The sequence below is a fragment of the Vanessa tameamea genome, chromosome 7 (genome assembly GCF_037043105.1).
Source record: "Vanessa tameamea isolate UH-Manoa-2023 chromosome 7, ilVanTame1 primary haplotype, whole genome shotgun sequence".
Classification (NCBI taxonomy): Eukaryota; Metazoa; Arthropoda; class Insecta; order Lepidoptera; family Nymphalidae; genus Vanessa; species Vanessa tameamea.
The window spans coordinates 3,161,470-4,314,902 of record NC_087315.1 but is presented as its reverse complement, the minus strand read 5'-3'; the positions used below and the strand labels follow the sequence as shown (position 1 = coordinate 4,314,902).

Genomic DNA, 1,153,433 nt, shown 5'->3' with positions numbered 1-1,153,433 from the left:
GTTGATTTCACTTTCGAATTCGATAAAAATATTCATATCTCTTGTATTTTTAAGTCGATTTCGGAAAAGGAGGTTATCAATTCGATCGTTTTTTTTTTTTTTAATCTGTTGATTATTTCGATTGATTGTAAATTGATATTAATGAATACTATTTTAATAGGTCTTAATACTTTACGTTTTCCCATGCCAATTACGAAAAATAATTCTACAATGGAAAAGATAGCTATATTTCTCTAAACGAAGATTTTTTTAATTTGAACAGTGCGGTAAGAAGTGTGTTTTATATGTAATATATAAAATAATGATAAATAAACCATTAAGAACCAAAATATCAACTTTAATAAACAAAGCAAAACCAATTTAAAGTTTTTTTTTCTCAAATAAAACTGAACACTCCTACACTAAAACTTTAAAAATAACATTTAAATATTAACCATACCCAAGCAATTAATATTTAAAATCCAATGCATTCAAATTATTTAAGTTACTTTTTATTTTTATATTACAATAAATTATATTATTAATCTCTGCATCAATAACATTATATACATAAACGTTGAGTCATTCTTATTTTTTTCCTAATGATGTTTTATAGGTATTTTTTAGGTTGCCCTGATGCTATGATCGCATATTCCCGGTGCAGTAGGTCTCATGTGGCAATAATACTCGTCATAGAGGTTCACGATATACGGAATGGTTAACGAATTGAGAAATAGCTACTTCCACATTCATGATGATGAAACGTTTAGGTGGCCAGATGCATGAAATGCCTGAGCCTCACCCTGGATGTTTACTAAGGCTAACCTTGGGGAAACGAGGAAAGATGTTCGACATCTCTATGCCGATGTGATCGATAGCCGGGACGTCCGTTTGATTACACAGACTGTCAATGTGCGGGGCTATCACGCGATGTCCTACAAGGTAGCCTTTCCACAGCCCTGACGCGTGGTACTTAAAAAATAGGGCATAATCCCTGGGGCCGTGGATATATTAGGTGGAGGTCTCGTGCGATATATTTATGCATGATGGCTAGGTACTAGCGAGGAGTGCGTTATGCAATGTATCAACACAATCCCACATCCGAAGATAACCATTGAAGTAGTTTTGATGTACCATAGAATTCGGCTATCGGCTGGGCCCGGCTACCTTTCTGATGGTTTCCAGTCTAGTCTAAAATATTATAAAATATCGGCTTTAATATCTATGAAGTTGTAATTTACTTATTATATATAGGTACATATTTATTATATAATTTTGTATATACTTAATTATAACCTTTTGACATTATCTCAATCAGATACGATTTTATTTCCTCGTTTTATTTCCGAGCTGTTAGTATTAAAAAAAAAAAATCCGCATTTCCTGATTTCCATAGAGCATTTACAATTAAAATTGAAAAAAAGGTTGACTAACATGTTGTAATGGAACTTCTAAAATATTATGCAAAGTTTTTAAATGTACTTATTTAAAAATGAATATATAATACCTACTTCGGTTTCGTAAAATATAATTAAATGTGATATGGCACAGCGTATCTAAAACAATAATTATAAAATGTAAGGAGGATCTCCGTAATCATATAATATCAATGAAAGCCTTAGTTCAGCATCAGAAAATCTTGATTTTCTTTTTCAAAATCGCCATGCTACAGTATAGAATTTAATGTACCATAGGCTATCGGTCCAGTATGTAACCTTAGCAGTTAACATAATGTGTCTTAAATACAATTAAATTATTTTTTATTAACAACATTAAGGAATACTCCACGAATTTTATCTATATATCTATCTTTATAATTTATAGAGTAGTAAACCTTATTTACTTATGTTTTATTTGATATTATATTTGTATTCAGTAATAGGGTCAAATGATTTACAACTTCAAAAAATATATATATTATGTGATATCGAATTTTATGTTTTTAATTATTATTACGATGACCTAAACGAAAGGGAATATATATTCCAACCAATTTCATATGTAGAAACAACTTAGCAACTTACCGACGACGACTTACGACTATTTAAATGTAAACGGCAACGTGAGTAAGATATATAAATTAACTCACTAGTATAGCTACAATCGAAGATTAAAAAGCCTCAGATTATTTATATACTTAAAGTGCATTATTCAAAATTCGAATCTTAATTAAATTATCTGTTATTATCTTATATTATTTAATCAATCATTCCAAATCCAAAACTCCGCACAAATCCGCACCGCTGGTAAACTGACAATGCGATTATATTTCACCGCAATAATTGTGTACGTGTTATCAAATGTCCAATTTTTTTACTATTATTAATATTAGACCTATAAATATTATGACGATGTTACCGCTTTAATTGATTTCCTTCGAAATGACAAAAAGGAATTATAATATTAATAATGAAGTTTAATGCACGCGTAATTGTGACAAATTTATTTTACTTGCTCAGTTTTGCCGTATTGGCGCGTTTTGAAAAAAAATATGGATGTATGACGGGTATGATGGGTGGGGTGATAGGTATTTTTATGATGCGAACAACACACACACACAAACACAACACAAAAACACGAGGGAGTTGCTCTGCATCGCCAATTAAGTATCGAGTTGCTCGAAATAGACAACTTCAAACATTATCTTATTTAACAATATTTGTTCCGCAAATATAAATTATGAATGTTTAAATTTGAGACGAAGTGATATAGTAGTATACAAATAAGAAATACATTTAAAACGTAATAATAATAATAATAATTTTATTTTTATATAGATATAATCAATTTATAATAACAATAAAATTATTTATTTAAAAATATTTTTAGAAAAAATAGTAACTTTTGACAGTCGTACACGCCTTTAAACCTATTTTTTTTTATGATAATGTGTTAATTGAAGTTGCTTTCAACTTTCATTCATATTTTTAATATTTTGTACTGAACAACAAACATTACGCCAAGCTCTTACAAAGTTAAAGTAAATTCCTATTCGCTTATTATTTCCGATACATTGTAACCGAACATAAAATTCTTACGCCCTAAGACTTCTGTATTTTTACTGTGTGGCCGTCATATTTTGACAGACAGACGTTTTTTAATCTCGATATGGAAATTAAAGAAAATATTGACTTTCATAATATTTATATATCATTGTCGTTATAGTGTGCCTTGATCTTTAGGTTCCGTATGTCTGACGCACGTTTAAGCAAATACAGTTTTCAAGTTAACAAAAACATATCGTTTATCCTGTTATTGTATTGTTAGTAGATATTTAAATGTTTCGTTGACCAATGTTTATGATTTTGTATGCTCTCTTATGTGTTAATGTGTATGAATAAATTCTGTTTAGTCCCTTTTTCCGGTTACATACTTTAGAATTGATAGATGAGAACAGTTTTGAAAATCGAACGCCTACACCTTTTTTGAGGTTTTTTTTTAAAAGTAAATAACTACTTACCCTTACATGCACACACTACACACTGATACACTTGCACTTTTACATATGTAGGTATAAATATAAACACATCCTACAGAATTACAATATTCAAAGCCAAAAGTAGTAAATCGGTAGTACGCTGGTACAAAGTAATACATATTGTCCACTATTTGTGAGATTTCAATTAATTACAAGTATGAGTCGAGTTGGCCCAGTTAGACGTAAATATTAATCAATGATTGCGGGTACAAACTCATGCAAGAACCACTGTAATTTCAATTTGTGTTTATAAATCTCATAATTGGCGATCAAGAAAAACATCGTGAGGAAACTTTCGTGCGTCGGATGGAAATTACCTACTGTCACCTTTCCATTCTTTTGGTTCACAAGTATTTGAATTTAAAAAAAATTCAATGATATAGGTTTTTTTAGTATTATAGAGAATTCTACTTGGTGGTAGGGTTTTATGCAAACCCATCTGAGTAGGTAACACCAACTAATCATTATTCTACTGCTAAGCAGCCATACTTTGTATTGTTGCGTCCAGATTCGAGAGCTGAGTGTGCCAGAATAACTACAGGCACAAGGGACATAACATCTCAGTTCGCGAGGTTGTTACTTTTTACATCACCATTGTGTACGGGCAGTGGTGAACACTTACCATCATTTAAACGTCCACCTACATATACCATTTAAAAAAATCAGAAGATAAAACTATAGTACCCATATTTTATCACCAAGAGGAAAACTAATATTTGTCCGTTCGTTTCGACATACGTAGAACTTTCATAATAATGAGAACTTATAGTTTAAAGGTCAAAGTTGTTGACATAGAATAAGTAATTTAGTTAACGTCGAAAAGATCGTGACTCATATTCTCTCCAAGTAAGATTCTCCAAAAGTATAATAAATACACTTTCATTGTGGGTATTCTGAAATGGAAAAGGATACAAGAAATTGTAATATATTTAAGTAATTTCAATTTTTTTTTTATTTAAAATATGTATGCCGACTCCCACCCCCACAGAGATCGGCGATATAGATATATATGATGAGTGTATGGTATCTATGGTACCCAGACGGGCTTGCACAAAGCCCTACCACCAAACACCTCCGCATTTTTTTATTACGAAACTTTAACTGAGAAATAAACGCTTTATATTAAAATGATATTCGTCCTTCACGACTCTATTACGTTATTAAATTTGAAATAGTGTTTATAATGTATGCCAAATGCCAATTTATTTGATCTCACAGCAGTATCGTCAACAAATAAAAAAGAATGCAGAAGCATATATAAATTATTAATGTCTCTAGAAATAATCTGAGAAATATTAACATCTTTGTCTTAAATATAAAAAAAAACAACATAGTTGACATTAAATCTAAAAATGAAATATACTACATAAACGGTCAATGGTCAGTTCATATATTTGTCATGCTCAGAAAAATTATTATAACAAGTGGGGAACATTTTAACATCCTAGTATTACTGTAAATGGTAGAACTCTGTGTGGGCTAGTATAAGATATTTTTACACATACCTAAGAGTATTGTAAATATTGGACAACATCACATATTTTACTCAGATCCCAATGTAAGTATCTGAAGCACTTGTGTTATGGAAAATCAGAAGTAACTCTCTACCACGGTAAACCACGGTGGTCGTCGTATGCTATAGAAAATTTAAAAAATCTTAGGTTATGGTCGTTTCAATGCAAAATTTCATCGCTTGAATAGTTAAAGCACAACAAATAAACAAACTCACTTTCGCATTTACATATATTTTTAATTTTAATTGTGCGAATACTTGGATATTACGGCATCAACGAGAAAAATAAAAAAAAAAATGTATGAAACTGAGCACAGAGGGAGTTAATATATATAATCATCTAGTAACATATTTAAATATCGAATTATTATTAGTTAGTTATAGTTCAGTAACCTTCATTTAAATTTACGAACTCGAGAAAATTCAGAAGTAAAGTTGCGTGTTATTCTTTATTTGAATCTTAAAACATCGAGGACACTTTTATAGTTAATGATAAAATTTATGATGTGATGTAATTTGATACTCTCATTCATAAATAAACAATCGAATATTTTGAAATTCGATACAGCAGTCTTAAATAATCAAATTTTTTAATTTTTAAAAAGTTCTTTAAAAAAATTTAATAGACATTAACCGGTAAGCTGATTATTCAACCGCAAAATTGCAATGTTTAATTGTTCTCATTTGAAGGGTGAGTCAGTGTAACCACAGGTATAAGGGTCATATTAATATCTCGACTATATCGGGATCAGTTAATATTTCTAACAGTTTCGATGTTTATCGCCGGTGGTGATCACGTACTATCGTGACCATTTGACGGTGTGACCAAAAATTTTTAACAGAAAAAAATATTGTGAAATATATGTGGTACGATTTTACGATTATATAATTAAAACATATTCTCACATTTCCTAAAATACTCGTGTAATAACTATTTAATTTATTCTCTTTCTTAATTTTATGGCTGTTTAGATTTATCTCATTATAAAACAAATTTTACAAAAACAACCTTGTCATTTATATATTATGGAACTATTTAAAGGACTCTTCTCAAATAATAAATTAAATCACGTAAATCAAATTCACTAAATGTCATTTTATCCATTTAATTACTTTATTTCCGTACTAATTATATCTAGATTTTAGCCTTGATGTTAATGTTTTAATGTCTTCACGTTCTTAACCAGTTTGTAGAATTAAAAGATTGCGTGTCCACGAGGTAACGATAGGACGTATAAACGCAAAAGTGCAGCTCATTGAAATGTTGGAGATATCAAACCTCCATAGTTAAACTTGTTAAATAAATGACTGGCTGAAATTATAACACGACGATTTAAAAAGAAAGCCATTCCTATTTAAACTAAAGTCTGCTTCCAATTCTTATGGTATCATGGTAGTTATTTCTGCGAGCTCCCTGCGTTATTATCAACTCATAGCTTACTCTACAGCTAAACAAGAATACTTTTATTATTGTGTGAGTGAATTAGTATAATTACAAGCATTAGGGAATCACTTAGACCCTTATGTATGTAGACATTGAAAGTTTAAACAATGGTTTGTACTGCTTGCCTCACGGCAACTTGCCTAACGGCTCTTCGTTGGTCCTTAGACAACGAAGGCTTGTTTAAGGTGACTTTGTACTATCAGTTGGCTCAGCTGCTCGCATGTATACCAGAAAAGAACCATCCGAAATTAATGAAGTTTTTACTCGTTTGAAATAAATTTAGTACACCATATATAAAAGTAAAGTTCATAATATTTATCCTACAAGAAAATCGACATAAACTCCACGCTGTTTTATCTCTTATAAGATCTTATTCGAACTTGTACCGAGTAAACAACATTTGTTACCTATTTTTGTAACGATATGATTCCGTGTATCACAGCAATTACAGAATTCAATTCGTTTTAATAGATTTAAATGTAAATAAATAAACTATGTTAATAATATTATTTTTATTATTATAATTATACAGAATATGCCAATGTTTATAATATGAACGAAATACAACAGCATACTTAATACAGCGTATCTACTACGTCATATTGTTTTATGCCTGTTGTTGTCATATGACTGTTGTAGTATTTAATCGTAAAACAGACAAACGCCTGTTAAGGTTTTTCAATATAACAGATATAACACACAGGATGATGTCACATATCATGACATTTTAAACACTTTTGAGAATGATATCTTATTAGCCGAGAGATGTTTACGCTAAAATTATAGATAATAACACGAATAAGAACAAATAATACCAAAAATGTAAGGATATGATCATCCTTCTGTGTCGTATTTGAATTATAATTCACATGTTAATTCACATATAGTATTCATATTAATGATTGTATTTATTTATTTATTTTTAACTGTAAAGCAGATGAGCAATTGATATATAAAATTATGGTGGTCACAGCCCTTAGACTCTGTAAGGAATATTAACAACTAGTTTTTGAACGCGGCTTCATTCGCGTTTTGGGGTTGGTTGTCAGATATTATTCACACGATAACTTTATAAAGTATAGCTTATGTGTTATTCTGATGTTTAAGCTATATTTTTGTAAAGTTTCATTAAAATTCAATCAGTGGTTTTTGTGTGAAAGAGTTACAGACATCCATACATACAAACTTTCGTTTATATAATATTAGTAAGGACTTAAAACACACCCTTAGTAGTTCCTTGTGCTGATCAAACGAGAACCATACAAACTGTAGCCGTTGGGGGTTCGAATATTTTACAAATGTACGGAACATCCCCAAAGAAGCTCGCACAAAACTGTGTTGTCACTCTATTTTTAAAAATATCCATAAAAGCTTTGCTTAAATAAAAAAAAATGAAATAAAGTAAAATGTAACATAAAAATTATAATTGAAAATACCTAGAACGGGTGTCATTGCAGCCACAATTTATTATTAAAAAAAAACTTTATATATATTTTATAAGACAACTCGATAAATTCTATCTCTGATATAAAGTTTATCGATTTTAAGATATCGATGCATCGATTTACGATGTCGTACGTTGCTAATTAGTGATGTAGCTCTGTTAGTAACATAATTACTTGTAATTTATGAACACTTTATATTTCATTACTATGCATATTGAAAACATTACCGTACCCTTCAACTCTGTTATATGTAAATAAAATTGATTGCTAAAGTAAGTGTTAAGTCATTATATAAAACAAATGTTTTATAAAAAAATAAAGGCTTATATGTTATTTTAGAGTTTTAGAATTTTATTGTCAATAGCGGTATCGAGTATTATTTACTCGTGTAGGACAAGATATTCACCCCACTTTCAATTATTTTCTTGATTCGAATTAATAAATAATATACAGATAATAAATAATATAAATATTATAATACAGCTTGAAACAAAGTAACCGAACTTTAAAGACGTACACATTACAAATACCTAATATATTTCACCGAACACTTATTAAGAGGAAAATGAGAGAAACGCGTTTAAATAAATTATTTAATAAACTCATAAACATACTAAAGATACGAACAGTCACCTATTTAAATTAATTTCTAGCTCAGCTTGAGATGCAGATCGCGGTGTATCTTGGTTAATGTCGGTAATTACTCTTCGGAGTGATTTCTGACCATATCGAACGGTTGAAGCGAGCTGCGTTGAATACATGAAACACTTTTAAGATGGCCGGCAGCTAAGAGTTATATCTCTGTCTTCTGAGCCTACAAAGGATGACTATCACAGCGGTTTTAGTACCACTGATTTCACCTTAAGGTGCAGTTAAGGTACAGTACTACAGTAAGGTAAGGTATGTAGTAAAAATAACGCTGCTAACATTATCCATTAAACTATAGATTGCGAAGCCCTTATTAGAAACACTTTTAATATTTTATTAGGCTTTACTATTAAGTTGTAATGTTTTAGCTGTAAAAACTATTGTAGAACTACTTAAAAAATATAACTTTTATTATATTTGATGTCGGGACCGGTACATTATTTTTGTAATTCTAGATATTCCGAATAACGAGAATAAACTCCCAACTCGTTTAACATACACATAAACAAATATTATCTTCAAATAGACTAGGCTAGTGAACATTTTATTATAATTTTATGTCCTCTACTCCAATCATTGCCTGGAAGATCAGCAATATCTATTATCAATAAAACAGCTTTTTATATGCTTATATTTCAATTTAATCGCTTTAACATTCGATTGTAAAAATGTAATTACGGATTGCTTTATTAGTACCCATAAATAAATTAACGCACAAATGAGTTTTTTTTATTAAATAAACTCTTGTGCGTTCTTGAAATTTATTATAAAACAAATAAAATATGCAGAAAGCATGTCTAATGAGTTTCCAAAAAAAGGGTAATAAATAAAAAAAAAATAGGAATAATATAGTACTATCGGATCCAATTTGGAACAATTTTTTTTTTTTTCAATATAATAGATATAAGTATAATGTATTAGTAGTAGGATTAAATATTAAAACATATTTTTTCAAATGTAGAAAATAAATCAATTACTAACTTAATTTCCATACATAAACACAAATAATATAATTTAATAGAGTTGTATTGATACGCAATTTCATTCATATAAATAAATAATTGATAGTTAATTACATAATTTTAATACACTTGGAAACCTGTAATATTCTCCTCAATATTTATTAATTAATATATATTTAAATCAGCCGTATATAAACGTAAGTATGATATATTGACGTAAACGATATACTTACACGTCTAATACTGATTTATTTTTTTAATTATGAATATTTAAATTAAATATAAGCTTTATGACGTAATATAGCATATTCTATCATATGATTACATATATATTTTTGTTATATTAGTATTTCTAAGATTATGTCCGAAAAACGACGACAGCTGGATCTGTTGACGATCAATTATACGTTGAGATAAAATATATTTTAACTTGTTCTTTAAAAGGAGTTAAATTTTTGTCAATTATTTGTATATAAATTATATTTTATATTTATCTACTTTTTTTGCTGCACGGAAAGCTGTGGATCCTGATCTCTGGTCATATTGGAGTGCCGTTCATTAACCCATAAATAGTATACTAGTACTTATATTTACGCACACTTACGAATAAGAACATCATCGGCGTAGTTCACTAATCTCTATATAGACTTTGTTTTTTTAATAAATAAATGATACTGATAAAATTTCATTATATATGTTTTTTTTATCAATTTAACGTATGAAAACAGATAGCAATGAGGTATGTTCAATAAATACTGGCGTTATATCAACACATCGTTATATTTTCTTAAGATGCCAAAACAAATCCTTAATAAATCCTATATACGTATAATTATTGGATTGAAAACCATTCCAGTAGCCTGCCTTGAAGAGGTTAGTTTGATATTTAAAATCAATTATTATTTTGAATATATTAATTAGAATATAATTTATTGATAAAGTTCCCGACCTTTTGTAGTACGCTTTGATCGTAGATTTGTTCTTTTGTTTTTAAAATATTTACTTCAAATCAAATATTATATATATTTTTGGCCTCGTAATTGCAGCCCGTGAGTAACAGATCAGAATGTAAAGAAAATAATAGTCATGTGTTATCCTCCTTTATTTATATATAATTCAAGAAGGACCATTAGAAGTAACATTTTATTATTAAACTTCACAATATATTGTTTAAAAATACACCAATAAAGTTCATAGATTTTCAACCCTATATTAGTTTCAGCCGACCATTATGATAAAGCATATTCACGGTTGCCTTCCCTCTTATCCTTGCCGAAAACACTGGAAGTTAAAACCCTACGAACAGTGAAATTAATTTGCGAAAAAGAAAGTTGTAATCGACGATTAATGTAACAATATTTCTCTTAACAAAAACAGACGTTACGTAATCAAAATACCGGGTTCTTCTCTGTGGAATCTAGCTTCCGAATCGGTGGTAACATTTAATATAATTCTGTAAACTGACGAAACCAAAGTGCTTGTAGAAGCCTACTTGAATAAAGTATATTTATATATCTTATAAGAACTTAGGTTTCCTCTTATTTTTTCTTTACCAATAATATTCGAAGCCGAGATCCTATGACCATTCACAAAGCTAACAGCAGAACATCTAAAAAACCCAGTATCTAAAAATCAACTCTCAAATCTCTTTAAAAGCTTTGAAATTATTTTATTGGTCGTAATTGACTCATTAGTCTCGCTGCTTTTTTTATTAAACCATCTCTGAAGTTATTGCAAATCAACTTATGAAAACGTAGGTATATCAAGATTATTATTTTAGATATTTTTAATTTTTAATGTTTATTGTTTTTATTGGAATAACCATACCTCACACGTTTCAATGAAACCTTGACACTAAAAACTAAATAATACTTCTTGAATAGCTGTGCAGAATACCATCGCCCTAGTTAAAACACTTTTCGATTAAACAATTTTTTTACATATTATTAACATTAAGACCCTAACAATATACAAATAAAAATTAAAAATAATTACTGTACAAATCATGACCGCTTGGAATAGTAGCAAGAATGCTAGCAGCATTTCCCCGTTGAATGACATAGTTGAATTTTTGAGTCTTATGTGAGTCTTATTTCACCAGTACAGGCAACAAGGCGAGTTATTCCTTTTAATCTAAATGTTTCAATTGCAAATACAAAGACATATAGAGAAAGAGACGAATATTTGGATGGCTTGTTTATTTAAATCTCAGTTTATAAAATAGATAGTGAAGCAACAAAAGCAAGCACAAATTTCCTGTATTACGAAAATTCTGTTAATACGTCAACAGTGCTGTACGTCAATTATTTAAATATTGTTCCTTAGTTGTTTCGCGCGCTCCACCTGTCTTCCGTTTTGGAGCATTCAATATTTAAATGCCTAAATGAAGCAACTACTAAACCGATATCTAACACTTACACTTAAATGTATTAGCATGTTTCGGAAAAGGTTGTAGTATATAAAAGCAGATCTCCACCTCTATCAGGATAAGCCATTTGTTTATTCATTTCTTTAGAATTTACAATAACACAATATAGAAATTATGAGGAATAAAGGCAGTGCGTCGCAGACGTGGTAGCGCTTGACGTTGGCTACTCCACAATAATGGCGGCGTTCGACATTCCCGCCAGCCATCGATAATATGACGCTTCACCAGACAGACTAGCTGTCAAATCCTATATCTTGTAATGTAAAAGATGTCCATGGGATTAACAGTTTCACCCGCTTTGAATTGAAACTATGAAACTATTGGACAAATGTGAGTTACATTCTCTTGTTAAAAATCATAAAAATGAGGCCGTTAAATATGATGCACATAGACTGACTCACCGATGTCAAACATATATTCGTACCACAACAACATTGTTTTACTTTCTTTATTATTTTATATACTTCATTATTTTATTAGAACTATAATGTATATACATAAATCTTTTGAATGACATTACAATTAGTACGTACTCATTCTATAGGTACGAGCGCCTGAACTAGGGCGAGCCTGTGTCTCAGACGCTAGTCACTTCCGATGACGTTATACAAATAATACACATTGACATGGTAATATGTAGTACATCCTAATATTAGAAAAGTAGTCGATTGTCGGTACTAGTGAGTTGATAACAAGAGAGTTGTATTTTTTTTTCATCTACCGCAGCAAATGCGAACTTCTACAAAGAAAACAATTCTTTACAAATTAAATATAAATCTAGGTTTCATGTAACTTATTATTAATTTAACAAAACTAAAAAGCAATAAATATATATATATATATATATATATATATATATATATATTTAATTATTACTTTATTATTATTTATATATTTTACTTTAAGAAATGAAAATGACAAGACTATTGCTGTAAAACGAAACAACAAATAGTAAATACGTATTAACTAAGTATAAAAATAAACTGATTTACTGAATAAATAAATGATTTTATAATAACTGATAAAACAACCGAGGTAATTACAACTTAGTAAATTATAATTAATGTCAATGGTAACGGTGACAGTAGGCGAAAATGTGAAGGTCATTTGATCATAAGTTCAGTGTGACGGATTTCCATCCTTCAAGCTTATTGTACACCAGTAGAGCATAATATTCCTCAGTATTTTTTCCCTCTTAGACGTGATGGAAATGATCTTTAAGTTATAAGCATGACTTCGGTTTCGGTTTAAAGACATTTATTTCTCATAAAGAACACAAAAGTTCACTTATAATAAGAAATTACAATAATTGTGCTTGAGGGTACATTTAAAAGTCTGCCTTATGAATTCAATTATATACAGTACAATTATATACAGTAAAATAAAATGTTGCGGGTAGTTATGTTACACAAACATGTTTAGGTAGGGGTTACATTAACTTATAAATTATTTTGCACATATTCCATTACACGTTTTTTGAATATAGGAATTACAGATTAGATTCTCCTATGTAATATTTTCGTACCTTTTTTTTATAACTACGTCACTGTCTCAAAAATGCCTGTAACCCTCGAGATTTTGAAAGTTTACGAAATTAAGGTTCGATTTACCGTATTATTACATATAATTTATTTTTTACTACGTATTTTGATAAAACCTTATTAAAGTTGATATACTGTATTGCAATGTAATGCTATATAGCGCTGTAAATTCAGTGGATGCTTAACGAAGTAGAGGACTACTCGAAATTCGAATCAATTAATCAATGTTTGCGGTTATAAAATATCCATGAGATTTTAAATCATAACTTGATTCTTTCGAATTCGCTTACGGGGAAGTCACTTATTTATTTTTTCATAATATCCTCGCTTTATTTAATAAACTACTCGATTCGGCCTCGTACGGGAATATTAAGGTTAACGATTAAAGGTTTTTGAATCAAATACACATTTCTGCAATTAACTGTCAATGTCGCATTTTTTTTTTATTGACAGTTTGACCGAAGGTCTGACGTGATGAATCATCTGCGCCCATAGATATAGACATTGTAAATTATATTTTGCCACACATAGACACAAGACATTGAATCATTTGTATCTATTTTATTTTTTATTATTTAAAATAGGAAGGTGGCCTGGCGAATTTTAAATAGCTACCAATACCATCACCCCCACTATATACTTTGTCTCTGTGAGAATTATGAATCCCTTACATCCTAATGCGCTACCAAACTAAGGAAATAAGATGTTATATCAATTCAATTCAATTCAATTCATTTATTTATTTGCAAGAATATGGTACACAATACAGGTGTTCATTAATATAAATTCTCATATTCTACCGATTTATCGGTGTGCACAATATTAAACATGCAATAAATAATAATTTATATAACATAAACAAAAGCAAGACTACCATAAATTCAATCACATTAACATAAAATAAAATAATAAAATAAAATTAAGGAATAAAGAATTTAGATTACGAAAATAAGGATTACATAATAATACAAACAGTTTCAATATTTTCATCAATTTTTGTCACATAAATATTCATTAACGTTATAGTACAATTTATTTAAAAGCAAATCAAATACCTTTTTTTTAAACATAGTAAATGGTAAATCCTTTAAGTGGTCGGGAATATTGTTATATATGCGTATCGCCATACAGTATATATTTTTTTATCCCTTGTGCCTGTTAGACTGGCTCACTCACAGTTCAAACTAGAAAAAAACAATATCAATTATTGATGTTTGCCAGTAGAATAAATTATGACTGAGGGATAACTCATCATCTTAAATTATATATGTTAAATGTATTCATATTTTTTAATATAAAATGCATAGACATGGTTTCACTCTTTAAATTTTTCTGTCATACTCTGATGGACGCCAATACGACAATAGTATAAATATCAGCAGTGTGATCCTATAAACAATCATTTCGTATTTCTCTCTTGAAATTTTGACAACCGACTTACGATGATACGCCATTTTGATACAGGTATCGTATACATTTTATTATTATTATTAGTCAATGTCGCATATCATATTCTGACACTTGATGTTTGTTTTCTGGGGTGAGTTTCGACTCTCTTCTTATAGAATGCCTCCACTGGTGACGAACCACTTGCCTTACTTTTTTTTTTTCATTCATGGAGACCAACAGAAGATTTCAACTTGCATTTCGAACGACTCCAAAATCCTGTCGATGGCGCCTCAAGCAATTAGGGTAAAATTATTAAGTTTTATTATATTGATTTGCATATAATTTTGCATTAACACTTTTTTGTGATAGGTATATAAGTGTGTCTAGTTTTAAGAAAAATAAGCAAATTACGTAAATGTATTGAATTGTTTTGATTTAAGGCAGAGTGCACACGTCATTCGCAGTTCCTTGCGTTAATTAAAGATTTATATTATGTGGTCTAAGATACGGTATGAGAAATATATGTTCTTATTTTTTATTTGATTATTGATAAACAGCAAATGGTTTGCCTAGTTCAAATCATGAGTTTATATTGTTAAATAATATTAGCTATTTTGTCAATTTCACCAATAAAAATCAAGTATTAGTAGAGTAAATACACGAGATATTTGAAAACTTTGGCTGCCTGCTTTCTTTATAAAACTATAAAGTATGCCGGGAACAAACAGATAAAAAAGGAAATAAAGTGAATTAGGATATACATTTAAGTTTATAAAACAAAGAAGTAATAAAAAAATGAAAAGGAACGAAATCAACTTTTTTTCTACATAATACATAATCAGCCTGTAAATTTCCCACTGCTGGGCTAAGGCCTCCTCTCCCGTTGAGGAGAAGGTATGGAGCATATTCCACCACGCTGCTCCAATGCGGGTTGGTGGAATACACATGTGGCAGAATTTCGTTGAAATTAGACACATGCAGGTTTCCTCACGATGTTTTTTTCTAGGTTTACATATATTTTTTCAATTTATTTTTGAATATATTGGTAGTATTTTATTAATGTGAAAATATATCAAATAACATATATATATTTCTTATTCCGTATCTCGGACTATAAGAAAGAATTTGTGTAGCTACAATTATAAACAATTTTGGTGTTTGACGCATGTACGTAGATAAATACGAAAATATTTGCATACTTTTATGCAAATATTTTGGTAAAGAAGTATCTTATTATAAAAATGTGTGAATTTCTTCATGTTAGAATCTACTTAAGAGCTTGTGATAGATTTTACATTTGTTTTAATACTGTAAAATTACAATTGAAAAATACTTTTAAAGCCTGTTTGAATAAAGAATATTTTCGTTTTCATTTTTATCGATTGGCTAATTTGTTAAATTGCTGCTTATTATTTATTTAATTATAAAATAGCAACATTTTTGACGTCACATAAATCAAACATCTGTAAAGTTACTCTGTAATAACTGGAAACTAAACGCAGAATACGATCGTGAAATGTCAAACATCTACACCAATATTATTAATGCGAAAGTTACTCTGTCTATCTATCTGTCTGTTACATTCAAGCCACTGAACCGATTTGAATAAAATTTGGGTGGCTTCGTATCAAATTTCAACAAAATCGGTTAATGTTTAGTCAGGTTAAACTTCAAGGAGCACATAGGCTTCTATTTTATACCTAAAACAAAACGACCAACCCCTAAAGCACTAGTTGACTTTATATACGACACTGACAATAATACCTTATAACAACATTTAAAGGATACATTGATCAAAACAGCGTATCTTTTTTAGACGCTGTTCAATATTTCATAAACAAGATACAAAGTCAGTCAAATAATATTAGCATGGCAATGGCACTATCAGATGTGTAATTGACAGTATTTATAATTTATTATTGAGATTGCATCTAAGATGTTGTTTTCAAATTGTAATTATACTGTCACTCAGATTGCTTATATTAATACAAGATACTCTTTAGTAGTAGAATAACTGGTAAGTCTACAACGTCATAAATGCAGTTAAAATTAATAATAGCATTCGTATTTAATATCAAATGAACAACTTACATGAATTACGAAAATAATATAAATTATTTATGTAATAAATTCATTTAAGTCATGACATTTATTTAATATTCAAACAATTATCGATATATTTCTTTCAAAAATTCAAATATATTTATAAAAAATGCAAGTGGTAATATTAATTGAATTTCTAATTACATATGCGTAAGAAATTTATAACTAACAATATACGGACATAGAGTAAGTCTGAACTTTTATTTGTATAACTTGAAAATTATTAATGATTACAATACACATTTGAATGTTATTTATTTACAGCTTCGATATACAAATTAAAAAAAAGATAGATTTGTCCTTAAGAAAAAAACAACTTTTTTTTGCAGCATTCATTTGAGTAACTTCGGCAGCAAATCGTTTATAATTTAGAAGAACAAATTCTTCTTATTATACTCAACATACATATGCTAAGTATAATAAACAATTAAATATAAAATATATTTTTGCATAACAATTTTAATACCGATGTCAAAAGTGTACACTTTAGTAATATTTTGAAAAGAATATTCATATCTAATTTAAAAAAAAAATTAAAAAGTCAAATTATATTTAAATATTTATAAACGGCTAATTTAAAGACAGTGCAAGCAAGTTGGACGTATTTAGATACGAATACCATGCAGAAACATCTCGTTTTCCTTGCCTCGATTGGCACCTGACCTTCGAGGTATATATAGCCTTTTAAGTAAAAAAATAATCATTAAAATCGAAATATTAAAATAATCACCATAATCGGATACCCCCAAAAATCCAGTCGAATTTATAACCCCTCTTTCGATACAGACGGTGAAATTGTTCTTTTTATCTGACAAGCTATTTCAACATAACATATAGAATCGTTGTATATCGATTCGACCTTGAAACTTGACTCCTAATTAGAATTATAAAATCAGCTTCACTGTGCCAAAGAACATTACAATGATGATGATAATGACGTACTCCTTACCGAACGAAAACGAACAATCGGACACGGGTATACGAGAAATTAAAGTGTAATACTGCTAACTCACAAATTCCTGATTGTTCCTGAGAATTTATTGACGCAGAACTCTAATAACTCTTTAGTTACCCGACTCAGTACCTCAGAATCAGCATCGTAATGAACTGGTCACTAGACCAACGAAATAGTCAATGTATATTACTGAACATATATGGTATATCTTGAGATATTAATTAATTCTCAATTTTGGAAACCATAATATTATAACACACAAACATCAAACATACAACTAACACACACATTTACATACACACCCACCCACACAACCACCCCCCCCCCACACACACACACACGCGCACGCACGCACACACACACACACACACACCCACACGCACGCACACACACACACACACACACATGCACGCACACACACATTCATTCTCCTTATCCTTCATTGTTTTTATTTCATAATGTATAATTTGCTTAAGTTCTCATATGTATAATATAGCTTTAAGAAGTAAATAATGGAAGAGCACACTGGTTCGTTGTGGCACAGGCTTTTGCTTATCACAAGAACCTGGAACTCATTTTTTATGTATAAGCCATATTATTATATTATATTATTATATATAAATCAGGAGTACAGAAAAGGATCACCGCATTTTTAAACCAGTATATTATACGCGTAGAGAATTTAATTTGAATCCACTGTCATATATATCAGACTAAAATATATCTCATTGTGAAAATTTAACATAACATAATGACTAAATATTTTTCTACAAAACGTGACTGAACACGTGCTACCATCAATTTTGTTTACTCACCGCTACATAGTATGCCATATCTAATTGATTTCATTAGACTCTGAGACAATTTTACATAAGTTTTAAAATGCCATTCACAACTAGTAATATTTGGTTATTCCACCTGCTTTAAATATTTTATTCATAAAATATACATGACTTATTAATTTATTTATATTTGATACAAATCAATGAAGAATAAAAATCAAATAAATAATGACTCTACGTCTCTACTAGCTAACGTTAGGAGAGCAATTGAAATATAAAAGGGAGGATCATTTATAAAAAAATGTTTTGTTTTAATATTAACATTTAATCTCTTATAAACAAAGTATTATATTACAAAACATAATGCTATTTTTGATTAAAAAAAATATCTGATTTATGTCATGCTCTACAATAATAAGTCAAAAGTCGTTTCAAATGACAAGTTAACGTATAGAGAGAATACAAGTATTATTTTTATATAAAAAAACAAGTTTTAGGCATGATTTTCGTTTGTGTGGACTTGGAATGTATTGATTCTGCAATTTCATAACATTAATCGTAGGAACTCTTGCATTTCCCTAAATAAAAAAATATCTTAATATTTTAATAACATTGAGAAGCATGTAATTTATTTATTATTACTTAATACACACATTCATAGATATATTGAGTAACCGCATAAAGTTTGTGAGTGTGTGGGTTTTAACGTAGCCGTAATGATAATAATGTTCATAACAACAAATTCTTCAACCGACTACTTAACTTTATTTGTATATATTACACGTACTGGAGATTCACCTTTAAATGTCTTATTATATATAAATCCTTTATGTACTCACATAGATAATTATATAATCATTTTTAAAGATCACGTAACACTATGACATATAACCAAGAAAACTTATCGTTAATTTATTGCCTGGGAAATAAAATATACGATTCAATAACATTTAGCCGTAATATTACATAAGTAAAAGATCTTCTTATATATTCAAATATATAAATAATAAATTCTTCAAACGTCATAACATTTTTGTAACAATTAAAAATGTTTACACGTGATTAAAAAATACTACAAATACACATTCTACAATGCATATTGAATAAGTATTATGTAAAAAAAAAAACAATTATTAATTGATACTGCAGTAAGATTCTACTTACAAAATAATATGTCACGTCGATTATTACTAATCTTTGTATCCATCATTGATTTATTCAATTTATTTGCCCAGACATTATCACGAAGGCTATATGTATTTACGTAGAGGCGTCAATTGCAAATAAAATCGCGTTTGTTAAGAATTTTATGAACGCCTCTTCATTATTATAACTTACTTTAAAAACGCTCTGCACACATTGTAAATTTATTTATACAGCCTATAACGATGAACATAATTAAGCCTCGATTACAGAAGTTGTATTAAATCAGTAAATAATCAACTGAAAACATTGAAATTAACCGGAAAGTAAATACGATTCTTATGTTCGATTGAACTGTCTAAATAAATAAAAAAATGTGTTATTAATGGTGCAAAAATTAAGGCTAGGCGTTGCACGTTCAATAAACCGCGATTGTTATTATCGACTTATTAAATTTTGACGTTTAATTAATGTGATTATTGGAAATAAAACGTAATAACTAACAGCGATATTGCTTTAAGCCAACAGGATTTATACTCGACTTTTTGCATACACAACTACATTGTCATTTTAAATATTTTACGTAAAACGTTTTTTTTAAATGTGATATATATATTTTACACTTTATATTTTATGTTATAATTTTATACTTAAAATTTCTATGATCGTAATTTAATTGTGGGTATATAATAATATATTATTGTACCTGTACATACACGAGTATTGATATTACTCAAAACCTAGATTGGTTAGACGAAATCTCATATAGAGAAAACTTTGGCTTGTAACTCAACTTCTATTGATGTCCTTAAGAACATGATTGGTATACAAAACAATAATGTAATTTAAAGTAATGAAACGTAACTGCTTTTAAAATTACCGAAGCTGGGTCAAGGCCTCTCTCTGTTTATCTTGAAGATAAAGTATGGAACTAATCCCATCACACTGCTCCTTGGGTTGATTTCATCCTATACGAGCATATTTCCTCACGATTTTATAGCGAGAATAACATATATTATAGATATAAATTAAACTCATGAAAACTTCATGACTCTCTGCCATAAATGTCCATTAAGAATCACCGTCTTACCGTCGACATAAAATGCATACAACAGTAACACTTTAATTAGTTGTTTAGACGTTCACTGGTTGCGTAAATTGCACTTAGTCATATTTGCCAACAAAAATATTTAAACAATATAATTCGAAGTAAAGGATGAAAAATAGAATCTCATTTGCGTTTCTGTTTTGACGCAGGAGTTGGCCCATATTTGTTTAAGCGGAAAACACGCAATACTTTTACTTTGAAACGTAAGTAATAAACAGTGTGTTTGTTTACTTTGACATACGTGTGTTAGATTAAAGAAAAGAGACAATAACAAAACGTAACGTGGCATACGTCGTATTCATTATCTAAAGTATCCTTAGAGCATGTTTCTACAGAAAACATTGACTTTAAAATTTTTATAGTTTTGTTTTATACCAGCCGTCCACACGGCTTTAGCTGCGTGGATGTTAATGACAGTTAACAAATATAATCTATGTTAGTCCTTGAGGTTCAAGCTTGTTTTGCAACAAATTTCACCAAAGTTAGTTCAATGGTGTTCAGACAGACAGAGTTATTATTTATAGTATTAGTATAGATTCATAGATATCTGCATACGAGTGTATGTCATTGAACTTTTCCTAAACGGCGTGTTCAATTTTAATAACTTTTTGGTATTTTTGACCGGAGTCGATGGTTTGGATTGGACTTAGTACACAACGATCTCGTTCCGAGTTACTTTTAACAAAAACAAATATAACTCTTCTTTCACTTGTACGAAGATAGGACGCGCATCTTGTATTATATATCTGTCGCAGACGTTATTTTTTTTTGCTTTATCTGATCCTTAAAAGATTTACACTGTCTTTAGTACCCTTGTGTGAAATAGATGGAGCGGCGGCGACTGGAGTAGCGTCGGTCATAGGTTGACAGCCGTCAGAGAAAAATAAATGAATTATCAAAAATATAAATGGATAATGAACGATTTTACGAACGAAGAGTAAAATATTATGTGAATTTTCTACGACGTCGTATCCATCTAATTACTAATCTGATAACGAGGACCTTATTTACCTTCGTTATTTCGACAATTGTTTTTTTAATGTAAAATTTCTTACACAATCACTCTTTAATAAAAAAGATTGACTAGTTAGAGAGTTTATAAATAAACATCTATATATATATAGATCTATTATATAAATAAGAGTTGTTTATAAAGTTAAAGTTTCCTTTGAGGAGGACACGTTAACGTAAAATAAGAATATATTAAACCTACGCTACACTTAAATAATACAAAACAATAAACACAAAACAGGTTATTTATGTATTTTAATATTAATTTCATTCTGTTTTTGAAGACGAATAAAACCTTATTGACAGTTTAACTTACATTCAAGTTTCATATTCTTTTTTTAAAGAATGGAAAGTTTATGTATATTTTAAATATCGGTTAAACAAATGATCATAGAAAATTAAAAATAGAGTTAAATTACTTTACCATACTGAGCTCAATTTACGGAAATATAAGCTAATAATATAAATAGATAAATTAACTATTCGTTTACTTCAAGGCCATTCCCAAGAGTGACTAGGTAACTGCATAGGACACATGATTAGTGCACAAGTGTTTACGCAAACAAAGATTCAATCTATATTCCGTCACGCTCGTTATCCGTAGGGAGAGCTGAAAATTACAACTGAAAATTGCTTTATAAAGAGCATTTATATGCTTCGTTTCAATGAATATTTAACAGATTAACAATTTACTGTGTGTGTAATTATAAAACGTTTAAAAATGTATTTAGCAATTTTCTACACAAGTTTTTCACGAAATCTTTAAGAATGAATAAAATTTAATGATTTTCTATTTGACAAATACCGAAACCAAAAAAAATACTATTTTAATTTGTGTATGTCTGTCAAAAGGGTTAATCTTCAAAACGGGTAAAAATCATAAACGTAGATAGTTGCATTATTATATTGCAAGGCATCATTTATTCAAAATGTCAATATATATTCTAGGTCTATCAAAAGTTATATCAACATACCTAAATATTACATACATTTTTGTTTATCGCAATTAGGTGAGGTTAGTCTGGAAGTCCGACATTTTGAAGTTAGAAGCATGAAATTGTATTTTTTGGGATACTGATTAAAAATTAGTAGATACGTATTTAAGCGTTTCTGGATATTTTACGCCCAAGGGGAGAAATAGGGGTTGACATTTCGTATACATAATTAAGCTTTTTTTGATATTCTACCTCTGAGGGGTTGAAATAAGAAATGAAAGTTGTTATGAGAGTCAATAATTTTTTAAGTTTAAACAATGAAACTTAATTTTGTGACACTGATTAAAAATAAGTAATTACGTAGTTAAGCGTTTTTCGATATTCTACCTGTGAGGGGCTTAATAGGGGTTGACATTTCTTATATAGGTTAGTCGGGAAGTCCGTCATTTTTGAAGTTAGTAGCACGAAACTTTATTTATGGGCTACTGATTAAAAATGAGTAGATACGTATTTAAGCGTTTCTTGATATTCTACCTCTGAAGGGGTTAAATAAGGGTTAAAAGTTTTTATGGAAGTCCGTCATATTTTAAATTAAAAACATGAACCTTTTTTTTGGTATACCGATAAAAAATGAGTAGATACGTATTTAAGTGTTTCTTGACATTTTACGCCTAAAGGGAAAAAGTAGGGGTTAACTTTTGGAAACAGGTTAGTCTGGAAGTCCGTCATTTTGAAGTTAGAAGCAGTACCCCTAGTACGAGTTTCAATACTTCATGCGTTAATAACGTAACGACTTCTCGAAAACGTTTACGAAGTATTTGTATTCGGTAGTATGAGTTTGACATTACACGTTTGCGATAAAACCATGATAACCGTCGAGCTACTCGAAATAGACTACACCACAATTTATATTTCCATCTCACTTATACGCGCAAAAAAAGGTGAGAAAAATATATTCGGCCATATTTATTGTATTTGACATTTGTCGCAAAGTTTTGTCTCTAAAATTTTGAAGGTTATATTATCTTATTTTACAATGTTTATTTTATTAAAAGAAATAAAAACTGTGAATGTATTAATTTGTACGTGTTTTAGTAATGGTGAAAAAAGAAGAAATTACATTGAAACATGATTGGCTTAAAGATTAATTTATCGGAGTTTGAAATTATTATAAAATTCATCAAGAGGTATGTAAACATAAATTTATTAGTATGCTTAATATACAATACGATCCGTTTTAATTGTAAGGACCGTAAATTTATAATAGAGATTAGAAACGTTTTAAAAACTTATAAACAGTTTATATTGTTTTTAATATAGAGGAATTTGAGTTAAACTGTAACTAACCTAACCTACAAGTATTGTAAATTTAATTTCCTTACAATTTTACGTCGATATACTTATACATATTTAAATTGTTCTAATTTGTTTATAAAGTTTAATTTGAAACTAAGTGACTTACTTCGTGTTTAATTGCGATGTGTCTTGTGTGTTAATTTAGGAAATTATGTAGAAATGTAGATTGCAGTTCAATGCATGGTCACTTGTTTTTTGGATGTTGTCTGCACCAAATCATCTTTAATAGCGTATCTGCTCCAAATAAAGGATTGGCACACTGATAGCCTGAAAAATATATATGTTTTATTTCAAAATGATTACACTAAAGAATAATAGTTAATTAATAATACTATCCATGATCCCCATCATATCTTCAAAGCATTCTCAGCTGCCATAAACCAATGAATATAAAAAAAAGTAAAGTATTTTTATTGTTTTTGAAAATAAGTACTCATTTAAACAATAAACATATCACAATGATATCTTTTGTTTTAATATTTAGTTCTCTGATATAAGAAAATTAATGACACTATGATAGTAAAATTTAATTCTTTTACACAATTATCATTTATTTTCAATGTAATTAAATAACGTGTTAGGATGCCATTTAAAAATAAATTTTAAATTTAGACTCACCTTGTGTTTGTATCATATTTGTAAATATATTTAAAATAAATTAATATTTATTATTCATTTCTTTTTCACATGTTAACACAAATACTTATTAACTTTTTTCTAAGGCAATTCTCAAGAATATGTGTTCGTTTAAAATACGGCTAATTAAAGATAAATTTCACCGCAGAATTCAAATTTGTTGCTTTTTATTGTTATAAAAGGCTACCATAACGGCTGTAGCTAGTCTTCAAACATAAACAGCATAATAATGTTTCACTTGCTCTCACCTAAATAAATCAAGTGAGTTCAAACTCGATAAGAAATTAACGAAAACGTCAATTTACATTTTACATGCGTAAATCTGTCAAAAGTGTTACTCGTACTACCAAAATGTATTCATTACATGTTTGATATATGTAGGCTGATGAACTAATGGGCCACCTGATGGTAAGTAGTCACCGCCCATAGATAATGTGCTGTACGAAATATTAAACATTCCTTATATAGCCAATGCTAACCAACCTTAGGAACTAAGATGTTAGATCCCTTGTGCCTGTAGTTACACTGGCTCAGTCAGCCTTCATACTGGACCACAACAATACTGAATAATGCTGTTTGGCAGTAGAATATCTGATGAGTGAGTGGTACCTATCCAGAAATACTTACACAAAGCCCAACCGACCGAAAATAAATATAAGTGTGCCATCTACTCTAGTCATTTATATTATAAATATTTCGAGTATGTTTCCAAACACATTAGAATTTTTGGTACAATTATGATTCTTTTCTACAAAACAAAAAGTGATCAAGTAACAAGAAATTGGTATTTTAAAAGAATAAGCATACATATAAAAAGAAATAAACACTTTAAACGATACCGTAACTTTAATGACAATGACTAAAGCAAAATATTTAATACTGGAAAATATACTTACGGGAGTAAATGCCATTCTTTCCAACTACGTCACATGAAATTCAATACCAAACAAAGAAAGACTAAGATCTTCCAAGAAATGAATGATTGAATTCAAAGGAAAAAAATGTAACCCACATTTTGTGTAATTTAAAATTGTAAATTCAGGTCATTTTTGTAAATTATACAACAAAAGATCACGAATAATTTGACCTTTTTCGTGCGGAAGTTATTTTTTCTTACTTTACGATCAATTTCTGCCTGAATGTAACCGTTATTGAGTATCGGAATATCAAATGAGGGTCTTGTCATGTTATACGTTAAAATTTGTAACTTCATTACCTCGCATTTATAAAATGTGTGTGAAGTTGTCATCCCACGTGTAACATACGCATTACGGAATGTATTCATTGCAATCGACCTAATTTCCGTTATATGACATATATATGAAAACAAAATGGAGTATAGATAATTACCATTTTTTTATCATTTAGGCTAGCGGACAAGCAAATGAGCCTCCTCGTTCCATAGACATTGGAGCTGAAATATTAACCATTCCTTATATTGTCAATGCGCAACCAACCTCGGGAACTAAGATGTTATCCTCAAATATTATTCCGTCAAACAGCAATATTTAATATTGTTGTGTTACGGTTTGAAGGGTGAGTGAGCTAGTGTTACTACAGGCACAGGGGACATAATAAATCAGTTCGCAAGGTTGGTGGCACATTGGTAATACGAAAATTGATTCTATCTTTACCAATGGCTATTGATAGTACACTAACCAAAAAAAATAGTACCTCCATTGCATTCCTCAATGATTAGTATGGTATGTTTTCTTATGGTAATCTCCTTTGGGTTATAGCTCTTTATATAGAAGATAATTAGAGACAAAAAAAAGTAAGACAAAAATATAAATCACCAGTCGCATGCTTGTGACGTTGAAGCGATATAAAATAATGTTTTGGAGATAGTTAAAAATGGTACTCCGATATATTTTCTCTCAAGTTTGAACTAATTATATGTTAGCTTTAAATATGAGTATATATAGCTACAACTGAGAATATCTAGTATGGGTATTAAAGTATCATAGAACATACTAGTTCATGTGCGTTGTAATTTGGTACGCTTATGTCCTTCCGTAGTCCGTCGAGTCTGGCACGATTTTGATTAATGGAATCAATTATAATTTGAAAAAAATGTGCTTTGTATGTTTATATAAATACTTTTTGTGTACTACGCAATATGGATGAGGTGATTTGGTAGATTTATTAAGAAGTAATAAAAAATACCTTCAAAAATATAATGGCTATATTTTGGTTATATTAATTTATTGAGTATCTTGAAACTTGGCTCATTTTCTCAACAACAATAAAATGCGATGTATTTCGAAATACATGTACATACCTTTCTTATAGTAACATAAATGATACACAGGTAAGTTTTTGTTTTGTGATTTCATTTATTATGTTATTTCATGTTAAGGGTATTCAATGGTGAATCAAAGTCAATTGTAAATATACTATGAAAAAACAAAATCTAAAATGAAAACTTTTGTTATTAGTCAGCTTAAATTAATTAACGTCACATGATTGTATGTGGTATTCGCGTGTAGTCGAAATCCACCACTTATAAAACTTTTCATTTTCTTGATAGGCTGAAAGCTTTTGTGCAAGCCCGCTTGGTACGTACGTCGTACCACACACTCATAACATATTCTACCGTGAAACAACGAGCCATGAGCCAAAGAAACTACAGACACAAGGGACATAACACCTTAGCTATAATGGTTAATAGGGTTTCTTTGTGGGGATGATTGCTACTTACCACCAAGTGACCCATTTACTCGGCCAACAATATATTATATAAAACAAAAAAATATCCAATCTATCGCACAGCTGAAATGTATCATTTCATTATATTATAAATATACTAAAAAATATACTTCAATTATATATTACAATATAGATTTTCTATAGTCTATCATTTAGGAGTAAGGAGCTATTGTCCGGATATATAATAACTTAGGAGATAATATTGTCGAAGGTTGTATATAATAAATAAGGAAAATCAAACCCTAGGATATGTCACGGTCTACCCACATAGTATGAAATTTTATTACTCTAAGGTTATCAGCGGTGACAACCCTGAACTCATCTCGATAATAATAGACAAAGCACACGGTTTTACGTGTCATAAATATGAATTTTATTTTTTAATTATACAATTCTTATTAAAGTATATGTACTATACTTATTAAAACATTTACACAGTATTTATTATACGCGTTAATTTTTTTTTTTTTAATAATTTTGAGCAAAAAGTTACTTTTCATTAAAACAATTCAAAGAGTAATTTTAGAACATTCGAACATATATCAGATACGAGTACTATCTCAATCATAATGAAGTCTTGAATAAAACAACTTAATGTTAAGACGGCTTTTAGCTTAAGCAGCAGGCACAGATACGCGGACGGCTAAATGGGCCACCAAATGGTAAGTGATTGCCACTACTAATAGATATTGGCGCCAGTGAAAAAATAACCATTCCTTACATCAACAATGTTCCACTGACCTTGGGAACTGAGATGTTATATCCTTCTGGTTTATAGCAACGTAGGCTTACTCACTCATCATTCAAAATCGTAAAACAAAGAAACTAAGTATTGCTGTTTGACGGTAGAAAATATGATTAATCAGTGAAACCCAGACGGGCTTGCACAAAGCCTTACAACCAAGAGTTATAGGCTACTTAATACGTTTAATATTTTGACATTATTATTTATAAAGATATAAATATATGAATTACTCCACTCAGATCGTTTTTATTTCACCAATAAAAGAAATATTTTTACTTTTGTATGAAGATTAAAAAAGCAAACTTTTTTTTAAAATGCCAAAGCACTGGCACTAATATCACACCTTCTAATATCAATGGGCCTTAGGATCTAAGACGCCATGCTCTAGCTTAAGTTTTAAACCTTGGCTCCGGTATGAAGGCTATTGGATGGATGATATATATAAGAATTGAATATTATGACTGGCTCGTTAGCTAGCTTTATCACTGTATCTTGCATCTTAAGAGGTTTTTCTTTGGCAGTCTCGAGCGAGTAATGAGCATTACTATCCCACGTCTCGATAATCACATAAAGATCGAGCATATCGGATTGCCTTAACATCGTATAATTAAACGAGGGAGAGAGAATGCACATTTAGGTCACTGGAGTATTTCCTGAGCAGTATACTAGTCCCCATTGATAGTGAATTAATAGACGCTGTGATCGGAGTATGCTACGAGATCTAGAAAATTACTTGCATATTTGTTTTGAAGTTAAGGCAGTAAATTAATGATTACATTAACTCATTGAGTAAAAAACGTAACACAACATAAGTGTGAACGCTGAGTTTAAACGAAAAATTAGATGAATTATCCTTTAATTAGTAACTGCCTTACAAAAATGTGAGTGTTTAGTGGAACACTGATTCTCTCTTTCTACCGTTATTGATTTATCATTCGAAAGAAAAAGACAGCAACTAAACTATATTTATAAGAAAAGGCGTTAGAGCATGAATAAATCGTTAGTATTGCAAAAGAACACTCAATTTAAACAATTAGAATGACCTTTTTAAGCGAAAGTCATACGAAATGTATTAAACTTTATCGTTTTTAATTCTCTCCTTAATAAACTTTAATGTATTGCTATCTGCAATTTATCTGAGCGACTGATTTATTAATTCCGCAAATATGGAATACGAGAAGGCGTTCAATAGCTGTAATTGTTTGGAAACTCTGATATACACATATCATAAAAATGTCAATGCGGCTGTGCTTGGCTTTGGCTCTGTCGAAGATCACGATTCCTGATTACATCATGTAACATACATTTTCATTTTTTATTAACCGACTTACGAGTCACAACAGACTTATATACAGTGCGGTGAGGAAGCTCACGGGAAAAATTGTTTTGTCTCTATCAAGTTACATGTGTTCTATCGTATAAAGCTGATTAGATCTGTGTTATTTTATATGTATTTTTATCATCTGTGCAAGGAGAAAGGTAGGTAGAATTTTCTCTTTGTATGACGAAAATAAGAATTGAATTTTTTTATAAAATTCGAACAATTCTTTTAAAAATTATACATGTACCAAGTACAGATAAAAATTTACAAGAAAGTTAATATAAAAACTCCTTTGTAATAAAACTTGTATAGTTGCATAGTGATTTGTGTTTAAGAGATAAATATATTTTTGATAAATAAATATAAATATATTCTTTTGCTATACAAAGTTTATTGTTTAGGATTAATAGTAATTATACATTAAATAATGGACGATGATCAATATAATTTCAAACGCCATTTAACAAGTAATTTTGAATCCTAAAGTCCACGAGTATCATATATGTGAATGTGTTATTTTCTTTTAGTCTACTTGTATCTGTGTACATTGTTGACAATCTCGTTAGTCCTGGGTTCAAAGCTCAGCTCGGGCCGATGAAAAGTTATTCGGTTTTTGGAGTCGATAAAATCTAAAGACAACTCGTAAAATCATGGTCCTACGCCTGAACTCTTTCCGGTCGAGTTGGATTCGACATTTGCCATTGGATTATGAGAATGAGAGAATAGAGGGTGCACCTGTGATGCACTGTAATATGTCCGGTATATTTGGCTGGTTGCCCTTGAGATAGGTTACCGGTTACCGTGGCTCAAGTCGGCATCATGTGTGTACGTAACCACTAAAGGATAAAGAGGTAATAATAATTATGAATCTCTTGTGTATTTTGCAATATGATTAATAGTTGGAATTACATTCGATGGTCAAATAATATATTTATATATTATTGTATTCAACTTAAAATATTGGTCAAATCTTACTAATATTATAAATGCTAGTTTGCATTGGAGTGGAAATCATTGGCTTGTTACTGAAACTTGCCACAACGACTGAACTGTTCTAAATGAAGTTTTCCATAGAGATTTACTTGATGGTAGGGCTTTGTGCAAGCCCGTCTGTGTAGGTACCACCCACTCATCAGATTTTCTACCGCCAAACACCAGTGCTCAGTATTGTTGTGTTCCGGTTTGATGGGTGAGTGAGCCAGTGTAACTACAGGCACAAGGGACATAACATCTTAGTTCCCGAGGTTGGTGGCGCATTGGTGATGTAAGGAATGGTTAATATTTCGTACAGCGCCATTGTCTATGGACGGTAGTGACCACTTACCATCAGGTGACCTATTTGCTCGTCCGTCTACCGATATCATAAAAAAAAAACAAGTGTAAAATAAAAACTAAATACAGGTTAAAAAAAATATCCACACAACAATAGGAAATCGGTTGATTATAATCTTGAAATTGAAATCATAATAATATTAAAGCATGCTTTTCCTACTTCGTGCTACTTCTTTTACATATTTTTTTTATAAAGTAAATACAACTTAATATATGCTTTGATTTGATTTGATTTGATTGATTTTAGTCTACTCTTCACTACTACCTTCTATACGACGCATAGATTTTAACGATCTTGTATTAATTAAATTCATAGAACTATTATCATTTTTATAACGTATTCAGCTCACTGATACCTGCCTATTCCTTGTCACCACACAGCGACGACCGTGTTCGCCTTTAGTCTACTCGTCTGGGCAAGTATAGCAAGGGGTAGCCCTTACGACCTTAACGCGTGGGACTATATTTTTATTTGCCATTTACATCTTATGAACGTTTCGCTTAATACGCGCCCATTTACGGCAACAAAGAATAGTCAGCACATATTGGTTGAATGACAATTTATCTAGAACCATTAAGGAAATTTATATTTAATTAAATGATACACTTTAATTTAAATGAACTCTTAAATAAAATAAATAGACGTTATCGAAATGCATCCACATTTGTTAGTGTTCTAGCAGAATTACCAGCTTCGAGGAAATTTTCCACTAAATATGCTTTGAACATAGCTGTTACTAAAGTAAAATATATTATAAAAATATATATATAAACATCTACGGTCTTACTTATAAGCGATGTTTAGTGAGTGTTTTATTGAACACTGATTTCTCTTTCAATGGTCATTGATTTGACTTTTGAAAGAAGATATAAATTTTGTACATTTATTTAGGTATAATAACAGTATGAGTATGACAACTTAATTTAAATATCGTTTGACCTTCTGAAGGATACTACTCAAAAACGTAAACATATAATAAAAATAATACATTCCACACAAAGGTTCTAAGCTATTCAGTTTATTAACAGTTCAATAACCATTACTAATTTGAATAAATGTTTCAAGTCGAGTAATTATGTTTTTTGACATGGAACATTAAAGTTTGATATAAAATGTAAGATTTCAATTTTATGAGGTCTTTTGAGGTATTAAATCTGGCACGTGTGGTACTTTGTTTATATTAAGCTGAGGTTACATTGATAGATTTGACAAATACTATTTAAGCTTCTTGCTTAGTTTCTTGGCTATTTTGTATGGCTGTACATCAAGTCGTCTAGGCATTGAATGTCAGGTTATTTTTTTATAAAGAAATTATTATTTTTATTAAGCATTGAACACTATTGAAATGAACTTTCTTATTTAATATAGAACCATTTAGGATTCTTTTGACACACGTATTTAATACTATATATTGTTTAAAGTATGGTAATCAACTGTATAGTTTAAATTTTATTTATAAAGTAAATTGATTATTATTATTATAACACTTACTTAAAGATAGGTGAAAGTAAAAAAATATACACTGTTTTGAAAAGAAAATACACTGATCTAAAAAAATAATTAATCAGAGTAAGAAAATGATGACGATTTTATATAAATTATATAAACGGAATCAATATTTTTATTTGGTATTTGGGATCATCAAATAATAAAACTACGAAATACAAATAAAATTAGCGCAAACGTAATATACAATATCATTTATTTATAGATATAGATAACTCATTTTCATATATATATAGATAACTCACAGAAACTTATTCTATGTATAACTATATTAATATAATAAAGATGTATTTGTTTGTATGTAGAGAAAAATCACTGGAACTAATTAATAAAAAAATCAATTAAAAAAAAATACCCCATTCCTGAGTGTTGTGTGATATAAATTATATTTATCATTATCGTATAATTTCGTTTATTAATAAATTATGTATTTATTCCACCGATTTCTATCCTTCATTGACATTATATTATAGAAATATACTATAACATATCGTAAAATGCCTTGTCATGCTGAAATATTTTTTTCTGCGATTCGTGCTTGTTTTTTAACAGAACAAGCAGCTTCCAAGGCAAAATAAATAATTGGACATAATAGCTAATAAATAAAGAAGGCCTAGTAAATAAAACGCGTAGATCTTATACGAAGGTCACAGGTTTAAATCCGTGCTACTACTAGTTTTATCAAGTGTCTATTTATTTGTGTTCATAATGTAGTGTACACTGTGTGAAGAAATTAAACGTCGTGGGATACGACGAGTCAATTGAATGAAAAAATACACAATCTTCAAAAAATACGGTCGAAATGGTCGCGACATTTTTAATAAAGGTTCTCTGACGAGTATTTTTTATTACGTTTTTAATTGCTTCGTTGATAAAGTGGCTAGATAAGGACACAGATGCAGCGATTCTGGGTTTTTCTATCAAAAAATTCTCAATAGCAGACCGGGTCCTGGCAGGATTTTATTCCACTGCACTGCTTCAATGTGGATTGGAGGACGGATTTGAACAGTTGTCAAATGAATTAATTGAATAAAGAAAGACTTTCATACGTTAAGCTGTTGATTGCATGGAGCGGTTGATCGCGCCTTGCTGTATTATACTTTTAAAAATATACTAAATTCCTGTTAAAATTTTGTATATAGTGACGTTGAAATCACTCTAAGCTATGCTTATACGAATAGTAAAGTCAAATTATACAGCATAAAATTAGTCTTCTAAAGGTCTATCAAAAATTAATATTCAAATCGGACCAATGCGTCCTAATTCCATTTTTTAAATGTAAATATTTATTTATTTATTCTATATTACTCAGTAAACATTAAGGCCTGTAATGTTGCTACATTAAATGTATGAATTTTCCTGATTCGTTAACTTGCTAATTTAACGGGAATTCCACTTTTTGATAATTTTATACGTATTTTATAAATATATATAAATATAGATGTAGGTATAGGTAAGTTATAATTTATATAATGACGCATACATACATATAGTTTTTGACTAATTCAACCGATTTAAAAGAAGTCATGATAATAAATTTTATTGGATTTCTTAGTGTATATCTGACGCACATTAGAATAAATAAATGAAGAAAAAAAAAAAGTTGCTCTAATCACGCTTACGCCAATAGAGTCAATCAATTGAATCGAAAGTGATTTTAAACATCGGGACAGACTAAAAACTAATCGAAGCAACGCAAATGGATCGAAAAATAATTTCAAGTTTAGTAAGTACATTCTTACATAAAAACTTGAATGAACAACAAATCAGCTAAAATTTTAAGTCTAAACTTACTATGCAGACAAAGTTGCTGGAACACAAAATTCCATTAAAAAAAACCTTTTCGTCCATGTGTTTAAACAATTAATTATACTTAAGATCATTCTTTAAATAAAGCCGTGACTTATATAAAAAATGTTACGAAAGTAAGTCATCGCATAAACTAACAGCCATTTCGGCGTTCCTTTTATCATAAAACACACCGTTGTAGGTCAAATCAATCACGCGGTAAAATCTCACTTGTAAATAAAAGCATTCGAAAGCTCGCCGGTCGCTGACCTCATTGTGGTTTTAATATAATCATACTCGTTACTCATTACACTGCGAATTTGGCTCACCGAGTTTCCTGTATGGGTAAAATTCATTGCAAAGTATCGATGTGGTATTCCGTACAATAAGGCGACCTCATTTCGGTTCGGACGAAACATTGGTGAAACATTTGGAATTAGGAGCAAGTAACTCGTATGACAAATACTTTAAAAACAAAATTATGTATTTACAAAGTTGAACAACGTTTAAAAAAAGAATATCTTTAATCATTAACGGTTATTATGAATTAATCTTTTTTTTTTTTAACTTTAAATAAAGTTACTGCACATAAATTATAAAATTGATATTAAAACGATAAATATTTTTGCAGTAGGATTTCATACATTTGTTGCTTGTTCAAATGAACAGATGACAAGACAGTATTTTGTTTTGATATTATATATTTTAACAAATTTAAAGTATATTTTTTTTACCTATAAATTTATAAATTTTTATTAAAAGAATCTGCTTGACATTTCCTGGTATTTTTATTCGATTTAACACTAAGCAGATTTTTAAAGTAATATGGTAATTATTTTCTTCTCCTTACGTTTTTCCTCTATTTTCAATCTAGTAAATTTCCCATCACAAAAAATTTCGCATTGAAAAAATATCCGCTCAATGTTCAAACACGATAATTGCTAAGTCGAGGCAAAAGGCATGAACAGCACTATAAGCGCTGTCACTCAGAGAAAGTATTGTTATTATAATTCGCCATTCATACGTCATTTGTATATTACATGTTGATACAAGCGAAAGTATTTCTGCGAAATAATGAATGAACATTGCTTATCTAGAGCTGATAATCTCGCTTTCAACTGTCATCAGATATATGAAAGTGATCCTGATATATTGACAGTAATTATAAAGTTTGGCGTTATTTGCATATACAATTTATGATGATTGATAAATATCTTACTTTCTGCGGTTGCAACAATGTAGAAAAGCCAGCTCGTCATATGCTTAATAAGCACTGACAAAGGTCATTGACACTACCGTACTCTAAATTTCAATCTGCTACTGAGAATGACTTTAAAAACTCAATTATTTTATATTGGCCCTAGGGCTCGAGTCTAGAACATCGAGCAGCCTTTTAAGCTAGTTAGTAAACCAAAGACATTGCAATTAATTTTTTTAAAACTATTTTTCGATTAAGTTTAATATTAATTAATATAATATTTAGAGACTAAATCTTTAAGTGTATATAAAAGTTACGACCAAATTGATGGTCTATCAACGTACAGATAATATATAAATAAAAAATTAAGGTTGAGAAGAGACTTTCGTTTCTTAGTAACGTATACTAAATAAATATTTTACGAAAAATTGATTTTTAATTAGAAGGCGCTTCACAACCACGCACAAATTTAATCTTTCAGATTATCCAAACAACCCATCAAAATGTCTTTCCCTTAACATATCAAGACATCATTCAAAAATAAACTCAATCAATACAATGGAAAGATACGCTAAAGACACAACACATCTGTAAAGATTAGTTTATTCAAAGAAAACAACAAAGTATGAGTGATTTACATGTAAGCACTAAAATTAGTACAAAACAGTAACTGTTATTTCTTGTCGTTTTTGCTTTTGTTAATTTTACCTTATATTAACACGAGTCTTGTAATATAACGATTCAAAAATGCCTGTACTCTTAAGAGGCTACTTGAATAAAGTTTGTTTTGATTTGATAACCTTCTGAAATATTATATTAAAAATACTTCAAATTACAACCATAATCGATTGATTAGTATTGAATCACATGAAAACACTTACATTTACTCGTGTAATTTAACAAACCGTTCGGACTTCGTACGGGAAAAATAGATTATTTTGTAACCGATACAAGATGTATATAAAAAAAAAAACTGAAAATTACGGATTTGAACGGTCAATCTTCGGTTAAGATTCATATATCCTACCCAGTAGGTTGTTTTATGTTTCTTTTAAGATGTGACCTACGGATTTAGTGCCACCAGATTATAAATGATCACGATCGCCCATAAATATTATCAAAGTAAGAATATAAACTGTCCCTTACATAACAGTCGCTGAAATACCCACTTGAAAATTCAGATGTTGTCTTTATGCTTGGAGTAACACTGGGTCACTAGACCTTCAAACCAGAACATAAAAATAAATAACTGTTGCTGGTAGACGGAGAAAAGCCGAGATGGCCCCGTGGTTAGAACTCATGCATCTTAATCGATAATTGCGGGTTCAAACCCAGGCAAGCAATCTCTGAATTGTGCTTGTGCTTAATTTATGTTTATAATTCATCTCTTGCTCGGCGGTGAAAGAAAACATCATGAGGAAATCTTCATGTGTTTTAATTCAACGAAATTCTGCCACATGAGTATCCACCAACCTGCATTGGAGCAGCGTGGTGGAATATTCTATTACCCTTCTTCCCAAACGGAGAGGAGGCTTAGCCCAGCAGTGGGAAATTTACAGGCTGTTACAGTGTGTGCTGGTAGACGGTAATTGATGTGAGGAGTGGCTGATACCTATTTAGACTTGCAAAAATACCTTCCCCTTAATGTATATAACACATAAATTATGTACATAATATAACACAGGACTAAAACGCACTAAAACTAATTTTTCTTAACCTTTATGAATGGCTGTATTCAAATCGCTTTTTAATGTTGTCATAATAAGGCGATAAATATTATTTAATATCAAATTACAGAAACGTAAAATAATTTTATTGGGGCTCGTATCTTATTTACAACAGTTTAAAAATGTAATTCTGCGAAATTAAAAAGTTCCAAAGCAAGTTCACGGAGAGCAAATGTATTCCTCGTCATAAAAGAAAATATTGGTTTATGCATTAGCATCCGTCGTGATTGTCATTGTTTTTGTATGTCTATTGCTTATTTGACTACTAACGATACGTTTTGATTTTAAAAGTACTATCTCCGTATTTATTTATTCGATAAATTAAGGTTTTTTTTTTAATAAATAAACTAAAACTGAGAAGCGAATATGCGCGAGTATATATAAGACACTATATAATGTAGCCAATTAAAAAATTAAAAAAAAAAGATTTGGCAATTAATTTAAATTCAAATTATTTTTAAGCCCTTAATCAGCTACGTTGCTAATGATTAATAATTTAAAAAAAATAATACAACATAATAAAATTATTAAAACAACGAAAAACGTTGAAACTAGTTAAGATAAGATTCAATAAAATCGGTGACTACCGCGATTTTTATAATTAATCCTATTTATCTTCGAAACGAAATCATAATAACAGATGCTAGGTTTCTAAAAATCGCTTCTAATTATAAATGATGTGTCCATTTTAATCGGAGACAATATATCTCGATTTTATTTTCGCCAAGACTGATTAATAAATTCATTTGTTAACCTCGATCTTGAGACGGTGTGGCGACAGTGAGCATTTTAATTCTGCGAATCGAAGTCGAGAAATACTGGATTTGATCTTCGCGCTATTATATTTCAATAAAAAAAAAATGTTCAACGTTTACACAAAAGTAAACGTGTATTTGTTAATGATGACAGTAAGTTTAAGGACCTTTGAATATTAAGTCATTTTGACATTTAAAAATAAATCACGATCTAAAATACATTTAGGTATAAAATTTACCTTCAAATGATAGTTTACTTTAAATTTACGATTAATGAACAGGTTTATTTCTAGTAAATATTTATATTAAAGTTTATTCAAACTAAAAAAATGAATACTTCAAATTCGACAGGCTTTCAAGAGAAGACTAGACTTCCTATATCTTTAGTCTATAATTATATAGTTATATACACAATATACAAGTGTTTGAATATATAAACAGAGTTAAAATACAAATTTACTAAGTTGCTGATAAAATAAATTCACTGTGTAAGTATATACATCGAATCAGAATATAAAAAAAAAATTCAAACATTTTATTTGAATTACGTTTTCTAAAATAGCAATATATAAGAAAAAGAACTAGAGAAATATGTAAATAAATATAATTCAATTTATTAACGTAAATTACTTTCAATTAATCAATTTATGTGATAAATAATATATTAATCTCATACTGTCACGCTTGTTACTGCTTTTTATTTTTTAATATAGTTTTAATCACTTAATTTACATGTCAAATATTACATATTTATGTTACTTCGATTTATTTACATTTGTTAAAATTGCGGATGTGTTAAATCATACTTGTTTTTACATAATTAACGAGTTACTGGCTATATAACGGTTGTTTCACTAACGTCTCGTTCAATATAGAAACAAAAATATTTAAAATTATTGTAGAACGTGAAGATTTACTAAAGTAGGCTTCGACAAAATTGAACTCCGGGTATATGTTACTCATTATATACATAAATTTAAATACCTTTATCAGAATTAAGGGAATGAAAAGATTCGAAGGCTTTTAGACCGTTTCAAAAAAAAAATTGAATAATTGCATTGTGAATAAAATTATCACTTAAAAAAAATTAAAACCAGCCAAGTGCGAGTAGGACTCGTGCACAAAGGGTTCTGTTCTGTATTCTCTATAAAAACGATAAAAAAGAGCATGTGGGTTATATATACCCCCTTTTATATTTGTTTTTTAGTATTCGTTGTTATAGTGGCATGAGAAATACATCACCTGTGAAACTTTGTTAGCCGAGATGGCCCAGTGGTTAGGACGCGTGCATCTTAGCCGATGATTTCGGGTTCAAACCCAGGCAGGCACCACTGAATTTTCATGTGCTTAATTTGTGTTTATAATTCATCTCGTGCTCGGCGGTGAAGGAAAACATCATGAGGAAACCTGCATGTGTCTAATTTCAACGAAATTCTGCCACATGTGTATTCCACCAACCCGCATTGGAGCAGCGTGGTGGAATATGCTCCATACCTTCTCCTCAAAGGGAGAGGAGGCCTTAGCCCAGCAGTGGGAAATTTACAGGCTGCTTATGTGAAAATTTCAAGTGGCTGAATATCACGGTCAATGACATACAGCCTGGCGACAGACGGACAAGCGAACGGGTGAAAAAAAAAAATGGGTGAAAATTATAGAATAAATTTGGCGAATGTCAAGCGTAGCTTCACACACACTAAGATAATAAAGATGGCCTGTTTTTTTAGTTCTTTTATAATGCGAAACTCTATCTAGACATAAATATTCTAAGCTGCTCTGTCGGTAGTTTTTGACAATCAATAAGTAAAAGTGATGCTTCTATATTGACTTAAGATTTTTGACCGAAATAATTTGTGCCCTCATGGCACAAATAAAAGCCAAAAAAAAAGAAGATTTTTGACTTTGACGTCTATCAATTGGAATGTTCTTTTGCCATAATTGTATTATTTTATAATCATTAATGCTAGTCGGTAGAAATAATCAATTTGAATAGAGTCGATGATTTCTGATTATAAAGTTGTATTCGAGATGTGCTAAATATACATTATTATATTTATAATAAAAAATAATATAAATATAACTACTTACAAATTGATACCAGGATACAATTGATATTAAATTAAAGGTTACACACGAAAAAAAAATGTTAACTATGTAACAGATATTTTTTATTTTTTGTTGTCTTTATTATTAATGAAGCTGTGATGTTCTTAAGTTTTAAGTCAAACACCTTTGTATTAATGTATTCCCTTTCAACTTTGAGTGAATCAGTATAATTTTTATAGGAACAAAAGCGGGACATCTTAGAATAGTTAGTTGATAGTACATTAATAATGTTAAGAACGGATTTGACATTTGTAGACAGAGATTTCCACTTACGATCAAGTCCCAACCTTGGAAGCTATGATGTAAAGTCCCTTGAGCCTGTAGTTATACCGGGTTACTCAACCTTCAAACCATTATACAACTGAAATTAACTAGAAACTATCTACTGTATAAGTATAACAGTATATAGTAAATATTTATGTAATTGCAAGCATTGATAGATTAATAATGTTAAAAAAAATATCAACCAACAAAAAATGACACTTTCATCCAAGTTTGATTTCGTTTATTTTTTAAATGTTACAGATAATCATACAACTAATATATAAACAGAATAATAGAATCCTCTTATGTTATCGCTATTTATCGAAAAATATTGTAATTAAACTTCGGTAAGCAATTTTGTTTTCAATTAATCTCGGGCTTAACTGTGTAGTGACTATAATATTGTAACGAAACTTGCATTAACTATCTGATATGTATCAACGCGGAGTGGAGCAGTGTTCTCGATTAAGTTTCGAACCAAAAAATCAAAATCAAAATATTCTTTATTCAAGTACGCTCATAAAAGCACTTTTGAATTGTCATGGTATAATAAAGTTACCACCAGTTAGGAATGTCGATTTTAACGAGAATAGCCGGCAAGGAAATCAGTAGTTAGTCGTTTTAACTATTCTAGTTACAGTTATGTCCTACCTAGAAATCAATAAATACAAAGTCAACGCTTTTTTATCTTTCAAATAATCTTGTATTGAGTAATATGCCTTATTTATCAATATATTTTGACATGAGCTTTAAATTTTTGAATAGGCCATGTTAAAAATAACTATGGAATCTTATTAAAGAAACGAATACTTTACCACTGGAAGGACACCTACAAACCAAAGAACTTTGTTCAGTAGTGAGATATTTAAATATGTTTACATTACTAACTATACAATACTATATTATAGGTATATATACATACAGAACCATTTACTATATAAAACAATAAAACCAGTTGGTTACATATATATAAACAAAACTGAAACAGCGTTAATCGATTTTTCTTACAATATTTAGAAAAGACTTTAGCAGGATGTAATGTGTTGTTCGTGCGCAAACAATATGTATATAAAATCAAATACAACGTGCCTCGATGAGAACTGGCCGTGAATATGTGATTATCTATTTAATTTTTAATTTGCGTACATTAAGTAATATTAAATAAAGAGCCGATACGGCTCAGTGAATGGTTCACGTTGATTTTTAACCTTTGATCGCGGAATCAAATCTTGGAAGCACTATTGAGTATCGTTTATTTTGGGTACATTGGATCGGTAAAAATCATCGTTATACGGGTATATCGGATTGAATTCACGTGTCATCTCTCAATCTATCAACCCTCTTGGTTATTTCATCTCTTGTTTTTAGGAGGAGACGATGAATTTGCTGAGCACTGAAACAATTACGAGCTGTTGATTTTAGTATTATTAAACGTTGAAGAGCATTAGCGTTCACTCGTGATTGATACCAAGTAAATATTCACAACGAGACTTTATTTTATAGAAACACTTTTCGTAATCAAATCTCCTGATTACAATTATATAAGATATAAACAAAAATTTAGACTTTATTTTATTAAAAAAACTATACTTTCTTATTCATTGGTAAATATTTAGTGTCTGAAAGATTAATATTATTGCATACATGGTTATTTTATTTCGTAAATAAATTTAATTAAAATGTTTTTATCTTCAAGAAGTGTACATAATACTAATATTTGCAATATTGGCATATGGCATATTTAATATGTACCATTTAAATGAACCAGTCGTCTTGTTATAATGTATTGTAAACATGTACGAGAACATAAAATTCACACCTGTCACGTCAATGGTCTAAGTATAAAGCGAGTGAAATTGCGAAGTACAGGTACTTATATAATAATAGTATGTACAAAATGTTTCTCCTAATTTATCACTGATATATATTTAAAGTAAGCCGAATACAGGTAGTTGGGTTCACGTCTTATTCGTAATTTACATAATTCCAAGCGTACATAATTTATATTGTTAATATTTTACATTGAATTCGTTTTATGTGAGATTATATGGGTACATCATATCTATACAAATATTATAAATATGAAAATTTGTTTATTTGAAAGCACCCTTATCGGGATATATCATGCCTATAGCATATCCCAACAGATTAGAGCTGAGATAGGCTGTAGACTGCAAATATCACGCTACGACCCACGAGGTCGGAGGACTAACACTTAATGCAGATATTACAATACAAATTACCATTTGTTTAATTTTTAGTACAGATTTTTTGTTATGTATACAACGGTTTATCTTGTCTCGATATATTTCTAATGATTGGATGTCTGATTGAAATATATTATAGACTACAATCATCTGATAACATAATTAAAGAATATTAATATAATAAATAAATTATTGGGAATTGACGAAAAGTTACATATCAAATTAAAGATGCGTTTAAATGACCTGCTTTAAAATATTTTCTTTAACGCTTCAACATTTTTGTTTCGTTTTATCATTTACTGATTGACGAACAAAAACTAATCGTTCGTCAATTGTAACGCGCCGGTTGTAATTGATTTTGGAATATACGAGTATATCATGAAAAAACTTAGCGATTTATAAAAATATAAATTTTCAAAATTCGATCTTGGTCGAATCGATTGAACGAGTCAAATATATATTCTCATCAAACTTTGAAATTTGCGTATAATTGAAAAAAAAATGAAACATTTTAATACTTTATTTTTAATATAGAAATAAAATAAGATAATTAATTATTTTATGCAAACACAATTATTTAACGCTATTTATAAAATATGAAGCGTATCTTTAAAGGGCTACCTCGAAGCGTGATTATGTCTTTCGTGCCTGTAATTACGTTAGGTTGCTCACGTTTCTACAATAAATTGCATTGTTTATTGCTTACAGTATATATAAATACTTACATGAAGTTCAGTGTCTTCAACAAACGTTAAGCTTAATAACCGCTTTATGCGCTCGCGTTAATAATTATACGAAAATGATGCATCGTTAGCAATACACACGGAAAAAGTATATAGTATGTTTATACTATAAACTAAAATAATATATACATTATTTTTTTTTACATTAGCAACCTGTAAATTTCCTACTGCCGGGCTGAGGCCTCCTCTCCCTTCGAGGAGAAGGTTTGGAGCACATTCCACCACGCTGCTCCAATGCGGGTTGGTGGAATACACACGTGGCAGAATTTCGTTGAAATTAGACACATGCAGGTTTCCTCACGATGTTTTCCTTCACCGCCGAGCACGAGATGAATTATAAACACAAATTATGAAATTCAGTAGTGCTTGCCTGGGTTTGAAACCGATATCATCGGTTGAGATGCACGCGTTCTAACCACTGGGCCATCTCGGCTCTCTATATAATGTAGTATATAATATAGTTTATAGTAGAGCTATAGATTTATATCAGGTACGGTTGTAGTAGAATAATAAATCAATTAAATATTATAATATCGAATAATATACCGAAATAAATAACGTTACTTTTATCGTTAAAAATATATATTAAATATTATATATTAAGAAACGAAGAACATCGTTATTAAGTTATAACTAACTAATTAGCTTTTAACGGAAACATCCATAAGAACTCTTTAGAAAATTAAAGCAACAATAAAACGATAAAAAAATAATTTAAACATTAAAATGTCCAAAATGTGTGATATCTTTATTATAATACGTTTAAATTACGAAGAACGCTAAGAAATATTAACTTCAATCTGATACATTGATCATTTCCTGATGCAAGTCATGCACTTAAACCACCTGTTTTGACATTTTAAATTATTACCAGTGTAAGAATATAATATATTATGTATCAATGATAAATACTTATATTATACACTTGATAAAATATTAGTTTCCAATTGAAGTGAAAACTAAGACTTAGTCGGTAAAATACATATATTTAAATGTAACTTTTGTTCCTACGTGACGAAACTAAAGGCATTAATCATTATCAAACGAAATAAATGCGTTTAAATACGAATTTAATAGTGAAATTTTACTTGGTGGCAGGGCTTTTTATAAGCCAGTTTGGGTAGGTACCACCCACTTATCACATATTCTAGCGTCAAACAGCATTTAGTTTTGTTTTTTTTATATGATAGTTCGCAAACGAGCAGGAACCACCGCCCATGGACATCTGAAATACCGGGGGGCTTGCAGATGCGTTGCCGGCCTTTAAGGAAGGAGTACGATCTTTTCTTAGTCGTATCGCTTCGGAAAAACCGCCAGCGAAAGCTGGTTGCACAGAGAGTTAGTATTGTTGTTTTTCGATTCGAAGGGTGCGTGAGCCAGTGTAACTACGGACACAAAAGGCAAAGGCACATCTAAGCTCCCAAGGTTGGTTTCGCATGATTTGCTATGTAAAGAATGGATAATATCTCTCTCCTACAGCGCCAATCTCTATGAGCGCTGGTGACCACTTACCAATAGCTGTTACTTATATTATAAAAAAAAATTGTTTGAAAAGGCTTTCGGTATAAAACATAACATAAATTTATTCACGTAATAAATATGAATAACGGTAATTTATTTATTAAAAAAAAAATTTTATGTAAATGTATTTATTAACATATTCGCATGAAACCTGATTGTTGTATTTCACCTTCTGGTAGTGTTTATAAATTTTCTAATTGAAATTAAGACACTTCTGTTTTTTTATATCTGTTAAAATACATTTTTCGAACCGAGTGCAGGTGTTCAAATCTACAGACAAGTATTAAATATATAATTGAGATATTTATTATATTTTTTTTTTATTTCTTAACATGACATCAAATGTCATATAAATGTTATGACGATCGATATATTGTTTAATTAAAGTTGATTTCAAACGCTATATAAGATTTAAATAATGGAAAATCATTAAATTTTAAAATAGCATAGTAGCGGTTTCGCTACAAAGGTACAGTTTGGTTAAATATAATTAGTAACTTCTTAATTACTTATATCATAGTTTTGTATGCAAAGAGCAAAATAAGTGCAAGACATCCCACACCATACGAGCGTGACGACGTACTTACTTTCGACCCAGATATAAGTACCTACTGATTAACCTATTTGAGAATAATTATTTATTTATTCATTTTATAGTATAAAATGGGCAAATTGGTCTTCTGATAGTAAGTGATCGTGATATTCTACCGCCAAACAACGGTACTCAGTATTGTTGTGTTTCGGTTTGAAGTGTGAGTGAGCCAGTGTAACTACAGGCTCAAGGTACATAACATCTTAGTTCCCAAGGTTGGTAGCGCATTGGTGATGTAAGGAATAGTTAATATATCTTACAGCGCCATTGTCCATGGGCAGTGGTGACCACTTACCATCAGGTGGCTCATATGCTCGTCCACCAAACGTATAGTTTAGTAGACGAGGATATGGGTCTAAAAAAATTCAAAATAAATTAGAAACGTAAATTAAGCACATGAAAATTCAGTTCCTGCCCGGGTTACACTCAAAAATATATATCGGTTAAGATTCATATGTTTTAACCACTGGACCATCTTGGCTCTATGCTTATTTCGTAGCAACTATAATACATTAGTTTTTATTTTTTATTTCATTAGTTTAAGAGTATTCCATCTCGAAATTCTAGACAACTCTTAAGTCTAAGAGCCTTATTTAGTACGACTGTAGTATTTGTAAGTAAGATCTTTCACTGAGCTGAAATTTGCACACACTTTTGGTACCTGTAACAATACAAGTTTAATTTCAATTATTTAATTATCGTCCTTGAATGATATAAAAGGTAAATTAAAAAAAATGTTTGTTTCGATTTTCAAAATGTTTAAATACCTGAAGATGAGTCATTCATTTGTTTCATAGGCTAAGGGCATTGTATCTCAAGTGAGTTAATATATAAGTAAGAAATTAATAACTATTACTGGTTTGTTTGATAATATAATGAGGCAATTTATTTAAAGGTCACGAAACAGGCTTCGATATTTCGAGTTAAATCGACCATAGTTTTATTGAACTTCAGAATCTTTCAACGAGTATAAGATTATCGTTTTCCATAATAACCTACAATCGTATAGAATTTAACATCTTAACGCCGGTCATTTAAAATTTAAATTTTTTAACACATGATTTAGGTTTATTAAAACATAAATTTATAATATTAGAAATGAGCATATTAACTATGTCAATATTGCAAATATTAATAAAGGCCCAACGCCTAACTATATAAAAAAAACATACTAATCATAAATAATCAGAAGAAATCAAACATTGAAAAAAAAAAAAAAATATATATATTGAAGTTATATCCAAATTTAATCAAAGAAGTATCTTTTTTTTGCTTATACATGGAATCAAATAAGAAAAATGCGAGCAAGTAATTAAATCAATCGTTTTATTAATCCAAAAAAAACCTGTTACATTATACATAATTTACTTAGAATTAAAAAAAAAAAGTATAAACATTTCGTTGATGAAATTTTGTATAAATCCATTACATATCATATAAAATAAAAGATATTAATATGCAAATTAATAAAGAACGAGCAAAAATCAACCTCAGGTGGTAAACCGGATCAGTTGGCAACAGACACGATGTCTCTGAAGTTACGTACCTAACTTTGTGTTTAAAATTTTATATTTTCTTTACTTTTGTTCTTTCGATCGATCTAGTTTATATTAATTAAGAGTTCACATTTAAAAAAAATTTACATCTTCATAATTTTCAACGTGCCTTAAAGTTATGTTTAAGTTTACATTTTAACATCAATATATTTCCCCGTCAATGTAATAGTTTACATACCTATGCCCATCTTCCCTTATATTGCTAAAGCTATAAAATTAAGTAGCCTTTGACTCTTAAATGGTCGTGTTATTCTTTCCTTGTTTTTAGCCGCCTATAATTTTACTTAAAGACCACTTCCGTTTCGACCAAAATCTGTCAACATATTTCCACCTTTGGCTCGGACGTATCACAAGAACCCGATTTCATTGACAACCACCGGCTGCCGAATAATGAGTTTTAAATTATTACTGCAGATAAAAAGTGGCTGGACGACGTCCGTTTAACCTTTATTGATTTCGTAACTGAAGACACTCTGCGAACTATACTTGAAGACTTACTTGCTTTGTATACATTTTTCACAGTTGACATCGTATAATATTGATGAAACGTTTGTTTTCAGGGTAGATTATTTCTTGTTGGTAGGATATTTTAAGGGTTCGATGGTGATGCAGCGGCGATGAGCAATAGTGGCGGGTGGCGGCGTCGCGGCGTCTCCATGATAACGCGGTGCTATTTAAGCGCGCGCGTGGCCATTAAGTGACACAGATTGCTATAGACCGGAGAGCGCGCGGCACACTGTGCAGCGGACCACCGGCGAATATTAAATTTGACGTTTCGTAAATATAAGTGGGAACTTTTGTTACGAATCGCAAACATAAATCGTGTTTTCAATTTCAGTTAAAAAGTGTAGTGAAAAATTAATTTAAGATGATTACCCTAGTGTTTGTTTTGGGAGGTCTCCTTGCAGTGACAGAGGGCTGTGGAGCTGGCAAGCAGATATTAAGTGAGTTTTTAATTTTAATTACTTTCTCCATACTATAATTTTAGGTTTTAATATAATATACAATAAAATACAATAATATACTCCATATATGAGAATTTTGAAAATTATTTTTAATTATATATTAAACTTTAAATCGATTTTGAAAGAGTCATCTCTTTCAAAATCCACAGTGACATCTCTTATATAGTTATCATGATTAATTAAATCAATATTACTTGATTTTTGACGTTGAAGATCAAGAACACTGAGGATAGCGACGCGCGAATATATTGCCCATTTAAATGCTGATTTCTTTTAATTATTCATTAATTCACCTTTGCAAAGAAATTTCGATGACTGCATCAATCTTTTTGTATATTATTGTATTCATTAAATAATATTTCATACATCTAGATGAATATTTACAATATTTATTCCTTGTTTAAGGATCAGGAGGATTGACGGCATATGAACAGCAGAGTATTGTTGATGCGCATAATCGCCTCCGACAATCTGTGGCTTTAGGACAAGTTTCAAGTCAACCTCCAGCGGCCAATATGATGGAAATGGTACGTTATAAACACAAATGTCACTATTAAATATTTAAAAGACGATAAATTAAACAATAAAATGATTTTATTAATAAAAACTTAAAAGCCTCATGTTTAAAAATACAATACCGTTTTTAAATAATATAACGAGATTTGAAGCCGGTTTTTCGAAATAAATTATGCATTGAAGTACGTAAAGATTATACCAATCGGAATTATTATTGTATACATTTATATTTGTTCAATAATATCATATAAAAAATAAATTCACCAATTGATTAAGACGTATCAAAATAAAGGTTTTACCTTTTTTTAAGTTATATATAACAGTTGAATTAACTCGAGATAAAAAAATATAATATATTAATATTATGAAACACAAAATAAAAAAAGACCATTTCTTAATGGTTATTTTTTAACAAGAGTGTAAGTTTATAAAAAATATGTGAAAATATTTGCCATGTAATTTCGTAATTTATATGTTCTAAGCAATGTAATAATTTTTACGAGTTATTTCTTGTGATCTCGGTCAGGTGTAGGCCATTTTTTATGCATAATATTATGCTTAAGCATTTATAACACCACGTGCACCGATACCCAAGTATGTTAATGTGTCCACTGCACGAGATCGAACGGTCGAACGGACCAAGGGATCAATTTACATGAAAATAACGGGATATTTATCAAAAGGGAATATCTTGTAACAGTTTTTTTTTTCATATGTAGGTTCTCAAAACAGTTATATTGCGAATTTACGCAAGAAAATCCCTTCTGTCATTATTTGTACCTTGATTTATTTGACATTTGAACTTTCGAAAACGGTATATATATGTGAAAGTGATCGCAAAATCGAAAGCGAAGGTACGAACGTAACTTCAGATGACATTGACCTCGCGAAGGTTCAGCGTCCCGGAGGTTTTGCATATAATGATATCTTGTTTACCATTCCTACTTACCGTGCGATATTAATTTTGATATTCATATAAATTTGCGTACGATTTTAGGTGTGGGATGACGAATTGGCAGCAACTGCTCAACGTTGGGCTGACCAATGTACTACTGCACACGATCGTGCGTCTCAGCGCGATGTTGGTCGTTTTCCCGTGGGACAAAACTTGGCAGCGACATGGACTACTCGTCCCCCATCTGATCAATCTGATTCCGTACCAGACTTCATGAAACAAATTAATGCTTGGTTCGATGAAGTTCATATCTTCGGATTTAAGCCCATTAATGGTGGACATGGAACGGGCCATTATTCACAGGTAAATTTTGAAAAATTAATAAATATTCTTACTGAAAATTATAATTTTCATCAGATTTATTAGCAAATAGAACAAAAAAACTAAAAGTCTATTAATTTTCTAGTTGGTATGGGGTGAGACGTCTCATGTCGGTTGCGGTTACACTTTCTACTACGATCCTTCCCGAGGCTACACCAAGCTGTACGTTTGTAATTATGGCCCTGGTGGAAATGTCATCGGTTCAAATCCCTATGAAAAGGGTAGTCCATCTTGCAGCGCCCACGGGCTTTCTGACTCTACAAAATACTCTGGTCTTTGTTGTAAGTATTACTTAACTCTCCACAGCTAATCAGAACCGTAAAAATGATTTAATAATTGTTCAATAACATTTTTTTTTCTTTTACAGCCACAAGTTACACCACAAGCGATCAAACAGTGGACAATACCAACAGTTTTATATCGAACGTCATTCCTGACAGCACAGTGGGAGCACCAGGCTACAATTATCAGTTCTACAAGCAGTTCAACAACCAATACCAGTACCAGTATCAGCAGCCGCAGAGATACTACAATGCGGAAACATCGAACTTCAGGCCACTCATCAGTATATTTAAAACGGCTTCAAATTTATTTGCTAAACCAAAATCATCAAACTTCCGAATTGGCAACGTATACGTATAAGTCGTTACGCTCGCGTGATATTTCATAACAGTATTTTATCACTATTTTGATAGAGTGACTTGACTGATTATTCGAATCTGTTTGCGCAGAATTCGGAACAAAGACTATATTCCTTGGTTTTACAAGGAGCTTTAGAACCCTTAAACAATGTGTAAATGAACTTTGTATAGATTGAAGGTCTGATAGTTTTTTCCATAGAACTTGTGCTGTCGTGATTGACCTTCTTGTATTAAACTTAGCGTGAAGTATGTTGTTATTTAGATAATTTATATTTAATAATAAAGATTTCCATATTAATTCATTTTTTATTCATTTTTAAATAGTCATGATTACATTATATTTATTTTTATACAATATATTATTATTTAATTGTTTCGTTTTAAAATTCATCATTAAATACTCGTTATATATATACTCAAAAAACGATTAATATATATATATCAATATTAATCGTTTTTTGAGTACATAATTATTTATTTAATTATTATTTTTATCAAAAATTTATATCGAAGTATTCTTACTATCATAACCATTATAAAGTAATAATATAATATATAATAGTAATAATATAACAGTATAAATATGCAAGACATACGTCACTTAAAAATTTCACGCATTAATTTTTTGTCAGTAACTATTTATAAGAATTATAATAACTTTATGGTCGTCAATATTAATGGCCAGGGTTTGATCTGGTAACACTCACTAAAAAATCTTTCTTCACTCGTACGAAGTCGGGACGGACAGATAGTCTTACATTATAACAATAAAAATGAATGTACTATCCGTTGTTATCGTTATTTTGCACAACGAACAAATCACTTTTATCGAATATTTATGTTAGTGTGTATTTATGGAGTTTTCTTTTTTTTCTTCGATTGTATTTTATACGCCAAGTATTCACATACCGAGTTAAGGTTGGAAAGGAATGGCTCGTGGCATTTTGTTTGCTTTCGCATAAATTGTGCAAATAAATAAACAAAATAGTCGAAGCAAATGTTTTACGACGAAACAAGGATGAACAGTGTTTGCAAAATAAGTATTTAAGTAAATATATTCAGTGCATTGTATTAAAATGCACGTCAGAACGTTTACTTAAAGTTACGATGCTTACAATTTATACAATACATCTTGAAGCCATGGCTACTTACCCATAAACGTGTACTATTTCACAAAACGACATTTAGTATTACTTACTTTTATATAAACTTTGAATCATGCCATAGACTTGTATAGTAAACATTTGGATCGCTGTTAAAGGTAGCGAGTTTAAAAACCAAGGAAGTCTAGTACTTATTTTTGAAAAGTACCTGCCCTTAAATCTTCCCTGGATTGATATAAAAATTATACAACGGTTGCTTACTTAATTACATACGGTAATTATTGAAAATTTATAAAATTTCAATCGTTGCACAATCGCGAATCAATAATTCATATTTGTATATCTTAAAACAAATATTAAAAGTAAATATGAAATAGAATAATTCGATTATCGCCTTGACTACTGAGGACCTTGACCTCCTCGTGTCCTCTCAGCACAAGAACAAATAATTACATACAAAATTTCGAACAAACACAACCGAATGTGTCAAAGTCAATGTCTTCCAAATCACACGTATTATAATTTATAGAAAAGCCTTAAAGGCATTGTAAACAACATAAATTTAATTATCAATTAGTTAGATGATCAGATAGTAACGCCTTGAAGGCTTGTATTGTTGTTTTGTTAAGCAATAATGATAGAATTATGAAAATTAATTGATCTTCTAGTCGTTTTGATCAGGAAAATTTTTGGATTATTGAATATATTAAATCAAATTACTACTTTATTTAGTAAGCGGTCACCTTTGCCCATAAATACATTGTTACCTAACATATGTATAAGTAAATATCATATTTTATAATATGTCTTGTATGTTCCTTATATTTTGTTAACCGTTTTAACCCTTAATGCAAGAAAGAGATAGCATAATTTCAGTTTAACACATCAGTTTATTTAATATTGTGTACGACAGATTTAGGACGTTAAATAAAATCAATATGAACTTTTTTAAAAGCTTTTATCTCACTTGCAATGTATGTATATATGTATGTGCGGGTGGAATCTTGCTACTCAATTTTGAAGCAGATATCTTTAACCGATTTGGCTGAAATTTTGTATACACGTTAAGTTTGGATGACAATACATGATAAGCTGCTTGACGTCATTATAAGTCCATTATGATGGAACATTCGAGATGGCAGAATAGTTATTTTTTATGCACTTCTACAATATAGGTATCAAATGATAGGGCTTCTTGAGAGTAAATCGAAAAATAATGTGACGTCATTCTAATTCCAATATGGTGGAACATTCGAGATGGCAGAATAGTTATTTTTTTATGAACTTATGTAATATGGGTGTCAAATGAAAGAGGTTGTCAAGAATAAATTTAAAAATATTCTGACATCACTCTTAATCCAATATAGCATCCGTCCGTATAGATTTCGGTAAAGACGGTGTTCACCTTATTCAGCCCAAGTCTGTGCAGTTTCAAGCAATATATAGTCACGTCACCGTGGAACGAAGAATGCTGCCACTTATATTATGTTGGGCTTGCACAGTACACAAAATGAAGGGTAGTACTGTCGATCATGCCGTTGTTTATTAAGGCAAGAAGCTCTTTGCTTCTTGTCAAGCATACATGACCTTAAGTAGGATAAAATCATTAGAAGGTATTGTTAGTGAAGATTTAGACTGTTCGAAATTAACCGGCAAACGACCTTGCAACAATGATGCGTTGAATGAGATGAATAGACTCAGAAACCTAGACAGTCATAACTAAAAAGTAAAAAATAAATTCAAAGTAAAAATTTTTTTTTTTTTAGTAAGCTTTTATTTAAATGGTCTGAAAAGAAGAAAATAAAATTTTACAAGGTTATTCCGCGACAAGCTTTTATGATTAAAGAAATTGTGTATAATGAGGTTATAAATTGATAGTTAAAATTTTAAAGGAAAATTTTAAATTCTTCTTTTCAGAGCATTTAAATAAAACCTTTTTTTTAAAAGTATTTTAACTTCGAATTTATTTAAGCATGCTCTCATAGGCTTTCAAAACGTCATTCCATATAATTATGAGTGATTTAAATGATATCGGTTCAGTATTTTTAACCGAGAAACGTCGAGAAAGTTGTCAAGTAATATCTTATTTAAAACTCATATATAAAATAATCTAGGACACATAATATATATTGTATCCTGACATTTATAATATACAGTGTGTCAGATAAATATGTATCTCATATAATATATTATGTAAAAGTTTCTGGGTTCATAATAATATAATAAATATATATTTGTACAAATTATAATAGTCACCCGATGTAAAAACAATAAAAACATTAATTAGTTTCAAAAGTTAAAATTATCGGTTCACTATATAAATTATTGTTATTGTAATAAATATTTTTAGTTCCTCAGCTTAATAATTTATTATTCAGTTTCCTTTCAGTTGTTGGTTGAAATTAGATGGGTATTATTTGAATAATCTTATTTTTTTTTATTAGAAAGTGAAACTGATGTAACTTAGGAGTAATTTTTGAAATTATTTTTAAAGTTGTTAGTACCCACTACCAAAAATGTTTGTTTCGTTGGAAATCTCATAAAGGGACTCACAGCCAACTCTGTACGTCATATATTAAATTACAAACCCCCACCCCCCTTTTTTAAAATCATTATATAAAAGCCCGAGGAAAAACATAAAAGACGTAACCCTCCATGTTACCAGCTGCTCCTTAAGCAGCTATTACGTACTAAGACTTAGGTCCAAGTCTAAAATTTTATTAGAACCATAATAAATACTAACAATTACCACGTCCAATTTAATTCAATCAATTCCGACGAGTTAGATCAAAATATTTCCAGTAGAATACTACCAAATATATTCATTCATTGTGAAATTGTGTCATCGTTTGTACAGTCAAATGAATACCTAACAAATGGTTTTAGACTGAATCAAACACACGACTTTATGCTACAAATAAATAATCAATACGTCAATAAAAGTGACGTATTTTCGATGCTGACTGTACAATTCACAGAGACATTTAAATTATCGTATCAATAGCAACAGCGAAAGGATGAGACACGTTAACTCGATAAAAAGAGTGATGTTACAAAGTGAAAAAGTGACGCCTACGTGTTAAAGACATAAGTACATACCGACGTTCTAACGTCGGTCGGTTCTATCGTCTACGATCGCCATAGTTTTTATTTACATAATATTATTAAGTGCCAGAGAAACATTAAAAATGACGTTTTTTGTTACGTGCAACATCTATTGGCCCACCTTCAGTTCACCACGGCACGGCATGACGCTAACTTTAATTACCGTTGAGCTTCTTTTCGGCCGATCTCTACTCTTACAAGTATATGCGTGGCTCATATAACTATTTGTCTTTTTTTTTCAACGAAATCATTTTACGCGTAGAGTGAACTGTCAGAAATTTTAAAGTAAGGAATGAGTGTTTTATCCTATCCAGGATACTTTTCCTCTCATTTTTTATATAGGGTGATATAGAATATTATTTAAAAATATTTTTGTTTATTTATTAACTATTTTTTATTTTGTTATTTAATTATTGTTAAACGTTGCTGTTTTATTTCATTGTCTTTTATTTAATACATAATAATGTGTAGAGAAAGCAACTTCGTTCCATCTGGGTGTCCCACGGCATGGCATAGGTGGCTAACGAGCAGGAGGCCTAATTGATGGAAGGTGACTACTCCGTCCACGGACAGCGACTTGCAGGTGCGTATACTGCACACATCGTTGTTGTCTATATAATGTTACAAATTTATTTATTTTATCAACGGAACTCCATGTTTATATTTATTTTACTCCGTTTTGATTTTATTTAATTATAAATGGTTGCAATAACTGTCAGTTTCTATGTTTCACCGGAATCAAATAATCAAATAAATGTATTTGTATATATTTTGCAGGCTAATTATAATAATAATTTTAAAAAAATTACAAAAAAATTAACAAATATTTTTTATTTTAATATTTTTCACAAAAAAAAAAACCAAAAAACGATAACAAGACTTGCCTTATACTGTTTTCGTTTGTGTTAATTTTTTTTGTAAAATGTCTTGTTAATTTGTTATACACTTAGTAAGTATTTAGTAAATACTATTTACTGATACGATTAAAAGTAATCGCATACTTAGTTAATGTAAGTCGAGGAAACACGTTTTGGTTAAACACAATGTTATAAGAAGTATTCAAATATACAAGTAAAAATAAAAAGTAAATATCCCAATGCTGGACAAAGGCTGTCTCTCTGGAGATTGTGAAAGATTTTCATACGAAACTTGTAGATTTCCTCAAGATGTTTTCCTTCACTGCCGAGCACGAGATCAATTTCAAACAAATGGCGATATAGCACTTGCCCGCATTTAATCCCGCAATGTTCGTGTTCCGTTTTCTACCATCTTGGGCCACTGGATCCTTTCAGCATATTATTTGAAAGAAAATACATGATTTTGGGAACCCTTAAGGTTGCCATCGTCAAAGTTTTCAAATAATATACAAATACATATATAACCTCCTCCATTTTTAAGTCGATTAAAAGTATCATATTTTTCTATAAAATAAAAAAGAGAAAATCTAACAACTAACAATTTTAATTTTTTAAATTTTGTTTCTTTATTTTATAATGAACTCATACAATAAATAGCTACATATAATTTTATAGTGACATCTCTTATTACATAGGGTAACTTTTATTTAACGTAATTCAGCGCCATCTGTTGAAAATAACGTAAACAAGATCATGGCGCTTGAAAAAATAATTAAAGTCATAGTCTTAGTTATTGAATATAGATGTCAGCATAACCATTAGGTTCTTATAAATCAAGTTAACTATAACTAAGTTTTTAAGAACACAAGCTGAACCTTCGACATCTACTGTTTCTTTGCGTTTTCATTTTTTTTTACCATTTTTATTAATTGGTTTTATTTAATTATACTATATTAATAAACATCGGTCTCCTCTTATGCCGCGTCAAGTGACAGCCACTTTTTTTTTTAATATAACACGATCTACCATTAGGTACTTAGTTTTTGAAGATAACTTAACATCCGTAAAGTCAGCTATTTAATAATTTATTTAAAGGCGCAGTATTGTTATTTTAAAACAATGGGATTGGCGCTGTAAAAACACATATTAATCAAATTAATGGATGGTGAATTTAAAGGATTTAAAAGTTAACAATAGTTCCTCTTTAAATAAATTATTAAACATGAAGTGATCCCACCAAACTATGAAACACAAGTAACTACAGTCGGAACTGATTTCAATGTCATCATTCATTTTAAATCTATCCCTCTGGGAATCGATCACGTGACCTCTTGTCTGATATATAAATTGTTATATAAATGAGTAGGTATTTGGAAGTGGTTAGGACTTAATCAACTTCGTTTTCATCGCAATCGATACTGCGCAAAGACCAAGCAACTCGAACAGTTTTCTACAAACAAATTTTCAGCATATAACCAAAGGCCTACGATTTCGAAATAGCAATATCAACAATCAAGCCTTGAGTTCACACTTGTATATATTATCCGAGTCAAACCTGCACTCCGAGTCGAATAATACTAGAGAAATCACATTAATCGTACTATACACATGACAAAAGGCAAAGCAAGTAACAGTATTACGACGAAAGCAATGGATATTGCTGTACAGCCAAATTTGAATTTAAAAAACCAGCCAAATTTGAATAAAGAATTCGATAGCATTTTCATTACATTTATCGATTGGATATCAATTATCTATGATCTCACAATTATTTTAGTTCGGTGAATCACATTGAATTATTTTTTGGTTTGGCTGAAAGCCATATGACCAATGTATCGTGAAAAAATAATGCACGCTATAGCGTTAACTACGTAAGTTAAATAAGTTGCTTATAAACAATTATTTTATAAGCCGCAGCTAATTAATTATTGTAAACAACATTTTCGAGTGGTCGTCTTTTTGGAACGAAGTTCTTTAACGCGAACAATAGTGAACTGGCAGAAATCGTACATACCTATACACGGTACATATACCAAAATGACATTTGTTTTCAATTTTTGTCCGTCTGTCTGTTTGTTTGTTCCGGCTAATCTCTGGGACGGCTGGACCGATTTTGACGGGACTTTCAAAAACGGAGGTGGAGGTATTTTCGCTGTATAGGCAGAGACAGAAATCGACTTTGATTTATACTATTAATAAATAATAGATATATATTAACGAATATAATTTGAAATTAATATGGAGCCTATTCATCCATTCTCAAATTCTTACAAAAGAATCACACATAAATCATAAAATCATATTGTGTCCATACGTGACTTATGTAAAAAAAAAATTTAGGTAATAAAAATCACTTACATAATTTCCAATATTTGTTATTGCCAGTTAAATATCAACTGAAATTAAATTCAAATAAATAAATTGAAAGTCAAACAAAACAGTTACTGGCATACGCTGCAAGGGTGTACCTTGTAAACTCAAGTTCTGTTTTTTAATGATTGTGTAATTGCTGTTGCTCCGCTAACTTGCAATAACTCTTTTCAGTTCATAGGTTAAAATATAATGACAGACGGTACCTAATATTTGTGGATGTTTATATAGTAATTGATATATTTTTCATACGCCCTAATTATTTACTTTATTAAAATTAAAAAACTCCTATCCATAATTTTAGTTAGTTTTAGTTTAGTTTTAGTCGGGTTTGTTTAAGTAATACTCTAAAATTGACCAAATGATCATTATCATAACTACATCATAGGTTTGTCTTTTTTGAATCGTAAAGAATCTTATAAATAAATATAATATTTTAAAAGTGTTTATTGATTTTGTTATTAATATCAACAAGTACCTTATTGAAAAACAAGTTTCTTGCCAGTTTTTCCTAGCAGAAACTAGATTCCAAACTAGCGGTAGACTTAAGTTTAATTTTATGATGTTCAAAGATAAATATATTTTGTTTTATTTTCTATGGATTCATAATAAATAATAATAAACTTTATAAGGTTTATTATTATTTATACTATTGCTATTGCTAAAGTCCGAAGTATTTTCTACAAATCGCAGAAAAAATGCAGCTTGTATTTTGAAGGTATTATATTACGAAGGTATGTACTTTTCTATGACATAGATACCCTAACAAATTGGTGGGCAAAGGGTTTTCCTTCAATAGGAGACGGTGAAGGTGGAGAAAGAGTAACTCCACTGCTGGTTAGAGGATCAAACCGAGCACAATACGACCGATTTTTAAACGGAAATCCCTATCGTCATGGAAGACAATGTTTTATAAGAATTTGCTGTTATTACAGAGAAACAATACTGCAATATGGTTACATTCATCAATTTCTTTGGTTTTATAAACTTAATATGATACATTTCACGGGCTTAAGGCTCTGTTTCAATTACGAGGATACATATGTTAGAGAGGCTTGCTCTTCCTTAATCCATGTTCTTTTGATTATTTAACGCCAATCCTATTTGGATTGGTCAAAACAAGTCTAAAAAACTAAAACTAAAGGGAGATATTTATATGTTTCTTTGTTTCATATAGCGAGCGTATAGACTACCTGATAGTATGTGCTCACCACCGCCCAAGGTCCTTGGCAATACAGTAATATTTTCTATTGCTTACGGTTTCATAGTATAAACCACTAAATATATATACTCGTTTTATATGGTTTATGTGTATATTGTATATATAATATTATGTAATTTATGTTTTTTTGCTAGGGCTACTAGGTTCTCGAGTAGCGACAGCGTACCTAAAGACACAACGTGCGTGAACTACTAGATGGACCAACGATATTTTATGGGTCGCGGGAAGCTGTTGGATGCGGATATCAAAAGACCGATCGACGATGAAGCCCTAAGGGGAGGCTTTTATTCTGCTAGATTTAGATATGATGATAATGATGACAGTAATTTATATAAAATATATTTTTCCAAGTTTCTAGCACACAGCTAAATTAAATAATATACGCTAACATAACAATTTCGCAATTAAATTCAACTGTCCAATATTTTTATTTAACGGCAATTGGTGTGTGCATGTTGGTTTTACACAAAATTAAACACGTGAAAACGGAGCGATGCTTACCCGGTTTTGACGGACGATGTTCAGGTAAAAGTCAAGTTCATCTTTGATCTTTCTTTTAATCGGTATTTTATAACCTAAGCACGTTTCCCATTGAACCTGTACAGGAAATAAAATTCATGACGGATGGTATGGTATAAGTAGTTTATACGAATGACCCCTACTAATATTATAAACGCGAAAGTCTGTTTGGTAGTTTTTTCTTAAATTATGTGACTTCGATTGACGTTTTCTTAAATAAAATATATTTTATGAGCCAGTGATTGGTGTGGACTACTTTAATCCGAAAAATGATGTAAAAAGGGAACAAAGACGCGGATAGGTGTATAAAATCTTAAAAAAATATAACCTTAGTATTTAGATTTCTCTTCAATCTTCATGACTATTATAAAACTCAAACGATACATATTCTGACATATGTCGCAATACCACTTTGAATTGTTATGTTAATAAACATATTCTCCTATGATACGTTGATGATATTATTCCAGGAGCCTTTACGCAACTAAGTTGACAATTCAATTGCATAAATGGCGGATTTTCTTTCGAGTGTACATTAATGTACACTCGAAAGAAAAAAAGAAAAAAAACAAATATATCATTATAATATTACCTATTTATTTATTTAATTTTACAGTATAAGTATATAAACATACATAGATAAAACGTGACATCGCAAGATTTTACCGAGAAACTCAGAACATTTTTTTTTTAAATATATTAATTTACTTAAAATATCAAATACATTTTTTAAAGCTGGCCTGTCACTTCCAGTAGATATTAAAATGTCTTAGTATAGTAGTCAAAAAGGTTGATTAGACGACGAATTACGATAGGAAACAATAATAAATTCCTTATATCTATGACGTGTCATGAATCATACTAATTATTGCTACTGCCATTATACCTATCGAGAGCAGAAAACAAGATGACCCAATACGATAAGACAAATGCGCGACAACCCTAATGAATATTACTACGGATGTGCTCACAATGTGATTATCACAAATCACTGATGAATTTATTATTATTAACAATATTGGACATTTATATTAATACAGTATGAGATGAATGATTTTGTTAATTAATTCGATAATTATAATAAAAAAACATCATACATTTACAATGTTCGTATATTTTAACAACACTGCCTTGTTGGACTATTGGGTAGCTTAAATATATGAAGAGGAAATTATTGAATTTTTTCGCTAAGTAATTCTTATCATCTTATCTGCAACCTTATAAACTAGCCTTGGCACCATATCCCTTCATTGCAACGTGCATACTGTTTTTTTTTTTAAGTGAACGTAATACGGTGGAAATATTGTATCTCTCGGGAAACCTGAGCCACACGACAAACGAAAACTTTTTCTTATTGCTACGAAGTTTTAAATTCTTGTCAGAAGTACGTAACGTAAAGTGAAGCAGGAAAGTTTAAAGTTTTTTTTTTTTGTTTTCATATTCTATTTAAAATAACAAATTATTTACTGTATACCAAAAGAGTTTTTTTTATTAAATTTTCCCTAAGAACGTTATAATTCACAATAGCAGATCGGAAATAGAAGCTGGAAATGTTTACACTACTGTGCCTCGGAAAGCGCGCGAAGCCGTTGTTCCCGCATCTTCCTGACTGTCGGATTTGCTATCCCATTAGATTATGAGAGCGAAACAAAATATAGTGCACCTGTGTTTGCGCACACACTTGTGCACTAACTATAATATGTTCTGCGTAGTTGCCTATAGTTTCCGCAAAGTCAATAAATCATTCTTGGAGCAAGGTATCCGTTTCTATTATAAAATTCCGCAGACATTTTTAACTTTGCCGTTTCATAGATTCAAGTCATTTGTAAAAAATACATTGGTAAAGAAGGCATATTATTCGATACAAGATTATATAGATGATAAAAATGCGTGGAGTTAATGCTTGTTGACTTTCAGGCAGGAGACATGACATACATAATATATAATTGTATTTAACTAACATGACTGTATTTTTAGATGTTGAAAAAGATTAACTACTGAGTTTCTTGCCGGTTCTTCTCGGTTGAATTTACATTCCGAACCGGTGGTAGCTTTACTTTAAATAGTTTGTTAAATGACGATTCAAAAGTGCTTGTAAAAGCCTACTTGAATAAAGTATATTTTGATTTTGATTTTTAATGCATTCACAGTGATTGCCGAGGCCGAAATAGGTCGAAGGACGTTAGTGTGTTTAGTTGTTTGGAAAAACAGCTTGGTATATACAAATAAAATGATTTTTTGTGTTTGATTAAGATGGTTCATATTGAATCTAGTAATTGACGCTCGATGGGCTTCCAGGTGAAAATTATATCTTATTTCACTCATACACAACCGGGACGGGCATTATATTACATAACAGTGTTTATTTATTTTGGTAGATACCAAAGAGTTATTATATCTGATATTCATATCAATAACCGTTTTTTCAATGATTTCCATTAATTGCCATAAATTTATTGTTTATTGAGCTTTTTGTAAGCCCGTCTTGTTAGTTACGAACCATTTAGGTATCACATATTCTACCGCATACCGCAAGAGCCGAGATGGCCCAGTGGATAGAACGCGTGCATCTTAACCGATGATTACAAGTTCAAACCCAGGCAAGCACCGCTGAATTTTCATGTGCTTAATTTGTGTTTACAATTCATTTCGTTCTCAGCTGTCAAGGAAAACATCGTGAGGAAACCTGCATCTAATTTCAACGAAATTCTGCCACATGTGAATCTACCAACTTAGTTTACCACCAACACTTAGCCCAGCAGTGGGGAATTTACAGGCTGTACATGTTGTCTACTGCATACATATATATCCTATATTCTATATATTGTTGTGTTCCGGTTCGAAGGACGAGCGATTCAGTGTAATTACAGGTACGCGGGACACAGCATGTTAGTTACCAATATTGGTGGCGCGTTTGCGATGTGAGGATTGGTTAATATTTCTTACAGAGCCAATGTTATTTGCCCGTCCGTTTACGTATTAAAAAAAAACGTTCTTAGCAGATGCGCAGCTATAATATTACATTAGTATATTGCAAGGAAAACAAGATTCTAAATTAAAATTTTAATGGGGTCGTTTGGATAAAATTTAGGGGAATTTAGGGGGAGCAGTATCCACTTAAAAAAATCGAAAAATCCTTATTCTAAGCACCTCGAATATAACGAAGATATGAATTACAAATAGAAGAAACAATTTCGTGCATTTTGTTAGCACACATTGCTAACAAAAAAACACTTAAAAAACACTATCGATAAAATAATAATTATAAAGTACAAAATCTGCGCGTGAGAAATAAACAGGAAATCACCATTAAACAGTAATGAATTTCCATACTAACAACAATACAGAAGGATCGTTTTATATAAATGTAAAAACATATTTTAAACATGTATAAATATCCAATAATACATTCAAAGTCATGTTTACTTTAAAGGTTAAGTGTTTGCACAAAATATTGCAACTTTGTGAACGACAATCAGTCATTGATTTGATTGGCCTCTATTAGTGACAGAGTTTATTTATTCGTCAGTTTGTGAAGCGGACGCTATTCGATCTGCAAATGAAGAGCGAAAATGCTAAAGCTAAAAAGATTAAAAATATACATGCCGACCATTACGAGGCGTTTCGTATGGATGGATCATGTAAAACAATATTATATTTCATGTTGCTTTGTTGAGGTGGACCAGTAGTATTCATTGTAGTTAGCTCGAACCTAAGCAAACATCACTTTTCTGTGTTTATCTGTACTTATAACAAATTTCATGCTCAATTATACGGAAAAACATTATTAGGAAACCTACACACCAACGTGGATTGGAACAGCGTGGTGGAATAAGACCCTAAGTCTCTCCTCAATAGAAGAGCAGGCGTTCACCCAGCAGTAGAACAATCAGCATGTTACTTTACTCTATACTTTATGTTACTATTATTAAATAATTTAATAACATACTTGTTATTTTAAAGAGCATGTACTTTCGCACCTATTTTTGTAATGATTTCCATAAATTCTGTTCTTCAGTATAAAATTATATTAGGAACGCAACATTCTAAATTTAAATTTAATTCCAGGGAATGTGATTTCAGCCTACACTTCCTAATCCACGGCGTTCAGTTACGTGGTGATGATTTATCATAAAGTAAATTGTATTATTGTATCTTCTATAAAAACCTTATAACGATGTCGCTGTCTCTAGGGTCGTTTTCTTCTTCTAAGCCACACGACCGTTTTTGATACACTATTCACTAATAGAGAGAGCGAGAAACGAGGAGGGTTTGTTTATAAATATTTTGTACATAATGGATCAATTATAACGGTGTTTTATACAATAAAAATTGTTTTCACACGCTTACTTGGCCAACGCTGCGCTGGTAAAGCCTTAGGAGATACTTCAAAACAAATTTATTAGAAAATCGCAGATATTCAAAGCTGAAGATCAATTCAAGCACCGTGAGAGCTCATTGGTCAAATCAAATAGGGCGCGCTTCCGCTTCCACAATTCCCTCTCTTTTCTATATATTTACAGATATACATATTTTGTATTTTTTTTATTAGTCGTAATATAAGCAAAAAATAATTAATTTGTTTTTTTTTTTTTATTTAAAAAATATCGCAATTAGTGAACATTTTAGAAAGTTAAAGTATTATCAGGTTTCACACTTGACCGTCGGAAAACGTTTTGGGAATGTGTTTTGGACCTAATTTCAAATATGAAACGACGTTATAAGTTAACAGTAAAGGTTTTAGTGTAAAAGTTTATTTTTCCTTGTTAGCGCATTTAAATAAGAGCTTGTTTTTAAAAAGCTTTCTACTTTAATTTATTTTTTACTTTTTATTAATCGAACTCGCATTCGTATTGTCAGTAAGTCCTTTCATTTGATACCCATATTGTAGGAGTGCATTAAAAATAATTGGTTCGCCATCTTGAGTATGCCGCCATGTTGGATTTAGAATGACTTCACACAGTATACCATGGCTTGTCATCCAAATTGAACGTGTTTAAAAAGTTTCAGCTCTATCGGTTAAAGATATCTGCTTCTAAATTGAGTTGCAAGATTTCACTATTACATAATTACATTGCAAGTTAAATAAAAGCTTGTAAAAAAAAAGTATTTTAATTTTTTTTTAAACGATGCTTGTTCCTATGAAATGGATTTGTACCAGAGAGATAGCCAACAAATATAAAAAAGCATACTTGTATATTATATAGTAATTGGTATGGCATGTATGACAAGCTGTTTGGCCGACTGTTACAGCTCACCCGCCTGACGCCACCATCCACCGCCTTGGAAATACTTTTATCTTTCCTTAAAACTAAACGAACTGAGACACTTTTTTTAATATCGCCACTTTAACGCCAATTAAACATTTGCACAATTTAATGCTTGTATACATGTTGAGCTATTGGCGTAATCTCTAAAAATTCTCGTTAGAAAAATCTATGTTATCATTCATAAAGCAAATAATTGGTCTGGGTTTTCATCCTCAAAGGTATTTCAATAAAAATGTTTGCAGCAACTAATATTTTATCTTCACGCGACACAATTTTTTTACAAAATAAACAAGAAATCTAGTATTCATTTATATAATTCTTATGAAATGTATGCTAGATGTGTTAAAGAATTTCTTATACTAAAACTATTATAAGCATCTACGATTCATTTAATACTTGATTTGTTAAAATAGATATACTTTGTCATACAGATCTTCTTGTTCATAATTAAAACCTAATAATATAAAATACTACATATTATTTGTTACGATGCGTATTTAGTGTAATAGGTTCACTTGATGGTAAGGCTCTTGCAAGCCCGTCTGGTAGGTACCACCAACTCTACATATATATATTGTGCCACCAAACAGCGATACTTAGTACAGTTGTGTTCCGATTTGAAGAGTGAATGAGTCAATGCAACTATGTACACTAGGGACATAAAATCTCATCCCTGAAGATTTGTTTTTATGTAATTGGTAGGCGGACTGGCAGATGGGCCACTTGATGGTAAGTGGTCACCACCGCCCATAGACATTGATGCTGTGAGAAATAATAACCATTCACTTCATTACATCAATGCGCCATCAACCTTGGGAGTTAAGATGTTATGTCCCTTGTGCCTGTAGTTATACTGGCTCACTAATCCTTCTAACCGGAACACAATAATACTGAGTACTGCTGTTTGGCGGTAGAATATCTGATGAGTGGGTGGTACCTACCCAGACGGGCTTGCACAAAGCCCTGCCACCTTTCCTGCAAATTGGTGGCACATTGTTGATACAAGGAATAATTAATATTTCTTTCGGTAACATTGGTACTCTTTCTGTCTTTTAAGAGTGGTAGCCACTTTCCATCAGGTGGTCCATTGGCCGGTCCGCCTAACGATGACATAAAAAGGATTGAAGGAACCTTACTTTATAATAAAATTGACTTGCAATAAATTAAAATGGTAACAAGCATTACAGCCCTTCTCGGCTTCTAGTTCTGTTAAATAAATAGTCAGTAAGTCCTTGATTAGATGTGTACCTTGAGTTAAAAAGCATAAAAATCTAAGCGATTTGAAACCCCGTCTAATTGCCTCGACTGGCGACAGAATGCTTTCATTTTTCGCCGAGAGAGCGGTTCAAGAAGAAAATACTGCATACTAGCCACCGTCACATCTAGTTAAACGAAATAAGGTAAAAAAACAAATGGGTCATGAATTTTCTGGCAGATGTAATACTTAATTTGATGGTTTTAAAAATAATTTATAACTAAAGAAAATGATGAAATTTTTACTCTATAATAAATAAAAATGCAGAGTTGAGTACTATATATATATATATATATATTTATTATTATTTAAATAACATACGTATTATATTTACATAAGAATTATTAACATTTAATCCTTAAATATATACAAATATATATAAATAGTTACTGTATACATATTGACTGCGCGGGATAGTGGCATGCTATCAGCTTTTCCCCGATCCGCAATTCCGATCCTCTGGACAAATAACGAACAGGTCCTCCTGTGATATATTATTTTAGCAAAGATTTTACGCGCCATACAATGCCGTGAAAATGGCGACGGAAAGGAAGCATGAAGATATAAGAGAGTGGTACCTTTGTTGTTGGCGTTTACCATGAAGGCGTACGAGTCTAGTTCACCTCCAAGAAGTAATATTTCATGTCAAACAATCCGATTTAATCCGCAATTAATTTTCCTTACAATTCAAATTGCCAACGTGTTAGCGGCTTAGTTAAAAAGTCCATATCAACAAGTCTTAAAAAAAGCTTCAAAATATCTTAATTTTATATTATTAAATATTTAGTTGTTAGTTTTCATAAAAAATAGTTTTAGTGGAAATTTTAATTAAGTTTGTGTTCTTACATATGTAAATGTAAATGATTGTGTATCTTTATAAAACTATTTGTCGGCAAACCGATACATAAATATATAGGGCTTAGTTAGATTGCCTTACATAAAAGCCAACATAAAAATGTCAATAAAACAAATTCCAATATCGTGGATTAAAGGACAAAAAACGTTTTTAAAACTCACGTAGTTGAAAATAATAATTGTTCGGCCATTTGTAAACTAGAAGTTTGATTAGAAATATTTTGTCAAGGGTAAATAAATTGTTATAAATGTAATATAAATTATTGAATAGTATTGTATACGCAGATTTGATTTAAGTTAGACTTCGTCTATTGTTAAGCCTGACACTGAAACGTGTATTTTGCATCTAAACTGAAACTGTCTATGGACACGTACGTCATATATACGAACAGACAATGTGGGATCAAAATTGTATTAATTAAAAGTTTCAAATTAAACCTTAGTTATTTAAGAATAATATTTTAATAGTCGATTTGATTTCTCTCATTATCGCTTGATCGAGTTTCAAAATCTATCGTTAATTGATTAGATAAAATACTTCATTTGAAACTGTAATTAATATAGAAATGGATAAAAGTGATCGTAAATATTAAAACTATTATTTAAAACATAGAAATTAAATCGTTTGAAATAAAAAGAGTTTTTGATGCTATTAAATTGAAAGTGTGTTGAACTTTGTTGACTTAATTTACGCTAACTTCAGAAGCGAATCGATTCGATTTGAAAAAATAATAATAGTTGGTTTTAACGGTCGTCATGAATGTTTTACAGTATGATATTTCATGATACGACCCTAAGGAGCGTAGCAGTTACCATAAATGTCATGCAATACGGCAAACTGTATGAAAAAGACTTGTATATTTTTAATTTTACGCTGGAGAATTCGCGGGGTATAGTGGCAGCTTGCTTAATTATAAAACGCAATAAAATCTGGTTGACATCTCACGGTCTAAATATTATTAATCATATTAATAAAATATGATGAGAAGATTTTTGTATTATTTAACTATAAAACTACTTAACCAAAATACGTAAAACTACTATAAAGTGCAGCGCGTTGCGCAGAAGATTTTAGTACGTAATTCGTGGCCCGACGTTCACAGTATAAAAGTATAGCTAAAATAGATTGGCCACAAATAGTTGATAGACAAATATTTGTGAAATATAATTTTTTTTGTATTTTATAAATTTTGACGGACGATGGTAGAAAAATATATTGATTCATATAAGAATAGAAACAAATCACTCGTCATAATTAAGAATATTTTTTTTAAAGATAATTCTAAAACTGATTTTACATTGTAACAAAACAGTCGTTTGAAACTAAACGACTCTGTAACAGCACTTTCCGTGATCATGAAAGTCATAAAATTAGGAACCAAAAATAATTACCAAGTCGAAGAAGCGTGGATTACTGCTACGCACGCGAACAATTCTTATTATTTTGTAGTTAGAGACGTAATTAAACGTAGATTATACGTATACAGTGTATGTGTAACAATTCGTGAGTTTTTCACTCACTTTTCCTTATTTATTTTTATGTTGACACTTCTGACCTGTCCCGGCTATAGTAGGTGGACGAGTAAATGAGTCACCTGATGGTAAGTGGTCACCACCGTCCATAGACTTATTTAATATTAGCAATTACTTAAATCGCCAATGCGCCAACCTTGGGAACTAAGATGTTACGTGATTTTATTTTAGTAACAAATATCCCCAATAGCGTTGGCTTACTTGCACAGAATATTCGTAAATTATATATCTCTCAAACGTCCTCGTGCATTCCTCGTCCATCAATCTATCGGTGAAATGGAATGAAAAGCCACACAGTAGTCAGGATTAGCGCGATCATAAATATACAGACAGAAGCGACGTGAAACGAATTACAGAAATTAATTAAAATATATAATATAATTAAATATAGCATTAAGCTAAATTTACTTTTATTATCAAATGAATGATGTGTGATTTATCTATTTATTTACTTTAAAAATTAAGTCTAGGCCGTACTAACTATAGTAGCGACTATACATAACGCGGCGAAACAAACGTTAGCGCAATTCAGGAAAATGATTTTTCTTTCCCTTTAATTTTTTCGATTAGCACATTTTTAAACCTTATTAACGTGAAAATTAAAGCATTAGCATTAAACAGGAAGATCTAACTATTCTAATGTCTACATTTTGTTTCACCTGTACAACTGAATTACTATATCAAGACATAATATAAATCAATATCAACGCCTACCTTCAAAATATTGAAGGTAGGCGTAAATTTTAAATTCCTTATTTTATGTAAGTTTAAATCTTTATTTTACTCACTTACTTTAATCGAAAACATGTCTGTGCTACGATTGGAAATAATTGATTATTATATTTAAGTTATTTATTAGATAAACATAATATTTTCAAGATATATTGCTTAAATTATAACTAGTGACTAACTAACGGACACAAAAATACATATGCTATCATATAACAAAACAATATGTTAAAACATGAAAATAATATTGTTTCAACAATTCAGTTTTAGAAAATCCGAAACAGTGAAAATACAAATCGGAAGTCGGTACACGTATTAGCAACAAGAGAAACATAAATAACTAGCGAAACAATTTACCTACGAACCAGTGAGGTATTCTTACAGCTGTTTAGTTTGTTTCATACACAAGCCGCACGTACGTGCTATGAATTTACGCATGTAACATGTGCTTTCTGGTTACGAGACGTTAAATATAGGAAGTTACAATAGTCTGTAACGTATGTTGCATGTTTTTGAGTGTTTTTATTTCATGTATCCAAATTAATATCGTTAAAAACAGCCTGTAAATGACACATAGATGGCCTAGGACGACTTTATTTTCGTGGAGGAGGAAGTTTGGTTTCTTCACGATGTCTGCTTTACATATTGCGAATATTACATAAGGACATGGTTCGGTGGTGTTCGATCCTGCAATCATCCTTCATTTTGTTCCTTTTTAACCATATATCTCTATATAAAAAACGTTTAGTTTTGCTTTCATTTTCGAAACGTACGTCTTGTTAAGAGCGACATCAGCTCTCTAAAATTCAGGGCATGTGGAACACTTCGATTCTTTTGCACTTTGTGTTATAGTCAGAGTAACAGTTTCGTTTTGGCAAAGGCCATGGACTTTTTACCCAGTCACCTTCGCCCATAAAATAAAAATACACTTTATCTAAGAATACTCTTATCTCATGGATCGTCATGAATGTATCTAAGTACTAGCTACTAAATAGACAACACTAACAAAAAATAGTGCTGAGCGAAAGAATAATTGTTACGCGACAGACCTACACAAGACTGGTGAACCGACGAAATTCGTCTAAGTCTTATAAAAAGTCGACATGACTATGTGGTTAGAACTTATGAATCTTATAAGAAGTTTTCGAGTTCAAACTCTACGCTAAACTAAGCACCTGTTTTTATTTGCCTAAACTGTGGTTATAATAATTCATCCCGTGCTGGGAAATGAAGGAATTTGTATAAAAATCTGTCAGACGTGTCCATCAACGATCAACGATGTAGCGGCTTCAAATAAGAGATAAGGCCGTAGCCCAGCAGTGGAAAATTTTAGGAGTTTTACTTTACTCTTACTTTGACAAATAAACTGAAAACCTGATTTTGGCATTTAATGAAAATAATTACTTCTTAATAACGCATAGACATTGTAATTTTCTCAAGATTGTTTTTAATAGAATACATTTTTATATATACAGAAGTTAATTAGTTCCTAACTTTGTACAGCGAGATTAATAAAAAAGTACTTAACGCAAGATAATTGTCAGACTAATATAAAATGTAATTATTGTACTGTCTGCTTACAAACTAATAATATATTAAAAGGACAAAAAAGAACCTCATTAATTTTCCTTAATATGTACTTAAACTCTAACCACCTACTCCAATAATATTACTAGGTATTGTAAACAATTTGATACATTGGCTTAAAAATTTTCAATATAGAAATATTATATCTATGTTACTATTTTAAGTGCAATTTCAGGTAAGTTTTTGACGTCAGTTTTTTTTTCGTATATTTTCATTTTAACATTTTTGGTAAAACAATATAAAATTTCTATATAAAATATGGAGATGCCTTTCTAAGCAAACTTTTCTTATCAGATTCCCAGTTTTCTACACTAAGATTTTTTTCTTTTAAATTACCTGCATGGTCTAAATTAAAGCTAGCATTTATTTAATGATAAGAGAATCAAAAAGATCAATTTACAATTGGCGAAAATAGCGAGTGATAAACATAACTAACAAATAACCTCTCCCAATTTTAAACCTAGAGTTATGTTTTTCTTTTAAATTTACGAGGAATGTATGTTGAAAAATTCAATAAAAAATAATACATATACGATTAAAACGGTTCACGAATCGAATATCGAGAAACATGCCACAACAAGTGAAATAACTTACGCTTAATCTTTCACTTATTTTAATTTCGAAGTATATTTATATCATGAAAATAAATCACTTCAAAAACGGCGGAGATATCAAGTAGCATGCAAACAAAAACGAAAAAATAACCTAAAACTTCATTGAAAATTTCATTTAATTATGAAGTCGGCTAAAAATATAACACCGCAGTCACGAGTCGATTTTCTACGATCACAAACGAAAGCGATTTCAACTACCTGAATAGTCTTTTAGTTAGATTTCTAATCGATTTTTATAATGAGAGCTTGCCGCTCTTTAAATTTAGATGTTAAATTTATGTTTTTATAAAAAAAAATTGTTGTTATTATGTAGCAAAGTATCTCTCAGGTACAGCATAATATTTTCGCTACGTGCAAAAGTTAGTATCATAAAGTTTGCCGCCTTCATTTAATAGTGTCAAATACAGATAAGAAAATAATTTCCTTTAAACAAAGTTTAGAGAAACTAAGCAGCTAACTGAAAATGTTATGGAAAAGATAAACAAATATATTTGAAACTTCTATCAGGTTTAATTTAAACTTATAATTAAAAAAAAAACGAATTATTTCCTTATAACAATCTTTAACAGTTCAATTATTATACATATAATATGTCGCAGCGTTAGATTATTAAATACTTTGATCGTATTCACTTAGTTCTGGGTGGCGCTAGTGAGGTCAATCGCTGTTTGTCACGTTAAAAACAAAAAATGTGAGCTGTGAAGAATGAGATGACGGATGGTGTCGCTGCCTATGAAATAGTGTTAAAATCAACATACGATAATCCAGCTATCGATTAGTTGTATAATTTTGTGAATATGTATGACGAAGATGGTGACCCTGAACCAAACAAACTTGCCCACCGTTATATAATTAAAATGAGATGTACTAAAAGCATATTATAATTGAGGATACCATTATGGATTGAAGCGAGAATTGCCTTTGTGAATTTGATTCATCATGATGAAAGGTTAAAACTGTATGATAAATATAAAAAAAAACCTAAGAGTGAACTTAGAGATAATATTCTACTTTAAAAAAGTATGAGGTCATATACGACGCGCTTGAAACTAGCAGTCAAGGTTCAAAGCGCGTTTGTGCTGTGAAAACGGTTGCGGGACAAAGCCGTCTGAGACGACGTTCGACAGGTTAACACTGGTGCCCCAGGCACCAAGTAAACCGTAATATCGTTCAAAGATCCTGAAAGAAATCAAGTATATAACGTATAGTTGTTACGATTATAACGTAAACCCAATCTTAGGTGTATGAAAAACAGTAATTTATATAAAAGTACAGTTTATTCTTTTTTTATTCCTTACCAATTATAATTCATTTTCCTCATTTTTTTTTTCGTAATGGAAACTCTTCAGTAAAGTAATACTATACAATTGATACTTTCCTTTGTCGAACCAATTAACTAAACGAATAAGTACAAATAAAAATAATGAACCCTTTACGATATGCCATTAACGAACAGTATATAGACTTCGTGTTACTTCACTTTATATAATTTTCAATACATAAGCAACAAATTAAAAACAAGTAATGATATAGGAATTATCACCGAGACGGCCTAGTGTTTAGTAAACGAGTGCCTAAACCGAAGGTTGCCAGTTCAAGTCCGGGTAAGCTCTGAATTTTTCATGTAATTAATGTGTATGTTTGTAATGAAAATCTACCTATGTACAACTAGTTTCTTGGTGGTAGGGCTTTGTACAAGCCCGGCTGGGTAGGTATCATCCACTCATCAGATATTCTACTACCAAACAACTACTGTTGTTTGGGGGTACAGTACTTTCAGTATTGTTGTGTTCCGGTTTAAAGGGTCAGTGAGCCAGTGTAACTACGGGGACATAACATCTTAGTTCCCAAGGTTGGTGGCATTGGCGATGTAAAGAATGGTTGACATACTTACTTACCATCAGGTGGCCCATATGCTCGAGCGCAAAACTATGACATATAAAAAAGCATCAGAACACTGCGAAGGAATATTTATTTCTTACATTATTATGTTAAATATTCTTGCCAATATGGCAAGATTTTATTACTAAGTCGTCCTGATATTTCGCAGGTAATGTTTAACTTCATTTTATTATTTAATTAAAGATATACCTACTTAATTAAATCAAGCCTTCTATTTCCTATTAAGCGATTAACGAATACCGTACTACCCCTTTAATGCGTTTTTGAAAAACTTTGTATAACATCTCCGAAAGCAATTACTGGTCTGAATAGCAAAGTGTAACTTTATATATTATGTAAGATCTACAGAAATCCCTAATTTTATTTTTTAAAAAAACTTATTATATATATAAACGTACTGCCAACGTCCGTTCTAAAATTAAAAATGATTATGCAAAAGTTTTTATCAGTTTAGAAATTTACAAACAATTTAATTATAATTATTTTGTCGATTAGTGACGTACGTGTTAAAGATATTTTCATATTAAAAATAGTACCTATTTTTAATATGTCATGTTTTTTATTTTGTAATGGTATGGGCTTGTTATGCGGAGGAATGAGGACCATGTTGTGAGGAAGGTCTTGAGCATGGACATGCTGGATATAGAGGTAGGAGACGCCCAAAGAAATCTTTTCGATAACGTTAAATATATTTTTGAATTTTTGTTAATCGTATTAATACGTACGCCGAGTAAATGCTGATAGCTGATAGATATGTATATATATATTTATGTATGCTTTATAATTCATTATAATATATAGAGTTCACTTTAAAATTAGAGGTTAATAAAACAAATCCATTTGATATTTCCGTTATGAGTTTTATTGTCTATTTTTATAATAATTGATCTACATCCGGTCGGAAATAGCCCTTTACAAAAAGGAAGGAACCACGTTATATCGTATCACATTCAAAATACACTTAAAATAATCAGATTAATACAATTAAAAGCAGGTATGAATAAAAGTTCATAGTACAATAAAATTCCATTAAATTACTCAACATTTCTCAAAATCAAACAATTCCCATGGAACCCGCTACGTATTTTCCTTGCAGTGGTGAAGTTTTGTTTTAATTAGGAAGGTTGAGGTTTTTGTGTCGAATCCGTCTGCTTACGTGATACCGACAGAACGTGTAAATGTAATGTTTTAATTCAAACAAAACTTCCCATACAAACCATTGTCTCTGTTTGAACTCAAAATGGGATTGCGTAATATTTGATCCCAATTAATATTATTAATGCGAAGTTGAAGTTGTTAATTTGTTTGTTTGTTACGCTTCACGTCTTATTTACTCAACTGATCATCATGAAATTGTGCAAACACGTTGTTTACTTGGTGGTAGGGCTTCAGTACCACTCATCAGTTATTCTTCCACCGAATAGCAATACTTGTTATTTTTGTGTTTTAGTTTGAAGGTTGTGCAAGCCAGTGAATTTAGCACAGGGGATATAACATCTTAGTTCCCAAGGTAGGTATCGCATTGGTGATTTGAACACTGCTTAATATTTCTTACAGTGTTAATGTCTATCGAGGCGATCACTCACCCAGGGGTTGCCATATTTCCTTCCGTCCATCTATAAAATAATAAGAGATTGTATACATAGAAGGACAAAATCTACTTTACTCTTGATGGTAGGGCTTTGTGCAAGCCCGTCTGGTTAGGTACCACCCACTCATCAGATATTCTCCCGCCAAATAACAGTACTCTGTATTGTTGTGTTCCGGTTGTAAGGGTGAGTGAGCCAATGTAATCACAGGCACAAGGGACATAACATCTTAGTTCCCAAGGTTGGTGGCGCATAGGTGATGTAAGGAATGTTTAATATTTCCTACAGCGCCATTGTCTATGGGAGGTGATGACCATTTACCATCAGGTGGCCCGTTTGCGCGTCTGCCTACCGATGTCATAAAAAAAGACCAAACCTGAGGGAGGAAAGTACTAGATATTTATCATAACTAAGCTCCACACAAGCATTTGAGCCTCACGGTGGAATAAGCCAACTGTCATCTCCATAGGAGAGGAAGCAGCCATTCGAATCGATATTTTGCCTTTTATTTTTCTTAAACAATTGTCTAATATAATCATCAATAAAATAATATTTTTCTACGATATTTTAAAAATTAAAAAATATCTAATTCAAACAATAATAATATTAACAATTACACTATAATTAGCGTGATCAAATAGTATCAATAACAAGACATGAATCATATAACAAATGATCTTACATTAACAGCCTGTTTCCCACTGCTGGGCTAAGGCCTCCTTTCCCTTTGAGAAGAAGGTTTGGAGCATATTCCACCAGTCGAGCACAAGATGAATTATAAACACAAATTAAGCACATGAAAATTCAGCGGTGCTTGCCTGGGTTCGAACCCGCAATCATCGGTTAAGATGCACGCGTTCTAACCACAGGGCTATCTCGAATCTTGTGAACAAGTGATCTTACCCGCGTTGATTTCTGAACTCCTTTGTTCTATCGATTTTAATACCTATACCTAACATCTTACATAATATGTATATTATATACAACTAACTACTTAACTACGATAAAAGTTCAGTCAACAACTCTAACTACAAATAAGGAACCAAATCAGTGGTACATATTGTACCCTGGTACTATTGCTCCTCTGAATAGCAAGATTCAAACATTGAGCGGACGACTCGCTGGAAACATTGAGCAACTTACTTACCATTTGAATATTGACTTTGATGTTAATACATTATGAGAATACAGATAATATCGGAATGTATAAACTATATTATTAAAATATTACATTTAAAAACAGATTAAAATTATAAATAGAACTGAGAGATGAGATTTGGTATGGTGATAGTTTGAGTACCGGGCAAGGAGCTAGGCTATTTAATTTAATTCACCCCTCATAGGAGTAAAACTGGGTGTGTCGATGTGTGTACTATAGGTAAAGTTTTATAAGTTTCGCGAGGGTAAAGTCGCAGGGTCAGGCAGTTTACGAAAGGGTTCGGTTCCATGTTTTTGGATACTTTGGATGCTTAGTTAATACTCGCGCTTTGCTTTTTAACAATTTAATAGTTATTATACCGAACTCCTATATTTGATGATTTTCACACTCCGTTATAAACAAGCAAAGGCGATGATTTATATATATAGACGACTTTTGTTGTATAACTATCATTGGTCACTTTAGATCTTTCTATGTTTTTCGTAATATTAACTCTTACTTTATACATGATGCTGAATGCTCAAGAACATGACATTCGCTTGACATATCAATTACTTAATAATTACTATGAATTACTAATATTCCTATTTAAGCTGTCACTCGTGCTAGGAGTAGGGACGATAATAGCTCAAGGGGTCAGGATCGATCCTGCGACTTTTTATAATATTATTACTTATATAATAATATTATATACTCAAACATTATCCTTAAAGTATCAGTTTTATTTATATGTGACCCGTTTTTTTTTCACTAGACATTAAAAAAGTCTCTTCATTTATTGGTAAAGATAAATTAAATAAGTTCGTAACAATTGTCATAAATCGATGATTACGTATGTCGGTTACTTTACCGAACAGGCTAAATGATAAATATATAAAAAACATATCTTCTTCAAACATCCGTACAAATCCCGTCGAATCCGCGCTTAGAATCCAACTCAAAAAGGTAATAAGGCAATTTCGATGAAAATCCCTTAAGTAATAATGTGTCGAAAACGTTTTCTAAATTTACACACATTGTGTTCGCGATCAGCGATGTCGCAGATGATCAGAATACCGAATGGCTATGAAATAGTCGTACGATATTTCTTGACTTATACCTTTCAACCATAAAGCTGGAAGGGTGACGTGATTCCAAGGTTTTTTTATACTGTGTCATAAACTCTAGTTACACCTACTCTTATTTAAATATTTAGTAGTTCCTTTCGATTTTCGAGTTATATTTGAAGGTAATAACAACGTTTTGGTTCTTATTTTAGATCCATTATCTAAATTACCGTAATGTTGTTAGTACTTTTATAATAAATATTTAAGAAAGTAACGCATAATTTCATTTTGTAAGATCGATTTATTGTATTGGCTGGTTAATTTTATTGTATCTATTGTATTGTATTTTTCTGAAAACAGCTAAAACTAATTGCAATATTATATATAGTCGAAAAAGAATTCTGTAATATACCAATCGTAATGGCGATCTTTATGGTTCACTTAGTATATTTAAATAAATTTTACAGTATATTGTCTTACGGTGTTATGCTTTAGGGTAAAGCAACTGCTATCGATATTTGCGCTGCATAAAGGGGCTATTCACGCTGTCCATAACCTAAGAACTAAAGAATCATTGAGGCATAAATTTAAAGATCTCAAGATAGCTGCTGCTTTTTAATCTGTAATTATAGGTATTTAGGGTAAAACTTTAATGATTTTGTGAGGAAAATTGGATACTTATAACATTGGTACGAGGAACAAACACATACTAATTACTCGCATTTTATTTTATTACGCAAAAAGTCAGTAAATCTTTTGTGAGGCAATGTAGACAGTTTTACAACAGTATCCCAGAAAGCGTTCAAACTGTTTCTGCTGCAAATAATTGTAAAGGAACGCTCGTGTAAAAAAGGTTATAACACATTTAGAGAGTTCACGGTTGATAGCACACATTGGAAATGAAACAATCGTCTCGGCTGTATATTATCTTTGTTATATTGAATATATTATGTAAACAATCAAAAATTGACAAACGGAAAAATAGAAACCCGCTGAGTCTCTTTCGTCGATTCTTCTAAGGTCACAGTATTTTCATTTCCGAACCAGTGGTAGTTTTCAAATTGACAATCAATTAGTAAGCAATGCTTCTATATTAAATAAAGAATTTGATCTCTTTGATTAGTTTTAAAGGGCAGGTGCAGTTGATGCGCTGACGCACCATCTTGCGGCGAGTGACAAAAAAGTCAATACTATAAAGCCTACTTCAAAAAACACACGTATGTGCCAACTGTCATAGTGTTCGGAAATATGGTGTTAATAATTTTAAATAAAATGAAACATAATTTATCTCTAATTGATCATTGCTAGCAGACAAAACGGCGTACATAACAGTTTTGTTTTCCTATCTATTTACGATTTTCATATTTCACAACTAATACTTTGAAACATCCTTTTATTTTCATAACAATCGCGTAAAACATTTAAATTGTTTTATTAAATTAAAACGAAGATTAAGTCCTAAAAACGTTCCTTCGGAGCTTTGAATGGCTAAATAATTTTGTTCGGATAGAGCATTTGGAGTGTAGAGCATGGAGTTAATTTATTATTTCAACGGCGGGCCGCGGACAAAGGATTTAGCTTTGTTGAATTATGCAAATAAATTCACCATCCTGTAACATTTGTTGGAAATGTCTTTATTTCGGCTGATTTCTTAAAAGGCCCTCGAGTCTAATCCTGCTTTAGGCTGTTGAATGTTGTTAAGTGAAACGAATGTTCAGACGTACACCTGACCGAGATCTCGTTTGTATAATGATGATAAGCTTTTATAATTTCAACGGATTTGATTTTGGAGCCGCGTTGGATTAATGGATGAAACGGGTGAATCTTAAACGAAAATTATAGGTTGAAAACTGAAAAAAACACCATTGAATTTTTGAACTTAATTTGTGTTTATTTATTTCCTGCTTCACAGCAAAGGAAATCTTTATGAGATTTGTCTGAGTCGGATACAATTCAGTGGCAAATCTTTCTCATTCGTCAGGAAAGAAGGATATTTCCCAGCTATGGTATATTGACAGGCTGTTACTTGAAATATAAAGTATATATTCTCACCTAATGGTAAGTGACGACCACCAACCATATACAGGGTTAGTGGTAATTCGATGTATTCCCGTTAGGAGGTGATAGGGGTGATTATTTGCGATAATTTTAACTCCCATATGCATCATGCAAAAGTGAACCATTTTTGCGTTATCACGTTTTTTAGATTTTTTCAAAATAAGTCAAAAATGCAACTTCAAAAATTTATTTTAAAAAAAGTATCAATTAAAATCTATTTTTTTTCTTCTAATTTATAAAAACGAATAAACACTGGTTATTTGTCAATATTAAAACAATAATTACCGGTACAAATTGAAAATGCGAGACGGGAAAAGATATTAAATAATAATAACTTTATCTGGTCATATAGTCTGTATCAAGTTATAGCTTTAGATTAAATAGATGCATTGTTCTAAAAGTTTTGTCACAGACAAGTACTCGTACGACTTAATAGAACGACCGGAGCAATACCCGAGGGATGCAAGTTCAGGTCCTACAGTGTAACAACTTTTGATTCGATTAAATTGATTAAAATAAGCATTTAATAGTGACTGCATTTTCAAATTAAAGTAACGATAAAACAAAAATACAATTTGAAAAAGACACTGATACTAAAATCTGTCAAATCAAAATCAAAATATTCTTTATTCAAGCAGGCTCGTAAAAGCACTTTTGAATCGTCATCTCACAGTGATGAATGAAATGTGAAGTTATCACCGATTCGGAAAGTAGGATCTAGCAAAAAGAGCCAGCAACCGGCGGTAGTTACTCTTTTTCACAATTTAAATTACAGAATATGTTAATAAAGTACGATTAAATTTATGTAAAAATATTAAAAAAAAAAAAACTACATACTGCAGTCAGTTACAAAGTTTTTCCTTATGACTGGAATAATTTCAATTTCAAAGTTAATGTTTATTTAAAACAATAAATAAAATTGATTTCGTAATTTATAGTGCATTAATTTTATATTATGTAATACGTTTCTATGTTATAACAATGATATCGAGTTTCCTAGTTCATACATATACTAATCGTAGAGTTATATTAACTTTGTGGATACTTTATAGCCATCGATATAACGAGATATAATTTTGTTGTAGAAAGCTGAGCTGTCTTTGTAACATCTTTTTCTATAGAAACTTGCTAAAAGCTCTTTGTTTTTTTCAGTGGAATAGCTCAAAGGGTATTAATTATTTTATCAAGTTTCAAACTATATATCTGGAATATTGAAGCGAAATACATTAACAACTTAAAGTAATAATTTAAAAAAATTATGTAACTCAAAAATTAAAAATAACTCCCAGGTATTAAATATATATAGAATGACTACTACAAACTATTTTATTATCAGTACTTTTTTTTCACTGGAATAACACCTTTTCGCGGGGTAGGGGGAGGGGGGCGATATAACCACTCCGTCTTTTGGGGGGACGTCACGGGATCGCTTGCGCATACTACGCACATACGCGTAACTTGTTACCAGTACCTAGCCCAAAAACTGTTATACCAAATAAATTTCACTTAGCAATAATATAAGGAAAGTCATTTGGCATTTACAATGTCTACAAACTCAAACTCAAATTCCTTTATTCAATATAGACACATTACACTTATTGATAGTCAAATGAAACACTACCACCGGTTTGGAAAAGGAAACACCCTGACCTGAGAAGAACCGGCGAAAGAAACTCAAACTCATGTCAAACTAATTAAATACATATTCATATATTTATGTTATTAAATAAAATATATGTTTTGTATGATAGGCTAACCTGCTACGTAAATGTAAAAAAAAACTCTATACATTAACTGTTCATATGAAATTACATAATTCGGCGAAATAAATATTTATTTCAATAAAAAAAAAAAAAAATCCGCTGAGTTTCTTTCGCCGGTTCTTCTCAGGTCCGAGGTGTTAAATTCCGAACCGGTGGTAGATTTTTGACTATCAATAAGCAAGTGTAAACACTTCTATATTGAATAAAGATTTTTGACTTTGACTTTATGAATAATAGATAATAAATATCACTGAATATACATAACCATTTTTTTGTTTCTCTTAATTGATTAAAAAACGGTGTCCATAAAGTAAATTTAATTTAAAGCATGATCGATAGAGACAGTAACACGATAATAGGAAGGTGATCGCCATCGCCATCGTCACGACTCTTGTTCATCAATGAAATTCCATTATAAATTATGTACTAACTGCAAATCAAAGGAGTACTTACTTAGGTGGCGAGAAGTGGCAAATACAATACTGCGTTCTGGAAGACGACTCCAGAACTGTTTTCATAGTGATAGCGAGAATCACTAACCAACGTCTCTTCGATAGCTTTGTAAACTGTAGCTGTCCTAAATCGATTTCTAAGTATCACCAAGGAAGTCTTGAACGTAGTAATTTATGTATTCGTCTGCATGTACGTATGTTATTCTGATATGTATGTAGATATTAGTGGTAGCTAGTTAAAATACGGAGAGAGCTGGTTTAGGGTTCCGTGTACAAAAGCTACGAACTATTAAATGTTATATACGTTCGTTTTGTGTGCCTCAATAAGTTAAAATAATATTTGAATATCGAATGTACAAATCTACATTTTAAGTCCCAAGAATCGAGTATGTTTATTTCAAAACTTCATTCTATATGTGTGTCACTACTTCTTTGGGAAAATCTCCAGAAAAAAATCCTGGCTCGGACAGCGAAATTTTTTCTGTCAAAAAATTATCAGCGTTAACACTCTCGTGTCTCGTGCCCGAACTCCTTCCGGTCAAGACGGATTTTCACCTAATAGCATCACGATGGTAAGGGAGAATGATAGCGAGTGCACTTGAGTTTCGCAGAAAATTTTCCACTAATATGTTCAGCTCAATTGGAATAAAATATAAATTAATAGTAATTTGCCTTTGTAAGAGCAACAAAAAAGAAGCTTAAAGCGTGTGTGGACGGAACAAGGCTGTTAAACAGCGTGGGAGCAGCGAACGATTTTTTAGATATGAAAAAAGTAAGAAATTAGTTTGTCATCCTGACCGATTTCGGGTAAAGCGGCCAATCTCAAGGGAGTCGAGCCAAGTACGCAGGACATTTTATAGTGCATATTTTTGTACGCAAGCACTGGTCTTTATATATATAAATCTAATAAGTCAGCACCCTTCGGACACGACCGGGAGGAGATCAGGCGCGGGACCAACGGCTTTACACGTCCAAACGGGACTGTACACGCTTCCAACTTCCATACAATAAGCTATTACTGGCACTCAATATCATATCAATAATATATATAAAATAATGTATATAAAATGAAATACTATATAATATTCTAATAATCAAAGAATATAGAATGATATACAAAATTAATTTTGTTTCGTGAAATTTCCGGGGAACCCAATCAGTGTTCCAAGCGCGCCTTTACATGATCTTACCTGAAATATTTAAAGAGATCGTGCATTTTCATATAAAAATAAACTGAAGTTTAAAGGATCATATCTGGATATTTACGAACGATTACGAAATAATATCATCTCCTCAAAAGCAGGGGCGGACTTAACCCAGCCGTTGAAAATTTATAGGCTGTTTTTGTACTTTTACTCTACGAAATAAACGTTAACCGCTTGAAATTTAGCTTCAGTAATAACAAAAGTCATAAACAACTCCAAGAAATTTCATTTTAAATAAATTAATTATAACTATAAAATAATATGATAAGCTACTGCATTCATATGAAAATGACGTCGGTATCATATTAGGGCATAATAAATTTATTTATGACCTTTATTTACAATCCATATTATGATTAAAATTACAGTGAATAGGTGAAACGGACTAAATATGTCAAGAAGAGAACGCCTCGCTAATCGAGAAGCGACGATAGAAAAGGAAAAAAATTAAAAACTTTGATTTCTAATTCCAAAATGTGTTACTTTTATTTAAAGTCAAAAAAACAATATGTAAGATAGGTTGAATATTTAAATGTTAAAGTTGTTAAACGAAAAACCTTTTAAGAGATTATCATGAAATTTTTAGATGATAGCTAAAACTCTATGAATCTCACTGATCTTCTGTTCAAAGATTAAAGGTATTCATAATAATTAGTTAATATTAAAATTCATAACAAAGGAGAGTCAATTGAAATATTGAAAAAAAAAAACATCTTTAATATAATTATTTCACGTGAAGTTTTGCGCAGGCATAATAAGCTAGAATAATTCAAGAAACTGCACAAGAGGATGAGCTTAAAAAAATTCAGGAGCATGTCCATGCGGAAGTCGCCGTTGAGTAGCGTAATGAAGAGCAGGTCGGCGCCCTCAGATGGTACTAGGCGAACATGAGCAGCTTGTATGTTTTTAATTTCACGCTCTAAGCCAGGAGAAGCCAACAATCTTATGAATCAAATTTTCAGGCACGCCACTATAATTTCTTTAGTATTTTTCAGTAAAATCTCGTTATATAAACAGGTCACGGCTCAAAGTTACATCGCTTGCTTTATCATTCTTGAAGCGGCGATTCCTGGTTTTTCCGTCGGCTATCGATCGAATAACCTATCATTTAGGGGGAAAGCTATAAACATCAATGCAACGCTTATTTTGCTGAATTATGTACAAGTCTGGAAGCAAGCAGGAACATCCCCACACTATAATTTAATACTACAAGACGATACCTATTTATATTCTTATACTTCTTTCACAAGAACAATGGAATATTCTCGACGACTTGAGAAAAGATGTGGTGTGGATGAATTAAAAATGAAATCAATGAAAATCGGTCGAAGTTTAAGAAGTCCTTTTTCTTTAGCCCGATACTGTGTAACGAAGCGCGTTGGCTCATTTTATTTGCATAAATTTGGTTTCAGTTACCGCTTTTAATATTCGCTCTCCGTATAATTAGGAAATTTGAAATATTTGTCTTTTATTTAAAATCAAGATGTCATTGATTTAATTAAGCCGTACAGTTTTCATCGCTATGTTATTTTTAAATTCAAACAAACAAGTGTCCTAAATTAATATACTTCGTTGCTATATTATGCTATAATAATAATATCCTTGTTTTTATTTGTTTAAGTTCATATTTATTTATGTTTTTTTTTAATTATATATTTTTTTCAATATATACTTACTTTAATCTCGTGTTTTCCTTCGGCGACGTTCCGTGGTGGCATTTTTTTCATAACCATCAATTTATTCGTAGTAACTTATTATCCTGAATAAAGGTTTCCTTATTAATTTACAACCCCAATAAATCATGTGGATTTTCCTACACTATTGTAAGGACCTACTTAGCTCAAAACAAATGCATTCGTGCATATGTCCTTCTACGGATTCATGCAAATCTTTTATTCAAATGTTTGAAAGTGGATATATTTCAAATAGTAGTTTTTGTAATATCAAAAAAGGCATATGTTTGCCTCGATACCTTCGATCTTCAATCTTTGTATCGACAAGCAGCCCCGATTGATTCAAAATATTTAACCTGTTGTCTAGTGATGTACAATTTATGTTTCATAAAGTAAGTTATTTAAGCAAATGATCCGATCGTAAGAGATCACCAGCGCCCATAGGCGTCGTAATAAACTCCTTACATCATCAATGTGCCACAAACCCTGGGAGCTAATATATGAAGTCTCTTGTGGCTATAGTTACACGTGCTCAGCACCTTTCAAGCCGGAATACAACAATACTAAATACTGCTGCTTCGCGGTATAATATACAATGAGTAGATGGTCCCTATTTAGCCGGGCTTGCACAAAGCCCTACCACCATGTGATTAATCTTTATTGTGACATTAATAAGTATGCTCATTATTTTGAATCCCTTTTAAGCAATATTATTATTTATTATTTTTTTCTAGCTGTTACTCGCGGCTTTGTTCGCTTAAATTATGAATATATTTACAAATTAACTTAAAATATTACCTTAATGTAAGACCTCTTTGTATACCAAATTGGTGTGTTGTGTTCAGCCCTTAGGGTGGAATATTCAGAAATGTAAAGTTACCTGCTTCTAACTTCAAAAATGACGGACTTCCAGACTAACCTGTATACGGAATGTCAACACCTATTTCTCCCCTTAGGCGAACAATATCCAAAAACGCTCAATTTTAACCGGTAGCCCAATAAAATTTCATGCTTCTAACTTCAAAATGACGGACTTCCAGACTAACCTGTTTCCAAAAGTCAACCCCTACTTTTTCCCTTTAGGCGTAAAATATCAAGAAACGCTTAAATAATTATCTACTCATTTTTAATCAGTAGCCCAAAAAACAGCTTTTTAGCTTAAAAAATGACGACTACCATAAAAACTTTCAACCCTTATTTCACTCCCTTAGTGGTAGAATATCAAAAAACACCTAAATACGTATTTACTCATTTTTAATCAGTATCCCAAAAATAAAGTTTCATGTTTTTAACTTATAAATGACTGACACCCATAAAAACTCTCAGCCCTTATTTCACCCCCTTAGTGGTTGATTATCTAGAAACGCTTAAATACGTCTCTACTCATTTCTGATCAGTATCCCAAAAATAAAGTTTCATGTTTGTATCTCAAAAAATGACGGACTTCTATAAAAACTTTCAACCCTTATTTCACCCCCGTAGGGGTAGAATATTCAGAAATACTTAGATAAGTATCTACTCCTTTTTAATCAGTGTCTCAAAAACAAAGTTTCATGTTTCTAACTTATAAAATTACGGACTTTCATCCAAACTTTCAACCCCTATTTTACCCCTTTAGGGGTAGAATTTCCAAAATTCGCTCCTTATTGGGTGTCGTGATATGTAAGTAATAAGTGAACAGCCTAAAATGTAAGTTTTATGCTGCAAATTCTAAAAATGACACTACTTTCAACAACTTACAACCTTTCATCCCCATTTTCAACCCTTTAGAGCACTTTTTTCCAAACAAAAAGTAGCCTATGTCCTTTCTCAGGCTCTAGACTATTTATTTACCAAATTTCATTTAAATCGATCCAGTAGTTTTGGCGTGAAAGCGAGACAGACAGACAGAGTTACTTTCGCGTTTATAAAATTTTTAAATTATTAATATGGATTTAACTGGTTATTTTTTAGATTTTTTTTTATGAAATCGGTAGGCGGACGAGCAAATGGTAGCCTTTGATGGTAAGTGGTCACCACCGCCCATAGACAATGGCGTTGTAAGAAATATTAACCATTCCTTACATCACCAATACGCCACAAACCTTGGGAACTAAGATGTTACGTCCCTTGTGCTTGTAGTTACACTGGCTCTCTCACCCTTCAAACCGGAACACAACAATACTGAGTACTGCTGTTTGGCGGTAGAATATCCGATGAGTGGGTGGTAGCTACCCAGACGGGCTTGCACAAAGCCTTACCACCAAGTACCACTTACTTTAGTTACTTTTATTTCATCATTTTCATTAAGTAATATTATATTCGAAAATTAGTAAGATCGGCCAACTTAGTATGCGCCTATTATACGACTCGTGCGAATGCAGTGTGCATTTAATCAATTTAACCTTCAAGTTTAGAAACTAGACATATTAACATTTCTTCGCGATATTTCCTCATCAGTAAAGCATGGAATGAAATAAAAACTCAGCATAACTAGATGAAAAATTAATTAATTAATTGCAACAATAAAAAAATCTTTAACTATTGTAGTCTACACACTAAACCAATTGACGGTTTACATGTTTATACTATTACAATAAATGTTAAATAAATTGGCAATTCAAATAAAATGTTTGTATGTGTAAGTAAATCAATTCACCGTTATCAGAACATTGCAACAATCGGAAAGTTCCTTTATCGAATTTCAATATCGCTTCGTAGCGTGTTTCCGTGCAATTGGTAACTTTGATTGTTCAAGATCTTCACTCCCAATTTGTTTCTTTGACGTTACAAACTTTATTACAATAATTGTTGCAAGAAGGTTTTATGGAATATATAGAGTTTAAAACAAACAAATTATAAAAACTTTCTTGTAACTTATTTTTTTTTAAGTTGTGTATGCACTTATGCCCTATAACATATGCCGTGCAGTTCGCTAGTCCTTTTTGAATGACCACGTGAACAAAATCGGTAAGGAGGTCATCACCATCTTCGCAGTAGGTTTCCAGTGTTTGATACGTCACATTTCTCTGCATATTATCTATGGTACACAAATAGGCCTCGTCATGCATAACGTCAATTAAATTACTTATTCCGGATACAATAGTTCAGACAAGACGCAATCCAAGAATCCTACAAAGTGAAGTTAAAAAAAAATACGTTTTCTATTCGCTTGCCGCATTCGATTTCAATTTCTGGATAATCGAGATCTTGCTCAATTGAACACTCGATTACTCGTTTACGAGGACACCCTCGCTGTTTGAGTTTGCCAAGTTTGATTGCGTTTGCATTGCGCAAGGATATTATCTCGGAATAAAATTAATGCCTCCGGTTTTAGGGGTGTACCTATGAAGTGTTTAATGCGTTGGGTTTAACCTAGCAATATCTGAGTTGTAATAAATTATGTCATTAATATTAAACTTTATTTATTACAATAATAAGATATCCTTGCTAAGTTAAATATTTGTGAAGTCATATAAAATACATAACATATAAATTTTAAATATATAACATACATTGATATAAAATATAATAATTATAAAATATAAAATTAAAAATAATTATAATATAAATTAAATTGCGAACAATATAAAAGTAAATTGATTAATAAATTTAGTATCCAATGTAATCCAACAAAAAATATAAATAGTTCGTCTGTTTATGCATATACATAGATAAATAAACAAACTATTTATATTTAACATATATTATATGAAACAGTATTTATGTTAATAACGTTCGTAATTAATCGAAATTTATTTTTTATTTTATCAAAACTATAACATATTATGTATGTTTAGCTAATAGGATACGATACGTAGAAGAAAAATTACATTAATACGAGTAAATTTGAAAACTTTAAAAATGTGCAGGAAGAATATTCTTTGAGTAGTAGTTTTAACGAGGTAATAACACTTGTGGTACGTTCTGTAATAAAATTGGCTTGGCTTAATTTAAAAAATAGTATTTTTATTTTTTAAAAAGAAAATTTGTTATTGTACAGCGTAAAAGGTTGTATTTTTTGATGAGTACATGAAAAGTGTACATTCGTGGAGCCAAAGTCGAGCAGCGTACCAAATAACACTCCAACCATCTCGTTAGTAAGCTACAAACAAGAGTTTTCCACTGACACTAGCCGAAAGAGGAGAGAATCCTGTAAATAACCACTACTTTTTTAATCTAATTTATTCCTTACATAATTCAAATTTAATTAGTTTTTTAAAGAGTTTTGATATAACATGAAAAAATATCATCCGTTTTATTTACGTTTTACGTCGATTGTATTATTAATTTCATTTACATTTAGTAACATTTAGTAATATTAGGCAAAGATTAAATAAAACCAAATAATTGCTTTAAATATTTTACCAAACGTTTAATGTCACTTTTCATTTAGTATTCACGCACACACGCAAACAGGCACATCACAGACGCGCCTACATTCGTTTTTAAATGTCTTATGTTAATAAATTTTATACGGTCGGTAAGAATAACAAAATTTCAATCCTAACATATTTCCAAAGGGTATGAAGGTACATCGTTAAAAATAGGTTTCAATAGTTTATCCTGGAACCGTATAATGAACTACTTAACTGGCAGGCCTATTATGCAGACTCGGAGAGTACTACTGTGTTCAAGAAGTCGTCAGAGCGATGAATTTGTCTAATTAAGAAGTCCCGTCTAGTAAAACTTATTTTTATTGACCTTTTTTGGAAAGTACCTATATATTAAGATTTATTTCATATGTTTTTTTTTTAATTGCTTATAATAAACATTAATTTATACAATTTTTTCTCACATGGCTAGTGGCCAGTAGGCCAGTAAAGCCAACTGGTCAATGCGTCATCGATCTTTAGAAATAAGATTTTAAATCCCTTGTGCCTTTAGTTACATTTACTCAATTACGCTTCAATTTATAACGCAACATCAATAACTATTGCTGTTTGGGAGTAGAATATTTTATCAGTGGGTGGTACCTAAACAGGCAACATTAAATGAAACGCGGGCACGGCTACATGAAGCCCGTCTGGGTAGATGTAGCATCAAGTAAATCATAAGGCAAATTTATAATATATTATAAATATTAAGCGTGATCATCACAGACTTATTTCCACTATATAAATTTTTCTACGATGAAAAGAAATAACATGAAGCTATTTATTTCGTGGAAAATGAGACCTCATTACGTATATTTTTCATTAAGCTCATACGAATGCTATAATGAAAGTCTTGAAATAGAGATAAATCTAAGGACATTGACATTTTACTGTATAAATATTAATGTCAACTTTCTAACTGAGAGGACATTAAAAATGTATAGGTACGCATGTTTTTTTTTTTAATTTTAGAATATTTACTAACATTTAATATTTTTATACGGCTTTATCATTTATTTGATATGTGAATGTATTACGATGGATTTGCCATATGTAAATATATTTAATGATTTTGTTGTAATTTTTAAACTCTAAAGAGGTCAGAACGCAAATGAGTATTTAATATAGCTAGAAAGCTACCTTATAGTGTAAATATACAATACAAATACAATTTGATATCTAATTAAAATTAAGACGAAAGCAAAAAAAAAATTATACCAATAAAAATATTTTATTTTTGAATAAAGAATCTCTAAATATCGCTTCTAAATCCGTAACAATTATACAAAGTCTGGGTGAAATAATAACGTCGTACAAAAACAGAAAAGATCTGCTTTAAATGAACTTACGTAAGTACTTTTCCTGGTTCGAGTCGAAGCCAGCTGAATTTTTAATTACACTGCAAGTCCACCACTTAGCACCTACTAGTTGGTATCCAATGTTTACTTGGTTCCTTCTACGTTTTCACTGATTTGTTTCTCGTGTACTCTCCTGTATCGAACAGTGTGGAAATCTTGATCAAAATTTAATATTTTATCTTATATGGTTATCTTACTGACAGAGTAAACGTAATATAAATATACTTTGGACTCTGAAATACTCTTAATTTCCACACAAACACATATAAACACACGCATACTACAATACATACTAATATGTGCAAACATACGTATAGCATAAGTTCTACATATCTTTGATCTACTATTAGAGTATTTTTTTACTAATGATTATTTATGATATGTAAATTTTAGCCGTAAATATATAATTGTAAATTTTATTGAGACGAGATGGCCCATTGGTTAGAACGCGTGCATCTTAACCTATGATTTCGGGTTCAAACCCAGGCAGGCACCACTGAATTTTCATGTGCTTAATTTGTGTTTAGAATTCATCTCATGCTCGGCGGAAAAAAAAAACATCGTGCATGTGTCTAATTTTAACAAAATTCTGCGATATGTGTATCCAACAATCCGCATTGGAGCAGTGTGGTGGAAATTGTTCCAAACTTTCTCCTCAAAGGGAGAGGAGGACTTAGCCCAGCAGTTTGAAATTTACAGACTGCTGATGATGATGATGATGATGAAATTTTATTGATTACTAACGAATGAAGTACATAGAATACGATTTTATTAACGAAACAAAAACGTGTTTAATATTTTCGTATTCGTATTTAAGTATGAAAACGTAATTACGCAACGCAACTTATTTTTAATTACCTCGTTAATTATAATATATATATTTAGAAATTGTAGGTATTATTATCGACTAAGAATACACTAAAAAACAAAATTTAGATGTAAATTGAATAGCAATATACTATAGTATTATTTGCTACAAAACGAATTTGCGTATCTCTTGTTAGAGGTAACGAAGTCTTTTGAGAATAATTTAAAAACCTTTTTTTTTTCGGAACTTATGTAAAAAATATATACCATTTGAGAGACAAGGTTTAATCATCAACAAATATTTTAAATTAATACAGTGGTACATTGTGTGTTATAATTTTTTAACTATTACAACAATAACAAAACGAAACATTACGCGAAAACCACTTCTTCTTGCTGAATCTTCAAACACATTGAGAGATTTAAAAGAGATTAAAATATATAAATATATTTGGTTACCTCTATCGATACTAATATTCCTTTAACTTTTGTAACTTAAACCAAATGTAATGTGTCATCTTTTAACTCATTGCACTGGTGCCTTATAAAGTCGTAGATCCCGAAATCGGGTCAATAAAATTTATTTGGGTTTGTTTTTCTATATATTCTTAATAGCAACCCAGAATTTTGCAGTGCAATCCCGTGCGTCCGAAAGCACGTAAAGCCGATGTTCCTGCGCCTGAAATCTTTCCGTTCCTGTTTGATTTCTCGTCCCAGTGGATTATGAGAGAATAGAAAGTGCATTTGTGCTACACACACACACACTAGAATAGATCCCGCTCAAATGGCTAATATCCCTTGAGAAAGGCTGGCGAAATCGGTCAGGAAAACATAATTATCATCACAACCTTTTATATATAATTATATTAGTCGCTGCGTAATGACTATAGTTTCGGCATCTCTGAAGTTATTTTTGTAATATATGTAATATATAATATAATAAAACTCAGGAATTTACTAGTTTCTTCAGAACGCGCTAATCTCCAGAGTACCAGTCACAAGGGACTTTTTACTTAGTGGTAGAGCTTTGTGCAAGCCCGTCTGGGTTGGTACCACCCACTCATCAGATATTCTACCGCCGCAGATATTCTACCGCAGCAGTAGTCAGTATTATTGTGTTCCGGTTTAAAGGGTCAGTGAGCCAGTGTAACTTAAGACACAAGGGACATATCATCTTACCAAGATTGGTAGCACATTGGCGATATAAATAATGGTTAATATTTCTTACAGCGCCATGTCTATGGGCGGTAGTGACCACTTACCATGGTGGCCCATATGCTCGTCCACCAACCTATAACATAAAAAGGGAAAAAAATTAAAGTATCAGATTTTAGGGTAACGTAGTAACGTTTGACGCGTCTTAAACTGCGCAGAACAGCGATTGTTTAGGTACTATAATGCCATTTGATCAAATAGGTCGTATTTCATTCATAGACATTGATATATTAATTATTCCTTAAACCGTAAATGCGTTGTAAAGCAAACCAGCAAGTTAAACGTCCCCTGTGCCTGTAATTACTTAGTACCATTATTAGTTTGTATATTCTTAATTTATACGATAATTCCTAATATGGAAATGAGTTTGGTTGTAAAGAACGGATGTATAAAAATTCTAATATCAAGCAAATGAAAACCGTATACGAAAGTTAGTACTAAATCTAGGTTTAGGCGTATTATAATGTTTGTATAATTACAGCACGAATACGTTAAATTCTAGCCTAAACGATAATAATATTTTTATATTACGGTATAAGTCTTTAATTTATTGAGCGTTCATAATATATCTCGACATTAAGTTTTGACGAAACAGTTTTAAATATATATAAAAAAAATTGAGCTCATGTGAAAAGAAGAAGATGAAGAAGAACATGGCAGTATTCTAGCACCAAACAGCGATGCTTAGTATTGTTGGTTTCCGGATAGGTTTAGTAAACCATTGTTACTTCAGGCACAAAGGACATAACATCTTGGTTCCCAAGGTTGGTGGCTCATTGGTGATGAACATAATGGTTAATATTTCTTACAGCGCCAACGTTTGTAGGCGGTGGTGACCACTTATCATCACGTGGCCCATTTACCCGCCCTCAGTTGTAATAAAAAAAAAAAACAATTTATTTACTCGTCCAAGCATGTTTTGAATTTTCATTTTACATAATTTAACTAAACAGAAAGCTACTTACGGATATAAAATTTGTTTCAAGGAGATATATACTTGAACCCAAGACAATGACATTTTATTTTGAAAATATTTATGACATTAAAGTATTCTTTTCAAACCATATATGGTGTGATTCAGAAAAAAATTGACATATTTTGGAACACAATAATAAATAAGACAATAAAATTTTATATATCATATGAACACTTTATTCAAAAAATTACATACAGTTTTTAATAAAAATACAAAATGTAGGTGCGAAAATGGCCTTATCATTGATAACGATCTCTTGAGCTTTTATTACTTGGCAAATGTGTAATTGTCTGCGGGATTGTAGAAACAAATCTTGTATCTTAGGACAGATATATTGTCTCTGTTGTGTCGAAAACGCTGTTAGAAGTTTATCATTACTTTTCGTGTTTATAAATTGATTGTAAATTTTTCTACCAAATTAAACAAGGTTTTTGTGAATATATATTAATTATGTTATTATTTTTAATATATGAGTTGATAATGATTGAACAACAAAGAAAATGAAAGGTATTTTTTTTTAAATATTCCAAAGTCCACTTCACGATCTTAGGAATGATACAGTCGAATTTAATTAAAATTTAATAGTACTGCAATAACATTATTGAATAATGCTTTATATTACATATACTGTATATGTGATAATTTTACATAAATAAATGCGTGGAATGCGTATGGATTTAAACGACAAGAACAGGAAAAACTCACTGTTAGATTTTTTATAAAATGTATAAATTACTGGTATTCGATTTTCAAAAAAGGAACCTATATATTTTGTTTAATTTAACAAACAACGCTGCGCTAAATAACGCTAGTGTACACTCAACTTTATACATAAAGAATTTACAAACTATCTTAGACATACATACTAAACAGGCCTAAAAGTAGTAATTAATGGTTAAAGGCCGTGCCAATTCCATTGTGTTGGTGAATGTTCAAGAATCCCTGTACAAAGGCCTGGAAAGTAGTGGAAGTATTTGAAAAAGAGCATTAACAATGTCTGTCTTTTAGTTCATTCACGAGGTTTTTAGGACTTCGAAAAAAAACTAGGTCAATTCACATTGTACTTCCGTGAAGACTTCAATGCCGCTAATTATCACATTAAAACAAAAAGAAATCATGAAAAATTTGCTAACAATTTATTTTAATTATCTCTTGAATTTAATTATATATGTATCTAACAATGAGTATAAGAGGCAATTTTTTTCTTGAGAGGACCGAAAGTCATACAATATATCGTTAAAGTAACTCCCACAAGATTCATGATTTTTTTGGTAATAATCAGAAATTATCTGTGTCCTCCCTCTTGCCCATAAACTATCATTCATACAAAATATTCCGGTATTCCAATGTTCTGCTACTGCGAGAAAGTAGGACAAACCAACAGATGCACTATCGCAAGTGTACTTATGTTAATACAAGGATATCACAGACACGGTATACACGGCACGTATACAAAATTTCGAATTTGATGTTTATTAAAATAATTAATAATTAAAAAAAAAATTATAAAAACATACTTAATATTTTAATAAAGTTTCATTACTAATATATTTATAAATATAGCAAGTAAGTATAATATATACGCACTACACGTCCTCACCCCCAATGGGCGCAATTGTAACAACACCTCAAAAAATATGTAATCTCCAATGTTCATAATATATAAATCCTCTCAAGAGTATGATCAGTGCTTATTTTTAATTTTCGATCGCGGTACTATTGCTTAAACAGATTCAAATATTTTACTAACTCGCAAATGCTGAAATCTGCTTTTGTAAAACACAAGGAACATCGGAGACATATTTTTCTGCATTATGGTAAAAGTTTGACATTATATTATGTACAAGACATGTAAATAAGATAAGAGTATCAACAGTTGCCCGTGTCTAATCCGTTAGTTTTGGAGCTTATCGGATAAAACCTTTAATAGTTTAGGTGCTTATATAAGATTAATAGTTAACGATTTGAAGCAGATTCGAATCCTGAATAATGTATAAATTAGTGATGTACTTCGTGCTTTCATCGTACCATGGTTATTTATTGCCAAGTATTACGTTAAACAAAATCTAAATAGGTAAATCTTTTTATTTTTAATGACCTTATGGAAAATATTTTATATTTATAATATTTAAATATTTATAAAAAAAAATGTCTTCAGAGGAATCCTTTGCTCTGCTTTAAGACATATAGTACAGGCTGAAACTTTTTTGAATAATTTGAAATTATTATTATATATTATAAGGAGGCGGTAAAATACTAGCCAATGGGTCAACTGATGGTAAGTAGTCACCACTGCCCGTAGATATTGAAGCTGTAAAAAATATTAACCATTCCTTACATTAGTGGTACCCGACGGGCTTGCACAAAACCCTATCTCTAAGTAAGCAAATGATTCCATCACGCCATCTAGTGCGAGTATGCGGATACAAATGTGACACACTTTCATTCGACACCCGCATTCCATTTGATACAGGTTTCCCGTCGAGTAAGAAATGAATTATATAAAACTACCTGACCCACGTAAGTCTTCTACGTGAGTTCACAGTCACAAAATATATTATTATGCAACTAAATCCGTTAGTGTTATTCAATGTTAAGTCCACCTTTTCAAACATTTAAAAATAGAATCCTGAAGACAACTAAAATGCAACGTTGAACATCTGTTTCCATTAATTAAGTGAAATTTGAAACACTTTTTGTGTTTTTTTTTCCAGTATATATAAGTTTTTACCTTTTAGTCTTTTTATGTTAACCTTTTTCTACACCAAACTTGAGAAGTTTTCGGAATACTTTTCGAACTTTTTATAAAAACCTATTTTAGACTATTACGATCAAAAAATAGCCTTTACAAATTTAAGTGATATTTTAAACACGTAGATGATCTCTGAAATCTTCAAACTTCAGGAGCTTGGCATATGATGAACTAATTATATAATTTCATATTAACATAATTTAGCCTACAAACGTCATTGACCTTTAAGCTGTAGGCGGTAGTTGAAGTACAGACTAGTCTGAATAGGATAATAAATATATAAATATTTTTATTTACCTAAGTGTTAATTAGTGAAAATTTGTAAGCACTGTATTTCTTACCAGTTATTTTCCAAAGCATCTACATTCCCAGCCTTGAAGCTTTATATTAAATTTTACTCTGCAACAACCTAACTAAATATATTAAATTTTAATTTTAATTTTATAGCCTCAGTTGACAGCCAATAAATATAAAGTGACCTGTCCCTTCTTATTAATAAGCTAGGTTGATTTTGGTTGTAATATTTGCATTTACTAGATTACCATATCTAGTACTAGATTTATTTTAAAGTTTTAAATACAAAGTACTTGAGTATCACTTAATTTACACCGAAACACGACCAAAGTAAAGGTACCTACTAAAAATATATGCGTCGAATTGAGAACTTTCTTTTGTCATTGCAGGTTAAAAACAAATTACACTAGACCTCTCTTGAATATATCCAATAAAACAAGAATCGCCAAAATCAGAGATTATTCAGTACTTAAAAAAAAACAATATTTATTTACTTTCCAATCTTGGTAAATCTCAAACCCATTTGTCCGAAACTATTATATATTAATACATCCAATATAACTGTTTACCTTTTTTCTTATTAGAATATGTATTATAACGCATTTAATGATAAAATGGATCAAACTATTTTTTAATTCAAGGTTAACTCTCTCTATATACTGACGTTGTCTGTATTTGCTAACTTATCAAAAGTTAAGCTAACACAACACTGAACCGATCGTATTAAGTACGGGGTCTATAGACACATTCGATATCTATAAAAACAAGTTATACGCTATTGGAGGAGCGGAGAACGGCGAGTCATTTATCATTTCATTAATAATATTATAATTTAACGAAACTCCACAATCTATAGGAAAATATAGAAAAAATGTATTCGTAACACCAGACGTAATTATAATAAATATTAATATCACATTAATATTATTAAAATAAAATTAATAATATTTATTCCTCAAACATAAATTGTGTTGCTGTCTGGTGATAAATAAATTTAGTCACACAATAATAAATAAAATGGCAAAATAAGAGATGGCTACACAAAAGACGCGGACAACATTTCTGTGGAGATACAAATTTAACAATAAAATATGTAAAATAAAATAATGTATTCATAATTAAAATAAATATAATTTTCTTGTTATTTCATTAATATAACGCAACTAAGTGTAAATGCAATGCAAACACAATGAATTTGAAATCAGTGCGGAGTAGCAGAAAAAGTCGTTCGCCGTCACGGCATTCGAGTCGACATTACCCCCAGAGCGCGCAAATAGATGTTTTACTTCAATAAATTACACGATGTCCCTACTGCTGTTACCTAAATCTTATATCCTCAATAACAATGGTAAAATATTAAAGTCTTAAATTATACAAAACAATTTTATGTTCAAACATTCACTCCCTACCCTTCGAAATGCCCTATACGTTTCCCTCAGGGACTCGTGGTGGTATCAATATATTTTTACGCGCATTATATTCAATTTTTAATACTAGGGCGCCAATAATAGTATTGCTTGCAACATTAATCTCCGAGACTATCCTTACAAATCTTTTTCTGTAATATGAAGATTGATGCGTGTTCGTGTTATCATGAATTAAAGATGCAGGTCACTTCTATCTTTAATTCATACCATCTTTACAAAATACGAGCTCAGTCCTAGACTTTGTTTGTGAATAGGTAAAGTTATTGTTTCATTTTAATTTACGCGATTATAATGTTTAAGATTTTACAAACATTACATACATTAGCAGCCTGCAAATTTCCTACTGCTGGGCTAAGGCCTCCTCTCCCTTTGAGGAGAAGGTTTGGAGCATATTCCACCAGGCTGCTCCAATGCGGGTTGGTGGAATACACATGTGGCAGAATTTCGTTGAAATTAGACACATGCAGATATCCTCACGATGTTTTCCTTCACCGCCGAGCACGAGATGTATTATAAACACAAATTAAGCACATGAAAATTCAATGGTGCCTGCCTGGGTTTGAACGCGAAATCATCGGTTAAGATGCAAACATCTCGGCTCTCGAGAGCCGAGATCTTTAAGATAGCTGATTTTAATATTAAACAAGCATTTTTATCTATAGAGAACAGTTATATTTTGTTACGTTTTGCAGTATGATCATATCCATTTTCAGTTGTTAGCATAAAAGTTATCAGTCCTCGCCTCCGTGAACATGTCAAAATTAAAAAATCTAAATATTCTGTATTCAAGTAGGCTCATAAAAGCACTTTTGAATAATCATGTTACAGTGTTGAATTAAATGTAGATCTACCTCCGGTTCGGAAATTAGATATTACCAAGATCCGACAAGAAAGTCAGTAGTTACTACAGTAGTTGGTACTAATTGTACCAACTGTTACTGATTTTTTATCTTTAATATATCTTGTATTGACTAATATGCAGTATTTATCACTGTTTTTTGACTTGTGCTTTAAATTTTTCAGTACTATCACTCACACTACAGTCTCGTGGCAGCCCCAACTGGATCCTAAATGTATAATTTATTTTATTACTCTAAAGGTATCAACCGTTTTAAATAATAAAAACATACATTTTATCGGTATAGAACATCAGTCATTCTGAACGAATATTACTTATAACTGAAAGGGTTCTCATTAGGTCTTTATTGTTATGAGAATCGATCATGATATTCCTCATATATTTTTAAAGACTACCCTAAAATCTACTCCAGTAACAGTTGCTTTTGTCGTTGTAGTTGGAAGAGACAGCTGGAAGATATGAGACAGCCTTTTTAAACTCATTGTACAACATCCTCATTTTAAACTGAGTAATTAATGACATTGTTAGCAACAGAAAAACTTCTATACTATTCTACTCTTTTCTGAGTTGTGTTGTTAACTATGCGACATCATATAGTCCGCATATATTTCTAATGTTTTTCGGATTAACCTGAAATAGATTAAGGAACCGAACTGCACTCTCTGCGTAGCTAATATTATTACAACATGCCTGTCACTGTCACATTGCTCGGCTAAAGTCTCCTCTTCCTTTTGAGGAGAAGGCTTGGAGCTTATTCCACCATGCTGGTCCGATGCAGGTTGGTTTCATTGAAAGATTTCCTCAAGATGTTTTCCTTTACCGCCAAGATCGTGATGAATTTTAAACACAAATTAAAGGCATGAAAATTCAGTGTTGTTACCGTGGGTTTGAACCCGCAATCATTAGTTAAGATGGACGCGTTGTAACTACTGAGTCATCTTATCAGTCAGCTTATATTACTCTAGTACAATTATACATATTATATTGTGTTTCTGGGGACAAAATAAAAATGGTTGAGATCTCTTCTTTGCTTAATATCAACCCTCTGTATTGCCATGTTTCGTTCTCGGTTCCGGATGAGTGAGCCAGCATTGTATATACACCATTATTAGTATTTCATTAATGGTATAGGAAATGTCTTATTATTCTTAGAGTACCAATATCCATCTAAACTATTCGCTCGCTTAAATACACTCATAAATATTTATCTATCTATATTATATATAGAATAATATGTCCTGACTGACTGACTCATCACCGTTGATCAAAGACTATTAAATTTAGGGCTAAGAAATTTGGTAAGTTAGTATGGAAGTCCGTCATTTAATAAGTTAGAAACATGAAATTTTATTTTTGGGATAATGGTTAAAAATTAGTAGACACGTATTTAAGCGTTACTGTATATTCTACCCCTACGATGGTGAAATAAAGCTTGAATATTTGTATGGAAGTCCGTCTTTCTTTAAGTTAGAAATATAAGACCTTATTTACGGGAAAATGGTTAGAAATCATTAGATATGTATTTAAGCGTTTCTGGATATTCTACCCGTAAGGGATGTAATAGGGGTTAAAATTTCGTATATAGGTTAGTCTTGAAGTCGGCCGTTTTTTTAAGTTAGAAGAATAATGCGCCAACAATGTCACTGAGGAATTGAAAACCTCCAAATTTATGGAATTACACCAGATTAATAGTAACGGCACTCCATCGTACTTTCATAGAGGCTACAGTTATCACTGGATGTGCTAAAGGAGAAACAGTGTATATTCCACGAATATCTTTGACACAATCAGAATATCCCTTTAAGTTCGAGAGAGTACAGATCGCGCTTAAAGTCTGCTTCGCCGTAACAATTAACAAAACACATAAATACATATTTAAAATGGCTGGAGTAGACCTAAGGGAAGACTGTTTTTCGCATGGACGGTTCTAAATAGCCTGTTCCAGAGTAAGCTCTACGAGCAGTCTGGTAGATCTAGCCCACGAAAGTCGAACCACAAATGTGGTTCACAAAGAGGTCTTAAATTAATGTAATATTTTAAATTATACTGTAATATAATCAATTGCCACGCGAGCAATTATATTATATATATAATATAACATAATAAAAAATATTATTTTATGACAGAAACAACCGTTTTCATCTTTATCGGATTAATAATTAAGCATGAATTCAAAACAGACAAATAAACGCAATTTCAAAAAGTATTATCTAATAATGTATCAACGGTTGAATATAAATTAACGTCATTCAGAGGCAGCCTAGGCAGTTTATTTAATAATAACGATTTCCAAGTCACCTGACAGTCGTCCAGCAATTTGAATTGCTTTTTTTTTTTTTTGACAATTGAAATCAAATGTACTGTAATTACGCTAGCTAGCTATTTTTTTGTATTTCACAAATGGTACTAGCGAAACTAAAAAGCGAACGACTATTAAAGCACCCTACTATAAATACGAACTATTTTTAACAAATATCACTAGTTTAGTTTTATTTAAGTTCAGATTAGTTAATTACAAGTTAAGTCATATTTTTATACATTAATAATTCTAGTATCTTCAGTGACTTTAGCGTTCGTGTCATTTTTCGTGTTTTATTTTCGTTACGTTGTCGGGCTGCGTTAATTGTAAATTTAAAAGTTATATTCCAAATATCATATTCTAATTCACCAATGAATATTTACATTTACATTCTATAAATATAATTTTAACTTATTTGAATGAAATATTTTATATGTCACATGGAATTCACGTTAAATTCATATCAAATAATATTATGCCCCTAAACATTCTCCGAAACGCGCGGCTAATAGTTTAATGTATATTACAAAATAAAATTCTTCTCATTTATAAATAAAGATGATATTATTTTATTTATTTACGTTGAATCTTACTTATATTCATAAAAAGCCGTTATTTTTGAGCCATCGCAGTTTCATAAGTTACAACCGATTTTTACGAAATTGGTAGACGGTCGGATAACTGTGCCACCTGCCAAACTATAAACCATCCCTTGCAACGCAAACATGCCTCCGACCATGATAACTAAGATGTTATCACTCTTGTGCTTTAGTTACAATAATACTAAGTATTGTTGTTCGGCGGTAGAATTTCTGATGATTAGATGGCACCTACCCAGACTGACTTTCATAAAGCCCCAAGTAAATCTAATAATGTACGAGTATAATGATTGATATTTTAAAACAATTTCGTTCTAAAATTATAATGCTTTTAGCGGTAACATTTTTGTGTCAGAAAAGGTTGAATCTATTTCAATAGAATCAAAATCTATGAATTAAATTTATTAATTTATTCAGTCACGTATTATAAACTGTCTATCTCATTTATTAAAATTATCAACTTCCAATGTCGGTATTCAGATTTCAACATATAAATAAACTAACTGAATATGCATTTCAGTATATGGTGACCAATATCATTACAATTATTCCGTCGAATCATGGTAATTTTATCATTGTTAAAGTAAAAGCCCGTAATATAACTGCTGGCACAAGAGCTCGTATTATTTATTTTTTGTCCCATTTGCTGTTGAAACTCTTGATATAGTAGTGCAAAAAGATTCATTAGAAGTATTTTTGCCCTCTACCGGTGACAGGAGGGTTGTTTCGTTTTTTGGGCAAAAATAGCGATTCAACGGGGAAATGCTGCTAGCATTCTTGCCACCATTCCACGCGGTCGTAATTTAAACAGTAACTATTTTTAATTCATATTTGTAAACATATATTTAAGGACTTCATCTTAATAATTCTTATTTAAATAAAATTCCGGTCTTAATTAATTGTCCGGTCTAAAAAAAAAAAAAAATTAATTAAAATTTTAATCTTCTAATTACATAAGGTTAGCAGCACCAGTGCGTATATATACATATAGTAGAATTACATCTCATACATATAATCCGGTGTCTTAATTTCCCACGAACGGGAATTGTACTAGCGATATTTAAATAAACATGTAGTATTATATTCTATCCACTGAGATATGTGCGCTACATTCTCTCAATGCTTCCTGAGTAGGAATATAATTTTTCTGAGGCTAACAATAGTTCTGTAAATATTTTTATAGATAGGCTATATTTTAGATCGGATATTTTTTAGATTTCCTTTAATTTACTTGTTTTTTTTTTATAACTGAACTATCTATGCTACGTAGTTTCAGTCGCCTCTTCTCGGCTTCTCAATTATGGTGGCTTCTGAATTTAAATTGTAATATGAGTATTTTACACAAAACATTCAATCATTCATTTCAGTCGGATTTGAATGTAAATAAAAATTTACATTCAAATCCGACTAATAAATGAGATAAGCGCCTTCAAACAAACATTAATATCATATATTGGTATATGTATTATTATAAACAATAGCTTAATTTAAAACATAACAGACCTGGTGTATTTTATAAACACGTCTTACCTTCTGAAAGATGAGAATAAAGTTCAATTCGAATAAATCAAAACGCAATAGATCAAACTGTAACTCGGACGTTTTTCGCTGATTTACCAATTTCCCGCACTGCAACGTAGAGGAAAATACGGATGCGTGTTCAAATCACATTCAAATGAACAACGCTGAACTTGCAGTTTTTAAAACTGACAGCAGAACAGAAATTGGATTTAAATTGAATAAGCGAGTAAATAAATTATAAAAATTAGCACAAACAAGCCAAAACATATGCATAATTATGTTTCATTATTTATGTTTAACCACATTAAAATGAAGTTTGAGGATAAAGACTAACAACACTCCTAAAGTGAGCCAACTGGCATACAATCAAGGCCAAAAACGAAGTCCTTAATATGAAACAAATAATAATATCAGGCTTAGAAAAACCTATAACTAACAAAATTTTATAGTTTTAGAGTCAAATTAAAACTAAACATAGCAAGCCAGTCTTAAGTTAAAGTAGGTGCAAGCATTGTTTTTTTTTTTTTCAAAAAATATTCTGAGAGACCTGAGGCGCTTCACTTAATGTCCAAAAATTAACCATCGGCGAAGCTCAGCTTAAGACGGTCCTGAAGCGTAGTCATAAGTAATAAAATTTTGAAATTAAAATAAGTATACCAAACATAATATCAATGAAAACAGTTGAAAATACACTACAGTCATAAACAAGACGTCTGTGGAGTATAGAAGATAAAAACAAACTTTAGAAAATCATAAAACACTTAGATGTTATATATTGATATTTATTTATTTTTTATATTCATTCATTCATTTATTTATTATTATATATCTGTTGGGTAACATACAAAGTGATACGTCTTTAAAGGTGTAAACAACATTGACTCATATACTTATGAGCTCATATACTAATGAGCTGCTTTGAATAAAAATATATAGAGAGCATTACCGTGATCAGAAGCTCAATTATCAAATGTTGGAGTTAGAAGCGGAGTCGTTACCTAATAACTAAATCATACCGAAGCTAATTGAGTATTCGATCGTTTATCGGTTGATTTTGCAAGCTGCAATCGACTATCCGAATCGCGCGAGCGATTGCTGCGTAGACCACTGATTCTCGATATGAAATCCCATAGGAATATATGTAAACATTTATTATTAGATAACGTTAAGAGACAAGAAAATAGAGCCGAGATAGACCAGTGGTTAGAACGCGTGCATCTTAACCGATGATTTCGTGTTCAAGCCCAGGTAGGCACCACTGCATTTTCATGTGCTTAATTTGTGTTTATAATTCATCTCGTGCTCGACGGTGAAGGAAAACATCGTAAGGAAACCTGCATGAGTGTGCAATTTCAACGAAATTCTACCACATGTGTATTCCACCAACTCGCATTGGAACAGCATGGTGGAATATGCTCCAAACCTTCTCCTCAAAGGGAGAGGAGGTCTTAGCCCAGCAGTGGGAAATTTACAGGCTGTTAATGTAAAAAAAAAAACGTTAACAGATACTAATTTCTAATGCTCGTGGATTTTAACGGCCAAGCATTACTAGAAAAGTTTTCATGTGCTCAATTTCCGGAAAACAACCTGAAAAATACCTACATGTGACGGCTTTAATTCTGCCACACGTGCATTTGTCGCAGCCAACTCGTTTAATTAGCCTTTTTATTAGCCTAGCCATTTTACTTAAAATCAATCCAATCAGCAACCTGAATGAAATTCAACCAATACATCTTAGATTAAATTAAATACATCGACAAGGATAAAAAAAAAAAATATATATATATATATATTGGTTACGTTATAATATAATTGTTTGGTTAAATCTCTCTCATTTATTCTAAATTATTTATAAATATTTTTCAGCATATATTTAATATGTTTATGTCTATTTACAGAAAAGTCTAAAGTAAATTACAATATTTATGAACGAAACGTGTTTTGGCTGAATGTCATACAGGCCGTTAATTGAGCCGCTTAGTAGGCTAGGCTATTAAATGAATGGCTAATAAGCAAAATGCCTGCAACATATCTACCAAACTGCATTGGAACAGCTCTTAAATATGTCCTCAAGATGTAAGGGGTCTTCAGGGGTTGTCCAGCAGGCAGATATTTAAAGGCATTTCATCTCAGAGGGATATTTAAAGAAACCAAAGATTAAGAAGAGCATACCTTTGTTTTCAGCGCCAGTTTTCAGATATTACGTCACTTGTACTTGGAAAAAATATTAATTAAAACGAACAAAGCTTGATCGGGATAAAATTCGTGTCAATTAGTGACCGTTTGCGGTTTGCGATTGATAAGTTGAAATATTGAAACGTAATTTTCAAAGGTAATAAATAATGACTGAACCAAACCGTCTTTGTTTCAGAATAGTTAACTTCGTGGAATTCATATTAGCGTAATTGCATTTCAATACGAAGAAACCACAATTATGCATGATTTTATTGTGAATTTTGAACTACATGGTAGGTAATAAAACATTTTTTAACAATTTTATTGATTATACGAATAGAAAATGATTACTTGACATGTGATTTATTCATTCTAATCGCTTCGAAATTTGAATTTAAGTAGTGATCAGTTCATAATAATAAAAATAAAAAAATGATTAAAATCTTTTAAAAAAAAAAAAGATTTTAAATTGAAGTGAAACAATTTATTTGTATTTATTTAAAAAGCAACATTGTTCATAACTAAACTAAACTTAGCATTTTTTATCTTTTATTATCTATATGACAACACTGAAAACCGCGGCTACCGGCTGTCATTGTAACAAATTATTAGTAAAAACTTAGTTTTGTAAATTATATTATAGGAACTAAACTTATATTATAAAGTAAATATGGTAAGATATTATTGGTTTATGTCGAGAAATCATAAGATCGTATTCAATTAACCAAGAATTGTGCAATGTTTAGCGTCATGAACGCACTAGTTAAGCTTTCTTCACAACATTGCATTTCAAAAATAGAATATTTCAACCAAGTACAATAGTCAATATGAAACAAAATTTATTTGTCATATTAAACAAATCTTACGAGGCGCCTTGTATATTATTTTTTTAAACATCTTCTAAAAATATCAGTAGGTTTATTCGTTCATTTTAAATAATATTATTACGAAGAATTTACAATAAATATTTTTTTCGGCATTCGTAACAAATATCATTCTTATTTTTTTATGTATATTTATATATGTATAAGCGAACTAGCAAATGGGCCACATCTGGTGGACTTAATCGCCCATAGGCTTTAGCGTTGCAAGAAATATTAACCAGTTATTACTACACTAATTTAACATTAAACCTGAGAACTAAGATCTAATGTCTTGTACCTGTAATAAAACTTGCTCAACACTTGTATGTGTGATGTAACAATAATAACACAATAATACAATATTTTTTATAGGATATAATTATACAGTAATAGCTAGGTCCCTCAAAACCTAGCTCCACATTCGGCATGAAGATCATTCCCACGCGAGGGACGGACATTGGTAGCTGTTAAGTTCACAAACAAATGGCTAACGCACCTCTAGTAACTCAAGAAGGAGATATGGAAGCACATTTAGGAATACACGTATAGGATCGCTTCCCGTGACAATCGCTGGGGCACGTCTGTAGCTCGTGTCAGACGTGACAGAATGCAAGCCAGTGACTCTCAGCTATCCGGTCGGACGGGAATCGGGGACCCACGACACCCCTAGTGTTAGGGAAAAATCCTTAAGGACAGCAACCGATGAACAAAACGAGAAGGATGCTACTTTGCAGTGCAAGGAGATGTATCCCGCAAGCACAATTTGAAGATGCAAGAAAGAATAAAGGTAATTAGTAGAAAAAATTACGTTTTGTTATTTTAAATCCAGTGCCAGAAGGCCTAGTTACCTTAAACGGTTACAGACTCTTTTCAAGCTTTTCAAGGAAATAAATCCTGACAATCCTAAAATTAGTAAATTAAATCAAGTAATCCAATCAGGCACGCTGAATAACTCCAATATCTTTTCTCTCAACTCCTTCGTTGAATGAATCAGAACAAAATAGTAGTACAATATCCCAGATTTCCTTGGCCACGAACTACAATAACGATAGAAGAAGGAAATGGACACTTCAGGAACAAGTAGCGCTAATATTTTACTACTTCGTAGCAAAACGCGAAGGTACCTAGGAACATAGGTATATTAGTAAATTAGAAAGATTTTTTTAGTAAATTAGAAAGAAGAAGAAAAACACACAAATCCAGATAAACCTTCAGTTTATAGATTTATTGGTAACACACTATCAAAATTAAGCACGTATAATTTTCAAACAAAATCTTATTTCTCACAAACTACTGAACCGAATAAAGCAATGACTTAATAGCAGATGCAATATTTTAATCAAACTGACTCAAATATCAGCGTTAGTTTTAGACAATATAGCACAAGAAGTTTTTGAAGAAGACACCTTGATAGTGAACAACGCACAAGAAACAAATCAATTTCCTGAATTATCTCAAATTGAAGATGAAAACAACATATTTCAGACATTAGAATTTATTATTGTGCAAAAAAAAAGTATTTCTTAACTACTGTTATATTCATTTAAAAAATTTGAAAACTGTATTTAAATTAATTTTATAAAAACTTCCACAGGACGTGATTAAATTTTACATGCAATCCGCATGTTGAATGTTCCGAACGAAATGACACGTTCCGTCTAGTACACAGGCAATTGTAATCTCCTTAAGTGAACAGGATTCAAGTGCTTCTAACTAGACAGCTGGACGCCACTACTTAAAACTAATATTTTAGTAGAGGCAACGTCGCAACGTCGGCAAAATTATAAAATATATTTAAAATATTAAAATTATAAAAAATTATGGTGGTATCATAAACAAGCTCTGGCAAACTAAACTAAGGTACTTAATATAATTAACCTTTATATAGGTATGTTTATCAACAAATCAACTAGAGCCGACTAATATGAAAACTTTATAAAAAGTATAATTAACAGATATATTTCCATAATATGTATTCTATTAATGAAATTGCACCAGGAACTTTGGAAAATGATACTAAACATTCTTATAAATTACATTAAGTAAAACAAAATACATAACATACATAAACTAAGTAGTTTTGTTAGAAAAACAATTTAAAATATTAACTCCTCGTAAAACTAAATGAATATATGATGAACCGATCTGTCACACCGCAACCGGCCAAAAGTTACCGCCAATTTCTGCAGACAAAGTTCACGACATCTCCGTTTAGGACCGCTAGCACTTTATTATTTCAAACATTGTACTTCGTCCAAAAGGTTAAGTGTCGAGTAATTTGTGTAAAGTGCAAAATTTTATTGTAAAATAGAAATCTGACAAAAACTACAAGCGCGAGTCAAACATGATTGAGTTTTATTCTTAAAAAACATAACCAACTGTTACTTTTCCACTAACGAAACAAACATGCGAAGTTCGCTAGCCAGCGGGTTTTAGTTTGGCTTAATCTACTTCTTCGTGTTTTATACTCACATGTGTACTCCGCATGTCCGCATTTGTGGACTGTTCTCAAAGGTAACGACAAAAAATGACACCGCCGAGCTGTATCCTGATAAAATTCACTATTCATCAGAAAATATGAACTCAAGTTAAACAATTGAGACATACATACATAACATAACATAATCAGCCTGTAAATTTCCCACTGCTGGGCTAAAGCCTCCTCTCCCGTTGAGGAGAAGGTATGGAGCATATTCCACCACGCTGCTCCAATGCGGGTTGGTGGAATACACATGTGGCAGAATTTCGTTGAAATTAGACACATGCAGGTTTCCTCACGATGTTTTCCTTCACCGCCGAGCACGAGATGAATTATAAACACAAATTAAGCACATGAAAATTCAGTGGTGCCTGCCTGGGTTTGAACCCGAAATCATCGGTTAAGATGCACGCGTTCTAACCACTGGGCAATCTCGGCTCTCGAAACATACATAATAAATCAAAATTTAATCAAAACATTACCAAATTAAATAAATGTACCTGTCACACACGCTAACTAAGCTTACCCTCAAAGTGATTTTACTTACAGTCAATGTCAATGTTCCATCTCAATGAATAGATCTTATTGAGTATTGTAATCGCGCATTTTTCTTAAAAAAATGATCAATCAATATACAATAAAATCATAATGTTTTTTTTTCTTCCTTGTTATTAAGTGTACTCTGTCCGCATTTACATGAGAGTAGAGAACAGGGGAAGAGTGGGGATCAACTCTTATGGCATGACAGCATACGAGTTTTTATCAATTCAGATTCTATTTAGTTCCTAGGCAATTATATCATGTCATTTACAAATAAAATGTGGCTTAGCTATTGCCACATTACAAGTAAGACCATATATGATGATGTTGAACAAAATACTTATGAAAAAAAAGATTATTCGTCATTGCGCGAAAAATATCACGTAAAATTAAGATAATTGATCGATTTCAATGATAAACTTTCTATTAGACTGAACGTTTATCCATTTATGAAGCTTAATTTAACTATATGGCATAGCAGCTTCTTGGTTAGTGTTGCATTCTGGAAATAACAAGGTGCATACACCCCACAACTTAACTGGAAAACTATCTGACAAATTCTTAGCTTTGAAACACTCGCCACGATTAGTTTGCTTATACTAAACAAGGAACCTATAGAACATCAACTTCATAAAGTCTTCGTTTGGGACCACTGGTACATTTTTATTTTTAACAATATTTTATTAGTGATAACTGTTAGAAACCTGCGTCTTTTTTCTCACTTTGTGACTTCATACACATTACCGTACCTAAACGAAGTGTTAGTTAGCTCTTCTTTGTTCTCGGGAACACCCCTAATCCTAGCATTGGGGAGAAGATGCGGAGAACGTCAACAAGTTCCTCGTTTTTATTTGAAGAAGGTCAACAGACGCTCTCGCATGACGGCCTTTTACAACGAGATTTTTGTTGTTTAAAAAAGGATTATTAGTTTCCTTATATATATGTACTTCATCATTTCACAGTCGATAACGAGTTTCGGTCAATATACTACTTCTAGCTAAAACAGCAATATAGCTACTGTCACTCAGACGATAAGCACTTTATTATCATTAAGTTAGAGGAGAACATAATACAAATTCTAGTAGCAGTACATTAAGGCAAAATTAAATGTAACCAGCGAATAAAAAAAATATATAATATGTATTAATTTACTATAATTTTCATGACATTAGGCTTCTTTAATACAACTCCAGATATGAAGTAGCTATGGAAGAAACTCAGTCAATTACTCACAAAATTCATAAAAAAAGTATGAACTTTAGAAAATGCAGAAATTATACAAAAAATCATGTAAGAATTTAATCAAAATATTATAGAAAATAATTGTCAATGACATTGTAGATGTAGTAGACAATGGTGACGGTAAGCGTTTTATACGCATGAGATTAGACAGATTTTAAGAAAGGTTTTTACTTATGTAACCCAATAACATATTATTTTAATGGCATTTTACATTCTTGTGAGAAATAGCTGAAGTGTGTTTTTAATTAAAATACGTTTGTGTGTGTAAACAATAATCGAAGCCAATTGCTACGTTATTGAGAAATAAAACAATATTCGCAAAGAGCCATTACACATTAACAACAGACTAATAATAGTACTTTATCCTGAAAACGGTACGTTATACGTCAAATCACGACCATACTTACCTCAATAGTATGACGTAGTACCTTTATATATTTCAGGAGCTAAGATTAGATACGACAACCGGATCTTAGCCGACGATCGTAATTAATAATAATTCTATGCAAGAACCATTGATTGTTCGCCTCCTAATTCATATTTATAATCGTTTCAAACTCATGTTACTCATGCATAATATATCAAATGTAATTCTATCTATCTATCTATGTATATTTTTATTAAAAGTAGAGAAGACCTTTGACTTGACTTCGACTATTTTTATTCCCAAATAGAAATGTCTAATTTAAGATATTATATGGTATGATTAGCACAGCAGAACATAATACGTCGGTTAATGCCGAAAGTCCTAGTTCTATAGGCCATGATGCGCATGTTAGCTTTACCTTGTATTGCTGTAATCAAAACAGTATGAAAGGAACTAATCCGAATCGGGTTTATTTTATACACGGATTTCTAGTAAGTGAAATACACCTACTACCATTGCGTTGAAGCAAGAATTGCATTTTCAAAAGAATTTCAAAAAATTTAAATGAGTACTTGAAAATATAGAAGCGTTACTTGCTTCTTGATTGTTAAAAATCTACCACCATTTCGGAAAAGAAAGCCAATGACCTTAGAAGTACGAAAAAAACTCAGCGGGATTTTACTATCTCAAATTCAACAATTATGGGTTTCACAATAATGAAAAAGTTTATTTTTTGTGTTTCACTTGTTTCATGGACTAATATTAAAAGTGTCACAATTTCTGGGAAATCTTTTGGTTTCATAATATAATATTACCAAATATGCGTGTTTATATAGCAAAGCGATAATGATTATTATCTCTTTAAATTAATATGGTAATTAATCTTTCAAGCACAAGTTAAAAGTTCTACAAATAGATTTATTTTGCAGAAAAAAATGGTTTTAATGGCTGCAGCGTTCTCCAAAATAGAAGGATAAGATTTTATACTGTCAAAATAACTAAAATAATAATGAATAGTGTTGCCAGTTGCCTAATAATGAATAGTATAAGTATAAATCCTTGAAAAATTAAAATGAATAATTGTCATACAGAACATTACAATTTTCGTCTGTTGATATATTGGTAGATGAGAGCTTTGTGTTAATTTTGAACTTCTCCATTCAATTTGTATTGATTGGAACATTCTTTTGTAAATACTTTTATTCCCTTTTTTAATTTGCGAATGAAATGAAGCTAACTGTCCACAACGATAGTAACTTAACATATTTATGATAACACTAGCTGTTACCCTCGGCTTCGCTCGCGTAGAATATGAATATATTTACAAATTAACTTAAAATATCACATAAATTTAAGACCTCTTTGTATACCACATTGGTGTGTATTTTAGCCCTTAGGGTAGAATATCCAGAAACGCTTAAATGCGAATCAACTCATTTTTAATCGGTAGTCCAAAAATAAAATTTCGAACTTCTAACTTCAAAATGACGGACTTCCGGACTAATCAATATAAGAAATGTCAACCCCTATTAACCCCTTAGAGATAGAATATGCAGAAACACTTAAATAAATATCTACTCTTTTTTAATAAGTATCCCAAAATGAAAGTTTCATGTTTCTATCTTAAAAAATAACGGACTTCTGTACAAATTTTTACCCTTATCTCACCCCCGTTGGGGTAGAATATGCAGAAACACTTAAATAAGTATCTACTCCTTTTTAATCAGTATCCCAAAAATAAAGCTTCATGTTTCTAACTTAAAAAATTACGGACTTCCATACAAACGTCCAACTCCTATTTCACCCCTTTAGGGTTAGAATTTCCAAAATTCGCTCCTTAGTGGGTGTCATGATATGTTAGTTTATAAGTATACAGACTAAAATATAAGTTTTATGCTTCTAGTCCTAAAAATGACAATACTTTCAACAACTTACAACCTGTCATCCCCCTTTTCAACCCCTTACAGCACTTTTTCCAAATAAAAAGTAGCCTATGTCCTTTTTCAGGCTCTAGACTATTTGTGTACTAAATTTCATTTAAATCGGTCCAGTAGTTTTGACGTGAAAGCGAGACAGACAGACAGACAGAGTTACTTTCGCATTTATAATATTAAGTATGGAAGTATGGAGAATGGGTAAATACAGTGTCAATATATGTTGCAGTAGATTCAGTGATTCTAGTTGGCTTAAAAATAACCAACAAGTTAATTAATGTCACCACAAACAAAGATATAGGTTATATTGGTTATATAGGTTATATTTATATACATTTTGTTTATTTTTTGTACGAAATTGTATTAATTTATCAAAACATAAATTATTATTAGGTAAAGTTATATTGAGCCTGACTACTTCTCCTGTCTTAATATAAAATTTAAATTATTTAAAAATATAATAATTACATAACATATCCAATTAAAAAAAAAACAAACAACAATATAATTATTTAATGAATTAATGAATTATTAATTAATCTACTGTCTAATTGGTATTGTTATAGCATATTTTACTTTTCGTGTATAAAAGATAACTTCAAGTCGTGTTCATAAATATTTATAAATAATGATAAAAATCCGCAAGTCTTTTGATTATACGCTACAACTAAGTCGAGGAACAATTACTAAATTCCCAGAACATTGGTGCCGCCCTGTCGGCCGCCTGACCCCACAAGAATTCCACCTTTCATTACTATAACTTCAATAAAATTAAACATGAAGTCTGTTTTGTCCTGAATATTGTTTATTTCATAAAATAGAAATCTTAATTTTTTGTCAATATAGTAATAATCCGTAAATTTCCCACTTCTTCCTGGTGTGTGTATTTCTCCGCTTCCTTTAAGGAGAAATTTCATAAATATTTGACATGAATGAGTATCACACTTGAGACCATTGGCGTGGTAGTTGCATTAATTCCAGAATATTCAAAATCAAACAAAATACATTAAAAATATTTACATATGGGCACTAATAAATGAAGAGATGAGTAACTAATAAATGAGAGAACGGAAAAAAATCTACTAAATCAATGTAAAACTTATACCAGAAGGTTTTAGTATATCATTACGAGTGTGAATTTCATATTTTTATAATCAATAAACATCTATGATGCCAGCACAACACTGACAATGTAATGGTTTTACCAATGGAAATATTGGATCTAAAGATTTATCAGTTGGGTTTCTTCACGACTCATAAATAAATCCCCATAATTATTAACACTTTGTCAAAATTAATTTTAGGATTGTCAAGAATCTGTCAAAACAGTAAAGTACCTGGCCCTAAAAGGCCATTCATCATTGGGTTTTCCGATATGTATGAACTTATGGGATATTTCGGTAAATATAATTAATAATATTATAGTCTCGACAAGGGTTTATATTCCGAATTATTCAAATATAATAAAGTTTTACTAAAATGTAAAACTGTAAACAGAAGCGATCCTGTTAATTATAGGCCTACGAGGCGTCGAATTTCGGTACTTCTGCCAGGGAGCAAAATATTTGAAAAAGTGTTTTAAATCAACCTCTTATTCAGTATTAAGAGCATTTGTCATAGTGAGCAATAAGGTATAACCAGAGGTCGCTCCACTATTGACTGATACTGACACGGCTCGCCATGTATTTTAGTTATTTTCACTGTAGAATGCTATATTCTACTCCGGGGTAATGTAGCGATATTAATACCATTTTTATATTGCAGAAGAGGTCAAGAAATATTCGTGCAATCTATAAACTGGCCTAAAATGTGAGTTAAGAGGTACATTTAAAGAAATTAAAATAATGACGGTCGTTTATGAATTTGTTTTTGATAATATTATGTATGTACGCAAAAACATAAAGGATTTTTCCAGAAATTGTGACGTACATATTATAAATACTCGGAACAAGCATAAACTTGTTACTTCAATTACCCGCTTACACAGGGTTAGTTACTCTTTTGTGGGACAATGTTTACGTTTTTACAACAGAATTCCAGAAAACGTTGAAAAATATTCAATTATAAAATCTAAAAGAATCGTTTAAGAGCGTTTGTGTGCCAAAGGATATTATTACTTCTAACTTATTAGTTGATTGCACACCTTAGGAATGAGATGATCGCCTCCAGGCTGTTTAAAATAACTAAAATATATATTTTGTCATTGATTGAAAACAATAATTGTAAAATATGATTTTTAAAACAGATCCCGCTGAGTTTCTTTCGTCGGGTCTTCTCGGGATCTAGGTGCTTGTTTCCAAACCGGAGGTCGATTTCGGACTGTCAAAAGGCAAGTGTAACGCTTCTATATTGAATAAAGATTTTTGACTTCGACTGTTCCTTATTACAAAACCCTAATTAACCAATTAAATAGAGAGTATATTAAATTAAAAGAATACTTAAGTATCTGCATAAAATATATCACATAAAATAAAAATAAGCGACAGCCCATAATGGTTTCATTGGCTAGGAAATGGATCTCCTCTTTAAGAAACCGATTGGAGCTTATTCTACCACGCTGTTCCATGGTTTTTTGGTGGATATTTATAAGTACCTAAATATTAAATTGCATCTAAATGAACATTCATATACTTTCCGAAAGTAATCTTTTATCACAAAATACATTATAATGTGAAGTAAAAATTCAAATTCATGTTTTATTGGAAATTAAACCTGAATTTAGAGTACGCCATCAAAATTCAAAGATCAATTAGTAAGACGCGGAGTGCCTTTGATCTCACAAGAGCTTCTGCGTCGGTCGGCTTCTTTAATTCGTCGGACACCAAACAGATTATACACTTTTGTTCGCCGGCTTCAGCATATTTAACAAGGGTTTTGGGTGAAAATATTTTTAATATGAAAGGTAAAAGTAATTAGATTAGTTTGATCACCGTCTTATCGCTCAACCTCAATTACGAGAAGAGGGTTATTATCGCAAAATTTATTGTGAAAATCTCTATTGCTATTATTTAAATATTCTCTAAGCTTTTAAAAGGTCCACGTCATAATCAAATGTTGATTATTATTATTATTAATGTAGGAATCGATTACTGACATACCATTAACCGATCAAGTCATGATTTAATTAGTTTATGTTAAGAAAAAGACCCAAACGACACACGTGTACTTCTTAGCTCGAAAATTATCAACTACCTAGTCAACCGTTTCGTTATGTTTCGTTCGTTCGTATGCGACAATTGTTATATGTATGTATAACAAATTATTTTTATTGCACGTTTACTAAAATCTCACAAAATTCAAGCGTTACATTTATAAAAATTAAGTAGTTCAAATAGTTTTAATTTTATGATACTTACATATATTTAATATACAAATCTTGGTAGAACAAATGTTACTGACATCAGTTTTTAATGATAAAAACTGCCAACAACGATACTAATCTACCATCTATGAAATGCTTGTAATTTTTATTAAATAATAACCGTAAATGCTTATGAGATGTTTCAGAAAGTCTACGGTTTCCATCAGCATGGAGAGAAGAGGACAGCTTCTAAATCAAGCATTTCTTCAAATAACATTTGTAGAAATAAATGTTATAATAGTGATGTCTATATTTTTCGTAAATAATTCATATGTTTTATTTTACCTGGAGTTTTCTGCAGGTTCATCTGGGCATTATTCTTCTTCCAAACGTAAATAAATTGCTGAGTTCCGGTTTCAACTTAATTGAGCCAACGTAACTAACTTACAACTTTCCCTGTCAAATATTTAAAAAACATGGATAAAAAAACGTATACTGCTTTTAAGAGTCTTTTTGAATAAAGTATTTGATTTTGGTAAAAGCTAAATGGACATACTTGAAGAAACTTGTATGCCGTAGTTGGTTTTAAAATGTTTTTTTTTTTTTTGGAAGGAGTTTTTTAAAAGAATCTTACCCATAGCCAATTCGGAAAATTTTTTAGTCTACTTAATTTAAACCAAAAAATATACACTAAACATTGTTGAGTAAAGTTAGTTAATGTTAAAGCATACTCGACTGCTTCAATAGAGTAAAAACTTATTATTTTACATTATGTAAGCAACCATTTGTCGGATACCATAAGCGTTAATAATAAAAGATTGTTCAGATCAAATCGAATCCATATCAGAATACCCGTTGCATGCCACGTCCGATCCTGAACGTTGCCCGTATTTTGTATGAAATTAGAATTTCGCGACGAATTTTGCAAGTTGGCACACCGTGAAATTGTATCTGGTTTGCAACGGGCGTCAGGCTGACGCAGAAATACTTCGCGATCCGGGACAGACGTCATAAGTTCCTAAACCGAACGTTCTGAAACATTTTACTATATTCCAAGGTATCTTATCTACATACGTACCACGAATATTGCGAAACTTATCGCTAATTAGACCGCGTAGTGGTACAATTATGTTAATTTAATATCAAAACCAAAGTTTTCTACTTATTTTGGTAAGATTACTTTGGAATCGCAGTTCTTGTTGCGATTCAAGTTTTAATCGGTAAGTTTTTATTGCGGAAAATTTTTCTTATTAAAATACGAAAATGGTGTATTATGTCATACAATTTTGATCAACAGAAATAAAATAAGCAATTTTATGTAATTGAAAACTTCAAAGGCTTCTTTCTTCAACAAAGAAGAATCAATAATTACTGGAAACAACCTTTTTATTTAAGGTAATTATTAGCTTTATACACAACGAAATGTTTCTAAGATTCGGTTATAATGAAAGTTGGAAAAACATTTTATTTTCTCCTATAAAATTGCCTATTTAGCGTTACGAAGTAATTTAAAATCGTTCGTTAAATTGATGTAAATAGTTTTGTATAATAATATATAGTTTATTTTTTTTAATTTATTGACATTAAAAATTAAAATAATGTAATATAAAACAAATGCCGTTAGGCTTAATCCACGCAGGGACTAGACACCTGGGTGTTCCATCGTTCGCTTCACGCGTACTAGAAATATTGTCTTAATTTATTTTTATATAATGTCAAAACTAATAACTTCCTATGTTCACGAAATAGACGTGAAAAATATATTCATCTATTCTTTACAAAGTTTTTCGACTAAAACAAAACTGCTGAATTATAATCGTTATGAAAATCAGATGTTCATTATGCAACGAATTTTTTTAAGGTAAAATCATCATTATTTCGTAGAAGAATTAACCTTGACCGGGGAAAATAAACGTCCGAACAAATACTCTTCTTAAAAATACGAACACGAAAATATATCTAAAAATTTAAATATTATTATTACTACTGCAATAATATATTTTGTTACCATTTTTGTATTATACTATATATTTATAATTACTAGAAACTTGTCTTCATACACATATATTTTACTTAGTGGTAAGGCTTTATGCAAGCTCGTCTGAGAGAATAGGTGGTACTGACCACCACATTCTACTACCGAACAGCATTACTTACTATTGTTGTGTTCCGGTTTGAAAGGTGAGCCAGTGTCACTACAGCCTCAAGGGCGTGACTACATCGAATTTCCCAAAATTGATGACGCTTTGACGATACAAGGAATGTTTTACATTTCTTACAACTCATTAAAAATTAAATAAATTAAAGCGAACTGTAATGCTTATTTATTGTGTAATATACACAATAAAAAAGAGAAGTATACTCTTGTATAATATGTACAATAATCGCCACAGTTACAATATATTATATTACTTATTTATTATTTATTATTATTTATTATTAATTAAATAAATTAAGTCTAAGGGCTGTAATGACCAATTACCATCAGGTGGCCCATCTACTCTTCCACCTACCTATACAGTAAAAAATATACATATTCATAGATATAAATGTTCTAACACTAAAAACTAAAAATATACTTTATTCAAGTAGACTCTTACAAGCACTTTTGATATGAAATTGAATACAGAGCTCCCACTAAAGAAATGTATATTCTTCCGAGAAGTACTGACAAAAACTCGATAGTTACTCTCATCCCAAATTATATAACAGTCAACAATAAGCTTAATTAATGTCCATACATGTATAGAAATCAGCGAACTGTAATGCTTATTTATTGTGTAATATACACAATAAAAAAGAGAAGTATACTCTTGTATAATATGTACAATAATCGCCACAGTTACAATATATTATATTACTTATTTATTATACGAGTAAATAACCTGATTAATATATTACGACTTGAAATTTAAAAATAGTTTTGTTTAGTAATCTAGAGGCGCACTAAGAAAGGATTACGAAATCTTTACGGGGATGCTACGCTTCTTAACTTTGACCATTACCCGTACGCTTTAGAAAAATATATTTATATCATTTGAATCGACAATTATACAAGTAAATCTATAACAATACATAAAATATTTATAGAAAAATGTAAAGGTGAAAGAATCTTAGATACAAAAGTGATTTTGTAAGTGGAACGAAATCTCGTCGTTGTAATGTGGACATCGCGTGAGTCTATGTGGCGTGTTCGGGCGAAGGAGTACCAAAGTATTACCCGCAATAGAACTTGCACCATGCGCATTGTGCTATATCTATAGGATCATGAAGATTGGACATATTCATTCTTACTATATCTGATCATAAAAAATCATACTACTAGGTTTATATAACTATTTATTTCCGTGACGGTTCTTCTCGGTATCGTTACGTTAAATACAGTTCTGTAAAAGGAGGATTCATAAATGCTTGTAAATGCCTACTTGAACAAAGTAAATTTAGATTTTGATTTTGAGGCCTATCGGTCAGGTGTTTTGGTACTATTGTTAATTTGTAAACTGCTTCGTTTGTTTAATAGACAACTTGTAACATTGCAACTTTTGAGCTTCCGAGATATAACTCATGTTGGACTAATTAATCGGTCGAATAGTGTTTATTGAGAAAAGCTACAGCGATAACTACACGACCATGAGGAGTGGAGCCGTAAATGACGATATGAATAATTTATTATCAATGAAACAAAGTTATTTTAAAACAATTGATTTGTTTTTAAACGCAAAAATGCAAACATAATATGATATTTACCATACCTGATAGAAAAACAATAACAGTTAAATTAATAATAAGAAATATAAATAATAAACTGGATAAACACTATTTGCATTTTTGACAGATCAGAAACTTCAGGGAAATTCGTACTATACTTATAGCTACTTGTTAAAGTAAGACAATAACCATTTTTTTTACTTGATGGCTGGGCCTTGTGTAAAATGTATACCGGCTAGAATGGTGAGTGAGCCAGTGTAACTACAACGTACAACGGATGTAAGAAATGTTTAATAATTCTAATAGATCTAATTTATATGGGCGGTTGTAACTACTTAGTATAAGGTCGACCTACCTATTTTTATTAGAAAACATATATGATTAATATTTTTCTAATATCATGTCTCATAACGTAATATTACTTCATCGTAGCGCTTCAGGCGTATACAATTTATAAATTCTTCAAATAAGAGTTCGTTCTTGGGTTTGAATTTTAGAATATCATGACTCCCTTCGATATGTTTCTAGGTAATACAGTAAAAAAATTTACTGTAGTCTTACAATATATTTACAGTAATATTATGTACAATATTACTATTGGTAGATCAAAGTCTAAATTTACTTATTCCTTAAGCAATTTAATTACAAAATCTTGCAAAAATTCTTAGCTGTGCTAATAAAAAAATAATGTCCTAAAAATAACACATAATTATAACTACACACAAGATTATACAGATGTTAAAACGAGTGGAATACGTAATTAGTTGATTTTTACGGAGCATATAAAATGCCTTCTATTTTTATTGTTTAAAAAGGCCGGACAACTAAGTTTCGTGCAAATTCCATGTATCATCTATATTCCGAACAGGTGGCTTGCTTTGTTTATTTTTTTAAATTTCATTTTGTAAAATTTCTATTCTAAGATTCTTGTAAAATATTTTAATAAAGTATATTTTTGTTTTGATCGGAAGACAAATTATATAAAAAAACTATGGATAAGAGACATCATCAAAAGCAAGGAAAACGTATAGAGAGTATTCCTATTTATTTATGTATAAATAAATAAATATTACAACACCACATACATTACTCTGATCCCAATGTAAGTAGCTAAAGCACATGTGTTATGGAAAATCAGACGTAACAACGGTACCGCAACCCAGACCCAAGACAACATAGAATACTAATTAATTTTTTCTACATGGACTCGGCCGGGAATCGAACCCGGGACCTCGGAGTAGCGTACCCATGAAAACCGGTGTAGATACTACTCGACCACGGAGGTCGTCAAATGTATTGATTATGTCTATCGCATTTATAATCTTTTTTTAAAAGTTAACATCTATTTTGTTTAAATTTATGTTGATCTGGATTTCTCATATATAGAACTGATGTCAGCTATGAAAGAGGTCTCCTGCTACAGGTTTATAATAACTTACTAGGATGTTCTGCATCTTATACGTTACAATATAAAAATGAATAAACGTGTTATCTATTGGCGCGGCCTGGAAGCGAGACCGACTCGTACGCCGTCACGGCAAACGAGACTCTTATGTTGCCAAGTCCTCTATACAGCGACGCTCTCTACTCCCTAGTGAGTGCGTGACGCGTTTGCGTTATTTTATTAAGGAATCTCTGTTTTTATTTATATCAATCCATATTGGTTCTTCTCCAGATTTGGTTTGATTTTAGGTAAATCCAATTCAAAGTTTAATAAAAATCGCATGTATATGATGAATATGAAATGAGGCACATTAGTAATCCCAACCGATGATTACGGGTTCAAACCCAGACAAGTAGTACTGAATTTTTATGTCCCTAATTTGTGTTTATAATTCATCTCGTGCTCAGCGCATACAAGATGATTTATAAACACAATTTAAGGAAAACATCGTGAGGAAGGCTAAATGTGTAATTTTAACGAAATTCTGTTACATGTGTTTCCACCAACACGCACTGGAGCAGCGTGGTTAAATAAGCTCCAAACCTTCTCCTGAGATAGGCCAAGCTTAGGCCAGCAGTAGGACATTAACAGACTTCATTTTACATAGGTATATATAATACATATAAAACGCAAGATAATTAAATTATTATATGTACCCAATAATAAAATTTTAAGTCTTGTGTTTTCCTCACTATTTTAAAATTGGAAAAAAATATTTATGTACCATTTTTTTTAAAGTACTAAAACAAAGATTTAAGACGCGAGTTCAGTAAAGTGCGGAAATATTACTAAAGAAACAGCTGTGCACATCTTCTGAGTGTATACGACGTCTATTCTCAGGGTTGATACACTTTAATCTTTGTATTATTTATAGTTATAATAATGTTAAAATAAAGTAGTAAGTACAATAAAAAATCTTTTAGAGAAGATGCTTATTTGACAATATTTGGAGCAATTAATCTGTGACGTGATAAAGCACTCCCTTATTTAAACTTATATACTTTTTCTTTATAACATAGTGTTTTTAGTGCCGTAAAAAAGCTAACCATTCCTTACATCGCCAATGCTCCATCAACCTTTGGAACTAAGATGTTATGATCTTATGCTTGTAGATACACTGATTCACTTACCCTTCAAACCAGAACGCAACAACACTGAGTATTGTTGTAAATAAACAATACCTGTAACTAAATATAAAATTTGATAAGATTGATGAAAATAGCTTTAAACTGCACAATTAAATTTACAACGCACCATACATCACCATAACAACATAACAACAACAGCACCATACGTACCATATGTATATGTATGTAATTTTAATTTGCCAAATTAAAGTATGACGTCATTATTATACTTTAACGAAAACTGCCCAGGTTGAAAAATAAATTAAATTAAAAAATATATATATACTACTGACAACCCTATTAACGTGTTCTCACTTACGACCGGCACATGACTCCGTTCAGGTGTAAATAGCAGTCGGAGCTCGAATACTTTCCGTTAACAAATCGTCATTTTATTCCGTGCATCGTATCATAAGCATGTTATTATAATAAGTTATGATATATCGGAAATATTACAAACGATCATTTAATATTAATAAATAAAATCTACCAATAATGTTCATTTGTTAAATATTACAATGATGTATTATTATGTGGCTAAATTTGATAAATATTTCGCAAATTCTAATTCTATGCCGTGTGGTTACATTAATTTTGTGTGGATTTTTATTTAATTGGTAAATAGAATCGGGTAATTCGAAAAATTCCATTCACAGCAAAAACTTGAAAGTTGATAGATATTTCCTTTATGTTTCACTAAGAATATGTTTTACGGTTATCAACTCCAATTAAGTCTTAGAATGAGCAGGTGGATCTTTTTCGAGAACTACAAATATAACCTTATAAACATCGCATGCTATAGGCATAAGCATTCAGTAAAACTTGTACAAGATGATGAGCGGGGGAGTAAAAGGTGGGTATCAAAATAACAACACTATGCCTGATATCAATTTTAAGTAGGTGTTTTTCTTGTATAATTGCCGTAATCCTAATATAGTGTAGGTGCTTGAGATGTCATGTTATTTAATATCAGCGAATACTAAAATGTTAGTCTTTCAAACGAAAGTGTTTTTTTTGTATAACATATAACATCATTGGGTGTCTTATTGCTTTCACTGGTGACAGCAGGGTTTATTTTTCGCGTAGGTAATCGAAATTGTGATAAAAAATGCTGCTAGTATTATTTTTCATTTTTATTATTTCTTATTTAAAAAATAAAAAATTTTAAATACAGGTAATTAAAAAAGAAGAATTTTCGAATATTAATTTAACGCTATTTATTACCTTTTATTTCGTTTAATTCTATGGTATTGCGAAATCATTATTAATATCATTATTAAAATAAATATATATTTTTATAATATATGGCGAAAAGTATATAGTATACGCACATTGTGTGTGAAGGGAGTAGAGACCAATGAGGGAGTGGAGCGGCAAAAGAGAACGTCATCCCGTTTGCCGTTTTAATATACGATCTGTTCCAGCCGACTTGAATGTAATGTAACTTTAAAAATAAAAAAAAAGTTATACTTCGTGATTTCTACACGACCACCAAGAGGCATCAATAAAGCGTGTTGGAATAAGCTCTAAATAACAAGAGAATATTCGGTCGATAAACCTTAAGGCAAAGGGACAAAATTAATGACTTTAAAAATTAATAATAAAATATAACGCACTATGATAGACAGTGAAAGAAATACAAGGAAGTGTCTTTGCCATCCCTACAACTTCCCGCAATTTTTGAGCTCAAAGTGCACAAAAAATTATACATTTACAATTTTTTTTCCTTTTCAAACTCGAAATATAGTTTTATATGCATTTTTGATTGTTATTAATAAAAACATCTTAATTTTAATAAAAATAGATTCTAAAATATATTTGAGTAATATAAAAATAAATATGAAAAATGAAAAAAAGTGATAACATAAGACATTGTTATACTGCCTTTATGAAATTTCGTTCAGCCTAAAGAATGACTGATAGATAAACATTAAACAGCTTTTTGTTTCGAAATGTATACTTTTTTGCTCAATAAAAAGTTTAACAAATAGCATATAAAAATAGGATTCAAAATTTATTCTAGAATATCAAATATGGCTTAAAATTAAAGTCCGAGGTTCTAAATGTACATTATTAATTGAAACTGAAAATGGTAATATCTACGTTTCTAAAACTTTTCCGTATATCATAAAAGCATTCATTTAAATCCAGAATTATTTTTTATATTCTTCAATTTTATAACGAGAATACTTACATTTAAAAATAGCAATCGTTCGCTAAATGAACGTTAAAACTTTAAAGCTTCAAAAATAGTGCTGGCAACGTTAAATAAATCACATTTGACTCAATCGGGACACTAATTAACTAGAATGTACCGCGGGCCGCAGTAACAGATGAACAGACATGGTGATCGGACCGTGTAATTAGTCTAACCTATCTATCCAATGACTAAGTAAAACATTTCCTTTCTGACTCTAGACTTCTCTTTCTATAAATACTTCCTTTTCAATCTACTCTTTCAACGTCTTTACAGATGTGTGAGTTTGTTTTTTTTTTTGTAATTAGACTATTTTATTTCATATTAGTATTTGGTACAATATATATTTTATGATGTAGCTGTAAACTTGTAAATTGTAATCTGCATAGCAAAAGTCGTCTCTTCTACTGATTTTCTCATTTGTATTTTACTGGTATATACTCGTATCGTCTATATCTGATAAAAGGTCTGTTATTTATGTACTCTTTGCTTCTTACATTATAACAAACACAAAACGCCTTTGAACTAAACACGACTGTCCTGAACGAATTAATTCATTAATTAATTGCTCGGATTTCGTTTCTATAAATGCCATAAATCCAAATTTGTTCAGTTCATTTTACAATTGTGTTAGAATAAAGAAACTCACATACATATATAAACCCTTATAAAGTTGAACTCCTTTAATGGGCAGTCTCGTAAAAAACAAATTCTCGATACGTTGAAGTTAATTGATATCAGTGCTACGTCATTTTATAAATCAACATCTAGCAGTACTTCTGTGAGGCTACAAATTAAATACATTTTAACAACTTATTAAAACAACATGTCTAGTCGAAGCATTTGGAAAATCCTCGTCGAATGCAACGCGCAGAATTAATTCACGCTTGTTACATTCGACTACAAACAGTGATACTAATTAAAGTCCTAATTAATTACGCACAGAGAGTTGCAGAAATCTTGTTCGTTGATATAATAAATAAAAAGCTTTCAATTTGTAATTGCTAATATTTATTCACGACTTAATTATAAGTATTTACGATACGATCGTTATAAGATAAACGTCGCAATTAAGTTATTCTACTTGCCATATACATACATATACTTATACTTATATACTATACATATATTTGCCGTATACCAAACATTAAAAAAAAAAACAAAACTTTTTAATAAAATGCATTTTTATTCCAAATTTAAATTTAATAAAATTATATTATACCTTATTTTTTAAATTGCTTTATCTTTAAATGTTGCTTAATATTTGAACAAAACCTTGTCGTCTTCTTTCCAATGTCAAATCCATAATGAAAATGTTATAAAGCAAATGAACTCCTTTGCAACGTCAATCATATTTTAGGAAAGATTAATTTACAGTTCACTTATCATCCTTAACATTAAAAAAATTTGCAAGCATAAATAATAAAAAATATATTTACCTCATTCTAATTGAATCTTGCGAACGATGAAATCCCCATTCTTAAATTAAACGAGAGCCTCTTACCAGAACACCTGCAGATTTTTACTAGGGCAAAATAAATTAAACTTGAGGGTCATTTAATAATAAGGGGCTGTCGGCGGAACGAAGATGTTCTGCAAATAGAGCCAGCTAATTTGGACGACATACTTTTAAACGGCATGTAATAAAAGTTAATGGCTCAGGTCTTTCCATGATTCCTGGCGGCGTCGGGAGCTCATTTTCCTTGCTACCGTTCGACCACGGTTTAATTAGAATTTTGGCGCTGACATTCTAATAATTTGAAAAACAAAGTCGAACAGGTGAACTACTTGATTCAATTTTAAGTTATGTAAATAGAAGTACAGTGTTTGTTCGAAGTTAATTGTATTACGTTGGACGAAATAAAATTTTGGCTTCTCTTTAATTTTGGTAAGAATTGATGTTTTAATACGACATTATTTTACGAACAATTTATTTGTTTGAATCAACTTGCGTTTATTCATAATTAACCTTCGGAAACCATTCAAATGTGTATGACGTTCGATATTTTACAACTTATTATTTATAATGGAATGACAGTTGCAGAATAGAGTTATCATTGTTTTTTATTTGAATTTAAAAAAGTTATACTATTTTAAAAAAGGAACATATATTTTAAACAAATGAAGTTTTTTGTTCATAACACTGATTCTAACTAATATAATGAATGATGAATGATAATGAATGATCGTCATATAATTTTGCATAAACGTTAATAGAGGTATTGAAATAAGATAAAGATAACACCTGCTTTTCTAAAACGCGGGTGAAACCGCAGGTGGAAACTAGTGTTATTATTATATAGGAGTATCTGTGTTTGTTTGTTTTTCCAATACCTACCTTAAAAAAAATCCTGCAAATTTCATTGATATGAATTGCTTAAATTTATAGCAATTTATAATTATTATTTTCTTACTGACACAGGCGACATATAATGTTCATATTGTACATTTATTTAAATAAAGCTTGTTATGTCAATGCAGTCCGAGAGAAAATATCAAAAGAATGCTGCCAGCACGATGACAGTAGGGATCTGTGTATGTGAGATAATTACTTTAACTTATCTATAAAATAATTATACATTTGAAATTTTCGTAAGGAAAGCGAGAGTTTTGTTACTGCATAATATCCATAAACCCGCAATTTACGACCCTGGTACAAGTCTTCTTCTTATCAGGCTCCTGGCTTCTCTTAGCCTTATATATGTAGAGGCACAATAACAACGGAGTTTCTTTACTTTTAATGTAATTTGTAAGTAACGCTCAGTTATCATTCAGTAAATCAAACCAGATAATATGTTAACATACAAGTTACATATGATTTTAGAAGTAGGTCAAGTTTTTTTTCAAATTATTGTGCATTCATTGTTACTTAGAGACCATTCGGTGACAAATTTTGATGTACGACTTTTCAAAGTCCCTTGTGTTCGAATGTTGGTAATGTAAACGTCTGATGATGACGAAGTGGCGCTTTTAAAGTTATCGTTCATATAATTATACAAAAATAAACCATTATAGTAAGACCTCTTTGTAGATCAAATCATTTCTTTTAAAGATTTCCATTAAACTAGCTACTTTTATTTATTTTCAGTAATAAGTACTTATATTATTTCTTACTTGTTACTAGTAAAAAAAATAGTACACAGTAATTGAAAGTTATATTGGACAAATAAACTCATAGATGATATTTAGTATTAATAAGAGACTAAACTTTTGTTTATTAATGTTTTAATTTACTGATAAGTATCTGGTTCACAGACACATGCCAATGACCTTTTTTTCATCAACTCCCTGATTGTATTTACTTTTACTCCTGACAGATGGCGCTGTCCACGTGGTATTTTTGGGCGACATCATCGACATGTTTTCTTAATATGAAAAAAATAAGAACAATAATAATAGAAGACCATTCATCTATAAAGTAATAAGAATTCTGTAGAACATTCAAAGATAAGAAATAGTAGTATTATTTCGGCAGGGCATACTAATCATGATTAAATAATATAACTTTTTTTATATTGTGTAAGAATATTCTATATATGTACATATTTCAAAGATATGAGATTTTAAATTATTACTATAAAGAATATTCCATGAATAGAAAACGTAATACATTATACCTTTAAATTTTGTTGAAAGAACTAATGGAAGAATTATTAAAAAAGATATTCATTCCTCAATGATTTACGATTGAAAATTGGGTTAACCTCTGAAGTTTTCAGTTGCTAAAAACTGAGTGAGAACAAATGCATATTAGTCATAATGGCTATACTTATAATTGTCATTTTGACCACTTATATTTTAAAAGGAGATTTGAATAAAGTTAAAATTTATGAAAAAGTTTATAAAATGAATCATAAATTCTGCTTGATTTTGCCGAGAGCTTAAAAATATTTAAGAATATTGAAACATCTCGTAAACAAACAAACACCAATAAAAATATCTTGTCAGCAGGCAACTCGTGTAACCCTCTTCGCAGTAGTGTTTGAGCTCGAGCTGTTCTTTCACCTGAATGCTGGCCTTTTTACACAACAAATCCATACCTGTAGTGTGAATGAGTGGTGTGAAGAAGTGAAGCTGTGGTGAGAATCAGTACCTGTAGTGAGACTTCAAAGAATTTTCACTCCTCAAATCCAGATCGAAATTCTGGAAAGTCCTCATGCTGAAAGAGTTAGTTATTTAACTATAATAGACTGGTATAAATTTTAATTCCATTTGAATCAACGTCAAAAATCAAATAATTCACAAAGTTGTAATAAAGAAATGCCTAAAACTATTAATAAGCTAATGGCTTTATCCAGCCAATAAAGCTTTGAATGTTGTTCTAAATCTTTAAATACATTTCGTACCATATTTTTTTCTTATTGCAAAAACCGATGATAACTTCGATTTGTTTTAAATTAAAAAAATCTTAACAAATTCGAATACATACAGACAGACTGTTTAATACGTGTGCTGTAGATGTGCATTTCTTAAATAAATACGAACTGCTGTTTAATTAATGTCTAAAAACTTCTTAACGGCTACAGTTGCCTTGAAAAATGCTTACTTTGACACATTTTTTTTCAATAATATGCAAAAATACTAGTTAAAATAAAAAATACTAGGATTAATGAAAAATATTTATACATATAGAGTATTATTCTCAAAGATCCAAATCTTTTATATTGCCTTAGGAACGTTTATATATAAAGCATATCTCAAATTTCTTGTTAATCTTTCTACTTGCTATGGTTACAATCCGTAAAAAACCTACCAAGCAACCGCGATCTATTATCGGCTTATACTAAAATTATCAAGCGAACAGAACTATCGTCACGTAATTTAAAACTAATTAAGGAAGGAAAATGTTCAACAATACTTGCTTTAGCAATGCACTTCTCAGATGCTCACCAGGGAATAGCGACTTGGAATGTTAACTTTTCTTCTCGGTTAAACACGAAGTTCTTTTAAATAGCTGGACTAACTGGCTAGACTGTTATATATTAAGTTTAAGCCACAATATAATTAAGGAAATTAATGTAGCGACTATTTTTCTAAATAAGTTTGTAATCATCAATACCGTTCGTTTATACTTTATGTGATTTATTGCACATTTTCGATTTGCCGACTTTTAATATGACCACGTAACTGACGAATACTTCCTTGGATTATTTCTAAGGACCCAGTTATACAATATACTGTTCCAGTAGTTAGAACTCTAATCGAGGATTAAGAATTCCAAAATCACTTTGTCTGAATTTTTGTTATAATCTTCCTCTATAGCAAGTATGCTAGTGGAGGAAAGAGTACAAGATATATTAAATATAATGATTATTGAATGAGGGTTACCTTTCCAGTAGAGAAAAAAACTCTACGAAGTATGAGGTATCCCATCGCTGATAATAGTGTATACTAATAAATATTAAAAATTTGAATGCCAGATTCGTCTACAATTATTGAACAGCTCCCTCACTCCCTCAGGGCGTGAAGGTTGTGAATATTCAAATTCACATTTACCGCGGCCAATCCATATAGTTACCAACTTCGAAATTGTCTATCCAATACCATATATATGCTCACAAGATCACATGTCATTATAAAAGCCGTTATTGCTCATGCCCGTGACTTCGTTCGTGTAATTTTGATATTATTTAATTATCACTTTCAAGACTGTGTAACAAAACAATAAGGTGTATTATTATTCATTCCAGTATTATTTAGATATTAAAAAGGCATGAAGCCCGCTTATTTTTAATTTCAGGTAGGATAAATAAATTTAATTGTATTCATTTAATTTGTGAAACTATTTATTGCAGGTTATTTTCGGTAAATGTAGAAATGTTCTTTGCGAACCAGCGGTATCTTTCCTTTAATATCATGTAAAATGATGATTAAAAAGAGCTTATTAGAGCTTATTTTATATTATTTATTTCGAAAACAATCTGTCTTAAAATAATACCACGAATCTTGTTTAAAACTTGATGCTAAGTATGTAACGTAACATAAAAAATTGAATTTGGTATCGATACGAATATATTCTTAAATATTATATAAAGATGACCTTGTTAAAGTATAATTAGGTAAATTTAAAAAATGTTCTAGAATCATCATCGATTTTTTGAACCGTATGTGCTTTAAAAATGTTGAGCGAAATTAATTTCATCGATGGTCATCATCGCTCGTTCGTTCAGTGAGATTTATTTGTATTTTAAAATAGTTTTCTATATTCCGTTTTTTTTTTAACATTTACGTCATGTTGACAATTTATGAATGTATTGGATTATATAGTAATGGATATAGAATTGTCTATCAGAATTTTGACATTTTATTTTTGTTTTTCAAATTATATTTATGGTACAAGAATACCGGAAAAGACGCGTTAAGACCGGCGCCAACTCGGGAGCACAAGTCCGTAGCACGATTGGAGGGATGCTAACGGGTCCACTCGACTTATGAATATCCAAGGAAAGAAGTTCTTTAAGAACTGCACTTTGCCGAAATTTAACTTCAGGCATCGTGGTGTCACACCCCGGGATTGTTGGAGGTGACTTATCTCGATCATCCAGAGTCGAGTTCAACGCGAAAAGAGAGCCTAAATGATCAGCTTTCTCCTTCGCGGCATGGGCAAATGACTCATCGCCCCTGTGCAGAGATGGAAAAGAAGGCGGACAGAAATTCCCTACGACAGCCTTAGCGGCGCACCAGTCTCTCACCATTTCTGCCAATATACTCCGTCTTCGCCTTAGCAATCACGTTTTTGAAGGACCTAGAGGCAAAGTTATGTAAGTCCTTTCTAAATGCGCTGGTATTTACATCACGTGACGCCGATGCGTTAGCCCAGTTTTGGTAACGTTCCCATTTTCGGCGTGAAGCCGGTTTGCAGAAACGACCAAACCAGGGCTGGGAATTACCACCCATGTGGACCGCAGAATACGGAATGAACAGTTCCATACCCTGAAGCACCACATCGGCGACAGAGTCAGCTACAACCCTCGGATCATCCAGCGAGAAACAAAACTGCCCCTATGGGTAAGATGCAAAGAAGGACCGCATCCTATCCCAAACGCATACCCCAGGTCGTGGAACAAAGAAATGTTCAAATTTATACCCTGGGTAGAAAAGTGGTATCGGCAGGAGAGGATATCTGGGTCTCGGTAAGAAAGAGCAAGGCCGGCTTCGCCGTCTCAAGGTGAAAGTGAACGGCGTTCAAGTTGGAGTGGAGTCCCCTTATGTTGCAGAATCCATAGCGAATGCAGTAGGGGTTGCCTTATGATGCCTGCTCCGCTTGCCCCGAACAGTGACAAGCGCAAAATTGTTATTGTTGCGGCTTTGCTTTATAGATTAATTAAAAATAATACGTTCATTATTTTGTGTCTCACCCCTTAGGGTAGAATATCCAGAAACGCTTAAGTACGTATCTACTAATTTTAATCAGTTTTTCAAAATAAAGTTTCATGTTTCTAACTTTAAAAAATGACGGACTTCCATACAAACTTTCAACCCTTATTACAACCCTTAGGGGCAGAATATCCAGAAACGCACTACTCATTTTTATATTCATACTTTGAACTGGGTTTATGTAAAATTGATGCTGGTGACTGGGTTTGAACCAACAATTATCGGTTAAAATTCACGCTTTCTAACCACTGTGCTATCTCGACTATGTGCCCGTATCTTATATTTGATGATAAGAAATAAATTTCAACAATTTTACTTTTATTTATATCTATAATTTGCAATACTGGTAGAATTGAAATGTTATTATTATTCTTAGCTCAATTTCTCTCATTTGCTAACTTATCAAAATTCGTACATGAAATATTTTGACTATTAACAGTATGTGTTATGCGTTATGTATAATAATAATTGATGTGTGGGTTGTACCTGTACCAGTAGGCCGTGCACAAAGATATTAGCAAGCCATAAGCTACTTAATAAATTAAATATGATCAATCTGTTACCATTTCATAAGAAAATTAATTTTCTATGAAGAATAGAGAATTCATTTTAAATTGACTCGCTAGAATTCGAACAAGAAAATTGTAGTTCTCGATTTTCGAGATAAATTAAAGATTTTTTTTCAATTCTCTAGAATAGCGCATCTATTTGCACGATGAATGGGGATGATGAAACGGGTGGGATTTTTTACAGAACTATTTTGAAATGTGTTTATTTTATGCACAATTAATTGCAGTTAATTTGAAATACGATACATATTTTTTACGATTGCACCTTTCGATACGAGCTAATGGGCAATTAAAACGTTATACAGACGCAGCTTTATTTTGTTTAAGCTTAGTATAATACCGTCCTAGTGTATGTCGGGCCACGAACAGTGAATTGATTTCGTAGGGAGGATGTGTATTGCAAAAATTCATATATATTTTTTAACACAGTTTAGCAATAAAATGTGTATACGTGTTTATTTATTTATTACTATACTTGATTATTCACGTCATATATGCACAAAATACAGTCTCAACGCTCACCGAGGCTTACTAGCGAAATCATCCACCTGTCAAATAACAATTAAATTCAGGGCAGTTGCTGTTCTTATTTATACTCACACACATACAACAATAATAATACATAAACACTAAACATATTATTACATAATAAGTAAGATTACCTTAAAAAATATTGAAAACGTTTGATCATTTCTTAAAAAAAAAAACTCATACAGAAATAGTTTCAAGTTACTTAATATTTAAGAAAACTTCATAATTTGGTCGCCTGAACTTTGAAGGACTGTTCAATTTTAACGTGTAGAGTAAGATTTAATGTGAATCTTAGTTAATTTACGCGATTCCAAGAACTCAAACATTTTATTAAGGTATGATGCTTTTGAACTATATTGTATAAAGTGAAAAAGGCGGGGACAACATGACATACGAAAGGGAAAATGACGTCGATAAACACTTTTAGAAAGCTACTTGAGGTTTAAACGAAATTCTGATCTAATAATATAATAATTATTACGTTTTTCCCTCTTACGGACTTTGTTTGGCTTAGATTAGAATATAATATTTACAAATACAAAACATTATTACATTTTAATCATACTAATTAATGTTATAAATGCGAAAATAAATCTGTCTGTTACGTCGTCACGCCTAAACCGCTGAACCGATTTTGATGAGATTTGGTATGGAGATAGTTTGAGTCCCGGGAGAGACATAGTCAATTTTTTTTAATCATCCTTAGATAAGGTGAAATGTTTGGTGACCGTTCATGTGCTGGAGGTAAAGCTTTACAAAATCGTGCGAGTAAAGCCTCAAGTTCAGCTAGTTGTGAATAAGTGCGTAACGGCCTAGTCTTCTTGATTGTCGATTTCTGGATCGTATACAGACAAGCAACATTGAGTTTTTATGAGCTGAATTTTTCTTTATCATTAATCTTTCTGTGTGTGAGTGCGAGTCTATTATAGAATTTTACACACAACTTTAACTAAATATTACAACTTACCAAATAAAATAAGCATTTATATATTACGAGCGACTTCACCGGCTTCATATGAAAATATCAAATAGATATTTTTACTTTAAACGTCTAGTTATTTAATCATTTACAAATAAGTATTTCGTACATGAGAAATATGAATAACATTTTTTTATGAAACTTATATCAAAACGTGTTCACAATAGATTCAAATTTGAATAATTTCACCTCGCAAAGTCAAAATGTTATTGTTGCAGTAAGGTGTTTCTAACACCTACATTTTTGAATACCTTATATTTCTTTATCTCTTAAAGTTTAGCCAGCGTTATTCATGTAATCGTACAAAAATATTTTTTTGGCTAAAACACCGTCACAGTTGAATTATTTTGTACAAAATATTTATAAACCTTCCTCGTTTATAGTTCTTCCTACTAGAATAAGTCATATCAAAATCCTTTAAGTGGTTTAGATGAAGAAATCGAAGATGCAGAAATATGCAGAAATCCTTCTTCGATGTTATTTTTTTTTTACGGATAGCAACTTTTAAAACATGCGTGTGGTATTCAACCACAGGAAGTACTACCGATAGAATAATAAGTATATATATAATAATAATAAGTATATAGGGATGTAAGTTATTATGCCAGTCGATGATTAAAAATGGCAGAGTATTTATTTATTTATTTATTTATTTATTTAAGATCCACCAGTGATAATTACATTAATACAATATTGGGTAAAAAGAAATACAGTGTAGCTTAATTCTAAATGCATTATCTTTTAAGGCAGATACAGCATGCAAATATTAGGAAGTTTATAAATCATTTATTACGTTATATTAAAAACGTATTAACTTATTGGTAAAAATTATTAAAATCTCTATATATAAAAATTAGGTTACAGGTGGTTCATTATATTAAAAATTAGATCATTACCTATATTTGTTTATGTAAAAATTATTTATTTAATTTATCGCTGAACAAAAACTTATAACGAAAATATATTTGAAAAGAGGTATTTTTCATATGACAAGTCTTTCATGACAAATGACTAAATGAATTTCATACGAAACTTTATTCACGCAACATATACCGAAATCCATCTATTTTCATCTCTATAAATAGCGAGCAACGAGAATTTCCATACATTCCTCAGAATCAGGACGCAGCGACCGCTATACATGCGAACATTCTTCCCATGCAAGCTTATCAAAAATTCAAACCCGAGAAGGTGTCCAGAGAACGAGGTAGGACACTGAAAGAAAAATGATCAAAGTACATACCATAGAGTGATTTTTTTTTACAGAAAACCCCGCAAAATGTCCAATGAACTGAAGATAAATGTAAGCATTCCGTCAACCGTCTGCTTGATAAATGGTCGAGATCTCGAAACAAAATGCTTTACCTTAAACTAATTCGTAACCGAACTGTTAAGTTAAACTCGCGGTAATCTGAATTTTGTTGAAATAAAACACAATAATTAGTTATAAAACGGATTTTTTTTTTCTTTAAAAAATAAGTACCCTATTCGCTAAGTAAATCCTTACGTCTTATATTCAAGGAAAATTATATAGTATATTTTAAAAATCTTTCCGGCCTTTTATCCTGCGAGCAGATTAATGACTAAAGTAAAATGTATATAGATGTTTTTCCTTCAGAAATGATTGAATTTGTTTTAAGGTTTCATAATAGAAAACGGAAAATAAAATAAAATATTTTTTTTAAATAATATGAGATTTATTTTTGGGTTTAGAACTTTTCATTTCAAGTGGTTTAATTATTTATTTAACTTCGATTGAATAAATGAATTCTTCCTTTTAATATGGGAGTTAGAAGAGAAATATAATAAAGATTAATAGTTACGTTGAAAAACGGGTTCATATTTTATCAATCAAAGGGATCAAATGTGTTCATTTTTTTATTATTCAATATCCATAATTTAAATATAAACTTTACTTTGATATTTTAAGATTTGCAAAGAAGTTGCAGTTATTCTATACGCTTGAATTTTTCGAAATCAAAATCAAAAACAAATATTTTTTATTCAAATAGGCTCATTAGAGCACTTTTGAATCGTCATGTCATGCTTATTTTACTGATTAATGTTATAAAAGTTGAGACCAAGATTATGATTACTGATTCATTGTTAAAACATAACTTTATTTCTCTTATAGATTCAATGAAAATTTTTATAACACGATCTTTATTTTCTCCTGTGACGTCACTTCACTTAATATTTCATTTGGAACTAATCAATATATATAAAACCCTTCCGTTACTGAGTGATTGAGTGACTGAGTGACTGGCAGACAACGCACAGCCTAAACCACTGGACCTAGACTTGAAATTTGGCACACGTATATCTTGAGTATCCGAGAGGTGCACTAAGAAGGGATTTTTCAAAATTCCCACGGGATAGGGAATAAATGGGATTTATATTTTCGAACCAAAGAAGCTCTATCTCCGTAACTTTATTATTAGGGGTTTCAAATTTACCATACAAGTAGGTTATAACAACAACTAAAAACTATTTTTAGGATATTTCGGAATTCCCAAAGGATAGGGAATAAACGGGAATTGTATTTTTTTCTTGAAAGTCCGTAGTCCTAGAAACTTGAAATTTGGCATGAAGATAGTTATTATAGCACAATAAACTAAAAATAAAAAACTGAAAATCATGATTTTTTTATTTTTTTTTTGTTTATAAAAATTAAAAATATAAATTGATCCCACACTGCGTACATTTTGCTTAGGAGCAGGGCTCTGGTTACATTGGAAATTTTAAAAAACTTGAAATAAGGGAAATATCTTCAAGTATCGTTCCCTTTTGTTAGATCTATGAGCTATTTACATACCTATAAATATGTATATGGAACACTCGGTCCACGAGTCCGCACTTTATTAGGTAGGTTAGTTTCAATTGAATAGTTACTTTTAGGTTTAATTTATTCTTAGTTGGTTTCTTTTTAGTTCGTAATTAGGTTTGCAGGTTAAAGTTGAATAAAATCGTGTCACTGCATTTCGTTAACATTATTCAGAAAACACACCTCAGAAAATATGTTTGCAAATCCATACTTCCATACTTAATATTATAAATGGGAAAGTAACTCTGTCTGTCTTGCTTTCACGCCAAAACTACTAAACCGATTTAAATGAAATTTGGTACACATATAGTCTAGAGCCTGAGAAAGGACATGGGCTGTTATTTGGAAAACAATGCAGTAAAGGGTTGAAAAGGGGGATGAAAGGTTGTAAGTTGTTGAAAGTATTGTCATTTTTAGGACTAGAAGCATAAAACCTATATATTAGGCTGTACACTTATAAACTAACATATCATGACACCCACTTAGGAGCAAATTTTGGAAATTCTACCCCTAAAGGGGTGAAAAAGGGGTTTAACGTTTGTATGAAAGTCCGTAATTTTTTAAGTTAGATACATGAAACTTTATTTTTGGGATACTGATTAAAAATGAGTAGATACTTATTTAAGTGTTTCTGCATATTCTACCACAACGGGGGTGAAATAAGAGTTGAAAGTTTATATAGAAGTCCGTCATTTTTTAAGATAGAAACATGAAACTATATTTTTGGGCTACTGATTAAAAATGAATTTTAGCGTTTCTAGATATTTTACGCCTAAGGAGGGAAATAGGGGTTGACATTTCGTATATAGGATAGTCTGGAAGACCGTCATTTTTGAAGTTAGAAGCAGGAAACTTTATTTTTGTGCTCCTGATTAAAAATGACTTGATTCGCATTTAAATGTTTCTGGATATTTTACGACTAAGGAGGGAAATTGGGTTAACATTTCGTATACAAGTTAGTCTGGAAGTCCGTTATTTTGAAGTTATAAGCTATGAAATACACATTAATTTCAACAAAGAGGTCTTACATTAACCTAATATTTTAAGTTAATTTGTAAATATATTCAATTATTCATATTCTACGCGAGCAAAGCCGCGGGTAACAGCTAGTCATATAATATTTGTATAGTTTCAAACATTATTTTCGTCAATCTTTTTCTTGATCGTATTATATACTAATAATATTTTTAATGTTTATTTTTATTAATTTCAAATATTAAATTACAACTGTGTAATTTATTAAATAAAAAATCAAAACTTTTCTTCATGTAATTTTTTCGTTTTTTTTTCAAAAATTTATTCGGTGTTACTTAAAATTATATAATGTTAGTTTTACTAGTAGTTTTTTTTTTTTTTACTTTAATTTTTTTTATAGATTTGGAATGCTCTTTTTTCATTTTTATGTGTTGTTAAGTAACATTTTACTGTTTAATTTGTATAAATCTATGAAAACGAGTAATTGACATTCCATTTTCTAGATACTGTATTTTAATATCAACATAATTTATATACTGCTTTCGTTTTCCTTAAATAAATAAATATTATATATGACTTGATCACCGTAAACGAAACTGCTGAAATAAAACAGGAGTCACAGGTGATGAATCTCTTAAATTTCTACCCTTCGGAGTAGATATTTTTCTTATTTAAAATGAATATTCATTGATATTACATATGTAAATTAGTTAAGGTTACCATAAAAATATGATATTTGTCAAAAACGCATTATATAATACGCTTGCGTGGAGTCGTATAATTCGATATAGTAATTTAAAAATAATATTTAGTAGAATTTTTCCTCTTAAGCATTCCTAAAGGAAAGTCGGGGACACTATAACATGTCTATGTTCTATTAACCATGCGAAGCCAGGGCGGATTAATTGTGTTCATTATTTTATAAAACGATTTTTCTAACGAACACTATTACAGTTATTTTGAATTATAATGAATTATTTTATTGAAGAATTCAAAAATATTTTAGTTATTATGAAGTCAAGTTTCAAGTATAAATACCATATTGAATTTAAAAATGGAAAATATTTGCATATTCATTGCAACCATAGAATTAATAATCAATAAAAAAATTAAAAAAAAGAGGATTCTTCGTTGCAATTAAGTCAATTGATACGATTTAATAAAGAATGAATTTTAGCGAGCGGAAAAAGTTACTGGCCGGGTAGAGAGCGGCGCTATGGCAGTATATAAAAAAAAAAACTAATATTAAACTTGCGAATAGACGTGGTCAGTTTAGTATGAAATTAAATCAAAACAAAACTTATCATAGGTTTCGAAATTCGTAAAAATCTGTTGAATAAACGAGAAGTTTGTTGGGAGACCCACTATTAAAAATTTTAATACGAAACACTACCAGAGCAAATATTAAAAGACGTTTAAAGTAAAACGAACTGACGCGTCTTGCGGTAAGATGTATTACTAGCACAGTTACAATTTAACTCGTCTTGGTTATGGCTGATATCTTATATTTTGAACACACGAAGTAAATATTATTCTTATTTATTCTAGCTTAAAATTCATTTCAATTCATTTTCATTTAAATATTCATAACTTTATCATTATTATTTATATTAAATGTTTGCCATTTTCTATTTTTTAATTTTAATATAATTTGATGTCCTTCAAACGTAATTGATTACCAAAATCTAAGACACACTCATATATTCAACCAATTTTTTACGTTTTGTAAACGAAATAGTCGGGTTTCTATTAGTTTCGCATTTTCAACATACTTTTTTGTAACAAGCACCAATTTCCATGACTAACTATAGACTGTCGGTACTCCTATACAAAATGTTTACCTTTATTTAACCTCATTTAGGATGAATTTTGAAAAATCCGGATAAATTTGTTGCATTATTTGAAATTTAGAAGCACAAAGCAATTTTTATGTCTCTAACTTCAAACTTACTGTTTTTTAAAAGAGTTTAAAAGAGTAAGGAAAATCACTATATATCTTATCCAATAGAACATCTGCAATCCACCATCCTATCCAAGAAACAGAGTATCTGACAGCATCTGCAGTCTCCTTTCACAATATGATAGACAGATCCACCAAATAAAAATAAAAATCATTGTAAATATCCCGTTTTAAATGCTTGTAGTAATAAAAATAACCATGTTAATTTAAAATCATTTAATTTCTAGTTTGTAACATTTCGAAAACCGATTGTGTGATTCACTTATTCATTTCTGAAGCCTTGCAACAATTAAAATAAGTTTAACATTTTATATCACATTCAATCAAGGGAATAAAGAAACCACCATATTGGTTATTTAGATCGATGGGATTATAGAAAAATCAGCGCTATATAACAATATAGCTACACAAAAACGACTTAGAATGCACGTTACGTCAAGTGATCTATCTTACCTGTGTATAACTTCATATTACATTTTTTATATTGGGTGAATTCGCAAGGGCAACATCCTTCACTTAAGCATATTAGGGCGGACGTCAGCAAAACTTCAAACCCAGTGAGATAACAATGAAAACATTTCAACCTCACTGGGACCGAACTTTTATAACGCAATAGTTAACTACGTAAGTATTTACGTACTTTTTCAGCTGTTATAAACAATTTTTGTTAGTTTTTTACGCAATCATTGTAATTGAATTTTTTAATTAATATAATCGTTAAAAGTTGGTTATTTTTTTATTTCTTTTAATTATAAAGTAATAAAAACGAATACACATTGATGGAATAATTTAAATCAAAATATCTTTTAGGTTTTGCTGACCGTATCTGAGGTCAGTACCGTCAGCAGTGTCGGTATTAGGTTCTTAGTTATCTAATTTTAGATTAAATTTGATTTGTTTCAAATATATACGAAACTGTGACGTAACAAAAATTAATACACATATATTTATAAATTAATTCTAACGATGAAATTATACTAATTTAATCATTTTCTCAAGATCTCTTAAACATTGTTAAACCATTATATTATTATTGCTTGTTTCAACATGTTCTTAATTAATTATTGCTTAAGCAGTTTCATTTAAAGTGACATATTCCATAACATTTAAAGCGGATAAGTTATTAATAAAATTAGTAAGAAGATATGTAATTATTTACTTGGTGGTAGAGCTTTGTGGTTTGGCTTGTCTTTGTGGGCTTTGTCTGATGAGTGGTTAGATACCACCCACTCGTCAGATATTCCACCGCCAAACAACAGTACTCAGTATTGTTGTATTCCGGTTTGGGTGTGTGAGCCAGTAAGTAAGGAATAGTTATTATTTCTAACAGCGGCATTGTCTATGGATGGTAGTCACCACTCACCATCAGGTGGCTCATTTGCCCACCTACCTATATCATAAAAAAAGAAAAATGCTTAAATCTTTATGTATTTTACATTTATGTATTTATATTCCTATAATGAACGAAGCTTTCGTTATATTTGTAATAAAATTTGTTACCAATTTGCGTACAGTCATTTTATATTTGTGTATAAACGTGTACGTATTAAAATATCTGCGGTTAATAATCGTGGAAATGCAAAACTCTTGATTCAGTTTATACCAAAAATATTTTTCGTATATTTTTATGTATGAAACAACATCACCGGTGCGGATATAGTAACGTGATTAATGTCGTACGTTTTTGTTAATATTAAACCTTTATTCAAAATAAAAAATGTACAAATGTGTAATAATCCAATAAACTTTATAGGATTGAATATTATAATGTCTATTCAAAAGAGCTAAGAACCTTCTTGAATTAAATATTTTATTATTTTCATAAAAAGAAGATCGAATTAAAATATAAGATGAAAATATATTTCAATAAGTTTGTTCTTATAATATTAATTTATAATCTGTTATCGAAATAAAAACATACTTTCATTAAATAGGCTTTAACAACCTTTGAATATATTTTTTAAGACATAACAATTTATGTGAAAGAAAATCGTTAGTTACTATTTTTCACGATTTAATTTAATAAATTATTAATTTTATACAATGAAATCCATACTTCCATACTATTCTATACTTAATATTATATATGCGAAAGTAACTCTGTCTGTCTGTCTGACAGTCTGTCTCGCTTTCACGCCAAAACTACTCGACCGATTTAAATGAAATTTGGTACACAAATGGTCTAGAGCCTGAGAAAGGTCATAGGGTTTTAATTGGAAAAAAGTGTTGCAAAGGGTTGAAAGGGGGGATGAAAGGAGGGAATTTAGGAAATTCTACCCCTAAAGGGAGGGGGAATGTTATTATAAATCACATCAATAGATTTAAGTATGATCAAAATAGAAGTTCTTAAATCACAAAAAAATATATATTTTAAAATGTAGCGATCTTTGGGTTCTGGCTTATTTAAGGGTCAAATCGTCTGATGGCTTTCGACGCGTTATTAGATCACGGACGTGAATTATATGATAATGCCGTTGCGGAATTCCTTATACAAGATTCCTGCGTGGTTTTAATATGATTTTTTTTATGAGAAATTATTGGTACTGGTAATCACAGTATTATATATACAGGAATTAGTGAACATATGACACATGTGCTGTCAACAGTAGGGCCGAATTTATAACGTCCCTTGGGCATATAAATTACACAGGATCATTGAACCTTTAAAATAACACAGATATGCTGCTTCGCAATGATATAAATGTTATTATTAACAAAGTCAACTATTCAATGTACTAATAAATTAATAAGAAAGAAAAATCCAAACGTCTCATCATTTTTTTATCTATGGACAAAACGACCCAATCATAGTATTTACGTTATTTCCACTTACAGTCGAACAAAAAGTTGTAAATAGAAAACAACATGTTTAGTTTCGATAATGCCGACATCGCGTGACTCGGAACGAATCGTAACTGATGCGTAATGGAACGGCATCATCGCATTTGCCGGGAAAAAGCTTATAGCTATCTTAAAGAAATAGGTAAACCTGTAATTTACCGTAATGTGTATCAGATTATTCGTATGTAATAATATGATATTATCTATTATACTGTGTAATATTCATAGATAATAAATATTATGGCAACAGACTCTAAGGAGTTACGTAAAACCTCCTTGTTGTTAAGAAAACATTAGTGATATAAATTGATAAGTTTATGAAATACTTAAGGTTTTTTATTTAATTTTTTTCACGTTTTAATTGAACTGTCTTTTTCTGTCTAAGTAGATATTGAAAAATATTTTAAACCGTGAAGACTTAAGCACTTTTCAAAGACCTAATTAAAATTAGTATTTGTACAAATCATGATTGTGTGGCATGGTCACTGACACATATTTCATCATATCATAGTTGAAGTATATCCAAATTAACGGCACGATACAATAAACAGCCTCTTTATGATTAGTCAAAGAACTCAGACAGTGATCAAAATATGTTACATATTTTGCCTCAGAAAGCACAAAAAGCCGTTTGTGTTGTCAATATATCTTCAGTCACTTCAAACCGCTGACCAATCGGATTATGCGATTGAGGGAATGTACCTGCGTTTGCGCACGCACTGGTGCTCTATAACATATCCTGTGTATTTGGTTAGTTACCGTTGACAAAGGCCATCCAAGTCCCCTTAAAAGTATATTTTTTCAAAATGATGTCTAAGTGGCCTTCTAAACAACACAAAAAGAAGTACATACCTATATTATGTATGGAATTAATAAAAGCAATCACTCGAGTCATTCCCTAATCCACATGTTCGCATCTATTTCGCCAAAGTGAAACAATCCTAAAGTGATAGTCGTTTATTATGACTTGATTTATGACACTTAAAATTACGAGCACATTTACTGTCAAAGATTCGACCAATCAGAACTAATACGTTAAAAATATGAGATTTCTTCAGCATTTTGTTATTTTTGAGCTTACCAGTTAATTTTCAAACAAATGGCCGTATTTGTTCCGGCTTTGCATCAAATAACGCATCTTCAATTGTCTGGGTCTTTATCACGCAACCCACATGAACTTTGTACGATTCTATAGTAACAGGATTGTTCAGTAACATAATTACATTTATTTTTGTTTTATATAACATTGGTAGGCAGACGGCAAATGCCACCTTGGAGACATTGGAAGCCTTTAATAACATCGACTGTCATATATGTCATCCTATCATATTTTTTTATATTGGTTTCATTCCAACCTTTTTATTCGATAGTATTTTTTTTACAGTTTAGATAGGCGGACGGGCAAATCGACCACTTGATAGTAAGTGGTTACCACCGCCCATAGGCATTGGCGTTGTAAGAAATATTAACCATTCCATAGATAGCCATTGCGCCAAAAACCTTAGGAACTAAGTTGTTATGTCTCTTATGCCGACCTCCGTGGTCGAGTAGTGTGTACTGGGGTTTTCATGGGTACGCTACTCCGAGGTCCCGGGTTCGATTCCCAACCGAGTCAATGTAGAAAAAGTTCATTAATTTTCTATGTTGTCTTCGGTCTGGGTAATTCTGGTACCGTCGTTACTTCTGATTTTCCATAACACAAGTGCTTTAGCTACTTACATTGGGATCAGAGTAATGTATGTGATGTTGTCCAATATTTATTTTCATATTTATTTATTTTTGTGTCTGTAGTTACACTAGCTCACTCACACTTCAAACCGGAACACAACAATATTAAGTAATACTACACGGCTGTAGAATATATTAAAAAAACGATCATACCTAGGCAGCTTAACACCGATACCATTTCAATTATATTTAATTTACAACTAAAATTTAAAAAATCATCCATAGATTTTCATTTAAATATCGAATTTCCTCAACTGTAATTTTAAAACATTATAATTATGGCATGTGTTTGTGTGACTGATAAGCAATGATGTAAGAGTTTCATAGGCTTTGGTAAATTAATATTCATAACATAATTTGCATATAGAAGCTCCATACATCATACAAATGAATGTCACGCGTGAAAATATGTGGATACTAAGGAATTGTACGTAATTTAGTCGTATAATAAAATCGGTACAAAAACTTTACAAGCACCTCACCATTGTGTTGGTCTATTATATAACTATTAACTCTGTAAATTTATCTATTAACTGTTAAATATCATTACATCATTCATATTTTATGGTAACAATTTATATACAGCAGGATTGATAAAAAATATTCAGAAACGTTCTAACAATTCAATAATATGTTAAAAAGTTAATGGTAAAGTATATTATACTAGCTGTTACCCGCGGCTTTACTCGCGTAGAATATGAATATATTTACAAATTTAATTAAAATATTACGTTAATGTAAGACCTCTTTGTATATCATATTGGTGTGTATTTCAGCCCTTGGGGAAGAATATCCAGAAACGCTTAAATGCGAATCAACTCATTTTTAATCGGTAGCCCAAAAATAAAAATTCAAGCTTCTAATTTCAAAAACGATGGACTTCCATAAAAACTTTCACCCCTTATTTCACCCCCTCAGAGGTAGAATATCAAGAAACGCTTAAATAAAGTTCTACTCATTTTTAATCAGTAGCCCAAAAATAAAGTTTCATGTTTTTAAAAACTGACTGACTCCCATAAAAACTTTCAACCCCTATTTCACCCCTTTAGTGGTAGAAATAGCTGTGCATATTCTATTAATGGAATGAAATTATTTTACACGGCTTACGGTAGAATGAACTGACAGAAAACGTCACGTAAGTATAAAGTGTTTTGCAACAAGGCGATCTATCCCTCTCCTTCTCTGTGTCTCCCGGTATTTCTATTATATGAGGTTTCATATTATAACATTATTTAATTTTATTTTTTTAATTTACACGGCATTTTTACTAACAATTTTTTTTCTTGTCATTTTTCTATTCACAAACGATGTTTATTTATTTTATTGTGTCTGTTGTTTAATACTTAATATATAGCGAAAGCAATTTCGTTTCGTTTTCCACCAACCCGCATTGGTGCAGCGTGATGGAATATGCTCCAAACCTTCTCCTCAAAGAAGAGGAAGCCTTAGCCCAGCAGTGGGAAATTTACAGGCTGCTAATGTAACTTCGTTTCAATCGGATGTCCGAACATATCAGCTAGTTTTTTCTATATTATATCGAATAATGTGAAAACTCTTTGTCGGTCAACTCTCAGTTGAATATAGAACCTTGGCATTCGCAGCCTTAGAGGCTAGCCACTAGACAAAAAGACGTAAAACTCTACTGCCAGCCTTAAGAAAGTAACTTATTTAAAATTATTTAAATGTAATACAGAAACCTCATATTCAAAATATAGATTTTCACGCCATTCGACTTTAGGGATCCGATGATTTTGCCTAAAGACGTGGAATACATAATACGGAATTATGTAAACGTGTGGATTGATACAATACGAAGATGAATTTTAAACGCGAGTAAAATCTTCACAATGACTTTAATATCTGGAAAACTTCGTCAGGAGACTGTGTAAGTCAATACGAGAGCATTTAAACTTTGTAAAATTTGATAAAACATTCTACTTCACAAAATTATACGGGGATTTGAATAAAAGATAATAATATTTATGGTCTGTTGGTATTACGTAGATTTTGCCATATCGAATTTAAATTACTATCATATAAATATGTGATAATGTTATAATCTACAAGTTAGATGGCTCAGTGGATGATACACGTCAAACTTATTTGACTATTGCGGATTAAAATCCGAGTGAATATCATGTTTTTTAATGTACGTTACGTACGTATTAAATAAAATCTATTAACTTTTATTTTATTAACATAAGAATTGATAACAAGTTGCAAATATATATACAAATATGAATTAAAAATAGTTACTGTATAAATCTTGACCGCGTGGACTGATGGCAAGAATTCTAGCAGCATTTCCCCGTTGAATCGCAATTCCGATCCTCTGGGCTAAAAACGAACCAGCCCTCCTGTCACCATTGGAGGCAATAAGGCGAGGTGTTATACTTTTGATGAAACTTTTTGCATCATTACTCCAAGGGTCAAGTGTTTCGACAGCAAATGGGACAAAAAACTATATTAATTGTCCTTCGAGTGTAAGCTAAAATAATATGAAGTTACATATCAATCGGATTAGTTTTTACGTGATTCTCAAAAAAAGACATCATATAAAGTAACAAAACGTACTTCTTCTTGATTAGTATGATTAATCGTTGGTCTTTTAGTGATCGTGTTACTTGTGAAACACTTTACCAAGGCCGGCATATTTACCGTAAAAAAATATCTTTATCATTTAAAGTTATGTTATCTATTATATAACATAATCACAACTAATTTTGTCTTGTTTTACGTCTTAACTATTCAATCGATAGTCATTAAATTTTACAAACATGTCTGGGGTGCAAAAATGGCATAGGTTACCGAACAACCAACACCTCTCCTAGTAAGTATATGACTTACTAGTTCTCGCCTTTTATTAAATTTAATAGATTAACTTTTAAAAGAAAGCAATAAACAAATTACAAACCTTTTAACATACGAGGAAGAGTCCAGAAGCGTTACTCGTTAAAATATTATATTTTTTTAATTACTTAAAGTACAAAGACAGTTGATTAATAAGACATTATTGTATTCACAATCAACGTTTGCGAAGAATCTCTCTTAAAATGCTAGTAGTTTTGTCTGCAAATAAAATATTCATAAACAAAAAGAAAAACTTATATATTTTTTTTATGGATACAAATCTACAACCCTTGATTCTCTGCCCCTATTGCGTCTGAATTAACATACAAACCTATTAATTATTTACAATAAAATTGACGAATGAAAAAGCATATATCATAATATAAAACAATAGTGTATTTATTCATAATGATATGGAAAATTAATTGCTTTTGGAATATTTATTAGTCTATAATAGTCATAATACATAATAATCGTATTTATAATATGCATCTACAGTCATTGTTTTGCGTAATATGTGTAAACATTGGCTTGAATATAATAGTATATGGGGCTATAACTGTGCCGATTGGCACAATGATAAATTTTGCTCATTTTTCTCTAATTATTATATCCTTAGAGGAAAATAAGAACAGCTAAAGTCACAAAATAGTACATTTGGAAAATGAGGCTTAAAGTTAAGTTAGTAAATCTTATTTTCCAAAAGTATCAGTTTAGAACTTGGTACAATTTTGGCGCATAATCACTGTACCATGACGGACCTTTAACAAAGACGATTAAATTATAAGGCTACATTTATATTATAACTAGCTACTTATATCGACATCTTAAAGGTAAAAATCACACAATATGCCCTTCTCCTTGAAGTTTAAATTTCCCAAAATCCGTTCTTAGCAAGAGTCTACGTCACATAAAGAAAAAACTGAAATTTCAAGTTCGTAGAACGTAAAGCTTTGGAGATCCCGTGGTATTTCGCTTATATATAGATTACTAATCGTCGCCCGCTGCTTCGTTCGCGTTTTAAAGGTTGGTCGGCAGGTATTAGGCATAAAAATAGTCCTATGTTCTTTCTCGGGAGTTCAAACTTGCTAACTAATACCAAAATTCATCAAATTGGGTTCGGTAGTTTGGCCGTTAATGAGCAACAGATAGCGAGAGATACTTTCGACTTTTTAATATTAATATATATTAGTATAGATCGTAAATTGTTGTACACGCCCTGATAAAAACTATTGTTTGGCCAATTTTGACGTTTATGATTAGCCTCCCTCACAGATATAGAAATGATAAATGAATGTTCCGCAAGCTTATAGGTCGATGCTAACCAGTTCTAATCAATCACAAAACAATAGCCGCTTAGAAGTACTCACTGATTAAACATTCAAATTCGTAACAGAACAGTTAAAGCGACACAACGAGCTATTTATTTATTTTAGAAATATTCGTTGAAGACATTATTAAAACTATATTAAATACTACCAACTTGACGTAAAAGGCTCATACTATACGAGCCGATTTCGTTTCGTTTCGTTGGTGTAACTGATTTATACTGCTGCGCATAATTTATTTTGATTTAATTTTTCTATCTATATTACAAAACAAATTTAATTTTGTATTTTTAATTTTCGCTTGAAACCCGTAAACTAAACATTGGTGACATTGATTGATTTATAAATCCAAACTGGTCGCTGTTCAAGCCGTGCTTAAATAGCAATCTTATAAAAGATTATTATAAACTAGTTGAACTAGCTGCTTTGTCTGAGCAATATTTATAAAACTTTACTTATAGGACACAAACCTTCAACCAAATTTTACCCCCTGAGGGGGTGAATTAAAAAAAGTAGCCTGTGTCCTTCCCCGGGACTCAAAGTATCTCCATAACAAATTTCAACTAAATCGGTTGAACGAATCAAGCGTGAGAGGTAACAGACAGAGCTACTTTCGTTTATAATATTAGTATAGATTCACTTATAATATCTGAGTCAATCGCTGTTAATGAATTTTAAACCGGTTTCACGTGTGCGATTGAGATGAATCGTTGTTAACATACTTTAAGTAGCGGTGTCATGTAACTCAAAATAGTTTTCTTTTTCCTTTCTGGCATATAAATAAAACAATCCCATATTTATGTTTCATAAAATTATCAGTAATAGACTGAAATAAGAAAGTATTACAGTCATTATTGAGTGAGTTCATAATTATCTAAGATTTTTAAAGTGAATATATGAGCAGACCACCTGCAATATAATGCGCTGTCGGCTTGGAAACAACCTCGACTCGAAATAAGAGTGAGGGAGTAAAGAGTGCACCAGTTTTCGTGCAACCTTGTTAACTACAATTTACATTCATTCACGCATACGTTGTTGTTAGTATACGTTGAATATCGTTGAACCCAATTGGGTATTTCTAATAAAAATATGTTATAACATCTTATAATAATGTGCAGAGTACTTTGGATGCTGTTTTTTTCCTTTTGAACTTTTATTGTAAATGTCACAACTTTAATACGACGATTTGCACATGATTTATTTCATAATTATTAAGATTTTATTACCAAACGATCAAAACCAAATGATATTTAACGAAATTATTTCGTGTTCAGAAGCAATAAGACTCTACAGGTTTCAGGTAGTTATTGCATCACAACTCAGAACGAATCTTAATTCGTTTTAAATAAAGTCCAATATCAAATAAACATACGTTCAACCCCCATTACTGACGTATCCATAAAGGATCTTATCATTCCAATAACATCGGCAGCACATCAGCTTATAGATAAATACTTTGAATGACAATCAATGGTTTATTTATACATAAACTGTGGCAGTTATCGTGCAAATAGTGTCAAGGGTATCATTTAGGACGCTCGAAAATGAACAATGGTTGGTAATCAATAAGGCCCGCCCGTCCATTGTGTTTCAAATGTGTGGGAATTAGCTATTTGCTTCGACGAAGACAAATTATATCGCCTCCTCGATTAATTACAGCGCTTAACTAGGTTATCAATATTCGCCTGGAGATGGCCGATAATGTCAATATAGCAATCGCGTTTCAAGAGCTATGGCATGATAAAAGGAAGGTGATACGTTCATTTATAATATTGAACTTGATGCAATTCATGCAATTTTAAATCATACCCTTAAATATGCCTATTTTTTATTAAATTATTATTTAATAAAAAATAGGTTATTATTGAATATAAAATTTGTAATAATTATAATATTTGTAGGCAAACCGAAAGTCGATATATCTTATGGCGATCGTAAATTAATCCATATAAAAAAATGTGGAGATGTTTTTCTTCGGTCATGAAACTGAAAAATACCGGCGCCAATGACGCTAGGTCATATTGACCCGTCGCGATGTATACGTTCATATTTCTTTTGTTTTTAATATTACTTGGGTAACTGAAGACATGACCCTCCTCAACTTGTCGCGTTCATACATACAGTACGTCACTGTCTGTACAGAGAAATACATGTGTAATATAGTAAATATGACGCACGGTCACTGAAGGTGTGATATTTTCGTAACGTATTTTTTTTTTTACGTAATTAGAGCTTATTTACAGTTTATTTTATTAATACGTCGACTTTTGAAAAAAATGTCGGTACAAAAGCATCCTCGGTGAATATTGGGAGCAAAAAGTCGAATTTAATCGAAATAGACCAAAATCCATCTTGAGACGTAAAAAATGAAGATAATTTATCCGAACATGGGTAACAGCGACTCAATAATAAGTAGGTAATATGAACGCTTTGGAATCTTCCGATCTTGTGTTTCTTTGTACAATCTAAATCTATTAATAATCTTGATTACCTACGCAATCGATTAACATTGACAGCCTGTAAATTTCCCACTACTGGGCTAAGGCCTCCTCTCCCTTTGAGGAGAACGTTTGGAGCATATTCCACCACGCTGCTCCAATGTGGGTTGGTGAATACACATGTGGAAGAATTTCGTTGAAATTAGACACATGCAGGTTTCCTCACGATGTTATCCTTCACCGCCGAGCACGAGATGAATTATAAACACAAATTAAACACATGAAAATTCAGTGGTGCTTGCAGTGTTGCACGCGTCCTAACCACTGGACCATCTCGGCTTTTAGGCAACGATTACAACAACAGTAATTTAGAACCAGATTACCATATGGCCCGACCCATACGTGATATATCTGAAAATTACAGTACTCCACCAATTATGGATGAGGAAACTGAAGACTCTTTTTATACTATTATAGTCATAAGAACTTTGGGTGATCCCTCTTTTGTAACATAAGATTAATGAGTCCTATTAGTTTTTGAGATATTTCCAGAAAAGAGCAAATTTATGAATATTATGATTCCAAAGCTGAATTTGCATTTGTCATGGAACCTAACAATAGAAAAATTAGAATTTATTTAAAAAAAAAAATTGTCAATTCGCAATTAATTTAAATCTTCTAGAAATTCCCTTAAACAGTCTCGAGTCATAATGACCTAGTGTTAACGTTCACGTAATTATTTACAAATCATTGGCATTAGGCTAATTAATATTCATGAAACTCATATCAGAAGAAGCAACGCGTTACGGAGAAGATTTTAGTATATTCACGCTAGGCAACGTTGGAACTGTCTGAACTTCGTTTTAACTGACCGACTTCCAACATAGAACGTAACCAATTAGACAGTGTCACAATTTCGAAGACACTTTCTTTGCTTTATAGCACTAAGATAGTTTTTAAGCATAGGACGAAGGCGCATTGTCCTCTAAAAAAACTTCAATCTACATACCAGTACAAACTATCATTATTTTTAACTTACTGACATTTCAGATCCGAAGGATAGGATGGAAAGTATTCGCACGTGACATCAACGGACTCATCTGCGCCCTCATGACACAAAGAGCAATAAGACATTAAAGGAAACCAGCTAAGGTACAAAACATAAAAGTAATGTCGTTCCACCGACCATGTTTGAGACCTCGCACGCGGTCGTGAACACACGTTACACAAATACACGTTAAAAAATCCTTTTGCCGTATTAAACGACGTATTAAACCATATTAAACACAACACTCAATATAAAAAAGGGTATTGCGTTTTAATTTTATTAATAACATTTAAAAATATTATATAAGCTCTCCTAGACTTTTCAAAGGCCTTGAATAGCATCCACTATGACATATGCTTGGCAATCCTCTGGGCAAAAAATGAACCAACCGTCCTGACAGCAGTGGATAAGGCGAGGTTGTATACTTTTAATAAAGGTATGTGCATTTGAAATAAGAGACGAAAATAATTTTACTGATTGGTAATTATTCGGACACGCAAAATATATACATCAATTTATGTAATTAAAATAAATGATTTACGTTTTTCCACGAGAAATATATATTTCTCATAGAAAAACATATTAAACACGTATTTAAACAATTTTAACAAATAAGTAATGTGTATTTGTTTTTAACGGGAATCAACATGTAGTTTATACCTCAAAAATCCTTTCCTGTGACATTTTCTGATAGATTTTATATGGGCGATTCGAATATAAATAAACTCGGTACTGTAACAAATATACTGGGCTTTATAAAATACAATGTACAAAAGAATTAATTAATTAAAATTCATATTATTTCCTGAAAAAAAAATTTATGAATGCTTAAATTTTTTCAGGCTTCCAAGGAAGACTTGAGCATTGTGACAGTTACCGCCAAATTTGTATCATAAAAGTAACTTGTGATAAAATTATATCACATTTGGAAGTAACAAACCACATTTCAAAACGCAAAGTAAAATGACCGAATTTGACAAATAATCAAATGCTCTGACTTATACAAGGTACGAGACAAAATTTTAAAAATAAATGTTTTAAATACTAATATAATTTTATTTCATATATTGCACTAACATACACTGTACACTAAAACATCCATAAAATATAAGCCTGTTTCATCAGTAGATTTTTACGCACACACCGATAACTTTTACTTATATTGCAGTCACGCACACTTATTAAAAAAATGGCTTCACTGATTGATTCTACACTGGCCGTCTGTCTTATTCGTATCTTATTAGATATATGTTAATAAATAGGGTCATATACGTTTTTGGGATTAGGCCAACGTATCGTAAACTTTTGTATAATAAAAAACATTTTTAAGTTAAAAGATTTTATTAAAGAGATTATAATGTTGATAATGGACTGAAAGCTAAAAAGTAATTAGATAGATCCTTGGTGCAAATCGCTACACAACTCTTATAACTCTTCTTACTAATCTAAGTATTGATAAGACTTAATAAAAATCGTGGGGCGTACATACAGTCAGGTTACTCTGCATATAATATTTCTTATTCTATTTAAATTGGTACCTCATTATTACAAGATTTCTTTCCTTCAATTTGTTGTAGTTCAAGTCCTCAATATTGTGTAATAATCCTTTCAAAGACTTTACTCTGCTATTTCCCACATGAGTTTGTTCTTTCAGAATATTTTTAGCCTGAATAGATAACAGTGTTTACTTGGTGGTAGGGCTTTGTGCAAACCCGTCTGGGTAGGTACCACCCATTCATCAGATATTCTTCCGCCAAACAGCAGTACTCAGTATTGTTGTGTTACGGTTTGAAGGGTGAGTGAGCCAGTGTAACTACAGGCACAAGGGACGTAATATCTTAGTTCCCAAGGTTGGTGGCGCATAGGTGATGTAAGGAATGGTTTATATTTCTTACAACGCCATTGCCTATGGTGGTGACCACTTACTATCAGGTGGCCCATCTACTCGTCCGCCTACAGAAATCATAAAAAAAATCAATCATCGTGAATGTTGGCACATATGAGTATCTTTTTATTGAGAAGGTATTCGACTATCCACGATGTTATCCAATGAATAATAGTTTACAAGAAAATTAGAAGAAGCACTGCAACATATACTGAGCATATAACTAGTTATTATAGTATCTAACAACTCACGAGCGAAGTCGCGGCTAGTTGTACTAACATAAAGTATCATTCGTCCTCCATTGTAGTATTTTGGCCACAGATTATAACACAAGTCAGGTGGTGCGCGTGAAACATTATAAATGAAACAATAAAAGCGAATACAAAGCGAAATGTTTTAAATCGAAGTATAAGTTTGTTTTGATTTAATAATAATACATCAAAGCACTCTAATGTATGATATTTCGTTGATGGTATTGCATTTAAATATATTTTATAAAAATTAAATAAAAATATTTACCAACTGCTATCAAAATTGACTCTGTATATTTTTACAACGGAAACAGTTATAAATATTCCTCGTACGCGTTATTCCATTCCAATAATTTCGTAGAACCTTTATTCGACTATATCGAAAAAAATGCCTGTGACATTTTGGTCCTTTTACGTGTTTGCATAAAAATATCGAAAATATTTTACTCAATTTAAGCATATTTTTTTATATTTATTTATAGAAAAACGAGACAATATTTTAGAAACTTATTTCATTAGGGTTTTAATTTCATAACTTGATTTTTTTTTATGTTCCAGTTTAGAAGTATTTTTACTTTTTACGTATATTTTTAAATAAGAATTGAGTTCTACGAAATATACAACATTTAAATATAATAATAGTAAAACTTTCTACCTACAATGAGAAAAATTGTCAATACCTCAATAATTGTATGTAGCGATAGCAGAAAAATGTTAAAATATGTCTTTTTTTTTTAATTAATAAGCCATTTTATTTAGCCGTTTCAAGTGACATTATTAGTTTACGTACTTAAATATGTTTAGTTATAGTTAAGCATTGTTGATCAAACTCGTCATTAAATAATATAATTTATACAGTTTTGTTTCTGTTTAATTTCACTTACTACCATAATTCTAAAACACTATTAATATTATAAAGAGGTAATAATTATTCGTTTATGTATTTTTATTCCTTGTTTTGAATACAAACAAAATCTATGAAATCGATTGATATGAAATATCCGTAACATTTTTTTAGTTTGTTCGTTTCAGCACGGATACAAGCTACAAACTTTATATGTTGCGTAGTTTTTGCAGCATAGCTTATGACGAGTATGTTTACATAGTTGCGAAGAAAATTGGCGGTAGGTACGGTTGTTTTCTAACGTTGCATAAAGCTATTACAGATAAAATATTATTTATAATCCATTGTTAATTTATAATATTTGTAAGACTACTGAGTCGAAATGCAATATTTATATCCAAAGATAGTTTAAAATAAGTAAATTAGTTTAATTATTTTTAAATGCTTTCTAACAAGTGAACTACAATAACATTCTTCGTTATCTTCTTTAAATTATTTAATGTGAGTCATCTATAAAAGCCGAGATGTCCCAGTTGTTAGAATACGTGTATCTAAACCGAAGATTGAGGGTTCAAACCCAGTCAAGTAATTCTGCAACTTGTGTATCCACAAGTCTGCATTGGAGCAGCGTGGTGAAAAGGAGAGGAAGCCTTAGCCTAGCAGTGAGACATTTACAGGCTGTTAGGTTATCTATAAAATATATGGCATATAGTCATTTAATTTTGTGTCTGTTATAGTTTTGGCAGCATTATATGAAAAACGAAGATATTAACTTACTAAATATGATAGATATATTATTAGATATATCTGCATATATATATATATATATATATATAACTTTTGCTTGTACCTTCGTAACCCTTTCGATCAAACCAGTAATTTATTGAATAAGAAAATATCGATAGAGCTCCGAGTCAATGTTCTTTTTAGGGTATGGTGCTACAACATATGTGATGTACAAGAGCAAGATCTGATGAATCGTATCAAATATCTATGGCCGAGTTACCCGATAAACAAATCATTCATATTTGCCTTTGAAATTTACAGGCTGTTAATAACATCATTATCATCCTGTAAATTTCCCACTGCTGGGTTAAGACCCGCTTTCCCTTTGAGGAGAAGGGTTGGAGCATATTCCTCCGCACTGTTCCAATACGGATTGGGGGATACACATGTTGCAGAATTTCATTGAAATTAGACACATGCAGGTTTCCTCGCGATGTTTTCCTTCACCGCCGAACACGAGGTGAATTATAAACACAAATTAAGCACATGAAAATAAAGTGGTGATTGCCTGGATTTGTGCATTACACGTTCTAACCACTGGGCCATCTGGGCTCTTATTCAATAATAACAACATTTATATTTTTATTAAAACCTAGGCCGACCAGCAAGTGGTAATATAATTCCCAATGGTATGCCACTGTAAATAATATTAACCATGGCTTATATTATCAATACGCCACCAAATCTATCTGTCTATGAAACACGATATTACTATATTGTATTGCTAGTAGGTGCTATTATATAATTGCGGTTGACACGGTGGCCGGACACGAAGTGCTATCGCAAAGTAAACTCATATTTATTCTTAAATTACTCAATATAAGAATGAATGTTATTATTTGCACAGCTTCCACTCTTAACGTACTTAAGTTATACATTAACCATTTTTGATTTTTATTTATACATAGTTAAAACCTCAATGTTAATAAAGTGTATTTAGTCTATTTACCTAATAAAAAACATAAAAAACCCGTCTGACATACAACACGAAGCCTTAACCGATGAGTCAAATGAACGGAATGAAAGTATGAATGAGAATTCCGTATTAAACATATACATAAGTGAACAATAACAAAGGATTATTCAATAATAATAAAAAAAGAACTGATATAAATACCCAATCAACTCAAAGTTAAAATACAAGAAACTGAAATTAAATTAGTACTCGTATAGGCTAGGTAGATACTATCAAGGGCTGGATTCCAATAGCTGTCCTCTCGGGACCTATAAAAAGAGATTGCTTCCACTCGAACGACGTTTTATTGACTTATTAACATCGATATCAGATCGTAACACTTGATTCTTTGATCTCCGTCAACAGTTTGCCACTCGACACATTTCGTAAGCATTCCGATCGATCATAAATACATTTTCAGATGAGACAAATAGTTTTATAACGACTGGATTTATCTCGCAAATTATAATCTTAGAATGGAAGTAAATCATAGTATGTACCTACATGTATCATTGCTTGGCTTTGGACTCAAATTCTCTTGAGGAAAACGTTTGGAGCTTATTCCACCGTACTTATTTATGCGGTTTGGTGGATATACATTTTATGTGACAAATGTAAACTCACTGCTGAGCTCGAGCTGAATTTTAAGCACAGATAGAGCATTGGGGGCTCTTGCCATTTGAACACGTAAACTTCGGTCGAACTACGGCCTGTAATATATTTTTTATACCATTTATATCCGGACGAGACAATAAAGTGGTCATCAGCGCTGTAAAAAATGTTATCTATTCCTCACATCGTTAATGCGCCACTAACCTAGGGACTAAGATATTCTGTCTTGTTTTGTCTTATACCTGGTACACTGGCTAATTCACCCTCCAACCGGAACACAAGTATACTATTAAGTGTTGCTATTTAACGGTAGAATAGCTGTGCGTGGTACCTACTCAGACGGCAGAACAAAGCCCTACCAACAAGGGAATATACGAGTTACTATTTAACTTTTTACCATATTTCGATGTTGCTGTCCTCTGTGCCATAAATGCAAACATATCAGATTGTTTCCTCTTCGGTTTTTCACAATATCCTAAACACATGGTTTATAATTGAATAATATTTACGATGACGCAATTGTTCATGACTTACAAACGTTATAAATGTCCAAATCCAAGTACAAAATATTTCAAGGGACGTAAAACGAATTCCAACATTGCAATATTTACACAATCACACGAAATATCAACTCCCCAAACACAGTTGCCGGTAGATTTCCCAAAACAAGCAATCACTTACGAAAACCACCCTCTCTGTAGATAAAAATAGAAATAAACACTTCAGTTGCTACAACATAGGATTGTTTGCTAATAGCACTCACAGTGGTAATATTTTACAACGACGGTCTTTAGTTTAAAAAAAACGATTTTTGTTGATTGCATTGAAATCAAATTATTTGAAATTAAACAATTTAATTTAATCATATATATTTTTTGAAATGTCGCTATTCATTTGGTTGGTGCGTATACCTCGTTGCTTCTACGTGATAGTGTGTGTGTACTGCACACAGATTAATAATATATTTCATTGAGGAAACTATATTTATTTATTTTAACGATAAATTATCTTAATAACCATAAATTTCAGTGGTACACACTGGGCGACGACTACATTTGTATTAAATGCTTCTCCAACTATTAATAATAATTATTTTTTATGGAAATGTTATTGTATAGTATTGTAAGGCATTTTGTCTATTACAGGTAAGTAAATATATTATCTACTACATAAAAAATATTTTTACATCTTTATTGTATTATCAGATATTAAAAGTAACATAACTATTTATTGAAATTATTACTTTTATGATTGCTTTTTCATACTTTTAATATAACCTAATATACTAATTATATAATAACGTCTAAATTAAATCTACAGATCTTTTACACTATGGCGAATGTTAAATGTTTATTTTAAGAAATATATTTCTATTATTCAATAGAAATATGACATTTGTGATCGTAATAATATTAGTACCAAGAGGTCTTAAATTAATGTAATATTTTATGTTAATCCGTATATATATTCCACTGCCAAGCGAGCATGGCCGGGGGCAACAATAATTTATTAATCAATAACAATTTATGTAATAAGCATATTATTGGTAGCCGTTAGTCTGGTCGCATCATTCAACTCTTTGGTAATTTCATATTTTTAGAAAGCCCCTTTTATTTATTGGTAGACGCAACCTTTGATAAATTATACAATAGACGCATTATAATTGTAGCTAAGAAACCTTACACCTCAGACCCTTAGAAGTTGTTCGAAACGCGACAAGAAAAAAATCCAATAAAAAATTAAGAAAAGTTTGATTAATTTTTACGATTTTATTCCATTGGTTCATGAATATAAATCAAACTTAATTTTATTAACAATTTCCAAATTTAATTCATTTTTATGGGTTGTAAATGTTACACAACTAGGTTTACTTTTTTTCTTTTTATGTATACCTATGGGTTATGTGTGTATGTATGGAGTTTATTTAATCACTATTTAATCACATGGCTTAAACGCGCGATCTACTTGTAGAAGGTTTACCGTCATATGCAGGTTTCCTAATAATTCCTTTACGAACAATCGCGTTATGAATTATGAACACAAATTAAGCAGATGAAATGTCGATGGTGTTTGCCCTGCAGTCCTCGAAATACAGTGAACAGCATATGACGTTCCAAACAACTTTAGGCCTATAGTATGTCTATGAGCTTACGTTGTTGTATATAAAGTTACTTGTAAAAGCAATTATATTTAACTGAATAAAATATCATGTTTGTCAATTTTGGACGAAATAAAATCCAAAGAAACGGCACTGAATGTTTATGGAGGGGCTTAATGTAAGTATGGGTAGGTACCACCTCACACATCCAATCTTCAATACTTAGTAGCCACATCAGCTACATACTTACTGAGTTATAAGTATATCAAATAATTGTGATGATGATGTCGTCCGGACCGGTTTCGGCCCCATAACCAATATCAAGGAAGACCTGGCAACTACGCAGGACATAGTATAACGCTTAAGTGTGTGTACAAACAAAAACTCATTATCCGATCGGATGATAAACCCGACACGACCGGAAAGTTCAGTCGCACAACTAATGGCTTTACGTTCTTTCCGAGGCGCGGGAGTGTACGCACTTCCAGACTCCGGGATCTCACTGAGAATTTTTCGTCAGAAAACACCAGAAACTTTACAGTAACCGATCCGCCTTGGGGTTAGAACCCAGGACCTTGGGATCTGGACTCTTCGTAATACTTACCTACAATGACTTAGAGAACTGGCAGCTCGAAAGTTTGAAAGGCAACAAAGTTACAAAACCGTATTGTGGTCGTACTTATTATTATTTAATTGAGCGTACTTCAATGCTCGTCGAAACAAACCATTTACACATGCACCCGGAAATTAAGACTGCCATCTAAACTGAATTTATGGGAATCACCAGAATATAACGAAGTACAATAGTTTTAGGAAATTAAATAGAATAACACAATTCTTGATTTGTAACAATTTGTAATTTTAAACGTAATTTTATTTATATATTTTCAAGAATTTTTATATAACCTCTGTTATTATTTATGGATCTTATCTTGCAACTAGTCAACTGCATAGAATATGTAGACCTACTTTTTACTATCTAAATAAATAAATAAGTATCTATACGCAGAACATATTGTAACACTTGTGTGTTCTCTCAATTTACGCACTCTCATAATCTGATAGGATGGCAAACCTGACTGGATATGAACTGGTAAGCCCTGAGATGTTCCATACTTCAGACTACTAAGAATTTCTCAACGGAAAACCCTAATAACTTTTTTATTGCTCCGACCTAGAATTTGAACCCAGGAGGACTTGCGGCCCAATTAACTGCCCACTAGATTAACGAGGCTGTTTCTTTAAGGGCTCAATATATTTATATTAAAATTAAACAGTTACATAACCTCAATGGCATTTAGCGGTCTTTGGAAGAGGTTCTCCTTCAAAGGGCGAGTGAAGTTTATTGTGTGGGGTAAAATCGTAAAATTATTTATTTATACGACCCAATTTTATACTTACCAGTCGACGATGTATTTAGGGTTTTATCGAGACCAAATCAAGGGTCAACGCTTTACTGCATACTTGTTATGGGACAACATTATACCACAGCACGCTATGAAATTTTTCGTTTCCCAATTAAAAATATTCAATACGATAACAATGGTTACATAAAGTTTATGATCATAAATTATAACTCTAGTTTTATTAAAATGCATATTAATATAATATTTGCATTTGCTTGGTAGTAGAGATATGTTCAAACCCCTCTGGGTAAATATCAGCCTCGCATTATATAATCTACCGCCAAACTCCAGCTTTGAATGGTGACTTTGAATATACAAGTATAGCTAAAGACACAATGTACAAAACATCTTAGTTACCAAAGCCCATTAACAATAGGGGACGGTTACCAATAGTAGTGAACACTTCTGATGAGGTAGCGCATTTTACAGTCTGCCTACCTAATGTAAATAAATAATTCTGCTATTAATTATAAATCTCTTGCACAAAATCTAAAATTCGGCTCGAGTCCTCATTGTATTTAAAAAAACAATAGTACTAACGACCTGCGTTCACAAAACGGCCAGCGTAAATAATAATACCTAAATAAACTTTAACTTAATTTAAATACAAAAATATTATTACCTACAATGAGCTTATTAATTAAACACAAAAGTTCACATTAATTGGCTGATAAATGTCCGACGCTTCAGAAACAACGAATACAAATAATATATTTTCGTAGCAATTACTTTCATGTAAATATTGTTTTGATAGTTTGTAATCTATTATTTATATAAAACAAGTTTTCGTCCGCGGCGATTTGAGGGGTCGATTTTCAGCCATCATTTACACAATATCTCTATAAATTATAACCTATATGTTATTCTAACGTATAAGCTATATTATTGTAAAGTTTCATTTAAAATCCATTCAGTAGTTTTTGGGTAAAAGCTTAACAAACATACATACATACAAATTTTCGCCATTGTAATGTAATGTAAGAATTGTACACATAATTATCACTTTTGTATAACAATATCCACATCGGTAGGCATTATAATGAGCCTTATACTTAAATGTCGTTACGTTAGCTTTACAAAGTCACCTGATATTTGTTTTCTTTTATTCATTAATTTTCAAAATCAAATAATTTCTAATATCGATATTGAGTAATAGGGCACGACCGGAATGACCTCTCCAAAGTTATTTGGACGTTTTTTATTTGGCGGATTTCAATGGAATTTTCACAAGTTCGTAACTTTTCCCGTGGGATAACTAGGAAAGTTTACTAAAATTGATTTATTAGTAGTTACTGAAAATGTACAACGGAGTACCGATAGAATACTAATAAAAATATAAATACGATTACTTTAAAATGTTATTAAATTACGTCAACATTTGGGCTGAAACGTATCTATTTTATTTAACTGCCTGCAAATCGTTGGTCTAGTAAAAATCTAGTGCAGACTAGAATTCCTATATACAAATACCGGATTAGGCCTATAAAACAAATTAGTTTTTTCTTTCAAAATAATGTTTCAGTAACAGCCCGGAGTTGGCTGTGTCACAAAGGCAGGGATATAACTATGGGGGAGACCGCTAATTCGCCTCCTCTACCCGGACCAGAAGCCCTTTGTTAGAGCGGCCATACAGTACTATTTTATGAGTGGGATACTCATTTGAAGATGCTAAGGTGGAGCACTCGCTATTCCGACTTATAGGCGGTGACACATAAATCTAGCTTCTTATTCGTTAAGCGATAACCATTCCAAGGCGGCTACGTCCTTGATGAACATCACCGGAGTACTACCAGCAACTTTATCGTATATCCAGTCAGTGCCAGTTACTAAATCCCGGCCTCTAATTTTCCGGTACCGATCTACCATATACACCATTTCCTAGAAGACTCTATCGCTGTGATAACCGTGACACGGTTACTTAAAAGAGCACCTTCACCCCGAGAAGGAAAATAGAAATACCCCCAAGAGTCACTCGAAGCCGATGTTCCACATAACAGAAACCAACACTGTTTCCTATGGAGCAATGTAAGTCCAGCAAAATAGTCGCCAGTGGATTCTTTTATAGACTTTATCTGTAGATCAAAGATTATTTTAAATATATTAAGAAATATTTAACCCAAAAATTGTTTAAAAAAAAGTGTACTTATAAAATTTTTTTATTACAGTATCCGAGGTCCTTTGACAATAATTTTTTATCTGTTAAAACTCAAAAAAAAAGATGAAACGGAAGAATAACATACAATGTTCTTTTACATTGACCTAATATATTTAACGAAATCCCAAGTTTTTATGGCGACTGAAATTATCCGTGGATGGAGCAGTTTCTCATTGCTTTTTACATCATTGTATTCATATCGCTCGGTCGCGCAATTCCAACTTGATAATCCAGGGTTTGTTTAATGAGCCAGCAGTTATCCAACTGAATTAACTTGGAGCTCGAGCGTTATGATGTCATACGTGATTTTTAACCCTTAAATGTTTTGTAGGATTAGCTTTTAGCGGGAATAAAATACACACGTGTGAGCGCGGGTTAAACGGTTTCAGAATTAATATGGATACTCCGAATTTTCAATGTTTGCTTACAAAACTCGCAAGCATTATTTTATGAAAATATTATATTTCCTCTGCTCATGTATTTTCTTAATCGTTACAAACACAATAAATGCTTGTATCCATACTAGTGTAAAGGGCAGCAGCAGCAACATAAGCGCCATTCTTAATAACCGAAGGCTAATTATATTATAATATTTTTATTTCTTATTTACACCAAAGTAAGCCGTTTCATTATGGATATAATAATCTTATCACCAAGGCGCATCAATATGTGTTTTACGTTAAAAAAACATCCATAATATAGCCTACTCCTCTTTAGGAGTTAGTTTTCTAGAAGAAATATGGGTTACCAACAGTTTTTGCGTTCCAGAATATTTGTACGCTTGAATAACGTACCACAAAATCCTCTGAGAGTGTCCTAGAAAAGTAGATAAATGTTAAGTTAAATTTTAAAAATGTTTACGTTGTTTCGATGCCACACCGAAAAGTAATGTTATCGTATTCGCTGTTTAGGAAAGTATAGATTTGCACATCTGATCTAAATATAATTATTATGTAGTTGATTTCAATTATAAATGATTAGACAAATTTACATTCAAACACAAAGTACCCGAATTTCGCCTTCTTATGTTCACATATTATATAGTCATACATAGTCATACTAAAAATATCCAAACAAAATAAAGGCAATCTTTTGCAATTAATCTAGTAAAAAGTTAAGAGAGCGTATATTTTACATAGCACTCGTGCACTTTATCAGTACTCCGAAATCAGTTTTATTTAACACGCCGTAGGCTAGACTAATTATTCTTCTCTAAGCATTGTGAATAAATAAACAATTCGTATAAGCTAAATTTCATGTGAGATGATTTCGGAGTGTTCTTTCAACCGTGAGGCAACTGTTCTCGTTCCTGTAATTATACTGAACCCTTCAAAACCATACACAGTAATACAAGATTTATTCGATGGTGAATTATCTAATCGTGAACTTGATAGTAAATTAGGAATTTGAACGAACCCTCAGCTCATATTACTTTGCATATCTCCTACATTTATTAGTTTCATTCGCGCAAACAAGTGCTCATACTCTGATAAGAAGGATAATCTTTTGGGAATTGATAAGTTCTTAAAGTAGAGCAACTGAACATAGTTAATTGAGTGATAGTACTCATGAGATTCCCTTACATGGGATCCGTATTAACGTATTTAATAGGGATAGCAATTATTTACCTTCCAATATGTGTGTATGTATGACTTAAACGGGTTTATTCTCGTTTGTATACAATTTTACATAGAATCTTTAATTAGCTTACAACTTTTGTAAATAAAAATTCTAAAATAAACATAACGTTATGCTCGAACAAAACTGATGATAATATTATTTGTTATCATAGTTTGTTAATAACGTCAAATCCATAATAGCACGATTTTTTGTATGGCAATTTCTGCCTCGCACAACCAATCCGCGGGACCAACTTTCGCCGGACCGATACGACTCGGGAACTTCACTTCATCAAGTAAGACTTGTGTTTGTCTGTCACATATACCATAAAAAATCTGAGCAGCTCAATTATATATGTTAAGTTAATATGACCGTTCTGTATACTCGGTGGTAGGGCTTTGTGCAAGCCCGTCTGGATACGTACCACTCACTCATCAGATATTCTACCGCCAAACAACAATACTCAGTATGGTTGTGTTCCGGGTTGAAAGGTGAGTGAATCCATCTAACTACTGGCACAAGGGACATAACATCTTTTTTCACAAGGTTGGTGGCGCGTTGGCGTTGTAAGGAATGATTAAACTTTCTTACAGCGCCATTATCAATGGGCGGTGGTGACCACTTACCATCAGAGGGCCCATATGATCGTCCGCCAGCCTAAAATATAAAAAAGGTACAGAATGGTCGTATTTTATAGTATTACAATAGGTAGCTCTTTATAATATATATTTGATTATTCGATTACCTTGTTGGTGTATTGGCTATCTATTATAACCTTCTACTTTGATGTGTTTGCAGAAACAACAGTTTGTTCAAGATAGTATGTACCATATGAGTGTAACATCATAGCTACTAAGTCGATGAGCCGGTGGTACCTTCCCTCTTGCCACCAAGTGTTACAGACTATACGATACTTTTTGGTTTCAATTTACACAAATATTTATGTTGGCTTATAAATTTATGTTTTTTTTTTACTCTTGAAACTTATGAATAGATAATAAATATTAGACATGAAGCTCTAGCACTGAACAGTATTATTTAATGCTGTTTAGGAAACATTTACTATGACATTGTGCTAATAATTCATTTTTGCAGGTGACAAGTATATTCTGGCTTGCCTCCAAAATTGTAAGCCTACTAAGTTAACTCACCGTTTATTATTTAATCCAATGTAATTATAATAGATTTTCGTAATGGACATTACAATTTTGATAGTCGTTGTCACAATGGACGGTACTTACGTATTAAAGCAGCCACGACAAAAAAATACATGTGCGTCTCAGACAGAAGTGATAACTTAAACTATCCGAAATACGGTTAGCGCTGTGGGTCAGAGTGAGAGAGGAGGAGCCTGCCTACCGCGCCGTATGCGTAAGAGAAAGGGAAGCCAGACTGACTCCGTCACGCGTTACGTAACGAAGCGGTTAACCCTACGAAGAATAGGTTATTAAAAATATAGGTTATTTTAGGTTACTACTTTTAAACAGCTATCCTTTGCAGTGATATGAATAATGTAATGGATGTTGATATTGCCGGCACTGGCAGTTATAAAATATAATTGTTTTTAAACACTAGTTTGTAATGTTAAGATGTTTTTTTAAGAAGCCTAAAAAGAGCCTAAAACATAGAATTAGCTAAAACATTTATATTTATTACTTTAATAGATTATTATTATTATACGAGATGATATGACAATACGTTAGAACACGTGTATGTAAACCACCAAAAAAATCAAAGTGCTTAATTTGTTTCAATGATTCATTTTGTTCTAGGCGGTATATGAAAAGACCGTGAGGTCCATATGTCGGATAAATTTTGCTACTTATACGTATAACTCTAATCTGTAGATGAATGGTGAATTACATTTCCTAAGAATAGAGAGCATTACATTAATTTATATCATTACAATCGAGCCTTGTGTTCTAAAATGAAAATATATTAATAAACGTTAAATCTACATAAAAAGGATAAAACTTGTAAGACGTCGCGATACACGCAGCTTATGTTAAAATAAAATGTATTTATCTTCTGAAAATACGTATGAAGTACCATATATGCTTTATTTTATATTTGAAACAAGAAAAATGATGAGGAGGTGCGGCACTTTCCGCTTCCAACGATTGCATAAAGTAAAACGCAAGGAAATACTGCCAGCATACCGGGCACTTTGCCACATGATACAAAGTTTCACTTTATTATTTTAGCGTTCGAAGTTATTTTATAAAACAAAGGATTATAGGTTTTGTCGATAGCAGTAGTTGTTTGAAATATATATTTAAATGATTTGATCAAAAAAAGGCAGATATCATGTTGAACCATATCGTGTTTTAAATGTATTTATTTATTTTATTGCATAGATTTCATGTTTTTGCAATTGATGGAAAAAAGTAACCCTCATCAGGTCATTGCCTTCGAGAAATGTTTGACAACTGTCTTTCCAATGGGCAGCGCCGTAAATGAACCCGTCGGTCTTTTGCCGAAAGGGGGCTTCTTCTCTCGCCTTCAGCATACGGGCCTATTAAATCTTGAACTAAATGAGATAGCCAAGCTCTTTGGGAAGATTATCGCTGCCCGTCTTGTTCGGCACTTTTGAGGCTCCATACTGGTTTCAAGATATATTGAGTACTCTTAATACCCGAAACGCAGACGTGACATTTGGAAGTAGATAGCTGTCTTCCTTTCGAGATTTTTTCCCTTGTGCCTGTAATTGTTGCACTACGCAGCAGATATTATAAAACTAGAATGTAAGCACAAACACTAGTGCACTCACTAATCCTTCTTTTTTGTTAACAACAATCGAAAACGATGGGGAAAGACCAGAACCAACCTCAAAAATTCAACAGAATTGTATTAGCCCGTTCTGGTGTTGGAACCCAAGACTTCAGAACTGCAGCCTTATGAGCCAGCCACTAGACCAACCAGGCAGTCAGTAATTAGTTAGTAAAGTAATTTAAAAGCAATATATCTTTTATCAAATCATTAAATGATAAAATAACAAACTTTATCACTTCGTTTGAATTACAATAGTCCTCAAGCCGAACCAATTACTATCTTCACAACTTCCGTATCTTACGAGAGTAACGTAGGGAAGCAAATTGACTATTATTAGTACTCTGGAAACTCTCCAAATGTATACTTACATGCTCATGTAATAACTATTATTTTATATTTGTTTGTAATGTGTAAAACAATTATGAATTATGTAAGTCTGTTAAATAGAATGGAAAGTTCATGATATTTTGCAGGTTCTATTCTAAATGATGAAAATTTTATTACGGTCAAGGTTTAGTCTACCATTGCAAACGCATATATAATCCACGAAGTAATAGAATAGTGTATATGAGTTAGCAGACGATATGTACGCAATAAGTTATGGTAGGTAAGTTATGGTAATACAGCAAAATTTTTATAATAGTCTTTTTTTTTTTTCTTTATTTAAGAGCATTGTCGCTAAAACGACAATGTCGCCCTGTTACTAAACATTAATATTAATTCAGCTTCTTTGTACACTTTCAATCAATTTGTACAATTTTTTTGCCGAGACAGAATCAGGTATGGGCAAAATACTGTTACATTCTCCAAGGTTACAAAAAAAAAGCTTATCACAAAAGATTTGGCGTCTTATAGTTTCTTGACACACTCCATCAAAACATGATAGGTATCCTCCACAACTCCACAAACCGAACAATAAGGATGCGGAACCACTCTCATCAGATGCGTATAATTATCTTTACACACCTTTATATTTTTTTGTACTGTAACGCTGTCGAGGACACGTTACATACTCTAATAGAATTGAAAGGTTAAACTCTTGGTAAATGTCTTTTGAAGTAGATTCGAAGCTTGTTCTACCAAATTGCTCCGGTGCGTGTTGATCTGTATTTTTGTATGCCTATATATTTTTGTATATCTGATTGTAATCTGGCAAAATTACATGCGACACTTGTAGTTTTTCTTACAACTGTTTACTCGTCAAGGTCAATGTAAATTATAATCAGAAACATAGCGGATAAAACTAAGCAGTATATGCCAGATTTAAATAAGCCGAATTAAAAAATCAACGATTGTCAGTTCTTCGCGTTGCAACATCTTTTTCACGTTGAGTACGCAAGATTATTGATGCGTGAATTCGAACCAGTTCAGAAGTCTGGAGCTGGCTTTAGATAAATTTATCGATAATACTCTCCAAGACATCATGAAAACAATAATAGAACGTTAACGCCAAATTCCTATTCATATTTAATTATATATTAGAGGTGTTAAGGTCAACTATAACATATATTTTTATCATAATTTATATCAAGTATATATTTATATACGAATAAAATTTACTAGGAGAATGCAACAAAATTCAATAAAAATTCAATTAAAAAAAAATCAAACTTCTTTAAAATACGATATGTCTGTATTTATATAGTTTAATTAACTTGTCTGGTTTATTTACTTTTTCCATTACTATTGTAAGATAAACATACATATCTAAGCTTTATTTCCATATAAGTAAACAAATATTAGTATGATAACGTCGTTAGTACTGATTATCAAATAATATCACACTAGGGACTACAGTAAGCAGCGCTTACCTAAGTTGATTACCGTATGCTTGACAGACCGTCAGCTAACTTGATATCTTCAAATTCGATTCATGTACGTACGTCTTGTCGATAGAACCCGTCTATATCACATACTAGTGAATCATTAAATGCTTTAATTATATATTCTTTCATTGGATAAATAACAACTTGACGAATTATTAATAGCTTTTTTTTTTGACAAAATATGTTCTATATTAAGTTTGAGAACGTTTCTACAATATATTGCGTAATGCAAACGTAATCGGAAAATAAAAACCATATTTTTTTTTAATAATATTATAGTATATGAGCTAACGATCTTAGCAGTTGCACCAAATTAAGCTGGACTCAAAAATATTGCCGATACTTACACTTAGTGAACTTTCTAATTTGATGTCATTATATTCGTAGTTTCTAATTGAAGATACTTTTTATAGGAGTATGTAAGATATCGTGATTTCTGATCTGTTCAGTTTTTAAATATAACTATGACATATTTTTAAAATACTTACAAATACTTATAAATGTTTATAAATACTTGCAATCATATAATAATAAATTAATATATAATATTGTCATTTGCAAGTGTCTTAAAGCTAATTTTTTTATTGCATCATTTGGTAAAAATACAATACCGAACTTGGTTTGAAATTAGCTTTTGTATTATTTATGGAATTTAACTTACCGATATCACGTTGTTTTTAAAAATCTCTGTGACCAATTTGGAAAGCCTGCTAAGTGTTCGTTACGATTTTAGAAGTTTGTTGTTATTTAATATAAACCCGTGTTGTTTTACTCGTCGAGTATTTAGCTTGGGATAACAGAAATCTACGTTCATACACGAGCTAGAACCGTATACCTAAATAAATGTACCTACTGCACTGAATATAATTAAACGTTTAATAGTAATAACGCCTTATTATCATGGCTGCTAATTAAATTGAATATTGCAATGATCCAAGAAGAGTTGCTCGTCACTAAACTTTCAAGGATATTTAGTGGAGCGAGGACTGCGATTCCGACTGCGATTAACTGTACACTAGGGATGTTATGGATATGAAATTTCGGATACGGATAAGTTACGGATACAGGAATTATTATTATACCGGATACGGATACGAATATGAAATTATTTCTGATTATCCGTTAGTTTCGGATAATTTCGGTTACGGATATTAAATTTTTAAGGATTTTTAAAAGTAAAATACAAATAGGTAATAAAATAGTTTTATTTATATGTCACCATTTGGTAGGAATCACAATCAGTCTGTGAGTAATTATTACAGCTATTTAAAATAAAAATGATTATAAATAAATATTGAGTGTTATCTAATACTACTACCTAAATTGAAAATGTAATAACATTAATACAAAATTATTACTTATACTTAATCAGTAATTTAAAAAAGAAAATATTAAAATTAGAATTAAATTTAGACTGAACATTGCACATATTTATTTACTAAAATTTAAGTTATACATACATAACAATCATAGCTTTAAGTTTTTATTATTTGTTATAATTAGTGACTTAATTGTCACTTATTCCTAATCATACGTCGTCTTAAATTAACTTAAACTAACATTAAACGTTGTCAATAATCAAAATTTAGCAAATGTAAATTATACTTAACAAAAAGTAATTTCGCAGCCTTATCACCAGAAAGTTTATTTCTTAAAGGATCATAAATTAACCCAGCAGCACTGAAGAGTTGCTCACTCGGTACACTTCCAGGAGGCGGAGCGAGGTACTGTCTTACTAAAGTACTTAAACTGCTGTACTCGGTATGCATGTTCCACCATAAAAGTGGTTTTTCACTGAGTGTCAACCTTTTCTCTTTATTGTATTTAATAATGCTTTTTTAATTATTAATTTATTGTGGACTGTGTCATCATCATCACCACCTATATTTTGCTCTTCTTCGTCACTTGCGCTTAATATTTCAGCTAGACAAGATTGAATTTATGAATAGGTGCTTGAACTTGTTGATGGCAGCTGACTCTGCGATCTTTTCGGTGAAGAAGGACCTTCATCATGAGAAGTTCTTGAACACCCAAAGATTCCTAGAATCTCTCTCTGTACTTGTTCCTTAGTAATTTCAGTGAAAAACTTGAGCTTGTATCGTGGATCTAGATAAATAGCTATTGTATATATTTTATTATTCTCAATGTCCTGAAATCTGACACTAATATTATGAATCATTTTAGTAAAAATTTATTTAAAGTTTTCTGATGTGTCTTCTTTATTCTTTTCTGTTTCTAATGTATTTTTAAGAGTATAGATTAAAGGAATCACCGATGCTATTGTCGCAGTTGCACTACTTAACTCCTTTGTAATTTCTTCGAATGGCTTTAATATTGCAATACACTTTTCCAAGTCGAGCCATTCATCAGCAGTAGGAATCGGTATAGTATGCGCGCCCGAATACAGTATCAAGGAGTCTTTTAATTTAAATATTCTTTCCATCATGTAATAAGTCGAATTCCATCTGTGAAAAATTAAAACGTGTGTTAAAAACAAAGTACAGAAAAAAAACATTAATATGAAATTTACATAAAAGGTAGTTGTACGTATATTTTAGTTCAGAATTAAAATTACTCGCCTTGTAGAACAATCCTGAATGACACATAATTCTGTTTGGTTCGGTATTTCTGTTTGAATTTGTTTCAATTCATTTTGAGCAATTAGTGAGTGATGGAAGTGAGTCGCAAGTGAGTTTTTTGCACTTTATAATCATTGGCGAGAGAAATTCTTCGGTTTCCATTGCTGATCGAACACATAATTGCAGTTGATGAATAGTACAGTTTGCATCAGTGAAATTGGCCGTACTCATAGCTTTTATCATATTAGAACCTTTATCGCGTAAAATACACTGAACTGATTCAGTGCTTAAGCCCTAATCTTGCAAAATTTTGTTTAAATTATTCGCTGTAATTTCACCTGTGTGCCGACCCTCTAATTGTTCACACTTGAGTATTATAGAAACTCTTTCATATTTATTCGTGATGCCATGAGCAGTAAGACTAAGCAACGAGACATAATGTATGTGATGTTGCCCAATATATAAAAAAAAAAAAAAAAATTGCGCTTGGCTCGGACCACACATCCGTAGTAAATGATAACTTTTCAAATTGCTTCAATAAGTCCAGAATATTTAACTTCATTTTATTGTAAATATCATTACACAGTAAATTAGTTAAGTACTGCCGACCTCTAAGATTATAACGTGGTAAGGCTGCCTGCACTAATCTTTGAAATCCCACACCTTCTACAAAATTAAAAGGCAAGTTTTGTAACGCAATCATTTCAGCCACTAATTTATCAATTTCTTTTTGTTTGGTATTACTTTTACCCCAGGAACCTTTATTTTTTAAAGAATCTGTTTGTGTCAACTGTTTTTTACACTCTTGTAAAGGCGTCAGCTGCTTGGTTGTTTGTGGTTTATTTTGTTGGTTACCTTTTTCCAGTAGCATAAGTTCTTTATACTTATCACTGTGTTGTGATTTAAGATGAAGTTTTAGCGATGTAGTGCCACCTCCTTTCCGTGAAAAGCTTTTACCACATTGTTTACATTTTGCTGAATCGACTGTCATTTCATCAAATAGTACCAAATTACACTCGACTTAGGACGCATTTTGTACCAATTCAATCAATTACATAACACAACACTTGTTTCAATTTGTCGAACTATTTGTGAATGTAAAATTGCTCATAAGTTAGTTAGTTACAAGTACGATAAGACGACAACGGAAGAAAACAAACAATGCGCGCGACCTGTGTGTCGGTTGCGCCCGGCCGATCAAAACAACTTGTCATAACGTGTCAATTAGGCTCCGCCTCTATCCGATATTATCCGAAACTTTTATTTCGGATTCGGTTACGGTTACGGATAATTTTTTATATCGGATATCCGATAGTTTCGGTTACGGTTACGGAACTCCCTAACATCCATACTGTACACATATTTGAATTTTAGAGTACTGTAAGTTATCGTTTTTGCTGGATAAGTATATTTAATTATGAAATATAATTTCTATACATCATTTTATTTAGTAAAGTATCACAATCACTGTTTTAATATGTTAATTGTTTTATAAATGCTTTAATATCCTAAAATAGCAAATATTTCTAAAGAGTTGTTCTATAAGGTAAACAGCCACCTATGATTTCTGTTATTTATATATATTTTAGGTAAAAGTTTTTAATTAGATTAAATACTGCTTGACTATGATTAGGTTGGAAGAAATAAAAAAAATATATTTTTGATTTATACACTATTTTATTATTTTTTACTATTCAGCGAAAGTGGTCCGCATTTAACTAAATTGACATATAATTGAAATGAGATTGTTAATACATTAAAAATAAATCCTTACATGGTTATGACGTAAAAATAAATTATATATTAATTTATAAATAAAATACATTCACTTATTGTTTATAAACATAAAATACAAACCTAAATCTGTTTTTATACATCCAATAGATCTTTGTCGTTTCAAGTGACTAGTACATCGTTATGGAGGTCTTTATTCAATACCCTTTCATTGTTAAACCTGGCAGCATAATTATATTGAGAGTTTTATACATTACAAATAAATACTATATTTATTTTATAAATTTCATATAATATATATTTTCGCCGTTTTTTTTACTAACGATGCTCTGACGGAGTTTCACTTATCGTGAGCACAAGCTGATTGGGTGTTCGACGCGCCCTCCGACAGCGATATCACGGGTTTTTTTAGTCTACATCCATTTCACTTTTAGTATTCAAACAGCATTGTAGTACTAATAAAAGCAATAAAAACAAAATGGCGTTAGACAAACAAAACTCGTGCAGTCGAACGTCAAAATACAAAAGAAAACTTCGCAGTTCCAACTCGAATAAAATACACGAAATAAACTACCACTACATTGAATCGATGAACATTTGTTTTGTGGATTAAAAGGCAGGAATCCACGTGTAGGTTCTGGCAAAATAAGCGCATTAAGCCGCTGCATTAATTTACCGATACCGCAGATGCAGAATATAAATCCCTTTAGAGCAGCTATGATAAATAAATAACGAAATCAATGTAAACTCACTTTTATATATATATATATATATATATAATAAAGATACATCACGAATATGGTGATCAAATCTTTACATAAAATAAAATAAATACGTTCGTAATAAGTAAATGACATTAAGCATTTTATTTTAAAAGCGATAATTGATAATTTTATATTTACAAATTGCACTTATAAACGAATAATTTATTAAGCTAAAAATTATTGTTGGAAACCATAATAAGAAATGACTAGCCAGTGACAATTGTTTTTTTTTTAATCCTTTTTCGTGATTCAAAAGTATACAGCCTAATATATTTTTTCCAATAAGAAATGATTTAAGCTGTACAAATAATTTCATAACGAAATATATCCAAATTAAAATTAAGTAGTAATTGTCGTTTATAAATCTCGATTGTTCGTTACCAGCAAACAAAAGGTATTCTGCCTTTGTTAAAATAATTGAACGTCTACCGCATGATTTATATTGGACCTTAAACACAAAAATATGAACTAATAGCCTCTTATATTATATGCTTAAATATTGAACTCAGTCTATACTTATATATATATCCTAGACTATTTATGTATATTTTGTTACAGATAATTAATTTACATTATTATCGTCTTTGAATTACGATATGTCTTTAATAGTCTAATTATTTGCAAGCTATTTAAGCGTCTTCTATATTACAGTAACAAAATAGTTTATGTCATTAATATCACTAAGTTTTTTTTTTATACTATGAGAGAAATATAATACTTTTTAAATACTGTATAATATAATGTGTTATTTATATTGTACTATGATAGATATATAATTAATTTATATATATTTATATAAATTAAACTCGTGTATGTAAGGTTTTTTTTTGTTGTTTTTTAAATGAAGAAACTAATTTATTGTGAACAATAAGTTTAGCAAGCTAAGCAAAAGTTTGAAATCAAACTGTAATGTAAATAAATACATTATCATGAAAATGTATTTATTTATTTAAACAAAATAAGTAAGAAATTTATGTCGCAAATCTTCAGTTCGTTGTTTCTCACCCAATTATATATAAAACACTTTTTTTTAATAATACTCGTCATCAGGATATGCGTTAAATATTCTATATCGTGTCGGACAAAAAGAAAATATGATAAAAATCGATAAATCGGTAATTAATACTAATAATTTTATCTAGTTTTAGTTGAAAATAATGACTAATAAACATTTATTTATTTATTTATTATTTGGAATGTTCAATATGAAACAATTAATTATATGTTTTATTTGTATCATCTATTTAATTTTATATTCCTCAAATACTTCAAAGTGTGAAGGTACTGTAACATTATTTTTCTGCTTGATCAAATTCTTTGAATATCAATAATTTCTGTATATTGTATACAAGTATCTAATTAAATATTTATAATAAATAATTAATATGCATTACTTTTTTGGAATTATCAGGTTTTTATTTGATTAAATAAGGTTTTTATAAATTATTAAAATGTAAACAATGTCGTCTGTATTTATTAAAGTATAACTACGTTAATTAAAATAATAAATAAAAACATCGAAGTGTAACAAAAGGTATCCTTCAAAACGCCCTTATTGTAGTCCTGTAACCTGAAATCTGAAATAATTTCTTAATTAGACCGTTTTGTATTGTTAAACTAAATAAAATATTCGACGAACGAAAACATTCTTTTAACATGTAATTTTTCGCTTGTTTTCAAACCAAACAAGAAAACATTATATTCTAAGCAAATTTCTTTATAGTAATAATTATATTAAATAATATATACAAGATTTTTTTCCAAGTTATTCTTTGCTAATGAGCAAGATTACGAGTAAATGTTTCAAGTACGATGTAAATGTTTTCATGTTTAGCTAAATAACGGACTTGTAAACTGAAACCGCCATTTTTTGATTTTATTACTATGAAAAAAAAAGTAAATTTCAAAAAAACTTTCTCTTCTCTGAAAAAAAAATCGTTTTATTTTTCGTTATATATTATGTATTAAATAACAGACACATTAGAATAAATTAACAACTTTTGAGAATAATTAAATTACATCGAAATTTTTTTTATAAAAAATCCCGAATCAAACCAATAACTATAAGTTTAAATAAAGAACATTATACAATAGAAAGAGAAGGAAAGATCGCCTGTCCTTACGTGAAGCCGCGTAAAATAACTTCGTTGCAAAAATAGTTTGACAAAAATCAAAGACCAATAGAGCTTATTCTGTGAGAACAAACACGAAACTCACGTCGAAACAAGATCGTGATAATATATCAAAAAGTAACAGGGGACATTGTCTTTAATAATTATAACATTTTAAGGATACACGGATCAAAATAGCCTATCACGGTAACTTGATTTACAACATTACACGATGGAGACACGTCGTGAGTTTTTATACAATATCAATATAAATAATTAGGTACAATTATTTTTATTTTGTCACATTTTGAAGAAGTTTTAAGTTTTATATAACACAAACTTTTATCAATATTAAAGACAATATCTTTCAATGAATCACTTTAATTTAAAATTACCTTTTTTACTCAATCTTGTTTTTATATCGAAATACATTTATTCGTAACCAAATATTATGATAACTTTAATTGTTAAAAATATATACACATCTTATATAACTTATCAGATTCTTCAATCACGTGGTTCTCGATTCATAAACAGTTATTATATATCGTTTAAGGAACGGAATACAAGCCAAACAACACAATTATAACATTATTAATTTATATTTACTCATCAACGTTTCAAAACATTTATTTGAATATTAGACCTAACTAAGGAAACGCTGAACGTTTTCAAGATTCCATTTAAGAGTATCTTACTGAAGCTTAAACGGTTTCTTATTATAATAACACTCACCTTGTGCGCCAAATGGGGTACTTTCTGAAGTCTTCCCTGCTACGATATTTAGCTTTTGGATAACTGTTAACAAACGATAAAGTTTTATACGGGTATTATTGAAAAATTTTATATTGTACAGTGTAACGACAGGATTTTTCCAAAGATTGCTGACGGATCGGATGATGAATGTGCATTATATATATGAAGCGACTTAGTGGAGTACGCTCCAAACGTTTTCCTTGGTAGAAGAGTAGTAGACCAAGATTTTACTTCATTTTTATGAAATAGGTAGGCGGACGAGCTATAATACATATATAATTGTATTTATTTTTAATGTTGAAAAAGCGTAACTACTGACTTTCTTGCCGGTTCTTGTTGATCTACATTCCGATCCGATGGTAGCTTCACTTAATATAATTTGTTAAATGACGATTCAAAAGTGCTTGTCTAAAGTATATTTCGATTTGATTTGATAGTAATTGGTCACCGTCGTCCATAAATATTGACGCCATAAGAAATATTGACCATTCCTTAAAACACCAATGCTCCACCAACCTTGGGAACTAAGATGTTATGTCCCTTGTACCTGTAGTTACACTGGCTCACTCACCCTTCAAATCGGAAAAAATTACACTCTTTGGCGGTAGAATATATGATGAGTGGGTGGTATCTTCCCAGGTGGACTTGCTCAGAGCCCGTCCACCAATCGATACTTGCTGAAAGAGCCGAAATATCTTAGTTGTAAACCAAACATACCCTAAACAAGTACATATATAGCATACTCGTAGGTATAATTATTCTGTCTTACACGTGACATTATATGTCGTGACCTTTTCACCTCTCATTGCATAAATATTTGAATTTTCACGCCTTTAATTATATAAATACGAGCTTATCGCAGGTTTATTGTTATAGCTCTAGTGGCATTATTATTACATGAAGTCTTCGCTAATATTATATTGATGAGTGATGGTAAGTGGTCACCACCCACCTCCCATAGACATCGGCACTCTAACAGATATCATCCATTACACCACCAATGCGTAACTAACCTTGGAAACTAAGATGTTATGTCCCTTGTGCCTGTTATTATATCAGTCCACTCAGCCTTCAAAGTGGAACACAACAATGCTAAGTATTGTTGTTGGGCGGTTCAATATGTGATGAGAGAGTGTTTTCTACCTAGACGGGTTTACATAAACCCTATCACTAATAGACTCAGTGATATAAATCGGATAGTCCAAGAATAGGAAGCAGTCGAATTGTCATAATTCATCTTACAGTGAAAAGACTTAAAACACTGAAAATTAAACACAATCAAGTCACTATTAAGAATCGATCAATCAGAATACGCGAAGGACGTTGTAGTTTAAAATTTTCACACAAAAAACAATTAAAAAAAGTATCGAATTTCACTATTTCAGTTTTTTTAAAGACCCAATTCGGGCTTTGGCATGCTTACCAAATACCTTATTTATATAGTAAACTATTTACTTAGAAAGTCGATGATCGATATTTTATAAAATTGAGACGATTGATAAAATATTTGCAAGTATAATGTTATTAGTGAAATTGTAATACCAAGCGGGTAATTTTGATAATGAACGAACATTTTTTTTTTTAATCTTTAATACTAACCGTTTCGGTTTTCCATCGCCGGTGGTTGCATAGCTGTAACAAATTATTAATACCAACATATATTTATATACAAAAATACACACTGAAACACTCTCTAATTATAATAAAATATTCTATAGTATTTATTTTATATAATACAAAAAATTTAATAAATCTAATTTCGTCTAGAGACAGTCTAAAGACATGTGATTAAAATAGCATTTATATCAGATTTAATTACCACTAGCTCCCCGTCCCGACTTTGTACGCGTAAAATTCATACAAAGTTCTAGTTAGTTTTGGGAGCTCATTAAGTTTTATCAAATCGTTTCAGCTGTTTTTAAGAATATCAATTAATTTTTAGGATTATGCAACTTCTGTAATGTTGTAAGTACATTGTGTGTACTTTGGATGTCAGTGTATAGAAACAGTAGGGAAAAATGAGGACCAGTTAAATTTATGGATGGCCACATACAGAAACAATTATCTAAATTATAAAAGACTAATCAAAAAAATTAAATATTATATATAAAAAAAAAAACTTTGAAAATGCATGCGCAATTTTACTACAATAAAGTTTATTTTAATAGATGTTCTGGTAACACTTACGATATAATTTGATAGTTCCTTCGGTGTCTCCTAGTGAATTCTTAGAGACGCATTTATATGTTCCATAGTCTGAGGTCGTTACCCTTCGTATTGGCAGCCTTAATATGGACCGAAAGGATCCAGCAACCTTTTGCGGCTCCAAACCGCCTCCTAGACAAAAATGTTTAATTACATCAGCAATACTTCAACATTTTTTTTAATTTTCAACTAGTTAATTAGTTTAATAGTAATAAATATTCAATGTTATTTAGATAATTTAAGTATTAATGTTACATAATTTCAATTATTTTAATTTATTTATTTACTGTAATTTATTCATTTTTGATTATTATATAAAATAGCACCACACTGCATTGATATATAATTGTTATGAGCATGCCGTACAAATGCTTAGGAATGTAATCTAGCTCAAAATTGTGTAAGTCCGTATTTTAATATGTTCTGACTATATTCTATTTGTGTACTTATGAATAAATAAATAAATTTAAATTCAAATTATAAAGAGAAACATAGGAATTCCGAATGATGACTTCAAGTGTATGAATTATGTAGAACATTTTTTTGCCAATGTTTTTGTTCTTGAATGATTATTATTACAAATACTACTAAAAGTTCATAATTAATCATCGTGATAAACATCGTGCGGATCTATAGGATCTACATTTCGAACCGACCCGCATCGTTACAGCGTGATGGAATAAGCCTTCATTCGAACATTTTCCTCAAAAGGAAAGGAGTTTCTAGTCCTGAAGATTTAGAAGCTGTTACTTTTTTGTTTATTTTTAACTTGCATTGTTTCTATGAAATAGAACAATGCGTGGAAGTAGTGTAGTAGTTTATATACGACTTTGAGGCATTTTGTTCGTATTTTTATGATATTATTGATAATTGTGAATTTAATTATACTCCTATTCTTTTTTCAAATAATAAAATAAGACAGTTCGGTATAAAAAAATATGATAACTTTTATTATTCACGTATTAAGATAACTATCAAATTTTTGTTATAAATATTCCGAATAACATTTCGATTCACCGATTTCTTTATAATATCCTTAATCGGATTCGCATTATTTAATAAGACACAAATGTTTGAAGATTTTATAATTTAAATCGATCCATGTACCATGATTAATTCTCAGCTTAAATGTGTGACATTTAATTATCACAAAATACTTTGTTCATTGACATCATCGAAATTTTATTTCATATACTTAACGATGGAATCACCTTTATTGATTCGAATTGTCTCATTAAAACAATTAATTGCATTTCAATTTCGAATCATGATCGTATTAAAATTTTGATTTAATTCCATGTAGTTTTTATTAATTAACACAACAATGATAATCTAAATTTGAATATAATTAATGATTTCGTAATGTTTTTGTAATCATTATTAATTTAAATTTATTTAATGATCATATAAACAGAGAGTTTATTTGTGAAACTTTAGTTTTATAAGTTATCCTGTGATTAATTTTAAAGTTATAACAATTGAAGTTTGTTAAAACTACTAGCTTCTACATTAATCTACAAGGTAAAAATATGTTTTACGTATTTAGGTATTTCATTAATAAATAATTTTATAAAGATAATATCTCAATAAATCATTTTAATAAATTAGCAATTAAATAAAAAAAAGGATAACTGTGGCTCAGTGAAGATCAGCCAATATAAATTATTGTAAGAACTCACTTCGGATCTCACTTGTCAATTGTTGAATATAGACTTAACAGACGGTGTTACACGATTTTGATACGTGTATCCTTTAAATGTTCTAATCATAAAAGTCAATATCGCATATCACTATGCCAGTTATGTTTGTGGGCTACGCTGAGTTAGTTATTATAGAATTTCGTCACGGTAGCACGCGAAAACAATTCCGTGGCGAAGAGACGGAGAGGGTACCGCTGGTTTTTAGTGGATATTCCGGGGTATTTCATTAGGCGTCCTGAGCACTGGCGAGTCCCACATTCCTCCCTACCGAGGGACTTACTGCATTATTCCAGCGAGAAAAAAAGTTTTCACAAAATAGCTCCACTTACTATGAATAATAGCATGCCTTGTTTGTAATGACTTTTATATCGTTATGAAATGCGAATGAGCGAATATAATTGATGTTAATAAAGAAACTCATGTAACTACCGTAACAAACTGGGCATATTCTATCAAGTTCCTATTACTTCGTTTAGCCCGATATTTAAGTCAAATTAATTCACAATATCATATTATCTGCTCCCAGTCAATAAAGAAATAATCGTAAAATAAATCATTCATGAGTTCGAACCTTGAAACTTAGTAATGTAATATCTTACCTATAGGAACAATTTCACCGTTATCTCTACTCCAGTAGCTTACTGGCTTCGGGTAGGCCTCTGTTTCGCATTCCAGCACTAAGTCTGTGCCGAGCGATGCGCCTACCAGTTGATTTCGTATCACAATCACTGGCGGAACTGATGAAAAATACGAGATTAATAAGTGAAAAAATTTAAAAGTGCTGACATATTATTCCATTTGTTTTATACCTAAAACGCACTAAAATGTCTATCTTATTTAAACAATAAAGCAACAATCATTGTAAGATAAAACATGAAATGAAGATTCATTTATATTATCTTGATTCATATAAATCTATTAACAAGTTCGTTACTACAATGGATTACAATGCTGGTTATCCTAATAGCCCAATCCGGCTCCTGGTTTCAATCGAGAAAGGGATCCAATCCTGAGTTATAGAATGAAAATTGTATATTAATCATGTATTAAGTGTTCTGTAAAGGGATGAGAAGGTCCAGTGGTTAGATAGCGTATACCTTAACCGATGATTGCGGGTTCAAACCCAGGCATGCACCACTCAATTTTCATGAGCTTAATTTGTGCTAATTATTCATCTCGTGCTACGCGGTGAAGGAAATCATAGCGAGGAAACCTACATGTGTCTAATTTCAACGAAATTCTGCCATACATGAATCCACCAAACCGCATTGGAGCACATGGTAAATTATATCCCTAACCTTCTCCTCAAAAAGAAAGAAAATTGCTAATGATTGAACTCCAGAGCCTGGAAAAGCGGGTAAAGAATTATCCCCGGCGGTATCGGAATGCCATCCCGAAGAGTTTTTTTCAACCTGGTCGAAATCAGTTAGATAGACTAAAGAGGGGACTTATCTCCATTTAATATATTACACTTACATTCAACTGTGAGCATTATCCTCTTGCTCACCGTCGGCGGGACTCCATTTGAAGCAATGCACAAATATGCCCCAGCATGCTGCCGATTTACTCGACTTATATTTAAAACTGGCCCTTCAAGCGACGACACTGAAATTAAACCGATATGTCAGGTCTATCTTGAATGTTATTACAGTAATTCTAAATTTAAATTTAATTTAATTTATCGAATGGAATATCAGACCAACTAAGATGAAATCAATAAATTCACTTGGTGGTAGAACTTTGTGCGAGCCCGTCTGGGTAGGTACCACCCACTCATCAGATATTCTACCGTCAAATAACAGTACTCTGTATTGTTGTGTTCCGGTTAGAAGCGTGAGTGAGCCAGTGTAATCACAGGCACAAGAGATATAACATCTTAGTTCCCAAGGTTGGTGGCGCATTGGTGGTGTAAGGAATGGTTACTATTTCTTACAACGCCATTGTCTATGGGCGGTGGTGACCACTGACCATCATGTGGCCCATATGCTCGTCCGCTAAACAATGCCATAAAAAAAAATGTTAATAAATATTGGACTTAATGTGATTAATATATTTTATAAAAAAATAGGTTTTAGTTAATTTACGTTTTAGTCACATTATTTAAATTTCTTTTTTAAAAAAGATATATTAAACTCAAAACGATTAGTGCTAAGTTTATATTTTATATGCAATATGTGCATTAGTAAAAATGAATAGACAGATAGGATGGGGGCGTTGTTTTAACTTTCAGCACATTTTATTATATAATATATAATTATCTTATGTATTAAATTATTTTTACTTAAACAAGATGCCTACTGTCACGGTTACTTATTAAATCAAAAATAATTAACAGAAAGCAAATAAAAATAAAATATAAAATAAATATAAAATACGTTTTCAAGTAATTGTTTTATTTTTATTCTAATTTATGCCTTTGTAATTTTTTTTAATTAATTCCAAATGGCAAAGTTATTAGAATCCATGCATCTTTACCGATGATGGTACACTCAGGCAAACTCCACTGAATTTTCATGTGCTTATTTTGTATTAATAATTCATCTCGTTTTGCATGTGTCTTATTTCAATGAATTTCTGCTACATGGTGTATACTCATACATACGCTATAGAGGAGTGTGGTGGAATAAACTTCAAACCTTCTCCTCAAAGGGAAGAAGGGAGAAAAGGCCATTGCCCAGCAGTGCAGGACACTTAAAGTCTCTTACTTTACTTTACTTTTAACTGTATACTTAGTTTTTAACTATATTTACAAGCTCACTTTTGTTTTATCAATATAAATTTTACGGCCGTATTTTCACGTAAGTAAACATGATATTTAAGTAATTTTGGACAGTCATAGAGAGTTAAGCTCAAACTCTGCGGCAATAAGAGCCAAAACAGATAAGATTTATTACTCTTAGAAAAAAAAACAAATCATCAATAACAGCTTAAAGGCAGAAACTTTATTTATGTATGAATTAATAACATTAATGCCTTAACTATGTACAAATAAAAATAGTTACAATACAAATCATGACCGCGTGAAAAGATCAAGAATCCTAACAAAATTTCTCCTTTGAATCGCTATATTCCTATCCTCAGGGCAAAAAATGAACCAATCTTCTTGTCACCAGTGGAGGCAATAAGGCGCGGTTTTACACTTTTAATGAAGATTAAACAATAAACTTTAAAACAATTTTAACAAAGGACGTTCAGCAAATTTTATAACAGACTATTGATTACAAAATTTTTCGGAAACGTGTTTTTTACACATATTTATATTCATGTCTTTATAACATGAAATACTACTGAAAATATACTGAATCATAGATAATATTATTATTGATATAAAATTCAATTTCAAGTAATATTTCAAACATTTGTCTGCGCGATTCATACATTACGTAGAAACCATCTGATTAATTTTCATGAAATTTCACTAGAAATGCCTTTGAGATAAAAAATATTCAGAGTATAGTTAAAATACTAAATTAATTTTCATATTCCATCGAATGATTCGAAGAGGAAAAATAGTAATTGAATACAAAATAAATATATATATAAATAATAAAAGAATGTACCAGTGTTTTCAAAATATTTTTTTAAATAATATATGTAGCTATTTGCAAGATAGGAAGACCAAAACAATAATTTTATTATGCATGCTATTAGTCTGTATATTCTAGGTAATCGTCAAAACGAGTAAGAGATTACAATAAATTAGTTACTCGCTGTTTTTCAAATACCGATTAGTCTTTAAATCCCCATAGCAATTGATTGTTTCAAAAGTTATAACAAGTTATGTATATACATACTTACTTTAAGTTATGTAACTAATTATTATTACTGAAACCTATTTATACGACATAAATAATAGTCATTTAAATTTAGCGAATCGAGCACTTCAATTTGTTAATTATCTACTAATAAGAAATCGACCGAGTACAAAACCCTTACCTTACAAGGATATTCTTACAAAGATATTATTGTTAGTTACTTTGTAAGGCTTCGACGATCTTACCTTGTACGCCGTCTGAAACAGTAATGGGCTTAGAGTGTTCCCTCCGCCACGTGATCTGAGGATGTGGCGAACCAGTGGCCGCACACGTCAAACTGATCGACGCCCCTTCCCGCACAGTTTGATCAGCGCTCGTACCTCGGTCCAATATATCGGGGGGTACTAAATTTATAAACATATCAAATTATCATACAAGATTCAGTCAGACTTTTATTGATTTACACTTTATGACGAAATAAATAAATGTAACAGGAAAATATGACACGCAAAGACAGTTTTAGCTATCCAGGTAGTTAAAATAATTTGGCACGAAAACGGGTAACCGCATTTTTTTTTTGTGCAGCATTGTTAAGTAGTATATAGTTTGGTTTCTCTAAATACTTTATTGCTGCGATAGAACACTAAGGAAGGGAAGTACAACGTACAAGATCAAGTATATTGAGAAAAGAACAATTTTAATATTCTAAGATTTTTTTTTCAGAGTTCGTTGCGGAGTTAACTGTTCACTTAGTAGAAGAGATTTGTGCATGCCCCTCTAGATAGGTACCCACCCATTCATCAGATATTCTACAGCCAAACCATAATTCATAGCTTTTTTATGCTGCGTTCTGAAGGGTAAATAAGCCTTTATAACTACAGGCACAAGGAACATAATGTTTTGGCGGTATTTAGGTTCATCGGACCGAAGCACAATTGGACCAAAATCTCTATTCAATAAAGACGAATTATATTTGCTTTTTTTAATGCCAAAATTTTATTACAAGCTTGAAACGATACCTCACTTTAGAAAGGACCATTACAATAGAATAAAAGCGTGGCTATATGGCATATAATACGGGAATAAAAACTTAGCGCATTGGTAGTTAAATAATTTTAACTTATTTTATTTTATTTATTTAAATACTTTATTGACCACCACAAAGTAAATGGAACAAAAGGCGGACTTAATGTCTGAAAGCATTCTCTGCCAGTCAAGTTCATGAAAGCGGTAATTAATAATTGACAATACATAATATACATACTTAAATATAAAAGTATAAAAAAAAACATATACATACATTGACATATAGTATCAACAAAATAAATATTGATCTTTCTTGTATGAGACGATCGATTCAAACGAGTGTGTTGGGCGCAATATGACAAACCAATGGATCATATGCAAGTTTGTAAAGCAAAAAAAATTCTTAAAAATGGTAAAAAAAAATCTAATCAAAAATAAAAGTTACGAAACAAACAATAATAATAGGTAATGACTGACACAAAAAAACTTACCAACGATATCTAAGTAACCAATCTGACTTTTCATTGGATCTGTATTTATCTGACACATGTACCATCCCCTGTCCGTCTCTCGTAGTTCTCGAATGTGTAGGAACCAAGTTCTCTGGTCACTGTGAGTGACACCGACTCGTCTGCTTCGGGATATCACATGCGTGTGAATGGTTAGTATTGTCTGAGTATCAACTCTTAACCATGCAACCTGGAGAAAAAAGTATCATATAACTGTCTTCATAAATTTGTTTGACTGTATGCTTCAAATAAAAACATGTTGTTGTCGAATACCAATTACATTGAGCTGTGATCACCATATACAAGACGATGAATCACAAATATCGGTAAATAAACAAAAACTCTAACTGTCTCATTCCCAACTTGACTTTTATAGGAAAGAAGTAGATGGGCGGTAACAATTGATACTAAAATGTATTCATCGGGAAAATACTGAAAAACTTTAAAAATTACAATATCTATACTAGAATTCGAAAAAAATTGTTAAATTAAAAAATATTATTGAAATTTCCTTTAAAATAAAACAAAAATATAAGCTAATGTCATAAAAGTCGCAAAATAAACACAACTGGAGTTATGCGGATATCCGTAGCACGCCCTCCTTTCCTTGATAAATGAGTATATAAAATATTATCATAAATTGATATGCACCATGAATGATATTAAATCCGGTATTTGCATAAAGCTAAAATGTATCTTTCATTACAACGTAGTGAAAAAAAAAAAACGCCGTGAACATCTTGAAAGAAATTCTGTAAGTCCCCAATTAGCAGTAGAATTAAAATGTTCGAAATAATGAGCGCGCTTTCCTAAATATAAAAAAGGATTTTTTTCTTTGTGTTACGAGCTAGTACTATGGCTATTATTTAGTAAATATATATTAAGCGAACTCAAATTCAATTTAGTATTCTCTTTACAAAAGACAGCAATCTTGTACTATTTTCGAAAGCGTTAAAAATCTGTACGTTTTTGCTTACTTGGAAATTGGAACACGGTTCAGGTAAAAAGCCCGCCTACGTAGAATTAGTTACAGAGCACAGACTACACCCAGTAGGGTTTCCAAAATGCGAAAGAAAAATATACCCAATTTAATGTTTAAAAAATGTATTCGATCGATTCCATGACTTACTAAAATCTTTTAATGCTTTTGTTTCTACAGCTTACGATGAACAAAAGTTCCAACCCATGTGATTTGAAATATTGTGGTAAATATTAAACGTATATATGTATATTTGTAGTCCTAAATTTTATTCTTATATAAAGATTGAAAAGGAACAAATAACATTTTCGTTATATCATTTTTTTTTTAAATTATTATTTATTAACTTGTTACCTAATATTTCACAAAGCATAAGAAGTTTATTTATGCTAAATTTTTGCGAGTGTCAAAATTTTTTGATAATATTAAGCTGTGACAACTGATGAACGGCACAAACATTTATAAATTATAGTGAGGTATTATTAAAAAAGTGTGTTCATTTGTAAATACACTAAGATTAACCTATTATATATTATAGAATATACATTTATATGATTAGAAAAAATAGACATATAACTGTTTTAACATTTCCCCATTTTATTTTGGCTTTTGTGCGCCTATACGTGTTCGGTCTCTGCTGTATAATATTTTTCTGTCTATATATATATTAATCCTCCAATGGTCTGGAAGTCATTTCTCAAGATACAGGGATGACATATGAGTAACATAGTTTAGTTCTACTTTGACATAATAAATTGTATACTCGTATATTTATAAGAAATATTGCATTTAAATATGATACAAAGATAATTAAATAATAAAAGATAACTAATCAATCAATTCAACAGACATAATCTATACAAAATTGTATTCATATTCGTAGTATGTTTATTTGTCAAATATCCAAACGAAAAATGTAGTATAAATTAAACTACTATGTTGTAGTATGAGTACGTGTGCTTTACTAACATATCAATAAAATCTTCTCAACAAAGTACCAACAGCTGCTAACTTTTAACTTAGTTCAGTGACGTCGTTTAGTTTTAAGCCTTGTTTGAACATAATCTGTATTCACTCTACTGTTGAACGTAATGTTAATGCCTTGCTAGTGAATTTGAGATGCAAGTTGTGATGCGAAGAACACGTATGTACTTAGGAAACTTTTATTGAACTTAATAGTAACTTCGTTGCCTCAGTTCGTAGTATGGTTTAATGGACATTCTATAGCTGTTATATCAATGATATATTAACCGCATAACATATTTCATTTTACAAAGTCACATAAATCGTTTTCATTTATAATTAACATATTATTCAAAATAAATTTTGCTAAATTTATCACTTTAGGAAATATAATATGCATTATAAAATATTTATTACATATTCATTAAAATTAATTTCGAAAAAAGCTTATCAGCATTTTAATAACAAATACAATATTCTATGATATGATTTACGTAACGTAAAATAAATCTTTTCAAAGGAAAATATATGTAGCATCGTGCTTAAGCCCTACAATTGTTTCATATCGGTGCAACAATAAATTTATTTCAATGGTTTCCTGTGAATTTCGGCTAAATACCACCCATGCAGTATCGAGGGGCCTCAATATAGCAAATAATAGGCACCTTGTACGTGGAGAGGTTGTGTACGGTGCACGCTAGTATCGCCTCCCGGCCCAGAGGCGCCGTCACGTTTTCTATGGGTCCGCTGAACCCTGGTTCATCTGAAACAATACGACAAAAATTAATATTTTTTTTCTTTTAAAAATAAAATCATAAATAATAGCAAAACTGAAAATATTAATAATAGCGTTAATACAAAAAAAAATGATGTAGAAATTAATTAAATTTAATAATTATTACCGGTTAAATAAGGATCCTATTAAAAATAACCAACAAATAAATCAGTAACTACTCTTATCCTATATATGTACATATATTATCAATATCAATCAATTATGTAAATAATAATTAACAAAAAATAATGATAACCTTAAAATTATTATTATTTTTGGTAAAATATAAAACTTATGGGAAAGTTAGAAAATGTACGGTTGTCTTATTGCAAAAAAATGTATTATACTTATTTGTTTTGGTGCGCTTAAAGTATATCACTTAGAACCGGTTGATGGGGTAACGTTGAAAATTGTAAAGATTGGAGCGTCCATCATAAAATAAAATACCTTCAGTACAAAGTACTCTTCGAAATTTAAAGTCTTTGTATTCAAGTTTAAGCTACATACATACATATCAAATTTATATAAATATTATAGCATAATCACGATATATACGAGCATTATATTCATTTATCATATTTTGGACTTATTATGATTATACAAATTTAATAGACATGCCTTTTTATTAGAAAAAATACGCTTTTATTAATAAATGATGGCACACATTTCGAAAAAATATAATACTGTGTGTTTAATTTATCCTTAGCCATTAGTATTTAAGTAAGTTAGTCATAAGTCATAGCAAAGCGGCCCATGGACATTGTACTGTAAGAAATATTAATTATTTCTCATATTATCAGTGCCCCGCCGACCTTGGGAACTAAGATGTTGTCCCTTTTGCCTGTAGTTACACTGGCCTTAAATAGAAGGGTGAGTAAAAGTAAGGAACAAAACAATACTACGAGCAAGTATTAAATTTGGCAGTAGAACGTAATTATGATGAGCGGTGGTAGGTTGCCGAGCTGACAAAAAGCCCTACCACCAAGTATTTATTGGGTTGCTTGCTATTTTGCAACGAACTAAAAATGCGACTTTTCTACTGGCGATAGATATATATATCGAGTATTTGTGTGTAGGTGTCTTTAACTTCTCCGATTCAGAAGAACATTAATTTGTAATATAACTTTTATTATATAATCAATTTTAAGATTAGTAATTTTAAAGCCCTAGAAAACACTTAACAGCTTAATTTTTAAAACATAGATAATACGCCTAGAACGTTCGATAAAAAAAAAATTAAAAGGAAAATCCATCGCGATATCTAGACCAAGTAATCGAACAATCGGACGTGAAAGGAAACTTTGATTTATTTTATACTATTTAAATAACATTATATTGCGATAATTTTTACGAGGTGTAGGTTAGAGGCCCAATGTAATTTTTTCTACCTCTGACAACATGTATGATAAATTTCATAATGATCCGTTGAGTAGTTAAGGTTGGTAAGCGTATCGAACAAAAATAAATAAACGAAGTCACTTTCGTATTTATAATATATTTATTTATACTTAAATACGTCCGAGTAATGCTGAACATCAGAAAATTAACGAAATAAATAAATATCGGTCTGTTCATAAGCTGCCACTAACAAAAGATTACCTTTATAGTAGTTTTAATATATTAGTAGTTTGTCTTTGTCAAATTTACACGAAACTAAAAGTCAAAAGAAAACTTGGATTACCGTCACTCAGTTTAGCCAACTATGCATAGATTAACAAAAGAATATTTGTCTCTACCTATATCTATAAAAAGGCATTTACATCCAAACATTTTATTTGTATTGAAATAATTTTGGGTGTGTTTTCATGAGAAAAAGAGCGCTTATAGACTAGCTATTAATAAGACCATGTTAATATTATCAAGCAATACTTTTTTAAATTTATTTTTATGCCTAAGCAATCGAATTAATTACAAATTAAAATAACTTTGCCCTTTCTTACTTTGAAATTTTAATATTGCATTTATAAACTATTATAAGTTTCCTCTGGTTTGTAACATGTAGATAAGTAAAATATATTATCGTCTTAAAACAAATTAAGACATTATTTTAATTTAATAGTATGCAACATTTATAATGTCAATTAATACAAAAGGCTCAAGCTTAAATATAGAATTAACTCTTTCATGCATGTTCGCAACTTGCTCGTAAAATCATCACTTCTCCAGTAGATATCGTAATTTTAGTGTGAATTATAGTTGTTTGTACTTGTGACAGGTGTTTCCTGTCCGTCAATATTCAGTTTACCCGTCATTATTAAGCGTTTTCTTTCTTGTTGTAATCACTATGATACCCAGCAGTCTTTTAATCTGTTTTATTGCAATAATATTGTGAGTCGATATTAATATAGCAGAAATACGAAAGTCCATCCATCCATCAATGTTTAAAAAAAAATCTTAATACTTTGTTTTTTTTCATTACGTTTATTACGTATTAAATTACTTACTAGCAACCTTTGTGTCAAAAGTATCAAAAAGCGTAAGTTTTATTTTTCTTATAAAATGTCTTTTGTGATTTTTTAAACAATGAGTTTATCTTCTTTTATATGACACACATCAATTATGACAAAAATAGAGAAATTCGTTTTTAACTAAATGCCCGCTTTACAACTTTTGCAATTATACATATTATTAAACGCCCGTATATTATTAAATTTAATTACAGAAGCGAAAATATACAACTAATATTATTGTATTGTATTATTATTTGCGACTTTGTGAAAGTTGCAAAAGTTATACTAGTAGTTCTACCTCCTTGGCAATTACTTTTTTTACACTACAAGCAAAATCCGTTAAGTTTTTTCCTCTCTGTTTATATAAACCAATTGTCATGGCGATAGCTTGAACGTTATAGAAGTTTATTTGTTTTAGCATAAAAAATAGTCTCATAACTAAAAAGCAAATCATCCTTAGATAGTAAATCTATTTTACCAACCATAATGACAAACAGACCTAACAACTTAAAAAAAATTATACCAGTGTTCCATTTTGAGGCATTGCTGATATGAAATGCTATTTACGAAGGACGAAAATAGTCCAAGTGGTTAAAATCGAATTTGCGACATATTACTTCGCTTTGTGACCGGTAAACCATTGCGCTATTGATGCTTACTGTCGCTTTGGATATTATTATATATGCATTACATTACACAGTACAATACATTATAAGAACGAAGGAACTAAGAGCTCTTACTATTTATTTAGTAAACTATAGTTCTATATACAAAGAAAATATACATGTATCCTCTTATTCACTCCCATAGGATATTTTTAATGGATACTTATTCAGTATAAGAAATATTCATATCAAATTGAATGCGTATATGTCTTATACTTTATGGGGGAATGTGTCACCCATTTACCCCGTTTACGCTTTTGGCTGTCAAATTCTATAAATTTAAAGTCATTTCTTAAGATTAATCAAGCAAATAAAGTTTTGAACATCAACAACAGCATCTTTAAAAAAATAATGAATAAAATTAAAAATTAATGGTTCAATGTCGGTAATTTATAAATTAAAATCTAAAACGTGGGATGAAAAGCGGTATTCGTCTAATCATTCACTTGAACGTACAGTTTACAAAGTTAAGGATAATAAACAATGTAGCAAAAACAAATCAGAGCAAACGGTACGGGGTTACACAAACTAAGAGTTAATGTACAATATTAATTCGCCCGGCAATGAAGCCAACAATTTGGAAACAAGATACACATTTTAATGAGCTAAAGGTAGCCAAGGCAATTATATATTATTGTACAGAACAACAAATAGTACGCCAGTAATTTGATATTTTTTTTTTATTTGAAATTAGACAATATGAGCTTTATATCAGCACATAATATTACCATAAAGTATTTAATGTTTTTTTCAATTAGCAATAAAAAATATCATGTTTCCATAACAATTTTTAATATATACACCATATGGGTAACCAACTCCGACAAGTCAATCCATCTTTCTTGAATGTTACGAAGTACATTGCAAATTCTATTACATCAAAGACATTTTTAAATTTTTAATCTATACCAATATTATATATGCGAAGGTAACTTCGCCTGCTATCTCTTCACGCTTAAACCAATTTAGATGAAATTTGGTATCGAAATAGTTCGAGTCCCGGCGAAGGTCATTTTATGCTACTTTTTTTAATTCACCCTTCGAGGGGATAAAATTGCGTTGACAGTTTGTGTGCTGTTATGTTTTATAAATTTCGTGCGGGTTAAGCTGCATTTTCAGGTACTCATATATACGAGGACACATGATAGTACTGATGGTAAAAAATGGCTTTCATCCATATTTAATGACACTGTTAGAAATAAAAATCACTTAGACTACTAATATACCATCAACAAAAAGATCTAAAATGATGTCCCTTGTGTGTGGCGCTGGCACACTCATCACTCAATCCGCAACACAGTATTGCTGTTGGGCGATAGAATAACCAGTAAGTGCGTTAACCTTTTCGATCCTACTCAAAGCTCGTTAATGATATATATATTTAAACTAAAATAATAATAATAAATGTATAAATAGACTCCGTGCCTTGGTAGTGTTATAAGTTAGTAACTCAAACCAACAATCTTAGTGAACTACGTAGGATAAAATTTGTCAGATTTTGCTTCAAAACTTGCAACTTTCCACACGATTTTCTTTATCCAATCAGCATTAGATAAGGTCAGTGGTTAATTATGTACAATTGAATTTATTTTTTTCAACTCAACTTTTTTATCATCTATCAAAGGAATTAAAAAACTCGACATAGACTTTAGCTTGATTTAATTAAGGTTTTTCATTTTTAGTCTCGAGATTTTAAAGTACGGAACCTAACCAGTTTGTCCATATAGGAATGGCTTTTTTATTATTCAATGCATCCGTTCGTGGCCTGAGGTAATTCAATTATTTAGTCCACTTAAGAAAGAAACAGAAAGAGTCGAGACGAAGCGTTATTGCCGAATACGGTTTAATAAACCATGTTTTGATTAAATTAGTTAGTTGGCACGCGACACGAGACTGTACCAACAAATTCAGGTCATAACCAGTATAAGGTGACCTCAAGATAATCACCTAAATGCGATACCAAAATCGACTCATAAATAATCAATCTTTGACCACTTTGAGTAGCAATTCTTCATAAATTGTTACTGTTTTCTTCTTTTAACCCAAAGTATTTTGCGAGCTAGAAAAAATACTTAGGGTTAACAGCCTTGAGTTAATAACAAATATTGACGTGATAATGATGATGTCGTCCTGACCAATTTTGGCCAGAGACACATCAACCTCAGTCTAGACCAGCCAAATACGCAGAACATATTATTGTGCACAAGTGAACCTTCAAAAAAAGAGCGTACTCCTTCCTAAAAGGCCGGCAACGCACCTGCAACCCGCCTGGTGTTGCATATGTCCATGGGCGGTGGTAATCACTTTCCATCAGATGAGCCTCCTGCTCGCTTGCCCCCTATAACATACAAAAAAAAAAAGTGTTTAAACAGATACACTCTTCATTCCCTTGCTCTCATAATCCGATAGCACAAATTTACATCTTCCACGCAGGGCTGTTATTGGAATATAAAAACCCCATAGCTTATTGTCGGCCAACCCTGGAGTTGAACCAAGGACCAGGATCAGCTTCCTTATCCAGCTTCTAGACTAACAAAGCAGCTCAATTATTAAGTGTATCTATTATCAAGGATTTAGAAGACCTGAATTGGTCATGTGATTAGACGACGTGAATCTAACAGCTTCAAATCCAACATAGCACTACTGAGTTTTTATGAACTTATTTTCTGTTACTAATTCTGTATTTATGAGCAAAAACATTAAAACGCAGCACTATCACGAATACGTTGAAATCTTCATGTTTTGAAAATAAAAGTATTATCGGTGTTGTCAATACAGTTGACGTTAGCAAACATTGGACAATATAGCTAAGGCGACCAAATACAATTCCAGAGAATCCTCTATAAGTAGATTTGTGATATGGATCATTAACGTCTCTTCTGGTTCTAAGATTTAAAAATTAGATTAAATAAATCGTTACATCCTTTTTCAAGTTAATTACAATTTATATAAGTAACTATTACATTATGTATTTTGTATGTGCTAGCTGAGTGTGTGTATGTGTGTGTGTGTGAATGGGAAATACCATGGGAACCATTTCAGGAACTTTTCTTATTTTTTTTGAAGTATTTATAATTGCCTATTCCTTAATTTTCGAAGAGAAAGTTCCTCGTAAACCCATTACTAAACAAAACCTTTAGGAACTATATATTTAGATACTGTACCATCAAACAGCAATACTTAGTATGCTTAGTTTCCAGATTGTGGGGTGAGTGAGCCACTGTAACAACAGGCTCACGGAACATAACATCTTACCACCCAAAGTTAGTGGCACATTGGTACGGAAACGAATGGTTAATATTTCTTACGGCGACAATGTCTATGGGTGAAGGTTACTTCTTACTACTTACCATTAGTGTCCCATTTGCTCTACCGCCTATAAAAAAAATAACCTAAAAGACCTTGCTAAGTAAATTGACACGGCAAATAATCAACTATAACGTACTTACTATATTTAAGATGTTACAGTTCATTTTACAGTCAATAGCATCAATATCCTCTTGATTTATAGAATTTGATACATAAACCATCTGCAAACCGCCTAACTCGATAAAAGGTGACGTAAATTTGGTGTACATCAGCACTAGAACTTGTTGATAGTTATAACTAAAGACAATCTCATCACCATCAATCAATAGAAGTTGACGCCGTCTCAAATGGAATGGAGGCTCGGCTTGAAAGAACACAAGTTCGCTGACATGATCACCGGTAAGGATATTTACTCCTTTTTCGCATAATGAGAAGTACTGTCGTTTCTTTTTATTTAGGTTACGCGACAACATAACGATAGATCATACCTGGACCTACCTTCTAGTTTAGTATTCTTGAAGGAGTCTAGCCTAATTATTTTACTACTACACAATGCTACTATCAGTTTTAGCTTCTAAATTGATTTGTTGACAATTTTACCGTTCGTCACGAGCGAATCTTCTCTCATTTTAATGATCGCAATCTTATGATATGATTTATAGGATGAGCAATCAATTCCGTTTTCCTTTCAAAAATAGTTTTCACGTTTTATAACGCTTAATTAAAATAATTATAATATATTTATACCCAAAATAGTCAATCAAATGATTATTGAAACCGGTAAACAAAGTTTTATTATTATAATCCTAAATTTACACACTATGTAGTAAAGCAACCGGTCTTAAAATAATAAATTAATTAATTTTAACAATGTGAACCATGACCAAAAGGGCAGATTATATCTGGAATATTAATTTAAAGTTCATTCTTACTATATTCAGTACCTTACGCGATATGTTCCAAAGTATATAAATATATATGAATCTCATTTCAATTGGATAAATTAAACTCTAAATCAAGTGCAACTATTTTTTACTGATTAGGTCATTTTAATATGGTTAATCCGCAGGCCGCAATATTATTTTCTATGCATTTAATTATTAATTGAGAATTGTACATCATTCATCACCAATTTTTAAAAATTTAGGGATAATTTTTCAACAACTTTGTAACAATTGTCTTTTACTTATAAACAGAAACCTAAACACCGACTTAAATGTTTCTAATATCAAATATCGACGAACTTTCACACGAACTTTCATCCCCATTTTCAACTACTTTGAAACAGTTCTTAAGAATTGTATTTTATTCATAATAATAATTTTTATAACTGCAATAGTGCCGAACTTCAAAATAACTTTCATCCCTTATTTAAAGCCCTTGGGGTATGAAATTTTAAGAACCCTTCCCTTAAGCTCGGTTAGCTTGTATAAAAATCTCTAGTGCAAAATTTCATCCTGTATATAAGTTGTATGTGAAACAGGCAATTATAATAAGTTAAGTAGATTGTGAAATTGTTGATCGAAATGTTGTATTTACAAGTTTCGTGCTTCGAAAGTTTGGCACTTTTGAGATTCCATTGTTTTTTATATTGCAAAACTCAATACAATATGGTTTTCAAATGGATACGAAGTAGAAGCCTTTATAATACTGGGTATGAAAATACAAATCTGTTATCCATATATATTACATTACATTTAGTATATTACGTTTCTATATTAAAAAATCAAAACATATCTAAATGTATTTATTTATACTTCACGTTTCATACTCATGCACATGATTACACTTCATATCTTATATCTTTCTTACATTTTGATGGTTCACATTTTAATACATATTTAAATTTTATTTTTGACATGTAACCTAACCTAAACGGAATACATCGACTATCCTAATTTTAGTTAATTACAAATTCACGGCTCCATTCTTAAGGGCTTAGTAACTGATAATTAACTGTTACATAAACTATCGTAATGTTTTTTCTAACACATTAGCCTGGACTAATAGCTGCACTGACAGCGACGATTAGAAACGTTGTATTAAAATCACTCCCCTCTATTTGGATTATCGTGGCTAAATTTGACGCGCAGTCAATTAGCGCCTGGTCCGGGGAGCGCTCGCAATTTGTCAGTGACAGCTCCGGAAGTTTCATGAAACCCGCTTTTACAATATAAACCGTCGTTGCCAACAAACTTGGAAACTATTTGTAGTACCACCTGTGTATGAAACTCATTCTGTCTACGTATGATTGGTAATAACGTTATTGGTTATTGATGTTCATATTTAGTTCGGTCCGAGATATACAATGATATCTTTTAAGTATTTTGATATTAACATATTTGAATTAGTAATTACATAATAAGTAAACTCAGGTGTAGTACCATATAGCTCGGATAAATGTAAATCCAACATGAACAGAGACGGGTCAAGTGTAAGAACAACGGTTTTATGTGCTTACCAAAGTAGTACGGCCACATTTTGAAACCAGAGGTTACGACAATTTTTGACGGAAAACCCCATTTACAATTATTGACCCTACCTAAGATTTTAATCCAGGACTTCAGATCCAGACCATGATTTTTATATTTTCTCTTTAAACATGTACCGTCGTGCTTTGGATTACATTTCCTAATATTAATATTGTTCCAAATATAAAATTCATAAAATTAAAAAACAACGTTTTTTTAACATATTTGATACAATTAAATATCTTTCTATACTATATAAGTATGTTTAAGACTCAATATTAAATACTACAACTGTATTATAATACAACACTTATCTTTACATAAACCATATTTTGTTAAATATGAGCGACTCTTAAGAACTGCCGTGAATATTGAAGTTTGCATTATAACATTACGTCAATGCAGGAACAAGAAGCTCCTTTGAAATCGATACTTAAAAATACATTTGGGACCAATAAAATGTCACCCAGGAAGTGCTATTCCCGAGAGTGATTGCAGTTATGCAACCCTTTAGAAAAAAAAAAGTTTCCAGTTACCAATATATTCCTACTCATATTATATCATGTACTATATAATATGGTACTTTTTACAATTATCATTTGACCTGACTTAACAAAAAAAACATAGCAAAGAGGTCATAGAGCTGGGCAAAAGAACTGGGCCTCCTCGGTAAGAAGCCAGTTCGGAGCCGTGGTTCTGACCTGCATGCTTCCCGGAACACGCAACTTTCGGTTAATATTGATTATTTCGATACATACAAACATACATATTTTAATATTAATTATTATAACAACTTCCATTATATTTCGTGGATAGGGAAACAATCTTCGTTTATCTGTTCAACTTCTGATTCTCTCTCGTTTTACCGTTAGTTATTTACCACAGAATTAGACTAGCATCTGATATTATACACGGTAAATCTTGCTTACCTTAAAGAGTTAGTTAAGAATGCAAATTGCTATTAAGCAGTTTAAACAGGTGAAATACTAATGCGGATATTTTATTAACGCTTTCGTTACAGGAAATGCGTCAAGTTCATATATTCGTGACTAAAGTTCATAAGTTCGTGTACTTATAGCTATGGTTAAATCGATCTGATTTCAATCAAATATTTTCCAAAAAATAATTAAGCCTCAAATAAGGCAATAATATTTCTTTCTTAGAAGTGATACAGATATTATCTAAATTCATTGTGTATTAAAAAAATTGAGTACATGAACAACGTAATTATTAATATTCAGGAGTCATTTTCAAAATTAATGGTTATTTATATTATATAGGATTTAAATTAATTATTAAGTATTAAAAGAAACTAAGTATAAAATAAATGGTAAGATAATATAGGGACTTAATACCTTTCATAATTATTGTAAAATTATCAGCCCGTAAATTTCCCACTGCTGAACAAAGGTTTTCTTTATCGTAGAAGGAGGAGCGTATTCTACCACAGTAAACCAGTTCAGGTTGGTGGATAAGGGAACTAGTTCTTGTCTGGCATTGAAACAGTAATCTTCTGCTAAAAATAACTTTTCTGAAGACCTATAGGCCAATTTGATTGATCTATTTCGTTTTGCATATCTACACCACACTGTCTTCAAAGTTACCAAAAGTTTTATAATTCCAAACAAAATGTTACATTACATTTTTTTCAACATTCACGTTTCTGTTAAAAATACGTCACTTACTCTTTTTGTATTTTGTTTTACAAATATTGCCACTGATAAAGTTTGGCTGTAATAAATTTCGTTAAAAAATATATTATCATCGTGTGGAAATATCCGGCAGAAGCGTTGCAATACCCACTAGCGACGTGCTGTGGGTACGAATTTATGTATACGAGTTTTTAGGACTTTTTAGTCGAACTAGTCGTTACCCGCTCGTTTCGCTAGATTTAAATTAAATTTTAGTATTGATTGATTTTTTGCAATCATAAAGGCATAAAGATACGTGAATGTATACATTCACGTGCTTTATTTAATTTAGATCTACCTCAGAATTGATTTTCTATAGACATGATTGTTTAGTGATAAAATAATGTTATCCCCAGGATTAATTCTGACAACGGAAAATATAACTAGCGTAGTGTTTAAATGTGTGCGTAAGCACAGGTCCACTTTCTATTCCCTCAATCTTATAGTCGATGGGCGAGAAACCGATACGACCGGAGAGAGTTCAAAATAGAGTCATGTAGTAGTGTAAACACCGCCTCTTATAAACTCCGGGACGATACTGAGAATATCACAGCACAATGGATAGTCTAATATTTTTTTACTGACGCGACCTAGAATTTTAAGCCAGTGTCTAATTGTCAAATTGAAAGCAACAAATCGAAAAATATGTTCCTTTGAATGAATAACAATCATTCAAAGGAACATATTTTATATGTATACCATTAATGATATATTTATCATTTACGATTTGTTGCTTTCAATTTGATTTAATTCAATTTGGACAAAACCAAGCGAATTGAAGCCGTGACTTTAGCTTCCTTCTTATCATGTGCAGCGCAACCGAATGCAATGTTTATTTAATGAAGATGAATTACCTATCTAGACTGAGTTCATTGTTCTTCATCCGAACTAATAATAATTTAAACTTTGACAGCGTTTTCTCTTAAGTTTCATTGGTCTATATTTGCAATGAACCATAATGTTATCAAATCAAAGTATCACATTACTCAACTTAGTACTTTTTGGGTGAATACTTTGCTTTCATGCATACTACTGCTAAATATCGAATCTTTTAATTTGATTTAAGGTATAGATGAGCCGGTGTCATGGTCGAAAGTTTTCATTTTCTATTAGAAACAATAATGAACACTTTTCCAAGTTTTGTCCATCCTTTTCTTCTCCAAATAGAGTTTACCTGGAAGAATTTACTTTGTGCTATAATTTCTTATCGCCTTTAGATTATTTTTATTCTGTTTTTAACAGATACATATATACAAATAACCACTGTAACATTATGGAGCTTACGTATGAGTGCAAACACAAGTGCACTTTCTTTTCTCTCACTCCAACGGAATGGAAATCCATTGATTGAAATAAATCACGGCGCGGGACCAATGGACCAACTTCCAAACCTCGAACAGTAATTGCTCCAAAGAAAGGCCCAGGATTTGAACCAAATATTTGGATTTGCAGACGTAGTTTATAAACTACCATCTATATGTATTTTTTCCTCAATGAGTCACTTAAAACTTTCTGGAAAAAAATATCTCCATAATTATATCGCCTGGTTATTAATTCACACATTACAAAATATGCTTTGTTTTATAAATGATAAACGCGATCTCAATTTACTCCGTTGGAATTTTTTTTACCCTGTAGCATAACAGTTACCAATTTATACTCGTTTCTTGTATTATTTATATTGTCATCACAATTTATAAATTGTTTTTTTTTTTTGGTTCACTAATATACATCACAGTTAAAAGCGTGTCAAATTTTAATTTATATTATAAACTGAGTTTTTGAGTAGAATCTCTTTTTTAAACATTCTATAATGAACTTTCTAAAGTTGCTTAGAGTGTGATATAATTTGCCTTATGCAATAATTGATTAAATAAACTTTTAAACAATAATAAATTTGATATATCATAAAAATAAATATGATATATATAAAAAATATGATATATCATAAAAATAAATATTAGAATAAAACTAGTGCTAATTTTTTATTGTTTAAAAGTTTATTTAATCAATTATTGCAACCTATAGGTTGTACGAGCAAATGTACCACCTGATAATAAGTGGTCACCAACGCCCATAGACAATGGCGCTGTAAAAAATATTAACCATTCCTTATATTGCCTATGCGCCGCCAGCCTTGGGAACTAAAATGTTAAATCGTAAATCACACTTATGTGCTTCAAACCGGAACACAACAATGCTGAGTACTGCTGTTTAGCGGTTGAATATCTGAGTGAGTAGTACGTACCCAAACGGTCTTCCACGAAGCCCTACCACCAAGTAAATACATTTTCATAAATAACCAAATATTTTTTTATAAATATATTTTAATTAAATAACCGAATTAAATAACCGAATAACCATCAATATATTTTCGTAATAAATATTCAGCGATACTAAATTTGCGTCGATTGTGTTTTCCGGTAACAAGCTTAACAAGCCGCTTCCTTGCTTTTAGACACAATGGAATTGTCTCTAAACATATATATTAAAACTTGTTATACAACTGTAACCAAGAATTTATTTATTTATTTGAGAATGGCACATCCACAATACATACATTAAACGCTCATTAATTCCAAACATTTAAGGTACATACGTCTGATACATATACTATCTGCAATTACAGATATGCACAACACTTATACTGCCTAGCTGCTTGACAAAAAGTTCTTAAAGGCTATTAAATACTTTTTTTTTAATTAATTTTGTATGAAAAATTACTTTCGTATATATTCTTACAGATAAGAATTGCAAATGACTTTTTAAAAGAATACGCTTCCAAATATGTGACTTTACAATAACAAATAACATTAATTACTTTAAATAAAATAAATAATATATAAAAACAAAGACATACTAAAGCGGCATATTTTTTATGATACGGAAATTGTATGTCCGAAGGACCCATACTTCGCGGCAATAAAAAAAATCCAAATGTCAAAGAATCCGTCATTGATTTTTAACTTAAACATGACGTATGTTCTAATTGCCAGTGTGATCGTGAACAGTGAATGTTTCATATTAAATATGTGTATGACCTATACACGTGTGTTGTTTTTTTTATAAATTTATTTACTAAAACCAATACTCCCTACCATTTCCGACTTCGCACGGGTACAATCAAGGTCATTACACAACTTTTGAATCGATTGAACAACAAACATAAATAGAAAAATCATTGTGTGTTCCGGCTAGGAAAGGTGGAGTTCTCGGTTTTTCTCTGCTATGACATGTGATGTTGTCCTGATTGATTTTGGTCAGGCCGGCCAATCTCAAGGGAGACAAGGCAACTCAGGACGCAACGCAGGACATATTATAGTGCACAGGAGGTACACTCTCTTCTCCCCTCACTCTCATAATCCGTCATGACCCGAAAGAGTTCAGGCGTAGGACCAAGAGCTTTACGTACTTTCCGCGGTAAGGAAGAGTATTTATGTCCTCTTATTGGACACTTTTTCTATAGGTGGCAAACCAGCAGGAGGTTCATCTGATGGAAAGTGACTACCACCGCCCATGGACATCTGCAACACCGGTGGGCTTGCAGGTGGCCGGCCTTTAAGCAGTGACTACGCTCTTTTCTTGAAGATTCCCAAGTCGTATCGGTTCAGAAAAACCCCCAGCGAAAGACTAGAATAACGAGGCTATATATTAAACATGTAAACCTTCCCCTTGAATCACTCTTTATTGATGAAAATCTCATTAAAGTAAGCGTACAAACGGCGGAAAGCGACTTTGTTTCAAACTAAGTAGATATTACTTTTCTGCACTCCTCCATATAAACTTTAAGTATGCCAAATTTCATACGCCTCCGTCCGCATCATTTTCGTAAAAAGGACTACAGTTTTCTCTTCACGTATCTTCAATAATATTTTAGTTACCTTAAGTATTTAATATGAAATAAAATTTTCTCATTTACATTATATAAACTAATAAATAGTAAACATTATAAAATAAATATACCTACTGAGTATTCTTATTTTACTAGTTAATACATAGATTATAAAAAAAAGGCATAAAACATAAGCGTATGTACACATGCACTATATATTCTGACTGGATGTTGCCTTGACTCTGCCGCTATTTATAACTGTAACTCTGTTGCGTATTTACAATCATACAAGCGAACCGAATTTGATGAAATTTGATACGAAGCGAGCTAGAACTACATTGAAGAACATAGGCTTTACTACTTTTTTATACCTTACACCTGAAGACCAACGCCGCGGGCAACAACTAGCATTGTACAACTATAACCTATCTAGAACCCATACACTTTCTTAGAACATATTTCATTGACTGATTGCAAAACAGATTGCCCACGTGCCTTACAATAATATTTAATATTAATAATAATTTCATAATCACATCGTTCCACTTGGAGCTATACTGCAATTAAATAATAGCTGAATATATAAAAAATACAATTTAATAGTATATGACATACATTACATTAGAAGCCTGTAAATTTCCCACTGCTGGGCTAAGGCCTCCTCTCCCTTTGAGGAGCATATTCCACCACGCTGTTTCGATGCGGTTTGGTGGAATACACATGTGGCAGAATTTCGTTGAAATTAGACACGTGCAGGTTTCCTCACGATGTTTTCCTTCACCGCCGAGCACGAGATGAAATAACACGAATTAAGCATATGAAAATTCAGTGGTGCCTACCTGGGTTTGAACCCGAAATCTTCGATTAAGATGCACGCGTTCTAACCACTGGGCCATCTCGGCTCGTACGTATATGACATACGTACGTACGTAATAACGAAAATACATTTTTCACAATAAGGCAACGATTAGTATATTGTAATAAATTTATTAACATATAATTCTAAATACTTAGAATAAAATCTCTTTGTATACTTTTATACATATCTTTAGAGTATCTTGCGAATAAAATATCCAAAAACATAATTTCTGCCTGTTTATGCAAGCGGAAATTGAATTATATGTTCATTAATTTGTTCATCGAGCTTATATTCATAGACTATGTTTACTCAGGATAAATTAACACAGAGAATGAACGGGTTTTGCATTAGGTAGGCGGAGACCTGTAAAGTCGCGGTTATATATGCTAGTTACTAATGTATATATATATTAATAAAACCATTCCGCTACATTTTTACAAGTAAAGTAGAACACCGAGATGCTCAAAGTCATTAAAAATTGCTCCTCTTCATATTAATATGGTTAATTACAAAACTAAAAAAATTAAATAAGATAGTTAAGTACGGGTTCTTGAACATAATAACCCTAAAATTTAATTAAAAATGTTGTACGAAATCTTGTAATATTTTTATATTTATTAAATCATTTTTTTACTTAGTAGGGTTTTAGCCTATCTGGGTAGGTACCACTCATCACTTATTTTACCTCTAAAAAGTACAATTTAGTACCGTTGTGTTCCGGTCTGAAGGATGAGTGAGCCAGTGTAACTCAAGGCGCAAGTAATATCACGTCGTAGTTGCCCAGGTTAGTGGTGCATCGATGATGTAAAAGAAGTTAAGTTACAAACTTTACATGTCCTACATGCACATGTTCCCTCTTCCTTTGAGGATAAGGTTTTGGAGCAAATTCCACCGCACTTCTCCAATGCTGGTTGAGTGATACACGTATGACCGAATTTCATTTAAATTAGACAAATGTCTTCACGATATTTACCTTCACCGCCTAGCAGGAAGAAATTCAATTTTGATGGCTTGGGTTCGATCCCGAAATCATCGGTTAAGATGCACGCGTTCAAACCACTGGGCCATCTCGTCTCTTTTGACGATTTAAAGTATGGGTAATATTTCTAACAGTGTCAATGTGTTGTCGGTGACCTTTGCCATTAATTAGACCATAAGTTAAAGAAAACGCATTAATATACATATGTTTTATTTTAAATATATAACAATCTTATTGATGTCTAAATTTACACAAGTATTACTTAAAACATACATCATACTACAAGTCGTACTATATTTTTATGAGTAAACAAATAATTTCTATAGCCCATACCTGATAGATTTTAAAACAAATAGCTCATGTGCCTTAAAATAATATTTTAAATTAATAATAATAACATATGTAAACAATTTAAATATAATTTTACATAAGCACACGTAATAATGACACTGTTATTTTTTCACAATCAGGTTAAAATCAATAGCGCTCAAAACAAATCCATCTTAATTGATACACAATCACTGTTACGTTAAAAAGCGACGCGTGTTCTGATATTATAATAAATAAATATTGGACAACAGCACATACATTACTCTGATCCCAATGTAAGTAGCTAAAGCACTTGTGTTATGGAAAATCAGAAGTAACGACGGTACCACAAACACCCAGACCCAAGACAACATAGAAAAGTAATGAACTTTTTCTACATCGACTCGGCCGGGAATCGAACCCGGGACCTTGGAGTGGCGTACCCATGAAAACCGATGTACACACTACTCGACCACGGAGGCCGTCAAAGCGAGCCAGTATAATAGAAGGAACGAGGGCTATTAAAACTTAGCTTTGCCAATCGTTAATGTCTCTCAAAGTGCAGCATACACGGACCGAGTTAATTACTTACCTTAAGGATCGTTTCACATCCGTATTTTTACTATCAGTGAAAATGTATAAGCTTTCGTCAAATTTAACGTATTCTGGATGACATAGTTTGGACGTATGTCATTTTATATTGGTGGATATTATATATTCTACCGCCAAGTACTTACTACTTATTCTCGTGTTCCAGTAAGAAGGGTGAGTAAGGCAGTACAACCACAGGCACATAGGAGATAACATTACAAACATGACTTATTTCCCAATATTGGTGACCCATTGGCAAACTATGAGATAGTTGTTTCTTACGGTACCAACGTCTATGGGCGATGACGACTTACCATCAGATGACTCATTTATCAGCCTGCCTACCTAATACAATAAAAAAAGCAAATTATAAAATTTGTCTGCGTGCGAGAATTTATTTGTCCATGTGTGAGTGACCAAGATTTTTAAAATAAGAAATATATCTCGATTTTTGAAACATTAAAATTCCTTATAAAAAGCTATTAACGGGTCAAAATCTTTTATAAATATTATTAATTTAGTTAATTATTCAAAAATGAACTATTCATTTTTAATGATATTAAAAGATTCTTATAAAAGTGCATTAAAAATTAACGTAAGGCTTGCGATTTATAGCCGAGATATTGTTGGCGCAATACTGAATCTATAATTCACTGATTGGCTGACTGACTAAACCTGGTTCAAAACCAGTGACAGGTCAATAAAAAGGTTTTTTTACCAAGCAGTTTTCAGTGCTATCCTAAGCTTTGTAAGACGCCAGTGTTTACATTCAATATTTCAGAACGCACGGCCATTGATAATGCGCCTTAACTCTCTCCGGACGTCGGCGTCCCATCGGATTATGAGAGTGAGTTAATAAAAAATGCACATGTGCACTCAAGCACTATAATTGTGTTTCATCATCATAATAATATAATATTTTAATAATTTTGTCCATAAGAAATCAGAGTGGTAAGCTAGTGGTATATAAACAGTAACATTATTACACGGGCAGCGGGGGTAGAAAAAAAAGTTTGTCGTTTGTCGATAAAACAGGAATTGGCGGGAAAAATAAAAAAGAGATATACGAAGCCATTTTAAATTTTATTATGTTCATTTTGCAATCAGTTAATAAAATGGTTCACGATATTATAAAAGTTATTTGAGTTTTTTATATGGCATATTTTATTTATTGGATATATCGTTTTGTTGACATTAACATTTTTTGTTGATTTTTGAGCAAATGTAGAAACGTCAGGAGCCTTCTTACTCGGTTATCATGAATTGTCATACAAAACCTGTGTGTGACTACTTCAAATGAAGTTGGTTTAAAAATATATTGATCAAACGTGGACATATTTGTTTTGCTTTCGTTTTTTATTTGTCATTAACGAATAAAAATACCGCAGATTCAATTTAGGCTATAAACATAACAAAAAAAATAATATTTTAACTAAATATATATATTACCAATAAGACTTACTAAACGAAAACTATGTACATATGTAGGTACATACTTAACAATAATAATACCGCAGATTTCATTTAGGCTAAAATATAATAAAAAAAAACAACATATCACAGATTTTTTTTTTAACTAAATATAAATAAATATTACCAATAAGACTTACAAAACGAAAACTATGTACATAGGTACATACTTAACAGTCATATTTTTATAAGTTTCGACATTGACCTTTCACCAAGTATAACCTAAAGTAACCTAAAGTACAAGTATAACCTAAAGTAACGCAAGGAAATCACGGAAAGAATAAGCTAACGTTATGCCTTTTTATGTTATCGGTAGGCGGACGAGCAAATGGGCCACTCGATGGTAAGTGGTCACCACCGCCCATAGACAATGGCGCTGTAAGAAATATTAACCATTCCTTACATCACCAATGCGCCACCAACCTTGGGAACTAAGATGTCCCTTGTGCCTGTAGTTACACTGGCTCAATCACCCTTCAAACCGGAACACAACAATACTAAATACTGATGTTTGGCGGTAGAATATCTGATGAGTGGGTGGTACCTACCCAGACTGGCATGCACAAAGCACTACCACCAAGTAAATTTGATTTGATTTTATTATTAAATAAATGTTTCAACACTTACGTATCGTAGCGTGTATGCTTCTTGTAAGCAGCCAATCCAATATTATGAATGACAGAATCATGTTTGTAAGTCTAGAAAAACTTAAATGATATATCGCTGTCATTTTTATGCGACAGTCAGTTCAAAAGTGATGCTGTCAAAAGTCTTAGCACTTATTTGTCTTCGTATTGTTATGTTTACAATAAAAATACTCTTAAATACATTAATTTATCGAAACAAAAGATCAACGTTGGGCACCAAATAAATGAACTGAAAAAGTTAGCATGATTAGAATAATGACAATATCATTCGAACATTAAAATAAAACCTAAAAAATCACACTCCTATAAAACATTTTAAGAACGAAACACATCGTTAACCATCATTGGATAGCATTGAACACACGCGAAGCAGTGATTAAGAGGGCGGTAAACTTTATAATCTGTTTCTTCGAAGTCCGACAAAAGTTTAACGATGATTTGGTTGAATCGGTACACGACCGCTCGCCACGGTATCTCGCGGACTACTGAATGTTGAAGAACAGTGCAAAGGGGTTGCACCGGCGCGGAGCCTCCCATTTCGTTAGCCCTTTTCTACAGACATAAGAAAAATACGTTATAATAAATTCGTAGGCTAGTATTATTAATTTGATATCTTGGCTTTATTATATAAATAGGTGATAGTTAAAAGGAATTTTACCGCATAAGACTTACATATAAACACGTCACAGTAACAATCTACTAAACTGAGAGTCCACACTATAATAACAAGTTCACTTAATACACAAAATGCTAAGACAACGTCTAGACCAAGTCATTTTTATACCTTATGTAAAGGATTGAACCCGTAGTCGGTGCACATTATCACAGTACCGCCTGCGTCAATAGTCACTAGTTTGTTAAAAAAGACATTTTTCGTTAAATAGATATAAAATTATATAATATTTGTATAGGGCTAAAAATATGAAATGCCAGTTAATTTAAAAGACCGATTTGAAAATAAATCCATACAATAGCCTTATTGCGTTCAATTTAAATACTGCGGTTGTAAATGATACGACACTTCCTCGTGAACCAAATATTTTCTGACGCTTGAAGCAACATTGAAACCTTCTAAGATCCTTTTAGAAATTGTATTCAATACAGCTACGCTATTGAAAACTAAAGTGAAAGATTGTGACTTACTTCAACGTATATTGAAGTAGATTTTTGCCTATCAAAAAATATACACATATGTACGTAACAATACGCCTTTGCAAACATAAAATTAGATTAAAATCCTTATCATGAGTGAAATTAGGATGAAATATTTATATATCATATAATTTTGTTATATAGTGAATTATCAATATTCAAATTAAACTTTATAATCAGCATTGAGTCGATCAATTTTTTTTATAATTTATTGATACAACTTTGGATCGGAATGTTGGAAGAAGAAGAAGTATGAAAAGAAATTGCATGTAACAGAGATGAAGATGTTGAAATGGATCTGTGGAGTAACGAAAATTGATAGAATAAGGAACGAGTATATAAGAGGAAGCCTGCAAGTAGCGCTAATAACAGAAAAAGTGAAAGGAAACCCTTTGAGTTGGTATAGACGTGTAAGGCGCAGAGAGGAGACACACGTTGCTACAAGAGTGATGAGCATGAGCGTAGAGGGAGGGATGGAAGGAGGACGACCTAAGTAGACATGGATGTGTGTGAGGAGGAATATGATAGAGGTGGATGTTAGCGATCAGATGACGAATAAGAGAGAAGAATGGAAGGAAAAGACACACTGCGTCGACCCCAAAATTGGTACACGGTCAAGGAATATAAATCACTTGCCACACGTCGCTCCCCGTCTTCATCCTTTTATTCAACGAGATAGTTTGTAACAGCTCTAATACCAGTAACCCAAATTGGAATTATTCACCAACCAATGCTGATGTAACTCATTAAAATATTTTTAGACAATGTGAGGAGACTCAGGATGTTATAGGCGTATTTTTTTTTGCTTATCTTAAGTTTTTGACCGTATGTAGCATAAAAACTGGGAAGTTTTCAATAATAACAATTAAAATTACACTTTAAGAAATCTTCACTGTATATATTTATTTCAAATTTTTATGATAATACAAAGGAATTTATTTAGAGTAAACTATTTATGTGTAACAATATTATACAGCAAATTTCAAACTCTACTTGTTGTATAATATTATTTCTGCTATGTATATATATATATAGAATACTAATGACCAACCCCGACATCGCACGGGTGATAATTTATTAATAAGTATTTCAGGGGACCATACAACGAACGCGATTTTTTGCCCTTTTTTGCTCGATATCAATAATGGCAACAGGTAGGCGCTTGAAATATTTACAAAATACTCAGTTGTATTTTCATTTTAATAATAAATAATAAAATTAAAATAAAATAAATATTTAGAGGTTTATAATACAGATATATATAAGATAATATATAAACAGAAGCGATTTTTTTGCCGCTTTTTGGCCGATATTAAAACCACCACCAGGTAAACGCTTGAAATATCCACAAAATATTTAATTTTATTTAACATTTAAATGTTTTACAGAAAATTTACTCATATTTAGTGTGTCTTTTTTAGGGTTCCGTACCCAATATGAAATTTGTGTACCGACTGCTGTTTACCTAGTCAATGGTACGGAACCCATCGTGCGCAAGTCCGACTCGCACTTTTTTTACAGCCATTTATACATAATTTGTAATATGTGATATACATATCTGTTTTCATTATGTTTTAAGAGGCACATCTTTCCGACTTGTAAGATAAAAATTGGGATAATATGCATGACATAAATATAATTTATACCTGCTCTAAGGAATAATGCAGTTTTCTACAGGTGAAAATTTAAAAAAATTTGACCATTAGTTTGGTAGATTAGCCCCCCCTATATACGATCAAACCAATTTTACCTCTTTATAATATTAGTTGGACCAAATCTCACGTATGTCTGTAATACTGTATATAATATCATAATTTACATACCAACTAGTTATGACAAAAAAAATCAATCGAAAACTTTAAGGACTTTATTATTTATTGTTTTCCTAGGAAACACCGACTGGCCGACTGGACGTCGCCGCTGCATTACTTCTGCGAACTTAGGCCTTTTTCTCCTAACATGTAAGCGGCCTTAGAAATGTCATTGTATATTAATGAGTACGCGTCATCGTGTTGTCAATTCTGTGAACTTCCTGAAAACGAATGTATTTCAATAATAATAGATTTTTTTTTTATAAACTTTCGTCTTCGTTGTTTATTAATCATGTATGTATGTCGCTAATCAATAATTAACAGCTACTTACATCGACTTTATTTCCCTAAACACGTTAAGTCACAAATTAGCATGAAGCCAACGAAATGTCATAAGTCATAACTAAAAATTCCTAACGGCATTATGCAACCCTACACTTCGTATTTCAACACGGTATTCTTTCTTTACACTAAGTAAATAAATACAATCATATTTCACTACTGCTGTTAGAAATACTTGTTTATGCAGTTGCATTATTAATATTACATATTAAATAAATACATATTTAGTTATTGTATCCGATTTCATAAAAAATAAGAAATCCGATTTAAGATTTAAGACTGGGAGATTTTTTTTTGTCAATTTTGAATTTATTTCAACCTAAGAATTATAAGTTTTATAAAATCGAATAAATAATAAAAAAACATTCCATGTACTGGGTTATTCATTACAGATTACTATAAATTTTTTAACTTAAGCAGACGTAGTCAACGAAAACAAATTATTCGAAAGTATGTTTTTGTTACACCCGAATGTTATATGACTATTATTTACCATTCAGAGTTAATAGTAAAACAAAAGTGACTTAACAGATAAAGCGACACTCGGTACCAGTCTGTAACAGTTACGAGGTCGAACACGCGTAAACTTCACAAATGATTAAAATATACGACATTTCCAAACTGAAAAAGTGTTTTAAACTTCTTGATAAAAACAGGCAGTCTTAAAATTAATGACCCGTGCTTAATTTGTTTGGCGAACTTTAAACAGATCCTGTGATAACAGTACGCAGAAGTTTCAGTTAGGAAATAAAGTCTATCGTAGCCGTGAACCCTTACAATAATTATACCAAATGACGTACGGCAACTACGCCGATTGCGTGTATTTTATTATGTTTTAAAATGCAGTTGCACATATAACTCTTGTTTTTATTAGCTTCACTTGGAACTAACAAAGTCATAATCGATTTTATCTATAAGTGCCATATAGATTGGAAACTTTACAAATACATGTATTTCGAACTACAAAACAATAATTGAATATAATCTGTAAAAATAGTCTGTCGAATCTAACTCGAAATATACCAAAAAAATTATCGGAATTAATGTCAGAAAATAGTATGCGCCTTTGACAATACTAAGTGCGATAAACGCATCAAATTGCGTATCAACGTTAATCGGTTTTCAACATTCCACCAGTGAGACACGAAGTATGTGCTTACAGAACAGCACTGCTGATTAGCTGCCTATCAAAGACAAACTTGCTTACTTGAGTACCACCCTCTCCTCATATATTCTACTGCTAAACAGCACAACTTAGTATTGCTGTGACATAACATCTTAGTTCCCGAGGTGGTTGGCGCATTGGCGATGTAAGAATTGGTTAATATTTCTTACAATTCTAATGTCTTCGGTCGGTTGTGGCCACTAATTATCATGTGACTGGTATAATATTTGTAACAGTGCTTTGTTGGTCTAGTGTCTAAAGCAGAACTCACGTCCTCCTCGTGTCCTGGCTTTAAACACTGGGTCGAATCAAAAAAAAAAAATTTATAGAAATTGTTGAGTTTTCAACCTGTAGTCTAAATGTTGTCAATGTTTACACTTGAAACTCGGAATACTCCGACTACCTCGGAAAATACGTAAAATCGCTAATCCTGCCGCTGAACTTTTATTACGGTCGAGTCAAACTTACCATCAGATTATAAGAGTGTACTTATACTTATGCACTGACTTGCCCAATTGGTTAGTTTTTCTTGAGAATGACCGTCGTTTCAGAAATTTCGTTCCGTTCAGGAGGACATCGTCATCAGTTATCACAGTAGCTAGGCTAACGGGCCAAGATATAAGACTCATCAGCTGAGTGTGCATTAGTCTATAGCATTGAACCAAAACAATATCAGTAGGTAAACATTTATATCCAAGGGTATTTTTGTAAAACAGTCCGTATATTCCTCTTTCAATAGCCCCTTCCGTAGCAATTTCTAGGAAGGAATTTACAAAGCGCTTGTAGTCGTGCATTTAGCATCAATTAAAAGTATGCGTTAGCAGTAAAATCGAGAAGGTTTGACAAGGACGTATCGAGTTTCATTCTTTTCCTTTTTATTTACATTTTAGGGCAAATTTCTCTTTGATTTATACGTTATCGATTTAATGTTTAGCTTTTTCGAGTCTTATATTATAATTTCACCAAAGAATAATAATAGTTTGTATTTTTTTAATGTGTAAATTTGTACTTAATAAATATATGTACCGAGGTTATAGACAACACAATTGTAATATTAAAATTAGTTTCGCTTTAACTAAAAACTATTGCCGCACTGTATATATTATATTTTATTATATTATTAAAATAAATAATAATTATTTGAATTAAACGAATAATATGTTAATATTGTTGTATAATTCTCATACAGCAATTTAGTATTCTTGTATTCCGGTTTGAAGGGTGAATGAGCCAGTGTAACTGCAGGCATAAGATACATAGCATATTAGCTCCCAAGGTTGGTGCCGCAATGGTATGATGTATGGCTGGTGGTGACCACTTACCATCAAGCGACAATATATTATAACATAAAAATCTTGCTAAGTAATGAGAAATTCGTTTCGCAAAGAAACTATATTTTTTACTAATTTGTCATAGATTAAGATATTTATACAAATGTACCATAGAAAATAAATACATTCTATTGATAACTTTTCTTGTGAAAAATATAGGTCATTTTAAGCCCTACAATTTTCTAGAACATTATTTTGATGTATCGCTTTAGGATTAGCCGGCGTTAGATATTGTACGAAAACAGTTTTTTGGATAAAACATCGTCATATCCCAGCCATTTTATACGAAATAGTGACAAATTATATACACAAACCTTGTTCGTTTATTGGGCTTTGTTTTAGTGAAAACCTTATCAAAATCTGTTGAGTGGTTCACTAGAACAATACTGTTTTTTTCTATACCACTCTACAGATTTGTCATCAAGTTAGAGGTACGGACATACGGCATAAAGTGATTTTGTTTTATACAATATATATATATACATATTTCCCCTACTTGCGGTAATACGCTCACATGGCTCGTATATACTTTAAATGTTATAATGATTATAGTCTATGTCGCATATAACATTTTAATATTTCACGATCGTTCTACCTATATACAAAAACATAACTCAATATGTGTTCTTTTCGAACCACGGGCACAACACTACAGTCATATATATAATATACTATTGAATATGCAATAAATGTCCCTTAGCTTGCAAATAATACAGCATCAGTAACCTCTGACTCACTTAAGATGTAATAATTTCGTTATCATCAAGACTGGCTGTCAGGAATAGAAATGTTGGGATTGTCGGACACGGTGCGCGATTTCTGCAACGCTTACAAATCCGTCAGACGTTATTAAACTGTCAAATTAATGATCTATGCATCTCGAACTATTCTAGTATTGTAGACATGTATTGCTATTAATTCAGTTATTAATTTAAAAATACAATAATTTCAAATTACGAGCTATCTCTAAATCCCTTAAGTAACATAATTATGATTTTTTTTTTATATTTAAATTTACAAACGCAACGGCAATCGATCTTTGTGATAAGTACGTGTAATAAAATAATCTGTCTGTCTGAATGAATGCGATTAACTCAAAAACTATCGAACGAATTTTCATGTGGTTTTCAACAATAAACGAATGATTCATGAGAAAGTTTTAGGTGTTAAATAATTGAAAATTTGTTTAAATTGGTTGATATATGACGATACTTGTTCAAGATGTCAAACTGATCTAAATCTTAACTAATATATGTATGTGCTTTATAATATAAACATTCTATGTAGAATATTATAGACGTGACGTATAGTTAGTTTTTAGTATGGAAACAGATTATGACCAGAAAAGTAAAAAAACTACTTTGTACCCTGGAAAATAAACGGAAACGAAACCAGAAATAATACCCTCAAAGTAATTTAAGATATTTCTGTAGCGTAGTCAAAATGTTATATATAATATGATACCTACTATCCAGTGGACTTATAGCTTATAGAAATTAACATTAAATGTATGACACGTTGAAACTTAAATTATGCTGTATGCTAAGTAAGTAAGTTTTCTTTTTTTATTTTTATATATGTAAATTATTCGCTATTTAAACTACATTTTATTTTACATTCGTAAATGTCAAATGAATAAATAATCTTTAGGATATATAATATGTAATATGCATGCATTTTAAATCTATACTATTATTGTAAAAGCGAAAGTAGCTCTGTCCGTCTGTTAAGCTTTCACGTTCAAATCACTAAACCGAATTCGATGAAATTTGGTACGAACCATTTTTTATACCTAACACCTGGCGATCCCTAAAATACGAGCGAAGCAGGCGACAACTAGTATCTAATATCTTATTTTACGTGACATATTAAAGAACACGTATTTTATTACTGTAGAATATAATATAATTAACCACCGGGTCTTTAGGATCTATTTATCCGAAATTAAATCGTGCTCTGCAATCCGCTCCAGTCCCTAGATATATTTTTTTATATGTATATACACAATAAATTATTTTGCGCCAGCGGCATAAAAACTTGTTCTGTTAAAGAAGCCAAATGAAAAATTATTTCATTGCTCGCTAGTTTAAATTATGACTCAATTGAAACACTATTTTTTATGATATAGGTAGGGCGTACAAATGAGCCACCTGATGGTATGTGGCCATCACCGCCCATACACAATGACGCTGTAAGAAATATTAACCATTTTTTCATATAGCCAATGCGCCACCAACCTAATTTTGACAAACCATTGAACTAAGATATTATGTCCCTTATGCCTGTAGTTACACTGGGTCTCTCACTTTTGTTTGGCGGTAGAATATGATAGCTGGGTGGTACCTACGCAGACGGGTTTACACAAAGCCCTACCACCAAATAAAGACTAAATATTATTAATCAATATTAAAAAGCTTTCGTTTATATTATAAACTAAGATTGTTATTGAAATGCATGTAGCGTGTGTATATTATTATTAACTTTTTAATTATGTATTTCATGTTATATAAAAACCGAGCGACAGCACGAAACATGTATTCGAAATTCGAAATGGGTACCCACGAGTAATTACCTAGTGTGGGCACCAAAGGATAAATGAATATAATGTTGAAGATGTACTTTATGAAAATAAACATTTTACACACATATATTTTTTCATATTCAAGATTATATTCGTTAAAACATTAAAATAGGATAAAATAGGAAGTTGCGGGAACGAATAACACCTCTTATTGCTTCCACAGATAGTTAAAGAGGGTGGTTCATTTTTCGCACAGAGCGAAAAAATAAAAAATGCGGAAAATGCTCCAAGCATTCTTGCCATTATTCTAAGCGATCATTATGCTTACAGAAGCTTTCCTTAATTTCAATTTGTAAATAAATTTATTTAAGATCTGAAAGAGACTACTATAGGAGACCAAATTACTAATATTCCTATTTATATTCCCCCCCTTTTAAGCTTATCGCTTGTGTTAGGAGTGAGGACGACAATAGTCCAAGGGGTCAGGATCGATCCTGCTACTTTTATTTTTTAAAGAATTCCTCCAGAGAAATAAAAACTTGCCTATATCATACTTGGTCATATAATATTAAAGAGGTCCTCGCCTACTTTAGGTTTATGATACCTGGACAACTATTTCTGTTAGCGCTTTACGTAGGATATTATAAATTTATGTTTATTTATGAATATGTACTAAGTGTTATATTTTTTAATATACAAGTTTTATTTTTATTGCGTCTTCTTAGAATCTATTTTAGCTGAGATTGATCTAAATTATCTAAGCCATCTAGTATTTTTAACTTCTTGTGTATATGTCTATTTTTGTTTAAAAACCTTTTAACATACATATTATTTTTTCTACCGTAGCTAACTTATGATCGCGTTCGAGAAAAGTTGGTTTGTTACCGATTGTCAACTATTATCAGGTGACCTACAATGACCTACGATGACCTTTTCGAGTGCAATATAAGACCACGTTCAGGGTAATACTGTCCTCGTGATACTGTAGTACATCGACTATGTTCCGTACGCATTTATTAATATTATGCTATATGATTTAAATTTTTAAAATGCCTTATATAACAATGCTCTTATTTTGAAAATGTAATGAATCTTATATAGAATACAAATTAATAATTTTAGTATATCAGAGGGAATTTAAGATACTTCTGGTGATTTAAAAATACAGGTTCGCTACTTTTTTTAGGTTAACGTAACCAAAGGGTAAAAACGGGATCCTATTACTAAGACTTCGCTGTCTGTCCGTGCGTCTGTCTGTCACCGGCTGTATTTAAGAACTGCGATAGCTAGACAGTTGAAATTTTCACAAATTATTTTTTTCTGTTATCTCTATAACAACAAATACTAAAAACAAAATAAAATATTAAAGGAATCCCATTCAAAAAACGCCAATTTTACCCTATTTTTGCTCGATATCAATAAATATGTGTACCTACTTTTATTAACCTAACCAATGGTACAGAACCCATCGTGCCCGAGTCCGACTCGCACTTGACTGGGTATTTTTTTTCTTGCTGATGGTACTGTAATTTAATATGTATGGTATGATATATAAATTCTAATAAAATATATTCTTAAAGTTTGTTTCTATATAACTGGTAATGTAATTTATAGTTCTATCGCAAATTTAATGTAGGCTCGTTGTATGAAACAAAATAAGTCGCACGTCATGTAATAAAATAAATTTGAGCTTCTGTTAGTCACGTATAAAATGTTTTTGCAATGAACTAATTTCATAAATCTATCAGTAATTGAAATCCCCCTAGCAGACTCGTTTGGAAATATCTTTAATGTATATATCCGTCAAACCCTCTGTTTTGTTATAAAGTTAGTCGTTTATTGCGAAGAAACCTTCGCTAAGAATACTAAGTTGTCACTCAATAAATATCTTCATCGCTGAGATCGAGATCTATCATTAATAGCATATTACGGAGACAAAAAAAAAACAAATTATATTTATATCAAGAGGTTCTAAACTTTAAAGATATTACAAATTTAAAGTTATTACAAGTAGTTATTTAAATCTTCATAGTTATAATTAGGAAATCAGATCACATCACAGGTACAAGCTTGCTTACTTCTGGTAGTAGGGCTTTATAAAGGTCCGTCAATGTTGACACCTACAATAAATTATTCTAGCGCCAAACATCCGTACTCTGTATTGCTGAGTTCCGGACGAAAGGTGAGTGATTCAGTGATTACAACCACAATGTATGTAATATATTAAATCCTACGGCTTAGAGTGATGTATATCTCTTATAGTGCCAATACCACTTTCCATCAGATAGTCCATTTGCTCGTCTGGTTCCCTAAAATACTGACAATAAAGAGCTGCTTTAACATAAAACAAACGTTTTGGATGTTATATTTACGTTAATAGCTTTATTAACTCATATCAGGCAAGTCAGTTTATTTTGCTTGATGGTTTTAAATGAACTAGCGATCTATTCATAATATAAATGAATCATTTTGTTGTATTCCATTTCAGGACGCTGGTCGTGGGTCGTCATTTACATCATCTTTTTAAATGATTTCTCAAACAGCAGCAAGTCACTTAGATTGTATACTTGTTAGGTTCGTAGTATTTTTATCGTATAGTGCTAACAGTATTTTAACAAATAAAGTGATCCACCCCGGAGTCACACGGATGAAATTTACGATAAAAAAAATTTGATATATATAATTTATAAGTACTCTATCGCACTCAGATATAATGTATAGAAGTAAAAATAAATAGCAAGCTATGTTACTAGTGAAAATATTTTAAAATTGGATTTTACAACAAATGTTACCGAGATTATCCCCATAAAACATTATCGGTTTATAATATTAAGCATAGATTTTTGTAAAGATATTCATTCAAATCACTCACACGGTCAGTGACGTATAATCATGCCTATATACATACTAGCTGAACCTGCGACTTAACTCGCAAATTTATAAAATTTTATCTAAAACACACGAACCGTTAATTCCCATATTACTATCTCGAAGGGTGTATCCTTTCCCGAGTCCTTTGAGTCCCGCTCAAACCTGCTCCACGCGAAATTTCATCTAAATCACTTCAGCGGTTTAGAGGTAACAGACAGAGTTAATTTCGCATTTATAATATTAGTATAGATATGTGAATAACAGTAAGAGGCAGATTGCATAAAATTTAAAAGATATAAGGATCGCTTTAGAACCCTAATAACATGAGTGGACGCCGGCAGAAAGGTAAACATTCCATCAGTCCATTGTCCACAGTCCGTGTTTGTGCGCTCGCCAGATACGTTCGCTTTCAATTATGAGTGCCGTTTGATCATCTCAGTCTCTTCGTAATGACAATGCAAATTAAATCAGCAAGATCATTCATCTATTAGATATCTCGAACGATATAATTTTCAAAGTTTAATAATAACCCAAATACTAAAAAAGACCATAAACTCCCTTTATAATTTACCAACATACAGGAAAGACTAAATTCGTCTTAATTCGTGAAATAATTACTAACTGTAATAATCCAAAGATTGTATGAGATTTTTGACCAGCTAGGGTTGCATATACTGGATGTTTCTTTATTTTAATTTTGGTTTTTATATAATAGTCTTAATTATTGTTTGTATAACTTTAAATTGTATTTAATATTATATTGCACGTGTATATGTAAATAGAGTTAACATTCTTCGTATAAAACCCCAAAAAATCCGAGCTAAAACCAACAGAGCCGTTAAGATGCCGGAAGAAACGCCGAAGTTAATTGATCGACTCCATTAAGATTGAGTGTCGGAAAGTTATCCCCAGATAATTAGAGGTCTATATTAGGATCACAACGTCACGGTAAAATATTATTCAATTATATAAGTATTGATATCAAAACCAGTAAAATAGATAGAAACGCCGACGTTTTTATCGACGTTACCGCTTGTGTTCTCAAGTTGTGTAGGCGTTGTTAAAACGTTGAGCAAAAAGTATCCGCACCATTTTATAAAATGTAACACAATAATTTAATAACTTTTTTATTTTATACTAGCGACCCGCTCTGACTTCGCACGTTCACAGCTTTTTTCATTAGACAATACAAATCGCTATGCGCTATATGGTCATCACATAAAATACATACATAAACCGCCTGTAAATTTTCCTCTGCTGGGCTAAAGCCTCCTCTTCATAATTTTATAACCACATCGTTCCACTTGGAGCTATACTGCAATTAAATAATAGCTGAATATATAAAAAATACAATTTAATAGTATATGACATATATTACATTACATACATTACATTAGCAGCCTGTAAATTTCCCACTGCTGGGCTAAGGCCTCCTGTCCCTTTGAGGAGAAGATTTGGAGCATATTCCACCACGCTGCTCCAATGCGGGTTGGTGGAATAAACATATGGCAGAATTTCGTTGAAATTAGACACATGCAGGTTTCCTCACGATGTTTTCCTTCACCGCCGAGCACGAGATGAATTATAAACAGAAATTAAGCACATGAAAATTCAGTGGTGCTTGCCTGAGTTTGAACCTGAAATCGGTTAAGATGCACGTGTTCTAACCACTGGGTCAACTCGGCTATTTCATCTCTCTCGCATCTCGCGTCATCACATACAGTTTTTAAATAAGCGTCATGATGAAAAACACTAAAATATATTTTTCCAAACACTCCGTACCTATACGAAACCGCAAATGATAGAGCTAGTATTCATAATAAAATAAAACAAGTAATACAATTTTTTGTCTGATTTTTTGTCTTTGAATAATTATTTTTAACGTAAAGCATATATCATGAATATTTTACATACTCCTAAATCCACCCTTAAGCCGCCCAGCAGTAGATGGCAACGTGACCGGGCCATTACATTGTTCTAAATAAATAAGATGTAAATAACATTACGGAACAGAACAAAGAGTATGGTAATTTGCATAATGCTGTCCACCTTCAACCTCCGGACTCGGAACTGGGCTGGAGCCAAACCGATTCAGCTTAGAGACATACTACATATACTAAAATTTTTCGTTTTAACGAAAAACTCGTGCTTAATAGATGCATAAGATGTTGATAATTTGGCAGATCTCGTATATTGCGAGATTCAAATGTGCACACTGTTCTAAGGAACAGTAAACTGGGATAAATCCAAGTTAATTTGAAAAAACAAAATCTTTCAAGTAGATTCTTGTGAGCACTTTTGTATTGTCATTTTGCAAGATGTTTAATACAAACCTAAAACAGGCACGGAACGTACGGTCTACCAAAAAATAGGACAATCAGTGGTCAATCTTTTTCATCAATAACATATAATAATCAAATAGAATTATATTACGAAGATTACAAGATTACGGGTTTAAATCAGGGCAAACACCACTGAATTTTCATTTTTACAAAAAAAGATAGGCGAGCGGACAAATTAATCCCGTAATATTTAGTGGTCACCATATTGACACTGTAAGAAATATTATTTACATCGCTAATGTGCCGCCTAACTTTGAATTGTGGTTGTGCCTGTAGGTCTCCCTTCAAACGTAACACAACAATACTAAGTATTTCTATTTGGCGGTAGAATATCTGACGAGTGAGTGGTACCTACACAAAGAGATAAACATAAGCTCTACCACCGAAAAAGATTTTTTAAATAATTGCGGACCCAATGAATTATGTGTGTCATATATAAAGTTTATCATAATAACAATACAATCAAATGGGCGAATGATTTGTGTTATCATAGAACTACCATATAGTAGTCGAGTTTGTAGGGCTGAAGAAGTTTACATACATATGTAAAATATATGAAACGCAGTGAGCTCATTAAGAGATCACGTGCGAAAATTACACATCAAACAGTTGGGGTAAGTTAGATAGCACGCTTTTTGTTCGTTAAATAAATTTTCAGTGTTTTTTTTGCTTTTAAGATCTAGTTTTATGTTCGACTAATTAAGTATGGTACAATTTTTTTTAAATATATTTTTAGTCTATAACAAAATGAGGCAGATATTTTTAACTTTCCCAGGTAAGACATTATCAATAAAAACAATTGAAGTCTCAACATAGTATATAAAACACAGTCGCTTTTCGCCGTCTGTACGCTTAGATCTTTTTAAACTACGGATAACAGATTAACGTATTTAAATGCGTTTTTCATAAATAAATAGAATTATTCAAGAGGAAGACTTATATGTATATTACATGCATATTATAGCAGAGAAATTCTGAGAATTTCAACTTTCCTAGCCGGGAAAAATGAAACATTTTTTTATGTTTTACCTTCAATCTAAAAGTTGTATTTAGACCCTTATTGTACCCGTGAGAAGCCGGGCTGGTAGCTGGTACATAAATATAACAAATTACAATAAAAAAATATACGAAAATACACTGAAAAATCAACCTGTTTTTCTGTTATTTATGTAAATTAATTTCTATTCAATTAAAGACGGCGGAAACGTTTCACCTGTCAAATTTTAAATGGTAGATAAGTGCTCCATAATAAGATTTTCTACGTTGATGTCATTCGGAACAGTCGTTGAATCTTTTACTTTTGTTTGCAGATATCTGCCCCTTTTCAACTTGAGTTAAACAAATTTCCCCAAACAGACTTTGTCGCGACTCAGGTCGAGGATTTGCGGAGATCTACGAGGTTTTCGTTTTACCGCTTGTTTGTTTTACTTTTCACAGTTATTAAATTCTCACAATGGATAAAAGTCTTTTCGCTGGTTAATCTGCTTATATATGAAAAATACATACGAGAATTGATCCTGGATGTGATGTCAATGACCTCAATAACAAAACTAAAACACTGAATCAAATTGTAATACTCGTACATTTCGAATTGTTATTTATTATTAAATTTTATTTTTGCAAATAACTCTTTGATTAAGTGATAGGATACGGCATTTTATGCGCTAGTTGTATAGTTTAACAAAAATGTGAACACAAAACTTTAAGTTTTTCTTTTATTGTTTTTCAGTATTTATATATGATTATTTACCCTACCCCTTATTACCTGTGTAAGTTTTCTCCATCTTGGGTTTGTTCGAAGAAATATATTTAAGGTGAAGCATGCCTTAGATATATCTAATGATTGCGTTAGTTCAAACCTCATCCACTACACTTGATCGTTTGTTAACGTTACTTAATTAGTTAATTAATAAAAATAAAATATATTTTGATATCTGAATTTGTTATCAAGAGAAAGAAGAAAGAAAGAAACAAACAATTATAACGACAGTCTCAAGTTTCGTAAAAACTCAAAGATCTCACTTAAGTTGGTAATGCATTAATGGTGTTAGCTTAATTATTTATCTAAACAATAAGAAATTAACAATCTTATATACAGCCTCTTTGTCATTTATAAACATAGCTAGCGACCCGCCCCGGCTTCACACGGGCGCTATGCTGATACTAAAAATACTACTGAATGTCTTGCAACGTTTACAGTTTTTCAGTCATTAGACAATTTAAGCCGCTATGTGCCTGCGTTTTAAATCTGTAATATCTTCGAAAATATTTATTTAAATTACATGCTATAAAGGGCCATATTGAACTATATGAAATTCATAATCTAATTAAGGTACTTCATTGCTCAAAATCGCTTCGAAAATAAGCCATTATTTCTCGTAAAAAGTTAAGGATAAAAAATGGTTATTGTGGGTTATCCCTAAGAAATAGACATATAACATAGCGGACCATTTGTGAAGACCTTTTTAAGGTGTATTTTTTTTATGGCATTGGTTGGCGGACGAGTATATGGGCCACCTGATGGTAAGTGGTCACCACCGCCCATAGACAAAGGCGCTGTAAGAAATATTAACCATTCCTTACATCACCTATGCGCCACCAACCTTGGGAACTAAGATGTTATGTCCCTTGTGCCTGTGATTACACTGGCTCACTAACCCTTCTAACTGGAACACAACAAGACATAGTATTGTTATTTGGCGGTAGAATATATGATGAGTGGGTGGTACCTACCCAGACGGGCTTGCACAAAGCCCTACCACCAAGTAAAAAGTGTACAATACTGTTGTACACTATTTTGATCTCGTAATCGTAAGATTCAGAGAGCGTTTTCAAAGTAAACGCAAAACATGTGTTTGTTTACGACATCACATTCGAAAACCTCTAAAATGATCAGTGTTTCTCTACTATACATGCAAAATGTATTATACATATAAACCATCTTCTTGAATCAATCTATAAATTAAAAAAAATCAAAATCCGTTGTATAGTTTCAAAGATCTAAGCATACATACGGACAGACAGCGGTACGCGACTTTGTTTTATACTATGTAAAGATAATGATTTAACATGCAAAACTTTTACATCGATAGTATAAACTGACATTCGTGTTATTTTATGTTTATAATACGCCTCAAAATCGTCAGTAGAAAACCGTATGAATATCTGATGAAATCCGCCGCTCGTATTGGATCTGTGGTGGAATAGCTACATACCTTCTCCTCAAAAACGAGACTTTCGAGTAATAAGACATTTACAAGCAATTATTTTACATTACACCGATATTTAAAAAGACATTGACGTTACATCAATTTTAAATTTATATCAAAATTCATACATTAAGGTGTGTGTGGCAAATGTAGAAAACGTTATGCGTTCAACGGGGCGGTCCATCGTGTTATCGCATGATGTACTGCGGCGCCGATAGTGATAAGCCGGAGTCATCGCGTTACTTCGCATTAAAATCGCGTTAGTCGCAAACTGACCGTTACAAACGTTTCAGATTTACGCTTTAATTTCTGACTATGAAACCTGACCTGCAACTACTTGCAATTTAACTTTGTGGAAGTATTTTAATAGCACACGTTCTCATTCCTAAAAAATGTATGAGCATAAATCCCAATCGGTAGAAAATTTAGAAATTTATCACATAAAAAGATGAAGGCAGCTGAATTGACAAATAGGCCACCGCCATAGACATTGCTAAGTAAGAAATATTAACCATTCCTTACATAGCCGATGTGCCACCAATCTTGGGAAGGTGATATGTTCCTTGTGCATGTAAATATACTGGTTGAGATTGCTGTTTGGCGGTAGAATATCTGATGAATGGCAGCTTACCTAACTTACCCCAACGGTTTTGAACTAAGCTCTATCACAAGCAGGTTTCCTTGTGTGGTTTTCCTTCACCGCCTTCAGGTAACTTCTGGCTTCGTCCACTGTACGTCCAATATACGATAACAAATAATATAAAAATACGAACATATTTATTCTAAAAATAATCATTCTCAATCAAAGTTTAACAACAAACATTTAAAAGACATAGTTACTTTTGTATTTATAATATCAGTATATATATAATCTGAATTCTGAGTCACGATTAACAGTTCTTACTTATTAAAATACTGTTTATGTTTCTTTTATATTTGACAGCTGTGAAATAAATCGTTCGACACGAATCTAATGCATGCGATCATAATATAACCTCTAATATTCCTCAGCGTCAAAAAAATACTCAAAACTGTTCCGTATGTATCAAAACTTTTATATTTATGCAGAAAATATTAAGCTACACGTGATGTCGGTCGCGTGACTAATGAGTTTCCTTATTCCTTATTGTTTTTCAGTTGTTGACCCCAAGTCCTATCGTCAAGCTGAGCGCATAACAGTTACCCAATTATTACCTGAAACGAGCTTCACTGGCTGATTGTTATTAATTAACGACTGTGTTTCTTCGAAAATTGATTACGGACGCATGTCAACGACGCAAGGTAAAGGTATGTAGGTATAGGTACATTTATATTATATATGTATATTTTGCTTTCTTAAATAGCGACCGCAAGGTTATTCCTTCTTTAGGGGTTAAAGATTGATATGAAATCAGTACCCAAACCATTAAAAAAATCCAAAAAACATCTAAAACTAAACGCTCTGATTTCCGATAACTATGAATGATATCAGGAATCAAAATCCACTACGATTTATAAAGCTCGTCCTACTTTTGAAAGTACCTACCAAAAAGAAAGGGCAAGTGAATTATGTAACTTATACGTTACGTATACGTTATTTTTTATTCAATTCTGTACTTTTTATGTAGCAGATTATACATAATTGTAAATACCAACCCACGCACCCAAAAAATAAATAGTATCCAATGGTTCGCCACTAAGTTACACTAGTAAAGTAGTATGACGTTTAGCGAGTGTCAACCATAACTGTCACGCACACTAAGATAATAAAATTGCTTTAGTTCTTTTGTAGTGCGACACTCTATCAGGATATGTATACAAATATAATCTAAAGTGTAACCATCATTACATCTATAAAGATGGACACGTGTATACTTGATTAAAATTATTATTAAACGACATTGGCGAAAATTTTATATTTACATATATTTATAATAGAGTTAAAGAGCCATAAGAGTTCAACATATAATACAAAAAGCAATGCCAAAAAGTCACAACAGACATGAAAAAACCACCACCGATCCGCAAAAGCAACTGAACCAAATTATTCCATTTGATTAAAAGTCTCTGTTAATTCAAATGAAAAATTGACCGTCTAAAGACTTTAGCGTGTTTATATAATAATAACTATTGCTACTTCTCTTAGATGTTATAAATAAATAAGTAATCAGACCCAAACCATTACTTTTTTTAGTAAAATTAAACATGTAGTTTGGGCTGATTATCTACAGCATTAGGCAGTTCTTTGCATGCAAATGTCAACCGTGATATCTACGATAGTTCCTAGTGTCTCTAATTTTACTGACTCAATTGACCATACATTGCATTGCTGAGTATTATTAAAGGATGACTTATATTACCAAGGGTCTTTTTATTGTTCATTACAATTATTGCAGCGCTGCGATGATAATTTATGTACATCATAATAACTCTTAAGATAAACTTCGCAAAACAAATTAAATATGAAATCAATTTTAAGATTTTGTTTTATTTGTTTCTTCTTTTTTTATATTTTCTTGATATATATTTAAATGGAATATAAATGAGAGTCTGCCTTAAGAATCGTAGATTGAGAAGACATTTTCATTGACTTGGAATGTGTCCTAAGAATAATACTCCTTGTATTATTTGTCTTTGTCAGGTTCTGGATTCCATATATGGTAACCAGTACCAATGTCTATGGCCACTTATAACCAGTCCACGAACCTAAATGACGTATACGAGATGAGTAACACCTACAAACCAAGCGCATGAAAATTTAATATTTCTTCCCCAGATTTTAATCCGTTACCTTCATTTAAAAACCACGGTTTCTAATCACTGGGTTATATAAAAAACCAAACAATATAGGTAAGTAGTTTATTTAGTATCTTAAGCTTACTTCTCGAATATACCGAACGTAAATCGAATGTTAATTTCACATAAAAATCAATATATCATCACAACAAATAGACAAATACATGAATCGTTACTCAGAGTAAGTGCTTGTCACAATGTAACGTAGTAAAAGATTCGTCGCAGTAAGAATTTATCTCCAGGGAATCAACCGAGTTAGAATAACGCTGAGTGAAACGGCTTTTCTACCTTTTGTGTGTTGGATTGTTTAAAGTTTTTCCGTGGTTCGGTCAGTAAGACCGTGTTCAACTCTTCATGATATAGCAAAAGTTATAGTCGGTTCCGTACAATGTTGCTTACGGCACTGAACTTGTTTTCATTTCGCTGCTTCTTTGAACGAGCTTGTTGAAACTGAGCGTAATGCCGACGTAACGACTGCAGCGCGAAAACACGGCAGTTCTTTTAGTCTATACTGTGTGTATGTATTGCATTGAAAACATAAGTATAGTAGCGGTAAACTGATATATGGCTTATTAAATAGAAGGTAATTATGACGCTTAAAAAAATGTAAAACTCATCACTCAAATTAGTAATTGCTAACATAGAGGTTCACCTATTTGGTGTGTTTTAATATGAATTTACAAACAAAAAAATGTACAAATTTTTAAATAAACAATTTAAAAAGATAAATAAGAAAGATGGTCCTTTTTGGTATAGATGTTTCAACACAACCAACGCGTGCATCGAATACGAGTAAACAAACATTAATTTATATAAAACGATCATTTGATTTTGACTCAATCTAGACCAAAACATTTTATTCAAATAAGCTTATAAAATAATTTTTGAGTCGTCAGTATTGAATTGAATGCAAAACTACAACTGGAATATAACTATAACTATCTAGGTGGTCATTATCTTCTGTACCATAGATCAGTTATATTACTTTAGTCATTGTTACAGGCTCAGGCAAGGATCCCTTAGTTGCTAGCACAGTGACATTCTAAGAACGGGTTTATACTTGTTCCTATGTCAATGTGGAATTATGTCAGACAGCAAATTAACCGTTTTGCCTTCTTGCTATAAAAACCTTGTATTTGCTAACAGACATCATTGACACGTAAATATAAGTATTAAGCAACCAGCAATCGTCCTGAGGCCCTGGTTGTGTATAGTTTAATGATAGATCTGAGTCTACTTGAATCTACAGATATTATCCAGAAGTCGGCATTGCGTGCAATTGCGTTTCATTTATAAAATATAAGAAGGTAATATATAGATATATATTACCTTCTTATATTTAGTATACTATGTCATTTATTAGTGATTGACGTTTTATAGGTTGTCAGTTGAGATATGTCAATTGTAAAAAATATAAGATGGGCATGTATTTTGTTACACAGCCGACTGATGTAAATATAAAGATTTAATGGTGTATCTGTCAGTGTATGTTCCTTTGTTGAATGAGGCACTTGATCTCTTGGTCTTGGGACAGCGCCAGCGTCAAACGTGCGTACTGACTGAATTAATAATAATAACATGCCGAACGACAATAGTGATCCTCTAGATGGCTATCCATGTGAATCTGCGACATATATATATGTCGCATATATATATATATATATATATATAACTAATTACATTATATATTTGTTTAAATTTCTCAGATTACGGCAAATCATCAACAACCAAAGTCTATGCAAATATAATTCGATCCTTTGTCTACATTCGAAGTTTGTGCACATCAGATACATAACCTTTCAATCGTAATCATTGTTTGAGCATATCCACTGGTGTATGATGTTTAGTCTATTCAAATACAACTCGTATAAAATGTAAACAATACCAAAACTGTTTAAATGTATGAAAAATAATATTTGCATAATATCATATACTTATAAATAAGTTGCTATTACTTCACATTTATTAAACAAAAGAAAATATCAATCATCATATACCCGACCCGACATCCAAAGATATATTTCGTATGTTTTCGAGTTTAGTCTAATTAATGGAAAACAAAACTGGGTGTGTAGTGAATTAAGAAGATGCCCTTATTAGAGCCGAGATGGCCCAGTGGTTAGAACGCGTGCATCTTAACCGATGATTTAGGCAGCCACCACTGAATTTTCATGTGCTTAATTTGTGTTTATAATTCATCTCGTGCTCGGCGGTGAAGGAAAACATCGTGAGGAAACCTGCATGTGTCTAATTTCAACGAAATCCTGCCACATGTGTATTCCACAAACCCGCATTGGAGCAGCGTGGTGGAATATGCTCCATACCTTCTCCTCAACGGGAGAGGAGGCCTTAGCCCAGCAGTGGGAAATTTACAGGCTGATTATGTTATGTTTACATTACATAGATCTACTTTTATTGGGATATACTGTTATATAGGTAACTAGCGACTCGCCCCGGCTTGGGTGCACGGGTGCAATGCTGATACTAAATATACTACATAATGTCTTACAACGTTCACAGTTTTGTCATTAGACAATACAAACCTGCATTTTTAATCTGTAATATCTTCGAAAATATTAATTCAAATTACATGCTGTAAAGGGCCATAATGATCTATATTAAATGCACAATTTATCTAAGGTAATTAATCTGCTAAAGATTAATGCCGTATTGCTTAAAACCGCTTCGAAAAAAGCCATTACTTCTCATTAAGAGTAAAGGATAAAAAATGCTTATTGTGGGTTATCCTTAAGAGATAGACTATATAGCATCGCGAACTTTTTTTAAGACCTTTTTAAGTGTACAATAATGTAGTACATTATTTTGATCTATCTCGTAGGGTTCAACCAGCGTTTGCAATGTAAGCTATAGTGTTCGGCGCGCGCGCTCGGCGTACGGTCACGTGAAATATTTTATATCTTTAATTGGAATATTGGAGTGTGCGTAATTAAAGTAAACAAAAATGGTTCTATGTAAAAATGTAAACTCTTTGTGTCTGTGTCTAAAGACGATACAGTAAAATGTAAAGGTGCTTGTGAGGCGGATTATCACAAAAAATGTGTAAATAAGCAATTTTTGCAAAATCAATATTGTGATGGATGCCAGCAAAATGGGTCGCTCTGCCCGGCAGAGAACTCCAGGATAAAAGTAAATCAAGTATCAGGCGAGAAAGTTTTAGAAGAAATAAACAAGAAACTGGAGGTACTTTATAAAGTTGAAAAAAAAATAGAAGAGATGACAAATACTATCGAATTTTACGCTGATATGTACCAAACATTGTTACAATTTAAAGAGGAATCACAAAAGAAAATAAAAACGCTGGAAGTAAAGAATATATACTTAAATAAATGTAACAAGGCATTAGAAGAGAGGGTGCAGGAGCTAGAGATGGCAGAAAAAGAAAAAAATATTGAAATACACGGATTGGAGATGTGTAGTAATAATGAAAGTACATTAGCTGTAGTGCAAGAATTGGCAAAAAAGCTGTACTTAAATCCAAATGATATTGAAGATGCTAGGAGGGTAGGACAAGATAAACCAGACGTTACAAAACCGAAAACCATATTAGTTACACTTCGAACCAAAACTGCTCGTAAAAACTGGATGGCAGCAAAGACGGGTAACATGATTACTAATAATAAAGTATACGGCAATGGTAGTGACAAAAGAGTGTACATAAATGAAGATCTACCGAAATACAAGCGCCAACTCCTGTGGACTGTGAGAAACAAACTAAAACCAAAAGTATTTCAATATATTTGGGTTCAAAATTATAATATTCTTGTTAAAAAAAACAATGAAGATAAAAAAAGATATAGTATACAACAAACGACAACCAATAAATTCCGCACATAAGGCAAAGGGTACACACTAGATGACTTATTAATATTAACATTCGATACTACGGATGACTTTTATAATGATTATAAGTTTAAAAGATATTATAGTATAGTTGAATTGGGTATTGATTTAAATAAAAATATTGGATATACGCACATTTTACATTTGAATATAAGATCACTTAGAAAACACTTCAACGAGTTACTAGTGTTATTAAATAAAAACGTGGATAAAATATTGATATTAACTGAAATAAATATTACAAAAGATGAATTGCAGTTTTACAAAATACCAGAATATAATACATTTATACATACAAGAGAAATAACTAGCGGAGGAGGAATATTGATATACTCGAAGGAAAAATTAAAATTTGATGCCCAAAAACTTAATACTAAAACTGTAGAAACGCTACATGGTCGACTCAGTGTCGAAAATAGTATGACACATATAATTGCCATATACAGACCACCTAGCACCAATACATTATTGTTTATTCAACAATTGAAAACTATCATAAGATCGATACCGGCACGCGACAACGTCGTCGTATTTGGCGACACGAATATAAACATCTTAAATAATGCGGTAAATCCAACAATCAACAAATACAAAAACAATATGTGTGCACTCGGCCTACAGTGTGCAATACCGAGCACGGAAACAACGCGCGAACCGATCGTGGCCGGTCGACTAGAGACGTCGTGCCTGGACCACGTGTGGGTGCGAGCGGGACGCGGCGAGAGCGGCGTTCGTCCTCGAGCCGCACATTTCCGATCACCATGCAGTAGGGCTATCTTTGGACTTACGTGCGAGTAAAAAAGACACAAAAAATATTAATTGTAATAGTGTGCGTGCAAGTGACAAAAGTATGAAACAGAAATTCGATGAATATGACTGGATGCAACTACTTAAAATTAAATGTCCTTTAGTTTCATATCAAACAATGTGTGCGGTGTTCGCTCGGATTTATAAAGATAGTACTATAACTGTTACATTACACGATAAAAGAACAAAACAACCATGGATAGATGTACATTTATATTCACTGATAATGCGTAAGGATCATTTATTCAGAATTTGGAAAGCAGAGCCAAAAAATATGTGTAGGAGATTAGAATATACGAAGTTTAGAAATAGGTTAACTAAATTGTTAAATATTGCTAAAAATAGATATCGACAGGCGGAAATTAAAAAATGTAACGGTGATTTCAGAAAGGTATGGGAAAATATTAATTTATGGTTGAGGCGGAATAAAGTTAGTCTAGGTGATATTATACTAAAATATTTAGGTAAAAAAGATAGTATTAACCAAATTTGTACAAATTTCTCTAATATATTTACAAAAGAAATACAGGCTATTAAACATGTATGTAATGTAAAATTTTTAGATAGGAAGCAATATGTGATATTTTTAAATTTATTAAAGTAAGTGCATTGGACGTAGAAAAAAATAATAATGAATATGTTGTCGTGTGACAAATCGCCCGGTGTAGATGGAATACGAGCGCAGGACGTTAAGTATTTATGTAAATAGTTAAGTCCTATTATAGCGAATGTTATAAATATGTCCACATAACAGAGAGTATATATCCACATAAGTTAAAATGTGCAATAATACGTCCTATATATAAGTCTGGTAGTCACTCTAATTATTTTAATTATAGGCCTATAGCAATACTGTCTGTTATTGTTAAATGGTCGTAAAAATTATTATCGGGCAGGTTAGTAAATTCCTAGAACGCTATACCGTATTGTCTAATAATCAATACGGATTTAGGAAAGGGCGCAACACTGTCTCTGCCTTAACAGAATTTGCAGATTACACCAACGAATCCTTAGACTCCGGTAAACAATGAATAGCACTATTTATTGATTATAAAAAGGCGTTTGACACCCTGGACCATGACATGCTGTTGCAGTCGATGGAAGAGTGTGGGATTCGTGGACCGACTAATGACTGGCTCAAAAACTACTTAACCGATAGGAAAATTCGCACGGTAGTCGCGGGATTCTCTGGTCAGGAAGCGTATGTTGAACTAGGCGTTCTTACCGGCTCGGTGTTCGCGCGGGTTGGCTATATCATACATGTTAACAGTGTGTCGAATGTAGTCCGTAAATGTCGGATGTTTATATATGCAGATGATATGTATTTAATTTATGCGTCAAAGGAAATAACGGAGGTTCAAAAATATATACAAGAAGATTTCAAAAGTATTTGTAAATGGGCACATGACAATGGGATTATATTGCACACAGAAAAAACAAAATGTATGCATATATACTCGCCATACAACCAGAGAGCTAAGCACGTCGAAACACAACATCTCGATATAATAGGGATAAAAACCTATGAATGTTTGCATAATAAAAAATCAAACTGCAACTGTCTTAAAATAGAATATGTAGATAAATTTAAGTACTTAGTCCTAAATATCGATAAACATTTCAACTGGAAGATACATGTAAATTATATTTGTAATAGTTTAAGAGCAGTGGTAAGTAAATTTTATCATTTAAAACCAGTACTAAATAAACACATGTCAAGAATAGTGTATTTCGCACTCGCCGACTAGTTTTTAAATTACGGACTTATAGTATACGGACGAACGTTTAAGACATATTTGAAAATATATAAGAAAATTACAAATAAGACTGATCAAATTCCTAGTTAGTAAAAATGTTAAGAAAAGATGTAATAGAGACTATGATAGGCTTTTTCATATATGCAAAATATTACTAGTAGACAAAAAGGTAGAATACTTATTAGGATTAGAATATTATTACAAGGACGAATATAAAATATTAGTAAAAAATAAATATAATACGAGAAGAGTAACTGACAAAAAGTTATATCAGCCAAAAATAAATAATTACTATGGGGAAAGAACAACTAAATATATGGTACCAAAGTTATTCAATAGAAATGTTATGCTAAGACAAAAAAATGAAATAAGCAGAAAACTGTTAAAGATTAAGTTAAGGGATTTGTTTCTCGATGAAGAAAACTTGTCGCCATTATGATATTTAAACTAATGTTTATGTGAAGTGAATACTGTATTTGTATTTATGCTAAAAACATTTAAAAAAAAAGTGTTTATTTACGAAACCACTTTAGAAACCTCTAAAATTATCAGTATTTCTCTACTATAGTGTGCATGTATATAAACTAAAAATAAATTGGAAATTGGAAAATGTTTTAAAATTTATCGAAGCCTACAAACAAAATCATGTAGTTTGGGACCCCATCCTCAAAAGGAACACATAACAGGAAACTGAAACATACGCGGACCATTATTTAAATATTACAGAAATTATGTTATTGAAAAATATATTCTGATTTCTGTTATATAATATTATTCAAACTATACACAATAAAAATAATATTTGCATAGTTCATGTTATGGAAAACGTTAATTATCAATTTATTTTTTTCTAAAGACTGTAATATTTTTTTATGAAAAATGTATACGAGTATACGCTGCGATAACATCGCGTGACTTCAATGAAATTTCTGCACCTATTTAATGAATATGAATAAAATATTCACAAATAATGTCACAGAATGCCCGGCGGATGTGAAAAATCGAAATTGATGATCATTGAAAAAATTTTGTAATAAAAAAAATAATAAAAAATATGAAGTGAATAAATTAATACGAATATAATAAAGGTTTGTTGGTATGGTAAATATATTTTTGCTGTGTGTTCACTTGGACGCACGGAAGAGAGGTCGAGTGAAGGCATAAGAGAACGTCTAGTCGTTTGCTCACGACATACGGGTTGGTCTTACCCCCAAGGCACACCAATAGATGTTTTCCGCAACAAATTATTATTATTTTACGATTAAATATTAAGGTTTTATTCAAACATAAAGTTTTCTTTGACATGTTTTCATTTATTTTTCTGGTACGTATAACAAAGTGATAAATAAATTCACCGTTTCAACAATCGAAATTTAATGGGCAGATGAGTACGTCTTAATAAGGTCCTCCTCATTGTTCCTTCAGTTCTATCCCTCAAACCTTATCTCGTACTCTTGTTCAAGTTGAATCAAACAAATGCCTTATAAACGTCAAGACGCAGCTCACTGAAGACTTGTAGTGATCGACAAGGTTGTTTTTTTATGTTGGTTTTACTTTTCGATTATTTAATCATTTAAGTTAAGATTACATTTCACCGTCATATTGTCTAACATCACAATGCGCCATGACACCTTATGGCTTGATCACTGAGGTGTGACGGTTATTTTCAAATGACATAACAATATTTCGTTACGTTATTTTATTTTTAATTCTTATAATTAAGGACTTACGCTAATAATTCTAATGTAAATAATAATTAATTTTGTCATCCTTGTTCATTAGTCTTCTAGCTTTTATTTATTAACTTTTTTTTTTTTTTTTTTTATTTTAAGGTACAGTATTTACTTCCTTGTAATTTCAAATCAAATAATTGTTTAATCTATCTTGATTCTATTAACAACCTACGCGAATATAATTAAGTAAAAAAATTGTGACCGTCCAAAAATACCTATTGTAGGCCAGGGCTTCCTGTCATCTTTAGAAGGAGAAAGTGTGGAGCGGATTCTAAGACAGCGCGGATTGGTGGTTATACAATAAATCAAAATATACTTCAAGCAGACAAATCGGACCAATTCATTTAAATCGTCATTATACAAGATTGTATTAAATTTGATTGTAGACCTTCGTGCAATGGCGGCTGGATAGGTACAACCCACTCATCAGATTTTCTACCTCCGAACAACAATAAAGATTATTGTTGTGTTCCGGTTTAAAAGGTAAGTGAGCCAGTACAAGGACAAGGCACATAATATATTGGTAGTGCATTGGCGATGTAAGGAATTGTATATTTTTACAGAACCCATGTTATGGCGGTGATGACCACTTATCAGGTGCCCCATTTATTCGTCCAACGACATATCACTACCACCAAAAATCACTGACATTAGAATGAAACTATATCGAGAATGTTAATTAAATAGAATTGAATTATTATATATCCCGAATAAAAATTATTATTTCATTTCATACTTGGCAGAATTTCATCCGACACTAAGTAAATGAATTACCTTATCAAAACCAATGCGGTTACAAGGCAAAAACAAATATAAACAATCGAAGCACCTAACAAGTAATAAAAAAAATATATAAAAAGTTCAGAGAAGACGTTCAGGGCGTCTTTAAGATTCGTCGTAACGTAATATTTATCTAACGTAAAGATTCGTAATAATTTGTTATTTTGGCTTTATTATTTCTAAATTGGTAGCTGAAAGATTTTTGATTACGATGAAAATATTTATTTTGCTGTACAAATAAACATACTCAAAGGGACGCTGTTCTTAATTTAATAATAATAAAACTGTTTTATTGCCAAACTTAATAAGTAAGATCCAAATTAAATTAAATTAATAAGCAAATGGAGGTGGCTCACCTTAACCTACTACGGGGGCACAGTACCCTGCAGAGCAGTTTTTCAGACTTAATACCTTAAGGGGGGGGCTTGTCTTTTATCTTGCAAATGTGTGTGTAAACGTGCAACTTAAAATGTAATTATGACTCGTCAAAAAATAGTTTGGACGCCGATAACATTTTTTGTTAAATAAATATCCTGAATCCCAATTGCAATGCAACGTGCCTATAAGGATAGAGTTTAGTACCTTTTTCTCCTTTTTTATCAACCGATTTTAAGATATCAGTTTAAGAAGATCTACTACTACAGTAAAAAAAATGTTTGAAATATGTAAATTCACATATGTCCAATTTCTATTGCAGAACGAATAAACTTAGTGATTTCAAAAAAACAGACACTGCTATTAAAAAACCTAAAAAAAATATATTGAAAACTTTCGAATATACATAGATATCGATTTTTATAAATTATTTGCTTCGTACATTTCCTCGAGTCCACTGGAAATCGATACTGTTCTATTTTGTAACTTTATTGTTATATAAATTAAACAGAATTCAAATCCCCCCATCTTTGAATATTCTGACTATAATTTATCCACTTCAATATCAGAAGATTCGGAAGGAGTAAGTAATGGTCGTAACAACTTTGTATTGCCCAATAAAACCTCACTTTAACATTATTTATTAGAAGCAAAACGATCAATATTTTATATATATCTACCGGGAGATATTTTTTATATTACATTTATCGAATAAATAACTAATGTATTTTGAGTTATTATAAATTTGGATATATGAAGACCCAGCTTCAAGTAAACAGGAACATCAAATAATTAACAATATTTAATATAGTTTACAATATTTATTTTTCCAGCTTTTGTTACAATCATCCATTATCGTTTTTCAAGCCAGATTAACAATTCCCATGTCCAATTCAAAAATATTATTTTTCTTCTTTTATTATTTTATAAAAATGTCAAACCAAAAAGTATTCATTACATTTATATAATTCTGTTATTGAATATAACTGAAAAAAGACATTATATTATTCACGTTATTTACTTTTAATTTTAAGATTGTGTTTAATAACAATAATAATTAACGTGAGGACGTTATTCACAGTGAAAACATAAGGTTTACGACAGTATGAAAGAGATGTGCATACAACCCGTATAAAGCTGAAATCATCAAAATATGTCCAGACGATTTCGAATAACAAATAAAACTTTGAATATTTTTTATTTCTTTTTTTTAATGAGCTATTTAGTAGTGCTTAAACATCTCGAACAATACAAATTATAAATGTAATTGATACGCTTCAATAATAACTGCGCTTCAGTATTTTTCTATGAAAACTAGATTATTGTATTATTTGATATCCTTGTAGGTTCTTAATTGTTCATTACATATTATAAAATACAGATTAAAAAATATAAAATACTTTAATGAACTATAAAAAGGTGTTTTTTTTTTAATATATCTTTAAACTTTGTAAAAAAAGTGGAGTTCAGTCGCATTAGTTGTCTTTAATTTTTTATTGCAATAATATGTATAAACCATGAAAATATAAGTGTAAAAAACTCCATGATTTTTACGGTACCTACTCAAATTTATGTTTTAAGATTTTCATTTGTACCTTCATGGTATCTGGTTTTATAATCAAAATCTTAATCACCAAATTGATATAAAACTTTAAGCAAATGAAATGAGCTCAAACTCGAAGAATTAACTAGTAGCCTTGAAGGGTTGCACTATCTTTATTTATTAGTATTTATTATATATTTAGTAACACATAAAAATATCAATTCGTCACGGCACGTTACCGTACCAATTGCATAACGCAACAGTGCTCATTATACTCAACGTGAAAGTTAATTGTGACATTGGAACACAGCACAGTTGCATACTTACCAGTAAATGCCATTTATGTTATTGTTCTTTTCTTTTTGAGGTTATCCTTTTTTTGGTGCATTATGAATGCACGTCAAACGAAAACTACATGATGAAGTTGCTCGCTAAGCCGCAAATTATGTATCAAGTCGCTCATAATAGACAACTTCACACCTTATGTTTATGAAATTACAAATTAAAATTGTGAATGTTTGAATTTGTGAGTGAGTTATAGTCGTTTTAAAAAATAAGAAATTGTATTTATTATTTTATGAATATACTAAAAATAAATATATATTTTTTAATTTACATTATTGTAATTAATTATTATTAACATGCAATTAAAAACTATTTTTAAATACGCCGAAGAAGTAGTACATAATCACACGTACGCACGTAATCGATTTTTTTATTAATTGTATAAAATTTTCATCTATATTTATTGTTATGCGTTGTTTCTTTTTTTCTTGTTTCATTGCAAACGGAATGTTTTATTTTTTACACGCAATTATATATTTTTTATTTCTATTACCTGTACCGTGAATAACTATTTTTATTCCAACACGATCGTGACTGCACGGTTATATAATGGAAAAAAAAACACTGGAATATTTTACGTAAAACTGAATATTATATAATATAATTTTGAATATTAAGAATCACATATTAAGGATATATGGAAATAGAAATTATTAAATTTAACAAATTGTATTAGTCCCTAAGTCCCTATTCAATAAAAATCTCCATAATTTATTTTAAATAAACTAACTCAAACGAGTTTTCAATCAATGTACCTTGTTACAATGTATTGTGAGAAAAGGATTCGCCGAAGTATTTATCTCAAGGGATTCTATTGACATATACAATAAGTGAAAAAAAAACAGTATGAAAATGGACTTTCTTCCGACTTTTGTAATTGTATAAATTTCAACGTCATTCCTGGGTTTATATACGGAAGTATTTTGAATAATATACTACCGATGTTTCGTTTAAGGCGCTAATACCTTGAGGCTGATTTTAAAAATGATACGCTGATATCGAAGTTGCCTGTATTTGTAATCATATAAAGAGCGATGTATTGCCAATAAATGATTATTGATTTAGTTCGAAAGTAACACGTTTCAATGCCCGAACAACCAAAGCCCCACCGCTCGACAAGGCCTTTTGTCTTAAAGATGAAATATTGGACTGGTCCGTCTTAACCCAGAATGCAGGAGTTGCAATAAAAAAGTTTTAAAAATCATTTTGGAGGAGAAAAGATTGCCAGGATCGCTTGTTCCCAGGCACTTATTTTCCTTAAGACTTTGTTGGAGTGTATTACATTTACTTTAATATTAAATATTATATTATCAAACACATACTGGTTCCTTTACAATATTTTCCTTCCCCGCAAATGAATTGTTAAGACAAATTGAACACGAACAAAAAGTGTACTTGCCCGGACTTGATCCTGCGATATTCGGTCATAATTAATATATTCTATCTAGTAAGCAATTTTGGCTTGAACTTTAAAATAAAACGAATCATATAATGTAAGCATTTATTTATAATATAATAAATGTTTATAGGATTAATGAATAATTTATCTTTAGAAAATCGTCTCCGAAAATCTATACAAGCAAATTAAATTGTATTTTTTAGAACGATAAGAGTACTATTTTGAACCCGTGTCATTTTATATATAATACAAATTTGAATGCCATTTTAATAGCCATATCATTACACACCAACAGCCGTAAATTTAATAACATTAAATTCGAGACACTAAATTAGTATCAGGTCTAAAAACCAATCTAGCAGCCGGCGGCAGTGCAGTTGTTTGGCTTTGAAACGTTTCCAGCATTGAAACTGAACCCGAGCAGAGATGTGAGTTTGTTTGTGCACTTGTTACATGCGTGCCCTTTCAATAGCTAGCGTTTGATCAACTCGGCCTGCGCTTAACAACAGATAGAATAGATCAGTTCATATATTCTCGACGTTGCAGAGATTGTTGTCGTTCATTCTATTTCTTTTTTTTTTTACAGTAAATTAGCTTAAGAGTAATGCCAGCATGCCAGTGAGATATTTGCACTCTTTGATTTTCATTTCATTTAAAAAATATATAAATCTAATACTGATGTAAAATTTAAATAAAAACACAATACTTTTTCAATTTACGTCGCATGCTGAACATACACATTAACATAAATTGAATGTGGAATAGTTAAACATTCTCAAAGAACCCCGATCCATTCATTTTTCGCCAACGGTTATAAAAATAACGAGAACACCGTACCTTCCGCAACGTATTATGCTAGACGCGCGTGCAAAAATTTAAGGCCTTGTGTTGTGTACTGTAAAAGTTGACACAAAAGGTTCTATAAGTTCCTTCATAAAACTAACAATATTGCTAGCGGTAACAAGACAGGAACGTTTCTCTCGAGCCCACATTCGCCGCGCCATTGTCTCGCTCGGTAGACTTCAGGGCTTGAGCGCGCTGCGTTAGACCTCGCAACCTATTGTTTAGCTTTCTTCACCTGCCAAGACGGATTCCACACAAAGCCGTCGCTCGTTTCATCATTCGTTTGTTTTCGTTTGTTATATGCAATTGCAGGTTTCAAGTGAGCCACGTGAGAGCGCAAAGCTACTCGTTTGTGAACTGGAGTGTACACTCTGCTTGCATTTGTTTATTTTTAGTTTTGTATTTGACGTGTTGCCATAAGACCCTTTACTTATTCATTACTTAGGTGATTATATAATATTAATTATAAATGAATTATTTACTAACTGGAATGAATTTGAGGTCGTTGACACGTTAAAATTGAAAACTTAAAATTAATACTTTAGTATGAGACTGTGGTGTGTTGATGCAATCATAATGAATTTACAAATATTAGTAGTATTGTCCTCAAAATAATTTCAAATGTTCATTTTTTTTCCTAGAAATTAAAAGGAAAAAGTAGTTGATGGTAGCAAAATAGAACGTCAAATAAATAGTATCATAAACGACACGACGTCAGTAAAGTTAATCTAAGATTTCGGAGATTTTCTTACATTACGTTACTCGTAAGTACATTTTTCAATGTTATCGAATCGATAGCGTTATATGAACCGGCAATTCACAATCGAGTTTATCTTGATTTTATGTGTTCATATTTATTTTTCTTACTTTTTTATTAATTAATTATCTAGCTCATAAATTAAATTTACAAAATATATTCGAAGCCATTAAAAAATTAATCGCAAATCTTCAAAATTAAACCGAAAGAAAACCCCATCAGTGAATACTACTAAAAGTTTCACTAGAAACTTTTGAATTTCGAATAAGGAAGTTCCCTTAAACTTGTAAAACGTTTTATGTTAACGATACGACTATGTGTATAGTCCTTTATTACGCTAGTGTGTAAAACCCCAAACGCTTAACTGTCCGTTAAATAAACGGTTCTTCTCTCCGGTACATCCCTTTGAGGAACTAAAACAAATTAAGATATAGTGGGCTGAAATATAGCTGGTTATTTCGTTTCCTTTACCTACTATGACTACGGCATAAAAGTTGTAGAAAAATTTAGTGCCGGTCTATAAATTCTGATCCTTAAAAATCTTGAACATTATAATACAAATGTTATAATGGTATATATATTTTTTTATATTAGACAGATTTCTTCCAACATGCAGGTTTTCTTGCATTGATTCCGTACCCGAATTAGATTAGCGTCGTTAAGCTTCAAGCTGTCTCCTCAAACGGAGAGTAGACCTGCGGCCAGCAATGGGAAATATACAGTTACTGTCCTTTTCTTTGAAACAATTAGTTGTCATTCGCGGCTTCTCTCGCGATTTTGTGTTTTATTGCTCGTCGTTAGGCATAAAAACCCTATGGCCTTTCTTGGTGTTCAAACTACATAAAAATTTAATCAAATTCAGTTCAGTGGTTTGGCCGTTAAAGAGCAACAGATAGAAAGACAATTAAAATATTAGTATAGATACAATTTTTTTCATACGAAAAATAAAATATATATAGCTATAAAACGGTATTTACATGTATTGTTTAGGAAAATAAAAAGTAAATTCTTTCAACGTGTTTATAGATATTTTATTGCCAATATCAGGATTATTCATGATAAGTGGATAAGCGTATATTCAAACGATTATCTATAAATTCAGTAAGTTTTTAATTAAACAAATCACACAAATAAATTCCCAATAGTCATCAATATTGATTCGTCAATATATCATATATACAAACACACATAAATCACCGAATCTATTACAAAAGAATAAAGATATTATCGGAAATTCGTGGGCGCATACGTGGTGCGCGGGAAATCTTGAATGTAACCGTCGATCTAAGATGGCCGCCCCGCTAGCATCGACGCGACCCTTCACTAGATCGCGGTTCCACTACCATGAAATTTTTATGTATGTATTTTTATGTAACAGATGGACGAGCAAATGGCCTTCCTGATGGCCATAGCCACCCATAAACCTTGGCGCGGTAAGAAATTTTAACCATTCGCTGAGAGCTAAGATGTTATGACTCTTGTGTCTGTACTGGCTCACTCATCCTTCAAACCGGAACACAACAATATTTAGTATCGTATTGTTGTGTGTCTATTTAGCGTGAGATTTTCCGATCAGTGCGCGATACTTACCCTGACGCAACAAGCCTTACCACAAAGTAAAACTTTTTTTCTTTTACAACTAAGAGTACACTTGTGTAAAATATAAAATTAAAAAAGATATTAACGTAAGCTTTTACCTGGAACCGATGTAGATTCTAAACAAATAAAATAACTTATGTTTTGCACCTTCATAGTTCCCAGCTTCACGTATAAAACTACAATATTTTTCAATTCAATACAATTGTTACTTAATAGCTATTCGCTGTTGTGGCTATTTCATTGAACCACGGCAAACATTCGAAGCAACGGTATTACTAATTTCGTCCAATGAAATTTATATAAAACTTCATATTTTAAAATACTTTATATAAAAATACATATTTTAAATACTTTTTATAAAAAGCTTTTTTATACTATTAAATATTCAATTGTTAAAAAAGATACGATGTATTAATAAGTCGTGTATTTGAAAGTTAGTGTTTGAAGTGTAGAAGAACCCCTTAGGCTTGAGTGGACATGCTGATTATGCTTTTTCGGGAACTCCATAAATGCTATGAATTTAGGGTGTGTATATAACTCCCATCGCGGCCGTAACTTCACGCGCGGCCGGCGTCGGTAACGAGCAGTCACATAAAACAAAATGCCACTTGAAATGGGAATCTGTGAATTGCCTCGATATTTATAAAATACTCGTTTTGGTAAGCCATAACCGTTTAAGAATAACGCCACTTGTAAAAAACTTATTATAATTGAACTTTAAAACGTTACATTTTAGTTTCGGACATATAATATTTAAAAAAAAAAAAATTATATTTGGTATGTAGTCTCGCAAATGATTCACCTGATGGTAAATAGTGGCCACCCTGAAACAGTGTTATTGTTGTTGTGCTGGTAGATAGTATGATGTTTGGATGGTACCTACCCAGTCGGGCTTGCTCTACCACCATTAAAGGATATATTTTTTTATTTACTTGATGAAGAAAATAAAGATGTGTAATTAAAATATTCGATATTATCGTTTTCGTTTCATAAAAGCATAAAGTGTAAACTCCAATATCGCAATAGTTTACAGGCAAAAATGTTTACAGGTAAAAATCGCAGCCTCGAACCCGACCCTATTAGCGTATGGGTATACCCGACTACTAGATCAAGTTTTACTTTTATTTGGAGAACTACACAGGAGCATTAGTAATGCCTTACAAAAAAAGCAATACGTCTCTAAGTATGTAGCTTAAAAGTAATGTTATATATGTATCACAAGATTTAGGAAAATAATTTAGCTTCATATGAAATGTATCACAATTCATGGAAATGAATAAATTATTTAATATTAAGTGAAATATCTAAATAACTCTCGCCCATTGTCGGACAAGTAGAAATCGAGACGTCTGTTATTTGCAAATAAAGGCTAAATAAATCCATTGTTCTTTTTATTATTTCCCAAGATCCCACGTTACTCATAGAGCTCGGTCCCTTGTCAAATAGAAACTTTTCTTATGTCTTGTCGAACCAATTACTTTAATAGCGACGTAGACTTTTTATGACTGATTTTTCAGTATTGCCCGTTCTATTGGAATTTATTTTGTCACAAGTTTATGTTTTAGAATAAATGAGAAATACATATTCATCACTTTTTTCATTTTATTTGTAATATCAGCGAACAATTTGAAAAGTATTTTTTTTTCAATGAATTCCTACATAGTACTAAAAAGTTAATAAATTTGAATATGGAATTTATAAAATATATATTCGTTTATTTCTTTTAGTTTTTAATTTAAATAATACCCTACAAAAGTAAATTATACGTCATTAAAGGCGTTTAGTAACTTAAAATCTTAAAAAAAGGTATGTTATTATTTAATAAAAATAAATACAAATCAGTCATTTATTGATGTTGATAAATAATTAACTCTGACTGTAGCTTTGAAACAGTAACAAGATAAATTAATTTGCGTTTGATAAGGAGTAATATAAAACTAAGGTTTGCTGACAATAAAGAGTTTATATTTGAACGATTTTTTTTTTTATGTTATAGTGGGCAAACGACCAGGAGGCTTTTTTTTTTTATACTAGAGGTGGCAAACGAGCAGGAGGCTCACCTGATGGAAAGTGATGGAAGTGCGGTGGTAGCACCGCCCATGGACATCTGCAACACCGGGGGGCTTGCAGGTGCGTTGCCGGCCTTTCAGGAAAGAGTACGCTCTTTTCTTGAAGGTTCCTAAGTCGTATCGGTTCGGAAAAACCGCCGGCAAAAGCTGGTTCCACAGAGTGTTTGTGGCTCACCTGATGGAAAGTGATTACCACCGCCCATGGACATCTGCAACACCAGGCGGGTTGCAGGTGCGTTGCCGGCCTTTTAGGAAGGAGTACGCTCTTTTTTTGAAGGTTCCCAAGTCGTATCGGTTCAGAAAAACGGCCGGCGAAAGCTGATTCCACAGAGTAGTTGTGCGAGGCAGAAATAGTCTTAGAAATTACGATTTCTGATTTTCGGCTATCTAGGTGGTACGGGTGAAATTTAGGATTCAAGGTGTATAAATAATAAAATATGAATTTGCATAATGTTATGCATTTTGATTAAAATGTTCTATTCTATTGAACCGTAACATTTTAACGAGTTAGGAACGAATACATGTCTAATACCAGATAGTGTACGCAAGTTTAGCCAGCTGTATCCCGCATTCACTAACTTTCCTAACATCGATTCAAAGTGCATACAAGCGGAAGTAACGAAATAGTTTATACAAGACACGTACAAAGTATAACCATTTCTAATTACAATAATTTAAATTAATCTATTTTATATATTTTATTCATTTATTTACTTATTAATTCCATTATGTCTAAAAATCATGTGTCATATTATTTTATGGGTTAATAATTTATTTTATTGGAGTTATCTGTGCAGAGATTACTAATCCATCCAGTCTCTTTGAGGTTATTTATAATTCTAAGTATATGGTTTAGCTTGAACGAAATTTTAAGTGGAAGAACGAAACGTAAGTCAGGAAATCAATATATGTTTTATTCGAGAACCTTCTTATAGACGCTTTTAATCCTTATAATCAAATTAATAAATAAAATAAGAAAAATTGTACTCTTACTATTGGACTGCAGATTCCATAAACAATGAAAACGAATTCCAGGCTTATTATATCTATATATTCTAATATTGTGTAATGAATATTATGACATAATATGTTTATAACAAGATTCAAATTTATTAGCAGGCTAAGTTAAAAGTAATACGTCTAAAATTTTCTTATAGAAACAAATATCTTGCCTCAGGAAGGATGTATTGACATTGCAAAGTCATGAATTTGGTTTTATATGATAACCTTTACTTTTCTCGTATTAATACGATTGTTGTCGGTTCTATTATAATTATATTTATCTGTACTAATATTATACATTCGTCAGTAACCTTGTATGTCTGTCTGTTGCTTGTTGACATCCAAACAATTTAATCGAATTTGATAAATTTTGGTATGAAGCAACCTTAAACTCCATGAGAGGATATAGGCTTTTTTATACCTAACAGCAACCCCTAAAACACGAAGCCACGAACGATTACTTGTTAATACATATTATTGTTGTAAAGCTATTGTGTAAAAACTGTAAGAATTTGAGATTACTGTTTATTTGTTTAGATTGAATCTTGCAAAACTGAAAATACTTCCCCTAATCCTACGGATCTGAGATTTTGGTTCAGTTTCGATTACAATGCATTTTCAATGATAACTATAACCTGATGCTAGGATTGGCTCTAAGTGAAGGAACTCCTCAACAATTGACAGTATGGAGACAAATGTTATACACGCAATCGATTCTGATGAAACAATCTTATTGCCACAATGGCACAAATGCCACAAATAAAATTTGGATACTGCACTCAAGATTTTTTGACGAAAGAACTCTTCAATAATTAGCAGCACAGGCACGAATTTCTGAATACGTATTTAAATGTAATCACCCGTTATAAGTACCCATCATATGTGATGATACTTATGCGCTCATTTTTAGGTTCGTATATGCATTTAAATGAGACAGCCTGTTCCAATATTATTATTGTATGTTATATGTACTGCACTGTACAGTGCTATATGTAAAGTGTTGCAGATTATATTATGCTAGAACTTGTACGATACACAAAATATACCGTACGTAATGTCGACCATTGTCTATTTAGTCTAAAGCTCTTTGGTACTCGCCAAGCCTATGTAGCGAGAATGTCTTGACATAAGTTATAATTTGAAAATATATATATATATTTGTATTTTTATAGAAAACACCTTCATTGCAAAAAATTAGACGGGGTAATCAATATAATGTAACAAAATGATGGGGTTGAATTACTTCAAAGTTTATTTTCTACTTTTAAGAACATTCAAATAAAATATATTTTTAATTACTCAATTTATCTTTATTGAAAAATATTTTTTTTTTCGGTTCTTAAAGAACATATCATGACATAACCTATTTTTCAGAAGATGTTCTGATACATACACAAACAACAAACAATCATAGCGCATGCTCGCAGCGGCTGATAAAAGTAGCGGCTAATTAAGAATTATTTAACAAGCCAATATACAATAATTAGGATCAAACATTTTGTTTAGTCGCTCGAGAATTTTAGGCAACAAATTAATTCAAATCACAATTGCCTGTATGCAAATGAGATGAACTCGCAAAGGGAGTTGGATGAATGGTTCGTTGCCATATGATTGAACAATAACAACTGGGGTAATAGAAACTCTGCATTGCATACTGTGCAGTCAATTAGCTTTGTCCAATCTGATTCCAATTATATATTTATATTTATAAATATATATATAGACATACTTCTTACTTCCTACTTCTTACATAATTACCATACATTACACTTTCAAACACACCCTTGTCTGTTGGTCGGGACTAAAAAAAAAAAATTAAAACAAAAATTATTTATCTGCTATTACCATACGAAATGTGTATTCTACTTTTAAAACATCATCGATTTAATTAGTTGTAGTGGACGGATGACATCCCCATAACACAGGATTTTCCTAGCATGGGGGTCATTGATCTATTATTTGTTTAATATTTTTTCTAAGTACTCTGTATGTGTCATGAATATTCTGTACTACTGTTATTGGCAAATAAATATATTATTATTAACAATTTTGTCATTAACATTAAATTATTTCCAAACGTTTATACATATAAATAAAATGTTGTTAAACATTTCATGCTTTTAAGTTTTATTTAAACTTAAAATGCTACCGTATTAAGTTCCAACATCTGTTTACACTACTTCATACTTTTTGTTTATATGTATTCCACCGCACTTTATTATATTGGATAATTTATCTCCGATGTCATGTGTTTTATTAAATTTTATGAATAGCTGCGGCGTACAATCATAAAAGTTTCTGAATTCTATGAAAATTCATACACTATAGAGTCAAATCTACTATTAACATTTTTATCAAACAAAATTATACGGATATTAAAAAGAGGTGACTTTTACTTGTTTTATAGTTCCTATTTTACGAGAGAACTACTTAGCTAATAAAAGTAGAACTTTCATGTCATGATAGTATATAGTTTAAGGCTACATAAAATTTTTATATGTTACATTTTTTTTTGATAAATCTTTTTGCGTCCACGTGATATTCTTCATGGCCATTTCTATTATTTTATTTAATCAATGGAAGTTTCGGGGATATTACAGTGAAATCGGACAATTTACCTTATTTAAAGTATCTGACCGAATTGGTACGAAACAACATTTAGAATTATCCTTAAGATGGTTGTCAATTTTATTGACAGTGGAAGGTATTTGCCAGCATAAAAATATCAAACGACCCGTATGTTAAATAAATAATAATATTTTGCATTATTATATTTAAAGCATTCGAAAAATTTGCTTTTATATAACTAAGCATAATCAAAACTCAACAAATAATTTTATGCTAACAACATACGTTGACAAAAACACACAAAAAATTTATTCAAGAAAATAGTTTAATTAATATTTTAAATTTATTTTTCAATAAATTATGCATATTAAATACATTGGAAGAAACTAAATATTGCATGAAAAATATTTTCTACTTAAACCTGATCATTCATCCATAGTAGACAGGAATATGTACAAATCACCGGACGGGGACGAATATACCGGTTCAGCCCTTCTTCTAGAGGCTTATGTTACAAGATCGTAAAATATTTCAAGAGGATACATGAAACTCTATGAATATTCTCATCTAGATACGACAAAACTGTAGAATAAATGTATTTTTTATTTTTACCTACTAGAATCAGCTTTAGAATTTATTACGAGTCTTAAAGAAAAATTGGTTAGCAGATGGGGTATTTGCTGCAAGTAGTCGCTGCCGGGTTGTATAAAATCCAGCAACTCCAAACCTCGCACAACAGCACGTATTACAAAAGTTTTATAAACTAACTAGCTTTTACCCGCGGCTTTGCCCGCGTAGAATATGAATATATTTACAAATTAACTTAAAATGCTACGTTAATGTAATACCTCTTTGAATACCACATTGGTGTGAATTTCAACCCTTAGGGTAGAATATCCAGAAACGCTTAAATGCGAATCAACTCATTTAATCGGTAGCCCAAAAATAAAATTTCGACCTTCTAACAACAAAATGATAGACTTCCAGACTAACCTGAATACGAAATGTTAACAACTATTTTGCCCTTTAGGCGTAAAATATTAAGAAACGCTTAAATACGTATCTACTCATTTTTAATCAGTATCCCAAAAACAATTTTTATGTTTTTAATTTAAAAAATGACGGACTTCCATAAAAACTTTCATCCCTTATTTCACCCCTCAGAAGTAGAATATCAAGAAACGCTTAAATACGTATCTACTCACTTTTAACCAGTAACCCATAAATAAAGTTTCATGCTTCTAACTTATAAAATGACGGATTTCCAGACTAACCTATATAAAAAATGTCCTATCCCTATTAAACCCCTTAGAGGTAGAATATCTAGAAACACTTAAATACGTATATAATCATTTTTAATCAGTATCCCAAAAATAAAGTTTCATGTGTTTAGCTTAAAAAATGACGACTTCCATAAAAACTTACAACCCTTATTTCATCCCCTTAGTGGTAGAATATCAAAAAACACTTAAATACGTATTTATTCATTTTTAATCAGTATCCCAAAAATAAAGTTTCATGTTTGTTACTTAAAAAATGGCTGACACCCATAAAAACTTTCAACCCTTATTTTACCCCCTTAATGTTAGATTATCTAGAAACACTTAAATACGTATCTACTCATTTTTATTCAGTATCCCAAAAATAAAGTTTCATGTTTCTATCTTAAAAATGACGGACTTCTATACAAACCTTCAACCCTTATATCACCCCCGTAGGGGTAGAATATGCAGAAACACTTAAATAAGTATCTACTCCTTTTTAATCAGTATCCCAAAAATAAAGTTTCATGTTTCTAACTTAAAGAAATCCATACGAACGTTGAACCCCTATTTCACCCATTTAGGGGTAGAATATCCAAAATTCCCTCCCGAGTGGGTGTCATGGTATTATGTTATTTTATAATTGTACAGCCTAAAATATAAGTTTTATGCTTCTAGTTCTAAAAATTCTAAACATGACAATACTTTCAACAACTTACAACCTTTCATCCCCCTTTTCAACCCTTCACAGCACTTTTTCCAAATAAAAAGCCTATGTCCTTTCTCAGGCTCTAGACTATTTGTGTACCAAATTTCATTTAAATCGGTCCAGTAGTTTTGGCGTGAAAGCGAGACAGACAGACAGTCAGACAGACAAAGTTACTTTCGCATTTATAATATTAGTATGGAAGTATGGATTGTTATTTCAATCGCTAGAGAGCTCCGATAATAACCGCGTCCGATCGCTGCTAAATTCAAAGTGCTACAGGGAGAACCGCGGCCTCCGACGCGCCTATAGCACGCTCCCGCCGCCCCGGCCGGCCGGTACCACCGCAAACGCTACGTTCCGCAATTTTTAAAACTGTAATATCTTCGAAAATATTCATTTAAATCATATGCTGTAAAGGGCCATATTGATCTATATTGAATGTACAATTTATTTAAGGTACCTAATTCGATAAGGATTAATGCTGTATAGGTTAAAATCGCTTCGAAAATTGGCCAATATTTGTGGTAAAAAATAAATGACAAAAAAATGTTATTGTGGGCTATCTTTAAGAGATAGACATATACCATCGCGGACTTTTTTGTAGACATTTTTGAGGTGTACAATTCTGTAGTACATTATTTTGATCTATCTAGTAGGGTTCAGCCAGCGTTTCCAATGTAAGCGCAAAAAAATGTATAAATTTACGACATCACATTAGAAACTCTTAAAATGATCAGTGTTACTTAACTATATTGTCTATGTATTATATACAAAAACCTTCCTCTCGTATCACTCTATCTATTAAAAAAAACCGCATCAAAATCCGTTGCATAGTTTTAAAGATTTAAGCATAGACAGGAAAAGACAGTCAGCGGGAGCAATTTTGTTTTATACTATATAGTGATAACAAATAGGTACAACGCACACAGTTTTCACTCATTAGGAAATACAAACCGCTATGTCCCTGCGTTTTAAAACTGTAATATCTTCGAAAATATTCATTTAAATTACATGCTGTAAAGGGCCATATTGATCTATATTGAATGTACAATTTATTTAAGGTACCTAATTCGATAAGGATTAATGCTGTATAGGTTAAAATCGCTTCGAAAATTGGCCAATATTTGTGGTAAAAAATAAATGACAAAAAAATGTTATTGTGGGCTATCTTTAAGAGATAGACATATACCATCGCGGACTTTTTTGTAGACATTTTTGAGGTGTACAATTCTGTAGTACATTATTTTGATGTATCTAGTAGGGTTCAGCCAGCGTTTCCAATGTAAGCGCAAAAAAATGTATAAATTTACGACATCACATTAGAAACTTTTAAAATTATCAGTGTTACTTAAATATATTGTCTATGTATTATATACAAAAACCTTCCTCTCGAATCACTCTATCTATTAAAAAAAACTGCATCAAAATCCATTGCGTAGTTTTAAAGATTTAAGCGTACAAAGGGACATAGGGACAGAGAAAGCGACTTTGTTTTATACTATGTAAAGATGTCATATAAAACATATGAAAAACGTTTTTTATCTTGTACGAAAGAAAGCATAACAGAATATATTTCTGCATTCAAACAATTTGTTAGAAAAAAACTTTTTTTGTAAATTCAATCTTCAGTCTGAGGTGACATTATTTATTGTATCATCATTACTGTAACATACACTATATATTGTATCTGTCAAACGTTGTCCTGAAAAAATACTAGTATACACATTATTTGATTTTCATCATAACCTTACTCTATAAAAAACTATTTACTGTAATCATGATCGTGTAAAATGGTGGCAAAAATGCTAGAAGCATTTCCCTATTAACTTACGTAAAGTGATATGCAATAAAGAGTATAAATAAATATATCAAAATGTAAAGTACGGAAAACACCCTTTTTTCACCGATCAATCTTAATCTTATTAATTACCTCTACGCTACACGACATGAAATATGACGTTAGGTATACTGGCACCAATGAAAGTCATAAATTAAGATAGCTAAAAATTTTAATGAAAACAATAATAATTCTATAAATACTATAAGTCACGTCTAGTTTGATGATATCTACGAAGATCAACCGAACTCCTTGGATATAGGCGAAGCGGCCAATTCAGCTGGTAACTGCATGAATGTTACCATATTCGAGGAACAAGTGAAGATTGGACCGTGAATCGCGCCCCTTCTCTAAAACGCTCGTCTTATTACGTCTCGTAGCGAATAAATAGAATTTATGAAAACCCAACGTTACATGTTTTGTGAAAATAGAAATATTTTTCACTGTTATATAAATCTCTAGTTTTATTGTTAGTTTTCGAAATAAATCTTTTTTTATTATACAAACATTTTATAGTATTGTTTTAATTTATATATGATGATCATTACATCTCATTAATAAATATTGATTTCAATAATTATTTTACTTTTATATATTTTTCAGGCGGTTTTTGTGTGTCTTTGTTTATCTGTTCCGGTACATATATCTAACTTTTCACACTTTTACAAATTACGGGTCGTTAGCTTTATTTTAGCGAGTCATAGTATATACATATGTTACGCTACGCATAAAACTCTTCTTACTTGGTCGTAGGGGTCTTATTGCTTAGTCGGGTGGTTAGATGAGCTTGCATATAGTGGTATAGGCAGATAGAGAGACAGGCAGACAAACAGACAGAGTTACTTTCATATTTATAATATAAGTATGGATTATACATGACCGACAACAAAAACGAAAAAAAAGCTTTACAACAGATATGTTCTAAATATAAAACTGTTCATCAAATATTTGTAAAAAATAATAATAATAATTTAAGATTTTATTAAATTTAGCTTCTCTGTATCTATCACATACGATTCATGCTTATAGTTTAATTACGATTAAACAGGGAACCAATTAATTACAGTTCATTCTGGAATTCTAGCATTTATAAGAATTTTGACACGACATATAATGATCATCAAATAAAAAATATCGAGATGCATACATACATGCATACATAATTGTTTTCTCCGTTTCATGTATTTACAATTAACAAAAGTATCAAAAAGACATTAATCTCATTTAATGGCGACGTCGTATTAAAAAGTATATCAACCATGAACTGAATAGTAATAGCAGAGCGTTCTTTTTTTAAAACGGTTTGGAGCTTGTTAGTGATCCGTCGGGTGTTGCCACAAATAGTCTGAAAACATTTCTTTTGATCTATAGAGGCTTTTTAAACATCCAAACAGTTATCCCTATAAAGCCCTAGGACCGAACGGCATTTATTTGACGTATTTGTAAACATAGTTTTCCAATTGAACAGAAAAAGACCTTTACTTTTTCAACTCAATAACAATTTCATGAATCGACTATTTCTACGAAACCAATTTTTTAATTTATTTTTTCCTGTTTGATCACCATTGTTCAGTTAATAATGAAATAAACACTATATAAAATAAGAATCAATGATTAAACTGGATTTAATTTCACCTCAGTTCATTTAACTCACAATCATTTGAACTCGTGATCTCTGCCATCGATACACAAAGTGCTATAATAATTGACCAATAAAAAATAAATCTTATTACAACACTGTGTACATTATTTTATTTTTATAACTTATATCACCTTAAAATGTTAAAACACATTTTTTTTCGACAATTACTCCTAAATGAAAAAAGGGAATTCCAATTAAAACGAATTTACTTCGTTTTAATGTATCATCCCGTAAATATTTTACTTTTGGGCGTACATCTTCTATACTCTAAAAAGAAACCATGTGAAATTTATTATATAGGTTTTTTTTTTTTTATGGCATTGATTGGCGGACGAGCATATGGGCTACCTGATGGTAAGTGGTCACCACCGCCCATAGACAAAGGCGCTGTAAGAAATATTAACCATTCCTTCAATCACCTATGCGCCACCAACATTGAGAACTAAGATGTTATGTCCCTTGTGCCTGTGATTAAACTGGCTCACTCACCCTTCTAACCGGAACACAACAATACAGAGTACTGTTATTTGGCGGTAGAATATCTGATGAGTGGGTGGTACCTACCCAGACGGGCTTGTACTATTACAATCATATATAATAAAACAAAGTCCAAAAAAATACGTGAAATAAGTGTCTACGCCAAATTGAAAATCGTGATGAGTCAGTCAGTGGTACGATATATATACAAACGCGTATATAATATATTCCAAACCAAGGTCGACTTATGTTACCCTCCAATCTCCATAATAGTTAAACTGTAAGACTGTTTCTTAATTAAGAATAACCTACGTTATGAATTTGATATATGTACATATATTTTATTGTTGTACTAAGTTTTATTTTAAAAGGCTGTATAATGTATGGCCTACAGCTATCTAGTCTACCCAACCCACTTCTCGTTGTCCATAAATTTGTTAAAAGTATCTTATAAATTATTTAGCAGCGTGGAAGTAATAAATAATAACCATATAAAACTTGAAATATGCGCATATCATATTAGTAGTGTTCTTTAAGGAATAGTACACAAAACTTATTCAACGATAAGAATCAAAATATCCTCATTCTTTTATTTATAAACTAGCAACCCCGACATGCAGCTGTTTGTGTGAGAATACGTGTATTGTGGATGTGTATGTGTGTGTTTATTTTTACAAAATTAGGTTTTGATATATAGATGATATAAAGTAGGTATTTATCAATCGTAATCGTAAAGAATCGTAATATTCTATGCAATTTTTCTTAACTACATTATAACTATGGCCAACTAACCAACTGTAGAGCAGAATAGCGGAATTAACTCGAAACCTTCTCCTCAAAGAAGAGAAAATAGCCAAGTAGTGAGACAATTACAGGATGTTATTGGTATACCTACAATAGTATCAAAATTTACTGAATTTAATGTATAGACACCATAACTAACCAACAATAGATAAAACTTAAATTAAATTCAAAAGAATAATTAAAATCCATTAACAATAAGCAAATATTTGAAGTGAATTGAAAAAGCTTAGTAAATCAGAAAATAAATTACTATTAATCATATTATAAAATTGTGTTAACTGCATTATGATAAAAGGTAATTCATGTCATCCGAGATATTTTAACTAGAATATACATACAGCCCATACAATACAATAGTCTTTTAAACAAAAATATTCCGAGCGTTATTTAGTCTAACACAGTATCAACAATTTGGGCTTCAATTTTATAATTTGAGCAAAAATTTAGTGGAACTGTTCTTCCTTTCAAAAGTGTAATAGAACTATTTAACTGTTTCAATACGATTGGTAATATAATGACAATATACAATCACATTGAATGAGATTACTGCCGGCTCTTTATTAAACTTTTTCCTTGTTATTAAATTTATTTTCTTTATCAACGTATTTCCGTGGTGGTATTATTTATAGCTATATATATAATATAACAACAAAACACGTAATTAATTAAGATAGTAATGAATTCTTATTTATATTCGATCCGAAGTGCAATCAGCGTTGTCAGTGCTTCTTTGATTCGTACACAGTATTGTCATTGTTAAAAACAATAAAATAATGTAATAAGTATTTGTGACGTTTGAAAGCGTGAGTTACTTTATTTGTTTTTAGTTATATAATACCCAGCGAACAATTCGAATTATGATTTGTTTTATATATACTCTAAGCCTATCTAACAGCGCTACAGCGGCTGCTGCTTGTTGTCAAGCTAGTTAAAAAACTAAAGATACTGATTAATTGGTCATCCATCATTCAAAATTTTCTTAACAATTATGAATATATATGACACAAATTTGAGATTTACCCATTATCATAGGGCATAGTTTTAAAAAAGAAAACTCGCTAAACTTTGCTTGCCAGCACCCTGCCGTGATGTTTAAATTATAAGAATAAATAAATTTATTATAAATGTTTTTTTTTAACTTATTTGATTAGTTTCACGAAAATTAATATGTATTTATTGTTTGAATTACTTTATACTAAAAATATTACTATTTTGTGAATTTTACCTTTTAGTGTGTGTTCAAAAAAACCATTTTTTTTTTAGTTTTAATTCGAATAATATGGACCTGAAAATAGTTGTACTATGCGCTTGTCTCGCTTTTGCTAACGTCGCTGTATCAAAACCCACAAGGTTCGTATATGTTCGACATTTCAACAATTCAATTTTCAAAAATTTATATAAATATTTTCCAACGAAACTCTCCAGCGTATTATATATAGTAACCAAATAAGTGGATCTGATGACGAAAACTTTTTTTTTAATTTATTCTGATTTTATTTCTGTTTAGTAAATTATTTATTAATAACTAGTTGCTACCCGCGGCTTTGCCCGCGTAGAATATGAATATATTTACAAATTAACTTAAAATGTTACGTTAATGTAATATCTCTTTGTATACCACATTGGTGTGTATTTCAGCCCTTAGGGTAGAATATCCAGAAACGTTTAAATGCGAATCCGGTGGTAGCCCGAAATTTCATGCTTTTAACTTAAAAATGACGGACTTCCAGACTAACCTGTATACGGAATGTCAACCCCCACTTTTTCCCTTTAATCGTAAATTATCAAGAAACGCTTAAATACGCATCTACTCATTTTTAATCGGTATCCCAAAAATAACATTTCTAGCTTCTAACTTCAAAAATTAAAGACTTCCAGACTAACCTGTATACGGAATGTTAACCCAATTTCTCCCCTTAGGCGTAAAATATCCAGAAATGCTTAAATACGTATCTACTAATTTTTGATCAGTATCCCAAAAATAAAGTTTCATGTTTCTATCTTAAAAATTACGGACTTCTATACAAACTTTCAACACTTATACTACCCCCGTAGGGGTAGAATATGCAGAAACACTTAAATAATTATCTACTCCTTTTTAATCAGTATCCCAAAAATAAATTTTCATCTTTCTAACTTAAAAAAATCCATACGAGCGTTCAACCCCTATTTCACTCATTTAGGGGCAGAATATCCAAAATTCCCTCCTGAGTGGGTGTCATGATATGTTATTTTATAAGTGTACAGCCTAAAATATAAGTTTTATGCTTCTAGTTCCAAAAATTCTGCCCGCCGTACCACCGCAAACGCTACGTTCCGCAATTTTTAAATCTGTAATATCTTCGAAAATATTCATTTAAATCATATGCTGTAAAGGGCCATATAGATCAATATTCGATCAACAATGTATTTAAGGTATTTCATTGGATAAGGATTAATGCTATATTGCTTAAAATCGCTTCGAAAATAAGCCATTATTTCTCGTAAAAAGTACACGATAAAAAAATGTTTATTGTGGGTTATCTTTAAGAGATAAACATAAACCATCGCGGACTTTTTTGTAGACATTTTTGAGGTGTACAATTCTATAGTACATTATTTTGATCTTTCTAGTAGGGTTTAGCCAGCGTTTACAATGTAAGCGCAAAAAATGTATAAATTTACGACATCATATTAGAAACTTTTAAAATTATCAGTGTTACTTAACTATATTGTCTATGTATTATATACAAAAACCTTCCTCTCGAATCACTCTATCTATTAAAAAAAAACCACATCAAAATCCGTTGCATAGTTTTAAAGATTTAAGCATACAAAGGGACATAGGGACAGAGAAAGCGACTTTGTTTAATACTATGTAAAGATAATACATTAGTTGCAGTCTGGGCTTTGTGCAAGCCCGTCTGAGTAGAAACTAGATGGGTGCATTACTTAGTATTGTTATGTTCCAGTTTGAAGAGTGAGTGAGCCAGTGTAACGATATGTAGGCACAAGGCCTAACCTCTTACTTCCCAAGATTGGTGGCGCATGAGTTATGTATGAAATATTTAAAAATTACGACGCTAATCTCTATGAACAATGATGACCACTCACCATCAGGATATGCCCGTCTGACCACAGAACAAATATAACAATGTTAATATTCTTATCTCTACTGTATGACGAGATATATATTGTACATATAGTATATCCTATAAATATCACTTGTATAAAGGGAACACATAATATTACTCTTAATATATAAGTACAATAATCCAGCTTATTTGAAGTGTTTCCACTCTCGAACCGTAGGAGCTAGTCGAGTCAACAAGTGACCTAAGAATCGAACGTCTCGACCATACAAAGGAAGGCAGAATCAAATAATTCAATCATCATATAATAAAATCCTTTGTGTTTATAATAATCTCCTAGATATTTACAACAATATAAATAAATTTATATAATATTATATCGTACAACTAAAGTATTTTATGCTATATTGGATAGGTTTTACTATAAACAACACTATCTCTCATAAATATTATTTACCTACAAACACTTTACATAAGATACGTTTTGTAATCACCTAGGCGATATTTCTAATGTATTTTAATTATTTCAACTTTCGGGGAGGACTGATTATCCTTAACACAGGTTATTTAATTAGCCTAGCTAGGATAGCCAGTACTTGATCTGTGTTTCGTTTGATGATCATATTATTATACATTAAGACTTTTATCATAGTTCATGCAAGTAATTGTTTTTAAAGATGATTTTTGTGTGGAATACATATTATTATATATTATATTAAATGATTTCTAATAATAATAATAATTTCTATTTATTTCTAAATTCTAAATAAAAAAAAAACTAAACTGATATAGATACATAAAACTTATACCAGTAGAAGAATGGAACGCGAAGAAAATTTTATCACATAATATTATATTTTAAGTAGCGGTGCTTCGCTATTTCACTCTAGGTTTGTTAATTTCATGTTCCTCTAACACATCATTTGGTTTTAGACGTGAATATTTACTATAGAATTCCGCGGCATTGCTCTAACTAAATGTACAGTATATGAACTTATATTTAATATACTTTGAACTAATCCATTTCCTGTTTAATTTCAGTAATGAAGAGGTTCCATGTATAAACTGCGAGACTAATGTGGTACTTTTTAATAATATTAATAAAAACAATTAATTTAATTTTAATAATAAATAATTAATACTTGCTGCAATAATTGGCCTGCAACTGAAATTAAATTAAGTACTAATACATTTACAATACCTAAACATTTCTTTCTGAAGTCGAATATTGATGGGATTTGACTTTGAATCCGCATCGAACGAATTGAAGTTGGCTTTTTCTTTTGTTTTCTATTATTTATTGTTTTATTAAACCTCCATTGTTATGTCCTATTCACTCTTATGTGCTATAATATTTCTTTGGTAGTTTCTGAAGCTAAGAATAAGTACTCACTGGCTGCGATACTTGGGAAGATTATTATTGACTTTTTTTATTTATTACAGGCAGAAACACGACCAAAACGGCACATAGAAAAAATAATTCAAGGAATCGGAGAATTGATTACCAATGTTTTAGTAAGAAAAATCTACTTTGAAATAATTAACAAGGAATACAAAATAGAAAAAACGTTAATCAATCCATCTTGAAACATTATTTACTATAAGACTTTATAATGTATTTTTTACGTAAAATATTTCAAGAGGTATTTACATTAAATTATTTCATGAGATTTCCAGCAAAAAATAAGGGTCATATTCTGCATGTACAGGCTTCCCTGTGATGTTTCCCTTCTATCGAGTACCAGATGTATTATAAACCAAATTAAATATACACTGTGGTAATTAAACCCGCTATTTCCTGTAAATTCAAAGGTTTTATTCTCTTGGTCTACTCGGCTGTTTTGCTTTATAATATATGATCAATACAAAATCAGTATAAAATACACTGGCATGGCGTTAGTATCGAATGATCTGAAGAACTAATTTTACTTGATGGTAGGGTGTTGTTTAAGCCCGTCTGGCTAACTAGCAGGCCAATCATCAGATATTCTACCGCTAAGCAGCAATACATAGTTGTGTTTCTGTTTAAAGGATAAGTGAGCCAGTGTAACTACAGGCACATGGGACATGACATCTTCGTTTTGGTTGGGTGAGCATTGGTGTTGTAAGGAAATGTGATTATTCCTTACGTGTGGTATCAGTGTGCGCAGAAGTGATCGCTTACCATTAGGTGGCCCATTTGCTCGACCACGAACCCATACTGAAAAAAAAATTGACGTTTTTTTTATTGATGTATTTTGTAATTCTAGCACGAGACCAGAACATGCATGCAGAACGCTACCATCAACGACATCTTCAACACTCAATTATAAACATCGGTAATGGAGCTTACAATACTAACTATATAAGCCTTTATAATGTTAATCCTTACTATAAATAAAATATTAAAAATAAACTAAATATTTTAAAACAAATACTTTATTCAAGTTGCCTCTTTCTTAAAAGCACTTTCGAATAATTATTTTACAAGATTCAATAAATGTTACCAGCTGTTTGGAAATTGGTTTCTACCGAAAAGGACCAGCAAGTAACTCAGTAGTTAAAAATCGATGTACTTTATTACACAATATACTTATTAAGAATTATAACAATTTATTGACTTTTTGCTTATGAGGAGTGTAATTCCTGATTATTTGTTTGATCATGTCAAACATTTGTATTGAAATAATAAATAAATTATCTTATTTAATAGAATTCTTTTATACTATTGTTAAAGACGATGTCCTCCTGACAGATTTCGACAACAGCGGCCGTTCTCAAGGGACAGATTTACCTTGAGAACGACCGCTGTAGTAGTAATAGGCCGCATAACTAGTCACCTATACAGCGGGATAAGCTATTCCACTCCGCGCCCTTTTACATTAACAAGCTGTAACTCCACTGCTGGGATCAAGCCTCCTCTCATTATGAGGAGAAGAACGTTACTCAAATGCAGTTGGATACACAAAGTATAACTAATAAAAATATCTATAATAATACTTTCCGATTACCTCACTATGTTTTCCTTCATAACGGACCATGAGATAAATTAAGTACATGCAAATACAATGGATTTAAACAGACAATCATCCATTAAAATTTAAGTAATTTCTTCATTCCTAATCTTATTGGATTTACTTTATGTATACATCGCAAAAAAAGTATTTAATTGTTAGGTATAAAATAAATTAGACAGAAGCTGACAATTACTAAAATTTCAAAAATTTAAAAGTAGTATTAAATACTTTATCTTTAGAAAATGTTTTCATTGGATGTATCATTAAATTAAAAAAAAAACAATCAAGATTTGTATTGTATCCAAAAGAATTAACGCTTTTGTATTGGAAACGTAACAAGTAAAATGTTATCCAGTTCAAATGTCTTGGTTGGCTTGACCGAAATCGATTATTATGATTGATTTGACACATGTATGTAAATTCAATGATAAGCTGAGATGGTCCAGTGGAGAGAAAGCACACGAAAACGTGAATCTTAATCGATGATCGATGGTTCAAAACTCAGCAAGGACCACTCAGGCCATACTAATTAGAATCATAGCATTTAACTAAATAATTTCAAAGGATTTTATTAGACAAAAATTTTATCATTGCGTTTGTGCTTTATCACATGCTCGATACCCTATCGAATAGGGGAAAACTTCGTGAGGAAACCTGTATGTAGAAGTCAAAATCTTTATTCATTAATGAAGCGATAAACTTGTTTATTGATAGTCTAAAATGTACTGGTTCGGGTAACACCTCTGACCTGATAAGAATTGGGGAAAAAAACACTGGTTTGGAATGTTGGAATGATAAGAACCGACAAGAAACTCAGTAGTATGTCATTTTAATCGATCAAAAAAATGTACACATAATTATCGAAAATATTTTCTATTTTGAGATTATATTTTAATGAATAAATATTAGATTACATGTATGTCTAGACAATCAAAGCTGAGCAGGTGTGGAAGATCAGTGGCCAACGTGTGACCACTAAGTATCTACATGTGCATTAGTAAAGAACAATGAAGTTTCGCAAGTGTCAAGCGTGGCTTTCACGCACACTTAGATAGTTAAGTTGGCACGTTCATTTTAGTTATTTTGTAGTAAGTCAGTCTATCTAGACAAAATAATCTAAAGATTTTTTTTTGTTTAATAATGGCATTCACTACTAGTTAAGGTTATAATTTCATTCTGTTTGTCGCCTAAATTCATAACAGCAGTCCATTGATGAATACTGTAGAACCGTTAGTTGAACCACAATTTATGAAAAAACTGGGATACATTTCCACCATACAAAGGTTGTCGAGATCAGCTTTCACAACGTCTATAAATCAAAGCCAAGTAATTCGAGAGTCACAGGAATCAAAGCTTGTTGTTACAATTGAACTGTATAAAAAATAAAATTTGAAACTCTTTCTCTTCCATTAGAGGTTAAGCTAAGCTATGATTTCTGTATTTCTTTTTTTGTGAATTGAATTTGAATTGTGAAATCAATAAAACGACTGTTTCATTTGTTTTAAATAATATGGAGCGTTCAACAAAGTTTAGTAATTGGCATAAAATATAAAGCTTAAAATTATGATACAGGTTACACAGCTATTGAATTTGAACTATCTCCTTTAGTTGTAGCTAATTACAAAATCCGTGGAATTAAATTTTATGAAAACTTATTAATATTTAAGAAATGATTTTAATTGTTTACATAAGCAATGAATAAATGAATTTTTGAACTCCGAGACCGGATCATTATCACCAGCTTAAATTAGTAGTTTTGAAAGAAAATGTTTTTGCTATTCTAGTTAATCTTGGAGCCAGAAATAAATTAAAAATAAAATTTGTATTTCGACAGACGTTTTACCACCGTCGCTTGGATCGCTAGGAACTGAAAAACAATAATTAGAATACTTCCAAAGTTTTATTCGTGCCTCACTGGATACGCTCCATTCAAGCATAAATTAAGAGCACGGAGCAAGACTAGGAACAGTTTTAAGTGGATATAAAGCGGCAACAGCTCCTGTACTTTTAGCTCTTCTCTTGCCATAATTTATACGATCAAAATAGGATAATACTTTCTTGAAGCTGAATAAGGCGCACAAAATATATTATTAATTTCTTTTTAAAATATTAGACCTGCATGGAATATTAATTATATTATCTATAAGAATATTACAAAGCTTAAGAGTTGTTTTATTCATTCGTTTATTTGATTTGCTATTAAATTACCAGAAGCACGTGGTTTATTTTTTTTGTAGTGACGCATGAGTTTCCTTAAAGTAATATTCATCAGTACCACAGACACGACGTCTGTGTTCTCGATATTATCTGTCATTGCACAAATATCATCTTTTTTTAAATGTACAATTAATTCTATCACCAAAAATAATAAGTATTTTATATTGTATTCAGAACTTTTGTTACTTAAAGAGAGTAACTAATTGTATTTTAAAACTATTAGATTTTTCTGTGATTATATTATTATTTACTTATTATATATACATATATCCGTACCCACATCCAGATCCGAAATAATATCCGTGACGTCCGTTATATATTTTATTTGGCTGACAAGACTTACATAGTTTCTTTTTTGAATTATAATATCAGCGACCCGCCCCGGCTTCGCACTGGTGCAATGCTGATGCTAAATATACTACTCACATTAGAAACCAACTATATTATGCATGTATTATACATATAAATCTTTCTCTTGAACCACTCTATCTATTAAAAAAAACCGCATCAAATTGCGTCCGCATCCGTTGCGCAGTTTTAAAGATCTAAGATCTAAAGTCAGTAGTAAGCATTTTCATTTCATACAGGGACAGACATACAGCGGTAAGCGACTTCGTTCATACTATGTAGTGATGTACTTTTACCTATGTACTTAACAGTGAAACGAAAATCGAAGCTTGTGTGGTGGGTACTAATTCAAATTGTAATAATATTGCCATAAGCACAAAAACAAATATTTAGTGAAATGAAAGCCTGTAAAATTATTCTGTCGAAATACTTATTTGTATTAATCACGTATTAACTCAATTATGTTTGTTTGGATTTGAATCATCGACCGTTAATTAGGAGAACAGGTGTTAGCTCAACAATGCAAAATTCTTTAACTTTTATTTTGTAGCCAAAGTTCGCCAAGAATCCGTCTTCAAGAATAATTCATTTGAATAACATGTTTAATATAACATAATCTGTTTAAAAAAAGAACCATTACATTGCATTACATTTTTAATGACAAATACGTCGGCAAATTACTTTAATTCTCAATAAGGCTATAGTGTAATAAGCTATATTGATTTCAATAACTACTGAGTTTCTTGCTAGTTCTTTTCTCGGAACGGCTGGTAACTTTTATTTAATCTTACATAATCATGATTTGAACGTGCTTGTAAGAAACAACTTGAATTAACTATTCGATTTGATTTAAATTTTTTTTTTCTAGTTCAATTTACTACATAACTATTTTTATCGTAATATGAGTCAGAACGGATTTATTCTCAAAAAACCTGTTTTTGAGCGCCATTCTTCCAATATTGTGGCGCGAGCGGCAAAGATACGAGGTGGCAAAGTAAAAATTCGAAACATTCGAGTACGTCGAACATGTTTTCTATAATCATGACCACTCACGAGGTAATCGCGAAAAACTGTTTGTCGCGACCTTTGACCTTGGATAACTTTCTTAGCGCCACATGGATCAATGGGGACTTTTGTGATTTTGTTTAGAACCACAAAAGGAAGGTTCATCCAAAACTCCAGCTTTCCCCTAATTTTGCCATAGTTCGGTCTTTATTTTGTCTTTATTCACGGAACCACTAAATCTAATCGGTGGAGCATCACAATTAATGATAAACATCAACAGTATTAAACAAATTAATGTAAACGAATACATAATCACCCCTTAACTATATTGTTATGTTATATTTAAAATTAATTGTAGCAACGAAAGTAAATTTATGTTTGTGTTTCTCCTTGAAAGTACGTATTATTAATGAAACTACTATCTAACTATCAAAATTAATAACTTATATAATAATTGGTATCAATATAATTTAATCATAATTGCAAAAATAAGAGGAATGTCCAGCCATGTGATTTTTTTTTATAGTATAGCTAGGCGGACGAGCAAATGGGCCACCTGATGATAAGTGGTCACCACCGCCCATAGACAATGGCACTGTAAAAATATTAACCATTCCTAAATCGACAGTAAAAATAATATATCAGAAATAACTTTAAAACAATTGAAGTCTTAAAAAAACATAAAAACTTTATATAATTAATAAGTACTTGATATTTTTTTTAATTGTATACATTTATGTTGAATTAAAATACGTATTTATTTTTATGTTTAATTTGTTAAATTATGTCATCTGATATCTAACTGAAATCGTAAAACAACAGCATTTCACGTGTCTGTTTCATGTGTTTTTCTGGACAACACCATTCATCAGTTAATTTATCTTTTAAATCTACGTATCCTGACAATAATTCTAAAACTGCCATGTGAAATTAAATAAACAATACATTTAAATATGTACAATTCGTATTTAAGAGTAACTTTTCCTTTTAGTTACATGTCTCAATGGATGTTAAAAATAAAATAGTTCGTTTTTAATTTAATTTTTATAAAATAAATTTACAACGACTCGTTATCGAACTTAAATTAATGGAATATATTTGATTTTTAGCTAGAATTAATTTCGTAAATAATAATTAATATCTATCGTATATTATTTATCATAAAAGAGACAGCTGACCTATAACACATTATCTAAATAGCAGAATTAATTATAATATCCACTGGGAATTCGCAATGGCAAAAGTTATCTTTATTTAATGTAGCACTCTTTGACAACCTTATAAAAAGTCCACTTCGTATTTATAATAAAATATCAATAAGTTTATTTGTATTCCAATGATTGCTTTTTTTATGATGAGTCAATGAAATATGTCTGAGCTGTTTTTGGAAACAAAGATGAAGGTATCCTTAAGAAAACGCAGAACAAGAAGAGCAGGTTTATTAAAATGACGTTAATCCAAATTGTATAGAATATACCAAAGGCACTAGCATCAATCTTTGGATGTACAATGATAAAATAAATCTTATTGGGTTTTAATAATACCAATTAAATTTTTTTCAGATCCAAATTCAACTTCATTCCAGATCAGCTTCTTTCGCTGATTTTGGCAAATTTTACAGGTAAATTATTTTTTTAAAAAAACAGAAAAACACGTATTATTTTCGTTAGTGAAAATACTAAATTTGGATAACAATAAGTCTTTGTGAAATGTTACCTTATTTTTCGTTCAAAAATATATTATTAAGTAGGACAAAAATTTGGTGCATATTTTGAGTAAAAAATATTTAACGACATGATTCTCTTTGTTATAAATAATATAGATATGCTATTCGAAATTATAATAGTGACTAGAATTTTTATAAACCTTTATTTAAACAACAAAAGCATACAATAACAAAGCGAGATATGTCTAAATATAATGCTAAGCAACACGAATACTATACGAAACGTCCACACGCTCCAAAAACATTCTATTATTAAAAATATTCTGTTATTCCGTTTTTAGATTAATTATTTTCAGCATAAACCCCCAAAGATTTGCTCGTTATGATTCTATAATTCTAGGTTAACTGTAGCCAAGCGTCACGCCATACGAAGCATCGAATATAAAAAGAAAACTACTAACAAGATTGACTTTTATAGCAACGTTAGGATATTATCGCGGCAATAAATTTTATAATTTTTGTATCGTTAAGATTAATCATCGGGGACGCGATTATTTATAATTGAAAAAATCGAAAAGTCCGTATCTTATAAATTGGCTTGGTCATAAAAGCCAGTATCAGCTTAAAAAAAGCTCTCATAGATATATCTCTTGCAATATTATTAATGACATTTACTGACATGACATTTAATGACAATTACAATACCGCTACTAATACTATAAATGCGAAAGTAACTCTATCTGTCAGTCTGTTGTTACTTCATGGCCACCACTGAACCGAATTTGGTGAAATTTGTTAAAAAAGCCAGCTTAAACCCCAAGGACATACCCCAATAACATCTGACGACCAACCTCGATCACGCGAGCGAAGTCGCGGGCGACATCTAACCCTCATCAATTATATATTTTTATTTACATTTAATATATTTATATTTTATTTACAAGTTGAAACAGTACAATCTTGTGGTATTTTGAAATCCTACACTGTAACATGTTGTTCCATTTGGTACATGCCCATATCATCTTAGTACCCAGAGTTTGCAGCTTGGGTGACCACTTACCATCAGATTGCCCATTTGCTAGTCTACCTATCTATATTTAATAAAAATTAGTTTCTACAACTATTATAAATCTGCTTGTAAAAGGAACGAAGCGGATTTAGCAGGTCCTTTTATACAGGCCCGCACAGAAAGAGAACAATTGTATACTTGTATAGTCACCGCCTAATTTACATGTATAAAGTCATCCCTTGATTCTGCTTGTTCTTTGAAAAAATGTTCATAAATCAATCAAAATGTATACTAAGTAACAATGTATTATTTAAATTAAAAATACAGCCTCAACTTAATTAATAGGAGTTACAGTAAGGCGGCAGCGCACACAAATGTCCTTGACAATTTTCATAAGTGAATGAATATTCGTGCAAAAAGAGGACCTCTGTCAAAACCTTAACATGATTTAACCCATAAAGCAAGTCTCAATTACTTGCTTTTGGTAAATGTATTGTTATATTATTGTATTTATTATTATATTATTGTATATCAATATAGGTATAGAAATGAGGTCATATTATCGGCTTTTCTTATTGTGGAATTAGATTTGGTATGCTTTTTTCATTATGTGTGAATTTACTATAAGAGATAAGCATGCTATTTATTCTCATGTCCTTGATTTTTTTGTATATTTTTTTCTTTTGATATATTTAACAAAAGGTTAAATGTTAAAAAAACAAAACCAAAAAATATGATCAAATTATTATCAACTACCGCGACTGAGGTAACAGACTGAGGGTATCCGCTAGGCTTAAGACTTAAAATTAATCGTTGTATTTTTAAATAATTTTTCCGACGGGTTTTACAACGAGAAATAGTGGCTAGTTTAAAAAAAAAATTAAGTTGTTTATATAATATTGATTTTAATATATTCTATATTAAATAAAGAAAGTAATGCACAAACTATATTGCAAATTAAAATCACGTGAGTACGTAATAAATTTATGTATATTTAGCAAATAAACGTACTAATTTCACATTCCTAGATCTAAAACATACTCAAATAATTTGAGCTGTTTGTGGAACTCAATATTCATAATACGTAAACAGTTCGAATGTCAGGCCGAGACATTTCAAATAAGGAATATGTTCGACAGCGCTGTCACGTTCAGGTGGCGTGCACGGGCGCAATTTGCTTCGTCGCACCGCCTACTGTAATAACGACTTCCGTACCCCGGCGTGGCGCCTCCTCAAATTGGTCGCTTATCACCAATCTTCGCTGCAGAGTTGCAGACTCAAATATCACTTGGACTCTGATATTTGTCAACGTGGATATAATTTTATTGTTATTTATATATTAACGCTATATTCAATATTGAGAAGTCATTAATTGTTTGGACTCCACTTCCACTTACCATCAGGTGGAGTGGTCATATGTCTACCCGGACAATACAAAAAAAAAACTATACTAAGCAATAACATATATACCAACGATTTGTCTTACTAAACATATTTTATATATACAAATAACAAGCGATGCCCGGAGGTCACTCCCACGTTCAATTCAGATTAAACATGTATGTATGTTTAATAGAAGTGATGAGTATTACGGCTACCTACATAACTTGACGTTATTAGTTTCATTTCTGCTAGAATTGTAGCACGAACTTACCCGAAATTCATCGCAGAACGCGTTTGCAAATTGTCAGAAAGTGAGATGCGACATTAAATAATAACAACAACATACACGCTCCAAATATTGTATCACGAGTTATTCACGAAGTGACTTCTTACAGATCGGTGATAATTCGCAAGACAAGCAATCAAATGTAGAAACTTTTAATTTTTTATATTATTATTATAGAAAATATACTGTGAAAATGTAATGTAGGTTTGAAGGTAATTAATGTATAAGAGCTAACTTTGTCTGTTGTATTATCGCGAGTATTGTACACTGCACGGCTCTATCCGCAGTATTTTTCTACACAATACGCTGCTTTGAACACAACACAAGTGCGTTCGTTAAGCACGCTCCTCTGTGTTTTTTGTATTGTAATATACATTGCATCTGTTTACGTCTCTCTGATAAAGTTGAAAAAAGGCATTTTTTTACTTACGTATATCAAAATTTTATTTATTTATTTCGATTCCATAATAATTATCTACCCCAAGCTATCGACTCAATGCGAATTAATAATCTTACTTATACTACGTAATATTTAGTTATTTGAAAATAACGTAAACAAAAAAATCTCACCTTAAAGAATAAACAAAAAGAAGAATACTGATAAATCTTTTTTATGGCATCGTTTGGCGGTCTGACTAATGAGCCACCTGGTGGCAAGTGGTCACCACAGCCATAATGAAAAATGTTAACCACTTCTTACATAAATAATTGATATCTGAAATAATATGCCTCTTGTGCCTTTAGTATACTGGCTAACTCACCCTCATAACCGGAACACAATAATACTCAGTACTACTATTTGGCGGTAGAATATCTGATGAGTGGGTGGTATCAACCCAGAAGGGCTTGCACGAAGCCCAACAATAAAATAAAAAGTTTAAAGTAGGTATATAACAATATACGATTCAGTATTAAAAATATACTATAAAATCATTAGGTTACGAAATATTGCAGACTGTGAGCATCGCTGTTGTTTCGTTATTTCAATTATTTCAGAGTAAAATGTGCCCTTTTTTTATGTAGAGGCAATAACACGTAGCGACAAAGCTTTGATTTTATATTTACTAAAGTAAAGTATCACCGTACACATGCCCTTAAACTTACTCTTATATTATTTGGTTAAAGTAACCATCTTGAAATATTTTTAATATTGAAATAAAGGTTTTTCATACGTATCAATACTTATAAATCGGAGGACCATTTTTTGTAATGCTTAACAGTAAAAACTCCTGAACCAATATACATGATACGTATACTAGAAAATGTAGCATATAGTAGGGTTAATATATAAATTTACTAAATTAACCAGCGGATTTACCCACACGAAATTTATAAGACTTTACCTAGTACATTAACCGTCACCCCCATTTTGCTCCCTCAAAGATTGAATTAAAAATAGTAGCCTATGTCCTTCCTCGGGACTCAAGCTATCTCTATACCAAATTCATCTAAAACGGTTGAGCGGTTTAAGCGTTAAGAGACATAAGTTACTTTCGCATTTATGATATTAGTATAAAATTATTATATACCTATGTATTGACGTAACAAGCGTGATTTTCATGTTTTTGAAGTGATAACTTCTTATTTCGTTACGTAACGCGTTACGCCGTCGTTAGTCTGTCCCTTACGCATACGGCACAGGCTGCACTTCTCTCACTCAAAACATATTTCTGACATAGTTTTTTTATTTTATGACTTCTATTGGGCGTCCCGAGACGCACACATTTTTTAATTTAATTATAAATATCGCACTGTCATGCATGAATTGTTATAGTAAACATAAAGATCGTTCGCAAGTCCAAATCAATCCAATAATCTGTATTTAAAACGTGTACCTCATACCCACTAGGTCATTTCGTTAGTTATATCATTGACCTTTGGTAATAATCATAAAAAATGTTTGTAACTTTTTATTTCCACCGTTCAAAAGTGAACTGTGACAAATATCACCCATAACAACACGTGCGTGACTGAATAACATTACATAATTTAATAATACCTTCATCTAATATCGCTGGAGGTCTTTATGCCAATTCCGAGACCGAGCCGTAAATACCGATCCTATTTTTACGAATTTTGACATATGTATGTGTTATTTTTATTTTATGCATTTATCGGTCTGTGTACAATACTGCCAATATTACATGTACATTTTTATTTATGTAAATGTTGCCATTAAAAGTAAATATGACTTTATTTATTGACTACATACATCTAATATATAAATACAGCTTCGTCATTATTTGAAAATAGTTCGAAGTCGATAATTTGTTCTAAAATATAAAATCAAAATTTGATAAATATACGTAAAAGCATAACTGCGTATCAATATATTATGCACGAACATTGCGGAAAATAAGAATCACGGAATCCAACTCCGGTGATTTCAATACGTGAAAATTTCTCTAGGTAGTAAAACTTAATCCATCTGGGTTGATACCGTAGTGTAGGTTGACTTAGTATCAAACTCCTGCCAACGTTGACTTAGTATCAAACTCCTGCCAACGTTGATTTTTGCAACTTTAATTTTAAATTAAAAAAGAGGAGCAAATATAATATAATCTTATTAAATAACCAGTTTTATACACATCAAATTTTGTATTATTTAAATCAATTGTAGTAATGTAAGGTACCTAATATTATTAATTTCAATTGCTATGTACGCAATCGAGTCGACTGTCGTACCGGCCGCCATCCCATTATTTTCCCGCTATTTTTCAGTCACTCGCTAATATTTTTTTTTTTTTTTAGTTACAACTCCAAATGGGCCAAGGATACAATTTGAAATAATATTATTATTTAAATAATTTTAGAATTTGTTGATATTCCTATATATATATATATATATATGAACCAGAATATTTCTCTATATAGACCGTAACCGAAAATTTTACATTACCATCCACTCATCCGTTATCCTATCGTCAAACATCAATACTCCATATTGCTATGTCCAATTTGAAGGATGAGTGAGCCAGTGTAATTACAGGTAAATATGATATAACATCTTAGGTTCTATGGTTAATGGTGTAAATAGTTTACAGTTGTTTGAAAGCCGGTGTTTAAGGTACTTACTAATTATAAATTGCCTATTTATTTATTCCGTTAATTAAAATTAATATGAATATACGAAATTGAAACTAACTTTCCAAATTAAACAATATAAATAAATCAATACTATTGTACTTTGTGGTAGGGCTTTGTGCAAAACCGTGTAGGTACCACCCACTCATAAGATATTCTATTGCCATTTCATATTTAAAAGGTGATTGAGCCATTGTAACTAAATACAAGCATAATGGATATAACATCTTAGTTCCCAAGTTTAGTGACGCATAAGCGATGTAAGGAATGGTTAATATTTCTTACTGTTAGCAGTAGCTATTGAGAGCTTCCTAAACGGTTAAAGTTTCGCAAAAATCATGTACTGCAGAATCTGTAATGTATCTGCCGAGCGAAGTCTGGACGCGCTGCTTATATTTCAAAACATGGACATTGATATTGTTCTCTGTATACATATAGAAAAAAAAACATTTTTATAATATTAAGTTTTATACTTTATAAACAATTTTTTTTTTCTGCCTCGCACAACCACTCTGTGGAACCAGCTTTCGCCGGCGGTTTTTCCGAACCGATACGACTTGGCAACCTTCAAAAAAAGAGCGTACTCTTTCCTGAAAGGCCGGCAACACACCTGCATGCCCCCGGTGTTGCAGATGTCCATGGGCGGTGATAGTCACTTTCCATCAGGTGAGCCTCCTGCTCGTTTGCCACCTCTGACATAATATATCTAACATAACAAAAAAAAAATTATGATGATTGCACAAACGAGCGTAAAAATATCTACTAAACTAATCATTGTAATTAATCCCTGAAAGCATTATTCTTATTATGTTATATTAAAACTTTTTATACGTGTTAAAAGTACCCTATGGATTTATAGCTATAGTCATATTTGACGACCTCCGTGGTCGAGTAGTGTATACACCGGTTTTCATGGGTACGCCACTCCGAGGTACCGGGTTCGATTCCCGATCGAGTCGATGTAGAAAAACTTCATTAGTTTTCTATGTTGTCTTGGGTCTGGGTGTTTGTAGTACCGTTGTTACTTCTGATTTTCCATAACACAAGTGCTTTAGCTACTTACATTGGGATAGAGTAATGTATGTGATGTTGTCCAATAATTATTTATTATTATTATTATTTCAAAAGAGTTTAAAGACTTTATTACTTTAGAAAAATAATAGCACTATCTGATAAATATTTATAAATATACAGAGTTTAAATTTTCGGACTATCACTGAAATATCCTATTAGTCCGTACAAATATGTTCAAAAGATATTTACTAACCTTCCGGCAGAGAATGTTTGAACTAAGTAGCAAATAAGAACCTCAGGGATTACTTTTCCCGCGAATGCGAGAAATAAATTCCAAATCCACTGAAATAATACCACCGAAAGCAATAAAGCAGTAAGTTAGAATATACTCCAACGTAATAGAGGTATTCCAAAGTTTGCACTCGATGCCATAAACCGTTGAACGATCCTAAATATTTCATACCTATATCGAAGATATATATTAACTTTGAGGAATCCTTATATACCAAAATACTTCTCAATATTATATTAATTTACTTAATTTTGTTTCAATTTTTAGATGCGATATATTAAGAGCAAAAAGAGAGGAGTCTTGGGACACCTGCCTGGAACGAAGTTGTATATATTTATAGACATTTTATTGGCAGTATCAGGATTATTCATGATAAGTGGGCGTATATTCAAACGATCCACAAATTCAGTAAAGTTTTTAATTAAACAAATCAATTACAAAGATGAATTCACAATAGTCATCAATATCGATTCGATAATAAATCATACATACAAACACACATTAATCACTGAATCTATTACAACAGAATAAAAAGAATGTCGGAAATAAGCGATTCGTAGCATACGTGGTGCTCGGGCCCGCTACCATCGACGCGACGCTTCACTAGAGCGCCTTTCAACTACCATTGACACTCTTTTCCAACCAGTATAAATAGACAAGATGGCGCACCATGCACCGTCATATTCAATAACAGTCATATGAATGAATGAAGTTAATTAAAATAAAACCAAAAAATAATTATTGAAAGAGAAAGAGAGGGAAAGGAAAGGAGGCCTTTACATGCTTTTGATCTTTAAATAATACCAACATCTGGAGCCAATCCTCGGTGCAGAATCAGATACCATAATACTGCATCGTTATCAGAATTAAAGCAACTTCTAAAATGGCATAGAATAAGAGGGCGGTTCTAACACTTAAGATTAACAGCCTGTAAATTTCCCATTGCTGAGCTCAGGCCTCCTTTTCCTTTGAAGAAAAGGTTTTCCACCTCGCTGCTCCAATGCGGGTTAGTGGAATACACATGTGGCAGAATTTCGTTGAATTAGACACATGCAGGTTTTCCTTTACCCGGCGGTGAAGGAAAACCTGCATGTGTCTAATTGAATTATATTGCATGATATGAATTATAAACACAAATTAAGCTCATGAAAATTCAGTGATGCTTGCCTGGGTTTGCTCGCAATCATCGGTTAAAATGCACGCATTCTACCACTGGGCCATCTCGGTATATGGTTCTAACGCTTATTGATCTAAACTAACTAAATAAAAATTGTAAATTAAACAAAAGCTTGTAAAACGACATACGCGTGTATGCAACTAATTTAGAATATATTTTAGTAGACAAAACATTTGACGACCGCGGCATTATTGGCATTTCAATATTCAAAACAGTTTTGACTCGGACCCGTAACTCATATAATTTTATTTTCTGTTGTTGCTGTTCCTGAATATTGTTTTCTATATATGAATACTATTACCTAATACTCTGCGTGATATCACTCACGTTGGATGTATCTGCTCCGCCCACGTGGTTCTTAGAATGATGTTATGTAGTTGTTATGTAGTACAGAGAAACGTTTCACGTTATATGATGATTAAGATTAACTATCGGATCACTTACGTTATAAGTCACTTATATGTATATTTCGATAAGACTACAGTTTCTAGATATAGCACTTACGGTATAGCAGAATATTTTTAATTATTTATTTACGCTAAGTACCAATTTATATGTGAAAGGAACTCTTACTTTTGTATCGTTCTGTATTGCGTGTCAAAATTAAAAATAATCTTATTATTTTATATCTATAATAATTATAATTATTATTAATATTACATTCATATAGTTTATTATAATACATAAGAATTATTAACATTAAGTTTAAATTTTAAAGATGAATTAAAAATAGTTACTGTATAAATTTTGTTTAATCTGTATAAATGTTGAATCGCCATTCCGATCACCAGTTTCGATGTCACCAGTGGAAGCAATAGGGCGAGGTGTCATACTTTTAATGAAGCTTAGTTTTAGATGTTAGTACCGATATTATACGGAGATTCGATCTCAGTCCTACCAAGGTTGTATGGAGCAAAGATTATTTGTACAAACAATTAATATAAATTAATGCAATATTTTATTATTTTAAAAGCTTATTTCATATATAAAAACGTATTTATTGTAAGAGGGATTTTTATACATACGTATATTTTAATTAGTCACAAGTACACATACGAATCTAAACTGCACGACTACAAAAAACTCGCCGAGTATTTTTTATGAATGCGAGTGCGGTGTAAATTTTTTAAATAAAATTCAGGTGAAAAAGTTATCACACGTTGTGAGTATTTAGTATTTATACATGACTGCCTCGTTGGTCTAGTGGGTAGTTACAGGCTCATAGACGCTGACGTCATGAATTCAAGACCCTGAGGTCCTGAATTCTTGGTTTTTCTGTCGAGAAATTCTCAATAGTAGCCCGGAGTCCAGAAATTGGCATTACTAAAGATACTTGGGTAGCAAATAAAGCCGTTAATTCTGGCTCACGAATCGTTTCCGGTTATATCTGTGACGAAAGAAAGATTACACTTGTGTCTGTGAACACACCTGAGCACTAAAATATATTCCGTGCAGTAGGCCGCCGTGGTCAATATCGTTTAGGAAGACATAATCAATTAAATTTTATATATCACTAGTCTAGAGATAGCCAAATTAATACAATTTAATAGAAAATAATCTTTTATTTGAAAACATGAAATTTTATATGACGATTCAGATATTCTATTCACGGGTCCAAACCCAGACAACTGTTAATGAGTTTTAATAAGCCCAATGTATTTATAATTCATCTTGGGCTCAGCGATGTCGTCAGTCGTGACGAACCCTGCGTGTGTTAGATGATTACAACTTAATAGAATATGCTCTATACCCTTTCCTTAGGAGTGGAGGCCTTAGACCGATAATAGAACTTTTACAGGCTGTCCTGAATTTTTATATAAAATTAGACCTATATTATTGAACCTCTACTAGGCATAAAGGTTTTATTGTTATTGATTAACATAAATAAAACAACTTCGATTGAAAACATTTTAGTTATTTTCGACTACATCCTTCCTAATAATCATTTTGCATCAAGAGAAAACTTATAGATGCTATAAAAATTATAGCATCTATAAGTTTTCTCTTGATGGACTTCCCTCAGCATCGTTAACTAATATTTTGAATCTATTTTCAGTGTTCTCTTATAAAATTTTCAAGCATTATGTCATCATCTTCGTAAAACTATTCTTTAAACTTAACCGACTATCACAAAAACCCACGTTTAAGACTCTTCAACGGGTTTTTTCTAGCGTTTTATGCGTTTCGGATTCCACTTTAACGAAGCAAAGTCTCCGCGACTTTTCTTATAGCCATATTTAGTGTCTAATAAAACCGGAACTAGTGGTTGTTACAATAAATTATGCAATGTTTATACGAGTTGAAAGAAGTCTATAAAGAAAATCTAAATAGCAATCGTATATTTTAATTAGGCTTGCGACCCACGCTAATATTGATAAGGTAATTCGAGCGATAAGTGTATTAAGGGGCTGGTTAGGCTGGAGTTTGCCGTTTTATTTCACATAATAACATATTACGAAGGGCCAGAGGCACGCGGTCGGGCGTCGCGTATTTTCGTTGAAAGTAAATAAAACTTTAACGCGACATGAACCAACATTATAGCTCTTTTAATTATAATTGTTTAATATTTAATTATAATTATTTCTCGTTACTTAAATGCCTCAAAATAATCGCTTTCTGACAGCAAAGCAGATATTGGAATTGAACCTAAGACATTTGCGAAAACTGTGATATATTACATCGCCAATGCGTCACCAACTTCGTGAACTAAGATGCTGTGTCCCTTTTATCTGTAACTACACTGGCTCACTCACCCTTCATACTGGAACAAAACACTAAGTATTACTATTTGGCGTTAGAATATATGACGAGTGGATGGCAATTCAGACGAGTGGACGGCACGTAAAACAATTTACATAATTAAATTTTTTTGATTTAGCTGTATATTTAAAATTAATTTCAATATACATATAAATTGTGCATATTCATGAAGTCGTATAAAATACAAAACGAATTATAAATGATGTATAGATTGATGATATCTTTCGAACGCCTAACTTTTACGCAAATAAATATATTATTACGAACCTTAAACAAAGGAAACACGAAACAACAGAAAAAGCAACGGAGACAATATGATGAGCGAATTCGAAATTGCATGCAAAATATCTCAACCGAATTTAACTTACTGAAAGGGTTTGTTAATAAATCGTTTTTTTACAAATTAAGACGCTTATATGCTCCTTTGTGATACACACTTGTATACGGGCTGTTAAATTACGATTCTTTTACTAAATACCTAAATACATATCAGAATTTAGATTAGATACATTACATACATTAAATATATGCTTAAATAGTTGAATATGCAAAACTGTTTTTACGAATATTTCAAATTGGACTCTAAGAAATTTAATTTGCACATTTAATTCCAAATAATACACAACACTAGCCGCTAGCCCCGACTCTGGAAGAGTAAATAATTAAAAGTTACACATCAAATTTACGTTGAATTTTACACATTTTTTTTTTTGTTGATAATTGAAGTTGAATTTTCCTTTTCGTTTTAAAAAAAGATCAAATTTCAACTTAATTTATAAAAGTTTGATTTTTTTTTTTAGTTTCTTGTGAAAGTTTGCCATAATTACAAAAGCCTATATAGCACTAGTAATGGGGTTTTGCCCGTCAGGACAAACCTAAATACTTAGTATTGTTGTGTTCGATTTGAAGGGTGAGTGAGCCAGTGTAACTACAGACACATGGTGGCGGTTGGTGGCACATAAGGTAAGGAATGGTTAGCCTTTAGCCGATTTTATAAAAAAAAAAAGGTCAGTGAATCAAACAGGAAGATCTTATTCGAAAATTGAGGACAAAACCACAAGTACCACTGACTGTTCACGTGCTTAATTTGTGTTTATAATCATTTAGTGCTCAGCTCAGTAATTCATCTCGTGTTCAGTGGCGAAGGAAAACATCGTGAGAAACCTGCCTGACCTGCGTGTCTAATTTCAACGAAATTCTGTCACATGTGAATCCACCAACCCGCACTGAAGCAGCGTGATGGAATACGCTCCTAACCCCCTCCTCAAAATGGAGAGGCTTTAGCCCAGCACTAGGAATGTTACACGCTGTACATATTAAACATGTTGAAGTGCGATTCTGTATGCATTCACTTCGTATCGCACTCGTGAAATCTTGACAACCGACTTACGATACGATATGACACGCTATTTTAATACGTGTGTGTTATAAATTTTATAGTTATTATAGTCACCGTCGGATATCACATCCTGACATGTCACGCTCGTGTTCTGGGGTGAGCATCGAGTTTCTTCTTATGGAATACCGCTATAATTTACATCACTCATTACAAGAGTCAATATTGATTTACGTAGCAAACTTTTACCAGTAACGACTACGCTTACAATTCGAATGTTTCGCTTGGTTTCCTTTTTTCGTGAACAAACAAACATGTTAACAAGAGTTTCAGAGATGAGCCCGCTTCAATGTTATTTATACGAAAAGTTAACATTAATACCGCAAACATCTGAAACAACGCGATTTGCATGTCGGGTAGGAAATTCAACAAAAATAAACATCAGTAATTGTTTTATAAACAACACAGATATTGCGTAGGTGAGATACGTCATAATATTATCTTTATCTTTATTAATATTATATTTGCAGAAATATATCTGATTGTTACTTCGAAACGATCGATTTTTTTGTTTAAAAAGAATGTCAAGAATTAACCGCAGGTTTTGAAAATAAATATCTCTGATGACGCATAATAAACCAACTCATGCTTACAATCTATCAATGTATTATCAATGTAAAATATAAAGATAGACTGGAACCTGGATAAGAAAAGAATATAAACAAAAGTAAGCCATAAAAAAGAATATTCTAGACCTATAGAAATTATATGATAAATATTTTTTAAATGTATAGTAAGAACCGTCTGGAATAACAAATCGTACTAATTATCTTTATATTTTCCTGCGATGTAATAGTATTGATGAAAAAGGGTAACTATTGAATTTCTTAACAATTCTTCTCTATAGACTTGCGTTTAAATATAATATAATTTAATTTAAAATAACCTACTTCTAAGAGCTTATTTATATAAAATGACTTTTTATTACATTTTACATGTAGAATATATTTTATAATCTACGTCATTAATACGTTATTAAACATCATTAAAGAACTACATACACTACGATACAATGTAGTGGAATAATATCGTAATAGCGAAATAATGGAGCACTAATACTGTCCGCAATAAAACCAGTGTTACAGGCTAAACCGTCCAATAATAGAACGATTGCATGTGAAGGGGGACTGCCGACAGTGCTCAGATATTGAGCACTCAATGTAGGTAGGAAGGTCTACGGGCAGGGACCCTTGTATCATCCACGGCTGGGCGGCCGCGGTAATGAGGGCGAGTTGCGTAAATTACGCAGTGGAAGGTTATGAACCCATGCCCTAGGATGCAAGTGTTTGAACTTTTTACGCGTGTTTACCTTGCCTACGTACCTACACCTTAGTACGCATGCATTCGTTGGGGATGTGTGTGTCGTATGGAAAAACTGGATCTGAAGTATATATTTGAAAATTGTTCTCATGTTAAATATTGTGATTCAACCATATATATAAAACTTTTTTCATGTTAAATATAAGGCTTCACAATTACTAATAAGTAAAACAACAATGGCAACGTTTATAACTCTACTAAGAATCCATAATTACTATATATTTTATCTACGATTAAAAAATACCTGGTCTGTTGTTGTATATGATAAAAAATTGTATATTATAAAAAGTGCTTAAAAAAAATATTTGTTCATATTTGTGGCGGTTTATATCCGATATATTCACATATTTTCAGCAAAAATATAAAAATATTTTTTTAAATATTAACATCCAGCTCCGCTTGCTCACTGAAAAGTTAAAAGCCAAATATTTTATTACATTATATGTTACAGCGAATATTATGAACCAGTTAAAACGAATTTTGACTGCAAATATTTGTAGGTTAAACTAAAAAATATAAGTACGGGGTTCTTATGGTAACTTTAATATATTACAGTATGCTTACAGTTGGCATAAAGGACATCCAACTGATCTGCATTAAACAACGCCATTCTATTATTTGTAAAATATTACATTGTCATATTAAAACTGATGTTTTGAGTTCGTATGCTTCTAACCGATCTTAAAAATACTTTAAGCTTATTTTAGCATTGTATCTTTAGGCTGATCGATACTTATATTGACAGACATTTATATTTCATATGAATACCATACATGAATAAAAAAACCTCAAACTTCAAATCTGCCTGGTAATATGCAACACGCTAAAATAACAAAAATACAAATTAAAGATTAGATACACCAAAGTCATGGACATTAAAAAATAAAAAAATAGTTTAATAAAAAAAATATTTTAGCAAATAAGTTTTAACAGTAACATATATATTGATATCTTGTGGAACACCATTAAAATATTTCGAAATCGACAGAGGAAAACGTATCTTTTTTAAATATGAACATACATATGTGGACAAACAAACTATCTGATCTTTTCCGAAAATATTCTAACGAGTATTTTATAAATCCAACGTTTTTCCTTTTAATAATCTCAGATGGGATATCTATGAATAGACCAAAATAAAACAGTTCAGTACTTTTTTCAACTCTGTTTCTGTCATAGGAAATCAATCTGTCAACAGATTCTTTTTTTATTTTGTGAGGTAGTCATTAACGAGCTTCAGTGTTATCATTTATCAGTTAAAAAATATGTATATAAGAGTTGGAATAAGGGTTCGAAACAAACAAATTAGTTTTTGTTATCTTCAAATTTTCAAAAATGTTTATGTTCGGAAAGCCTTCCGGTTTTGCAGATGTCCATGGGCGGTGGTACACACCTTTCATCTGGTAAGATGGATTTAAAAAAAAATGATTGAATTTCAAACATTAGTATATTTAATAATAGAAACTCTGTATATTTGAAAACATATGGAATACTTTTTATCCTGAGAGAACCCTATCAAAGCAACTCAGTTCATAGCGACTTACTTTTTCACTAATGTTACTAGCTGTTAGCGCCTGCCATAAAAAGCATAGCAACCTACTCACCTACCACTTATTTTATACGCATGCGACCATATGTTACCGTTCTAGAAGGTACGCAACAATAATCAAGCTATATATATCCAATTGTTACTAAAAGGTCACTCGTATTCGCCATGTCATTGTACAGACGCTTCTTAATACCTAACCTATACGCACGTCCAATAAAGAGCTGTTAATTTTACATGCATCGAGTTTTCTTTGAACTGTAAATCTTATACAATACACTAGTAATCGTCGGTCTTACCGTATACTCAAAAACGAAGTCATTAAAATATATGCGAATTTTACAAAGATTTAATAATTCCGAACCACAAGCCGACACCTGCGGCAAGATCGTATCTCCGTGAGTTATAAGGCACACCGAACGTTAGCATATCATTTCCAACGCTAACTATTCCCACACATAGGTAGATGTTAATAAAGGAACTAAAAACTGCTGTGTCCTCGATTTAATAAAATTCGCAAAGACGCTAAATGACTTTTATAAAAAAAAATCCTTTAGGCCCCAATATAACATCCACTCGTCATGGCAATCGGTCGACTTTTTAATCGAAGCACTGATTTACAGCAGTACTAACGTATTCGTGTTTTTTTTATTTAGATATATATATATTAATTTATTTTATTTTTGTTATTTCTCCTACCTTCATTAAGTCGATAAGTGACATCATTGTATTGTTTTATATGACTAAAATGGTGTTGTGATACACCATTTTAGTCAGTACCTGTATCCTGCTACAGTCGTAATTTTTTCGTACTTTAATAATTAATATACCGTTCTTATATGACGTCTCTTCTGTCAACAAATAAATGTCATAGAAGATGGTACATATGTCACCTAGTGGTGATGTATGGTATAAAAACCAACATAAAATTTACTCGTTAGTCCCTACGAACTATAATATTTTGTGCAAGTTCGTCTTGGTACGTACCACGGACATCTTGGTGGGGTGGCATTGGCGATGTACGGAGAGCTTAATAATTCTTACAATGCCATTGTCATCATTAGAATCAGATATATGCCTGTTCCAGATTTCATGATAATCTTTCCAACAGCGTTGAAGTGTACTAACCTTAAGCAGATATACCATTTTTATATATAATATTTATATGCGTTTTCTTGAATTTTTTTAAAGAAAACTAATTGAATCGAACAGCTTCAGAAATGTGAAATAAACCAGTTGTTTCTGCTTCTTAACGTCATGTTGACGTGAAACAGGTCTTCTTATATTTGTGTCTGGTGTACTATTGTTTTTATAAACTTCAATTGTTTTTTCTCTATAAATCCCGTTGTTAGCAAATAACTATTTAGTTACCTAGTAAGAAAATTTATGTAAATCCGATTGGTATAACTATACATAAGCTTTAAAACGTTGGAATATCACTTAGGCCTATCTCAAATATTTAACGAAATAAACTACCTAGTTGTAGCTGCAGATATATTCTGTAAGAACAAAATTGAAACTAACATCAGGCCAAGATATTGAAATATGATACAATTAATTAATGATACACGCTCTAATATAGCATCGCAAATTGATTTTCACAATATCACGAGTGAGATACGAAGTGAGTTCTTTCAGAATTGTACTGCTGATCATCTTTATCCCTGGCTATAAGCTTTATTATACCAATCATTACGTAACATTAAGTGCTTAAATATACACAAATATGAATTAAAAAAAGTTACTGTTAATAATATTAATTTAATATGTTGATACAGGATTCTAGATTGTCGAGGGTCTCAGTATCCCGAGAACCCCCGCTAGGTGTTGGAGGCCCACATAGGCGGGCCGACCGTCAGGGCGTCACGGTAGCATGCGCAAGCGATCCCGTGGCGCCCGCCGAAAGACAGAGAGGGTACCGCTGGTTTTTTAGTGGGTAAACCCGGCGTACCTGGGTGCACTCGGCGTCCAGGACTCCGGGGAGTCCCACACACCCCCCCAACTTCCATCACGTGGGGGAAGCGCGTAAAGCGTTTTTCCAGCGAGAAAAAAAAAAAAAAGGATTCTAGATTGTCAAGAAACAACCACAACCATACCCTACAAATTAATCCGGGCATTTGATAAACCAATATGTATTTAGTTTATCGAACGCAGGTACTTTTAGGAAAATATGTTTAAGTATAATTGCAAAATGTATTTTTTGAACATATACACAATAAGCTCATAAACACAAATAAATTAAAAATAGATAAAATTTAAAATAAAAGAAATTAATGAATATAAATTTTTTAATATATATTAAATAGAAAATTAACTTTGTATAAATCTTTTTTCCGTGTATAAAAATGACATAAATAATGAATACAGTTATAAGCTGTTCGTGAAGCGCAGCCACAATTGTATAAATACGAATGAGAAATTTCCTTTGACCAAAAAATTACTCGCTTCTATGAAAACACAAAGAGATTAGCGATTCAAACATACTCATAATTCTATAAAGATTTTCGTCGAAACAAATTATTTAATACATTAAAAATAAAATGTTTTTTTTTTTATTTAGAAAGCAAACAGTACAATAAACCAAATCAAATGAATACAATAATTAAAAAACAAATAAATTTTCCAATAATAAAGAACATCAAAGGATAAAAAATATATATATACATATTTAATACAATTTAATTCATGTATTTAAATGAATAGACCAATATTAATAAGGAATGAGTATTTTCTAAGATTGTATTGACATTATAAGCAGTTTAGATGACGAATTATTTTCGTTGACGTCACTGACGTGAGGGTTCGTTGAAAAATAATAAAACCATATTCTTAGGTAGCATATTTTTTTCTTTAATAGTTTTTTGTTTTATGTAATAGATTGACGGACCGGAAAATAGGCCATCTGATAGTGGTCACCACCACCCATAGATATTGGCGCTGTTAGAAATATTAACCATCAATTACTCCGCCAATGCACCATCAACCTTGGGGACTAAGACGTTATGTCCCTTGTGCCTGTAGTAAAACTAGCTCACTCACCCTTCAAACCGGATCACAACAATACCAAGTATTGCTGCTTGATGGCAGATTATCTGATAAGTGGGTGGTCCCTTCCCAGGCGGGACGAGGGACACAAAGTCTTACCACCAAGTTTAATGTATACTAGAACTTAGAAGACACTGTATACGTGTTACTATTAAAGAATCTCACGTCGTGATTTAGTTATGCATCTCATTAGATAGTTGTCCTCTTTCAGGCATTGTATTTTTTAAACGTATAATCTTCAAGAAGTTCTTGCTATACAAATTATTTATTTATTTGTTTTAGTAAGTATTCGCGGCTCATTCCTCTATCTATTTAGATTGTAACTTACTTTAGAAAGATCTTATTTTGGTTGGATTTTTCCTTGGTAGTAGGGCTTTGTGCAAGTCCTGGGTACGTACCACCCACTCACAACATATTCTACCGCCAAACAGCAATATTGTTTTATTCTGGTTGCAAAAGTGACTAAACTAGCGTAATTTCAGGCACCCGGGACATAAAAACCTTCTTCCCAAAGTTGGTGGCTTGTTGGTGTTGTAAGAATTTAACATTAACGTTGGCGATGGACACATATTTTATAAAACAAAATATTATTTTATAAAATATGTGTCTATAGGAATGCGATCAGATGAGTCATTTGAGTAATCAGTAATCATCTAGAATATTCATTGACGCTATGAGAAATATAATCTCAAGTCATAAAATAGTTTCAAGGTTGCCAATCACGAGATGTCAGATATTACGTCCACTAAACTTTTACTTGTACTGGGACACTAGCTTGGCAGTAGAATACCTGTTAAGTAGGTAGGTTGTGATAGCTGAGTTTAATGACTAACATTCCTTAAACGAGCTAACACCTACTAAGGCTTTGATACACTACGTTGATCAAATAAAAAGACCCAACCACCATGTCTTTTAAAAATATTTATCCAACTATTAAGCGATTGACACCTGATGGTGCATCCAAGATACCCTACTCATTTGTCAAATCAACGGAATATATGCGTGAGAACTTACAGATTGATGGGTCGGCCTAGATTGAATTACTCGCCACGTCTGACGAGGGTCTTACATCTATGCGGGCTTGAGAATAAGAGTTACGCAAACGAAATCCGCGAGATTTCCTAATTTAGATACATTGGTAAATACGAATTTTTACTTATAATATCTAAATTGATCCAGAAACAAGATAACGGAAAAATATTATTTACTCGAAATCATTTTAAAATACTTATTAACAGATAGTCTTACAGATATTCCAAAGTCACAGTCTTTTTTTCATAACAAACGTATTAATATCGTAACAACGAAAATCGTAAATGATATTTCACTATAAAATATTTCAGAAACAATTGGATTAAGCGCTTTAAATTCTCAAAGCTGGAGCGCAATTGCAATCAATTTCCGAGGACAATTAACAGAGGCAGGAGTTTATCGGTTAATTCTTTAATTAACGAACAGAGGTTACAGAGTGACTTGTTTAATACAACGATAATCTGGCTAATTGGATACATTTACCAGCATCCTCCCGAAACCGAAACAAGCCTCATCTGAAACTACACTTAAAGTGCATGTTGTACTTGAACACGTTTGTAGAGCCGGATGAAGTTACTTCGACTTGTAGTTGCCAGGATATTAATTTTGTTTCTACACAGAAAATACTTATAAACAGCTCTGGCTTATTCAAACAAATGTATATGTGAGATGAGTACTGGAGAGATAAAATAAAATGTTGCAATTAACTAAATATTTCGAAAAAAAAACGATATAAGATCACTTTAAAAAAACATGTTCATTTTGTTAGAAACCTACTAAGTTTTTCAAACAGTACAAATAAATTAGACCAAAACTAAGAGTATGTATAACGGTGTGTACGTATATGTATGAGTATATATGAGTGTGTGTGTGTGTATTTGTGAGTGCGTGAGTGAAGAAATTCTTTGGCTTATATTCTGTGGATACTATTTAATTAATAATGCTCCTGATATTTTATTGTTTATGTAGATAGATTGTCAAAGCAGAGAACGCCTTGAAAATAGTGACCAACAGACGGCCCTAAGTACACGCACACTGTTAAAGTAGTTTGACGTTTGACGAGTGTCAAGCGTAGCTGTCACGCAACTTAGATAATAAAGTTGAATCGTTTGTTTTAATTATTTTTAGTGCGACACTCTAATTAAATATAACTCTGTTTTTATTTCTTTTTCTGCAATTTTACATTAAATTTATAACTAACGACTGCTGGACCACAACTAGACCTAATCTTCACTAGTGAATACGACTGTAATGCACAAAATTGTCAAAGTAATAAGAACGACGAACGAACGGACGACAGACGTTAAACAAACAAACGACGAGCGATTGTGTTAACATACAAAAATAAATAATATTCTGTCACTCTATATACGTTTGCCAATTTTATCGCAATTAAAATATTTTTTCTTTTATAATTGTATTTTAATTGTCAATATGCCTGATATTATTTTTTATTTAAATCCAATTAAAATTTTACAAATGACGAAAATTGGCAAAAGACATGCTATAACATTTTATGAAGAAAATTAATATTAAATGATTTATCGAACGTTTTTTATTATCTGTGAGTATAACGTCTTAACTTGTACCAAATTCACCGCCCGTTATAATCTGTAACCAGACAATATAATTAATTATGGTGCACGGACCATTGATCGATACAGTCCAGTCATAAGTTATTGTGTATTTTGAGTAAATGCAGCGGATAATTAGATCATTTGGGGATCGCCATCTTAAATCATTTAAACAGCGATTAATATGGCTAATTATATTGATAGATTCAGCTTACGTAGATATAAACTAAGCTTAAATTAGTGACGATCTGTAATTGGTCAATGGTTGGGTTAAGAGTTAATAAAGATATTTATTTAGAGCTTAATATGCATCAATGGAGGCTGCCAGAAAAATTTAGATATTAATAGAATTGATTTAAAATACATAAACGAAAAATGTAAAATAACCTTAAATCGAAGCAAAATAATACTCGAAAAAATCAATGCAATGACTTCGACGCTTGATTGCGTCCAAAATACGAATAATAGTGACGAAACTTGCAAATATTGAAAGAGTTACTGAAGCTTAAGACTGAATCTATCTACCCTTAAAGCTGTAACGTGAAATAATCTTTAAATCATTCTCACTAAAAACGAACTGAACTAATTATTTATAAACGAATGACAAACATATAAATTCTTCTTGGAAAGATCGTGATATAATGTTAGCGCGAATGAACATGTGTTACTGTGAAACGGCACATTATGTACGTACATATATCATGGCACAATAAAGCATAATATTTATTACGGTGAAATTTTATTTATTTTCAATTGATTGAAAATCCAGCTTAGCCTATATTTATAGTATCAGTGATTATGATGTTACGAGTATTCACTTTAAATGACCTTGTTAAGTGACCGTATTAAATATTTGGCTGCAGAAATTTTTAGTTACAAGGATCGGTACGTTGAAATTGTAAATAATTTCAGTAGCAAAATATAACATTAATATCGTAGTAGTGTTGTCTTTATAACCTTCCTTCCTTTATTTTAATTACATTTTAAATTCGGAACAAAAATGTAATTAATTAATAATTTTGTTTACTTTTTTGAATACTTTGTGTAACATAGGTTGTTGCTCAAAGTACGAACGTATCCTGTTGGCAAAGTTTTTTTTTACATTAGCAGCCTGTAAATTTCCCACTGCTGGGCTAAAGGCCTCCTCTCCCTTAGAGGAGAAGGTTTGGAGCATTTTCCACCACGCTGCTCCAATGCGGATAGGTGGAATACACATGTAGCAGAATTTCGTTGAAATTAGACACATGCAGGTTTCCTCGAGATGTTTTCCTGCACCGGCGAGCACGAGATGAATTATAAACACAAATTAAGCACATGAAAATTCAGTGATGGCTGCCTGGGTTTGAACCCGAAATCATCGGTTAAGATGCACGCGTTCTAACCACTGAGCCATCTCGACTCGACAAAGTTTTAACGAAATAAAATTTAAAAAAATGTGTATTTGTATAGTCTGTTGTAACTGAACTGAGAGAAAGTGCCAAGAAGTTTATGTTTATAGCATATTTATACTTAAAGAGACACTCCTTTAACCTAAATAGCCTAGTTAGAATATCCAGCCGCTAAATGATGTACATTAACTTTTATACTATCCAAGAATTCCTAGATCATTTACAACTTGTTGAAAAATGTTTTATTTAAAAATATTTGTCGCCCCTCCATTCCCCGCGCTTTAGGGGTTGGTCATCAGGGGTACATGTCAGTCACCTCCTCGTGGTGTACCCTGGGCAACGGGGCCGGCTTGAGCTTGCTCGTCGGCCACGGCTAAGACTGGCGTCGGCTGCTCCTGGTACGTCCCTGATCGGCGGACCATGTGAGTGGCCTCGTTGGCTAGGAGGGAGTGGGAGGGCTCGCTACTCGAACCTCCCAGGTGTTTTACACCGGCGGTCGGCGGCGGAGCCTACCATCTTATCCGCCGCAGGGCGTCAGTTTCGTTGAAGCCCAACCTCCAGTGGAGAACTCGGGGGAGTTCGCCACATTCCCACGTGGAGGATGAGGGGGAAGGCGCACACTAGGCGCGCTTTCCATGAATATTCAGCCGCCTTACGGTGGCTGCCGCTGGTGGGGTCGTGGTTGCATGCCCTTGGCGATCCCGTAGCCTCACCAGGCTCTCACTCGGCGGCATGGTGAAAACCCGAGGATGGTTTTAGTGGGTAGGACAGGGCATTAGCATTAGCGTGCCCTGGCACGGGGCATTAGATCCCGGTTGAGTCCCACATACCCGTCCCGGTCCCCCGACCGGGCGGCATGCGTAAATGCATTTTCTCCTCGTAAAACAAAAAAAAAGGGGGTTGGTCATCAGATGTTAAGTATAAAAAAGTAGCCTATGTCATTCCTTGGGGCTCGAGACTGCTTAATACCAAATTTCATCATTCGATTCAGTGGCTTGGCGGGGATAACGTACCAGACGGAATTATTTTCGCATTTATTAGTTTCGATAAATAAAGTTTAAGTGTCAGTCAGCCTGTTCATATCCCAACGGACTGAGGCTTACCCTCTTTTTTTGAGCAGAATTTGCAAAACTTATTTCACCAATGCAGGTTTACTGGATGTAAAATAAAAATAATATTACACTTATCAATGTAGGTGACGTAACATAAACATACAACATAAGTAAATAAAAGCATATTACTATGCACACACATAGCGTAAGCGTCAAGGATCACAAGAGATTATTAAGCTTGTGATCGGGAAGGATGAAACGGATTTGTTTAAGTCGTGACGTAGAAAATTAATAGTCTAAGCACATGCTTGAGCTCCTAAACTAGATGTTGCATATTCAACGGGTGATTTGCGTAGGTAAGCAATCGCTAATATACATAATGGAATCTATGTATGTTCAATTAGTTATGTATTAAAGTTTAGACAAACTTCAAGGTAATTAGAAAACATAATATATATGAAACATGAAAACAAAAGCAAATCTATATAGCATATTATAGAGAAAAAATTTGTATGTTTGAACGGTAATCACAGAAACTGCGTGATTTAAAAAAAAAAACATTGCATAATATAACAGTCCATTTATATGGGCTATGATTTTATGCTATAATTCTTAAAAAATGTACAATGTTTTATACGGATGAAACTACTGGGTACAGCTTGGTAGGTACCACCATTTATTCTATTGAAACGCATCAGAACGATTTTACCGTTGTGTTCTAGTGTTGTATGTGTGAGCCGGGATAAATACAGAAGCAAGGAATATATATCATAGGTTTCATCGTTGGCGGCGTTTCATTTTTTATTAAATATTATGTTTAATTTCAATGATTCTTGAGATTGTTTCAGTAAAGCATGGTGCACCAATATTATTTCATTGGTTCTCATACAATTCCTTGATTTTCTCATTTCTTGTTATACATTATATACATTATATAATACAAGAAACTTAAACGAACTTATGTACAAAAACAGATATTTCCAAAAATATATTTATCTTACCCTAAAATCACATCCAAACATTGTTGATGTTATTCCGCCGTTCCTGTATTATATTCAATAACAAAAATATTCAACATAACTTCCTTCATACTTTGTTACGTTACAAAAAATATATAAATATGGAGTTTTCTCAACACATAATATAATTCCAGAAATTTCTTACATGCAATATTCGGTAAAAAAGTTTAAAGTTATTCTTTCTTATTATTCCAGTATGCTGTTATACTCGGTCTATGCAAAAGTAACAATACACTATGCCCAGTACGTATATCCGGATTCAGGTCTTTGTAGCCGGAATTACCAAAAAGGTTTTAATGTTTTCTTTTTAATACAATTTGCTTTGTTACTTGTTTTTGGTACAAAGAAATACTTGAAAATGTATTTAAGTTTTATATTAATAATTATAATTAAAATTTTGTAAGTTAGTTGTATTAAAACATATATACTGACAGAACTAAGTTTTATTTTAATATATTAATTAAGAAATTAATGTATTATTCATTAATTAAATAGAGAGAAAATCTTTTGAGAGATAATCTTTACAGTTCATATTAAAGCATTAACTAATTTTAAACTTAACTCTAACGAAATCGTACTTACATAACTAATGTTTATTATAAATTAATAAATATCAAAGGCTTTTTATTATTGAATGAATATGCGTAAGTAGTTAACATTAAATCAACTAATACTCATAAATTAAAATTGGAGCTTTTTTACCTTCCCGTAACATTTACAGCGCCTTTTTTTATTACGCTGCTGAAACATTTGAATAGTACCGGGCGCCTTGGAAGAGAATCAAGGTTTGGTTCAATTATTACCAAAACCCTTGCGGTGTCTTTCCTCTGCATGTATGCGAAAAGTATTAGTATGTAAGTAATGTAAGGCGGTGATTATCTCAGCTCGATCGTGACCACCTTGGCAGTATTCCTCAAGCATTTTCTTGAGCTTGCCTTAGAAGAGAAAATATGTATCTTGCTGCATTAGATCGTTGGTAAATACAGCAGCGCGAGGCAATCTCGCCTTCAGACATCCTCTATGCTGTTTAAAAGAACGCGCCTGACTTATATCCCCTAATGTGCCTATATGCATCAAGGGCATACATTAGTTTGACAGACTCATTTATTAGAAGGTGATTGATCTGAATCCATATTCGTAAACTCTAGCTATCACTAAAAATAGTTGCACTTGGTGGTAGGGCTTTGGGTAAGGTGGGCCTCACTCATCAGAAATTCCACCGCCAAACAACAGTACTCAGTACTATTGTGTTCCAGTTTGAAGATTGAGTGAGCCAGTGTAATTACAGGCACAAGGGACATACCATCTTAGTTCCCATAGTTGGTGGCGCATTGGGGATGTATTGAAACAGGTGGCCAGGTGGTGAATATAATTCGTAGTATCGATAATATGTGAACAATAACACGACAATAATATTAAAATAAAATAAACGTTGGTATCGACAAAAAAAAAACAATTACGTATTAAATAAATAAAAATAACACAAGAACATTTTTGTGAATTTAATGGAGAAAAGATACGTAGCTTTTAGTTAAAAGTTTGAAAATGAAGTGATTAATATCGAGAAAGCATTTACAAATCAATTATTTTTTCTTACTTGATCAGTCGTCCCTCGTGAAAACAAAGCAATTACGACACTTGGACGTAACCAATGGCAATTAATTTATTTTTGGGTGAACGAACACGCGCTTCTAGGCATCGTGTCGGCCTTTATGTTTGTTTCAATAAAATATTTGAAAAGCCAAACAAATTCTTAGACTGACTGTTTTTTAGCGGTTTATTTATTTCACTACATACTAATAATTACTCCGACCCCGCATGGATACAATAAGAGTTAAACTTTAAGATTTTGTGATTTTAGAGTGTCAAAAAAAAAGTTAAGATTATAATTAATCATTCATGTATTCAATGAATAAACCCTTAAAAAATCAATCTCGTGTGTCTATGCACCATCAGTCACGATCAGTTTTCTCCGTAACTAACCAATAATTGTTGAAATTAGGTACACACAAACAATTTTGGTGATCCAATCGTAGTAAAGTAGCAGCTTGTAAGTCTCACAGTTGGGTATCCGCTCCTTTTTGAGAGGAAGATTTCGAACAAGATTTTCCATTACGGATAAAATAAGATAACGGATAATAAATTTTAAAATTATAAGGACAGATTTGACATAAAAAGACACGAATATAAAAAAATAAGAGCGTCATGTAACACAAGAAGTGAAAGAGTTCGTTATCAAAAATACATTTTTTTTATTGCAAACAATTGTATAGTTAAAAAAAATGACGAAAAACGAAAAAGAAAATATAACGTAATCGACTTTTATATTTACGATAAGTTTTTGTATAATTTTGTACGAAAATCTGAAATTAGATTACAACTTATTATATTATGGGCCCAATAATTTGTCACATTTATGACGATAAGTACCCACGAATAAGTTATGGGAACGCTTATAAATGTCTAATCGATTGTTTCAGGGCTATAGGGACATTTTTTCCAGGATCGCGAGAGAACAGGACGTTAAGTTGAAGCTTACTACGGTAAAACAGAAAATGGCTTCAAATACTACTATTTTTTTAAATGTAATAGCTAGGCAGACTGTCAAATGGCTCTGATAATAAATGGTCACCATCGGCCACAGATATTGACGCTGTAAGAAATGTTAATCATTTTACAACACATCTGTGCGCTACCAATTTTGGGAGCTAAGATGTAATGTCCCTTTCGCCTGCAGTTAGACTATGCAACACTAAGCGTGTGCTACCTTTTTTTCTTCTTTTTTTTGCCACTGGTAAATCTCTCTAACGCGTTTCCTCCAAGTGAAGTGGCGGGTATGTGGAACATGCCCGTACCAGGAACGCCTGGTGCGCTTTAATTCACCGGAATACCCACTAAAAAAACGGCGGTTTCTTCAGTTTTCCCACCTTTGCGGGCCTTCTAGCTAGTAGAGTTCCTTGGGTAGCTTTTTTTTATGTTATAGGGGGCAAACGAGCAGGAGACTCACCTGATGGAATGTGATTACCACCGCCCATGGACATCTGCAACACCAGGGGGGTTGCAGGTGCGTTGCCGGCCTTTTAGGGAGGAGTACGCTCTTTTTTTGAAGGTTTCCAAGTCGTATCGGTTCGTAAAAACCGCCGGCGAAAGCTGGTTCTACAGAGTGGTTGTGCGAGCCAGAAAATGTCTTAAAAATCGCGCTGTTGTGGATTTTCGGACATCTAGGTGGTGCGGGTGAAATTTAGAATTTTGACGAGATGTCCGAAGGTGAAATTCAGCTGCCGGGATTAAACAAAAACTTATACTATCCTGCTGCAACTTCAATATAAAAAGAGCTTTCATATGTATTATGCGGATTGCGCCTGCTTAGTGGTGTTTATAAACAAACAACACAAAAGTTGGTAAAAACATGTTACTATGGCGTGATGAATGGACACCCAATGTGTTCTGTGTTATTCGAAAGTAATTTCAAAATTTAATCATTGATTTTCAAGCAAAATATCTGCCTTTAAAGATTCCATTGCTAAGCTAGGCGTCTTGCCTTCTTGAAAATATATTCCAAACTGACAATATTACATCTGACAGACACCAGTTTTCTCAGGATATTTTCCTTTACCGCCGAGTTCGAGATGAATTATAAACACGAATCAAGCACATGAATCTTCCGAGGTGCGTTCCCGGGTTTGAACAATCAATATTGGGATAAGATTAATGTGTTCTTACCACTGATTCATCTCAGCTCTCGAGTATAATATATGTAATAAAATGCTACAAGGAAGGTGAAATTCTTCGTTCGGTTCAAACGCCCCGTTCTGCAATTTCCGATTGCGCCACCGTAATTTTTAAATTTTCATCGAAACATAATATTCATCCTTTGATAATAGTAATAGTATTCGTCGACACGAGGCATATGGCATTCAAAATCATTTACAAACATAGCTTATTCAAACGACACTTATGTACCTATCTAAGATTTAAAAAAAAAATACGTATATATTCATTGATTCGAATTTTAAAATTAATTCAATTTCGCGTAGTATTTAATATATTTGAATAAAGTTTATTCGTACATAAAACATACGACTTACCTTACGTACAATCTCGTTAAATTACATATATCAATTTAGATAATCTTCATACTTTAAGTATATGTGGGTACGAAAGATTCAGTGGGATAAAATGGGACGAAATATTCAAAACCTTTGTCTTTAACGAACCGAGAAAATTTACTTTGTATTTAATAATTTCAAAATAATATATATTTTTTGCAAAGTAATAAATAGCTAAGCGGTAAAAAGTTTTAACTTTTTTTTTTATGAATAGTATATTTCTTCTAAATACAATAATTGAACATCACTAATGCTCGGATTCGTTACAATATTATTATTACGAAAAATCTATGCATCTGATGAAAAAAAATAAAAAAAATAAAATTTAAAAGTTACAAAACTAATAAATCAAAAGTATTACATCTAGTAAATGTAATTAAATATATATAATAAATACGGGCGTATATAAAATGTACGTTAAAAACCTTGATAGGAATATTAATTACGTGAATAAGTAAGAAGTATTTACCCAATTAAAGTCTTTCTAATATTATTTTTATACAAAATATATGAAACATTATTAATCTGTCTTTCTTAGAAGCTTTAGTCTAATATAATATCTATTTCTGTTCATGAATATTGACATCAAATTGTTTTTTGTGATTTGCCATTATCTTAGCCACAATATTTAAATATGATATAAATTTTAGTCACCGATCTCCACTGATTGGAATCTTTTGTTAAATTTTTATTAATACATATAGGTAAACCGTTTTGAGAGGAAGATTTAAATGTAAAACTAGCTAATGTTGTGATGATAATCGTCGATTAAGTCGGAGAAGCCCTGAGACCTTCATAGCGTGCGTTTTGCTAGATAAAGTTAAATAAAATATTGAATATGTATTTAATTGGATACTTAGGGATACACGTGCAAAAAGACATCATAAAAATGTTATGTGTTCTTATTTGTTCCAACTATTTGTATTCGTATTAACAAAAACACAGTCAGATGAAGACAAGGATTCAGAAATAGGCTGTTCGAAGTCACAAATTATTAAAATAACTTTAAATTTTTGTTTAACGCAAAGTAATATTAATAACGCCAGAAGGTAGACCCGTATTACGAAAATTACAACATTTAACAAGGCCCTTTGATATGAAAGTCTGTCCGGTACAACAGTTACACGGTCAATCGAACACGTATATTGGAAGACCGGGTCACGGAGGGAGACGAACTCGCAATAAACCGGCTACGTGATATCTGATTTAGCCCATTTTGTCTTCTTGGTAAAAGGAATGCTCGTAATTGATGGTGTCCTTTCGGAAATGTTCGAAGGGAGTCCACGTCGTTGCATAATCACGTCATTGAGGTGATACTTTTCCAATTTCGTACAAAAGTAAGAAAAAACAATCATTAGGTTATATCTGATCACTTCTACCTGTTTGAAGTGCTTTTAAGAACGAAATATAGAAAACTAATAAATATATTTCACTATAATGTTTACATAATAACATAAACACGAAGATTTCATTACTATTTACATTATACATCTACACTAACTGAACACGTGGCTTGACCTCGTGGAACTTTTTGTGATCAAATGTAACCTTTGTTTAAAAACTATAACCATTTGTACGTATTAAATATTGAAAATATCGACAAAGTCTTATCTACAACTTTATGAAGGGTTGAATGTGAAAAAGTAACCAGTAAATATCATGAAAAGTCTGGAACACATACACATATGTTGGAGCAGTATAGGGGCTTAAAGCAAACCTCAATAGGAGAGGAGGGCTTAGATTAATTGTTGGCCACAACCAGGCTATTGTATTATTTTATACATAGTTAAGAAGTTAGAACTGAAAGCATTTTATATTGTAAAAAGTAAAAAATAATAATCATGACACTATTGTGTCACAATGCGTAAAACATGCGCAACCCTATTGCGTAGAGTCAGTGGCAGAACTAGCAGCGTCCTTAGCATGACTGCGAGTAGATTTGATTGCTGGAATAGCAATCATTATTCTGAAACCTCTAATGGGACGAACATTACGATAAGTAATTAGTTACTAACAAAATGGACACATAAAGAAAATGTTTCTTTTGTATGGCATAGGTAGGCGATCGGGCAAATAGGCCATCTGATGGTAAATGGTCACCACTACCCATAAACATTGGCACCGTAAAATAAATTAATCATACCTTACATCGCCAAGGCATCACCGGCCGTGGAACATAAAATTTTATTGTAACTATTAAATAAAAACTCGTTTTAACAATATATAATAGTACATTATCAATATGAAGTATTTATATAACTTCGAATGAAAACTAAGACATCGAAATTCGAATCGAATTCTCTAATACAAATTAACATCTGATAAAACTAACTTCAGCTTCACTCGCTATGTATACTTTAGTACTTTTCTACTCAGTGTATTTTAACTCGCAAGACATGTTCCGCTATCGTACGGTATTTATTTGTTTCACTCGCGCACTGCAAGGTATTAAAAACTTTACCTGGTAATAGTCTAACGTGTATAAAGTTATATTGAAATCGTATTGCATTTATAACAAAACTGCAGCTCTTTCTTATAACTGTTTCCTAAAAAAAATCTTGTTGTGTATAGAAATACTCGTTCTTAATCGCGGGTTGCTTCTGTTTAATCTGTTTATTTGCGGATTGCTTCTATTTAATCTGTTTAACTCTAAGGAATCTCTATACATCTCATTTTCAGTTCCAACATCACTTCGGACGTTTCAACTCAAATCAAATAAAATTAACAGGTGCCGTTCACTTATCTAATTTATCAATAATAATAATAAACCTAGAATTAGAACATCAACAAAAAGCAATACTACAGGACAACAGTTCAAGCGCATCATTTATAAAATGAACACGAATGGCGCTATAAAGTGGAATCATGAAAGTTTACAACCTGCTTTAGCTTAGGGCGGACCATTCAATCGCGACGTAAAAAATTTACGATCACGCGTCAAGAGAAACACCAATGAGGCAATAAACAGTCTCCCCAATACTTAAGTACTTGTTAAGTTCATTAGCAATTACAAGTGTTGACTATTTCGATGGTCTAGTAGCTCGCTTGTAAGACCTGAGATCCCGAGGTGCTGGGTTTCGGTTCAGGCCAATAAAATATTGCGTTTTTAGGCTAAAAATACACAGTTTTAAGCCCGGAGTTTGGAAACAAGCCGTTATTCCGTACGAATCGAATGTGCTTGAAGCTGAGATAAAATACATAAAAAACCAAAAACACCAAATAATAATCTTACATGCGGCACTGCAATCTATATTAATATATTATATATTTAAAATAGGTTTAATCATGATAACGTTTCAATGAAAGTTTAAAGGAAGTAGTCCTTTATAAACTTTAATTTATAATTACAGCACATTACATACATAATCCCAAAATTAAGACATCGTTTTTTTATAGATAAGTAAAGTATTACCCGCAGGGTATACAACTAAGGATTTACAGATAAAAAAGATTTTGTCATATTTAAATGTGTACGTCACTCAGAAACTGATATGATTTTTAAAAGTTTCAAAACGAATACAGTGATATCGTATATCCGTTGCTTAATTGTTGCCAGGTTTGAGTCAATAGTATTTTGATATCTCTATTCCATGTAACAAAGTTACGTGAACCCTCGTTGTGAAACTAGATGATTTTAACGACGCTATAACAAGCTGAAGGCTGTTGATGCGATGCCAGTCGTGATACTAATAATCATTTATGTAAAATAATATCTACTAATATCATAAGTGCGAAAGTAACTCTATTTGTTACCTCTTCAAGCTTAAACTACTGAACCGATTTGGATGAAATTTTGCATGGAGATAGTCTGAGTCCCGGTTAAGGATATTTTCACCCCTGGAGAGGGTTAAATGAGGGTGATGGTTTGTGTGCTATAGGTAAAGTTTTATATACATATTTCGCGCGGGTATAGCTTATAATATATCCACACACATTGTGCATTATAACTTTCATTAAAGTTTTTTTTAAATTAATAACAAGTACATCGATAATATAAACTTCTAATAATTAATTTGTTTATTTTTTATGATAAGTTTTTGGATCTAAAAAACCGGTGTGTCACAAAATTCAATTTTAGGTCCTTTTTTACTTTTGGTACATATAAGTAATCTTCTTGTTATGATAAAAGTATTTGTGATATTATATTGTTTGAAAATAATTATGATGAAGTAAATCACGTATTATTAATAAATTAAATTGGGTTAGGAAGACATAATTATAAGATCAAAAAATATAGTCGTCTATTTCCAAGAAATAAAGTAATTTCTAACCATAATAACATATTATACAAAAGTGAAAACTACGAAAAAATACGGAAAAAATATAGCAAAGGTTCATCATGACGTCATATTTTTAATGATAACACATTTAATTTTAAGAAAAAAAAAACAATAATGCATTTTAATTATACTTTATTTATTAATTTATAAATAAACCCGTACTATTAAGCCTTTAGTTAATAAGCCTTTGAGATATGAAATATAACTTTTACTTTATTAATAATTCGAACTTAATAATTTTAATATGACTTTGATTATAATTTATGATATCAATTTAAATTATTTTTGACCTATTGAAACGTTATATGAATTTAAATTATCTGATGATCTAAATTTTTTTTTTAATTTATAATACATCACTATTTAATTTTTTTTAAGATATTTTCTACATTTTGCAATTTTTAGAACACCTATAAAAAGTAGGCAATTGACTCTTCTGATTTTGTACCTAACAAGATAAATTGTAGTCGTAAAACATAAAGCGTAGATTCAATATTGACTATAGGGATGTTAAATGTTTTATTTTGCTCTTTATTTACCAATTAATTCATGTCATATTATAAAATCTGTTTAAAACAATGAAAATTAAACTATATTACAATACAATTTAAGCTACACCACAGTTGTAATATTTTGATATAATATGATTAAAGAAAATCCTTACCAAAAAACGACACTCAAACACACACTCTTGTTGAAGGTAAATAATTTTTTTTTGTATTTTTATATCAAAGTAACTCAAATATTTGACCAATGAATTGTACGTCAAAGATATTTATGATCTGCAAATTATTACATATTATTCAGAAAAAACTTTCTAACTTTTAGACAGTTGTTTCGATAGGTCAATCAATCTGTCAATTATATCAACCATATATTGGAAATCTGAAATATATATATATAATATATTGCTACTATTCAGCTCTTATCTTCGCTTGTTTAGATTACGCAATATGTTCATTTTCTTTGTTATCGGTAAATATAAAATGTATTACTAAATGATAAGATTTTGTGAATATATTTTTTAGCAGTACAGCAACATAATAGATTGTTTTGAATTAATCATCAAATAGGCTATTATTTGTGATTAAGAATTAAACATATTTTATTATAGTGTCACCTATCACCCCAACACAGATATGAACCATTCTCTTGTCAAAACAAATATTATAAATATAATATTATGAAGTAACACGATAAAAAACATAAACACCAATAATTATTATAGCACATAAAGTCAATAGTAAGATCTACCTAGCCATAATGAACTAATAAATATTTTTCTTCAACCACTTTTAAATATCTTCTAGTGTATCCTCTTTGTTTGTGTGCGAATCACGGTCACTAAAGGTTTTTAAACAAACATCAAGTGAATTTGTAATGTTTAGTTTGTTTGTCCTAGCAGTATCATATCTTTGATGTCTTTTTGCATTATGTCTTGTAAAATTTTCGCTGCCTCAAGATTGCCTGGAAGAGATCTATGTTTAAAGATAAAACAGCCTTATGTAACATCTTATTATTTTGATTCATTTGTTTTGTCTCGGTATGCAATATAGTGTATTAATATTCTGTAATAAAAAAAACTACTGGTCCTTATTATAAACTGCAATTTTAATGACAAAAAACTTTAAACGAATACGTTGATTATAAGGATTAAAACTGCGTGGCGAATAAATTAAACTCCAGTTATCTTTTAAATTCCACCTTTTTCGCAGATTTATTCGTAAAATCTTTTTTATTTTCACTTAATCCAATATTTATCATGTTATCGCTTATCGGGCAGAAACATTTATTTGTAACACATTTTGTTCTCAATGACTGTTATAATAGGAAGGTGAAAGAAGTAGAGAAGAAGAACATTAATTACACTGGTTCACTCACCCTTCTAAGTACAATAAAGCGATATAATTGTGATAGAATAATTGATGAGTCCGTGGCATCTATACAGAGGTCTCACCATCTACCATCAAATTAATACAAATTCGGTTATTTTTAAACAGCTGTATACAACATTTTACTATACTTAATGTTAGATATTTAACCTTTTTTTTAATTGCAATAACCAATTTATAACTTTAGCCAACATTTAATCATATGATTTAAAATTTATAAAGAGCAGAGAATTGGTTGGAAGCGTGGTCTTATAAATTTACACTTAGAATGAGCCCGCATGTAAAAATACCTGAGGTAGAGAGAAATAGTTTTTGGACCAAAAACTCGTTTAAAAACGGATATTGCATTCGAGAGCGTTCCAGTTAGATCGATGCAACATATACTATAAACCTGATGCGTATTACATAGCGCACGAACATCAGGGACATAAAGAAATGCAAGTTGCATTATAAAGGTAAATTTAATGTAATTTATATAAAGAAAAAAGTAACTTGGTATGTACCACAAACAGTGTTAACTCGTTCCCTTCAGTAGGAATTGAAGAAAAAGGGCTCCTCTTCTCATAAGGTGGAGATTTAAAGCTTATACCACGCTAATCCTTATCGATAACATGTCGAGCACGAGATGAATTATAAATAACATTTTAATTACGACTATGTCTATTTTCAGCAAAGTTTAAATCAAATGATCCTATTCTATGAACGAAAGATGTATTAGCTGCATGATATTGAACGGCGCTGCTTAAAAAGGCTGGGCTTGTTATTAAATGACTACTTCAAGTTTGAAGTCTAGTGTCTTACGATATAAATACAAATGAAGCACTTGAAAAATCAGTAGTGTTCAGACTTTATACCTTGGTCATTCGCGGTATATACATCGGGCGATCGAATCTTTAATGAAAATCAGTGTCAATGTCCATTTTGTCCTGTTTTTTAATTCCATACGATGATTTTATTTATCCATTGTTTTGTCTAAACGTTGAGAATCAAACAGTTATATCAGTGTTAATAATAATAACACTTATATTTTCAATAGAATAGAGTTCAATATTAAGCTGTTTTAACTCGGAAGGAACCAAAAATCTAAATTTCCTTCGTTAGTATATATTATTGTAGTAGTTAGTATATATTATTAAAAATTAGGGGTAACATAGCGTAACAAAAATCTCCTTAATTTTTTAAACCTCTATGCCGTATATGCTAACTTTAACATGGTGGGTGAGTAGCCTGTAAAGACATTTTGTAAATTAAGATTCATATTTTATTTTAGTTCAGTTTACATCAAAATTAAATCAAACATGCCATCGGTGTTTAACTATTCATCGTCCGGGATCGAAGCGTATCCGCCTAAAGCCAGTATGACTCTAATATATTTACCTACTCTAAAATTGCTAACAGAATTTTAAGTGAGCTCCTGCTTGATCCGGCAATTTTTTCATTATATCCAGCGAACCAACCAGTACCGCAGTCCGCAGATGAGAGCGAATTATTAATTACCTTCTGGCCCAGCATTTAATATTTCACCTGACTGGATCGCCACAACCGCCTAAGCCTTAATCCCCTCTTAATTCGTCATATTTTGTTCGTGCCAAACTTTGTAAGCAAATTTAATTTTTTTATAATTATATACAGTTTAAACAATGTTTCCATAAACAGTATGAAGGATACAAAGATTGACACTTGTTAAATTCAAATGATAATTTTCTGTTAAATATAGAAGTTTTCAAAGACAAAACTGTGTTTTTTATTATTATATAAAATACGGTGACTGAAAGTGCGCATTTGGTATTCTAAGAAATATTAACCATTCCTAACATTGCGTCACCAACCTTGAGATCTAAAATTTTATATCCGTAGTGCCTGTTACTTTATGCTGACTTGCTCACTATTCCAACCGGAATAAAATAATACTAAGTATTGTGGGTGAGTGTGTGGTGACCACCCAGACGGGCTTGCACAAAGCCCTACCACCAAGATATATTTATTTGTTAGATATATAGTTCATGTTAGAGGAATTTCTATTATATTATATATTTATCCATCACACGCATATCTAAGAAATGTATTACGGGAGTAATTATTCATTAATTCTCATTGCACTTATAATTGATAATATTAAAAGTTTTTTGTATTTGCTTATCAGCATCAATTTGTTTGTTTTTTTTATTTCATTGTAAAAATGTATTTCTGATTTTCTTTTATTTATATTATTAACACGCATTAAATATTAAACGTCCTTATCATTAATTTTATAAAAAGGACGATGTTATGGTGATATCTGTTTATTTATTTTTATTTTTGAGTAGCAGATAGTAAGGAAGATGATACAACAGCTGATTATGACAGATTTTAGTCAAGTGTAAACTTCGATTACTAAAGTTAAACTAATTCTTCATCTCTCAAGACTAAGTACGTCTAAGTACTAACTGTATTTGGTTTGAGGTTTCCTTAACGTAGACTAGATTGAAACTTCGAACTTGTTTTGCAATCACACGAATCGCTTGCAGCATCTAATCTCTGACCAGATCTTGAAATCAACTTAAGAAGGAACTTCACCATGCATTATTTTAAACAGTAATGCGGAATTCGTAGTCTGTTATTTTCTTTTTATTTTTATTATAAATCATAGCGAGTTTAAATAATCTTTAAAAACTACAACATAATAACGTTAAACTATGATATAGAAGTTTAAATTAAAAAATATATTAGTAAATTTTATTTTCGTATAGATTGGCGGACTGACAAATAGGCCACGTGATGGGAAGTGATCAGCACTGCTAATAGACATTAGTACTGAAAGAAATAATACATTACATTACATTAACAGCCTGTAAATTTCCCACTGCTGGGCTAAGGCCTCCTCTCCTTTTGAGGAGAAGGTTTGGAGCATATTCCACTACGCTGCTCCAATGCGGGTTGGTGGATGCACATGTGGCAGAATTTCGTTGAAATTAGACACATGCAGGTTTCCTCACGATGTTTTCCTTCACCGCCGAACACGAGATGAACTATAAACACAAATTAAGCACATGAAATATCAGTGGTGCCTGCCTGGGTTTGAACACTGGGCCATCTCGACTCCCATTATAAGAAATAATAATCATTCTTTATATCGCCTATGCGCCACCAACATTCGGAACTAAGATGCTATATCCCTCAGATTTGTAGTGTCTGATGTCGTGACAGATTCACTGACTCACTCATTCTTCAAACCGGTACACAACAATACTCAGGATTGCTGTTTGGTGGAAAGATATATGGCAAAACAATGTATGTTTTTTTGACGTATAAGTAAGCGGTAGCAAGTGAACTAACATCTCAAGATATATTTATAGATTTATGATTTATTTCCCATAATTTTCAATGTTAAAATAAATTTCTTATCCACAAGCTTTAATCCCTGAGTTAATATGCATAAATAGCAATAAAATGTCACATCCGAAATCGAAGTTCGCCTTGTTATAACTTCCTGAAAGAGCCATCAACAAATATTTTGTTATTGTAGTGTAATCCGACGAGAATGTTCTCGCCCAAGTAAATAGTCGAGCTGAGATCGATTTAATAAGTCAATAAACCGGCGTCAATTGAACCAATCTCTTTTTACGACTCCCCCGACTACGGGATCAGACATTCGTGTTAGAAATACACATTTTATGAATGTACTGAAACAATAAATAATTTATAATCTATAGACTATTGCAGATTTAAAGATTCACAATGAGTCTAGAACCATCTGGATTATAGTTAGAGCTCGCGTAACGTTTTATTGACTACTGGACGTAAGTAATTAACATGGAAGTCGTTTGAAAATTTTATTAATTACGTATGCATTATGCAAAAGTGAGAAGAGGTAACCTAGCGGATACAATACATTCGTTACAGAGCGAACATACATACATAATTTACAAGAAAAAAAATAATAAACATAATTTTACATTATTGTATTAAACATAAATTATTATCATTTGAAATCTAATGACTGCAGCTAAGTAAAAGATAACAACAGTATTGACTATACAAATAACCTCTATCTCGTAAAATATAAGGCTAACAGAAGCTATGCAAACAGTTAAAAATTCAGCTACAAAATACGATGTTTAAAACCAGTAGAAACAAATAAACGAAACAGCAAAGACATAACCGACCGGAACTGCTGCCAAAGCGCGAGATCGCGTGAATTATATCCCAAAACCCCGAGGGCGACACAAATTTTTACTACCTTCGCCATCAAATACGACGCTTAAGACTTATTAGATGTTTCGTAACATTTATCCTAATATCATAGCAATGCATTAGTGTATACAATAAGATAATAAAATTACGAAAATACTTTAACAAAACATAAACATTAATTGTTACTTTGCATTATAAATATTGAAATTATTATAACCTTTAAAATATATCTTAGTAACAAAAGAGCGAAAGTCAAAATTAATAAGTGTGTTTCCATAACTTGAGTGGTATTGGTATATATAGGTGGTGTGGTTTTGTTTTACGTTAGTGGTCAGTCGACTGCGGCTTGACAATTATTAGCAGGCACGTACCCGAATAAAATAGCTGCACGGAAGCAAGTATGAAAAACTTGCATTATAAAAATTAAAGGAAAATTACTAAATTGTTTTTAAAAAATATGCAATGTTTTGAAACTATGAACAAAATCATCATTACTTGCTTAGTTTGATGCCTTCTTGTAATTATATATATGGATTAATAAAGAAGGTGTGTAGCACAGAAATAGGATCGTCGGTTGCCAGTTCGAGACCAAGTGGCAACCGACACGATACGCGACCGAAACGATATGTGTTGCGAATCGGTATTTTATCCAGCGAGATTCCGAGAAACAAAGACATTGCAAGGAATCAGACCTTGCATATTCAAAGTACCTATCCGAAAGAGAAGAGGGCCTATTGCATAATCTTTAACATGTTGATTAACTAATCAGCACATGCTTAAGAAACTTTTACGGAAAAAAATCTATATTATAATCATAAACTTACTTGTGTTGATAACAATTTATAAATAATTTCGAACTTTTATATTCTAATTATAGACTACTAGAAAATAAAAGTTAGTTTTCAAGAGAGTACAATTATAAAAATTAAAACAATGAAGAACTTGTTTTAAAGTTCTATTGCTTTTTAAATGTATTTTTATTTCGCCTTCCGAAGTTAGCTAAAAGAAAAATACATAGATTATACATTACATTTGTTATTCAGTTTAAAACATTTTCATCTGGACAAAAGACCTTCTATCCGCTAAGTCCGAAATGGAAAACCCGCTTTACACATCCATTAGACATTCTTTCACAATTTCTAGAAAATTCCCTTTATAAAGTCTTGCACTAAATTGCATAGTATTAAAATGTGCTCGTTAAAATAAAGAGGCCACTGCGAAAGAATTCCGCAAAAGACAATTTTCTTTTAACAGTGTTTTATGTATATTAATGACAAGAGAACAAGAACTGAACGTACCGGCGAACGTACGAGTCAACTCTCTGTTGGAATTCTTAATTAGTAGATAGAATAAACAAAATCTATATATTATTTTAAATGTTTATATATATATAATGTAAGTTAATAATGGGACTAATTTGAGAAAGCAATGTTTCATAAAAATAATAATTTCTTTAAACGTGTCGCTTGCGAGTTGTAATAAGTTTTTGTTGTTAATTTTTTAGCATAATACGCATGCCAACTATATATTTTTTTTATGTCTTCATAATGTACAAATATAAGAAGATTTTGTATTGGTATTTTTACTTTTGCTTAGGCAGTTTAACTACTAATAAAAGTTCCAATAACGACACAACCACAGCTGTTTCGAGACATATAAGGTCCTTTATTTCTAATTTGTTCTCCTTTTTTCTTATTTCTTTTCTCTGCTTTCTGACGTTCGAATTTTGGTTTCTTTTAAGGGTAAAAGGTCATCTAATATTGACTCTTTTTGCTGTATTATTCCTACTAATAAACGATTATGCCCTAATTTTGTATACAATTATATAAATTCCAAGATTTTACCATTGCCGAATGCCATTACTTTCTTCTATATTTTTGTGTTGTTCGGATCTGTCTATCTGGTCGCTTCGAACTGCCTCCTATTCGTCTTAAATATATATCTAAAATAAACTACATGATAATCTACATTGTTTCGGCAACGGTGGCATACTTAAGTGTGACTAACCGACTGCTCAAGACAAATTATAGGGTACAAACGTGTGCGCAAATACAGATGCACTCTATATTCCCTCATTTTAATAATCCGATGGGACGGCAATCCAATACGAACGGTGAGATTTCAGGTGATGAAACTATTTTACGTGCTTACTGAAGAGCGTACATACATCCAAATTGCTCCCGGACTAAGATATTTTTCAGAAAAAAAAACTTTTAGCCGTATAAAGTAATGATTTTTTTTTAATTAAAAGTTAATTTTATCGAATTCTCGTACAATTATATTTTTTATATGATATCACATATAACTTATGACTTCAATGACACTGAGAACGTTCTTTTAAACGACACGTTTTAAATATTATTCTACTTATATACTTTAGGAGCTACAACGCTAGAGCTAGAACACAGGAACACATCTGTATACAGACACTTTTAACCTTTATCATCTTTTCTATATTACTTTTACTTTCAGTTCTACTTCTCCTAATTTGATATGCTTAACTTTTATTCACAAGATGACAAAAGCCAAATAAACAACATTTTACATCGAATTGACGCAATATCATTGGTTGAGTGCTTCAATAATCATTATATTATAAATATTCGGAAAAGTTAAAATTAGTTAAGTTTTATAGTGTTGTATTATAAATAAATAAATATTAAACAACTCTTAGTAACCAAGAATATAACTGTGCTATTAGAAAATCGCATGGAATACGTAAAATATTAATATTAAATAGGTATTCGAATATGTTTTCATTTATACTTATTGTGATATAAAATACAGAATGGCACTAATTTTTACCAAAACAAAGTATTACAATATTCTAATAATTAAATACTACATAGCGAGTTGCAACTGTAATGACGCGCTGGAGACCTTTCGATTTCTTCTTAATCAAAAAGACCAAACCATAGACCCGATGCTCCGTTAGATTACCAGTAACAATCTTTTCATAGACACGCCTTTATATATTTTAATTCATTATGCATCCGTTCTTTTTGTTTTCTCTGTCTTAAGGTCGTTCGAGCTCTAGCGAGCTTATCAATAAGGCCGCTCGTACATAATCCTTGTCTATATTCTATGTTCAAAAAGTTCATTTTTATCATATTACCTGTTTTCTCCTACGTATAAATCGCCTAGCAAACTATTGCATGAAATATGTGCTTAAACGTAAAGTTTACAACTAGGAACTAAATTACTGAATCGAAAGGTAAATACAGGCAACATGTACACATTAATCAAATATTGAGCTGTTTAATATAACATTTTGAATGCATAAATAAATATAATAATTGAGGCATAATAAATAACATTGTATTAGTTTCCTATAATATTTATATGATTATAATAGACATTGCGTGAAATTACATATTTCGCAATTATTCTCGTTTTAATTTGTTTTCATGTGATTATACATTTATGCGTTTAGTGATATAAATCGATGATACCACCGCTTAAATTGAGTTAATTCAACAATTACATTATACGATAGCCCAATAGTTAGGTGAAAATATTAACACGAGAAATAAAGAGAACACAATACTTCATTTGAGTTACATTGATTTCTTTTGTCTCGATAATCGTTACCGGAAAAAACTTATAATGAAATATTTGTTAACCTACATTGTATACATTTTATTTCAGTCTCCGAAAAAATTAAAACAATTAGTAATAAGTATGCAAAATATTTTTTTATTATTACATCCAGTATTCGTGTGCGTATGAACTATATGAAAACAAACTTTAGTTGAATATCAACATGTTAAGTGTGTAAGCAACTAGCAGCTGAATATTAAACTACTAACCCAACCGATTGAAATAAAATTGGTATACTCTTTTTACCCTACTAAAAATAAAATCTATTACAAAATTGTACTAGTTTTAGTCTATGGAAAATTAAAATCTTATATTTAAAATAAAAGAGATTCTAATTTATTTAAATAAAATAATAACTATATAATAATTATGTTAAAATAATAACAAAATATGCATATTACATAAACTTAATTAAATGTATATAACGAAGTCAAAAAGGTAGGTATTACCATGTTAATCGAATTTAGCTTTTCCGAGTTTTAAACAGGAAAGTCAAAGTAAAGGGCTTACTTCGGAGGGTAACAGCCTCTCAGGATGAGTGGACGTCTCGTGAACATCCCTTTGATCCCCCTCAGTTCATGCTTCTCGCCTAATGATCCGACAGTCATTTGAGAAAAATCAGCCAGCTATACTTGTAAACAAATCGTTGAAGTGCTTGTCTGTGAGACATCCAAAATATTGAAGTAGGCGTATATGACAAGTAAATAGAAAATTCAAGCCGCTTAAATGTTTTACCTGTATACTCCATTATATTGGAATAACAGGACATTCTTATTAAATGTTTTTTTGCTCGTGTATAAAATTGCTAAATAAATAGATTTATAAGCATTAAAAGGTATGTAGGTAAGGATTTAAAAGGTATTTAAAATACACTAAGCAGAAAACTTTTTACTCTTGCACAGTAATTTTACAAGTTACATTTAATTTAGATAAAATAAAAGAATGACATTTAATTTTAAAATAAATCAAGTATCAGATTTTGTGGTATAATCATTAAAAGATCTCTTAAAACTCATTCATTAAATTAAACTAGTTCCATGCCCAATATACATTGTAATTAACCAGACACACGATTTACCTTTACGATATTCGAATTTCACATTCTAAAGGTGATATCGGTAAATATTCATTTTTATAGCGAATGCCACTAGCCAGAGTTATAATTTTGGTTACATTGTTGAACTGACTAATAACTTTACCTTTGTTAAAAAGTTACTTTTGGTTGTTTTAAGATAAAAAATAATCGAAAAATGAATGAATGTGGATCAGATTCCACATTAATTCATACATTTAAGACTGATTCAGACATTTAGTGGTTATTTAAGAGTTAGGAAGTTAAAAAAACTCTGTTCCCCTTGTTAACCGAATGTACTGTGCAATTTGGGATACTTAATGTTTATACGGAGGAGGAGTGCAGAAACCTAAAATATATATTATATTATTAAAATCGATAAATATTTTATTTCGACCAATTTCGCGTGTTAAATCAAATGTTCATGATTCTACACGCGGGTCTAGTAATACATACGTAATTATGTACTTAATTCAAAGGAACCGTTTTTCTATTTTATTTATTTCACTTACAAAGTAAACTTACATACATTGTTTTAACTTATACAGCCAATTACAAATTGAGGGTAAACAAATGCATATCAACGTTTACCTTATATAAATAACCAAATAAAAATTAATATGCCATTTTATGAGATTACAACCGGAGCTATTTCTATTTGCAATAATATGCGCTTGACATAACAGTGAATGATTACGCTTATAACCATATGAGTAGAATTTCGATATTAAGTGAGATTCCTGGCGTTCGTCCAAGTTAAAGTATAAAGAGTTTCTCAATAGAACGATCTCATTCTAATGTCAATAACACAATCCTATTATGTATTAATAATAATAAATTAAAACTATTAAACCATTAAATCCATTTTGACGTAATTTGGTGCGAAAAAGTTATATGTATGATGTTTAGTTCATCCTTCATGGGGGTAAAATTGACCAAGCTGTAATATCAAGGTTCATTACAATTTGGCCACAATCTAAGTTAAATGAGGATTTTATTAAAAAAATTAGTTGTCGCTCGCGGCTTTGCTCGCGTTATAGCAGTTAATCGTCAAGTATTAGGCAAAAAATGTAATGGAACATGGGCTATGTTCTATCTTCGATTTCAAGCTTACTTGACATCAAATTTCATTCAATTCGATTCAGCGGTACTGCCGTGAAAGAGCAACAGACAGACAGACAGAGTTACTTTCTATAATATCACTATAGATATTATGGATGAATCAAATATTTAATCGAGTATTTAAATTACAAATAAAAATAATTAAATATATCCACAATGTTGGCCACGAAACTCAACTTTTCACTATTGGAAGAGTGGAAGGCAAGACGGAAAGGCAAAAATGCGTGCCGTGGAATTGACATTTGTATTGCTGTATAATATTAGACTAATTTTACCTCTTCATAATTTATATTTATATATATAATATCAATAATGATTAGAATATAACCTAAAATAAAAATAGCACGAAAGCATCAGATTTTAGTGATAAGCTAAATTCCATGTGGATGAGGTCCACGGGTTCGGCTAGTATTTTTCATAAATTTCATAATCCTATAGGCAATTTTCTTATGTTTAATTTATATACGTAGTTACTGTTAAACTTGGCAGATCTTTGTGTGACAAAAATATAGGTAAGCTAGTGTAAGTCATTAAATTTATTATTGTTATTCAAATTTACACCTATGTTGGGTTATATAAAATAAATACATATCTACCACGATAAAAAATATGACAATAAATTAATACATAAAGATATACAAACTTACACAAGTAAACCGGCTACGTAACGCCTCAAATGATGGGCGGCTAGACGTCCTTACCGTTCCGTTCCGTACTGGGACAAAACTGTTTCCAGATATAACAATTAAAATTATGTCAGTCATATCCCACATGAAATCTCGTGAGATCGAGATACTTTCGTCTTTTCTCTGCCTCAGCTCTCACGATGCCTGTCAAATGGAATGATCTTTAAAAAAAAATAGCAGCAATGCTCCATTTATTTTAAGGAATAACTAATATTCCTATTTTCACTTCCATTTAAGCTTAAAACTTGTGTAAGAAGTGGGGACGACAATAGCCCAAGGGTGACCCCTTGGGCTATGGATCGATCCTAAGACTTTTTCATCGCTAAGCAGCCCTTAAATCATTAGGCTATGGACGTTTACACTTCGACGCTTCATTATTGAGGCCTGTCAAACGGTACAAATGGCGATAAGTGATCACAATTTCGTTGCAAAAATTGTACGTATGTCGCTATATTATAGTCAAAGCACTATCTAATAGAATATCAATTACAATGATATCGTATACCTTGAGCGTGTAATTATACACTGAATTGAATCTAAACCAATTCCATATATTCTCATATTTCTCCGTTATTAAAACCACCAATCACCGATTTGGATTGCAGTTTCCACTGAAAATAACCGGCAGGAAATTCAGAAGTAACTTCTATATTTCAATTAAAATACATGCGTATGTTAATTCAATACAATTAAATGTATATATACTGCATGAAAGTCAACGATATCCTTTTTATCATTTTAGTATTTTATCGAGTAATGTGCTTTAATTTCCTATCGATATTTTTGATATGAGATTAAAATTTTCTGAAACATACATATATGTAGATAAAAAACATTAGAGCAGCGTGAAGCTACCAAACATTCTAAAGAGGAATGAAAACCTTTGATCGAAAATTAGAAGTCCATAAATGCATTCAAAAGCTGCGAATTTTTGTAATTACATACAAAGTCAAACAAAGTTTACAAATTCATATCTAGCTTCATTAACGAAACTGATCCCGTTCTGGATATTAATATAAAAGAAGACTCCTGTCGCCTTTTCAATTTTCTCCCAAATGTTATTTACCGGAAAAGTATAATAGCGGGAAAGATCGTTAGCATTTACATAGGCCAACAATTTTTTTGTTTAGTTAGTTAAATTCTTTCGTGTTCCTGCTGCCAATAATGCTATTTCAAGAAATAATAAGCTGGTATTACATTAGGGGACTCATTTGGACTTTCTCATTTCGCATAATATTAGGTTGACGAGGTATATTTGGTCACGCTACGTCGGATTTTCCACTTCAGCGATTACTATCAGAATGTTTGATTATATTCTGAAATATAACTAGATTATTAAATAACCTGTTCTTTTATGAAGTTTACTAGATATAGATATATATGAAATCTTTATTTATTTAATATAAATGAAAATTATATTTGTTTTCAAGTTTTTGTAAGAAATAATAGTAATAAGTAGTGTTTAAAAGTCACACAGTGGAATTCGATATATTTAAAAATAATCCATAATACGAGGTCAGTAGTGATTTTGCTAATATTCTTTCATAATTATCTGCATGTAAAGTTTAAAACGTAGATATTTAAGAACAGGCTGTATTTATAATTATCTGACAAACTCAAGATGTCTCATAATTTATGCAAAAGACAGAAACAAAACTCTTCATTAAATATTTATCGTAAAACAAATGAGGACAGTTTAAACCCTCATTCCGAAATAGGGCGTACGTAACGCACAGCCGTAATAATTTGTTTAACGCCTGAGACATACTTAATGGGCCAGTGAAATGTTAACCACGAAATGCCTCAGGAGCAAACGAGTGCCCCTCACCGCATCCCCACTAATTTGCTTAACATTTAAAGGCTAATACAAAATAATTAAAGCTTTATTACCAAGATTACACCATAAAATTCACCCAATTTAGTTAGTAATTCAATTAATCATGGATTGCCAAAAAATATCACTTTTACTAAAAATTAGATATTTTTTTGTCAAAATATGGGTGCGAATTTTTAATATTAATCGTCGCTTTCTCGTGTTTATTTCCCAAGTTACAGCTTGTTAACTTTGTAAAAGGCCGCTGGGGAAATATACTTTCTTGCTATGAATTTGTTTCTTGACCAGCCATGCGAGAGTTCAGTACTTTTCATATACCATAAAGAGACACTTTAAAATTCCATATAACAAGAGCCGTAAAGTTTTACATAAAATCAAACATTTTTCAATTTATAAAGTCCAATACATTTACGTCATTACATTTTTTTTTCATATTTTATGTTCAACGTTGTCATATGTCCTCCTCATCTCATATGTTCAATATTATTTTAGGCAAAACCAATTTTATCGAGTTTCAGTCAACAAATAAATATTTTGACTTTGTTAAAAGTTATTAAGCTAACGATAATGTAAATCATCACTTCATGGGAGCTAAAATTGATTTATTAAAAACTTTTACTAACCGCACTGAAATAGCCCACTCCATCATGCAATGTTCGGTCCCTGGGTGGAAGTCATATTCATAAACAAGTGCAGGGAAAGTTTGGCAGCAAAGTTTTTCTGTATTTATAGCGCCGGGAGGGCCAAAGCCGGCCACTATCAATATGAGACTTTTGGCAAACGGACTCGATGTGAAATCGCTTTATTGCGCTTATTGGGGGTAAGAACATAAATGACAGCAATAGAGATTAGAACACAAGTAATGCAGTGGAAACGTTCAAGTATTCTTTGTTTATAAAGCTTCAGCGAACTACAGTGTTATTCTGTAAACCTCAAGTGGATAAAAGCCAAATATACAACATTTAACATCGAATTGACGAGGTGTCATTGGTCGAGAGCTTAAATAATCTATGATATTCAATATGGATTTTCGAAAAATCCGTTTTGAACATCGACTTAACTGTTATCGAAACTTTATAGTGGAGCCATTAGCAAATCTAAGGTAAATCTAAGGTTTAATTATATTCATTTCTTCTTCGATTGGAATAGGCTATAGTCTAAATTGTAAACGGCTATTCTTATGCACGAAAAATACTTTTAAATGATATGCCTTTTATAAATCTTAACAAATATACATACATAAAGTTACTTTATGTCAAATCCGCATACTAGCTGTTCCGCTCGGTTCAAATGTGTTAACCGTTGCTGTTTCGCTCCTGTGTATCTTAGTGTAATATCATGTTATTTATATAGTTTATCAAATTTCTTAATCAAAGGGCACATTCTGAGATTAGCATCTTAACTAAGACATACAATCTCTAACTCTAGCATTAATTAGTACATCTTACGAAGAGGATAAATGTTTTTGGGTACCTTTTCGTATTCACCCGTCTATTGCAGTAATATAACACTAAAATAAGGTTAAGAGTAGAAGATATTTTGGTACCAAACTAAAACCACCCTGCGTATCGTTTCATAATTAAACAAAACTCATTCGGTAAATTTAATTGAATTACTGAATTCAAAAAGAAACAAATAAATACCTACTCCAATAAGTAGGGGCGGTACGTTTATTTAATCTACATACAACGATATCCTAGACTTTGATATACCGATAGAATACTGTTAAAAGTTTAAATAACCCCATTAAACAGGAACTTCTTTACTACTGCACGTAAAGCAAACACATAAAAAGTTTCTCACGCTAGTAGTTTTGTACTGCAACGTACAACCACGGGGCATGGACGTGTCGTTCTAACTGCACTAAACATAAAAGTCATAATGCGAAGTTGTCAGTTTTAAACGACGTTGAACATACATTTACAACTGATTCTTCTTATGATATACCAATGAGATCATAATATTATTCGTTCGGTCTGAGGTCATTCGGACGCGTATCCAATGCCATCCTATTTTATTGATATTGTAAATTTAAATTATATTTCATTTGACATATTATATTTTATTGTGCAAAGTAAGAAAAGTATTTTAAATAAATATAATTCAGCTGAGTATCTGCCGACGGAACCTCGTAGACACAAGACGATCCGTTTACCATTTAAAATCAATCGCCATCTGCTGTAGCAATATTGTTGCAGGATTTGTACTCCCATTTCTGACAGTATAATTATTTTTAATCGGCAAATAAATATTCAAGTAGAAAATATAAATTAAGTTAGTTTCTAATGCAAATAATCAAAAAGCTATGCAATACCTTAGCAAAATACTGACTTCAGACATATGAAGCTCAGTTCTACACAAATATAAAGAGGTATCTAATTCTCATAGGTATCTAATCTTATACCCAATATTAACATTCATAATAAAAATTGATGCACCGTTCACACTATCAATGTAAGGCTTTTCTTCCACACTAGTTTAAAGGTTTTACCTAGGTACAATTATTGTATAAGGTAAATTATTTTTTTAGTTCACTTGAGATTTTTTTAATCGCTACAAAAAGGAACTTGAGAAATCACATCTACGGGCTGTTCTGATCAGCAACACATCAATATTATCATCAAAGCGGGCTGTTCTTTAAGATCAGAAACACATCAATATTATCGTCAAGGATCGCCTATTGGATATTTAAGTAAAGTAGTATTCGAGTATAGTAATTATGAACATTTAGCTCGTTAAAATAATTACAATATAATATAACTATTATACTGTCGCTCTAGTCGAGTATTCCAATAAAACCTTAATGTATGGATCCGACTAAGAAAGTCATCGTAGTCTATAACCAGTCTATTACGGCTAGTTTTTACTAGTTATAAAGTTTTTAGAACAATTATTTCATGAATTCCATATAGTTTCTATGGAACAAATCAATAAATATAAGACGTTATTAATAAGAAAATCTAGGTTTAAATTATACATCATGAATCACGGTTACTATAGAACCTTTGAACCTTTAAACCTAAGTAATGATGAAGCGCTTTCCTTTTAAAGATGATTTGGGCCACATCAATGGTCCGTATCATTACGAAAATCCCGCATCTAGAATGTGTCGATTACGGATCTAATAATAATCAATCTTTGTGGGAAATATTCCAGATAATGTTAGAAATCTTAAATAGGTATACCTCTATCATACTACTGCTTTATTTACTTTTCTATCCGACTTCAAACGCGAAGTAAGTAGGTTATAAAATACTTCGCTGATTGAAAACCGATTTTGATGATTCCTTCATTTGTCGAGGGGGTTTTATAACGATTTAAATTATGAAGAAAAAATCCACACATAAGAATAGTACGCACGAAAATTCTATCCCTTGTATGCGACGTTGTCTCATTCGAGTAGTGCATTTAGAAAGTATTATAAAAACCATGTATAACCATGACTTATTTAACATAGGTGAGTATTGAATAACAAATATGTTATTAAAAATTTGAAAATGACGACAGTATAATTACTAATTAAAAATAATTAATTAGGTAATTTCAACAATTTGATATATTGTGATAATAAACTTTTCTTCAGTCATTAAAAATTTTACGTATTTGTAGAGACACCTTTATAAAAGTCAGTTTTTGTATTTTATTGCCAAAATTATTGCTATTGTGATAAACGCGAGTGTTTGTTGGTTTGTCCTTCTTTCAGGAGCCATTAATCGACGGGATTTTTTTCATAAATATAGTATATGACCAGCGAATACATTTTTAAAAATTTTAAAATCACATCAAGTCTAAGTAACTACTTCACTTTAAAAAAAGACACTTATAATTCCTGAACAATGCAGTCTTTGTGAGAAAGCTTTATGGCATAATTCTGAAATTAGCTCTTCACGCTTAAATTACATCTTAGATTTTGAAATATCTCACACCATACTTTCTATGCCGAAAACATTTAAGGTAAGTATTTATGGTAGATCTAAAATCTTCCATCATCAGCCATTAACCACAATTCAGCGTTACCCACTTTACACTAAAGCGCCTGAATAAATTATGAATGAATGATGAATGAATGAATAAGTTTTAATAAAATTTTGTATGACGGTGTCTTACATCTTGGAATACATGGCAAAAAATACTAGCCGGCTACTAGGGCTTAAAACAAGTATAAGTCAAAAATTATTATTTTGGGCCTTGAATATCATGTATACGCATGTATCATAAATACGCCAATATAAAAACTTTCGGATTTCATATTTTTGAAACAATAACCTTTTTATACCTTTTTATACTTTAAAAATTTGACACCATCGCTCCGAAGTTGTTTTTTGTAATAATAACATTTAAGCATATCCCTACAAAGCTTGCGGAACCAACCTATACCTGATAGGTAGTTATTAGGGTGTAATTCTGAATAAAAATACCTCCATAACTCTCGATTTTATCCCATCGGTAATTGATTAAATAAATACCTGATATAACTTCTACATATTAGTTCCTAGCTTGTACAGTAATAAAACTTTACATTGATATTTTTAATACTGTAAAGACAATTATTTGAATTCCGCAGTAGTTTAGTAGGGTTTAAAAAATATAAAATCCTGAGTATGCGAATATGTTACATTTTCGTTTTTTTTTTTGGCCGCTTGCAGTCCATGGCGGCCATTTTCAAGGTAAACTGTCATCTGACCGGGACATATTGTAGTATGCAAACGTGTGCACAAATTAAATAAATCCAACACGACCGAAGAGTTCAGGCGCAAGACCAACAGCTTTACGTGGTTTCCGAGGCAAAAGAGTGTCATGTGCTCACTGCCACCTAACTGACTATGGGCAGCTACTGACAATTTTCCTAAAGCAAGCCCTTATATCTTATTTTATTTTTTATTATTTACTAGTCGTGTACTCGATGGGATGTCCCAAATGATACCCATATTTTAATATCAAACAGCGAGCATTATTTATAACCAGAAATATAAATAACGACAGCTATAGGTCTGACGTTAGAAATGGCAAACTTTCATCCTAAGTTATATCCTCTTAGGTGAAGAAATTTTTGGAAAAGCATTACCAAATATTTATAGCATAAGCCAAAATACCGATTACCATATTTTTAATATCAGAAATGACGTATTTATATACATAAATGAGGAAAAACCAAAAAGGATGCAAAGAATAGTTGAGAAATAACCTATTGTTAAATTCCATTGTTATTATCATTAATCTTATTGGCAGAGCCATCTCAAGCTGAATTTGGGGCCCTTTTGCTATATATATTTTTTGGTTTAATTTGTTAAATTGTGGGTTCTTCGGGGCCTTCTCAGAATGGGGGCCCTGGGCACGTGCCCCATGTGCCCTATGGTAAAGACGGTAATGCTTATTAGGTCATAAATTAATGTATACAAATGCACCCATATAGACACAACAGTTATTTTATACTACTTGAATGTATTTTAAATTATTATTTGTAATTGATTCTCAAAAAGGGTACAACAAAAACTTCAGATGTTTTTAAACGACATTTAAGGGTATTAGAAGTTGATCCTAGGGGAACATTCCGTAGGAGTTGGCATCACTGAATAAAAGTCAAATGGACAAGCAATCTCTAAAATTCGTCCTATAAGAGATTTATAGATCTATTTAGTATTTACTCACAATACGCACCTTCACGTTATATTATCGGATGATTATCGGCGTGAATTAGTGCATTACAGCATGAGTGACGCTTGATAGCAAAAAAAACGAATTAAATTTTATTTGTTAATGCAAGCCGATGGTATAGTATAATAATCCGATTATTGCAGCCCTACGTGAGTTAACAAATCTTATAATAGGTTTAAGATATAGATTATAAAGTTAACAAAAGAAAAGTATAAAAAGCTAAACAAAACACAAGATTATATAGATGATAAAAATCGTGGAGTTAGTACTTGTTGACTTTCAGGCAGAATATTTTACATATAACAGTATTATCATAATGTATTTCAAATGTTGGAAGAGTAAATACTGAGTTTCTTGTCCGTTCTTTTCGGAAGAATCTACATTCCAACCCAGTGGTACATTTACTTTTAATATAGTCCTTTAAATTAACGATTCATATAGCTGATAAACCCTACTTGAATAAATAAAGTATATTATAATTTTAAGCACGACAGATTAATTATTATTAGTTAATAGTAGAACTATATATATTGTTGTTTAAGCAACTTTTTACATGTAAATTAGCAATGTTTTTTTTTTAACTTTTCTCTTTGTAATGGTCTCACACATAGTAAAGCCCATCATTTTCGAAAACAAAAATCTGGAATTCCTGTGGTCTCTCTAGTTTGTTTTTAATAACACATAACTGAATACACACCGCAACCAAAGGACGGACACTAATAAATGTAAAGAGTGGGCAGTTGCCAACAACCCGTTAGCAAAGTCTTCATATTTCCTGTGATTTTACTAGTTATACCTACCATAAATTACTTCAAAAGGACCTCATTAAATCAATATTTTGAATTGACATATTTAGGTTGAATATATTTACACCTTAATTTACAAAACCTTCAGCTTACTTATTACTATACCACAATACTACCAACATACCCAAAAAAACTAAAGGTTAATTAATTTCACAGATTCATATTAATGGTTTGTTATTGTTGGATTGTTAGGCACAATTTAAAGTTGTTTTCAAATTAAGTACATTTATTTTAACATACTTTACTCTGGACCTTTAACAATATGTTCATTAAGACGTAGTAAATGCATTTTTGTATAAATTATTTGTTTTGTGTATATGAAACAGACGAAATTTTACATCTAAGTGTGTTCTAAAAAAATTTTAGTTCTTACAATATTTATGTTTTATAAAGAAAAACAGATTTATTAAACCAAAATAAATATAATATTCACTCTAGAGAACTCCATTTAAAAAAGAGGAAATACATCTGAAAGTCCAATATTACTTATTACAAACATACTCTTCACTCCGTCAGATCAAATTACAACTTCACTCTCTATGTACTAGTACATAAATTGCTAAACAGCCAAGAACAGCAAACTGAAATATGAAAAAAAAAACAATTTTAAATATTTTTATAGATAGAAGATTGGATACATCTTTGTAATAAAAATTTCGAGGTTGTTATTTTGCTAGTAACAGGAAGGCCAGCTTAAAATAGACATTATGAATATATCCATTACAGTAATGAGAACATCCACCCATAGACATTGGCACTATAAGAAATAAACCATTCCTTACACCATCAATTTTTCACCAATGATGGGATTTTATATATACAGTTAAAACCGTTAATGGCGACATCGTTTAGAACAACATATCGGTTATATTGACCAAAATCAAAGGTCCCGGCTGAATGCTATATAACTGTCTTATCAAAAATATTGCTTTGTACGACATTGCTTGCTTCGAAATACCGCATTAAATGACCACATTTGGCTAATGTTTTTGGAGAATTATATCAGTAGAACAACCAGCTGAATCGTATTGTAAACAATTACTACTGAAGCAGACGAGTGCATTGATGTAGATAGGTCTATTGCGATTTGTGCACCGGCTACGAAAGATGATATTGTACGAGAAGTTCAAGAAGAAAAAGACGAACGGATGAACAATTTACAGTGGCAAATTTGAATGATGGTCTCAATGCTGTTAGTGTATTACGCAAGATTGTTCTTTTTAATGAACATTTTCACATGCATTTTAACGCTACACTGATTAAACTCCAAAGTGAATTACAAAATGTGTATGCTAGACAGAAGTGTTCCAAACAAACTAAAATTACAGATTTTATGCATACAGGAAAATGACATTGTTCTTTCTTAATACATATACATTTTGATTGAAATAAACGAAATATATTTTAATTTCATACATTAATATACATATTTTGCCTATTAATACCTATGACCTACACATTCAATAATACCACTTCATAAAAAAATAAGCATCACCGGTTGTTACGACTATCTGTTTTTACGACTAAATATGAGTAGTCCCTTCAATGTCGTTATAACAGATTTTGACTGTATATACCGTATGGTTGGGAACATGGTAATTATTTAATTAGCTCACTTGAGCTTCACATATTACAAAGCATTGCTGTTTGAAAGCAGAATAATTTTTGATAGCTTACCAGATGAACTTGCACAAAGTTCTAATAAAATTATACCTCCAGCAATATTGCAATACATAGTATGGATTTTCTTCTTATGGAGGTTATTTTTAATGTATTAAGCAATGCACAAAATATTAGATTAACTTCAAATTACCTTAAACTTAGGATATTCATTCATATAAATTGTGACCATTCCAACATAGGGTAAAAATCCTCTAGTACGACCAACAACATCCTTCTTAGTCAGCCAAAGTTGACCCTGAGCATATAGACCTCGATCATCAACACTATTATTGTCACCTTTAGTCAAAAATTTAACAGTGCCATTGTTCCTAAAAAAAAGTAAGAATAATATTTTTCAAATTGATATCAATTCTTTTGTACACAATTTAACTAACTTGATATAACTAAAATAATGGTATTATCTGATATATATGAAGTTAAAATGAATAGGTTTGTGATACAAATGTATAATTATATAATTATAATTAGAATATATCATGTTTTACTAAGCAATTTAAACTTTCTTGTATTATAGTATATTCTTATATAGTATTTAAGAAAACCACTGTATACTTTACATCAACTATATATTCATATTTTAATATAACTAAAAATTTTGGTCATTTGAGCATCACCACTGCAGTTGACATGTGCTTCAATTTAGGTAATAATTATATTTATAATCCCATGCTTAAAACAGTGTAGGAAAACATGCTGTGGAAAATAGCAAGTATTGAATTAAATTTGGTGCAGTAGCTTGGTGGAATAAGGGTCAAACCTTCTACTTAGGCTGTAAATTTCAAGGTATAACCAAAGACCCATTTATGTATTAAGAGCCCTAGCCATGTATGACTTTAAAATACTTATTACATTGAATACTGAGAGCATAATTATATAGTATGTTGAGAAACTGTAAGATACCACCATGAGTTTGTACAAGTCATAGCTATATCACTACATAATACTTAAATATTAGAATTTTTTTATTTCAGGATACTTACTTTTCATGAAGCTTCAAAACTCTGTGAACAATCGGAATGTCACGGCCCTCCACTTTAAAAACTACAATTTCACCGACACGCACTGGTTCGTCGGGATAGTTAGTGAGAAACAATAAATCTCCTCTATGAAAAGCAGGTTCCATACTTCCTGAGAGCACAACAACAATAGGACTCTCACTGCCTGTTACGACCATTAAACCCTTCCATATCATAAGAGCTGACGATACTATCATACCAAAGCTAAGAACTTGGTAAATAAACTGGAATGTAAAAAAAATCATGAATAAAGGACCGGTACATGTTCACGTCATCTATACATTAAAATAATCAATGAAAGTCACCTGTCTCTTGTTCATTCGCTTAACATCGTCAAATAAACTGTCCAACATTTTTGTTTCTTGCCTTTTTCAAGTGTTCTAAAGAAAATATAAATCGTACGTTTTGGTTATCCTTAATGTAAAGGAAAGGTAAGTTTCTGATTCGACAGCTCGACAGCACCACGTCAGATACAAAACTTCAAAACATCCAAGCTAACAGATAAAAAATATATAATTCTAAAAGTTATTTATTAGGTCATTGATTGGCTCTACTCTGTGGCTTATTTAAACAATCGATTATGTTACTTATCGGACACTTTTATAAAGTATAAAACTAAAACCATTTTATTATTAGTTTTCATTATTGTGATAGTAAATGATGTATAGCGTCGTAAAAGTAAAATTTATAGGAATACAAGGCTGCAAATATTTAAATAACAATTTAAAACAATGGTATTAAAAAGATAATTATTAATAACTTTGCATTAATAATCGGTCAGAAAAAATATTTTATAGGTATAGAAGTAATAATCATTATTCTATACGTTGACAGATTGTATGGTTCGATTATATTAAATATCTCCTTACATATAGCCTATTCCAATGGAAGTAGGAAAAAAGATAAACAAACCTTAGATTTCCGATTTCATGCGATTTGATAACAACTCAGCTATGTTGTGCACTACTAAGAGTTTATGATTAACATATCTTTATTTATAATATAACACTATTGCTGTTAACCACTTATTTCCACTTTAATTCTACTTCCAAAATTCCAATAAGTTGCGTCGACGTTCAAAACCAATGATATCGCGTCAATTTGCTGTCAAATGTTGTTTATTTGGCTTCATGTTATGGTTGGAATAGTGTTAGGCTACATATTATCTATAGCTATTTATTGTTTAAATCATAGAGATTATTATTATTAACGGGTTAATTATAAATATTTGTTTCAATTATATGTTTTTTATGTAAAGTACTTTTCAAATAAAACTTATAGAAACAATTTTAAAATAATTTATTTAACTTTTTATGTAAATAATACAAAAGCAAGTGAATACCATTCATAGCATTCAGCAATTTAAGTAACTAATTAGAAATAAGTCTTTTATCGCCCCATATCAACATCAGCATTTTCAGAAAATTTCAATTTTATTGTTAAAGTGTTAGGAGTTGTAGCATCGGCTACAAGTATATCACATCCATTGTATAGACCTAACTCAGTAATTTTCTTTTTTAAATTATCTCTCGTTTTTTCTTCAATACTCTTGATTGATGACATGTACAAAGTTTTGTTGCGACCATTGATAATTGTTGTAATTCCTTAAAAAATGTTTTGAAAGATTAAATACAAGTATAAGATTAGAGAAATCCTCTTAAACATTATCTGATAATGAGTTAAATAAATATATAGTTCTCAATTTTAGGTTCAATTTCGAACATGCATCACTTTTCATGTGATTTATATAAGTGTTTATAACACAACTTATGTAGGGCAGTAATGGAAAACCTACATGTCGGAAGAAAGTCCGTTGGATAATTAACCCTCTCACTCTCTCTCTATAGGAGGATTTTTAAAAGTTTCAAGTACATATTTTATAGTTTGTTGAAAATGTTACAGGTATTTTAAACTTTAAGTAAAATCAAATTATATTAAAATCTATCTATATACAAAATATGTTTTTTCAAATCAATATAGTTACATCAAAAATTAATTGAATTTTACTGAGTTTTGGTGCAACAAAACAGTGAACTTACCTGGACTTTTCATTAAATAACCTTTATCTTCACACAATTTATCATAGATTGCCTGCAATGTTGCATCAGATTCAATTTCCATTACTCTGGTAGTATTACTACAAGCAACACAATCTTGACGTTTCTCAGCCCCAAATGTATAGGTATACACTCCTTCAGACATATTGAGAACCATGTAGTTGTTCATATTAGTACAGCAGGAAGAAGCTAATTTGAATACCTGGAACAATAAATTTATATACTTTTAAAATATAATGTATATATTAATATAATATAAAGAATAACATGTATACTCTATCAGTAGCTCAGTCACCATCTGAATAGTGAAGGTAACAGGTGTATGTAATATAGACATACACCTGTATTTATATTTTAGAGTTTCTTCTGATAAATTACCTTAAACTAATAAACAAACATGTAATTCTACTTATGATTTTGCAACAACTTTGAACAAATACTTATATGTATGTATAAATTATTATTTTTAATATATCTGTTATGTGACATTAATCACTAACTTATCTATGTACCATTCCATACAATTATTGTTTACCTCAGTTGCACAAGTAGCAGCAATTGCAGCATTAGTACTGGCTACAGCTGGTATAATATTCTTTAAGACACCCTGAGTTAACCTATATGTAACTGAAGTAATCCCATATTTCATGGCTCTTTCTTGTGCCTTCTCATACACCCAGGCAACATGCTGTGGATCATCACCATCAAGTGTAGTTGAACTTCCCCAGGGATTTTCTTTCGTCCATTGTAAAACTTTAACATACTCAATACAATGCTCTGGTAATCTGCAAAGGCAAGAAGAAACATTTTTTTTATAAATTTTATATTGAATATTCGTCATAAATGACATGACACTAAATTATTTTTACATATACATAGAATTATAGCTAAAATGACATTCCATGACTGGCGGAATGGTAACTTTATTCAAAAAATCATCTGACTAGTTAATTAGTAATCGATTAAATCTTTAAAAACACTACTACCAAATTAAAAATCTTGAAGATATGTCATTATACTCTGATCAGACTATAACATACCTTGGAGTGTTAGCAATAGTACAGAGGGGAAAAGTCTTCTGTGGTGGGTAAAGGTCTAGAGTGCATTCAATACAAGCACTCATTCCTGGGAGGATGACTCTTGCATTTCCTTTAAATCCCTCTGTACCACCATCAACCAATGGAATAACACTACTTTGATCTAAACTTCCTGTAAACAAGAATTGTTAATTACTTACGAATCAACAAGTATCATGCAAATATATTCACAAGTGTTACTAAATTTTCTCTACTGAGAATTCAGTATATGACAAGGAATGTCAAGAACATTCTTTCAGTGACTATATCTTACTATAAACAACCTGATTATAGAACAGTGATAGATATGATAAAAAATTAAATGCTGTATAATATAATATAACCTAAGGCCTAAATTTTTAAATATATTTTCATACACATGAAAGAGGTTTGTCTTGCAAAATTACAAAATAGCTGATTCACAATTTGCAATGGATATTTGAACAGTATAGAAGATTTTATGATATTATGGAATAAAAAAAAAATATTACTATCATCATTGTATTGCAGCAAAGACACTAGCATTCCATTTAGCCAACGCCTTGCAACAATTGAGTCAAGTCCACAAACTACAATATGAAACTGGCGATAAAATCCTTCATCTAGGTCTTGGATGGCACAATGATGTGCTACTGCTTCACAACCTGGAACCCTAAAATATATAATAATATTTATTAGAATAATTATTACTAATGTAAAATGAAAATAGGGCTTCTTTTAATTTTATTAATTACCTCTTATTTACAAATTCAACTGCACATTTGGCTTTAGATAATCCAATATCATTTTTTCGAAATAAAAACTGCCTATTAAGATTTGATAGTTCTATAGTATCCATATCCACAATATGTATCTTCTTAAAACCCATGAGAGATAAGTCCTTTAGTAATTCGCAGCCAAGACCACCAGCCCCAACTATCAAAACTTTGCAGGAATTCATTATGAAATCCAGTATTTCAGCTGACGGCTCAAAATCAGGATGACAGAAAGGACCAGATCTCTCTAATAATTTTCTTATGTTATGCCATCTTCTCTGCTGGTAATCAAGGGTTTGAGATTCTCCATCTGCCATACTTTATATTATGATTAAACAGCAACAAGAGTAAATTTAAACTTGAGTATTTTTACCGGCGATCCGTAATCTGCATCAAAAAATATATTTATATACTAAAACTACAAATATGCCGCTAATTCCCATATAAGTTTGCCTAAAACATGAACTCTATCATTAGAACTTTTTAAAATCACAAGGATAGAAGTACAATTACTCTACCTACCATTAACCTTCTAACTTAATCTTATTTAAAAGTTTACATAAATTATTGACTTTTGTCTTGAGTCTTCTGGATATTCGTATATGTCAAAACCGAATCTGCGAAGAATGACACATGCAAACACTAATTTGAATGACTACGTCTTAAAATATTTTTGTGAATATAAAAATCTTGCAAAATATTAATAATTTTAAATATTTATTATTTTATTTTTAAATTGTTTTACAAATACGTTATAATTTTTTTTAATTTTAATATTGACAGATATAAATACATACAAATGTATTAGTAGATGGCTGGTTAGCTATATCGTTTGATATGTATTCATTTGTTAAAAATGGCGTGATGGTGGTGAATTTGTCGAAACATAAGGATTTTCAAGTTCGCAGTTTTCAAGATTTCCTTGTAAGTTTAAAGGTTTAAATACTTGGTTAGTTTTCTGCATTAAATTCAATATTAGTCGGGCGTGTTTTTTTAAGATGAGGATCAACGTTTTCGTCGAAATTCGAGGGAGAGACTGTCAGACTGTGAACATCTTATAGCACGTATACCTCGTGATTAAAAACCATGCTTTAAATAAGTTTCACCGATAGTCTTCCCGATTAAATAAAAAAGCTCTCTTTAGAACATGATATCAATTCAGTCCTTCAATAGTGATTATTAGATAATAGATCCTTTGTAAATAGTAAGTTCGTATAGTTACCTTGGATGGTCGGCATTAATCGTAACAGTGCCAATTTATTATCTTATGTGTTGAAACGCGGTTTCCAAACTTCAGAAAAGCTATAAATCTATTAAATCATTTGTATACGTTTCATTCACGTGTTTATAATAATATTGATATTTATAGATGTCAAAATGGCTGGTAATAAAATAAACACGAAGAAAAAAGAAGAGAAAAATAAGGCAAACAGATTAAGTGGGCAATCAATTGAAGAAAATGACGAAACAGATTTTTCATTACTTAGAAAACCCATACAGACAAATATAACTGGATTTTCTCAGGCTAGGAAAATTTTTGACCAAGCAACTGAAGAGGTAAAAATTTGATCTCAAATATTAATTGACATGAAAAAGAGTTTAATCGAAATGTTTATAATTTATTTATTTTTTAATTTCAATCAATGTTATTAATTTACTTTGTGTTATGTTTCAGCTGAAAAGCTTGCTGACTAATGAATGTGATCTTTTATATGAATGTAAGGTGTGCCGGAATATATTTAGAAGTTTGGCAAATTTTATATCACACAAACGTGTGTATTGTAAAGAGAAATTTAACTCATCTATTCATGGCCATTTCTTTAAAGAAACTTGTTCCGTAAGTATTTAATAGAAATATTTGTAATAAATTAATTTGTTAATTGAATGACCCAGTGGTTGAATATTTTCAAATGACCACAGGTTCAAAGTTGATATATATTTTTCATTTGCTATTTTTCAAAATGAAAAACTATTGCGTGAAAAATTGTATAAACTGGGCTCACTTAAAATTCTTAAATAATTTTAAAAAACCTTATGTTAGTTAAATATTCATTTTTATTTACAGATACAGGAGGTGTTAAAAATAAGGAAGTTAGAGGAAAGTTATCAGGAATCTTTGAAGGATATAAATGATTCAACCAGCTTAAAGGATGAAGACTGTGACAAGCGGATTCCCATATCCAAGGACATAACCGAAGTGGTAGAAAGAATAGTTAAACACAAGGGGGTTCAGGAAGAAAAACTACAGGAGCAACAATTGGTTTTCCAGAAAATTCCAAAGAGTTCAGTGGCAGTTTACCAAAACATTGCTGGTGTAGATGATGAAACCAGCAGTGATAGTATGCAGCTCCAAGTAAGTTTTATCTTAAAATTAATCCTTGTTCTTAATATTATCAGTCAGTGTCAGTAACATCTTGTATATGGCTCAAATCTTCTCTCTTTTAAAGAAGTGATGAAGCTTATTTCACCATGAAATCCCAGAGTTGTGTACTGCTTGTACATGCAGAATTTCAATAAATACATACTGATTTCCTTGATATGTCTTCTATTACATGAAGCTCATGATGACTAAATGCAAAATTTAATTATTCGATAAGGTGCTTGTTCAGATTCAATTCAGTCTTCAGTAAAAATCCAAACAACTTATTCTGCCAGCCCATTTCAGAGCTTAATCTTGAAAGAGTTTATTAACTAGTTTGTATATAATTTATAAAATATTTTGTTATTAATTGTAGGTAAAAGAATTGGATAATATTTTATCACAAGAAAATGCAATTCTACAAAGCGATGGAACATTTAAAGTACAAAGTAATAACAATGTATCTTCAAATGTGGACAATGTAATACAAATAAGTGATGACGAAGAGAATGAGGATATGGATGAGCTTAAATGTAGAATCTGTAAGTATTGTCTCATCATGAATATATCAATTTGTTTTGTATATGTCACAGACAAATAGCTTGAACAGCCATTCCATTTATATATTCAGGCCACTGATTGAACAGCACTATTTAATAAAGTGGCTAGGCGTTTAATGGGATGGCTGATTAATTCATTTGCCAGCGACGTAAATAATAAAAAATAGTATTATGTAATGTTAAATAACATTGAAAGTATATATAGTTAAAACGCTATTCAATGTGATCATATTTAACTGTAAATTAAATGACAACGTGTAAATATTTCGAGCTTATTGCCCAAACTTATACCAATCGGTACTAGTGTGGATATACATGAAGCAAATTTTCATCCCAAACTTACTAGAATTATAAACACAAATTAATATCTTGCAATAAACAAAATTCAGTGGATGTTCATCCTCTAACCAGTGAGCCATCTTTATAACAGAATGAAATTTATGTTATTTCTCCAAAAATGTTCCCAATGTGAGTGAATTAAATTGTTTCATAAATATGTCAAATCTATTTATAGCTTTGGATTGATAATTATTTATCTTCATTGTTTATACACTACATATTATTTCTTGTCTAAAACTTCAGGTGATCTTCAATTTTCTACTCAAAAAACATTAAAGTTCCACATGAAGTACAAACACCTGGAAAGTAGGCTGGTCTACCCTTGTCCAGATTGCTTGGATATATTTTCAACTTCTTGGAGTGTTTATCGACATCTATTTAAAGTTCATAGGTAAGAACACACATTGTCTCTTATTTGTTATATGTATGTTTTTTCTTTTATTCTTTTGCCAGATATTCATAATGTAATATAAAATAATCATTTTTAGAAAAACAGCTGCTCAAATACGTCGACTGCGTGAGTCAATACAAGCAAAAGCATTCCGAATGAATAATCCACCCGCATTTTATGAAAAGCGAAAGACAATTCCCAAGAATGTTGCTCCCCAGAAAATAACTGAGGAAGAAAGACTCGACCAGGAAAATCAGGTACTTAACATTAAGCATACCCATGATTAACAAACATCTGCAAACTCTACCGCCAAACAGCAATACTTAGTATTATTATGCTCTGGTTTGAAGGGCGAGTGAGTCAGTGTAACTACAAGCACAAGGGACATAACATCTTAGTTCACAAAGTTGGTGGAGCATTGGCGATGTTAAGATGGGTGGTGGTGACCACTTTTCATCAGGTAGCCTATTAGCGCGTCCAGTTACCTATATCATAAAAGAAGTTTTTCAAATCCATAATAGCTATCATTGACAAAAATTCAAATATGTTGTAGGCGTGGTTGGAACAGTTAGACGGCGAAGGTGATGGACGACGCTGCGGCGGTTGCGGACGAACCTTCGAGCGTCGCGCTGCGCTTGCTGCGCATGCACACACGTGTGCGCGCAGGCATCGCCGGCGTATACAAATACAGATTCGGAAAGATTACGACAAGACACAACACAATCCCTACCTGCCTCAACCTCGCATCGCTTCTGTCGCAGGTACTTTGTCTTTAACGCCACAGTTTCGTAGGAAAATCGCAAAAACATTACTTTGTCTGGTTTGTTCGAAAAACAATACGCAATGCATTATTTATGATTTGTAAAAACTATCAATTAAAAACATTGTAAATAAAATATTAATATATATAAAATATTGCTTTTTCTTTTTAAGATTCTGCAACAGTTGTTGAAGATATTGAAATAGATGAAAAACCTGAAGAAAAAGTCAAAACTGAAGAAAAGGATAAAAATGAAGAAAAGGATAAAAATGAAGAAAAGGAGAAATATGAAAAAAAAGATGATCAATTAGAAAAAGATAGAAATGACGAAAACGATAAAAATGAAGTAAAAATTAAAAAAGACAAAGATGAAGGACAATTAACTGAAGCAGTCATGACAATCATAGAGGAGAAACAGGAGCAGGATGAAAACACTAAAGATATGGAAATCGATAATACTTCTGTCCAAAATATACCATTCTTTTATGACAGTACACTAATGAACAAATTGCCATTTGCTCAACAAGCTGAAAAGAGTAATTTGAATGCTCTTAAACAAAAAATGCAATTAGATACAGAAATAGACCAGCTACTTTGTAAAAAATGTTCCAAGAAATTCAATGAATTCCTTGATCTCTTTGATCATATGGGTGCACATTATAAATGGGTGCGATATGCCTGTAAATTATGTAATTTTAAACATTTCAATTTTGATAACCTTCTAGAACATGTGAAAGTTGTCCATAAACTTAAAGGCAATACTGATTTTTACTATAGCACAGTTAAGGCAATTGATGGAGCTGAGGCTTTAGAGCTTGCAGAAACAACTGATGAAGTAATTGTTGCAAATGAAATTAGTCCAAATTCAAGACGCCCTAGCAGGTGTTCTAGTGATTCTAGTCGGTTATCTGATGATAGCTCCAGCAGCAGTACACGAGTAATCGAGGTCGGGTCTCGAAAACGAAAAGCCAACCGTTATAAGAATAATTTAAAGAAGAAGAAAGAAACTTTCATTTCAGGTTTGCATTTTTAAGAATACTTTGAAATGAACATTATATAATGTATTTATTTTAGCATATTAAAAATGTTAAATCTCACTCATAATGTTAACAGTTTATTTTATTATTTTTCAGATGATGTTGATGATCAAAAAGCAGATGAAAGTTTAAAAGAGGTTATTGTCATAGAAAATGATTCTCCATCGAATCCTAAAATATTTGAAGAGAATTCTTCAGACTTTGATGAACTTGATGAGAAAACCACAAAACGTCATCAGATTGAATTAGCTACTGTAACTTCTCGTAGACCTGTTCGTAAGAAAACCAAACCGAAAAATGAAGATTTTGAATATGATTTGTCTAACTTATTAAAACTGGAAGCGCAAGGGTATCGTGATTATCAGCCGGTTACTACCAAACCAACACAAAATAAAAAGAAAATACAGCAAGACGTTCAAAATAACTATGATTTAATAAATAAAGATTGTTGCGGGGCATTAACAACTTTATCCCGTAAGTCAGTGGAAAATGCACAAAGTCATATGAAAACTCTTGATTTATTTAATACTCCTAAAGAAACACGATCATCGACTGTTTTTGCTCGGCCAATGATACCGAAAGTTACCAGAGTTGATAAAATATCCCCAAAGAAAGATGAAAAAGAATTGAAGGATACACCTATTGTAAACAAAGTATTGGAAATATGTAACTTGCCTAGTTTAACTAAAGTCGTTCCTGATAATGAAATTTCTAGTACAGATTCTCTAAATAAAAAGTCTAAAACTGCTGAGTCAGAAATAAGTAAAGAGTTACAAGACACGTCTATTAAAGTATACAGTAACGATAAGATTAAAGTTGACTCTAACAAAGAGGAAGTCAAAGATAAATTACGTGTTGAAACAATAAAAGTTGCCGGAGTTCCGGTAATAGACTCAGCTAAACCAAATTTAAACGTGCCCATGGTGCCTATAAAATTTCGTCGACAAAGCTTAGAAGTCATTAAAAATCCTTTAATAAAGAAAAATATAACGGATTTTACAAAAGCTGGTATGAAAACTAAAATTTTAGTTATAAAACCCATCAATAGAAACTCTGATGGGACTCAAGCATTAAATTCACCTCTGAAATTTCAAACTATTAAGTTAAAAGATCCTAATAAAAGTATAGCTTTGAATGAAGATAAAAAGGATCAAGTGGTAGTAGTCAAAGTACCTAAAGTTGATTGTAATGTAACTAAAACATTGTCAAGCAACATTGTAGTCAATAACCTAAATCCGGCAAATGTTGAAGAAAGCAAAAGTCCTGTTGGTGATGAAGAAATCATTTTAGACACAACTTCCAGTGAAAATGATGAAGGTGTACTAGAAGATAATGTAAATACTTGTAAACAAATAGACTGTGAACCCACTCCTCATGTATCTGTTATTAAAACCACTGAAATGATAATTAATAATGATACAACAGCAAATGTATAGAGTTAAACGCTTTCGCAAAGTATTATTTCTTTTTCTGGAGAAGATAATTTTATGTTTGTACAGTTCTTAATATTGTAAGTTTAGGTAGAAAAAATAAAATTTAAGCTGCCAGCCTCTTACTTATTTTTAATATTTCCAATATTCTAAAAACGAATACACCTACATAATTCATCCTTTATTTTGGATAAAATAAAAAATCATGTTATCAATTATATGAAAATAGTTATTTCATAATTTAAAAATTGCGAAAGTTGGTGGCTCATTAACATTACTTGTTAATATTTCTTAGTGCCAATGTCTGTTAGTGGGGTGATGATCCATTACAATTAGGTGATCCCTTTGTCAACCTATGGTAATGAATATATAATAATATGTATAATAAAGATTTGTTACAGTTATTTTCTGGTACTACCTAAATAAATTCGAGGGTTGCCAATTGGGCTTAGACGCCATACCAATTAAGGCATTCATTTTTTATTTATAAAATATTATGTATTACAAGCTCATGATTATGCTACACTATCCTACAACATTACTTAAGTACAGGATCTAAATAACTGCATAACATTCATTTCAACAGATTTATTTAAAGTAATATACTGTAACACCTTCTGCCTTAGCCCAGCTGTGGGGCATTTACTATTGTAATGAAAAAATAAACTAAAATTATGAAATGAAGTTCTCATAATAAGCATTTTGCATGATAGTTGTTTTACGGTAATAGTTAATTTCTTAATTAGATTGACCGAAAATAAGCCACATTATTGTATTTAAATAAATAGTAAATTACTTAAGAAAATCGTAATGGTGTAATAACTATTTGACCATTCGAGTAAGAGCATATTTAAAAACAAGTTTTTATTACCAATATTATTTATCATTGCAGATAAAACTTTTAATCGTAACATATTTTAAAAATGCACCTTTATCTGTCAATTTACAGTTATGATAAATCTACAAAGCTTTTTTCATATTTATTTATTATATAATTCATTTATTATTATCAGTAATTTTATTTTTATGCAATAGTTTTAAGTTATTATTTTTTAATTTATTCATATTATTTACTCTCCATAATGGAGTATGTTCATAAAATATTGTATAAATAGCTTCTTTTATTTAGGTTTTTCTTAAAATTAAAATATTAGAGTCGAACAAAATTAGTTAAATAAAAAATCTAGAACCCTCTTAAACTATATGTTTGTAGCAATAAATAGACATCAGTTACAGCTAAATTTATTAAGAAAGAAGATTACAATCTTTCATTCACTTGATATTTATACATTTTTAGCCAATGTTTCTGCTTTAGCTACAACTTCTTCGATTGGTCCAACCATGTAGAATGCAACTTCTGGTAAATGATCATACTCTCCTTGAAGGATTTGAGAGAATCCCTTAATAGTTTGCTCAAGAGGTACAAGTTTTCCAGGATGACCTGTGAACACCTCAGCTACTTGGAAGGGTTGAGAAAGGAATCTCTGGATCTTACGTGCACGTGCTACAGTCAGCTTGTCTTCTTCAGATAACTCATCCATACCCAGGATAGCAATAATGTCCTGTAGAGATTTGTAATCTTGCAGAATTTTCTGAACACCACGTGCAACATTGTAGTGCTCTGCACCAATAATGTTAGGGTCCATGATACGTGAGGTAGAGTCGAGAGGATCTACAGCAGGGTAGATACCTAGTTCAGCAATAGCACGAGACAATACAGTTGTAGCATCCAAGTGAGCGAAAGTAGTAGCAGGGGCAGGGTCAGTCAAGTCATCAGCTGGTACATAAATGGCCTGCACTGAGGTAATAGATCCCTTCTTGGTTGTGGTAATACGTTCCTGCATAGTACCCATGTCAGTGGCGAGGGTGGGTTGGTAACCTACAGCAGAGGGAATACGACCCAACAAGGCGGATACCTCTGAACCAGCCTGAGTGAATCTGAAAATGTTATCAATGAAAAGTAATACATCTTGTCCTTCCTGATCACGGAAGTATTCAGCAACCGTCAGTCCTGTGAGAGCGACACGAGCACGTGCGCCAGGGGGCTCGTTCATCTGACCATACACAAGTGCTACTTTGGATGTCTTGTCCTTCAGGGAAATTACACCTGATTCAATCATCTCGTGGTATAAATCGTTACCTTCGCGAGTGCGCTCTCCTACACCAGCAAATACAGAGTAACCACCGTGGGCCTTAGCTACGTTGTTGATCAGTTCCATAATAAGTACAGTCTTGCCGACACCAGCACCGCCGAAAAGACCGATCTTACCTCCCTTGGCGTAGGGCGCAAGCAGATCTACAACTTTGATTCCTGTTACCAGAATCTCTTGTTCTACGGACATGTCGACGAATGCTGGCGCTTCGGCGTGAATAGCGGCAGTCTTGTCGGTAGGGATTGGACCGCGCTCATCGATGGGTTCTCCGATTACGTTGATGATACGCCCGAGAGTCTCAGCTCCAACGGGAATACGGATGGGTGAGCCAGAGTCGAGGACAGCTTGTCCACGAATGAGACCCTCAGTACCGTCCATGGCAATGGTACGTACTGTATTCTCACCCAAGTGCTGGGCCACTTCGAGCACCAGACGTGGTGTACGATTTTGTACTTCGAGGGCATTTAGAATAGGTGGAAGATCATCCTCGAATTGTACATCGACTACGGCACCAATGACTGCGACCACCTTACCTTGCCCTTTTCCGGAGGCTTTAGCTGCATAATCCCTCTTGTTTCCAGAAACAGCAACAATTTTGCCACACTCCGCTAGAGCTTTTTCGGCAACAGATTTTGCGGCTAAAAAGCCGCCACCAACCCTACTTACAGCCCCTAACATTTTTTTAAGATTGAGCAATCGGGCAAAGTGTACGGGCGGCCGCTAAGTAAAATTATGTAACCTATAAAATTATCTAGTCGTACAGTCGATCATTCACCGACGTGAAAATACTCCACAGATAAAGTGAAGATTTGCAATTTGAAACTGAAAGCTTAATTAAAATAATAATAATATTACATTTAATACAGATTAAGCGAATGAAGGGAACCTTTTATATAAAAAAATAAGTTGAAATTGTGAAATAGTCATCAAAAAGACATACTTACTCATATAAGGAATAAAACTTAATCAATTAAGGATTTTCGAATTATGTATAATATAAATATAAATCGTTGACTGCTATTGTGTCTGATTTAAGATATACATGAGATAATGTATTATGTATAAGTACATAATTTCGGAAGAAGAAGAAGAAGCTACGTGAGAGTTAATTTTATGACAATTAGAAAAAAAATATTCATAATAATGTGGATGTATATCAGTATTTTATGATTTAAAAAGTAAACTGTTTATAAGGTGTAAGTTTTTATTCTATTATAAGCTAAACATACTTGTAATAAACATACTTTATTTAATTAAATTTTCACTACTTTGGATAGAGCAATAGAGCAATTTTACTATATTTGAAAAAGTACTTCAAAATGTTGATTTAACTTATAAGAAGCACAAAAATAAATAAACACGCTTTCTCACCATAAAATTAAATTAAATTTTAAACCTTTTTTTAATCCTGCAAAAACGCTGACAGTCATTTTGATGACGTCAGATTGTTAAAAACAACTGTCGTTTATGTACGACCAGTACTGTTACTGATTTCTTTTAAAGTTAAAACGACTGAGATATTAGTTAACATGACAGTGTCATATTAGATTCCTACAAGAAATGCCTAATAAATTGACACCCAAGCTTTTTTAGTTTTGAATTCTATTATTAAGATAAAAAATAAAAAAATCGAGATAAACGAACTGCTTGCATTATGACTTTGTGTTTTTTTAGTTCAGAATGCATTTATATTTTATGTACCGTCTTTCAGTTCAAACAATAAATAATCACGACGTTATGGTTTAGCCTTTCTACGGTTAGTAAGAAAAAGGATCACTATTTGGTAGACAGTATCCTAGCGTCGGACAGAAAAATCCTACCAGGATACTATTTTATTTGTAGGGCAATGTGTCCATTATATTAATCGTGTAAATAATAATAGATATTGCGAAAATCGGCCGGTTATTACAAAAAAAAATGTTATTGCTCAAGTTCGGGAAGAGGGATCATTTTATAGGGCAAACAATTTTTCTAATTTAACGTTGAAATATCTCAAGATTAAATTGTAAAATAACCTTTTTGTTATAAGTATCAGATAATTATATTTCTTATTTAAACATTATCATTACCAATATTACCCAAAATGTTCCCATACCTACTACCATCGAAAACGAACGTAGAGAAAAGTAAGGAGTTTCGTTAAAATGATGTTACTCGTGAAGTTTCAACTGAATAGTAATCATTAAAAAATGGGGACTAAAGTGTACTATTATACAATTATAGGACCACCCCATAGAATATAGATCCGCAGTTACCTTTGTGTCTAATATCTGAAATGTACTTATTATATAATATCATGGTCATAGTACAAAATAATTTTAATGTAAAATTACCACTAGGTAGGGATATATAATCACGTATAACTTTACCACGAAGAAAAGAAACGGCATAACAATAGCCATACCTTATACACATTACGATATCCTAGCATTTTGTTTCAGTGTTATGGCCATCAACATATATAATTATATGTTGTACTACGCATCGAAAAATATATATTAGATCTGTATTGCAACTGTCACTAAAATTCAGGCTTATCTACTTGCTTATGTTAGTTCATAAGTACTTGTAATAAAGTCTAAAATATCTTGCAGAAATTTTAAAAAATAGTCCGTCTTCATTACAATTTCAAGTTTGTTTATATTTTAGATGTTAAAATAATTAATAATTAAGGAAAGAAAAATATATTCTATATTAATATTAAACAACTTTCTTTAATAGTTCTAAAGTTACAACATGGTACATGTAGTATAAAACAAAAGTATTTTATTGGCGATAAATTGTGTAAGATATAATGTTTCGAAATCGAATTTTAACACGAGTAAGCATATTATTATGTTATAATTATAGATACGCATTAGAAACGGAAAGCATTTGTAATAATATCAATAATTTTAGATATTGTGGCGACATGGAGCAATTAGTAAAATCGATTATGCAAGACCTAGTGCAATTCGTTTGTGTACGAATTCAATAAATATGAGAGAACAAGGCACAGTAGCGCTCAAGGAAAGTTATATTAAGAAATTTATGAATGCTGTAGGATGGATGGACCAAGATAGGACAGTAAGTTAGCACCCAATCTCATCACAAGTTCATATAACCTCACTTTTAATGAACCAATACATTTTTCCATTCAGTATAACAACATTTCGTCACAATAACGGAATAATTTTGTATTTTTACAGCGTTTAAAGTTAACGGGATACTTTCTATATGAATGTGTGCCTGTCAAAGTCGCATACAATGAATGGTTTGAGATTCTAGAACTCCCAGACACATTTGCATCCTGGTTTATAATAACTGAACTTCATGTGTGGTTATTGCTTGTACGTTATATGGCAGAAGATGTAACTTCCTTAAGTGGTCAAAAAAATAAGTATGTTAAAGGAGATGGACATTTTGTCAGAAATTGTATAATAGAAGCACTATGGGCTGATGTTGCAAATAGAATTAAATTATTAGAGGTAATTAACTATACAATAAATTTAATTTTAAATAATATATTTAGGATATAATGAAAATTAAAGATGTATAAAGGTATATTTGTAGAGAACAGATTAGACATAGCAAATAAAAATGCAGGTATATAAAGGTTTTACTATATTAACTACATATTTAATAACAATAACAGCTTTATGACATAAATAATTAACATCAATTTTTGTTTATAGTCTTATAGTATAGATACAGGTCTAATTTTAGTAAAGATCAAATCTTGGCGTGATCAGTGTACTCATTATTTTCAGATTATTTTCATAAAATCCTTCTATTTTACGAAATATTAATTACATACAGTACAGTATTTAAGGTGCCGATATATATATTGTTAGAAATTTAAAAATATATTTAGTAAAAATAATTATATTTATTTACTATTTTAATTTAGGTCATTAAGTTTAACTTCAATCTTTAAAAAAATTGTAGGGAGCAAATCCAGCAATAGCAAGAAAGCAAGTAACAGAACTATCTGAACAGTTTCAAGCTGCATTAGTTGGGTATGATGAAGGACTTAGTGATGACAAAATATTGGCTGCAGCTATTTGGAGGAGGTTCTATTCACTGTCTGAAGACACAAAAGCAGAGAACATTGTCAAAATTGTTCACTTTACAAGACATCAGGTAATTTCTATATATTTAAATAAAGCAAAAAATTGCCTCAAAGTGATCAAGCACTGTTTTAAAAACAATCTGTCTTCAGCTTTCTTTTGCCAAATCTTAACACAAACATTTTTTTATGTCTTGCTTAGTGCCATCTATCTGCCTGAGCTTTGGGATGTGTCTATTCCAGGAATCTCGTTAAGGTCTGCAGATAATTAGATAATGTTCACCCTTACAGACTTGTTCTCTTGATAGACAAGTAATCGGACACATCCGAATATTTTCAATAATGAATAAGTATAAAATTATTAATAAAATTAAAAAGATCAAAGTCTCGAGGGCAAACCAGTGGATTATAAATATATTTAAAATATCTGGGGTTACCTTATGTGTCAGATTTTCTTTTAAAATGCTTGTGCTCAAATGTGTGATATCTTGGCATTTAAATTTTTTTATTTCTTTATTACAGCATTAAGTTAAATAATATTATGAAATTTTCGTATGTTGTGTAATTATAGAAGGTTCGTCGATTTATTTGATAACACTCTTGAAGCTTCTCATAATACAATTTAGTATTTGTACATATACTAAATAATTTAATTCTGTTGATCCTTTCTTGTGTTTTTTGTCCATATAAAAATATTTTTTAATATTATATTTACTACTCCGACCTCTTTACTGTATTCAAGAAATAACTCAAAAACAATTGGTTACTGATGTACAGTAATGATTCCTTAAATAGAAGAACTTGAATTTCGTTAACAGAATCTTGAATTTTGTAAGGTTAACATTTGATTTTTGTTTTATTGGAATAATTTGTTTGCTTTAATCATGCTTTTGTTATTTCAGTTGTCTGAATTAGATAAAATTTCTAGTGAAAATTTGAGATGGAAACCCGAAGTTAACTGGTTGAATATAATGAAACATTAAAATTAATATTGGTTGTTAAAACAGTTGTTGAAGTTTGTTATAAAGTAAGTGAAGCTATACTGTTATTTTATTTACAAAATGTAACCCGATTTTCAAAATTTTAAAAAAAGTAGTTATTAAACCTGTTTTCTAAATTTTCATATCTCCGAAAAAAAAATATCTCAGAACTGTTAATTATAAATTACAAGTTAAAGGTTTTTAATACTTAAACAACATTCTGAATATTGAAATCGTCATTAATGTCCGAAATAATGTGTTGTTGTATGTTTAATTATAACAGAAAATTTATGACTGGGGGTACAAAGGACTATTTTCAATTTTATTATTATTATTAACGGATTTTAAATTCGTTCATGGTGGCAAGGTATGGGAAAATATGGTTGTACAATTACAGATGATGATGCATCATGGAAAACGTCGAAAATGCAAAACACCCCTAATTATTCTTTTTGTAATAAACAATTTTCGCTACATAGTCATAGTACTATATGTTGCGCAATCGCAAGTCTCTGTTCGCGCACGCATAATCCGATGTGACCGGAACGCAGAACTTTGAGAGTATAGAGAGCTAAATAATATTTGATATGGAATAATATTTCCCATATTTAGGAACTTTCTTCTATAACCGTTCAACTTCTTCTGCATTTATTACTATTACTCCTAACCAACACCGACATTGGCGGAATTACGTGTGCTAAAGTCGCAGTACCAAAAACCAAAAATAAAAAAAACATTTGGCCTTATACGAAGGTGCATCAATTGAATACAATTCGCTGAACCATTGCGCAACATTTAATATGATCTTTGAAGATTGTTTTTATTATTCACACAACAAAACATACGCACACATTAACATTAAAAGAAAAAAAAATACTCATTTGATACATGTTATTTATTAATTAGAATTATTTACCGTTTAAAATACAGCTCGCGTAGTTCGTCACACTTTTTACGCTCCCACAGAACTGTCACAACGCTTTTGCATATAATGTTAATTTTACAATTACTATCGCAATTTGGCCATCGTTCGTCACTAACTTTCGAGAAAAATGCTGAATAAAGATCTAATATGTCTAGTTTATTTGTCACCATGTCATACGTTAAATCATTAATAGTAGAAGCTGATAGGTCGTTTATTCCGAAACTGTTTTTCATATCGTAAAGTTGGAACCAGTGCGGTCTTCTATGTGGCGTGAGGTTCGCTTCGGTGAGGTTATATACGTAGTTCACAATATTATTCAGTTCCTAAAACATATGTACGATATATACAAGGTATGCACAAATTTTAATGAATGATTTAAAAATGTTGTGAAGCAGCTTTTTAGTCGCCGTTAGTTTGTTCGTTAAAAAGTAAGATTTTTTTTGAGACGAACACAACACATCCTTTGATTGATTAAAGACATTAAATTTAATTTCCTAGTTCTTAATTAAAAGGTCTCGATGTCACTTCTGTCGCAAGAAGTTTTAATATGTGCCTACACAACTAAAAGTCATTCAAATATGAATTGAATTGAGTTTATCGTCTTTTTATTTAGACGTTTGCTTTTATTTCTATTTTTTTACTTGGTTGTGAAAAAACTCCTACGCAAGAGTTTTTATACTTACAAAGGATGTTGTATCGAATGTAGCTATTTTATAGTTCATATTGTAGTACGAATAAGCAGTAGCACTGCCGGTTACCCACGCCATATTAATGGGTGACCCGTTTTCTGTGCTGTAGAATATCTTGTATAAGTCAGAATGTGAGTGACCGTTGAATTCTCCCTTGATTGTTCGCGAGAAACTGTAAAAATACATTAATTGTCTATAAATTTACGTTCGATCCATTAGATATAGATAGGATATCTGCCAAATTTAAATAGATATTGATTATTTTATAGAATGCGTTAATTTTTCTGAAAGTAAGTTATAAATTGATATTATCGGCTACGTTAACTTCGAAACCTTCACGACATAAGGAACATATCATTTCATATCAAGAAAAAACGTTGTCTTGTTCACAGAAACTATAGACAAACAAAGATAATTTAAAGCATAAAAATAATCAAAAATCTGTTAAGCAGCAAATATTACACTACCGAGTAACGACTCTGTTGTATTCTCTTGTCCATGTATATATGAGGTCTTGGACTCCAGGCGGAATGTGAGCCAGAATATGGACGCTTTCACCAGCTAATTCCGCTTTATGTAACTCGCGAACAAGCCATTCTAAATGCCTTTTAGAATCTAATGGATCGTAGACTAGCCACCTGTAAATTTAAGTCAAACAATGATTACGTTAAATTTCAGGAATTGAGCCAACTGACTATTAGTTGTAGTAAGAATCTAAAAGTACAAAGTTGTTCTGTAAGAACTTACTTTGTAACCTATCTTGAACAAGACAAGATTGACAAGTCATTTCTACGCTTATACCCTTTAAATGGTATATTTTGTATAACACAGACAATATTACATATGACTTTCTGACATTTCACGCACAGGAGTGCGGTGATTTTCGAGCTTCTTCTTACAGAATAGCATTACAGTTAACATTTGAATTATATTAATGCATTATATTAATATATAAAATTCATTCATACTTACCAATTATATTTGTAAGCAATATTGTTATTAATAGAAATAACTCGTAAACCCGGTCTGACTAGCATAGAGAAGCCACCGTGTTCTCGCACAGTAGCCTTAGCGTCCTCTGTCAAATAAATATTCCATTTACTAGCAAAGGATTCGTACAGCCATGTCGTGTTTAGCTTGTCTCCTTTAATTGAACTTGGTGCAAATCTGTGAACAAAATATTAATGATTCACTTTGCTGGTCAATTCAACGATATTGTGAAAAAATCTTAAAAATCGATTTTTGAATTGGAATAATTCTGAGATAGCTTATGAATGTAACTGAAAATTTTCATCTTGTGGTGAACTTTTATTTGACAGTGTTAAATTAGTTTTAAACAATTTAAATTACACCTTGATAATGATACTTCCATCATTATCACGATATTGTTTAAAATATTTACAAGAATAATTTGAATTATCTGTATTTTGAGTATTATCTTACTGGTTCGTAGGTTGAGATTCGTGATTTCCAATACAAGGTAAAATTAAAACATCATCAAATTCTTTTTTCATCTTGTCGATAATGTACATGTTAACTTCATTGATAAGTTCGTACGTTGTTTCCCATATGTGATGGTCGATATTATCTCCCATATAATAAACAATATTAATATCCTGAAAAAATTCATAACAAAAAACTTTATTTAGCTGGTATTTAACTCATTTTTCTCTTCCATTACAAATTGAGGAAATCCACTTGCTTTTATAAAACGAATGGTCAAGAATGTATTGAGAAAATATATTTTTAAATTGAATTTTATGATATGATGTATTCTGGTCAACGCTGTTTCCTGAAATCATTATATTTTTTTGCGCATCTTTGGTCAAAATTGGACTACGCGACGGTCTGATGTTGCTTTATTTTATCATATTTTAGTAAGTAAGATTGACTACTTGTCTTTACTAAGAAACCATTAATCTTTTATGGGGCCGAAACAAAATTTGAAACCAGGTCCTTATGAATCAGCTCTCAGACTAACAATACAACCTGCATTGTTAGTTTGGGAGCTATATAGTAAAATTTTCATAGCATATTTATTCTAAAAGTTTCCTTACCTTGTGTTTCGAAACTGTTTCAATGATATCATCAAACGCCCATTGCGGCGTATCGCAATGCCTGTAGTCTCCCCAATATCCAGCTGGCGGGGAATTTCTAGTCCTTCCTTTGGTATTTGATAAATTTCTAATATCTTTTGCTAGATCTAAATCCAATATAAAGTCATCTCCAATTTCAAATATCCGATCCCTAAAGACTGAATCTGCTATATCAGTGTTATAATCATGTGATCGTGGAGTTTGGCCTTTTCTACAGCAAGTCAACTCGCTACAATCAGCAACACCATAAGCCTCATATAAGGGATCGACGTGAGTGTCCGTGATCAGAGCTATTGTCAATGGACTATTGCTTTTGGTAGAAATCTAGGTGCAAAATATACTAATTTATAATAGGAAATTTTTAGACATTTTTAATTACACTTGATTCAGCTATATAATATCTATATACCTTTAAATAATCACTTGCTGTACCATCTTTTATTGAAATATTTTCAGGTAAATCGATTGTCCATTCAAACCTAGGATCGTTGAAAGTGCAGGTGTTCGGATCATCGGCATTTTGTAACAGTAGCCCACAAAATGTTCTAGGCGCGGCCTCCGGCGTTGTCCTCATTATGTGTGATATTATAGGCTATTAAAAGCAAAAACTCTTTAATATTAGTTTCTTTTTTCCACCCAGTTTCATTGAAAATAATTAATTCTGATAATGATCTGATGAAAATAAGTTTGGGGACTTCTATCCACCTTCTGGAACTCTAATTATATTACTATATTAGTTGGAAAAAAAATACTTACGATATTTAATCTGATAATTCCTAAGCAACTTTTATAACTAATTATTAAAATTATATTGCAAAGAGGTGTCAAGGTTTCTATAATATTTTCATCAGTGTTTCCTTCCTGAACGAGATATTTCAGTACAGCAAATGCACCACTGCATATTAGACAGAGAACGCCCTGTAATAAAAAAATATCTTTTTGAACATTACACGGTTGATCTAGAACACAATGAGCATGTATGTATTGTATACAGAATAATTAGAATATTTTAATACTATGTTGGAAACTTTAAATACTAGCAAAAATATCAAAAAGCTGTCGAACTTCAAAACTAATAAACTGAAAAGAGAAATAGCCTTTATTTTAATTGTTATTTTTTTAACGTTGATATTTCAAAAAAATCTTATATTTTAGATTGTTACGTTACAAATAAACCTATCTTTCAAATTACTGCTTTCTAGTCGTTTGGCTGTGCATTGTTAGTCAGACTTTTTGAATTTAACAATTTGTGGAAACTAATAAGTTTTGTTTTAAATGAATTATATCTACATGATTCTTAATTGCTTCCCTCAAAAGTAAATAAATACATTTAAATGATACTCACCGATCTACTATTTGTTTCATATGTCACATCAAATGCAGTGGAAGCTGGTCTGTAGATTTCGAAAACATCTTGAATCGTTTTCAAGTCAGCGTCTGTTGTTTCGTTCTTTACTACTTTTACAAATAAACTTTGAAGTGCGTCTAAAAATAATTAAAACAAAATTTAAAGATCCTTTGATTTTTCATTAACATTATTATTAAAAGTTGTTTTTTAATCATGAACTAAAAATATTTTAAGAGCAAAGCGCACGCAGACGTCATTGTGTTTCTGTTTTATTCATAGTTTCGAGATTATAATATGTTTTAATTGTGTCTGTGTGATATAATTGTTTCAATTAACTGAAGCCTAATAAATTTGCAAACTTTCGATGTAAACATTTTTGTAATAGACCTATTCTATTCGTCACGGATTCGAGTTGTTATAAATGCAATTTTACAGCTCCAAGTCCATCCTTTTGTGCCTATTTTAAATATATTTAGTTTTCCTTTTCTTCCTTGACTTCTGTAAGTTTTTCTCTAATGCCTCTATCCTGAGTTGTATTTTTTTAGTATATAAATTTACATAATCATATCAAGAATTTATTCATGATTTTATGAAGATGAACCTTTGGTTTTTAATTGTTTCCACGACTGAATCATTTAACGATCAAAGACTACTAGCAACATTTGATCTTATTTAAAATGAATTCCGGATAGTCAGAAATTTATATAAAACAACAGAATATAAAAATAATTTATAATAAAAACATGCATTTGTAGTAAAGATAAGATTCAATCAAGACCCTAGAAAAACTTTGCACAAAATACATTGTAATGATGACACTGAGAAAGTTAAAACTGTTGCAGTTAAAAAAGTAGAGACAAAGTTTTCTTTCGATTAAGTACTTTTTTTTTTGACGTCAATATTTTAGTCAAAGCCAGACAAAACAATATTTGCTAAGTTTTGAACACGAATTCCAAAGGTAAGATATGTATAGTAAATATTTAAATATAGTCTATAGGTTTTTAATTCATGTTGTTTTTTTTATTAATGACAATTTTTTTTTGTGCTCCTATCTGGAAAAACTACCAATATTCATAAAACATACGTAGAAGAGAGTGAACAAGGTTTTAATAGGTAAGGTATAGGATACCTGGCAGACAACTTCTACCGACGGTTTTGTTTTGTTTAATAAATTTTTACTTATGCTTCGTTCGTTATATTTAGGTTAAAGTTGTTTATTTTTAATATAACATAGTATATTATTTTAAGAGAAACGTAAACTGAAAAAAATATGCAATATTTTCAACTTACCTGAGGTTATAAGTCTAGTAGCAACACTTGAATTTAGTATCAACAATACCCCAATAAATATTTTCATCATGACGGCAGTACTCACAGTTGTATATTTCTTTCTTAATCGAAACACGTTAGAACTACTTAAAATATTGAATCAATTAATTATATCTCGTCGTGTAGCGTATGTAAGGTAGTTCGCCGCGTTTGTTACGTATTACGCAATTTAATTTGCTACAATCACACACGTATTATCTCTAAAGGACTGCAATCCAAATATTTTTTGATTGTAATCTTCACTGGTGCGATTAAATCTTTTTTTTTTTAATTTATACTTATGCGTGTATGTTTACAAAATATTTTTGAAAGAAACGGATACGATCATTGTGTAGACACGAGGAAGGAAGGGTAACTAATAACACCTAGATTTTCATTTGCATAAAGTCACCTTCCTCAGCCTTCCTAGGGCATGGTAGTTATTTTCATAATAAGGTACTAAGTATAGTTATTTTTTAACTTGGCCTGTTAAAAAAATTAAATCTCACGAAAAATAAAAACATTGATAAATATTACGCAATACAAGATTAAAGTAGTTTTTCTTTATACTATGATGATAAAAAAGCGTGGTCTTATTTGTTGATTTCCAGGTATAAGTATATAAATTTAATTGTACTTTGTAATTGACACTTTGTAATTAAAAGGATGGAAAAGAGTAACTACTGATTTTCTTGCCGGTTGTTCTAGGTAGAATCTGCTTTCCGAATCAAAAGATCGATCCTATCGATCGAGCCTACTCGAATAAAGAACATTTTGAATTAATTTAATTCAGTAATGTAATTTTTTAAGTTAATGTAATGTAAACCTCGTTCATATATTTTTATTTTCCGAAACATACTACGCCCATACTACCTCCCAACTTCGCGCTGCTGACTGAGTATTTCTTGTCATACTGGGGTCGAACCCAGAATCTCAACATTTACAGCCTAATGAGCTAGCAATGAGGTAGTTAATACATAAGGGTAATCTTTAAAACATTTACATACATTCAATATAAAAGACGAGCAAGATTTAAAAAAAAAGTATGATTGTACACGTAGAGAAAAGAACAGTACCGACTCGTAGTTCATCAAACTCGTCACGATGCCACAGAACTGTTACAACAGTTTTGCAAAGATTATCAATTTACAATTTCTATTACAAAGCGGTCATCTTTCATTGCTTAGTGTTGAGAAAAGTATGGTCTTCTATGTGGAGTGAGATTAGCTTCGGTATGATTGTATATGTAGTTGGCAAAATTACTTGGTTTCTAGAACATTACAAGTAAATCAATAATGGTAAAAATCAATTTTAAAAAACAAGCTTTCATAGTATACATTCGTGTTTATATAAATAGCCCTAGTTGTTTAATTATAAATAAGAATCCTAAGGTAAAAATACATCCAAAAGGAAGCTTATTTTCTTGTTCAATGTGTTATAAGTAAATAGGGTGGACCAATGAATGACCGTTTAATGACCTAAGGGTAATATTTAAAATAGTAAAAATCTAGTTGTTGTTCGGTGGACTTATCATTGAGCTAAAATTTTATTTGATAATTATTTTGCAAAATTCATTTGCATAAAAAAGCACGAATTAACATAAAGAACATTTTTTTTTAAATGACTAGCAGTGACTTCGGTAAAATAAACATTAAGACCTTGAAAATAATGCACCTTGGTAGTAGAGAATTGTCTACTGACGCCTCGCGTCTACTGACGCCTCGCGGACTGTAAAAGACATGAGCAACTGAGTTCACAGAAGCGTTGCTTTTATTGTTGAAATAGCGACAAATAACTGCAACAATGCAAGGATGCCGCTCAAATAGGAGGGCAATATCTACAAATTAGACCTGTCGTCATGTATAGATCAGAATGCTGAATGAAGAAGGATGAAAAGGAATTGCATGTAATAGATATGAGGATGTTGAGATGAATGTGTGGAGTTTCACCCACAAGTTTTCAGATCAACGGATTTCGGAATCGATAAATAAATCAACATTGAAACATACGGTACTCAAATGTACTTAGGAAATGTTAGCATATGCAGTCAGAAAGACGCGGTTAATGACCTTCATGTATTGAATATTTAACATTGATATGTTATTAGCATCAAAATACCTGATATCAAAGGTAATTAAAAGCTACGTTAATTTCATGATAAGATTAGATCCTAAAGAATTCGTCTGATTTATTAGTAAAATATTAATTGTATGTATGGTATAACACAGGCAATGATATAGGTAATCATTCCCGAATAACATGGCTTATAACTACGCTTAAGGTCTACGACAGAAATCAATATGATTTTTTGGATCACAACAAGAAAGCTACGGATAACAGTATTCCGATGGATGCCGTATTTCTAATATGACGTATTTAAATCAAAAATTAGATTGAGTATACGATAATCTAATATGATCGTTATCTGCAGTAGCAATCAAAACTATTATTGTGCTTTGTTTTTATCTTTGGTTATTAATCATGTTGATGCTTAAAATAAATTATGCCATAAATTATGTTTCCAATAAAATAACTTTAAAAATTTAATTTATTATTGTTATCAAGTAATAACTTATGAGATTTTATCAGAGAAGTAGTATAAGGGTATGAATATCCATACCAACGTCAATAAATTTAAGGTCATATTTAGGTGGAAAAAAGGAATTTTCTTCAACTATTACCTTTTATAACTCAATTGCTTAAATATGGTCAGGCTCGTCTTCATCCAAGGCGCAGGCGGTGAACAAAACCTGGGTGCAGAGCGCTGAAGACTACGCCTCGCAATGCAATAGCAATCATGTTCTGGACCATCACTGAGGAGGAGCAGAGGAGGAGTTTTTATTACACGTAGGCCAACTGACAAATAGGTCACTTGATGGTTAATGTTTACTACCATCCATACGCATTTCCGCTGTAAGATATTAATCCTTCATACATCGACAAAGCGCTACCAATCTTGGGAGCGCATTTGCCAAGTAAATTATTTCAAAATCAATATTTGTTTTGGTTTCTCGTTGTAATATTCAATTCTTAGTTTAATCAATTTTAGTTGCGCCGACAGGGCACAGATTATTTCGCCAATGTCACGTAGGATAGAGAAGACACGAAAGAGATTGATCGGTACGGTTGAGGTAACAAACTCAATTAAATTTTGAAACTAGCATAGTAGTAACAATTTCCTTGTTAATCCTTAACCTAGAACAACACAAACATTAAGGGTTAATAATAAGGTAAATTAAAAATAATTGTTAGTACTCTAAACTATATATAATAAGATATATCACTCAATTGGACTATTCACAAATTAATTTTATTACATTTAATATATTTACACAAAAAAGAACAAAATGGACTAAACACAAACGTCAACAAACATTCAACATTTATAGGACGAGGGACTTTAGGAGGGAGAATGTCCTAAATGGGATGAAGAAGTTTGGGACAAAGGAACAGGATATGGGTAGCGGAACCTTCGTCTAGGCCCCATTCACACAGCGAGTGATCTCGAACTCTTATCTTTGCTAGGTGGGTAGGTGTGCATGAATGGCCGAGGCGTAACCGATAGATAGTGGAAGTGACCCAACGGTCAGCGTGCCTATGAATTCTCGTTGTATCTTAGACATGGTTGTAAATTTGACATTTTTGAGTTTACTTGTGAAAGTTTTATCTTACTAATACTATGAATGCGAAAGTTTGGATAAATGGATGCTTGTTACTAAATAAACGAATTTCAATTATACTCAATGATCTAAAAATTTTTTCATGACATATGTAGAATAGTAAAAGGTGAAAGATGGTCTGTAGGTTTAGAAAAGATCTTGAATATTTTTTAAATCAGCATCTGTTGTATTATTATTTACAGCTTAAATAAATAATTGTTGGGATTCATCTACATTTGCCACATATCATTTAGAATGTCGATTTTCTATGAGTATAAAAAAGTTATATTCAGCGATTCATGCCTTAAAGGAAAATAATTATAAAACAGATTAAATGAGTTCCGGATTAGTTACATTACCGCCGTCCTATACCACAAATCTTTACAGTTCGGCAAAATTGTTAAATTTTCTTTATATATATAGAGCTGGAGTCAATTTTGTTGAGTTATATGTACCTAGTACATGTATCGTTGTAATTTCTATAACAATATGATACTATCAAGCATATTAGAGCACTAATAACAATTTGTTGCAATAAATAGTACTCCAATGTATTTCATATTTTAATTTAAGCATAGTCCATTTTGCCCTGACCAACTCGCGAGTAGTACTTAAAAAATCGTATCAAATAATTAGATCTCATCAAATTATATGGTATACAGCGGCAGCCTTACCCATTGCGAGGCTCCGGGCGGTAGGTCTTTGCGAGGCCTCCTGTCCTCGGTGAAAAGTATGTATGTGATTCGAAAGTAGGTCTGGTTGTTTGGTTTAGGTATTTGTTATGTTTGACGAGAGATGGTAAAGTTATACAAATAAATAAAATTTGTGTACTTTAAAAATATTTTACATCGAAAGAATTACAAAATTAACAAATAAAGAAATTATATTTTTTTAAATTGATGTTTTTAGCGTCTTCCTTAGACTAAAATCTTTTATTACAGCATGGGCCGTGAACTATGCGACTAAAAAACCGATCTTCAAGTGTTTCGAGGCGCGATTTTTAAGTAGTACATAATGATTTTTTAAGTTAAGTTTACTAACTTTATTTTAATTTACTGTTATTTTATAACCTTAATAAATAATTAGGGATCAAAAACAAAAGTTTTAAATAAAAAATCTATTTCAATTTTGCTTGGGTTTTTGCGCGAGGCCCCTAAGGCCGCCGCTGATGGTATATAGGTGCAGATGTACTTCGCTGTGCTTAATACGTATTACAGAATTTATTATTATCGCTACATATTCAATCTGCAATCAATCACAGAATTATACGAACGTAGTACGTTCAATTTATTCATGTTCAGGCAATCAAAAACATTTCGTATTATTATAAGCTACTCATCACAACTTTTACATTGAAGAACAAACATTATAATAAAAATCCATGTCTTTTTCAGCCTGGGAATGTTGAAATTCTTGGCTTTCCTCTGTTATAATATGCATGTAGTACATATAAACCTTCCTCTTGAATCTTTCCTCTATTTATTGTTGAAAAGGGCGTTAGAATATGTTGCGTATTTTAAAAGATCTAAGCACATAGACGGAGGGAAGCGACTTTGTTATATAGAATGTAATGATTGTTTACTATCAAGAACAGGGCCAAGAAATTCAGTAGGTACAGTACGAATCATCGGAAAATCCCCACACAATGTAAAGAAAAGATTTCTAGTGTTATACCATACCATACTACCCCCTTGGTTATTCTCCGCACCAAACTACTAAATGGAACGCAATAAGGTTTCCATTGTAGACAAAACTGACTTGGAAAATACCATATTTAATATATAGTTTGAAATCTCCAGTAACTATATTATGACAAAGTAAACCATTGAAATAGGACACGATAATTTATCATTCAGTTATTTAAGAAAATACAGAAGAAATAAATGATACAAGTTTTATTTTAAAATAATAATATAATTATAAGACTTATTCTTCATATAATGAAAAGAACAATTCTCGTAGTTCATCACACTTTTCACGATGCCACAGAACCGTTACAACAGTCTTACATAAATTGTCAATTTTACAATATCTATTGCAATGTGGCCATCTTCCATCGCTTAATTTTGAGTAAAATGCTGCATACATATCCAAAGCCAATAAGTTATTTGTTACCATTTTATAAGTCAAATCATTCATAGTAGCAGCTGAGAGATCGTTGATAGCAAATGTATTTTTCATATCGTAAAGTTGGAACCAGTGTGGTCTTCTATGTGGAGTGAGGTTCGCTTCGGTGAGATTGTATACGTAGTTCACAATATTACTTGGTTCCTAGAACACATATTGTAAATCATAAAATATAATCACCTTATTATCACTATAGGTAAATACCTAAATCTAATCTAAATAGATTAAAATATCTCTCACAATATGCTTATTAATTACTGTAAGGCTATCTGAGACAGACTTATCAAATATATTTTAACTAGTTAGACATGTTCCTAACAGCATGTATGTTTATGTACGTTTGCATGCAGGAGGAGTTATGTTAGTTTCTATTTTAGCAGAAGTAGCACAGCAGTTAATATACTTACAAAGGTGGTTGTGTTAAATGTAGCTATTTTATAGTTGACATTGTAAAATGTGTAAGCAGTCGTGCTGCCGGCTCCCCAAGCCATGTTAATAGGTGATCCATCTTCTGTGCTGTAGAATATCTTGTATTCATCAGAATGTGTGTGACCAGTGAATTGTCCCTTAATTGTTGATGAGAAACTGAAAGCCCATATTAGTCATCAGCTTAGTAGATACGATCCTTTGAGCATGGCTTTGTGGACGGATTTGTGCAAGCCCGTCTGGTGAGATACCATCCACTATCACATATTTACTTGTTTTCCGGTCTCAAGGGTGAGTGAGCCATGTACAAGCACAAGGGACATAACATCTTGATTCCCAAGGTTGGTAGAGTATGGCTTTTTAAGGGATATATATATATATATATATACTGAAATGTGTAGTGCTATGTATATGTAGAGTGCCAATTTCTATGGGCGGTGGTAATGATTTACCATAAAGTGGATTATTTGCCAGGCAATCTGGCTTTACCTACTTTATATTAAAAGAAAAATTTAGCTATAAATTATGTAGATATGATGAATGACTTATAAGTATACTACTAGACAAGTTGTTCAATTTTAAAATTCGGTTACAGTGACAGAAAAGGAAAAGTAAGCGGGAGAGGAAGTTAGTTCAGTGATTAAGCCGAGACGATCGCGCAGTTGTGGCACATTAGTTATTTTATCGTTTTGTGTTTGACTCTAAGAGTATTATAGTGAAATTATTTCAATGGTCATAATTGTAACAGATTAGACAATAAATAATTATAATAACATATAATCAACATAACAGCTTAAGATTAGAACCTAGAAGAAAACAGATATCAAATTAAACCTTGAATCAAATTAAACCTTGATTGAAAATTTATGTCCACAGAAGACTTTATTGTACTCTGAGAGAATATTGTTTACGATATCGAAGAATGAAATTCGGCATTTTTGTAAAAATAACAGTTTTTAATAGCATATCAAGATGTCTCTCGTTCATGTAATTTTCGTGAAATATTTCGTTCCAAGAAAATACAAATTCAATTAGTTATCCGTTAACAATGTGGGTATGTATTAATAATGCTCTTTTTATGACATAAACACTTCGTCGGAATTTATTAATAATATAAATAAATTGCTACCTTCAACAACTTTAAGTTCCTCTTGGTTGTGTTGCGTGAGTTGTGGTCAATTGACCATAACTTGTGCGCAAAATCTCAGTACCTAACAACGCATCTAGTAGTATACATATAGGTCAATGAATAAATTATATAACATATATTGTATAGTAAATATTAAATTACCGAGTAACGACTTTGTTATATTCTCTTGTCCACGTATATATGAGGTCATGAACTCCAGGCGGAATGTGAGCCAGAATATGGACGCTTTCACCTGCTAACTCAGCTTTATGTAATTCTCGAACAAGCCATTCCAGATGTTTTTTAGACTCTAAGGGATCGTAGACTACCCACCTGGAATAATTGTTTGCCAAAAATTTTAAATAAAAAAAAATTGTATAATTATATATAGAATTTAATCTTACGGCATTTAAATATACAGTGCTATACGTATAATAACTCGTACTATTATTTGGGTAGCTCTTTTATCGTCACTTAAATCTGGTACATTGTCATCCTTGTTTACTAATGATAGAATGTATTTTTCTAACATGATCTATAAAGATTGGTAAAGCAGTAAAATAAGAAAATTGATATAGTTTTTATTGAAAAGTGAAACTCCTGTGTAAACAGCAACTCCTGCAACTTCAACGACTCACACGTGGATACATAACCCATGTGAATCGAACTTACCAATTTGATTTGTAAGGGATATTATTATTAATAGAAATAACTCGTAATCCAGGTCTGATCAGCATAGAGAATCCACCGTGTTCCCGCACAGTAACTTTGGCATCCTCTGTTAAATAAAAGTCCCATTTCCTAGCTAACGATTCGTACAACCAGGTTGTATTTATTTTGTCGAGCTTAACTGAACTCGGTGCAAATCTGGAAATAGAACCAAAATCAATGCCAGCGGCTTGCTGTTCTAATTAATAATAATAAATTAAGAGTTTTTTAGTTCAAGTAATAATCAGATCTCTTTGTAACAAAGAGATTCAGAACAAATTTCCTCAGTCTAAAATTATAAAAAAAATAACTTTTTCGTCCAATATATTCGTAATGAATACTTGACTAATGGTTAAGTAGTGACAACAATTTTCATTAAAAAAATGCAATTTTATTAAAAATGTTGATGTTATCAAATGCATATAATAATTTAAAATCTTACTGGTTGGTAGGCTGAGATTCATGATTTCCAATAGAAGGTAAAATTAAAACATTATCACCAAATTCTTTTCTCATTTTGTTAATAACATATAAATTAACTTCATTTATACGTTCGTACGTCGTTTCCCAGACGTGATGGTCGATACTATCTCCTATGTAATAAACAGCATCTATATCCTGAAAAATACGTCATAATAAAATATTTTTTTCACATAACAAGAATTATCTTAAAATAAATCAGTATATTAATTTCAAAATATTCTTTTATATAACTTGGATATGTTACGACTTTTTGGAAATAATGAAGTTGTTAATAGTATAAACAAAAACAAGCATTAATATACATTATTCATATATGAGATTTAAGATATATCCTGTCTTACCCCATGCTTAGCAATTGTTTCAATTACATCATCAAATGCCCAATAAGGCGTATTGCAATTCCTGTAGTCTCCCCAGTACCCAGCCGGTGGTGAATTTCTAGTACTTCTTGTTGCATGTGATAAGTTTCTAATATCATTTGCTAAATCTAAATCCAATATATAGTCATTTCCTCTTTCAAATATGCGACCTTTAAATACCGAATCATCTACATCAATGTCATATTCATGAGATCGTGGAGTTTGGCCTTTTCTGCAGCAAGTTGGTTCGTTACAATAAGCAACACCATATGGCTCATACAAGGGATCGATGTGAGCGTCCGTGATGAGAGCTATTTTCAATGGATCATTGCTTTTGGTATCAATCTACGGTTGAAGTATAATAATAATAATGAGCCATATTAATTTACGAATATTCATTTATATTTTTTATCCCAAGCGAGTTTTGACAAAAAATTATTAGTTTTATTAGTCAGTTAAGAAGTTGTCAGTTAAGTTATTAGAATGAATGATTCATTGAAATTCTTACTTACTGTATCAACTCGAATTGGATTTTTTTCCGGTAAATCTATTGTCCATTCAAATCTAGGATCATTAAAGCTACAGGTGTTCGGATTTCCGACATTTTGTAATACAAGACCACAAAATGTTCTAGGAGCGGCCTCTGGAGTCGTCTTCACTATATATGTTAGGATCGGCTGTTAAAAGAACTTTTGCATTAAAAAATAATTTTACAAACAAGATCAATTTGTACTGTTACGAATCTTTAAATACATGAAAACATTTTACGCCCTGATATTTAGACTAATAGGCATTATTATATGTGCTCAAGAATTCCGGTAAGGGAAATTATCCATCTTGGTCTAAATATGAAAATGCAGCCAGAAAAGATGAAAAGAGTTTATATTATGTCAGGATTTTTATCTTAAAACATTTTAGAAACTTAATAAATCAAAAAAATATAGACATATTATCTATTGAGAAATATTTTGGTAAATAAGCATTTCCTATTATATCCATATGTCTAGTCTCGCGCTGATGACAAGTGGTCATCACCTCCCATAAATTTCGGCGCTGTAAGAAATATAAACCAATGAGCTGCGAAACTTGGAATCAAAGATATTATGTCTTTTGTGTCTGTAGTTACACTGGCTCAGTATCTTTCAATTCGGAACACAACATTATTAGATTGCTCAGCAGCAATACTTAATATTTATCCACCTATTTACATTAGATGAGAAAAACTTGTTTTTTGCCAATAACGCCAATACAATTGTAGCATAATTGTGAGGCTGTGGTTTCTCTTCGGAAAATTCTAAGCCAGTTGCAAAGAACCGGATAATTTGAATCCATGGAAGGTTCACAATCGTCCGAACTATTTTTAGAACATTGTTAAAGTCTCAGTTTGTTTAAAATTGGAAACTTGAACTCTGATTGGCTAATCAAAGAGTTTATTTATGTACATCTTTATGCTAATTGATTTTGTTAGCCAATCAGCTCATCCGTCATGACCATAATGTTAATATCTGCCAATCAACGTCCATAAAGTGATGATTATTCACGACTTACCTACGATAAGTCGTAATTTTGCAATGATCTTAAAAATAGCTAGCCTATTCGACGTAGATTTATATTTATCTGACGAATTAAAAGTAATAAATAATTATACGTAATTTATCTATATTTCATACAATCTAAAAAATATATAAACTTACTATGTTTAATGGCATAAGTCCTGCACAGGTTTTTTCACTAACGTTCGCTAAAGCGATACAGAGAACGGTCAATGCCTCTATAAGCATTTCATCCGAATTCCCTTCGTGAACCAAATCGCTTAATGCAGCAAATGCGCTATTACAAATTAGACAAGTTATATCCTGTAAGCAAACAATTTTTAAATATAACAACCACACAAAAATAACGCGATCGTGAAATAACTATAACATTTAAAGTGAGATACTTAGTGAGTTCATACAGTATATAGTATATAAATTACAGGTGTCAATTGAATACTTAAATCCTAACCGAAGATCCAATTCGGGAAAGCAAACGTTTTTTCATATGTTTCATTTATGATTATAATTTATTTCGTGTTTGCCGGAAAAAAACCTCCTATTCTTCATTTGCATGATATGACGAATAAGATGCTAAACGTGTATTTAGCAAACCACGCTGGAATATTGATGTGGTATAAGTTCAAAATATTCCCTTAGCAGAAGGGTAGTTCCTAACCAGCAGTTGAACAGTTACGGACTGATACTTCTATATGAAATAGTGTAATCGCAATGGTTGAAATTTGATCATAATTTTTAATATAACTTAAATTAATTTGCATGGTTTTAATTTCTTACGAATGCATTCATCTCCTCCAGAATATTTATTAGGAATTTTCAAAACTTTGAATTAAGAATTGCCGGATTAGCCGTTTTCGCGAGATTTTTAAAGGAATTGTGAACCAAATATTATATAAGTAAATAAGTCTGTTATTAATAGAATCTATAGAAAAACCTAAATAGACATTACTGATATTTAACAAATTATTTGTTAAAAATGCACGTTTTTTTAAATTTCTACATTTCAGTGAAAATTTAACGCTGTTTTACCCATAAAAAAGAGTTTTCTAGACACGCGGTAGCGTGTCAGCCAACTTCAAGTAACAGAATTGGCGATATGTTATTTCTGTAAACACTTCATGAACGTTATTGTTTGTTCAGAACCAGGTACTATTTATTAGGTTCTTTAACTTACCAAATACCTTAAATCAAAAGAAAAAACCTTAGTGTCTTTAATTTAATGTATTCATTTATTAGCTCATAATTTAGCTGTCATTTATAATTAGACTACCAGTCTCCTTAACGGCTAGGGTAATAACTTTTTTTTGTAGAATTTGCTTATCATACAAAAGTCGGACGGCTAAATTTGATATTCAAATTACTCAAGAAATCTTAAGCACCGTAAAATTTGCAGTTACTGTGAGATACAATCGATTTGAATATTTTATTCAGTTTTTATTTTTTATATATTTACTATGTGTATATCCAATATATTACAATTATTTCAGTAATTTATTACGATTCATATGTCATTTTATTTCAATTAAAAATAAAGCCCATAGAAAATATATACGAAATAAATAATGTAAAAGCATCACGGTGCTTTACATTAATTGGATTGGCTATAGTCGTAGTTGTTGTTGTTGATGATTATACACGCATACGCAATACGCACAAACTTAAAAATGTCAGAAATTGACAAGCGGCACTTCGAGGCGCTTTTGAAGTCAAGTTTATTGATTAGATAAGATAAAAATAATAAGTTAAAAGATCTGTTATCGAAATATTATTCGTTATTCAATGTAATTACTTACCGATCTAGTATTTGTTTCATATTGCATTTTAAGAGCATTGGAAGCTGGTCTGTATATTTCGAAAACATCTTGAATCGTTTTCCATTCATTGTCTGTTGTTTCATTCTTTACAGCCTTAATAAATAAATATCGGAGCTCATCTGAAAATCGTACATAAAGTTTTGCAATTAGAATATCGAATATTTTAGACTGTCGATGAAGACATGAGTAACTAATGAGGCACTCCGGCTTCGCACGGGTGCAATGCTGATACTAAATATACCACAGAATGTCTTACAACGTTCACAGTTTTTCAGTCATTAGACAATACAAACCGCTATGTCCCTGCGCTTTAAATCTGTAATATCTTCGAAAATATTCATTTAAATTACGTGCTGTAAAGGGCCATATACAGAATGTATTTAAATTACTTAATTGAATGGGATTAATGCTGTATTGCTTTAAAATCGGTTCGAAAAGTAAAGTAAAAGAAATGGTTGTTGTTGTGCTGTGTTGTTGATGTTGTAGGGCTATCCCTAAGACATAGACATATACCATCAGTCTTTTTTTAAGACCTTTTTAAGATGTACAATACTGTAGTACATTATTTTGATCTATCTCGTAGGGTTCAGTCAACGTTTGCAATGTAAGCGCAAAAAATGTATTTATTTACGACATAACTTCAGAAACCTCAAAAATTATCAATGTTTCTCTACTACATTAAGCATGAATTATACCTACATATAAACCTTCCTCTTGAATCAATCTTTCTATTAAAAAAACTGCATCAAAATCCGCTGTGTAATTTTAAAGATATAAGCATAAAAGTGGCTGCCTTCTTGTTTACGATATAAAAATATATTATATTCTTGAGTATTTTTTGGTTTAAATTACGTTACAATGGAAACGGCCGACGTTAAAATTTCATTACATTTAATGGTACTTTCGTATTAACGCCACCGCAGCAAAAAAAAAGTGTGGCTTTAGGGATCCGCCGCACGATTTTGGAGAAACTTAATTTTGTATATGGTGGTTTGGTTCCTGATTACAACAATATGTTTATTGTGGTTTCTTTTGATTTGATTTTGCTAGAAGGCTTAGATTCATACATTTGATTCTGACTCTGTTAACTCAATATGGTCTTGTCGGTCTTACCCCTAGTGTTTTTTAAGAAACCAAAGGCGCAAAGGGGTTGCAACATCCGTCTGCTGTAACGATACCTGTGCTTTGTTACGAAAGGCGACGGAGCACCTTCGCAGCACAACCCGTAGCGCCGAAGACACTTCGTTTCGAAATTGTTGATAAAAAACCTAATTTTAAGGTTAGAATTACAATACTTATTTTTGAAAATATCTCAGGAATGGAGCATTTTAGGTTAGGTTACTAACCTAACCTTCCTATAACGCCGCATTCGCAGTATTTTTGCTGCGGTGGCTTTAATACGTACGTACCCATTTAATTAATATTGAGGTTCGACGATTAATATAAATAAATGCAATTGAATTTGATATTTTTATTTAAATTATAATAACTATTATATTTACATAATCAAAGTTTTGTGATCGTTTTCTAATAAATCGTTCCATTTTTCCTTCTCTTAAGGTGATCTCAGATTGGTTTACAGCATTTTAAGACTGTTTTCCTTTAGCTGTAACGGTTAAGCTTTATATGTCACAACCCCATCTCAAATTACAATTGAGAATATATATATCATAATTGAGGTTGGTTTATTAGTAGCATATTTTCTTATTGTGAAGTAAATAGTTATTTGAGATGAATACAAATTGACTTTGAATTATACAACCGACTATTATAGTTATAAAAAAAAAAATGTCAAAAAAACGTTTCCATAAATAACTATTTGATGTAAAAACTGAAAATTATACTTACCCGAGGTTATAAGTTTAGCTGCTACATATGAATTTATTATGAAAAGTATTCCAAAAAACACTTTCATTGTGGTCGTCGATGAGTCTTTTAAAATGTAGGATAATTTTGAATTTATTTTAAGAGCAGGATTTCAAAATTTTTCAAGATCTATTATTATTACACTATATAATTATAACATTTTTTTTAATTTTTGTGCCATATTCCGGATGCGCGTATTAACAAACTAAAGCAAAATTGTTTGATTGTTGTGATAAAGGGTAATATTTTATTATCGATAAGCCTTTAATCCGTTATCGATCACATGATCATACTTATTCAAAGAGGTATGTTTTGTTTTTTTTTTCGGTTTTACCAAAAAACCATTATATCCAACATAATATAATCAACGTTACATGAAACGTTATGGGATTTTATCATAAAGTCCCATGTCATATTTTGTTATTAGACCTTATTGGTCTATTTTATATAATAACATTAAGTTTTATACTTTGAAGAAGTAGGTCATGGCGTTAACGTAGTAAATTAAAATAAGTCTTCTTCTCAATAGAAAAATAGTCCATAGTCCCTCGGGTGGACATTTACAGACATTCACTTTCAAGTTTAACATAATGAATTCTGAACTTTAAAATGTGATAAGAAGAGACAAGGGTATTCAATATGTATATTTTTATTATAAAGTACATTAATATACCAAAATCATATAAATCAACATTACACTTCTGTCATTTCTTCGTCTTCAATGATCAAATCGTCCAGCATTTCAGCAAGAGTGATTCTCGGTAAGGACGGATCTATTTCATCAGTGTCGACTGGTATCTTGTTCTCGTCCTTGAATATGTTGATATTCTGTCTCATAGCTGGGTCTTCTTCTAAGTCATCCAAAAACTCGTTATAATCACTGTGGAAAAAAATTGTATCATAAATCCTGTAATATTATAAATGTTAAAGTGTGTTTGTTTGTTAAGCTTGTTGCATATACTTTGTCAGGGAAAAGGAGATGAAGTCCCTAAAGTAAACGGGACAACCTCCCAAAGTTATTCACACATTTCTTCTATGTACCAGAGAGTACATTGATAAAGTGATTGCATATAGCTCTACTAATTACGATTCAGTATTTTATTTAGGTTCAGCTCAGCAGAAAAAAACGGTCTTTAATCATAATTTTATAAATATAGATTGAAATATATAAATAAAATAAACCCATGACTCGCAATATTGGCATAATTAAATAACGAAAAGAGAGAAAACGATAACGAAACGACTTATGTTCTTTTATTTTTTTGTTATATATTGGCAAATCTTTACATAGTATAAAACAACGTCGTTTTATCTGTCCGTATGTCACTTTGTATGCTTAAATCTTTAAAACTTCGCAACGGATTTTGATGTGGTTTTTTTAATAGATAGAGTGATTCGAGAGGAAGGTTTTTGTATATAATACATAGACAATATAGTTAAGTAACACTGATAATTTTAAAAGTTTCTAATGTGATGCCGTAAATTTATACATTTTTTGCGCTTACATTGTAAACGCTGGCTGAACCCTACTAGATAGATCAAAATAATGTATTACAGAATTGTACACCTCAAAAATGTCTACAAAAAAGTCCGCGATGGTATATGTCTATCTCTTAAAGATAATCCACAATAAACATTTTTTATCGTTACATTTGAAGTTAATTTGTAAATATATTCATATTCTACGCGGGCAAAGCCGCGGTTAACATCTACTTTATATAATTCACTGATCTTTTGTATTGTATTGATACACTGATTAAAACATGTTATTATAATTTAAATTAATTGATAAAAGATTATTTTAACACATACCTATGATACGAAACTTTGATAGAAAAAGAACATGTTAATTAGTCCAATAGTTATCTGATGAGTTGGTGGTACCTACCCAATTGGGTTAGCAAGTCTTACCACCCAGTATATACATAAAGTATTAAATGCGGGCATTTTATCATGTTAACTAAAAATACAAATTAACCCAGTTCATACAATGCGCAGGCTACCAACTCTTCTATGTATTTGCCTTAGTAACGAAAGCAAGCATTTTTTTATTTCTCTCAAGAATGTTTGGGCCAAGGTCAAGGTTTATTTTTATATATATCGTATATACGTTAGTGTTCGAAACGAGGTAAGCACGTGAAATTAAATGAGATTAGATAGCAACAATGCCATTCGTACAAAAAATATTATATAAAATATCATGAAACTAATCACGACTAGAATCTAATAATATCTTGTCGCATTTATATCATAAAAATATAAGGAAGAAGTATGAAACTTGAGTTTATGATTATATGAGTTATGCTTTCAAAGGCCCATACTTCTTTTTAATTCTGGTTGCGCACGCGTGGCCTACTATGAAAATCTATATCATGGCGTTCATTTTGCAAATACACAGAGAGTTTTCAGTTCGACGTAGATGAACAATGAGGAAAAGCAAAAATACTCAAAGGTCTATCGGGGCCCGATTTACATGAAAACTAGAACCGTATCATTGGATATTTGATCAATTAATTTTCCTAGCCAGAAATCGAACCTGTGTCTTTCAGAAAATAACAAAATATAACTATTAGGTTGTGTCACGATATAAAATTGTATATCTTTTAATATCGTTATTTTTTGCGTTACAAATGCGACTAAAGCGCGACAACATCGCTGCACGACTTTGCACGTGGGCGAGCGGCCTAACGTTAACGTTACTACCCAACTATATAACATAATACTATTGGCGATCGGTGATATTTGACGGTGTAGGTCAAATGCGTGTGTCAAACAGATACACTAACGTCCTACATTATATAAAGAGATTTATTTATTTGTGGCTTTCCTATGGCCAGCACTATAAGTCAAACATATACGATATATTTTATTATCTAACAAAACTAATGAGCAATTGTATTCATTATTTCATAAAATAAAATGTTGCAATTTCAGGATGATTAAGATTAAGACATTGTTTGTTAATAATTAATTTTATAACGATTTATTTATTGTGATTTTCCGAACAACGCAAACTATAACAGATTTGTATACAAAAACTTTGTACCATAAACCGTTTTTAGTGAAAACATCGGACTAAAACCATTTCTAAGCTCAGCCCCGCTCGTGCACGTGCATCGATCTCTCCTCGTATTGCCAGTACGCAAATGTGTACAAACAGTGTTTCGCGAGTGTGCATATGTGTGCACACAGCGTGCCGCAGCGGTGTGCGTGTACTCACTCGTCGGTGATGGAGACGGGCTGCTCGTGCATGTGTCGCAGCTTCCAGGCGCGCGCGCGTCTCCGTGCCGCTTTCTCCCCATAGTGCTTCTTGACGAGGTACACGTCGGGGATCAAGCTACGGTCCAGTTTTTCCAGGTGCACGTCGTTCACGTTTGATTCACCCAAATTGTATCTAAAATATATTGAAACATTTTATATAATTTAAAACTCGATAACAAAAGAAACTTTTTTCAAGTAACGATGCAAGCCACAGATCAACCACCTTGAGGTCTAAACAGGACGAGAGAGCATAGACATTTTTGAAGAAACAAAAGTAAAATCCTTTGCTCAAACAAAACAAAAACAGATGAGGGTTTTATCTTACAGAAGAAACTGAATAAGGATTATTAATACTATAAAATAAAAAAACAACTAAAATCATTCATTCAAGTCATTATCACAAAAGCCTTAAACATCAAATTTACCTTCAAAATAAATCTTTTCCATAGTTTATTTAATAACTTTGTTTATATCTTACCCCAATACAGTGTCACCGGGTTTTAATATATGTCCTAAATGTGTTTTTGTATGCACTGGACTTATATCTAGGCCAAGTTCACTCGCTTTAACAACCCATACATCTGCTATAACATGCTTGTTCGACACTGTGCCTTGTCCTGGGAAAGTTTTCTTTTCCTGCAAAAAAAATATATTAATATTTATAACTGATAAGTTATTAATTCATAACGTGGGGTTAAAGGCGAATTACACTAATGTGTCGTGTCCTAGAAAAGAATGTGCATACTACTGTTGTGGCAATTAATTCAAAATTCACAGAGAATCACTTTATTTCAATAACATGTTTAGGTGTGTGCTGGCATCATTGTCATAATACTATATCGATAAAGATGTTATTAAAAATATATAAATACCTACATGTTCCTTTAATATATCAATGTCCATAACAATATATTCCACCAACTGTTTCGGATTACATATTGGGTTGAATGGGTAGCGCCAATATTGGGTTGATGAGATATCACAAACTGCAAACATAAAGTATATACTCTGTAAATTTTCAATCAAATTAAGAACTAAAATCAAAGAATTTTCAATAACAATTACACTAAAACTACAAGTCATAGTTTAACATAACATAGTAGGAACTATAAACAGTTGCTAAGTACATGTAAAAAAATTATTGCACAATATCTCTTCATCAATCGAATATTTTTGTTATACTTTCATGACTGAACCAAATTTGGCATGACCAAGCTTGAACCCCCAAGGAAAGACATAAGCTACTTTATTATCCCTAACACCTACAAAGAAAAACGCGGGCAAAGCCGCGGCCGAAACCTATTATATTATAACTGCTCCAAGATTATTTTTTTGTTAAATATTATAATTAGGAGTGTGTAACACTGTTTATCAAAATCAAAATATACACCAATCAAGTAGGCTCTTACAAGCACATTTGAATCGTCATTTGAATGCAAAAACACACCATATTATGACATTAGTTGTCAGCTTTGCTAGATACTATGCCAGTTGATATAATATGTTTATGTATTTTATTAGTCTGATAGTATAAATCAATTCATAAATTAATCAACCACTCGATGTTAAGTCCATATTGCTGTTTGACGTTTCAGCATAAGCAAGTGAGCCAGTTTAATTGCAGGCATAAGGGATACAATATTATAAATACTATAAGTAAGTCAATAATGCAAAAGTGGTTTATAATTCTCACAATACTCAGTGTTTATGAGCAAAATTAATTCAATTAAGGTGGTTCAATTGTGCATCTGCCTAATAAAATATTAAACAAAAGAAAATAGCTTGTGATACCTTGTCCAGTGTATGCATCAATTAAATGCAAAGTGCTTGTGACACGCTGCACCAAACATATAGGTGATATCGATCCCAGACTCTGTGTCAACTTCTTAGGTAAGCATACAACACTGTCCTTTGATAAAGGCACAATTTCGACACTGAATGTGAATTTGTAATTATAGATATTACTGTGAATATCGTGTGAAATCAGTTTTTTTGATTGCTGACATTTAATTGGCAACACTGATTGAATAAAATCAACCATTTTCCGAGCATGATTTTCTGTAGCATAGAAAAAGTCCAAACCCTCTGCAAAAATCAAATATTTTTATCATTAGTTTTAAAAGAATATTAAGTACTATGCATAATGGGGTACTATTATTATTATTATTTTCTATATTAAACAATAAAATCTTATTAAAACTTAATCAAAAGAAAAATGTCATAGCTTATAGCCAGTGGTGTAGCTACCATAAAGCAAGGTGGTGTATTGCAAAAGGGCCCCAAAGGCTGTTATATAAGTTTAAACCACATTGAAAGTGAAATAAGGAGTCTGATAAACATCAAAGTGGTGTAAATATACCACCTCAACAGAACCCTTATTCATATTGCTAAGCCACTGCCCATGCCTTATTCCAACCACAGGAGTATAAAGAAATAAATAAATATTTTTGATTTCAAATTTAACTGGCTATTGTCATTGATAGAAAGTAAAATTAAAGAGCATATAATTAGTTAAATAGAATAGTATTGTCATAAATAAAGACATTAATTGCAAACCGATTGTAGTGCATAATATAGCAGAGCTGTTAGGAAACTGTATGGAATAAGTAAATCTAAGGTTTGTTTATCTTTACTCTTTTGATTTGAATAGAATATAATGAATAACCTACAGAAATAATATATATATGAGACAAATAGTTACCACAGTTAGGTTTAATTCCAAGTGTATTAACATGAGCTTTGTGCCTTAATATCAATTGCTCCAAGTAATAAAATGTTTTTCTGTTATTAGCTCTTTGACGAACTTGTACCAGGGCACGCCAGTAGTCCTGAGCTTCTGAACGATGACAAGCATCACACATCTGATGCTGAATCACATATTCCACTATGAATGTCTGCTGGAGAACTGTTCCACCCATCACTTCACCTTGTACTGTTAGCTTTACCTTTAAGCAATTTATTATTATATTAATATTAATTTAGTTAAGTAAATTGGAATATTAAAATTTATAAACATACAAATTCATCCAGTATTATACTTACTTTAATTCTCTTGGAATGTGGTTCAGTCCAAGCAAAGCCTGCATCAACTAATTTCACTCGATTAAGACCTTTAAGTCTTTTTAAACAAACGGCAAGAAGCTCCCGAGATTCAAGAGCACAAACTAACCATTCTGACGGAGGTTGCAAGTATCTAAAAAAAAATTGTATTTGCAAGGTGAATTATTTAAGAAGTTAGTACTATTTTCTTTATGTTTCTCATGTAATATTAGCAAATAAACTACCTTTCACAGCCTCTGCAAAAAAACAAGGTTGCTTGTTTTGGTATGCCATCTGTGATATCAACATGAGCTCTTAGACATGCGACACACATGTTCGAAGGGTTTGCTTCGATTGGCACTGCACATTGGCAGCATAATCTGAAAAAAATACGTATTAATTTACCGCATTTTAAATATACTTCTATAATACTCTAATTATTTCTAAGTGTCACATTCGTTCTCCATAAGGCTTTTTTTTTAAGTATAATTTCACTCATATTGGCCGACCGATAAATAGTTTTGTATGTTAAAGTTATCACTTGTTATACTATAACCTTTAAAATATCAAGTACACAGTAATAATAACTTACATTCGAGTCCCATTAGGGACTAACTCATTTTCAGGTGATATATATTCCATTATCAAACGAATAGATTTTTTACCGTGTGTGGTCTTAAAGTCAAAAATCTAAAAAAAAACTATTAAATATTTCATAAAATTGTACGACTTCAAACGTGTTGAACTTATGAGTCTTATGACATATTATAGCACAGGTGACGGATCACAGATGACAAACAGTTCCATCTGTATATCATCTGTATTATAATGTTCTATGCAATATAGTTTGAAATATTGACATAACCATAAAGTAGAAAACACAATAACAAGCAGTATCTTTTAGCTGGGGAATGGTGATAGCATTTTTTAGTTAAAAATTATTTAATTTGTTACTAATTTCAATAAAACTTTGGTCATAATTATCTAATATTAATAATAATACAACTAAATATTATATATATAGTAAGCAAAACGGACGGACTACGGTATATTTTTCGAATATCATATTTCATCTTTTGTTTTTTTTTATGGCATTGTTAATTAACAATACTAAAACAATATTGCTAGTGGTAGTTACTGGCGAATGGATGGAATATATATATTCAGTGGCAAACTTCTAGCTTTATTTCATTTCATAAAATAAATATTAGAAAATTATATGTATGTCTAAAACATACGAATCGATTATTACCATAAACAATTTATATCTGTGGAAACGGAAGTGTGAACCATGAATTAAAAAGTTATCACTGCAGTGAGCAGTCTACCTCTACACTATGGTCATTATTCCTCTTACGTAAACTTCGACAAGCACCGATTTTTCAAAAGAAGAAGATTTCGACTACTGTACATTCCTACGAAAACTTTTAAAAAACGAACATGTTTTCTACCGTTGGTAGAGCTGGTCTCTTGGCCACGAGGACGGTAGTTAACAACTCCTTAGCCGAGAAGACACCTTTGGTTGCCGGAGCCTTAGTGAATAAACGCGACTATGCAGCTAAAGCAGCAGCAGGGAAAGGTCAAGGTAAGGTGGTTGCTGTTATCGGTGCTGTCGTAGATGTACAGTTTGAGGATGATCTACCTCCCATCCTAAATGCTCTCGAGGTTCAGAACAGATCCCCTCGGCTCGTCCTTGAAGTGGCGCAGCACTTGGGTGAGAATACAGTACGTACCATTGCCATGGACGGTACAGAGGGTCTCATTCGTGGACAGGCTGTCCTCGACTCTGGCTCACCCATCCGTATTCCCGTTGGAGCTGAGACTCTCGGGCGTATCATCAACGTAATCGGAGAACCCATCGATGAGCGCGGTCCGATTCCCACCGACAAAACTGCCGCTATTCACGCCGAAGCGCCTGCGTTCGTCGACATGTCCGTAGAACAAGAGATTCTGGTAACAGGAATCAAAGTCGTAGATCTGCTTGCGCCTTACGCCAAGGGAGGTAAGATCGGTCTTTTCGGCGGTGCTGGTGTCGGCAAGACTGTACTTATTATGGAACTGATCAACAACGTAGCTAAGGCCCACGGTGGTTACTCTGTATTCGCTGGTGTAGGAGAACGCACTCGCGAAGGTAACGATTTATACCACGAGATGATTGAATCAGGTGTAATTTCCCTGAAGGACAAGACATCCAAAGTAGCGCTTGTGTACGGTCAGATGAACGAGCCCCCTGGCGCACGTGCTCGTGTCGCTCTCACAGGACTGACGGTTGCTGAATACTTCCGTGATCAGGAAGGACAAGATGTATTACTTTTCATTGATAACATTTTCAGATTCACTCAGGCTGGTTCAGAGGTATCCGCCTTGTTGGGTCGTATTCCCTCTGCTGTAGGTTACCAACCCACCCTCGCCACTGACATGGGTACTATGCAGGAACGTATTACCACCACCAAGAAGGGATCTATTACCTCAGTGCAGGCCATTTATGTACCAGCTGATGACTTGACTGACCCTGCCCCTGCCACTACTTTCGCTCACTTGGATGCTACAACTGTATTGTCTCGTGCTATTGCTGAACTGGGTATCTACCCTGCTGTAGATCCTCTCGACTCCACCTCACGTATCATGGACCCTAACATTATTGGTGCAGAGCACTACAATGTTGCACGTGGCGTTCAGAAAATTCTGCAAGATTACAAATCTCTACAGGACATTATCGCTATCTTGGGTATGGATGAGTTATCTGAAGAAGACAAGCTGACTGTAGCACGTGCACGTAAGATCCAGAGATTCCTCTCTCAACCCTTCCAAGTAGCTGAGGTTTTCACTGGTCATCCTGGAAAACTTGTACCTCTTGAGCAAACTATTAAGGGATTCTCTCAAATCCTTCAAGGAGAGTATGACCATTTACCTGAAGTTGCATTCTACATGGTTGGTCCAATTGAGGAAGTTGTTGCTAAAGCTGAAACTTTGGCCAAGAATGTATAAACCTTTCCCTAGAAATTATATTAGATGAGTAGTCATTTGGAAAACTCATGTTATTTATTATTACTCAAATACTACTGTATCTCAACACCCAATACAAAATGTAAAAATAATACATTCAATAACAGTGTACGGCAAACGACAAAATAAAAATTTACTACTAATTGACATTTTTTATTTTCTTTCTTGAATTACTTCTATCAGTAAGTTCAATTACTTAATTTTTAATATCAGTAGCTTGTAATATATACCTGAAAGCAACACAATTAGTTACTATTATAGCTCCTTGTTTTTCTAATATTATATAATGTTACATAATCTGATATATTTTACAGATATCCATTACTAGTTTTTATTTTTAAAATAGTAGTGACCTTGTAGTATGCAAAGAATTTTTATCATAAAACATATGTAATGAAACTACAAAATTTCAATTTTTATTTTGTTTTTAAAATGTGGTCAATGTTAAGTGAGTGTTATAACTTAAGAGTAATATACTTTATATGAAAGATTAATCTTGAGTTAGATATTTAAAAAAATATTATAGAAACAAGTTTCTTTCAACTTCTCAACCCTTAGTGGTTGTGTAAAATATCAAATTCTAACCACCATTGTAGAATCAAATTTTCGTTTCCCTTTTTTCAATAGTATATGTAAATTGTTAGAAAATAAAGTCGCCCCATTTTCAAAGCATAACCCATTTATTAAATTTAAATTAAAATGGAACCGTCCTCGTAACATAATTAGATCGAATATTAATATAATAATTATCAATACTGAATTTCGAAGTCTACAATTTTAATGATAAAATATTATTTTTATAATGTTAATTTGAGGTTAATCATATATATTTTAGGGGTATATTTTGTTACAGTATAGAAAAAGTGAATTATGATTGTAATTGAAAATTGAACATGTAATGCACAAATTACATAAACCTTAAACTTTCTTGGCAATTCATGTGTTAAGTGACATGATAATGTAATGAAACAAAAAAATGCTTTTTGTTTATTGTTTATTTAACAAAGGTTTTTATCGCTTTCCTCCAACACGTGGTGCAGCCTTCTGACTCACTTTAGCGGCTTTCGCTTTAGGAGCAGCCTTTGCTTTTGGTGCAGGAGCAGTGGTCTTCTTTGCTGCCTTTGTCGATTTCTTCTGCTCCTTTGCGGCCCTAATATAAAACAAATTTAATTACTTATTTATTTTTAAATAAAATGGTATTTAATTATAGTCATATTCATCATCAATACAATTAATTAATTGTTTAGCAAAGCAGATACCATAAACCTCTTAAAGTAAATACAAAAACAATTCTTATACAATTAAAGTTACTGACTACTTGTGTTTCAATTTGTATTCTGATAGATCAGGTATAAAATAATATCAGAAAGAGATATCTAAAATTTTAAATGAATAATATTAAATTAATTAATAGTTAACAGTTGATATGCATTTCCTTTACATAATTTACTCCTGTCATAAACTAATTTGAAATAACTTTACAACCAATATAAATATAGTATTAGGAGTATGCGTTAGTACATTAATATATGAATTAACAAAATAAATAGTATGGAAGACAGGGGCTTACTTAATAGCTTGTTCTCTTTGGGCTTTCCTGACTTCAGGTTTCATATTACGCTTGGCCATGATATCACTGAGGGAAGCACCGACAATAGCACGCTGGAACTTTTGTGTTCTCCTGGTGCGTTTCTTGGCCTGCTCTTCTTCTTGACCTTTCTTGAACTTGCGCCTGTAAAATGATTATAAGCTTATTATTTAATTCTGTAGAAAATGAAAATGGTTAAATATTATCAATGAATCAATTTTGGTTTTAATAAATTTTAATCTTTTTGATGTTATGTACACTTACGAGCAATGTAATCAATCTAAGTACTCATCAAATATTCTTAAGAGGGGAAGCTTGTACTCAAACATTGGTCAACAATTTCTGATAAGTTTTTACTATTTTCTATCACACTTTTTGACCATGTAAGATATTTACAATATTATTATATTTGAAATATTTCATTATTCTTAATAATTCAATTTAGATTAGTGAAAAAAAATATATAAATTACCTATACAACACAGTCCAGGTAACTTTACGAGGATTCCTCCTCATAAGATGTGCAGCTTCACATTTTGAGTTTAAGAATGTGAAGGTCTGAAAAACAATAAATTGAATTCAGTAAAAGTAAGTTGAGACGCAACATTAATAAAGCATACATGTATTTTACACATAAATGTTTTAATTGTTTGTAAGTTTAAATTAATATATATATTTAAAATATATTTGTCCGATACATAATTTGAGATAATAGCTATATTCGTTTTAAATTGGAGGAGGAGATATTATTACAACTGATTAATGAAACCTATATCTGAAAGTTGCGGTGAAATATTCTAACCTATTTGTCAAAACAATGCCTGAATTACTTTCAACAAGATCTATGTATTACACTGACACTAATTAATATGAAGTGCGAAAAGACTAATATTGAAAATAACAAATGTATTTTACCTTGCCATCCACCTTAACCATGGTTTTCCCATGGCCAGGATAAATCTTGTAACCACTGTAGGCACAAAGTCCGATCCTGCAAATAAAACACTCATCATAAAAACAAATCACTTCACCTCATTATTAATATAAATACGGTAAAAAACAAAATGGGATTTAATAGATTTAATAAAATACAAAATTATATGATAAACGTACTTCATTTTGACTTCTGTTACGAAAAGAAAGAATAGTTCAAGTGTTGTACAGATAATATTAAAAGTATCGATTCTTTTGTAACATTGATAGCGTAATCGATTTAAAAAATATATATAATAAGCTAACGGAGTAGATTTAACAAGTATGCCAGTTAAATATTTATTATTTTGTTGACATTAATATGATATTTAATAATTACTCTAATTGTAAAAAACTTAAATATTAATAATTCTATTTAATAATCGGGGAATTTGCAAAATTACCACAAAATATATAAGCCCCTAATTTATATATATTTAAATATCTTATTTGATCAATTTTAATTTTTATGGTCAGTAAAACAATTATGCGCTAAGTCGATTAGTATAAAAAAAATTATTTTTATTCGTACTACCTACTAATATACATTTTAATAATACAGCTAAGAATTAAATGAAAAGAAGTTTATACATTACACGTAGTGATGTGACTAATTTTTATCAATTATCTGTGGTTTTTATTTTTTAAATACTTTACTAGGTAACTAGGATTAACGATACGAATTAAAGATGATTTGTCCAGATTTTTTAGAATTTCAGGTTTGTTAAATAAATTCATGCCACAAAAATTGGATATTTATTCATAACATATTATATAGATATAGTTTTTAATATCAATTCCTATAACCTTAAAATAACCTAAAAAATTATAGTTTAATGGTCAACATTCATAATTTTGATATTTGTTTTTATTTGTAGGTGTTTTTGTTTCTTTCAGGATGTCTTGAAAAAGATGCGAGTGGTGGATGATAAAATAGTTTATACATTAAATACATCAATACCAACTGAATCATTCAAAACTAAAGTGGATGCATCATCGGTTTGCCATAATTTGTTTGATCAGATACAAAAAAGCCACAGTGAAAGAGAAATTGTTATAAAAAACTGCATTGTTGCAACGGCTGAAACTGTTAAGAAATTAAAGAGTGCAAAGGAAAGTTCACCTGATGACATAGATGTTATTAAAAATCTTAAAGCTGAACAAAGAAAGGTAGCAGTTTATAATTATTTTAAGTCTTCATTGTATTTAAAATAATATGATATCGAACATCATGACCAATATTATAACAACTGATATGAGGTGCTAGTTAGTTATTTTCACCTTTACTTCATATTTTTTTATGTTTTATTTGCATCTGATAGGATATATTTTTTAATGGTTATTTATTGTGTTCATGAATCCATTACCTAAGTCAGGGCTGTGCAAAGCACGGCCCGTGGCTTCCATTTGTGTGGCCCTCAACATGTATTTTATAATATGGATATGTAATAATTATGGATAATTCTGAAAGATGCTGCTTTTTGACCATCTGAACATTCTTAGACAAAATAATTGTTGAATTTAGTTAGCAACTATTTACAAAAATTTAAAATATATTTATATTTCTGCAGTACACCAATAAATGTAGTTTAATTGTAGTTAGTTAAATAGTAGTAATGTAAACAGCCCTGACTTAAGTTATTATATCCAGTTTTGCAAACAAAATAACATTAATAACTCATCATCATCATTCAGCTAGTCTGAATTTGTATAACTGATAAAGATGTTTTTAAAAGATTATTTTATTTTGCAGTTACGTCTCTTGCAAACTGAATTAAGTGTGGAGGAAGTTATCAAAGAAAAAACTACAAAGCTATTTACTGAGAAATGTAGAAGTTACTATAAACCAAATAATTTATGAAGACTGATAATCATGCATTTAAATGATGGGCTTTGTGTAAATAGCTATATAAATAGATTTTGAAACAATTAATTTTTTTTTATTTGCTTTTTGGGTAAACTACTACTAATATTATTTAACTTAGTACCTATAATCTACTTATCATCTCACAAATTTGAATAAAAATACACATTTGTATTATAAAAAAAAATCAGTGTCATATCTTTTTAAAGATATTTTTAATCTAAACCTTACCAATGAAAATTTATATTTATTGTGTTTATCAATAAGGAAAATTATCACAAATATTATAAATAAGAGATTGTGTGTAGATCAATTTCATATGAAATAAGATAAAAAGCGACTTATGCATTTAAAATTTATATTTTTCTACATAAGTTATATATTTCGTGTTAGTATCTCATAATTTACAGCAACCTATTGGGAGTAACAAAGCTTAAAAAATATTTTGTTCACAAATCATTTCTGAGCTTCTTGTTTCTTTTTGTAGTCTTCTTCATATTGTTTGTGCCAGTCTAAATTCATTTGTTGAACAGATTCACCTCTCTTTGCTGCAGCTTTACCAGACATTACAGCATATAAACTAGCAAGAATTGTAAGGAGTATTAGATAGTTTGATAGCTTAATTCTTGCTTGACTTCGAGTCCTCTCTAGTAAGTCTAATCTGAAATAACATATGTTTAGTTAAAATTGATTGTTAAAGGTAATTTACAGTACATCGTCAAACTGCAAGAAGTAAATACTTATTTGTTCAAAAAGCAATAAGTTACTATGTTGATTAATATTTTATAATTAACTTTACCAACACAGTACATGTTTTTTTTTCGAAATAACTATATATTATAAAGTATTGTGTGCATGATGGTGATACCATGCAGGACATTTCCCCAAATAAAATACCGAATTTTAACCCAACCCAATTAATTTATTTTTATTGTCCTTAACTTTTTTTTGTTGTTAATATATTCTTGCAGTAAGCCGACGAACATGTTATTTGTTGTAATCATATTTTTTTGTTAATTGCATAACATTTTAACGTCATTTTAAAGTTACATACGATACTTCTTTCGGTATTTCAGCCTTGCTTTTGTACTTTTTAGTCCAGACAAGAAGAAATTTTTGAAATTCATTTGGTCTATATCTTGCACCCATAGAATTTTCTCTGATCGTAGGCGGGTTAGTTCCAGCTTGAGGTGTACACATAAATCTTCTTAGTATATTTATCGAAGGTCTTATTCTAAAAAGGAGTAGCTTATCCATTTTTAATTATTTCGTCCAAAATCCCACAACCTTGAAAATGTTACGATAAAAGTAAAAATAAAATAAAAATAACCAATGCTGCCATTATGTATTTTTGAATTTCCCAATAACAAGATAATTCTATTATTTAAAATCTTTATTCATTATAGTTATATAAATTAATAAAATAAGTATTCATGATGTAACTAAAATAATATTTTTTCTATACATTGCATTAAATATGAATAAAACTTATTTTGTACTGTGTAGTAATACGATAAATAAAATAATCACTTAAACTTCGATCGAGAAATCGAAATCGAGTAGTAGTAAGTATTTTATTTATTTAAAAGACAAATATGACGATTTTTCTATCAAATTATTGATTAGCAACACTGCAATAGCAATTGCACCAGAGCTATCAAGTCCTAAAATAATATTATTTTAAAAATTATATTACTAGTAGTTTTATTTAAATTATCAATATTAATAGGAATAAAAAAAAATTAAGCAACTCATAGTGTGGTAAAATATCATAACTGTATAATAAACAATATTTTTATAACACCTTATTACTTATTTACCTAAAATAATTTATAGTTTAAATAATTGGCATATAATAAAATTTAAGTGATTAACACTTAAGCCAAGGAAAATTATCCACGCTGGCAGCCCTAAATTTGACAAATTGTATTTTCTTTACTCTTGTCATTTTTGGATAAGCAAAGACATAATATTACCATGAATGTATTTATCAAAACTATATGAAATAAAATATAATTTAGTAATATTATTATTTAGTTTTTATTTTAAGTATATATGCATATCAATTTTTAAAGTTTTTGTATAAACTCAATAAGATCAACTTAATAGACCTACTTTTTGGGAATATTTATCCAATTTACTGTCCAAACTAAATCTAATCTCTTGTAATTAATTTCGATCAACAATTCCATTATTGTTGATCGATAGTAATGACAAGTAATATACACTGCTTGGTTATTATATATACATAACAAATAACTTGACTAAAAAAATAATAATGTGCTGCGCTTTCCAATACCGTGGGCGTAATAAGTTCACAGAACGCTACTAATAGGTCAAAAATTAACCACTAACATTTCCACAACGACATCGGGATCAGTGGTTTTTATTTTTTAGTGAGAAAATTTAAAAATCTCTTAAGTTACTGAATATTACCGTGCATTGACAATACATATACTTTTTATTATCGTTTAAGTTTGATTTGTGAGAAATGGAATATGAAATGGAGTGAAATGAGGTGTAATTCTCAAATATTTCTTTCACATCATCGGTTAAGTGTCTTTTTCTTTTTCAATCAAAGAAACGTAATCAACTCTAACATATATTTCATATATATGGAAATTTAAACGAGTTAATATATTATACATAAATGATTAAGAAATTAGACAAAATAATATTATTCTTTATCATTAGTTCCTGTTATTGGCTGTACAGGTCCATACTTTTGTATATTCCTATAGGAAAAATAAAAAATATCAATTTCTAATGTCATAGTGTCACAGTGCCAATGCTGTCACATCTGACATTAGTTCTGAACATTTGTTTATTTATTTATACTAGTAATTAGTATGATTAACATAAAAGTGTTTTTTTAATATTTTTATGACCGATGTTGACGTGAACAGTGACGATTTAAAATAACTTTCAATATGATGTGGGATTCGTCAACCTTTTTGGGTGCATTAACGCCGAAGTTTTACGTAGCCTTAACCGGCACTTCATCTCTTATCTCCGGCTTGATACTAATATTCGAGTGGTGGTATTTTCGGAAATATGGCACTTCGTTTATAGAACAGGTACATCGAGTTTCAGCTTATATACTTAATTGATAAATTAATTTAAGAAAATTCCGAGGATAATATTTTACATTAGATTATTTCATGCTTCTAATAAGTTTTGTAATTTAGAGAGTCGTGTAATTCTTATTATATGTGAGTAACAAAATTCACATACTTACATATTTATTATATTCATTGTATTAAAACCTTAATGTTAATAATTCTTATGTGAATAAATCCATTGTATTGACATTAAAATAACATAATATAAGAATTATAATTAAATGTTTTATAACATCTACATATTAAAAAGGAATTAGAATTAAATAAAATAATATTTGAAAGTGTGCAGCTAAACTTTCATAAAACCTTAATTTGAATAACTCTTTTGTTTACTTTTGTATTTTTAAATTATAAGAACATAATAAATTTTATTTGATCCAGACTTTTTTCATGATAATCATGGTTTTATATTCTATTAAAAGGGCTTATCATAAACTGTCTTGTCTGTCTACAAATATATTAGATAGAAAAACTATTAAAGGTAACCAAAATAAGAATATCACAGCATCAAAAACCCTAAAAATATAATTTTGAATTATCAAAATAAATTACCTTGACCATGTATGTATTTTAAAGTACTTCTGTTAAACGTATATCAATGTTTTCTTTTTTATATAAATAAATAAAGACTAATGTGATTTACACAAAAATTTTTTTGAGTAAGTGCACAGTTTTCAGTTAAACAGTTTTAGTTTAGTTAGTTAGTAAGGCATTTAATCAATTGCAGCTGTTAGTTTAAATTGGAATTTTTCAGGTGATTGAGTTGAAAGTTACATACCTATTTGGTGTTGGTGATAATATATTTAAATTAATGTTCAAAAAAATATATTTGGTTTAGCCGAGTTGAAATAAATTTCATACTATTATATATGCAATTTTAGGTTAATAAGAGTTTATAATTTATATGTGTGCTTAATGTCAATTTAAGAAAATGCTCTATAAATTTTTTTGGATACAATAGTTGATACATATAGTCATAAAAAAATAATTCTTTTAATAAAATCTTATTTTAATTTTGTTTTAAATGTATTCAACTACAGCTCTTACACTTCAAAGAGATACTTAAAAAAAAAAGTAGAAAACACCAGGAAAAAAGATATGATTCCATTATATGTATAGAATATAGATATATATTTTGTAGTTTGACTGACACAATCTCATATTGTCTTTACAAAAGACTGTTTATAAATTCTAGATAGCTTGAATGATAGTGAATTTGTGATGTTTACAATCTATTTTAGAATTCCACTTCACTTTTCTCCAATTTTCTACTGTTACCCATAGAAAGAAACTGTACTATATGTTATCAGGTGTCACTTACACACCTGGGTCCATGGCTTGGTGGAAATGGCGCTCAGGGCACAGAGCCAGAGGGCGGCGATTGCAAAGTGTGGCGCAACCCTATGTCGCTTTTACGCGGCGCGGAGTACGGTCGGCTATGGAGCGCCGCGCGTCGGGCTCCGCTTACCTATTATGACATGAATCTTTCCGCCCAGGTCTCAATTTTATTTTGTTATATTAAGTATTGCTAACTAGTTAAACTGTAGAACTTAAAACCTTGTCGAACAATCGGTTTTTTTATTTAAGTTCAGGGTATTTCTCGAATATATCACTCATAAAATTTTACTGGTTGATTTTTAATAATTACGTTGGTACAGGAGCACCAAGCGTGGTTCGGTAGTGGCGGAGGAGGCGCAGGGGGCGCGGACGAGGCTTTGGCACGCGCGTGGCGTGAGCGTGAGCCCGCGACGCGGGTTGCGTGTGCGCGCGCCGCTCTCGCGCTACGACCCGATTGCGCCGCTGCGTTACTGTTGCTTGCAGAGGAGGATGCGCCTACCGTACTTGAAGTATGATATTTGTATTAACTTTTAAAACAGTGCAATAAATTAGTACAAGTACAAAATGAGAGGGATGGGGTACTATGTTTTTTTTTTAGCATTAGCAGCCTGTAAATTTCCCACTGCTGGGCTAAAGGCCTCCTCTCCCTTTGAGGAGAAGGTTTGGAGCATATTCCACCACGCTGCTCCAATGCGGATTGGCGGAATACACATGTGGCAGAATTTCGTTGAAATTAGACACATGCAGGTTTCCTCACGATGTTTTCCTTTACCGCCGAGCACGAGATGAATTATAAACACAAATTAAGTGTATGAAAATTCAGTAGTGCCTGCCTGGGCTTGAACCCGAAATCATCGGTTAAGATGCACGCGTTCTAACCACTGGGTCATCTCGGCTCTAATTGTCTTATATATGTATTAATTGATAATAAACATATCCGATAGTTTCGGTTATGGAGCTCCATAATAATCCTGGTCTATTCGCCAAGATCAACGTGAAAAAAGAGACCACAAAAGTAATTTTTTATAGTAAGCATCGTGACGCCATCTACGGCGTAACGCGACCGAACTCGTTTCTAGGAGAACACAGACTAATTAGAATAAAATGTTGATCGAGACAAATTGTAGTGATCGTCGATGTAAGCTCTATCTGCATTTTGTTGCTAAGAAAGTTTTTGTGTTTATGTTAGTTGATTAATGGTAAAACTATGTATGAAAGATCAAAATTTTTACTTATAAGTTCTTATTACAGTAAAAAAGGAGCTGTTGCTTAAGAGAGCAGTCAATTTCGTAGGCGGAGCGTGTACTGAGGCGGGCCTGGCGCGCGGGTGAGGCGGCATGGCGAGCGCTGGCAGCGGCGGGCGCGGCCGGCGCGGCGCGGCGCGAGGCAGCCGTCCTCGCACACGTCAAGCGGCGCGCCGCCATGTGTGCGCGTCGGCTCGGTCGCCTGCGCGACGCCGCGCGCCTATTCCGTGAGCTGGCGCGAGATGCGCCCCCCGCGCTGCACGCGCTTGCTCTACACGAGAACCTTATCGAGGTGCTGCTTGAGCAGCGCGCCTACGCAGATGTGCAGGTAACCAATCTAACGTTTGGAGAGTCTTAATATGTATATTATTTCAATTGGTGCGTACGTGTTCGTAATGTACGTATAAGTTATACGTAACGTGTTATCGTAATCGGCCCAGGCGGTGCTGGCCCGGTATGATGATGTGGGGTTGCCGAGGTCAGCCACGGTGTGCTACACGGCAGCACTGCTGCGGGCGCGGGCCGCCAGTCCGTCGGCGGGTGCGGGGGCGCGTGCGCACGCCGAAGCGGTAGCGCTCGAGGCTATCCGCCGTGCTATCGAGTTCAACCCACACGTTCCCGAATACCTGCTGGAACTGCGGCCGCTGACGCTGCCGCCAGAGCACGTGCTCAAACGCGGTGACAGCGAGGCTGTCGCGTATGCATTTTGGCATCTTCGTCACTGGCGTGCTGCGGACGGCGCGCTGCGGCTGCTGGGCGCGGCGTGGGCGGCGGCAGAGCGGGAGGGTGCGGACGCGGGCGTGGGGCGCGCCGGGGCCTGCCTGCAATGCGCGGACCGCGAGCTGTTGCCGGCGCACCACACGCTGTCAGTATTCCCGCGGCGGAGAGCGCCGGCTCTGCTTCCGTTGGCTGCGGCGCTGTGCGCGGCGACGGCGCTGCTGGCGTTGCTGGCGCACCGCTGGCCGGCGGCGGCGGCGCAGGCGGCGCGGGCTGCTGCGCAGGCGCTCGACCCGCGGCCGCTGCTGCGCCTCCTCACCGCTATTTGAGAGCCCTCTCCGCGTTTATATATTAAATTATTACCTAATAGTTATATGTGTTACGTTCGTGCGTAATTTATTTATTTTCGTGTCGTATTAAGTATTTAGTCTTTAACAAGATACTGTAAGCTCAATAAAGGACATTAACAATAAATTTCTATTATTTTGACAAACTCAACTGATTTTTTCTTTCTATGTTATCGTTATTTGACGATGTTGTATTATTTGCTATTTTTTTTAATTGGCAAAAGTTTTGTAATGACAACCGTCATTACAAAACTATTACTTACAATTTAATTTAATTTACACTTTATTATTTTTAAAACAAAATAATAACAAAAAACGAATTTCTGAATACATTACCAAAACTAAGATTACTCCTTTAAAACAAAATTCGAATTTGTCTATTTTGGAATTAATGAATCCCAAGTATTATGCATATACTTAAAACCCGTAATTTCGTTTTTGTTCTTACGCGTTATCAAAGAAGATTTAACCTAAACAGATGATTTAATATCCGGTAAAGATATAATTTTTGTTACTTGAAAGTAATGTTCTATAAATATGAGCTTCAAATCATTAAGGTTTCCTAGAACGTATACAAAATTAAGCAGACAAATGCAAGTTGATTTAAAAGTAGTTTGAAATTTCCCCCTGCTGGGCCTCCTCTCCCTTTGAGGAGAAGGTTTGAAGCATACTCCACCACGCTGCTCCAATGCGGGTTGGTGGATTCACATGTGGCAGAATTTCGTTAAAATTAGCCACATGCAGGATTCCTCACGATGTTTTCCTTCACCGCCAAGCACGAGATGAATTATAAACACAAATTAAGCACATGAAAATTCAGTGATGCTTGCCTGGGCTTTGAACCCGCAATCATCGGTTAAGATGCACGCGTTCAAACCACTGGGCCATCTCGGTTAGAATGTGTGTTTGTTATCAATTTAAAAAAAATAAAGTTAAATCTGTGAGTCGACTATTAAGACCCAATGTCCAACTAGTTTATTGAGCAACTTTTGATTATTGATGTGATATTTGGTTAAGAAAAATTAATAGAATAATTAATTATTTATGTTTTCGTTACTCGATACAGCGCATATTGATTTTAGGTTAAACAATACATCCTTAACAAGCTTGTGCCCCACTAAGAGTAGGAGACCTTAAACAATTGATCCGTGATTGTGAATTTATCAGAGTAACGCTTGCTCATTCGATTTTGTATTCTCGTTTCGAGTTGATACTAAACTCATATAATAAAATCGATTTTTAAAAGATATATGAGCATATTTGTTTGTACGTCAATTTCATCTAGAATTCGTTGGCAATCTTACACAGAATCAAGAAATCATAAATCGAAATATACTAACAATCAAGTAGGCTTTTACAAGCACTTTTGAATCGTCATTTAACAAACTATATTAAGTGATTATCGTCTTTACCAAAAGGGCAATTATTACTCGCGGCCCGTGCACAGAGTTCTCAACGTCAAGGAGCCCCTGAAAGATTTATACTGTTTTTTTTTGTAATTTACTGTCGGTGCGTGGCGATATTGACTAAGTTCAAAGAACGAAAAGGCACATTGAGCGAATAAACTCACAACGTGGTGTGTTGGTTGTATTGCTTCTATAGTCAAATTAATCTTCCGCGATTATAGTTTTAAACGTAATGAAAAGCTTGTTAAAATATTTTTTTATAAATATAGATTAGGTAGGCAGGATGAGCATACATATGTGCTACCTGATGGTTAGTAATCACCAACACCCATATACATTAGAGGTGTAAGAAATATTAATTATTCCTTAGATAGCCTATTGGCTACTAACCTTGGCACTAACCTTGGCAGCTAAGATGTGCCTGTAGTTACGCTGACTCACTCACCTTTCAAACCGTAATACAGTTCGTAGTATCGCATATTGGTAGTAGAATTAATGATGAGTGGGTGGTATATAGACGGGTTTACCAAGCTACCACCACGTAAACTTTACCAGATTGATTAAAATCTGCTATAAATATTTCTTCTTACTATTCCTTTATTTTGTATAATCGATTCACACTTTACAGTGAATGGTATTTGTGTCACGAAACGAATGTATTGTAGTCTGTTGTTAATTTTAGCCCGTTATTTGGTTTCGGTGGTAATAGTCTACGATATAATAATCTTAGAATAACTTACAGTTATCCTTTTAAGAAAAAACAACAGCAGTTTAAAAGCTAAGAGTGTTTTTGCAAAAAACTATTGTAATAAGCTCGCCTCGGATAAGAAGTAATGCCATTCCTATCAGAGCGGGAACGGCTGATTATTATACTAGTCTTTCGTGATGCTATCATTCAATATTACAGCCATTACAGGCTGATCAAGTCCACAGCCAATTCAACGCCTCAAGTCTACGCCGTGAGTTTGCCTGCTCCTGTACGTGTGGTATCCATATGTTATAGAAAAAAATACACTTCACTAAATGTTTTGAACCAATTACGAACATAACGCCAAATATATTCCAAATAAACGCATACGAATTTCAAAACAATATCAAATAATTCATTTAACAGAAGAGTTAAAGTCGAATTTAAAAACTCTTTTGAATACATCTTGCATGTAGGTGAAACTGTCTATCATTATTATTACCATGATACATTTGCAAAAATGAAATAAATAAGTAAACTTTTTGTTTTAATAAAATTATATTGAATACCTAAATGACCTGGGCGTGTGATTTAGTCTTGATCGTCTCGAGACCGCGTGCAACAGGCGGCAACCTGATTAGAAGCTGATGTTGTTCGCCGTAGTACGTTGACTTTTCAGCTCTGTAAGTCTGTACGAGTGAGTCGCATGCCCGAGCATCGGTCCGCTATTCGCTCGTCTCGCCGGCATCCACTCTCGGGCGGCAGTCTCGCGGCACACGCTAGCCGTGGTAGTCGTTGTCGATGTCAATCTGTTCTGAGTTTGAGTACCCGGCAATTACAAAAGTTTCGGGAGCGTGGACTTATTTAAGTTATTGTCACTTTTAAAAGTTTATATTTTGGGTTTGAAGCACAAAAAATATTTTACAAGTTAAACGAAATATACATATATCGTATTTAAAGTTTAGAAGGAAATAAGTTTAAAAAAATATTGAAGTGTAATTTTCTGATAGGACGATACATAAAACTATTTTAATTGCATCAAATACATTAAGGATTGAATTAAACTATAACTTGCAAAGTAATTTTAGTTATAAAAATGAGTGAAGAAGGTAAAGAACTTCGTAGAGAGTGTCGGATGAGCGTGTAGCACGAACGTGCGTGCGGGCCGGATGCGGGTGCGCGGGCGCGATGGCGGCGCGCCGCCTCGTGCTCAACGGGCTGACGGCGGAGGTGGCGGGCGAGACAAATACGGAACATGCAGAGCACGCGGAGCACGTGCAACTCACGGAGCACGAGCATGCTCGATGCGAAAACCCTATCTCAGCGCCCGCCTCGCCAGAGTTCTATCACGAGCTCGAATTATATCGACAGCTGCTCGCACTGCCTGCCGAGCGCCCGCCGCGGCGCCGTTCTCGCACGCCCGACCCACCACCGCCGGTGAGCGCTGTTCGCGGTAAGTTTGGGAGTAGTTCACAACTTGACTTTTTATTATTAGAGTTATAAATGACGGTTTTTGTATTGGACGGGCGTAAAAAACTGGCGACATTTCTTAATTAAAAATACTTAAAAAACCGGCTAAATAAAAGGATATATTTTAGTTTTATACACTTATGCTTTTGTTTAGTCTACTCCCAAGAAACTGTAAAGTCCGTCAAACTGCTGGGCAAAATGAGGTGAGTCCTATAAGGTTTTGGAGCTGATTCCACCTGCTTGATTTCCTCACGATGTTTTGCTTCGGGTAAGAGATAAATTATATTTTCAAAAAACTTTATGTATTTTTGTTTGGTATATATTTTTTAATTTATTTCTATTAGAGCTTTAAGGCTAAGTCTTCAATAACAAGTAAAAACTATTAGTAGAAGAAAAGGTGTAATAAGCACTTTGTAGTTACACATACTGGAGTTGTGACAGGTTTAGTATTGTTTGTATTAGATGTGGTATCCCGTCGTTGCCGAACGCCGGCTCCGCGCATGTCCGCGCGCGCCGCACCACGAGCGCCGCGTGCGCCTCTGCTGCCCGTCTCCAGACCTGCAAAGGTAAGCTTTACTCTTATCTCATCTATATTCCAGTTATAAATTAATTCTATTATTTATATTAGATAAAAAAAACAGTATCTGTAACGTAAAAGAAAGCCATTTTTATATGTCTTTAACACTTCTCGCTACGACTGAAATAAATTTAGAAGAGACGAAGAATCAGAAAATTAAATGTAAACGAGTGCTCTTTACCAAACGTTCACATTCTTTTACCCTAAAGCTGTGTTCCAGATAAGAGCAAGGCAGTATGCTAATCGCTACAATTAGCGTAGTTTGTAAAACTCTTACAGAATATTGTCGAAGTTTCTAAAGATGATTTGAAAGTTGTAGTTGAAAGTGCTTGATAGAGTCTGACACTAAGATTCACGTCTGCAATTATTCGCAATGAATCGGATATATTTATGTTGAATAAAATAATTGTACATTATAGTTATGCCATAGCACCCGAGCCACAGTCGTAACTTAAAGTAAAAGACAAAAGTGGAGTATCAGTCGTCTACTCTAATACAGCTTGGAGGAAAGCTTCATTAAGTGCTTGCTAGACTAACTTACTGTCATAGTGTTTAAGAATGTGTAAGTAGTTTTCTAAGTAAACCTTTTACCTAACATAGTAAAGTATTTATTTATAAATGATAACTTATCCTTGATCGTCAGATTCCGTTTTTCTGATTTGAAAACCAAATTTAATCAGACCATTAAAAATTGTTATAATTTATTATATTAGAGCAACCCAGGCCAATCGGAATTCTAGTAATTTAACATTTCATTCGTTCTACCTGTCGTATAAGGAGGTTTTACGCATGCGGCGCCTTTCTCCCCTGACGTAAAACGTTGCTAAACGAAAGATAATAATCTATCCATTAAATTTCCTCACAAGCCGTCCCGAGTGTTCCGCGGGAAATGTAGATATTTTAAATTTATGTCATATTATGTGCTTTTACGAATATTTCAGTTCAGATAAGCGAACGCTAATTTCCTTTATAAGCTTTCGCACCGTACGGCCCCGTCATTTATCATTCTTATATCATTATGAATGAGATGTAACATTCGAAATTTAAATTTTATATTTAATTTAATATATTTTGTTAATGTATGTGTAACTAATTTAATAATCAAAAACAAACTAGATATGTGTACACGGGTACAATAAGGGCCTACGTAAAACTTTATATTTACAAATATACAATGAAAATATCGTGTGGCTTAGGGTCTTCGCTGGGCTAAGCAGAGCACCTCATCAAAGTTTCAACGTAATTGTATGAATGGTTGGCGAGCCGAGATGGCCCTATAAAACGCGTGCATCTTAACCGATGATTGTGGGTTCAAACCCAGGCAAACACCGCTGAATACAAAAAGAAGAGACAGGATAAAGACGTCTGTTTACTCCAATTTTGTCTATTGTACGCCGCGCAAAAGAACTTCGTTCCAATATATTGTTTTATTAATAGCCTGTACATTGCCCATTGCTGGGCTAAGGCCTCCTCTCCCTTTGAGGAGAAGGTTTGGAGCATGTTCCACCACGCTGCTCCATTGCGGGTTGGTGGATACACATGTGGCAGAATTTCGTTGAAATTAGACACATGCAGGTTTCCTCACGGTGTTTTCCTTCACCGCCGAGCACGAGATGATTAATAAACACAAAACTATGTGGTGAAACATAGTTTTCAAAAGATCGCGTAGATTACGTAGCCAACTGCCTCGCTACGCTCGTAGTAGCTAGCTCGTAGCACAGCTACGTGAACGCAAATAACGAACGTTTCGCTTTAGTGATAATTGAAATGTGTGTCAATATTGAGTGGTGATATGCATTATGAGTTCTGTTGGTATGTAGTTATTAATAATATTTGTTATTCTAACTAAGTCAAACATGTTCACAAAACCAGAAATTGCTGTAATTATTATTGACGTACTAATATTATTTAAACACGCACATTTATGTCTTCGTGTAAACTGCGTATACGCTGTGGCAACATGTACTCGAAATTTATTTTTATTTACACTAATTATACAAAGGTTGAACATAAATTATATGGCGCAAATGAAGTAGACCAAAATCATATAACGATAACAAGAGAATATATACATAATATATAAACTTAAATACAATCATATTAAAGATTTTATTTATATAAAATAAAACATGAACCCGAATCAAGATAAAAGTAAACATTGCATTAAAGTAGTTATTAAATATATAATTAATTAATATTCAGGCATTTATTTGAAACATACTTATAAATGCTTTTTCTTAAATTATCCTAGAAAATTCATATACATTTATTTACTATACGTTTATATACGTAATATTAACTCAAGACTAGTTCTAAATTCAACTTATTTTGTTGAAATTGAATCATAAAAAATATTAAACATTCGAGTGTATATAAAGCATTAGAAATGCCAGCTAGATATAAAATTTAGTTTTATTTTTATTGCAAATATGTTTTATGATAAAATACGAAAAGAAGCAGATTTGTGCTTAAGGATATACTTTATATGTTGAAGCCACGGGTGCACCGTCCTTGTTTGTTCGATGTCGTTTCTAGAACAAATGCGAGAACCTTTTGTCTTGTAACTAACCATATCCGGTATTAAGCAAATAGATTGTTTTAATGTCTCCTCTTTGCACACATATGTATTTAATACGATTTGGATAACGGCTACTAAATATGATAGAAGTCATTTCTATCATATTTATTAAGGTTAACAATACAATCTGAAATAAAAACAAATCAATTAGACTCTTATGATGATTAAATAACTGATGTTTATTAGTGTTAATACAGTTTATAGATAACTTCAAACTTTACTTAAACCAACTCAAGCTAGTTAGAACAATTTACTTTGAGATCACCATGACGTACAATAAGTTGGGGTCTTTGTACGTCATTGGCCGTATGTTATCATAAAATAAATAATAAGTTAAATAAAATGATAACAGAAATGTCACGATAATTTTGAGATAGCGCGCGTTTCGAGTTGCGAAATTGCCAAGTGTATTATACTAACTTACAAATAAATAAATATATTTTTGAATACAGGTAAGTTTAATAAAAAATATTTTATATTCGTTGTCTAGTGTACCGACTTCACGGTCGGAGTCCCGGCAGGGTGCTCGGGAAGAGGACTAGTTAACATGAATATTCATTAATGTTCACTCTGCGAGAGGTATGACTTATATATCCAGAATTCGAGGAGCAGAACGAGATTCTTAAATTATTATTTAACTGATAATGTTTTGAAAAGCTGAGTGTGACGTACTAATGGTTATATTAGAATAAATTAGTGGTAGGGTTATATGCCAACCCGTCTTAGTAGGTACCATTCATCATATATTCAACCGCCAAACAACAGTACTTAGTATTGTTGTGTTTCGGTTAGAAGGGTGAGTGAACTAGTGTCACTACAGTCACAAGGGATCTCATCTCAGTTCCCAAGGTTGAAGGCGCATTGGCAAAGTAAGGAATGGTTAAAATTTCTTTCCGCGCCAATGTCTATGTCGCATCTAGTGGTGATCACTGACTATAAGATTATCCATTAGCCCGTCCGCCTATGTTATATCTCTTCAAGAGGCAGACATGAGCAAATTATATAGCACCGCTTTTTAAATATTTATGCGTTTTTTTATTACTGAAGCGTTTTTAATTTATTTGTAATTAACAATACAGATGCTACATAGGAGACAGTTTTTCTGTGGTCTTTCACGATGTCAATGAACTAATTCAGGTCTGCCAAATTAAAAAAAAACCTTTGAAATATCTTACTACAAAAGTCAGAGTTCTTAATATCGGCCTTTCCGATTTTCGTTTTCAAAAGGTATCTGAACATCAGTGTAGGGACTATAACGATGCATTTGATTGGAATATCATTACAGCGTTGTACGATGTATCCAATATATAGCACCAATTCATACCAACGATTTATTTCTGCATGATAACAAGGTTAATATTACATTACAATAAAATTAAGATAAACAGTTAAATTTAATATATTATTATTCGTAATTAGAGGTATAGCAATATATCGTTACGATGCACACACGTGACAACTCAAGAGCAAATAATACTGAACCTCTTTATTTAAAAAATACAAGGCGATGTCTATTGAAAATACATCGACTACCATAGCGGTGGCCCACGTGGCGCTTAAGGAATCTTTTGACACTATTATCATTACTAAAAATATCACGTGCTAATAAGAATTTTGTTTTCCAGCTCACCAGCCATTTCTACCGATTCATTAATCAAGTATGAACATCAAAATATTTTTGAATATGTACATACATACTTGCCACCATTCCACGCGGTCAAGATATATACAGTAACTATTTTTAATTCATATTTGTATATATTTAAGCACTTAATGTTATTAATTCTTATGTTAATAAATGATTTACAATTTTACAGATCTTAATAATAGCAGCCAGTTTACTTTCTTTCACACTAAATCATGGCATACATTGATAATATAAGGTTTGAGTACAAAAGCTTAATAGTTTTATAAAAAAGTGGAGCGCGGTATTGCTTAAATACAGGTACCAATACTATTTTATTAATGTATTATTATACAAGTGGTAATAAAATGAATGTTAGTTTGCATTAATCGCGCGCTTGTGACAACAGTAAGCCCTCAGCATTCTCTCGGGATGCGCGAACTGTTTTATGACCTCGGCTAAGCCGGTGCAAACGCGACTAAGCATTGAAAGCATTGTATGAAACAATGCGATTTAAAAACTAACTTTTGTTTTGTTCTGTTTAATCATATTTTTATGAATACAGTTTTCACTGTTCTCATAATATGTCATATATAGTACGTGTTGTAAGAGACGTCTAAAGATTTTTTTAGGTTTAACCACCAACTCACATATAACATATTCATACAGTGGGAAACCAACCCACCAGTAAAAGCATTCCGAAGGACCGTAGGCGTCAGATAGATGACTGGCCGTAAAGGTCTAAGAAATCCTTTCAATGCGAAACACAATATACGACCCCAAAAATGGCATTAGCGAAGCGAGTAATCATGATTATAATATGCTTTATTTTTTTCAAAACCAGATTCGTACAAAAAATTAAAAGGTTTCCAGAGGATGACGAAAGTTAGTGCTTAACAAAAGAATTACGAGTAGCGGAATTGTCAATTAAGTACGGTTTTAAAGGCTCTATTTAGAGCGCAGGTCTCAAGGGATGCGGGGTGCGGGGTGGATCCATTTACGCGATAATTTCCCGCTTTGTACGCGTTTCATGTATAGCGAGCTAACTTTAACACCGCCTCGAGACCACGTACAAGGAAATCATAGCAATTGTCGAACTGGTACGACATTAAAAACATTTGAACTTATTTAACATATTGTATAGATTGAGTTACACAGATGTGTAGCAATAATATCATAACATTAGTACTGATGCTAAATGTGTTGAGACGATTTGAAGATATTCGTGTAAAATTTTATATCTTGCACTGAGTTAACGGCAATTATGGATCGATTATATAAGCTGTACTAATCTTATAAGTATGAAAGTAATGACGTCTATGTATTTATAATAAATCACAGAACCGATTTCTATATCTTTAATTTAAATATGCATTATTATTAGTAAATAAATGTTTTTAAAATAGCGCGATGGTAGATTGTGTATGTTCATCTTGTTATAGATATTAATTACATTTCAAAAATAAATCTTTAAGCTGGCTCATAGTTGTTAATATTCTATGGTGAATTATTGTATATATGTATACAAATTTATTTCGTTTATCTTTGTAATAGCTATAAAGATTCCATTTAAAATTTCTATTTATTAGGTAAAAAAAAACTTTTTTTTTTTAATCTAAAAAAGTTTTTTTCATACGTAATTAGTAGGTAGAATTTTTTTCAACGTCGGAGTTCTATTTTAAAAATGTTCTTGAAATTACGTGCACAGAACTCAGAATCAATAAATATCTGGTATTAGAAAAATATTCTCTCTACCTATTCCAGTTTATCATACTAATATTGTGTGTAACTTTTGTTTGTTCGTTTATTCAGGATTCACACAAAAACTATTAATCTAATGATGAACTTTCATATTATTTTAGTTTTTAGTTTCGGGACAAAAATTGGTTATGTTAGGTATTGATATGTTAGTATTATTTGAGACATAATTAAAAATTGTTGGTCCCAGCCTTCAAAGCGCTGTCGAACCAGTATATACCAGTATAACAGATATAAAAATAACTTTGTAACAGACATTTGTTGGTCTCCATAATGTTTACAGTAAAATCACCTAGACAACTTACAGTAAACATTTTTATATTTAAAGAAGGGAGGAAAATATCGAGGATTGTTTAGTTTAATTTACTTTGACAAGGATTTATATATGTTGTGCAAATTTAACTAAATAATCCTCGATATTTTCCCCCCCTTCTTTGAATATAAAAATGTTTACTGTTTACTTTTTAATATATTATTTTAAAAACTTTAAAATGATATGGACGGTTTAAAAAAGTGCGTGGAAACGAGAGCCGTGTTACATGAGGCATTAGTAGTTGCATAGTATGGACGAATCGATCGGGGATCGTATCTATATCTCATTGGTTAAAAAAAATTTCGTGATATCCGTGCGAAGACTGTACTGGGAACTAGTACATTATAAAAGCATTCGGGATAATTGGAGATTAGGCTAATAATTTAATTAGTCGAATGTCCGAGCAACGGAGCGAGGTTAACGGTTATGGCGGACGAAGAGCGTGGAATACTTTGTAAAACGAAACAATAGAGTCAACCTTTAAATGATTGGGAGGGCGGAAAATGAAATTTGACTTTTTTATTTATTCGTATAGTATAATTTCGTAACAATATTGATATAATTAAACTTTATGTAGCTATTTTCATACTTTTCGCTCGTTATATATAGGCATAAAAAAGTAGCTCATTTCCTTCCGGTTTAAGCGTACTTCATACCAAATTTCATCACATCAAAACAAAAGAAGAAAAGATGAGAAGAAAGAGCAACAGCAACAAAGTAACTCTGTCTGTCATTCACAGACTTTTAGAGTTACTTTTGCATTTATAATATTAGTATAGATATTTGAATGAAATTAATGTCTTGGAAATAGGTTGCATCGTACGTACGCATGGGAAGATGTTTTTCTTATGTCAAGTTTCAACAGATAATGTTTTGTTTTTATAATAGTGTGACATATAAAAGAAAATTGTTAATTTTTTTCTCATAATTGCTGTGTCTAACTTATATAAGATTTAAATAAAAAGGTTTTATTGTGTATATTGTATATATCGTACATTTAAAGTTTTTTTATACATCTTTTTGTTTTGGCAGTGTTCGCTTGGAATATGACCCGACCGACAACTTTGTCTATAACTACATTGACATAATAATCTTAAAAATATTGCAATTGCATATACATCGTATAGTATATGACTGCCCTCAAAATATAATATAAAAAAATACCAAGACTCCATTTTAATGAGGGTCACGAATTAGTGTTATTATAATATAAGTTTTTGTGTAAATCTTAAAAAAAAAACATCATCATACTTATTAATTAGAATCTATCATTCATTTATTACTAATATTTACGTTTGATTAACTTCCAATTAATACTCAGATTAGTAAAGTTTCAATTGTATTTAGCTTTGATTCCGTATTTGAAAAGCTGAACTGATTGCCTATTCCCGCGACGTACATATGTTTAAACAGTGGAATAAACGCGTCCTGCCTGAGTCCGGCGGTGGGGTCCGGTGCAGTGTCGACAGTGAGAGAGTAATCCATGTGCAACCGATCGAAAAATAACCGACGCGCTCTCGCTTAGTAAAGCTATTCAAGAATCACATTTAACACCCGATGCTCGACCTGATTGTGACGTAGTCATACTCTATAGCTTTAATAATATTTATGTCATTTATCAGGATATATGGATTAATGATTGTAAACTATATCGTTTATAATTCTCTGATATTTGTAAATTTATTTCTTTTTATATTTTGATCGATTGTTATTGAAAAATTGCACTAAAAAACTTTACAATATAAAAAGGAATATAAAATGTTAAGATTCATTCGTCATTAATACTATGAACAAGAATAAACTTATTACTCCAAGTACCCGATTACACAGAGTTAGTAACTCTTTTTTGGGGCAATGTATATGTTTTTACAACAGGATCCCAGAAAACGTTCAAAAATATTCAATTATAAAGTTTAAACGAATCATTAAAAAGCGTTTGTGTGCTAAAGGATATTATAACACTAATTACTTTTTAGTTGACTGCACACCTTGGGAATGAAATAATCACCTCCAGACTGTTTCAAATAACGAAAATGTGTTTATTATTATTGTACAAAAACTATACTACATTTGTGAAAATGAAATAAAAAAAAAAAAAGATATCCCGCTGAGTTTCTTTCGCCGGTTCTTCTCAGGTCCGAGGTGTTAATTTCAGAACCGGTGGTAGATTTTTTATAATCAATAAGCAAGTGTGATCACTTCTACATTGAATAAAGATTTTTGACTTTGACTTGACTTTGACATTAAATAAGCAGTTCTGTGCTTTTTAGTCCGGCTGGCTTATGAGACAGGTCCCGAGGTTAAGTGTATGGCATATAAAAGCAATGGATTATTTTGTGAATACATTTTTAGTTGCAGTTTGTTTGAGACATTGAAATTTTCACTTTTTCAGTATTTACTATTTACACGCCCGTGTCCCGGAAAACACGTGAATCTGTTCGTTCGGATAGACGTCATATCTTCATACTGTTGCAACGTTATTATAACTCAGTAACGGGTAACTACTAATTTTGATACTAATGTATATAAATAATCCGTAAACAATTTTAGGTTTAAAGTCTTCTTTACTCTTTAAGAAGTATTGTTGAAGCTAAATCCTCTATGCTGCTCCAGTGCAGATTTTGTGGCAGAATTTCACGCGACACATGCTTCTTTTTTTTGTGTGTGACATAAATTGACATAGATTAAAAAAAAAAATAGGCAGATGAAAAATTAGTAGACTTAAGCTTGATTTAAAAGAGCGATCTTGAAATAAAATTCATATGTTAGGCCATATCAAGTCTCAAAGGTATAGTTTTAATATATCAGAGACATGATTTTAAAAGTCATAGTTTCTGCGGTGGACAACTTTAAGATTGTTTTTAAGAGAATTCTGTAAGGACGGTGAAAGTAACTTATGATTTATGATTGCCTCACCGCAACGGGAAACGACGTGGTACGGTGTGCGGACTGACAGGAAGAGACGTTGATTAATATCGTGTTAGTACCGATGACAGCAGGTAAGACGACTTAACGTAGGCATCGAAAATATCTCGAAAATATCCTATAAAGTTGAAAAGTATACCTTATTACGGAAATTAACTACAAACAAGATTTCGTCTTTTAATATGAATTATATCCATTTGTATTTATTTATAGAGTCATGTAAACCCTCGCTCCGCGCCATATTGTGAAGACGGGAGTTTAAAACCGACGAACTTCCAAAAAAACTTTATCTTATTTAATCCCGTTAAAGGACGAATTTTCCAAAAATCTTTTTTAGTACTCCATTTGCGAAATTGTTTGCATATTAAAATGTTATTAACTAGATTATATTTACCAAATCTAAGTTTCTGACAATTATAGTTCCGGCCACTATAATACGACTTGAAGCAATTTCGAAAAGTCCAACCTTGTTTTTTTTTGTATATATCATTGCATCTTTAGTGAAATAGGTTTTTTTCATACATATAGGTATGGTATTGTTTAAAAGTAAATATTATATTACTGTTATTAATTCTTACGAATGATGCAGGATTTATCGATCGGTGAAAAGTAATTGTGTTGAGTGCACAGAGTACTGTTACTAGCTGAATATTAGGGCTCTTTAGCATAATTAATGAAGCCATCACAATTAGTGGCAACATGCGACTGTCGCCACAACGAGACTAAACGCTGCGACAGGGAGAGACTGCTGGAAGTGACACGGCTATAACCTACACTGTTTATTTTTTGTTTTTTTGTTTGTTTTTTTTTTGTCTGAGAATATGCAGACTGATGATAACTTATATATGAATGACAAATATTAATAAATCTATAACAAACTTTAAATTAAATACATTTTGGATTAAAATATTGCTCGTCTAGTATAGGAAACAAAAGTTTTTACATTGGCTGTCGACAAAGCGGTCCAATATTGGATGAGTTTCTGAGACTGTACGAGTATAAGGTTGCGTATTCTTATGTCTGATATCTTCGGGCGAACGCTGTGCGACTAACCGACGACATTGAATTGCACTTTACCTACTTCAAAAGCAGTTCTGACTGAGGTACCTATTTATTTGTATTAGTATACTAGTTACCCCGACACAACAGACTAAATGTATGTTAATCAAATCACAATACTATAAGGGCTTCGTAATATTTGTTACTAATCACATGATTGCATTTATAGTATAAAACGAATACCAGGCTTATGTTATTACCACAGACAACTGTAGCTGAGATGGGGGAAACGCTCTAACTTTTCACGAATTCTTTTTGGTATGGGTGACACATTTTTAAATCATAATAAATGTATAACAGAGAGCTTTATGGTCCAGTGGTTAAAATATATGAATCTTAATAATAAATTGCGGGTTCAAATCATCATGAAAGAATCTACCGACGTAATTGATGGATGGTGACGGAATAAGCTCTAAGCCTGCTCCTCTAGAGAAGAGAAAGCTTTCGCCAAACTTTATACAGATTTTTATAAAATCATTTTCTTTTAAATTATTTAAGTTGGAGCAAAATATTACTGCAATGCTACACATCGCTAAAATTCGTTGAGTAAAAGTGTAAATGGAGACAATGATTTCTCCGAGAGAACGCGTGCCAGACACTTTTGTTCTACAAACTTACAACTATGGACAGTGGTTCCGCGCGGTCGCGGTTATATAAATAAAAGGCTTTGTAAGTGAGATAGCGTGCCGTTGTAATATTTTGTGTTGGGATCACAGTGTCCGCTATAAACAGAAATTGCGTGTCGCGAGTTAAATGGCGCGAAGATGTCACGCCGAGTGCGGGCTTATTGTGACGTATTTATTACGCTCGTTTTTTATTTGTTGTGTTTTTTTTGCAATTATAACTATTGTAATATGTTATTTTTAGCATAAAACACTTGTTAGCAATGAAATTTTCATAATTATTTTATTTTATACACACTATTAACGAACTCATATTTTTTACTTATGAAGGCTATGTTTATGCTTATGTTAAATTATCGTTTAATTATTACAAACATAATCTAATTAGTATTATTTTCGCCTCACGCACACTAAGACATTTATACTGATACACGCTGATAATAAGACACGAAGGTGCGTGTCTTCGCAAGTGAATCTGTACGTACTTCTTAGTTAATGAACTGATTTCACTCAAAACAATTAAATCTTCGTTGTTATGGACCTTCGAGGAATGTATTTAACCATTGTTTCTATATATTCTTATTTGGCCATGGAGGATTAAACTATGTAGTCCACCTGATCGTAAGTGATCACCACCGCCCATAGACATATTAACTATTCCTTACAGTTGTCAAAGCGAAAACTTTTGACCTTCATTAAGTCCCTGGTACCTTATGTCACACTATTAGTTCAAACTGGAACACAACAATACTAGGTATTGCTGTGTGGCGGTAGAATACCTAGGTATATGTAAAGTGAGTATTACTTACAATAAATCAATAAAGAAGTTATACATTTATTTCATTGTAAATTTTACACAGGTAGTTCGCATAACAGTTTAATCAACTGACACAAAACTTTTTCTATTTGACCTTCGTTCGTATAATTGTTAATTAAGAGACGGGTGAGACCTCAGAGATATTAGTCAGATGAAACCGTAGTTAAAACACGAATTGGGAAAGGTCGGTGCGCACAAGTAAAGCGGTTACTGACGTCAATCTTCATTTTGTCGAAAAAAAAACATATTATTTTGTTTTTTTTTTTATAAAATTTTATATAGCTATGAAATACGGGTCTGTATTTAATTTTGATACTTGTAAAACTATTTATCTGTGAATGATGTTGACTGCGGTACAATTAAATATCTTGGTGAATTTATTGATTTTGGTGGTAATGATGTAAGCTTGTATGGATAGGCACCATCAACTTGTCAATAATCCTACCAGTTAGTAGCAATAGGTGATATTGCTCTATCTTTTTGTTTGTACGACGAATGAGCTAGTTTTATTACAGGCACAAAGCACACACTTAACCTTCTGAAACATACCTGGGTCGCTGGAGGAGAATGTGGAATTCTCAACAAAATTGAAATATTTTTTTTATAATTTAATTTGAAAATTCTTATAAAATGGTTACGATGCCCGTTTTCGCACAAGATTAAACTCTCCGTTTATGGGGCCGTGGAGATATAACGCATCCACGACCCCTCCTATGCTGTGCTCCGTTCGTAACTAGACCTAGAGTTCACCTCCCCGCACCCAACTAGTGCGTACAGCAGTGCGATATTACTTGAGCCAGTAATATGTTACGTTTCACTAATATATTACGTTTAGAAATAGATCCATACTATAACTATTATACTTTATGTTATACTTCTTGAACGAGACTATATTTTTTGGCTCTCATTTACTTGGATTTTCTCATTCTATTTCATATGTGATTGAAATACTTTTAACAATAATATCATCGTAAATTCATGTTGCTTTGTCATTATATCTTTATTTAGTTATTGTAAATGCAGTCGATTCGTATTGGACTGTTTAGCTATATTTCTCTTGAATATTCTTTCTGAAATTAACTTAGTATAACTAGAGCTCTTCAATATATTGTTTTGAACTTCTAATAGATAATATGTTCCGTAAGATCTACTCATGTCATGTTTTAATCCGTTCATATATTTTATTGGTGAAATTCTCGTGACAGATTTCACTGCCACTGCAGCCATTTTCGAGATATCCTAGCCAACTGTTTACTAATTTATAGTTCACAAGTGTAAGGAAACACAACTATACCGTCAGACTTATAATCCGATGCGACGGCAAATCCGACACGACCGCTAAGAGTTCAGTCACAGTGCTCTCTGGGCTGCTGATGAGAATTTCTCAACAAAAAATATATTTTTATGATTTATGATTTACTTTTGTGAATTGAAATTATTGTTTACAAATTGAAGATAACAAAGAACTTTATAACTTTCAACACTTGAAACGTCACGGTGTGAAATTACTGACCGGAAACATTGCTGACGTCACTTTTTCGTCTGTAACAATATAGAACCTGTAGTTGTGTAACAGTAATATTTGTATTATTATCCTCTCCGGAAATTGTACGTGACAAAGTTTAGATGACCGCAACGTGTACTCGTTATAAAGTGTCACAAGCAGTGCCGACAAACTAGCAGCATTGTGCTCCAGTAAACAGCCTTATATTTGAATTGTCCACAAGACTCACTCGTTCCATTATATTAATAAATGTAGTTTCAGTCCGCGGCTCTCTTTCTACGGATCATTTTCCAGTTCCTATACAAAATAAAGCGATATATTTTAAATATTGCACTACTGGGATAGATTTCGAAGGATAATTTATTAGTATAAAATGCCTGTCTGTCTATGTTTGTTGGCTGTATGTTGCTTTTTCATGGTCAAACCAGTGAACTGACTTTGATAAAATTAGGAATGACGTCAGCTTGAACCCCAATGGAGGACATAGGTAACTCTTTTACGCCTGACGCCTGACGTCCAAATCCTAATTATTATTTATGTAGATAAGTTAAAGTACGTTAGGCTAATCCTGTTTACGGCGTACCATATACATTGCAAACCTCCAATAAAGGAATGGGACACTATTTGATGATGATGATTATATAACTTCACTGACAAATGAAGCTACGTTTTATTAATACTTATTTTTAAATTACATTTCACGAAACAATTATACATTTTTGACTGAAACAGTGAAACGTCGACCTATTTTTATCATTTCATGAAAATTCGTCAAAGTTCCCTTTGAAAGCAATAATGAAAAATGAGAGCACGTATACGTTCAAAAGCAGACAAAATATTGTCCGAAAATATGGAATTTTTCATTGCACTCTTGTCATAACGAACACGTTATAGCAATCAATATCTATACATACATACTTGAATCGTTTGTATTCATATCTTTTTTTATGAAGAGTTGGCATTCTGGCAGGAGGCTCACCTGATGGAAAGTGACTACCACCGCTTATGGACATCTACAATACCGTGCTTGCAGGTGTGTTACCGAACTCTAATGAATGTGTACACTCTTTTTTTGAAGGTTCCCAAGCCCTATTGGTTCGGAAAAACCATCAGCGAAAGTTGGTTCCACAGAGTTGTTGTGCATGGCAGAAAATGCCCTAAAAAATCGCGCTGTTGTCGATTTTTCCGGTTCGATTTTTTAGGCTTAAGATATCTTTTCTAAATCTGACAGACAGGTTTATTGCAATCTAACGAATCTATACTGTTATATAATCAATTTGAAAGTTTTGTCTGTCTGTTACGATTTCATAACTGTTTAGCCAACGCACCCAATTTGATGAGTTTTGGCATGAAGCAAGCTTGAACCTGAAAGAAGGTACTTTTTTATACCATAACTTACGACCGCGCTATAATATTCGGCCGAACCCGCTGACAAAAAATAGTGGTGTATAAATTATTTCAAAATACGCCTGTATATCTCTGAAATGTTTTTGACAGAAATATTTGTAACATAAATTTGGGTTAATATTTGACTCTGTTCGTTTGTAAAGCGTGAACAACAAAATAAATTGTATTTTACGAGGGTGTAACATTTCTCATGTTTTTTGTACAAAGTACTTTTTTCACAAATCATTGATCTAATATTCACTCAAAATCTGCTGTCTCATTTTCAGCTCCATTTCGTGACAGGGAGATAGTCGCGGTATGTTCAGCTATTTTAATAAAACGACCTAGCACGTGTTCGCACCACTCGCGTACAGAAACCGCGATTGAATTGCAAATACCTCGTAATATAACACATCATTTACAACAATCGTATTATAGATTTAATTAATTCAAATTGTAATAACGAACAAATTATGTGATAAATAGACTAAAAATCATTTCATATTCTTTACGTGTTATATTATACTGTTAACTGTAATTCAAAAACCCTTTTTTCATATTATATGTATATTACTCCGTTTTGCTAACCAGCGACAGAATGAAGACGGTGAATGGGAGAAAACGTTTCTGGTCCATGTTTAAATATTAAGCGACCGATTACAAAATCACTATAAGTTTCAGTGACCTCGCGTGTCGCTTAGCCAATTAAATAGCTTTGTGTATAGTTTAAAGATTACATGAGAGTCCAAGTTTTGTACGCAAAGGTTGGCTGTCAAAAAAGTGTACACTCGTATACCAAGGAAGAACCAGATAACAGTCTAGTTACACAGATTGCCTAATATACGTTATACTAAATTATAACGGTGCCATTTTTTCCTACAACTATTCCCTATCATTAAACTTAAAAAATCGGTACTTAAAGAGCCTTCCACGTTTTTCGGTGAAAAATATTTCTATCTTTTTACCTCTTTTCCTGTAAGCTAATTTTATAATGTCGAAATAAGTGGAACATTATTCTGGTGAACATGGTCGATCTGATGGAGCATTTCAACTAAGCTTCAACGAAGAAAATTGTTATAGGGGCCATCGTTCTAAGATGGAGTAGATAGCACTGTCCTTCCTACCACCACCTAACTATTGTCCACCTAATTATTGTCAAACTGGTTAAAATTTATTGTTTAAGTTTAAAAAATATTGTTTGTTAGGGTTTTCATATTTATATAAGTTCATCAGCATTCAGCGTTTCTGATGACAGTTTCAAGTAAGCTCTTTGGACGAGTAGTTTCAAGTCGACAGGACTTCAAGCTACAATAGATTCAACCTCTCGTCTCAGTACAAAGCATCCATAGTTTGCAGTTTCGTGGTCGTCCGCCGTGTAGTGCTCGTTAAACTTCTTGACCAAATTAAAGTGATGGCACGATCGTACAAATTATATATTACAAATAAATTCATTTTAATAATTCTATATAATAAATATAATATTCTAATTTAACAATAAACTAATAAGCATACTAATAAAATATAAGCTATATATACATACATAAATGTATGACTAATAAAACTATTATATACATCATTTTTATGAAAATAGTTATCGTTAAATGGTGTATAAAGTGCATTGGAGTCTACATAAATATATAAAAGCGAATGAGGCATCGATGAAACAGAAGGCTTAGCTGCAAGCGAGGCGCGAATGCCGGCATAATCCCGGCACGTGCACTGGCGGCGCGGCGCTCGCATGAATATTCACGCGTGCTACGTGACCGATCAGCAGATCGCTCGGCACGATTGCGTCACATCCACTCTGCTACGACAGCACTGACAGATATTCGAACTTAGCCGAGGTTCAACGCTAAAGCTTCGATAGTAGCTCCATCGTTTAAAAAACAAAAAAAAAGCCGAAATACATACCAAGTTTTATCAACGTTTAAAAGAATATTTGTTTGAATTCAAAGTTTAACTGCTAAAGTGTTTATGATATAATAAAATCTTCTTTTATCTGGTTGGATTGGATAATATATCTTTATATTACATAAATACTGCTTTGATGATTAAACTCATTAAGATAAATGTTATAAATATTAGAATTGAATACGTGTAGGTAAAAAATATTTAAATCGATTAAGATAAAGCAAATCGAATTTTTACATACATACATTAGCGGCCTGTAAATTGAAAATATAAATAAACCCACTGCTGGACTTAGGCCTCCTCTCCCTTTGAGGAGAAGGTTTGGAGCATATTCCACCACGCTGCTCCAGTGCTGGTTGTTGGAATACACATGTGGCACAGTTTCGATGAAATTAGACACATGCAGGTTTCCTCACGATGTTTTTTTTTCACCGCCGAGCACGAGATGAATTATAAATACAAATTAAGCACATGAAAATCCAGTGGTGCCTGCCTGGCTCTGAACCCGAAATCATCGGTTGAGATGCACGCGTTCTAAACACTGGGCCATCTCGGCTATCGAATATGAGTATGAAAATATATTTATATTACCATCGTGTAAGTCGTGAAATAATTTCCTTTAGCGAATTATTTAATAGCCATAACGGTATATAAATATACGCGAAATGTTTCGTACTGTGGATAATTGAAAAATAACGAGGTCATTGATATGTAATACTCAATTAAAAATACATATTTGAGCGTGGTATAGGCTGTTAGTCGTGCTTCTCGCGGGAAATCAGATGCGGTAATATCGTGGATCAGATCAAAGTAAATATATTGAGTTGTGCGTATACGTGTATAATTATATATACATTTATATATATACATTTCTAGATGTATGCTTTGAAAAAATGTACCTCATTCTCACATGTTTTTGTTATATTAAAAACTAGTTATTGTCTGCGGCTTATCTAGCATTTTAGGTTTTTTCATAGTCAGAAAAATATATAATCCAAAGGTTAGCGATCACCTTTACTCTGGAACTGCTGGAAGAATAAATCAATTTCTACAGTGTCATAATTAGTTCTCAGATGTTCCCTTGCGGCTATAATTACACTGACACACTTATTCTTCGAACCGGAACACAGCTCGCAATATATTAAGTACCAGCTGGTGTCCGCTACTCCGTTCGCGTGATTTTAAGACTCAAAAGTAGGAGTATTATATGGTCGACATATCTGTGCATCTTTGAGTCTGTCGTGGCATTGTAGTTCCCAATAAGTATTTGTCTAACTGCGTAATGTATATTACACGATATTACACATAGTGCTGTCGGGGATTAAATAATAGATTAAATTATGTATATATAAAACTAGCTGTTACCCGCGGCTTTGCTCGCGTAGAATATGAATAATTGAATATATTTACAAATTAACTTAAAATATTAGGTTAATGTAAGACCTCTTTGTTGACATTGGTGTCTATTTCATAGGTTCTAACTTCAAAAATGACGGACTTTCAGACTAACCTGTATACGAAATGTTAACCCAATTTCCCTCCTTAGGCGTAAAATATCCAGAAACGCTTAAATACGTATCAACTCATTTTTAATCAGTAGCCCAAAAATACAGTTTCATGTTTTTATTTTAAAAAATGACGGACTTCTATATAAACTTTCAACCCTTATTTCACCCCTGTTAGGGTAGAATATGCAGAAACACTTAAATAAGTATCTACTCCTTTTTAATCAGTATCCCAAAAATAAAGTTGCATGTATCTAATTTAAAAAATTACGGACTTCCATACAAACGTTAAACCCCTTTTTCACCCCTTTAGGGGTAGAATTTCCAAAATTCGCTCCTTAGTGGGTGTCATGATATGTTAGTTTATAAGTGTACACTCTAAAATATAAGTTTTATGCTTCTAGTCCTAAAAATGACAATACTTTCAACAACTTATAACCTTTCATCCCCCTTTTCAACCCTTTACAGCACTTTTTTCCAAATAAAAAGTAGCCTATGTCCTTTTTTAGGCTCTAGACTATTTGTGTAGCAAATTTCATTTAAATCGGTCTAGTAGTTTTAGCGTGAAAGCGAGACAGAGAGACAGACAGAGTTACTTTCGCATTTATTATATTAAGTATGGAAGTATGGATTTGCAAACATATTTTCTGAGGTGTGTTTTCTGAATCATTTTAAAGAAATGCAGTGACACGATTTTATTCAACTTTAACCTGCAAACCTAATTACAAACTAAAAAGAAACCAACTAAAAATAAATGAAACCTAAAAGTAACTATTCAATTGAAACTAACCTACCTAATAAAGTGCGATTCGGACTCGTGGACCGAGGGTTCCATATACATATTTATAGGTATGTAAAAAGCTCATAGATCTAACAAAAGGGAACGATGCTTGAAGATATTTCCCTTATTTCAAGTTTTTTAAAATTTCCAATGTAACCACAGCCCTGCTCCTAAGCAAAATGTACGCAGTGTGGGATCAATTTATATTGTTTATTTTCATAAACAAAAAAAAAAATAAAAAAATCATGATTTTCAGTTTTATTTAGTTTATTGTGCTATAATAACTATCTTCATGCCAAATTTCAAGTTTCTAGGACTACGGACTTTCAAGAAAAAATTCCAATTCCCGTTTATTCCCTATCCTTTGGGAATTCCGAAATATCCTAAAAATAGTTTTTTGTTGTTGCTATAACCTACTTGTATGGTAAATTTGAAACCCCTAATAATTATAGTTACGGAGATAGAACTACTTTGGTTCGAAAATATAAATACCATTTATTCCCTATCCAGAGGGAATTTTGAAAAATCCCTTTTTAGTGCACCTCTAGGATACTCAAGGTATATGTGTGCCAAATTTCAAGTCTCTAGGTCCAGTGGTTTAGGCGGTGCGTTGTCTCTCAGTCACTCAATCACTCAGTAACGGAAGAGTTTTATATATATTGATTACCACCTTGAATGTAGCTTCTAGTGAAACAGAAACAGATAAAAACGTACAAAATTATCTCAGCCATTTTGTACAAAATATTAAGAAACTCATATACATACCTTGCTCTTTATCGTTGTATCTTTTAATAAAAAATTACATCAAAATCCGTTAATTAGTTTACAAAAAGAAAACGAAGATATAGACAGAAACAGAAAATGACCTTCTTTTATAATATTTATAGATATATGTAGATGAACTTGTTAAGCTATAAAATGCAGTTATGTTGTAATTATTTTTTGGGAACACGTTTCAAAGCTAACGAAATAGAGGTCAATCATCTTGTAACTTGAAAGTCACTTGAAGGGTCTCTTCAGCTGTTATTTTAGGATCGTATGCTCTTCACTGTGATGAAACACAGGTGTATCTTAAGTGTGACTCTTAATGATCTAATAATAAAGAACATAATGTAATAACTATTCTATATTCACCCTAGAAACGTTCTAGTTGGGTAAAATGGAAAATAAACATCATTTGATAGTTAATGTATCATTCTCTAAAGTCACATTTGTGTTACAATAAGGTTAATATTTTGTGACCACTTAGCATCTGGTGCTTATATGTTATAAATATATATATATTATATAATACTTTATATAGTAGTATGTTTATTATCCTCAGAATAATATGCTACAACAATTATTGAACCGTATTTCAGTTGTATTGGTTTGTTATTGACGTGCTAGCTGCGCTATTATTGTTATGTGTAGGGTCGTAAACATAATCATTGTAGGTTATAACTCGAGCAGATACTCCGATGAGTGTCGTGTAGACTCAGATCTGAGTAACGGTAATTGTTGGAGATGCGCAACGCTAATTACATAATTATTTACAGTGAAAACATAGGAATTAATTTATTTGAGAAGCTAACATGATAAACAAAGTATCTCATTCTATTCTTCATCTATACATATATAGGATATATTTAGGCAAAATTTAGAAATACATCGTCTTTAAAGGCTAATTTGTCGTGTGAAAAATACTGTTATAATACTTTTATGGAGTTCAAACGTTGTTTATTTTTCTAGGATAACATTTGATTCTTTGAATGGATTGCCGATGAACTGCCGCAACAAAATAAAACGCTTGTTACACTACAGGGGAGAGATGAGGCGATGAGAGATGTATGTATGTACTCTTATAGAAAAATCTAAATTGAAAATCAAGCGCAATTAATATTAAAATTCTATATAATATAAAAGAAATTATAAATTCAGAATCCTGCTACAATAATGAAAAAAATCATATGTGTTTAAAATGAAAAATTACTGTGCAACTTCCACGAACCCAAATAAATGAGATAAGGACTGACGTATGATAAATGGCATCAGGGACGTTTAATGAACAAAACAAGGAGATGGTTATGCCATTAAGGATCGATATAGTCGTTTTAAAACGAAGCCTTATCATGATTAGGTGAATAAAATTTTTACACCTATTTAGGATAAAGGTCATAACTTAAGAGAGTTCGATTATTGATACAAATTTGTAAATAGAGTTGATTTTTTATTTATTATTTTTTAATCTATGATTTTTTCACTTTTTTTTCCTAAATAAACATTGACTTTTTTTTCTGAAAGTTCTTTCAATTATTTATTACAAAACTGCATCTCTAACGACATTATAAGGATAAAAAATACTAGCTGAAACTAGCTTTAACCGCGCGAAATTTATAAAAAATTATAGCATAAAAACCATCTTCCCCATTTTAACTTTCTGAGGGTCAAAATTAAAAAATAGCCCAAGTTCTACCGCGAAAATTAAAGTTTAAGTTGAGAGAGGGTACTATGTACCTACCAATAAAATCCAGAAGACAAATTGGTAACCTAATTGCTTACAATATTAATAATTATTTTATGTCTAATGTTACCAAGGATCATATGTATAATAAAAATAATAATTTTATTTATATTAACACTGATAAAAGTAATTTAAATTGAATTTTAAGACAATAGAGGTAGTCTCTGACTCAAGTATTATTAATACTAATATTAATTTACCTAATAGTAATTTATCCTTGGATAAATTCCTAAATTTTAAAATTAGAAATAAACAAAACAATAATAATAGTAAACTTGTAAACCTGGTGCACCAAAACATTCAAGCAATGATAGGAAAAGATTTAGAAATTGAGTTATTCATAAACAGTAATGTCATCGATGTTTTATGTATAACAGAACATTGGCTTGTAAATTATCAGTTTATGTTTAACTTCAGTGGTCACCAGATGGCTAGTATGTTCAGTAGAAAAAAAGCTATACGTGGTGGCTCATTAATACTTTTTAACAAAAATCTAAAATTTAAAGAACATAAGAATGTTGTGAGCCTTACTATTGAGCAGACTATTGAAATAGCCTGTGCAGAGCTTGAGCATATCATTGTTGTATGCGTATACAGACCTCCTAGCGGGTTATATGAAGCATTTGAGAAAATATTGGAAAGTGCATTATTGAAATTATCTGGATCAAGTAAATATATTTTTATTAGTGTTGACTTCAACATAAATTTATTAGAAAACTATAGCACAAGTATTAGATTCAGATCATTATTATATTCATATAACCTCATTAACTTATTCTTAGAACCAACTAGAATCACTGAATCCACTGCAACATGTATTGACAACATATTTACCAATTGTGTACCTAATCATAAATGTATTATAAATATGTTAAGTTCTGATCATTGTGGACAGTTGGCTTCATTTAATTCGCAATTATTTTTTATAATACTAAGGATTTAAAACAGACACTTTTTCCAATCAATTTGTATCGAATTGAGAAGTTCAGAAGTAATATCATGGCAAAGCTCTCATATTTACAATTAAATGATAATTCTAATAAGCTTTATAACATTTTTTTAAATTAATTAAAACAGAATTTAATGCCATATTTACTTAAAAGACAGTCAATTCCAGGAATTTTCTTAAATTTAATGATTGGGCGACTGTCGGAATTCACAAGAGTAGGCAGAGGTTGTATGAACTTTATAGTGAAAGATCATACAACCGGTCTTTTTCATTTATCAGTTATGTTAGTGCCTACTCTAAACTATTCAAACGTGTATGTCATACAGCTAAATCATTGCATATAAAAAAAATATATTGACGCACCTGATAAAATTAAAATAACATTACTAAATCAAATGCTAGTACATTTTAACAATAACAAGTTGCTACACAAGAAACAATTTGGATTTACAAGGGGTCGCTCGACAACTGACGCTGGTGTTGAGCTCGTTAAAAATATTTACAAAGCCTGGGAGGAGTCACAGGATGCCTTAGGGATATTTTGTGATTTATCTAAGGGTTTTGATTGTGTGCAACACGAAACTTTGGTCAGGAAGCTACGTCATTATGGAATTAGGGACACTGCACTCAGTCTTCTGATTTCGTATCTGAGCAATCGGATTCAGAGGGTTGATGCAAAAGTAAAGAAAGATCTCCCGGGTCTCCAGTTACTGTGGGGGTCCCTCAAGGATCAATTCTTGGACCATTTCTCTTCCTTGTTTACATAAATGACCTGCCACATCTCCTAGGTGATAAACTCGAGATAGTATTGTTTGCTGATGATGCTTCTTTAATTTTTAAAATAAAAAGACGTCTTTCAATATATGACGATGTGAACAATGCTCTCTCTGAAATAGTAAATTGGTTTAGTGTTAATAATTTAATGTTAAATAGTAAAAAGACAAAATGTATTAAATTCACTACTCCCAATGTAAGATGTGTCAAAACGAGTGTACTTTTAAACGGAAGCATTAGATGTTTTAGAATCAACAGAGTTCCTTGGTATGACAATAGACTCTAAGCTCATATGGGGCCCCCATATGCGGTATGCCTATGCGGTAAAAAAAATTAGACTTTTGACTGATGTGGATACGGCTCGCCTTGTGTATTTCAGTTATTTCAACAGTATAATGTCGTATGGCATCCTACTCTGGGGTAATGCAGCTGACATTAATACCATTTTTGTACTGCAGAAGAGGACTATTAGTGCAATTTATAACCTGGGCCCAAAAGATTCGTTAAGAGGTAAATTTAAAGAAATTAAAATGATGACTGTCGCTTCTCAATTTGTTTTTGGTAATGTTATGTATGTACGCAAAAACATAAATGATTTTCCCAGGAATTGTGACGTACATTCTATTAACACTAGGAACAAGAATAAACTTGTTACTCCAAGTACCCGATTACACAGGGTTAGTAACTCTTTTTTGGGGCAATGTATACGTTTTTACAACAGGATCCCAGAAAACGATCAAAATTATTCAATAATAAAATCGAAACGAATCGTTAAAGAGCGTTTGTGTGCTAAAGGATATTACAACACTAATTACTTTTTAGTTGACTGCACACCTTGGGAATGAAATGATCGCCTCCAGGCTGTTTCAAATAACTAAAATATAATTATTATTGTACATGCAAAATGGAAAAAAAAATAACCCGCTGAGTTTCTTTCGCTGGTTCTTCTCAGGTCCGAGGTGTTAAATTGCGAACCGGTGGTAGATTTTTGACTATCAATAAGGAAGTGTAAACACTTCTATATTGAATAAAGATTTTTGACTTGACTTTGACTTTAACAGACAGACCTACTTTCGCATATATAATTTTAATAGGGAGTTCGAATGAGGTGAGAATTTTGATTTTGATTTGATTGAACTCTGTTAAATACCATTACATTTTATGTTTTTGGATTTAAAACTCAATATTTAGGGTTTTTATATTTAAGTCGAAGTCGAAGTCGTTTGAAAATGAAATTTTTGTATAACACTAAAAATATGTAGTAGTAAATTAAAGTTATCTTTAAATGTCTCACTCGACAAAAGCCACGTGTCATTTTAGGATTCAGATTTCACTATCTTGCTACTCAAAGGTTAGTGTGTTAATCTATTTACATCCCCAAGATGGTGTTTGAACGCAAACTTTTTTTATATATATATTTGTCACCAATGCTCATAGACATTGGCGCTGTAAGAAATATTAAACATTCCTTTCATTGCCAATGTGCCACAAATGACATCTTAGATGTCCAACGCGCCTGTAGTTACACTGGCTCACGCACTCGACAAACTGGAATACGACAATACTAAGTATTACTGTTTGGCATTAGAATATCTGAAAAGTGATCTCAAACCCCGAAAATCAAGAACCTCAGAATCCACAGCCTTAAACCAACTATCTACTAGTCTTTAGACTATCGAGGCAGGTTATCCTTACTGAATAGCTCGACTGTAAACTTCGTTCAGCGACGGAGGGAATGTAATCCGAAGCCTATTAGCAGTTACTCGGCAGGATACAGACAATGCTCGTAAGATCACTGATAGGAGTTTATACTGAACAACAATGTCCTTACAAACATTTCTCGATTAGTTATTGACATTAGTTTTAAATGAATATGCAGGAATATTTATATAGAATACATCATTTGGATTTTTGTAATAAAAAACCTAGTCAATAGAATACATCGATATTAAGATAATGTTAATGAATAATGTATTTATAACCTTTTTTTTGTTATTGTGAGCAGTGTATCGACAACAAGTCTTATGTATGATAATGACATATATATAAATAAATAATAATAAATATTGGACAACATCACATACATTACTCTGATCCCAATGTAAGTAGCAAAATCACTTGTGTAATGGAAATTCAGAAGTAACGACGATACCACAAACACCCAGACCCAAGACAATATAGAAAACTAATCAACTTTTTCTACATCGACTCGGCCGGGAATCGAACCCGGGACCTCGGAGTGGCGTACCCATGAAAACCGGTGTACACACTACTCGACCACGAAGGTCGTCAATATATAGTATGTTTATATTGTATTTTCGTTTTGCATTGAAGAAATTTAAAATAAGAATGTATACCATTTCTCACGTATTGCAACGTTTTTCAGATACGTGGTCTTCTAGGGCCGTTTGGGTATCACTACAATATACAAATATATAAAAATTTTGAATCGCTTTTTCTCAGAAATAGTGAATCTATAAGTGAGGGTAAAAATGGGTGATTTTTGTTGGTAATTACATGATTTGGGTTTAATGAGGACTTTATTATAATAGTGTCTCTAACTATCATGTAATTTTTCAAGTTTTGATTGTTGTGATTTTCAAAACGTCTTTCCTACAATTCTTTATAAAAATGAGATGCCATAAACACATATTAGATGAAGTGAAATGAGATGGTATATAATAATGAAGCCAGTCATTGTAGGTAAAAACTTTCCCAGTTTAGAACATCATAAAAAAATCCTTATACAGAAAAAAGTTTCATACAAAGTAATATATCGTCTACAGCGCACTGAACCAGAATAATCTAGTTTCTGAAAGCTATAACGTGACAATTTAGGTCGTAGCAAACAAGAAGTGCTCGACGTCTAAGCTTTATTGCGCGTGACACGCTGGAGTCATATAAAGTGTTCGGCTGCGGCTGCAGATAGCACGGCACGTGGTGACGAACTTCGCCGCACGAGTTGGCTGCAGACGGATGTTATTGCTGCCATTTATTATACCTCTATACTGGCTTTGTTGCAACGCCTCCTCTATATCACTTGTGCAAAAGAGTGCAGCCATTATAGCCATCGGCGATATAACGACATCCCGTTATATGTTTTATTGATAGAACTTAGACGATACGTGTTGTGTTTGTCACATGTTCGATATTTGTAAAGGATTTATTGAAAACTTATAAGAATAAATCCGCAATATTTATAACGATGTATGTCCTCTGTGTCAGCGTATCGAATACATAGAAAATTAACAATAAGTTAAAGCAACAAGCATCAACCGATATCAAATTGTTCGTGCTACGAAATCACGAATTGCTTTACGTTTTCCCAAACCTCGAAATTGCTTTGGACTTTTTATACGCTCTCGATATTGTTATGCATGAAAGGGCGAATGTCGGAATTTTTAATAACTGCCCTTAAATCGGTGAGCTGAATATATTATTATTTAAAATAAGTCCCTATATAAAAGGAAAATACGGTCAACATTCAAATACATTATTCATTACAAAAATACGCGATTGATATTTTTTTTTTAGTGGATAGTATTTTAGGAAATAGCCCAAAATTGTACAAGACATGACATAAAATAAAAAAACCGAAATATCTCACGAAAGTTTTGTTTAACTATGTGTGTTTATGTGTATATAAGCGTATATTTACGCATACAGGGTTACGGTTAAGTGGACTTAGATCCATTAAGAGGTTGTAGTTTCTATTATTCCTGATAGATTTGTATATGAAACACCCCACCCTAAGCCTAACGGTTTTCAAGATATTGGACTCAGAAGATTTTTTCATTAATATATGTATATTTCTGCAATAAAATAGGTGGCATGCACCTAAGCTATATTCGTATGTACGACTGTACGTCGTTAGTACTGATTAAAAAAAAATATATTTATATGTCAGATAGAATTCTATGACCATTTCCTATTTTTTTTTGTGTTTAAATTACGTTCAATCGCTGTTAATTTGTTTCAACGAAATAAAGAAATGAAACTTCGTTCCAAGCGGGTGTCCTGTGACACCTCTAGTTTAAAACTAGACTATTGTATGTAGACTACATTGAAGTTAAGGAGAGCTAGATCTTTGATGAAAAAATTACACTATTTATGTATAAAGCATGCCTGAACCGCCCGCGGTTGGTTTATTAGCTTATCTCGCGTCTCATTACCGGCCGCCACTTGCAAACAAGGCGCTCGTTTCGTAAACACTCCCTTGCATAATTACGAACGATTATCTCAGCTTCAAATAACGACTTATTAAATCTTAAACAGACATAAAACAGCCCTGTTACCTTAGAAAGTATCTTTTTAATAGCTATGGAATATTTGAAGTTCAAAATTTTGTATCTTTAGAAGCATTGTCATTTTATCTTTATTGTAAACAAGAAGAACCCGCGTGTTCATAAATTTACAATTTACAAAATTAAGCCCTTAAAGGGTGTTAATTTAATTTAAAAGTAGCCTATGTCCGTCTTTCAGTTTCAAACCGAAGGTCATTAAAATCTATTCAGTGCTTAAGCCGTGAAAGCGTAACAGATAGATAGACACAGTCACTTTCGCATTTATAATATCAGTAAAGATATACGAAGTTAATCTATAATAATATTGTAAAAGAAAAGAATTCGTTTGTTTCTTAGTTGACTTAACTTCAGAATCTGATATAATACGGAAGAGTCAGACCCTCTAAATTACTTTACTCAAAAGATCTTACCCGTGCAATGGCACGTAGATCAAGTGTACTGATAAAAATATCTTTTAGATAGTCCATTTATTCAAAAAAATATAAGACTATATAAAATCATGCTAATTTTAAATGTTTCCAACCCAATCGATCGGTCGTCGATCAGGGTTAGATTGGAATGGTGTGTTACCCTTATCAAGAAAGACTACTCATTATATTTGAGATAATTAAATAACATCAAGATACAAAGGAACTTTATCTAATACAATTAAATCTTATTTTTTTTTTTTATTTACAATCGTATTTAATTCATTTAAGTTCTGTTTGAATTCTTATCACGATATCAAATTTAAATTGACCGCGGGCTACCTTTAACCATTCTTTTCAACGTGCCCTTTGAGACTTTATCCCGGAAAAGTATAATTACATACGTTTTATTATATATATACATACTAAGGCATTCTGAATGTATCCTAATTTCATATTAACATTATTTTTTTCATTTCTTAATTGTAGAAATAAGATTATTTACAGACTTACTATAAACTTAGTACTATTGTATCTTAATTCCTAGTCCAATAATTAACGTTGTTGTAAATGATCATTATGACTAGCGAGCCATTTTTTTGTAGTTATTTTGTAGTGCGACACTCTATCTCAATATATAAATAATCAAAGTTTCTTACATCGAAACTTTTAAATCGTTTGTTTTTGAGACGCTTCTTCACTACGCCTCGAAGACAATTCTACCATCCATAACGTGTCTTGCACACGTCATTCCTTTAATTTAGTAATCGGACTCTATAAGTATAAAACTAGTAGAACTTAGCTTTAGTCTATTATAGTCGGTTGGCTAATTTCTTCTAATATTAAAACTTCGGTTAATAATAATTGTTTTTCACATTTTACAATTTAGACCAATAGTTTGAGATCAGACAAGTTGAACATCTGAGTAAATTAAAGTAAGAATGTAATAACATTTTGTCTTAACATTGTGTGTTTAAAACCAATATTTATATACATTCATATTAATTTTTTAATTCCGTCTATGTTTATAAGTGGTTTATCTATTTGAGTTGGGTCTTGATACATTTACGTGAACGTAAAATTGGATGAGTTGGTCTTATTTAATATAATTGCTTAAAAAATGTATATTAACCTGCGATTAATTTATTGCAACACATGCCGAGCATTACATAGTATAAATTAGGCAAAGGATGATATAAATCGAGAAATTGAATTGATTTAAATTCTTACGCAAGATTTGATACACGCATATTTAACTGACAACACACGCACGCATATTTAAAGTCAGCTTAAATAAGTTATAAAAAAAGGACATATTTATATTAAAAAATTATGTCCAAGACGTGCACCTCGCACGTAACAGAAAATTCGAAATTTCCTCCAGTATTAAAAATTAATTTACGAAATTATTAAAATGATAATATATTTTTTTTGAACTTTAAATATATAACGATATCGAATGTTCTTTTTATACTGGAATTCGATTAAAACCGATTTATGGCGTATGTTAAGATTAAAGTATGAGCAAGCAGATCGTTTGGCTCAATATTAACATCGATATAATATAATTTGTTATAACTATGGCACGGACGGCACATTTGTAGAGAAATAATAATACATATAAATATATTTATAAATCACTTTATTTAAAATGATTCGTTCGTTCGTTCAATCATTTCATTCGTTTAGTAATTTGTAATTTGCTCATGTGTAAAGTGTCGCGGTTAATTATGTTCTTTAGTACTTATGAAATATGTTAAGTTATTGAATGTTCCTATCGCTTGTCTGCGCCGACATTGCTCGCGCTATTTATTACATCGAACCCGTTCCCGTCTGTGCCGCCGCTGCACACTTGCTACTGTGAGGAAAATTGCATTCGTTTTTCCTTCACGAGTGATAAAAGCCACCATTCATTTTATGTTCAAAGTAATCTTTTGTACCAACATTTCGATTGTATAATAAATATTTTCTACACGTCCTTTTAGTTGAAATCTAGTATACAACTTGGAGGTAGGACTCTGTGCTACCATTTGGGTCGGTACAACCCACTATTCTATCATCAAATAGCAATATTTATTATTATTGTGTCACGGTTCGAAGGGTGAATGAGCTAGTATACTTACAGGTGCAAGGAACAAAACATATAAGTTCCCAAGGATGATGTGGCATTGGCGATGAAAGGAATGTTTAATATTTCTTACAGCGCCAATCTCTATGGGCCACCAAAAAACACAAATGCTATAAAAAATTACAGTTATATTAGGAGTCCTGTAACTTAATAAAAAAATAATTACAAGTATGTATTTATTATATTTATCCTTATTGAAATTACTACTATTTGGTTAGGTTAGAACATTTTTTTTCCAAATTGTAACATTCAATACATTTGCAAAGAAAAAAAGTTTCGAATCGAATGTTTGTCAAAAGATCTTTTACGAAACGATATTTTCTGCTAACATATCGTCCGTTCGTATCCTTTTATAAACGATCTTTTGACTTTAGAAGTTCGTCACTGAATAGTTTTTGAAACATCTCTTGTATAATAATAAATTGTCGTACGTATTTTTGTCAAATACCAGGAAACCTTATTTATTATTAACCTTCTTTTAGGTTTATAAGATATTTGTTTTTCATTTGAAAACATGCAATCCGTACTTACATAATGCAAAGTACTGGTCGAACTGATCCATTTGGCGTTGACTCAATAATGCTTTAATTACAAAATCTGCTGAAACACAGATCGAAGATTGCAGATTCTAAAGTAACTAGTATTTTTTTTAAATGTTATATATGTTAATTTCGATAGTATTTTTTAAATAAAACCTCTTTTGAATCGTTGTGGTGTGGAACTATATGAAAGGTAAATACGTCACGACAAAGAGATAGCGTGAGCAGCACACACAAGCCCTTTTTAATTATAAAAACTGTTCAACAATCGCATATAATGTGTAGTTTAAATGTGACCTGATTTTTTTTTTCTGTTATTTTTCTTTCGACCTGGAATATTAAAGTAAAGCTTTATCTGAAACATCTTAGATAGTTAGTGAGTACTCTCGGAGGCAACTACTGGCTGACTCTCCAATCGAACTGAAAACCTACTAGATCATTATTAAAGCCCATTCGTTCACTCACAAAGGTTCTATTATCTGCTGGATATTGGCTTTCGTTCTCGGCGATTTCATTTCGTTCGAAAGATAGTATTTCTGTAACAATATATGATGACCTCGCTACAATTACTTTATTGATTTAAATGTTTTAGCCTCATGACAACCAAAAAGTTAAAATACTTTTCAATATTTTAGTATAGAATCCGTGACCTCATGATTTGTAGTTAAGAAATATGAATGAAAGATTAACATATTATCTATGAGGCATGGTCTTAGATATAGGTCTTAGTTTCTGGGTTTCGACGTATTCCTCTTAACCGGCCAAGTGTTAACACTAGCTTTGCTGCGATCTGGGTATACCCGGTGCCATAAAGATGACACGAGCATTGAACCTAAGATAATAAAATATTTTTAAACATCGATGCATCCCACGATCCCGCGCTAAATTTTGCTTCACTATAGGGATTCCGTGGATTCCCTACTAAAGGAATTAAGCTGGGCTGCAAGATCTGTATGTAGCACCGTGCTCTGATAGACCATCTCATCGAGTTGTCGATCCGGTATCCAAACTTTCATATGTCACCAACTGGGAACACTTTATTTAAGACGAGCTGTCAAAGTCACTTGCATACCACGTGTGTGTATAAAAATTTTGTGACAAATGTTACGAGCAAGAAATGAGCGAGATGTATTTTCCTCGAGAGTGTTACAGTGCCATATAAACGAGGCGTTTACGCGAAATTGCGTGAAAGAAGCGAAACATTTGATTTTGTAATAAAGAATACATAAAGCGTATGCTAAAAAATATTCATTGGATTTTTATTCGTGCGTAATTTTATACGCGGTTAACGTTCTTTATAAACGCTTTTTATAATCTACATATCTTCGCTTTATGAATGAAAGTTAATGTTCATGAAATCTGCGAGTAATTAAAAAAAAAAACTTTACAAAGTAACTAACTTTATATGTCCAATTGCTGCATGCATTATTTCTCCTTAAGATTGGAGCTTATATCACTACGCTGCTCCAATATGGGTTGGTACATGTTATACGACATAAGATGAATTTTATCAATACGAAAAATCACGAACCATGTGTTTTACCTATCGAGACTCTTTTTGAATATATCTTCTCATATTGGTTAAGTTACAACTAAGCAAACCTTATAACTTACATTCACTTCTAACAGCCTAATATTTTAATACCCAGGGGTTGTCAGAGTCTATCCTTTATTACATTTCTCACGGAGCGAGCACTGAAGCTGTGGCAGGGCGATAAATGCGATGGTCATTTGTCGCTCCGTGGACTCTCGCACTTTGCCATTGTTATCGGTCTTGATGCATTTAAAGCCTTTATTGGAGCACATCACACAGCTTCGAGATTTTCGAATTTCAAATAGAATCATCAATACTATATTTTGTTTATAAAAGAATTATTAACTTAACTTGAATCAGGGTTATATAAAAGCAAGAACGCTAGCGGAATTTCCCCGTTGAATCGCAGTTCCCATTTTTTGGACGACTATTTAACCAGCTCTCGTGTCACCAGCGGAAGCCATAGGCAGGATGATATATTTGTTTTTGAAAATGTATTAATATAGTGCATAGCAATCGATCATAAAACTAATAATCGAGGAACTTTAATATATTGTTCTCTGTTTATAAAAGGATGTGATACTGAAGCAGTGATAGCAAATATTTCGAATAATTCAAGGGTAGAATAAAATGGTTCGATATATCGATTAGCCTAAAAATAACATCGAGATAAACTGCGTTACAACATAAACAAGACTATACCAGAAGCGCTGTACGAAGGAAAAGATACTTATATATACATATATATATTAAATTAAATTATGTATGTAAACACAAAATTAAGAAAAACATAAACGTTTGATGTAAAGTTGATTCTCTTTTGATTTTTTATTGAAGGACTACTTACATTTAATGGAAAGTACGCAATATTTAAATTGACAGGTCCTTAAATGTAAGACCTTCGAGGTAAAGGTTTTTCATAATTTCCTCCATCCATCATGTTTAATATTCAACAAGATTTTATCTAAGTCCTTTATTAACGTTCAGTGACGTCAAAGGTTAAGTTAGCTTTTTTTTAATATGGCTGTAATTTTGATTTTTATATGCATATATATGATGATGATGACTCGATTAGAACACTTATTCAAAAAAAAATATTTTAACTATATTTTACATTCAATGCGTCACCAACCTTAGATGTTATGTCCCTTGTATCTGTCGTTACACTGGCTCACTTATACTGTATTGCTGTGTCGCGGTAGTCGATGGCACCTACCTAGACGGGGTTACATAAATTTCTACAATCAAGGGGCGATATTTGTAGGCATACATTAGTGGGATTTTACTCTCGTCTCAACACCACTATTGCTAACTTTTAATAAATTAGATTAGCAACCTGCTCCGAGTTGAACGTTACTGCTCCGTTCACACCAATCATAAAGGAATATTATATAGTTAATAATGTTTCTCAATAAATATTTTTCAAATCACGCTTGTAAATCCTGAGATTAACGCGTACAATAGGCCACTTTATATACCCGTAATAGTACACAATAGATTAGAAATAAATAAAAAGCTACGTTGGAGTATTTTCAATAAGGAGCGAGTTAATTGTACGTTCAGTAATTGCGTGCTTAATTAAGTGTCTAGGTCTAACATCACTCGACGGTTTACCCTGTGAGGCTGACTGCCTAATTTGCTAGACCGATACTAATGGCCACGTCGTTTGTTGGGAATAATAAAACTTTGCTATTATTTGTTTTAAACATTTTTTGTTACAACAAGAAGTTGTGAAACAAAATTAACACACTTTAATTAACGCATAACTTCAGACAAATACAGATAAATTTAAGGAAAGTAATAGTATTGTAATTGTAAAAAAAATGTCTTTATGACGAATGTTTGTTCTAGAAATGTTGATATCTATGTTAATTGAAGAGACATTTTCTTTGTAATGTCTATCTGTAAAAACTAACCAATATAACTCGCAGACAAGGTTTTAGTATATAATATTATATAAGAAGTTTTGCTTCTTATAAGCTTTAAATATAGACTATTGATATGACAAACGTAAATTTCACATTCTTATATATGATGAGAAATAAATGTACCCAGTGCCTTTACACTCATAGTTTAAGCTTTAAGAAATTCTTAAAAAGACATTCGTTTATATAATGAGTTTTTCGAAATATTTATTTAAAGGGAACATTGTACTAACGTTCATCCAGACTATAACTTTATGTCTGGAATATCCTTTAAAATATTATTGACAAATATCTACTCTAATTGATTTCAGATTAGATAGCTTTTTACAATCATATTTGATTTTATAAGCAATGTATAAGCATCGATATATGCTACAAAGGTAATCGTTTTATCATACACGTAATTGATCATCAATCGACGTCAAAAGCAAAAACCGTCTCAGGATTTCATATAACAACAGCTCGATAACGACAGCTACAAATGAAAATAAAATAAAAATGTTTTTGCCTTTATTAACGAAAATAATTGGTCTGAAGATAAATTGCTTTTTTTTATGTCTGTTTAATAATTATTGATATCATATCTTGAGTATTTCATGTGGATTATAAATGTCATTTACACTATATTATTCGAATGGATATTACTCGGATACTTCAGAAGATATCACCGATTTCAAATTACGTGCAACCAAAGAGATTTCGTTAAGCAGTCTTTAATGTCTGCGATACGGGAGCTCGGATAATTAATAATAATAATAATAATAATGTTTATTTCATCAATAACCAACAGAGTATAATAACATCACAAAAGTTGACTTCTTCTTTTGAGTGCCATGAGCTCCCGTGCCAGAAGAAGTCGCTCTTCCTTAACACACACATACTTTAATTCAAAGTTATAAGATGAAACAAGTTTAGAATTACAAAAATACTAATGAAAAAAGATAACGGTAGTAATACGCGCGCGCGCGCGTGTGTGTGTGTGTGTGTGTGTGTGTGTGTGTGTGTGTGTGTGTGTGTGTGTGTGTGTGTGTGTGTGTGTGTGTGTGTGTGTGTGTGTGTGTGTGTGTGTGTGTGTGTGTGTGTGTGTGTGTGTGTGGAATAATAATTGTCTGTAAAAATAAAATTGGGATCTCGCTCATTAAAATTACCCAATATTGAATAAAATTATTATTCACAGTACTAATTTTTGATATATGTACTTATTTAAAAGTCATAGTATAAATGTCGTTATTTAATTTCTTGCTAAGCGCACCTTATTGCTAAGCGCTAATTCGCTAGTGCATCATTAATAAAACCAAAAAAAGTTAGCAGGGTTCCTAAATAATAAAAGATGCAGGTCAAGAACTACTCGAGTTCAATGACTCTTGAATCTTGCCGACTGTGTTTACCATTGTCTGTTCTTTACAGTTCAAGTACATTAAAGTATTTTTTTAAGTTAGTGTCGTAACATTCAGTGTTGTACGTTTTATTACAAATTTCGTCAATAGTATTTTTGTACAATGTAATGAACATATCTTAATTCCTTTTTTAATTGGTTATAAGCCGATATCGTCTTTTGTTATGGTATTATTTGAGGTAAACAGTTTGTCAAAATGGTCCATATTATACGGCGCGCTGCATACTGATGCTGCTTGCTGCTTGAAGTGTGCAGCTTGGTGGCTCCAGTGCTTTTTCCTGGCGTTTACTATTGACGGAGACCTCTTGCTGCTGAACATGATAAACGCCATGCTCAGAAGCAGGATGAGCTGGTAGGAGGTGATATCCTTCTGTGAAGACGGAATGTCGCAGAATTAGGCTGCGTTGCGGTACTCTGTCTGGCGCTGAAAAACGCACCTAATCGTCCTTTAAATCCAGCGATTAAAATCATCTTTGGGGATCCGTCGTATGCTGTCTCTAACGGTTGTCAATTTTTGTGAGATGATAATGTTCAGATTTCCAATATTCGCTGAGTTGACTGATTTATCTGTGAGTCACGTCACAGATAAATCAGTCAACTCAGCGAATTTTTTTTGTAACTATTTGCATTTATTTGTTTTATTACAATTATTTATTTATTTACAATTTTGTTGATAGTCTGTTTTTAATGTAAACTTTTATACATTCAATGGGATGAGGTTATATTCATATAAAATATACCACATAATAAATTATATTTTTAAACATAAACGATGATTTGCTGCTTGACGTTTGATTAAGTTCGCCCCTCAAGCAAGACGGAAGTTTAGTTTAAATGATTTCTTTCCACAAACACTACTTGAGCCGGTGAGTACAGCCGCTAACTTTTAATCCGGTTTTGCAATATTTAGTATTTGACTTGTTATTTAGGTCAAACTATTGGTTGCGCTCGAGTGCAGCACAGTTGGTGAAGGTAGTTTAACTACGAAAACTGAGATTACTTATAAATTGAACTTGGTAGCTAGTTTGTGTATCTATGAGTTACGCTTTACAAGCTTTTATATACCTTAAAAAGGTCAAAAAACTTATCAAAATATAGATAGATAGATAGATAGAAAATCGTTTTTGCATTTTAGAAATGTATGTACATTCCATGGTGAAGGGTTTTTGTCTCTGGTAATTAAGCCAAAACCTTAGTCGTTTTCTGATTGTTTCAGAGTGTGAAGAAGGTCACGTTTGTATAAAATCTCACATTTGCGACTCCAAAATTACGGGAATACTTCGAACGAACAATGTCGTTACTCCTTGACATATTTAAATGAAGGCGATCATTATAAATTAATATACAAATTTTTGCTCATCGAATAAGCTTATTATATTTCTGACAGCTCTTGGTCTATAAAGATTCATTAAATTTATTATTTGACAAGATTCAGATTTTAAATTTTATAGTCAATTAAGTTACGAGTATTCGAAATTAAAAGGAATCCTAAAATTAAGTTTAAAAATAATGACATAATGTAACTGTAATTACTTAAAATAGATTAATTTTTATAACAATTAGCTGGAATATTAACTCTCCAATGTATATGTAACATACAAAACCTGTCGGAAATAGTAGCATTGTGGTAATATCCTTATATATATCTATTTTATTATCAATTCGGCAAATACAGAATTTAACGTTTCACCGAATATAATCCGGTCTTCAATATTATTGTGAAGTTTATTTTATTGACGTATTTTATCCGATCAACGAAATGTATGTGTATTCTTTTAAAATAAATGTAGTGCTTTGGAAATAGCATCACGTTTGCTTTATTGACAATTTATTATTAACAGATTCAGTTCTCATATGATTTTTAATCAATTACTAATTTCCAACCGCAATTGGAACGGAGGAGGGGGAAGGAGGTGTTAGTATAACGTGTCTGCCAAATTTCATACTGATCTGTTGAATAGTTAAGTCGTGAAAGCGTGACAAACAAACTCACTTACACTTCACTTCTGTAATATTAGTAAAGATTTCGTTCAAATTATATCAAGTTTATTAGTAGTTCTGAACGAGTTGAATTAAACTATCTACCAAGTATCGGTCCGAGAACGGCAGTGACTGCTTAAGAGGAAAGATCACGCGGCTTATCCGATCCTTGTATTAATTCCACATAAGCCAATTATATGTCCATTTCAGTAAATTTTACAAGCTTATAAGAAAATTACCATCTATCTATCTAGTGGTAAGTTATCTTTGTATATACCTTACCATCAATATTACATATAGTACAAAATTGGTACTACAAGAAATAAAATTTCTTACGATTGGTACATTGTACAACCATGGGATCCCATATATGTCGTACTACAAGAAATATAATTTTTCGTGATTAGTACATTGTACCACCGTAATAACATCGTAGATGTTATACCCTTCATAATATCGATGCATTTATCGATGTTTAGCGTTAGGATAGCAGATGACGGTCATCATGTTTTCCACTACGTACATGTAAAGTCTTGTAAAACATCGAAATTATTTTAATAAAATTTAAGTAAATATACTCTTAAACAATATTTCCTCAAACGAGATGCTCCGCGCAATCAATACAAGTCTCAACGGACACGCACTCTTATTTCCATATCGGTCCCTTTGTTCCATGTTATTTATCACATGCCCTTGCGCTTGTGACAAAGGATACAAATTACAATAAACAGTGTTTTCAAATTTGGACTTTAAAATTAAAGTAATATGCAGCAGATTGGCTTAAAGCTTTCTTTAAGCAATATTAAATATATTCAAAAGAAAATATTTGGTTTCAGTAGAAGAATTAAATGTTTGCTTGGGATTTCGCTAGTTTCGATACAGTTGTGATACGTGTAATGTTTATTTTGCGTTATAAATGCATTTATTTATAAATTCGTCATTGGTTGAAGACAGCCGATGAAGAAAAAGATGACCAATGAGCATTCAGTATTTTGTCATTAATAAATCTGCGTCGAATAGTGGATCAGAAAGTGGAGGTTAAAGACTTAAGATTACAGGTATGTACGGTGTGAAATATAAGAGAGCGTTTAATTTTTTAATCTTATGATTCGTCCAACTAACCCAATCATATGTCATTCTTAATAAAAAATAACTAGACTTTTTAATATATACTAAGTCAGAAACGTTTCCGAGATTAGACAAACGTAACCTCGTTTTCAAGTAAGTATGAAATGTTCATAATGTCAGTCATTGCTAGTGAACGAATTATAATGTAATTTTATTCACAAACTTTTATAAATTTTCGTTCATGTCAATTAAGCGATGACGTAATGTAAAGGGAATCGTTTAAGCGGCTTATAAGAAGCTTTCAACAAGTAGCTGTCGTTTTAATTTCCCGTGGGACTGCTTGCACGGCCTCCTGTTTCTAATACTTATTTGTGCTTATAATATCGTGTGATGCCATAAATTAATGAGAGACGTTCAAACGGAGGATAAATGTCTCAAGACATTTAATTTAAATTTAATTTGTTAAATTTGGAAGAAGATTATTTTACTTATTCAATGATTACTATTAATTTCGTATATAACATATTAAATTAAAATACAAACAATAAGAAAATCTTATATATAGGTATTTCTATATACATTTAACATTTTTATTTACGTTTAAAAAAAACTTTTTGTATACATGATAATAATCGGAAGCCCAGAGTTTTGTGCACAGCCTTTAAATAACATACTGATGTAGAGCTGTGCTTAGTATTTATGCAAAATAATGTCGAAATGTATGTAAGTAAAAAGCTGTACGTTGCATTTACATAACATAGTATTGTAAGCTTTGTCGCTTAAAAGTATAAGAGGTTGACCAGTAGGGTGTGGAGGTATTTCTGGATAGGAAGCGAGTGGCTCATAGCGTGTACTACCGCCAAGATTGCTTGCTTGGATTGAAAGTCACCATTAATGCCAGTTCTAGTATAATTACAGGCAAGTAACTGAACACCTTAGATTTCGTGATGCACTGACGGTGTTAGAAGAACAGAACATTGTAAATATTATGTACAAAATGTTTGTTGTATAAAACTTTAACGGAGTTTTATTCAAAAAACCTTAGTGGATACATCCAAACAGTGTATTACAAAATTGTAGGCCTACAGAAAAGTCTATCTACTAATGTACACTCATAAAAACTATTTTTATCTAGTGCAGATCAGTCTACTGTTAATAAGATTAGTCTAATTATTTGTCTGTGCATTTAATATATATTTAAAATTATTTTTTGAATTTTATTATTTAAATGAAGATGTCACCAAAATACCAAAAAAACAAAATCCGGAAATGGCTGTATCAATAGTTTTTTTACCTCGGTATTTAAAATTATTTAAATTATAACCCATAATTCACTAACGAAATATTTATGTAGGTATATGTTTCACAAAATAAATTATTAAACTTTATTATGTAAATGTATTTACTTAATAATTTCTTGCGCAGCGCACTTAGCTTTCCTAGCTAATAAATTGCACCCGTGCAAAGCCGGGTTGGGTCGCTAGTATCTATAATGGAAAATCAAAAATGTGCGTCCCGAAGTGTATGGAATGCGTAAAAAATATTTCAGCAGCGATTTCTAATATAATTTTTTGAGTGTACATAATATATGTTTTTTTATTGTTTCAGGTAAGACCAATTAAGTTAGCTCTTCTTAACAGACATGTAGAGCTTAGTCTGTCATATTTAAATTATGTGCTTTTCCAATCGAAAAGGTAAGTGTGCCCTTTTTTATTTCTCTTCCTTAGTTAGTCAATTATAATAAATTGATCAAAAGTCAATTATTTGAGTTTTAACGTCATGTTATGGATTTGTAGGTAATCAGTTATATGAACTTTCTGTAACTATTCTTTACTTGGTCGTAGGGCTTTGTGTAGGCCGGTTTGGATAGGTACCACCCACTCATCAGATATTCTATCGCCAAATAACAGTACTCTGTATTGTTGTGTTCCGGTTAGAAGGTTAATCACAGGCACAAGGGACATAACATTTTAGTTCCCGAGGTTGGTGAGGCATAGGTGATGTAAGGAATGGTTACAATGACATAAAAAAAACTTAAAAATAACTAACTAAATGAAAAAAGATCTATCGATGGAAAATTGTTATCCTCGATTTCGAGTATTTTAATGTTGGATTTTTTTTCAAATGATGTCCCCATTCTGTAGATTATATATAACAATATATAAGTATAAAACAATATGTCCGATACAAGGATTTGTGACAATTTTCTTATTATTGCTAAAAAGTTAAATAGGATGACGTTGTGTGCGTAAAATCTTTACATTTAACATTAACACATTTGTTGTCATCTTCCTTCGCTCGGATAATGTGCGATGTGTTATGATTACAACTTCGCAAGTGATGCGACTTGGAGCCACGTTTTGACAAATGTCGCTACGAAAACTTTGATACTTTGTTTTGTACGCATTTGCTTCGCGATTATTTCAGGTGCCCTATTTTTATATCACGAGTGATATATAGGTGTTATATAATTACATTACACCGTCAAATAACAAAAGTAACGAACGTGAATTTTGTTATTCTGTTATATTTTGGGTAAGAGTGAAAAAAAATCTATTTTATATTATATTATATGGATAGCAAGCATATTGTGTCTCTTTCTTCAATTTATATTTATGAAATCTTAATTTTTGCTATAAGTGATCACTTATTATTTTAATGAAGGCGCCACATCATGAAAACACTTTTATACGAGTTATCATTATGGCTGGTGAAGTAATTAATAATCTTGACTGATTTTGGTCGAATTAAATGAAATTCCTCTATTGAATAGAGAATTGTTTTGTTTGTTATGTACTTTGTTATACACTGTCTTGAATAAAAAAGCCTTGTCCTTAGAAGAACCGGTGAAAGAAAATCAGCGGTTTTTTTGTCAAATTGTGATTGATATTCCCATTGACCAAGTGCTCTAGTGAGTGTAAACAGAAGCGAACCCTCTATATTTCCTTATAATCTGATAGGACGGCAACGGGACAGGACTTGATACAGTTCAGGAACAGCCAAATTAAAAATTACGAGTTACTACCAAGAATTTCTTGGCCGAAAATCATTAACTTGTTATTAGCCTGACCCATGATTTTATGTAAGGGTATCGAGAGTTATATCCAGTAGAATAAGGACGTAGATACATATTAAAAAGAAAAGCCTCTACATATTACGATAATTGGCATGATCCCTTTATTAAAAACTTGAATGTTCCCTATTGATAACACATATTACTCAATATTATACGCCACGATGACTTGATATGATTCTGTTATTATAATTACAAAATTACGAGTACATTTGACACGTCAATATTAGTAAGACACAGTGTACTTTTGTTTTATATCAACTTATAATGCCCGTGGAGTTATAATGTGAGAACGAACTCGAAAGTCGTAATGTAAAAATTAATATGCGACATTGACTATATATATTATATAATAATAGCGTAAAATAGTGTTACACTGAAAATTGGTTGTCTACATTATACGAATGAGATTTGAAATGAGTTTTTATAATAATGCTTTATCTAGCAAATATATGATATTGGCTCATTGAATCGTACGAATGTAGCGAGTTGGCAATATTTCCTATATTATAAATTTTCATGTTCGATTTTCTATCAGTTACCTTTAAGTCCGTTCTCCATCTGATTTATAGAAATTGTTTAAAACAAAATAAACTACGACCAATGTTACTTCCCATAAAGATTTTTATATAGATAAGAAAGTTACGAATGACTCACGAGGGTACGACTCACGTATATACGTACCCTGATCCGCTGATAAGCCATTTACAATCGAAATTGATTGTATACAGCTTATCAGCGGATTTAGGAAATAAAGAGACAATAAAATACAATGTGCCGATGTCTGAAAGTGACTGCAAGTCCATATATTTCACTGCTGCAGCTATTTCGGTCTATTCCTCCTAGAGTGGGTTCTTTTAAACATTTACCGGCGAGTCGGCAACAACTGCACGCGTGATACATAGCTCCGACACCGCTCGGATTCGAGCTGCTCTTAAAATTGCACTTCGGGAACGATACACGGACTATTTTTTTATTTTATCAGGTTTTAAAAGACTGATCGTGGTTTATTCTATTAAAACCTGTTGGGTTACTGTATAGCGGCAAATTAAGAGTATAATTATCGTAGATATCACTTTAAAATAATTATCATTATTAAGCTTAGGATAAATTAATATATTTTTATTTTGTCCGCTGGTTACGTGATTTTAAAATTTCTCCATGTGTTGGGAACCGTAGTCTTCCAAAACATATCAGGTTTTCATCGATAAATTATGTGAGTGTAATCGTATCAGCATTACTATTACGTAAGAACTTACATCGGATCCTATTTAAAAAATGTTGTAAAACTGGCTTATGCTCAATATTGCATATTACTTTCTGACATATCACGATCTTGTTATGCGCCGAGCTTCGAACGCGTTCTAAAAGTATAGTCGATACTAATTAGGATCGATAATAAAGTAATATATCGATAGGATCCCAAATTACATTTATTTTATAAAATATATAAATACTATTTTTTTAATTTGTCGTCTTATATAAAAAATTAAAAACGAAATTCAAATTGTTACGTTACGTTTGGATTGCATACTTAAATTATTTTAGAGATTATCAAATTGTAAAGTTGGTTAAGATAAAACGCTTGGAAAATATTTCATACGTTTTTTGTGTTACACTATGAAGTGTGCTATAAAGAAAATTGTCGGTTTTATATAAAATACTTATTTCATGTGACAAGGGACGCTGGATAAGGAAGCAACGGAATCTACGCGTGACAAATTTTCATTGTGTTATCTAGCCATGTCGTAAAGATTTAAACGAAACAAATATTGCGCAACACTTTAACCTAGACATATTATATTATAAAATTAAAGTATTGTTAAGTATGAACATGGTTACGTTGAAATTAACATTACAGAAGTTTATTTCTTAAATATTATTTCTTGAATTGTCAAAGTTCGTTCGCGGCGCTCGCCTATCGTTTCGCTCTAGTCAAGGCCCTCGTTACCTTGAGATTAAATAAACGACATAACTTCTTGTAAGCACATTTTATGATTATATTTTCGGCCATCAAAAGCGATTGTTTTTAGACAGAATTTTCAATGATAATATTTCGTATTTAACATTTCAAAGCTATATATATAAGTTGTTTATGAAAAGGACAGGTTATTATAAACTATTGATGATGGTGATTTCTTTGACGTTTCTCGACAGAGACTAGTGCGCAAGTGTGTGTACAACACACAGGTGCACTTTCTAGTCTCTCAATATCACAGTACATTATAGTACAGAAACTACAGCTTACCGAGAGAAATTACGTGCTTACCGAGCCACCGGACTATTTATGCTGCAAGAATTCGGGCCACTACTGAGACTTGACGGAAAAATCCTATGTGTATATATATTATTTAATGTAAATATAGAATACGTAACAAAATAAAATGTTACCAGTTTACTAAAAACTACCTTTTGACGACCTCCGTGGTCGAGTAGTGTGTACACCGGTTTTCATGGGTACGCCACTCCGAGGTCCCGGGTTCGATTCCCGGCCGAGTCGATGTAGAAAAACTTCATTAGTTTTCTATGTTGTCTTGGGTCTGGGTATTTGTGGTACCGTCGTTACTTCTGATGTCCATAACACAAGTGCTTTAGCTACTTACATTGGGATCAGAGTAATGTATGTGATGTTGTCCAATATTTATTTATTTATTTATTTACTGCTGCATTCTGCCAGTATGTAATTGAATAGCTCAACCCAAAAGTGACTCTCCACAATTGTGAGAAATCCATCGACTTTTTATTTTTGTGCTTCAAAGTAAAAATGCAAGTTTTATCAGCGAGACGCACGCGTGGGTTTAACTTCATTTGAATTGCAAACAGAATTTTTCTACTCCACGATACAGCGACCTTTTGACGAAGTTAGGAAATATCTCTCTCAGTAATTTCTAACTTACACTCGGAGTAAGTTTTCTGGACGCCTTTTTGTCGTCTACCCGAGATCGTTTCTGTGATGTGGCGCTTCGCATGAATAATGTATAATACGATATACTACAGGAATTGTAATTCAAATACTATAATCAACTTTAATCTCGGATTATTTATATGTCTAGTTTGACTGTCAAAGTTACAAAACGCATCGAAAGAATAGTGGCCACTAAGTACACGCACTCTTAGATAATAAAGTTGACCAAATTTTTTTATTTTTGTGTGTGTTATGTAAATGATATAAGCTTGTGATGATATTTTAAAAATTATTTAATCCTAATAAAATACTATGGACTTTATTTATGGACGTGGTTTATTGGTGTTAAGTTAAACATCGAATCATTCTGTTATCATTGCTTTGAAATTTTAAACAAGAATATATAAAAACTAATCACTCGTAAAGCCGTATATAATTTTTTTTAGGACTCATTTACTAATTGATAACAATTAAATTTTGAATATTAAAAATTATGATCAATTTGCTATCAACATAATTTAACAAATAGCATTTTATTTGAATATTTTTACAATTGGTTTTAATTATAAGTTTTGTTGCTTTTGTACCACACAAAAAAATAATCCGATTGAACTTTCTTAATGTATTTAAAGTTATCATAGGCAATATTTACATGTTTATATGTTGTATATTTTTTTAGAAATACCTTTGTTAGCGTAGTAAAAGAGAAAAACGTCGGTTCAGACGAATACTGCGAATATAAAAAGTCCGCGACGGTATATATCTCAAATAATTCAGAGACAATATTTAGACTTTTAAAAAGAAATCTAAAAATTACTTGGTGGTAGGGCTTTGTGCAAGCTCGTTTGGGTAGGTACCACCCACTCATCAGATATTCTACCGCCAAACAGCAGTACTCAGTATTATTGTGTTCCGGTTTGAAGGGAGAGTGAGCCAGTGTAACTACAGGCACAAGGGACGTAACATCTTAGTTCGCAAGGTTGGTGGAGCATTGGTTATATAAGGAATGGTTAATATTTCTTAAATTGCCATTGTCTATGGGCGGTGGTGACCACTTACCATCAGGTGGCCCATTTGCTCGTCCGCTTACCGATAACATAAAAAAAGCCCTGCACTGTTTTTTCTTCCTTTCTATATGTGATGATGTATGTGATGATTTTTTTTATGCGTAAAAATGAGCTGGTTCAAAAATACGGACGTGCTCCCATATATATATATATATATTTATATGGATATTAGAGTACAACTGGTTTCCTACGGCTTGTGTTTGCGTTGACCCGGAATTGCATGTAACATTACATCAACAACTGTCGGTTGTCTTTGATACATCTGCGCAATGCTACTTTTCATTAAATATCATACATATAATAGACAATGTTCATTCGGGTTTTGTCATATTTTAATCGATTATATATCGATTTTATAATGCAATAGCCGATATTTAATTTCTGGTAGTTCACTCTTCTTATGCGCAACTGTTTGAACATTATTTTAAATAAAAGTTTGAGTCTGACTCGTAAATATATGCAATGCGACTGAACCCATAAATTTTTATCGATAAACTAATTCGAATGAACCACTGCTCGCGCGAGTAAGTTTCCTTTCAAACGCTATCGATGCTGTCTTACCCCCTCCTCGCACCTCTTGCGCTCCCCGCTCCATAACTTTAAAACTCTGAAACCGAAGCAAACATTTTTGTATTACTTATTGGTATAAGTGAATTTTATTTATTTTCGTGAAAGAATTGTATTCATTCAATAATTTGCTTTAAATTGTTTGGTTAATCTATTACTGTAGAGAATTATTAAAATAGTTTTTTTGAGTTATTTTCTTTCAATAGTACATTTAATTAAAATTTAATTTAATTTAATAAATTATCATATATTAATATTAAGTATTATTCGGTACAACTTATATGTGAAATGAATTATTAATAACGTAACTATGTAACTTGTAACTAAGATGTGTTAAAAAATGTTTGTCTACTAACTAGTGATTATTTTTATATATATACGTATTATAACTAAACCGCGAAGATACTTGATTCAATTTATCTTTAAGAAAGACAGACTCCAGTCTATCTTTCTCAGCCTTCGATTTCCTTTTTGCCTTTATCAGTTAATAGTCGATTCACGTAATGTGATGTATCTTGCGTGTGCCCTCACTTAAGAAAGTTGTTGCGGTGAAAATATATGGAGAAGGTTTATACTTGTGACGTAAGTTATAGAACTCTGTGGTATGCGTTAAATTTAAAAATAATATTATTCTAGAATCAAAGCAATATATCTAACTAACCGAGAGTAAATAAAATTGACCAATGTAATGGTAGTAACCGACTTGCAGGAAAAACATAAAACAAACTACACTAAACTAAACATTAAACAACTACACTAAAACATTTAAAAAAAAACACTTTTTAAAAAAATTCTTTTGAAAGCTAGATATCGTTACGTTGGCTGTATGTGCAAAGGCATAGAATACGAAAAAAAAAAAACATTATTATTTATTTATCAAAATTTGAGTCAGGTTCATAAGTTCAAATGAAAATACTCATCAGTTAATACAAAGTTTAATCTAATGTATAAACTAGAATATGTGTTTTTATTCTGGTAAAACTTAAAAATATAAATTTAAGCTAGAAGAAAATATAGTTGTAAACCTTATTTTCTTTAAGGAAAATCTAAATTCAGAAGACATAAACATATAAAGGGTCGCTGAAGACTGAAGTGTATCGTGCATTATTAGACAAGGCTGTCTCGCCAGTGGAGAGCAAATACTCCTGAGAGTGGATTGACAGAGGTCGTTTCGAGCCCTCGTTTCGTTGACTGACCGAGGAGGCCATCTTACTACCCAATATATCGTACTTGATGCGATTCGCGTTACTTGTTTAATTCTTTTTGTATATTCGTTATTATACATTGTGTGTGTTCATTTAAATTCCCATTGTGTGTCTCTATTTATGTTCAAGATGTCTTCGCCTCGTATCATTAAAGGAAAAATATAACTTGTCGAATGTTCGAAAATCCACAACAGCGCGATTTTTGAGACATTTTCTGCCTCGCACAACCACTCTGTGGAACCAGCTTTCGCCGGCGGTTTTTCCGAACCGATACGACTTGGGAACCTTCAAGAAAAGAGCGTACTCCTTCCTTAAAGAACGGCAACGCATCTGCAAGCCCCCCGGTGTTGCAGATGTCCGTGGGCGGTGGTAGTCACTTTCCACTAGATGAGCCTTTTACTCGTACAACTTAATTTAAATCCAATTTAAAAATGATGTTGGTTTTTGATATAAAAAAAATCGTTTAAAGTACGTAAATACTTATCAGTACAAATGTGATGAACTATTTAATTAGAAATAAATTGAAATAAATAAAAGATAAAAATGTTTTATGCATTGCTGGTTCAGTTGTCGATCGCAGTTATTAGGTTTCAAGCAAATGTATCGGAAATCCTCACTTCAAAACTTAATTTACTGAAGTATAAAGTATATTTTATTGAAGTAGACTTTTACTTTTGAAACGTGATTTTATGAGATTTTTTAAATAAAATGCTACAATCGTCCCACAAGTTCTTGTTACAAAAAGTTGTACCATTTCCTAAGAAGGATATATTGCCTTTGCCCTAACCTTTGACATTGAAACTGGATTAAATAAAATCTTTCGTTAAATACGACTGTTATTTAGCGCGCAAAGACTTAATGGTTGTATTTATTTTCGAGTGAAAGTAAAAAAAAACAATATAACTAATATTTCCCAATGTACAACTATGTACACACACATTCACAGAATTATAGAGACCTTGCACAATTTCATGTTTTGTAAATTGGCGACACGAGACATCTTGATACGAATAGGTATGTTAAGTTTTATTGAAAATTGGAACTGTCGTTTCGACAAGGAACCCGTGTGCTCAGAATCCTAAAATAAAACACGAACGACACTTGTAGATATCTGTCTTACAGGAATGATTTTCTTTTTGAGATGCTGGTTTCCGAGTAAGTTTAGTCTATATGATGCATATATCATTCACTTCGTATATCACTCGAAAAATATTGAATGACTTACTCTTCTATTGAATGACTTGACGACACGCCATTGTGATCATTGTATCCTGTAAATTATATAATTATTAAAGTCTATATCGCATATCACATTCTTATATCAGCTCTTGGTCTGTGGTGAGTTTCGAGTTTCTTCTTACAGATTGCCTTTACTGATATCAATTTTTAAATTATTTGCTTAGATAATGAATACTTAACAGAGTAGTTTACAATTTATATTATGTTAGTTTTGTTAGAGCACGAATATGTTTGGCTGCACTTACTCTGTTCTAAGTATTGGTGACTGTGTAAATCTCTCATTAGTTCTACTAGACATTAATGGTCTTAATTTTTTTGTCATCTCTATTAAATGCATTTTAAATCCAACTCTCTCAAATATTCAGTCAGCGTAAATTGAATCTTCTCGGTTTTGATTGGGCTGAGACAATAAATCAATTTCTTATGCTTACTTCGAATGTATCTGGTTCTGGTTCGTCAAGCTGAAATATGTTTACGATTAATAAACATGCATTTTTTTAATGTTTCTATCACCTACATTATCTAGACAATCTTGTTTGTTTTTTCTTCCTTTTTATGATATAGTTGGTGGACGAGCAAATGTCACCTGATATATGTGGCACCATCGCCCATCGCCAATATGCCACCAATTTTGGAAACTAAGATATAGTGAGCCAGTGCTACTAAAGGTATAAGCCTTTAGTAGCACTGGCCGACTCACCTTTCAAACCGGTAAACAACAATACTGGGTACTGCTGTTTGAATATAGAATATCTGATGAGTGGAGTGAGTGGTAAATAATTTTATATCCTACGATTATTGTTTAACATTTAGAAACATTTACAGCCATCCTATAGTTCGTGGACCTAACAAGTATAGAATCAAGGTCAGCATTTAAGCTAAGAAAGGCTGCCTCTGAATTTATATAAAGTTACAATTCTTCGGTATATAGAGCACTGTTAAAATTAAAGTAAATGTTATTGAGTTAATGAAAAGAGAATATAACGAAGGGCATTAATAATAATAAGAAATCAGTAAAAGTAAACATTAATTGCCTATAATCGAATTTAATTATTTATCGAGCATGATTTTTAACATGTGTTTGAGGATCTGTGCTCTACGGACGCATTGAGTCGATGAGAATGGAAAATGGATGTGGATGGATACAGGGGATGACCAAAGAAACAATGGATGGATTGTGTGAAAGACGATATGGTTAGAAAGAATGTTACTTGTGAGGTGACGTCCGACAGAGAAGTATGGAAGAAGAAGACATGCTGCGCCGACTCTAAGTAAAATTGGAATAAGCTTGACGGATTGACCATTTCATAGAAACATCACGAAAATTCTATCCTTTATTGTCTTGATATTTTTTCTATGTTTACACTAATATAACTCCTATTTTTATTTTTTAAACAATAAAGAAGTTGTATTAGTTAATTTATTATTGTTATCTATCGTGAATATTGGAGATATCACATCCCATTTGTCAAAGAGATCTACTTAAATAACTTAAATCGCTTAGTTTTAGTTCATAATTCGCTTTATTATGGATTACGTAAATTTGATCATGTCTTCAGTGTTACAGATTTTAAATTAAATTGTCGCTAATTCCATAGCGTACAAATCTAAGGACACCTTGTTAACTAATCACGCTCTTGTTTAATAATTTTACTCTCGCATGCTTTAAATGTAAAGAAGCAGAAGAAATTCTTATAGCCGAGATAGTCCAGTGGTTAGAATCTTAAACGATGATTAGGGGTTCAAACCCATGCAAGCACCACTGAATTTTCATGTGCTTAATTTTTGTTTATAGTTCATATCGTGCTCGGTGGTGAAGGAAAATATTGTGAGGAAACTTGTATGTGTGTAATTTCAACGAAATTCTGCCACATGTGTATTCACTACATTTCAATTTAATAAAACTATGACTATAAATATATTAATATATTTGGTCAGGAGAATACTACCGTTACTATTATTTGTACTGTGTAAAAGAAAAAAGTCTATTAAAAGCCAAAACACAAAGAAGATTTAAAATGCGGATTAATTTAAAAGTTATAAGCCAGCGAGTAACGGCGTGTGTCGCTGACGCCTCCTCGACGTAGCCGCTTATTAGCTTATCGCGCGATCTCATTAGCGTCCGCCAGAAGCAAGCGCGCTTTTCTCTTTTCCGTGGCCGCGTACAATTAAAACCTATAAACATTGTTCTTCCTTACGAAGTGGCGAAGAAAAGTTAGTTACTCATTATTCTGACTTAGAATGTATGTTATAATTATGCGATTATTTGCTATTGTAAATGTAAGTTATTAGTAGATAAAATATTTAATTAAAAAAAATATGTTTACTATAAAAATACTACGTAAAATTTAAATGCACTTTCATACATCTCGCTCAAGACATGCTCCACATTTTAATATGAAACGGCACATCTCGCAACAACGTTGCGAAATAATTGTATTCATAGAAATATTAAGATCAACAAACAAACGGATAAAGGACGATGAAGTTAATGTTTGGTATCTAAGATTGTAAAACGGTATAAAAAAAACATACGAATTATAATTAAAGTAAAAAAAATAAAAATGAACTAAAATAAATAAAAAACAGAGTTTCGTGTGTAATTTAGCATATTTTGTCTTATACATATATCTTATACATGGCATGACGGCATAAAATGGCGGCATATTGGCATATAATAATCGTCTACTTGCCTTACTTGGTCTTAAATTAATATTGTAGATAGATTGCATTCGCATCTCTAACTGAACTTCCCACACACTAACACTTTTATACATAAGCACTGCAGTTCTATTTTATAGGAACTCGCTTTGTATTTTACTTGTGAAATGTAAAGAAAACTGTGCTCGATTATTATACTTTGGTTACTTTTATATTGTGTCTTACGTCATTTTGCTTTGGGGTAACGCTTTGGATTGAAAATTGAAACTATTTTTATATAAAAAAAAAGAGCTGTCCAGTCTATTTATAAAATTGAAGCTCGAGACTCTGTTCGGGGTGTTTTTAATAAAGTGGGTATGTATACAGTTGCTTCACAATATGTATACAACAATTTTATGTATATTCACAATAATATTGTTCTCTATGAAAGAAACGGTTACAATCATTGTATGAGACACGAAGAGGAAAGGTAAACGAATAACGCCTAGTTTCTGACTTTGCAAAGTTAATACATTATTTCTGGGACACGGTATTCATTTCTATAATAAAATTCCAAATTTATTTTTAAATTGATCTATTAAAAAATTTAAAGCTCATGTCAAAAACATATTAATTAATAAGACATATTTTTAAATACAAGATTATATTAAAGATTAAAAATCATGGACTTTGTACGTATATATATATATGAATGAATGGTGAAAAAGAGTAACTACTGAGTTTCTGGCCGGTTCTTCTCGGTAGAATCTAGTTTTTGAACCGGTGGTAGCTTTACATTTAATTCAACACTGATGATTCAAAAATGCTTTTATTTACACGTTTATTTCTACTACTATTTAATTTTGAATCACTCACTCACTCAATCAAAAGTCACAACTTTTGACCGACGAGTTAGTACTGTTATACTTAGCATTGTTGTGTTATGGTTTGTGTGAGTGAGTCATAAGTGACATAAAATCTTAGCCCATTGTGTGAAAGATAGTTATTATTGTTCAGTATTCATATCTATACGTAGTGACCACTAACCATCAGCGGACCTACATAGATATTTTAATTAAAAAATAAATATAAAAGTTGTTCTTTTTAAACTTTTTGTTCATATTAATTTTAGTGGAACGACTTGTTAAGTCTTATCATGTTTATTATTAAAACGCTGCGAGAACGCGATCGCAAAATTGGAAACTCGTAATCCAACGTATTGTTCATAATAATTTATTGAGCGAATAGTGTTTCATAATCTTAAATGAAATATTCCTATAATTAAACTGGTTCATGATTAAATGATGTAAACGATTATCTCAATAGCTCAATCGACTTTATAATAATTACTAGTTAATAAACATAATTGATTCATCGAAATTATTTTCGTAATTTGATAAATATACGACTATTACAAATTTAAATTTTTTCCAATTTATTATAAATAAATTAGTCAAGATTTTAGATTTCAAGTGGCTAGAACATGTGAATCTTAACCGAATATTGCGGGTTCAAACAGTTAAGAGCATATAAATAAATATAATTCGATTTTCGTTTCGATGGTAACAGTTTATTTTATTTTAAACTTGTCTTCGTTCGTGGCATGAGGAAGGGGTGTACCCTAAGCCCTTTTCGGTATACCTGAAAAGTGTCTGCAAAATGTTATGATCGGTTGAGTAGTTAAGAGGTGAATACGTAACAAACAAACTTACTTTCACATTTATAACATTAGGATTGTTCAGGTGATACAAAACGGTTTGATATAGACAAGGATACATTTTGCTGCATTTAACTAAATGCGATTTTACTAAATACAAATATTCAAATACCATGTGTGAAGAGCCTTTATGTGTGAAAGCAAGTTTTAAGTGCAAATGTGTAATTTGGAGCAAACGTTCTGCTAGTCCTAGTCGTAACTGCGGCCGTACGCACTAAAACAGACAGTTAGTGGTGACACGATTTTATCGTACGTGTGTAGGACCGACCGGATGTCCTTTGACACCGCGATAAGGACATTGTAGCGGAATAGTTCCCTAAACGTTAACTATTGGAGGTATTTTTGTATAATAAACATACATATACTAACTAGCCGTTCTAACTTCGTTCGGGTAGTCATTACATAGTATATAACAAAGTCGCTTACCGCTGTCTGTCTATCCCTGTGTATGCTTATTTAAAATTACACAAAGGATTTTGATGCGGTTTTTTTTAATAGATAGAGTGATTCAAGAGGGAGCATTATATGTATAATACATGCACAATATAGTAGAGAAACACTGATAATTTTAGAGGTTTCTAATGTGATGTCGTAAATAAACACATTTTTTTTGCGCTTACATTGGAAACGCTGGCTGAAACCCACAAGATTGCTCAAAATAATGTACTACAGTATTGTACACCTTAAAATGGTCTTCAAAAAAGTCCGGGTGGTATATGCCTATCTCTAAGGGATAATCCACAATAACCATTTTTTATCCTTTACTTTTTACGAGAAATAATAGCTTATTTTCGACGAGATTGTTAGCAATACAGCAATAATACTTATCCAATTAAGTACCTTAAATACATTGTGGATTTAATATAGATCAATTTGAGCTTCTACGTTTACATGCATGCATGCAATTTACAGATTTAAAACGCTGGGACGTAGTGGTTTGTATTGTCTAATGACTGAAAAATTGTGAACATTGTACATATATAGAGACAAACTGTAGTATATTTAGTATCAGCATTGCACTCGTGCGGAGCCGGATTGGGTCGCTAGTATATGAAATTTATTAATTTTTGTTTAAAAATATCATGGATATCGATTGTATTGCTACAAGGTCGAAACTTAAAAACGTACAAAATATTTCATCAAAATTGGCCCAGCCGTTGGAGGGTTTTTTTTTGACATACATACTTATAGATAAACAAATATATATAGATGTATATTATTTTCTATGTATATGAGAGCTGCTATTATCGAGACTTATATCGCGGACAAATTATAAATTGGATACGGATTTTGGAGTACACAATTGACTTAATCCCCAACGTTGAACCTTTTCCAGAAAATAAGAATAAAATGTAGACTTCACATTCAATAAATAATTTATCTTTTGATGTTATCCCAAATAAACGTCACACTGGCAATTGTAATTCGGATTTAACATTATTGCCGGGAACTTAGATTTTCGCTTTTCTTCTATTCAGATATACTTCGTAATTCTTAAAACATTTGAACATATGAATCTTATTACGGTTACAAACCTAAGCAAGTAACTGAATTTTAATGTGCTTAATTTGTGCTTATAATTCGTCTGAGAGAATTTATGTAGGTATTCATTCTCGGATGAAAATCTTCGGTTTGTTAAAATAAATAAAAAAATATATTTAATATTTTTTTTAGTATAAATCTGTGTCAGCTAAAGTAATACCAGGAAAATCTTCTTAGAATTGAATGCATATAGGAACAAATTTTAATAATCACACGTATTTAATCTTACCTTTTGGCACGTGTCTTCAACTGAAGTATTTTTTATTATATTTGTGTAAAATAGCATGAGATAGCAATCAACTAGAGATAGTGCTTGATAGATAACGAATATTGATCAATTTTTATTTTGAATGACGATATACTTAATATAATAACTTAAGACAATAATAGCGCGATTTAAAGTACTATTAACGCCTTCTATTGAAATCAAAAAAGGACTAACTGTTTTATTAACATGATTTTTATTAAAATTTAAATATTCCTTTTACATATAATTTAATTTTGTGATAAGCGTGTGGTAGAAATAAATTATTTATTAGTGTGCGTATTAGTGACCTGGCGCTGGTCGCGTGGTGCATTACCTTTCAGTGAATACTAATTGTGAATATTAATTACGGGGGCGTCGCTCTGTGGAGATGTTTGCGAGTGTCTTACTGTATCTAGTATTAATAATTGAATTGCACTTGCGAACATTTACAAAATAAACGTACAGAAATAGGCATCAAATTTCAACGTTCTAACTTTCATATCTTGAAATTAATGATAACGATTTATAGAATATAATTGGAAGGATTTCTTATTTAGACTTTCGAGTTTGATTATTTTAATTTAAAATAGCCGATATAATGCGTTATTGTAGCAACAAAGTCTAAGCCAAAATCAAAAATATTTATTAAATATAGAAGCATTTCAGTAAGTTATTGTTGGTTGTGTTTGCAGTTTGCATACACCAGAACAAGTTCGCGGAGTTTAAGGATTTACATGAATAATTTTGCTTTCTATTCAGATAGTAACGTATAATAATAATTATAGACCCAAGCATATTTGCCTACGACGTTTCGTTTTAAAAGGTGATTGAGGCAGTATTGATAAAGATTTGAGAACGTAATAGAAGAAGATTCCATGGTAGGAAGGTCTATGGTGAGTGTTCTTTAAAGTACCAATATCAATGCATAAAGGTGTGGATTAAGAAGCCAAAATCTCCCAGTAGTTAGAACGCGTGCATCTATACAATCAATGTGGATCCAAACTCAGGCAAACACTACTGAATTTTCATGTGCTTAAATTATGTTTATAATGAAGGCCAACATCGTGAAGAAATCTAAACGTGTCTAATTTCTATGAAATTTTGCCATATGTGCCATATTTGTCATACTTGCCATCCACCAACCCGTACTGAAGCAGACTGTAGACTAACAGTGGGTCGTTTACAAAGTGTTATAGATACTTACAACAAAGGTGCCTTATTAGTAGGCCAATCTTCCTGTAATAATTATAAAAAAAATAAACTGCGAATAATTTTTCTCATTTGAGTTTGCGCCAACCCTTATATTAAAAATTTGGCGGGAAAAGCTGCGGATTATCCTTATTAACAAGTGAGTCCTGTATCCAGCTGTTATAGAAACTGTTTTTTTTTGGCAATTTTAACGTAATGACACAATAATTATTATTTAATCTGTCACTTGGTGGTAGGGCTTTATGCAAGCCCGTCTGGGTAGGTACCAAGCACTCATCAGATGTTCTACCACCAAACAGCGGTACTCAGCATTGTTGTGTTCCGGTTTGAAGGGTGAGTGAGCCAGTGTAATTACAGGCACAAGGGACATATTTAATTCCCAATGTTGGTGGAGCATTGGTGATGCAAGGAATGGTTCATATTTCTTACAGCGCCATTGTCTATGGGCGGTTGTGACAACTTAACATCAGGTGGCCTATTTGCTCGTCCGCCTTCCGATACCATAAAAAAATAAAAATAACTTCTGATTGGTGAAATGTACTTACCAAAATATTCTTCTTTGTATAAAAACCATTACCATTTAGGTAAAAGTTTATTGCAACATTCTTTATTGTTTTTTTTTTATGATACTGATTGATGAACGGGAACAGCTAGGGAAGTGGTCACCACCACCCATAGATATTGGCGCTGCGAGAAATATTAACCATTCCTTACATCGCCAATGCGCCACCAACCTTGGGAACTAAGATTTTATGTACCTTGTGTCTGTTAAACCGGCTCACACACACTTCAAACCGGAACACAATAATACTTAATGTAGCCGTTTGGCGGTAGATGTTTCATCTTATTCAAGAAATAAATAAGCTTAAATCCTTAAACTATATTTTTGTTTTTTAAAATAGCAACATACCTGTATTTCGTTAAGAAGATTATTGCTTAAGCTCACCTATTTCATTTATAGCATCCCGTGTTTTCAAACGTTGAAAGCATCTATTTAATCTCTCTTTGAATCAGTCAGCTCGTGACGACCGTAAATATAACTTACTTGGTTTCCTTTAATTGCACAATTTGTATTAAATATAAAACTTTCGAAAGATTCCGACAAGTAATTTGTCACGTCAGCAGACTAAATTTGAAGCGGATGAAATTACATACTCCTTTTAGTTAAGCAGTACAAAAAAAACATCCGTTCAAGTATTAGTATAGATTGTACTAACAAAATAAAATATTAATGAAAAAAGTAATAAATTTATGATTGTTTAAAATTGCTACAATTGTTTGTATTTCGATATCAGATATCTAAGCCTTTTCGAAATTATTTAATAAAAGTTCATTGAATTTTCACGTTGACATTGAAAACAATGCGAACCGATATCAAACAAGTCGCGGCCCGAAGGGAAATTACACGCCGCCGATACAGGCGGGCTCTTATCAATCCACGACGAGCCTTGAATTCTCTCTTTAATACTTACTTTTCATTTGGGATGATGCACCTTCTTTTGTCTATTTTAAATAAAGTATTCTTAAGTGATAATTTATTGAGAGTTCAATACTTCAAAATATAAAAATGAACGTATTTCTATGATGTTTACATTATTCAAGGCACTTATAGGCAATAAAAATATTCGAAGTGTTACGATATAAATTTAAAGCATTATTATATATTTTACAAGGTAATAATTTTTAGCTATTAATTTTAAGAATCATTGCGCATATAACCCTAGTTCTATGTACAATGCTCGGTACGATGTCCTCTCAAGACTTATAAACGATCTGGTCGACGACTGCTGGCGTGTATTTTTTATTCTATTATGTGTTTATTGTACTTTTAAATGTTTTGCTTTATATAATTAAGTCTTATATTATATTTTTTAATATAATAAATCTGTAGTTAGCTATTTTTTTTTGACAAATGTTATGTAGTTTGTATTGTGATTGTTATGTGATAATTTCAAAATCTGATTATTAATTATAAGACTATTTTGAGACAGACTTCAAATTTTTATTTTTATTTTATCTAAGTTAACTTATTGTACTATTCTTTAATTAACGTACGTTACGTTACGTTAAAGTAAGTTATTTGTGTAATTAACGTGAGAGCATTTACACATTATCCGATACGATATCGTTACTAAACATAGATTCGATATGGAGGTTCGTTAAATATTTGAAATATGTCCACACAATGGTCCAATATTTGGCTTATCAGTGAGCTGACGAGTTTCTGTGGTCTAGCCCGATATAGCGATATATTTTAAGTATTTCTAGATAAATTATTCTGAAATCATATAAACATTACCAATACTAACGTAACGATTTATGTAATGGTGAGTAATCAATATTATCATTAGTGGATTTCTCATATATATTGAAGTATTTGACGTAACTCATCGTCTCGTATCCACGCTAATCTTAGACTACTGAATAATTATTATTAGTGTATTGCATGGTATAAATATTATATATACATTATTTGAATAATAAACGAACCTGCATAAAGCGTAACACTAAATTTATTATATTTTAATTTTTAGAACTAAGTTCTTTTACGCGGCTGAACTGGCAGAAATCGTCACGAAAAACGTATGCCAGGCGACCTTATCTTCTCTTTTGCTTTCTCTCTGTCTTCCTATTATAAACAGCTTTAAACAATATAAGTTGAACTGTTTTTTTGTTATTGTTGTATTTCAAATGGGATTTTTAATTTAAAAAAGTTATCTTTGCCATTTAATTAATGAGGACCATGTTGTGACAAAGGTTTTGAGAATGGATGTGAATGGATATAGAGGTAGAGGACGACCAAAGAAACGATTCATGGATTGTGTGAAAGACGATAAGGTTAGAAAGAATGTTACTTGTTAGGTGACGTCCGACAGAGAAGTATGGAAGAAGAAGACATGCTGCGCCGACCCAAAGTAAAATTGGGATAAAGGCAGGAGGATCATGATTGCCATTTAATTATTCTTAAACATTGTTAATGTATTTCTTTGTGTCTGTTATTGTAAACATAACATATAACAATAGCAACTTCGTTCCAACCGTGTGTCCGCCTCTGTTTTTTTGTATTCATCTTTATTATAATTCCCATTAAATAGATTTCATATATAATGTTTTTTTTTAAATAAATTAATGTGCTTGGCATAAGACGTATGACAAGAATGAGTTTAAAATTAAAGTCTTATCATAGCAACGTTGTTATGCAGGTGATATAAGTTTAATTAAAAGTTGGTGACGCAGTAAGAAAGTTTTAAGAGAGATTTACGCGCACCGCCGTTGTTCTGCGCGAAACTATTACGTGACAGTTATAACAGATTCAAGAAATGACAAACTAAAATAACTGTTATGATGTGATGATACATTATAATAAAAAATAATATTACGAAACAAAAAAAATCTGCAGTATAATTAGCAAAAAGGGATAAATGGAAATCTGGAAGAAATGGCTTATAAGCCATAAGACCGCCTTTTTCTTGGCCAATTTCGTTTTAAAGAAAATATACTTTATATCTTTATGTATATTTGGTGTGCAATAAAGAGTTAAATAAATAAATAAATGTATATAGTAATTTGAAATTTGTTTTGGCAGACTGACGCAGTCACTGCCGTCCAACAATATTGGAAATATTAAATGTTTCTTACATCGCCATTGCGTCGATTACCATTTGCCTGTGGTTACACTGGCTTACACTTAATATAATTCGAAACACAAGAATACTAAGTGTTTCTGTTACGCGATTTTGTGTGAGAAATATAGAATCCCTTATAGTTTTTCCAAATCAAATTAAACGATTAATAAACATATTATATACATATAGATATCTCATAGATTATCTCAGGACCAGGATAACATGCTGGTTAATTTTACAACAGAATGGGAATTGCAGTTCAACGAGGAATTGCTGCTAGCAATCATACCACAGTTCGAGGTCATGATTAATTTGTACAGGTTTTAAATTTTTATTTTGATTGAAATTCTCTATGTAACTTGAAATTTTATAAACTATTGCCGATTCGATAAAGTTTACTAAACATATTATGTAGACATAAAACAGATTTTCATTTTTAGACCATCCTACATAGTTTGTTGCGATTATTGATTTTTCTCTACAATTGTTTTGTTAAATTTGTTGAATTATTCACCTGTTTCCAGGTAATTATTGTATTAAACTTTTTCGTCCAGTTAATGTTAAACATATATTAGAAGTGGGTGTCATAAGACCAAAAGGTCAGAATAGATGCTGAGACTTTCTATTGCTAAGCGGGACGTAAACATACAGCTATTGATACTTTCAAAATGGATTATGATACCTTAATTTTCAACTCAACAATTATAGTATTCGTTGTACTCGTATATTGATAGTAAAAAAAAAAATGAATGGAACGTTATTTTAAATAATTTGTAGAATATGTTTCATTTCATACTTTCATTAGAATACATTCCATGTATAACATATTTTATCTGACTTTGTTGCTCTTGAAAAGAGACAGACAGTGTGTAAAAGGAAGCCGCGGAAGAGCGCGCTATTTGATTTGACCAATGCGCATGCGCGATGCTAAAGTTAGATGTCAGATGGTAATATCATAAGCGACACTCGCTCGTTTTTTTTTCTTTTCTGTCAAATACACGCAGTAATTCGACTCTTCGAATTTCGTACTTGGTTAGTATTATATTTATAAAATTAGTAACTACTACAATAATCTTAACAATTATATTTATTTCATCTGTTCGTTTGGGATATATTTCTCGATAACCGAGGCTGTTTATAACATTCAAAATAAATCAATGACCTGGATTTTTTTCGAACCTTTCGATTTCTGTAATGGTTGGATAATTTCATTTCCAGTAAATTTTCATATAAAAGATGCCGCAGGGACCTGAATATCTTGAGTATAAAAAACGGGTTCGAATCGTTACGGTTTTACGAATACTTTGACTATACTCGTACTTGCAAGAGGATTCCATGCAATCCTAAGAGCTGTTATCCAAAAAAGATCACAAATTAAATTAAAACGGACGTTCACCGCTCTAATTGAATTCCACCCATCGTCCCACGTCCGCCCTTACTAGACATTCCTTAAACTTAAAATTATTGGTTCTACAATATAACCCTAATGAAAATACCGATTCCAAGACCTTAGTTGTGCGTGTGACATGTAACTTCGTATAGTAATTTAACTGCTAACAACTTGACTCTATTATTTATAGTATTCTATTTTTAAATTAATTATAAGTACTAGCTATCCATTTTACATGATCCAATAAAGGTAATAAAACTGCTGGAAGAACAAACATAAAAAGAAAAATACTACATTTTTCTAGTTAGGAAAGTTGAAATTCTCGGCTTTACTCATGATAAATGTGTATGTACATGTTATACATATACATAAATCTTCCTCTTGAATCACTATGTTAATTGACGAGAAACGCGTAAAAATCCGTTACCTAGTTTAAAATATCTAGGCTTACAGATAGCGGGACGAGACTTTGTTTTATACAATGTAGATAAACTACTTTATATATTTATTAATGAATACTGTTTTATCCGTATTCCATCAACTTCTGGTTGCCAATTGAGAGTTTCTAATATTATACAACTAGCTGTTACCCGCGGCTTTGCTCGCGTAGAATATGAATATATTTATAAAATTAACTTAAAATATTACGTTAATGTAAGACCTCTTTGTATACCACATTGGTGTGTATTTCAGCCCTTAGGGTAGAATATCCAGAAACGCTTAAATGCGATTCAACTCATTTTTAATCGGTAGCCCAAAATTTCGAGCTTCTAACTTCAAAATGACGGACTTCCAGACTAATCTGTAAACGAAATGTCAACACCTACTTTTTCCTTTTAGGCATAAATTATTCAAAAACGCTTAAATGCAAATCAACTCATTTTTAATCAGTATCCCAAAAATAGAGTTTCATATTATTTTTAGCTTAAAAATTGACGATTTCCATAAAAACTTTCAACCCTTATTTCACCCCCTTAGTGGTAAAATATCAAAAAACACTTAAATAGATATTTACTCATTTTTAATCAGTATCTCAAAAATAAAGTTTCATGTTTTTAACTTAAAAAATGACTGACTCCAATAAAAACTTTCAACCCATATTTCACCCCCTTAGTGGTAGATTATCTAAAAACGCTTAAATATGTATCTACTCATTTTTGATCAGTATCCCAAAAATAAAGTTTCATGTTTCTATCTTAAAAATGACGGATTTCTATACAAATTTTTCAACCCTTATTTTACCCCTGTAGGGGTAGAATATGCAGAAACACTTAAATAAGTATCTACTTCTTTTTTTTGTTTTTAACTTAAACAATTACGGACTCCCATACAAACGTTCAACCCCTATTTCACCCCTTTAGGGGTAGAATTTCAAAAATTCGCTCCTTAGTAGGTGTTATGATATGTTAGTTTACTAGTATATAGACTAAAATAAAAGTTTGATGCTTCTAGTCCTAAAAATGATAATACTTTCAACAACTTACAACCTTTCATCCCCCTTTTCAACCCCTTACAGCAAGGCAAAATAGAGCGAAATGTCGGTTGCTGTCACAGTACAGTAAGAGTCGGTCTTAATTCCTAGGCGCACAAAATCACAAACCTGAAGATTTTCTTAAAGTAAATTACAGAAAAATATCATTTCTTGGTGGTAGGGTTACGTGCAAGCCCGCCTGGGGTGACACAACTCACTCATTCGGTATTCTGCCGCCAAACAGCAATAATAAAAAATGTTGTGTTCCGATTTGAAAGCTGAGTGAGCCCGTATAACTATATGCACAAGGGATATAAAATCTTAGTTAAGTTTAGACCACTTAACATCAGGTGGCCCGTCGTAGCTATGACATAAAAAAGTCATATTGACGATCAAGTTATTAGATGCAGTATAGTTATGTTATCATAAGGAAATACCAAAGCGGCGTAATGCTTGTCTCAGTATACCTGCTGTAACATATTGTCTCAAGTGAAACAACGAAATAATTGGTAAGTTTCAATTTCAACCTCTTTAAGATGTTAATTTTGACGCAGGAATCTAATGAAATTATCGATCACCAGCTATTCTAATTAAACTTAAGTCATTTATCAATGAATGCTTATAATAATAAGAGTAAATAAACTTACGTTTCAATTAGCAGAATCATCAAGATGGAGCGGAAATAAGAAAAAATATTATTAATAACGTCAATAACGATTAACGTAACGACTTCCTACAGTTTAAAAGCTTGTTAAATTAAGGCAGTCGTTACGTTTAAGATCCAATTCGTATATTTCGGTCCGCCTACCCATCACACAAAAAATACTGTATTTCAAATAAATTGTAGTTGATATATCTTTTTTCGTGTAAAATGGTTACTGTAAAATATCTACGAAGACACGAGATCGACGTATGTATCTTTTATACAAAAAGTTTTGGTTTATCTCTTATAGTTTCTGCCAGCGTTCATACGGAAAGCGGATCAGCAATTTTCTCTCTGGCTACGTTGATATTTTATCTTTAAAAAAATATGCAACGTTTAAACATACTATCCTTCCTATGTTTGACATTAAATCATAAGTTATCATAATAGTAATCTTTATGGTTTCGATTTCTCTGTTACTTCATGGTCCAAGTGTTAAGATTGCAAACGACACAAAAAAAAATTGTAATTAAATACGTACTGCTCCATTTGCTTGGTTGAGAATTTTGCACCGAGTTCATCCAACTCTAATCGGTTAATGCATGTATCGGCTCACCTTATTGTCAGATAATTATTTATTTTGACATCACCAATACTAATTTCGATAAGAAGGACTCAATAAAATTAGGATCGTGGATGGTGATAGCATTTCCTATTTATTTTTCATTATTCTTAAGCGAACTGTAACGGAAAAGAAAATCATAAATGTAGTCATAGAATAGTATGAAGCAATTTGATTAATAATATATAACAGTTTTAACACTAACAACAATAATTAGAAAATTATCATGTAATTTAATTGTTTTTGCAACTAATGATACCTGCTGTATATTTTTAATTAATAATCACAGGGAAGTTGCATTGTCATTATAAACTATATACCCATATGTCATATATTTGTTTAAGATTAATGTATGTACTTAGATACGCTTGACTTATTAATATATAAGTCGGCACAAATATGTATTTTTCATCGAGAAAGTATTTATAATATCAGCTAGACTGTTCAACTGATCGCCTTAATAATAATTGGAAATTTAAGAATACTGGTCGGAGCTCGTAAATGTGAATATATATTTTTTTTATCAGTAAAAGTGTGTAGCTGTCAGGTTCTTTGTTCACCAGTCAAATCATGTATTAAATAAACAAGTTCTTATATTGAAGTAATATAAAATCCAATACTGACATACGTGTCGTTTTATTTTATATATCGCTTCAGTTGAAACCCACTTGATACATATTTGACGAATTCGTTCAATATGTACGGATTATTTTCTTGAAAGTGCCTTGCGGGTCATACTTGAGCCGAGTGGTTGAAGTTTGTTTACTGGGTTGTTATATTTATAATAATAATGGTTGCCATGCGGTTGAATTTTGCTTATATCAATAGTTAATTTTATATTGTTGGAAACTATAGTTTTTATGGTTGCATAATATGTTTTTTTATTTATCTTGACCATTGTTTTTTTTAAATAATTAAAAAATTCTAATATTAATTATTAGTTTGAGCGAATGTAACTAAACTTAAGTTTTGTGCCCTTGGGTACCACTTGACCACCTAGTCAGCAGTTATTCTACTGCCAAACATAATTGTTCTATATTACAGTGAAGTTTGAAGGTTGAGTCAGCTACTGGGGTCGGTAAACGACTGGAGCTATGAGATAATTACTTCGAAGTGCTTTGTTTAAACGCAATTGTTTTAGAAAAGGCCATGGCTTGCACTCCTAAGCTCGTGTAATTACAGTCACGAGAGTCGAGGTTTCTGCATTTCAGCAAAAGCTATCCGGTATATCAGTCTCATATTATTAACTTTCATAAAAGAAAATAAGTCGCTTGCTTAGTAAATCTCCCAATACTGAGTGGGTAAAGGGTTTCTCTATTAAGGTAGAGGTTTGAAGACTGTTTCACCGGGCTGCTCAAGGTTTGTTTATGCAATCTGCACCACAGTTATTTTTATTCCAGACTCATAAAAAACAAAAGAAAATCTACTACATCTTTTAAAAATGGAAATTTTCCTGCAGTCGTAATGAGAACGTCGAAGCCAAACAATGTTTTTCATTTTACAAGTAAATTAGCAGAATGGTTTGTAACGATCCAACTAATGGTCCAGAACTGAACCATCGATTGAGTGTGCCGTGAAGCGAGAACGACAGCGAAAACTTAAGAGTATCGGCGTAATTGAATATGCGGAATTCATTTCCAATATTTTTAGAACAGTTACTTATTTATCTAAGTTTCAAAATGACTGACTGATTTAAGCTAAGCGACTCGATTATATTGCACAGGTCATATTATAGTGCACAAGTAAATGTGCAAAGTCAGCAGCACACTCTTCATTCGATATATGATCGAATTCTGAAAATTCGACATGTTAATAATTTAGGCACAGAACCAACGATTTTGCGGGCTTTCCGAGGCAAGAAAACAAGGTGAGTTCTTTCCACTTACCAGCTATTGAGATAGTTTTAGACGAAAAACTCAATTACTTTATACATAATCATATATAAAAAGGTATATATTTAAAACATAGATACAAGGTATATATCATAAATATGAAATTAAATCTATAACATTACAACTGGTATTAATTCCCAAATATTCTAGACTGCGCAAAGCCTTACTATCACTAAAAATCGTTACACAAGAATTGCCTAGTTCTCTTTGAAATTAAAATTAATTTTGTCGACGGTTGAGCTGTTAAACGGACGTTAAAAGATAAATGTAAACTGAAGTTTTACGAGCGCTTAAAATCCAGTCATTCTAACTTGTCAGTTGAAATATTAATTCTTATACTAGCTTATAATGGACGAAACGTTTAATTTATCTAAAAATTAACACGTGAATGTTCAAACCGTTTTTTTTTATAAAATCGGCAATAAAACATAGATTCCATTAAAAAAAAATTGGTTTGAGAGGCGTTACAACTTCAATAAAATTTTAACGGCTCGTGTCAATGTATAAAATGTTATTGCGTAGGTTTTGTTCATGGCGCATATTGTAATTTACAAGACTTAAGCAAGTTTAGCTACTAGTAGCTTATGAGGGTTTAGATCCCAAGGTCTTGGGTTAAAACCAAGAAAGGGATGGTAAAAAAGTTAATTAGTTTTTCTCACAAGGAAACTCTAGCAGCAGGTCGGAGTTTGGAGTTTGGTGGAGTTTGCTGTACTTACATTCCCGTGTCGACACGCACGTGAAGTCGGTAGTTCTGCGCCTGCACTCTTTCTGGTCGTGTTTGATTTCAATGTATAATATATATATAAATAAACTAAGTGCTTGAACTAATAAAATAAAGTCGCTCTATTTAAAATGTATCGCTATAAATTTTTATTGAGCAATTTTTTGATTGAACATAGAAATTAATTTAGGATTTTATTTTTTTTATGGAAACTATTTTTAGAAAATCTAATCGAATATTTAATTGTGTTGCAACAACAAGAACCATATTTATAAAATATTAGTCTGGTATAAGCACGAAAAAGCTATTAAAATTTTGCTGCATTTTGTTAATCCGCGGCGCGGCGCGGGCTCATTACAGGCGCCGCTACACTGCGCTAATATCACGAGCCAATTTGCTTCTAACGTACTTTTGCAACGTTACATTATCGACTAACGTTGTCTAATAAATTCTATACCCTAGATTGCTGTGTCGTGTCTGAAACAAGCAAATTACCCGATAATTTAAAACAATACACGAAATCACTGGAAAAACTTGAAATAGTTTTTTTTATTTATGTTAATTAATTATAATGAATTTAATGTATATAGTATTTCATTTTTAGTAATTATTTAGCAAAACAAAACTACTTATTTAAAATGTATTCGTAAATGTATTGTCCGACATAAAAAAACAATACATAGCCGCCACTGAGTTGTAGCGTAAGACAATAATATATACTCGTAGTAAAACGCTCCACAGTGCTACGTGAAATGTTCTACGCGCTTACACGAGCTCTACGAGCTCGTAGCATGCCTACGTCCGTAACGAGAATTGTATTATACACTTTATATTTAGAAAGACATTTCTTGACAAACAAATGGCGGTACATTATTTCCATTCGTGTTAGAGTATTTCTTTTTGTTTTACCGTTCAACGCGATTAATTCTTTCAGGCATAATATCCCAAAGAAATTTTAAGTAACTTTTTTTCACTTTACATAAATATTGAATGAATACTTTTCGATGTATTATAATAATATATTAAATCAAAAACGAGTATTTAATACATATGCTATAATTTATAAAATACAAACAAAAAACTGAAAAAAATGTTTATCGCTTTAAATCCACTCACTCGTATGGTATTACCACTTTTGGAAAGCTAGCATAAAACCAAGTGAAACGTGCTTTTAAAAGCTGAATATGTTGCATAAAATGACAAGTAAAAAGACTGGATACGCCGGTAAAGCTGCGAGTATGCAAAGTAATGCGTAGTTTGCATACTCGTTCGTCACATACTTTGACTTATTTTGTTTTTCACAGAATACCAGAACAAAGATGGCACGATACATTGGCAATATGTAAATAATTGTAACTCAAATGATTAAAAAAAACTTGATTAGCCGATAGCTGCTCCACACGGTTACAGTACTTCGCTCCATTGAGTTGATGCGTCATATTTAGTATTTATAATTTCTCGATAAATGGATTGTCTAAACCAAAACAGCTTATTTCGATTCACATTGGTGTATTCTGAAGAAGCGAATTACGTCGTTCGCAGCCGAAGGAGTTAAAAAAACCGAAAGTACTTTAAAACGTGAATTTATTTTAATTCACAAACTTATTTTACAAATATTAATACTAATTTAATTAAACTACTTCATGTGTTGAGCTTGTAACACAGAATGCCCTTAGAACCAATTTTTATAAAATAATATTAATATTTTTTTTAATTCTAAGAGGCACAGAAATTATAAAGAAAGATCGGTGTGGTCCGTTGTTGGGCGGCGTGATGTTGCGCAAGGGTTGCTGGTACCGGGCCGTCGTCGGTGGTCTCGGCGAACGCGATGTCCTAATGTACCTCCGTAGGGTGGTCGCATAACAAGCGTGTAAACAAAACAAACTTTTCGATAAGCTTTATGTAATATGCCTTATTTCATAGATGGGTTCGTCGCTCACTTTAGATTTTACTTGGTGGTAGAGCTATGTCTACGCCCGTCTGAGTAGATACCATCCACTCGTCAAAAATTCTACTGCCAAACCGCAGTACTTAGCCTTATTGTGCTCCGGTTGAAGGGTGATCGTAACTACAGGCAAGGCACATAACACATTAGTTCCCAAGCTTGGTGGCGTAATGGCGATGTAAGGAATGGTTAATATTTCTTACGGCGCCTATGTCTGTAGGTGTCCAATTTTATCATCAGGTGGCCGTTTTGTCCGTCTTTTATCATAAAAAGATGATATTTAGGATATTTGTATTACGAAAAAATTAAATAATTTCTTTATGACTCTATGTAGCTGTAATAAAGTCAAGATTTATCGAATTCTGTCGAGTAATTTCTGTTACCTATAACTTCTTTTCATTACCTATCGAAGGGTATTATCATCTCACATTTAGTTTACGCGTAGGATTTTTTATTCGTAAAGAAACTTTAAGGTCATATTTTGAATATTCCTAAATGATATTTCAATTTCATATGATAATCACACTTTTGTGATTATGTAATTATGCTCGTTCGTTTTGTTTTCACGTCAAATATAAATATTATTCCTTTTGTAATTTAAAAAACAAAGTCGTCAAAATATTTGGAACACTCTGTCTGTGTATGTTATATGCTATTTGGATAAAAAGTTACATTATATTATTATTAAATGTTTTACTAAAAGTTTAATTGTACAATTTTTAAAAATAGTGTTATGTTTTAATATTGATTAAAAGTTATATTTTGACTTTCTTAAATATGATCTTAGTTAAAAAAGTTAAATAATATGATTATATCAATATAAACTATTTGTTATTATATAATAAATCTACCTATGAGTAGATGTAGACTTGATACAAACCTGAGTTCACAATGGTGGTACATTCTTATAAAGATACTCCGCAGTAATCTCGAGGGCGGTTGTCTTTGTTCGTCGCGATCCCTCAAAAGGCGCGCGGAAACTTTTGTGTATCAAAGCTGACCGTTTGCGGTCGGGTAATAAGCAAATGGTTCTCTTTAATATCACCCTTGCTTTGTAGAATGTGGTATCTTGGTGTTCATAGACATTTGTTTTTCTTTAACTATCAATTTTCAAAGTTATTTCTTATTCTCTTACTTAAATAATCAGTAACCGTATTAATTCGGTTATAAACGTCAACAGCGTACTGGTTTAAGAGTTGCCTAGCGATGTAAAAATTGACAGTTTCGATCCTGACCCCTTAGACTATTATCATCCCCATTCCTGGAACAAGCTTTAATTAATAATATATATGATATGATAAATAGGAATATTAGTAATTCGTAATAATGAAACATTCGTAATTTTGGTTGTGTTATAAATTATATGACAAATTAAATGAATCGAGGTAGCCCAGTGGATTGATGAAGATGTTGACCAAAGATCGAGAGTTCAAATCCAGTCCGGCAGTTAACTTTTGCGACTTACGCTTCACTGTTTGAACGTTGATAATAATATCAACAATTGTATAAACTTTCAACTCAGTCGGACGAATGACTCAACAAAAGCTACGAAACAAACAAAAAATCATTTACTGGTTTGGTAATATTGACTAGCCTTAGCGAAATTAATATCGCCAATTAGCTGTAAACATATTAGCCGTATTAAATACCTATTGCTGAATAATATTTTAATAACAGCGCAATATGTTGGAATTTTTAAAGTGTCATTAATAAAACAAATAAAATAGTTGATCATATTTCATTAACGGAGATATTTTTTTCATTTTCAACGTGATATATATATCAGAATAATATGAGTAGTTTTATAATTACAAGTGGGTGTCATGAAATCTTTTATACGAGGTTTTAATATGCTTTAAGGCGTGCGAGCGAAGTCGAAACAACTTCTGCGTTCGTAGTCAAGTACAAAGTTACCGGACGGCGTCCCGGTGGGTCGCGCGGGTTACTAGTCAGTGACTCCGAGCATCGCATGAATATTCATTCGCTCTTACTGCGCGAGACTTATGATTTTTAAATCGGAAGATCAAAGGGACACGAGAGAACTCTAAAGTCGAAATTCCACTAGCTAATTCCACTGAATATAGGTTAGAGATAAGTAGGTTTCATTTTTGTCCAACTTTTTATAGATATCTAGAAATGGGTCAATTTAATTACGCTTAACTGTCGACAAAGGAAAAGCTCTTGAATGTATTTGATCGTGAGTTCGAACATTATAAAAAAATACCGTTTCTGCTCAGTACACCTGATAGAAGTGAAACTTCTTACAATATATCTTTTTCTTCACGACATATCTTTCTTCTCTCGTATGTAACGAAATTTGAGTAAGGGTAACACGTTTATAAAACATTAGTCTCAATTATATTACTTTTGATTATATAAATTTTCTTTACTTAATGTTTTATCCCATTTATTTGAGGTCCACACAGTACAACTTGTGAACTCTATGAAAAGAATTTGACGGCAACTACAGGAGGGTGAGGTGTGCATTATAATACTTTTTTTCCTTATGCTTAAAAACTATGGACAATAAAGGGAGTCTATGCTAATGTTATTTATGAATTTTATAAAAAAATAACGGATATCGTTTATCAGTTTAAATTTGAAATATAACAAATTATGTAATCCATCCCGTTATGTAGTATTTCTTAGTGTGATCGCTCAATCGCTTAGTATTAATTTATTTGCCTTATTCTATTTAGCATTAAGGTATAATCGGATAATATGACGTCACTGAACTTCACCCTAACTCCCCGTCCTTACTCTTCCACTCCGGTAAACGCCGGACACCGGCTCATAATCATCAATCAATTAACCTCAACCAGGGGATGAACTTTGCGCACATTGTAGTCGTATTAACTAAACATTGATATTATAATTAATCTTTGTTCGCTTTTACAGTTATTATATTTCTTAACTTACACATTATTTTACTTGGTGGTAGGGTTTTGTGCAAATCCGTCTGGGAAGGTACCACCCACACATCAGATATTCTGGTCCTAAGCAGCAATACTTGGTATTATATATTGGTGTTGTGTTGCGGTTTGAAGGGTGAGTGACTAATGTAACTACAGGCCCAAGGGACATAACATCTTAGTTCCTAATGTTGATGGTACATTGGAGAAGTAAGAGATAGTTAATAGTTCTAACAGAATCAATGTCTATGGGTGGTGCTGACAACTTAACATCAGGTGGTCCATTAGTATGCATTTCATGATGGCCAGTTGAGAAGTTTAGACGTGCAAGCGTAACGAACAAATAAGCAAACTTAACTTCGTAATTAAGACATTTGTTAGGATTAATCATTTTTAATTGCTACTCAACTAATAAGAAAAGCAGTATGTTATAGTGTTGACGTCATATTATAAAAAAGTATCTTGAAAAAAGGAAATAACGTCACGCAAATCTAGTTCATTTGATTTTTGACATTGACGTCCACAAAACAAACATGATGGGAGAAAACGACTTTAATCGATTAAGTCGTTTCAATGATCACACATTTTGAAATATTACATCAGACATCGATAGATAAATATATATGTGTCTGTGTTTTCTTGTATATGGAAGTAACAATAGTTTATACTGTACGTAAATAAATATTTTTAAATGAATTGGAACGGAACGGATTCAAATGATAACGTTATCTGTAATTTGAATTGCGAATAAATGAAATTTTTATTATTTTAAGCAATGTAAAAAATAAATTTAATAGTGGAGCCGAGTTGGCTAGTGATATAATTAAATATTTGTCTCAAAGGCGATATAAAAAATAAATAGTTCAAAGGTTTACGATTGTTACGCAATTTTATGGTCGTTGGTTCGATCCTTGCCCCAAGGACTAGTATGGTATTGTTCTTGTATCTTCAATGTTTGTTGTCAATTAAAAGTAATTGTTTTAACGAGTTTGACTATAAGTAATACTACATTGCTATTTGAAAGATTGCGACTGCAGTTTCACCTTCAGCACTTTTTTTGGTATAAAGAAAGGTTTTCTCTGTAATATAATTTTAATGTAACGTATCGTTAAAAAATGTCCTATTCAAAATCAAAGAGTAAGTTATCTGGGGACCTTCAGGGTAATAAAATCGGGTGCCGTTGTTTTAGAGAGTACTCGATCTGATAGACATAATATTCTATTACGTTCTTCAAGCTCCGATGCAAGTAAATCATTAACGATTCGATTTCTCATATATAATACCATTCTATGTTCTAGTAATATGTAATATATTATTATTTATTGAGAATAAAGAGTGCTTTTTCTATCGATGCGAGTAGCTCGGACTCGGTGCAGCGACGGTAGTTTAATTAAAAGTTGACTGTTGTTTCGTTGAGCGGGCATAATAAGAAACTTCATACATAGTATGTTCAGTGCACGTTATCCTTTCAGAAATGCTCCTCGTCCGTTCGTTGCTTGAGTTTAATAAGAGAATTTCGTTCTTTTATTTATATAATTATTTATTTATAAACTATATATTTTATGAATCGTTTTCAAAAATTTGTATTCGATTCATTGATTAAATACTTATCTCATTAGATCTAGACAGATATTTTTAACTTTGCCTATCAATATTGAAAGATAGTAAATTAAAAAATTACATGCTAAAAAATTTATGTAGCAGAGTTTAATATTATACATTTTTTAATATTATACATATTACAATTAAAATTATGGAGTGATTCCACGTGTTTTTTATATCCACGAATTGTCTTAAGACATGTGAAGTAAAGGAAACGGGATTGCTTATACAAACACATTCGTTGTCCTTTTCATAACAAGCTCGGCTGGTGGCCGGTGGAGCTTGTCTCAGGGGAGAGAGAGTAATGTTGCCTTCCCGCAACCCACGTTAGCGTGTACACCAGCTCGAGGTCAACTGCCGACCTCCTTACAACAGAACGTTATTAACTTTAAATTACAATGCGATAAATAATAAATTCTTCTTCTTCTACTTCTTTTTCTTCTTTATTGAATTTCGCTTTTAATTATTTACACAAGAATTGTTAATATTAAGTCCTGAAATATATACATTTATGAATAAAAAATAGTTAATGTATAAATCTTAGCCGCGTAGAATGGTGGCAAGAATGCCGAATTCCGAATTCCGATCCTCTGGGCAAAAAATGAACCAGCCCACCTGTCATCAGTGTAGGTAATAAGGCGAGATGTTATACTTTTAATGAAGCCTCTTGTACTAGTACTTTCTTTAACTAGTAATGTTAATGATACTTAAATTGACAACCGTAATGGTCTGTCTTAAAATTTGGCAGCGTGAAAGAAAATGGAATATTGGGAAATGTCAATTAAATGGGGCATCAAAGACTCCATTGTGTGAGTGGGTCGCGAGGTCGCAGAGGGGGAGAACGGAGGAGTGAGGTATAATTTAAAAAGTATATTTTTGCATTACTTTACTTAATATAAAACTTGAGTTGACTTTACACATGCAAGTATGCAAATATTTCGTGACAATTTTCTGCTGGAGGTACTTATTTTATTTTATTACAAAATATTGTTAAGTAACATACATACATTTTATATACTTGTTGCATTGTAATTAAGTTCTTTAAATATTGTATTTTTATAACATCTTACAACCATTCCATCTAAAATTCCATCTAAAATAAGTGCCATCGTCACGGTACAATTAAAATTGTTCGATAATATTGCAAGTACTTGACCAGCATTTAAATTTTGCGAATCATTATTTTAGATGTAAGCTAAATCTATAAAATATACAGAGTGAAACTTATACAATTTTATCTTAATTTCACTCGGCTTCTGACGGTATGTTTATTTTATACCTATGTATGTAAGTATGTTCTAAACTACGTGTCGTAGTTAGTCGAATGAATACCTCATTTGTCATACAAACATTACACAACATTAACAGCCTGTAAATTTCCCACTACTGTGCTAAGGCCTCCTCTCCCTTTGAGGAGAAGGCTTGGAGCATATTCTACCGCGCTGCTCCAATGCGGGTTAGTCAAAATACACATGTGGCAGGATTTCGTTGAAATTAGACAGATGCAGGTTTCCTCACGATGTTTTCTTTCACCGCCGAGCCCGTGATGACTTATAAACACAAATTAAGCACATTAAAATTCAGCGGTGCTTGTCTGCGTTTGAACCCGCAATCATCGGTTAAGATGCACGCGTTCTAACCACTGGGCCATCTCGGCTCATTTGTCATACGACCGTAGTGGTCGTATGACATCTCTGTCCATGACAATGTCTATATAATCTGTGGAAACACGCATCTCTTCGATTAGCTTTGCAACATTTATGGGCTATTAAAAAATCAGTAGATTATCTTAAAAACAGCCTTTTAGGCTAATAATTAGACTTTAGCTGAATATTTTAATTAGTCAAATTATGGGGTAACGACCCGCGGCTAACGGTTATTGCGGACAGAGGAGCGAATATTTTGTCTCTTAAGGAAAAAGAGGAAAGTTTCAAACGATTTTGTTTAATTTTCATCGTAACATGCATGTTGAAATTAGTTGAAGTCATTTGGATATTTTTTTGATTAGCAGTTCACTTAAGTCACGTTAATAATATATAAATAAAAAAGATGTTTTGTAAAAATAGAAACCTTAAAAACAACCATTTATTTGATCCACCACAAATAAAACAAATAAAATGTAGTATGTAATGAAACTTTATATAAATAAATACTTGTATATGTCAGATGCAAAGTGAGAACACAAGGACGGTATTTATTTCAAATACATTCAGTCAGAAGATCCAACATTTACACTGGTAGGTAAAAATCACTAATGTAGTTTTAAGTGAAACATTTGAAGTAAAAGAATCTTAGTGTTGAAATGAAGTAAATCACGATTTAGTTAATTTTTTATAAAAAAAAATCTTTTGAAGTGTTTTAAGCTTATTATTGCAACGAAGTCATAATAAATTAAAAACAAAGACAACACAAAACACTTAAGTTTTATGATATATAGATGGCGTTACAATAACTTAAATTTTTTTTAATTTTAGGTTTTATATTCATCAAACAATGTTTTAAAATCTTATAGAAGTTAAGTCATATTAATTAATTGTCATTACGACGCAATCAAGTTGATCTCAAAAGAATCAATAATTGAATCTAGGTTGTATAATCATTTTATACAGAGTAAAGCAAATAAACTACATAAATAATAGAACTTATACAAATAACAGTATAATAATTATGATCGCAATGAAATCTATGAAAATAAGACGACAACAAGATTTTTCCTTTGCATTTTATTTTATATACAAAGTAATAATAAAACTTTTTCTCAAATATTAATTTAGTTTCTTAACAAATTTGCTGAAGAGTCAACAAGAGAAAACTTATAGTAACTTCACTTATAATTAAAACGAGAGACTTGTCAAGTTATATTTCAACAATGCAGTAAGACTATGAGAATACGATGTATTTTTAATTTAAGTTTAGATACATTTTTCAAATTTAGATTTTATTTGTTATCGTATAAGGTTCAATATTGTATTATTATTATGCCTTTAAATGTTTTATCACGCAACGTTGTGTGTTAACAAAGCGTTGAGTAAAGCTTCGAGCATATAATACATGGCCCTACATTATAATCGAATACATTAGACCAAGTATTATATAAGTGTATAATTACACATACAATGCTTGAAAATAAATTCGAATTCAATTTTTTATGCAAATTTTAGTGACCTTATCATGAAAAATATATTACCAGAATTCGACAGATCATTTATACGAACTATGATAAAATGTAATACATCGATATAAAGTACAATTATAATATGTATGTATTTCTTTTAAATGTCAGTTTAAGCAGCCGTGCAAAAAGCAACTTAATTGGAATATTCTTACATTGCTCATAACTATTTAAAATAAGTAACGATAATAGTTGCCAGCATCAACTATAATTGCCTTTGCCTGACCGCTTAAATCAATGTTTAAAAAAAAATTAAGTAAAATTAAAGTAAAGTATGTACAGTAAGAACGTATTCATAAGAATAAAGAGATTTTTAAAGGTAAGTATTACAAAAGACACACGCCCCAGGATTTGCCATAATTATGAGAACAGAGTTCGTGATGATTTATTCCTGATTCCTCCCTTCCGTCTTGCATGTTTTCGCGAGATTGTCACAGCCATTATTGCGGCAACATAAGCCGCGGCCTCATCGTACAGCCTCTCTTCATCACTTCCGACCCTATTTTCTCTCTTATTTGAAAGAAAAGCCGCCGTAATACCCCCTTTTACAGAATATTGACATTTTATCTCTTATAAATTAGGCTAACGCGTTTAACATTCTATGTAGTCGAGATATTCCATAAAATTGTTACAAAAAGCTTTGATCTAAAAAGCTTTTAAAAATATTATATTACATTGTTAGTTTAATGATCATTTAAAATTGCGTATATTGTTATGATATGAGTTCACTCCGTGCCGACGTGCCTCAGTGGTTAATACACATAAATCTTATGCATCTGCATTCTATAGATGCAGTTTCAATCATGAGATCCGGTCCAATCAAAACGAATATATTACCTAGTACTTAATTCAGTTTTTATATTATAGTTCAATATATAAATATTATTCGGTCAGTGAAGCGAAACGTTTTTAGGAAACTTTCATTTGTCGTATGAAAATCTGCTAAATGTGAATCCAATTCCCCATTGGAGTTTGTTCGAATAAGCTCTAAAATCTTCTCCCCAAAAGGAAAAACTTTAGTACAGTAGTAGACATAAGTATATGGGCTGGTACTTTACTTACTTTTATGAGATTTTAATCATATGTTATATATACCGCTCATTATAAATCTATATGTCGATCCAATCGTTTTCGAGTACAGAAGATTTATATAATATACTGGCGACCCGCCCCGGCTTCGCACGGGTGCAATGCTGATACTAAATATACTACAGAATGTCTTACAACGTTCACAGTATTTTCAGACAATACAAGCCACTATGTCCCTGCTTTTTAAATCTGTTATATCTTCGAATATGTTCATTTAAAATAACATGCTGTAAACGGCCATATTGATCTATATTAAATTCACAATGTATTTAAGGTACTTAATTGGATATGGATTAATGCTGTTTTGCTTAAAACAGCTTCGAAAATAAAGCTATTATTTATCGTAAAAAGTAAAGGATAAAAAATGGTTATTGTGGTTTATCCCTAAGAGATAGACATACAACATTGCGGACCTTTTATAGATCTTTTAAAAGTGTACAATACTGTAGTACACTATTTTGATCTCGTAATCGTAAGATTCAACGAGCGTTTGCAATGTAAGTACAAAACATGTGTTTGTTTACGACATCACTTTAGAAGTGTTTCTCTATTACATTGTGCATGTATTATACATGTAAACCTTCCCCTTGAATCAATCTATCCATTAGAAAAACCGCATCGAAATCCGTTGGGTAATTTTAAAGATCAAAGCATACATAGGGACATACGGCGGTAAGCGACTTTGTTTTATAGTATGTAATGATAAAGATGTATATGTTATTACATTTCTAGCCTTCAACGGTGGCCAAATTATTATGCACGTGAGTAGTAACACTGCATTGCAGGTGATTATCATTCTAGACATTGAGCTTCACTTACAATGTACTAGCAGTTTCATTAGGCTATGCTTGTATTGTGCTAACTACTCTACATATAACTGTACACGCTTAAAGATGTTTATACAATATCGGAATACAGTCAGCAATTCATGGATCACAATATTTATTGCAACTTGTATTTTTGTACTGATGCGATTTCATAGTTTCGCTAAGAGGCCTCTAAGCGTTTGTTTTAAATATTTTTTTGCAATTTTCATTTTATAATTAATATCTTTATGATTTTATACATTGTACACACACAAACACACACACGCGCACGCACCCAAACACACACACCCATGCATATACAAACGCATACATATATTTAAGGAACAAAGTCCAGCAGACAGACATTGTGTATACAATAGGTTATGTTGATCGGTTGATGGAATACTAGTTCATGTCCTGAATTGCTAGAAGCGACGACGGTTTTACAATAAAGGGGGGCATAAAAATCTTATATGAAACAACATATGTACCAGCTGTCATGGTGATCGGTCGAACAGTTTCAAGGGTATCTTTTTCTGTTAAACTATGTCACTATTTATTTATCGATTTCCTAATATATTAAGATTATATACCTTTAAATGGACTGTCGATACAATGTTAGCTGTGTGTAGCGTAGCTTTAAGCCTGAAGGCCTCACCGCGACAACTAACCCACGACATTAAATTGCACTTTGTCTTTGCTTTCAAACCTTATCATACATGTTTCTACTAGTATTTACATATTTACAAACAAACGAATAATAAAATCATATCTTTAAATTCATAGCCTTATAGTTAATTCACCATTAATGTGTACGGCTATTTAGTTAATAATATTACACGCATAAGTTGTATGCTAGTTACATACGTATCAGATTTTTTTTTTTAATCTATTTATTATACCTCATTTCGGTAATTATTATTATATGGTTTGCATAACGCTGTAAAGATAACTTGATAAATATAATTTCTGTACTTTTAAAAATTGATATAATGTAGATAGATAGATTGATACATGAAAAAAAAACATCAAAATTGTTCAAAAACTTTTCCCGACAATCACGTGTGAAACCTAAAAATACCGCAACTTGCAAAAAATCACTGCTCGAGTCCTTATTTAAAAAAAAAAAAAAAACTTTTTATTTATTGTATGTTAGTAATGGCTATGGACGATTTGCATTATATATTTTGTATTTCGTTCAGCTTTGAAGTACGCCAGAACGAAGTACGAAGTTTGGCAAAAGTGTTTTTATCGCGAATCAATAGTGTGATTCATGTATATGTGGATTTTTCTATTTTGCTAAATTAATTGCTCGCAATATTTAAAAAAAAGCGCAATGAATATACATTTGAAGCGTTAACTATAATTGCCTATGTGGGTGCAGCAACGTTATTCGAAAACCTTCACTGTTCAAATTCGCTCACCCCGCTTTAAGCGAGTTCATTTACAAGCTAAGATTTCTTATCTCTAGCGCTTTTAAGATATTTTACGTTCAATTTAATTTCTATACAGTATTAATCCTTAACAAAATAAATAACATATGAATCGTTTTGGCAAAACTGGCTTTGTAATTTGGACAAGTACTTTTGGATACGGACGCTCACATAACACGCGCAAATATATCACAAGTATGCGTACATTTGTAGGTACTATATGTACGACGTACGTGTATATTTACTTGGTTGTAGCGCTATGAGGAAGCCCGTCTGGGTAGTAAGTAAGTAGTATTACTTGGAGACTTACCACCAGAGGCCTGTATGCCCATCCGTAAACGTATACTATAAAATATATATATACTCACTACCTATATAGTAAATGGACTTAGCGAATGTAAATAATAATTTTACTGTACCTCCCGATTACTACTTTCTGTAGTTCTAAGTCTAAATTTATTGTAAAACAACAATATCAATATGTAAATTTGCTATGGTATAGCAGATGTGTTACTTCGACCAGAGTTGGCATATACTGCGACATATTATTCTTGTTTAAGAACACTAATAAATCATCAAGAATAATTTGGGGAATAAGGCTTTAAATCATGGCAGGTATGCACGCTCCGCATGTTGAACATGGAACAAACGCGCAAGCATACATCGCTACTGCTCGGCTTTGTCTGAACTGGGTCAGCGAGTTGCAAATTATTTTTTTATTATTTATTAAATATTTTATTAATATTTATTAAATATTAAGTTGATTAAGATAATTATTATAATATGATAAATTGCGCCTATGAAATGATTCTATTTTTAAATGTGATATTGTTTGTATTCCATAGTTATACTTATAAAATTAAGAATAACCTCAATCAGGATCATTGATTCGATTTTTTATAAAAGCCGTTAATATTCGATTAATGGACTAAATAAAAATGTCAATTTTTTTTTATCGTTTCGATTTTCGTTGCCAAATTTAATAGACCAATTAAATGTGACCAAAGCCAATAGCAGCTAATCCCACAAGAGAAGATTACACTTTTAGGCAGATTGCGATGTTTTTTTTTTGTTATTTCCGCTGTGGTATGGAAATGTAATTGGATGTAGGCACTGAGCTAATAACTCAGTCAAACCAAGCGAGGTTAGTACCACGTATAGGTGCGTGCGTAGTGTGTGAAGCGGGAAGAAATAACAATGTCCACAACTTGATAGTAACTCGTATAATACGCACACAATGAAAACAGAAAGAAAAAGTCAGAAGGTACGGAAGAAAAAAGCAACAGTTCTGATAGAATTGATAACACATATAAATCAATATACACAATAATAATTCACCTACATCACTCCCCTCCACTGTCTCCGCGGTAATAATTCATCTACACCAGGCATAGGCTTATGTTAGTGGTCAGAAAGTTTGCTATACATGAAACGTCATTACAACTTTTTTTTTTTATGTTTTGATTTAGACTAAGAAACGAATGTCGTTCTTCTTAAAATGTACGAAAAAATATATGTATTAATATCACGACAACATCGACTTGTGTAAGTTAAAATATAAATATTTTAATATGAATAATAAAATTACAGGACCTTAAAATATTTACTGGTAGCCACCCGTCTTATGGACAGGCGCGTAGCGCTAATTCCACCACCTTACTTTACGAAATTCAGTTGGACATATACTAGTTATTTTTAAGTTAGTGTTGCAAAAGTGTCATTGACCTTTTCATCCGGAAAGTTTCACACAAACGCTACAAAACTTGATACATTTAAAATATATTTATTTTATAGTTTTTTAAACAATCCGACGGAGCACATAGTTGTATTTGGTGTGGGAAGCGCAGTGCCCGCCATAAACAGAAATTGCGTGTTGCGAGTTAAATAGCATGAAAATGTCACGCCGGGTGCGGGATTTTTGTGACGTATGTATTTATTACAAAACGTTTAAATGGCTTTTGTTAGAAGCGATCGTTTATTTTTCAGAATTACAGCTAACTTGTATATAGCAGTAAAGCGTAGAGTAGAATTTAACAGAAATTTCAATGTAGGAAGGAATATATTGTATTTCCCAGTAATTGTAATTTGTTTTATATTGAAAATTAATAAAGTGCAATTTTTGCTTTCATTAATAGAATTAATACTTTATATTCTTCTATCTTTTGTTCTATTTTATCTTTAATATAACAAATTGTACATCATATTGTATCGAATCAAGTGACTAATCCGTTAGTTCTTGACTTATAATATATACTACTGCGAGCTCTACGTTTTCTTTTATACTTGTAATAAAATTGGAGTGTCTGTTTGTAATATTAAAATAACCGTTTTTTACTGAATGCATATTAATGTATACAAGGTACATATACCAAAATAACATTTTTTCAATTTTTGTCTGTTTGTTCCGGCTAATCTCTGGAACGGCTGGACCGATTTTGACGAGACTTTCACTGGCAGATAGCAGATATAACAAGGAGTAACTTTGGCTACAACAACAACTGTTTTGTTAAATTCAAACGCGCACGATGTCGCGGGCACATCTAGTTTCATATAAATATGTAATATCTAAAACGTATTTGCCCAAGTTTTGAGTTCCTTATTAGAGAATAGCCCTACTATAAGTATAACTTGTCATATCATACCATATCAAAACAAACGAACATAGAAAACCTACCTAAATATCCTAAAATCGGCTTAATTGTCGTAATTATCCTATAATTATAACAATTAAACTGATTAAATAATTTAATTGTGGTCATAATAACTTCGTACAACGTGTGTTATCCCGGTATTATTTACACGGACTTACTAATCACAGAAATCGGAAATAAGCTAATAAGTTTTACAGTTAGGCGGTAGAATGAGTTTTATGTGCATTGTATTAAGACGCGCGTGCACAAATCCTAAAGGCGAAAGTGTGAACTACTGTTTGTTACAAGAGTATTTTTTTATCGTATTTTTATCTTTAGGATTAAGCGTTGAGGAAACTCATTTTTTTCTATTACTGATAGTGTAACCATTAGAGTTAATCGCCACCATATATTTCCTTTAGTATTATGTACTTAGCGTCGAACATGTAGCATAAATCACTTGAAATTTATATCTTAGCACGAACTTGCTAGCTTACATTTGCAAGTCGACTAATAACCGACGACAATATTAACAAAATAATTAATGTTTCTTGTAATAATTTAGATTAGTTTTATTCGACAGTAAGTTTGTGTTACAGACTTTAGATATTTCATTGTTTTAATGAATCACAAAACTATATCCTACAAATAATGTAGTATCTCAATTGATTCTATCCTTTTAGATTAAAATATTTATTTTGATTATCAATATAGTTTTCATTTTGACTCGAAATTGAACTTGTAATAAAAGTCGGAAAACCAGACATTCGCCGGGTAGATACCGAGCGAGAAAGGTGTGCCGGCAAATAAATAATTATATTATGAAATTAGTGTGAAATATCTTTAATTATAACTCAAAACCTCCCGCTAAAAACGTCCTCAAAGTAAAGTGCAATTGTGAAAAATAAAGTGTTGTGCAATTTGTGTGACTAAGATAATAAGAGAAGGCCGTAACAATTGTTTATATGTGTAATAAATCTTTATAACAATATACTGAGTGCAGTTTAATCGTGCATAATCAGCTAATATCTTATTTACAAATATGACTGCGTACGGTATATAATATAGAATTGCTTTTATAAAATTCTCATAACGATTTAAATACAACAATTGATCCACATATATGAAGATAAATAAAGGAATATTAAAACCGGCTAAATACGAGTAGGACTCGTGTACGAAGGGTTCCGTACCATTATCTATAAAAACGGCAAAAAATGTATCTTGTATGAGAGTCCCTTTTAAACGTTGTTATAACGGCAATAGAAATACAACATCTGTGAACATTTTAAGTGTCTAACTATGACGGTTCATGAGATACAGCCTGGTGACAGACAAACAAAGGAGTCTTAGTGATAGGGTCCGTTTTACCCTTTGGGTACGGAATTCTAAAAATTAAATAGTTTAATATTAAAACGATCTGATTTTACAAGAACAGTCGTGAGGCGTTACTAGTACTAGATATATATGTTAGTTAACTGTGTACAATCATTACATTCGAGCGGATGCAGGTCGCGTGTCACCGGTTCATTGTCCTGTGTTTGACGTAAAGCCACTTTGTGGTAATGGGAAAACGACGGCATTCAATCTCAAGCTATGATAAAGTTACGACGTTTTAATTCAATTGTATTTATATAACAGTTACAAGATATCTCATTTAAATTGACTAAAATGATTAAAATTTAGTTAATTTTGTTTGTACTGAAAAACAAACAAAAAAAATAACGTGGAAACAACTACGTCACAGTTTGTAATATCATTTATTTATATGCTCTTTTTTTATATAGTTAGTCAGACGGGCAAATGGGCCAACCGTACGAAATAATAACCATTTCTAACATCGCCAATGTACCAACCAACCTTGGGAACTAAGATGTAATGTCCCTTGTGCCTATAGTTACACTGGTTTACTTAGCCTTCAAAATACATCTATATTAAATACTATATCATATATAATATAATATATGAAGTCGATTCTTCCAGAATGGCCATTATTGGTAACATGTGTTCTGAATTTGAATCATATTTTTTAAATAATTGTATAAATTAAGTTGACTGTAAAGTAACGTCCTGTAATATTGCTACTGCTGGGCTAAGGCCTTATCTCCTTTTCGAGTAGAAGGAGCTTACTCCATCAAGCTGCCCCAATGAGAGTTGGTGTATATTTGGCAGATTTTCACCTGCCACATGCAGGTTTTCTAACGATATTTTCAACTTTCATAGATCATGAGATGAATTAAACACAAATTAACCACATGAAAATGTAGTGATGTACTCGGATTTCAATTGAAAATTATCGGTTAAGATACCAATACTATAGTTTAGCGGCAACGTACATACAAGCCCCTCGATGCTGCAAATGTCCAATAGGCGGTGGTAGACAATTTCCATCAGATGAGCCTCTTCATTTGCCACATATTATATACAATGAAATATTTAGGTCTAACACGGCTCTAAGCTGACAGTAGAGAAATCATTTTACACTGTATTTAATTGTCGTAATTAAATTCCCATTATGAACGAATCTAATTACTACTCAATTTTAAACCATCTATAATAAAATATGTACCTAGACAACGTTAATGTATCGATATTATTATAATAATATAATATTATAAATCAATCAAAATATAATTTATTCAAGTAGGTTTTAACAAGCACTTTTGAATCGTCATTTAACAAACTATATTAAGTAAAGCTACCACCGGTTCGGAATGCAGATTCTACCGAGAAGAACCGGCAAGAAACTCAGTAGTTACTCTTTTTCAACATCTAAAAATATAGTCATGATAGTTAAGTACAATTATATATGTATGTAAAATATCCTGCCTGGAAGTCAACAAGCATTAACTCCACGCTTTTTTATCATCTATATAATCTTGTATCGAATAATATGTGTTAATAAATGTCACTTCTCACTGTTCACTTTAAGTACTTTTTCCAATAAAACAGCCCACACAAACTTCTATTACTTTTATTACACTATAATTATAGTTACAGCGTTTCTACTTAGTAAGCACTCAATGAATAAATTGAACTCAACTCCATCTAATTTGTAATAACTTATATAACTTTTGATAATCCTCCCACCCAGAAATTAAGTTACTACTACCCCCACAATATTTGATAAACAAAATCTATATAATAACATTAATTAGTTTTATGATTAATTTTAATAAACATTTACCCACTTTAAGTATCTTAAATTATTTAATTAATATTTAACACAAGAATAATTATATTTATGCTGTATGCTTCATGTTGGGACTGGAGTGACCGGATGTCGCTAACACTCGGCCATCCTGCAACAGCCGTGTCCCACGGCGCTCTGTATTTTCACTATGAGGGCTTGCAACCTGTAACAGAAAAGAAAAACACCAAATATCCGGTCTAAAATTTTTTAAATTAATTTGAAATTGTAGTTTTACGTAAACTGCACATAGTATACTACCGCTAGTATGTACAAAATACTAGTTTTATGACACAAAGACAATAATCGTAACGTTTTCGTTAAATATCACATAGTCACATAGCTTAAACCCTTTGACACACAGTCACATAGCTTAAACCCTTTGACACACAGTCACATAGCTTAAACCCTTTGACACACAGTCACATAGTTTTAACCCTTGACACACAGTCACTTAGTTTTAACCCTTGACACACAGTCACATAGCTTAAACCCTTTGACACACAGTCACATAGTTTTAACCCTTGATACACAGTCACTTAGTTTTAACCCTTGACACACAGTCAAGGTCTCATAGGTCACATAGCTATAAACCCTTTGATATACGTAATTATTTGTATTAAATTATTGAGACATAAATTATATTTGTTACAAAGTTATGACCAATTCAAGATTTTTAATATTTCAATTAGAACTATATTTTGGTTCATATACGTAGTTTCGTTAAAAAAAAATAACAAGTGGTTTTAATCAGAATAATAATTAAAAATTATCACTTTTTTTGTTTTAATAAAACATTTTACAGTAAGTTTTATTTACGAGACCATTTTTCAGAATATAATTTATTTATATAACACTAAAGGTTTTGATTAAGTATACTATATTTACTATAATTCATATCATTTTTTTTTTTTTTTTTTAATTTCATTTAAATCTTATCTATATTACTTACAACATATTTTTGTAATTCATAACATGAACAGCTTAATAAATATTTTGAATCAGTTTAGGATTAACTTTCTAATAAGTCAATAAGGTCATCTCGGTCTATTTCGTGATCACTCCCTGAACTGTCATCATCAGATCGAGTTGATTTATATGGACGTAACATTTCCCCACGTACAATAGCGCTAAAACGTCTATAACCTTTCATCCCTTTTATACTTGTAATTGTATACCTATCTAGATTTTTATCGGCTTTCGTTATTTTATAGGGACCAGTATAGAGTCCATTTAATTTTTTTTGTTACTCTAGCTGTCGTATCCCGACTTATACCTCCCTTCCATAAAACTAATTGTCCAACCGAATACTTAATACATTTTTTCCGACTTTTATCGAATCTTTGTTTCATTACAGTCATATTCCTATCTATTCTTAATTTTGCTACGTCTCGTCTGTCTTGTAGCGCTTGGACCTGGGATTCGAAATCCTGTGGTTCATTGGAAGGGTACCCTGGCAATCGCGAATTAGAATGACCAAACATAAGTTTAAAGGGGGCCATACCAGTCGTGCTATTAGGCGTATTATTAATACCCCATACTATATCTGCTAATTTATTATCCCAAGTGCACTCACTTTCAGACATCGTATTTAACCCATTTAAAATAGTGCGGTTTACCCTTTCTACCTGCCCATTCGAACGTGGGCTAGCTATTGCGTTTAAAACATGTCTAAATTGTGTTTCAGTTGCAAATTGTTTAAAATATCTACTTGTAAATGCCTTGCCTCGATCAGTAATAATTCTGTGAGGATTACCAAATTGTGAAATAATATCTTTAAGTTGTTTTATCGTCTCCACAGAACTACAATTTTTTACAGATTTTGCAAAAACAAATTTAGTGAATGCATCAATAACTACGAGGACATAAGTATTCCCTTTCCGAGTTTTAACAAATGGACCTAAGTGATCAGCATGAAGAGTGTGCATGGGTGTAGGAACCTTTTCAATTGGATATAGTTCACCTTGTGTTTTACCATAGTCTCCTTTTCCATATGCACATTGAAGACAGGATTTTAAGTATTTACGTATAAAGCGTGTCATGCCCGGAAACCAAAATTGTGCTTTTATAGTTCTTTCACATTTATCAAAAGCAGGATGTCCAATCTGGTCATGATATTTTTGCAAAAGACCCCATTTAGCTAATTTAGGAATAACAAATCGTTCCCCAGCTAAAGCTTTACGAAATAGAAGACCATCCTTGATTACATAATTAGATTGTATATCTGAATTATCGGTCCCCTCATTAAGTTGTCTAATAATATTCTGGATATTTTCATCCTGCAATTGAAGAGTTAATAGCCAATCAGATTCTTCTATCATTAAAATATTTTCAGACAATGGATTTCTGCTCAAGGCATCGACATGCCTCATACGTGAACCAGGGCGATATTCTATTTGGAGATCAAAATCCTGTATTGCTAGCCACCAGCGAGCTATACGTGGTATTAGATCTTTTTTAATTAAAGTTGTACGTAAAGCAGCACAATCAGTAACGACCTTTACTGGAATGCCCGTTATGTAAATACGAAATCGTTTAAGAGAATCTACTACGGCAAGGGTCTCAAGTTCATAGCTGTGATAAAATTGTTCCTCCCTACTAGTCACCCTACTATAATACGCGATTGGTTTAAGTTCACCATCCGGTTGATATTGCATAAGAATTCCTCCTAGACCTAGTTTACTTGCATCTGTGTGCAATTCTGTTTTTGCCGATCTATCGTAAATTGCCAAAACGGGACGTTGAATTAAGTGTTGTTTCAATGTGTGAAATGCTACGTCCTGATCATGTCCCCAAACCCACTTAACGTCCTTTTTTGTCAGTTGTGTCAGAGGTCGCGCAATTTCTGCAAATCCTTTTATAAATTTTCTAAAATAGGAAGTTAAGCCGATAAATTGCCTAATCTCATGAACATTCTGTGGTCGTTTATATTGATTTATACAATTAATTTTATTTTGTCCTGGTTGTACAGTCCCAGCAGTAATTTCGTGACCTAAATAATTTACGCTTTTTTGAAGAAAGGAACATTTCGATAAATTTAATTTTAAATTAGCATCTTTTAACAATTCTAATACTTTTTCTAAAAGTTCAAGACCCGATTCTACCGTTACTGTAGGTAGTAACACATCGTCTAAATATATAGCAACACTATTTCCTACTTTATTGAGAGCCATTTGAATTAATCTTGAAAAAACAGCAGGGGCATTAGCCAACCCGAAAGGCATTTTTAAAAATTCAAACTGACCTGCAGGAGTCACAAAGGCAGTTTTATGTATTGATTCTTCTGCCATAGGAACTTGATAATAACCTTGAGCTAAATCTAAGGTTGTAAAAAAAGTTTTACCAGCAAGGCGAGCTATCTGATCATCAATATGTGGAAGAGGATATCTATCTTTTACCGTACGCGCATTAAGGGCTCGATAGTCTATACAAAGACGGTAATCTCCACCCTTTTTCTTAATTAACACTACAGGACTAGCATATTCAGACATTGATTCCCTAACTACACCTGCCTCAATTAAATCTTGTACTTTATTATTCACAATTTCGTTCTCTTTATAAGATAACCGATATGGTTTAAAATGGACAGGTTGATCTGTAGTAGTTTTTATATGCATTTTAATTAAATGTGTGCAACCTAAATCTTTTGTATCTTTTGCAAAGATATACCCAAACTTTTTAAGCAAATAAATTAATTTTTCATATTGTTTATTCTCTAACTTACCAACGTTCAATTCTGTTAAATCAAATTCGGTTTCCTTATTATTATTTATCTGTATATTTAAGATGTCACGACAGTTGGTGTTATTAATTATATCTACTGGTTCTGCACGTGCCACTATACTACCCGATAGCCATTTAATATCAAATTCGCTAATATTAATTACTTTTAAATAAGAACCTTTTGAATTTATTATCGCACCAGGTATAATATAAGCTATTTGACCTAAATCAAAGTATACGGAATTTGTCAAAAATGTGTTTATGTCCTTAGAATTACATTCAATAAAAACTTCTATAAAAATTTCACTTTGTTTCGGTATAACAGTTGTGTGTTTCAAATACACAGAATATTTTTCTACAAAATCTAAAGCACTTAGTAGAGTATTTTTAAAAGGAAAATTAATGTTTCTTGTACGTACAAAAGTAACAGAATCCTTTGCGGTGACCAAACTAATATCGTCCTGATTTATCATCGATTGTCCTATTATAAGATCTATACCAGTTAAATTGTAATCAGTAATTTCAACGAAGCCTTTCAAAACTACTCCGTCTATTGATACTTCGATTTTAGAGCTACCTAAGGAGCGCATATGGGCCCCACCAAAACCTTTCATTATGACGTTGGACGGCGTGATATTTAATTTTAATTTTTTAACCCACAAAACTGTCAAAATATTTAGTTTGCTGCCGGTATCGATATAAGCACTGAGTTTCTGACCATTTACATTTACATCCTTCTTATAAAGATCTAAATACACATTGTAAGTCAAAAAATAAATATTATGTACCTTTGTTTCTTGTGCTGAGGAGCTCGAAGCGTGCCAGCAGTTGGAGGACGTGTGGCCCATTCGTTGGCAGATCTCGCAGCGTCGTCTAGTCCAGCAGTCACGTATCTCGTGACCTGGCCGTCGACAGCCGTAGCAGATTTTCGAAGGGAGCTTAGTAGCTGTTGTGTTGGTACCTTCTCTCCTCCAAGTCGTTCGCTTTGTCACCTGAGTTTCGACTGCCTTATAGTTTTCTAATGACGATAGGTAGCCACAGTATAATTGTTGTGGTGTTTCACATTTGTAGGCTTTTGCGTTTGCACGGATTTCAACTGGAAGTCCTCTTATAATGCAGGAAATTGCCGCTTCTCCATAAATTTTGCATTTTTTTAACAAAGAAATTTTATCATGAAAATATTTCGTCATGGTTTCGTTTTCCATTTTGTTTCTTGCTAACATATTTTCTAAGCAGTCTACATACTCAAATGATCGAGGGAAAGCTGTCTCAAGGGCTTGCTTCCATTCCTCCCAGTTCATGTCATAATCTTCCAAATCATCATACCATTCTCTTGCTGAACCTCGGAGTCTGACTTGCATAATAAACTGACGATCTTTGTGATCCCAGTCGTAGATATCCCCCAATTGATCTATTTTGTGTAGCCATCCCTTAACGTTACTGTTTTGATCTTCTGGACGAAATTCGGGTATTATTTCAGCATGGGCTTGCACAAAGCGTCGCTTAGGCGTAGCGGTAGATTGTAAAAAAAAATTTTCATTATTTTCGTCGTCTGATATGTCAACCTCGGTAATATTCCTTTTCCTCACACCAAGGCCTTTACGGTATGGGCCTGCCATCCCACTTCTGAGATGTTAATAAATGTCACTTCTCACTGTTCACTTTAAGTACTTTTTCCAATAAAACAGCCCACACAAACTTCTATTACTTTTATTACACTATAATTATAGTTACAGCGTTTCTACTTAGTAAGCACTCAATGAATAAATTGAACTCAACTCCATCTAATTTGTAATAACTTATATAACTTTTGATAATCCTCCCACCCAGAAATTAAGTTACTACTACCCCCACAATATTTGATAAACAAAATCTATATAATAACATTAATTAGTTTTATGATTAATTTTAATAAACATTTACCCACTTTAAGTATCTTAAATTATTTAATTAATATTTAACACAAGAATAATTATATTTATGCTGTATGCTTCATGTTGGGACTGGAGTGACCGGATGTCGCTAACATATGCCTTCTTTACCAATGTATTTTTTACAAATGATTTGAATTTATGAAACGGCAAAGTTAAAAATGTCCGTTGTTATATATTTAGATATTAAGCGAAGTATAAATCTGTATTTAAATGCGACATAACATTCTCGTGTACAGGCTGTCGCTGAACATACATGTCACAGTTACTGTTCTACGCAGTAAATTGTATAATGTTGTAAGTTGCTTATCATATAAATTTAAGATAGAATTATACATATTAAATATGAATTTTAGCGTAAAGGAATGATATTAAATTTCAACTTCTAAAGTTACATTTATCTGTATTAATATAGAATGTTATTTAGTTTTGTTTGATGTACCTACACTCCAGAGAAATGTTTTTTTTTTCTTTTATTAACCATAATATTTCTGAACCCATTTCGTTGTAAAGAATCAAATGTGTGTATATTAATAAGAATATTTTAATATTAATATTAATACTGTAAAATATTCGTTCAAGATACAGCTAGGTAAAAATGGATTTAGAGAGAACAGAATAGTTTGATAGTGTATATCGGAACTTGTTTAAGGGTACTAAGCAACGAAAAATATTATAAACGCATATGGTTAAATAAATATGAAATCTATAAAAGTGCGATGTCTGTTATATGGGAGCGCCTTTATATACTTATTTTATTCTGTTATTTTTTGTATTTTTTGTTATACCAGCAATACAAATGAAGTGAAGTGAAAATTTCAACTGTCTAACTATCGCGGTTCATAAGATATAGCCTGACTTTATACAGGATCCAAATATCTTCCTTATCATTTAATCTATCGCCAAACATGACACGTGTCATGATTAGTCATTTCATCTTAGTTACTAATGAGGAGTTAGACTTGGGAACCTTCAAGAAAAGAGCGTACTCCTTCCTGAAAGGCCGGCAACGCACCTGCAAGCCCCCCGGTGTTGCAGATGTCCATGGGCAGTGGTAGTCACTTTCCATCAGGTGAGCCTCCTGCTCGTTTGCCACCTCTAACATAAAAAAAAAAGATAATTGTAACATCCTTAATGCGGGTACATTAAATTATTCGATATTTAACTATATAATATTATTTCAAAGATACGTAGTTTTTTTATTAGGCACTTGTGGATTACCGCCATTGTTCTCATAGAGATTCACCGCAAAAGTAATAATGCACGAATTGAGAGCTTATATACTTATATGTTAAAAGCATACACGATATTGTTCCAAATTTCGGGCTTTTACTGTTCTTTTATAAATAGATTATTACGAACAGTAATAATTTAACTGACCTACATTGTTTATAATTATAATTTGCATCTATAACATGTCTACATGTAAAATCATTTCCTAATAATTAGCAATCAATCGATTCGGTTCTAGTTTGGAACATGATAATGATACTATTTTGATCGATTCTGGCCAAGGCGGTTATTCTCAATGGAGATTAGAAATCCGCGCAGGCGGCCAACCGTATGTCATTATTTTTTGACAATGCAAAAATGCATCAATTTACCAACGGGATAAGGGCAAACAAATTATGATGCAATATACATACTTGAAGAACACGTCCCAAATAGGACTCCAAGTCGTTATATTAGCACACTTTCAGAATTCAATATATTTCACACGTTAAAATCCTATTGTGACGTAATAATATAACGTTCCATTTTATCCAGTGACCGTAAATGTAATTCTATAATCATTAAGACATAAATTGTCAATAAAATTAACATAAATATATTAGTTGCTTTAATATCTTAAGTGGTAATAATACGCACACTAATAAATACTTACACAATATGTTATTAAATTTTACACACACATATACGTCGACGAACAGTTTTGATTGTCAGAGTCATTCACGGTTCACTATTAAGTGAACCAAAGCGTCGAAATAGACAACTTTAATAAACGGCAGAGCGAGCTGTTCCCGCATCATACAACGTACCACGATTGACTTGCAAATACGGAGTAACATCACACCCCATTTGAAACAGTGGAATTACATAAGGTAGCACTCTGCTTGGGAATTGATAATAAACGATCGTCACTGATCTAAATAGGCCTTTGTGTGAAATCCCAAAACCCACTTATTCTACAAATGACAGTTCGCAGAAAGAATTGATTTCACTGAACACGGAATATTTAAGTGATTTATATATATTATATAGCGAACATTGAAGTTATAAAATTGTTCACATTTTTAGGGTTCCGTAACCAAAGGGTAAAACGGGATCCTATTACTAAGAATCCGCAGTCCATCTGTCACGATTTTTACAACGTCTCAATTTTTACAGGTGACGTATTTCTGTTGTTGCTCTAACAACAAATACTAAAAGCAGAATAAAATAAAACTCCCTTACAACAGACATCATTTTTAGCCGTTTTTGTGGATAATGGTGCAGAATCCTTCGTGCGTGAGTCCGACTCGCACTTGGCCGGTTTTAGATATTTATTTAAATTCCACAAAAGGTGGGTTTAACGTAACGCAATGTTAGTTGGCATGCAAACTGAAACTAAAAATAATAATAATAAAGTTCAATAACACTTACGTATCTAAATATATTCATTTACAATATATTTGTACTTAAAATATATTTTACATTTTAGACATTTTAAATAAAAGAGAAAGCACATCCCAGAGCAATATCTCAGCAAATCTCTAGTGACATTGGACGCACTAGTATTTATTATACTTTAATCCATTTCTTCCCTCGTGAGAAATTGAAGGAGTTTGATGAATTAAAATCTAGGATATTGGACGTTGATTCGATTCTATATATTATATAATAACATTAAATGCGTTTATGTGATAAGTTCATTTAATATTGTTTTCCTATATTAAGAGGCAGTTCCATGTATTCGACTTTAGTTCTTACTATTTAATAAGTAAAATAAATAACTTATACAATTGTTATACTTTGAAAAGAGCCGGGACCACTTTTTTTTTTGGTGGAAAAATGCTTTTACGCAATTCTTCGACGTGTTGGGTATGGAGAGCTAAGAAAGAGAGAAATCAGCGGTACCCACTCCTTTTCAGGGGCGTATCGCGGGATCGCTTGCGCATGCTACTGTGATGCTCCGACTGAGTCGTGACCACTGGTGGAACAGTTAGAAAACGTAAAAGCAATATTGGTATAAATGTGCTTTTGATTCGTCATGACTTTAAGTAAAATACATTGAATTAATTTTATATAATAATAATTAAATCGTTGTTTGTCTTTAAGTGAATAACATAAACAAAAAAATATTGTATTTATATTATATATTTACACACAATTAGTATGTATACACTTTATATACTTATTTGATCGTAATATTTTATCACTTAAAAGAGATTGCAACGTATTCTATAATTGAATTTTCAAATGTATTAATTATCCTCCCGTAGAACAAAATTTACGATGTTTATCCAACATAAAGGGAGCATAATTCAGTTAATATCAATGGAATTATATACGATCACTGCCCGTGTAATTAAACATCATAATGTTTTAGCCCGATAATTATGAATTTAAATAAAATTAAGTAATAACCTTAAAATCTCAATAATGGAAAGGTTTTGACCTTATTTTGTTCAGCACGCTGCTCATATGCAGGTTTACTCAAATGGTTTTGATCAAGAGATAAATTAAAGAGACAAATTTATCTCATCAATAATATTAACACTTTCTATTCATTGCCCATCTCGGCACATTTATAAATCATTATATAATTATCACAATATACTTAAAATGAAATATGACGATTATAATTTTTACATCACATTACATTAACAGCCTGTAAAATTCCCACTGCTGGGCTAAGGCCTCTTCTACCTTTGAGGAGAAGGTTTGGAGCATATTCCACCACGCTGCTCCAATGCGGGTTGGTGGAATACACATGTGCCAGAAATTAGACACATGCAGGTTTCCTCACAATGTTTTCCTTCACCGCCGAGCACGAGATGAATTATAAACACAAATTAAGCACATGAAAATTCAGTGGTTGCCTGGGTTTGAACCCGAAATCATCGGTTAAGATGCTCGCCGTCTAACGATTATAATACGTAAATAAAATAAAGTAATAGACAGTTCTCTCAACTTTTCAACTTTTCCACTCCTCTCCTGTTTAAGGAGAAGATGGTAATTGGATGGAGAATGTGGTAATTGGTATTACAATTCGAATCCGCTAGGTGTAGGTTTCATCACGATATTTTCCTTCACTGCTAAACACGAGATGAATTATAAACACAAGTATGCATTCAGCAGTGCCTGTGCCGGGCTTGAACTGACAATCATCAGTTAAAATTCACGTCATGTGACCACTCAACAATCCAAAAAAAAAATGATTGGGATAATTTAATGGTCGTTACAGTGAAACAATTTTGAATTCTAAATATATTATCTGGAAGTGTCCTGGTAATAAAATTACACATACCTTTGTATCATAAATATTCTTAATGGTAAATATTTATTGATCGATCCTCGCATACTCTCACAGCGAAGTCTCTTATCATGACCGCCATTACAATAGTTCACCTGCTCGATGTGTCGCACGTAAATTGTAATCATATTTATATTTAATATTCTTTTGTACACAACATTCGCTTATTATTTACAAACACGCCACCGAAGTATATAAACCTAAATAAAATGAATAAACCCAAAATTTGAATTTCTAAAAACGGTACAAGTTTTTATGTTTTTGTTTTAGTAAAATTTAGTTTGGTTTTGACAATGAATGACGTGACGAGTATATTATATTTTAGGCTGTAACTTTAATTAATGATAATAATTCTAGCATATAATGTAAACATAATATAAAGAATAATAATAACATTATTTTTTTAAACAATGTTGGATAATGTGTAAGTTTTTGCTATTTATTCTTTCCGTTTAGTTAATATTTAAAACTATTGACTTAGTGTATTGTTATTTTAAAATTCTTCTATTCTACTAAAAATATACAAACTATTTCGAGGCCTATTAAAATATATCCAGAAGTTAAATCACGAGTTAAATCGTTAACTCATGATTAGCAAAGATTAAGAGTGACAAAATATAAATACAAATTTGAGTTTTGCGCATTTTATGGTAAACAAGTTGACGCCAAACGCTTCGTTTTCGTTTTAGGGGTTGGTTATCACGTGTTAGGTATAAAAGTAGCCTTTGTCATTCCGTCGAATTAAACTTTGGAGTTTAAATTCGGTGCAGTGGTTTGACCGTGAAAGAACAACAGACAAACAGAGTTAATTTCGCATTTATAATAGCAGAGATAAACATCTTCAGATATAGAAAAATAAAACATTTTACTGTATACTAATATGATTAGATGAATAAATCAGCTTCCATACATATAAATATTTGGTTTCGAAGCGGAGCAGCGGTTGGTCAAACAAACAAATAGATGCGGTAGGATCATATTACTGTATTGCATATTATTTGCCTATACAATAGTTATACAAGGCGAAATCTATGTGGAACTCTATCATAATAGGAATGCTGGTACAATTCAGATATGTCTTGACATTAGAATATAATTGAAGTGATTAATTAAAGAATCTGAAAATTAACTGTTTTTGTTAAAAATGCCAGCAAATTCGATTAATATTTAATAGTCAAATTTAAGAAATCAAGAGTTGAAATTATGAAAGAAAATAAAATGATAATTTCAAGAATAGAATTCGTAAGGATCGGCCGTATCTTGCTAGCTTTACTATTTAAAAGAAGTAGAATTGTAACTATCATTTCAATAAACAAATCTAAGAATACAACCCGTCCTTCCTCTTAAAGGTTCAAATTCAAGCCTCCTTGGACTAATGTTGATATAATTCCTATACATATATATTGTATGTATATATTGTATGAAAATTTCTCGTTTAATATGAAAATGAGCTTAATTGTTGCGAAAACAAAATAACTTAAAGTAAATATAACATTATGTAACACAGCAAGACATGACGCATTCACATCTTTTCCTGATTTTTGTATAAAAGAAACAAGAAACTCTATGAAAATTGAGACGGAAATCCTTTTATAAGATGTCCATTATCGTTAGCAAAAAAATGTATTGCGATTTTCTCATATTATCGTCAAATCAAGTTGATAACGCGCGACGTAACGGCTGCGGGTAATGTGTCAAATTCGTGCCCGCGAGTTATTGAATGTCGTCAGCTATGTACCATGCGCCCTGGTACTTATAACATATTCTCACAGACAAGAGTTATAGAATGTCTCCTTCTATTTATGTTGTCCTGGTACTTTAACAAATTCCAAGATTTACTGTTCTTAGCCGCTTTGTTTTTGTTTGTGTTGATTTATTGCTTCGTCTATATATTACGTAGCCTATTATGCGAACTAAGACTACAAAAATTGATAAAAAACAGTTAAGTAGTTTGTTTTTGCATGGATCCTGAAAATCAAAAAACAATCAATAAAATTTTATACACATTAAGAGACTGACGGGATGGCGTTTTCTTTTGTTTTACAATTTATACTATAATAAAAATAAACTATATGACGATATACGATGCATTTTATATTAACTTATTTCAATTAATCCACTTTGTTATTTCATTTTTAACAATTATTATTATTATTATTATGATATTTTTAGTATAGTTAATTCTCTTCTTTCTTAAGAAACGATAATATAACAATGCACGGCCCTGAGCGAAGTACATAGCTAGGGAAATTAGCTTAAGAATTTTCTAACAAGACGGCATAAAACATACATAATCAGCCTGTAAATTTTCCACTGCTGGGCTAAGGCCTCCTCTCCCGTTGAGGAGAAGGTATGGAGCATATTCCACCACGCTGCTCCAATGCGGGTTGGTGGAATACACATGTGACAGAATTTCGTTGAAATTACACACATGCAGGTTTCCTCACGATGTTTTCCTTCACCGCCGAGCACGAGATGAATTATAAACACAAATTAAGCACATGAAAATTCAGTGGTGCCTGCCTGGGTTTGAACCCGAAATCATCGGTTAAGATGCACGCGTTCTAACCACTGGGCCGTCTCGGCTCTAATGATACTACTATATATATATATATATAATGATCTATAACAAGACGGCATGTATTTGAAATTACAGCTTTCTGTAAAAGCATGTAGACGGATCTATGGATATTCAGCGATTTTAAACTGCCATGGAGAGTGTGAAGTATAACTCCTGTGGAGGATAGAACTATGGGCACCGTTTTGGTGTTCTTAACTTTCAATTGTATTTTTATCTCTATGTATAAATCAGTGTACTTAGATATTTTTACATGATTATTATTTTTTATATTATTATTACTATATCACACATTATATTAAATATACTAAGCATGACTGACTATTAATATTATATCTTTGACCAACTATGAAAATATATTCTTTAATAAGGAAATGAAATTTTCTGTTATAAAACAAAACTATACTTGACTGTAAATTTAGCGCCTGCTGAGTTTATTTTGAAGAATTTTATATTGTTTGTTCGAACACGCAGATGCAATAAAACATCTGTTTTCATGTCTGAAATTGATCGCAAAGCTATCGTACTTCCTATTAAAAATGCTTGTTAAAAAAGACACAGCTTGTTAACGTTTAAATTTTTGAACAGAGATCTTTTGTTTTTGGAAGTTTTTTAATTTCATTATTTTTTATGCAATAGTAAAACATTTCTTCTTCTATGAGTCTAAGGACACACGCAAGCTTCTTAACAACGTCTTCTATCACAGTTGAAGAGAGATTCATATGCTTTATCTTAATTTAAAATTAACTAGTGAAAGGTGAAGGGGGAGGGAGGATAATATGATTTAAATATAATTTATATCCTATAGCACTCAGAAGTAATGTGTGAAAATAAAATGATTTGGATCTATAACTCCGGAGATAATCCCCTACATACAAACAAAAAAAAAATACATCTATAATATTAGTACAGATGTGTTCTAGCCATCTCTTGTTATTTATAAATGTACGTCGTTTTTTGTTCAGAACTTCATATCAATATTGCTTCCGGAACAATGTTAATACCGCTATCGATGACAATAAGTAGCCAGTTATGTGTTATGTTGCTAGAACTTGTTCCATAACTGGCTAATGGGTAACGGTTTTGTAACATGTCGATAAACTTAATCTAGGTTCACACCACATTATACTGAACATGTTTTTATAGTATAGGTTTTATTATAGTAGATGTGGCGCATATATTTGCCCTTTTGGTTCTGGTAGTTGGATAATTAAGGCAGCAAATCACGTGGAGTTGAGTTCAATTCTCGGATCAGTAATTAGGGACGTTGGCAGTCTTTAGATTCACGTATCCTGGAAAACACTTGCAGCTGATGGTTCTGGGCCTCAATGTTTTTTAGTCGTATCGGATTGCCGTTCCATTGGACTATGAGAGTAAAGGAATACAGAGTAATCTTGTGTTTGCCCACAAGTATGTATATGCATTGCACAATATTGTTATGTTTCCCTTGAGCTTTGCCGTCGCAACCAAAATCGGTCAGTTTTAACCGTAAGTGTACGTAAAAGCAGTAACATGATACCTGTACCACAAAATTAATCAATTGCAAACTTCAAAAATATAAAAAAGTATAATCGTTAAAGAACGTTTTTGTGTTACAGTATATTATAAAACTAATGACTTTTTAAATGATAACACACCTTGGCAATTAAACGATCTACACCAGGCAGTTTCAAATAGAAATATGAAAAATTACACTTCAAATACAATTGTTAAAAAATTATATATAAAAAAGGAATGTCCCGCCGTTCTACTTTCGCCGGCTCTTCTCTGGTCTGAAGTGTTTCTTTCCGAATCGGTAGTAGATTATTTTTACTTGAAAATCAGTAAGGAAATGTAATATAGTATAAAAATATTTTTTTTCGAGATGACTACATGTCAAAAAATTAACATAATTTGGAATATATTTTAGGAATTAAATAAATATATTCGTTTCAGTTTAATAATTTGTATGAGTGAGCCAGCACATACACCGGGGACATAACGCCAGAGTTCTCAAGGTTGGTATCGCATTGGCAATGTTAAGGGATGGTTAATATTTGTTACAATGCCATTGTTTATGGTCTGTTATAAACAATTGCCATCAGATTAGCCGCCCTTGCCAGACAGTCTACCTAAGAATAAAAATACAAAAAATCGATTGACAAATACAGGAGAAAAGTCACTGAGCTGATTTGTCTTTGTCTGTTTCTATAAATATCGATAGGACCGCAAAAAATATCGTGTAACAGAATTTCAATGCAGTTGCTGCATCAAAATAAAAACGTGCTGGTACTTCAAAAATAAATCCAATGACAACAGAAAAGTTACACCAAAAGTATGGGGCACGAAGCGTCTGTATAGATATGTCAGTTCAAATATTGTGATTGTTTTTGTGTTAAAATAGGTTGACATTCTGTTTTTTTATTTAAGCAATTTAATTACAATACACTTGCCTCACAAACTTAGAATTCGAATGCAATATGAAATGGTTGATCGAACGAAATTGAAGATTGTGGGGATGAGTTTCAAAATTCCTTAAGTCCTTAAAAATCATTTCATAGATTAGAATATTCAAATAATTTGAATTTGTAAATACCGTCTGATTATAATCTATCTCTTGAGATTGTAAACTGTCTAAAATTATTTTGAGCTATACTGCTTACAGACGCATTATTTTTCGTTAGATTATAATCTATAGAAGTTCAGAAGATTATAAATTTTTTATCCCGATAGATCCATCGGTTTAGGTCGTGTGTTATATGTTAGTTAATTATTGTCAACATTTTACTAAGTAAATTATAATGATTCGCTCTTTACCTCAAAATCTGAATCAACCCAAATATCACTTTTTTAAATCGTTTTGCGCAGTTAAGCGCGTGCGTGTGAATAGTATCACGGTTACTCGCATCTAAAAGCGCGGCTTGTGAAACCATCGAATTGCTATAGAAAGGTTTGCGCATTTCTCGGTTTATGCGGCTTACTGCCACACTGAGGGAACTAACTCTATGCAAACAAGTATCGTGCTTCGTCTGTTGGAATTAGTCGACGGCTCAAAAAGATTGAACGATTCAGTACTTGTTTGCGATTAGACTATTCAATACATGGAAGCAATCAGAGTAAGCAATTCATAACCCTAGTCTATGAAAGTATATTGTATTGCCTCGTTGGATGCCCTAGATATAAGGCCGCATATGTTGAGGTCCTGGGTTCAAAATCTGGGCCGATACAAAATTTATAAGGTTTTTCTATCGAATAATTCGCAGTAAGAGCTCGTTTTCTGGAAGTAGGAAGTGTGTACAGTTCCATGCCTCGCATAGCACGTAAAACCGTTGGTCCTGCACCTAAACGCTTTCCGGTTGTGTCGGATTTGCTGTCCCGTGAGCTTATAAGGATGAGGGATTATTGAGTGTATTTGTGCACATACATAATTGTGCTCTATTATAAGTCCTGCGTAGTTGGTTGGTCTCTCAAGATATTCGAAACCTTGACCAAAATCGGTCAGGGTGACAATTTCATATTTTGTCTTTTTTATGTATAATAAATTATAACTACATTTTACGGTAATATTTATTGATGGTATCAAACTCTATTTCTAAGGGAATGATTGAATACAATTTCTTTGTGACGTACGGTCATGTAAATCTGTACTAAGCAGATATTAAGCAATACGCCCTCTTCTATTTTTCATACGTATGAAATGAAAACAGTAAATAAAAAATACAATATTTAAATTCCACGACGCTGTTCCAATGCGGGTTGGTATATTATTATATTTTTGGTTAGTTTTGGTTTGTTATATCTGTACATACGTGACAGATCAGTAACCGGCATATGTAGGAATTCTCTCAATGTTTTCCATCACCACCAAACACGATTTAATAAGTCAAGGCCTGAACCCGCAATCATCAGTTCTAGATTCACATGAAATATATAATATTATAAAAAGATAATGTCACTATTGCGCTGGGTGCGCTCGTTAAATACCACGACAATTGTAGCTTTGCTAGCAGTTTGTACTGTATCCGTAGTTCAATTTGTCATGTGCCTGACACGTCTGTTTTCGAACGTTCGCTCTGCGTTGACTAGGCGATTTAGAGCTATTCTTTAAAAATAAAACTTAAAAAAGTACTCGATCGTGAAATGTCAACTACAATAATTATAAAATTTAAAGAGTACACGTATTAAAATATCCATTACTTTTTCCTTTAAGTCGATATTTAACATTTCACGATCGAGTCGAGTAAAAGAGTCGAGTGTCAAATTTGTTTCTCACAGAATAGCTTCGCTGGACGAGAAACGGTCCAGCAATTGAACACATTGTACGAGTACGTGAGATGCATCACGTACAGACTCACCTGTAGCTGCTTTTCGTTATGTAGTTGGTCGAAACGGTTATTTATAGTATTAATAGTATATCTAAAGTTTTTGTATATTTATATCAATTTAACTAAAATAAGTAGGAAGTACACAATTTTTTTTACTAATTGGTTAACGGGGTTAATAATCCAATCAAGTTTTCAGTCTTTATATACAAATTAGGTATACCAATATACATACTTGATATTGCTAGTGTACCCGATGGTATATTGCATCGGAAATACTAATCAGAAATCAACCGCCTCACTCGGTAGGTAGGCTTAGTGCAAGCCCGCCTGGGTACCACTCACTCATCAGATATTCTATAGCCAAACAACAGAATTTAGTATTGTTGTGTTCCGGTTTGAAAGGTGTAACTACAGGAGTGAGCCAGTGTAACTACAAACACAAGGCACATAACATCCAAGATCATTGGCGCAATGTAAGTACCCTAATTAATTTATAGTATATTTTTATCAATGAATCGTATATTGCTATATACTTACTTTGAACTTTAATTTTAATTTTTGTGTTCCGGTTTGAAGAGTGAATGAGCCAGTGCAACTACAGGCACAAGGGACATAACATCTTAGTTCCCAAGGTTGGTGGAGCATTGGCAATATAAGGAATGTTTAATATTTCTTACTGAGCTCATGTCTATGGGTGGTGGTGACCATATACCATCAGGGAGGTCATTTGATTGTCCGCCTACCTATACTATAAAAAAACCGGATAGTCTTAAATATTAAAGATTTTTGTCAGCTAACAATGACTTTTGCGATTAATTAAAGTTTAAATCTGCATATATAGATTATGGCACTAAAATCATGCAGCACAATAAAATAACATGAATGAAATTATAAATATGATACAATAACGGCACGGACAGCAGCTTGTGGAAAAACTAAAATAAGATTAAAAAAAAAACCATTTTATAAATAGGCGAAGATGTAACAAAAAGTTCAGTACTTTATTCTTCTTCTGTTTGAAGAAGAATCTCTCTGTTTTAATTATTTGATGTGAATGTATTTATTTATGTATTTCCCAAGAACATCCCTTTGAATAACACAAAATAATTTATAACAAAGACAACGAAAATATATATGTAAACGGTCGTATTTAAATTTAAGTAGCGATTTAAAAAATAATAGAATTAGATATAGCAAAGTTGTTAATAAAACGAATAACACCGATGGCTTTCTAGAATTCCACTACCTTTTGTGGACCCATAGATTAAGGGTGCGACTGTCTGTGTAAAATTCAATATATTCGTAGGGTCAAAGGGTGCAAAGCAATGGGCCGTGATTAAATTTCACTTGCGCTGTGCTTCGGTATTTGCGGCTAGTTAAATTCCTTCAAATACACGCTTTATTGCTTTAACGTGATTTTCTTAAGGTTTTATTTTAAATTAAATTGGTGTGCAAGCCCGTTTGGCTAGGTATAATCCACTTATCATATATATTACTATCAAGCTATATTTATTGTTGTGTTCCATTTTAGAGTATAAGTAGATGTACCACCATAGTTCCAAGGTTGGCCCCGCTTTGGCTTTGTATTGGACGGTTTTATTTCTTACAGCGCCAATGTCTAATGGCATTTATCATCAGGCCTATTTACTTGACACAGTATGACTGTAAGCTTATTCACAGTACCAGCCTATAATTTTCCTTACCAACTGGAATAAGTTTGGATTATAAAAACAAATTAAAACAAATTCATTCGGGCATGGTCTTACCGCTTGGTATGATTCTACGTAAAGTTTTACTTTTTATTACTTCAAATTATCTCATGATATTCGCTATATTTTCGCCTTGAAATTTGCAACTGAATTTTGAGACGAAGAGCTACAACAGAAATAAATAAAATAAAATTTCCTATACACTTAGTCTGATGTATAATCATACGTCATACAGTTCACCTAGTACGGAGGGTAATATTCATCGAACTTGAGTTGCTTAGCATTGCTTTATTTACATTACATTACCTTTTTAATAACTTAGAGTTACATTTAAATAATTGGTTAAATAAATAAATATCCTAATATCAAAATATATAGATGGCGATAGTACTCCTCGTTTAGTGACGTAATACCAGACGAAGTTTGTGTTCTTGCCCTGCAGGTTTCAACACAAGTTGTTGTCAAAATGACCGTGTCATGTTTCAATAACAAACATAATACAAAGCTCCTTATTATGATAAACTTTATCCATACCAACATAAACAAAATCTTATTATAAACAAGAATCATCTCGTTCCTAAATACACATGCTTCACGTTTCATAAAACAAATTTTTAATGTTTTGATAATATTTAGTTTTTTGTTTATTGCTTGTAAATTTACGATATTCTTGTATTAAAAATAAGAATAGAATAATAAAGGAATATATATCGAATAGTAAGAAAAATTAAATCGTGCATTTTAACTCTTTTATAAAAAAAGAGGTTCGTGAACTTCGAACCAAAATAAGTAAAATAAGTATCTGTACGCGCGAGAGAAAAGTGGACTGTATTTAAGGAATAAAGGGAAGTTGTTACCTCAAAACTGGGCTCTGACTTATGAAGACACGTTCTTCTTGAGAGCGCTCCCTTGGTCTTCATACACTCGAAGAACACAGCCAAAGGGATGGGTGATATTACAGCGGAAGGATAAGTCCGTTACACAAGCTAATTTCAAAAGCGCGGCGGACTCACATAACACACGTTACCGCGGCTCACACGAAAAGGGAAGAGAGAAAGAAAGTACGTCATACGTCAAATCATTCCATAGACAAATATTGCCGTTTCAATGTACGCATAAATCTAAATACGCTACAGTATCATGGATTTATTCAATGTCATTTCCTTAGTTTAAAGGAATTAATAGTATAACAATGTGTTTACAAAATGCTTCGAATTTTGATAAAATGTAAAAAAGTACAAGTAAAAGTAATTTCAAAAATGTTAAAATGACTTTGTTTCAGTACTCGAACTATTTTTTGATATTGTATCTGAGCTGTTTATTCTTCGTTGCATCGGGAGCACTTGTTAACACTGGGATCGTTCTACGCCAAGCTCTTAACACGAGGATTTAAGATAAAGATAAGGGATCGAAGAATTTAAATACAAAAGATGTTATGAGATATTTAGTATTTACACTGAATATAATAAAGTATTAAAAAAATATAGGATAACGATGTTTTATATTCGCTAGACTAAACTATCTGTGTCATGTATAAACATACGTATGGACACGCACACAGGCTCATTAAAGCCTAAGCTTGAGAAGCGACAATTCTTATAAACGCTCTTAAGAGATAAAAGAAAGATCCCAGTGTTATTTAGTATTGTGTATTATTTAAATCCCATATAAACTTGTGTCGTTCAACTTAATCGCTGTAATTTTAATTTTATTACTTATTTGCGCATTAACAACTATGAATTACATAATAACAATAAAAAATATTATATTATATATGCTTTCTTATATACTTCGTTGGTGTTAGATTAGTGGTTACTTTAGTAGATAGATAAGGCCGCAGATCTGGCTTCAAAGCTCAGGTAAATGAAAAGTTAATAGGTTTTTTAGCCCTCGAGTCTGATAGATGAAAGTTTGTACATTTCCGGAAATTCAGAAAGCTCTTTGTCTTAACTCTTTCCGGCCGTGTCCGGCTTGCCATCCCATCAGATTACGAGAGCGAGGGGACCGAGGGAGTACTTGTGTTTGCGTAGCTGGTCTCCCTAAAGATAGGCTGGCGAGGTCGAAATCGGTCAGAACGGCATCGTAGATACCTTCAGACAACAATAATAATTTGCTATTAATTGTCCTTTATATGAGCCGAGATGGCCCAGTGGTTAGAACGCGTACATCTTAACCGATGATTTCGGGTTCAAACCCAGGCAGGCACCACTGAATTTTCATGTGCTTAATTTGTGTTTATAATTCATCTCGTGCTCGGCGGTGAAGGAAAACATCGTGAGGATTTAGACACATGCAGGTTGCATGTGTCTAATTTCAACGAAATTCTGCCACATGTATATTCCACCAACCCGCATTAAGAATGAATATGCTCCGAACCTTCTCCTCAAAGGGAGAGGAGGCCTTAGCCCAGCAGTGGGAAATTTACAGGCTGTTAATGTAATGTAATGTCCTTTATATAAACTCATAGTTGTCACCCGGAGCTTTTATAAAAAATAGCTTATGTCCTGCCTCGGAGGTCAAGCTTTCTACATTTCATCAAATTCGGTTCAGTGATTTGGCCGAGAAAGAGCAACAGACATACAGACAGGGTTACTTTTGAATATATAATATTATTATAGATTTAGCAATACTGAAGACTTATAAGTAATCTCAACACCTAGATAAGTTTTTTTTTAATATTTCTGTAAACGTATGTATGTGTGAGTTATTATAAGTAAAACTAATAAATAAAATATAGAGACTAGAATACGTAGATTTGTATTTGTAGACACACACATATAACCGCTTTTTATACTCGTATTATAAAATAAAATAATTTATATCTCTTGTACGTATTGACAGCGCTATTCTGCGGTTTCAACTTCTCCGGCAAGCGCCGCTGAACAATTGCGTTATTGTATTACAAGGAACATTACATTAATTTTCTTTTTCAAAGAATAAATCCTAACTTTTAAAGTTAATATTTTGACATATTACGCTCGCTGCGGAATAAGGGTTATTGATTTTCTTGGTTAAATACATTTAAACATATCGTTGATTTTCATAAAGATATGTATGCTGTTCATATAATATGGTGATTATTACACTAGTATCTACATACAATAATTCGTTTCTAATTTAATTCATCTTTTTAAATGATGATTCAATAGAATGGTACGAGTGTACATGAATAAAGTATATTTTTATTTTTATGTACTATATACTTTTTTATTTGCAGCACGTCGTTGATTTGATGTCTACCTGGTGGTAGGGCTTTGTGCAAGCCGTTTGGGTTGGTATCATTCACGCATTATATATTGTACTGACAAATAATAATACTTAGTATTTTTGTTTGGCACTCGCATTGGTGATCTATGGGAATGATGACCACTTACCTTCAGATAAAAAATAATAATAAAAAAAATATATATTCATGTTGTTCTTAATCTTTCATAGATAGTTTATTAGATCGAGTTCTATGTTCGATTTGCAATTCTTAACGAATGAAATTTTGATTGTATTTACGTTTTCACTAAAACGTAATCTTCTCTAACGTAACAAAGAACCGTGGCGACCCAATTGGCGGAGACTCAAGTCCGCATTAATTTGAAAACCTGCTGTATATGTGCAGTAATTGAGGTAACTCATTTCCAAGGTTGTTTGAACATTTTATTTTATCGCAAGCAACGTCCCGACTTCCTATTGGTAAAATAGCCGATGATTTATAACTTTCGTCAACAGATCTATTCACGTACTGTGCTAATATGGCTTTTTTTAAGGTTTTAGTTTCATTCTAGTTATTTTTAACAATTAATTTGTTTGTTCAAAGGAGATACTTTTCTTCATACATTTTTTTCAATACAATAAAGTATAGGAACATAAAATCAAAATAGTTTTCACGTGATGTCATAATATAAAACATTATTACAATTGAACTCTGTGTTTTTAGTACGTTTTATGCCTTTGGGTGTATGGGATACGTATCTTTTTGTCTTGTATTTTATCTTGAACCGTCAATTATACATCACGGTTTTGATTGTTTAAAACTATTAAAGTATCTGAATTTAATAAATCAAATTCGAGCCATCTTGTAAAGCTGTTGCTTAATTGAAGATTGCGTGTTCAAGTCCGGGCAAGCACCATCGAGAGAAAACCTGCATTTCGAATGAAAATTTGCCACGTATGTATACATCTCCTCACATTGGAGCAATGGGGTAGAATAAGCTCGAACCCCTTTTCTTAATCAGATCCGCTACTTACTCATCCATTACATAGTGTTCTTGCAACGTAACCAACAGGAGCTCCAGTCAGCCAGGTGGATTACTTTATCTAGTAACTCATAATAACGACCACTCCGGAAAGAGTAAACGTGTTCGAAGAAGATGTCAAATTAGAAGTTAACAGATCTTTTAACCAAATTCACATTCTATGCGCAAACAAATGCCTTCATTTATTCCGACGCAAAAAAGGTTTTAGTTGTTATTAAGATAAATTAACGCCATTTCCTAATGATAACTAATCTTCATTAATATAAGTTTTAATCTTAATTGATTTACGCGATTTCTTTTGATCAAAACCGACAGTATAACTCGAATAAAATTCTCTCTCGCTAACTAATGGAAAACTTATCCGATCAATTCCTTCACGCTACGGTCTCTCACGTTTTTCATCTATTCATACGGAACACTAAAACTAGTGTTCATTAAAATACGATATCCATATTCACATGAAAATCGAAATTTAATTTTACTTTTGAATTGTCATTTCAGATTATGTAAGCGAATGTAGATCGTGCTGAGACAGCCAGCAGGAATAACATTAGTAATTTATCCTGAATCTGTATGAAATTCAACGAATACTAAAATAAAAATTGAGAAATATTTATAATTTATTTATGGCAACGTCGAAAATTATTTGCATAATTTTAGTAAAAAACAAATACCTTATTAGGAGATGGATTTAATTATTTTAAAAAGTAGTAATAAATTTTTCTATGCCTCTCGTGTTTAAAGAATAACTAATTGCTAATAAATCTATCTAAATAACTAATATTATGGTATATGTAATACTGTTGTGTATACGCACACCTAAATATATTATGACGTAAGTGTAAGTAATCTTAGTTTAAATACATCTCGAAAGAAAATCTCGAGCTTCAAGTTTAAAAAATACACTGTATATATCTTCTAAGTAAACTATATGCTTAATAATGCTTCACGTAAATAGAAAATTATTATTAAAGTTTTCCTCATATTTCTAATTTAAAAGCTGTAAAAAAAATATAAATTTCATATGAATAGCTTGTTTTTTACCGTTTTATTACTTTTACGTTCCGGAACTAAATATTTACTTGAAGCACTTAAGTACTCGATTGGTGAATATGGCTTAGAAAATATCCTTCGTTGGCTTTTGTACGACAACTTTTAATCACTGAACTTACATAAATATTTTTGTATTAATGTTTTTATTATCGTCTTTGTGCGATCTCAATTTTAATTTTGGAATTCTAAATAATTTACAAAGTACAATTATATTGCTTAGAGTGTTTATACATATATGTATGTATTGGTAAGAAAGAATTTTAACGATTTATTTAGTAGTAAGAGTCATGACACTAGAAACATTACTCAGATTAATAAATTTTGTTCATTTATATTTTAAAAATTTCACACACTAAACGAACTTAATAATTCAAACGTCTATGTGGGGTTTGAATGTCAGTCTTGTGATGTTTTATTTTTTCGTTCAAGAAAAACTGGAATATCTGAATCTAAATCAAGGCCGTAGTTTACGTTCGTTGATTTTTTTCGTGACATAAATGACGCGAAAGAGAAATAAGTGAGATTTATAGTCTCGAGTCTTATAAAGAATAACTTAACTTCATTGTTATATTATAGCGATATAATATTTCTAGTAAATTTGTCTTTATATATTATATACATAAATAAATCTTCTGGACGTGTGAAATTAAACTTGTTGTCGCCATTTAAATTATAATAAAAATGTGTTCGGTAAGTTCGGAAGTTGGCTACCCTGTTTTGACAAGAGGCGACACCTGCAGCGAGCTTACTTTACGTGATCGACAGATGCTTATTTCATTTTATTCGGCGCCCTAAATCCTAGCGTAGGAAGCATCAAATAAAGAGTTTTGGATAAAAGTCAAACTGGTCCTGGGTATAATTTTTCCTGATATAAACATGGTTATTTTTAAGACTGTGATTGTGTTTATAATTTGTGAAATTGCGATTAAAGTATAATAACTAGTGTCATCGTTCTGTATATTGATTTGTAGTTGTAATATGTATTTTAAAATAATATATCGTAAATTAAAGTGAAACATATTAGAATTGGGAATTGAATAAATGAGTGTTTAACATTGCTGTTTATAAACTCCTAAACGGTTGGATCCATTTCGGAAAAAAATCGAAGTTATAATTCTTATAGTGCGTTATGTAAAACTGATGAGAGTGAATTTCTATGACGCGCGCTCACTGAGTGACATTAAAACTACATAATGAAGTTATTCGTTAAACTGCAAATTCAGTGTCAAGTTGCTCGAAGTAGACAACTTCACATCTTAGCTTATGTTACAATGATTGTTTTTCAAATTTAAATTGCGACCGGATTGTTAGTATTTTACCTATTTAAGTTCAGTTTTTTGTGTGTATTTGACAAGGTCCTTGGGTAGATTAGATTGGACGAACGTAGGTGACGCTTACGTAATATTTTTTCACCCGGACGAGATAAAGACAGACAGTATATTATATTTTTATTTATAGTATGTTATATTTTGATTATTATATGATGTGTTCAGATTACATTCTGAATAGTACGTTGGACATTACTTGATAACCCGCGAAATATATTAAATGAAAAAATTTAAGAATTTTACGTCATTACTTATCTAAGTGTATTCAAATTCCTTTAAAAAGGGTCTTCAGTGGCTTCGTTATGTATGTCGGAGCGCGGCCGAGTGTGGAAGTGAGATAATAGTGACGATCATTTGTCGCTCAGTTGACTGCGCCATTGTAGTATGAGAGCTAGACGCCAACCCGAAAACCTCGTTAAACAGCGACGTTCAAGATTAAAATGTTCGTGTATAATTCAGTATTGAAATTGCATAATTTTTTTTTTTATTTTTTATAGTAGAGTTGGCAAACGAGCAGGAGGCTCACCTGATGGAAAGTGACTACCACCGCCCATGGACATCTGCAACACCGGGGGGCTTGCAGGTGCGTTGCCGGCCTTTCAGGAAAGAGTACGCTCTTTTCTTGAAGGTTCCTAAGTCGTATCGTATAAAAATTATAATGTTAAAGACTTAGATCTTAATCGAAGACAGTGAGATCAAACCCGAGTTTCCTCGTGTCGAACCAACTAATCATTTAAAAACTCAGTTTTATATTGATACCATTGAGTTATCTTGAAGTTAAATTGTGTTTATCATTAACATATTTGATGTTCAATGGTGGGAAATACATCTCGAGAAAACTCTATCTTTTCCTGTTTCGGCTAAAATTATATCATATATGTCAACACGCATTTAATAAGCTCTAAATCTCTCCTCAAAAGGATTTTGACTAGCTGTGGAAAATTCTTCTCATATATACATTAACAAAAGTTATTTCAATATTGAAATTTATTTATTGAATTTTAAAATGAACACATTATTTTAACAAGTATAAAGAATGTACATTGTCTTTCTTTCTCGCTTTTTTACAGTTTGTGGGAATGATTTATTTTTGTGGGAATATAGTTTGTAACAGTAAGCCGGGAAGCGCGTGCTATTAGATTGGACCAATGAGCGCGCACGGTGCTAGAATGGATAGGTACCATGATCCGATGATGTTGCTCAATGAGATGGTATCATCCATTTTCCGAGAGGATATAATATTTATCTTGCTTATTACTCAGGTGAGACAACAGACGTTAAACACCACATGCGACTTCTCTAAGGCTCGTTTGTGTATCCCGAAACTATAGGTATTCTAAAACATATTTTTAGGCGATAATTCGAATAGCTCTATTCAAGATCTATCTATTTCAAGGTCAGCTAATTTTTATCGTATTGATTGGGTATACGGGTGAAATTGTAGTGACAAATGATATTCTTATATAATTGTCGGTAATTCTTGCATAAAAAGGAATTTGGCTGCCAGCTCTCTGTATATTTTGGACAAGCGGTTTGATTCAAATGTAAGAGCATTATCATACATTTTTAGGTTTGTAACGATTTGTTGTTTGAACATGTAATAGTTTTGTATATATATAGCCTTTGTAACCGTGTTAAATGAACTGGAAATTTCATAATGTAACTTGAAATACAATTGCGTTCGTCTATGTAACTGACTTTCGGTGTATTACAAACTACAGTATTATGTTAATTTTTTATAATTTTTTTAAATGTATTTATTTCATAGTTATAAATATAATAATAATGATTATGGATTGCTATTAAACTATTTAATGGTTTGTTTAGATTCTTTTAAATATATGTAACAAAATGTATTAAGTTTTAACTACCAACAAGTAACTTTTTTTTTATAATACTTGTAGATGGACGAACAAATGGTACACCTGATTGTAAGTGGTCACCATCGCCCAAAGACGAAGAACAACCACCCCACTACTTCCCCCACCAACCTTGGGAACTAAGATGTTATATACCTGTAGTTGGCTCACTCACCATTCTAACCGGAACACAACAATACTTAGTACTGCTGTTTGGCGATAGAATATCTGATAAGTGGGTGGTACCTTCCCAAATGGACATGCACAAAACCCTACCATCAAGTAAACTTACCTAATAATTTTATGAATTCAAGGATAATTTTAGTTTTTATATAAGAAATCGAGATATTGGATTTGTCGCTTTGTTTAGAGATGTAAATGACAGCTTCATGACCCTTATCTCAAATTCCAAGTAAATCCATTTCTTTCTAACGTCCATCTTATTATGTCATCAAGATAAGAATTTTTGAGAGATAATATGTTATTTGAATAAATAGCGAATGGTATGTGTATTATGAATATATTTCTTTTTTTATATAAAGTAACAGCCGGTGAATGTCCCATTGCAGAGTTGACGCCTTCTCTCCCTTTAAGGAGTAATTTTGGAGCTAATTCGACCGCGCTGCTCCAATGCAAATTGGTGTGTTAGTTAGTAACACCACCAGGTACTAGCCGCGCCTTGAACCTACAATCGTTGGTTAAGACGCACGCGTTGTAATCACATATCGGTTCAATTATATTTTATAATCTTTATATAAATAATTCTTTCGTAAAAGCGTGTGTTAATGGAACTGATTGGTTCCCTAGATAGATTTGATTGAACAATAGGTGGCGCTGCGATCGTGTTCTAGGGTGTTTTTTTTACAAAATAAATAAAATTATTTTTCACCCAAGCGACAGTCGGGACAGTCGTCTAGTATATTTATAAAATATTAGCACTTGCTTGTACTGGTAGCGTTAAATATTTCAGTCAATATCTCAGCTAATTATTGAAGCTAGCTTTATCGTAACTACCCTCCGGTTCAACATACGAGTCAATGTTTGTTTTTCAGTTGTTTATTCGAAAGATTTTGCATCCGTCTAAACATACTCGTACATTCAATCAACTTGAAGAAACAAGACAAAATATTCACTATCAAAGCGTATTATTTAAATAACATAAGAATTTATAATTTTACAAACCGATTTAATTACGAAGTAACAGAAGTAGAAGTTACGCTGTCTAAGAAAGTTCTACCGCCATTATGCAATGCATGGTATTGTTGTGTACCTGTTTAAAAGGTAAATTAGCCAGTGTATCTTAGTTTCCAAGGTTGGTGAAACATTTATGATGTAATGGTTATAATTTCTTACGGCTTCAATGTCTAAAGACAGTTACATACAATTAAATGATTCATTTGCCTGTCTACCTATGTTTTAAAAAAAGGTAACGATCATACTAAATTCTATTAATAACTAAGTTTGAGCAATATAGTTGTATATATTTTTTTGATTCTTCTACGTCGATCGTAGGCACTCGACTGATCTTGGATGGAACGAAATTAACAATTGAAGATGTGGGTCAAGATCTCTTTCAATAGTAGAGCTCAGAAAATTCTTCGTGTATACTAATGGAGCTTAAAAATACATCCGTAGCATAAAATAAGTTTATTTTTTTCTTACACTGGATATTTCTTGTGACTGTGACTGTGATGTGAATATATCACATCATTATTTTCAACTCTATCTTTTCGTGTTTGAAACATCCATTCAATATTAGTGTATATACATAAAGCATACGATAATACATTGATATATCAGACTTTGTAATATATGTATTTATTTTTGTATACTTAAAACATTTTATACAGCACTAGTCTTCGTCCACACCTTTTCACTCGTGTTAGGGGGGGGTGTTATGTATTGCTTGAACACCAAGGGTCAGTCCTCCCTTGGTGTTCAAGCTTGCTTTATACCAAATTTTATTAAACTCGATTCAGTGGTTTAATCTTAAAAGCGTAACAGACAGAGGTACTTTCACATTTATAATATTTTATACGAGTCCATATAAAATTGCTATAGCATCTAAATTGATTTTTTTCCCGCTTGACAAGTTATTATATCAAGCAAGAATTAATCTTATACCGGGCGACCGTGTTTTTATTTTACTAAACATCTTATATGACATAAAAATACGTCCATAAAATAAGCGATTGCGAAAACTTATATAAATCTATCGAATAGAAAATATATAAACGCAGCAGTTTCTTGATAGATTTCATTTCGAAATCAGCAAATATAGCGTTTCACGTTTCAACGACTACAGGTATTGTCGTGTAGTTTATTACATGTGTTTGTTCTTCTTAACCAGTCTGTATAGAAAGGACTTAAAAGTTTCTTCGCTACTATTGTAAGACACACTCTAAGATTGCACAATGCTTGCATGACAAACTATGTTTGTTACCGAACACCATTCAGAGAATTAACAATCACTTAGCAAATGTAAAACTGTTTATTTTAAATAATAAATAAAATGCTCCTTCTTAACGTTTTATTGAATTTTAAATGGATATTAATCAATATTATCCGATTGACCGTAATATTGACGTAGTCAACAGTAAATTAAAAAAAAAATCATAAACAGATTAAAAATGAATTTTTTGATTGTCATAGAATTGGTTTGTAACATTTTTGTTTCTAAAATATGTTTATATTAATATAATGTTCGAAGACAATACCTTAAGATTAATAATGTAATGTTTTTGCTAACTTTTGGACTATGACTATTTTTTTTTCTTTTATTATTGTGCTTTGTAAATTCTATTAATATATAAATAAATATTACTTACTTATTATTTTCCCGATTTAAACATATATACTGGTATTTATCACGTTTTACTTGCTCTATACTTTTATTGAAGGTAAGCACAGTGTAGTTCTTTTTCTTTTATACTGAACTCTCTTTCTCCACTACTATAAGTCACGTCTTGAGTTACGCCTCTCTTCGTATGTCATCTTCAACACAGTCCCTCCATTTTCTTTATTTTGGTCTTCCTCTTGTGTTATCCTCATTCGTATTCGTAACATTTTCATGTTAAAGATATTTTATTTTAAATTAAATTAAATTTGATTTAAATGTTTCTCGTTTTCAAATATGATTAAAACTTTAAAAGTCAAAGTTTATTGTAAGTGAAACTAGTTTGCAAAAGAGCTCAGTGATATGTGTGCAAAATGTCAAATTTGTTATCAGACAGTGACAGAAGCTCGGCTAAGTAATTATGCAGACGGCTGATACAGCGAAACATCAGATGTAGCACGAGTAAATGTGCACATCGTACAAGTCACTCTGAGCTAACGAGTTTTGCTAAGGTCTCATATATTTGGTTCGTAACCTGGTATGGCCAGTTTAAGTTTCGGTCGTCTATTAACTATTGACTCGTAAGTAAATATTTAACCTGATTCTCTTTCTGATTGTTTCTTCATTTCTGAAGATAGTTATTCTGGTTTACATACAGGGTTTAGCATGACATGCAAAGAAAAAATTAAATAAGGTTTAAAGTATGTTTACCCAGAAAACAGACCATAAAATCAGTGATTAGTCTTTACACTAATGCAAAAACATATATATGTCAAACAAATAAGGTTAAAATTTTGAGTATAGTTAAAAGTTTAGTGTAGGTCTAATTTTTTTTTTTGTTTTAATATTCTAATTATTTATATTTGGTTAGGCTAGGGTTTATATTTGGTTTAATTGACTCGCCTGCTTCGGTTATTTTAGTCCTGGGTTCAAACCCGAGGTTACAAGCCCTTGAAAAAATGGTATTGGGTTTTTAAGTTGTACGTGTGAGTACTCCCGTGTCTCTGAGAGCACTTAAATTCGTTGGTCCCGTGCCTGAACTCTTTCCGGTCGTCCCATCGGATTAAAAGGTATGGATTCATCAATATTTTGACACCTCCCACGCATTAAGTCGTATGACAAAAAAAATTTGACACATTATTCAGAAGAGGGATTTTTAACTTTCAACTTTGCATTGCTCAGTCACCAAATACAGTTTGTGATTAATTCTGGAACACAACACTGATTGTAGGTTAGATAGTACGTAAGGTTATTTCATTGACTTAAAAATTCATATTTTAGTAAAAATGGGTAAAAATAAAAACTTACGACTACAACGATCGCAACGGAATATTGAATGGTATGGTACTGGTTATAGTTTTATCATGGACATTCGCTCGCTACATTTTATTTTATTTTGTTTTTATTTCAATTGAATTAACTATATGTATATTTTCAAATTTTATTGGTCAATATTTTTTTCTTTATTTTAGCTATTTTTTTTTTTAATTAATTTACAACATCCACGGACTCACAGTTGCCCGTGCCATTTATCATTTTACTTTTATAAATTATGGCGTTTTTATATTTTATATTTTTCATTAAAAATATAAAATATAAATTTCGAGCTCGTCGTCTTCTTGGAAGAAGTGGCCCACACTGACTTTGTTTTTCTTTTTTTTTCATTTTAATTATTTATTATTTAACTATTTTAACTATTATTTTTTGTGTCTATAGAACGTTGTGGCGGGTGGCAGATTAATTACACGAATGAGTGCATAGATATACTAGGGTATTTGGTTGAGTGAATGGTAGAATATGTTTAGCGGGAGATGACTGAATAGTTGGACTAAAGGTTCAGTTGATAGTTAGATGAGTGTATCAATGTATTAGTAGATTGGTAAACGAATAATAAATTCCTGATATCAGCAATCGCTTACCGTATGATTAAATATATATGTGTTTGTGTGACGGGAAGAGTGAAATTATATTAAAAATACGGTACCATTTTGATGCTTGTATTGATCTTATTAAATTGATCTTACCTTTGTGCAAGCCTCTCTGAGTAGGTGCCACTCACTCATCAGATATTTATCAGTATTGTTTTGTTCTGGTTTGAAGGGGACTAACTACTATAACTATAGGCACAAGGGAAGTAACATCTTAGCTTGCAAGGTTTGGGCGCATTGGCAATATAAGGAGTAATTATTATTTCTTACCGTTCGTTTGAATATCTGCCTATCTATTTGTTTGTATCAATAGTTATAGTGCACGCGGCCCTTCTTGATACATAAGTGCACCCATTGGATATGTGTGTAGGTACCATTACTTTGACGAAATTCATATATGATTTAAACACATATAGGATTTAAACGTTTTTACCTGAATGTTAGATGGGTCCCGCGGGAGGAGAGTGAGCTAATATATTTAGGTATGTACAAAAGCATATTATAATTGTCACTGACAGATGTGTCCACGTAATCATCATATTAGTAATTAATTATTATTTGTACTATTTATTTGATATATGGATTGAAATATAGACACAATTGAACACACAAATAAATCTTCTTTGGAGTCTTCAGATACTTACGTTTGTTTTAATAATGGCAATAATGTAAAATACTCAAGTAAAGGAAATATTTTAAGCGCCTTTTAAGGAGCTTTCAACGAGTAACTTTAATTTCTCGTGAGACCGTTTGCATGGCCTACTTTGTTTTTGATGACTTATGTATATATTTTGATAAATACTTGGTGGTAGGGTTTTGTGCAAGCCCGTCTCGGTAGGTACCACCCACTCATCAGATATTCTACCGCCAAATAAAAGTACTCTGTATTGTTGTGTTCCGGTTAGAAGGGTGAGTGAGCCAGTGTAATCACAGGCACAAGGGACATAATATCTTAGTTCCCAAGGTTGGTGGCGCATAGGTGATGTAAGCCATGGTTAATATTTCTTACAGCGCCTTTGTCTATGGGCGGTGGTGACCACTTACCATCAGGTGGCCCATATGCTCGTCCGCCAGCCAATGCCATAAAAAAAAATACGAGTCTACTTCAGGAAGTAAAGAACAGGTGCAGTACAATAGAGTACTTGGATTGCGCTGATAGCAACACATCACATCTATTTACAAACAACATATTGTTGAGCATTGATGACTAAGAGATGTTAAATGTTGGTGGTGCCTTTTTACTATCAGTTGACCCACTTGGCGGCTACCTTAGTTTAATAAAAATATAACTAACTTTGGTTACTCATTAATATGCATGGAACAAATGCTCTGTAATCACTATTTGAATGCGTTCGTGTACGTGAACGTTAGAGTTGCATGTGTGGGTAAATTTGAAATGAGGTTGCACTATTTCATTTTAAATTTCGAATTGTTATTTCCCGATAGAGATAAGCAGTACAAGGAAGTACATGGAATTTATACTAAAAACAGAATTTATATTAGGTAACATTTTTTTCACTTCCTACTCACGCATAGAATTCATAACAGTACTTGATATCGTACAATTAGTATTTCTCATCGCTTAGAGAAAATGTCTATTGAAAGACGACATAGGGTAACTCTTATCTAGTTCTAAGTGTGAGTATTTTGTATTCAAAGTCTTATTCGGCCACTTTAAAGTGTTAATAAATAAAGTTAATAATTATCAGTAATAAAAAACATAATTTGATACTAAAAGTCGTTAAATTTTGTTGTGTTATAATAATATCAATTTCAATAATAATTCTTCAATCAGAATTGTTCTCTTAATTATTTGCAGTTAATATCTAAGGTCCGAAATGGTTATATTAGATAGTTATTTTTTATTTTTATTATAAATAACAAGTGAACTTCATATAAAAAACAATGTTACGGCAGTCGAGAGTTGCGTCGTAGATCTCTCGTTATGTTACGATTATAGCGCACCCTTCAGGACCGTTACGGAATAAATACACACACAATACGCAGATAATACTTTATAACTTTGAACATAAAATATTATTTTTCATTCTAATCTGATGTTGAACTTAAAACAACAACCGGGAAATGTAACCAATTTACCGTTTACGAAATTTAAAAAGTTTATTAAGACTAAATTAATAAATAAGTCTTATTATTCGTTAAAAGAGTACTTTGTAGAAAAAAAAACGCCTGGATTTAGGCTCGGGTTCCATCACAGGACACTAATTATTGTAAAAAAACAGCATTGTTAATCTGTTTATTTGAAAAGAGCAACTATGCGAGTTTCTTGCCGTTTCTTCTCGCTGGAGGTTACTTTCCGCAACGGTGGTAGAATTTTAATATTGATGATTCAAAAACGCTTCGTTGTGAAGTTTACTTGAATAAACTTGATTTGATTTGATTTGATTTGAAAAATGGAAAAGATAGCTCGATTTTTGAAAGAAACTCAATTAATTCAATTTCATTGTTTCAGGTAAGACGATTCCGATTTGACGGTTATAGTTAATAGTTACTATACGAGTCGCGTACGACGAAGACAAATTTCGGGGATATTTAAAGGAAAAAAGCCAATTGAGCAGGAGATGTTACGGTGTACAAAGGTATGCAAAAACACAGGTAACCTAATACGAAGAGAAGGAGGTGTATTAATTGTTTTAAGAAAGTATTAGTTGTTATTGAAGAATAGTGAAGAATACATGCATAGAAAACCTCAATTTTTACTTGCCGGAACAACTGACAGATTCGAACGAAGGATCTCATGATCTGCAACAGAAAATACTAACCACTTAACTAACGAGGTGGTTCTGATCCAGAGTATTTTTATAATACAGTTCACACACTCTGAAAGATTATAAGATATGACTGTTATTCGTGGTCAGTATTTATCTTTATATAAAATTATTCTGTACGTGTCACTGAATTTCCAAACATTTGGAATGATTTATGTGTGCGTATTGAGTTTGTTTTTAACAAATAAATATATATATATATATATATATATATATATATATATATATATATATATATATATTTTAAGCCTTACGAAGTAATGGGAAAGGTAAATAGGACGGGCAGTAAGTTTATTATAAACTACCATTTTGAAATGTTACATTACATTCCATCGATTGTAATAATATTAGATTATAATAATAATATAATGTAGTTCAAAGTTAAGTGTTTTTTGAGTTGTCAATTTTATGATTTTTTATATTTGTGTCTCCACGTATAGTGTAGTCCGTGTAATATTGCGCAATCCCTTATTATGACGAGTTTTCGAGTTATAGTCACAAAAGTGTTAGTTTGCAGAAAGCTTAACTTATTTGCCTTGAACTTCTGTTTCTCTTTGTTCCGTTGCGAACTCCTCTACTACACTGTTGTATCGGACTTGAAATTACTCTATACTTATTTAATAATTTAATATTAATATTTTTCATCATGTAATTTATTTTATATAATAAATATTAAATTTTATTGCCGAGTAATTATGATAACGATATCATTATTACTCGGCTATTTAAATACAGCTGTCTGATTTCAGCTCTGAAGCTGGTTCACATTAGGTCACACACATTTTGTCGCTTGTAATATCCTCCTAATGATTACAAAAAAAAAACGAAATAAGAGCCTAATTCCACTACATTACTGCTGTTACTAAGTTAAAAAAAATCAATAAATACATTATGAATATATTATATGTAGGTAACGTTGGCGTTAAAGAAACCTTTGACACACTCGACAGCTTTCTTCAACCTAGATTTATATAAGCGAAATTCATTGTTTAAACAATGCACAATTTAGAATTTGCAGATGTACTTATGATATATTTAGCTATCTAGGGAAAGATCTGATATCTAGATTACTCTAGGTCTTACTTAGTTGTAAGGCTTTGAGCAAGCCCGTTTGGGTAGGTACCACCCACTTATCATATATTTAACCACCAAGCAGCAATACTTAGTATTGTTATGTTCTGGTATGAAAGGTGAGTGAGCCAGTGTAACTACAGGCACAAGAGGCATAACATCAGAGTTCTCAAGGTGTGGTATGGTATATATGAATTGGTTATTTTTTTACGGTGCCAATGTCTTTGGGTATTAGTAACCACTTATCAATGGCCTATTTGTACGTCCTTCTACCGACATCATAAAAATGGAAGCCCTTCATACTTACAATAATAGGTCTCCCCATAATTTTTTTTGCAAGGTGCTGTGGACACATTTTCGTATTTTTACTCATTGAAGTATTTGTTTAAAACAAAAGAATGTGTGGAGCGCGAATACTAAAAACTATCTTACCAAGATTTGCCGACACCAAAAGCCTGAATTTAATCGATCTATAGGCAACTTCACCCTTAGAATTACCGCTCTATAAAGTGAATAAAATAAACACATTACATAAAAATACGAAATAAGAGACGGTATTTGTATTAAAATAGGATTCAATCCGAACTATTTTATATACAGTTCACACGGTAGATCTTCTTTAAACCTTTATCACAGAATCAGAAGCATCTGGCGTGATACATGGCACCGACTGTGGGCGGATTCGACTCTCGCATGATAATATACTGCGAGAAATAGAAAGATGTAAAGACTTTTTAGTAAGATCTTTATTGCTTTCATAAATATCTTTATATTATTTTATGTATGATAAATTTTAATTAAAACGAAAAAGAAATCCGCCAAAACTATTGGGCAGTTTTGTAGGTGGCCTAAATACCTTTGCAAATTTCCAACTACAAATTTAAAGAACTTTTATATATATATGTATATGCTTGATAATACCAAATGTCGTTAAATTGTTTAATAGTGAAATCGTTACAAACTGAAATTTCTTAGTGGCATAGCTCTGTCTAGTCCATATGGTTAGGTACATCTCACTTATCCTATTATATTTAGTATTGTTATGTAGGGGAGAAGTGGCATGAAAGAGCCATGTTTTCTAAAGGGACCAAAAAAGGATATTTAAAATTAAGAAAGTGATGATATTTTTTTCTTAAATGATTATTCATCTATTAAAGAAGATAATTTACTACGAAAAAACCATAACTACTATTGAAATATCACCGAAATATTCATTTTAAAAAAATATATCTTCTGGCTCTTTCATAACATATCGGTATTGAAAGAGCCGCTAGAAGTTATGAAAGAGCCAGTCTGTTTTATAAAGTATTATTGTGATAATAATGCAAAATAATAATAAGTACACTATTACAAATAAAACTCAGAAACATATTTTTTAAAAACTCATTTTGAACTAAATTAAAATCAATATTTTTACAGTTTTTTTAATTCAACCAGATATTTTAAATTAAATTCTAGCTAACGCTTTAATTTCAATACATTATTTAGTCATATATTAAATGCAAGGAACTTAGGAATACATAATGTAAAATTTTTAATACAAGAAACATGTCTAGCAAAAAACAAAAATTTTTTTAAGCCATTCTCATAGCTTTTTGCGTCAGACATTCTAGTTTGATTAAAGTGTTGTATAATGTTAAGGGATATTAGCATTAGCATCATTGTCTGAGCCACAGTCGGATAATAAAACAAATGGTTTTCTTATTGAATTAATTTTATTATAGGATAGTACCCTTTATCACAATACTAGAAGATTCACTTTAGCATGTACGCTTGACTTTCTCAGTATCACGTACACGGCCTTAAATCAACAGCGAGTGGACTCTAACCCGTATCAAGTGCAATTTTTCGTGAATTATCCTTAACCGTATCGTCGAAATAAATTCGTATCTTCTAAGATTAAAATAACAAAAATAAAAAAAGGTAATAATAAAAATGTAATATAATATTCCATATAAACCTGTAACCATATTTTTTTAAATTATATTTTTGTAATGTGTACTTCTAATTTCGCAATGGTAATTAATTCAATAATGTTTCATTTTTTGTAAAATAGTTTTCGATTTCAAGTGCTTAACTAATATATGAGAGTAAATTTGCACTTTTACTCCAGTCTGAGGCCCGAGGTGGCCCTGTTGGGCCTTGCCCTCAATGTGCGGTGCACTGCCAATAACATTACAAAAAAAGTATAGTGTTAATAATAATAACTCTTAATATTGTTACATTTTGATTGTTACAAAACTATCAATTTCGGGCTGTTACTAAGAATGTTTTGCTAGAAATTACGTTTTGTATGCCACTAGAAATCTCTCAAATTCTTGACCTTGGAAACTCCAGCCGTATTCGCTAGCCCTGCTACTCTAGACAACGGAACGTTATGTTATAACATTTTATCCAGCAACTTTTCTACAACTAAGTTTTTCAGTCAAATAATTAATGCAGCAGACACTAGAGGAGTTTATCTAGAAGCTAATTCCACTGGCGGTGCTGGCGCGAGTAAGTTCGTGAAATGAGATTGGTTCTTTCTATACCTCTTCCAGATATACTTGTATACTTTACTTTGTAACTTTAACAACTTTGTACTTCTTTTCATTTCAAGTGCTCTGCTCGGTAGCTTATTACTAGGCGATAGTTTTCTGACAATACTTCTTAAAAAAACATTTTTTTTTTCAAATATATTTTTTTAATGAAAAAGATATAACTGTTTTTGCTGATATAGTTTTTTTTTGTTTTAAATGAAAGCATATAAATGTATAATGTGTTGCAACATTAATATTTATCGATATATCTGATATGATGGATAATTATTGTTTTAAATCCAAAACAATAATTATTTTGCCGATAAGCATTCAAAATCTTCTATTTTGAATCTGAAACCAGAAATACGTTTCACGAATATAACTTCCACGTTATATTCATCAAAAGTGTATTTTTTTTAATACAAATATCAGTTCAGGAACTACCTAAGAACTAAGCAACTTAGCTGATTCATTTCAGCCATTCACCCTGTCTTTAATCTAATGTCAGAACTCTATTATGAGATAACGCAGTCATTTGATACCCCTTCCATGGATCCACCATTTCCTCTTTATCTTACTTTAAAGGTTCAATTTATATAAAAAGCATCTTGCGTCCTCATTTAGTTATTGAATTATCGATTTTATTAGAATTATCAACTGAATTACATATGACAAGATTATTTATAGTGTGTATTATATCAGAAATGTTGGATCTGAATATGGATACGGATATATAAATAATATTATACCGTTTTTTGATACGGATACGATATCCGTAAGGATACGAAATTATTTCGAATTTTCCGTTTGTTCGGTTAGTTGAATACTGACTGACACTAGTATAATAAAAGGATTTATAAATAGACACATAAAACTAGTTAATTAATTTCCTTCTTTTAATGTGGTTCGAGGTCATCAAATTAAATATATATTTTAATAGTTATATGTAATTATAATTTAGAAGCATAAACATTATAAAATTATTATGTACTGTGAAGAGAATGGAAGCATGATTTGCCTTTAAATGTCATCAATTAAATTCTTTTTTAGAGATTTCTTGACACGAGTAGAGAAATAAGTCAGGATGTTACGTATGTTAGAACTTATTAAAACATAAATTGTTATGGTGCTGCCCGTTTCCAGTTCAACTAGATGAAACAAGTATTTTATTTACTTTAAAATGAAGCTACCGGTTTTAGTCAAAATCATTCATTCAAATACGCTCAAAAAAGTTTGTCGAAATCGGTTCAATCGTTTGGGAGGAGTTCATTTACATACACACGTACATTACATTTATATTTATAAAGATGATACAAGTCATAATACAAAAGTACTTATAAATAAAAATGTTTATTTATTATTGATTGAGATGCATAGCAATACGAAAGCTGGAACTATGTCTTTTTAAAATAAGACTAGTAACGCAAATTCTGTGGAAGTAAAAATGTCTCGCTTAGTATTCACAAGGTACCTTAAAAGACGCATTAAGTCTTACAAAATATCTGTGCCTGAAGGTTCGTTATATGGCTACTGTTAAAACACACTCACATTCAAAGACTTATTTTTTTCATCTAGTGTAATCAGGATTTCCTCTTGACGTGATGTCGTATAGTGACAGTTTAGTGATTATGCCAAGAGATAGCTTACGATGATTGAAACGTTTTTAATGAAAAAATAATTGTTACAATAACTTCGGAACAAAAAATTCATGACATATATAAAGTATATAAAGTTAAATTACAATGACGTCATTAACTTAGTTAAGTTATCTATAAGTATTATAATTAATAATATTTTTGATCTTTATTGTATTATATTATTGATTGTCTCCAAGAATCGCATTAATCACTGTACTAGTTAAACTACAGTAGAGACTGCAGTACAGTAGACTACAAGTTTAATTGCATTTTTTTTTAATAATAAAAAATATATGACTTCATAATATATTATGGATTTAAAATATTGTTTTTTTTTATAGGTTTTCTAGATTTAGCCTTATTACAATTTCATTTATTTATTTAAAAATGCATTAAGTTATTCTTCGTTTAAGCTCAGATTGGTATCACAACAATCTTAAGAACAATGAACGACGTCGAGATATTATATATCTATTTAAGGCTGTTAATAAAATTATCACTTCGGTTTAATTAAAAAAAAAAAAAAAAAATACATTGGTATATTTATTTTATAAAATAAAGTATGACAATACAAGTTTAATGAATATTAGTATCTTGTTCTTAATAAAACAGGTGATAAAATATCCATACATCTGCTCTAGATGTCGGAAGCGTATTGTGAGAATTCGCTTTATTACACTGCAGGTATATTTATTGCCTTCAATTTGCTCCAGTTAATAGTTTTCGAATAACGTAGCATTCGATTCGGCGAAACGTAACAAAGTGCTAACAATCTAACTTTAAAATAAACAAATCGCTATTTTGGATAAACTAGTTTAATTAACTTTTTATAACGATAATAAAACTGCCATAATAATTGATGTTACACAGTCAGTCAAAGTCCTTTTTACCTATGATGTTATATAATGTCAATTAAATTGTCGCCAGTATAATTCGTCTTAACATTTAATTAAAAGAAATAGTCTCATGTATAAAATTTTAATGTCTTTAAATAACGGAAACTACCGTTTCAAATCCCAACGCCGCAATTTATACTGATTAGATAAGAGTTTCTTTGTGGCAATTAAATCTTGGGCAACTTTTGTTGTACTGGTATTGCTGGATGTGACGTCATAAACAGAGTTTTTACTAAACTTATTGTTGCAACGCTAGACCTCTTGCTATCATTCGTCGTAAAAGCCAAAGCCATATGATATTCAAAATCCAGTGGAAGTATATCCAGAAATTTTACCTCAGTATATTGAAAGCACCTATAGAGACTGTAAAGGCCTTCCAGAAAAAAAAGTTACCTGTGCCCGAATTCGTTTTCTGACAGTCACCTGGAAATATTCAAAGCAACTATTCCATCTGAAATTCCATGAAAGTTCTTAATTTATTCAACGCGATATTTATACTTATATTGTTGTTAAAAATATTTTATTATCGGAATCAGTTAAGTCAGTTTTATCTTACAAGATTTTTTCTTCTGTCGAGGGAAGGCTTGGAGCTTATTCCATCAGTATACTTCAATGCAAGTTGGTGAATACACGTATGATACATTCGAACACACGTTTTCTTGCGGTTTTTTCTTCACCAACAAATACCAAATCATTATAGCGATAAATTAGGCATTTGTAGTTATAAGTAGCAGTCGCTTGGATTCGAACATTTCGAACAATTCGCTACAAACAGTGCTTTTCTTATATTCACGAGCAAAATTACTAACTTTGAAAATAGCGAAATATTATGATGAAAATGGGAACAGATACAGCGTATTATTAATATTGCACGGTATCAGCTCGTTCCTAGCGAATTGCTAGCACGGGACGGCAGGAGATCGCCGCGGTGCCAGTGGCGAGTGCTCGAGATTGGTTGCACTTTATTGAAAATTGGATCTGTCGTTTCAGAGAGCGCGTATTCTGAATCTAAAAACAGAAAACATATTGAAATAAAATATTTTAGTGTGATCACATTTTGTTTCGTTGTAGTATTTCGTTTAAAAATTTTATATATTTTATGTAAGTTAGTAACTTAGAGCAAAGTATATTTATTTTAATCTATGTTAATTTGAATATAAATCACTGTAACTTTCCAATGTTTCGTAAACACTGTTGAGCAAAAATTGAGTAGAATACGGATTTAATTATTAAAATATTTTTTGAAAAATTTGAACTAATATTTCATCAAGTTATTTACCCACCTGGAATCGGCAGTCTTTTCTTGAGTTTTACCGACGCTTTCCATTAATACCTCCTCAATTCTGGAGTACTTTTATTTTTAAATATATTTTTATTTGTAATAGCTAGACAGACTGGCTTATGATACGTAGTCATTACCGCCCTTAGATATTGGTACTGTTAGAAATATAAGTCATCTATTACATAGTCAATGCGCCACCAAACTTTAAAAAGTTTTGCTGCTAGATGGCGGAATATGTGATGAGTGGTACCTACCCGGTGGCGGGTTTACAAATAGCTACCACCAAGTATTATGAATAATTATTATTGTTAAAAATATGTATGAAATAACTTCAATTATTTACATATGAACGTCGTTGTAACCAAGTTTATGATTATATATTCGGTCACACTGCCTGTTCTTATCGCCGGCCGGAGGCTAACTACAAAGTAAGCGTCGTATTTTGCTCGTTTGCGGATGTTTTGTGCTTTCTTACGACTCCTGTGAGAATTTACTTCGTAACGAGTTCGTGGATGTTACTTTTATGATAAATCGATCTTTACATATATTCACGATATTTAGGATATTAAAAACAATTTGATATTTATTTGTTATATAACGATTGCAGAAAACAAATAATCCGTGGAATATTTCGCGGTATTATCTTACATCTGGGTGTCTGATTTTAAGGTCCTTTTTGCTAGATTATCAATAAACAAGTGAGCAAATAAATTTGAGTTCAAATTTGAATATACAGTCGTTGCTTTGACTTCAATCGTTTGCTTATCCTAACCAACACTATAAATGTGAATTTGTTACGTTTTCGCGCCTATATTACTCAAGCGATTAATCTTCCATTGATAAAAGTAATATGTCCACATTTAATATTTTAGGATTTTCGACCATATTTGACTATCGTCTTATTTAGACTTAATATTTGCTACAATGGTTCGTATTTGGCTTGTAAAAAGTGGAACGCATTTGTAAACAAAATAACACATACTTCACATCCAACATTGACCGATGGATGGGCTTCAAAATGGTTTGAAAACATTGAGTTTTGTTCACAGAAATAAAACGTATAATATGTATAAACATAAAGATCAGCGGACATTTGGTAATTTATTTTCAAATATTTATTACTTTTACAAATAAAACAATTTTATGAGTTATAAAAATTGCCCTGCGGATTGTCCTGTGACATTGTTGTCAATACACCTCGTCATCGGTTGATCTAGCGACAATCTTGTCCGGCAGCAGATCTTAAATACCAGGGTCTAAATATCAGGTACGTCCAAAAAAAAAATTACGACGATAATATCTCAACAATAGTCCTTAAGAGTTTGAGATTTCTACAATACCGTGCATTGAAATGCTGGTAAAGCGATCAGTTGCACCAGATCTCTTTTAGCTGTCGCGATGAATTGTTCTTCTATCAGACTTTATCGGTGAGGGAATAGGGAGTAAAGTTGAGCTTTCGGGTACACACTTTTTCACTATAATATCTTCTTAGAAAATGGGTAAGTTTCCTTTGGGAAGAGCCTTCGTGGCTAAAATCAATCAAGATGCTGGCTAACTGTCGTTATTCGTTTTGGAAAGTATCTTCGTATTTAATCGTTTTTTTTTATACTTAATGTAGTTCATTAACATTAAACTCACGAAAAAGTTAAAGTTCAGGTGGATCTTAATAAAAATATATTATATTGGCCAATTTTGGGAAAGCAAAGGTTTAGTCAGGCCAATTATATAAGAAAAAGTTAGTTTAATGTAGTTCTCGTTACTAGTATTAGTTTTACTCTATTTATATAATAATACATCTGTATTTATATCATTAATTAAAAACATAATGATACAAATGTGTCAAAATTAATTTTCTTTACTCTGTCTTTAAATAAAATTTCTGTGGCGCAATTTAAAAATTAATTTATTATTTCAATCACCAAATATTCGATTTCATCGAATACTTTTACGTATTTTACTTTATTACGTATGTAAATAAAATCGCTTTATCATTCCTTAATATAGATGAACAATATCGGTTCGTGTATCCGAACATACTGTTGTCATTTGATTTAAATTATACAGGGGGATTACGATTAACTCAAATGAAACTAATTAATATTTCTATCGCTATGTGTTTTGTAGTGACCTACAAATGTGGTGGTTAAATTAAAAATAATTTCGCGATTTATTAATTTATATTTTTAAATAAATGGAACATTCAAATAAGTTCTTTGGTTGAACTACGAAGTCCTCAAAGGGAAATAATTTAAAAGTTATAGAAGAGCGTGTCGTTGACGTCTCCAAGCGGCCTGATTAACTTAAATCTCATTAGTGACCGCTAGTAGCAAGCATACTTGTCATTTTGCTCTCGTATGTTGTATTTAAAGTATGGACACTACTTTAAAACAATGTAATTATCATTTTATTGGGAATATTTGAATTAAATCACGAATTAGCAAATTAAACTGTTCATGTTACACTACCGCAGAACCTCACTTCTTTCGAACGAGTACAATTTGTGATAATTTTGAAAAGTTAAAGGTTAGACACCAAAACCGTACAAGCACTAGCGTCCTAGGTACACTCACGCTGGACAATCTTTAGACAATGGACGGTGTGTATTTTTTATAATTTTTGTATTATGTCTGTTTAAATTGATTTAATCTTTTTTTATATATTCTCCCAAAATTAAAAATGATCATTTAAAATTTATTTAAACAAGAAATGTTTATTAATTTAACACGATTATAACACGAATGTTTATTTATTTAAACATTCGTGTTAAAACTAATGAATTAGATAAATAAATATCTATATTTCCGACATAAGCGCAGTGAGAACCCTAGAAATTTAATAGTTAACATATTTCAGTAAAAATAACATTTATTTTATAATTGTTCTGTCACATAAAAGGTGACATAATTTGTACTTAAGCGAGTAGTCATTTCTATTAAGGTGATTCTGTGTAGGAAATTGGTATCTGTACTAGGTGTCCCGTATGCCATGTGCATATTATTATGTTCAGTGATAAGGTAAAACACAGTAAATTATATGATATTGTAAGTGTTCTATCATATTGGATCAATCATTTTAGTTGCACGAATCCCTAACAATAAACAAAACTAACCTGTCTCAGCATAAAATAAAACACACATTTTCAAATACAAATCGAATTCGAAATAACGAAATTAAATAAGCTGTTAATAAAATATGTTGTGTGAAAAATATAATAAAAGATGATTGGTGCACGGATAGTAACAGTTTTCATTGTATAGTTTTAGTTTTCTTAGTCTAGCCGTGTCTAGGTTTAAATAAGGAAACGTGAACGTGCAGACGTCGAGCTGTCAGAAACATCGATGCAGCGTGGATAACGTACATCCCTATTAGAAAATATCCATTTCGGTACGTACATTTATTCGTCACATACTTATTCGACTGATCAACTCAAAAAACTATATAAATGAATATAAAAATTATTTATGGGTTGATTTTATGTTAGTATTACTTAGATGCATGATACTGATGTAATGCAGTTACGTTTAACGCAAGTAACACCGCGCTAAAAAATGGACTGCGGTTGTGTTGTTTATAACCTTTGGATAATTTAAACTATGAATTAAAAATTTCCTCCCAATAGTATAATATTGATTGTTTTATCGGCGCTAGCTTAAAAACTGACATTTTTAGGTTCTGGATTTAAAATACCGAGTTGAGTTATTAATAATAGGATCTAGAATTAGAATGGCAGTATTACACTCTCTTAGCCTCAAAAAGATACGTTAAATAATTTATAATTAAAATATATATTCATATTTAATTATTCCGTTTAAATGTGGGCGGAGTAGTTAGACGTTACTAGAAACAGCTGACATCTTATTTTAAGGTACCGTTGTTAAAAGTAATTAATAAAAATCTTAAAAAAAAATTGTCCCCCGATAATAATAGAAATTCACGTGAATATTTTTAAATTACTCGTCAATATTTACATGGAACGATATTTTAAAATCTAGGTCAGGTGATTAATCGAACTTTAACGATAACCGACAGGAAGCGATCCGGAAGAATATAATCCAACTCATTATTCATGTGCGCTGGATGTCTCGTTTTAAATAATAAATATTAACGCTATAGTTAGTTAGTCGAATCAAGCAATTTATAGTTGAAAATTGTGTAATCAATTTAGGCTGTTATTGTTTTATTATTTATTTAATTAGAATTGACGGTTTTATCCACACAGTAATTAAGCTATACATTAATTGATACATATTAAAAATATAAATGATTTAAAAATAGAAAAATATATATATATATTGGACAACATCACATACTCTGATCCCAATGTAAGTAGCTAAAGGACTTTGTTATGGAAAATCAGAAGTAATGACGGTACCACAAACACTCATACCCAAAACTAATGAACTATTTCTAAATCGACTCGGCCGGCAATCGAACCCGGGACCTCGAAGTGGCGTACCCATGAAAACCGGTGTACAGACTACTCGACCACGGAGGTCGTCATCGATTTAATTTAAATGATCTAGTATGTTATATTGGGGTGACTTCGTCCTTGGTTTGTATACTGTACGCAAACAATGTGATATGGGATTTCTGCATGTTATATGTCTGTGACTTATGTATGTATGTATGCATGTAAATGTCTCACTGTTACACTTAAGTTCTCTCTCTCCGGTGAAAATGGCTTGAAGCTTATTCCTAGACTGTCCCAACGGGGATCGCTGGATACAAATTAGGCAGATTTTCATCCGACACACGCATTTTCCGACGTTCATCACCGAATATGATATTATTTAAATAATAATTTATACATTAGTTACATAAAATACTTGTTTGCCCGGGTTAGTGGTTCTTAGAACCTCGTGGTAGAAGGATTTGCGCAAGCCCACAACACTGAAATAAACCAGTGTTTATTCCAGTAGTTTTTAAGGCATTTCGTCGTGGAATAAATTGTGACTTAAAATTATAACAAAGTTAGTAATTATTAAGCGCATTCATTGAGAGTTTTGTGATTTCAGTTCAAAAAAAGAACATCAATATTGAAAAATATTTATTCTTGTATAATTTGGAAACAAAATTATTCTCATATTGTTCCTAATGTTCATTGTTAAATTTAGAAAGTGAAAGAGTAGGTAAATTACATTGAAGTCCATGTATCGGATTGTGTTTTTGGTTCTAGCTGATCTGAGACTGAGGTATTTACAATAAGGATTTTGTAAAAAAAATCAAAGTCTTTGAAGATATAAATCTATCGAGTGGTTAAGTTTTATCCAGATCAGTTCTACTCTACCATTAGTTCTACTACTGCTATGATGCTTACATTATGAATGAGTGATTTCAAGCTGGTCTCGAGAGTTGCCCGGACTTACTGACCGGATGTCCTTTCACGATAAGAACAAAGACCATTAGGCTAAGCTAACTAAGTTGACACTTATGATTACCTTCATTTGCATGGACTGATGTAATGGATATTACTGTACGATGATTTCTGGAGCACTACCAAACAAGGCGTCATTAGGTGGTTGAGAGGTGTTTCAGTAAATAAGATACACATTCGCACATAGCTTATTCACATATACACAAATGCAGTAGTTAAGTATGCTGAAATATAACATTGTGATTGTCTTTTGTTAAGCCTGTATCTTGTAGATATCTAATTTGAAACAAAATAGCGTTTTACTTTTTTTGACGTAACTGTAATAAATAATAGAGTATTTAATATTGTTTTATGGCAACACTTATGGTATACCTATAAATAAAGTTTAGTGTGGCTTCTACTACTTCTGCTGGTTTTGAATCATTTGTTTATTATTACATAATCATATCGAATGAAATTATTTCCTATACTATTAACTGACATTATACGTATAAAATACGCAAAAGTTACAATAAATACTTTTTGCTTAAATTAGTTTAGTTTATCGTAGTATTCAGATTGTAATAATATGCTTTACCGTTCGTAGTTCTATACTCTACATCGTATATATATGTAGAAACAAATTAGCAGTGAGTGTGTGTTTGTGATCCGGCGTTGAATACAAGATGCATTAGAGCTAAATATCTGTGTTTGAATATTAAGAGGCCCTCGCTTTGTGGATAGATTGTTGGACTTCTGGATACAGTAATAATACATTGCTCGATTCCATGTTTAATTAGTACATCTGTTGTTTATTTGATTTACATGTTAAAATAGAGAGGCGATGAATTGGTATCAGACGCATACTTATACTCATCTCTTCATTTCTAACAAAATAATGTGTCTTTTAAAACTTATACTTTCAAAATACTAATTACATTTACCTGGTTGTTATTTTTATTTCAAATTAAATTAAATTTGAATTTTAATGACCTTTCGAATGACCTTTCGATTTCGAAAGTATTGTACTTAAATGGTTGTAATTGGTATTGTTATATATGTAGTATTATAATATGTAGTATTATTTATAGTTACTAAAAATAACATCAATGCTGTAAACTTCAAGTATTAATGTAAAAAATATTATAAATCATACGCTTGTACGTCGCGAACTTTCTCTTCAAAAATTTTGAATTAAAATTATTTTACTATGTTCAAATTTATAAACATTATTAAATAAAAGATCACAGTGACATGCCTTGGTTACACTTATGGCTAAAGAGGGATGTTGATGTCGTTTGCGTCTTAACTTTTAAGTATGTAAACAACGTAGGTAGGTTGAAGCTGTGCGGCTTCACTGGTTAGTTAGAGTTGCTTCTAACTTGTTTGGAGGTTTGGGTTAAGTTTGTTGACGAGTTTCTGCAATAGCAAGCTGATGTCGTTTATTTTTTGTATTTTTGGTAACGTTTGGAAGTGATTACCGACTATCGTATGTAGGAAAAGATAGACGTTTTGTGTAACGCTTTTAGATAATTTCTTTTTCACAAGAAACATCTTCGAAATTACTTATTTAAATGTGTAGTATAATAGTCAGTTGTCATCATCAGTTGTGTGTTTAATTGTTGCTTGTAAAATATAAAGTATCTAACATAACAACTCGTATTATTGTTTGACGATAGAGTAACTTATTATTGGTATTGGCATCCATTTTATCACAGAGATGAGCCTGTTACTAGTTAGTTTGTGTAGGGAAAGCGTGGAAATTACTAAGTTTGTATTCGATAAGATATTTGCTGATTCACACTTCGTTCTAAACTATATTACCGTTTAAAATTTAATTTAAAATATATTCTACGATATAATTAATGTAACGTAAGTTCATATTCTTTGAAGTATTATATTAAGCAAAAGAAATATAGAACACTAAAGCAAGTCGTCTCTCATTTTTACAATCGAACGTCGCGTTGCATAGAAAAGTCATAGAAAGGATCTCGTACAGAAAAATGTACAGTAATATAAGATTATGTAAGTTTAATTAAAAGTTGGCGATGTAAGAAAGTTTAAGAACAAAATTTACGCGCACCGCCATTGTTCTGCGCGACTCTAACGTGTTAGTTATTTAGGTGTAGATATTCAAGTTTCGTGTAATGAGAATTTGAAAATAATGGAAGGTTACAATTCATTAAGATGTCAAGTAAAATTAAGACTCACAGTGGTTTTACTATTTACTGTACTATTTATATCAAGTTTTTAGAGATTTTCGTTAATAACTGTTATAAAAAAATGTTTATAAATGTTCGTTTGATTTGGCGCTTCCACTTAATCAGAGATAGGCGTAATTATGTGATTAATTGAGTATAAAGAAATCATACAGTCGTGTGTCAGCATTGATAACTCACGAAGGTGCTTATGTACGTGCCGTCTATGTGCATTAGTACGAATAAGTGACGCTCGAGCTTACAAGATGATGTCGAAGCAGTCTTGCTCTTCTGGGTTATTATTATTAATTTTTTTATTTATTCTTACTCATGCATAATAGATTTTTAAATATAAAATACAAAATATATAAAATATATTTAAAAATATAAAATACAGAGGCCAACCAGTGGCGGGAACAAGGTCCAAGCCACCGGTGGTCAGGGCCCCAGAGAGAGGAACTTCCTCACAATACGCGCCGTGCCGAGGAGTACTGCCTTCTGCATCAGGCCCTTGACCCAGCTGCCTAACGAGAGCCTCTTGAGGTGTTGGTCGAGGCTCTTGGCCATTAGGCCATTCGCTGAAACGACTATCGGCACAATAACTGCTGTATCCACATCCCACATGTCGACAACCTCGTGAGCTAAGTCAAGATATTTTATTTGCTTATCCTTCTCAGCCTTCACGATATTCTCGTCATGAGGGATGGTGACGTCAACAATTATCGTGCGGCGCTCTGACCGATCTATCACCACTATATCAGGCTTGTTGGCGACAACAGTCCTGTCAGTGATTATAGATCGGTCCCAGTACAGTGTGATACGACCATTCTCGAGAACTGGGTCGGGCACATACCTGTAGTAGGGTACCTCTGATACCACAAGACCGTATCGAAGTGCAAGTTGTTGATGGATAATCTTGGCCACTTGATTATGTCTGTGCAAATACTCTCCGTTAGCAAGACGAGAACAACCGGAAATAATATGTCTAAGGGATTCGCCCGGAGTGTGACACGCCCGACATATGTCCACCGTGCCATCCCTCACAATATACTTCCGGTAATTGTTCGTCATGATAACTTCATCCATAATTGCACAGAGAAAACCTTCGGTTTCACCGAATAGGTTGCCGAACCGTAGCCAAGATACGGACGTCATAAAGTCCACATCAGGTCCATGAAGGGCCCGATAGAAGCGTCCGTGTAACTCCTTGCTCTTCCATACCCCCTTGCGGTTCTCAGTACTTAGTACTACAGGTTTGCGCCAGTTCTCTTTGCCTAAGGAGAGCGGAGTTAGCCCCTTGTCCATTGTAACTACATCTCGGTGCATATCCAGGTCAGTGTGGAGAAAATACTCCCTGAGTTTGTATACCTCACGATTATGTAGGGTCTTGGCATTTAAAAAGCCACGGCCACCACATCTCCGCGGGATATACAATCTCATCACCGAAGACCGAGGATGATGCATTCGATATGCAGTCAGCAGGACACGGACTCTCCTATCCAAGGCGTCTAGTTCTTTTTGAGTCCACTTGAGTATGCCGAAAGAGTACATCAAGACCGGCATGACCCAACCATTGAAGGCACGAACCTTATTGCCACCCGACAAAAGACTCTTGAGTACTTTTTTCAGACGACCAAAGAAACGCTCCTGCAGTGATTGTTTCATGTCGGTCACATTGATGCCTAACGCTTCCGACACACCCAAGTATTTGTATGATTCGTTTGCGGACAGTGATCTAAAGTTTATGGAATCTGAAAGTTGTAATCCGTCAGATTCCATAATCTCTCCTCGCTTTACATGCATAACCGCGCACTTGTCAACTCCAAATTCCATTCCAATAGAATTACTAAAAGTTTCTGTTACCTTTAGTAACTCCATTAGTTGTGAACCTGAAGGTGCAAAGAGCTTTAAGTCATCCATGTAAAGTAGGTGGGATATTACTTTACCTCCTCTCCACAAACAATAGCCCAACCTTGAACACTCTAACAGAGTACTTAGAGGGTTCAAGGCTAAACAAAACCACAATGGACTCAAACTATCGCCCTGGAATATTCCCCGCTCAATCCTTATCGGTTCGTCATTACTATGAATCGTTCGGCATCCTGGATAGCCAAGGACTGTCCGCCATTGCCCCATACATGATCTTAAGAAACTGCATAGAGTTGTATCTAATTTATACAACTCCAGCACCCTCAAGAGCCATGTATGCGGCACGGAATCATAGGCCTTCTTGTAATCTATCCAGCATGTCGACAGACTCTTTCGAAAACGACGAACTTGTTGGCTAATGGTCATATCAATGAGGAGTAGCTCCTTAGTGCCTCGTGATCCACCCCTACATCCATTCTGAGAGACAGACAAAATACTATTATTCTGTATGTGACTATTAATCTTATCTCTCAGAATGGAGGTAAGGAGCTTATAGACCGTTGGTAAACAAGTAATCGGTCTATAGTTTTTAGGATCCGTTGCACTACCTGACTTATGGAGCAGGTGGGTGACTCCGGTGGTAAGGAACTGTGGTAGCGACCCTGACTCTAGAGCTGACTGGAACTGAGATGCCAAGCAATCATGCGAGCTGCGTAGCCATTTTAGCCAAAAGCTATGCAGCCCGTCTGGTCCCGGAGACTTCCAGTTGGGAACGGACCGAACTGCAGCAGCTACATCTTCAGAAGCAATGGAAATTTCTCCCATCGCTTCCAAAGGCTCGCACGCTTGCCTGACCTCCCGCATCCAGTCACCTTCAATGTGGTCGACGGGCACCGACCAGATGTTGCGCCAAAATATATTCGTGGCATCATCATCTGGGCGACACCCATCGCTCACACCCTGGTCAAGTCGCTCCCACGTTCTGTACACCCACCTTTGATCGCTCTGGAACATGCGATTCAAGTAATAACGGTCCACTCGCCGCCTGTACCGACGGATGCGGCTCGCCCATGCATAAACTTTTTGTTTTAGGAAGTCAATACGCTCCACGACATGAGACGGATATTCTTGCGGACTGATACCAGTCCCCAAGAACGCCCGCCCCACGAAACGCATTACACGTGGACGCGTATTCCCTTCTTTAAAACAATATAGTTTTCCAATGAGCACTCTGGTCTTATTAATACGCTTCTCAATCCTGCTCTGCCAAGCCGGTGTAGCAGCTTTTGGTCGTGTAGCTCGTTCGGTGTCTTCAAATGTAACACCAGCTACACGACATGCTGCAACAGCGGCACAAAACAGAATTGAGTGCGTATCTTCGAGATTTTCACTGCTTTCAAAATAATCTGCGAGCAGTGAATCCAGAGTGCACACGAGGTCCCTATTCCGTTTAGTCATGGGTAAACGTGGCAACCGTGGCCTAAGCTCAGCGGGAGTGTTACGATACTCCCGAATCGCATCCCCCAATGCGCTCCTCAGTTGATCACTGTACTTACTTGTTGTAATAGCCATGTCACCCTCGTCCTCATCATCATGATCTGGGCCCTGTGGTGTTGCAGGAAGTGGTCCCTCAAACACGGGCTGTGACGGGGCGGAAGTGAAACCGCTATTACACATTTCTGAGCGAATCCTATCAAGCACGGTGTCACTCAGCCTGTTGTTACGCAGAATGACCCGCACCTGATCCGACAGTCGTTGAGCCGAGACGTTGATAGCTGGTTCAAGCGCCTGAAACAGAGAGAGCATCCTAACACGGTACGCCGTGAGATTAGTTCCCCCCTCTGTAGCCCCATAGTATGCGCGCATGACATTTTCATTAATGGATTGTGTCCATCGCATGCGCTGCACACCACCACCGGAAGCGGGGACCCCGTTCGAGGCCGGTTGGCCTCTGGCTCCCAAGCTCGTCGGTGGCCGGCGTCTCCCCGCTCGACGTACAGGTGTTGGCGACGTCGGCGGGGAGAAGTACTCGTCGCTCGAGCTCGACGCACTTGCAGACACCAGACTACTTCCTTGTGCAGGGTCCTGTGCCTGCGAGGCGGAGCTGAGCGGCGGGTCCGGAGATGGATTTTTGTGCGCTCGTTGTCTGGCTCTTGTCAACATGTTCTTGGATTTTAAACATTATGTATTTTTTTTTTGACACTGTCACTTTAATTTTCGTTAGAGTCCACATTATATTATTATTAATATTATTACCTGCAATCATCGGTTAAATTCATATAATCTAAATAAGATTAAGAGTGAAGCAGTCAAAAAATACAAATTAGATTGTAAGTCTTAAGTTTATTAACGCTGATATTTTAACGTATAAAATTAAAACAAAAATATACCTTTGCTGGGAAGTCACTGTTTTAATTTAATTCCATGTTGAACACATTAAAAATCTTTAAAAACATTTGTTTTATTTTTGGTTTGTTTTTACTATAAAAGAAATTTCATACAATTTTACTAAATAACTTGTATAAAAAGATTAAGTTAGACTAAGTAATTTCAAATTGAGTAGTTACAGTATAAGCGTAGCATACGCGTAGCAGTTCGTAGAACTATATGTATAGATTAATAGATACTGACATCCAAATTATAGTATGCATTCTGTATTGAACCACCAAACCATAATTTTAATTATTTAATATATTATCAAACAGAACATTTATAATTTACTAAATTATTTGCTACCATTAACAAATAAACTCGCCACATAATACTGGCATTTCAGAAATTCTGTTATAAAAATTAATATAAATTCCCTGGTAAGAAATCTATCACATGGGACTCTATGGTCTGCAATCACTACTAAATTTAATAAAAAATTACGATCCAACCTAGTGTTCAACAAAATGAGTTGACTGACATATAACTCTAATATAAACTTGAATAAACTGAGCTTGACTTGCCAATTTAGCTACATCCAGTATTTTTTTTTTACACTGTATACGTGAACAAAACGATAAGTATGTGTACATACTTCCGAATAATTCAAGTGTCTTGTTATCTCTGAACAGAGGCGCTCAAGATGGGAGTTTATCTGGATTTTATCTCGTCTCGCATCCGCGCTCACAGGATTGTCGTTTGAATGTTACGTTTTATTTTATATTATCTGTGAAATTCGCGGTTCACATATTTTTTTAGTGAATAGTATGCTATACATTAAAGCTGGTAGTATATGCCTTATGGTGTATCGTAAGATGATATATAACATACATTTATATAACAATTTTTATTGTTGTTTAGAACTTCTTTTAATTGACTATTGTGGTTTGAAATCTGGACCACACATGCCTGGCCGGTTTAATTTCACTTTCACAAAATGAGTTTTCTTATGATGTCTTCCTTCTGTGTCAACCACTAAATAAATTACAAACCAAAGTTAAGCACTTAAAAAACAATGCTTACCTGGTATTGAACCCAAAATCTTGGTTAAGATTCACGCGTTCTAGTCACTGACCTTAGGCTTTCAGAAAATCTAAATATTATAGTAGGCTCATAAAAGCACTTTTGAATCGTCACATTATATTTATTTTTAATTAAATTTAAAGCTACTACCGGTTCGGAAAGTAGATTCCACCTAGAACAACCGGCAAGAAACTCAGTGATTACTCTTTTCCACAATTTTAATTACAGAGGATGTCAGTAAATACTAAGTCCACGCTTTTTTATCTTTTTTATCTTTTTTATCTTTATTAATATTGTATTGAGTAATATACCTTAGTTATCAATGTTTTTTCAATATGAGCAATTAATTTTTTAATAGGTCAAGTAAAAAAGCTGTGTAATTTTGTTATAAAGAAAACCGTGCCCCACAACATAGCGTACTTCATATTTGCATTGAATATTAAATTAAATTATGTTGGTTAAATAATTGCTGATTTTCTATCCGAAGCGTCTATTTGCATAATTTTATGCTGATTAAATCAAAACTTTAGAATCTATGAAACTTGTTATTTATATATAAGTTCAGTCGGACATGAAGTTTTAATAGGTTATTTGTTTTATTGCAGATAACAAAACAATTTAACTAATGGTTATTTTTAATTAAAATGAATATTTTTGTAACATCGATCCCATTCAATATGCATTATATTTGTCACCACAAAAGTACTTTTGGGCTTTTTTATTTGCACTAATTATGCATATAGTTATTATTAACTCATAACTCGAATAAAGAATATAATATTGTGCAAATAATACAAAAACATTAAATAACGATAACAATAATAAGCAAAGAACACGTTCAATAATAACAAAACTCTTTTGTCCAGAATGTTCAAGATAATTCGTTTTGCTTACAGATTCGTTGTACTTAGAATTATCTGTGAGGCGGTCAACCACCTTGAGATATATAAACCAATAATTACATCACCAATACGCTAACAACTTACGATTACAATGCCTTACACTGGCTCAGTCGCTCTTTAAGCCGGAACAATAACAAACCTAAGTAGTTTTTTTTCGAATCACTAATATAATGTTTCAATATAAAAAAAATTACGACAATTAGGCAATTATATCCTTCCGGGCAACACGTATCGTTGTGTCATTAGTAGTATATCATATTTACTTCGTAAATAATAATACCTCTGAGATCAACTTTGCATGAGTTAGAGTTTTACCTCGAAGTATATTGTAGACAAAAGGAAGCCGTGTGGTTTCTACAGAGAGCTCGCCTCGGGGAGAATAGTGAAATACAATACGACCTATCTCAAAACCGGGCATCGACAGGGTTCCATCAATTTGATAGACAAAAACCTATTTCTATTTACAGAAACTACATATGCCGTGACAAAGCAATTTGATATAGGCATAAATGTTTGGGATATCCTCTTCTATTTGCTTCAATTTAAGCCACGTTACACAAAGTTATTCGCCTGTGTCGGTGCCTCGTTGACATATAAATTATATTCTAAAAGAGAGGTATGGGTGGAATGTTGTATTGTCCGCATTCGCTGACGTTAAAGCAGTTTTAAGCTGCGTTAGCGAACTAAGAATTGTAAACTATTCTGTTAGGATTAACTCAAAACTGGCTGCGGATCATGATGGTGAAATTTCAAAAAAAGATAGATACATTGACTACAATAATGAATAGTCAATTTAAAGGATACTTAAATTAAAATAGTGTATCAACGATGTATTTTCAACAATTCAAAAATGAGATACGAAGTGAGTTTTTACAGAATAGTACTACTCGTCTTAAAGTATTATTTGCTTTTTTGATTGCTGTGTTAAAAGCAATCAAAAAAGCAAAAAAATCAAAAAAGCAAAAATGTATATTATTACAAAGAATTCGATAAAAAGTTAAAATAAATTTAGCTAAATGTCACTGTGATGTTGGTAATTTGATTGCATCTTATTCATAAAATATAGAATATTGGCAAGCAGTAAATTGCCTCACACGATCACTATCAACACTGGATTAGGAGCCGTCTTGTTAAAGACAATAATCCCGAAGCTTATTTGGCTAAGATGCTTGAATAAGGCTCAGTGAAAAAACTCAATCTCTATTGAATATAATAACGCTGACTAGTTGGAAATTGGTGTTTAGGCTTACGTTTATAAATAAAATGTTTTTATCAGCGTTTTCTACAAAATTCATCCGCAGAGTTCGAACAAATTCCATGGTCATTTAAGTCTTATTAACGCAGAACCAACCAAATATAAAAGAGGATCTAGGTTATTTGGTTATATAATGTACTGGTGAAATAACTTTTGTATTGCAAACGATTTTTCTATACAACTCATATTGACATATTGTTCTTTGATGAGTGAAGCATATAGTAATTATATGTAATATAATATAATATGATATATGATATGATATGATATGATATGATATGATATGATATGATATGATATGATATGATATAATATAATAGTAATTATATATATAAAAAATAAAGGAAATTTGTATCTCTTACATATTGTCATCTCACATCAGTTCTTGGTTAAAATATTCATCTGACGTACACACTAATTGAAGAAAAACACGCTTATGAAATAGAAGCTGATTTGATTTTTATTATAAAAAACAAAAATATTTCAAAACAACTCATATATTGACCTAAATATGTAAAAAAAGTCAAGTAGTGAAGCCGTTCGGGTTAGGATTTTTTTATTTTGAATGATTTATCTTAAGGATATTTTAACTTGCAAATTTTACATATTCTGGTCTACATCATTTACTTCGTTGGTCTACTAAGCTATAAAAAACAGCTACAAATCTCGGGATCCTTGGTCAAGTCAATATATAGCAAATGCACATTTCTTTTAAAAAAAACTCAGTAGCTGGAATTAAGTATACAGCTGTGATAAACCTTTATACCTCGAATAATATGAATATATATTTTTATGCTTAATAATTGTGAATAGTATTTATTGATATTGAGTATTATAAAAACGATAATTAAATCAATAATTATGTTAAATGAGTTCAACAACAGTTTTCCTATGTAAATTTTGTCTGTTATATACCATTGTGCTATTTCAATATTCAACAATATTGTATCATTGTTTTAAATCTCAATTTATTTTATTATATATATGCATATTGGATACAAAATAAAATCCGTCATATTAAATTATAAAGATAGACGCCGACCTCAATTTTAAAACCATATTTTAGCATCCGATTCTTGATATATTTTGCGGACTCGTTAAATATTAACGAGGTTTATTCTCAGCGAGGGACGGCTGCGATCCCTCGCAGCGTTTATTTATTGCAACGGTACAGTCAAATAATCGTGTCCCTGTCACAGTTAAAAATTGTGATAGAATTTACTGTTAAAGTTCCAACAGACTATTCCACGGCGGATCTACGCGAATTCAAAGTTGTACAAAGTTTCGTCTACACCAGTGACTACGCGAGATAACTACACAAAAAGATAACACTATCGCTTGGTCGCACAGCTGTGGCTGCAGGTTTAGCCCCGCCTTACGGGTGAAAGGCTTTGTTTCATTACCAACAGGAATTAATTTACCTGCTAATTTTAATTTCACTTCTAAAATCAAAGCCTGAATTACTCTAGTATTGTTTTTATTTTTCATAATTGGCAGTAGTTCATACGACTACGTACTTTTTATTAAATTTTAATAATATTTAAAATAATTTTTGCTCTACCTAAGTTTTATAGTTTTACATTTCAGCTTGAGAATTCCAAAGGGTCTATTAAATTTGTTTCTTTATACATCCCGCTATGAATGGAATACTTAGTAACCTACTTTATTTTGCGTACGTTTTCTTTACTTCATTAATTTTATGAACATTAATAGAAATGTAAGACCTGAAAAGCCTATTGTCCTATTTATTAAATTACATCACGAATAAATTTCCTTACTGAACGATAGATATAAATATATTTATATTTTGCTAGTTCTAGTAAAATATGTTTTAGAAATATTAACTTTATGACATTTTCTTAAATCGAGTTAGTACTTTAAAAAATGCGATTGTAACTCTGTCTGTCTGTTAGGCTTTCACGGCTAAATGACTGACAGAATTTTATGAAATTTGTTATGAAGCAAGCTTGAACCTAAAGTTTTTATACCTAACATCTTTCGGACAACCCCTAAAAAGCGAGCGAAGCCACGCGCGACAACTAGTATAATATAAAATATTATATCTGATATAAATTAACCATTTAGCGAAAATGAAAGAAAAGAGACTATTTTTTCATTCGATACATTTGTTAAATAAATATAATTTAATATTAATAGTAAAGATAAGTAACACAATAAAATTAGTTCTCTGTACAATTTCAACAAAGTATCCATACAGTTTAATACAAGGGTAAGAGTCCACCGATTCTGATTTACATAAAAAATAAAAAAAATTACATAAAAAAACATCAATATCAATATGATACATATCTCTTATAGCTCCATCAGCTTGACGACTATAAAATCTTACTACATTTATCAGTGGACTTGGAAAAGAAGGAGGCTATCAATTCGGCCCTATTTTCATTTCTTGTGTATGTTCGAAAGGTAAACTGAGTTTTATAATTCTTTTATATCCGATCGATTATATTTTGAGAGTGGTCCCATTTTATTAATCTATTATACATTTTCATATATTCAGCTTCGTTACATATTTTTAAGAAAAGCCTTTATGGTGGAATAAGAAATGAAATTAGGGAATTTGTCATTTGTTGTGTGAATGGTACTCGATATCTTTGCTGATCCTAAATTAATAAAAAAAATATACTACATAGAGGCTTATGATATTGAGGCAGTCCTAGACCATTTGATGTTTATTAAAAAACAATAAATAAATATCGTGTACAATAAATAATTATATGTTTATATATTTATTTTGTTTTCATACTAATATTATAAAGAGTATGTTTGTTTGAATGGAATATCAGGAATTAATGATTCAGTTCTAAAAAAAAAATAATTGGTATTTCTCGTGCAAAGATGGGCGAATATAATTATTATATCTAATTATTTATAATATAATCATATTTATTAACGAAATAATCCACTACGTTACATAATGATGCATGAGAGAGATGCCGTTTGCTTTTACGGTATTCAAATCTATTTCACCTTAAGAGGTGGGACCTTACCCAGCGGTGGGATGGAAACACTTCATTTTAAATTCTCAGACTTTTCCACTTGACCATAATTTAAGAAAAAAAAATTCAGTTTTGCAAACATTAAATTTTTTTATTTATTTAATTATAATATGGACTGATTCTGTTTTGTAAATCGGAACCTCAGAGGTATCTTCGTAACAATTTAATTAGAGAATTCAGTTTAATGTCTACTATTTCCCGTTGAAATTTAATTAAATGAATAATTTAAGAATGAAGAATATTACTTGGTAAGTTAAAAAGTATTTAGAGCGTAAAATCTCACTTAAATTGTCAAACGTTAAATCTATCTTGAGCTTGAAAACTCTTACATAGATTTTATATATATATTGACATTTTATTGCCAATATCAGTTGTTATCAATCACCAATTCAGTATGTTTTTAATTAAACAAATCAATTGCTTAGATTAATTAACAATATTCATCAAAATCGTTTCGTTAAACACATATAAATCACTGAATCTTCTAGAAAAGAATACAGATAATGTCAGAAATTAGCGATTCGTTGGACACGTGGTGCGCGGGAAATCTTGAATGTAACCGTCGATCCAAGATGGCCGCCCCGCTAACATCGACGCGACGCTTCCCTAGAGCACAGTTTAAATCCCATTGACACTCTTTTCCGATAAGTAGTATAAATAAACAAGATGGCGCACAATGCGCCGTCATATATAAATTTTTTTTTGTATGTTTGTCTTCTATGCATTCCTAAATCAATCATCCGACTATAAAGAAAAATTATCAAGAACATTAAATTAAAAATATAAAAAAAATACAAATTAAAAATACAACAAAAACAGTGGAGACATATATATACGTTCTATGTAGACTCTTATTCATGTGGAATTGGGACGGGTAGTTATTATTAAATATTAAGAAACAGAATACAGCTAACAATTTTTTTAATTATTTGTAGTTACTCACGTAGTACTTGCAAACTAAACTATACCTTATTACCTTGACTTATTATAAAACTTAAAGTCGAGTTTCGTTTACGTAAACAACAGACATGCTTAGTTTTATAATTGAACATGTATTTTTTTTATACAAAAATGAAATTACCAATAATGTCACGAAAATCTGACTTGTACGTCGTACACGTAATAAACGTCTGTGTCGTGAAATAAATTTCGAACAAAAATGTTTTCTTATAAATTAATTTAAGATACAATCTGTCAAATGTCTGTCTCATAAAGTATGAAAGTTAACTGATGCCAAGGTAAAAAAATGTAATGTTTATTTTTCATTAATATTTGCAATTCTTGCGATGTAGCCTTCAATCAATATCATTAATTTTAATTGTATCTGAGTATTTTACCTAATTGTGATGTCATGATAATGTCTTATTGTTTTAAACTAAACATAATAAATTGTTTTGTTTTATTACGTAGGAAAAAAAATATGATTAATTTTTTTTTTTAACTATTAAAATATGTAAACAAATTATTTCAAATATATTTTAGAAATGTGTTTTTTTGTGTGTAGTAAATAAAAAAGATTATATATAATGTAATTTAACATTGTAAAAAAAATAATTGTAACAAAAAGATAGAATGCAATTACTCTTTGAACCAAAGAGATTACTTTCCACTGCTATATAAAAATTCTTATACGATGCAAAGATAGTTCATAGATAAATTGTCGAATTTCATTTGAAATATGCAGGCTATTTTCCGCTACGATCACGCACGAGATGGATTATAAACATAGATTAAGCACGTGAAAATTCAGTGATGCTCGTCCGGATTTAAACTTCTATCTTCGGTAAAGTTGTACTTTTATTCACTAAGTCTTATGTATTATGTTATTTCAGCTATTTGTTATAATATAATAATACAATTTTAATTCTGTGTTTGTGTTTAAATTATATAAATTTTGTAATGTAAGTGCTTTAAATTAATTAGTTTTTTATCGGTTCACATATTTGTATATATTTTAATATATATATGATGCTAACGAGCTACAGGGTGTTATTAAGTTGTCATCGTCTGAGAGCCGAGATGGCCCAGTGGTTAGAACGCGTGCATCTTAACCGATGATTTCGGGTTCAAACCCAGGCAGGCACCACTGAGTTTTCATGTGCTTAATTTGTGTTTATAATTCACCTCGTGCTCGGCGGTGAAGGAAAACATCGTGAGGAAACCTGCATGTGTCTAATTTCAACGAAATTCTGCCACATGTGTATTCCACCAACCCGCATTGGAGCAGCGTGGTGGAATATGCTCCATACCTTCTCCTCAACGGGAGAGGAGGCCTTAGCCCAGCAGTGGGAAATTTACAGGCTGATTATGTTTATTATGTTATGTCTGTACATATTATAATGCAATGTCACTGTCTACGGGCCGTGGTGACCACATACCATCAAGAGGTTAATTTATTAGTATGCCTACCAATTAAATATAAGAGAGGCGTCGTGGGATAACAAGTTAGAACGAAGCTGCCTTCGCTATACATACATAATCTATTAAATAACCGAGAATGAAATAAATCAAAAACGTTTGAAATAATTAAATATAATAAAAGCGGCCAAGTGCGAGTCGGACTCGCCCATGAAGGGTTCCGTAGCAGCAAGTAACAAGGTTTATGTTTATGAAATTCAATTTTTTATTTTTGTTTGAGTTGATTGAATGAAAGGTAAATTGCGGTTTACGACTTATGACGTATTAAATAAAAACTATTTACTAGATTTCGTTCAAACAAATTTTCGGTGGAAGTTTGCATGGTAATGTACATATATATATTTTTTTAATTTTATCATCTTATCTTCGAAGGTACATGGGCACACTTACCACTTTGGAAGTGTCTCTCGCGCAAACTATTCAGAAAAAAAAAAAATAGAATATCAGAAACCTCTATACCATTTTTGAAGACCTATCTATAAATACCCCACACGTATGAGTTTGATGAAAATATATTTTTTGAGTTTCAGCTCTAAGTTTTGGGGTGCCCCACACCAAAATTTATTCTTTTTTTTCTATTTTTGTGTCAAAATCTTAATGCGGTTCACAGAATACATCTACTTACCAAGTTTCAATAGTATAGTTCTTATAGTTTCAGAAAAAAGTGGCTGTGACATACGGACGGACAGACGGACAGACATGATGAATCTATAAGGGTTACGATTTTTGCCATTTGGCTACGGAAGCCTAAAAAGGGACACAAAAAGAATATGAAACGTCGCCTGAAGGCATAATGTTTTTTCCTTATGTGATGATTTCTACCAGTTCATTCAACTGTAAGCTGCATAAAAGAACTTCGTTCCAAAAAAGTATTTATATTTTTTTGGCCTGTATTAATGACATTGGTTCAACCTTCGCGTCGTAACGTAGCAATCCTCAGTATTAAAGTATTTATCCATGACTATCTGCTTAGATGAGTTTGCGTAAATCCCTAACAAAATATATGGCATAAAAGCGGTGGTTTTGTATCCCCAGGTTTTCCTCGACGGTTTTATACATATTTATTGCGTAACAATTTATTTATAAAAACTTCGCCATTTACGAACGAAACTCCTTGCTTGATACCATTCATAAAAATAAGATGGCTTACTTATTTCACACTCATATCACTCGCGTCATAAATTTCTAACATGTTTTGTTCATATTTACATAAAACGCTAGATTTGACGCGTCTCATCTTGTTGCCGACTCAAGCCCATAGTCATCGTCATATTGTGACGTCATCATTCCATATACGAGATATCGCCGCGTAACACGTGTCAAACTTTCATGCAACGCACGTCTATTTTAGTAAGCAATGCTGGTTGTAGTAATAACATAACATATAACATAAACAGCCTGTAAATTTCCCACTGCTGGGCTAAGGCCTCCTCTCCCTTTTGAGGTGAAGGTATGGAGCATATTCCACCACGCTGCTCCAATGCGGGTTGGTGGAATACACATGTGGCAGAATTTCGTTGAAATTAGACACATGCAGGTTTCCTCACGATGTTTTCCTTCACCGCCGAGCACGAGATGAATTATAAACACAAATTAAGCACATGAAAATTCAGTGGTGCCTGCCTGGGTTTGAACCCGAAATCATCGGTTAAGATGCACGCGTTCTAACCACTGGGCCATCTCGGCTCATTGTAGTAATAATAACAAATAAATAGTAGTAATAACTCGTTGCACAAATTTATTAATTAAAAGATATGTACATATGTTGACAGTTGTAGTCGAGATACCATTCCGACTAAGCCAACTAATGTAATGTACCAATCTAGTAAAGCTGATAAAGTGAGCAGCATAGTTCATTTTAGAGAAGCAGGCCGTTTTTATATAAAATACAGATATAATAGCTGAAATAAAAATCTGTTTTTTACATTTTGGAGTTTGTGTTCCTCGGTAACTTATTTCATTACTGAATTTTAATTTTATTCAGTAGTTTATAGGATGAACATTTCCCTTAAAAATAAAAAATAAAATATATACACTTATAAAAAGGTTTCCTATTCGCACTCTCTGTACATCGATTGTAAATTCATTATAATTAATCTAATTTTAATGAGTAGAATAAACGTCAAGGTTTCATGTAAATAAAAAGAGAAAAATTAACGGCGATATTTGGAAAACTATATTTCGCTGAGCGGCGTTGTGTCATGCAGAAAAAGCATAGCATTTAAAAGGCCAACACGTTTAAAAAATAACTATAACACTAGTTTACCTCTAAAAGTTAAAAAAGGAAAATTAATTTGCAATAAAACTATATCAATGATTACTTAGTGGTAGGCTTTGTGTAAGCCCACCTGGGTAGGTAAGGTAGGTGCTCATCAGAAATTCAACCACCAAAAGTGTTCAGTATTGTTGTGTTCCGGTTGGAAAGGTGAGTGAACCAGTAACTACAGGCACCATAGACATAACATCTTAGTTCTCAAGGTTCGTGGCGCATTGGAGATGTAAGGTATGGTTAATATTTCTTACAGCGCCATTGTCTACGGGCGGTGGTGATCAGGTGGTCCATTTGCTCATCCGCCTACCGATATAATTAAAAAAAGAATCAACAGCTTGCCTTACATGGCTTAAATAATATCAACAAACAACTGATATAACAGATACAAGAGTCAGTCGAATATCGTTTAACGTACACGCAAACTAATTGTCATTGTGCTAAAAAAAAAACATTTATTTATATTTTTTCGAACTAGGTCTATTATGGTAGCGATGTTATTAATGTTTGGAAATAACAAAATTAAGGGCATCCGAGCCTAATGGCCGGGAGCGGCGACTAACCAGCGACATGGAATCGCACTTCATCCGCCTTCACTCCCACAAATAGGCACTGAAAATATCACGCGGGAGAGCATAGACACCCTTTGATTGATCGGATTATTTTGTGTTTATCAAATTATGCGAAATGTGTGCCATACGAAGCTGAGGCGGGCCAGAATTATGAACTCGTTGATTGATCCCGTGCAAGTACCGTTCAAATTCCATGAGCCATACCTTCCTGGGTCGGATGAAAATCTATCGCATGGGTATCCCATGCGTTGGAGCAGGATGGTGGAATAACTTAATTAAAAAACGCTGTTACCTGTTATTTATGTAACTTTACTTATTATCTTTTGATATTCTTATCATTCTTATGAATATATAAATATAGATTTACTACCAAAATTGTCAAAAAAAAAACAAAATACATCAATGTCATGGTGATAGATAGACAGATAGAAGTAATTATATCAAGCTTCACATACTTTATCATAATCAGGCCGCCCTGTATTATGACAATAGCATTCGATTTAAAATCCTTGGATAATTATTTTCATCAGTAATAATAAATTAAGAATGTAACTCCTAAAAAAAGTCTTGTGTGTAGTTTTATTTTAAGTTAACCCTTGTACATGGAATATTTATCGAGATATTAGTAATGGATACATATTTATTCGCCATAGTACAAGAAAGCCACGGGTTTTGTAAGAAAAAAATATTTTACAATAATTTCTCATTTCGCAAATAGAAAATTCGGAGTAGCAGTTCTTTGATTGAATAAATATTTTCATATTCATCGTCCATTTAAACGATGTTGCGGTTAAAACCGTGATATTTTGTGAAATGGTTTTAGTTAAATCATTATTTTGAATATTGAAATCGTTATTTATTTATGATTTAAATTGCATAACAAATAGCGACTGCGTGTTTTTATAATTGATTTGCAAATAAATTCCTTAAACATTTTATTTGACAAAAAATCTTCAATTAATTGATTCGTGCATTGATTTCATAGATGCATATTTTTATATATTTTCAAAAAAAGGTCCATGTCGCTTCGGATTCAAACACGGTTCCGCACAACCAGACAGATAGACAAACAGACACCGAGATAATACTAAATTTATCGATTTCTGATTTTTCCCTGTACTTTTATCAACGTAAAAATTTTAATCTTTATTTACATAAGTATTATTAACCTTAAGTCCTTAAGTATTAATGAAATAAATATTATATAGTTACTGTTTAATTTAATTATTTTAATGCAGGCATTTATTAACATGTATACAATACATATACTGCTAACAAATTTTATGATTCTAGGTCAACAAGAAGTACTCTACGGGTTTTAATTACCTTTGCGAACGTATGCAAAATGCGACGTAACGGCCATATCTTTTGATTGCGTAGAATTAGGCGTTCGAATTTTTCAAAGCTCCAAGGGACCCCAGACCTTTAATTTCAACTTTGTCTCTATGCGTTCCTGATAAAATGGGTCTTGACGGACAGACAGACCGACAGTAGGATAGACGAGCAATGAAGTGATTTTATAAGTGCTTCTTTTTTAGAGCTACAAAACCCTAAATTTTATTGTATAGCAAAATGTTAATTAACGTCACAACTTAAGTGTTCCATAGCTGGAGGAAATAAAGCATTCAATATTGAAAACCCTGTTGCTATCTATGGTCAGTCTTTGGTTTAAAGCAAACAGCTAATGGCAAATTACAGTAAATTGCTCCTGCTATTTTCCGCAACACTGCTACTAACCCGGACGGTTGGTTATGTCGATACTTATATGGCAGAGTTTCATCCCACACAAGCGTGTTTCTTCGTGTTTTTCTTTGCCGCTGAATTTTTTTTTAAATGATTTGTCAGATGAGCTCTTGGGCTAATCGATGGTTAGTTCTGAAACTGTTATAAATTTCAATCAGTACAAAATTTTCCAATGCACCACCGACCTTGGGAATTAAGATGTTATGTCCCATGTGTCTGTAGTTACACTGACTCATTCATCCTTTAAGCCAACATTCAACCATACTAGTAATGTATAAAAGAAATAATTATTTTAATTAAATACCTAGACAATTTCAACAACAGGTTTTTCATTATACTAGTATAACAAATTAGAAACCATTACACTATTTGCTCTGTGATAGATTTAAGCGAAGGACGAGCGAAAACGAAATTGGAGATAAATTAAAGAACCACATTCGTCCATTTACCGTTTGTAATTGGATCGAGAGCCAGTTCTATTCTGTAGTTACCAGAATATTGGTAATCAATGAGTTTTTATATGCGTAATTTATCTTTGTAATTAATATTTTACAAGGTTTTGTGTGTGTAGGTACACCAGCACACAGTATTGCTGTGTCCCGCCTTAAAGGTTGAGTAGGCCAGAGTTAGTAGCATAAATCCTATGACTGGTGGCGCATTGTCAATGTAAAGAATGGCTAATATTTCCTAAAAGGCCATTGACTATGGGCGATGGTGCTCACTTGTCTGTCCATCTACCTTCCACATTAAAAAAAAATAAAATTAGTTATTTTACAAAGTATATTAATACCATATGTGAGTAGAACGCTCTTATCTATGAACATTTGCATTGTACAAGTATGCAGCCCTTCTGATACGAGTGAAGAGTTACCTCTATTTATGAACTAACATAATGGTATTGAAAAAGTATGTAGCCTTTTTATACATTACACTGATATCATGCTGCCGATTGATCTCGTTACAACCCTCAAACGTATCGGTTATTATGGTAAGTAACCTACAATCATTATTATAAAAGCGAAAGTCTTCCTGTATATTTACATGCTATTGACGACTAGCCCATTGATTCCAATAGTCCGGCTATTGCAAGCTGTGTAAGAATATCTATACTAATATTATAATTGTGAAAATAACTCTATCCGTTACCTCTTCACGCTTCAATCACGAATCGATTTTGATGAAATTTGGTACGGGGAAAAGTTGAGTCTAGGAGACATAGGCTACTTTTTTAAATTCACCTCTCGGAGTAAAATTATGTTGATGATTTATGTGATATTGGGAGGGTTTTATAAAATTCGCGCGCGTAAGCCGCAGCCAGTAGAACAGTAGAACTATGAAATTTAGGTAGTTAAGAAATTAATATTTATTATTAAAATTAACTTAAACAAAACATTTGTCCAAATGAAGCACACGTCGAGCGAGTTGAATTGTCCTACCAAAGATAAGAATAATTATAGCATAGAAAATACTGTTAATTTTATAACATAAAAAAATTAATTTAACACATTCAAAACCTAACTAGCCCAGTATAATGTCAAATATTCCTCCTAAGCAAGTAGCTACAACGTATTAAATGAGTAAATAAGTTGAAAACAGTTGTTTTCGTGTTAGTGAAGTTTTTGTGTATTTATAAGTGTAAATATTCTTAATCGTGTGAGAGAAACTTACTCGTACAGAATTACAGAGAGCTGCCAGTATTAGCTTACTAACAACAACAGTCTACACGTGAACTGTAGACCAATAAAGGAGGTATCGTTATTTTTAAATAGGTAAATGTGTTCTTATTTTAATTATTTAAACTAAATATCATTTTGTGTATCTTGATTGATGATATCTTTATATATAAATCAATAATTATAAATGATATATATTCCATTGTAAGTTTTATTTCAAGCTTAATTACTGTCTAACTTTAACAGTAATATTATTGTATTGAAGATTATTTATTTATAAAGTGTAATTACTTTGACAAATGACTGTCGTTTACCTGCCGTTGCGACTTGTAGATTATTGCTCTATTTGTTATAAAACTTTGACAATAAACATGTTTTATTTGCTATTTATGTTTATACAACGGTCATACCTCTTTATATATTTCCGTAACTATTTTTATGTTGTAAACAATAGTTGAATTTTACCTAAATGCGATATATATTTGAAATGTACAAATATTTAAAATACATAAGATGTTTAATTTACTATGTGAAACATTGAATATTATTTAATAATATCCTTACATCAATCAACGTATAACTTTGTGATTATATGAAAATAAGCTCTCATTCTATTTTGGAAATTTTATTAAAAACTTTTAAATAAATTAGTTTAATATCAGCTTTAGATGGAAAACTTTATGGTTTTAATATTGGAGTAGCATTTAGTATAATTACGAAGACCTTTGGGAGAAAATTAAATTTCATTTTGTATTCAATTAAAAATTCAGTTCTGTTGAAAATAAATTTATTGTTTCGAAATTCAAAACAGTTTTTTAAAAGAGTAATATTTATAATATTGGTATTATCTATGTAACATTTGTCTCATTTCTTTTGGTTTAATTGTATTTTTACAGAGTATTCTTTTACTGATGTATAAACAATATGTAAAATAAAACACTCATTTAAAGTATAATACCTTGAACTCTCTCTTTTTATGATATGGTTAGGCGGACGAGCAAATGGGACACTTGGTAAGTGGTCACCACCACTCATAGACAATGGCACTGGGAGAAATATTAACCATACCTTACATCGACAATGCGCCACGAATCTTGCGAACTAAGATGTTATGTCTATTGTGCCTGTAGTTACACTGGTTCACTCACCTTTCCGACCGGAATACAACACTGAACAATTTTGGCGGTAGAATTTCTGATGAGTGGGTGGTACCTACCCGGACGGGCTTGCACAAAACAATATCATCAAGTGAGCTATGTATTTAGTTTGAAAGGCGAGTGTGTTATTATATACAAGCGTAAGGGAATTACATCCTTGTTGTCGGCAATTTGATGGTGAAGTCTTTCATTGGAGCAGCGTGGTGGAATATGCTCCAAACCTTCTCCTCAAAGGGAGAGGAGGCCTTAGCCCAGCAGTGGGAAATGTACAGGCTGTTAATGATGTAATTTTGGATTCGCTCTTAACCCCAATCACTAATGTTATCAATAATAAGTACCTAAACTAAAAATATACTGTAGATAACCTACCAATTTCTTCCATAATCTGCCTGGAGTCATTTACAAGATTAAACAATGATACGAAACAGTTTGCTTACATTTAACGATTGCCTCGGATTATCGATATAGATGATAAATATTCACAGCATCCGTCACTGCTCTTCACAAAACAAGAGAGCTCGTTACGCAAGATTGAAAAACAAAATAGAAAATTTAAATACAATATCTCGTGATTAAATTCGTTTTCAAGACAGACAGAGCCACTTGCCTAGACTCGGAGATTAACTGGATTCATTCTGTGCGATTCGCTTCTCGAGAAAATTATTTAATGCTGTATATTATTTTAATGTATTAAATTTGTGTGATGTTGCTTATATACAGAAAATAAATTTACATTAAATAACTTTACATTATTTATATAAGCTTTCACATTATGATGACGATGATGATGATGTCACTCTGACCGACTTTTATCACGGTGTGTATCCTTAATGAAAAAAGCCAAATGCGCAAAATATATGAGTGATCAAGGCACTTTATTAAGAACCACGAAACAAAGACCCAATCGGATTTATCCGTACATCGGTGTTCGTTGTCAACACTTATAGACTTAAACTATTATATATATATTATATATTTAATTTCAAATGTAAAGCATCTAGGGTCTATTATGGATATTTAAATTGTATTGTAACAATCTAGGATTCTGGATTGAGCATTTGCCTGCACCATAATTCTCAGTTCTTATTATTCTTTTTTTTTACGCATCAATGACTTATTACAAATCAGTGACATTCACTGCTATACAGATGACAGTATCGTAGACACCTTATACCCCAAAAATTGAATTTCACCTTCGGACATCGCGTCAAAATTTGAAGTTTTATCCACACCGAATAGATGTCCGACAAACCACAACAACGCCATTTTTTAAGGAATCTTTTACCTCGCACTACCACTCTGTGGAACCAGCTTTAGCCTGAGGTTTTTCCGAACTGATACGACTTGGAAACCTTCAAGAAAAGAGCGCACATATTTCTGAGAGGCTGGCAACATACCTATAATCCCCCCAGTGTTGCAGATGTCCATGGGCAGTGGTAGTTACTGGTCATCAAGTGAGCCTCTTGTTCGTTTGCCACCTAACATTAAAAAAATAGTCACTTACTTAATGTTCGAATCCGATCTGTTAAAATAATTCCTGGCAAATATTTTCGGTAAGGTCCTTAATGGTCAATGTTATGGCTCCAAATTAAAAATATATATTTCCTCTATAAATATTATAGTAATTTTAATTTCACTGTTCACAATGAAATGGAGTTACTCATGATCATTGCTGCTTAGTTTGATAATAGTAAAAGTTCAAAACAATACAAAGTCGGTACGTACATATGTATGTATATATATATATATATATATATATATATATATAGGACAGCTGTTATATGACAGTAATTCATATAACATAGACAAGAAATTGCATCTCCATAAAATTCTATTTAAATGAGGAAGAAAAAATGTGTTGTAAGCTTCGGTACAAGTTCTTTAAAATTGCAAAAAATACCAAACGGTGTAAGACTCTACTACATTCGAACATTTGTTAAAAAAAGTTTAAATAAATTTAATATAAAAACTATAAATATGGTTGGTTCAAGTATTTTTCAACAATGGTGATCGTAATCGAGATACCATCACATATTTTAGGTCACAGTGCCACTGATATTAAAACTCATAATCCCGGGTCGGTGACCCGAATTAATTGTATAGTTGCGGGGAGCGTGGGCCGAGCGTGACATCGTATCGGCAATTCGGCTGGTCGGACCGGTCTTCCCCTCTACGAGCCAACCAGTTCTGTGACTTGCAAAAAGCGAAGCTGCAGCGACACTGCACTCGTTACTGCAGCTCGGTGGTGCTCGTGTTGTGTTGTGAGCGGTGGTGTGTGTGTGAGTTGTCGCGGGATGTCGCGCCGGCTCCACGCATCATGCTGGCCGTTCGCCACGCCAAGGTATTGCGTCATTTCTATCTCATATTTGGCCGTGATTTATTTTTTTAAAGTTTGGACTATTTTCAAACTTCCAAATAATACAATCGATCGTAACTTTTGTTGATACTTGTCGAAATACTGAAGAACTTCACTTACAGGCAATCACCATATTGTTTATTAACAGAACGTGAATAAACAATTTCGACTTGTCTTTAGCGAAAACGTGAGAAGAAAACATCAAAGTAGCAGGCAACAAATGACGTTGCAATAAAAAATGATATTGCATGCGATATTTTTTATAGCTTAGTAAAACTTTCATGAAAAGAACCTGTTGTGGAAATTATCAACAGAACAGCAACAATAATAAATATTATTAAAGTTTAACTCCAAATCCAGCAATTTGACTTTTTATTTCATATTTCTTTGTTAAATGAGTTATTCAAAGATTATTAAAATAACATCCAATCGAATCAAGTTACTTAGAATAAGGGCGCTAAGGCGTTATTGCCGTGTATATTTTTTTTTCAAAATATATCATTTTTAAAAATCACTATTATATTTTTTATTTAAAATAAAAAAAAAACATATTATGTTCGAGCTTTTATTAAAACAAGGCTACATCAATGTTTATTATAGAACGCGTTATTTTTTAAAATATTTACACAAAATTTCCTTTGTGCTAGGATACGCCCCTCCCTGTCTCGAACCTTAGCGTTATACATATATGGATATATTTATTTAATTTGTGCATCGAAGTGAATCGGAGGCTAGCCATCGCCTCAGTGTAGTGAGGTGTTAGATTACCGACAGGAATGAACTTGAACAGGTACAGGCAGGTGCTATTTACATGAGTTCTTCAAAGACGTGTTCATGTGACTGAGTTCACTGTGTGGTAAGTATTCATTTAAGATATAGACAAAGAATTATTTAAGGCTTTTTTCTTCCAAATTTTATGTATTGAATTGGTAAAAATGTTTTTAAATAACGTGCTCAAGTAAACTTTCTGCTCGAATAAAGCTAGCCTTCCCATTTCATCGCATTCTCAACGCCCTATTTGTTTTTTTTTTATTACTATGTCCCCGATTTAATGTTATATTACAATCAAGCTGTTGCTTAAGCCATTTTATTTTACGCCAAACCATTGTTACAATATTGTTGTTGTGCACAATGAGATTCAAATGTTTTAAATTGCAAATTCGTTTATAAAAAAATTATAAAAAAAATCCTTTTAAATCACGTATGAAAGTGTAGATTCAGTATAAATTATTGATTAATTATTTAATTTGAGGTTTTGCGTCAATTTAAATTGATATCGCGTATAAAGTCTCAACGAGCCTCCATTCTAATTCACAGTCAATTGATGAATATATCTTTTTTTTTTAATACCGAGGTTGTATTTACTGTCCCGCTTCAGGTAAATTCTAATAACGGAAATAATAACCTAGATAGTCTGTTTTTGTAGCTTATATATAAAATAAAAGTAAATATGTATTCCCTTATTAGAAGTATCTGATAATTTTTTGATAATTATATTATTTTGGGTATTGTAAAACAGTATTACAAAAAAATATCTTAATTATAAATTTGTTGTTGTAAAATTTGCGTGTTGTTTTAACTTATGAAAATATCACACCGCGGAACCATTTTTTTACAGAAAAGTTATTTATTCAGCAAGATCTGTAATGAATTACCTTAAAAAACATTTTAATCTCAGAGCGGCCATTTCGAACACTTAATCTACTATATAAGGTTAAGAATTAAATTTTCCTCACGATAAGGTCATAAAAATCAACGATAACATCAGTTTAAATATACGAAGTCACGTTCTCAACGATTTACGACTTGCACATATTGGCTTAGAGTAAAAATACGGCGAGGAATCGGTATTAGCGCCAGGTGCACCAAAGTGTGGCACACGCGAGCGTGTCACGATCGGCTCAGGGCACTGTGTCGCGAGCTCAATAGAATGTGAGCACGCTGCTGATGAGGTGGAAAACGTGATTCTTACACAGCGCCATTGTTCATCTCCAGCACGTTTATAATGTGTGACTACGTGACAAACTCGCAAAGAACTATTTTTGTGAACTTAAAAGTATATTTTTTGGCTTTTTATATTTTTTGATAAAGTGTTTTCTTTGTTTCTTTTAACCAACACGTTTTCGGTATAGTGAAATAACGCTGAATTATAATCAGTAAAATAATTAATATTTTTAGTAATTTATTAATTTAACACTTTATTGCATGAAAAATGAAATATATTTTATACAAGGTTTGCATTTAAGGGTTTAAAATTTATAATACATAAATACTATGTATAAAATTTGATTCAATTACAAAAACACAAAAATCACGACTACCGTATTACAAATTATGTTTTTGAAAATAAAAAAAAAATAAAAAATCTAGAACTAAAACTAAAAGAACTAACAGAACAGAAAACTAGGAGAAAACAAAAATTATGATTCTCAGAAGATTGTTGCTTTAATACTGAAATGTAAATAACAAACAAGTATTTGGTCCGTCCGTTGTTTAAGCTCTTCTGAAATGTTATATTTACCGAGCATACGAGTATAAAATTACGCTAAATTATAATATTTAACATGGCAAGGGCAGCTCACTGCGCAATATAATTATATTGTTCCATCTTACGAAGAATTACCGCTCTCTAGAAATAAACACGAATTTAACTTAAACGCGACCAAATTAGAATAAATGTCAAGAAATAAATAGTAACTGGCAAGGTTTCTCGTTGTCGTCCAGACTCAAATTGTTACGTGTCGCTGACTACTAAACTAACATAATAAAATTAGGTAATGTTGTTTTATACAGAATAGTAATATAATCAGTAGTGACTACTTATTTAACGTAGAACTTTCTTCTCTTGAATTATGAGTAGTATTCCACCAAGAAGATTCTAATGAAATATAGAATATATTTGGTAAATACTTGATAAACATTGCAACATTACAAATGAGTGACTGTCGAACTTAAATTCGACCAACTACCATCTCGATCGTTCTTGCTCATATGAGTCGTCTTATAAATAAAAATAATTCTTATGATGACAATACATCTTACGTAGACTGATACTGGATACCTAAGAATAGGATTCGGACAAATCGTGGGACGCTTTGTGCGTTGATAAATTTGATTTAACACTTCATTGGTCGGGTAACACTCACACGCAAACGGAAACGATTTCAATTAATTTATTAATTACGGTAAGCCAGAATAACAAGAGATAGCTTCGTAGACTGAGCAGTAACTGTGTAAAATGTGACTTGTTTCTCCGAAAAGTGATCCATTACTTCCAAATTGTCAATAATAAAACATTTACTATATAAAAAAAAAATTGAGAATTTCACGACGATCGTATGTCATAAATAAGATTGTTAGTAAAGAATTTCTTGTTACACCTCAAGTAATAATTCAAGAGGAAATCTTTCTACCCAGTAAAAAACAACATATCTCGTACGAGTACATGTTGCTCGGCAGAACACGTGCTCCTGCGATTAATTCCGCTAATTCCGGCGACGATACTTCCCCACAATCCGCCAGCATGAATAATAAACGCCTGTCTCTCTTGAGCACGGATTTATCTTGTTTTATAAAAACGAAAAGCTTAGCGATGCTCGTTACAAGGAATTCTGCATTTGCTTTGAGCTCTTTAATGGATGGGATAATGTTTGTGTGTGGTTTTGACTTACGTCATTTGATTAGTGATCATAGTTAAATAGGCAATTAATTAATTTAGTTTTATTGTGAATCACAATAAAACATTATAAATTTCAAAGATAAATATAATTTTAGTTAAGTGTTAATTGAAAAAATCATTACCTCTTTGTACATTCTAATAGAATATAGCTTTTAAAATAGATTCTAAAAAACCGGTCAAGTGCGAGTTGGACTCGTCCACGAAGAACCCTCTTTTTGCCGTTTTTATAGAACAGAACCCTGTACCATTATCTATAAAAACGGCAAAAAAGTATGTCTGTTGTATGGGAGCCCCTTAAATATTTATTTTATTCTGATTTTTATTATTATAGCGGCAACGTCAGCAAGAGTCCATTATTAACTGCCAGCTCCTGCGGTACCTAGAGGAGTACCAGCTGATTAGCGACTGCCAGTACGGTTTCCGTCGGGGTCGCTCAGCCGGTGATCTTCTAGTTTACCTGACTCATAAATGGGCGGAAGCAGTTGAGAGCAAGGGGGAGGCATTAGCAGCCAGTCTGGACATAGCGAAGGCCTTCGATCGCGTGTGGCACAAAGCGCTTCTTTCGAAGCTTCCTTCCTATGGGCTTCCCGGGAAATTATGCAATTGGATTACCAGTTTTTTCGCAGATCGGAGCATCAAGGTCGTTGTCGACTTAAAATTCGTCAATGCTGGTGTTCCACAAGGCTGCGTTCTATCACCCACTCTGTTTCTTCTGCATATCAATGACTTGTTGCAAATCAGTAAAATTCACTGCTATGCAGACGATAGCACCGTAGACACCTCATACACCGGCCGTGCTAATATTTCTCGGGAAAACGTCAAAGAAAACCGGAACAAACTTGTGTCTGAAATCGAGTCTTCGTTAAACAAAGTCTCGAACCGGGGCCGGCTAAACCTAGTCCATTTCAACCCCAAAAAGAGGCAAGTTTGCGCGTTAACTGCTAAAAAAACACCATTTGTCGTATCTACACTATTTGAGAACATTCCATTAGCCGCCACAGCTAGTATAGGAATACTTGGCGTCGATATTTCAAGCCTCGTTCAGTTCCGCGGTCAATTGGAAGGTAAAGCCAAATTGGCATCAAAAAAGCTCGATGTGCTCAGCAAGGCAAGACAGTATTTCACGTCGGCCCATCGTCTAAGACTCTACAAGGCACAAATTCGGCCACACATGGAGTACTGCTCTCACCTCTGGGCGGGTGCTCCCCAGTACCAGCTCCTTCCATTCGACCGTATCCAACGTAGAGCGGTTCGAATTATCGACGATCAAGCCCTTTCCGATCTGCTTGATCCTTTGGCTTTGCGTAGAGTTGTTGGATCGCTCTGCATCTTCTACAGAATTTATCACGGGGAATGTTCCGATGAATTGTTCGGATTAATCCCGGCTGCTGAATTTCACCTTCGGACATCTCGCCAAAATTCAAAATATCACCCACACCACCTAGATGTCTGAAAATCCACAACAGCGCGATTTTTAAGACATTTTCTGCCTAGCACATCTACTCTGTGGAACCAGCTTTCGCCGGCGGTTTTTCCGAACCGATACGACTTGGGAACCTTCAAGAAAAGAGCGTACTCTATCCTGAAAGGCCGGCAACGCACCTGCAAGCCCCCGGTGTTGCAGATGTCCATGGGCGGTGGTAGTCACTTTCCATCAGGTGAGCCTCCTGCTCGTTTGCCACCTATAACATAAAAAAAAACAGACATATAGCATTTGTGAAAATTGCAACTGTCTTACTATAATTGAGATATAGCCTGGTGGCAGACGGACAGACAGGCAGACAGCGGAGTCTTACTAATAGGGTCCCGTTTTACCCTTTCAGTACGGAACTCTAATATGTCAGTATATCCACCTGAGTGTGTAGAAGAAGAGAACAATCAGTCCTATCAATACCCAAACTCTTGAGTTAAAGAATGAAGATTAAATTATGTTCTTTCACATTTCTAATCAGTCAATTGCATATCCTGTCTCAATATGAGATACCAAGTTTATAAATAATGTTTCAAAAGTAAATTATATAAAAATAAGAAAACAAAACCTACACTTTTGCCAACGTCTCATACATTGAGACTAATGATGGTTTCCACTATACATCCCTGGCTCCACTATAACATCAGCTCGATGATATCAAATGCATATAAATTCTAGTCTAGTCTAGTCTAGATATTATGTCATCCATATTACTTATTCTTGCAGAATTTGTAACCGACACGATAATTAAAAGAAGGGTAATTTCAAAATATTAGATTTGCTTAAATACTGAGTGAGTAACTTACAGTCTAAGCTATATTTAAAGCGTGTAAATGGAAAAAAAAGTTACAGACCTATACTGTAACTATTGTTAATATCATCTTGAAATGACAGAAAGTAATATGCTATATCAAAACAGCGTATCGCCGTAAATCACGTGAATGTTGAAAAAAAACTACTGAATTTCTTGCCGGTTTCTCGTCGGTAGAATCCAGCTTTACGTTTCGGTACTGTTACATGACGATTCAAAACTACTTTTATGAGCCAACTCGATGAAAGAATGTTTTGATTTTATATGAATCGGTTTTTAACGTATCACGTGCGAAATACTAAGTTGGTTCTTACAGAATAAAATTGTAGTTGAGCAATAAGCGAGAAGCGTTCAATATTTTAGTATCGTTAGAATTCTAAATATCGATACAGAGTTCTACTAACGATCGATTAAAATATCGTTTGAGAAAAATCGTATCTTAAGCACATTTTAAAATGAATTTTTATCGACCTTTCATATTACAAAGACCGATTTATGAATATTAAAAATATTTTAGTACCACCACGTGTATAGTTAAACTCGCTCGATGTACGGCACGCGCCCGTTCCTTGAGATCCTTGCACATAAATAAGCTGCGAGCCTCTTATAAGGCGAAGCGCACATTGCGGTAAAAAATAATTAAGTTATTAATACGAATTGTTTTTTTTTTATTTGAGATTTTATGATTACTTTAAATACATACATGTATGAAACACAAAAATAGATAAAGCTTATTAGAAATACACGAATATATAATTGGTAAAAGATTGGAATTGTATTCGTCGATTTACATATAGAAGACAATCTTATTATATTTTTTTTCATATAGAATACCTATTTAATTTGAGGAAAAAATACTTACTGCTTTGGCAGTTTTTCTATGGCTTTATGTTTAATTAAACTCTATAATATAAACATTTAAATGTCCTTATAACGGCTTCTAGAATAACGGATATTTTGTTTGCGATTGTATTTTATCGTCTAGACTGAATTATCCATTTAGCAGTTAGAGATATGTGATGAGACGCAATGTAAATACAATGTCAACTATGTATACGAGTATATACGATAGTCGTAGATACAGAATATATAGAACAGTGCAATAAATGAGATTATCGTCTATATTTATGTCTTCAATTGGATGCTCTTGTAAAGTTTTTTATTCCGCCAGTGTATGCTAACCTTTATAATCTTTTGCATCAAGAAGGCGGTCTGAGGCACGTCGCGGTGTAATTAATGGCGGACGAAATTATTCTGATCCCATCAGAGATGTCCTGCCACGGTCGAGTTCAACGACCCATTCATCTCATGCTCCTGAAATTTGCTAAATTTGAGATAGCAAGGTACATTTTAAATTGATGATGTTAAGGTACCTATAAAGTATGGTAATATCCAAGATAGCCTAATAGTTAGTCTACGGGTGTCACTTAAATTCCATGTGCTTAATTTACATTATACATTAGCAGCCTGTAAATTTCCCACTGCTGGGCTAGGACCTCCTCTCCCTTTGAGTAGAAGGTTTGGAGTATATTCCACCACGCTGCTCCAATGCGGGTTGGTAGAATACACATGTGGCAGAATTTCGTTTAAATTAGACACATGCAGGTTTCCTCACGATGTTTTCCTTCACCGCCGAGTACGAGATGAATTATAAACACAAATTAAGCATATGAAAATTCAGTGGTGCCTGTCTGGGTTTGAACCCGAAATCATCGGTTAAGATGCACGCGTTCTAACCACTGGGCCATCTCGACTAATGTGCTTAATTTATATTAATAAAATTTATCATGTGATCGGTATTGAAAGAAAATGTCGTCAGTTTATCCTTTTAAACACATTGAAGCAACACGGTGTTGTGACTATTTCCATAATAAAAGTAGAGGTATTCGCCCAACAGAGGGAGATTTACAGGCAGTACAACTTTAATAAACATGTTTTAAAAATAGAATGCTTTTTTTTTCTCTATATTTCTAACTGTAAAATATACACCATTTGCAATATAATCTGTGACGTTGGCTACAGTAAACCGCTCACGTTTCATAGTAACAGCTCGTAAATGCTGACGACTGAGGCGAAACATGTTAAGACTTGTCTGTATTCTCAGTTTAATTACATATTCTGCTGCTATTTATTTATCATATTTTTTGAGAAATATTTTTATGCAAGTATTTTTTAATGTGAAACATCTTTTGGGGATTTTGCACACTTTGGGGGTAAAATCGACTTGTTGGCGTGAAGGCTAACGGCAAACCGTTCTCATTTATCTTCATATCTCTCCTCCAACGCTCTCCACACCATTCTGTGTGAGTGAGGCATATAATATATGTACCTCGTTGATATATATAGATAATGTATATTTATTTGGAAAAAAGTTTCTGTAAGTGGTTTACAGTATAGGGAACTGGCAGAAATCATTTCCTCTCTTTCTTTCTCTCGCTCTCTCTTACGTTTGTATATGATTGTATATAATACTTGTAAACCTATTTTTTTAGTTTACTCTTGATTTTTTATACCAATTTTGTTACTCTTTGTTATTTTTTTTTTTATTTATATTGTACTGTATTAAAAATTCGTTGTCAACACTTATAGACTTAAACTATACAATAATAACAAAGTAAAGCATAAAAAAAACAAAAAGCAGGTACATAGCAAATAAATAATGTTACAATTAGTTGTTTATTTTTTTTCATAAAACAGCGATAAGTGAATTGTCGCTGTGACTTTTCGTTTAATTGTTTTCAAACGATGTTAATTTTTTTATTTTATTGTATCTGTTATTTAGTACATAATATATAACGAACCCACTTTGTTCCAACGGGGTGTCCCACAACACAACTAGCTTTCATTATGTAACTCTATTTTTTCATTTATTCTACTTTACATTTATATATTGATTTTCTTTAATTAAAATCTTTCGATAGCCATCAATTTTAATTTTATATATCTGCCTGTCGACGATTTATTTTTTATTCAAGTAGTTTCTTTACAGTATACCAGACGGTGTGATCATCACAAACATTGGCGATGTAAGAAAAATTAATCTTTCACTTCCAGTCAACACGCCGCTAACTATAGAAACTGAGATGTTACGTCCCTTGCACCTATAATTACACTGGCTCACTCAACCTGTAAATCGGAACATGGCAATGTAAATTATTGCTCTTGGGAGGTAATAATGGGTTGAGAGTACTAAGTGTTGATTTATTATTTTTATTCTTTCGGTACTATTAATAGTATAAAACCATATTCTGTTAAGAATAATAAGTTTATTTAACTCGCTAGCCCATTGCTGGTGGAAACATGTTTTTTTTAATGAAATATATAGGCGGGTGGATAAATGGGCCACCCGATGGTATGTGGTCACCATCGCCCATATTCATTGTCGCTGTAAGATTAAAATAATCATTCATTCATACCGATTGCCGGTAGGATATATGATGAGTGGGTGGTACCATCCAGACGGGCTTGCTGAAAGCCCTTCCATCAAGTAATGTAATGTACAAATGTGTCAAAATTCTATCTAAATCATACTGGTTTCCTGAATGATAAATATTTAAATACATTTAAATCAGTCATGATTGCTCTTATTTGAACTATCAATCTTTGTTAACGTTGCATCAATTAGCAAACATTAGCTGCGAAATTTGCATTTTTCATTAATGATTCAATATCATTTCGCACCAAATCATTATATAACAATTGTATTTACTCTAAAACAGTATGGTACACGGATATAATTCTGCTTTTAAAATATTAATGTTAACTTAAAATTGTTACTATTCGATAACAGAATGTAATCATTTCATCCAAGACCTTGATCTATCTTTGAGAACGTTAGGTAATTTTAAAGCCATTTCCCGTATTCTATTTGTGTGCAGACACTTTAAAATACATTCAGAGTTCCTTCCTTGTTGGAGAGCGTTCATACTTATGAACACGTAGAGATTTTTTTATGATTTTAATGTACTGTTTTGCGTAGAACATATTTTTTATATTAATACCTATGTCCTATGTATTCTAGAATCAATGACAATTATTGTATTTGTTTTTATTTGAGATAGTCACATCTACAGTATACATGTTAAACTCGTATTTATTCGAAATAATATGCACAACACTATTATATTTATGTATTAATATGAAAAGTAAAACTTATAACATCGAGTTTCCAATTCCGTAAAGTCAATTCATCGTCCTGGGATATAGTACTCATTTCATATGATTTTTTAGGTATATTTTGCTTAACAATATATATTTATTAAATGCTTATATGCTGACGGGAAACATGATGAAAATCCTGAATGTGTCGTATGGAACTATGTTATATTTTAGCGTAATTGTTGTAGCGTCGTGGGTAAATCTCCAGGCTTTTATCCAGCAGTTGGATTGAATGACTTGCTAAAAAGTATAAACAGATCGATTATAAGCCGTATGTAGCAGGCAAGTTTTGAAGTGTTTCTATACATTAAATATATTTTTTTAAATATTTGTACTGATAAGAATTCACTACAAGAATAATATTAATATTAAATACAGACTGTCAAGAAGCTTTCACATATGAGAATAAAAAATTAAACTATAAAAGACGGTCTGACTAAGGCTGATAATATAGATTTGATATTTCAACGACATGTAGACTCATTTTCTAAAATCACCCTGCTTCCCATTCTCTAATCATAGTAGTTCGCGATCGGAGCGCGGTTGGTGTGAGTTAACTAAGCGAAATTTAATTTGATTCGCACTTTTATGGCTGGTCTTTTACTAATAATGTTCTTAAGAGACATTGTCATGAAGAGTATATTAATCTTACTTTTCCAGTAAACAGAACTTAGGCCGATTTCGGATATGGCGTTCATCCAGAACTAGCGATTGGCGCAGGGATTATAGGGCACAAATAAAAACACAGGTGCACATTTTATTCCTTTATTCTTATAATTCCATTGGATGTTTATCTGACACGACTGGAGAGCGTTGAGGCGCACGAACGGCTTTATGTGTTTTCTAAGGAAAGTGTTAACACTAACAAGTTTTAAGTTCTGTGCTGTTACTAAAATTTCTTGATAGAAAAACTTAATAACTTTTTATTGAGTCGACCTATTATTTGTAGTAATTACGTAAAAATCTGCAATCTTATAACTAGCCACTAGACCATTGAGAAAGTTTATAATGACAAGCATTAACAGCCTGTAAGTTTCCCACTGCTGGGCTAAGGTCTCCGCTCCCTTTTTGAGGAGAAGGTTTGGAGCATATTCCACCACGCTGCTCCAATGCGTGTTGGTGGATACACATGTGGCAGAATTTCAGTAAAATTAGACACATGTATGTTTTCCTTCACCGCAGAGCACGAGATGAATCAAAAACACAAATTAAGCACAAAGTAAATTCAGTGGTGCTTGTCTGGGTTTGAGCCCCCAATTGTCGGTTAAGATTCACGCGTCTCCTCTCTATATAATGGCGATAGAAAAGGAATCACAATAATATAAAATAACAAATATAATGGAACTATAGTTTTTGTAATAAACGAAATCCCTCGATCACTGTTCGCAAACCGTTTCACTGAAACAATTACAAGTAGGTACAATTGATGTCCACTATTTGTCTAAGAAAGAGAGAATACGGGTTGAGATTTTGTAATTAATCTAATAAAGTCGTATGGCATCAAAGACGCTTTATTTCGCTCTAATGGACAACACTTTATTATAGGCACTGAATCGCTTTATTGTAAAGATTACTATACAAACTATTTAACAAAAAAATTATATATACTGCTATGAAAATTATATTTAAGTCGACTATTGAGTAGGATGTGACGGATTAGCAAACTTATCTGAGTGACATTTAATTATCTTCGCAAAAGCGCGGGCGGTTAGATCTACTACCTGATTTAAATAATCACCCAGCGAGCCCATCGGCTAGAACGTATAAATCTTAATCGAGGATCGCAAGTACAGATTTGGATCTGTGTAAAAAACCCTAGTGCTTCATTGGTGATGTACTAGGGTTTTTTTACTTAATCGTGTTTATAATTTACTAGCGACCTGGCCCGGTTTTGCACGGGTGCAATGCTGATTCTAAATATACTACAGAATGTCTTACAACGATCACAGTTTTTCAGTCATTAGACAATACAAACCGCTATGTCCCTGCGTTTTAAATCTGTAATATCTTCGAAAATATTAATTTAAATTACATGCTTTAAATGGCTTTATTGATCTGTATTAAATGCACAATGTATTTAAGGTACTTAATTGCATAAGAATGAATGCTGTATTGCTTAAAATTGCTGCGATAATAAGCCATTATTTCTCGTAAAATGTAAAGGATAAAAAATGGTTGTTGTGGACTATCTCTAAGAGATAGACATACACCATCGGAAGAACTTTTTGAAGACCTTTTTAAGGTGTACAATACTGTAGTACATTATTTTGATCTATCTCGTAGGGTTCAGCCAGCGTTTGCAATGTAAGCGCAAAAAATGTGTTTATTTACGACATAACTTCAGAAACCTCTGAAATTATCATATCGTTGGGTAATTTTAAAGATCTAAGCATACATAGGGACAGACTTTTCACAAGTAGGTATTATTTTTATTGATATAGAAATAAATAGCAAAAAATGAAACTAATTACAATCTTAAGATTAAAACACGCTCGCGAAAAGGAATAGATAGGTACGTCGGTTTTATAACAAAAACTTATATAGCCATATTGATTGGTATTGAGATGTTTAAAAAACAAAATAAAGGTTAAATCAAAATATTGACGTTATAATAATCGTTCATTGGATTATAATAAGTCAATTAAGGAGTTTCGCTATAATTTAATTTAATGGACTAATTGATTTAATCGAACATCAATTCCAATTATCAAAATTTCATAAAATAACTGAATTAACTTCATTCATCAATCCAGCGCTACAACGATTAATTTCCTGAACGACATCGCTTCGTATTAATGGTGCAATGCGTTAGGAAATTATTGAATGCAAAATATTCATCGAAATTGTTATAATTTATTAAAAGTCTCGTAATTTTTTATGTGAACCATCTAAAACGCTGAAACATTATCAGAGTTTACTTGTAAACATATGAATATGTAAACGGCATGAAAATCTCTTATGCCGTCATGCTACGTCTACGGCGCCATTCCCTACTCAGTAGTATTTGCGTGGTTGTTATACGTTAATGCTATAAATAGTACTAATAATAAGAAAAATATATTAATTTATAAATTCGACTATTTTTTATTTATTAGAGAACATATTTATTTATTGGTTTTCTTTTTTTATAAATTATTTAAATAATAATAGACATCAATGTTAAACACCTAACAGGCGTCACGTGACGACAGCCACATTTTTATGTTTAACGTTTTTAATTTACTTTTTTAATTAATAATGCGAGCGATGAATTTAATAGTATCCAAGGAAATTTTAATACGCGTTTGTTGAAGTTTTCCTTAAGTTTTTATATAAAATTTAAATGAATGTGTAATGAGTGCTTGGTACTTACCCAGTCGGGCTTACAGAAAACCCCGCTGCATTCATTCATAAATTCATTTATTTAAAAAAAAATATTGGACCATTGTCATATTTTCCAATAAATAAATAAATTGTCGACAGTAAATAATTATGATTTTTAGTACCAGCTATTGCAATATAAAATTACAGTTGAATTGAAAATTCTATTTTAGCTTAAAACTATTACACGTAATATTCAAAAATACAACTATTCTTAAGTGCTTTCTTCAAAAGCATAGTGCAATCAGCAGCGACTTGTAACTTTAGCGTATAAACTTTATCGCGGATTTGCCAAAAACATTCGAACAATCACATTCGCTAGCTTCGGCGACTTCAAACTTCAAGGCGTGCAGTCAGTCAATCCATAAGATTATTAAGTTCATTTGAAAATAGTCCTTAATATATTAATAGAAGTCTTAAAATTGTTTGTGTTAATTATGTTTCATTGATTGCTGAGTAAAACACGATAAGGAGTTTTATTGGTGAATTTTGAAAGTGGAATTAAAACTATTTTGGATCTGTGGGATATTAAGACATGTGTATAACTGACTCTAACAGATACTGGAACCCAGTTCTTGAGTTTCAAGTAGTTTGAACAAGCTTGTATAATTGCAGTAACAAGTGGTATCTTAAATTAGTTCCATAATCGTTTTAATACTACTAAGTCTTAAGTAAAGTGAATTCAAACCTGTTAATGTTCAAAAGCCTCTTCTTATTTTTGGGAGAAGGGTCGGAGCTCATTTCACCATACTGTTTCAATACGGTTTGGTGGATGCACATATGATAGAATTTTATATAGCATATGCAAGTTTCTGGCTTAAATTATGATTTATTAATTATTATGCTTAATGGCTTTGCGTAAGCCCGTCTGCAAAGCAGTACAACTTAGTATTGATGTATTTCGGTCTAATAAGTGTCATTTCAGGCACAGGGACATAATTATCATCTAAGTTTATTAATGGGTGGTGGTGATCACTTATTACGTGGTCACACTGCCTATTTTCTTTGAATAATAAAAAAAATCTGTCCTGACCCAATGACACATGGCACAATAAATAATAATGAATATAATAATTTTTAGAGATGAAAATCTACTACGAGTGAATTTATTATATACAAAAAAAGATCCTTAAATAAATACTTGTCGAAATTTATGTTGCGGTGGAAATAAAAATATTTCTGTTTACTTTGAAACTTCTCCATTGCGGCAATCAACAAAAATAATATACAGGCAAAAGATTACCGGATCGGAATGGCTGCATTATTTTCGGATTCGTTATACCGAAGCTTACTTTTGGCATGAAACCTGGGTATTAATATGGCTGCCATTTTGGCGGAATAGCAGGAATTATCTGTTATTTATATTTGTTTCATTTAAAAAATAAATTGTTTATTAGTATTTCAGAAGTAATAATATATATATTTAATAAATATTCGAATTTTACTCCTTAATAGGTAGATTACAACTAGCTGATTAATATTCTATCGAAAATAACCACACAAAATTGTTTTTATTATTTTATTTACAAATTAAATAAAAGGCGGTATTATATTTTATCTATAAGTTTTATATTTAAAAGCGATTAAGAAATAAAGGTATGAGGTATTCGGAAGAACAGATTTCTTATTGGACAGACCGATCGATTGTTTGAAAATATACTGATTCTATCAATTATATTAGTGAATACTTTGACAAATGAGATTTAGAGTTAGTCAATCTCATTTCCCGATAAATTAATGTAATGTATATGTTACATACACGTATCTATTTGTATTTTTTCTTACAATAAATGTAAGTGAAAGTATAATATGAAAACATAGGTTCTTCAGTTCGATGTGTTTGCAAAGTAGAAGAGCTGAGAGCAGTACACACTCGAATTGCTTTATTGTTGTTTTATTATATGATTTCATAGCCCACTACTACTCGCTTCTATGTTTACACTAAAAATTGTTTATATTGTTAAGTGAAATATAGTAGTTATTTTATATGGACTTGGCATCGACTTAAAATAGCTTTGTAGTGAATTCACTTTAATTTAACACTAATATTGCGGTTCAAACTCGAGCAAACACTGCTGAGTTTTCATGTTCTTTGTGTGTATAATTCATCTCTTGTTAGGTAAAGGAAATTACTATTTCACTACGAATAATATTAAGTTCTAAACGCTTGTTACTAAGAACAATTTCAAATTATATAAATAGTGAGAAATTCATACCAAAATGGTTAGACGTATAGACATAGCGTATAACGTCGTTAATCCCGAACAAATATTGTTAAATCAATTACAAAACCTCAAAATCACTCGTCCAGTACTATTTCAGCCTAAACTACGTAACATTCGAGTGCGTGTGAACTATTTGCCTTTTAATTAAGCCTCGTTGTAGTGGTACGGAAGCTATTGGATTATCCAAGCGCGTCATAGACTTGTAACTAAATGAATTGTATGTTCATGTTGCTGACAATTAATATTATTATTTTAAAAACTACAGTATCAAAACACAATACGAACAGACTCACATGTACGCGCACGCACACATACACGGCATAAAAAATCGGCACTGCTTTTTACAATGTCAATGCTTCCTAAACTATATACAATTAGGACTGATAACGTATCGAATATATAGTTATAATGGCATATGATGTTGGTTTAAATAGACATACATTACACTTCAAAGCAAATTAAAAAATTAAAGCATATAGTGAGATATTTTCTTATACTACTATATTTAAATAAATGATTTTACACAACTGCTACCTCTTAAATTATCGGATTAAAGTTTTCCTCGAGTTTATATTACTCCAATAAAACTTCTATGATCATTACGATCGTTGAACTGATTAGGGATGGTCGCACACTGACATGGAAATGTAGTTTTATAACAAATATAAAATAAGATTAGCACGATTATCAAGATTAAAGAAATACATTAATAATAATGTTTATACGAGCCGAGTTAAAAGCGGAACACGGCATGAGATGAGAGCGGATGTGTACGTGAAAGCGGTACTTTTGCCAATTCGTGAAAAATCCCACATAAGCCGATTTCGAACATGGTTTTAAATGAAGTAGCAATGGATAGTGACATTAGTCAGATCCGGTTATAACCGGAATATTAAATGAAGTAATATTAAATAAATAAATAATATAAATATATTACTCTGATCTCAAATTAAGTAGCTAAAGCACTTATATTATGGAAAGTCAGACGTAACGACGGTACCATAAACACCCAGACCTAAGACAATATAGAAAACTAATGAACTTTTTCTACATCGATTCGGCCGGGAATCGAACCCGGGACCTTGGAGTGGGGTACCCATGAAAACCGGTGTACACAACACTCGACCACGGAGATCGTCGAGTATCATTCATTCAATTTCAAAAGTAATTTAACTTTTATGAAAATATTATATACGATTTACGATTTAGCAACATTTTATAATTGATGTGATTTACTTTCTTGATTGAAACTTTGTTTAAATAATGGATTAAAATGAAAGGATAACACAAAGGGACATCTCCTTCAAGTATCAAGACTAGAGGTCTTGATACTTGAATAATTGATATTAGAATAAGGTATTATTACCACTATTCTCATATTATCCAAATGCAAAACTTTGTTTAAGGGCGTGGTAAATTAAAAGCACATTTCAACTCGAATAATTCCATAAAGTAATTTTGTCTTATTATTTCTAGAACTAACGACCTTCTTTGTGCGCGTCTCCTCACAAATTCCAGACACTTATTTCACTGTCAAACTTTGCGACCCTTTTAACTTTGCAAAGCGCCATTTAAATTCAAGAGAGGTTGTTTCAAAGTTATTGACTTTCGAATAATGAAAAATGTTGTTATCGCTAGCAACGGTATAGCTTGATGATTGGATAGTTGTTGACGAGTTATGTGTCAATGTCTGCCCAGCAATGAACTTGATTGATAGCATGTTGTCGATCTGATGTCGGAGATATAGTGAGCTAGTGAGAGTCGCTGACGTGGAATAACTGTACCGATCATTTCGATTAGGGTTGTCAATTAGTGATTTTTTTTCAAAAGCAATCAAAAACAATTAAACTTATGAATTAGCTCAATATTATTCACCATATTTCATAACCTGAAAAGTGGTCATGTACTTTAGACAAGCCGTGTTAAATTAATGATGTGTTGATGATTTTCATAATTATGTTAACTTTTTCTCCAGTATCATTTAGGCGAATGATAAATAGGAATTTATTATTATTATATCGGATGTTTTATAAAATGTACTAAGGATGTTGGGATGTTTTGCAAAATTGAAAAAAACTTCAAAACAATATACTACTGACACACAGTTTTTAAAAATATCAAGATAAAAATCATCGACGGGACATATCATTTTTTTAAACCAATTTGTTGGACATGTATGAATCATTATTATAAAAACAAATAACACATTTATTTTGACAATGTTTTTTTAAATAAAAGTTGCCCCAACATTTTACAATATGGATCGGTAATTTTAAAGTTATTAAGCTATTTAAATTTAAGTATGAAAAAACACATAAGTGTGACATTCTAATACATAATACCTGTAAATTATTTAGTCCTAAACGGGGACATTAAGAAAAAGAGCACGTGGTCGCCTGTCACAAAGACTTAGTTTACTTTTGGCGCGAAGTTTGGGTGCTTCAAACATACTATTTAGTAAACTTCAAACATACTAAGTCATAAAAAAATTGTCGTTTCAGTGGCTTTTTAGTTTTTAATTATTATTCATTTAAAGTAATTAATATTCTTGCTGTTTTTTATTTGTTATTTTAAGTCAAAAGATAGGTAGTTAAAAGTCATTTCTAACCGGTAAGAATGATATAATATTTTTAATGACTTTATATAGACAGCGCCATCTCTTGAAACCTACAAAAAACTGGCAGGCGTTCCCTACATGGGAGAGAAATGGTTTTTTACAGGGTGGCTTCAATAGAAGAGTCGTCAGTCGCAATTCAAACACCACCCGATAGATGGCGTTGATACTGAATTGTAAAAATCCATTTATAATTTAATTTAGATCTTCGAATTTATTTACATAATAATAAAAAGGAATTCATCTTTTCGATGATTTAGAAGTTTTCAAATAAAGTTAATACGGTTATTTAGCTTTGCTTGTAATACTACAAAGATACATACATATCTTTTATGTGCTGGTGGGTATTTGTTACAGCGGCAAAAAGGTGACATTTATAAATTTTACTGAAATTAGTACGTCATTTGTTTAAAATCTTATATCTATTAGATATAGTTACAGAATTATTTTGTGTAATCTCTCCTGGAAAGAGAGTTGATGAATCGAAGATATTAATAAACGACTTAACTAATATTTATTCAAAAACTGGTCTGTTTATTTTTATGATGAACTCTCTTTATAATTATATTGATTTAACAATATCATAATAATTATAAAAATTGTCAAGTTATAACTTCTATTATTCATACTAAATAGCACATTAAAGAAAGTACTTAAGCTTCTTTTTTATAAAATACAAATAATATTTTTTACATCCGGACGGTAGGACAAGCTTTATCAAACGGATATTACATATTCTACCGCCAAACAGTAACAATTAGTATTGTTGAGTTCCGGTTAGAATTATTACTGAGCCATTGTGATTACAGCCTCAAGAGACATAAAGTTAGTTACAGTAAAGTAATGTTCTTTGGAACTCCCAAGGACATTACTTTCAGCACCAATTTTTATGGGCTATGGTAACCGTTACAGTGCGGCGGCCCATTTGATAATCGTTTATCTACATATTTTAAATAAACGAAAAAAAAACCACAAGTTATATTATTTAGATCTAAATACCTACGTATCACAAATCGCGACAGTAATACAAGAAGTCTCTGTGGTTTACTAATACGTCTACGCAAGTGATCAGTGACCGCTAAGCTTTGATGCGCCGCCATTTCTAAGTTTTCGCGAGCCGCTTTATGTAACATTGCGAAATAGGTTTCTTTCAAGGGGCTACTTATAACAGATATTGTTTTTCATATTCAAACCAAGGTAAAGACACGCACTCTTACGAAAAGTCTCGGAATATAAACATATATTCGTATATTGTTGTCTTCTTAAAGTCACTTGCTCTTAAATACGAAGTAGAATTTGGTTATTAATATTAGTAGTTCTCAATTTAAAAAAAAAATATCATATTTAATTTATAATTAACAATGAAAATTAAATTAATAAGACTCTCATTAACCTATATCACTATTCTTATTAGGATGTTCGGAGCTAAGCAGAAGGTCGTGCCTTGATAGTTGCAGACATGTCTATTAAAAAAATAGGGTATGAATTTTTACATACCATCTGAAGGTGGGACTAGAAAAGACCACTGGCTTCCAAAGTATTATCATTAAGTATTTTTATTTTGTACTCAAAAGTAAGAAAGGAAGTATCTAATCGAGAAGATTATATCAATTATTTCTAAAATTATATATATCGTAATTACATATGTACCTATTTATTGATATTATACGTAAAAAGCTAGATTTATAGAATAGTTGTCAATCAATTGTTTATCAGTCATTTGATCTTTTGAAATATTTTCTATAGTAAATATTCAACAGTTTACACAAACCATATCAAAGCGGTTACCGCATAGTAAAATTTGAATATCGTGAGAGAAAGTAAAGGTATATTAATGGTAAGATTTTCATACTTAAAACATTCTTGTATCCAGTTCGAGAAATCGTGATATTTTAATGTGAGCCTTTTAATGGTATAAGTTATGTAAGAAGAATTTATATCCCAGAATGTTCTATAGCACGTTAGCTCAGGGTTTAATTAAACGTGCAATTTTGTGTGTATCCAGTCACAGTGCCGTAATGGAATATCCTTAGCCTCTACAGCAGCCACGTTACTGAGCGCGATATGAATTTGACCGAGAACAGGAATGCAAGCTTAGTTTAGGAGCTCAGAATCTGTGTATAAACAGGCAAAGAAAAAACGGTTATGGACTTTTTTTCTCTGTTTATCAACTGTTTTTCTTTTTATTGTTCGGTACCTACTAATACTTTTGTGTTATCTAAAGATACTTCGGAAATAAGAGTACGAATAAAATCTTCGAAACGTGCAAAAAAATATATGTCTTCGAAACTTTATCAAGTGAAATAACACTGTTTTTTCATCAAACCTCTTCGGCTATATCGTAACTAACTAATATGCCGATCTAGTTCCGTGTTTTTCAAAAATGGCATTAACTTTATCCGGAACAGTTCGACCAGAGCGAACGAGCTTTAGGAGCTACTCTTATTAACACTGCGTTGAGCCCATAAACGTCAAACATTTCATTCACAAATACATGCAAACATTTTTGTGGTTTTATGTATTTAAATTTGATATAATACGCTATTATTAAAATTGAAGCCTTAATTACTCGCCGGTATGGGGTTCGCCTAACAATGTGAAAGGCGCAGGTTCGATTTTTAGTCTGTTTTTAATACAAGATTTATGTATATAAAGGAAAATAAGTTCTCAGGAAAAATTGTTGTGTTTAATCCATGAATTAAACCGATCTTCGTTCAAGATTCACGCTTCCTATATCGGCTCTTAAAAAGTTATTCTAAATTGATTGTCTGTACTGGTTTGGAAAAATAAATAAAAAAGAAACTTCAAAACGAACTCCTTAACTATAAACTGCAATGCACATCTAACAATATGAAGGATGAGAGCTCGTGGTTAGATCAAATTAATTAAACATTGCTCGTGCGAGCATATCTGAGAGACACGTCGGATCACACATGCTCCGCTGAGCACGTAACTACGGCATGTGAATTATAGTATTAACGTATTATATTGACATGTCTTAAAATAATGATTTGTATTTTTTTATATTTAATTTTAATGTGAGTGAACAATTTAAATTATTCCTTTGGTTTTGTTCGAAAAAAAAAAACAAAATTAATTCATCAAATATAAATTAATTAGTATATTTTATTACAAGTAATTATATTTACATATCTATATTAATATTATAAATTCGAAAGTAACTCTGTCTGTTGTTCTTTCACGGCCAATTGGTATGGTATGTCATTTAAAAATTAAATAAATGTAGATAATCTATCTTTGTTTTTCAAAATAACACGTAATAATTGTAATTAAAATACGATTAAAATGTAACTTCAATAAGTTTGATAAACAAGACTAACCTCAAATTTGTAGCGCTTATTCGGCCGTAGCTCATGATTTCACCGTTCATTATTATACCACTATAACCACCATAATCAAATCAACCTCGCCACTCAGACAATAGCCATTTGGCCCGATCGCCTATCTGCGCTAATTAATACAAAATGCCACTCAACTCAATTAAGGAACCCCTCACAAAACCATTAGCTGTGACCCCCCACTAAATGCATATTCTAGGAATATATTGCACGTCAGATGAGAGATTAATTTGTAATATTTCATTCATGTCAGCCGAAGGACGTCCACTGCTGGACATAGGCCTCCCCCAAAGATCGCCACAACGACCGGTCTTGTGCAGCCGCAACCAGCGGCTTCCCGCGACCTTCACCAGGTCGTCGGACCACCTTGTGGGGGACCTACCCACGCTGCGTCTTCCGGTCTATGGTCGCCACTCGAGAACTCGTCGGCCCCATCGGCCATCGGTTCTTCGAGCAATGTGCCCCACCCACTGCCACTTAAGTGTGGCAATTCTTCGGGCTATGTCAGTGACCTTAGTTCTTCTGCGGATCTCCTCATTTCTGATTCGATCTCGCAGAGAAACTCCGAGCATAGCCCTCTTCATTGCGCTTTGGGTGACCTTGAGCCTTCTTATGAGGCCCATTGTGAAGGACCACGTTTCAGAGCCGTAAGTCATCACTGGCAACACACACTGGTCAAAGACTTTTGTCTTGAGACACTGCGGTATATGGGACGAGAAGATTTTTCGTAGCTTCCCGAACGCTGCCGAGTTGGATTCGACGGTTGACCTATTTTTCGATGTTGGACTTACCTAATTGGATGGTTTGTCCCAGGTATATGTAGTCATTGACAACTTCGAGTGTAAATTCACCGATTTTTATGGGAGTGGGCACAACATGGATGTTCGACATAATCTTCGTCTTATCCATGTTCAATTTAAGACCCACTCGTTCGGAGGCTTTACCGAGGTCATCGAGCATTGTGGTTAGGTCTTCCATGGTTTCAGCCATGACTACTATATCGTCAGCCTTTACGGAAACCGGCTTGTTCGGGAGGCTGGAAGTCGTCAAATCTGCGTGCGAGACGATTCGTAATGACTCTCGAAAACAACTTATAAACGTGGCTCAGAAGTGAGATGGGTCTCTAATTCTTCAGTAGGATGTTATCGCCCTTTTTGAAGAAAAACACCACCACACTTCTGCTCCACGTTTGTGGCGTTTTGCCCTCGAGTATGACGGAATTAAAAAGTTTCTGAAGGGCTTTTAAAACTGGCTTGCTACCTGTCTTCAGCAGATCAGCCGTAATTCCATCATCACCCGTCGCCTTGTTATTCTTAAGCTGTTTGAGAGCCATACTAATCTCGCACAGACTGACGTCCGGGATATCTTCGGTATAGCGTCGGGTTAATCTGGCTCTGGGGTCTTTCTAAAGATTTGTGACAGATTTTCGTGTCGACGTCTATAGCTGTCCGTAGAACTTCTCAACCTTTCTCAAAAGCTCAGGCCTGGACGATACAACCCTGCCATCGTCGCTCTTCAGTTTTGTCATCTGGCTTTGCCCGATAGACAGATCTCTTGCGAACACCTTAGAGCCCTTGTTCCGAATATTACATGGCATAATTTTTATCCATAATGGTTTTGATATTATACGACGAAGTTATGAAGACATTTAAAGGGTTCTTTTAAGAACCTATTAATATGAAACAGTTATAAGTTTTCGGATTATTGATTTTTGAAAGTACACTAAAATTTAAATAAATAGCAATATATTACTCATGTAAGTAATATGTCTGTCATGTATAGTGTCATAGTGAGTTTTTTGAGTTAGGGCTTGCTATGGCGACGTATTATATTGAAAATTGTGCGGTTAGGTCGCTTTTCAAGCGAGCATGTATTTAGTTTGTCAGTATAAAGTATATACTTGTGTGTGTTAAGTGTTTTACGTAAAATTTCTTTACAATTATAATTATTTTTAAATAAGAAAACGCACATAAGTCTAAGTTGGATAGCTACAAAATCACTGCTGTAATGTTTGGAGATATGTGTGGCGCAATACTGATTGTAAAAAATATTTCTATTAAAAAAAAATGTTGTTTTACAAAATCAGATTAGGTAGCTATTATATTCATAATCTAATATACCATACAAATTTAATCATTGCCTATTGCAAATTGAAGTGCAATCGACCATATGACAATTTCCCTGGGAAAGAAGGGTTAGGACGTTCAGACGGACGATCAATTCACGGCTAATTCATTCCGAGGGTTGGAATAATAACAGACATAAATATTTATTATTTGAAGGCTTAAGTAAGTACTGATATAAAGGAAATGGCAATTATAGTCCCTTTGTTTGTGAATTGGTACATTGTCAGTGTGCAACCATTGGTACAATTACCTTGAAATATATCTGAGATGATCATATAGAGCTAATTCATATCTAAGAATGTTTGAATTTCTGTATATTGGTTATTTTCATAATATTATGTTTCACGATATTTTACTTTGTGGTGATATATGGATAGATATATTAGATATATTGAAAATAGATATATTGAAAATGTTTTCATTTTTTCAATCTTGGGGCGCAACTCTCTTTCGTATGTTTTTAACAATGTAGAAATACAATTGCGTTACAATTTGATTTGATGACCTCCGTGGTCGAGTAGGAGTGTGGACACCGGTTTTCATGGGTACGCCACTCCGAGGACCCGGGTTCGATTCCCGGCCGAGTTGATGTAGAATAAGTACATTCGTTTTCTATGTTGTCTTGGGTCTGGCTGTTTGTGGTACCGTCGTTACTTCTGATTTTCCATAATACAAGTGCTTTAGCTACTTACATTGGGATCAGAGTAATGTATGTCATTTTTACAGTTATTTTATTCAAATTTTCAATTATTTAGATTAATTTCAAATTAATTAGTTTACTGAGATTCATTTCGTGCAATTACATGAACTATTTAAATTGAATATAACTTATTAAATATTCCTGTGTGAGGAAGACAAAAATTTACAATTATTAATTAAGTTTTTTCTTTTAGTACCTGGGTTCGTTCCCGGCGGGCGGCGGCGAACACGAGGCGCGTGTCGACACCGTCTCCCGACGTCTGCATCTCATGAAGGTAAGAATTATGTAATTAACAACTTACTGTTGATACCTATGTTCGTGACAGCCCGTCTCTAGTGTTTGCAATGAAAGGTTAAGTGCGGATAAATGTTCTCGTGTAATATATAATTATGATCACGAGTATAATACATTTTAGAGGCTAAGGTTAGCGCGTTGACGTTGAAAAGGCTTTATTTCTAACAGTGTCAATGTCAATGGGTGTTTTTTGACTGCTTTGTTGGCTTAGTGGCTAGAAATAAGGCTGCGGATAGACTAAAATTACTTTTTCAAACTTTTTTTTGCACTTAGTGGATTGAATTGAAACTTCAATTAATCATTTTAATCACTATAACAAACCGCTTCCCATAAGAACAAAGTAGAACAACTTTGCTATTCATTATGTTAATAATGTTCTCTTGACTGATTTCGGTCACTGCGACCGATCTCGAGAGACACTAGCTGTTTGCGCGTGCGCAAATACAAATGCACATTCTGTTCCCACACTGTGAGAGCATGGTAGACTAACGAGACCGTGTTTTTTAAAGATAGAATGGCGCAATGTCAATTAAAAACAATTGAACTGTTTTTTATTCATTTCTTTTGTTTTACAAATTTTCTTAGAATTAGTAAAAATATTAAAATAATATTAACCGAAAGATAACTAAGTTTTGTTACAGTGATGCAACAATATAAAAAATAATATTAAGATCTCTCATAGGAAAATGTTTCGCAAATCGATTACTAATTTATTTTAGTCATGCATGCATTTTTATTTGCCCTGGAATATATTATGAGTTAAGAATAACTATGGGTCTATCTATACTAATATTATAAAGAGGTAAAATTTGTTTGTTTGTATATAGTTATTAATCTCCGGTACAAATATAAACAATTCTCTATGAGTGAGGGTATAATTACATTATGTCATTTTCTTTATTAATAAATTGCATGCGAAACCAGGGCGAGCCACTTGTCAAATATATCGTTATGTGTGTAAAATAAAAATCATGCGGTGTCATTTCACAGTGTGGCTTTACCCTAAGTGACTCGCATCAGTCACACAGACTTTATAGCCTAATTGACGGTTGCCACTGGACACGCCCTACCATTTATATAATAAGCCAGTTGCAAAGATTTCAAAGAAAATATTTACATTCATGTTTTGATATAAGGGTGTGTGCACCCTTGTCTAAATTTAGGTTTATTTCGTTAATGCTAAGAATGACCTCATCGAAACTTAGGGCATAACCACATGACACGGAATCGAAATATGTAAATATAAAATAGAACAACTCACTTATAATGCACTAATATTTATTTCGAATTGTATTAATTCTTATTATCGAGCAAAACGATTCGAACGAGATTGGATTTGACATAAAATAAAAGGAAATTAGTGTTTTTAGGCCATTCAATATTATAGGATTGTAAAACTATTTTGTAGTTATCTTTTACTTATATTTATTTCTTTTACTTATATTTTTATTTATCTTTTGCTTTTGTACTTCTAATCTACAATTATGCAGTAAGCGTATATACAGATATGCACATACATGGGTGTCTGTGTGTTTGTGTTTATGTGTGTATCGGGACGATCATATAATATAAAGTTACCTTATTATTAAAAAAATATATAGTAAAATTTCCTTTAAAAAAACACGCTTTTATAGTGTACATAATTTTGGGTCTATGCTGTTGCTCGTTGTGGGTTTCCAACCTCAGAAACCAATACAGGTGTAGAATAAATTCAAGTTTAATATAAAAATGTAATTTCATTGGAAACAATGTGCAAAATTTTAACTCCGTATTTTAAAAAGATTTAGTAACAATTTAGCTTGCAAAAATTGTTCTATACCAACAAACATTGTAAGTTAAATACATGCGTTTATTAAAAAGCGTTTAAAACAGGCTGTTGATGAGGGTTTGGTTAATTGATTATTTCAGCAATTAAGTTAAGCTAAATATATAAAGCTTGACTGCTCGTTGTTTTAATAAGTAACAGCAAAATTTTGGTATCAGATACAACTTCAAAAGATAATATCTTGTATAGGTATGTATGTCAGGAATGACGTTGTCTGATTGAACCGTGACGTATGAGTGGCGTGTGTCCACGCCTAGTCACTGCGAGGTTTTTAGGAATATTAAATTTAGTCTAGTTTACTAAAGAGCTTATGTCAAGTCACTTTATATAATATGTTGTAAGTTCTCTTAGTGCGTTGGTTAATGGTATATATATATATATGTATTGTTTTTCCGTTATATGTATATGCGTGAGTGTATTAAAGGAGTTTTTATTCTTATATTTCTATAAAAGAAGTGAGTGTATAAAGGATATTTTGCAAATATTTTATTAATAATTCGATAATTTACTGATTCTAGTCCAAAAAAAAAAATCTCAGCTGAATCGCAATTGTGGGTCAGTTCGACACTAGATCGTTGTCAAAGTAGATTAAGAATAAACGACAATGATCACGATTCGATTGCGATTGTCAATTTGTTTGTGGCCTCCTGGTGGTGATGCATGACGATTTAAAACTTTTTGTTTATTTATCTATTTAAATATAAATGTATTAATATGATTTGAAATGTTATCTTCTTTAAAAATAAGTTAGCACCAGCAACCTTAGAAGCTAAGATGTTATGTCCCTTGTGCCATTAATTACACTGGCTTACATACCCTTAAAATCGTAACACAATTATACCAAATATTGCTGATTGGCGATAGAATGCTGAGTGGGTCGTTACCAAGGTACAAAGCCCTATCACCAGGTTTGTATACGTATACATTAATTAAATATCAGTGTAATTTGAGTTTAAACTAATAATTGTAATTAATCGAAAATAAAGTTTATATGGTTTCAAATATATCAATTTAAAAGCTCTCCATCCTGTTACAATGTATCGATGTGGTAGGAATGTGATCATTTTAAACGCGGTAATAAAGATAGCCATGCTATCAAGATCTACGGTTTATTATCGACTTGAACTGAATTCCTAATCAGCTGATTCAATCTCTACATAATTCGAATATAAATAAGATTGCATGTATCTTTCAAAGATATAAAGAAATATGTATGTATGTTGATCCAAGAAAAAATAATACAACTTTATTAAATTTTCAAAATTTTCAAAAAAAAATTAAATACGCAACCGTCTCTTAGTATATCTGTTTAAATAAATGATGTTATACGGTATCCCACTATTTTTGTAGTTCTCTGTTAGTGCCTTTATATTTAACGAAAATTGCAGTTGTTTACATACAATTCGAACTATAAGTATATTTGTTGTAACTGGTTAACCCATGTTATCGCTAAATAGAGACATAAATTCATATGCAGAAAAGCGATGTACTTCGTAGATAATAATCGTTGAGAGCGGGCTAGGTCAAGAGTGAGGCGCTGTGAAGTATACTAGTCGGCTCCTACGAACGCTGCAATGAATGAGTCATGTGAAGGAACTGTGAAGCTAAACTAGCACAAAAATAATTTGACTTTTTTAAATTTGTATTAGTAAGGCAAATGTCACCCGGTAGTCGCATTTAAATGCGTGTATTATAATACGAAATTCCTTTAGTTCACACATATCTGTCTCATTGGTTGAGATTTCTACTATTGGACACTATTTTCTATTTTGGTGGCATAATATCACACACAAAAAATTTGGTTTAGTCATTTCCTTCAAATCTTATAAATTTCTGTTGCAATATTAGAAAGCTCAGAAACATAATACTGTACGTAATATACGCTAATATCGAGATTGGTTGTGTTTTTTTTTTGTTAATAAGACCGTTTGTTATGAAAGGACTATGTAATATCACGCTACAGGCCTAAGAAGCAACGAATTAATCATAGATATCAACCAATCTTACATTTCGCGAGATATAATATGTATATAATAAAAAAAATACCTTTAAAGAATATTCTAGATCAGTTTAAAAATAATACAGTTAAATTATCACAATGTAGCGCGTCTCTCGTGAAAGCTTTCTTCAACCGCCTCCTAATTTCCTTTGAGAATGTTTAGTTGCGATGCCTATCAAACATTTTAAAGCATACAGGTATAGCTTACAATCATTTGATACTTGTAAAATATAAAACACAAATAGTATCGGGTGATAATGTTTTCCATTGAAACAAGTTAAGACGAATCCATTTATAATTTTCACAACACTAGACATCCCAATAGTAATTTGGTAGTGATACAAAGGAACAGAACCCACGCTTCAACGCGTTACAAATGGCGCCAAGTAGCTTACCTTCATTTGAAACGTTTCCTCAACATTTATCCCAGTTATCTTGTTTATCGAGTCTATCATTTTTTCCGACATAAATATAATCTGTCGTATAAATAGTTTTACCAATTTGTATGAAGAGCTGTTTGAATTATAGGAAATGATATTATTCTATTATAGCCGTTATATAAGCTAATATTTTATGCTGCAAAGATGAATCACTAGCGCGAAGTAATAGAACACTACTCCGAGCAGCGATTGTTCGGTTAAATCAATGCACAGTGTCGCACATTCGCGCACACTTTTAAGTGACCGCGAATATGGTAAAACGAGTCTGATTATTAAACTGTCTCCTTGTTCCAGTGGCTTTTAAAGATTGAGATATAAAATTTTGGGGTTTATGTCTCAAAAAATTGCAGAATATACTGTAGAATAAACAGTACATGTTCTACTTCTTATTCCACTACGCTGCCAATGCAGTTTGGTTGATACACAAGTGGCAGAATTTCATTGATATTAGACACATGCAGGTTTCCTCGCGATGTTTTGACAACCGAGCACGAGATGAATTACACATGCAGGTTTCCTCGCGATGTTTTGACAACCGAGCACGAGATGAATTACACATGCAGGTTTCCTCACGATGTTTTCCTTCGCTGCCGAGCACGGATGAATTACAAACACAAATTAAGCACATGAAAATTCTGTGATACTTGAACCCGCAATCATCGGTTTAGATGCGTGCGTTCTAATCACTAGACTATGTCGAATTTTTGGCTTTTTTTCTTTAGAAATTGGCAGTGCTTGGCCTTCTACTTGCCTTGAAAAAGTCGTAAAGTACGAATACTTTAAGATCTATAAGTTAAAATGATATTTATATTTTATATTTATTAAATTTCGATTTTACACCAGAACATTTTCAGGTCGTATTGGGCTGCGAGTCCAGCGGATTATACGAGTGAGAGTATATGTATTATGTTTGTATAAATACTAATACGCTTTAATATTTAAAGTTCATTAGTCACCGTTGAGTTTGCAGCCGTGGCCAAATTCGGTCAGGACAACGAGATGATATGCTCTAAAACTAAAGGAATCCAAAGAAAGAATTAAATTGAATACTTAACAACAATTTTAAAAGTCGTTCATCACGATGGAGTGTATTTTACAAGTTTTGGCATAGAGCACGCTTTTTGCAAAATCATCCATTGCAATTTGCCTTGATATATTATTACGAAGTTTCTATATGAATAATTTATACCTACTTAAATCCTTACGATTTTTAAAATATTTTTAAAATACTTTTATCACAATGTATTGAAAAAAATGAATTGTATTGAAGAATACGGTTCATTTGTACAGGATATATTTTGAATGGCAACCTTCCTACGATTAGTTTAAATTAAATCTAATTTGACCCGATAATTTATCACAACGATCTACTAATCCAATATTTTCAAACTAGCATATAAAGTACTCGCAAATAATCTAAGATAGTTTAATATATTTATAATAATTTTGTAAAATTTCAGTAAATAAACTAAACATTCGATTAGATTTAGTATAAGACGTCTCAATTGATAATCCCGCTAGGAATATTCAGCACTCACCGCTCACCAATCAATAGTTTTTTTTTTAAATTAAATTAGTGAAAGTCAAATCTTATAATGAGGAAAATCTTCTTACAAAATAAAACATTATATTTTTAAATACGGATTGAACGGCAACAAAAAATAAATTACATTACATAATTTTATATAGTACAGCACCATTTAGATACAGTCCGTTTAAAATATATCTGAAACACAATTTTGCACTTTACAAAATCCAACGGTTAAAGTATCGGTTTCGGAAGAAAAGTTTTAAAAACTTTCGTCTCTTAACACCCACTCCTTAGTCACAGATACTGTATTGTTGGCTGCCAACAGGCTGGAAAGTTTCAGCTATGCTATTCTGCAAAAAATATATTTGACACTATTATAGACTTGATCGTTAATTTACAAGCACTTTTGAATCGGTATTTAACAAACTATATTAAGTGAACCACCTTTTCGGAATGTAAATTCTACCAAGAAGTATTGGCAAGAATATCAGTAGTTACTCTTTTTCAACATTTAAAAATATAGTTATGTTAGTTAAATACAATTATATATGTGTGTATAATCACAATAGTGTATACTATTGTGATTATCGCCCATAGCTTGACTCGCGTTTTACTGGTTGGTCGTCAGATGTTAGGCATAAAAAATAGCCTATGACCTTTCTTGAGAATCAAGGTTGCTTCATACAAAATTTCATCAAATTGGGTCCAGTGACAGACAGACAGAGTAACTTTCGCTATTATTTTATTAGAATAGGTTTAACAACAATCGATGTCACATATCTTATTTGGACCCATAATTGAGTTCAACGTCGAGTGCGGTATTGGTTTTATCAGAATAATGCCTTATTCTTAGGATTTGAAACGCAATATATAATTTAACTTCAGTTTTATTTTACTACCCCAAGTAACGTATATCCCATATATAGTTTAATGCGAATACTCATTAATAAATATATGGGTAAAATATTCCATTCATTCTATAACATTTGAACAATACATTTTTATCAGGTGACTTTTGTAAAATTTACTTTTAGATATTCGAAGATATACCTTTTTTTTTACGGTTACATTATGTCGCTAGTTGAAACTAGTGTTCTAAATAATTTGATTGTCTGGTGTACAAATAAAATGTTATAAACTAAAAGTTGTAATGTTTTGTAATGTAAGTTGTAACTAAATATCTTATGTATTTTACCTGTCGCCTCTTTGCACAGTTCATTTCAGCACTTTTTGCAAGGTTAAATGTTTTATAAAGGACAGCTATATAATGTTTCTTTACAGCTGTTTATGGCGTAGAAATATAAACAATGATTAAAGTGTAAAGACGAGAAACAAATAAAAGGGAGAGTATCAAAGCGTCGAAGGGAGCGTCACGTAGGGTTAACACCCTACACACATTAGAGTCTAGTATTTAATATTGGGGTCTTAAAAACTCCAGCCTTGTCCAATATTAAAATACTGTATAAAAAACAAAAAGTCGTCGCAACAAACCTTTGAGTTTCATTTTGATTTTTTTATTACGAGGCAATGAACAGTCTAGAGAATAAGTTGACTAGTTTTTATTTATTTGTTTCAGACTCATTTGAATTAAGATTCTTCTGTCTGTCTATCTTAATGTCTCCCGTTAAGGTCATGTGATTACTAACATTATTTAAGGTATAATAATGTTGTTGAATTGAAATAAGGTATATTCTTCATTCAGAACAGATTCAGAAGTCAATTAATCTTTTAAACTAATTGAGAGTCAAGATTTATTTTTATTTTTATAAGAAATTACTTCTGTGAAATTTAATAGTATAACCGATATTTACATTTCGTTTTACAAAAAGCAGACCAGTTAAACTGCAACTACAACAGATGTAAGTCTATCATGATTTGTTATTTAACTATCTTCTTAGATTTTTAGGTCTTAAATTCAAATAATGATCCGGATCAATAAATGTTATTGTGTAGTTCTAGCTTGGAGCTATAAGTGACACTACCGTGCCTCAGAAAACATCTAAAACCGTTAGGTCTAGCTGATTTTGCTTTGCATATGTTGGATTGTCATCCTCATGTGACCATAACATCTCTTACAAAGGTCTAGTCTAGTTCATTTCTAGTTCTTAATTATAGCTGAATTTTAATCCTAAACATACAATGTCCTTTTTTATATATTGTGATGGAAAATAATATAAAATAAGTAGGTACAAAAATTCAAGTAGTATTGGACTCAACTGCCGTTGTAGGAAATCACTTCGCTCGGGGCTACATCGAGATTAATCTGTTGTTCAGCCGCCGCAGCCGCAGACGAGTCGGCCGAATTAAAGTGAAACGACACCGGACCCGTCACAAGGGATCCTTTGTGCGTCTAGGATATTGCGTGCCTCTTCTGACTTTCGCTGAGCCGTCTGGATGGCGTTTTACTAGAGATTTTCAAGGCAATAGCAAACAGTATTACTAGATAATTTTTTTAATCGATTTAATAAACCACTGTTTTAGGAGTATTTTATATTTATATTGGATTTTAAATATTACATAGGTTTTCCTTGAAGATGTTGATGTTCTATACATTCAATTAAGGGCTAATGAATCATCGAATCACCGAACAAATATCTAACCAACAATTTAACTTATCTGACTGCTGAAAGGACAAATAAGATTGACGCATTTTTCAATGGTGAGGCAACATGGTATTAGTTATTTGTATACGCACATGGAAGTCATTAAAGTTGAACTATGAAGGTATAAAAAACGTATCGAAATGAATAAATATAGTCCTCTGTGCAACGGCAGGAGATTATCTGGTCTTCAATAGTACCTAAATGTCCATAATTTCTTAGATTACTTTGGAAAAAGAAGAAATAATCGCGACCAAAACGGTAATGGATCTTGTTATATCCATTGAATAGACGTTTATCTGGTCGTCGAAGAGGCAGATAAATTTGTTCCTCAGTTAGGGGCGTTATTGACCAAATAAAGCCTGTCTGAATGAAAAATGCAATTTTTTGTTATCTGTCAAATAAGTGCTACGTAACTGTTTATTCGAGGACTGAGATAAAAAATTATACATTTTAATAATTTTTATAAATCATTATTTTTTATACTTTATTTTACACTTAATTTTCCCCTTTGAAACTTATTGAAATCAGTCTTGTTTGGTGTTATGAAGGCTAGCTTAAATTTTAGGCTGTTTACGGTGGCCTTGAGGCAGCATTTCGGTGTAACAAATTGTCTGGATCCAATCTGTGCGATGTGCCGAGACACCACCATTGCACCCTAGAGACTACTGCGATAGATGTGTACTAGGGATGGCTGCATTTAAAATTATATCGATATATCGATATTTGCTTCCCAGAACATATGAGTCCAGCCCAATCTCCAGACTATAATCTATCTCTTCAGTCTGTTAATCATACAAGCTATGTCGGTAACTTTGGTTCTTCATCGGATAACCTCATTTCTGATTTTATCCTTCGAAGGTACTTCGAGCAAAGCTCGCTCCATAGCACGCTGAGTAACCTTTAATTTAAGGATTAGACCCCCAGTTAGTTGCCGCATTTTAGCACTTTAAGTCATGGAAGGTATTTCATTAAGGTTTGAAAATTTTCGTTTTCAAACATTGCGGTATAGCTGACGTAAGGACTTAATGCAGGTTGCCTTAACCTGGCAACCTTAACCAAATATGTACTTCGATCGGTTTCCTTCTGAAACTTGTTCCTATCGATTATTGTATGACTTGAACCAGGTAGGTATATCAGAATTATATAGTAGGCGTATCAATAGTTGATTATATTATGCATTCACATTCTATCGATATTATTAAATGGCCATCACTAGTTATTCGCCACGCAAATTGCAAACGACCGTTTCACGGTTGCAATCCCGTGCCTATCTCGCCCGGTCGTACAAATGAGCAGCTATTGAATGGCATCACAATCGGGACATGAAACGCCTCACAGATTGCGTATAAATGTTTATTTTTTTGGGAAATGTTTTAACGAATGTGCGTCTTTTTATTCAAATGATCTATTTTAGTCAAAACCATTAAAAATTGGAAGTACTTTATTATTACTATACAATAATATAATCTTTTATAAGTCTTATTCGCGAGAATTCATTTCATAGCATAATTAATCTAAAAAAAAATCAATCATATCCAAACTAGCTCGTATAATTCTGATAATTTTACGACCGTTTCCTCAAAGCGTAGCTCTACTTTAATTAGTAATATCCCGATATAAATTAATACATTGACAAATACTCAGCTTTGTTAAAAAAAAGTAATAATATAAATGACAGTTATATTGGTAAAGGTGTTTGATCAACAATACGTGTTCTGCGTTCCCCTTCAAATATCGATGTCATGTATAAGGCGCTTTGTGACTGTTAGATCAACAAAACAGTCGACACAATAGGAGTAAAATGTAATAACCAAGTATGTTGACAAATAATCAAAGAATAATATCTTATCACAAACACACGCACGTTACAAAAACAATAATACTATCTGAAGTCTAGCTGTAAATATAAATATAAAGAAGAATGTTTATTTAGAATTTATTCTTCTGCCTAATAGATAGACCTTTTCTCTTAAGGAAATCACTTGCAGCTTGATTCACCGATCTGTTCCAGTGCAAGCTGTATTGGATTTAGTATAATAGAATTTTATTAGACACAAGCAGGTTGCAAGTGAAAATTCAAAAGTGTACTGATTTGAACGAGATAAGTTCATTGGGCCGTTTCAGCAATGTATTCAACATTATATTTGTAATTTATTTTCATAAATTTACAAATATCCATTCATTATTTCGTTTTGCCTTACTGACTCTCTGTTTCGTCGATCTAGTGGTGAGTTTATAAAATCGAGGATCTGAGTTCAAGGCCCGTTTTAGGTCCACTAAAAGTCATTGGGTATTTTATGCGAGCAAATCCCAGCTACATCTTTGAACCTGGAAGTTAGCCGGTGGTCCTGCTCTTGAACTCTTTACAGACGTGTCGGATTTACTTTCCCATTTGATTATGAGATAGAGAGTGGAGAGTATACTTGTGTTTGCGCATACAGTTGTCCATTATATAACGTCCCGAATTTGTTTGGTCTCCTTTAATAAAGGCTTGCCGAAATCAGTCCTAATTTAGACTATTCCTAAGAATAGTTCTCAGCTCCACATATTTGAATGTAAATTATAAAATAAGACCTTTGAACAAAAACATACATGCACACATTAGCCAACAACCCGTTTTCTTAAGTAAGAAACGACATTAAATATTTAGACAACAATTAATACATATTTCTCGTGTGTAAAGTTAATTTACCATTCCCTCGGGGATGTCTCCCTTGAAATGTTGATAAGGTTTTGCCTAAAACCTGCCACATACGATGAAAGTTTGATTACTTTTTTACGACCAAGCCCCTTTCCCCCCTTTAATTCCCTGCGCCCTCCGTGCGTCGCAGGAATTAATTATGAGTGTCAACGTCGTAATCCGTCGTATACATGTTGTAGGCTTGTGGCCTAATAATGCAAATGAGTTGCCATGCAAATTAAAACCTTATAGTAATGGAGTTAAAATTCTTTGTTATAAAGATTATAATAATAATCGTCTTTAGTACATTATGAGTTGTGCGACGTGCGAATTGTAATTATTATTATCGTTTCGTAAATATTTGAAGACATGTTGTTTGACAATGTCCCAGTGCTAGGAAATCACCTCCTTACCTTTTGAGGACGTTTGCATCAGACTTTAAAGTTCTGCTCTACGGCCTAATGAGATTCGAGCACAAGATAAAAAAAAAAACAGATTAAACAAATGAAATAGATAAATGCTTATTTGGTTTTAAACCAGTAACATTAATTTTATGGTATATTTAAATACATTTCTTTTCCTAAATTAGCGAAGCTTAAAAACGCACGTGTACCCAAGACAGTACCTAATATCTAACTCTGAATATTAAAACTTATCATTACATATTATTGCTCATATATATTATAGTATTTTTGCAAATATCAATATTTCAATGTCTAAAGCTGGACTATTATAAAAAATATTTTTGTTGAACAAAGTGTATTATTCCATCCGAAATGAAATTGAACCTTCCAATTCAGTGAAGAGTATTGTGAACATAAACGCCTCTGTTTATTTATTTGGACCGTGAAAATATTCAGCGACAAACTGTTACACAAAACACTTACTGATAATGAAACATGTATTTTGTTCATACAGATCGTATGATATGTTTCTAACTTACAAATCATTCTATTACAACTACTATCAGGTACAATAGATATTTTATAGGGCTACTAAGGGCGAGGTTTTGGGTTCAAATAATGAAGTGAAACCAGTGAAAACTTATTAGGATTTTCTGTCAGAGAAATAAGTAGAAGTGGCCCAGACTTTGTAAATTGCTATTAAGATATATATATGTACTTACGACGAACACAAAGCGAACGTAAGAGGCGACGTAACCGTGGTAGCCCAAACAACAGGTGAAACATAATGATAACAGTGCTAGTTTAAATCCGGGAAAGCACTGCCTTTTCATGTGTTTGATTTATGTTTATATAATTTATATCGTGATTGGGAGTGAAGGAAAATAACGCGAAGAAAACTGCACGTGTTGGATAATATTCGTCTATAAAATAATATTTATCCTGCAAAAAAAAAAGAACAAGTACATGGTTGGTTGCCTTAGACAATATATATCTCAGTTTATAATAACATAGTCATCAAACGAAATATAGATAAGGTACTGGCTATCCTAGCTAGGCTAATTCAATAACCTATGTAAAGGATAATCAGTCCTCTCCCCGAAAGTTAACTGTATGTGTGGTTGTATTCAACACACGTGGAATAAGATCCTTACGTTCCTTTTGTTCTATTTTTTTAATATTTCATAAAAGTAACTATTACCGATATACAGTCTATGTATTTAACACTTACTGCCAAGTGCGCCGTAGTTTCAATAGCTTGAAGGCAGTTTTGAAAGTGAATTTACTACGATTTGTTGAGTTTTAGGTACAAAGATTCTTAATTAAACTAAGGAACAATGAAGAAACATTAGTGGCGATCGTTTTCCCTTATTTACGATGTTTTCTTTGATGCCTACACTTTTAGACCACGACTTTAAGTAACTCGCCATATGCTACCTAATTGATATTGATAAACTGTAATGAGTATACTTTAACGTTTCCAAGCGACGTTACGGTCAAAAGCTAGTATAATTATGTTTAAAATATATCTATGTTTATAATATATAACTAGCGGCTCGATCTGATTTCAGAAGAAGAAAATAATGATTTTATGAATTTCGTTAAAAAAAATCTGGTCCCATTCGCCAGCTACCTCTCTAAATCTACTCGATTAAATAAATATACTTGCTACGAATTAAAGCCCCAGACGTTTAGTTCGTAAACATGTGTTCTATCAGGATCATGGTCTAAGTTGCTACAAAGTTAAACCTTAACTTTTCACTCGAACTTGGACAGTTTTAATCATAATTCAGGCACTGGCGAGGGGGGTGATAGGCGTTCAAGAGCTTTATCCTTCACTCAGTATTACCGTTTTCATAATACCACTTCCCTAATAGTTGTTGGAATTACTTAATCAAGGCTCTTCGTTTATATTGGCCGGGGGCTCTCCTTGTTAAATGTAGGATCTTTAAAGGGCTGCAAAAATAGTCTTATTTACTTTTGAATTAAAAAGAAATGTTCTTCTCAAAACGGTGTATGAACTTGAAAAGTATGTAACGATCAATGTATGAATTTCTTCTTTATATTTTGGTATATCCTAAAATGTTAACTGTTTCTAAATTGATAATGTACTTATATGCTGTTTTTATTTTTGTTTTAATTTTAATTTTAATTGAATATATATATATATATTTTTTTTTTTTTGTGTATTAGCTTTAAGTGGAAACTTGATTGATTTGTGTTTTATGTTATTTTTGTTTTATATTACAGTGTTTTTAAAATTGTTTGTTTCCCAAATAAATAAATAAATAAATAACCATTTTTTTGCAAGAGGTTTTTTAATAGTGTAACTAATTCTTAAATCAAATTGATAGAAATTCACATATATTAAATACGTGAGTCCATACAAACTTTTAATATAGCAATTGATATATTTTTATCTTGTAAGAGATATAAAAACACATAGAGATACTTTTGTGTGTTCTTGCTATAATAATACAATAATGAATGCTACGTCCGTCCTATGTCAATCTGTTGGAAAATAGAGTTATTTTGTAAGAAAAAAATCTGTGGTCTGGTTGTAAAAGGGCCAAAATACATTTCCCAACGAAATGTAAACTACGTTTTGCTTTTGGGTAAATAATTTAAAAAATAATAAAGTGCTTTGTTTGTTTGTATTGTTAAGGGGTAATCTCTGGACTTATGATTCAATTCTATTTTTTTTTTCAGCTACTATGTTACTTATACTAACGAACCGCCCTGGCTTCGCACGGTTGCAATACTGATACTAAATATATTACAGAATATCATTATATACGAAGTTCATAGCTTTTTGTCATTAAACAATACAAACCGCTATTTCCCTGCGTTTTAAATATTTAATATCAATTTTTTTTATAAATAAAAGCGTGTTACATTGTATCTGGACATTAAAGAACATTATGTATAATTACATATTCAATAACTATATTTTTCTGATCTAGTTTCAATTATTATTTTTACTTTTTTAGTTCTTTTAATAAACAGAACACAACAAAAACTTGTTTTTAAAAAACTTTGTTTTTTTTCTTTTAATTTTATTTATTCTGATTACGAAAAGTAAGGCTTATTAATATTAAACATTTAGCGTCAGGTCAAATAATTTAAAACTCATCGCAGAATAACATTTTCTATGATAATTATAACATTTAAAGCGTACACATGTTAACTCAGCGTGTTCGTGTCAATAATCAACATTTCATAAATGAGATATAAAGTGATTTCTTACAGAATATCACTATACTTTTCGATGATTGATATCGAATAATGATAGTAGAAAATAAATAATAATTTAAAAATTTCATTTTGATTCACAAAACATTTTCTATTGAAGAATGAATTTTTCCTTTTTATAATTAAAATGAAACATGTTAATGAGGATATTACTTTAACTTGTAGAGAGCTCGTCGCGGAACTACACGCCTGCAGGATGTTTTAATGAAGTTAGTTATGTCAACTTACTTAATGTTAAGTGAAAAGAATGTTAGCGTGTTCTATAATTCTCAATAATACTTTTGCGAAATTTAAAATCATATAACCCTGTCACACTCCTGTGGAGGTAATATATGTAATTTTTTTTCAGTTTCATTTAATTTTGCGAGAAACATGTTTCATATATTGAACCTTATATTAAGAATAACATAACATTTTTAATATAATATTATATTAAGAATATAACTAAGGAGAATATATTACACCAGCTTTAATTGTAGCAGGCTTTCGAAATTTCACATATATTTAGTGTAAAGGTGAATGATTCAATTTGTGTAATGATTTTTATAATATTTTATTAATATTATAAAGAAAGTTTATTCATTTGTTTTTTTTTCGCATTCACAGAAATGCTATTGATAACGATTGATATGAAACTTTCAGATCAAATCAAATCAGAAATTTATTAAGAAGAATAATGCTTTGCTAAGATAAAACTTGGAATTACAAGTTTATCTTAACTTTTCAAGTATACTAGCGATCCACCTCGGTTTTTCATTGGTGCAATTTATACGGTACATGTATATCCTATACCATTCAACAATAATGTCAATTTCTACCTTTATTTTTTTTAGTAATAGATTAGTTCTGCAGAATACCCCCTAATAAAAGTGCAAATTGATGTTAATACTATTAAAATTATCAATATTGTTGTAAATATATTTAGTATATCTATGGAGTTCCATTAAAACCTCTACCTACTTTATCTAAAACATCCCGTAGGGAGTCTGAGCGCCAAGATTATAAAGCCCTACAAGCTTGTTTGTGTATCAGAAATCAGAGTAACAAGCCGTAAATATAAAATATCTTAATGTAATCTGATATAAACTAAGTATCAAAGTTATTTGGTCGCATTAAAATAGTTGATACTTTATGGTTCGGAAGTAGACTATATTATTGTACAGTAACGTGTTGCATAGTTTTTAATATAGATAAATATTTATTTAAAATTTCCTGAGAGAGTCATAAATATTTTTTGCATGTTTGATATATAGATTGAACATTAAAATATTAAATATATTTTCAGAAAAAGTAACTGAAAATATTTTCAGAAATATTTAAAAATTATAAGAAAAAAAAAGAACATTTCATATCTGCAAAATAAACTCAGATATTAGAACAGCTTATTTCTTGGCGTAAGATTTTATTGAAGTTTTGCTTCTATATCATAATGTTAAAATATTTTTCCTCCAAACGGTACTTGATGTATAATATACAAACACAGTTTATTAAATTTCTAATATTCAAACGTTCGTTAAATCAGGGTATAATAAAGATAGCGTGGCGGGCAGAGTCTAATGTGTTACAAGCACCACAGGCCTCGTTAAATTACCTTTTCCTTCGTATCCGCCGAGTTCACGAGCGAACTTTCACAATAACTTTCACAGAGATTTCATCACTCTGAAACTCTTCCTAATATTATTCTTAGAAAGAAAGTTATGATCAATTAACCTCATGAAATATGTCTACATTATTTTTAAAGTTTTCGTAACTTACGTTTTATACAAAGGCTTACTGGAACTGTTGAGTTTAGAGCTGCCGCACATCGGAGCGCAGCGCAGAGTATGTTTGAACAAAGATGCTCTCGAGTACTAGTCGTTTGCTTCATTTATTTTGAATTGTATTTAAATGTATGCAATGTTGTAAACAAATATTTATTGTACATGTTGTAAAAGCATATTTCAAAATTCATCGCCTAAGAGGATGATATTCAGGGAGAGGGAGATTCTTTATCAGATTTTTTATAGAAGTTCATAATTTATTTTTAAGTTAGAAATATGGCTTTTTTTTAAATTAATTAATGCGTTTATGAGTCAGCTTGTCATTAGAGCGCTTTTAAAAATCATCCTTTAAGGAGGTGAAATTGGTTTTGAAATAATGTTTATTTTTTTATTTGTTAGAATTAACTGTTATTTAAAAAAGTATAATAATGCGGGTAAATGTATTTTTTTGGTCTTAAGTTTATATAAAAATATTTTCACATATTTAAACTATATTTGCATAATCGCCTACGATGTTTTTTATCATATTTCTTTGTTTTTACTTTAATTTATTTATTGTCATCCAGTTGTTGAAATGCAAATGAATAGTTGTTGATTTATTTATTTTTGGGTCACTATCTGTTTTTTTTTTCTTTATTTACGATCTATACCATTCTTTGTGCAAAACTTTAATAAATCTCTCTCCATAAAAAAACAAAACTTAAAGCGCAGTGACATGTAAAAGCAAGAATAAACTTGTAACAGTTATAAGAGGTGCCAAGATAAAGGTACATTCCACTAACGGTTAGTACGAATCGGCGCTATATGGCACAAAAAATTTATCATCCTCTTTAATAGCGTCAATGAATAAGATCCTATTAAAGTGATACCATATATATTTAAAGTAAATTATGGCTTGCAAATTAAAATAAAATTTTATTAGTTTCATTTATGCACGGCTTTGTTCAGAATTAAATTAAAAAAAAAACATAAATATTTCCAGTCTATGAAATAGAATTATTATTTTCATGGAAATAGGCTATTTGACTGGTTTTTAAAATGCATTTTATATTATTTAGTAGAGGTTAATACGATAAACGCACATGATAAATAAATAAATATAAATATTGGACAACATCACATACATTACTCTGATCCCAATGTAAGTTAATGAATCCAGTAAAAGTTGTCTTTTTTAATTCTAGTACATATTTGCTGAAAAATAACAAAAATAAAATTACCATATTTAAATAACGCGCGAAAGCGCTACTTTGACAATATGGCGCTGCAATGGGGTCGGTGACGTCGCTTGCCTGTATTGTAATCTGTGGCACATATAATCCACATACAGTAGGCAAACGAGGTTAATAAGCAAGTGACGTCATCATAAGCCTGACCAATCGGGAGCGTTTTGTCAGGTGACAAACGTTTAAAAAAATGCATTTTTATTTATGGATTTTTGAATAAATTAATTTTTATTTTCAACTTTCGTTGATAAATAACCATTTGTCGCATTGTCAAATAGCCTATTCTTAAAAAGTGTTTTATTTATGTATAATATTTAGAATATAGAGGTTTTAAGTTATTTTTATATGAATATATAAAAATAAATAATAATAATCACTGGTTGGCAAAATGATATCAATCAACGGAATAATTGTATAATATTATTAAGTTAAAAAACTAGATTGTCCACAGGATTGGATATTACAACACTAATGATTTTTTCGTTAATTGGCTGTTTCAAATAACGAAAAGATGTTTCTTATTATTGTACATGAAAACATGAAATCTATACCTGTGAAAATTAAATAAAAAAAAATATATAAATATCCGGCTGAGTCTCTTTCGCCGGTTCTTCTCAGGTCCGAGGTGTTAATTTCCGAACCGGTGGTAGATTTTTGACTATAATAAGCAATTGTAATCACTTCCATATTGAAGAAAGATTTTTGAATTTGACTTTGGTTGAATGGAACTATCAAAAATTAAAAAATATGTTTTATAAAAGTTTATGAAAAATATTGAATACACTGCATCCTATTATATTTTTCTTAGTGATTGATTGCCAGCAATCATTTTGTTTTTAAGTGACTAAGTTTGCAAGTGAAAATTCCTATAAGAATAATTATAGTACTGTAACTAAGTATTGTGCGTTAAGTAGCGCTATAAATGCCGTGGATTCAGTATCATTTGAAGTAGGGCGAATTTTGCCTCGAAGCACATCTGCATTGAAACAAACTGCCTGGGGTCAGAGGCCGCTTCTTGTTCTGCCAGTTGTGGACGAAATATTGTGGCCAGCTGTTACTTTGGTGGTGTGCCTCGTTCCTAATATTGAATATTTTTCCAGTCTTCAATACAAATATAAAAGCTCTTCGGTCATTGATTTCTTATTGATCTATACTGAGATAATTCATAATAATATGTAAGACAAGTTTTTTCCATTAATTTGTTTATGTCAACTAATGTTGCTAATCCTATTTACATATGTTACAAACATATTGTTAGATATAAAGTTTATTATTCGCATGTGACCTTGGCGAAATAATCTGTGCCCTCTCGGTACAAATAAAAGTCAAATAAATAAATAAAAAGTTTACTATGTCTACGCAGGTAGTTGAAGAGAATATTGACAACTTGGACGCATTTCACATATCGAGTACAAAATGAGCATATTAAAAAATATATTTATTTTAATGCATTTAAAACTTCAAATATTTGTAAATGGAATTGTTTATAAACTTGTGATAAATTATGGTTATATTTATTATAATATTACACGTGTGTTTCTACTTTTATTATTATTAATAATTTGAAATTTTAACAGTTTGATCAACGCTGTTTCGGATTTCTGATTGGGTATTACTGTGCCATCTCGTCCTACACTGATTTACTGGATGACAGAGGGTTTGCATAGCAGCTTGCGTTTTAATAACGTACAGAAATGCTACCATAATATCTAACCATTAAATCCATGCGCGTAAATCTTGGTAGCGCCCAGCGATGCACAGTGCACATAAGGTAATCTCTAATTGACTAATGAATACTATCGTATGGTACATTGTGCTCCTGGAGAGAGTTAAATTATCACTTTTACCTGTCAAGTTATTAATTCATTAGTATATATTTATAATATAGTATGTTACATGTCAGTAGTACATATAATATTTATTATTATAAATATTTAAAGCATTTATTTAATTTAATCATTATTTAGCATTTAATTATTTTCCTTTATTTCGATTCTAAAAATATTATACGTGACGTTATACATCCATGTGAAACCAACAAACAAATTCAACCCTCTGTAATATTAGTATGATTACACGAACAATCAATACTATCTAGAAAAACTCTTCAAAGAATGGTACGTTGGAAATTGGCGACATTCAATTACGGTCATGATGTGGCGATAAGAAATAGCAAGCTTATCCCACAAGTCGGACACGACTACCCTTTCTTATCAAGCCTTATCAGGGACGGGATACATAAGCTTTATCTACTGCTATAAAGCAGACGTCGTTCGCCGATATTCGAAAAGTTGGCATTCGCTCAGAAATTCTCAGAAGATTTTCTGAAATATTCGACGAGTTGAGATAAAAGGTTCAGCGACTTTGTAGAGTGAGGCTCAAATTGTAAGTTATTTCAAGTGAACTTCCATAAAAAGTATTGACGATATTATAAAAAATATTTTTTTATACTATATTGATATAAATATATCGTTAAAATTATTGTCATAACATGATAATGATAATCCTCTTTGACGGACTTTGGACAGAATTGATAAATGAAATGAAATAAATTTCTTGACATAAAAATACAAACTTCATTGACTTTTTATTGGCTTGACCTGGGGCTCGAACCCGGGACCTGAGGATCTGCGATTCAATAAGCTACTTGATAGACCAACGGCAATCAATCGTAGTACATACGTAGCTACATATTTTTATAACTTCAAGTTTTTTAATTCTTATCTCACTCTTCCGTTCAATGTTATTCAGTCAAAAAACACCTAATCTTTACCTCATTTTTATTAACGTACTTCAAATTTAGAATAGGTAAGGAAGAAGCAGCATCTAATAGATATGAATTTTTCATTGTATCGGTAATTATTTTATGTGTCAAGTAAAGAAATAACTAATACAAGAATGATTCCTGATCTTGTGTCGATATAGTGAACTTTGAAACTACGTTCTCTCAGTCATATCCATCGCATGAGTTATTCGCTCTGGTCAAAAGCTTTTTACTTTGTTTTTATTCGTAACATGTTTATGTGAAAATAGTTTTATTTCCTAATAAAAGTATGAACTTTACTCATAATGTTTATAACATACTCAAGACAAGACACAAGCAAACAGACGACCAGATGGTACCTAGCACATCACTTTTCCTCATATATACTTGCACTGTTTAAAGTATAAACCAATTAATTTAACGTGCCGTGGTTGGATGTAAAAATAATTGAGTTATGAAAATATGTTCCTTGTACCTTTAATTATACTTCCTCATCTATCCTAAAAACAGGAACGCTAAAATTATTAGAACATCACTTATGAAATTGCCAATTTTGAATCGATCGATATCTTTTATTCCACTTATAATTCCATATTCAAATTATTTTGTTATATGAAATTTTATAAAGATATTCATTTTTTTTTTTATATACAAAAGCAATGACATATGTAGAGATCTAATAACCGTTTGTCGATAGAACGATTGATACACGCCCACCCACGTGGCCCTAAAAAACTGTGAAACTTACAATCGCTTATTATATTATTTTTTAAATGTAACGCTTTCTCCTACCTTTATGCAAGTTCGCTTTAAGCACTGTAATTATTATAGTCATAAAAGGGTCAAGTAATTTTAAACATAAAAAGAAACAGTTAAAAAGTGAATGCATAAATTTTCATATTTAGAACGTGAAAATATCTAAATAGGAAAAATCGTTGGAAATAAATCACACAATTTTATATTGCAAAAGACAGTTGAGAAGGTCGTTCACCTGATTGTTTATGGCGACTTCGGCTCGTATACAACGTTATGGTACGAAGAATTACACATTTGTTACATGACTTATGCGTTGCGAACCTAATTTAAGTTTGTGTAATCCTTTTTCCAGATATATCAGGTCACTTAGTCTTTAAGCCATAACACATCAACAAAAGAGAATAATAACTTTTATTGTAATATGTAAAATATGATATAATTTTTATAATATTAATAACATTCAACTATTTAAGGCTTGAATATATGTGAAATAGCTTCTTTTAAATTACAATGATTCCATTTTTAAAACATTTATTATTATTATAATAATATATGTATTCACGAAAAAAAGAAAAAAACTTGGTGCCTACGGTATATACAAAGGTTAGCAAGGGAGAAGAGAGTGACGGTGGAGAGGGGGGGGGGGCATGACGCTCTCTGTCGTCAATCGTACCACCATATTTTATTATTGATATTAACCATTAATTAACGATGTTTAATATCAATATTAAACTATAAATTCTAAGTATATATAATAAACTATAAATTCTAGTATATTTTTATTTGAGGTTTTATACAAAGTTATATGTTTGTTTACTGATTTTAAAATTAATACATAATAATTAATTAAATAGTTAACTGTATACATATGTATGTAATAACTACATAGTAATGATTATTAACATTCAAATTATATTGTTAGTGGATCAATAAATTCAATTCGAAATCTTTTGATTATTCAAATTACTTTTGACTTATCAATTTGTCGACTACAATTGAATGAAAAGGCGATTTTGGATTAAATTGTAATACGTTTTTTATCAACAATAAATCTCATAAACATAAATAATTTCTAATGTTATTTTTACAAAAAGATTGAAAAAAAATATATATTTGATATTCTATTACGTAATATTTCATTAAAATTTCAATTTAACGAACTAGTAGACTTTGTTCAGTTTGAACAACAATTAAATACATTTTCTCAGTAACAACTCATTATTCTAAAGCGCGCATAATTGTAGCGTTGTGTTCGTCTGTCCGTCTGAGAGGAAGCGTTGGACAAAGTTGGACGAGACAAGTGCAGTACGACGTACTCAAATTGTGGGAACATTTTGTAAAATTATTCATACTGCCATTAATAAATACAATGCTTTACAATAATATAATGAACAGATCAGGTTTATACTTTAACTTTTGAGAACACAATATTATATTATTTTTAATATTTTCAGGTAACTTGTAATCTCTGTTTTCAAAGAATTACTAATGTTTTTTTTTTTATACGGCAATTTAGGGTAAAGCTTGAGTTAAAGCGGGTGTGGCAATGAGGATTTAATTTGAATTAAAATACTCAATTAACGCTGTAGTCTAGATATTTTTGACAAAATTCGGGGTAACAGTAAAGTACAATACTTCTCGTATAACTGAGCTTTGAGACTGGATACTGTCTATTAGATATTTTAACTAACCATGAATATAAACATTTCTTTGTTCTTAACATTAAATGAGATATAACAATATATAATTTTAAGTATACCTTTATTGTTTATTGTGTGTTTTTAAACAAAGAGTATAAGGAAAAAGTGTATGCCTACATTTTTATAGAAAAGTTCCACCATATTTTTATAATTACAAGTAAAAACATTTACCAATGAGTAAACCAAATAGTTATTTAAACTACACACAATTGTTATTATAATATATTTTTTATATTTTACTTTTAATAAATACTTTTATTTACTCCGTGTTGTGGTCGATGAGAAGAAAATAATTTTACATTATAAAAAAATGTTTGGAAAAATTATATATATGTAATACATGTACTCATAAATATTGAACAAAATACATTATCAAACAGCAACTTGATAATGCCATTTATCGGACCCAGGCTCAGTTAGTCTTCAAGTTATTTATTTACCTCTGACTCTAAAAATATGTCATTTACAACGACCCTTTAATTCAACAAGTCTAGCTACGAGCATCTGGACAAAAATATATAAATTATATATAATTCATTAATTTTTGTCATTCGGTATAATCTACAAATTATGCCATGATCGATCATCATCGTATTCAGACCTACGTTCGCTATTTAAACCAGCATCAATTATATTTATTATACACTAATAATAATTCCTTGGGTCCACTTCTATAAGAAAAATCCGCAAATACTTAACATGTTTAAAGACAAAAACATGTTAAATAAATAAGGCGTATTAATCGATAAAAGCATAGAGACTAAATTTTTTTTTTGTATTAAATTAACTTTAGAGAACTGGGACGGTCAGTGATTAAAAGACGTGAATCTTAACCGATGATTCTGAGATCGAACCCCACACAAGCAACACCGATTTCATGTACTTGTAATAAATTATCTCGTGCTTGGTGAAGAAGGAAAACATCGCAAAACCGTGCAGGTTAGGTACAGGATGAGAATCTGCCACGTGTATCCAGTATAAGGGGTCGTCTTATTGGAGGAACGTGGCGGAGTAAGTTATGAGCCTTCTCCTCAAAATGGAGAGGAGGCCTTTGTCTATGAGTGGGAGATTAACAGGTTGTTGATTCTCAATTATCTTACCTATGTAATTTAATTTGTTGGAAACAAGTAACGTCAGAGTATTTTGCCGGTTCTTCCGCGTTATTAATTTATTAGCTAACCGGTAGTAGCTTTAAACTTAATTAACAGATCTTTATGCATTTTATATATTTAGAACGTATTATTCAACCGTTTGTTTTTATTTTGTGATCATTTATATCAACGCAAATAATAAGTTTTAAGCGCTAACTGGTTATACTGATAAAATGACATCTTAATAAAACAATGAATTCGGTACATTATTTGCTGGAAGAGGTGGCTGACTGGTTAGATTATACATATACTTCGCAAAAATGATTATGGGTTTTAAATATATAACTTGCAAAGCAGTAATACTTAGTATTGTTGTTTCCAGTTTGAAATCTTGAAATCTTAGCTCCCAAGGTTGGTGGCGCATTATTGTTGGAAAGAATCGTTCATATTTGGGTGATGGGGAACATCAAGCCATTTGCTCATCCGCTTACATATACCATAAAAAAAATTCTCGATGGTAATGGGAAAATTCCCGAAAATCTGCAACAGCCGCCAACTCGCATTGTGTTAGAGTGGTGGAATATTCTTAAAACCTTCTAGTTAAAAGGAGAGGCTTGAGTTAAGCAATGGGATATTTACACCCTGTATTTTTTTTATATTTTAATTAAATCACAGATTGTTTTCGTAAAATTTGCGATAGCTTCCTAAATTTTCAAGTGTTTTCTTTTTTTAGTATTGCTTAATTAAAGCCTTGATGGCGGTCTCATGCCGTTGAATAATGCATGTTCTGTGTTATTCAGTTGAAGGGTAACGGCTTCTTTCAGCTTTTCAGTGCCTTCCAAATATTCTAATATAATATGCTAATATTTAAATTTACATATAATTCTATAGGAAATAAATCATTTGTATTTTAGGCCTAACAATATTCTTGAATTTGTTTATAAACTAGGTTTTACTCGTGATTCCTTATCTTATGTTGTTTTAGAAGCAAACATTAAGGTGAGGAGTTTTAGAGCCAAGGTGATTAAGTCAGTGTATTTAATTAGAGGCATATTTGTAATCAATCGTGATAATATACTTGGTGGTAGGGCTTTGTGCAAGCTCATTTGGGTTGGTATCACCTACTTATCAGATATTCTACCACCAAACAGCAGTACTCAGTATTGTTGTGTTCCCGTTGGAAGGGTGAGTGAGCCAGTGTAACTACAGGTACAAGGGACATAACATCTTAGTTCCCAAGGTTGGTGGCGTATTGGTGATTTAAGGAATGGTTAATATTTCTTACAGCACCATTGTCTAATGGCGATGGTGACCACTTACCATCAGGTGGCCCATTTGCTCGTCCGCCTACTGATATAATTAAAAAAAAAACATATTGTACGAAGTGGGCTACATTTTCGTTTTCTTTCATGATTACTATTTTTACATTTATTAATACTAAGACTAAAATAATAATATTAAAAAAAAATGAGAATATCCATATTGTACGTAAGCTCTGTATTATATGGTATATAGCCTCTTTGCTACACAGCCTCCTTGGCTCGTGACATATTCTAAGTCCCGGCACGTCCCATCTGGCTCGGACTCAATGCGGCTAGTAACAGATGTTTGTTCAATGAATATCTTATTTATTTATCACTATAACATCGATATATTATTTATTATGGTATTCCTGTATCGAACTTCGGATTATGTGACAAAATTGTATAGCCTATTAGTTTGTGCATATTTGTAAGGCTATTCTGCGCTATCAACACGGTCTCTTTATTAAAGTTTTTCTATCGATATCTAGAAGAAATAATTATTTTTTGTATTATACATTAAAATAATTTTACTTGATGTTAGCGCTTTGTACAAGCCCGTCTGGTTAGATATCATCTACTCATTCAAAGTTAACGTCAAAAATCTTTGTAGAATATAGAAGCGATACTCTTGCTTATTAAATTTTTTTAAAATGACTTATGTTACAATTATTGTTTTCATACATTACAAAAAATATTTTTTCGTTATTTTAAGGTGGCTCACTTATGTCACGAAAGAACTCATAGGAAATTTAAAAAATTACGTAATTAGTACAACGATAAGGTTTATCAAAATCAAAACCAAATTTTGCAAGAAATATAAAAAAAAATGTCTATTTCTTCTTAAAAGTATAACTCATTTAATGTACTTACACAATCGTTTATCTAAGATCTGGCTTTGATAGCTTACAAAATAAACAAATACCTACTTATTTTCTGCATTTCCTTGGAAGTTTGCCAGTTTTGGCTTAAGACGTGAGAATTTACTGAATACTAGCTTCAATGGAGATTTTTTGTGTATATTCTCTTGTCAAAATATAATTTAATTCTTAATTAAATATATCAATCTTCCTAAAGTTTTTATATAGAGCTGTGTCTAAGTTGTTATGGTAGAATTTCTTACGCCATACGTAGCTTTCTTTACGATGTTTTCCTTTACCATCGAGAATGAAATTTATTTATTTATTTTTTCAGAACATCTAACAGAATTAATAATTGTTATAATAAAATATATATAATACATTAAAATAAAGGTTTTTGCACTTCTAATTATAGAATATTAGAACATTATAAAAATCGTTTATTACCACCAAATGTGTTAGGTTTATTTTAGGTTAAGAATTATAAAATACAGTTATTGAATTGTAAACACAACGAATTGAAGACCTGGTGCTTTCTGGGTTTTGTATTAGTTTAGATCCTCTTAGTTACTACATCTGCATAGAGAATATTTAGAATGATATACGAGTATATATTTAATGAGTAGACACTCAATTTACAGGATTATAAACTACTGGTAGATAATGTTTAGGCTAAAAAGTACGCTAAAAAGTGCTGTTGTATCATTAGTGAAAAAAATTATTCAAGGGCGGAGAGCATCAAATAGCTTTAAGCTTCAGGCTTCAGTCGCGTAACGCGTTGACGCGGAGTGCACGTGTCGCATTGTGACGGAACAAAGTTTAGTTTTCGTGACGCACGGATCTAAAATTAACAAAGGTTAGTTAAATTTACGACTGACATTATTAACAATAAAAACTTTAAAAATACTTTTATCTTCGTATCAAATTATCAAAAATCTTTATTTTTAAATATAGATATACATACATATATATATGTATGTAGTTACTAAATCTATTTATTGGGTATCATATTTTAGTGACGAATTGATACCTTGTTTTATCGTAACGAACATTTGTGCATTTAATTACGGAAATCAAATATTATTTTTATATCGATTTAAAAAAAAATTGGTCCGCGATGAAAATTGGAACTGAATATGAAAACTTATTAGAAATCTAAAACATAAGTTGACTGAATATAAACTTGGTATAAATCAAGTTTGACTTTAACGGTTTTTCTGTTTGATAAATAAGGTTTATTATAGAAAACAAAAGTTTTTTTAAAAACATGCTCTTATTATATAAATACATATAGATATTGAAAGTGAGAAAATTTAGTAAGCATGTCATCACGAGAATTGTATGGATAATTTCAGTTCAACCAGGTTGGAAATATATTTTTTAATTGTTAAATATTAGGTAAAGTTAAACAGAAACTATTATAAAAAAAAAACCATATAAGATTACAAAAAAATAAATAAATAACTAAACTTATGTAAAAGTAACAAAAGATTTTTATAGTAAAATAATAATAGATGACTAAAGCTACTTTGTATAGACGTATTTTACTTTTAAAGACTGAAAATGTATCGTTGCTGGATACACAACGGGCAAAATTTCGTATAGTTTTCTCAGAGTTGGTTTACGTGTTCCACCCACTGGACCATCGGAGCTTTCCGCTGCTATTAGTAATTATAATTCATAAAAATATGATAATATATTATATTGGAATACTATATTGGAATAACAAGGGATAGGATTGAAATAATTGTGTACGAGTGTACGAGTATATATACGATAAATTAGTTTAGTTGCGGTACCGCAACACGCACCCGCAGTCTTAACATAACCTTCAGTGCCTAGTCACGATTGGGAATGACAAGAACTTCATATTGCGAGACGTGTGGGTACGAAATTCGGATCACGTGACACGCTTTTGTAATATTTGAAGGTCAATTATGTCTAGTTTTGCATAATTAATATTTTAATTTGACTAATTATAAATAACATTACATAGACATTTATTATCTCGTCTTCCGAATAAGACTAACCCTGTATCAATAATGATTATTTAAACGTTTGAATTTAAGCAAATTATAATACTATATTGAAATTTTGCATGAAAAATAAGAGAGAAATTCTGCCTGTTGCACTTCGTGTAACTTTTGTTAATCCAAACCTCAAATTTAGTTTGAGTATTGGTCTGCAATCAAGAATATATAAATAAATATAATGATTACTCATGTCTTAAATTTCTATATTTAAAAAAAAAATCCAGCTCTATCGTATCCTTATGGATCTTAACTTAAAGTAATTATTACAAACTTAAAAGACCAGAAAATAAAGTTAAAAAAGACCGTTTAAATCTAATTTATTTAATTTATGTTCTTACAAATCATCATATTATTTTTATACAAAAGTTTTATTTATTGTTAGATATTTGAATTTCGTAGCGAATATATACCCATGAAAATACGAAATCCATAATAGAAAAATTCAGTAACTATGATGTTTTATCGCCCAGTCAAAGTTTTGTTTCTATCTAACAAGCTAACCACTAGACATATCATACATAGATAAATAGACTTAGTACCAAATGACGTAGCAAGATGGAAGCCTCACTCCGATCAGATCCCGTTCATGAGAGTGAGCGAAAAAGGAATGCATATGTGCCTCTGTACATCATAGGTGTAAACCTAGCTACTCCTTGAACTTTATCGGCGTGGCCGCAATTCATTAAAGATAATTATTATTATTTCCGACAAAATATTTGCAAAATAGATTAACTTAGTTATTAAAGTCCAGTTATTTAGGGATGATTTAATTTTATTGGATACGGCTCTTTTCCCATTTCTGTGTAAGTCTACTTGCTTCACTGTTTTCAAGGAATGGAGGGTGTCTGTAATTAACCCCTCTAGGGCGGATATAACTCACTCCGCAGGGCACTTGCTTTTTGTAATTTATGAGAAACAAACTTTTCCACTTATTTGCTAGTCGAATGGAACTGCGTCTACTTGACGGAAACAAGGAAGTTATTGTGAATTATGGGATATATTCTGCACGCATTTTTTTGTTAAGGTGAATTTCGTACGGTTTCAAATGTGATCAATACACACTTTTAATAGGATTAAGTTGACTCTCGAAATTGATAAGTAATCCTTCGTATTATATTTTAAATTTAGTTCATCAGTATATTTTGATTAATAAAGAAAAATATATTCGCTGGCGTTATAGAGGTTAGTTTTCAGGTGTGAGGCATAAAAAGAAGCCCATGTCATTCCTTGTAGTACAAGCTTGCTTCATATAAAATTTTATTTAATTTGCTTTAATGGTTTTGCTCTGTAAGAGCAATAAACAGAAAGACAGGAAAAGGTTACTTTCGCTTTTATAATATTAGTATAGATACATTATAGTTCTCAGGAATAATGTAGCTTCCTAACAGTGATTTTTATTCACAATTTACCTATATATAACCAAACAAATTTTACCTCTATATTATATTAGTATAAATATGAATATTAACCAATCTGTATAGGATCAAGCCGTTTTTTATACTAGTTTTTTTCTTAATTATCTTTTTAAACGTTAAGTTTATTGTGGAATTAATTCGAATAAAATAAATATACACCTTTTAATTAGTCGAAGTTTAAATGCCCATTATAAGTATATTATTTAGGAGTTAGCTTACCAAACATTGCGTACCGAGAAATTAAAAACATATAAATAATTCCTTAAATTCTTACTAAAAATTGCAAGGTAAGGAGAAATTACCAACAACTAATAATGTTCAATAAACTTGTAATCATTTAATGTAAACGCAAGCAAATATGTACAAAGGTAACCTTATTATATTAAACGCGGTATCTTCCAGACAACCTTTGATCAGCAAAGACGTAGCTAACGCGGTTTGTAGGTGAATAGACTTACCCGTTATTAAAATATATTAAGAACTAGTTGTCGTACTCTGCTTCTCTCACTGTTTAGCAGTTGTTCGTCTGGTTTTAGGCATAAGAAAGTAGCTTATGTAATTTCGTAACGTTCAAGCTTGCTTCTTGATACAAGTTTTTGCTTAATGCAACTGGGAATAAAATATATGTAAACTACCTTGCTTAATATAAAAGTAGACACAAATAGGCAATTATGAAATACTATGCCCGATGAAACTTCCACATAACCGGAATCATCCAACTTATCCGAAATATTAGAGTTTTCAGATAATCTACTCTGTCTATACCAAAATTTCGAAACTAAAAGGAACACGGAACTCATAGGTTTCTCAAGCGTATGTGCAAACTTTCGTCCCTTATTTTACCATCTTAGGGTATGAATTTTTAAAACCACTGACTCAACTGATGTTTATTTATAAACAACACTTTTCATATATTATATAACTTAAAAATATAATTTTTATAAAAAATTGAACACCTATTTTAATTCATTAGAGGATGTTTTTTTACTTTTATGTATTAGTGCTCATGAATGTTATACTATAGTAATCATCGTCGTTGCTTATAAGCAACGACTTTGCAAAATTTCATGCTGAGCGCATTTGGGCTATATGTCAGTCAGTGTAAGAGATTTATTCAGTATAAAATGAGTACTAAGTCAAACATAATGTCGTTTGAAGCATTTAATTGGAGACCTATAGCTAAACAGAATAGGAACAAGAATAAACCTAAATGTGATAGTTGATTTGATCATTGTGAAAAATTATGATTTATACATAAAAAAATAAAAAAAATCTATAACGTAAAGATGTGTTTTTTGCAAACACACGAACAAATACAATTAGATATACGTTTACGGGTTTACGGTTGAATTTTGACAGTAGAATGAGCGCAATGTATAAGATATCAAAACATTTCGTAGTAATCTAATTTAAGACTGTGCCTGTTTCTTGTAAAAATAATGTAAAAACATCAATGAGATAATATTAAATACGTTAAAATTAGATGGTAATTTAATTTAATATTATTACCATTGTTAAACACGATATGACAAAATATTAAAATCTATTCTTATAAAATCGTTTGTCCTGATGACCTTTGAAATTACCGGGCACTAGACTGTAAAGCTGAAATTTGGAACATATATTTATTTTATAACGTAAGCATCCGCTTATTAGGGATTTTTAAAATTTGAATTTTAAGGGTCTTTAACGGAATGGGAAACTGTCCGAAGCCGACACAGGTAGATAGTAAATCCCAAGATCATGTACACAATGTGTTTATTAAAATAAGCACAAATTTCAATATACCTAAATCGACATAGTATTCACAAAATATTAAAAAGCTCAAAATATTTAACAGTTCTACAATATAAGTGCACTCAAATTCTGAACAGTTAAGTGAAACATAAAAAAAAAAAAATACTGAAGAGCTATACTTGGAGATTGAAAACAATTGCAAACATATAATTGGATACGCAAATAATTCACTGTTTGTCTTCACTCGAAGCACTCCACTTTACTTCCACGGATCACTTATGGATTAAAACGAAGTGTAATGCAGCTCATATTTGAGTGTTCTTTTAAATTGTGGAGTACTTTTATGTTTTTTTAGTGACGAGTCTACATTTTCAGCCGTTTTGTTTTGTCAGAGAGCATTCTGTATTGGAGAAGCGGAATACTAATAAATTCATATTGTTTTAAGTATATTACTTTACACGAATATTTCCTTGAAGGGTTTATATTTTACATTGATTAAATAAAATAGTAATTTGTAAATTTGAATTTCTGTTTTTTTTTTTAAAATGATATAGAGCTCCATAGTATACGAGACGTAGCGATGTGAAAGACGCAGGTTAAATACTGTTTTAAACTATTCTATAAAAATGTAATATAGGCTACATGGGATACATTTTGGTATTCTTGGTGAGTTTTACAGAAAACAACTAGTAAGATATTATTTCTTTGATCAAAAACTATAATTAACGATCTAAAACAGATTCGTCATTATATTAATTAACTACAAAAAAAAACTTTTAAGTAGATTAATTCCATTTAACGATATTGAACAAACAGCAGATCGTGGCATTGCCGATAATACCAGTATAAAATATAAATCAACTAGCCCGTATGAATGACAATTATAAAATTAGTTTAATACTTTGGTAGAAAACGGTGGACGGTGCATTGTCGTTATAAGAAGAGTCGATAAAAATACTTTATTCAATCACTTTTGAAGCATCATGTTAGAGATTCAGAATGTAGAGTCCAATGGGAAGAAGATACTTTTAGTTCCTGCCTAACCTCGTTACCTCGCTTAGCCATTAGTGCACGGGCTTGCCATTTTGGTCGATTGTGTAATTATGTGTGTGTCTGTGTGCGTACGATTCTCAAGGTCACTTAGCTTTTGTAGTCTTCTTAATTGAATTACATGTAACAAATATATATAAAATATTAGCGAACCGCCTCGGCATCACACGGATGCAATTCACTAAAAAAGACAATGTATGGTACAAAATATAATTTATACTCAGAAAAAATGCAACATTTGCAAACGAACCAAATTTTACATCCATTTTTCAATATTATTATAGATTTAATTTATATGTTCGAACAACAACAATTTGACTTTAAATAATGAATATCGTTTATACGATATATTTGTATAGTAGTATAGTTTTGATTATTAGCTGTAACTACAATCAAAAAATGTATACATGTGTAGCAAAACGTCAAAGTAATAAAATTTCATGCAATTTAATTTAACCGTATTTTAAGCCGGTTCAGACCGGTGTAAACCGGTTAAAAAGTGCATTCAAAGGCCAAATTGAATAAAATACAGTTTGATCATGATTGAATAGAATACGGTAGAATATAATTTAAATAAATGCTTTAGAAAACAAATACTTTCTTTTTAGGTCGATGCATAATATACAATTGCACGCTTGAACCAAATACTCGCCCGCTACTTGTTCTCCACGAGTCTCGAGGCCTCGCCACCGTGGCCGCGCTAATGGACTCCGGTTGTTACTTATGTCGGAAGTTATAAGCTTTTCGCGTTTTAAAAACGTTTTCTTTAGTTGCCTGGATTTTTTTAAAGGTTTTGTTTTTTTTTTGTTTTGTTTAATATATAATAACTAACGCTATTTTCAGTACGATTTTATACCCAAATATGATTTTCCGTCATCAGACCTACTTGTGAAATAGCAACTCAGTATTGTTATGTCTCAGTACTGATACTATTTTGCTTTTTCATTGTTTATGTTACTCCTCGTGTTCTGGTTTAATGGCTGAAAACTAGGGACATAATAAAACTCTGATTCCCTTCGCATTATTAATAAAAATGATGTTTTTTTTGCTTATTTTTTTTGGTTTCATTACACTTGTATCTCCTTTCTTGTTCTATATTTAATTTAAGATGTTATTGATGTTTATGTCTATTGGGTGAAAAATAGGCGTCAGAGTTTACATTATTGTTTTTTACTACTGATGATTAAAAAAAACCTGCAAGAATAATCTTGAATACTTGTAATAAGAATACTTTGCTTTTGGAATAACTCAAACAGAAATATCGCAGATAGAAATGACTATTATTTTCCCTGTTATTTTTTTCAAAACAGTCGCTATCGCTTATTTTTGAGGTGGCTCAGAAATGGAGCTCTTAAGAAAATGGTTTTCAATGTAGGCACGGAGCGGTCCCCAGCGGAACGCCTCCCGTTTGTTACTCGCTTCGAGTGTCACTCTGTTTATGTGCGGAGCAACATTCATAGGGGTCATTAAAAACTGAGATTCTAGACCGGGAAATATTAATCCCTGTAGTATTTCAAATAATTGAAATATACATTTTTCAGTTTTTATTCAACCAGTTCATGCATCTTTTCACTTTTGTTTAATGCTAAACAAATTGTATAAAGTAATATTTTCCATAGAAATACAGTATGTTTTTTTAAATATCTGGAATAAGAATAAATATATTATACAATAAATGTAGTACTAATTTGTCCCGGGAAGTTTAAGTATTATATAGAAATTTAGTATTGAGATACTGAGTATCTCGATACTAAATTTCATTAAATCGGTTCAGTGGTTTATGAGTGAAGGGGTAACAGACAGAGTTACTTTCGCATTTACAATATTAGTATAGAATATTAAAAACCAAAAAATCCTATCCATTCAATATTTTTCTATACTTATAAAAGCGAAATACAACTTAATGATTAATCACGAAATCTCAGAAAAGTTTGGCTTGGTGTAGACGCTAAGAACGGATTTTACGAAACTCCACCCCTAAGGGATTAAAAAGCGGGTAAAACCGCAGGTTCAGCTAGTAGAACTATATTCATTATGTAGTGTATTGTAAACGTATATATGTATCTCATAAATCACGTTGCATTCACATGCAACGCAAACTAATGCAAGCAGCACCAAATTCTCATGTGATTAATTTGTGCTGACAATGTAATAAAATCTAAAATATCCCGAGAAGATCTACAAACGTCTGATAGGATTCTGTCAAATTTAATTAAGCTCTATAATCTATCTGGACAGATGTCTCTCCATTTGACCAAAGTCCAGTAGTGAGAAATAGGCTGTCACCATGTTCCTTTACATGTTGTATTATATATATCGTATATTAATTTGATATTATATATTTAGATGGTAACACAGAATCTTCTTATTGCCATTATGGCAACGAATGTCCCCAGCGCGTCTACGGCGTTGTCGGCGTAACATTTCTTTAAATTATTACACTCGCCAACTAATAAATGTAATGTTTATATAAAAAAAAATATAATAAACATAATATTATATAAGTGATTAAAGCAAGATGTATTGATTTTCATCTTGGATATATAGATTTAATTTTATTAAGTATGTCTATATATGTATGTATTTCGATGACAAGAAGTACGTACTGAGTTTATATTTATTTATTATTTTAGCTTTGAATTTAATTCGATAAATTGTTCGGCGTTAAAATATAAGACATAAAATATAATACAAAAAAAAAAAACAAATGTTTCTGGGTTAAATATGGTTTCTGAAATAAACGAATTAAATTGATGAAAATATAAAAAAACAATTGTGTGAAAAAGTAATTAATGTTTGAAAAGATTTTTTTTTTCCATATTTCAGAAAATTACATTTGTGTAATTAAAAAAAGTAGGTAACACTAAATGTGTGCTCATTTTTTTTTAATTAAAAAGAAACTTTTTAATTTCATTTAAGTAGGTCATAGGGCCTTTGTTCCCAACGACAATTCTCGTAGGCACCGTTGAAAACTTGCCTTCTGACATTTAATAATACTTGTATGTACTTCTATCTGTTCGGAGTTTAGATATATTATTATTATTAGGCATTTGCGTACATGACTAGTTTTTATTATTGGTGTGATTGTGGAACCACTTGAATATTCTTAGTTCCTTAAACATGTACTAAAAATATTTTTTTAAGAAACATAGGTTTATATTACAAATAACACACCGAGACAGACACTACCGAAATTATAAAATAATAAAGAGTTTATTCGAATAACTAATATCAGTTTCGTTTCTGTAAGCTATCTATGTCAATTTATATAAGTGACAAATATGTACGTTTTTATATTTATAATTAAATATAAAGTAAAATTCTTTAAATATATCACTGCTGGCAAAGGCCTTCCCTTTTGAGAAAAAGGTTTGGGGCTTCCTCCATCTCGCTGCTCTAATGCGTGTTGGTGGATACACATGTGGCAGAATTTCATTGAAAATAGGCACATGCAGGTTTCTTCAAGATGTTTTTCTTCACCGCCGAGCACGAGATGAATTATAAACACAAATTAAACACATGAAAATTCAGTGGTGCTTGCCTGCTTTTGAACCCGCTATCATCGGCTAAGGTGGCACTGGGTCATCTCGGCTTTATCAGAAACACTTTAATTAAAGTCGAGACATAGTCCATTAGAGACATAATTAAACAAATATAAAATCTAAAATGTTTAATATCGCTACCCAATCTGTGTTAAGGTGCATTTTGGTTTATGTTCCGAATCCATCTCCTTAATGAGTCCAGTGGGACCTTCACGATTTGTTAAAATTTGAAACAACTGCCTGGTTGGTCGAGCGATAGCTGTAATATAGTACGATGGATACCGAGGTACTAGATAGGATCAACAAAAGTTTTGGGTGATTCTATTAAGACGTTATCAGTACCAGCTAACAGTTCGGTTCAAAGGTGGCAGCGTTCTATTGCTGTTAATCTTGCACCTGATCTCTCTCCACGTCACTCGTGATATCAGAATGAAGGAATAGAGAGAGAGCTATCTTTACGCACTCACGTCTGAGAATTTCTTGCCATACTATTTTTTTATATATTATAAATATTATTTACGTTAATTTTTTTCTACTTCGTAATACACAAATGAGGTCGTGTTAGTGGCAAACCTTACTCCAGTAAATTTGTCTCTAGGTACATATTGTGCAAAGTTACTTCATATTTTGCGCTGCGTCAAATTTTTAAGATACTTATTAAAAAGTTTTAATATTTTAAAAGCTTGAAAATTGTGTACAATTTTTTTTTATGTAAATAAGTAATACGTAAGCTTAAGTATATTTTTCTATAAGTAAAGGCGTTTTATTAGCATCGAAGTGCTTTAAAGACGTAAAAAACAAAATATACTGTATTCAAGTAATTCAGGTTCAAATTCAAAGTAAAGCTACTAGCGTCGTGCCGGTTCAGTTTCAAAATCAAAATATTCTATATTCAAAATCAAATTATTTATATATCATTCAAGTAGGCTCATAAAAGCACCTTTGAGTCGTTATATTGTTGTGTTGAACTAAATGTAAAGCTACCACCAGGTCGGAAAGGAGCGAAAGGAACCGAAGAATAAAAATCAAATTTGATGTTACACATCCACCGGGAATCCCGTGCCGACCGTATTTTATGTGACTATCAAACGTCGTTTACATATATTATATACATACTTAGTACTTTTTTAATTATTTCTAAAAAAGAATACTAGTAGCAATGACCTCGGTTGCATTTGCTCGTAACGGTAATGAACATCGCGCTTGTTAAGCGAGGGAAGGCGGCCATAACTGACACTCGCATTTATTGCTCACAATAGACGTATGCCCTAGTTTTGCATAACTTAAATAAAAAGAAATGTTTTATACGAAATGATTTTTTTACGGTTTTAATAATTGAATGTTATGTTATGTATCTGTACTAATATGACGGAGTCGTTAAGCATATCCGTGCTTATCGCATAATATATTATATTGAGAATGGAAATAAATTATATATTATATGACATCAAGACATGTCATATAGTAGGTAGCAGTAACGTCTAGCAAGTGAAACCAGAGCAGTCATTAATACTTTTATATCTTAAAAATATTGGCAGACTTACAAACATATAATTCAGAATATATATATAAGTTCAACTTAGTATTAATTATTAATACAAAAATATTATAGTAATAAGCTAGTTAGTAGTGACTTTCGTAAGGAAGCATATTTTTTCAGTACTTACTGTATCACGTGAAGAATTGTACACACATTTTCCATAACACAAGTGCTTTAGTTACTTACATTGGGATCAGAGTAATGTATGTGATGTTGTCCAATATTTATTTATTTATTTAGAATTGTTTTCTTAGATAGATTAGACTTTGGTTATAAGACGTACATTTTTTAAGTTTATTCAATATAAATATAGATAATATTTGAAATAATTAGTACACATTAATCCTAATTTTTTTTTACACGTTAACATGAAAACAAAAGTTAGCTCATTACGACCTACAGATATATATAATATGTATATTCGTCGGTGTATTTTTGAACTCCACAAACGTCAGCTGACGATGTTGCCCCGAGGGAGTTATTTACTTCCGTTTCACGTGCTTGTTTATTTAATTCAATTATTAACGATCAAATAAGCTTGATGAATTTGTAAACAAAATATTTGGCACGTCATATAAAATTAACTCAATTCGCAATTGTTTTTATTTAAAATATAAATATCAGATTATCTTTCTATAACAATTTAATATTTTATTTTCGTAAACCGAAGTAGTCCAGTAGTTTATAATGTGAATCTGAACGTAAGGTAGTGGATTCATAAACATATCATCCCATGTGTATCAGTGAAATCCTCGTTAATGAAATGTATTATTTTATATATAGGTAAGCTAATCCGCAATAAGTCCTACCGCCAAGTCATAAATTATTATTGAGAACTTCTTGGGAGTGTTGTGAGTAAAACGTCGCAACGTAAAATTAATCGTTCCTGATGCAAAAATAGTTTAAACTTCTGTCACGTGTATTGAATAGTTACGCTGTTTATTTTGTGGAAATATTGCGCTTAGAATAAATCTTGCGCTAAGAATACAAATCTTAAGATTTGATTGTGGTATACGAATACTATATATGTGTATATGTATGTATATTTTTTTATTAATTATGGTGTCGGAGGATTTGTATAACAGAAATTGATCAAATTAATTAAAATTTTATCATATTGTCAAACCTTGAGATTTTTAATAATGTGTTTATCTCATCACTAATAACTTTAACAGAGTACTGTGAGAACAATCATTATCTCTTTACCGTCTCCTTTTAGTATTATATGTGTTTATGTCATAGCTCATCGTGTGATATAAGCATTGTGATATTATTAAACAAGACAGATAAACTATATTAATCGATGAAGGAAAAAGGCTTTTCGATTTAAATAAATATAATTAAAACACTTTGTTTCCACTGGCAACGTTTTTTACATCAGATAGAGTTTACCATGCATTATTTTATATTACCATATATTTAAAAATGGTAACATGATCCAAGCCATCAAAATTTCAATCGAATAAAATAGTCGATCCACAAAGAAAACATGTTTATTATACTTGATGTTTTATTTCTATCTTTATATTCAAGTAGACTTTTACAAGCGCTTTTGAAGCGTCATTTAACAAACTATATTAAGCGCAGCTACCGAGAAGAACCGACAAGAGACTCAGTAGTTATTCAGTTTCAACATTTAAAAATACAAACTTATGTTAGTTAAATACAATTGTATATGTATATAATAGATCCTGCCTGGACGTCTACGTAAACCGTAAGTCATACTTAGATTAGTTCATTCGCCGCCCACCGTGAACAAAGTCTCTTTATCCCAGTATTTACCTGTTACGATATCTTATGAGCGATTTATACCTTGGATATTTCTATCCCAGATGTCACTCAGTCAGGTGTCTTTCGATAGTTGTTAATATGGTAACACAGAGGTTATTTTTTTGATATATTATATCAATTTATCATTTCAAATAAGTAAAGACATACTTTATTCAAATAGGCTTTTGTAAGCACTTTTGAATCGTCATTTAAGGAAATTGTACTGACAGAAACGAAAGGAGAAAGTCAATGAAATTTAAAGTTAATCGATTAAATAAAATTTTCATATAATGGTCTTATTATATATGGAAATATGGATACAAAAATTATTAATTACAGGATTTTTACTGGAATTTGATGCGAATAGACTCGCAGCTAGTAATCAATAAATCAAATACTAACTCCAGTCCTTGATCCAGTTCAGCCTAGGCTTAGGTCTGTTTGTGCCGCGGCTACACAATGGGGTCGCAATATCGTGCGACGCCGAATAACTCGCCATTTGCATACAAACAGCTCTCGTTGAGTCCCGGCTATAACTCCTCGCGCTTAATATTATCTCTGGTTAGAAGGAGTTAATTAAAAAACATAATAAAACATAATCAGCCTGTAAATTTCCCATTGCTGGGCTAAGGCCTCCTCTCCCGTTGAGGAGAAGGTTTGGAGCATATTCCACCAAGCTGCTCCATTGCGGGTTGGTGGAATACACATGTGGCAGAATTTCGTTTAAATTAGACACATGCAGGTTTCCTCACGATGTTTTCCTTCACCGCCGAGCACGAGATGAATTATAAACACAAATTAAGCACATGAAAATTCAGTGGTACCTGCCTGGGTTTGAACCCGAAATCATCGGTTAAGATGCACGCGTTCTAATCACTGGGCCATCTCGGCTCAATGTCAATCAATTAAAAAAAAATGTTTCAATCAAAAAATTTATTAATTTCTTTCCTTTTGTTATAAAAGTTTAAAGGTTATTAATAATATTAGATGTAGCGTTGACTATATTATTAAATGGTCTTGTTAGTAAAATGCCTAACTTATGTTATGGCTGCAGATGCCATTAACAAATTATCAGGTAACCTTTAAAATCATGTAAATATATATGCTTTTAATTTATTTTGATATTTGACACGCCACAATATATTTAAAAAAATACTTTAAGTATATCAAATACTAACTGTAATTTAAATACAGTACATTAACTGCATGTATTATTGAATTTAATATAATTCTTGGCGGTTTTGTGCAGGCCCCTGAGGGTAGAGGTACCCACTCATCAGATATTCTAGCGACAAACAGCAATGTATAGTATTGATGTTCCGATTTAAAGATAGAGTGAGCCAGTGTAAACACAAAGGATGTTTTTTTTTAAATCAATGTTGGTAGCCTAAAAACGATAACGTAAGGGATGTTTAAAATTATTTAAAGTGTCTATGTTGAATGTATATGGATGCTGTTAGCCAGTTAGCCTTCCTATATTGCAATAAACGTGTATTAAATACGACCAAAGTTGCATATAATAAAGCGGCTATTTGGACTTTTTTTTGTTACGCATTATCTGCGAGGCTCAGGTAAAGGATGACAATCGCAAAGCTGACAGATCTGGCTTAATTAAAATGTCTAATGAAAGTGCACCCTCCTCCCTCTCCACGTCACCCTTCGGAGAGCCTATGCTATGTTCGAGCTACTTAACTACGGTTTTCAAGGATTTCCGATTTTGATTAAGTAAACCGGACGGATATAATGGTTAATGATTTTTTCACATTCATTAATAAATATCAGATTTACTAAAAAATAAAATTGATTAAATTAATATTCATTGTAATCAACCGAAATATATTTAACACACCTAAAATATTTTGTCATCAGTAAAGTTTATTTCACGGTACGATAAAACAGTTTCTTGTAATATATTTTAAGATTAACTTGTTACATTTTTTAATACTTCAAAAATAATGCAACATTATTTTTTAAAAACTAAAGAGTATAATATTTCGATCTTCCAGTTTTTTCACTTCCAGTGTAATCGTATGCAGCTATTTTATTTAAAGGTAATATTTATAGATTTCTGAACCTAAACAACGTTACATATACGTAATAAATTTATATCAAAGTACATACGTCGAAACTTTCACGAGTGTTGACGATGTACATACAAATATACCTATATTGATAAACGCATAAAACCAACTAAGAAATACAGAACACAACCAGACAGTTACAATTTTCTACCAGACGATTATAAATAACTTTCAGAAGGTAACCCTAGCAAAAAAAATAATTGTGTTTGGTGTTAAAATAATACTATCCGTATTTATTTACACGGACTTTTTCAACTACAAGACTTTTGTATTGTTTTTATTATAAATCAACGTCATATTGTTGCTACTAGTGGTGGGGATACTAGATTGTATAATTGGAAACAAAATTTGTATAATTAAGTGAGCTTGTGTATCCGTTGTGTATAATAGACTATCTTGTATTCATAAAATGTCAGACGACTTTACATTGTAGGTAAAAAAATAAAAAAAACTTGTTACCATTTATTCCGGTCAAAATTTTTACAGTATTATATAGAAACCTTTTTATTAAATAGCTATCTACAAATACCAGGTCCTTGAAAAAAAATAAGTACTTTACATTTTTTTAATTAAAAGTATCAACACTCATAAAGTCTACGCTCTGTGTTCATGCAAATAAATTTAAACAGCAACAGAATTAGAGTCGCTTAATCTCCGAAAAATTTATGGTTCTTTGTTGGTTAACGGCGCGTTTTAGTGCTATTTTAGAATGTTTAGCGATATAATAGTATCCATTATATTATTACAATTTTTCCTTGTCTACGACGATTAGGGTAAGTTTTTTTTATACTGTCTATGAGAGATGATAAGGTATATGTTTAAAATAAGAGTAAAAATGTCATCATGTTATTTAGTTTAGTTTAGTTGTCTCACGCGGCTTCATTTGCGTTTTAGAGTTTCGCTGTAAGGTTTTAGGTATAACAAAGTAGCTTATGTCCTTTCTAGGAGTACAAGCTTCTTTCATATCAAATTTTATCAAATTCGGTTCTGTATTTTGGCCGTGAGAGAGTTACAGATGGCACACGATGTTTTGCTACACCGTTGCACTGATCGTAAGAATATATTCCAAATGTGTATCCAGTTTTCTACTCGCACTGGAGCAGCAGCATTAAATAAGCTATAAACCTTCTCCGTTAAAAAGAGTGTAAAGGCAATCTTAGTCCAAAAAGATATACCCAATTCACCTTTGAGCAAAGACGGAATTAATATAAGTAATTGAAACCGAACATATTAACATTTCGCTACGTATTTCGTTTTATACATTATATTTAAGATTTAATCGTAACTACTTTTTTTCTTTTTCTAACCAACTTGACGATAACAGTTCGAACTCTGTTGAAACGTTCGAAAAAAATATAATTAATGAGATTAATAGTGCTGTTTTGATTATTTATGTTTTAGTATTTGTTGCATAATATTTTTTCCATTCGTCAGCAGGAGAGCGGGCATGCGGTGCGGGTACTAGTAGTGGTCGCGCTTTCGGGGGTGAAGGTATGCGACCCCGAAGACCAGGTAAGCCACATCTACTTAATTTGTTATCCATTTGTTAATTCAATTACTCGTTATGGGATGAATCTTTTGCCAAAAAAATCTAATCACTTTTATTTGCAAACCTCGAGAAGCAAACCAAGTGTGTGTTAACCTTTAGAGTAGCGGAGCAGTTAATTATTTTATTATATCATGAGAATTATTATAACAATTTATACATTCATAGAGTGTGCGCATGTCGCACGCGCTCCGGCGGATATCGTATGCGACGTGTGAGTCGGCGCGCGCCCTCTTCGCCTTCGTGGCTCGCGAGCCGCGCTCCGAACCAACGCATCAGTACTGCCACGCGTTCGAGACCGATACGCCTGACCAGGTGCGTAATGATATAGTTTAAGTAAGGTAATAGCCATGTCCTACCGCTGGGCAGAGTGCTTACTCTACAATGGTGTTCCAATCTGGATGAACTCGTGACAAAGTTTTCTCTTGATGTTTTCTTTATCCGACGAGCATGAGATGAATTATAAATGCAAAATATCACATTTAAACACTGTGGTGCTTGCCCGGATACTCAGGGGAAATCATATAAAGATACGAGTGTCCCGGGGGGAGCTGGGTTGTATGGGCTTGTATGTTGAAAGAAACGCTTAACTTAAATATACATGAAGTAAACAAGATAAATTAATTTTAAATAATTATTATTTATATTTATAGACAATTCTGAAAACTAAGTTTTAATCTATGCGTAAATTGGTTCCCTATTGATTTAATTGGTGGCTTTCTATAGTACTTATAGCAAGTTGAAGTAGAGCCAATATTGCTCTAGACCACAAGCGCTCTGAGAAGGAAGCTTAAGCTATAGCCGTTAATATAAATACTATGAAAGAAGCACTCTAAATCTTGAGCATAAGAACTCGTTTTAAGTTTATTGAGGACTGCATTGATAAGATGAAAACGTAAAGTAATTAGAGTGTTTTTTAATTTTATTTTAGTTTTTTTTATTGTCTAGGTAGGCGGACGGGCAAATGGGCCACTTGATGGTGAGTGGTCACCACCGCCCTTAGATTACCGCTGTGAGAAATATTAAACATTTTTTACATCGCCAATACGCCGTAAAACTTGGGAGCTAAGATCACTCTGGCTCATTTACCCTCAAACGGGAACACAACCCTGCTTAGCGGTAGGATATCTGATTAGTGGATGATACCTACCCAGACGGACTTGTATAAAGCCCTCCCACCGAGTAAGATATAAGTATAAATTGTATGGTTTAAAATGATATTAATTTGTAATAATATTTTTTGTTTTATTTTCTTCCGATTTACGCCACATATATCTCCGTTTCACAAATTCATTATTGATTATTTCATATTATATTAAAAACTAGTCAGTTGCGAGTCGAGACTGGATTAAAAAGGGTTCCGTATTATTTAGATTTTCATAGGTATTCCTACAAGCGCTTCCAATTAGTCATAAGTCGATTAAATTGTTTTTGAAACGTTAGTAATTTCCTTATTTAACGTTATATAAGCCACAAATTTCAAAGTTTTTACGCTATTAGTACAGATCAGCTTATTCTTTTTATCAGAGATAAATTTCAACACACTCATTGCGTCTAAATCTTAACTCCTTCTTCCTCTTGCATTGCATGCATACGGCATTACGAGGCAGTCCCGCCTGCCGCCGTCCTCAGACCCGTCTTAGACAGTGGACGTCGTAAATGTTTGAGTAAACACACATCATGAAAAAGGATGTAAAAATTCATAAAAATATATTTTTATAATATGATATATATTATATATCATAGGATTATAATTCGTTGATTTTATTTAATAGAATTTAAAATATACAGATAGCCGTTTTTGCGGTATTAATATATCAAATTTAATCGTTTGTAAACATTTTTAAATAAGAAAATCTTCTAAAAGTGACATTAATCAAAATGATATAAACGGCAGATAAATACAGTAAGCGAGTAGTCGCTGCTAGCTCGTGACTGGCTTCCTGATTTATTGAAAGCATCTGAGAAATAAAGCATGACTTACATTGCGCTAAATATTTGTAAATGAGAATTTCCTCTGACGTAAAGTTTACATTAATCTGTATAAAATATGTCATTTTTGGAAGTATGAATAGAACATAAATCTTATAAGACTTCAAATTCATTTCTATGCCATAACTTTACAAGACATAGGACTTAAGTCACGTTGTAAAGTTCGAACCAAAAAGTTATAACTTTTACAAATTTTATCGAAACTTGTTTTGAGGTAGAATTACGAATATTTTACAAGTGATAATGGATGTAAAGTAGAAAATACATTACAATGTATAATATAGTAATAACAAAGTAATTTCATGTTACAAATATTTCTAATATTACAAGTCTTAACAATAAATTAGACAAATGTCTGAGTATCCTGTCAGACTCCTGTAAACTTCCTTCTTGGACCAAACCCCATCCGTTACTACTCCACTTGGGATTATTGCGACCAAACTTCTACGTGACTAGTACTCAGAACTAAGGTAGCGGTTGTATTGAAGTAGGCGATGGTTTAACACTGATATTGCATAGCAAATAGCATATTGAGAAAATTATACATTTTAAATGTTCCTTGTCAGTCTCATACATATAATTAAAGTACATATATAATAGGCCTATGTTTAACTGAGTGTTTATTTATAATTTAATCAGTGCTAGAATAAATGAATCTTAATCAAAGTTTCCGGATTTGAACCCAGTCTAGTATCATAAAATCATATATAGTTAATATTTGTATATTGTCATTTAATTAAGGTTTGACAATATACATCGTGAAAACAGCTGAATGCGTCCCATTAAACATTAAACTAAACTAGGTCATAAATATAGGATTTACTGCATGTCTAACCCAAAAAATAGTAGCGTTGATACGTCAAACAAATAAATTATCCTGGTTTATTATAATATACTTGACGCTTCTTGATACTTTATTAAAATCAAAATTTGTATTCAATAAAGGAGCGTTAACCATATTTAGTGTCAAAAATTGTGTTTTTTAAATGATTTATCACTTCCTTCATATAGCATAATAATTTGTATCTTATCGCTACCTAGATCGCCATGAAGCCTTACTAGACGCTGGCTCGCCGGGCGGCACATCAAATAGGATTGCAAACATAGGCCGAATCTTACTTCAGCAATATTCGTACGGCAAGCGTTTAACTTCACCGACCCATTTTGATTTGTTTACATTTATCGAATCCACTTTGACGAGTCTTTCTAAAGGGGTGAAGTCTATTTGAAACTTGATGTAGATGTGGTGTTCGAAATTTTATGTCGCTTTGGAATAACGAGTAAATAATTTTTATATGTAGTAAAATGTGGAAGCCGGCTGTCATGGTATGGGTATGTTGTGCGGAGAAATGAGGACCTTGTTGTGAGGAAGGTCTTGAGCATAGACGTGGATGGATATCGAGAAAGGGGACGACCAAAGAAACGATGGACGGATTGTGTGAAAGACGATATGACTGGAAAGAATGTTACTTGTGAGTTTACGTCAAATAGAGAAGTATGGAAGAAGAATATGCTGCGCCGACCCAAAATAAAATTGGGATAAGGGCAGGAGGAAGTAAGTAGTAAAGAAATAATCTAAAATTATATATATGTAAATATTAGGTTTAAAACTAAACTTCCATGCGTTATATACAATAAGTATTAACGGCTACAAAGAACTAACTATCTGTTAGTATATATTAACTTTGTATAACAGCGTATAAACTGACGCAAAATATATTGATAAATTCATATAGCCAGGTACAGAATGAAAGGGAACTACAGCGTCATTTCCCCTTATTCGTCTTAATTTAAAACCGGAACCTAATCATTATAGCTCGTACAATGAACGTTACTTTATTTCATATACAATATAGAATTACGGCGGAGAGTGGATTAAATAAAACGGATACGAGTCCTTATTATGGTTGTTTAAATAATTTATTAATACTAGCGCATAACGTGTGCTTGAAATTAGCTATTTATAATGTAAAAAGCGTTGAATGAATGAATGAATGATAAATTTGATTGTATTTTATTAACAAGACTATTTAATTTATTTATTAGAAAAGTTTTACTTTTTAGTCTTTTTGCCGGTTCTTCTAAGTAGAATCTACATTCCGGGGGTACATTTAAATTAAATGGAGTCTTCAGAAAATTACGGGTCAAAAGTGTTTGTAGGACTGAATAAAGTAAATTTTGCTATTATGTTCAAGTGTAATAAGTAGTTTACGTGCTTTGTTGTTGTTGCTGTGGCTATCACGAACAAGTCTAATAAGTAGTTTACGTGCTTTGTTGTTGTTGCTGTGGCTATCACGAACGAAAAACATTTTAGTGGCCCAAGCTGGAATTCGAATACGGGATCTCGGAAACGGCAGCATACTAGATCAACGAATCAAATAACACCATAAAATGATTACGTATTATATTCGTAGAATACTATATTAAAAATATGACGGCCGTACAAAACCAGTTTTCAGATATCGTAAATGGATTTGTCACGAAATGGTGCTTTTGTACAGTCATTCCACTTGGTATCTATCGTAAAGCGATTACACGCACGCGATGATGGCGCTACGATTGATTTATTTATAACGTACGATTTTCTCAGCTTACGACTTCGTTCCTTAAATAAAAAATAAATCATTGCACTCAAAGGACTTTTGTATTTTACGCAAGATTTCAATAAAAATAATATTTTTAGTCTCTGAATCGACAAAATATTCGTCATACAAGATTAACAAAACAAGTCAATCTGTAATATAAATATATCTATAGTATATGTATGTATAGTTTTACGTTTTTAATTAGTTGAGACATAACGAAAGGTTTTTGCATTTATCGGTAAACTTTATATTATTATTGTAATATTAAATTTATATAAAAGTATAAATTAGAATATATATTTATGGATCTATGGAGATCATACATATTGGACTGGATGGAGTGACAGCTTATTTACTACGATGATGGCATTCGGAGTAAAGCAGCTGTCACTGAACTCTACTAAACAGTCGACCAATTTTGATGAAATTTAAATGATTAATTGGGTGCCCTCGAGCTACATATGTGGTACACGGTAGGTGGCGCTGTGAACGGGCTACAGAAAAAAAATTCACAGAAGTAAGTAGGTACAGTTTTAATTCGTTACACATTGCCGTAGAATTTGCTCTATCGCTTTCTCCGTTACTTAAGCCAAGTACTTAACTACAAAGGCTACAGTTTTTAATACCTTAGACCAACCCCCAAAGACACAGACAATACATTCGTTTAAATTTTGGGGTTGGTTATATATTCTTTGTATTCAATGTTGATATTTAAATGACATCACAAAGGCAATATCACATGGGACAAGGTATATCGTTTGTTAAAATATATTCTCTAGCTTAGAATTTACATAAGGACGAATAAATACCATAACTAACGTTTATAGAACACTAAAATCATAATCCCTTTCTTTTGCTTTTTCCCAAAGTTTATACGTAATGTTTATTTTTTTATTACACTAATAAACTGTATGTAGGTTTATCGGAATATTAATTTATTCTCTTGAGAAGATTATCATATTAAATTATAATGTCGACATCGTATCGGTACGAGAATCGGATTAAATAACTGCATGCCGTGTATGACCATTAGTTTCATTCGTCACGACGTTTAATAATTGTTTCAGCTTAGTGTCAGATATCACAACGCGTGCCCATGAAATGATTTATATTTATTAATTCCAAAATAGCTACGTCTAATTTTGTATTAAATAGATGTACTCATTGCCCCTGGTAAGTACTTAATTTTATTTTACAATTAGGTACATATTATTATTTGGAAGCGAAACTTTCAATTGATTTATACCGATCATTATCTCTTATTCAATCAAGATTATTGTAGACGTTATAATGATATGGTTAAAATGTAAGTCAGACTCGTAGATGGTAGGCGATGGCGCGCATTCTAGCACGTGACCTTGCGGCGAGGGCGGCCGCCACATTCCAAAGCTCGAGCTTGGCATAACTAAGATCACCGGCCGTCAACCAAGCTCCTTTTAAACTCGCTTCGCGAAGCATAACTCTTGTCATCCCATTCAGCCGTCGCGTAATCAAATGACGAATGACAAAACACGCTTGATGAATTACCCGCAATCAGACCCAAGCTAAATTCGAACCGAGTTTGGAATTAAAATTGTATTGAATGTAAATTAGAGTCCTACGCCGAGGACTCATTAAATTCGAGCGCGGGTCATCAACCGATCGCCCGGCTCGCAGAAAAGTTCGTCGCCTCGTACATACAGGCAAAAATAAAAAGCGATTTACGACACAGGTGCGCGGGCGCTCGCGTTTCTCATTGTGCTTGCGCCACTTACCATGAAGGCTTTAGAAACGAGTTCTCAACTTCTCAGCGACGCATTACCACTCAGTTGCAGCTTAGCTTTCGAGCGAGACGGACGTGTTTCGCGTTTGGAAATATTTATTCGTTGGAATACGAGTGTCATTCGTTTGTGTTACAAAGTGATTGATGGTGTTGTGTGCTTGGTGTTACTCTTATGCTGTGAAGTGTGATTGACCCGCGCGCCGTATCGTGGGAGCTTGCCCCTGGTATGCATATCTCTTTTGTAAACGTTGAGCGATTCCAATAGAAACTTCTCGTTTATTATTATACTAATAAGCTTTTATTGTTCTGAGCCACTTAAATACGAACTCTTTATGACATCCGCGAAAGTTATTAAACAATTAAACCGTCTTTACAGACTTTTAATTTAACTGCGAAATACTTCAAATTCAAATACTTAATAAGTAAAGTTTAAAGTTATATATATTCAATAGAATTTATGCCGTTATGTAATTGTAGGTAATGTATGATTGAAAATATTTTATTTAATATCATTGTAAACTCATTAATTATAAAAGAATTCAAACTTTATTATTCAATCGGTCTAAAAGTAGTAAGGTAGACTAAAAAATTCGTAAAATCAGTTTTAGTGCCTTTTGTCAACTTTTTTGTTAACTTTTTTAAAATAAATGGACAACCAAGGGTTTGTTTTTTATTTTACTCTTAGGGTTACCGGACAGGTAAATATTAAATTATTCATCAAAGAAAAATCAACTGATATAATGCATATAACATTTTATAGAGATGTTAAATGTTAAAAGTATTCATATTTAAACATGTCTATTTTAAAGTTCTTACTGAAAATACATTAATCAATTTCATCATCATCATTACATTAAAATACTACATTAATTCTTTTTTTTTTCTAAACGATGTACACTCTACTAATTGACGTTTAGTACTCGGCGATTATATATATATATTACGGGACAAGCTATATCGTTTGTTAGAATATAATCCAGATTAGGTTTTACAGAAGAACGAATATACAACAACTAACGTATGTATATAGAACGTTAAAACCAAAATCCCTTTCTTTGCTTTTTTTACAAATATATATTCGTATATATTTCTGGTTGCGTTAATGCCTCTACTCCTCTAAAAGGGATGATTTAGAGCTTCTTCCGTCACGCCACTTTACTGCAGAGTATTTATAGTTATACCTGTACATATCCATCCCGGATTTACATGGTTAATTCAAATCAAATCAAAATATTCTTTATTCAGTCGTGTTACGGTTTTGAATTAAACGTAATGTCCTCAAATTATTTAATAAATGAAATATGTTATACAATAAGTTAGACAATCATTATTATCAAGCCACGTGTTATATCCTTACTGTAAAAATACACTTTATTGAACGCCACACGTATTTTGTATGCTTGCATTCAATTATCTCGTATTATGTCAAACTGTTCCTTTATATAGCAAAGTTTATATGGCAGTTATTTTTTACAGTAAATATATTTTCAAAAATGTTTAACACTGTATTGCAAATAAATATGAGTTATGAAAATAGCCTTAATAAAAGAAAAATATTAAAAAAAAGACGAACTTTATGTAAATATTTTAAATGAAATAATAATATCTTAAACGAACTTTATGTAAATATTTTTATACTAGTATGCTAGTAGGCGGACAGAGTAAGGAACTTTGTATTATATAATTTCAAGGTACATATTACTTCACCAAGTAGATCAGATTCTCTTTATGTACACGAGCTTAAAAGCTTAAAACTATACACTCTACAATGCGATTTGATATGATTTATCTCAACTAGCAACACTTAGAAACAATATTGAATTGTCACGTTACTAGCAAAAAGAAATATGTATATTTATGATAAATTTATCGATCCAACAAATTTACTAAGAAATATGTATCAAGACCAAGGAAGGAACGTGGATAGTAATCAGATCTTGGTAGAATAAAATGTATCAGAGATATAACATATAGTACAAATATTTACATATTTGTGAAAACAATGTATTGCAAATGAATCAAAATACTTAAGCACTATGAAATAATTATTTTCCGAGCAACAAAATAACTAACCTTGTGTATAACTTCATATACAGCTACTCATTCTTAAATATTGTAAATGTAATGTATGTGTATGTATCTATACGAACATTACTATGCAACTGTTTTCTGGGAAAATGCAATAATTCCCAGGGAATAATCAACTGTACTGTACTAAAATCTCCATATTCAACATGTGCAAACGATGTTATGGACAGCAAGTCGTCTCCAATAATATAGCAAATGAGACAAAACTCTTTAACGTGGTGGCGATGTAATTGTCTTTATACTTTTACTTTTTGTATTTTTTTATTAATACATAACTGGCAAATAGGCCAACTGGTGGTAGGTAGTCACCATCTTACCTGATATGTGTACACCGGTTTTCATGGGTACGCCACTCCGAGCTCCCGGGATGTAGAAAAAGTTCATTAGTTTTCTATGTCGTCTTGGGTTTGGGTGTTTGTGGTACCGTCGTTACGTCTGATTTTCCATAACACAAGTGCTTTAACTACTTACATTGGGATCAGAGTAATGTATGTGTTTTTGTTTAAAAAAAAAGCGGGCTCGCACAAAGCCAAGAAGAAATCCGAAAGAAAAATTTTACATTAATTTATACTATGCAGTTTTGCTAGCCCTAGCAACAGTAGCGGGTGGTCCGAACTATACCTGATCTTTTAATTATCGCTTTTGTGTCGTCGTTAACAATACAATATAATACTTAGTTTTTGCCACATTCACTTTTTATACAATGCTATTGTTTCTCTTTATATGGTTTCATTTTGTCTGTTGTTAAATATTAAAGCCTAAACACGTGCTTTTATTTTTTTAGTTGAGTAGATTGTAATAATACACAACTTACCTTACATAGTAACTTATTTTAAAAATAATTTTAGATGTTTTTTTTTCATAATTTTGAATGATTAATTAAAATTGAAATAGGTCTGTGATAAAAAGTCGAACGAGACAGCATTTTTAAAGCTGCTGAGAAGATATTCTTTTAGTTTATTGTAAGCGTCTTTGTAATAATTTTTTTTAGTGAATTTAAAGGAGATATTGTAATTTTTGGTCTAAATAGGATCTATATTGGGTATGTAATTTAATATTTTGCCATTGCAATTGCAAAATGGTTTATGTCCAAATACCTAAAATAATTAAGCTGAGGTTAAACTTTTTTTACTGAACTTGAAAAAAGAGTTATTAGATTCCCCGATTATTCTAAAATTGTAAGACAATTTTGGATGATTTTATCTACAGATTTGTTCAAACAAATCCCTGACAATTTATAGTATTAGTATTTTTAAATGCTGAAAAAGAGTAACTATTGATTTTCATGCCAGTTCTTCTCGGTAGAATCTACATTTCGAACCGGTGGTAGCTTCACTTAATATAGTTTGTTAAATGACGATTCAAAAGTGCTTGTAAAAGCCTACTTGAATAAAGTATATTTTGATTTTGTATTTCAGGTACTTTTTATTAAATTCGTTATTACTCAATAACTTAACAATACGTGCTATGGTTACATTTTACTTTCAAATTTTAAACTAATAAGATAAATTTTGATAATATGTTTTAGTGTTTAATACTCCTCTTTATGTGTTATTTTTTCCAACATCACTGTTTTACGTTTAACAATATGTTATTAATTGGTTTGGAATTGTTTATATGTATATGTCTTACCTACCTATACGGTCCTTTGACTAGCATTGTTTATTCCCAAGCTTTTATGCAATGGTTGCACCCTGATAGTTTAGTCTCGCTCACTCAATATGCCGCAGCTATAGTTCCGTCTCTATCACTCGTCAGCTAATCACGACTATTGTTCGATATTACCGCCTGCCGAGACAATAGAAATTGTTGCTTATAGGTTTGTGAGAGAATGTTTTCTGATAGATTTTTTGTTTGCTTTGTATAATGTGGCTGCTATTCTAGACAGTAAAAGTTCTTTGTTTAGGGTTCCGTAAGCGCAGAGTAAAAGCCTTTGGTTGTCATGATGGTTTCCATATGTCTGTGTGTATCGGTACGGCCGACAGCATGCTTTATGATTAGATCCAGCTAAAATGAGCATCAAGATATTTTTTTATTTTATCTCCGCGATCCTAGAAATATCATAGTAACTTAGATCACAAACACAACAACTAAACTACAAGAAAACAAGTTAAAATTCGAATCATCATAACAATTGAGCCAGCATTCATTACTTATATTTTAAAAATGTATTTATAATATGAATTTTTTTATTATAGTCTATATTCACCTTGAGAATTGTAACTTGGTGGTAGGACTTTGTGCAAGCCCGTTTGGGTAGGTACCAACGACTCATCTGATATTCTACCGCCAAACAGCAGTACTCTGTATTGTAATCTCTGTGTGTTCTGGTTTGAAGGATGAGTGTGCCAGTGACATGGGCACAAGGGGCAAAACATCTTAGTTTCGAAGGTTGATTGCGCATTGGCAATGTAAGGAATGCTCAATATTTCATGCAACGCTATTATCTATGGGTGGTGGTGACCACTTAACATCAGGTAGCCCGATAGCTCGTCCGCCAACCTATATCATAAGAGAACCTTAGTGCTATATGTTATTAATTAATTATATTATGTATTAGCATACATATTTAACCCCTACTTTCCGTTTGCATACGGTACAGAGAACGTTTTTGGGCAATGGTATACGCATATACTTATAATAAGATACCGGGAAACGTAACCAATTTACCATTTACGAAATTTAAAAGTTTATTAAGACTAAATTAATAAATAAGTCTTATTATTCGTTAAAAGAGTACTTTTTAGAAAAAAACGCCTGGATTTAGACTCGGGTTCCATCACAGGACACAAATTATTGTAAAAAAACAGCATTGTAAATTTGTTTATTTGAAAAGAGCGACTATGCGAGTTTCTTGCCGTTTCTTCTCGCTGGAGGCTGCTTTCCGAAACGGTGGTAGTTTTTTTATATCGACGATTCAAAAACGCTTCGTTGTGAAGTTTACTTGAATAAAATTGATTTGATTTTGATATTAGCTGAGCTATCATAATTTTTGTCTGTATAATACTATTACATTTATTTGGTATCTTTTGAGGAGTAACGTTAAATAGAGTAACGCAGTCGTCAGTTACAGTTACTGAACACGTCGATACTTTGTCTAAATGTTACATACCTTATGTTGTGACGAAAACAAAAGAAAATCTTGCACTTTATTACTCTACCCTTGAACCTTAAATGTTACATTATAATTTAAATAGGTCTGTGATAAAAAGTCGAACGAGAGAGCAGTTTTAAAGCCGCTGAGTAGACATTGTTTTAGTTTATTACCAGCCTCTTTGTTATTATTTTTTTATATACCTATATTGGTTATGTAATTTAACTTCAATAGATGTTTTTTAACATCAATGTGCCTATTCTTCCATACCTATAGAATAACCTTTGTAATGTTTTATATTTTATTCGAAGGTTGAAACTTACTCTTGAAAAAATGGTTTACTAAATTTCTTTTTTGTTGAAAAATTTTGAAGAAATAAAAAAAAAGTTATTAGATTCACCGATTATTATAAAACTGTAAGATAAATTTTGGCTGATACTGAGATGAATCCTTGACTCCTTACGTTGTCCCATATATTTTTCTTACTTAGATGTAGTAGTAGTCTTACGTACATAAATTTTGTCACGAAAACAAAAGAAAAACATGCACTTTATAACTCTACCCATACACCTAAAATGTATGCATAACAAAATTTGCTTACATTAATTCGCAGCACGTTCTGACTAGTTCTATGAAACTATATCCCCATAATCCAAATAATAGCTTCTATTTGATGTCTATAATAATCAGATATTATGTTATATATCTTATCAAGGAGTTTTGATCGTCTTGAGAGCAAATTGGCCACATAGTTATCAACACTTCCCATTTGACGCCGTAAAAAATTAACCATTCCTTAAATCGACTGTGTGCCACCAACCGTAATTACTTCAAGCTGAAATACGACACTACTACAAAGTATTGCTACTTTTTTTAGAACGTATGATGAGTGGGTGGTTCCTATCCAGGACGCCTTCCACAGAGCCTTACACCAAAGTAATATGAATTTTATAAGCAGAGCAACATACATAACATTTTTTAAAGTATGACAAGTAAATATAAATGTAATGATAGTTTATATGTTTATATTTATTAACTTAATTTGAAAATTTTTAATAGCAATTTGTACAAATATATACAATTATGTTTAATCGTATAGGATTTAGAGCGGAAGGACGTTAGGTTTTATTTTCTTATAATTTTACTAAGCACCACTCAAGTATTATCTTATTTGCATTTAAATTTAGGATACGTCTACGTTAAATTATCAAATTGTAATATATACAATAGACTATATAATTAGGAAAGTTCTAGAGAAATTAACGTGGTCTTCTTACAACTACAATGTAGATAAACATTTGAAAATCCCTTCTTTTTAATGTTTATGAAGTTATCAGCAGTTGAAAAGTTTTATTTTGGTATCTTCACTTGTATTTTCTACAAAATATTTCGAATATTATTGAACGGATATCGTAGTTTTATTGCTGGTATGGACGAAGGCAACATCATAAAATCCTTTAACTAAAAACTGTAAGTGCAGTTCAATTTTATGCTCTTCAAATAAAACCGAGAACCAAAACCTGATCTTTATGCCCAAAAAAAAAAAAATATCGGATAACGAAAATTTTTTTTTATCTGAAGTCGAAATTTATATTAAAATTTATTCACTTCGAAATTTCCCTAGCAACCGAACTTCCGACTACTTCTGCTTGTCCGTCTTATAGCTATTCTCCATAATCCCTCAGTCAGAGATCTAAGCCGCTATTCACCCACTGTTTGCTCATCTCCGCAAAGTCTAGACGTGAAACGTGTCTTATATATTTCTCCTCTACACTAAAAAAGAGTATTTTATTACTTATAAGCCTAAGCATCATTACATAGTACAAAACAAAGTCGCTTACCGTTGTCTGTCCCTATGTATCTATGCTTAGATCTTTAAAATTACACAACGGATTTTGTGGCGTTTTTTTATTAATAGATAGATTGATTCAAGAGGAAGGTTTATATGTATAATAGATGTACAATATACATAGTAGAGAAACACTGATAATTTTTGAGGTTTCCAAAGTGATGTCGTAAATAAACAAATTTTTGCGCTTACATTGCAAATGAGAGATAGATCAAAATAATGTGCTACAGTATCGTACACCTTAAAAAGGTCTTCGATAAAGTCGGCTATGGTATATGTCTATCTCTTAGAGATAACCCATAATAACCAATGTTATCCTTAACTTTTTACGAGAAATAATGGCTATTTTCGAAGCGATTTTAAGCAATACAACATTAATTCTTATCCAATGAAGTACCTTAAATACGTTATGCATTTAATATAGATCTATATGGCCCTTTACGGCATGTAATTTAAATGAATATTTTCGAAGATATTACAGATTCAAAATGCAGGAACATAGCGGATTCTATTGTCTAAAGACTGAAAAACTATGAATATTGACATTGAAATGAAGACATTTTGTAGTATATTTAGTGGCAGCATTGCACCCGTGCGAAGCTGGGGCGGGTCACTAGTGATATATAAAAATGCATTATAAAAGTAATCTTATCTTCCTGCTTCCTACATTTAATCGGTCATGTTATTTTGATTCATAAGCAAACCTTCGAGGTTTGCTTATGAATAGTTATTAGGCACTTCAATATATTGTCTTAGATATGCGATTTATGCTTTATTAGGGTTTGATAAATTTGCAGTATCATGAAAAAAAGCTCAATGGAAACCTTTATGGGATCTTGTTGGAGCTATGATATATGAGATCACATTGTATTTTTTCGGAATTAGATTTGAAAACAGATCAAATTTGGTCCTCATATGGAGTTACGAATTTAATAATGGATGTATTTTATAAATTAACGCATTCTACTTTAAAATGACAATTAAAAGAGAAAAAAGTTTTTATTGCGTCATGTGTCAATTTCATGCGAAGGGTCTCGTTGTGAAACATTTACAGTGAAGATATGGATTATTAACACAAAATAAGTGAAAGATCAAGATTGAGGAATCAAACTGTGTTATATCTTGGTTTAGAATTCAAGTAAATCCAATCCAATTTTAAATTTCGAAGATTGACTTTAACAATTTCAAACACATGTTTTGGTTCGTATAAATAAAAAAAGAATCTGTTTCAGGGTAGTTTTGTGTTATGTAAATATTCGAACTCAGTTGTATCTACGTCAGTTGGCTCCCGTTTGTTATTTTTATTTTATAGCTTTCTGCGTCCTTCCCAGCAGACCTTTCCGTGTTTTATTTCTTTTGCTTTTCCTTTATTACTTTTGAGGAAATTTGTCAAAGTTATTAAATTATCCAATCTAAGTACGCTCTCTTAAAATTTTTCAGATTTTAATTATAATATTAGTATTATACAAAGTGGTATTTGTTCTTTGACTTTCTATATTTTCTATATATTAACTTTTATGTATATAAACATATTGTATGTATACTTTAAGAGTTTGCCAAATTACAAGAAAAAAACTGTTCTTATCAGATATAATATCTATTGATTGTAAAATAAAAAAGCTATCAATTCGTTAAAAAATATTGCCGACACTAAACTTTTTTATTGTCAAATATTTACTTGATGGGAGGGTTTTGTACAAGTCCGTTTACCCGTTTTGTAGGTAACAATCATCAATATTCAGTATAGATGTGTTCTGGTTTGAAGTGTGAGTAAGCCAGTGTAACTATAGGCACAAGGGATTAGCATTTTAGTTTCGAAGGTTACTGGTGTATTGGCGATGTAAGAAATTGTTGATTTTTTTCGAGGCCAATATCTATGGACATTGGTTATCACTTACCATCAGGCTTTTTACCAGTCCGCCTACCTTTGACATATAGTCCATTGAAATGTTACATTGACTGAACATTTTCTAGAGGACGCAATTTTATTTGTGGGACATATAGGAGGTGTCAATACAACTTTAACCCCAAGTTTGTGGGGTTGCCGTCCTTGTACCCCGCCCGCCATCTTAAAAAAAGGAGTGTAAACATATTTTTAACTATATCTCCGAAACTATTAATTGCAGGGAAAATTTGTGAAGACATAATTTGTAGAAAATTGTTGTGGCTACAATTATGTTTATGTGACTTTATACCATAAACTTAAAGCAAAAAAATTAGAAAATATAACATAAACTGATCCTTAATCGTTTTGTGTGTTGTGTTAATGTTTTGTACTTTTCTTTTACAAACCATTCAAAATATTCATAAAATATAAACCTTTTAAATGTTGTATTATCATAACATTTATTCTTAATGCGTACTAAAGAAAGATTAAAAGCAATTAAAACGAATATATTTAGAGAACGGATCATAAAAAACTTCCGATAATGCATTCAGAGATAAAAGTAAAACGTAAATGATATATTGCATATCTTTGCTCAGTATCTTTGATTTAATTCGTGCAACGCGTATCTTAACGGAATATGTTTGTGTTCTTTATTAAGCGTAAGTGGAACGGGTTACGAACCGTCAGATGTAGAAGTTAAAGGAACGATGATTAACTCTTTGAGTAATTTTTGTTCTCACATTTAACATATTATTTACCTACTTTAAATTAGCGTAATAAAAAGAACTATTAGTAAATCAATAGAATTATTATTATCTATACTAATATATAAAGCGGAAGAGTTTGTTTGTTTGTTTGTTTAAACGCGCTAATCTCAGGAACTACTGGTCCGATTTGAAAAATTCTTTTTTTGTTAAATAGTCCATTTATAGAGGAAGGCTTTAGGCTATATAACATTACGCTGTGACCAATAGGAGCGCAGCGACAGTGAGAAATGTTGCAAAAACGGGGAAAATTATTCACATTTATGGACTTTCGATGCGTGCGCAGCATAAACGTTTTAAGTTACTCAAAAAATGTGTATGAAAGATATATTCCTCTTTTAATAATAAAAAAAAAGTCCGTGACACTATATGTCTATTTGTTAAGAGTGTGCTAGCAGGCGGGGCGCGGCGGCGGCTGAGGGGGAGGCGGGTCAGCCCCGCCGCCGCGCTCGCCACTCTCACCCGCGGGTGTAGTTCTGCGAAGTAGCATTGCACATAACGACTTAAAAAAATTAACATTCTTAATAGTTAAATTATTTATCAAAATTAGGTTTTGTTATCAGCTTATTTGCTCATTATTTTTTATCGTTTAAAATCGATTACATTTAAATCATAATCTGCTGCAGTTTTAACTTACGATATAAGATAAAATTTCAATGAACATTCCTTTCGTACTTTGCAAGTAAACAATTCAAACGTTTCACGGTATAAATAAGGTATAAAAATTACATTACACACGTAAAAAAGTTCAAAATTGCGAGCGATACTTTCACCGATGCAGATTAATCATCACTGAGAAAATAAATTATGCAAATAAGCAAATAGGTGAATATCGTTTAAAATGAATACACAAATAAATTAGTAGTTCAATATTTCAAGTAATTTCTATTACGTTCAAGCATATTCAACACGGTTGTACTATAATCACCTTATAAAATAATAACACCAAAGGAGAAACAATCTAAACTTCTTATTGTTCGGTTTGTATATCTTATTACGTTTAAGTTAATATTGTTTGTTTTCAACCGACTTCAAAAAGGAGGAGGTTATCAATTCGTCTGTATTTTTTTTTTATATGTTTGTTACCTCATAACTTTTCACTGGATTTTGAAAATTTTTTTTTGTTTGAAAGGTAGTGCTTCCCGTGGGGCCCCATTTTAATTTTATCCTGTTACGATGATGGTATCCCTATGAAAACGATATAAGTCTTAAATGTGCATTATGTATGTGCGCGATAAATAGGTGAATAACTCAAAATTGTGCCAACCAATTTTAATGATTCTTTTTTTATTATAAAGGATATACTTCAAGGGTACTATGGTGAAAGTTTGGTAAGGTTCTGAGCATAGGATCCTTGACAAAGTAACGGTACGGAAGGGAACGGAACAATTCTAAGGAGCACGTTAGCGATACTCGGCCGAATCTTTTAGAAACAAAAATTTTGACAAAAAAAAACCGACTTCAAAAGAGAAAAAAAATAATATGCTCTAAAAAGTAAAAAATAATTGCTTATTATTCTACAACTTAATAATCAAGTAACTTATTCTACTTACCAATATGTAGGTACGTTCTGTGTTTCCACGCAAGGAGATAAGTATGTACCTACCCACTTTAAATCTAACTTAACACAAACCTATGAATAACAAACAATGATCACAATATTTTTTAGATTTATACTATGTAAAATGAAATTAAAAATATTTAGACTATTTAAAAGTCAGCAATGTTATTACGATAATATATTATAGTTAAAATTATTGTTATTTTTGGAGGCGGTGTCAGCCAAGGTAGGTTTGTAAATATATGATATATTCCAAATTTGTAAATCTGGTCTATCGATAAATACACTTCTTCTTGATGTTTTTTTAAACCCTATACGTACATAGTGGTCCTATATAATGACAGAAAATTGGAATCAAAATTGAGTGATTAAGCAAACATGTCTACCGTCAGGTATTACAATTCATGAACTTTTCTCCTAATCCAAGACAAAGAAAAGTCATTCAGATTTACTATTACATTTCCTGTTGAACGTTTTGTTTGTTTTGGCAGAGTATGAATTTTGTTTGTGATTTATTTATTTACAATTGACTTTTTCTTTTGTCTTACATCCAGATGTCGATACACCTGCATCGAATTGTTAACAAAAAAAAATATTCGCAATCGTACACTATTGTACAATATTTCTTTTATATTTAAGAAAAGGGTTGTCATAATTGACCGTATAACAATAAGCAATAAAAACACAGATATTGGTAATTATTAAATTTTATGGCGACCTTTAAGATTTACACTGATGACAAAGAACAATTACTTTTTATGATAGTGAATATATATTATCTATTTGTTTGGGAGGGGGGAGCTCTTAAAAGGACGTGTCGGGCACGCCCGTAACCAGACAAGAGAAAGAAGCATTACGAGTCACTTGACTACGAACTGTTTCAAACATGCCTAGAAAAAGAACGAACCTTTCTCGGCAGACTGCTAATGCAAAGCGTCTGCGGCTTTTGCGTAGCAACGAAACAGCTGAAGACAATACGCACAGGTTGGCTAATCAAAGAACGGTCAGTGAACAACATCGTGCTAGGGAATCGAGTGTTGAACGTTCACAGAGGTTAGCCTTACAAAATTTCCGAACTTCGGTGAATCGACAACGGGAATCAAGTACAGAACGTTCTCAACGTTTGATCGCACAGAATTATAGAGTTTCTCAATTCTTTAAACCCGAGCGGCCTTCCACCACATTCCCTGAAGTTAAAGGTTCTGCGATAATTTTACTCAGAAATCTTAAACCACCAAATTTATGTAACGGGACCCGCCTTCAAGTAAAATTCCTTCGCAATAACGTGATCGTTGCAACAGTTTTGACTGGTCCGGCAGTTGGTCAAACAGTGCTTATACCTCGCATCCCAATGATTCCAAATGATTTACCTTTTAATTTTAAAAGAATTCAATTTCCCATTAAGTTATCTTTTGCCGTAACCATTAATAAATCACAGGGCCAAACATTTAAACACGTAGGAATCGATTTACGTCAATACTGCTTTTCAGACGGCCAACTATATGTCGCGTTGTCAAGATCGGGTTGCGGGCAAAATCAGTATGTTCTTCTACCACAAGAAAATAAAACTAAAAATATAATCTACGCTGAAGTACTGTAAAACATATTATTAAATCTTATTGACGATTATAATAACAAAAACCAACGTGAGCAATCAAACGATAATCATGATAGTGTTTCCCACAACTACGCGAACGAAGTCGCGGGCACAGCTAGTTATTAATAAAAAATGGTGAATCTATATTATACTATAACTAACTATAAATTATTATACTGATATTATAAGGAACAAAATAATAGTAACAGCGTGTTTGTGTTCCAAATTATCCCTTTAAAGTAAAGTTGGACCTTATTCCACTGAGCAACTCTAAACTGGTTGATTGGGATACATATGGTTCAACTTCATCTGTCAAACATGCTGGTTGCATCACGATATTTTCCGGCGACGAGTTTAAAATGAATAATTGGTAATTTGAGTTTAGAGTAAAAATATTAATGATGACATGACTCAATATAATTAATATTATAAAATGGCGTGGACTTAGTATCTTCTGATTTCCAGATATGTCATATAAAAATTTAACTCATTTGACATAAAAGTCTGTTATCAAAATAGTAGCACAGAGTAGCTACTGATATTCTTGCCGGTTCTTTTCAGAATATAATATGATTTACTTTTCAGTTGTATCTTTAGATTTAATTTAATATAACATAAAGATTTAAAAGAGTTTTTATAAGTGTAACATATTGCAGCTTTCAAATTTTTCAAGTTTATATAAAAGTGAAACTTTAGTGTTTCGTATTTTAGTAGAGTCCAGAAGGGTGGTCACGTAATTAATGACTTGTGAGAAAAAATAATACTCACAATGTATTAAAATAAATTTATTAATGAGAGCCGAGATGGCCCAGTGATTAGAACGCGTGCATCTTAACCGATGATTTCGTGTTCAAACCCAGGCACGCACCACTGAATTTTCATGTGCTTAATTTGTGTTTATAATTCATCTCGTGCTCGGCGGTGAAGGAAAACATTGTGAGGGAATCTGCATGTGTCTAATTTTAACGAAATTCTGCCACATGTCTATTCCACCAACCCGCATTGGAGCAGCGTGGTGGAATATGCTCCAAACCTTCTCCTCAAAGGGAGGCCTTAGCCCAGCAGTGGGAAATTTACAGGCTGCTAATGTATTAATGAATAAAAACTTAACGAATTTCACAAGAAGTTATAGTCTATTCTAGATTAATAATATGTAATTATTCTTTATCGTAATAATCGGACTTACTCGGTTTTATTAAGTTATTGTGCTGTAAAGGGTGCAATTAATTCGATTCTTGCGCCTGTCGATTTAATAACTATATAAAAGGAAAAAGAATTTTCACGCCGGACTTGGCTCTATTAAAGGCAAGTGTAGCAAATGGGCATAATGACTTAATCGGTATCGAACCTCTGCTTCGTTAATTGCTCACTACCGACAAAACCTCGTCAACTATAATACTTGCCATAGCATTTGCAGTCTTATATATAAAGTTAATAGGTGCTATTTTGTATTGTGTGTTCAGCCACAATTTACATTTAAGTTTTATTCAAAATAAACCGTATGTTTTTAATCTTAAAGTAGAAAATCGATATTTGAAATATTATTGTTAGGAAAATGGATTTGACACACCAATGATAAAGGCTATAGAACACAGTTTAGTGAACTCGTTTGATTTAAAGTATGCTTGAATTCTATTTTACAAATACAATTGTTACGCCCACAATTCGACGTTTCGTCTTACATGATCGTGGGAGTTTTGTCAGGGAAGATTCATATTGATACTTAAAATTTATGAAGGCTACATTGATATATAAATATTAAGTTAACAGAGTTATAAAGTTTTTGTATAGTGAAATTATAAATAATAAAACTGTAACAATGACAGATCATATCGGTACATTATTTGTGCGTTAGATTTGTTTTCATTGCATGCGACGTACACATTTAAATTCGCATTATACGTAAAATCAAACCACATAGAAGTTTAAAGTAATAATTGAAAATTACACTATTGTACTAATATACGGATTATTTTTAACAAATATTTCTTTGCGGTACTCATTGGAACTAGACGTAATATGATCTAGGAAGTACGTGTGTTCGATATGTAGAGATGATTATCGTTTAAATCTTATTCCAAGAAAAACATTAAAAGGGAACATCAAATAAATGTCTTTATATATAGAAATATATTACATCAGATGCTTTTTAAAGATACACGACATTAAAAAGATGCATTAGCCTATGTGTACAGTTGTTGAACAGATGTTAATTTATCTAATCATATTGCTAGTTCATGTACTTTATTTAAAAGCATTGTATCTTAAATAAAATACTATACTACCTGATGATAAGTATTTTTTACCCCCATAGACATTGATTCTGTTTTAGTTAATCATCTTACTTAATACTAGCGCAGTACCAAATATAGTAACTAACTCTCGTCCATTTGGCTGGCTCTCCTTTCAACCGGATATAGAATAACCACGTGTTACTATTGTAAGTTGTATTGATATATATAACCGTCAGATTTAAAAAATGTGTTCAAGAAATAGTGGATGATATCAATAAAGGAAGCACGCGTCGCAGCGGGATCAGAGATAAAAATACATTTTATTGCCTTGTAAATATCCGTCTAGACGAACATTTGATACGTCCCGAAATATGCAGGATAGGAGTGCAACGACTGACTATTTACGGATAATTGAAGATTATTTAGAATATTCTAAATTTGAAATATGAGCCGAGATGGCCCAGTGGTTAGAACGCGTGCATCTTAACCGATGATTTCGGGTTCAAACCCAGGCAGGCACCACTGAATTTTCATGTGCTTAATTTGTGTTTAGAATTCATCTCGTGCTCGGCGGTGAAGGAAAACATCGTGAGGAAACCTGCATGTGTCTAATTTCAACGAAATTCTGCCACATGTGTATTCCACCAACCCGCATTGGAGCAGCGTGGTGGAATATGCTCCATACCTTCTCCTCAACGGGAGAGGAGGCCTTAGCCCAGCAGTGGGAAATTTACAGGCTGATTATTATGTATGTTAAATTTGAAAATCTGAGTACAGGCCAGATAAAATATTTATTTCAAGTAACGCTATGTAGTTCTATGTTCAGGATTTCAGAGGCTGTGCAAAAATTGCAGATGATGTGAAAGACAAATACTCAAAAGAATAAAATTTAATCGAATAATTTAAAAGTCTTCTATTCCCCGAGATAAATCTAATATTCTAATCTACATTTTACGTTAAAATCAATTTTAGATACATAACAGATGGATTATAATTATATTTATATTTATAAGTTTTAACGTTTGAATTGAATAACTTATGACAGATACCATTCCGTTACTTTTTTATAACACGATGAATTCGTTTGCTGTCTTTTTGTAAAGAAACTAGGACAAGAATACGAGTGTGTTTTTAAAAGTTTTCGTAATATGTTACCCGAATACCGGCGTTTGTGTTCGCGTGGGAGTGGACAGGAAGCGGTTTATGGCTGACCACCGGCAATGCGCGGTTCAGAACAAAATCTACCCTAAGATTGCCTATTTTTAGAAAACATACCGGAAAAGCGAGTGTAGACAATTTAAAGCTTCGTTGAATAATTCTCAATGACTCAAGGGTACGAATTTACATAATGTGTAAAAACTTAGGTTGTATTCCAGCTCAATTCGCTCAATAAAGGTTATCTATTTGATATCTATATTCTGTTAATATTATTTATGTATAGACTTTGAAGACATGGAATGAATGAAAATGAAATGACTTTAGATAAACTTGTAACATTGTATTTTTAGGAATTTAGTTAGTTTGTTATTTTAGTTCAAGTTTTAATCTTATACGAATAGCCAAAAAGCATAGAAAAATAGCTTGACGGTTATATTTACCAGCCCACTGATAATTTAAATGAGTTGTAAGTATCACCAAGTGTTGAGAAAGGAAAATATCGTGAGAAAAGCTGCACGTGTCGAATGAAATTCTGCCAAATGTCTAGCCACTTACTCGCATTTGAGCAGAATGGTGGAATAACCTCTTAATCTTCTTTTCAGCAAAGAGTCTTACTTAGCAGATACATTTACATTAACAATCTGTTCAGTTAACTTTTTACTTAAATATCTCTTACCTATTAATGCCTAAGAATAGACTTCTAAATATTTCCTATAAATAAATAACAGTATGAGGCAATAAATATTTCTACTGATGGTCAAAGATCTTTACATATTGAAAGAAAAAGGTTCTAACTACAATATACTTTTTTAACACTAAGGGATGTAAACACCAAAAAATACCCAAGTAATCGTTTTGACGTCTATAGGCGTTAGATATCCCAGAAAATAATAGGTAATAATGATATTTATGGTAAGCTTGTTGGAATGTAATTTGAATATGATATTATTATAATTTCGTATAACACCTATTCAGCATTCTTAGAAAATAAGCTGTTTGTGAGCGGGTTTCCTGGTTAGGCTCAAAAGCAATCGTATTAAATAACAACATTCCGCTGCTCTCGTTCCCGCAAACAATGCGAAATACGAATCTATTATCTTAGGTAACTGTCGCTTCATGAAGCGAAGATAAGTATGTATTTATGATAAGATATAACTTTTATATACTATGGATCTCCCTTACCAGGTTTTTTATTTTTTAAACTATTCCGAGAAATATGTCATAAGTTTGAGTTTTTCCTTAGAGAAGAATTGTGTGGAAATTACTTAATAGATCTAAATTGTAGTCATCGCAGTGCCATTTGAATAATCGTCTTCAACCTTGAAATCCAAGTCCATAAAGTCATAAGTATACTTTGTTAATATTATAAACAATTTATTTCAAAATATTTGACTTTTTTTTTAATTTTTATGTTTCAAAATCGGACTGTTTGAGAATGTATTGAATAATTTAAATATTATTTAGAATACTATAGTTCTCTGTACGACGTGAGCCGCATCTGGTATCAATTCTTACGCACATCGCCATCACACACGATTGAATTACTATGTTTGCGGCTCACCCCCACTCCCTTTCCCGGGAAATGTAAATGAAACGATCGCAATCCTGTTACCGGGACAATGTCTGGCCTTATAGACTATTGCGTTTGTGGCGAATAGAACAATTTTATGCGTATTCGTTGTTTCCGCTCCATTGGTTTTTTATTTTAAGTGTTCGAAATTTAAAAACACGGTTCAATGTATTTGAATTTCATCGTCGAATTTAGTTTTGGCTTGATTTGTGTGTTTTGTTTTGAAACTACCTAAAAAAGTAAAATATGAAATGCACGTAACTTTGTTACTATATATATATATATATATTATATACGATATGTAAATTGCCACTAGCTCAGTGTAAAAAAAATGGTATTTGCGTTCCTGCTTAACAAGACGTACGATGAAACAGAAAAATATATTACTTCTATAACCTAATTTCAACTGACCCATACACACTAACACGCACGCACACGCACGCACACACACACCCGCACACACACACACACACACGCACACGCATATACAGTAACACGCACGAACAATCCCGCACCCACAAAGAAAACAAAAAAAAAATCATACCTCTTAATTATTACCTCTTTTAATTAAATTAATTATTTACCTTTAAACATTTTACATAAGATACGTTCTGTAATACCCAGGCGATAGATCTCTAATGTATTTTAATTATTACCTCTTTTAATTAAATTAATTATTTACCTATAAACATTTTACATAATATACGTTCTGTAATACCCAGGCGATAGATCTCTAATGTATTTTAATTATTTCAGCTATCGGGGAGAGGACTGATTATCCTTAACACAGGCTATTTAATTTAGCCTAGCTAGGATAGCCAGTACTTGACCCGTTTTTCTTTTGATGACCATATTATATTACACATTAAGTCTTTACTCATAGTGCAATCATGTAATAGTTTTATATATGTTTTTTGTGTGAAATAAATAAATAATAATATAGATGTAATGTTTTATCGTCGAAAATTTACTTTGTATAAAATGAACAAACAACTCCTCGGATTAATCAAGGTTATTATAATACGACATTTATGAAACACAGCATATTTTACTTCAAGTTATATGATTTTAGACAGATTAAATATGTCAACATAAATTGTGTTTTAAATACTGTTACGTTAAATCTTGCAATTTTAAACTAGACACAGATTTCAAATAGTTATGTATTATATATAACTTATATTATAAATGCGAAAGTTTGTATAGATGTTTGTAACTCAATCACGCTAGAGCTGCTGAACAGATTCGAATGAAATTTTGCCCAGAGATAGACTATAGTCCGGAATATTACATATGTTACTTTTTATACTAAACACCTTCAAACGAACTGCCCACTCTACCACTAACTAAACTAGTATAATTATAATAAATTTTTCGTGGCATGATCACTTGTCATAAACATACGTGCTATAGTCTAGTACTTGTTTCCAGCTACGCCACTGCCGAACAATGAATTACTGTCATTAAGGACACATGGCTGGCAGTTAATTGATTATCTAAGATGTTGTTATTACCTTATACATATACAAATGTCTATGAATTATGTATGTATATATTCTTCATGTATTAAATAAATATTATCTTTAAACAACCATCATTCGACCGCTAAAAATTGATACTGGTTGTGGCTGGTAATATAAGTTTAATTTTAAATTAATTTTACCACCTGCACCGTTTGAAATTCTACCGAGAAGTACTAACAAGAAACTCAGTAATTACTATATTCTGTCAATTAAATTAAATAGGTTTGTTCATTGAGTGTAGAAATAATTACGTATGCTAATTCAATACAATTAGTTTTTTTTATTTATCCTGTTTGTAAATTAACGAATAGTAACTCCACGCTTTCTTATCATTTATATAATTGTTATTAAATAATGACCTATTAGAGCCCTATAGAGCTGAGATGGCCCAGTGGTCAGAACGCGTGCGACTTAACCGATGATTACGGGTTCAAACCCAGGCAAGCACCACTGAATTTTCATGTGCTTAAGTTGCTCCAAGCATTCTCCTCAAAGAGAGAGGAGGCCTTAGCCCAGCAGTGGGAAATTTACAGGCTGTTAATGTTATGTAATGTCCTATTTATAAATATTAAACATGAAATTTTAATTTATTAATTGGCAAAGCTAAAGGTGTTTGCGGGAATTTATAATAGAGACAAATAACTTGCTTTACAAAGACGGTAATATCTACAAGTATCTATCATACTTATAAAGATGTCTACTATATACTAGTTTATGCCCGCTGCTTTACACGCGTGTTAGAGGTGATCGTAAGTTTTAGGTATATTAAGTAGTCTAGGGGTTCAAGGTAGCTTCATACCAATTTTCATAAATATTCGTTCAGTTGTTTAGCCGTGACAGCGTAACAGATATACAGAGTTACTTTAATATTTATAATATTATTATAGATTAATCAATTAAAAGTTTTGTTAATAACGTGGTTATTAATTTTGACATTAACGCAACGTATGTGTGTCTGTTGCCTCTTCTCGCTTACACCGCTGAACCTATTTAGAGAAAAAATGTTGTAGCGATCCAGTTTGACTCGAGAGGAAGGACAAAAGCTACGTTTTTTAATTCTAGGGGTAGAATAGGGGTAAAATTTTGCGTGCCAGAGGTCAAGTTTTATTAATTTCACAGAGTTATATACCCTGGTTCAGCTCCTTTATCATAATTGGATATATTTTTAAAAATATTTTCCCAATATATATGTAACGAATCGAGCTATAAAATCCTGTGCATGTGAAACAACACGCTGCGCCGGTTTCAATGCACTAAAGATATCTTTATTGCAATCTACGTGAAATACGAGTCCTCATGTCGATATTCAATGAGTAAATCTTTAATTCAAATTGTTTTTACGACGATCAATAAACTTACTCTGGTAGTTTAAAGTAGGATACATAAAAACGTTTGTCAATGAATAAAACATTACGTTTTTTCTTATTACCATTTACGATCTGTTAAGGTCCGGCTATTTCATTAAACTTTATTTTATAGCTGGGGGACGATAGCCAGGACGAGTAAATGGGAAACGGTTTTATATAATTGGTTACCTTTGCGTATCAGGCTTAGTCATCAGTTAGAGAATAAATTTAGACTTATACGTAGACATCATAAAATATTTTTTTATGGTGCTATTGGAAAATGAGGTTTATAGATTTTACTTTTAATCTAATTTCCCCAAAAATACCATTTTGGTGCTTAAGTCTTTCTACAAATTCACTAACAGTTAAAAACAAACCTGGGGTAATTTATAGCACTATTTATAAGTAACTTATTTATTATTGGTTTATATATGAGAACGAAATTCTGAGTTTTTATATGCTTAAGTTGTGGTTATACTGGTTGGTTAGGCTGTGGTTATATCTTGGTACTGCAAAATATTTTGCCACATCTAATGTGGACTTATCAGTGGATATATTATTTACATAAATATGAATTACTATGATATTTATACATATCTTTACTCGTTTATTGTCATAAAAATGAGAGTTTGAGAGATTATATATTCTATTTCGTATTGTGTTTTTAATTCAAATAGGCAATTAAACGAGTGCCTATCTAATGTTAAGTAGTCATCCTTGTCTATCGACACTGATTATATGCGTCAGATCAGAAGTTTGATTTTCTCATAATGGCAATGGCTCACTCACCCTCCAAACACTATTATACTGATAAAAACTATTACTATTTAGCAGTAATTTGTTAGTAGATGGTATTTACACGATAACGCCCTTAACCTCAGGTAACGGTGAAAGAACTTTTTGCTAAGGAAAACGAAATATCAAAATATGACGAATGACTAATTTTAGAATATTATTAATTTGTTGAATCGCAAAGATTCAACTAATTTATGAAGAGGTCTGTCTTGTTTTTTATTATTAAATAAAATACATCACGTACTTAAAAAAACAAGTTTGTATAGACTGGATTAATTAATTATTCTATGTTTAATTTGTAGATGCCATAATAACAGATAAACCCAATTATTTTATTTAAATTTGCCATCTTTTAATCGGACTGTCGATTGGTAGTACTTTATATGAGAAATATCAAGAAAGTTACTTAATATATTTATTAAGACCATAATTAATTATAAGTATGATCGAAGTTTGTAAACATAAATGATATTGATTAATAATTTAGTTAAAAATGGAGCCCAAAAATTTACATAAATATCAGATACAAACTATTAATTATTATTGAATAATTAAAATAAACGTAATTCCCTTTGAATATGTGCATTGGAAAGCTGAAATCGCATCGAAGACAACTGGTTTAAGAATAACATAAAAATGAACCCAACCTGCCCCAACGCTCCATCGGTACCGTTACAATAACTGTTTCTATACAAAGACTTGAATAAAACCTTCTGAAATTAATTTTGTTGTATTAAAAAGCGCATCTCGGTATTTCGTAATATTACAGTTTGTGGAAAAAACATTTCAAATATCAAGACTCATCGTGTATTGTTCAACTACAATAAGATTTATATCGACTTCCATTAAAACATTTTTGTATTTAGTTTATTATATCTGTGACAAAAAATTAAATAACTGAATTACTACATTTAATTTTAAATATAGAATATTATGTCTCTAGCGCATATCAAATTTATAGTTTAATAAATATGTGTTTTTTTTTTAATTGCAGAGTTCGAAGACTTACGAATCTCTTGTAAAAGGATGGCTATTCTTACAATTATTGTTTATTGTTTTGTTTTAATCTATAATTAGGGAAATACAATATTTATTATTTAAATATAGAAATATTTTAAAAACGTTTATATCATGCAAGGAAAATTTTAACGTGAGTGATAATTGTGAAGTTTCCTAGCTATGTTTACGAACGATTACTGTAGTAAAATTTTCGATGATTTGTGATTTATCAAAAATAAAATAAACAATAATTGTATTAAATAAATATATGTATTTATGTTAATACAAAATATACCAGAAATATCCCTGTGTTATATTATTAATTTGCTTCATTGTATTTTTTGTTTTCTCACCCTCAATATAATTACTTATGTTCTTGATTTTAGATTTTAGTAATTTAGTAGCAGCGACATCAAACGAATTTAGTCCGAGATGTGCAGGTTTATTTACGATATTTATTTCCACCGTGAAACACATTATTAAAATACCAATTAGACAAACTCAATGATGCTTGCACAGAAAAGCAGCGAATTTTTTGGATCCACTCATCCACTGGACTATATTTATAAATATGTAGTATGTTCGTGTTTTAAATTTAATTTCCTCAGTATGAGATTAAAAGGGGTAATTATGATGTATAATGGATCAGCCTTTCTAATATTAGAGTCACCCTTGAATGAAAACAGCTTAATTCGCATTTAATATTCAGCGAGAACATTAAAGATATTTACATTAAAGATTTAACGATCTTAAAATTATATTTACGTAGTTTGTACTTTAAATATAATTTGTATTATAAATTATTTTTTAATATGTTAAACGATACAGCTCAGTCTATCCATTAAACCCGTGTTCCTTAACTGAAATTGTACTATTTAGTATTTAAGTGCATAGCTATTTTTTTTTATGAATTTTAAACGTGGAACAGAATTTAATTAATAAAATCAATGATCCCAATGCATGGAAACATATATCCGTGGTGTTTATTATCAAATAAAAAAAAAACACCGTAAATCGTGATTTCATAATCGGACCATTACCTACAAAAGTCCTTTCTAGTTTTGTACAAAATATTGGTTTTATTGAGAGTTGAAACTACCTATAATAACAAAAAGATTTTGTCAATTGTTACTTTATCTACATACAATATAATTATAATTATACAGGATTATTATCGCAAATAGTCACCCCTATTACCTTCTAACGGGAATACGTCGAATTACCAATAACCCTGTATATGCATTTAAAATAAAAATAAATACTATTAGTTTTTACTATGAAATGCAAAATCTTAAAGGATATATTATAAAATACTCCAAATAAGTTTGATCAAGTAACGAAACAAATTAATTTATAACACATATTTTATTAACGTCAGTTAATAAATAAACGAGAAATATAACGTAATTATGTGTAATTCCGCTGCAGTTGTTTTCAACAAGTCCACAAGTCAACAATCTATGTGAGTGACAGAGTAAGGCACCAAAAGCTAGTGCCTTTTGACATCCTTGATGTCGCGCCTACAAAAACGGGAAACTTGTGTTTGCTCAAAGCACCCGCGCATATTCTGGTTCTAAATAATGAGCACCTACTTTTATTACTCACTAACTCTTCTTATATATTTTTTTCCTGTCTGTTTTCACGGCCTAAATACTGAACCTAATTTGCTGAAAGAAAGACATAGACAATGTTTTTTTTCTAAAAATGACCAATCCCTAAAATGCGAGCGAATTATAATGTGTGTATTATCCATAAAATATTTAATTACTTGTTTGATATAATACACTACGCACATGAAACAAAGAAACGTATTTTTTTTGTATAAGATATAAATATTGAGCATTTTGAGGTTTTGGTCATTTCCCAATAATTCTCTCTAAAAGAAAAACCTCACTTTCTGCTGACTTCCCACCCGGATAGCTATCAGGTTATCGTCGATCCCCCTTTGGGCTCGTCGGACCACTGTCTCGTTCGGAGTACAGTGCCGGTTGCGCGGTACTCACGACCTCCTTTCGTGGGCTGCCGCCGCGTCTGGCACTACAAGTCAGCAGATTGAGATGGGATGCGGTCCTTCTTTGCATCCTACCCATGGGGGCAGGTTTGTTTCTTGCCGGATGATGATGGACCGGAGCGTTATTGCTGACTCTGTTGCCGATGTGGTGCTTCAGGATATGGAACTGTTCATTCCATATTCTGCTGTGGCAAGTCCCAGCTCTGGTTTGGTCGTTTCGGCAAAATGGCCTCACGCCGAAAATGGGAACGTTACCATGACTGGGCTAACGCATCGGCGTCTCGTGATGTAAAGACCAGCGCATTCAGAAAGGAATATAACTTTGCCTCTAGGTCCTTCAAAAACGTGATTGCTAAGGCGAAGACGGAGTACATTGGCAGAATTGGCGAGAGACTGGTGCGTCTCCCTTCAGGAACACGTGCGTTCTGGTCTCTCGCAACAGCTGTCTTAGGGAATTTCTGTCAGCCTTCCTTTCCATCTCTGCACAAGGACGGTGAGTCATTGGCCCATACCGCGAAGGAGAAAGCTGATCTCGATATCGAATTCGATTAAATAAAAAAAAAATATTCATATATTTTGATTTAATACGTTTCTATGTTTTTCAAATAAAATTTTTATATAAATTAAATATGATTTATTATGTCTGCATTAAGTATTACTATAACAAGCCATGGTTGATATGTTCCTATGCTCAAGTCAAGAATTCAATGGTCTTATTATTATAATCTCACCTTCTACAAACATATTGTGGTGATTATGGTATATTGTGACCTCCTTGGTCAAGTAGTGTGTACACCGGTTTTCATGGGTACGCTACTCTGAGGTCCCGGGTTCGATTCCCGGCCGAGTCGATGTAGAAAAATTTCATTAAATTTCTATGTTGTCTTGGGTCTGGGTGTTTGTGGTACCGTCGTTACTTCTGATTTTCCATAACACAAGTGCTTTAGCTGCTTACATTGGGATCAGAGTAATGTATGTGATGTTGTCCAATATTTATATTTATATATTTATATAAGTATCGAAGACGTTATTGATTGATTTCTGTTCGACCCGATTATAGAATGTCAGCGAAAAAGACAAACGAGTAGATTGATAACACCGCGATTCGTTTCCGAGAACCTTATCAGCAGCACGAGTGTGTGTGGAACAATGGTTTGATGAAAATAAAAATAGAACCGTTCACACTCGAAACATTGAAAAAATTCTAATAAGCATATTTTTAAATTGGACATCCGTAGCTGAGTTTAGTTACATCGAATATTCTTTAGTAGTAAAATTCTTCTATTTTTAAAGATAAATTTCTTATATTACTATTACTCTGTATTACTTTCAGTTGTTTTGGTTAACAAACCAGATTTTAATTGAAACATCAGAACTTGTTCTTTTATTTAATCTATTATATATAAGGTATCGGCGGTATTGTAATTTTTTTTTTTGAATTTTTGAAGACTGATCTGTCTTAAGAAGGTGTTGTAGCACAATCAAAGCTATGTCCAGTGTCTTTAATGTTGTTAAAAATAATTATTGTTTAAAAAGAATACTAGCAATGCAAAGCACATTCGAAGAATTAATAAAGTTCTTCTTTATTATATAGGACGACAAAATCCCATGTTGCCAGGATATAGACTGTGACCTTTACATCACTACACATTGAGAAAATCAAAGCATATACAAAAGAAATAATTAATTAACAATGAATTTGTTAAAATAAACAAAATTGATTATATATTTAAAAGGCCTTAATTTAGATTTTCTTAAATTGTTTGCAGGCGGAGGAATTGAACGCACTGGTGGGAGATGCGTTCCGAATGGCGTTCGCGTCGCAGCTACAACCCTCCGCACCGCTCTGGGTGAGTTACAAAAAAATATAATTATCAATAAAATTATAGTATTGGAATATCAGGTAGGATAAACTGAGATAACGAGAAATCTATTTTTATTATTATGTTGAACGAATCTATACATGCTTTGTTTGGACATGTAGTGTGCAAATAGTATTTCAATAGGTAGATGTAGAATACGGTAAGCCCGCCAAAAAGCAGTACTCAGTATTGCTGTGTTCCAGTTTGAAGGGAGAGTGAGTCAGTGTAACTACAGACACAAGGGACAAAACATCTTAGTTCCCAAGGTTGGTGGCGCATTAGCGATGTAGTGATGGTTTAGATTTCTTACAGTGCCATTGTCTATGGGCGGCGGTGAACACTTACCATCAAGTGGCCCATTTTCTCGTCCGCCTACTTATATCATAAAAAAACACCACCATCAACCACCAAAGTAAAAATTAAGAAGAGCATAATTCTTTAGAATAAAAAAAAAACAATATATCTTTTCATTGAAATAAGGGCCTTGTTATCTGCAGTTTCAAAAACTAGCAACTAGAAATAAATTGACCAATCCTTGATATAAATCATTCTTTCAAGTATGAGCAATTTCAATACAAAAGAAAATGATATAAAAAATTAAATTGCATAAAAATAAAATCATACAGAATAACTAATGATAGAATTATTACCAGCACTAATAAATGTTATTATAGATCAATAACAACATTGTTAATTCTAACGAATCGCGTTACATAATAACTGTTTTATAACAAGGAAGAGCCTTATTATTTTCAAGACACACCGTGTATTTTTAGAGAATTACGATCCCTAATGATGATATAGTGTGAGTGATGGAGGTCAGTGAGGTTATTAGTGAGATCTAATAGTAGCTTCCGACTTGTATAGTGAATTGGCTTATTTGATTATATTGTAGGTATAAGATTTATTATAGCAATATTATTCAATCTGTGCCTTTGTTTAGGATATAATGGTGTTGTTTTATTTTCTTTTACGAATGATTTAAGGACGATAAGATTTAGTGGGCTTTATTTTACGACAAAAAATATGTAAATACTATAGTTTTAAATATGTAGTTTGGCATATTTCAGATTTGCTGATTCAGTTCATGTGTGTAAGGCGTGTTTGTAATATTTTCGGCCATACCCAGTATTTATTCAAATATCGAATCATGGGCAAATATTTGATTATACTGGCGGGATAACTTTAAGCGGGCTGGTCTCAGTCAGACCATTAGCAGAGCGATACATTTTGTTTCAATTTGGAAGATTAGTAATCCAACATAATTACAGTTAAATAATTGAGCTTAACATATTAGATCCCATTTGGCCGTGTCATCAGATTATTTGTGTATATGTGTTTTTAAATATTCTTAGAAATCAGGTATGAAATTTATTAAAAAATAACATTGAATATACATTATAGCCGAGAGCCGAGATGGCCCAGGGGTTAGAACGCGTGTATCTTAACCGATGACTGCGGGTTCAAACCCAGGCAAGCATAACTGAATTTTCATATGCTTAATTTGTGTTTATAATTAATCTCGTGCTCGGCGGTGAAGGAAAACATCGTGAGGATACCTGCATGTGTCTAATTTCAACGAAATTCTGCCACATGTGTATCCACCAACCCGCATTGGAGCAGCGTGGTGGAATATGCTCCAAACCTTCTCCTCAAAAAGCAGAAGAGGCCTTAGCCCAGCAGTGGGAAATTTACAGGATTTTAATGCAATACAGTACAGAAAATAAATTAAACATACATCAATAGAAAACCGAACTAAACCACGACACAACGGTAACGTTCGTACGACACAAATGTTCACGAGAATCGCTCATTTTGTAACGATTTGCTCTTCTTTCTACTCTCGTTTAAATACCACTAACAATATATCCTATGCAATGAGCTTTTCCATTGACAATGGCTCGACCTAGATCAAAATTGGTTAAAACATCAACATCAACGCGCCCCTACGCTCATAGACCTAGTGTCTAGTACTATAAGTACCATTAAATGGTCCATTATTTCACCAGCTTTTGTAAAAACTGAAGCTGTTTTTTTACGGCCCAAATTAAAATGTACAATTTAAACAAATCATAATAAAACATTAGGAATAATATCCTTATTTGTTACTACCAAGTTTTTACATTCGGAATTAGTAGTAGCAAGTTCCATTCGAATAAAATACATTTTGATATTGACGTAGGTAAATCTTGTTGGATACTTAAATGAAACGAAAATAGCTATTTTTATTACAACTAGATCATGGTTATGCGTTTTAAAATAAATTTTATTCTGAAGGCTATAAATTTTAAATACAATTAATATGTAAATAAGATAGAAATTCAAACGTAACGGTATTTTTTGTAAGCAATTAAAATATACTAAATACTTTACTTCGTTTATTAAATTGAATATAAATTTGTGAAGTTAATGTTCTTGGAACAAGATTACACAGCCTCTTGACAAATTTAAGTCATGGTCTTTTGTTAAAAGTGACGAGTGACAGCCCCAGGACTTATTGTTGTGACAAGACGATTGTGCATAAACATAAGTGCACTCTTATTATATGATAGGAAGGCAAATCGGATATGATCGGAAAGGGATCAGGCGCAGGACCAATGGCTTTAATGGTTTTCCGAGGCACGTAATTGTAAACACACTTAAATACATATAACTAATCTAACTTAGAGCTCGAACCCAGGAACTCAAAACTTGGTCTTCTTTTCATAGTACTACCAAAGAGATCAAAGCTCTTTAATCTTGTTTATACTAGTAAATAAGATTCTACTCATGATGCAATTTACGTTTATTCAAATGGTCACAATATCCGTTATACAATATTGTTGTATAACAATTATATACAACAACAAATCGTGTAATTTATGTTCGATAGATTTATAGCATTGATTCGTTTCGACTCTTATTGCCAGATATTATTTTTACGGTTTTTGTATAATAGTCATCTGTATCAAAGTCGTTGGTCAATTTATGCAGATATAAATCTCTATATATAAGTCATGAACAAGGAGAACAACGCGTTTTAATAAGGGTATAACGTTTAAAATTCAATTTGTTTTGTCGGTATGTATTTTTCTGACATCTCCGACAATCGTCGTCATATTTTAGCCGTTTTACACAAAATCTGAATGAACAATCCACTTAAACCTTCCTCAAGAATCAACCTGTCATAATTTCAAGACTGAATCTGTATTAGTAAAAAGAAAATTTTGTAGTTCATGCATTATGGTGATCAGATAGAAAGCTAGACATTCAGAGCGAAAGACTTTGTTTTATAACTACAAATTACTTCACCGTACTAACGGCAGATGAATATAATATACAACATATAAACATGTCATATGGATTTTGTTTGTTCTGAAACAATGTTAATAAATAAAATATAATATCAGCAATATGTTTATCTATTGGTTTGATAGTTTTTTGAGTTGAAAACTTTCCTCTGTATAATAATAATAAATCATTGTTTTTATGATAGGGCTTTGTGCAAACCCGTTTGAGTACCGACTGATCATATATTCTACCGCCAATCAACAGTATTCAATACTGTTGTGTTCTGGTTTGAAGGGTGAGTGAGCCAGTGTAATACAGTTACAAGTGACATAACATCTTAGCTCCCAAGGTCGATCCATTGGTAATGCAAGAAATGGCTATAATTTCATACGGCGCTTTGTCTATAGCAGTGGTGACCAGTTACTATCCTACTAGATATTGTGAATATAATGTAGTCGTTACCCGTAAGACAGGCTTGCCTGGGTTACTGGATGTTTTGTAACAATGTTATCTTTCATGTTAAAAATAATAATAATTTATTTTTACATTGTATCATCAAATTATTAATATAATATCTAAGGGACTTATCGAATATATTAAAAAAAAAAAATAAGCTACACCTCGTTAAAGGTTAAAAAAAAAGTATTAATATGATAACTGTTTAAGTTACTACTGGCAACTATTTGCTTATAATTTATAAGTTTTTTTTTTATAGCCTTATACACTATTTCCGATATAAAATACAAATTGTTGAATCGAAACAGGCTTTAAAATTTACTAATCCGTGTATGGGCTACCGGCTCCACGAGGAGCCGTCGGACAGGTTTAAAGCCACTAAAGTATTCATTCATGGTATTTTACGTGAGGTTGGTTAATAAATTGTCACTATTTTTAAGTTTCATCTTATATACTATTAATATCATTTATTATTTATGAAGTGTATGAATGAGAGAAGATTTAAAGAGTAGGAAGGAAGGAAGACTACGTATTGAAATATATTCTATATCAACAACTATATATACTAATATTATAAATGTGAAAGTAACTCTGTCTGTCTGTCTATCTGTCTGTCTGTCTGTCTGTCTGTCTGTCTGTCTGTCTGTCTATCACTCTTTTACTACCAAACCAGTGAAAAAAATTAAAACTTAAACTGCAAGGAAGGATATAGGCTTCTTTTTTTGCCTAACACATGACAACCAATTCCTAAAACGTGAGCGAAGCCGCGGGCGACAACTACTAATATATACAACAATTTAAAATACATATTTTTGCCCATTATTATGTATTAATACCAGCGCCCAGGCCACTAACAATCAGTTTATCCATAATATATAAAACTTACATGATCGTGATAAGGTGGACAAACCCTGGTGGTAAGAAGAATATGGGTGGTGTCTCCAATCATTTACATTGCCGTTGCAAGAAATTTCAACCATTTCTCAGATCGCCAATGCACCACCAATATTGAGAGCAAAGTTGTATTGTCAACTGGAACACATACTTAATATTGATGTGTTCCAGCTTGAAGGGTGAGAAAACCAGTGTAATTTATATTTTTGTTTGACGGGCTCGTCAAAAGTCCTATACGCACATCAGGCTACAAAAGTATACTGAAAACCATTTGTTATAAGCATAATAAGAACTTATATTAGAAAACGAAATATCCAGCCAGCGCCACGGATTTATACTATATATTATACGTAGTGAATACTTAACAATTGCTACTTTTATTATTCATCAGATAAACAGGTCAATGTGTTAACCTGGAATCCTAAATTTTTTTTTTCATGTGAATCCAAAGAGATTTAAGCAATATGACAATGAGATAGGTAAGACACAGAAACGTTTAAAAAAATGGCATAAACATTTGTCACAGCTTTCTTCTCCTCAGCAGACTTCTTTAAGACTAAAATAAAAATCGATGAGATTTTTTTTTATATACGACTTAAATATATGAGCTTGATTAAATTTTAATTATATTAAAAATAGAACACGAATTCAGAAATAAACAAATATGAACTTGTTTCCTTTAAAATCATTTGCAACTTTATGTGCGATATATCTAATAACCTGAATTAAATGAGACGCAATAACAAATTTCAAAAGCAAGAAAGAGAAAGAGGATGAATGCGAACATATGTTATACGTATATTATACATATTTTCGCGCGAAGCGATCTTAAACCGTATGACGTAATTACCAGGAATTTGGAAATGTTTCAATGCACTTTATTCACATTTTATAAATAAAATAAAATAATATTAGGTTTATGTTAAAGATAACCAAAATAATATTTTTACACGCTTTTGTTATTCGTGACATAAATGTATGATTATATGTAGCTACATTAATAGGCACCATATGTAAGCCAACTAATGAGAACTTCGTCGTATTTCTTATTGCTCGTCGGATCAAATTGAAACTTTGTAAATGTATATGTACCATCGTGCTTATAATTTGAAGATCCCAGGAGACAATTCAATCGTCATTGTAATATTTGATCCCCTTTTTTTATTTAATTTTGTGTCAAACTAATACATATGCCCAAATCTACTGAAAGTGTCATGAATGAAAATTTATGGCAATATAATTTATTCAAAAACGTTTTCCTATATTTGTCTACGTTTATGTATGTACTTTTGAAGTTAATATAAAAAAAAACGTTAAAAATCACATGTCGCTGCTTCTCAAAGTTCTCAATCCTTGTTTTGTAGTAAAATTTAATTTAATCATAATATAAAAAAAAGACACATGGAGATTAATGAAAGAGCTGGTGATTACTTTCCGAAGGTTTGTTAAAGTGAAGAATATGAAATCTAATTCGTCGTGATATTCTACTTTGGGTTGTCAAAATATTATTATTATTATTTAATCCGTCTTTACTTACGTTATTTATTGACGAATTCTAAAAATCTAAATCACTTTGCCGACTGATTCGTCGGACGAAAGATGCGTCTGCTCCTTAATGATAACCGTAACTCCTCTAAAAATAACGTTAGTGAAACCAGATTAAATATTAATAAAAAAAAAAAACTTAAAAACTAGAGGTTAAAAACATTAAAACCATGTTTAACAATATCGAATAATAAAAGTGTTTCACATCAACAGGATGTGGTAGTCTTAAGCGCATGTGGTTTTCTACAAGTTGGTAATTTTTAAATGTTGTGTTTTACCTTTTTACCGATTACCTTCTAAAAATACATCGAGAAATTTATCATTTTAACAACTTCACGAGAAACAAAATTTTGAAAGGATTTAATTTTCTGTTAAATTACACGATAATCGAGTAACTCGTTTTTAATTTAAGTTAAATTAACGATGAAGTAAGGGAGAACTTTCTACATTATTATTATGAACTTCCTGAACAAGTTTTTAATCAATTGTTTTTAATTTAGTCAGAGTCAAATATTATAAAATAAAAAAATAAAAGTTGTTCTGGTAATATAAGGCGCTGACGTTATGTATGTCCATATAATTAAACTACTCCTAAACGGTTGAACCGATTTTGATGTTTTTTTTTTGTGTGTATTAAAGTGGGTGGGAATCGGTAATTGCGAATTTTTTATTCCACCCTGGCGAAGTCGGGGCGGTCAGTTAGTTTTTCTATAGATTATGAAACTCGGTCTTAACTACCGACGCCAGAATAATAAATCCATCTTGGAAGTTATATTATAGTTATATATTTAATACGAACTATTAATATACCTTTAAAATTTGAAATTATTAAATTGTACTATTTGCATTTTCATTAATTTTTACTCGCGTGTCTAGAGGTCAAAATGTCGGATTCATGACAGGGAGCCCTAAAGGTTTCGTGTCGAGAGGCATTGAACAAAAGAACTATCGCGCGATAAATACCCTCCGCTATCCGGGCCAGCGTTATTCACCCGAAAACATGTTTTGTCTCAAGTTACAAGTAGAAGCGGTTAAATTTTGTTCATTATTCACAATGAGTTCTGGCTTAAAATGTGTTGCCGTTTCTTCTTAAATATTTCTATAATTATTCAAACCGGAATGCAATAACAATAAATATTTGTGTTTGGTTATAGAATATCTGATGAGTGGGTGGTCATTTCCCAGACGAACTTGCACAAAGCCTTCGAGTATATAGTAGAAATGGTAGAAGGGTTCTTTTCAGCAGTGTTTGCTGCGATATCGCTCATAATATTATCAAGCATTAACTCACTAAATTAGTCACTCCAATAGAGGCTAATTTTGATCCTTCAGTAATAATAATTAAATACTCTATTCTTTTTTACTATTTTTTGTCAAATTTTTGAACAACGGTTATTGAAATTGTCAATATGATTGGTTTAAGATCAGAATACCATTGAAAACAAACAGTTCGAATAAAATAAAATATGGCTTAACTTGATTCGTTGGAAGGTATCTGATTACAGAGACTTGTTTTAACACGCGTGATTAAATAAACTGACAGGCGTATAATCGGCTGTCACCTTTCACCTTCTACATCTTGTCTCGTGGAATCGATTTAATAATCGACTATTAAAAATTATCTTTATGTTCAACGCCCACGCATTGTAATGACTGGATAAAACTGGTTTCAAAGTAGAGTACCACGAGGCATTGATGTAACACTCAGAGTAACGTCAAGTATTAATTTTTTTGTTATACGTAAATGTCAAGTATAGATTATGTAATTTTGATAATTGTGTTTGAACACGTACAATATACAATAAAAAGTCCTAAATTGGTATTTATAGTTAAGCGAAGTAAAATCGCTTTTAAATTTAATTTATTTGAAAAAATAATAATCTCTTCAATATTTTAAGAAGTTATTAATCGTTATTTTCTTTCTTAAATCATCATATAACAATTTTTTCCTAATTACATCACTATATTGATGAGTCACAACGCATACTTTAAAATATTATATTAATTTTTGTGTGCAAAATTAAAGTCAGTATCAAAATATTTATGCGTCATCTCCGTAAACCTACTGTGATACTATATATTATTACGGTCTTCTGTTATTGGGCTATTTAAGCCTAGATAAATGAATTTAAACGAACAAAAACTTCAACATTATATTAAATATGTCTTATTCGTACATCATCAATTTATAGCTCTAGATTTACCTAGTGGTAGGGGCTTTGTCCAAGTCCGCCTGGGAAGGTATCCCCCACTCATCAGATATTCTATCGCCAAACAACAGTACTCTGTATTGTTGTGTTTCGGTGTGAAGGGGGAGAGAGCCAGTGTAACTACAGGCACATGGGACATAACATCTTAATTCCCAAGGCTGTTGGCGCATTGGCTATGTAAGGAATAGTTAATAATTCTTACAGCGCCAATGTCAATAGGCGGTTATGACCACTTACCATTAGGTGGTCTATTTGCTCGTCCGCGAACCTATGCCATAAAAAAAAGATCTATCATCTTATAACTTGTACCGTATGCCACTTTCTACAACCGCGTGCCTTGATCACTCGAGTCGATCCCGAACATTTAGGAAAATGGAAATCTCCGTTCGTTGCTGATAGAAAACGTGCCTGATGTTGATGGCTCGTCACGACGTCAGCAGGGTGCTGTAATTGCAGACTAAATGATTTCTTACGGGGGTGAAGTATGCTTTCAAGTCGATACCCTATTTAATTGTTGGGGTGTATTGATATTGATGGAATCTTTTCATTTATAATGTATTGTTATGTAGGTAATTGCTTGTGATGGATTTGAAGGGAATTAAGTCGATAATATTTTGAAACTAAATGTGATATTTAAAACTAGAATAAAATATATTGTATTCAAGAACTCTTATAATAATTTATGATTTGGCAAACTGGCATAAAAACGGAGTAGTTACTCATTTTTTATTTATCATACGTCATGTATGAAAGTCAATCGAGTTATTATTTTAAGCTATTATAAAATCTGTATAATGCTGTCCTTATAATATGTTTTGTATATTAATGTTTTTTAACATGATCCTTCTTAATTAATTTAAAAAATAAAAGTTATACATAATTATCATGATACACTGTACTTACGAATTCACATCAAAAATAGTTCGCTGTCTTTTCAAATATAATAAAAATCATCATTTGACACGCAACGGTAATAAATATCTTCTAATATCTGCTCAATGTAGTGCTTAAAATATTGTCAGGGTTGTTTTTCAACTCCTAGTTCGTCCTCCAACTGAATTTACCGATAATTTACACGCAACGTCTATTGATTTTGTCTGTATTAGCACACGGTTTTACTATTATATTACGTAAGCTATGACAAATTTAAACGGTATAGATCGGAATTTCTTACCTTTAGATAAAATCTTTTCGTCGCTTAACAGTTTTATAGATTATTATATATATATATATAGATTGCTATCGCTACTATACGGTAGGGCTTTGTGCAAGCTGAGCTGGATAAATGTCACCGACTTATCAGATATTCCAACACCAAACAGCAATGCTTATACAGTGCAACTACAGGCTCAACGGACATAAGATCTTAGTTCGCAAGGTTGGCAGAGCAATGGCGATGTAAGGAATGGTTAATTTTTCTTACTGTGCCCGTGTCTATGGCCCATTTGCACGTCCATCTACCAACATAACGAAAAAAAAAAAAACAATAAAATTGAGTTTGGTGGATACATATGTGTCAAATTTAATTTCGTTAGCAGTTTATTCATAAGTGGGCCATTTATTCGGTTTTCATTGTATTTTATCATTACGTAAATATTAACGCGTTCTAACCACTGAGCCGAGATGGCCCAGTGGTTAGAACGCGTGCATCTTAACCGATGATTTCGGGTTCAAACCCAGGCAGGCACCACTGAATTTACATGTGCTTAATTTGTTTATAATTCATCTCGTGCTCGGCGGTGAAGGAAAACATCGTGAGGAAACCTGCATGTGTCTAATTTCAACGAAATTCTGCCACATGTGTATTCCACCAACCCGCATTGGAGCAGCGTGGTGGAATATGCTCCATACCTTCTCCTCAACGGGAGAGGAGGCCTTAGCCCAGCAGTGGGAAATTTACAGGCTGATTATGTAAATATTATAGCCTAAATAATTTATGATAAACTTTCGAAATATTTTTCCAATTCAAATATGTTTTACAAATGATTATCGGATTATTTTTCAAACAAACGAATAACCATATTCGTATCTCTTTAATTCAGCGAATTTAAATTGCACTGAATGGTTACATTCCATATGCATTGTCTCTATCCCCTGGGGTTGAGAGCTCATCCCAGCAACCGGAATACATTGTACATAATTTGTTAGCTTGCTTTATTGTCTATGTTTTTTTTTTAAATTATATTATCCTAAATTAATTTAAAAGGATACTCCGTTATAATTGTTGCTATCCTCAACTACGTGTGTTTTAGTTTAGGAGTTAGTTTAGGAGGTTTTAAATTGGGTTTACTTATGTAGTTTAGTTAAGCACGTTGTCCGTTGATTTAAGTATTTTTTACTATACTATTATATATAGTACTTAAGATTCATAACTTAAGTATAGGCCTCTAGGGATCTATGAGAAACTCATTAATCTTAATAGTTTCTTATAATGATTTGTTAATTATCTGTACTTTAAATTATTTAAATAATTTAAAGTATACATCGTGTGTTAAAACTTTCCGAGATAATCTAAAAAATGTTTAAAAACACATCAAAACCAATCGGGTTTGAAGAATTAAGCGATTAAACGGACCGACACGAAATAGACATATTTGTAAGCAATTAAAGATGACTATTTTTATTTTTTTTAGTAGTTATTGAAATTGTTACACGAATAACAAAATGTAATATATAAAAGTAAAGTAATCAATATAAAATAAACACACGTATACAGCAATACTTTCTTGTTAATTTTAATATAATCGAATACAAAAATATTTCAATAACAGCTTATACTTACAGTTTTTTTTCTGTATTTATTATAGAATATTTTAGAATTTCGTTACCGCACCAAAAGAAGGCAGGATATTTAATGAACCGATGCAGGATAGCTTTACGTTTTTTCGGGGTGATGTGCCCGAAGCGGTACTGGCCGATTAGTTTTTGCTTCGACGTGATTGATGAGTCGCCGTCGGCTACTCGACAATTTTGCCAATATTCAGAAAATACAATAATGCGAAGACAAAAATAAAATTAGGTTTACAATTTAAATTATAAGATGCAATTAGTAGTTGTTTCTAGACATCAAGCATTAAGATGATATTAATTTATCAAAGTGCCGATAGAATGCCTCCTAGTGCCCAAAATTATAATATTTCTTCGGTAATCTTAGATTAAAATCCAACATTCCAAAAGACGGACGCTTATCGACAGATTTTAATAGGGATTTTAATAAAAATGTCTTTGTTATAAAATAACATCCCAATCCCAATATGAATTCATATGTTCTCGTAAAACCGGCACTCACCGACCAGCTTGTGAAAGTATTTAATAGGTTTGTGTTTTGTAAAAATACTTGGGAAAAAATAAAAACAAAACCCGACGATTTGTCTGCATCGCCGGATATTATTTTAAATGAATTCTGTCACGCGACGACACATCCGCTTACCAGAATTAGGTATCTTACAATCAGGCGATTTTAGTTCATATTCCATTGTTATTAAAGGTTATGTTCGTTTCGATCACATGTATTGGAATCGCCCAGCAACAGAATAAAATAATCCAACAAACTTACTTAAGCCCTTAATTTACGAACAATAAGCAATATAATTTGCCGACACAACTATAAACTCTTGTTCATTAAATTGGATTTCGATAAAGCCCTACGATAATAAATACAACAGCATCATGACATACTTTTACAATTATGTAAAAAAAAAGGATCAATTCTAAGTTCATTGTTATAAGGTTGAAGTTCCTTGGCAAATATTTTACAAAGTGCTGGACTGTCATTGATTCAGTGATATTGTTTGGGGATAGGTCGCCGGTTCACATTCCGGTGCCGGAATGCGCCGGAGACTGATTTATAGCCCGGCTCTGCTTAAAACCAGTGTTGGGGACGACGGACTTGCGTCGATTAATTAAGCAATATATAAATACAAATTTACGATAACTCTTTACTAGAACGAACTTGCTCTTTTTGTCACGTATTACGTATATTATTGTTGTTAAGCGTTTTCTTAGTAGTAATCAAAGGCTTTGTTTATTAATGTTGTTTAATTAATTATTTAACAATATTAAGAATTCTTCTTTGAAATGTCATATTAATTAAGAAAAGAGATACCTTGTTAAACTAAACATTCGCTGCACAACTTAAAGCCTTAATAACATGTTATGATTTTCTATATTCGTCATTGTTTTATTAAGCTGTAGCTATAAAGTTTGAAATGGATCATATACATATATATATTTTTAAACTTAACTTTGCTTAACTTTATATAGTTCATTGTAATTGAATTATAAGTTGTCTGAGGACTACTTCAGTACACTTTGATAAAAGATCTATTAATATCTATATTTTTGTCATTCACATAAATAGCATTTAATTTTAAAAGCAACATATAAACAGCCAATATAATACGTCTTAGGTAGAAATAAAGCTATTTTTGGTTTAAACATACGAAATAGATTGCACTTTGCAGATAATAACAGGTACTGAAACTCAGTTAGGTAGATAATAGTTTTAAAAATAAGACTAGAAAATTACAGAGAAATGGTAAAATTTTCCTTGAAAACGCTTGAAAATAAATGTGAGATACGAATATTCCCTAAGTACTAAGATGCTTGCATACCGAAACGTTTACGAGTTTACGACAGGAAGCGCTGTTATAAATTACGTTTCCGTAAATGTATTTTTAAAATGTCATCGTAATATGAACCTTATTGTAATGTGTTAGAAACTATTTTATTATCTGTGTGTGTTACTTACCTTATTACAAGAATTAAAAATATTTATACTAGCGTTCGAGTAATTTTGGTCTATTTACAATTAATATGGCAGTTTTATGACATTTGCCGCATACTTTCCTGCTTGTAAGCTATATCCGTATTCGGATTCCTCTCTGTAACTTAATTTTCTTAACATTTAAATGTTCAAAATCTTAACTATAGGTTTAGACATCATACTAAGATAACAATATAAAATTAACGTAAAAAGGTGACTATTTTTTTCTATGATATAAGTAGGCGCCGCAAATGGGACCACCTGATGGTAAGTGGTCACTGCCGCCCATAGAAGATGGCGCTGTTAGAAATTTTAACCATTCCTTACATCGCCAATGTGCCACCAACCTTGGAAACTAAGATTTTATGTCCCATGTGCCTGTAGTTATACTGGCTCATTCATCCTTTAGCCCGGAACACAAAAATACTGGGTACTGCTGTTTGGTGGTAGAATATCTTGTGAGTTGGTGGTACCTATCCAGAAGATATTGCTTATTGCTAGCTCAAAGCCCTACCGTCAACTGTAGTTGTGGTAATTAAGCAAAGTAAAAAACAGAAAAAAGAAATAGATAATCAGCAAACAGTAAAAAAAAAAAATTTTGTTCCTCCTTCATAATACATATAGTATATATTAGATATAGTTAATTTATATTGATATTTTTATTATAGTGCAACTTTAACAAGTACTATTTGTTATAATTATGTAAAATCTCTATAGAAACCCTTTTTAATAATTAGATTCTTGTTAAGATATAATTGATAAACATTTTAGTAATTGCTTATGTGTGAATACTAAAGTTAAATAACGTTATATAATTTGTAAGTGCCTACGTGTGAATATATAAGTTAACGTTATACAATAATAACGTTATTTAATCAACACGTTCATGAAGAAGTTATTCAGGTATATATTAGAAGTTTATTATGTTTCCTTCATGATTCAATAGTAATTTGTTTTATGTATAAATAATATATTTATACATATATAATTAGTTTTCCCGCGAGCGATTTCTTCCTGCGGACTTAGGCAGAGATTAAGAAACATTTCGAAAAGGTGTTCGAAACGGTTTATTTATGTTTATTATTGTTTATTTATGTTGTCTTTACATATCACTAGTTTAGCAACTTCGCATACGTGAAGGGAGGAGCAAGTGTTATATTTATGTTAAATCTGCGTATCTATATAAGCTATTTCTATTCCAAATTTGATTTAATTCTGTTTAGCTGTTTTACGTGATTTAGTAGCAAATATTTTGTATATTTTATTCCATTACAACCAGTACAGAAACTAAATAAAACAAATTTTATATTCATTTATATAAAAATAACTGTCATTCGCGGCTTATTTCACGGTCTAGGGGATGGTTATCAGTTGTTAGGTTAGGTTATGTCCTAAGTTCATCCTTGGGGTACAAGATTGCTTTACACCAAACTTTATCACATTCAGTTTAATAGTTTAGCTATGAAAGACGAACAGAGAGATAGACGAAATTATTTTCGCATTTCCATTAGTAGAATAGATAATATAATAAATACATTAATGATATACTCGTAGTCGCTTTATGCTTTCCTAACGGGTTGTAATGTTATTTCTTCCAGAGCAAAGAGCTAAGCGGTGGTGCGTGCACGCGCGCTCCTGACACTCTCCCTGGTCTGACGCACCACTACCCGCACTGCTTGGATAGGTAGGTTACGTCTTAATAATATAAGCAGGCAATATTGACACCGAACGCACCAATCGCTAGAAGCAATACGTTCCGTTCTTAATTCAAAATTAACAATCCAGTTTCTTTAACCTCGAATATCCAATATACTTATAATGTACGCGTAAAATTTATATATGTACATGTTTCGTTTTAGACAAACAAAATTTTTATTTATATTAAAAAGTATTTATTATAAACGGATAAACAAATAACCTTAAAACTGACAACACATTATCTGGCGGTTCCTCTGGTGCTACAAATGTTCATAAACATTAATCATTTTAAATCAGGAAGAACGCGCGATTTACATAAATACACTATATTTACAAAACATAATACGAGACAAATGTTTAATGGGATAATATTATGACATAAATTCGTAATCAAAATGCAACATTAAAATATTTATATGATAACCATATACGCTGTTAAATAATGTTGTATTCCTTACCCTTAACAAGCTACTTATAGTAGTTAAGTTAAAGTTTATCTTTCTATCATTTCGATTTTGACTTTCGAGAGTTGACGACAAAGTTTTGTATATACCGATTTATAATGTATTAGTCGGTAATTATTAAAATAATGTATCACGCAATATAAGTTTACATTATAATAAATACATTGACTTGACTAGCGCTCTATTTCATTTTTTATAACATTGAAATATAATTCTGATAAGAATGTTATAGATAAAATTATAGCAGTATATAAATTTATCATAGGCATATACCGAATTAAAGTAACGAAGTCTTAAAGTAAATCTATAAACATTACAGGTCTCCAACACAATGCGACATTATGGGCGGTTCGAAGCTAGACGCGTGCGAAGCCAGCGAACCCAGCGAAGCGAGCGAAGCAAGTCCGAGTTCTTCCGAGGATTGGAACTCACCCACCGAGCTGAGCTGCTACCGACGACTGGGGGAACGATTGGAGAGGATGGAGAGACCACCGCTGATGAAAAGATTAGCGCTCGGTCTCAGTGGCGCCTTGTTGCAGCCCTCAGACGACGACGCCACACCTCTCGTCACAGATACTCCTACTACGTGAGTAAGAACTAGATCAAGTATCCATTGTTGATAGCATTGATGAGAAACAAACCCTTACTGCGTGTTGTGTATAACGAAAAACCTTAATATTTCTATCACGACAAATTATGTGGCCACACCATAATATTCTCATATATATATCATCACTAAATTACACGCAGTTTTATTATATAATATAATATTTTTAATTAATCTTTGTCAATAAATGAGGAAACACAGGTATTGAATCAATATATATTATAATAAAATAATACTGGATGCGGCGCGTCTCACAGAATAACGATTTGCTTGTTTTATGTAAAATCACTGACAAATTATTCATTTAATATTCCTAATTTTATATACCTATCATTTTTCAGCCCTACAAATGTTCCACTCTGTCTCAATGGAGGGTACATTAACGAAGCGTCCGAGGCGGAGGCACGCACCCGTGAGAGTAACCGCGCGCGCCTCGACACTTTGCCCTGCGATCTCGACGCTGATTTTAGAAAATGCAATAATATTAGTAATGGGTAAACTGTCGTCTAATTTGTTACTTCTTGACACGATAGTAAATTATTTTTAATTCAACGAATAAATAAACAATAACATTTCATATCAAACAGTCATTTCAATTTTAAGATCAATACATTTTGCAATATTACAACACATCGTAGAATCCTAAACTAACAATATTTATCTTTTTCATTAATTTAATTTGCAAAATATATTCCTAAATGTAATGTAAAATTTTGTCTTCAGTTGTTTTTTTTTTCATTTGTAATATTATATAAATGAAGTTCATGCCTTTGCATAAAGCTTCTTAATCATTTAGATTATTCTATTATAATAATCAGAGGTCCTGTTGAAGTTTCACTCCCTACTAATTGGACCTTGTTGAGCAGAAATGTACCAATATTCAGAACACTAATAAAATTTTGTTAAGATTTAAATAACAAAATCACTTTTTAGTGACAGTATCCCTTTTAAATCATTTATTTACATATGTATATATGAAACTATAATGACTTCATAACTTTGCTATTTTCATTTAAATCTCTGCAATATTTATTAGTTATGTAGATTGGTACAATTCTGCACACAGTTCTATTGTAAATTATATTCATTCACCAACTACAACACTCTATTACCGATTACTTCTTGGTTCATTTGCCTTTCATCCTCAGTAGCCTAACATTTTGATCTATACATGAAATCAAATCGAATTTATATGTTCCGCTTTCAGTAGGCCGAGTACGGGTAGCGGTGCGACGTCATCATCTTCGGGTGAATCGTCGTGTGGTGCGTCGCGCGCGTCTGGTAATAACAACGCGCGTCCTTTAGAACCGGAGCTCCGACACGCGCCCTGGTTTCAGCAGGGCATACCGAGAGAGGTACTGGGAACTGTCAGCAGTATTAAAGTCAAGTGACTGTTTGACCTATCAAGCGAAATCTGTATAAAGTGGAGTACAAGCTTGGTTCAAGCTCAAGATAGGATACGATTAAGTCCAATGGTTAGGTTAGCTCAGGTTAGGTGCATTTTATCGCGTGCATTTTAACCGATGATTGCGGGCTCAGATAAAGGTAAGCATATGCTCCTGCTCGAGGAAAAAATCGTGAGAATACCTGCATTTGCCTAATTTCTAAAGATTCTCCTCACAGAGAAGGCAGGCCCAGCCGGCAGGCTGTTACTATATTTTTTACTTTTATAAGCTTAGTAAAAATACTAAGTAGTTCTTTGTGACTAATTCGGCAATAAATGTACATCAATATTCTATAGCGGTAGATTTATTTTCATTAAATACTCTATCATGACGATTTAAAAATTACTGCAATAAGATTTTGAAGGTAAAATTGACGAAACATGAAGTGTTTAAAAAGTTTTGATGAATGTAACAAAAAAAAAAAACATTAGTTTTTACTACACACAAAAAAAGTTTATTCTTATAGATAATAAAGATTCAACTATATACACAAAAGTTAAGTCGATAATAATGCACATTTAATTTCTAGATCGCGTTGGAGGTTCTCGGCGCGCAATCTCCCGGTGCGTTTCTCGTGCGCGGCAGCACGACGCAGACCGGCTGTCTCGCGCTGTCTTTGCGTGTGCCACGAGACTTCGCGCCGCTGGGGATAGCCCACTACCTCATACTGCGGACGCCTAAAGGATATAAGATTAAGGTACAACTCACATCACAATATTATGGTAATCTATTTTAATGCAAGCACGTTATCTTAAAGTCTAATTTGTACTTTAGTATGGTGGTTAAACATCTGAATAATATTATAATATCTCATTAAACAGAGTTTACTTGAAGAAATAGTCATTTGATTTCCTAATTCGGTATGAGATAAACATCAGGACGAAATATTGTCCCGCAGGGCTTCACGAAGGAGTTCAGCTCGCTGTCGGCATTAGTGACGCACCACAGCGTGATGCCGGAGCTGCTGCCGGTGCCGCTGCGGCTGCCACGCGCGCCCGCCCGCCCCCGCGCCGACCTGGAGCCGCTCGAGCGCCTCGCGCCCCCTCGCGCGTCCGCCCCGCACAACGGATACCGCGCCCAGCTCGATGTCTGAGGCCGCTCGCCAGTTTACTCGTCGGTAGATGCCTACCCTACGCGTGCCGAGTTAGACAGTTGCGAATATATTAGATTCGTCCAGTGACATTGTTCAACTCGTCATTATGTGTGGTATAATATAACAATTTTGTGTCGAATTTCTTAATAAGCCATCATCAGTACAATATACATAACATACATATTACTTTTTTTTGACGAACAGTAAACAATTCTATTAAATAATGTTTAGACTGTCAACTATATTAACAGCATTCTATATCACTACAGACATACTTTGATGAGATCTTGTCTAAGCACCACAAGGAGTAAAAGTTGACCCATACACGTTTTTATAGAAATTATTAGAGAGTGCATCTTATCATATTAAATACGTTAAAAATATATATGTAATGGTGAAATCTAATCGAACGATATGAAAATCAAGTGTGACAACAATTTAATATATTCGTCGTATTTTAGGTGTGCTCTTAGAACTGACTTTGCTTGCAATACTGTTATAAGTTTAGAAACTAATATTGGAATCTGTAAACGATTATAACCACGATGACAATTATGTTACACAAAAGTAAATCATAATAAAATTCTGATTGTCCTCCCGATGAAACGAACTAATTGCGCTGTCTCTTTCGTGTTTATTAAGCGAAATAGAGACGGCTAATTTAATTTACATCTAATAAAATGGAATGAGGCCCAGAATGTATTCGAACGCTGGATTATAAAGTAAGTTTGTTTTAAATTGTATATCATTCGAAGGTACCTATATCAAAATTAATTAGTCTTTGCGAAGTCACTAAATTATTGTACGTTGTCTAGTTACTGTTTGCTAAGATAGTTTTTATAATAAACTAATGTGATAAATATTTACTTAGGGCGTGTAAAAATTATTGTACAATAAATAAATGTGTATATGGATTTGTAAGTATAGCGTTTTGTGTCATAATTTATAGTTTAAACGGAGGAATTGCGCAAGAATATGATTTCTTTGTTGTGCATTTAATTTTATTTTAGGTATATCTAGTCGTAAAATCATTTTTCATTCGAAATCAAAATTATATTTTCGATGAAGTTTTATTCACAATATGAAATGTTATTATATGAATTTGTATTGTCACACTTTACAAGATGTTGCAGAGCGACAGAAAATTAAATTAATAAAGAGATTATGAAAGACAAGAAAAATTGTGTATTTCTACGAATAAAATAGTGTGACATTTGAGTAAAGTAATTGAATCGCTAATAATGTTTTATGTGATGTTTGGTGCATTTATTGACGTATTCTAAAATATGTAATTGTTGGGATTTAATAAAATATATTGTGTGGAATAAGGATTTTGGTAAAAGGTTTTATGAGAAATACCTACACGAAGTAGCCTTCAATTGGCTATATTGTCAAGTGAGATTGACAACACAATGATAGCCAAATCTTCAACGAGTCTCCAATAATAATTTCGTAACTTCATTGATGAAACAAAATTTAATTTTATATCAAAACCGTATATAATTGTTTCGTGTAAATTAAGAGATTTCGCTTCTTTAAGCTTTATTAGTTGAAAATGTTTATTAGTAACGGGCTAATATTGTGATGTCATTTAAACATTACACTGCCTTAGTATGAAAAACGTGTTTGTAAATGAAGATACATTTATCATTAGAATTAGCCTGTTGATGTTTTTCAATTCGAATAGTATTCAAGGCTTTACAAACTTCTAAATTATCTAAGTGCCATTAGATATGATTGACAATGCCCTTATCTTAGCTACTATCTTTATTTGGAATTAATTGAATTTAAAATTAAAATGATTATGATAATATCAAAACAAGATCATTTTGAAAGTATTGGTTTGAAGTTGAGATACTGTGTAATTAGTTTTCTATCACCTGATATCAATGCATATTTATAATGATGTGTTCTTAATTCAAAAAAGAGTAAGCGAACCACATTGGCATTTCAGTAACAGATACAAGATATATATAATAATATTTTTGTATGTGATAACTAATATTTCTTATAAGGACAACATTTATGAACGAAAGAGATCACCATCAAGGCCCATTTTCTTATCAATTTTGTTAGATTAAATAATTATACATTTTCACATAAAGATCTATGATTAAAACTTGTCAATAACTAGCCTCCTGATAATATTATATTGATACGATAATTAAGTTTTGATTGCCATTAAATTATCTCAATTAAACTACAGCATTGTTTAAGTACGAATCATTCTGTGTATGTTTGAAAATGGCCTTATGGATAAGCAAATTATAAACAGATTGACTAATCTGTTTATAATTTGCTTATCGCTTAAAATATGTCACAAATACAAATACTACTAAATAGATATTATCTCCCTTTTTTTAATTCAAAATAATTATTACACGCTTATAACATGTAAAATACGAAGTAAGATAATATGTGTCACTGGAAGTGCCACTTCATTATATTTTCATGACTAATTTGTAAATAGTTTAACTTTTTAGTACGAACTGGGCATTGTTAAATCAACAACAAAACAAGTATCTTAAGTTACTGTAAACGAAATTATCACCTGTATACATTTTCCATTAATTTATTCATTAATCAATAAAACAATTATTACAAATATTTTCGTTTTATTTACCTTTTTAATATGCAAACAAAAAAAAAGAATTAGCACAATAATTGAAGATCAAGTGGTGGCAAATTTATGACTACCAATAGGCAGAGAAAGAGTCCGGCACTGACGTCATAGTATATGCTATTTTTTTATGCGTCAGTAGTTACACTAGTAGTACTATACTACAGCAGGAAAAATATAATACTTATGTTTATTCTAGTATGAGCTGCTGCACATAGATGAAATTACTGCAGAAGCTTTGTGGATAATGAAAATTATTTTCAAAGCAATTTACCGGTATATTATTTTACATATGAGACGTTATACTTGGTGGTACGGCTTTGTGCAAGCCCGTCTGGGTAGGTACCACCCACTCATCAGATATTCTACTGAGACAGCAGCAAATAGTTCCAAAGTTTGGTGGCACATAGGTGATGTAAGGAATAGTTAATATTTCCCAGTTCACCAATGTCTATTGGTAGTGGTGACAACTTACCGTCAGGTGGCCCATTTGCCCATCTATGAACACCAAAAAATAAATAAAATATATACGTGATAAAACGACGTGGAAGTCTATTATTATGAAACAGATACCAATAGCAATACTCAGTAACGTGTGTTCCGGTTTGAAGGGTGAGTGAGCCAATGTAACTACAGGCACAAGGGACGTAACATCTTAGTTCCCAAGATCGGTGGCGCATTGGTGATGTAAGGAATGGTTAATATTTCTTACCACGCCATTGTCTATGGACGGTGGTGACCACTTACCATCAGGTGGCCCATTTACTCGTTCGCCTATCGATATGATAAAAAAATATATATACACATTGACCAACTGATCTATTCGACCGTGTTATACTGCTATGCTTACAAAGACAAGAAAATACTTGTATTTTATATTGGATAACTAGTTAAAGATGGTTTCCAGATTAATTCAAAGAGCGATAAAACTATCATTGCTAATACGTATGAAAGATTCAGAAAGTGACCTACATAACACGACTGTACTTTCTCGATTATTATAATTTTATTAAAACGAGAAGGAACGCATTGCATATTTTATTATTTCTCAAGTATACACATTGGTAAAATTGCTTTGATACAATGAAAAAGAGAAACTATTTTTATTGAATTTAATTCTGCAATAAAGCGACATACAACGTACGTAGGGTTAAGTAATGCCCAGTTGCCTCTAAATATTAATATTTAGAGGGACAATACACTAGATGTATTTTGTATATCAATTTATTTAGTCGAGTAATTGTTATGGCATTTTAATATACTTTTACTGGCTCAGAAGATTAAGGTATTTATAAGATATAGGCCACCTGATGATATATGGTCACTATCGCCCACAGACATTATCGCTGTAAGAAATTTAACCATTCCTTATATCGTCAATGCGCCTGTTATGTCCCTTGTGCCTGTATTTACATTGACTCTGAGTGAGTCAATGTAAATACACATGAAGGAACACAACAATACTAAATATTGCTGCTTGGCGGTACCTACCCTTGCATGAAACCCTACCACATAGTAAAGTAAGGTAAAGATTAATTTTGCTTACGGATAGTAGAAGTAGATATATAATACTTAGGCTTAATTCAGAAGCTACAATTAACGGATCAGAGACGATAATTTCCTAGGATATTCTAGGAAATTCATTATATAGAGTTATAGGGTAAACGGATATGAGTCCTAGAACAGCGCCATCTAGAATAGATGAGATAAACTTCAAGACGGGATATCTATTTCAAGGTTAAAAAAAGTTTGTCCACCAATTTCTTCTATTACCAACTAGATGACGTTCTCGTTGAAGAAATGTATGTACATAGTAAAACCATTTTATATAGAATTAGCTGTGTCCCGCGGTTTCACGTGCGTTAGATTTCTATTGTGTAAGGCTATTTCTTAAAAATAATAATTATAAAGCCGATATATAATCATTTCAATTATTAAATTAAATATTTGTTGCTAAATATTCATATCATAATATAACGACATTAGTTTATTTAATTTATTTGTGTTTTTTTTTTGTGGTTGCACCGCTTTCATGAATCTCCAATTAGAAAAGATAAGAAACACCTAAAGTACTTATGAGAATGTTCTTCAAGCGTTTAGTCCATACTTTATTCTAACTACAAATCTTTGTTAGTCAATAAAGTTTAATCCATTCTTTCATACTATATATATATATATATATATATATATATATATATATATATATATACATACTTAATATTATAAATGCGAAAGTAACTCTGTCTGTCTGTCTCGCTTTCACGCCAAAACTACTGAACCGATTTAAATTTGGTACACAAATGGTCTAGAGTCTGAGAAAGAACATAGGCTACATTTTATTTAAAAAAAAATGTTGTAAAGGGTTGAAAAGGGGGATGAAAGGTTGTAAGTTGTTGAAAGTATTGTAATTTTTAGAACTAGAAGCATAAAACTTATATTTTAGGCTGTACACTTACAAACTAACATATCACGACACCCACTAAGGAGCTAATTTTGGAAATTCTACCCCTAAAGGGGTGAAATAGGGGTTGAACGTTTGTATGGAAGTCCGTATTTTTTTAAGAAACATGAAACTTTATTTTTGGGATACTGATTAAAAAGAAGTAGATACTTATTTAAGTCTTTCTGCATATTCTACCCCTACGAGGGCGAAATAAGGGTTGAAAGTTTATATAGAAGTCCGTCATTTTTTAAGATAGAAACATGAAATTTTATTTTTGGATACTGATTAAAAATGAGTAGATACGTATTTAATCGTTTCTGAATATTCTACCCTAAGGGCTGATATACATTAAGGTATTATTTTAAGTTAATTTGTAAATGTATTCATATTTTACGCGAGCAAAGCCGCGGGTAACAGCTAGTAACTATATACATTTTCAATTAATCTAGAATCAGTTTTAATCTCAACATCTCATGATGACATGATGTTTGGTACGCTCTAAGAGTAGTACTTACGTAATTATATAACCTTATTCAATAAACGGGCTACCGAACACAAAGGGATTTTTCAAATCGGATCGGTAGATCTTGATATTAGCGCGTTCCACACAAACTCCAGCTTTGTAATTCAAAGTATGTTTTTACATTTTAAACGAAAATTTACATAAATAATAGCTTAAAATTTGAATCTATTATTAAATTTATATTATAGCAAAATATGGCTTGACTCTCTATTAGATTAATAGCTGGATTATATATTATATTTTGGATTCAATCTTCGAGCTGGGTAAAAATAATTGAATTTTCGGTTAAGCAATTCTCAATAGCAACTTGGATTTTGATAGTTGGCAGTATTTACAACTCTCGTGCCTCGGAAGTACCAACTGAAAGCCGTTGGTCTTGCTCCTATAATATGTCCCGCACAGATGGCTCCTTTGAGGACACCCGCCTCGGCGCCGTGGCTAATAATAGCCAAGAGTACTTTACAGTAAATTACACAATATTAAATGCAAACATATCAAAAGAAATTTAGCCTTCTAGTGCAGCCATTCTATATGCGGAAACATATTTTATATAGTACGAAAGTAAATTTCTAATTGCTTAAGATTTTAACTTCCACTACTCCTTTGCTTCAAGACTTGTTAAGCACTTGCTTCGTTTTAAATACGTAATGCAGCTTCATTCGTTTGCAATCAGCGTAACGCCGAGCAAGCCTCTGAATATTCTCTTTGAACTGCTCCAAGTTGCACTTCTGGCATTTTTAATGCTGCGTGAAAAATGAGAATTCATAATGTGAGAGACATTATCTTCAGTATTTATGTGTTTGAAGAACTCGCGAATGGATTCAGTCTGAAGGACAAAATTAATTTTAGATTCCATATAATTCTTTGTTATATTTTGCGGAATCGTGACAATGGCGGCGATGAATATTTTTTTAGTATGAAATATTAAGACCAGAATATAATTAGATGTTGAATCGTTTGTTTTAATACAAAGTAAAAGACGATAGCAATCGTTCATTTCGATTTGAAACCAGTTAATTTGACAGTACTTTTCTCCAATATTTCATCAATCGATATGATATTGGAGATACTTTTACGTTTACGTTTATTTTTGATTATAGCTTCTTAATTAAATTGGTTACGGCTAAGGAATGGAGAGTGCACCTATGTTTGTTCAGACACTTGTGCATCATAAAATCTAATACGCGACTTCTAATAGTCTTCCATTAAAAATGTCGATAGGATTGAAATGAATGATATTATTTCATTTTTGCTAATTCGCTTATATAGTCAAATGACATTGAGGTAAATAATAATTTATTTCTATTACGCACTTTTTTACAAAGTCGGAAAAGAGTAATTAACTGAGTTTTTTGTCGGTTCTACTCGGGGTGATGGACATTTTCAACTGGTGGTAACTTTAAAATTAGTCTTGTTTAATAACGATTCAAAAGTGCTTGAAATATTTCAAAATTATATTATTAAATTTCGTTGACTTTTACTAGTTTAAACAAATGTTTATATATCAGAGTAATGTTTATGCCGAAATATGTGTACAAAAGTTTTTTTTTTTTCTTTTGCTCATTTTTCGTTTTGTCTTTTTTTCACTTTATAATATAATTAATAATTTAATTAGCATTTAAATGATTTTACATAATCTATGGATGTATATACCTAATTGTGTATTTATGTAAGAATGACAATTGTAAAAATCGCTAGCAAACCTAATAAATAAATAAAACTCACATGGTAGTGCTCTGTCAAAATCGTCATTTACCTTTGATTACTATAGTGATTCTAATTTCGATTTGATTTTTCTTTCAAACGTGCTTTTTGTAACGACTATACCGGGAGCATAACAATATAATCTTGTAATTATAAATCTAAAAGAACCAATTCAAAATTATTACGTTCGTGTTTCACAAAACTATATATTTTTATAATGTTCGTAAAAATCCGTAGAATTCGTACTCGGTAAATAAAATCCTATTCTTTAAGAGTACGATTGAAGTGATTGATGGATTGCTAGAAGGTTACTTTCGTAAATGTATTGTTTCGATTTTGAATAAGGTGAACTTAGAAATTGTAGTGTAGAAATCGTATAAAACTGAAACGTCGTATGTTAAGTACTGTTATTTTTATTTACTTATTACTCTATACATAAAAAGGTTAAATATACACGAATATTAAAATAATAATATATAAATTTATAATATTGTAGATATTTTTTATTATTATATTTTATAGTATAGTTAGGTGGACGAGCAAGCAAACTCGGGGTTAGTGATCACCACCGTTCATAGAAATTTGCATGGTAAGTATAACCATTTCTTACATTGCCAATACACTATCAACCTTGGCAATAAAGGTTTTATGTGCCTGTAGTTAAATTGGCTCACTCACCCTTACAATACCCAAGTAGGTAATATCAATTCGTTCAAAAAATTGGTATTTATGTTACTCCTCTGTAAAGTACATAATTAACATACAGTTACATACGGCCTTTTGCAATTACAGTCGCGATATTAGGAGCCTTGTAATGTTTTTGTTGCCTATAAAATGAAATTGTTATTCCTTACCCTTTATTATTAATACTAAAACAATTTACGATCATTTTCAATTTTCACATTATAAAACAAACACTAATAGACTATAATTTACGTCAATAGCGCTATAATTTACGGGCCGCCAGTGATGTAAAAAGTCGCAGGTTCGATCTTGACTATTGTCGGCCTGTCTTAGCACAGGCCCTAAGCTTAATTGAAGGGGTAAATAAAACATTGTGCGTTCGAATCTGATACATAACATAATAACGTAAACAGCCTGTAAATTTCTCACTGCTGGGCTGAGGCCTCCTATCCCTTTGAGGAGAGGGTTTGGAGCATATTCCACCACGCTGCTCCAATGCGGGTTGGTGGAATACACATGTGGCAGAATTTCGTTTAAATTAGACACATGCAGATTTCCTCACGATGTTTTCTTTCACCGCCGAGCACGAGAATTATATGAATTATAAACACAAATTAAGCACATGAAAATTCAGTGGTGCTTACCTGGATTTGAACCCGAAATCATCGGTTAAGATGCCCGCGTTCTAACCACTGGGCCATCTCGGCTCTTCGTATCTGATAGGCATCCCTAAATTTTCGTGGTCTTCATTTTAATTTAGACACTCGGTGGTAAAGGAATACATTATCACACAAGTGTCTTATAAAAACCCACAGCATGTACTGTAATTACCAGCGTATTAAAGTTGGAGTAGCGTTGTTAAAAAAATAAAATTCTACATGAATATATAATATGGTCTCTTAAATAGTGCCTTTTAACCAGTTTAATACTGTTAATGATAAAAATCTTACATAACTTACAACTTTGTTCAGACATGAAGTTTATTTAATTCACTCGAACAAATTTCTTGCCGGATTGTTCAAGTTTGAATAAATATTTCAAATGAACTCTTTCCGCAGAAACTTTGATATCCTTTATAATTATAAAACATCTAGTGTTAATATAGTATGTAGTTTTTTAAGCGTTACGATTATTAAAATTTATTATAATATTGTACGAACTGAGTTAAGTCATTTTGATAATAAACATATATTACGTCATAGGTAACTTATAAATGTACTAACCGTTTAAAAATAACGTCTGTAGAATAACCGAAGATTGTGGATTAAGGGACTAATCGATCGGATGTCAATTGATAGCATTGAACAATGTTACAATGGTATATTCAATCGACGCCTTGTCACCACATCAATAGATCGATCGATTAACTTACGAGTTAATAGTTTGCGTTATTGTTTTATAAATATTATTATTTTAGCCATACGACTCCTTAAATATTTGTTATTTGTGTATATTTTTATAAACATTTATATAAATATAGAAAATAGATAACTTTAAACAATTTACTAAGAAACCAAAAATAGTTCTAACTTTGAATTTATCTTAACATTACTCAGTTGAGCTTATAATCCAAAAAAAACACAATTACAAATGTTTGTTGTTTGTTGTTACAATGTTTTAACAAATTACAGTCGCGCCAATATCGACCTTACTGTCGGCGCCCAAAAAAAAAATGGCTGTTTAATTCGGTTTCGCGCGCTTTTGATTTGTAATTTTTATTTTTTTTTGTTCTAGCCAATTGTAGTGTAAAGGATTACATATATACATTTACCGCCCGATTGTTAACTTAATTCTATTAAATATAAGATGAACCTTTTTGCGGCTTAAACTATAATTTGCCTTATTTATACCGGAAGGTTTTAATGTTAAATAAAAAAACATTATACCACATACCAAATTTGAAATCAATTTTGTAATTTTGGTAATTACGCAAGATCGTTTTTCGCAACAGCGCTAATAATCCAGAACACCACACACTATATAAATATATAGGTGGGCAAGCAGTTGTGTATATGTTGCGCTGGGATCGCATATAGTATAATATTTGTTCACATCTCATAGTATCATAAAATTTACCTTATCTTTGCACATGCGAAGTCAGCTAGGGTAACTGGTATCCTTACAACTTTATTGGAGCTTGTTCAAATAACGTCGTCGTATTAAATTGAGTCGGTCCTTGCATCGTCGAGTTAATCATTCGATCGAGTGGAGGAAACGCTTGGCGTAAATCATTGGCTCAAGTTTCACGACTTGAATACGGTCTAAGTGTTAGTGCCCATGACGGCTAAGTAAAATGGTCTGCGGCTTTGACTTCTATAAATTTGTAATGGATATTCGGAACGTTCTTTGATAATAAATTCAGCGAAGGGGCAAGCAACTTTGGTATTAAGATATCTGAAACAGTTGAATTTTGACAACTACATTTAATTGGATCTTACGCACCAAGAACTTGGGTTGAAATTTGATTAACTCTGAAAGCGGAGGTCGTAATATCGTTTGAATTTGTAATATCGTCTGAAAACAATCCAATTCTAAGAAATACAAGACCCGTCTGTGCTGCAATAGTATCATACCTGGAATTTAGAATATGAAATTATCATAAAATTTTATATGTCCTCCCGAAACCAGTTTATTTAGGATCTTTTTGTAAATTGTAGCGATGATACAATAATTTATTTAATAAACAAAATATATAGTATACGTTTGCTTTTTGACTTTTTACCTTTTCTTAGTAGCTTTATCTTTCAATAATATGAATAAGAAAAATCATTATAACTATACATACCTTTCATCCACATATAGTATCCGATTTATACTTCTATACTTATATATTATAAATGTGAAAGTAACTCGGTCTGTCGCTCTCTCACTATCAAACCAATGAATCGAATCTGATGAAATTTGGTATGCAGGAAACTTGAACTCCAAGGAAGGATATAGGCTATTTTTTTGCCTAGCACATGACAACCAACCCCTAAAACGCTAGCGAAGCCGCGGGCGACAGCTAGTGTGTTATATGTGCGAAGGCTTTCTTATCGAAATGGGGTCAAACGATCAGGAGACTCACTTGATGGTATGTGGGTACCTATGGACATCTCCTACATCGGAAAGAATTTTTGAATTTTAAAGCTTGATTGTGTTGCAATAATTCTTATATAAATAACGAGCTGTATCTACGGCTTTACCCATGCGAAATTTATAGTATACAAACCATCACTCCCCCCCCCATTTTACTCATTCGATTCGAACTATTTCCATAGCAAATTTCATCTAAATCGGTTCAGTGGTTTAAGCGTGATGAAGATGAGTTACTTTCTTTTTAATATTAGTGTAGATAAATCAGTCTGCTAGTTATAGGTTATTAGGTTCAATAAACCTTCAAAGGCAGTTGTAGTTTCTCCTAAAACTTATTATCAAACATTAATTACTTTTTATTTTTCTCATTACTAATTTGACATAGAAGTATATTGGTATTATAAGATTTGTATGTTTATAAGACGTGGTTATGTTAATAGGAATTAGATTTATAAATAGGCTAAGTTAATTAAATGTTAAATTTTAAATAATAATATTAATAAATTGGTAAAACTACTTACAAAATTGAAAGAAATATTATGAATAGCATTTAATGAGTTATATTTATATCTACGTTAAACTTGAACAGTTAAACATTTTAATGAAATGCTTCAATACATGAAATTTTATATAAAATTTTTAATTAAATTAAATTTAAAAAAGTTTTATAAAAACTTTGTTATCAAAAAAGTGATTAAAAATATTAATTTAATCTCAAATAGTATTAAGACTTTATTGTATTTTAGTGACACAGCTTCTACGATCCAATCCAACTTAAGTTTATATTTTAATTGTCTAGTAAATAGTATTAACAAATCAGTCAAGGCGTTCAACTGATATGAACATCTGCCTCTTTGGTTTAGTAGCGAAGTTATAAAGCCACAGCGCTGACGACGTCGAGGGGTCAAACTCCAGGACATTAACAGTAAGAGATCTTAGTCTGGGAGTTGGTAATATTTACTTTCCGTACTTCGGAAAGCACGTAAAGGCGTTTGTCCTTAATCGAAACTTTTCGGTCTTGTCGGATATGTCATCTTATCGAATTGCGTGTGAGGAAATTTGAGTATGCACCTTTGTTTACGCAAACAATGCCCTGCGTCAAAGGATTATCAAAGGCGTATTCCTTGAAAATGGTCTCCGTGGCTGAAAGTGGTCATTATCAGAACAAATCAAAATAATAAATAACAATATCGTTGATGTGGCGTTCTTTATAAATAATGTAAACATCTTTATCTTTATCTAACATGTACCCTATTAAAAACTCTATTATGTCTCCCGACACTGAAGTCAAAGCCCACTTGATAAGAGCGAACTGTGTTATCAAATATTAACATGGCAAGTGGCGCTAGACATCGCAAATGTGCTTCCGGCGTCGGCGCTAATGACGTCATCACACCGCCCTCAACCGAGGACCACTTGGCAAATGACATTTACATGCATAAGTTCATGCATAGTGACGAAATTGCTTCGCGCTCCTTGAATTTGAAAGGCTTTCCTGAAATTTTATATTAAAATTGTTATAAATGTGGTGAAGAAAACAATTTTCATTTAAAAAATAGACGAAAATTCTACAGTTTTGTGAGTGCCGTTGTTTGCATGGAATACTATAATCGCCTGATGCCATTTTCAAGCTAAGAGCTTTTTTAATTTAAATATTTATGAATATACTGCCTCTTTTTCTTGTTCACTAGTTAATATTGTAATCAACTTTACCTACTGTGACTGTTTCTGTCAAGAATTCAAGTAACTAAGAATATGATTCAGTATTCTAAATCTAAATTTTGGTATATTTTCTTTGACAAGTCAAGCTCAAATTTAAGCATTGAACTGTGAATTCCTTTCTATAGGATGAATTTATTTTAACTCATTGATGATTACAGCAGAAGTCACTACCATTAAATTTAGATATAATTCAAAATCAAAGTGCTCCCAGACATTCCTCTAAGCTGACTGAAATTACCTTGGAGCTATTTCTAGTTCTATAAGTTCGGAAGATCGCGTAATAAAAGCACTCCCCAATGATGTCCTACATATATCAAATTTGATTGCTCTGACAATCCTCGCTTCTCTCGATTAAAACCCAAGAACAAGATTTAGTGATGTCACGTTAAATTGAATTGTAATCACAATTATTAGATAATATATTGGATAGTGTGCATTTTTACCTTGAAAATAAGTAAGAGCTGTCTTTTTTTTAATATATATTTTTTGGTATACATACGTGCACGATCAAATGCGCCACCTGATGGGAAGTAGTCACCACTGCCCATAGACAATGGCGCTGTAAGAAAAATTAACCATTCTCTACATTGACAAAGTGCCACCAACCATGGGTACCAAGACCCTTGGGTTTGTAGTTACACTGGCTCACTCACTGATCAAACCGGAACACAACAATACTAGGTAATACTGTTTTGCGTTTTATGAACATTACAATAAAATTAAGGAGTTTTATATTCTTTAGAATTGATAATACGTTCGTAGTCCTATTAAAAATATAAGATTTTATAAATCAAGAAATCCTATAGATAGTTTCTCTTGATTTATAAAATGCTACGAAACAAATATACAATAATTAAACGCCCGTTAATTTTGTGAACTGAAAGCCGCATAACTCAAAGATTCTCCCGTGCAGTAAACGTCGGTGGCGCTCGAAATTCTCAGTCAACTCGTGGCCATAATGGATGGAACTGTGTTGAAATATTGGGCAAAATAATAAAAAAAAGTACGATCATGGTTCAAACCAGATTGCAATATATAAAGTAGATAGCATACATCGCACAGAGTGTACAAGTAATTGAAACTGTGACATCAAATAAGTTGAATTAAACTTATCTTTTAATTTTCCGACTTTATCGCTGCCAAACTCTTACAAAAACAATAAAATTCTGTATGTAAGATTTGGCATTTGCTTGGAATGCACCCGCCTCGCCAATTCCTTCTTCGAAATTATTAACATAAGAAATTATATTATAAGAATGTACTTTTGCCTCTCATAATTATTAATTACTATTTAAAACTGATTATATTTTTTTTATGAATTCGAAAATAATAACAAACATTACTTAACTGTTAAAAATGAGAAGTTTGCCTGTCAAGCTTATTTCCTCCGAATATACAGAAAGAAAGACAGTTGAAGTTTTTTAGTCATTCAGAATAAAGTGGATCACAGTCAAAGATATAGAATTGAACTTAATAAACGAATTCTGATTTTGGAAGACAAATTAGACAGATACAAAGAAAACCAATCAAATATATGTATATGTCATGACATGGTACCGAAAGAGAATTGTTTTATAAATACCGACGTGCAATGTAAATGATATTTTATAAATGCATAGTTTAAGTAACCGAATCATTTTACGTAAATTTCGAAACGAAAAGTCCCTAAGTGCTCACGGTAAACGGGAATAATACGGAACTCTCTCCACGTGAGTCCGCAATGCACTTGACCGATTTTCTTTCCTATACTCAGTAACATAAAGCCAAAAGTATTTCTACAATCGACCGTAAAAACTATTTTCTTAAAATTTTAATTTTTATAATAAAAAAAATGTTGATTCTTTTAAATAGATCTAAGGAAAAATAACAATGCAAAATACTTTGGTTTTAAATGAGATTAAGTGTATTGTCTCAAGCGACACGATTCAATAAAATCTTTGTTGAATTATGGATTGTTAAAAGTGTGAAGTGGGTTAACGAATCGGAAAGCCATTATCGGCTGAGGGAGAATTCGGGAAGGATGAGCAGGCGGCACCTAGCACAGATTAAAATTTTGTCCCAATATAAAAGTGAGGGCGATAATGTTACTTATACAATTTTATTCGGAAGTCTCATAATTACAGCCAGTGACATATTAATTTAAATATATTTTTATATAATCTGTTTGAATTTGAACACCGGTTATAATTAGACGACCTCCGTGGTCGAGTAGTGTGTACACCGGTTTTCATGGGTACGCCACTCCGAGGTCCCGGGTTCGATTCCCGGCCGAGTCGATGTAGAAAGAGTTTAGTTTTCTATGTTGTCTTGGGTCTGAGTGTTTGTGGTACCGTCGTTACTTCTGATTTTCCATAACACAAGTGCTTTAGCTACTTACATTGGGATCAGAGTAATGTATGTGATGTTGTCCAATATTTAAAAAAAATAAAAAAAAATTATTCCATTATTTTACTGGCGTTTCGAACAACGCCTGCATTCGAAACGTTGACGGAAGACACAGTTCCCAGAGAAATCGTGACAACGAAAGGTTTAGTGAAACTTGAACGGCAAATCTTATGAAACTTTTTTCGTCGTTTTAATTGAAATTTATAGAAATAGATAGAATCACTACGACTAAATAAAAAACAAATGTATCCTTTTTTATTTTAAAGATAAAAAAAAAAATAAGAAGGTTCAATTTTAATATGAAAAACAGCAAACAAATAAATCATATGAAATAATAAAACTTCTTAAGAGTCTGAGCTCTCAGTTGACAGGACGATCTGAGTGATTGAAGAGTCGAATAACGCCCATATAAAACCTTCATTTGTAACATAAGGATGCCTTTTCACTGAATTATTTCTGTGCTTAAAACTTTGTAATTCTTTAGAGTACTACAAAAATAATATATATTTGTGACGTTGTGAAATACTTCAAATTGGACGTATATAATTTACAGTTACAATATTTCTAAAAGATTTGCAGTATGTATAACACGTGGTCTTATTACTTTAACTAGTGTCCAGGTGGCTTGTTCAATTTCATCACCATCAGTCCACACGGGATAATTTGAAGTATTTTTTTTTATACTAAAGATTCACCTGATGAAAAGTGACTACGACCGCCCATGGACAAATGCAACACCGGGGGGCTTGCAGGTTAAGGTTAAGTATGAGTGTAATGTGTACGCTCTTTTCTTGAAGGTTCCCAAGTCGTATCGGTTTGGAAAAACCGCCGGCGAAAGCTGGTTCCACAGAGTGGTTATGCGAGACAGAAAATACCTTTTTTAATAAATTTCGCGCTGTTGTGTATTATTATATTAGTAGATGTTTTATATTTTATTAGTTTATTTAATATCTCAATGTAAATAGTTATTAAACAAGGTTGTATTATTTGACGACTCCAAAATTTGTTGTAGGAACTTTTGACACTAACACGTTAATTTTCCTTGGGAGAAATTACATATGTTTTATACTAAAAGTCCTATGAGGACTGTCTTATAGGTGATTAATACATCATACTACTACGTCCGGTCTTACGAATTTATAGTTGGATAGAGTAAATGTTATTTTACACTTATTCAGTGTTTATCGTCTGAATATCGCCTGGTGTATTAGGCTCTAACTTTACTGACATCATATAATACCTACTTTCGTAATTTTTTTTATGTTGAACTTAGAACAAATACTAATAATAATAATTATATTTTATTAGCTTGGAAGCTTCTGTGGAAATTTCGCCAATGCGATATTGAAATGAAGTTTATAAGTAACTTATTGTAAAAAAAAATGTTACCTGATACATATCTGAATTGAATTGAACTCGTGATAGCCTCAGTCCTCGCTTAGTTATGATTAATTTGAGTGGAGTTTGCTATCAAGTGCTTTAACCTATAATTAACTTTATTTCACATTTATATCAGAATTATTCTCCATTTTCTTATAACTTACGCTGCAATAGGAACACGAGCAGTCTTGCTCTTTGTGATTGTTCCCATTATTCCTTAATTAGCAACGGATGGAATAGGTACCGAGTCATTATCACCACCTGTTCTCATATTAAAGCTGTATTATGAGCTATTACGCTATGGCGTAATTGAGTTTTGATTGAGTGCACAGACGAAACTGGTACTGCTGATGGTCAAATATATTGTTGAATTTTGTTCTTTAGTATTTATCTTCGTGTAATAATATGATACTTCTTAATAATATACATTAGATTTTATAAATGAAGTCAGTCTAACACCAAGACCTTAACATGTTATGTACCAGCTGTGACTCGGCCACGGACACCAACACTTTAATTGATAAAAATATATTTTATTTTATAAACAAATACGATTTTTATTTTAAGAAAAAATTATCTTAACGCACGTTACGGTACACTTCAGGACACATTAGCAAAGCCTATAATTAACATAAAAAATATCCGATACGATTGCCCATTTCCCAAAAACATTTCATCAGTGCTAACTACTATAAAAAGTATCAATTTAATGGGATGATAATAATACGAAAAAAACGATAATTAATTTAATATATTATTCATTCTTAAGACTAACAACATAAAAACTTTGTCCTGTCTGTATTACGTAGGAGGACAAATAGGACTCAGTATCTGTCCCGACATCATTCGGGTAAAATAAATATCTTATTTACTTTACCACGCAGAGCGCTACCTACCGGTGCCAATCTACATCATCCTGGGACCTCCAGTCCAAAACGTCCGTTAAGGAAACGTTCAGTTTATGTCAACACGTATAGATTTATATGTATATATAATACATATCAATTGTCATTTCATGTTGTTGAACGATAAAGAAGTTGATGAGATGCAGCGCCGTCTGGTGTTACAAAAAAATGTATAGTATAAAAATCTTGTCCATAAAATTATAATTACTTGGTGGAGGGCTATGAGCAAGCCCGGTCTGGGTTAGGTACCATCCACTCATCAGATATTTTACTTAGACAGCAGCAAATAGTTCCAAAGTTTGGTGGCACATAGGTGTTGTAAGGAATAGTTAATATTTCCCACTTCACCAATGTCTATGGGCAGTGGTGACCACTTACCGATACGAATATCAAAAAAGAAAAAAAAACGTGATAAAACATCGTGGAAGTCTATTATTCTGAAACAGATACCATTCATTTAAGTATACAGAATAGCTTCGTGTACATTTTAAGATAAACACCGAAATGTAATTATCAACCAGTCAAATTCTTCCAAGAACATTAAATGCAAGAGGAAAGTTTAAAGCGTACTAAGAATACACAATACATCTCTAATGAACCATTAGCTTCGCGGCTCACCCGAGCTGCTTAATGTAATGGGGGAACGATTAAGAGACCAACTTCTATTATAAACTAGATTCCAACCTAACTTTGCTCATGAAGTTTATAATATTAAATATAAGTAACAGTCTATAAATGTCTTATAGGCAAATATATACAACATTAACAGCCTGTAAATTTCCCGCTGCTGGGCTAAGGCCTCTTTCCTTTTGAGGAGAAGGTTTGGAGCATATTCCACCACGCTAAACAAAATTTACCTATTTTTAATATTAGTGCAGAGTATATATTGACCCGAGATGGCCCGGTGGTTAGAACGCGTGCACCTTAACCGATGATTGCGGGTTCAAACCCAGGCAAGCACCACTGAATTTTCATGTGCTTAATTTGTGTCTATAATTCATCTCGTGCTCGGAGGTGAAGGAAAACATCGTGAGGAAACCTGCATGTGTCTAATTTCAACGAAATTCTCCCACATGTGTATTCCACCAACCCGCATTGGAGCAGCGTGGTGGAATATGCTCCATACCTTCACCTCAACGGGAGAGGAGGCCTTAGCCCAGCAGTGGGAAATTTACAGGCTGATTATTATTATTATTATATGCTCCTAATGAATTGAGAAGAAATTCATTTTGGTAAAAAGTAAAAAGCTTTATATCTCTTGATCTATGAAAATAATTTGGTTTATATTATTATATTAATTTTATTACTTTATATAACATATACGTTTGATACAATAAATATAGGCTTAGAAATTTAATCTCAAATCAAACTAATCAACGTAGTTCAGCTGACACTATAACCTAATCTAGCAAATAGAGACTAACCGTCTGACGCATATTAAACCCTGGCTCAAGTCCAAGTGTTGCCCAATCAATATTAGTAACCATTAATTCCTCTGTGTCTTGTTTGTGAAATTTAACATTTTTTTTATATGAATTCAATTTATATCTGTTTTTAATCTGCGCCAATATTATAAATGTGAAAGTTACTCTATCTGTCTCTATCTGTCTGACTATTATGTAATATGCTTGTAAAATTGCTACCTGAAATATATTTAAAATGAAATCCGCGTTCTTTATCATCAATCAAAATCAACATTTCACATCTATTACCATACTAAGATATCATTTATATACTTATTCAGAATGTAAACACAGACATAGAAATTTACGAATAAGATTATTGTTATGATACAAGAATAATCAAATGAAGCGGCGTCGGCTTTCGATTTGTATATTCTGAACAGTTTATCCCGTAAACTGCCTTAACTTCACACTTTCTTGTCGCATAAGTATTAAAGGTATTACACGGTGGATTTCATATAAAGCTGTTTCATAAAGTATATCCCTTTGATAGGATTATTAGACATTCTGCGTATTATCTTTAAAAAAAATCTTTGTTATAATTTATTTTGTACTACTTGGTGTTCGGTCTTTGTGCAAGTCCATCTGTGTGGGTACACACATATGTAGACAAACATCACTCTTCATCTGTTCTGGTTTCAATTATGAGCTAGTGTTACATGCATGGAAAACATAATATTAGGTCTTATGGTATAGTATAGTACTTTTAAAATACTTTTTATGTCCATTTTTCCATGATCCGAAGGGACAATCAACCATTACCGGTCGCATCGACATTTGATGTTTATTTAAATAATTTGTTATTAAATAGATAAATAAGTATTTTTTTCTTATTATTATAATAATATGTAACAATAATTGTATGTGATCTATTTAATACACTGGGTAAGCGCACACAATATAGTACAGAGCGGCGAAGAAGGGCCAGGATGGTATAAAAGAGCTGTGCAATCTACCGTCACGTAATAACTCACTCGGGGTCTCACCTCCATGGCGCGCCAACGGATGTTTCTCAAGAAGAAATTAAAACGTTATTGGTAAGCTGATGTAAGCTTGGCCCTTCTGACGGTCTGCGGGGCGCGGGGCGGACGATGCGTTGATTTGACATATATTAGAAATAACTACATTGCCCATGTAATATACAACACACGTATATACTAATATACTAATGTATTTATATCTGGTAGCATTAATTAAAAGTGATTCATCTAAAATAAATAAACAATGGCCTTTAGTATATATTATTCATTAATCGCTTATAAATTCAAAGAAAAATAAATTTTCATTAATCTGAATTTTCGTACAAAAGTCTCTTTCGATCTTTTCATCATCCTTCAGATTAAATCGACTTTCGTCAATTCGGACAGATCAAAGTTATAGGAAAAAAATCTATAACACTTTGTTCAAGTACATTTATATTAATAATTAATGCGTTAATTTAATAATTGTCTTTCTTTAATTTAACGTATATATATATATTTATGTAGGCGGTACGTGCGAATAGGTAGGCGGATGAGCAAATGGGTTATCTGATGGTAAGTGGTCACCACCGCCCATAGACAATGGCGCTGTAAATAATAACCATTCCTTATATAGCAAATGTGCCACCAACCTTGGGAACTAAGATGTTATGTCCCTTGTGCATAGTTACACTGGCTAGCTCACCCTTCAAACTGGAACACAACACTACTAAGTACTGCTGTTTGGCGGTAGAATGTCTGATGAGTGGGAGGTACCCAGACGGGATTGCACAAAGCCCTACCACAAAGTAAATAAATTTTTCCAATTAATTCGAGAATTATCAAAACATAATTTCGGCAAATTTTCTTTAAACATAACTTTGCTTGTCTATTTATCAAGAAGGCTAAGCTTATGGCGTTAATTGAGACAAAATATAAATAAAATAAAAAATATTCTTCTCATTTCATAAAAGGTAAGACGGAATTTTGTGGTTCATAAGTGTGAATCTACTAAAACAATATACAACATTTCTACCAGCAGATGCAGCAGGTCTCGAAAAAGGTTTTAGTATATTAAAATAACGTCTGCCGACGGTTATGTTTGTGTGTTTGTAAATACCAATCTATGTACAATATGTGTACTATCAAATTATCAAAGTCAAAAATCTATATAAACACAAATTTAGCATTTGAACATAAAGTGGCCTGTTCGGATTATCCGCCATATTTTATAAAATAGAGTAAAAGACCGTAAAGGTTCCACTTTTCCTGGACTTCTTTCTACCCTAGAATAATAGACAGATTGGCTGAATAACAAATTTTTCTCTTGCCAAATTTTCAAAGATAAATTTATTCAAAAATAGAATGAGGCAGAAAAAAGTGGGCCCCACGATTAGCGAATATAAGTAGTAATAATTTATTAAGCATTTAGAATTTTAGAGCATTACATATTTTACCAGCCATTCTCAGACTAGATCGCTGCAATAAATTGCAACGTTCCAGTCTCAAGGCTGAGTTGACTAGTGTAATTACAAAGGATACAACAACTAAATCCCAAGCGGTGCCTATAATTCCAAAGTCTGTGAGACATCACGGCCCAGATGCTCGTCTAAACGCAAATCTGCTTTCGATATAAATAAATAACAATACAACAACAATAGTATTATTACCGAGTAAACTATCTTGTTTTTAAAGCAAAGCTATGAGAGCAGTAAAACTATTTACCATACGAATGGACAATTTTCCGATACATCGCAAATAAAGTACGTACATACATCGACGGCTCCGACAGAGAACTCTCGACGTTGGGAATTTTCTGCATTTTTATCTCGGAGCTAGGAGTGAAATGGAAGTGATGTTAAATTCAAAAGTTTTTCCATTTAATACGAACTCCCGAATTCTATACATACATCTCTACAGGCCAAGATTATTTTTATTCGAATCTTTCAAATTTACGGTAACTTATTGGGATTGGTCAGTCGGCCTATGTTTATAGAATAAAAAGATTTCATTATAAATCTCATTCGTTCAAGAACTAATACGAAAATATTTTAGGGATTTGTATAAAAAATTGGGGCGTCTCATCATCAGATATTGCACCTATTAAGTTATTAATTATTAAGGTCCTGACTCATGGCAGGCACATGTTAAATATATAGAGCGAATTCTTGGACAATAAAAATGTATTGGTAATATTCTTCAATTGAATAAACTAATTGTATTGTATATGACAGTACATAAGTGATGCCACGGCAGTCATTCTCGGGGTGATCAGGTGTCTGTGCATGGTATCCATGTATAAAAGAGTACAGTAGCCGGACCAATTGCTTTACGTGTTTTCCGAGACAAGAAATGATAACCTCTGCCAACTTCTAGACCCTGTGGTGCTACTGAGAATACTCGTCCAAAAAATGCAATCACTTTTTAGTAGCCAAAGGTTTGAACCCAGAAGCTCACGACCTGATAAGCTAACCACTAAACCAACGAGTTAATCTCTACATATAATATGTACGTACTCAGAATAAACTGTGATAATTTGTGTGAAGCCTAAATTATCACTGAATATGCTTGACGCTATGTCTGAATTTATTTCTATTCTTCTATTTTTATAGCAAAGCGAAGTAGGTCAGACGTCCTCGTCGCTTACTGCGCAAAGACAAAGGTAACAGAATCACGACACTCAACTACAAAAAGACAACAGGAACGCTTGGGAATATACCTTACAATGTCTTATTTTATAAACTATTATTATTAAACCTTTTTATAAAACGCCAGAGTCTTTATTTGCGTTGATTTCTGTTCTGCGAATCAAATTGTTTTATTACATATAGAAGACCGTTATATTTTAGTCGTTTTTAAAGATTAAGGAGTTTGTCAATTCTGCCGGATTATAATACGGTTTCCTCTTGTGATTTTGATTAAATTGGATTTACTTTACGGGTTGATCTATTTTAATTATATTCAAATCAATTAGAGTAGAACAAGGATGAGAAACAAGATGATTTAGTACTTATTTCTGTCTGTTACGCTTTCACAGCTAAACTGCTGAATCGAATTTGATGAAATTTGTTATAGAAGAGTTTGAACCCTAACTTAGGACATAGGTTATTTTATACCTCACACTTGACGACCAACCCCTAAAACGCGAGGGAAGTCGTGGGCGACAACTAGTACTATATACAACAGTATGCTAGTAGAAAAAAATATAGAGAAAGAAAAAGATGAAAGTTCACCCGGTGAGGTCAGATACTTGTCTGAATAGATATTTCCTGTAAAATTTAAATTTGCCTTTAATATTTACAGTTAAGCTTACTTAATTAAAATTGCTCGGTGCTAGTAAATTTATAAATACGAGTTTTATTATATACATAATATTAACGTAGACAGTTTACACGATAGCATATCTGCCTGATAGGTTTGAATGTTCAGTTGAACTGTACAGCTAAGCACTGTATTTTTCTCAACCGTGCAGGCTTCCCCTGTTCCATACCTGCATAGGTGGCGCGAGAAAATTTTAGGAACAGCCTTTTAATGACCCACTGCTGGACGAGTGCTGGGTGTCACTTTTGAGGAGAAGGTTTTTAGAAGAAGGAGCTTACTCCACCACGTACAAGTTTCGTCGCAATGTTTTCCTTCACTGCCAAACACGAGATTAATTATAATTCATATAAATACAAATTAAGCACATTACTTACCCCGGGTTTAAACACAGAATCATCGGTCAAAATTATCGTTTTGTATCCACGAGGCTACGAACCTAAAAAACAAGATTTTTTATATTTTTTGCCCCCAGGTACACCGAGCAAAGATAACGTGGTCGCCTGCGCGTATATTCGCTACTGGGCTCATGTTTACCTGAAGGGGGAACCTGTCTCTTACACCCTAGCATGTATGGCCGTCATTATGATATATTATTATAATTAACAGACATAAGATTAAACAGACAAAACTATACATTTATTAATAAAAATAATATAATCCGATTTTAATAATATGCAATTTACTTATAAATGAAATTAGCGAAGTCAGGCGATTTAACACGATTTATAAATAAAACAACGTACTCGTTTAATCCTTTGAAGTGGCGCATCTGTGGCGCTCAGTTTTGTTAAATGTTAATTTAATTAAGAATTTTCCGCAAAACAAAACGTTAGAAGGGAAACCTAAGATTTCCAGTGAACATTACAGAGTAAAAACATTTGCTTTTGATACTGTTGTTATTATAGTTTAAATTCTAATAAATAAAACACAGAATACATTTTAATATATTAACAGTGTTATCTGTAGCATTGTTAATATATTGTAAGCCTATAAATTAAGTTTAATAAAATATTTATAAATTATCGTTAAAGATTGTATAGCTTTTAGCTATTGAGTTATATTCAATCACAGAATTATAATATAAATGTAATGAATACTTTTTGGTTTGACATTTTTAAAAAAGTGAAAAGGAATATTTTTGATTATGATAGGGAAATTGTGAATGGGATTTTGACAAAGACAGAGGATAATGAACTATTGTACTAAAAACTGGAAAATATAAATATTATACTAAAATAAATATTGTTAATCATTTAATGCCCTGAATACTTGAAACTGAGTCTTCAATATATTTATTTCTAATAAAATATTATGTATGATAAATAATCCTAGTGACAGTACCTGAAGGCAGAGCTTCGAAATTATGTAATATTACCATCAAAGCATTCTTCGTAAAATTCTAGAGACCGTGACAAGTCTGCGGCCGTGAGTGATTAGTTCTTTAAAGGTTTTGTATGGTTTAAATTTCTTACATCACAAAGGTCTAAGCGAATGACCACTTGCCGTCAGACTGCCGCTTTAGTTGCGACGTGAAATAAAATAATTTTCATGTGTCCAATTAAATTATATAAAATAAGTTGCATCATTTCTTTTAGTCTATTGAATGTGATAACTTTATCTTTCAATAAACTTCAATCTTATGTCAAAAATTTTAATTTTATTTTTGCCTTTTATTTCCAGACAAGGCGTAAGAAGTTATTTGTAAACAGACGACTACCTACTCCTGAATATTCATAATTAAGTTTCCTACCGGTTCTTCTCATTAGAATTTATATTGCGAACCTTAGAAATATAATGTAACATGATGATTCAAAGGTACTTAAAATAAATTAATAGAATTAAGAATATTTTGAATTTTGAAAAGGTCATTTTCATAAAAATCAATTCACAAAATTTTGTGTCTTATTTTTATTTAAATATCATCTTTCTGGAGCTCCAGCTCCACTCAACTGCACTCAGCACGTGAATCATCCACTAGGATGAATTTTTATTGAAATTCAGCAATCGGCTTATATCCTCAGTCACCCTTTGTGTATAGTAGCATTCGACCAATGAAAGAGTGTTTCAATAGATTTTATCAAATTCGTGAAGTAATAATCAGTACATGATGGGCTACTAGTTTTTAATCAATCTATTTAATTTCAAATTCAGTTATTTTTACGTATTAAAAATTGACAAAAAATAAAATAGTAATATTAACATCCTGCTAAATATGAAAGCTACCGACCGAATAAAATTCACACAATGAAAACATTTATAGAGCAAACGATGGACCATTTTCAATTTTGCAGGATTCGATACGGTGTAAAAATATTGCTCGCTATATCGTTGCTTTAGAAAAGTTTGCTTGCCATTCAGTTGAAGCTCTAGGAAAATGTACTGACGTTTTGTTATATTCATTTTCGTGAATAAAAGGTGCTTGACATTTGACAACTTTTCTGCTAGCAATGTACTTGCCTACCAAAGGACTGACGGTTTATAGAGAGTGCCAAATGCTCCCCAAAACTGAAAACATTTGGTCTAATAGTTGTATGTATAATGTTTTCAGCCTATTCTATTTATCTGATTGCGATGAAAGCAGGCAATAAACGTTTTTTAAACTATACAGTTGTACTAATTCATAACACATACTATAATACGTGGTGCGTGCGTCTAGACAATAAATTGAAGTTCAACCGCGAGCGAGTCCAATCAAAACATAAAGATGTGACAATACTATTATAATACTCATTGTAATAAATATTTGAACGGATCCTTGAATGATTAGTCTGACCAATCATTCAAACTCTCATTTGACGGTTTTAGCGAAAATATTCATTAACTATCTATGAAGTTGTTTCTTATTAATAATAGAAACTGCTAAATTTTACAATTTGAATTTAACGTCATTAGTCCATTACGTAATGCGTCGAGTCGAGTTGGTTTGTACTTAGGATATATGACGAGAAATAATCTTTCCAAACAATAATATACATAATACCTTGTTCACTGAATCAATCTGTTTATTTATGGAAACGGCACTATTGCGTTTATATATGCGTTGCGTAGTTTGAAAGATCCAAGCGCATAGACGCGGCAAGCGACATTGCTTTATACAAGTTGATAAAGTTAAAATACGAACAGATGAGCTATAATTTAGTATTGTAGGAAACAATTTACTATTGTACCGTAGACGATACGGCGAAATTTAATATCACTCGAAAAATAGAGATATCGTAAGTTTGCTAGCAATTCGATTGAAGATCGTATACGTGAGGAATTCAGTTTAAAAGCAATACGAAAGCGAATATAGTTCAGTATTCGATTGATTCGAATAATAATATTTATATTTTATATTATAATTCGAAATTTTATAAAAGTTCACTCAACAAAGAAAATAATTATTTTTAAGTCAAATAAAAAAAGACTTTAAGATCCGTATTTATAATTTCATATTCGTTAATTATGCAAAAAGATTCGTTTATTTGTTTTTGTTACGTCTACTATACAGTATTGAAAATGTTGGAAAAAGGGGCAACACTAAAGATAGCTAGTTCCAATAATTATTTTATTTTCGATCCGAAACTTTGATCTTAAAAAAGAAACATAGAAAAGAATGTACAATAACATTAAGGAAAATAATTACAAGACATTACAGGCTGTCACCGGAGTCGGTGCTGGAAACTCCTGAAATATAGTGAAAGAACAGTACAAGAGTAGTTTTAAAGCTTCCTTACAAATGTAAGGCACGTCCGCTTCGAGATATAATTCGCGACACCTTGCCGTTTCTGCGAAATTATACAGAAAATAATATCGTGCAATTACAACTCTAAATCCTTGCCAACTGAAGGCGCGTTGATTATTGAAAATTATTTTAATTGTGTTGTTTTTTGTTCTCTGTAATTGTCTTCTCTCACTTATTATTGTCATTATATTACTTTATAAGGTAACTAGCCGTCGCCCGTGGCTTTACTAGCGATTTAGGAGTCGGTCGGTTAGGCATAAAAAGGAAGCATTTTTTCTACCTTGGAGTTCAAACTTGCTTCATACCAAATTTCATAAAATTCGGTTCAGTGATTTGGTTGCGAAAGAACAACAGACAGACGGACGGATGGACAAACGGACAGACGGAGAGACAGACAGACGAAGAGACGGACAGACGGACAGAATGCACTTGGGGCAAAAAAATCATACCTTTAACTTTTTAAATTCAAGTAAAAGATTATGAATTTTGTTTATACATGTTCTTAATGTCAAAAATTTTTGAATGCTTATACTAGTGATTAGTTCACGGTAAACCATTCGAGTAGTCTTGATGCATAAGTGTTTAATATATTAATTAGATGCGCTTAACTAAAATCCTCTTAATCAGCACTTACGTCAACCACGGGTTGAGATGAGGTAGCTATTCTACTCAGTCGCGACCGCACGTCTTGATGACTATCAGCTGGCGTACTATACGTGCTGCACGTCTTCAATGAATATTTAATGCATTATACAAAGGAATATAATGAAAAAAACAAAAAAAGTTACACAATCCAATCGATCTTGCCCGAGGCGAGAACGCGTGAATCTCAACTGAATATTTTGGGCTCATTCCCAAATAAAGAGCATTGTGATTTCATTTGCTTAATTTGGGTCCTTTGAACCGTTTTCCGAATCCGGTTCTTTCTTGTGTATGAATAATAAAACGCAGTCAGTATTTAAATGTCGTCTATTTTATATCTTATGAACATTAAAACTGATATCAAGATAACTTTGTTGCAATATGCATAACTGCTAAAAAAAAAAAAAACTAATTGTAAATTTCATTTTCCGTTGTTCGTATCCGAAAGTTCACTGCGTATTATTAAAAAAGTTTTTATACCTTTCATTTATATTTCACGTTTACTTATAAACTTTTTCGTATTATATTTTAAAACGTGCTAATGTGACTACGTTTTGTGGAACTTATAGTTAATAACAGAATCATGACTCCATATAAAGTAAGACATTTAAAAGGTCGAAAAACAAAGTGTGCTGTAATATTTATTGTAAACATATTTTTCTGTTGTTGGATGTTCTCATCACGTACCAAATACTTGAACTTTATTGATTGCATCCGAAATATTGTTTTCTTTTGTGGGTAAACGTGCCACTTTTGGTGCCGTATGAAATTTTTACTTTGTCTTACCTTCAATGGACCACTAATATTTGGAACTAAGATATTAGGTCATTTGACTGTAGTTACACTGACTCACTCACCTTTCAAACCAGAAGAACATAACGATGTTAAATAAATTGCTAGATTTTATTGATGATAAAATTTACTACGATGAGTGGCTGGTATTACTTAGACGGACTTTTTTAATTTTTTTATGATATAGGTAAGGGGACGAGCAAATGGGCCACCTGAGTTCAGTGGTAACCACCACCCATAGACAATGGCACTGTAAGAAATATTAACCATTCCTTACATTGCCCATGCGTCACCAGCCTTCAAACTGCTACTAACGACTAAAACTATTTGACTTCTGCATTCATTCGTTTATTTAATAACTGAATTGGTCTAGTAGCTATCGTTTACGTCATAGGATCCAGCGATAATCCAATCAGTATAATTATCAGTAGCATTCTGAAGTTAGAAAAATATCAGGGGTTATATTCCCGTGCCTCAAAAATAATATAAGTCATTAAAGTCGAACTGGGTAATAGAGAGTTCACTTAAGTTTACGTCCACAATTTTCGTATATTCTGCCCAGATCGCTAGTCTTTGAGGTTAACCCTAGTGGCCGAAATTCGATCAGAGGTACAGTATTCGTAACAGTATACCGCATACTTATTCGTCTCTAAAAATAAAAGGAAAAGTACACATTTTTAATGTTAGTTATTAATATTCAAATAAGAGAGCCTAGATGACCGATTGGTTCGAACGCGTGCATCTTAACCGATGATTGCGGGGTCAAAATCAAGCAAGCTTCAGTAAATTTTCACGTGCTTAATTAGTGTTTATAAATTCATCTCGAGATCGGGGGTGAACGAAAACATCCATAGTATACCAAAATGTAAATAAATTTATATTTATACAAAAACGAAGGAAAATAACAACATTAACTTGACTTGGATTTAATCCATAATTAATCCGTATGAAATAAAATAACTGACATAAAATAAAATCAAACTTTATTTAACAAAATTATTTTACACTTATAATATTATGGCGAATTAAATGTATTTTATCTGAAGTATTGAAAAGAGGTTTTTTTTAGTTTTCCAATGGAACTGTAGAAAACACAAGACGGAGTGCTAACCATTGTATTTAGTTAAGAAAAAGGTTCCGTGAAAAATGAAACTGGTTTAGAAGCATTATTTTGCTGTAAGCTTAACTAATTGCTCTCGCGGATTCTTAAGAACGTTATAGAAGGCGTTAGTGAGTTGAAATTTTCAATTTAACTTCTACTAAGTTCGCATTGTTCAGGTCGAAACGGAGATGAAGTTTCCCATGTATTTGTATAAAATATTTCTTAAGCAAAACTTGATTACGTTACAACTGTTATGAATATGTAAATAATATTTTAACATAATTATAAATTAAGTAGATTATTCAATATTGTTGCATTTGAAATATATATTGGGAATTATGACTGAAATAGAACGTTTGAATAATTTGTTTAATTAAAAAAACTAAGTCCAAAGATAACGTCCAAATTTCTTTTTCACGTCCGCCATTCATTCCCAGAGAATCTCCTCTCTCCTCATATCGCATTTGCGTTTCATTCCTTAACAAATGGCAAAATTATGCGTTTAAAAAATGAAAAAAAAAAAAACAGAACGCAATTATTTTTACATCTTTCTTTTAAGATTGTAATGTGAGATTTTCTTGATGTAGGCGTGTATTTACATACAGTTACACACACATACGTATTTTTCTCGTAAACAGGGAATTTTATCATCGAAAAAAATCAAATAAAAATTGAACATTATGCAATAAATCTAAATAAAAATGTATATACCTACTTCTATTCCTAAGTATCACTATTCCTGAGATGTTGCCATTTGAAACATTCAAAATAATAAAATATGCACGACTATGTGACTATAGATTTCGGCCTGGGCGCTCATTTTAAGAAAGGTTGTTCAATTGCGCAGTACAAATAGTAACAGTGAGTTCACAGACACAAAATGCATCGCTTATTGCATAATCTTTCTCATAATACGATGGATAGTAATTCATTTTAATTTACGATATACGAAATTCGCTTAACAGCCATACATTTTTTCATAATTGTGATACTAGATCATGTAGATGATATCACGCAATGCAAGCCTGACCGCTATTCATATTTTCAGCGTACCTTTCTAACAAAAACAAAAATTAAAACGATTTCAACTTTCAGTTGCGCTATCCAAACTTTGAAGTAGAATTTGAAAATTTTTATTTTGAGGGTCTCATGTGCAATATTTATTTATTCAAGCAAAACCAATAAAACTGTCAGAACGAATCTTTCCACGCTTCTTTTAACAGCTGCGATTAAAGATTTATCTTCACTGTGAAAGGAGCTTATTGTAGAATACTTTTGTTTTTGTATATTGGATTTTGAAAGAAAGACGCGAATAGCGACTTTGGTATGGTATCTAAGATTTGCCTGAAATCCCAATAATGGCTTTCTTACACTTTGAATCGAACATTCTAATGTAAAGTAATGTTTGGAAATTTTATAGTTAAACTTGTTCAGAAAGACCTGGATATTCCAAAACTGGAACACTCATACAACAAAAACTTTAGACATAATTGAGGCACGTTAATAAAATATGTACTGCCAATTTCCGCTTTGCTACTGACAATTTTCTCGACCTTGGTTTTGAACCCAGAATATCGGGCTCGGTAGCTGGTCGAGCCGTATACGTTTCATCTTCAAACTCCGTATATAGGACATATTTCTTCTTTTTTGTTCTAACCTTGAATGGCTACTAATTTGCCAGCAAAAAAATTGCTTCAAAATATATGTCAATGTAATCTTAATCAATACTCTCTTATAATAATAATTTTAGCTCAAAATTTTCTATAACTCATCTAACTTCTTAGTTCGTTCTTTCCTTTTCGTCTGTTTGGTTATACTTTATATGAAATCTGTTGGATGTTACAACCAAATACCTAGAACATAATAAGCATCTCCTGGAATTATTTTAAAAAAATGTCTAAATAGTTTTCCTTCACTGGATAATCTGTAGAATTGTTTTATTCATCTGTTATATCTGTAAGAAATTTGCATCGTAATTTTTGTTGGTCTCTTATCTCATACTTTAATTTTAGAATTTGGATTCGGTACATGTAACCATTGTGTAAATTATCAGCATTATGATACTTATCAGTCCGATTGCAATTTTCTCATACACATTAATTTCAGTATACACAAATTGAAGTTATTATTACGAACAACGTAACAACTAATTAAGAGCTGTATCTATAAGGCCAGCCCTTGCGATTGAGATCCGCGGTTAGATGGGATTATCTGTCTCAGCACTGGATTGCCACTAAATATTAATTGTACTATTAACCTAGAGAATAAACTTATATACGTATATAAGTAGTCGTTTAATAAACAGGTAAACTAAGACATAAACTACAATTTAATATTCCTTTGTACTTCTCAGCTCAGCAACTTTTTCTACAATACCTAAACTAACAAAGCCAGCAGTTAGCTCCGTATATTTTTCTTTGCCCTTCTCTATTCAAGCATTTAACGAGAAATTGCAATAACTGTTTTCTGAGTACCCATTAAGAACGAAGAGTTTTTATAAAATTCTAACGAAGAATGTTTTAAAATACTTTAAACATGAGTTTTAATATATAATTTACTTACATACGTGTTGATTAATTTTGAAAAAGAAAAAAATTGGAATATGAACTCAGTGATATATGAAGCACTTTTCTAAACCAATGTGCCAATCAAATAACTTCGTGTTATTATTGTATAAGTCGTGTAGAGAGATTTGGCAAACATAATATGTTTCTTAGGTTCACACCTTTTGTAGACATCTACGAAATAAGATGTCATTTCAATATGTCTCTCAAAAAAGTATTTCTTCGGCGTAATAAATATTTATTTCTAAGAGTTAACATTTTAGCTTCTACCTACGTATCTTACAGTCTGGAAATTTGACAGATATGTTCCGTATGCTTTGTCGATATCTGCTTAAAGGTTATGTTGAGCTGTTAATATAATTTGAAAGTATAATATTCCAAAAGTGGAAAAGCAAATTAATAACCTTTATGCTGTTAAAATTATGATCGTATGACTATAGAACAATAAAATATTTTCACTGTACCATTCGAAGATGTCCGTGCGTAAATAATGTCTTCCTGGCTGATTTTGGCCACAGCGGTTAATCCCATGAAGATTAACTAACTGTGGAAGACATATTATAGTCCGCAAGTGTGTAGGAAGCACACTCTGTGTTCCTTTACTCTCATAATCCGATGGAATGATAAATCCCACGACAGGAGAGATCAGACACACGACCAACGACTTTACTTGCTTTCTCAGAAACGGGATTCTTGACGCTTCTATCTTCTAGACTAGGCTCCTACTGAAATTTTAACAAACTCAATAACTTTTTAACGGCCCGACCTGAAGTTTTAACTCTGTTTTTGCGGCCTCGTATCTACTAGAAGTACTAGTAATATGGGAAATTAAAAAAAAATTAGAATCCGTAAAGCTTTAATTTTATTTTACGAAGCAGTGCGATCACAGTTTCGTAAATATTAAATCGCAAAGTATTGAAAATCGAAAAAAATAAGAGGAAAGAAACAAATAGTGAGAAATTATAAATTATGTTTTATTTTTTATTTTCAGTTAACATGAAACATTTTTTGTAATAATTTATCGTAACTTATGGATTTATAATTTTAAGCTATATTAGTTCAGTAGATATTTTATCAAAAATAAAAAAAAAACAACTTTTTATTCTTAATTCAAATCATATTTCAGAACCTACTCTATTAGTAGCTAGTTGGTAGAGTTTGATTTAAAGGTTAATGATACGACTTATGGACTTATAAGTTTAAAACTAATATAGTCCTAGCATCTGAATTTAGTTTTATGTACAGACTTACCATAAATTAATATATTATACTGTTTTAGACAAACAAGGCTATCTCATAATTCGATTCCCTCGTAATACATAATTCTTATATGTACTTTATGTATTATTTTGTAAACGCCAACAGTAGAAGTATATAATAATATATAGATTTTAAAATTATTATTTTCTGTACTGTCTGATTTGAAAAATGTCCTCACAATGCCGCGAATAAATATATACCTTAATCAATACCTTACGAAGGACGGAATGAATTTAAAGTTTTTTTCCTTTTACAAAGTCTTAACGAACTTTAAGTTACGAGGACGACTCGTAATACGAATCAACCGCAACTCAATTCAAATGCACGTCTCATCTGAGAATTCATTTTATTACAGGTAGCTGAAATTCGATAAAAGTTTTCTTGATTAGTACTAGTTTTTCTTTAAGATATTTTTTTAACAAAATCTGAATATTTAACCGACTTGATTCAATCAAGCGATGTAGGAACATTTACTTTTTATAAAGTATGTACATATTTTGAAATTATAAGAAATTTAAGTTGCACATTAATCTTCATCTATGATTGTGGGTTTAAACCCAGGCATGCTTGCCTGGGCTTTTTAATTTGAATGTGCTTAATTTGTGTTTATAATTATATTAATGACGAACTTGGCGGTGAATGAAAATATCGTAACACCTGCAATCTACAAGTGTTGGATGAATATATGCCATTTACATAATTATGTATCCACCAAAAATATCCGAATTGGAGCAGCGTGGTGGAATAAGGTGAAATAATATTTTACTTTAATTTTAATTTACAAAAATAAAATATTTTCGATAAATGCCCTCCCGATAAAACATAGCGAAATAATTCAGATCAATGTTTTTTAAAAAAAAATCCTTGTGCACTTCTCACCTATAATAGTTGGAGCATTTAATATCCTTTAATTAAATGTATGATCTATGCATTCGGTATTAAGATCTAAAGTTGCATGATACTTTTCAGTATTTGAACAATCGTGATTCAAGTCACGCGCGTGCGATATGCGTTCACGTAGCGTTAACGCGATGCTTGATCTCTTGTGTATTATGAATGGTTGGACACTGCAGGCGTTTAGCTTTTGTTTTAAATATAAATGATTTTGAAGAGATTATGTATAAATTCTGGGCATCGTTTAAGTTTAATTTACCTCCAAAAATTATCAAATCACTGTAATACTTGATTCTGATTATTTACGTTATATGTAACATATATATACTGAAATTATCTTTGAAATACCGTTCACTTATAATTAATTTTGTACCATCATGCAGATTCCCACAAAATTATGTTATCAAAGTCAAAGGAAATCGAGAAAATTTATGAAATAAATAGTATTTATATGCTATGGTCTGTAATATAAAATGTATGCAATTAGTACCTTATGACTTAGGTTCCTTCACAGGAATTGTAAATATTGGTGATTTTGAAATCTTTTTAACCGCTTCCAGCTGTTACGGCAGTGGGCTAACTACCTTGGACAAAAGTGTGTGGTACCTTGTATTCCTTTATTTTTATAGGCTCATGAGAGGACAACCCACAAGATCGGAAACATTTTAGGCGTAAAACGTACTTGCACTACTTGCTAACTAAGGCATGGAAGAGTGTATTGCCAACAAATTCAAATGATCAATAACTTTTTATAGAGCAGCTGCGGGGCTTGAACTCAGGACCTCGAGATCTGCATCCGAATAAGCTAGCCATTAGATCAACTAGAAAATGAAATTGAATAAAATAGTAAAACTATTGCTAAATGTTAAAGAAAGTTAAAAATAAACGACTTTTATGTATAAGTTACTTCATGTTTCACGGTAGGATTTTGGGCAAGTTTATCTGAGGAGATATGGTCTACATCTCTTATATTCTCCCGTCGAAAATTTCCCAAGGTTCCCAAGGTTGGTGGTGCAATGGTGATATGAGGAATGATTAAACTTTCTCACATTACCATAGTCTATAGGCAATGGTGACTATTTACCATTAGTTGGCCCATCTTTCAGTCCACCTAACTTAATGACAGAGCTATTATGTATTTTTTTGAAATCGGTAGGCGGACGACAAATGGGCCACCTGATGGTAAGTCACCACCGCCCATAGACAATGGCGCTGTAAGAAATATTCCTTACATCACCAAAGCGCCACGAACCTTGGGAAGTAAGAAGTTATATGCCTTGTGCCTGTAGTTACACTGACTCACTCACTCTTCAAACCGGAATACAACAATACCGAGTAGTGCTGTTTGGCGGTAGAATATCTGATGAGCGGGTGGTACCCACACAGACGGGCTTGCACAAAGCCCTACCACCAGGTACTACTACCACAGGGTACTAGGTATGAGTTTGCGAAAAGGTTTCAATTCTTTTGCAATTAAGTGTAACTAATCACTAATAATATTAAGCGCAAACACAAACACGAGAAAAAGTTTCTATAATTATCATAACTTTTTCACTTGATGAGTACGGCTCATAGAGAAAAGATTTAATTAAAAAAGAAGTTGGAATCGTAGCCGGAGCGAAGCGGCAACTAATTTGAAAGTTTCACCTCTTCGCGGCCTCCTTTTTTTAGGGAACATCTTCATCATTATATGCTATAATATTGAAACTTATGTTAACGGTTCATGAATTTATTTGTTTCCAAAAAAATACCGGTAGAGTCTACTACGTCTTTTGATTGCAATCACGTAAAATATTTAATTAATATAATATTTTGTTATAGTTTATAAGGACAGTATATAAAATAAATAAATATTTAGGATAACGTAGTAAGTTATTTTTTAATAGGGTTTTTAAATTTATTTAGATATAAAACCATTGGTTGATGGAAGTAGAATAAAGGCAATATTGATATAGGTACATAAATAATCATGGACAATACATTTTATTCTCTACAACAACAAAATAAAAGAAGAAAGAGGTAAAATTTGTTTGGTTGTATGTAGAGGGTAATCTCTGGAACTAATGAACTAATTCTAAAAACAAATCACTTATCGAAAGTGACATTAATCAGTGCTATACTTATAGTGTAAATTATATTTATATAATGTTATTTACTTTATTAATAAAATGCAAAGTTTAAAACCGAGGCGAGTGGCTAGTTTAGTATTCTACTAAAATAAACCTTCTTTTAATTTAACAATTATAGACTTGTATATGGAAGAATTAAAGAAAGCGTATGATAATTATTCTATTTCGGTCGGTATCGAGAAACAAGTGAAATAAATATACAGTAAAAAAGAAAGATTTTTATAGTTTATTTAGTTGAGTTAATTTGATTTAAATGTTAATGTCAAATCTCGATAGCTTTGAGCATTTAAAAGAGCGTAAATACACTAAATATTAATGCTTTTCTGTAAGTACAAGCTTTTCATGATAAGCTATTATGATAAGTGGATCCTTTACGTCAATTGCTGGCATTTCGCAATTGTATTCTGCGGTGAGTCTCAAGTTTTTCTTTACCGAAGCTAAAGTACACTAGTGCTACATAAGTAACCGGATATTGAAAATAACGAACTAACTGCTTTGTGTAAAAATAAAATTAAATAGCTAGAAATATATATTTTTTATTAAAAAATATATAATTGAGTATAGAAAGGTAGATATTATGTGTAGGTTATTTATATTCATATTCCAATTTGATCACGTCTTTAATACAATTAATATGATATATTATGGTATAGCTCAGTAATGAAAAGTAAGTCTTTTCTGGGTTTGAGCGAAATTAAAAAGTTGTGAGCAGTTGCGGGATTATTGTTGGAGCTAACGAAGTTGTTTCGGCAGATCAATCAGGGGCGCCCAATATTATCATATTCCTCGTGAAACATTTTATGGGAATCATTTATTTCCATGTTAACGCAAAATCATTTTTTTAATTTGTAAATAAACTTTTAATTAAACGATTATAAGTATTTCTAATTTGTGTTTAGAGAACAAATTGTAATCGGTAAGTTGGTAAAGGAAAAGACCGCGAGGTAATCCGCATGAGTCAGATATTTTACCAATTTCTGTGAATTAGCAATTTTTAATATATTTTCATATTCTTAATATTTTAAGGGATTGACATATGTTTATTTTGAATAAATCGACTATCAGAACTGTAAGTTATTAAACTAGATTGCAACACTTGTTAAACGGCTGTTAACGTATGTTGTTAATCAATTTCAAAATGTATTTTTGTATTCATTTCAATTCAATTATATTGTACAAAATATTTCAAAAATTACTAGCATATAGATGGACCCATATCTGTAACCTTGGAGCTACTAAATACCGAATCCTCTCGACCTTATAAAAACGATATACGACTTAGGTGGGATGTCATGTTCTTTTAAAATCAATGCAGGCGTAAGATATTTTAAATCGATCAGACCAGTAGAAGTTCCTAACATCACTTCAACAACTAGACAAGAGTTGATGATTTGCAAATAGCAGAAAACTAGTCAAACCGTATTTAAAAAAAAAAAACAATTTAACCATTTATGAATTACGGTGCCACAGATATATAATACAAATGTTAAACTTATAACAGCCTTATTTTGCATTGGGAATTAAAAAAAAAAAAATTTAATACAAGAAGAAACCAACCACTGGGCCATCTCGGCTCAAACTAAACTAAACAAAATACAAACTGTATGGGCCTTAAAAGTATAAATTGAAGAATATTTAAAATTTTATTCCGTTAATTATATTTTGAAATTTTTGAAGCCACGATAACGAGTTAGCTTTAAAAATTAAAATCAGAGGTGTTGATAATACTGGACTGTTTTATACAGAAGCATCGTCAGTTTTAAGTCAGAAGCATTAAATGTTTTTAAAACAACAGAATTCCTCGGTATCACTACAGAATTTAAGTTCAATGGGGCCCATATAAATAGATTGGCGAGTAGACTCAGCTCTACAGCCTTTACCGTAAAAAATAGACTGTGGTCCTATGTAGTTTCGGCTCGAGTAGTAAGTATTTCTTAGTTATTTTCACAGTGTATTGTACAATGGCCTTTTAGTTTGTGGTAAAGCAGTCGACATTAATAGTATTTCTGTCCTACAGAAGAGAGTAACTTTTAACCCGGGCTTAACAGATTCAAAATGAAAATTTAAAGACATTAGTGACTATCGCTTCTTAGTTTAATAATAATAATGTTTGTACGCAAAACAATATCGATTTTATATTATTTATTTTTTTTTAATATTTTATAACTAAAAATTGTGACGTACATACTGTTAGTAATAAAGTCTGTGACACTATGAACATGCATAATTTCTAAGTACTATTAGCCGATTACATAAGATTAATAACTCTTTTGTAGGAGTATAAACATACGTGTACAACTAGATTCCAGAAAACCTTATATAATGGTTAAGGAATGATTCTGTGTATAGGAATATTATAGAACTAATAATTTCTTAGAGTGCACTGCTAAGGAATTAAATGATCGCCTTCAAACTAGGTCATATAAAAAAATGCTACTGGAATCAAAACCATAACCATACATGTTATATTTGAGATAAAAAAAACGGCTGAGTTTCTTTCGCCGGTTCATCTCAGATCCGTGATGTTTATTCCCGAGCCGGAGGTAGAATTTTATAATCACTATGAACGCTTATCATTTCTATATTGAATGAAAAGAGAGATAGAGGTAAAACTTTGACGTTCGATTTCACGCTGCTTAGGTACAGGTTACAGGTCGAATTATTTGCTATGTTGTTATACTAATTGTATAAACATTATGTGATTGACACTTAAAAATGTTAGATATTTCAAGTTCCTTCCTTCCACCCTATTCTATAACCAACTTAGTGAGTATCAGTCAGCCTGTTCATGAATTGTTGAATTAAATGCATTGACTAAACGTATTAATGGCTCTTAATTAAACGGCGCCATTTAATAAAGAGCCTTATAATAGAAACAAACTAGTGACTGTAACATATACATAAATTAAGTTCGTATCACAATGAATTACTTAAACAAAATCACATTACTTAGTACTTTATATATGAAAGTCGAATAGTGTTAGCTTCTAATTAAAATGCACTGGAAGAGACTCAATTACAGACTCAAGCTTTTGTAGTGATAATTAACGTAATAGCAACCCAAGATTCCCCTCAGACTCAAAACCTTTTCACTGTGTGGAAGTCTATTGTGGGCGAAAGTTACGGAATGAAAAGCGATGTATCTTTTGAAATGTTTTATTTAAACGTGTTGAATAAAATTGCAAGTCTTTAATTTTTTTATAAAGTCCGGGTCTACTGACTGGTTAGAAAAAGTGAACTATAACCGAAGATCGCTGATTCGAATCTGGACAAGTATCACTGATTGTGATTTGAGATTGTTATGTTGACTGATGCTCGGCTGGGAAGAGAAACTTGATAAGAAATTACATCAATAAATCTGTAACATATACACCAATTGTTTCTAACACACACAACCATCTTCTTTCAAAGGAGCCAATCCTTTGGGCTTGGCTTCAGTCTAGCATTGTGATATTTATGGGCTATTTATCTGATTCTCTTTATACCTTTTGTGTAAGTATTCGTTACTATGTACGTATGTATGTTATCTTATGTACTGTATAATATATTGCTTGGTCTGGTGACCAATGTTAATAACACATACTTTTGATAGTCAGAATAGAAAGAAATAACATATTTTAGTTTTATTAATTATGATATAACACTTTGCGTAAAGTTCGTGGTGTTAAAATATATTGTTAAAAAAACCTCTGACTCATTTTTAAATGATTTGGTACACAGCAAAATGTGGTTTAAATTTAACTCAAAAATTAATTTTGGCCCTTTGAGCATCTTTTTTTTTTCTCGCTGTGAAAAATTCGCTACGCCTTTCTCCCACAAAAAAGTGTAGGGTTATTTTTCGGCGCCCAGGACTCCTAACGCCCCCTAGTAAACCAGAATACCCACTAAAAGCATGCGGTATCCTCTATCCTCTTCGTCTCTTCGGCGGGAATCACAGGATCGGTTTCGCATGCTGCCGTGACTTACCCTTTTACCACCCGGCTAGAGTATTATCTGTTCAAAGTGTATAAATGTACACAAACGCAATCATCATAATATGCTGATATTCGTTCTTAAATTTTTGATATAAAATGATTTAATATTAATTGCTTATAATTGTTTTAATATGAAGCATATTAATAATGAAACATTCCTTTGTTACAGATATATTTTTATATATTGTGTGGTATTGGTGTTCATCGTGGAGTTAAAATGAAAGTGGTTGGATTTGGGTTCGATGGGTTGACATTTGAAGTTCGGAATTCCCATCGGTATTGTTTCAACAACGTAGAAATACTTACACTCGTGACATCATAGTATATTTACAATCGTATGATGTATATTCAGAACTAGTTTTCCACCGCGGCTTTGCTTTCACGTTTTAGAGGTAGGTTGTCAGGTATGAAATATAAATACTAGAAAATGTTTTTCTCCAGGTTCAACCTTACTTCATATCGAATTTCATCAAATTCAATTTAATAGTCTGACCGTGAAAGTTTTACGGACAGACAGTGAAACAAAGTTACTTTTAGATATATACTATTCGAAAAAAATGCATGATTTAAGGAATTTCATCGGTAGAAAAACTGGTTAGTATTTTGCCAGTTTCATTTGGTAGTAGTCTAACATTCAATTTAATCTTGTAATATTAAGATTCATAAATCAGCGAAGCATGTATAATATATGGAAAGATAGTTACTTCTTACAGTGATTCTGTCTGAATATTAAGACATTCAAGTTACATCTTTATATATTTGAATGAAATGAACTGACATTATCTAAAATTAATTCAATATCGAATACCTTCAGAACTGTCAAAGATTAAGCCACTTAAAGCGAAATTTCTCATTCTCCAAGGACAAGATTATCATTACCCTCAACTCAGGCTATTAACGCGGTCCCTGGTGTTGGGGTCTAGTTTATGCATATAAGAAATTTGGTGTGAGTTCTTGTTTGTACAATCAATATTTCACTATAGATAAAGCGTTATAATATTTTTATTCGTGACCAAAAATATTCGTCTTCTAAGATAAATATAATGTCTATCTATTATTGTTATCACAGATAACAATAATAGATAGACATACATGTCTATAGCAGGGGTATAAATATAATCTATCATAATTCATTTCCCTGGTTATTATTTATATCGTAATCTTATTTAGGCTGCTTCGAATGGAATTGAAATCTTCGTATCTTAATTTTCATCCGAACGAAGTCGCAGGCAAAGGAGATCGCATATCATAAATCATATTGAACGCATTTTCCGTGAGTGGCAAAAACAGAACTTCCAAACGTACCTCCATTTATATCCGGACCCTTCATACATAGGGATGGACCTCTTCGCTTGGCAAAAAAATGATTTGTTCGCCGTTTGAGGTTTATTCCTCTCTCTATTACGTAAATAGGCTGAAGCTATTATAGGAATAAAACATTTTACGATAAGATATCAAAATTTGCATTCATTTAATTTTTTTAATTTATTGTATATTTTATTTATATAGTAGTAAATATAAGATCTGATAAAAACATAAAGATTGAAAGAGATTTTAGCTAAGAGCTAAAATCCCGGAGCAAGTATTCGGTAAATGTTTAAAAATTTACGTTAAGTACTTGATATACTTACATAAAAAAGCTGTTAACCCGATGAATGACGTCAGTCAACCCAGAACATCAAACCACAATATCTAAATATATAAATAATATGTATATTAGAGATTTATCGAATATATTACCGGAATCAAGCAATTTATTAACTAAATATAAACGTCAACCATTATTACTTTGAACTCATTATGGAACAATTCTAGAATCTCGGAAGTATTCATGAATTATAATTGTATAGGCTACGGTATACTTGGTTGTTGAGCTAAGTGCGAGTCCTGGATCGTACAACCTACTTATCGCTTATTCTGCAGCTAACCTTCAATAATTAGTACTGCTTTGATCCGGTTTGGTAAGTGAGCCCGTGTAGTTATAGTCAAAAAGGACACAACTTCTTATATCCCGAGGATAGCGGCGCATTGGCGATTTAAGTAATGGTTAATATTTCTTTCTGCGGTAATGTCTATAGCCCTTTTTCAGTACCATATAATGTATATAGCCCATTTCCATGCATCGGCAATTGGGTTAATTACTAATTAAAAAAGAGAGGTGTCAAACAACACCCGGTATATATAAAATAACAATGACAAAAATAAGTTTAAATTCTATTATTTTAAACAGTACACACAAAGAGACAGAGATAGAGAGGAAAAGGTCACATAGACAGGGCATAGCGCTTTTCCTTACGTGACGATTTCGGTCAGTTCCACTGGAAGACGCGTAAAAGAACTTCGTTCCAAAAAATACAACCAAATATAATTTTAAAGTTTTAAGTTTAAAGCCGATACGACTCACACCATGGTACTAACTATCATCATACAAAAGGTATGACAGAAACCTTCACGCACGTGCCAGCAACAACTTTACAACAACAACAAACAATAAGTTTCAACTATATTTGATGAATAGTATAGAAACACACCTCATGCTTGTATCAGTATCAGCATAGTGACATATATGAGATTTTCTAGCTGGAATCCACAACCAATAAATATAAAACCAAAGTAATGAAATAATCTGTAATAAAGTATTTATGGAGGCATCGAAACAGCTTTCTGCGTAAGAAACAATTGACCTTGAAATTTTATTCGTGTTACGCCCAAACATGATCCAAATACAAACAATTTGCTTCAGAGAACTAAGTCTTCGAGGGCTTGTAAAACGTATGAAATATATTATCCTTAGTCACGATTACGTTCATATATTCAGATCGCTTTCGTTATAATACAAGTGAGTGGGCGGCTTAGGGATAAGAGAAAAAAAAATGGTGAGCCAGAAAAGGCGTTGATGCCAAATATTTTCTCGAAAGAAGTAAATATCGAACTAATGCGTGTCCGGTCCGTCGTGCCAAATATCACGAACTACGTCTAGCTAGATGTTACTATATGTACGATTATGTTATATATGAACACAGTATGTGTTTATATAATACGACGTCAAGAGCGTTTCTTTTAAACACAACTTTATTCGTGAGCGATGTGATAAGAATTGGTCACCACGATCCATAGACATTGGCGCTGTAAGAAACGTTTATCACTCCTTACATATCCAATGCAACAACAACCTTGGGAGCTAAGATGTTATTTTACTATTACCCACCAGTGTATACTGTATTCCTAGAGCCGCCTATGGAATTACAGGTACAAGAGACGTGACGTAATAGTTTTTTTATTTTACAACCGCTTAGTATTCACAATTCATCTTGAGCGATATATAAAACATCGGAGAAAAACAGATTATATTTAGACGTAAATACTTGCTTGATAGAATAAATAAATAATATATTTACTATTGTATATATAATAAATGCATTATTTTGAATGTAGTTATAGTTTTATTTTGGAAAATTATTGGATTGGATAAGTGGTTTAGTGACACTGGTAGATTAAAAATTTGTTGCGTGTATTATAATTTTATTGCATTTATTGTTACTCTGTGATTTTTGTTGCTCATTATTTATAAGAAAACGGTTACCGCCCCGAGCTCATCTATCAATTATAAGACAGCGTATTCCCACGCACGTAAGTTTCGAAAGGCCTAACTTTGAAGACAATTTTCTTAGTTTAATGATCACATTAGATCAATATTATAACTACAAAGTTAGTGTGTAAATATATGTACCTATTTGTTTTCCCATCAGATGCCGACATCTAGACAGATTTAGTTTTTAATTACACATTTTCTTTTTTTACGTCCTGTTATAAAATATGATACAAAGTTTGAGTCTGATTTTTATTAATCTAAGAGCACTATATAATCTAATTAGACAAAGTTATATAAGTCACTACGAGCAGAGCAAATATAAACCCATATTCAGTTAAAAATATAAATATCTGATGCCCGTAAAACTGTAACGATCGTTCATATTTTTTTGACATTTTAAAATCTCTCTAGATTTATTATAAACTAACAATCCTTGTAATTATATGTAACGAACAAATGTCTATCCTACTCATAGATAAATGTAATAATGATCTCATCTCTAGAGACAGAGTCAGTTTCAGAAGCCCCTCGTATTTGACGATATCGATCTTGTAATCACCTTATTGTCAATGTTTCATAATAAAGTTTGTATTATCCACGTAGACGTGTCATATCCAAACGTGTCAATTAATAGTTCGAGCACAAAGCGGCGACGTGACATTGTTTAAGATAACATTGGTGACTTCCGCATAGCAAATGAACATTATTAGACGTGTAATAATTTTAATGAATTGGCTATGCTGATGATATGTATATAAAATAAAATTGGATAATTATAAAACAAAAATAGAACCATTGAACGAGAAAAAGAAACAGCCTGTAAATGTCCTGCGGATTTGATGAGTGTTCTATGAGGCAAAATTTCGTCTGAAACTTTTAAGTTTTCGTCAAGGTATTTCGCTCCTACTGGTAGCAAACAATGAATTATAAACAAAAATTAAACACGTATAATACACATCGGTGCTTGTTCGGATTTTAACTTGCAATATGCGGTAAAGATACTCAAGTTCCCACCACAAGGTCTAGCATTTTGTATTCATGACTTAAAGGCACTGTTTTACTAACAAATGTCATTAAAGCCTAGCCTAGCCTAGCCAAGTATCGTCGTATCAGGACTGCAATGAACTGAACGGATTTTGATGAATTTATCAAAATAGTTCCAATGGAATATAAACTTAGCCCAGTTTTAATCAGTATTCGTTTTCAGGTGTTTGTTAATATGTATGCATATGTAAATTGTATTTAACATAGATTAACACACGCAACTTATTCAGCCTACTGCTAATGGTTACGTTAGTAATTACGATACGGAACGGTAAGCTAGCAGAAATACTATTTAAATAAACACCAATTTATCTAACATGAAAAATAATATATTTTTAAAAGTTGCCGAGTTTTTTTTATAATCATATAATACACGATAGTTTTATTGGCTTCTGCTTAATGTAGAAACTATGGTTTAAAAGACAGAAAGAGATGAGATTTCAAGTTAATTCCTGTAAATTTTAATTAATCATTACAACAAATTAACGCTTGTCTCGTCAATAGTATAAACTTGGGCGAAGCTGTGACGCGAGGCAACTTATATCGTTATATTATATACCTTGAGCCGAGATGGCCCAGTGGTTAGAACGCGTGCATCTTAACCGATGAGTGCGGGTTCAAACCCAGGCAAGCACCACTGAATTTCCATGTGCCTAATTTGTGTTTAAAATTCATCTCGTGCTCGGCGGTGAAGGAAAACATCGTGAGGAAACCTGCATGTGTCTAATTTTAATGAAATCTGCCACACGTGTATCCACCAACCCGCATTGAAGCAGCGTGGTGGGATATGCTCCAAACCTTCTCCTCAAAGGGAGATGAGGCCTTAGCCCAGCAATGACAAATTTACAGGCTGTTAATGTATGTATGTAATGTATATACCTTATTCGAAACGCGTTACATCTTCCGCTATAGGTTTAATAGTTTTTCATACAGGCATTATAAACAAAACGGCTCCTCATTTGTAATATAAATAAATAATAAGTTACGTTACTCTCAAAGAATTATTTTTATTTGATTATATCTGTTGTATTGGTATAATTCAGTAATATCTAAACAATTGAACAGGCTCTCAGACTCGCGAGCTTATGAGGCTAACAATGCAATAACAGAAGTGATAACACCATTCTTACTCGAAACTGGCTCGTTACATTTTATTACCTTTATCTTTTCTTCACATTAAACTCGAAACGAGTGAATGCTAATGAATTTTATTCATATTACAATCGATGATCTTCTAACTTAGAGCGTTTATGCTCATGTTAATTTTGGGATATGTGTATTTCGTATTAAATTCAACAGCTTTACATTGATGTTATGTTTTCTTATGAAGATTGTAAAAAAATCTTAATCTCGTATCTTAATATCGTGAATTTTATTGATAAAACAAAAATAATAAATATAAAAAAATATTTCTTGAAGGAGAAATATTTTTTTCCTTTTTTCAACATCTGCCATGTTGCAATGATGCAAATGAAAGCATCATCGGAAATCTTAGTCTGAAATTTCAAGTTTAGCTACACACAGATACACATTTGGTTCATATAAATTAAAAAGTTACTTGATTGTGAAATTACCAGTATAGATAAATACAACATTTTAACTATAAAATGCATTTGCAAATAATTATGACCATATAAATAATACCTTGTAAATAATTATGACCTTACTTTAGTCAATAAAATAAAATAAATTAATTAAAATTATTCACAGTGCTCTTACGAAATCAATTACAAATAGTATTTTATATTATATTAAATTTTCACAATGAAATCATATTGAAATACGAAGGACATGAAAACAATGCGTTAAAAAAACAATTTTATTCCATTTTATCATTCGTCCATTCTTCATAAAATTAAATCTTTATTTAAACATTTCACGATAAACCATTTTTAAGTTGGTGACACCTTCATCTGAATTCCCAAATGCGTACGAAATATGTAAATTCCTTAACGATGTTTTTCTACAAGACCGAGTGATAAATTACTGTATCAAAAAAGGGTAGTGACAATGGAAAAATGCTCGGAATATATAATTCACATTTGCGAGTTGAACGTTTGTAGATAAAAATGTCTTTATAGATTTTTATTGGCTGTGTTTGTAAAATACTTTGAAAAATAACTTTTGGAATTATAGCCTACTAGCGACCCGCCCCGGCTTTGCAATGCTATTACTAAATATACTACAGTATGTCTTTATTTACAACGTTCACAGTTTTATAGTCATTAGACAATAGAAACCGCTATATCCCTGCGTTTTAAATATGTAAATCTTCGAAAATATTCATTTAAATTACACGCTGTACAGGGCCATATTGATCTATATTAAATTCACAATGTATTTAAGGTACTTAATTGGATAAGGATTAATGCTGTACTGTTTAAGATCGCTTCGAAAATAAGCCATTATTTCTCTTAAAAAGAAAAGGATAAAAAGTGGTTATTGTGGGTTATCCCTAACGGTCTTTTTTGAAGACCTTTTTAAGGCGTACAATACTGTAGTATATTACTTAATTCTACAATATCTATCTCGTAGGGTTCAGCCAGCGTTTGCAATATAAGCAAAAAAAAATGTGTTTATTTACGACATCACTTCAGAAACCTCTAAAATTATCAGTGTTTCTCTACTATATTGTTGTGGCAGGTATAATAATACATATAAATTCTTTCTCTTGAATCAATCTATCTATTAAAAAGAAACCGCATCAAAATCCGTTGTGTAATTTTAAAGATCTAAGCGTATACAAGGACAGGCAGGCAGCGGTAAGCTAATTTGTTTTATAACTATGTAATGATGTTGGATATGTATTTTGTTACATTTTCAAAACATAGCGTTGTGCTATGATGATGATGACGATTTTGATGTCCTAATTGATTTTCGAAATAGCAACCGATCTCATTGGAGAATAGCTAGTTGCACAGGAAAAGTTATAGTGCACAAATTTGTGCGTAAACGTAAACGTATTACCGATTCCGTCACTTTAAAAATCCAGTGGGTTGGTGAACCGACACGGCCGGAGAAAATTCAGACGCAGTACCAACGCTTTCCGATTCACGGGAGCGTTAACGTTGCTAACTTTTAAACTTCGGACTGCTTCTGAGAATTTCTTGACAGGAAAATCAAATAACTTTTTATCGACACAAAACTCTGAGCCCAGTAACTCCGAAACTACAGCCTTACGTGAATAAGGTAATGAAGTAGTGATGATGATGATGAATACACGCTATCATAGTTATTTGATTTTCAGAGCATCTTCAAACACATATTTTTCATTAGGAACTTAAGTCCTTAGGACAATGGACAAGGTAACATGTCGTATGCTTCCGTTTGCTCGTATTTCATATAAATAGTATGAAACAAAGTTTGCCCGCTTAGTTATTCTAAACTTCATTGATTCATCGGTCTTGAAAATTTCCACTGAAATCCTCAATGATATATATATTTTATAAATATATCACAAAACCATTATTAAGTTTAAAAAAATTATAAAAGATAAATTAGTTCTTAAAATTATTATTGTCTCAAGTTAAGACGTTTTAGTACAGGAAATCGCTCAGCTCGATAGTGGTATATAAAATATTTACAGATAAGATCTTAAAGCAAAATTTACTGTAAGAATATGTTAAACTAGTGATACATTTATTATGATTGTCGAAGTTTTAATTTAAAATATGTTTATAGTCATAATTTTCTCAAGTAAGTGAAATGTAATTTCTTTTTGAGGAATAAAGTATCTTTAACCATAAATCTAATAGAGCCGAGATGGCCCAGTGTGTAAAGTGGCGACGGATAGCTAGTACTTTGTAAAAGTTAACCTAAAATTAGAATATATATTGCGGCCAAATACCCGTTATTATATTCTTGGTAATATCGTTACCGCACTGCACTCGAGCTACCCGCAATTAACATGCATTTTGCAATCTCAATGCAGTCATAAAGCTTCGTCTACGTTCAAGCAAAGCATTTGTTGGAAAGATTTTTGAAACAATATAAAATCTTACATTGGTGCCCAAAATAACTCAAATTTGGTTGATATGGAATCCATTACACATTGATGTCCTAAAATTTTTTTGTCTTGTAAATCAGATTAAATAAATTTCGCAGTTATAAGCTCTTTGTCATACGAATGGAAATGCAAATGTGATAGAATAGGATAGAACACAAAAGCCGCAAAAACTATACCACTACACTATATTAAAATTATTTTTAAGATGATGTGAAATATTATTTATAACCCTTCATATATAGACGCCAAGATATTTGCTATTAAATATAATAATTTATTTAAATAAATTATATAATAATTATTATTTATTTAAGTATTAAATTAATTTATTTGTCCATGGAGTAATATTGTGATGCCAGTAGATATGATTCTACTCTGATGACGTCTATATTGATCATAAAAAAGAAATTTGATACTTACTCGTATATTGTAACTTACTAAATAGTTCATTGTTCACTTTTTAATTTTCCAAGTAATTTAAAAAATAAAATAAAATTATAGCTAGTTTTCTCAGTTTGTTTAACTGTACATCGTTTGGTACTCACCACGCACTACAAATACGAGTAGAAGTTAATAAAATGGGACACTGGAACTCCGCACTTTCTCACTAAGCTCGGTAACAAAAAGTCTTAATAAAATACTTCCCTAATCCGTCCCTCGACGAAGTGAAAAGTTGCTACGGATTAACAAACAACACGCTTCGATGTATTTTAATTATGTTGGAAGAGTTTATATTAAAGATTAAGGTAAAGGAAAACATTAATATGTTTAATTTAAAATTGAAGGCTATTACCTAACCACATTAAATAGTATTTAATAGTAATCATTGAAATGGGAGGCGCAGAGGCGACACACGTAACTAAAAGAGGGATGAGCATGAGCGTAGAGGGATGGAAGGGAAGAGGACTATCTAAGAAGACGTGGATGGAGTGTGTAAGGCACTCCTTATATTATATAGCCATATGAGAGAGATGGCTGTGAATGACCAGATGACGAATAATAGAGGAAGGAAAAAATATGCGCGGCCTTAAATAATTTGAGACAAGGGCAAGGAAAGGGTTGAAAGTAATTATTGGCATCGTATGAATTGTTATAATCACAATTAACTTTTATGATATTCTATATGTAAAAATCGTGTTCTTAGATACTTTTAAAATAAAAATAAATCGTTTTACAAAGGGAAGCTTAAGTCTATATGAAAATTTCTTCCAGCCATAGAGTGTGAGTAATTTGAGCATAGAAAAATATTAAATTGTTTTATATATTAAAATCATTAGAATATTAAGCACATATTTTACGAAATTAAACAATACTAGTGTTTCATTTTAATTTTTTTTTATATATACAGACATAGCACTGCTCTCTACCCGGCCTGTAACTTTTTTCTTTAATTTTCTGCACTTAACTTTCTGGAGTTCTTCAAAGTAAGACCACAGCCGATCTTCTACGTGCTGTTGTCATTCCATAATCACTGGGATAAAATACGGTTTACACTATTAATATATAAGATTATTATGCAACATTTTCAACCAATCAAGATTGCATAAATATCGGTTTATCTAGCTTTCATCATTACGATGTCTTCTTCAACAATTTTGCAGAATATATTATAGTTCCCAAATGTGTGCCTAAATATGCAATCTCTTTTCGGCTAAAATACACCTATGAAAAACGTATAGTCCAATGGATGACTGTTAAGAGGCACAGGCTCAAAAAATGTTTTCAGAAAATTAATGATACCGGAATTGAAGTCCAGACATTCGAATAGGCGTATCAGCCAAACAATTTACATATAGTTCAAATACTACGTGAAGAAAATACATATTATTTTAAGGGAGTGAACAGGGATAGCAATTAACAAGCTATAACAGAACGGATCACGTCGCAACACTTTCAATATATTTAAAAAAATTAATGTTTGTAAACTGGAAATTGTGTCTCCTGGTGGTAAGTGGTTCTAATCATATATATTGTTGCAAGAAATATAAACCTATCAATTAACCTTTAATGTCATTAACCTTTTGAACTACGATGTTTGTCTCTTGTGTCAATACTCAGTATTGCTGTTAGGTGGTAGAATGTGTGTGCGGGTGGCACCACTCACTCAAATAACTTTAAAATATTGAATTTTAATTTACCTTTTTTAAAATAGTATATGAATATTATATTACGGAAGGCATTAAACTACTAAAACTTTAGACTTTAGAACTTTAGCTTTAGCTTCCCGTATAATTTTAGAGTACATTTATTTAAGATGTTCAAGAATAAGACTTCAATTGTTCAATATTCACACAAATCAGCTTAAACCAATCACTTAAAAACTTTTATTATTTAAAAACGGTTACATTAAATCTTTTTTTAATCTTGTAAATAATTAGAGAAGATGAAGTTTTTAATTGTCATGTTACGAGATTAAATCAAATGTAAAACTCCCACAAACCGTTTCTGATTGACAGATTGCCTTACCTACTCATATAAATACGAAAGATTGGATAGATAGATGTTTACAACTCAAACAGAACGTTAAGGCTGAACGGATCTGAATGAAATTTGGCAAAAAGATAGATTATAGACTGGAATAGTGCCTCGATTACTATTAATCCCGGAAAAATGTACCTAACATCTTTTGATATTTATAAAAAAAATCCCTACTACTGATACGTAGTAGTGCGTACATTAAATATAAAAATGAGAAGAAATTTTTTTATGTATTCGGAAACACAAATATTTTCTTACGCCGACAAATATTTATTTGGGTTTTACAAATATCCATTCCCAAAAGTATGTAAGGGGTTACAAATGTTATGTATTAATTTCAAGCTCGCACGTTTTATAAAAATGGAAAGTATCATGGACCTGAGTCTGTAAATAAACTTATTAATTACTAAACATAACCCATACATAGCTCAAAGCAGTACACTCGAACGATTCTAATATAAAATCATGATGTTTTTATAAGACGTAACTTAAAGGGTATTTCAGCGCTGAGAAAACAATAATATTTGTCGACATAACTCCGCTTTTGCAGTCATCGATGTGAAAAAACGGAGGAAAGCGAAAAAAAAATATATGACGGCATTACGGACACGACACCGCTTCCCGTGTTGGTTTTGGCCGCGGGCCGAGAAAATGTTGACTCTTCCCCTAATGGGACATTTCCTTGCTTTCTAATCCGAATCATCCGACTTTTCCATCACCATAATGCTCAGCGAATTAGAGATACATATAGGCTTTAAAAGGGTTCGTAGGATTACACTTCGTACATTTAAAAGTAAAATGTTTGTTTAGTTAAATTGCACTTATTGAAGCCTTTTTGCAATTAAGCGTCTACCCACGTTTACGCAGTATAAAACAAAGTCATTTTCCGCCGTCTATACGGTTAGATCTTTTAAACTGTGCTAGTGATTTTATATGAATAGAAGGTTTATATATCTATATATAAATCCGTTGAGAATTTCAACACCTCTAGTTAAAGCTAGGATAAAAACAAGAATTTTTCTTTTTTTATGTTTGCTCTTCAATCTAAAAACTGTATATAGAAAAACTCGTGTAAATTCGGGACGGGTAGCTAGTGTGTTAAATAATCCTGTTTTAAGTTTAAATTTATTTGGAAAGAAGAAGTAGCATGTAGGTATATGATTAATGAAAATATATCTTATTTCTTGCCGATTTATCTCATATAATTTTGAAGTAGTTGTTGATTTACTTTGACTATTCAAAGTACTACTTGAATAAAATTGATAAATAATTATATTGTGATTGTGTGGAACAAAGGACAAATCAAAGATATCATTTATTGGAAAAGTTACACCATCAACATATCACTAAGCACTTAAAATTAATATCTGTTGGGTAACATACAAAATGATACGTCATTAAAGGTGTAAACAACATTGACCTTCAAAAATATTTTTGATAGGTAACTATATAAGCCAAACTAACCTATATAAAATATAAAATTAAATTTAAAAAACTAAATAAAAATTCAAATTAAGATAACAAAGAAAAAATACCGTACTGAGGAATATAAAAGCAAATTAGAATATTTGTAAAATAAAAAAGAAAAAACAAAACTTAAATTTATTACTTATTAGGTATGAGATCGAACAATGAGATCTTTCTATATCATACATATTACAGGTTCACACACACATCTATATTACAGGTTTAGATATCATAGGTCATAATCATGGGGTAGATAACATTATTATATCGAAAAACATTTACAGTGTAGCATAACGAGAACTCATGTGAGGTCATAGATTCGGTCGGTGCTGCATTGGTTATCGTCAGTCACAATGATTGACCACCAAATATGGATTATGAAACATCTCTACGTACTTGATAACCATCGTCGATCACAATTACAACCAATATTCATGTATCTACGTATACAGAGCTCGAGAATAATTTGATACAATACGTTAAGAAATGTATGTTGTAAAAAATATAAATATCATTAGAGTGTAAATTTATTGTATAAGGTTTTGTGTTTGCTTGAAATCATATTCGTATAATTTCAAAAGATCAACAGTCACATTCTCCCTCTCTTTGAATTTGATAAAGTTCTTCTAAGAGTTTACTCTAATAATTTTACTTTATCGAAATATAAAAAGAAAAAAAATATCCAAATATATAATGGTTATGATATAAATTACTAAATTATTTCGAGACAACCATTATCCTAACCTAACCTAAACAAAAGTAACAAAAACATTTACCGTCGAAAATCAAAATCAATGAAAATAAAAATGTTGATTATTTTTGCAAGAGCGATGAGCGAAATATTAAATTCCAGCTGGACAAAGCCCGAAGAAAAACTTATTATGCAATGATATAAAATAAGTTACTTTTGTTAATTTTAAACAGAAATGCAATTTATATCTGGGAATAAAGCAGGGTAAAAGTAGTAATTGAACATCCGACACACTTCGTAGTCCAGTTTTCTGTAAGTTTGCTACTTTACTTGTTGAAACTTGAAGAGTCGTTTATACAAAGTTATCCTACAAAGACACGCTATAAACTTGAAATTCGAATCAAATTTGTATACACACATTTTTTTTTCTATTACATTCTTCGTTTTAATTTTACATAGATATATAATTACGTCGTTTACTTTTCACAATATATTTATCCAAACAGCGTTACTTAGTACTGTTGTGTTCCGGTTTGAAGGGTGAGTGATTAGGGACCAGGAAAATAAGTTCTTAGTTCCTAAGGTTAGTGGCGTATTTAAGATGTTAGAAATGGTTAATATCTCATACAGCGCTAATATCAGATTGCCCATTTGATAATCAATCTACTTATTAAAAACAAAGAATAAAAGTACGAAATCTTACAAAACGAAATAAAAGATTTAATAAATTATAATTGTGAAACATACATTTGACGACCTCCGTGGTCGAGTGCCCGGCCGAATCGATGTAGAAAAAGTTCATTACGTTTCTATGTTGTCTTGGGTCTTGGGTGTATATGGTACCGTCGTTACTTCTAATTTTCCATAACACAAGTGCTTTAGCTACTTACATTCGGATCAGAGTAATGTATGTGATGTTGTTGTTGATGTTGTCCAATATATCTTATTATTTATTATTATTTGATAAATTAAAGGATAAAATAAGGATTCCGAGATTTTGGACACAAACCTTGGGTCCATAAATTTAGGTTATCCTTTCGAAAAATTCTCAGTCTCAGCCCGAGTCTGGAAGTTAGAAGTGCGTCCATTCTCGTGCCGCGGAAAGCGCGCAAAAATGTTGGTCTTGTCCTTAAATTCTTTCCGCGTCGGATTTGCTGTCCCATTGGATTATGAGAGTTAGCGAATAGAGAGTGTACCTGTGTTTGCGCACAAACTTGTGCACAATACTGTTCCGCGTAGTTGGCTGGTCTCCCTTGAGATTGGTAGCCATGACAGAAATCAGTACGATATCATTATATCCATAACGCAGTTCCTCTTCTAGTTGGCTGGATATATCATGTACTCGTATTATGTCTGATATACTTCTGGCATGTACTTATGTTTTTTCCTACGAGGAATGAATTATGAATAGACATTTAGACCATAAATAACTCTTGGCTGAATGTTAAATTATTTTAGTACACGATTTATATCCATTGAGCAATTATATTTGAGAATTATGAGGAGATATTAAGAATCAAAATATAAAAAGTAAGGATTGATTTGAAACTTGGTATCAAAAATAACAACCCAGATACAAAATTGAAAGAAACATCGGTGACCACGATTTTACAAAATATTTTTATTCAAATAGGCTCTTACAGTCATCTTTATTTGGAAGATTAATTAAATTTTCCATCTGGCTACCTTTGGCCGTACTCTACCTCTGGCTCGGAAATTTGAATATGTATTAGAGAAATAACATTGTGGTAAATAATATGTATACATTCGTATTATTTTTTGTATTAACACTTGTCTTTTCCGTCGTCCCGATAATAATATCGAGACGACGGAAAAGCTTATTTTAATTTTCATGTTCAAATATTACCCTCAACGTGACCATTTTTTAAACTTGGTATTTAAAAAAAATGTAAAATCTAAACCTGCGACTTAAAGCACTTATTGAATCCAAAAAAAAACAATTCATCTTTTACAAAGTCGTTAAGTTAAACAAAATAAATAAATCATATAGATTGTTGTACAAAATAAGGTTTTTAAATAATTGTTATTAAACGACATTTTACTTGGCGGTAGGGTTTTGTGCAAGCCCGTCTGGGTAGGTACCACCCACTAATCAGATATTCTACCGCCAAACAGCAGTGCTCAGTACTGTTGTGTTCCGGTTTGAAGGGTGAGTGAGCCAGTGTAACTGGCACAAGGGACAAACATCTTAGTTCCCAAGGTTGGTGGCGTATTGTTGATGTAAGGAATGGTTAATATTTCTTATAACGCTGTTGTTTATGCGCGGTGGTGACCACTTACCATCAGGTGGCCCATTTGCTCGTTCGCCTACCGATATCATAAAAAAAATATATTGAAAGGAATTTGTTAAAAAAAAGATTCAATTAGTGGTTAAATAAATACAGTGTTATCAGGTTTCACAATCGATTTTATGGGAAAATTTCCCGTTGTGTTGTACTGTAATAATGTTTATGGACTATTTTGATATTTATTACGTTACGTTTACGTTACCGAAAATGGGTAATTTTTTCGAACGAAAGGTGATGTTTCGTATCATATCAGTCGTGCAAAATTGTATTTTAGATTAAAAATATAATTTTTACATATAAAGAACAAAATAGACAAAATATTTATTCACAGTCTGTTCTCCGGACACTGGAGTGTAAATACAAAAAATGTAGGCATAAAATACATAATAAATATTTAGAGATTGTTTTTGATTCTGGCAGGTATTATTTTTTTCATAGAGATAAACATACAGTATAAACATAACGGATTATTTGAAGGTTTTTTCTTTTTTTTTTATCAAGTCTCATAGTGTTCACAGTTTAATAGCTATTGCTTTTATTTCTTTTTACTGAAATTGTCCACTGGCTTTTGACCACTTGGATCAGCAGTAGGATATGTCTAGGCTGCTTTTTTAATCAAATGAATTAAGGCATGTTAAAGGGAAGTTCTGACGAAATAAAAAAAATAAGTCTCGGCAAATTTCGGCTCAAGTGTATCTGTGAACTTAAGTTTCTATCTTTTCACTTTCATAGTTTATTAAAGATAAATCAGGCGTGGAAGCAGCCCCTTTACACACTTTCAGGGGCATATTTAACATTAACTTTTACAATTTTATTGGTCCAACCTCGGAAGGTGGCTACTATGCCAAACGTTACCATTACGATCTTACTAATTTATATGGAAGTATCAAAAGCGCGATCCATACCATTATACGCGTTGCTTTTGATACATAGGCTATATTTCTATTTATTATTAACATAAATCTTACTCTTAGGGAACTTTTATGTTAATGGCATTATTAGATATCTCTGTTTTGAAAAATCTGAATCAGATTTTGTATCCTAATGTTTCGAAAAAGAGCTTACATTGTTATTACAATTAATCCCTTTTGACATTAAAAATATAAAAAAAATACGTATTTCCTAAAAAAAAAAAACTGAGCTTAAAAGAACGACTTTAACACTTGAATTATTTAAAAGATTCTAAGCACAAAAGAGTATGCAACTGTATTTGCACAATATTCAATATTTTTTCATAGAAGACATGAGCGCTATTCATAATTAGCTGACATTTCCATGGTAGGTATTCTTCTAAAATAAACAGATGAGAATACACTTGAAGCATTTCCTAAACCCGTTCTAATGATAGTTCCACTCCTGAATAACGAGACAACGTTAACACATTCGTATCCAAAGGAACGCATAGATAGCGAAGAAAAAACTTAACGAGAACTCGCGACCCCGTTCTCTTTACCCGCATTTGGCAGGCGTCGAGGAATTTTAAAACAAAGCCTAAATGAAACTAGGTCGTCTCATACAACTGAAACTCATTATCTAATTCGATGCACGGGACTATAATCCTTATTCACAATGTATAAAGGTCGATTGAGTACGCACGTTGTTCCAAACTGATGTTTGAATTTCATACGAACACCGAGCAATCGTAAAAATATAATGCACATTGGGCCTTATCCAAATACGTAGCGGTATCGTTTTTATTGATTCAAAGATATAATTCCCGTTTTTTTGTTGGCATATTAAGCAAGAAATAGTCTTTGTTTTTGTTATATTTCAGCGTTGTAAGAACTTCTGCTATTATTATTATTATTTATTAATAATAATAATCCTTCACTGTAAGATTCCTTATTTTGATATGAATCGTCTTTTGGCGCGCCTTGGGAGCAACCGACTCGCATGCCGTAACGACTCTCGTCTCCCTCGTGTATGCATTGTTCGGTGCTATGTATTATTTTAATAAAATAAGTAAATTATATTTACTTTACTAACAAACCGATTATCAAATTAATTAATATTAAATACAGTACATAGACCGTAATAAAATGTATATGATATTATATACATATGGAGATAAGATAGACTTTTAAGTTAAAAAGAGTTTTATCTTTACCGATTTTAATTTATATAAATATTTTTAATAAGTATTCCACAATAAAGAACAGCTGCAGTTCGATCCGAATATTAACAGAACATTATTATAATTCATGTTTGGACCACCTGATGGTAAGTGGTCACCGCTATTCATAGACGTTGGCACCGTAATGAATTTTAACCATGACGTAAACCTTTATACTATTTAACCTTACATTGCCAGTACGCCATCAATTATGGAAACTAGGATGTTATATGTGCCTGTAGTTACACTGGCTCACTCACATTATTATATAACTGGTGAGTAAGTGGTACCTATCCAGATAGACTTACGTAAATATGGTAGGACCATCAAGTAAAATGTTGAGTCGAAGTATATAGTTAATAAGTAATATAGTACTATAAAATTACAAAGTCAAATAAGAATTTTTAAGCTATGAGTTAAGTTTTTCAATCGAGGTTACATACCTAAGCGCGCTTTCACTATTCAATTTATGTTGAACAGCATTAATTCAAATGGCATTACATATTTAAGCTATTAAAGTTGAAAAATATCGTTGAGATTATTTTTGTTGTTTTTATTTGATATCAAGTCTGTTAGATCCACTTTCAATTTAGTTGTTGATGAACTGAGCCCGATTTGAATGCGGCTTAACAAAAATAGAAACACAGCATTCATAGAAATCGAAAAATTATTTTTGTAGCAAAATACAAAAGCATTTTAATACATATATATATATATATATGTTTATTTATTTTTGTAAATTAAATAATTCCTTTTCCTTTTTAAATAAAATCACTTCGGATTATACGAATATTACTTTACTAAAAAAAAAAACAAACTATTTAAAATATTCAACAGGTACCAGGTGATTTTATGAAGTTATGTATTATTTTTAAATTTCATGATGTGGTGAAAGCAATTGATCACCTTTCATGTTTCACGGAATATATGATTGCATTTATAAAATAAATTAACGTAATCATTTTTCGTATAACTTTATTTTTATACAACAATATTTAAATTGAATCGAAGTTACGTAAGGCATTTGGTGTTATCCCCGTGGTCGTATAGTATACGCGTAGTTGGCTGGTCTCTCTTGAGATTGATCGCCGTTGCTGAAATCGATCAGGATGACATCACATGTATGATATTATATTGTAAAGCACTCTAATATCTTCTATTCCCTCGTATGGCATAATCCGATGGGATGGCAATCCGGGCACGACTGGAATGAGTTACAGCGCAGGACCAACGATTTTACGGGTTATCGAGGTTCATTAGTTTACAATCGACTTCTAGGCTCTGGGCTGCTTCTGAAAATTTCTCTACGGATAGCCTAATAAATTATATATTTATAGAAAAAAACTTAATGATTCAATTTAAATTTAATAATTTATGAAAAATGTGTTTTTATTATTAAAATTTTCCTAATACAAAGAAATATTATTTTGACAATATGGGGTTAAAATCACTTACTAATTAATTACATTGAAATTACAGATAGACATAATGATTACAAACGTCAACAACTTCAAACATGACCAAAAATATAAATCAGCAAATACAGTTTCTATATACTTTGTAAGTTAAATTAAACTTACTGAATATTATGTGTTGCATAGTATTACATCCTTATTTAAATCGATTGTAATATTAGAACTTTTGATTTGATTTAGCAGACCACGAGATTTTCTATTAACGTTTCTAACTAGACAAATTAAGACCTTTCAGCTAGTCCTTAACCCAGTAATGGAACAATAACCCCAAGACCTCTCTTCTCTTTTGAGTAGAAGGTTTGATGTTTGGAGACCAAAGCGCTGATTGCTTTGGTATCCAAACTACGTATGCCCATTTATATAGATGAATGGGCATAATGAATGAGATACTCGTGGCAGGTTTCCTCACGATGTTTCCCGACGAGCGCGAGATAAATTAAAATAAATTAAACACTTGCCTGGGATTGAACTCGGGAGCATCGTTTAAAATTCACGTCTTCTTGCCACTGCTATCTGGGCTCATTTTATTACATATGAAACATGATTTAAAATAAAACGAATTCGTTATAAATTGTACCTTAATTACAACCACGTTGAATCGGTGTGGGCTAATACCTAAATTGTTTGCTTATTGTTGCTCATAATCGTGAGCGTACAGTATTTAACACGGAGTACAATTGTTGGAACGTTAAAGTTTTCAATGATAGTACAATACATATTTAAGTTTCTGTTTCTACATTGTTATTATAATGAAAAAGTCATAAGAATAATCACTATAGTGATGGCTTTAGTTAAATACAGGATTAATTTCTTAGTAGGTTCGATAGCTTTTCACCTAATTCAACACTCTAACATGACGATTCAAAAGTGCTTTTATGTGCCTACTTGAATAAGGAATATTTTGATTTTTGATTTAGTTAGATAGTTTTGATCTTGAATTTTGTTTTGTTCCTTTATTAAAATCAAATCCGGAGTTGGGTCATAAGGAGCTATTAATTGTATATAGACAAATAAAACACATATGAGCCCAGAGTTCTATTAATGTAATTTGAAATTCAAATACTTGAGTTAATTACAGTACTTAAGTTTAAATTTAACTTTTAGAAGTAGTCTTTATTTATTATGGAAAAGTAACACCCTGTTAACGTTCTATTGGGCAAAGGTCTTTTGAGAAGGTTTAATTGAGGAAGGAATGACAATTAGTTACAAGTAAAAAATATATATTTAAGAAATGTTTATATCAACTTAGGATTTTTTTACCATCACGCGATTTCAATTTAAGTAAATTTGGTAATTAATGTAATGGAGGTTCGTTTGTTTTATACTTCGAAAGATGTTACCGGTGATCGATTTGTTCTTTTTTCTATTTAACTTCTTATACAATTTCCTTAAGTACGTTATTGATTCTTGGTACTCAAAATTTTTGTTCAAATGTTTAAAGTTTTTAAAAGCATATATATTGCATTTTTTGAACACGGATATTCTGTTAGCTGGTGAAATTCAACAGCAAACAGATTTACTTTCTGTCGTCAATGTACATACATGACGCCTTTGAACTTAGCTAATTCATTCAGAGGTAGTCGACGGCTTCACAAACTGACTTAACCGAAGAGGACACCACTTCGTGGCTTGCCAAAGCCCGAGCAAACTGTGCTGCTGACCTGTATGTCTGTGTGTGTGAATTTGAGATGAAAAACTTTCGTTGATATTTTTTATTGAAAGTGCGAAAGGTTTATATTATTATTTTTTTAACAAAACTTACAAAGTCTCTTATATAATCTTGTTTTGTCAACAGCTGTTTAAGCTTCTTTTTGGTATTAACTGATCAGATAACTTCTCGAACTATATCAAAAATGCCTTAAGTACCCGATCAGCCGTTAGATGAAGAATTTCCTCGGCGGCGTTTCCTTTTGCGGAGATGGGTAGATCATAATACCCGAAGTGTCATAGGGATCGATGGTATCGCTAAACAAACGAAGGGCTAGAATTACCCAGAAAGGAATTAGAAATTAATTTTATATTAGCAGATGCAAGAAACGTCAAAAAAGTGAATTGAAATGAATAGTAGAACTCAAGAGCGCTTGCAATACAGTACTAACTCATGTAAGCTTTTTAGCGAATCTAAAAGACATGTAATCTTTATTTATTTAGCAATTGTACTTACAATACTGTTTGCATTGCGTAGATTTAAGAACAAGTTTTCATTATAAAGGGATTTCAGTTTATCGACGAATTAAATTTTTTTTTCTGAAGTTTAAATACTACCCATGGATACGATATGTTTTTTTTTCAATGCTACTATTTGCATTGAGTACCTGATATTTCTATCAGTCTTATTGAATTACTATTCCGTTCAGCTTAAGTGGGAGTGACTTAATGGACAACGCATCTGAGTTTGCACGAATATAATGTTATAAAATACATCCTATGTTTATTTACAGACCACCATTATATAAATTTAGCCAGGAAACAAGTATTCGTAACTTTATATTTTTTATGTTTATAAGTATATAATAGAATATAACGTCTTCCTTATATCGCGTTCCAAATTTCAGCGGCAACATTAAACCCTAGGTTTATCTCGTCCACTTAACCATTGAGGTTTATTGGATAAAATATGTTTACCCTCGAACCTATCTCGCTCCGAGCGTGTCATTAATAACGCCCTCCTCGGAACCTTATTGACATCGCCGGCACAAAATATTCAGCGGCAAAGATAAACTGCGGACGAAAAATACAGCGATACCGACGGAATTGCATTTGCATCTGTAATTTCTCAGCGAATTTCATCGTTCAATATTTCATGAACGAATACTGCCTTTTGAGAAGTATTGTTTTTGTTAAAATGTTTGTAGAACACAAATAATTGTTGTTCTCAATGTTATAGAATATGTAAATTTAGCTTGTATTTTAATATCAAACACATTATTAATAATTGATTTAAGAAGAATCAATCAATTAACACATTTCTTTCATCAAGCTATTATCCAACAACCCGTACTGAAACATCGTTGTTTCAAAAGTTCAGAACCCTGCAAAAGAATTATCTTGAATATATATTCTTGATATTAATTTATTTCATGCGTCAAGATAAAAATGTTACAATAATTATTATAGAAGAGGTAGATAGTATGTTTTGGATCGGGGAATTAATTTAACATATGTATATATAATTCAGGCGTCGTAATATTAAAATATAGTTTTTTTGTTTAATCACTTTTTCATTAACACCTAAAAGTGCATTTTCGACAGGACGTTTTAATTACGTTTAATCTGTATTTCTACTATAATTAGACCTGCATGAATATTATTTTGTTGTTAACTGATCTTGTGTTAAAATTGATCTTAAAAATATCAACTATTTTGTGTGACGAGTCGACAATTAGCACTTTTGATAGGAAAAAACGCTTCTTATAAGATGTATGAACTGTGCACTACAAATGAACAGAGGCATATCTTGGAATGAGCGTCAACTCAGTTGGTAAAAATTAGAGGCATGGTTAACAAAAATAAAAAAGTCACATTTGTAAACAAAAAAATTGTTCGCTATTAATGTGTCTTATGACAAATATTTTAATAGAGTTATGGCGAAGACAACTCTTTTTTATGAGAACGAAAATAGTTTATAATAAGTATTTAAATTAAAAATGATGTATTTAGACTTTTTCAGGTATCTCCAGGAAGCATTGTTTGTACAGATTGCGTCTAAAAATTGCAAATTAAATAAACAACAAGCGAAGGAACTTTTTTCCTTTGCATGTTATTGAACATAATATATGAACTCCATCCCCTTCCCAAATAAAAAAAAAAACATGAAAGGATATTATTTATAAATATTGTAAAACGTACCTACATACCAACGTTTTCGATCTTTATGGCTTATGATGCTTGTGCTAAATTATAAAATAATCGCAGATGATTATTGGTTATATTATAAAACACAGGACGCAGGTTTATACTTTCATGGGCATCGTTGCACTGGGTATTGTAATATGATAGTGATGATAATGTCCTTGATCCTTCCTCCTAACCTATTTCGGTTTCGGCGGCCAATCAGGAGAGAGTTCTCAAGCACATATATTAGTGTACAAATGTCTGCCTAAACACAGATACACTCTATATTAACTCACTCTCATAATCCGATAGGACGGCGAAAGCAGTTCAAGCGCAGGAAAAACGGCCGTACTAACTCTCCAAGGCACGGGAATATAAGCACGATTCTCGTGCATCAAGCTCTCCCTATAAATTGCTCGACAAAAGAACCCAATAAATTTTAATGACCAATCCTTGAGTTTGAATCTCGGATCGACGGATCTGTGGCTCTGTAGTTACAAAGGCAGTCATTTGTAGAATATTGTGTCATGAAATTAATCAAAACTATGATATCAAAATTATATCATAATAATTATGCTTAGTTTACAAGAGGATTTTAGATTTGATATTATAATATTTTAATCAAACGGATTTATTTTGTGGAATTACTTATTTAAATCGCTTCAAGGCATTGTACCTACAATTTAAAATGTAAAAAGTATTTTCTATGAGCGCCTTTAAATAAAAAAACCTCGAAACAATGAAATTCAAAAAGTTACAAGTCAAGAAATCTGAAAATAAAACTGCTTGAATAATTGATTTGATTATGTAAAGTAAACGGATTACGCACACTTGTAACTTTTTGATTTGAGAGGGTCTACAACTTACGAGCGAGTGGAAAGTTTGTTGAAGATGTTTAGGGCTTGTAAAGGGCAATGTTATGGATTATTCACATAAGGTTGGCAGTCTGCGCGTCTTTCTCGAAATTATAATGAGGAAAGTTTTTTAACACGTCATAGTTTTATTACTGAACATAACGTACCTACATTTTGTTAAATGTAGAGTTTGTTTACTAGGAAAAACAGGATTACCTAATATTGACTTTAGATATATGTTGTGTTTAGTTTAAAAAAATGGAAAATAATAACAATTCAGGGAATTCTATTATTTTATTGCTGTATGATTTACAATCGATGCCTCGAGCAACACAAATAATAAATGCAAATCTGGGTAGGCAATCCATTTACTTTAATTATTAATTACTAAATATTTATACTCGGTGAGCTGAGATGGTAACTTTAGCTGAAGATTGCAGCATCATCCATCTAACCCATCGAGTTTAAATGTGTTTTAAGATTAATTATTTTCGTTCTCGGCGATGAAGGACTATCGCGAAGTAACATGCATGTATAGAAAAAAGTTTATATTAATACTAATGCATACTCTTATACTTAAATAAATAAAAAAATCACTTGATTTAAAGCTCATAGAACATCACATTTTGATCGAATAATATAACAATTATACTAAAATACTTCATAATTACTATGTAAAAAAATTATAGCTTCTACTTGAAATTTAGTGTGGCAATACCGTAATCTAAAAAGACGTTTATAAATCCCATTTTCCAATATAACGAGAGAAATAGAATTCCAGACCGATCGCAACGAGATGCTGACTTGTCAATGGAATAAGTTTCTTGGCGAGAGTTGCGAACACTCATCAACTACTGGACGCTCAGAATTTTAGCTCACTTGAAAGCCTTATTCTCTCGACTATAAATGAATTTATTTGAGCTGTGAATGAATAGTTTAACGGTTAGGCTTGAATCGAATTAATTTTAATTAAATTCAAATTTGATGTTTTTTTTTTTTTTAATTTGGAATGTAAAGAAAAGGTTGAATAGTTCAACGGTTAAAGCTAGTGAAGCAACACAAAACTGTTTTAAAAAAAATCTTTAATCACGACGTGTCGTTAGCGAAATAAGGGAAAAAAGCTTTAAGATTTTGTTTTCATAATTTAGAATAGTTTAAGTAACCAAAAGTAGTAAAACAAAATTGAACCTAAAATCTTTACAAAACAAAGAGAGTTACTTTTATAAAATTAATTGGTTCACGTTTCATATAGCATTATGTCACTGTCAAATGTTTGAACGAGTTCTCGCATTATAAACTCACGATTAATGAAATATATTAATTTTATTAATTACGTATTTAGTAATAATCTGATATCGCAATAAGAATATTACAGCTATAATTCAATATTCATAACATTAATGTTATGTGTTAGTGAATTATACTATACTGTTAATAGTGAAATATATTATACTATTAATAATCGTAGTAACTACAATATTTGTGTTTAATAACAATCTAAAATTAATAATGCAAGAGTCGTACCAAAAGACTATAAACTGGATAATGATTTCATAATCAAATGAAATTACATGATTTCAAATTCCATCAGAAATTATACTAAAATTTCACTTGAAAACAGGTAATTACAGTGAGAATAACCGACTAAACTCATTATTAGATGGTAGGAATTTAATACGGCACGGCTCCGGACACTCATTAAACTGTACGAAACAAAAAAAAAAAAAATCTGTCAACTTGCTCCAAGTTTAATTGCCTTAATAAATCTGACACTAGGAGCTGTGTGGCCATGAAAAAGGCTTTCCGCAATTATTTTTAAATATGTATGCATATTTATTTAATTTGGTCGTTGTTAGTAAAATTTTAATTTAATTCATAATTATTTTTATGAATCGTTTGGTAAATAAATTTATTTCCAACTAGCTTCTCCGTATAATTATTTTTTACATGTCTAGGTCTTAGATTATTCAATACAACTATACGTAACTACTAGTAGTTTAATCTTGATCGATTTCGGACGGCTAATCTTAAGGGAGACCAGCGGGACATATTATAGTGTACAAGCGTACAAACACAGATGCCCTCTCTACTTTCACACGCTCATAATCGGATGAGACGACAAATACGACTGGAAACAGTTCAGGGACAGGACCTACGGCAGCCACACTGTCAACTTCCAGACTTCGGGCTGTTACTGAGAATTTTCAACAGAAGATCCTGGGTTCCTTCGTCAATAGAACGAAAGACAGCATTACTTTCAAATTTTTATTAATACTGGTAGTCCGCTAGCGGTTTCGCCCTCGGATTCAGATTTTAGGTACCTTATACGCTTATCTGAAAAATTTTATGTAAAATATCGTAATGATCAATTTAGTAATGAGGACGTAATAATAACATATAAACAAAACTGTATATTTGCATAATTAAAATATTTGTTACAATTAGTAAAGATTCTACAACATGAGTGACATAAGGGAACGAATTAAATATATAACAATAATAGTATAATACATAAAATTTCACATTAAAAATATCACCGAAACAAATTTTAATCTTAAACACGACAGATATGGTTAAACTACATACGTTCATTATTTGTTTTGTTAATTAAAATTTCTTCTTATTGTCCTACGTGCCTTAACTTCGCAGACAACCAGTTCGACCTTGAACAAATAAAGTTCAAATTTAAGGTGCAATACGTTAAAAAAATAATTAGAATCTTCAGGCTATCAAATGACACTGAATTTTATTACTATTCTTGTAAATTTTAATAACGGTACAAATAAAAAGTATAACGTCAAGTTATATTTACGGAATTTACTTTAATAAACAAAATTTCTAGTACTAGAAGATTTCTTTGAATAAATCTTTTGTTTATTTATTTTCACATAGTTCGATTTTACATTGATATTGCTATTTCTGCGATTAGATTATGTAAAAGAAGTGCACGAACGTTACGTTTTATAATATTTTACAGAAAAAACAATAAAAGATTTGACAACGCAAAATAAACACCATAACACAATAGGGCTGATCGAGACTTTGTTCGGGAACTTTAATTTTATAAAAGTGTTGTCTATTAATTGTAATCAGTTTTTGTAGTTATCGACAGTTAGAATTTGTGAATCAAGGAAGCCTTAAACACGACAAATATGATTAAACTACTTACAGTAGAACGTCGATTATTCGAATTAATTGAGATCGAGGTCGATTCGGATAATCGAAAATTTTCGGATAATCCGACATAGACAGTTAATAAAGAAAAACGAACTGTCACACATAGAATAAACTTTATTAAGTTTAACAAACGCAATTCTACAATAACGCTCACTTGAACATCTCAATCAGAATAAGTTAACTTAACCCCACCTGGCCTTAAGAAAAATACAAAGTATAAAAATTAACAAAGTATACTTGGTTTTAATTTTTTATATTGCGCTTAGGACCGATTCAGATAATTAGTGATTCGGTCAATCGTCGTTCTACTGTTTATTAATTATTTGTTTTGTTAATTGACATTTTTAGTTATATTGGATATATGGAATTCAATCAAGTGATTTCTTCTCGAGTTTTTCTGTATAATTTGAAATATGTTATTTTCCGTTCCGTTATGGCACTCATAGTTTGACCAAGGAATCGACAATATAGGTACAGTTGAACGAAAATAAACCCAGCGTTTGACAACGCAATGACATTCTTTGAGATGCGTAATCTATATATATTATATATGTAAGATATATATATTATATATCTAAAAATAAATAAATTAATGCGATGCAAATTAAATATAAAATATATGAAAAGGTATTGCCATAATATTTTTTTATTAATACAAAATAATCTAAGAATTTGAATCTTCTGTATATTATTGTCGCTAGTTTAGCTGCCCCCAGCTTAGGGATCTCCATCACCGACAAGATGCAAATGAAACTCTTTGTAACGAATCTCAAGGGATTTATTTGTAAAAATTCAGGACCGGAACGAGTCCGCGACTGAAATAAATAAATTGGTCCGCCTTGGCTGAAAATATATTATTATTGCACTTGGCGACAATGATACCACGCGGAATAAGTTGCCAACAACACATTATTGAATGCATTATTTGTTTTTTTTTTTACACTTAAACTAACAACTATTTTTGCATTTTATAACTTTACCACAACTTCTTTTATAGTGAGAGGGTAATAATAAATAAAATAATTAATGAATATCATTTTGTTTTAATTTATATAATTATTTGTTTTGTTTTCATTTCATTTACAACAATGTTATTTATATTCACAAGTAACATTAATCACTTCAATAGAATCAGCGAAGTGAAGGAGAAACTTATAATTGCCAAGTTTTTGAGTTCGCAAAGCCAATAAATCCTTTTGGCGCAAGGTATTCATATCTATGATAAAATTCCGCAGATTTTTTTATGAAAAAAAAATGAAGCATATTATTCGACATATGATTATATAGATGACAAAAAAGCGTGGAGTTACATAATTAGACTGAGTCAGTGATCGGCAGACTTACGGTATAGTAGCAAACTCCATATTACTGCCAGGTATACTGCTTCACCTGTTGTTGGGGAAATGGAGGTACTGGCTGGCTCTTAGACTAAATGTACCTTAAATGTTGGAAAAGAGTAAGTACTGAGTTTCTTGCTGTTTCTTCTCGGTGGAGCCTACATTTCGAACCGATGGTAGCTTTACTCAATATTGTTCTCTAAAATGACGATCAAAAGTGCTTGTAAAAGCCTACTCGCATAAAATGTATTTTAATTTAAATACATATAATGTTATACTTATTAATATATACCTACATACTAGGAACTTATTTTATTGTCATCGAAAAAATTATAAAAGCAGAAGTTACTATTGCTACGGCAATGGTTATTCCAAAAGAATTTCTCTAATAAATAATTATAAAAAGCAAACATATTATTTAACCCAATCTGTTTCAAGCTAAATAATATATCTGCATTTATATATAATGACTCAGTACTGACAGTTTCTATAATAAAATTAAACATATAAATATATTGACATCCCATCACATTTTAATTTTTTTTTTGTAATATAAATTCATTAACAGCTGCTTTTATTTGTGATCCTCAAACTTCCTTAACATTATCAATAGGTTTATGACAATAAATAAAAATGTATGCGAATTCTTACAATAATTATGCATGCAACCTTAAAGTTTCAGGTCACTGTGTCCTTTTTTAATTAAATATAGTTAATTGCGCATGAAATATTAATAGGCTCAAACTTGTGTGCAAATATAGGTGCACTCTCATTTATCTCTAGAAGGTTTATGAGAGTAAGGTAACTTTCATAATCCGGTGAGAAGGCAATGCGTCACGATCGGAAATAATTCTGACGTAAGACCAACGGCTGCTTTCACTACGAACGCATTTAAAACATAAATTGGAACTTACTTTCTGCGAATCCGTCTGAATAGGTACCACCCATAGTATATAATTAGTATTATTGTGTTCTGGTTTAAATAGTGAGTCATGGTCCCAAGGTTGGTGGGATATTGACGATGGAAGGAATAGGTAGTTTAAATTTCTTATGGCACCAATGTCTAGAGGCAATATGACGACTTTGCATCGGGTGTCTAATTAAACCAACATTTTTTATTAAATAAGTGTTATAAAGTGTTTAACTCCGATCAGATCAGGATCTGCACCTCATAAACTAGAAACGAACCTTCTTTCAAAAACCACGTGAAACAAAAAAATACATTATGTAATGTAAAAAACAATAATAACACCTAATTTTAATTTCTGAAAAGTAATAGTAATGTTAAATTGAAAAATTGGTCTAATTTTATAAAGCGTATACGAATAAGCAAAGTCGTTAAAACCCAAGCTTACAAATTATACACTTAATCAAATACAGTCCTTTAGAACCTAAGCTCAGTTGAACAGGTGAAACGAGCTTTTTGAAACTGTTGAAATAAAAAGAATATCCAGTACAGTTTGCTGCGTGTCTGCAGAAAAAAATGCGAAATGTTTTAAAATTCAATTAGACCAATCATCCACTGCAACGAACAATTATATTTTAAATTAAATAATTTTAAATAGAATGTTAAGCTGTGATAAACTTGCTCTTTAAAACATACCGGTGTATTCAGATTTCTTATAAAATATATTTTTTTTAAATACAATATTTCAAATGACCCAATCAAAAAGACACACAACAGTATTAAATATATTTACTATTACAATACTTTGTTTTTAATACTTACTGTACGAAAAGTATAATGAGAAAAAATACACATTTTATTCAAAAGCCTGTAAAAATATTTCGTAATTCTCTCTAAGTTTTCTTAGTAAAAAAAATAAAAAAATCACATTTATAAGGTAAAAACACGTGCGATTTGAGTACGATGTAATGGATATGAACCCTAAAATACAGCACAGCGTAGACGCCGAATTGTAAGCATCGGTCGTACCGACGCGTGCTCGAGTTGCTGAAACTATTTACGTTTTAATTTAAACACCGCAACAGCAAACGGAATGAATTAAACTTCAAGTGTGAGCGGGACGACGAGCTTCAACGACATTGTGTTTAATGTTCCTGTTTTGCGATAAAAATACGGAACTCTAGTAGACTATTGTTGACTTTGTTTTGTCTGGAATGCAATTTTTTTTTAAAGTTGAAAGGCCAAAAGGCTGTAAAATTAAATAGTAGTAAGATTGTTTACATTGTTCTTTTTTAAAGTAATATACCTTCATAGAGCCTAGCGTAGTAGCTAGAATTTAACTAGACTAGAATTTTACTTGGGCCATCTAACGATGTATATACGACCAGATGTGCCCGCAACTTCGTGCGCATTTGAATTTAACAAAATAGTTTATGTTGTAGCCTATGTTAGTCCTTATTACATCGGCTATCTGCCAGTGAAAGTCCCCTCAAAATCGGTCCAGCCGTTCCAGAGATTAGTAGGAACCAACAGACAGACAGACAAAAATGTTTACATACATATGCATTTATTAAAAAGCGGTTATTTTAATATTACAAACCAACACTCCAATTTTATTATATGTATAGGTGATCAATAAAAAGTATATTAATATTTCGCTGTTGCCAAGTAAATAAAAAAAAGATAAGTGCATAAAACTAAATGCATTATATATTTCGTAACTTATACACTAACAGTATTTTCTATGTTACATTTTGAGACTTTATTATCTATGTATAAAATCATTTATATCGATAATATAATGTAGCGTCTGGCTGAGCCATAACAACCATGATTTTCGTAATGAAAGTCGGCATAATTAATTGACTACATATAAAAGGCTTCAAAATTAGAATATAATAAATTAACAAGCCAACCTTACTTTTTATGGGTCAAATGATCATTTTATTTTTTTGTTAATAATAAGTCGTGGAACTCTTTTGCAGTGCCATCAGCCAGATCCTATCTAAACTTATAAAAGTGTCATCAACGAGTATAATTATACAGAATTATTGGTAATTCGACGTATTCCCGTTAGGAGGTGATAGGGTTGACCATTTGCCATAATTTTAACCTCTATATGCATTATGCAAAAATTAACCATTTTTGAGGTGTCACGTTTTTTTAGCTTTTTTCAAAATGAGTCAAAAATACAACTTCAAAAATTTATTTAAAGTATTAAATGTATTAATTTAAATCTCATTTTTTCTTCTGATTTATAAAAACGGTTTATTAAACAATTGATAAACTATCTCAAAAAAATATGGTCGAAAATAACCAAGGTAAAATGAAGATTCGAAAGAATTGTCTGATTTAGGTTTCCAGATGATTATTGGAAAAACGAGTAGGATTCATTATTATTATTTTTTCTGGAATGCAAATAAAATATAAGCTATTGCTTAATATGTGTGTTTCATGATTCTATTAAAATTCTTTTTCAAAGCATTTGATTACCAAGCAATGTGAAGTAACTGCTTGTAAATTGTACCACTGCTGAGATAAGGCCTTATCTCCTCTTATGCGAACTTTAAGGCAATGCAATTGTAGAAAGAAAAATATCAGAGTGATGCAGCATATTAAATCTTCAATCAATACAAATCAGATACAGTCCATATTATCTCTTTAGCAAAATTTATTCCTCATATACGAAGATAAAATGCAGAAGACAGGTTAAAACTAAAAGGTAGTATTTAATTCGTTAATAAGTGGATCTATGACTTATATTAGTAGTAGTCAGTAACTTATATTTTAATAATTATGATAGAACTATGCATTTAATATTCAAAACTAACCAAACCTTTTACAAACAAATTGAAAACAGTAAATAATTTCCAATCGAAATTCAATCTACGCAATCAATTTCACCCTCGCCGCGTATTTACGGAGAATGAACAATTATTTTAGTTCAAAATAAATAGAATGAAACCATACTGCTATGCGAAACCACATTAAATCACAAATTGTTTTTATCTATGGTATTCCTTACATATGGTCAAATGTTATTTAAACTAGGAAAACAGAGAATTAACAATTTCGATAAGGCATATATTTTCTTGATTATTTATTCACATTGAGAATATATGAAATTGGTATTTTTATGTTACAAGTATTTTGTTAATTAAACTAAAAAGGTTTAAGGTCAATCGTATCATAACATTATGATCATTTCTATTTTATACATTTAGCTCTATCAGTGTGCTTTTGTTGTATATATCGGATTGATTATGTTCTCCTGATTTCGGTTACGTCGTTCGATCTCAACGATGTTTACCCAACTACGCAGGTTGTCTAATGCAAAAGGCACACAAGTGATGTAATTTTACTTGGTCGTAGGCCTTTGTGGAAGTCCGTCTAGGTAGCTACCACCCCTTCATCAGATATTCTACCATCAAACGGCAATACTTAGTATTGATGTATTGTGGCTAAAAGGGCTATAAGGAATATTTAATTTATTTGGTGATGTCAATGTCCATGTATAGATGTGACCACTTACCACCAGGTGGACCATTTAAGTGTCTACCTGACTATGCCATAAAATGTAAGGAATGGTTATTATTACAGCGCCAATATCTATAGGAGGTGGAGACAAATACTGACAGACTTCTATCTACGTATTAAAAAAATGTTTTGTAATTTTCTTAAATTAACAAACGTAACAATATAGTATATTACTTATCTAATTAAATAGGGTTACTTCCACTATAAAAGTGTACTTCTCATTTAAATCTTAACAATTTTTTTCAGTGCTTTATGTACAACATGGGCCTATTACGTCATCTGTCTCCGATTGTATAGACTTGCCGTAAAAATTTTCATTACGTAACGAGTGATCCAAAAGTGTTCCACGTATGACACTTTACTGGTTTGTTCGCGGTCGACATAATTAAATTAATTTAATCAATATAAAAAGCTGATTATATATGGTGGAACGTGTTAATATCAGAAAATAAGGTTAATTTGATGGATGTATTTTTGGGCTAGAGGCATGAGAGGGGTGTGCTGCGGGGTCTTGTAGGGTCTGATTTGGGGTCTCTGTTGTGGAGCTTCACATATAATGTAGTCGTGTCAATTGCCGTGATAGTCAGCGTCGTCTGTTATGCAGACACATTGGCATCAAAGCAAAATCTAGAAAGGACCAAGGAACTTACAGAGTCTAGAATAGAATTAATTGTCATTACAAGTTCCACGACCTTGGTCTGTAGATAGCAACTTTTAAGTCCGAGACGTTATGTTTCTATAGAATGCCGAGAAACAAGAAACAGCCGAGAGTCAGAATAAGAATCAGACGTCTAAGGTTTACATGAAATACTCGGGCATCATCCTGGACATTTGCTTAACATCTTATGCGCTCTCAACCTTTGAAACTTAAGTGTCTCTTTTGCCTTCTACGGAAATGACTCACTCATCCTTCCAATTAAAACACAGAAATACTAAGTGTTACTGGTCACTGTAAGAACAAATTATGAGCGATATCTTACTGAGATGTGCTTTTGTAGCTCTATCTAACATTACTTTAATAGCTTAACATTACATTTATACCGCATAACACGTGACGGGTGCTGGTTATTTGTTTTAAAAGCTATTAAAAACAAATTATAATTAACACATCCTCATTAGCGTGAGACATTTTGAGTTTGATTTGGACTTAATTAAATGCAATGAAACGTAAAATAATCGAGTGTTGACCGTATTACAGTTGTATATAATAATTTTATCGGAGCGAGCGAGTGAAATATAATTACAAATGTTTGTAACTGTACAGATGTGTTGTGAAGTGACTTCGTATTATCATAAGAAATATATTTTTTACTAATGATAATAAGGATACAAATGAAAATTTATTATGATATTTTTTTAGGGTTCCATAGCCAAATGGCAAAATACGGAACCCTTATGAATTCGTCATGTCTGTCTGTCTTTCCGTCCGTATGTCACAGTTACTTTTTTCGGAAACTATAAGAACTATACTCTTGAAACTGGGTAAGTAGATGTATTCTGTGAACCCCATTAAGATTTTTACATCGAAATAGAAAAAAAATGATAAATTTTGGGGTTCCCTATACTTAGAACTGAAATTCAAAAAATGTTTTTTCATAGAACTCATACGTGTGTGGTATTTACGGATAGGTCTTCAAAAACGGTATAGATGTTTCTAATATCATTTTTTCTAAACTGAATACTACGCTAGAGACACTTCCAAAGTGATAAAATGTCCCCCCCCCCCTGTAACTTCTAAAGTAAGACAATGATAAAACTAAAAATAATATATGATATACATTACCATGTGTCACGGGGACAAAAAAAATTATCACGGGGACAAAAAAAAATTGTTGGTTGAACAAGTCTTTATTAAAAAAATAAATTTTTATGAAAAAAATCAATGAAAAATACATTTTAAATTAAACAAAAATCAGGGGTTGGGCCGCTGACGGTATCTGGTCATGAAAGGTAAGGTACTAACTAAGTAAAGCATCAATACACAATGTAATGTATATCAACGGTTATTGCTTAGCAGAATGTACTATTTTAAGTAAGTATTTAAATAATTACTTATAAAGTAAACGAGCAAAACGAGATGAGTAAATAGTATGAGTTGGCGTTCGTTTTATATTTCGAATTTAAAAAAAAATAAGCAGGATAGTGCAAACCCTCAGAAATGAAATGAAACTGTGGTTTCAATGCAAGAACAAAAGCAATGAAAAGCGGCAATCAACGACAGCAGCAGCAGCAGAAGCGGCGGCAGCAGCACTGGACAGGCAGCATTTCCTCCACAAAACAGCAGCTCCAACTCAGCAAAACTCTTCAGTTGAGTCCACCAAGCAATATTATTATACTTCGGAATATAATTTTCAAAGTATATATATATATATAAACACTCCCTGTGAACAAAACAACTTATTACCTATCTTGCCTAAGCACTAAGAAGGTCCTAAGAATGCCCTAGACACAGGTACAAGCAAGAATAAGTTATTAAAATTGAATAATAACTCATAAGATTGAGGTTATTAAATTGGATATTTAAAGTACCAAAATATGGGATATTATTGCTTAATTGGCAATAATACAATATAGAAAAGCAAGAACTATATTTATATTAACGCAATAATGCCTTTTAACGATTTAAATAATTTAAGTTTTTGAGTAAAATATGAGAAAATGAATAGAAATTATTATTGAGCCATGTAGGATATTGATTATCAAAGGTAATTAATGCATGAACTCACCTCAGGAGTGTTTAAATAAATAAAAATTCGGCAATACTTGTCAGATATTGCACGTGGCCGGTTTTTGTACAAAGACTGGAATTGAACGAAAAACTGATTAAATATCACTCTATACACAATTAATCTGCCTCGGTTAAACGAATATAAATTGTTTTACTTACGGTTTAGTAAACTGAACCTCACAAAAATGGAAACATATGATGATGACGTAGGTAACCCTCCGTTTACATATAATTCGTGTATAATCTGAAACGAATGTAAAAACCAATAATAATAAATTCTGGAATATTCACTGAATATACTCACGAACTATAAATGATTTTATCGTTTTAAACTGACAAGCGTCGGTAGGCGACCGGCGCCTGCACAACGATAAAATGAACGACGTAGACAACGCAGTGCTGCCATCACACAAAACGAACAGATAATAAATATAAAGACGATTACGATTCAAAAATCGAAGTTTTGTTAAATAACCGATAAATGATCATGACGATAAATACAATATTTTAATAAAATTAAAATATTGAAAAAAAATAAATATATATGGTTAGACATGCCAACTTCCACCCAAAATTGGTTTGAACGAGATCTAGTAAGTAATAGTTTTTTAATACGTCATAAATCGAAAACTGCAATTTACCTTTCATTCAATCAACTTAAATATAAAAAAAACTTGTTACTTGTTGCTACGGAACCCTTCATGGGACAGTCCGACTCGCACTTGGCTGATTTTTTTATTATAGAAATGAGGCGTTAGGGTATATAAAGGAAAACTTGTCAGTTATTGATGAATTATTGATTGATGTTCTAGAATCATCAGTCTGTAATCATTTTTATAATCTAGTCTTTCTGGCCAGAACTAAAAATAATGAAGCAAATACTATAATTGAATAATAAATAACAACAAAATAAAATACATATAGTATGTCCGAAGTACCGAAACTTTGTGCAAAAAGTAAACCCAAGACTTTATGGCCGGCGATCGTAATTTTTTTTTTTAAATTATTATTAAGTTGTAAGCTGTTATACAATTAGTATTTGATATTATGTAAGTTTACTTTCGAGCGATTTGTGTAATGAGTATATACCTTAGCCGATTACATGTAAAAAAAATGACAAAGATTTCTAAAACTGTTTTTTTATTGCCTTATATTATATGAAAACATAAAAACGCTAGCTTTTTATGAAAGCTATAATTCCAGAGTCCGTAAAATAATTCATTAACAAAAAACATGTTTCGCTATAACAGAGTCCTTTAAAATTCAATGAGTGTAGGTCGTTCTCGAGCGTTTAATATTCATCGTTGTTCAGAGCACAACTCAATAAAATGTGTTTACGACTACACGCCGATGTAAAGCGAAACGAGGAGCCGTAATTTACTATCGCTTAAATATAATATTACTTTTTTGATTTTATGCGTTATTTTTTATCTGACTAGATTGAGAAACTATTCTGAAACAAGAATATTCGCGTCCGCTTTTTTACCTTATTAACAACCATTAATTACTTTATCTATACCAATATAATAAGAATGAAGAGTTTGTTTGTTTGAACGTGCTAATATCAGAAACTATCAGTCGGATTTGATAAAGTTTTTTTGCTTTTTAACATCTCGCTATGCGTTACATGGTACTCGGCAGGAATATTTAACTCAACGACTTGTATTCAAATTTACATATTCATCGTTTTAGTTAAGCTCATAGGATAGCCGTTACTTAACAGGTTTTTATTATTATTTCAGTCTAGTAAAAGGGACTAATACTTTTATTAGATACTCTAAACAATATATATGTATATTATCATCCTCTACATCATCATAAGTGGTTAGAGGTCTTGTCGGCGTCATCGGGATTGAATGCGAGCACAAAACAAATTACTGTTTCGTACAATTTAATTAAAGTTTCACAATGTTCAATGACATCATAATTATTATTTAACAGTTACTAATATAAAAAATAACTCCAACAGCTACAATCGAGTAGTGAATTCTTGACGCCGAAAGCGTATTTCCCGCCTCAACGTTAAGATGGCGCCGTGACCTCGCTTAAGGACGTACATACGTCACGACCAATCAAAGTCAAGGATAGATTTTGATTGGTCGTGACGTATGACGTATGATGACGATGATGATCACATTGGTAATACGTTAACCCAAGTATCAATATATTTCGGCCGTCGGTTATTTTAAAAGTTTAAAATGACGTAAGTGAACTAAGAAAAGATTTTTCAAAATTCAAAATAATGTTTGTCAAAATATAGGAGTCGATCTTTCTTTCCAAGCTTCAAATAGATGTTTTATCTATAGGTATAATCTAATATATATAAATCACAAAGATGTAACTACAAAAAAGGAACAGTTAACAATCAACGAAGATATCACAGACATAAGATGTAGATATCAATAATAAAGTCGATTTAAAATAGTTCTTTTTGAATTCAACAAAAAAATATACAGTGACAACTTCCGTGGATTGTCGGTAACACATCAATAAAGGTATTCCGTAAGAAGAAGCTCGAAACTCATTGCTGAACACGAACATTAAATGTCAGTTTGTGATATGCGATATTGACTATAATTTTTATAAAATGTATAAGATAAACGTGTCAAAATAGCGTAGCACCGTCATTTAGTTGTCAAAACTTCACGAGTGAGATGCGAAGTGAATTCGTATAGTTGCAGTTTTTGCTTAACATGTAAAATTATTATGGAAAACAACGGTTTTCTTTAAAGGTTTATTAGGAACATTAGTAAGTTGCAGTTACGCTGGTAATTCAGTATCCTGTATGTAATTTAAATTATGGGATGTACAATATTTGCACGTTAATCAATATCAAAATATTAGCATATTCAATTTAATATTCATGTAACGATTGTCACTTTATTATATTTGCCAATAAATGCGTTAACAAATGCAAAACATTATTTGAAATCAACTTTAAAACAAAACAAAGAAATAAGTTATCAAAACTTTCCTTTTGTAATATTAAAATCTCTCCGGTTTTTGAAGAGTCTCTATCTCTCATACTCTCGACGAAGAATTAGAGCATTCAGTACTAGCGGAGTACCGTAACACGAGAGCATTTTAAATCTCCACCATCATGGACCATTAGACGCGTTTAGCGCCGGATTGCAGCAAATTGTTCGAAGCGTTACTCGCTTAGTGCTACTTTTAGTCTTTTTACCGATTTTGTAAAAGGCATACTTTTTTACGTTCTCACTAGGACTAAGCATTTTTTAATAATTTTAAGGACTTCATAACTACGTAATCTATGAAAAGTTTATTTAATCGTACTAAAAATTATAGGATTATTAATAAATTATACAAAGTTGTAATGGTTAAATATTTGTTACTAGCTACTTATCCCGGATGTGCAGCTAGAATAAGGGTAAATATAAAAGGATTATATTGAAGGAAAAATATACAAACAAAAATCCTTGTTTTCTTTGGGCAGGAACATTTTCAGGTGTCACATTATACAAAGGTTACATCACAAAGGAATGAATAGCTTAGGAATGCATAAAGGACAAACATGCAAATAAGATCCAAGATGGTCGAGTGGATAGAACACGTGCGAACACCTATGATTGTGGGTTCAAGACAGCACCCAGACAAGTAGCGAATTCAATAATTTCCATGTTCTTCATTTCTGTATATAATTCATCTCGTTCTTGGTGCTGAAAGAAAACATCGCGAGGAAACCTGCATGAGACTTATTTCCGTGAAATTCTGTCACATTTGTATCTACCAAATCCGCATTAAAGCAGCGTAGTCAAATTAGCTCCAAAACCTTCTTCCCGTAGTGACAATAGTCCTTAGCCCCGCTGTGAGGTTCATATTTATAATAATATATAAGATTATATAACTAGAAACTTTTATGTAAGCGTGATTATTCAAATATTATTTTTTGTTCAAAATATAAGAAAAAAACAACATTAAATTTTTCTAAGTAAAAAAACTTTTATACCGGTCAAAATGTTCTCGTTTTAGAATATAATAGATATTAATTTATGTTTTAAAATTTTGCTTTTAAATTTTGATCATGTTCCACAAACTTAAAATACCGATTATTTATAAATAAAATTACTTGAAAATTTAAATTATAGAGTAACATTAAAATGAGTATTTTTTATGAAATATAATACAGAAATTTATTTTCTTAAAATCTTAGAACCATAATTCTACATTTCAAATTGCATTCAACGTTCATTCCTCAAAGATCTCAACTACCAAGTCAGCCGGTGTTAGCAACTTTGTAACATGAGTCCAACTTTATCTCGTTCCATCGTGAGCTATTAGTCCCAAGTTTGGAGCGTGCAATTACAGCCGTTTCTCTAAAGTGCTACACGTAAGGCTTTGATGAAGTACTTCATCGTATTGATGCATCATATAAGCTATTATCAAATATCAATAGCATGAAGAAATCATCGAATGAAAAAATTTCCATACACAACAAGATTATTATAACATTGTGATATATTAACTAATATTGTCCAAAAAAAATTGTATGCCTTTTAAAACAACTGACTTTTTTTTTTTATGTCATAGGTGGCAAACGAGCTGGAGGCTCACCTGATGGAAAGTGACTACCACCGCCCACGGACATCTGCAACACCGGGGGGCTTGCAGATGCGTTGCCGGCCTTTCAGGAAAGAGTACGCTCTTTTCTTGAAGGTTCCCAATTCGTATCGGTTCGGAAAAACCGTCGGCGAAAGCTGGTTCCACAGAGTGGTTGTGCGAGGCAGAAAATGTCTTAAAAATCGCGCTGTTGTGGATTTTCGGACATCTAGGTGGTGCGGGTGATATGACTCAAATAATATTTCATCAAAAATTTTTTTCCTATGATAGCTTAGTTTAAATTAAAGTATCGAAAAATTATAGTAATTTAAATAAACGTAAAACACCAACGATACATCACGTTATCTAAACGCACGAGGAGTAAATTAAATGAGGTCGAATCTAAAAGTTACCGCAATTTTCTTACAAAAGGGAGGCTTATTCCATTGTGCCGTTCATAGAATCATAGAACCACGTGCAATTTATTCCGTTGTCTCCACAAACGCGGATCATTTCTGACGACGCGTATAAATTATTATAGACCCTTTTGGTCCGATGTATGACAACCCGCGAAATATTTCCGCTTCGCTTTCTCTATCCACACTTTCAGGGATTGCTCGTTTATCATTTATATTCCTTAATTTATTATGTTTGACTCTCCTGCCTTATTTGATGTCAACAAGACAAGAGATATGAGGAAACGAAATTTTATTTTTTATGGATATGACTAAACGATGAGTTATATCAAAATAGACCATATTTCAAAACGCGAAGATATTGATTGATATATGAAAATGTTTTGTAATACAAATTAGGGATGACACGACAATTAGTGTCTTAATAGAAGTTCCATAATTTATAATAAGCAATAAAATTGATTTATGTCCGTTGACTAAATTGATTGAATCTAGTGATTTATATAATATCATCAAAGCATAGGTTTTAAAAATATAAAAGGTAGCGGTTGTGTTTAATTGCTGTAACAACAAAATTGGGAACAAATATTTAAAAATCTTACTAATTTGTTTCAATGCTCAATTTTTTATAACAACATACATACTCGTAATGCCATCTACAAATCCGTCCCATTTACTATTAAGAAAAAAAAAAATATATTTTCCTCCATGGCTTTACCTTAACCTTTAATTTGAAAGAAAATAATATTATAAGGTAGCGGTGAACGTTATATAAAAATTCTTTGAACAAAATTTCTTTTCACATTACCTTATTAGACGTGGAACATATTATTTAATATAAACTTTGATAACTGCAATAACCAATATAAAGTTTGATTCGATTCAATTAAAAATAAAATAAAAGTAGAGGAGAAATAAAGAATTTAATAAAGTCTTGATTCAGCTTAAGAGTTAAAAAGATAACCACTTTTCAATTAATGTAACTGAAGTTGACACTCGGGGTTGTTCCAAGAAACTTCCAAGAATCCTTTTTTCATTTAACTTTAGATGCTGTTAACGAAAAAATATCTCGATTTTAATTGCATTATTATTGTAAATATTATATACGTATTTGTTTTGACAGTTACTTAAGTAATCACTACATAGTATAAAACAAAGTCGCTTACCGTTATATGTCCCTACGTATGCTTAGATCTTTAAAATTACACAACGCAGTTTGATGCGGTTTTTTTAATTTCGCTCAGCTATTAATATAGTATTGCATATATCTTTATATTATAATAATGTTATTTTTTTTTCGCTTGCTACTGCATCAAATTCTCTCTTGGAAGGCCTTAATAGAGCTGAAAAGTTTCTAAATAATTGTAAGTATTAATTTACCGATATTTTTTAGACTATATTGACATAAATACAAATGTGTCGTTAAAATATAATACACTAACAATTTACGTGCGGTTCCTTCTAAGAGATGTAAAGTAATGTTTGACACTCGTAGTATCCTTTCTGGGCAATTTAACGTGAGGATATTTTTGATATTAGACTGGAAGATTATATTTTTAGCAACCAGAAGCCAGGTAACAAAAGAATATCACAAACATATACTGCAATCTTCAATAGCAAAGTAACAAGTAAAATCAAAATGGCTTACGTGACCTTAATCACGACCTACAGTCCTTGTCACCAACGTCCGTACCATACAACCGATGTCAAGCAAAAGTCCCGTTACCTACTTCTGAGTTAGTTTTCGTCGGGTGGTTCATGACGGTGCATAAAAACTCCTTACAATATAATACACAGAGTGGCTAAGAAATTTTCACATTAAATGAAACTACGATTAATACTCGTTTATATATGGCTGACAACAAATTATCGAAAAAACAACTAGACGAACAATAAAAATGGGAAATTTTCAAACAAAATAAGTCACATGGAAATTAAAATTAAGTAAAACACCATTTGAAATAACCCGTAAAAATGGCAACGGGAGCGATGGCCGCTGACCCTCTCCCCGCATAGTCTTCTTTAACTTCAACGGGCATTACTTTAGGTTAATAAATTGTGGAAGTATATTTCGGAACGGCAACGTTTGACCAATTTGGCAGTAAGTAACCCAGTAGTATTTATTTAACAATAACGTTTTAACAATAACAACGATATTGTAAATTAATGAAATTAAAAAAAAAAACCTGTGTTACTGAATATATTTGATATTTTTTCGTGTTCGGTCTTAAAACATTTGTGGTAAATAAATATATGGTATATTGATAGGGGTATCATTTAATGCGTTGAAGTCACAGCCACATTGTATAAGTATGATTGACCTGTTCAAATAAACTATACAGATTTACACATTGTTTTTAGAAAACCTCTTATATAAAGAGAGCCGAGATGACCCAGTGGTTAGAACGTGCATCATGGTTCAAGCCCAGGCAAGCACCATTGAAGTTTCATGTGCTCAATTTGTGTTTATAATTCATCTCGTGCTCGGCGGTGAAGGAAAACATCGGTTTAATTTCAACGAAATTCTGCGACATGTGACAGCGTGGTGGAATATTCTCCAAAACCCTCTCCTCAGCTGTTAATGTTTAGTTATAGAGTAAAGAGATTATATGAGCCTCTATTTTCAATGATGTAAGTACCAGGTAAAAATATTCTCATGAATTAGCTGAAAATACAACATTAATTTAAATGCTTTTATTTCGCAATGGACTATAGAAAATATAACTCGATTCTCTTTAAAAATGCCGCGGGCCTGTTGATCCAACAAGTAGAAAAAAACAAATTATAATTAAAAGATAAAAAGTTGGTTTTCGAGATCAATTTTGCGTGAAATATAATTGCGAGGCATACAAAAATATGATGCTCGTAAAATATGATGATGAAATGGTATTGACATAATGACGTCATTGGTCAAGATCTAAAATGTGTGGTATTCACTATGGATGCATCAAATAAGTACCTACGTTTTGTATGTTTATGAAGTGTATTGGAACTTAGGAAGAAAAAATAAACTGAACAGTTAAGTGGAACATTGATGAGAACCTTAAAACAGAACAAATCGCTTGCACTCTCTAAATGTAAAGTTTGTTTATCGATACTAATCCAGTTCCATTAGAATATAATACACAACCATACATCAAAACTTTGTGTTGATTGAATTTGTTTTCAAGGGTCATTGTAATTCTTGGCGCAATGGACGTTGTAGTTTGTGACTGTTGCCTGCCTATATTAGTTAAAATATAATTTTAACTTTATAATTTTAATATTTAAATATCGGTTTGGCTCGTGATTTCGTCTAGTTAGTTAGGATCTATATAACGTTGATTTTGTGTAATAACCGCATTATTTTAGATATTCAGAGATTATAAGTTATATCGATTATAGAGGAGTCAAATAAAACCAGGTTTATATTTTAAATACGTTTTTAATATAAATATTTTGTTTAATTAATTTGAATAATAATAATCGGATGTATGAGATACCGGTCCCTTTTACTTTAACACCTCTTACGAGTAGCTGAAGAATGTCGCTCCTTTCCATCTTTATTATTATATTTAACCATTTTTGAAAAATATAAAAGTGTGAGGAGGTTGAAATGGCCCCGCGCCCGCCATGAACTGTGAACAAAGATCGGTGAACCTTCTTCGAACATGGGTCGTGCATTTTTATAATATATGAACTGGAAATAAAGTCCAGCAGGTAGCACAGCCGTAGCTGAGGTGTATAAAAGACTAATAGTCTTATTAATAAACTAGACCGTAGTCCAGCGGATAGTATAATAACTGCGTTATTCAAATCGACGATTAGACTTATAAATAAGTCAACAAACTAGACGGTGATCCAGTCAGTTTCCGTCATAAATGTGGTGTTTATAAAGTAGCCAACGCCACAACATTTCATTTTTGAATACACGAACGTTTTCACCAAAAATGTATATAAAAAGAATGTTTAATATAACGTCATTCCTTCTATTATCTTTTTTATTCCATGTTTATATACACATTTTCCATGATCTGATGATGATGATGATGATGATCTAATGAATGTATCCGTATGAATGTTTTTTATGTTTCTTAATATATTTATGTATGTATGTACGTAAACTCTCCAAAACAACTCGACAAATTTTGATTTAATTTTAACATGTGCTTATTTGGATCCACAGACGAACCCGGTAGGTGGCCCTGCAATAGGATTACAATATATATACATACATATACATTTTAAAATAATAATAATTCATTTTCATAATATACTATTAATCCGTTACAAGTTCGCATGCTTTAGAATACATTAATAACTGTTAATTTTTTAACAGAACTATTCTTCATGGGCAGTAGTGGCTACTATAAGGTATTTGTACTTCCGCCTGTGGTTGCAATAAGACAAATATTTGAATATGTCCGACACTTGACTAACGGCTTTTAAGTGTTTTTCGGTCAAAGGAATGTAAACGCAACCACTTCCAGCTTTAGAGTTGGTACTGAAAAGTTTTCGACGATAAAACTCAATAAACTATTTTCACCCAATCTCGCATTTGAACCCAAGACCTCGTAATATTGACTAACAAGTTACACACTAATGACACTAACAAGCAGTAATTATTTTGGTAAAACTCAATTACAATATGTCACTAAAGAAATGTCACTAAAAACTACTAAATATGTAGTATATAAAATTTAATCCAAGCTCCATAAACTTGTAAAGTTTTAATTCCAAACGTTAAACAAAATAAGTTAAATGTAATTTATAGGTTTTTTAACATTCCAACTTTGTTAGTTACATTCAAGTGAAACTGAAGCGTAAAAAAGGGATTTTTCTCCAGTCTTTAATTAAAACTGTGTCGTTAGTATCATTTTCAAAGTCAAAGCTCAACTAGGCTTCGGATAGCAAGCTTCTACGCTCTAATGTTTAACCGTCGTGTTTGTCTTCACGTAGCTACCAATCTACGTAACTACCTAACTGGTTACTTTTTACTCTAGCTAGTTTCACTAATAACAAGCATCAAAGTTTAGAGCTCGTTGCTGTACCTTCTATTTTTCATAATATAATCTAGTTCTAACAGATTTTTCTTTAGAAAAAAGCAAACAGGAACTGTTTGATTTTTTTTAGTTGCGAATTTATAAAAAATAACGAAATAAAATCTGCAATATAATGTTAACAAAATCAATAAATCAGTAAAATTTTTCAATATGTGATTTTTTATGTCCACGCTGTAACTGATATTTATTAGTATATTAGCTGTTGTCCGCGGCTTTGCTCGCGTAGAATATATTTACAAATTAACTTAAAATATTACGTTGGTGTAAGACCTCTTTTTATACCACATTGGTGTGTATTTCAGCCCTTAGGGTAGAAAACGAATAAATAAAAAATTTAATAAAAAAAAACAAATCCAGAAACGCTTAAATATGTATCTACTCATTTCTAATCAGTAGCCCAAAAATAAAGTTACGTCATGTTTTTAAATTAAAAAATGACGGACTTCCATAAAAACTTCAACCCTTTTTTCAGCCCTTTGTGGTAGAATATAAAAAAAAACACTTAAATACGTATTTACTCATTTTTAATAAGTATCCCAAAAATAATATTTCATGTTTCTATCTTAAAAAATGACGGACTTTCATACATATTTTCATCCCTTATTTCATCCCCTTAGGTTTAAATATTTATTTATTCATTTTTATTCAGTATCCTAAAAATAAAGTTTTATTTTTCTAACTTGAAATCGACGGATTTCCATACAAACGTTCAACCCCTATTCCACCCCTTTAGGGGTAGAATTTGCAAATATCCCTCCTTAGTGGGTGTCATAATATGTTATTTTATAAGTGTAGATCAACAGCCTAAAATATAAGTTTTATGCTTCTAGTTCTAAAAATACTATCATACAACCATCCATCCCCCTTTTCAACCCTTTACAACACTTTTCTCCAATTAAAAAGTATCCTATGTCATTTCTCAGGCTCTAGACTATTTATGTACCAAATTTCGTTTAAGTGAAAGTGAGGCAGATAGACAGAGTTACTTTCGCATTTATAATATAAAGTATGGATTTTGTTTTTTTAGAATATAAACTATTATGTTACTTCCGGGTGAGTATTACTGCTTTCTATTTACAATGACGATTTCTATTTCTAATTCTATTTACATAATATGACGAAGAATATTTAAGAATCATTAGGTTTTTTTTTCTATACTGATATTAGAAATACGAAAGTGACTCTGTTTGTCTGCCTATTATGTTTCCACGGCCAAACTACTGCACCGAATTGGATGACATTTTGTATCAAGCAAGTTATAACTCCAAAGTAGGATCTAGATTACTATTTTGTACCTAAAACAAGACGACCTAAAACGCTAGCAAAGCTACGGGCGATAACTAGTTACAGATAAGTTAAACTTTTAAATTTGATATCAAAGCATAAGGTAAATTAAATAGATTTGTCATGGCTTGCTTGCACTGTGACAGTAACCGACTAGGTATTTCAAATATAAAAAAACCTTAAAAATTTTGAACACAAATATTTAATTGTATTTTTAAGTTTACCGTTAAGTGTAATCACGTAATTACAATGGTACATTAGTTTAGTAACATGCTGTAATATCAACCAATTTCAATTTAATATAGATATTTTCACAAACATGCTATTGACATTTAAATAATTATAAAATCGACGATTACTCAAGATTACGACTTAAAAAATATTCGATTGTAAAAAGCGTCAGAAACACGAGCTTGTAAATTATAAAAACAAGAACAGACAAAGTTAGGCGCTAGTTCGAGCACGGTGTCACTCGCAGGGCGCCGCGAGCGAACTGCTATGCAGAAATATTAAGCCATTTTCTACATAGAACGTATAAAAAACCGACTTTTACAGGGTCTCGATGAAATGTGAAAACATACTTTTAGGGTGGTGGTATATTGTCAAGTCCATAAAAGCTAAATTTAGTAGGTCTTATACTTTAAGTATGTAGATGACTAAGATAAACGAGATGTATACTCAAAGCGGTTCACGTCTTAGCAAGATTTTTTCAAAGCAATTTTTTTATTGCTTCTATGTACAGAGTTAATACTATCTTAAATTATACAATCGAAGTAAGTTACTCAGTGAATTGTATTTATTTTTTGTTTTTATGTCATAGGTTGCCGGACGAGCGTATGGGCCACCTGATGGTAAGTGGTCATCACCGCCCATAGACAATGGCACTGCAAGAAATATTAATCATTCCTTACATCCCTTGTGCCTGTAGTTACACTGGCTCACTCACCCTTTAAACCGGAACACAACAACAATACTGAATACTATTGTTTGGCGGTAGAATATATGATGAGTGGGTGGTACCCAGACAGGCTTGCATAAAGCCCTACCACCAAGTATAATAGAGAAACAAACACATAACATACAACGTCAAAGTTTACATATTCGAAAATCGGTACTATATTAGTAAACGGTCATAATTTCCAACGTAATTACAACGAGACTTTAAAATAAATTATTTATTAAATTCAATATTTCTGGTTCAATCAGTATCGAATCGAAATAAGGTCAACGGAGTGCAGCAAATCGATGCGCATAAGACACATCCGGACAAAATGTTAAGGCACTAAAAAGGGATATATTTCATATGAGTTTTCACGCTGTATGCTTTTGGATATCGTCCAAAATATTTATCTGTGAAAAACTTCTTGTGTGCTCTACAACTCGCATTCGAACGCCCACGTTGATGCTATTATAATAAAGCTGATAATGGGAACTCATCTTTATTTTGAAGCGATAGTGATCAAAATTCTTTGCACGTATTTTATATTGTATATCTGCAATGTTACTCAGTGTATAGCAATGTCGCGTATTTACATTCTGTTCCGTGGGCAGCATATTCCGAAATCTATGAGCGTTGTAGAGAACGTTTGTCTTATACGTAAGGCGAAGACTGTTGTTGGTAAGTGAAGTAAATTTAAATTTACTTTATTATTTCTGTACAATTTACGAAACTAAGATTGTTGTGATTTTATTTATTAAATAATTTCTGAATTATTGTCGGCCATGTCAAAGGATAATGAAGACTATAGAAAATTTTGAAGATGATATAATGCTAAATTATCCGGAATTTGAATGCAGGTAATATATATAGATATTTTTAGTAACTAAGTTGTTAATTATTTAAAATAAATTCGACAAAACGTTCTTGCTTATACTATAAAATATTGATAAATTAATTTTATTCTTGCCTCACGAACAATTGCACACATTGCATATAATAATTAGAATTTGGCATTGTATTAAATATTTTACTTATTTCGTAGATTTTATTTTTCCAATCGTTTATTTCTAAACTTATATTTATATAAAGTAGGTAGGAGGACGAGTGAAAGGGCCACTTGACGGTAAGTGTCTCCGGTCTACAGTCTCCACCACCCATAGTCATTGGGGCTGTAAGAAATATAAGCCATTCCTTACAATGCCAAGGCGTCGCCAACCTGTCGCCAAATTTGGATACTAAGATTTTACGGCCCTTGTGCCTGTTATTACACTGGCTCACTGTTCCTTCAAACCAGAACACGATTATAATAAGTATTGCTGTTTAGCGGCAAAGTATGTAAATAGTGGGTGACACCTACCTAGAAGGAATTGCACAAAGCCATACCAAGTATAATTGTTATGTTATGTTACGCAAAAACAACGCGTTTTAATATTGTTTAGACTAAAAGTATAATTAGTCTTACGACCTTATTACACCGATTACACCGGTTTTCATGGGTACTCCACTCCGAGGTCCCGGGTTCGATTCCCGGCCGAGTCGATTTAGAAAAAGTTTATTAGTTTTCTATGTTGTCTTGGGTCTGGGTATTTGTGATACCGTCATTACTTCTAATTTTCCATAACACAAGTGCTTTAGCTACTTACATTGGAATCAGAATAATGTATGTGATGTTGTCCAATATTTATAATTATTTATTATTTAATTAATAATCTATTATTTTGATTAAGAAGTCTGTAAATAGCTTAAATATGGATCACCCTTTGATTTTATGTCATTTGGCTTAAGATGACAATTGAGACATTTGAATCAAAGCATTTATTATTACAAAGTTACCATCAGAGATTTCCTATTTAACATTAAAGTAAGAATGAAACTGTTAGTACAATAATTACATAACCAAATTCCTATTGTTTAGTGTGTAGTATAAGTGATCATAATAATAATAGAATGGCAGACTGTCATTATGCCGAATACAAACTCCATAATAGTCATTTCTGCTTATTGCGTTAATGTAATAGGGTTTGATTAAATAAACTGGCAAGTTAACTTAATCTCTTTACGTAACTTAATAAGGTGCATTTTTATTTAGCATATTCTTAATAGTAAACAGTTGATTTCATATGTAAGCGGCTAGAATTTAGTATCTTTCAATTTGATCTAGATTGTTTTGTTTTGTCAATAGCCTAATATCTAAGATAATATTCAGATTCAAAATATGGTAGTTAATAGAACCATCTAGTCAACCTCGATGGTCAGGGATCGATTCTCAAAATTGGATTGGGTTGGTATTAGGATGCTCTCTCTGTTTCAGGCGTTTGAACCAGCTATCAACGTCTCGGCTCAACGACTGTCGGATCAGGTTCGGATCATTCTGCGTAACAACAGGCTGAGTGACACCGCGCTTGACCGGATTCGCTCAGAAATGTGTAATAGCGGTTTCACTTCCGCCCTGTCACAGCCCGTGGTTGAGGGACCACTTCCTGCAACACCACAGGGCCCAGATCATGATGATGAGGGCGAGGGTGACATGGCTATTACAACAAGTAAGTACAGTGATCAACTGAGGAGTGCACTGGGGGATGCGATTCGGGAGTATCGTAACACTCCCGCTGAGCTTAGGCCAAGGTTGCCACGTTTGCCCATGACTAAACGGAATAGGGACCTAGTGTGCACTCTGGATTCACTGCTCGCAGATTATTTTGAGAGCAGTGAAAATCTCGAAGATACGCACTCAATTCTGTTTTGTGCGGCTGTTGCAGCATGTTAATGTAAAAAAAGAAAGGATTAAAATTTCATACGACGCTAATGCATATGGGCAGTGGTGACTACTTACCATCAGATGGTCCATTTGCCCATCATTACCGATGTCATAAAAAAGGAGTATGCTTTCGGTATGTTTGGATTTTGGGATGGAGATTGACCATTATGCTATATTGGAAGGAAACGTGGTTGCCTCAAACATCCCATTTGAAGCCACTCTTGCCTTGAAGATGCTCGAAAAGCACAAAGCCGAAAAACACTTTACATCTTATAATAATTGTGTAAGTAAATAATATAATTTCTTAAACTACTTACTTTCTAAAAATATGCTTAATAAAATAAAATTAAAAACAATGCGTAATTATCGTGATTCATTTTTTCACTTTACAGATTTTTGGAACGACAAAATGTGTTCTATTAAACTTCAAGAGAAATTATTTGCAGGCTTTTAGGATTGATCAGCTGCGTTCCTTGCTCATAAATATAATAACTTCCTAATGACTAAATATTTGTACCTACAACGAAAAAATCATAAGAAAAAAAAATCTTTTGATTCCTTATTTATTTCATTATCATAAAAACACGGCAATATTAATAAAGTCCAGAGAAATTCATCGACTGCGTTGCGTAGAGAGCGGCGTTCATCAAAAAGATTGAGCGATCCATATTCCAGTCCGACATAACCAATCTCGACGTGGCTCGTATATTTCGACCGCTTAAATAATAATAAAGAATATTTCATTTAAATTTGGAATAAAATATTCAAATGAATATTTATTTAATTTAATTCTACAGCCGACTTTATAATTTAGACTCGTGATATCGAATGAAAAGTATTTTTATTGCTTCAAAGACGCAATCCGAACATATTTTATGATAATATAGTCGAGTTATCGTCGACAGAATTTTACAGCATAGACGCAACATTCCACGGAGTCTTTTAAAAAGTAAAGCCACAGCGAAAAATAAACTAGAACTTTGATTATCCTTGGTTGTCAGTTTATTTATGCTCGTAGAAATCGAATTACGAATATATTATGTGATAAAGTAAATAGTCGGCTTTGCCTACATTTTTCGTTTAATTATAAATAACAATTGAACAAATTCAACAAAAACAGTAGTAGTAGTTGAATTTGTTTAAGTATAATAGATTTATTTATATTTTCAATTGCACAAATGCACAATGCTTTAATATGGAGTCTAGTTAAGGAACTTACTCAAAAGTTTGTGCGTTTTCACGCTCGCCTTTCAAAATCAAAATAAATTCAAAATATAAAAATAAATTTAATTGTTTTAGTACAATAGATTGGGTATTTTATTTAATTTTGAAATAGATAGGTGGACATAATAATGGGCCATCTGATGGTAAGTGGTCACCACCGGCCATAGACATTGACGCTGTAAGATATTTTAATAATCCCATGCTCCACCGACACTGGCTTACTCAAGAAAGACAATAATACAAAGTATTAAGGTCTTTCGATTGCTTGGCGGTGGAATATATGATGAGTGCAGACGGCTACGGCCTTGATTAAGTAAGAAATAAATAAAAAACTACAAACAAGGCTTAGACTATGTATTGTGTGTTTTAATCTATTCTGTAATAACAATAATTTAATTTAAGTTATTTTTGAATTGTGTTGATAGCATTGATATTAAATAAGAGGGTACTTTGACTTTTCTGTTCATTATTGTGAGTCACGTGATTTGTAGTGCGGCTTATATAAGTGGTGGAAGCTCGGTACAGAAAACTTTAATTTTACTTTTTACTTTGATATTGGACCAGCAAGGTGCTAACATTTAAGGTACGATATAATTTTGTAATTGTTTTGTAATATGTAATTGTTATTGCTTGTTCAGTTATTGATGAAAATATGAATTGTGTTTTTTGCAATTATCAAGATACAAAGTTAGTATTAAGGTAATTGGTGTTACTATAAATATTAGTTAATACAATATTACGATTACTACAGCTATTATAATGGTTAAATAAATATTTGTGTTTCATATATAATCTTTTATTGTCTTATAACCTTAAAATATAATAAAGTAACAAATAAATAGAAATTATTCTTAAAATATCCTGACATAATCTATTAAGTCTCTATAAAAAATCTAACACGTGCATCTTAACCGATGATTGCGGGTTCAAACCCAGGCAAGCACCACTGAATTTTCAAGTGCTTATTTTATGTTTATAATTGATCTCGTGCTCGGCGGTGAAAGAAAACGTGGTGAGGAAACCTGCATATGTCTAATTTTAACTAAATTATGCCACAAATTATCCACCAACCCGCATTGGAGCAGCGTGGTGGAACAGCTCCAAACCTTCTCCTCAAAGGGAGAGGAGGCCTTAGCCCAGCAGTGGGAAATATACAGGCTGTTAATGTTGTATATAAGGCATCTAACTCCTATGTGTTGTAGTTGCAGGAGCCAGGGATTTTGATATAATTACTTCTAAGATAAGCTTTATGCTGAATATCTTTCATTTCATTAATAAAAACATTAGTTAATATATAGAAAAACATGTACCCGAATAACGTTAGCCTTATAACGGGTATGCAAAAAAATGAATATCAGAAAAAGAGTATAAATATATCCAACAAAGCTTTACAAAGCCAAGTATGTTTGCCTGATTGTACAAAGAATGAAATGTGTCATTTAATCACCGTATTCTGCTGATCCTACTTTGGTCGGAATGAAAACAATTGAATTGGAAAACTGCAATTTTGCACTTCTGCCCCATATGAAATATTTCTTGGCAAAGCCGAGTTTTTCATTGACGCCTCATATTTTAGTTTAAACTTTGACGTTTTTTTATAGATTGGCAACATTTTTGTTAAAATATATTTTGTGAATTAAATTGTTAAATATTATTATTAGCTCTAGTATTTTTTAAATTTTGTATCAACTGGCCGAACGCAAGTCTGCCGCTTTCCACCTAGACTCCGCATAGCAAGAACTGGTGATATTTTTTTTCAAGCATAGTAAATACATCGTTAAATAAAAAAACTAACCCTTTATATTGCCCGTAATAAAGTGCTCTATGAAAAAAAAAATTAATACTTCATGGTTGGAGTTTTTGATATAATTGTTTTGAAGTTTGTGTTAAAGATATAAACACATTCTTTATTTAAATAAGCTCAAAAAGGACTTCGAATCGTTATGTGTTGAATAAATATAAAGCTACCAACATTTCGTAAAGTATATTCAACCGAGAAAAACCAGTCAGAAACTCAGTTGTTAATCTTTTTCACCATTTTAATTACAGGGCATGTCAAAAAAGTATAATTAAATTTATACATATCCTTCCTAGATATCAACAAATATTAAGTCCACTTTTTTTAGCATTAATAGAATCTTATAACGAGTAATGTGCCTTATTTATCACTGTTTTTTGACATGAGATTTTTTTTTTTAATTGGCCACAATATGGTTACAATTATATTTTGATATAAATTTAATATTCAATTTTATATCATGTGGATTGGAGATACAAATCAATAAAATATTATATATTATAATTGAAAAAGAAACTGATTTTTCACGTGCGTAATTTGATTTGGAGGGAAAGAAATCATGTGAGAAATGAAATTCTACCAGATTATGGCAGGATTATTAACCCATTGCGAATCAGTTCCACATCGTCTAAATAGAAGTGAACGCAGGCCTTTGCCGAGACGACAGAACATTTCCACGATAATACTGTGTAACCATTACAATTTTGACTTGCAATAAAACCTTTATACTACATCGAATTATTTTCAACAATTTCAATATGTTTTAAGATACCATCGATGAAATACGAAAAATCAAAAATTATTAATATTTCAGATACATTCAACTTTAAAGAACCGAATAACGTAATTCATGCAATTAAAAGTCGTATTTTAATATACGTAAAGTACAAAATCAAATATTTTAATATTTAATTAAAAGTTGTTACATTTAAGTAATAAGCGTAAAGGTTTATTAAGAGACTATACGTACGTTATTGAATTTGGATATTAAGTGGACCATTTTCATTATTATTATCAAAACAAAAATATTATTAATACTATAATAATGAACAATATTTATGGTAACATAAGGCTTACCTTATGAGATTATATTTTATGGCACGTTATGAGGTATATTACATCTATACTTAAATATTATAAATGTGAAAACAACTGTCTGTCTCTTTGATAGTCAAATCATTGACCTAAATTTTAACATACATATTTGAAGCAAACTTGAATTCCAAGCGAGGACATAGGCTACTTTTTACGTCTAATATTCTGTCAACCAAACCATGAAACGCGAGCGAAACAACGGGCGACAATCAATTATTTAATTACATATTTTCAATTATTTGATTAATATTCGTATTATTTGGTCACATGATTAAAATTCAGTTATGACTATACACAGCTGTTGCTCTGGGTATTTGCGTAAACGTTTCGGGCAAAGTATCATCAACGTACGTTAGGTGGTGCGAGCTGTATTAGATGTGATGTAAGTAAAATGAAATTGTTCCACAGCTTAAAAGTCCCTTACTATGCTCTGAAGAAGTTTTGAAGCTTATTCCTTACACGTATTATTAACCAGAATTCTATCCAATACATTAAGATTGATATTAATTTTAAACATTAATTACGTACTTAAAAATTCTAGTGCTTGTGCGGGCTTAAACACGCAATTTTGGCAAATAGCGAAGCCGCTACGGCGTAGCCCGAGAATCAACCTACATTACACCATATTATAGTGTGATGTCCTCCGATGACGCGACGAAGCCACGCCTCTTGATGATACCCGACTACCGTACGCCTTCACAATAATAGAATAGGTGTCTGTTGTTTTTGTTATCCCTGTCTAGCTATTAATATATAGGAGTAACTAAGCGTTGAAATGGCATAAGATAATTTTATTATTTTCAATTAATTTTAAGTATGAAATGAAATTTATTTTGTTATAAGATACTCTTACGGATCAACTCGCTGTTATAATATAGAATTATATCGTTATGTTAAGTAACTGTTGGTGTTTTAAAAAAGAATATTTTGTCATACCTATTAAAATCCACTTGTTCTGTCGAACGAGATATCATCGCGGTATATTTTATTGGATAATCTTTAAAAAATACAACACAACGCATACCAGGCAATTTCCAGTTTAGTATAGAAACAAACGAATTTTCTGTATAAACCTTTTTTTATAACATCACTATTCATTGATCAACAAACAATCAAAATAAATATATGTCATGTTAAAGCATATATTTTATTTCATACTCGTCAAATGAAACACATCGATTAATAATTCCGAATATCACAGATATTTTAAACTAAACTTAGCTTCAATCTCGAAATGTATACTAGAAAAGTACTATGAAAAAATATGCAACGTAACTAGTCTACATTGATAAAATTCACGGTAAGTAACATGATCCGGAAAATGCAGACCCTCCGTTTAAGGAAATGTTTGAGTTCTTCAATGGGCTCCGGGACGCCGATTGTAATGTCTGGGACTCGCAGCTGGGTTGAGAGAGCAAATTCATTTAGTTGAAATCGTATGCGGTACTAAAGTCAGATACGCCTCGTAATTGAATTGAATATTAAAAGTATTAGGACGTGAAATGTATGCGCAGTAATTTTGTACTTACACATTTGCAACGCGATTATAATAACGGTAATGTCAACAATATAATGTATACGGAACAATAGCTCGTGAACGTTTCTTAACTAGATAGCAACTTTCTATATTATGGAGAAAATTGTCAATTTCTTTCAAACTAATACTATGCGATATGATAAACATACATTTGGCAGAATCTGTTCATACACATGTGTTTCCTCACGATATTTTGCTTCGATGCTGAACACGAGAGACTTCATGGTACCAAAAGGCACTATGAAGTCAATTACTTCCAGTTCTCATCTCATATCTTCGATTAAGATTGAAGGGTATGATCCGGGGTGTCATCTTAGCTGTCAATTAGTTTTAAAATAGTAAAGATAAACTTACTATGCACAGGTATTCGTTTTTAAATAAAAACAATGTAGGTATTTTTAAATTATTCCCAACCAACTCACATTGGAACATATTAATTCAAAACGAGATGAGACGTTTGTTCAACAGCAGGACTTTTATATGTATCATTACAGTTATTGTTCTTAAATCGACAAAAAAAAAACCAAATTAAAATATTAAATACGTAGCTGATAATAAATTTAACACTTTATATTGGAAAAAAATCTCATAGCATCTCTAACAGTAACAGCAAACAAACACTACACTGTTCCAAGTTCAATCTTGTGTTATTTCCAATAAGTTGCACGCGAAGTTCTAATAGCATTGAAAACTTACAGCCGTGAGTGTTTCATAAAGTCAATGTATACTCTATATGTAGACTTGTGCGGGAAATATTGACTGTGTTTGAAAATTTAGTATTTACTGTTAAGTGTATGCTTTTAGGATTTGTAACATGTTACGTTATATAAACGTGGAGCGATTCGAGAAGGAAATGTGATATAATGAAACATAAATTTTGATCAAATGTTTATTTTTGTGATATCTGGTATAAACTGTATTTAATTTAATTTAAATAAATAAGACAGATTTGATAACACAATGAGTGAAAATAGAATGGCATCTAGATGTGCTATTGCGGAGCTAAATTTTTTTTTTGAGGATAAGGTTTTGGGTCTTGTTCCACCAGGCTTGTGAAGGGAAATGAGGAAACCTGTATTACAGCGTGGCGGCAGTAAGCTCCAAAATATTTATCTCAAAAGGGAGAGAAGGCCTTTGCCCACTATTGGGACGCCAACGGGCTGTTTCTTACTTAATAACACGCTTTTCCTATAGCAGATGAAATTCTGCAGAGTTAAAACCCGTAATCTTTGGTCAAAATTCTCATCTTCTAACGGCTGGCAATTGACGACTATAAAGTTATAATTCACGTAATCACAAAAATCGATACAGCGTCCGTAAGAGAATTACGAAAATAATATGTGAGTATTACCTTGGAATATAATTAATTCCGAAACTATAAGGAAAAGCAAAATAATATATATAACTTAAAAGAGCACCGGATCCGATATTGATGATATCAAAAACTAAATTTTTGAAAAAATAATATTCTTATACGACGTAGATTTTATTCGGAATTGTAAAAACTCTTACCTGTATTATCACCGTTCCAAAGTGTCTCTAGGAATAAATTCTGAGAAATGACATATTATGGCAAACTTGTTAAAAATGTTTCAACGTGTACTCTCGCTGCGCAGTCATCTTCACAAAATGATGTTCCAATTTTTTTTTTATTATTCTTCGTAGATGGAGGCCACAGGTCTGTATAACTGGTGCATATTTAAGTCAATATTGTAGATAACTAAAATAAATATTTTGAAACATTTTGAGAGAAACTTGAGACTTTTATATCTATGAGTGCTTTGACAGAAGATTGAACCTTGAATATTAAATTAAATTAATATTTTGTAACAATAAATTTATATATTATTCTTAATTGTCTCGCTTAGTAGAGAAACACATACGAATACCACAAGTAATGTCTGAACGTCAGCACTTCTCTAGAAGCTAATACCCTTGAGTCTCCGATGATTGCTTCAGCTAGCTTGTTTCAAACAAGGTGAAAATATCTTACCATCCAGCAAATCCTGAATTGCTCTTGAGAACATTTGCTAGGGTCAACATCCTTTATACAAAGTGATTATTATGAATATTTTTACTGTTTTGGAATTGCTTTATACACTTTCCATCAAACTTTCAAACTTAACACAGCCTTTTAGTTCCCGTAGTGTTGATTGCCTGGGAACTGTTGGCTTAATCGATGTGGTCTTGTCCACTAGATGTTGATTACATAAAGAGCCACTTGACAACGCAGCGCATTGGAATTGACCCTAGGGTTACTTAAAGGTCTATTTCAAAGTGCTGAATGTTCGGGCGTTTTGTGATCCTAGTTTAACTATTGCAAATATTAAAAAATAAAGTTAAAAATAAACTACATTTATAAATGTATACTCTTTTTTTATTAATCGCTCATCGCTTCATCAACCGTATATATTCAAACTGATATAGGTATTAAGTCATATTACTCGCATGATTCTCTCATACCCTGAGTTAGGAGAGATTTATGTACGTAGAGGATTAATTGCTATATTGTTAAGCACGAAACCGATTTTGTGATAAGGTAAAATTTTTGAAAAACGAATGTTGGTTTTCTTTTTTATTAATAACAGATACTACGGTGAAACAAAATTCATGATTATTTTTTTGCAGTCGATATGTTTATGTTAGATCTAGCACCAGTATCTGAATTTCACAAATATTGAGTAACAATTATTATACACCAATTACCTCTACATTAGAATCTTATAAAGTACTAGCTGAATCTGGATTTATCCGCGCGAAATTTATAAAACACAAACTTTCAACCCTCATTTCACCCCCCCTAGGGATGGAGATTCGTTAAATTTTTAGCGAATGTCTACAGCCTATAAGCAACCTACCTACCAAATTTCTAGTTTGTAGGTTTTATAGTTGCTGAGATTTTGTGATTAATCAGTGAGTGGTGATAGATGATCAAACATATGATGATTAAACATACATCCAATATGCATAATTCATACGTATTATAAAAAAAGAAGGAATAGAGATCAACCAACCTTGGTTACTTTTTAAATGCAATTTGCTAATAATTTTCAGCTTCTTGACTGAAATATGTTTATTTATTATGCAACTTGACTAATTACATAATATGTGTAAGTAAAATTAGGGTGGATATATATCCTAATTTTAATTATAAAGTTTCGATTAAAGCTTCAGACCCGAGATGGCCCAGTGGTTAGAACGCATGCATCTTAACTGAAGATTGCGGGTTCAAAGCCAGGCCCACCACTGAATTTTCATGTGCTTAATTTGTGTTTATAATTCATCTCGTACTCGGCGGTGAAGGAAAACATCGTGAGGAAAGCTCCAAAATTCTACCTACGAAATTCTGCCACATGTGTTTCCACCAACCTGCATTGGAGCAGCGTAGTGGAATATGCTCCAAACCTTCTCCTCAAAAGGAGAGGAGGGCTTTAGCCCAGCAGTGGGAAACTTACAGGCTGTTAATGTTGATTAGAGCTTCATCGGCATTTAAAACTCTATTTTTACGTAACTCCAATATGAATATCATAGATGATTTAAGCTCCCGGCCAATTATACTGCGTTAATTTAGTTTCAAATGTTGTTTATTGGACTTTTGTCCTCTTGAGATTTGAATAGGCTATAGATTCTATTATGATAGCAGAACTCAATTATTTGTTAAGTTGTATTTATTATTATTAGGTTTTTCTGAAAGATATAAAGTTGGGAGTATTTACAATCTCTTGTCTCGGTAAACACTATAAAATTGACATTCGGTTTTGCGACTGGACACTATCTGATCGAATCAAATTCGACATTCAATCTGGTTATAAAAATGACCATACTATAGTAATAGCTATATGCATAGTTTTTGTCGAAATTAGTTACGAATATATTGTAATCATTAACACATTTATATTCTAGTAATTAGTATTTACATAAATTTTACTTAATAAATATTTATCGTTATTGTAAATAATATAGAGGGAGAAAATAAAAATAATCTCACAATTACGCAAAATGAATATAAGGATTATTAAAATAACCGCCGCAGTGGACGCATAAAAAGGAAGTCGAGTCGTTTGTCGCAGCTGTGTGGTTTGTGATGAGCTACGTATTTAATGTTACAGTAAAAGATCCTGTTCATGCAAATACTGGTGGATTATTTTTCATTTTTAATGTAAGTATTGTTAATTTTGATAATTGGATAAACGGAATTTTCATGTGCTCGATGGTGAGCGAAAATATTATGAGGAAACCTGTATGTGTCTAATTTAAATTAAATTCTGCCACGTTAACATGGCTTAATGGCTCCAAATCTTCTTTCCAGAGAGATGAGAGATGAGGCCGTTGCAAATTCGCGTAATTTTATCTATATTCATCCTCATGTTACAAACAGTTACCATTTATTTGTTTATATATTTTTTTCGGAACGTGCGAAAATTCTCATTTATTTAGGTTGACTTTATTGATTTGTAAATATAAATATAAATTTGATGTTTGAACTTTTTATTGAATCAACTACGGGTTTGAACATAGGTCCTCAAGATAAGCTGTCTTATAAGCAAGATACTAGACCAAGACGTAGTACAGAGTAATTTATATGTCACAACTAAGATCATAAATATTTATATCGTGCGAATTGTTAAGTGAAAGCAATTGTCGGTGAACCTAAATAAATAAATAAAACATATATATTAGCACTCTCTAGTAAACGGTATAGCTCAGAGTATTTTTGACTCCTATTGGTTTGAACAACAAGAGAAGTTCTATTTACAAATGTTTGAAACTTGCGAGGTGTAAACAATAAACACACGTGTTACAAGCTAAACGTTTCATTTAAATAGGACTGATTTTATTTAAAAGAAAATAAATGAAAAGTCTGTAATGATACCACAGATTGTTTGAAGATTATTACACCCTGCTACTCCAATGCGAATTAGTTGATTCATTGAAAAAAATCGTCTTTTTCTTTACAGACGAGCACAAAATGAATAAGCGCAAATGTTAATATTGTTTTTGAAATTTAAAAATAGAACCTCTTCAAATGAAACTTCAGTGTTCTTAAAGCATATCTTTTCTAAACAAACTTTGGCAACGATAGACAATCTTTATTTATCTTGGATTTAGCCTTTTTACGTTTGAATGAATTTTGATAAAAGAAAATAATTCTTTTGTTAAATCATTTTTACCTGATTTTCAATTATAGTTTATTTATTAATAACTGAAAGTCAGCAAAGCAGATTATATTAAGTGGAAATGCCTAGAGGACGCATGTATATACATGTTCAGTGTGAGCTGTGTTCAACAAGTCCTATTTAGTGAAGTGCTAATCGAAAGACCCAAATCAGGCACTGATGAAATCTTTGGACTTGCAATTGAATATTTTCTGAATCAACTTAAAGACAATATCGGTGATCGATTTAATTTTTTCCTACTTTGGGTAGAAAATCAAATTGAATCATATTGAAATATAATGTGTATTAGTAGCCCTATTTAGATGGTTCACACCATTCATTCTAGTTGGCTAAGAGTTATTAGGTTTCAACAAAATTATTGGAATTAATTTGAATGAACACGTTCTAAGAGCTTAATTAAAATTCAATATTGGTAATTAAGATGGCGAAAATTGAAGGATTCAATGAACGCGTATTCCAAATTTGTTATGGGTTTTAATTAATAAAGAAATATTTTGGTATGAGATTGGTTCCAATCATTTTGAGAGTTTTGAATATGTGTTATGACTCAAAACTGTACTTACAAGTTAATAATATAAGTTATTATAAACTTGCAAGTATGAATTGTATTGAATTGGTTAAGATGGGTTGAAATGATTTTAAAAAAAGACAAATCAACAAAAAATACCGATGGCACATTGAAAGTCTATTCAGTCGATTCAAATCCCTTTCTACTAATAATTTAATTGACCAAGATCTATGTAAATTAAAGCAGTTCTAAAAGAACTTAATTCTAGAGGTAAGTCAAATTTGAACTAACTAATATAATCTGAATATTACCAAGCATAATTTGCAAACAACTCAGTGTACCGAATATCAATTTTATGAATCACTTTTAATCTGATGAGCCTCATTTGTCCCCTATGTTAAACTAGTTCCTATCCGCAGCTTCAACCGCGGGGCGGGGGATTGGCATGCAGGTGTTAGGTACGCCATTCCGGGATAAAAAGTTACCTATGTTCTATTTCAGACGATAATTTATCCATTCTGGCGTGATTGAGTACAAACATCAATCCATACAAACTTTCGTTTTTATTATATTAGTAAGATCATGGGAAGAAATGATATATAAATTTCTTAAAAATGACTGAATTAGTGTCGATTTATAATTTTTTATACAATTTTAAATTTTTTAAATTAAAAAAATATCTGTAAATGTAAAAGTAGAAAGTTTAAAAACGAAAATTCTCTTCATAAGTTTAAATTATTCCAATTTTATTACGACACAGACTTTAATGCAATTTAGTGCAGATTATCTAGCAGTTGGCGCTGCCAATCTTGAAACGTTTTCCTTAGAGCGTTTCTAGATCTTAATCGAAATCTTTATTCAAGAATGTATTGAAATATCAGATATATACTCAGCCTTTCCAGATTATCAGGATATTCTATAATCTCTTTTACAAAATTATTTATATACATATATAAAATTTATTCTTGAATGCTCTACCACTATAATACAATGAAACTAAAAATTAATAGGCAACCTTTAATTTGTTATGTAGATGCGCACTAAGACAGAATTTTGAGAAAATTTTAATTATTAACTCTATTTAAAATAACTTTTTAATGTCAAATTATATTCTTTAAGATTCTATTTCTTCAGTACAGCCTAAAGCCGTCTCGGTCACCAATATTATCTTTTCTATACTTCAAAGCCATAATTTTGGTTTTAGTAACGTTATAATTAAATCCATAACTTAAATTATAATTTCACAAATATTGAACAGGCTTTGATAGTAGGACCACATCATTAGTAAAACTTAATTTATTGACACAACTCCACCGACTAGATAACCATATTGCGGCACTCAGCGTCTCTTTGAGGTGATATATTACACAAATGTTTCAAGTGATACGATATATATCATATTACGTAACTGAAATTTACGAAGAAAAAAAAAGAAATACGAAATTGATCACAAACGCAAAGTTTAGATTGCTACCCGCATCACAAGAGTATATCGAATGAAAACAAGAAAAACGTCTGGAAACTAGTTTTCTAACATTCTGATATGTTTTTCTTTAAAGCTATTTTATGGTGGAAATGCATCGAAAGGTAGTTTATTTTTTTATGAGAAATACTAACTCTTACCCGCGGCTTCGCTCGCGTAGAATAAAAATATATTTACAAATTAACTTAAAATATTACGTAAATTTAAGACCTCTTTGTATACCACATTGGTGTGTATTTCAGCCCTTAGGGTAGAATATCCAGAAACGCATAAATGCGAATCAACTCATTTTTAATCGCTAGCCCAAAAATGCCTAGTAGGAACTGTAAAAATAATATAAAAAATTACTTCCAACATCAATGTGCTGCCAACTATGGAATCTAAGTGATGTCCCTTGTGTCTGTAAATAGTGTGGCGATCATACCATTCGAAATATTATACATATCATTAGAAGTATCGACTGTACAATATCAGCGATTCTTATATTATTATTTTCTTAATGCACTTGTGCAAATGAAATACTATACATATAGAACAGAGATCAATTATGGTATAAAATACCGTCTATATATGCATCGATTGGGCTTTGCGAAAGCCCGTCCCAGTAGGTACTACTCAGATATCCGACCGACTAATAGATCTACTTATCGTTGTTATGTTCCAGTTTGGAAGGAAGGTAAATACAAGTACAAGGGACATAACATCTTAGTTCCCAACGTTTGTCGTACATTGGTGATGTAAGGAATGTGTGTGGGTGTTGGTGACCCCTTATCACCAGTTTTCCCAGTTCCTCTGTAATAAAAAAATAAGGCATGGTTTTATATGGTCGCACAAACTATTAAATTTTCGACTGGAAAATTGTTAAATGTATTTCCAGTTCCAGAACTCGACAGTTAAAGAAAAAAAATCCTGTAACAAATTATAAGTCGGAAGTAAATCTGACGAAGTGAAACAGCGTTGTAAAGTAATATCTGCTTTGTTTTATTTAATGGAACTTTGGCCGACATCATTTAAAATTGCTTTAATTATGTACAGTGATGGCACGAGCCAATAATTAAATTAAATTTTAATAAACAAAGTAAATATTTACTTTATTTGAAATTTACCCTGAAACGAAATACTGATATTAATTAATTTTCGGATAATGGCCACAGTACAAGATTAAACACAAACGCTATTTCCAAATATCCAAAATTCTTTACATATAATCTAAAAACTGTATTATCATTGTTTTGGTTAGAATGAGGTTCAAGTCTGCTAAGTTTTGCGTAAAGCTTTTCGTTTTTTTTTGTCGTATCGTTTTTCCATCTATTAAATACCTTTTTTTGCTACTATAGCTTGCGTCTGATAGACCTTGTATCGGATTTGTAGTATGAATTTATAATATTACTGGCCAGAAAGAAGTGTAATATTTTCAGTAAAAAAATATGTGAGTTTACTTACTACATCATAACTATCGAATGCTCAAATATTCCTTATTCCGAGAAACATTGGCTATGAAATAGTTAATTAATTAATTCAGGACAATTTTTAATTTTTACGGTAAAAATGTTTTAATATTAGTACTGTATCACAATATGAAAATGTGTTGTGATACGCCACATTACATTTATAGTTAGTTTTTCTCGATCATCAAAGGACAAATTAAATATGGGACAAGTCTAAATAAAAATCTTAGAGCTCGAAACTCCTTTCGAGATATTTTTAATAAAGCAGGAATACTCACAGTTTCGTTTCAATATGTTTACGAGAATATTATATATGTAAGTATATCTTATTATTTTCTATGGCATAAGGAAGGCGGATAGCAAACGAGCACGAGGGTCACCTGATGAAAAGTGAATATCACTGCCCATGGAAATCTGCAACAACGCGGGCTTGTATATGAGTTTTTGAGAAATGTGAACATTCTTTTCTTGAAGAATTCCAAGTCGTATCGCTTCGAAGAAACCGCCACACAACCGAGTGGTTATGCCAGACATAAATTGCTTTAAAAATTGCACTATTGTGGATTTCGGACATTAAGGTGGTGTGGATGAAACTTCTAATTTTGACACAACGCCTAAAGGTGAAATTCGGTAGCTGGGATTCATCCAAACAATTTCTCGTAACGTTCCTTGAGAAAAATGCGGTAGAAGATGCAGAGTGATTCAACATCTCTTCGTAAAGTCAAGGGATCAAGCAGGTCGGGAAGGGATTACTTGGTCCAATGGAAGAAATTGGTACTGGAGAGCATCCGCCCAGTGATTTATTTATTATATATTTTTGTAATACCACCTAGCCTTGTTGAGCACACCAAGCTTTTTAGATGAAAATTTGGCTTTACCTTCCAATTGACCGCGTTACTGTACTATTTGCTGTGGCAGCAATGGTATGTTTTTAAATCGTGGAAATACGTCAAATGATGACTTTTTAACGGTTAACGTGAAAACTTGTGTCTTTTTGGGGTTGAATTGACCTAGCCTTCAGGGATTCACGGTAGTATGCTAAAGCGATCCCGTGGCGCCCACCGAAGAGACAGACAGGGAACCGCTAAAAAGTCTTTTAGTGGGTATTCCGGTGTAACGCGGCGCACTCGGCGTCCGCACACCTTCCACGTGCGAAAAACGCGTAACGCGATTTCAAGCAAGATAAAAAATGGCGTAGGTCCTAGTCCGAGACTTTGAGTTTAATATATTAGCTTTCTGCTTCAATGTGCTGGTATTTATATCACGAGACGTCGACGCGTAAGTCCAGGATTGATAGTGTTCCAGATATCTGTGTGACACCGTTTTGTAGAAGCGACCAAACCGAGGCCGGGACTTGTCACCGATGGGCACTGTACAATACATACCACGGTCGTCATCAATGCCCATAGACAATGGCGCCGAATAACTTTTAAATAATTATTATACTATAAATATTTCTTACATCGCAAGAACACCTTCTAATAATATTTTCTTTGGGATAGAATATTCCAATAAGATAATATCTTATTCGGCCTGACTTGGGATTTGAACTCAGTTCCTCGGGTTCTGTGGCTGTATATCTTGTCAATACATCAATGAGGTAGAGGATCCTTATTTTGCATATATATTTAATACATTGAATAAAAATTTTAATGAAAAATCCTTTTTATTACAAAGCAATGTTATGTAGAATTTCTCGTAAAGCGATCGTGTGCCTCTACAAATTGTAACACTTGAATTTATCGTCTAAGTACGCTACCAGATGTTATCGTATTTTGTTATTGAATTATTTTACTGTAGTTTCTTGTTCTTGAACTATTGTTGTAAGCTGCATGCATAATTGTATTTGTATTTTATGTTAAAATATGCAAATATATTAAATATTAAATGCCAATTAGTAATAATACTTATTAATTGACGTGAATCATTCTCTCTTGATTATCTTAGTTTTTTGCTTAAACAATTTACATTGCTTAACTCTAATATTAATAATTCTTATGTAACTAAATTATTATTATTTTAAATAGGTAGGCAGACTGATTACTTATTTAATAAATTCTGATTGGTCAGAACCCCTCATAGACATTGGCGCTATGAGAAATATTAACCATTATTACTATATCACATTACCAATACATCACCAACCCTAGGAACTAAGTAGATATTTCAATGTTGTTCACTCAACCTTAAAACGGGAACAGAACGTTACTAAGTATTGCTATTTGGTGATTGAATTTGTAATTATTCGGAAGGTTTAGAACAAAACCCTAACGACAAGTAATTAAATGACCTCAATCTTCCTTATATATCCATGGGGCGTTTTACGTAAATAGTTTTATTGATATATCTCTAAATCCTATCAATATAGCGAGATAAAATATATATTTTAACTAACGACCCGCGCCGACTTCGAACAGGTGCAATGTTGATACTTAATATAAGTACTACAGAATGTCTTACAGCGTTCAGTTTTTCACTTATTAGACAATACAAACCGCTATGTCCCTGGTTTTAAATATGTAATATCTTCGAAGACCGCATCAAAATCCGTTGCGTAATTTTAAAGATCTAAGCATACATAGGGACAGGCAGCGGTAAGTAACTTTGTTTTATATTATTTAATGATTATAAAGAACTCATATATATCAATTATCTTATAAGGCTTTAAACACAAAAAAATATATAAAAAAAAAACGTTATAGTATATTAAACCTGTAGTGTTCCTCATTTACAAATGCCTTTTTCATTACTTTTGTCCATTTTATTATTTTCCGACAGTTGTATTTAAAACAATAATCGTATTATTAAGGCGAACAATGTTCCCTGTCAGTTCATGGTTGTTCACTATCCAAAAGTATGTTCAATATTGCGGAATCGAAGCGCAAAAGATACGTCCGTGTATAATGTAAAGACACTAAAAACGGATATATTTCATACAACTTTTCTAGATGCGCGCTCTTGGAGATCTTCCAAAATATTTTATCTGTGAAAAACTTGCGTGTTCTACAACATCGTACTGTCAAACACGTGTGAAATTTTGTAAAGTATTTTATTTATCGCAGAATTCATACGGATTCTGGCACTTAGAAGCATAAATCATAATTAGTTATCACCGACAGTATAAACGCTTCACCGCAATAACACTGTTTGAACACGAACAGACTTAAAATATAACATATGGATTATCATGCGGTTTCCACCAATAGACGGAGATATTCAAAAGGTGTAAACAATAAATTAAAATTTTACTGATGTAAATTGGCTTAAATATAAGAATTATTGTTGATCATATCTTTATATTCAAAATTCGGAGTTTTGCAAATCCCCTTCCATATAAAATTCATACGAAAACTCAATATAATCTCCCGTCTATGATTCTTTCATATATATTTATGCGATCGAAGAAAAAATATTGAAGAAGTATATTTTACATAACCATTAACTTTTTTCCGTTCAATCCGCGTCGCATTCGTACACATTTCATCGAAATAAAATACCTATGTTGATCTCTGTTTTTAAATTATTCATATGTCATACGAAGGTCAGTTGAAGCGTGAACAGATAAAGTCACTTTAACATTCATAAATGTTTTGGAAATTATTTTCTTTTTATCTCATCTATATATTTTTTTTATGTTCGAGGTGGCAAACGAGCAGGAGGCTCACCTGATGGAAAGGGACTACCACCGCCCATGGACATCTGCAACACCGGGGGGCTTGCAGGTGCGTTGCCGGCCTTTCAGGAAGGAGTAAGCTCTTTTCTTGAAGGTTCCCAAGTCGTATCGGTTCGGAAAAACCGCCGGCAAATGCTGGTTCCACAGAGTGGTTGTGCGAGGCAGAAAATGTCTTAAAAAACGCGCTGTTGTGGATTTTCGGACATCTAGGTGGTGTGGGTGATATTTTGAATTTTGACGAGATGTCCGAAGGTGAAATTCAGCAGCCGGAATTAATCCGAACAATTCCTCGGAACATTCCCTGTGATAAATTCTGTAGAAGATGCAGAGCGATCCAACATATCTACGTTAAGCCAAAGGATCAAGCAGATCAGAAAGGGCTTGATCGTCGATAATTCGAGCCGTTCTACGTTGGATATCCCATCCCATCCCAATCTGCTGACTTGTAGTGCCACACTCGGCGGCAGCCCACGAAACGAGATCGTGAGTACCGCGCAAACGGCTTTGTACTCCGGACGAGACAGTAGTCCGACGAGCCCAGAGGGGGATCGACGATAACCTGGTAGCCATCCGGATGGGAAGTCAGCAGAAGGTCCAACGGGGAAGGTATATGATCCTCCACGTCCGGTATTCGCGTTGGCGAAGTAACCAGTTGTCAAATCATATGCTAAAGCAAAGTCGAGAACAGATCTACCTGCATGATCGGTAGTGCGTGATCCAAGCCATTCGGCATGGTGGGCATTAAAATCGCCAAGAATTATGATCTCTGCGGATGGGATCTGCTGCAGCATGGAATCTGTAGCCATTTGGACGTGCTCAACCAGTCGGTCGATTTCGGCATTACCGCCATGGGACCTATAAATGCACGCGTAGATTCGCGGATGGTCGTCGCAGTCTACATGCAGCCAGATAATCAATAGGTCCTGTCCTTCAAGGCTGCCGAGGCGTCGAGAGAGAAAAAAAAGTGGGTGGTGGGTGGGTGGTAGACGTTGCCTTATGATGCCTGCTCCGCTTGCCCCGAACAGTGGCGAGCGCAAAATTGTATTTTCGTATTATAATTTTATTTCTAATGGTAATATATGCGATGTTAACAGACTTCATAGATAAAAAAATGTACACAATTTTTTTGGTATTTTATCTAGTGGTAGGTTTGGGTCCGTCTTAGTGGTAATTCACTCATTATTCTACTGCTAAGCCTGCACGTGTTTAATAACAATCCGCCAAACGTAGATCTGCCAACTAAATAGCTCCAAACTTTCTCCTCAAGAGGATACGAGATCTTAGGCGAACAGGGAGACATTTACTTTATTATTTAATTAAATTCAAGCCGTGCTTACACAAGGATTATTAAAATTAAGTAAATTAAATATATACAAATATGAATTAAAAACAGTTGCTGTACAAATCATGACCGCGTGGAATGGTGGTAAGAATGCTAGCAGCATTTTCCCGTTGAATCGCAATTCTGATCCTTTGGGCAAAAAACGAACCAGCCCTCCTGTCAGCAGTGGAGGCAATATAAGGCGAGGTTTTATACTTAAAGCCAGAATATTAAAACAAAGCATTACTTAAAGTTACATCTCTCACGCATCTCTTGAAAGTACTCTGCCAATATTAAGCTTTGCATATGTTTACCAGCGATGACATATTATATTTGTGATGTATTATGGTATAATTATCTACTGTTAATAAGTGACGTTATGTTGTAACATATTTAGGAAGATAGTTTATCAATGTAAATTCTTATTCATTACGTAAATGAGGTCAGCAGTTTAAAAAAAAATATCTCCGCGACTAGCCGACTAGCAAATAATAGCAATAATTTAAAACAACTGCTTGCTAATGTAAATATATTTTCAACAATTCCTCAGAACCCGATATTTACACGCCGCATGTCGTTCAGGAACTATCTCGGAAACCGGAGAATTCGCCGCAGCAGTACTTAAGTCTACATTTAACATTTTAACGCAGCGGTCCGCGTTGCGCTTCGACGTTTTAGGCTATATACATATAATCGGGGAAGTTATTTAATTTCTAAATGTAAGTTACGAAAGTGATAAGTTAAATGTTGCGTTACTTTTAAGACCTTTACAAATAAGCGTCATATTTCATTGACGATCGGAAAAATACATTATTGAGCACCTTACAAACGTAAGATTTGGTCGTATCGATCGAAAACGATACAATATTCTCTATGAGATTCATGTGTATTTGTGAACATTTCTTAAACGTGCGTGATAAAATCATTGTGTGTATAAGAGCTTACTCGTTTAGCACCGCCTGTAATTCCACGTTAGTGTTGTATTCCAAGGTCTATGTTTGTGTACCACACAGAGTTATCGTGGATAGCGCACATTCTCTTTAAAATTATGCAGCTGTTTTACTTTTCATGTTTACATAAAATCTGAGTCTATCTCAAAATAAAAGATAATTCATTCAGAGTTCATCTTTTTTATCTTCTTGATTACTTTTTTATTTCAGCAATATTTAGTATCCAAAATTCGTTAAGTTTAATCAAATTAGTTTCTTAATTGTTATCTGATAGGGTTTTCATTAATATATTAACCTCAATGTATACCAAAAGTTTAAAATAAATATAATAATATTTATACAGGAATTTTTTATGGTCAGGCTATAGCCGTACAAAGTAACGTATCTTTTTCCAAAAAAACTGGTAGTTTTATTGCGGTCGAAAACATTTCATTTTAATCGACAATTTATGCGAAAGTATTACAGAACATCCTTTTTTTAATAATTGTTATTTATAATATTGAAATCGTGTCATACATATTTACACAAAGAGATATTTCGAGTAAGCGCGATGATATTTAAAAATATTTTTTCATAAATCATACATATACATGTATTCTATAATTATTACGTGAAAGTACGAGTAAAATGTTTCACGTGAGTTTTAAATGATTTTAATAAATAAATTTCATGGGAAAACCTAATGCATAATTTACTTTATTTTTTTTAGTCCTTACTATCCATTCGTATTTAAAAATCATAATGAAGAGGGAAATCAATTAATTCCAAGGAAAAAACAGCATTCCTTGTGATATAAATTAGGTCAAGGATTGACTACCTTTAATTAAAACGAGAGAGATAGCGTATGTAAATTAAGTTGTCATCTTAATTGTAAGGCACTTAACGCTGGTACGGTACTCCGAAATATCGTCATATTTTTTGAAACGGCAAATTAATCGAATTCATAGAGCAATTTTTGCATCGAACAAGTTTCGCCATTTCCTCAGGGAGGCAATCGAATCAAACAATTTGCGACTTTCGTAAGAACTTTGGCACACTAAAAGATAACAAGACCTATGTTTGTATTTTTTATTTATGTTACCAAACTATTATGTACCAGACAATTGTACCGATAACGTCATACGTTTTAAATAAATTTATAATTAATTGATATCTGAATATTAATGAATAATGTTTCAAAGCAGAAACCAAAATTTCCGATATAATTATTACCGGTTGCAATAATATTCAATATAATATGTGATTGCATATAACTCAAACATAAAACGTTAATTAATATCCTTGATCATTTCCAATTACAAATGTTTTGTTCTTAACTTCAAAATTTGTATACGTTTGTGTATATGCTATTCTGCCAAAGGCTCGGACTTGAATCCATTACGCTGTTCCACTGCGTGTAGAGTTTCTTCGAAAAGACGGTTTTTCGCTCGTTAAGTACAGTGATAGTCTGTCGAACTTTCTGGTATTATGGATAGCTTGTCTCTCTCGAGCGTTACGAAATCTAGTTAGTTTTTAATTGCTAATAAGTAGAGAGATGCTTACGAGATTATTAATACGTTAATAACGATTAAGCATGTAGGTTATGTTATGTATAGGTTCGTCATAAATAATAAATGCGATGTTGATTAAAATCTTTGAAAAAATCTATACAGCTCCGATGTATTAATAGAACTCAAAGTAATGTATTAAAATTTTTACGAAGGAAATTAAGTAAGTAATTTTTTCTATTACTGTTTTCTACCTTCAGGCTTTATTGAACCAAAGAAATCAATGATGATGATTTTATCGCAATTATCGTTTCTGATCATAGCTATTATGGGACGGCAACCCAATACAAGTGGAGGGAGGGCTCTGGATTTAAACCTTTATCTGCAGCTACTAGATATCTACTAGACAATATAGGCATAAAGGACAAGTTGCTTCAAATTTTAGAATTTATTGGTAGAGCATTGATTTTTAGAAAGGAATTTGTACTCATTCCATACTACTTACCATAGGGTGGCCCATTCACTTACTGGCCTTCCTAACGCACAGGAAGTACAGTAATCGATTTAGTATACTTTTTTTAGTGCCAAAAGATATATTGCGCCTCTATATAGCTCTACGCTATATGTCAAAATGCATCTCATTCGTTAGAATTTCCGGCCATTTTAATTTATAGGCAAATTCGCTCTACTAATCAATACTATGAACAATACGTCAACATAGTTTATACCAGTTGTTGATTAATTTTAGGAAAAATTTAAACTAATATATAAATAAAAATATTCAGCAAACAATCCCAGTTCAATAAAACTCTTTAATAACTATATCAAATCAAATACATAATATTCATTTAATTATAAATTGAATATATGAAGTTTACAAACAAGATTAATACTAGAAACTTGGTTATAACTTAGCATTTAATTCATTTGAGAAATAACATAATATTTGAGTTTGACCATTACATTTGGCTTCCTAGTTTTCGTATTCAAAACCACGATCGAACCGAACGTGGTTTTCAGAAACTTTATGATCTATGATGTAGATGTTTGTAACATTTTCTTATATATTAATTTAAAACCAAGATTTCGCTCTAAGTCATCCTTAATTAAGGAGTTATGTACAAGTGGAGAATAAACTTTATACAAGAACCGATGTTCCATAAATGTAAATTAAAAAGGTATTTTTACATACTACATATACCGAATTACACAGTTCTGTTTCTTTTTCGAATATCAAACCCGGGATAAAAGGAAGAGATAAATCGACTTGTAATATATATACAATGTTTATTGTTATTTTTTTTTCCAGTATGATGTAGTGCTGTTGGCCCTACTGGCCTTTACAGCGTCACCGGGCGTTGGGGCGAGTGCAAGATTAAGATCAGCCTTGAATGGAACTCTTTCGAGCTCTAGAGTGACGTTCGTCCTGAGGGTGTCTCCCATGAGATCGCACCTCGGCTCAGAAGGTAGTCGGCGGGGCCATTAGTGAGTGTTTATTGTTAAGGTTATAAGACGGTTTTATACTACGAAGCTGACTTTTGACAATGTTGTACACGATAAGATTTTAAGCCTGATATATACTTTTGTTAGGTTTTCCAGTGTTTTGAATGACAAGCTGGTTAGTTCAACGGATCATCCTGTATCCAACAAACATCCTTTGGTTATGTAATTTACATCTCAAAGATATTTTTAAAGCATTTTTATTAAAAATATTAGTAAAATTGTTTGATAGTCACTATACTTTAGACAAACAATTCTTCATATTATTCCATTGTTTTTTGTAAGTATCATCATATAAAATAATTTTATCGTTGTTTATATAATGTAGTAACCACCGATATTTTTTTTATACTTGAAATAAAAAAAAGTTAAGCTATCATGTCCAAAATGCTATATAAAATGTCTACGATTATTATTTTATGACATACCGAATCATTTTTTATATCAAATAACTAGGCGGATAGGCATATGGGCCAACTGATGGAAAGTGGTCGCCAACGTTCATAGAAATTGGCGCTGGAAGAAATAGTAACCATTCCTTATATCGCCAATTCATAACCAACCTTGAGAGCAAAAATGTTTTTTGTTTTGTAACTTTGCGTATTCATCTTTATTATAAGTAAACGCAATTTTACTTGTATAAAATATATTGTACCCAATAGTACACCATGTATGGACGTTTATGTGTATGTATGTATGTAACATTGTTTCAGTAAGATTTTGTATTTGCTGTCATAATCTACCGTAAACACAGCGTGCGTACGATGAGGCTTAAGAAAACGTTAATATGATCCTCTCCCTTAATAAAGCTGGGTACGACCTAAATTAAAACATTTCTAGGCTTAACTTAATTTTCCTTCTTAATACTTATTATATGACATAATGACATCTTTCATTGTACAAGTTTATTTAATACAATACACAGATATTTTTGATAAAAATCGATTATTATATTCTCCAAAATCAGAATAAATATTCATATATTACAAATTTGACTTATAAATACGTTAAAATGTTGAAAATGGATAGTGCTTATGTTTATGTATTTATTTGTAAATGTTTTAAAACATACATTTACATTAATAAAAATAACATACTTCATACTTCAAAATGAACGCATCTTTCGTTCATCTTGAAGTATCTTATAATTACGTAATATATGAAAAAAATGTAAGCAACATTTTATTTTTTAGTTGATTTTACCGAAGTTATTTATATTTTTGTTCCTAAAAGCATGATGATAATCATAGATTATGCCGATGCTAGATGAGTGTCTATTATATCACCTTACCTTAGAACTTATTCGTGGACTATATTATTAGTTTTTGCCGATCATTATTAAATCATTTTTTTGTGATTCTATGCGTCTTCAACATGCCGTGGTTCAACAAAAAATACTTACTTAATACTCCTGAGTTAAAACTTAAGACACTCTTTTTGGCTTAGTATGAACTACAAATATATATATATAATATATGTAATGAAAAAAAAAAAGACAAGTACTTATTAGCTACTAAAAGCTATACTTTAAATTAAAAGGCGCAATTATTTTTCAAACATCATTTAACAAGCATTTTCACTTCAAGATACAATGTTTATGATATTAGTTACGTCGTATGGCAATCACAACGTGACGATTTTGATACATTGGATGAAAGTTATAAACAATAAACAATATCATGATAGACTGTCAAAGTTGAGTACGCGTCGAAAATAATAGTGGCCAATCGTTGGCTACTATATACACACACTAGTGAAGTAGTATCATGTTTGGCGAATGTCAAGCGTAGCGGTCACGTGCACCAACTTAATTAAGTTTTACCTTTTTTGTAGTCCGACACTCTATCGATATATAAAAATAATAATCTAAGAATAATGGAATAAATACTTTTATTACACTAACATTAGGTTTTGTTTTAATAATAATAATAACGTAAATATCATGTGAAAAATAAAATGTTTGCATACAATACGATAACAAGAAGCGATCTAATCCCGCAGGGTTTTAGCAATAACAGACATATTGGCAAACTTGTGATATCTGATGTTTTCTTAACTTTATCGTTGTTCAGTATATTTATTCTCGCTTCTATTAAGTTATAGAAGTATTGTTCTCATAAAATATGATAAGAGTATTTTATATTTAGTATAGATAGGATCGTTAGTCAAATTGGGGGATTACATATTACATTAAATAGAATATGTTTAATTTTAAATTAGCCGATCAGCGTGGTTTCACCGGCTGCTGCTCCGCTGTCGTGGGTTGTAGCGTGATTTTATACAGAAAATATAATTTCTAAGTAAATGAGCTTACCAAAATTACTGTTTTAAATTGGACTTGGGTTGGGTACACCTTGACATTAGCGTTCAATAAAAGAAACTCAGTTTTATAAATTATTAGTACGGTTTGTATTTAAATTATTTTCACGTACTTTTTCGGGAACAGACCGATTTGATACGAGACTTGTGATCTGCAATGGCATTTTCGAATAAAAGATCATACAATAATATTACAAATTACTATTTAACAAAATCTGCTTAAAATTAATTAATGGTTTACAAAAAATCTACAAAGGCAATCTTTTTTCCAGCTTCATCTTAAACACGATACAATTATTATATTAGTGGTACATTTTTCTTATACTAAAAGTAATGCTTGTATACTTACTGCATAAACCATAATCTTAAGTATTTGTGCAATTGCATTTCAACCTTGTGAGGAAATTCCTGAACATAAATATCTGTCAATTCGCAGAGGGGGTAACGTCGTGCTTTAAGCTCCGTAATCTCCTTATTCCTAGGAAATATGGGAAACCTTGCTCAAAAGCAAGATATTAGTGTAGGATCAATTCAATAGTGTAATCGAATATACGGGCTCTAATAGATAGACAGGCAAATAGGCCACCTGATGGTAAATGATCACCATCTACCATAGACCGTTGTTACAGTCAGTTAATTATTTGTTTTTTTTTAAGGTGTTGGTTTGCCGACGAGCATATGGACTACCTGATGGTAAGTGGTCACCACCGCTCATAGGTGCTGTAAGAAATATTAACCATTCCTTACATCACCTATTCACTAACCTTGGGAACTAAGATGTTATGTCCCTTGTGCCTGTGATTAAACTGGCTCACTCACCCTTCTAACCGGAACACAACAATACAGAGTACTGTTATATGACGGTAGATTATCTGATGAGTGGGTGGTACCTACCGAGACGGGCTTGCACAAAGCCCTACCACCAAGTAAAATGTTAATTTTAATAATAACAATCCCTTACATCGTTAATGGAACATCAACCTTAGGATCTAATATGTTATGTATCTTGTTAAATTATCCTTGAAACGGGAACACAGCAATGCTACGTATATTCTGTTCCAACCACAAGAGGACATAGCCAAATAAACAACATTTGACATCAAATTGATGCGATAAAATTGGTCGAAATGATTTTCGTAAAAATTTACGAAATTGCTGTCGGAACTTTTTAAGTGATATTAAAGTATATGAGCAGTTTAGTGTAATAGTGTTGTATTATAAATAAAGATACAATAATCAAGAACTGTTAGTGGTGCACAATATAGCCGAGCTATTAGCAAATCGCAAGGAATACGTAAATCTATGGTTTGTTTATCTCCTTTCCTTCTTCGTTTGGAATAGATTAGAGTATTTCAGTGGTATCAATGGTAGTAACATTAATATACGGGAGAGAATAAATTATTATGAGTAAGTGGAACTTATCCAAAAGGGCTTGCACGAAACCCTACCATCAAGTTTAAACGTATAAACCAAATAAATATTTCAAATTAAATAAAATTCCTGTATTCAATGTGGAAGCATTAAATTTACTTATTGATTATCAAATTAAACAATACAACCCGTTCAAAATGGCGTGAGAAGAACCGGCGAAAGAATCTCAGATTTTATTTATGAGTATATGTTAATATTAAAACTTCAACTACATACAATTTTTTTATTTATTTCTGTGCTTTGACGAGTACTTATTTAGCGAGATGTAAATTTACATAGTGACAGGGAAATAGTTTTCTATGATAATTGAAATTATTTTAACGTATGCTCTTTATTACAGTGAGCCGTGCGGGCCTAGTGACCGCCGAATTCTGAATTCTGAATTTCATGAGATTAATTTGTGTCTATAATTCATCACGTGCTCGACGTTAGAGGAAAACATTGTGACAGAACCAATATATGGCGGATAAATATCTGTCACGTGTAAGTAAGTTCCAAATCTTCTCCTCAAAGGGAGAGGAAACCTTAGCCACTGAACATTTACAGGCTGTTACTCTATTTTTTTTTTTTTGTTATAATATTATGTATGAATATGAGAGTCAGTGGTCCAGTATAAGGCTTATATGGCAGCATATCCCGTCCGTCCTGTGTTAAAATAAAAATATATTGGACAGAGAATTGCTTATTATTGAACGGGAGGACATCACTAATATATCGTATATAAAGTAGAGATATGTATGTATTGTATGCTGAGGTATTTTGCTTCGAATAAAACATGGTATAACGCTAATTCAAAATATTTGACATTAGTATAATCTAAGAAGCTTTATATCACATCTTGACCTCAAAGACCAGATGAGCCAGATTTTTTTTGTATGTCGAACTCTTGTTGGTATCTGAAGAGTTTTGTAAAATTTTGGACCTTTATTAAACATATAGCTCATATTTATTACTAGTTGTGCCCGCGACTTCGTGCGCGTTTGAATTTAATAAAAAAGCGTGACTTTATTATTATTTTACATATGATTCTAAAATAAAAAAAGTAGCCTAAGTTACTCCTTATTATATCAGCTATCTGCCAGTGAAAGTCCCGTCAAAATCGGTCTAGCCGTTCCAGAGATTAGCCGGAACAAACAGACAGACAGACAAAAATTGTAAAAAATGTTATTTAGGTATATGTACCGTGTATACATAAATATGCATTTAGTAAAGTAACCGTATTTTAATATTACAAACAGACACTCCAATTTTATTATATGTATAGATAATTATATAATTTTACTTTGCAGAAATGCAGAATAAATATTTTTTAGTACATTCATATTATACTTAGAATATTGTTATAAATTTTGCCTAATAAGTGGAACGAAAACTCGTTAAAATTAAAGTAATCTTTTCCTCATAGCATATGTAACATGCGTATGCTACTACATTTTAAAAATATATTTATGAGTACATTACATTACAACTTTTGTTTGCCAAGAATAATTCAATTCATTCTTAATGCGAGCAATGTATATCGTGATATGCAAATAATTCAGTTAAAGATTTTATTTGTCGAATGTTTATAATACGAGAGGGAGTGAAATTACCAAAAATGATCAGTAAAGGCTCCATTAGGCTTTACAGGAGGGCTTGGAAGATTTTAATTGATACGTAAGTATGCGTCTAACTGATTGAAAGTTACATTTATTTATTTTCAATTAAATATTATATTTGATTATTGTTTACATTTTCAGAATAGTCCATATCAAAATATACTTCGTCAAAAAATTTAAGTTTTTTTTTGAACGCTACATGACAATTTAAAAAGATATATTTATCTTGAATGAAAATTAACGAGTACCTACGCTTTGTCAAATGCCACGAATTGTACAATTTCTTTACGACGCCTATAATGGCAGTGGTAGCCGCTTACCTGCTTGCCCGTACGTCTCATTTATGTGTAAAAGGCTTTTTAATAGTAATTTGTTATTCATCTGTAAGAACTTGTTATTTATAAGCGTCATCATATAAATCGGTATCGGTGTAATCAGTCTATCGTTCTCTATGGATTTGTATTACTCTTGCACGTACAGACATCTAAAACGATATACCTAATAGTATTATCTAAGCGTAGAAATTTGACATTTATTCCATAATGTTTAAGGAGTATTTTTAAACAACAATTATAATGACGAATTCGTTAAGCAAACCACTACTCTGAATATTACCACACAATATTATATTAAGGTACACGACCTTTTTGTGAACAGGTCTAGAAGCTATTTCCTTTTCAATCGATTGTGTATTTAAGGCTCGAATTACGTACTTCATTCTCCGTCGTTTATTTTTAAAACAAAGGCTTAATCTAATTCAACATAATCAATATATTACGGTTACAAAACAAACAATAATAGAAACGTGAACACAATACAAATCCCCCGAATATATTGTTACCACAATTGAGGTACATTAATCTCATCAATATTGATTTGACTAAATTCAATGACGAACAATTAATTTATCACGTGTATTGTTTTTCGTCTAGCACTGGGGTTTAAATAGTCAACTCGACACTCTTGAGGTTGTCAAAGAAGCTGACTAAAGATCACATCCTACGAAGTAACTCTACTAAATTGACAGTCGTAAACTTAACTAAAAATTACAAATTTTGAGCGGGTAAAGCTGCAGGATAGTTTCAGATAGTTCTATATATGTATTTATTTATTTGAAGAGCCACCAACTAAGCACACATCCAAACCAATGTGATTGCGGTACATAACATTTTTTTTAAAAACTTGAGAAACGATAGTTCAATTACAGGTGACATTATATTAGCATTAGATTAAGTATCTTGAGTAACATTTATTTTAGTACAATAAAAAATAAACTTGACCCTTATTACGTTAAATTAAAATATAAACTTTTTAATAATCTTCGTAAAAGTGTACAAATAGTTTTCATAAATTTAAGTTGATAGTCAGCAAATACATGAATATTACAACTATGTGGTAACGCATTAAGTAACTCCTACATCTGACAATTTCGTTGGGAATGATACGCATTCGATTTTCAAACTGAATTATTCAAATAAAATATGTCGATCTGATATATGTTGATATCGATTTCAAAACTGATGTGTAGGTAGCTTATAATATGTGCCCTGTGATCAATTATTACGTATTCTAACGTATTAAAAACATGTAATCTAAAACTAAGAAATAAAATAATTACTAAAACTCTAGTTCTATTTTTGGTCTAATACTATTATCCGTTCAATTTATTATAAGCCTATTTTCGTATAAAATTCTCGTGCGACCGCGGTATGTTCCAATGAGCTCAGTACAAAGACCTACCCCGCGAAGTTTCCGACCCGTTTTTGAAATACGCCTCGCTCCAACCTCTCGCTAATCTGAAGACATAAAGTATGTTGTAATTTTCAATAGCTACGCCGACAGAGGAAAATTAATTTCAAAAGGCTACTATAATATTGACGTTATTCTTCGTGAATAAAAAATGGTATTTAAACGAATAGTCTCGAGATTAAGTTTTGATGTCGCCTAATAAATTTAGGAGGGAGGGATGCGGTGCTATTGTCCTTTGTTAATAATAAAGATTTTTTTTTTTTAATTAATTTTTCATAATTGTATGAGGTATAAAATATTTTATGAAAAATTGTTACATTTCATAAACCAACTCTCCTGCGGCCAGTTTAATACTGAAAATCTACTTTTAACTTTAATATATATAAACTTAAAAAAAATAAGATATGAAAGTCAGTCTTCTTACTCCTTATATTGCTTCTCTGAATCAGTTCGGTACACGTGAAATCTATAAAGAAATATATTTATAATATACGTATAAACTTTACAAACGGATCCATAACACGAAACCCATTCATCGTTAAAAAAATGTAACACCAGATTAAATTGTAGACTGTACGAGGTTCGAGGTACAATCTACAAATTATTGGCGAATAAGCATCAAGGTACTCGAAATATTTACAGGAAGCTATAGATATATAGCAATTATATTTGAATATAAAATAAAATAAAGACGCGGAGCGTGTGATAATTTATCAGTATAGTACGGATAGATTTATATACTATATTATTTGCGTATATGTCAAATACTATAAAGGTATATCTGGATTTGTTTGCTTCATAATTGTGGATACAATGAAGGATCATCTAGCCATCATTGTATTCACAATTCTATAGCCGGTTTCAGATGCAGTGCTTGATGAGCGATACAGTCATATTCACCAGGATTATTTCCTTTCTTATATGATGATATTCTTAGAAATTAGTTACAAATCAATTAATAAGAAATATTTTTTAGATGACAATGCTTCGGTGGATGTTCGAAGTGACGAGACTTGACAAAATCCGCAACGACTAGACATTGCCGACAAGCTGCAAGAGAGCGGGCTAGGGATAGTAAAACTAAACTCTCCTGACTAAATGGTTATTATTGTGGTCAATCTAAACATCACGGGGTCTATACCCAGAGGGAGACTAAAGACGAGATGGATAGATGTAGTCAAGAGCGTTCTAAGTTCCTGAAATATCTCTAAAAAGGATATATCCGATAGAGCGAAATGGAGGAGAAAAATCAGAAAGGCAGATCCCATCATCAGATAGTAATTAGTTGCTTGATTATAATATGGGTATCAAATGAAAGGACGTACTGAGAATGCGAATGCGAGTTTAATTACATCATATCAACTTATATTGAGATTTTTAATAAATTGTGTCAAATGTAAAATGACGTTATGAGTTAACACTAAAAGTTATTGTTTTTATTTTTAGCGCATTTAAATGTAAGCTTGTTTATAAAAAGGTTTTTTAATTTTAATTTATTATACTTTGAAACAGTGCGAGTGAATAGATGGTTTGACGTTGTTCTGGACGCGTAGCTTCTCGTTTATAAGGACACTTTTTCTGTAACGAAACAGAGCTTGTGTAACAAAGTATTACTGAAAATCCTTTATGAGCACGTGTCTTACTCTGTGGAATCCACGTAAAGTTGGAAACACAAAGGACCGGCAAACCTCCCATGTTTATAATCGCCTGATTGTTGGTCCCTCTAGAGGCGGATAGCGTCCAAATTTAATAATCTATTTTGTTTAATATAGTTAAATAATTTATTTGTTAGGTTTAACATTTAAATTATTGTTATATTTCTTAGCAACTAGTTTTCGAAGGTTAAGTAAAAATAAGTTGTTTTCTCGTGTATTCATCAGTCATTCTACCGCGAAGCAGCAACACTTGATTGGATTCAATGCAAGTTTTAATAGCAATTTAATATGATATGCTATTTTTGTAAGTAATTATTTATAGACGAAGCCCCTAGTTTCCACTCAATAAATAAAATTATCTAAATCGGTTTCAAACAGGGTATATCGCGTAACATAAAAAAAAAAAATCGAATTAGATAACGTTTCTGGAGTATGTTAGAAAAATTAAAAAATGTTCAGTTATGGGTATATTATTGTATTAGAATTACAAATTCAAGTCATTAGTAGTACTCAGTTTGTATTGCATTCCTTAAACGGGAACTCGTAGCATGATGTATTTAATAAAAATAATGTTTGCCGCTATTAAAGAAGCCACGCCTTGCAATAATTATGATGAGCTAAGATAATTACAAACGCCAGACCGCCGTACAAAATGCTCTACCGTTCTTTTAATTTAGTAAGAAAAGTAAAATATTAATTTTCTTTTACAAATTATTCTGTATATTTCACAGCGTTGATTACGTGCCCTTGTCGAGTTATTCGAAGAGATTTTATTTTTATCTAAAAATATTTTGATTATTCATAATATTTATTTTATACTAGAAATATGTGATATTATATTCTAATATACCCATAAAATTATATGAAGAGTAACTGAATTGGTTTGAATCGGGGAGATTCTCCCAGTAGGGAATTCCCCATATTTTTCTTTTACATATTTATGAATCTTGATTGGAGATAGTGTCATGGACGAGCCACTAGACGACTTGCCAGTTAGTCACGGAATTTTACTATTGTAAATAAAAGTAAAGTAATACTTTTCTAATGTCTAATGACTTAAATGTACAAATTATGTCATTGGTGTTTACAGGGGTAAAATTAAATTTTGATTTGCATTCTCGTACATTTTCTTTCATCAATGATTCGGCAACTGCTGGAGAAGAAACAAGTAACTTAGTTGTAGAAACTGGTACGTCAGCAAAAAATTGTTCAAAAACTGAAGCAACTTCCCGTTCACTATTTATGACTTTATTATTATAATTTAAGTTCAATTCGGTGCTCCGACTGCCACCTCTACCAGTTTGCACAATTAATAATTTTCCAAGTCATTTTTATTTTGTCATGTGCATTCTTAATTCTATTTTTAATTCTATTGTTAAAGACTTTGCCAAAAAGCACACTTTTCTACATCATTTTGAATAGATACTTACATAATTGGCAAAAGTGGCACTGTGATTGTACGTCCTTTCATTATAAAGCTCGTACATTCGTTGCCTACTTTTATAAATTCCAATAGTAGCCCAGTCATTGAATTTTAAAAAGTTTTTTGTATTAACTGTTTTAGAAGTGAATATTGCATTAAACTTGTTTCTAATTAATTTAAATAGATTATTATACAAAACATTGGGATTATCACTAAAAGATAGGTGTGGGAGATTGGCCATAATATTACTTCTAAACTTTTCAATACGACTTGTGGTCAAAGGAACAAACATTATTTTTTCGGAATTGCTTATTTTTTTAACATGGAAATTAAATAAAGCTTGTTGTCCACAACGATCTGAATTTAGTTTTTTATGATAATTTTATTTTGTGGAATATGGGTTGCAATTATGTTATCTATGCAAGTTGCTGTGGAATCTGTTATTCTAGTTGGTTCTAAGAACAGATTTACTAGATTATATGAAATTAACAATGATCTGAATCTTATACTTGTGGTTATATTATGCAGTACATTTATATTAAAATCTCCACAAACAATAATTTCTTTATTAGATTCAGAACTAAAAGTATTTCTAAAGAATCCAATATACACGCTAATAAAATATTTCTACAAAACGTTTTTGTTCTTACCGCTACCTATAAAAACTAATACAAAATAAAGAATTTCATTCATTATAAAATATAAATACAACTCTAAAAAAGAACAAAGCTAGTATATAAAGCTGTTTGTTAGAAGGACGAGATAAAGAGACAAAACAATATATTGCATTTTCCTGTTCGAAACACAGCCCGCAGCGTCCTCATCCTGTTGATGAATAATAAAAGAGATTGAACACAAATACTTATCGCAATTTTGTTATTGATATCATAAATATAAGCACACTCGGCTGCTCGCTTTTTAATTCGCTTGCCTTTTAACATTTGTTTGGGTTCGCTTCGAAATTGAAAAGAGATTTGATAGACGTTCATTTGTTTAATTTGCTTACTCATTTTTGAAATGTTTGGTGGTCAAACATTCCTTAGGAGATGGGGTGACTCTCATCTATGTTGCCTCATTGGTCTAGTGGCTTGATTATAAGGCCTCAAACTCTGAGCTCTAGGAGTCAAACCAGGTTATGCTAATAAAAAGAAATAGGCTATTCCGTTTAAGAAGATAGCGTATTTAGACTCTTGCCTTGCAAAGAACCTTAAATCTGTTCTGATCTTCCATCGTAGTGATTTTCTGTAACGCGCATACTTTTGAGCTATAATACTATGTAGATGGCTAGTCATCCCCTCGGCCAAATTATGAATGGCCACAATGTCAGAAGGACATCATAATAAAAACTTTGCTGCAACTTCATGGCGTATATACTAGTGTTATTATTGTTTCGTGAAATATTAAGTAATTATGAAAAAGAAGAATCCTTGAATTGCTATATCTTACTCTGTCTATATGTCTATATTAGAAAGCAAAAGGTGTAGGTATTTATTAGAAATACATTACATTATATAAGATAAAATATTCATAGATTACTTTCGTACTGCCAATATGCCAATACATGTCAAACTTTTGTTTAATAACAAATATAAATTTGTTACGATGTATATTGATGTCCGTCAAAACCTATTTGAGATACGGCAGTCATTCTCAAGACAAAAATGACTGTTTAGGATGTAATATCATAGTTAACAAGAGTTTACTCTCTGTTACGCACGGTGAGAGTCAAGCTATAAGACTAAAGATTGAGGTACTTTTGAAGGCCAGGAGAGTAAAACATTTTAGATACTTGTAAAATAATTAATTTTAAAATCTCAACGACTGCCTAAATTTAAGGAAATATTCGAAAAAAATATTTTTTCCACATTCAGAAGAACATTATTCCTATTATATATCAAGTGGTTGTCTAGTTAATGAATGTTCTCCAAAATTCAGGAATTTTCTTAATTAAAATGTTAACCAATGAAAAGATATGATAAGACCACTTTCAGTTGGGCGTTTTACGATATTTTTTTTAATATAATATTATTTGAACATCATAGCTAGTGGATGTTGAAATAACATGCGTTTTTAGTGAAACTTCTTCACTAGTTTCAGGTCCGGTCAGATTTTTTTTTTTGTACTTTTGGTGTTTCTTTTCAATTGTTTTTGTGTGCCTGCAAATTTTTGGGATTACTGATTTTATTTTATTTTCATTAGGGCAACCAACAGTAGATAAAATATTACATCCAAAATAAAAAATAAATTACATTTCAAAATTATCAAGGCAAAAGTTCTACTACTTACAGGTAGTCTCTCCATGCAATATCATATTACACAATGTATGTATTAAATATATAAATTAATATAAGCAATAATTAAAAATAAGCAGTACAATACATTTTTCAACTATTATATAATAAATAATAATTAATAAAACCAATAAGATAAATCATAAAATTAGAATTAAACACAAATAAAATTCTTTATTTTTCGATTGAACTGAGGGCGACTGTCATGACATATGTCTAAATCTTTTATTTGAATACTGTGATGAAAAATTATAATCTCGATATGATGGAAATTATATTTATTGATGACTTTAGACCAAGCTGAGTGTTCTGGTATCAATAAATCAAAAATCAATATAATCTTTATTCTAGTAGGCTCATAAAAGCACTTTTGATTTGTCATGTTAGTGTTGAATTCAATGTAAAGCTATCACTGGCTTAAAAGGTAGAATGCACCTAAACAAACTGGCAAGAAACTCAGTAGTTACTGTTTTCCACCATTTAATAACAGAATATGTCAATAAAGTGCAATTATTTTTTTTATATATCCCGCTAATGACTTTGTAAATATGTATATTTTATTACGAAAAAAAATCTGTACTATAATAAATAAATTAAAAAGTTCTATGAAATCGCAATGCTGACCTAACATTTTCATTAAAAATATTTTGAACATTTGGCACCGGAGATCCGTTTTTTTTTATATTCATTCATTTATGGTTCTCTTCATAAACTATTTAAAATAGTTAAGTTTAAAGTCGACAAAATAAAAACGAATACATTGGAAGTCCTTAAAGTATTGCCGATCGTGTTGTATGATTTTTTAATAAGATTTTCGATAATGACGAATTAAATTCAGTATCTCGTTTTCGTATTTCGAAAATAACAATTCATTATTACGAAAGCGGATCTCAATTATGACGGAAATCGTTCAAATTTGCTTTTCACATCCTCTAAGATAAATTAAAATATAATAACTTATTTTGAATGCTTTATTAAATTGATGTTCTTTATTATTTATTTTGTATATGAAGTAGAACTTGTCATATTGAATTTTTAACAGAAGTTCATGCATAAAATATACATATAAGTTTTTTTGCATAGACATTAGTGCTTTAAGAAGTTTAAACTATTCCATTCATTACACTAATGTACTACCCAATTGACAAGACTAAGAAGTTATGTCTCATGTGCATTTAGTTGCATTGGCTCACTCAACCTTCAAACTACAATACTAAATAATGCTGTTTGGTAATAGAATAGCTGATGAGAGGGTGGTACCTACCTAGGCGGTTTTGCACAAAGCTATACCACATACAGTCATACATATACAAAAATAAACCAGAATAGACATACTTTTTATACATCGGAACTGTAAACTATAAGAAAATTATGAAAATAAACATGTCTTGTCGTAACACTAGGAAATACTTTATTTTATATATTTGAGTCACTTATTTAAATAAAACGTAACAGCCTGTAAATTATAAGCCAAAGACGTTATTTTTTGAGGAGAGAGGTTTTTAATGTTCAAATTTCCTACATTTTTTCCTTCAATATCACGTGAAAATTTGCTATTTACCCGAGTTCGAACCAGCAATCTTCGCTTAAGATTTCTCATGCTCTAACCACTGAGCCATTTCGGCTCTTGATGTAAACCCAGTGCGTTACAAATAATCGTGAATGATCTGATGAAAACTAACGTGTCATGTTGTTGAAACCAATCTCTGACCATAGGTGACAATGCAATTACAATATGGACCTGTAACTTTGTTATGAAATTACTACAACTAACAGAATTTGGACACATTATAAATTATCAAACGGAACGTGTAAATTCCACGAATAAATCAAGTTAACACAAATGCATATTAACAAACTTTGTTTTAGAATTCCATGCATCAATCCAACAATATTATAGTTTAGTAAATCCTATTAACTTTTTAATACATGTCCTCTCTAGAGGTGCGTATTTACAAAGTATGTTTCTGCATTTCATGCACCTGGTGAATAGCATTATGCAATGAACTAACTTTTCCCAACAAACTTACGGTTGAATATGAATACAATGTATACTTTTTGTTGTATTAAATTATTCTTGCCTTTTGATTCATTCCAATAAATAATATCGAGTCAGATTTTTGGAATGTTTTGTAATAAAAAACGTATTTAAATTATTATTTTATTTATTTATTTATACATAAAAGTTTACAAAAAAAATAATTATAGCTAGCATCAGAAAACCACCCAGGTTTGTTATAAATGCTAACATAGAGTTAAATCTAGTTTCGTTATCTACAGAACATTAATGCCAGTTAAACATGTCTATCAAAATATCATAACTTACTTAAAAAGTATCATTTCAGTTTCCGAATGACGTCACTCTGAAATTTGAAGGATTTTTTCTATCCATTAGAATGGAATAAGGGTTAACAATTAGCGTTAGCCAAGCAAGGAAAGGTAATCTATTTAAATATTAATACTGACTATAAAAGTAATTGATCAAATAAATATTTTCCTTAGAGACTTTCTTAGAAGTAATTAAGAATGTTTTAAAATTTTAGCTACGTCTACATATTATAACAACCTCCAGTTCTACATCCTAGAGTCTACAGTAATATGTTTATGTTACCTTGAATTAACAGGATTTAGGTACACTCTATTCTATCAATAACAGGAAAAAAGCCAAATAAACAACATTTGACAGCAAATTGATGCGATATCATTGTTTGAGAGCTTGATTAATCTATGATATTCAATATGGATTTGCGAAAAAAGGGCTTTTTGAACTTCGGCGAAACTGTTATCGGAATTTTGGAAGTAAAATTAAAGTGGAAATAAGTAGTTAAGTGTTGTATTATAAATAAAGACATATTAATCATAAACTATTAGTAGTGCACAATACAGCTGAGTTATTAGCAAATCGCATGAAATACGTAAATCTAAGGTTTGTTTAACTTTTTTCCTACTTCCATTGGAACAGGCTATATGCTAAAACATTAAGAAAAATCGTTTATTTTTTAACAACTTATATCACGATATCCAATATATATTGACAAGTAACTTTTTCACCAGCATTATTTACATCAACACCTAGTATTTAATACAAAATTATAGGTATCATAAAAAAATAATAAAAAAATAAATGAAAGCAATTCAATAAATGAATAATTTCAAACGTTATTAAATAGCGAGGCCGAGATGAATTTAGTCTCGTATTCTTTCAAACGCTTCTTAGTCGCCACTTTGCTGTTAAAAAAATCTCCAAATATTTCTTTCATATTTTAATTAAATTTACTTGAAACCTATACAAAATATATTTCAATATATTGTATAAATATTAATTTGAAAAATGCGTATCTTTTAATATAGGTTCCTTCATGATATATTTTATTATTTGATACTTAATATTAATCCATGACGTTTTTGTTCGTCTACAAATAGGACATTAAAGGGAAATCTTTAACTATTATTTATGTAGATAAAGGTACCATTAAAGTCTTTTTTATGTCAAAAAATTGAACCATTGGGGTAGGTGTCCCCAGCTAATCATACAGTCTATCGCCAAGCAGCAATACAATAATTATTGTGTTTCAGTTTAAAAGGTGAGTGAGCCAGTAAGTAAATGTAACCAAATGTACAAGAGATATAACATCTTAACTATTGTTGGCGTAATAGCTATGAGCGACAGTACCTTCTTACCATCAGGTGCCACATTAGCTGGACATTTAGTTTATGGGTTCGAATATTTGGTTTTTCTTTTGCCCCAACCCTTCTCTGGTATAGATAACATTAATTAATTGACAATATACTCCTAGTTTTACATTTTCAGATACTTTTATATTAGTTCATAACAATATGAGGACCGAAAGGGCCCGATTATAACCAATCCATCAGACGACCACTTATTAAAAAAGTTATTGCCTTTCCCTAGTGACAATTAAACTTAAAACTAGGTAAAATGTTTCAATGTAGCATAAACTACATAAAATAAAAGTAATCTACCAAGGAATATAATATTAGGAACGCTACAGTTTCTACTTTCCTTCCATAAGTGTTCTTCTTCCATAAGTTACATAAGTATTACCATCTATCTTAGTAAGCGTTTCTTAGAAGTGGGGACGCCAATAATAAAAAAGACCAGGGAGTATGCAGTTTGTTGTACGATTAAGACTTCAATTGTTATTATCACGTTGATTCACTTGACCACCAAACCGAAATACAGCATAACATTTAAATCCTATTATAATAACTTTAGTCTATTTATCTAACTGGAAGACCTAGCTCAGAATTATATTATATTACTATCAGTTTTAAGGGTGATACACTTACTGATAATATGTAAATCAATGACACGTGTATGTAACGTTAATGAGAATTACGTGCCGTAAACTATATTAACAAAACAACGTAGAAAAATACGTACTTTTAACCGAGGGTGAGGCTCACCGATAGGCGATCGGAAATCGGATTCGTATCTTTTTTATAGTGCAGTCATCATTTGTTTTTTTATTGGATCAGTTCTATAATAACTTTAATTATAATAATTAAATCGCGCAAAATAGTCTGATGCCTAATACTCAATACAAACTTAAATTACGTTCCGAAACGAACGAATGTTATTTGATAATTCCTCAATTTTTTTTTTTAATTTCCTAATATTTTATTTTACAACTAACAATCATAATACGTTATATTCAATTTGGAATGATTATATACCTTCAGGGGTTGAAAGGTTCAGTCAATTAGAGATTTATTCATCCTTGAAAATATACATCAGATTATAATCACTCAGCGAGATGATTCAGAAAATATTCCCGTAACGGGTATTCCAAAATATTCTATTGATGTTATCACTCAAAGTTATTTGAGGAAAAAGCCGTGACTCGATATTTGGGGTATTAATTTTTATCTTCAAAACTCGAGGTCGAGTGAAATGAATGATATTTATCTCTTAGTAACAAATAACTTTACTGCCGCGATATATCCGTCCCGCCCCTCACATCCGTGGAGACCACGAGGCCACTAGGCAACAAAGTCTCGCTCGTATATAATAACAGAGTAGATAACCGAGGTTTATAGGCGACACAGACGCGATCACCGAAAAATATAACTCCCATATAGTTTATTGGCGTCTTTGTAATAAATGAGAACTGTGGAAATGTGTAGAAATCATGTACATATCCGATAAACAGGCTGCTGAATCTATTAGTAGATTAAAGTAAACGCTTTCTTGCAAAATAGTAAAAAAATCATAATAATACTATCAATTCATATGAGATTTGAGTTCATGGCTAAGCTTTTTTTAGTTTTATTTTAGTTCATTATAAACACATCACATCAAATTAATAGTCATTGAAATCAACGTACATCAGTGCGATTCTGTAAGAATTAATTTCGTTTCTCACTCGTGAAATATGAAAAAAAGTGTATCCAATAAATTTTATAATTATTATAATGTCGTATACATTTAACGCTCGTATTCTGGGGAGAGTTTCGATTTTTTGTTATAGAATACCTCTACTTATATAAATTATAATTACATTGTCTGAAAGGTAATTCTGTAATGTCAATATATAAAGTCTGCACTGTAACAACCTGCATACTCGATTATAGCTCAAATAGAACATACCTATTACTGATAGGTCTTAATATCAAAAGGCCTGTCTGGGTTTATCATGTATTCTGAGGCTGAACATTTTGTATCGCTATATTTTGGTCTGAAAGGTAAGCGCGTCATTATTATTACAGAGACGTAACATATTCGATCCCTTAGTTTCCAGTGTATTGATGGAGAAAGGTGGTTTTTACTCCCTAGAGTGATGACTTATGGGGGAAGATGTTTAGTAAAAATTAGGTGGCCCATTTGTCCAGGCTTCTTAAAATAGATGAAAAGAAATAAGCAAGTCCCTAATGGCAATCAAGCTCATTTTAAGCCAATGTCGAAGTTAGGAAAACTCGACAATGCTTAAGAGCGTTTTCAGGAAAACTTCCTCCAATAAAGTTGAGGAATTCTTCATTTAGTGCAGTTAGAGATTGGTATTGTCAGACAGTTGGGAAGTTACACACTGCCAAGGTATGTAGAAAGTTCACTTAGGGCATGTTTGATAGTAAAATTAAACGTTCGTTTTTAGGTAATATCCTAGCATAGCGATTCCTGAAACCCGAAATTTGAATGATTATAAATAACATTTTAATTTCTGCTAAATTCTCAGCCTTTTTGTGTTCGTGTTGCTATTGACAATTTTAATTTTTGTTAAAACTCCTAGCCTCCTGCGCAGGAAATATTAAAGTGGACACATACCCAAAAATAGGTGTGGTCTTTATTTTCTTATAAATTAAATGTAATCCAATCGGGTTGCAATGGCAATCTTCGCCCTGGCATTGACTGCGACTATTTTAATAATCGCATCAGAAATCATTTTTTTCTGAAGCATGCTAGCACAATATGAGTGGGAGATCGTTTGACTATATACAACTATATTTTAATATATTAAAATTATTAATTATTTTCGATCCATAAATATATCTTAAATGATCATGCGAAAAACTATCAGTTACATATTAATATTTCAAAGATAAATAGTTATACTTCGTAAAACAATTATACTTTTAAAATTTAATACGTAACTGTAACGTACTTATCTACTCAAGATCTAACTCTTGTAAATGAAGATGTCGTTATCAAAGCGACGAGGGTAAGTTAGCGAGTCCTCGAGTTTCAGTGTTTGTCTGAAAGTTAAGGAGAATTGTTGCATAATGCGCTACTCGATGCTGGGACTTTGAGGAAGACTTGTGTGATATATATTTTTGAAATACAGTTGTGTGCAAATATTTAATTTTATTATGAATTATTTTTAAAGTTGAAATTGCCTAGTGGTTGAGGCGGATTAATCGAAAGCTACAGGCTTAAATTTGAATGCACAAGGCGCTACAAGAAATTTAAATTATTTCTTGCATCTTCAATGCGCCATCAACCTTGGGAACTAAGTTATTATATCCCTTGTGCCTGATTTATATTGACTAACTCACCCTTCTAATCGGACCACAATAATATAAAGTATAGCGTTAGCAATACAAAGTATTGGGGAGGTAGAATATATGAGAAGTGAGTGGTACCTCCCAATGGGTAGGTACCCAGAGGAGCTTGCACAAAGCCCTACCCCCAAGTAACCTTGGAGCAATTGTGTAAAAACCCTTATTAAAAGTATAATACCTCACTTTTTTCCTCCACTGGTAACAGGAGAGCTGGTTCATTTTGCCCAGAGGATCGGCATTGCTATTCAACGGGCTAGCATTCTTGCCACCATTCCACGCGGTCATGATTTGTACTATAAGAATTTTTAATTTGTATTTTTATATAATTTAGGTCTTTATGTTTATAATGTTTATGTAAATAAATACATTAATTACGTTTATATAAACTATTTTCGATACATTAAACAAATAATTTAATGGATCGACTCCACTGAGGTATTTATTTTATATTGACAATCGAAGACTTAATTTCTACTTTAACGTCATCGTCTGGCCTGAATGTTTAATTGTGGAAATGAAAACGTTTTAGTTCAAGAAGAAAAACATAAAATAAAGTACTAGACATAAATAACATACTGAAGACCCAGCTTCAAGTAAACAGGAACGTCAAATAATTAACAATATTTAATATAGTTTATAATATCTATATTTCCAGTTTTTTTTACAATCATCCATTATTTTCCGTTTTCCAGCCCAGATTAACGATTCCCATGTCCAATTCAAAAATATTCTTTTTCTACTTTTATATTTATAAAAATGTTAAACCAAAAATTGTTAATTAAATTTATATAATTCTTTGATTGAATATAATTCAATAGCTAGAAGCTATACAGATTGTATAGCTTCTAGCTATTGAATTTTATATTAATGATTATTTATAAATATTTTATATGAAATAATTTATAGGCTCACAATACTATTTCTCTATAAATGTGAATTTACCGTCAAATTGTAATTCAAATATACATTTATACTTTATATTTGATGTTATAATTAGATTAATAATATCCAATTACACCAAAGGTGAAAATAAATACTGTTTAAAAAAGGAATCGCTAAAATAATACCAAATTAAACGTAAACCGGGCTGCTTTGACTAAGATCAAACATATGGAGCAGGTGAATTTTTCATCTCAAACGTTGTAAAAAGCAGACTGTACATTTCTCTTGTGTAACCTAAACCGTACCCTCATTAAGTCGACAGTATTCTGAAGTCGAGTCTGTCTCTTAAATAATAATAACAGTTACCCGGGTAACCTAAATATCAAAGTCCAGCTTAAGGAACAATGTTCAGTTTATATATTCCATGTCTTCAATTCTTTGTTTAAAACTATTACTTAGTTAAGAAAAATAATGTTGAATTAATACATTGGCTTAACTGAAGAGAGGTTTTCCACAGGCATAAATTTATTCCAAGATAAGATTTTCCTCTTATATATTACGAACCACTTTACTCAAGTGGCACTTAGTGGGTTAATCAAGTTTTAGGAAATGTCATTAATAGTATTTTTTTATTTTTGTACACGTTCTTCCATGCTTAAAGAGGATATTTAAAGAAAACTAAGGGTCTATATACACTACTGCTTAAGGATGTTTCTTCTTTTGAGGACAAGGCGTGGAATTTATTTCACCAAGCCACTGCAATGCGAGTTGGTAGTTAAACTTGTATTAGATTTTTATTCTACACATGCGACTTTTACTAATTGTGTTCCTTCGTTGCTGAGCACGGAAATCATTAAAAATACAGGTTAAGCACGTTAAATTTGAGTGCTTACCCAAGCTTGGTTGTCCAAATACCTACATAGTATAAAACAAAGTTTCATGCTGTCTGTTTGTCCCTGTATATGTTTAGATCTTTATAACTAAGCAAAGGATTTTGATGCGGTTTTTTTAATAGATAGAATTATTCAAGAGGAAGGTTTATATGTATAATACATGCATAATATAGTAGAGAAACACTGATAATTTTAGAGGTTTCTATTGTGATGTCGTAAATAAACACATATTTTTTTTACGCTTACATTGCAAACGCTGGCTGAACCCTAAGAGATAGATCAAAATAATGTACTACATTATTGTAAACCTTAAAAAGGTCTACAAAAAAGTCTGCGATGGTATATATCTTTCTCTTAGAGATAACCCACAATAACCATTTTTTATCCTATACTTTTTACGAGAAGTAAAACACACAAGAAAACTGTGAAGGTTTTATATAAAGACATTCTGTAGTATATTTACTTTCAGCATTGCACCCGTGTGAAGCCGGGGCGGGTCGCTAGTAGAAAATATTAGTAGATTTTATTTCTTAAACGAAGTATCAATACTTTCTAACCGTTGTACGAGTGAACCAGTCTAATTACATGCGTAAGGAACCCCGATATTGACTGTGTATTGATGACGTCAGAATTTCTAACACTTGTTAATGCCAGTGAGTGTTTTACGGATTTAAAAAAAGAACAGCAAAACTCAAATGGACCCGTCCGAAAACGAAACGGATTATTAGTAAATGTCATGTTTATTTGTATATCCTTAAAATCTGTCTTTAGAAACCCTATCTTACTTTAATAAGGTATTCGAGACGGCGATATCATTATAAGTGCTAATTAGGATTACGTTTTCAAAGAGACTCGCGTTGAAGTTAGCGGATGTGTTGAAGAAGAGAAACTGTTCGTGGCTTGGAGGTTAATGAGATACAGTGCATACTCGTACTTTGTAATTATAGGACTGTTTAATTTGGGCATATTATTTTTATTTCACAATATTTTGGTAATTTCTGTCAGAAAACTACTAAGCATTGCTTTCAATGTTATTATAATGCTTAGTTTTTTAGAGTGTCACGTCGATCTAGTGGTGAGTGGGAGTGGTGGTGGGTTATAAGGTAACTAAATAGCAAGGTCCTGAGATCAATACCTGAGTCTGCCCAATTATGGATTTATTCTGTTAATAAAAACTCTTGCCCTCTATCATCTTCACTACCTAGTTTCTCTTGAGAATTGTTCGCGAGAAGACAATCAACTATCATATAAACAAGACATCTAACTTATCCTCAAAGACGCTCAAAAATAATGTTCTTCATAAATTATTTTTTATATTCGTTATTCAATAAAAATTATATAATAAATCATATTCATCATATCTATTTTCAATTATATAATAAATCATATAGTAAATCCTATGTATATACAACATACATTCATTCTTCATATCTTCAGAACGTATTGTACACAGGAGACGCATCGCAAACAACTTCTAGAGCGCTGTAATCCCCGCTGAGCGCGCTGTAATGAGAGCGCTTTTAAAATACCAGCGTAATATTTCTTAAGGAACTACAACACTGCTTCTTTAAGTCCAAATTATTAGGTCAAATTATTAAAAAATTATCGTGATGGAAAAAAAAAAATACCCTGCATTTATTTTGTCCCAGTATGTCTAAGGAAAAAGACGCGGTAAGGTTTCATAATAGTTTTATAGATGTCGTTAATTTTATTTATATTTAAAATAGTTAGCCAAACTAGTAAATCACATGAAAAAAACGTATGGTCATAATTTAATCAGAACTTGCGTTCACTGTGACCATGGCTGAGATTCATTGATCATCAATGTAAAAGATGCATACAAAGCTCGTAGTGCTAACCTATTTATATTTTCTTACTTTAAATACAATAAAAATAACAAAATAGTACCGATTATTATCAGTGATGACGATCAATCTAACCATGTATAATTCTACTCATTCGTCTTGTGTTTCTCTAGCTTCATTGGTATAATAAGGTACGTCATGTTCCACTTTCCTCAAAAATATAACTTAAATTAAATAAAAAATTGAAATTAGCTGTTGCATTAATTATAATTGCATACTTCAGGATGATGATTGAGAAAAAATGGAGGATGATAAATAAAATAATAAACCTAATTATTTTTTTAAATTGACTATCTCCTTGCGTGTTCGTAATATAATTGCGAATTTGACCTGATAGTTGTTATATAAGAAAATTTGTTAGGGAAAAAACTAAGTATTTATTTAGATAACTATTTAATTACAAGTCACAAAATATATTGGTGGGTTATACATATTTTTGTTTTATATAATATATAATATTGGACAACATCACATACATTACTCTGATCCCAATGTAAGTAGCTAAAGCACTTGTGTTATGGAAAATCAGAAGTAACGACGGTATCACATACACCCAGACCCAAGACAATATAGAAAACTAAACTCGGAGTGGCGTACCCACAAAAACCGGTGTACACACTACTCGTCCACGGAGGTCGTCAAAATTATAAATATATAATTATAATTATAAAATATATTATAAAATATTACGATTACAGATCTTAAATTAGTTTACAATTTTTAAATTCAGTTACAGTTGCTTGAGTTATTCTATAACTAAAAATGTTGCCACCTAGGTTCAGTGTAGGTCACTTGGAATAAACGACTGTTTGAAAAATCAATGTATTATAAATTAGAATATTTTATTTTACTTAAAATTAATACTAAGGCGGCACTGACGATAAAATTATTTTATGTTTAATAATTTAGAACACCATTCGCCAGGCTGGTGTAAACTAAGTTTGTAGAGCGGATTGTAAAAATAAAAGTCACCAACTTCCCTTAGATAATGCTAATATTTAAGGAAACAGGAAATTTCAAGTCTAGAATGAAGGTTACACTCAAACTTTTAGTAGAAACATATTGGCCTTGCATTTGTCACCTTGAAATTTAATCTTATCACGTCTAGGGAATCTTCTCTTATAAAGCAATTGTCAATGAGCAAACTTGATGAAAATCATTAAAACCATGATATTATAAGTCTGTGTATAAAGTATAAGATCCCCGCATACACAAGGCAGTTCAGCGGATCGCCGCAGTCGCCAGAGAGGAATATGACGCAAAAGAGCGTCACGGCATGTTAGTCAAATTTTGTAAAAACGTTTTTTCACTTTGAAAGTATTAACAAAATAAATAGATTAATATTTATACACTAATTCTTGATAAAATCAGTTTTATTAGAAGTCATTTAAATATATTGAAATTAATTAGAAAATCAAACGTCACACTTAAGCGCTATGTGGCCAAAAGTAGTGCCTGTAAGCTCTGTAGTAGTTCCGATAGCTATATTTTCGCTTACCTATATTATGTTTGTTTTTAACTGTTGGAAATAAATAATTTATTATTTAATAAATCTCAAGCCTGTCCAATATAATATCATTCAATTGAATGCGACATGTTTCATTTGAAACGTACTAAATCACGTGTAACAATAGTTAGATATGTGCCAAATAAATAAGAAAACGTCCCTCGTAATTTAACGATTGTCCGGAATCAAACGCTGAGGGAACTCATATTGGTTACCAGCTGGATATGGTACAAGTTATAAATATATTTTAATAAAATATAATCTTTTCAGATTTACTCGAATTTTATTTTGGAAATTTTAACAGTAAAATTATAAGCTTTGTTAATTGTATTTAGAATGTATTCGTAATTTTTTAAGTACCGTAAATTAGTTGTGTGGTTTTTTAGTAACGTAGGATTTTCTTTTGATCTTTCTTACATTAAGTAATCAGTATAAATCAAACAAAGGTAAACTTTCACGTCCGTGACGTAACTAAATAAATTATGTATTTGGTGATTTATACATAGTAAAACAGTCTTAGGAAATCCCGCAAAAATTTCATAATCTTCTTGTTGTAAAGTGAACCAATACTATTTAACTTATCTCCTAACAATCAACGAGGAACAATTTTCAAGGAATTCTATAACAACATTGAACGAAAACAATTTGTGGCTCTTTCACAATGTTTTAAATCTTGTCTTCGAGCTCTAGTAGTGTGAATTTTTAAAGAACTCACGTGACGGTCTCCAAAAAACGATTAAACTGCTATTCTCCACCATTTTCAATGTTTCAGATTCCACGAAACTTTACACGTCAGTTGACGACAGGCAGACAGTTCTCCGTACTGAACATCACGTTTTGCGATTCATTAATTATTGATTAAGAAAAAAATACTCGTTTTATAGAGGGGTACCTCTTGTATGGATTACCAAAATAAAGAGAGAAGGTTATAATTAATTGAGACTAATAATTTACTTACATATATTATTAAAAATAGTGATTTTAACATTTTGATTTTTGACGAAACAATCCTTTGATTACATGCCAACGCACAGTTTTGGACATACCTGTATATTCTGGAAATAGTATATGGCACTGCGGTCTGTAAGCATGTACGTCATCATCGGAAGCTAATCAACGATGCGCAATATGGTTCCAATTGGTCATTTTAACCCGAGAATATTGTAAATTTAAAAGTCGTTATACGCTGATACAATTTCAATAACGCATAATTTCTCTTTTATTTCAGATATTCTAACGCAACAAATAGGATATTAAAAATACTATCGTTGCAGTCTACGCAAATCTAGAGGCTAGAATGTATAATTCAATAAGTATCGTATTTGGCGACCTCGTGTTACTTACACCCCTTACTCATCTCAGAGCGACAGCAATCACTGACCGGAAAACGTCTTGTTATTTAATCGAAGGCGTCCCTATGTCCATCATCTGATATCATCTATCTTCTTCTATATATAAAAAATAACAAGTCCTGACTGACTGATTCATCATCGCCGATCGTAAACTATTAAAGTTAAGGCCTTGAAATTTGGTGAGAAGGATCTTTTTATCGAGTAGACACCTACTAAGAAAGGAACCCCTAAGGGGGTGAAATAGGGGTTGAACGTTTGTATGGATAGTCCGTCATTTTTTAAGTCAGGAACATGAAACTTAATTTTTGAAATACTGATTAAAAATGAGTAGATACGTATTTAAGCGTTTCTGGATTTTTTACCCTTAAAGGGGTAAAATAAAGATTGAAAGATTGTAGAGAATACCGTCATTTTTTAAAGTTAGAAACATGAAACTTTATTTTTGGGATACTGATTAAAAATAAGTAAATATGTATTTAAGCGTTTCTAGATATTCTAGCCCTAAGGGGTGAAATAGGGGTAGCCATTTCGTATATAGGTTAGTCTGTGGGTCCGCCGTTTTTGAAGTTAGAAACATGAAACTTTATTTTTGGGATACTGATTAGAGATCAGTAAATAAATATTTAAGTGTTTTTGCATATTCTACCCCTAAAGGGGTGAAATAAGAGTTGAAAATTTGTATAGAAGTCCGTCATTTTTGAAGTTATAACCATTAATCTTTATTTTTAGGCTACTGATGAGAAATGAGTAGGTATGTATTTAAGCGTTTCTGGATATTCTATCCCTAAGGGTGGAATTTAAGACCTCAAAAATTATGCAACCGCACCAGACTAATAATGAGGGTTCTCTATCGTAATGTCATAGGTTACAGTTATCACTGTACTTAAGGAGAAATAGTGTATATTCCACGAATATCTTAGATACCATCGGAATACCCCTTTAATTTCAAGAAAGTACAGGTCGCGCTTAAATTATGCTTCACCATGACAATTAATAAAGTACAAGGTCAAATTTCTAAAATGGCCGGAGTAGATATAAAAGAAGACTGTTTTTCGTATGGACATCTCTAAATAAGAGAGTGAGCTCTGTAAACAGTCTGGTGTATCTAGCCCACGAAAGTCGAACCACAAATGAGGTCTTAAATTAACGTAATATTTTAAATTGTTATGTAATATAATCAATTTCCACGCGAGCGAAGCCGCGGGCAACAGCTAGTCAAATATAAAAGTCAACCAAATGGAATTTTAGTGCAGATTCATCTACCTATTTTATTTTATTTAAATTTTATCGAGACCCAAAATCTAAAGACATCACTAATGCACACCCCTTCACGTTAATTAATTAATCTTTAATAACTCTTGTAAACACATAATATTAAGATGTATATAATACATATATAGACATATACATATTTCAGACTATTTGAACACATGCAAACTCTTGCAAGAGATGCAAATTAGCTAAGTAAATGGTTTCCTTGATGTTAAAACATTAAAGTATGTCATAAAATATGTTCAGCTCAATTTTATTCTTCAGTTAAAATCTATACATATCTTATCCATTATCTGGACTCTTGTTTAGAAGATAGTATGATTTGCGTTCGTAGCAGATTTAGCTGACACGAACTTTTTTTTTTATGTAATAGTTAGGAGGACCGGCAAATAGGCCACCTGATTTTAAGTGGCACCACCGCCTTGGCACCAATATTGGTACTGTTAGAAATATTAAGCATCCCTTACTTTGCTAATGCGTCTTCAAATTTGGGAACTAAGATGTTATGTCTCTTGTGCCTGTAGTTAAACTGGCACTCTCACCCTTCAAACCGAAACACATCAATACCAAGTATTGCTGCTTGGCGGCAAAATATCTGATCATTGGGTGGTACCAACCCAAACCGGTTTGCACAAAGCCCTGCCACCAAGTATCCAATCACCTTACTTAAAGAATAATCTTTTAAGTTGAAAAAGTCGTGAAATATATAAAGTTCACTTACAACGTACTTTTCTTCGATACTGTTCATGCAGTTTTGAACAACCTTTATTCGAATTTCTGCAAATACCTACAAAGAGAGGTAAATTCTCGAAAGATTCCCCTTTTTCGATTACTGTTTGAGATTTTTGAGCACTTCGATTGTAAAACGGATCGGATTTAAGATATTTTGCAATTGAATTTGAGTCACTTAGCAATATTAAATTCAAAAAATAATTCTTTGAAGTACAAAACTGTATTAACATGAAAGATGATTTATACTTTCATTAACAACTTATTTTATCAATAGTTTATTTTAATACACTAAACATTTTAAAATTGATAGTGTTATTTTACATGTGCTTAATTTGTTTATAATTCATCTCGTGCTCGGCGGTGAAGTAAAACATCGTGAGGAAAACTGCATGTGTCTAATTTCAACGAAATTCTGCCACATGTGTATTCCACCAACCCGCATTGGAGCAGCGTGGTGGAATATGCTCCATACCTTCTCCTCAACGGGAGAGGAGGCCTTAGCCCAGCAGTAGGAAATTTACAGGCTGATTATGTTTATGTTTATGTTAGTGTTCTTTGAATGAATTCTACTTGAATGCCTAGTTGTTTTAAAAGCTAAATTTTTAGGCTGCAAATACCTAGGTGCCAAAAAAAGTTGGCTATTAATTATTATTATGAGTATCCCGAAGGTTAGCAGTTGGTAGTATAAGAACTTCCGTGCTTTGTAAAGAAAGCAAAGTCGATCCTGCGACTGAAAGCCTAGTGTTGGATTGTTGTCCTTTCGTATAATAAGAGTGAATAGAGAGTAACAGAGATTTGGGAGCACTAGTATTTGCACACATGCATAAGCAGATTGAAAATTGCTGACGTGACCCAAATTGCTCAGAAGGAAAAAATAATTAAAACCCGTCAAGTCGATACGCTCAGTTTTTAAGAAAACGGATGCTTTTTACACATTTATAATGTTTCATAGTAAAAATTTTATACAAAAATTTTCAGCAATTAAAATTACATGGAATCTAGCTAACTAGTTAACATACAAAGTTTATGAATTACTTAAACATATTGATTTTATTTTGAATATGCCTGAAGTTTAATAAATGAGCTACAATTTTAAACTATTGGGTTGGAGAAAAATTCCTTTCGTACTTTATATGCAAAATCAAGATGTTTTTTATCCTTGTTTATTTCTAATAGATTGAAATATATATGAGCCAATTTCTTCGATAAATTGTACCCATTTTATAGACAGTGACATAATCCCATTGCTGTAGCAATTTTGGGACTTATGACCAAGAAACTGTAACGACAATAAGTTTTAACACAGTCCTTTCTTGATGTTATAACCTTACATAGAATTCTGAGAATATCAAAACATGTAAAAATCTGAGGGTGCAAAATTAGGACTATATGGTGGATGACTATATACATTTTCCAACCAAGCTCTCTCAATATTTGCTGATTGGCTAAATATGTATGTAGTCTGGAGTTATCATGAGGAAAAACGAAACACTTTCTGTTTATCAATTCTGGTAATTTTTTCTGTATTTCTTGCTTGAATCTCATCAGCTGTTAGCAGTTGTTATCCGAATCGATGATTTTGCCCGACAGGTAACTCTTACGCTACGTCGTAAACTAATATGCCAACTTTGCTCCACGTTTGTAAAAATTGCAACTTTATCTGCAACAGATCGACCAGATCTAACTATGAAGTTAGCTAGTTAGCTTTGACATCAAAATTTCCGGACTGAAAACGCGTTAACCAATTCTGAACCACTCTAATCAGTTAGAAAGCAGAATCAGTACTGCGTTAAGTCCATAAATATCGCAAGTATTTTTCACGGCTTAAGTCTCGCTTTAGACTTTTTTGTAATAAAAATTCAGAATGTATCGAATTTCTTCGTTAGATACACTAATTTTGGTAGATAGAAAAACAATAGAAAAATGGCGTGAAACAGTTTTTACTTTTTATTTTCCTGTTTTTAAATTGTTATCTACGTATTTATGGTATCAAAAACAGCCAGATGCAAACAATACAACCAAAACGATTTCGCTGCAACTTTTTACTTGTAAAATACGAAAATACTTTTTCTAATATACAATTCGTGCGTTCTCAATTACACAATCATAATTCTTTATTACATTCTTCGAATGTAAACAGTTTTGTGACACAAATAAAATATTTTAACTACAAATTTTTATCTATTGAATAATGCTTACCAACTAGAGTATACACATAAACTTAATTACTTTATAGCCATATACAATTTATTTTTTGTCTTGTTGATATTACTCCAACTTAACTACAGAACCAATATTTGTGAGCAGTTGTGAAAATTTACCAACAGGTGACCCATTTGCCAGTGCACTAAGGTATAAAAATATTTGTTGCATATTTGGGCAAAATTTTCATGCAAATATAACTGATGAAGTCGCTTACTCGTTAACGTAAGAAGGCTTAACTTGCATAATAGTAGAATTGAATTGCATTGCTTGCATTAAGAAAACCAAATACATAAGCTTTACATTATCCGTAAATATATATTTGACCACTTGTAGACCTGTCAAAGAATTAAATTTAAATCTTCAATATTTCTTAACTGTTTAGTGAAATAAAAAAAACATCACTTCTTCTGTTTTAAAATAGGTTCTTAATATCGAATTGAAAAAGCAGTTGAACTATACCGTTTTTAAGATTAAAAAACTATGCTTTATTTTATTCATTTTAAGTTAGATATATGTTTCTAAAATGTTAAATCAAAACGATTTAGCAATAAATAAATCTAATTATGTTATTAAACCAACTTTCAAATCAGATTATAGGGTACAAAGACGATTAGGCCACATATAATTTCAGCACGTGACCCTGTATTTAACAGCTTTGTGATAACAACTTTGAAACGTTTCACGTGATATGTATTCCACCATTTATTGCTATCAATTGGACCTTATTTAACAAAACGTTATATAATTAGATATGAGGTATCATATGTAATTTTAGGTTGCGTTGGTATATGGCTAGTATCAATTTATTTGGATATTAGCCATGTACGATACATGGTTATTACCCACTCATCAGGTATTCTGCCGCCAAACAGCAATACTTACTATTGCTGTGTTCCATTTTGAAGGGCTATTGAGCCTTTGTATAGGCACAAGGGACGTAAAATCAAAGGTTGGTGGATCATTGTGCATATAAGGAGTGGTTAATATTTCTCACAGCGCCAATGTGGTGGTTGTGGGGTGTGAGGTGGTCGGTGGTGACCAGTTAACATCAGGTGGCGCATTTGCCCGTCCAAGTTTTTTATCAAAATTTTATCCTATTATAACCACTGACTGAGGCTAAGCGTTGTATGTCCGTCAGTCATTTCGAAATTGAATATAGTGGATAATATATGTCAATAAGGACAGAGTCGTTGTACGAATCATTTTACAGTGGTGTAACCAACTTAAAGAATTAGCCTGTATATGTTCCACAACTACTTATTTCATTTATGAGAAGTAGATTTGAGGAGTAAAAAGGATTTTCCGTCGTAATTCTCGCTCTGGTAGACAGGCAGTAACAAGTTTAGTGAAAAAGTTTCAGTCTACATGTTCGGTGTGTGATGTTACCGTAACAGAGAGACAACGGGTTGGTCGAAGTGTCGAAAATATCGCTGCCGTTGAAGCGTCCGTAGCAAATGAACCAAATCAGTCCATTCCACGGCGTTCTCAAGAGTTGGTCATCGCCAAGACTACTTTATGGCGAATTTTGCGTAAGGATTTTGCTTTACACCCATACAAGATCAGGCTCACTCAAGAACTGAAGCCGATGGACCATTCGAAGCGACGTACGTTCTCCGATTCTCGTTCGTGCGATTTAACGCCTCTAGATTTTCTTGATATTTGGGGCTACATAAAGTCGTTGGTCTATGATAATAAGCCGCCGACGTTGGAAGAGCTCATAGCCAACATTGAACGCGAAATAGCAGCCGTGTCGGCCGAAATGTGTGGCCGAGTCATAGAAAATTGGGTCCAACGAATCGACCGCTGCAAACGTGCCCCTGGTGGCCATATGAGCGAAGTCGAGTTCCATACATAAATGTATTGAATGTACTTCAACCCGATTATAAAGTTTTTGAAATATCTTAAATGGTTTTCATTTTATTTTTAAAAAAAGTTGTCAAGTCCTTATTGAAAAACCCTTTATATATTGACATATAAAACTGTCTAGAAATTATTTTCGACTCTAAATTTTCTTGATATTTTGTATATTTATAATAAGTTTGAACTAACTTTTCTTTCCAAATATATACTTTGTTTAAAATTTCATTTTTAAATAGTAAGACTAGAACTTTTCGGACGATTTTTTAATCTGAATTGAAATTCGTATACATTGTCATATGCACAGAATACGTACTAGGTGGACCGACAGTAACTTTGTTTCATGTTATTTGTGAAACTCTCTAGCTTCCGTGAACTGAAATAGAAAGCAGATATTCAATTTGCTTTTAAAAAAATAGTATATTTTATCAGAAACGACTAGAACTTACAACTGCGTACATGTTAACTTTAAATAAAGACAAAGACTAAAAAAATGACTTTTTTATTTATACTATACTTTCAAAAAACTTTAGATATTCATCAGGTATATGCATATTTCTTGAATTATCAGTATGATGTTATGTTACAGGGATTGATTGGAGATTTTCAACCAAAAATATATTAGTGATCACCGTTACAATTACGAGGGTTGTTTCTGCACCTGATCTCTTTCTGGACGCATCATTTCACGAAAATGAGGGATTGTTTTATTGTTATATGTTTGTGAAAAGCACTAAAAATTACTATGTCTCTCACGATATTACATAATATCAGTTGCGATTGATGATGCTAGTCTCAGATGCTAGTCCTTGAGATTGCCTATCATGGTCGAATTCTGTTAGGCGAACTTCACTAAAACATTATTGATAATATTTTCGGGACGTACGAATGATTGAGGCTAACTTGGAAGCTTATATTTCCAAGTCTTGATTGTTATCATATTTGAAGCTACTAGGTATTTATTATGCAATCACGTTTCGTATTTATTTCGACAATAATGTCTTATTTTGTTAATACACCAGAACAAAGTAATATAATTCTAAGAACTTTAAAACTCGAATGATAATGATTTTGACTTATGACTACTCACTAAATAATACGATCCCATATGCTCTCCGCTTTTTGAGCTTCTACTATTATCTAACTTGTTTTATTAATTTAACAATATTTTTGTTATTGGGTCACCAAATCGACACTTTCGCTTACAAAGGGCGTAAGGGACATTTGACATTTACTTGTTGACTTCAAGGCGAAATATATTACATACTAATAATTAGTATTTAACAAATATGACTGTATTTTTAAATGTTGAAAAAGAGTAACTACTGAGTTTTTTGCCGGTTCTTCTCAGTGGAATCTACATTCCGAACCGGTGGTAGCTTCACTTAATATATTATTATATTGTCTAAGCAGAAGACGAGAGTGAAATTTCAAAATGTGATATGTGACATGGACAATAAGAATTATGAAATTTATAATATACACGGATCAAAATGACGTAACAACAGCAGTAAGTCGGTTGTCAACATTTCACTAGTGAGAACGCCGCTTTTACTTCAATAGGTCATATTATTGTTCAATAATAATGTAAAATATATGTCTCCATACGCATAAATTCAAGAATCTCGAATTAAGAATCGATCTCTCTTCATATCACGATATAAACCGCATTGCGTACTTTTATCTCAATTTAACGCATAAACCCGTAACAGCATCGTAACGCTTTTCTCATGAATAATTTTGTTTTTAATACATCTTTATTGGGTAACATTTTGTACTGTCGCGTTGATATTTTATCGACGTCTTATAGTTAATGTACTTATTTTTAAGCGTACGAATTGCCAACCGTATATTCGAATTATTAAAATTGAATTTGGAATCTTTTGTCTCTATAATGAATCTGACTGCAACGTTATATATCCGAAAATATAAAAACAAAACGTTTCTGCCCAGCAAAAGTTACTTGAACATTTAAATTAAAAGACAAAATAATATTAGAATTCAGAAAGTCCATTCTATTAAAACTTACTTCTTAAACTAAAAAAGAGAAAGATTTATGTTGGTCGCGGTGTATATTTATTTATGTATTTTAACCAATTATTAGAAAAAGGCTAGACTGGGGCGCCCACCTAGGTAGGTTACCCACCCCCCACTTATCATATAATCTACCGCCAAGAAGAAATATTTTGAATTGAATTGAAGTTTGAATGGTGAGTTAATATATTTAGGCACAAGGGACATAACATTTCTGTTCCCAAGGTTCCCAATGTAAGGAATTGTTAAAATTTCTTATAGCCAATGGGTGTGGTGACCATTTACCGTCAGATGGCTCACTTGCCCGTCCGCCTACCAATATAATAAAATAAAAAAATAAATAGGTATTTCTTGAGGTAGACAAAAATATTTTTGACGTATAATCGGGAAAAAATACATGAATATTAAGTATCAACAACGTAAATTTTGTGCTTTCATTGATTTTGTTTTATGTCCCAACAATGTGACATCTAATTATATACTAATTACTTTGACATAAACTACGATTTATGTATCTAATGATATATGTATGTAGAGATTAGTACAGTAACAGGATGTAAATGTACCACTGCTGGTGTAAGGTTTTCTCTCCCTTTGAGGAGATTAGGAAATAATCATTAAATCGCTTAAGTGGTTTCTTTGTTCTATTGATATATTTTTGGATGTTTAATTTGAAAACCAAAGTCTCAACCCTCAGATTATTTATATTCTACATAGTTTCTTAAAGCTGAGAACGCGTTCGTAAAATGGTGGTCAACTGTGGGCAGATAAATACTAATACTAATACCCACACTAATGTATGAAGTTTCGCAAGTGTCAATTGTAGCTTTCATGCACGTGCCAGATTCAGTTAGAAATAAATATATAATTAGACGATTACAAACAAAGCTTACACTATGTATTGTATGTTTTAATCAATTCTGTAATAATAATAATTTAATTGTATTGATAACATTGATATTAAATACATTGACATTGAGAGGGTACATTGACTTTTCTGTTCGATATTGTGTTTCACGTGATTTGTAGTGAGGCTTATATAAGCGATGGAAGCTCCGTACAGAATATTTTACACTTTGAATTGAATTATGTTTTTTGTAATTATCAAGATGCAAAGTTAGTATTAAGGTGGTGTTAATGTTAATATTAATTAATACAATATTACGATTACTACAGCTATTATAATGGTTAAATAAATATTTGTGTTTCATATATAATCTTTTATCGTCTTATAGCCTTAAAATATAATAAAGTAATAGAAATAATCTTAAAATATCCTGACGTAATTTATTAAGTCTTTATAAAAAATCTAACACACGCATAGATAATAATGGCCCGTTTGTTTTTGTTATTTCATCCTAAAATTGATAATTCGATGGTTGTCAATTAGTTGAATCATCGCAGACGCTGCGTCTCGACTCTCGAAAGATAAAGATACTCTTAGCTTATATAGTATTTAAGGTTTTATTTATAATATTTAATTATACTTCAAAGCACGGCTCCATTTGTATCATAAGGATAACAGGGCTTTAAATTATAAGAAATAGAGCACTATGAAAAAACATTTGACATTTTATTTGGGTAATATCATTACATAGTATAAAACAAAGGCGCTTACCGCTGTCTGTCCCTGTGTATGCTTAGATCTTTAAAATTACACAATGGATTTTGATGTGGTTTTTTTTATAGATAGATTGATTCAAGAGAAAGGTTTATATGTATAATACATGCACAATATAGCAGAGAAACAGTTATTATTTTAGAGTTTTCTACAGTTATGTCGTAAATAAACACATTTTTTGCGCTTACATTGCAAACGCTGGCTTTTTTTTTTATGTTAGAGGTGGCAAACGAGCTGGAGGCTCACCTGATGGAAAGTGACTACCACCGCCCATGGACATCTGCAACACTGGGGGGCTTACAGGTGCGTTGCCGGCCTTTCAGGAAGGAGTACACTCTTTTCTTAACTAACCTAATGGATAACTCACGATAACCATTTTTTTATCCTTTACTTTTTACGAGAAATAATAGCTTATTTTCGAAGCGATTTTAAGCAATGCAGCATTATTTCTTATCCACTTAAGTACCCCTAATATTATGCATTCAATATAGATCAATATGGCCCTTTACAGCATGTAATTTAAATGAATATTTTCGAAGATATTACAGATTTAAAACGCAGGGACATAGCGGTTTGTATTGTCTAATGACTGAAAAACTGTGAACGTTGTCAGACATACTGTAGTATGTTTGGTATCAGCATTGCACCCGTGCGAAACCGGGGCGGTTCGCTAGTTATAAATAATTAAGAGAAAACAATCATGTTATCATAATCATTTGCTTTAATTGTTTTTATTGATTATATAAAACCATCAATCTAGATAAGGTCAGATAAAAATGTTTAATTTCAATATCTTAAGTTTAATTAAGTACTAAACAAAATTGAAAATCATCTATGTATATGCAGGAAACTATTAAAGCACTTCTTTAACTCCACCGGACGCAAAAACAGATTTACCATCATCTAAACACATATTAAACTGACTTTAGAATCTTCCGAAACGCCACATAAACCTAAATGGAACCTTTCCTGACCATTTTGGGTGTTTCGGCTTTCTCATCGTATTACATCTCGACGCAAAATAAATCTGAAGTTATTTAATTTGCGTTGTACGATGTACATTGATAGATTTAAATCCAGATAAAATGTTAAGTCGTTTGTAAATAAAGCAATGTAATGCAAAGTGGAATACAAAACGGTTTGATTACTTACATGTCCAATATAAAGGGATTACTTACATTAAATGCGAGGTTCTTTTCACACACACTTATAAGAAATATGCTTAGCGCCTTTTCGAATAGATGACGTAATTTTACAATTAGTTCCTGATTTAATGAAGGTGCTCGGAAAGGAATTTCGTAGGGGCTTATTAGAAGCCGGTGCGTATTTAATTTTGGGTTAATAAAATTCATTTCAAATCTTGAACGAATTTTATACATATCCTGTACACCTTATTACACCACTATACAAATACATACTCCATTATACCTATATATAGCTCGCATATAAATGTTATGGTTTCTAAATCTTCTGGAAAAACACAAATTTTCAAAGTAAGGTATTAATAGTAGCTACAAGAAATATACCAGCTCACTCTAGTACTAAAAGAAAACATTTATCGGTTGATTTAATATTTCTGAACCGCGCGGCGAAATCATTGGCATGTTTTGGCGGTTCATTGAATTTTCGGAATGTTACATCATATTGGTGTTTGAGTATGGCAAGTCACAAAATATACAATATCATAGTATCCATATATATATATTTTAAATATCGGACAACATCTCATACATTACTCTGATCCCATTGTTAGTAGATAAAGCACTTGTGTTATGGAAAATCAGAAGTAACGATGGTACCACATACACCCAGACCCAACAACATAGAAAACTAATTAACTTTTTCTACATCGACTCGGCTGGGAATCGAACCCGGGACGAACGATATAACATTGATTAGAATATATAATATTTTTTTTTATAGTTCTTATATATATAAAACTCCCACAGAAGTATTGTTCGGGAAGTATTTTATTTTATCATCTGTATTGTTCTGTTTGACTTTATTTTGATGTGAAGTTTATATTTTTAACCAATATTCTTAATTTGAATTTTACGATTATTTTTTTTAATCGTATGTTATTTTTATGGCCAAGGACGAAATATCTATCACTACCTATTACTACTTAAAATTCTAAGCTGTTCAATATAAATTCCAGTACATACAGTAAAAAGGTTATGGCGTAAGGAAATACATAATATGTATGTCTTGGAATTTGCGGGACTCGTAATCGAAGTAAGAGCATTACGGCAGATAACGTTTTAAATCCTTCTCCATTTACGTAAGGGCTTTCATTTATTTATTAATATAAGAAATACATTTGTCATATTCAATGAATAAACAATGTGACACAACAAAATAATTACATTTGTATGTTACACACTACAAATCTAAACAGTACAGTCACTAACACTACACTACACTAAAATTAAATTAAGTCTTCGTCAGTAGATTGGTAGAAAGAAATTAAAAAAAAAACAACAAATGAAAATATATGAAATAAAATAGTTTTAAGTCTTTTTTTTCTTAAATCTTTCAGCTTAAAATGTCAATATATTTTTATTAGCTAGTTAATAATCAACTTAAACACATTTAATATGATTTACTGAACCAGAAAAAAATCTACTAACAAAGGAATATAGCTTGTTCAATTAACAAAAATCAATGTATTGAGAGTACATAAAATGCAACGAAATAGTGAATTTGGTTTCCAACGTAATTAGTAGCCGTGCTGGACGCAACTCCATCAATCACAATAATTGTCTGATAATTAAAAACGTCACTCGACTCCTCTTTCATTAAATCGCTTCTTTTTATTTTTACAATTTCAAGTGTATGACTGGCAATTCCATTTGTGTGCAGTGTCAATTATCATTATTTTTATCTATACATAAAACAAAATCGGAGTGTCTGTTTGTAATATTAAAATAATCGCTTTTTACTAAATGCATATGTATAAACGGTACACATACCAAAAAATCATTTTTACAATTTTTGTCCGTCTGTCTGTTTGTTCCGGCTAATCTCTGGAACGGCCGGACTGATTTCGACGGGACTTTCACTGGCAGATAGCTGATGTAATAAGGAGTAACTTACTTTTTTTTACAATTATGTATACAACAATAATAAAGTCACGCTGCAATGTCTAAATATTGTCCAGTACCGCGCGCAATCCTCCACCACACCATGCCGTCATGTCGGGTGCCTCCCACCAACGACTTAATATAAAAAAAAATTGCCTAATACAGAATTAATAAGTTATAGTAATCTGCGAACTGTACGACCACTTTTTTATTAAATTCAAACGCGCACGAAGTCACGGGCACAGCTACCAAAAATTAAATCCTTAAGAGAAGGACTGTCTGATTTATTAATGGACCTATTTCCATTCATTTTTGAGTGTATTATATAGGTTATTAGGTATGTCATTAGATATATATTATAGGTTAGGAGTTTTTAGTATATAGAGATCTATATTATATACGTACATATATAATATGAAAACCATTAAATACCTATAAATTCAGTTTTTAAAGTCAGGCATCATATATACCATTACTAACTAACAGTCACCGCTTATAGTATAGTATGTTAGAATAGTTGAATTCCGGTTTGAAAGGTGATAAAGGCAATGTAATCAGGTAAAATGTACGTAACTTCTTAGGTCCCAAGGTTGGTGCACATTGGTGAATCGTAAATATTTATTACAGCGCCAATGTTTATGGGTGTTCACTTACTATCAAATGGCTCATTTGACGGTCCGTTTAACTTCTACAAAAACACGCAGGAGAGTGGATCATAGGGGTATTCTTATTGAGCACGGATCTGAAAGGATGCGGGAGCGTTTCAATATCACTCCACTTCCCGTTTTGCAGGCTTCAATAAGAGATTACCCTCACCTCCCGTACCCTTTGTAAATGCGATTACATATATAAAGTTACCCGCCTACATCCCTCAATTCCTGGAAATCTTGATGTTCATTCGGTGTGTTTTACCTTCCACGCCATACGGTGCTGACACGAGAAAGAGATGGTATGCTAGTTGTAGAAAGAGACACAGAGTTTGCCATACTTGTTATATTGGGGCAAAATTGGGACACATTGCTTGACACATTTATTTTTTAAATTTTTTTATTTAAATTAACAAATTTAATAACAAAGAAGGACCAGTTAATAGAATTAAGCGAATGAAGTTTATATTTCATAATATACAATCTTCTTTATTAATATAATCGAATAATGACAATACTTCACAATTATTATTAATATAATTTTAATTTCAGTGAATCTCATTTCGGTCCTTCAAGTTTTAATTTGCAATAATGAAATTTTAGTGAACATTTTCTTGAATAGGTAATATAATTATAACGTTTTCAAGTAACTGTAAATACTGCTTAAGATTCAGCTGACAAGCCTTTATTATGGCAAGAAGTGTCAAAGAACTTGAATTAGACAGAGAAACTCTACTGTAAGATGTTGGGAATGATAATTAATTTGTACTTTGTTTTTAACTTTTAATTAAAACTACTGCAATTTACGTGCCTAGCTTGCTTAGCTCTGAATATCCTATAATATACTTATGGCAAAGCAGTCCTAAGCAAAAAATATATTGTTGAAGCCGCTAAGTTACTTCGAGCTAATAATTATGAAGCCGCGAAAAAATCTAGTATTTGTATGGGTATAATATTCACATACATACATATTTTTTTACAGTAAGTTTATTATTAGTATAAGTAAGTTACAACAGCCGTTACGACAAGTTATAAGTTAAACAGCCTGCACTGAGTGGAGGGTCGTTTAACTTAGCATCACAATTATTTTGCATTAAATTATGATTTTGTCTATTGTCTAGTGATATGAAGTATGTCTATTGCATGTTATATAGTATAAATTTAAATATAAATAAAAATTAATAAATTAAGCATAGTATTCTGTTTAAAATAATATTATTAATAATTATAAATTTGAAGTGTGTTAGTTACTAATTTACAACTATATTCTATTTTTGTGCTAAATTTCTTTCAGATTCGTTCAGTTTTCTCGTGATTGACTAACGAGCATCCACGTATTCCAAACTTTCGCATTTGCAAAATAGTGACTTTAATGTCAGTTTTTCGCTATAAAATTTTGAATAGTCACTCATTTAAGTTATCTTAAAAACGACCCTGAAAGTACTTTTAATTTCCCTTAAAAAAAAATATGACTTGTCATAGCTAACGAAAGAAAAATTGATAAAAAAAATCTCTAAACTTTTACAACATTGATAATGATCCAAGAATAAAAGAACATTTTATAAATACATTGTAAATAATGTCTTTCTTTATGCACTATACACAAAATAGTTAAAAGTAAATCTTTATAATCATTATAAGTCAAAGTAAACTCGGCTGTAAGGGCTTTACGTGACTTTCAGACCCCCGTTATACATTACCGGTATACATATTACGTTTAATAATCGAAATTGACACTTATTATAAGCATAAACGTCCAATATGGTAAATTAAACTATTTAGCGAAAATTGATCCCGTCGGATGAAATATTTTCTCATTAATCAACGTGACTTACGCACAATTTTTACTTGGATAATATTATGATAGAAATATTTAAACAAAAGTGTCAAAAATAATTGTACAATATTTTAACTCCATTTAATTAATTGTATGAATCTGCATAAGAGACAAACATAATTACATTAAATGTATATTGTGTTCCGAGTAAAAGGATGAGTGAGCCAGTGTAACTAAAAAAAAAATATAATTTCCAAGGCCGGTGGCGTAATAATGATACGAGGTAAGTGAGGAATGATAACTATTTCTTACAGTACAAAAGAGCAATGGTTCCCCTTAATTAGGTGGTCCATTTGCCAGTCTAACAAAATGTATGACATGAAAAAAAACCTGTAAGTAGAATTATATATATATATATTTATTTGAAATATATATCAATTCAATGGTAGGTTAGTTTGTCATCTGGATGAGTTTGATTTGACAAACAAATATACGCAAAAGAAGTTTCTTATACTTCTACTGACAGCATCCATAAATGATGGGGACCATTTATTACATTGTCTTCTAGTTAGTCCAAAATATTTGAAAGCACTCTTCACAAATAACAGCTAACCTAACAAGCACATAAAAGCAATATCCTGTCAATATTAAATGTATTTGTCCCTATTCTGAGCTGTGAAAAGCCGTAGAATTTTGGTGTCGCTGTTAAACTAATTGAAAATAAGAGCACGATGTCTGAATTAATTAATCCATCTCTTGTCCTGATATCGAAAAGGCGGCCTTTATTTTAGATGATTGGAGAGATTGCCTTTTAAACGACATCTAACTGTGAAAAGGTTTTGACGATAACGTTTCTGTTATTTCTTTGAAATAAATTGTCAGTTAAACATCTTTGAAATCAGAGTCTAAATTGTTGATTCAATTACTTTTCAAGTTCACGAGGATTATAAATCTTGAAGTTATTAATTTTCCGCTTTCACGATTTATATTTCTACTGAATGTTAAAATAGCTCAAAATTTTATTAACAATCATCAGGTCATGGTAAGTTATTTAGTACATAGCCAATATTTCTATTTTTGTTTAGTATCCTTTCTCTTTATTGGGAATGTGACGCTAACATGAAATTCTTGTGAATAACTTAATTTTCCCATTTGAAGATTGGAATCCAGGACCTTAGGACTGTCGAAAGATACCTGGGTTACGTGGGATTGGCCTCTTGCTGTGTTTGATGACGAAAGTTCATGTCCTATTCATCTTATATGCTTTTCCTGACAAATGCGGTACCAAACCGCAGATACTGACTGTGAAATCAGTTATGGTGTTTTGAAGCAAGGTATGAATTGAGTATATTTGAAGGAAAAAATGAGAAATAATAAATTAATATGTGAGAGATCTTATTGTGTCGTGGTGTTTAAATCTAAACAGACAAAATATGATCATAATATGCTATGCATGTGGAAATAGAAACAGAAAAGTCAAGCGTCAGTTACTCGTAACATTTTTAATAAAAAAGTCATAAACGTATCGTCTCTACATTTCACAAATAATGAAATACGGTAATGTCAAAATCCTTTTTAATTACATTTTGTGTTTGAAAATTAAACTGCAACAGTGTTTAAACGTTACGCGACTGAAAATCAAACAAAACTTGAGTTAAATTAGCTCATTCTGCAAAAGTTTAAAATTTCATATCCTTATTTAAAGATAATTTCAACTGTTATTTACCTTTAAATAAACCATAACTAAATGAACGCTTTATACATTTCGTTTGTCTTTCAATAATAGTTACCTAATGTGTAATTTCCAAGGATGCCTTGTTTTTGAATGTCTTGAACAAAAATGTTTAAAAACATAAATGGCAATTTACATGAGATAGTTCGATATCAGGGAGCGTAAGCTAAAGCAATCGTGAACTCAATGTTTGTAATTAATGTTGTGCTTGATGGTTAAGGCAGAAGGTTAAGGCTGAAGTTAAGCAGCGTATTGAAGCTTCAAATCGTCTCATTAGCAGTACAGAGACTGTCACAGTAAAAGGAAATATATATTAATTAATGGTATCCTGTTGTGTTTTACTGTTTCATGGAATCTATCTTCTATTTAAAATGTTACTTTTAATAGAAGTCGTATTTAACTGGAGACACAATTTTTCAATTAAAACGCGATCTGAGTGTGTAAAATTTTTTAGATTCGTTTTTTTTTTTAAAGACTTCCAACTGAGGTCTTTTAACGAATACGAAGAAAGAGTGAGTGATAAAAGAAATACAATTTTCTGTGATACATTTTGATACCTAATATATCAATATCGTAATTTGTAACTACAGGCACAAATTAAATAGTACCTTATTTCCCAAGATCAGTGATGCATAGACGAAGATAGTTTAGTTAATAATTTTAAGAACTATAGTGACCAAATACCATTAGGTAGGCTATTGGCCAGTTTTAAATGAATTCCAAAAAACAACTATAAAAGTAAAAAAAAAACATTTTAACAAGAATACGATAAAAACAGCAATTAAAGCAATTAGTGAATTAAAATTCAATTTACTTCGTCAAAAGAGATTATGTCATACAATTGTGGGGATTCAGACTTCTTGTACTGATTTCTGAACACCAGGTGATGGCGACCCTATTTTAGATTGAGTATATTTGACCTGTTCGTCTGCATTGTTTAAGTGCGCTGTTGCTCGGTTAAACTAACTAATTAAACAAGCTACGACTGATTATTGCAGCGTAGATTTTAAGCGGCTATTGCGACAAAATACGGATTTTATACGGACAAAATTTGGATTCGGTACCATACTGCTCTTTGCCAAAATTTTATCCGACGTGGATTAGTAAAAAATCTAGAAAAAAATTAGTAATGGATATCTGAGTATTTTATATATTTTTTATGTTATAGGAGGCAAACGAACAGGAGGCTCACCTGATGGAAAGTGATTACCACTGGCCATGGACATGGACATGAGCCGAGATGGCCCAGTGGTTAGAACGCGTGCATCTTAACCGATGATTTGGAGTTCAAACCCAGGCAGGCACCACTGAGTTTTCATGTGCTTAATTTGTGTTTATAATTCATCTCGTGCTCGGCGGTGAAGGAAAACATCGTGAGGAAACCTGCATGTGTCTAATTTCGACGAAATTCTGCCACATGTGTATTCCACCAACCCGCATTGGAGCAGCGTGGTGGAATATGCTCCATAACTTCTCCTCAACGGGAGAGGAGGCCTTAGCCCAGCAGTGGGAAATTTACAGGCTGATTATGTTATGTTATGTTATGGACATCTGCAACACCGGGGGGCTTGCAGGTGCGTTGCCGGCCTTTAAGAAATAAAAGGAGTAAATATGAAATATGTATTTGGTAGTACGACTCTGTGCAAGCGAAACTCTGAACAAATATACTCTCAACATATATTCTACCGTCAAAAAGAAATACGTAGTATTTTGTGTTCCAGGTTGAATGGTAAAAATGAGCCAATTTATGTAGCTCTAGGCACAAGAGCCAAGCTTCTTCAAACTCTTAGCTCCCAAGGTGGTGCATTGGTAATATGAAGTGTCACCAGTCCGATTACTTTTATGACGTACGAAAAATGCTTTAATATGGAGTTACTAATTGATAATTTCTAGGATACATTATAATTTTATTTTATTTGATTGATAAAAGCTCTGAAAACTAGTACTACAAAGAGTAACCACTCAATTTTCCTGCCGGTTATTCTTGATAAAATCTACATTAAGAACCGGTGAACCGGAAAATTATCTTACATGAAAAAGAATATTTTAATTATTTACTTACAAGTTGGTATAGGTTAATTTATGACAATTTTCAGCAACTATTTAAAGCTACGCATAAACAAAATATAAGTTAAAATAAAAATTACACGTCACATATACAATATTAAACGTCATCGATTTAAATAACAATACTCGTTTAAACATTTTCCGAACACTATTTTCTGTAATAATTTCAGACATTTTTTTCAATATAACGTAATAAAACATTCAAAAGACTACATTCATTTAAGACATGGGACGTTCGATAAAATCTATTACATTTGTTAAGAATGGCATAAAAACCACTTGAAACGACTCTGAACCATTTTTTATAAATTAAGTTATAAAATGTGAGTAAATATATGTATAATAAATTAATTAGATTATACATTAAATAAATTTAATGGGTCTCAAGGTATACCCTAAATATGAATTAGGAGGAGTTAGCTAGTAAAAGTTACATCATTGCAAAATGATTCCTAATCCATATACTTCAGATCTAGAAACATGTTAGGATCTTTTGAATTAATACCATAGGTGCAATAAATAAGCAGCTAGCGCCATTTCCCGGTGATAATTCCACTTTATAGTAATTTTATACAGCGCATTATCCAGCAGAAAATGCACGCCGTTTAAGATTAATTACTCGAAGCCGCGCCACTATCGATCGATAAAAACTTAGGTACCGTTAACATAGTCAAGTTTGTATATAAAAAATACACGCTGTTCTCAATCTCTTGCTCTTTTTACTTTTTATTAATCAAATCCCTTGACTATCATTGATTTATAATGTTTATTGAAAATTCGTAAGAAAATATGTGCCGAGAGACTTATAACAGACAGTAATAATTAATAAATTATTTAAGTAAAGCAACTTTTCTTTTAATTGTTTTGATAAATAGGAAGTTTATATATAGTTTCTGTTGACGCAGAACAATGCCTTATATGTGTAATGTTAATTTTTTTTATAAATGATTTCAGCGTAGTTATTTCTGATAGTTTTAAGTAAATAAATAAATACAATATTTTAAATAGGTGTTATTTCATATTTATTTTACAAAATTATATTTAATGTTTTATTAAAAATTTCACTTATGTTATATACAGGTTTAGTTTTTATCCCATATGAAATAAAACATCAAAGTATTCATCAATGTCACTATATTTTAGAGAGCACGAAACTAATGGAATACTTCCGTTTTATACGACGAAACTTTGACTTTGGCCGAAGCTGCCAGATTTCGTGTCACCAGTTGACTCGGGTGGATGGGTAATTCGAAAATCGAGTGGAATAAAATTGAAGATATATTTTATATGACATATGTAATTTAACGTTCGCTGAGGGTAGCGATTACAGTCCAAAACACTGTATTTACTATCAAAAGTTTTATTTTCAATTACATCATACAAAATCACTTCACATTAGTAACATAATTAGATCACTTATTTGAATACTATCATAAAACACCTTTACACTAGGTAACTAATAATATCGCGATTTGGCACGTAATAATTGCGTCAAAGCTAAAGTTTGTTTCGAGCAGCATAACGGCGCACTAACTTCAAGCTATCTTGGAGGCACTTTTTATACCATTTCTGTTAATTGTAAAATGTGGATACATCGTATTTTCTTACACATATTATTTCGTCTTATATATTTTTAAATAATTGATTTCAATTTAAATAGACCGTAAGCCTAAAGTGTTAAAAGGTCGGATGGTTTTGGCGAAAATATACGCAATGATAATATATATTATTTCAAATCCGAAAGCGTAATGCAAAAAATTGTTCGATTGTTTTTCTAGGAAACGTTGACAATACTATTACAAATGTTCAAACCATCCTGTACGCAGAACTCCACATAATTTAAGGACGACATACACGATAGCACTTCTGATGTTTCGGTAATGAAAATATTTAAAGCTCATATCAAAAAACATCGATTTGCTACTATTACTCAATAGAAGATTATATTAAAGATAAAAAACCGTGGACTTAGTATTTATTGACTTCAGACAGAGGCAGAATATTTAAAAAATAATTGTTGTTTACTGACATCTGTGATTAAAATGGTGGAAAAGTGTAACTCCTGAGTTTCTAGCCGGTTCTTCTCGGTATAATTTACTTTTCGAATCGATGGTAGCTTTAAATATGATTCAACAGTGTTACATGACGATTAGAAAGTGCTATTATGAGCCTACTTGAGTAAAGAATATTTTGATTTTGAATTTTTTATTTTAAATAGGATTCACAGATAAAAAATATACTATTTGTGCTATCCACTAATACTAGTTATTCTAGTTTTGATGAAATTAATTTATTTCCTTCTATAAAGTGAAATGTGATATCAATTATTTTAATTGCGTTATAAAGTTTGTCAAAGTCGCTTTAGTAGTAGTTATATAAATAATTATAAATATTGGACAACATCACATACATTACTCTGATCCCAATGTAAGTAGCTAAAGCACTTGTGTTATGGAAAATCAGAAGTAACGACGGTACCACAAACACCTAGACCCAAGACATCATAGAAAACTGAACTTTTTCTACATCGACTCGGCCGGGAATCGAACCCGGGACCTCGGAGTGGCGTACCCATGAAAACCGGTGTACACACTACTCGACCACGTAGGTCGTCAAATTTCTTTCGTTTCTTAATTATAAAATAATGTAATGAACATTAACACTCAAACATCAACACCGAATAAATCACCAAATCTATTTAAGGGGCGGAAAGTCTTACACTAACCTAAAACTAATAATTTGTTTATTTTAAATAAAAAATATTTTTGACGTTTAATCATAGAATTTTTCTAAGCAGCTGCATTATTTTGAGTTTACGTAATTTAATACTAAATTATTATATTTATTGGTCATATTTCATTCAAATAAAAATGTAAATTATGCTTGGTAGTAGAGCTTTGTACAAGCCTGTCTGTGTAGGATAAACCGACGCATCAGTTATTCTACCGCTAAACAGCACTACTTAATATTATTGTGTTCCGGTTTGAAGGGTGAGTGAGCTAGTACAACTACAGACACAAGGGACGTAACTTCTTGGTTTCCAAGATTGGTCCCTTGGCGATATAAGGAATGGTTAATATTTCTAACAGTCAATGTATATGGATGTTTGTGACCACTTATCAGCGACTTGATCAGTTTTAGGACGCCTACCTATTATTAATAATAATAAATGAATGAATATGAATTTTATACTATAGCGATAAAAATTTTGAAGAAAAAAACAAAACGTGGTCCTTGGTGGGTTCCTAGAAATATTTAAATTAAATATATAATGCACAGACAAAGCCTCGGAACAGTTTATTATATTATGTAGATATTCAGCACATTATTTATGTGGATAAATGGAGATAAATATTCTGTCTAAGCGCTTTTACAAAAGGTGCTTGAACTCGCGTAAGAATGATCATTTTTCACGAGATAGAAATAAAATGCACTCCAGGGACGTTTGCAGCGAAGATCTTAATACAAAAGCTTTGTATCTTTATCCTATTTCAGATAAAAATGTATTTTTTTGTACAAGAACATCACTGTATTTCGAATTTTTTTTTATGATATATTCCTATACAGCTTAGTATCGGATGAGTTATAAACATAAATTAAGAACAATTTTTTTTCTGTTCATATTCGTTCATCTCAACCACCGGTTCTTTATTTTACATAAACTATCGCAATGCTCTTTCGTGGGTTCTATGATTTTTGTCAAAAATATTTTTTATTAACAGTAACAGTGTGCTATATTTCTCATAGATGTAATGCTTAGCAATATGGGAGACAACTTTTAATATAATGGTACATCCATTGTGTGGTTAAAATTAAATAGTAAACTTATTACAATATTTTGTAATTAGTATATATGGGTGTGGTCACTATTATCAATATGCCAAAGTTGCCATTTTGATATTTTTAGTATTTTTGGCACCGATTTTATTTACTTTGGAGTTTGAAATTATAAATCTATTTTTAGCGTCAATAACGACCCTATGGATCGTTAGGGTTAAATAAAAGGAATACTGCAAAAACTAACCATCATATCTATACAAACGATTAAGACATATCTGTACGGTAACTAAATGCAAGTTAAGACATTGTCAGAAATAGTATTATTTGAAAACACGTATCAATATTTGAATTTTCAAAGGTAAATAGTTATCTCCAAGCTCGCATATAGTGAGAATTGTTTCTGGTGCAAGTTGCTCTAATAACTTATGAAAACGTAACTAGATAGCAAGCTTAACTTAGTATAGTAACTTAGAAAGCTTTTCGTAGAACTGGATTTTTTTGTCAAAATTGAGATAAGGTTGTTAAAATCGTATAACATATAATTTAAAACGTACTTGATTAATTTTTCACAATGAGGCCTTCAATAAAACGAATCACCCGCGAAATCTCGCGTTTAGTAACTTATTCAAAGAAAATTATTTGTTATTTCGTAACAATTTAGTAAAATGCCATCAAGAATCCTTCTGCACATCTACGGTTGGAGCTCTTCTAAATGAAACCATAACCGTTTTTTTTTTTATATGCAGCTATCGCCCCCTAACCACGGGAACAAAACTCGCCTTACGCTATTCAAAAATAAGATATGCGAATTTAAAATAGCAAGTACTAGGTATGTAATATTAAGTTACGACTTGGTTATTATTCTATACCAATAATAAAGAGATGTATGATCTTCCTCTGTATCTTATACTATTTGATCATTAGCCCATCATTTACACGGTATTCCTGCCTTCTGTTTTCTGATGGTATCTTCTAATATTTTGTTCGTGTAGTAATTATGATTAGCCGTTCATTCAAACACTTTTCAGTCGATTTGCTAGTTTTAAAAAATTAATAATTTAAACGTCCAATATTATATTATCTTTTAAACGATATAATAGCATTATGATATTATGTATAAATGATATAAATTATACCTCGTCAATTAGTTACTTCACGAAAAACACTGGCGTCAATAGACTTTAACTAGGCAAGGATATGCACCACAGAGGCATTATGCAATAAATCTCGCTAACTTCTGAGAGCAAACTTGCGGTAAAGCCGAGCAAATAATGGAAATTCTCCACTATTTTACGTCACTCGCTCATATTAACTTTGAATATTATTAAATTTATGAAAAATATATACATATGTTGTAAATTTAATTACAATTAACAATATATTCCAGCTCAAGTATTGTACCGCAGGAACAACTAGATGGAATTACATGGAATTTTGTATGTAAACCTTTATTTAATTTGGGCGTACATCGAGAGCGGTATGGCTATGCAATTTCCAGTAGAGTAAAATATAGGTTAGATAAGAAAAAATATTTTATATCACGGAGTCAAAAGCAATCTTGATAACAACAAGAAAAAAGTCTCATGACTTCAAAAATTATGGATATAATGTAATTAAAAAATTTTTAGCTTGTGTAACATGAAATCAAACCGAAAAATGAATGTCAAACTCAACGATCCATTAAAAACACCGCACATTCCTCCCTAGAGATCTCTGCATCAAGATTTCAAAGACTTGCCAACTATGCACCAGTGACGTCACCTGGCCTAGTGAAGTATTCCGAGTGATTTAATCTGTGATATTGTACCAAGTTTAACCGAATGACATTTTTGTTCGGTTTTTTTTCTGGATTTTTACCTTTGGCGTAATTATGTTTATTGAGTCATTACTACGAATGCCAAAAGTTTCTTATTTAAAAGGATGTGTAAGAATATTAGGAAAAACTAGGATGTAAGAATTAGGATGCAAGTGCTATGCGAGATAATTTCAAAAGCTCCTAATTTTTTATTTTCTTATCAAATATACACATGTGTTAGTATCAAATGCCTTTTCGAAATCAATGAATATAAAATAATACAATACTATATTATTTTATTATAGAGACTCACTCATTTATTTAAGCCTTACACCAAATTTTTTGCTGTTGCTAAATCCAGCAGTCGGCAAAAATGATACCTGGACTTGAAAAAAATTGAATACGTCAATCTAACATTTAATGAATATAACAGTATGAAATGAACAATTGAGAGCTGAGATGGCCCAGTGTTTAGAAGGCGTGCATCTTAACCAATGATTTCGGGTTAAATTTTTTATGTTATAGGTATCAAACGAGCAGGAGGGTCACCTGATGGAAAGTGACTACCACCGCCCATGGACATCTGCAACACCGGAGGGCGTGCAGGTGCGTTGCCGGCTTTTCAGGAAGGAGTATGCTCTTTTCTTGAAGGTTCCCAAGTCGTATCGGTTCGGAAAAACCGCCGGCGAAAGCTGGTTCCACAGAGTGATTGTGCGAGGCAGAAAATGTCTTAAAAATCGCGCTGTTGTGGATTTTCGGACATCAAGGTGGTGTGGGTGATATTTTGAATTTTGAATATCAATGATACGATCTATAATAATTCATTTGTAAGTTCATATGGTTTGAAATTTGAAAGGAGAAGAAAACGATTAAACAAAAAAGATAAGGGATATTACTATTAATACATTAATCATCCTACCTACTACTACTTGGTTAATAATATTTTACTCGTATTTGGCTGTATGCAAGTACCCACTCATCAGATCATGAGAGAAGGAGTAAATAATGTACCTGTGTTTGTGCAAACAATTGTACACCACAACATGTGCCTTAGTAGAGTGGTCTCCTCGAGAAAGATGACATTATCAAAAATACAGCGTACGTTTATTTTTTCAAACGGTTTAATTTCCTACAACGAACATATATTTCCCTAAAATCCAATGACGTTATTAGTTTCATAGATACCAAGACTTCGTTCTGCATTTTTCTTTTATCTTTAAATTTGAATATACATTATCTATGCTATTGTTTTCTTAGAGATAATTTTTATCTGGAAAAATCTGAGATAATTGTTTTCATGTCAATTTTATCATAGCAAAAGCTACGAGGCCACGTGATCAATTTTGTTAAGAACAATAACTTATACTTTGAATTATGATCTTCAAAATGTACTTTGAAATTGGATACTGGAAATTTTATAGTACTAAGTTTAGGGTTAATTGAATAAAATTTAATAATTACATAATCGCAATAACATTTAACATACGATCTAGTAAGATAGAATATTCATTATAGTTCTTTACAGCTTTTTTGTTTATTGCGAAGGATAATAAATTCCACGGGTTAACAACCTTATAAACGGCAGAGTTAATAAAACCATTTAATTTACCACACAGTTACAATTTCTGATGACATTATCCTTAAGCGTCTCTGTTTTATTATAGCTTTTCAGATAAGAACATCTTAATCGCATATCTGTATTACGCTACTCTGTGGAATCGTAATAAAAAAGTCAGAGTAAATATTTTTTTAAACTTTAGTATTAATTATGATATTATTTTGTAGTACATTTACTTAAACATTAATTAAACGATGTTATTATCTATGTAAGCGTAGCACTAGAAACTTATCAAAGGATTCAGAGACGAATGAATGTAAACTGTTTTAACTTGGCCGACGCACACAACCGTACGCGTTTAACCTGAAGTGGTTAATTATCACAATCAGTTAGAGAATACAAACATAAACATTATGTAACAAAACATGCCCAGCTTTACCTAGAGACTTTTTTAATGTGTTTAGTAAAATAATGCTCTGTCTTCTTTCAAATATCAAATCAATGATGATTAATTAATATTTAATAAAGCACGTGTTCGACAACATATAATTAAGACCATTAGTTAATAATATTTTTAGCTAGATGAGGATTAAATGTATATACGCAAACAGCCTAACGATTTAAATAATTACTAAGCAGTCACTCCCATATAGCTAAGATTAAAAAAAATTAGAGAGTAAAAATCTTAAGAAAATGATATTGACAATTTTTATTAATGATAGTGGTCAACATAAAGAATCAAAACACGCCAGTTATACCAGAAATCATGAATTACTTTCCTTATTAATCTGGTTTTGTCATAGGATCACGTTCATATCTCCAAATTATCGTATTATCTGGCAATATACTGGCAAAGTTTCGGATCAATACCACACCAAAAATAAGGTTACGATTGGTACAATACATAGTATAATAAGAAAAAGGAAACTCAAAAGTCACGGGAACAAAATCCAGCGGACAAAAAAAAACCAGTAATAGGATAAATTAAAAAAAATAAACAACACGCAACTAATCTATCTCTTATAATTCAGACTAACAATTTAAACGTTAACACTATTTCTAATCTTATATTTTCTACAACCAACACAACCGTGTTTAATTAATTAAATCAATTATTACGAATTACCAAACTAGTAAAATTTAATGATAAAATTAAAAGGACCATGAATATTCATCACCTGAGCAGCGATGCCCAGGCTGCCCTCCGAATTATGGGGGGGGGGTATGCAATTTTGCGCGCACCACTGTTCGTGGCAAGCAGAGCAGGCATCATAAGGCAACCCCTACCACCCACACTGTGGACTTCTGCAACATAAGGGGACACAACTCCAACTTGAACGCCGTTCACTTTCACCTTGAGACGGCTAAGCCGGCCTTGCTCTTTCTTACCGAGACCCAGATATCCTCTCCTGCCGAAACGACTTTTCTTTCTTACCCCGGGTACAAATTCGAACATTCCTTTGTACCTCGAGCTGGGGTGTGCGTTTACGTCAGCGATGATATCTGCTCTCGACGCCTCGGCAGCCTTGAAGGGCAGGACCTATCGATTATCTGGCTGCGTGTAGACTGCGACGACTCAGTCCAGATTCAAAGTAAAAATACTTTTTTCAATATAAAAGCACATTTACTAATCAAAAAATCGAAGATCGGCTCGGAAAGAGACACAGCAGACCTGAGAAGAACTGGCCAAGGAAAGTCTAAGAGGTTATTTTTTTTTACTTTTTTTTTTTGTTTTTTTTTTTGCGTTGAAATGACAAGATAGCCTAAAAGCCTAGCCTAAAAATACGTTTTTTTTTTTCTTTATATATGTGCTTTGAAACTTTTCTTAACCACCTTGCAAAGAGTTAATATTTTTTGGTTAGTTTACTAAACGAATCCAACGAATCTTCAAAACCATCGCTAAATGCTAAATCAACAAAAAAGTTTTAAATTCAAAAATATATCACATTTTCGAAAATCCGATTCAAATACAAATATATCATTAAAAATCAAAATAGAAATAACGTAACGTATGTAATCTGTTTTAATTTAAAAATGGTCGTTTATCTTCCCAACCTTCGAAGGTTGGACAGAACTAAGCCGTCAATTACACTTTAGGAATGAGTTTGAAAACTTAAATAAATAGCTGTTCAGGTATAATTAGGGTTAGTGCTTGGAAAGGTCGTTTTAAAGGATAATTACAAAATTATCCGTCACGTTTTAAAACTTCGTAATCGTGATCTACATAATGATTCTAATTTAAGGTATAAATTACAATTAATAATAATGAGACCGTGTAATAATCTAAATGTTGCTACCTTAGTCTATTGTTGTATTATATTTTTTAACTTTGATGATGGTAATTACGTAGCTAACGAAAATTTTGTACGTTTTCTCTTGTACTTTCACCACTGTTCATAGAGGTTGTTACTCTAATAATTATTCGTCATTTTATTAATGCACAAACAACCTTGGGGACTAAGATGTTATTTCCTTTGTACCTGCCCGTGCCAGTTGTGCTGGTCAAAATACAGCAATAATAAGTATTGCTGTTTCGCGTTAGAATATATGATGGTTGGTTGGTATCTACCCAGAATGGATTGCAAAAAGACGTGAGCTTTAAATTATTTAACAAGCCAAGTTCAGAATAACTGTGGAATATTATTATAGAAGCGAATACCGTTCTCCAAAAAGGATGTATTAACTCTGCGAAGTCGGAAATCAGTTGTTATTAGTTTATCTTTCCTGCTCGTGTAAATATTGTGAGTATACATAATAATATTGGTGCAACCGTATTGTAAAGCAATTGTAAGTATACCTACTTTATTAAAAACATTTCGAAGAGACTCTTGAGCTCCACAATTTTAAATAGACCGCACAGCTCTTTTTTTGTAGGATGAAAACAGTTTCAATATTTGTAGCGTTGTCCTAAAGTAAAATGCCTTAAGACCAAAAGTACACTAATCGGGCAGTATCAACATCAGTTAGTTATCTAACTTTTCAATGCCATATATGTTGCGGAACTGATTTTCACCGTCAGGAAAATAAATTAGGAATCCATTAAAGTTTTGACTCTAAAGGTGTTCCCGGTAATACTATAGTATCAGTTATATTTAGATCACCATTGTTTAAAGTTAAATTATTTGTTTCTTATATTAGGTAAGGCAAACAGTACACATTTTTTTTTTTTGTATTTAGAACATAATTTATTTTTGTAAGCCAACCTTGTGTCAGTGATAAAGTCGTCATTGCTTACTCCGCCATAATTATCTTTTTTCTATTAACTTTAAAAAATAATGAGATATCACCAGCAAACAATACAATATCACAAATATCTTTAACATAGAAAGGAAGATCATTTGTATATAACAAAAATAAAAAAGGACCCAAAATTGATCCCTATGGAACCTTTTCTTAATTCCAGATCTAGAAGACTTTATTCCATTAATAAACACTTGTTTGATTTAAGTATGAAGCAATGAGATCGAGAGCTTTAGTATAGAAATAGTTCTATAGGTAGTGAGGGTAGGCCGATTGAGTAAATAATATTAATACTAATATAATAAAAAGGCCAAAAGTAAAAGTCACTGGTCGATTCAGACACACTTATAATTTCACTACATTTTGTATAAAAATAGTCAGATGGAATAGATAGAAATTAAACAGTATACAGTAAATTACAGGAATAGGAACGTAACAAAAGAATAATTATTTAAAAACCACATTTACTTAAAATACTAGGAACAGTAAAGGTAATTATTTAGAGATCTTAATATCACAAGTTGAGGATAACGCAAAGAAATTTTCACTGTGAGTCTCGATGCGAGTCAGCGGTATTCGTTAACTACGCCATACACTCGGGTTTGCGTTGTTTTTTAATTTTTATTTACTTTTAAAAAAATTGTTAATATTTTACTACAATTAATTAAAGCAAAAATTGAAGCCGTTTCCAAACACATGCTAAGGCTATGTACGGAGCGATATCATAAATGATACGATTAGTTAGGAGCACAGAAAGTAGGCTGTAAATGTCTAACTGGAAGACTGGCATTTTCTCACGTCTTCTCTTATAGAAATCAAGTAAATGAGAATTGAATGGTTTATGTTGAAATCGCAATCTTCTATATGATTTATGTGTTTTAGTCATTTAGCCATCTCGGCCATAACACACGTATATTATAATAGCATTACTTATATTTAATCATAATTTTATTTACGGCATTGATAGTAAAAATTCTGTCTTATTCACATATTAAGATTTTAAAAAAAGGTTCACAAAATCAACTCTCAGATAGGTTGGTATCAAGTGAGGATATTTTACGAGGGGACGCGGGTTCGGAGGCGTTTGGAAGATTAACGAAGCGACGTTTTATCTCGCCCACGCGATTCATTATTTTATGGTTCGTGAAAGACCGACGACCGAAGATTCGTATTTATTTATACAGCACACGTATAACGAAACATTCTGATGAATAATTTAAACTTTCTGATTTTACATGAATATTTTCGCAAACTTATCTTAATAAATTCGGAAGAAGAAATTGATTTTAAAATTCGTATTTAATCGTGATTGCTTTTTAGTTTATTGATATACATAAATGTTCATAACACAAAAAACTAATATTTTATTTAAAATTTGATCAACAAAAATAATATATTACTCTACATATTATAAAAGTAAATTAAATTGAAAAGCAGCTTTACATTGTTTTTAAATCAGTGCCAAGATTCTTATAAAATATAAGTATACTACGAAATTAGCTTAAGTGATCTCAATGATACACAAGCCCAAAATATTAATGGTTTGTTATATAGTTTGTTATAAATGTTTATATGCAAAGTTTCTGGAGTAGACGACTACTAAGCCAATTAAATTGACCAATAGATGATCGTATTTGTGCATTGTGCAATCCGTAATTAAATTCATTCGTATCAAGACTATAATCAAGGCATCGTCAAGGATAGGAAGAAGAAGGGATTGAGCAAGTAATATGTTTGTTTTAAAAGAAAGAAAATTCGTGTTTGTCCAACTGATTTACTATCTAAGCCTTCTCCTTCCTTCCTTCCGAGACTAAGCCTTTGGAACGAATTTCCTACTGAAGCAAGAAACGCGACCGCTAAAAGGTCAGTATTAAATACTTTTTCCAACGCTGCAACGTACATAATAATTATTGTGTACACTATTTTATCTCTCATTTACTTTTTACTTGAATAAAGGCAACTTTTTTTTCTCTCTCTTTTTATAACAAATATTTGCGTTCACTTATCACTATTGTTTTTAAATTTGTATTATTTGTACCATAATTATGATTATTTTGGCATTGTTAATCCTTATTTTGCATAATTTGTGAAAATAAAGACAAATAAATAAATGACGTGAAGTCTTTACTATATGTAGCAAAGAATGAAGTGGAAATTTATATTACATTATTATTATTATTACTTTTTAATAAATTATAAAACAACATAAAAGTTTTAATAAAACAATACGTTTGGAATTAGTTTGAATTGACAAATAATATATTATTTATATTTGTCAAGTAAATACTAGTGTTGTTCTAATGTTGCATCGTTACAAACTTTAGTACCTGTCACCTACTTAAAACGGTTGATTTTTGTATAGAAATTGCTCGTAGTGTTTATTATCAACGGATTTATTTTTATTGTATATTTGTTTTTTTTTTTATATATATATAATTTACGTTTTTAATTTAAATGTAGATTCGGATCCCATTTAATTAAGGGTATTTTTTATTGATGCTGGCTACGCTCTCTACACCTTTAAATGTTTCAAGAACAATCGTACTTGATTTTTTTTTAATTTTTCTGTCATCGCCGTAACATTTGACTTCAATAATATTTACCAGCTGTACAGATAAGTCATATTTCACTAGAACCCGTTTGAGGTGTTCATTCATACATTTCAAAAGCCTAACGAACACAAAGTTATAAAACGTATGTTAGAACAGAATGAATATTGTTTTTCACCGCTGTGTTCAGTAACGCGAAATTTTCAATTTGTTGAACGCGAGCTCGCTTGGAGATCGGCCTGAACCAGGTGAGTAAAAGTTCATAAATTAGTTGCGCAACTCCACATTTCCATATCACATACGAAAATTTTATATGTAATGGTGTTCGTTGTAACGATAAATGATTTTTTAATTGGTTTGGAAGATGGGTTTCTATTTTTTCTTATATGTGCGATTTTATTAGAAGCCTATAAATGTTTCACTACACACACCGCCTTTCTTGTTAAGGACATTAAAGATTGTTATACCAGAAAACCACCCGAATACGGATTGGTGGCTGTTTTTTAAATATTTATACAATTAAACATATGAAAATCCAGTAGGCTTATTCAAGTATTAACACGCCATTTTCTATATCAATATTCACGTGTGTACTGGGATATGTAAGTTTGTTTTTTTTATTTTATTTCTTTTTATGGTATAGGCGGTCGGGTAAATGAGCCACCCGGCAGTATGCCGCCCCCACCTCCTATAGAAATTATTGCTTTAAAGCCGCCATAACGATGCATTCGGAAATCAAATTAAGTGCAATGTTACTATAAGTATTGATATACTACTAATAAAACGATACTCATATTTGACCTTGAAATTTTACTCTCGTCACCAAGAACTTTCAATTCAGTAGTGATAATTAAATTATAATTCTCAATGATTTATTGTAATTCTCTATATAACAATAACTAGTATAAATCACACGAGACAATGTTTTGATTTCAAATTCCTAATAATGTATTCAGCTAAACAGATTACTCGCTGCTGTTCGCTTTTCCAATAAAACCAATTTCATTTAGTACTATATGACTAATCCGTCTTTTATATAATCGGTAATGGATTGCATTGAGCATTTAATTAAAGCAATATCTCTGAAAATGATGAGGAATGGAGGATGGAAAATGACCCTTCATTTTCAATTAGTAAAACTTATCAATTTTTTGCGTACGATTTTAAATTGTATATAGAGAGACTTTTGGGCCCGTGGCAATCTTTGATGTTGTGTTTCTTATATTTTTTTATCTTAAACATATCAATCGGAAAGCACTGTTTCGCTAGTCGTTTACTTATAAATTAAAAAAAATTATTGGACAACATCACATACATTACTCTGATCCAGTCAATGTAAGTAGGTAAAGCACTTGTGTTATGGAAAATCAGAAGTAACGACGGTACCACAAACACCCAGACCCAAGACAACATAGAAAACTAATGAACTTTTTCTACACCGACTCGGCCGGGAATCGAACCTGGGACCTCGGAGTGGTATACCAATGAAAACCGGTGAACTACTCGACCACGGAGGTCATTTAAATAAATAGAACCCTAACCACCGAATTCCATGTTTTTAACTTAAAAAATGTCAATTCTCCATACAAACTTTCATCCAAACAATTTAACCCCCTTGAATAATTAATTTTCGAGAGCGCCTTAACGACTAACCTTTGTTCATGAACACAAACCTCAATATCGATTTCCACATTTCAAACGTTGAAAAATGAGTAACTTCTTTAGCAACATTCATCCGTCTTAACGCTCAGGAGATTAATTTTGAAAAATTTTATTACTCTCTACTTACCACGAGGAAGGTAAATATGTTAAGTTCCATAAGGAATTTCAATGCAAAATTTCGTCCAGATAGACCGAGCAAGTCTGTGCGTTGTATATGTTTTCCTTTATCAATTCACATTTTGAATGTTTATAAATAGATACTATTATTGTCAATGTTTACTGTGTCTTTGTCATCAATCATGTCAAAAATAACCGAATTAATAATATAATGTTGTTATATTATACTATTGATTATTTACCTCATTGGCGGAGGGTATTGTTATAGATCTTTTTATAAAATTGCAAATTTAAAATACTGGCTGGTATGTTTTTCAATCTTCTTCGAATTCCATATTCAAATCAGTTTTGTAATAAGTCTATACGATTTCAAAATCGACGAAATACGTTGAAAGGTTTATCAATTCAAGTTCCCACTCTCTCCATAGCAGAGTCATTAACGAACTTCTATTAAATATCACAGTTCATCGAAAATTATTTGGTTTTTTTTTATGGCATTGGTTGGCGGATGAGCATATGGGCCACCTGATGGTAAGTGGTCACCACCGCCCATAGACAAAGGCGCTGTAAGAAATATTAACCATTCCTTACATCACCTATGCGCCACCAACTTGGAAACTGAGATGTTATGTCCCTTGTGCCTGTGATTACACTGGCTCACTCACCTTTCGAATCGGGACACAACAATACAGAGTACTGCTGTTTGGCGGTAATATATCTGATGAGTGGGTGGCACCTACCCAGACGGGCTTGCACAAAGCCCTACCACCAAGTGATTTCAGTAATTATTAATATTTTTTTGATTAAATATATTTTTTATAAAAAATAATCGGGTAAAACGAGCACCTGATGGTATGTGGTCACCACCATAGGCATTTGGCACTGTATATTTTAACCGTTTCTTACATCGCTAATGCGGTGTCAACGGAAAAATAAGTGATGAATAGGTGGTACCAGTACAAGATGGGCCTGCACAAAGCCATTCGACCAAGTAAAACTATACTTATATAAAAAGTAAATCAGCAATTTCATAACAACCTTATAGTTACGGTCTCGACCTTTCAAACGGTTCTGTCCAGTTCACATTTCAACTTCCCATCAAGCTAATCAATTAATCCCCCATTCCACAAAAGTACAATTAGATCTATCTCATTGGATGAAATCACTCTGATTTGATCCAAGTGTTAACTTGAAGTGTCTTAAAGACTATAAAATTAATCATAAATGGTTTATACATTCTAATTTGATACACGATACAATGTAGAACTTTTATCATAGCTACATATAATAAATATAAATAATTACTATGTTCAGAAGTTTGTGATACAACTATTGGCGCGCCTTGGGAGTAAAATCGATTTGTATGCCGTGACGGAAAACGGCACGATGCTCCCTTATGCCGTCATACCCCCTGTGCGCCGCCGCTCTTTACTCTCTTGTGCGTGTGTGTCACGTATACGAAATACTTCCTTGCTTTTCCGTATGAGTGTGTGTATTGCAGAAGAAGAAAAATATTTTTTATATTACTCTTTATTGATTTATTTATTTGTTTTCATTAATATTAAATATTTTGTAATAACCAATAATTTCGATGTTTAAAGTCATTTTTATCACAAATTGTACAGGGATGGGTATCATGTGATAGATATATTCTTCTAATAATAATAATAACTTCAGATTTGGTTAAAGTATATTAAAAAACACAATTGAAAATAATTAAATTAAAGTGAAAGTTTATTATATAATCGAATAACAAATAAATATATATTTCTTATTACAGTACTATTCTTTGCGAAACTCGATTACGCTTTGAAAGCCCCAATTTTGTCGCTAGAAAGAAGAGACGTGTTTTGAAACTGATTACTTAGAATAACGGTGGTAAATTAAATTAGCTCCTATTTAACTTTATCGTAGAAAACACTCGGTTCATAAATTATTAAAATTAAATCAATACATACATATTTAAAGGGTGCATTTTTGTTATTTTCTAAATGTTCTCCCAAATCGTTTAATTAATTTCAGATTTCTGTATAATACAAGAAAACGTATAAAATCTTGAGAGAATACATATTGCCATCTATCGATTGAAGAAATAAAAAAAATAATTTTATTATTAATGATATAATTATAATATATCTCTAGTGTGTTAATATCTTTTAGCTATAATTAGTAATTTAATTAATGCTGCACTTAATAACAATAGCCGTCTTGGGCGAAGCTGGTTAATAACGTAAGAGCTTCACAATTGGTATGCAACATGCTATTCTCGTTAAGTGCTCCTCTGTGTACATACAGTAAATAAGCGCTGGCCATGTATAGTTATTACTATGCTAATTCTAAGTAATCTTATTTGTTGCTGTACTTTATTAATATTTTCTTTAACATCTTACAAGACCATCACGATATACGACCAAAAATCGGTATCTACTCATCAATTAGTTATATATATTATATAACATTTACATTTTTTTTTTTGACATTAGCAGCCGTAAACTTCCCACTGCTGGTTTAATGCCTCCCATCCCTTTGAGGAGAAGGTTTGGAGCGTATTCCACCACGCTGCTCCAATGCGGGTTGGTGGAATACACATGTGGCAGAATTTCGTTGAAGTTAGACACATGCAGGTTTCCTCACGATGTTTTCCTTCACCGCCGACCATGAGATGAATTATAAACACAAATTAAGCACATGAAAATTCAGTGGTGCCTGCCTGGGTTTGAACCCGAAATCATCGGTTAAGATGCACGCGTTCTAACCACTGGGCCATCTCAGCTCTTATAATATAACAAATGTTATTTTTTTTAAATAGTTTTAAAGCCATAATCTAAACGACTGGTCGCACGCTAAAGATCCGCAGGCGATAATGATGTGCTTCTTTGATAGGCGATAAGACACGGCGTCAAAGAACTAAATAAAATATTACATCACACGTGACACCACGCGGCAGATCACGCGTCAGGCCGCTCGAATGGGTTATGGCACTCGCCAGCAAATATTAAAGAGTTTATGAACTTAAAATAAGCGACGATTAATTGATTGATATAAAACGTGGATTTCATTAAAAATCTAAAATCTACACTAGAGCTTAATCAAAAATAATGTTTTAGATCCACTACAGAATTTCATGAGTTTGGAATATTTTGATTTGTTTAATTAATAAATTATTTTTCTCACAGCGGTGTGATAATACAGAATGGTTTTCGGTAAATGAAATTGATTTTTCCAGCTCCGAGTCATATAAGGTTACTTTTAATAAAGGCAAGTTAAGAAAAATTAAGCAATATAAAATGACCGGGTCAAAATCCCATTCATATTGGAAATTCGGTTAAAAAAACACTTAAGAACACAACGTCGCGTTCCTAACAATAGTTTCGAACAAAAGGCATTGTAGCCCATTGTAACCCTTCAACCCCTTTGTTTTTGTACATTATTTCTACAGAATACACCGATTTCACAAGAATCGAAAATTTCATAGTGACAATGCAATACTTTACATAAATTGATGACGAGGAAAAAATAAAATTTGTAGATAGATTTAGTTCAAGATTTATGAATTGAGCTACGGCTTCATCTGTGGAATTAAATTATATGGAGCTTCCTCGGTAACTAATTCAAATCAGATTAAAAAGGTGTTTGAAAAAAATTACGTTCACCAATGAAGATTAATAATGTTTTAATAATAAAAAATGAGCCCTGTTGGGTCAGTGGTTACGTATTACAAGAGGTGAATCTTAACTGGTAATTCTGATTTCAAACACGGGTTCAGTACCACTGAATTCAAGTGCTCAATTTATATTTATTCATCTCGTGCTCGCCGGTGAAGTAAAACGTGAGGAAATCTGTTCGCGTTGTATGATAATTTGCCACATGTATCCACCAACCCGAATTGGAGCTTGGTGGAGTGAGTTTCAACCATCTCCTCAAAAGGTAGAGAAGGCCTATGCCTAGCCGTGGGACGCTAACAGGTTTTTACTGTATACATTTTACAATAGTTTTGTGGTGGTTTGTTTCATGACAGTTTCAAAATGGTCATATATTAATTATTTTCATTAGGCCGACCGCTATTTAGGAAGATGAATCTGTTTATAATTACCTTTTAAAAATTGATCAAAATAAAAGAAACCAAAAAAATAAATATACGAGATGTGTGGACAGTTATTTGGATCGATGTTGTTGTTTTGCTAAATATTTTTTTATTAATTTAACGACACAATGAAATAAAATTGTTATTAAAAATCTCGTGTAAGTTAAAACAATAAACTCAGATTTTTTACATTTTTTTTTTTATTTTAATCTTGAAGAAAAAGATGACTAGTAACAGCGAGATTATAAATTACAAAGTCACACTTGCTTAATTTTACTGTAGATTTACATTCTTCGTGTTAAAATGACTTCGATTTAGTTTAAGTATAACCAGTAAGTTTAAATATTAGAAATATATATATAATGTATCATTGTTATTGTAATAAAATGAAGTAATTATTTAGTTGGTGTATTTTTTTTTAATCAAAGTCCACTACTGGGTCTTATAATATGTATATTAATTTAAGTAAATCCACTAAATAATATCTTAATTGCAATATTCGATAATAACTCTATGGCATAAAAATAAAGTCAGCAAAAAATATCTTATCATTAACATAATTTCAGGCGGAAGATGTCCACTGCTGGACAAAGGAGTCATCCAAATATCTCCACATAAGCCGGTCTTGCACTAATCGCATCCAGTGGCTTATCGCGACCCACACCAGATCGTCAACCTATGTAGGGTATTCTTATAATATGATACAAATTCTTAACATGCTGCTAACACAAGCCTGTAATAATATTTTTATATCCTTTTAATTTTACTTTACTTTACTTTATACCTTATTGTACACCACAAAGAGAATAAATAAATAAAACATGGATACAGCCTAAATAAAAGAATCGTACAATTTTGGCAACCTTATCTCTACATAGCAATCTCTTCCAGGCTACCAACGGTGACTCCTAGTAAAAAGAAAGCATAAATGAAAAGTTAAAATAAAGTTCTCCAGAATGAATTAAGAACATTTTTACTGAAAGCCAATCTTCATTTATATTACTATTGAAGCCTTAGTCTATGAAAGGATAATTTTCTCTAGTAAGGTTAGCTGGAGCGTAAGATCGAGTCAAGCGCTCGAACTATCGTAGGAAGAGTTTTAATTAATTTACTAAGGCTTTTAAACACCCAAGATATAAAAATACCAACGATGTTTATTTTCAATAAGTTCTTTAACAACTATTTTAAGTATTTACTCAAAGTTAATCTGAAGAAAGTTTATAAAATTAAAATATACTTTATTTAAATTCAAGTACTTTAGAATTTTCATTATACAAGCTTAATGTTAAGCTAACAATTGTTCAGAATAGATATCTTATCGAGATGGACCGTCAAAAAAAGCAGCAGTTATTCGTCTCATATCAGTCATAATATTCATATGTTAGTCATAATCATTATGTATATGAAAATTAACGAAAACTACATCCATGCTATTTTATCGCGATTATAATAACGTACACTATTATTAAAATTCCTTGATTCGTTTAATTTTACCATCAACTCATCAAATGTTCTTCCACCAAGCAGCTATACTTAAACTTGTGATCGTTAGGGTTGGAAGAGTAAGTAAGTTTTCTGTAGTGTCTTACAGGCACAAGGCACATAACATCTCAGTTTCCAAATTTGAATGCGTGTTGGTAATGTATGGAATATTCAATGTTTCTTATATTCTCATTGAAGGCAGACTGGTGACCAGCTACCGTAAGTCAGCACCATGCCGTTTGTCACTCCACATTCAGTCCCAGGGCAACAAATGTTTTCTATCATAACATCAATAAAACGGAATACATTTTTAAAAGTAATTTAGTTATTATAGTATATTTATTATATTTTTGGTATAATGTTGTTTCTACTTGAAACAGTGTATCATATAAGATAATTTTACTAGTCATTAATACAAGTCGATATATGATTTCAACAAAACTGGTTATTAATCTCGATATTTTCGGGCAGGTCTACGATAGACCCGATCGAAGCCTATCCACAATTACAGATAATCAAAAATAATGTTTTTTTAGTCGACAGCATAATATATCCATAAAATTCCTATAATCGAGATATTACGATATTAAACCCTAAAAATTCAATGACATGACAGTTCAACGGGCGGCCATGTTTGACGTTTATGGGTGCGTTCAGAAATTATGTTCCTAATAATAATTCCGTGTACCGTACCCCACATTAGTTAGTGTATTTAAATTTGTTTAGTTTTGTTTATTGTATCCGAGCGAAGCCGGGTTTTTATCTAGTTTATAATAATATCATATATAAAGAGTTAAATTTTTTGTTTGTATGTACAGAGTAATCTTCAAAACCAACGAACCATTTCCAAAAGTAAATCACTGGTAATAAGTTACATTAATTCTTAGTTCTACACGATATAAATTATATAACATAATTTTCATTTTTAATAAATTGCAACCGTGCGAAGCCGGAGCGGGTCGCTAATTATATAATATAAATTTTATAGTCTATGTTCAATTTGATCGTAAAATGTTAATAACCGAGACGATACGATGATATTTTAATAATAGAAAAATTCAAAGTCACTTATCACCGTCTGACGTTTCACAATAGTAACGACTAGTTATTATATTAAAAGTACGTGTCTACGTGTCTTTTTTTTCGTATAATTGTATAACTGGGGTTTCCATTTTCCATTTAGAAATATTAGTATCCGTCATCTTCATCCGTTTATTCATGATCATCGTCTTCAGTCAATCCTTATGATCTGATGAATCGATTCCAAGCGACTTCGCCTAAGATGCGCCTCGGTTGTCCGCCTGCCAGGTCCAGTCTCACAACCTTCTTCAAGTCATCGGCCGACCTACCTGGAGGGTCATCTCATTTCAACTGTATATTAAGTAACACTCTAATAATAATAGGGTTATTATTTATAACTTCCTTCTGATCCGTAAGGTAAAATATTGGGGACTAGTATTGTTTTCATTTGTTTTGAGGTTGATTTCGAGTGTTACTTAAATATACAGTTGAAGATTAAAAAAAATAGTGCCATTAATCAATCGATGATTGCTAATTACGCTAATTAGTTACAGTTCATCAATAAACCCACGAGATAACTTGATTAACAGATTATACGTTTCACTATTAAAATGGTACAATTTACAAGAGATAGTCGTAAAATATTTATTATAAACTAAGCAGTTTATTAATAGGCATTTTTAAAGCTTACTTTTTAATTTACCATAAATTTATACAAAATATTTTCATCATAATATTAATCTATTTAAATTATAATTTGTAGTACAAAAAATCATAATAAGTATTTAATCATAATATCAATACTCAAATAGAGTTTTATCTATACTAATATTATAAATGTGAAAGTAACTCTGTCTGTCTGTCTGTCGCTCTTTCACTGCCAAACCAATGAACCGAATTTGACGAAATTTGGTATGAAGCAAACTTGAACTCCAAGGAAGGGCATAGGCTACTCTTTTTGCCTAACACATGACAACCAATCCCCTAAAACGCGAGCGAAGCCGCGAGCGACAACTAGTTTACAAATAAGTAGAAGAAATTCCATGTTTGTGACATTGACTAACTTAATTTTAAATTTCGCTTCATTCTTATCACACGTAACTTAACGCCGGTGCAATCACACGGATCACTAGCCTGATAATTTATCTCCGGAAAACGACGGAAACGCATCGCGCCGCGTCAGCGTTCAGTGACGCCTTGAGTAACTACCATTTTCTATAGCCTCACAATTGATTCCCTAACGGTTGTGGTAATACGATTCTTATAAAACAGACTTAATAAAGTAAAGATTATATACAAACGTAGGAATATGAAGAAAACTTCCCGAGTCCGCATACATAATGCTGTTTATTCATACTGGAATAATAATAATCCCTACTTTGTGACTGTAAGCTTTGGTAGCCATTGCGTAAATATTTCTGGCTTTCAGTGTTTCAAAGAGAAGTACCGTCAGATTATTATTCTTATCTTATCTGACCAAATCATAAATAAGTGCTTAACCCCTCGAATTCACATTGTCGCTGATGTAAATATTAACGATTTATTTCATCAATGCGCTATCAACCTTGAAAAATAAGATGTTATGTTTCTTGTGCCCGTCTTTATACTGAATCACTCATCCTTCAAACCGCAATATAGCAATACAAACTATTCGGCGGTAGCATATCTGATGAGTAGGTAGTACTCATCAAGGGGGCTTGTACATAGTCCTACCACCAAGTAAGTATTAGCTGTTGTTGTCTGCTGATTGTTGTTTCCTGTTTGTCTGCCTAGCCAATAAATAAAAGGAAGTAGATGTGTCATGGGACACGTGGGCTGGTTGGAACGCAGTAGGTTTCGTGATACATATATCGTTTGGGTATAATTAAAATAAGTTTAAATACAGGCACAAAGGACATAACATCTTAGTTCTCAAAGTTGGTGGCGCACTAGTGATGTAAGGATTGGTTAATATATCTTACAGCGTGTTTACTCCTTTTTTTTTTTTTTTTTTCTCGCTGGAAAAACGCGTTCCGCGCTTCCCCCACGTGATGGAAGGTGGGGGGGGGGTGACTCCCCGGAGCCCTGGACGCCGAGTGCGCCCAGGTACGCCGGGTTTACCCACTAAAAACCCAGCGGTACCCTCTCCGTCTTTCGGTGGGCGCCACGGGATCGCTTGCGCATGCTACCGTGACGCTCTGACGGTCGGCCCGCCTATGCGGGCCTCCAACACCTAGAGGGAGTTCTCGGGGTAGCGTGTTTACTCCTCCACCAACCTATATCATAAAAAAAAGTTTCAATAATATTATTTAAAATCGTATACATACAAAGAGGCAGAAAGAGAGCGTAAGATTGCCTCGAGGAGGTATAACGCTTTGTCTGACAGTTCACTCGTACTCTGTAAGCCGATTAAACGAACTTCGATCCAAAAATAAAACAACAACACTCTTTTTAAAAAACATTGTGTTGATTTGACTTAATTACGTAGCGCCGTTGAATATGCAGAATGAAACCGAACGAATTAAAATCTTTTTTTATTTTCTAATTTCTAATATGTGACAGTCAGTTCGATGTCAGAACAAAAATTGAAGATCTGTAGTCTAAATTGTAATTGAATAAAATCGAAAGATATAACGCAATCGGTGAATCACTGGATGGTCCCCACGGTATGGTAATTCTTGGTAGCATTCGATGTTCGGGAGGTGTTCGACGGTGGCAACAGGCGGTAGCTTCAAGGAACGTCTGTGAATCATGTACGGTGTGATTATTTCTTAACAACATGACAAGCATGACTCAAATCTTGACCTTATTGGTCTCATCTACTTATATATCCTACTTTCCCAATCGTTTTTATTAGTACTTTAATGCATATAAGAAATTTCACATCATTGTTAAAAACTAAGGTAACGGTCAAAGCATTTTATTAGACTGACAAATACGTCTTTTGTATGGATATAGTGAAATGAAATTGTTAGTAATCAATTGCATCTGTTTATTTCAATTGAAATCATATAATAAAAGTTAATAATTTTTCGTGTCATATATTGGTTAGTTAACAACGAAATTCGGAGTAATTAAATGAAATCACTGCAATATTAATTCGTGTTTCGATAGTAATTATAATAGTAATTATGAGTGTTTGCGAATGGTAACAGTTCATCGGAATTCGTAATTCTCATGATAGGGAAAAAAACCCAAATAAATCCGTTTCGACAACAGTTATTGTTTTTGTTTGGAGAAAAATAAAATGAGTTTTACATACCTTTATAAGGTTTCGTTACTATGTTATTACATATTATTCGTGGATGTTACTTTTTTTAAATGATTTTATAACAAGCATACACGTACAATATTAATTATGCCACCAGCAATGGATGGGTTTTTCCAACATATTATGTAGGTAAGGTTCAGCTGAGAGCGGGTGCGGGGGAGTAGGTCGGCGTAAGAACCGAAACGAGAATAATATTCGAGGAGTTGGAAATAAAAAAAAAAGAACAATAAATATAACTAGAAATGAGTGAACGTCGTAAAACTATTGCAAGATGAGATCGAATAGAAGATCTATTACGTAATCAAACGTTTACTATAGATATTCTGGTATTATAAAACTTTTGTAAGCGTAAGAAAATCTCCAGAGGGACTTACGTCACAATTTAACGTTGAAGGTGTTTGATAGCGATTTTATCGACATAGAGATTGTAGTAATAAATAACAGGCTTGAACTTTCGCCTGACTAATGAATAATCCGCTCCGCAGTGCGTTTGAACACCTCTGTTACGAAACGCCCGCTCACCCGTCACTCAGCACAATCTAAGAATACATAAACTTAAAATAGATTGTTCGTTATTATTTATAAATTAAAAAAAAAAAAAACTATATTTTTAATATGCTGAATATATTGTAACGATGATGTTATGTCCATTGCAGTTACAATGGCTCACCCTTTTAGCTACCCTACCCATACGACCAAGTAAATATAATATTTAAATTATGACGAGATTTAATATCTGTAATTCGATCTTGAAAGTGTTTTAAAATCTCGTAGAAAAAGTAATTTCATGCTGAATTTTACTAAAATCGTCCAGAAATTTTCGCATTCAATACATAATGATGTAGTCATTAAAAATTTTTTTCAACTTTTGTTTTACATACCGTAGAAAAATATTGTATCGTATTGTATAAGAAACTTGCTTAAATTATAATTCGTTATATTAGTCTTTATTGAAATAATTCAGTGAACGATTAAATAAGGACTCAGAATTCCGAACGGCCGACTTTGATTGATGCATATTTAAACAAAGAGCGATAAATGAATCCTCCGTTTCATCAATCAGGTCACCAAATAAAATTTATGATTTAAAAAATCAGTAATCCTTTTTCGACAAATATTACCCATTTTGAAATCCTCAATATACCATTTTATTTTGATTCACATGACTCATTTCTAACATGTTTTGAATTGACTATCGTTGGTGTCATCTTTACGTAATAAATAATACGTTTTAAAACTAAACCCCGACTCACACATACACTCTCAATATATACTACTGTTATAACGTATTATAATAATATAAAATGTATCTGCAAACTGCAAGCAGCTTTAAGATGTCGTGGTGTGAGACATCGATTCACTTCACGATGTCAGTACCTATTCATCTAAAATATAACATACCAGTTATAAGCGAACGATCGAGACGCTTATAACGATATTCAAATATTCATTTGTAATATTAAGATAACTAGTTTAGAAGTTATGTGGTAGCAGCTGAACGTAAATACATATGTGCGCTGAAGTCATTATTCTCCTCTTCAATTTTGGCTTCAACGTAGTCAGGAAAAACATTACCTGTTACAAAACAAAGGAAAATGTAAAATAAAGCGATCACACGTTAAGTATTCAGATCTTGGTCAATTAACCTGTACTATTTTTCTGGGTTGTATTTATAATTTATTTATTTAATAGAGACCTAACAAAACCAAATTAACAAAAATATTATCTTTTGACAAATCAAATATGCACACATTTTGAATACATGGACAAATTAATTAGCATTTATTTACAATTTATAATTTTTATCACTCATTTAGAAAATGAAAGTTTTCGCGTAACATTTAGTGCCGCTTCAATTTTGGAGAGTAACGCATATATTTATTCTCACTTATTATTTGCACTTGGGGAAGGATGGCTTGCCTTCACATGACCGTGACTGTACTCCAAATCATCTTTCGAAATTTCTAAAGTATTTTACTATCTTTCCATGCTCATTTCGGCGAGATTTCATTATTTTACTCGTCATAATTAGCCATCCCTGCAGTCGTCTTATTCATAAGCCCCTGAAACAACACATGAGTCCTTATTCATCCACCATACTAAGACACGTCTATATATTAAGATCCTATCGTCGTTATCATGGTTAGAAATTACGCCGTTGTCTTCTTCTGTATTCTATCTACTGGGCCAACTGGGCTTATATTAAAAAAATGCATTTATTTATTATATATTAAAAAAACAGTAAACTTTATAACATGGTGTGCAAAAACTGCCTCGTTGATTTCTGTAAATAAATTTTAGTTGCAGCCCGAAGTTTTGTAGAAACCAGTGATTAAAATCGGTCTCGGAAAGCAATAAAGGTATTGATTCCGCGCTTGAAATAATCCATTTGTGTCGATACACCGTATTATAAATCCGGTGCAGTTAGTTACACCAGCCCATTCCGTTGCCGAGAAAATGACTGACGTGGAATAATCGGTCATCGTCATTATCACCTTCGATAAAGTAACTTCTACGCAGACAAATAACCGAATTATTTCCGTCAAAAATATAACATATAACATATCGTATTTAGGAAAATGGAACTATACTAAAGGAAGATCGAGATATATTCGACGATTAGAGAGATTACGTTTGGTCACGTTTTGAAACTAAGCCGTCTCAACGTGACTGACAAATGATTGTCACGCCGATATAGGAAAAGTTACATTTAATATATAAACCGACCAAGGCACATTATGTGTGTGGTGTTAGATACGCTTATAGACTTATAAGAACCTGAGATATTAAATCACATAAGCAGTTACGGCCCATTTGGTCACACAACAGCAAGACAACTTAAACTATGTTGTGTTTGGTGGAGTTTGGAGAGAGAAATTTAAGTTTACGTTTAATCTCGTGGTTTGAGTTAAATAAGTACGTTTCATTGAACAATGGCTTAAACTTGACATCGAAGTGGAAAACTCTATTCAGACGTGGATTATTATTTGCTTACTTTACTCGTAAATATAATAGGGATAATAATCTTAATAATGTTTTTTGCAATTTTAATAATGTGTTATTTGTCCTATGGCGGTCCTTTTAGACTATCGATGGTTGTGATAACTTAACAAAAAGTGATTCATTGTTAGTCTACCTCAGTATTTAGAATAAAATCGTATAAATAAAAACGTGTTTTATTTATACGATTAAAAAAAGTAAAATAAAAATTGGCTAAAATGGGCTATGTTTAATGAACGAACGCACACGGGATTAAGAACCTTTAGCGACTTTAGCATCATGAGATAATTATCACCACAGCAGTCGTTCAATTATTTAATTTTATAATATATTGAAAGCAGAAGGGCAAATAGCTCTTATACTGCTAACAGATATTAGCATTGTTAGGAGCATAAATTATTCCGTATTGGCGCTGCCAACTATTCTAAGACGTTAGATCCCTTGTGCCTATTATCATGTTGATTCCCGTCCTCTTAAAGAGACAACGATACACAATATTGATGATTAGTAGGTAAACATTAAAGGTAGTTGGCGGAAGAAACATTCCATAAGAAAAGAAAGAAAGTTGACAAAAACCTCTAGTATTGTCTTTCCACAAATCTGGAATACTCAAGAGTAACATATCAAAACGAGTTTGCACAATATAGGCGATTAGAGTGAAATTTCGACAAAACTTTTTGTTGGTTCGACTGAATCCACGTGTGCAAAAATTGAATTGAATTATTCATTGCTAGCATCGCGCCCTGATTTCGCACGGGTACAATAAATTGTGGTTGCATCGTGTCAATTTTAATTATTAATAAAATTAATATGTATGTATACCATAAGACAATAAATATCACTCGAAGAGTTATCTCTGCTTGCAACAGCGTACCTTTCTGTATCTCCGCTTTCTTCTCCTCAATGGATTTTGATACGGTTTTTCAACATATTATATAATATAAAATTTTGTGCTAGATAGATGGAGCTCACATGGCTTAGGCTGCTTAAACAAAAATCTCCAGGATCAATCAATTAATCAAAATATTCTTTATTCAAGTTGGCTCATAAAAGTAGTTTTGAATCGAATTCAAAACTGTAACACGTACAGTGTTGAACTAAATGTAGAGCTTCCACCGCCTCGGTAAGTAGATTCTACCGAGAAGAACCGGCAAGAGACTCAGTAGTTACTCTTTCCACCATTTTAATTACAAAGTACGAGTAAAGTAAAAACAAATTTTTATATATCCTGCATAGAAATAAATAAATATGAATTCCACTTTTTATCTTTAATACGATCTCTTATTGAGTAATATGCCTTATTTATCAATGTTTTTTGACATAAACTTTAAAATGTTTAATAGGCCAAGGTAAAAATAAATGTGGAATCATATTATATAAACGAATACTGTGTCCCAGGAATGATGTGTTAACTTTGCGAAGTTAGAAACTAGATGTTATTAGTTTACCTTTCCTCCTCGTGTCTGTACAATGATTGTCACGTTTTGAAATATCTATATTATTGTGAATATATATATGCTCAAGATACAACTGACAAGAGAGTGTCTCTAGTTGGCATGTTCCTTTTTTATATTGTGTGAGAATCAATTGTCGGCCGTTGCACGCGCTGTTTACAACTGCTTAATGAGGGTAGGCGCCGTCATACACATAATATGTAAACATATATGTATGTTGTAACATATTCACTATATGTAAACATATAGTGAAGCAACTGTAAGTATATCCTCTTTATTAAAAACATGGCCAAGTATCATGTAACTATCTTCGAAGTTAAACTTATCAAAACAATTTATGTTTTTTACAGATGACTCAAAAACAACAGTTAATATTTGGTTAAGTGATTTTTTGCTCCTTTTCCATCCTTATTAATAATAAATATATTAGGTTACCTTGAACACTTAATATTAGTTTATTATTATATTTTTTACAATATTTTATCGATATTAATACTTAGAAGATATCACCGTTTTCAAATAACTTTCAACCAAATGAACCGTTCGTCGTGGTCGCATCGTAAGTCGCAAAACACTTTAACAATAAAATATTAAAATGTTCTTGTCAATTTGATATATTGTTTCACTATAAAATTACAATTCAATCCTCCTTGACGACCTCCGTGGTCTAGTAGTGTGTACACCGGTTTTCATGGGTACGCTACTCTGAGGTCTCGGGTTTGATTCTCGGCCGAGTCGATGTAGAAAAAGTTCATTTAGTTTCTATATTGTCTTAGGTCTGGGTCTGGGTCTTCCATAACACAAGTGCTTTAGCTACTTACATTGGGATCAGAGTAATGTATGTGATGTTGTCCAATATTTATTCATTATTATTATTAATCCAACTTATACTTTTCATATTTACATTGCGCTTGTGAGTCACAATATAATTATTTTTAAAAATAATAAGTTATTCTTAAATTGAGCTCTATTAGTGTAGTAATTGAATTACAACCATTAGAAAATAAATATCAATTACAAAATATATATTATTTATTTAATTAAAGCAAATGATTGAACAGAATAAACTGAAATGAATAGAAATTTATAAATATAATCACCAGTCTACTAAGATAAACAACTTCAACAAACATAAATTTATATTTAGACGACTTCTTTGAATCGAATTGTGAAATATAATTGCCTATATTCTTGAAATGTATATTTGTATTCTATTTTAAGTTTTGTCCTTTAAGATGGCTACAACCTTAAACTTCCATTAAATTGTCGTTTACGATTTACATAAATAATGTGCCGTCTATTTTTTATTATTTATTATATTGCTATGTTATTCTAACATGTTTTTATTTTATTACAGTATCTATGAAAACACTACTACATAAATGATGCATATTAAAATTAACAATATATTGAATACAAATTAATGCAATCATTAAAAAAAAATACATTGGTAAAGAAGGCATGTTATTCGATACAAGATTATATAGATGATAAAAAAGCGTGGAGTTAATGCTTGTTGACTTCCAGGCAGGAAACATAACATACATATATAATTGTATTTAACTAACATGACTGTATGTTTAGATGTTGAAAAAGAGTAACTACTGAGTTTCTCGCCGGTTCTTATCGATAGAATCTACATCCGAAACGGTGGTAGCTTTACTTTAAATAGTTTTTTAAATGACGATTCAAAAGTACTTGTAAAAGCCTACTTAAATAAAGTATATTTTGATTTGATTTGATTTTAATCAAAGTTATAGTTCTTAACGCAGATTATAAAGCAAAACGCACATGGACTGAACCAAACATTAAATTGAAGCAACATAAGTGAATATAATTCCCGGTAGCAAAACGACACGTCTTTTATTAATAATTCAAAAGTGTTGTAATTTTAACTATTAATTATAATTGACTTGTTTAAATTTTTTTATTACTACATACATCATCTTATGACAAATGTACTAACTTACGCAGGCATAGTTGCGAATCACAACAGTTCCAAAACATACAATAAAAATAAATGTACAAGCTAAGTACCTGCCAAGAATTCTCCCATTAAAACTTGTCGAGTGTAAGAAGCGAAGCTAAGATGATCTCTCAGATGAATTATTTTGGCAAATGGAAACTTGGCATACAATATTTCACGAGACAATTTCTTTACATTTTTTATTGTTTCGTAGTCAATGATAAAACTTTTCTGGTTTTGTTTTGTAGGTTCAACTACCAAGTCGTTAATTTTTATTATTTTAATTATGACTAATTACTTTGTTATTAACACGAGCGATTTGTATAGTAGGTTCTTTAACAGTCTGGAAATGTTCTAGACGATAGTACTTATTCCATTTAGTTTATTTCACCTCGCTACCCTAAGGGGGATTTTTGGATACTCGTCATTGGCAGATTTTCATCGAACATAGGATGAAATATAAACATAAGATATCTTGTAACCACTGTGCTAACTCGATTTATTAGGTAGATACTTAATTTTTAAAAAATAAAATACTTTATACTTTTTGTGATGTAGAAAATAAAGAGTTTATTTTGTGTATTTAATTCAAAATTTATATCTATTCCCAGATTAGTTCTCTCAATAAAATAACTGTAATTATTTTTAGGTAAACAATACTAAGCCGAAACATTATTGTTATATAAGAAGTAAACACTATTAAAGTCCATCAAAGGGTATTAAAAGCACCAGACTCTAGAGACAAACATCTTAGTGTCCAAAATTGGTGGCGCTTTCACGATGTAAGCAATGATTTATATTTTTAAAAGTACTGATGTCTATGGAGAGTTAGTGGGCTTACCATAAATAAACTTGTCTATTAAAAAAAAAACAATATGAATAAAATAATCTTAAAAGAGATGTGTCGTAGGATATCCGATTCGAACGTAGCTTTCGCAATATATTATCTTTTACATAACAGACACAATGGACAGAAAGAAATTGTGAAAATGCCAGGACATAATTTTTTTTTAAATCCCGAGTGACTTAAAGTAATCACAAAAATAAATATATAAATAATGTTATAATAAATCGCTTTTAAAAAGAGACAGATAGACAGAGAAAGAGAGGGAAACATCACCTCGAGAAGGCATAATGGATTTCCTTACGTGATTTTTGCTAACTGTGCCGTTTGTCGCGTAAAAGAGCTTCATTTCAAAAAATATTAATTAAAACCTCGATTTTATCAAAATGACACAACGATTTCTTGTCTACAAGTATATCTAATCCAATTCAATATTAACCTAGTTTAATATGTGACTTCGTAATACAAGTTTGTTTCGCGGTGCGAATATTAATGTTTGAATAATGTAATTACTATTATACATTGTAGAACAAAATTTAATTCGTCATATAACACGTTCTAACATAATACATAACATTCTAATTGCATTAATCAAGTTTCGTGGTACATACTTGTTTCATTAAAACTTAGCTTGATAATATGAATAAGTAATTAGTTGTCCCCAGTGACTTCACTCGCGTTTAAGGTGTTGGTCGTTAAGTGTTAGACACTGAAAGAAACATATGTCCTTCCTTGAAATTCAAACTTCTTTTATACCAAGTTTCATCAAATTCGGTCAGTGGTTTGGCCGTAAAAGAGCAACAGACAGACAGATAGATAGACAGAGTTACTTTCGCATTTAAAATTTTAGTACAAATACATATGTATGTATACATACGTAGTATATAATACTACTATAATTAATAAGAATATTGTTACGGCTTCGTTATTATAATTTAAAAAAAATTTGTTAAGAACCAGTGGTAGCTTTACATCTGATACAATTCTGTAAAGTAAAGATACCTACGAACTTGTTAAAGTCTACTTAAATAAGAGAGTTTACTCCGCCTCTGCATGTAAAGCTTTATTGAAAAAATCTTATTTTAATTTGATAATCAAATTACATAGCAGTTTGATTTTTGAGTCGAGCTGACCCAGACGCTGAACTACGTAAATTTTAACCGAAAATTGCGGATTTGCCTCGCAAGCATCACTAAATTTTCGTGTTCTCAATTTGTGTTTAAACAAATTAATTTCGAGCTGTGCGGTGAAGGAAAAAAGTAATGGATGGATGGATTTTCGTTCGACTTTATGACGTCAAATCTGACAACTGTCATTAATGTATCCAGCCTCAAAACAAGTGAAAGCTTGCGACATGAAGCCGTTAATACATATAAGATAATATATACTTTAATAATATATATATTATTTAAGTTACAACATCCACTGGCTCACAGTTGATCGTGCCTTTTTTACATTTTACTTTAATAAATAAATAATTTCGGCGTTTTAAAGTTTCATTTTATTACTGAACATCAGCAGATCTTCGCTGGCCTTTGAGCTAGTTTTCATTATAAATAGAATATAGGTACATTTAAATTAATTTTGTAACACAATAGTACATTTGCCATTATACCGTCTTAAATTAAATAATATCACTTGAGGCAAAACGGAGTATTTTGAAATTGGAATACAGGTGTTTCGTCCCCATTTATGTACAGCTACGTGCAATGGTCTTTGTTGCTATGATAACCGAGCATTACGTCACTTGCGTTTGTGATAAATCGGGAATACATTCTCAATTGAATTTAGTTCTGAGACTAGTAAACTATTTGGATAAATCGTTTAACCCAACATTCATTGATTAATAATGTATGTACCCAGTAACTATGTATTATTCATTACTAATTGTTTTAGATGTTCTGCCTATATTAGCGTAATTAAGATATTTGAAGAGGAAGGGTTGTGACGTTTGAGTGTGTTCGTCCATGTGAGTATTTTTGTGTGTAAATGCACGTGTCATTACATGTACACACATATTTACATATTATACAATCGCTTGATTTGTTTAATCTTAAAAATGGATATGTAGGATTAAGTTATTATATTTATACGATTAAAGTGTATACAAATAAATAATAAGGAAAAATATTAATAAGCAAATATTGCTGTAACTGTACTTACACTGGAAAAGTTTTTATATACACCAAGTAGGAAATAAAAATACGAAATAACGATGAGTTCTTTATATGACAGTAAAAAAGTATGTTACAACATGGTCCCAAAAACTTCGCTAAAGCGAGAGAAGTCAGCATCACTCGAAACAAACGAGGGTAAAGTCTCGGCTGATAATCAAGACATAATTCTCTATGACGCTTTTTATGTATGAATACTTATATGCTTTACATATTATTTGGTTATTCTGGTTCGTAATATTTAGTTCAAATATTTTTTGTACTGTTTTATTTTCATTACCTTTTAATTTTCTGTCTGTAAATTTCCCACTGCTGGGTTAAGGCCTCCTCTCCCTTTGAGAAGAAGGTTTGGAGAATATTCCACCACGCTGCTTCAATGCAGGTTGGTGGAATACACATATGATATGGCAGAATTTCGTTGAAATTAGACACATGCAGGTTTCCTCACGATGTTTTCCTTCAGAGCTATTAAAATTATAAATTTGTTATATTATTACCTATACAATTTTATATGATATAAAAGCTAGTCACGAGATTTTCTTGTCTGTTCTTTTTTTTATAAATATAGATAAATGTTTACTTAAAAACAATACTTAATAATATTTATTATCAGTTCGTGATTAAGGTTCATACCTTTAAGCATTTCGCTCGTCAGGAGTCAACCCAAAGTAGAAGGTATCATCATTTAATATTCATTAAAAATTTCATAGTTATATTGTTAACCGTTGATGAGCTCTTTTGTCTGGGTGTTGAATCAGGTCTTGCTGATCATAAAAAATAATTATCTTTGGAACTGAACCAATTTAATGCGCTAAATTTTAATGCGCTGGTACGGCTTTGCGCAACCCCATTTAGGTAGGTACCACCTAGTCAGCAGATATTCAACTGTCAAATAGCAATACTCATAACAAAAAATAGGTCTAATATAAGCATCAAATACATTCCAAAATTTGACAATCATTATAAACATCTATTCATTTTCGTCATTTTTTTTTAGTGCGTTAGACAACATATAATTTCTATTATGGTAATTAATAAATAACAAAGCAGAATCAACATTTATATGTGAGCTTAAATAGATAAAAAATTTCCTCTTCCAATTTCGCGAACCCTAATGGTCTCCAGGGGCAGATATATTTTAGTATACTATTACATATCAGCAAATATAGTGCCCCGCGTCACTGATACCGTATTATGTCTTAGGAAAACATTAAATATATTCAGTATGAAAATAGTTTTGATAAGCTTTTATCGGAAACTAGTTGACGACCGTGGCTTCGCTTGCGTTTTAGGGAATGGTTGTCAGGTGATACGCATAAAATATAGCCTATGTTCAAACTTGCTTCATAGCAAATTTTATCAAATTAAATTCAGTGATCGGTGACCGTACATCAAAGAAAAAATCAAATATAGTTGGAGTTTTATTATTGGAGACGAGTCGCCGTGTAGGCATCTATTAAACATTTACGTTCTGCCTGTTTCCAACGATATTAATAAATTTTATCGAAGACTCTCAACATAAATCACAATTTCTGTGAATAAATAATGTCGTTGAATTTGAAATAATAATGAAAACATTTATTTTAAGAACCGGAACATTCATTGAAGTCTTTTAATAGTCAAATTTAATTGCGTACGTAATCTAAACTTAATTTAGCCCGTCTAGGTAACACCCATTTATTATAATTATTATATTCTACCGCCAAGCAGCAATACTCAGCATTGTTGTTTCAGTTTACAAGGTGAGTAAGCCAGTGTAACTTACAAAGGACATTGTATCTCAGTTTCCAAGCTTGGTATAGTACGACGCAATTTAAATGTACATCGTCGAATTAAAAAAAAAAAAATTAATCGTCCATTTGGCGAATGTATTTGGTTATATGACATTACAAATTATTACCATTGCGTAAAGATCATTTTCGCATGAGAAATAAATAAAGATTGATGATTTCGAAGTCACTTAATTCGGATGTGATAAATTTTACGAATTTTGCCGATGCTACATCTAAGTTGTGTTGTGATATAATGCATTCGTAATATGAGGAGTTATTGATATTTTTTATATTCATAACGTGATATTCATATGGGCAGTGGTGATCACTCACAAACATAGATCAAATTTTCGTTGTACACAATAGTATCGTATAAAACTTAATTTATTTATGTAAGAAATTGTTTTTAGTTTCATACGGCGCCAATTTGAACGTTTGAGTATTATTTCTTAATAGTTGATCAAAAAAACTTGGGATTGGAAAATAATTGCTTTATATGAATTTATCAACCATTAATCAATAATTATATTGCGGCTTAATACATCAGCTATGTGATTCTGTAAGAATTCACTGCGTATCTCACTCGTGAAATGTTAACAACCAACTTACGTTGATACTAAATCCTAGAAATTTTATAATTTATATTATAGTCGAAGTCGCATATCCCATTTTGACATTACACACTCTTCTGCGGTGAGTTTCCAATTTCTTCTTACAAAATACCTATACATAGCACTAATGCCACTCTGTAAGAATTCACTTTGCATTTCACTCGTGAAATTGTGAAAACCGACTTACAGTGATGGGCTATTTAGATACGTGTATTCTATAAATTCTAATTAACTAACATTACATTTCACTCATGGAATATCAGATCTATTTATGACACGAACATATTCTCGATATATATAATGTCATCAACATAGGACCATACAATCTGTGATTATTATTTTTTATGATATACGTAGGCGGACGTGCAAATCGGTCACTTCATGGTAAGTAACCACCGCTCATAGACTTTGGGCTGTAAGAAATATTAAACTTTACATTGGCAATGCGCCACCAACCTTTGGAGCTAAGATGCTATGTTCCTTGTGCCTGTAGTTACAATCACTCGACCTTCAAACCGGAACACAACAATACTGATTGGCTGTAAAATATATGACGAATGAGTGATTGAGTGAGGGTTTTTTACAACCCAGACGGGCTTGCACAAAACCCTACCATCAAGTAGAGTACTGTACATATAATTATTATTACTGATCATGAAGATTTCCGATATTGTTCGCTGTCATAGTTAAAAGAATTTTTGTTCATATTTTTATTGAAAGAATAAATCTATGTTTTCAAGACAGTTACAATTTCGTAACATGTTCCCAAAAAAATATCAAAATTACTAGGATTATTATAAGGCAAGATCTTTACATCATTAAAAATAAACTGTATTACTTCTTAAGCCATGCGTTGCTTGTTCAAGAGACCATAACACACCTATATACAATATGCATACAAATATTTAGCACACTTATGCTTGTAACACAATCTTGCTCTTCAAATAAGAACACACACATCATCTTGCTTGCCATCATGCAAGATCATTTCTATTAGCGGTTGACCTCTGCTCGATACAGCATTTCGCTCAGTATAAACCAATGATACACAAGAACCTGCTCACGGGGAACTAAACTAATCACAAACTAGCTTAACTATATTAAGGCCTCGATACTAATCGAATAATCTGTGGTATAAGTCACATTGTATCTAATTATTTGTGTGATAATCATTTAATTTCTTACTTACATAATCAGACAAATTATATCCAAACATTGAATACGAGGCAAAGTTCCGACCATTCGTTTTCGCAAAAAAGGTCCAACAAATTTCCCAATAGTCTTTAAAATATTGTATTCAAGTAATTTCTTGCTTGTCACAAAACAGTATCCGGATGCATAACGAATCTTTTTTTTATAGTAACTCGGTCTTACCGGCTCAGCCCTAGTAGCTTTGGTCGTTTGTCCTTCAAAAATAAATAAGCAATTAAAAAATGAATCATTATGTCCTTTCTCATGCACTTGCCCGTTTTCTTACAAAGCTTCTTTCATCAAAGGTTGTCTGTGAGACGACGCCTTAAGCGAAAGTACTGACCTTTCATTGATTTCAAAGCAAATTATGAAGAAATAAGAAAGGCACTTCCATTGCGTTTATGAAAAAGATCGTACTGGGCAGCAAAAGTTATGTCTAAGTTGATGCATCCTTTCTCATATTGCGTATAATTTGTTGATTATTCTTATTTTTTGGTATCTCTTATATTGTAAGTTCACATGTATATCGTGCAATAAAGCATTTCATTAAATAAAAAACAATAAATAGTATTTAAATAGACGGAGATATAGGTGAGTAAGCCACTTTTTTATATAAATATTCACACTTATAATTAATTATATGTCAATATATTATTATGGCTTAAAAGGATTTTATAAAGATTGACAGATAGATCGTTTCACATAAGCTTCTAATATAAACTGATTTTACAGAAATGAAATCCCAAGAGTGCGAACGTGGGTGGATTAAGGGAGTTAAGCGAGTGACACTATCTCTGGAAATATAAGTTAGTATTATTAGATGTAAAATTTAAGATGATAAATGCAATGGAACCGACTTATATAATTTAAGTCATGCAAAAATATCTATACAATTTATTGTTAATGTTACCAAATTTGTGACAAATTTCAAATTGTAATTGTAGGTTGCTATATTGAAACTAAAATGACTAACAATTGAAATTAAATAAAAACCCTTAAAAGAGAAAAAGTGATATAGCACAGATGAATATAATGACAGATGTAACATAGTGTAAATAGTCGTCTGTGTCTATAAAGATTGTAGATTATATTCAAATTAACGTAATGTCCTGAAAATCAAAAAAACATTGTCAATGATAAAGTTGTCGAACGTCATAATGCGTAAAGTATTTTATCAACACAAAGACGAACTCACAATGCCTTGAGCAATACCGTTTTCGTCCCTTTTGAATTCGTAATTTGTTACGTTTTTTTTTTTCTGTAATTATAAAAGAAGCTCTTTAAAATATTGTCAAATAAAAATATAATATTTTTCGCTTTCAAAGAAATTGTAATTAGTGAATTATTTTTAAATATTCTAAAGGTCGTATTACATTTTTCGTCTACATTTAAAGTGTAAAAAGTCAGATGTGAGAAGGTCATTCTTATTATAAGGAACGATTTTTAAAATATTAGCATAACTAGATAAATAACATTTGTTAAAATGCCCGTAATTTTAGTATTCATTTTCGTTTATAATCCTCTAACCGACTGGACTTACAACAACTTGTGTGGAGGCCTCGTTAAAAGAGAAAACACGTGGAACTAAATCTTACTAATATATTATTATTATTTAAATTTATGCAGGCGAGACCGCAGCAGATATTGCTAGTTATCTATCTATATCTATATATAATTATGTAGGAAACATCAATTTGGAATTTCAAATCTGATAATTGACTATTTGATATTATATATATATCCTTTAATACTGTTACTTAGAACTTAATTTAAAATGTAACTATAACATTCTCTTCCGATGTTTTCTAGTAATCCAATTTCCGAAAGTGATACTAAATATCCAGCTGTCATATTAAAATCTCGTTAAAGGACCTCCTAAAGGGTTTTGGTCGCAATTCTTTATGAGTTTGGAATAATTCACACCGTGACGTTTGTTTCGACTCGGAGATAAATAGAAGAGGGTCGAGGCGTTACAGCGAGATAATGTCAGCCCGTTACTTATAATAATGCTGTTTTCGGACATTAATTCGACTTGGAAGTAACATTTGTAAATGAATAAAACGCCTTAGGTTTCATTTGTTAATGTAAACGCAACAAAAGCTTCTATATTTGATTTCGTGATAGTTAGTTTTTTTAATCCCTCTAGTAAAATTCCTTTTCACTCACACTCTACTCAATGTGATACCATACCTACTAAAAAACCACTTCGTCTCTTCGGGGGCATCACGGCATCACTTGCCTCTGTGAAAGTGATTAAATCAAACTTAAACTATTTCAAATTAAAACACAAGACAAAACATACATAGCGTTACTAATACAAAAACGAATGTAAAAGAATAATGTCAAATCATAACAATCACTCTTTAAAATAGCAAGACGAAATATTAAACATATAAAAAAATGAATAACGTCAACCTTAAAATATAAAACAAATCATAAAAAATAATAGTGATTTATATACAATTTGGTATTCGGAGATACATCAATAAGATGTCTCTCTAAATTTTGGCAATTGGAAGGTACCGATAAAATATATCCACAGTAAGCAACAAGAACATCATTTGTTGAAAAACTTTGTCGTATTTTTTTAAGAGCGTAAATTAAATTATATAATTTCTTTCTTTGCGTATATGAAGCCTTCCTGTTTGTTAAATATTTCTCATAAAATAAACCTAAATTATGTTCTATCTCTTGTCAGTATCATCTGCGTATAGTTCGCAGGGTTATTTTGTTACTGACGTAAAGACATTAATGTATACGAGGAATAGAAACGGTCCTAATATTCTATAAAGGGTACCCTTTGTCCGTTGACACAAAAAGGTATATTTAAAAAAAAAATAAAGTTGATCCTAGAAATTATAGTACACTGTTTCCGATTTTCTAAATAAGAGCTTAATCATTACCTCTATTTTGGCCTCTTTATTGATAAGACTTTTATGATTAAACAAATCATAGGCATTCGTTATATGTAAAAATGTTGCAGTTATGGATACTTTGTCATTTAAGTGGATACGGATATGAGGTACATTTAAATATATGATAGGTAATTAAAGGCATTCCTATCCCAATCGATCCTAGAAAAGCATTCAAGTAATTACAAGAAGGAATCTAACTTGACAATCTGTCTGTAATGTCTTCTGTACAAAAGACCACCGACATTTCCGTCACCCACATTCCGTTTTCCAATATCCAATGTGAGGAATATTGTTTACAGTCACCGAGAACTAAGGATTACAAACTAAACGTTTAACGTTCGTGCAAATAGAGGATTTGCTCGTAACCGCAAATTTATCAAGTTTGTTTACAGCTGGTAAATTCACGATATAACATTATTGCAATAATCCAAGCGATTTGAAGTTTTTGCAAGATGATCTTTTCAACTAATCATTGTGGGGTTCGCTTTATATTAATCCTTAATCCAGATTTTCTTTTCTATGGTTGGATATTGTTTTCGTTTACATTTATTTATTAGGAAATCCAACAGCTTATTTTGTAAAGAATTCCCAAAATAGGAATACACTTTTAAATATAAATTTTGTATAAAAACTAAACAACACTAACCAAAGTTTTTTTTTTTTTATAATTGTTGATAGATTTTAGTATCATAATTTTTGATTATTGACTGGATTACGAAAGAGGTTAGTTTAGGTTGTTCTCAATATTAAAATAACGATTGATTACAACACTTTATTTAAATGTACAATGGCCAATTTTATATCGTAATTCTTGGTTAGGTTTGAAATAGCTATTAATTAAAGTATTCCGCACTTTTACAGAACCGGGCCTAGCATTAACGATGCTTAGTGGTAATATTTAGACAGTCATAATGTTATTATATCTATATAACTCGTATAAAGATAGATCATAAATGATAGTAATTTAAAGGTATTTAATGTACTATATAATTGTTTATCATTCATTAAAACGTTCAGAACTGATTCAATTTGCAAATGAAGTGGTATCGCGCTGGTTCAGGCTTCAATTCATAGTGGTCGACTATCTCAACATTCTCGCTTCAATTACCCGTACAAAGATAGATACCCTTAGTATGTTTAATATGTAGTAGAAATGAAAAAAATGTTAAAATACTTTTTTTGTTTATTCTACCTAGAATTTGCATACACCTATGTTTTGCAAATTCTAGGTAGAATTACAATGGAATTTTTTAATTTTGTGACTCCTCAAATATTTTGTCTGAGTACCAAATTTCTATCCTTTTTTAGTAGAAGCTTAAAATGGATTCTGAAAATTATTTCTAAATTCTTAGTATTTCCTCGGGGCTGTATGTCACCCTTGAAATGTCAACGATTTGGGAATAATCTGATGGAAAAAATAATACTGTTATGTTCTTAAATGTATTAAATTCTTTAATTTGATCTGAATTCCATAAAAAAAAAAGAAACAAGTTTAATATTCATTAAGTCACTAGCCGTTTAAGGAAAAAAATACTCATCTTAGTGATATAATACGATATCTTTCTTACCGATTTCGGTCAACGTGGTCATTTTTTGTTCTTTTAGCGTTCAAATGTGTGTGCCATGACAAATATGTGCATCTATGTGTAGGTTAAGAGATATAGGAAACTCTCTATCTCACATTTAATCTCATATTCTGATGGATCGGAAAAATAACCCCGCCGAAGAGAGACAAAGGCTTTATACGAATTTCCTAAACATGTGATCCTGCTATTTTTCTTGTCAGAAAACTCAATAAGTTTTTATTGCACCCACGCCGGGTTTGAACCTAGGACTTCGGGATCAGCAGCTTTATATAGGCAAGTAATAGAAGAACGAGCCAGTCAATAGTTAATTTTAGAAAAATGAATACGTTCGGTCAGTGTCCCTGTATGTACAAGCATCTCATTTCAAACCTATCTGCTGATTACGGGAGGCGGTAATCGTATTCAATGGCTTTTAATTTAATTCTAATGTGGTACATTTGGATTTTAGTGCTTTAATAGTTACCATGTAAATTAGCTTAGTTACATATGTCCTGTGTTGTATATAATAGTTATAGATTGTTTATTTTTTATTTTATTTAAAATAATAGGTAATAAATTGTATACGTGCCTTCATTTGAACATCTCCAAGCCTTAGCTAAATCATCCTCTATGAACAATGTTTGGGAATATTGATGTGGTTCATCATCCTCCTGCCTTTATCCCAATTTTAGTTGGGGCCGGCGCAGCATGTCTTCTTCTTCCACACTTCTCTGTCGGACGTCATCTCACAAGTGTGATGTGGTTCATGGATATCCGTAATATATCGTCGGTTTTGGCAATCGTTACAGTGACCTTTGCCAGTTTATTCCCCAAGAGGAATATATAATATGGTACATTTGATAAAACGAAAGCAAGGAGTTAATTAATCGGGTATTACTCAGACATCACTACGAGTCGTGTCAGTAAACCTCTACCAGTATTGACGTGTAAAATGTGACGAGGGACGAGTTTCAATGATTTCGTTTTTGGCCAAAATTCGCGTATTCTATCCATTGGGATAGACAGGTTTTAGGCTTCAAATTAGTTCATGCGTCACAAACATTTCATATCTGTCATTTGCGTATAATTCACAAGAAACCGTGTTACTTTCCCATGGTAAGATATAGCCTATATCATCTAATCTAATCAATATCCATACCGAAGATTCATTCTAAACATTAATGAAAGTTTTTATTTTAATAAATTGTAAGTGGTAAATGTGCCACCTGATGGTAATTAGCCACCACCACTCATATACATTGGCGGGGTAAGAAATATCAACCATTCCTTGTATTGAGTTAAGACTAAGAAGAACACACATATGTCCATAAACTAAGCAAAGGATGTGAAGTTAAAAGCATTTGAATTATTTAACAGTCAATATCTCTTTAACCAGTGAGATTCGACTTTTACCGATTTAAAATTTGAATCTAATGAGTTTAGAGCTTCAACGTAACATGGAAATATGGGACATATTCCAGAAACCATATTCCAATGTAAAAATTTGTTATTCCAGTGAGATTAAAAAAGGCACATCGTAAACTATAAGAAATTGAAAAAAAAATCTTGAACATGCCACATTCTGCTTAATATATCTATTTTATAACAACTACATAGACTTTCTGTCATTTTTCTTACGATGAAATATTTGTTTCCTAAACTCGATCGTACTATTTTGTAGTTAAGTAAATATGGTCTCTCGTTTTTAGTATTAGAAAAATATAATGCATAAAAATGTTTCAAAGCAATAAAGCTGCAAGACTTGCTTGATATTTAAAATTTCGACCCGATTTTCGACTTTTGGGCGACGTAAAAATTGGTAAAGTCATTTTAATTTTAATGACATCATTGTATCCCGAAAACATGGATTTTACAGGTTAAACCCGCTTAAAATGTTTGCAATTTTTGGCCAGAATTTACTTGAATTTACAATAGATGACAATTGCTACCCTAACGACTAAGATACTTAAAATTTGAATTAACTTTTCAGGACTCATAATAAAACAATTTTAAGTTCCATAATCGTCAGATACGAGTCCCAATAAATTCTGGGTGTATAATTGAGTGCATCAGATACGGTGGCTGTTCTTGAAACTGTAAAAGTATATTCACTTTCTATTTCCTCAGTCACATAATCTGACAACTCATTTTTTTGAAGGAAGATTGAATTAAATATCTGACGGTGAGTAGTCCGCCCATAGACATTGGCACTGCAAGATGGTTAATATCACCGCTGGCTTACTCCTCTTTCCAATGAAAACACAACGATACTAAAAATAAGTGACTAGGAGGTGGTATCTACTTAGAGGGGCCTGCACAAAGCTCTATCTCCGAATAATTTTGATGACCAGTGCCTCTTATACACCTCGTTACTCTGAGGAGCAGCAGGACATTGATCAAGATAATAGTGACTCTAGAACAGTTTAGAAACCACAAAGGTCTGGGTTAAGAGTAAACTGAGTTAATAATATTATTATATTATTGTAGTATTTCCATATTAGATCCAGAGGAGAGAAGAAAAAATATATACTAATATTATAAATCTAATCTCGATAGTAAGTCTATCTTTAGCTATTTCACGGCCAAAGCACTGATCCAAATTTGATGAAACTTAGCATGAAGCAAGCTTAAACTCAAAGGTGGGACATTTTTGTGCCTAACGCCATCATCAACATCTAAGACACGAGCGAAGCCGCAGATGACAACTAGCAGATTATAATTATTGTCATTAGTTTTAAGTTCTAGAATAAAAAACGGTTGAAGAAAACTATAAAGGTAAGGTAGAAAAAACTAAAAAAATAAAATACAGTGAGAAATTTTGTACATAAATGATTGCCATTTCAAATATTTTAGTAATTAAGCTCTTCACGAGATTTTTGAGCAATAAGAAACAAAATTACTTCTAATACTAGAATTTAAACAAAATTAAACATTCCCATTAAATCATAACGCACCAAAAAACGCAAATTATTTTTACGCACCATTGCTCACGATACGACACCTCCAATACTTCGTGATTGAGAAATTGATTCAGAGGATTATAAGCCATATAAAAGAAATAAATAAAATCTAATATGTATAAACGGAATTTGAGCGATCTGTTTAAGTATATTCGATTGAGTTACTCGCCTGAATGACTTGTAGCTAAGAACTGACAAGGGTACAATTCAACTTACAATCAAATACTCCTTGTATTTGATTGTAAGTTTAATTATGAACATTTCTGAAAACCATTCTAAAAATTATGAGATTAGAAGAAAAAATTAACATAAAATGTCTTTGCTTTTTGTATTTTAAACAGCCATAAAAGTTTTGTATGTGTTTAGTTATTTAAAATGATGAAAATAATTCATATTCAATTTATTAAAAATCCTTCTAAATCTAAACGTGCAAATCATTTGTTTCGAAAAATAAAACTATTCAACTAAAAATATAATACCTACACTTTATACTTCAGTATTTACAAATTAAGTAAATTTCTATTGAAAAGAGAAACCAAGTAACTTCAACATTGATTAACACCGCATTAAGAAAGTTAGTAGCCGGGACCAAAGTTTAGTTTTTAGCGACGCGTTAAGACTTGAACTTAAGCAGTTTGTTACAAGTTTCAACAATAATTACAAGATACCCGCTACACGAGAAATTGTTATCCTTACGTCTTTATTTAAAATTTTAACTTGAATTTTGAAATCAACTAAAGGTTATAAAATGAATAGTTTAAGAACTCTTGTTCAGGAAAGTTTATGCGTTTAAGATTATTATTAAACTTTACTCTTCTTCACATGTCTGGCATTTATTAATCCCGACTATTGCCAGGGTCTCCCTGGCGACTAAGCCTACTCCACTTTGCATGTTCTTTAGCGTCATCTTGTGTAAGTAAATTGGCACTCGTGTTCTGCTTTACGACATCCAACCAACGCTTTCTTAGGTCCCGGGAGGCCTAGTTCTAAGGACAGACATATGATAGCATTTTCTCAGACACAGGCCTTAAGTGGAGGCGTGACATGGCCATACTACCTCAGACGACGCTCTTGGAGCTTATCCGCTACCACGGACCCCAAGGCTACCTCAATGTATAATATAAACGAGTTGCGTATGAGGTCATTCTGCGTTGTGTGATATTCCACATACCTCAGCTTTTTTATCTACGTAACCTGAGTGCGCCGAGATAGTGCTGGTCAGAACTCGTCCGGTACCGTACCGGTCATGTATATCTGTTCCTTCTTGGTCTAAAAAGGCCAGATATAGAGCTTCTTTTTAGTCCTGGGAGTCCCTGACATAAAGAAATTTTGTGATATCTTGCGTTGCTTTATCCAGAGCGCGTACTAGTTTGTAAATGAAATTTTGCCCTTAGCAGTTTCTAGCTTATTATATAATGGCTGGCTACGTTTGGTTACAATGTACTCTTCTCTATCTTGAGGAGCATTGGTTCGCTGTCGCTCTTTTATCATGGTCTTCTTTTTTTGAATCACTAACTGGACCTAGTCATTCAACCAACATGTCTCCTTATCGATGACTTGTTCTCGCTTAGAAATGCCAAGAACTCGCTTTTCTGCAGCGGTAATTACCGAGTGGACTCGATCCCAAAATTCTTGGATAGTTTGGGAGTGAGTCGATAAGTTTTGCTTCTAAATCAAATTATAAATAAAAATATACTTTATTCAAGTAGGTTTTTACAAGCAAATTTGAATCATCATTTTACAAAACTATATTACGTGAAGCTACGGTTTGAAATGTAGATTCTACCGAGACGGAAAGAAACACAGAAGTACTCTTTTTCAACACTTAAAATACAAAGTGATATTAGTTAAATACAATTATGTATATAATATATCCTGCCTGCCTCAACAAGTATTAGCTCCATGCATTTTTAATATCTTTAAAATCTGGTATTGAAGAATATGCTTTTTTACTTTTGTAGTTTTTATAAATGATTTGAATTTATGAATAAAAAAGTTAAAATTATCTGCGCAAGTCTAATAGTTATGAAAATTAATAATGTTAATGAAATTTATTTTCATCAATTGTTCGAGAGTGTAAAGTTAAATAATCACCATACATTAATATGAGTGACGGAATTCTCAGTGTTCATGAGATGACTAATGTTTATTACATTATAAAGACACCAAAAAAAAAAAATATGCCGGTAATTTAACGCGGAGAGAAGCGCCGTCGTGACTAAGCACATCTTAAGTATTTTTACCAACAAAACATTTCGAGATATTACTTTTTTCGTTCACTTCATTATATATGTCTTAAACTATAAATATATACTTATATAATACTTTAATTGACTAATTAAATTTTGATTTTATGAATATATAATAATCAAAATAAAATCAAAGGCAAAGTTTGCAGTAACAAAATTAATAAGATTTGGAAATTATAGCAAAAGACCTTAGACGGCATCGTATGTTACATTTGGTTTTTATACTTAGCAATTTTTTGTATCCCGTAAAAACTTATTTCGTATTATTTTTTTTTAATTTTGCCTTTCAAATAAACAACTTATATTTATTTTGTACGAACTATTTCAATTTGAAGCCGAAATTAATTTCTTCCTTCGCATCCCTTTGCAAATAAACAAAACAACCCGATTCCAATTTCTATTTGACTGAAAATAATTTGAAGTCTATTTTACCGTGAGCTGATCTTTTGTTTTTGATCGACTCGTGTAGATACAAATATAACGACAATCTACTTGGTGTTACTAGATAACAAAAGACAAGTCAAATAAAAATATATATACTATATACTTGGTGGTAGGGCTTTGTGTAAGCCCGTCCGGGTAGGTACCACCCGCTCATCAGATATTCTACCGGCAAACAGCAGTACTCAGTATTGTTGTGTTTCGGTTTGAAGGGTGAGTGAACCAGTGTAACTACAGGCACAAGGGACGTAACATCTTGGTTCCCAAAGTTGGTGACGCAAGGAATGGTTAATATTTCTTTGCCGCCGCTTGTCCGACTACCGATATCATAAAAAAAAAACGCTTAAGCTGAATAAGCCTTGTTGGACTAATAGCTAGAAACGAGACGCCGAGTTGGGACGAACTAGGTTCAAACTCCAAGTGGAGTCGATAAATAAAGTTATTGGATTTTTCTGAATCTCAGCAACAGCCCTCTGAAGATTGGAAGTGTGTGCCTTAAAAAGTACGTAAAGCCGTTAGTAATATTCCTGAAATTTCCGGTCGTTTCGGATTTGTCACCTCATCAGTTATGAGAGTAAGGAATTAAACAGTGTACCTGAGTACTATCGATTAATTCATTCAACTTTAACCTAAGATGTAAGTTAATTAGAAGTTAAAAAGCAAATTTCAATAGTCGAGTCAAATTTACAATACTTAAGTCAATTGAATAGTTTTAGGTATATATTTTTTGTCTTGCAATGAGATATTCTCAACGATAACAGCCAATTATATGTCTTATTAAGATAAGAATAAACATTTATAGTTACAAGTTTAAACATTTATCCGCCCATCTATATAATATGTAGATTTCCTTGAGTTGTGTCTTTCAATGCCAGACACGAAATGAATTATAAACATAAGTTAGCACGTGGAAAGTGAAAAGCGTGAACTGATTTCAAATGAAAGTCTTCGATTAAATTCCACGTTTTCGTTCCAATAGTCCATCTACGCTCGTGACTATCCAGAGACATGATTTCCAGATATTCTCCAGGACTATATGTACATATTATTACGAAATAAGTTTTTTATATATAGGTAATATACATCTTTTTTGTTTATTTATGATTATTCTGAGAAAGTAATCTCCTTATTGGCTGTTCGCAAATATAAAAATAATCCCTAATCCTTATTACTTACACTGTAATAAGTTGAATCTATATTATGTATAATTTATGTTTTTTTTAAAATTTGAATAATGTTTGAAGTTACAGTATTTGTATCATTTCAATCATTTATTGGACATCGAATCATAGGAGAGGATTGGTGTATAATCCTCAAGCGGGCTAAATGCGTGTGTGTTCATATAAATTACACTCGTTTTATAAATTACACTAACCTATTAGAAGTTGGCGTAGTGTATTATTGTAGTAGTTATTTTTTATCTCTCTTTAAAAATCACAATATTATGTTTAATTATAAAAATCTCCATATGGCTATAAATCTAAATATGATCAATGGTCAATGAGAAACAGAGCTGAGTTAACAAGGTGATCACGTTTTTTTTCATGTGCTTAAAATTCATCTCCTACTCGACGGGGAAGGAATACATCGTGTAGAACTCGGCATGTGTCAGATAGCATTCTGCTTCATGTGTATCTATTAACCCGCATTGGAGCAGCATGGAGGAATAAGCTCCAAAGGCTTCTCCTCAAGATGAGACGAAATCTTAGATCAGCAAAAGGCCATTTACAGGCTGCTACTGCTTGTTAAGAGAAACTATTTTATATGTTTTTGTACGTTTCGGACTGTGATAAATTATTTAAAATGTTTTATGAATAAAAGAACAATAATTATTACGGAAAAATAAACTTGAACTTTGTTGTAATTTATTATTATGAAAGAGTTGTTAGAAACTAAGATAGAAGTAGGCACAATGAAATGTCAAACTTGGTGTTTAACTTTTTCATAAAAATATTAAAACAACTTTGGATCTTTTATGCGAGGGTCTGGTGCTTATAATTGTCTTAGCTAAGTTTGACATAATTGTTGCGGGGAGAGGAGCGACTTATAGCGTTTTTATATTAACTGCAAAATATTTAAAAACTCCAACGATGCACTCGAGTATAAATATCGATGGTGATACTTATTAAATTAAAGAAACATTTATAAACAGAAAGGTAAGAACTATTGAAAATAATAATAATTGATTTAAAGAGTTCGTTTATTTTTTTATAATATTATGATATATTAATATAATTATCTTATGTGTATTATTGTTCTAAGAAAAATCTAAAACTGCTTATAATATTTGTTACTCGCTGTCATTGCATCCACGGAACTCAGCAAATATAAACACAGTACGCTTGTGGAAGGTCGTCCTCTGAACCTCTTTATGCGGTTTCCTCTCGAACGCAAGACACGTATTTTGAAAAGGATTTACAGAAATGCTTTTGTTACATAAGTGTACCGTCGTTAGTTTACTCTCTAAATATAACAGAAATGTCGTTCTTAATGCGATTTTGCTTTAAATTTCTTGTTTTTTTTATTTCGCAACCCCAAAAACAAATATAAATTACCCATATTAGTTTTAATATGATTGGTGGAATTAAGTTAATTTTGTTATTGGCGAAATGTAGAGCATTTATACCAACGATTGACAAAAATAACTACTGTTTCTACGCTAACGCTGATCAAAGTCAAGTTAACATATTATTTAATCTGAAGTCATTGGTCGGTGTCGGTCGATGATATTAAAGGCGACCAATGAGATCTCATATTAAAGATAAATTGCTTAATATAACGTCGGCCAACATTTCAGAAACTAGAGCTAATTGTTGAAATCAAATAATCAAAAATCGGAAATCGTTCAATATTTTTTTTTGAGATTTAATATACGGACAGGGTTAAAATATTACAAAACTAAGTTAAACTATAAAAAAATGTCAAGTCAATGACAATGTCAAATTTTAGCTTAATTTTGTACATTATACAACAATTCAATTAATAAAACAGATCATTCGAATTTAATTCGAAATTAGTCCGGAGTCAATGAACACAATTTATTATCACCCGTTCAGATTGCTTATAATAAATCGCCTTCATTAATCACGTTGTGTTTCAACTGGTTAATTTATATGACAATCTCCAGCGCTACATCGCTTAACAAACATACTAAATATTAATTGACTGTTAAAAATATATTTTTTTTTAAAATCTTTTAAAATATCTCATGCAGTAATAATCATATTTACTGCTAGCAAATAACATTAAAAGATTTATCTTCGTATTAAAAAAAAAATTAAACGTAAAAAAGTAATGAACTTTTAAAAAAAATATAAAACTAACTATTGTTTATTCTTAAATAGTTATTTTTTTAATTAACTAAGTGAAATTTCTTTGGCAGGTGAGAGAGATTCCTACGTCGTCTCTTATAATATAATTATTTTTATTAATTCTGCAACTTAGAGGGCTTGTAGAGTTACAATTTATTAGCATAATTATTTATCTCCATACAGAGCTGAGTTCACTCAACGAACATCGATGTTCGTGTATCGGTTACCAGACCACAAAAAATATTTCTACCGAAAACAGTAGTTTAATCCTAGTCTCGTATATTTATAATGTTATAATTTATACTTTTGATAGCACGTTATAGAAATAACACTGTTATTCTTGCTCTTGCAAATACTAGCACCAATTTTTTATAGATGGATGTGATTTTTTATTTTGTAGTTTTATAGCAATAGATAAGATATATTGTATGCGTACTGTAACAACTGACTTACTTACATGATTATGTTTATTTTGAATGGTATATTTTATATGAGTTAAAAGAAAAGATAGAGACCTGCAGTACGTTGATATCTTAAATCAAATCAAATTAATTGTATTTTATCCGAGGAAGCTTTACAATAAAGTATTTTTGAATCGTTAATCTTCCAACTCTACTATCGTTTCGGAAAACAGCCTCCAGCGAAAATAAACTAGACCTCTATTGATTTTATTTTCTTTATTCTTATCTAACTCTCTTTAATCTGTTGTATAAAGCTAAAGGGGATTATTCTTAATGAGTCTTAAATATATAAATTCTCGGAAGGGTACAGTTTCCAAGAAAATCTGGTTAATCATTTTATCCTTGAGAGTACTATTGAAAATTGTAAGATATTTTATAGTGTAACACATCACGAGGGTTGAACTGGAAGGAACGTATTTCAACGTTATGTGACAAAAAACGGATCAGTTACATCGTTGGGTCGGTCTTTATCGTAAAAAACGTACAATGAACCACGAAGATTAAATGTCCATTTTTATTTTTATATCGGAAATAATTCAATCTAATTTAAATACCCCCTATATATTTCTTCGGTAAAGACTTGTTTTCAAAAAAAGTATCTTTACCAAGAATTATAAGTTACTAATTAAGTTACTCTTAAAAATCGAAGATTATTAAAAATATATGCTAAATAATATTGAAATCATTAGCATACATTTAATCTTTTGGTAAATTTGAAAATAGAATTTTAGTTTTATATTTTCCAAATAGGTATTATTATATTATATACTAATGGAATTCATCTCTCAACTCAATAACGATTTGTTTTTTTTTTTTAAATATTTAATTAGGTCTTCATTACTAATTTTTATTCAACAAAGGTTGTTAAACTCCTATAATATAACAACTGGCAACAAGCAAAACCACACGAAGCTCACTTTGGCTAGATATACGAAGCCAACTCGGTATATTACACTGGTTATTTGTCGAGTTGGCAACAAAACGCTCGTTTCAGTACCGACACACTGTTTTTTCCAAGATTTGTGGTATCTGACCGCACTAGACTATTTTGTACTTAAAAAAAATGACGATTTATGTATATTTTTCGTGTAAATGCTAGGGGAATAAAATATTATAAATATTAATCTCTTTTTTCTGAATTCTCTATTTTATTCGAAATATTCGTTTTGTAGTATTTTAGGCAACTTTTTATTTGTATCTTATTATTAAATATAAAAAATAAAATCCAAAATTGTTATCACTCGATTCAAGTTTTGGAGAGCTCTGAGATTTCTAGCGACAATTTTGTGTGAACAATAATTCTTGATTGAAGGTAAAGAAAATTATCTTAAACAACCTTGTTTTTTACTGAAATTAATTCTGGGAAATCTACATTCTCTAATCATCAGAAGCGTAGTACGCTGAGCTACTTTTTCTTAATAAGAAAACAAGTCCGTTGTGTAAAATACATTATTGGAAATATTACACTTATTTGTAAAGTTTAGACTCGATACCTCCACGTCTTCCTGGGATAAAGGGTCTTGACAGATAGAGAGACGGACAACCGTATAAAATGTATTTAAGGAATCTTAAAAAACTTAAGAAAGAATTTTTTTTAGTTCTTGTAATTTATTTCACTCCGAGTTTAATTGCTCATGCGTAGCTGCAAGGAACGTGTAGCGGAAGCCAATACGATTTCGTAGCAGAGCACGTAGCATCTGCTACGTTGTGCCTACTGCTTCTACGATTCATAGTAGCATGAGTTATTGAATCTGTACATTTTTAAAATTTGTATAACTCTATCATAACGTATTATAAAATGAAAATAAAATTAATTGTACTGTATTAAAATTGACACTTACCCGTACCCTTTTAAGATGGAATAATCCGATCTTTTTACTGATCAAACCCATATTTATATCCGGAACTTAAGAAGTTAAAATCTTATAAGCTACTTACTAGAAAACTACTTGACCGACTAGCAAATTTAAATCATTTGTACTTCTGCTTACAGCAGGATCCCAAAAAAAGTCCTGACTCTCTCCGATGCTAAATCGAAAAGAATGTAATCGAATGTTTAGATGCAAAAGGTAAGGTCAACGACGATACTATCTCAGGAATGAAACGGTCGCCTAAGGCTGTTTCTTCCTAAATTTGAAAATTGTAACTGTATAAAGTTTGTCAAAAAAATCACTGACATGTTTCATCTGTTCTTCTCAAGTCTAAATATGTATGTGCATAGTATGTAGATACGCATCTACATTTAATAAGGAAATTTGGATTTTATTTACTGTGACTATATTATAGATATTTGATCTTTATTCTGTTAATTCTATTTGTGGTCGAAATGTTTCCAATTGATTTGCTTAATACAAGGATTATTCGTGTTTGTGAGGGGAACGGTGACGAGTTGTGGTTGGTTTGTAACCGAGCTTGTTTATCATGTGCGGGACATTTGATTATACCTTAAGGTGTGTACGTGTGTGAGCCACGTATTCTATAGCGAAATAGAATACACCAATAAAACTATAAATATATGCGACGCACACACACGTTTGTCTATGTGTGAGTGCGACGCAACTAAACCTTATAAAATGTACAAGCTACCTATTTATTGTCCAAATGTAATCTAAAATCGTATGTTGCATACATTTAAATATTCAAACAAAACGTTCTTGGCCATATAATGTGTACGTTTGGTTATCACCATCCAGTTGGCCGATGATGCAAGAAGCGATTTAAAATTTTACATTAAGATAGTAGCAAAAATATAGCTAGCATTAACATAGTAAAATAATAACTATAAGTACGAAATTAAATAACGAAACAAATATTTTCAGTACGTCAAGCATATATTCTTTAAAATAATATGTATCATTTTTTTTTAATAATTTAAACGAACAGTATTTAAAACGGGATATTTACCATGTTTTTTATTTTTATTTGGTTGGGCTCGATATTTCGACATTATCTACGAATGTCTTGTTCACGAGTGGAGTCTCGTGAACAAGACATTCGAATAAAAAACATGGTAAGTATCCCGTTTTAAATACTGTTAGTAATAAAAATAACCATGTTAATTTAAAATCTTATAATTTAAACGAATGTTTATACCTCTACAATATTAAGCATTATTTAGATAATGTACGCATCGCTGATAAAATGGGCATGAATTCTGCACGTGACCCGCCGTCTAACAGCTCTGCGATAGCAAACCTAACGTCGTTAGTGTTTCCAACGCATATACAATCATATTGTATATTTATTATTTTCATTATTGATTAACATACATTTAAGGAAAGATTTTTCATGTATTTGTTATAAAGAAATGACAAAAATATTATTAGGTATGATTATATATTATAAAGAATTATGAAGAACTAAAGATTATATATTATTATAGTCATCGAAAAATAATCACGTTCACCAAAAATGTCAATAAAAAAGTGACAGATTTACTCTCAAAGTCAAAGTCAAAGTCAAAAATCTTTATTCAATATAGAAGTGTTTACACTTGCTTATTGATAGTCAAAAATCTGCCACCGTTTCGGAATTTAACACCTCGGACCTGAGAAGAACCAGCGAAAGAAACTCAGCGGGATATTTATTCTTTTTTTTCCCATTTTGCATGTACAATAATAATTATATTTTAGCTATTTGAAACAGTCAGGAGGCGATCATTTCATTCCCAACGTGTGCAGTCAACTAAAAAGTCATTAGTGTTGTAATATCCTTTAGTACACAAACGCTCTTTAACGATTCTTTTGAATTTTATAATTGAATAATTTTGAACATTTACGCGTTTATTCTAAGCGTTGTTACGAAATTTTACTTTTAGTTTGTTCCCGATGATTACTATACCCAATGATAATAATCGACATGTGCATAAACATAAAAAAGGGACATACTTAATGTCGCTGGAATCGTAGAATACTTGTCTCCCAGATAAAGTGTATTGACCGCTATCCGCTCACATCGAAATGGGGTTGATGAACGAATAGAAAACTCTTCTCGTTATATTTCTAGACTAAACACTCAAATCAAATAATTAAAATCAGCAGATCTATTTATTCATTTAGAGTATTTTTATATGGTATTAGTTGGCGGACGAGCAAATGTGCCACCTGATGGTAAGTGGTCACCACCGTCCATAGACAAGGGCGCTGTAAGAAATATTAACCATTCTTTACATCGCCAATGCGCCACCAACCTTCGAAATTAAGTTATTATGTCCCTTGTGCCTGTAGTTACACTGGCTCACTCACCTTTCAAACCAGATCACAAAAATATTGAGTACTGTTGTTTGGCGGTAGAATATCTGATGAGTGGGTGGTACCTACCCAGACAGGCTTTCACAAACACCTACCACCAAGTTATGTATTATTTTCATGAAATTAATGCTAATGGAATCATTATTAAGGCAAAATAAATAATTTGCCAGACATATTTATGTTGGCAAAATAATATAGCTCTTTATGTGTCGTTTTTTTTTACAATATATATATTTAAAGTCTCCATGTCGTACATACTCACACATTGGTTATTGATATTAACCTCCCGTGCCTCGGAAAGCCGTTAGTCCCCATTTTAAATCGTTGGATTGTCGTTTCATTAGACTATAAGAGTGAGTCAGTTAGACTTTGAACTGAGGATGTATGGCTGGGTTTTTGAGGTTCACAAAGCGCCGGATTCTCCATCATAGTTTTATAATTCATATAAATATATAAAAATAAAAATAGTCATAATATATTTATTCGACGTCCACACATAGTCACATAATAGACAATAACATAAAAATCGCTACAATACATCCTAGCTGTGAAAACAAGTCCCAAAAGTAATTATTGTTATCGTGAATTTGAAATTACAATTTCATTTTATAATGAGAGTGTGAGATGAAACTAAAATATATCATGTAGTTATGACATATTATAACGTGATTATAATACTTGTTAATTTGATACTAAACATCAGAAATTATAGTGATAGCCTTTCAGTGCGATATAATGGAATTGTTATGGGGCAGATAGTGCGTGAACTATTAACATAATGTTTTGTGCAGAGATGGCCCAGTGGTTAGAACGCGTGCATCTTAACCGATGATTTCAGGTTCAAACTCAGGCAAGCACCACTGAATTTCATGTGCTTAATTTGTGTTTATAATTCATCTCGTGCTCGGCGGTGAAGGAAAACATCGTGAGGACCTGCATGTGTCTAATTTCAACGAAATTCTGCCACATGTGTATTCCACCAACCCGCATTGGAGCAGCGTGGTTGAATATGCTCCAAACCTTCTCCTCAAAGGGGGAGGAGGCCTTGGTCCAGCAGTGGGAAATTTACAGGCTGCTAATGTAATGTATGTAAATGTTTGTGTTAATGTATGTGCTATGTAGATACGCGTTAGTAAACCGAAGTCTGTATATTTCCTACGGCTAAGCTAAGTCTCTTCTTTTGAATCCAGTCGGGTGAGTTGCTAGTTCTTTCATCATCTGAATACTAATGGAATGATTTATAAATACAAATTTGACCATGTCAATCCTCTCATGGTTGTCTGGGTCTGATTCCACGGGGTACATGTCAGTCACCTCCTCGTGGTGTACCCTGGGCAACGGGGCCGGCTTGAGCTTGCTCGTCGGCCACGGCTAAGACTGGCGGGAGGGATGCCGCGGGGCCGCTCCTGGTACGTCCCTGATCGGCGTCAGGGCGGACCATGTGAGTGGCCTCGTTGGCTAGGAGGGAGTGGGAGGGCTCGCTACTCGAGCCTCCCAGGTGTTTTACACCGGCGGTCAGCGGCGGAGCCTACCATCTTATCCGCCGCAGGGCGTCAGCTTCGTTGACGCCCAGCCTCCAGTGGCGGACTCGGGGGAGTTCGTCACATTCACACGTGGAGGATGAGGGGAAGGCGCGCACTAGGCGCGCTTTCCATGTATATTCAGCCGCCTTACGGCGGCTGCCGCTGGTGGGGTCGCGGTTGCATGCCCTTGGCGATCCCGTTGCCTCACCACTCGGCGGCATGGTGGAAACCCGAGGATGGTTTTAGTGGGTAGGACAGGGCATTAGCATCAGCGTGCCCTGGCACGGGGCATTAGGCCCCGGTTGAGTCCCACATACCCGTCCCGGTCCCCCGACCGGGCGGCATGCGTAAATGCATTTCCTCCTCGTTAAACAAAAAAAAAAAAAAAAGGGTCTGATTCCACAATTTTCGGTTAAAATACACAATATGTCCTAATCACTCGGCCATTATCTATGTTTTAGTGCGAGTCGAATTTTGAGAAGCCAAATAAAAATGTCTTTTATCTACAAAAAGTATTCATATGTACGAAGTGTATCATATTAATACGAAAATCGCACAAAAAATATATTATAAATGATAAAAACCATGTTATTTGATACAATGTTTTTGTATCAGATACAGCCGCAAAACCAAATAACCAAACCATTTGTTAACTAGTATAGGAAATTAACGAAACACCTCTATAAATTTAACCTGATGCAAAAACAGATCTACCGTCACCTGAACACGTATTAAACTGACTTTAAAATCTTCCAAATCGCCGTATATATCCCTAAATGGAACCTTTCCGGCCCCCTTTAGACATTTTGTGACGTACGCTTTGTATTGGGATTACGTTTTTATACACATATGATACAGTCGTTTCGATTGCGATAAGTGCCATTCACTGCGTATTCTAACACAAAAAGTAACTTTACCATTCTATTAATAGAGCAATGTATATCATAGTAAGCCTAGTTTAGATCTTTAGAGTTACAATCAACTACCTTTATTCAATTTCATGTTCTATTCACTCCCACTTACGATAGACAAACTAAGCGGGTATTGTAAAATAAACGACACCATTTTATGGCTTCTGTAATGTGAGGTTTATTCGTTTTTGTTAGATTCGTACCTTCACTTATGGTTGTTAGCGAGATTTCATTATTAAATGGATTATGTTATGTAGATTCGCATTGAATATATTTCAATCACTAACTAATAATAATAATAATTAGTGAGTTGGAAATACAATGATGTTCACAGTCGAATAATGGTTGAGGATGTGAACAATGTTTCAATGGTATTGTTTGCGCGTGAACAGATATTATTGATAACAAAATGCACCTTAATAAGGGCCGACATAATACCATATGACATAGAATATTGAATTTGAAAAAAAATAACGTGACGCTCACTGAATTTATAATTAAGTGAAATCGATAAAATAAATTTGGACTAAAATGAATATTTTTTTTATAACTGTGATATTATATGCCTGAAGATATGTTTACAAAGATATAGCAGCGAAGTGTATCATATACGCGCTACGCACAAACAAGCGACAAGAGAGCGGCGGCGGAGGGGGCATTACGGCATAAGCGTCATGTTGCTTGCCGTCACACGAGTCTGACTTAACCGCAAAGCTGCAGCAATAAAAAAGATCTACTGAATTATTTGCCCCGTCTGCCTCTGAAATTTATGTTTGTAATCCAATTGAAAAAAATGAAAATGGAAAGGGGGTATATCTAGGTGTTTGTTCTAATATTTTCTCTCATATTTCAGCACAAAATCTCATCAGAAGTATACAATGAAAGACAATCTGAAAGACTGCATTAAAACGGTTCCCCAACATATTAAATGATGTATGTATTACAGCTAATTTTATTAAATTTTATATCATATGACTTTGTAATTAAGCACGAATATCGAATAACGCAAAGAGTATAAGAATATTAATCTATTATTGAATTTTTCATCGCAGAACACAAACTACGGGAGCTTATTAAGTATATCAATATTATGCAATGATGATTCTCAGTGTACAGCAACGATTATGTAAAAAAATATTCCGTATCCCATTCGTGAAATGTTGTCAACCGACTTATCATGATACGCCATTTTAATACGTATATCCTATGAATTTTATAATTATTATATTCAATTATCATATTCTCACATTTCACACTCGTGTTTACCGGTGAGTTTCGAATTTATTCTTTGAGTATACCTCTACAGATACTCGTTTATTTGTTTTCAAGCAAGTGTCAAATAGCGAAAACATTCATCTAAAGCGACATTATGTGTTTACGTATACTATTCAGAAGGCCTGAGATTTATCAGCCGAACAACCACTCTAACTAATTAATAGATACGTTAATTGTATACATAGATAGCAATTGTCATAGAAAATATGATAGAATTATATTATGTTTATAGAATGATTTATTCCTTTGATATGCTGGTAACGAAGTTTTCGTTTCATTGCGTTTAATCGATTCACAATAATTAATAAGGTTATGTTAATTTTTTATTAATTTGACAACTTATAAGCGCACCTTATATCACAAAATGTAACATAATATAATATAATATGATATGATATGATATGATATAATATGTCCCTCAAAACCTAGCTTTACGTCTGGCATGACCACCTTTGCCACGTGAGGGACGGACATCGGTAGCTTTTAAGTTCACTAACCAATGGCTAACGGAGATCTAGTAACCCAAGAAGGAGATATGGAAGCACATTCAAGAAATACACGTATAGGGTCGCTTCCCGGGGGCGATCGCCGGGGCACGGCTGTAGCTGGCGTCAGACGTGACAGAATGCGAGCCAGTGACTCCCGGCTTGCCGGTTGGACGGGAGTCGGGGATAGGCGGGTTAGGGATAGATCCTCAAGGACTGTAACCGATGAACAAAGTGAAACGGATGATAATTTGCAGAGCAGGGAATTGTCTCCTGCAAGCTCGGCGTGTACATCTGAAACGACCACAGAATCACAATATGAAGATGCAAGAAAGAAGTGGTCACTAGTAGAGTTAGAAGAACTTATGTTTTGTTATTTTAAAGCCAGAGCCGGAGGGCCTGGTTACCTAAAATGATTACAGACTCTTTTCAAGGAAAGAAATCCAGACAATCCTAAAATTAGTAAATTCACTGGTAACGAGTTATCAAATCAGGCACGCAGAATTATAAAACAAAATATACTACCTAAAGATAAATTAGAAACAATACAAAGAAATGCAGAAAATATAACACAACACGAACCAAACTTCAGCACACAAAACTCTGACGCACAATCACCAATCACTCCAATATCTTCTCTAACAACTCCACCATTTAATGAATTAGAAGAAAGTAGTAGTGCAGTATCTCAGATTGCCTTAGCCACAAACTGCAATAACGATAGAAGAAGGAAATAGATACATCACGAACAAGAAGAGCTGATGTTTTGTTACTTTGTAGCGAAACGCGAAGGTACTGCCTATATTAGTAAACTAGAAAGATTTTTAAAAACCAAAACCCAGATAATCCTAAAATTCATAGATTCAACGGAAACGCACTATCTAATCAAGCACGCAGAATTTTGAAACAAAATTTAATTTCTAACGAACTATTGAACCGAATCAAACAGCGAGCTGATAGCCAGATACTACATTCTCACCAAACCAATTCAAAAACTCAACCGAATACAACATCGGCGTTAATTTTAGACAATATCGCGGAAGAAAGTTTTGAACAAGACACGGTGAATGTTGATAATAGAAACGACGAAGAATCTCCAACAGGCCAATTTCAAATCGAAGATGAAAATCCCATCATACTTCAATTCCTTCAAATTTTTACAGAAGTAAAAGAAATACCTATCGAAGAGCGCACTTACTTGCCAAAAGCCAAAATTAATAAGCAATTTATACATAACCTAGCAATAATCAACAATTACTTACCCTATATTCTGACAAGTAATTGTAGTCTACGAGATACGAATGATTTAATTTATGCAGCAGCAAAAACACTCATAATTAATAACAAACAATCTCCTTACGTACCTAGCGAAGTTTTAAAGCCTCAGACAGATCCCCCATGGAAGAAGAGAATAAAAATTAAAATTGAATGCTTAAGGACAAATGGTAGAAATATCGAGAGGAGTTACATCACGAAAAATGCTAAAAGTCAAAGAAAAAATTTACACGAAATATAAAATACAGAATGAAACAGACCACAAAAGAACTTATTATGTTAGAAGACATAATAAGCTGGTACAGTATATCTACTGGTGCTTGGCAAGAAAAAGCAAATTGAAGTCAATAGGTTATGGTGGAAAGAGGAACTTAAGCAATCCATTGTAAAAGAAAATAGTAAAGCTAAATTAATGTGGGAAATCCCAATACAAACAGACGTCACAATCACTCACAATAGAACCGGATCGGAATAGAAAACCGGATCTTATATACATAGATAAAACCAACAATAAAACTTACCTTATTGATGTTGCGGTACCATCCGATTATAACATTGGAGCAAAGGAAATAGAAAAAATCAGCAAATATCATCCGCTGCAAGAAGAACTCTCCAGATTATGGAAAACCACAGTCATGACGATCCCAATTGTAGTAGGAGCTACGGGCGCAGTCACGAAGAACTTAAAGCAGTACTGCGAGAAGCTAGATACATACGTTAATATCAACATTCTTCAAACACAAGCTTCACTTCCCTCATCCACAATAATCAGCAAAGTTCTCGAAGACACAGTATTTCTGTTCTAATATGGATCAGAGTGTTGGGCTATAAAAGGGATGACTGAAAGACAATTGCATGTGGCGGAGATGAGAATGCTGAGAGGAATGTGTGGTGTTACGCGAATGGATAGAGTAAGGAATGAGTACATAAGAGGAAGTTTGAAAGCGGCACCGGTAACCGAGAAGCTCTCTGGAAACCAGCTGTCTTGGTATGGGCATGTTATGCGGAGGAATGAGGACCATTGCTGTGAGAAAGGTTTTGAAAATGGATGTGGATGGATATAGAAGTACGACCCAAGAAACGATGGATGGATTGTGTGAAAGACGATATGGTTAGAGAGAATGTTACTAGTGAGATGACGTCCGACAGAGAAGTATGGAAGAAGAAGACATGCTGCGCCGACCCCAAGTAAAATTGGGATAAGGGCAGGAGGGTGAGTATTTGTCACTCATTCATAAACAGCAAACAGTACGTAATAGAACTCTTAACAGAAATTGACAATCTCGCTTAGATTCTTAATATTAATAGTTTCGTACACTATCATTACCTACGCACAACAATCAAATGCATCCTTTTACTTTATTCAATTAAACAAGGAAAAAAATATATATTATGAGTTGCTATGAACTCAACATTGAAGAGTAGTCTGTAATCATTTATTTTTAAATTTTAAGATACGCTTAATTATTATGTGTTATTTAATATTAAGGAAAAAAAACAAAAAAATAAATAAATAAAGGAATTAATAAAAAAAAACACAAATAAATAGGTTATATTTAATAAAATAGGTGGGGACATAAATACTTTTTTCCTGGAGATCGGGACGGAGTATTTATTAAAACCGACTGAAACGACGAGAATTTACAGACGTGATGTGCTAAATTAATATAATATAATTATAATAACGTAATACACGTTTTATACGATTTATTCATATATGTATATGAACATATACATATATATGTATGTCTAAATATAGCCTTTAGAATATAATTTTCATAATCCAATAAGAAGATAAAACAAACACGACCGGACAGAGTTTAGACGCAGAACCAGAATGCTTTCGTAGGTACGGGAAAACTGGAAGTGTTCCAGACCAGATCCATTCCAATCCAGACTCCAGACTATTGACTGAAGACGGCTAAGGTGTTGATATTACGTCTAATATCAACTTCCTTATTTAACAATCGAATTCGTGCATAACATTCTTTGCTATTGTATTATTATATAAAAAGTAATGCAGTTATTTTGTATATAATTAATTAAATTATACAAATTAAAAATAATAATTAATAGAGACAAAAATATTATGTTAACGATGTTTAAAATTAAACATTTTAATACTTTAAATCAATCGCTCGCTCTGTAATCACCGCTATTTGCATTTGTAAAACAACTTGAAATTATAAGAACATTAAATATTTGTAGTTCATTTTGTTAGGCAAGGGTGGGGCTCGTTGAACAGCGAACGCAAACAGTGCGGTTATTAAATCCCGCTCTACTCATTGAGGCTGTCTCTGAAGTTTGGTTCCATGATATAAGCGTGAGCAATAACGATTTAAAAATATTATTCAAATGAAAAAAAGGAAATTTTCATTTATTTAAATGCTCCAATAATAAAAAAATACTAAACAGGCTTATAATTAAATATAAAAACAAAATGTTGTGTCAATGCCTTTGATCTGTTAAGGATTGCCAATCTTGAGCCAATTCAGGATATATAATCAGATTATGCTTATCAGAAATATGCGTCGTCATTGGCACTAAGCCTAAGTACTAAGCCTAAGAGGTTCAGCTTCCAAGATTTTCATTCTAGATCTTAGATCTAAGCAAACTACAAATATACATAAAGTAAGTTAAATAAAAGTTTTTAAAAATTACCAAGACGGGCGACTATGCCAGTAACAGAAACAATTTTAGGATTTAATCGGACATGTCCTTGGGCCAAGGCCGTACTTGATAAAGCAATATTTCAGTGACAAATACGATGAAAATTTGAGAAAAACAAATCACAATTCTAATAAAGTAACCGATGTCAATATGTTGAGAACACTTGAAAACATTTAAATAAATAACTGTCCGCGATATTTGGCATATTAACTGGTCCTTTTTACCTATGTATAATCATAAGCTGCTAAAATATATGAAAAAATGTTAAAGCTCTTCTAGAACGGGAGAAATACTAATGAGAATGAGTTTGACCTAAGAGCACTAAGAACGGTATTATTACTTTATTATAATAAAAAAAATAGACCATATATTTCAACCTAAGAATAAATTATCCCACAACCAATAAATCTTAGTCAAACCTATGTTCACACCCACCCTAATCGACAGCGCGCACAAATTCTTACGTGCAGTGGAGCGATAGATTTGGCTTTTGACGTAATTATTAACCATCACGGCGGCCATCAATCAGAATCGTTAGTTTATAATTTATATCACTGCTTTAAAATGCTGTTTTTTTATGAGTTCAGTTTTGAAGTTTTTCACTGTGAAATCCTTTAAATAATGTGCATAGTGTATATGGTCTTTTTTTATATCCGAGGCTCATTTTCTGTTTGTATTAATGCATTAACCACTAAGTCGATAATCTTGTAAAATTTTGATATAAAAACTAACTGTGTTTATCAATTGTAAATAAAATATATAGAAACAAAATTTAGTTCTAAGATAATAGTTTAATATTATGTGCTTATAAGCTTTGTGTTATAAATATCCAGATCCGAGGTTCTGGTTTCGAATTTAATCAAATAAACGTTTTATTAATTTCTTGAAGAAAAAAAAGATTTTGCTCAAAGTGCACACCTTAGCTAATTGCAACTTTGTGGTGTATAAATGATTCCTTACACCGTCAATGCAAGCAATATAACCCTTTGTGGTTGTAATTGCCTCACAAACATTGTCCTACATCGCCAAATCGCCACCAACCTAGGAAATCAAGATGTTACGTCCCTTGTGCCTGATATACTAGCTCATTTGCTCTTCAAATATAAAACACATTATACGAATATGTGATAAGTAGGCTACTACGTTACCAAACAAGTGTTAGTTTTATTCTAAGCAATGACAACTGTGAAATATTATAAAGTAATTAAAAATATATATATCAAAACTCTTTATATAACGACTCTTCATCTTATTAATTCATGAGACGAGTTTTCAACAATGTTATATGATAAAGTGGCCATTGCTAGCTCGTATATACAAAGTTCTACCGATTCTTCAAAGTTTGTATGAGCTCAAGTGGAAGCATTTCAGAGTTTTATCCTAACACTTCGCACTTCCCTCGAGTGTAAAAACGCAAGTAATGGTTATAATGTATTACGTATTATAATATGGAAGAGGTAATACGCAAATACGACAAAATTGTCGCATTCTCATTTAAATAGTAAAGGTAAATTAACATGTATCTGGTATAAACATTGGTCGATATTCATTATTAAGTTACTCGTTCGTTATATAGAACATTATTTCAAATTTATCAATATTTTTTATTTATTTTTTTTAAATAAAAAATATTGATATATTCAAAAGAAATAGAATGGAATGGAATAGAATAGAATGGAATAGAATAGAATGGAATAGAATGGAATAGAATGGAATGGAATGGAATGGAAAGGAATAGAACGGAATAGAACGGAATAGAACGGAATAGAACGGAATAGAACGGAATAGAACGGAATAGAACGGAATAGAATGGAATAGAATGGAATAGAACGGAATAGAATGGAATAGAATGGAATAGAATGGAATAGAATAGAATAGAATAATAATAGTAACAAAGTTATGCGTAAAATCCAAAAAAAAAAAAGATGGATGTGTATAATGAAATGAAAAATTAGATTGTTATTATTGCAAACTATTTTTAATATTTTACAAATGAGATGAACATTAAAACCGCAATTACATTTATATAGCTTTATATTTTATATAGCAGAAGTGTTTCAAACATAGTTGTACCAGATATCTAACAGTCATTGTCACTCGGCCCAGAATATACGGAATATACTCTCATCATAATTATGGACTAACAGAAAGATTAAGTTTGTAACAATGTTATTACTTTTAAACATAATAGCTACTTCTCAAGTGTGCACATTTTCAACCCATAAGACGAGTTTATATCATTCTTTGTAAACAATATTCTATGAATATAAACCAGCCAAGCGTGAAAGAAATGTTATTTTATATCCTGGTACTTTGGCATAAAAAATCTCGTTAGTTTGTTAAATATCTAAAATCAAATAAAGGATATAATTAAAATCAGAAAAGTTATACCGTAGCATTTTATAAAGAAGTTCAAGTTTTGCCATTTAATTATTAAAATTATATAAACATTAGCTGTTACCCGCGGCTTTGCCCGCGTAGAATATGAATATATTTACAAATTAACTTAAAATGTTACGTTAATGTAAGACCTCTTTGTATACCACATTGGTGTGTATTTCAGCCCTCAGGGTAGAATATCCAGAAACGCTTAAATGCGAATCAACTCATCTTTAATCGGTAGCCCAAAAATAAGATTTCGAGCTATTAACTTCAAAATGACAGACTTCCAGACTAACATGAATACGAAATGTTAACACCTATTTTTCTCTTTATGCTTAAAATATCAAGAAACACTTAAATACGTGTTTCTCTCATTTTTAATCAGTAGCCCATAAATAAAGTTTCATGCTTGTAACTTAAAAAAATCCATACAAACGTTCAATCCCTATTTCACCCATTTAGGGGCAGAATTTCCAAAATTCCCTCCTGAATGGGTGTCGTGATTTATGTTATTTTATAAGTGTACAGCCTAAAATATAAGTTTCATGCTTCTAGTTCTAAAAATGATACTTTCAACAATTTACAACCTATCATCCCCCTTTTCAACCCTTTACAGCACTTTTTTCCAAATAAAAAGCCTATGTCCTTTCTCAGGCTCTAGACTATTTGTGTACCAAATTTCATTTAAATCGGTCCAGTAGTTTTGGCGTGAAAGCAAGACAGACAGACAGACAGAGTTACTTTCGCATTTATAATATTAATTAAGTAAATAAGTATTAAGTATGGAAGTATGGATTGTTATTTCCCTCGCTAGAGCTTCGATAATAACCGCGTCCGATCGCTGCTAAATTCAAAGTGCTACAGGGAGAAGCGCCGCCTCCGACGCGCCTATAGCACGCTCCCGCCACCCTGGCCGGCCGGTACCACCGCAAACGCTACGTTCCGCAATTTTTAAATCTGTAATATCTTCGAAAATATTCATTTAAACCATATGCTGTAAAGGGCCATATTGATCTATATTGAATGCACAATTTATTTAAGGTACCTAATGGGATAAGGATTAATGCTATATTGCTTAAAATCGCTTCGAAAATAAGCCATTATTTCTCGTAAAAAGTAAACGATAAAAAATGTTTATTGTGGTTTATCTTTAAGAGATAGACATATACCATCGCGGACTTTTTTGTAGACACTTTTGAGGTGTACAATTCTGTAGTACATTATTTTGATCTATCTAGTAGGGTTCAGCCAGCGTTTACAATGTAAGCGCAAAAAATGTATAAATTTACGACATTATGTTAGAAACTTTTAAAATTATCAGTTTTACTTAACTACATTGTCTATGTATTATATACAAAAACCTTCCTCTCGAATCACTCTATCTATTAAAAAAATCACATCAAAATCCGTTGCGTAGTTTTAAAGATTTAAGCGTACAAAGGGACATATGGACAGAGAAAGCGACTTTGTTTTATACTATGTAATAAAGATAATTAACCGTAGTACATAGTATTATACAAGTATATATAGTATAGTACTTAGGAATAATATGACTTTCTACCTCTGAAAAATGTGAATTTGATCGTTAGTAACAGAGTTTCTCCCTATATACAAACAAACAAATTTTACCTCTTTATAATATTCTTATAGATTTAAGATTAGCATAGATATCAATTACAGATACATTTTAACCGATTTCAACTCTTTCCTTTAGTCGGTAAATAATTCATTAAAATACAAGAACACAAGAGCTAATGCCGATATAATAATATATACAGATTGCCCTCTTAACTACAATAGCGTCGATAGATCAACGGATCCTTCTAATGGATGCAAATCAAAACAACGATGCGGAATTATACACGATTAATGCTGAATTAGTTTGAAGCGTTTTACGTTTGCCTTGCGAAAAAAAACATACGTGATGTTAAATCGTTCGAAATTATAGCTAGAACGCAATTTTAACTGATTTCACGCTCAAGCCCAGACCACAAAATTTTGGTGTGCTTTGTTTGTGTTTGTAATTCATCTCGTGCTCGGCGATGAAGAAATTCATCATGAGGAAATTTGCAAGTGTCGGCAGGAAAATGCTTATCCGCCTGAAGTATAGCAGCGTGGTGGAATACGTTTCACCCTTCTCTTTAAATGAGGTCTTTAAAGAAACCTTTTAAGAAGAGGCTTAGCAAGAATTATACATATGTATAGTATACCCTTATTCTACCCGTGATAGTTTGAATTGGTAGTTAGGACAATATATTATGGAAGTAACATAGCAAGTAGTAGAAAAGGTTCTGAAAAGGCCCTAACGTTCATTAAAGATTTCGACCAGACGACCTGCAATTTAGAATATTTTTCGGTTTAGATTTAAATTAGGGTAGTAGTAAATTGATAGAATCAATTCAATCAATCAAGTCAATTATTGCAGCAGAGAAAATAAATAAACCAAATTTTAGCCGTCGCTGCTTTTCAATTCTTAGATATTAATTTCTGAATCAAGTACAATACTTCTATTATTAAATAAATATTTCGATAAAGTAACGTCTTTCGTATAATATGAACTTCATTAACAAGATCTATAATCAGATTGTGATATTATTTTTTTGATTTTAAGTAACGTAACTATATTTCTCTACAAACAAAGATTTGATCAAAACCAACGTCGTGACCTGAAATTTATAATCTTAGTCTTACTTTGTCTGGGTAGGTACCATCGACTCATCATAATTATATTCTACCGCCAAACAGCTATACTTAGTATTGTTGTGTTCCGAAAGGTCATTAAGATAATGTAACTATAGGTACAAGGGATATAAGGTATAAGTTGTCAAAATTGGTGGTGGTGGTGGTTGGTAAAAGTGGCGCATTAGCGATATAAAGTGGTTATTTCTTACAGTGATAATGACTACTAGGTTAGCGAAATGTTACCATCAGGTGGAATATTTGTCTATCCGCCTGTTACAAATTTTGAAAAAAGTAGAATCTTGCGTATTTTACGTCAATATTATTTATATATAATTATAATCAAAAGGATATTATTTATAGGTTATAAATCAAATCATATGAATAGTGATTAAATTTGTAAATATTAAGCGTTATTTTATTTTTTTTGTGGAATAGGTGGCAAACGAGCGACAGTTGTCCGTCCGCAATTGTTTGAAATAAAAAAAAAAAACAACACGTTGTCTTTTTCAAAGATTCACATATTGTTAAATATTTGTAGTCTAATGCTATATGCGTCTAAATAAATACTTTTTGCCCGTATGTTGTTAAGCCTTTATCAGTTTTAGCCGTGGACGTTCGATTTGTTGAATCTAAGGACGCGATATCTGACTTGATTAATCCGTCCCTTCTCTCGCTGCGTAAAGTCCATTTTTGTTTTAAATTATTGGAGAGATTGAACGACATCTAAACGTGAAACAGTTTGATGATTTATATTACAGTTAATTCTCTGAAAGCTCTTTGCTAAATTTAATTCAAAGACAAGAATCTCGACTCTTATATTGATTCTGAAGGATTTCAAATTTTGCCCTGTCACTGTCTTAAAAAGGTTTTATTTTTTCGATCCTAATTTAACTTGACAAATTTTCTCAATTTATTTCAAAGTTTCATTTCAACTTTTATGTGATTACATCGAATATTGATTGAATTTCAAATTAAAATTAAAAATTGATAGTACATTTTATAGCGTTTACCAACACGGGACTTTAGAGAACAAGAACATTTTTAGTAAAAAATATTTAGTAGATAATCGTCGTTTTTACTGATGTACGTAGATATTTATAACAAATATTAAGCTTTATCATATCATATATCATATCATGTCATAAATATTAATCGTTAAATTAAATGAAACTGAACAATTCTAATTAGAGGTAACAGGAATATAAAAGTGTGAATTTAAAAGCCTTTAGAAGATATTTCACAGCGCTGTTTTCATAGTTTGGTGTATATCATCGACGTGGCAGAATATCATCAGCCATAAAGTGCATGAAAATTCAGTGGCGCTTTTCTGGATTTGAACCCGTAATCTTCTGTTAAGAATAACGTGTTCTTAAAAAATTTCTAGTAAATTGTCGAATGTACATTTTAAAAGATATACTAAATATTCACACTAAATTAATTAATAACTAAAGATTAATATAATAAAACTTTTTAAAGCGAAGTAATGTCTGCCAAAAGTAATACTTAAAATATATTTCAAATAAGGCTAGAAATTTAACAAGTCTGTAGTAAAAATTGTAACACAGTGTTAAGCCTCTGAAAGATCGCAATCTATACAAAAAGTTTTTGTTACCTAAAATGCACGAAACATTTCACAAAATTTTAGGTTCGCCCTTTTAGCAAACAAAACGTAATATACCCTTGGGCTTCACTGCGACATGGTTCTTAATTAGTCTATATTTGGCTTTGGTAAGTTCCTTTGTTTTTGTGTATCCACAGGCCGGTAAAGGAGATAAAATAATCGATTATAATTTTTCAAATGTATGTTCGTTTTATGGTTCAACATATTATAATATATAATACAATGTATTAACAAACAAAAAGGAGTTAAAAGAAATATTAAATCAGGCCTGTTTTATTACTTACAGCGTTGCTAACTAAAACATTAACTTGGAAAAACACTATGACTATCTGTTTATGAATTGTTCTTAACGTGATACTGTATTTGAGTATTCGTTTTTTTTTTGTCTCCTTTATGGCCAACGAATTTTTTTAATAACAATTTTTATACTGCCTTTGTTTTATTTGAAATAAGGTCATTTCACACTATAAACTTATAAGTACAGATAAGCATAAATTGATGGTCAATGAATTTTTTTTAAATATAATTAAATAAATATATGTGCAATATATATATAATTTATGCATCAAGGACATTCAAAGGAGTAGAGAATGATGGTTGAGGGGGGCGTGACAGTATAGGAGCTAAAACCGTTATGTTGTTCCGTGTTAGTTCCGGATCATGCTCTAAGTCAGGTTCCAGATCAATAACAATAAATAAAAATAAAAAGACCACTTAATATAAAATGAACATATTTTATTAAGAATAACCATAAAATCACGATCACATATACAATATTACTGCAATAATCGACGTTAACATTTGAGGGTTAAATCGATTACTTATAATAAAATCGATTTTATAGTTTATATTTAAACACTGCAAATTTATAAATTAATGATATCGTAGTTAAATATCATTTACAAAAACCTGTAGGGTGTGTTTTGTTTACATCTCTCAGATTGTAAATTCATTCGACTCGTTAGTATATAGAGCTTAGTTCCATTTGATTGCAGAGCGCACGAGGTATTGAATTGATCGACAAAATGAATTTAAATTTAACGGTTATAAAAATTGCAAAGTTGTAAAATGAATTTCCGAACTGTAATTTTGGTTTTAAATTTCATCCCGTGCGTTGAAAGAAAATATTTAAGTGAAATCTGCATATGACGTGTGATGTAGTTGATGTGTATCTATCAGCGAGCAATGGATAAGGTTAAAATATACTGAGATTCTTTATGATTACAAAAATTAAATCTAATGTTTTTCAATTCCATTTGGTGCCCGCGGTCTTTCAATTATTTTAATAGAGTTTGGTCGTTTGATGTGCCTGCATGCATATAACAATGCAGCTAGCATCATAATCAAAATTTCAGGATAACAATTTGATTTCGTTTTTTTTTTTTACTATTCATACCAAACAAATAAAAAACTTTTGTTTTCCTTAATACAAATCGGAATCGTTTTATTGAACTGAGATGGCAAATTGGTTCGAATAATTAAAACTTTTCTTATCCTTGACGGATATATATTTATATTATCATATTTTTAATAGCAGGAATGATCATCAAATATTTACTTGAACGATAATGAAATTATTTATTTAAAAAAAAAACATTACAATCATCGAATAATACTTAAATAGGTTTCAATGAGCTTAAAGCTTTCAATATCACACAGGTCAGTTTAATTGTTTCAGATCCTTACTGACCCCACTATTATACCCCGATTTTCACTTCATTCCAGCATTTAAAATAACCAATTCGTTTCGTAAATCGACTGTGTATTGCCCAATATTGGATTAAATCTGAATGAAACCCTGCGTAATTGTTTATTATAGTTCTCTATGAACAATCTCTAAAGTATTTGTAAATAAAAAAAAAAAATACATTGCGCATTTAAATACAATTATTTGAATAAGCTTCACTCGTTGTAGAAATATTGTACATGTACCGTAAGTAAAAATCATTTAGATATTTTAGTTTTGCCAAGTTAAAATATATTTTTAATGTTGAAAAAACATTTATTTAATAAAATTGATAAAGTATTACTTAGATGATAAAAAGCGTGGATTTCGTATTCGCCGATTCAGGCTAAATAATAATTTCACTGTATTTAATAAACATTAAACATATCTTTATTATTTGATTATTTGGTAAGAATATCTTACCGGTTGCTGTCAGTATTATATACATTGCAAACTAGATCTGTAAGTTTCATTTAATCTTATATGAATGAAAATTCAAACGCGCTTGTAAGAACATACTTGAATGAAGTGTATTATTAAGATAGATAATCGCAATCACAATCTTAAATAGAGTCTACTACGTATATAAAATGTACGTATTATATATATCAATTAAGTTTTAATTAATTAAACGCATTAATGCACTTATATAGAAGTTGTGTACACATTGTTAAACGTTTTAAACTTTGATTCAACTGATTTTTTTTTTTATTTCATTATAAAATGTTTTGAAACGTGTTCGTGTTAAAAGATAAGTGCTTATATAATTTATTATTATGAGTAAGAGTGTACATAAAAATGTAATATTACTTTTTAATATGTAAAGATAGCATCTTATTACTCAAAACAAATAAGAGACGCGGTAAAACAAAAAGATGTTTGTACGATAAAATATAAATAAATATTCGAATAAACGCAAACCCTTATAATTTGGTTTGATATTTTGTTCTACGTTTGGTGGAATTGCGAAGTCAGAGGTCGCGATCCGATCGCAGGATTTTTTATCAAGGTCGTGACTCGTAGGGGCCAGTCCCTTATATCTTCAAGATCGCTGACCGCTCGTATTTGATGTCTTTGATTCTAGTATGTCCAAACAGGAAATGCTAGAATACTTTGGTCATTTTTTTAGACGTTTCTAAACTATGTTGTAAAACATAATCATTTTCGTGATTCTATTACTCGCTAGAAGAAATTGGCTTAGACTGAAATAAAAGAAATGGCTACATACAAATTATATATCCGCGTATATTATATAATATTTAATAATAAAAGATCGTTCCCACTACAATAGCTTCCAATTTGGAAATTAAAGTTCATAAAATTTACTATAATAATAGTACTTAGTATTGTATTTATTGATGCATCTGGTTACACCAAAGAAATAAATACCACCTGATAATTATGTAATTAAAATTAATTTAGTTCTACACGCAAAAAATGTTTATAGATTTTTTTCGGCCTTCTGTTTAATAAAATACTCTTGCGATAACGAGATTAATAATTTCTAAGAAATTATTTACCTATTTGCAATTAATAAGAAATTGAATGGCTATTGAATACACTTTAATTTGTTTTGGTAAATAATTAAACTAGCTTACTGGAAACATGATAACTTGGTATAATAGTTTTTATAAATGGCATCCAGACAGACCGCCGCAAGTATTACTATCAGTTAAATAATTCAAATTTTATTCAAATAGATTTAAATCTTAAAGCGTTATTACCAATGGAAGAGAATGATGATTTTATTAAGACGAGAAAGAAAATTTACGGTGATTTGTTATATTATGAACGCTGATAAAGTCTCTATCGTCGAGAATTAATTTTTAAATTAAATTCAATAGTTAGAAAAATATGTCACCTATTTTGAAGACGTTTCGATTTTCGTTATTTCACGATATTGTAATTATAATCTTAAAAACCAAATGTAATTTATTTAAGATATAGCTCTGTCGTTTCTACATTAAAGTCAGTGGTAGATTTAAATTGAATTTAACCCTGCAAAATGATGATGAAAAATAACTTGTTAGAGCCAACTTTGATATTTAATATACGAATTTGTTTTTTAATAGTTTATTCCTCAAACGAAGACTTGTTTTAGTTTTATTGTTTATTAACAAAATATATTAAACATATTTTTTGCGAACGAGAATTCTTTAAGCGTATTATCTAAAAACTTCTAACTAATAAAGTTAACATGAATAACGGAAAAAGTTGATAAAAGTTACGCAATACGAAAATAAAGTGAGTTTTGTTCTGAACTAAGTTATCGATAAAAGTACTGGGAACAAAATAAGTCCTCGGTTCAAGGCCGACTAGATATATCAGACAGAGTTCGACCATATTTCACAACCATGCGATATTATTTTTTCAGATTGAAGGTTAATTCCAAAGTTGATTCCTAATTCAAGCATATTTCAAAATCTAATATTTAATTGATATGTTATTTTTAGGATTTGATATATTTATAACATAGTATTTATTGTTTTTAATTGACTGCTTCATTTTTCTAGTAGCCTGGGTTCAAGGGCTGCGTTTGGTCAGGACGATAAAATATTATGGAGCTTTTCTGTCGAGAAATTCTCAATAGTTCAGAATCTGGGCTCCTATGAAAAATTTCGCGACTGAAAAAAATCAATAACATTTTTCTAAGACACGGGAGTACACACTTCCGACTTCTGGAAGTTGAAAGTATACTCCCGTGCCGTGCCTAAAGCTGGTCTTGCGCCATCATTTATTCCGATCCCGTTTGAAAGGATCTGCCGATACCTAGTAAGCATACTTATTATCTATTTAGCAAGATGGCCTTGGAAATACCCAACGACTGTTTTCATATAACACACTTTGTATAATATATCTGCTGAATGTCATTAAAATTGACCTAGTTGTTTCCACTTGACGGATTAATTTCCAGCTGGACTTGTATAAAATAAATCTAAATATACTCATGTATTTATAATATAGCGTTACTATAAAATATATTTTATTCTGTGGGTACGGTATTGTTTACTTCATAATATTTACAAAGGATAAAAATATCTTCATATCTCGCTTTTTGTTTCAAATACGTACCTAAACCAACATAAATTGATCCGTACTTAATTGGAAAAGTTATTGTTCAATATTATTCAGCAATTAAGATATTTGTAAAAAAAATATTGCGAGCAAGCAATGTGTAAGTCTTATATATTATGGAGCAATTTATTTAAAATGTAATTAAAAAATGCGCTTAGGAAGAAAAAAATTAAGAGATGATATTTATTTTATAACGTTAATTTTTTTTTTAGTTAATGTTAGTATGAAAATAATAATACAAACTTAATAAATATATACGCACATAAATGAGAAATAGATTTAATAATTTTATCCAAAGTCAAAATTATATTCTAACAATATCTGAGCACTGGAATATATTTTTTTATATAAACTATCAACTACCTTTCCAGGCTACAATAACTGTCTATTTACAGCTTTGATATTGACGAACAAACATTCTTTATTTTCCAGTTTGGAAAGTTAGAATTCAATTTGTTATCCTTACTGGTAATCTTCCTCTTGAACTCTGTTTATACAAACAAGAATGGATAGAATAAAAAAGCAGTATATAAATGGAATCCTAAAAGTACCACCAATAACAGAGAAAGTGAACTGTTCGAGTTGGTATGGACGTGAGAGGCGCAGAGAGGAAACACACTTAACTAAAAGAGTTATGAACATGATTGTAGAGGGATGAAGGGGAAGATGACGACCTAAGAAGACATGGATGTAAACGATAAGATGATGAATAACAGAGGAGAATGAAAGAGAAAGACATGCTATGCCGAACCCTTATCCATAGCTTTAATAAGGGAAGGGGAAAAAAAACAGCTTGTTTCCATAAAAATATTAAAATCGAAAATATCAAGTTTATACAGTTCAAAGTTTTGAGAATGCAAATGATTATGACTGGACTTTAAAATATAATAATATGGCGACTTAAACTCTTCTCAAGGCATTTGATATAATTCTACAATACAATGTTTTATACTTGTAACAATTTTACAAGCAACGTCTCAAAGGAGTAGTATTGTAGTAATATTAGTATAGCGTAGTAATATTTGTAACGTTTTTATTCACTGCCGAGCACGAGATAAATTATAAACACAAATTAAGTACATGAAATAACCAATATTTTAAAAAGTATAAAATACCTTTTTCTTTTTTGCCATAACATGAGCGGTTGAGATGTACAATTTTCTATTTTTGAGTTGTATATTTAAAAAATATAATTTTATACTTTATTATACTGCACGATTTTAAAATAGCCATTCAAATGTTCCGTCTTTCCATGCCGACCATTAATCTCGCTCATGAGATGGAAAAATTGCGTAGGTCTTAAGGGCGGTGGAAATAATGTGGAAACGAATGGAAACGAGCACTAACGTTTGATTTATACTCGCGAAGAATTTATATTACCCTTGATTAAAGTCTTTAAAACGTTTGGGAATTCACTCGATAGCGTACTGAAATGTTAGTATCAGCCGACTAGAATTAGCCAATATATTTATATACAATTTATATAAACACCTTGGAAGACTGTATTTGTTAAAGACTTGTTTTTAATAATCGTGTCAAACACCGTAAACTCAAAATTATCTCTTTAAAAGAAATATAATAAAAGAAATAGCAATCAATATTTTTTTTCGGCCATATACTTCGCGGGAAGGCTTTATCCAAATCGGTCTGGGTAAGTCACTCATCAGATATTCTATCACCAAACAGCAATATTGTTAAGTATTGTTGTGTCTCGGTTCAAAGGATGAGTGAATCAGTGTAACTACAGGCACAACATAACATAAAAATTCCCACGGTTGGTGATGTATTGGTGTTGTAAGAATGATGAATATATTTCATGGCGCCGATGTCTTACGCCGATATCAATTTAATAGAATACATAAAAGCTATATTGTTGATCATATTATCAGACAATACAGTCTTTGATTTAATAGAACACCGTACAGTAAATCAGTGTTATCATTGCTCGTGTTTCTATTAATATTTATTATATTATTATTCGACATGGAAATAATTACAGTAATATTAATAAAGTCTGAAGTTGAAAAGAGTTTCAAATTTAAGAGAAATTGTGTGCCACGTTCGTTTGTAAAGAAGTAATACTAATTAGTTTAATTTGTTATTAAACCTATCAAATATAAAAAAAAAAAACATTAAATCAAACGTAAAATCATTTTATTTCAAATTTAAATCTCAGATTAATAAGGTTCAAAAGATATCGTTACAAAAACCAAAGACAGAGATAAACGAGGCAAAATGGAGTTACATTTAATCCGGTAATTTGGAAGCTTCTAATTCTTCTTGAAATGCGGCCTCTTTTATCAGAGAACTGAGATTTCATTTCCCGAGATATGTATCTGGTTTGAGCCAACATTGAAGCCTTTATAATGAAGCGCTTTATAGACATCAATATAGCAAGCGAAAAGATGGAGTTAGATTACTCTTTCAAAGTGTACTCGCTGTACGTCCCGACTTCGTTTGGGTAATTTATACATACTTTTTTGATATAGGTAGGCGATAGGGCAAATTTAAGAAATATTGACCATTCCTTTCATCGCCAATGCACCATCAACCTTGCGAACGAAGATGTGCATGTTACAATGGCCTACACACCTTTCAAACCGGAACACATTAATAATAAGTAATGCTGCTTGTTGTTAGAATAAATGATGAGAATTTGGTAACTATATTGAAATGTCTAATAAATGATGAGAATTTGGTAACTATCTAGAAATGTCTAATAAATTATGAGAATTTGGTAACTATCTAGAAAGGCTTGTAAAAAACTCTACCATAAAATTAAGCCGATTCATATGTTATAAAATAAATCTTTTTAGCAAATTGAAATTTTTATGCTAGTTAGTTTTAGCTTTGCGTTGATAGTCCGGCAGGACGAACGTCCTAATAAGTATAGATAGTTGCTATATAATCAAAGGAGTTATAGTGAAAAGAAATATGATGTGCTATTAAACTTATATTAAATATTCATGAATATGGGAGGAGTGACGGCTGATCGAGACAAATAGACGAGGATGGCTAATTGTGTTAACCTCAAGTAAATTGATAACCGTTAATAAAATTTAATTTATTTCAAATTTAACATAAAATCTGTATTTTAGGACATCTAGTTGAAGTTATACTCGCAATTTACTTGATAGAAATGTCTCGTCCGTTCTGTAACAACTTCGGCACTATTTTTCCAATTTATAAGTTAATACTAATAATTTAATAAATTTATGTATAGTTTATCTCTTTTAACACTTCTCTTAATAAGTAGAGTTGGAGTAATTTCACAGCAGGTTTTAAATTATAATTTTAAGGCTACATACAACGAACATGTAGATACGAATTACTATTGGTCATCTCGGCTCATTTACATTACACACATTAATTCTATGCACTATCGACCTTAATAATAAATGTCAAATAGCGAGTGATACACAATGACCTATCTCTGTCTGTCATGAGCAACTGGAATTTCAAAAGAAAAAGACAAATGTTGTTTCCTAATGCTGTACAGAATTTAATAGCTAGCAGATAACAGATACCATAATTTAAAATAATTGGAAAGATGTCATATGTATTTGTAACATAATTTAATAAATCAAGAAGTGGTCGTGAGTTTCGAGGAAGAGAAAATTTAATAAAAGTAATTAAATTAACTTAAATTATAAAATGATTCGAAACAAAATTATTACTTCATAAAACAAAGTAATGTACATACAAAATTTTCGCTCGGAAAATCTCACGTAAGAGGCGGCTTTATTTAATACTAAATCATAATATTGCTCTAACGAGAATTAGAGGATCCGACAGCACGTCTCTACTAAACAATATATTAGTTAAAGAAACATAGCCTCTATGGCGTATACAATAAGATATATTATGACTGTGCTTGATTGTAAGGGACAGTGTACAAGATCGAGCGTCGCGTGTTCCACAATACATCGTACGGTGTGTTAATTATATTGTGAGGATAAGGCTGAGTACACAACAATAAAAAATATGGGGTGTTGTTTTTTGGATGTTTTTTTTTGTAAATACTTTATGTAATTTGATACAGATACAATTTAAAATACTATTTCATACTATGTTATTGCTTATAATTGCTTACAAACTAATTGTACATATTGAATATTTTAAAATTACGGTAGCAAAATTATCTTGTGTGTGCACCATGTTACAACGACTTACTTAATATATAAAGCTAAGTCAATACAGCTTTAAAATCTTAAATCTAATTTTAAGTGAACTGTTTAATTTTTTATTTTACAGATAATAAAAATAAATTTCAATAATTATGACAACAAATAACTTATTACAAAGTGAAAACGGGTTATTATTATTAAGCAACCTGTTGGAATTTGCTTCTAAGCTTCCTCAAATGGTGAGGAGAGGAGCCAGGAGTGTGCTATATATATGAAATCACTTTACTTTAATTTTGGTACGTGTTTTTTTATTTATGTGTACACATATAAATGTTGTTTTATATATTTTAAAACTTAATGTTATTTACACCAATATAACAACGCCTTATATCGGTGAACTCATTGCGACCACTTAATTTTCCGCACCAAAGCTTCACACCTGAGAAATAGTGGATTATTAAGCAGACGATGCTGTGGTGATGTTTGCGATTAATCTGTGACGTAATAAGAGCCCGCGAACGCGGCACGTATGATAAATATGAACACACACACACACATGACTATATTTTTATAATACTTTTAAAAGGAAGTAATGACCCTCGTTACCAACTATAGCTAAGCATAGACATTACCTAAAGTGAGAGATCTAGGAAGTGCTAAATCCAGTCTAATAAACTATTCAATAGAATATAAAACGAGGAGCACCAACGTGTGCCTGTGATTAAAATAAAAATTATTATTACATAACACTTTACATTATAAGGTGTGGTATATTTGTGATCTCTTTTCTCTACATCATATGTAACATCAATATTCATTCCATATATATTTCTTCTTACGCTTGTCTCAGCTACGTTTATCACATTTACACCGTTTCCGCCGACAGGAACTAGGATCCGGTTTGTGACGTCATGACAAATCAAGAACCCGAACGCGAAGCGCACTCCACTATACCGACCTCGTCTTGGGACGAGGTGTGATTTCATGGAAGATACAGCGGACGGACGTTTGTTAATTTTAAACAACTTTGACGTTGTAAAGGCCTGTAAGACTGCAAGGACAGATATTACGGGGTCAGAACAATAAAATAAGAGACAGTGCTTTTTCACTTCCTGCTGAAATAATCATTCCAGGAAATATGATGGGTGTTGTAATTTAAATAATGTTAAATTGACATTTTATATATCACTTTAATTCAAACAAAGTTCTGTAAGTGGCTTACATTAGAGTGAACTGACTGGATACGTTACGTAAGGAAAAAAATATATGCCCCATTCAGGCGTCCTTACCCTATCTTCTTGTCTCTCTTTGTCACTTTATAAAATACTCGGTTTTATATATATTATACTTATACTAAGGCAATAACTACCTTATGATTATTTTCTCTGCCTTAGGTCTCATTTAAAAGATTTTACTGACTATGTTCAGTACAAAAAAAAAAACATTCAAATTAACATTGATTTATTTTTGCTCATATAATTCTATAAGCTGTTTATAGCATAACATAAAATCAAGTACAATGTTAAAAATTAATACTCAAACAATCAAAATATATATCTATCTACTTCTACCAGACGAGTTTCACCTGATTAATAAAATAAAGAAGCGGCCAAGTGCGAGTCGGACACGCCTATGATAGGTTCCGTAGCAGCTAGTAACAAGGTTTATATTTATGAAATTAAATACTTCCTTTTATATTTCAGTTGATTGAATGAAATTGTGCTTTTCGATTTATGACGTATGTCGTTTTAACACACGGACGACAAACGACATACGGACGGACAGACAGACAGACAGACATGACGAATCTATAAGGGTTCCGTTTTTTGCCATTTGGCTACGGAACTCTAAAAACAATACAATTCAGTGTTTTTAAGCATTCAAGACATAATAATGATAATATTGCTTTGGGCGGTTTCGGCAACGGCGGATTTCAAATAAAACTAGTCAACTACGCAGGACATATTATAATGCACAAGTGTGTGCGAAAACCCAAAATCATTCCATTACTCTCACAATCCGATAACAAATCTGACACGACCGGAAAGAGTTTCGGCTCACAATCAACGGCTCTACGTGTTTTCCAAAGCATGGGAGTGTAGCTTTAAGCTTCCAGACTTCCAGACTGTTACTGCAAATTATATCGACAGAAAAACCCAATAACTTTTTATCGGCCTTACCTGGTTTTGGTTTTAACCAAGCATCTAGCTATTTTCTGCTACTATATCAAAGAGATTTTTGACAATCAATAAGCAAGTGTAAACACTTCTATATTGAATAAAGATTTTTGACTTTCACTTTGACTTTGACTAAAGCTTAAGACATAAAATACGATATTAAATAAAATAATAAATAAAAAACATTAAGACACATGTAACTTGAGTTTTTAAAATGTTTCATAACCCATTCCACTATACGGGAAATTCAAAGTAACGTTCCAGTCACAATCGCTTAAGAATCCTTTTCAAGACTCTATCAAAGTTTGAGAAATATACACTCTTTCTTTCAAAACTCCAAATAAACAGCAATTCAAAAGTTTCAATTGTTTTCTTTATTTCGTTTACGAGTTGCAGTTCGTATTGTGTAGTTTATTGGCGTAATGCCAAGGTCATTGAGGAACCTACATATTACCACCAAGAAAGGAGCTACAAACTTGGGAAATTTACATATTACTTTGAGCAGAGTGTAATTTGTACAAATATATTGTTAAAAGAATTGTCGTCGGCACTGAAGATTGATTTTTTTTATAAAAGGAAAAAATAGTTTCGACACTGTCATTTGTTATTTTATGTAGAGAAATAGAGTGCTGTAGAGTCAGATACTTTAAAAACAAAATAAACAAATATATGAGTAAAGATGATAAAAAAAAATTACTCGTAGAGTAGAAATGTTGAGTTGTAAGTCCGGCGAATGAGTATATTTTAATAATCGAGTTTTGAATCCCTACTTTGCACACTTTGTATGACCGTTTGGCGAAAGAATAGAAGAAAGAATTGCCAAGCTGCTTTTTCTATCATTAATTTTTATTCAATAATCCCTTTTGTCTTTTAATTATAGAGGGAATATACTACCATCAATAGCTTTATAGACCGTATGTAATAACCACCATCTCGATAAAACAAATATATTGTGTGAATATGACATCAAACGGTAATATATATTAGTAATAGCAATTATTCTGATAGATGATTAATTACATAGCGATCGAAACCTTCCCTGAAATCCTCTTTAGGTAAAAAAAGATTAAATGGCTCAGTACCTTTTTCATAGCATACATATAATATCTCATCTACCAAATATACAGGACTAACTGAACCTGCGGCTTTACGCGCGCCAAATTTATACAAATTTGCCTATAGTACACAATCATTACCTCCAATTTTAACCCCTCTAGGGGTATATTAAAAGAAGTAGCCTTTGTCTTTCTCCGGGACTTAAATTATCTCCATACTAAATTTCATCTAAATAGATTCAGCATTTCAATCATAAAGAGGTTACAGACAGAGTTACTTTCGCATTTATAATATTAGTATAGATTTTGTAAAGTAAACTGAAGACCGAGTGACACAGTTATTCTACTGGCTATTGATTATTATAAATTCAATCTCCACTCGTACAAATATTTGTACTACACATACGGGTGTATGACGTGGTCTGGGTCAGACTAACGTAAAAGCTCACTATTTTTTTTACATATTTATTAAAATATTCAAAAGATACACTTTATTTTTTAAAACAGATAATTGTTTCCTGATTTTTAAAAATAATAAATATAACCTATAAAAAATCTATACTAATATAATAAATAACTCTGTTTGTCTGTGTGTTGCTCTGTCGCCGCTAAACCGCTAAACGGAATTTGATGATATTAAGTATTAAGGAATCTTGTAATGCATGTAAGAACGTAGACTTTTTTATATCTGACAACCAACCCCAAAAAACGCGAGCGAATCCCTTTTGATAACTAGTATTATATAAATGATTTGAAAGATTATGGACTGCAGCTCTATTAGATTAAAATTCTGTCGTACTATTATTCTATAATTATTATTATTTTTTTTTATTATTTATTTAGGTTTATCAACAGTTGTTACAATATAAAACTTACTATAGATACAATTAAAATAAACAAAATATCATACGCAATTGTACAATTAATTATAGATAAACACTGCGACCTTATTTAAAAACTTATAGACTATGTGCTTAAAATACTTAAAATCAGTTAGACTATGTAAAATATAAATATAATATAAAACAATAAGGAGAAAAAATAATATAGGGAAAAAGAAAAATCACCTTAAATAACGGAGACCTTGCTTAATTTAAAAAAAAAACGATAAAACTACATATAATTAAATATTATTAAAAATAAATAAAAGTTACAAACTGCCTCAGTAGTTTCGTGATTAATATTTCTTTTATTATGTATAATCTAATTTTACTAGCACATTTCTACTAAAGTTTTATGAAACTCCATTGTCCTCTCGAGGTTACAAACAAGCATGCCGAATACAAAAAACGTTCTTACATTCCGACTTACTCATGTCTGGAAAGGCTTCGCAGGGTCTTTTATAGAAAAAAATCTGACACAAACCACCATCACCAATGCCCCAATATTATTTTGCAAGGTAACTCTAATCAGCTCTGCACAATCTTTGCTTTGTTTAAAAAAAAAAAAATCTACGTATAAAGTAAAACATTATAACATTTCAAAAATAAATCCCAAGAAAACAAGAGAAAGAATAAAACTAATAAAATACAAGTGGGATTGAAAACGACAAAAGAATTTACGGCAAAGACCTGAGGTGCGATCTCGTTTATTATGTCTCGAGGCTCCCGCACGAGTCTCGGTGACTTGCTCACGAAATGAAAGAACCAGTGAACATAATAAGAATCACTGTTATACAAAATGACTGAAACGTATTTTAAATTATAAATATTAAATATGAAACAATTATTTAATAAAAGAGATTTTTCCAAGTTATAATAAATTTACATAAACAAAATCGTTGCTACGCTAACTATTTTAGCCGATTTCATAAAAGAAGGTTATGGTTATTGTGACTATTCCCTGCCTCTTAGTTAAAATATAATTTTACGTTTATAAATTTCTTATATTTAAATATTGATTTGGCTCGTGATTTCGTCCAGTTAGATAGGACCCATATAACGTTTACTTTGTGTAATAGCCGTGTTCTTTTAGAACGTCAGAGATCATAAGTTCAATTGACTATAGAGGAGTCAAATAAAACCAGGTTTATCTTTTAAATGCGTTTTTAATATAAATATTTTGTTTAATTAATTAGAATAATAATAATTGAATGTATGAGATATCGGTCCCATTTCCTTTAACACCTCTTACGAGTAACTGAAGGATGTCGCTCCTACCCATCTTTATATATTTAACTGTTTTGAAAAATATAAAAGGGGGAGGAGGTTGAATTAGCCCCGCGCTCGCCATCAACTGTAGATTCCAACTATAGATCGGTGAACCTTCCTCGAACATGGGAAGTGCAATTTTATAGTGTGCCAACACTTTGTTATATAATATATGAACTAGAACTAAAGTCCAGCAGGTATCACAGCCGTAGCTGAGGTGTATAAAAGACTAATAGTCTTATAAATAAACTAGAACGTAGTCCAGCGGATAGCACAGTAATAACTACGTTATTCAAATCGACGATTAAACTTATAAATAAGTCAACAAACTAGACCGTGGTCCAGTGGGTTTCACAGTCATAACTGCGGTGTTCATAAAGTAGCCAATGCCACAACAATAATAATAAAAATAAGGATCAAAGTCCCATAAATAGTCAATCAGTCATAGCTGAGGAAATCTGTAACCAAAGGGTTAAACCCTGGATAATCATTGCATTAAATCACTGTTTCTCATACCAGTTCAAGTGCACGACCATCAGGCGGCCTAATGCAAGCAAACGTTTTTTCGTTGCTATATCCACTGTCGCAGAGTGTCGTTTTATTATAAGATAATAAGTAAATAATTCCAAACATAGTGGAATATTATTCAATGAAACTCATAGATTACCGCGTAGGAATCATTAAAGTGGATTTAACATAATTTGTTATATTTTCTACCGTAGTAGGTTATAAAGTATGAATATATATTATAAACGTATAATCGTATTCTTCTTATAACTAAGACTTATATCTAAGACTTATAACTAAATCGAACGTTTAACTAGCTTAATAAACCTTATATATGCTACGCGTATTAAGTTTTACTTAAATCTATAACTATACAGTGGATATACTTAACTCTAGCCTACAACAGGCATACACCCGATAGTCGATTACCTAAACCAACTTAGAACTCAGATCATTATTTGCACACGATAATCAACTTCAAAGAGATATACGCAGCCTTATTATTAAACTAGGTACCCTACTACAATGTATCTTATAATATCCTTAACACTGAGCTAAGGAGGCGTCCTTAAAAGGACGAACATTTTGCTACAAACGACACTTCTCGTATAAAGCGATTAGTGCGCCATATATAGTAATGCCAGCCTGGATGAAATCCATTATTTGGTTCCTTCACTGCATGAACGTATCACTTCAGCATTATTTCAGCCTCCGCAACGCCCTGCAACATTCGGTTGTGATTCTGGTACTACCGATTGATGAGAGACATCAATAACGACATCATAACGTCAACCAGCCGTAGCTCAGTACCACATAGCAGATACACTACTCTAGTAACCCGGTAAGACAGAGTGAGGGACATTACCATATCGTCAAAGACGTTATAAAGTAACCTCAAACCCCGAAACTATCTCACGTAGGTAGCCTCATTGGTAACAGAAGGAGGGACACTACCGTATCGCCGAAGACGTTATACAGTAACCTCAAACTCCGCAACTGCATCACCTAAGCAAATTCAAGACGACATCGCCACGAGGGACACTAATGCAGCAACTCTCGGTCGAGCCACACAGTCTCGGACCACGCGTCGAATCATCAAGAATCCACCAGAGTATATTCAGTACAGTACTCGTGCGCGATCATTTTGCATGTGCATAGTACAAATATATTATAAAGGTTTAGTGTTGTAAACACCACATTAATTGGCAACTTTCAAATAATAAGCTTAAACTTAAAAAGTTTTTACTTATATACTACACAATGGACGGATAAAGAGTGTAGTCTACTTTAAAAAGGTAAAATAAATAAAATTTATTTACAAATATTTTAAATTACTTAATGGACTCGTTATAAATGCTAAGTTTTTTTATGCTGTCAGTAATTTAATTATCCTGTGGTTATTAGTTTTATATTAACAACTCTGTATAGTCAGTATTATTCCTTTACTAATATTTTGAAAATAATCATAATATTTAATATGAATTAATATCCAAATGAATCTCTGTTTTCTTAGTCATTACCTTTTTCCTTAACTCATATATAACAGAAGATTGTTTTATTAACATCAGCATATCGAATAATATAACACCAAAGGACCCTTAATTAGGTCCTTCAGTTTAATTTTTCAATATGCCTTTCATTTTTACAGGAAATTTATGCGCGTACTTATGTTAATTGACGACCCCGAAACACAGGGCACAGTCGGTGCGAAATCTGCGCGTAGCGTATCATCGGTAACCCCCAATCGACCAAGGTCAACGAGATACTCGTATATTAATGGTAGCATTACATATGTCGTCCAAGTATATGATAACTCTTAAATTAAATGCACGATTAATATACAAATATCAAGACTTAAAATGACCTATAAAAATTCGTGACCGTATGTTCTAGCTGTCTTTAAAACATACATAAATCATAGACCACGAGCTTGTGTTATGATTAAAGAGAAACTGTGATATATTAAGCCTCATGATGGCCTAGGAAGACTCGAAGTGAAAATCCAAGTGTTTAAGAAATATTGAAATAACCCTGTCGTATAATGCGGCTGAGGCTCAAAGGTCATACAGATGCATTATGCAGGAGGCTTTTCGACGCTCGCTTGCCTCCGCACTGGTTACATTGTATATGCTCTGAGTGTCTACCAAATGTATTGTTGAGAATTGATCTTCATATGCTTTAAGTTCTCAATTTTGTTATTTATATGCATCAAAGATACTTTCGACTATTGATAAAATATTATTAACGGAGATTATTTTTCCTAAAATATTGTGACTCCGCCTGACATAAATCGAAACTCGACTTAAAATATATAAATAGCACAGATTAACTAAAGCCTCTCATAACAAGTCTGTGAAGATTTATTGAAGAAGCAAAAAAATTAAGGTGATTTTTATTAACTACGTCGATTTTATTAACATTATTTATGGAGGAATGCATGACATGTTTCGGACCGTCGTTTTAACGTCGGAATCAGTAATTAAAGTGTTTTTAAAGCATAAAAATAACTTAACAAACCGTTACAGTTAATTAAAAATAATGATATAATAAATATTAATGGAAATCGTAATTAGACATTTATGAGTCAACTTGGAAACATTTGAGAAATGGCTTTGATGTGAGATTTGATAATAACGTATCTGGTAATCTTTATTTCGAAAGTCTTTATATAGATAAATATTTTTATCTTTATTTTATTCGTTGTCTTTGATTGGCCCCATTGCCTATTTGAGTTGTTTTTTTTTAAATAAAAGCAGATGCAAAGCATACTCAACATGCTTGTAAAATTTTTAGCATTTAAGATATTTAGTACAATAAATATGAGTGTTTTATCTTTTCTAATTGCCTCAGTCCACGTCTTATTGATGATTAATTTTGGCAGATTTTAAATTAAGGTTAAATAAGATATACCAAAATTTTAATTCTGAACAATTTATACGACGTCAAAGAGTTCGCGGGAAGGCGGGGTTAGCGGGAGTGAGGTTGCTCATCCAGGTAGACGCTAATTGAGTGACTCGTTGTTATTGTGTATACTTAATCTAAGAGTAACCGGGTCATTAGCTTTTGAGGTATCGACGAGCAAATGAAGCAAACGGAATACAAAGCAATATGAAAAAACATGAACGTAATATAGCGCCCTTATAAAGTTCCTCGTCAAACATCGAAAGGTATCAAGGTTGTTGGAAAGTTTGGGGAAAAAGTAATTTCGTTTTTTTTTTTTTTCATTATTATTAGAACGAATTTATTCATATTCAATTATTCAATTATACACGTGCCGTTTTGATCTATAACTTTTTGGCGACTTTTCTGGTAAAACCATTATTCCATTTTAATAGAATTTCGTAGATAATCGGGCGAAAAACTGAACTAAATAATCTTCGCAAGCCTCTTTTTAAATCAGCTTAATACTGTTGAGTTTGTTGCAGTGATCGGAACAAACGGTAATCAGTTGAGTCAACGTCCGGGCTATATGTTGGATGCATCAACACTTTCCATCCATTCTCTTTCAATTTTTCACGCGTTGGTACAAAACATGGCCGAGATATGCAAATGAACTGAGAAGGCTTATTTTCGGATATATGGTAGAGAATGCTTAAAAAAGCTTAACTTGAAATTGTCAACCTCGATTTCCTATATACGTTAGCCGGCATTTTGAAAAAAGGGCTGATTTTCAGTTTTTAGCGATAACTTTGCTGTGCGTTGTTATAGGAGAATTGTGACAAGATACCTTTTTGTTGCTTCACATACACTCTACAATGTAGAGTCTATACATTTTTAACCTACCTTTGATAGTTATTAAGATAGCCAACTCAACACTGAAAAACAAAGTCATCGTAAGTATCTATAGCTGTCATTATATATACAATTACTATAGAAATATGATCACGTATATTAAATGTTCTTGATTTTGCACGTGCCCTAATGAGTTGATTAGGTTTTGATTTAATCAGGCTTCCGGTCAACTAAAACTCATTAATTCAGTATATATCTTTTACATACATTGAAGAGTAAGAAATAATGAAAGGGCTTAAGCACAAATTACATATTACCGGTGATCTAAATAAAACTTAATAAACTTACATTTTATTGAAAAACATTCCGATTTTCTTGCAAAAGATTGAAGAGTCGGAATAAAAACATCAATGCTGGAAGTTGAAAGGCACTCTTTAAGGGTATAGGATCCGCATTGAGTTCGATATAAGATATTCTTGGAGAAACTAATACTGTAATTAATTGATACTTTAGATCTGTTTACACAAAGTTTATTCACAGGAAGAAGTACTATCAACATAAATACCAGATTATATCGCTTGGAACTTTTCATCGCTTATCCATAGTTTGTAAAATCGGTAGATTTTAATATATTTTATTAGATTTAAGTTTATAAATGCAAAATCAGACGGAACTGTGGAAAATTGTATTAAGTTAAACTAATTTATTTAATGTATTATTAATATAAAAGATGTCGCTGTACTTAATAAAATCGCGCTAACATTTGGTATTATTCTGAATATTAATAATGGGCAAATGTTTTTGTAACAGTAGTTCAATTTTCATGTAAAGATTAATATTTCAGTGTGAGTAGTGACGTGTTTTACTTTCTTTGTTTTTCCCGTTATGCCCAAAGTAAGCTTATGTGATATGTTGCGGGTTGTACATAGTTAGATTCTACGGGCTTACCAGAAATTTCACCAGCACATTATTTAACAAGAATTGTATGTGCGTCATGTGAAGTAAAATAGAGGCATTTTTAGAATAGAGGTAAATATAATTTAGTGAGCAGTTTTTAAGTTGATCATTTTTTTAATATAACCGAGACTGACTGCTACATCTATATGTAGTATATATATTTTTTATAAACTCTATATAGAGTGTGAGGAAAAAAACCCAAAACTTATATTTTTTTTTACCAAAAAACGTATGTTCAGAGATGGTAAAGAAACAATATTATCATAATGCTTCTCATGAATGATTAAGCACTGATATGATTATAAAGTACCTTCGATACTGTTAGAAATAGTATAGTTACATATGACAGTGCCAATAGGTAGTCTGCGAAAGATAGAGTTGGCAATAGTATACTATTGTAGAACGAAAACTGTGTCACGTAGTCAAGGAAGTGACGTCACCTTTGAGATGTAGTTGAAGAAAGGGGCATCCATTTTGGGTTGTCATGGTGATAACAAATTTGTGACTGACAATTTTATTTTTAATGAATTTCATAATATTTTGTTGGTATATAACTGAAACTTAGTTATTCAGGGTCCGACGATATTTATTTTAAATGTTTTAGTGAATGGTCGATTATAATACGTTATAGGAGCATCCGCTCTGGTTGCCATAAATTTCGCTTTTTCGCTATCGTTGATATTTTAGTTAACCACCTTGCCATTAGTTCCAAATGGCGTTCTTCACTTGTCGACGTCCGCAACCGCAGGGGCGCCGATTTTTGATAGCGATCATCGCCTGGTAGTTGCTGAAGTCCGGCTCAAAGTTGCAGTAGCCTGTGCGGCTAGAGGTCTAGGCAAAATTGGAAGGAGGTTTGAGATGAGCAAACTGCATAACTCAGATGTACATAAAAGTTTCCAACTCGTATTGCACAACCGCTTTGCTGTACTCGATACTGCACCGGACACACTAGAAGAGGAGTGGAACCGCATCAAAGTGGTCTATACAGAGATCAGCTTCGCCATCTTAGGGCACAAATCAACTCATTCTCGGAAGGACTGGATGTCACAACGCACATGGAACCTAATCGAAGATCGCAGGAATCTACATCTGAGACTGCTTGAAACCCATGAGGACGCCATGCGAGCCGACCTTAATACTCAATACCACTAGAAACGCAAGGAAATTTATCGCAGTACCCGCAAAGATAGGAGGCAGTGGGCTGACGGTATTGCTGATCGTGCTCAACAAGCTGCAAACACCGGTAGCTTGAAGGAGTTGTACAAAGCTACTAAAACCTTGCCAGGTAACAGCAAGTCAAAGAAGAAGCCACTGAAGGCCAAAGATGGTCAGTTCGTTGTGAGGTCAGAAGGGCAGCTATTCCGCTGGTGTCAACACTTTGCAGAGGTCACGAAGGCCTCATATCGGATGACGTTGCGGTGCACGCGGGTGTTCGCCAAGGCTGACTTTTCTTAGTCGTTCTTGACGGAATTATGCTTTGCATCTTAGAACACAGGCGCCGCGGCATAGAGTGGGGATTATCCAAGGTCTTGGAAGACTTGGATTACGCTGATGACCTATGCCTGCTGAGTCATACCCACGCCGATATGCAAGCTAAGTTAAACAATCTAAGTCAGAAAGCGGCTAAAACAGGGCTTAAAATCAACATCCGGAAGACCCAGGAGATGAGAACTGGTGTGAAGAATCGCTCACCGTTGCTGATTGGCACAGAGGCAGTGGAACACGTCCACAAATTTACATACCTCAGGAGCGTCGTGTCAGAGACTGGTGGAAGTGAAGAGGACATCGCTTCACGGATAGCCAAAGCCCGAGCTATCTTCGCGCAGCTGAGACCTGTTTGGCAATCGCAGAAACTGACCCGAATAACCCATTAAAAATGACATCTCACGCCAAATCCAAGTTTTCGTCAACCGCTGTCTTTGTCGCATTCTCGGTATTTACTGTCCGGAGACCATCTCAAACGTAGAGCTGTTGGAGAAATGCCATGAGAGCTCGATCAACAGTCAGATCAAGCGTCGCAAGTAGATTGGATACACGCTCCGAAGGGACCCTCACCGTATTCCCAAACAAGCTTTGGACTGGAATCCCCAAGAGAAAAGAAAGCGTGGCCGTCCCCGTCAATCCTGGCGACGCTCCGTGTTGGCAGAGGCGGCGAGCATTGGAATGACGTGGAGCGAGGTGAAGGCTGAAGCCCAAGACGGATCGCGATGGAGGCCATCTGTGGACGTTTTTTGCCCCATCTAGGGGCCATAGGACATTCATCATCAAAATATCGTTTAACTTAACAAAAACTCAAGCTATGACAAACATTTAATTTTTGTTGACAACATATAGAATTTATGGAGTGAAGTTGCGCTGACGGTGGGTTATTGCTGCCTACACTTTGCTGCCATTGAAAATTGCCACAATTAACCAGGCCCACTTAGAACTTCCATGTGGTACCGTTAAGATGACTTGTACTTTTTTATTATTTTGGCTTGCTTTAGAGTTTTCGTATTTAATAGAAGATATTTATTTATAACAATTCCCCATATGAAAAAAATATATTTGTTACTTGAATGCGTACGACAACGACTTTTATAGTTTATAAATAATAATAGCAGAATTCCTTAACATCACTATGGAAGCATAGCTGCCTTTATTTTCTGACATTCGAAGAGGGATATATGGGAGCGCCAATACAAGCTATCAGTGTCGCCATCAAGTACATAAGCACCCTAAAATACTATCAGTGTAAGCCGGAAGCCGCATTTTTCAATATATTACACAACAATATCGACACCCAAGCCTAACTCATTGCCATAATATATTTCATACAACATTATTTACAGGGAAATAAACAATTTTTATTCTATCAGCAAAGCTATAAAAAGTCCCACTTGTTTTATAGATTAATATTTTTGCTTGTTTAAGAACTTTTTTTATTATGTACGTAATACTTTTATGTATAAGAGCGTTTTTTGTAACGTTTAATGATAATTCTCACGTCAATAAATGTCGCTGTACTGCGGTTAGATACTGAGAGAAATTAGATTTATAAATAGCAATATGAAAAAATCGGAGCAAAAATGAAAGATAGCTCTACAAAACAGAAAAAAAATTGTTTAAAGTATCAACTGATCTGTTACCATTTATGAGTTGTGTAATCTAAAGAGCCATATGAAAGGGCTTTTTGCAAGGCCGTCTGGGTAGGTACCACCCACTCATCAGATATTTTACCGCCAAATAACAGTACTTAGTAATGTTGTGTTCCGATTTGAAGGTTGAGTGAGATTATGTAACTACAGGCACAAGGGACATAATATCTTAGTTCCCAAGGTTGGTGACGCAGTGGCGATGTAAGGAATGGTTAATATTTCTTACAGTGCAATTGTCTATGGGCGATGGCGACTACTTACCATCAGATGGCCCATTTGCTCGTCTGCATACTTATATTATAAAAAAAAGAAATGAGAATGTAAAATGGGTCATTATAATATTATTAGCAATCAGAAGCGGGTTGAGTTTAAAAAAAAAGACATATAATTTACCAACGTTTACAATAAATACTGATTTAATATTCTAATTACTTTAAGCAATCAATAATTGTTCTAAGGCAAAGTACGAATAAAGAGATGTCCGCTCCGCACGAGATTCCGACGAAGAGTGTCCGCGCTGTCTACACTCCGCGTTTTATACTATTCGTCCTACTTGCACCGTCAATCATCTAACAATATCATTTTCAAAATCAAACTCAAATTCCCTTATTCAACATAGAAGCATTACACTTACTTATTGATGGTCAAATTAAACACTACCACCACTTCGGAAAAATGAACACCCTGACCTGATAAGAACCGGCGAAAGAAACTCAGCAAGTCTTTTTTTTTTGTCAAATTAATTAGATACATAATTGTATATGATTAGAAACAGCCAGGAGGCGATCGTTTCATTCCCAAGGTGTGCTATCAAACATAAACTCACTAATTGTATAGTAACCTTTCGCACACAAGCGTTCCTTAACATTTTTTTTAAATTTGGCAACAGAAGAATTTTGAACGCTTTCTGGGATCTTATTGTAGAAGCGTATACATTGCCCCACAAAAGAGTTACTGACTCTATGCAGTCGAGTAACAGGAGTAACAAGATTGTGTTTGTTCGTTGTACCAATGTTATGAGAATCACATTTTCTCATAGAAACATTAATATTTATCCGTACATACAAAACATTACAGAATATATATTGAGAAGCAACAGTTAATATCTTAATTGCTTTAAATTTATACCTTAATGATTCCTTGGCTCCTAGGTTATAGATTGCGCGAATAGCCCTCTTGTGCAGCACAAATATAGTATGGATAATGGCTGCGTTACCCCAAAGCATAATACCGTAGGACATTATACTGTGAAAGTAACTGAAATAAACCAAGCGAGCCATATCAACTTCGGTAAATAATCTAATTTTTTTGACCGCAAATGCCGCAGAACTCAGTCTACCCGCCAATCCGTTTATATGGGCGAGCCACTGTAACTTGGCATCAAGAGTAAGGCCAAGAAATTCAGTTGTTTCAACTGGATCCATCGATTGCCCATTAATAAGTACATCGGGTTTTACATTTTGCACGTTTGGTGTGCAAAATTTTACAATTTTAGTTTTTTTATTATTCAGCCTAAGATTATTTACGCTAAACCAGTGTACTGTATCTGTTTCCTATTAATTTTAAAAACCAAAGAGGTATCATCAGGAAACAATACTATATCATGTTTGTTCCCAACAAGAAAGGGCAAGTCATTTATGTATATGAGGAATAGAAAAGGTCCAAGAATTGATCCTTGTGGGACCCCCATACCAACTGACACCCCAGGAGACCTTGTCCTAATTATACAAAAAAATCGTTTGGGAAGTTTAAACATGAAAGAATTACTCGTAGAGAGAATGTGATGTCTTGGTTAGTTTCATAGTAATGGAACATTCTCTTCACATTTCATATAACCTTATACGGGAGCTCGCCAAAAAAAACTTTGACCAATCAATCGGTAAAGTCGGTATAAGCTAGCTACGTTAGACAGTCGAGGCCAAAGTGACAATTATATCGAGATCAAACATATTACTCAGATATAATCGACCAAGCACCGCTTCCGTACAACCGAGTAAGTAATGAAACAATGAAAGTAGTGGTTTTTCAGCGAAGACCGCGAACTATCTTCCACGTATACTACATATTTTATAAATACAACAACATTAACAATACGAGTAGTCTGTCATTATATTCAAATGAAATGGAAGGTCAATTTTCATGATTAGCAATACGTTAACATACAATTTATTCGTGAAAATTAATAGAAAATTTTCATGTAACACGTGCAGGTTTTCCCACGATATTTTCCTTCACGGTTGAGCACGAAATAAATTACAAACACAATTTAGGCATATGAAAAGTCCACGGTGCTTGTCAGGACTTAAACTTGGGTTGGGTTTGGGTCGGTTATGGTTATTAATTACTCTTTTTTTTTTTATAAGTATATAAATGTTGTATTGTTGGGTCAAGGCCTTCTCTCCATTGGAGTAGAAGGTGGAGCTCCTTCCACCACGCTGTCCCAATGTGGGTTGAAATTATTATCTTATTAATTAATTATTAATTTAATTAATGGCTCTTATCAGTTCGGAATAATTAAATGAAATTTAATTATGACAATTTCAATTTTGATCTACATAATTTTCAGATGTAAAAAAGTGACGTTTAAAAGGCTTGCTGATGAGATGAAATTACATTGAGTGATATTCCGATATTTTATAGGCGCAGAGTTAAAAACTTCAAATACTAAATGACTTCATTTTCATACTCGAATATACAGAAAGTATTAAATAAAGATAATAAACCGGTGAAACAATTTGTTATTGTGTACAATTTTTAATATAATAAAATATACCTACTGGGCGATCAATTCATTTCAATGTTGTGCTATCATGTATGAACTTTCTTACCATGTAAACCTTTTGTACACATTTTTTATATTTATTTAGGCTATAGACAGTTGATGGTTTATCTGATCCTGTCGTAAAACTTTTATATGTTATTATTATTAAGCAATATGTACTGAAAATCAACATCCACTATTTTTATTTCTTTATTCCTTAAGGACTATTTAGCTTATATATTATGTAAATAGTTCTCTTAGTCCTGCCTTTACAGCAAATATATCGTACGGCCAGATAAACTTCCAGGTTTTAGAACAAAGTTCTCTTACGCGGCTTCCAGTAGAACTGGCAGAAATCGTAACGTAAGAAAGAAGTGTTATATAAAGAAGAGGTGGCCTCCGGGCATATTTTCATCTCTTTCTATTATATACGATTTTTTATAAAACATTGTTTAAAGTTATTTTTTTATTAAAACTATAAATTTATTTCTTGTTATTTAATTATTCTTAAAAGTTGTTGATTTTTTTCATGATGTCGGTTACTTAATACACAATATAATATAATGAAAACAACTTCGTTTCAACCGGGTGTCACACTACACGTCTCTTAGTATTAAATAAGAATCAAAACCATATATATATACCACATCTATTTTAGTGTTGTCGTCGCTTTTAATTACTTTATATTTTGTATATACAAACTGATTCAAACTTTAAAATGTGAGAGTTCATGTATTATCCGTTAATTTACCAACTTTATTAACGACTTTAGGTAAACTTTATCCAAATACATACTAACAAGGTATCACATGTACAAGATCTGGAAGTTTCGGTAGCCAGAAACTTTCCGAGTAAGGGATCAAAAGGGACGTGAACTGTCACAAAAGATCACGTAGACAGCAAATAAAATAGAAAGACAACCATTTCTATATACCAATATATAAATACATTATTAATTTAAATTTTTTGAAGTGCCATCTGGTGGTAAGAAGTCCCCATGGCGTAGACATTGGCGACGAAACAAATTTAATCATTACTTACATCTCCAATACGCCACTAACTTTGGGAACTGAGATGTTATCTCCCTTATACACCATACACCAAACCGGAACGCAACAATATTAAGTACTGCTGTTTGTCGATAAAATGATGAGAGGATAGTCCCTAACTAAACAGGCTTGCACTTGGCCCGGTCCTATCACAATAATGAAAATAATAACAATAATAAGTAAACACAAATTATTAGCTTAAACTGAAATTAAATCAGTGAAATCAGGGGCACAAAAATAAAATTTCATGCTTCTAACCTCAAAATGACGGACTTCCAGACTAGCCTTTTTTTTTTTTTTTCTCGCTGGAAAAACGTGCTACGCGCTTCCCCCACGTGATGGAAGTTGGGGGGGTGTGTGGGACTCCCCGGAGCCCTGGACGCCGAGTGCGCCCAGGTACGCCGGGTTTACCCACTAAAAAACCAGCGGTACCCTCTCCGTCTTTCGGCGGGCGCCACGGGATCGCTTGCGCATGCTACCGTGACGCCCTGACGGTCGGCCCGCCTATGCGGGCCTCCAACACCTAGAGGGGGTTCTCGGGGTACTGAGACCCCCCCTAGTCCCTGCGACTTCCAGACTAGCCTGTATATGAAATGCCAACACCTATTTTTCACTTTAGGCCTGAAATATCAAGAAACGCTTAAATAAGTATTTACTCATTTTTAATCAGAAGCCCAAACATTAAGTTTCATGCTTCTAACTTCAAAAATGACGGTCGTCCAGACATATACGAAATGTCAAACTCTATTTCTCCCCTTAGGTGTAAAATATCCAGAAACGCTTAAATGCGAATCAACTCATTTTTAATCAGTAGCACAAAAATAAAATTTCATGCTTCTAACCCCAAAATGACGGACTTCCAGACCAGTATCCCAAAAAAAGAGTTTCATGTTTATAATTTAAAAATTACTGATTTCCTTTAAAATGACATCCCTTATTTCACCTCCTCAGAGATAGAGTATCAAAAAACGCTTAAATACGCATGTACTCATTTTTAATCTGTCGCCCATAAATAAAGTTTCATGCTTCTAACTTAAAAAATGATGGACTTTCAGACTAACCTATATAAGAAATGTCAACCCCTATTAAACCCTTTAAAGATTGAATATCTAGAAACGATTAAATACGTATTTAATCATTTTTTATCAGTCACAAAAATAAAGTTTATCTACTCATTTTTTATTAGTATTCCAAAAATAAAGTTTCATATTTCTATCTTAAAAAATTACGGACTTCCATACAAACCTTCAACCCCTATTTTACCCCTTTAGGGGTAGAATTTCCAAAATTCGCTCCTTAGTGGGTGTCATGATATGTTATAAGTGTATAGCCTAAAATATAAGTTTTATGCTTCTAGTTCTAAAAATGACAATACTTTCAACAATTTACAACCTTTCATCCTCCTTTTCAACCCTTTACAGCACTTTTTTCAAATAAAATAGCCTATGTCTTTTCTCAGGCTCTACCGAATTTCATATAAATATGTCCAGTAATTTTAGCGTGAAAGCGAGACAGACAGACAGAGTTACTTTCGCATTTGTAATATTAATATGGAAGTATGGATTGTAACATTAAGAAGTATCAACATTTGAAAAATGACGTCAATATAATTGTTCTGTTGCTACAAATAATTGATACCGTAACTATCGCAGTACTACTTATGTAGAATATTCAATAGGATATTATATATTTAATCAAAAAGATTACATAACATAAAATAAGCATGATATATAATACCCTCACCTAGATAGGTCAAATCTATAATTATTGTGTACATTATTAATATCATACAATCAAGGCTGAGCTATTCGCCCAATTCCAAGTATGATATAATGTTATTATACCTACCTTATAACCAATTGTATTATTTAATGATATACGGATAGACAATAACTCATATATAAAAGCATGCCTTGTGAAATTGTTTGTTCTGGCTGTGAATAAAAAGAAGATATTTTCAATCCATACTAATATTATAAATGCGAAAGTAACTCTGTCTGTCTGTCTGTATCGCTTTCACGTCAAAACTACTGAACCGATTTAAATGAAATTTGGTACACAAATAGTCTAAAGCCTGAGAAAGGACATAGGCTACTTTTTGTGTAGAAAAAATGCTGTAAAGGGTTGAAAAGGGGGATAAAAGGTTGTAAGTTGTTAAAAGTATTGTCATTTTTAGAACTAGAAGCATAAAACTTTTATTTTAGGCTGTACATTTTTTAAGTTGGAAGCATCAAATTTTATTTTAGTGCTACTGATTAAAAATGAGCAGATACGTATTTAAGCGTTTCTTGATATTTTACGCCTAAAGGGAAAAAGTAGGGGTTCACATTTTGTATACAAATTAGTCTGGAAGTCCGTCATTTTGAAGTTAGAAGCTAGAAATTTTATTTTTGGGCTACCGATTAAAAATGAGTTGATTCGCATTTAAGCATTTTTAGATATTTTATGATAAGCGTTTATGGACATTCTTCCCTAAGGGCTGAAATACACACCAATGTGGTATACAAAGAGGTCTTACATTAAAGTAATATTTTAAATTAATTATTTAAAATTAATATATTCTTAGTCTACGCGAGCAAAGCCGCGGGTAACAGATAGTAAGAAATAAAAGTATATTTACGCTGAGTTCAAACATCAAAGTTATTATTTATATTTCAGTTATCCAAATAATGTATAGTCAATAATAATTATAATAAATATTTGAAACATTGAGAAACAGAAATATACTCATTACAAATTAGTATTAGCAGCCTGTGAATTTCCCACTGCTGGGCTAAGGCCTCCTCTCCCTTTGAGGAGAAGGTTTGGAGCATATTCCACCACGCTGCTCCAATGCGGGCTGGTGTTAATACACATGTGGTAGAATTTCGTTGAAATTAGACACATGCAGGTTTCCACACAATGTTTTCCTTCACCGCCGAGCACGAGATGAATTATAAACACAAATTAAGCACATGAAAATTCAGTGGTGCCTGTCTGGGTTTGAAACCGAAATCATCGGTTAAGATGCACGCGTTCTAACCACTGGGCCATCTCGGCTCTACTACATAACATAACATCTATTACATAACATACACCTAATTATTTTTTTTGGGTCACTGTGTAGCGTACAGCATAGACAATAAAACGTTAAAAACCTATTATCATAAAAAATACAAAAAGATACGTGTGTTTTAAATTTAAAACAAATAACAATAGACTACAAATCATTACGGGAAAGAAAAATCGCCTACAGGTTGTTCATTGTACCAAAATATATTTGTACTAGAAGAAAACCCGGCTTCGCTCGGATGAAATAAATAAATTAAAAAAAAACGGTTTATCGGTAACTTTTCATATAACTGTTTTATAAACGTGATTGTTAAACATCTATATTTGCTATTTTAGTTCGTGAAACAATAATCATTCTTTACACAGCTTTCCGAACGCGTCCGTAAACATCAAACATGTTGCACGGCCATTCGTTGAAGTGTCATGTCATTGAATTTTTTATGGATTTAATATCGAAATATCTCGATTATACGAATTTTGCGGATATATTATGTTGTCGACTATATATCTTAATTTTTTAACGATCTCTAATTGTGGAAAGGTTTCGTCGGGTCTATCGTAGACCTGCACGAAGTTATTAATATTATAGATACTTTAATGACTACGAAAATAAAAGCTGATTTCATTTGGTCGGGTATTTTCGGGTCTAAAACATATTTCCATGGGGATGATAGGTTTTTGATAACAAAAAGCAAGTTTCATGCTTCAATGTATATTTATAAAAAAAATTACTTTTACCGAAACAACACTTTTTTTCCGGAATGCCTATTTATTTCTAATCAAAATGAGGACCTGCAATCCCAATATATTAAGTCACCTTTGACAAAATTTAAACTTATCATACAAATATCTAGAGTCTGACCTGTCGCAGGCGGATCCTTCCTTTACGTCCCTTAAATGGATAATTTTAACCCTTTCAATGGGGCTACACTCTCCTACGGTAATGTTTGAGACGTTATCATGTATAGACCGTGCAGATAATTTAGAATACAATACATATTTATATATAGCTTTATTAATTATTCATAAATAAAATTATGAGTAATTATATTATATTTGTAGTATATTTATAATATATATTTATATAATAAATTCTTAATTTATTTTTATTAATTTAAATTTATCTCATTGGTGTGTTCGTTTTATTCGTAATTAGCATATTTATAACGATTCAAAAAAAAAAAATTTCTTTTGAAAGGAACTCTTAAAATTCACTTTTCGTATTATAACCTTTTAAGTATTGAAAATTAATATTGATTATAATAAAGTGAATTGGTATATATATTCTTTATTACACAAAATTATATACATGCCTATTACGCCTAGAATTTTTGACGTAAATTCTATTAATACCAGCAACGAGCGTATTTAGTTAATTAAGGTGATGACATGACTACCGGGCTAATAATAATAATTTAGTCGAAAAACGTGTATGTGTACTTTTAGTTATGGAAAATTGAAAAAAAGAAGTACTTAAACGTATTGGGTATAAATATATATATTTTTTTTTTGTAATAGCTTACCTTGAAAACGACACGATCGCCTTCAGTCCATTTTAAAAATATTATAATACTATGTGTTAGATATTAAGTATTTTTTAAATATTTTATCGTTATTATTATAAATCCACGTGAAAAATAATAAAACAAAATAAAATTGTGTGTTGCAATGATTTAAATATAAGATCATTTTAATTTCGTACATAGTTTTGAAAATATGAGTCTTCACAAACTAAGTCCTTTTTTTTATGTTTGTTTTATAAATATATTCAAAGGCAAACAAATTTATGAAAAAAGTCCCACAATTCATCTTTGTGATCTAAGAATTTATTCCAGTAAAGTATAACAGATAGAATAACATTAAATTTAATTCAACTGTTTTTGCAAAGTTGCGACTTAATTAATTTGACTTGATGATCGTATGAATAGTAGGACCAGGCCAGGACCAGGCCATATTGATGACGTCATTGAGCCTTTGAGATATTATCAGATTTTCTGACTTTTCCGTTCAGTCACAGGCCAAAAGCCAAAAGCTAAGCCGGCTGAATATCTAATTTTAAGCTAGTTCAATAGTGCTCGCAGTACCTGAAACCACTGACGTTTTGTTAAAGCCTTCAGTGCTACGTATCGTGTTTGAAAATGTCGCTTAACGCATTACGTTTGTGTTATCTCAAAAACGGGTATAACCATTTGTATTAATCTCAGTGTGCTGGAAAGGACACGCACAGTAGATTGACTGAAGGGAATTGATGATTCATGTATATATATATGTGAGATTTCCACGCCTTACGTTTCTCCAATCTCAAAGACGTATAGATCTTTATATATGTTATACGAAAATAATCATCTCGTACTAATAATATAGGTTGTGGTTAATAAAACCATATAAGAACTTTTTTAGCATGGGAAACCTTTAGAAATAACCGGGTTATATTAATTACATGTATATCTTATCGAATAAAATCTCTGTATGGGCTATCTTCAACACGGATCGGATGAGATACAGGATTTTTTCGATTAAATGTAACCACAGGTTCCCATGTGCTATGATTTACTCGTTGCTCGGTGGGATCTCTTAGAAATGCGAAACTATCCAACGTAATGTTCTTCTAAAGAATATTATAAAGTCAGTCACCTTTCTTAAACTAGATTTTTTTGATGGAACTTGGATCAGAAATCTTTTCAAATAAAAATGCACTTAAATAAAACTTTACATTTATTTTAATAACTCTAAATTTTAGCAATTGTAACCAATTAATGTGTGTGTGAACAAAAAATACTGCGTAACTTGGTGTAGCAGAATTTCTTACGATACTAATTATACGAATAATTTATATATTTTTTTCATAATAACAGTGACTCTGGCTCATAATAGAAGAGACAAATTAACATAACAATTTCCGACTTCAAATGGTTTGAACGCGATGGCCATGATAGTCGAAGTTGGTATAGGTCGGCTCAAATTAATTTCAAATTCAGCTTGTACTGTTCAAGATACAAACTTCGAAACAATGGTTTCCTGTAAATATTTAAAGCATACTAAATTGTGAGCCTTTTCTGAATAATTTCGTGCTAATTTTTACCATTTTAAATTTAACGTGTTGTACGCTGACTTTGCAGTTGTATGATGAAGGTGAAATGTAAACTCATATTGGAACATCACTAAATGTTCGGTTTTCTCACGATAAGTTTCTTTAACAATGAGATAAAAAAAAAAAAATTACAATAAAAATTCAAACAAGCCAAAAATATTGTAAGTGGGTCACTTTTACTCATAAACTAAATTCAGCAACTAGTATGATTACTAAAATTATCCATATATTATTAATGCATAGAGAAAAAACCTACAAGAGAAGAGAAACATCTAGGAAGAAGCATCACGTGAAAAAAGGGAATAAAAACTGAGGACATAACTGCAGTAAGAGATGATTGCTACAGTTATTTGCTTCAGATGACGAGAGATGATGACAACAATATTCTAGAAGTCCTTGCATACATCATATTGTGTATAAAATAAAACATTAACATTTCCTAATAATATTATTAATATACTATAACGTGACAATTATTCAAGTATTTTCTGGGCACTGATCGTAAACGGGGCTTAGGCGTCCCTCATCAGCTTGCGACGTGACTGGATTGAACAAACTCATATACTCGTATTTCAAATGGCCATACGAAATTAAGTGAAGGATTACGTAAGTAGTTTTTCTATTTCATTTATTTCGTACTCTTCTTATCTGAATTATTTGATAATTTATATATTCCCAACATAGAAATACTTTTAATTTGTGATGCAAATGATTACAAAAAAACATTTATCTTATATTTTCATCATATAATTATTGTCGCTAGAGAGTCATTGGCGTGTTCACAAGCCAACCACTGTTTCAATACTGACAAGGGCATCTACTCCTGAGACCTCATTCAACTATGCCAGTTTATTGCTGGTTGATATATAAAATAGGTAAGTAGTTGAATCAGTGCTTCTTGACAGTGATAGTTACCCGCTTTTTAATAGTAAACATGAATATTCTGTATAGGTATGTCGCGATTTCATGGACAAATGAGCCAATATAATTACTAGTACAATCGGTGTAACATCATGATATGTATATGAAATGAATGATATAATATACCGAAGTAAAATTAGGATAAGGGCAGGAGGATGACGATTAGTTCCAATGTTTAAGGAAAATAATCTTACCATCCGGTAATAGTACTAACAACTATTGGTAAGTCCAGATGCCTTCAATTCTAAAATTTTAAAAAAACGTTCCCTTGCGTAGGCTTTCCTTACCGCACACACACGTTACAAATAGAATACACCCAAATTAACGCAAAAAACTCTGAGTTGCTCTTTAGAGTTTATCCGTTGGGTGGTAAATGTTTTATCGAATTTCATTAGCCTACTCCTACTTTTAAAAGAATAAGTTAATAATGAATTTACAAAAACTATGTTTCCGTGGTAACTTTTAATAAGACCATCACAATTAACAATGTACTCTGGCCATAATGATTGAAAACCTCAAACCCTTTATACATCTTTAATTTTTTTCAATGATCCTTATATTAATTTCAATCCATACTTCCATACTATATACTATACTAGTATATTACTATATCCATACAAATATTATAAATGCGAAAGTAACTCTGTCTGTCTGTCTCGCTTTCACGTCAAAACTACTGGACTGATTTAAATGAAATTTGGTACACAAATAGTCTAGAGCCTGATAAAGGACATAGCCTACTTTTTGTTTGGAAAAAAGTGCTGTAAAGGGTTGAAAAGGGGGATGAAAGGTTGTAAGTTGTTAAAAGTATTGTCATTTTTAGAACTAGAAACATAAAATTTTTATTTTAGGCTGTACACTTATAAACTAACATATCATGACACCCACTAAGGAGCGAATTTTGAAAATTCTACCCCTAAAGGGCTGAAATAGGGGTTGAACGTTTGTACGGAAGTCCGTAATTTTTTAAGCTAGAAATATGAAACTATATTTTTGGAATACTAATAAAAAATGAGTAGATAAACTTTATTTTTGTGACTGATAAAAAATGATTAAATAGGTATTTCATCGTTTCTAGATATTCTATCTTTAAGGGGTTTAATAGGGGTTGACATTTCTTAAAATGAATTCTAAAATGAAATTTTATTTTTGTGACACTGATTAAAAATGAGTAATTACGTAGTTAAGCGTTTTTCGATATTCTACCTCTGAGAGGGTGAAATAAGGGATGAAAATTATTTATGGCAGTCCGCCATTTTTTTAAATCAATAACATGAAACTTTTTTTTGGGATACTGATTAAAAATGAGTAGATACGTATTTAAGCGTTTCTTGATATTTTATGTCTAAAGGGAAAAACAGATGTTGACATTTTGTATACAGGTTAGTCTGGAAGTCCGTCATTTTGAAGTTACAAGCTCGAAATTTTATTTTTGGGCTACCGATTAAAAATGAGTTGATTCGCATTTAAGCGTTTCTGGATATTCTACCCTAAGGGCTGAAATACACACCAATATGGTATACAAAGGGGTCTTAAATTTACGTAATATTTTAAGTTAATTTGTAAATATATTCATATTCTAGGCGAGCAAAGCCGCGGGTAACAGCTAGTGTTTTTATATTTAGATTTATAAATCACATATTTTCCGAAACGGATTTTATAATGGGGAAATTAAACGGAAATAGAATATTGATATCAAAGAGAATGATGACTTTTTAGAATACAATATATTTATCCATTAAGTTTAGTATAAAATGCTCCTTTTCTTTAATATAAAAAAGAAAAAAGAAAATAATTCTGTATTTCAATAAGAAATTTAATTTCCAATGTACATCTTAATTTGACATTCTTTTTCAATTTATTTTTATTCAGTTCTATTATAAGCGGCCACGTTAAGTCAACGAGGTCAAATTCTTGATTATCGTTAACAAACGATACGTCCGACAGTCGGTGGTCTCATTCATATAATCTAATCAAAACCAAAAGATTCTGAACCAATTCCAAGCTTATTCCGATATTAAATAAAGCCACCTGAACGTTCAATTGTACCGTTTCAATAGGCAGTATGGGTTCGGATCGTATTACGTGCCTAAGTAAAATTCAACAAAACGCGTTCCATATTGGTTTGGAGAATCAAAATTAGATCCCGTAATAAGATTTTCAAGGAGGAATTCTTTTAGCTACTATTTAAAGAAAATACAAATGTTGTTATTCGTTAGTTTCGTATATACAAGCAGTTCTATTTACTAGAAGTCGTACTTGGTGATTTGCAATATAAAGTATGGTTAAGGTTGATTAATGATGATGTTGTTTTGACCGATTTTGGTAGTGGCGGTGAATCTCAAGGGAGACCAGACAACTGTGCGGGACATATTATGTGTACAAGTGTGTGCGCAAAAACACAGAAGCATTCTCTTTTCTCTTACTCTCATAATCCAATCTAACACGACCGGAAGGAGTCCAGGCGCAGGATCAACTGCCTCATGCTATCCGAGGCACGGTAGAGTACGCACTTCCAACATCCACACTCCGAGCTATTACTGAGAATTTTTTGCCAGAAAAATCCAATAACTTTTCATCGGCTCGACCTTGGGCTTGAACCAAGAACCTCAGGATTGTGACTTTATATTTAGGAACTAGGACATCGAGACACTCTACAAGAAATAGTCTTTAAATTTGCAACTGCTGGGCCTCCTCTCTCTTTGAGGAGAAGCTAGACATAGAGAGATATGCATTAATAATTTATAGAAATTAGACACATGCTGATCACCCCTTAGCGAGAGATTTGTTGGAAACCAGAATGATGTACGTGAAAATTCAATGTTTGTTGCCTGAGTTTGAACCCATCTCCAATAAAGTCCTTGGCATAATCGCTAGCGGACGATACATTTTTAAGCCCTTGCAGTAACGTTCCGGTTGTAGTAGTAGTATAATTTTGTTACTAACATGAGCCCGTTTTGAAATTGAGTATGTTACTTGAATAAATAAATCGTTGTTAATGATTCCCGATTTTCTGGACAAAAATCCCATATATTCCGCTTAAGGTGCACCACCACTTGTCCATTTCGGATGATTTCTCACCTACCAATTATAAATAAAATAAAATTAACTAATAGCATTATTAAAAACCACGCCCAACATTGAATAGTCAATAAATTAAAATGTTCTCTTATTGCCCAAAAGGCATAAGAATACTCTTCCAAGAATGTTTTACCTACGTACTTACGTGATAAAGAGGTGTATTATAAATTCTTTTACATAATAAGACATTTCAGATCCACTTTATCTTGTTCAGATTTGATCTCACGATGGAATGTTTATAATACGATGAAATCAATTAATTCGTGCTTAGATTGATGCTGATTATATTATAAATGTGAATGTTGGAATGTTTATGTGACGGATTTAGATGAAATATGATAAAGAGATTATTCCCTAATTTAATACAAGGCTTTGTGCAAGCCTGTCAGGTAGGTAACCACCCACTCATCAGATATTCTACCGCCAAACAACAGTTCTCAGCATTGTTGTGTTCCGGTTTGAAGGGTGATTGAGCCAGTGTAACTACAGGCACAAGGGATAAAACATCTTAGTACCCAAGGTAGGTGGCGCATTGACGATGTAAGGAATGGTTAATATTTCTTACAGCGCCATTGTCTTTGGGAGGTGGTGACCACTTACCATCACGTGACCCATATGCTCGTACGCCAACCTATGCCATAAAATAGGTGGTGAGTATTAAGTATGAGTCCTTAGAAGTGAATCTATTTTTATATGTATGGAATTTATAATACTTATCTGTTTTCTTCTGTACCAGTAAATAAATATGTTTGATGTCACCTCACGTTCTTAAAAACTTATAAACTTTCTACTGTTCTTCAAAATTTTTAAGTTTATTCCAAGTTATATCTTTAAAATCGAGTTCAATGTAAAAATCAATAAGAATTCTTAAAACAATTTCATAAAGCAGTCATAAATGATTTTATGCATGAAGCTAGTTTTATGATGTAATTAAATTGTGATTACCACAAAAAACAGGAAATCATTACTAATTAAAACGTCTTATATTCGTGTCGTATCGGATGCCGGCACTAGTTACTATACGTTCTTGAAAGCTAAAGTTTTCACTCTGTCAAGGGCTATGGGATTTTTTGGAAGTACGTTGCTTGGTTTTGTTATAAATGGGTAATAGCCATAAAATACACGCCTTTGATTTCTGGGTATATGTTACATGAATAATCACCAGCTGCATAATAGAAATTTGAAATCACTTCCCACCTCCGCGCCGTTACCCTTCAAGTCCAGATTTGAAGGGTTACACCGCGATTCTTGGCTAGCAACTGTGATGTTGGTTTTATACAGTATGTCTGAAAGCTGGAGGAACGCGGTGTAGAGTACCTATCGCAAACCTTAACAATAGACAGTATTAGGGTATTCATGACCAGTAACTGCCTTTTTTTACTTTGGTTTTACTATATAACTACATTTTCTTCTATGAAACCTTGCTCATTTCATTTCAAAGTAAAGGCGAACTAGTTTAATTTAAAACGCTGAAATCATTCAAATGAAATAATTTATAAAAGACTCTCAATTTAGTATGCTTCAAATATTTAAAGGAAACCATCGTTTCAAAGTTTGTATCTTGAACTGTACAAGCTGAGTTTGAAATTAATTTGGTACGATACCAACTTCGACTATCATGGCCATCGCTTTCAAAACGTTTGAAGTCGCAAATTGTTATGTTAATACGAGTATATATTATAACGCAACAATTCAGTATTTCTATGTAAAATATGTATCTAGAGTATTCGCATATCATATTAAAACCCGTGCATATCAGATTTGTTTCTACACTAACCTGCAAAATTAAAAACATGACATTTATGGCTTGGCGTGCTTCTATTTAGAGTACAGTATGATTTAGTTGGAATACAATTCAATACTACATAGAAGTAAGCAGACACGGAGATAAAACTGAATTAATAAAACACGTATTTAGCCTACGTTGCAATGGAATAATAGATATATCAGATCTATTAACGCTAGATGAAGGATTATGATAGTTCATAGCCTGTTCATGTTTAGTCTACTTCGGTACAAATAACTACCTGATATAAATGACGACCTCCGTGGTCGAGTAGTGTGTACATCGGTTTTCATGGGTACGCCACTCCGAGGTCCCGATTCCCGGTCGAGTCGATGTAGAAAAAGTTCATTAGTTTTCTATATTGTCTTGGATCTGGGTGTTTTTGGTACCGTCGTTACGTCCATCGTCGTTGATTTCCATAACACAAGTGCTTTAGCTACTTACATTGGGATCAGAGTAATGTATGTGATGTTGTCCAATATTTATTTATTTATTTAAATAGTCTCAATTGATGGGGAATATTATAATGTACCCGTAGGTGAATTTCTGTGAATCGTGACAAATAACTACTCGAATTTATATCCCAAACGACTCGGAAATTGTTCCATATTATAAATTGATCTAGACCACTCAGATTGCTTATTGTACTCTAATTCAGACTTTTTGGGCATATTTAATGTTCTTGTTAGATTATTTTTTTAAAATTAATACGTATCTTGTATTTCATATTTCGTTTCTTGTAATTACAATGGATTTTGAGAAAAAAATCTAATAGTCAATGAACAAAACGAGATAAAGACGCAGAGCATCTTATAGCAATTTTGATTTCCAATCTTTACATAACCTCAGAAACGTGAAACACAATTATCGTGCAATCTAATAAAGATGCGTATCCTTTGGATGCGTATCCGTAAATACGAGCCGACTCCAATAAAATCCTTAACATGATCGCTAGCAGACTAGACTGTACGGTTATAAGCCGTGACTCGAGCAGTATATTGCAATCGTAGCTTAGTGTTGTTACTAACATCAATTCCTTTTGTAATTGAGTCTGTTTTCGAATAAATATATCGTTATTATTATCCCCCGACTTTCACTATTATGAGCATTCTATACAAAAGCATTATGTATCTCACTCGCCCATTTTTGATCGTTTCAAGTTTTTACCAGTTTTGAGTATCAAATGTCATTTCAATTACTCGCTAATTTACTCTTATTGAAATATATTTCTTTATGGGCAGCTGCATTTGTATATCCTTCTGACACCTGAGCATCTATTGAAATCACTTGCAACTATGGGCGAATGTACTTTACAAAGCATTAAACTGTTTTTGTTGCAAAGGCCGAGACCTTGCCAGTTAAATAAAACATAAACTAAAGTTTTTCTCGAGTTTTCACTAAAACAATTGTTTCATAATATTATTTGACAAAAACATTGACCATATTTGTGTTTAGATATTTTTTGTCTTTTATAAACTTAGACTTTAGGTCATTAAGGCTTAAGCAGGTTAATTGTATAAATAAAACAAATTATTAAATTTGTTCATATAATTTGATGTAATGTTACAAATTAGGAACCAAACAAACATTTTTCTTTTTCATGTTTTAATTAAATTCAAATAATTTATTTTAACAAAAATAACTCAATTAAATTGAAGACTTTCTGTTCAAATAGGAACAATATTATTCGAAGTGTCTAACAAATTATTAATCAACATTTCAAATGAAATATGTCTTTATGACCACATGCTATTATTGCTGTTGTAACTATCGCGCGAGTCTACATCTGCCGATGATCGGGATTCATTAGTAAAAGCCTCAACAAAATCTTCATCCTCACTCGAGTCTTCATAACCTGAGTTATTTAACAATTCCGTAATATCGTTGGCTCGTAACGCTAAAAATAATATTAACGCTCAGAGTGATATACATAAGATCAATTCCATACACTTAAAACATGAATTACGAACGAAGTGACTTTCTATACGCATAATTTATTTACGACGGTTTATTTGCTTGTTATTTTTTTATTTCTCCCCAAAAGTACGTGAATTCCAAAGAATATTTACTAATTTGCATTTCTATAAAAAAATCTACATTAAAACAAGTAAATTTAACAAAAACATTTTAAGTTTCACTTACTTCGTCGGCCAAGATCCGCCATCCCTATGAACACCTGAGCATGTGTCGCAAGAGTGGCAGCCACTAGGTATGACATTTCTATCGAACTCCAAGGACAAACTATCGCTGTTAATTAAATTTCATTGGCTACAAGCAATCACGTAACCAATACTTTTTAACGGGAGAAAACAAACACTCGGGAATTGATGCTACACGAAGGACGGTCGTCCATTGTCGAAATAAGAAGTTCAAAAATATTCGGCCTTTAGAGTACGGTTTATTTAGCACTTTATAAAGTACGCGAGGTGTCAGGAGGATATATTTAATTTCTACTTATAGTTACAAACGTGTTATTTTTCTTCCGAAGTGAAAAGGAAATATTCTTTAAGTTTTTCTATTGCAACGGTATTTTGATCGCGTTGAACTTCGACGCGAGTTTGTCGCGTTCTTTCAATGCAGAACTGCAAGCCTATATACATATATATATGTTATATTGTGTCTGACAACCTATTCTTATTACAACTCATAACAGGAACTCATTGTGTTCCTTTCACAAACTCAAAGTACGCGTTTTAGTTATTAACGAGATGAAATATTTTAAAAACCTTTAATTAACTTAAAAAAAAGAATTATGTTGAAGCACCGTATATTGTTATTGATTTTCGACTTCTAGTTGAACGAAATTAATATACTACACGTGTATATAAAACATTTATTTACACGTAATATATTATGTTACTTAAACAAAACGTGAGTTATCGTGGAACACCAGCTTGGGACGAAGTTGCTATCGTCATATATCATATTTTAAATAATAAACATAATGAAATAAATTGGTATTAAAAAAGCCGTGTAAATTAGAATTAAAAACAATAACAAAAATTAGCCTTAATAAAACTTTATATAAAAGAAAGAGACAGACAGAAAGAGAAAGAGAAAGATATAGATAACGCCTTACGTGACGGTCTACCAATTCACTCTACTGTAAGCCGCGTAAAATAATCTCGTTCTAAAAAATAACAACTTTCCTAAAGTTTTTAAAAATTACACGTCAGCATAATTCAACAGTATTTTACGTTTTGGATGCTTATCCGAATCACGTGATATCTCTTCCTATAATAAGTATTAAATTCTTATTCCTATGTAATATTGTCAACTTTATCGGCTTTGTATTTCACTGACATGACGCGCGTATTCACATTTGTACTTGCTTTAAAACGCGACCAAAAGCCTTTTCGCTACCTATGTTGGTATAGAAGATTAAAAATTGTAAGCCTTTTTCACTCAAGGATTACTGCGGCCCTTTTTACTTTACTCTTACTAGAATACGCGTAAAAAGTCAAAAAGCACAACACAAATACAATATACATACGGCTTTGTGTTTGCTTAACAACAAGAATATTATGTGTGGAAGTACCCTTTGATTTGATATATTGATACATTTGTTTTTTTTATTATTTTAAAATTTTGATTATATCGTCGAATAAAAACCATTAAGACAATTAAAACGATTAATTAATTCATGAATAAAATAAAGTAAAAATACACACAAATATATTTACCTGGTTGGTTCAAATTTGTACTTACAATCGTCATATGATAATAAATTCAGTCAAAAAAAACTATTTTAATACCATTAAAACTCTTGGAGTATAATCCTAATAAATATAGTTAAAATAAGAAAGTACGCAAAAAATTCAGCACAATTTAAAAATTTTCTTAAAGGCTATAAAAATTTGATCTTAATCGTAAAAAACAAAAACGTAAATTTCCATTTACATTTTCTTGACTTAAAAGCAGAGGAGCATTACATCTTTAATAAAAGTCTATTAACAATTCAAAGGCAATACGACGTGTGTACGTATACCAATTCCAATAACCACTTATCTTGTTGCCCGAACTAGTCAATCGTATGGGTATCCTGCGGACAAGGATCGAAACGATTGTCTGGTGGATTTGCCGTCCCTTCATCAGCTTAAGACGTGACTAGAATAAAAAAAACGTCAAATAAAATTGGGAGACGCAATCACTAAAAGACAATTGACTGCGCATTGAAAATATTTAGGTATACTTACTTATTTTGGTAGGTGTTTATTCATTTGTGGCTCGTGTGATATTTACCATTTATGTTGTGTTCATATTGTTTGAATGACATATTGTTTGCAATTTGACTGAATCAGCGATTGTCATTTTTTAAACAGGAGAAGTGAAGATAGACTTGTAGCACCAAGTTTCCGATTCCGCAAATTCAATACATCCTTCTTGGAGTAATATATTTGCCTCTATAATTTGATGAATGAAAGAAAAAATAGATTAAAGATCCCTTGCACATTAGATACATCGGCTACTATTAATATAGATAAACATTGATAGATAACATTTGCTTGGCGGCAGGACTTTGTGCAAGCCCGTCTAAATAAACGCCATAATATGCCTTCAAATAGCAATACGAAGTATTTCTGTGTTCCGTGACGCTCAAGGAAGAAGAACATAACATTTTAGTTCCCTGGACTGGCGGCGTATGTTAAGATAGAATTAATATGAAATTTAGGTTTCTACATAAAATACAGGTATATAGAGATACAAAAGTCTTAACGTTACATTCATTTGTCGTAACGTTAAGTTGATTTTATCATGATAAAATAGATTTTGACTCCGTAATTGTCATATTGTTTTATTTTTCATTTATTATTTTCTGTTCAGCATGATACAGTTGGAGTGTATACGTTATTCCAATTACTTTGTTTATCTATTTGTTATTGGCCCTCAGTCGCGATAAATACATATCATGCTAGTCATGTTAAATCAAAGCATGGAAACGGCAGAAGCAAATGCTTAACTAATAGAATTCCAGTAAAATTGTCGCTAGTTGCTTTGAGATCGCGTGTCTTGGGAAACAATTATAACAGGGAGATCGGGGACTAGATCATGCAATTCTGTTTGGTTTTTCCATTTCCATTTCGATTTTTGACATTTTTAATTGGTAACATTACAGTTATTATAGCCCGAAAAAGAAAATGTTTTGAAAAATATTATGAACTGTTTTATCTTTGCCCATTTATATACACAAATTTAAAACCAATTTCAAATTATTTATATTTCTAAAATATGTTTCTTTTTTTAAAAATTTACTTAAGGTCAGGATAGTACGATCTTTTAAACCTTAGGTGAACTATTAACAAAAATATAAGAAGAAATTCAAGTTGAATCTCAAATAATATGTTAAAGTTTCTACGTGCCACACAACAGTTCTATTGTCAGGGGATATTGGGCACTGAAACAAATATTTAATTGTCAACTCTGCGAATAAACAGTATCTCATATACTTATGAAACTTATATAATGTATTACTAGTGGTTTTACATTATTACCTTTATATTTCAAATACATAAATAAATTTTAATATTGCATAATATTAATTTCAATATCTCATGAATGAATCAATTCATTTATTTTTATAGTTTCTCGAATATCAATAATTTATACTATGAAACCGAATATTATACGAGTACATTTCGAAAATATACTAAAAATAGTATACATTTTGATATTGAAGGCCAAAGGCAGTTTAAAGATATCCAAAGGATTATTAAAAAAATACATTTTTTTTGTTGTTACGTGTATGATTACAACAGCAGAAAAAATAGAACGTTATTACGTCTGTGATTTTAACAGCAGGCTACAAAAATAACGTAGAAAGAAAAAAACAATATGAATAAAAATGATTTTATGATAATTAAGATGAAGTGTTTATGATTAATTCTGAGGTATAATTTCTGATTATTTCGATAACTATAATATATGTATGCATGGTATATAATGTATGTACAAAAGAACTGCCTTTGTAAGAAAATTTGATACTCGTAAAATTGGTACAAAGGACAAACACATACATATTACTACTGTCACTCAACTGCATAGAGTGAACACCTCTTTTTTGGGGCAATGTATACGGTTTTACCACATGATCCCAGAGAGCTTTTAAAATTCCTCTGTTGCCAAAGGTATACAAGTTATACAATTAGTGAGTTCATGAACCCTAGGAAAGAAATGATCACTACCCTGACTATTTTTTTATATAGAATATATGACATAACCAATCACAAATTGACAAAAAAAAACCGTCGAGTTTATTTAGCTGGTTCTTCTAAGGTCGGAGTATTTTCCTTTCCGAATCGGTGGTTGTGTTTAATTATAACAATCAACAACGTAATGTTTCTATATTGAATATCTGAGAACAAGGCTATGTACTTAACTTTGACATACAGCTTGTAATTAATCTGATACTGAGTCAAGTGAGAAAGTTGATGTTCGCCTAAGCACATCGAGTTTAGTTTCGGATACTTGTGGCTGGATACCAGTTGCCTATAAATAGACTAAGCATATTCACTTGTTGGTAGTTAAAATATCTGTTACATGGTACACCACAGTTGGGTGAAATTAATATATTATTCTCAATACAAGACCACACGTATAACGATTACGAACATGTTTATTAATGCGACATTCATGTATGTCAACAATCGGTCTATATTTAATCTGCGTTTGATTTATGACATTGTAATTTTGCACAATTATTCAATTGTAATTTATCTTGTGCTTGGTGGTGAAGGAAAACATCGTAAAGAGATCTGAATGCGTTGGATGAAAATATCAAATTCGTCCACCAATTCGCCAATCCGCATTAGAGTTTCGTTCTTCGTTCAACGTTGGAAAATTTACAGGATGTTTTTTTTTTTATTATTTGAATCAATACGGTCTATATTCAAAGCTGTATATAAAATATCCATCAAACAATTTACAATCGATAGTATTCCTTGAGTTTTATAAATCGTACAAACACAATAGGAGCGGGTCTTTGTTGGGAACAAACCTGATCAATTTCACGCTATTCACACTTATATTGAACCAATAGCTGATTATATTTGAACTCTGCAGTGTCAGAACTTCTCCATTCTATCAACAATCGTAAAATAGATAAAAGAAATTGCGATACTGAAACTTATTGTATAATTGTAACTTTTATACTTATTGAAAAAAATAAATGTGCTCGTCGATATCTATGTATATAAGCGAAGACGATTTTACTTACATGAACCTTTATTATTATTTATAACGTATGAAAAAAGCCTAAATTTTGACAAACAAACCTTTAGAAGTTTGATATAATTTCTCTAAAATTTACCACCATCCAAAAATTTGGTTGTGACTATATTATTTTTCTAAGAATATGTAGCCTTACTTAACTTACTTAAATATACAATTTGTTTTAAATAATTCGGATACAGTACAATAAAATATAATAATTCTTTTGTAGTAAAACATTGATAGTCAATTATTTTCTTCATAGTCATGAGTCAAGTCAAGGTAATAATGACTAGATCATTATTACCTTGACTTAACTCTCTGATAAAAATTATAAAACTTATTTAAGCAGAGACCGTTAAAAATTTAATTTTATAAAAATGTTACTTTGTCGCAAAAGTTTCACCTGGAGTGAAATTTGGGTTTTCACGTAATAAGACCTTACTAACAAAACATTAAAACGAAAGTCATATAGGAACTCAGCAGTCGAAGGTTTTTATTCTTAGTAAAAATACTAAATAATATTAGGATTAAAGATATATATATATGCAAAACGGTTTTTTAACCCGAATTGTCATTCCCATTTAACTCATATCCAATTAGTTTTTAAATTAATATCTACGCAGAGTATGTTTTTTGTATATCAACCAAAGCGCAAACATCAATTAGTGTGGTTCTAATTTTAAATATTCGAAAACAGAATCCATACAATAATTAAAAACCTGAGTCCCCAGTCTATATATATAATATTTAAAATTTGTAACTGCATATTTATATTGTACAGCTTATGCGTTTGTCATAAAATTCTTGCCCTTATCTTTAATATTATTGTCGCTGCTAGGATCACAACTCAGATAATATTTTCATTTGCATATGAATGGTTATAGCCACTCAGTGGTAGGGCTTTGGGCAAGCCCGTCTGGGTAGGTATCATCCACTCATCTCATATTCTCCCATTAAACAGAAGTACTGAGTATTGTTGTGTTCCGGTTTGAGTGAGCCAGTGTAATTACAAGTGAGTTTCCAATGCCAATGTCAATGGACAGTCTTGGGCTCTCACCATCGGGTGGCCCATTTGTCGTTCCACCTACCTATTCTATAAAAAATGCTGTAACTCTAATCCCCTTTCAAATTGTATACACTTAAAGCGCTTTTATTCTTGCACAATTGTAGTTAGCGCTAAAAACTCTAACTTTATTTCTTCAATATTTTTATTGCTTTTTCTTATTAATTATCAATTAAAATGTAATTGCTAACGAGAAACAATAAAAACGAACTTTCCAGTTGTCGTGACGGCTTGGAACATAAAAATATAAATACCGTTAATCTTACGTAATTTATTAATATAGTTATATTTTTAAACGTGTTCCAGAAATTTCCGGGTTCAATTTCCGGCCGTAGCTCATTACGAACTCATGAGAGGTGATAAGATATTAAATTCTTGTTTGGTCAAGAGCTTAAATTTATTTATGAAAATATTTCTTTTTTAAATTTATTTATTCATAAAACAACCTTTTGCGTCAAAGATTGTAATCCTAGGATTTAATATTGAAAAGTTTTGATTTAGAACTGACTTCTTAATGCTTTTGCATAATAAATGCCTAATTACCGCTAATGTTTAAAGTTAACTTAACGAAAAATAAAAATTAGTTTTTAAATATTAATTTCAAGGAACTTAAAAAACTTCATAGTTCTGATATTAGTTTCATAAGCTAAATAACCCTTATTTTTACAGGATGACGGAAACATCTTATTCATGTAGTAACATTTAAATAATTTTATATTTTTGAGATGATGTTTCATTAACAGTATATTTTATTATTTTTTTAGAAATCATTATTATTTAGATCGGATGTTTAGCTAAAGTCGAAAACTAATTAAGTCTTACTTATTATAACGTAAAGGATCGGAGGGAGGTTAAATTATGCATAAGATCAATTCTGTGCAAACACTATTTAGTTTTCATTTCAATTAAATGATTATATCGCACGTGGTCTGGAAATCTTTTTGAGGAAATTATTTTTCAGATGCAATTACACCACGCGTAAATAAACCAACCCTTGAAGGTTTTGCTTTTATTTTTTTTTAAACTAACACTACTTTATTGTACGTTTATACTAGAATATCGATGTAACGTACTAGATTTTATAACTTGTATTGCAATTCTATAACAAATTAGGTCAGATGGTAACATGGCATTGCGAATCAAAGCAATACTTAAAACAATACAATTTTCTCTTGTCAAAGGCGATCACTTAAAATAAAATGTGTCCCATGTACTCGTTTGTTATCCTACAATGAATAAAAATACATATTATTATGTAAATAGGTCCTTCGATTTTACCATTTTTTTATATCAAACCCTTTGTTTTTCTTCCTCAATCGTATACGGTCAGAAGTTCTATTAGAGGGATTCGATTGACGAGGGTCCATTTGGTTTCACTTTTCCAATCCTCAATTATTATAAAAGACAATTTTATTTCCAAAAATTTATTTCTCACAACGGAACAGATCGATACATTAGTTTTTATACATTTATCTAGCATTTACACGTAACGATGAAAACAATTGAAAATCATTTCGAATTACATCTTCAAAGTGTATCGTAATGTTAAAATCAATTCCTCATACATCCAGATTACAATTAAATTATAGAAATATTAGATAAAATTAAATTAATTACCATTATTATGTTCTCATAACAGTCTCACTCTTTTTATAGCCATGTTATAAATATTTAATAATCCACATTTCTCTTCGTAATTTTATATGAGTTTGAATAACTCGCTTATAATAAACTAATTATGATAATTATTTCGAATTATTTATTTTAACATATACATATGTACAGTCACATATATAGTGAATACATACTTACATATAGATTTATTTTTTTAATTGAAACTTTATTTTATGAAATTAACGTTTTATTACGTAAAAGAAAATTTTCATTATAAAGCGTTCAATACAAAATATTTCGCTAGATAATCGACTTGCTTACATTTTTGTTTCGGCGTGATTTATATGATATGACTAGTTCGTGCAAAATTATTTACAGCGATACCTTAACTTCTTACAAACTATTTTATAATATTTTTTTTTTTACTATATAATACATCCAATATTTTATTACGTACATATACAACAAAATGTTGTTTTCGAAAACTTGTACTATAAAAACAATATAACGCTTAATCAAATACATGGCCGTTTAGTATAGATATTAAAATAACGTATAAGATGTACGCTAGAAGGATTGCGATGAATATTCAAATTATAAATTTCGTATCTTCAAAACAGCTGTAGCAATAAACGCAACACTTTAAGTTTTAACTTCATTATAACGAGTTCTCAGTTTAAGCGTCTTATGTCAGCCAGCGAGGTCACGCGAGTAACACAACCGCCGTTATGATCCAAAGCCGGGAAAGGTGGGAGGGGGCCGCGTCGGGGAGGGGCCAACTCTCGCCCCACGGGGACTCGCCCTGGCCCCTTAGCTCCGGTCACATCGTCGTCACCATTTCTGTCAAATGAAGCCAATTAATTCAATCAAGGATAATTTGTTTAACTTTTATATTTCGAACACTATTATCGTGTGAATTCAGGTCTATATAATTGTATGTTTAAAAAGTTTAAATAAGGGTTTCGAAGGGTGTTAGAGCGTAAAAATTAAAGACCAAATTGACTTTACAAAGGTCGTTCAACAATTTAGTGATAATGAGACAAGTTTTACTTCACTTGGGATTTTATGATCCCTTTACGGTTTTATATTAAAGTGAAAGTTTTGGACTAATGAGATTAATAATTTATGAATTTATTTAAAGGTTAATTTACGTTTTAAGTTACCTGGTGTAAAATGTAATTTTATTCGTTAGTGAATGATTTTACATGTTGTCAATTTGCAAATTAAGTCTTAACGGTTATATTAAGTGATTCAGCTAACATTTAAATTTAGACGGGTGTTAGGAGTAAACTATATATGTATATACCCTATGTCGTTTATAACAAATAATATTCTATATAATCCTAAGCAAGTGTTTTCATAAGTTATCTTCAATTATCTTCGTTCTATTTGGAGTTAAAACACTTGGATTGTAGTAACGATAATAGAACATATTCAAAATATAACACCCCCTTATTTCCTCCATTGGTGAAGTTGAACACCCATAGAATCGGAATTGTTATTCAACGAGGAAATACTGCTAACATTTTTACCACCATGCAATGAGGTCAAGATTTTTACAGTATTAACTTTTTATTTTTATTTCTATATATTTATTTTAAGCTAACAAAGCCCTAATGTATGCTGTATTCATGTAAATTTCATTCACATTTAGATAGGTATAGGTTTAATACTCTGTTTGTTTACCAAGATTTTGCATTTGATGTTGACTAAGTACAATGTAGGAATTTTCAAGAGCAGGATCTTCCATCACGCCTCTATGTAACTGTTCCAAGTGTCTTTCAGCGTCATCTGTAAAATATAACATTATTAAAATATTCTTATCAGTAATCGAGATTATTATGAAGATGAGCCAGGTGAAACGCTTTATATCAGACACTAGCTGAACCTGCGCCTTTAGTCGCGCAAAATTTATAAAATACAAACTTCCAAGCACCGTTTTACCCCCTTAGGAGTTTCCTAAAATCCCTTTTTAGCGGATGTCTACCCTATAAGGTTTTTAGGTGTTAGTTTCTGAAATTTCGTGATTAATCAGTGAGTGGTATTTCGCTTTTGTATATATAGATTACCAGAATGTTTCCACTATAATCTATGGTGAGGCAACCTGCATAATATGTGGCATGAAAACTAACTTTCCATGATGAAGCATCTTTTTACATATGTATAATTTATATACAATACATAGATACACTTTTATACTTCTCTTTTTTCGTTCTTTTATTCATATGCTATAACAGGTACAGGCAGACTCTGATAGAGTGCGCTTGCCTAGAAAAAGCCACGCACTCTCGAAACACAGACCCAATTGAGTTTTCAAATATCGTTCTACATAGGCGCCGGAAGGACTTTCCTTGGCTATGCGAGAAATGAGGAAGCAAAACGTAACCTATTTTATAGTCAATATCCTGTACTTCATAATATAATTTTAAAATAATTCAAACTCTGTCTTTAAAAAAAAATGACGAGTTTAAAAGTACTAAATGTATCATTCGGACTTTATGATTCTAAAATTGTCAACTTATTGTAAAATTTGGTAAAATTAAATTGCTAGACTCAACATTAAGTCCGTACGGATGTAAAAAAATTGATAAAATTAATAATATCGTAGATAACGTATTCATTATTTTATATTCGTGGACTAAGTGGATAGAATTGTTTGATTTATTAAATTTATAGTTTATCATAATAAAATATGTAACAACAATAATTGCCTAGTTTACCATTACGCAAAGTCAAAACAACCTTCCCGGTGAACGATATTCGTTTCTATAACAAATATCCACAGTTATTTTTAACCTTAGTCTATTAAATAAATTTAAATCTCATTTAATTTTTTTATGATAAATAATGCATATCTCTCGATACGAGATTTTATTAATGATAAAAAAGCATGGACGTAATATTTGCTGATTTCCTGAATATATAAAAATTAAATAGACATAAACCCTGCCAATAAAATGACGAAATAGACTACTGAACTTCTTGCCAGATTAACTCGGTAGAACCTACTTTCCAAACTGGTAGTAGCATTACATTTAGTTTAATACTGTAACGTGACAATAGATCTTCTATGAGCCTACTTGAATAAGGAATATCTTGATTTTATGAGTATTACTTAGTAAATACACTATACGATATGAAAAAGTTTATTAATATTACATATAATATTATATGTTTATTTTTTCTTGGATTGACATAATAAAGGCGCAATTGCGATATTTTTTTCTGTGAATTAAAGACATTTAGTTATTATTTACGATAAGTACTTGTTTATAATATTCAGTAATAACTAATAAAATATTTTTACTCGCCTGTGAATTAAACAAACAACATTCAAAGACTTAAACTGATAGTGTTCAGAGATGACAAATTAATGTCGAAAGACTCCCAGTCCATGTTGCTAAAATTATCGCAAATAGTCACCCCTATCACCTCCTAACGGGAATACGTCGAATTACCGTAATATACGCAAAGAAAACAAAATATATAACAAACTTAAGCATCTCCAACCGTCTGACTATACACACTTATAGTTACATAACGTTATTTAAATGTATATAATTTCAAAAATACATGATATTCATCGTGTTCCTCACATGATCATATTTACACGCTTCTCGAACATCGACCATAAATCTACTACATATCATTTTGACTCTTTCGACGTTAAACTGACGTTCCTTGCCAGCGTTTTACTCTCAAGCAAGTAGGTCAGCGTTTAATGCATCACTTCGTGTAAGTATATAATATACATTCATACGTGCGGTATAAACGTTTTAAAAGTTTTAAAAATACACAACTACAATTTTCGATGTAATACTTTAAGCATAGCACAGTTGTTTTTATATCTACGACCGTTTCTTACTTGGATAGTTGATTGTGTATTTGATTTCGGATAAAGATTATGTACCTATCTAGTTTCTTGATAGTTTTTCTCTTAAATTATTAATCACTGGTAGCTAGACATTAATTTTTAATCATAGAAAACTACGACAAAATTAATGTACAACGTCTTATATAGTTATAATGAGAAAGAAAACACATTAAATGTATACCAATTATTTTTTAATATATCTGTAATTTCTTGTTTTTGTTCTATTTATTGTTAAATGTATGATACTAATTATTATATTTAGCATGGTCTAGCTTTCTTGTTATTAGATCTTTTATCTTGCTAGCGTAGTAAGATAGCATAGATAAGTTCATATTAAGTGTTTTGAAGAGGGTATATAATGCTTAAGAGCTTTTAAGCAGCGATTTATCCAATGAGATGTGTGAATAAATGTCTATAACATTTTATTATAAGCGTTAGTATAATTTTTAATACATTCCTTGGTGATAGGGATTTGTTGCACCCAGATGCAATTGCGTTTGTAAAATAAAATATATAAATGAATATTTTTTTCACTATAGACGGACTTGCATCCGTCTGGTTAGGTACCAACTCATCATATATTCTATTGCCAAAAGTTTATATATATCATACATCAAAACTTTGTATTGCTATATTATGTTTGAAGAGTGAGTGAGCCAGTGTAAATACAGGCACAAGGGACAAAACAGTTACATCCCAAGGTTGGTGGCGCATTGATGTAAGTTATAGTTAAAATTTATTACAGCATCAATGTTTGTGTTATGTTATGTTATGTGGTGTATACTTTACACCATAAAAAGAACCTAAATAAAATAGTACGCTTGGCAAGGAAATATATCGAAACTTGTATTATTGTACAGTGTGACTTAGCTAAGGCTGCTATCTTAATTACGGGCACTATACGAGGAATATTGGTAACCATAGTTGGCAGCCAATTGGTGATCAGACGCTTGCCAAATGTGTTATATTATCTCTTACATTTGGAACATATAAGGCCGCAGATCTTATTCTGAGTTCAAACCCTGAGTTGGGCTACTAAAAAAATATAGAGGTTTTTGGTTAATCAAGTAAAGCGTTGGTCCTGCATCTGAACTTTCCCGTTCTTATTGGATTAACCGTCCCATCGGCTCTTAAGAGGAAAGGAATAGGGCGGCCATACCGAAATCCAAGGTATCAGCCAGCTTCATATAATATATACACAAAAAAAAATACCCGCTTTTAATTTTTCACTGTTTGATATTTAATTTAAGACTCATTACGTCTTTTTTTGTATAATTATTTTCTAAGCAAATTTCTATGAAAGGAATGAATGTAAAATAAATAAGACGAGTCCTATATATCTAATAATGTCTATTACAAAAAGATCTTCTACCCGAGGGACGATAAACATGTTTTCCTCGTCCCAACGGGTCACAATTTATGTTTTCTGTTTAAACGAAAATGAAATACTAAAGGTTAGTTAATGAATTCATTCAGATATATACGTGCTGATTGCGGAACTTATTCGAGAAATGATGGAAAACTTTTCATTTTGTTCAACCTACGACTTTTTAAACGTATTAGTATACTTTGACTGTGGATTTTAACAGAACATAAATATAGAGAAAAATATATTTTTTTAAACTAATTTATGTTTGTTCTGTAGTCGATATTGTCATTGTATTAAATTGTTTGCTCTGATAATATCTCATATAGCCCCATACAGTAGATAACTTGCCTTGATACGTATACACTTATATATATTTATTATTAATATTTTCTATAATCACGCATAAACGCCGGAAGCTAGTACAGAATCATACTGATTTACTAATGATTTAAAAAAATAATAATTGAATTTTACTCACCCGGTGGCAATGTAGTTGTGGTACTCGTTGTTGTCGTGGTTGTTGTAGTTGTTGTAGTTGTTGTTGTTGTAGTTGTGGTTGTTAACACTAAAAGTAATTCGTAGATTATTTTTGGAAAAGAAAAGACCGAACTTGGGTATTTATGTGAAAAAACAAAACAGTTCATTAACATTTTTGTATAAAAAAAAATTACACATGCTAAAAACAAGTTTTCAAAACATACATATCAATAAATATATAGTTCATCATGTTTATCTTAATTATCAATAATGTAGTCGAATTTTGATACATCCATGTGTGGTTAATATAAAATACCCAAAAAATACGGCATTCAATTGAATGTCTTACTATGTAAGAAAACTTCCGCCTGAGCCTTCCCTAAGTTATTTTCGACATGGCAGCGATACGCCCCAGCATCATCTCTTGACATTTCAGTCACTTGTAGCGTCAGTGTGTGCCGATAACCTCTGGACAGCTTATTTAATCTATACTTTGAACCTATAAAAGAAATATATCTTTTAGTTTCTTGAATATAATTGATTTATATTATATTATTTATTATTATTTTAATGTTTGTTTTTTATATCTGAAAATTTTCAAAACGGTTATCATATACTACCACGATGACCCATAAATTATATAAATTTATTACAATGCTTACGTCATAATGTCTGAAATATCTAATCTCGTGAAATATATAAACATAAAAACAAACAAATTTTTATAATGTATTTTAACTATCTACAAAGATTTCGATAGCAATAATAAACTGGATCGATTTTAACAAATTGTACAATAATACTTAATACCTAACTAAAGGCCAAAGAAATATGCATGATAAAATTACTCTATATTAAAAGTCCATACGAATAAAAGCGATGACGTAAACTTGTGATAAATTGTAATAATGATTGATAGTCTTAGGCGTAAGCGAAAGAAACTGGTAACAGATACAAAAAAAAAATCTATTAAATGAGAAAATTCTATAATTTTAGATTTAGTTACATTTAAGGTTTAGTGTTAATTCACTTATTGTTGTGAACATGAAAAGCAGCATTAAACAAAACATATTAAACAACATACGATTGCAAGTGTTTTATTTGTAAGTCCTTTGTTTACCGAACGAACACTTAACTAGCTATTGTTGTAGCCAGTGTACATTCCGAAGTACACACGGCTACAGTTTCCCAATTACACGAAAACATAAGTGGTCTGATTTCACTTGGATTGTGTTTCATCTAATATGTCCTTGTCATTATTATAAACACGATGTAACAAAGCACAGAAATCACTTCCTATAGCCATATAATCTTGAATAATTTGTATTCAGTGAATGATATACAAATGAAGATTTGATACAGAAATTTGTAAATAACGATTTGGCTCTTAGCAGCGAAATCAATCATCAGTTACACGAAGCACTCCTGGACATTTTGGCGAGTGGCCAAGACTTAGACATGACAACGAGAGAAATGATAAATGAGTGGGGTGATTATCCAGCGAGAGACATTTTAAAATATTCCGGATATTTTGTCAAGGAAATACTTTAACGTTTTCTCTTAACTACGACACTTGTCTGAGACAAATGATACGACGTTAATAGTTCTGATTCTCTAATATTTGGGTTCAGAAATATAGAAAAGATTCAACTACAATAATGAAATGTACTCTCTTACCATTAACGAGTCTCTGTTCGCTGTTTAATATCCAGTAAACTTGTGGTGTAGGATATGCTTCAGCTGTACATGTCAGAGTGACAGCGGTGCCTTCCAGTGCTCGGATCGCAACTCGACCAGCCCAAACTGATGGCGTAACTGTACCAAAAAACATTACGTTTACAAAAAAAAAACTATGAATTTTTCAGTAATTAATAAAGATATTATGCAAATTATCGTGTTAATAAAAATTGGAAGAGAATAACAAATGAAGTTCAACAACGTTAATGTAATGTAAGTAGATTCAAGTAAAGTAAATTCGAAATTTAAAAATATTTTGTGAATAAGAGATGGATATTGGTCTCATTCATAAATGTATCACAAAGAGCCGCCAGTATTCTGTCCAAACATCTCAAACGGTCCCTCGTATTCTAGTCTCGTCAGTCCGTTGGTCTATCCATCCAACGCGTCTAAGCCAATAGAGCGCGTCATTTTCAACTTGTCAGTCGCAATTTCATTTCGAACATTCCCTCCAATATTGGATGAAGTTAAGCCACACAATTTAATTTTGCGATGTGGCTATTGATTGGACTCACACATGACGTTTATTTGTATCCTCTTGCTCACGGAGGGTGGGACCCCGTTAGTTGCTATACAGAGGTAAGCGCCTGACGTAACTCGTTCTACCTCGGTAAGATTCAGCCACTCTCCGCTGTATTTTGACACTGAAAAAAATCCTTAATTAGTCTTGAAGAAATCTGTTGAATGAGTTATAGTAGGACCTTCACCGTTAAAAACTATAAAGTATAAAGATCAAGTTTAAATTAAATGCTGCAAAACTATAAAGTATACAAAAATATGATCTGAACAAAATCTGACAATGTCCAACAAGCAAACATTGGCGTATAAGCTCCAAATGTTCTCCTTAAAAGAAGATGGGGGTTAGCCCAGCATTAGGACATCAGTAGGCTGTTACTTCATACCTATAATCAAAATGTGCAACTGAGAATAGTCTTTTAAAATTTTGCAAATAAATAAAATATTTATATATAAACTGATTTAGTTTCATTATAAAACGTTAGACGTAACATAATAATAAAACGATCACATCTGGAAAATTATTTGAAATCAAATGCCGAATACATAAATACCGATAGTTTATAATGTAAGTATAAGCTTAATCGACTAAAATCGTATCTTGTTGACGTTCTGTGAACGTCAAGTGTATAAGAAATACCATTTCATACATAAAATAGGTACACTTAATCAAAAACAACTTTCTTAAGAGCAATAACTCGAAGGGAACGTCGAAACGCAAAAAAAGTGGTAAAAAGGTCTCATGTATCTGTAACCATTAAGAAGCGAAGAGACGTTTTCCTCAATGTTTTGCTGGCACCGTTTTATCGTCACTCAAATGTTAACCAAACAGTTGAAAAAAAAGACTTAATGCGTTCGACTCCCCCTGCCTCTTGTTATTCGATTGCAGACGAATATATAATAAAATAATATACAAATGTAACCATTATTGTAAAGCCATTATTAAATTTGAGTTATATATTTTTTATTTACATAGGTAATATTATGTTTATAGAAAATCCCGTGTGAATTAAAGCAATAAATAAATTAAGTTTATATAATGTTATATAAATCATATATAATAGAAAGAGATGGAGAGAAAGAAAGACAAGGAAAGAGAAAGATCACCTGGTGGAGGCATAACGCTTTTTTCTTACGATTTCTACCAGTTCATTCTACTGTAGGCCGTTTTTAACATTGCCGTTTCATCAATTCAAATAATTTGTAAAAAATACATTGGTAAAGAAGGCATATTATTCGATACAAGATTATATAGATGATAAAAAAACGTGGAGTTAATGCTTGTTGACTTCCAGGCAGGATATATTACATACATATATAATTGTATTCAACTAACATGACTGTAATTTTAGATGTTGAAAAAGAGTGACTACTGAGTTTTTTGCCGGTTCTTTTCGGTAGAATCTACATTCCGAACAGGTTTACTTATTATAGTTTGTTACATGACGATTCAAAAGTGCTTGTAAAATGCCTACTTGAATAAAGTATATTTTTGATATCGATTTTATTTTACATGGGTAGCCCTACCCTGACCTGCAACACCATCTGAAATCAGTAGGTATCCTATATTATCTTATCCTATCGTATATCCGTCCCATCAGTAGACGTATCATGTTTGAACTCATTGGAATAAAATTTGTTTTAAATTTATATATTTTTAACTATAAAACGATCTTTAGAAATTTATTTTATCGACTGCAATTGATCGAAAAATAGCAGGAATATTCTAGTCGAAGGAGTAATTGTTTCAGATCAAGTTCAAGACGAATCTTGATTGAGGGTAAACTGTTCAACGGAAAACTTATTCGGAGTTTGTTGTTGAAACTTTGGCAGCGATTGAGAAAATTATAATTGTTGAAATGGTTTCCGTAAATCATTTGTACTCGTAACCTAGTAATATAATTAAAATATTTTTTTTACATATCAAATTGTCTATACAGTTTTTATTACAAAGGTTGTTGATTTAAACACAAGGCTTGAGATTAACAGATAGTAATATCTATAGACATTTTACATTATATGAATGTAATTAATTTTACTAACAAGATTTAGAATATCATACTATGTATGTATCAAGATCCTTAAAAATATTTTTTTCTACATACAATTGTAATATTAAATGAATCAAAGATTTATTGAAGTACTTTCTTTTTTATTAATTATAGGATACTCATAATAATATCTTATAACGATATGTAGGCACGTCTTAATGAACAATTATTTGCATATAGTACGTAAAAAAAATATATTTTCTACCAAAATGACTCATCTTACATTTTCTTCCCGATAATGCATAAATACTCGAAGTCTACTTCGAGTAAGTCGTTGGGTGTATCTCTGCACACTTCTACTGAAGGAAATATATATTTAATTGATACAGATGCTAATATAAACTGAGTGATCTGAAAAATAATATTTATGATTTTGTATACGATGGTGCAATTATTTACTATAAAATAAAAGTAGGAACGTTGTGTTTAAAAAAGAAATCATTATTGATTAAATTGTTCCCTCGCTAAGTGAATAATGGACCTTGTTGTAAGTGATAATTGGGTTCTACAAATTCCTTATTATTTGGTTTTATTTAAGACATTGATATACAATTATACAGTTTTATTATATATAATTTAATTAATTATTAATTATTCAAGTTATTTTTAAGCTCATTTTATTATATCAGAACACAGATCACAGAAAATATCGCGCACAGGACATTCGATGGTCAATAACAAAATCTCTAACTCTAACTCTAAAAAGACAGACCTATAAGACTATATCTTTATTTTTAAACTATACGTAAAAAACGTAATAACACTCGCTCGTAGATATTTTATATCATAGAAACTAAAGTTCAAAATTTTATACATTAAAAACGTAGAAAACTTCTGAAAGTGACAATCCGTAAAGTATATTTGAGCTGGAATGCAAATTAGTCTAGTTTACATTCAATTTGCAGCCGCAGGCGGCAAAGTTTCCTTTGTTTAGCTACACTAACCGCTGCTTATTCTGTTTCTACCTATACAATGCGAATGTTTTTGTAGAGTATCACATTATATTTATCATCATCCTAAATAGTCACACAAATAACTACCTTATTTCAAGTCTATAGAGACTGCTATCCCACGAACAGACGACGATTCTATTGCATACAACAGATAACTAGGATTTCCAACTAAAGTTTATGGATAAAACTGTACATAGTATGTATCTACTTTTAGACCACATTGTGGAATATGTTTCATTAAAACAACTTAATTTTATGTAGTGTTTTTAGTATGAATTTATCCAGAGCTCGAAACCAACTCAAATGTATATTTTTTATCACGACGTGACAAATTGAAGTTTTAGTTTGTGGTAGTGCTATTTTTATTTTAATAACATCGAATATCTCATTAGTAAGCGACCGAAGTGTGTCAAGATATGACTGCGTGAGGGAACCGATGTTTAAGGAGTGTAGATTTTAAATAATGATCAAGAATTTTAATCTGCACACATAAAAATGAATCTGTATTGCCCATGGTCACGCCATAACTTGAGTATTACTTAACCAAATTTAATTCGTCTTTTTATTAACTTTTCTGATACCTTGAAGGTCCTTACGAAAACATTAAAAATAGCAAAAAAGAAATTAGAAACCGAAATTCTACTCATCACGGGATCTCAGAGAGTATAAGACTATTTTTGCGAGGTGACTTAATAAAATTTCAACTTCGAGGTAAACTTCTGTATGAATTTTATATCAACGAAGTGGAGTGGGCCGCTATTAATAATGTTTTTATTAATGTTCACCCTATATCCCATATCCTATAAAATAGGATACTTGATCATCCTATTTTATAAGTGTAATTTACGAACTCTGGTAAGTTTAAATTAAGTTCGAACAATCATTTTTAATCATAAATTATTGTTTTATTTAGAATTCACGTATTGTTCAGCGCAGTAGAAACTATGCAATGTATGCATGGAATAAAAACTGGCCGCATTGAAAGAGTATAATATCCTTATCGTTCACTAAATGTTACTTTACTTTAACGTTCATGCAGATACAAATATTTATTACTTAAATTTTGGAATGACTTTCATTAAATATGACTACTAAATTTTCGCTAATTGCAAAAAGGTTTTTACAATATTAAAGCTCTAATAGTATAAAAATATGTTTTATAGTTCATTCCAATAATACTTGACTTGACTGAAATCTGTCTGAAATAATTATTTATTTCAGACAGATTTCAGTCACTAGTCATTGGCAGCCGATGACGTAATAGACAAGCAATAAGCGTTCTGATTAAAGTAAAATTAGTATATCTGACTTTTACCGACGTTTCCGAAGTCAGTTATTCAAATTATTTTAAAATAAGTTCGTATATCATTTTAATAAAAAGCAATTTTACTTTCCGATTTGTTCAAAAAGGGAAAAGGTATTGGAACAAACAGTTCTTTTTTTATGAGTACGTATCATGCGATAATCTTAATGCTGAATTGTAATAGAGCGCTTGTCAGATTACCTTTCAATCCACTTCGGTGGATGTACAAAAGATTTTCTTTTCAACTAAATGGATTTTTCTGTATAGAATTATTTACGTCGTCGGTATTGAATATAGTATGAGTATTTTTAATCATAGAAATGTTACATTAATTATAAATACATGGTTGTATTTAATTTTTTAAAGGCCAACAATTTTGTAATCTTTCTTACCAATTCTTACTACGTAAGTACTTTAGCTTTAGAATGATAATAAAACATTTTTCATATTCGATACACATTGATTTTCTAGAATAAGTAGATCAACAAGAAATCCTTAATGTACCAACAATTAAATAAAAATTAGAAGAATATAGTGTCTAAGTGCAGTTTATATCGGTAAAAGTGATATATCAACTAGATAACAGTTTATGAATAACTGTTGTGGAAAGTCTCAAGTCTAAAAACGTTATGAATAAAAAAGTACACGAAATCGATTAGGATTTCCCCAAATTCAGTGCACGTCGTAAATACATTTTATTTGTAGTATAACTTCCAAACTGCATATTTAGAATAGCTATATTTCGGTTTGAAGATCGAAAATCAAAATCAAAATATACTTTATTCAAGTAGGCTTTTACAAGCACTTTTGAATCGTCATTTAAAAAACTATTTAAAGTAAAGCTATTATTGATGGTGGTGGATGCTTTTATTATGATCGGCTGTGACCGCTTACTTTGCAACTTATATTACTTACGAGTATATATTAGAATTATTATTATTAAACCAGATGTCTTCAACTATGCTATGTTTAAAATAATAGATACGTCAGCATGATTTCCTTTTAGGAGCCAATAAAATAAAAATATAGTCAATAACAATTCCATGTAAATAAATATTTCTATAAAATCAATCCTTACAATAATAAGAAATTCGTCGAATACAATAAAAAATGCAAACAGAGTTTTTAACTCACCAAGCGTTTGATTGTCAATCTTAAAATGCCTCGAATCTTCTCTCCTCCACATCACATTGGGTGGGGGGACGCCTGAGGCGACACATCTCAAGGCCGCACTTTCCCCTTCCTTAACTAGCACTCCGCCGCTACTCGCTTCGTCGTCTATATCAGGGGGTACTGCAAAAAAATAATAACATTGATATTTTGCGGGTAGGTTAATAACATATCCATAACAATATTAGAAGAGTTTGGAGAGTTTGTTTGTTTGATTGAACACGTGTCAGAATCTACTAGGAAATATTTTTTTTATGGTAAATAATCTTCCAACATTCTCGTTTCGAAGGGGCTTTTTACCTTATTAAATATCCAGACATCATATTTGACAGACATGATCCTTTTTCGGAATTTGAAAACCGATCAGAAAAACGGGGGCACTATATATATTTGCATTTTTGAACTTTGACATATACTGAGCTTATATTTGGTAGAGATATCGCTTACGAGTCATACGTTACCAAGATACCAAAAATATTTTCTTCTAATAAGGTATCAAAAATAACATTTTCAATTATTTAAACTTTAATTAGCATGGACTTACGTTTAATTGAGATTTTATATTGTGTTGAATAGTAGTAGATCCTAATATTAATATTATTATTAATTAAAAGCATTACGTGTTCACAAGGAATCGTAGCGTAGGCTTCGGTTTTTAACCACGATAATGCTTATTTAAATAGAGTTTTGACAGATTCGCACCTGATATGGTCATGAATTAAAAATATGATATGAACTGGATGATATTTATATCGTATCAACTTAATGTGTACACGTATCGGTGGCTTGGGAGAAATCACAACATGCTATCGGTTTATTCTTTGATATTTCTAAAACACTTGACCTAGAAAACTCTTTTATATGAGCCGGTGGTTAATTTTGTTCCACGAGAATTTGCGATACTTTTATCTTTAAATATACTAAACGGTAATACACAGGCTTATCTTTATTCGTTTATGTATATATTTGACACAAATTCTTATTCGAGGCAATGATATGCCATTTTGGATCTTGTGATGTTTTACTTCTCCCAATTTCCCATATTGGATTAATTTTCACACATTCTTCATCGATTTATTATTCTTAGTCATTCGTTTGAACATACGACGTTTTCATAACTAGGTTTATATTTCCGATTTCCTTTTTCATAATGCCATCACGAAATAAGCAAATGCATTGGAATTAATATTTCAAAGATCGTATCGGGCATATTCTTCCGCCTGTAGACACTAGACAACCGCAGCACTGTCTGTATAGCGTCGAATTCTATTTGTTAATTTTTTTGGTATTTATTGTATTGATTTCGTCTTTTCATACAGGGCACAATGTCTATCGGAAGTAAGAGATCCTTCTTATTTCATTCCTACAGATTATTGCTTTAAATAAAATATTGTTTAATGGCGAGACAAAATATTTTCGAAAGTAAATTTGAATAAACTGTATTTTGATTATGGTTCCGTCAGATATTCACAGCGTTAAAATAATGTATGTACATAATCAACTAACAAAAACTATTAGTAATAAATATATCACTCTTAGCGGTCTTAAGTCTCATTTAATAATACTTATAGTTTATAGGAACCGTCATTTGACTTTTACGCTTTTCCGTTTAGATTAATTCAGAAAATAACTAAAACAACTACACGAATTCTACACCATATCGCATTTCTAGGTTATAAGGCAAATTATCTAAATAGATCATCATCTACATTTAAGATTGCTACAGAACATCTGGATTTCATAGTTGAAACAGCTTTGAATTTTATAAAACGCTCTAACGCCCAAAATGGGTAAATTAAAAAAAAACCCTTTGCCACTTTCACCAAATTTGATCTGAATCGGTTCAGTGGTGTAAGCGTAAATAGTTAAGAAGTTATTTTTGAATTTATAATATTAGTATAGATTGTAAGCATTTTTTAAGGACCTCTTGCAACTAATTTTTTATATCTCTTGTAAGAATTCAACAGCTTATAAATTTTTTAATTCGTTTTTAATTTAAACCAGTCATCGTATCAAACAGTGGATCAAAAATTGGATAAGTAGTAATTGAGTGTTATGCAGTAACACTTTTTTATGTAGAATTTTTAGGTTGATGGGCCACATCGCCCATTGACAATGGCGATGTAAGAAGTATAATATTCCATCTTTGTTACATTATCACTCTTCAATCCGGAACACAACCGGATTAATAATTATTACTCTACCCCAAACAGACTTACATAAAGCCCTAACACCAAGTGAACACTAATTATAAATTAAAAAATCAAATTTGAAGAGAGTTCTACAATTTGAACACTCACAGAGAACTGACGTTTTCTCAGTCAAGAAGCGTAAAAGACATTTGGTTCCTGATAAAGTAAGCTACGAGTAGTTGGAAAGAGTTTCCCTAAGTTTGTTTTAGACGTCCCATTTCCCCCATCCTTCGTAATATCTTCCGAGGGAATAGTTCTCAGAATGTTTATCATCGACATCATAAGTTGAGAATTGAAGTTGTAGGATTTGTTCTTTCTTCTAAATATTGATAAAATTTGTTCTTGAAGTGCTGTGCCGAGGTGACCCAGTAAACGTGTGCATCTTAAATGACTATTGCAGGTTAAAACTCAGACAAATACCAATTAATTTTCATGTACTTAATTTGTATTCATAATTCATCTCGTTGGTGGAAAAAAACATCGCGAGGAAACCTGCATGTGTCCAATTTCAATGAAATTCTGCCACACGTGTATCCATCATATCATTCATGCAGCGTAGTGGAAATAGGTCCAAATCTTCTCCGCAAATCAAGAGGAACTGAATTAATGTCCCACTGTTGGGCAGTAGGATATTTACAGGTTTTTCCTTTTTTTACTGTCCCTATCTGATCTTAAAGGATAAAAAGAAATGAAAAGAAACGAATTTCCCCGAAAATCCCTATAAGCTTGATTAATGTGCTTATCCCAGTTTCAGGCTACTATATCAAATTCTATTATTATCAGTTCAGTCTGGTTCTGTAATGAGATATAAACAAATTGACTGAGTTTCTCTTTATTTATAGTCTTATTCTGATATAATGATCTTCTTTTCTCAATGAGAAGAATCTACATCACTTTAAAGACTTAAGTCGATGAACATAACTTCCATTAAAACTATTACCAAACGTTACTCCCGTAAGGGACAAATTTCCAGAAATACCACTACGCAAATCTTTCAAACATAAATATAAGTCAAAGGGCTGATTTTGACTACCTAACTTTCGCCCTAATTTCCAATCATTTAGGTGATGAATTTTCAAAAAGCTTTGACTCATAAACCTAAGCCTAATATATAAATACCATACGAATTTTCCTCCTCCATTTAACCCGACCTGGAAACGAATTTAAAGAGAACTTTCTTAGTGCTCACCTTTCCATTAACAATTCTTGTGCAATTTTTCAGACCCTTAGATCCACTGGTTTAGATAGTGCGTCATAATATGTCGATAAACCTTTTTAAAATTATATTCGGTTTATACTATAATATTAAATAAATATATGAATGCTCACCAACAACTTGCAACAGATGAGTCTGACTCATCATCGGCTCCGTGTTCACTTGACACATGTATCTCCCGCCGTCTGTCGCGCTGACATCACGTAGCCCAAGCGTCCATGCTCCGTCTCCATGCTGGACGCTGATTCGATGATTTTTCGTGATCACGTGTCCCGCTATTGTGAGGATGGTTTGCGTGTCTACGCGTAGCCACGCAACCTATTGCGTGAATTATGATTATTTAGGTGTTTATAAAAAAATACTTTAATTCTGACAATTTCTTACAATATATATACATAATATATTATGTTCATTAAAATTATAATAACAATAAATTTTCATGTGAATCGTGTCAGAAGTCAGACATTAAATATGAAAAAAAAAATAGTTATCAATTTACATGTCAAATAATAGTATTCTAATAATTGAATTCCATAATTCTCTGTTTGGACTGCAGTAATACATTTATTTGAAATAGCCACTATTTAGACCTATTTTCTATTGCCAAAAAATATATTCGGGCCCTTACAGAACTATCAAGATACGATATCTTCTATCCTATTCCATATCTGCTTCCATTTCTTTCAAGATATATGCTGAGTCACCACTTTCTAGTCGGCATTATGATTTATTGTATATACTCGCTACCCGTCCCGGCTTTACACGGGTATAAAAAGGTTCTATATACAACTTTTATATTAAAGTACCAATATGGAAAGAAAAATTATTGTGCTTATTTAGCTCGGAAATTCGAAAGTCTCGATTTATATCTACTATAATATACATGTACCTTTTCAACCAGTCTGCTCAATAATGCAAACAGCATTAAAATCCGGCGTGTTACTTAAAAGATCTAAGCGTACCACCGGCTGGAAGTGATTGTGATTTCTACTATGTAGTGATAATATGAATATACTTTAAATAAACGATTACTACATATTATTCAATAAAGCAACATAACATGAAAAAAATATAATACGAGTATATCTCTCTTTCCTTTGTGTCCGTATCATTTTCAAGTGTTTTATATTTTAGCTTTTTATGAAAATAACGCTTAACGCGTTATGCGTTATTTTAGGAATAATAACAAGTATTTGTAAAAAAGCATACTCACAAAGCCTACAGAAATTAATATAAATTTGGTTTAAATTGTATTGTTTCTAAATTTACAACAATCGAACTACAAATAAATTTCATTAAATATTTATGTGTCCAAATTGTTTCCAATAAATCCAAATTCATATCGAATACGTAAGTAAAATAAAACTTGATACAAATATAAAAACTGTAATAAAAATACACTACGAAAACTAAAATAATATATCATAGCATTGTACCCGATATTTTGAGATTGATTTTTACTTGCGAAAAAACTTACTCTAAAATCTTGCAGTCGCTGTTTTTATAAACGGATTAATGACATAAACGAACAACAAACCGTAAACGTTGGTGGAAGGGACGTTTTCCTTATTCTGTGAAGAAGATTGATATGTAGCTTAATACGAGCTGAAGAGCTCTTTTGTATGAATAAACGTGTAACACCGCAGAATACCATTGTAAAATTTTAGTCATAGACAGTAATAATTTTAACATTTAAAGCATAAATGAATAGAAATAGCGTACGACTGTAAGTCAGCTTTCGACATATAATGAGTGAGAACTTACAGACTAGGACTAAAGTAGGGCTATTCTGTAACAAGAAACTCTAAAATCACGCAGAACACGATCGTAAAACGTCAGAACGTGATATGCAAAATTGATCATAATAAATATAAAATTTATTAGATACACGTATCAAAATGCCGTATCACCGTAAGTCGGTTATAAACATTTCACAAATGAGATACGAAGTGAATTGAATCGCTCTACTGTAGTGCGGTTCTGTAAGAATTCACTTCGATAATTATTATAGTCAATCTTGCATATGACATTTTAACATTTCACGATCGTGTTCTGCGGTGATCTTCGTGTCCTTTCTTACAGAATACCTATACAGATCCGGTGTGGATTGACGTCATGTATTACAATGTTGTCACATGCAAGTTTTCCTTACACATAATTTCCCTGTCTACATATTTAAATAGTATTTAATAAATTCAGTACTTTATTAGAACACATTATCTTCGACTAAGACCTTTGCAAACATCGATTTAATGAGCACAATGTATCAAATCTAATAACGTCCTAAATACTAGTTAAAATTACGATATTTAATACTGTTCAAAATTATTTTCGTTTTTCTAATATTTCTATTTATCAACCATAAAGTTATACTTTATTATCGCTATTATCATTATCTTACAACAGTCTACCTTTATATGACAAATGACACAAAACTGACTTTATATTATGACATAACTGCTGACGTTCAAAATGTCCCAATGGTGAGAACGCGTAAATTTTAACTGAAGATTCAGGGCAAGCCACTAAATTTTCATATGAGCTTAATTTATTATTAAAACCCATCTCTTGCTTAGCTATGAAAGAAAATATCGTGAACTATCGGTGTACTTATCCGCCGTCCAGTTCAACCCAGTAGGACATATTTTAATGGCTGCTACTTTGTCTACCGTATGTTGAAAGTTACCTTAAATGTTTGTAAATTATCAACTGTACAAGTAAGAGCCGCGTCTCTGCCCACCGCCACCGTCACATTTGATCCTGGGCCCACAAATCGTGGCAAATCTGCAACAAAAAAAAAATGTTTTATATCCTCATATAAGAAAGGGCAAACTGTCCTTAGTGGAAGATAACTTGCACACAACTTTAAAGATCAATAAAGAAGTCTTAAATAAAAAAAAAAAATAACATTGTAACTTATTATAAAATATTAGCTGTTAGCACGGCTTTACCCCTTTCATATTTATTTTGTGACGAAAATGCTTCAAGAACTTGTAGTAGCTCTTTATCCCCAATATTATTTCCTCAAAGCTTAAAAAAATGTAGCCAATGTCATTCCCTTTCATTGTTCAACCTTGCTTCCTGCCCATCTAAAACATTTTCACTTGGTGGTAGGGCTTTGCGCAAGCTCTGGGTAGATACCACTCACTTATCAGATATTCTACCGCCAAACAAAAGTACTCAGTTTGTTGTGTTCTGGTTTGAAGGGTAAGTGAACCAGTGAAACTACAGGCACAAGGGACATAACATCTTAGTTCCCAAGGTTGGTGGCACATTGGCGATGTAAGTAATGGTTAATATTTCTTACAGCGCCATTGTCTATGGGCGGTGGTGACCACTGACCATCACGTAGCTCATATGCTCGTCCACCAATCTATACCAAAAGAAAATTGTAATAAAAGTAACTCGAAAATAGGGTAATTGTTCTTAAGATAATTACACATATATAAACTGTTTTAGTTTGTGATATGCACATAAATCAATCCAATTCAAACGTTAATAAAAAATAACACGCTTCCAATTTACACGCATAAATTCTTTGCCGGTTTTTCCCGGTTCATGAATTCCAAATATCATGGATATGAATTGATGGTACAAAACAATGACGTCGAATTCGCATAAAACACGCGCTATGGAATTTAGATACAAATATTTACTTGACTAATACTAACGATAATTGAATAATTCGAACTTTACACAGGGCTTGAATAAACACGGTCGTACCTGGGTGTAAAATATTGGAAAACTTTGCTCTCCGCGACCGAACTCTGCTAAAAATTTTCATTTATAATTTATATCTAAAATTTTTAAAGTCATAATTCGTTCCAGTGGTTTCTGCGTCACTGAAAGGCACCGTAAATTGCTCAATGGTAAAGTTAAAAAGGGCGATACAAAAGTTTTATATTTATACGATTCGTGAGTATCTATTCATCGAAAAACCGTACAATTATCTTATGTGTTTAGAAATAGATGTTGGGGTATATATTTTTGAGGCTAATAAGGTTCAACACCGTTTGATCGATTACCATGAATGTTAACAAATATACTGCGTATTTTATCATTGCAAAAATTCATCTATATATTTCAAGCAAACGCAACGAAAATTTGTATTTTAATATTTTTTATTAGAATTTATACTTATATTACATGAGCTTGTTTGTTTGAAGGGGGTAATCTGTGGATTTAACGATCTAATTACAATTTTTATTTTACTGGTAGCAAGTTAAATTGGTCTTAATTATATTTATATCATATCGTTTTCGTAATTAATAAACTTACGTGAGTTTCTAGTTATATATTCAATACATATACAAGTTTAATCAGGTACCTTCGCTATTAAATCATTTTGTTATCTCCTTCTATTCATATGATATGACTTTTTTATGGATCTAAAACTAAGGCTGTATAATTACACGGTAATTTAACATGTTGTAATATAAACAAACTTGTAAAATGCAACGAGACGAGCCGTATTCTATCCGATTGTTGGTTTACTTGATAGTAGCACTTTGTGCAAGTCCGTCTGGATAGGTATCACCTCACATAATCTACCTCCAAATAGCAATACTTAGTATTGTTGTGTCCTGATTTAAAGTGTTAGTGAACCAGTGTCATTCCTGACACAAGGGATATAACATCTTAGTTCCACAATATTAATTTAAACAGAATATACATTGATATAATAAACCATGTACTCAGAAGGAAAAAAAAATAAACGAATTGAGAGCTTGACTATTATATACTTTTCACTATTGTATACTTTTAAATCCTTAGAGGTAAAATTTGTTCAAGCATTAATGCATGGTCCTGGCTATTTCAGGTAAAATGTTAGAAAACCCTAATCAGCGAGATTTTGAATGTTAAATGGAAAAAAAAATAGCAGTTGAAATGTCGGTTAAGGTAAAATTACACGGTCTCTCACTTACCTACGCAAATTGACCTCAGGAACCCTTACAATGATATACCATTTTTCAAATGTACCCAAAACTCCCAAGAGGAAACCAACCATATTTTCAAGAAACGGACACTTCGCGAGGAGCACGAAACGACAATCGCTCCCCAGACGGATAACGCGAGAAAACATGACCGGACATGTTTTCATTTTCACTCTTATATCTTACGGTATAAGGTTCAATTTAAGGGATACATTTATCGTGGAATCGAAATCATTTTTCAAATTCAGTGGTTTTTACTAACCCTCAGTAACTTGTATTTGAAATTATGATTCCGATTCAAAAACATTTTTAAATTAACATCGTTTACGTTCATATTAATTCGGTTTTTTATACGTAATAACCAGAAACATAGAGAAGAGAGAAAAAAATATCGTAAATACTAATATTGTGGGTGGTAGGATTAATTTGTTTCTTTCTTTTTTCAAGATTTTTGATATCGATATTTCATATTATTTTAATTTATAGTTTCAGACCGGACAAAGGTTATACGACATGTTAAAATGCTTCTTTTTTATTTACAAGTAGCTTAATATTCCACTAACATTACGTAGGCGAAGAGAAAAATATAAATCTAATAATAATAATGATAAAAGTTTAAGTAAACGCTGCCAAAATTATATGAGAGTTTTATAAAATAATGACAGTGTATATCTATCTGTAATAGATAAAAAAAGTTAAGATTAACACTAGAAGGGCTTCATACTATACCTTCAAAGACCGCAGCAGTCAATTTGACGGTACTAGAGATTCATTCAGATTACTGCTGAAATTATTGCGTATATTCCATTAAAACAAAATAACGAATAGGTACTAAAGTTTACTTTGACTGTCATTTAAGATGTATCTTTTTTAAAACTTAGCTTAATCTGCTTGAATTTATAAAACTCTACTTACAGCTAACTAATCGTCACCCCCCATTTTACGCCATCGAGGGATGAATTAAAAAAGTAGCCTATGTCCTTTGGAGCATTTAACTATTTCCACACCAAATCATATAAATCGGTTCAGCGACTTGAGCGTGGAGAACACGTTTATAATATTACAAATTCATTTTAATAATCAAAATATATAAAACTCTTCCGTTACTGAGTGATTGAGTGACTGAGTGACTGACAGACAACGCACAGCCTAAACCACTGGACCTAGAAACTTGAAATTTGGCACACGTATACATTGAGTATCCTAGAGATGCACTAAGAAGGGATTTTTCAAAATTCCCACGGGATAGGGATTAAATGGGATTTATATTTTCGAACCAAAGTAGCTCTATCTCCGTAACTATAATTAATAGAGGTTTCAAATTTACCGTGCAAGTAGGTTAAAACAACAACTAAAAACTGTATAATTAGTACCTTTACAATTTACAATTCGGACCGATAGTTTAAGTATCGATATTTAAACAATAGCGTCGAAAACACGTGAGGCATGTTGTCTGTGGCGATGCATTAACGCCTTTCGGCGAATAGATCGGCGAGCGAATATTTATACAAGTCATTGTTTGAAAAAAAATCTTTAATTCTCTCACACGAAATCGGAACGGGTCTGTAGATAGATATAATTACATATACATGTATGTATGTACATAATTATAGGATCAATGTATTTGTAATTTTAAGAAGTTTTTTTAGACCAAAATATATATATTCTTATAACATTGGTAAACCGACGGGCAAATGGGCTACCTGAAGGTAAAAGGTCAGCACTGCCCGTATACACTGATGCCATAAGGAATTTTAACCTTTTCTTACATGCTCCACAAACTATGGAAACTAATATTGTATGTTCCTCGTGCCTGGTTACACTGATTCACACACTCTTAAAACCGGAAAAAACAATACTAACAATAATTATTGATACAAGGCGGAAGGATATTTGATGAGAGGGATTAATATAAAAATAAGTAATACATTTAAAATTTGCTCAAATAAACACCAATTAATATGTTGTCATTAATACTTGAAATGAGATTGGTGTAGTTATACACTATGAATATTTTGTAAGATATTCCTTATTGCGATAAGGTTCTAACTTTTGTCTATAAAATTCAATCCAAACTTTGGAAAAATTTATAACATAAATCCGAGCATCGAACATTGTTTCGCCGTAGCTTTATCCTTAAATCCGACCCCAGATAAGTTAAGTTCAATAACGAAACAATTTAAACTAAAGTCAGAAAAATCGAAATAAAAATCCATCCATACTAATACTGTATCATTGAGTTTCACATCTGTATCGAACCTCCGTGGTCAAGTGGCTATTTAATCAGGCTGCCACAGGTCCGAGGTTCATTTTCTGAGTCAAACCAATTAAAATTTCTCATTTGCAGCTCGGTGTTTGGAAATTTGCAGTGTTAAATCACGTGCTCTGGAAATTACGAGGGTCAAAGTCTCGTGGCCGAACTCTGTCCGCTCGAAGTCTTTTTGTTTGTATCAGATTTACCGTCCCAGCAGATTACGCCTAGAGCAAGAGAAGATAAAATAAACAGTGTACGTATGGCTTCGCCTATACCTGTATGCTATTTATCAGTTGGTAGTCGCCTTTGAAATTTGCCGCTTGAATTTGAAATTGAGGAACTGTTTTCACATGACTAGTTGAAATCAAAACTGTTACTTTAATCTCTGGACGTTCTGGTTATTGTTTAGCTTTTGAGCATTCAATATCTTTGGTAAGGCTTTGTGCATCCTTCAGTCATTCATTAGACATTCTGCGTTCATACACGAATGGACATTGTGGTGTAATTACAGACGCAAGGGACGCTGACGTCTTAAAGCCAATGGTTAGCATGGTACTGAGAGCGTGGTTTGCGGGTTGTTTGCCGAGTGACTAGAGGTCCTGAATTCAAATCCCAGGTCGAGCCGATAAAAGGTTATCCTTTTCGTAAAATTCTCAGTAACAGTCTGGAGTCTGGAAGGCGGCAGTTTGTACACTCCCATGCCTCGTGTAGCACGTAAAACCGTTGGTCCTGCACCTGAATTCTTTCCGGTCGTTTCGGATTTGACGTCCCATCGGATAATGAGAGTGAAGGTATAGAGAGTTAACCTGTATTTGCGCACACACTTAGTGCAATATATTATTTCTTATGTAGTTTGCTGGTGTCACTTGCGATTGATCACTGTGGCTAAATCGGTCAGGGCGACATCATCATCATCATCAGTGTCTAATACTTCAGAACAGAGCCACAAGCCCTTATAGAACAAAGGCGAATACCGCCTATATAATAACCATAATCACTATCTGATTTCTCGTAAATCTTCTTAAAATACATTAAAGTATTAAGGATTAAATATAAAGTATGAACAGATCATTATGTGTCGATCAGTTTTAATTATGAACATAACAATAATCCCATATAGTGAGAACTATATAATAATAGTTTAAAGTAATGTTGTGTGTCTATATTTCCGGTTATTTCTTCTAAACAACTAAATATAAAGAGAGATAAGCGAGCGGGGTCTTTATGTTTATAATTTATATATATTTAGTATAAAATAAGTTTATTATGGAATTATGAAGGCGTTTAATCCATAATACAGTTTCCGCACGCATAAACTAAACCTTAAAAGATCTCACAAAAGCCAGCAAAGGAGAGCATGTGTCATGTGTATGGTACTCTCATCTATTTGTATATTTGTATTATTCAGATAAATATGTTAGCTATTTTTAACACTAATTAATACGTAAGAAGATATACCGTTTCCAAATTATATGGAAAAAAGGTGTATCGGATTTACTGAACAATAAAATGTTAACCTAGACAGTTAAAAATTATCCATATTTAAAACCATAAACCATTTGAGATTTTGATCTATGTTTCACGAGGAAATAATGATTTTCTGAATAGTAATTATTTTATTAAGAATAATGTTTAATATTTCTCATTTATGATATATATACTTTATAAAAAGCAATATATAAATAAACGTTTCAAAATAAATATACCAACTTAATATTCTCTTCTTACTTTCTCATTTTCTTTGGGAATACATATCTTATTATGTAATTTTATTGTATTTATTTTCATTATTAATACGTATATTATGATTACTTCATTGTTATGACGTATGGATAAAAACATCACTCGTCGCTCCACTTCACAAAAATCGTAAACGTAATCGACTTTTTGCTGTAACATATTGTTTCTCTGTTTTTTTAAACCTATGATTGAATATTCTTACAAATTTTAACAGTGATCAAAAAGCCTGAATGAAAAAGGGCACATATAAACAGAAAACAAGAAATAAAAATACAACATCTATATAATCTACCATCAATAACAAGAGACATATTGAATTGTCACGCATCTGAACGCGTACGTTCACTAATTAGTTGTGAATCGTCAGTCAGATAAACGATATAATAATTTTTCGGCCGCTTGAGTGCAATACGTTACCTCTTTACGTCAGGGCAAATGAACGATTATTCCCTGGAGATATACAATGGAAGAATTTAAATAAAGTTGTATGTATATCCACCGATTATGGACTTATTATAAAAACGATCGGCTTAACACAATTAGCGGTTTGCATAATGATATATTCTTATCATACTGATTAACCAGATTTCATAATTTGAAATCTGGTTCAACTAATTAGTCGATGCAGTGCAGTTGTTAACGCCCGAGGTGATTGGTGGGACAAAAATGATGATTAAAACAAAGAGAAATGTAGTGCACTGTAATTATAAAAACATGGTCCATTCATAGAGTTATCGATTCTTAGGTATATCTATACAAATCAAATTCATTTATTAAATATCGAAGCATTACATTTAAACGTCAATAGCGGGCCGCCTAGTGATGTAAAAAGTCGCAGGATGATCCTGACCCATTGGGTTATTGTCGTACCCGCTCCTAACACAATGATAAGCTTAAAAGGTGAATAGGAATATTAGTAATTCCTAATTTAATTTGGGGCATTGCTAGTATTCTTTTTTTAAAAAAATTACACTTACTTATTGATTGTGATTATTAAATTTCATATTTATATTTATTTTTCATTATTCGTTAGAGCTCAATATTGTAAATTTAATTGGTCAGATAGATAAAGCATTACAAAAGATTATATAATTTGAACAAAAATTTTACCCGTTTCTAATTTAAAATGGGCCAAACGGAAAATATACTCCCGAACAAAAATAATAATATTCCAAATAATGATAGTTCTGAGTTAAAAACAAAAAAAAACTTAAATATAAATTTAATTCGTTTTATAAATAATAAAAAAAGAATTGACAATGGATATTTTTAAAAATGGAACATTTGACGGAATAAAATTTGCAAACTGTAATATGTGCGGGTATGTGTGTATGAATGCTTAGATTAATTTAAAATAACCTGAATTAATAAATAAAACTCGAACATTAAGTATTGCAACAAATCTACGACTATTCTGCGCAGTGGCTGAAACTTGTGCTAATAGTGAGAAAAAAATCTCAGCAAGACGATTATCTCGCAATAATATCGATTTAGCTTCAATTAGTGAAACCTGCGTTTGTTTGAAGACATGCATGCAAGCATATATTTTTAATTTTATTTGTTTAATTTGCTACAATATGTGGTCATTTAAGGGAAGATTCTAGTTCCTGAAACATAGTCATCTAGTTCAGGAGCTGGCTAAATTATACTGTAAATAATTGTGTTTTTTCTTAATAAAGTTTTTATTAACTTAACTTGGTTTACATACGTAACATATCAAGGTACATTCATACAACTACAAACATTTTTCCAAAAAAAAACTGAATCCAAGAGATACGCACGTACAAAATACGTAAATCAAATGAAATACTATTAAACAATTGCAATATAAAAGTTATTATTTAGAATTACATCGCGCACAATTTGACACCGTTCGATAGTTTGATAATAACATTACAAACGGTAAATTTAATTTGAAACCGTTCCATTCATCATGTATGACAAATGGATTAACATTTATCAATGTATTTTGTAAAATTTAATAAAACTATTAATATAGTTTTCAATTTAAATTATCACCGGCTTAATATATTTAAATACAATTACTTTGATTCATTTATAATATCACGTCATATTAGTAACGTATGTGATGTGTGATTAGCTGTTCCGTACGGTGGGCCATAGCGTTATGTTAGATAGCCAATAACCTGGCTCGAGAATTAGCTATCAAATGCTGGAAACCTTACTGAAAATCCAATTGGTAATTAAAAGTTATACGCGTCCAATTATCAAACATTTATTTAAATACACACATTTATCTAATAACACTATCAAATGGGCCACCTAATGGTGGTGGTGAAGTGGTCATCATTAACCATTCTTTAAATCACCAACAAACCTTGGGCGCTAAGATATTATGTCCCTTGTTTCTAAAATTACACTGCCCCACTGAGCCTCCAAATCAGAACGTAACAATACTAAGTATTTGGTCGTAGAATATATTATGATGAGGATGTGTTACCTACCAGGTGGATTTTCACAAAGCCCTGTCACCAGGTAGAACAGTGTCCAAATATGTGCGCAAATACGGTAAAATAAAGTGCATTGTCTATTCGATTATTGTTTCGTCGTCCAAATTAAATGAATTTCCAAAGTATGAAAGTCTACAAAGTATTAAACATAACAATAAAACAAGTCACTTTAGTAACATGCATAATAATTTATTTGCTACAAATATCATTTCATATTTCGGTGTTTTCAAATAAATAACGAATTTGTTAGTCCGAATTTAACCTTTGTCGAAATACTTGATTGTTTTTGCACAACTGGATTAATGAGGAATTTCCTGATTGAGACGCCAATTAGTGAAATATAATTCAATACTATTTCTCGAATATTACAAAAACAATTGATACACATTTATATATTTGTCAGAGAGCTAAAAGTAATTAGATATGTAATATGTGAACTCTAAACGTAAACGTTATATATAAATTTAAAAATGGAACAAATTATTCGGAATAATATGTCATTGTTTTATTTTTCTGTACTTATTCATTTTGTTTATCGAAATTGTCTAACGATATGTATAAAACGAAGTCGTTATTTTGGAATACATGACAGTGTATCCAAAACAATTGTAAATAAATTTTAAAATTGCATGATTTAGGAGAATTTTCATCACAAACTGAATGCTTTGCTGGTTCAGCCAGTTATAACGATGTCACAGGAAAACTAAGTTATAATTTTAAGGTTATCCATCTGTGATAAAACCACAGAGACGAGTAGAGCAGAGATGGTCCCGTGATTAGAAACCTTAACCGGAGCTCATGGGTTTAAGCCTAAGCCAATTTGCATATTCTTATATATGTTTATAATTCATTTCGTGCTTCGCAGTTAAGGAAGACATCGTGAGAAAACCTACACGTGTTGGATAAAAAATTGACAAATCACCAACTTGATGTGACTAATAATGATAACAATCTTCAAATTTTCTTCAATATTTTACTGTCTTGTTCTTTATTTTACTTCGATAATTAATTAACAGTATGTAAAATTTTCAACTTCTGGCTTAAAGCCTCCTCTCCTCTTCTCTTTGTTACGTCCGTGTTAAATCTATAATACCACAGATATAGATAATAAATTAAAATATTAACTAAGATAAGTTTGACAAAATTAAACTAGATAAAATTGTTACTATTAACTAATAACTGCCTTGATGTTCTAGTGGCTAGACATAAGGGTACAGATCGCGAGGTTCCGGGCTCAAAAACTAGATCAGACCGATAAATTCATTGGGTTTTGGAGTCTGGAAATTAGAAGTGTGAACACTCCCGTATCCCAGAAAACACGTTAATCCGTTGGTTCTGCACTTGAATCCTTTCGAGTCGTCTGATCCGTCTTGATGGTAGGCTTAGTGCTAGCCCGTACCTATGTACCACCTACTCATCAGACATTTGACCGCCAACCGTGACCGAAGGACGACATATGAGCATCAGCACCAACGTGTATTCAAAATTAAAATAATAACAGTAAACAGTGCCGAGGGTCAAGTGCGGTCGTACATGGAAACATTATACATACTTAAAAACACGCTGCCTTTGTTAAATACATGGAACCTACATTTTTATTGTCTTTACATATTTTGTTCTATGTAATAATTAGGTACAAAACATCATTTGGAATGTGACCACGCATCACGCTCGAGTCAACGCTGAAATAAATTCTCGTTAATATTTTATAAACAGAGTTGAGTTAGTAAAATTTTACACGGCTTATGTCGGCTATATTTTACCTGTCCAAATATATTGTGTGATATTTATGTTTGCAGGAATTTTTTTGTTGCTTGACATTTTTTTACAGTATATTAACTAATTATTTTTTAGATCATTCACAAAAAAGAATTCGTAGGAAGTAGAAGGCTAACCCAACTTATCTTAAATAGTCACTCCGACGCATGGGCACTGGCATTACAAGGAACATTTATTTGGTGATAGGGCTTTGGCAAAACCGCCTGGGTAGGAAACACCTATTCAATATATATTCTACAGCTAAGCCTCAATACTCTGTATTTTCTATTCCGATTATGAAGTTGAGTGATCCAGTGTAACTACAAGTACATGGGACGTAATATTTTAGTTCCCAAGGTTGGTGGTGCAATGGAATGGTTAAAATTCCAATGCCACCAATTCCGGTGCCAATGTATGGCGCCTATGGACGTTGGTACCAATGATATATGTTGATACATGTTTGGTTACAAAAACAAGTCTCTTTAGTTCAAAATATTACTTACAACAATTACTTTTGGTGTAATTAAAATATTAGAAACCTAGAGTTAGAGTCGTATCCCCCGAAATTGGTAAAATAATATTCAATGTTGAAAATAAATTAAAAGTCATCGCTCTATTTGTATTATAATATAATTTATGAATTAATGAAGAATATTTTACGAACGAAATTTACTATTTTATACCGAATATTCTATAGTATCCAACCAGACATGGCACATAGCTTTACTGTTAGTAAGAAATTTAAGGAAGGGTTTAAATATACCTGCTGAAATTTTGCCATTGTCCATAAAATATGCAAAATGATACTTCAACTTTGAGTACAATTATATTTCCTTTTGACATCTTATTGAATAATTTATCAAAGCAAAGTTAAAGGTAAAGTTTGAAGTCTAATTATTGTTATTAATCTTTGTATTTTAATTTCTCTTTTAACTATTAAATCACATTTATTTTTCAATAATTAATGATATATACAAATATATGCCTGGCCTTAACACTTGTACTTAATACTAGTAGGTTTTCACAATGTTCTTTTACTGGTTAACATGACATAAAATAAGCATTCAAGAAATGAAGTGTATTGCTTTGGAAAGGATCTTTGTTTAATCCACATTTTTTATTCACAACGTTCACAAAATAACCATAAGGTTGTGCTACCAGTGTCACAAAACAAATGAACATAATTATATTATCATTTAAAAAAATATGAACCGTCAATTTCCCGGCAGATCTAAAAAAAATATATAATATATAAAATCAATTATAATTAAAGGAAACTAGTAAATGTATATGGATTAAAATAAATACTGACATAAATATGAACAATGAAGTATAGAGGGGCGAGGAGGGATAAGAGAGCGTCATCCCGGTTGCCATCCCGGCATACGATTCGTTCCAACCCTGCAGGCGCGCTATAGTTTCCCATAACAAAAAGTGACATTATGATTTTTGATAACATTCCCAACATAACAGCTCTTTGTGACGTAATTTTTTATTGAAGAATACGTTGTTAAGAATTCTTGGCATCCTTTCCCTACAAATTTGTCTCCGTTTCGTAGTTTTTTATTCAACTTTTGACATTTTCATATATATCAAACACGTCGCTATAAACTATCTTTATTAAATATTATCTTTCCTTTATTCCATATTGCGTCATACTTATTAATTAGAAATTATAATAAAAGTATATATTATTTTCTATGCCATTCAAATGAATTCACTTGGTGGTTAGGCTACGTGCAAGCCCGTTTGAGTCGGTATCACCCACTCATTTACTACCACCAAAAAGCCATACTTAGTGTTGTTGTATTGTGGTTCGAAGGGCGAGTGACCCAGTGTAACTACAGGCAGAAGGGATATAACATCTGATCTCCTAAGGTCGCTGATGCCTTGGCTATGTAATGAATGGTTAATATTTATCACACATAATGTTTACGGGCTGTTACTCTTACGGGGTGGTGATCATACACCAGGTGGAACATTTGCCGTCCGCCTACCAAGTTTTTTGAAAAAAAAAGACAAACAATAATTGCTGTTGCTTGATGAATTTTCTTTAACAATATGCTTTTAATTTTGACATTTGCCAATGAATAAATTTAAAGCATATTATTATTAACCATAACTTCGAACAATACATTTGCTATTAGTTAGCAAAAAATCATTTAATTTTAATTATATACGTATAATACATTAATAAACCTTGCAAGATAAAAAATATTCGTATTTATACACGAAGGCATTTCTTTGAGACGTAGTTTAAAAAAAAATTACACATTTTGTATTAACAGCCTGTAAATTTCCCACTGCTAGGCTAATACCTCCTCTCCCTTTGAGAAGAACGTTTGGAGTATATTCCACCATGCTGCTCCAATGCGGGTTGGTGGATTCACATGTGGCAGAATTTTGTTGAATTTAGACATGCAGGTTTCCTCAAGATTGTTTTCCTTCACCGCCGAGCACGAGATGAATTATAAACACAAATTAAGCACATGAAAACTCAGTGGTGCTTGCCTGGGTTTGAACCCGCAATCATCGGTTAAGATGGACGCGTTCTAACCACTGGGCCATCTCGGCTTGAAAAAAATATTTCAATAAAATTGCATGTTATTTATATAAGAGTATAGTTTGATATGTTTCTTTCAACAATAATTTTGATAATTATTTCAATCGTCACATGCTTTTTTTATTATATCTAATATCACAAACACAAAAAAACACCATATAAATTGAAAATGGCATAAAAATATTTGTGAATTTTAAAATATTTGAACTAGAAAAATAAATCAAATACGCCGCAGGTTTTGAGGTTAGAATAATATTATTTTATAAAATTAATTCGAATACTATGAAAACCATTTTGTTGATATCATGTACTTAAATTTGCACGTAATTTACCGTGTATTTCATTTAAATCATAATTTTAATCGTTATTTATGTCTTATGAACCATAAGATGTCGCTGAATTAGCAGTTCAGAAAGGTTATAATGTCAATGACCTGGGTAAAACGCGACAAGACAATCTTTAGGATCGTGTACTATATATACACTAAAATTTTTATTTTGTGTCTGCTGAGATTATTTTTGTGGTATCTTTTTTATTAAATAATTAAGTATTTTATAATTTTTATGAAAAATAAAAAGTAAATGCTTAGTACAATTAAATAATAGTTAGTATATTTCTACTGAAAAAAGATACGTGTAAGTTGTTAATTAATTTAAAGAATCCAGCCAAGCTCTGAACTAAAATTCGAATTAAAATTAATGAGATCATAAGTAAAACTTCTTCCCGGTAATACTAAATTTATATTTCATATAAGTAATCATCGCCTTTATTTAAATAACTCTCTTAACACATGAAATAGACATAGGAATGAAGTTTTTGTAATTTTGGTGCAGAATTCCTCGCGATGTTTTTTCCTTCAACTTCACAGCATATGGAAATTCAGCGGAATTTGTCTGGGTTTTAAAATGAAAATCAAAATATACTTTATTCAAGTAGGCTGCTACAAGCACTTTTGAATCGTCATTTTCAAATTAAGTGAAGCTACCACCGGTTCGGAATGTCGATTCTACCGAGAAAAACTCAGTAGTTAATTTTTTTCAACATTTAAAATACGAAAATTAATGTTTGAAGACGCAATCATCGGTTAAGATGCACATAGTTCTGATATCTGAACCATTTCGTCCCATGATTAATAATAATACATCAAAAATTAACATTATCTATTAAAATTTTTGCAGGAAGTAAGCAATCTTAAATAGTTATCATCTCAGGTAAATAAATATATATAAAAAATTCTCACTTAAGACAAGGAAACGATCATTTTGTTAGCGCACAAAAATCTGTATTTAAATGCTCGCTTGATTAATTAAACCCCACACGCATTCATCAAGTCCTTTGACAGTTTGAGCGAAGGCTTCGGTTTGTCTGGTTCACCAAATTTAACCAATTACAAGCGGACGTGTTGCAAAAACGAACTCGTTTATAAGCATTAATGAATAGGGATTTAAAACCTATTTCGACGCTTTTTTTAGTACAAATTGTTTTCAATTCAAACATTTTTAGAAACATTTTAAAAGTTTGATTGATTCATCAACTAGAGTACACATATATGTAGTATATATGAAGTGGATGTAATTGTGATCTATGTGCGTTATTTTACTTGTCAACCGATTGAATTAAAGTTTTGTACAATTAGATTGGACACTTGGATGAAGTTTTCTGGTAAAGTACGATCAACATAAAAATTTTATCGGGTATTTTTTTATGAAAACAAGCATTGCTATACAAGACTTTATCCAATATAAGAGGTTTCATTGTATGTGAGACATTGATTTATTTGATGTCAAAGACTAAATATAAAATAAAACGCGTACCTATGTACATATATTATATGAGTATACGAATACGACGTTTTCTGCAGACCCTACTCACTAAAGTCCTTACCTTATAGTACCTTGCTAATGTGGGTAATTGATTTAATTATGTAGTATTTAATTGAAACCTATATAAAAGATTAAAATGAAAAATTGAGAATAACAGTAGTTGTCTCGAGTTCACCGAACCTTTAGAGTTTTCTTATTTGGTTTTTTTTCTGTTTTTCTCTCAGTTTCTCTGTTTCTCTCAGTGCTCAAATTACGCAAAGGACTATATAGATGTATTTCATTGTATTCAGAGACATAAAGTTTTGCATAAAATTTCCGCTTCTTCTCTCGTCTAATCTCGCAGAATACTTGAATGGTACGTAAGCAACACCGACCGAGTACTGTGACGTAATCACCTACCGCTGACCGAGACTAAATAAAATCAGTAATTAATAATTCGAAGCATAAGTACTACAAAATTTTACACGTGTGAAGTATCAGTGATAAGTGGATCGAAATTCGTCGATTAGCTTAGCGCTACTAAGGGCTTAACGCTTAATTTGCTGTAAATTGAGATAATTATTTCTCATCTTAAGTAAGGGATTAGTTTATTCAATTAACATGCCGATACATAACTTATTGTATATATAAATATATGGTTATATATGTTTTAGTAGAATATAAAAGGCCAGAAGTGATTATGCTACATTAACTTTTAAACAATTTCACTTTTGAAAGGATAAATCACATAATTTAAAAGATACACGCATATAAATAGCGTAATTATATTGAACAAGTCGCGAGTCACGTGTAACATTGTTTCACTGAGAATGGATTCAAGCATTTTAATAATCACTCGCATTATAATGATTTTTTATTTTTTTATTTTTATAGCATAGGTAAGCGGATAGGAAAATGAGCCACCTGATGGTAAGTGGTCACCATTGGCCATAGACATTAGCACTTTAAGAAATATTCACCATTCCCTACATCTTAACCTTGGGAGTTAAGATGTGATGTCTGCTGGCCGGATAGCTGGCTCACCCACCCTTCAAACCAGTGCTCAAAATTGCTGTTTGGCGGTAGAATATCTGATGAGTTGCTTGCACAAAGTCCTACCATATATAATATTACATACTCCTTGTGGCTCACAACATTATACGTAAAGTTTAAATTGTCATTATTTGTTTTGTACGGCGGTGCGTGGAAACTAAGAACATTTTCCATTTATCTTTTATATTTTTTTGTTTCTTCTACATCATTTTTGATGTATGACTCAGTGATATTAGGTACCTTTGTTAAAATTACCACTTTCAGAAATCAATCGTTTTAACTGAACTTTGAGCCGATGACCGTAAGTTAAAATTCTTGGAATAATACATCTCTGCCTTCCTATATAATATTTGTATTGTAAAAAAAAATGTTTGAAATTGTAATATGAAACAATCTCGAGTCAATTTAATGGAAACATTAAGAAATAACAAAAGCAATAACGTTTTATATATTTGAATACTAAGCAATCTCTGAATACATTTTTTTTTATCGTCTATTATTGTCTTAATTTATAAAATGAAATACGATTTTTAAGGTTGTAAAGTATAAAGTTCAGAAGGTTCAATAGTACTCGAAGCCCTTTCAATCGAGTTAACCAAATTGAATTACTTGAATTCAAATTGACAAGCTTATTCGAATGAAATTCAAATTCATTTTCTATTTTATTCAAATTCATAAAAACAAATTTAATTACTACCAATATGAAGTAAGCCGGTCAAGTGACCATGCATTCAGACCCGATTTCACAGCTTGTTAGCCACAGTCGACGGTAAAATCTGCGCATATGAAATGAATTTTTAAAACGTTTTTTATCATTTTTTTCCGTGCGTCAAGGTTGATTGATTAAATATTTATAAAAATATTCCAAGCTTTATGCCGTTCACGTTTTAATGTGATTTTGGTAAAGTTTTCGTAATATGTTTTTTTATACACTTTTATAATAAAAGTTATACATACTTGGTGGTAGGGCTTTGTGCTAGCCCGTCTGGGTAGGTACCACCCACTCCTCTAATATTCTACCGCTAAAGAGCAGTACCTAGAATTGTTGTGTTCCGGTTTGAAGGGTGAGTGACCCAGTGTAACTACACGCTCAAAAGACATAACGTCTTAGTTCCCAAGGTTGGTGGCGCATTGGCGGTGTGAGGAATGGTTAATATTTCTTATAGCGCCATTGTCTATGGGCGGTGGTGACCACTTAACATCAGGTGGCCTATTTGCTCATCCGCCTACCTATTTAATAAAAAAAAAGTTAAACCATTTTATCAATGGAATAAAACTTAAATGCAACTTCAACTTCGAAATGATTTCATTAAAAATACATGTTATTTAAATTTGCACAGAAACAATTTAACTGTCGTGTTCTGAATAATTTTTTGCTAGTGTTGTTATTTTGATTGTGTGTTTTTTTTTAATTTCAGACGAAACCGCAAAAAATCGAATACCAAAATTGCTCTTTTAAACCATTTTCGCGTATTCACATTCTCCCAACTGGTAGTTATTTCAATTCAGTTAGAGTTAGAATTTCACGAATGTAACGAAAGCTGACGTACGTGACCAAACGTTTGTACGAGTTTGTTTTTTAGTCCTATTTTCTATTTACTTCAGGTTTGACGATACGGTTTCGGATTAGTTATTCTACGTTTTCTTGTTTTAAATATGAATTCTTATTGGTTGACTACAATTTATAACATTTTAATGAATACTGTTTAAGCTAAGCAAATTTAACTATTATTTAATTTTGAACGTAAAAATCTTGATTAATTGAACCTAAAAGTTGATTCTAATAATATCTTATGTACCTATGTGCTTATATTACTAAACTGCTTCTAAATGGTTGGACCAATATTTTGTCTGTACCTGATTAGATCCCTGAATGGTTTAGGCGATATTACGATCAGGAAGTAAATAAAATTCTTATTTGGGGTCGAAAATGTTTTGTATTTTAGTAATTATTTTTAATTTAATATCTGCCTGTAATTTTTAGCAATTCAATGTATTTGTCGAAGACAATGAAATTACTTATAATAGAAAATGTATAATTAATGAATACGTATATTTAGCCTTCGGGTCGAATTATACTTTAATATTATAACATTTTATTAATATTATTAAATTTTACAAGATAATCTTTAAAAAAAATGCGATATAGTTTGACAAATATATACATTATTTGTCAACATTCAACCTTAAATAAAAGGTAAAACCTAAGAACGTGGGTTATATTCGGGCAAGAACAACTGATTATACATGCTTAATTAATACATATAATATTTTATTGCATGCTTAACCTTTAAGGAAAATATCTTAAACCATATACGTCGCACAAACACCAGTGCAGTGCCTTATCATCATTTCAGCCGGACGACGTCCAGTGCTGGACAAAGGCCTCCTCAAACGCTAGTCTTTCGTCAATCGCATCCAGTGGCTTACCGCGACCCTTATCGTAGCAAGATATTTATTATGTACAAAAGCAAAAATTAATATGATGTAACTAGTTTCTGTGGGTTATAAAAGTCACTAGGAATATGGAGAAACAATATGTATAGTACTATATACGTAGTACACTTACAGTGATACTAAGCGTCTACTTAACGGGACAGGAATCTTTTTCCCGCAAGGATATTACCGGGCTATTAGTGTTCTTTATTTAACCAATAAATATTAAATATATAAAAGAAGAAAAATAATCTCGTGTTCTCGTTATATTATTATTAATAATAAATAGCTTCTGACTTAATATGTATTTAATATGTATTAGATCATTATAGTTGGTTTATTTACGATAATAGTATATAACATATATGTATAATAAATTAATCTATTCTGCAATACTTTGGACCCAAGTTATGGTTCTTGATATTTAATCTTCTCAAGCAACTTGTAAAATTGTTTAACTAAACACAACAAGATTTATACCAGTAAAAAAAAATTCAATTATAAAATTTATAATAATCGAATTTCAAATCAATAATTGTAAATTATGACATTAAAAAAGAAATCCTGCTGAGTTTCACTTTCACCGGTTCATCTCAAGTCCGAGTAGTTTATTTCCGAAGCGGTGTAGATCTTTGATCAATAAGGAAGTGTAGCGATTCTATGTAGAATAAAGAGATTTGATTTTAATTTTTTAATCCATAGAAGATAAGATAGACGTTTTGAATACCAGAAAATCTGTATTTTTTTTTATGTATCTGTTATAGTTTTGGCAGCGTTCACTTCGTAAGCGCTTGCATCGAAAATTTTCTCTTTGACTATGTCCGCATATTGATATATAAATTAAGTAATTATAATATTTTAGTTTATTTAAAATTATTACGTAACATTAATTGATCAGTGTATAACAATGACTTAACCTCTGAGAAAATATAAAATTTATAGAACTTGTTTTTTCATAAATAAAAAAGTAGATTTGCAGATCTCCTTCAATCTACTGTCACCTATTAATAGTACCGCCAAACAGTAAAAGTAATGTGTTTGTGTTTAATCGTGTGTGTACTTAAGCGCGAGTAGGTCAGAGTCATTACCGACACAATAGTTATAATAACTTAGAGCTATGGGTCGGCTATGCGTTTACAGCTTAAGGAATGGTTTATACTCTTTATAGTGCGAGTTTCTATGTATTATGTCACTTATCATCAAAATGATATCCTTTCTAAAGAAATAATCATTTCTTAAGCCACGTAGAACATTATTTAATGGAGTAATATTTAACATCGGATTATAAAAAAAAAAAAAATCGGTTAGCTAGTGTAAAGAACGATCCTTCTCCTATCCCACTAATATCACAAATCCCTTGGCTCGTTTTCTTCAAGTGTGTGACGAACAAGGGAACGCTACCAAGAAAAAAGTGTCGTCGAGAGTAAAAGTCCTATTTCGAGGTAAAACTTTACATTCATCTTAATAAACGTAACTTAAGAAACTTAGCTGTCGATACATTTTGGCTCCTTAAAAATGGTACATAATATTACTCCATCAATACTATTACACGTTTCGATTTTGATACTAGCTGTTACCCGCGGCTTTGCTCGTTTAGAATATGAATATATTTTACAAAATTAACTTAAAATATTAAGTTAATGTAAGACCACTTTGTATGCAACATTGGTGTGTATTTCAGCTCTTAGAGTAGAATATCCAGAAACGCTTAAATGCGAATCAACTCATTTTTAATCAGTAGCCCAAAAATAAAGTTTCTTGCTTCTAACTTCAAAAATGATGGTCTTCCAGACTAACCTGTATACGAAATGTCAACCCCTATTTCTTCCCTCAGGCGTAAAATATCCAAAAACGCTTAAATATGTATACACTCATTTTTAATCAGTATACCCAAAAATGTTTCATATTTTTAGCTTAAAAAATGACGACTTCCATAAAAACTTTCAACCCTTATTTCACCCCCTCAGAAGTAGAACATCAAAAAACACTTAAATATTTACTAATTTTTAATCAGTATCCCAAAAATAAAGATTCATGTTTTTAACTTATAAATGACTGACACCCATAAAAATCTCAACCCTTATTTCACCCCCTTAGTGGTAGATTATCTAGAAACGATTAAATACGTATCTACTTATTTTTGATCAGTATCCCAAAAATAAAGCTTCATGTTTTTAACTTATAAATGACTGGCACCCATAAAAATTTTCAACCCCTATTTTACCCCCTTAGTGGTAGATTATCTAGAAACTCTTAAATACGTATCTACTTATTTTTAATCAGTATCCCAAAAATGTTTCTATCTTAAAAAATGACGGATTTCTATACAAACTTTCAACCCTTATTCCACCCCCGTAGGGGTAGAATATGCAGAAATAATTAAATAAGTATCTACTCCTTTTTAAACAGTATTCCAAAAATAAAGTTTCTTGTTTCGAACTTAAAAAATACGGATTTACATACAAACGTTCAATCCCTATTTCACCCCTTTAGGGGTAGAATTTTCAAAATTCGCTTCTTAGAGGGTGTCATGATATGTTAGTTTATAAGTGTACAGCCTAAAGTATAAGCTTTATGCTTCTAGTTCTAAAAATGATACTTTCAACAACTTACAACTTTTCATCCCCCTTTTCAACCCTTTACAGCAAATTTTTCCAAATAAAAAGTAGCCTATGTCCTTTCTCAGGCTCTAGACTATTTGTGTATCAAATTTCATTTAAATCGATCAAGTAGTTTTGGCGTGAAAGCGTGACAGACAGACGGAGTTACTTTCGCATTTATAAATTTATTAAATATATAATATAATAAATTTAAATATTAAATTAACTTAGTAATATTAGTATATTAGTATGGATAAAACATTCTTTGTTACAACAAAAAAAATTTTTTAACACAGAATGGACGAAAAATAAAACTATTATTAAATAGAGAAATAATTTTGATAAAATGCTCTCCTGAAATTCAAATAACTTGTTATACTCCGAAATGATACAATGAGAATTGTGTTCATTTAAAATTTTAAACAAAGAAGAGTTCTTGCTAGAATAGTTTTGCGAAAAGGTGTATGTGTACACAATCATCTGTGTGTGTATATGTGTACATGTATAACTAAAATCACTGCTTTTAAATGACCCTGTGGTGAGCGAGAGAGAAAGAATAGAGAGAATGCTCTCTTTCATTTTTAGTAGAAGGTTTGGAGGTTACGCCAGCACACTGCTTCAAAGCGGCTTGTTCGAGCCACATAATTTTTTTATAACATTTTACAAATGATAATAAGAACAAATAAAACTTAAATAGTATTTGCGAGTCTGACCCACAATGTTGTTTATACTCTTATTTTAATTACTTTTAATGTAAAACTTTTTGAAAAGATGAGAATCAGAAGAAATCAAGAACCGACTGAATGCGAGAGCTTTGGCGATCATTGGGGAGGCCTATGTCCAGCAGTAGATGACGATTAGCTGTAGTCGAAAACTTCTTAGGCGACGAGTAAAAAACTTAATTACATTTTAATATATTAAGGGAGAAGAAAGATTTTACGCTGAAAGAAAGAAGAAGAGAGCTATATATATATATATAGTTATTGTTGTGATGTTATTTATGAAATTTCACTTCTATTACGTATATGGGCGCAAGTCGCCATTTATCGGCAATGGTTTAAAATATTAATAATATAAAATAATTATTATATATTGTCAATTATCATTTTAATGTTTATATTTTATTATGTACATTTCTAAAACACTATTATGCAATAAGTAAAACTTAATTTGGATTCGTCTTGCAGCGCCACCTGTAGTGTGTCATAACGGACTATGTAATAAAAATATTATATTCTTTTTTAAGTAATTCAATTGTAATTAATTGGGAGCTATATTTAATAATAAGAATCAAATAAATATTCATTTTTAATATTAAACTATATTTTAATAATGAATTTGCAGTAATTGCATTAATTTATTATAAAAAGTTGGAGTTGTGAATATCCGTTTGATTCATTCGAAGAAGACGCGTTAGAAACGGGCATTGTTATAGCAACGCTATAGTGAATTTACACATTTTTTTGAAAAGACAATAAATTGTTAACATAACGAATAAAGATTCTATAAATTGATTGCGTTTCACTGCGATGGAAGCTGTAAACCCGACTACTTCTCCGACATATACGATGCTGTAATCGAGATTTTTTGTCTATTACGTGGAGTGATTTTATGAATAGGGACGGAAGTGTGTAACTCGCGCGCTATTTGAATTGACCAATGAGAGCGTGGGGCTAGAGTTAAAAAACCTGTATAGGATATGTTATCCTCAATTAACATTACAAAATAAAATAGCTTGTAAAAAACGAAAAGAATATCAAAGATTTTTTCATATTTTAAATGAAGTTACATATATAATCAACCGGAGTGGTTAAGACGGCATTGCCTTCATAACATTGTAGATTTGCCTCGCTACTGACCAACCCATTCTCCGAGAAGATATTTTCATAATGTTAATGTTGTTCATTACTAGGTGAAATGTCAAAAGTTACATATCATAAGCGACGACTGTAATGTTCGCTCAATTTTTTTTCTTTTTCATTTGTAACATTGTCGTACAAAAACAATCACATTGGTGCAGATAGATTTAGTACAAGAACCACGTTAACTAGGCTCACGCGAGGTAAAATTGAATTAAGAATAACAGTGTTCCTCTACATAAGCTATGTAAGTGTGTTTATATTAAAAATATTATTTCACTATCACAGACCAATATCTAAGAAAATATTTGCACTCTTAATACCTTGCTAGGTATTATAATGGACTCTTTGTTTATTAGTTTCTGGAATAACTTTAGCCGAGCAAGATTGCAATCTATCTTTAGATTTTGAAGCGCTTTAAGATAACTGTTTAAATCTAGACGAGGTAAAATATAGCACAATATAAACTTATTTATCCTTGTAAAATCGTTACATAACAAAAGTATATTTCGGCGGATAATCAAGTATTTAAGAAAAACACGTGCCCGGAAATTTAGTTAAATTAGTTTGAAATATTTCAAACTTCTCACTTGCAATATTAGTACAGATATGCATTGTTTTTAATTCAAAACATCTTGTTTTAATCAAGTAATATTTTATTTCTGTAACAGCAACGATTGGGAGAAGTTCAATTAAGTACGAAAAATAAAATTAAAAATATTAAATTGAAGCGAACAAACTTCTAGTATAAATATGATTATTATACTGAAATATTTTTTCAAAATATTTATATAATATGTTATAATATATTATAGTTTGAATAAAAATCCAACTTTTCCTGAAACAGTTTAATCAAAGGTTAGCTCTAAAGATTGCAATTCAAGTGTAAAGCGGAACGCTTTGGAAGTGCTAGAAATTGTTCAACGGCTTGCAAGTAAAGCTGCATTTTCTCGTATTTATGTTCCCCTCCTGAGCCCTTAAAGCTGAGTTGTTGCAATGTTCGTGATACGTGACGCTGTAATACGTTCGTATTTTGTATAACGTATATACAGCTGTGGTAGAGTATAATTCAGGGTGCGGGTATCGGCACGTACGGGTACGCCCACTTAGTAAAAGGAGACTAAGAAATTTTCTCAAAGTGTGTACATCAATTAACCACGTAAGTACATTGACCGTGGTAGTTAGGAACTATTCTATCTATATAAATATATGTAAGAAGGGTGGGGTGATATGGAGGTGATAGGCTTTCCATTGCTATTTATAAAAAATATCACCTAAATATTTTAAAAAAATATTTGGATTTGAAAAGAGTATAGTAACATTCACTTTTAGAGATATTATCTAAAGTAACTACATTTTATAAAAATAAATGATTATTTTTGTGAATAGTGCCTACGCAACTCCCAACCTGTAGGCGTTCGTGTAGAAACATTAGCGATAAGCGACCGTGTCAAGACTCGTAACGCCAGCCTTCGCGTTTCATTCCGAACCATCGCGTCAGAAAACAGAAATTTACTTGTGAACTTCATAATAGAATTCGTAATATTCTGTAGATCTTGTATTTTAGAATGACTGAATTAGGCTATTTATATACGGTGCGATGTCTAAGAAGCCTTATTCGGTACGGCCTAATGCAAAAGAAGTGGCGCCGTGTGTAAACAGCCGCTTTTATAACGGCTTTTGAATTTGTACACGCTCTTTCATGCACGCGACGAATCGTGATACCGTGTCACCAGCGGCGAGCAGTGTCGCAACTCTTACAAATCTTTGAGTTTATAAGGATTGCGGCATAATTTCACGCACAGGGTTGACATTTATTCGCCGTAAGTAAACAGCTTTATACTTCTAAGTTTTTATTATTGTTTTACTAACTATTCAAATGTAAAATACCCACACAAATTACTGGAACACTCTTAAGAAAGGTCGATGTTAGGTTTTATTGGGATTTATAACAGTCGAATAAATCCGATACATGTCCCATTGCGATTTTTTAAATATTACATTTATTTAAAATATTGAATGAGTTATCTAGAAACTTCGATTTAGAACGTGTCCTAAAACCTGTCATGCATAAATTTTATCTTCAAAAATTCCAAGTAACATTGTATTATACTGATGTGAATATAGATACAATTTTTAAACTTGTTTCATCATAACATGTATGTAAATATGCCTATTGTATCAGAAAAATAATGAAAACAAATAAAACTGTATATACAAGCAATAAAATGTTCAAACATAAGCTACAATGTCGTCAACGTGAAAATTGCGAAAATCCCAACAGGAATTCCAATTCAAACGGCGGCTGGTCTTTGCAATCGTAATAGTTCGATTCAAATTGTCACGTCCCAAACACTGTTCAGCATTCGAAAGACGACGACAATTTTTCCATAAACCGCGAAATGTCTGGTTATTTAGAGAACAGGGAAAGGGTCGGTTTGGAGCCTATTTGATAAGCCCATTCGGGTTGAGCGAAAAAAATTACACGTATTACCTAGAATAATTTCGTAAATTTACAGAATTTTATACTTTAAAAATTTTTACAGCAATGAGGAAGAACCTTTACAAGTATATTAAGAATATTAACGGTGAAGTGTATAATCAATTTTATTAAAGGATTGTAGTTTGTTTGATCCCATTCTTACGATTCGTTTATCAATAGCAACATCAGATTGCAATATTTATTAACTTGCTGTTATTCTAACAGTTCATATTTCCAAAATTACAAAATAGCTAATTTTAAGTTATTTTCTAAAATATTTATGGAAATATAAATGTAGTTCGATCTAATTTGTACCATGAGTAAAATTTCCATTCAGCGACAAAAATCTCCACACGTAATAAATAAATACAGTCTTGAAAATAAATTAATCTGTCTTTGTATTAATCTGAATTGTATAAATCTGAAAATGTATTAATAGTCTCGTGAACAAGACATTCGTAGATAATGTCGAAATATCGAGCTCCACCAAATAAAAATAAAAAACATGGCAAATATCCCGTTTTAAATACTGTTAGTAATTAATCTGTATTTAACTATACGTTATAAGTAAAAATACGAATATGGTGACTTATGGTGAAAGATGAATTTAAGTTGTTGCTATAAAATAATTTCCCTCAAAAGTATTTGAGATACTACGGAATTCTCATACAATTTTTTTCGTAGATGAGATACAGTTTTGTCAGCATGACCATCCATTTTTCCAGCCATAACGATGATATAAAAAGCAACGAGTACCACTAATAAAATATTCAACAAATAACCGTACACAGCCACAAAACACACATAGGCTGAAGTTTGATGTTCAAACTTTTTTCTGGTTAAAATATAAAGGTATTTTTACTGTTAAGAAATGTATGAAGCTAATAAAACTTTAGTCAATTTCTACGCGAATAAATGTGAAAGTACTTACAATGTAGCTAAAACCATGTTATTGTATGCGATTTCGTAAGTGTCTCCCGACTCCCTATATGAATGGTCCTTGTACAATAACAATGTTCGGGTTCTTTTGATAAATATTGCGAGTGTTTATTTGGCCACTGACTTCATCCTCTGGGACTGACGGATGACGAATGGGTGTATTTGTGCGAAAAATTGTCTGCTACGCCAAGACATCTGCTGAATTGTAGAGAAATGTGGAATAATTTGGCGAGGATAACAATTTAGGTTGGATAAAGGTTTCTATACTCGTCTACATTTCAATATATCATCTTCAGAAATAAATGAATCGTATCCGAATCTAAGTTACATATTATTAATTAATTTAAAGATCAAACAGCAAGGATATTTGTTAAAATTTAATAAATTCGCAAATTAGTAAATTTTTTAATGGAAATCTTGATTAACCCTTGGCTTTTTTTTATTCGTATCCCTTTGGGCTAAATTAATTCCGAATGAGTAGCATTATAAAGCAGTGGTAAGCTGAGTAGGCATCAATTGCAAAATGGCAGCAATCAATTCCGCCAGAACGAACGGACCGTTAGCCGGCTACTACGACAGGCAATCAGTCTCGACCGCTGGTCCAAATGTTAATTTCGTTTATGAGAAAATATATTTTAAGCCAGTTTTACACGTAAGGTTTTTTTTAGATGATTCTGATGAATTGAAACAAATAATTTCTGATTTGTATGTGATAGTCTACGATTGGTTTACCTTATAAATTTTAACAGATTTGTCAAGTGTCAACTATATTAGAGATATATATGACTATGAAAATCTAGACTATTGAAAGCAAATTTTATTCTTTAATTAATAGACCTTAAGGTCTAATGCGAAATGTGTAATAAAGAATACTTAAATATTCTAATTTAATTAAAAACATATTTAACCTTTTTGGTAGTAACTTAAATTACAATAATTTTAATGATACATTCTAAACAACTGAACTTGTAGCACTGACTCTTAATTCTGAATGTGTGTTTAAATTAATAATTTCGTGCTCAGCGGTGAAGAACAACTTAGTGACGTGTCGCAAGAAATTCTGTCACTTGTGAAGGCGTAAGAAGCTCAAAAGTGAATACATATTTATTTAACAAGGTTGTTTTCACTTAGCTTTTATCTTATTATAATTTTTTAATTTTTTTAATTTAAATCTGAAAAAAATATTTGGAATATACTCATTCCTCAATTTAAACCTTTCAACACTTGCACCGGTTCTAACTTTGAACCGTTTCCAGCGCCCAATGATAAGTTAAATATAAGCCGTCGTGTATCAGATACGTAAAGCGTGTCTGCCAAATTAATAGCTATTGTGGAGCGAGATTCAGTTCTAGCACGATTAATGGCGATTTGCTGAAATGTGTCAGGTTGAAAATTTCGAAACATAGCCGTAGAATCAGCATGCATTTTAGTTCAACGCCCATTTACTATATATATGTATGTAATAAAAAACTAATTATTTTGCTTCTTCTTCAAGTCGTATACTTCGGACAAGGGGTTAATAAAATATTTCTATCGTAGCATAAATATCTTAACATCATAAGCTTGCAATTGCAAGGCGTTCCATATTACCTATATAGATTTCAGTCGTTCGAATTGATAGTAATCATGATCATCTTGAATCAGCAGGTTTATAAGCAAACGAATTATGATTAAAAAATATATTATATATTATTTATTTGTGCTCTTTTCTACAAAATCTCTTTCTGCTATGTATATAAATGTATGCTTAAATTGAAATCTCAAATTGATCCAATCAGACTTTTGATCAATTCAGTATAACATATATGTCGGCGGAAAATCACGTATTTAAGAAAAACACGTGCCCTGAAATTATTGTTTTAATTATATTTAATAATTGAAAATTTTTTATATTAAATTAATAATATTTAGTGAATTTTGAGATGTTAAATTAGTTTGAAATATTTCAAACTATACTACGACATATACTATATTTTTATTATTTATGCAAAAGTTTTTTAACTAAGAACGAAAAGAAAATCTCGCTTAGGTGAATTAGGCAACGGTTTTTGGCTACTATTATTATTAATAGAAATGTATGAGGTGAATAATAAATTAAATAACGATTGACATATTACGTCATAGAAAGGCAGATGAACAAATGCGCTACCTTATAGTAAGTGGTCACCAACACTCATAAACATTGGTGTTGTAAGAAATAATAACCAAACCTTACATCGCCAATGTGCCACCAACCTTGGAAACTAAGTTCTTATGTCCTCTGTGCCTTTCCATTGGTTCACTCACCCTATAAACCAGAACATAAAAATAGTATTGATGATTTGGTAGAATACCTATTGAATGGGTGGAGCCTACCCAAGCAGGCTTGCACAAAGTTCTACACCAAGAAAATCGTAATTGACTCATTGGATGAAATTATCATCAAAAATAGAAACTCTGTCGCTCCAATGCGATTCATTATGAAACCGACGACAATAGCTCGGGTAAAAGGCCATTCCATTTTAATATTGACCTAGCAAAGCTCAGTGAATCTTGAATAGATCCTATATTTTAATAATTGAATTGATTAAAATACCGTGTAATTTACTTTGAAAGAAAATAATTTAAAAACTTCCGTTTATTCTTTCTATTATATACAGAGTGAGCATACACTACTTTTTATGAATAAAATTTGATTTTTAACAACGTCTCCTGTTGTTTTTTTCCTTATTAAAATATTTTCCGTCGTCCTGCGAGGAATAAAAACGTTGCCATAGCCACCAATCCTTATAATGGATTAAGCTCAGTCCTTCTTTTTAACAGAAATGGATGATGATAGTGCTTTTATAAAATAACAATTTAACAAAAAGACTTAAATGGAGTGAGAAAAGAGACTTCCTAGAGATCTCGAACATTAATAATTACAATGAATAAGAGAACGGCAATCTTACATAGACCAAGTAGCTAAGGTACCAACTCTGAAAGGTGCACGAAATTTGATCAGAAAATAGTATTAGTAATAGTCTTAATCTATCTAGAATATAGACTGTGTGATAACTCGTACCACTAAATACATGTAACTAATAAATATATTTTTTATGAAATAGGCAGGTGAACTGGCGAATTGGCCACCTGATAGTAGGTGGTCACCACCACTTATAAACAGACGCCGTAAGAAATTTTATTCACTCTATACATCTTCAATACGATACCAACTTCTTATGTCCCTTATGCGTGTAGTTAGACTGCCTCACTCACCTTTCAAACCGATGCCTGTACTGCTTGGTGGTAGAATATATGATTAGTGGTTGGTACCTACCCAGACGGGCTTGCACAAAGCCCTACCACCAAATGAAATGCTCAAATAATCCTGTTACATTATACATACGAACATATTCAACGAGTCTTTATAATATTTCTTTTTCCGAACGCTTATTAAATTATATCTTCTCGACCTTAACGAGAAGGCTAAAATTATTCACTTCGTAACAGCTTCCTTATTATTCTTAGTTTAAAAGAAAAATGAATGAGAATTTTTTTACGCTGGCAAACTTTATTAAGAACAGAAAAAGATTGATTAAAACAACTCGCTTGTTCAACTCACGAAGGCTTCAATAAAATTAAAGGTAACATTATAACTTCATAAATCAGACAAGAAATGGTAGATATCCTGTAGCTTAATTAAACGTCATTTTATAATAAATCACTGTAGCAATTTTGAATGGATATTTTCTTAGGGTATTTGAAATGACCATTAATATTCATGAATAGATTTCGTCATTTCGTATGACCATTTTTGTTATAAAAATATTGAAAGGCCGTGATCTTTTTCGTATAAAATTGCCGTTAAATACGCCTCTCTGAATGTTTTGTAAGTAATTTTTTGGGCCATCTTTTCTTCCAAGTATTTGTTAGTATTTCAAATATTTCTTAAAGGAAACCTTTATTTGGCTATAAAGAACCATTCCTTAAAGACCGCGGCCGTCCTTTGAATTTCTATTTAAAATAATAATCTTATTTATGTATAAGACTTTGGCCGAAATCTTTCGTCACATTTGTCCAAGCAATGAATACCCATTGCATTGATTTAATATTAATTTTATTCTAATCTATATATTACGTGGAATATGATATTTGAAGAATAAGATTCGATTGATTTTGTTATTTATATCTTGATCATTTAAAACATTTATTGTCATTAAATATCTCAAAGTTTTTTTTATATATCCTCCCATTTTACAATATATCATTACAACTAAATTACTAACTTAAAATTAAATAAAATTAAAAAAAATACTAACCAATAGATTTCAAGGAGGTTAAATACGAAAAAAATATATAAACAGACAATTACTTAATATAGAAAGACGTGCACGATGTCCAAATTACATAATATGTAATAACATATAATGTTAAGAAACATTATAGCAATGATATAACAATAACACACTCACACAATCTCAAAATTCACACCAGAACGAATCAACATAAAGCAAGTTCGCTCGTATGAAAAACACCTCAGGTAGCAGTTAAACAATTCCATACAATGAAGAAAAAATTTAACTCAAGGCGAAACCACATGTGTATAAAATAATAAAACATTTATGCATTATAATAATCATAAGCGCTTACAAATAAAAGAAATGGAAGCAATAAGGGCTCAGGATGAAGGGTCCGTGATGTAATCACAAAGTCGCGTGACCGGCGTTATTGAATACGTGGACAATGGACCAAATTATACTCTCCCTTTGACCCATAGGGGACATTCCAAAATCTTATTTGTATAAACGTTTCTTATATAAAAATAAACAGGGTCTCTGGACACAGCTTGAGGAATAATTTTACGTATATAGATTATCGATAAAAGCTGGAAATACAAGATCTTAAAATCTTTTAATAAATTCGAGGTTATTTTTTCATAGCTTGGAATTTATAAAAACAGATCTTTATTTTCAAAATATAATAGTTTAATTTTTATTATAGCTATAGATTATAATATGATAAAATATCCGTTTCGTTTTGCTGATATTTTTAAAAATGTGCTTATAAATCGTACAACGCCCGACGTATTTTTTCACGGGTTTTTATTTATTTTAAAATCTCTTTATATTTCAATGAAATATGGTTCAATTTAGAAAATGTAAAAGGCAGTATTTATCTGCATAAAACATACAACAATGTTTCAGGAAATATAATTTAACAATTAAATTAGTCTAAAGTTGTCGTCACTTTTTCCATTTTAAAATATATTTTTTATTGTTGTTAATTTTTGTAAAGAAATTTTGGAGACCCACGATTCTCAAAATATAGTTAATGTGTATTAGTTTTGACAGAGTCCGTTTCGAAAGTGCCTCGATCAACAATTTTTTCTCCGTCGAATCGGCATAATAAATAATAAAAATAAACATAATCAGCCTGTAAATTTCCCACTGCTGGGCTAAGGCCTCCTCTCCCGTTGAGGAGAAGGTATGGAGCATATTCCACCACGCTGCTCCAATGCGGGTTGGTGGAATACACATGTGGCAGAATTTCGTTGAAATTAGACACATGCAGGTTTCCTCACGATGTTTTCCTTCACCGCCGAGCACGAGATGAATTATAAACACAAATTAAGCACATGAAAATTCAGTGGTGCCTGCCTGGGTTTGAACCCGAAATCATCGGTTAAGATGCACGCGTTCTAACCACTGGGCCATCTCGGCCTTAATAATAATACGACAATAAAAAGAAATACAACCACATCATTAACTGAAACTATTAAATAAAGTTGTATCATAATCGAACGAATAGTAGTCAAAACCAAAATCAACAATGTTCATTATTCACATTCATACCAAAATACATTTCTTAAGGTATCACGTGAAGCTTACCTTATTTCTTACGATATACCAAAAATAACAGTTGCAATTTATAAATGGAATAACAAAGTAACACTGAGTACAATAACCTTAGGTAAAACGAGCAGATACGAAGAAATAAAACGGAATTCGGCTAAACACATATCGATCCAGTAAAGAAATATATCTCCCCAAAAAGCGTATCCAATATCCTCCGCCTACGGCTAACCACATCAATTGTTCACTCCGGCGGTTCGTTAAACTAATTATTACCTAATTGCCCGTTCCCTCATCTGATCCCTGACTTGATCAAGTATTCTTTTCTTTGTTAAAAGTGAAGTTGAACATTTCCGTTCAAAATTTATCGTCTCAACATTAACTGTCAGATAATCCTGTTTTTCTAATTATGGTTAATATTGTCTTCATTGTATAGAATACTTAGTCAACAGAACCATGGGTTAAATAATGACAAACAGCCTTTTTCTGTAGCTACTAATATTGTAAGAGGCCTTGATAGGCGTAGGCGATATCTGGTTTCAGTTTTAGGTCCAGAAATACAAAAATGCAAATAATTCCTAGCGATAAATTGGTAAACAGGTTTCTTTTCAGGTTAGTCTTTTTTATGTAATAGACAGGTGGACGGGCAAATGTGTCACCAACTGGTGATCTGCGGGTGACTGATATAAGATGTTATATTCCTCAAGCCTGTAGTTACACTAGCTCACTCAGCCTTAAAATCGGAAGACAATAGTACTAAGTGGTGCTGTTTGGCGGTAGAATACTGAAGAGTGGTACCAACCTAGATCAAGTGCCTTAGAATAGAGTTATTCATATACGATCACGTTGTTGAATATTGGACTGTACTTTCTTTATATTAATTTTCAAAAGTTATCAAAATAGGTGTCAAAGTCAAAGTCAAAAATCTTTATTCAATATAGAAGTGTTTACGCTTGCTTATTGATTGTCAAAAATCTACCACCGGTTCGGAATTTAGCACCTCGGACCTGAGAAGAACCGGCGAAAGAAACTCAGCGGGATATATATATATATTTTTTTTTAACCATTATTATGTACAATGATAATTATATTTTAGTTATTTGAAGTAGCCTGGAGGCGAGCATTTCATTCCCAAGGTGTGCAGTCAACTAAAAAGTCATTAGTGTTGTAATATCCTTTAGCACACGAACGCTCTTTAACGATTCTTTTGAATTTTATAATTGAATAATTTTGAACGTTTTCTGGGATCCTGTTGTAAAAACGTATACATTGCCCCAAAAAAGAGTTACTAACCCTGTGTAATCGGGTGTAATCGTGTATTTTTAATGTTCAATTAGGCATTGGCTTAAAGGAAAAATGTGTAGGAAAATCTATTTCTCGACGGCTCTTCTTAGTAGATGGTGCATTCGAAATCGCTGGTAGGTTTACAGTATTGTTATAACAATTTTTCAGGCTCACCCTGGAAAATTGTTAGAAACGCGCCTCGGATAGGCGCGTTTATGTTTCAGTTAGTTTCAATGTTAGTTAGTTTAGTGTTCAGCACAAACAGGCATTTATTTTCGCTTATGCAAACCACAAATAAAATCTCTTATATTTATTCTTTTTTAATATTTAATGGTACACTTTTTAAAAAGAAAAATTTTCTTACTATAAACTTGAACTCCAAAATCATCACATAAACTCAAATTCGAAGTTAAGGTTAGGTTTACTAGACTCATCTGGATAGCCATACCTATCAAATTATGACTGTTCAGTGCAACTTCCATTATAACATCCTAATCTAGTGTCCAAACAGTATGAACTGGTCCCAAGTTCAAATTTATTAGTTTAATTAGAAGCATAAAGGACAATGGCTTTGGTTGAGAGCGGTCTATCTTTAAGAGATCCTATCGTAGACTATTCGGTTCTTATTCTAAGTTTGCTGTAGTTTGAGAACAGCTATAATAAACTTAACTTCAAGCTTTGTACTGAGTTATATTTAATACACAAATTAGGCTTTTTCGTTCTCTTTATATACTTCTTTAATATTTTCTCTAGAGAAATTACTACAATGGGTTCAAACTAATAATTAGATTCGAAGTAAATTAGATAATTGTGGTTTGATTTCTATTGAAACTTATTTTTTGTTGAGCTAAATATAATAAGGCTTTGTGGATTAATTAAATGAAAACGTTTGTTTTTTCTAAATGGTAAAATGATAGCTTATTTTAATTTGCTTGGTGGGAAGGCTTTGCGCAAGCCCATCTGGGTAGGTACCATATTTTCTACCGCCGAGCAGCAATACTTAGAATTGTTGTCCTCCTGTATGAAGGGTAAGTGAGCCAGTGTAACTAAAGGCACAAGGGACATAATATCTTATCTTCCAAGGTTGGTGGCGCATTGGTGTAATGTAAGGAATGGTTATTATTTCTTACAGCCTCAATTTCCATGGGCATTGGTGACCACGTACCATCAGATGGCCCATTGGCCTGTCCACCGACATATTACATTCAAAAAAACATTAAAAAGTTTTTTAACAATTTTGTATTTTATTATAAATCACGTGTTATGAATAATCATTCTTCATCTTCATTTTCGTTTGTAATTGGTCTCGTGCTAGACGACGACAGAAAACATCGTGAGGAAAGAGTCGAAAGAAAATCTATCACATAGGTACATATCCGCCCACCCGTATTACCTAACTTTCTTTCAAACCTCCTTAAAAAGGAGAGCCTTAGCCCAGTAGAGGTAGCAGTTTTTATTTCATTGCTTACTTATTATAATAAAAAATATCTAAATATTTTCAGCCATTTATATTTGCATTTAATCATATATATATATATGAAGCATTTAAGCAAATCAAATATGTGTTATTCAAAATCATTTAAACGTAATATTTGATTGCTTCCTTCTGTCATAATAAAAAAAAAAAAAAATCCTGTTACGTAACAACTTGAAGGTAAGTCGATCGAAGCGAAAATATTGACGTAATTATTATTTTAATTTTTAACTTACTTCAAAGAAATATTTTAAAATTTTGGAACAAATTTTAACAATTACTTAGCAACGTTATTTTTTATTAATATAAAAAATAAGTAGACGGACGTACAAACGTGCCAACTGATGGTAAGTGGTAACTATCATAAATATATACGCAAGAAATATTAGCAAATTCTTACAACACTGATACGTCTCCAACCTCGGGAACTAACATGTAACGTCTTTTGTCCCTTACTGACCCTTCCAACCGGAACACAATAATACTGAGTATTGCTGTCTGGTAATTAATGGCAGTATATGTGATGGGATTACTATATATGGCACTACCCGGGTAGGAAACCCCATACATATTTTTAATATTCTTATCGTTTACCAAGTAACACTGTTAGCAAAACTTTTCATGATTTTTTTTTTATTTGTATTCGTAACGACAAAACCAATAAGTTTAATTCTGATTCACTTTAATATCAATAATTATCCTATTAATAAACACATATCTAGATAATTATGTATACATAAATAGTTACTACCAAGTTAAGTAATAGTATACGTCGTATATTAGATATAGTCGGACAGATTTTGATTTTTTATCTCAGTGCATATTTGCTGTAAAAGAAAGAAATCTAATCGAATGGTTAAGCTACTACAACACTGCACTTTGACTATATAACGGGTCCAATACATTTTGGTTTAATTTTAGGAAATCGTTTTTTGAGTCGGCTTAATATGGCGATTTCAAGAGTATTTTGAACTGCAAATAAAATGGCGGATAATAATTGTTAGAGATGACTAAATTATGGAAAGGCTAACCTAATACAATCCAGAGGATATATATCCACAAAGGCCAAAACCCTTTCAGGGAAGATAACTGGCTCACAATATTCTGTCTCAATAAGATGTATTTGTATATAAGAATTATCGTCAATAATAGAAAAAATTATTACATCCTTCTAATAAAAGCTTACAGGAAGAGTAAAATAACGTATGTCCAAATCATAGACTAGACAAAACACGTCTTAGGAAATAAGTTTAATGTAACTTCTCATGTTAAAAAATTACAAAAATTACAGTAGAAATATATATAAATTTTAAAGTTTAGCATTATATAGAACTATCTATTGATCCGTATCGTTTACAGGAGTATCATGTTCAAAGAGTAGATAAAGAATAAAATATTTTAGTTAATGTCGGAAAAGATTCAATCTCAAAATGTATCAGTAGTAGTACTATAAGTACAGAAAAAAAAACTGATTTACAAAATAATTTACATTTGTAACTAATTGTACTATAGAACGTACAGAAATTATTTCAATTATTGCAAAAAGTAGTCGAAAGCTTTGAACAGTAAAAAGATACACCTTACATAAGGATTTTTATTAAACATTTTTTATATAAGTAATAAATATAACTGTGCGATGCAATTACTAGAGATTCAAATTATGTTAGAAATTTATTATATAGAAGTTTGTTTGTTTCATTACTTTTTCGATTACTAATCTGATTAATATGGAACTTTTGAAATGTAATAGATTATGATTTTAGGTCTCATATGAGTAGTGTAGTATGTTTATATGTTAATGAAGTTATGTAGCCGGAAATAAAATTGTCGATACAGTCGCTTTACAGAAGAAAGATCTTAAAACCTTATCTATAAAAAAACTATATATATAAAATTTAAAGATCTTTAAAAATTATACATTAAATTCTGACCCATAGGATGCTAGCTGTATAAAAGCTAGATGGATGCTGCCATCTAGTTTTTATAGCTATAAAGTCACAACGACCATTTTTATGTATAAATGTAAGAAATAAAATATTTTATAGCGTAATTTATTCGACATATCGTATTAATTTTAGGGGAATTTTATTATAATTTTGTAAATTGAAGTAGAACAAAGATAGATCGCTTGATTTTAGTTTGCATCTCATTATTATTATCAAAAATATCATCATAATCTTGGTTTTACATTATAAAGTTAAAAGGTTGTAACTAGTTGCATATCAAATTGAAAATATTTTATTAATCTGACTATATCGATTTGTTTTATCATAATTAGTATCAATCAGAAATAAATTCTTGTAAGCAGATTATTAAAACAATAATTTAACTTTACCTAACCTTTGAATATTGCTGTAAGTATAAAAACACATACATAACATAAGAACCTCATAAGAGAGACGTAGTTTATGTAAAATAAGTGCATTCTTTTATTTTATCATTTGCTCAATGTTTAATAGATCGTCTTTTAAATTTGAAATTTGTGACAAGGACTTGAAACTGCCCTTACGTTTATTGGTTTAGACTTAAGAGAAAAGGTTTGTCGTTCCTCCGAGAGCTTTTTAACGACTCTAATAATTACACTTTCGAGAGAAACAGTATTCACTTTAATTACTCTTCTTTTAATAACACTATCAAGTGAACTTATTAAACGAAATGGCAATGTCAATCAGGGAATATTAATAATATGATATATTTTTTTATTATATTTACAATACGGGATTAACATCGTTTCATTTTAGGAATCATGTAATTATTGTCACGTTATATAGTTTGCCAGACGAGCATATGGGCCACCTGATGGTGAAGCTTAACCATTCCTTACATCACCAGTGCGCCACCAACCTTGGGAACTAAGATGTTATGTTCCTTGTTACTGTAGTTACACTGTCTTACTCACCCTTCAAACCGGAACACAACAATACTGTGTACTGTTGTTTGGCGGTAGAATATCTAATGTGTGGATGGTTCCTGCCCAGACGGGCTTGCACAAAGCCCTACCACCAAGTAATAGTATATTTTGTTTATTATGTCGATATTTTAAAGAATATATAAAAAACAAAATTAAAAAAAGAAGCAAGAATGTTAACTGCACCATAGCATACCATAATATCCACCAAATATCGTTTATTAAATAATTTACATTTTTTCAGTAGGTATTAACTCAAATTAGTTTTTTATCTGAAAATATTTTAAAATATAAAAATAATTAATTAGTAGTTCATCATCTTCATCGCAAGATTTACTTAACGATATACATTTAATTCATTCTTTTGCGCTGTCTAGCCAATTTTTAATTCTGCTTTCTTATATCGCCCTTTCACAAAGGCCTTTATGAAAGTTTAAGGCTCTTGCAAATCCGCTGCACATTTTGTGTGAAGCTGAATTTTCTCGACATAAATTTTGCATATTGCATAAACGTCTTTACTGTACATAAAAATATTTTATACCGCAAAAAAGAAACGCCTTCAACGAGTTACATAATTTCTTAGGACTTTGAAAACTGAAGTGTTCCACTGGCACAAGTTTCCTATATTACGTGTTTTCATTTACCACGTATTAAAATTCAAGAGAGTCATATAATCCATTCCCGGTTTATAATCTAAAAAAAATTACAAACTAAATTAGAAAAATGGGTTATTTCCTTTTTTTATTGGACTTTTAAACAATTACCGGTAAAAAATATATATATTTTTTTTTATATAATAAAGAACAAATAAGGGTCAACAGACTTTTTGCTATTAAAACTAAATTTAATTATTAGTTAACAAAATAAACGTGTAGTTAAATAAAGCTATCAGACGCTTCATATAAGCAATAAAGAACAGTGATATGTGTACAGCTATCTCCAATTTCGTCGTCCAAATTGCAACACAATTTGTAAGATAATTGTTAAGCTTACACGGTATTTATTAGTAAATAATTATATCTATTAATTAAAGTTACTTACACACATCTATATAAGATGTGTTTATTTTTAAAATATCTCATTTCCTTTTTTAAGTATAATAATGTTTTTTTTTTTTTTGATTAACTATTTTTCAGACATTCATTGAACACTAACCACTGTGTGATCTTCACACGTTATGATTTTTGGTAACTTTTTTTTTTAAACATTTCTATTGTATCTGAGAATTATTCCAATTTAATTCTTAATTATATGACCTCTTTGCAATGTATGACCACTCAGATATGCTTTAAATCGTATAACAAGAAAGAAAAAATGTCATTATCGTGGAAACCTAATACAAACAATTATCTGCCGGCTCCTACTAACAGTTCCATGGGAATATACTTACCATAAATATACTAAAACTTTAAAATATGTTAATATTTTATATATAATTAAATAAAACAAAAAGTAATTAAATTTTACTGTAAAAAAAAACTTAGCTTATCTTATAACGCATCACTTTTAAAAGTTTAACTTTTAAACTCTTAACTATTTTACCCACTTTTATTTTATCAAAATTAAATATATTCATATTAAAATAATATAAATTTATATTTATTATTATTGATAATAACTTAAAACAGTAATTGATTAATAATAAATAAATTCTTACCGACAGAGTCCGTACAACGAAACAACACTGTAATTCCCAAAAGTATTATAACTTTATGAAAAGATGGCCACATCATCACAAACCACGTTTCACATCTATAAAGTCACTAATAAAACCATACTACATTAGTACAAATGTTTGGATATATTTTGAATTAGTTACGAGTCCCGCGATAGGAAGCGATCGGATATTTAAGATGACGATAATATATCTCACCAACGTCCTATTTGCAACTGTTCGAGGGAACTTTGGCTTCTAGGAGCAAATCCTCCGCGCATGCGCCGTTTGTCAACAAACTTGTACGCGATTTCCTTCTGATAGCTCTAACGCTGTTTCCCATTTGAAATACAAGTACTATGTTCAGCGAGTATGAAAGTTGCTTTAACATTTTTATACGATAGACTATTTGATTTATAATATTATTATCTTTTCATGTAGTAATTCTACATCAATCATGAAATAGCAGTATTTTTTACAGTAGAAATTCCCTAATAATTAACTTAATTTTAGGTTTATAATTAATCGTTATAGAATATTTTATAAGCATCTTGAATATTATGTTAGAAATCATCCAAGGTGACTTATCATTTTAGTCTCAGCTTTGCACGAATGAAATATATTTTTTTAATAATAATTGATAAAATACTCCGTTCTTTTAAGGTACCTAATATTGAGATAAACAACATTTTGTTATAATAACAGTTTCGAACCAAGCGATCCCATCCGCCTGACATGCATCAATAAATTTAATAAATAAGCACGCACATTCAAAAAAACATCGAAAAATATTTTACTATATTTATAACTAGTTATCAAAGGTAGCTTCATACTAATATAAACGATATCTAAATTTACACAAGCTTAAAGTTAATTTGATTTATTTCTGCTTTAATATTTATATTATACTATATTATTATATTTTGGTTTTTATCTTTGATGTTTTACATCAATACTATCGTAGATAAAAAACAAAATTTTATGGCGAAAATAGAAATTAATGGATTTAGAGGTAGACGTTATTTAATATAATTCTTCGTCACAATATTGATTTGATTTTGAAACAAAATTCAATAATATTCCTCATTATAATATAATGATAAAATAAAAATTATCTTGTAAATTAATTTCGAGCAAAGCGGCGACTCTGCGTTTCCACTAAGAAACCACAAAGAAAAACCCATTAACATATTTACTGACTAGATCCGTGACTCACGAGTTCAGAATCTTGTAGACGTAAAAGCCAGCAGCTAAATTAACAAAACAGCTTTTTTGTTACTATTATTTAAATAAATAGGTTGACTGGCAAATGGGTTACATAATAAGTGGTCATCGCTGACCAAATAATTTCGCACTCTAAGAAATATTAAAACATACAAACATTGCCATTACGACACCAGGTTTGGAATTTTCGAATTAAGATGTTATGACCGTTGTTATAACACATAAATATTTAAACTAACTCTTTTACCGATATAAACTAATCGAAACCTGATGTATATGCAATAATATAACTAATTATCCATCTATATTTCTATTAACTATAAGACATCTTCTTTTTTTAACTATATGACATAAAAATAAAATATACAAAATATTTAAATTTTTTGTACATAGAGTTACGCAGCATACACACTCGTTTTGAGTGGCACTCGACAGTATACAACATTCAAAAAATGCAATTTTTTCAGAACGAATTGAATAAAAATCGTGCTAGTTACGAAACTTTTATTTATTTATATCAATCAAACTTCGGCTATTAACTGTCATTCCCTAATTTATCATTGTGAACATTTATTATACAATTTAAATTTATGCAGATGAGTCATAAAATTTCCTTATTATTTTGAGTGAGAGAACCGAGATAGATTGACGTGTTAAAATAGAGAAAAAAAAACTTTAATTACCAATAAATCTATATAAAAATAAAATAGGCGTTTGTAATACCATAAAAAACAGTCTGAAAAAAAATTTATAACGACAATAAATAAGTGGTTGCTGTATAAATATTAACATAACGTTATTTTTAGTAGTCAGTGCAATCATTGCATCTCACAAACCAATCGAAAACTATTTTGTTGCAGGGTTACAGGAGTACGGTGTCCCATCTTGGAGAACTTTTGTGTTATCTCTATAATGTTAATGTTGGAGGGGAGACTCGGGAAGGTTGAAGATTGAAGATATGCAATCTGCCCCTGAATATGAAATTTATGGAATATATTACCCAATATCGCAAAATGAAAGGTGTTTTCATAATTGTTAATTTTAAAGGGTTGTATTTTAATCAAGATGCTTATTGTAATATTTAGTCAGCTTTTTATATATTTTTTATATATAGATTAGCTACCTGCCCCTTCTTTGTACGGATGAAAAATCAATTTTTATTTATTTAAAATCAATCCTTAAGCCCAATTGTAAACAGGAAGTAGGCTCAAATCCAGAAAAAAAAAACATCAAAATTTGTCCAGCCGCTTAGGAGGATGTTAGCAAAATATATATTTAAACAAGTTGATACTAATATACAGCTGTTTCAATTGAAGATATGTGGCATATACGACTACAACTTAATGTCTAGACGTAATATATATTAATCTTTAACGGATAAATCAGAAACTTAGCGTGAATTCATTGATTAAGTAACGTTAACGACTTCCAACTTGCAACACATTCTAAACAGCATCAAAAGTGATGAGATGCAACTGTTTGCATACAGCCTTCAAAATAAGCACACATTAATGAATCTTATTCCAAAAGCAATAAGGGCTATAACTATTAAAATTACAAAATTCAAAGCCGACGAGTGTACAACGATGTTGGTGATTGATGATATTTAGCTTACTGTTCGCGCTGACATAGTTAATGTGTGTACATAGCTTGGGCCAAACCTTTCCATGAACCGAATCTCAATCAAATACAATTATAATTACAAAGACATAAGGATCAAATTGGTCTGAAAGTTCAAATATAAATATGCCATTTATTTCGCTATGATATTGGTGTTAGGTTGTAAGACAATATATCTTTTAGTCTTTAAGTATCGTAGACGGCGAGCATGGCTTTTAGTAGACGAACTGGATCAGATTTCTCAAAATTAACAGTGTTGTGTATAATATAATGTAGCCTAAAATAATTATAATCTTATTCATTAAAAACTATTTCATGTATATTTAAGTACTACTAAGTTTTTGTTATATGAAGTATTAATGGTTTTTTTTATTTAACACCACACCGCGATTTATTAATACAGCTATCGGTCTCAATTGGCACTATGTTCGTTCCATTAAGAGTAAAATCTCTTTCATGAGTTCTAATATATTTCGATTTTTCCATTCGACATTGATGTAAATAGCTTTAAAAACACTTTTAGTCGACGGCCTGACTAAACAACATATATCGCCAATTTAAAAGCGAACGACATAAAAATAAATAAACCGAGTAAACAACCTATGGCCTTTACAAATATACATCGTGTGCGAGAAATAACCTTCCACTGTGCAACAACCAGACCAGACAACTGCACTTACTACAAGATATTAAATAGTCGATAAAAAATGTGTCTTTACCAATTCTGATTTGAACGAATGATAACGTAAACGATTTCGCTGACATTCTTAATAACTCAATGAATGATATTATTATTATTTTTATCTTTATTAATTGATTATTTTTAATTTATATTTTTAATACATATTGTGCACTGTGAAAGTGCATAGTGAGGCTAACTGTAAGTAGTAGAACATTTGCCAAGATAATTTGGAAATGTATTTTTTTTTTTATTTTGATGTGATATTTTATCTACTGTTGGTTGTCCTACTGAAAATAAAATAAAAATAAAATGCTATATAATTTTGTTTTTTATTTTTCGTTAATTATTTTTATTTCGATTTTAGTTTTTTTACAAATCTATTTTTTTAATAATATTATGTTATGTATTTGTGTTCCAATTATTGTATTGTTTAAACATTACTGAAATCCTCGAGATATTAAACGTGAAATCAATTTCAATTCTGAATTTGTCAATGAAAATATCCCATTTTGAATTTGTAAAATATATATAGTAAATGTTAGTGACATAGCTTGAATGAAGATTTGTGACATGGCTCATTCGTTTCTTAACGAAAGTACTTACTATTACAGCCTTTCGAAATCATTATAGGTTTTGGAGGAACGGTATGCGCGCAAACACGTCGTTGGAGCTAACTTTCCCGTCTTCTATACAGTGGTAATGGAGCGGAAGAGGCAGATTCTAGTCCGCGAAATTGGATGAAACCTTTCATTGTGAGAAATGCGTGCGTAGCCTCCTGCTGTGAGACTGTAGTGATATAGAAGATGGTGGAGCGGGTAGAAATGGGCCGTGCCTATACAAATGACACAAAAAGCACAAGGTTCAAAACATCTCAGATGACATCATAGTTGACATCGCAATTGTGGAAAATTCTTCTGTTTTATAATATCAATATCTATGGTCGATGGTGACCATTTATTTAATAATTAAAAATAAATAACAAAATAACATTTTTATTTTATTAATGTTAAAAATTTGTTAAATATGATATTATACGTAATTACTCAATTAGTTCGATATTTGTACATATGTATATTCGTTTGTAGAACATTATATATTTAAATATTTGAAATGTTTAAATCAATCCGTAATCGAATTAAAATTATAGCAGATTTGTTTGCACGAGCCTCTTTGTGTCACTGAACTCTTGAAACTTTACGTATTTTGAATAAACTTAACAATGAGCTTGAATTGATACCCACTCATTAGGGAAGACCCCTTGGAGATCGGCATTCATAAACTCATTTATACTCGTATATATAGTATATAAATAGTATAAAACAAATTTGCTTTCTGTTTAAATCGGAAACGCCAGTTTTTTTCTTCTAATGCTGTTCATCATAAACTCTTGTACGGTAATTTCTATAGGTCACGATGATATTTTAAAAGCGTGATAGAATTAAATTATAGTTGTAAAATACACATTGAGTAGTCTGTCGCGTCTTAGGTGTAAACTTGCATTCATTTGTTTTAGGAAACAAACAGCGCTATCTATTATTTTTATTACATACTAAAACATAGTGCTGCATACTACATTAGATAATTTGTACATACTGTTAAGTACTTGTGCCAACTCTCAAGTAATTTGGCTGAAGAAAATTATGTCGTAATACAAACTTTGCCACACATGTTTGCCTTCTTAAAGGTTCAATTTTATGGAATCCTGATATACGTATTCAGTTATTAAATAAATGTGTCTTATTTTTTTCATACTGAAGATACTTTATTTATATTAAAAATATATATATATATATATATATTTAGCCTTAATTAAATTATTAACAAAATTCAAAATTCTTACGAATTGCGATTCCCGTGGAATCGTAATTTCGATCCTCTGGGCAAGAAATAAATGAGCCCCCCATGTCATACCATGTCACCATTGGAGGCAATAAGGCAAGTAATTACACTTTTAATGAACTTTTTTTTCTTATTGTGTCTTTCATTCAACGATATTATTACTAGCAAATTTTCTGATATTTTTAACTCTCCGTTTGAACAACGAACTAAAAAGTATCAGAAAAGAAGAAGATATATGTAATCGATAAAATCGTTCTTAATTTATGGGATGACCGGGGGAATAGGGTTTCGTTTTTTGGTTTGTGAACATCAAAATATGACACATGATTTGTATAAAAACCGTTACTATTGTAGTTAAATTACTATAGTATACAAGTGTGCCCGCAAATACGGGTGCACTTTCATGATCTGTTGGGACGGCAAATTCAATACGACCGAAAATATTTAAACCAGCAGCCAACAGCTTCACGTGCTTTCCGAGGTACGAGAATATACACACTTCCAACTTCCAGACTTAGGGCTGTTAATGAGTTTTTTTCGGTAAAAAAACTCGATAACTATTTATCGGCCCGATCTGGGGTATGAGCCCAGGACCTCCGGATCTGCGTTACATCTAGCCTCTACACCAACGAGTCAGTCGCAGTTAATTTAACATATATATTAAAATATATTTCTATGATATGTAAATACATAGTATCGGTAACATTAACCATCAGATGGTCCATTTGCTAGACCGCCTATTTATTTCAAATTGAAAAACAAGTACCCAAATGAATTCCAATTCAAACATCGTATGAGATATGGGGCTAAGATAAACGAAGACAGAAAATTGGCAAATTCCAACATTTCTAATCTAAAACGTGGTAATGATAGCGGCTGCCCATTAAGCTGCTTGCGTTTGCTATTTGTGGTTTGTTCATCTCGCAATTTCATGTTCAAATGTGACAGCCTCGTCGCCTGATTTCCATCATTTCTGTTCGGTTAGCTGTTGGAGGTGGTCTATTGGTCTTTTCGTATGACATATATACGTCTAATCGATTTCTCTAGATAAATACTTATAACTGTAACAGCTGGACTTAGGCCTTTTTTCTTTTTGACAAGGTATGAATGGATAATGATATATCAGATATGGGAATTGTACTGGAATTGCGCAGAAAGTACCTCCTCGGACTATTTACAATATTAGTTTTAAGATATAATTACGCGATTTTTTTTTTATCTTATAAGTATTTTAACGGCTGCTTCATGATATATTTATGATAATATAATGTTTATACAAAATAATATACAAGAAAATTTTATTAAAACTGATATACATACTATTAATGCAATAAATAAAAATTAACTTGTAAATACTGCTTTCCGCTTGCATACGGTACAGAGAACGTTTTTGGACAATCGTATACGTAGATGTAATACGGGAAATATAACCAATTTACCATTTAACAAATTTATAAAGTTTGTTAAGATTGATCAATAAACCTTATTATTCATTAAAATGATTCTTTTTGGAAAAAAACGCCTTAATTTAGGCTCTTGTTCTATCACAGGACTGATTAAACATTAATTGTGAATTCATTGATTTCAAATTGAAACAGCATTGTAAATCTGTTTATTTAAAAAGAACAACTCTTCTCACTAGAGGCTGCCCTTCAAAACAGTTGTAGTGTTTAAATATTGACGATTCAAAAACGCTTTATTGTAAAATTTACTTGAATAAAATGAATTTGATTTGATTTGATTTATAGCACAATTTAATTTCCACAATATGCTGATTTTTCACAGTCATATTGAACCGACGAAATCTTGCCCGAAATCTTCGGTTAAGATTTCTGTGTTCAAACTATTAGGGCCTTGGTTCCAATTCCAAGTTCAGGACCTGCAATAAATCCTCATTATGTCTCAATATGTCACTTCATTACTATATTAGGTTTCATAAAGCTGTATAAGATATTATTATTAACAATATAATAAATAACTAAATATATTATAGAGATATTTTTTTTATACAATCATATTGTGTGTCTGTTAAGATTAATCACATCGTATTAAACATTTAGTCTACTCTGGATTAAAAACGTTTAATTTTAATACAACAAATAATTGAATTACTTATAATTATATAACATTTTTATTGCCTCGTCGGTCTAGTTACTAGACAAAAAGCTGAAAATTCCGAGGACCGAACCCAGGACGGGTTCTAACCTAAGGTCGGGCTGATCAAATATTATTGGGTTTTTCTATTGAAAAGTATGTGCGACTCCGTGTCTTGGGAAGTATTGAAAATCGTTTATCTTGCGTCTGAACTCTTTTTTACACTTATACTCTAAAAATGTCCTTGACTAAACTACTTGACTAGTCTCCCTTGAGATTGGCTGCCGTAGCCGATATCGATCAGGATAAAACCATCATACAGCATTTTAGTCAAATCCGAAACTACATTAATTACTGAAATAAATAATTACAGAAACAATCTAAACTCAATAACGTAATGAGTAGTTACTATTAACAATTCAATAATAGAACAACGCAGAACTGTATATTTAAAGGAAATCTCGGTTAAATTTAAATTGCACGAACGATTGGAGCAAATTTAATAGAAAATAAACAGGCGGGTCGGACAAATACGAACATAATTCCCAATCCAGGTCTAATAGCTATTACCTTTATTTGCGAAGGTCAACGAATTGATTGAGCGGTCGCGGGAACCAATAACGGTGAACTAACAATAACGAAGCCTCATAAACATGTAATGAAATTAATAAAGTTATGTAGGTATGTTTTTTCAATGTTATATCATGTGATTGATGCTGTTTTAGCCGTGAGCCGAGATGGGCCAGTGGTTAGAACGCGTGCATCTTAATCGATGATTTCGGGTTCAAGCCCAGGCAGGCACCACTGAATTTTCAAGTGCTTAATTTTTATTTATAATTCATCTCGTGCTCGGCGATGAAGGAAAACATCGTGAGGAAACTTGCATGTGTCTAATTTCAACGAAATCCTGCCACATGTGTATTCCACCAACCCGCATTGGAGCAGCGTGGTGGAATATGCTCCAAACCTTCTCCTCAAAGGGAGGCCTTAGCCCAGCAGCGGGAAATTTACAGGCTGCTAATGTAATGTATGTATGATGCTGTTTAAAGAAAATATGATATAAAATTAACATTTGTACTTGTCTTTATTAGATGCATTCAAGCATCGGTAATTTTCAAGCCTAGATAACACAAAATATTGTGCTTAAGCGTGACCGCACATTAAATACAATTATGCACAATCATGTTCATTATAGTAACTTCTGCTTCATTATTTATTTTAAGTTTTTTTTTCCTTTACTTTAAGCTGTCTTTTTCGTTCTTAAACGTTAGGTTAGGTTAGTTTACTATAAGGTGACTACTGAAAATTAGTGTTGCTCAATGTGGCTTCTAAGGTGGCCAAGATAAACGGAGGGGCTATTCTGTTTGTGACGCGTTGTTATTAAAAATGCATGTTTTATTTTAGATACCTGTCCTTTTTGTACTTTGTTAATAGTGCATATCTAAATAAAGTGTTATTATTATTAATAATCCGATTAAGTGGCAGCCCAACCAGATCGAAGAAAGCTTTATATTATGCTTTCCTGTGTACATGAGCTTACATTGTATTTTTTTTTATATATAAAATTTAAAAAATGGCATGCATGTTGATATCCATTCATGACCTTAGAGTCCGCATCAATATGAGCTTCATAGTAAAAGAAGGAATTAAAACATAAAACTGTATTATGATAATTCACTATTACAAAAAAGCCGAAAGAGCCTCAACGTGATGGTCAGACCAGTTCAGTAGCTGCAAATCAAGCAATGTCTGCACCTTTACGAGGATGACTACTGACAGATGCGATGAATGCTTTCATCAATCACGTATATTGAGAGTCTGCACCACATTCATCATGATCGCGATCATGATTATAAAAAAAAAGATTAAAAGGAGAGACATACCTGTGTCGACTATGTAACATTGCAGTTAATAAAATTAAAATAAAATTTCATCAACGTACACGTTTTCGTATAATGATAATAATTATTATTTTGATTTATCGTGGGGGCCGTAACAAAATTTAATTAAATTGCAAACTCTTTTCATCCTTGCATTAATGTTTTTTACTTCCGAATACAGTATTATGAAAATATATTTTATTATATGTATTTTTTCATGTTGACATTAAAAAAAACGGAAGCTGAAAAGTTTGCAGTTTTCTTTTTAATGGGATAATTAAATTATTTTCGTATAACGAAGACCAGCACACTAGTACCAAAAAAACTCAAATAAATAAAAATTTCAGCGTCTATACAAAAAAAATTACATTGTCGAACATGCTAATATTACATTAACTATATGGTACTCTTCAATATATTCTAGCAATATTTAGTATTGTCATATTCTATTTGAAAGGTGCGTTAACCAATTTAACTACAGCTACTACACTAGGGATATGACATATTAGTTCAAAAGGTTAGAGACGTATATACTGATACGACTCACTCGTTAGTAATTCAACGGAAAAAATGACTACAATATGTTTTAAAATTTACTATTAAAATGCTTCGCTTTAGCTTTACAAATGCAACGCAGATGATAAAAGTAAAACAAATTTATATGTAACGATTTAATCTAGATTGTTTCGGAGTATTGTTCCGTGTTCTTGCGAATTCACTATTCCCCACATGTTCTGAGATTAGAGCACATTTAGGAAAAGTATTATTCGTTATGAGCTTTAATATTGGTACTAGTCATCGCCCGAAGTTTCGCTAGCTTGTGGGAGAGGGACTAGATATTTTTCTGTACCCCTGAAAACGTTGCAAAACATCATAATAATCGATTGAGTAAATGTCTTTATTATATACATACACTTTCACGTATAATAATATTAGTTAGTTTAATAAGTAGTTAATTAAATTACACTAGATCTACTTCATATATAAACTTAGAAATGGGAAAATTGATTATCCTCTTCAACTCCATTGATGTCAAGGTTACTTTTTCGTGTTAACGCTCGTAATCTTATTACAAAACTTTGTTCTATCTCATAGATCGTTAATAGGTGCCAATATTCGAATCCCGAGACTATAAGATCTTGAATAATGATGGTAAAGTTGCGGAGAAATATGCTGACAGACTCAATATTTATATTTAAAGATTGGAACTAGAAATTGTGCTTGATATTGTTCAATATAAATTTAATTTGGAAACACGGTGATCAAACATTGATGGTGTATGAGTCATAAAGAGCGTATACCATCCATCGGTCCATTCGTCACAAATCAACTTTCTGCACAAATATAACACACGAAGATCAAATTTTTTTTATATAAAACATAACCTAACCATACATAGTTTAGACACAATATCCACAATATGCGAAGTTTCAAGTACAGCTTCTAGAATTCGGAGAAATTGTGGTCGCGAAAAACATCGTTAAAGATGTTTTCGTGTGAGGTGCGTGCCGTTTAAATCATAACTTTTCTAACAATTACCATAAATCTGGCAGAAGGGGCGAGTAAATCACATCGCGGTACAGTTACTTGTGTATTATGTATGTTGAATATCCGATTTAGGTCGTTTAGCGTATTGAATTACGGATAATCAAGATATAGTACTTTTTTTGTTCGCTGTTATAATTCCCAAAATATGCGTACATGAATATTATTATAAGCTTAGATGAACCAGTTAAAACAATTGAATTTTATTCGATAATATTAATGAGAAAACCTGGATGTTTGAGATGAAATACTGCAACAATCAACAAACCTGAATTGGAGCAGAGTGGTGGACTAATCCCAAAACCTTTTTCTCTAAAAAAGTGGAAGCTTTTGTCTAGCTTTTCTGGCTGTTGTATTTAATGTTACATATGACTGATTAAGCTAGGTTTATTTATAAATGTTGAGATAAAAATATGATAAACTTGTTAACGAGGTTATAAGTTTCTCGAGAATTTCTTTTTAATCACGTCCACGGTTGTATGGAATCGCATGAAATTTATTTTATTAAAGTATGGCCTTAATTGGTATCATATATTTTTCAGGAAATAAGGAATTATTTACTAAAAAAAAAAAATTGCTTTAGACGTTGAGTTTAGAGTTTAGAGTTTTTTGTTCTCATGAAGATTTATACTATAACTTTCACATAAAAAAAAAAAAACAAAGTAATAGAAGCGACTATTGTAGTGAAGGTGAACGTTGATAGTCAAATGCTTCATAAGTCTGTGCCCGGGACAGGTTCTGAGTTTCTTCCAATATATATATTTATTTATTTATTGTGGGAAGAAAGTATATATGTATATATATGTAAGAAGCACAGTCTATTTAAGTCATCGACGAGCTGCGTTAGTCATCGGAGCGTTCACTCGATTGTCACTAGAAGAAACTTAAAGTCTAATTGTTTATTAAACAAATACTCTCTTTAGTTAATTCCACTTCTGATCTCTTACAATATATTATTTATATTGATTGATTAATGGAAATAGATAAACATACCTGCGCAATCTTATTATAGAAACAAATACTTTGTCCCAGGAAGGACGAATCGAGTTTGCGAAGTTGGAAACTTGGTTTATAAGTTTACATTTACCCCTCGTGTTTGAGTAATGATGGTCGCTGATCCTATCAAAATATTATTTATCTCAAAATATCTATAAATAATTCCTGTAAGTATTATTATTGTGACACAATTGTAAGTTTTCCTACTTTGTTAAAATCATCTCGAAGTGATTCTCGGACTCTAAGATTATTAATATATCGGAAGGATAATCTTGCAAAAGGAAAATAATATAAAAATATATAGTTACTAGCTGTTACCCGCGGCTTCGCCCGCGTAGAATGTGAATGTAAATTTAAGACCTCTTTGTATACCACATTGGTGTGTATTTCAGCCCTTAGGGTAGAATATCCAGAAACGCTTAAATGCGAATCAACTTATTTTTAATTGGTAGCCCAAAAATAAAGTTTCATGCTTCTAACTTAAAAAATGAATGACTCCCATAAAAGCTTTCAACCCTTATTTCACCCCCTTAGCGGTAGATTATCTAGAAACGCTTAAATATGTGTCTACTCACTTTTGATCAGTATCCCAAAAATAAAGTTTCATGTTTCTATCTTAAAAATGACGAATTTCACTACAAACTTTCAACCCTTATTTCATCCCCGTAGGGGTATAACATGCAAAAACACTTAAATAAGTATCTACTCCTTTTTAATCAGTATCCTAAAAATAAAGTTTCATGTTTCTAACTTAAAAAATTACGGACTTCCATACAAACGTTAATGCCTTAGCCCAGCAGTGGGAAATTTACAGGCTGATTATGTTTTTATGTTTATACAAACGTTCAACCCCTATTTCAACCCTTTTGAGGTAGAATTTCCAAAATTCGTTTAGTTTATAAGAGTACAGCCTAAAAAAGTTTTATGCTTATAGTTCTAAAAATGACAATACTTTCAACAACTTACAACCTTTCATCTCCCTTTTCAACCCTTTACAGCACTTTTTCCAAATAAATGTAGCCTATGTCCTTTCTCAGGCTCTAGACTATTTGTGTACCAAATTTCATTTAAATCGGTCCAGTAGTTTTGGCGTGAAAGCGAGACAGACAGAGAGACAGATAGAGTTACTTTCGCATTTATAATATTATATATATATATAGTATAGAAGTATAGATTTAAGCAATACGACGTAAGATAATAGCAAAAATACAGAAGATACTAATCAAGCAGTATTATTATCTGTTAGTAACTTTTCTATCACGTATACTGTGGAGCTAAGTCTTCCTGTTAGGGACGATAAATGGGATTAAGGGACAATAAATACATATTTACTCAGTCTTGTTGAGCAATGTGCCAGAAAAATGATTTGTTCGTGCCCTACAAAGTATCAATAACATGACAAATATAACAAAGCCCGAAGAAAGAACAGGTTCGTGTATTTATTATGCGAAGTTCGGCGTAATTCAAAATATTTTTCTAATTGCATTTATATAATTTAATCATAAGAATTTACCTTAACTGAAAAGAAAATATTTATTTCACCCCTTCTATAACACTCGTCCACAAATTTAAATATTCACAATTTAGTAATAAAATAAACACTGTAAATTAAAATGATGTGAAATAGTCTATTATATTAAACTTTAGGTTTAATTGGCGGCAGCGAGCAACTTCATCGTGAAGTGTACATGTCAAATTCGCTCTCAAATTTTTCATAACACGCTAAAGAAATATAACTGCTAAAAACGCGATAGCCCATAATTACTTATTTAATAAGTCTGGAGAATAAATCACATTCTGAGACCGCGCTTTATTAATGTCTAATAACATTTAATAAAAAACTTATTTAAACTTTGTAAAACAAACGTTCAAAGGAATTCGAATGTAACATTTTTGTCACGGAATCGCAATGGCGTTTGCATCGCGTTTACAATTGCAACGTGTGATGGAGTGCGTTCAACACGTCACCGCTATTGTACGGAGGTCGTTTCGAAAATTGCTATCAAGGCCATACAATTTGTTTTAATATTTCACACTACAACGCGTTGTTGTTTCATAAATAAAAGTCCAACAATACGCGTAAAAATGTTTAATGTTTATTGAACGCTCCATTTCAAATGTCCTGTGTTGTACGTTTTATTTATGGATGCGAAAGAATTTTGTATTAAATAGTTATTTTGTTTATTCATAAATGTTCTCTTTTCATCAACGAAATTTAACTAACATAGATTATACCCTAATAATATTTTTTGCTGTCATAATAATTTTAATACTCGTACACATTTTAAATCAATATTAAGATATATATGTAGCTCGTTATAAGGCGTCCACGGATAATGGCACTACATCTGTTTACCAAGACTGGACTACTTATGTAGTTTTGTTTTACAAACTTTTGACATGATTTTCAGAAGTGACTATTATTTTAATAATATTTTGCAGGAAATTTCAGTAAACACTGTTTTAATTCTTCCACATTCATAGTTCTTTTTTTTCTATGAATCCATTGTAATATTTTTTTTTATTTAGAGATGAATATTATTAAATAAATAAAAAAATGTATTTCGTAAGCAATGGTTTCTCCGCTTTTTGCATATTACGTGATTATTATTTTATGTAGTTGAATTATCGTAACATAACTTTTATTTCCTTGTTATAAAGTTAAAAATCAAGATTAACATAGTCAAGGGGACATAATTTTTGTTTAACAATTAAATATAGCCTTAACCATCTAATGAAGTACTCAATGGTAAATAGACACGACATATTATAGTACAGAAATGTATACAATCACAAGCACTCTGATGAGATGCCTAATACGACACGAAATAAGAGAGTTCACGCACTGAACCAATGGCTTTCTGAGGAACAACCTTTTACCCTGACCCGAGATTTGAACCCAGGACATTAGGGTATGTGGCTTACAAACAATGAGCCAGATATATTATATGTTTTTCTTAAATACATCAAAGCGTACTAATAAAAGAGCCACCTGTTTGTAAGTGGTCACCGCGGCCATAAACGAGAACGGTGTAAGAAATTTTAATAATTTCAATGGACTCACAACATGGAATCTAAGTTGTTAATAATATCCTTTGTGCCTCCATACTGGTTTATTCACCTTATAAAGTAGAACACGTCATGAATAAAAATAATTACTTTTTCGCGGTAGAATAGTTAATCAGAGGCTGGTACCTACCCAGACGGCTCGCACAAAGCCCCACAACAATGTAAAGCAACACGTACTTCATATGTTAGCTCTTACAAAGCCAGTGTTAAAGAGAAACTTTATATTACTATTTCAACAAGCCCATAATCCACGATCCTTTTAAAAAGTCTAATTTATCTCGAGACCGGCTTCTCTGTCCGGTTGCTAATTACGGCTGCTGCGGTTAAAACTTCGACCATCGCTTCACATTAAACAAACTTGGCAAAGATACTTTGTAATACTCTACGACGCTCTAAAAACTACTAAGTACAATTTAGTTTAATCTTATTGATGCTTTGTTGTCGTAGAGTGACCATGAATTTTTGTTTTAAAGGATAATATATGATCATATTTGATACGAATAAAAAAAATAACCATAAATAGCAAGGTATGGGCAACACCCAGTGAATGTCCCGAGGCTAGGATATTTAATAGCCTCCTTTCCCCTTTCGATTTCCAATGTAGGTTGTTGGTCATAAATAAACAAGTATTACACCGAGCTAGAGATAAATATTTTTTTGTATATAATTTATCTCGCATTTGGTGGTGATGGACAAACAATCTGAGAACTCGTTTAAGTTTTTAGTGGACTAACTCGGCTCGACCTTAAATATTACGGATAAGGATTTTGAGTTTGTTCTACTACGTGAGTTATTGATTGGTCAGCGATTGCCGCATAGTTCTATTTGAGTAATATTTATAAAGGGCTAGAAAGTTTGAAAACTGATTTAGTAGCCGCCTAAAGCAAACTATAGAGTTTATAGTTAAATATTTTCGTAAAGTGATGTTATTTAGTAAAAAATTTTTCATCTAATATAAATTTGCAAAAAAATAAAAAATATAGAATTAAAAGATTACTAAATTAATAACTAATAGCAGAATACGGTAAATAATTACTTTCTTACAATCCACTATTTCGTCGAATCAACTCATAACAGAGTTGCTTATAATTTGCTGTTATAAGCAATTCTGCTGTTTATTGATGTTTATAATAATAATAATATTTATTTATTTCACATAACAAACGCTTATACGAAATAAAACAACAAAAAAAGCAAAAGACAAATAACTTACCTTTAATATCGTTAGTAATTTTTTTTCTTTAAAACTATGTTAGATAAGTCTACATATCGAAACAATATTAATTTCCTATAAATCACATAGTGATCTTATAAACATGACTTCATATCAAAGTATGCAAGATTTACACCAACGAAGGCGCCATTCGGTGAATATATTCTTAATAAATTAATGCATATCTGTTTTTAAATATGGAAAGCATGGTATCTCTACATCTTGAGACAAGCTCGGAGCAACTGAGGACTAAGTAGTGGAACGGGGATTAATTCGGCCACAGAACAGTACTTTATGTACTATTTACTAGCTCATAATGTCTTCTGTGCTATTGAATGTAACCGCTATTGTATTAACAAAGAAAATCTTAACGCTGAGTATTTTTAATTATATACACGCTGGATGAGGGAAGCAGAGGAGCGAGCAACGTGGCACGCTCTAGGGGAGGCCTATGTCCAGCAGTGGACAGCAGCAGGCTGATGATATACATACAAATAACAATGACAGATTTTTTTCCTTTATCTATTTAATTTTGTACATAGGTGCTTAGATTGTAAAGCATTATCAAATATATGATCTTGCTAATATTATAAGTGACCATGTTTTGTCACACAAAAAGTTCCAACCTGATCGATTACGATGAGCTGTGGTCCGTCTGTCGCTCTTTCAGTGCCAAACCAATTAACCGAATTTGATGAAATTTTGTATGAAGAAAATTTGAACTACAAGTAAGGACATATACTACTTTTTTGCCTAACACATGACAACGATCCCTAAAACGCGAGCGAAACCGAATTTATCGCACATACTTTTATATTTAGATTAGTACGAAATCATGACGTAACTGCTTTATTTTTATTATACCTTTGGAATGTTAAAACTCTTGATATTAATTTATTTAACCAAAAATATTGCAGAATGAACCAAAAACTTTATAAAATACTTCATAATATAATAGTATTACTTTATTTATAACATAGACTGACGCATACTAATAATCAAGTTATTATTGAGCTTGTAAAAAATTAAACATAGATTTTCTATGAATATAATGATATAAAATTATAATCTACATAATCAACAAACGTACCCTTTGCATCTGTATTGTATCGCATCGTCTTATCTCAGGCTGGTGCATTCCGAGCCTGTGCTAGTTCTCAGCAGCAAACATACAGTAAGGAAAATGTTGTGTAAACGTATGATTTATTATCAATTGAACTGAAAATGATCTTTTCGGATCATATATTTCCTATAAGAATATTTTAATTGTAAATATACAACTACAAAGATAATATTTGTATAACTATTATATTTATAGAAAAAAATACTTAAAGCAGAAAGCGGTTATGAATTATCGGAATGCATCGTAATATATTATCTATTATAATAATTTAATTAAACCATTCAATGAATACGCACATCAAAATATCATATCATCGTCATAAGTCGATTTTCATAATTTCACGAGTGAAATAAGAATTCAGTTGTTATAGAACAGTACCACTGATTTTTTTTAATTGTTCTTATTTTTGTTTTCAATTAATTATAATGTTGTAGATATTTTATTCGGAACTTTCTTTTCTTTAAATAGGTAGATCGACGGGAAAATGGACCACCTAATGATAAGTGGTGACCATCTATAGACATAGGCAATGTAAGAAATATTAGTCATCCCTTACATCATCAATGTGTCACGAACCTTTCCCTTGTATTCTGGTTTGATACCACAAGCACACGATCGAGAGGAACACAATATAGTATGCGTCGGTATTAACTATGATTGAATTTTCTTAAAGCGCCCAATACAAATCCATGTCTAAATAAAAGTCGAGCCGAGATGGCCCAGTGGTTAGAACGTGTGCATCTTAACCGATGATTTCGAGTTCAAACCCAGGCAGGCACCACTGATTTTCATGTGCTTAATTTGTGTTTATAATTCATCTCTTGCTCGGCGGTGAAGGAAAACATCGTGAGGATATCTGCATGTCTCTAATTTCAACGAAATTGTGCCACATGTGTATTCCACCAACCCGCATTGGAGCAGCGTGGTGGATTATGCACCAAACCTTCTCAAAGGGAGAGGAGGCCTTAGCCCAGCAGTGGAAAATTTACAGGCTGCTAATGTAAATAAAAGTCATAAATTATACAAGTTAACTTGAAAAAAATATAAATCCGTATGTTTTCATATATTTGTTACGATTATTATAACGACACATGATAAGCAAGGCTAATGACTAAGCTCATTGCATTATAGACGTAGAAATTAAAGACATTAGCTTGAAAACTTCCATTTCAAATAACATTACTAGTTACAGGGTAGTCGATTTTATATCGAGATAAAATATTTTATCTATAATACTATTGGCATAATATGATACAAATATTTTAAAGAGAAAAGTTTTATTTACATACAAGACTAGCGACCCGCTTCGGCTACGGGTATTTTTTTTTTAATAAAGAAAATAATATGATATAAATATAATTTATATTCTATAGACTTACGGTATAGTAGCAAGCTCCATATTACTGCCAGGTATACTGCTTCACCTGCTGTTGGGTAAATGGGGGTTCACTATTCCCTTCGAGGGTTCCTTTGAGCGTTCCATGGAGTCGAAAAGCATAAAAATTGACTTTCAAAACGTGATCGCAGCAAGTCTGCCCTTTTGATATCTTAAAATATATAGAAAACTTCAATGGCAGACACTTACTCCGGTTCCTTCTATATTTTTTATAATTTCAAAGCTACTTAAATTTGACAAAAATTTCCGTTATTTTAGCAAGGCTGAAATTTATATATATTATTTATATTATTATTATATACATATATCTAAAAAAGCAGAGACGTAGGTCGATTCTAAGACGCAGGCAGACCACATAATAGTTTCTCAGTCGTGCTAATGTCGTACATGATACCGATATACTGTGATGATGCTTGGTAATATGCATAAGTTGGAAAATACTTCTTCGCATATCTGGATGCAGATTGAAATAGGTAATAATAAAAGAGTCGAGATTTCACAAAAAATTACGAACATCTAGGCGAACTAACCTGTAGAAGTTTACTTGGCTTCCATGCTTTCACTGGATGCGATTATAATCCTTCATTTTATAATCAAGGAAAAAAGAGGCCCTTTTCTTTATTAAAAAAGAACATCAGTCATCAAGAAGCTTTTGCAGCTCTTGGTGATCATAATTTAACAGAGGATAGAATGAATGAAATCTTCAAAATTATCCAAAAATTTACTTGTGAAATGTATAATTTAAAGAAATGTTTGGACGTTAATGATGCCAGATTTGAGGTATTCGTTAATACATATAAGCCTACTGATATCAACGAACCATTAATTTTATAATTTTGATGGGTGCTGTTTACCACCGTGCAAGAGCGAGCAGTGGCAACAGTTCTTACGATCAAAAGTTATATTTCTGTGTCAAGTCTTGCACTTCAACTAATTCATTGACCACAATCAAATTAAATAACATTTTTGATCTGTTTTTAATAAACCATCATTTCATAAAATGATATTCTACCACCACAGCAGCAACAGCAGTACTCAGTATTGTTGTGTTCCCGTTTGAAGAGTGAGTGAGCGAGTGTAATTACAGGCACAAGGGACATGACATATTAGTTCCTAAGGTTGGTAGCGCATTGGAGATGAACGGAATGGTTAATATTTCTTACAGTGCCATTTTCTATGAGCGGTGGTAGCCACTTACCACCAGGTAGGGCATTTGCTCATCCGCCTACCTGTATTATAAAAAAATCCCTACACAATTTCATATACTTAAAATTATTTAAAAAATGGTATTTCAATATATCTTGCATTGAAATTTAAATAAATCAAAACGCATTCCAATTTACACGGCTTCCATGGTAAACACTATACAATGGCTTTACTCATCACGTACGCATCAAAAATCACGTAATTCCGCGAGCATTTAAAATAATAATAGAAGCAACGCATACTTTATTGCGTAAAACGCAAATAAGAATTTCACTTAATCTATATTTTTATTCATCTCGGCACATTAATGTATGAGATGAAATTTTGTTACATTTGTATTCATGATTAGTAACAATTAATATATATCAACAGATAAGATCTATATTCAGCCGTGTCGATACAAGCTGGCTGTCAGTCTAAAATCCAGTCGTTCATAACCTCTGACATTAGATAGAATCATCCATTTAAATTATTCTAAGCACCTGTAATTTGCTGAAGAAGAGCATAAATTACTGAACGCAAGGAAATTTATGCAAAACCTTCGCGCGGCTGTCAGTTTTAATCAATGTATTGCAAGGAAGGGACGCTGAAATTAAGGTTATAATTTTACGCGAAATGAAAATAATAAATTTGATAAAAACAAATCCTCGAAAAAAGGCCAAATTAGTGTAATGATAAGTTATGAGATAGAATGTTGAATTCAAATTTTAAATAAAAATAGATTGAACGGGGTCTCAGTGGATAGGTAATATATTACTGATTCAAGACAAAAATATATACTACAGAGATTCTTCCGCATGATTTTTCAAGTCAGGGTAAATTTTCCATTAGCTTTTCTGTTTCTTCTTTTGTGGAATCCCATTGATTTGAATATTAGAGCGACGCACCTACTATTTCATGTTCTGTTCCAAAATTGTCTATTTTAGGAACCTCCTTATTAAGAATATTCATTTGATCAACAATAAAAGTAATGCAAGACTCGATCGAATTAATTTTTGTGGACCAAAAGTAGCAGATTGTGAAGGGTATTTTAATTCCTCGGTAATAAAGGACGTGAATGACTCCATTGTGGTATTCAAAGGGTCATCAAAATGAGCAATCAACGATTTCACATCTATGATTTGGGCTAGTATTTACTTTCTCAGAGAATTTATTTAATTTTGGACACATAGTATTGGTTGTCTTAGATATTTTGCAAGCGGGACATGTCCATCTCGCTTTACTCTACAAAAAATAATTCAATCGCGTCTTGAATTACTTCTTACGAGGCCTTTCAAGGCCAAACCACTGCACCGATTTTGATGAAATTTGGTGTACTCGTAAAGCAAGCTTGAACCCCAAGGAAGAACATAGGCTAGCTAACGATTGACGACCCCTTAAACGCGAGCGAAGCCGTAGGCGACGCTATTCGTCTATATGTGTAATAATACTTTAAAGAGAAGTAAATAATTTCCATTAAAGAAAAACACGAAATCTTGTATGTTTTTATTTATTCTGTTCGTTAAGAAAAAAAATGGCCAATTATATATATTTACTCATAATCTAGGATTACAATTTTTTTTAAATCCCTTTCGGCTTAAGTTTATTCCGAACAATATTTGGCGCTTACTACATTTTTGTTTTCGTCACTTGTTACTCAGTCGCTGTCACACAGTTGATATGGGAGGACTACGGAAAAGCTCTACCTGGCTTTTGGTAAAATTATCATCTTATCTATGAAATCAAGAAGAAATCATTGCAATACAATACTACTCGTTCTGCTTAGAAACACCATAAAAATGAGATTGCGTACTGAGTGGGAAGCTCCTCTTAAGTTCATACATTTCCTACGAATATAAAATATTTATAAAATGTGTATATGAATATTTATCTTATAAAATATGTACCTGTGTGAATATAAACATTACAACTACCGAGCTAAGAGATCACTGCTTGATTTTAATTTTTTCACTGTGCAACCATTTTAAAAGAACAAATATTTTGTACGTTTTTAAATGAAATGCATACAAACCGTCCATTTACATCGTGTACGGGAAATAGCTTATTATTTTCACGAGAATTCAAGCTGCGAGGTAAAAGTAAAAAGCTTAATATTCATAGAGCAGACTACTCGCGGCATCATGTTTTGTTATTGAAATTAACTTGGTTTAAAATTCATACGCACTGCGTAATCCCCGCGAACGTTTCTTTAAACAAACACGAGTTGTTATAATATTCAAGGATTTTTACATAAAATTCCAGCTTCGGGCGTTATGGTCGAGGTAAGTTCATATAGTTATGATCTTTATGGCTATGTAATAGTGCATAGTTTTGTATGATAATACGTTTCACAGAATTGAGGATTTCATGGAAATGTATACACGATGTTTATCTCCACAGAGGAGAATGAGTAGAATTATTATCACTAGACTTATATACGCTTTTATATAGTTTAATAATTTATTTTAAATCACAGTATTGAAATTGTTATTTTTCGCACACGATGTCATTTCTATGAATTTATATTCTGTGCTATTCAACGAAATAACCATTTACGCTTATAAAATATTTTTACTACCACATAATACCCAACTTTAAATATAAAACAAGCTCATTATACTATGATATTTTAAACATCACTGAAGTCTTGGATCATATGTATAAATTAGTAGTGTGCTAACTACTAATGTTTCCTTAAAAACGCTATAAAATTATTGTTAATCATTCATCGAATATTGTTAGGAGCAAAAATAAAAAATAAAAAGAATAATAACTCATTTCAATTTTTATATTAAGTTACGAAAAGGTTACACTGTACAAATTTTATGTACAAAAGACGAGACGGATTCTGAGAATATAACATCATTGATTTTGAACACTATAAATTAATGGTACCTAGAGAATACTTAAATACTAACATATTAATTTCTACACCGCCTAAATCTATTTTTTTGTTCTTTAATGAATACCACTTAACACCTCTTTAACTTACTGTTTTAATATAGGTATATTATCAAAGAACTTCTTATAGTCTTTATATAATCACAAAATGATATCGTGTAACAATCACAACAATTTCAATAGACAGCTGTTTATTTATTTAGTTTGTATTATGACAAACTAGCGAACCGCCCGGCTTCGCACGGGTGCAATGCTAATACTAAATATGCAACGGGATGTCTTATGTCGACAACGTTTACAGCTTTTTTTTTTTGTCATTAGACAATACGAACTGCTATGTCCCTGCATGTTAAATCTGTAATAACTCAAAAATATTCACTAAAATTAAATGCTGTAAAGGGCCATATTGAACTACATCAAATGCGCAATGTATTAAAGCTACTTAATTGAATAAGGATCAATAAAATCGCTTCGAAAATAAGTCATTATTTCTCGTAAAAAGTAAAGGATAAAAAATGGTTATTGTGTGTTATCCCTAAGAGATACCATTGCAGACTTTTTAAGCCCCGACGCAAAAAGCGAGCAGTTATAACTTTAACGTGTCTGTGTATTGGTGTATCTGTCTGTGGTAGCGCAGCTCCCAAACGGATGAACCGATTTTTGTTTAGTTTTTTTTATATCATGGAATTTTATCCCGAGTGTTCATAGCCGTGTTTCATGAAAATCTGTTCAGCCATTTGAAGATCATAAGCTCTTTAATAGTTGATGAGGGGATCTAGCTACCTTCCATATGTACTATCTGTAGTGTTTGTATCTATGCAATTGATATAATACAATGTGTCATGTACACAAGTAAGGTAGCGGTCAATCAGGTTGTCGGGTGTTAGTCACCGTACTGATTGCACGTGCGCCTGCGCCCTATTGCGTGTATTAGTGAGCCAGTGAGTTAGTGAACATTACACTATCCATTCGAAATTTGGTACCGTATTACTTCAATGATGTTGAAAGAATATGACATGTTAGGGTAAGGTTTAGATTTCGAAGGTGAAGAAGAATTATAAACACAAATTAAGCACATGTAAATTCAGTGGTGGCAACCTGGGTTTGAACCCGAAATCATCGGTTAAGATGCACGCGTTCTAACCACTCGGCCATCTCTTTTTTTTAGTAATTCAAATTCAAATGCACATTACCAACAATAAATGCAATCAGTATCTGTTTAGTAGCTACAAATATCAGCATGGAAATAACTGAATAGGAAATCGAGAAGGAATTTATATTACGTACTGATAAATTTCATGAAGCAATTATTAATTTTACAAAACTGTTTAAAATTTCGCTTTAAACTCACTGTAATATATTTTCGTTAATAAATAGTCGTTAACAACCAAAGATGTTTCAATTTAATAATACCAATTAAATTTGATATAGCTTTAATCTATCAAAATATCGCGTTGATTGAAAATAATTGAGTATTCGGAGCATCATTCGAGAACATGATCCCGTTCGAATTACCTTTTATAACTTGAGCGCTTAAAGCAATATACGAATTTATTTGCGCTGGATGTACCAATCTCTTAAGCTGCTTAATACATTCCAATTCGTTGTAACAAACATTGTTTACATGTGCTACTAATAACGTATTTACGATTTATTTTAGTTTGTTAGAAATATAATAATGTATTAAGACAATATAAGAGCAGCAGGATTGAGGAAGGAGGAAAACAAAAGATGCTGCAATAGTTGTTTTCACTGTGTGTGTAAATTTCTTTGTAAAACGATATGTATATATTTAAATGATAAGTGGATAACGAGCAGGCGGCTCACGTGATGGAAAGTGACTACCACCGCCCATGGACAGCTGCAACACCGGGGTGCTTGCAGTTGCGTTGCCGGCCTTTATGAAATATTTTTTGGAGTGTAAGTTTTTATTTGATTAAAATATTTCAAACACCTGGTAACAGATCCTAACACAAGTAAGCGAACCCAAGGCTGGAAATTAGTTTATTAAAAATCAAAATTTATGCTTTCAGTAGATCTGCAAGTTTAAATATCTAATTAGTCTTGTATAATATATACGTCTGTATACTGGATAAGTAGAATATTAAATACAAGAAAAATATTCATACAAAAAACATGGGCAAACAAAATATTTATACATATTATTTAAAAAAAAAGTATAAAATTTCAACAGGAATAAATAGCCCTAGTCGACTGTTAATGACCGCTGTGTCCTGATTTCATTGATAAAAGTAAAATGAAATTAATATCTTTACTTACCGCGTCGGTCGAGAGAATGAAATATTACGTTCAACCGACCCTAAGAGTACCAATTGAGTGAGCCTTACCTTGAAAATATTACGTCTCAGTTTCACATCGAGACGATAAATATAATTATTACTATCACACCACAACAAGTAGAAGACTTAACAATTCATAAATTTTTTGACAGCTCTCAGTCTTTTAAGAACGATTTTTAATAGAGATAGTTCCTTCTGTAAGACATATCTTAAAAGAAAATGAATAAAACTGTCAATTATTTAATAAAATCAATAGGACTGATTCATTTATTAATAGAAACGGAATTACGATTCAACTTAGAAATGGAGCTAGTATTCTTGCCACCATTTCATACGGTCATGATTTGTACAGTTACTATTTTTAATTCTTATTTATATATAGTAAAGCCTTTATGTTAATAATTGTTTTGTAAATTATGTTAATTCTATAAAAAAATATTATTAATATATATTATATACAGTAAATTTCAGTACTTTTGACGTACAATTAAATTATCTTCAAAAAATTATTTAATTAATTACTATTGAAAAAAATATAAATAGATTAAATACCATAACAATATACATACTATAATACTTATGTTATTGCCTGTATCCAACAATATATATTTTTTATTTACCTCCATAAAACCTTCCCAAGAGTACTATAAAATAATTGTTATTTCAATGATTATTCATAATCTTACTTACGGTTCTCAAACGCTTGTCAAAGTCAAATTCAACAATCTGACTAATTACTGAACGCTCGGTTCCTTATGAAATAATATAATATAATATTATTTAATTTTACAAAAAAATAAATATATTGTATTAAACTTAAGGGGAAGATCTATAAAACCATCGTCAGACCTGCTGTTCTATATGGATTAGAGTGTTGGGCTACAAAAGGGATGACTGAAAGACAATTGCATGTGGCGGAGATGAGAATGCTGAGAGGAATGTGTGGTGTTACGCGAATGGATAGAGTAAGGAATGAATACATAAGAGGAAGTTTGAAAGCGGCACCGGTAACCGAGAAGCTATCTGGAAACCGGCTGTCTGACTGTCATGGTATGGGCATGTTATGCGGAGGAATGAGTACCATGTTGTGAGAAAGGTTTTGAGAATGGATGTGGGTGGATTTAGAGGCAGGGGACGACCAAAGAAACGATGGATGGATTGTGTGAAAGACGATATGGTTAGAAAGAATGTTATTTGTGAGATGACTTCCGACAGAGAAGTATCGAGAAGAAGAAAACATGCTGCACCGACCCCAAGTAAAATTGGGATAAGGGCAGGAGGAGGATGATGATGATTATTTAATTTTACATTGCGTCACAGACACTGGACAATAATAAGTCGAGCCAAGTATTGATTATTGGATATTATTGGATAATGACAAAATTAAGATTTTACGAATCTATTTACAAAATATAATTTGGCATAAGCCCGATTCCTTAACGCGCAGAATAAAGTAAAAAAACGGAGAACAAACGATATCACGTTAAATTCTATTACCTGTTGTGTTCGCTCGAGATTTTATTGAGGGACACTGACTTCAAACAGTTTTATAGAACATATAAAGCGTTTCAATATAAAACTCAATCTTAGTACACTTTGTGTTATTTTCGAAATCGGTTCAATTTATTAAATACATTTCTTCCTTGTTCAAACAGAGAATAGAGTAGCATAGTATGAAGAAATTAGATTTAATCGTAAAATAATTAAAGTGTATTATTATAAGAATCAATGTCACCGCTTAACTGTGATATCAATTCTATCGTGCACGATGAAATATGCCAACACTTTTATTTGTCGCATCGCAAAAAAATTAATTCTCTACCAGCACACGTGTTCCCCTCCTCTTATAATCCGGGTTCCTTTAAACGAGGCTTGAACAGGCATCTTTCGGGTTGGCGTGGCGAGGGCGGCTATTGCATCATTCTCCCTGACTGGACTGGCCGTATTCGCGTTTGGACTCCACTACCACGTACCATCAGATGGAGTAGCGTCTTATCCCAATCCGGTTTGTATATAAAAAAGATTACCCTGTTAGTCGTAAGTGTGATAAAAATTATATAATAAAAGTATTATTAATGATCTCCTCGCCTGTATAGATTTATTCATTCACGAAGGCGCGCCCCTCATTTAAATTATGGGTATGCCGTATGAATGTCGCTCGCTTACAAGATTACTTAATGTGTGTGAGATGACTAATGTAAGAATAAAGGCGGCAAAAATACAAATTAGAATATGTATGTTAATGCACGCCAATAATTTAACATGTTACCCCCCCATAATACCCCCTTGTTAAATTTTAGCGAGTGAACAGATCTGACACTGAACACCTGATGTGTATTATATTACTGAAGGCACCATGTTTTATCTTATTTTAAATGCTTATTAAATTCAAATAAGTCGGCTAAATTTTTTTTTCAGATGATCATTGACTTAAATTCATAATTATTTATGCGAGGAAAGACGGTTCCAACGTAGACATATTTATAAAATTAAAAAAAAAAATTAATAAATTAAGTACATGACGTTTTGTGATTAGATCTTGTGATAGGATCTATTTGTGTATAGTTATATTATTATTTATATTATCAATAGTTTTGTCCGTCTAATAAAAAAAGTACATGCTTTTAGTTAACCACAGAAATCTTGAATGGAAACAGATAAATCCACCTGTTGCTAATATAACTTTTTATAAATTATTGTATACTATTCATTGAGTTTCAATGCACTTAATACAATGCACTAAACCAGTGGGTTTAACAGAATGAAATTAAACACAGAAATTCTTTATGCAACATAGGTGAGCATCAAAAGAAGATTTTTTAAATCTTCTAAAGTGGTTAAATGGATGTCGATAGTTAGTATGAATATACGACATTTGTAATGTTTGAAATATAGAAATTGGTGTTTAGGCTTTTGTTTATAAGTAAGTTACGATTCAGAATCTTCCATTGGTATATCCCATATTTCTATAAGGCTAGTGTAGAATAAAAAAATAGTAATTATGAGGCTTTAAAATTACGTCATAAGTTATGTCTTTCAATTCTTCGAGGAACATAAATATCTTGGTGCAGCTTAAATCGAATTGAACGACGCCTTGGAAAATTTTTCCCGAATGTTTTTAATATGAGAGCGCAGTTTAAGACATAAATTATGTATGAAAGCCTCTCTGGTGTCTACATCGTGCGAATTCATAGAGAATTTTCCGCTCTTTCAAAAGATATTGGCGAGCTGATTATACAGAGTTTTTACATATAATATTTTTTTTTGTATAAAATCGTCTTTCTGAATTCGTTTGTAAGTACTAGATTTTATATTATTAATTTGTTTTATAGTTCCAAAGATGCAATGAAATTGAAAATTACTTTTTCTAATTTAAGTTATTTACATTATATAAATACATAAAATATAAGTCTCGCTTTAAAGATTCTTTGTTTATAATATATATAGTGTCATTAATACGGACGGACACAAGCTTTACGTAGGATACGGATATATAGAAATGGTAGTAATTCCAAGAAAATAGTAATTTCTCGTCTCATTTTATTTTAAATTGACAGGCGAATATATACTAGCAAATGCTAATGATGGTAAGTAGTTACCATCGTCCAAAGACTTTGACAATGTAGTATACACCACCAATCTTGAGTACTTAAATTTTATGTTCCTTTTGGCACATGGCACATGTAACAGTGTATTCTCAAGGTAAATAAATACAAAGTTCAAACACCGGGCTTCAGTATTGCTTTAACGCTACACCGAAATTAAAGAATACCAAAGATATCACAAGATTATATTATAATAATCTGACGTTTGACTCCGTTTTTATTCGCCGTAACTTATCAATAAATTTATTGTAGCTTTGAAGGTATACTATGTACTTTTAACTTTGATAAAACATAAAAAGAAAATCTTGCAATTTTAGCTTATTTATTCAACCAAAAAAAAGTTGCGATAAAAGTTCTTTAAAAAATTAATTAACGCCTGAAACTTTGACCAATTTGGGATTTTTCTTTAGAAATTAGTTTAATTGAGATTGCTGTTTGCTAATCTTGATGAATTTTTAACGGTTTCGTAATAGCTGTCAGTCTAAATTGAAGTATTTAATATGGTAGCTTGAAAACATTTCAACATACAATTAAATTTACTATACATTAATAAATACATAATCAAATTAAAATATTATTTATTTATGCAGCCTCATAAAAGCACTTTTGAAACGTCATGTTACGATTGTTGAATAAACTGTAAAACTACTTTTACCTTTTCAGAAAGTAGAGTCTACCGAGAAAAATCTCAGTAGTTACTCTTTTTTATCGTTTAATAAATAAAGTATAATTAATTTTATATATCACGTTGACTTGGGACCGGTAAAAGGGCTTTCACAGAGTTCTATCACCATCTAAAGTAACATCTAAGATATAAACTGAGGAAGAATTCTGAAGTATGAAAGAAGACATCGATGACGAATTTTTCTAGGATTAATGGTTTTTATTAATAAATTAAATACCTAATTTAAATATACAATACGTTTAAGGAGCACTCAAGTACTCTTTCTTATCTAAAAGCATTCGTTCATGGTTTCTTTTCTGATTTTGAATTATCGTAATTAAAATAAAATTTAAAAAAATCCGATTAAAAAAAAAATACGAGTTAAAAATATTACATTTTATAAAAAATTCAATTGAATATATGGTATGAAAACACTTAGAATTAAATCATATACGATATTGTAATATTTGTAAAAAGGCAGTAAATGTTGTTAACAACGCGAATAAAATAATACTTTTATAATGAACTATAGAAGTAACCGAGAGAGCAGAGATGGCCCAGTGGTTAGAACGCGTGCATCTTAACCGATGATTTCGGGTTCAAACCCAGGCAGGTACCACTGAATTTTCATGTGCTTAATTTGTGTTTATAATTCATCTCGTGCTCGGCGGTGAAGGGAAACATCGTGAGGAAACCTGCATGTGTCTAATTTCAACGAAATTCTGCCACATGTGTATTCCACCAACCCGCATTGGAGCAGCGTGGTGGAATATGCTCCATACCTTCTCCTCAACGGGAGAGGAGGCCTTAGCCCAGCAGTGGGAAATTTACAGGCTGATTATGTATGTTATGTTTATGTTATAGAAGTAGCGTTATCTGTTAATCACAGTTCGCTATTTTTAATATTCACTTGTCTTTTTTTTTATGATTTATTATTATACCAACTTTTACATTACCGTCAAACCAAAATATTTTCATTACTACGTATTTAAAAGTCACCAACAATAATCTCTTCTGGTTAATTCCTGTTTTATAAAATCACCTGATTTACGACACCTCGATGATGTATGGAGTGATTTACGTCATGCAATGCTGGAAGGGCAACGCTTATTATAAGGTGTGTTCTTTTATCTAGCTGTATAAATAACTTCATCTCAATCAACTGCATTATTTGAATATATATATTAGATTCATAATCAAAATTTATCTAAATGTACATTTATCAAGCATTCACAGTATGTTCACAGCTTAAATAAGTGATCACATTATTCAATTCATTTTTAGCGTGAATTAAAATCATAATCTCGAGTGGAAAGCCACCGTAAAATCTCATTAAAGCAGATATTCTGAAGAAAAAATATAGAAAGTGTACCGGTTTTTCAAACTATTTGTTTGTAGGAACTGCTTTGAAATAACACTTAAAGTTTTAATTAAACAGTCAAGTGATAGCTAAAAGAAATTCTTATTTGCATTTAACTTTGTAGTTTTGCTTCCGTCCGTTATCCCAATGTTTTCTTCATGGTCTGTTTGTACTTGACACAGAATAGCTGGTATGGTTGAAGTTACATATTACTTAGTGAAAGGGCTTTGTGTCAGCCCGCCAGCCAGCAATGGTTAATATTTCTTACAGCGCCATTGTCTGTGGGCGGTAGTGACCGGTTACCATCAGGATTTTTTTTATGTTATAGGGGGCAAATAAGCAGGAGGCTCACCTGTTGGAAAGTGATTACCACCGCCCAAGGACATCTGCAACACCAGGGGGGTTGCAGGTGCGTTGCCGGCCTTTGTGGGTGGCACATTTGTCCGTCCGCCTATCTACATCACAATATACATAACGAGGCGTGAGGTGTCAACTCGTTATCAGACTTCGCCATCTTCGAAATGAAAGTCTAGCCGTTCACGTTAGTAATGTATTCTCAATATTAAATAACAATAACTTTAAAATATTACAAGATTAACAAGATACAGCACGATTCCGTTGGTAATGCTGCGAATTCGTCCGATCAACTGTGCGCGCACTAAAAATCATTATTCTAAAAATCATTATTCTAATCAAATATTATATAATATATTTCATAATTATAAGAGAAGCCATTTCTGATATTTACTTACTCTATGTGAAGCCTTGTGAACCGGTACAATCGCAAACATCAAAGAAGAATAAGTCATTATATCAATAGGACATTTAGTTTATATCGAAACCGAATTCATTTGAGCAAATAAGTCTACCTTTGTCTTGTAATGGCTTTTAGCTTTATTTTTTAAGAAGAAGCAAAGATACTATCTGATGCGTGCAGGAAAAGACATTGACGTTGATATAAAATATCTTTTCGAGATAAAATTCTTTAATAATAAACAAAAATTTTGACAAAAAAAAACGACTTAAAAAAAACTCTATTCCAAAAGAAATTAATATCCACTAAAAAGTAACTAACTAAAAATATTGCGTATTCTTCTACAACTTAATAATCAATTTACTCTTCCTACTCATCAATATGTGGGTACGATCTATGAATTTACCACGCAAGAAGATAGGTATCTACCCACCTTAAATCTAACTCAACACATATGAATAACAAACAATGATCAATATATTTTTTTGAGTTCTCCTAAGTAAAATGAAATGCAAAATATTAGACTACTTAAAAGTCGACTTACAATAATATAATGTCGTTACAATTATTGTTAGTTTTGGAGTCGGTGTCGGTGGACCACATGGGAAACATTAGCTTTCAAATAAAAAAAATCATCAAAATCCGTTAACCCTGTCTGAAAGATCTGAAGTAACAAACAAAAAACACAGACGAATTGAGAACTCGTCCTTTTTGAAGTCTGTTAAAAACTCAAATTGAAACAAGGTGACTTTTTAAAAACCAATAATTTTATAGAGTTTTATATAAGAATTACTAATTATTAAATTTTACCTTTTTAAAAGCAATCTCAAACGCTGTGTACTTGGAACTCAGGTCAAAGAATAAACAGCAAATTAAAACCTACTTCGAGAAGTTTACTAACAAACATAATATAAAACCTTCTTGAACTTTTATTTATAGTTAAAATCTCAAACGTTTTCATTTTAATTATAAAATAGTAGATTTATTTACAAAAGGATTTAGAATAGATTTTTTTTTAAATCTTTTGATGTTTTGTTTGTGAAAACCAAAATAAACATAATTATTAACCTTTATTTCCAAGGTCCTCAACAAATAAGCATAACGCTTTATCTATGATGTAGGTAGGTGGATGAGCAAATGAGCCACCTGATGGTAAGTGATCACTACCGCCCATAAACAATGGCACTCTAAGAAATATTAACCACTCCTTACATCTCCAATGCGCTACCAACCTTGAAAACAACGATGTTACGTCCCTTGTGCCTGTAGTTACACTGGCTCACTCACCCTTCAAACTGGAACACAACAGTACTAAGTACTACTGTTTGGCGTTTGTCTGTTTGACTTGCACAAAGCCCTACCACCAAGTAATAAAGCTAGCTAGTAATAATAGCTACACCACTGATAACGCAATACAAGTAAATCGTCATATAAGGTTAAAAATATTGTTATTCAATGTTAAATATTAAATTAAAGCCAACTTTGTGTATATAATATCATACTTAGGATCTCTCGCGAAACTTCGCGTTTATTCAATAGATTTTTTAGGAATTTCGAAACTTATGGCATGTTTTGTTTTAATTTTATTTCATTGTAAACTGCAAGTCACTCATCTACATTTGGCGTCAAAATGATGAAACCTCTTTTAAGTGAAATTTTTAATATCGAATAGTATACATTAGTTCAGTTAGATTTGGAGTTTGTCGAAGACAATTTGCTGCTGCTCTCTAACAAACTATAGTAACTTCTTTCCGCTCTCTAAAATGAATTATTTGATAAATCATAACAATTTAGTAAATTTCATACGACAATCTTCTTTAAGTTTCTGCATATTATCTACGACTGGAGCTCTACAAAATGAGACTATAACCAATTTTCTATATGCAGCTATCGTCCCATAATCACTGGGAGTGCAAGTGCAAGTCTTCTGTTGGCTTAAATATCCATGGGCGGTGGTAGTTCACTGTACATCGAACAGCTTGCGTGTTTATCCCTTATGTCCTAAAAAATGTATTGGTTGTAGGCAAAGTATTGCCTCCATAATTATCCCTTAAAGGAAGAGGAGCCTTAGCCCAGCAGTGGATCATTTAAAGACTGTTACTTTACTTTAGGTAAAGTTAGCGTGCAGAGTAATAGGCGTACAGAAATTACATAAAAATGGTATGGTATATTTTTCTTATTGTTTGTATCACGATGATTCCCAAATTCGTAATTTCTCACGAGACTACTCGTTAGACTGCTAATCTCAAGACAATCACGGGTGAACCACTAAAAGTCGTTCAGTTCGTAGGAATAATTCTCAGTCCTCTCAAGCTTAGAAAAGGTAAGTCAGTGAACGGTCTTGCACCTGATCTCACTCTAGTAAATTTTTATTACAATTTTTTTAACGAATAGCCTTTATTAGACAAAGGATATGCACCAAAATATGTATGTTGGGTAATAAGTTAGACCTTGATACTATTGTACTAGATTTTTTATCAAAGAATCGTTGAAAATATAAAATAACTAATTAAGTTTATGTTTCAAGATTTTCAAAATATTTAAATTTCGAATTATATTATGATGATGATGTAATATTTTGGAGATACTAAATATCAGTGGCATTAAAATTATAAGGGGAAAAATCTCTAAAAGGCATGATTTCTACGGATCTAGCAAAAAAAGAAATGTTCAAACCAACCTGGATATCCCTATGTCAAGATATAAGCTACTTACTATACTGGTTGTAAAGTAGAAACGAACAATCAAAAAACATGAGAACTAAGTCACGTGAATACATTCGTATAAAATAATACGAAATCCGTGCTAGCATAAGTGTATATAAACTTATTCCAGCGTTAAAAATGTTTGCATTTAAAAAAATTACTTTGAATAAATCGTTGAGTTCATTTGGATTATTTTTTAAATAAAAACTTCACTGGATTAGCATTCTCTTTCAATTATTTTCAACGATTTTAATCAGAATATATTTGTACATTTCCATTATTTAACGGAGACAAAGTAGGCGTTTCTCATTTTATTTTGGCTCAAAGGCTAAATAGACTTGATAGAGTTGCTGGAAATGTAACGGAAGCGCACTAAAAAGAACACAGTGTGGCGGTCGACCATCGGCGTTAATGGTACAAGTTATAAAGTTAAGCGTAGAGATATACATTTATAGACAATTATTTCTGCGCATATTATGCAAATAAAAAAAAAATTGTCCTTTCAGGGTATTTTGGCTCATTATTAATTTGACCTCAAAATGATTTAATATTTACGACAAATTGACGCCTTCTAATAATAGTACTAAGGCCAATGTAATTACAGCAACAGAAGATATTATAATTTAGAATACTAATATAGTATAAAAACTTGAAGTGACCACTTATATATCAGTAAATTTGCTACAACTGATTTTGTAGAGTTTAGTAGAGTTGGTGGATTTAATTATTTTTCATCGCTAATTGATATGTATAAACAAATATCCAATTAATGGACCTATACTATCATTAATTATTAATTAAATAAATATACTGAAGAGGTAAAATGCGATTCGATTATGAGATATTAATATAAATATATTACGAATATTTTTCCCAGCGGCAGAATTTAGTGCACATCTACTTCGATTAATACCAAACAGACATATCTATTATTACCGAAAATAATAGGCTTTGAGAGAAATGGTGACCACTTTGTTTCAGGTTGGTGGTATTTCGGGATCTATTTATTTCGGGACCTCAGACGTGGTTTACCACGTAAAATGAAATTCGTTGAATTCATGCACTCGGTTACTAAATCGAAAAAATTTAAAAATACTCCGTAAAACCGAATACGATTGTGCAGAAAAATGAACCTATTTTAAATTCGAATAAAGAATAACATTTTATTCGACATAAAAACACACATATTATCTCGGAGCTCTAAATCCCGCCTATCTCTAGTACTCGGGACCGAGTTCAAACTGCGCTTGGCACACTTCGTAAAAAGTATCGCTGAATGCAGAGAACTATTTACTAAAATTTATTCTATGTAATGTTTTGCACAGACTCTCAGCGCGGATTGTTCAGTTTAAATATACTTTGTACTGTAATGAAAAGATTTTTTTTTTTGACCATTACTAAACAAATAAACGACTTCTATTGTGATAGCGTTATTTAGATAAGAGTGTCTTTTTTTATTTTTATTTTAGTTCACGGAAATTTAAAGTTGTTATATATTTATTATTAAAAAAATTATAAGTGAGTTAATTAAAATTCACAAATACTCTACGTATTAATTTTATATTGAAAGGTTATTGACACTTTTATAATTTTTTCATCATAGGTACTGAAATGAAACCAATTGCATACGAGAAATAGTTTGTTAATTTGTGCTCAATTGTAAATAAATAATTCACACAATTTGTACCATGAGCGCAGATATTATATGAGGGATAGTCTAGAAAACAAACGTGCTAAGTGCAAAAAAATTTAATGCTGAATGTACTAAATGATTATGTCCTTTCGTTTGCACTTATTAGTATTTCCAAATACCATCTCCTTATAGTCTAAGATCCCGCTGCAGAATCAGTGTATTCATCGTGTGTTTGCTAAAAACTTACTCGAGCACATCTTTAGACAGCTAAATTGGGACCACTTAGGTTTGAACATTAATGGAGCTCGCCTAAACCACCTAAGATTTGCCGATGATCTGGTGCTTCTTGAAGAAGCAGCAATACAACAAATGATGCAGAGCCTAGCAAATACAAGTAGAGAAGTTGGTCTGGAAATCGATGTCAGCAAAACAAAATTGTTGACAAACTCAAGGCAACCAAGAGACGGCAAAATAAGTAGGGGTCGTCAAGTCAGGAGATGGGAAGATGATTTAAAACAGACAGCGGGACCATTCTGGATGAGAGTAGCAAGGGACAGGACCCATTGGAAGGAATTGGAGGAGGCCTATGCCAAAAGGCACACCGAAGGTAGGGACCTCTTGTAACCCCATGTTTAGGAATAAAAGGCTATTATTATTATTATACTTGCACAATACAATTGTTTTTACACAAGTAATCTTGTTTTTATTCATCAACAATATCCATTTTTTTGTAATTTTTAAATTTGTCATTTATTTTCATTTATTGTCAGTCATTTTGAAAAGAAAGACGTTTCTTTTGGAGTATTTATTATTTTAAGTCGTACCTAATATTGTTTGAATCGGAGGTTGAGAACACCAGCATCTGACGCATGCGCAATGGCTTTAAACCGTCCGACAGCTGGCAATCGCTATCCTCGTCTGAATAGTGATGTTACGACCTATGCGCTAGCTCTCTTTCACTCTACTTTTAATATTTACTATCTTTAACAGCCAGCAACCCTTATTTGCGGCCAGATATACAGAAAAAAATTAGCTTTAATTTGATATATATAAATTATGAATGTACGTTGTGAGTGTATAAACGTAACAAAATCATACCTGTGTAAACCTGGCTGTGAAGAGGTTCGGCCAGATGCGAAATGGCAACCATGATTTTTCAGAGTCTTTATAGGTGTTGCCGTAAAGTGGATGATATTTTATTGAAAAAACAAGTCAATGAAATTTTTGACGGCATAAGAATTATTAATAATTTAGTTAAAAATACTAGCGGCCACATTTTGATAGGCAAACTGGTAGATATAAATTCTCCTAATCATAATAGTACGAGATCCGGCTGCAGAATCAGTGTACCCATCGAGTGTTTGCTAAAAACCAATTTTTTACACATATTTATGATTAGGAGAATTAGGAGATTAATTCAGAAATCATTAATAGTAAATTGTTAAATAATGTATAAATTTAAAAAATATCTTTCGTTATTATAAAATAGCGTAGTTATTTAAAAATATCTTTCAGGCGATCATAACCTTTATTCAAGTCTTTTAGTGTCAAATTGCGGTGCACGTGTTTTAACTAACTTTTAATATGCAAGTTCGAACTTTTACATTAGCGTACGAAAGCAGAGTCTAGTGCTTAATATTCTCTAAACTTATGTAAAATTAGGAAGAAAAGTATCGCTTCTAATGGCTGTCTCGTAAATTTAAGATACGCCACTTGAATTTTATATTATAACGACTTTTTTCAACACAGACAATTTTAATTATGACGTTGTCTTAACTGCAAATCACATATTTTGTGATATTCCAAATCCTTACTGTATTTGTTAGGTAAAAATAGTAACTGTGTTTTAATCACATTAAAACACGGCTACACGAGGTTACATGTTAAATGATCAAAATTAAATATGTTGGTTAACAATAAAATGAAAATTTTAATTAAATCTTTCTGAGGCTTTAATTAAAATAATTATTATTATTTTATAACATATACCTATATTGGTTGACGACAAAATGGTCCACCTGATGGTAAGTGGTCACCGACACATTGGCGTTGTAAGAAATATTAACCAATCCTTAGACAGCCAATGCGCCACCAATCTTGGGAGCTAAGATATTATGTCTCTATGACCGTATACTAAGTATTGCTCTCTGATTCAAATCAATATTTGTAACCAAGATGGTGGAAAGCAAACAATTAATGATGTTTTTGTTTTTATCACGAGCACAGACTTGTACAATTTAATAAATGATTGAATTTGAAAGTTTTAAGCAAATCTTGAAATTTTAAAAGACTTTGGATGAAGACAGCTGATAAAATAAAACATCTACATAAACATTTATTTTAGGTTTTTTTTTAAGTCATGAATTTATCCATACTTAATATTATAAATGCGAAAGTAACTCTGTCTGTCTGTCTCGCTTTCACGCCAAAACTGGACCAATTTCAATTAAATTTGGTACAAAAATAGTCTAGAGCCTGAGAAAGGACATAGGCTACTTTTTATTTGGAAAAAAGTGCTATAAAGGGTTGAAAAGGGGGATGAAAGGTTGTAAGTTATTGAAAGTATTGTCATTTTTAGAACTAGAAGCATAAAACTTATATTTTAGCCTGTACACTTATAAACTAACATATCATGACACTCACTAAACAGGGAATTTTGGAAATTCTACCCTAAAGGGGTGAAAAAGGGGTTGAACGTTTGCTTGGAAGTCCGTAAGTTAGAAACATGAAACTTTATTTTTGGGATACTGATTAAAAAGGAGTAGATACTTATTGGAGTGTTTCTGCATATTCCACCCCTACGTGGGTTTTCACCCACCAACCACCAAAGGGTTAAAAGTTAGTATAGAAGTCCGTCATTTTTTAAGATAGAAACATGAAACTTTATTTTTGGGACACTGATCAAAAATGAGTAGATACGTATTAAAGCGTTTCTAGATAATCTACCACTAAGTGGGTGAAATAAGGGTTGCAAGTTTATATGGGAGTCAGTAATTTTTTAAGTTTAAAACATAATACTTTATTTTTGGAATACTGATTAAAAAATGAGTAAAATTAAAGTGTTTTTTGATATTCTACCACTAAGGGGATGAAATAAGGATTGAAAGTTTTTATGGAAGTCGTCATTCTTTTTAGCTAAAAATATGAACTTTATTTTTGGGATACTGATTAAAAATGAGTAAATACGTATTTAAACGTTTTTTGATATTCTACCTCTAAGGGTTGATATTTCGTATACAGGTTAGGCAGGAAGTCCGTCAGTTTGAAGTTAGAAGCACGAAATTTTATTTTTGGGCTACCGATTAAAAATGAGTTTATTCGCATTTAAGCGTTTCTGGATATTCTACCCTAAGGGCAGAAATACACACCAATGTGGTATACAAAAGGTAAGACCTTTTGTTTATTTATGTAATATTTTAAGTTAATTTTTATTTATTTTTTTATTTATATTCATATTATGCGCGAGCAAAGCCGCGGGTAACAGCTAGTAGGAAACTATTTTATAAAATCTTTTACAAATTAACGTAGAATAATGTACGTACGTAGAGTATTTGTGTTAACATAAAATTAATGTAATTTATTTCACGTTTTATTCCACAATACAATCAAAAGAAGAAAAAGATTATATCTCAAATACGAATACATAACTAACTTCTCATATAAAAGAAATATATTGAATAAAAATGTGATTTAGGCACGAACAACTTTGTCACAAGAGAGAAGTGTCTTTTTCATCTCGGTCCCATCAAACATCAAAGAAACCAGCTTCAAACAATGACGATATGAAATTTGTTGGCAAAATTTATTTCATGGCACAAATATATACTCAATAGGAACTATAACAGTATTCCAAATTTAATGTGTGTTTAATGAAATTAATAGTTTCTTAATATTTAATAAGCCGAGATGGCCCAGTGGTTATAACAAGTGTATTTATTACCGAAGATTTCCGGTTAAAGCACTAACGGCCAAAGCACATCTGTATCTACCAACTCGCATTGAAATAGTATGTTAGAATAAGCTCCAAAACTTCCTCGACTGGAGAAGAGGTCTTAGCACAGCAGTCAGACATTCAGATGTTCCTTTTTTATTTTAATTTTAATTCATAACAAATTAGTTAAGAATGTGTTGAATTTACGTGGAAAGAGATTCATAGTATTACTATATAAAATAACAAGAAATATAAAACATCGTTGATCTCAAAAAAATAAAAATGTAAATTAACACAAAACAACAAAGATAAAGGAAAAAAAATCTATTTTTTAAACATTGAATGATGCATTCAGATTATTTAGATGATTCTAGAATACTACAATTATCGTTAAAATATATTTGTCAATCAAATTATTCCAAGCATCTGTAATTTGTTAGAACAGCGCTAATATTAATTAATTTTAGGAAAACCAAAGCTCTGAGCGTTTGTCAGTTTTAATCTATGTATTGCAAGGACGAGGCGTGGAATTGAAGCCGTGCCTATAACCTAAAACGAAAATAACAAATCTGATTATGTAAATAGACTCAGGTCGAGTCTAAAGTATTTTAATCAGATATGCTTAGCCAAATATATCGGGTTACGTTAACTTGAAAATTGAGGTATATTTTTAAAGTTTGGTTAGGATAATTATTATTGACGAAGCTACTTAACTGCCTATTTGATGATTTTCAAGAACTATGTATATCATTAGCGCTGTAAGTGTAGACATTGGCGCTGTAAGAAATATTGACCATTCCTCATATAAGCAACCAACTTTGGAAACAATGACGTAAAGTCCATTGTGTCTAAAATTATACTGGCTCACTTTTCAATCACTTATGTTCCCCAGAAATACATTCGAAACATCTAATCTGTTATACTGTGGTAATATATCGTTCAACATACGTTAACTTAAGACCTAACTATACGTAAAAAAATATATATATATATATAAAATATATCCCGAAGCAAAGTTGCACTAACAATCTTTTTTCTATTATTTTTATAATATTATGTGAGATCATTAAAAATTCTGTTTATAGTTCAATAACCTGTATCAACATTCAGGTCACTGATCACTGAACAAACGAAAAAAACGAATACAGGAATATGTACCCGATATCGCAGTTTCTTGACGATTAGGCGAGCAAATGAAGCAATCCGAGCTTATTGTGCGGCGGTGAGTAACTCAGTGCTGATGATCAATGACAGACGCACGTGCTTATAATAATAGACGAAATTATCCTTATAAAGGAATTTGAAAGACTTTTCTTACATAATGTCTAATTGTAATTATGATTACAAAAGATGTGTCGGTTTTCAAGTGTTGTACATTGTAAGGCTTCTAAAAAGAAATAATTGCTTTGTCAATGATATTACATAATTAAAATTGATTTAAAGTTTATTATTCTTGTATAGGAATATGTTCAAATTTAAAAACATTTGCCGGATCCTAGATGGGATTTCAACGATAATTACAAGTGAAATTCATTGCTCAGTCGTGCGCACACGGAAAAACACACGAACACAAAATAGTATGTGATTATTACTACGATTAATTTTGGTTTTAATTAATCCCGGACAAAATGAGTACTTCACAATTTCGTGTTATAAACTGATACTTTATTTTTTATTTAGTTCACGATTGTTACGAATTTTAGTATCAATGAACTTCGTACATTGTACTTTTAACAGTTGCAATACACGTAAATCTCCAAAAGGCACGATACGACTCAACCCAAGAGATATAATAAAGGCAGTGTCAATAAAGTTTCAACTACATAATAAACACACTTTTTCAACTCATTATTATACCTTATAATATTTAAGTATATTTTTTCGCCTTTTTTCCTAATAGTAGTATACCTACCTTTAATATGTTTAATAAGAACTAGTACTAGGGAGTACAAGATTGGCTTGAAATCGATCTTATTTCGTTATCAAGATACGTTTGGTGAAAAAATGTTTACGAATGTACATAATATTATGCACATAAACAAAAGCTTCTTTTCCGATATCGGCATCGAATTCTGAATACCTAAAGTCGAAACCATTAAAATAATTTCCAATGGCAAATTGAAAGTATTCTTTTTTTAAATTTGTCTGCTGTTGAATATTCAATTAATTTCAAATATAATTGTTTCTTTTTTTAAATTTATTTTATTAGAGATTCGTACATTGGGTGAAAAAAAAAGAATAACTTAAACGATCACTCTCGTGGCCGTCTGTCCGTCTGTCGCAATTTATTTTGTCTGAATAATATACTGTATGTAAATAATTGAAAGGTACTCCTATAAATTTCGGTGAGCCAATCACGGATGCATAGTATAAATAAAAGAATTCTAATTGTGGGTGTTGATTTTATAGTGCAAATTAGAAATTCACATTACAGAAATATCACGTAGCATATCTCATGAAATTAGTCAAAAATATTTTTTTTGTTTAATTTCAAAATATTGTTTGAATATCTTTGATAGTAAATAAAATGACGACCTCCGTGGTCGAGTAGTGTGTACATCGGTTCTCATAGGTACCCCACTCCAAGGTCCCGGGTTCGATTCCCGGCCGAGTCGATGTTAGAAAAATTTCATTAGTTTTCTATGTTGTCTTGGGTCTGGCTGCTGATTTTCCATAACACAAGTACTTTAGCCTCTTACATTGGGATCAGAGTAATGTATGTGATGTTGTCCAATATTTATTTATTTATTAAAATATACGAAAATCGAGCATATTTCGAATATCACTGTTTGGAGGATAACTTTAAATAATAGGTATTAGAAATCTTTAAATTACGACTTAAAACGAAAAATATTCTTCAAAAACTAGTCACTGTTGCAGGGAATACAACGGCGCCTTATACATATTTTTTTATAAAGATGTTTGCACTTTACATGGTCGAGTTGTTACAATCGTTTTGAATTGTTCCAAATGCATTTATTACGAGCCTCCATCGCCAGGACGACTGTCTTAAATTATGACGGGCTGGAAAGGGAGGGAGGGGGAGTGAGAGAGTAAAAGCGATAATATATATTGGCAATATTGAGATTGACCAATTCAAAGATCAATCGATAAGCTAATATAATTTATTCAACGAAACTATTTCTGTATGATTATTATTTCTATACATATGTATAATAAAATTGGAGTATCTGTTTGTAATATTAGAATAACCGTATTTTACTAAATGCATATGTATGTATACACGTTACATATACTTAAATAACTTTTTGTCTGTCTGTCTGTTTGGTCCGGCTAATCTTTGGAACGGCTGAGCCGACTTTAATGGGATTTTCACTGGCAGATAGCTGATGTAATAAGGAGTAACTTAGGCTACTTTTATTTTAGAATTATTTATAAAATTATAGTTTAATTCAAACGCGCACGAAGTCGCGTGCACAAAAAAACTTTATATAACAAATGCATGTGACGTAATATGCTCTTCTCGTGATTTAACTTTTAAAAAACGAACTAATTTTCGTTGTAATACATATATATTAAGTTAAAATTATTTATTATAACAAGGATTCTTATTAGTAGTTGCCGCTGCGCGCCGTGGTGGAGGCAATCCATGATCAATGTTTGCACCTGCGTTCTACTGATGAAGATACCGTTACCACGTGACGAAAACTCATGAAATACTTAATTATTTTCATTAATTCTTTTGTAAAATATATAAGTCATGTGGTTTTATGGTGGCGACAGGATAATAAATATCCATTCGATCTTAATCCGTGGTTAAGTGATGACTGAGATATTTTATTTTCTAAATGGAACTATTAATATGAATCAACACTAGGCTTTAAAAAATCAAATGATAGCGGAAACCAAACCTGGTGGTTTGGCTAGGTTAGGTTTGCTGGTGCAAAGCATTACCAAATCTATCGCACCGATGAACGAAAATATATGACCAACATAATAAAACAGACCTTGTATCATAATCATTTGACATATAAGAAATATTCGATAGAAAATTACCAAATAAAATATTATTTAGTGAGCTTATTGACGATTATCTTTTTATATGATATAGGTAGGCGGACGAGCAACTAGGCTACCTGATGGTAAGTGGTCACCATCGCCCATAGGCAATGGCGCTGTAAGAGATATTAATCAGCTCTTGCTGATCACAACACTATGTACTGCTGTTTGGCGGTAGAATAACTGTCGAGTGGATGGTAGCCACCCAGACGGGCTTGCACAAAGCTCGTAAATGTATTTTTTATACATTTTTTCTAAGACAGAGTATTGATTTTAAGTGCATAACAATGATTGATGTATAATTAGTTTTTATGAATAGTATTAGTAATTAAATATAATATTGGTACTAACTTTCGTTTCTGGTCTACCTGGATAGATTACGCACGAACTTGTTAATCATTTTACCGAATTTATAAATTAATATTCAAATATTAAAATAGCAATGCTTAGTATTGTTGTGTTTAAGTTAGAAGGGTATCTGAGCCATTGTTATTACAGGCACAAAGGACATAACATCTTAGTTTCCAAGGACGTTGTAAGGGATAGTTAATATTTCATAAAGTGACAATGTCTATGGGCGGTGGCGACCACTTACCTTCAGATGGCACATTTGCCAGTCTGTCTATCTATTTGAAGTTATAAAAAAGGTGAATAGATATACTTATAATTATAATACAATAACGACGACCTCGCTAGTGGCTTTCTTGTATCAAAAGTCTCATTAGCAACGTGGAGCTGTATAGTTGGCAGTCTACTCTACATTTATTTAAAATTACGCTAACAATCCTCAATCGCAATTACTTTCGCAGCTTATATTATCAATGAAATAATCTAAAATTAATTTTATTTAAAGTTTTCTTATTTATTTATTTTTTATTGCACAGATTTTACAACAATCCAAACATCAAGAACTCATAAGATGATTAATAGATACAATAACTTTGCACGATGACACAATTTTTCACTTTTATCACAGTATTTAGTAAAATTACTAATTATTTAATTTGTTTTTAGAATCGAGTTACAATAGTACTGCAGCAAGAATGTCTGCAGTTATTGAAAATGCGCTCGGTATTTATTGCATCGATCTGAGTAAGCTCCCGTGCTAACTTATACGTCATTGATTCGAGGAATAACATTTTGCTTTAATTTACTTACTTTTTAATTTTTACCAGCTATAACATTAATACAACATTAAAAAAAAGTGTAATTCAATTATGTGAAATATTGCACCTAAAACTTTTTTATTTAACCATAATGAAATTACGAAAAACAATCACTATCGAAGGTATTCTTTGTTAGTATCAGCACAATCCAGGCACAAGGCACAACCCTCACACTGCAATCAAGTAGGAAAAAAGCATGCAATACGATAATTCAATTAAAAAAAAATTGAAATCATATTCGATTTTATTTTAATCACCGCCTAAGTTCACTTATTGTAATAGTTCTTAACTTCGGCAGAAATACTGGTTCCTATTTTAATATTCTTCGCCCATACACTATACATAAACATACGCAGTAAACATCGAGATAGCCAAAATAAACTAAATAAAAAAAGCCTACGATCAAAGTAAAAAATGAGCAAGCAGTTGTACGATCATGTTATTTTATAGTCTGCCCCTGGTATAATAATGATCTTAAATAATTATTACAGAGTACTCAATTGAGTACGCAAAAACAGGAGACTTTCTATCCCTCTTTCTCATAATCTCAGGGTCGATAGCCTGACACAACAAGGAGATCAGGCGCAAGGTTATCTATTGTGAGCAGCTTCCTAACTTCAGACCGTTAATGAGATTGTTTTGTCAAAAACTCGACTGTAGGATCGTTTGTCCTGAAATTTACTAATAAGAAACTAAGAACCTCAGATTCTGAAGCCTTATAAGCTGGTCGATAAATCACTGACGACCTTATACATCAATTTTCAAACCAAAATACAGCTAAACAATACACTATTTTTGTTTTATTTTTTATTTATATTTTATTTTAGGGAAACAAACAATGAGATGACACTTATGGCATAAAAATATACAATATCACATACATCAGCTAAGTTTCCACTGATACTAATTACAATACAATTTTAGTGGAATAATTACTGGCTGTTTCAATAACTGGTATAACCTGGCGCAACTCAAGTTAAATGGTCTTCGAAAACCGTGTCATAATTTTGTTAATCTGACTTAAAATGTTTTTAATAACCATTATAATTAACTGCTCTAACATCAAACAAATTACGCATTAACTCGTTAAAGTAATCTTATGTTATTAAGCTTGATCAATTTAATATGCAAGGCATAAAACTGTCGTAAAAGCAACAAGATATCGGCGTTATATAATGACGTTTAAGATCAGTATTCCAAGAAGGAAGCTCAATTAATTGCTTATATAGATGTAGTAAACAGTAAATAGAACATATCTACTTACGCGATAGTTAGAAGAACAAACGCTAAGAGAGTATGTGACGTATTTTCTTATCGTACAGGTTACTTCTTGGTTACTAAAATAGTGAGCTTAGATGGTCCAGTAGTACGAACACGTTAACATTCATCGAAGACTACGGGTTTAAGCCATCAACTATATTTCTGTAGATTTCTGTAGAGTCGATGTAGAAAAAGTTCATTAGTTTTCGTTGTTGTCTTGGGTCTGGGTGTTTGTGGTACCGTCGTTACTTCTGATTTTCTACAACACAAGTGATTTAGCTACTTACATTGAGATCAGAGTAATGTATGTGATGTTATCCAATATTTATTTATTAATTTAAAAAATAGAAGTGCTATATCTTATAACGTTTATTACTACTTTAAATACAAAAAATATAAATCAGAAATATGAATAATTTTTTCCCAAATAACTTATAATTATTTTTTCCAATTTGTAATATGTATAAAAAATAGTTATTATGTGTGTTCCTCAGTAGATAGACACACGCTATGGCGAACGTTTTTGTTGACATTTTTAGACGTACAATTTTGAGTGCATTGCTGAATGTATCTCCTCAGGTTTAGCTATCGTTAACTATATTGGCGTACAAAAATAGGTTTTTTAATTAAACACCGTAAGAGTTCGTCCACTGTGTTCAAAATACATACATATTGTATACAAAGATTTCTCATTTATAGTTCTATATACTTATTAGTAAAAATAGTTATAAAATCCGTTAATTGTTTTAGAGGAAGAAATCGGAGATACAGACAGAAACTGAAAAAAATACTTTGTTTTATATTATTTATAAATAAAAAAGTTACAATAATGATTAATATTACACCACTCACTATTATCAAGGAGTTACCTTGATAATGATGAGTACATATTTTTTGCTATGTACGTTAAACATTTTAAAGATACAAATTAGGTCATACTTAAAAAGGCTGCAAAAAATATATATAAATAAGTTGTATTTAAACGTTAAATATAAATTAACTACGCATTTGCTTATAATTTATTCCTTTTATGTTATTTTTTGAATAATATTTTAAAACATATGGAAATGTAATGATGATGAAAATTATAGAATTAACGGGAATTATTTCATTAATTCTTATTTCTTCAATCATTAAATACTATAAAATTTCGATGACTGAAGCATACATCGCATGCATTAAAATAAATAAATTGAAGAGGGTCCGAAACAGTGCCATAGTGAACTAACGCGCAAAAGGCGGACTGGAATGCTTATGCGTGATCGTGCACGCTTGTTTGCTCGACGACGCGAATAAATCAGTAAGCGTGCATACGTGCGTGTATTCAATTGTATTATTGTTGTCAATGCGTTTCGCCAGATCTAGCCAACCCTTACAAGAAACAATACCAAAAATGGGTATAACATAAATAAACAAACCAGAAAACATTGTAAAAATTTAAAATCAAAATAATATTTATTTAAGTAGGCTCATAAAAGCACTTTTAAATCGTCATTTTAATATGTATTCATGTAAAGCTTTTTTTTATTATTATTAACATTAAGACCTTAGCTATATACAAATAATAATTAAAAATAGTTACTGTAGAATTGAGGCAAGAATGTTAGCAGCATTACCGCAATTTCGATCTTCCCCTCCTGTCATCAGTGGAGGCAACAAGGCAAGGTGTTATGATTTTAATGAGTGTTTTTGTACTACTACTCTGGTCTGAATGCAAACGGGACAAAAACATAACTTGGAATACGAGATGAATTGAATTTGGATCGCTTTAAAGCAAATTCATCTTATTCCACAGCGACGCCGGCTCTTAACATTTTTTCTCTGATATGCGACGGTGCCATTCATGTCAACGGGTGTAGCGTCCCACACTAGGGCCTACCTCCGTTCCCAGGGAACCAATGTCAGTCCATCAAGTCTCTTGTCATCATCACAACAAATTCCACGGGGCTCAAAAAAGAGCAGAAACTTCTATGGTGGCAAAAGTCGTTTTTGTTACGAGAACCGTAGCGAAATGCTTGCCTGAACTCCTTGGACAAGAGGGACCATGTAATCCGTAAGAGTCCAAATCCCACCCACCAGAGATCTTTGCTGTGCACAGCGGTGTTCCTAGTTTAGGTTTCCCAATATTTTTAGTATGCAACCACTCTTCAGTTGATAACACAAGAAGCTTGGCACTGTTCTTGGCACTTGCCAAATTTTGTGTCAAACTAAGAAGTGTGATATGGACCAAAGACGAATCCAAAAGTTTTTGTTTAGTGACTTCCTTAGGGATATCGTCATAAGGGCACTTTACCTTCCAGTTCTCTATCGCCTCTGTGATATTGACTGAATTTGATTTTAAACTTTGTCAATTAATTTAATTTAAAACTTAGAAGATCCGACTAGTAACTCAGTAGTTACTTTTTCCCACCAATTTACATTGTGCCCTATCCGAGGGACGGCTCGCGAGTAAAATGAGAACTCATAACAAATACACGTCCGTTTATTAAATGAGCCACAAAGAACTGAGTAATGAGTACAATATATGTGTTTTATATATTTGCATAGAAGGCACAACATAATTGTGTTAATTAAATTACGTGAAAATCAATGAATAAACGACTTTTATCTTATATAAAGTATTTTATCAAGCTATGTGCCTTATAAATCAATGTTATCTTTAAAAGATTAAAATTAATAAGTGAAAATATTTTATAATAACACGTCTGGTGGAAAATTACGATATAAACAACGGTAACACGCATTTTACACTACTTACTATTATATAATGTATTACGTGAAATTATGTCAAATATCATGAAATTCAATTAAGCTTGTAATTAAATGAAAACTAAATTGGCCACATTCCAGCAGTTAGAACTAATGCCCTTGTAATGCGGTAGAACATAACAATTAACTCATTGTGATATACAACTATAGTACTTATTTAATTTTAAAACACTAAATGTAGAAAAATATGTCACTTAAAGGAAAAAAAATATATAGACAGGCAATTGAGCCACCTGATGGTAATTGGTAACATAACATAACATAATAACATAATCAGCCTGTAAATTTCCCACTGCTGGGCTAAGGCCTCCTCTCCCGTTGAGGAGAAGGTATGGAGCATATTCCACCACGCTGCTCCAATGCGGGTTGGTGGAATACACATGTGGCAGAATTTCGTTGAAATTAGACACATGCAGGTTTCCTCACGATGTTTTCCTTCACCGCCGAGCACGAGATGAATTATAAACACAAATTAAGCACATGAAAATTCAGTGGTGCCTGCCTGGGTTTGAACCCGAAATCATCGGTTAAGATGCACGCGTTCTAACCACTGGGCCATCTCGGCTCTTTTATTGGTAACCATCGCTTCTATATTGGCACGAAGTACTAAACATCCCTTACATCGTTAATGCGTCACCAACCGACTTTTATGCCTTCGACTGTTATGCCCGTCGTGCCTTTAGGTACACTGATGAAACACCAAATACTAAGTATTGCTGTTTGGCGGCAGAATATAATATGATAATCTACCTAGAGGGGCTTGCATATAATTACGATATTGTATTTTTTTAAATAAGCTAAGTTTTAAAAAAAATCTTAACTTATTAAAATGAATTTATCACAGTACCTAGCTTGCTACACATTACATACTGTTAAATTCAGAATAATAAAAATATATTACCAAGTATTATTAATAACCAAAAACTGACACATTTATACGTCAGTACAGTAAAAAAACTTTTTTATTAACTCCCAGCTTCGGCAATATCAACAAACATTACAATTACCACAAATTTTCTCTTATGCAAAGTATAAAAAAAAAGAGATATACTATTTTAATTTTTTTTAAATAAACTATTATTTTAAAAATGTTAAAGAAAGAAATTTATCACAGTGCCTTAATTATATATATATCACAGTAGTTAATTTAGTTCCAAATTGGATTAGGCAAATAATACATATATCAATAAACATTACATTTATTGCAAATTTAAACTTATAATAATCTAACATTGAACATCTTACAATAAAATACTCAAAAAAAAAATGTCACATAATTTTTATACATTATTTATTAATACAATATAGTTACTTAATGTAGCAAACGAGGGTGCAAATATTAAAAGTAATTTCTATTGTATTATGACCAATCTTTGTCATTACTCTAGACTCTAAACAATAAAAAAAGTATCTTGAAAAAATCCTTATTTTAAAATCTTGCCAGAAGACTAAAAATTTCGCCCTACGATAGTTACTTTTATAGTATTATTGTTTGACCAATTACTGCAATTATCACACACACGACAACATAAGCGAAGATCAAGAAACATTTAGAAATATTTATTTTCTCAATAAAAAATTTAAAGTTAAACGTCGATTAATAATAATTATTATTTATATGCCGTATTGTTTGTCGAAAAAAGTTTTTCACGAGGAGCGAATGATTTATAATAAGAGAATTCAAATTAGGAACGAGTGTTTCGTAATAAAGCAATTTTGATGGTTCGCTGCACTAAATTTTTCATTCCAAGAATATTAAAATTGGAAGGAAATATCATTTCTTTATTCCTCCACTGTCGCCTTCGTATTGCTCGTATTCCGTGATAAATATTTTATTTGTTTCTATAAACTATAAAATATTTTATTATCAAAATAAAATTGCGATGGTAGCAAGTGAAGTAGTAAAACGTAAGGTCGCCATATTGACATATCATGATATTTGTTCATTCTTGTATTCTCGTCTAAGCCATACATTGTATGATTATCTTGTATTTATATAATTTGCGTTAATATTTCTTGCAGTGTCAATTTACATGGGTAAATGATAATGACGTTTATGTGTCGTCAAGACATAATAAATCTTACACATCCGTATGGTGTATATAAGATCGGCTTAGATAAAGTAGGACTTTAGAATATAAAAGGTCGTAAATTTAGATGATTGTCGACAAATCTTAGAGAACTATTTCCTCTTGGGCGAAGACGTGAGAAATAACCAGTGTTCTATACAAGCCACATATCTTATTTACAAATGCTCCTACGTTGTATATGTTAAGGTCGTACCGGCCACTCTTCACTCTATTTTAGTGCTGAGGCTAAACGGAACCACCCGGATAACTATTAAATACAAGTTCATCCAGTTTCTGGGTTTCTTCTAAGAGAATATTACTTTTCATGCAATATATAAATTAGTCAAACTTATCTTACTTTTACGTTACGTTACTATCTTTGATGACCTCCGTGGTCTAGTAATGTGTACACCGGTTTTCATAGGTACGTCACTCCGAGGTCCCGGGTTCGATTCCCGGCCGAGTCGATGTAGAAAAAGTTCATTAGTTTTCTATGTTGCCTTGGGTCTGGGTGTTTGCGGTACCGTTGTTACTTCTGATTTTCCATAACACAAGTGCTTTAGCTACTTACATTGGAATCAGAGTAATATATGTGATGTTGTCCAATATTTATTATTATTATTTATTACCTTACACTTTAAAAGTAACGCATGTTTCAAAAAGTAAGTTCATTTCATTTCTCGAATTTAAAAGAAAATAAACATTGCTTATATGTATAATGTAAGTCATTTTTATTTTGTTAGTTAGAAGGTAGTTAGTTATATATGATGACGTAACAATCATTATAATCTGTAACCCAATGTACGCTCTACATAAAGACTGTATAACATAAAATAAAAAACGAGATATATGTTGGAACGTAGCTGATTTCGCTTTACATATATTGTGTATTAAATAACAGACCCAATGAAATTAATAAACATTTAAGAATAATTTAATTACAAAAAATGAAAGTGTTATTAATAATCCCGTGTGAATTGAAAAGTAACGAAACATAAATTTAAATAATGTTATATTAGAACGTATGTGATAGAAAGAGATAGATACAATGAAAGGTCACCAGGAGGGAGCATTACACTTTTACTTTACGTGACGATTTCTGTCAGTTCACTCTACTGTGATGTTTATGGGTAGGGTTACTCGTTCGCCAGAAAATCAAATAAAAAATATGTAACTGTAACCATGTACACCAACCTACCTCTAAAAAACAATGTTTAGGAGTTTCGTCCGACTTGTTAATATCACTAATTTAGTCAGTACGCACCTCTGGTACTGGAGCTGTTCCAAGAGACCAAGTGCTTCACTCAACAAAGGAACAAACACTGACCGATACACCATTAAATCTTTATATTTCCATCGGTCGGCTGTGTAACATAATACGTGCCCGTCTTATATTTTTTACAATTGACGTCTAACAATTGTTATGTATTGTTGTGTGTTATTGTCATTCTAATAAATTAGGTCGTAAATCTAAGTTTTATTGGAAGCGTTAAACTAGCTTATTGATTATAGTAATCTTGAAAAACAAATACCTCCGACCTCAGAATTGGTGTATCAGTTTGAACAATTTTAATTATATTTATATATATATATATAAATTATAAAATTTGAGGAATTCAATATATACATACAATACAAATTAATATTGTTATATATGTATATGTAAATTGTTACTGCACAGAACATGACCGCCTGGAATACATTTCATACAACCACTCATTAACTAACTGAAATACTACGTATTGACCTGATCCGATTTGTAGAGTAAGTGAGTCAGTGATGTGACAGGCAAAAGCAACCAATACTAATGGTTTTACGTAATTTCCAAATGATAGTGAAAGGACCAACGAAAGCAGGAAACAAATATATTTTTTGTAAATGTGCGAGTGAGATGATAGATAGATGATAGATGCAGTATTTAGAGGGGAATCGAAGGGAAATAATTAAATCAAGGCACTCTGGCCTCAGTTCGCATATATATTCCCTCTCGTTTTGTGATAATATGTCTATTTTTGTCAGTCTCGTCTGAATTTCGAAATTGAAATATTTTCTTTTTAGGGTTTCGTTTGGTTATATATCAAGTCCCAACCTATATACTTTGAATGAAATCAGTTGAAATTTTCTACTCACAAAGAGTTCGTGAACCGTTTTATTATATCAAGTATTAAGTACATAAGTTTTGAAATAGTACAGTATAGTTACCTTAGTAAATCTTTATTAGGAACTTTAGCTATTAAACAACGAACTACAAGTTTGTTCTGTTCAAATTTAAATAAATAATTAAACTTTTCTATTTATTCACTTGCTTGTATTTTACTTTTTGTATGTATTAAATTTTCGCTGAAATTTTGTACACAGTTTTAGTAAAACGAAAAATTAATTTAAAAAATATTACAACACAGCACATTTTTGTTTTTTGTTTTTATTTGTTTAAACATTAATAGAGAAAGTAGCTCTAAATTGTGTTTCAATATTTAGTATTGTAGCATTTTTTTTTTATTCTGTACATTTTTTCTGTTCTATTATTAACTTAAAAAAAAAAATGTATATTTTTCTTTTAAATTTCTGATTTGTTTTTTTTTTTTCAATTATACTTTTAATCTTCAACAAGTTCAACTGTGAGTTGTACGACCAACAATACAACGACCCTTAAAGACTTCGGCTTCTACGCCATAAACTCATTTCTTATTTAAGAAACGGTTTCAAATTGATCGAAGATTCAATATATAAGTAAAATTAGTTGCTGATATATTTCAATCAAAGAAATAAATATCAAAAGACATTGTTTTATCGGCGTTCGACTTATTGTCGTAAAATATTCATTTTATTGAAATATTTTATATGTATGCGGGTAAGGAAAAACATTTTTACTGCCCTTTTTTCCTCTACTCTACTGACAACAATAAATGTTGGTAACTTTGTAACATGTGTAATATGTTATGTTATTATAAGTTCAGAACTTATTTGTTTTAATAAAGGAACTGAATTTTTTCATGATATGATCTTTGGATGACGTCAGATAAACTAATAACCGAAGGTATAAAACAAATGCACAATGTAATTCGTGTAATATTAAGTAGTATGTTAGTTTGCTTGGTGGTAGGGCTTTGTGTAAGCCCGTCTCGGTAGGTACCACCCACTCATCAGATATTCTACCGCCAAATAACAGTACTTTGTAATGTTGTGTTCCGGTTAGAAGAGTGAGTGAGCCAGTTTAATCACAGGCACAAGAGACATAACATCTTAGTTCCCAAGGTTGGTGGCGCATAGGTGATGTAAGGAATGGTTAATATTTCTTACAGGGCGGTGGTGACCACTTACCATCAGGTGGCCCATATGCTCGTCCGCCAATCAATGCCATAAAAAAAGTATGTTAGAATAAGTTCAAAACCCATTCTTTCTCTCAGCGGAGAGGGGACATGATAGCATCAGAGTACGTCATGCCGTTTGTCACGGCATATGAGTCAGTCTTAAACCGCCTTAAGGTGGCGTGTCAGTAGGTTTTTACTAGCACATATGGGTAGGATCGTCATAAGCGAACATCAATTCTAGCTAAAATATTACTTACACTTAGTATTATAATGTTCCAGTTTGAATTAACTATAGGTACAAATGTCATAAAATTTTAGTTCCCAAGGTTGATGTGCATTCAAAGTCAAAAATGTTTATTTAATACAGAAATGTTACTCTGTCTTGTTGATTGGTTCTGAAGAACCAGCGACAAAATTCATTGGTGTTTTTTGTCATATTTAAAATAGCTTGAAGGCGATCGTTTCATTCCCAAGGTGTGCAATCAACGAAAAATCATTGGTATTGCGATATCCTTTAGTACGCAAACGCTAGGTAACGACTCTTTTAAATTTTACAATGGAATATTTTTGAACATTTTCTGGAAACCTCTTGTAAAACATTGTATCTACATTGTGGCCCAAAAATGAATTTCTAACCATGTATCATAGGGTAGGTGATGTTACAAATTCTTGGTGTGTTTGTTTTTAGTGTTTTAAGTATGTACGTCATAATATCTGGTAAAATATTTTATTTGTTGACGTTCATATATTAAATTATGAAAAATATATATTGAGATGCGACAGTCATCATTTTAATCTATTACTATCTATATCTTAACGAATCTTTTGAATCCAAGTTATAGACTGCATATAGCACTCTTCTGTAGAACAAAAATCGTGTTCATATCGATTGCATTTATTGCTGACCCTTGCGTAGAGTATCATAGGACTAGGATACTGCGAAAAAACTAAAAAAACACTCGAAATATATTTTTCTACAAAGCTGCAGAACTGAGCTATTATATATATATTTATTATATATTATAATATATGGGGCGGGCATTGGAGCTTAAAATCTATAGTGACGAAGGAATACTGTGGTTTCTAGAACTGTTTATCGTTCGTTCGTTCGTTTTATTTTAACATATCTTACTTTATTAGTAGTGATTTTAATTGTACTTTGGACCAGTTAGTTATTAACACCAATATCATATTTCAGATAGAGAGCAAAATTAAAGAAGTATCATGAGCATACAATACGGATTTGTGTTTATTATTTAAAATATGCAATAGGTCATTTATATAAACGAGAAATAGAAATGGACCAAGAATAGATAATTGAGTGCCTTGAGTACCCCTACAGTAAGTCCGATTACATTAACTAACAGGAGCTCTGAAAAATCTCTTTTCATTTACATCGAACCTCTTAGTCCGATTGGTCAGATACCGAATCAGATGATTGAATGCAGTGTCTCTAATGAAACAATGACGTAGCCAGCGATGTAAGGAATACTTCATATTTTTAGTGCCAATGTCTTCACAGAATAATGACTTACCATCAAGCTGACGAATTAATTAACTTTTTATTTAGTTAAAATTGATATATTTTAAATACACAAAATTATAACGCAAATATTCAAAGCGTGAATGTTTCTTCATAATGTAAAAACTCTGAAAGTATTAATTGGGGTCACATCGACTTATTCCCTTTGAAGACTGATTCATTTGGCGACGTTGTAATTGACCGGCCGACGCTCGCGTCTGTAGTCAACACCAATTCGACTTCATTCATAATGCGAACTGTTACTTTGCTTGGACATTAATTCATTAGATATGAATAATAATGCTAATAACGTATTCATTACTTTTTATACTAACTTGTGCCCGCAATCTCGATATACATATACATAACTGAAAACATAATAGTAACAAAAACAATCAACAAATGGGACGCAAAGGCGGTTTCATCGCTTAGAGACAAACTTTGGTGAAAGATGTTTTGTAAGATAATAGGTAAATACAAATATGAGTCAGGAGATAATAACTATTAAACGTATAGAACATTAGAGATGGCCCAGTGGTTAGAACGCGTGACAGATGACGTAATAAATTATTAAATAATTATTAGGCCAGTCAATGAAGCCCTTGAAGGTCAAGTAATTAGTATCATTATGATTTTTTTATATGTGGTTTCGGACGTTAAAATAATAACAAATTAAAATTTTCAACCCAAACAAAAGTTATAAACAAAAACGCTTTTCACCCTCTCAACCCCCTAGCCTTCACTCCAGAGGGTTGAAAATTTTAATTTGTTGTAATTTTAACGTCCCAAACCACATATCAAAAAATCATAATGATACTAATTACTTGACCTTCACGGGCTTTATTGACTGGCCTATAGATGATTCCAAAAAAGGCTTACATTGTGTATTGTATGTGTTAAATTATTGATGATGATATATGAATTGTTTTTTTACAATTATCAAGATACAAAGTTAGTATTAAGGTAATTGGTGTTTGTGTAAATATTAATTAATACAATATTACGATTACAATAGCTATTATAATGCTTAAATAAATATTTGTGCTTCGTATAATATTTTGTTGTTATATAACCTTAAAATGTAATAAATTAATCAAGAAATAAAAATCTCTCTTTAAATAACAATATAATACATGCATCTTAACCGATGATTGCGAGTTCAAACCCACGAAAGCACAACTGAATTTTCATGTGCTTAATTTGTGTTTATATATCATCTCATGCTCAACGGTGAAGGAAAACATCGTGAAGGAAACCTTCATGTATTTAATTTCAACGAAATTCTGTCACATGTGTATCCACCAACTCACATTGGAGCAGCGTAGTGGAATATGCTACAAACCTTCTCTTCAAAGGGAGAGGAGGCCTTAGCCCAGCAATGGGAAATTTACAGACTGCTAATGTAAAATGTATGTAAAAATTTACTGTCAAAAGATAAACATATTTTAAGGTGCTAAATTGTCATTAATTTTTTTTATTATATTCAGTGGTGATCCTACAAACCATCAATTACGTAACACCAAACATGTAAGATCGTTTACAACTTGGACTTAAATATATTTTACAATTATTTGCATTAGAACTCGTTTTTTTTTATGAAATTACATGTATATGATTCCATAGAAAAATCATATATATATATTTTTTATTTATATAAAAAAACACTTTGCCCGTACAAAACAACGTATCTGCCTTTCTCCGAAAAACATGAAATGGGACATAGATCGAATAGATTATTATGTAACTATTAATGTGAAAGTGATACGGAATAACAATTTCCATCAGAGTAACAACAATCTTTGAAATATTTCTTCATTTGATATTCATTTGACGTAAATTAATGACAGCAGGGGTGGGGTGGGAGGCGGTATCTGGCACTGTCGTTTTATTAGTGACATATTATGTATATTCGAAAAAAATATTTATAATGCCATTAATAAGCTCGACTAAATGTATTACGAATAAATTAATTCAGGATTTTGTCCAAATTTATATATCTATACATATAATAAAATTGGAGTGTCTGTTTGTAATATTAAAATAACCGCGTTTTACTAAATGCATATACCTAAATTACATATACCTAAATAATATTTTTTACAATTTTTGTCTGTCTGTCTTTTTGTTCCGGCTAATCTCTGGAACGGCTGGACCGATTTTGACGGGACTTTCACAGGCAGATAGCTGATGTAATAAGGAGTAACTTAGGCTACTTTTATTTTAGCATTATATGTAAAACAATAATAAAGTCACGCTTTTTTATTAAATTCAAACGCGCACGAAGTCGCGGGCACGGCTAGTTATATTATACATTTAGTCTAGCTTAGAATTGTTCTCATTTAGTAAAACGCGGTTATTTTAATTTTACATACAGACACTCCAATTTTATTATATGTATAGATAAAACGTAATACTAAAAGTTATATTATGTTTTATCATATTATAAATGTCAGACAACTTCTGCCGATGGTCTTGCTTATGTATTTATATAAAGTACAATAAATAATGTTATATCTACTATAAAAAACCTACAATTACTGATTTAGCTTTTATTGACTTCATATTTTTAACGTTTTATCATTATTAAAACTTTATTTGAAGAATCGTATCCGTGGGCACCCATTAGTTTAGTAAGAGGCCATTGTTGACTTTATATACAAAAGAAAGTAATTACTTCGTAATGAGTTTATTCTTAACTTTTAATGAGGCAACCTTCCAAGTGAACCAATTATGTATCCAATGATACTCGGAACCAATATTAATTACTTTCTGCCCTTTTAAGATCATTTTTGTTTTGGGAGTTTTATAATTTATAGAAGAAAACTGACAAACTAAACTTAAAGCCAAAAATGTGGCTGCCACGGGCTCTAGATGTACTATCGAAAGTGTTTAAAATTTGCATAAAACCAATGAGTATATATGTAGAGAATAAATAAAAAACGAATTCCGTTTTAATTTTGTTTTATATAATGTTAGTAATATATTATATTCATTTAGTAAATAGTTTACACTTTAGGCTCACATGACTAATCAGAGAACGGCGACGGAGATAGATATGGCGCAATATGAGAACGTCTCCCCAAAACATACCAAAGGTTCACACCAAAGTTTCGAGTCAAGATAAAGGAAAAATCTTTCAGTCGACTTGCATATTGATTGTCATAAATCTACATCTGGTTCGGATATAAACACTTCCGACCTGTGAAGAACCAGCAAAAGAAACTCAGCAGGATTATGGATAAGGGATAACAATTATGGGTTTCCCTACAATAACAAAATTCATTTTTTTATTTGAAACAGCTTGGAGACTATAGTTTCATTTTCAAAATCTAAAAAATTATAATTTTTATATAACTTTATAAATTGCAAGAATAGCGCTCTTCTGCAGAACAAAATTCTTGTTAAGTTGTTAACCCAAAGTAGAAGGCAATATATATTATAAAGGTCTGTGGAAATAAGTTAAATACACTAGGCGAGTCGTATCCACATCACTCAACAGTCTACTTTTTTTACTGCGAGGGCTGCAGAGCTTAGTCTACTCACCAATCTATTTATACAAAGGCCCTTATGAACCTTAGAATCCATAGCGATACCAAAAAGTTACATTGTTTTTGAGTAAATGCCCAATTAAAAGTACATTCGTTTTTATAGATTTTACTTCGGATAAGTGAATTAATTACATTTTGTCTTTTTACTGTTTAACAGAAAGTAAGTTACTAACACTAAATCATTTTACTTTTTACAGAGAGTATTGTTCATATCGTCATATAAATAAATACACAAAATAACCCTAAGTGACTACTTACAGGTTCTAAAAATTTTATTGAGAAATCAACTTGAACTGACTATCTTAGAAGCGTAATAAAACAAATGTATGTTTTAATTCCTTATTCCCTTTTTATTTGAGATTTAAATGAAACCAATTAACCACAATGATCGGAACAGATTTATGATAAATTTATTATACACACATTTTTAATTATTGTCAATAGATGTTGCTGTTAATTTAAGTAATTCTTGTTGGCTCTGAGAATAAACAAACGAGTTCATATGATTTTTATTTCTTATAAATTTAATTCAAAATCTCCGTAACCAAAGTTATAAGGTAAAACCAATCAATGCTTTCAACTTGTAGTGTAAAATTCTGTTGTTCTTAACAATTACTATTTTGCTCCCAGCTCGTTTGTCTATGACGCCATAAAGTGAGATTTGAATTGAATAATGAGTTCATAGACTAGCTGTCTAACAAAATCTACGGCAGTCGGATTTAAAATGAAATCCCATCCGATCATAACGTCGAATTTACGAATTGAGCCCTAAATCCACACACGCTGGAATATGCCCGTAGTGATTTTAGATTTACCAATCAAATATTCATGTGCAATTCTCATATTTTTATGTCGACTTTCATGATGAGCCGCAAAACGGGGTTATATTTCAAATGTGACAAGCGACATTGATTATAATATTTATACAATTTAAACGATACAGACATCAAATTAGCATAACACTATAAGTCGGTTTCAACATTTTACTGAGATTTGAGATTCGAAGTAAGAATGTACTGTGGATGTAAATTATTACTTAAATGATACAGTATGAGTTATCTTCAATTATTTTAATTCTACATTAGCAATACGGTAATACGGATGATGGTTCAATATAATTAAATACCTAGCTAGTGAATAAATTTATCAAACTGTTAAATCTCCCACCTTCGTTTTTAGTGATAATCTCAATGTTTTGTACAACAATCTATTTAAATTAATTAGAAACAAGTTAAATACCAAATTCAGTTGTAAAACAGTTGATACACAAAACTTTTTCAAATTCAATGATTGGGCGACTATTGTAATTCATGAAGGTAGGCAACGAATGTACGAGCTTCATGATGAAAGGACGTACAATGATAGTGCCACTTTTTCCAATTATGTAAGTAACTATTCAAAATTATTTAGATAAGTATGCTTTTTGGCAAAATCTTTAACTATAAAAAATAAAATTAAGAATGCACATGACCAGATAAAAATAACTTGGGAAATTATTAATACTTCCCGTATACGTAAACAGTGAAAGAGAGGTTGCCTCAGTTGTTGAAAAATTTTTTGCTGACATACCAGTTTTGACAACTAAGTTACTTATTTCTTCTCCAGATGTTGCCGAGTCATTGATCGTATCGAAAGTATCCATAATTGATAATAACCTTTGGAATAAGAAGAAATAACCTCAAAATAAGCAAGTAAATGGATCTAGTTATATCTACTAAATAGACGTTTATTTAGCCGTCTAGATGCACATAGATTAATTTTAAGTTAAGGGCATTTTTGACCAAATAGATTCTAGTTGACGGTTGAAAAATTCAATATTTTGTTATCCATCAAATAAGTACTATCTAATTGTTTATCAGAGGATTGAAAAATCGGCCCTAAATTTAATGAATTATATACGAAATATATGCTGAATATTTATAAATATGTGTACTATAAAATAAAAACAAACTGCAACCTGATCTTGTGTTCTGACCTTTCACAAAAATACAAACACTACTTTTGTTTTTAGCTTATTTCTCTCCATATACACTTTCTCCTATTAAAGATCATCTGCGAAGGATTTCTTGATAATAGGACAACTATTTTGCCTTAACGTTTTATTGAATCCTTATACTTTTCTTCCTATTACTCTGATGTGATATGTTCTTAAAGGGTTTGCAATGAAGTATAAAAAAATAAATGTATAGGTGATACCCTTAGCTGGACTTAACGAAATGTAGCTATTAGTACAGCAACCGCTTTGGCTATGTTCCAAACACCAGACTGTTTAAATAATGTTACGCGACATCACTTTGATGAAACTTGCTTGTTGTTAGATTATTCAAATGTCACCTGCTGTGCTGCAACGTTATACAGATCACGCGGCTTTGCATGTTTATTTACTTGGATAGATGCATGAAAGATGAAACTGTGTTAATGTATAATCAGAGATGCTCTTACCATTAGCACAGATCATATATAATAATAATAATAAATAAAATAAAATAAAAAGCCTTATATTTCTTTCTTAATTATGAAAATTTACAATGAAAACAAAATGAAAACAAAATATTTTTAAGTGTATTCTTATTATCTAATTATTTTAAAAATATAAATAAATATATATATATATAATTTTTTAATCATATAACTAAGAAGAACCCCTCGTCTCGAAGGTGAAGGCCTCCTCCAGAGTTCGCCATTGGTCTCTATCGCAAGCTACATTCATCCAGTGTTTTCCAGCTACTTGCACTATATTGTCAGCCCACCGTGCCACTGGTCTTCTTCTTTTTCTTATACCTATGGGTCCGGACCAGGAAGTCCATCTATTGACAGTAATTCTAGATATATGGATCATATATAGTTAAGTCATATTTCAAAAAGGATTAGGTATCGTAAATTATTTGATATCAGGTCAGGGACAGGAACATAAATTATTAATATCGGTATGTACAGTATTAGAAGAAAAAATGTTTTATCATTTCTGAGCTATCTCGGCGTATAGTATAAATTTGACTTTTTTTTAAAATTACAATTCAAATTTTTGTTGTTCTTTAGTTATTCTAGACCAGATTATAGAGTATATTCTTTTATAAAACCATAATATCAAGAGTCTTGCGAATTACGGATACGTAAATTTTAAGAGTTGATTTATTCAGCTATAAAAATAAAATTATTCATAAGTTCTATGGATAAAGTTTTACTTACATAAGAATTATTAATATCGAGGCCCTAATTGTATACAAATAAATATTAAAAATAGTTGCTGTACAAAGTATGCATGGAATGGTAGCAAGAATGCTGGCAGCATTTTCCCGTTGATTCGCAATTCCTCTGGGCAAAAAATTAACCAGCTCTCCTGTTACTAGTGGAGACAATGAGGCAAGATGTTATACTTTTAATGAAGGTTTTTGCAATTCTAGTCCAAATTTTCTTTTTTCAAAGTTTAACTACATTACCTATTCGATATATTGGTGAAGTGATTTACTCGTAGTTATATAAGCAAAATGAATTGCTAAACTATCAAGTAAAATGCCAACGGCCAAAATATAATAATACCTATTAATTTATTATATCTTCAGAGGCTCAGCATATCCAAGGTAAATATATTATATTACAAAAAATAAAAGACTTCCTTTTGCAGTTTAAAAGCCTGTTCACCACGGTAACGCAAGTGGCCACCTCGGAAATTGAGAATAATTTTAACTATGATATTAAATTCTCATGATCTAATTTCAACCGACAAAGTGAATAACCAATTTTGAGGATATATTTGTGCACAAATATTTTCTTTCTCTAATTCTCATAATCCAATTTAATAGCAAGTCAATTCAAATAACGCGAGATAAAGTTCTTTGTTTGATTAATATAACCCTCGGCTTTTCTGAAGTGCTTCAATTTTCGCCTTTAACCTCATTACCCTACTCGAGGTTCAAACCTGGAACATTGTGATTTGCAGTCGTATAAACTAGCAATTTAGAATTGAGTCAATTTAAGTTTCTCACATATATTTAGTTCATTTTCAATACAGAAATTGACTGCAAATTTTGTTTTTATACAAATGTAAGACGTACAGGCTAACGGACCTTTTGGTAAGTGATCAACAGTGTCCTTAGATATTGGTGCCGAACAAATGTTTACCATTTCTTATATAGCCAATGCGCCATAAGCCTTGGGAACTCAGATCTTGTCTCTTCTTATAGTTACACTGCATTTCACCATTCAAATCGGAACACAGCAATATTAAGTGTTGTTGTATGGTGTTATGTTAAGACCGATGCAAATTTGACCGAGCACGGTAGCCATCTCAATGGAGACTAGCCAATCAGGCAGGACATATTATAGTGCACAAATGTGTGTGCACACAGAGACACAACTTCAAATCCCTACGTGATATCATTCTCATAATCCGACTATATTCTGAAGCATTTTCAACTACCAGACTCTGCGCTGCTATGGAGAAAATTAATGGCCTGGTTCAGGGTTTCCCCCGCGGACATCGCCAGCAGCGGCCTTATTAATGGTTAGAACAGTGTGGCATTTGAAGGACAGTATGTGACGATTTTAAGGTTCTATCCAGGTGGGCTTGCACGAAGCCCTATCACCAAAAGGAATATAACACGTGAGTATTAAATATAATCTAATATGAGATGTAAGGGGGCGCCCCAAGCCAACCTCACCTGCCTGTAGTGCATTCTACCGACCAGCAAACGAGACTCTTGCGCCCGACTGATGGCAGTTTACCAAAAAAAAAAAAATAGTCGTACCACAGGCCGGTGACGGGATGAAACGTTCCAGTCAAACCTGGAGAACCGATTCGCTGCCATGAAAACCACAACAGACGTAAACCAGAACCTCGAAAATGTAGGTAGAATTCTCAAGAAAGAAGGCACGAGATTTTGTAGCATGCAGCGTAAGGGCAGAAAGTCCAAACTTTTGGAAGAGACTTTAGGGCTAATGAAGAAACGACGTGAAAACCCACCTGTCACTTCGTCTGAGAAACGGCAACTAAATCAAGAGATCAGAAAGCGCGTACGACAAAACCTCCGGTGCTCCAATACTCTTACGATTGAAAGAGCTATCGAGCAGAATCGGGGGTCTAAGGTGTTCGTACAATCTCTTGGAAGGAGCCACCTGACGAAGTTGACCACAGCAAGTGGAGAAGTCGTTTCTTCCAAGCCGGCTGTTCTTTCGGAAGTAGAGGACTTCTACGGCATCTCGACCTGATCCCGAAAATGAGTGAATGGAAATGAAATTATCCTAGAACTACATTAACACGCCATTTCACCGAAGACCTACCAGAAGTCAGTATTGGCGAAATCGAGATTGCTCTTAAGCAGCTTAAAAATGGAAAAGCCCCTGGAGAGGACGACGTTACAACAGAGCTATTGAAAGCAGGAGGTAAACCCATACTGAGGGAGATCCAGAAGCTTTATAACTCTGTCCTCTTCGAAGGGAGAACTCCGGAGGCGTGGAGTAGGAGTGTGGTCGTCCTGTTCTTCAAAAAGGGAGACAAGACCCTGCTGAAGAACTATCGACCCATATCCCTAATGAGCCACGTCTATAAGCTGTTTTCAAGAGTGATCACGAACCGTCTTGCGCGAAGATTTGACGAATTCCAAACCTCGGAACAGGCCGGGTTTCAGAGCGGATAAAGCATCATAGACCACATCCACACAGTGCGGCAGATTATACAGAAGTCCCATGAGTATAATCGGCCCCTGTGTCTTGCATTCGTGGACTATAAGAAGGCCTTTGACTCGGTTGAAATCTGGGCTGTTCTGGAGTCCCTGCAGCGTTGCCAAGTTGATTGGCGATACATCCAAGTGATGAGATGTCTCTACAAAGCCGCCACCATGTCCGTCTAATTACAGAATCAGCAAACAAATCCCATACCATTGCATCGAGGAGTGAGACAAGGGGACGTTATTTCCCCCAAATTGTTCACTAATGCAATGGGCCGGCCATATTTGTCGTAGAACCGATAACCGTTGGGGAAAACGTATTCTAGAGTGGAGACCGCGTCTCGGCAAACGTAGTGTAGGACATCCTTAGGCACGGTGGAGTGATGATTTGCGCAAGACGGCTGGCAGGAGCTGGATGCGAGTTGCCGAAGAAAGACCACAGTGGCGTGCATTTGGAGAGGCCTATGTTCAGCAGTGGACGAATGCGGGCTGATGATGATGATGATGATGATTAAATAAATAATAATACTAGTGATCAACCGTAGCTTCACTAGTGTTTTAGGGGTTGGTGGTAGTTCGTCAGATGTTATGTAAAAAAACCTCTATAAAAGCCTATGAAAGCTCCTTTCTTGGTGTTCAAGCTTACTCATCATCAAATATCATCAAATTCAATTCATGTCCAAACATAAAAGGCAAAAAGATACAGACAGACAAAGTTATTTTTCCATTTATATTATTAGTATAGATATAATCATTTTAATTTAACTCAAATTGCTACGTACTATTTCAAAACTACAGCGTTAGTACAATTAGAAAACTCTCGCTTAAATTCAAATGTCGAATATAAATTATTTAAAAAACAACATCATGAAAAAATTCTCGGTCATAATCATTGAAAGGCCTCGTGTTAATTAGTCAAGTACGTTCCTTTTAAACATTTTTTTTTGTTTAATTAAGCAATAAAAATGTTTATGAATCCAAACGAGTTTTCACGCATAAAGCATATTCCGCTGCACTCGCTTTTCATGACATAGGTTGCGTTTTGAAAAAATAATAATAATATCGGGAGCAGTTGGCAAGCGGCTATACGATGGCGACGCTTTTGTTGAGGAGAGGCGAGTGATGAGCGACTGAAGAAAATACAACGTCAAAAGTTATTTTTTAATACTTATTAGTGAAAGAAAACATCGCGACGTTAAGATCATATACTAAAAATCTTAACGAATAAAATCAATACTTTTTAAGAATAATATGAGGAAATATTTCAAGTAGCTACGTCTTATTTCGATTAATCATTTCTTATGTTTTTGCGCATATTGTCTTTTATAATAGTACTTTAACATTTATGCGACTTGTTTATATGAAAACTATAATCACGATAAAATTGTTTATTTTTCATTATTCCTCTCGTTATCGGAATAGACTAGGGTCAATTGTTCATAACATATCTAACAATAATTCCAAGAACATAAAAATAGCCAATCGCTTGTAACTCGTACCAATCATTAAGGCCGTGCAACGAACGGCCACCCCATAAAATATTACAGCGTAAAAACGTTCCCTCATACACATAGCCATTCCGCGATAATTGTTATGGGACATATGAATTTCATTCTGGCTCCTTTTTTTCGAGTTCATGGCTAATATGTACGTGTCTGTTGCCAAGAGATAACGTTAAATGTGATATTATATGACATTATAAAATTCCTTTGATATTTTTGGCAATCTAAATTTCCTTAGACTTCAGCTAGATTTCAATGAATAGATTGTTATTGGCTTAATTTCCGGTATAGTACTATAATTTTATTACTGAAAAAACTCGACTTTAATAGTAATAGTTACACACTATCGATATATAAACCCTTTTGCAAAAAAGTTTAATTTAGTAGAAACAATTGCCTACGTATTAAAAAGTAAAAAAAGGGTTCCAAATTTGAAAATTTCAAAGTTATTTAAAAATATTTTGTTCGATTCGAACATTTGCTCGCAGTTTGTGTTTAGATATTTTATTGTGTTGTAAAAAAACAAAAATGGGGTTTTTGTAATTTTAATGAATTGATGTTGATGTAAAATTACTTAAATTTCTTTTTCGTGACAAATTTTCTACCGTAATATGACAGACAATAGTGACCCTCCTTCAAAAAGGATGTACTCAAAGTTAGGTGTAGGAACGGTTTGGTGTCAGTCGTTCAACTGTTCAGAGGACCTGGACTAGGTTTCAAGAAACCGGTTCTATGAAAAGAAGACCAGGATCAGGAAGAAAACGATGTACTGAGCCCAAAGACGATCGATATAGCCATATATACGATATAGCCAAGCTTTAAGATATCGGAAGTCTAACGTTAAACGTTAACGTATGACTATCAGGAGGAGACTTCTAGAAGTGGACATACACAGTCGAACTCCAGGTAGGGGTCCTAAATTACTCCGTGGGCACCGTATTGCAAGGTCTAAATTTTCTAAAAATTGTGCGTCGTGGGCCAATGTAGAATGGCGCAAGGTTTTATTTTATTAAGGAATTATTTGATGAGGACAGACGTCATAAAGTGCTAAGAAGATCAGGAGAGCGTTATGCAGAGGTATGTTTTGAAGATATTACGCCGTACATTGGGGTCTCTATCATGTTTTAGGCTGGTATAACTTCAGAAGATCGTCCAGAGTTCGTTTTCGTAGAAAATGGCTCTCTAAATGCACAACGCTACATCACGGAACTCCTAATTCCTCATGCACAACCAGCTTTAGCTGTTTATGGATGACAATGCTCGAGCACACCGAGCGGGCGACGTAGACGCTTACTTAAGTGAGGTTGGGATCCGCTGTTTAGATTGGCCAGCACGAAGTCCCGACCTCAATCCTATTGAGAGTCTTTGGGACTTTCTAAAACGACGTGTTAGAGTTTTACACCCAGCCCCCCAGAACATCCGAGAGCTTAAAATTGCTAATTCGGCCGAATTGGAACGTATTACCCAAAAACTCATAAAATACCTCATCCAAAGCATGCCACGAATAATTGCAGCAGTTATTTCAGCAAGAGGAGACCATACTCGATATTTTGTTTTTTTATTGTTTGTAACTTTTAGTAAATAAAGGAGAAAGTCAATTGAAGTAACCTTATTTTTTTGTCAAAATTTGTAATCTCCTAAAAATCTATATAAAACAAATTAACATCGATTTAATTACCAAACAAGAGTGCTTTTACATCTTTAAATAATATTTATTTTATTTTGTTGCATCAATTCCCTTTTACAACTGTTAATACTAAAAGTACTCGAATAAATCAAAAGTGCCTGTTTTTTTTGCAAAGGAGTGTATATATATTTTTTTTTTCATCGTCATCCCCATAATCTGCTTTAATTAAATAATCGTAATGTAGGACGCCCTGTGGCACGGTGGCGCATGACGTACGGAAGATGGCTGGTAGAAGGTAGATGAGAAGGGCTGAAGATCGGTCTAAGTCGTGCCTTGGGAGAGGCCTCTGCCCAGCAGTATAAGCAAACTCAGCAACAATAATACATTAACTGCAATACGATTCTGTAAGTATTCACTACGTATCTCACTCGTGAAATATCGACAACCGACTTACAGTGATTCGCCATTTTGATACGTATATCCTACAAATTTTGTAATAATCATAGTTAATATCACATAACACATTCTGACACTCGTGTTCTGGTGTGAGATTTGAGTTTTCTTGTTATAGAATAGTCTTACTTCTTCGTCTTGAATAGTATTAGTTAATCATAGTGACATCGATTTGAATATATATTGTGATACAACCCACTGACACAAAATGACATTAGATTGTTATTCGTTATCTATTTTATTAAACCCACTCACATAATATAATAACAGCTTAGATCTCTATTTTTATTTTTAAAAAGTTTTATAAATACGACGTAATTTTTATGAATTCCAATATATTATACAGCGTACTGACACATGACAGCATTTTCTCTCTCGTTCACTAAAAGCTAAAATACTTTTATATATTTCATCAGAAAAGACAGACGTTATAACAAAATGGTTTATATTGAAAATAAATTGCAATGTCGTCAAACGTAAAATAAATAGAAAATTTTAAATTATTCAAAAGTATAATATATCATCCAAACTTGAAATAAGCTTCCAAAATCAAAAATCGTACGAATTGAAACTTTTATATTTCTTGGTTTATAAATTATGTATGGTTTACAAAGGCGAATAATATTAATGATCTTGCACAACTGTCAACATGAGAAATATTTGAAATTAACCATGTATGTAACCCTATGATGATGTACGTATATTATTTGATTTCAAGTTATAGTTTTTATTAAAAAACATAAGTTGCAGTTTGTATAGTAAATATCAGCTTATCACAAAAAAAACACTCAAAACTTCGACTTGAAAATAGGAGAAGGTTCTTAATTTGAATGTTTTTTTTTAATGTATCGTTCGTGATATATGTATAAACAGATTTGCAAAACTATTTATTGACAGAAGTACATATATTTCGAAAAGGTCCCATTTAATGTTGGTACAGATCTGATTCGATCAGATCTGATCCGTTGGAACGGATCTTTTCAATAAATGCCAGCAAAACAACTGCGATTGCTGCTATATTTAGGCTAGTGAAGAAGGTAATTAAACTTTTTGTAACATTTTATTTCTCAATTTAAAAAAAAAACACAAATATGACGCATATAATAATTTGCTAAGAAATGACGTATCTTATGGATCTAAAGAAATGGGCCATTTCATCCATAGTACAGTAAGCGAATATAAGAGACTATTGTTAAGAGAATCTGTCACCACAACGTAAGGACGTAAGAGCTATACATCAACCTATGTGATATATGAAACCAAGCTTTTTGCTTGTTAATATTGGAGTCAAGCAGCAAATTCGCTATTAGGGAATTATGATGAGATTAGAATGTACCTGGCAACATGGTAGGACGTGAAGGATCAGTGTTTGGCATCTTCAGAAAGAAGGTCGATTGTGTATTTTCTTGGGTACAACATAATATAAGAAGCAAGTCCGGAAAATGAAAGCAAAATTGAGGTATGCAACGCAAGGAACTTAGATGAAAAGAGATAGCAAATGGACTGAAAGGGAGACACATAAATGTATCCTAAGCATGCAGGATACAGGTTTTAGTATAGTAAAAGTATTTTCAAAAAAAAATGTTCTGTTAATTCGTTGAAAAGCAATGTAAAATAATAAATCTAGTTGGAGGGAGGTAGTAAAAATAGAGTTGAGATTCTCTTGCGTTTTCCTCAGGTCTAGATTTCTTTTCCATACTAAAACAACATATTTTACTTCCTATTTTTTTATTAGAAATTGGAATAAGCTTATTTTTTTTCTCGTTACGCCTTAAAACCAACGGTCGGACGTAGGCTATGACTATTAGATAAATTTTAATCTAAGCGCAGTAATCTTTATATTAACATCAGATTATGAGCAAAATAATATTATGCAACGGATATATTTAGGTTCCGATATCCATTTGACCTAAAACCTCGAAATTGCGTTTCCAATTGATTTCTATAACAAAGCAATCCTGTTACAGATTACTTGATACGATTTGAAGACGAATAGTTTTAAATTAAATTTACTTCTTGCTTGCTTCCGTCTAACATATTAACATGTAACATAACAATTTATATCCAGTGATTGGTATTTAATTGATATAGTAATTTCATCGTATTCCATATATTAAGACACAACAAAAGAAACACAATCACACACACATTAACAGCCTGTAAATTTTCCACTGCTGGGCTAAGGCCTCATCTCCCTTCGAGGAGAATGTTTGGAGCATATTCCACCTCGTTGCTCTAATGGAATGGTGGAATACACATGTGGCAGAATTTAGTTGGAATTAGACACATGCAAGTTTCGTCACGATATTTTCCTTCACCGCCGAGCACGAGATGAATTATAAACACAAATTAAGCACATGAAAATTCAGTGGTGCTTGCCTGGGTTCGAACTCGCAATCATCGGTTAAGATGCACGCGGTCTAACCACTGGGCTATCTCGGCTCCAAATCCCCAAAAAAAAAACATATAATTCTAATCGGTTAAGATATAACTATGTCTGTCTCTCTGTTAACTTCCCAAAATCATAATCAGGATAACAAAATATATCGGTCATTAAGAAAACATTTTTTTTGTTTAAGTGGACGACGAGTAAACGAAATCTTTTATTGTTGCTTTTTTATTGTAATAGGTAGGCGAACGTGCAAATGGGTTACCTGATGTTAAGTGGTCACCACCATCGCCCATTGAAATTGGCCCTGTAAGAGATATTAACCATTCCTTACATCTACAATGCGCCAATCACCATCTAAATTCCCAACTAAGATAATATGCCCCTGTGCCTGTAGTTACACTGGCTCACTCACTGTTCAAACTGGAACACAACAGAAATGGTGGCAGAATACCCGATGAATGGATAATACATACCCAGGCGGGCTGGCACAAAGCCCTACCACCAAGTTATATACATGTACGAACTATTGTAAGTAGCGTTTAGTAAGTTTATAATATAATAATTCCAGTGTAAATATCAATTTACACTGAAGTTATTATGTTTACAAACGTATTTAATAAACAAATTTGTACAACACAAATCCGTCGCATAGTTAACAAAAAGTAGAAATTGTAACTATGTCCGTATGATTGAATGTGCGCCTGACGGCTCACAGTTTTGAATTTAATTAATATTTCATTTCAATTAGAAACGTGTAAACAGGAAACCTCGTAGTTGATTGAAGTATAGTCTGGCGAATGAATTAACAATTATTAAACACAGATTCGACAGGAACAGTTAATGATATTTTAATATTTCTCGGTAATGTTCGTTTAATGATATAATTTTGGAATAATAAATAAATAATTAATCATTCGACTGGAATCATACCGATATCATAGCTGTTATAATATTTGTTGTTTTCATTTATAACCACTTTTATAATATTATAATATTTTAGTTGAAAATTTAATACTCATAAACAGAAGTCATTCAAAAATATTACGGTTTTTTATTTTTTATCAAAATCATAATTTATTTTATTTTGAATAAAAACTACATGTGATTAAAAATTTCAAAATGTTCTAATAGAATTCAAAGCAAAGGTTAGTGCACTTTGTGAATTTAAATAGAAATATATATATTTTTTTGTAGTCTCACGTAAAAAGTAGACGTCTAAGTATATCTACCTAAATCATTTATAAATCTAAACAACAAACCATCGTGTGAAACAAAATCGAAATCAAAACATTATTTATTTATTTTATCTTATTTTACTCATAAAATTAATTTTGAATGGACACCATTCGGTTTCCTTGATATGCTCGGTATTTACTATTTTTGAACCAAATTTCATGCTTAGGTTAATTAAGTACAATTCATCATCATCCCTTATCCCAATTTTATTTGGGGTCGGCGCAGCATGTCTTCTTCCATACTTCTCTGTCTGACGTCATCTCACAAGTAACATTATTTCTAGACATATCGTTTTTCACATATTCCATCCGTCGTTTCATTGGTCGTCCCCTAGCTCTGTATTCATCCACGTCCATGCCCAAGACTTTAATTTTATTAAGTACAATTATATGTATTATTTATACTTATAGTTGCGTAGCGAGAAAAAGTATCCCGCAAACTTTTTAAACGGGTAAAGAGGCATTAGCCTACCAGTGTGATATTTACGGGCTATTAAAGTTACAAAAAGCAGTTATAAATTATTTTAATTACATCAGAAACATTTTACCTACCCTGTAAAGTATGCATGTAAAATAATAAATTTAACCTTAAGATGACTAAACAAAAAGAACGTAGTTTTATTAGACTTGGAACAGCGTCGAACATACGACTATTCAATGGAAGCCCCCAAATGAAATTTGCTCGAGCTTGTAGGGGTGAATGTTTTTATATTATTTCATTTGCTAGTTCGATTCCCTGGTCGATAGCTTCCTGGATACAAGATGATTTTAAATTTCATTAACTGTTACTGAAAAATTGTATCTTTCTAGTTTGACTATAAGTTTTGAAAATGCAGATTAATAATCACTTGGTGGTAGTGATTAGTACAAATTATGTTTGGGTGCCCCATTTGCAAGTCTACCTACGGATTATAAGTAAAAAAAAATATTACCATTTTATTTTAAAAAAATTTTGAGCGTATTTCTGCTATTAGTGGATTGGTGTCAAACACGAGTCTCAAAATTTCGCTCGTGATTTCATCCGTATAGTTTCCTATAACTCCAAGCATGAGTTGAATTGTTTAACACAAGACTTAGCACTTGAACACTCAGCGGTGTTTGGTCAACTATAACTAACTTGAATATTAGATTATAATACATGTTCTAGACGTTCGGGCATCTCAACTAAAAGGGCTTACTGAAACTTATTACTTCTTAAGATTGCTGATCTTCAGATTTCAAACCCTTCTATGGCTTATCATATAATAAATTAACTAACCCACGCAAATGACTTATCAAACTAATATTCTAAAGAAATACTTTTTGTTTATTATGTTTACATCGTTTTTTTGTTAAATAATATTGAAGGCAGCTTAATTTACATTTACGTTATATTAGCAGTCTGTAAATTTCCCACTGCTGGGCTAAGGCCTCCTCTCCCTTTGATGAAGGATTGGAGAACCACGATGCTCTAATGCGGAATAGTGGAATACACATGTGGCAGAATTTCGTTGAATTAGACACATGCAGGTTTCCTCACGATGTTTTTCTTCACCACCGAGCACGAGATGAATAATAAACACAAATTAAGCACATGAAAATTCAGTAGTGCTTGCCTGGGCTTGTGCCCGAAATCATCGGTTCAGATGCACGCGTTCTAACTACTGGGCAATCTCGACTCTAATTTAATTTGCATAATCTGTGAGAAATATTTTTGATACATTGATTTGTTAGGATGCGCTATATTTAAAAGGTACATGAAAACTATTCATGAAAGATTTCGAACCTACAAATAGTCCACAGAGAAATCGGCAATATTGGATATATATCAAAAATATATAAACAAGTAACAGTCCCTGTAAAGATAGAGATCCTGGTTTGCCAGATCGGTTGAAAACTTACACTGCGAGCAATCGTGTTGGCAATGCTCTGCAAGGAATTAGCGTATATGGCCGTAGCCTCTTTCTGTAAGTACGTCATGATCCAGTAGAAGAGAAGGGTTCCACTACATAAAAAAAAACGTTAGCAGCATAGTTAGTAGTGTGGATCGAGATATCACCCTGTATATTATGTTGGAGGCGTGTCGCAGTTGGGTCTCATAAATACATCTAATTTTTTTTTATAATATGGGCATCAGATATAGACGTATTTATCGTACGTGTGAGATATTTTAAAAAAACTATTAAATATATTGTACTGATGTTTGCATAATATACTGAAAAATTGAAAAAATATTGATTCTGTATCACAGGCATCATACAGTTTTCACTATATAATTTCTATATTGCGTTCAAATAAACTATAAATTGCGTTTGAGAACTAATTAACGAATTACAAAAAATATCCTTTATAACAGACTTGACTTTAATATCGTTAAAATCTAACAAAAGAAATACTGTTTATAAATCAGCTTTAGATAATCCCGTTTAAATGGTTCATTGCATAATCCTCTCTCTATTAAAAATAGATAAATATTCTTTTCAGATTCACGCAAAAGCTACCAACTTAATTGGTAACATTCATATTGTATATATCCAATCATACTTGATTACTATGATTTTATTAAAACTCAAAATCAATATTACAATATTCAAGTTAACTCATAAAAGTATTCTTGGATCAACATATTACAATATTGAATTAAATGTAAAACTATATCTAGTTTTGGAAGTAGATTGTATAAGTAAGTGCAATGGTGACTTACTATCGGGTGGGCATTTTGCTGATATTTAATATATTTCGTAATAATCCTAATGTAATAAATATTATAGAAAAGGAACAAAGCCATATATAATTTCATTCTTCACTCGGTGTTAGCTCCAATGAGACCGGTCTATTGGAGTGGATATTTTTCAACACGACATATTTGCCATTTTCTTTGCTACGTTAATGGATTACGTTTACGAAGTGCAATGACTTGGATACATTCAATACGACATTCTGACTTTAAAATATATTTTATTACATATTGGAAATGCACTTCATTTAAAATTAAATGTTACGTTACAGTCACTTATATGAATTGGCTTGATATATATTTTTTTAATTTATTTATTGAAAAAAGTTACACCATCAACTTATAATACGCACTTAAATTTAATATCTGATGTGGATGACATTCAAAGTGATACGTCTTTAAGGGTGTAAATTGAAGTATTGATTGGTAGGAAACTGAAAACTTGCATGTTTTGATTTGAAACGTCAATTAGCGTGTCTTGGGGATTAGACACATTCGTATACCCCGACGGCACAGGGCCTGATGCTCTCGTCGCCTGTATTACCCCGTCTTCCCCGCTACATATTTACTCGTGGGGGCTATTGTACTATAATTATACTTTTTTGCTTGAAATTATTGTGATAATAAGAATTTATTTTATTAACAAAACTCTTTGTTCTTATGTATATTTCATTTTTATGTATTTCTTTTTATTTAATTATAAACAAACATATTTATTTAACAATAAAGCATTTTTGAATCATCAATACACCGTTCCAGAAAGCAGACTCCTGGGAAAAGAAATGAAAAGAACATCACAATACAACAATCGTTGCTTTTTTAAATAAACCAGATTTGCAATAATGTTAGTATTCACAATTATTATTCTTAAAAAACCCTGCGTTGGTACCCGAAAAATATTCAATTCAATAACCACCTTATTCGATGTTTCGTATTATCCGAGTGTTCCGTGACGGTAAGATTTTTTTTACTACTTGTCACAGTGTTAATATTTGAAATTTTAAGATGAATTCATTCTCGAATCATGTCGTATGGAGAGATGAAATGCATTAATCACTCGAGAAATATCTGCTCACAAATTTCGCTTCGATCGCTATTTTTATAATTATACGACTCATGATGCTAAGCCCATTTTAATTAGTTTATAAAATATAATTTCAGACGTACATTTGTAGTTATGTGTCAAATATGCGATAAAATTTCAATGTTACCATTCACATATACAACGTAGAAATAAAACAGCCTACTCATGCTCCGTTCGCTTCCCATAACTTGTTTCATACAGTGCCATACATTTTGTTCAGCAGGCATTGGCTATGTACCTACCTCGGTCCCTTAATGATTGTTCGATATAAGAAATAACTATACAAATTAGTAGTATGAGAAGATATATTTATAATTATAGATTCGGTAGTCGGTAAAGTGTCGACCCTGCTCAACGGGAACGGCGACGTCCTTTCAGCTCACTTACAACCCCGACGCCCCCATGAGGGAAGGCCTGCTTAATCGGCCCTGAACAGGACTTCGTAGTGCGTAAAAGCCCAAGTGGTCAGCGAGGTATCTTTCGAAGACATCTTAAATCTCCCACGTTAAATAAATTAGACATATTTTTTTTTTATTATTAAAATTTTTTACGTATAAAATAAAATCGGAGATGTCGGATACAGTATAAAGTGATAAATAATCGTTTCTACTTCCAGACAATATGAAGAAATTAATATGAAAACATGTTACTATAAGTACATTACACGGCTAGCGTATAATAATTAAAAATTATACTATTAAAGTAGCGTGACCTCCAAAGCCAGTAAAATTTAAATTACTAATAAGTAAAATAATTATTTTATATTGTTACAGAAACGGAAACTTATCCATTATATTAAAAACTTTTCAATAATCAACTGATATATTTTTGAATATATCTTCAACAGACAGTCTCTGTTTTGTTTTCAGATTTAAAAATGGAGTAGCTGTATTTACAAACAAAGGAGTCTGATGCTTGTGTTTACGCTCCGTTGACGTAACGTGTGTTGAAAGCCTTTGAAAGGGCTTCAAAAACTTCACGGCTTTTAATCCGGTAATTTAAATTCGTACATGTACAGTACCTTCAACAATATATTGAGATACATTTAGTTTATTTATTGGAAGTAAACATAAACAAATAAACAAACTGTTAGGTATTCAGAGTTCCCCGTTAACATTGTAACGCTAGAAGCTATAACATGTAGGGTATTAATAATGCACTTTCAACTGTAGAGACAACGTTATCCCTCTTTATAAAGCACCTCACTCAGCCCTCATACAAAAACAATATACAAAGTACTATTAGTATCGTAAATAAAAGTAAAAAAAAATATTGAGAGTTATCGAAATTGTCCTCAACTGTACATGAGTTCAATTCCTCCCCATAAAAAAACACTTGATGCGCATCAAGCGCTGAACAAATACACTATAAGCATAAGCCTCGTTAAGTTCAAAATAGCTAATGAAACCTGCCATATAATATAAATTTGTCTTTTGAACTCTTTAATACGTACATATTTTTATATACTAAGTGAACTAAAGGGGCCTTTAAGTGTTTAATCGAGATTGCATAATTTATACAATAGTGTGTGGTTTAGTGATTTACGAGTAGGTACTAATAAAAGGTTTTTAGTCAATATTCATTAAACTTATTCATTGAATAAGTTTAATTACAATATCACTAAGTATTTCTGTTTGGGATAGAATATGTGACGAATAGGTAGTTCTTACCCAAGTAAGCTTACACAAAGCCACAACAAGTAAATAGTGATTTACTTTTAAATATTTTTTTTAACTTAAATTGTTACGCAGCCTTGTGTTGTAGTCACCTCACCAATGCAAATACCGGATATGGAAGATACACCTTCCGTCTTTCTGCTGACTTCTAATCTGGACGGCTATCAGGGGATCGTCGGACAACTATCTCGTCCGGAGAACAGTGCCAGTTGTGTGCTCCTCATGATCAGCGGATGGGAATAAGATGCTTCTTTGCATTTTACCTATGGAGGCAGTCTTGTTTCTCGCCGGATGATCCAAAAGTGCTTGCCGACTCTGGGTATGGAACTGTTAATTCAGTATTCGACATCGGTGGCAATCCCACGCATTAGGCGTCGTGCCGAACTCCTGGAAGACTGCTTTGGTGTACTCGATCCCCAAAAAAGGCAACCAGTCAGACTCGTCATTTATAGTCCTACAGCCTCCTTGTTCTCCAAGATAATAGAGGCCATTATAAACTGCCAGCTTCTGCAGTACCTAGAGGAGCACTAGCTAATTAGCGACCGCCAATACGGTTTCCTTCAGTGTCACATAGCCAGTGATCTTCTAGATGACCTTACACATAGATGGGTGGAAACAGTTGAGTCCAAAGGGGAGGCATTAGCATCTAGTTTGGCCAAAGCATAGGCAATTTCAAGCTTCCTGGGTTTCCCTGGAAATTATGCAACTGTCATTAGCTTTTTGGCTGATCATAGCATCAAGGTCGTTGTCGATGATACATTGCTGTTGAGATGCTCTGACCTAAATTTCTCGGGAACACGTTGACGAAAACCGGTACAAACTTGTGTCTGAAATCGAATCTTTGTTAGACAAAGTCTTGGACTTGGGCCGGCTAAACCTAGTACAATTCAACCCCAAAAAGATACGAGTTTCCGCTTTAACCACTACAAAACTAGAAAAACTAATTTTGACGTCCAGTTGCTGCATCAATTCATCGAAACTGGTAATTGGATACACCATTCAATAATCGACGCATGTATGTTTTGTGTCGTGTATTTCATACTAGGCTACGATTTCACGATGATTGACGGCGACAACTTTAATTAAAAATAATAACAATAATTACAAAATGCAGTTATCATCAATTCATGCACATGGAATTCAATTGGTAGTATTGAAGTTAAGTAAAATACTTGTTCAACAAGTATTCTAGCCATTATGTGAAATATAAAATGCATGTCCATTACGCTTGCGTTTACGTCATGCTTTTCAGAAACTATAATAAAAATTCTACGCGAACATTTCATTCCTTTTCTATTTATTTGAAAACGGTGTTAAAGTAATCACAGCGGGAACACGTCTCAAAGAATACGAACAATGTATACTGTCACAGAAAAATGGACACTCTTCATGCGGGAACACAATTGGAAAAGGATGATTTTCCCGTGGACCAATTAATTGTTCAATCCACGCGTTGTGCAAAAGGGGCTAAGATTCGAGTACAATTCATGGTTTCAGTTATATATAAAGTTAAAAATTAATAATAATTAAAATAAATTTAACATTTATAAAAATATTATAAATAAAAAAAATACAAGCTTTTCTGTAGAATCTCTCTTTGATAAAAAATATGAGTTGATAATTAAAAGTATTGTGTTATTTTACTTTACTTGTTAGTAGATCTTGCCTAGGAAGGTACTACCTCTTCTACCATCTACCACCAAACCATACTTAATATTGTTGCCTTCTCTCGCTTCGTCGCTTTTACTCCAGGCACAAGGGTAATAATAACCATTATAATACCTTCCATATTATATGGATGAATGGAATTAAATAATATATGGGTGGTGGTTACCACTTACCATGATGTGGGCCATTGGTAATTCTGTCAATCTAGATAAGAAATTTTAACCATTCCTTACATCTCAAATGCGCTACCAGCCTAGGGAAATAAGTTATGTTGATTTTTAATTATACTCCTTTCCGATTATCTCGTTGTAATTACTATCAAATTTAATAACACAATAATTTTAAGTCTTCCACGAATAACCATTATCATTCACGCTGCAGTTTAAACTAGCCCTTTTTTAGGTTTTACAAGTAGTACGAAGCTACTTGAAATCGTTGCCAAGGCCTTGAAGAATTTATAAGATTTTTATGTACATTGTTAGTACTATGTTAGTATATATATATAGTATTTTAATATCGTTTTATCTCGTATCAATAATTGAATTTGATTGTGTTTCTTAGTGAAATATTGTAATAAAAAACTCAAGCTTTACAAGTATTTGAAACATTGAATTGTAGTACAATAATAAAACTCAATAAAAAAATATAATATTGAGTTATTTTTTAGTAAATTTTCTGTTTTATTACATTTTCAAGATTTTTTAATAACATTTCTTAATGTATATGACATTTAAAAATATATTGTAGAGGACTTGGAACTGTGATCATTTTGCTATCTAGTATATAATACTAGTATACTATTTTAAGACAATAAGTATAGAAAAGGATAAACTATTGATGTTATAATGAAAATAGTTTAAAGCTTTTTTTCTGGGTCAACGCCAAGAGAGTGAAATAATGAGATGAAATAAGGTCAGCATCCTGGCAAAAGCTTTTTGAGAGGCCAGACAGTCTCAGTACGAAACGAATTAAATAATTATATTATGGAACAAAATTTACAGTTTTTACCCCCAGTTGAATTATTGGCTGATTCGTTAAATTATTTGAATGTGTAACATGCACTTTAAAGCAAATATTAAAGTTCAGATTGTTTGATTTTAGTTGACCAATATTTACTGTTCAACAAAATGTTGGAAGTGAATTTGAATAGAATGGTTGTCACGGTTCTATGATTCAACATTGGTAACTAAGACAGCGGAACCGGAATAGTTCAGAAAACGCGTGTAAAATATTTGTGATTTAACGGAAAACAAAAATTCATAGTTTGTTATAAAAGCGTTCTAATATAGTTTAACTTAGAAATGTATCCAAAAAAATTATTATATTGATTTAAACTAAAAATAGCAGAAAAACATATTAATCTTTGACCCGAAATAAAATCTATTTAATAGTATGTAATCGGTTAAGTAGAAATAGAAAGAAAAAATTATATGACACTTTATTTTTCACGCTTATAATTCGAATGTAGGGATATTAAATATTACTTTTATCAAAAAATCTGATTGATGATATCGTCCTGACCCACTCCGGCCACGGGAGCCAATCTTAAGGGAGATCATTTACGCAGGACATATTATAGTGCACAAGTATATACGCACACATACGTGCACTCTCTATTCCTGCGCTCTCTCGGGACGGGTCGGCAAATTCGACACGGCCGGAATGAGTTCAGGCTATAGACCAACAGCTTTACGTGCTTTCCCAGTCACGCACACACACACACACACACACACACTCATACACACACACACCCTCTTCCAACTTCCAGACAACTACTTTCTGGCTTACCATGCTGAAAATGTTTCGATAGATAAACCCAACAACTTTGCACACAACCTGGGTTTTGAACCCGCGCTAGATACTGGTGGTCAGGATCTGCGGCCATACATCTAAATTGTGAACATTACGAGAGTAATATTTATATAAGAAATTTATATTATCGTTTAGTTTTCTGTTTGTTTGTAGTTTTTAATTGCGTCAACTCAATAACTCATTTATTTCCATAACCGTTGCAACGTTAAATTTGTTTGAAGAGTTTGTATGTCCTCGTAACAATTTACTAAACTAAACTGCGGCCGAGTTTGTATTAAAAGTGAAAGTTATATACAATCAAAACAAAGGTGTCATGGGACACCGGTAGGAACTAAGTCGTTTTCCGTATATATTATATTAAATGCGGACGTAATTCAATTTAGGAGAAGAATGTTTGAGAATATTTAAACGACAATAAATAAAATGTTATTAAAATCGATTGTGAATTAAAACAATGAAAAAAAAAACATGTCAAAGAGTTGTCTCTTTGAGAGGAGCAGGTCACCTGGAGAGCGCAAAACGCTTTTTCCTTGCGTGACGATTTCTGCCAGTTCACTCTACTGTAAGTCGCGTAAAAGATCTTCGTTCTAAAAATCACTCGAACGTAAAATGTAATTAAATAAACAATGAATTTGTGTACACAGAAAGTTCTTCTTCGACATATTGGCATATCAGACAGTTTTCGTATAGAAATATTTATTAACATCAAGGCAATTGAAGGTAGAATATATCAATTATTTGTTTGTGATGTGCTTTTAGAATTTACATTGATAACGTTCGAATAGAGCTTCATAAATATATAATAATAATTCTGAGAGCCTTGTATGATATCTAATTAATAAAACAGTTGCTTACCGACTAAAATACTATGGACAGCCTAAAACGGAGAGAAAAATGAGATAAATATTTAGCTAGGAATTCTGTATAGAATATAGTATATAGATGAAACTAGTATTTAAACTAGTATTTTCGTAGTTTTTAACAGAATTTCAATTTTCAAATCTATTTTTTATTAATTTGATAAGAGAGCTTATTAAGGTTTATGAAAAGTATTAAGTACAACTGTCATTTAAATAAAATTTATTGCAAAAGAGACTTATTAAAACTGATTTCGAGTTATCTAGGGCAGATAATTACGCCGAATTACGACTAAGAATATCTTATAAAAAAATATCATAAAATATTTAATTACATCAACCCTTACTTTGATCATTATATACCACAATTCGTTGTAAGCTCATTTGATGCTGGTTAGGCCCCCACGTCGGTACTTACGCGAGAAGTCACATCAGTGGTTAAAGGTTAATGAGTTAAAGACAGTTGTTAAAGGTTTTTGAAATTTTGTCACCTGGTATGGCGATGTTTAGTTAAAATTATAATAACAGAGAGAGCTTTGGGATAGAATTTGCCTGCTTGTACAATTTAATTAAAAACTGAAAATATATCTTATAAATAAATGAAAATATTAATAAAAAATTGTTATTTTTGGAATCGGTATTCAAATTATCTAAATAGATTTGCATTTGCTTCGCTTTGTTTATCTCGCATTAGCTAGCACCAATTTCATTGATTTTAGATTGAAAGTCAGCAATGCCTACTATTGATATATAGCGGTTATTTAACGGGACTGGTAAAAGTCCCAGTTCTTATATGCTTAAATGATATAATAGTTACTCTATGATACTATACTTTACATAAAATTCTACCACAATACAACAATTGTAAAAAAAAAAGTAAAAAAAAAATTATATAGTTGTGTTCCGATTTCGGTTTGAAGTGTAACTAAAAGCACGACAGACATTTTCATTCCCTAAATTCACGACGGATTGACGATTTAAGGAATGATTAATACTTCATACGTCGCCAATGTCTATAGATAGCAGTCGCCACTTACCATCAAGTTGCCCTTTGATCTGACTATTTTATATAAAAAAATAACAATTTACAAAGCATCAAATTCCACTATTTAAACCATTTGTTCTTGCAAGTTTATCTTTAAAGAAACAGATATTAGCGGCTTCAAACAATTACCTATGATTAATGACGAGAAGAACTACACCTGCTGCACATTTTATCTGATATTTTTAGAGGAAAATATCATGAAATAAATTGTAACGATAAAATTTACGATTATCATTCCGTATGTATAAATTATTAATTCAGAATTGCCAATCCATAGATGATATAAGCCGAGATGGCCCAGTGGTTAGAACGCGTGCATCTTAACCGATGATTTCGGGTTCAAACCCAGGCAGGCACCACTGAATTTTCATGTGCTTAATTTGTGTTTATAATTCATCTCGTGCTCGGCGGTGAAGGAAAACATCGTGAGGAAACCTGCATGTGTCTAATTTCAACGAAATTCTGTCACATGTGTATTCCACCAACCCGCATTGGAGCAGCGTAGTGGAATATGCTCCATACCTTCTCCTCAAAGGGAGAGAAGGCCATAGCCCAGCAGTGGGAAATTTACAGGCTGTTTATGTTATTATGTATGTAGATGATATAAAACAAAGTCACTTTCTGTTTCTTCGCTATCTATCAGTTTCTTATTCTAAACCGTTTAGCGGATTCTGATACTATTTACATTATTAGAAACAGCGATATACGAGCAAGGTTTGTACATAATTTTTAAATATTTTGTATGAAACGCCAGACCTATGACAGTGTTTTATATAAAAACATGTTTTCGTATGCTTATAAGACTAGCGCTGGCTACCTTTATAAATGTATTTGGCGACCTTAGGAAATACATGAAAACAAAGTAGTAAGAAAATCGCATATCTTACAAATGGCAAACTTTGGCGATAGTATATATGTATTACAAATTATACAAAATTAATGAATCAATTAATTATTCAAAGTCAATATTTATTATTGATTTATTATTAGGTCAATAATTTATACACTAGAATAAAATATTGACTTTAGCAGTTATTAGTAAAATAAATACCAATTTGAATATATAAGCCGGACATTTTGATCTAGATGTTCAATACTAAAATTATTATTAAAAATTCTCTATTATGATATTATGTAAATTAATACATAATTAAACTTTATTAAATATATATACATAAAATAGAACTAAACCAAATTTAAATAATTATAAATAATTCAATTATATGTTCAGTTTTAACCTATAATCAATAAAGCAATAAATTGTTGAATTTTTACATTAAAACAGAGCCTGCACTTAAATCAAGATAGAATTAAAGAGAGTGCAGCTGCTCTTATTTCTGGATCTAACGATAATAAATTCATTTCGTAATAATAAATTGAGCGTTAGTGTTATCTGCAGTAAATACCATCTGTCCAATTTGTCTACAAGTTTTATATCTGTAATAAAAGTTATTTGGGTTTATCTATCCAGAAATTCTTATTAATAACTCTGAATCTATACTAATACTATAAGAGGTAAAATCTGTTTGTATATAGGGGATAATATTTATGCGGAATTAATGAACCAATACTAAAAAAAACGCTGGTAGAAGACTGGTTTCACAGAGTGGCTGTGCGAGGCAGAAAATGTCTTAAAAATCGCGCTGTTTGGATTTTCGGACATCTAAGTGGAGCGGGTAAAACTTGGAATTTTGGCGAGATGTCCGAAGGTGAAATTCAGCGGCCGGGATTAATCCAAGCAATTCCTCGGAACTTTCCCCGTGAAAAATTCGGTAGAAGATTCAGAGTGATCCAACATCTCTACGCAAAGCTAAAGGTTCAAGCAAATCGGAAAGGGCTTGATCGTCGTCAATTCGAGCTGCTCTACATTGGATATCCCGAGCACAGATAAAATAAAAAACACTAGACCGATTTTGATAACGTTGAGTATGAACAAAATATAGATTTCTATAGTTTTTGGAATGTATGACGCTTTAATTTTGCCGAACTTGCATTCAATTTACTCGTCATAGAATATATATAAACACTAATAATGCAAACCGATTAGGCGCATTACGTGTTTATGTGTAAATATCCTGAATAATAGTAATTACTGATGAAGTCGGATTTTAGAACTGCCATAACAATTTTATATAGTTACTCGAATTAAACAGGATTGAATAGTTCGGAATTCTCATTGAAATGCGACGTGGAGTGCAATCTCCGAGTAGCAACTGGTTGAGGTTCCGCGGCTTGATTAACGAGACCTACCGCACCTGATGCGAAATAGCACGGAGTTAGCTCTGCTAATGATTGTGGTTTAATATTTGAATACTTCCTCATATAAAACAATGTCTTGATTTAAAATATGTTGTTTAAAAAAGGAAACCAACGTATTTTTAAACATATACTTCTTTTCACCAGGCACAGTCGCACACATAACATACATAAATAAATATACATAATCAGCCTGTAAATTTCCCACTGCTGGACTAAGGCCTCCTCTCCCGTTGAGGAGAAGGTATGGAGCATATTCCACCACGCTGCTCCAATGCGGATTGGTGGAATACACATGTGGCAGAATTTCGTTGAAATTAGACACATGCAGGTTTCCTCACGATGTTTTCCTTCACCGCCGAGCACGAGATGAATTATAAACAAATTAAGCACATGTAAATTCAGTGGTGCCTGCCTGGGTTTGAACCCGAAAACATCGGTTAAGATGCACGCGTTCTAACCACTGGGCCATCTCGGCTCTTCAGTCGCACACATACAGCCATTTTATAGATTAGTAACTAATTATTATTAATAAATATCAACGAATACAGTGCAGGCAGAAATTATTCAGTTATTATATTTGATTAAATATCTTTATTTAAATATATTTTACACTTATTTAGCTTTCCTTAGTAAAGAAATTGCTTCTCCCACCACTCACACCCAACTTACTAACGTACACGAATTTGGGGAGAGAACTCTTAGGCATATGACTGTGTAGAATTTCAAAATTTAAATTTGTAAAAAAGTTAAAACTGTAAAATAATATCTGGTGTGAAGCTATCTATTTCATCATGTTGTGTGCGCGCATCATATAAATTAACTCCCATTTTGAAGTATGACGCCAAAATACTTCTTCAAATAAAGTTTATTCTAAGTTAGAGTTGTAATATTATGTGCCACAACATCTTTGACATAAGCAGTTCATCCTGGAAAATCAAACCCTACCGATTAACTCTCCATTTCAATAGGAATTATACAATAAATTTTAACTGTATTTCGAATTTATTGTATACACCCGACTTCCTCCTGTCACTGCTAACTAACAAACATTCCCTCGACACAGTTAAGCGATTAGTTGCTCAACAAATCGGAGCGGGAAGTTTCATCAAACCTTTTGGTGAAATCCGCTAAGCAGCAAACTATTTCCATAATCCGAAAGTCTGAAACTTTCATCGTCAATTTACGAGTGGAAGGATTTACGGAATCCGTATATTCACTTAAACCTCGTGAATCGTCTATTGCATGTGATATGAAATAATTTAAAAATAGAACGACTGTCGTTCTATAAAATACTACAATGATAATAGCTGACGTATAATTCTAACTGGTGACTTTAGTCAGAAGGGTTCATTAAATGTCTTATTATGTTAACACTAATCGTACTTATTGAGGGTTTTCCCCTAAACTTGTCTGGATAGACAAATACGTCATCAACATCAACAATTATTTTACCGAATACTTACGTAGTATTGTTTTGTTTCGGTTTTAAATAGAAGTAAATGCAAGCACTAGGGATTTCATGTCTTTGTTCTCATATACAATATTACAGTTCACTCTTGTTACTGTTCCAACGTTTACGGTTTGGGCAGTTTAAATAATAAATAAACAATTAAATATTGGAAAACATCACATACATTACTCTGATCCCAATGTAAGTAGCTAAAGCACTTGTGTTATGGAAAATCAGACGTAACGACGGTACCACAAACACCAAAAAACCCAAGACAACCTAGAAAACTAATGAACTTTTTCTACATCGACTCGGCCGGGAATCGAAGCCGGGACGTCGGAGTAGCGTACTCATGAAAACTGGCGTACACACTACTCGACCACGGAGATCGTCAAAAGTTTGGATTTTATTTTTCTATAAGATATAATTGTAGTGACAAATACTACCTGATAGTAAGCGTTAACTAACCCTCATGAACATTGGCGCTGCAAGATTAATCATTCCTTAATTCACCAATGCTTCGCCGGCTTTGGGGATTAAGAAGTGATGTCCTTTGCGCCTTACACTGGCTCACTTAAACAAGTCGGAACATGATAATACTACTAATGCTGATCAGTGGTAGAAAAGTGATAAGTGGGTGGTACATACCTAGAGTTTTTAAAGACAAACAATTGAATGATCAAATTAGCCATTCTAAAATAAATACCATTGAGTACCGGCTTACTTGTTTTTTTAACGTAGAACCTTAGTATTGCAATTTAAAGTCAGAATATGAATATGAGACGTTATTTATGGCTGAAATGATTTATGTAACAATTTATATAACAAAACCCAATGTTTCTGTGAGATTGCTTTTTTGTAGGTATATTTAACTAACCGTTATTCTGGTAAAATAATATTCGTAAGCAGAGAAAATAATTATATATTTGAAAAGGCAATGAATTAAAATACTTACTTTGTATTTACAATTCAACACGTGCTCGGTTGTGAAGGAAACATCGTGAGGAAGCCTGCACATAATGGATGAGAATCTGCTAAGAGTATCCATCAATCCCCATTTGGGCAGCGTGGTGAAATAAGCTCCAAACCTTTTCCTAATAAGGAAAAGTAAAAGCATTTGCGCAGCATTAGGACGTTAAGATGTTTGTGAAAGAGTATATGAATTTTTGCGAATAGCTAACGGAAAATAATTATTGTTTTCTCTAATTATAAATATTTATTTACACTATTGTTCTATCCAGCGTAGTTTTATAATCATAAATATTTCGAATCTAGATTCAAGCAGCCATACATTATCATTAGAAGCAGCTTAAAGCACCTGAAGCGCTACAAACCCGCAGCAGGTGCGGTGGGTCTCGTTAATTACATCACTGATCGCGGTCGTGGTTACTAATCGCAACTGCACATTGCAATTCGCTAGGTTTTAAGTTTGCCAGGATTTATGGATGGGTTTTCATTTATCATTGTAAAATTTTAATAAATTTTATTCTAATATAAACATAGTCAAGTGTAACACTGTATAATCTTATTACGTTACGTTAATATACTTTATTGTACACCACAAATATACTACGCAGAAATCTTAGGACTAAAAAAAAAGAAAAGAAGGGCGGACTAATGCCAAATTAAGTATCCATTTCTTCGAGACAACCTTAAGTTACAGTTACGCTACGTTACAATAGCAGTGGTATGTTACACTACATTCTACTTATTTAAAATTGGAATAAACGTTCTATTTAAAAAAATATATGAAAGCTGTAACAAAAATGTTGCTGTTGAGAAATTGAAATTAGTTTAAAAACAAAAAATAAAATATTAATTAGAATTATTTCAGGAAATATTTGAAAGCAACATTACAAAAAAAAATATAGTAATTCCTTTCTAATGTATTTAGCCACATGAAAAAAAAAATCTAATGACGAACATATAAAAAATAATTAAAATTATACTCAAATAAGACAAAATGGATATAAACTTACACGTGGCGGAATGTGAAATGCCGGTGGACTAATTTACTTTTAACACCCGGTTTCAATATCGTAACCGTGTGATATTTATAAATAATGTAACCGATATATTTCGAGTGGTCTACGAATATCGAGCCATTTAAGTCGTTTTTGTAAGTCACATACATATGGCTGTATTTATAAGGACACTTAGACGATTTAGAACTATACCATCCGTAAGCAAATTTTTAATCAACAACAACATACAACAACATTAACAGCCTGTAAATGTCCCTCTCCTTTATAGGAGAAGGTTTGGAGCATATTCCACTACACTGCTCCAATGCGGGTTGGTCCATAAACATGTGGCAGAATTTCGTTGAAATTAGACACATGCAGGTTTCCTCACGATGTTTTCCTTCACCGCCGAGCACGAGATGAATTATAAAACACAAATTAATCGCATCAAAATTCAGTGGTTCGTGTTAAGATGCACGCGTTCTAACCACAGGGCCAACTCGGGTATTTTTAACTAACTCGATTAAATTTTTAATCGATTCTTGAATATTTGAAATTAAATAATAAAACGAATGTAGCGACACTATAAGCGACAGCAAATCTTTCGATTCTGATGATCAACATCTCCGAAACATGCTGTAATAATAACTAACAAATTTGGTATAAAAACTAATAGAATCTCGACGAGTTGCTTTTAGTAGTGTGTTCTGCGGGTCTTAATCGTATATGTTTAAACTTTTAACATCATATAACGCTTTCATCTCAGACTATCCCATGAAGCGTTCAACCGCTGTGAGAAAATGTCGGGTCTTGTAAAATGGCCTGTCATGGCATGTAAAATGGCAGTCTTGTAATTGGTAAATTCAAAACTCAAAATATTCTTTATATAAGTAGACAGTGTCCAAATGTCAATTGACAAGGTTAATCTTAATATTGAGGTACCACGGGTTCAGAATGTTAATCCTACCGACAAGAACCGATAAGTAAATACTCTTTTTGTAAGACTCTTTTTAAATAAAAAAAGTACTGTAATAACTACATATAATTTATTTGAAAGTCAACGAATATTAACTCTTAAAGTTCTTTCTATGATTTATACAATCCTATGCACAAGTTTTATAATTAGTTATAGACACATAAATAATGTTCTGCGTAATATGGTAGAATAGAATACTTTGAACTAGACGAATGTACTAACTTTGTAAAGTCGAAAGCTTGGTGATACAAATTTAGGCACACGACCAACGGCTTTACGTGCTTTACGAGGCATGGGAGTGTCCGTATCTATATAATGTTTTTGTATATTAGATTGTGAAAGCGTTTTTCGGAATTTCCTTAGTTACATTAGAAACTTTTAATTTAATTTTCTATAGAATAAATATTAAGAATAATAATGCAGAGAGATTAATAAGACATAAATCGTTTTATAAATAAAATCACTTAAAATACATCACATAAGTACTAACATTATATTTATTCAAATCCGACAATTGCACCGCAGTGAAAACACAAATTCGAAGTTGATAGAAAAATCGTCCGTATTCGACTGCATTTCTTCAAATATAATGTTTATTTTTCCGTGGCGTTTTATACCTTTTCTAGATGTTCCGTCCGTGAAAACTCTAGCACCGTTTTCAAATAAATCTGAAAATAAAATTTAATGTTCTCTAAAAATCGTGAAATACAGGTTCAAATTGTGATGAAAATTTATTTTCTCTGTACATCATATAAAATATGATTTGTTTGTTTTAAATGTCTCGTTGGTTTAGTGGCCAAGCATGAACGGCTGTAGTTGTTATGGTCTCGAGTTCGATTTCTTGTTTGGGCAAATAAACATTGTACAATCAATTTTTGTCTTAAAACTTATTACAAGTAACAAAGAGCTGTTATCCTATGAACTCGAAACTCACCACAGAATGCGATTGTGAAATTTCAGGAATTGATAACCGGCATTAACTATGATTAATTTATCATAACGTTCAAAGGATTAACACAAATTAATAGCGAATTATTGTCAATAGTTTTTCAAATTACGGAATGAGGTACGAACTGATTTTTTCTACGAAGTGAAGTCTGAGTTAGAAAATTGTCATTGACTATTTCCTACCCTTGATGTCTATCGTTGATGCTGTATCATTGAACAAAGAAAGTTAAGGAACAGAGAGAGCTGATAATAAGTCTACATAGTTAAAAAAAAGTCGAAAAAACCTTCCCAGTCTAATTTTTACATATTTTATAATAGCGGTCAGTATTTTTTTAAATATTTACTAAATTAGTAAAGAAATAAAAAGAAAATGCTTTTTTATCAATCTTTTAATAAATTCACTTAATACCTCTTTAGAAAGCAAATCTTCTACCGATTGTTTTGCTTTTAATCTCAAGAGGTAATCTCACATAAGTATAGTCCTATTTAGCTAACTCTTCAGAATTCATGCAATATCCATTCAAAATTTGAAATAAAAAGTTTAAAGGGTCTCTCTACGAATACGTATATCAAAACATTGTCAAGGGCAACCTTTAACACATACGTAAAAAGTCTCGCATAAGCGAATAATATCAAATATTCTCATGTGTGCGTAGACTAGTCGACATGACACACACATACAGTAAATTCACGTACGTATACACCTGAATACGCAAAGACAAAGTCATCAAAAAACGCGCCACAACCGATTAATTAAGCGGAAGCAACAGACGAACCGTACATAAAACTCCAACCAGAAATTAATAATTTTTCGCTTTTTATTTATGACTACACACACGAGTACAAATTACCGAATTAAAAACCGTGAAGTGGTTTGAGTTATTTGTAGATGCTTTTAGCGTAGCGAGCACTGACTGAGAATAGGGCATTTATTGAAATACTAACCCTTTGTTTGGACAACAACAGACGGAGCTGTGCGTAATTGAATGACTGAATTCGCTAAGCCCATTTTAAGGATAAAAGGGGCATCCCATTGTGGACTCAAACTAGAAAATTTATTGATTTCTTGCAACGTCATGTTATTATGAAAGGGTTCCTTTTGTTTCATGTGTTAAATATATTTATTTTTGTAGTGAGAGTTGATTAGTATGATTTTTTTTTTGTACATAAATATTATATGTAGTGTTAATATTATTAATTTATGAAACAGTAAAATTACGCATTAAAACCAATTATAGTAAGCAATGACGAAATCAATAGAGTTTCCTATATATTTAATTATTTTATAGCTCATGCTCCTGTAATAAATGACAACGTAAAATATACAAACAAAAAAGAATAACATACATACTTTAGTTTGTTATTTGTTATATATATATGTATATAAAAAGACAATTCAATTTGAATAATTTCAAAAAGTTTAAGGAAGTCGCCGATCGCTACAGATCAACTAATTCACGTGCTCGACAAAAAGGAAAGTTTTATTAGGCAAATAATTAAACAATTACTCAACTACAAAATTAGCGAAACTACAAAATAATGTTTAGATATTGCTTAAATAAAAATTTATAACTGATATCATCAAACTGTTTATTTAACATTAAACAATAACATATAATATAAATTTAATTAAAATCATAATATTATGATTATTAACGATCAACCTGTAGGTTAACATATATATAAGATCTAGGTTCTGCATTTATATAATAATTGTATGAAGAAGTACATTAACTAAAGCACCGTCAAGTCCGCTTCTATTACTTAAGTATAATAATTAATATTGGCTTGGAAACCGTTCCAAATAATTTTAATTAAATCAAAGAAAAAATCAGCTTGTTACACGTTTTAAATTAATACATTATAATAATATATATATAAACATATAATGATAATATATTTAATAAAAATATGACACGAGAAGGCTAGGGAGATTCTCTGTACTCCGGGAACTGTCTAGATTGAAGGCTCGTATATAATATATGTCCGTATCGGGGCTTCACGGTTGCACGCACAAGCGATCCCGTGGCGGGCTTGGTGGCATGGTGGTCGTGGTGTTCGAAGGGACGGGCTATACCGATGTTTTTTTTACCGTACCACATCTAAATGAGTTATTACAGCGTAAAAAATGTATGTCTGAGAAGAGCCGAGATGGCCCAGTGGTTAGAACGCATGCATCTTAACCGATGATTTCGGGTTCAAACCCAGGCAGGCACCACTGAATTTTCATGTGCTTAATTTGTGTTTATAATTCATCTCGTGCTCGGCGGTGAAGGAAAACATCGTGAGGAAACCTGCATGTGTCTAATTTCAACGAAATTCTGCCACATGTGTATTCCACCAACCCGCATTAGAGCAGCGTGGTGGAATATGCTCCATACCTTCTCCTCAACGGGAGAGGAGGCCTTAGCCCAGCAGTGGGAAATTTACAGGCTGATTATGAGAAAACGGCAATACCTAACCTATACCTGTTATTGCGTTGCGGTTTGAAGATTAAGTGAGTTAGCGTTTTTACAAGGACATAACTTCTTATTTCCCAACGTTTGTGGTGCAATGGCCATGTAGGGAATGATTAACATTTAAAATAATAACAACGCCAATGTATATAGTCTACAGGTGGCCAATTTGCCGCCATAAATAAAACACGAGAGTAAATAATAAAAGGTCAGTAAGCCTCTCTGTTGAACAAACAATTGAATCGGTTATGTCGATTTTATTGATTTCTTTGTTATATTTGTATATGGACATCCGAAAGAGTTAAACATATGTATACTTTGAAAATGATAGAGGAGAATTACTGTTGAATCTTTTTAATCAATATTTAAAAATAATTCGGTAAATTATTTTTAGCAATTAAATCAAAATATTAGTAAAAAACAAAGTCGCTTTCTGTGTCCTTCCGTATAATGCGTAAAAACTTCTTTTAAACCTTTCAATTAATTTTGATTTGGCTATCAGGAATAGCAATAAACGAGAAAGGTTTGTATCCATAACATAATAACATACATAATCAGCCTGTAAATTTCCCACTGCTGGGCTAAGGCCTCCTCTCCCGTTGAGGAGAAGGTATGGAGCATATTCCACCACGCTGCTCCAATGCGGGTTGGTGGAATACACATGTGGCAGAATTTCGTTGAAATTAGACACATGCAGGTTTCCTCACGATGTTTTCCTTCACCGCCGAGCACGAGATGAATTATAAACACAATTTAAGCACATGAAAATTCAGTGGTGCCTGCCTGGGTTTGAACCCGAAATCATCGGTTAAGATGCACGCGTTCTAACCACTGGGCCATCTCGGCTCTTATCCATATTTTATCCATATCTTATCCATATTGTATCCATAATTTGTAAACATTTTGTACGAATTGACTGAATATGACAGTATTTTCTACAAAAATAAACTATTTATGTACTATTACGTGGTTAACGTTAGCTTAACTGTAGGATCATTGCCGCCATGTATTAAAAGGTCGTAAATCTTAAATAAGTCATATCTTCAGGTAAAGTTATAAAAACTAATTTTATTTATTACAAATTAGTAAAAAATATAGGTTGCTTGCGAAGACATTTTCTCCAGTTAATTGTGACACCTAATTCAGCTAAATATATGATCTACATTGGGTATTTAATGTAGAAAAAATTGGTAAATCCAAAAGCACACGATTCAGAACGCCCGTTATAATGGAATAAAAATGAGCGAGCCGTACGGTAATCGCATAGAATCCGTAACATCTGACATCTCACCTTGATAATACTCGTAAGCAAGATCAACATTATATCGTCTCGAAAAATGGGTTTTGCCATCTGAACGCCAAGGTAATTCGTAATACTGAAACTACTTAAAATAATTTAAAAATTTACTCAATTAGTGTTTTTTTCTTGCAAGTTACGCTATTTTCATGTTTCACGCTTGTTTGACGGGAAGATATTTTGGAAAATGATGACGATTTATTTAAAAAAAATAAAAACTCCTTTATTTCTCACGAATTCAATAATAATATTTTACAATGTAATGAAATAAATTAAATTTATATTATTAAATTATATTAAAATAAATAAATTTTATTAATTATATTCACTTAATATTATAAAATTGGTTAATTTATTATGTTAATTTATAATTTAGACATAGACAATAATAATATAAAAGATGTTATTAGCATTATTTTTATTTTATGTCAAAAAAGGAACCTTCTCGGGCGAAGGCTCCCCCAGAGATTGTCTCTTCTTGCTTCTGTTACCAGCTATTTTTGTGATGTCGTCTGCCTATCGTGTTTGCAGCCTACGTCTTTTTCTGTAGCTGGCGGGCCCCATCCACATCGTGGTCTGTATAGTCCATCTGCCATCGGTCATTCTCGCTATATGGCCAGCCCATCTCCATTTTAATTTCTATGCGTAGCTTAAGTCTATCTATAACATTTGTCTTCTTGTGGATTATGATGATTTATTTATGAGTTATTAAATAATATCACTTATGGTAATAAATTATAAATATGTCATGTTTTTATTTGTTTCCACCAACTCCGCGTATTTTGTCTTTGGAGTGTTAAAGCGTTTCTCTAGGGATATATGGATAATCAATCTAACGCGTTCCGCTCGACTTTGATTATTTCTTAGAATATTCTAAGTTCTAGAAAATCAAATAATATCAGATCAAGTCGAGTCAAAGTAACTTAAAATGTAATTATAAGTTTCCTAAGTTTTTAGTTGGGCTTAGAACATGACTACAAACACTAAAAGGCTTTAAAAACAGTATTTCTTTTTTTATGGCGTAGGTTTGCGGACGAGCATATAGGCCACCTGATGGTAAATGGTCACCACCGCCCATAGATATTGGCGCTGTAATAAATATTAACCATTCCTTACACCGCCAACGCGTCACCAACCTTGGGAACTAAGATGTTATTTCCCTTGTGCCTGTAGTTACACTGGCTCTCTCAACCTTCAAACCGGAACACAACAATATTGAGTAATGTTGTTTGGCGGTAAAATATCTTATGAGTGGGTGGTACCTACCCAGACGAGCTTGCACAAATCCCTACCATCAAGTCGGTAAACGAACATCATATACAAATAATATCAATAAATTAAACATCTTATTTAAACTGTTTTTCATGTTTAACGATACGATACGAAAAATTTAAGAGAGGAAAAGTAAAAAAAATAAAGAAACCAAATATAAATAAAAAATGGGAATAAAATACTTCTTTCCGAATCACGGCAACTGATAAGCGCAATCCATTAGTGTTACCAAAGGAAACGGCAAATATGTCGCATTCAAAAATACAGGGGTTTCAAGAGTTTCAGAGTTTATCGATACTGTTCAGATATCTTTTGACCTTCCAAAATAGGTCATTTCGATTTTATTTTTCCGAAAGTATATTATAATAGATTATGCCAAGTGCTTAAACTCTTAACCAATGATTGTGGATTCAAGTCAAGGCTAGCACCCTAGAGCTTACCTAGAGAACATTATGTAACATTGGAAACTCGTATGGCCATATAACAATCGCATTGGAGTAGTGATAGCAGAAGAATATGCTTTCTGGATCCATTCGGGCCAACATCACATAGCTGATAAAAAGTATTAAATATGTAAATGTTAATTAAATCGATGTCCGCTTAATATATATCGAGAGTTTTATATGATATATATTCCAACGATTTTCTTTGTATTTTATAATAATGTGCACATGACTCATTACGAGTATTGTCTCTCGAGGCGTCGTTATCTATACTAGTCTATACTAATATTACAAATGCGAAAAAAGCTCTGTCTGTCAGTCTGTATATTGCACGGCTATACCACTGAAGCGAATTACATAAAATTTGGTATGAAACAACCTCACCCCAAGGAGAGACAGGCTCCTACTTAAGCCCTACGACCATCCAGCGATGCCAACGCGCGGTTTTGGCTGAGGGCGAGTAAGATATAATCGACAGAATCAGTATCACACATATAGATAGCTTAAGAACTAGTGCAATTATTATAAGTTTAATGCAAAGGGATGTATTTTTCTTACTTCAATAATTCAGACAAAATAATGTCTTAATACAGAAAATATTTTGTAAATCGTTTTTTACTTTGTATCGTCAGTAACATTAAATGTAAAATCCTTCACTTCACTCTTTAGATTATTTTAAATAACGTCGAATGAACCTTAACGAAATAATCATGATAAATAATGTATACTTTATACGCCTGTAAAAACAATTTAATATTTAGCAGGTCTATAAAATGAATGTTTTTCTGCCGTTAATTTACCTTACAAAGTTTAAAAATTTCTTTTAATCATTAATTAATGGGTGAATTTAGGTCGAACATTATTAGGAGGTTCGTTAAAGAGCTACGGAGCACTTTGATAAAATCTTTATTGCAGATTAGCCGCATTAACTTTAAACTTGGCGAAAGTGAGGATATTCCATTAAGTTAGGGTTGTTATATCCAACTTTTATGAAACAACTAAAGAAGGCAGAATCTTCTACACCTTCTGTGATCGAATATAGTGCAGAAGTAGGATAATAGGAAAATATAGAATAATTACATAATTAAATATATTACATAAATGCTTGCAAAATTTTTAGGGTTGTCTTTAGAAAAATTCTCTGTAACAGCTCGAATGTGTACACGTGTGTACACTCCCTATCATATCCTGCGTATTTGGTTGGTCTCCCATGAGATGTGCCGTCCTGACCAAAATCGGCCGAACGTCATCGCCATCATTATAATTTGATATGAGATGAAATACATATTGATATATTATGAGACGAGGTCAATGACCTGCCAACGCATGTAACGTGAAAGGGTCCGTCCCGGTTTTCTAAAAACTCGAATTAGGTAATCGGATTTCTTGCGAACTTTTTTTTTAATTTTACATAAAATTTTAAATTTCGAAACAGGACAATAGGATTTCTCTCCAATACAAATAATATTTATTTTGTCAACCCTACATGAAACATAATGTAAATATCGATATATTTATTTTCGAAAACTTGAATTTCATAAAGGTACAGCGGATTTGATTGCGTGTGTGTACTTAGAATTTTTAATTATAGGTTAATTAATATTATATTAGGAGCAGATAGATAACACAAGCGTTTTAATGGTACTTATGAGAATACCTTTCACGTTTCTGGTGCGAGTTTTCTGGATCTCAATATATTTAAATATTAATTTAAAAACAAAAAAACATTTAGTTCAAGGCCAACTGTGAATAAAATTGAACTAAAGGAAACGACAAGCTTACAGATTTTTATATTCGTTTCTAATATCTAATTTATGTACATTCAAATAAACTGCAGCCGCTAGGTTATTTTTTTTTTTCTAGTTTACCCTAAATTATCCCATTTGATCATCTCATTGCTCATTTGATCGTAGGAGGAGTTACCATTGCGATCAAGCTATCGTTGCGGTACCTTGGTTGGAATATCATGGAGCATTTCTTTCAGCTCGCCACTAGGCTAGTGCTCACGTAACAGCAGGTATGGAGAGGGGCTGGAAGTCCGAAGAGCGGATGCTACTCTTCCAAACATGAAAGGAAGGCTAGTGGAACATTCTGCTGGTCAAATTACGATCGGATTCAGCCAGCATTGAGGCAATGGCAATGGCAAAATACCGTGATGGTTTTAGTCGGTAGAAGTCCGACATAATCCTCCATCATATCCGAGATGGTGGGTGTCCACGAGGATTTACCCACGGAAAAATATAATGATTAAATATGGTTTATAAAAAAAAGCACAAAAACAAATAAACATAATTTATCATTCATGTCGGCTAAACCTCAAAATAATTATACATGTTAACTAAATGCTTCGTCGGAATGTAATAAATTAAATTGCGTTTTGTTAGCATTAGCATAATTCTACATAGAATGAATGAAACAGTGTTGGAATAAAAGTACAATAACGATAATTCTTTGAAATTTAGTCTAAGTTGCGATCTTAATGCAGTCATTAACAATGAAATATGGCCGCTTTGTTTTGTGTAAAGCGTCGTTATATTAAAATTATAATAATATTATGCATGTCGAATATAAAAGGCATATTTGAGTAAAATTAAAAAGAAAAAAATGTTGGTTATTAATATTAAAATGTATCAGATACAATGTTATTTATGTAAAGCATGCCTTGATCCGTTTAGGTTTATTGGATGTTCAAAATTAAAATGAACCATTTCCAATCTAGTTTGCTATTTGTTCGGGATCAATATTCGCGTTCATTCGCGTGATTCGTTTATAGAATTACATTTATATAGATATACTGTGTTACATGACCCCTTTAAATATTATCTTGTAGCACCCATTAATAATCCTAAGCTACTTAAACGCATTGGGAAAGAGATATGTATATCTTTACTGTCTTTAAAAATATAGCTTATATATACAAATAGAATGATTTGTACAAGAATCTTTGGTTAAAAATAAAAAAACCTTAAGGTTAATTTACCATGTAATCGATTGCAGTTTCCTTACAGTTTATTTGGTGGTAAGACTTTGAGCAGACTCATCCGGATAGGTATAACCCACCCATCATATATTAAACCGCAACACTGCAATATGTTTGGCAATCATTGTGCTCCAGTGAAAGGTAACTGAACCGGTGTAAATAGAGACACAGGGGATATTAACATTTAAGTTCCCAAGGTTATCCTGCAAGGACAACATCACATACATTCCTCTGATCCCAATGTAAGTAGCTAAAGCACTTGCGTTATGAAAAATCGGAAGTAACGACGGTACCACAAACACCCAGACCCAAGCCAACAAAGAAAACTAATGAACTTTTTCTACATCGACTCGGCCGGGATTCGAACCCGGGACCTCGGAGTGGCGTACCCATGAGAACTGGTGTACACACTACTCGACCACGGAGGTCATCAAAAGCATATGGTTTCATCATAAGCAAAAATTTAGCAAATGGTTTCATCCTCATCATCCTGATGAAATGGTTTCTAATTACGAAACATGTAAAGAATATTCTATATAAAATGTCGCTCAGGATTGAGTAATAACACGATCGTACACTTGAAAACATTCTCGGATTTATAGTAAGCCATTATATTATACAATTGTGGGTGTTCTTCGACAATTTAACTAAGAAATAATTTAGCTGGGGTTAATCCTCATTTGATATTTTGTATTGGCTATAAAGGTATTCCTTTCAGTCTATATATTGTGGCTTGTATTCTGTGGCTCTTCCAATCGCTCCTTTATGAGCCATTCCTTGTAGCTAGCATAGCTATAGATATATGCTCAATGTTATCATAAACATTCGATGGAATTAGTCCGATTTAATTCGTAAATGCTCCGTTTTGATTCGAAACAATCAAATGTTCGGATCAATATAGTGAACTAATTACCATGCTTAACAACATCCAACGTAGACTACATTGGATGTTTGTTTTGATGGATTTTAATGTGAATGAAGTATACAGTGGAACAGGAGAAGAATCTGTTTTAATTTATGATTTTACTAAACATATATTTGATGTAAATATTAATCGACACCCGGCTGCAACAGCTAGTAGCAAATAAGTAACAACCCCTGAAAGTGTTCACTCGTCAAATGTTTAAAACTAATCTTTAATTACGCACAATCTGTATCATTTGCCCGCACATATACTCAAAGTCGAATTCAAAAATCTTTATTCAATATAGAAGACGTGTTACACTTGCTTATTGATAGTCAAAAATGTACCACCGGTTCGGAAGTTAACACCTCAGATCTGAGAAGAACCGGCGAACGGAACTCAGCTAGAATATATTTTCGTTATTTAACAGCCTGGAGGCGAAGGTGTGCAATCAACTAAGAAGTCATTAATTTGTTTTGTAATATCCTTTTGCACACAAACGCTCTTTAACGATTCTCTAAAATTTTTCAATAGAATATTTTTGAACGTTTTCTGGGATCATGTTGTAAAACTAAAATAAATATATCTGTAGTATAGATAAATAATAATCAGCGTAGCTTATACATTTTTGAAATTTCAGATACGCATTCAGCGATAAGTTTCCAAGGTGTCCTTATAGAATAGACCCACTGCTAAGAAAATGTTTGAAGTAATGACTCACGTTGTTTTGTGGGTTGAAAGTTGTACTTAATGTATTTTTCACGAAACTAAATTTACCTTTTGAATATTTTATTAGCTCTTATTTGTATTTAAACCAGTACAATTAACCATTAACCAGTATGAAATCCTCATTTCTGCCCACGTCTCCGTTTTAATATATTTTAAAAGGAAACCCAAGCCGTGTCTTTCTCAAGACAGGAAGTCTTTGTCCAGTTGTTATATAAGTACTCGTACTAACTGTGTCAAAATACACTCTACCTCAATTTAGTATGAAAAGGAATAAACTGCAATATTTTTTTTCTAAAAAACGTTCCGTAAATAAACATCATTCCATTTAGAATATTTTAAAAAGGAAACTACTTTTTAGAAGCAACAATTTAACTTTTCAGTATACGGCATGAATTTCCAAGTTTCATTGGAGTGGTCAAGCAAAGGGAGTCGCGCTCGGACGGTCACACAAGTCGAGACTCGGGAAGAAATATTCACAGTCAATTTATCCTCCAATCGAATTGCTATTTCACTTTGGATATTCTTTATTTGTATGGATAGGATTCATTGGTTTCCCAATACATGCTATCCATGATATTTTCGTTTTTATTTAGACAAATTACATCAACATTTTTCAAGTAGGTATAGAGGTATTTATTCACTCGTACGTGCACATGCAAATGCGTGTGTGTGTGTGTGTCTATGTGAAAAAATTTTATTATTATTACACACACATAGATAAAAATTGTTCTGGTCGATCGGAATAAACCATCTTCTGACTAATATCTTGATTATATTATATAACCTATTAAATTTAGTAGTATATTTCGTATATACGAGTATGTATGTATGAAAATACACGTAACTAAATAACATACAAAACCATGTTTACTTTGAAATTATAGAATAGTGGATAGTATTATAATAAATTATATAAACAAAGTCGATTAAATATGCTCTATTTGATCGTGACTTTAAGGGTTCAAAATTACATACGAAAAACGTATTGTTTTATAATAATAATTACATTTTTATGTTTTGCTTTCCCTCGTTTTAATTTTGCCCGTATATGAATACAAAAATCTTAACTTACAAAGTATATACTTCTTTATTAATTGATCTTGAAAATAAAATTTACGAGTATTTTGACTAATACATACGTATAAAAATTTCAAATCAATCGGAGTTATGGGCTAAAGGATGTTAATCCTTAAAAAAAACCTGAGCGTTCCGGCTCAGCAGATATGATCAATCAAATCAAATCAAATCAAAAATCTTTATTCAATATAGAAGTGTTTACACTTGCTTATTGATTGTCAAAAATCTACCACCGATTCGGAATTTAGCACCTCGGACCTGAGAAGAACCGGCGAAAGAAACTCATGAAATACATTGAAATTGATGATTATTAAAATAATTTATAATTAAAGAATCTTAATAGAAGAAATAAATGTATATTTAATCATCGCAATGATATATATAGTATACGCGACAAGCCTAAGGGAGTAGATAAACTGTCAAAGCTTGGAAAGAGTAAAAAAAAAAAATCGTGGTCAACAGTTGTCCACAAAAAAGACACACACTAGAAAAATAGTATGAAGTTTAGAGAGTGTAAAGCGAAGCTGTCACGTCTACCAATATAATAAATTTGATTCGTTTGTTGTCGTTCTTTTATAGTGCGACACTCAATCTTGATATATACATAATAAAAGACAGCACCTTATCATTTGTTGAAAGACATACGATACGAGTCGCTTATACCCCAAGACGTACCAAAAATGTTTCACATAAAAAGAGAGCCTAGACGGGTTAGCCAAAATAAGTCAAATGGATCAAGATATCTCTCTTACCTTTAGAAGGGATTTTTGGTACTCTAAACACGCAAATTTGATTTTGTGCATTTTATTTAATTTAAAGTATAAAAATTGCAAATATATCACATTTTCTTGCAATAACCAAGTCCAATTACAAAAAAAGTCAAATATATTATTTATTATTTTAAAGATTTCTGTGTATCATGTTTTGTGTTGTACAATTGTGTATATTAAAATTAATTTCCATAAATTATTTACATATATATATTAAAACTAGCGGCCCGGTACGTGCTTCGCTACGTACAAAGTGATATAATACAAAAATGAGTTAGAACATCGATTCATTTCTTAAAAAAATATTTTTACTTAATATATATATAATTGCTAGCTATTTAAAAAATTAATTCAAAACGGATACACAACATTTTTGGTTTTTCCATTTTGAGTGTGAATAAACAAACGGCTGGGGGTACCGACTCTGGAACAGGCAACATAAAGTTGGCCGTGTGAAAAATATGATTCTTCCAAATTCACACCACAAACGTGAAGTGTTTGCCCTTGGGCCTTGTTGATGGACATCGCAAATGATAAACGAACAGGATATTGTTGTCGTTTGAACTCGAATGACATATCAGTTTGAATCATAGGGATACGCGGTATCAAACAAACTTCACCTTTAGATTTACCAGTTAAGATCGTAGCTTCGATCAAATTTGGCAATAACTTTTTCACTATCAATCTGGTGCCATTACACAGTTTTGGTGGATTAATATTTCGCAATAATATAATTAAAGATCCAACTTTCAGATTTAAGCAGTGCGGTGGCATACCAGCCGGTTCCAATGAATTTAAAAATTCAACTGGAAAGTTCAATGCCTCATCTTGATTCATAGCACTGTCAATTGATTTATATGTCGTGAATACACCTGGCAGTTTCTTTTGAATTTGAAAATTAATAGCATTGATATGAATGTCATTTGGTGCTAAAATTGCGCGTTCTCTCAACCAATCATGATTTATATAATTCTGAAGAATATTCGGAAAAACACATTCAATCAATTCATCTATTGATTGCACAATAGTACAAAAATTGTTCGGTATAGCGATCAATCCATTGGTCCTGTCGATTTGTATTTTGCCATCACCAATTTCTAACAATTGTTTTGAAAACTCATGGGCAGCTGGATAATTTTGTAGGTTAAAATTTAAAGTAAACGCTACTTTTAAATCGACAAACGTAAATAAATATTTATATGATTTTAGTTTTTAAATAGCTAGCATTTAAGTTAATATATATTTTTAAGAAATGAATCGATGTTCTAACCGATTTTTGTATTATTACTAATGACAGCTCAATCATTTTTAAAATAAGAAATTGTGTTACATGCCGCTATTTAATGCTGTGCCATGGGTTATTTGGAAATAATAAATTGAATTAAAACGTATTACCTATTGAAACTGGTGGATGAGTGTACTCAGTTTTAATTGATGCTTACTTTTAATTTGACAGACAATTCCCCGTCTAAAAAATCTCCATTAACAAAATGACCCGCCATTTATTGAAATCATTTGTTACAAAAAATGTGATAAATGAAGAACCACTCGACCGATTTTGTGCAAACTTCACATAAACCATCTACTAAATATTCTGAACAAACCCAAATTTGGTTTGGATAGATGAGCCCTTTTTTGAGTTATAAAGTGACAACGAAAAATGCCACTTATTTTTAAATATAAGATAAGCTATTTCTAAAAACCAAATTTATTTTCAAAATCGGAATTTCATATACAAATAAAATGTAGAGTACAAGATTGCTCAGTTTCAATTTAATTCCGAATAAAAACGCTTGCGTCCTCAATTAGCACTAACTAAATAATGCATAAACTTCCTACTAGATAAGCTTAAAACAAACACAGTGAATGAAATATGAATATGAAATTCAGAGGACCGATTTGTCTTTGTCACACACGCGGATTGACATTAATGTCATACAAATAGAGATGCTCACCGCTGTTACCATGATATCGATATTACTAGGGTAGCGGTCGTTTTTATTAATACTTATTACGGAGAACCGGATCGCACCTGGAGTGAATATTGATACATTTCAATTGTTTTCTTTTGAAATAAAATCGACGATTAAAAAAAAACATTACAACATTTTAAAATAAGCGTTTAACTTGATTTATGTTGCAGCTATAATTGTCTCGGAGTGGTGCGAATATTAATTTAAAATTGATCTGACGCGTTTTTCCAATATATTACTATGTGTTTAGACGTATACAATTAGTGATTTCATGGTTGATAGCGCACCTTGGGAATGAAACAATAGAGTTCTGGCTATTTCTTTAACCCGCTGAGTTTTCTCCGGTTCTTCTCCGATCAAGGTATTTTCTGGTTGTGTTTAATCTGACAATTATTTTGTTACATCATATAAAATTTTTAATTGCAAAGATGAGTTTGACGGTAAAGTCTGCAAACACTCTTAACTAGATGACCCAAAATTAAATTTCTCAATTTTACCGTCTTATAAAGTTCTTCCAGTTGCAGTGAAGTCTAAAACTAACGGTCGATTAAGATACAGTTGATTAGTGCCCTAGGTTTTAATTATAATTTAATCAACCCGTTGGTCGAATCGCTAGCTCATAAAGCTTAGATAAAGAATCAAATTCTTAGCTGTAATACAAATAGATATTATAAAGTTGCCAATAGTTAAGAATTTTTCTGTATATTACTCACTAGAAGAAGAACATTCAGAACCAATGATCTGATCTCCCTCCGGTTTTTTCTCGTAGAAGGGCTATGGGCAAGCACGTCTGGGTAGGGCCTACATATATCGTAAAACAGCATTACTTAGAATTTTTGTATTCAACTTTGCAGGGTGAGTGAGTCAGAGTATAGGCACAAGGGATATAATATCTTGGTTCCCAAGGTCGGTGGCCCATTGAAGAGACGAAAAGGACCAAAATAATTTGGTTTAATTTAAATTCAACAAAAGTAATGTCTTTATAACAGCACTAATACTTGAACAAATCGCCGACCTTTTCGATTGCTAAATATATTTGTGATCAGTGGGGTATGAAAATGTCGTAAGGTTAAAAGTTAATAGGCCCACTTTACGATCCATTAACAGAATAAACAAAGATATATGCGTATAAGATTGTAATGAATTGCTTGGAAATCTACGAAATGGCGTACCCAGGCGATTTGAGGGGAATGCGCTTTGTGTAATTAATTATGAGAAGCTGGAACAAACACGCGGCCGTTTGTTCAGCAAATTATGTACATAAATTAAACATAATCGCATCCCGCCAGCGTCTAAAATAAAGATGTATTAAAAATATTGTTCTGACAGAGAATATTGAAACTGTAATTAAAAGAAACTTTTTAGTTTCAACATTTCCGTGACGTGATTTTTCTAATTTTGATATAACTGACGCAAAAATGGGTAAATCAAGAAAGTGTAACGCAATCCTTACATCATTAATGCATTGTAAGCTTTGCTTAATAGCTTCATTATAAAAGGAAAAAGTAACAGACAGACATTAAATCCTATAGCTGGATAAAGTATTTCTTTCCACTTAAGAAGTATATGAGCTCATATTTCTATACTCCTGTAGTTCGATTTGGTGAATTAAACTTATTTAAATAGCTTAATTAAATAACAAGATATTTCAATTATTTTTTTATTCATTTAACCAAAATTAAAGTACATTTGGAAAAACATGATAAGCACTGCATCAAAAACAATAACTGGTTTTACTGTGCATTGTGTATAGTAAAAAGAAGCGTTTTAAATAATTTTCAAAGGAGTGATATACCATTTTGTTGTATTTCCCGCTGGAATCAATTAAACATAAAAAACATATTATCTAATCTTCTATTTAAACATGGTATTACATGTTTATTATATTCCAACTGTAAACTTAACATAAACCAGGTCGTCTTGTTCTTCGTTTCTCGTGGTGATTTAAGATTTTTTGAGTGTGTCTGTAAACTATGAATTGCCATTTTTACCTTCCGTATGTTTTACGATTACAGGATTAGTGGTTTAAGATATTAGAAGTAACTAGAAATGTATTCAATTTCCTTCAACTATCTTCTAAGCTATATTTCTTTAAAAAAATCAAAAAACATATTTGCATTTCTTATATGCAGCTAACCAGCAAGTAGAATATATTGTTCCAAATCAAAATTCATCATTAGGTCACCTTATCGTTTATGCGTATTAAATTTAAAATATTCGTCTATTAGAATGCGTAAAAAGTAATCCTTTAAGGCATCACAATTTTTGTCAAATGAGTATTCCACTAAAAAAGGAAATCATGACATCCAATTTAATATGTTAAAAATATTCACCAAAATGTGATATGGAAATCTGGAAGAGGTGTAAGTACCTCCATTTCAGGTTGGTGTTTTGAATTTCGCGGCGCTGTTTAACGCAGCAAGATGTGAGTTGGGCGTATTATGTCAATGCTGAATTAATTCAGTCGAGATATATTATGTTCCTAAATTGAACTCAGGACTGAATTTACTTATTTTATCTTGGAAATTATTACTCTGTTTTGAAGGCCTTTAAAACGATAATTACACTGATTAATACCTATCTAACAACTGGTATACAGAGCTAAGATGAGTGTTTTTAACCATACATAAAGGCGAATTCATTAGCTGGATTCTTTCTGTTATATAATGGAATCAAACTTAGAACACTTCCGAAGAGTTCAATTTATTTGTAATTTTTTACTTTTTCTAGTAAATACTTGGCAATATGAATGACACATACGATCCCAAAATCGTACATATATTTTGAAATTCAACGTGGAAAATTTAACGAGAATAATAGAGATGATACAAGATATATGTCTATATAACACAGTTGTTTGCAAATATATCGTTGTCAGAATAAATTAATCCGAATCCATGTCGCTTGAATCGCTGCGGGAATGATTTAAGTCGCTGTAATCATCACATTCCCTCGTTATTGCCAGTTTATCTCATAATTTATCTAGAATATCTAGTCAATTTATCTTAATTTGATTTCTGTCTTGATAGTCGTTGCTAGTTGTATAGATCGACGTCCCTTGTTTAAGTCCCGGTCAAGCACTTCAATGAAACATGTTTCTATAACGGTTGCAGTTTCTATCAAACATTCGATAACAAATAATCAAATTTCCATTAACGATCCACCGTCTCGATGCAATGAAAGACCGCACCTGTAATTTCAATTTTGTACACTCTGTTAAGTTTTAAAAGAAATCGGTTATGTCTTAACTTTTGACTTGTACGGGAAGATAACTCAGTTATATAAATAAATTAGCGACACGATCAAACGCGTTATCTAAAAAGTTTATCTGACGACTCGCCTGGTATTTTTAGGTTTTCAAGCTCATTAAAATCGTCTGTTCCCTATCAGACAGCAAACAGATTTGCCAGATTTTTGCTGCCAGCCTTCTACATACTAACCTACGTTAGAAATGACATTGCTATATCAGACGTTGTTCACCAAGATACACATGTTATACACCACATTCCATAACATATGTAGTGTTTGAGGTACTTAAATGCTAGGACTGTGTGCACGTACTTTTTATATTTTAGATGTATCTACGTGTATGTAATATAAGCTATGTTTATATTTATCGAGTATTGGAGATACGTGATGATGTTTAATTCTGAACTATGTAATTTCATTTGCAATATTAGTTCACTCATAATTTGTTAAAATGACATATAAATAATAATTCCATATTTCAAATGCACAAAATAAGAAACAATATCGTTGGGTGATGTTAAATATATGGATTAACATAAATTTCACAATCGTTTATAATTGTAAAAATATGACGATTACTTTGCGTAAACACTAAAATATTGCGTTTAATAGCTTTGGCCAAACAAACTGTTTACAAACCCAGTGATTTATAAAGGTACATCATCGGAGCATATCCATAATTCATGTCTGCTAATATTATAGTAGACCCGATAATTCGTGGTTGAAACGGAATAAGCAGATTACTGGCATTGCTGTTAAGTGGTACTTACGTTATTGTTGACTTCTTAAGACATGAGTTTGTATTAACATTATATTATATATGTAATCAATTATTTTAAACTTGAAAATGATAATAATCGAACGAATATAGAAAACTATAAAGACTGGAAAAGGAATATTTTAAATTTAAACTTTTCGATTCGGATAAAAACCTTTTAATTGATTTTACCAAAATATCTGGTGTTTAACTATACAATTACCTATATTTTCTTATGAGTAATTTACCTACATCTCCGAAACTACTGGACTGATTTTGATGAAACTTACACTGTTCCCTAAGTTGATGTGTACCTAACTTAAATAAAAAGAATCATCTCGATACGACTTTTAGTTTTCGAGAAATTCATGGACAAACATAAAAACATACATACAAACATACACTTACGAAATAAAGCATACGTGCTTGGAAGCCTAAATGGTTCATCATACTCAAATATTATTCAATTCTAACTATGTTACATACATGCATGTCGAATTGATTGCATCCTTTTTTTGAAGTCGCTTAAAAATATCTGGCCATATTTGTATATATTTTCCTAGCCAAACCTATAAATCAAAAGTGAAACTCAATTATAAAATAAATATTGATTTGATTTTAATTAGTATTCGAAAAACTAATTTAATACCTATAATTATACATAATTATACACAACTTCATACATTAATCACCATTTGGAGTTTAGATAACAAAGAATTAGAATATTTTCAATTTTAACAACTATAAATCAGTATCAAATTCGAACTAAGCTTTTTATTCCAGAGATACCTACGACGAAAATACGAATATTCACAACCAAAAGATACACATCCCTATTATATGAATTTCGACTTAAGGTATACATTACTTAAAATCAGTTTTTTATTTTATAATTGGAATTTATTGTCGGTCAAAAATAAAGACTATTTTATATTTCAGACACAGGAATTATTACTGTAAAATGTAAATTATAATTATTAAAGAATATTATTTTACGCCCAGCGAAGCGATCGGGATACCTGGTATTTTATTTCAGTTGTTTATTTAAAAAATATTTATTCATTAACCACAATTCATGAATTAATATCAATAGCAATAAGTTCTACTTATACGGTCCCTTAAACACTTCAAACCATATTTGCAATTCTCAATTCAAAATCGATAACAAACGAGTCATCGAATAAAGAATCTAAGTAAACGACATAATCGATTCAGTTTGCTATCTTAATCTGCTATAATCTCCGCTAGGCAACGCTCTCGCTTAGTAGACCTGGCTCAGAGTGAACATTATCTGTAAACTGCCTCTAACATTGTTCCTACAACCCAAACTACACTAGTAACTGCCCCCAACTGTCAATAACGTCACGACATTCTATTGATGTTATGGCGTCAAGCCAAATGATTCGCAAAAACAAATTATTCCAACTAAAAGTATTAAATATATACCTTATATTCTAAGACATAAGAGCTACATGTTACGAAAAACGAACATGGTATATTTTTCTGTAATCGACGCGATAATCGATTTGTTAGTGTTACAAGCGATTTTAATCTTTTTGCCTTTCTGATAAAGATCAAAGTGGTTACGAGGTGTTTTGTATGAAGGTGATTCAAAAAATATAGAACGGTAATAGTTGTTGTAATAGAAAAGGAACAATGGTTGTCTTGGGAAACAGCGGTTAGTAAAAATGCTTGAATAGGAATACGAATATTCTATGACGTTCGATATATTTGTTTTTCAGAATATATTTATCGGGTTTATTATTTTTGTTTGTGTTTCATCTTTCTTTGTTATTCATGATTTATCTTCATTTATCTATACTTATGAAGGAGTTTTATTAACTGAAAAAACTACTAAATTAATATGCATCATACTTATATCAGAAGATCCAAAGCCTTTCAAATATTATATAGAGAAATTTATAATATTATAATTAGGCAAATTTATAAATTGAAAACGATTATTAAAAAAACATTAATTGAATAAGACATATAATTAAATTCAAGATAACATAGATTATAATAAAGTGCGGAGCTAATACTTGTTGACTTACACCCAGGATATGTTATGTAAATTTTATTTTATTTAATTGACATATCTTTGTATGTAATGTGAAATAGTAACTACTCAGTTTCTTGCGGGTTCTTCTCGGTAAAATCGACATTCCGAACCAGTGCTTTATTTTTAATATTATTCTGTAAAATAACGAAACATAAGTGCTACTTAAATAAAATATATTTTGATTTAATTCGATTGAAGTCTATGACGATTGAAGTATATTAAGTATATTATTATTTATTCTTCATCTGTTTATAAATGTAGAAATTTTGATCTCAGGTTCTTATTTAAAATCAGGGTTCTCGCTCATAACATTCCTTACAATTTTTATATTTATATATCTAATAAATTCTTACACATCAAGTTGCATGAAGGCGTCCGATTCTGTCATTTTATTCTCTCTGTGATTTGAGTTAGGGCGATTTCCGTTTTATTGTTAGAAAATAGCTACTTAGTGTCTTGTGACGGTCATTTTTATAAGTTGTAAGAAGATATCTTGTAACGATGGTCAGTTATAACTGGTTTTACTGTAGTCTCCAATTCAACTCCTAAACTTCAAGCTCCTCTGTACTTTTCCAAAATCTTTATTGGTTCCACTTTTATACATTTTATTGTTTTTTAATCCAATTTTCTATACTATCAAATTATTTTTTCTTTCATATTCTTAATATCGTGTTCATATTATCAGTCACTCGTTCTATGAATCGATACAAGCAAATTAGAGTTACGTAATATATTTGTTCTAAATTATCATTGCGCAAAAATGGCAATATTTAATTTTGAATTATAATATTTGCTTTAAAAAAAGAAAGTAAATTATATGTCTCGCTGCTGAGTAGACCCTCTCTTCTTCTGAAGATATATTGTAAAATATTTTAAGTTTACTTGAATACAGGTTACTGAATTGGCATGTGAGAGAATTGTGCACACACGCACGTATCCATAAATAAGAATTATACTCATTTTACGACAGATTTTCTACCAACCATTTTTGATGAATAGTTATTTTATTTTACATCGAAAGAGGTCCTATTTAAATATTTAAAATTCGACTCGTAAAATAATGGATATGGGAAAATAGCTTTGGGAATTGGCATCCATTGGGTATATCATTACTTAATATCTCATATATTGACATCGACATGATATACTATCAAATACCATCGACTTATTATAAGGGTGGTGGGGTGATTCGAATGAATCCGAGAAAGTTTAGGCATAGGACCAACATCAGTACTTACTTTTCGAAGCATAGAAATTTAACATTGCCAACTTAATTACTGCTACTATGAGTTTCTCGTAAGAAATACTTTTATTGTCCTAACCTGGACATTTGAACCATGAGGTATGCGGCATATATATAGGGCAGGGTAAGTGTTCACCGCTGTCCACAGATATTGGCTCAGTAAGAAATATTATCAATTTCTTACATCGCCAATGCGCCACCAACCGAACGCGAATATCTGATGAGTGGGTGCCACTAACCCAGTCTGCCTTGTACAAAGCCCTACCATCAAGTAAATAATGGCTACATATTAGTGATTCCCTAATTTTGATATATAATCTATTGATATATAATTTTTAATCATTCCTATTGCCTGTATCTTTTTGTCCTATTTTTAGTTTTGAATTAAAATTTCCTCATAAATATTAAAAAACCGTCGTTGTTTATATTATAACCTCGTGTTCCGTAGTAAAGGCAGACGGCGTTATTTCCTCATAACTGAACGAGACCAAAGTTTGCCACCAATGTAAAAAAATCAATACGTAGTTCTTAACAAGAGAGGAGATCTTGCTATGAGTGAGATATTTTACAGGTGGTTGTTACTGATTGAATAAAAAGCTTCAGATTCACCATAAACAAAGTCAACTGAAATAAAACAAAACGACAATTCAAATTCAACTCACGATCCATGGATTACACTAACGCGCTAAAAGGAATTAACGATTAAAGTAAACTCGATGAATTTCATAAAACGTGACATTTTAACAATACTCCCCGAGCGTCGAGTCTTGATGTAAATGTTCTCGAGATTAAATCCCCATCGTGTCCCGCTGTGATAACAATAAGGCGAAAACCCGCCGTGCCGACGTCGCGTCTGAGACATTAGGTGCCTTTGAAATTGAAATAAAGCTTTAAGAGAAGCTCAGTTAACGTTGTCATAAGCAAGCTATGCATGGGTTAATTTAAGATAAATCTTGTATTTTTGATTTTCTTTATAAAATCATTTTTAATAACTTTTTATATTAAAACAAAATAAAGTAGATATGAAATTATCGCCTTTTGACTTATTCCAAGAATTGAATCCGTATCTTTAACGAATGACTAATAAAGACGCTGAGATTTATTTTCGTTCTTTCAAGTTTTTCTTTTTTAAATTGTGGTAGATTATAATTATGATAGCAAATAAAATAGTTTTAATATATAATTTTTAAATTTATTCGTTTTATTTGTGTGATGTCAAAGGACCTCTATTAGTTATAGAATTAAAATGATTATCAAATATATATTTGAAATGTCTATGTCGAATTCGTATCATTTGTTCATATAATAGCTATGAAACGTTTGTGTATAATTTACTCATGTGGCAAATGTTATTAATAATAATCAAAGTGCTACATTGTCAATAAAATAATTACTTACAATACTTAAATTAAAAAACAAAACGTTATTAGTGATCTTTGATGGTTTGATGGTGATTTTTTAAAGATATAGTCCACCTATATCCATAGACATTGGTGCTGTAAGAAATATAATACACCTAGCGATGAAAGGCAATTACATCGCTAACGTGGCACCAACCGTGGGAACTAAGATGTTAGGTCCCTTATGCGTGTAGTTACACTTTCTTAGTTAGCGTTCAAACTGAAACACAACAATACTAAGTATTGGTAGTTTAGCTGTAAAATATCCAACCTATCAAGGAGGGCTTGCACAAAACCCGACCTTCTAAAAATTACGAAAATCACCAGTTCGCCGTTCTTTATTTAAATATCATCATGACGTGATTAGTTCTATAATATATTTAAGCAGATAAAGGGTCACGGCAATCGAGACAAATGAAAGCAGTTTTAAAAAAAAGCATGTGAGCAAGTTTCTTCTAGTCCTTTTGAGGTCCTTTTGGTTATCATGTTGCTCCAATGCGTAAGAAACATATTAGGTAAAACACTTTCATCCGACTTATGCTATATGACTGATATTATCAATATGATTTCCTTCTTCATTTGTGTGTTGATTGTCGCTAGTTATTTAAATATATTTTTGTTATTAATTATTATTATATACATATATGTATTATATATGTAGGTATATAGGAATAGTCGGTATGCTGATAGATTATAATCTTAGTAGTTTCACTTGTATATAAACTACAAATCGCAACGCCGTCTGTACTCTAAAGAGAGCAAGGTTTATTTAAAATAATAATAATAATTATAACATTAAAATATAGTAAATCACGAAAAAATTAAACATAACTCAAATGGCGTTTTTATTAAAAGGTTTTAAATGTTTTACAAAAGTATTCAGAAGTCGGTGTAAGTACACGTATAAACCATTGAACGAAACGCTACAAAATCTAGTTAAATAACTGAAGAGAAACGATAACTTTGAAATATGTCCCCGGATAACCTCAAGAAATTCAAAAGTTCGGGGTTAAACTGCTCGCCGACGAACTCTTCCCGAACGAAAGCGGTTGGAGTAACGCCAGCTCTCACCAAAACGGCTTGAATAAAATTGAAAATTTAAAACGCCCTCGACTTAATGATTCTGTCGTGCAATCTTATTAGTGTTATAACTGTACAAAAAGACATAAAAGTTAATTACTTGGCGCTGAACTTTCCGATTTCTGTTTTAAGTGGTAACCGAAATGGAATGATGCAAATTGACTCACCATATTCAGTAAGGGAGTTGAATTCTTTAGCGTCTAAGCGTTATTGAGAGACATTTTTTTTTTATATATAGGAATTAACAATTCAGGGAGATAATAGCCCCAGCGTCCTGGATTCCAAGTCATTGGACAATATTTTGGGCGGTTTGTCTATAGTAAATTTAGTTATATATTTTTCGTTATATAATTAAGTCTTCTGTATATTGAAATTGTTAAGTTTCATTATAAATTTTTAACATTTTCTGTCTGTCACCTAAACTAAACGTAAAACAGTAAGGACTGTAGTACTGTAAGTAGACATTAAATTAACGATAAAACGCAAACAATTTCAATAGTTTTTAATCCCTAAGGTTAGTTACGGTAGTGCACTTAAAATATTTTTGCGCATAGGAATTATTATGGAAATTCCCTTCTAGTCTAGCCAAGAGAGTTAATTTAATTATGTTACAAAGAAAATTTAAATGACTCGAAGAAAATTTACATCACTCAATTGATTTTGAGATAACGTGTCATGGTTAGTTTCTTTTAGAATAACTCTCATGATTTGTGGTAGCAGGCAGGAATCATGACTATTGAAAATATAAATAAATTATTCAATAAAATAACAGCATCATTTTATTACATCAGTGTTATTTTAAAGTGTATTACATCATAAGAAATTTATTTTGTTGATTGTATATACATATATTAACGTACATTATCTGCAATTAAATTGTAACAAATAAAATATCTCGATGCTATTAAAAATAATAATATTTATCACAACATAAACAATAAAGCACCATCGTTAGAAAACGAATACTAAGAATCTATTAGTATAATATTATCTAAGACATGTAAGAAAGTTCATAGTTGTTTGTGTAAACAATATTTTAAATAATATTTTGACCTCCAAGGTTGGCTAGTAGCGAATGCTTATACCCCGCCTTTTATATAATAGACATATTTGTTTTAAAGTAAAGTAAATAGATAAATATTTTACTCTTGGAGATTGAGAACCTGGAATTAACATTCGATGAATGAATTAAATTTAAATTAACTGTCAAATGTAACTGCTAATTTTTCTTCCCATTAGGCATACCACAAAGCTTCCATCTTGGACCGATATTATTCATTAGTTTTATAAACGACTAGTTTCTGCCCATGGTATTGTCGCAGGGCGGTTGTAGGTAGCAAGTATAAAAACGTATTTCGGATACTATACAAGAAAGAAAACAGGCTACTTTTTTATACATAAAACATGACGACGAACCTTTAAAACGCAAGCAAATCTGCAGACGACAACTAATTTTATACGATACTTAAGCTTAAATTAAAACCGTGTGTTTCCTGCGGAGTAAAACTTAATAATTTTATCGTAAGTTAAGGTGAATATGATAGTCAATCGTTATATGACATTAAGACAGCGTTCTATATTGATGGAAAACATTAACAAAAGTATTCCCAATTATTCGTATCGTTGATAAATGCACGCGAAGAATGATAAACGATGATAATAAAGGCTAATGAATAGAAATATTCTTAAGAAAAAATTGTATAAACATAATTTAGTTTAAACAACTTATTTAGTTAATTCCAATTTTCAGAGCGGTGCTTCGGAAAAGTTTTTAATAGTTTTGTGGCAAGTCACGCTTCGTTGCTAATTACTACAACGTCTACTAGGGTTAATTTGTTCCGTCTTTGAACTACGGACCTTGTGAAATATAAGAAAATACTATTTACGTTCCAACCGTGTAGACTCGGATTAAATTGGATGGATATTTGAAGTTGTATTCGCAAACAAGAAAGATCTTTAATTACATTCTGATTGTTTTTCTTCTCATTAAAATATAATCGATGGATCGCTCTTGCTTATTGATATTTAATTAGTGGTGGGGTGTGCAATGGGTAAGTACCAATCACTAACCACAATTATATTCTACTGCCATACTTAGTATTGTTATGTTCCGGATGAAAGGGTAAGTGCGCCTGTGAAACTACAGGCGCAAGGAACATAAGATCTTAGTTCCCAATGTTGGTGGCGCATTATTGATAATATGAGGAATGATTACTGTTTTTATAGCACCGATGTCTACGGGAGGTCGACACCACTTACCATCAGGTGGCCCATTTGCCAGTCTGATTAACTATTTACTTAAAAAAGAACTTTCTGTTTAGTTAGCTTTTAAGGCTCTAGTGTATTTTGAACCCCCGGTTAGGCCAATGAATTTTTTATTTGATTTTTTTTTTACTTTTATAAATTGCAACTATAAACGAATATCAATTAAATAAATTTTTCGTTCATAAACATAATATGTTATATTATATTACTAAATTTATTAAACTTACATTGAACATCATATTGAAATCTATTCACGTTTAATAAAAAAATGGAGTTTCAAATTAAATTACAGTTGTTTTAGTTTAACAATGTGTCGCGTCAGTTATAAGAATCGACAACACAATAATGGCTGCCCCAAAAGTTAAGCGAAGTTTCATCTCCCTACGTGTGTAGTGTGCTTAACTACGAAACGAAAGATAAATATATGAAGCTTAACATAATAAAATTTGACGAAAAGAATTACCTTATGTTTATATATTTTATATATATATATTCGATGAAATCAATTTAAGGCTGGCAATGGGTTACCGATACGTTAATTTATTATATTGCAAGTATTGTAATTTTAGCATTACTCATTACATTTTGTACTTGCTTCTAGTAATAATTACATTTAGTTTTTGGTAATTTAGTGGTAGGGCCGTATGCAAGTCCATCTGGGTAGGTACCAGCTAACACCAATATTTAGTATTGTTGTGTTTTGGTTTAAAGCGCGAGTAGATCGATGTAACTACAGGCACGAAAGACATAATATTATCTTTGTGCCCAAGGTTGGCGGCATATTGGTTTTATGAGAAATGATTAATATTTCTTGCAGAACTAATATCTATGGACACCGGTGATCACTTACAATCAGGGGGCCCATTTTCCAGTCTGCCTGCCAATGAATTAAAAACTTAGAATTATGTAGTTTTGACGTACTTGATTTCGGCCATAGCTGTTTTCTCTCAAGGGACTCACATTTCTTAGTCATAAAACATGTCTGCGTAAGATTACTCTCTATATTCATATTTTAATAAACCCAACGGGTATTGGAATCTAGGACCTCTGGATATGTGACTTTAGTCTAGCCACTGAGTCAACCAGGACAAGCTTCTAGTAATACGATCACTTGTCACAGAAAATTTATTTGTAGCGAGACGAATGAAACAATTCCTATCAATTATATGGGAGACCAAACGCAAAGGAAGCTACCGCAACCCGCTCTCTACTATGCTACGGTCACATAGCCACTTTGTCGTAGCTACAAAGCATTTGTGAAGTATCATTGTGGCAAAAGTAGGTTCCGTATATGGTAACACATGTGTTTGTAACTTCGTTGAGAACTAGCTACCTACATAATTGTTACCAATCACATTTATTAACAATATATTTTTATTAAGCAGTAAAATTCATAAAAACCACAAACACAATTTTTCTTTTTTTTTTTGTGTTCGCTCATACAATATCAGATTTTCATCATTCATTTCTACATACGTTCTCTCTTAAATTTAGTCAAGGACCATTATTTACCAAAAACGATTGAAAATAGTAGTAGTATTTAGTTTGAATTAAGGTAAACAGTAACAAGCAAAAGTTTCCGTTAATTATTTAATATTTAATGGTAATTAAAGTTTTGTTTTTTTTTGTTAATATCTACCTTATCGTAGATTTTGTTGTTAAATCTACAAATGCAAACTACGTGTTAATATTTGGAAGGTATTAACGTGAATAAGCAATACCAATTGAAATAGTATTTTAGTGTAATTCTGTAACAAAACCACGAAGAAAATAAATGTACATTTTATAATAAAGTACTAAGTTAGTCTCATAGTTTCAGCAAAGAAGATTAGAACTAAAACTCGAGAGCTGACTAAGATGATTTTTGGCAAATACATCAATCAACTGAGCAAGCACTTCAAACATAGTTACATAATCTAGTTACTGTATCAAACTAACTTGATAGATTCTAGTAGTCACGTTATACAGCTTCAGTTTTCAACAATTTTGGACTGAAAATCTTTGTAAATATTACTGACTGAGGACTTCGATGGAGAAATGTAGCAGCTCAAAATAAAAATGTCGGCGGTGTTACTCTATCGTGCTTCTGAAAACAATTTAAGCAGTATGGTCTTTCATCTTGAAGGATATCCTTCAAATCATCATCTTTGAGAGTGATGAATTAGAAATATACCCTCTTAATCTTGAGATAAAGTATACTACTTCTCTATTTAATATACTGCACAAAAATGTAAATACATATTTGTGCAGTAGAACACATAATGTCTCCCACAATGTCGCCCTTGTGAACAGAGTTCACTATTGGCTGTTTTTGTCAAAACACATATACGAATATAAATACATTATTAATACTCGACGCGTTAATATCAAGCATCACGATAAGTTGCGCATATTGCTAGACAAAACTCTTCTAATAAAATTAATCGCAGTTTGTATGCGTGGCTTATATGCCAGTTTATGTATTTAGGGCATCAATTATACTTTGAAAATAAAAAGTCATTAATCATGCATAAAAAAACTGATAAAGGAAATGAATAATACGTTTAGTATTTCCATTTCTTTTCTTTTAACTTCAAAAAGGTTTACGGCGTCGCGATAAGAAAGATTTAAATAGTTTTGTCGCAAGTCACGCTGCGATGTTAATTAAGGTCTTCTCTTCTGTAAAAGATAAAGTGTTCCTTATTTGTAAAGTTAAACTTAAGGCGAACAATGACTTATAGGTTTCTTAATGGGGTTTTTTCATTTGTTTCAGGAAGAGATGAATGAATTGAAGAATACATGGTGGTAGGGCTTTGTGCAAGCCCGTCTGGGTAGGTACCACCCACTCATCAGATATTCTACCGCCAAATAACAGTACACTGTATTGTTGTGTTCCGGTTAGAAGGGTGAGCGAGCCAGTGTAATCACAGGGACAAGGGACATAACATCTTAGTTCCCAAGGTTGGTGTCGCATAGGTGATGTAAGGAATGGTTAATATTTCTTACAGCGCCTTTGTCTATGGGCGGTGGTGACCACTTACCATCAGGTGGCCCATATGCTCGTCCGCCAACCAATGCCATAAAAAAAAAAAGAATCGATTATTGCCATATATATTATGTAATGTATAGGCGGACGAACAAAAGGGCACCTGATGTTAAGTGGTCATCATGGCCAAGAGACATTGGCGTGGTAAGAAATATTAACCATTCTTTTCATCACCAATGCACTACCAACCTTGGAAACTAAGATGTTTTGTCCCTCGTGCCGGTGGTTACATTAGGTGACTCACCCCTTAAACCGGAACACAACGTTAATAAGCATTTCTACAGTGGTCACCACGAATCATAGACATTGGCACTTTACTCAATATAATTTGTTAAATAATGATTCAAAAGTGCCTGTAAAAGCCTACTTGAATAAAGTATATTTTGATTTTGATTTTATCATAAAGCAGTTTCACACTGACATATTGCCCCGTTACCTTCCTAAGAACATTAGAATTACAACAGCAGCCGTGCCCGAAAGTTAAGTCGAGTTTTATCTCTGCTACGTGTGTTGCGTGCTCGATAGTTAGATCTGAACAAATAAATGCGGCGGAATCCTAACTTAATAATATAGTTAATTGAATTAGCTTGAATGTATTAAGTTCTTTTTCACACAAAATCTTAGAAAGCTAATATGTATTATAAATTATAAAGTAAAGCGACATCCTGAAAATATCTAAACAGCTCCTTCCCCCTTAAGAGAAGGTTTGTTTGACCATTTTTCTTAAGGAGGTAGGTTATTGAAAAATGCTGCTCTAATGCGTATATCCCCATGTGGCGGATTATCATCCGGTATTAGCAGAATTTATTGTTATATTTTCCTTTCCTTGAACCCAAACCAATCCCAAGATGAAATATAAATAAAATTTTACCACATGGATAATCAGTATTTGTCAATATCCAGTGCCAGAAGCCAGTGATCTATCGCTAGGCTCCGTCCTTTTAATAAGTATTGGACAACATCACATACATTAATCTGATCCCAATGTAAGTAGCTAAAGCACCTGTGTTATGGAAAATCAGAAGTAACGACGGTACCACACCCACCCAGACCCAAGACAAGATAGAAAACTAATGAACTTTTTTTACATCGACTCGGCCGGGAATCGAACCCAGGGCCTCGGAGTGGCGTACCCATGACAACCGGTGTACACACTACTCGACCACGGAGGTCGTCAAACGCGGGAAAGCCGAGGGCGGATACTAGTATACTCCAATTCCCAGGATATTGTTCGGATGTATTGCTATATACCTTGTAGCCGCTTAAAACACAATTCTAATTTCCCCGACCAGTTATAAGCCGCAGACTTAATAGCCGCAGACATGCATCGCTAAATTAACGCACATAACTTGAAACATCCGTCATCCATGCACAAATAGAATGTTCCGTACATAATACTATATCCAATTAATTCGATTGTACATCAAAATACGTGCAACGTTGAAATATAAAAAATATTCATTAATTCTGTATAACACGCAGTATAAAGTATTAAAAAAAAATACAAATAATTTAAATAAGAGAATTCCTAAGGTATATATAGTATGTAGGTATATTTTGTGAAATACATGAATACTCTTGTATAATGAAGAAGTGCGAGCATTATACATGTATGGAATAATACTTAATTTTTAGGTTAGAAAATATATTTATAATTATATCGTCAGCGTGTTGAGGAGGATCGGTTAATTAGTTAAGACGTAACAATCAAACTGTCTTTCGAATTTTTAATATTACTCAGGATAACTATTACGCGAATTTGATGAACTTATTACTAAGAGTGCGTGTAACTTTACTAGAAATACAATAAAATATTATACATAATTGTCATCAATAATAAAAGTTTATAGCTATTATTTTATATAATTTATGTAGGCGGACTGGCAAGGCAACCTGATGGTAAGTGGTCACAACTCCCCATGGACCAATGTCTACCAGTATACAAGTACCGATGCACTGTAAGAAATATTAATCATTTCTCATATCACCAATACGCTACCAATCTTGAGAACAAAACTTAAGTCCCGTGTGCCTATAGTATACTGACTCACTCACTTGTTTAGAATAATATAGAGACAGACAGGCTTGCAAAAAGCCGTGGTTTTCATGACGTGACATGACTCTTGAAAATTTTACCGCGCGCTATTTGTAAGTATTATATAGATAAAATGTACTACTGAGTATTTAACAAGCAACTATCTATTGCAATAGCATAAGCAGCTATGTATTTAATAATAAAATAAAATAACAAGATTTATATGGCATGACATTTGTTATTTTTATATGAAGAATACGTAACGAATAGCATATTTCAAAGTCTTTAAAACTCACTTGAAGTTGCAAGACTTATTAAATTCATAATTCTTAAAAATACCCCGTCTTAACAAACAACAAGATGGAACAAGATGGAACAAGATAACTGGTACATTTTTACCCACAGAATCGGAATTCCGATTCTAAGAAGAAATGCTTACCCTAATTATTTAGCATACCTTGTCATGCCGAGATGGCCCAGTGGTTAGAACGCGTGCATCTTAACCGATGATTTCGGGTTCAAACCCAGGCAGGCACCACTGAATTTCCATGTGCTTAATTTGTGTTTATAATTCATCTCGTGCTCGGCGGTGAAGGAAAACATCGTGAGGAAACCTGCATGTGTCTAATTTCAACGAAATTCTGCCACATGTGTATTCCACCAACCCGCATTGGAGCAGCGTGGTGGAATATGCTCCATACCTTCTCCTCAACGGGAGAGGAGGCCTTAGCCCAGCAGTGGGAAATTTACAGGCTGATTATGTTATGTTATGTACCTTGTCATCGCTCTAAATGGTCATGATTTGTGCAGTAGCTATTTTTAATTTTCTTTTATCAATACTTATTATATCTAAATTCATTGATTATATAAATAAAGTGTAATACTTAAGTAATTCATATTTTTTATATTGATTATTATCTATACTAATCTATACTAATATTATAAAGAGGAAAAGTTTGTTTGTTTGTTTGTAATGAATAGGCTCAAATACTACTGGACCGATTGGAGCTGGACTACTGGAAAAAATCATCTTCTTACTTCTGTTTATTTAAAAAAATATGTTTGTATCTTTATGGGTTATTTTGATTTCCGTTTGTGATACGCAACCCTGTCACAAATCCGAAATCTACGCGGACGAAGTCGCGGGCAGAAGCTAGTTTATTAATAAAGTGATGATATTTCCGATATTTTCTTTAAAATACTAATTGTATTAATTTAAGCGTCGTATTTGGTTGATTTTCGAAGGTTATATGGCAACATCGGTAGCAGTACTGCGGTGTTGTTAATATTCAGCGCATATTTGCATATGAGGCAATATGCAAATATCTATCAATCGACGCCGACGGACCGCCTACGCGTTTAAAATCAGGTACATACGGCAATACAACTTGTGTTTTATCGCACACACACACACATAGATCTGAAATTACATGAGTGATACCATATCACTAATATTTGTTTTACTTACACCACAACTAAATTACCTTACACTAATATATTTAATAATGATAATGAAATATTATTTTTATTATAAGAAAATGGATTATATAATTTAAACACAAAATATTTAAAGGCAAAAAATTGTTTTTATTAAAATTAGCGTTATAAATTTAAATTCTTAAAAACGTAATTTATTTAAGTTATACATTTAATGCAAGCACATATCATATAAAAATTGTTTCAATTTTTTTTTTTTTTATGTAAGAGGTGGCAAACGAGCAGGAGGCTCACCTGAAGGAAAGTGATTACCACCGCCCATGGACATCTGCAACACCAGGGGGCTTGCAGGTGCGTTGCCGGCCTTTCAGGAAGGAGTACGCTCTTTTCTTGAAGGTTCATAAGTCGTATCGGTTCGGAAAAACCGCCGGCGAAAGCTGGTTCCACAGAGTTTCAATGATATCATACATTATATAATACAGTTTTAAAAATAGAGAAATTTGTATCTCATTACTATCTATCAAAATAAATAAAATCGTTATGATGTTCAATTATCATAATGCATTATATTATATTTGAATGTTGTATTGTTAGCAATTAAATTCCTTAAAATAAATAAAAAACAACTAAATATTCTTAGAATACATCGCTAACATTGTTTAGCAGTTATTTGCATGTTGGTCAAAATGCAAATTTTCTATTATGCCATGTCACCGAGCTGCCTCAGCGATCAAGTAGATATTGTGTGAACATACGAAACATTATTGTGAACGTTATCGCAAAGTTATTACTATTTCTTCGTTATTTATTTATAAATTAAAATGCTTAATAATAGAAAATACTGGTCATTTCATATTCCAAAATTTACGATATTTCTGAAGATTCCAAGTGAAATTTACTGAAATGTTTATAGAAAGTGTGCCCGACATGATAAATACAAATTCAGATACACGAAATGATTGAGTTAACTTAATAACGATATAGAATATTATTTAATTCGATTACAAAATTAATTATGTTAAAATAACGTAATTATTCAAAGTGTCGAGGATGAGTCATTGGCAGCGTACGGACACTGTACCACTGTACCACAATTTTATCGGCAAATTTTATATATGATAATATGTAATTACTGTTGGCAGTACTGGCCTTTACAGTATCAGCAGGGCTCTTGGTGGGCCTTGTGCAAGCCCGTCTGGGTAGGTACCAACCACATATCAGATATTCTACCAAACAAACTACTCAGTATTGTCGTGTTCCGGTTTTAAGGTCCATGGCGCATTGGTGATGTTAGGAATGGCTAATATTTCTAACAGTGCCATTGTCTATGGGCGGTGATGACCATAAATAAAATAAATCATAAAAAAGCAGCAAATAATCTCTATGATCTCTCACAGATTAAAGCGATGATACACAGTAAAGCAAATACATGCGGTAAGTTGAGTGATAAGTAGGCGTGTTGTTTACATAGAATATTCTGTATTCAAATTTATTATTTTTTTTTAATTACAAAAATAAATCCAATTTCCATTTCGTAAGTCGAGTCGAGTACCCGTTGATTCTAAATTTGTCAGGTACTTAATGAACTATATGATGAATTATTTACAAATAGCCCATCATACAAATTACTATGTTAACTAAACGTATAACACACAATTTTTAACTACGATACTGTTTCGTTTGAAACGAATCTTTAATATCAGTTTCAGTACCGACGAGGGATATTTCTAAGATGCATTTTTATATAATACATATTTTTATGTCAATGTAGTCACAGAGAAAAATGTCACCTGGGTGCTTTCGAAGTGAACGCTATCACTTGAATACATTGTATAAAAAATCTGCAAAATATTTTTTCACATGTTTATCTTCATTATCAGCCTGTAAATTTCCCACTGCTGGGCTAACGCCTCCTCTCCCTTTGAGGAGAAGTTTAGGAGCATATTCCACCACGCTGCTCCAATACGGGTTGGTGGAATACACATGTGGCAGAATTTCGTTGAAATTAAACACATGCAGGTTTTCTTCACCGTCGAGCACGAGATGAATTATAAACACAAATTAAGCACATGAAAATTCAGTGGTGCTTGCCTTGGTTTGAACCCGAAATCATCGGTTAAAATGCACGCGTTCTAACCACTGGGCCATCTCGGCTCTGTATATCTTCGTGTATGCAAAATTTCATGATGATCGACGTGAAGTTAAGGCATTAAAACATACAAACAAAGAAACTCTCTTTCGCATTTGTAATATTAGTATAAGTGTATATATTATAAGGTTCCTTGAGACACTAGTAACATATGGACGCCTAATAAAATAAAAGTATACAAACGAGTCTTCGGTAATTTTTTTATACGACGGGTCCAGGGTACACAAGCCAGTCAGTTCTTAGGCTCAATCCGGTATTGAACGTAAGAGTCTTTGTATAATCATAAATTTATTGGCATCTGGTCAGAATATAAAAGTACACACATTAATACATGTCGAGTCAAACGAACTTGCAATAACATGAATAATATATTGTATACATATATTAACACGAACATAAACACCATTTAATACATTCAATGGTATATTTTAAAAAGTAAATTGAATCTTAACGTCATAGTGACAAGAACTAATCTTGAATCTTTATATTTCAGAAACCTTATCATAATACTCTTGTAAGTTAATATCATTATCATAAAAAGTAATACGAAGGTCCCTCGGAATTGGTGTGTTTGAAACTTCGGGTAGTCGTTAAAGAACCTATTTTGGAAGGTTGAATATTTCAGTGCGACAGGGTCATGAAATAATATTTTTTAAAATATTTTCAGACTTTCATGGACTCGAACAGCGTCGTTTGTCTAGTGGCTAGCTTATACGGCTACATATACTGTCCCGGATCCTGGGTCAGGTGAAAAAGCTATTACCTTTTTGTCAAGAAATTTTCAATAGCAATGTGGAGTTAGAAAGTTCGCTGTGATATACTTCTGTGTCTCACGTATAGACACGATCATGCGATTTATAGAATTCTTACTCACTAAAACCCCTGCGTTGGCCATTCTCGGCACAGATTAGACAGATATTCATAATCCGAGATGTAGTCAGACCTAACCTAACCAAAAAGAGTTTAGACGAGAGATTACCTTAACATAGATTCTGAGGGTAAGCAGTATACATACTGGCAACTCCCAAACTCCGATTATCTATTGAGAATTTCTTCTCTGAAAAACCAATAATAGCAGATTTTTGGGACGTTCCTGGCTTGGCACTATGTAAATGTGGCCTAAAAAAGTTAAAAAACAAACACATATTAGAAATTGGGTGTTGCCCATTCGAATTCGTCAGATGTAAGGTATAAAAAGGAGCCCATCTCGAGGATGGACTCCATGAGGTTCGAGCTAGCTTCATATCAAATTTTACGAAATTCGGTTGAGACAGACCGAGTTACTTTCGCATCAATAATATTATTATATATTTCATTTTTACTCAATAACAAAGAGCAGGAACGATAAAGTGTGCAAAACTTTTGCATTCACGATGCTAAGTTTTATTGACGCGCAATGAAGTGCGAATAAAACTTGAACGAAATAAAATAGCGTGATCATGATAGCTATGGGTCGGGCCTTTATCTGCAGCTAGCAGGAATATTGAGTCACAACGCGAGTGATAAATGAACTCCAAAATTAAGCCTTCATTAGTAAAACCAATTATAATTATATGCTTAAAACAATTTTCCGAAAACGCAACAGCATTAGACGAAAATTAATTACTTAGTAAGGGAAACCCATTAACAAATTAAATAACTAATGATAACATGTTAAATGTAGCTCATTACGCGTAATGTAATCGAGATCATAGAGTTACGTTGTATTTGTTTAAACATATTTATTAACATACAAAATACGTTTATTAGATAATGCAAAAATGTATTTTTTTATACCATAGGTAATCAGACGGGTAAGCAGGGAATCTGAAGGTCAATATCACCCATAAACAATGTCAATGCGTCACCAATTTTGGTAGCTAAGATGTTATGTTCCTTGTGTCTGTAGTTACACTGACTCACTCACCCTTCAAATCGGAACACAGAAATACTGAGTACACTGCTATTTGGCGGCAGAATATTTATATAAGAATAAGTATCTACCCACACAGACTTGCTCAAAGCCGTACCACCAAGTAACTTAAATGAAATAATACTTTAATAATAAAATTAATGGCAACTAAGAATTTTAAGACTTAAATTTCAATTTAACAGATTAAATAATTTACGGAGCAATAAATTTGGGATTGCACGTTCCAGAAACCGTCGCACAATAGCTTTGGCAGGATACTTCACTCTGCAATTTCGCCCTTTGTTGTCTATGATTGCTTCATCAACCGTAGTAGCTTTAATACTAAGTCGAAATTTGAAACTTGAAATTATAATTTAAGATTGTAAGTGCGACTTAAAATTTCAAGGTTATTTTTTTATGATTGTAACACAATTTTTGTGCACTGTTCAAACGTTTCTGACATTACACTTTTATTTACATGTTCTTATTTTATAATAGTATTTACATGGTTCGATTAAAACAAGCTGCATTGACTCTAGCTTTAGATTTCTAAAATCACTTTGGCAAAGATATCACTTTGCCAAAGACTGTAATAGGTATATATTGAGTTTATTTTACTCTGTGTTAAAAATAATATTTGAAATACTAGCTGTTAATTATTCGCTTCACTAGGCTGAAATTAAAATGTAACAAATTATTTTTCAAATTAAACATAAATAAAATGTTATCCAGTTTCAAGCGTCATAATCGACTTCCATTGAAATTTGACATTGGCGATGATTAAAGTCGTTGGTTCGTATTCGATCGATTGGGTAACGTTCATGGACCTGAAATTCGCATATAGTTATTTACCTTCAAATACCTATTTAATCGAAAAAAGTTATTTTAAAAATAGAATTGCGTAGTCATTTATTTAACTCAATACAACAATATCTTATTACAGATGATGAGAAAATATTTTGTTTTTTATAGACAGTTAGTCAATAAAAAAAAAACTACTAAAGCAATATAGATGTAACATAATTACATTAAGATTCGGTGTGTTTCAGAAAAGGTTTGCAGGTACATTAGCTGAGCCTAGCAGATCGTACCTGCTTTAAATTTAGACTATTAAGGTGACAAGCGTGTTTTTTTTTTCGTAATATAGCCAGACCTGCAGATAAACCACCTGGTGTTAATTGATCACCTTCGCCCATAGACATTGGCGCTGTTAGAAATATTAACCATACCTTAATCCGCCAATGTATCTTGTGCCTGTAAAACCTGAATACAACAATACTAAGAATAGCTGTCTGGCGACAGAATGCCTAATGAGTGGATGGTACCTACTCAGACGGGTTTGCACAAAGCCACCAAGTAAAATTTCATGTTCTTGTAAAATGATATTTATAAATCTTATGTATACGTATAATACGAATACGACGATACGAGCGTAGATTTAAGTCGATGAAGTGGAAGTAGGCTGGTCATGTTTCCAGGTGCCCAACATCGGTATAGTTTGCGTTCTATGGGGTACGCAAAGGGCTGAAAAAATATATATTCCTAGTAATTTTTTCAGTTAGACATTACAAAAAAACAATGTTTCATCATTTATACATACATACCTAGGCAACTGAACTTCACTCGGTTCTAACAATAATTAAAATATTACTCTATTGTCTAAATGTTTCTGTTTTATTAAATACTGTATATTTTTTATTAAATATGTATGAAAAACGATCTTATAAAGAGCCTTGTGTAAAACAAATAGACTGTTCGTAAAAATATTTTTTTTAAAGTAAAATTAAACCTAAATGTATTATAGCTGCCCTTTGTGTTTTGGAGACATAATAATATTTTTGTTTTTGACTATCAGCGTAATATAGAAAGATTTTTAAATATAGTTCGGAAAAATAAGAAAAATACACCGATTTGACTTCTGACGACACAAAGTGCGTAGATGGCTGGCAGATGGCGTGTAAGGTCGCACTAACGGAACGTCACGGCCGGCGCACGTCGACAGGGACAGTTCTCAGTCGTCAAGCGTTGGTTACACACGCATTCCTTCGACCGAACGTTCGCCACCTTTGCTATAAATAATAAGCTATCGGTCTAATGAATAAAGATTTATAATTAATTATTACGACCATTATTGTTTTTGTATTAAATAAATAAATATATTAAATAAATATTGGACAACATCACATACATTACTCTGATCCCAATGTAAGTAGCTAAAGCACTTGTGTTATGGACATCAGAAGTAACGACGGTACCACAAACACCCAGACCCAAGACAACATAGAAAACTAATGAAGTTTTTCTACATCGACTCGGCCGGGAATCGAACCCGGGACCTCGGAGTAGCGTACCCATGAAAACCGGTGTACACACTACTCGACCACGGAGGTCGTCAAATTACTATTATTACTACCTACCCTCATAAGTCGAAAGTATTACTATGTCTGATGCGAAAGATAATTTTTATCTTGGCGATCTTCCGACCTATATTATTTAAAAGTCAATAACAGCCTCTTAATGCCCCACTATTGAGCTAAGGCCTCCTATCCCGCTAAGTAGGTATAGAGCTTACTCCACCACGCTGCTCCAATCCGAGTTGGTGGATACACATGGGACAGAATTTCACTGAAACTAGACACATGCAGGTTACCTAAGCGATGTTTTGCCTTCACCGCCAAGCACGAGAAATATAAACACAAAAAATAAAACACATTTTTTTTGCGCTTACATTGCAATCGCTTGCTGAACCCTACCAGATAGATCAAAATAATGTACTACAATATTGTACACCTTCTAAAAAAAGTCAATCTCTTAGGGATAACCCACAAAAAACATTTTTTACCCTTTACTTTTTACGAGAAATAATGGCTTATTTTCGAAGTGATTTTAAGCAATACAGCATTAATCCTTATATAATTAAGTACATTAAATACATTGTGCATTTAATATAGCCTATATATGGCCCTTTATAGCATGTAATTTAAATGAATATTTTCGAAGATATTACGGATTTAAAACTCTCCCTGCATATCGGTTTGTATTGTCAAATGACTGAAAAACTGTAAACGTTGTAAGACAGTCTGTAGTATATTTCGTATCAGCATTGCACCCATGCGAAGCAGGGGCGGGTCGCTAGTCCATAATAAACGATCTAAATTTTAATTGAGTAAATTGTATTTTTATTTATGTAATATCCAATTCCAATTAGATATTAAATTAAAATTCTGTCCAATATCCAGTATATATATCCAATTCAAATATAAATAATAAATTGAGCAGTAATACCATAATTAAAAAAAAAATACAATATTGTATATATCTTTACTACTAGTTTATTAACAGTTTGTCACAAATCAACGTAACAACATTTAAATTAACCATTATCTAGTGACAATAAAAAGAAAAAAGGAAACTACCAAATTCCAGTTACATTAGAATTCCAATCACAGTTCGTTAAAGTGCCCGTCTGACGAAATGATGAAAACGCTGACGATACATCCTCTGCAAACAGACCTTTTGAACGGACGGCCTAAGTACCACTCGGTCGTTTGGACTGTTTGTATTTGAACAACTTTGTCACATTTGTAATATTTTGATTCAGCGTAACTTCTATTTTTAACTGCATTGCGCTGGATATTGTGGTTATAAATCAAATCGTGCTGACGATTAAGGTGTAGAACTGCATCCGAGTATAATATGGGATGATATTCTGTCTGTCAAAGAACTATTAGCGTACCGTGTACTGATATAAGCTTTAAATAATTTTCCCATATGTCATTCATGCAAAATTGCTCGAAATTATAGTATTCAATGTATTTTTTTAAATGTATTTTTAATATCGTAAATTGGAAGTACGATTTGGTGGATGGAAGTCGTATAATTGATATTTACAATAATTTATTTAATAGACACTCGGTATACAAAAGATATAAAGGATATTTCAGTTGTAATTACTTTCAAAAGGTTTTTATTAATCAGTGACTTGTTCGAGAAAAGTCAAATTGACTCAGCCGTCAAAACGTACGCATCTTAACGGATGATTGTCGGTTCAAAGCCAGATAAGTATCGCTGAATGTTCATATACTTAATCTCTGTTTATAATTAATCTCGTCGTCGGCCTTGACGGAAAATATTATGAGAAAACCTGCAAGTGTCTATTTCGCCACATGCTTATCCACCTACCAGCTTTGGTGCAGCAAGAACCAAAGGGAGAGGAGGCCTTCGTCCAGCGTGAGACATTCATAGCCCGTTACTTTATTGAACGTTTACCAAAACATTAATTACTAACGTCGCCTTTACGATATCCTATGTACAGATTTTTTACTATTCATATACGGTCGTATTTTGTAATTGAACGTGTGGATATAGTTGATTTTTGTAATGGTGGATATGTGTGGATAATCTGAAATGGTGGATATAAAATTGGGAGGGGCCAAACCCACCCCACCGGTGTAATTCGGATACAATTATGGCAGAATTTCTTTATGACATTCTTTCACAAACTAAACGAAACATTCACGAACGAAGCACATAAAACGCAGTGGTTCTTGTTCTGATTTGTACCCGCAATCCGGTTAAGATTCACATATTCTAGCCATTGAACCACCTCTGCAGCTTGTTTTCAGGTTGATACGAAATTATGACGGCATATAATATACTATTGTTCATTATTTATGTTTTTAAAACTATAGATCGAATATTATAAACATTTAAAATTGACTAAAGCTAATGAACTGCGTATTCTTTTAATCAAAACTCGTGATTATTTGATATTAATTACCTTTTAAAATGAAACTTTTTGAACTCATTCCATTAGTTATAAACAAATATAAAATTTGGTATATTTCAATTTGTGTTGCTTAATATTTGTTTCAATTCTAGTATTTTGTGATAGTTCTGCCTTGTTTACTTATTATAGTATTTAAATCAAAATCAATATTTGAATGAACTTAAGTTATGTTTATAAATAGAAAACATTAGTTTTAATTATTATTAATGGTGTTTACCTTCATTTGATTTTATGACGATATTATCAGCTAAAGTCGAGTTTATTTTAGTTTCTACGTCCATGACATTTGTTACAATCAATTTCAATTACGCAGATTGGTATAAAGACAGTTAAAATAATAAGTCGAATTCAAATTTGACATACTGCATGATACCACTCTATTTGTACTAATATTATAAAACGGTATTTTTTTATAAGTTTGTATGTAGGGAATAATCTCAGGGACTTATTAGTCCATTAGTGAAACATTATTCAATTCTAATATATTTTTTTAATTATCCCTGAATGCTAGAGTTATATCATATAAATATATTAATTTATTAATAAATTGCTGGGGTTGGTCGCTAGTAATCTATATCTATCTATATCTATACTCTATACTACTATATAAATCTGTAGTCTATCTGTACACTCAATTTAATTTGTCGAATTTCGTTTTATGGCTCACTGGCATCAGTTTTACCATTTGTGAAATTTTTGTCTGTCTGTCTGTCTGTATGTCCCGCTATAACTCAAGAACGGAATTGTGCATGTGATTGCGCAAATGATAGACTATATACAATGCCGGTAAACCTCATGGTAGCTATAGCAAAAATAAAAATAATTTCAAAATATAGTTTAATTCTGACATGACTTATAAAATTTGAATTCTTAACAAATATTAATATAGTAATGTTCTATAATTTGTTTTTCGACTAAATTGAAATTTATTTATTATTTATTTATTCATTCTTTATTGTACCCAAACTTAAAATTAAAAATTATAATTTTGCTACACAAAGTTGCATGAGGTGCAACAGGCGGTTAGTAGTGAATATTCAATGAATTTATAAATATTTATTTTTTTTTGAAAATCCCAATTCTCATAGTGGGAAGTTAAAAAGCTTTTTTTAAAAATAAATTCGACTCTTATGATGTCGATTGCAGAAAGTACTTTGTATTTATTTGTAAACTGAATAAAGTTCTTTTATAAAAAGAGTCACTATTTGTTTATCCGCAATTCGTGATAAAATATTTTAATAATTGATTCGGCATTACTTTTGTAATTTATTTTATAATTTTAAAACATGCTGAATGTGCGACGTACTCCCTTTTATCGGCAAGGAGCATCGTATTCGTATTTGTAAATATTTTCTTGGATTATTATTTCTATCACCATGTAATTGATAAATTATATTTTGAATAACAGATTTTTCGGTCGAATCGTCAATGTCACTGGCCATGTGGATTATTTATTTGCCCGAAATATTCTAATAACTCACTTCATCATGGTTCGTGATAAACTTAATGTTCTTGGCATCGTCATCCAGTTTCACCAAGTATGTATTTTTATTTTTACGCGATCAGATTATCTTCTTCAAACGCGTTCTGCGCGCGCAAATGAAGTAAATTCTTCCACTGCTCAACGCTTCCTTTTAAATTTTATATTTTGTTGTTTTTGTATTTAGAATTTCAAAATTTCACATGCTATGTGTTTTTATGGAAACCGTGGAGCTGGACTCCGACATTTCGCCTTTGAACTTCCGGGTTTTCAACGTGTAAAATATTGAACCAGTGACAGTTGAGGCGGAGTCAGAGGTCGATTAAGTTTGTCGCGAAAATTCAATTTCTTTTTTAATTTGGTGTTCCTGTTATTAATTTAGTATTTTCACTATTAATTATTATTCCATTATCTTATATGTTCAATAAATATATTCAAAATAAAAAATATATTACTTCTATTTACAATAATAATAATTATTATTATTATAAATAACTATGCGGTCGAATCACTAGTTTTAGCACATAAACGAATTAGGTAGAGAATATCGAATTATTAAAAAAGAGGAGTTACGCTTATAAACTTGTAAATTACATGCATTTAAATATACTTAATACTATGTATAATATTACTTTTAGTAATTGATGTTATATTTTTTAGAGAAAATACTATATTTTAGGAATTGCTGTAGAATTGTAACTAAAAATCGTAGGACGCATATTGTCACACATAACCTTACCAGATATAACCTTTTAGTTTTATTAAATAAAATGAAGGTATTTTTGTTCATTATTATTATTAGAAAGAAAGAAAGAAAGAAAAAACATTTATTGACATACACACATATAAAGAAAAAATACTTTTTTTTTAATTTATCCATTCATAATCGAGCGGTTATTTTATAAATTATTTTTCAAATTTTGAGTTGCGTCCATGTTTTACTAAGAGAGCGACATTAAGTTTCCATTTTAACTGAGAAAACAGTTTTTATTTCTAAAACTTTTATGGTGACATAGCATATGGAGCACCATATATAATACAGACATTTTCACAAGAGGAACAAAGTTTGTAGTTCTTTATAATATTAATGTGAATTTATTATTATTATTATTTATTGTGATATCTTTGTTCTAGTTGCAAGAGGTTAGATAAATTCTGCTATAAATATGATATCTCTGTCACTTTTTATAAGATAAAGAGAATTAGGTTTTACTAGTAGGCATTCAGTTTTAGTCAATTTATCATAATTGTTTGTATAGGAGATTCATTTATAGTCAAACTTTTTAAAACATCTCCAGTAACTTATTTTGCTTCCATATACAAACAAATTTGAATTTAATACAAATTTAAAAAAAAATGTCAATATTACAAAAAATAAATGAATGGGAATCATTCGGCTTCAACCAAATCACTAAAATTATATCTAATATTCAAAAAGAAGATATCAAAATCAAAATAAACTTTATTCAAGTATGCTTTTACAAGCACTTTTGAATCGTCATTTTACAAACTATATTAAATGAAACTACCACCGGTTCGGAATGTAGATTCTACCGATAAGATACCGGCAAGGAACTCAGTAGTTGAAACTAGTAATGTTTGCATAATAAATATAAACGAAGATTTTTTAAATGAAGTTTTATTTTTACGAGTTTACATGAAACCGATAGTTCTACAAGAGGAATATAATATCAATGAATCGATCATATTATTTTCACAATAAAGAACTAAAAATAACTGAGAAATAAATTAGAAGTTATTCGTTATACTTTGAAAAAAAAAACAAATAATGTTTTTATTTTACATATAAATTATAAAACGATCGTGCGGTCAGTGGGGGGTATGGTGGGGTGCGGTGGTGGTGAATAGAAGTATAATATACGGGCAACACTAAGTTCTCAATGTAATGTGATTTCAATACAGAGAGTCCGAGTAATAATGCGATGTAATGCAAAACGATAGCCAAGTCGTCGCCAAGTGCTGACGCGGCGCGATGCGACTCCATCATTTGCAGTCGCCGAGTTATCGGGGCAATGGTCCGTGTGATTGCTCACGCTGATTTTGGCGCACAAGTGATGAAAACTTGGCGTCTCGTATACATATTTAGCGGATTACCATTATCTTAATCCCGTCGATCGTTCTCCATCTATTTCAGCGCTAATCTAATGTACGAATTAAATTAGCAAGTTTATAGCCTGCAAAAATGTTTCACTCTGTGCGTGGCAAGTTTTTAGTTATTTATTTATTACATATTTAATGTTTACATGGTGTGTTATTACAAAGTCCCACAAAAGTTGGTCTGGGTCGACCGCGAGATCAATAATTGAGTTTCATTTGATGTATTACATATAACCAGTTTAATTTGAAATTTTGTTAAAAGTTTAAAAATATAATCAAAATCTCAATACTAAACAAAAAGATAATTACGATTTTGGTTAAGTTACAGGTCATCATTGCATTTGTGCAAGGTTCCTCTCTTATTGCGGAGAAGGATAGAAGCGATCAGGTCGAGATGATGTCTTCGTCAATTCCGCCGAGCGGAATCGGGAATATCAACATCCCTTCAGAAGGAATATCTACTAGAGAGTGGGCAGCGGCGATTCTCTGAGTTATTAGTAGTACATCTGTGATTCGAGTAAATCAAGTAAAATATGAATTTAAAATTAATTTGAGAATCGCTATTTCTGTTATATTGTACCAGTGACTGACAAAGTCTGGATGCGCTGTCAATCAATGTAGTCACCTCGAGAATTTATTGATGGTTCGTAATGGACTATCAATGCTAGAAAAAGTTGCGTCTTTTTATAATATTACTAGTTTAAAAAATATATATTTTTAAATAATCTTTAAAATATTTTTCGTACTTATAGTATCTAAACTAATTAATGTAAATTAAGATCGATGAGGGTTTAATCACACACCTGAATAAACCTTTTGCGATTTTTGCCTTAATACGATAGCCGATGTAACTTTAGCGCATTTAGAGAAATGTCATCAAGAATATTAAAGAAAAGTCGTGTCTCAAAAAAATTAAATATTTTGTACTTTTTGTGATACAACTTTTGTAAAAGTAATCACTGATAGTCAGTCACAGACCGTCCAGTGAGCTTATAAACTTACGTCAAAAATTTAGGAAAGTTGTTTACTTTCATGGAACCACCTATTTAAAATTGTCGGGAGGTACAAAAATAACCATATAATATTAAATAGGTACTTGAATATTGACCCACCGTCGCTTATCTACCCAAAAATTTTATATGTCTAGTGCAATAACGAATTTCACACATAATATCATCTCGTTACAGTTACGAGTATTTTAAAACGTTATTTTTGGACTACTAATTATTTTCTGTTTCCCATCATTAGACCGTCTGTCAAAACATTGCAAAAAATATTTAGTGCCTAGAGTTTGTTCTAGAGATGAAAATTAAAAAATGCAATACGTACAATTACGTCGAATAGTCTAGTCTTATATTAGCCGATGAAAGAAGTAAGGATTGATACTTTTGATATTGGCATCAGCTTAAAATCAGCATTTTTTTTTTTGCTTCGATATTAATCAAGTCACTTTATATATTTTTTTATGATTTATTGTAAATACAATTACTTGTATTCTTCGTAAAAACTATATTTTGGAAAGTAGCACCGTCTAATTTGACGGATACGTAATATTTTTTTTTTAATTCGTACGCCGAAAATCCACCACAAATTAAAAAATTGTATAATATAATGTTCTTATATATTTTTGTTTTGCAAATACACAAGTTTAGTTTTCATACGAAACCAAAAGTATTCGTGTCTTTTTTATAATAATAATCACAAAAATAAACCATTTATTTACTTTTATGTGAGTATTTAACTACAGTGATCGATAGTTTTCATTAAAGATACTCCTGTATCAATATTCGGTATAATTAAAGTAAATTTGCAAACCAAATTAAGGGTTTCACGAATTAATTCTCTGACGTACCGGACGACCTAACATTCGATATTTTCAGCTACCGTGAACTTGAAAAGGGTTTAGATTTACATGTTATTTGCATTCTATTATGATAAAGAATCGCTCTTAAACTGCCCGCCGGGGCAGGTATCGCTTTGGGGGCAAGTCTTACCGCATAAAGGTTATTAGTAAGTTAAAGGTGCATTTTTTTGTAATTTCACAATATTATTCTATTTTCAAATACTTCATAGATAAGATAATATTTTTATATTTTATTGTTGTCATTTGTAATGTTTTGAAGTCAAATTCACTGGTACAGTTGACCATCATAATGTGTACTCAGCGTTGTTGCTATCGGTGAATGGAGGACTTCGCTTGTAACAAAGCAGATATGAAGCTCTCGAGCAATTATGTCAACAATTAATTGGGTAAGTATTTCGCATTGACTGGTGACTACATGAATGAGCCACTGAGCTATTCTCCTTAGGGATTTTGACGACGGCCACAACTCTGAAAGGAAACCAGTGCTAGACTAAAACACTTATTATGGTGCACAATGTGTGCAAAACCTCAAATGCCCGGATGTTCTAACGAGATGACAATCTGATTGGGATGAGGTCACGGACATGGCCATCGACTCTATGCATTTTTTTATGTAATAGGTAGGCGAACGAGCTAATAGAGTACCTGATGGTAAGTGGTCATCACCGCCCATAAACATTGAAAGAATAATAAAAAATCCTTACGTCACACTAAAACACCATCAACCTTGGGAACTAACATACTTTTGCCCTTATGCTTGTAATTACACTGGCGCACTCACCCTTCAAACCAGACCACAACAATCCAAAGTATTATTGTTAGATGGTAGAATTTCTGCTGAGTGTGTGGTACCTACCTTGGGTTGCACAAGGCCCTACAATCAAGTAAAACTAATGGTATAATCATTTCCTAAAGTAACTTTGCCAAATTCCAAGCTCCATGTTGCTGTTCGTACTGATATTTTTTGACATGAAATGAAACATCAAAGAAAAATATTTTTATAACTAATCCTTTGTAACAGAGAAAACAAGAGCTTCGTTATTATTATATTGGCGTAAATTGATGCCTTTGTTCGATATTATTTAATAGCCAATCATTAGACATTTGAAAATAGGACATTAATGAACAAAGAATATGTTCACACATCCAATTAGTGTCTAGATTCCGCAAAAAATATGAAAATATGGACGAAACGCCGTACAATATTATTTATCAGGATCAAAGATAAAATAATTGTATACATAAAGTTATATGTTTTAATGTATTTGTGATATTGTTTATTTTTTATTGAATATACCAATGAAGATCTACGTATGTGTCACGTCAAACGCAGTCGTACCGAGTTTCTAAGTGCTCACTACTGCGTGACCGGTATTATTCGTAGCCGCGTAGGCTTGATGTAGCAAACGTAGACTGTTCTCATGATTCCGTAGCTTATTACGCGTGTTACTAAGCGCATGTATCGGCAACGTGCTATACATTCATAATACAATTTATTGTGCAGATCATTGCTACGGTATACTTATGTAGATAACCTGATGTAGAATTATTTAAAATCAAAGAAATTATTTCTTTATAATGTTTTATGATACCTTTTGCACAGTTTTACGTTATAGATAAAACACACATCATCTGGATTAGACGTTTCATTTTGGACCTTGAAACAATTTTGATGTAAATAATAATAATACATTATTGTTTTTATAAATTGGTATTTTTTTTCTTCATGTGATGCTTAGGTAAACTCAACCTTTTTAGTTTCTTTTTATTACTCGTTTCTTAGTATGACAAATTATTATAAAAAGCCACTTTATATTGGAATACTGGATAAAAAATACTAAAGAAAATACCGCAGCTTTATTGTTAACAACAATAGCATCGAACAATGACTTTGTAGAGCCATTGTAACTTTTACTTTGTCGGTTATGTGAATTATTTTCACTATAGAATATTTGTAAACTTCCTAGCGACAACATAATCTACTCTGAAACTCTATTAAATAATTTCTTAAAAGTATGATGTAATGTTACTTACTCGGTGGCAGGGCTTTGCGCTAGCCCATCTAAGTAGGTACCACCCACTTATCAGATATTCTACCGCCAAACAGCAGTACCCAGTATTACTGTGTTCCAGTTTGAAGGGTGTGTGAGCCAGTGTAACTACAGGCACAAGGGACATAACATCTTAGTTCCCAAGGTTGGTGGCGCATTGGCGATGTAAGAAATAGTGAATATTTCTTATAGCGCCATGTTTATGGGCGGTCCGTGTGCCTACAGTTACACTGGATATCTCTCGATAAAGTTGATGAGCTTGTGGTACCCACCCAGATAAGCTTACCACCGAATAATAACGCCATAAATCAAACAAATGATATTTATCATCATCATCATCAACTCGTTTTAATACACTACTGGACACGGGGCTATTTATCTTTCTATTAAATTGTAATAACATGACTTTTAATTTAAAAAAAAAAACTTTGATTAATATTACTTTCAACATTCCTTTTTCGAATCGGTTTTCATTAATATTTCATTTGTTTTCTAAGATATAATTCATATTAGTTTTTTCGTGCGTGACTAGAATTCATTATTCTTGTTATGCTACAAATATTTATGTAATATTCTTCGGTACGTTCCCTGTAGTATTCATGCGATTTTATTCTATTAATCTTAGACGTACAAAAAGTTTTGATGAAAAAGTGGTAATGAAATTCATATTACACGACGAATTTCCGGTGTTCTCTTGGACGGAATACAAGAGGTAGACCGAAGATAATATGGACATAATATATGTGAATGAAAATATAAATATAAAGATGTTAGTATGTAAGACAATGAAGGACAAGAGACGGAGATGAATAAATAAATACATACGAATGATTAATGTTTACTTAAAAACATAATATTTAAATATAACGATATATTTAACTTTAAACGTTTGAACTTATCAATTAGAAATATGATGTTGGATACTAATGTGAAAGCATGCTAAGTACCAAACTAACACTTAATCAGAGCGATATTAGAGTAATAGTTAATTCCATACAAAAAAATATTTACAATATTTAAATAAACGTATCTAAGCGAACATAAAACGTAATACCCTATAGCAAAATACCTTTTGTTACTTTATAAAGTCGGGTCATAACCCTATTTATAACATAAACAATAGCTGTAATCAACAAATATTAACATAGACTTTATACAGTATGATCTAAAATATATTAACTGATAAAAACACATGGTCTAATCTAATAGGGGACCACTAAATACGCAGGACATATTGTAGTACATAGATATGTTAAAAAACACTGATGCACTCATAATTCTGTTACTGTCATAATCCATTGTTTGTTAAATCGAAACGACCGAAAAGAGGGCACGAGTTAGGGCACCGGACCATCGGCTTTACACAGTTTCCGAAGCAAGGGAGTGTCCACACTTCCAACTCCAAGACCGGTACTGAGAATTAGTTGACAGAAAAACCCTATACATATCTACCCATATATATATGTCCGCATTGGCGACGTAAGGTATATATGGTTGTATACATTAGTCTTATATAACCTTGTCTTCCAATCACATATAATTTTAAAATATTACTATATCTTACTTGTAAAAATCATGCCGTTTTTTATAGTGACAATTATATATATGCTATGATATAATAAAAATTTTGAGGAATCCTATCAAATGCCAGAAAAATTTCCAATTGCGTAAATGCCAGGTAAATTTTAATGTCCAAAAACTTTTGTTTGCAACAATATTATTAGAATAATTTCGCTATTCATTATTTTCGTATAACTTTATCAATTTAAGCCGCGCACGCTAACCGAACTGGAGGCACGTTATTTTCGACTGAGTCGACAAATAATGATATCAAATTGCCTAAATTAAGCAAATATTTGAAAAATAAACAGATATATAAAATATTAAAAACTACATTGTAATTACTTAGATTAGCGCGTACATATGGACTGACAAACGAGCGGGGTTTTCGATTTTTAATATACGTTAATAAAGGTTAGTTAATGCTCAGCACACAATGGGCAATTTTTCTTAATTTTTTTTTGCTAACAATTAAACAATACGACTCCTAACCTATACAATATCTTTAAAATCAGTAGAAGCCAGAATGACATAAAAATGAACTGTACAACCAAATATGTATCCGATTTGATGTTATTTGAAAAGGTAATTAAACATCTTAGTTACAAAAACGTATAAATTTCAATGAAAATCTTAACAACGTTATAACTATCTAAACAAGAAACATTAACACACTGACCGATTATCCTTCTTGGATATTTCGGTGGAGGCAACGATCAATATTTTACAGACAACCTCTAAGTAGATAATATCACATATTAAAAATAATAGGACGAAAAAACCTCTTGATTAGTTAAGGTAACACGCAAAGCTTGTTGGCGGGGCTTGGGCAACCCAGGCGAGTAAGCCAGTATAACTGCACATATGGTTCATGACATCTTAGTTTTTAAGGTCGATAGTGCATTGGTGACGTATCACCAAGAGATAATAATTATTTCTCGTAAGAAATATCTTGCAATACCAATACCAGTGGGCAGTGCGAGCAATTACAATTAAAACGAGATACGGTATAATGACGATTTCTTATTCGATAATTAAAGAGATTATGTATTAGATAATATAATTCGCAAATGGGTTGAGAAGTTAAATCACTAATAAACTTTAATTATCTCTGATTTATCAATCATAAATAATAATATATTTATAAAAAATAATAAATGTAATAAATAAAATTATTTTTCAAAGACCAGCTTTGTTCCTGTAATATCTTACAATCCTGAAGCCGTTGAGAGTAACTTTTTATAACGATATTAATACCATTATCCGAAAGACTTCTTATTAAATCGACAGACTATAGAAAATACCTTTGACAAAGGAAAGATAGACTATCTTCATTGAAGTTATTAAATTAGTTATATACAATAAACATATCTGAGCCCCAGTAATACTCCACTATACAACTTTAATATTGATATTAAACAAAATAAACTCTTAGATAAGATGAATTTTAATTATTAATCGTGTATAGGTATTACCTGAACTTGTTTATTAACTTTGTTCCTTTTAATTTTTACAAGTGAACCATATATATGGGGATATAAACGACTCGTATACCATGACGGGTAACTTCACAGAGTAAAGTAAGAGCCTATTAATATCCCACTGTTGGGCTAAACCTCCTCTGTAAATGTTTGGAGCTAATTCCACCGCGCTGTTATAATGCGGGTTGGTCGATACGCATTTGGCCAAATTTCATTAAAATAAGACCCATGCAGGTTTCCTCGCGAGGGTTTGCTTCACTGACGAGCACGCATTGAATTATAAATACAAATTAAGCACATTGACAATCAGTGGTACCTGGGTTTGAACCCGCCGTAATCGGTTAAGTAGACTAATGGTAGGATGCTCTCTTATGCCATCATGCCATTTACCCACCGCCGTTCTCGCCGTCTTATCTAATCTATGAATCGGAATCTCGTATGACGATTTATTTTATTAACGTCAATTTAACATTCATTTTATTAAACTACATATTAAGTTATTGATATTCTTTAAATAATACAATTCCTTCAATAATTCTCGTTTTTTATTTTTCACATATACTCTCTGATACATCATCAAAAATATTACTCGTCTAACTATTGATCAAGTTTGTATGCGGTGTGATGAATTGAATTACCTTTATGCTTTGCTTATTCTATGATCTGAAGCCTAAAATATATATTCGATCAACTAATAAATGCTAGTATAGGTCAATCTATACTATGAATACATGATCAAGATCCAAGAGTTTCCAATAGACAAAATGATGTTCCTCATTAATCGACGTCCACGTGAATGAGTGCCCCGCCATTTCCTGTCATAAATCAGCACAATGATAGAAATCAACTATCATCTGGTCTACTTCTGTATAGTTTTGTATATAAACCCTCTCATCGACCTTTCCGAACCATGGATGAGGGTATATCCCCGAGGAAGATAATATATTGTATAATTATTTGAAATTGAAATTAATTTCAACAACTTTATCGTGTTTATGGAAATTCAAGTTAAAAGCGAGTTTTGCTTTTAGGACGGTCGGACAAACGCGGTCTTTCGATGTTAAAACTGTTAAAACCTTTAAGTCTTTAAAGCTTCCACGTAAACGTAGGCAATGTTTTATCGATAAAATAGAACATTAATTAGACCACCGATTTAAGAAAATCCCTAATGAAATAGGTATTTAACATCAGCAATTATTTAAGCGAATCCGAATATTTTCTAATATACTTAATTTTCAGATATTTATATATCGCGGTGTCCTTATTAGTTTTTTTTTCGAAGGACCTCAGAAATAAAAAATAATGAAACTTCGAAAAATTAGCTCTTTAATCAAAATTAACCTTTACAATAATTAGAAATAATCGAATCGTACGATAATTACAAAATATTTGTTGCCGTCATTCGTGGCTACTAAGTTAGCGGTGTGGGTCAGTTGTCCTCATTGGCTGAGCTGTCGTTATCACGTCACTCACAACGAATCAGAAGCCGGCCTGATGACGTTACATGGTAGTTGTATCTTACCTGGTGATGGTACTCGCAGTACAGTCTCGGTACAAAGAGCAGGGTATACCGCTTCCTGTATAAGTGCAAAAGTGAAGATATTTTGTATTATTATATTATACATAAATACGAGATGGCCAAGTGATTAGAACATGTGCATCTTAGCCGATGATTTCGAGTTCAAACCCAGACAAGCACCACTGAATTTTCATGTGCTTAATTAGTGTTTATAATTCTTCTCGTGCTCGGCGGTGAAGGAAAACGTCGTGAGGAAACATGCATGTGTCTAATTTCAACGAAATTCTGCCACATGTGTATTCCACCAACCCGCATTGGAGCAGCGTGGTGGAATATGCTCCGAGCCTTCTCCTCAAAGGGAGAGGAGGCCTTACCCAGCAGTGGGAAATTTACAGGCTGTTAATGATGAAAAAACAAATACAAAATATCTTCACGATCGCAATTGGCTAATTAGAAGTATAAACAGGAATACGATCACATCATGTGTGTAACTTGTAATTGTGATTATTTTATATAAATATATTCCACGTTAACATTTTACCTCAATGATGGCTACATTTGTTACTGTTGGATTATAATTAAGGTTCGTTTCGACTCAGAGATAACTAGAAAAGGGTCGATGGGATACAGCGATATAATGTAGATTTGTTACTTAAAATAACAAAAGTTAGACTCGTTAATAAAATGTTGGCTTAATTAATTATATAATATACTGCTTATAATTATACTCAGTGTTCATTAGTTTTATAATTTCAATTTTATTTTTTTTTGTTTTTTATCGCTTTCCTGGAATCAAACCATATTTATAGAACAGCGACCCAATCCGGCTTCGCTGGCTTTGGCTTTTATTAATAAAGAAAAATATATTATAAAATAAATATAATTTATAATATATAGGATATAGAAGTAGCGTATCTAGCTTTCAACCAGTGTTTTTTCTTCTATTCAATTAGGTCATTAATTCCGGAGTTTAGTCCAAGAAACGAATTTTACCTGTTATTATAAACAGGTAAAATTTGTAATTAGTATTTAATATAGATGTTCTACGTACATTGCATCTTAAATGTAGCTTATAGCAGTCAAGGCTTCAATATTATAATTAATATATTTTTAGATTCAAAGTATCGTACTGATAGGTGTATGCCGTGGATGAAAATCCATCACATACCAAAATTTTATTTATTTTGAAAGATGCTTAAGTTTTAAAATTATTATAGTATTTTTATTCCATGTTTGCAATAGTGATTCTTTTTTTTTTTATAAACTTATATCCAAAAACGAGACGCGCTTCATTTGTCCAAAAAAAAACGGGTTTGCGGAAAAAATCAACAGTTACTCCATTTCACTGGATTCAATGGTGGCCTTTCAATAAATACAGAGTTAAAAATAACAAATAAAACTGGCTCACGCATAGGAAGTAAATATAAGGCGAAAAAAATATAGTTACCTACTTCCTAGGTTTTTAGTTCCTTTGTATATAGGTTATAAAATTGTCGAACAAATGTATTCATGTCGATAGCAAGTCGCGTTTACGTATTTACGCGTTATGAGAAACATACCTTACATTTCCAAATAAACAACAAAAATGGAAACCATTATTTTTTATTTGGTTTACTCAAACGAGATTATATAAGCTTTACTAGAATAGTAGTTTTGAAGATGAAGCATATTTAACCATTAATACTTGGAAAAGAAAACTAGGTATGGGTAGTATCTCCCGCTCATCAAATATTCTACCGCCAAACAGCAATACTCAGTATTCTTGTGTTTCAGCCTGAATACTGAGTGAACCAGTGTAACTCTGTAGTTAGTAGTCCCTTGTGCCTGTGCTGATGTTAAGTATAAACGGTTAATAAAACGGCATTTTATGCTTCAAATAACGACCAACAGTCGCCATTCTAACCGCAGTAATTATAGCTTGCAATAAAATTTCGTTATAAACTTTAGCTAAATACGATGTTATTATAGCCTTATGCTTCATACGTTACTTGATTCTGTTATTTATTAAAATCTTATAGTATTTGCCACTTCATATGTTTTGAATTGTCTAAAGTTAGTTTATAGCACATTTATTTATTATATATTTATTCACTGTATTACATAACATAAACATAAACATAATCAGCCTGTAAATTTCCCACTGCTGGGCTAAGGCCTCCTCTCCCGTTGAGGAGAAGGTATGGAGCATATTCCACCACGCTGCTCCAATGCGGGTTGGTGGAATACACATGTGGCAGAATTTCGTTGAAATTAGACACATGCAGGTTTCCTCACGATGTTCTCCTTTACCGCCGAGCACGAGATGAATTATAAACAAATTAAGCACATGTAAATTCAGTGGTGCCTGCCTGGGTTTGAACCCGAAATCACCGGTTAAGATGCACGCGTTCTAACCACTGGGCCATCTCGGCTCATTTATTCACTGTATTGCACAGCACAAATTTAATTATAGTATACAAAAAACTGTCTTAATGCTAGAAGTATTCTCTATCAGTCAACCTTAGACGGCGCAAGGAACTTTTCCAGGTGTGCAAAATAAATTTAAATTGATTTTATTATAAAAATAATTTACTATGGTATTTAGGTAATACGGTATAACGCTTACTAGTAATTAATTATTCCCTTTTTCTTTTAAGAGCATATAGAACAAACTTTTCTTACTTTCGTAGTCAATTTATGTTTGTACCTATTCTCCTGATTAATAATGAAATTGGCCTTGAAAAAAATATTTAAATTTACCGACTTATACAGAAAAAATATCTGTTTAAATATTAAAATTTGATCAGTTTGCTCTGTCTGCTCGTATTGGTTCTCCAGTAAGTCGGACAGTATTTGTTAAAGCCACTCCACTGGTAGCCCAAGCACAACCATGTTGACCATAATGATCTGCGAAAAAGTCAAGATACAAGTACAATTGATGATCAGAGAATTCTTCCTGTAGAAAACATTATATTAGATGAAGGTGATCCTTAAACTTTGTGACAGTTCAAAATTTATCATCAACCCCTTAACAAAAGTCAAAGTCAAAGTCAAAAATCTTTATTCAATATAGAAGTGTATACACTTGCTTATTGATTGTCAAAAATCTACCACCGGTTCGGAATTTAGCACCTCGGACCTGAGAAGAACCGGCGAAAGAAACTCAGCGGGATATATTACCTCCATTCTATCTCATTTTACTATTACGTTATTAATTTACCGCGTTAATATCCTCTCCCAATAGTAAGAGGACAAAAATATAACCAGACACCGATTCCATCAGACGGAGCCCTAACCTAAACATTCTACTGACGACTGGCACTGAATAACAAAATATCTAAAAGTTATACACATACAAAACGGACACAGCTGTCTTATAAAAAATGCAGCCAACGCTGATTTGACACGTAACAATAGGTCTGTTGACGTAGCTGAGAAAACAAAACACAATATAATATAATATCACATTTTCGTCGATTCCACGAGGTTTGGTGTCTAGGTTTAAATATACACAATAAATACATCAAAATGAAATACAAAGTACAATAGTCAATAAACTTTATAGACCATAGCTGGAGTGTAAACTTTAATTGGTTCGATTTTTAAACGTCTTATAAATGGAGCTGCAAGGAGGCTTATAATTAAAATAATGGGAGAATTCACGAGGCCAAACGGTAAATATCGACTGCGCGCTATTTCACTCTTAAACACGTTAAATATAATTTATTGCGGCTCACTATGAAACTGCTGAAGTTTTTAATATAATACAAACGTATATTGGAAATTGTAAGCGAATTTCTAGTGAATTACTGAGATGGTAGGTCGTGATATCGTAAAAATATTGTTTTTTTATTTAAATAAAAACAAAAACAGCTTTACTTTGATCACTTGAACTGAAAAAAAAAATTAAACAAAACGAAATCCTCTATCTGAAACTGGCTATAAATAAGATTTCAGACCTGAATACCAAAACAGTAACTTCGAGTAAATAAATAACGTCTTAGAAATCTGGATAACACAGACTTGGTCTCAAGACAATAAAACAAGTCTTGGCTTACATTAAAATTTAAAAGGAAACAAAAATTTCTTTAAAGACTTGTTTCTTTATCCCCGGGGACGGCATTTTTTGTTAAACAATATTATTATTGCGTAAGTGTTGTTAGTCGGTCGTTAGGTCGTCTGTCTTCCTAAAACGACCGCAAAGTACCAGAGTACAAACTCTGTTTAATTTTTTATTGTAAAGGTAAATTATTATAATTTGTTCTGTATAATATGGTCGAAAACATTTAAATGTTATACCTACTTTATGGTATTGATCCACCATATATACTCGTTTAATATTACCGTCTCATAATAAACTTTTTTAAATTCGTGTTTAAGTTGATTATTAACTGAACTATATAACTTTCTATTGCTTAACTTTAATAATATTTTAAAACATTTCAGAATTAACATTGACATTTTCAGTTTTGAAACATTTTTTTTTTCTGTAAAATAGTTCGATAATAAAAGATAAATATTACGGAACACCTGTATTTGTGTCAACATTTTTCGCCCAGAAATTGTGTTTTTTTTTTTTGCACCAATACATAATATTGTTATTGTAAGTCAGATTCATTGCACATAAAAAGGCAAATATAATTAATAATAAAAACAGAATTATTTATTAAAATATATAAGTATCATTAAAACTCCCTACTCCTTGAATATTTCTTAGGGATTCAACTTCAGGACTTAAAACTAGTGATTTCCGATTGCCGAGAATATGACGTTACACACACACCACTGGGAGTACTATATACATTAGAAGTCTGTCCTCGGAAAATTTCATTATGGTAGAATATAGCTTGCTCTCTCTTTTTAATATGCCTTACTCTCCTTTAAACAAAGTCTAACATCAGACCTACGTCAACTTCATAATGATTCAAGCAGAAGTCGCAGCTAGTCCAAAATATATAACGATTTCGATAGATAATAACACTAGTTATATTCTTGCTATGTAAAGTATTTATTGTTCACGTTTATAAAAATAATTGTCACCCCACAGTCAGTCAGAGAACGCTTTGTGACGAGACGTCCTAGCGCATCGTTATTATGGTCCATCGTTTGTAGTCAGAATATGTAACTCAATAATATATATATATATTTATCACAATCATTGCTACATACTTGATTCAGACTTATCTTAATAAAGGAGGCAGTCGGGTAAATATGTTTCTTGTAACTACAGGCACAGGGGACATAACATCTCAGTTCCCAAGGTTGGTGGCCAATTGGCGCTGTAAGAAATGGTTAATATTTCTCACAGTGTCAATGTCTATAGGCGTTGGTGACCACTTAACATCGGTTGCCACATATGCCCGGCCGCCTACCTATTACTTCAAAAAATATATTATTGAAACTTATATAATCTGTATAGGTATTAGTTTCAATAATATTCTGCAAAATCGTGTACATATAATAGACAGAGACAGAGAGAGAAGGAAAGAGAGGGGAAGGTCGTTTGGAGAAGTTATAACGCTTTTTTCTTACGTGACGACTTCTGTCAGTTCACTCTAATGTAAGCCGCGTAAAAGAACTTCGTTCCAAAATGAATAACCTCTAACAATTTACCGATAAGAGATTCGTTATTTACCATTTAAACATCGCCAAATAGTAGTAAATATGATTTACTATCGAAACAAACGTCTATGTCTCAATAGTAAAGTAACATTTAATAGAAAGTAATCCAATGCTGAATAATCACCAATTTAATGAATAAGATTATCCATTTAGTTATTAGATGAAAAAATCAGAAGTAATCAGTCAGGTATAAATTCGCAGAGTTCTTCTTGGTTCGGTGATCTACGTGTTCAGTCCCCTGAGCGATATCTTCTTAATATTATAATATATTTAAAATCAGGACTTTTCTCATTCAAGTCACGTTCTAAGTAGATGAAGGTTTGGTTTGTATTCAATATGAGCATTTAAGAAAAAAGTTTGCACTCATTCGTTTATAAAAATGACTAGTTTTGAAAATGGAATTTGAGATACGCCCATACGAATTTGCGTGCGTGAACAGTTTCTACTGTCTATTTGTTAATGTTTAAAGATGTAAGACAACTACCACAGATATAATTCACTTGCCTGTTATTAAAATGTATCTTCATAATAAAAAATTGTATCAATCTTTGCTTAAAACTTTGTTTAAAGTATTTTACATACCCTATTAAAACATTTTTTGGTGATATAGGTAGGCGGGAGCGTAAATGGGCCACTTGATCGTAATATTAACCATTCCTTACGTCACTAATGCGCCAACCATGGTAGCTAAGATGTTATGTCCTTTGTGCTTTTTATACTGGCTCACTCACCCTTAAAACCAGAACACAACAATATTAAGTATTGCTGTTTGGAGGTAGAATTTATGACGAGTGGGTTCACCTACCCAGATGGGCTTGGATAAAATCCAACCACCAAGTAATTTAAAACATAAAAACGTAATCAAATATTTAATCTGAATAATGGACATAGAACAAGTTTTGCTCGTGAATATTATACGGAGTATGAATAGGAAAGCCGTATGAAATGCGACTTTTTAAATAGAAACGAAATAAATAACGTAAAACATTCGTTACGTGAAAACGTTTAAAATCTACATATTGCTTGCATAAACTGGATTAAGTAAAAAATTACGGCTTAGTATAATCGAGATGTATGGGAGCCGAGGTGGTCCAATGGTTAGAACGCGTGCATCTTAACCGATGATTGAGAGTTCAAACCCATGTGCTGATTCTGACAGTTGAATTTTTATGTGCTTCGAATTAAGTTTGTTTAAAATTTCATCTTATTCTCGGCGATGAAAGAAAATATTGTGAGGAAACCTGCATGTGTGTAATTTCATTGAAATTGTGGCACATGTGTATTGCTTTACTTTAAATAAGGCTCGAGATTAACCTATGTATGGGTTTCATCAATCGAGCTGAATTTTCTGTTGATAAGATGAACATTTGGATTTACACAAAACCTTTATTTTTAAGATGATTTAAATTTTACGGGTGCTTAAAGTTATGCATGCTGTGCTACGCAATTCCTCCCGGAGAAAATTAAAAAAACATATGATTTGTTGCCCTATAAACCTTCATAATGCACAATCTGAGACAAAAATAATTATTTAAATTGTCATAGTTTTTATTAAGGCTACGAACCGTGAATTTTAACCAATGATAGCTATAATCCGGTGATTTTGATATAAAACCAGTGATTTTCTTTTAAAGCACCAAGAAGGAAGACATTCTAACACGTGTGTGCGTGTGTGTAAAGCGACGAAATAAACTACAAACCTATTTCTCAAGAGAAGAGGAGGCTAATATGAAGTGATGTAGGTAAATGTCTCGCTGTTGATTAAAACAGATAGTACCCACGATTACTAGTTGTTTCTAAAACCAGCTAATTAAACAATCTCTCAATCTGTATAATTTTGGCTAATAGCTAAGCAAGTTTAAATAGCTATTTATAAGATGATACAAATAGTTTATTTAAGAAGTATTTTGTTTATGAAGTATCGTTAATTATAGCCCATTGACGCTAAATGTTTATTATGGACTTTAGAGCCTCGGTTGATGATCTGAATAAAATATTTTATTTAACAATAACGTACGACCCTTATTCCAGTAACATGCGAGGTTGTAGCCCTCATACGGTCAAGAGACTCATTACACTTAAACTCGAAACAAAAGAAAACCCGAGGGAAACCGAACAAGGTTTAAAACAGCGTAAACGTTAGAAGGGGCCGGAGAGTGGGAATCTGAAAGTGGTGGAAAATTCGAAATAAACCCGTCGTATAATCCGGCCGAGGCTCAAAGGTCGCAGGCACAATGCATTATGCAGGAGGCTTTTCGACGCCCGCTTGCCTCTGTACTCGTTACACCGTGTGTGGTCTAACCTAAAAAAAAAAAGATTTTTTTTTAAATTAATTTCTTTATATACAGGTTTTTTATTCAACATGAATTAAATTAAGACAATATCTATATATAGATTCCCACTCTCCGGCCCCTTCTAACGTTTACGCTGTTTTAAACCTTGTTCGGTTTCTAGATATATATATATGTAATAGATAATTAAAGTATAATGATTCCCATTTTATGCTATTCATTATAATACTAATATGAAATACTAGTTCTGGGTTTAATAACAGACTTAATCAACGTCGTTTAACTTAGGTTTAAAAAACTTAAATGCTCTAAAATAACTTGTCATGAATTGATTAAATGATGGTAACTTTTCAGTCATTTCCCACGCTTTTCTTTAACGTCGAATAGAATATGAACATGTTCATTTTCATCGACTTTTCCTATCTGTACGTAAATTAAAAGAATTACGATATATTTTATTTTTCCCAGCATTTATTTTAACTTGCAATGTAAGTATGTACGGGGTGAAATCTTGCAACTTAATTTAAAAGCAGATATCTTTATTTCATTCCTACAATATGGGTATCAAGGAAAGGACTTACTTAGAATACGATTGCAAGTTTAATCCATACTTCCATACTAATATTATAAATGCGAAAGTAGCTCTGTCTGTCTGTCTGTCTCGCATTCACGTCAAAACTACTGGACCGATTTAAATGAAATTTGGTACACAAATAGTCTAGAGCCTGATAAAGGACATAGGTTTTTTATTTGGAAAATGTGCTGTAAAGGGTTGAAAAGGGGGATGAAAGGTTGTAAGTTATTGAAAGTATTGTCATTTTTAGAACTAGAAGCATAAAACTTATATTTTAGTCTGTATACTTATAAACTAACATATCATGACACCCACTAAGGAGCGAATTTTGGAAATTCTACCCCAAAAGGGGTGAAATAGGGGTTGAATGTTTGTAAGGAAGTCCGTAATTTTTTTAAGTTAGAAACATGAAATTTTATTTTTGGGATACTGATTATAAATGAAAAGATACGTACATAAGTATATGCGTTTATGTATATTTTACCCTTTAGTCGGTGAAATAAGGCTTTGAAAATTGTATGGAAGTCCGTTATTTTTTAAGTTAAATTTTTATTTTTGGATTACTGATTAGAAATGAGTAGATATGTATTTAAGCGTTTCTGGATATTCTACCCCTAAGGGTTGAAATAGGGGTTGAAATTTCATATAAAGGTTAGTCTTGGATTCCGACATTTTTTAAGTTAGAATATTGGCGCGCCAATAATGTTACTGAGTAATTTAAGAGTCTGCTTCGTCATGACAATTAATAAAGCAAAATGACAAATCTTTAAAATGGCCGGAGAAGACTTTTTCGCATGGACAGTTTTAAATAGCCTGGCAGTGAGCAGTCTGGTGCAACTAGCCCACGAAAGTTGTGCCACAAATGTGGTATTGTTGTGTACAAAGACGTCTTAAATTAACGTAATATTTTAAATTATTCTGTAGATAATATAATCTCCACGCGAGCAAAGCCGCTGTCAACAGATAGTAGCAGTAGTCTTGGCTTAGAACTGTTCACATAACTACTACATACTTTAATTGACATATTAATTTAACTACTGTTGTCAGTAGTTATATATATAAACAGTATTACTAAATAGTAAAACAATTCACAGTGTTCGAAAGCGCCTGGGCCGTTAATTTTCTCTCTGACTTTGAAGACATAATATTGAGCAATATCTTACAAATTAAAGCAATGTAACCTTTATCTGACCTTGATGTATAAAAATCGAATTATACAACAAACATTATTACTAAGATTGTATTATACAATATTAGTTTGACTTTCAAAACGCTCGTCGCTTAAATCTGGGTCACAGAATTTTGATCTAATGGTATTGCATGTAACTATTGTAAGTGCTCTCAACTTGAGTGAAATTGAATTAAATACTACAAAATTGTACGTCAGCCGACTTCGCGTTTGAAATAATTGACAATATAAAATATTAAAAAACTGAAATTATATTATTTACGTTGTAAATATATTTCCAATCACTTATTGGTTTTTAAATAAAACACTACTAAACTTTATCAATGGTTGATAAAATTTATTTTCTTAATAATTCATATAATTTATTTCTATTTAATAAAGTTTTAAGAATTATTAATTATGATTATTCACTCAAGTTAAAATATTTATCGGCCTGTATTAGTATGACCAACAATCATGCTTCCAACAAATTGTTTTCTTCGACTTCTCGGAAGCAAGCACATAATCAAAATACTTCCACACAGATTTTAGTTGGGTGATAAAATTTACAGAGTTCACTGAATTGTCTAAAAATAGCAATATATACGATAACAGGCGAGCAGGGCACGCCTTTTTAAATGAATATTAAATAACATTTTTATTTATTTGGTCATTGATAATAAAATTCAATATTATTATTTTAAATTCTGGATAATTATTTCTAAACCAC

The 1,153,433-nt window shown here is 31.8% G+C and overlaps 17 protein-coding genes and 1 long non-coding RNA gene across 29 annotated transcripts; 8 read left to right on the top strand and 10 right to left on the bottom strand.

The window, feature by feature from the left end:
* The first annotated feature begins 47,611 nt into the window (after positions 1–47,611).
* Positions 47,612–50,620, top strand: LOC113401262 (venom allergen 5-like). Its single transcript, XM_026641097.2, has 5 exons — positions 47,612–47,868; positions 48,295–48,416; positions 49,403–49,663; positions 49,767–49,962; positions 50,049–50,620. Exons 1-5 carry the CDS (start codon positions 47,793–47,795, stop codon positions 50,321–50,323), a joined length of 930 nt encoding a protein of 309 aa, XP_026496882.2. The 5' UTR covers positions 47,612–47,792; the 3' UTR covers positions 50,324–50,620.
* A 124,574-nt stretch (positions 50,621–175,194) lies between these two features.
* LOC113401295 (lachesin-like) lies at positions 175,195–208,287 on the bottom strand. The gene is made up of 11 exons (XM_064215449.1): positions 208,154–208,287; positions 207,795–208,043; positions 188,432–188,529; positions 185,807–186,014; positions 184,535–184,693; positions 182,011–182,139; positions 181,134–181,271; positions 178,817–178,966; positions 178,229–178,261; positions 176,609–176,671; positions 175,195–175,339 (listed from the first exon to the last, which is right to left on the bottom strand). The coding sequence occupies exons 2-11, from the start codon at positions 207,895–207,897 to the stop codon at positions 175,239–175,241; spliced, it is 1,182 nt and encodes a 393-aa protein (XP_064071519.1). The 5' UTR covers positions 207,898–208,043; positions 208,154–208,287; the 3' UTR covers positions 175,195–175,238.
* Positions 208,288–246,581: 38,294 nt separating this feature from the next.
* Positions 246,582–376,611, bottom strand: LOC113401174 (UPF0389 protein GA21628). 3 transcript variants are annotated; one of them, XM_064215279.1, is made up of 3 exons: positions 376,330–376,611; positions 375,690–375,936; positions 246,582–246,594 (listed from the first exon to the last, which is right to left on the bottom strand). In XM_064215279.1, exons 1-2 carry the CDS (start codon positions 376,530–376,532, stop codon positions 375,732–375,734), a joined length of 408 nt encoding a protein of 135 aa, XP_064071349.1. In that variant the 5' UTR covers positions 376,533–376,611; the 3' UTR covers positions 246,582–246,594; positions 375,690–375,731. The 3 variants fall into 3 exon arrangements, with proteins under 3 accessions (XP_064071349.1, XP_064071348.1, XP_026496770.1); XM_064215278.1 differs by lacking the exon at positions 246,582–246,594 and adding an exon at positions 318,316–318,327; XM_026640985.2 differs by lacking the exon at positions 246,582–246,594 and having other exon boundaries at positions 375,623–375,936.
* LOC135193371 (uncharacterized) lies at positions 256,214–260,146 on the top strand. The gene is made up of 4 exons (XR_010309192.1): positions 256,214–256,305; positions 256,766–256,852; positions 259,615–259,654; positions 260,017–260,146. It is a non-coding gene; the product is annotated as an uncharacterized LOC135193371 (long non-coding RNA).
* Positions 320,814–323,615, bottom strand: Twr (twisted bristles roughened eye). The gene is made up of 4 exons (XM_026641068.2): positions 323,416–323,615; positions 323,075–323,334; positions 322,225–322,402; positions 320,814–320,992 (listed from the first exon to the last, which is right to left on the bottom strand). The coding sequence occupies exons 1-4, from the start codon at positions 323,461–323,463 to the stop codon at positions 320,942–320,944; spliced, it is 537 nt and encodes a 178-aa protein (XP_026496853.1). The 5' UTR covers positions 323,464–323,615; the 3' UTR covers positions 320,814–320,941.
* Uba3 (Ubiquitin-like activating enzyme 3) lies at positions 324,393–327,630 on the bottom strand. The gene is made up of 7 exons (XM_026641080.2): positions 327,521–327,630; positions 326,978–327,385; positions 326,735–326,895; positions 326,208–326,376; positions 325,703–325,952; positions 325,150–325,369; positions 324,393–324,714 (listed from the first exon to the last, which is right to left on the bottom strand). Exons 2-7 carry the CDS (start codon positions 327,313–327,315, stop codon positions 324,500–324,502), a joined length of 1,353 nt encoding a protein of 450 aa, XP_026496865.2. The 5' UTR covers positions 327,316–327,385; positions 327,521–327,630; the 3' UTR covers positions 324,393–324,499.
* Positions 327,766–333,996, top strand: LOC113401241 (uncharacterized protein PF3D7_1120600). The gene is made up of 10 exons (XM_026641076.2): positions 327,766–327,922; positions 328,368–328,555; positions 328,674–328,835; positions 329,064–329,351; positions 329,734–329,899; positions 330,500–330,647; positions 330,745–330,904; positions 331,201–331,408; positions 331,581–332,426; positions 332,541–333,996. Exons 2-10 carry the CDS (start codon positions 328,376–328,378, stop codon positions 333,878–333,880), a joined length of 3,498 nt encoding a protein of 1,165 aa, XP_026496861.2. The 5' UTR covers positions 327,766–327,922; positions 328,368–328,375; the 3' UTR covers positions 333,881–333,996.
* LOC113401243 (ATP synthase subunit beta, mitochondrial-like) lies at positions 335,101–336,813 on the bottom strand. Its single transcript, XM_026641079.2, has one exon. The coding sequence runs from the start codon at positions 336,703–336,705 to the stop codon at positions 335,158–335,160; it is 1,548 nt and encodes a 515-aa protein (XP_026496864.1). The 5' UTR covers positions 336,706–336,813; the 3' UTR covers positions 335,101–335,157.
* LOC113401245 (ubiquinol-cytochrome-c reductase complex assembly factor 1) lies at positions 338,563–341,117 on the top strand. 2 transcript variants are annotated; one of them, XM_026641081.2, is made up of 5 exons: positions 338,563–338,848; positions 338,926–339,093; positions 339,216–339,494; positions 339,955–340,149; positions 340,978–341,117. In XM_026641081.2, the coding sequence occupies exons 1-5, from the start codon at positions 338,822–338,824 to the stop codon at positions 341,056–341,058; spliced, it is 750 nt and encodes a 249-aa protein (XP_026496866.1). In that variant the 5' UTR covers positions 338,563–338,821; the 3' UTR covers positions 341,059–341,117. The 2 variants fall into 2 exon arrangements, with proteins under 2 accessions (XP_026496866.1, XP_064071345.1); XM_064215275.1 differs by lacking the exon at positions 338,563–338,848.
* Positions 341,930–361,636, bottom strand: LOC113401336 (sphingomyelin phosphodiesterase 1-like). Of its 2 annotated transcripts, none has more exons than XM_064215401.1 (10): positions 361,528–361,636; positions 359,659–359,798; positions 358,007–358,168; positions 356,825–356,989; positions 356,295–356,657; positions 355,913–356,088; positions 343,642–343,836; positions 343,137–343,307; positions 342,664–342,841; positions 341,930–342,303 (listed from the first exon to the last, which is right to left on the bottom strand). In XM_064215401.1, the coding sequence occupies exons 1-10, from the start codon at positions 361,592–361,594 to the stop codon at positions 341,968–341,970; spliced, it is 1,953 nt and encodes a 650-aa protein (XP_064071471.1). In that variant the 5' UTR covers positions 361,595–361,636; the 3' UTR covers positions 341,930–341,967. The 2 variants fall into 2 exon arrangements, with proteins under 2 accessions (XP_064071471.1, XP_026496975.2); XM_026641190.2 differs by lacking the exons at positions 355,913–356,088; positions 356,295–356,657; positions 356,825–356,989; ... (1 more) ...; positions 359,659–359,798; positions 361,528–361,636 and adding exons at positions 344,113–344,285; positions 344,727–345,089; positions 345,175–345,357; ... (1 more) ...; positions 346,111–346,250; positions 347,404–347,529.
* On the bottom strand, positions 362,192–368,616 carry LOC113401203 (60S ribosomal export protein NMD3). The gene is made up of 9 exons (XM_026641021.2): positions 368,438–368,616; positions 368,091–368,225; positions 367,849–367,999; positions 367,508–367,751; positions 366,598–366,891; positions 365,683–365,792; positions 365,285–365,442; positions 364,766–364,939; positions 362,192–362,425 (listed from the first exon to the last, which is right to left on the bottom strand). The coding sequence occupies exons 1-9, from the start codon at positions 368,485–368,487 to the stop codon at positions 362,239–362,241; spliced, it is 1,503 nt and encodes a 500-aa protein (XP_026496806.2). The 5' UTR covers positions 368,488–368,616; the 3' UTR covers positions 362,192–362,238.
* Positions 369,165–370,994, top strand: LOC113401131 (ATP synthase subunit beta, mitochondrial). Its single transcript, XM_026640879.2, has one exon. It carries the CDS (start codon positions 369,286–369,288, stop codon positions 370,831–370,833), a length of 1,548 nt encoding a protein of 515 aa, XP_026496664.1. The 5' UTR covers positions 369,165–369,285; the 3' UTR covers positions 370,834–370,994.
* LOC113401172 (large ribosomal subunit protein eL24) lies at positions 371,829–796,016 on the bottom strand. 3 transcript variants are annotated; one of them, XM_064215276.1, is made up of 5 exons: positions 796,012–796,016; positions 373,355–373,430; positions 372,912–372,997; positions 372,422–372,583; positions 371,829–372,001 (listed from the first exon to the last, which is right to left on the bottom strand). In XM_064215276.1, the coding sequence occupies exons 1-5, from the start codon at positions 796,014–796,016 to the stop codon at positions 371,863–371,865; spliced, it is 468 nt and encodes a 155-aa protein (XP_064071346.1). In that variant the 3' UTR covers positions 371,829–371,862. The 3 variants fall into 3 exon arrangements, with proteins under 3 accessions (XP_064071346.1, XP_064071347.1, XP_026496767.1); XM_064215277.1 differs by lacking the exon at positions 796,012–796,016 and adding an exon at positions 398,104–398,108; XM_026640982.2 differs by lacking the exon at positions 796,012–796,016 and adding an exon at positions 373,553–373,686.
* On the top strand, positions 374,034–375,340 carry LOC113401173 (protein MIX23). 2 transcript variants are annotated; one of them, XM_026640983.2, is made up of 3 exons: positions 374,034–374,130; positions 374,309–374,581; positions 375,165–375,340. In XM_026640983.2, the coding sequence occupies exons 1-3, from the start codon at positions 374,101–374,103 to the stop codon at positions 375,270–375,272; spliced, it is 411 nt and encodes a 136-aa protein (XP_026496768.1). In that variant the 5' UTR covers positions 374,034–374,100; the 3' UTR covers positions 375,273–375,340. The 2 variants fall into 2 exon arrangements, with proteins under 2 accessions (XP_026496768.1, XP_026496769.1); XM_026640984.2 differs by having other exon boundaries at positions 374,290–374,581.
* Positions 378,061–382,189, top strand: LOC113401171 (protein ST7 homolog). Its single transcript, XM_026640981.2, has 5 exons — positions 378,061–378,352; positions 379,708–379,893; positions 380,056–380,244; positions 381,029–381,307; positions 381,420–382,189. The coding sequence occupies exons 1-5, from the start codon at positions 378,206–378,208 to the stop codon at positions 382,023–382,025; spliced, it is 1,407 nt and encodes a 468-aa protein (XP_026496766.1). The 5' UTR covers positions 378,061–378,205; the 3' UTR covers positions 382,026–382,189.
* LOC113396617 (uncharacterized) lies at positions 470,799–476,779 on the bottom strand. The gene is made up of 2 exons (XM_064215448.1): positions 475,542–476,779; positions 470,799–471,196 (listed from the first exon to the last, which is right to left on the bottom strand). Exons 1-2 carry the CDS (start codon positions 476,370–476,372, stop codon positions 471,083–471,085), a joined length of 945 nt encoding a protein of 314 aa, XP_064071518.1. The 5' UTR covers positions 476,373–476,779; the 3' UTR covers positions 470,799–471,082.
* On the top strand, positions 543,350–663,462 carry LOC113404400 (EGFR adapter protein-like). Of its 5 annotated transcripts, none has more exons than XM_026645277.2 (11): positions 543,350–543,459; positions 568,171–568,251; positions 611,069–611,143; positions 611,346–611,492; positions 643,763–643,843; positions 658,594–658,679; positions 659,477–659,743; positions 660,106–660,258; positions 660,972–661,119; positions 661,739–661,906; positions 662,108–663,462. In XM_026645277.2, exons 1-11 carry the CDS (start codon positions 543,436–543,438, stop codon positions 662,300–662,302), a joined length of 1,425 nt encoding a protein of 474 aa, XP_026501062.2. In that variant the 5' UTR covers positions 543,350–543,435; the 3' UTR covers positions 662,303–663,462. The 5 variants fall into 5 exon arrangements, with proteins under 5 accessions (XP_026501062.2, XP_026501063.2, XP_026501061.2 ...); XM_026645278.2 differs by having other exon boundaries at positions 611,066–611,143; positions 660,975–661,119; XM_026645276.2 differs by having other exon boundaries at positions 611,066–611,143.
* A 144,595-nt stretch (positions 796,017–940,611) lies between the features above and the next one.
* Positions 940,612–999,210, bottom strand: LOC113400737 (lachesin-like). Its single transcript, XM_026640384.2, has 10 exons — positions 999,003–999,210; positions 959,662–959,759; positions 957,089–957,293; positions 953,532–953,690; positions 948,090–948,218; positions 947,515–947,652; positions 946,187–946,336; positions 945,839–945,925; positions 941,804–941,908; positions 940,612–940,957 (listed from the first exon to the last, which is right to left on the bottom strand). Exons 1-10 carry the CDS (start codon positions 999,076–999,078, stop codon positions 940,938–940,940), a joined length of 1,167 nt encoding a protein of 388 aa, XP_026496169.1. The 5' UTR covers positions 999,079–999,210; the 3' UTR covers positions 940,612–940,937.
* Positions 999,211–1,153,433: the final 154,223 nt, after the last annotated feature.

Excerpts from the sequence above, each read along its gene's own strand:
- Twr (XM_026641068.2), bottom strand. The coding sequence starts at position 323,463 with ATGTTGGACAGTTTATTTGACGATGTTAAGCGAATGAACAAGAGACAG. Across the intron at positions 323,335-323,415 it reads AGCGAATGAACAAGAGACAG|TTTATTTACCAAGTTCTTAG; the intron begins GTGACTTTCATT and ends TTTACATTCCAG. Across the intron at positions 320,993-322,224 it reads ATGAATATCCTAAGTTTAAG|TTTGCTGTTCTTGGCTGTTT; the intron begins GTAATTTGAAGT and ends TTCATATTTCAG.
- LOC113401131 (XM_026640879.2), top strand. The coding sequence starts at position 369,286 with ATGTTTTCTACCGTTGGTAGAGCTGGTCTCTTGGCCACGAGGACGGTA.
- LOC113401173 (XM_026640983.2), top strand. The coding sequence starts at position 374,101 with ATGATTTGTCCAGATTTTTTAGAATTTCAG. Across the intron at positions 374,131-374,308 it reads CAGATTTTTTAGAATTTCAG|GATGTCTTGAAAAAGATGCG; the intron begins GTTTGTTAAATA and ends TGTTTCTTTCAG. Across the intron at positions 374,582-375,164 it reads TTAAAGCTGAACAAAGAAAG|TTACGTCTCTTGCAAACTGA; the intron begins GTAGCAGTTTAT and ends TTTATTTTGCAG.
- LOC113396617 (XM_064215448.1), bottom strand. The coding sequence starts at position 476,372 with ATGGCAGGCCCATACCGTAAAGGCCTTGGTGTGAGGAAAAGGAATATT. Across the intron at positions 471,197-475,541 it reads CCTCAGCACAAGAAACAAAG|GTTGCAAGCCCTCATAGTGA; the intron begins GTACATAATATT and ends TTTCTGTTACAG.
- LOC113404400 (XM_026645276.2), top strand. The coding sequence starts at position 543,436 with ATGCTGGCCGTTCGCCACGCCAAG. Across the intron at positions 568,252-611,065 it reads GACGTCTGCATCTCATGAAG|CAGGAGAGCGGGCATGCGGT; the intron begins GTAAGAATTATG and ends TCCATTCGTCAG. Across the intron at positions 661,907-662,107 it reads CTAAAGGATATAAGATTAAG|GGCTTCACGAAGGAGTTCAG; the intron begins GTACAACTCACA and ends ATTGTCCCGCAG.
- LOC113401245 (XM_026641081.2), top strand. The coding sequence starts at position 338,822 with ATGTTTCGAAATCGAATTTTAACACGA. Across the intron at positions 339,094-339,215 it reads GGATGGACCAAGATAGGACA|CGTTTAAAGTTAACGGGATA; the intron begins GTAAGTTAGCAC and ends GTATTTTTACAG. Across the intron at positions 340,150-340,977 it reads TTCACTTTACAAGACATCAG|TTGTCTGAATTAGATAAAAT; the intron begins GTAATTTCTATA and ends TTGTTATTTCAG.
- LOC113401295 (XM_064215449.1), bottom strand. The coding sequence starts at position 207,897 with ATGACAGCGATATATCATTTAAGTTTTTCTAGACTTACAAACATGATT. Across the intron at positions 182,140-184,534 it reads TGTTTCAGACGGCGTACAAG|TGTCGTCGCTTGAAGGGCCA; the intron begins GTAAGATCGTCG and ends GTTTAATTTCAG. Across the intron at positions 181,272-182,010 it reads GATAATGCTCACAGTTGAAT|TTCCGCCAGTGATTGTGATA; the intron begins GTAAGTGTAATA and ends ATTTTTCATCAG.
- LOC113400737 (XM_026640384.2), bottom strand. The coding sequence starts at position 999,078 with ATGATGTGGCCATCTTTTCATAAAGTTATAATACTTTTGGGAATTACA. Across the intron at positions 947,653-948,089 it reads GATACAAATAAACGTCATGT|TTACGCCATCAGTTTGGGCT; the intron begins GTGAGTCCAATC and ends TTTTTGGTACAG. Across the intron at positions 945,926-946,186 it reads GGCGGAAGTTTTCTTACATA|TGTTAACAACCACAACTACA; the intron begins GTAAGACATTCA and ends AATTACTTTTAG.
- LOC113401243 (XM_026641079.2), bottom strand. The coding sequence starts at position 336,705 with ATGTTAGGGGCTGTAAGTAGGGTTGGTGGCGGCTTTTTAGCCGCAAAA.
- LOC113401241 (XM_026641076.2), top strand. The coding sequence starts at position 328,376 with ATGGCTGGTAATAAAATAAACACGAAGAAAAAAGAAGAGAAAAATAAG. Across the intron at positions 328,836-329,063 it reads TCTTTAAAGAAACTTGTTCC|ATACAGGAGGTGTTAAAAAT; the intron begins GTAAGTATTTAA and ends TTTTATTTACAG. Across the intron at positions 330,905-331,200 it reads GACTCGACCAGGAAAATCAG|GCGTGGTTGGAACAGTTAGA; the intron begins GTACTTAACATT and ends AATATGTTGTAG.
- Uba3 (XM_026641080.2), bottom strand. The coding sequence starts at position 327,315 with ATGGCAGATGGAGAATCTCAAACCCTTGATTACCAGCAGAGAAGATGG. Across the intron at positions 326,377-326,734 it reads GCTGCAATACAATGATGATA|GAAGTTTAGATCAAAGTAGT; the intron begins GTAATATTTTTT and ends TCTTGTTTACAG. Across the intron at positions 325,953-326,207 it reads ACTATTGCTAACACTCCAAG|ATTACCAGAGCATTGTATTG; the intron begins GTATGTTATAGT and ends TTGCCTTTGCAG.
- LOC113401171 (XM_026640981.2), top strand. The coding sequence starts at position 378,206 with ATGATGTGGGATTCGTCAACCTTTTTGGGTGCATTAACGCCGAAGTTT. Across the intron at positions 380,245-381,028 it reads ATGCGCCTACCGTACTTGAA|GCGGAGCGTGTACTGAGGCG; the intron begins GTATGATATTTG and ends TCAATTTCGTAG. Across the intron at positions 381,308-381,419 it reads GCGCCTACGCAGATGTGCAG|GCGGTGCTGGCCCGGTATGA; the intron begins GTAACCAATCTA and ends TAATCGGCCCAG.
- LOC113401172 (XM_064215276.1), bottom strand. Across the intron at positions 372,998-373,354 it reads TGGTTAAGGTGGATGGCAAG|ACCTTCACATTCTTAAACTC; the intron begins GTAAAATACATT and ends ATTGTTTTTCAG. Across the intron at positions 372,002-372,421 it reads CAAAGAGAACAAGCTATTAA|GGCCGCAAAGGAGCAGAAGA; the intron begins GTAAGCCCCTGT and ends GTTTTATATTAG.
- LOC113401262 (XM_026641097.2), top strand. The coding sequence starts at position 47,793 with ATGATTACCCTAGTGTTTGTTTTGGGAGGTCTCCTTGCAGTGACAGAG. Across the intron at positions 48,417-49,402 it reads CGGCCAATATGATGGAAATG|GTGTGGGATGACGAATTGGC; the intron begins GTACGTTATAAA and ends GTACGATTTTAG. Across the intron at positions 49,664-49,766 it reads GAACGGGCCATTATTCACAG|TTGGTATGGGGTGAGACGTC; the intron begins GTAAATTTTGAA and ends TTAATTTTCTAG.
- LOC113401174 (XM_064215279.1), bottom strand. The coding sequence starts at position 376,532 with ATGGATAAGCTACTCCTTTTTAGAATAAGACCTTCGATAAATATACTA. Across the intron at positions 375,937-376,329 it reads GAAATACCGAAAGAAGTATC|ATTAGACTTACTAGAGAGGA; the intron begins GTATGTAACTTT and ends ATGTTATTTCAG.
- LOC113401203 (XM_026641021.2), bottom strand. The coding sequence starts at position 368,487 with ATGGAATATATATCACCTGAAAATGAGTTAGTCCCTAATGGGACTCGA. Across the intron at positions 368,000-368,090 it reads TTTTGCAGAGGCTGTGAAAG|ATACTTGCAACCTCCGTCAG; the intron begins GTAGTTTATTTG and ends ATTTTTTTTTAG. Across the intron at positions 367,752-367,848 it reads CACATTCCAAGAGAATTAAA|GTAAAGCTAACAGTACAAGG; the intron begins GTAAGTATAATA and ends AATTGCTTAAAG.
- LOC113401336 (XM_026641190.2), bottom strand. The coding sequence starts at position 347,473 with ATGATGAAAATATTTATTGGGGTATTGTTGATACTAAATTCAAGTGTT. Across the intron at positions 345,090-345,174 it reads CAGCAAGTGATTATTTAAAG|ATTTCTACCAAAAGCAATAG; the intron begins GTATATAGATAT and ends TTTTGCACCTAG. Across the intron at positions 343,308-343,641 it reads ATTGCTTACAAATATAATTG|GTGGCTAGTCTACGATCCAT; the intron begins GTAAGTATGAAT and ends TTAAATTTACAG.